At 42.4% G+C, this 1,101,464-nt stretch overlaps 2 protein-coding genes across 27 annotated transcripts in view; both read left to right on the top strand.

Annotated features, from left to right (window-relative positions):
• ESRRG (estrogen related receptor gamma) lies at positions 242,586 to 903,390 on the top strand. 26 transcript variants are annotated; one of them, XM_021064115.1, is made up of 9 exons: positions 244,400 to 244,624; positions 410,602 to 410,735; positions 449,474 to 449,565; positions 714,170 to 714,585; positions 742,518 to 742,634; positions 832,887 to 832,997; positions 836,670 to 836,831; positions 883,716 to 883,985; positions 899,474 to 903,390. In XM_021064115.1, exons 4-9 carry the CDS (start codon positions 714,183 to 714,185, stop codon positions 899,716 to 899,718), a joined length of 1,308 nt encoding a protein of 435 aa, XP_020919774.1. In that variant the 5' UTR covers positions 244,400 to 244,624; positions 410,602 to 410,735; positions 449,474 to 449,565; positions 714,170 to 714,182; the 3' UTR covers positions 899,719 to 903,390. The 26 variants fall into 26 exon arrangements, with proteins under 26 accessions (XP_020919770.1, XP_020919771.1, XP_020919769.1 ...); XM_021064116.1 differs by lacking the exon at positions 244,400 to 244,624 and adding an exon at positions 336,438 to 338,430; XM_021064111.1 differs by lacking the exons at positions 410,602 to 410,735; positions 449,474 to 449,565 and adding an exon at positions 242,586 to 242,680 and having other exon boundaries at positions 244,540 to 244,624.
• The window catches only part of USH2A (usherin), an 837,143-nt gene continuing 686,950 nt past the window's right edge, over positions 951,272 to 1,101,464 (top strand). Inside the window, 12 exon segments of the mRNA XM_021064292.1 lie at positions 951,272 to 951,363; positions 951,468 to 951,630; positions 979,518 to 979,921; positions 979,924 to 980,106; positions 980,109 to 980,193; positions 983,684 to 983,849; positions 1,047,473 to 1,047,605; positions 1,082,381 to 1,082,444; positions 1,084,640 to 1,084,934; positions 1,085,870 to 1,086,054; positions 1,086,831 to 1,087,052; positions 1,088,142 to 1,088,235. Of these exon segments, the coding sequence (XP_020919951.1) occupies positions 979,711 to 979,921; positions 979,924 to 980,106; positions 980,109 to 980,193; positions 983,684 to 983,849; positions 1,047,473 to 1,047,605; positions 1,082,381 to 1,082,444; positions 1,084,640 to 1,084,934; positions 1,085,870 to 1,086,054; positions 1,086,831 to 1,087,052; positions 1,088,142 to 1,088,235 (1,638 nt within the window). The 5' untranslated portion in view covers positions 951,272 to 951,363; positions 951,468 to 951,630; positions 979,518 to 979,710.

Raw genomic sequence — 1,101,464 nt, 5'->3', positions numbered from 1 at the left:
TGATTCTACAAACGATGCCCGCGGTGTCTTGAGGCTCTCCGCAGTAGGCAGGGTCGTCGGCGTTCCCTAAGGCTTGGTTCTTGACCCTCCCCCAACTCGATACACCTGTCCTTTTATGGGACCACTCCGGACTCCCCGCACATCGTCGTCGTCTGCTTCACCTACTTTAATATCAGGGGACAGCCCTCCAGAATGAGGAAACCATCTCGAACACACGAGAAGCCGGCACGTTCTGACTGCCACCCCATTGTGTGTCTCCACCGCCGCCCTTAACAACTCAGCTAGAAACAAGCAGCAGATTTTCTTCCCCCACTCACTGAGTAATTGTCTGCACCACGGTGACAGATGTGCAATATAGCAGCTTCTTCAGGAAAAAATTAACAGTTTGTCCAGCATGTCAGCGCGCTCTTTTTAGTGCTTGGGAGGTCTTGGCCCCATTATGGATGATTTAGAAATTGAGGCAAGCAAAAACCAGCTGCCTGCGCTGAAAGCCTTCGTTAGCCGGCCTCATCTGCATTCCAGGACTCACTCACAGCTAGAAATTGGTGGTCCCCTCTGGCCACACGATGAGTATGGGCTGACAATGCCTTGATTTGCTGAGAGAGAGAATAAATGGGTTTTTCAGAAGATGAGGAAATATCACCATTACCGGCCAATTTACAGCATTTTATCTGTTCTTCAAACATGTCACTTTTGTTATTGTTGGATGGTAATTACATAGTGAAACGGAAAGAAAACAAATTCAGGTTACGTATTCAGATGGATTGCAAAATCATATAATCCTGATAAATGCCCATTTATGATATACACGGATGAAAGGTTCATTTTAATTTTGAATGGCTAGCTCAGCCATAAATAGGACATAGGATTAGATTCCGGAGAATCTGATTACATCAAAGCAAATTGTCTTTTTTCCTCTGCACTTCTTTCAGATCCAGGAAATTCAGGGTTGATAACTGGAGGCCTATACACAAACAGGATTGTCCTGAGACAATACAAAACAGGAATCCAGAAAATGGCATTCTGAAAAGGATGAGAACTTTCCGTGGGGCTGGAGAGTTATCTTGTTCTAGCGACGGGTCAGTCCTAAAGGTCTCCCAAGAAGCACATGGGCCTGAGCTGAAACACTTCCAGCTGGGGGGGACACCCCTTCGTTTTGAACTTGACATTTCTGGTCACTTCCGCAGTCTCGCCAACCGGGTGGCTATCAGAAATCCAATGCTTTTTCTTGTGTTCTTCTTTCTAAGGTTATTTCTGCCCCCGTCGCCAGACCCAATTATTGCAAAAGAATGTTGCCTATAGCCGTTTAGCTGAGCACACAGATCAAAAAGAGCGTGAAGAAGAAAGAACAAGGGGCAGCCCCCCAGACAGCTACTTAAAGTATCAGGTGTGTTAGCGTGGATAAGCAATGAGGTCCTGCTGTACAGCACAGGGGACTTTGTCCAGTCACTTGTGACGACCATGACGGAAGGTAATAAGAGACAAAGAATGTATGTATATGTATGTATGACTGAGTCGCTTTGCTGACAGCAGAAATTGACAGAACATAGTAAATCAACTATACTTTAATAAAAAAAATTTAATGAAAACAAAAAAATAAAGGGTCAGGTATATAAAGTAATGGGTCTTTGCTCAGTAGGAACCCAGCAGAAGGAGCCTTATGGTCCACCTGTCAGGTGAGCATATAATCCTGAAATCTTAAATAAAGGAGTACTTAATACCTATGGCACCTAAGTTTGCTGGGGCAGAGAAAGAGAGAAGAGGCACATCGGCACTTAACTGCCTTGGCCTGGGGGTGGCAGATGTCCCTCTGTCCAGCATCCACTGGCCAGACCTTCCCCGACCGGCTTTCAGGGAAGCTGCCAGCGGTAGCGGAAAACGTGGATATTGGGGGCACTGTTTCCGCCGTAGTTATTTATCTACACCATCGTTATACCATCTCCACGGAGCCTCACTACGACACAGGCTATCAGATACCAAAGCCGCATCTGCCATCTTTCACTGAGTCTGAGATGCTGTCACGTTCACGATGCACCGTGATGGTGTGTATCATTAAGAAAGGAGAAAAACACTGGCAAACTACGGTCCTCTACCCTGAGCAAGAGGCCTCCCTCCCAATTCCAGAAATAATAAAAGGTGAAAAAATGATCAACTATGTTCCTAAGTATCAAATGAATGGTGCAGAGCAAACATCTAAGGGAAGCGGGCAAAGGCTGCACTGACAGGTGGGGTTGGAACTGCTCCTTGAAGAATGATAGGGTTTGCCTAGAAACAAGGAGGGTTCATTTTTACCAAGAGCTGCTTCTGTCCTGTTGACATCATAGTGACATAAATGGCACAGGCATGGGAACTATTCCAAGCTAGAGTCAATGCCCGGCCCTAATGCCTTCTCTTAAGTTTTGAGGCCAATCACACAAATTTCACTTTTTTTTCCTGAAGTTAGAAATAATAATGGTTGAGTGACGAGGGTTAAATATCATGCACATTAAATACCCTAGCAGCGTCTGGAACATAGTAGGTGCTCTAAGTTAGGTATCATTTCTTTCCCAGTTTCTTTTCTTTTCTTTTTGGTTTCTTTTTTTTTTCTGTCTTTTCGAGGCCACAGCCATAGCGTATGGAAGGTTCCAGGTTAGGGGTTGCATCAGAGCTGTAGCTGCTCTGGCTACACCACAGCAACTCAGGATCCGAGCCTCATCTGCGACCTACACCACAGCTCGCGGCCACGCAGGATCCTTCACCCAGTGAGTGAGGCCAGGAATTGAACCTGAATCCTCATGGATACTAGTCAGGTTTGTTACGACTGAGCCAAGATGGGAACTCCTCTTTTCCAGTTTCTAATGAAGTGGTAAATTGTTCTTGTTTGTTTGTGCTTCTGGTTGAGGGAAGCATGTCAAAAGTGTTAAGACATTTTCACTTTGCTAACAGTTCCCAATAAAGGCAAGTGATGTTAAAACACTCTTCCTAATTTCATAGCCATCAATGGGCATACCCTTAACCATAAACTTCGGCTACGACTCCAAATAATAAGTTCTACAAAACTCCATTCTACTAGAACCTATGAACAATAAAAATACAGAATCCAACCACCTGCACTCAGTCATTTCTTACTAGTTGACTGAAGATCATCCAGGAATCCTTGGCCATGCCCACCAAGGCCTTTGGGACCTACCACGGCTCTAGCACACGCTCCTGACCTCACAGAACTGGGAGAGACAGAACCAGTGAGCCCGTCGTCAGCCGGGGAATAACGCTAAGGCTATGACAGATTCCTTAGACAGGCTGCTTTCTTGAGATGCTTAAATTGAAATTCTTTCACAGAATCTTTTAGAGACTATATTCCAGAAGAGTGCCAAACTTAGGCGTGCATGAGAATCACCGAAGGGGAGCTCCCATCCTGGCACAGTGGAAAACTAATCCGACTAGGATCCATGAGGATGCAGGTTTGATCCCTGGCCTCGCTCCATGGGTTAGGGATCCGGAGTTGCTGTGAGCTGTAGCATAGGGTGCAGATGCAGCTCAGATCCTGTGTTGCTGTGGCTGGGGTGTAGGCTGGTAGCTGTAGCTCCAATTCAAGCCCTGGTCTGGAACTTCCATATGGTGTGGGTGCGGCCCTTAAAAAAGAAAGGAAGAAAAAAAAGGATCACCAAGGAAGGACTTAAAAAATTGAGAGATGCTCAAACTCTACTCTCAAAAAGGTTCCTGAGGATGCGTGTGCCATGGAGAAAGTCTGACCTAGAAGAACCGGATTAGAACATCCCCCAACTTGGCCCATATGCCAGCCCAGCCTTCTAGGGCGGACCCTGTTGGGTCATCTCCCCCAAGTCTTGTCTTCTGGGAACAGTTCTCAACACCATCACGCTTCCTCCCTCTCCCTAAGCAGTTCCCAGGAATTTGAAGTTAGAACAAAGAGATTTCATTCTGATGTAGGTGTAACTGGTCTCTTGAATGAGGAAAGCCATTGGCCGGGGCGGCAGAGGACGTCCGTATGTACACGAGGTAAAGGATGGAGCAGAGGAACGGAGAATGAAGATGGGGGGACACAGCCTGGGTTTCCTGCAGCCCTGCCTGAAGCCTGCCAGATGTTCAGAAAAGATCAGAGGACCGTCGCTGGGGAGGAGGAAGAAGCAACACGTTTCTGTAAGAAGAGTGTGACATTCTTCCCAAAGAACTAACCTTTTATGTCTGGGGGCAGAATACTCACCACCTGAGTCTAAACATCTTATTAGCAAACATGTAAATCAGAGGGGGAAGCATGCACCTTACACAGTGATTTTTCCTGTTGTCAAAGAGCATGGGGTCCCTTTAGGTAGCATTTTCTCAAGTGCTTATCTGCAGATCATTAAATACTTAACAGAGGGAAGAAGGAAAAGCCGAAGTACTTAAGCCAGTATTTATTAAATATCCATCACAGTTTCAGATAAAGCAAATCGAAAATCATAATGACAGTTAATTGTCCAGTGTTGAGATTTTTATATTAGGAGCAAGGAGCTCAAAGAACAGCCTATCCAGGTTCATACAAGACGCCTGCGTGCTCTATTGTGGTTATAATCTTTTTCTGTGTGTTTATCCCCAGTCCCATAAGACACTCCTTTATCTTATATTAATGTTCCCTTTTGGTACAAGTTATCTGAAGCTTTCTGATATTTCCACATAATACTAATTTTCTGCTGTTGGTGAAAATAGCATACTTGCCTATTATCCAACACAGTGAAAAGTACTGCCATAACTTGACCAACTGAACTTTCTCTGATGGTTCAATTATCCAAGAATTTATAGTTTTAAAGGAACTGTTACACATTTATTTATTTATAATGCTCTAATAAATAAATAAATGCTCCTTCTGGCAATGGACTCCTTTAAATGACTTGGGCTCATTTTTCTTTTTTGCCCGTTTTTCTTTTTATACCGAGCCCAACTCTATCCGGTACCAACCCAGTAATTCCTATCGATAGAGGAGGCCCATTACTTCAAGGGACTCTCGTAAGCCTGGAGAAGAATCCTGAAGATCACTTTCCTTTTCAGATATATTAATGAGTACATAACATGGGATATTTTCCCCTGAGCTGTTTTATAATTTTTCTGTGTCACAGAGTAAAGAATGGCAAATCTCTAAGTTATGATAGGCCAGTTCCTTCAGTGCTTTTTTGTTTTTGTTTGTTCATTTTTGTCTCTTTAGGGCCTCACCTGAAGCATATGGAAGTTCCTGGGCTAGAGGTCACATCAGAGCTGTAGCTGCCAGCCTACACCACAGCCACAGCCATGCGGGATCTAAACCACATCTGACCTATTGTCACAGCTTGCAGCAACGCCGGATCCTTCACCCACTGAGTGAAGCCAGGGATCGAACCCACATCCTCCCAAATATGCTGAGTTCCTAACCCGCTGAGCCCCAACATGCATTCCAGTCTTTCTACCCCATATTAAAGCTACTTGCCTAACACACTCCCAGGCTACTGAGTTGTGCTGTTGCTTGTTTGGGGCAGCAGGGGGGTGGGGTTGGGGGGGGGGAATGTTACTGTCACTGCTAAGATGGTTTGCCTGGAATCAGCAGCTGCCAATCCATTGTTCCAGGTCACTACCTGCCTCTCACCTATCAGACAGGACTTCTGGAGCCCCCTCTATAGGAAGGAAACAACTACAAAAACAGGAAAGAGACACTGAACAGACAACAACAGTTTAGTCTTGATGGTTACCCTGCCTTTTAGGTCTGGGGCACAGACGCAGCACATACAGCCAAAGGACACACAACAGGGCGTCAGAAGACTTGCATTCAAATGTGGCCCATCCCTTACCAGTCCAGGACACTCACCTGACTATTCTGGGTTTTGTAACCAGATTTATAAAAAAAAGAGGTTGTTCAGGGAAAGGATTTGATATTTCTCAGTGCCTACTCTGTGCTGGGTTTTTTCTTCCATAGCTTTCCTGTGAACGTCACAAAAAGGAATTAATACCTCCTATTGGTCCTTCTCAGTTACAAAGAGTGAGATGACACTTAACTTCAATAATGAAGACTAATGGGGAAAAAAATTTCTCCTAAACCAGCAGAAAGTCAAACTTATTTAATACTCAAGGATATGCTGTGTTACTCTTTACAGAAAAATTATCAATGATTTAAATTAACATTGCATAAAATTTTATTTAAATGAATTCATATTCGAACTGGTGCAAACAGCATTTTATAGTATCAGGTTTAAAAAATTTTTCATTTTCTGTAAGTACTTTAGTTCCCCTGTAACTTCTTTCTCCTCTTAATTTACTTGATAAAACTGTTATTACAATGCACAGGTGTTCTAGTCCAGCCCAAGTCTGGGCTGGTGGTTACCAATTCAAATTTGTGGGGTCCATATAACTAATATTTGACAACATCTCCTGGTATATGTCTTGTGACATTTCAGGCTTCTAATGACAGATACAGGATAACACAAACTTGGCCGTATGACTTTGGGCAGAGACGAAGCGTGACTTCCCAGAACAATGAAGAAGAAAGTGATTTTTTTTCTTTTAAAGAATTGGGGATCAGTGTAGTGACCTTAACACCACATACAGTTTGAAGAACTGGAACCAATTCAGAAAAAATCAAGACAAGTGATGAAAGGCTAAAGGGACTGTCTTTAAGAAAAATATGGACGATGAATAATGTACAGTTGGCTAAATAACGACCCCAGAGAGGGTCCAATAATCTCAAGAGTATTTTAAAGACGCAAAAGAAACAATTATTTCAAGAATTACCCTTTAGTTCTAGAAAGGGAAAAGTATGGCTTGGATGGACTAGAATTTTTTTAAAAAAGGAAAATGGCACTTGAGTAAAAGGAAAGAGAAAAGTGTCTGTTTTACTAGAAAAGATTAAACAAATCAAAGGAGAAACTCTTAGGAAAACTCATGAATTAATTGAAGCCCTTTGTGAATTTGTCGATAGCTACAATTCAGCCCAGCTTGGGGTGCTGGGCATTAATATTCGAGCACACTTGAGAATCCAACCTCTCTCCACTTCCGAACCATGTTGGTGGGATGTTGGGCCAGGGTGTGGTTTTGTGCACCTTCACAGTGGGCACGGGCCCTGGGTGCATCCTTTGGGTGATGAGTAGCTGAGGCTTGGGCTGGGACCCTTCCTGGGTCTCTTTTTTAATCTGACTTTTGCAGCTGTGAAAATAACCCAAGCACCTCACAGGTCATTAGGCTAGGTAAACTGCTCATTACGGAGCAGAATGAGACCAATGACAGCCATATCCCGCCAATGCAGAAAGTGCTTGCTTCGGACCACCGAATTAAATGCCCCTTGCAAAGTATTTACTTACCACTGAGCTGGCAACTATGAGGATTCATAAGCATTTCATTGTGTACTCACTGGCCACAAGGGATGTGGACTCTTTTTGGAGAAATCCAACTTATATTCGGATGTGATATTTAAACAGTTCATAATAAAATTGGCACAGGCACCAGCCAATGAGAGTGGATATGCATCTGATTTGAACGGCTGCCAGCTATCAATACTGATATAGTGGCATGATGCATGCTGGGAAATGTGAGCCCTACTTATATCTTTTGTTTTCAGTTGGAGGAAAAAAAAAAAAAAAAAACCCATGATGTCTAAAATGTTACATTGGGGTGTGGAGAAAAGGGAACCCTCCTACACTGTTGACGGGAATGTAAATTGATACAGCCACTGTGGAGGTTCCTTCAAAACCTAAAAACAGAACTACCAGATTGCTGGATGTGATCCAGCAATCTCAGTCCTGGGTATAGATCTGCAAAAGACAAAAACTCTAGTTTGAAAAGATACATGCACTGTCATGTTCACTGCAGCACTATTCACAATAGCCAAGACATGGAAGCAACCGAAAGGTCCATCAACAGAGGACTGATAACGAAGACGTGGTACATATACACGATGGAATATAATCCACCCTTAAGAAAAGAACGCGATCATGCCATTTGCAACAACATCAATGGCCCTAGAGATGATCACACGAAGTGAAATAAGCAGACAAAGACAAGTGTAATGTGACATCGCTCATTTGCGGAACCTAAAAAAACTGATTCAAACGAACGTATTTACAAAACAGAACAGACTCCCAGGCATAGAAGCAAACGAGGGGAAGAGGGAAGAGGGAGAAATTTAGAGTTCGGAATTAACAGATACACACTACCATACACAAAACAGACAACCAACAAAGACTTATGAGTTTCCTATATAGCACAGGAAACTCATTAGCTTGTAATAGCTTATAATAGAAGAGAATATGAAAAAGAACATGTATATAATATACACAATCACATATATAATTATGATATATCATATACATCATAATGTATCACCTATATGATTATGATATAAATATGATCATGATATATACATGATAGGTATACATACATAAAATCACTTTGTGGTGTACACCTGAATCACTGTAAACCAACCACACTTCAATTTAAAGAAAAAAAGAAAAACGTTACATTGAATACAATCACTTCTGATAGACTATGAATGCTGTATATGCTGCCTCTCCTTGTCCATGGCAGACATCATCAACCCATAACTGCGCTCTTTCATGACGAAACCAGACGCAGAGTCCCGGGCAGTGAACAGCCATCAGAATTAACCCTTGTGATGAAATCCATTTGCAGTTTCGTATGGACACCAAAAAGCATCGGTCACAGAAGGGCGACGATATCACAGATCCCTCCAGTGATACTTTGATTCAGTTCAGGAATCTCTCTTGCTTATCTCTTAATCAGGGGACTCTTCCATCTCTCAAATGTGTGCACAGTGGCTTTTCCCATTCCCTTCCTTTGCTTACGGCCTTCCTTTTGTCTGGCTGGAAAGATTCCCCGGTAATCTATGTCCATTTAGAATCAGACCAAATCTCATCTCTTGCCCCCAATCTTACCCTTTTAACATTTGTATGCACCTTTTCCAAATGCCAATTAACAGAATCAAAATAATATTTTTGATTGTCTTTAGGAAGGGATCACTTTTTAATCATTCTCCCATCATTCACTCTTTATCTCTCTTAGATCCATATTTTTATTTCAAGCTACTCAGCACAAAATTACATAGCCCCCGTTAGTTACCCCATATTCAATGATAACTGATGCATCATCGAAATTTGACTGACTAAATAAATGAATGAAGGAATGGAAAAGAGAAAGTCGACAGGCCCAAAGACTATATGCCAAAATTAAGAATGTTTAAAGTTGCCTCAAATTTTTGAGAATGCCAAAATCAGAATGGTTGTTTGCCAGTTCTATTTAAAGGAAAATACTCTTTCAAATAAATGCCCTAGACATGAGCCGGCTGATTTTCTTAACTAAGAGGAAACGTTCACAGAAATCTGTAAACAGCGTATCTGCCAGAGGTGACAAGAAATCATCAAGCCCCTTCCCTCTGGTAAGTGTAACCTCTTAGTGGGGCCAGCTGGCATTTTACAAAAATTTACCTGGTGTCAGCCTGCTGGGAACTGTGTTACTCCCACTTAGAAATAAAGGTGTCCTGAGATCATTCTGCAGGACGGGAAATCCAGACCTTAACACCGAAATCGGAGGTGAACCATTAGCTCTGGCTGCTGCTTGGACCTGCGCTTAACTACATCTTCGGGGTTGTCGGTGGCATCTGGCGGGAGAAGAGGTTACCAGGCAGCCAACTCGCTCTCAGCTTGAGCTGCCGCCTCCCGCCCGGCATCTCCGCCTCTGGGGCCCTGCGTGAAATGAATGGTCCTTAAGTCCACAAAGTGGTTTTTGAAATCTGAATAAGAGCTCAGCTATCATCTATAAAATTGGGAATCCACGAGTGGGAATTATGAAGAGATCCTGTTTTCCACTTTGTTTTATTGGCAAGCCTCCTTAGTGAAACCGACTCTTTCCATAATAAGCGGCCGCCGGGGACAATTGTTTTGGAAGATGGTTTCCCGGCTTGATTGCAGGGTCTGCCGGCTTCAGACCGTAGGAATGCAAAGCTTAAGCTTCTTCACTTAGTGCCTGCTGGTGTACAAATACAGGATTTGGCAATTTTGCCTAAAGCGTTGGTCTCTCCCGCTACCTACACCCACTCTGGGAGGCACGGAGGATGCAACTTTCCCCAGGCTCAGAGGCAAGAGGCAGCCCATAAAGCTGAAATCAGAGCCACGGGGTCGGTGTGCCTCATGCATAATCAACGCACAAAATACCATCTGATGGACCCCTTGCTACAGTGGAACAGTGGACTCCCCGCCACCGAAATAAAAATAAATAAAGATCAGCTAAATCCTCATAAATGCGGGAAAGAAGCAGCTGGTAGCCAAAAGACCGCGTTAATAATAGGAATAAAAAAATAAATAAAACCAAAGCTGAGTACAAAAAGGCTTCTATGTGTTTGAAAAACAAACAAACAAAAAAGAATTGCTGAGGAGGGTCAGAGCCACTGCTGGCTCACGCATCCCGGCAGCAGAGGAGGAGGGTAGGAGCTATGAGGAAATTTCAGAAGCAGAAACCATTATGTAGAACAGAATCAACTTGTTGTACAGCAGAAATTACCACAGCACTGTAAATCAACTACACTGCAATAAAACTTAAAAAAAGAAAAAAAAAATCCCTATGTGGGAGCTCCCTGGTGGCCTAGTGGTTGAGGATTTGGTGGTGTCACAGCTGTGGCTCATTTCTGATCGCTGGCCCTGGAACTTCCGCATTGTGCCTTGGTTTCCGGGCGGTGGGGTGGGGTCGGTGATGACAAAAAAAAAAAACCCTGTGTTATCATACTCTGCCAGGATAGGATGGGTATAAAATTATTTTCACTTCCTCTGGCAGTAGAAGAATCTGGTTAGAACAAAAATGTTGATGGAACTGTGTTCTTGGTTATGGGGCATCCATGCGGACCCTGTTTGGCTGCTGAGCCCTCAATTTTGTTAATAAAAAATGCTTTGCTTTGCTCTTAACTGCATTCCCAGGTCTTTCATAATGCAGCTATAACTGTCTATTTAGTGAGGCTAGGGTCAATTTTTTATGCATTTTTTTCTAATGGCCTCACTCATGGCATATGGAAGTTCCCAGGCTAGGGGTGGGATCAGAGCTGCAGCTGCCAGCCTACGCCACAGGGGTGGCAGCACCAGATCCAAGCCTCATCTGCTGCCTAAACCACAGCCTGCGGCAATGCCAAATCCCTAACCCACCGAGCCAGGCCGGGGATGGAACCTGCATCCTCATGGATACCAGTCAGATTCTCAACCAGCTGAGCCACGATGGGAAATCTTATGCAATTTCGATTAACTATGACAGCATTTGAGTACATGAGTGAGGTCAACAATGACTGATAAAATTTAGTGTGTTTATAAAACTGTGTGGGCAGCATCTGGGGCTACGCATCCATGTAAAACCTGCCAGTGTTGGGAAATTTAAGAGAAGTCAGGTAACTTCATTTTCTTCCTGCCTTCACATGATCTTCGACCTTGTAAAGAGAGAGAAGAGGAAGATTTTGAGATGCAGCGTGTTGTACTAGGTCATAGGTCAGAGTTCTGACCTCAGCACCCGGGGTTGGGGGCCTTGGGAAGCCTGACTCTTTGGATGCTTCGATTTTCTTCTTTCTGGCCCCACTTTCCCAGTGGATTATAGGGAAGGGCAAATGAAATAACATCACATAAGAACATAAAGTTATATAACGGTACAGAAGAATCTAATTCCAAGAATCCCAAATTTTATATAAAGCTATACATGTTCAAATATGGAAAAATAGAATGTGTGCATGTATGTGTAACTGGGTCACCATTCTGTACAGTAGGGAAAAAAATTGTATTGGGGAAATAACAATTAAAACAACAACAACAACAACAACAAAAAACCCCAAACCCAACAAACATGTTGTTTACCAAGGTGATGAAAGCAGGCTGCTTTTTCTGCTGAACCTTAAAGACAGTCAAGCCTTCCATATACAGAGATGCAAGAAGATAGTGGAGGAAGCACACTGTAACCAGAGATGGGAAAATGTGTGTATGGCTTGTTCAAACTCTAGAAAGTGGTGGCGTTCTTGCTGTGGCTCAGTGGGTTAAGAACCTGACACAGTCTCCATGAAGATGCAGGTTCGATCCCTGCCCTCGCTCAGCGGCTTAAGAATCCGGCGTTGCCGTAAGCTGTGGCAAAGCTCCAGATGTGGCTCAGATCTGGCATTGCTGTGGCTGCAGTGTGGGCCTGCAGCTGCAGCTCCAATGTGACCCGTAGCCTGGGAACTTCCATACGCCACGGGTACGACCATAAAAAGAAAAAAGCAAAAACAAACCCCCAACCCCCAAAATCTAGAAAGTCGGCACACCGACAGAGCCTGGGATACAGAATATTGAGAAAATTGTTGTTTTGGGTGTCTACATTTTAAATGGCAAAATTTCCCATCCTTTCATTTCAAATGTTAGTCACAGCAACACCGACAACTTGTGTACCACGTGTCACATCTAAATGGGTAAATATTTACAGCTCCATCTGTATTTTTGGCTTTTTTACACAATAGGTCCCACTCTAGATGGAGTTCGCATCAACCATAAAAAATTCAGAATAGTTTCCCCATTTCCTTCGCTGTTCTTTGCTATAATGGCTTATTTTTTATGTTAATGTTTCTATTGTTTTAATATTCTGGCTTTTCTCATTCATCTTCTAAGAGATTATTGTTAACGCCAACTCATTTGATTTATCCTTGAGAGAAAGCACTTGTTGGAGAAGGCAGCCCTGGATATTAAATGATGATTGCCTGCAATGAATTCCTTCGCAACATCTGCAGAGACAATCTCGCCTTTTCTTCTTCCACTTAACTCGAAATGAGAGCTCTTAAATATATATAAATAGGCTGCATATGGGTTTCCAGAATACCTTCTTAAAATCTAGCATGTTGAAGATACATAGTTTCTAGGGCTTATTTTTCTGGTTAAGGTATGGACACGGGTACCAAGATAACATGGACGTTGCAGACGGCCTTTCCCTGAAATGCTGCTTAATACCTAACAATTGAAATGTTTCTCTTCCTTTTCATATGATTTCGTTTTCTATTTATGAAGAGCTTTATAGTTTACTGCTCTTAATTTCAGAGGATATTTATTTCTTCTTGACCACTGAGTTGTGAAAATACAAGCAGGAGAGAGCAACATTGCAACTTTAAAATAAGCTGTTTGTTAAGCCCTGCTCCAAATGGAAATGCTTACATTAGAAATAAAATAAATAAATAAGGAGTTGGGGATTAACATACACACACTACTATCTATAAAACAGATTTCCAACAGGGACCTACTGTATAGCACAATATTTTGAAAAAAACTATAAGGGAAAAGAATCTAAAAATTTTATATATATATGTATATATATGTATATATATATACATATATATATAAACTGAATCACTTTGCTGTACATCTGAAAATAATACAGCATTGTAAATCAACTATACTTCAATTTAAAAAAATTAAATAAAAGTAAATAGGATGTAATAATTCCAACTGTATTTTTAATGGGCATATGGCAGGGTTAATTCTGACCAGTCGGCTGGGACCTCTTAACACCGAGGTGATGGCAACTAGACCCATCCTAAATTAAAATGACATCTCATAAGGAAATGTGGCATAAACCAAAAATAATTATTTTATTTTGTCCTCAGAAATGACCTTATTATGGACAGCAAACAATTCCAAATGTTACTTTCATTTTTTTTTTTTTTGCCACCTTGTGATAGTATCTGTTATTTTAGTGGATGCCAACAAAACATTGATTCATCCATCCAATAAACATTTCTTGAGACTAGATTCCTATTAAAAAATCTATTTACTAAGAGTTGTGAGGGGAAATAATTGAGGTAATGGAAGGGAGAGAAAATCCAAGAAAGAAGAGAAAGAAAATTTATCTGAGCTGAAAAACAATAAATAAACAATATAAATCTTCACATAGAAATAATTCACTGAGTGTCAGGCAGGACAAATACAGAAAAAATTCTTTTTGAAGGGCTGAAGGAGGTGTATTCGTGGAACATATTATCTACAAAGGAACATAAATCAAACGGACATCAGACTTTTCATAACAGCTAATGAATGCTAGGAAACACTGGGGCAGTATTTTCAAAGTTATTAGAGAAAAAGTTTTGAACCGAGAGTTCTTCTAGCCAGTAAAACCATCAGTGAAAAGTAAAAGCAAAATAAAGCCTTTTTAAAATGTAAGTACAGTTGGTTTATGATGTTATGTTAGTTTCAGGTATACAACAAAGGGCTTAATTTCCAAAACGTACAAATAGCTTCTGTAACTCAGTAACAAAAAAACAAACTACCCAAAAAATGCCAATCAAAAAATGGGCACAAGACCTAAAATAGCCATTTCTCCAAAGAAGACATACAGGTGGCTGATAGGCATGTGAAAAGACGCTTCATGTTGCTAATTATGGAAGAAATGCACATCGAAACTACACATGAGGTATGACCTCACACCGGTCAGAATGGCTGTCCTTAAAAAATCTATAAATAATAAAGGCTAGAGAGGGTGTGGAAGAGGGAACCCTGCCTCACTGTAGGTGGGAGCGTGAGTTGGTACAGCCTCTGCGCGGAACAGTATGGAAGTTCCTTAAACAAGTAGAAAGAGAGCTGCCATGTGAACCAGCAATTCCACTTCTGGGTATGTATCCAGAGAAAACTCTATGTTTTGAGTGTGTGTCTTTTCAGGGCTGCACCCAAGGCATGCGGAGATTCCCAGGCTAGGGCTTGAATCAGAGCCGTAGCCACCGCCTACACCACGACCACAGCAACACCAGATCTGAGCCGCATCTGCTACCTAGATCCCAGCTCACGGCTATGCTGGATCCTTAACCCACTGGGGGAGGCCAGGGATCAAACCTGCGTTCTCATGGATACCAGTCAGATTTGTTTCTGCTGAGCCACCGTGGGAACGCCCAGAGAAAACTAAAGAAGAAACATGCCCCTATGGGAGGTTTTGGTGTGACGGAAGACACTGCTATAAACAAAGACCAGTTCCACCTCCTGTGTCATCACATTCTTGAGCTTAAAGAGCTTCCCTAAAAATCCTCCTGGACTAGATCATCTGGAGGGTCTGTTAGAGGGTTCCCGTCGGAGTGCAACGGATGAAGGATCTGGCTTGCAGCAGCTGTGGCTCAGATTCAGTCCCTGGCCCGGGAACTTCCATAAGGCAAGGTGTGGCCCAAAAAATATAAAGCAAAGTGGTCTATTATTCTACAAGTGCCTAGTAGTGGGAAAATTGATATATGATACCTCATATAAATCATAAGTCCAGAGAAAATGCATGGTGCTATGGTTACACACGTTAAAGTCCGTGTTGCCTTGTCTGATTATGTATCTCCAACAGCAATGAAAGGAGTGAAGCTACACTGTGGGTCCATTTTATTCACCGAGGTTTCACATCCAAGGGCAAAGAAACTCACTTCCATAAATCGGAGAACATTTTCTAGGTGGTGAGTGTCTCCTAGACTCCTTATAATCATTATCCCTTAGGGATCCTGAGATACTCATGACGGCTCAGGAAACATAGAAATGTGTTTGTGACATGTAAGATAACATTAATTCCTGTCTAAAGAATGACAAATGGGAAACGGACCTTAAGAAGTTAGGGGACATGTTCTAACATATAAAAACATAGAAGTGCCCAATTCTGTATCAGGCTATAAATCTGTAGAACTCATAACCCATAAAGAATTATACCAGAGGAGTTCCCTGGTGGCAAAGCGGTTAAAGATCCAGCATTGTCACTGCTGGGGCTTGGATCACTGTTGTGGCATCGGTTTGATCCTTGGCCCAGGAACTTCTGCTTGCCACAGGCACAGCCAGAAAAAAAAAAACCATACTAAAAGAAAATATGAAGGAATGCAAACACTAGTCAATGGCAATGCCAAAAACAGTTACTCCAAGAAACTGGAATATAGTTTCAAGAATTCTGCTGGGTAGGAACATCATTCGATATGTTTTATAGAGAAGATGCAGAGGTTGGGTTCATCTTGGAGGCCAATGATAAGAGCTTTCTCTATGTATATCATTCTCCTTATATAAATTACATGATATATTTTTATTTTACTGCATACAATCTACTCATTCATAATTTCAAAAAAGACAGTCATCACTCAATCCCTTGAAGCCCCCATTGGCAAAGAGCCTGCAAACTGAATAGGCTCTGTTTCTGTGTCAGTTTTTGCTTTTGTTTTTCTTTTTACAGTGGCACGTGTGGCCTATGGAGGTTCCCGGGCTAGAGGTCGAATCAGAGCCGTGGCTGCCAGCCTATACCACAGCCACAGCACAGCGCATCTAAGCCGCATCTGAGACCTGCACAGCAGCTTGTGGCAACCCGGGATCCCTAACCCGCCGAGTGAGGCCAGGGACGGGACCTGCAGCCTCACAGAGACAACTTCTGGTCCTGAACCTGCTGGGGCACTAAGCGAACTCCTGTCCTAGGGGCCCATGTGCCAAGGGAGAGACAAAAGGAGAATGAGGGTCTTCTTCCAAAATCAGTTTCCCTAGTGGGTAACAAGCTGCTCAAGCCGTCTCTCTCACCTACGCGTCTCAGAATGTTTGTCCACATAGCTGAGCTACCTATGGAATAAAGCATACACTCGACAGCCCTGTGTACCTGCAGAGCCTTGGGAGAGGAAATACCCCAGGAGGTCCTCGCTGACTATTAATACTTCGGGATAAAGCCGTTTGCCAGAGAAGCAGCTCCTACAAGGCAGAAGGATGACCCTAGAGGACGAAAGCACAACACAGACGAGCACAGTGGGATAAGATAAGAGGCATGATAAACGTCTAATGTTAGAACACTGTCCAAAAAGCAAGAGAGATGAATGGACTGAGAATCTGAAAGAAAGGATTTTTTTTTTGCAGGGAGAGATTTAAGGGAAGGAAATAAAAGAGAACGGGCAAAACCGCCTTCAAAATATTTTCCACTGGGGGTCCTAACAGGCCACAGAATAAGTACAGGGCACAACCAAGGGTGACCTAACTGTAAGTCCCAACTTGGCCATTTTCCGCTCTGAGGCCTTTAGGGAGCACCCCCGCCTCTGCCAGCCGAATTCAGACCTGCCCTCACGACCACCATGTAGTGTGAGCAATGAATCAACAGTGTTGGGGGTTCCCGTCGGGGCTCAGCAGCTATGAATCCAACGAGCATCCGTGAGGACGAAGGTTGGATCCCTGGCCTCGCTCCGTGGGTGCAGGATCCGGCGTTGCCATGAGCTGTGGTGTAGGTCCCAGACGTAGCTCAGATCCAGCGTTGCTGTGGCTGTGGCGTAGGCCAGCAGCTGTCACTCGGATTGGACCCCTAGCCTGGGAACCTCCATAGGCGCGAGTGCAGCCCTAAAAAAATGGGGGTGGTGTGGGGGAGGAAGCCAATGTTTAGAAGACAGTAGCCTCTTAGATTAAACAGAGTGCTAAGATCTAGATGCCCCCCCCCCCATGGCTGTGAAAATGCAAATCAAAACACAGAGGAACTGTTATTCATCCATCCAATTAATGAAAATGGAAAGAACTAGCAATGCCCAGTGCTGGCAGCTAGGTGGGGAGACAGGCTCTCTCACACCGTGTAGGTGAATGGCTGTGACACTTTGGGAAGGCAGTATGGCACTATCTTCTAAGACCTAAAACGGGCATAAATGACACTAGATTTGTGACCTAAAACACAGTTTAAAAAAGAAATATAAGGAAATCCATGACTTTTTAAAAATTATATTTAATTTGATGGTTTAAAGGAACAAAACCTGGAGGACTGAAATGGGATTAGAAAAAAAAAAAGTCCGAACATAACTATCAAAAATGATCTGGAGTCCTCATGAAAACATTTGCATATTACATAATAAATAACAAAAAAGGCCATGTTCAGGCTCCTCACGGGGGATGGTTCCTGCGACACTGTTTACCAGCAATACCTTTGCACCTCGCACAGGGACGGGGCAGGAAATCAAGACGAGCGGCAATTCCACCCTCCAAGTGTGCCTCTCTATGGTTCAGAGCTTTTCCTTGTACTAGTATGTTCCTTTGTAGAAAAGGCACCAGACTGTCATGGAGAAAAATTTCAGAAGTACAGAAAAACAGAGAGAAGAACACAGAAATGCACTGCATCTTACTTTCTACATCCATTTTTGTCTGTATTTTAAGTATCCTTCTGGGCACCCATCCATCGTTTCCCTCTCTCTCTCTCTCTCTCTCTCTAATTAAGAGTTCATAATTTTCAAACCATCACAATTTCACATACAGCTTTGTAAGCTCCTTTTTTTCGCTTGAGAATGTCGGAAACATCTTCTTCAGGGCCACAGAGCATTCCTTTGCATGAAGGTACAATAATTTATTCGGCTAGTCATCTATGACTAGATAGTTGGGCTTTGGGTGGGAAAAAAAAATGACAGCATTTCGACTTGAATTTTATGAATGCGTTCTAACATAGCTTTTAGTACTACTTTTTTGGTAAACATACACGAATACATTTTCGTAGTCAGTTAAAGATTGTGTTTGGGGAGGGTACCTCCAACTGCAAGGATCTTGGCATTTCCTGAGTCTTTCACCTGACAAAACAAATGGATACAATGGCAGGTGGGGCCTGGGCCTCCAGGGATGCTAGAGGGCAAACCCCCTGGAACCTCACCAAGACCTACACCGCCATACTGTGGCCTGGACAAGGATGGTAGAAGACCCCACAGCCAGCTCTTCATTTTGCTGTGAACTTGAGTGAAATGATAATTACTGATCCAACAGACTAGACTAGCCTTCCCTCAGTCCTTGGGGACTGTTGTGCAAATGTGTGTTTAGGGATTTTAAATCCTGTTGATGAATGGCTTGACAGTTCTAACACCGCTGAAGGAGCCACTGAAGACCATGGCGGAAGTCCTGTTGGGTTCTCACTGCTTAGATCCGAAGTATTGGAGACTGCCTGTACCCCAGTCTGCAGCCCCGCATCAGAGCAGTAAGCGATGCTCTGGCTTCTCTACAATACATCTCCCTATTCCGAGCAAAGTGGCAATTTCCTCTGAAATTCATTGCTTCTCCCGCTTTTCTCCTTTCCACATAATGTAGCTCATCCTCTCTCTTAAAAAGTACAAAACCAAAATGGATGTTTCCTTAGTAACTTTCTAACTTTTCTGATCCATTTCTATAGATGTTAGAACTACAGCGCACATTTTCGTGTACTTACTAAGGTCCTTAAGCTGACTCCTGGTTAATACATTTCTACAATTTTTTCACTCTTAAATATGTCATTACTGAGGGTCAACCGTACCCACAGGGTTCGACTAGTCAATGAGAACTCATCTTCACCACCAACTTGGGGGCCTTGAGGAGCCCTATGGTGCATTTGCACTGACACGTTATGAACGACCGCCCCTCCCCGCCCCCCGGAGCATCCCACCAGCGGGAACCAGGGCAACCTTTCACTCCAGTCTCAGCGCCCGGTTTTTCTCCTTTCATACCCGAGGTCCGCTGAGACACTTATGGAGGCTCACTTACAATGTTTGGCCAGCACAGATCTCACTTTGAGTTACCTTCCTTGTTTTCCACCCCTAATCTGGAGGACGGAACTTCCCAGGCCCGGAGGCGCACGCACGGGTTTAAGCTGCATCTTTTCAATGCGTTCTGGCACTGCCGCCCGGAGCCAACACTTGCTTTTTAACTGGCAACCTGCCTCCCAACGCAGAGGGGGGAAGCAGATTGCCTCTTTGCTGAAGACTCAGACAAGGTACTGATATAACAACAGTGGACAAGCAGCTGGGAGCGGGGCTGTCAGCCTGTCACACACTGACAAATCTGCTGTTCATATGCAGGCGGGATGTGTGTGTTGGGTGGCCATCAGTCCCATCCATCTCGCGGGCGGCGCGAGGTGGCCTCTCCCCCGCGTGCCCGCGGACCGCACGCTGTCATTACCGCCTTCCGAGGATGCTCAGCTAAACAACTCATTTGCTTTTTTTTTTTTTTTTCTGATGAGGCCTGGCAAAGGAGACAAGTAAGATAGCCCGCTCAATTTTTGTTGCCCTTTCTGCCTCTGACACACCAAGACAGGCTGTATTGCCATTTCATGTCACACACAGAAACTCAGGAGTCTAAATGGCTCCAAACTGCTTCTCTTGAAAAGCCACAAGGCAGAAGGGAGGGCAAATTTGAGAGAGATTAAGATTAAAGCGTGGCTGTTTAAGAGGGGCAAAAAAAAATCATCTGAACACAATGTGGGGTGAATTTTGTTTTTGTTTTTGTTTGGGGGGGATTGGAGGGGAGGAGTCTTTTATCTTTCAGGCAGAGCTGACTTTCAGAAGGATCTCTAACGAATTTCCCTTAGAGCCACTGAATTTGTAACACTCAGCCTCTCACTCTCTCTCTGCAGATTCATTTCAGGCTGAATGTGGGGCCCACCTGAGACTAAACTTACAATTCCCAGGCCAGACCATATCTAAATTTATATGGGCCCTTGTAAATCAATGAAATATATTTTCTTTTTAAAATGCAGGCATTTGGAGGAATTTAAAGGTGATTGAGGCTGTATGCCAGTGTTTCTAATATGATGATGCCATTTACCGTTTGTTGGTCCTTACCTGGGAAATTTAAAAACAAAATTCTGGTTATGAATTATTGATTTGCCTCAGTTAAACATTGTGTGTATATATATAGGCTGTTGTCTTTTTCCTTTTCTAACCACAGCTCACTTTATTGCTCTGGATAAAAGAGACTAAACCCATCAGAATGAAGACTGCTGCTGTGTAGTGTTTAGTTTACTGTTTTGTCTCTCTAACTGTCAAATTTGATTATCAGTGTTTTTATTTGTTTTTGCTGTTCCCATGGTCAGCCTCAGAACTCTTTCTTCTGAGGAAGTATTTTTGCAGAATTTCAGGTAATCTGTTCCATAAGATCCACAAAATGGAAAATGACTCGTCAAGACAAGGCAAATAATGAGGAAATGCCATATGACATTTTAGCATGAAAACAGTTCATATTCCTAACATTATCCACAATACATTGCTGCAGTTTGTACCTTAATTAAAAAAAAAAAAAAACTTTTTACTTTATTTTCAGTAAAAAAATTTAGTTAAGACTATAGCAATCGTATTTAGTATTTACTGGTTCCTGTTATTTATAAGATTTTTTTTGCTTCATTGATATTTGTTAGGAGAAAGAAATCAATTAATTATGTAATTGGCAGAGTCATGTATAGAGGAAAACAGCTAACAGTTTAAGTGAAAAAGCCTTCAAAAAATAGTTTTCACTTTCTCTTCACCATCTACATTGCTTATTATACTGATGTAATTATTCTTGCAGAAACAGATGAATTAAATAGTGATATTTACCACTGATTTTTCCTAAAATTATTTAAATGACTTTCAAAGATGGTCAAAGAAACACTACCATGGTAGTAGAACGTTTATTTAATGGTAGAAAAATTAAATCAATTATATATACGTATGATAAAACCAAAAATATATTAATAGTCTGTCATTTAAGAAATGAAGCTTCTGGGTCTGTTTCTAGAGTGGCAAAATGTGAATGCACCTTTAACTGGGGAAATACCTTTGATTCCTAGATACATTATTATCATCTCTGTTTACCCTGGTTTAAGGTATAACATGGCTTAAAGCAAGCATTTGACTCTATTACAATACGTTTCTCACATTTTTATGGGTCCGAATCAGGAGAAAAGTGAAAATAGCCAATGGGTAAATCAGTGGTGCAGAGAAAATATGAAGGATTGATTCATACTTTGGAAATAAATTTGTCCTAATAGAAAATAAGCCATACATATTCAAGAGGGCCAAATCCTCCTGCCAACTTTCATAAAATCCACATTAACTCCTCTACATACTCTCGCACTTTAAGATTGTGCCTATTTTTGAATACAATAATGACGTAAATTCCCCCTCCTTATAAAATTGCTGGGTACTCTTGATTCTGCCCCGAGACTCTAGTGATTTTTGATTGACACAAAGATTACCTAATAAACCTTCACTACAAACTAATTAATCACTTTGAATACAACACTCAATTGGCAGAGGCATAAAAAAGCAAATGAGATGGGTGTTGAAGACCATTTTCGAATGACCTTAGTTAAAAGCCAAGTACAGGCTTAATTCTTCTTTCCCAGTGACTTCTTCCTGCCACAAGAACAGGTTCGAGAGTATTATTATTATTATTATTATTTTTGTCTTTTCCAGGGCTGCACCCACAGATATGGAGGTTCCCAGGCTAGGGGTTGAATTGGAGCTGCAGCTGCCAGCCTACACCACAGCTCACAGCAACGCTGGATCCTTAACCCACTGAGCGAGGTCAGGGATCAAACCCACAACCTCATGGTTCCTAGTCAGATTCGTTAACCGCTGCGCCACGACGGGAACTCCTCAAGCGTATTCTTGTCCGTCCTTTCCCCCAGGCCTGCCTGCCACTTCCTAACAAACATTTAGCCTCTGGGAAAGATGTGCTCCCAAGAATCAACAAGTATTTGCCCAGTTCTGCAAAGAAGACAGGGGTGTTGCCCGCTGCAGTATGAAATGCCAGTGTCTGGTGTGGCACCCCAGCCTCCCCAGCGCTCTGTCCATTTTACTAGACCAGCGCGATGACTTTTTCAGGTTCCTCGCAGGAACATCTTTCATTCATTTCCATAGCCTCCACACCAGGCATAATATTTGGGCGCTCGTTCATAAGTCAATGAACGCCTTCTAGAACAAAAGCTGGGGTTTTCAGTCCTCTGAATTTCAAGTCGAAAGGGGTACTATCAGTTTTGGCGAGAAAGACAGTGTTCTTCATATACTCAAGATCCTGTGTCCATTGTTGAAAAAAAGAATAGGAAAAAGAAAGAATTAAACAAGAAAAAAACAAAAAAAACAAGAAATACATTGGTTGGTCCTGACCATTAAGTCTTCACTGTTAAACACGTGGTCCAGCCAAGTGACTGAAGTTTGAGTTCATCACACACACACACACACACACACACACACACACACACACACACACACACGTGTCCCGTGTCAATTTCATTTGTGTCCAATTTAGGGACATGGGGTTTTCTTGGGCTTTTCCTCTTCCTGTACCTGCATCTCCACAAATGCATTGCTTCACTTTGGTTTCTCCAATCTCTGGAATTAACAGCTCTGTATGAAGATTCTTCTGTATGAAGCAGAGGTTTCTTACATCCACTGAAGGCACATATTTTGCCAAAACCCTTTTTCCTTTGCTGTTTGTCTCAAAAGGACCGGTCACAGTCCTCCAGAAAATTCCCTCATTTGCCACTCTCCTCCACTTCCAGCTCATCCCAATACTCGAAGAAGAATGCCTCTATCTTCTGTGCTCTGTGTGTACTATGAACAAAATACCAAAGGCGGTGGTAGAAGGCCCTACAGGAGCAAATAAAAACCATTTTATAGGTTCTCTCTGTTCCCCTTTGCAACAAGTAGCATCTCAAGGTTTATCTGATATTCATCTTCTAGCCTCAGGCCCAAAAATAAAGATGGACCAAAAATAAGGCCAAGATGCTAAAGAAACCCAGTGCTAGGAATTTATTACTTTGAGGGGCTCTACCCAGGGATGGCCCCTCTCTACCTCCCAGGGTTGCCTGGGGTAGCTTTTGTCTGCCGTCCTTGGTCACCGCTGGCTGCCTGTGCTGGGTGAGTGGGTCCCAGGATCTGTCTGCTGAACTCCGAACACAGATACCCTCCTTGGACAGGAGCTGTGGCTTCCTAGGATACTAATGAGCCCCCAGCCAGTGACTGGGTCTCTCGCTCCCCCCCCCCCACCTCTGCCTCTTACCTTCCTTCCTGCCCCCGCCCCCAGCCCAGCCCAGCCAGCAGCGCCACTCCCGGCTTCCATCCAAGCTGCTCAGAGACGGAGAGGGAGAGAATTATTTATCGTGCGTCGGTTTAAAATGAAAGGCTTTTACATTTTAATGAGCACTAAATAGGTGCGAGGAAATATTGTTCATTAGCTGTAATATGCGGAATTGCTTGAGTGAACTTCCTTTGGAGGCTGCTTTAAACGGTTCACTCAAGTAAAGCAGTTTGTATGGTAATTAAGGGAGCATTTTTCTGTCAACATCTGTGCTGCTATTTATAACAGGGGAGGTAGCTCCCAGCTCCACCGGAAAACAGGAAGGGGCAGGTGCTGAAAGATGCGGGTGGGGTGGGGTCGATTCTTTGATGGTGGCACAACCGTTTCTTCTTGGCACTTTTACAACCACGACAAGCATCTTTTTCTTGCTTTCCTTCCACTCGACCTCCAATAATTCTATTAAAAAAAAAAAAAAAGAAAAGAAAATCCTTTCCCACTCTTCCCGGCCAGGAAGAATGATCTCCCTGGCATCTCTTCATTAATCACATCTCTCCCTTGGCGGCGGGGGCAGGAAGATTCAAGCTGCTTTGGAGAAGCAAGTGGGCTCTTCGGCTTTGTCGGAGGGTTTCTTTCTGTCTGCCAGCCATTTCTCTCTTGATGGCCTTTCCACTCACACACGGTGGCTTCAAGACACCAGGATCCAAACCTTGGAATTCAGGGCTGGCAGTGATGGCTGGGAACTAAATTGGATATTTTAAATTCCTGCTCTTGTGGAGAACCGGTCTTCTCTCCATAACCCAGGAGGTCCGCAGCTGTGCCAGCAGCAAGGCTGACGGGATGCTTCCCTGAACCATCTACCTGGATGACTGTTTGAGTTTTCACCAACTGAAGGATGGCTGGGCCCTGCATACCCTCAGACCACGGAGAGCCAGGACAGGGTGCTGATCTGGAAAGTTCCAAGGACAGGTGATGAGGGTAAAAGCGGTTCATTAGCAAGACAGCTTGACTCTGCTGGAGCCAAGACCAGGAAAAAACAAGAGCAGACAATCTCCAGAGGCCAACAGCCTGTAGGACTGGTGGTGGTGAGAGCTGGTAATCCAGTCTCCAGGGCTGGGACTGGGCAACGTTCCAACACTTGGAGGGACTACAGAGAGGCCAGTGGGAACCACAACCCTGGGTGAAGTGGGAATTAGTGAACATAGACATGAAAGCAGGAATTTTTGTTTGGGAAATAAGACAAGGACTCAGTGCCTGGGTCCAGTGAAGTCCAACGTCTGAGCAAAACCTGCATTCATTTCAAATGGATATGTTACCCTTGCAAAACTGGTGGGTCTTTTAAATCTTCTTTAAGAGAAAATCTCCAAAATTCTTGAAGGGAGCCATTATCTTCCCCTGCTGTGATGGTCACAGCCATACAGGGACACGGATGCAAGCAGATCTTAACTATTGAAAGAAAACTGAAGATCGTTTACGCACTAGATTGGGATTCTTCAATGCAAAGAAACTGTTCGCTTCATTTCTCTGTGTTCTTGCTTTCTGAGTAGGTACTCAAAATAAGTATCTCGTGAACGAAAGAATACAAGATTGAGGACTCCGTCAGTAATGGGAATGACATAATAATGGAATCAGTGAATTGAAGTGAGACTGATCACTTGCCTTCTCCTGGAGAATTTTTATTTAATCGGTGCATTAGTAAAGAATCAACAATCTTAAAATTGAATATTCTTGTCCATCCCATTCAAAACCTTGCTTTGGAAAATACCCTGAGAAACTCACATCAAGTGCCCACCGAAAGGGATTATATGATGCACACAGAAACTCTACTTACTTCTAATAAATTTTATCATAACTGTGAATTTCGCAAGCTCTGTCTCTTTATTAAATATCATCTTCACTACAGAACTTAGAATTGCTTTTTTTTGTTTGGGGCCACACCTGTGGCATATGGAAGTTCCTGGGCTAGGCGTTGAATTGGAGCTGCCGCTGAAACCTATGCCACAGTCATGGCAACACCAGATCCAAGATGCATCTGTGCCCTACACCACGGCTCATCATAACGCTGGATCCTTAACCCACCGAGTAAGGCCAGGGATCAAACCTGCATCCTCATGGATACTAGACAGATTTGTTACTGCTGAGCCACAAGGGGAACTCCTAATTAAATTATTTTTAATTTCATATTACAAATTTGGAGAAAAGTACATGGAAAAACTAGGATAGCAGTCCAGGAAGAGAGGACAAGATCCAGAATGAAGATAAGAATGGCGTTGATGAAGAGAAACCATGGGAATTTTTGCAGAGCGGGCAGCTGTGGGACTTGATGATGGATTAAATGTGGAAGGGAAGTAAAGAGAGAAAGTGCAGCATGAATTTTAAGATTGATTTATTCAAAAAGTTACTGATTATCCATTGTTCCTGTTTGAACTGTGTTACTGTTATTACTATATCATTATTGTCATTAGTTAGGAATATAATGAAACATCAGACTTTGCACCTGCCCTCAGATTTCAGCTTGGGTAGTTAAGGGCGGTACCTCTCCTCATAACAGGGAATTCTGACACAGGAGCAGATTAGGGTATATTTTTTTCTTTTTTATGATTGAGGTATATTTCACATACTATTAAATCCATTCTTTCCAAATAGGCAATTCAGTGCCTCTTGGCATTCACAAAGTGGTACAACCATCACCACTAATGGCAGAGTATTTTTATCACCGCCCTTTACCCATTAGCAGTCACCCCTCTCTCCTGTGTCTTGCGAACCCAATATCTTAAACTGAAATTGTTTTTAGGAACCTTAACGAGCGATATCTGCGGAATATCCAAGGGGAGCCCTCTAGGAGGTGTTTGGATCCAGAGAGCAGTTGCGAAGTCTGTCTTGAGAATCATCAGCCAACAGGGGTTGGTGGAAACCCCGGGAGCAGAGGAGCGTTCACAGCAGGTAGATAGAAGATGGCCATGGATGGAAACTGAACAATGTGAACACTGCAGATGTGAGCAGACCGATGGCAGTGTGGTTTTCACCGTCCTCTTCCCATCAGCATGAAACTCACCTGGCCATTAACACTCACAGGGAGCTTGCCATCTGCAGAAAGCTAGATGTCTGTGACTGTTTTTCCAGACTGACAGTGAACCATCCAAAAGGTAATCACTGTTTTTTTTGGGGGGTGCACCTGCAGCGTGTAGAAGTTCCCAGTTTAGGGGTCGAATTGGAGCTGCAGCTGCCACAGCCAATGCGGGATCCGAGCAGCACCTGGGGGTCTCCACCGCATCTTGTGGTAACATCAGAATCTTTAACCCACCGAGTGAAGCCAGGGATCAAAACCGCATCATCATGGATACTAGCCAGGTTCTTAACCCTCGGAGCCACAACAGGAACTCCCAAGAGTAGTCACTGTGCTCTTCAGGGAATTGTTTTCTGCAAATTATTTTCTATACTCACTTAAGGAAATTCTGGAACTATCAAACCTTTGCATTTCTCCTACAAATGAGATTCTAAGTTCCTTAAGGAGAAGGACCACCTCCCATATTTCTTTCTGTTCTCAACCAGACATAGTGCTTCTAGAGAGAGACAGTGAACCGTCAATGTGTACTGATAAGAAAAAAATGGTTCTGTGGGTACTTATGGCTAAAAAGACATTTAATCTTCGCAGTCACTCATCTAATCATTTATTCATTCAACGAGCATTTACTGAGGGCCTACTATGTACTGCTACAATATATGGGTGCAAGTTAAAATGTAAAAAATGTCTTATATATTTTATTTTAAATTTATATTTTATATTCATCTTTCCATTGTTTATTATAAAGCAGAGATAGCTATTGACTTAATTATAAGAATCAGTTTTTAAAAACAAGTATTTCTCTTTTTTTTTTTCCCACTGTGCCTGCAGCATGTGAAAATTTCTGGGCCAAGGGTTGAACCAGCTCCACAGCAGCAACCCAAGCCACAGCAGTGGTGAAGCTGGATCCTTAACCTGCTGCACCACAAGGGAACTCCAAGTATGTCAATTTTTAATGAAACCAGTCAGATGTCATCTTTTAAGATTATTTCTCTTCACTATTGGCTTTATTGGTCGCTTTTTTTTTTTTTTTTTGGTATGCTTTCAGCCCACTTAGGTGAGAGAAAATCAAATATTTTGAAATAATCTCTTCAAAATGGAAAGAGGGAACTTTCACAGGCTTTGTGGTCAACTTGGTTATTTAGTATTTATTAGGGAGGCATTATATGATGGATGGTAACATTACTTTAGGCTTGAGCCAATTTTTGTTACTATTTATGACAAAATAGATTTCCACAATGGAATTTGACATACGCAATCAACAAATGGCGATGTTTTGCAAACTTTGGCTTTTAACCTAATTTACGTGTCCTTGCACACATCATCACACTGAAATTCAGCGTTAGGACCCAACAGGGTCTATTCCGGGGCTCCGTTAACATTTGCCTTGGAATTAAAACGTGATGCATACAACTTGTGGCTTATATTAATGGCCCCCTAAAATTTACCCCAGAGTGACTTTTAATACACACAGAGAATGGTTCTTTAAATTCCCACTTAATTGTAGTCCTTCTTCTCCCAAATATTTTCTAAAAAAATGCATTTCTCAGCCTAAAACACACTTAAAACCTTCACAGCTGGAGTATAACAGACAATTAGAACAAATCAATGAGGTTGCTCTCCTCTGTTATTTGCAAAACCTTGAGAGGAATATGTAACTGGAGAAATGAAAACCATCCGTGGCTAGACACCGAGGAAGAAGCTTTGAGCCCTGAGTGAGACAAGGTGACCTGCAAACGAATACACTGTTAAAGCTTTGGCAACGTCCTTCTCTGTGACATGCTGAGTAGAACTGAGGTAGGAGCTGAAAAGAGCTAAGTCACTTTGTATAACAAGAGGCAAATAGAGCCATTAAAAAAATTAGAGAGCGGGTCTGAGAAAGGATGACGAAAATGAGAAGGTAGGAGAGAGGGCTGAGCACTGCGCGGCGAGCACTCAGAGACCATTCACAGTAGGATGTGCGGTCAAGTGCCTTTGCTGGGAGTCCCTCCGCATCTTCACACTGTCGCAGAGTTTGATACGCAGGGAATGCCTGGTGGGACCACGGTGTTGAATTGAGGGTCATGTCTTTTTTTAATTTATTTTTATTTTGTATTACTCAATGAATTTATTACGTTTGTACTTGTACAATGATCATCACAATCCACTTTTATGGGATTTCCGGAGGGTAATGTCTCTAGTTCCTTTCATCTTATACTGCAGTGGATGGGGTCTGGGAGAGGGCCATTCATTTGGGACAGCGACTACACACACATCATTTTATCTTGGAGCCAGCGGTGATCCGGGAATGAAAGAGAACTCAGCTCCCACAGAGGTTAACCTGGTAACCTTCACGGAACTGCTGACCTAGGTCTCGAGCCACAAAAGATTTTCGCCAAGGTCAATTGTTTACTCTCTCTGAGCCTCGATTTCCTCCTCAGTATGATGGCAAGAATCATACCATACCTAAGGTATGGTTTGAGAAGTCGTTTTCAAAATTCATTCCCCTTTTCATTTGATCCCCCCACATAGAAGGCTGGACAGCCTTCCCTACGTGAATTCACCACTTGTAGGTGTTTTATTCAGAATTCCAGTAGTTGATTTAGTATTAGACTGGACTATGGAGAATTATCAGGTCTCTGGACCCTTGGATAGTCGCCTGCAGTGTAGGTATTCCTACCATCACCATGCTTCTGTGATTTAGCACTTGCACGCATGGTGCCCTGGAAGTGTTCTTTCATTCGTAAGTACCTCTGGGTCGTGGTTGGAATTCAGGCTCCATCATTTACCACTTACTAGCTGTGTGAGATTAGTCATCCACTCTGTGCTTTAGTTTCTCATAAGGTTGATACAAGGATTAAATAAATAACCACATCTATAAAGCACTTTGGGTCTGCAAAATAGTAAATGTTCTGTTGGTCTTAGCTTTTGGTGGGGAGGGATCCTTTTAAAAAATTAATAGACTTGATTACTTTCAGAGCAGGTTTAGGTTTAGAGCAAAAGTGAATTGAAAATAGAGAGCTCCTCTCCCCTCTCCCCAACTCCCTACCCCACCTACCACAGCCTTCCCACCATCAACATCCATGTCATTGTGGCACATCTGTAGCAATGGACAAACCAATAGCAACACAGTATCAACCAAAGGGCAGTACCGTTTACAGTAGGGTCGACTCTTGGCGTGGTACATTCTCTGGGTTTTGACAAATGTGGAAGGTGACATATCCACCACTATAGTTTCATACAGAATAGTTTCCCTGCCTAAAGACCTTCTATTCTCCACCATTCATTCTTCCCTTCGCCCAAACCTCTGGCACCCACTGATCTTTTCACTGTCTCCATAGTTTTGCCAACATATAGTTTTTCCTGCTAATAATAACACATCATTATTGCACCCTACTAGGAAGAAGGCATTTGGTGTAAATGATTATATTTAATCCTAATCGGAAGTTTACAATGGAGGGATTATTACTCTCATTCGACGGATGACAAAGAAAGGTTCCAAATTTATATCTTCCATTTATTTTTAATGTATTAAAGTTGTTGAATTAAAAATAGTTTGGATTTTAAAATATATAATATTTTAGGTATTTCAGTAGCTACCCCAGAATATTTTACATATCCTACTTTCAATTTTAAAAATCTATACATTAAAAGAGTATTTGCTGTCACTATTATATTGAACCATAGTGTTTTTATAAATCAGTAAATGTGGATAACATATAGGTATTAGTTCAAGAATTTTTTTTTTTTGGTTTTGGTTTTTCTTTTTATAGCCACACCTGCAGCATATGGAAGTTCCTGGGCTAGGGGTTGAATCGGAGCTGCAGTTGCTGGCCTGTGCCACCTATGCTGCAGCACAGCCTAGCTTCAGCTTACAACAGCCACAGCTTAAGGCAATGCTGGATCTTTAACCCACTGAGAAAGGCCAGGGATGGAAACTTCATCCTCACAGACACTATGTTGGTTTCTTAACCCACTGAGCCACAGAGGGAACTCCTAGTTCAAGATTTTAAAGTATGCTTACCTAAAATATTCATGTTAACGTATAAAGTGACAATTATTCACAGTTTATCAAGTACATTCTAAGATATTGTATTGATAGAAAAAAATGAATAAAGCTCCTATTATATTTGTAACTTAGTCTGAAATATTTTGATCAAAAGTGTTCACGGTATATTCACGTACTGAAGCATGTGATTGCAAACCTCTATCAAATTTTTGGGTGAATTCACTTCTTTAGGTATTTAAATTATTTTATCAGTTCTAATTTCTGATGTATTATTAGGAGCACATATTTTATTTCCTACTTTGCTCACTAGCCTTATCATTACTACCTGTTTGAAGCCATCACAAACTATCTGTGGATTACAAGTAGAAATACTGTGCCGTGGTCCCAGCACAACCCAGGCCTTGACATCCATACTGTACCAAGAGTAAATAAACTCACTTCTGGGGTGAGTTACATAGAAACTTCAAAAAAGTTACCCATGAACCTAGTGAGTAAGTAAAATTATCTCAATACACTTATTCTACCAACACTCTTCTATAAGCAGTCACAGCAAACTGCTTTTGGAGAGAATGAGCAAGCCTCGGATGCTGGGCTCTAAGAATTTTCTAGATGTTTGGACTTTTAGCATATGGAAAACAGGGTCAAGCATTTCTCATTCCTAACTCTCAGACTCACAATGCACCAAAAAATCAAACATTGAGAAAAAAAATTTTTATGGTATTCTTGTGCACAGCAAAGCATTAGATATTATGAAAGAGGTCTAGGAAAAGCGGATGATTACTGCTTTTGAAGAACCTGCCATATATTTATCTGCATCATATGTTCTTCATTGACTAATTTCTCTGCAAGCCTTTGGTCACCACCATACTCTGGTTGGTTGTGGCTCCTACTGTAACCTCACCTCTAAGTGACATTTTCATTCCAGTGTCTGCGTAGCTTAACTGTAGAAGAGGGAAGGGAAGGGTGTTACAAAGAAAACAAACAACAGAATCCTATTGGCCTGGTTTAAGCTGGACATTTGTTACCCTCAGGGTCACGTGTCTACCTCTAGTCCAATCAGCTGAAGCCACCGAAAGGCATAAATCAGGCTGCCTAAGACCACCCAGAAGGGGTATAGGCTGAGAAGGAATTTCAAAGGCAGCTGAATGCAATTATAATCCTTTCTACTCTGTCTCTTTAGGTCACTTAGTAGAACCCCTTTATGCATTATGGATGACAGATCTTAAAGAAGACGAAAGAGGAACAGAGGGAGTTCCTGTAGTGGCTCAGTGGGTTACAAACCCAGCTAGGATCCATGAGGATGCGGGTTCCATCCCTGGCCTCGCTCAGTGGGTTAAGGATCCAGGGTTGCTGTGAGCTGTGGTGTAGGTGGCAGATGGCAGCTCAGATCTGGTGTTGCTGTGGCTGTGGTGCAGGCTGGCAATTGCAGCTCCAGCTCAACCCCTAGCCTGGGAAATTCCATATGCCACAGATATGGTCCTAAGGGGCCAAAAAGAAAAAAAAAAGAAAAGAGAGAGAGAGCAAGAGAAACAGAAGTGTCATTCTCTCACATGCACTTACTAGGACAATGGTTTTAAACAACCTTCTGTCTCCTTTTTCTAACTATTTTCCATTGATTTCACCTTGCCTTAATAATATCATTCCATATGCTTCTAGTTTTATGGTAATGATGAGGAAAAGGAAGGAGAAAAAGGAGATACAAATTCAGATTATTATTACAGCTGAATGTTGGAAAACCAGCTGGTAAGTTATAATTTACTGCTGTTCATTAATCAGGCACCGCTTAGATCTCAAATATGAGATTTCCTACATGCATATTCTTGTATAAAGTTAGGAGATGAGCATAATAAAGGTAAACATTCAATGATAATATAACGTTTTGCATTGTCTGCTAAATTACTTTGTGAATATGTTTTAAAACCTAAGAAATTTTTGGGGGGCTTCTTTCTGTGCAGTGTTTTTATTACAAATATTCTGGGTATAACATGAAGGCAGCTAAATACCATAAGGGAAGTGATTTTTTAAATTTTATTTTTATTTTATTTTTTTCAGGGCTGCAGGAGTGGCATATGCAAGTTCCCAGGCTAGGGGTCAAATCAGAGCTGTAGCAACCAGCCTGCACCACAGCCACAGCAACTCGGGATCCGAGCCATGTCTGTGACCTACACCACAGCTCATGCCAATGCCGGATCCTTAACCCAACAGGCGGGGCCAGGGATCAAACACGCATCCTCATGGATACTAGTGGGGTTCAGTTTCCGCTGAGCCACAACAGGAACTCCAAAGGAAGTCATAATTTGATCTCATCCGCCTGGGAGAGTGGATGCAGGGGAAAGAGGTTTGGACTTGGGGAGCCGAAGGTAAGAAATAGAGTGATAGAATAAAAGCTGGCTCACCAAGGTTTTAGGCTCAGAGAGGGCAGCCAATGATCAGAGACAGAGCACAGCTGGGCAAGTAGCGACGCTGAGGGTCAGTACGCGGGGGCAGGAGCTCGGCTTGAAGGGGGGACACTGTCTCAGATGCAGGCAGACACACAGCCGAGACCCAGAAATCTAGTCCAAGTAAGACTGAATATCGTGGGATCGGGGGACCCAAGCGGAGAGTCTGGCCAGCAAGCAAAGGGTACTAGAAGGTTTCTGAATGAGGGCTGTAACTAGAGCAGTTGCAGGATGGCGATTTCTGCAGGGGGAATAAGAAACCCTGGCACTCTGAGGATTCATGGGATGGGAGCGGAGGGGGGAGAAAGAAATCCAACACCTTTTTATTAGAAAAGACTTAATCTTGCTTATATCTTGGCATAGATTCTGCAGAAAGAGCTAAGAATATGATCTGCCCTCTGATCCCAACAGACTGTTACATGTGACAGAAATATAGAAATATTCAAGGCAACTATATGTAGTAATAAATTTTATAGAATTTTATACAATGTATATCTTTGCAATAAATGTTACAGCACCAGCTTTGGCAACTGTCTTGTTTACTTGAGGAGAAGTTCTGTAAAAGCTTGTTGAAGTTACAGGGTGAATGTTCTTGAGCACAGACTTCTATCCTCTTTCAGAAGTATGACCAGCTTGTGTTAACATATTGCTCTCTGCACTGCTAGTAAGACAAATTTCCTGCCCTAGAAAAGAGTAGAACTTGGAGTTCCCTGGCGGCTCAGTGGGTTAAGGATCTGGCATTGTTACTGCTGTGGTGAAGACTGGATCCCTGGCCCCCGGAACTTATGCATGCTGCAAGCTCGGCCAAAAAAATAAAATAAAAGAGTAGAACTTAATAAATTCATCTGACATTGTGTAATATTAAATTATTAATATATATTTTTACTTAATGGTGAAGTTCAATATAAAATTTAGTGTTTTAATTTGGGAAAGAATATTCTCTGGGGAAGAGAAATCTTCAATATTTACCGAGCCATTCACTATGGCTTTTACTTGATCGGATAAATGCCCACAGTTTAAAAATGCTTAAACAGTATGCTCTAGTGTACTCAATAGAAATGATTATATTAATATCAATTATATTGATATAAATATATTGATAAACTCATTTTGAGCTAACAGCAATGTGATGTTTATATACTTGGGATTATAACAAAGTTTTTCGAGGCAGAGTTGTTGTTTTTAATGTTAACCACCTTATGATTATAGAATGAATGCATCCTCATTAGCAAGAGCCATAAGCAACCTGTTTATTTTGCTTATGTGTGGGACCATTTAGATTTAAACATTCAAAGTATCTTCACGGGGTGATAAAATGTCTTCATTTTACAGAAGCTTGATTCATTTCCCTCCTCAAACTGCTAAATGCTTATAATCCTATCTTGCACTGGAATGTCATTTCATAAAAAAAAAAAAAAAAAAAAAAAAAAAAAGCCCTAGAAAAAGTGAGTTTGGGTTATGGAACTTAAAAAAAAAAATGTATTCTGGTGTTTACTGAACAATATATGTTTAAAGTATGCTCTTTTTCAAACGGCGCGCTCCAAGCCAAAGAGATTGTGACACAAAACAGATAAGAAAGAAATGAAACCGAAAGGAAGCAGCTCTTCCTGCCTGTTACAAAGCTCTTTTCAAACACGGTTGCATGGAGCATTGTACTGTTAGCATTAACTACTCTGCTAAATGTAATTTCAGAGCAGCTTGGCTAGGCTGGGACCAATAATGTTTCAGCAGATGTTAACAGTGAGGGAATTTAAAGATTACAGAGCTTCATGGGCGTAATAAAGCTGCGGTGGGAACAGAAGTATTACCATCGCTGTTATGTTCCGAGTGCATCGCATTTACTGACAAGTAACACATGAGCGACAGTGGGGATCAAGGGACTGGAACTTTCTACGTAATGGTCAGCAGCATATCAATTCCATCAGTTAAACAAAGTTTTATGTCGTCTTCATTTCTTTGCGGACTGATCTCCCTCAGAGGGCCTTTGGTTCTCGTTAATTCCATCATCAAAGCTTTGTTCAACCACACTGTCCTCCTTCCGAATGTACTTGGTCAGGGTTGGCTTCCACGCGTGCGTCTCCACTATTTTTCAATCTTGGACTGATGTCCAAGAGAACTTCGGGTAACCTCAAGGTTGTTTATCATGGGCTCCGTCAGCTTACCTCTCCTTATACAAATCCCACCCTGTCCATTTAGTTCTCCCCTCCACGGTCTAAGAGGACCAGTGCTGTTCTCTCTGAAGATGTCCATGGGAGGAGACTGGTTAAGGGCATTATCTTTCCTCATGCAGAACCTGGGGTGAGGGCGGGATAAGAGAGCGGAAGGTTTGCCGTTCACCTGGGGACACACAGAGAGGGACCACAATGGCTCGCATCGTCTTTGGTGTGACCTCCAGCTTCTTGAATGGAGTCAGATAATCGGCCCGTAGGCGGTAAAAAGTTCTTGATGTGCTGAATGCATAGGATCCCAGTAATGCCACTGGCTCTCAGGACGAAGCCAAAGTTAAGATTATAAGATCGTGAGAAGCAAGAATGAAATTCCACTTTTACGACACAATCAAGTCAGCAATGCGTTTTTACAAATGAGACTGTACAAACATTAGAAGATGTAAGAGTTGAACTAACAGTGTTTGGTGACTTCCAAGACACAAAAAATTAGCCATGGATGGGAATTCCCATTTTGGTGCAATGGAAATGAATCTGACTAGTATCCATGAGGAAGCGGGTTCGATCCCTGGTCTTGCTCGATGGGTTGGGAATAGTGCGTTGCCGTGAGCTCTGGTGTAGGTTGCAGACTTGGCTTGGATCTGGCGTTGCTGTGGCTGTGATGTAGGCCACGGCTGTAGCTCTGATTTGACCCCTAGCCTGGGAACTTTCATTTGCTGCAGGTATAGCCCCAACAAGGAAAAAAAAAAAAATCTAGCCATGAATGAATCCATTTTTTTCTAGTTATCCAAACAAAGCAATAGCTGCATATATCTTGGCCCTCAGCTCACCTCCTGACCAAATACTGGAGTAGAGTTTTTAGGTAATATTTTCTCTATAAACATTGCCTTTTAAAATCCTGAGGCCAGCCATTCCCGCTCGAACCCTTGCCGTGTGCTTTCCCCCCTTTCTCTCCTTCGCTCATTTGACTCGTGTGTCCGTCTTTTCTGATCCTAGTCAGCCAGATCGACAGCACGGATTGTTTAATTTCCTGCTCCTTCACCCACCGGCACTTAGAGAGTGCTTTGCAATAGTAAGCAAAGAAATCATAGAAAAAGAAGACTTTGCCAAAGTTCTTAGCCTTAGCTAATTAGAAAGTATGTACCTTTCAGTATTCTTGAGTGATGTGTCACAGTGTAAACCCATATTTCTAAATTTTTAGATACACTAGTCTGTTGATGTTTCTATTGACCATAAATATTTCTTTATATATGTATATACATATTTTTGGCCACACCCACAGGAAATGGCAGTTCCTGGGCCAGGGATCGAATCCGAGCCACAGCTGTGACCGATGCCACACCTGCAGAGACAACATCAGATCCTTAACCCACTGCGCCACAGGGGGAACTACTTTCTTAATATTTAAGTCCATGTGTGAGTTGAAGAACTGGAAGGGACATTAATTGGTCACCTGACCATTTAGTTTATCTCATGTTTGGTTTTTTTTTTGGGGGGGGTCAGGAGGTTAAGAATTTTTTCCTAGAGATTCCAGAAAAGTTTTCTCAATAACCCTCCCTGACAACCATCATTTTACTAGCTTCTCATTGGATATGGCCAAAGGGAAGTTGCATTTTCTTAGATCTGGAAATGTAGAGAATAGTGACATATTGTGGTTTATGGTAGGTGCTATCTCCTTTTGATTTGAAAAGTTAGACAAATGGCTTTCTATTTTTTATTTTTTAATTTAATCTAATTAATTTTTAATTTTTTAATTTTTATTTTTTAGGGCCACATCTGCGGCATAAGGAAGTTCCCACGCGAGGGGTCGAATTGGAGGTGCAGCTGCCAGCCTGCACCACAGCCACAGCAACACCAGGTCCGAACCGCATCCGTTACCTACTCCACAATTTGCAGCAAAGCCCACCGAGCAAGGCCAGGGATGGAACCTGAATCCTCATGGATACTAGATGGGTTCTTAACCTGCTGAACCTCAATGGGAACTCCAACAAATGGCTTTTCTAAGTCCACATGAGTGATGACTTTTGCAGACGGAAGGGTCTGAGAGTTTGCCTTTGTGTAAGCTAAGAAGTTAGTTTGCTCCTGGACATTAGCAGAAGACATGGGTCAGAGGCCAAGGGTTGTACTGCCTACGGCGAAAGCAATGACCAGGGTATTAGCATCTGCCCCAGTTCCCCAGGCCCCAATTCGCACACGGCAATAAGAAGAGGGCCCGGTGTCGCTGCAGGCCCAGTGGCTTGTGTCATGGGAGAAGAATCCCGAGCTGCCTGGTGCTCGGGGGAGATGCCATCTCTCTCTTCCAAGGCTGTTCTCTGTGTAGACAGGTGAAAAGATAGTCTGGCTCGAAAGCACGACCCATGGAGCAACGTCCCACAGTGATCACCTAGGCAGCAGCGTCAATGAAACCTCGCTTTCAGATGCACGTGGGCTGTACAAGGTACAACGGCAGCTGAGCTCTCTGGGGCTGAATCATCTGGCATGGACCCTAGGACAGATCTGCTCTCAAACACATTCTTAGTCCATCGTGGGATGGAGAAAGGGTAGAAGTTATGTGCTATTGAAATATAAGTGGGGAAAGCGGTTTTAATTTTCTTGCTGGTGCTATTATCTTTTAAGTCCTAATAATCTCTCTCGTGCACAGGCCTTGAGCCTATAAATCTGTACCAGTTCAATTAGCAATGCAGTAGAACGTCTCCTCAACAGTGCAAGGAGCTGATAAAAGCAAACAATACAACTCTAGCATGATGCTTATTAAGAAGAGGAGACACCCACACAGCCGATGACAGACTGAAAGCCTTTTTATTTTGGTGGTGCTCTTTCACTGTCTATCATAAACTTAGCGGAGCAAGCTTTCTCTATCCTGCTCTCCTTTTATTGGATATAAATCACCCCGACAGGAAGTTTTATGCTTAAATCCGTTTACCATCCTTGTTGGTAGTCTTTAAATTAATATTTATAAGCTGAAAGAGGCCTAAAAGGATGCAGCAGTAAAAGAGCTAAATGCTTCAGTTGGGCTTGAACTGATTTCCACTCTGCGACCACTGACATTTGGTAATTAATTACTCCTGACCCAGGCAGCCACTGTCCATGCTACCCCTAGACCTACAAATCACTGGCTTTCGTGAAATTGTGGTGGACAAAAAAGGACTTCAGAAAGGGTTTCACCTCTGTGCTACATGTGATTCTTGAAAAGCTTTAGTAGGCAAGGTAGATACAGGAGAAAAGAAAAAGAAAATTACAGATGAGATAAGTAGGGGCTGAAAAATCATGGCTTAGTAAGAATTGTTCAAATTGAAATTGTGTAATGATGGATATTTTTTAAATCCCCTAAGAGTGCCTAGCTTTTCCTAAAGTTAGCTCCCGATCAAATTTCAGACCAAATTAATTCCTGACTTTGGAGGTACAACACTAGCCTCACACCACGGAGCAGAGGGCATTGATTCCAGGACTCCGTGCTTCGTGGCTGCCTTGTGCTCTAGCAACACCTGTTATCCTAGCTCATTGTGTCCATCCTGATCTCTTCAGAGGTCCACACTAGTCTTCCTGGGCTTAGCCATGTGCTGCAGGCAGGCTGGCCCCAGCCTCACAGGGTGACACGAATGGTTTGAGTCCATCACACTGCAGGCATGGGAATGTGACACAATCCTGGCCAATGGGACATGAGGGAAAGTTGAGTAGGAGCTTCTGGGAAATGCATCTTCACTTTCAAGATACAATGAAGAACGGCCCCTTTGTTTACTGTTGTCGCATCTGGAACTAATGTGGCCAACCCATCATTCTGAAGGGAGCCAACGGGAGGTCAGATCCAACACAGAGGAGAGGACACATCAAATGGGTCCAGGCAGAGCTGAAGCCCTGACTCACCACTCCTGCATACTGCTTCACCTATGGACTTCTAGTCCCTAAGGTAATAAAGTCTTGTATCGTTTAAGCCAATTAAAGTCAACATTTTCTGGTACTTGCATCCAAAGTCATCCATTTTCTTTCTATTAAGATATATGGTATTACATAGGACATGGAGATTTTTAGGAAGTTTAAAAACAAGGCATTATCGACATTACTAATTATTAGAGGAATGCAAATCAAAACTACATTGAGGTACTGCCTCATACTGGTCAGAACGGTCATCCTTAAAAAGCCTACCAATAACAAATGCTGGAGAGGGTGTGGAGAAAAGGGAACCCTCCCACACTGTTGGTGGGAATGTAAATTGCTACAGCCATTATGGAAAACAGTATGGAAATTCCTCAGAAAACTAAAAATAGAGTTTTCATATGACCCAGCAATCCCACTCCTGGGGCATTTATTCAGAGAAAAACATGAATGGATAAAGATGTATTATCATATATATATATATATATATATATATATATATGTTACTGTTCCATTATATACATAATACTACATATATACTACTCAGCCATATACATAATATTACATATATACTACTCAGCCACAAAAAAGAATGAAATGAAATAGTGCCATTTGCAGCAACATGAGTGGACCTAGAGATTATCATACTACATGAAGTAAGTCAGACAAAGACAAATACCATATGCTATCACATATATGTAGAATCTAAAATATGATACAAATGAACTTCTATGAAACAGAAACAGACTCACAGCCCTAAAGAACAGATTTGTGGTTGCCAAGGGGAAGGGACGATAAGCGCCGGTGGAGTGGGAGTTTGGGATTAGCAGAAACACACGATTATGTATAGAATGGATCAACAACAAGGTACTATTGTACAGCACAGGGAACTATACTCAATGCCCTGTAACAAGTCATAATGGAAGCAAAAAAGCCAAAGCATTAAGCCAAGGTAAGCATCTACATATTCGGTTCTTTGTAATGTTCCCAATTTTTCAGTTTTAGGTATTTATGTCCTAATATGGAAAGAGTAAACTTAACTCTCCTACTCCATTTGCCTTATAACCCTCCCCCCTCTTCTCTCCCATCAACATACCAACGGTCTTCCTATTTTTCCAAAATAGTTATATTCCTGTTTTTGGCTAAAGCATTATCACATAACATGTTGTAGTTGTATTTCTCTTTTTCCATAATCTTTTTTTTTTTTTCCTGGAGTTAATTACCTAGGATTTATCATGAGTTTAGGCTTTCATGCACCAGTCATTAATTCATCCCCAAACTCAACAGATCCCTACAAATTCTTTTAATCTGGTCAACCACACAAGAAAACCTAATTTCATGTTTGGTGTTTCCCTTTGCCACACGCCTCCTGCAGTCCTTTCCCTGGCTGCTCTGGACCATGCGATTAGCTTTCCAGGCTACTGCTTAGAGAGTGATTCAGACTGCCCTTCACCACTGCCTTGGAAATCTCTTGTGTCTCCCTTCAGGGTTGGATGCATTGTATTCTAGATTCCATGACTTTCGCTTTCTTGGTTTATTCTCTTGTTTTCCTAGAGCATATACGTTAATAGTTTCAACATGACATATGGGCCATAAGGGTTTTTATTTTGTTTTGTTTTGTTTTTGTTTTCTTTAGGTCCTTCATGTCTAACATGTCTCTTTACCCTCACACTTTATTGATAGTTTAGCTAGGAACAAAACTCCAGGTTAGAAATCATCACCTCTTGAAATTTTGAAGACATTTCTCCTCTGTTTTCTTGCTGTTGAAATGATTTGTGGGATCCTGACTCCAAACCCTGTGCAGTTCTTCATCTGTTTTTTGTTTCAGTTTTCTTTCTGGAAGGTTTAAGGTTTTGTGACCCCTAGAGTACTGAAATGTGCTATCATGTCTTGTGTGGATCTTCAAAAGAAAAATGCATTGAATCAGCAGGTCCATCAGAGCTCAGCTGTTAAATTCAATGCTCTTTCCTTGGCCTCAACTGATTGTACCTACCAGGTGCCTCTGATGTGATTGGTCACTATCCTTTCCTCACTCGTCCGTCAGGATGCTCTTTTCACTGGTCACTTATTTGCAATCTCCTTTACTATTTTCTATTTCCTAGACCTGTTAAAATGGGTGTGTTCTAGAATGCAGTCCTTGGACCTCCTCTCTTTTCTATCTTCACAACTCTCTTGGTGACTGTCTCCATGTCACCCATTGGGGTATGCCACCTGTGAAGCCCAGACGATATCCTCAACAGTTTCCTTTCCATCTCCACGTGCATGGCTGAGAGACACCTTCAATACCACGTACGCTCCTGTCTTAGGGCCTTTGCTGGGAGATTTGCTCAACTTTATCTCATATCAGTTCTATTGGATTTTTACATTTCTGATATTTACAGGAGTTCTTTTTTCCTTTGATAGCATCTTGCTTGTGTGTTTAAAATATCTTCTTGAGTCTTTCTGAGGATATTAATTATAGAGTGTTGAAAATGTTTTCATCTGTTTCATAATTTTCATATGTTCCCTGCATTGCCTCTCTTCTTTCCATTTTCCATGTTATTAGTCTCTGCCTTTCCTGTAGACCTTTCTCATAGGTCTGGTGATCCCTTAGCTGTCTGTTTATACTTCAGAGTGAACTTCTCAGAAGCTCACTGGAAACCTCATGGGGCTTATTGACTGGGGGGGGGGGTGTCTTACCAGAGGGTGGCCCAGGAGGGACTAGACTCTTTCACTGGGGAGCCTTAATTACAAAACTTCTTTCTTATGTCTTTTTTCTTGGATTGCTCATATTCTTCAATCCTCTGCCTGGTAGGCCCAAATCTGTATTTTGGTCATCAAACAAAAGGGAGCTGGAGTCTCAGTGCCCAGTATATTTTCAAAGAATGGCCCATTTTTAGTAAGGACTTCCACCTTTGCCTTGTGGATTGGTGTTCCAGGATGCAGAGTCTCTCTGGGTGGGGATTTCAGAGAATGGCCCTCATGTCTTTTTTTGGGTTTGGGGGAAGGGATCTGGGGATCAAATTGCTCTTTAAAATTTTTTTTCAACAAATCCTCTTTTTATTACCCCTATCCAGCACTCCTGAGGCTTTGAGTTACTTGCTGCCTCTAAGACCTAAGGCATACTTTTCAGGTGAAACCAGGCACTGTCTTAGCTATCCTCCTGACAGGATCAGGCTTTAGTGTTCTTGGGTCTGCCAAATCAAAGGCCACTTCTCCATCCGTGTTCCAGTTTCCAAAATGTTGGTTCCATTCTCTCCTGAATTTTTCTCTCTCATTTCTTTGTGCAGATTTATGCCTTTTTTTTCTTTCTTCACTGTCACTTTGGTATAGTTTCAGAAAGAAGCTGAAATAAACAGGTGTGTTTAGATAATAGATCTTCTTTTATTACATATTTGACTTGGAAAACATAGGAACTAAATCTGCTAAGTAATATGCATCATCCTTCTGGGTAATGTTGTTTTTTGTCAAATGCAAACTGTGATGTGAAATAATGAGATTGGCTCTCTGATGTGGTTCATAATCCACCTCCAAAGGCAATTTTAAAAAATCAGTGTCAAAATGGTTTGAGCAATAGCTGCCTCTTAGGATACGTGTCTAACCTTCAAGGGGACTATTTGTAGGGGGCAACACTCCTTTAGGTATTTTCATTATGGTTTGGTCTAAAAGTTTTTTGTTTTTTGTTTTTTTTTTTTTACTTTGCTCAGATAATGCTTCAAAATTATGTTTTAGCTGTTTCTCTTGGGTGTGTTTTGTCCATGAAATCATTAATTCCACCAGGGCGTTCTCTGACTCTCCAAAAGTAGCTGTCAAAACCACTTGAAAAATCAGTAAGAATGCACTTTTCTGAGGCTTGGCTCAGGCCAATTGCACCTAAATGTCTGTAGAGTTTGGGCCTAAAATTAGAGTTTTAACAAGCATTCCAGGTGATGTGTGTGTGAGTGTGTGTGTGTATACGGCCGCATCTATGGCATATGGAGGTTCCCAGGCTAGGGGCTGAATCAGAGCTACAGCTGCCGGGCTACTCCACAGCCACAGCAATGAGGGATCTAAGCCTTGTCTGTGACCTACACCACAGCTCACGGCAACGCCAGATCCCCAACTCACTGAGCAAGGCCAGGGATCGAACCTGTGTCCCCATGAATGCTTGTCAGATTCGTTTCTGCTGAGCCACGACGGGAACTCCATCCCCAGGAGATTTTTTTTTTCTTTTTTTCCCACTGTACAGCAAGGGGGTCAGGTTATCCTTACATGTATACATTGCAGTTACAGTTTTTTCCCCACCCTTTCTTCTGTTGCGACATGAGTATCTAGACATAGTTCTCGATGCTATTCAGCAGGATCTCCTTGTAAATCTATTCTAGGTTGTGTCTGATAAGCCCAAGCTCCTGATCCCTCCCACTCCCTCCCCCTCCCATCAGGCAACCACAAGTCTCTTCTCCAAGTCCATGATTTTCTTTTCTGAGGAGATGTTCATTTGTGCTGGATATTAGATTCCAGTTATAAGTGATATCATATGGTATTTGTCTTTGTCTTTCTGGCTCATTTCACTCAGTATGAGATTCTCTAGTTCCATCCATGTTGCTACAAATGGCATGATGTCATCCTTTTTTATGGCTGAGTAGTATTCCATTGTGTATATATACCACCTCTTCCGAATCCAGTCATCTGTCGATGGACATTGGGGTTGTTTCCATGTCCTGGCTATTGTGAATAGTGCTGCAATGAACATGCGGGTGCACGTGTCTCTTTTAAGTAGAGCTTTGTCTGGATAGATGCCCAAGAGTGGGATTGCAGGGTCATATGGAAGTTCTATGTATAGATTTCTAAGGTATCTCCAAACTGTTCTCCATAGTGGCTGTACCAGTTTACATTCCCACCAGCAGTGCAGGAGGGTTCCCTTTTTTCCACAGCCCCTCCAGCACTTGTTATTTGTGGATTTATTAATGATGGCCATTCTGACTGGTGTGAGGTGGTATCTCATGGTAGTTTTGATTTGCATTTCTCTTATGATTAGCGATGTTGAGCATTTTTTCATGTGTTTGTTGGCCATCTGTATATCTTCTTTGGAGAAATGTCTATTCAGGTCTTTTGCCCATTTTTCCATTGATTGATTGGTTTTTTTGCTGTTGGGTTGTATAAGTTGCTTATATATTCTAGAAATTAAGCCCTTGTCAGTTGCATCATTTGGAACTATTTTCTCCCATTCTGTAAGTTGTCTTTTTGTTTTCTTTTGGGTTTCCTTTGCTGTGCAAAAGCTTTTCAGTTTGATGAGGTCCCATGGGTTTATTTTTGCTCTAATTTCTATTGCTTTGGGAGACTGCCCTGAGAAAATATTCATGATGTTGATGTCAGAGAGTGTTTTGCCTGTTTTCTTCTAGGAGTTTGATGGTGTCCCCCCAGGAGATTTTTAATGTACAGTAGAGTCTGAGAACCATTGCTTCACCTTATTCTCGTCAAGCCAGGACCAAGGATATCAATGGAGGCTCTTATACCATATGTGTAAATATTTAAAAAGCAATCAATCACAAAGTTATAAATCGACCTAAAAGCTTGTTAAAAATAATACACCCCATTCTTTTACTTTCACAGCTATCCTTTCATAACAACTTGGAAAGACGTGTTCAAATGTAGTGTTCTCAGGCTTCTTGGAGGTACAGCCAGCACATGGAAAGATGGGGAAAGCTGGCCCCAGCTCCCAGCCGCCAGCCTGTGGCCTGTCTGCCTTTTCCTCGCTTCCCAGCTCAGACTGTCCCTGTGAGTGACCTCAGGACTGCAGGCAGGGATGCCTATGTCTAAGCTCTCTGCACAGCTTCTTCACAAACAGCCTCCCCAGGGCCCAGGGGTGAGCACTTCAGTGGTGCAGTTCACCCTTGGGAAGTTGGACCCTAGGAAGACGCTCGTACAGGTCCTGAAAGTTGACTCAAGACCATGTGGCTGGACAATTCTGGGGTCTTCAGTACCTAGAACATGGTCTAGAGGGAAGGGCATGGATGCCTCACCAGGGGTGGAGTGTGGCCAGAGCAGGAAGGAGCCTTCCACCCAAATCCTAGGGTGGTACTGCTCCCCCATTCCTGGTGCACTCCGTGACAGCACAAAGCATTTAAGTAGATGCAGTAAAAATGAGGTGCAATCTGATTTATCTTGGTTCTGATTTATCTTGGCAGATGTCAAAGCATGGATGTGTGATCCTTAGTGAGGCAAGTATTGTTTTCATCTTTTTTTTTCTCTTTACAGCTGCACCTGTGGCATATGGATGTTCTCTGACCAGGGGTCAAATTAGAACTGCAGCTGTGGTCTATGCCACAGCCACAGTAACACCAGATCTGAGCCACATCTGTGACGTACACTACAGCTTAAGTCAACGCAGTGAGGACAGGGATCAAACCCGAATCCTCACAGAGACCAACATCGGAATTTCTGAGTCAAAACAGGAAATCCTGTTTTCATTTTTATAGAGAGAGAAGCACAAAAAGACAAGGGGCTGGTTCCAGCTCACCCAGATGAGCACCCAGCAACCCCCTTGGCTCTTTAGACCTGCACTTAGCATGCCCGGGCAGCCAGACAGCTCAGGATGTTCTGAAAAACAGTTCAGACTCAGAGCCCTGGGAAAGGTCCTGCATTACTGGAACCTGCATGGACAAATTCTAACAGCAGATGCACTGACAAATACTGATGAATGTGGACTGGTTTCTGAATACCCAGCCTCTCGACTTGGAGAAGAGTTTGGAGGCTTTTTTAGACTCCATTCAGATCATTTACATTTCAGAGTGAGAAGAGACAAACGTTTGCAGGGTGGTGGCCTGCAGGCCACTTGGTCCATAGCTGTACACCTGTCCCTGGGGGCCTGTCTCCTGCAGACTCTTCTGGGTGGTGAGCCAACCCAGGGAAGAGAAAGCCCTTTTGTTATTCTCTGACTCAACTCCTGGATCCCCATCGTTGCTGTGAGCTCACTTCACACCTAAGTTTGCTTTTCAACTGCAACTCCCCCCCACACACACTTCCCTAGGTATTAGTCTAGGCAAAGCTGGGGAGAAGGGACCCCAAAGCAATAACAATAAAAACCCTGTGCAGGAGTTGCTGATGTGGCACAGTGGGTTAAGGATCCAGTGTTGCCGCAGCTGCGGTGTAGGTTAGAGTTGTGGCTCAGATTCCACCTCTGGCCCAGGAACTTCCCTATGGCATGGATGCAGCCAACCAAACCAAACCAGACCAGACCAAACCAAACCAGACCAAAAACCCTATACAGAGAAACATGGAGAAAGGACAGCGTGAGCACAGGGTCACTGCCCGAAGGAACTGCCCTGTATTCTAAGGCTGGACCCTCCCTCGACACCAGGCATTTCATATCTGGACTCTGATGGAAGCAACCTGGGTGCATGATTTGGGGCTCTGGCATCCCAGGGACCAGGATTCAAATCCCTCACTAGCTGATGCCTTTGGGAAAAATATCTAAACTCCCAAATCTTCTATTTCCTCTTCTGTAAAATGCCAAATACAAACACCCTCACAGCAGGGTCCTTGCGTACACAAGAAGAAAATGAGTTCCATAAGACGAGGGGATTTTGCCTGTTTACCGCTTATCCCCTCAAAGCTTAGGACAGTGACTGGGACATAGCAGGTGCCCAATAAATATTTATTCAATACATGAATACAGAAAAGTAACTAGCAGTCTTTGGCATAACTAGCAGTTTCATGGCATAAATTATAAAAAAGTACTCTTTACCAGAATTTTATTTAAACCTTTATGATACCACTATTGTGTGTGTTTATATAACCTATTTTAAGAATTCAATCATTCCTTTTTTCCTGCAAATAATGACATCAAGGCTCAATATAGTTGCACGTCCAATTGCGTTTTCATACAGCACAATCGCCATGTGCACTCCGAGTTTTAGGTCTGTGGCAGATGTCACCTAGAGATTTTGAGCAATTTCATCAGTATTGCCTGTGACTTGTGTGTCGTAGCAAATGAAAGACGGTGAATTAGATCACCGTTTGCTTCCTGGTGTGATAGAGCATGCGATTTAGTCTCTGACGACTGGATCCCACGGGATCTATCACTTGGGGGCCGTGCCATGTTAGGAAGTCACTTAACCTCTCTGAGGCTCATTTTTTAGGCATGTAAAATAAGAATATTAGCGCTCCTCTTAGGTAGTTCTCGGAATCATAGGAAGAAAGGACAAAATCTGTGATGCGTAAGCTGGTTTCTTCTTGTCTCTTCTACTGGCCAGGACTGGTGTGAAGGGTGGAGGAAGCTGGGATGTGTGGAGGGGACCCTTTTGACACCAAAGCCTGGTGCCCGGGTGTTGACAGGTGGCACAGACCTTTTAAGCAGTCATCAAAAAGAGAGGCAAAGTCTGAGGCTATGCAGGGGGCAGAAAAGCAATTTGCCAATGGAAAGCTACAGAGACGACAACAAATGCAGCCTTTGCTGTGTGGGGTGACTCAGACTCCGCTGTTGTGTTCACCCCGTCCTCATGCCAATGACCTCACTGTCACCTCTGGACAGCCCCCTGGCCACCTCTCCAAGGTGGCTCCCTGTGGGGCCACTGCACGGCTTAACATTTTTTTAGCATCTACTGCTGCAGATGCTGTATTCGTTTGCTGGGGCTGTGCTAACAATGTACCACAGACAAGGTGGCCTAAATAGCAGACATTGAAGGTCTCACAATTCTGGACCCTAGAAGTCAAGGTCAAGTCAGTTTCTTTGAGGCCTCTCTCCTCCTCTTAGAGATGGCTCTTTTCTGCCTCCTGTCCTGACATGGTTTCCCCTTTGCACGCGTCTAAACGGCGTATATTGGATTAGTGGCCACCCAAATGACCTCGGTTAGAATTAACTACCTCTTTAAAGACCCTGCCTATAAATACAGTCACCTTCTGACATGTCAGGGCTAAGAACTTCAACCATGAACTTGGTGGGGTTCTTGGGTGGCTGTGGGATGAGAATGCTGAACCCTAACCACTTGATAGAGGTCCCCAGTACTTACTTGTCCCTTTGGAGAAGCAATTTGGCAAAGAGACTGAAAGTAGATGGGGTGGAGTGAGCACAGGCTGGTTGTGGCGGCAGGACGGTGCACGGGACAGAGACAGAAAGAGCCAGGGAGGAACAGAGCCGCACACGCTTTGGAGGTCCTTTCAATCACTTGGATGGGGCGGTCCTTCCTGCCTCCTCTGGCCAATCACCCTGAGGCCACATCTGGCCTGACTCTGGGCCCTCCCCTGTGTGCTTGGGCATCTTTCAGCCCGGATGGATTCACGTCTCCGGGAAATTGACAGGATGTGCAGTGGTCTGGCCTCCCCTCCCTTCTCCGACTGCTGAGGAACCTTTCTGTGCCTTGTAGGTCAGGAGGTCTCCTTGACCTCAAGAATGAGACACGGGTACCTCTGTCTTTGATCCTCCTTGCTCCTGCCACAATCTTTATCTTATGGCAGACTAGGGCCCACTTGCTCAGCCTGGGACCTATCTATCCCCTGCTTCTGTGGGAGACGCAAAGCAGCCTGTTATATTGTGATTGACAAGAAGAAATACAGGTTTGGTTTTTGTCCCTGTTTCTGGCACAGAGCTCCGAAAACTAGGCATTTCCTAAAAGATGAGAGCAATTATATCTTTTGTAATGTTAATGAGGTGACTTATAGGATAGGGCTGGTCCCTAGAGGAACCAACCATGTGGTTAGACGGTTGGAACTTTCAGCCCCCCACCCCTCCAGGGATGGAAAGGTGCTAGAGATTGAGCTCCATCCCCAACCAACCACTGCGGATTTAATCATTCCTGCCTGTGCAATGAAGGCCCCTAAAGCCCCCAGAGAATGGGGTTGGGAGAGCTTCTGGGTTGGCTGTTGTGGTCCTAACACAGGTTGGAAAAGTAATTTCCAGACTCACAGCAAGGTGAAGAGAAGAAGAGTTTATTGAGACAAGAGAGGCCGCTAGTGCAGTGGGGCAACTGCCTGATGACCAGGGAGAGCGGGCCCCCAGTGGAAGCTGGCTGCTGCTTTTTAGAGCCAGAGGGGGAGGGAAAGGGTGGTGGGGGCTTGCTGGGGGTCTGACACTTTCCTCATCCCTGATGAGAGCCTGCTTGGGTGGGCCACCTCTTTATCAAGGGAAAGAGAGCCTGCTAGAGACAGGGATGGAGTAGGATAGTCACACAGGTAGTGAAGTCCCAGTAGGGGACCATAGACAGAGAGGGCCATGCAGGGCGCTTTGGGAGACCACTGTCAGTTAACAATAGCTCCAGAAAGCCATCAGAACATCCACGGGACAAAGCAGACTTGCCTAACCATAAAACCATAAATAAAAGCACATTCGGAACGAGGAGGATCAATCAGTTACCCAAAGCCGCAATAGTTTCTAAAGGCTGAATTTAAATTCAGAGCGCATGGACTCCACTGCTGCATGCTGATAACCAACTCAGTGTCCCCCTGCATTCAAGGCACTGACGGTGTAGACCGAAGAGCAGTAAATATAAATAATTTTTTATCTAAGACTTCTTAGACTTCCTCTTTGCTTTTTCAAGCACCTGCTGTGATTTCTGTACCTGAGTGAAGCCGGATTAGAATCCTGTGACCGACTAGATTTTTCCCGCAAATCTCTGCCATTCTTACAGATAAGGTTACTCTGTCTTAACCTCCCCCTCTGGCCCCCACCCTTTACCCCCAATTCCCCATTATCTTAGCAAAGACAACTCGGAACGCTTTTACAGTAAGTGCTCTTAAGGAATGTATTCTATTACTCTCTCGTATGAACCCATTTCTCTCCCTGTTCTTCCTTTATTTTAACGGACACGGAATCTGCATGGCTCACGATGTCCTCTCTTCTGGTGCAAGTTTGATCATTTTCTTTTCTTAGCATTTATATGCTGTCCTGAGCAGGGCCCCAAATGCACAAAGACAAGGCCAGGCTTGTAACACCCATTAGCATTAACACGAAACATCAGACAAATAAGAGAGGCAGTAAATGAATGTCAGCGAGCTATAAAATACAGGATGGTCAAACAGTCCTTTCAGCCACCTTTTATAGACAGAAGCTGGCCACCAGAAGACGTATAGGCCTAATAAATCAATGGGAAGGAACTTCAAGTGGATAAATCAATACTTAAGCAGTCAGAGAATCCTACAGGTGGGTGACAATGACCCCTTGGGGCCTTTAAACCTCCGCCAGAAGGTTTAGCCAAGATAGTCTATAATGATAGATTAACTGAAATGATAAATATCTTTACAGAGAAAGCTTGTGTTGTTTGCATTTTCTCCAGCACGATGGCCGCATAAACTGACTTTTTAAAATACAAAAGATCCACTTCCTAAGAGAGCACAGGTGCGGCTCCATCCACCTGGGGTGGCTCTCCCGTGAATTAGCTCATTTGCAGAAGGACTTTCAGATTGACTCACTACCTAATTAGGGCTGGTTACCATTTGGATTTTGCAGATGGGCAACCATTGCCCTGGCTGCTGCTGAGCGTGTGCACGGATCCCTTCTTTCTGGAATATACTGCGGCTATGTCTGTAAAAATACTCATGGCATTTCGCTGGTTATTTTATCACGAGGAAGCAAACGTGAGGAAGCAATGTGAAGTTGATGAAGATGTTCACTTCATTGTTATTTATAATTTAACAAATAGAAAGATCTTCCTAAATATCCATTAGGAAGAGAGCACTTAATGACACATTTATAAAAATATTAATATGCATGTAATAAAGAGACATTGTCAAGGAAATTTAATAATTTGAGGAAATGCTTACAATTTAAAGAAAGATCAAAATAGGCCACAAGATTATGTTTATATACACAATATGATCATAATTGTTTTTAAATTACTTTTAGGGAGCCCCCTGGTGGCCTAGCAGTTAAGGACTAGGCACGCAGTCACAGCTGTGGCTATGGTTTGATCATTGACCTGGAAATTTTTGCATGCCACAGGTGTGGAAAAAAAAAAGAAAGAAAAATTTAAAAGTTCTTAGGAAATACATTAATTAAAATCTCATCCTTGAGTTGTCTTTTTTCATGTTTTTCTACATTTTTCCAAGTTTTCTATAAGAATCTGAATTATTCTTATTTTATTTTTTTTAGGGCTGCACCCGAAGCATATGCAAGTTCCCAGGCTAGGGTCTAATCAGAGCTGCAGCTGCTGGCCTATACCAGAGCCACAGCAACACCAGATCCTTAACCCACTGAGTGGGGCCAGGGAGGGAACCCACATCCTCATGGATGCTAGGTGGGTTCGCAACCACTAAGCCAGAAGGGAAATTCCCTGAATTATTTTTATAATCTGGAAACATCCTTATTTGAGTTAAGTTCTTTTCTGTTGATCTTTTAATTCCACTTCAGAGAATCTGTCTTAAAGATATATTCCAAATGTTTAAAAAGCCATTAAATCAAAAAACACAATTGCTTATGTAAAAAAATTAAAACTTCCCACTAAATGTCTGACAGTAGGTTAAGAAAACTATCATGTAGTTACATGATAAGATACTAGAAAGCCATTAAAACTGCGATTAAAAACAAATACATTTAACATTTATAATTGTATACTAATAAATGAACTTTATTTTAAAATATTTCCTTGTGTATTAGTCCACTGTTTGACATTTTCTTTCCTACATAAATCACACTCGCAATGTACTCTCCAAGGCGTACTTTGCATTAAAATACTGTAAAAACCTATAACTGCCTGGCTAGCTCAGGTGGGAGAGCATGAGACTCTTAAAAACTCAGACACCTGTGATGCACTCTGAGTGCAGAAAAATTCTAGATTTTTGCAGTTCCACCCACTCTTTTTGTTACCTTTCCTCCTTCTTAATCTCCATTTTTAGTGACTTGCCTTCATTAAGTTTTCTAAAGAATTCACTGTTTTTTTCGTCTTTTTAGGGCCAAACCCATGGCACATAGGGGTTCCCAGGCTAGGGGTCGAATTGGAGCTGTAGCTGCTGGCCTACGGCACAGCCACATCAACGCAGGATCCAAGCCACGTCTGCGACCCACACCACAGCTCATGACAATGCCGGATCTCAACCCACCGAGCAAGGCCAGGGATCGAACCCGCATGCTCATGGATGCTAGTCGGGTTCGTTAAGTGCTGAGCCACAACGGGAACTCCAGAATTCACCTTTTTAGAGAAAGAGCTCTTTTTCTCGCTCACAATAATTGTTCTATAGTTACAACATCAAGTACAACTTGCACAACACAGGTTTGGGAAGAGGCACAGCTAACTCTTGGTCAGCATCCAAGTCACTTGGGAGGGTCTGAAAACTCAGGTACGTTAGTAATTGTAATGTAGACATGTAAGGATAACCTGACCCCCTGCTGTACAGTGGGAAAATAAAAAAATAAAAATAAAAAAAAAATGAAAACTCAGGTACATTAGAGAGTGGCCCATGCCTTAAGGAGATCAGGTGTAGCGGGCAGCAGTCCACGTGTTTACAGGGAGGTGGGGAGCGTGAATTATTAAACGCCGTGCTCACTGAATGTTAAGCCCCAGTGGTCCATGCCGGGAATGTGAAGATGGCTAAGACTCACGCACTGTTTAGCTGACACCTGAGGTCAGGCTGAAGCCGCTTAATCTGCTCACTCCTATGAGTGACCACACACACTTGAGCCTCCTCTGGGACTATTTTAAATTTAAGAATGAAATTAGAAGGACATGAAGAGAGGCTCAACATCATTAGTCATGAGGGAAATGCAAATTAAAACCTAAGGAGATACCACTACCCACCTGTTAAGGTAATTGCAATTTTTTTTTCTTTTCAGCCACACCCATGGCACATGGAGGTTCCGGGCCAGGGGTCACACCCGAGCTGGAGCTGCAAGCTACCCCACAGCTGCAGTGACGCCAGATCCTTAACCCAGCGCACCAGGTGGGGAATCGAACCAGCGCCTCCACAGAGACAAGCTGGATCATTAAACCACTACAGCACGCAGGACATTGTGTTACTATTGGAATTCTGATCCATGGCTGGTGGGAATGCAAAATGGTCCAGCTGCTTTGGAAAACAGTTGGCAGTTTTATATACAAGTAAACCCATGCTTACAATATGGCTCAGCAAGTTCCCTCCTAGGTATTTTACCAAGAGCAATAGGAACACACACCTATTCGAAAATGTGTGTTTACATGTTGGTCGTGGTTTTATTCATAGCAGGCAAAAATCCACACCGTCATTCATCATCTGGAGGTGGATAAACAAACTGTGGTATATCTAGACAACGAAACACTACTCTGATAGAAAAAGGGGGGAATTACTGATACGTGAATTTCAAATGAATTATAGTAAGTGAAGGAAGCCAGACTCAAACGTCATGGGCTGTAAGGGCTCGTACATTTATGTGACCTTCTGGAAGAGGTGAACCAAAGAACAGTGATCTGGTTACCTGGGTTTCAACAGGAGATGGAAGAGGAGAGAGAGAGAGCACGATGGAGGAGGGGAGAGAGATCTGAATTGCTGTCCCATTAACGACAGCAATGTTGGTACTTGAGCTTCATCTATCAATAAAATGATGCTTAAGACTAAACTCTACATTCCTTTTAGAGGCCTGAATGAGCCTCAGGGGAAAATGGGAAGCAGCCTCGTTTTATCACCAGGGAGGCTGAGTTCCCTTCGTAGCCAAGAAGCTACCTACATAGAGTTTTCATCTTTTGAAAGAAGAAATTAATAGGCCTAGCTTTTTGGAGCCTGAATAACAAAGAAGGTTTTGAACTTCTGGGCTCTTCGGAGGGTTAGGTCTGATAGGCTAAATATCGACGAAATAAGGCCAAATGTTACCGAGTTACTAACAAGCTGATTTAAGACTCCATGATGACGAGAGAGATTTAATTTTGCCCGGGTGAACTGTAGACATATGTTTTAATACTAGACAAGTATTTTAAAATACGAGCATTTTAATTTTTTTAATTCAAAAAGTGTAATTCTAAGTAATCCTGAATGTATTCTCCTTATCAAAATATTTAAGACAGACAATCTTAACCTCACACACCAACTGAGTCTGGTTTGCAGAGGGTGCCACTGTTAGCAGGTGATTGCATATCATTTAGACTACCTATGTGTTTTAAATATAGGTGTGTATTTGTGATGCATTATTTAATATTCATGCAAATGTTCACATCTTTTTATATACATTTATACAAACACACATATGTAAGTCTTTGTTTTCTTCTCTTAACAATGACTATATGGAAACCACTGCCCTTTCTTCCAAAATATTCTACTTACAAAAATGTCTTGGTTTTTCTTTTGCATTTTCTTTCTTTCAGATGAATCATAGAGTTAACCTATGAAGTGTCACTTTTATACACCCTGTTGATATAGTCACTGGGGCTGCCTTGGTTTAAGGAATAATCTGGAGAATACTGTCAGTATTTAATAGCGAATTACTCCATGCATTTATCATTTTTAAGAGTGTGGGTACCCAGTCAGTTGAGGAAAAGAAATGATCAGGCTTATATTTGTATTCTTTCATTTTGTACTCCATCTTTCAGGAAACTTCAGCTTAGTACTACACGCTTCTCACCTGTATTATCCACTGAATAGACTCAATTACAATGCAACTTTAGTCTCAGAAATAAGTCTAGGAAAACCTGCATTTTTAACGAAGGGAAGAGGCCCCAGGTCAGGTTCAAAACTGAGCTACTTTTCCTTGTTGCTCCACTAGTTAATAAAATATCTGGATTATCAGTTTACTGGATAATAGGAAATATACTCCTAGACATATATTTTCCCAGCCTTGTATGGGAAAAAACAGATTCATCTAGAACGTCACTGTTTTAGGACTTGGTGATTCAACTTTAGCTGAACTGATCATTCACTTTTGCCCTACTTAAAAAGAAAGGTTTACTTAGCAAATTAATAGTGTAAATAGGCAGTGAGCATGTTTAAGCCACTTTGAACACTATTTTTAAGGGCTTTAGCAAATTAATTTTATGCAAATGATGTTGCTAATGCTATTGCCGCTAATCTGTTCATTAGAGCCAGAGGGAGCAAACTTTATTTTGGCAATTAGTTGAAGTTACTATATGTATTAAAGAAAAAAGCACTATGCTGCATTTCTTTTTTTTTTTTTCTTTTTTGTCTTTTCGGTCTTTTTAGGGCTGCATCCACGGCCTGTGGAAGTTCCCTGGCGAGGGGTAGAATCGGAGCTGCAGCTATCAGCCACACCAACTCTGAGCCACGTCTTCAACCTATGCTACAGTTCACGGCAATGCCAGATCCTTAACCCACTGAGCAAGGTCAGGGATCCAACCCGCATCCTCATGGATACTAGTTAGGTTCACTACTGCTGAGCCACAGTGGGAACTCCCTAAACTGCATTTCTTTTAAAGTGTGCTATAAATTTAGACTTTTCACAAATTCAGACTTTCCTCCCTTTACTTTGTATGACGTGATGAGCTCAGACTATTGTCTTTGGTGGCTGGGGGGAGATGGGGCTGCCAGGAACTGCTAACATAATGGATTAGAGGAGCTTTAGGAAAAATGTATTTGGTCAGCTTCTACCTGCAACCGAAAGATTCACCTGGCAGCAAGAGCACCTCAGATCATCAGCAGCCAGGAGACTGAACGGGTCTGTCGTTCAAAGACAGAGGAGAATTGCCATGACTTAATAGGACAGTGATGTGCCCTGATCCATGATCAAACGTCAGGCTGCTGTGTTGCAGTCAACTTTGCCTGCTTGGGAAACGCCCTGTTGTCTGATAGTATTGGGAGGAGAGACAGAGCAGGTGGCAGCCATCCGACGTGACCTTTCAGGTCATCTATGGGACACAGAGCACATTTAAAGGGATCAAGCTGACATTTGTGGCTGTGATCATTCATACTCTCGTCATCCGTCCATGGACCTCAGACACTGGTCACATCAACGTCTAGAAGCCCAGGGACAAATGTGACATCTGACCGATAGGCAGGAGCTCAAGGGAATTTTGCCATTTATTATTATAATTATTGTGGAGTCAATTTTCCTTTCCCACTTATGGGGGCGTAGGGTGGTGAGCTGTCAAAAGGAAAGCTATGGCTGCCTAATGTCACAGCAAGCTATAGGCGGTATTTTGATAAAGAAAAAGGTTGCCTTTCAGTGCACATATCTGTTTCCTTTTCTACTATTTCCTCCATAACATAATTTTTCCAATGATTAAATTTATGTTTTTTTGGTGGGGAGGTCACATTGTACCAGATGCTTTAGATATTTCTTTTTATTCCCAGGTGTATTTGTTATCTCTTGCTGTGTAACAAATTATCCTCAGTTTAGTGGCTTTCAACATTTATTATTAAGCGGTGTCTATTGTCAGAGGCAGCTCACTGGATACCTCTGCTCAGGATTTCTCAAAAGATTGCAATCGAGACATCAGCCCAGAAATTTTCATAAAGGGACAGCTTGGGGCAGATCTGCTCCCAAGCTCACTCACATGGTAGCTGGCAGCCTCAGCTCCCTCCTGGCTGTTGGCTGGAGACATGGGTTCCTCACCACGTGGGCCTCTCCACAGGGTGGCTCATAACATGACAGCTGGCTTCCTTTAGAACAGTGAGCTAGCAAGAAAATACAAGTTAAAGCTTGAGATGGACACCACAGTTTTTGTAACCTAACCTCAGAAGAGGCCTCCAGGAAATTTGTTAGAAGCGAATCCAGCCCACACTCAAGGGGAGAAATGGCACAACATTGCATCCCGTGATGCAAGGATCATTCAGCACCATCTTCAAGGCTACCTACAGCCGCGGGGCAAATGGTTAGGTGGGTATCATGTTGAGCAGGTGCTTGAGAAATAAGGCCACGAGACGCACAGCTGCTCATGAGAGAACTCATAGCTCATATTCTGGAACAGAGATTTGAATCAAATCATTCTGCTGCTCTCCATGCCTTTAATCACTTCATAAGTGACTAGAGGCATATTACCCACAGTCAGGTGTGCCAGAAAACAATTCCTGCTTATCTCAGGAAAAGGTAAAATAAACACATTCTGGCTGCTAAGACTTACCCCCAGGACCAAAGCACTAAAGTTTTAAAATCAAACCTTCAGAGTCTGACATAACTGGCTCTGTTCCACTACCAGCTTTATCACTAACTAGCTCTGTCATTTTTATTCATGATTCTTTTTTTTTTTCTTCTGTTTTCAGGGTCACACCTGAGGCACATGGAAGTTCCCAGACTGGGGGTCAAATTGGAGCCATAGCAACGAAGGATCTGAGCCACGTCTATGACCTGCACCACAGCTCACGGCAATGCCAGATCCTTAACCCACTGAGAGAGGCCAGGGATTGAACCCATAGTCGTCATGGATACTAGTTGGGTTGGTAATCCCAGTTGACCCATGATGGGAACTCCCTTATTCATGATTCTTAATATCTCTGACCTTCATTTTTTCTAACTTATCAAAATAAAATAAAATCACCCATCTCAGAAAACTCTTTAAGATCAAAGGAGATAATATCTGTAAAGATACCTAACGTATACCTATTATATCTAGCATATATTTATATGCCTAATGCGTAACTGGTGCTGAAGAACCAGTATTTTCCTTGCTCCCACATACTGCACTTGTGATCTTTCAGCAGATAGAAACATCAGTGTTTTCTTTAAGCAAAGGAGTTTTCTTTTTTTTTTTTTTTGGCTTTTTGGCTTTTTGGCATTTCTTGGGCCTCTCTCGCAGCATATGGAGGTTCCCAGGCTAGGGGTCGAATCGGAGCTGTAGCTGCCAGCCTACATCAGAGCCACAGCAATGAGGGATCCGAGCCACGTCTGCAACCTACACCACAGCTCACGGCAACGCTGATCCTTAACCCACTGAGCAAGGCCAGGGATCAAACCCGCAACCTCATGGTTCCTAGTCGGATTCGTTTCCGCTGCTCCACGACGGGAACTCTGCAAAGGAGTTTGCTTGAGCTCCCAAAATCACTTAGGTGGCTACCATTGCCTGTGGTTACAATCAAATCTTTAAAGATACTCCATTCTCTTGGTGAGAATTGCAGCCTTCTCTACCCCAAAACTTCACTCCCCTCAGAGACAGAGGCGAAGGCACCAGGCTTTCACCCAGGTTGGTGAAAGGTGTTTTGGATGAGAAATTCATCTTAGTTTTGTATTGCTTTTGTCTCCCTCTCCTCCCCTCCCAGTAGGTCTCTGAATTGAAACCGTGGATTGAACACTACTGCAGTTAAGACAGAAACACACGTTCCTCCTCACCCTGTACCGTTCTCATGTCTACCTGCTCCAGGCCACCGGGATCCTGAGTCCATTTCTTCCGATCCTTACCAAACCCATCAAATCCTGGTCTGTGATACAACTTTGCTGTCCCCCATGTCCTAAATCATTCCAAAGGCCCGACGCACAAAACAGCCAACGGGGTGGAAGTGAACGGAGGTAGACAGCAATTTCTGTCTCCTTTCTGTATATACCTCTGGGAACACAGACATGCCTTGGAGATATTTTGTTACAGAAGAATTTCAACCAAACATGTGATAAAATGTATTTCATTCTGCAGCTTATCTAAAAATGAGAATGTTGTTGGTACTGGATGGTTTCACACACCTAAGTGTGAAGAGATTAGCTGCCATGTATCCTCGGGCAGTTTACGGTCATGATTTTTTTTTTCTTCTTAAGCTGGTTTTTCAAGAGAAGCGGTGGTCGGCTCCATCGCCCCCATGGATTTATGGATAGCAGACACCCTGTGCATTTTTTAATGGGACTTGAGTACTAATTCGTTTCTTCAAACTGTCAGGAATGTCACACTAGTTAGATTAGATTAACCGACATTTATAAAGCACCTACTATGTGAAAAGCACTGCGCTAAATATTTTCATCTGTATTATTTAATACCCATATCCACCCTATGAATTATTACTGTTATCATCATTTTTTAAATACAGGGACTCAGCTTAAGGAGATCAATTGATTTTTCCCATGTTTACATGGATGGTAATTTACAGAGCCGAGATTAGAATTTATATCTTCCGACTCCATGTAAAAACCTCTTTCTGTTCTATGTCAAGCTAGGATAGGAAAGTGTGGCCACATTTTTAAATAAGTTTGCCACTAATAACACAGGATGTATATATTCCCGAAGACATCAATTCTTTGTTCGTATTCCAAGGAAGTACTTTCAAGGGTCTTATTGTTTTGCAGAGGAGCAACAGGAACTTCTATTTTAAATTTCAAATGCTCTCCCAATTTCCTTACCCAAATTGCCTGCCATTAGAACCACAAGATTAGCATTCAGGGATGAGATGTTCTCTAGGATTGGAACCAGTCATGGCTGGGAAAAGAAAACATATCCAACTCCTGACTAAGATAATAGGGACAGGAATTGGGTGCATAACTGAGGGCTGCAGTGAATCCTGTTTTTTTGTTTTAATTTTAGCTACCACTTTCCAGCTTTTTCTAAAAATTAATTATTTTTCTCACTTCCACTCAGAAGTAAAGTTAAATATCATATGTTAGAATTAAGTTCCGTTATGGTGAAGAGTAATCCTCAAATGGTGAGTTACATGGTTAATTTCTGTCTCATATAAAACCAGTCTGGGGAGTTCCCATTGTGGTGCACTGGAAATGAACCCGACTAGTATCCATGAGGACTTGGGTTCGATCCCTGGCCTCATTCAGTGGGTCAAGGATCCTGTGTTGCCGTGGCTGTGGCTGGCAGCTGTAGCTCCAATTCGACCCACCCCAGCCTCGGAGCATCCATATGCTGCAGGTGTGGCCCCAGAAAGCAAAAAAAAACAAAAACAAAATCAAAAACCCAGTCTGGAGATGGCCAGCCCAGGAGAGAGATGTTGGCTCCCAGGCACCAGGACCCAGGCTTTCTTTAGAAGCCACATCGTAGTCTCCCTGGCATGTGGCCTTTGTGCTCCTGTCTCAGACGGCTGTGGGCAACACGATCACAGACACGTTTCAAGCAGCAGGATGGAAGACAGGAGGAATAGAACTTTTCTCTCCTTTCAAAGACAGTTCCCAGTCCTACTGAGCAGCACAGGGGAGTATGTGCAGTCTTTCGGGACAGACCATGATGGAAGGTAATATAAGAAAGGGAGTATGATTGACAGGGTCACTGCTGTACAGCAGAAATTGGCACGACATTGCAAATCAACAACACTTATTTTCCCTTTTTTTAAGGGTCACGCCTGTGGCACATGGACATTCCCAGGCTAGTGGTTGAATCAGAGCTGCATCGGCAACACACACCACAGCCATAGAAACCCTGATCCAAGCTGCATCTGTGAGCTACACCACAGCTTGCAGCATCACTGGATCATTAATGCACTGAGCGAGGCCAGGGATCGAACTCGAATCCACATGGATACTAGTCAGGTCTTAACCTGCTGAGCCACAACAGGAACTCCAAAATCAACTCTACTTTAATTTAAAAAAAGATTAACAGTGGAAGAGACTTCCCAGAAGTCTCATGGGACACTGACCCCAATATCAAGCATTAATGCCACGGGAAGCTGGGAAATGTAGTCTTAAGTGAACGTGTCAATAGGTCTACTGGAAATAAAGGTTCCATTAATTTAAGAGAGAAATTGAAGCTGTGTCATGGTGGCAATGAGGAAAATCTATCTCATCTTCAGCTACTTTTAATTTCTTGGGGTGCACAAAAGTAATGGTGTTTGATGAAGGGACCAAAACGCTGGCAATTAGAAAGAGAAGCCTCAAAGCCAAAGGGTATGACTTCCTGGATAACTGCAAGCAGAATGAGAACTCGTTGAATTTAATAACGTGCACTATTGGAAAGTGTGGGAGATTTTGCACAGAATAAGAACAGTGGAATAGCCAGACCTATGCTTCTGTAGGTTCTGACACGGCCTAAGAGAGCTACGTAAAAGAGAGGGATCATTTCTCTGATGAAAACCACAGATGCCTGTCCCCAGACATCTCAGCTTTCAGTGTGAGTCTGTGTGGCCTGTGCATACATTCATTTTTGGAAGCTAGGTTTGAATCTACTCAATCTTCGATCTCTCTCTCGGTGTAATGAAAATCTATTACCAGCTATGTAAATTAGTATGTGCTTGAGTTGTCCAGAATTGATCTCCGTCCAGCTTCAAGAACCTCTCTTCTGACTTGGAGAATAGACTTGTGGTTGCCAAGGCGGAAGGGCAGGAGGGGGAGGGCCTGGTAGCTTGGGGTAAATAGATACAGAATGTTGCCTTTGGGATGGATTAGCAATGGGATCCTGCTGTGTAGCCCTGGGAACTCTGTCTAATCAATTATGATGGAGCATGACAATGTAAGAAAAAAGAATGTATACATGTATGTGTGACTGGGCCACCATGCTGGACAGCAGAACAAATATAAATAAAAATAAATGATTAAAAAAAAAAGAAAAAAAAAAAGAACCTCTCTTCTGAGCTACCTAGTATTCTAGGCTGTGGTGAATAAGATTTGGCTCATTCTAGTTAGTTTGGGAGGAAAAGTCACATACTGCCTCTGCCTACCCTGATATTTCACTTGGTCCCCATGGGTCCTGCTATTCCCTTTCCAAAAGGAAAATAGAATAAATCTCCATTAGTTTTGTTTTGTTTTTTTTTTTTTTTAAAAAGCCCTCATCGTCATCTTCATCAATGTTTTTCTCCCACGCAACCACAATTTGTCCTCACTGACGGCGCCCTGACTACCGCAGAAACTAGCAGGAAAAGGATGAGATTGAATCTAAACATCCAAGACTCCCCGACTGACTGACTTTTTTTCTCATCTTGGCTCAGCGATAACTATGTGACGTTTTATCTCCCTGGGCTTCAGCTGACTCGATTGTAAAACGAATGCGCTTGGGCTTGATGGTTCCTACAACCCCTTCCAACCCGAGAAAAGTCAGAGATCCCGTGCCTCTAAGGCACCGGATCTGATAAAAATGTTTTCAGGAAGTCCCATTCTTCTAACCCACAGTCGTGAACTGACGTGTCTATTCCTAAGGCTCCCCTGCGAACCGCAAAGGGAAACCCAGTTGTCCAGCCACCTTGTGGCCCGAAAGGTTCTCCATTCTCTACACTCCTCAAGACTGAAAAGAAATGACCCCATGGTGGGACTTACACACATTCGATTCTCCATTAGCTCAGCCAGGGAAGTATAACGGCATGGCTAAACGCAGAATACAATTAATTAAGAAGCACTCATATCTCGTTCTGGCAATGTTTTGTAGAGTACTGATTTCCGCATAACTATAATAGTCTTTTGTCAAAAAAAAATGACAAACACCTGTATATTCTGATGCATCCAGAAAGAATTCCAGCTGGAAGAAAGTAGCCACGAAAGGGTGGTAGTTAATCCTTACGCAGATAGTTGAGAAATGGAATTTTATCTACCATAGTCTATCAAGCAGGACTCTGACCCATTGACAACGCTGTACATGGCACCACATAATTGAGAACTTATTCTGTTCAAACAAAACCTTGTGCCAGAGCAACTTGTACATGCAGTGAGGTCTATTTGTCTTTGGGAAGTTTGCAACTAGTCAAGGTGGACTCTTGGTACATTTAAAACGTTCACAAATAAGGATAATAATGGTTCCTCTGCTGTATCAATAAATCACCACAGTTCCTATGTGGAGAGACTGACAGCAGCTGTCAGATCAGGGTTTCTTTGAAATGCCTTATAAATACCATCTAAAGAGCCAGATTGTTCTTTAACAGCCTTGTTATCCTAATGAAATCACTCTGCTTCCTCATCTTTGCTCCAGACACCGCCAAGGTTGGGCAAAGGAAGCCCCATCTCCCCAAATGACTCTAAACACCAAGTTCGGGTGACAGATTCATGATTGGATCTGCCTCCCCATTAATTTATTTGCAGGAGACACCTGTGCCAGTAACCTCGTTAGGGCTTGGAGCTTGTCCCTAGAAAGGCATGCCTTTCCTCGCACTGAACCCGCTACCCATAATTCTTAATTACTCTCTATTGCCTGGTGGGGAAAAGGCACATGGCATGGAAAATTTTATAGGGTCTAATCATTAACCGGCTCTGTTCTTGAGCAGAGGTTGCGTGTTGGAGAAAACGGTCTGTCTCAATCCCCCAGCTGCTTTCAAACTCATTGGCCAGAGGAATTTTCCACGTGCATTTTCTGCCTGAGAACCATCTCCTCCAAGACAACAGCACACATTTTCAGAGCACTTCACTCGGCCTCATGTCACGTGCTGCTTTAAGCCTTTGCCTAGAATTCACTGGATTCCTCGGCAACTCCCAGAAGGAAATGCTTATTATCATTCTAATTCTACAGATAGAAAACTGTGTCCCAGGCAAGTGTCACTTGCCCCGGTGGTAAAGCCAGGATTCAAAGCCAAGGTGTCTGGCTCTTCCAATCATGTCCTTCTCCCTCTAGAAAAGAGACTTCGTGAAAGGACACACAGCTTGTGAATGTAGCCTTCTTACTTGTGAATATTTATCTGAACTGTGCTGGGGATAAAGGGAGATCTGAGATATCCCTCAAGCATCAAAAAACCAAACGGATGGGCAGAAAATACTCCAACTTAAATTCTAGCAGCTGAAAGTCTATTTTAGGCATTAACTTTTACCCTCCAGTCCTGTGATTCCCGACCTGGGCTGCTCAGTGGAATCACTCGAGAAGCTTTAAGGAATTCCAATGCATCGTCCTCGTGCAGCCCCCATGCTTCTATCACCAATCTATCACCTATCTCTAGTTCTATTTATCTGTCTCTATCACCTCCTTCTAGCTCTGTCTCTATCATCTATCCCTACCCTGTGTACCTCTATTATCTATCTCCATTTATCTGCCTCTAGCTATCTCTCATCTCTCTGGCTACACATCTATCACCTACCACGGCACAACGTCAGACAATGAAAATGCACACAACTGAAAACAAGAACAAGAATAGGGGTTGAAGGACAGAGGGGTTATTTTGAAGAGGGTGTCACTTTCCAAGGAGGTGATTTTGAGCAGAACCTTGCTTGAAGTGAGGGAGCAAGCCTTGCTGATGTCTGGAAGAATTAATGTTTCAGGCAGAAGAGACTTCAAGTGCGAAGACAGCACGGCACAAGCTTACTCTCAGGGCTCAGGGAGGCTGGAGGGCACTGAGGTGAGGTGGAGACTGGCCGGGGGTGAGGTCCAAGGAGTGGCCTGATGGGAGGAGCCGGGGATTTTTTTTTTATTCGTTTTTATTAAAGTGTAGTTGATTTACAGTGTTCCTTCAATTTCTGCTGCATAGTAAAGTGAGCCAGCCATACACATGCCTTCTTTTTTTTTTTTTTTTTTCATCTTCTATCATATTCTAACCCAAGTGACCAGACACAGTCTCCTGCGCTGTACCGAGGGGCCCATCACCCGCCGGTTCTAAGTGTAACGCGCTGCATTTACCAACCTCAAGCTCCGCACCCGTCCCCCCCTCTCTCTGCTCCCCCGGCGAGTCCGCCTTCCTAGGATCATTTGTGTCATGTTTTAGACTCCACATATAAGTGATGTCACCTGGTGTTTGTCTGTCTCTCTATGACTTCCTTCGCTTAGTGGGAGAATCTCTAGTTGCATCCATGTTGCTGTAAATGAGGAGGAGCCTGGATGGAAGCCCTTGGGCTTTATCAAGCCAGAGAGTAGCATGACCTAGAAAGACCCCCTTGGTCGTGTGTGGGCAAAAGGGATGGGGAGGAGAAACCTCAGATGATAGGATGGGGAGGAGGTGTGTGTGGTCCACGAGGAAGAGGCTGTTGACCTAGGCAAGGGGGAGGGGGTTGTTGAGGAAAGAGAAAGGGTTTGGCACCTGGACATGGAGTGAGAGGGAAAATGAGAGGTTCAGGTTGGCTCCTAGGGTTTATGCTTGAAAAATGGGTTAATATTTTTACAAAGGCTTAAAAAAAAAAAAAAAAAAAAAAAAACCCAAGAAGACTGGAGAGTAGGGTGATTATGGAGTAGGAGCAGGAATCAAGAGTCCTGTTCAAGGCACGGTAAGTTTGGTTTTCCTTTTCAACACCCAAATGGGACTGTCAAGTGGCGAGTTTAATAAGCGAGTCTGGAGCTCATGAAAGAAGTCAAGCATGGAGTTAGAAATCTGGAATCCATCAGCATACAAATAGGGGATTTCCGAATGCTTTACAAGCCTCCTAAATCACATTTTTAAAAATACAGCCACTGCCAAACTATTTTGTTAATGTATATTTCTAGGTGTTTTCATCAGACTGCAATGTGACCAAAACCACTCTGGATCATTGGTAGGCACCTGCAATCTGCTAGTTCCATCGCAGCTTTGAGGTGAATATTTTTATTTCCCTTCAGGTTTCACCCCATTTTTTTCCATGTCGACTTCAAATTCTTTTCCTTATCACCTCTTATCTTTGCCAGACCGTTCCCACGCCTTGCAAGTGGAATGATTTCAGAAGGAGATTTTCTTTCACAAAGACACTAAACTCCTTCAGGGTGAGTTGAGCTATGAACGCCTGGGGGTCGAGGTGGTTCAGTGGAGCAATAACTGCCTTCTCACCTCTGGGCTCCACGTTCTGAGATAGCCTTTGATTAAAGTGGCTCTCAATCACCCTGATTCTCATTGCCCTTGTTATAAAGTGCGCACCACTCTAATTTGTGTCCAGATACTTGAAGAAGTTTTTTATCATTCGTGTAACTGCCTGCCCATGAAACCCTCCTTAGATTTGCTCCCTGACATTATCCACATCTGAGTGTCTGTGTGTGAGTGGTCTGACCAGAGCTAGGAATTGGGCAGCCACTGGTTTCAGGTAAGGCCTGCGGAAGGAAAGTTCCTGCCTCTCGAAATGTTGGCGGACTATCTCTGCTTCGCTATTTCCTCCAACTCTTCCTTCTTCTCTTCTCTCTCCCTTTTTTTTTTTTTTTTTTTTTTTGCATGTCTTTTTATTTTTATTTTGGCATGAGGTATATGAAGGTACTCTTGCCTTACTGCTGCAAAGGAAGCACAAAGAAATAGAAACTGAGAGTATCTCCCACTCCAGTGCATCTCCACACCGTTTTCAAATTTGACGTATCCTTCAGCCAGCAAGTTACAGGGGCACAGTGGTTGATAACCGATTGCTGAGGCTCCCTCGTGCACCCGTGCTGCCTCACACCCAACTTCCCTCCCTCTCTGCCACGTGATTTTCTTTTCTTCCACTTTGGCAGGATGGAAGGTTCCCATATAGGGAGCCAACATCACAGAGTGTCAAAATCAGCTGACACACAATACAAAGGGGAACATAACATGCGAGTGGTTTTCCATGGTAGAACATAAAACAAGGTAATACAGACAAGCGGTGCCATTTTGCAGCAGTGTCTCACCCCAGTACCCCTGGCTCACAGCTGCCCTCACCCTCCACCCCCCAAGGACATGCCCTAGCCAACCTTCAGCTTTAATTTCTCTGTTTGCTTGTTTTGTTGACTTTCCAAGATTCCTAGCATGGAGTCCCTTCGGAAAAGGACCATCTAGGGCTTAACAACTGTTTTAACCTCAAGATTCCTTGTTTCTAGCAGGAAGAAATGACAACAATTTTTAGGGTACTTTTCACACGGGAAAGATGTCCTCACCATCCACTATACCCACTGTGTTTATTTCCACTTCTGTGATTTTGTAACTGTTCTTGCTCCTTTTCCAAAACTCCAAATGCTCCCCATCTTTTAAGATTCAACTCAAACGACACCTTCTGCAGGGAATTTTCCTGAACCAGCTCCAGAATTTGCTAATCTCTCCTGCCTCGGAGCGCCTACAATTTTTATATCTAATCCCACCGTTGGTAGCTTAACCGACTCCTCTCTTGAAATGTTGCCTAATAGTGTTATAGCCTCTGACAACACTGGCTATGTTACATTTATTGATATCTTCCAGTGTTTTGACCTGGAAGGCACACAGCATATTTCCTCAGAAAATGCATGCTTGTTGATTTCATGTAAGATTAAGTGCATCAATGTGGTTATGTTGAAAAAGCATCTGGCATTGGATTGTTTTTTCTTTATACTTTCTACATGAAGAGAACAAAAATCCAGCTTTCTGAATTATACACAGCCTCAGAGAGCTGTGTGTTTGTGCGTGCATGTGTGTGTGTTTACATACGCTGTGCTTACGCCCAGACTCCCTTGCCTTCTAGAAAGTTCCATGTCCAATTCTGACTCATCTCCATTCTCACCACAGGCCTCCCTCTCACCCCCGGCTGCAGAGGATGATGAAGTCCAGCTTGTCAGGATTTGTTACTTGCTAGCAAAATATTCACACCTATGACAGAGCTGTCAGATTTTTGTCTCCAAACCAAATGAGCACACAAGCTGATTTTCCGCCCTCCAGACCGGAGGGCAGTGCTTTAAATCGACTCTCAGAAAGAGTTCGAGTAAATGACCATGTCACAACAAAAGCCAAAGGAGAGCAACTCTTCATCGACAATTCATCCAACTCCTTACAAAGGTATCGGCACATTAAAACAATTATATGTCCTTCCCTAGAGGGTGCAATGGAAATGATAAAGGAGGACTGGAGATTAGACCATGAGAATGCTTCATGCCTTAGCAAAGGGCAGGGTTGTAGGCTTTTTGTTTTTTGTTTTTTTCCAGAGTCTGTAGAGTCTGTATTTTTACAAAGAATGAAGAAGCTAGATTAGTAAACATGCTAAAGAAGTGCCTCAGAGACTTACAGAGACCAGTTAGTAAAAGAACAAGAAGACGTTATGTGTAGTTAGTATTTACAAAGGCAAGGTATACTATAAATAAGACAATACGAGTTGAAAATAATAAATAGTACAGGATGCCCCCAAGTTAGTGGTAAAGAGGGAAGGTGAATTTCCAAGTAAACACAGGCTCAGATCAGCACTTCTAACTTTTAAAACATCATATGAAATATCACTTGTAATGATTTTGATTACTAATAGCTACAAAGTAAACAGTAGCAGGGAAATCTCATCTTATTTAAGAAAGATTTTATGTGGGTAATTCTGGGAGTCGAGCAGATTCTCAATAGATCCACCCTCCCCAGCCCTCTTCAAACAAAAAGCCATCACTCTTAAACTGGTCACTCTTGGTATTCGTGGAGCAGCAGGGCCTGGAGGGTGGATAGAGCTAGCGTGAGACTTTTTTCTGGGTCATATTTGGCCTGTAGAACATGGACAAGAGAGAAAGGCAATTCTGGCTGCATGGGTGTTCTTACAAGAAACACTGATGTGTTCTGAAAAAGTAGATTGAATTCTATCAAGCCCCAAAGCTGGAAGAGCACAGACTTTGAAATGGAAGAAATGGCAACCATTACTCAATAAGGAATCAGCCACTGGCTTTCTGGTGTATCATTGACTCACAGGGCAGCGGCTGCAGTTGCTCCAACCTACATGGAATTGCTGATGCTTAAACTACCCCAGAAGCAAGAGCTAAGGCTCAAAATGAATTCAACCGTGACAAGGCAAAGGGAAATATAACTCATTTGGGAGGATCAGTAACCAGAAAGGAAAAATAAGCAGAATACCCACCACATGAACTTGAATTTTCTGGGAAGACAGAGGACGATTAGACTAGCTACAAAAGTAAGATAGATGAGTCAAAACCTATAAAAAGACTTAATCATGGCATAAAATTTCTTTCTGGGAAAAATGCTTATCAAATTTTTTAAAAGTCAGTAGATCCAAGAGTTTAATATATAAATAAGAGGAGTTTCAAGAGGGAGGGGAAAAAGAATAGACAAAGGAGAAGTAAAAATTAAGCATACCATAGAAGGAAAAAAGACTCCGGTCTGCATATTGATAGTGTTTGTAAAGTTCTAGGTAGGCTTGATGAGAAAAGCACATATTTAGTGTATGGTACAATTCCTGAACCTCAAGAGAAACTTCTAAATATTCTAAACTGAATTAAGACAATTACTTACAAAGAAGAAGAAATAAAGGAAGAAGAAGGAGGAGGAGGAGGAGGAGAAGGAAGAGGGGGAAGAGGAGGAGGAGGAGGGGAGGAGGAGGAGGGAAAAAAGATGGGAAAAATGTTGCAGCACTGCAAAGCAGAAGATTTGGAATCATAGTTACGGACTAATGGATGTAAAGACTGAGACCCAAGAAGATTATTCCCAGCCAAGATAATATTACCTAATAGTATAAAAGAAATAAATTTATAGAGTATGCAAGGGCTCAAGAGAATTTTTCTTCCATGCACTCTGTCTAAGGAAAGTACTTACAAAAAGGCTCCAGTCAAATAGCAAATGCATCAGGAGTTCCCTGGTGACTCAGTGAGTTTAGGATACAATGTTGTCACTGACGTGGCTCAGGTCACTGCTGTGGCACGGGTTTGATCCTTGGCCTGGCTACTTCTGCATGCTTCAGGCACAGCTGAAAAAAAACAAAAGCAAAAACAAAACAAAAAACCTCCCCCCCAAACCCAACAAGTAGCAAATGAATTAGATCAGAGAGTTTAAGACAGAAGATAAAGGAAAGAGCAAGCAAGCAAGGAACAATAAATACTGCAATATATGCAGTTAAATCCAAATGATTACTAGTAGAGTAATTAGCTCTTTGTGATATAAATGCTAAATAATGATTTCTAAAATAGAAATGACATTGTGTAAAGGAAAACCCAGTAATTATTGAAAACAAAAAGGATTAAACTATTAAAACAAAACAGGAGTTGGTGGGAAAGGGAGACATGGGTAATAAAAGCATCCGTACTTTTGTTTTCATGGGAGGTTCTATGTGTGCTGAGGACTGGGGAAGTAAAAACCTTCTCAAAGTCTCATCTTATTGGGATGGGCAAGGACCATGAAATAAGCAACAGAGGGCATGATAATAGGCATCTTGCTTCCACAAAAAAGTACAGAATATACATTTGATTATGTCTGTGAGGCATGGAATGCAGAATTATAAATCTGTAAAATAATAGAAATTCTAAATTTAAAATGGTGGAAAGAGGAATGGATAGCAATCTGATCAAACCAGAAAAAAAGATGAAGGGAAAAAAGAAACAAAAAGGTAAATAAATATCAAATAGAAATATGATAGTAAGAATAAGATCAAGACTATCCATTGTTACACTAAAGATAAATGAGCCAAATTCTCCTAGTAAAAGAACATCATGTCATGTTTGGGTTAAGAAGAAAAACTCAGGCCAATCATTTATAAGAGATGCCTTTAGAAAAAGTGATTTAAAATTCTCAAAAGCAATAGGGTAGACAATGAAATATATGGTACATATAAAAGAAGAGGAGGAGGAAAAAGCAAGAAGGGGGAGGGGGTGGCAAGGGAGAAAGCAGAAGTGATATCAGTGTCATACAAGGAGAAAAGTAAAACTTAAAGAACTAAGCAGAATAAAGATGGGCAGTATGTAATAACAGAAGGCAACTTGCAAAGAAGATTAAGAGTAATAAGCCTGCTGGTATCAAACAATGAAGCAGCTATATATAGAGAGATCAAAATATATAAAGAAACAAAAGCTAAAAAATACTCATTGAAGGTAATTTAAGTATGCATTTTTTAGCAAGATAACTACAGTAGACCCAAAATAACTGAGTCAACAAAAAATAACTAAGGCTATACATCAAGGAATTGGAAATTACAATCAATCAACTTAATATACTATAGAGAACATATATTGCTTTTATATTTCCATGAAATATTAGCAAAAATTGGTCATGTATTTGAGCAAAAAGTGACCTTAAAGTCTTTATCTTCTAATTATAACCTAACATAATTATAAATAAATAATAAAAAAAGATGACCCCCAAACCCTCTCAACTATTTGGAACTTAAAAAAATACTCTCCTGGTTGGAAGAAGAGTATTTTATTTTGGTTTATTATTATTTGGCTACACCTGTAGCCTGTGGAAGCTCCCAGACCAAGGATCCAACCCACACCACGGTCGAGACCCGAGCCATAGCAGTGACAACTCTGGATCTTTAGCCCATTAGGCCACCAGGGAACTCCAAGAAAACTATATTTTTGACGAACTCAAAATGTATTCTAAATTTTAATTAATAATTTATTTAAAAAATCATAGAAGGAAAAATAGACTTCCACTAAAAGTTAACTAACCTCTGAAAAAGAAGAGTGTGAAAGGGGAGAACTAGCTTTATAGAATATGAAGATTTGCTAAAAAACAAAAGCCTATAGAAGTTCATCATAGTACAACACAGTAATGGACCAATAGTCCAATGGGCGGAATAGAATTCTTAGGTCCCAACCTGGGTTGGTAACTACAAGATGAAACACAAAGCCGCAAGACAAAAATAGCTGAAGAAACTGTTAAATTGTAACCACATAACTTGTATCTTCCCTATTTCTTAACCCATCAGGAACCTGTCCTAAAAATAGAATGTGCTAAAAATAGAAACTACTCCTTTCCCTATATAACTCGGTGCTCCCTAAGCTGCAGGGAGCCAGAGTTCTCTCTGCTCAGTGCTCCCCACCACTCTGTTGGTTAATAAACCTGCTCCAGATCTCAAATTGTTCCAGTCCCTGCCTCCTTCCTTCCCGAAGTTTCTAACACAACCTATATGGGCTTAATTTTTTAATGAAAGCATAACACAAACCCATGATGAAAGAAGAGACAAGATACAGATGGTGTTGACTCACTCTACGGTAAAAAATTTTAAAAAATGGCAAAAAATGGCTGTCTATGAACAAGAAAGCAAGCCACTATTAGACACGGAATCTGCCAACACCTCGATTTTGGACATCCCAGCTTATAGGAACTCCGAAAGTAAATTTCTGTTATTTGTAAGCTGCTCAGTTTATGGTATTTCATTACAGCCATTGTATTAGACTAAGACAGATAGGAAGACATAAAATAATAAAATAACAACTTAAAAACTAATATAAATGTGTGTAATTGAGGCTCTAATTAGAATCCCAACAGAAACTTATTTTTTAAAAAATTGTATTAGCGTATAGTTGACTTACAATGTAGTGCTAGTTTCAGCAAAGTGAATAAATTATACATACATGTATATCTACTGATTTGCAGATTCTTTTCTCATATAGGTATTACAGAGTAATGAGTAGAATTCATTGTTTTTTACAGAAGGTCCCTGTTACTCATCTATTTTACATATTACAGTGTATATGTTTATCCCAACCTAATTTATCACGTCCCCTCCCAAGTGCCCCCTTTGGTGACCATAAATTTGATTTCAAAATCTTTGAGTCTATTTATGTTTTGTAAATATGTACATTGGTGCAGCCACTATGGAAAACGTTATGGAGTTCCCTTAAAAAACTCAATATGGAACTAACATATGATCTAGCAATCCCACTCCTGGGCATATGCAGAGAAAACTATAATTTGAAGAGATGCATGCACCCCAGTGTTCACTGAAGCACTATTTACAATAGCCAAGACATGGAAGCAACCTAAGGGTCTATCAACAGAGGACTGGATAAAGAAGATGCAGTACATATAAAAAATGAAATATTATTCAGACATAAAAAGCATGAAATAATGCCATTTGAAGCAACATGGATCGACCTAGAAATTATCATCCTTAGTGAAATAAGTCAGACAGAGAAAGACAAATATCATATGAGATCACTAATATGTGGAATCTAATAAAAAAATGATACAAAAAGGAATGTCCTTTGCGGTGTGGCAGATTAAGGATCCATTGTTGCTGCAACTGCAGCACAGTTTTGATCTCAGGCTTGGGACTTCCACATGCTGTGGGTGTGGCAAAAAAAAAAAAAAAAGATACAAAAGATCTTTGGAGTTCCCTTTGTGGCTCAGCAGGTTAAGAACCCGATTAGTATCCATGAGAATGTGGGTTTCCATCCCTGACCACACTCAGCGGGTTGAGGTCTAGGCACTGCTGAAAGCTACAGCATAGGATGCAAATACAGCCCAGATCTGGTGTTGCTGTGGCTGTGGTACAGGCCAGCAGCTGCAGCTCTGATTCAGGGCCTAGCCTGGGAACTTCCATATGCTAGAATAGCCAAGATAAATATGAGAATAATGGCAACAAGTAACTTGCCTTAGCAGAGGTTAAATTATGTTACAATTTTTTTTGTAATCAAAATAATATGAATTGGCAGAGGACTAGACAGATGGACCAATGGACAAAATTCAAAGTTCAGAAGTAGATCCTAGGACATAACAATATTCACCAATCAATTTTGATTCTTCCTAATTTTTTTTTAAAACAAATATTTTTCAAGCAAATGTAGGGAACTAAATTACCTGGTGTACATGGGCAGAAAGAAAACTGAGAAGCTAGAAATATTTGATTACAGAAGTATTTATTAAACTTCTGGCAAAAATCAATCACGAAGGAAGTAGTGCTGATATTATCTAAAATTTTCTTGAGTATTTTATATATACCAGACACTGGTCAAATGTTTTTGCATATATTTGGTTATTTACCGCCTTTTAGATATTACGCCGATTTTACTTAAGAAGATCAGGCAGAGAAAAGTAATTCGTCAAGATTGTATAGGTGAGATTCATATCTAAGCCATCGACTTTAGTTTCTACCCATTTAATCACAGAGCTTTAAGACTTAATTCCATTATGAAACAAATGAAAATTGTGAAGTCTCTTCAACATTTTTGAAAGATAAACACATCTGTAGTCAACAGAGATCACGTACAGATTGAGAGAAAAAAAATTCAAACAATACCAAAGAAGAATGGGCAAAAGATATGAACAGAAAATTTATAGACATTCAAATCCATTTGAACTGCCAGTTAACATTTGGTAATGTAGTCACATTCACTTTGTGGAAATGGAAAGTAACAAGGAAATATCACTTTCTGGCTGGAAAAAATTAAGGTATAACCACACCTACTGCTGGCAGGGACGTGAACGGTTGTCCTACCACACATACTGTGTTAGCTGCGACTACACAAGCCGCTGCAGAGATAAACCCTGAGATTTCAGAGGCTTAATACAACAGCGATTTAATTGTCACTCATGTAATGTCCAAAAGGGGGCAGAGGGCTGTTCTGACGGGCAGATGAATCTCTTTACAGGCACTGATTCGGGAAGCCCTTTTCCTTTCGTTATTTTTTCCTCTATTATTCTCAACACAGACGTCCGAGAAATGCACTCTTCCTGCGTCAAACCCAAAGGAGAAAGAGCAAGGGTGATGGATCAGAGGCAACATTTCAGGGCTAGACCGGAAAGTGTCTCGTGTCACTTCTCACATTTCATTGCCTGAAAATCGGTCACATGGTCGCCTCTAACTGCAGGGGATGCTGGCCCGTGCGGTCTAACGGGGTGCCCAGGAAAAGGAAAAGGCACGATGAACGAGTCCGTCTCTGGCCCCGACACGTTCCAAGGCATCTCGGTTTCAGTGAAGAAGGCTGCTGTGCTCTCAGGACTGCTGCGTGGTTTCTCTCTGAGACCCTAGTTTCACTTCCTCGGCACCTATAGTGGACCCTCGAACCCCACGGATTTGAACTGAGAGGGTCCACTTATATGCCAGTGTGTTTTTCTGTGATAGATACGACAGCGGTTCACGATCCGCTGTTGGTTGCCTCTGAGGATTTGGAACCTCAGATCTGGAGGAAGGGAGGGGAGGGAAGCAGCAAAGCGGAGTGTCAGCTATTCCTGGATTTCCTACTTCGTGGAGGGTGGGCTCCCCTACCTGGTGGTGTTCAAGGACCAAGAACACGCCCAGAAGTGGGACTGCCTGCCGGTTCATATCATAATACTGGTGGTTATCACAGGATTGTGAAATGTCAGGTCCTTTTGACTTCCTTCTCTTTACCTCGCTTGATTGGTTGGCTTCTAAACTCTTTTTCACAATGAACAGATGTTGTTTATATCATCGGAAAAACGTGAAACCGGTTTTGTTGTAGAGAAGAGAAACTTAATGACAGTGAAATGAAACATCCTTGCTCCCATCCTTTGTTTGTTTTTTTGTTTTTTTGTTTGTTGTTGTTGTTGTTCTTGCTGAGAAAATTGTAAGATACTTAACACAGTTTAGCTCAAACTGCCAATCAACAACTGTTTTCCTGCCTTGGATGATTTAATTTTCAGTACCCTAAACTTATCTCTAGATTCTTGTTCTGCAGTATATGCTAGGATCTGGGAGCGAAGGGGCTGTTACCATTTATTGAATATTTACTGTAGGTCTCCTCTTTCAACTCTTTCTCTGGTAAGAATAGTTGTCTCCGTCTTTAGGATGAGAGAAGGAACACACAGCTAAACAGCTAGTTAGTAACAGTCAGTACTCACGCCCAGTCCTGACTCATTTCAGAGCTTGTGCCATTCGCCATGATGCTCTATCACCAAGTTTACAAAAATAAATAGATACAAATCCTTGACCTTATTTGCCTGCAGTTTGCCTATTAATCTGCCGAGGAAGCTCACAAGTAGACATCAGCTCAGTTAATCCTCATAGCATCCCCGTGAGGAAGAAATGCCTATTTTTAGAGATAAGGCAATTAAAGCCCAGAGAGAACTTAAGCTCTTCCTAACACACCGCGGGCTGCGGACGAGTGACAGCCCTTCTGCAGGACATTGCTCCAAATCACAACCGCACCATTTTGTTCTTCCTGGAAGCTTTGCGATCTCCGGTTTCTCACGGATTCATGCCTTGAAACAGCCTCTTCAGGGGTCTGCAAACTCCAGAGAAGTTCTAGGCTCACCCTGGAAATGCATAATTAGGCTGCAAAAGGGTTGATGAATTCCTTGCATATTATCAACGCCACACTAGATTTCATAAACCATCTTTTCCCTTAGAGCTTGGGGGCTTTTCTTGTCATTGGAATCAACAGAAACATGATTTTGCCTCTTGTGCAGACAGGAAGACGTTTAAAGCTATTGAGTCTACCGATAACCATAATGCCCTTTGCTATTCAAGTAATTCCAATTTCTCCATCCAGCCTCAAGCAGTTCAAATAGAACTGACCAAATGGGAGACTTTTATGTTGCCAGTTGACACACCTCAGGTCACAAATGTCCTACTCATCTGCACAGAGTGTCCTTGATTTGTTTTCTCTCAAGGAAAACAAATGTACTGGATACTCGGGGAAAGGACTTCAAGTGATGGAAGCTGGTTGGAACGTTCTATTTCTAAAGACCTCCATCCAGCTCTGGGTTATGTGTGTACAGACTACTTTGGGTCCATAGGGGGTGTCTCCAGCCTCCCCCACCCCCATTTCTGGCCCAGACCGCTCTCCCAGGCTCTGAGGACTGGTTCATCACCTGGAGTGAGAGCTGACAGCAATGAGCACAGGCAGGGAGCAGCCAGACCCCCGCATGCATTGTCATGCATGACTGGCCAGCAGCCATCAAGGGCAATTAAACACGGAGAGCTTGGGATCTTTTTGGACAGGTTCAAGTTCCCTGGCACTGCTGTGATTAGATGTTTTGCACTGTTTCCCTGTAGTCAGGATGTGACATGTTCCCTTCCTCTTGCTCTTTTCTCATCGCCTTTGTGCTGTCCTGGTGCTGCCTGATCACCCAGCACAGACATTGCGATGGCTTCATTTCAGTGAGAGTTTGGTTGAAGCGGATGCAAGAGTAACTAGATCAGAAGTGGTTCTAATTCAAGAGAAATCAGTTTTTATGGACATATTATATAATTTAACAGATGTACGACTTTTAGCTTAGGAGGTATAACCAGCCAGGGGAGAATTCCTGCCGTTATTTCCTTTTCTTTGTGGTAATTTGCATCCTGAATTGGATTCTGCAATTTGCCTTCTATAGAAGGCTGCTGTGTTGAAGGGAAGTGAAAGAAATAATAAGATGTGCTTTTTTTAGTGTCTTTGGTCACTTCTTGCTCATCAAGTTTGGGATGGTCAGGTGGCTCTGGTTCTTAAAGTGGCTGGTATGTAAGTTATTGGAATGGTATCCATAAAAATTGGCCATGCAGAGAGAAGAGACTGGCTCATGTTAACGAGGTTAGAGATCTAGTTTGGAGTATCAGGGAAAGGAACTGATGAAAGAAAGGAACACTGTCTTTTTTTTTTTTTTTTTTTTTTTTTGTCTTTTTGCCATTTCTTGGGCCACTCCCGTGGCATATGGAGGTTCCCAGGCTAGGGGTCCAATCGGAGCCGTAGCCACCAGCCTACGCCAGAGCCACAGCAACGCGGGATCCGAGCCGCGTCTGCAACCTACACCACAGATCAGGGCAACGCCGGATCGTTAACCCACTGAGCAAGGGTAGGGACCAAACCCGCAACCTCATGGTTCCTAGTCAGATTCGTTAACCACTGCGCCACGACGGGAACTCCCACTGTCTTTTTAAAGATACACACAAATGGAGGAAGGAAACTGTCACTCATCTCCTGCTTAAGATCTGCCCACAACTACGGTGAACTTCCCTCCGCTTGATCATTCCTATTGTCGCTCCATTCATTGAGCAGCTCACAATATTTGGAGAATTCCCTCTACATGCAAAGTGGGACGTGTACAGAGTAGGAATACAATGAGGAATAATTCACTGTGACACTCTCAGCCTTCCCACGTGTCAGGATTCCTTCCAGCACTGGGATACAATGAAAACTAAAGTCAGGAGCCCGCAGTCAAGGAGGGGACACTAACAGGTCTACACACGAGGGCAGACATGAGGACCTGAGAGGCGGGCTCCAGCAAGTGAGATGCTCGAGTCAGGACATTGTAAGGGCCTCCGGCTAAGGAGCAGATAGAAAACAAACACCTATGAGATGCAGCAAAGGGAAGTGACTTTATAAGCCTGTCACTGAGGGAGAAGGGAGGTACTAAAGTGGAACTAACAGGTAAGAGATGATCAGTTAAATGAAATTAAAAGCATGGTGTCCATTTTTCCTACTTGAAGACATGTAAAATGCCCATAACAGAGACAAGTGTGCTGTGCATTGTTCTCTTCTTGGGGACATCAAATGTATGTATAAAGGCTTGTTCGTTACTTCAAGGCTGACCTCTCCTAAGTTTTTAAATACTGAGCTCTCCTTTGAGGGTTTTTTTTTTTTTTTAATTTTAGGAATTTAATTCAGAAGCTTGGGAAGGTCCTATTGTACTCTAGCTGGCTCTGAGAAAAAAAAAAAAAAGGCATCTCGTTCATGGCTTAATATATTCCCTTCCGCCTCCTTGAAACTTGAGTTGAAAAGTAAACGCTGTAGACAAATAGGAGGCTTTTCTAAGTGTGTTCCACGGATAACAGACTTAAGCTGTTTGAAAGTGAAATCACTTACATGTTGATACATGACAGAGACTCTGCTTTCTTGCTGAGGAACAGTCCCTGCAGGTATCCTAGGATGTGGGGCTCATGATGTGCATCCTTAATATGTGGAAGGAGACAGGAACTGTATTGTAGCCAATCCAAAGGAAGAAGGTGGTAGACCAGAAAGCCCATCATCGCTAATCCCGGCTTGACTTTCAGTTCTCTGCCTTGCTAGCTGTGTGGTTCAGGGCTAGTGTCTTAGTTTCTCCAGGCTCTAGTTTCTTATTCTGTAGAAGGTAAGTATCCCCATTAATAGAGTTATTGTGGCATCAGAGATGTGGATGTGAAAAGTGCCTAACATTAGAGACGACCAATAAATCCTATGGATAGTAATGGTGATTATTGTTGTGTGGGTTCTAGTGACTGTAGCCTTGGAATAGCCTAGGTTTTTTGTGCATAGCTGATAGCTTCTGTTTAGAAAATGAGGTAAACAAACACAATGGGAAACTGACTTTATTAATTTTATAAGTCCCATTTAAGCGCAGGCTTATAGTTTTGGAGTCCAGCTTTTAGGAACTGTCTGCACATCCTTAACTTCCTAATCCCTTTCTAAACATTTTTAGTGGCTATTCCCTTGAAAAATACCTCAGGAGGATTTCTCTCTAATGCATGGGATCTAAAGAATTAAGCATGCCAGGGCATCAATACTAGAAAAGCCTCTTGGCATTGATTTTTTCCTCTTTGTGAAATGGGGATTAATAGTTCATTTACTAAAGAAGTGCACCTGTGATGTGGCAAATAAAAGATGACTAGAAAGCAATGTGGGAAGCAGAGTGAGTGTATTGGTGAGTTTTTGCTTTGTAACAAAACATCCCAGAAGTTAGTGATTTAAAACAACAGGTCATTTGAGAGCTCACGATTCTGTGGGTTGGCAGTTTGAGTTGGGTTCATTTGGGCAATTCTATGAATGCAAACTCATAGGTCTGCATTCAAATGGCTGATAGACTGAGAGATGGGTGGTCCAGGATGGTCCCACGCACATGTCTAGCAGTTCAAAGGCAGCCAGGCAAGGTCCCTACGTTTTCCTTTATGTAGCCTTTCCTGAAGGCTAGCATGTACTTTTTCATGTGGTGGTCTCAGGATTCCAACTGCAGCAAGCAAAGGCAATCCCTCAAGTCACAAGCAGGTTTTTTTGGCCATACCCACAGCAGGTGGACGTTCCCGGGCCAGGGATTGAACCCACACCACAACAGTAACTAGAATCATGGCAGTAACCATAGTGGACCCTTAACTCCCTGAACCACCAGGGAACTCCTCCCAAGCATTTTTCTGAGCCTCTATTTGAAACTTTTGTCAATATGCCCTTGGCCAAAGCAAGTCACATGGCTAAGCCCAGATTCGAGAAATAAAATCGCGTGGAGAAATGGACTCTGTCTCTTTATTTGTATTCTAAAAATTGATTTGCCCTTTAATACAGTTTCACTCAGTTAATGTGTTTAGACCCTGTCTGCTTAAAGGTTACAGAATAACATAGGAATGGACCACTCCTTCCTCCAGCACAAGTTTATTGTGTGATGGATCCTGTGCCAGAAACTGGGACATGTCAGTGAACAAGACAGACAAGATCCAAGTTGTAGCTGGTAGATAGGGTGGGGTGGGAGAGAGAGAGAACACAGGAGGAGGCAAGTCAGTCAAATGATACCTTCCAATCACGTCATACGTCCTGAGAGCGACTAATAGGGTGATGAGGTGGAGTAAGTGTGCGGGTTTGGCTGGATGGCTGAGCGCATATCACAGGCTCCTTTTAATCATGATGACGATCCCCTCTGAGATACAACATTAAGTTGAAGACTTAAAGATAAGAAAGAGCCTGGCAGGTAAAGAACAGATATGAAAGAATGTTGCAGGCAGAGAGAAAAGAAAGTATTAAAGTCTTAAGATATAAACAAGTAGTGAAAACAGGGAATTGTGATGGGGAAAAATCAGAGCACTACTATGAAATTTTGTAAAATCAAAGAAAAGAGCCTCAAGCATAGATGGGGATTCTCCACGAATTTTTTATTTTTATTTTTTTTGCTTTTTAGGGTTGCACCCATGGCATATGGAAGTTCCTAGGCTAGGGGTCCAATTGGAACTACCGCAGCTCATGTCGATGCTGGATTCTTAACCCACTGAGCGAGGCCAGGGATTGAACCTGAAACCTCATGGATACTAGTCGGATTTGTTTCCACTGAGCCACAACGGGGAACTCCCTCCATGAATTCTTAAGAGCCTAATAGTCCCATGAACAAAGATTGAAAAGAAATCCAAAAGGCATTCAAGGCAGTTGAGAGACACTATGAAAGTAAATTCTACCTTAATTACATGCAATGCCAATTACCAAAAAAAGTGTTGGAAGTTTAGTCTATACCAACCAGTACAACTGAGTTGATAAAGAACACTTTTTTTTTTTTTTTTTCACCCATGGCATGTGGACATTCCCAGGCCAGGGACTGAACCTGTGCCACAGCAATGACCCAAGCCACTGCAGTGACAACGCCAGATCCTTAATCTGTTGCACCACAAGAGAAGTCCATGAACACTTTGACGAACTCAAATATAAGATAGGCCTGCAAAAAGATGGGTCTGTGAAGACTGCACCCAACCACAGGTCAAGCTTGTGAAACTGGAGAGAACAACCAAAGCAAAATCTAACTGTATCTGGACAGAAGGACAAAGATGAAAGAAGCATATTTCGGGATATTTGATGTAATCTTTAGCAGGTAGTAGGTTATAGAAAGCCAGTCAAATTATTCAACTCTATCTTTTTCATCAAGGAGAATGATACCCAGATACTAAACAGGTAGAAGAAGAGTGTTGAAAAAGACACTGAACTCCAGGGTAGGGAACAAGGATGGAGACGTTGGTGTAGACGAAGCAGCCGTAGGAAAAGAACCCGCTGAAGTGTTGAGATAGACCTGGGAAGGTGTGACGTCACAGTGGACGGCTATTCGTTATATGCTTAAAAGCCTGCATTATTGTGGTTTGGGTTGTGCCTAAAAACCGAGGGCAAATAAATACATCCTGTTTAACAATATTTAATGGCACTATGGAATCATTTCTCTTGTGATAAATGTTTACATTCTCATGGAACCTTTCTTAAAAAAACTATTTCTTTGTTTCTATCACCATTTATCACAAAGCTCCATCATTTTCTTTTAAGACAGACGAGGGGAATTGCTTTGAGCCAGTAATCCATCAGCCTCATCCGTCGTCACCATCACCACCACCACCACCACCGTTTTCAACAATACCTTGACAGATGATATCGGCTGGGGCACATTGTCTCTGAAGTGGTCTCTCTTTTTTGTCTTTTTAGGGCCGCACCCACAGCACATGGAGGTTCCCAGGCTAGGGGTCGATTCAGAGCTGCAGCTGCCAGCCTACACCAAAGCCACAGCAACGCTAGATCCGAGCTGCATCTGCGACCTCCACCACAGCTAACCCACTGAGCAAGGCCAGGGATCCAACCCACAACCTCCTGGTTCCTAGTTGGATTCGTTAACCCCTGAGCCATGCCAGGAACTCCCTCTTAAGTGGGCTTTACATCCACTCTAAGAGGCAGCCAGAGCAAGGAGGATTTTACCTCCTTTTGCAAATGAGAAAGAGGAGGCTCAATAAATTTGAACTGTATGTCCTGATATCAGAGGTAGTGAATTGTTCCTATATACTAAAAATCTAATGTTTGCATGCCAGGTCCAGTGATCTTTGCAATTAATCATCTTATGTTCATTAATTTAAATGCACTTCACTCCTTGCCCCCCAAAACGTGGGGTAAATAATCCTTAAGTTTTATTTATGAATATACTATTTGTGTGCAGAGGATTTGTCTAGGTTAAGTGTGAAATGTCCACAGGCTCATGTCTCTAATTTTTCTCAATTTCATGCTCTCAACAGATACGCTGCTCCTCTGATATTTCTCAGGTCTGGTTTTACCTCACAGAGGAAAGGCTCCGTGGGGTCCAACACCCTGAGTGATTAGGGTCCTGTGACCATGTGCTTTGTGATGCTGGAGGGTTGGGAAGCTTGCTTCATCCAGTGCCTATGAGCACCTGCCCACAAGGCTGACACGATCAGGTGTTTCCAGAGATAAACATCTTAATAGAATGGGTATGTAGGATCTCTGATATCACTCCACAGGAACCAATTCCTGGGTAGCCTTCTGTGTTTGGCTCATCTCACCAAATTCCTCTCTAAAATACAATGCTCTTCTCATTTGACCAGGTATTCTGTAGGGAGAAAACTTACAGTTGAGAAAGGGAAGTGGAGGAGAGCCTGGCATTTCCTGTTGATTTGATGGTTATGTCTTAAACAGACAACTCGCAGGCACTTGAAATGAGTTATTTATTTTCTCCCTGATGCCCTTGTTTCAGAACGAAAGCAAGTGTACGATTAATTCATTTGTAACACTGGTTGGATTCCGATTGATTTCCATCTCAATTTACTTTTATGCTTTGTGATGGTGTGGGGGCGTGTGTCTGTAGGATCTCAAAAGAGAAGTTACAATAGAAAGGTTGGATTGTATTAAGACACATGCCTATGGAGTTTTTTGGTTTTGTTTTCAGATTTTGCTTGTCTTTTGGTAAGTCTACCACAGTCTGTAATACATCATTAATTTGGTGATACCTATTCTTTTGAAAAGTGACCTCTTCCTCTCTTTTATTAAAGAACTTCAGAGTATTCCATTAACTGCTAGATTGGTTCCACAATGTCTTTGTAATGGCTTTTTGCCTCCTGGGAGATTTCTCTCTATCTTATATCCTTAATTAATAAGTTCTTTACCAATTGCCACTCAATAAGAGAGTATTCTTCTAAGTTTAGCAAATGTGTTGGTTCTTGTTAACTCATTCTAGGTCTCTATCCTGGAAAGTCTCTGTTGATAGCACTGATGGAATTTCTGTGCATATAGCTGTAAGTGTTATGGCCTTAAGAGAACAGGATGATGCAATGTTTTTCATATTTTAAAGTTTTACTGAAGTAGCGTTGATTTACAATGTTGTGATAATTTCTGCTGAACAACAAAGGGATTCAGTTACACATGCACCACTAAACCAGCTTTACAACAAATACTAAAGGAACTTCTCTAGGTGGAAAAGAAAAGGCCACAACCAGAAACAAGAAAATTACAAATGAGAAGGCTCACCGATAAATATACAGTTAAGGTGGGAAATCAGCCACCCACAAATATGATACCAAAGCCAGCAGTCATGAGAAAAGCAGGGGACAAATGAAGGATGACACAATTGATCCCCCAGCCTTCAAATGAGCTTAAGTGGGTACCCACTTGTGGATGGAAAAGGTAAAGGAGAAAGTAATAGCAATAGCTGCAGAGGAACAAAGATTTAGATTCTTAAGAGTTCTCAAAGAAAGAAAAAACCAAAAGGTGGAATTCCCATAGTGGCTCAGTGGGTTGAGAACCCGACTGGTATCCATGAGGATGCAGGTCTGATCCCTGGCCTCGCTCAGTGGGTAAGGATCTGGCGTTGCCTTGAGCTGTGATGTAGGTCACAGATGCAGCTCAGATCCAAGTTGCTGTGGCTGTGGTGTAGGCCAGCAGCTGCAGCTTCAATTTGACCCCTAGCCTGGGAACTTCCATATGCTGCAGGTGCAGTCTTAAAAAGCAATAAAACAAAACCCCCAAAGGTGATGTCACTTATCTCCCGTCTTAGTGCATCTGACCAGAACTCCCCAGGAACCAGCAAGACGTAATCCAAGGGATGTCTCCTCATCATCGAGTCATCTACTCATTCCTTCATCCTTCATATTTTTGATCAGTGATTCTATGCCAGGCTTGGATAGGTAAAGGGGAATCAGACACAACTCTTACTCATAAGAAAAAGGTCTATGTCAGGGGTCTCCCTAGAAGACCGAATGGAGAAGAGAAAAATGGAGGGAAGAAATTACCAGTTGAATATCTTCAGATGGAGCAGGGAAGAATACTCCACCCTGTGCCCCAAAGATTTATATGCTACACTTTAATGAAATATTAGCCTGAAAATTTCAAAGGACAAAGGGAATCAAAGTAAGAAGCTGAAATGCCACAGCAACTGGAGGTGAAGGAGGGATGGGGTGAGGAAGAGAGACCTTTCTAATTCACTAAGAGTTTGATAAGATTAGAGAATTCTAAAATACTAGACATTCATGGGACTGAAGGAGTCATTCAGGTCTCTCACTCTGTGGATGAGGAAGCAGCTAGAGAGAGGTCAAGGGCACTGTCTAAGGTGGATTAGCCCATTGGCGGTGACATGATTCTCATTTACCCCTTTCTATTCAATCCATTGATGTCCTACTGAGTATTTCTGAACTCTTGTATGCAATTCATCTCTTTCCTCACATTCTCCTGCCTACTTCAGTCCCTCATTGTCTGCCATCCAGGTCATACAAATAGCCCCTTCTTGACTTTCTTCTCCCAGTGTTATTTCACTCTATCCTTTACACAGCCCCCACGCAGAACTGTTTTTCTGTATTAAGAGCTCCCAATCCAAAAATCTCAAATAGATCCCATGCCCTAGTGAATAAAGGCTAATTTGGTATAGCCTTCAAAACATCCTAGGTCTGTCTCCAACCTGTCTTTCTAGACTCCTACATTTTCCTATGAATCCTGTGCTCCAGTGGCCCCAATCGTGCCTTTGACGGACCAACTCTAAGCATTTGCTCACACTTTTCCCTCCACTCCATTCAACTAATATCTGCCAAAAACCATCCTAGGTGTTGGGGATACAAAGTTGACCAAGACAGCCAAGGTCTTGGGGATGATGTTTTAATGCAGAGCCTTTGGTCAGTGTCTCGTATAAATATTTTCATCTCCTTCATGTGCTGTGATCCAAAAAAGACTTGGAAACTCTGTTCCAGTAAGTGGTTTCGAGTGCCTTTCACTTCCTTCATTGTCTATCAAAATCATATCCATTCTTCAGTCAAAGGTTGAACTCAGTCATTGACTTTGACCAAAGATCAAATACAAACTTCTCCCTGAAGCTGTCTTCAATTCCCCTCATTGGTAATTTCCCTTCTGCATATTTGTGTTTAAGTCTTCTATACATTCATCCTATTAGCAAATAGTTATTGGCCTCCCCCTATAATTACCAGGCATGGATCTAGGTATTAGGATTAGAGCAGTGAAGAAGGACATAGGTCTTCATTAGATCAGGAGCACACTAAGAGTAGGGCCACTGCTGAGTCATTTAAGAGGTTTTCCTTTTTTCTTTTTTTTAAGTATTTCATTATCCTCTAGATTAATTCTATAATATCTTTGCTTATTACAATGTTTTATAAGAATACTAATACTTTAAATAATAATGCTAGTAACGACAACGGCTTTCTGTGCACTCCCATTTAACCTCCTAACAATCTTACGAAGTGGTTCTTCTTACCATCTTCGTTTTTCCAATAAGGAAACCAAAGCAGGAACTTGTTAGCTAACTTCCCCAAGATGACTTAGATGGAAGAGAAGGTGTCACAGTTATTCAATAAATGCTTCATGAGTTGAAGTGTCACAGAATAGATCACAGCTTGAGAACCAGGTGATATATAAAATATAATTATTGAGAAATTGCTGGCATGTTTTGGTGATTGTTTTTGATCCAGATACTCTCAAAATGTATACAACTCCTTCATCTCCAAGTAAAATCTAGATCATAACTCTGCGGAACGGAACCAAAGGCCATTCACCAACCAAACATGAGAAACAGAGGATGGATTAGCAACACCCAAGCAGTAGGGGCTCCATTTGAGGATAAATCTGAATCCCTTGCCAAAAGAGTGATAACAGTGGCTGTCTAACTCCAGAGGCTTACAGAGGCTTTATCCCAAGAAGTCAATGAATAACATCAGTAGTTTCATCACACACCTGCCTGAGGGAGGGAATTCATCAGAGTATCTCCTGAGGTCTCTCATTCTCCCGGGTTTCTGCTCTGCTCAGCACGACTGCAACCTTTACTTCACCCGACAATTTTTCTGAAGATAATACACAGGGCCAGTGGGTCCACCCATCTCTGCCCTCTCTTTGAAAGGCAAACTCGCTGCAGAAAAAATGCCATGTCAAGAGCAAAACACCACAAAAACTTAAAAAAAAAATCACAAGAAGACATACGAAAGGACTGAATTTGCCAGGGGGATTTGGGTCAGGGAGAATGTAATTACCTGAGCTGGAACTTGGCCAGCACACAAGGATTAATGCAGAAACAGGAACAACTTCCATTCTGTGAGAAGTTCCAAGCAAGCCTTTGGGACCAGACGTGGTCAGGGCCCACATTTTATGTTTCATTTGATTTCTACCATCCTTGGGAACACAGGAGCCCTTTGCTGAAACATTAGTTCTAAAATGACTTGAAGAACAGCTCGCTTACTAAAGCATCAGCATTATCAATTACCCTGGACGGTCTAGGAAGCAAAAGGGATTTAAGTGTTGGCAGGATTATGAAACGCGGTCCACCGTGTCAGAGGGAGAGGGGTAGGGAGGCAGTGCTATTTCAGAAGCACAGACAGGTTGTACTTAGAAACTCCCTAGTGGCTCTCAAATCTTTCCCTTCTCTTCCCTTCCCAGATCCACCAAGAGCTCAAGCTTTCTGCCTGGTATTTTTTGCAATGCAGGCACTAAACTCTAGGGGGAGCCCAAGCTTCCCTGGTGGGTTGTATGCTCTAGATTTGGAGGAGAAACTCTTGATGTTGCTTCAAAATGCACAGTTAATGAGCATTCTGGCAAGAACCAAAAAAACTGACAGCTGACCCTGCGTTAGGAATCCCTCTGTCAGGAGTTGTCTATTGGATAGTTCCATCTATCGTGTGCTGTGGCCAAGCAGCCTGGGACTTCTCCATGAAAGACAAAAACAGTTGAAGGATTGAAAACAAAGGGCAGGTTACTAGGGGCTGAGGGCAGGAGGGGTTCCTGTTTCATGGGCTCAGAGTTTCAGGCTGGGGTGATGATGACAAGGTTCCTGAGATGGACAGTGGTCCTGGTTGCATAGCAATGTACGTTTACTTAATGCCACCAATTGTACACTTAGAAATGGTTAACAAGGTAGGTTTTAGGTTATGTGTATTTTGCCACAATTAAAAATATTTTATCATGGATTTGGTGGGATTCAAAGATTTAAATTTCTGGTGAATGGTAACGTTGGCATCTTTATTTTTTTTTAATTTATATTTTAATTAAAGCATAGTTGATTTACAATGTTGTGCCAATTTCTGCTGTACAGCAAAAGTGACCTAGTCATCTATCAATAGACACACTTTCTTTTTCTAATATTATCTTCCATCTTGGTCTATCCCAAGGGATTGGATATAGTTCTCTGTGCTATACAGTAGGACCTCACTGGGGTTGGCATCCATAAATAAAGCAGTCTTTAAAACAGACAAACAAATGGCATAAGGCATATAGGTCCTTTCAAGTAAATCCCTGTCCAAACTCTTCCTCTTCATGGGATATGTGCTTCATGGGGTTGGAGACCAAGATGGGAATTCACCCTCTCATCTTGCGCGGAGGAAATGGACCAGTGCAGTGGCTCTAAATCTCAGTTCACTGTCCTACAGTCCTGAAATCTTCATTTGCACCCCGATGCTGTTCTCCATGTCTGTGCTTTGCTCAGGCTGCTCCTCAGGCTCTCACCTCCTAGTGCTTTGTGCGACTAAGTTTATCCCTTTGCACCTCAACTCAGGAGTCACCCTCTCCTGGGTGGATGGATTTGATCCCTCTTCTAGGTGCTTACCTGCTCTAATTGTCTTTCTCACCAAATTAGACAGTAAACCCCTAGGGTGTAAGGACTGCCTTTACAGCCTCAGTACCTAAGGCAGTATTTGGCACACAGTAGGTGCGCCACAAATTTGCTGAATTCAATCTCACATCAAAAGAACCCTGGAAACACACCCCATTCCCTTATCCCCGCAAAGACACCAGAATGACCGAGCGTAGATGACCCATCCCGCGCAGGGAGAACTCAGAACCCCATCAGCGAGGTCCCTGGAGAGGGACGCAGGTGAGTGAGCAAGGGCGTGGAGCAGAACCAAACACCGGAAGCCGCCCGAGGACTCTGAACCGGAAGCGTGCGTGGCTGAACCATCGTCCTCTCCTGCAGGACCGATTTCCCACGAACGTTTCATTCACTCCTACCTCCACTTGGTGTCACCCTCACTGCCCCGCAGAACTCGGGAAAGGCCTCTGGTCGCAGAGCTCTTTCATTAGTAACCTTTGCCAAAGCTCCTCCCAACCAGGTTTGCGGGGAGGTGGGGCTCCCGGATAACAGAGAACTGCCTGGAAAGCCTTGTCCTGCCTGGACTCTCTCTGCCTCCTCCAAGAACAAGATCCCCCCGCCCCGTTTCATTTCCACGTTCCTGGTCCTGGGGGGCCACCCAGACAGAGACCGAGACCCAGCACTTGGGGTGCTTGGCCCTGCGCCGGGCATGGCGGAGCAAACGCCCCGGCTTGTCTGAGCCAGCATGTGCGCTCAGGATCGAATTGGGGAGCTTTTCTTTGGGTTTTCTCTAGGCACTTCTTTTTCGGCTGCAAATTCTCCAGTTCAGGAATGGACCATGTTAGCTTTTCCCCAATAAAGACGGTTGCTGTAGGCTAATGTGTAATTCCTCAGAATGCAAAAATAAAGAAATTTAGCCTGGTCTGTTACAAAGCGTATAATGAGTTGGATGACCTGGGTTTTCTTCCTGGCCCTGGTACTCACTTGCTAGGTGACCTTGAACCCATCACTTAAGCCCGCTGTAGGGCTGTAGGTTTTTGTTGTTGTTGTTTGTTTGTTTTGCTAGGGGTCGAATCAGAGCTGCAGCTGCTGGCTTATCCCACAGCCACACCACCACCATATCTGAGCTGCAAATGCAACCTTTGATGCACCTTGTGGCAACACAGAATCCTTAACCCACTGAGCGAGACCAGAGATCCAACCCGCATCCTTACAGACACTGTGTCAGGTTCTTAAGCTGATGAGCCACAACAGGAACTCCAGGCTGTGCTTTTTAAATGTGGTTTTTTTAAAAAATTTTATTTATTTATTTATTTATTTAGGACCACAGGTATGGCAGATGGAAGTTCTCTGGCTAGGGGTTGAGTCAGAGCTAGAGCTGCCAGCCTATGCCACAGCCACAGCAACTCCAGATCCAAGCCACATCTGTGTCCTATACTGCAGCTCACGGCAACGCTGGATCCTTCACCCACTGAGTGGGGTGGGGGTGGGGACCGAACCCAAATCCTCGAGGATGCCAGTCAGGGTTGTTTACCCTGAGCCACAATGTGTTTTACCCGGAGCCTCAAACATTTTTTGTTTTTTTTAAGCCAGTCGATGTGGATCGTTTTAGGGTTATGATAAGAAAGATGTGACAATCTTTCTAGAGACCTTTTGAGGAATATGCACAATATAAAGCCTGGCTGCCATTAGTCTGAACCCGATCAGTAACTCTGAACTTTGGGAATTCATCACCCACCACACATGCGTGGGAGCTGAAATCACCCATGAAATTTCCTGTCTCCTCTCTTCCACCCTGAGGTAGACTCGTCAAAGGGCCACGTGACCCAGGATGAAGCAGGGAGCTTTTTGTTTGTTTGTTTGCTTTTTGAGTCTCTCTTAAACATTGACTTTACTGAAGTAAAGTTGATTTACAGTGTTGTATTAACCTCAGCAAAGTGATTTCACCACGCATATACACACAACCACTCCCATATGGGTTATCAGAGAGCAATGAATGGATTTCCCCGTGCTATATAGCAGGTCCCCACTGATCACGCATTTCACATACAGAAGTGTGACTTTGCCAATCCCAAACTCTCAATCCATCCTTCCGCTTTCAACCCTTCCCCTTTGGTAACCATACATTTGTTAATCAAAGTCTGTGAGTCTATTTCTGATTTGTAAATAAGTTCATTTGTATCATTTTTTAAAATTCCACATATATGTGATAACATGTGGTATTTGTCATTTTTGGTCTGACTTACCTCACTTAGTATGATAATCTCTAGATCCATCCATGTTGCTGCAAATGGCATTATTTCATTTTTTATGGCTGAGTAATATTCCATTGTATATATGCAATTAGCTTCTTTAAGCCTGGATGGAAACAACTGCTTACAGAGAAAACCAGCTTTCTGTGGCCAGTCATTGCCAAGTCCACAGGCCAGGATGTTCTACTCTGGGAGAGCCATCCGCTCGCTGCTCAGAGCCTTGAGGCTCTCATTGCTAGCTGCTCACAGCCAGTTTGGTTCACAGTTTCTTTCTTTCTTTCTTTCTTTCTTTCTTTCTTTCTTTCTTTCTTTCTTTCTTTCTTTCTTTCTTCCTTCCTTCCTTCCTTCCTTCCTTCCTTCCTTCCTTCCTTCCTTCCTTTCTCTTTCTCTCTTTCTTGCGTCCTTCCTTCCTTTCTTTCTTTCTTCCTTGGGGCCACACCAGTGGCATATAGAAGTTCCCAGGCTAGGGATTGAATCAGAGCTGCAGTTGCTGGCCTACACCACAGCCACAGCAACATGAGGTCTGAGCCGCATCTGTGACCTACACCACAGCTCACGGCAGTGCCAGATCCTTAACCACTGAGCGAGGCCAAGGATTGAACCCGAATCCTCATGGATACTAGTTGGGTTCATAACCCCTGAGCCACAACTGGAACACCTCGCTCCCATTTCAGAGATGAGGAAGCCGAGGCTTGGAGACAGGAAGCTCAGCCGTGAGTCCAGATATGAACACATGTGACCAAAGCCACTCACCTGGGTCACAGGGCAAAAAGCACTTGGGGCCAGGACTCAAATCCAGGTCAGCATGACTCAAAAGCTCATGGCCTTCCCCAAAACCCTCTGAACGTCTTATATATATGATGTGGGATAATTCCATCACACTAAAGGCATGGGTTCTGGTTTCTTAAATCCCTAAGCGCTGCTGATTTCACTGACCAATTTAAGAAGCAGTGACAGGGAAAGCCACGTGGTGCAAAGCTCTGTGTGAGCCTCAGTGGAGAATTTAATGATGGACAGGTGTGACTGTGACTTTGCCTTCAACACAACTAACAAATAACTATAGGTAGAAAAGTAAATAAAAGTTGGTACAAAGTGAGGTGTGGGCAAGGGGTGGAAGCTCTGAGTAAGAACGTGGCAGCCTCTAGCTTCCACATTGGACTTTTCTGCGCAAGCTTTGGGCCTCTTTTAACTCTTGTCTGAGTGGCACAGTTCAAGACAGATTTTTACCAAGGTCTGGGGCAGACGGACTGGGTGGACTGCTTTTAAATCCACAAACTCCTCCACGTCTAGCCCATCAATCCGGAATGTTGTTTCTTCCCAAGATAGCTCAGACACAGCTCTCTTGGCAACGACATTGCATATCTAAGTTTAAATCACAGCTTCAACTCTGCCGTTATCTTCTTGCTAGGCTGGCTTCTCACCTTTTCCCCTCTCTGTCTTTTAAAAATGTCAGCCTCTCATCTCGGCTGTTAACGGACAGTCTTAGGAAACTCTTCTCCCACTATGTACACTTCCTCCGGGGTTTCTGACTTTAGGGTGCCCTGGCTAAGGCTGGCTGGTGAGAAGTGAGCCTGGATCAGACTGAGGAGCAAAGTTCTTTCAGTGCATTTTAAACACACCTGCTGTGTCTGTAGGGACTGAATCACTAATTTGATGTCACTCTCAGAAATCAGTATGTGATTGACTTTTTTGTGTCTGACTGTGTTTTTACTCTAACACTGGTTTCAGTTAGAAAAAAAAGCAAAAACTTTATTTTAGTGAAATGAATGAAGGTCATGATATAACTATCAGGGGGCCTCTTTATATGTATATATCTGCATTCATATATTTACATATCAGTATATATATTTATATTAATATCTATAAATATCCAGATGTATAGATATATATAGCACATTTTTTGCCCAATAGTTGTGGTCCATGAGTGTGGAACAGTGTGAAATACAGGAAGCAAACTTATAGGGATAAGAAATGTGCAAGAGAAGTTTCAACGTTCTGTGGGGACCAGGGTAATATCAAGACACGATGGTAATGAGTAGTTCTGGGACTGCTGGTGAGGGCCAGTTTAAAAAAACAAAAAACAAACAAACAAACAAACAAAGTGATGGAAGCAAGAGGATGAAAGAGAAACAGACCCACCTGACAGAAGGAAAAGGGAGTGATGCTTGGGAGCAGGAGGACGCTAGAGACAAATTCCTGTTTCACCACGTCTCTTAGGTCAAGAAATGTTAAAGTCATAACAACAGCAACCACATCTCCACCACCGCCACCATCATCACCACCATCACACCACCATCACCACTATCATCTCCATCATCACCACCATCATCACCATCATCACCATCATCACTACCACTGCCATCATCACCACCATCATTATCATCACTACTACCAGGATCATCATCACTATCATCACCATCATCACCACTATCATCTCCATCATCACCACCATCATCACCACTATCATCTCCATCATCTCCATCATCACCATCATCACCATCATAACCATCATCACCACCATCATTATCATCACCACCACTACCATCATCATCACCATCATAACCATCATCACTACCATTGCCATCATCACCACCATCATTATCATCACTACTACCAGGATCATCATCACCATCATCACCATCATCACCACTATTATCTCCATCATCACTACCATCATCACCACCATCACCATCATCACTCCCACCAGGATCATCACCATCATTATCATCACTACTATTACCAACATCATCACTAACACCACCATCATCACCATTATCATCATCACTACCACCAGGATCATCATCACCATCATCACTACCACCGCCATCATAACCATCATCACCATCATCACTACCACTGCCATCATAACCACCATCATTATCATCACTACCACCAGGATCATCATCACCACCAACACCATCATCACTAACATCACCATCATCACCACCATCATCATCACAATAATAAAAGTAATAATTAGGAGTTCCCGTCGTGGCGCAGTGGTTAACGAATCCGACTAGGAACCATGAGGTTGCGGGTTCGGTCCCTGCCCTTGCTCAGTGGGTTAACGATCCAGCGTTGCCGTGAGCTGTGGTGTAGGTTGCAGACGCGGCTCGGATCCCGCGTTGCTGTGGCTCTGGCGTAGGCCGGTGGCTACAGCTCCGATTCAACCCCTAGCCTGGGAACCTCCATATGCCGCGGGAGCGGCCCAAGAAATAGCAACAACAACAACAAAAAAAGACAAAAAGACAAAAAAAAAAAAAAAAGTAATAATTAAAGTAGCTGTTGTCAAGTGAATGCTGTTTATCCTGTGGTAAGAACTGCACCAGACACCATCCAAACACCTTTTTGATTCCTTATAACCACCCTGCAATGTATGAATAAACTTTATTCCCATATGGAAATGGAGACCCAGAGCCAAACTTCAAATCCAACTCTCTTTGAACTCAGTGTTCTCATATATTATTTCCCAAGGTGGAGAAGATACCATAGGGACCAGGGGAGGGAGCCAGCAGAACCCACTGTGCCCCACTTCCAGACCCTACTCATGAGCAGTACACAGAGTGTGAAGCAAGGGACCTTTGGGCTGGAAGGGGCTTTAAGAGTCTTCTCATCCTCTAGTTTCATTCTTGGAGACTCAGAAATACGAAGGACTCAGGTTTCCGGACTGCTGGTCCCAAGCTTTCTCTACTTCTCCAGAATTATTTTCATCCATAACAGTTGATTGAGAATTTATTAATCCAGGTTCTGCACTAAAGTCATACAGTTTTTTTAATTGAATCCTCATAATGTTTATTATTATCCATATTTTATCAATGAAGAAACTGAGGCTTTGAGAAAATCCCCTCTTTGATGTTAAAAATTAATCAAAATGAAAACCTTAATAAGTTCTCTATAAAATCTTCAGAATCTTCTTGCCTGCTCCTACCAAGCTCGATCCTTGTTTATAATCCTCTTTGGCATGAAGGCCTCCACTGTTTTATATCACGTGGGTCCTGCTGTCATTTGTAAATGTATTGCCTTTGTTTTATTTAACTTTACATAAGAGCTAACTCACCACTGGATGTATGCTTCTTTAGCCTGCGCATGGTGCATAAAGTTAGATATGCAGGAAGTGTTCAATAAATACTTTAATTCAGCATTTATTATGAACCTACTATATATGAGGTGCCAGGTTTTGTACCTTAGGTAAGATGTTTCACTTACTACTCATAATGCTATTATGGGATAGGTAGCATATGCTGCATTTTATAAATGAGGAAATCAAGGTTCAGAATGGGGAAGTATCCACCCAGAGCTTGTTTGATGCCAGTCAAGTCTGCGAAAAGAGAGGTCTGGTACAGGTGTCCCCTAGTGAACCCAAAAGTACTGAAAAAGAAATCTGCTTCACTCAAGTTAGACAAGGGTCTTCTGTCATTTTAGTGTTTAGGTCAATTAGAAATTGGCTAAGAAAATAAACATTCTTTTTTAAAATGTAAAACAGTGGCCAAGATACAATAAAACAGTGATAAAAAAGCCAGACCACATCCAGAGTAGACATGCCAACATATGCTTAAATACAGTGTCACACCCTGGTCTCCTTAGCAGGGACCTTCATGAAGGCTCTTCTATTCTCAATTGTGTGATTACTGCTGCTTTTGCACTGGTCAGCCAAAATGAAAGTACCACTTCATTTATTATATCTAAAATGAGATCAGTGGGTATTTTATGCATATTTCAGGCAACAGCTTAGGTTAAAGAACAGGAACTAGGTATCTTTGGTATCAGTGAACCAAGGTTGCAGATCTGTCCACACTGGGGTACTTTTTCTCAACTCCTGTTTCTGCCTCTACTGAGGACATCTAACTTTAAAAAGTTTCCTTCCTTTCTTTCTCTCTTTCTCTCTCTCTTTCTTTTAAATGAGCGTGTTGGTTCCAGAGGGAGTCCTGAAGGCCTAATTTGGTTGCCACCACCATAAAAGTTTCTTACCAATTACTGCAGCTTTGTAGATGAAGGATGGAACAGATGCAAAGGAGCTACTTGTAGCCACACCTCAGCCATTTGGATTTCAGCTGAGCATCAGACAGTACTGAGAAACTACTAGGTTTGGACAATGGGCCAGGCCCTAGATGGATGAAGACAACTAGGCAAGGTTCTAGACTTCACATGGCTATGGTCTAGTCTGGGAGGGCTGTTATGCATTGGTGAAATGTATGAATTACAGATGAAAGTCAGGATTTTCTTTAAAAAATAGGCTGCTGATTAGCATGGATTAATTTGAGATGTACGCTCTTGGGCCCCACCTACTGAATCAGAAACTTAGCAGAACCAAAAAAATATGCATTTTAACCAGCTCTCTAGATTATTCCGGTGCAGCTAAAGTTTGAGAACTGCTGTCTTACAGCATATGATACAGAGGATGCAGAATATGTGCAGGTGTTCGCAGGTGGCATGGCCTAAAGACACTTGTGCAAGGAGATCTGCCAAAGGGGTAGCACTGAAGAGTCTTCAAGCAAGGGAGTAGAATGGTCCTATTTGCATTTTTGAAAGAACAAGGAGTTTTCTTAGGTCAGTATCCCAAGGCAATAGAAATAAAAGCAAAAATAAACAAATAGGAACTAACCAAATTTATAAGCTTTTTTACAGCAAAGGACATCATAAACAAAATAGAAAGACAACCTACAGACTGGGAGAAAATATTTGCAAATGATGTGACTGATAAAGGCTTAATTTCCAAAATATACAAGCAGTTTATGCAACTCAATAACAAAAAAATAAACAGTCCAACCAAAAAATAGGCAGGAGACCTAAATGGACATTTCTTCAAAGAAAATATACAGATGGCCAATAGGCACATAAAAAGATGGTAAATATCACCAATTATCAGAGAAGCACAAATCAAAACCACAGTGAAATATCACCTCACACCTGTCAGACTAGCCATCATCACAAAAATCTACAAACAATAAATGCTGGAAGAAAGTGTGGAGAAAAGAGAACCCTCATACACTATTGGTGGATATGTAAGTTGGGGTGGCCACTATGGAAAACAGTATGGAGATTCCTCAACAAACTAAAAGTAGAGTTGCCATAAGATCCAGCGATCCCACTACTGGGCATATATCCAGAGAAAACTCTAATTTGAAAAGAACTGCATCCAATGTTCACAGTAGGACTATTTAAAATAGCCAAGATATTGAAGCAACCTAAATGTTCATTGACAGAGGAATTCATAAGACATGATGTATATACAATGGAATACTACTCAGCCACGAAAAAGAATAAAGCCATTTATAGCAACATGGATGGACCTAGAGATTATCATCCTATGTGAAATAAGTCAGAAAGAGAAAGACAAATACCGAATGGTATCATTTATATGTGGAATATAAAATATGATACAAATGAACTTAGTTATAAAACAAACACTCACAGACATAGAAAACAAACTTAAGGTCACCAAAGGGGAAAGGGGGCGGGGAGAGGGATAAATGAGGAGTTTGGGATTAGCATATACACACTACCATATATAAAATAGACAAACAACAAGGTCCTACTATACAGCGCAGGGAACTATAATCAGTAATAGTGAAAAAGAGTATGAAAGAGGACACATATTATCTATAATATAATACAATATGATATAACATACATTATCTATATAATATTTATAGATAACTGAATCACTTTGCAGTATGCCAGAAACCAACACAACATCATAAACCAACTATTTTTTCAGTTAAAAAAAAAAAAAAGAGCAAGGAGAAAAACACACTGAAATTTTCCTACTTTAATGATAAGTAACTTATGGATGTTCCCTATATGGCCAGCCCTGTAGAAGCTCAGAAGGAACCCAAGCAAAGCTGAAAGGCAATGTTTGGGACTCCTTTTGGTGGTAGGGTAATCGCCCAGGAGTAATTTAAAAATTTAGCCAGTTAGTGATTTCGATGATTAGTTGTTATTTCACAAATGTCATAAGCTTCTCAGAGTAAGGTTAAGTCAAGTGGTAGCCTAATCCCTTCCAGTGTGTTTGTAAGATATTTCTCTTCAAACATCACCCCTTAAGCCCTTTATATACATTAACTCATTTATTTCTCACAATAATCTTATGAAGTGCTTTTATTATTTCCATTTAAAGATGGGGAAACTGAGGCACAGAGCGATCAAGCAACTTATTTATTTACTAGTTCCAAGTGTGTACCCTTAAACAACATCTCCCAATTTTCCCCACCCCTCCCTAGTAACCACCATTCTACTCTCTTTTTACAAGTCCGGTTTCTTCAAAATTACACATATAAGTGATATCATATAATATTTGTCTTTCACTTAGTGGTTTTTTTAAATATATATATATATATATATATATATATATATATATATATATATAGCTGCGCCTGTGGCATGGGAAATTCCTGGGCTAGGGGTCAAATGAGAACTACAACTGCAGGCTTACACCACAGCCACAGCAATGTGGGACCCAAGCTGCATCTGCAAGCTATGTCGCAGCTCATGGCAACACTGGATCCTTAATCCATGATCGAGGCCAGAGATCAAAAACGCTTGGACCTGACGTTGCCGTGGCTGTGGCTGTGGCGCAGGCTGGCAGCTACAGCTCTGACCGGACTCCTATCTTGGGAACTTCCATATGCCACTGGTGCAGTCCTAAAAAGACCAAAAAAAAAAAAAGATGGGAGGTTCAATGGGACCAATGGAAGAAATACTTGACAGTTTGATCACATTCTGCCAAAGATGACGTGCTGTCTCCTCAGGGAATTTTTTTAAAAAGGAAATCAGGTTTTCATTTTGATTTATTTGATATTAGAGATTGAACCAAATGACTCCTGAGGTTGTTCCCAGATTCACATTTTATAATATTAAAGAAGTGTCCTTTTTAAAGAATTCTAGAAGTTAAAAAAAAAAAGAGGAAATTTTCCTTCCGTGAAGGCACAGCCCTCGATGTGAGGTTGGGGAGGCCGTTGTATTTCTTTGGCTCTTCTACCCCCACCTCCAGGATGGCCAGGTGATTATTACTATTCTTTTTTTTTTTTTTTTTTTTTGTCTTTTTGCTATTTCTTGGGCCGCTTCTGCGGCATATGGAGGTTCCCAGGCTAGGGGTTGAATTGGAGCTGTAGCCACCAGCCTACACCAGAGCCACAGCAACGTGGGATCCGAGCCGCGTCTGCAACCTACACCACAGCTCACGGCAACGCTGGATCGTTAACCCACTGAGCAAGGGCAGGGACCGAACCCGCAACCTCATGGTTCCTAGTCGGATTCGTTAACCACTGCGCCACGACGGGAACTCCACTATTCTTTTTTAACAATTAACCAGGACCTGCTGCAGAGCACCGAGAACTCTACCCAACATTCTGTGATCACCTATGTGGGAACAGGATCTGGAAGAGAATGGGCGTGTGTCCATGTAGAACTCAATCGCTTTGTCATGCAGCAGAAATGACCCCAACCTTGCGAATCCACTCTACTTCAATAAAACTTACGGAAAAAAAAAAAAAAAAAAAAGGCAGACATGAGGCTGAACACTCAAAAGGACGCAAGCCTAGGGATGTCCTGCCTCCCCCTGTTTTTAGGTTAGCCGTCTCCACCCCTTTTTTCTGGAGGAGAAAATGCATTTGACCACCGGCCCAAGTGGCCCCATCCGGCAGGCTCGGTAGAGTCGGGGCAGGAGAGGGCGAGCCTAAAAGTAGGGCTTCTTCTCAGAAATAAGTGCGGGATGAGCCAGTGGTAGCCACAGACACGGTCCCTCCCTCATAGTTGGTCTGCAGATATTCTCAGGGACTTGGAGGGCCTCAGACTTGGAGGAGGTGCCACGGGCTAACGCTGGGTCCGGGCCCTCGCTCTCGGAGCGATGGGTTGACAGGTGCATCCGCTGTCAGGACCACGGTTTCCGCCATGCCTAGGGACCAAAGTCAGCGCAAGAACTGAGAGAACAGAACTCCGAAGCGAATGGACTCACGCTCAGAACGTGGCCGACTTTTCTTTGCATCTTAGTGCACAAGAAGCGGGTCCAGCGCCTTTCTATGAAGAACAGTATCTATTTTCTACATTTTATACACTCCGAGTGCTGTCTTTTCCCTGTGGGAAAACATTTCTCTTTATTTACTTCTTCCCTCCACATAAAACATACACTGAACTGCAAGAAGGACCACTCCCCAGGTCCCGCTTTTTTGTTTTTTCTTTTTTTTTTTCCCTGTCTTTCCCCTTTTTCTGGTGCTACTTTATCACAGGATCCAGGAGGATTTCCACAATCTTATTAATATTTAACATTTATTGTTAGTCTCCTGAGCCACCACAGAGACATATATTATCTCTTTGCAAGATTTAATGTCATCCTTAGTGATTCATATTCTCGACGGTATGCTTTCTGCTTAGAAAAAAAAATCTTCATCTCCCAGTTACACTGTTCTGTGCCTGGATGAAGTTCCAGTGTTTGGGCCAAAGGAAGAGGTAGTAGACGGTGAGGTTATTTATACTTTGTCCACCAGGGATGCAAAGTTGTTTAATGGTAACTTGTGGAATTATTCAGCTCACATTCTATATTTATAATTCTTTTGAAGGGCCTTAAAATACAGACTTAAGTTAAATTAAAAACTTAGGGAGGCCAGCCTAAGCCTTATTTAACTTTGGACTATCTTACCAGCAAAGTTTGCTCAGAAGCTAATACCTACTATAAACTCAATATCATGGGATTGATTTGTCAATCAATGGGAATAAATTATTTTAAAAAATATTTTAGCAGAAGAATGTGCCATAAGGATAAAATTAGAAAAAAAAAATAGTGACAACACACCCCTGGGCAGTTTGGGGGAATTGATTTATATTGGCATTTTTCTACCTTCTGAATTTGGTTCTTAGTAAGTACAGTATGAGAGGGTTAATGCACAGTGGCTCCGAATTATGAGCCCTGCCCGTGAACTGAAAGGGACATGTAAGCAAGAGAGTTGAAAAATCAGGTTGTCCTCTGTTTTTAAATGTCAAAATTTATGGCAAGGTTAATTTGGTTACAACACAGTGAATATAAATGATGAAATTCAATACATGTTTTTCTCTAACATGAAAAAAAATACCGCATACCAACAATTAATGTGCTAACTGAAAATGAGTCTTATCTATTCTATTGGCAAACCTCACTTGGAAACAGTGCGTTGGCTGACTCTGACTGATGGGAACGCCAAAGATCTAAGCCTGATTCATTTTTTTAAAAATATTCTCCAGTGCTGATACCTATATTCCAAATTAGTCCTTCACCTAACTAGTGTTTTTGGCTCCAGTCCCATATTAAGAAGTTGAATTTGCTCTACAGAACATGCAGTTCAAAGCACCTAGGTTTAGAGGGCAGGCAGGCTTTGTTCTAATATTGACCCCATCTTTTACCTGTTGTGTGACCTGTAGAATAAGCCTTTAATCTTTTAAAAATATTCATTAGCATAATACCAAGAATAGCAACTGTACTTATTGAGCTATAACTATGCTTTAGTAATTTTCATTGGGGCGTCAGCCAGTCATTCCTGATGGATAGAAAAGTTCTCACATAAAATGAGTCAGATGACCTTGGCCACAACTCCTAGCTCTGCACAAAGCCACATGCTGTCACAGTGTTATCGCAGTCCCTCCCAGCTCCTGGAGACCAGATGCAAAGCTTGGCATGTTTAATAAAGGATCAGGAGTCCCCCCTGTGGTGCAGTGGGTTAAGCATCCAACTGTAGCGACTTGGGTTGCTGCAGAAGCGTGGGTTCAATCCCCCGCCTAGTGCAGTGGGTTAAAGGATCCAGCGTTGCTGCAGCTCAGATTCAATTCCTGGCCTCGGAATTTCCACATGCCATGGGTGTGGGTATAAGGAAAGAAAAAAAAAGTACCAGTGTGTCCCTTGTCAGCTCCAAGGTAAGTGTTTGTTGCTTTGAGTAGGGATGCCATTATCACTGTTTTTTAAGAAAACTACAATGAGGTATCACCTCACACCAGTGAGTGGCTATCCTCAAAATCTACAAATAATAAATTCTAGAGAGGGTGTGGAGAGAAGGGAACCCCACTACACTGTTGGTGGGAATGGAAAGTGGTGCAGCCACAATGGAAATCAGTATGGTGGTTCCTTAAAAAACTAAAAATAGAACTACCATATAATCCAGCAATCCCACTCCTGGGCATCTATCCAGAGAAAACCGTAATTTGAAAAGATACACGCGCTCCAGTGTTTATTACAGCACTATACACAATAGCCAAGACATGGAAACAATCTAAATGTCCATCAACAGAGGATTGGATAAGGAAGATGTGGTACATATATACAATGGAATATTACTCAGCCATAAAAAAGACTTAAACAATGCCATTTGCAGCAACATGGATGGACCTAGAGATTATCACATTAAGAGATGTAAATCAGACAAAGACAAATGCCATATGATATCACTTACATGTGGAATCTAAAAAAGTGATACAAGTGAACTTATTTACAAAACAGAAATAGATGCACAGACATAGACATCAAACATATGGTTACCAAAGGGGGAAAGAGGTAATAAATTAGGAGTTGGGGATTAACATACACACAGTGCTACATATAAAATAGGGAAGCAACAAGCAACTACTGTATAGCACAGGGAACTAGATTTAATATCTTGTAATAACTTCTAATGGAAAAGAATTTGAAAAAAGAATAGATATATAACTGTACACTTGAAACTAACACAGCATTGTAAGTTAACTATACTTCAATTCAAAAAAAGAAGCATCTTTTCTTTCTGCAGATGAGTCTAAACAGGAAGGGCATTTCCCCCCAAATATTCAGTCTGTGATTTAGAACTATTTCTATAAGGTTTCCTTTCCATTTAGTTAGTGCTCTGCTGTAGTCTGCTTGATTTCGCTGTGGCATTTTCTCTTCTTTTTGATGAAGATCTTTACGATAACCTTTCCCAACCCCAAGAAATAGCTGGACAATCTCCGGAACTTGAAAGGTAAGGAAGGGGGGTGTGAGAGAACAATCGACTTTTCTGGATTTTCTCTTTGTTTTCATAACTGATATTTATGAAGTGCTTTACTACGAATGTTATTCACATTATACAGATGAAGAACCGAAGCCCCCAGAGCTTGAATCTGCTGTCTAGCTCAACACATCTTGGAAGAGACAGAGCCAAGATTCTCCCAGGATACATTGCTTCTTGAGCTGGAGTTTGTAAACTTTGGCCCATCTTGCCACCTTCTAGAATTAAAAAAAAAAAAGCCCACTCTAGCCCGTTTTGTTTTATTTTTTCATTTGAGATTCTCTCTCTCTCTCTCTCTTCAAGGCACCCCATCGGAAAAAGGAAGTATTTGCCTGCCACCCTTCCCACTTTCCTCTGAGAAGCATCTGCCAGAAGCCGCCCAATATGTGTTACTCATGTATCACCAGAGAACTCTGCCTTCCAAATACCTCCTTCGTGGTATCATCAGTGTTCTTTGTTTGGGGAACAGGATTGTGTAAACAACGCATTTCTTGCTTTTCAAAGTTAAGAGCCAATTGTTGTATGCATACAAGAAACAGACAGATACAGATTCTAGTTGGGTTTGTTTTTACTGTTTTAAGAGTGCTTCAAAAGTGGGGATACCAGTCATTTATCAGATATGCATTTTACAAACACTTTCTCCCATTCTGGGACTTGCATTCTCATTTTTTGGCTGTGGTGTGCAGCCTCTTATGTGGGATCTCAGTTCCCAGACCAGGGGTTGAACCCAATCAGTAAAAGCACTGAATCATAACCACCAGACCACCAGGGAACTCCCTTCTTTCTTTCTTTCTTCCTTCCTTCCTTCCTTCCTTCCTTCCTCTCTCTCTCTTTCTTTCTGCAGAGCAGAAGTTTTTAATTTTCCTTTTTTTTTCCCCTAGGGCCACACCCTCAGCATATGGAAGTTCCCAGGCTTGGGGTCAAAGGGGAGCTGCAGCTGCCAGTCTACACCACAGATGTAGCAATGCCAGATCCAAGCTACATCTGCCACCTACAATGCCGCATGCGGCAATGCTGGGTCCTTAACTCACTGAGCAAGGCCAGGGATCGAACCCTCATCCTCATGGATCCTAGGTAAGTTCTTAACCACTGAGCCACAATGGGAATTCTTAATTTTAATGAATTGCAATTTGTTGATTTTTTTTTCCCCACGGGTCATGCTCTTAATGCTTCACCAAAAAAGTCATTACCAAGCCCAAGTTCGCTTAGATTTTCTCCTGCATTATCTTTCAGTTGTATTTCATTTATTTATTTTTAAAAACCATTTTATTTTTTTTTTTTTTCATTTTTGACCGCCCCAGGGCTTAAGGAGCTCAGGGGCCAGGGATCAGATCCTTGTGGCAGTGGTGACCTATGCCACAGCTGAGGCAATGCAGGATCCTTTAACTCACTGTGTCAGGCCGGGGATTGAACCTGCATCCTGGTGCTGCAGAGACGCCACCAATCCCGTTGAGCCACAACAGGAACTCCTCCCAGGAGTTTTATAGTTTTGTATTTTACAGTTATGTCTATGATCCATTTTGAGTTAATTTTTGTGAAAAGTGCAAGATCTGGGTGTAGACTTTTTTTTTTTTTTTTTTTTTTTTGGCATGTGGAGGATCAATTCAGTTTTTCCAGCACCATTTGTTGGAGACACTGTCTTTGCTGTATTGTGCTGCCTTTGCTCCTTTGTCAAAGATCAGTTGACTGTATTTAAGCAGGTCTATTTCTGGGCTCTCCGTTCCATTCCATTGATCTATTTGTCTATTCCTTCTCCAATACCACACTGTCTTGATGACTGTAATTTTACAGAACGTCTTGAAGTCAGGTAGTGTTGGTTCTCTGACTTTGTTCTTCAATATTGCGGTTGGCTCTTCTGGGCCCTTCGCCTCTCGACAGAAACTTTAAAATCAGTGTGTCAATATCCACAAGATAAGTTGCTGAGATTTTGATTGGGATTGCTGTGAATCTATAGAGCAACCTGGAAAGAACTGACATCTTGACAGTACTGAGTCTTCTTACCCACGTACATGGAATAGCTCTCTCTTTAGAGCTTCTTGGATTTCTTTTTTATCAGAATTTTATACTTTTTTTAATAGACCTTGTACATATTTCACGAGATTCACACCTCAGACATCTTTTTGGTTTTGGTATTGATACAACTGGTGTTGTGCTCTTGTTTTTGCTTTTTGCTTTCCTTTTGTGGCTGCACCCATGGCATATGGAAGTGCCCTGGCCAGGGATCGAATCCCAGCCATATCTGTGACCTATGCCACAGCTGTGGCAATGCCGGGATCCTTAACCTACTGCGCCATTGTGGGAACTTGGGTGTGGTGGTTTTTTGTTTTTTGTTTTGTTTTTTTTAAGGGCCGTACCCACAGCATATGGAAGTTCCCAGGCTAGGGGTCAAATTGAGCTGCAGCTGCTGGCCTACAGCACAGCCACAGCAACTCAGGATCTGAGCCATGTCTGTGACCTACACCACAGCTCATGTCACTGCAGGATCCCTGACCCACTGAGCAAGGCCAGGGAATGGAGGCCTGGGATTGAATACTAGTCGGATTCATTTCTGCTGCACCACAATGGGAACTCTGGGTGTGGTGTATTTAATTTCAAATTCCAACTATTTAGTGCTGGCATAGAAGGAGCAGTTACTTCTGTACATGAGAAACAGGCCTTAGCGATCAGAGCTATTCCTGAGTCAAGCTGCATTTGAGGGTAGGGACCCAAAGGTGACTTTAACGCTCTCGAGTGGATTAGACCATCTTGTCTCTCCATTTTTGACACAGCTGAACAACCACAAGTGGCTGCCAGTCTGCCCCAGGGAGGTCACTGCAGAGAGCAGCTGACAAGGAGTCCTTAAGGCAGGACTTGGCACAGAGGAGGGGCGGGGAGCTTGGGAGGGTGGAGCCAGGCTTACTATCAGATAGGTCACTCCTCTGGGGCAGGAGCCGGGCCAGGAAATGAACAGAAATTCCCTCCAAAATCCCACACGAGCCCCTCCCTTTTGGAAAGATTTACAAAAACCTAAGATAGAAAGCAAAACCTAAAAATCCCCTCAAAAAGTCATTTGCTATGTTTGTGTGTATGCTTGTGTGTGTCTGCGTGTTTCTCTGTGGATCTGTGTGTGTGTGTCTCTCTCTGTGTGTTTCTGTGTTAGTGTGTCTCTCTATATCTCTGTGTGTATGTATCTCTGTGTGTGTGTCTCTCTGTATCTGTGTGTGTGTCTCGTGTGTGTCTCTGTATCTGTGTGTGTGTCTCTGTGTTTCTGTGTTAGTGTGTCTCTCTGTATCTCTGTGTGTGTGTCTTGTGTGTGTGTGTGTGTGTGTGTATTTGTACACCCCTTACTTTATGTGCATTAAACTTCTACAAAATGAGTCCTATGTCTGGGCTTCTTACATACATGGTACCTTCCCAGAAATTCTGCTTCTTTTTTTTCAGTAATGCACTACTTAATAAATTATTAATCACACCATATGGATCAAAAAATTGCAAATAAAAGCAAAAAACTACTTGTTATGTAACCTCTCAGAGTTACTACTTCCTCCCATTTCGATATATACGAATAAACATACATTTATTTATTTACTTACTTATTTTTCTTTTTACAGTTGCACCTGCAGCATATGGAAGTTCCCTGGCTAGGGGTAGAATAGGAGCTGCAGTGTACACTACAGCCAGATCCTTAACCTGCTAAGTGAGGCCAGGGATTGAACCGGCATCCTCAGGGACACTATGTTGGGTTCTTAATCTGCTGAGCCACAATGGGAACTCCATAGACATATGTTTTAAAAGAGGATTGTACTATGTATATATTTTTACAACCTGCTTTTTAACCTCATGTATCTTGAAAATTCCTACATCATTAAATCCCTGCTACGAGATGACATTTGATGTCTGGGTAGCTTTCCATTAAGTGGGTCTGTGTATGCACTGCCATTTGTTGTTAACTCGACTGCTAGACTATGAGGTTGTTTATAGGTTTTCTCTATCTTAAACAATCCTATATGAACATTTATGTTCATAAATCTTGCACCATCGTCTAATTATTTCCTAACGTTACAACCCTAAAAACAACCTTCCCACATTTCTTGATATGTCCATTTGTTTAATCTTTCAAAACATTTTGTTCAACTGTGCTCTAACCTGCAACTCTTCATGAACTGATTCTGCCAGTTTCCCAGCTGTTTTCTGGTAGTAAATTTGCCACTGCTGGGAACTTTTTACAGCCACATGGGTTATGTTTAGATCCTGGACAAAAGGACTTTATTGAAATCGTTATGGAACAATAATTGAATTACTGTAGATTCTAAAATCAGGACGTAGCTGAGACAGAGAGCCTGCCTGCCGAATACTCAGGGTTATACTTTCCTCCAACTTTCTAAACTTCTCCGAGGAATTGAGACTGCTTCTTTGGATAAAATGCTGTATGGAGAGAAACTCCTTAAGCTCTAAAATACCTTTTTACCTAGATCCTGATAGACAGCAAAATCTGCGGTGTGACAAATGGCATCTGACATCCAGGAAGGAACATATCCTGAAAAATAAATCCATATCGCTCATCCATCTCTAATTTCAGGGGACAGGCTCTCGTGCAAGATCCATATCTGCCTCTGCCTTCCACAAACACCACATTTTCGTTTTCTGGCCCTGTAATCAACTTGGCTGAAACACAGCGACCAGCCAATCTGAGTTAAACTTTGCTCCTGCAAAGAGCCAAGATACACCGCTTGCCGAAAATTGATTTCTAAGGGGAAAAATATAAGTAAGCCATCATTTAAAAATCACGGACTTTTGCTGATTTTTAAAAATGGGTTTAAAGAATCTCTATTTCTGCATTCTGTATATGATCCAATATTTATAACAGACATTAAGCCTTTCTTAGGAGTAATTCAAAGCATAGTACTATGCAAAATTAAATACATATTCATTCCGCTTATAGAAATGGTTGGGTTCCTACTATGTGCCAGGTTGAATTTGGTACTGGAGATAGTACCAATAATATTAAATACCGATAATAAATTTGTATTTGATATTGTACTGGAGATACTTTAAATAATATTCAATCAAGAGTGTGTAGCAATATTAAGAAATAATATTTTGACTCCAAACTTAAGAATCTCCCCATCCAGATGAAAAAAACACTCAACCTCGTGAGTCATGTTGCGGGACCCATCAGTGGTCAGGGAGCGCGGATCGAAACCACAGTGAGGCTGTACTTCCTACTCACTAAACGACTACAGGAAATAAAAAAAGAGATGGACCGTAACAAGCGTCACCAGGATGTAGAGAAGTTAGAATTGTCCTGAGCTGCTGGTGGGATTGTAAAACGGTGCAACCACTTTGGACGACAGCTTGGCAGCTCCTCAAAATGCTAAATGTGGACTTATCATATGATCCTGGGATTCCACTCTTAGTTCTTAGAGAACTGAAAACATATGTCTACACTAATTTTTTTTTCTTTTCCTTTTTTAGGGCCACACTCGAGGCATGTGGACCTTCCCAGGCTGGGGGTTGAATTTGAGCTACAGCTGCCGGCCTACACCACAGCCACAGCAACGCAGGATCTAAGCCGCGTCTGTGACCCACACCACAGTTCACAGCAATCAATGCTGGATCCTTAACCCACTGAGTGAGGCCAGGCATCGAACCCGAAACCTCATCATTCCTAATCAGGTTCATTAACCACTGAGCCACCACAGGAACTCCTACACTAAATTCGTAGATGATTGTTCATGGCAGCATTATTCAAAGTAGCCAAAAAGTGGAAACAACCCAAGTTACCATTCACTGTTTGGAGAATAAACAAGGTAGTCTATCTGTACATGGGCTATTATTTGGCTGGAAAGGAACCACATACGATAAACATGGGAGACCCTTAAAAACGTTATGCTATGTGAAAGAAGCCAGGAATAAAAGTCCACCTATTGTGATTCCATAAAATGGACAGAATAGCCAACTCCGCAGAGACAGAAAGCGACGTAGTGATTGCCAGGACCTGTGGGGGGAGCGGGGTGGGGGGCAGTGAATGATAAGGGCATAGGGCTTGTCTGGGGGGAGGTGGTGAAAATGGACTGGAATCAGAGAGTGGTGGTCAATGCAGAACCCTGTAAGTAGATGAGATACCACTGAATTGTAATCTTAAAAAGAATGAAATTTATGATAGGTGAATTATATCTCAATAAAGATGTTTTAAAAAAAAAAAGGAATTCCTAGGATAATGGAATTCACTCCATCACTAGTGTAGGTGAAAAATAAGGTGGGGAAAGGCTCCACGAAGGTGCTAATATCTGCCATAAATATTCAAGGATGAGTAGGAATGCAGTTGATAGACAGTAGACCAGGACATCTGGGTGAAGGGATTACGCAAGCACCGAGGATGTACTAAATAAAAGTGTTGTGAATGAATTTATCATTTTGGAGAATTATTTGATTGGAAAATGAGAGCTCCCTCTCCAGCTGCCAAGATAATTGAGGACGTGACAAAGCATATGACCAGACTGGGTTGGGACCATTGTTTGTGGCAGGTTCCAGGATGGCAAAGTTATGCTCATACCAGTCTCCGCCGACATAAAACACCCACCAACTTCCATCTCTCTGACTGGATGGGTCTTTGATGGACTCCTAGAAGAGATCACTGCTGTCCTTTTATCCTGGACGGCGTGTGCAGATATCGACGAAAAGTCTCATGAAATAGTAAGCGAATGCTTATCATCTCACTTCATGTAAATAGGCAGAATTAAGTTGAATATTTTCTTTTTTTAACTTTTCAACCAACTCCCTTTGAATAGAGGACTGCACACGCATGTCTATAAATTTCCTACATTTTCTAAATTATGAGTAATGGTATAGAATCCGCCACTAATCTCTTCTATTCCGAGATCTCAAGAACATTTAGATAAGTGAAATGTTCAAAATATATGAAAATGAAATTCAGAAAACCCAATTTGAATACCACTAAGGTTTCAGCTAGGGAAACATTTAGAGAAACCAGCAAAGGTCGCAGGTAGAATTTAAATGGAGTTGGGAACTACGTAATTTAACTTTCGCCAAACGTAATTAACCTGCATAGTATTCTATACGATAGATTATTTTTGAAAGGGAGACTTGGGGCTGGGATGATAACAAGGACCAACCTGGGTAAGAAACATTGTACCTCGCAGAAGCTGTCAGCGATTTGCAGACATGAAGAGAAGAGAATAGATGCCTGAAAGGTGGGTTCGAAGGTAATAGGATTTTGCCCTACTATGGAAACCGACGCTACAGATCGGAAGGCTCTTATGTGATAGCGCCTTTTGAGTGACAACTGTCGATATAGGACTTGGACAGTGGTGAGGTCAGCATGGATTTTTTTTTTTTTCCCTAGGTCTCTCTGCTGCCACTGCCTGTCATGAGACATTGCCTGTCATTTTCAAATGACTTAGGTACATTCGGAGATTTTTCCTCCATCAGTTTGGAGGAAAAACATTGAGGTAGTAATCACTATTTTAACATGTCTTCGTCTCAAGGCATGTCAGGTTAGGAAATGCGCTCTGAATGCTGTTTAAAACTTCTTGCCTTAAAAATAGGTTAAGAACTTGCAAGTAATTGTTTTTCAAAGGTTTGGATAATTCAGCCCGATAGTGTATTTTATGTTGCTTTTAATGAACAGAAAAGTACTTTTGTTTAAAAGACTTTCCTTTACCCTATTGCATGTTTTTCATCTGAGGTAGGGAAAAATCAATTATTTTAAGAATTAAGTCCGTTCTGGCAGTTCATTTAAGTGGATCCTACTAAGTTGAGGGACCATCAGTATTTCTTCCTTAGTTATCAACTCCAAGAAAAGTGCTATCATGCACAGAAGTGGAATATAATTTGCTGTTGAGGAAATAGCATTGATTTTCCTGTCGGTTAAAGATTGCTAGTTGGCATGCATGCATAATATGTTAACTTCTACCTGACGAAATTTAAGAATTATTCTAGAACTGGAAAAGGAGGTTGCTAGTCCTGGATCCTATATAACCAGCTTATGCCTGATATAATAAGTCCTCAGGTGAGAATAATTGAGAGAAAATGAACAGAGAAGGGGTGTCGAGGTTGGAATAATTATGACCAAAATATAATAGCTTAAATTTATGTGTACATAGTGTTTTAAAATGTTTAAAACACTTTTACATACATGACAATTTAATTACTATCACATGAATTTTCAGCAGTCAGGCCACTGGATGGCTAAAAGGAAAGACTGCTTTCATACTGTAAATTAAATTATATAACACCTCTTAAGGCTTGTCTGCGTTTGATCAAAACACAGGGTATACCTAGACCTGCCTCATTTCATGCAGTACAAACATTGGATTAGGTGTCCACAGAAAGGTCAAAATATATAAACTATCAAAATATAAAAGCTAGCAAAACATACACTTTTCGAGGGTGAAGAGCTTACATTTTTTGGGGGGTGGCTTTTGCTCTATTTAATTTTTGTCTTCACCGTTTTATAAGAGGGCTATTAATGACAGGTAGTATTTACCAACCGGGTACTTTGGGCCCCCCATACTCTGTGCCAAACCAGCTCTTTCCCTCCTGATCTTCCCCCTCCACTCGGGGTGGTTTGGGAACCAGCCCCTGGGGACCCTGGTGGAGAATCCACACTGGCAGAGGTTGGGGGCAGGGGGTTGCTGCACCAGTGCCAAGAGGTTATCTTTTTATTTGCTGATTTTTCTTTACCCATCCAGATATTAAAGAGACATGACAAAGTGACGCTATTTTGTGTGCTCATCCTTCCTGCCTCCTAAAGGCATTAAATCATGAGGAGGTATTTGTTGGAGACGTAGCAGGTTCCCCAAGAGCTCCCCTCTCTTCCAGCTGGATACAGAAGCAATTGAGAGATGGACAGGGAGCCAGGGAGCTGGGGCGGAAGGCAGCTCGGCTGTGCAGCAAAAATGGGCTTCCTGACATCCTCACCCAGCGAGGGGAAACCAAAGGGCTCAGGTCTCTTTGACAGAGACAGACTGCTGAGATAAAAGACACAGTTATTGAGCAACAGGAGGTGTTTGGTACATTTCCTGCAGCTCAATATAAAAAAAGCCAAACAACCCAATCAAAAAATGGGCAGATCTAAGCAGACATTTCTCCAAAGAAGACATACAGATGGCCAAAAAATGCATGAAAAGATGCTCAACATCGCTCATTATTAGAGAAATGCAAAGCAAAACTATAATGAGGTACCACCTCACACTAGTCAGAATGGCTATTAGCAAAACGTCTACCAACAGTGAGTGCTGGAGAGGGTGTGGAGAACAGGGAACCCTCCTATACCGTTGGTAAGAATGTAAATTGGTGCAACTTCTATGGAAAACAATATGGAAGTTCCTCAAAAAACTAAAAATAGGACTGCCATATGATCCAGCAATCCCACTCCTGGGCATCTATCCACGGAAAACCACCATTCAAAAAGATCCATGCACAATAGGCAAGATATGGAAGCAACCTAAATGGATAAAGAAGATATGGACGGAGGAATGAATAAAGAAAATATGGTACATATATACAATGGAATATTACTCAGCCATAAAAAGAATGAAATAATGCCATTGCAGCAACATGGGTGGACCTAGAAATTATTTCACTAAGTAAAGTTAGTCAGACAGTGAAAGACAAACATCATATGATATCACTTATGTATGGAATCTTTAAAAGAGGGTACAAATGAACTTAGTTGCAGAACAGAATCAGACTCACGGACTTTGAAAAGCTTAACAATTACCAAAGGGTGCGGGTGGGGAGGCGGGATGGACTGGGGGTTAGGGACTGGCATATGCACACTGAGATCTATGGAATGACTGGCCTTTGGGGATCCGCGGTGTGGCACAGAGAACTCTACCCAATCACCTGTGATCATCTGTGTGGGAGAAGAATTTGAAAGAGGATGGATGTGTGTATATGTATGACTGGGTCACTTTGTCGTACAGCAGAAATTATCACAACCTTGTAAATCCACAATGCTTCAACTTAGAGACAAAAAACAAAACAAAACAAAAAACCAAAACACAAAACACCGCCACAGGGAGCAGAGATGGAAGAGATGAGGCAGTAGCATGAGTTCGGCTATCAAGACCAGTTTCTCCTCCCAAACTCAGCAGTCTGACACTTTTGAAGATGTGAGCGAAGGGGCAGAGAGAGGCCCAGGGAACTCAAATGGGTGTCTCGTGATGTTAAAGTGCCTCCACTTGGAAAGCCTGAGGCGTGCAGCTGGGAGGGTCCCCTAACGACCTTAATAACAGAAAACAAAACATCACTCTTAACATAGTTGTCATGCTCCGGGACATGTCTTCAAGACTAATTTCCTGAGCGTGACCTTGATGAGTATCTGTAAAATATGTGATCAAGCGTAACTATAAAAAATTAAAAAAGAGAGATCTCTTTAAGGATTCATCATCTTAGATACCAAAACTCTTTGACAGAAACACTTTTCTGGTTATTTCGTGCCCTGTGAATTATCTCAAGCCACGGGGAGGTTTAAAATAGTTTGAAAATGTGTATTCCAATATTCGGAGGAGAGCTGAAATCTGTAATACTGGCAATACATATATAATTTAAAAGTGGTAACCTTTAAAATATATATGGCAGGGCAGATAATAGAGTATTAATAGTCAAAATAATATGACATGTATTTATTGAGGATAGGCTGTGTTCCAGGTATTGTATCAAGCATTATGTATGCATGGTCTCATTAAAATTTCACAATTGCCCTGTGAGGTAAGCACTATTATCATTTAAAGAAATGTGTACCTGGCTTTAATATTCCATACAGCAACATCTGAATTAGACTTTATCTGTACTGCATCTTCCCTTTAATTAATGGGAGAAGCAAACATAAGCCCTTTCCTCTATAACAATGAGCAAAATCAACACCAGTTTCCACCTATGGAACCTTAAACTTATTCTGGTCAGGAATATGAAAGCTGTCATATGCCGACCAAGATGTAGGCAGTAAATTACACAAATAATTAGCTCAGGGAAGCAACAGGGGATTTGGGGAATTGTAAGAGAATATCAGAAAGTTCTAGATTCAAGTCTCAAAAGCATCTTTTTCTAGTTGTGTGCATTTAATTTCTTGAAGGTTTCGTTTTATCACCTCAAAATGTTAATAATAAATGCTAGTCACTTCACAGGGTTATTCTGAGAGTCAAAGAAGATATTAAACGAAAGAAGTGGAGTTCCCATTGTGGCTCAGTAGGTTAAGAACCTATGCTGTCTCTCTGAGGGTACAGGTTTGATCCCTGGCCTCACCTAGTAGGTTATGGATCTGGCATTGCTACAAGTTGCAGGTAGGTCGCCCAGGTGGCTTGGATCCAGTGTTGCTGCTGTGTCTGTGGTGTCGGCAGCAGCTGCAGCTCCAATTCGACCCCTCGCCTGGGAACTTTCATGTGCTGCGGGTGCAGCTGCAAAATGAAGAAAAAAAAAAAGAAAGGAAAGATAAAGAAAGTAGTTGCAAATCTAGATGCTTTGGGGGGCCCCTGTATTTGTCTGGGTTGCCCTTCTTCCTCCAGCTCACTTTCTGTGTTGTCTTGCTGCAGAGTCCTTCTTGAAGCTAGAAAGGATGTTGAGTGAAGCCCTTCCCCACGTCGTGGTAGTTGCCATTCTACCATCTCTTGGTCACCTTCTGTCACTCATGGGTTTCTGTCTGTAGCTTAATTACAAAACACTTATTTTTCTTACAGTAAACATCCATACAAGCAAAAACACTGACAAATAACTATTTGGTTTTGGGATGAGGTTTAGAAAAAACATTTTCTCTTGCAAAAGTCAAAAGCCTTTCGAAGGACATCTTTTATCCAAATGAGATGAATTCCCTTAGAGACATTTTAAAGCTAAAATAAACCTGTTAAATAAAGGTCATGACATTAAGATCCTTAAAGACACAAGGCTATGGATTTCATTTTAATAGAGTCTTCCTGAGGTACGCTTTTGATCGAGTGTTCTTGGAGCCAGTTCCTATCCCTTTAGGAAGTGTTTGAATTTTATTTGGAAATGAAACACAGAAACACACACTGATAATTGAAGCCTTCCATTTGAAGACAAGCCTTGAAACAAATAAAAAATAAAAGAAATAAAGACCAGACATAAATTGGAGCTAACTCCTATCAGGCCACCGAGACAGGTTTTGCCATATGCCTATCCTCTATCTTCTTAGGACTGTCAAGTGCTGGGGTTGAGGGAACACCGAAGACATTAGGTAGCTCAGGGATTCCCTTCGACCACTGACATATCAGAACCTCTTGGGAGATTTAAGAACACACATATAACTTGGCCCTAGGAAAGAGGAACCAGTGGAAGAAGCAGATACCAATTTCTAGACCCGAAAAGCTGGAAGAGCACGGGGGGATTGATTGTGTTGCATCAACTACAAATCTTGTGCAGACATTTTCAGCCTGTCTACCCCTGCTGGTGGGCTTGAAGTTTTTTTCCGCTCAAGTTGATTGCACTGGTTTTGCCTGCTCTTTCTAGGGTGGTCCATTTCCTACTCTTCCACTTTAAGCTCCCCTCATTCACTTCAGTGCAGCAAGATGCATCTCAGTGCCCAAAGGTGCGTGGAGATAGGCGGCTTTCCATACGACTGCACTTCACCCTCATGTCAAGCTTCCATTTGACCAGGGCAGGGAAACCCGATCTTAGGCCACTCAGAAATACTTCGGGGGCCTTTTAAAATGCCAAGGCATCCAGAGTGGGGATGAGCAAAGAATCCTAACGGGACATTGCCAACCCTGTTAGCATTCTTTATTCCTGTGGTCTCTGGGCACCCCCGCCTCTGCCTACCACGGGCCACTTCTCCAGTTTTGGCTAAGGTCACCAATGCTCTCCATACTACAGAATTCAAGAGACACTTTTTTCATTCTCATCGTGCTAAGACACCCATCCGCTTTTGACCTAGTCGACCATTTCTCCTTAAACCACTTTTCCCCCTTGGCTTCCACACAGCTTTCCTCGAGTTTTTCTGGTCAGTTTTTAAAAGCCTGTCTCTATATCCTTCAGGAGTCCTGTTTTGCAGGTCTTCTCTCTCTCTCTAGATGATGTCTTTTAGTTCCACTGCTTCAATTACAATCTAATTCTTTTTCTTTTTTCTTTTATGGCTGCACCCAGGACCTGTGGAAGTTCCCAAGCCAGGGATCAAACCCATGCCACAGCAGCAACCCTACCTGAGCTGCTGCAGGGACCATGCCAGATATTTAATCCTGTGTGTCTCGAGGAAACTCTAATCTAACTTTGATGACTTGGACTGTATATCCTCAGGCTAGAGAGAGTGTCTCAACTGTATACCTGTGTATTTCATGACCAACATCGCATCTTTACTTAGACGTCTCAAAGGTACTTCTGAAAACAAATCCAAAAGCAAATTTAGGGTCATGGTCTCCCCAAAACATGATCCTCTTCTAGTTTTGCCAAGCAAATATATTTTTGGCATCTGTCCATTTCATTCCTTCTATATATCAAGTCCTGTGACCTCTTTCTGCTACCTGTATCTTAAATGCATCCACATCTGCCAGTCTCCACTGCCGTGACCTGACTGCATCACCACTGGTTCCTTCCTGGACCACTGCAATGGTCTTCTCCTGCCCGGTGACCTATACCCATTCTTGCCTTCATCCAATTTTTCCTCTGCAGAGTAACCAGTGCTCTCTTAAACGTGACTCCAGTCACACTCCAGTCTTGCAAAAATTCTTCCCAAGATTTGTGACTGTACTTAGCATAAGGTCTCTAATATTTAACATAACCTACAAGGACCTGTATGATGTTACCGTGACCGCATCTCTCATAATACCTGTGTTTGTCACTGATCCACCAATCATTATGATCCAGACACATTTTTTTTCCTTTTTAGGGCTGCACCGGCAGCACATGGAAGTTTCCAGGCTAGGGGTTGAATTGGAGCTGCAGCTGTTGGCCCACAGATCTGTGCTGCATCTGCGACCCATGCTGCATCTCCCAGCAACACTGGAGCCTAACCCACGGAGCGAGGCCAGGGGGCGAACCTGAATCCTCATGGGTGCTAGTCGGGTTTGTAACCCACTGAGCCACAATGGGAACTCCCAGACAAATTTTTCCAATCAAGCTCCTACATAGCTCAGGCTGAGGCTCTCCTTGGAGGTTTTAGCTTTCTTCCATGGTAGTGGTCTCTCCATCACGTCCCTGTTCACCTGGGCAATCCCACCTACTGGACAACCCTACCCATTATTTGCCTTATCAGGGGCAATGTCTTCCCCAAACTCTCACACTCACCTCTTATTTGACATCTTCACGGCTCTATAAGTTCTGCATTTGTCTAATGTCTCATATCTATTACTCTATACCTGGTACCTAGCCTAGTCCCTGACAAATGGTAGGCACTCAGTAAATAATCATCAGATACACAAATATGCAGGTGGTATTAGTTTCTTGTGGATGCCCTAATAAGTTACCAGAAACATGGTGGCTTCAAACAGTAGAAAGTTATTCTCTCATGGTTCTGGAGGCTGAAAGTGGGAAATCAGGGTGTCAGCAGGAACACGCTCCCCCTGGAGGCTCTAGGGAAGGATCCTTCCTTGCCTCGTCTAACTTGAGGTAACCCCGGGTATCCTTGGCTTGCAGGTGCACTGCTCAAATCTCTGCCTCTGTCTTTCCCCTGTGTCTCTCTGCATCCTCTCTTCTTCTTATAAGGCGTCAGTTACTGGCTTTAGGACCCACTCTAAATCCAGATGATTTCAGCTAGAGAGCCTTGATTAATTACAACTGAAAAGACCCTATGTCCAAATAAGGTCACATCCTGAGGTTCCGAATGGAAGGGAATGTGGTGGGGAGGTGATGGTGGAGGTGGCGGTGGTGGTGATGGCAGAGGTGGTGATGGTGGTGGTGGTGGTGGTGGTGGTGGTGATGGTGGAGGTGGCGGTGGTGGTGATGGCAGAGGTGGTGATGGTGGTGATGGTGGAGGTGGTGATGGCGGTGATGGCGGTGGTGATCGTGGTGGAGGTGGTGGTGGTGGAGGTGGTGGTGGTGGAGGTGGTGATGGTGGTGGTGGTGGTGATGGTGGAGGTGGCGGTGGTGGTGATGGTGGTGGTGTAGGTGATGGTGGAGGTGGCGGTGGTGGTGATGGCAGAGGTGGTGACGGTGGTGGTGGTGGTGGTGTAGGTGATGGTGGAGGTGGCAGTGGTGGTGATGGCAGAGGTGGTGATGGTGGTGATGGTGGTGGAGGTGGTGGTGGAGGTGGTGGTGATGGTGGTGGAGGTGGTGATGGTGGTGGTGGTGGTGGTGGAGGTGGTGGTGATGGTGGTGGAGGTGGTGATCGTGGTGATGGTGGAGGTGGTGGCAATGGTGATGGTGGTGGAGGTGGTGATGGTGGTGGAGGTGGTGGCAATGGTGATGGTGGTGGTGGTGATGATGGTGGTGGTGATGGTGGAGGTGATGGTGGAGGTGGTGGAGGAGGTGGCAATGGCGATGGTGGAGGTGGTGATGGTGGTGGTGGTGGTGATGGTGGTGGTGGTGGTGATGGTGGAGGTGATGGCGGAGGTGGTGGAGGAGGTGGCAATGGCGATGGTGGTGGTGGTGGCAATGGTGATGGTGGAGGTGGTGATGATGGTGGAGGTGGTGGTGGTGGTGGTGGTGGTGGCGATGGTGATGGTGGAGGTGGTGATGGTGGAGGTGGTGATGGTGGAGGTGGTGATGGTGGTGGTGGTGGTGATGGTGGTGGTGGTGGTGATGGTGGAGGTGATGGCGGAGGTGGTGGAGGAGGTGGCAATGGCGATGGTGGTGGTGGTGGCAATGGTGATGGTGGAGGTGGTGATGATGGTGGAGGTGGTGGTGGTGGTGGTGGTGGTGATGGTGGAGGTGGTGGTATCACTGTTCTACCCCCTGCACAGCTCACCCCAAATACATCTTTCTCTTCTCTTCCTCCTGCCCCCTCATCAGCTGGAGTTCATTAGAAAAGCTGGCACCATCGTTAACATTTACAGCAGAATCTTTCTCAGCTGCTCAATTAGAGCTTAATTCCTGAAATCAAAATAACACCTTAGGGGGGAAAAGTCCCCTGTGATTATTCTTATTGGTGAAACAGGGAATATCTTTAGAAAATGGATGTACTCTGGAGAAAGGAGAGAATTATCTTAGCTTTCTAAGAGGCTGAGCATAACAATACCACGTGGTACCCTTATTTTATGTGCCTCGTTTCCAAATAAGACGTGAACTTAAACATAATATTGATCAAGTCACATGGATGAATGTGAAAAAAGTGTACATATTTTGAAATCCACAGCCATGGAGTCAGCTGTGAGTAATGAAGGGGAGAAAAACTCTTATGTGATTCCAAAAAACAAGCATTAGCACAACAAACTTTTCAATTTGCAAATGACAAGGATCTTCTCATTCATAAATATACCTAGTCAGGAGAACTCATAGCATCAAGTGCATTAAGGTACCCAACTCTCTGTGCCCAGCCTATCCTCTGAGAAACACAAGGGGATGATTTTCATGTTTCTAGCATGTGGTTATATTATCCAGCACATTCCATGTCCTGTACACCCCTGGCCCTAGCCTTGCCAGACTTCCATCACTGATGACTGCATGCAACCATCACAAGAGATAACGCCCAAGACGGGCAAGCCAACGTTAACCCTCTTCCACTCTTTTTTTCCGTCAGTAGAAGTGAATATGAACCACTTTTAAAGTGATTTTAGGATATGTCTTTTTAAAATATGAAATGGTTTATGCCTTCCAAATTGAGGAGATTTAGAAACATTTACTGCATAAGGGCCAGGCTTGGTGTTAGGTGGGAGATGGGCAGAGGTTAATAAGGACTGGCTTCTGACCTCAAGGAGCTCAAGTTTCATAGGGCAGATGGACCTATAAATACATAATTATAACACAGAGGGAAATGTTAAATAATAGAACTCTGCTTTGGGTTCAGAAAGAGTGCGCAAACAAAGACAGCCACTCAAAGCAAAAACAACAAAAAAGGAACATGCTGAATCTCTTTGTGGGCAAGGCAGGGAAAGCGTCCCGGGAGAGTTATCAGAACAGTTTTAAAGGCTGGATGGGGATTGTTTTCCAGGCAGGCAGACTTGGGAGGAGTGGAGGGAGGGAAGCAGCAGCAACATTGGGAAAGACATTCCGTGCGCAGAAGCAGGAACCAGGATAACAGACATTTGTCCAGGGAACTATGGCTAATCTGATGACACTGGGACATAAAGTGGCCAAAGGGTTGTCTTCAGAGGTAGACAAGGTTGGATATGAAGGTATTGTGCAGCACGTGAAGGACCTTGGACTTGGACCAGTGAGGATTTATTGAAGACATTTAAGGGGTGTGTGTGCGTGGTGGTTGAAGGACATACGGTCATATTTAACTCGTTAATCTCATTCCTGTTCTATTGAAAGAACTCTAAAAGGAAAGAAAACACTTTTTGGTCACAATAAGGTAATGGTAGTCCAATAACAAAAAGAGAGTTGATTATATTCTTGCAAATCAGCTAATCGTCATGTTCCTCATTGCTTATTTGAAGAATTTCCTATGACAACCTGGATTCCTAGGGCTGCCAAGAGGGTTGATGACAAGCAACATCCATGGATGGGAAATTTGGAGATGAAAAATTTTAGTTAGGTGATAATTGTAAATATTTACACTTCTTTTCCCAAACAGAAACTAGCTTGACTTGGAATATAGATTTCCCTGACTGTGTGGTTTCTAGTCTGCAGCAGAGCCTGGTACCTGCAAGTGTACCAAGAAGTGTGTATATACATACAGGTCTCAGTTAAAGACCTTGTCTAATGCATCTGGACAGCGGCCCTAAGAAACCCTCTTGCTTTTGTGCCACACACATACACACACCACAGAATAAATATAAAAATACTTATATATAAAGATACTTATATATTTCTAATAAAGGTAAGAAAGGAATTCTCTGGTGATGCAGCAGGTTAAGGATCTGGCATTGTCACTGCAGCAGCTCAAGCTCCTGCTGTGGTGTAGGTTTGATCCTTGGTCCAGGAACTCCCACATGCCATGGGCACTGCCGAAGGAAAAAACAAAGTCTGAAACCAAAAACTATTAATGTGGGGGAAAAGGTCCTTTTTGGAAGGATAGACACCTATATTCATAAAAACTGCCGTATATAGTTTGTTATAATATTGCCACTCATGATAGTTGTTTGTTTTTTTTTTTTCCTTTTATGGCCACACCTGTGGCACATAGCAGTTCCCAGGACAGGGGTCAAACTGGAGCTGCACCTGAAGCCTACACCACAGCCCTGGCAAAGGGGGATCTGAGCAGCATCTGCGATCTATACTGCAGCTTGCAGCAATGCTGGATCCTTAACCCACTGAACAAGGCCAGAGATCCAACCCACATCCTCATAGAGACAATGTTGGGTCCTTAGCCTACTGAGCTACAACGGGAACTCTGATAGTTTAAATTTTATATACTGTATGTTTTACCTTAAAAGTCATCAAAAACTATGAGCCAAAAAACCAGTCAGGAAAAGGTAATTAGCATGAACTTCCTTAATTCTAGGGTACCATGGAATCTTCTCAATGGGGAGACTGCTCTTTAATTTTATGTCCCCTGAGGATGCCTAAAATGATTGAAAATGTACAAATATATGATTTATGCTCCTGTATATGAGATCTTTGGGGAGCTGTGGCTTTCTAGAAAACTTTCATGTTTATTTGACATTCTTACTTTTACTATTACAAATAGCTTATATTTATTGAGCAATTATTATGTGCGAGCTTGTATACATGCAAGATCTTATTCAAGCCTCATAACCACACTAAAAAGCAGGATCTTACACATGAGATGCTTCAGGCTTGAAGAGGTTGAGTAACTTTCCCAGGATTCCACAACTAGTAAATGGTGAAGCAAGTGATTGAATCAAAGTCTGCCTTGGTCTAAAATCCTGCTCATAATCACTAGACGTATTTCCTCCCATTTTGTACAGGACTTTCCATCAGCTTTTCTGCATGTCTGAGAAATGAGTGGAAACATCTTAATGAAAGGAATGATGTACATAAATTCTGTTGGTAATTTATTATCTTGGAAGCTTTTTTTTTTTTTTTTTGCTTTTTTTAAGGCTGCACTTGTGGCATATGGAAATTTCCAGGCTAGGGGTTGAATTGGAACTGCAGCTGCTGGCCTACAGCACAGCCACAGCCACACCAGATCCAAGCCACATCTGCAACCTACACCACAGTGCATGGCAACACCAGATCCTTAACCCACTGAATGAGGCCGGGGGTCAAACCCCGGATGCTAGTCAGGTTTGGGGTTTTTAATTACCTTTTTTTTTTGGTGTGGAAGTTACTGAAATTGTAGGGAACTATTTAAAAAATAAAGTAAAGGGTCTCCATTAGCATGCATTACTGTGGTAACTGACTGTTGCTCTGTTGAAACACACATTCTTCTCTGGCCTAACAGAGCCCGAGTCAGAGCAACGGTTCCCCTTTACCTCTCAGCAATGTCCCTCCACCCTGGGTTGGAGGAGGCGTGTGATGGAGAGGGCTTTAAACAACGCTGGTCCAGAGTGAGACGGCTGATGGAAAACTTCAATTCTCTGAACAGATTGTTTCTTATGATACCCAAGACAGGGCCCAGGATCTACTCAGAGCTCTGCTTTAAGACCTGAAACTGAGTCTGGCTGGTGGACCTATTTATGACGCTTTTGATAAAAATGTATCTTGCAGCACATCTGGTTTGATTTAGCAAAGTCCACAGAAAGAATGTATTTGCCTTAGAAGCCTGATTCCCTAGGGGTTTGGGTATTCTAAATTATCCATGAATATTACCTAGACATGAATAATACAAGGTTCTTGCCTTGATTAGCCGCCTAAATCACCAGTCATGAGCATTTATTTTTGCTGTGTCATGTTATTTTTTCTGATGAGTCACATTACATTACATACGCTTTGGCAGGGAAGAGGCATGCCGTTTTCCTGAAACGAGTGACTGCCGGACACTGAAGCATCGCATAAGATACAGGACTACTCAGAAAAGTTGCCTGATCGATAGGCCTGTGATATCAAACACCGGCAATGAAAATCCAGGATGTTTGCAGTGGAAGCGAGCCCACAGCCCGCATCCAGTACAGTTTTCACTCAGCAGCAGTTTCTTCAAAGGCTGAAAAGAAGTACCAGGATTTCTGCTTTCAACACCCTCTCCCAGCATCTCGCTCAGCCATATATAGAAGAGATATATTTGATTGACGATGTCTCATGAGTACAGCAAATGATTCAGTGATGTATATATATCTATTCTTTTTCAGATTCTTTTCCATTATAGGTTATCACAAGATATTGAATATAGTTCCCTGTGCAACACAGCAGGTGCTTGTTGTTGGCCTGTTTTCTATATGGTAGTGCGTACCTGTTAATCCCCAATTCCCGATTTACTTCTCCTGCCCTTCCCCTTTGGTCACCAGAAGTTTGTTGCCTATGTCTGCATCTCACTGTATTTTAAATCAGTAAATCAATTCCCATTTCCCAATTGTCGAATAACATTGTTTGATTAAAAAGCACCTAGCTTAGAGTCAGAAGACCTGGGCTTCCAAATCCAGACAGGCCATTTACGAGTTCAGATTTCAGCCGCATTAGCTATGTTCTCCCAGCTTCTGTAGCCTTATGTGTCGAACTTTGCCGAGTTGCCACATGTTTTGAAAGAGATCACAGACGTAAGGTGCCTAATACATGAATAAGTGGGAGCTACTTTTATACTGGTTTCCTGTTACCCTGCCTTGCATAGATCCATGAGCAGCTGTCTCTCCAAGCGTTATATTTACTCAAATCAATCAACATTTTATTTCTTTTTTGAGACTGTCAATCATGAAACTATGAAAAAGTGACACAAGACACAAACCATGAGTCCGAGCTCCTAATCATGTAGGTCATTTGATCATTCAAAATTCCATTTTCCCTATAATATGTGGGAATCCAAGATCTTCTGAAGGTTCCTTCCAGCTCTGACTTGTTCTCATTGTGTGATGTGAACTTTCAAGAGAGTGAAAACCACATCAAGGAACAGTTGGGTCCTGGTTACTCCTTAAAAACACACAGAAACGGGTGAAGGTCCAGTTTGTGAAACAAGCCCTTTTGATGAAAGATTCCTGTAGTCAGAGACACTTATCAGATGGTACACAGGCCAGGCCCACAGCAAAGGTATAAATGAGTGGGCAGAGGGAAAGAAAAATCGTTCCAGATCTGACGCTGGCTCCTTGTCAGTACGGAGGATCTTATGGGCATGTTGAAAAGCAGGACGAGGTCTTGGGTAGACAATGTGAACTTGCCCCTTATGATGGCTAAGTGGTCCTTTAAACAAAAGGCTGCCTCTACACGACAGGAAATGCTAAAAGCAAAGACTGGCCATAGTCTTAGGCTCTATCCTTTCATCCTTGTAATCAACCATGACATTATTTGAGACATATCAGCAGTCTTTCATATTGAGCATAGTTTGCAATGGGCATGCTCCCCAAACTGTTTAGTTTTTACAATAAATTATTTCACACAGAAAGTCAACAGAGGCCCACTGGAGGAAGAAGGTATTTTTAAAAGGAATCGTGTTTTCTGAAACATTAGATCTGCACAGGACTGGGACCCACGAGGGAAAAATGCTACACTATTTAAAAGTCATGTGGGCGGTAGGACTCTGAAACCTATTTCAGTTTTAGCATTCTGGAGACAGGATGACTCGCTAATGGGTACTTTCAGTCTTGGTAATAATGCACTTGGCAGCACCCTGGAAACCTCCTTTTTTATCTGTAAAATAAGGGATAGGAAGAGCATCTACATTATAGGATTGCTGTAAGAATTAAATAAGATACAGCTTTGCACATAATAAGCACTCAATAAGTGGATGCTATTATTAGTCGTAATGATAATGTACTACCCAGGAGTACTTGGGAAATTTTCTAGAAATCAAAGTTCCCAGAAGATCTCATATCCAGGGGTCTAAATAAGATATTTGTAATGCCTCAACCGCATTAGAGGGTTTTTTTAAGGGGGGGCGGGTGGGGTAGATATTACACTAAGCATATAGAACAGAACAGCATACCTCTTGAGAGGGTTGTGTGTATAATCTAGAATCAAGCATATTCATAGTAAATGTAAATTCTCAAAAAAATCTTTTTTTTTTGAGAACCCAGATTTTGAAAGGAGAGGAGTAAGGACAGTGTGTGATACTGGGAGTTGTTGGAGAAATAAATACCAGTAACAGGTGGACATCTCTTAGGATCCCTGCGTAAATTATAATGCAAGGAAGAGCAGTCCTGGTTCTTGACTGGCCATTTTAAGGTTAGGGAACAAGGAGTACCCATCGTGGGTCAGTGGAAATGAATCTGACTGGTATCCATGAGGATGCAGGTTCGATCCCTGGCCTTGATCGGTGGGTTAAGGATCCAGTGTTGCTGTGAGCTGTGGTGTAGGTGGCAGACAAAGTTGGATCCCACGTGGCTGTGGCTGTGGTGTAGGCCAGTGGCTACAGCTCCAATTTGACCCCTGGTCTGGGACCCTCCATATGCCACAGGTGCATCCCTAAAGACAAAAAAAAAAAAAAAAAAAAAAAAAAAGAGAGAGAGATTAGGGAACAAAGATGAATCAAACTTTGCAGTTCCCATTATGGCTCAGGGGTAATGAACCTGATTAGTATCCATGAGGACTTGGGTTCAATCCCTAGCCTGGCTCAGTAGGTTAAAGATCTGGCTTTGCCATGAGCTGTGGTGTAGGTCACAGATGTGGCTTGGATCTGACGTTACCGTGGCTGTGGGGTAGGCTGGAAGCTATAGCTCTGATTTGACCTCTAGCCTGGGAACCTCCATATGCTGCTGGTGTGGCCCTAAAAAGACAAAAAGACAAAAAAAAAAAAAAGTCAAAGTTTAAGGAAGAAATTGCCTAAAGAATGGGAGAAACTTTGCTGGCTTCTATGATTCAACCAAGGAAACTGCTCTAATAAAGAAATAGGTATCTTTATGTTAAAGCAATATCAGTGATTATGGCAGGGCTCTACACAATGGAAGCAATTTTATTTCTCCTACATAAGCTTTCTGAACAGTTAATTTACCACATTGAATTTGCTTCTGGAAATTCGGGTTAAGCTAGTAATCCTTTTGGAAATTTTTGAGATGCAATATAAAAAAAGTTGATTTACATCTGTCTTAAGAGTTAGAAAAACACACTTGTAGGATGTGGGCTTCTTCAACAACTACTTAACAAAATTTCGTGTCATTGGATAGCAATAGAGAGAAAACCATTATTCACAGTTTGAATCAGCGATCAAACAACAGAAGCACACTAACAAAATCTCGTTTGTACATACACGGTAACGACTGAGAAATAACTCCGTTTGAATCAACTCAAAATGGATTTGAATACAAGAGGATTTTGAAGTGACTTTTTTAAAACACAAATTGCATGCTTCCTTTAGGTGCTGATTTTGTTACTTGCAAAATTCTGTTTTTTTCTCCCTTTTCATCAAGATTGAATTAGGCATCTACAAGAGGTTAGTACAGGCACCCCAAAACACTTCATTGCTTTGATTCTGCTCTGTTTCCAGAATATCATCCTGATTGGCTCCATTCTGATGCCTCTGAACATAAGAAAACTTCTCCTGGATTCAGAGAAGCAAAGATACCCTCACCACTGCTCCTGCAGAGAGAAGCAAAGTTCCCCCACTTCCCTTCCAGAATCACCCAAACAACAGGTTTCACTCAGTGCCACATGGAGAGATACACTCTTTTCATCTTTTAAAACCAGCAGACAAAGGGATGTGTGTTATTAAATTCCACATGTGGCTGGGCATTTTTTTTTTTTTTTTTTTTTTTTTTTTAGAGCTGCACCTGTGGCATATGGAAGTTCCCAGGCTAGGGGTCAAATTGAAGCTGCAGCTGCCGGCCTACACCACAACCACAGCAACGTGGGATCTGAGCTCCCAATGAGCGAGACCAGGGATTGAACCTGCATCCTCATGGGTACTAGCCGGGTTCTTAAGCCACTGAGCCACAGTGGGAGCTCATGGGGCATTCTCATTTATAAATCCCGAATCCATCATACATATTATATCTTCATGGACAAGGTGAGAGTTACTAGAGGAGCTTCTTCACAAACACTCAGTCATTGGGATTTTTAGGGATTGTTTTTCATTGTTTTGAAATGACTCAGTGGTTTTCCCAGGGAGTCAACTACCCTAGACCAGAGCTTGTTCTTTTCTTGATAAGATCCTGTAGCAGGAAAAAAAAACCCTAAAATACTACCTGATGTCTTGTTCAATTTCCGGTAGCTCTTAGAGTTCCCTAGTTGGCCTCTACGTAGCTTTCCACTCATAAAATTCCTATCATTCATAGCTTCAAAGAGAAGGCAGAGCCAGGCTTTCACTAAGAAACTCAGGTCTGAGTTTCAAAATGAGCTTTTCAGAGCCCGTGACAGAGATAACGGTTTGAAAACTCAAGGGCTTTTGGATTGGAAGAGCCAAGCTTATGAGAGACACCTGTTTGGGGGGGGGCGTCTACAACCATAGTTTGTTTGGGTTTATCTCAAAACTAAGGCTAGGAATCTTTGGCCTATGGGTTCTATGCTTTGTCTGTCCTTATTGGTGAAGCCTAGCTCAGTGAATAGGCTGAGACAAGTAGGACCGGGAGGCAGAGGGATGCTCTGTCGTTTCCTCTGGCCTGAAGCAATGGACCATGAACATGGGTGATGTAGGCCTTTAAAAGACGATGAGGCAGAGGTCAGATAAAGCGTCCTTCACGCCACCATAAGGGATTTAGATTTAATTCCAAAGGGTGATAGGGATCCACTGAAAGACTTAGTGTTAAAAGGAACTAAGCAGATCTTCTTTTACCAAGATTTCTCTGGCAACGGTGAGGATAATTTCTTAAGGGAGGTGGGTGTTATTTGAGCTATGGCCTTAGGAAGTACAAGAATCCAGAGGAGGCATAAAGCGGGCCTAAATTAAGGCACTCGAAATAGATTATGTACGCATAAAATTTGTGGGCCCCCATGACTGAGGACGTCAGAGAAAAAAGGACAAAGGATGACTCCAGTGTTTCCATCTCAAGTCATGGTTGTCCCCGTTCATGGGGTGATGAAACTGGGGGCAGAGAGAGACGCTGGCGGGGTGGCATTTGGTTGAAGATAGATGCGTTTTGGACATCTTCTTAGTTTGAGCAGGCATTTGAAAGGAGCTGAAGATTTAGATTTGGGAATCTAAATTTGGTGCCAGCTGATGCCAACTCCCTGGGTGGGATTTTTGTCTCTAGACCCTCTCCTGCTCTGGGTCAACATTCTGTCTCTGTTCCTTCATGTTTTCATCCAGTATAGACGGGCATCCATTTGGTTAAGTGCCTGGAATTTCCTCAAGACAGAGAAGCCAGGTGGACATGTCGGTTCTTTTCCAAAACAATTTTGTTATCATTTCTATGATTATTGTTAAGTCAAGGCAGGAAAAATGGATCTGAGCATTTTTCAAGCACCCAAGTTATCTTTACCTGTCCAACTTTCCTTTTCTTTGTGTTAGTGTTCCAACCTGCATTCTCTTGATTGCGTTTCTAGGACTTGGACTTAAAATCTAGTGCAATTCACTTTACAGATGAGGAAATTCGGACCTATCTTCAGTTCTCCTCCAGAAGGTCATCCTTCGGCTTGGGCTTCTTATTTTCTCTTTTAGGCACATACAGAAAATTGTGTACCTTCTTCATTCCTGTCTTCTTCCCCTCCCTCAGATCTTCTTCAAGCATCCTACAGAACAAGCTCTCTACCGGTGACAAGTGAGAGGATGACACCATGTGTCAATTCCATTTGACATCTTTACACTGAAAAGATGCGTCCTCTTAGGGTTACAGTAAGTAAATCCCTTACTTGCTCTCCTTTCAAAAATTACAAAAGAGCGTTTTTAACCTACCGTTGGTTATGGCATAGCTCCCTTTATGAATTCTTGCACATCGAAAGAGTCTGACGGGTGTTTTTATATCTACGACACAGTGTTGAAGTTGGGTCTCGATGATGTATAGTGGTACTGATATATTTTTTATGCTTCATGTACTAAATTTTTAAAAAGTTACACCTGCAGATTTTTATCTGTGTTCCATCAGCATAAACGCTCCAGGATCAGCACTTTTCAGTTCTCCCATGAAAAGTGATGAGGTCTTTGCAAGGGCTGGGGTCATATGATCTGTCTCAGTGCTGTCTTAAACGGTGCCAGAAGCTAGGGCATAAAGTGAATGCTATTTTGGCCACACTTTATTGAATTCCCTCTCCAGATGCTCCACATATTTCACAGCAGAATTAGCAACAGCCATCACTGTGGAAGATCCTAAGTGTCCCAGCTCTTCGCTCAATCCCCAGACCAGTTCACAGCTTACTCGTAGCTGAAGATGATGACAAACTCATTCCGTCCACCTGACAGTGCAGAAAAGCCATGTGCTGGAGGGCAGGGGGAGTCCAAGGGGGATGAGCTGGAGGTTCGGGGGAGCATCATGGGAATGCAGAAATTTGGCTTTGGAGCCGGAGACTTTTCCTTGCTCGACATTCTGTATGGTTTATGGGGCCTAAGAGGGCAGCCAATAACCCTCCGCCATACTTCCTATTCTGAGCCCCAAGCTGGACTTGTCATTTTCATTCCAAACTCACATAATCCTTCCCCAAGCCTTTGCCTCTGGATCCATGTTAGCAGGTAATTTGCATAACCCAACATTTCTTGAAAACTCTCTCTGGGGTGAGCTTACCTGGAACTCTCTGTGGTGTCATCCGAAATAAAGTGACCAGGATTTTAGTTTTAGCTTAAAACTGCAATCTAGCTCAGCAGTTCCGTCAAAGTGATGTTAATACACAGTAATATTCATAAGAGCCTGTGCCTTGTGGGAAGGTATATTTAGAAGGTTTTTTTTTTTCCGTGCAGCTATTTCAGGCGTATGGATCAGTCTCCTTAGCATGGGATCCCCTCAAAGAGAGTACGTGAGTGTCAGCAAATATGCATCAAAGTCACACGAAATGTTCATTTTTATGCTGCAAGATGGGAATGAGGCGCACGCCTGAACGTCAGGACACTCTGGTGGTCCTTCTCATGGGTTACCCACGTGGCCAACATGACCTGGCAATGGCTTGCAGATGTGCTTCTCCAGTATTTGTTTTCCTGATCCAGCTCTATGAAAACTCCCCCTGGAGACAATTTTCCATCTCCAGGTCCATCAAAAATTTTATGCCTCCCGGACCTGACTTGTCTAACACCTGCTCTTTGAAGAGTCAGAAGTGCTAGGGGATTCATTTCTGCGAATGACCTATGAATTTTATGGCATGTATTTTTAAATTTATTACTATTATTATTACTTTTTTTTTTTTTTTTTTTAGGGCGGCACCAGCGGCATTTGGAAGTTCCCAGGCTAGGGGTTGAAATAGAGCTGCAGCTGCTGGCCTGCGATGCACAGCCACAGTAATACCAGATCCCAGCCACGTCTATGACCTACACCACAGCTTGAGACAACGCAGGATTCTTAACCCACCGAGTGAGGCTAGGGATCAAACTCACATGCGGACAGACACTATTTTGGGTTCTTAACTGGCTGAACCATAGCAGCAGCTCCTATGATATGCAATTTTTTAAAAATTCTATGTCTCTTTTAATTATTAGTGTCTTGGTGTTTAGAGGAATTAAACTGTAATTTTTGGCCAAAAAATATCAGCTTATCTCATTATTGTAAGCAGTGTCTACTAATCTCTCCTAGTTATTTAAGCTGATTGTTGATGAATTTCACCCAGTTATTTAAGTTTAATGATGATAAATAAAACTTGGACTATAACCCTGATGAAATTTGTCACATGGAAAAAAGTTTTGAGGAGTTTAAACGACACATTCAGATTACTGCATGCTTGAGCCAATGGATTAAACTATTTAAGGTGCTACTAGAAATGAGTTGATGGAAAAACAGTCCTTGTACAGGCTTCAAGTTGGTTTTCAAGTTGGTTTGGGTCACACTGCTTTCCATCTTATTTTGGTTTATTTATTTAAAAGTTCAACTCACAGGATTTTTTTTTTTTAATTATAAGGGAAACATGTTCGGTATCCTAAAAGTTCTATGAGAAAATCATAGATTCTTTGGCCTAAAACTTATCTAGAGAAACTGCCATAGTATGTCTTCAGTAGAAACATTCTTATCTCAGTCTATATACTTTTATTTTAAGCCTCAAGAAAGGACAGTTTCACAGCTGCAACTAATACCCATCCCATACTTCCTGTTCTGTATGCAGAATGGTATATATTTTCTACGTTAAAGCTTCTGCCTCCCATACAGTACAAATGTATACACACACACACACACACACACACACGTACTACTCCCCCCCCAGTTGTAGCCCTTTTCCTGCCTTTTCATCCTTTACAAAAACCTTTGTACATGACACTGACTTTACAGCAGTTGAAAATACATCCTAGGTTTCTTAGCCAGCCTCCTCCTGAGGATGTTACGAGGGAATGGTGGGGGTGGAGTGAGGCCCTGTTATCATGCAAGCAATTGCTAACCGTGGACCTCTGACTTTGTAATTTGTTCTTTATGGACTCGCCTGCAGCCAATAAGCAAAATCAATAGTCTTTGCTGAAAAGTAAGCAAGTGCCAGGGTGTTATGTGACAGGTGAAGATACATGTGCTTACCAGGGGTCAGGGGGCCACATCAAATTTCTCTCCGACTTTTTTTTCCAAAAGCTCAATCCATTTAGGGAGCATTCGTCATTGGAAAATGTTGCAGCGGGGACTAAGAAAGGCTGCTGCTCTTCTTTTCTCATTTAACGATGTTTGTTTTCAACAGCCTGTTCAATAATGTCACTGAGAAGAAATTATGTGAGAAGAATAAAGTGCTGGGAGTCTATTTATTTATTCATTCATTCATTTCTGTAGAATAACACTAGCTGTTGCTTTCTCATGTATATTAATACAGCTGGGGTTGTCCAAACATTTGCTTGTTCTATTCCTTTCCAAGAAATAGGTAAGTCTCTCTCTATTGCCATGGATTGTTTACCTGGAGTTTAAGTCAGAGGGAAGGTTATATGAGCTTCCCTTACATCAGCCAACATTATGGTAAGATGTAAATCTACTCGATAAGTTGGCCTCTGATAAGATGCCAAGAACCTCCTCTGGTTTTTCCTCAGAACCATCAGGCGTCAGGCAATTTTGGAGAAGGATATAAAATCAAAGACTAATGAGGGAAAGTGGATTCAAAAACGATCTATAAGAAAATGGGCTTTTAATCTTGGATATTTTATCACTGTGTTTCTCCTTTTGGCTTCTCCTATGGCAATTTGTAGGAATGATCAGCTCAGAAAACAGGGTTTCACTTTGAAGCAGAATTTCTTAAATTGAAACATGGAAATTTTTGCAGAACCTGCAAACAACCATGAACTGATAGATCTAAGCAGTAACTGGGGGCGAGGGGGGGGGTTGTCAAAGGAAGAGAGAGCCACGCAAAGACCCTGTGTCTGCCCATTTGCATGGACTGAGAATATGGTTCCAAGAGCATGCAGTCTGCTATTCTGCCTTGGCAATTCTTCTAGAGGAAAAATTAAATTTAGGACATGTTTCTGTTGATTATAGTTTGTCTTTAGTGGTTTCTGTGGTTCATTGTAGTTAATTTGCTTTTGTTCTTGTTTAATCATCATAATCTGTGTGTATTTTTTGCAGGTGTCTTTCTGAGGGCAAAAATTTATGCCTTTTTAAGAACCCACATCAAAATTAAATGATAACCAGAAAGCTGTTTTAGTGGTACCATGAGAATCCTTTGAAAAATAACAAAGCTATGGCATCACAATGATCAAATTACCAGTGACATTTTTCACAGAACTACAACTAAAATTAATCCTAAAACTTAAATGGAACCAGAAGAGAGCCAGAATTGCCAAAGCAATCCTGAAGAAAAATAAATAAATAAAGCAGGAGGCATAGCCCTCCCAGATTTCAGATAATACTACAAAGTTACAGTAATCAAAACAACATGGTACTGGCACAAAGACAGACATATGGATCAATGGAACAGAACAGAGAGCCCAGAAATAAAACACATACCTATGGTCAATTAATCTTTGATGGAGAAGGCGAGAATATACAGTGGGAGAAAGACAGTCTTTTCAGCAAGTGGGGTCAGGAATGTTGGACCGCTGCATGCCAATCAATGAAGCTAGGACACACCCTCACACCATACATAAAAATAAACTCAAAACGGCTTGAAGACTTAAATATAAGACATACAACTCCTGGAAGAGAACATAGGCAAAAATGTTTTCTGACATAAATTATGCCAATGTTTTCTTAGGTCAGTCTCAAAGCAATAGAAATAAAAACAAATACAAACAAATGGGACCTCATTGAACTTATAAAATTTGCATAGCAAAGGTAACCATAAACAAAATAAAAAGATAACTTACAGATCTTGAGAAAACATTTGCCAATGTAGGGGTTGTTATACTAAGTGAAATCAGAAAGAGAAAGACAAATACCATATGATACCACTTATATGTGGAATCTGAAATATGACACAAATGAACTTATCTACAAAACAGAAACAGACTCACAGACATAAGGAACAGACTTGTGGTTGCCTAGGGTTGGGAGTGGTGGGAGTGAATGGAGTGGGAGTTTGGGATTAGCAAAGGCAAACTATTATATATAGAATGGATAAATAAAAGGTCCTACCTTAGAGCACAGGGACCTATACTCAATATCCTCTACTAAACCATAATAGGGAGTTCCCGTCATGGCTCAGTGGTTAATGAACCCAACTAGTATCCACGAGGATGCAGGTTCAGTTCCTGGCCTTGCTAAGAGGGTCAAGGATCCGGCATTGCCGTGAGCTGTGGTGTAGGTCGCAGATGCAGCTCATACCCTGCGTTGTGTGTGGCTGTGGTGTAGGCCAGCAGCTACAGCTCCAATTTGACCCCTAGCCTGGGAACCTCCATATGCCATGGGTGTGGACCTAAAATAAAATAAAATAAGATAAACCATAATAGAAAAGAATTTAGGAGTTCCCATTGTGGCTCAGTGGTTAACAAACCCGACTAGCATCCATGAGGACTTGGGTTCGATCCCTGTCCTCGCTCAGTGGGTTAAGGTTCCAGCATTGCCGTGAGCTGTGGTGTGGATCACAGACACGGCTCGTATTTGGCGTTGCTGTGGCTGTGGTGCAGGCCAGCAGCTGTGGCTCTGATTCGACCCCTAGCCTGGGAACCTCCATGTGCCGAGGGTAGGGCCCTAAAAGACAAAAAAACAAAAACAAATAAATAGAAAAGAATTTAAATGCAAAAGAATTTTAAAAAATCTATGGCATCAGAATTGATACTCAGTAAGTTTACAAGTCGTCTTGTTACATAAATTCATTCTCACAAAAATTCATACTGGCCAAGAGGACATACAAAACCCAGCTAATATCCTGCTTATTTCATGCTATATGTAACATCACGGAATTCCGGTATGCCGAAATGATTTGCATAGTACCTTAGAGTTCACTGGGCCTCATGCGTTTCTCCCTAAACACAGTGTAAACTCCTAGAGGGAAAGGACTATATCGTCTGCATTTCTTTGTAGCCCTGGTGCTTCAGCTATGTGTTCAGATAAGCAAAATCTGAGCCTGAATTTGAGACTGACATATGAATTTGACACACAAATATGTCTGTTATCTGTATGTAAAAATATATATATATGAGATACATGAAGCTATGTCAAAGTAAGACAATTTGTTTCTGAATTCGATAAAGCTCTATATACAAGCTTCATTTCCATTAGCACATTATCATACTTATTTTGTCTTTTTTTTTTCTTTTCTGTCTTTTCTAGGACCACACCCGTGGCATGTGGAGAGTCCCAGGCTAGGGGTCTCATCGGAGATGTAGATGCCGGCCTACACCACAGTCACAGCAATGCGGGATCCGAGCCGCGTCTGCGACCTACATACACCACAGCTCACGGCAATGCCGGATCCTTAACCTCTGAGCAAGGCCAGGGATCGAACCCGAGACCTCATGATTCCTAGCTGGATTCATTAACCACTGAGCCACGACGGGAACTCCTATCATACTTATTTTGTATTGAAGTTAGTAACAAGGATAATAGGGAATGGAAGAGAAGTCTTTCCTCTAAGGGGATTCAACACCCGTTCCAGGTGTCTCCACTACACCACCATGGAACAATGACAGACAGATATTCCTCTAACTTAGAGACACCTAGACCTTAGAGATACCGTAGTGTATAAACTATACCCTATGCAATGCGGCAGCTGCATGCAGCTGGCTGCTAAGCGTTGGAAACGTGGTTGGCCAACATCTGAAACCTACACAACTTTATATGTCAACTCTATACCAATACAATTTTAAAAAAATAAAAACATTTAAAAAAACCCACACTACTATATATAAAATAGACAGGTAACAAGGACCTACTGTATAGCACGGGGAAGTCTACTCAGTACTGTCTCATAACCTATCTAGGAAAAGAACCTGAAAAGGAATGGATGTAGGTATAACTGAATCACTTTGCCATACACCTTAAACTAACACAACTTCGTAAGTCAATTATTCCCTAATGAAATTAAAAAATAAATAAATGTGGTCAGTGAAAACGGATTCTTAAAAAAAAAAAAATCATATGCTGCACTAAATATATTATTAACATGAATTTCTCCTGTTCAACTTTTTGAACTATGGCTCCTAGAAAATCCAAAGTTTCATTTATGGCCGGCATTAGATTTCTGTTGGACAGAGCGGATAAGGAAAGACCAGCCAGCTTAACACAGATGGTCAAAGCCAAACGGCTACAGCAGATCAGCTTGACCTCTTAGATGAATATCCTTTCCTGTTCGTGTCGGCTGTAATTGCACGGTCACAATTATGCACATTTTTCCTTTCCAAAAAGACATCAAAATGAATAACTGCACGTGGTTACATATTTCATTTTCATTAGGCTTCTTACGAAATGAGTTTATAAACCGAACCGTGCGCTTTGCTCGAGCCAGTGTTCTGAGCTCTGAGGTTCAAAAAGGTACATCCACACTAGCAGCTTGCAACCCTGCTCCCTGACAGATGCCACCACCTGCAGTTTTTCTCAGACTGACAGTATTCTCTCAGCCCCTCCTCCTCCTCCTCTGGTCTTCGTCCCCACATCCCCCTCAGGGGGCTCTAAATCAGGGTTTCCGGTCAGTCCATTCTCACCACTCGGAAAGCAGGTTGTGGCTTCTGACCTGTGCCATCGGATTTGATGGCATGGGGAAACCGACAGCTTTTTCCTTCTTAGAGACAGCAAATAATGCCCCCATCTACAACTGTTGGAACCTTAGATCTGATCACGTGTGATGAGCCATGCAGAGAAGCTTTATGAAATCCAGCTTTCAAGGCCCCATCCCATACACCGTGCTCCCTAATATTTGAGGGGGTACAGCTGGGTAACCCACTCTAGTTTTTCTACTTGGTACAAATAAGTATTAGGCACCGGGCAGACCATAAGAAATGGGTAGCACTGCCGTTATTTCAAAGTATTTATAACTTGCCTGTCACAGCGCAGCAGGACTTTCCAGCATTTTCCGGAAGATCACATGTCATTCTCTTTCCAGAGCTCCCACTGTGGCTCAGCAGGTTAAGGACCTACTGTTGTCTCCATGAGGATGCAGGTTCAATCCCTGGCCTCTCTCAGTGGATTAAGGATGGGGCATTGTGGCAAGTTGCAGCAGACATCGCAGATGCGGCTTAGATCTCGCCTGGCTGTGGCTGTGAGGTAGGCCTCAGCTGCAGCTCTGATCTGACCCCTAGTCTGGGAACTTCCATATGCCGCAGATGCAGCCCTAAAAAAGCACGATACCCTTTCTGTCCACACAGACAATCCCAAGGGGAGCACTGCTCATTGTGAAAAGATAGACTGTGCAGTGACCACTCTGAAGGGCAACGTTAGAAGTGGCATCTGCAGACCCAGGCCTGTGGCAGGGCTGTAATTCGAAACACTACATGGGAGGTAATGAGTTCTCATTTTTGAGCTAATTAAGGCTTTAATGGTTCTAAGGACCAACGTTTCTCCTTAATTCCAGCAATTTCAGTCCCGTTTATGATGTTGACCCAAGGTACAAAAAAGGGCGAAAAAGCCCGAGAGTCCTAAGGATCCTGTGTTATATCCAGGTCACTGTGAGCCCTGGGCCAGGAGAACATTGCTCTCCTATTGCTTAAGTGATCGCCTAACCCTGACCTCGCTGCTTGACGTTGGACCCATCCACCTGCGGAGGCCCTACAGGGGCCATTTGGATTTAGATGAGAGCGGGCATTCAGAGAAATGGGGCTGGCATCTGAAGCACTCTAGGAAGGCAGGCAGCCATCCTACGTAACCTACGGCGAGGACTACAAGGCCCCGGTGTGGCCTCCGTGACGAGTGAGAGGAGGCAGCTTTCCCTCCTTCTCCCGAGAAGTCTTCTCTTTGTGCCGTCACAGGGAACAGGTAACGCTGAAATTTTCCACCGGAGGTTCACTTGGGTTCCGATAGTTTCTCCTCTGGCCCCCAAATGCACTCTGTAGATACGGCATGTATTACATGATCCTAAGTCACCTGTACCTTGAAGCGAAGTACTTACTAATTCAACCGACCATTATTTATTGAATCACAGATGGAGTCGGACTCTGTGCTAGGCAGTGGGACGGTCATATGAAGCAAAAGCAGACACAGCTCCTCGTCTCAGAGTTTGTAGCCCTGTTGTAGCAACAGACATTAATAGAAAAGAAACGTGGCCGTGGATGCGTAGCATAAACTGAGGACATTGAAAGAGAAGAACATCGTCTTATGCCCTAGTCTCTAGGAATTAATAACAAAAGGACTTGAAACTAAATGGAGAGGTCAAGGGCAGAAAGCTTCTTTGAGGCAGTGACCCCTGAACTCCATCTGAAATGAGAATAAAGATGTAGGGTTTGAAGACAGCAGTTGGTGTTTGAGCCTTAGAATCGATTTCAGCTTTCATTTTCTTTTTTCTTTTTCAGAGCCGTACCTACGGCCTACGGAAGCTCTTGAGAATAGGAGCCGCAGCTGCAGGCCTACACTGCAGCCATAGCAACACAGGATCCGAGCCACATCTGCAGCCTATACCACAGCTCACAGCAACGCCAGATCCTTAACCCATGGAGTGAGGCCAGGGATCAAACTTGCATCCTTATGGATACTGGTCGGGTTCTTAACGACTGAGCCACAACAGGAATTCCGATTGCAGCCTTTTTAAAGACAGATTTTGTTTGATAGGATTTCTTACTGAAAAACTACAGAGGATGGTATATCTGTTGGAAAACGAAAACATCTTCAAAGGATTATTTCTGGTGTGTTTGTGAAATGACACTTAGCACATTTACAAACTTAATAATTTAATTGTACGTAGTGGAGAGAATTTATTTAAAAGAATAGAGAGTAGATGAATGCTCAGATGATGGAAATCTATAGATACTATATCTGTTTATTTTAGAAAAGGTAAACACTTTATTCTCTGAACCAGAATTTTTCTGGAGCACATAAACGTGCTATGTGCAAGGCTGTGGGGGTGAGGGAGGGTGTGGGGGGGTGTTCCATTTCTAGGACAGAGGCTGCGAAAATAAGACATGACTAGTCATCAAGAGGAAAGATGAAAGAGAGGCTAGAACCTGAGAAGACAGAGGAAATGAGGGTTTCGTCAGCCCGTCCTTAATGGTGGTGGGAGAAGTCAAAAGTGACAGGTGAGGGGAAAATATGAGACCCCAACTCACTAAGAGTTGGACAGTTCAGGACTTCCTAAACGGTGGAGACAGAGATCGTTAGGTCATTGGTACCGTGCACATGCTCTCAATAGGGCACAGCATGCAAAGAACTTTTTCTTCCTGAGTGAACTGAAATGTACTGAAAGTATGTTTCATCTGACACGCCAAGTCCTATAGCTCAAAAGCACATACTTAAGAATTGAGTTTAGGATACAGAAACCACATCCGGACCTAGCAGGAAAGAGCACAGAAACAGATTAGCAAAGCCTGCTACAGACCAGGGCATTTGCTATCCCTACTCTAAAGAGTCTCATTCACCTGCTTTTTACACGCTTTTCTCTTTCTTTGGGCCACCTCGAGCTATTGCAAGAGATAAGAAACAAGAAACCATTTTTTTTTTTTAAATAAAGATCTTTAAAAGTTGTTATTGTTCAAGAACCAGTGTTAACTCACGAGCATTATTTTTCTTTTAATTGTTTTATTGATTTTATTTTTTGCTTTTTTGGGGGGGCCACACCTGCAGTATATATGGTAGTTTCCAGGCTAGGGGTCCAGTCAGAACTGCAGCGGCTGGCCTAAGCCAGAGCAACTCGGGATCTGAGCCACATCTGTGACCTACACCATGGCTCATGGCAACCCTGGACCCTTAACCCATTGAGCGAGATCAGGAATCAAACCCGCATCCTCATGGATCCTAGTCGGATATGTTTCCACTGTGCCACAATGGGAACTCCCTTTTTTAATGATTTTAGAGGAGAAATGAAATCAACAAACAACACAGGCAATTTCCATAACATAAATTGAAAGTTCTAAAGAAATCTGCATTTCCAGTGGTGGGAAGTGTCGGGTCTTTTTTGGACCCAAGCTCCTTCATGTGCCACCGGGGCAAGAAGAATAACGTTCGTCAGAGCTGAATCTCTGAACCAGTGAATAAAAGATATCAGTGTTACTTAGCTGAGGCGTGAATAAATATTCATAACAACGGCACATGCATAGCTAATTGAATGACTTTTGTTAATATTAAACTAGATATTCATGGACACGTGCCTTTTTCTATAATGAAAATACTGCCTTGGGCTACTTTTGTTTTTCTTGTCTAGAACAATTTATGTGCTTTCAGTGAAATGAATATAAACTCCTATTCTCATGACAAAATAATTCACCATTAATTTGAGGAAAGAATTTCTTTATTCCCTTGGTGGTATACTTCATTGAAAAAGCAAACCCTAAAACTAATCTTGAAATTTTTATTCGTGCATTATGTTTAATTTCAACCACACATTCCATGTCTATAAAGAGAGATTTTTCTAGGATTATTAGGACCAGAGGTATTGTTATCAAGTCCATAAGAGATTTGCTTTTGATTAAATTAAAGAGTAATGAAAACAAAGGGAAACAAAACAAGATTCCTACATGGCTGCTTGTGGGGTGAACCTAATATTTTCCCTCCTTCCTCAGTCTTGCTTCCCCCTCTTTTTTCTTTCTCCCCTTTGTTTCCCTATGTGCATGGGGATGGATATTTTTTATTCATTGGCTGCTTAGCATTTACTCTCTCTTTATAACACAAAACCCTGACTTTCTTCTGGAAAGTGAGCTCCTCCTCATTGGGCTAGTGGTTTTCCGCCCCCCACTGAGAAGTCTGGGGACCTGTACCCACCCTGTTCCTGGCACTGGCACCACTGTATTTCTTCTCAGCTCCCACCCTCCCTCAACTCAATTTTAGCTAAGATATTCTTGTTATAGGTGTTCTAGAACTTTCGTGTGTTTCTGTAAATATGTTCAAATGCATACAACTTAATTTGTCAAATTTATCTTTCGACACCCACCTTTCTCCTTCCCCCACTCTAAAAAGTGAGAATATACCGTTGTACACACAGCCTTCCTCCTTCTAATCCCTGCCCAGCTCACTGTTATTATTATTATTATTTGCATTATATTGTTTTTATCGGAGTGATTTCAGAGAAGAGAAGAGAGAAAAGATACCTTTACTCTCTTATTTTATAACTGGAAGTCACTGTTCATCTTTGTCTACTCCATGGTACCAGGTAGTTTACTGTGTGTGCAGTAGCTACTACGCAGAACTAAAACGTTGGCCTTCTCTTGTCCATGTTTTAACTGGCCTAGAAGATTTATTTATTTATTTATTTGATTTTAATTTTTTCTATTATAGTTGGTTTGGTATTCTGTCAATTTTCTACTGGACAGCAAAGTGACCCAGTCACACACACATACATATGTACATGCTTTTTCTCACATTTCCCTCCATCATGCTCCATCACAAGTGACTAGATACAGTGCCCTGTCCTATACAGCAGGGTCTCATTGCTTATCCACTCCAAATGCAATAGTTTGCATCTATTAACCCCACATTCCCAATCCATCTCTCTCTCTTCCCCTTCCTCTTGGCAACCACAAGTCTGTTCTCCAAGTCCATGAGTTTCTTTTCTGTGGAAAGGTTCATTTGTACTGTATGTTAGATTCCAGATGTATTAGATTCCATATTAGATTCATATGGTATTGTCTTTCTCTTTCTGATTGACTTCACTTAGAATGAGAGTCTCTAGTTCCATCCATGTTGCTGCAAATGGCATTATTTTGTTCTTTTTAATGGCTGAATAGTATTCCATTGTGTATATATGCATATCTTCTTAATCCGTTCATCTGTTGATGGACATTGAGGCTGCTTCCATGCCTTGGCTATTGTGAATAGTGCTGCAATTTATATGTAGGTGCATGTGTCTTTTTCAAGGAAAGTTTTATTCAGATATATGCCCAAGAGTGAGATTGCTAGGTCATATGGTAGTTAACATATTCAGTTTTCTGAGGTACCTCCATACTGTTTTCCACAATGGTTGTACCAATTTACATTCCCACCAACAGCGTAGGAGGTCTCCCTTTCTGGAAGAATAATTTAATCCATTGAACAGAGACACTGAGTTATAGGCAACAGTTAGAAGCATTCCCCTACAAGGCAGAGCATTTACCCTGGAGCTTATCCCATGGCTAAGGGCAGACCAGTGCTCTTACTTTCTGCAGGAAGACAGATCCCAGATGTAACCCCAACAGGGTGGGTCCACACAGTCCCAGTTCCTCCCCCGAATTCCTCAGCGGCAAAGTGGTGGGAGAAATAGGCAGTGTGTGAGAGCTTTTTCACTGGAGAATCTCTCTCCATGTGGAAGGAAACATCAGGAGAAGCAAGTGTGACACAAACACATCACCCCTTCTTCCCCCATCTCTGTTACTCATCCACTGCCCATAGTTCTTGTACTGCTTTCTAGGTAAGCAAGGCAGTAACGAAGAATCAATCAGGATAAAGAATTCTAAAAGGAAGGCAAGGATCTGAGGACGCGTTGCCCCACCATGACTCATCTTTTGGTCTTTGAGAGTGTAAGACACCCCCGGGTTGCCACACCACGCCCGAATCCCTGGAACCGTGGATGATGTTACCGCAAAAGGGTCCTTGTAGGTGGGATTAGAATGACAGACCTAAAAACAGGAGATTATCCTGGATTGTCTGGGGGGCTCCATCTAATCACCTGAGCTTTTAAAAGAGGAAGGCAGAACAGTCAGTGAGAGATGCGGCAGAAGGAGAGGACACAGAAGAAAAGCAAGAGAGTGCTAAAGGTTCGGGGCCTTATTGCTGACTCTGAGAGCAGGGAGCAACCTGCAAAAGTCGCAGAGAGGCAACTGGAAGCTAAGGGCGCCCATTAAGAAAGAGCCGCCAAGGAGATAAGGCCTCAGTCTTAAAACAGCATGGAGCTGAACTGTGCCAACAACTAGAAGGAGCCTGAAAGTGGGTTCTTAGGGCCTCCAGAAAGGAACACAGCCCTGCCCACACCTTCATCTCTGCTCCGTGATACCCTAAGCAGAGTATCAGCCTGCTGTCCCTGGATTTTTGACCTACTGCCTGTGAAATAATAATTTCATGTTGTTTTAAGTCACTCAAAGATGCAATAAAGTGTTATAGCAACAACAGAAAACTGACAGGGATAATTCAGGCAAACACAATCCTTTTTGGAATCTGGTTGTCTACGATGGCTGCTCTCAGATCTGTGTAGTCCTGCCTGTGATACACAGACTCGCGATGGACAGTACCTATGTAAAGCAATATGAAGCAGCATGCAAGCGGGGAGGGAGTTGAAGATTGGGCCCTTTAAATCACCTCTGTATCCTTATGAAACAACGTAAATAAAAGCAGTGGATAATTTCCTCCATTCATTTGATAAATGCAAACATCTTAATCAGTGGCAGGCTTGCTTTCCCTCATTTGCATGCAAAATGTAAACTCACAATCTAACCTTTGACAACTGTCCCCTCCACCGCCAGAGCAGCTGAGTCAGGAAGGTAAGCTCTGTTAGTCAAAGGAAGGTCATGTCTAGGAGGGAACCACATCGTCTGTCGTCACTTGATAACGTGCATTTCTCCAACAGCACCGCTAACAGTAAAACTGTACCGTTCTGCCTGTAGGGTAAGTTAACTCGGTCTCAGAGAATAAACTAAACCAGTAAATACCTTGTTCAGATGGCTAAATAACAGGGACAAACTGAAAGCAAACCAAAAGGGGAAAAACCGGAGTTCCCGTCGTGGTGCAGTGGTTAACGAATCCGACTAGGAACCATGAGGTTGCGGGTTCGGTCCCTGCCCTTGCCCAGTGGGTTAACAATCTGGCGTTGCCGTGAGCTGTGGCGTAGGTTGCAGTCGTGGCTCGGGTCCCGAGTTGCTGTGGCTCTGGTGTAGGCCAGTGGCTACAGCTCCGATTCGACCCCTAGCCTGGGAACCTCCATATGCTGCAGGAGCGGCCCAAGAAATGGCAAAAAGACAAAAAAAAACAAAAACAAAAACAAAAGGGGAAAAACCTTGCCTACCAACCTAATCCCTCGTGCTAGTATTATTATTAATTATGTCATGGCATATAATATTATCCAAATACTTTGCTTTGGATAGACGTACCTCATTTTCGTCTCGACAACATTCCTGCATGGAGATTACGGATGAGCACAGAAGCACAGAGAGGTTAAGTGCGTTGACTAAGCACACACAGCAAGTTCCTAGCCAAACTAGGGCTAGTACACAGGTTTCCTTAATCCAATCTACTGTTCTTTTCACTTTGACATTTTCTTCCCCACATAAGTAAAAATGCTCAGTGTCCTTTAAAGTTCCAATCAGATGGATGGCTCTAAAATCCATTCATTGTCTTTCATTATTAGCCAGTGTTTTACCTGATCACCGAATAATGATTCCTCTTTTTTTTCATATATAACAAATACAATTTTGAGACAAACATTTTTGTTAATTAATGAAATTTTTTCCTAAACGTATAATTGTTATTACCGCTTCCTAGAACAATGGTGTTTTGCCAATTAATATATGGGGAATTAGGCCTTGTTACTAGTTTCATTCCTGCATATCACATAGCACTCAATAACTCAATAACTCTTGGAGTTCCCGTTTGGTGCAGTGGAAATGAATCTGACTAGTATCTATGAGGATGCAAGTTCGATTCCTAGCCTTGCTCAGTGGGTCTGGGATTCGGCATTGCCATGAGCTATGGTATAGATCACAGACGTGGCTGAATCCTGCATGGCCGTGGATGTCAATCTGACCCCTAGCCTGGGAGCTTCCATATACCATGGGTATGGCCCTAAAAAGAAAAAAGGAAAAAAAAATTCAATAACTCTTAGTTTGTCTCTCTATTGCTGATGAGATGCTGTCCTTGTCCTGGGCTTCCATGCAGAAAAGAATGGATCCCTTTAATGAGAAGATAAAAGTGTAAAGAAGAATTCCATATACATGAAACAGAAGAGGTTTAGTGGTTTCTGTGCTGTGCAAAAATCTGTTCTCATAGGATACCTCTGAGAGGATAAAAAGGAGGGATTTCCCCTGTATACCTGCTTGAACATTTGAATTTTCTACTATATGCCAACTCATTACCCTTCTGTACGTAAATTACAACTGAATCTTAAAAAGAAAAAAATAAAGAAAAATAAAAGTAGTTATACAACCAAACAAACAGAAAGCAAGCAAATGAACAAGAAGAGGAACACGGCCACAGCAGAGAGCGTCCAGATTCCCAGGCTCCCTTTCTATCTTTCCTGTGCCCGCCCCCATCATGCCTGCTTTCCCCGGGCTTGTCCTTCTACGGATCTGCATCAGCCACTCTGCCCTGATGAGCCTTTGGGCTACTGGAACCATTTTTTTCACACTGTAGAGAGAATTGGGAGTATCTAGGGGTTTACATTCTAGCTGGGTAGATCATGTCCAAAGAGTGATGGATCCAGAAGTACCCAAGCCAAGCTCCCTGGCATCAGGCTGGAACAGAGATGTCACTTAGATTCCAGAGTTTCCCTCAAAGATCCATCTCCTCAGGGACTGCTGCCTGAGATCACACCAGTGCTGGGTTTCTTACCTCTTCCTCGCCTTTCCTCACTCTTTTACTAGTCTTCTTGGGAGCACTTTTGAAATTATTTGCAAAAGAATCCTCACGTCAAGCATTGCTTCTGCATCCTCCCCGCCCCCACAACAGACTTGCTAGCATCAGTGGTCCTAGGAAGCCAACTCTAGGGACCAGATCCTGGAATTAGCTTTTCGACAGCCATCTGAGACCGAAGGCCCCGTTATTGGTGCTGGGGGAGCAGCAACTATTTCTGGCATTAGCACATAGTTCTCAAGACATCCACCTGTGCTCAGGTGGGCTGGTGTACAGGTGGAAATGATGCTCTGACTCATACAACATTGTGTGGATTTAAAAGACACAGGGAAGGGCTTTTTGCCGCTTCTTGGGCTGCTCCCGCGGCATAGGGAGGTCCCCGGGCTAGGGGTCCAATCAGAGCTGTAGCCACTGGCCTACGCCACAGCCACAGCAACGTGGGATCTGAGCCAAGTCTGTGACCTACACCACAGCTCATGGCAACACCGGATCCTTAACCCACTGAGCAAGGCCAGGGATTGAACCCACAACCTCATGGTTCCTAGTCAGATTCGTTAACCACTGCGCCATGATGGGAACTCAGGGAAGGTCTTAATTACAAGAACTGTGAGTTGGTTAGCAATTTCTGGGTGCTATTAATGAATGCATCAATAGAAGAAAATACAAGCTTTGCTCAGTCAATGACCAACTTAAGGCACAGCAGGAAAGCCAGCTGGACTTTAGAGTGTTGATAGGGCACCCCACATCCTTCGGGCAGGGCAAAGACTGTGCTGAAGACCAGGCACGGGACTTGATTGTAAAGTAGCAAAACTTCCGAGAAGACTGAGCTTAACAACCACAGCCAACCCCTGCGCCAAAACTGGGGCTCTAATAAGGAAAGAGAGGGGGCCCTGAGACTCAAGATAATCTGAGGTAATCTGAGAGGATGTGCAATAGACCAATGACTCCCTAGAGTCTACTGACCCCTCTGGGTCTGCAAAACTGCCAGAGTCTCTCTATTTCTTTTTTGTATTTTTAGGGTCGCACCCTCGGCATATGGAGTTTCCCAGGCTAGGCATCGAATCAGAGCTGTGGCTGCCGGCCTACACCACAGCCACAGCCACGCCAGATCTGAGCTGCACCTGCGACCTACACCACAGCTCACGGCAATGCTGGATCCTTAACCCCTGAGCAAGGTAGGAACCCGCATCCTCATGGATGCTAGTCAGATTCGTTCCCACTGAGCCACGACGGGAACTCCCAGAGTCTCTTTTTCTAGAGGAAAGCAGCACCCTTCACACTGGAGACTCCTCAGAATCCTCAGCTGAGGCAGATGCACAGAAAGGCACTACTTGCTCTCCTCATGATCTGCTCCCACCTTTATTCCTCATCTTTAGATGGAAAACTAGAGTCCGACCTCAGCACAACCTCACCTGGGACATTTTGACCTTCTTAAAGGAGGAAGAAATTATTTGCCAAGAGATCTGTAGGGCCTGGGTAATATGTACCCCCAGGTCCTGGGAAAGCAGGCCTGGAATTAAATACTGAGGATGCCAAACCAGGATGGATGAGAAGGGAGAGTTTATCAATGGTGGGCCACCATTCTGTGACTCAGTACTTAACCCTCTGGCAAGGGCCCCTGGACCTGGTCCTAATATGCCACTGGAATAGCTCCTGGAAGCTTGGAGCAACTAATGACCTGGCAGAGTGTTGAGAAGAGGATCAAAAGATTTAGAGGTATAGGCATGACTCCATTCTTCATAAAAGCCTAGAAAAAGTCCTTCACTAGCAGAATAAAGTGAGTGGCTGTAGGGCATAGCATCACTGTAAGACTCACAAGTAATCAGGAGGAATCTAGAATGGGTGGCAGAAGAGGGCACTGGTTAAACGTCACCCCTTCAGGACCAACTGCGCAGGAGCGACTTGTTCAACTAACTCACATTTATAGCATTTCCAGAAAACTTTAGCAAACACTGCCTTCAAGAAATTTTAATGGAATGGAGTGAGCTTGACATGAAATGTGAAAGGGTTTGAGCAAGGGCAAGGGATGGACTGTCGCAGAAAATATTGGTGTTTTGTCCAGGTCCTCTCAGATTTCGTGGGATGTTTTCCAGGGGCCACCTATACTGTCCCTACCACTGACCCCTCTGTGGTTTGAAGTCTGAACCTTGAGACTCTTCTTTGGAGGGCTGCCCTTGGGCTACCCAGCATCACATTACTGTACAATGGGAATCAAAACGTGAAGACTTGGGGTTTACCTCTTCCTTGGGTTGGTCCTTGACACATGACCATGGGACAGCAGAATGTGAAAATCAAGGTCCCCTCCCTATGCCTGGGACAAATCTGAGGTTTATTGCTTCTCTAGAGTTCTCCTGGCAGACCAGGCTGAAGCCTCAGTTCTGTAGCATTTTTCCCAAGAGCAGAACTCGACTGGCTTCGTTTCCTTCTCTGTCCTGTTTCTTGCTTCCTTACTGGTCTCCCCAGGGAGCATTCCTGAATCAATTACTTACATAGGATCTTCATATCAGGGATTGCTTCTGGAGAGCCCAATCTAGGACTTTAGTCTCTTAGATTGTTGATGGATATAAATATCAGTAAGGCTTTGGGGGCAGTAGTCTTGACAATATTGCCAAAGACAGTCAACAGACTTTAAAGATGTGTATAGCTTTTGCACTGTCCACTTCATATAAATATTTATGGATAGTTAGGTTTAATGCAGTGTGGTTTATAACAGCAAGGAAAGAGAATGCAAACAATCTAAATAGACACCCATAGGAGATTGCAGCCATGATATATTCACATCATGGAATATTAGTGATTGAAAGTCAAATTCTTTGAGAAACAAGAAATAGATGAAACAAAAATTCTTCCCATTTGTTCAGGCTACTCTTTACCACTCAACTTGCCCACCTAGCATCTTCTATTGTGTGGAAACTAGTTCATTCATAAACCTTACAGTGTATTAGGAGGCACTTGTAAAACATCTGGTAGTTAAGTGGGAACAAGACTGCATGTGGAATGCCAAAATCTTGATTCATACACAGTTATTCTATTTACTATCTATATGAAGCCTTCAGCAAATCATTTTACCTTCATGGCTCTGAGAAACGTTTGATTCTTCATTATGTGGGTAATAAACAATTGGAGTTAATCAGCAAAATGGTGTGCTGGCTTAACTGCAGCAGGAGTCAGTAACCAAGCCCTGTAGAAAATATTAGCCCCAACTAAGTGGTAACATTATCTACTGGTTTAATCAGAGGATCTAGGGAGAGGCAGGGCAACAAGGTTATAAACATTAAATGTTTGACTCAGGAATATCAACGTCCATTTGAAGGAGTGGGTGTAGGAGAGATGAACTTAACACACGTTCTTTCCTCCTTGATAGAAATAGAACCTCTGATACGGACAAAAGGAAAAACAAAGACTACATTTCCCAGCTTCCTCTGCAGCGAAGGGCAGCCATGTGATTGAGTGCTTCCAATAGGATGCAAGCAAAGATAATAGCTAACTTCTAGGTGATGCCTTAAAGGGAAGGGATGTTCTTTTTTCCTTTTCTCATCTTGTAGTTGGAATGTGGACATAGAGGTAAAAGCTCTCTTGAACTCTGCAAAGGAAGGTAATGCCCTAGAAATATTTTTATTTGTAAGTATTCAAAAAATATTGGCTGTTATGATACACAGATTCTGGCACATAGCAGGTACCCAATAAATATTTTGAGTTTATTTTTGGAGTAGTCTTCTTGGGCTGACATGACAGAATATAACAAGCTGGTGGCTTAACCAACAGAAATTTGTTTTCTCACAGTTCCAGGAGCCAGAAATCTCAGCCAGTTTGATTCCTGGTGAGAGTTCTCTTCCCACTTATTGACAGCCACCTTCTCCCTGTGTCCTCACATGTCCTTTCTTCTGTGCACAGAGAGAGAAAGAGAGGCAAGGGTGTCTCCTTTTTCTATAAGTACCCCAGTTTTATTGCATTAGGAATCCACCCATTTAACCTCATTTAATCTTAATTACCTCCTTACAAGCCCTAACTCCAAATACACTCACATGAGCCATCAGGATTTCAACATGCAAATTGTGATGTCACACAATTCAGTCGATAACGACTTGGCTCATGTATTAGTCAGTGTCTCCATATATAGTTACCAAGGAAGAGCCAAACCAGTAAACAGGGAGATTCTTGGTAATAGAGTCCATGACCTTCCTTAACGTTGATTTATATTTGTTGAGTCATTTCTGTTGGATATTTCTAAAAATCATATCTCGGTTATATAAACATTACATATTTTATGTCGAATCTCTGTCTGAATGCTTGGCATCAGTGCCTTGTGAAGGACTTAATTTTAAATAGATTTAATAGATAATTTGACTACCTAGTGGCAAAGTTAGAACACTACCATTTTTGTCTCTGTGCAGGAATGTTCAAGTTGGCTCAAAGTCATGGTTGAAAGCTTTTGTCTTGTTCTGAGTGTGTGGCTTTGGCTAGACTCTCGTCTCTGCAAAAGCAAAGACGATATTTTCTGCTTCATCACTGACACAGGGGCTCAGCAACATTCATGAATAAGTGAATCCTGATTTTTCCTCTTGGTCCGACTCTAAGCCCTTACATGGATCATGTTCTGTCTTAGATTTTTTTTTTTTTTTTGGGATACTTATCTTCCTTGTCTCAATGTGTAGCATGCTGGTATCCATTCTGAAAACCGTTTATAAGGCTGAGTGGATATGACACACCCTCTAATGGAAATGTCTTAGAACATTTTAACTGGTAAGACTTCTTGTCTTCAATTTGAGACTTGTTTAAAAAGCATATATATATTAGAGAATTAATTGTATATCTTGGCTGTAAGAATATTAAGCCATAAGTCTCTCTGAGCTGTTAAATACACACACAAAAATAAAATAGCCAACATGTTGATGTTATTTACAAGGATTTTCTTACCCAGGGAGATTACTGTCTTCTTATGGAGCATTTGTTAAGTCTTCATAATATTCCTGTGACTGTTATAGACCATTTTGAAGAGAAAAGCCCTGAAATATCTATAGTTTAGGAAAGAGGGACTCAGAAGTAGAGATACAAGCACACACAAGGATGAGAAGTCAAGAGATCTTGGCACCAAAGAGTAAAAGGGGGCAGGATGGAGGAGTAGGAGAAAGGACACAAGAGGGAGTGACGGGCCGTGGTGGACAGAAGATGGTGACAAGGGTGGCCTCACTAAAAGAGAGAGAAATGTTTCCATAGTTTCCTCAACAATTAATACGTGAAGAATTAGAAACCCATGAGGGCTACACTCATCATGTGACCCCATGAACTCCAGTTCCAGCATTCTGCACAGTCAAGTCTCTTCCTTAAAGTCTTACACACACACACACACACACACACACACACACACACACACACACACATACTCTCACTCTCACTCTCACACTCCTGGACCCCATAGGTCCTTCTGGTTGCATCTCCCATCACTCTCCCTCCTTGGCAGTTACCTGTATCCTCTGTCTGGTACCACAAAGCACCTACTTCCCTTCAACTTCAGCTCCGTTGTCACAGGGGAATCTTTGACTTCAAATCAGTCAAATCACCCTATGATGCCCCTTGTGTAGCTCCTCTTTTTCAAGCTTAAGCACAATTGTAATGTCATATATTTGTGTATGACAGTTTGATTTATACCTGTAACTCTACTAGAACTGTGAGCTTCACTAAGGAAGGACTAGTATCTGTTTATTATTATTATTATTACTATTTTATTATTAATTTTCCCATATCCTGAATGTGTATATCAACGCCCTAATCCCCAGTGTGATGGTATTTGGAAGAGATGAGTTTGGGGGATCATTAGATTTAGATGCATGCACTGGGGTGGAGCTTGCACGGCGGGGTTAGTGCCTTGGAGAAGACCTGAGCCCTCGGTCCTCCTTGTGAAGATGCAGCAAGAAGGCGGCTGTGGACAAGCCAGAAAGAGAACACTCAGCAAGAACCACATCTGTCCACATCTTGGTCTTGGACTTCTCAGCCTCCAGAACTGTGAGAAATGATGTCTGCTGTTTAAGCCACTCAGTCTATGGTGCTTTATTATAAGAGACCAAGTTGACTAAAGTAATAAAAATAATAATAAATTATAATTATCATTAAGTACAATTATTAACAATTGCATAATAATTATCCATAAGATTAGATAATATATAGCATGCTTACACTACAGTAATTGTTATTCATAATTATAATTACTATTAATTATTATTATTATTTTCCAGCCCCTAGTACTTGATTGGAAAAAAACGACAGTAAGGTCAAGGACCTGAAAATGTGAGATAGGCCCAGTCCGTGAACGTCTCCTGTGTGTCACACGGAAGCTATTATTCCAAGTAATCAGGCTTTTCATTGCCTTGACATCCTCCGGCCCTTTTGGAGTTGGGCCTCCAGCACGAAGCCAGCTTTCTCTTCTTATCCACCTACGGCTTTTGGATTTGCCACGTGCCCGAGTGGCTGTGAGCATTGCCTTAGAGCAGCTGTTGGTCAGGACGACCAGATGAATTGTGGTCACCGCGAATGGACTGGAGTCTTCCCGGCCTTTCTCCACACAAACCACTCTGGATGACAGCGTTCCTTCCGTTTCTGGACATGAGGTCATTGTCCCTCGACTCATGGTTGAACCTGGGGTTATTCGTATCGTGAACCTTTTCTCCAGAGCTTGCTTTGCTGAACTGACTGTGTATTTCTGGGTGTCTGATGAGCAAGCTGCCAACCAGGCCAGACGGTCCACTGGGGCATTTGAGAAAAATGTTAACTGGGGCTGAGCTTTTTGCCAAGTCCATTAAACGTACCCTGACATTTCGTGGCGACATTCATATCCCAGTGCCTCTGCTTCAGTGAGTATGAGGATTTCTTCCTTCCTTGCGGGGTAGAATTCACTGAACCAAAGTACACGCTCACCGCCTGCACCAGGCCAGGGGACAGAATCCCCTGCAAACATCGCTAGAAACGGGGTGGTCCGTCGCATGGGACCTGAGACCTTCTTGGAGTTCAGATGTTTGAACTATTTGCCACAGCCTCTTAGGATGCTATCCATCCTTCCCTTCAGACAAATGCAGGGGCATTTGGGAGTTTGCCATTGGGTGCCTTGCAGGTCTGGCCTCCACTGGGGCTCAGTGCGTATATAACCTCTGGTGAGAACAATTTCAATGCACCATTAATCCCTTGATGGTCACGAGTAGCTATACCCTCTGGGGTTTCAGTGGCAGAGCCACTGGCATCCACTTTCTCGTGATTTAGCAATGAAGCCAACAAGCTCTGGCTCTGCATCTTGCTTCTTCTATGCAGTTTTATTCCTGATTCCATGTGTTAATTTTTTTTTTCCATGAGAACTTTCTTCGGTTTCGCCTCCTTGGGCACAAGTATTTTTGATCATGCAAGATTGTTCCCTATAGTGAATGTATCTTGAGGGGATCTTAAGATACAAAGATACAAGTTACGTGTCTCAGAGCAAGGCAAGGAATACATAGATACCATCTCCGTTTCTCTCAATACTTAAGGGATAAACTTGGATAATAGATTCAGTTTTGAGAGGATGCTTGAATCTTTTGGTCAAGTATTCCGGGCACTTAAATTTCACCCCAAATAAAAAGCTACCTAATAAATTGGCACAACTCAGTTTCAGGCTTTTCTCAAAAGACTCTCATTCCCCAGTGGGCTCAACAAACTGGAGATGTTCATTAAATTAGGATTGCTATTTGGCACTGACAGACGAATGTGTTTCCTGGAGCAATGTTGTTTGTACATTCAGAGTGCTATGTTGCTTTGTTTTAAAAGACATCAGACTGTTCCTTGGTGTATTACCAAGAGAGCAGCATTAATGCCCAAGGCCTCGAGGAGCGACACTTCAGTAAATACAGCTGTAGGGTTACATCATTCAGGGATAAGATCTACACATCAAGCTGCCGTAAATCTATGTTTTCACAAGTTTTTATACTTTAACCAAGGAGTAAAAACATTCTCTGCGATTTGCTGGTTCATTCCTTCGTTCATTCGGCTACTTTTTTTTTTTTTCCAACACCTAATACATAACCATTCTTCTGAATGTCTGTGCTTTTTCCTCTAGGTCTGAGCACAAGTTCCTTGAACTCTTTCACAGGAATAACCTGATCAACCTCTCTTTCATGAGCAACCTCAGTTCACCATGATTTGACTTCCTGGTCTTACTTGGCTCTTTATTTCTCTCCGGGAAATTGTTGAATACCTTTCAAATATCCTCCTAAACCAGAAAGAGAATTTTTCATTTTTGCCTTTCAGAATGTGTCACCTCTGAATAATTCCCAGAGTGGCCTTATAAATATTCATTGGAGCCACATTTGTGTTTTTGCTTTTTGTTAAGAAAAGAAAACTAACATAAAAATCTCTTAATGTGTGAATTGATATCGTTCTAAAGCTCTGCACAGAGTTGACCAGTATGTCCGATGTTTACGGGCTAAGAAAAACTAGTTTTAGAAATAAAGGGCCTTTCTAGCTGCTTCTGTTCTAATTTCACTGAGACCCAGCATGTTCCTTCAGAAGCTTCTGATGAGGATTGGTCCTGTACGGCGTGGAAAGGCTCCTGGCTTTACAAAAATCAGTGAATCAGCTCAAAGGAAAAAAGAATTGTAGAAGGAATGCCTTCTATGAATGAAATCCTGCTTAAACGCTCAGGAGCAGGTAGCCAAAAGTCTGGGGGTCGGATTGTTAGGGGTTTTTAACTATTAGCTTTAAAAACCAAGATAAATAAATTTAGAGGGCATGAGGTGTTTGGATTTAAAAATGCAAAGCTCAAGCAAGGACCATTCATACCAGCATTGAGATAAGGCAGCACCAGTAAGAGCTGAAGACCAGGATAAAAGAGTACAATTGATGAAGGCAATTTAAATGGGTTTTTGTCAAATAGTCACAGTGGAAAAATACTCGAATAAATCAAGGCTGGCTTCATGTTTATCAGTGGCTGACACCAAATGAGGACATTGTGCTGGACATCAGTCAGTCCCTGACAAACAGAATCCATCTTGTTTCCCCCTCCTGAAGTGGTGTCCAGACGCAGTTCAGCACTTGAATGGAAAGTTCCTTATTTCACTTACACCAATCAACAGGTCTTCACCTTACCGCGACAAAGCTCAAAACGCAACACAGGGCCGCTTACGTAGTCAACTCCTACCTCCTAGACAACTTCTTAGCATGCATGTGTGTCATATTGACAATTTGGGCAGATGGCCATTGGGGGGTTTTGATGGCTTGCATGTATGGATGTTAACACATTCAGTATGGGTAGGTCATAGGAGACACCAAAACAATCATCTTGCTGACTTCAACCCTACATCTAACTAAGGCTCATGGGTGCATGAAAACCTACTTGACTTCAACCCTACATCTAACTAAGGCTCATGGGTGCATGAAAACCTACTTGACTTCAACCCTACATCTAACTAAGGCTCATGGGTGCATGAAAACCTACTTGACTTCAACCCCTACATCTAACTAAGGCTCATGGGTGCATGAAAACCTACTTGACTTCAACCCCTACATCTAACTAAGGCTCATGGGTGCCATGAAAACCTACTTCTTCCAAAAATCTCTGGCTGCCAGTACGCCGTGTTCTGTCCTCTGAACTCTCATAACACTTGTCAAATGGAATCCTCATCATTGACTTGACATGTATCACAGGTTAAATAAACATCAGTGTGTTTGTTCAGGTGTTGTGTGAGCACCTGCCTTATACCTCCATGAAACTACAAGCTGCTCAAAAGTTGACATCGAGTCTTCCAGTTCCTGGTCTCCTGACTTCGCATAGAGACAGGCACACACAAGGTCATAGATGAATTATTATTAATTAAAAATATTTGATTATAAATAAGTTAACTCAGTTTATGAAAATTGATTATTCATTCACTCTACAAATATCCATAAAGGATATGTTATGTGCGTGGCACTATTAAAAATGCTGGAGTTTCAAAACTGATATACCTCTGCTCCCATGACATTTGGATTCTAGTCAGGAAGACAAAAATGAAGCCAGTAAAATAAAATAATGCCAGATTGAGAAAAGCTCTATGAAAAGAACCAAAGCTGGGTAAGTGAATTGAGCTCTTTGAGAGAGGGTAAAATCTCAGATGACCTCTGAGGAGATGTCGGAGCTGCAACCTAACATAACTGGAAAAGCCAAATAAACGTCCGGGCATATAGAATCTACCAGGCACTTGAGGCAGAATGAGGTTGGCTCATTTAAGGGGCAGTAAGAAGACCCCAGTAGCTAGAACAGAAACAGGTAAAAGGAAATGGTGGGCTAATGCACATGACATTAAATATACATATGTTTTTGCATGTTGGGAGAAAAAAACTCAGAAAACTTAATTTCCCAAGAAGCTTCTCACGCCTTCATTATTCATTAAATATACTTGTTGCCCTCATCAATACCTCCGATGTGTGTGGGTTCTCATCTCCCATCCCTCTGCCTCCTCCTCTAGACAACTCTGCAGGCATTCTTAAATCCAGACCGACCCCCTCAACTAGGAAAATCCAGAAGCCCGGAATGTCTTTCGCAGTGGAGCATCTCTTGCGCATCCAAACCTGAATGACTCCCATCCATCATCTTCTTCACTCCTGCTCCCAAGCTGGCCGATGAATGCTAGAGGTTTGCACAGTGTGTCCTGGGGTTCCACAATATCCTATTGACCAAGATCTGAAATCCCTTCACTCAACTCCATTAACTCCTGTCCTAGTCTAGGGTTCCTAGTAAACAGAGCCTGAAGCAGAGATGAAATGCGTGATGGTTTCCTTGGGAAGATACACAATGGCAAAGACCATCAAGTCCAAGGACCATGAAGCCGAGAAAGGTGAGGAACCCTTCAAGGGGATGCATTGCAGTTATGGGCACTGATCCTGAAGGGCCACAGAGACACAGCTGTGGGAAGGCCCATTAGGCTCAGTGGTGTGCAGAGTAAATATTGAACAACCAGCTCTCCATGAAGGAGAAGCCTTTATTTCTAGCGTTTGTCAGTTTCCCTGGTGTAAACACTCCTACCGGGGCTGACTTCAAGTTACCAATGTGACATCGCTGAATGCGGGAAGAGATGCATACAAATGGCTCTTGCACCATGGTGACCAGGCTGCACAGGAGGTGGTCCCATGGGCTTGATGTCATCCACGGGGTGGACTTCGGGAGACTGTATGTAATATAACAATGACCGAGGTCCCTATGGATTATAGTCCAAAAGTGGGAGAAGTTCACAGAGATCAAGACCAAGACAACAAAGACACACTCCTTTCTTTGCCACGTAAACGCAGAATGTTTTTAATCCCATTAGAGTTTTGAGAAGAAAGAATTTGTCAAATCAATACCTCTGTCCCAAGTGCAAGAGGCTGTGTTCATATTTTGTGTGATCCCACATCTTTTGTGTGACCCAGATAATCATGGCCACTGAGACTGTCAACTAGCAAAGTTTACAGAAGTTCCCTGTCATCTGCTAAGATTCATGAGGTTTTGCTGAGACCAAAAAGTAGACTAAGTGGATAGATGAGAGCTCGCCATGACTGTGTACTTCTGTTTTCTTGTTTCTTTCTTTCTTTTTTTTTTTTTTTGTCTTTTTAGGGCCACACCCACGACATATGGAGGTTCCCAGACTAGGGGTCTAATTGGAGCTGTAGTTGCTGGGCTACCCCACAGCCACAGCAATGCCAGATCTGAGCTGCATCTTCGACCTACACCACAGCTCATGGCAACGCAAGAGCCTTAACCCACTGAGCAAGGCCAGGGATCGAACCCACATCCTCATGGATGCTCGTTGGGTTCGTTAATTGCTGAGCCATGATGGGAACTCCAGTATGTTTCTGGTTTTTAATGACATTGCTAATCTCTGTCCTTGCTTCAGGAATATGATCTGCTTCTGACTCGTTATCTTGACTTGGGTGGGGATTTGGGAGAGGTGCTTTCAAGGGACTTGGTCATTTCTTGGTCCTTTTCCTTTATTAATGACCCGATTCCCAGATTAGGGAACAAATGGCTGGGGGAACCCACGACATTGCTTTGCTAGGGCTGCCAGAGCAAAATACCACAGACTGAGTGGCTTAAACAACAGAAATACATTTTCTTACAACTATGTACAAGACCGAGGGGCCAGCACCTTGTCCTGCAAACGGCCACCTGCTTGCTCTGTCCGCACGTGGCTTTTCCTCTGTGTGTGCACATGTCTGTGTTCGAATCTCCTTGACTCACCAGGACACCAGACGTGTTGAATGAGGGCCCATTCTAGTGACCTCATGTAACTGAATTACTTTTTTTAAAAAAAAAAGTTCCTGGGCCAGAGGTCAGGTCGGAGCTGCAGCTGAGGCCTACGCCACAGCCACAGCAACACCAGACCCAAGCAGCATCTGCAACCTACGCCACAGCTTGCAGCAACACTGGATCTTTAACCTGCTGAGCGAGGCCAGGGATTGAACCCACATCCTCAGAGACACTATGCCAGCTTCTTCACCCACTGAGCCACAATGGGAACTCCTTAATTACCTCTTAAAAGACCACATGTCTGAAATAGTGAGTGTCAAAGCTTTAATATATGAATTTGGCGGGGGAAGATCCAGTTCAGCCCAAGCAGTGTCTTAGGCTGTATTCTAAAATCCTATTATGGAACAGTGTTAGAAAATTCAATTTAAAAGAAAATTTTGAGCTAGCTCATTTATTTTAGGGTAAGGCTGCTGTTTCATTCACAATAAGCCCATTTGTAAATAGCCTAAAAATAAGTTCTTAATTGGGCTTATGGTGTGTGTTTTTAAAACCACCAGATGGTGGATGCTGCCTAATTCTTACTCATGCGCTCTGGCATTCTCTGGGCGCAGATTTGTTAAAATGCAGCGAGCCTGGGTCAGTGTGTGCACACGGTTTTCCTAACATCTGGGTGCTGGAAAATTATTGCCGAGGGACCCAGCACATGATGGTCCCCAGGTGTTTCTGAAGAAGTGATGCCTGTGAAGTTCCCAAGAGAGCCCAGTCGCTTTGCTGGTGTTCATACATGGAACGCAAAGAGGAGACTTGAGTCCATTACCTGAGAAATGGTAGCTTGAATGAGCCTTTCTTTTCCTTACTTAAGTACTTGAGGAAAATTTGAAAGGCAGGGACTCGATATGAGAGGTCTGGAAAGTCGGCCCTCTTCTCCACTTTGCTTAGGGAACTCCTGCACTCTTACATCAATGGCCCCCAACAAGGGGGATTCTCTCCCCGCCCCCATCCTCCTGCGGGGGTCAGGGGGGGGCATTTGGCAGGGTTTGGAGACATTTTTGATTGTCACACCTTGAGAGGTCTACGGGAATGGAGCAGAGAGAGGCAAGGAGTGGTGATAACCAACCTACATACAAAGCACAGGACAGCTTCCCACGACAAAAATATTCCAGTTCAAAACATCAGTGTTGTCGAGGTTGAAAACCAAACACACTCCACAAACCTAGCTGCACCCATGCTATGTTACACCCAAAGAGTGGCGTGGAAACCCGGGGGCAATGAATAGTGTTCGTTTTCTCCTTGATCATAGTCATTGAAATTATAAAACAAAAGTGCTCAATAAAAAGGAGAAGGCAGTCTTAGAATCCTATCATCTCACTAATTTGGATTAGGACAGGGTCCCAGAATGTGTGCAGGAAACCCATTCAAAAATTGCAATTATAATTTTCACAGATGAACCACACATTTGAAATCTGGTCATGGCACTGTAGAGGGGAGCTACCTATTTGGTTGAACTTTGGTTCGATTTCAGCCTTTCTGCCTTCCACTTAGTTTCACAGTATGTATCTGAATTCTAGATCTTAAAAATCCTGGTCTTGCAAAGCAACTATCTTTTTTTTTTTTTTTTTGGGTGTTTTTTAAATTAAGGTATAGTTGACTTACAATATTGTGCCAATTTCTGCTGCACAGAAAAGTGACCCAGCCATACAAAACAACTATCTTTTTAAAAAAATGACACATTATGCAGGACAGTTAAGGTGACTGTATCCTTTAAACCAAGTAGAAAGTCCAGACATTTTCTTGAGGTGTTAATTTTTCCTTAATGAAATGGAGAAGTGATCATGTGACCTGTGTTGACATTCCCACCATGAGAAACTCAGCTGTATATTTATAAGAAACATAGTAGCCAGTCCTTAGATGAATCTTGCAGCTTACAAAATGGAAGAAATCTTGTATCAAGAAATGTGATTTTTGATTCCTGCTTCACATTCTCATCTCACATGGGGAGGAAAAGCATCCCCTGGTACAAAGAAGACCGCAATCTTGATTCTTTTCTCCAGTTTTTTTTACAAATTTTCTCCGAATTTGTCAAATTATAAGGAACATCAGAAGTGCTTAGTTAAAACACACTTGCAGGTAGATGTGCTTATTGTAAAACAAGCTCTCCAGGTGATTTTTTGTTTTTTGGGGGTTTTTTTGTTTGTTTGTTTTTAGGCACACTCACGGCACATGGAGGTTCTCAGTCTCCACGCAGAATCAGAGCTGTAGCCACTGACCTATGCCACAGCCGCAGCCACTTCAGAACTGAGCCGAGCCGTGTCTGTGACCTACACCACAGCTCATGGCAATGCTGGATCCTTAACCCACTGAGTGAGACAAGGGATCGAACCTGCGTCCTCATGCATGCTAGTCAGATTCCTTTCCACTGAGTCATGACGGGAACTCCCATCTCCAGGTGATTCTTATGATGTAGTGATCTTGGGAAATAACACCCTAGGGTGTGGGTTCACAAATTCCCTGTGGCCAAGGGGCTGAAACTGTTCTATTACCTGTTCTTATAAATAAAGTTTTATTGGGACACGGTCATGTCCATTCATTTACTTACTGTTCATCGCTGCTTTCACACTATACCAATAAATTTGAGTAGTTGCTCATGTCCTGTGAAGCCCAAGCCATTTACTCTCTGGCCCTTTACAGAAACTGTTTGCTGACACTTGCTCTCCACAGGGGTGAAGCGAGAAGTGATGGGATTGGGGAAAATAGACCACCCTCTACCTGAAACTGCATTTGCTCTGAAACAGAGTCGGGTTGATGTAGCTTCTCTGGGAGTCAAGCAACTTCAAGGGACTATTTTACCACTTCAATTAATCAAGACTTATTGAGTTCAGGGAGTTCCCGTTGTGGCACAAAGAAATCCGAATAGGAACTATGAGGTTGCGGGTTTGATCCCCGGCCTTGCTCAGTGGGTTAAGGATCCAGCATTGCCGTGAGCTGTGGTGTAGGTTGCAGACGCGGCTCAGATCCTGTGCTGCTGTGGCTGTGGTGTAGGCTGGCGGCTACAGCTCTGATTTGACCCCTAGCTTGGGAACCTCCATATGCCATGGATGCGGCCCTAAAAAAAAAAACAAGAGACAAAAAGACTTATTGAGTTCAGAAATATATTCTGAAATATTTAAAAATAGGAAGACCTCTGCCTTTTGGAAAGTTGGCCAAATATAACATATATAAGCCAATTAAAGCACAGTGTATGCGGCTGACTAGAAAATTACCAGAACTGGAAACAAGGCGAGTTGAGATAAGAAAGTCACTGATGTTAAATTTGAGATTATCCTGGGCACGGAAGGAGTGAGTAGTAAAAATACGTTCGATGGCTTGACTTCTTGACTGATGTATTGATTGACACATGTCAGAAGAGTTTGCATCTTGATGAACAGCAGGAAGTACAACTGGGTACTAAATTAGTTCCCTATCGCTGCATAATCAATTATACGCAAACATAACCCCCAGCTGAGCCCCCAGGAGGCTTGAAATAACCAATGTTTACTATCCACGCATTTTCAGAAGGTAATGAATCCTGGAAGAGTTTAGCCTTGTGGTTCTGGCTCAGGGTCTCTCATGAGGTAGAGATCAAGATATACCTTAAGTTTCAGTTGCATGAAAGCTTGACAGGAGCTAGAGCCCACTTCCAAGATGCTAAGTCACCTGGCTCCTGGTGGAAGCCTCCATCTCTTGCTTGCTTCGTTCCTTGGCACATGGACCTCCTCACCGGGCTTCTGAAGTAGTCTCATCAAACAGCCACTTTCCCCCACAAGTGGTCCAAAGGAGAGAGATCAAGGAGGAAGCTGTAATGCCTTTAGTGACCTAAAGCAGGTATATGCTGTCATTTCTGCCATATTCTATCTGTTAGAAGTGAGTCGCTAAGGCCAACTCATATGCAAGAGCTTTCGACATTTACAGGGAGAAGTATCCAAGAATTTAGGAACGTACTGCAAAACCACCACAGATACGACCACCAGATGTGAGTCAAAAGCAAGAACCTGGGATGAGAATAAAGAATCAGGCTCTGAAAGTTTTGGTTGGTTTCCACTTGGAAACTCCAAAGCCATCAGTCATCATTAATCACCTAAATTATCACATTTGTGGATTGTTCAGCTGGCCTTGTCATAAGCCAGCAGAAGGATGTTTTCCCTTGGTTTGCACAAGATAAAGAAGGGTCAGTCCTACAATTTCCACTCCCGGCATATGTCCCCTTTCTCTGTTAGCGGAGAAGAAGGGGCGAGATGTAACATTTCTTCACTTTCATGGTACCAGTGTACATATTGTTAAACCGTGCAGACATACTAGAAACTTAATGATAAAATGCTATCAAGACAAAAGTAAGTCTTTGGAGTTATTTACCATAAGCATGAAATCTTATTTTTCACAGGCATTTAAGATAAGACTTTATTGGTAAGTAAAGTTATTACTTTAGTTTCATTTATGGTATTGGATTGGTATTTATATGGTTGTATCTTTATCCTTACATCTTAAAAAATTTCATCATCCGAACCAAAGACAAATATAACATGATATCACTTTAATGAGTAATCTAGAAAAAGATCCAAATGAACTTATATACAAAACAGAAATAGACCCAAAGACATAGAAAACAAACTTATGGTTACCAAAGGAGAAAGGCGGGAGGGATAAATGAGGGTTTGGGATTAACAGATACACACTATTATACATAAAATAGGTAATCACCAATGACCTACAGTATAGCACAGGGAAATACACTCAATATTTTGTTATAACCTCTAAGGGAAAAGAATCCCTTAGATTCTTTCTGAGGATGTGGGTTCCATCCCTGGCCTCACTCAGTGGGTTGAGGATCTGGCATTGCCGTGAGCTGTGGTGTAGGTTACAGACTTGGCTCAGATCCTGGGTTCCTCTGGATGTGGTGTAGGCCTGCAACTGCATCTCCCATTTGACCCCTAGCCTGGGAGATTCCATATGCCACAGGTATGGCCCTAAAAAGAAAAAAAAAAAAAAAAAAAAAAAAATCTTTAAAGATGTGACCATCCACTAATACGTGTGTTTAATGTTATAAGCCACTAACAATGAATTATGGGCACGGCTCAACTTTTAACTCATTCTTTTTGTCTTTTTATGGCTGTACCCATAGTATACAGAGGTTCCCAGACTAGGGGTCAAATCAGAGCTGTAGCTGCCAGTCTATACCACAGCCACAGCAACACAGATCTCAGCCACATCTGTGCCCTACATCACAGCTCACAGTACAAAGGATCCTTAACCCAGTGAGCAAGGCCAGATACCGAACCTGTGTCCTCATGTATACTAGTCAGATTCGTTTCTGCTGAGCCACAGTGGGAGTGCCTATTTTTAAAGATATTTTTAAAGATAACACATTTTTAAAGATAGTTCTAATAGTACCATTCACTAATTAATTTCTTCAACTATTTCTGAACTCTGTTTTACTTGCCCCATCTGTATTTTGGTCCTGTGACACTCTTTCACCACTATTTTATTTTTAATTTATTTTTTATTAAGGTATAATTGATTTCTAGCATTGAGTCAATTTCTGCTGTACAGCATAGTGACCCAGTCATTCATATATACATATTTATATGAATATATATATATACATATATATATACACATTCTTTTTCTCATATTATCTTCTATTATGGTCTATCCCAAGAGACTGGATATAGCTCCCTGTGCCACTCTTTTGGTGAAATATTTCCTCAAATCTTTCGAGAAAGCACCTCTGGCAAACCCTTCAAGTCTTTCCAGGATTGATGCTATCCTTCATTCAAGACGTCCTTGAGTCACTCAGTACCTCCTATCCCGCTGGCTGCAGAGACAGGAGTGAACGTGGAGCCATAATCAGGACACTGAGAGACTGGACCTGGGCTCTTTTTTGATTATTTTGTAACAAAAAGCTTAACTGCTTTCACTTGGGAGCCATTACTTAGCTCCCATTACTTGGGAGCACCTGCTCTGAAGAATAAGGATGAAGTTAACACGCAGAAGGAGGAGCAGAGGGAAACCAAGGGGCAAATTGTAGTCTTCACCAGATGAGACTCTGGATCAAGATAAGTTTTCTTCTACTTGAAATAATAATAATAATAATAAACCAGTGAAATACTTGTTTGATTTAACTAAGCTCTTTTTTGGTGGGTATCCTTATATTTGCTTTCAAAATTCTTCATGTGTAAACAGCACAATTAATATGACGAGGCACTCCTCAGGCCATTTCTCAACACTGGTTCAAGTTCATTTTACTACAGTTGAGTTGTCTCATTTTTATGTGGACTTGGAACAGGAGAGTATGATTTTTTTTTTTTAAAGCATTCTCTCCCCGTGAGGCATTCTGTCTGAGGCTTGTGTTTGTCATGCTTATAGTGCATTCAAAAACACTCACTAAATTCAATCTTTGAATTAAGCTGTAACCAAGCTTGTATATTCATTAGAGAAGAAAAATTCTCCTCCAAGAAGTTCAAATTGTTTATTGATTTTCATTTCTGTGTTCAAAGGAAGCCTGAGTAAGTCTGTCTCAGCACAGTTCCCCTGAGACTAAACAGCCAACAACCCACTTAAACCCAACTGAGCGGCTACCAACCAAAATGGGAGGATTCTTCTAAAACTATATTAATAAATAGTAAGAGGATGAGATTTCCAGTTCCATTCAGTTGATTCTTAACGAGTAATAACAAATTTGCCATAGCTGGAGGTAAAAGACCATTTAAGGGAATGCTTAAAAAAAAATTAAAACCAAGTAAAAGAAATAGAAAGTGCATTTGGGTAGCTTCCTTTTGCCTAGGGTGAGGGGTAAAGAGAGATATTGCTTAAAAAAAATCACTTCTTCCTTAACTTTGATAATTTTCCTGACTGTGTGGTTCATGTTGTATGTGTCTACATGAATACTGCCTCAGGCAGCTCCGAAAAAGAGATTTACCTGTTTATGAAAAAGCATAACTAGAACAATTTCATGTATCTTAGAGCAAAATCTAAAAATTATCATTTAAATTTTTTTAGAAATATAGTTGATTTAGTGTGTTAATTTCTGCTCTTGTACAGCAAAGTCTTTTGTTTATATATATATATATACACACACACATACACAAATTTTAATATATTCTTTTGTTATGTATATCAGAGAACATTGAATATAGTTCCCTGTGCTATACAGTAGGACCTCGTTGTTCATTCATTCTATATAAGAGTTTGCATCTGCTAAACCCAAACTCCCACCCCTTCTGGCTTCCACCACTCCTCCCCACTGGCAACCCCAAATCTGTTCTCCATGTCTGTGAGTCCATTTGTGTTTTGTAGGTAGGTCATCTGTGTCATAATTTAGGTCCCACATGTAAGTGATATATGGTATTTGTCCTTCTCTTTCTGATTTGCTTCACTTAGTATGATAATCTCTAGTTCCATCCACGTTGCTGGAAATGGCATTTCATTTTTTAAACGGCTGACACACACATACATATATCACATGGGGTGCATATATTTTTTGAATTACAGTTTTGTCCAGATATATACACAGCAATGGGATGGCTGGCTCATACGGAAACTCTGTTTTTAGTTTTTTGAGGAAACCTCATACATAGAGGCTGTACCAATTTACATTCCCACCAACACTATAGGAAATGTCCTTTCCCCACACCCTCTCCAGCATTTGTTATTTGTAGACTTCTTAAAGATGGCCACTCTGATCAATGTGAGGTGGTACCTCGTTGTAGTTTTGATTTACGTTTCTCCAATAATTAGCAGCATTGAACATCTTTTCACGTGCCGATTGGCCATCTGTATATCTTGTTTGGAGAAATGTCTATTTAGGACTTCTACCCAATTTTTGATTGGGTTTTGTTGTTGTCATTGTTATTGCATTGTATGAGCTCTTTGTATATTTTGGAAATTAAGCCTTTGTTGGTTGCATCACTTTCAAATATTTTCTCCTATTCTGCAGGTTGTCATTTTGTTTTGTTGTGGTGTCCTTTGTTGTGCAAAAGTTTGTAAGTTTGGTTAGGTCCCATTTGTTTATTTTTGCTTTTGTTTCAATTGCCTTGGGAGACTGATCTAAGAAAACACTGGTATAATTTTTGTCAGAGAACTTTTTGTCTATATTCTCTTCCAGGAGTTTTATGGTGTCGTGTCTTAAGTATTTAAGCCATTTTGAGTTTATTTTTGCGTGTGGTATGAGGATGTGTTCTGTATTGACTGATTTACATGCAGCTGTGAAATCTTAACATCACCACTTGCTGGAGAAACGGTCTTTTCCGTACTGCATATTCTTTTCTCCTTTGTTGAAGATCAATTTGACTGTAGGCATGTGAATTCATTTCAGGGCTCTCAATTCTGCTCCATTAATCCAGATGTCTGTTTTTGTACCAGAACCATACTGTCTTGATTACTGTAGCTTTGTAGTATTGTCTGAAGTCTGGGAAGGTTATGCCACCTGCTTTATTCTCTTTTGCCTCAAGATTGCTTTGGTAATTCTGGGTCTTTTATGGTTCCATATAAATTTTAGGATTATTTGTTCTAGTTCTGTAAAAAAAAAATGTCATGGTAATTTGATAGGAATTACATTAAATCTGTAGGTTATTTTGGGTAGTATGACTGTTTTAACAATATTAATTCTTCCAATCCAAGAGCATGGGGTAGCTTCTATTTCTTTGAATCATCTTCAACTTCCTTCAATAATGTTCTGTAGTTCACTGTGTACATAAGTTTTACACTTCCTTGGTCAGGTTTATTCCCAATTTTTCTGGTGTGATTTTTAAAAGCTATTTTTTAAAATATTCTCTTTCTGATATTGTATCAACAGTGTAAAGAAATGCATCCAATTTCTCTATATTAATCTTGTGTCCTGCTACCTTGCTGAATTTGTAAGATCTAGCAGATTTTGTGGGGTCTTTAGGTTTTTCTATACATAGTATCATGTCATCTGAATATAATGACAATTTTATATCTTTCCTTCCAATTTTGATAAATTTTATTTCTTTTTCTTGTCTGATTGTTCTGGCTATGACTTCCAATGCTATGTTGAATAAAACTGATGAGAGTGGGTATCCTTGTCTTGTTCCAGATTTTAGTGGGAAGGCTTTTAGCTTCTCACCATTGAGTATTATATTGGCTGCGGGTTTGTCATAAACAGCTTTTATTATGTTGAGATACATTCCCTCTGTACCTACTTCAGTAAGAGTTTTTATCATGAGTGGATGTTGAATTTTGTCAATTGCTCTTTCTGCATCTATTGATATGGTTATGTGTTTTTTGTCTTTTCTTCTGTTGATGTGTATCACATTGATTGATTTGCATTGTTGAACCATCCTTGAGAACTTAGGATGAATCCCACTTAGTTGTGGTATATGATCTTCTTCATGTGTTGCTGCATTTGGTTTGCTAATATTTTGTTGAAAAATTTTCATCTATATTCATCAAACATATTGACCTATAATTTTCTTTTTTGGTGGTATCTTTATCTGGTTTTGGTATCAATGTGATCATAGCTTCAGAGAAAGTCTTTGAGAGTGTTCCCTCCTCTTCAATCTTTTGGAAGAGTTTGAGAAGGATTGATATAAGCTCTTCGGTATAAGTTCTTTGCATTTTGGCAGAGTTTGCCTATGAAGCCATCTTTTCTGCACTTTTGTTTGTAGGAAGTTTTTTTTATTATTATTATTACAGATCCTATTTCACTTCCAGTGACTGAACTGTTCAAATTTTCTATTTCTTCTTGATTCAGTTTTGTTGACTGTATATGTCTAGAAATTTGTCCATTTCTTCTAGGTGGCCTATGGTTGTGCATAACATTCTCTTATGGTTTTTTATATTTCTGTGGTATTGGCTGTTATTTTTACTTTTTTATTTCTAATTTAGTTTATGTGGATCTTCTCTCTTTTCTTCTTGGTGAGCCTGTCCAAAGGTTTGTCAATTTTGTTTACATTTCAAAGAACCAGCTCTTGGTTTTGATTTTTTCTATTTTTAATCTTTATTTTATTCATTTCCTCTCTGATCTTTATTATTTCCTTCCTTCTGCTGACTTTGGATCTTATTTGTTCCTCCTCTTCTACTTATTTTATGTGGTAGGTTAGTTTGCTAATTTGAGATTTTTCTTGTTTTCTGAGGAAGGCCTGTATTGCTATAAACTTTCCTCTAAGAACTGCTTTTGCTGCGTCCCATAGATTTTGTATATTTGTGTTTTCATTGTCATTTGTCTCAAAGTATTTTTTCATTTCCTCTTTGATTTCATCATTGACCCATTGGTTTTTCCATGTAAGTTTTTTTTTTCTCATTTCTTTTTCTGTGGTTGATTTCTAGTTTCATGCCATTGTGGTCAGAAAAGATGCTTGAAATAATTCCTATATTCTTAAATTCATAAGACCAATTTTGTGGTCAATCCTAGAAAATGTTCTACATATATTCGAAAAGAATATGTATTCTTGGATTTTTTGGATGTAATGTCCTGAAAATATCAATTAAGTCTGTTATATTGTATCACTAGGATCTCTGTTGCCCTATTAATTTTCTGGGTATAGGATCTGTCCATTGGTTTGAGTAGAGTGGTAGTCTTCTACTATTATGATATTCCTGTCAATTTCTCTATTTTATGTCTGTTAGTATTTGTTTTATGCATTTGAGTGCTCCTATATGTTTTCCCATGTATGTTGATGGGAGTAATATCCTCTTCTTGTATTGATTCTTTTTATCATTACATAGTGTTCTTCTTGTTGGCCTTTTTTTAGTCTATTTCGTCTGACATGAATATTATGACCATCTCCCCCACTTTCTTGTCATTTCTGTTTGCATGAAATATCTTTTGCCATCTCCTCACTTTCAATCTGTGTGTCCTTTGCCCTAAAGTAGGTCTCTTGTAGGCAGCATCTAGTAGGATTTTTTCAATCCAATTTGCCACTCTTGGAACATTTAGTCCATCAACATTTAAGGTAATGACAGATAAATATTTATAGCCATTTAAACCTTGTTTTCTAGTTGCTTTGTGTTTCTTCTTTGTTTATTTTTCACATTTTCTTTTATGGTTTGATGATTCCCTTTTATTTTATACTTCTGTACTCTTCTTTTTGGTTTTGTGAATGGATTATGTTTTTGACTTTTGTTTACCCTATTTTTCAAGAATGTTAAACCCTTCCTCTACCTACTTGCTTTATACTGATAGTCATATAGACTCAAATATATTCCTAAAAAAAAGAATCTATATTTTCCTACTGTCCTCCCTGACATTTTATGATTTTGATGTCCTCTTTTACATTTTCATGTTTATTCTTTTGCTGTTCATTGAAAGTGGTTATCATCACTTTCGTAATTTTTTAAAATTTTTTTCTTTTTTAATCTGTATACTTGCTTATTTAAGTGATTTACTTTCCAATCGTTTTCTCTTTTCTATAGCTTCTTGCTTCTTTTCTATATAAAGAAGACTTTGCAGTATTTCTTTTAGGATGGGTCTAGTATTGCTTTTAGTGCCACCCTCACTGCCATTGTTGGGGTCCCTGAGAGTGGGTGTAAGTACTTACCACCCCCACTCCCACTACAGACTCTGGGGACAGGTGCAAACAGCCACCACTGCCATGCCAGGACACTGTGGGCCCTCAGGGGCCTGATTTATAAGCACAAGCAGCTGTCACCACCACTGCCACTGCTGTCATGAGCTCTGTGGAGCTGCCTGTACTTACTCCCAGATCCCATGGAGATGGTGCCCTGTTGACTGAGATTGCTGTTAGGTCAAAGAGGCTGTTATGGTGGCCCTACCCTTACCTCTGTGTGCCCTCCAACAATGGCGACTTATCTCTATCCAGGCCTGGACTCTCTCCGTGTATACCCTCAGCCCAGGAGCACCACAGTCCACGCCCCTCAGGCTATTCTCTCCTGGGGTCTGACCTCTGAAGCCTGATGTTCAGCACCCAGTCCCCATCTGGACCAGGGGACACTTGTCTGTCTGGGGAGTGCAGGGTGGCTGTACAGACTGTCTGTGCAGGCCTCTCTCCAGCCTGCAAACTGGCTGCTATGCTAACCTCTGAGGCAGAAGCTCCCCCTCCTTCCTGGCGGGTCTCCCTGCAGGTGAAGGGCTCCCCAGGGTGCAGGAGCCTTCCCTCTTTCACAGCTCCCTCCCAGGGGTGCTGCTTCCCTCTGGATTTTCTACTCTCTTTTCCCTCCCTTTTTCTTTTGTCCTATCCAGTTTCATAGAGATTCTTCCTGTCCTTTCGGAGGTCTGAGGTCTTCTGCCAGTGTTCAGTAGGTATTCTGTGAGAGCTGTCCCACAAGTAGATGTATTTTTGGATGTGTGTTTGTGGGGGGAGGTGAGCTTCCTGTCCTTCTATGCTGTCATCTTGATCACAACCACCAAAAATCTAAACATTACCTTTAAAAAGTGAATGTGAGCATCGCTGAATTTTTATGGCCCCTTAATAAATGTTTACTACCAAAAAGAAGTCACCTGATACACAGAGGCTGCAAAATCTCTTTTTGCCTCCATTTCCTTTTAGATAAAAAAATTAAAGATGTTTCATTTTACTAAGTACAAAGATAAGCCTATGAAAATACATTTTCTCTCTTTGATTCAAAATTGTAAATAGTATTTGAAAAAAATCTACATTTCAATTTTTTATTGGTCCTGAAGGGCTCAACAAGATAACGGACCAAAATCAGTTTTAAAATCACCCAAACTTTATACTAGAAAATCATGTGAACTGAATTTTTACCTCTGTTGTATAAAATAGGAGAACTAGTCCCTTGCCTGTTCTACTTCTCTAAAATGAAAATTCAGTTTTGAGCCCAGTTCTGCCCATGCTGTCTGTAAGCCTGGAGAAAATTATCTCATCTCAGTGTGTAACTATTTCCTCATCTGCAAAACAGGGAGAAAAGCATCAGTTTGGCTTCAAAAGGATGTTTTAAGGATGAAATCCGATAATGTTGGCAGTAAGATTTTGCAAAAATACAGGCACGTGGAATTATAAAGTTAACCAGCAGGAGAGAGGCCAGTGTTATATAGCAGTCACACAAGGCAAATCTATGTCAGAAGAGAAATTACTCAGCACTGATAGATGCATTATCTAATGATGACTCTTTCCTGAAATGCTAAAAGTAAACAGTGCCTTCCATAAGAACAATAACATAACAGGGAAACCCTATAAAGAAATAGCTGCGTCCCTGCCAGTCACAACCGCAAGCCAGAGTGCCAGGACAGCTCCCTGAGAGATCAAAGTCAAGGTGGTTCTCAGAGGCTTCCTTCACTAAGGGAACAGACTCTTTCGGGGAAGACTGAGAAGAGAGAATACGTAATTAGAGGCTAGCAAAGTATTCAAATTCAAATTAAGAATCAGTGGTTACCTATATGAGGAGAAATGGTCAATGTTTAGAAACTTCCAGTGGATTGAACTTTGGCTCCAGGTGTTCAGTTCTGAAGAACTGGTTTTGGACATAGAGGTCAGTCCTACACTGAGCAAAACATTTCCATCGGCTGAAGGTATTATGACAACCTGTATCGAATTTAAGGGGGAAAAATCAGGCTGCATCTAAATAAGAAACTGCAAATGCATGGGCCAGGTTCGTAGCAACGTTTGAGGGGCAGGAGCCTTCTCTGCATTGTGACATGAGGGTGAGAACCCCAGGAAAGGTGCAGGGGACGAAAGAGTGCTTCCATTTATTGGACTGTTCATTAAGTTGCTTAATTATAATTCTCAGACACTTTTCACCAGTAACTTTGTATTAAAAGGAATACTATATTATTGAGAAAACGTTGTGTGAATGAGAAATCTAAATTTACAAAAAAGGCAGTGAAGTCTAGTGTAACAGATTAGAGGCAAGATCTTTTCATTCTGGTCCTGGCTTACACGCTGGTGGACTCGGCGAGCTTAAAGAATTCATTTATGCTTCTGATGGCTGTGCTGCTGAGCCAACATCCAGTAAGACTGAGAGTATGAAATCCTTAACCTGGGTGTCTGATAGAGCTTTGGGCATGTACCCTTCTCTGGTGAGTAGGAGGTACCCAGCGGAGTTCCAACGGCTGGGATGCATTGGGCTCCTGTGCTCTGCACAAAAACTCTCACACACAGTCCTTGGCTTTTAAGGCCTGAGGCATCTAGTTAAGCCAATCAACTCATAAGCCTTCTAAGTACAATCAAATGATTTCCAGGTAGTTGCTTCTTTTACTAGTTTGGAGTCCAGCACAAGGTGTTCCTCTGTATTTCCGCTCCTGACACCATTCTTAGTCATTACAACAGGTGTGCAAGTGGGCAGGCCAATGGATGAGTTCTTATTACAACAGGTGTGCAAGTGGGCAGGCCAATGGATGAGTCCTTGGGCTTCCTCAGCTTCAATGATCCTCACTTCCAGTTCCTGGTCCTTCTCTTCTTCTAGAGCAACTCCATGGCAGTCTTCTTAAACCCCAAGATCTCACTTTTAGGCGACTATGTCATTTTCCTTGCAGCTCCCTCACTGCTCCTTTTCTTCTACCCCAGAGAGAGAGAGACCAATCCTTTGACTTCCTAGTTGTTTTCCAATCTAGCAGAGTCCTCCTGGCTTCAGCCCCTTTGCTACCCAGCTTAGACTGCACAATTGGTCATCTGGTCTTTTTTCTTATTGGTGCTCACCACCAAGTATCTGTGTGGTGTCACTACTCCTCCTCCAGCCTCATCACCAGGCACTGCCTACCTCATTCTCTGTGCAGGAAGAGTGTCAACTTCAATTAGCTTACAGTTCTCTGCAGACATCACACGAGGTTGGTTTGTGTCTTTGAGTCTTGCCACTCTGTCTGAAGACTTGACTCAGGCATCCTCTTACCTAGGTTTCATCCCATGACACTGCCCCCCAGGCCTTCCCTGGATTGAGCTAAGGACCTTCACCCTTGCACACACTGGTCTCATGGCTACCACAGCACTGACCATGTGCTAGTGACAAGATCTGCTAACATTTCTGTCCTTCCCAGAAAACTGCAAGTACTCTTGGAAGGGAGACCCTACTTTTTAATCCTTGATTCTCTAACACCTGCCAGAGCGGCTGGGGTATTATAGCTGCTAAATAAATATGTTTTGCAATTGAAATAAACTAAACCCCTGCCTTTCTTCCATACATATTCTTCAAATTCCTCAATCCAAAGCCACTAAGCAAGCAGCTTTCTTTATTCTTATACCACAGAGAATCAAATAAACATTATCTCTCCAGAAGGCAAACTCCATGAGAATCTGGCTGAATCCCTGGTACCTACAATATCCAAGCATATATTAAATATTTAAATATCCAAGCATATTTAAATATTTATGGATTTTCAGTACTGCATCTAAATTTATGATCTTCCAATATTAGGTGAGCTCAAAACATATCAAAAAATTTTTGGAATTGAACAGGTTTTTCTCTTATTTCCATCAGAGATTCTCCAAAGCTCTCTCCGTCTCCTCAAGCTTTCTAACACGTCTCCAACTAATACCCTTCTCTCCCCTTTCTTGGATAAAATGGAATTATGGAATAGGTACTTCTCCAACCTCCCTCATTGTGATATGTTAGTAAAATATGTAGGTCTATTGACAAAATTCATCTTGTATTATTGCCTGTACTTGTCTATCTTACTAAATCATCTTGTAATAAACAACAAACTATATTTCATCTTGTTATCAATTAAGAACTTACATCGTCCACACCAGGGGATATCTGGTCAAGTAACTAACTATAGAAAATCTTGGGTGATCTCACATTGTGAAGATTAGTATCTGCTATCAAATGAGTCGCTCTTAACTTAGAAAAGGGCTGGAGCATTCTAATCATTCAAGACTCTTCTCACTAAAGAGAGGAAACATCTCCATGAGGGGTTAGGGTTCTAGAATCACTGACCCGTGATTCAAGACGGTTGCAGATCTCATGAATAGTCATCCATCCAAAACATTACTGGCATGCCCATTTCTTCACAAAATAGTATCTGAATAAAAATGAAAAACTAGGGAATTTCCATCATGGATTAGTGGGTTAAGGATGCGACTAGTCTCCATGAGGATGCAGATTTGATCTCTGGCCTCACTCAGTGGTTTAAGGATCCCGCATTGCCTCAAGCTGCAGCCTAGGTCACAGATGTGGCCCAATCCAGTGTTGCCACGGCTGTGGTGTAGGTCTCAGCTGCGGCTCTAATTTGACCCCAGCCCAGAAACCTCCATATGCCGTAGGAGCAGCCATAAGAAGAAAAGAAAAGAAAAGAAAAGAAAAGAAAAGAAAAGAAAAGAAAAGAAAAGAAAAGAAACAACTAAATAGGCGTTTGATCTTTTATCTATATTTAATCTATATAAATCACAACCCATTTTGTATTTTTAGATGTTTGGTTTTATTGTATTCTTTTCTATATATATACTATGTCTTTATCTTAAGAACCATTCTTACTATAGCTCTCTGAAAAAGACTATAAATAAATGCAAGTAAGTCACTTTTTCAAACTTCTTAAACTATCAGTCAAGTTTCCCTTATATTAGAATTTTTTTTTTTTTTTTGGTCTTTTTGCCTTTTCTAGAGCCACTCACTCGGCATGTGGAGAGTCCCGGGTTAGGGGTCTAATTGGAGCTGTAGCCACCGGCCTATGCCACAGCCACAGCAATGCCAGATCTAAGCCACATCTGTGAACTATACCACAGCTCATGGCAATGCCGGATCCTCAACCCACTGAGCAAGGCCAGGGATCGAACCCACCACCTCATGGTTCCTAGTGAGATTCATTAACCACTGCGCCATGACGGAACTCCCCTTATATTAGAATTTTGCTGCATCAAATACTATTTAAAATAGGGGAGAATAAGAATTAAATGTCTCTGACCTGAGAGGGAGATTTCACTGTAATATGATTTGTTTCAATATACTTTAACCTGTGTATGAGCTATAATCAAAAGCGAACGGCTCACTTGCAAATTAAGAGACATGACCTATCAAAGTACAGAAGCTTTATTTATTGCTTAAAAACACTGAAGATCTATTTATGACTTAAAATGATGAAGTTAATTTTTGAAAAGTATTGAGTACAGAAATAATGGGTTCAGAACCAATTAAATTAATATCATCGATTTGAAACTAAAAAAAGCTTTTTTATTATTGTCATTATTTTTGAACTCGCTATGTCAACTCAGTAAGTGTTTGTTAATTAAGTTAATTGTTTTGACTGAAGAAAAATAGACTTTCACATTAATGTCATCATTTATTTCGGTCCTTGCATCAGATTTTTTTCTATACTTGGAAAGTTTTCTGCTGGTTTGCAAACTACTTGTCCAATTTTCAAACAAGCTGATTTCATTACAAGAACCATTATATCTACTCAAGGTCTAGAAGACTCTCAGAACAAATGGAAAAATCAAATGTGATTTATGCTGACAAATATGCACTTCCTAGACCAGAATATTTTTACTACCCAAAATGAATATGGAATAGAATTTTTAAAAGAAAGAATATGAACTAGAATGTATTTCTGGAAGGAAAAATAAGGTGCATAAAAAAACAGGAGCAGAAGCAACAAAGGGGGAAGGACTAGAAAACACGTTTGCCTGCAGGTAACACACCCTACTGTAATTTTTCATAAGAGAAAAGCACCTTTTTACTCATAAGAGTGTATCATTAAAATCCCCATATTTTACATTATAACCCTTTTAAGGGTATTGTCTACTTCCTGGAAAATCATCTCAGAAAACCAGGTAATTGAGAATCTGAATTTCAATACTTATTCATGTTAAGTTTCTGGAAAATAAGTCTTTGAATATATTCATAAAGTGATCGTGGCTAGCCTGGTTTTACAGTGCCACCATATTGATCCAAATCATTGGAAATGTGGCAGATTTGGTTAATGTCATTTATTTATAATAGCATGGATGGGTCTTGGTTTTCCTGCCTTGAGACCAAAGTACTAAGTTAAGGCATAGTCACGTATCACTTAGAGTGCTGCCAAACTACTCTCAGGCAACGGCCATCTACGTAGCCAAAGAAAAGGAAAACAGTTTTTGGAGGAGAGATGCTGATCTGTGTGCCACGTGGACAAAGTGTGGGCCACTGTACCATGACCTGAACACACAAAGTCAGTTCCTGAAGGACTCTGTGATCTAAGATTCATGAGACATAATTAGAGAGACAGACACAAGCAGATAATTATTTAAAAAATAGGAGGATGCGATGGTAGAAACGGGCCTTGATAACCCATATTCCATTGGGCCTTCTGTTCCGTGTAGGAAGCGTTTATCGCTTTGATTGTGATTTTTGAAAAGTGATTTTTGAAAGTCGTCTGTAAGACAGATGTTGTTCTAATGCTGATGTTCTTTCTTGGGTGTGCTCTGGAGTCTAGGGTTGGACCACTGCCTTTTTTTTTTTTGCTTTTTAGAGCCGAATCTCCTGCACATTGGAAGTTCCCAGCCTAGAGGTCAAATCAGAGCTATAGCTGCCAGCCTACACCACAGCCACAGCAATGTGGGATCTGAGCCACATCTGCAGCCTACCCCACAGCTCACAGCAACACCGGATCTTTAACCCATTGAGCGGGGCCAGAGATCAAACCCACATCCTCATGGATACTGGCCGGGTTTGTTACCACTGAGCCACGACGGGAACTCCTGGACCACTGCCTTTTGAATGGTGTCTGATTTACCAAGGGTGAGCCTCTGGGTGTTTGCATGCCGACAAGCTGCAGCAGCCATCCCCAACTCTCGCCCTGGGGCCTTGGGCCACTAAACGGAGTTTCTGTATCACTTTGGGGATTGTGTTCCAGCTTCTTTTTCTCTTTTATTTTTTTTATTAAAGTATCATTGATTTACAGTGTTGTGCCAATTTCTGCTGTAGAGCAGAGGGACCCAGTCATACCTGTACACACATTCTTTCTCTCACACTATCTTCCATCATATTCTATCCAGGAGATTGGATATAGTTCCCTGTGCGGTACAGTAGGCTCTCACTGCTTATCCATGCTAAATGGAATAGTCTGCATCTGTCAACCCCAAGCTCCCCCTCCTTCCCCTTCCCTCTCCTTCCCCTGTGGCAACCACAAGTCTGTGCTCGACGTCTCTGAGTCTGTTTCTGTTGTGTAGACAGGTTCATTCGTCCTGCATTTTGGATCTGCATGAAGGATATCATGTGGTTAATGATTCTTGGCACAGCAGTCTGGAGACATGTTCCCCGGTCCTGTGGGTGCTTCATTCTTCTCTACGAGAAATCAGACCTTACTGCTTCTTTGAAACCTATTTCGCTCATGCTATATTTGTCCAGGATCACTGAATTCACAAGGATAAATATAATATAAATAAATATATAAATTATGTTATTATTATATATAAGTAAATATATATATGGATAAATAAATATATATAAATACATATCCTAGTCAATTCAGTGATATATGTATGTGTGTATATATGTATATATGTGTATATAGACACACGCACACACATTTAATAATATATATATATATATATATATATAGAGAGAGAGAGAGAGAGAGAGAAATTCCAGGTCTCTTTCAGAACAAATTCAACATGGGTGCTTCATTCTTCTCTACGAGAAATCAGACCTTACTGCTTCTTTGAAACCTATTTCGCTCATGCTATATTTGTCCAGGATCACTGACTTCACAAGGATAAATATAATATAAATATATTATATATACATAAATAAATTTATAAATTATATTATTATTATATATAAGTAAACATATATGGATAAATAAATATATATATAAATACATATCCTAGTCAATTCAGTGATATATGTATGTGTGTGTGTGTATATATGTATATATGTGTATATAGATACACGCAAACACATTTAATAAAATATATATATATATATATATATATAGAGAGAGAGAGAGAGAGAGAAATTCCAGGTCTCTTTCAGAACAAATTCAATATGATTAACCATATTGCAAATCTGCAATCTAAATCAGACATTAAAAGTATAAAAAAAAAAAAAAAACCTCTGATTCTTGAACTGTTATTTTTAACTATGTTAAGAACCTATGTCCTTTTACATTTTTAATTGCTTTTATATAACGTCCAGGAGCGTCCTCCATTCTCCAAGCCAATGATACAAAGCTTAAAAAAGAAGCAATGGCTGTGAGGCTCAGTCCTGAAGGAGACCTCGGACCCCTCACTCAGAGTCAGCTCACATTGGTATATTTCCATTAGGGAGAACTAGCTCCGCTGCATGAAGATTCTAATCTGAAAAGCTGTTTTTATAGTATGTCATTGGCAAGTCGGCTTGCCGAAGAGCATTCTAAGCAGTAATGTTGAAAGCCTTCCATAAACGAGATGTCACCGATGTTCTTTTTTTTTTTTTTTTTTCCCCTGTCCCGGGTGGCAGTAAAAAAGAACAAATAAAAAGAGAAAAGTATAATTGGCCTGGTAATTGAGCCATGAAAATGTACGATAAAGAATGGGAACTGAAAGGAAAACCAGAGAAAGGGTGGCATTCCAAATAATTCAACGAGCATTTCAAATAAGTCACCGGTTTGTCCTGCCTGGCATACCTGAAAATAGCTGTGTTTGTTTGTTCGTTTTTTAAAATTTTGTCACTGCTTAACATTATGGCAAGAAACAGGATCCACCTCAGGATTTCCTCACTTCACTAGTGGAATGTGAAGACATATCTTGAAAAGGCTGTCGTTTGATTCCGAGCTTCATTAATTTGACCTTTTGTCCTCATATCAGGAGCATAAAGAAAAACTTTTTTATTAGAGCTGGCTGAGACAGGATAACCCGACAATTCTTCTACCTCCTTTGCCTCCAATTCTTCGGTTTCAAAGGAAAGTTATGAACAATTTACATTGTGGGATCATTCTGCCAGTGATGATATATTCACATATAAAGAGAGAATTTCTCTGCTATACACTGCAAGCCCCCCTTCCCTCACCACACCCCAAAAACTGAGTCATTATAACACAGTCCCTGTTGAGAACACTGGGCAGAAATATGGACCAAATAGCTAGTGAAAGGACACAATCTGGTTTAATTTCAAAACCTAAAGTGTCTTGGGGAAGGTTGATTTCTGGGCACAGTATGCCACTATGGCTGGTACAATTTCTTAATCCAGCAGCTCTCCCACTGTGGATATGCTTAACATTAAATAAAAAGCTATGAGCATGAGGACACAATTGAGAGCTCTAACACCGGAAACAGGTACACAGGTGGAGAGGTTAATCGTGGCTGAAGGTACCATTCGCGTGAATGACCTGGTTTTGCTCCCTTTACTTCCTCTCTCCCCACCCCCGCAGTGCCCCCATATGCAAATTGAGATGCTAATGCTAAATAGCTAGGGAATTGTAACAAACTGGATGGGAATGACCTGGCACAGCGAGACACCACTTTTCAGTAACCATACCATATTGGCATGGACTATAGATTCTCCAGTTGTTCTCTCGACCATCCTGCAGGTACTTGGAAGTTAGGATTAGCTCTTCGCGAGAAGTTTTAGTTGGAACGCACTCACTGGTGGTGACGATGGTTATTCACGACAAACCAGTCCACACCACCAGTGAAGACATGTATTGAGTACTACTAGGTTCTAAACACTAGTACCTGGGATAAGGGCACTGAGTCAGACAAAGCCTCTGCCCTGAAGAAGCTTGTATGCCAAGGGAGAGATAGACCCTTCCAAAAATCATATGAATAACCAATAGCTTTATGTGTCCATTTATTGAAGAAGATAAAATAGGGTATTAATAGAGATAGGATTATGTGGGAGTAGAGAAGTTTGCTTAGGTTTTCTGGGGGAGACCTCGCTAAGAAACTAGAGCTGACATTTCAGTTCGATGCTATTGAAAAGAAGGTAGCCATAAGGGGAATCTGCGGAAAAATGTTCAAAGGAGGAGATCAATTGAGGGCGAAGACTCTGTGATTGGAACAGAACTGAAAAGTTCAAGATGCAGAAGTGAGGGCTGTGTGGCTGGAGCAGGCTTAACAAGAGGAACGATGGGGGTGGCAGGAGATGAAATTGAAGAGGAAGGTGGGGTCAGGGCTCATTTGGTTTCTTGGTCATGATGGGAGGTTGGGTTTTATTCCAAGCAGGGTGATAGATACTTTTAGAAGGGATTTTAGCAAGAATAGTAGTGATAAGAAAGTCTGTATTTCCCTTCAATAGGTGTTCAGTCTATGGCATTACTGCAATCTAAAAACCAGCAATCCCGCTCCTGGGCATCTATCCAGAGAAAATCATAATTGGAAAAGATACATACACCCCAATGTTCATTGCATTTATAATAGCCAAGACATGGAAGCAACCTAAATATCAACAGAGGATTGGATAAAGCAGATGTAGGAGTTCCTGTTGTGGCTCAGTGGTTAACGAATCTGACTAGGAACCATGAGGTTGTGGGTTCGGTCCCTGGCTTCGTTCAGTGGGTTAAGGACCCAGCATTGCCGTGAGCTGTGGTGTAGGTCGCAGACACAGCTAGGATCTGGCATTGCTATGGCTGTGGTGTAGGCCAGCGGCTACAGCTCCAATTTGACCCCTAGCCTGGGAACCTCCATATGCTGCAGGTGCAGACCTAGAAAAGACAAAAAAAAAAAAAAAAAAAAAAAAAAAAAAAGATGTGGTACATATATACAATGGAATATTATTCAGCCATAAGAAAAGAATGAAATAATGTCATTAGCAGCAACATGGATGGATAGAGATTTATCATAATGAAAGAAATATGCCAGGCAGAGAAAGACAAATACCATATGATGTCACTCATATGTGGAATCTAATAAAAATGATAGAGAATAATTTGTAAAACAGAAACAAACTCATCAATTTCAAAACCAATCTTACGGTTACATAGGGGAAAACATGGGGGAAAGAGAGGAATTAGAAGGATAGGAATAACATATACACACTACTGCATAAGCAGGTAACTAAAAAGAACCTACTGCAAAGCACAGGGAAAGCTACTCAATCACTCATCATAACCTATATGGGAAAAAAGAATGAATATATCTATAGGTATAACTGATTCACTTTACCGTACACCTGAAATTAATACATCATAAGTCAACTACATTCCAATAAAATTTAAAAAAATAGTAATAACCCATTGCCAAGCAACTAGCTTCTGATAATAGATGGCTTTTCTCCAAGTTCAAGGTGGCTTTTGAATTCTTAGTCTAAGGGTGAGCTATTGGCACAGAATTATATGAAAAACTCCGCATGGATGGAATTACACCAGCCTGAATGACCAGGGAGAATAGGACATTTTTTGGTGACAAGATTGCAGTTAAAATCATACCAATTTTTTTTTAGGGCCACACTCACAGCGCATGAAGGTTCCGAGCCTAAGGGTCAAATCAGAGGTGTAGCCGTTGGCCTCATCCACAGCCACAGCAATGCCAGATCTGAGCCACATCTGTGACCTACACCACAGCTCACGGCAACACTGGATCCTTAACCCAGTGAGCGAGGCCAGGGATTGAGCCTGCATCCTCATGGATACTAGTCAGATTCATTTCCACTGATCCACTCCATAGTTAAAAACATAACTCCATACTGGAAATCATTCATTTCCACTGAGGGGAACCCAGCAGTTAAAATCATATCAATTTTTGATCATTTTATTGGTAAAGTTTAAATATAAAAAGTAGGTAACATATATTAATCCTAAGTATGCAATTCACTGAGTTTTTATTTCATTGTATACCATGTAATTACCATCCGAATCAAGATAAAATGGAGTTCCCATTGTGGCTCAGTGAGTTAAGAACCCAGCATAGTGTCCGTGAGGATGCAGGTCCAATCCCTGGCCTTGCCCAGTGGGTTAAGGATATGGCATTGCCGTAAGGTGTGGTGTAGGCTGCAGATGTGACTCGGAGTCAGGGTTACCATAGCTGTGGCATCATCCTGCACTGCAGTTCTGATTCGACCTCTAGCCTGTGAAATTCCATATGTTGAAGGTGTGGCCTTAAAAAGAAATAAAAATCAAGATAATTCCATTGGTCCCTGAATATTTGATAAAATATACCACTATCAAATACTCAGGGACTGATGATAGAGAATCATCAGTCAGGCCAACTTCAGACATGGTCTATAAATACAATGGAATATTATTCAGCCTTAAAGAGGAAGGAGATTTTGAAACATGCTATGATGTGGATAAACGTTGAGAATGTCATGCTAAGTGAAATAAGCCAGTAACAAAAAGATAAACACTGTATAATGCCACGTATAGGAGGTACCTAGAGTAGTGAGATTATAGACAGAAAGTAGGATGATATTGCCAGAAGCTGAAAAAGTGGGGAAGGGACAGCTATCTAAAGAGTATAAAGTTTCAGTTTTGTGAGACAAATAGAGTCTTGGTGACAGGTTACACAAAAATGTAAACGTACTTAACACCATTGAACTGCACACCTAAGGATAATTAAGATGATAAATTTATACAATATCTGTTTTACCACAATTTATATAGAGAGGATTTAGCTAAAGCAGTGACTAGAAGAAAATGTATAGCTTTAAATGCTTCTCACATAAAAGAAGTATGTAATTAATAAACTAAGCTTCCACATTACAATGATAGAAAAAAACTAAAGCCAAAGGAAATAAAGAAAGTAAATAACAGCCATGATGCTGGAAAAAGATGAAATACTAAACAACCATCAAAACAATGTAAAAAATGGCCATTAAAAAGATAATTAAATTGATAAACACGTAGCAAGACTGATCGAGAATAAAAGAGAAAAAAAACAAATCCCAATATCAGAAACAAAAGAGATTTTATATATACACTTATTTATGTCTTACAGTTATTAAAATCATGACAACAATATTATAAATAATGCAATGCCAATAAATTCTACACTTTGAATAAAATGGGAAAACTCCTTGAAAAACCACAACTGGAGTTCCCGTCGTGGCACAGTGGTTAACAAATCCGACTAGAAACCATGAGGTTGCGGGTTCGATCGCTGCCCTCGCTCAGTGGGTTAATGATCCAGCGTTGCCCGTGAGCTGTGGTGTAGGTCGCGGATGTGGCTCGGATCCTGCGTTGCTGTGGCTCTGGCGTAGGCTGGCGGCTACAGCTCCGATTGGACCCCTAGCCTGGGAACCTCCATATGCCGCAAGAGCGGCCCAAGAAATGGCAAAAAAGACAAAAAAAAAAAAAAAAAGAAAAAAGAAAAACCATGACTTACCAAACTCTGAATCGACTAATATCGATGAAAGAAGTTGAATGTGGAATAAGGACTCTGCCCACAAATGAAACTCTAAGCCCAGATTGTTTCACTTGCGAATTCTCTCTAACATTTAAGAAGGAAATAATGCATATAGAAATGTTTTGGGAAAACAGAGAAGGGGACACTCCCTAAGACATTTTACCAGGTCAGTATAACTCTGCACCCAATCTGACAAAGAAATTATACGCAAAGAAAATTACAGGTCAATATTTCTCATGAACATACACAAAAAAGTCTTTAGCAATTTACTAGCAAATTGAACCCAGCATTACATGAAAAAATTATCAAAAAATAACCACCTGGGATTTATTCCAGAAATACAGAATTGGTTTAACATTTGGAAATCAACCAGTGTAATTCAGCCCATCAATAAGAAGAAAAGGGACAATATGTACTCTATCTGACCATCTCGACAGAGGCAGAAATAAAACATTTGACAAAATTAAACACACTTTCACGATTTAAAACAATCCAAAAAACCCAAGCAAATCTAAAAATAGAAGGGCATTTTCTCAGTCTGGTAAAGGGCATCTGTGAAAAACCTTTTGTTAACTGTGTAGAATAGTGAAATATCAAAGCAGAAACAACGAAAGAATCTCTTATAGACGCTGCTCAGATCCGTAGGCCGACAGCTGCAGCTCTAATTCAACCCCTAGCCTGAGAACTTCCATATACTGTGTGTACCACCCTAAAAAGACTGAATAAATAAACAAATAAAACTAAAACAGTTAAACACTCTTTATTTGCAAACAATATAATCAGATATATAGAAAGTTCTAAGAATCTGCCCCCTGAAAACAATCTTATTAATTAATAATGAATTCAGCAAAGCTGTAGTATATAAAGTCAACATACAAAAAGCAGTGGCATTTCTATACACCAACAGCAAAGCACCGGAAAATGAAATTTTACATTTCCGTCAGGAGTAGCATTAGAAAGTGTATGTGGAAGTAATTTTTGATAGGATACCTGTAGTACCTTTCCAGGTGAAGCTACAACACATAACTGAGAGGAATTCAGAAAGCCTTTAATAAATGGAGGAAAATATATGCATAACTTGGAAGAATCAATATCATTAAAATATCAATTCTTGGCAAATTAATCTTAGGGATTCCATGTCCATACCATGAAAAACCAATCAAAATCCCAACGGATATTTTTTTTAGTAGAAATTGACAAGTTAATTCTAAAAGTTTAAAAGACACAGAAGAAGAAAAGATAAATGAAAACATACGCCCGCAAAAGGACTTCTACAAGGAGAGATGCAGGAGCCTTCTCTACAACAGGCAAATACCATCAACAAACAGAATGTCCAATGATAGGAGAATGAACAAATAAATTGTATTACATTCATAGAATGCAACTCAACTTCGTCATAAGAAAGCATGAACTACTGATAGACACCGCAACATAAATCTCTAAAACGATGTGTTGAGCAAAAAAGGGCAGACGTGAGCGTGTGTACTGTTTGATGGCATTTCTGTGAAGCTCAAGAACAGGCAAAGGTCATCTGTACGTACTGGCAACTGCGAGTGGTTGCTGATGGGGAGGAACAAATTGGAAGGGAGCACAAGAGGATTTTCTGGACTGCGGGAAACGTTCTCTCTCTTGATTTGGCGATGGGTTATACGGATGCATAATTTGTCACAGGGCATCGAATTGTCCTGTAGACTTAAGGTCTGTGCATGTCACCTATCAAACATTTAATAATTTTTTTATTAAAAAGTGAAAAGATAAACAAAATGTACTCGTAAATCTTCTGCCCAAATAACTCTCATGTCAGCCGTGGAAAACAAAGAGTACCCTAGGCAGGACACACACCCAGGCTCAGCCTGTTGTGAAATATAATCAACTAGAGAGGCTCTCTTTAGGGCTTAGAATCTGATCTCATGCCTTCGAATGCAACGGGGTAATTATACATTAAAGGTGAGAAGATTAAAAATAGAACCTCCCAAATTTCCCTGGAAATAGACCTGCCCCTGAGGCAGCAGCCACAGCTGGACCCCAGGATTGATCATTGTTCCCGCCGCTGTCCCTCAGCCTTGTTTTGAAGACAGAAGTGGGTCACTTGGTCTCCATGGCTTTCACAGAGGCTGCCAACAGGAGGGTTAGTCAGGTCACTGGCTTTCTGAGAAACATCCCCCAAGAAACACACTCAGACTGTCTGCTTCCTAGCTGAGCCCGATGGAATGGGATTGTAAACGTGAGTGTTGGCGGGGGAAGCATGCCCCAAATTCTCCTGGTAAATCCCAACCATGAGGATGTATTTTTGTTCTCTAGTCCAGCTCCCCAACAGACTAATTGGGAATCGTGTGAAGTGTTGACATGGAATACAGGACAGGGATGATTACTCGCTGCTTTATGCCTCTGGCTACCAGTAAACACGTGCTCTAGAGAGAAATAGATTCCAGACTTGCCAGAATGAAAGCAGGGATTGGCTGGAAGGGTTATAAACTCTAGCTCTCTCCATTCCTTCTATAAGGGCACAGTAGAAAACAAATCCTTATATTATCCAGCTGTCAAGCTTGATCCCACTGAATCTTAAATGACAGCCATTTGCACCAACAGGATCCAAATACATCCTGAATTTTACTTTAGTTATGAACCATGAAGCTATGACAACAGACACATCAGGTCATCTTGATGATATTGTCAAGAGATAACTCTTCTTGATGACTGTCAGAAAACTTGATTACTTTTCCATCAGCTAGCTACACAATCATAAACATTTTAAGAAAGGAGCTAAATATCCAAGCATTCGTTTATCCGAATTCCACAATTTCGACTGCTCTTTGATAGCTGTTTGGCCAGAGGATGATCAGTTAAAACACTAGATCCCAGATGCATTTTAGTAACAGCCATGGGTGTGGTCAATGAAATCAGTTGCAAATGCCAGTACAGAGAATAGCTCCCCCCCTTTTATTGCATCATGAGTTCTGTTTATCATCTATTTTGTTAGTTAGCCCATGTCTCACTCCTAAGCAAACTCCCCGAACCTACTGCCTGGCTTTTTATATAAGACAGTCCAGTGAAAGGAGTTCCCCGTCAAAACCGCACATACAACCATCCCACGAGACCCTCCATCATTTCTTCAAGATCCTATAAAAGGGACAAAGGGGAAGACAAACATTTATGGAGAGGGAGATTTTTCCCATAATGGCCTCAATAAATATGTTTGTTGTAGAGAAATAAATGTGGAGAGAAGACACGCAAGCCTGATGTTGAAGAAAGGATTGTTCATGCTTAATACATTGGAGAAATTTCCAAGAGCTGTTCAACCATGTTAAAAAATATTACCCCTGTAATGCTGCCAAGGACAGGGAGACCTATGGTGACCAGTGAATAAGTGCTGGCCGTTCAAGTTAAAGTGCCTGGGGGCAGAAATAATTTACGTACCCAATTTTTCCAGCATGTCAACAACTGAAATTTCAAGGAGGAATACATGTATCATGGGCATAAGGGCTACTTGTGTACACACACACACACACACACACACACACACACGTATACACATACACTGGGGAGTCCCTGAAATTTGCCTTTTTTTTTTTTCCCCAGAAAGACAAAAATAGAGCAGAGGAAAATGTGTGGGCCACGTCCACTGATAAGGGCACTATCATTTCTTCCATATCCCAGGATTATCTGTGGGCTATGAAAACAGTGCTAAAAACAATCCAAGGATGCAGAATAATTGCAGGTATGGTGTCAAAGGCAGTGGCATGCTTTAGTGACAAACAATGCAAAGAAAAGCCACCTGTCTCGAACCTACTTCAAACTTTCTCCTCCAAAGCAAATTACTGCAATTATTAAATCAGGAGGATGCCATGGTTCTTTCTTCCAAGGGAGACTGTTCACCAGTAATAAGACAGTTAAAAATTCTGATTTCACAATGGAATTGGGTTGGTACAAAATCCCTCTCTGCCTGTGGCAAAATTTATGGCAACTCTGAAAGCTCTCTGCCAATCACAATTAGAATCACGAAACTGAACTAGTATTGCAGGTCATATAACCAACTCTTCAAGGAGAGCATGACAAGATGGATAGGAATTTAATGGATTTATGGTATTAGAAAATGAAGAAAAATACCTGTCTGGACTAATCATAAACTTTTCTTTAGCAGCAATTAACCTCATGTTGAAATACTATGTGGCGGCTATGTAACTGATAGCACTTAAGGAAAGCGATGAATGTGTAATTGTCTGGAGCTCTTTAGGAAAAAAGAGCTCTTGGAAATGAACGTTTTCACCAAATAATATAACATTGTGCTTATATTCAGAATGTGCTTCAAAGCACATTTTAGGGATTTAGCTTACGAGGAAAGACAAGCCAGCACTGGCCCCAGCACCAAGTACAACGACCGAAACGTATCTGTTGCTCCAAAAATTCTTGCTAAATAATTAAGTGAATGTATAGACCTGAAGAAGGGTATCCGGTTTGTCCAGTTAACACAGGACACATGTGAAAGGCACAGAGCAACAGAATGAAACCTAAAATTAAAGGACGAGGCTCTAAGTCCCTTCGGAGCAGCAACTGGACCTTTGGCGTCAACATTACAATTCTTTTCTCTCTTCCTCTCCCGTTTACATCCGACACTTAACACAGCGGCTGGGACACAACGGGCACGCGAATATTTGTTAAAAATATACTCAAGAGATAAAATTATTCCCAGACACTGTCTCAGGTAAAAACGGTGTCTGGTCCCTGACCCTACACTCCAAACCATGTCATCTATCATCCCTTAATGTCCTCCAGCACGTATTTTATCCTAGAACAATCAGGAATAGTCTTCTCCCAGGGTGGGAGGGAAATAAATCAGTACAACTTGAACAAAAGGATCCTTTAGCTATTAGATTGCACTTGACTTGATGTCCATGATATTCCTACAACCTCTGTCCCTGATTTTTTACCTGATTTGGGCTGCTTGAGTGGCCTACTACGGCAGGTGTCTGAAGTGGTACCACCTCTTGCTCACCTGGGTCCAAGCCTTGGGCCCACAATCTTCTTTGACCTTGGTAGGCACATGTCCTTTGACCCAGAGAGACACACGACCTGACTTCATCAGTCTCTTATTCTCTCTCTCTTGCTTTCTCTGAATCCTCTTTTGATCACCAATTATCTTTAGAATCCCACACCATAGTATAACGTTGCTGGTCTTGTACAACACAGTGAATTGGAGAATGGGGCGCCATTAACATGCACTATTGATGCATGCTTTGGTTTCAAAATACATTACTTGATGATCTTAATTTGGATTCACAGAAATATTTATTAGGAGGCTTGTAATTTTTTAATTAAAAAGCTGTAAATTAAGTATGAGTAAAACCCATGGAATGCATGATGGAAGACAGCAAGCTATGGAATGATGATTTAATCCTTGCCAAATAAGTTGAATTTTTGCAACTCAAACTGTGTTTGAATTGACCACCAAATAGCCCGAAATGCTATTTTCATGGGTGTGTGTGAACGTTCTGTGGCAATTTAGAAAGTATTCTGTGATTCATCATAGAAATCATCATATAATTTATTGTGCAAATTGAGACACTTTTGACGGTGAAAGAATGCATAATGAATCATTTTACTAGGACAGCAGGCATAAATGGATGTTTTTTGTGTGTGAGAAAACTGAGACGTATGGTCACTTCTAAAGACATGACCAGGACACCTTTTAATAAAGCTGACAGACACCTGGAGGTAACCTGCCTGGAAACTTGCATCTGAGAAATTCTGGTCAGCAGGTGCCCACAGTGAGCCAGATTGTGAGTCATCATTCTGGAAGAAAACTGGGTTTTTGGTTTGGACTTCAGCAGTGTTTCATAACCTGTTTCCTAGAGACCTGCCAAGTTCTGGGCTGAACACATGGACTCTCAGAAATCATCCATCTTGAATTGTTTGGGGCAAAAATGGATTTCGGAATTCTGGGGAAAATAGTATGAGTTTTATGAAGCAGAAACGAGGAACAGAAATATATACATACAAGAGTGGTAGGGCAAAGGGGCAAATGGATATGAGAACTCTTGGGAAACAGGACAAAAAAATGTGACAGGTAGTTCATGGCTTTCTGGAGGTAAATATGACATCGTGACTAAATTGGAAAATTAAGCTCTAAAAGAAGTCTTCGGTTATTGTTTTGATGTTTAAGTTTCAGGGAATTTTCAAAACCAGTGGTCGAAGTAGAATCTAATTCTCCTTAAGGTATCTCTCTCTCTCTCTACCTGTCTATCTACCTACCTACTTGTTTGTTTATTTATTTTCAGCTGCACCCATGGCATATGGAAGTTCCTGGGCCAGGAATCAAATCCAAACCTGAGCTGCAACCTATGCCCTAGTGGCAGCAACGCTGGATCCTTATGTTGCTCCGGTGGGGGAGGGGGTGTTATTGAACTGGTGCCTTAAGGTCTTTAAAGGCATTTGCATCTGCTCTGATGCACTTAAATTACCCCAGGGACATCCCTTTACCTGTGTCTTCTTGTCCTGGAGTCGGATAGTTTCCTGTTCTCCTGGCATGAAGTTCCGAGGTGGGCAGAATTCTAAGATGGTTCCAAGAGTTCTGTTCTCTGGTCTTCCCACCCTTGCTTCCCTTGAGTGTAGCTGGGACCTGTGAATATGATAGGATTGTCATTCCTTTACTGCATAATAATATATGACAAAGATATTGGGATTGTCCCTCTCATGACTACTTCACTGCAAACTGACTTTGGGTAAAACTTGGTGAGGACCAAACAGGCTTGTTAGAACCTTCTGAATGGAACAAAGCCTCCCGGCCACAGGCAGTGGCTGGAAAACCACCAGCTATGATGCCACAACTGCACAAAGCCCTTTGTGCAAAGCGGCAAGGGATTTAACTGCCCATGCTCACAACTTCTGCCCAACTCACCGATCAGACAGCTTTCTCTCCTCCTGGGGAAGGAGTGGGGGCAAGGCGGAAAGGTGATTCTAAGGAAGTGGTATCCATGTGGAATTATGAAGACAGAGAAGAGTAAGTTTTTTCTTCATCTGAGTCCTAGGAATATGTCATCGATCAGCTTTCCGTTACTTAATGTTGAATCTAAATGGCACAGATCAATTGAAAGACTTCTGTCCCATCGGCTGAAAGAGTAATGTGGGATTATATACAAACTCTAATAATAAAGGCAAAAGGCCTGATTTAAAAAGGGACAAACGATTTGGGCAGACACTTCACCAAAGAAGACACATAGCTGGAGTTCCTGTTGTGGCTCAGTGGAGTAAGAACCTGACTAGTATCCACGAGGATGTGGGTCTGATCCCCGGGTTAAGGATCTGCCTTGCCACAAGCTGTGCAATAAATGCCACTCAGATCTTGTGTTGCTGTGGCTGTGGTGGAGGCCAACAGCTGCAACTCTGAATCGACCCCTAGCCTGGGAACGTCCATATGCTGCAGGCGTAGCCCTAAAAAGATTAAAAAAAAAAAAAAGATGTATAGCCAATAAGCCACTAAAATATGTTCACATCATTAGTCATGAAGACTAATTTCCCTAGGACTAATTAAGGAAATGAAAATTAAAACCACAATGAATAACCAATACACACCCACTAGAATGGCTAAGATTAAGATGTCTAGTAATACCAAGTGTTGGCAAAGATATGGAGCAAGTATAATTCTCATATGTTACCTGTGGGGATGCAAAATAGTATAGCTACTATGAAAAGCAGTTTGACAGTAGCTTATAAAATTAAATATATACTTCGCTCCCAATTCAACAATTCCACTCCTAACTTCTTATGTGAGAGGACTGAAAACATAGGTCTTGTGCAAAGAGTTGTAAACGACTATTCATAGCAACTTTATTCATATTAGTCAAAGTTTGAAAACAATCCAGCTGACGAACAATTGGTGAATCCATGAAAAAGGAGTAGAGCCATGTAGTACAATGCTTATCAGGAATAAGCAGGAACAGACTACAAAGACATGCAGCCCTGTGTTTGAATCTCAAAGGTATTGTACTAACCGAAAGAGGCCACGATTAAAGATCACATATTTTCATTTTCAGAAAATTCTCACATAGGTAAACTTGTAGTTGTAGAAGGCAGGTCAGAAATAGCTGGAAGGCAGATGTGGAGGGAAATGTTGACTTGAGAGGGAGAAGGAGGGAACATTTGGGGGTGCTGGGGATGTTCCATACCTCGATTAGAGTGGCTATTGCATGATTATATGCACTTGTCAAATCGCAGGAGACCAACACTTACGATGAGTGAATTTCACTTTACATAAAGGTTGCAATTTCAGTGCTAAGCTTAACCTCTCAGAGCAGGGGAGAGTGGTAACCAGGGCTGCTGCTGGTGGTTAGGTGAGGGGTGTTGTGAAACTGTGTTGCTGAACGCAGAATGCACCTTTGAGAGCCCCAGGGCTCCCAGCTGTCCACCAGCTTGTATCACCTTCCTGCCTTGCCCCGCCCAGAGGCACAGAGCACCCTAAATCTGAATTGGTAAGAGAATGACCTTCTAAAGCCTTTTTTTTTAAACTCTAGACAAGTCTTTATTTATTTATTTATTTTTTAGGGCCACCCCTGTGGCATATGGAGGTTCCCAGGCTAGGGGTCAAATCAGAGCTGTAGCTGCTGGCTTACACCACAGCTCACGGCAATGCCAGATCCTTAACCCACTGAGCAAGGCCAGAGATCAAACCTGTGTCCTCATGGATGCTCGTCAGAGTCGTTTTCACTGAGCCACAACGGGAGCTCTGCCTTCTAAAGCTTTAATTGGGAAAGCTTATCCACACCAGGGTAAGAAACCTTAGCTAGGTATGAGGCTTTAGCACACTCAGTAGAATGGGGATTGACTGGATACGCACACACACAGGGGACACCCCTTGTCTGTCTACTTGGTGCCGGGTCATCTGGGCCCCATGACCCCCCAATGCTGGAATCACCCAGACGACTTAATGTCAACTCCGTGGGGTTGGGGTGGATATTACCCTTCCCCTGCCCCAAGTTGCATCGTGGGCTCATAATCCAGGGCCAGCAGGAGTGTTTCACCCGCTGCCCCGCTCCAGCCACAGTATTTGCTTCATGGACGGTCATGTGACCCCAGCAGAACGATAGGAGACACGTTCCTCAACGCAAAACTCCAGCCCTCGGTCCTTTCTTTGTGCCTCATGGGAGGCCGCCTGGGAAAGCAGCCAAAAGCTAAAAGCAAAACTGAGAGGTGAAAACAAGCAGAGCCCTGACAGCGCTTTTTGGCCCTTGAATCCCGCCACGCACGGACCGTCCCGATCCCGGAGCCAGTAAATGTCTCTCGTGTTTACGTCGTGGGAGCTGAATGTCTATCACAGGCGCTGAAAGAGGGGCCGCTGTGACAAAACAAAGCCTAGACGACCTTACAGGATAGAACAAAAACTGAAATGCAGAAAACGTTGCTGGAACTTATAGGCAGTGTTAGAGGCAGGAAATACCGAATATTTAACTGGCGTCAAGACCCTCCCTCATCCTTAAATGACCCCTCACGCACGTGGTAACACTGAATGGGTAGCTCAAGCTTTCCAGGAGCCGTTTTGGCATCCACTGCACAGTCTACACGCTCCCGGGAGGCTGGCGGAATTAGAGCTTTAAGACTGTTCCGTGACTCCTCTTCTATGACTTTCAAGTCCATGTTCTCAGCCATTGATAAGCAAGGAGATCTTCTTTCATAAGGTGGAAAAAGCTCAGGTCTGAGCAGGATGAGAACAGGCCTGGCGCAAATGAACCTACTTACAAAACAGGAACAGACGCACAGGCATAGAGAACAGACCTGTGGTTGCCAAAGGGGAGGGCGTGGGATGGACTGGGAATTTGGGGTTGGTAGAGGCAAACTATTATACTTTTTTTTTTTTCGTCTTTTTGTCTTTTAGGGCTGCACCATGGCATACAGAGGTTCCCAGGCTAGGGGTCCAATCAGAACTGCAGCCGCCAGCATACACCACAGCAATGTGGGATCCAAACCACATCTGCGACCCACACCCAGAGCTCACAGCAACACCGGACCCTTAACTAACTGAGTGAGGCCAGGGATTGATGCTAGTCAGATGCTAGTCGGATTTGCTAACCACTGAGCCACAATGGGAACTCCTACAGTTTTTTCAGCCTGGATAAGCAATGAGGTCCTACCGTACAGCATAGGAAACACTATCTAATCTCTTGGGATAGGACACGATGGAAGATAGTATGAGAGAAAGAATGTGTGTGTGTGTGTGTGTGTGTTTGTGTGTGTGTGACTGGGTCACTTTGCTGTACAGTAGAAAATTGACAGAACACTGTAAAACAAATATAATGGAAAAAAATCAAAATCTTTAAAAAAAGAATATATATATTAGCACAACACTGTAAATCAACTATACTTCAATAAAAAAAAGAATGGAAGTGGCATAGAAAAATATAATAAATTTTTAAAAATAAGCATTTAAAAGTAAAATAATTTTTTTTTTTTTAAAAAAAAAAGGACATAGCAGTAGCAACACCAAGACCTCCTTGTGGGATTTCACAGCCATTAGAAGAGGAAAGGAATGAAGCAGCAAAGGACAGCTGGGGAGGCCAGTTTGGTGACAGATTTGGGCACAGACTTGTGTGGGAGCTTTTCTTTAGGGGACCCCAAGAAATAACTGAGGCATATCTGATGGAGAGTGCAGAGGAGAGAAATTTGTAGCCATCCGGTCAGTGTGGCTCAAGCTTCTCCTCTACCGTCATTAAAAATAACTGAAAGATGATAAGATGCTCAGCTTCATTCATAATAAAAATGAGAAGTCAAATTATGCTGAGATATTATTCCTAACTTATTCATTATCACATTTAAAAATCACTCGAAAAGTCAGTGGCTTAAAATAACCACCATTTCGTGCCTCTCATGATTCTGTGGGTGGCCTGGGCTCAGCAGGGTGCTTCACTGAAGGAAGGCCTGACTGGGCTGGAAGGGCTGATTGACTTCCACGGCTGGTTCTGCCTGTCTGGTAGCTCCTCTGGGCTATTTGCCAGAGTACCTCGGTTCTCCTCCACGTGGCTTGCACCTCTTACTGCCTGGGTTTGACAAGAGTGAGCATTTCAAGCTTGAGGAAACAAAAGCTGCAGATCTCTTAAAACCCAGCTTTAGGAATTACACAGTATCACTTCCACAACATTGGGTGGGCAAAAGCAATTCACGGGGCGAGCCCAAAGTCAGAGGCAGGGAATATAGACTTCGCTTTTCAATGGAAAGGATTCGCAGCCACCTTTAACTCAACATAATTGGTGAAGAAGAATATTTGACAGTAGCTATACCAGCATAAATGCACATATTCTTAGACTCAGCAATTTATTCACTATTGTGTCTTTTGTAAGAGTAAAAGATTGAGAAAAAGCTAAATGACCACCAGTAAGGGACCCATTAAACAAATGATGGTATATCCATGAAAAGAAGTGATAAGCATCTATTAAAAACACTGAGAGCACACTTTGCAATGTTAGATGAGAATATATCTAAGGCGATTATGTGTAAAACAACGTATAAAATACTCTGTGACATATGATCCCTCTAACATGAACTAAGTGATAAACCACAAGAACACATTGTTAAATTTCTTACAACTCCTGGGATCAGAGCATTCGGAGGATTCAAAGAAACGGATTCAGGCCTATCATCTTTCATCAGCAATCTCTGAGGTCAAGTGGTTTTCGGAGTCAGATTTAGAATTGGGTTTTAGAAATGCGTTATTAGGCTTCTACCCCTAGGGTGGCCTGAAGCAGCACCCCTTCGTCCAACATATTGATACTTGGGTGGTAAAATATTTGAAAATTCATGTTGAGTGAGATGGTACAAGACGATAAACAGGGATTTTTCAGAAAGGAGGATAAGGAATTGTAGACGTGCCTGAATGCCTACACCCCTCTGCTTACATAATACACACACCAGGGTACATATGTTTATTTAATCATTTGCTTCGATATGGAACAACTTCTCTTGAGGAACATATGAGAAAAGGGATAACACCAGTTGCTTCCTGGAAAAGAACTATGTGACTAGATAGCAGGTGGTGGAAGGTAAATACTATTTTCTTTTCTTTCTTCTTCTTCTTCTTCTTCTTCTTTTTTAATAGTTATTTCCCCAATGCAATTTTTTTTCTACTGTTCAGCATGGTAACCCAGTGACACATACATGTACACATTCTTTTTTCTCCCATGATCATGCTCCATCGTTAAGTGACTAGACATAGTTCCCAGTGCTACACAGCAGGATCTCATTGCTAACCCATTCCAAAGGCAATAGTCTGCATCTATTGGCCCCAAGCTCCCCAGCTGAGTTCCATACTGTTAGACTGGATTCTCAGTCAAAGAATAACTGAATAAAATTTTATTTTTCCAAGTCCAAATGCTATGACACAGCAAGTCTACTTCTCAACACCTATTCCCAGAGAAATACAGATCCATAGACACAAGAAGACATGTAAGCGTGTCACTGGAGCATAACAGTGGAAATAAACTAAATATTTAGCAAGAGTAGAAGGGTTAATAGCAGTTAAAAACTGCAAACTTTCAAAACAAAATTAAGACATATATACTGACATGGAAAGATTTTGAAGATATACTGTTGAATATTAAAAGCGCAACCCTTGGAATTCCCGCTGGGCCACAGTGGGTTAAGGATTCTACTGTAGCGGCTCAGCTCAGGTCACTTGTGGAGGGGTGGGTTTGGTCCCCAGCCTGACACAGTGGGTTAAAGGATCCAGTGTTGCTGCAGTTGTGGCTCAGATTCAATCCCTGGCCTGGGAATTTCCATAAGCAGCTAGTGTGGCCATAAAAAAAAAAGGAATATATGCATATATTTTTTTTTCAACTCAACACTCAAAAAAAAGAATTATGAATTCAATATAAAAAAGCATAATTAAGTAGCTATCCATATACATATATTCATGCTCATAAACAGCACAGAAAAGGATCTGGAAGGTGTAGGGAGCTTCAGTCTCCGTGCGGTTGCTTTTTTTTTTGTCTTTTGTCTTTTTAGGGCCGCGCCTGTGGCATATGGAGGTTCCCAGGCTAGGGGTTGAATCAGAGCTACAGCTGCTGGCCTACAGCACAGCCACAGCAACGCCAGATCTGAGATGTGTCTGCGACCTACATACACCACAGCTCACAGCAACACCAGATCCTCAACCCACTGAGCAAGGCCAGGGATTGAACCCACATCCTCATGGATGCCAGTCAGATTCTTTAACCACTGAGCTGCGATGGGAACTCCTCTGTGTGGTTGCTTTTATACAATGAAAATTATTTTTAATTACTTGTAAATTTATATTTGAATGAAATTAAATTGAACAAAAAAGAAACATCAACTTTTGCCTCAAGCAGTGGATTAAGCACTTGCAAACAGTGGCTACTGTGTTTGTCTGCTAAGGTCTCTTTCTTCATCTTCTCCTAACAGACCTCACCCCCCCTTGACTGAAACACAAGAGCTAAGAGACAAGAAGAGCTAAAGCGAACAGTGCTGATGAGGGGCCGGTAGTAATAATAACAGGAAGATTAGAGAACTTGACTGAATAAAAACAAAATAACACCATCGCTTCCACCTCCAAGACAGCAGATAATTTGCTTAATTGTGTTGTAAAATAATTCTTTTATACAATGCAGTGCATGCGATTCAAAGCGGTGAAACCTGGGCTCATTAGCTGTCCTTCGCATATTCTTGAAAAAGCCCATTTTCCAATAAAAGTGAGATTGATAACGTGCTATAAACTGTCATATAGAATCCTTCCTGAGTTGAAATGGGTGTGGGAAAAAAAATGTATCTTATTCTACATTCACAGGAGCAGTAGAACTGAGGTTTCCATTCTTTCATCAATTCATTCAAAAACAGGTCAGAACCTTCCACGGGGGATTCTCAGATCCTACAGAGCCTGGTGGAAGACAGCCATGCCAACAAGGACAGCAAGAAAGAGTCCAGGAACCCGGCCGACAGGCTGCTCCGAAGGGCTTGGGTGAAGCATGAAGGGTGATTGAAGTTACGGCTAGTGATACGGTAACATCGGTGGCTTCAGGTCCTTGCTAAGTGCCAGGCACTGGGCGGTAAGCTTTACGTACATTTAGTCTTTGGTTCTTCCAGCATTTCTGTGACATGGATATCATTTTTTATCCTTTTTTTTTTTTTTTCCAGTGAAGATTCTGGCTAAAGACTTAAGAAATTCCTCGGGGCCATAGAGCCAGTCAGTTGTGAAGCTTGAGCTCCAGCCTGTATCTGTCTGGTCCCTGTGCTCTTACTTTTTCAAGAGCCAAGAAATATCACAGACCTCAAGCATGAGCTGCTCTCTGATGGGTAGGCTGACATGATGTCAGGTGGGGGAGGCATAAGGGAAAGCAGTATTTTGAAGACCTACTGTTGGTCTAACTAGGCTGGAACTCAAAGCTGGTGAGGCCAGGGGGTGCACAGGCAGAGGCTGGACCAGAAATGGTTGGATGGCAAGAAAGGAATTAGGACTCTATCAGACACACTAGAGGGAGACGTTGAAATGTGAGCACAAGTAGGTTCATCATTCTTCAGCACAGAAGGCCGGTATTCCAAAGGTATTCCAGAGGTAAACGGCTCAGCTTGACGTATGTGTGAAGAGTCTGATCAAGACAGAAAGTGGCTTGAACCAGTAACAGGAGAGAGCGTGTCAGCGTGAGAACTGGCTGGCCCCTCATATTCATTTGTTGCCTTCCTTCTGAGAGAAAAGTTCATAGACTTGTGCTCAATACCACTTACCTATCAAGGCACCAAGCATACCTCGTTTGCTTTGTTTGGCTGTGCCCACAGCATGTGGAAGTTCTCCCGGCCAGGGATTGAACCTGCGCCACAGTGGCAACCCCAGCCGATGCAGTGACCACCCCAGGTCCTTAACCTGTTGTGCTACAAGAGAACTCCCCAGGTATACTCTTGCATGAACATTCAGCACTGCGGCTACAACCACATGCTGGTGTTTCCTACTTGATTTTAATTCCTGGGACACGGACCGCTGTCCCTGAGCAATGCCTTATGAACCTAGGCCTGGGAGAATGTCGATTTGAGTTTTTAAGGTTGCACAGCTAAGAAGACAAGCTTATAGTGCAAGGCGAACAGATTTGTCAGTGAGGTGCTGAATGCAATACGGCCTTTCCTAGTGCTCCTTGTGTCTGCTAAGACGCAAGGTCTTTGCGGGTCCTCTTTCCCAGTGTCCCAGGGTGGAACTCTCACCAGGTCTCCAAGTCGGAAAAAGAGAAAACGCAAGCAGGCAAATTTTGCTGTCTGATTGCAGGCCTGGTGAAAGGGCTGGTGCATGTGGGGAGTGAATATATTTATTACAGTGAGACTTGCGATGATTTGTTTTTTTCCAGTTACCCCATCGCCATGGAACATCAAGAGGCCGTTACACCCTCAAGAATCCACCTGTGAATGGAATGCATCTCAGGTAAATGAGTGCTCTTGAGGGCTACTTTGAGCTACCTTTTCAGGTTGGAGAGTGTTGATATTGTAAATGGGCTATTTTTAAAGTGTATTGTAGCCAAAACTTGTCCTTGACTATTCAGGTGAATAGTTAGGAACTTAAACTCATTTTAAATAGAGGGACAAAGATTCCTCTAGGGAAAACTATCCACTCTGTATGTTATCAGAGAAGAGAATTTAAAAATTCTGACGGCTAGAAACAATCAAGACTCATTGAAAGGAATTGCTCTCCATCCTTCTGTCACAGAGCAGGTAGGCTGTGCCAGGAATAATTGGGTGGACCTGGGGCTGGGAGAGCTGGCTTCCTCCTCTGCTCCTATATCCTGCTGCTGTATCACCCGGTATCCGAGGCTTCTGTTTCTCCAGCTACAAAGTGGAGTTAAAAGTGACTTTCTTAGAGTTCCCACTGTAGCTCAGCAGGTTAAGAACCGGACTAGTATCCACGAGGATGTGGGTTCGATCCCTGGCCTCCCTCAGTGGATTAAGGATCCAGCCTTGCTACAAGGGTCCTGGCATTGCTGTGGCTGTGGTGTAGGCCTGCGGCTGTGTCTCCAATTCAGCCCCTGGCCTGGGAACTTCGATATGTCACACGTATCTCCCTAAAGAGAAAAAAAAAAAATTATGGTAAAGTTTTTGGCGGAAGGCCTAGCACATGGAGGCACTTAGTAAGAGATAATCCATGTCTCTTGGCCCAGTTGTCTTTCTATGATATTTCACTGCCTTTCTGCACGAGAAGCTCTTGCAATGGCTTTCCTTTTGCACTTCAGACCCTTGGGTGGATACAGCGACAGAGATCATAGCTTTGAAAGTACTCAAGAGGAACAGTATTTTATAAATCCAACATTGCTGACTGCTGAACGTATGCCATTAAAAATGTTAACTCGCCAGGACCAGAAACACCCCAAGGAGGGTGCAGAGTTTTCCTGTTACATTTAATTAAAAGATCATTTTTATGACAACATCATATTACGGGTGATAAAAGGATCGTAAATTGCTTCATGAGGTCACCAAGAAAGTTCCAATGCCCCATTAGTTTTCATTGTCCAGTCCCTGGATAGCAACCCTCACTTTTATCACAAAGTACATAAAACATACGACCTTTCTGGTTGCAATACACAAATGTTCCCCAAAATCATATCGAGCTTGTTTCACATCTTAAACGTATGACTGCCGAGGGCAGATGTAACTAATATTTTATACGCTATAAAATGATGAAGTTCTGGAAAGTTACAGATGTAGGGTCTCGATCTCTGAAACTGAACGTGCCGTTCTATAAAGATCCCAACGCCGACCTGATTTTTGATCCTAGGATTGCAACCTCAAATATATCGTGGAAAACTGAATATAGAGCACAAATACTGGGGTGCTAACTGTTTCGATGGAGCATGTAAATTTGTTTTTCTTTTTTGTTTTGAATGGATGGGAAAATTATTTTGATGTTGTTACTCCTGGACATACATAAAAATAGATGTTATTCTGCAAAGATGCATTTTATCATCGGCACCAAGAAAGTTTTTCTACAGTGTCCAAAGAAAACCCCTCAACTATTAACCACGATGTTACGAAGTTTCCATCAATTTACTCAGATGTGACCGAAGCGTCTGTGTCTTTGTTACTTTGATTTGCGCATGCCTGATTATTAGCCACCGAAAAATCATAGTGCAAAGGAATTTCCAGAAGTCAGGATCTCCAAAGTGGCTTTACAAAGCCCTAACTTCTAAAGCCTTTAGAAAATGGTTTTATTAAGACCTTCACTGAAAACCTTGATTTTTTTTTTTTATCACCTGCCTTTCTCTTCTTTCCAAAGGAAGTGACCAGCCCAAACTGTCTGTATGCAACAAAAAGATAAAAATTTCAATTAGGCTCAGTGCTGTCATAAGCAGACCACATGAGAAAGTTCGAGAGAATCCACATTACATATTGATGTCTCTCAGTGCCGAGACCACAGCCATGTTTCATTCCAGGCCCCTTTTGTAGGTTTGGCAGCCACTGCACCCAATAAAGGGCTAATCATATTAATTTATGCCCCTATCAATTATACATTCAGAGTCCCCAGATAGCTTGTCAGGTTTTATTCACTATTTTCCGAAAAATACGCCTATTACAGTTACTGTGCAAATAGTGGGACTGTCAGAAATGGAGATTTAAAGAAGATCACTTAAAAGAGGTGGGCTTCCTCAATTTATAAATGTTGTATTACATGCCATCCATGTGCTAGTTTTAAAATCAGGTGCGATGCAGGGATGGAAGTCACCTGAAGGACTTTGAGGATGGGGCATGGGGACTATCTCCATCCCTTTGTCGGGCTTTAACTGCCCTTTAAACTGATTTTTGGCCTCTCTCTGGAAAACAATCATGTATTTGAAGCAATCATGTATTTGTGTCTCTCCCACAGGAAGTGTCCATTAAGACAGACCTGGAAGGCTCCATCTCCACACCCTCACTGCGTGGTTGTCAGTGTGGGCAAGGTGGTTCTCGGAGAGCCTGTCTTTGGAGATGGAACCTAAAGCCCGTGGCCAGCTAGGCAGCTGCAGCTGCCTCGACATGGTGGGTGACAAGCGATAAGAGAGTATCAAGATTCCAGGGACACCGCGGACAACTCTGCATTAAGGCGTAACTCAAATCCTGTGATGCTGGGGTTTGGGCAGTGACTTGGCTGGAGCTGGGGTGGAGGCGGAGCACGGGGGAAGAAAATCCTGTCTAGTACGATGACCTCCTGCTTTTCCTTGTCTTCTTTTTTGGTCTCCACTCCCCCAGGCAGGGGCCACCGATGTCTGTGCTGATGTGATTCTGCTACTTGACAACTAGGGCTTGATGATATAATTCTGCGTTGGCTCAAAGCTGAGCCTTTGCAAGAAGAGGTGCCCCAAAAGGGTCTTGCTGTGGGTGACCTGAGGGGTCAGGGAGGTTGGATCTGCTTAGAACCTGCTGGGCAATGGAAAGTCCTTGCCTCACTGAATGAAAACAAAGGTTATAGAAAGATGCAGGCTGATCCATGGAGCTTAGGTGTCACTGGGAGAGGGGTAAACCAACAAATGAGGATACAATTATACATTTTGCTAATTGCCGAGTTCCCATTGTGGCTGAGCTGGTTAAGAACCCAACACAGTCTCTGTGAGGATGCAGGTTCGATCTCTAGCCTCACTCAGTGGTTAAGGATCCAGCGTTGCTGCAAGCTGTGGCGTAGGTCACAGACGCGGCACAGGTCCTGTGCTGCCGGGGCTGTGATGTAGGCCTCAGCTGCAGCTTCCATCAGACCCCTAGCCTGGGAATTTCCGTATGCCATAAAAAAGATGCAGCCGTAAAAAGGAAAAACTGGTTTGCAAAGTGCTACAAAGAGGAATGTAGGCCTTTTCTCTGCAAGGTGACCCTGGCCGGCGGCTGATTTTGGTATTCTAGAATCCCAGGAAGATTATTCTCCTGCCACCTCACCCCCCGCCCATTTGATCTGCATTCATTTCTATTTGCAGGCTGACTTTGGGGGGCCAGATTGAAGCTATCCAGTGCGGTGCTGAAGAAGTTCTCTGCTTATTGCCAAGAGAATGGAATTTCCCTGAGGTGTGTGAGACGAAGTTGATGAATGCTGCAGCAGAGCAGGGGCGACAAGAGTTGTTTCACTGAAGAAAAGTGAATAGCGCTGGAGCAGACGAATGAATCTGATGCAAGGACTCATCAGAGAGCACACAAGAAACAAGCTACCGACATCCCCTGAAAAGCAGAACCACCGAAACGGGCAGGCCCAGAAAAGATGGACTCAGCAAAGGGAGAAAGAAAATAGAGAAAAGAAGGAAAAAGACCTGCCTTGGTTAGCTCAGGCTGCCAACACAACACTGTGGACCAGGCGCTTCATCCACAGAAATGTCTTTCTCGGGGCCCTGGAGGGTGGAAGTCTGAGATCAGGGTGCCAGCCCGGGGTGGGGCGGGGACAGGGCTCTGGTCAGAACTGTCCTCCTGGTTGGCAGGCAGAAGCCTTTTCACCGAGTCCTCACGTGAGGAAGAGAAGCAGCTCTGGGGTCTCTTCCTCTTTGTACAAAAGGGCGGCAATCCCACTGGGGGGGCCCCACCCTCATAGAAACCTAATTGCCTTTCAAAGCACCCCCCCAGTCTAGTACCCCTCCCTGGAGGGGCTTCCACATATGCAGCTGGGGCAGTGGGAGAGGAGCCACAAGCCTTCACTCTGTAGCAGGAGGCAATTTTATTCCGACATAAAATGTACTCAGGAATGGCTTTTTGGCAAACATGGCAGAAAAGACAGGAAGTAAGCATTAAGGATTTCCCTATTTATTTTAGGATTTTGATTATTTGTTATTAATCAGAACGGAGAAGTTCAGGATGAGCAGCTGGCAGGATACTAACCCAGCGGTCTCAATACCCTTTGTTACATCTTATATCACGGAGAAGGAAATCCTTGAAAAAGAAATTTGACATCGTGACTGCCTTAAAAAGACAATAAATTTTACCCGAGCACCTAAAAGATAAACTAGCCTCTCTTTTTTTTTTTTTTTTTTTTAGGTTTTCTATTGCTCTATCAGTTTTTAGCACTACAGATTTAACTTTTATAACTCTTAGCTGGACTAGGGTCATTTAATTGTAGTCACCGCTCAGTTTTCCATGGGAAGAGAACATTCTTCACTTGGCATTTGAAATGTTTATTCGACAGTTGTTGTATCAATATCCACTATATACAAAAGGCTGTTCTTAGAGGGAACAAAATAAAGTCTCTGCTCTCACAGAGCTCACAGTCTTTGGGAGGAAGGCCTGCATGTGTGAGCACAAAAAGGAACTAGAAAAAGATCAGATGGTACAGAGTTCCCTTTGTGGTTCAGTGGGTTATGAACCTGACGAGTATCCATGAGGACGCAGGTTCGATCCCTGGCCTCGCTCAGGGGTACAGGATCTGGCATTGCTGTGGGCTGTGGTGCAGGCTGCAGACATGGCTCAGACCCCGTGTAGCTGAAAGCCTGTCTGAGAACCCGTTTGGGGTGAGATGTCGATTGCCTCAATGGAAAAGAGGAGCCTGCCATGCCAAGATCAGGAGGGAGAATATTTCAGACAGAGGGAACAGCAGATTCTCTGAACTTATTATATTATAAAAGAGGAGCATTTTGGTGCAAGAGTTGGTGTGAAAAAAGAGAGCAGATGGCAGAGATGTTGGTCATGGGGAGGCTCTGCATGTTTGGGGCAGAAGATATATGGAAAGCTTTCCACTCAATTTTGCTCTGAACCTAAAACTGCCCTTAAAAATGATGTCTATTAAAAAAGAGAGCAAGCAAGAGCAGACTGAGATAATATTGCAGAGGGAGACAGAGTCAGATCATGCACAACTTTGAAAGCCGGAGTAAGGATTCAGAATGGTCTTAGGTGTTATTATAACTCTTCCCATCACATTTTTGCCCATCCCTCTTGGCAATGTGCCTTTGCAGTTGTTCTCATCAGAGGTGGAGCCTATTTCTCTGCCCCTAGAATCTGGGCAGGTCCTGTGACTTGCTCTGGCCAATGGGACATTAGCCAACATGACCTTGGCAAAGCTAGAAAGCTGCTGATGCACTGGGACTTGCTCTCTCTTGCTGCTCTTTGGAACTCTGAGTCTACGTGGGAGAAGTCTGAGCCAGCCTGCTGGAGGGCAGAGACCACGTGGAGAGGAGGGAAGCCATCCCAGCTAAATCTACCTCCCAACCAACTAGCCAACCACAGGAACGTGCTTAGCCCTGTCCTCACTGAGCATGCCAGACGAGAACGATCGCTCAGCAGACCCACAGAATCAAGAATAAAAAAAATACGTGTTGCTTTAGCACCATTCACAATAGCCAAGATATGGAAACAATCTAAATTTCCATGGACAAATAAATGGATTAGGAAGGTTATGGTAGATATATACAATGGAATACGCCTCAGCCATAAAAAAGATAAGCCATTTGCAGCAACATGGATAAAATCAGAGATTCTCATGCTAAGCGAAATAAGCCAGAAAGACAAATATCATATGATATCACTTATATGTGGAATCTAAAACGTGGCACAAATGAAACTACTATAAAATAGAAACAGACTCACAGACATGGAGAACAGACTTGGTCGCCAAGGGGGAGGGGGGTGGGAGTGGGATGGACTGGGAGTTTGGGGTTAGTAGATGCAAACTATTCCATTCAGAATGGATAAGCAATGAGGCCCTATTGTATAGCACAGGGAACTATATCCAGTCTTTTGTGCTAGAACATGATGGAAGATAATATGATTTCTGTCTAGCAGACATTGACACAACTTTGTAAATCAACTGTAATTTTAAAAAATTAAAAATAGTATGTATTGCTTTAGTGCAAAACAACTAAATTTGGGTTTGGTTTACAATACAACAAAAGCTAACAAATTTAGTGCAATAAGAACGCTCTGGAGGGTATTTAACAGAGAAGTGACCTGGTTGTGTGTGTGTGTGTGTGTGTGTGTGTGTGTGTGTGTGTGTTTCAAAATCCCTCCAGAAGTAGTGCAAAACTTGGAGAGTGAAAGGGCAGATCTGTTAGAAGGTTAATGACGTCCACGTGAGAGACAGACAGGTGGACTTGGACAAGTCTGAAAATAATAATAACAATTGCTGTGATCTCCTTCAGTTTTGTGGTTTTAGGGATCACATATTTGCTGATGATACCAAACTTATATGGACAGCTGGGGCCTCATCCTTGATTCCTCTGCCCGCCATCCTAGTGTGCCTTCGGGACATCTCCGTTTTGGTGTCTCATTGGCATTCCCGATTGAGCAGAACCAGATTCCACCTGCCAGAAAGGCACTGAACCTGCTCTTGCCATAGCCTTCCTGCTCCCGGTAATGGACCACCCTCGACTTCTAGGTGCTCAGGCCAAACATCTTTTGGTCGTCCTTGACAGCTTCTTCTCACAGTCCACATCTAAGCCGTCAGCAAATCCTGTTGCCTGGACCATCACAACATACATCATGGATCCAAGCCACCATCTGCCATATGGATTACTGCTATAGCCTCCCAACAGGTCTGTCTGATGGCTTCCATTGCCACTGCTGACTATTAGTTTTTGATCAAAGTGTAACCAATTACTACAAATACAGTAGTTTAACACAACACAAAATTAGCTTGTTATGTATTATTAAGATGAGAAACAGTTACTGGTCAAGAGTGTAGGTATGAGTTAGCTGGGTCTTCCGTTCAGGATTTCATTACGCTGAAAGCCAGCTGCCAGCAGTCTCTTCCGAGGATCTTTCAAGCGCACAGGTTGGCAGCACACACTTCCTTGCGGTTGTACGACTGAAGTCCTCATTCCATGTTGGCTGTTGGCCAGGGATGCCTCTCAGCTCCTAGATGCTGCGCATATACCAGGGAGCCCCAAAGATACTTTCCAACATGCTCTTTGCTTTCTTCTAAGCCAGCAGGGGTGCTGCTGCGGCTTCTTGTTTTTTTAAGGACCTACCTGGTCAGAGCAGCCTGGGCAGCATTGTCTCCCTTGGAATCAGCTCAAAGTCAGTCCATTCGTAACAAATCCGAGGAGTAATACGCCACCGTACGGACAGATTTCACTCACTCTCAAAGGGTGGGAATTACACAGGATGTGCGCAAAAGGAGCATACATCTGGTTTTTGGGACCCGTCTAGGATCCTGTCTATCACACCAGCTTTAACTCTGCTTTCCACATAGCAGATCAAGAAATTCTGCTTAAAAACATGTCCCGTAGAACATGATGGAAGTAATTTAAGAAAATTATCTGGGTCATTTTGCTGTACAGCAGAAATTGGCACAATATTGTACGTCAACTATAATTGTTTTTGTCTCTTCAAGTTGTATACTTTATTATTTTTTCTTTTAAATTTTATTTATTTTTTAATTATTGCCCCAATACATTTTTTTTTCCTACTGTTCAGCATGGTAACCCAGTGACACATACATGTACACATTCTATTTTCTCCCATGATCATGCTCCATCATAAGTGACTAGACATAGTTCCCAGTGCTATACAGCAGGACCTCATTGCTAATCCATTCCAAAGGCAATAGTCTGCATCTATTAACCCCAAGCTCCCCAACCACCCCACTCCCTCCCCCTCGGCAACCACAAGTCTATTCTCCAAGTCCATGATTTTCTTTTGTGTGGAAAGCTTCATTTGTGCCATATATTAGATTCCAGATGTAAGTGATATCATATGGTATTTGTCTTTCTCTTTCTGACTTACTTCACTCAGTATGAGATTCTCGAGTTCCATCAACTATAATTTTAAAAAATTAAAAAAAGAAACAAACAAACAAAAATGTCAGATAATGTCTTTCGTCTGCTGAAAACACTCCCATGGCATCCCACTGCAGTGGAAGAAAAAATATCCAGTGTTTTCAGGGTCTAAAGGCCCTCTGTGATTGGCTCGCCACTGCTTATCTGATCTGATCTCCTCTTTCGCCTTGCTTGAGTCTTTCCAGACGTCGTGGCTCCTTCCGCGCCCTTCAACATGCAGAGCATGTTCCCATCTCAGGGTCTCTATGCTTGTCATCGTCCTCTACCTGAAGAAGACTCCCTCCAGACATTTGCACGCTTCTCTCATTCACAAATTAACAGGCTCTACCCATTTAATTAGAAAGGCATTCAGTAAGTATTCTGTGTATTTCTGAGTTGTTTCCTATCTCCCTGCCTATTTCATTTTTCTTTTTTCCACTGTGCTTGCCTCCTCCAAGAAGCAGATGCCAAGGTGGATTCAGATGGGCAAGAGACTAATTGGAGGAACTTCCTTGGAAGGATACAGGGGAGAGGGAGGAGGAAGAGGTGGGCAGAGCCTTCAGCTGGCAATGCGGGTCCAGCCCCTGTGAAAGGAGCAGGAGGGGTGGGGAGAGGTGAGGTGTGACTTCACAGTGGTAACATGAGGGCGCTTCTTTGGGGTCACAGAAGAGTCCTGTGCTCAGAATGTGATGATGGTTTTGCAGAAAACTAGAGGCGGGATAACATTCTAAGAACTGTAAACAAACAAAGAAAGTGCTTGTAAAAACTGGTGAGTCCTGAATAGGCCTAGGTCCGTGGTTGAGCTATTGGTCTTGCAGCAAAGTCTGTTTCTGGGTTTGGATAAATGCACCCTATTATGTCGGATATTACCAGTGGGGGGAGCAGGGTAAAGGATACTCAGGACTTTCTGTACCATTTCGGTAACTTTGTATGCCTCTTAAACTCTTCAAATACAAAGCATGGACCAATATAAAGAGATCCTTTCTGTATTGGTCCTTGCATTTAGGTTTTTAAAAATGTTTTTCTATGAAATATTTTAATATGTCCTACAGCCCCCAAAAGAAAACTAATAACTCTAACTAAAGCTTTTTTTGCTCCTAGATTGAAACATTTGAATAAAAGCAACAGACCACAGAGAAGAAATGATTTATAATAGTGGGGGCCATTTCATTCATTCAATTATTCGACTGAACTTGAGCACCCGTGATGTGCTGGGCAAAATGCTCAGAGAGGACGAGGCACAGGTAAATGAAGAGTGCCACTCCTGGCCTCAGGCAGATCCCATTCTAGTGTGGGACAGGCAACAAAACTAACAACTACGATGGGAGAGTTTGCAGGTGATTTGAAGTTCTTATTGTGATTATCATCTTAAGGAGACATGGAAAGGGAAGCAGGTACCGGTTTAAAACACTATAAATACTTTTTTTTTTTAAGGCGGAGACATTCACCCTGTTTTAGTCTTCAAGGTCTGAGGACAAGATTATTTGGGTTTACCAGACCTCAGCTCCTAATACTATTAAATCCTTTCCTAAGCAAGCCCAAGGACTTGGGTCAATAGTAATTAGGCTGTGCCTCTACCGCTCAGACCTCAAAGGCAAAGACGCCAGTGGAAAGGCTGCCCAGTGCGGACACACACTTAGTGAAATGGGAACAGGCGAGAGGGAGCCTGCTTCTGATGAGAGGAGGAGACGGGAGCATTATAAAAGGCCTGAGCCGTGATCCCAAGGAGGTGCTGCTGGGGTGGGTTGGTTCGTCTTACCAACCCCTCAAATCAACCCCTTCAATTTTCCCCTGATAGAAGCCTTCGTAGGGGCCCAGCAGAGACAGGCTGTGATCCCAAAGGGATAACCCTACACAGCAAATGACCTGCTTGGGGACCAGGGGCTGGAGATTAGGGGTAACTGGAGAGTAGTGTCCCTTCCCTTTTTTGCCCACTACACCCAGCGACTTCTCCTCTTTTCCTTTTCAAAAATGGACAGAATTTGATGAGGAATAGGTTACACACATCGTCGCAAAGGATCTTCCACCAGTTGTTGATAAACTTAAAATAATCAGTTAATAATAGAGACACTGGGCAGACACAGCTTCACCAGGACGCAGAGTGAACACCACGGATGCCAGGGCAGACGGACGGCGCTCCGCGAGGCACTGACAAGGCCACAGCATCCCTTCGGCGGTATTCCTGTCCCAAATGAAGAAGCCGAATCCACCCACAGGGAAGCATCAGCTCAGGCCATATTACAGGGCATTCTAGAAATCCGTGCCCCATCCTCTCCACCAATGTCAAGGTCAAGACTCAGAACGGCGGAGGAAATGTTCCAGGTTGAAGGAGACTGAAGATACATGACAACGAATTGCCATGCATGACCTTGTGCTGGATGCTGGACTAGGGGAGGGGAGAGGGGACAGCTATTAAGAATATCACTGGCACAACTGACAAAATTTGAAAATGGACGGTGGACCAGATAATAGTATTGTATTGATGCTAGATTTTGATTGTCTTCTAAGTATATAAGAGAATGCTCTTGTTCTTAGGAATACACATGGAAGTATTTAGGGGCAAAGAGGATAATGGTTCCAATTTTCAAATAATAAAGGGATGATTTTACACATATGTCTACACACACACACACACATATATACACAGAGAGAGAGAATGATAATGCCAAATAATAATTGGTGAATCTGGACGAAAAGGGAATGTGAAACTTCCTTTTATTATCGAATTATCCTGGCAGCCTTTCTCTAAGTTGAAAACTAAGTCAAAATCACAAATTTAGGAAAGAGATGCTGAGCAGTTGAGTGCTCAATTTGCCCCGCCCTGTTGTGTGCATTCAGCTGAGTAAGGGTAGCTCGCTTGGGGTCCATTCCAAGAACAAGACAGGGGCAAGAATTGAAGGTGAGCACAGAGCCTGAAAAAGCACAGAGGGGGCTGTTAACCCAGGCTATGGGTAATCAATGGCTCCCCAGCCTTGGTGACCCCTGAACGAAGTCTCAAAGGATGAAGAGGAGTTAGCCACGCCAGGGAGGACCTGCTGGGTGGCTGCAGCGTTGGTAAAGGCAGAGCGAGAGTACATCTCACTTTGTCCCAAAGATCTCGTCTCTGTGAATTTGATCTCCAGGCACAGTAGCCCTCCTTTGTCCTTTGTCTTCCAGAGGCTTGACCCATGGAAGGAAGACCCGATGGACACTGCAAAGGCAGGTGGTGAGAGAGGCGGGGTGTTGGTTCTCATTGTGGCTTTGACAGAGCAGGTGTGAAGCTGCACTCCAGTCACCAGACCCCTTCACGGCTCCAGCACTCTCTCGGCTTCAGCATCTCTGTTTATGCCTCTTCTCCTTTCAGTCCTGGAGTAGTAAGAGCTTCCTGCTACTTCTGGCTGCCTCTCCAGCTTTGCTGGCTCTTCTCCTTGCCCAAGGCTCTGAATATAAGTCCTCATGCAATCCTATTTGTCATTCAACTCTCTTAAGCCTGCCATGTGTGTCTTGCTAGGACCTTTCTTCCATCATAAGCTGTGGCGGCAGCAGAGGGTATGCGGATGAAGGCTGGGTGACGAGACTTTACCCCAGAACAGGCCAGCTGTGCCCGCTCCCCCACGATGGTCACAACCCAGACATGAGAGGAAAGGTGCTGTTAGAAGAGAGACCCCCACCGGCAGAGGGACCTCAACAGTGCGACCTTGGGAGGTGACTTCATCTGCCTGAGCTGTTTCCTCATTTAGGAGAAGAGGTGAACCTTACAGGGTTAATGTGAGGAACAGATGAGGACAGAGCAAGTTCATGCCGTAGCCTGGCTCCAGAACCATCTCCTTCGGACGCCGTCTCCGACTGTATCAGGCCCTAACGCCCTCTTCCTTCCTGCAACCTTGGTTATCCTTGTAAGCCAGGGTGTGTACCTTCTCATCTGAATTATTTCATATATATATATAGTGTCTGCTGGGATCCCCGAATCGATTTTCAACCGATTCCCATATGTGGCCATGTTCTATGTGTCCTTGCTTTTCCCAGACTTGGGCACATGAGGGTTAAAAGTTCTTGTTCGGTGATAAACGGCAAGAAATGCTTTTGAGTATCACAGAATTTGAGGGACCATTCCCCATCCTCTTTCCTGTTTCATTGTCTCTAACCCGGCTACAACATCATTCTAAAACCAGAACGAATGAAGTTTTCCTTCCTTCCTTCCTTCTTTCCAAGCATATTTTTGGTGTCTATTGTATGGAAACAGACATAGACATTTTGGATCTGTTTCATGAACTACGAGCATTAAGGGAGAGGAATTTGGAATGGATAGACCGTTCCAAAATTAAGCTATGTTTGTGCTCCCAAAAAAGATTCGGCGAAATGATGAAGGGACGATGCTACTTCCGTAGTGGGCGTAACAGGGTCCCCTCTGTGGCTGTGTGAATTTGCTGTTTCGCTCATTAAAGTTGCTTTAGGAACTGTGTTTTGTTTCTCTCTCTCTCTCTCTCTCTCTCTCTCTCTCTCTCCATCCTCTGCAGTCCCAGATCTTACCATTTAACTTTTTTTTTTTCTTGAGATAAATGAGACCCTTAAAATAAGTAAAACAAGGACTACATTAGGCACTTGATAATTTTCTCACATTGTCTCAATGCTCAGGGCACTTTTGAGGTCACTAAATATGGTGATTATCACTTTCGGTCAAATTACAATGCCAAGAAACAGGGAGGTTAACTGAGTTGCTCACGCCCTACACACAAAGTTATTGTTGAAACTGGCAAATGGAACTCCTTCCAAGATTTGGCCTGATTTTCGTGATTTCTCATTGCCTGTCCAAATGCCTTCTCCAGGAAATAAAAAAATAAGAAGAGATCCTAGAGCAGAGAAAACCCGAGTTGCTTATTTCTAGATGTGAAGGACATCTACCTTTTTCTCATGCTGCCTCCTCCAGGAAGCAGCCCAAGACTGCCCTGGCCTGGACATGGTCGCAAATGGTGCTGGTCACCAGTGTGAGGCTGGGGTCAGTCCAGTGTGGCTTTTATGGCCTTTGCTTTCGTGTGCCTGTTCCTGGGGAGTCTTGGGAGGTGGGGGTGTCCTGCTGGTCTTACAGCCCTGGCTCCAGGAATGAGGTGAGAAAGAGGCTGCTGAGCTTCCTGCAGCATTGTCTGTGCTGAGAATGGGCCAGCCGTTCGGCACCACCCCAACATGTTCCAGCTGCCTTGGTGCATTTATCCCCCTGCCCCATGATCACAGCCGCCTCTGGTTATGCACTGGAGGAAGAGAGCAGAGCAGATACCCAGACATCTGCCTTCCTGGGGTCAGCCCGGGGCGAGTGGCAGGGCGCAAGGCCGTCCAGGGAGACCAGTCACCCCTCAGCACCAGCAGGGCCCAAGAGGGGTCAAAATGGCAATTTTTTTTTTCTTTTTAGGGCCACACTCATGGCATATGGAGGTTCCCATGCTAGGGGCTAAATTGGAGCTGCAGCTGCTGGCCTATGCCACAGCCACAGCAACACGGGATGCAAGCCTTGACTGTGACCTACACCACAGCTCATGACAACACTGGATCCTTATCCCATGAGCAAGGCCAGGGACAGAACTCACATCCTCATGGATACTTGTCAGGTTCTTAACTGGCCAAGCTACAACGGGAACTCCCACAGCAATGTTTTAAGAGAAGTAAGGATTCTAGATTCATATGGTTCTCTGATTTACAGCATCACTTAAATTACTATGCAAAGCAAATGTTCTACCAGAAATCAGCTTATGGCGCTTTTGATAAGCAGAGAGGCGTCTGATGAATGAGCATGATATTCATCTGAAGCTGGGGGACCCCCAAAGCAAACCCAGGGGACCCCCAAAGCAGACCCGGAGGTAAGGTCTTGGATGCAGGCAGTTTATTTGCAAAGTGATACCAGCAATCGTGTGTGGACAAGAGAAGGGAGAAATGCCAATAGCAGGAATATGAAAGAGGAAGTTGCTTCCACGGACAGCTGGGGCCCCATGCCACTGCAACCCGCTAAGGACCCTTCAGGAACAGACTTTGGCGTCGGGAGAAGGGCAATGCCAGGCTGTTTATGCCTGGACTCCCCTGCACTCGGCTGAGAGCTGGCCCAGGCATGAGCCTCCCACGCACATGTCCAAGGGGGCAAGCTCCGGGGAGCCAGGGAAAGGCTCAGGCAGAGAAGAGAGATGCAGGCCCCCCCTGGGGGCGAGGTGGGGTAGGGGGGGAAGGCTGACTGTGTCCTGGGCAGTGTCTCCTGCACCGGCAGGGAAAACCCAGGCAGGCCAAGGCCTTGAGTCGAGGTGTCTGCAGCCTGTTCTACACCCCCTTGGCTAGAAAGGCATCTTCTTCCTTCCTCACAGTTCTGTGACATTCAGCAACAGGCTGAAGCATCAAGGGTCCCGGCAGGAAAAAAGGGAGCTCGGGATCACAGGATGCTCCCAGGGCTGGTCCTTTCCTAGGAATGGTTTGAGCTGGTAGCTGGGAGCGTCTTTCTTCTCATTCTAGCCTCTGGTGCAGGCTAGAATGAGAAGAAAGACAGGAAGAGAAGGAGAGGTGGGCTAATGAAGCCTTAGTTTTAAATGCTTTTAAGACTCATTTCCATAACAATGAAACAGTTAAACTTGTTTGTTGCCCAGCCTGACCTGAGAAGCTGGAAGTTGTATTGCAGTGTGGGAACTTGCTTTGCAGAACAGAAAAACAATGGGCTTGCTCCCCAAAGATGGAGTTCCCATCGTGGCGCAGTGGTGAACGAATCCGACAAGGAACCATGAGGTTGTGAGTTTAATCCCTGGCCTTGCTCGGTGGGTTAAGGATCCAGCCTTGCCCTGACCTGTGGTGTAGGTTGCAGACGTGGCTTGGAGCCCGCGTTGCCGTGGCTGTGGTGTAGGCCAGTGGCTACAGCTCCGATTCGACTCCTAGCCTGGGAACCTCCATATGCTGCAGGAGCAGCTCAAGAAAATGCAAAAAAAAGCCAAAAAAAAAAAAAAAAAAAAAGATGATCAGTTTCAAATTTATTTACAAAACTGAAAGAGACTCACAGTCATAGAAAACAAACTCTCTGTTACCAAAGGAGCAAGTGGAGGGATAAAGTACGTGTGGGGGGTTGACTGGTACCCCCTACTGTATATAAAATAGCACCTACTGTGTAGCACAGGGGAACTATATTCAATATCCCATCACACCCTCTAATGGAAAAGAATCCAAAAAAGCACAGGTATATACGTACAACTGTACACTTGAAACTACAACATGGCAAGTTAACTATACTTCAGTTTAAAAAGTCAGGAGGAATATTCAAGTGCAGTGTTTTGTGCCACCCACTACACTGCTACTGAATCAGAATCAATAAAGGGTCATGTGACTGGGAAAGGAAACTAGATGATGGGTTTCCTAGGTGGACCCCAAAGGCTGTGAGAGGTCCTCAGTTCAGTTCCATAAGCATTTCTGGGTCCCCAACATTACCCCACTTCTCTGCTTCCCGTTGTGGCAGTGGGATAGTGCTTTTGAAGAGTCAACTGGGGAACTTCTTAAAGGGGCATCTGGGGAATCAGGAATCTGCCTTTTAACAAGAGGTCCACCCTAGCTTGGCGGCTTGGTTTAGACAGGATGTGGAGAAACTGGGAAGCCCACACCCCAACTTCCTATTGCATCTGCCTCTAGTCCTCGGTGAGGGGGCCACCTGATGCCGTAGATCATTTTGCTGTCACTGAAGCCCGATTCCCTGTGAACTTGGAAAATTCATCTGAATGAGTATTGGTTACAGAGGGGAAGACGTGCACACATTTACTCTAAAATTTTCAAAATAAGGACAGCTCTTGAAGCACCCTGAGCTTTGGAGGCAAACTCTCTAGGTGTGTGTGTGTGTGTGTGTGTGTGTGTGTGTCTGTCTGTCTGTCTGTCTGTCTGTGAGGGCTGGTGGTTTCGGGCTTGGCAATGGCCTCCTCACCACTGTGTTCTCATGCAGCCTCTTCCCTTTGTGCTCACGGAGAGGGAGCTGTTTCGTGTCTCTTTTCTAAAAACAACACTCGTCTTAACTAGATGCAGGCCTCACCCTTATGACCTCGTTAAAATTTAAATTAATTACCTCCCTAAAGAGCCTATCTCCAAACACAGTCATAGTGGGCACTAGGGCTTCAATATATGAGTTTACTGGGGGCGCACCTGTCCATAACAGTTACTATTAGAAGTTTAGTGTATAAACATCAAAACTTTTTCATATAAATAGGAAAATAATTTCTCTAACAAAACCTGGCTTCGGGAAGTTCCCATTGTGGTGCAGCGGAAATGAATCCAACTAGTAACCATGAGGTTTCGGGTTCGAGCCCTGACCTTGCTCAGTGGGTTAAGGATCTGGCGTTGCCATGAGGTGCAGTGTAGGTCAGGACGTGGCTTGGATCCTGCGTTGCTGTGGCTGTGGTTTAGGTTGGCAGCTATAGCTCTGATTCAACCCCTAGCCTGGGAACCTCCATATGCCACAGGTATGGCCCTAAAAAGCAAAAAACAAACAAAACAAAAAAACCCACTTCATTAGATACAATTTGCTCTTATTTTTCTCTTATACGACAATCCAGCCAATACCCTATAATGCTCTGGTTAGTGTTTTATCTATAGATATCAATATATAATGTGTACACCCAGCTATCTGATTAAACACACGCATCTTCTCGAATCATGTAGATGTATCGAGACCCATTCATATATGCTGCATACATCTATCCAAAGCTATCGATATCTACAGTACCTCTCTTTATGTACAGATGTGCGATCTGTCTTTCTCTATCATATACGATATGTATGTCTATCTCTAGATCAATAGATTAATGATGATAGTTATGCAGAATGTACTCTACACTAAAACTTCAAGTCACTGCTCCATCATCCATCAAATTAAATACAAAAGTGTCAGTGTATATTTTAAGGCTTCCCACCCTTAAACTATCAAATAGTAGGCATTGGCTGGGACTTACTCTACCCTGACCAGACTCGCTGGCTCATTATTTGCATTCATTTGTCTTTAACGGTGACAGGCTTCCTCCTTTTAGGAATGAATAAAACATGCCTCTTCCTCAACCGTCCGCTAAGTCTTGTCCTCACTTTTCCCCTGAAGTCTAATCAAAAGGTATTTCATGTGAGGGAAGGAAAGAAGGGAGAAAAGGAGGAAGATGGAAACTTCCCTACTGCGCCTCCTGCTTCCCCCCCGACCCCACCCTCCGGAAATGCTTCCCCCTTCAGTTCAATACCTGTGAGCACCTTCAGTTTAGACTACTTGGATTTCTCCCGTCTGTGCACTTTTTTTTTTTTTTTTTTTTTTTGTCTTTTTGCTATTTCTTTGGGCCGCTTCCACGGCATATGGAGGTTCCCAGGCTAGGGGTCAAATCGGAGCTGTAGCCACTGGCCTACACCAGAGCCACAGCAACGTGGGATCCAAGCCGCGTCTGCAACCTACACCACAGCTCACGGCAACGCCGGATCGTTAACCCACTGAGCAGGGGCAGGGACTGAACCCGCAACCTCATGGTTCCTAGTCGGATTTGTTAACCACTGCGCCACGACGGGAACTCCGTTTGTGCATTCTTAACTATTTGCTTGCACGTCCATCCTCAAAACAGAGGGACTAGGACTGAAGCTACAAGACACCAAACAACTCACAGATTGACCAGAACAACATTCAACTCTTTACTTGACTGCATCGCCTGTCTCCTTGACAGAATGACTTCCGCTTCTGCCACTGCCTTTGGATTTTCCTACAAGACAGCACATCGCCTCGGTCTGTATTAGGTGCCCTCGATGAATGCTGACGCAGGCTGTCTACACCACAGAAAAGTAACTAGTTGAAAAGTGAAATGTGAGGGCTATAAAATTGTCAACAGAAGGCCAAACAGCTGAATTTACTTTAAAAAAAAAATTAACAAATCATGCTTTGCTCTGAATGTGTAGGCTTGATAGAATTACTGGTATGACAGGACCACATGATTATGGGGGCGGGGAGTAGAGCAAGGTGCCGGGGGCCAGCTAGCAAGAGGGGACAAGAGATGTGGAAACCATTGGAAGCAGTGTTTCATTCAGGTCCGCTCTGGGAAACACCTGTCAAGTAAAATGCTCCATAAGCAAGTTTGGGAAACACGGACTACAAGGTCTCCCTCTAGGATACGTAAAGAAAAAGCTAAATATTAAAAAGTTTTAAAATAGAAGTATAGTTGATTTACAACATTTCAGGTGTCCAGCAAAGTGATTCTGTTACACATACACATATCACTATTCTTCCTCAGATTCTTTTCCATTACAGGTTATTCCAAGGTATCGAATACCGTTCCTTGTGCAACACAGCAGGTCCTTGTTGTTTATGTTCTTTATGTAGAGTAGTGTGCATGTGTTAATCCCAGAGCTGTGCTTAGCGTAACCCAGCCTAGCAAAGGCACTGCAGAGCCCCAGAGTAAAGCAACCTATTTAATTTTATTTACAGCAGTATTTCCGACACATAGGTAAGCATTAAAATATGTCTTCTCACAACGTTCCTTTGGGAAGGGCTGGCGTACAGAATTTTGGTCTGGTCGTGAACTGATCTAACTTTTCAAGGAGAGGAAAATATCCGGGCACTTTCCTTTTCAGGGTTAATTAATATACAGGAAACCACAAAGCTCTTCGAAAATTCCAAGGGAAAGCAATCGTGACAAAGAGTGCATCCTCTCCCTTAAATAAAGGCAATACATGACACACCACCACATATCTAGTAGTGCTTTTTCTTTTCCTGACTGCCATTGAACTGATTTTTCAGCTCTTTCAAACCCTGTGGCACCCCAGCTGACCCACCGGGATCACTGTAGGCTATATCATATGAATTGAGTGGCATACAGTAGTGGAGAAGCTGCATCATATGTATTCACACGCCAAGATTCTGCACTGAGGAGAAACGCGTGCTGCGGTAGATCTAAGTCATAACCCTTTGGATGAGCTAATTTTGTGTCTTTTGGGTTTGGGGGTTGTGCTTACTGCCAGTGTATGTTTGAAATGATATTTTCCAGTGAAAATGGTGTGTGTGTGTGTGTGCGCGTGTGTGTAAATCTCTGATATTAACATGATATTAACATACCTAACATAAGAAAACCTAATGCATCAGTCTAGTGGTTCTTTCCAAACCTGTCTTTTATCTGGGCTTTGATGTACCGGAAGATGCTGGGATGCGTGTTTGTCCTGTCCTTTGCTTCCTTCTGGATAGTATGTTTTCTTGGCTTAACTGTCATCCTGAGCCTTGTTTTGGAGGGCAGAAGAATGCTTAGGTCATGCTTAGTTTTTATAGCCTCATTTAGTGCAAATGGATCCTCTGGGCCCAGTCTATGCCCACTGCCTAAATTTAAAGTTCCTCTTCTTGCAGGTGGTTTAATTTATATTTGTTGATGGCACAATGCATGCAAATAACCATACGGGTGACCTTTAGGAGGCTGGAAGAGCCAGACCAGTTGTCTGAGTGAGTTGTGTTCAGAAAGGGATTTTGATACATGTTCTAGCATTTTTGACAAATGCCTTTTTCTTGAGGAAAGAAAGTGTTTAATCATCCAGCAGGTATTTTAGAAATGCAGAGAGCTAATCAGGGTCAGGTGTTTCAAGCCCACGCACCTCGATGAGTGCTATGGTAAAAGGACCCTGGGCGGGATGGCAGAACAACTAGAATGAGTTATCTGCTGAGTAAATTTTATTCCATTCCTTTCTTCCTTGGCAGGCTGACATCTAAACCCGAAATGAGAATACAATTAAGACTGCGTCGTGACCTAAGAGAAAGTGATGTATGAAAGAACGAGGTTGTTTTGTCATGATCTGAGAGCGCTTATTCGAGAGATTCTGTCCAAGAATCTGTCCGAAGGATGCTTTGGCTGCAGGTAGATGAAATATCGGCTCTTTTTATCCCAGATCAGCTCTCTGTATGTTTCCAAAATACCTCTTGGGTGCTCAAACCGTTTCCTTCCTTAGGAAAAGGGTATTTGTGGAAACACTGACCACGAAAGAGACCCCTCATCTGAAGCAATGACGCAGAAGCTACTCAGTCCTAAAAGTTTTGCCCCCTTGGATCAATAGAGCGAATCCCATCAATCTATGTGCTGGAAACTAATAATACTTATTTCAAATATGAACAGTTTTTTTTGTTTGTTTTGTCTTTTTGCCATTTCTTGGGTCGCTCCTGCAGCATATGGGGGTTCCCAGGCCAGGGGTTGAATTGGAGCTGTAGCCACCGGCCTACGCCAGAGCCACAGCAACGCGGGATCCGAGCCGCATCTGCAACCTACACCACAGCTCACGGCAACGCCGGATCCTTAACCCACTGAACAAGGGCAGGGATCGAACCCGCAATCTCATAGTTCCTGGTCGGATTCGTTAACCCCTGAGCCACGACGGGAACTCCTCAAATACGAACAGTTTTGAAGTAAGAAGAAAATGACTCCTCTGAGAGGGGGGAAAAGGAAAAAGTGAAAATGACTGAAACTGTCATTCACGTTTTGTTTTTGTTTTTTCCAAAACCTGTGAGATTCATAGCCTATTTATCTGTCCTCTCCCCATAACAGAAATCACTCCTCCAACCCGCTGCTCAGTCCCAGTTCACCATCTGAAGGGGAGTCTTGACTATTAGCAAGAGCTTCAGCACACACCTTGGAATCCCCTTTCGCCCCTGGAGTGATTCTGGCATCCCAGTCCTGAGGACAGACATTCCCGCTTATCCCTCTCAACCTAGGTTCCTGCCTTGGTCTTTAAGGGATTTTACCTTAGTCTTAAGGAATGTGTGCTTTTGGCTTTTTGACAGGTTGGCACCTAGAATCTGATCTCTGAATCCACCCCGGTTGCCCAGCGGCTAGACTGCCGCATAGACTTTCTCTGTACTTCCGAAGGCTGCCTGCTTTGCAGTGCTGATCCTCTACTGATGATGGTTCCCCCATACTCTGCATTGCTTGCAAAATAATTCAGTTAATTTAATCATCCCAACCACTTTAGCGGGTCTCCTCTGGTGCCTCATTGGTTGGAAACCAAAAGAGAAGAAAAAGTAAAATCTCATATGATAAAATCTATAAGAAACAGCTTTAAAACCTATGAGATCAGAGCATATACCTTACAATGGACCCAAAAATGAACATTGAGACTTTGTTGGAGGTACAGAAAATCCTTATCTATACAATAAAGAAAGAAAAAGGAATAAGACACACATAATGGAAAGAAAGTAATAACATTATTTGCAGACAACATGATTGTCTATGTAGAAAATCCCAAGAATCTATTTTAAAAATCTAGATCTTATAAGCAAAGTTGGAGGATATAAAATTAACATGGAAAATCAATCTTATTTCTGTATACCAGCAATGAACCATTGGAAACTGAAATTGGCAACGATAACAACTTTTAAAATAGCTCCCAAAATGCTCAGGTATAAGTCTAATAACATACCTAGGATCCCTATGATACAAACTACAAAAAGCTGATAAAAGAAAGTCAAAGAAAACCTAAATAAGTGCAAAGACGTATCATGTTCCTAGGAAAGATATTAGTTAAATAGTTCCCTCAGGATGGATCTATAGGTTAAACATTATTCCTATCAAAACACCAGCAAGATCTTTGTGGATAGAGACAACTTCTTTCTAAAATTACTGGGAAAGGAAAGGATGTTAGACAAGCAAAAATACTTTTGAAAAAAATAAGAACTAGGTTGAAAGAATCACACTTTCTGATTTTTTTAGACTTATAGTTACAGTAATCGAGACAGTGGAGGTACGGACACAGAGGTAGATACATAGATTAATCAAAAAGACAGAACCCATGGAGTTCCCGTCGTGCTGCAGTGGTTAACGAATCCAACTAGGAACCATGAGGTTGCAGGTTTGACCCCTGGCCTTGCTCAGTGGGTTAACGATCCGGCGTTGCCGTGAGCTGTGGTGTAGGTCGCAGACGCGGCTCGGATCCCGCGTTGCTGTGGCTCTGGCGTAGGCCAGTGGCTACAGCTCTGATTCGACCCCTAGCCTGGGAACCTCCATATGCCGGAGGAGCGGGCTTAGAAAAGGCAAAAAGACAAAAAAAAAAAAAAAAAAAAAAAAAAAGAATACGGACCCCAGAGAAATAGGGCCCATTGCTTTTGACAAAGATGCAAAGCCAATGAAACAATGAAAACAGGTCTTTCAATACAGGGCATTAGAACAATTGGATGTACACAGGCAGAAAAACGAGCCTCATCCTAACGCTCACAGCAAACAGAAATCCACTCAAAGTGATCACAGACCTAAACATAGCGTTTTTTATTTTTATTTTTATTTATTTTTTGTCTTTTTGCCATTTCTTGGGCTGCTCCCGAGGCATATGGAGGTTCCCAGGCTAGGGGTCGAATCGGAGCTGTAGCTGCCGGCCTACACCACAGCCACAGCAACGCGGGATCTGAGCCACGTCTGCGACCTACACCACAGCTCATGGCAACGCCGGATCCTTAACCCACTGAGCAAGGGCAGGGACCGAACCCGCAACCTCATGGTTCCTAGTTGGATTCGTTAGCTCTGCGCCACGATGGGAACTCCTTTTTTTTACTTTTTAAAGTTGAGCTATAGTAGATGCACAATATTGTATAAGCTATAGGTGTACAACATAGCGCTTCACAATTTTTAAAGGTTATACTCCTTCTATAGTTATTATGAAATATTGGCTATATAGCCTGCATTGTACAATATATCCTTGTAGCTCATTTATTTTATACAGAATAGTTTGTACCTCTAAAATTACAAACATAAACCTTCTAGAAGAAAATCTTAGTGACTTCGGTTGAGGGAAAGTTCTTATTCGTGATATCAAAACACATCAAGAAAGAAAAAAATGATGAATTGAACTTCATCAAAATAAAAAAATATATTCTGCCAGAAACACTATTAAGACAGTTGAAAGACAAGTTACACATAGGAAGAAAATGTTTGCAAATCATCTCTCTAACAAAGGGTTTGTTTCCTGAATACACATTTTTAAAGAATACTCAAAACTGAATAAGAGAAACACAAACAACCCAGTTAAAAAATGGGCCAGAGATCTGAACAGACCTTTCATCACAGAGGCTGTACGAAGGCAAATAAACACGTGAAAAGATGGCCAACATTATCAACCATTAGGGCAATGCAAATCCACAATGAGATACCACTGCACATCTCTTAGAACAGATAAAATAAAAAGTATCAATAACACCATTTGCTGGTGAGGATGCCCAACTACCGGAATCCTCACACATGGATGGTGAAAGGATATGGCCACTCTGGAGGACAGTTTGGCAGATTCTTATAAAGTTACACGTACACTATGTATTTACACCAGTAATCCCATGCTATATATTCACTCTAGAGAAATGAAAACATGTGCACACAAAACCTGCCCATGAACGTTTATAGAAACTCTATGCATAAATACAAAGAGTGGGCAATAAACCAAATGGGCTTCAACAAGTGAATGAATAAAAGAATTGTATAGACAACCATGCAATGGAACACTCTACAGCAATAAAACGGAGCAAATTATTGATACACACAAAAACTCAGATGAATCTCAGAGACACTGTGCTGAATGAAAGAAGCCACCTCAAAAAGAAAATCATAATACTGTATGATTTTGGAGACATCCTTGAAAAAAATGAAGCTATAATGACAGAGACCAGCTCAGTGACTATTTGACATGACAGATAGGAGTGGAGGGAGGGTGTGGTTATAAAGAAATAGCACCTGGGAGTTTAGCGGGGATGGTGGAACTGTTCCCTAACAAAAAAAGATAAACTCATTTCCCCTAAAACAAACAAACAAATAAATAAAATGTGAAAAGAAGTAATCAATTTAGACTTGTGTAAAGTGGTAGCTTACTAATGTATTGTTTTTGGAATATCTAAGAAATTTTTGGTGCATCATAGACATATGCATCTGCTAGATGTGTAAACGTTATCCAATTCCTTGGCAAAATTTTGTTGGTTAATTCAGATACAAGTGAATTACTCTAAATAAACTAAAATAAATACATTAATAAACTATTTAAGTACTTGAAGGCATTGAATTAAGTCAGTTAAAGGGAATAAACCTTCTTGAACAAAGCTTGTAACTAGTAACTAATCAGAATCTGCAGATTTAAAAACAACATAATATGTGTAAGCTGATCTTACCAGCTCAAGAAAAAAAATTGAAGTTTTGTTTTTTTTTTTTTTTTTGTCTTTTTAGGGCCCCACCCACACTATATGGAGGTTCTCAGGCCAGGGGTCCACTCGGAGCTGCAGCCACTGGCCTACACCACAGCCACAGCAACAGCAATTCAGGATCCGAGCCGAGTCTATGACCTACACCACAGCTTAGGGCAACACTGGGGTCCTTAACCCACTGAACGAGGCCAGGGATCAAACATACAACCTCATGGCTCCCAGTTGGATTCGTTAACCACTGGGCCACAATGGGAACTCCAAAAAAATGAAGTTTTGAATTTCTAATTCTGATAGATAGAATATCGATTTTAACACCCAAAATAAATTTTCTGGGGAGAAGAAAACTTAATTGATTAAGGACATTGTTGAAAGGCCATAGAATCTAGAACTGAAAAAACAAACTAGCAAAAGTAAAAAAGGGCCACTGAGGACAAACATCAGTGACTTGGTTTGAAAAAAGAGAAACTGAAAAATGGTCTTAAGATTCTCTCTCTACATTAAGATGTGTGCCTCCAAAATTCTATCGATTATGTAAACTAAAATATAGAAACAGTCGATTTCTAAATTAAGCCAAGGTGAAGGAGAACACCTGGGGTGGAGGGAGGAGAGGGACGTTACAGAAAAGAGAGAGAGCTGGAGAGAGACTCAGAGAGCTTCACTCCCAGAAAGACAGTCACCGAGTGGTACCCGACGGGAAAACGTTCATTAAGGTCCAGTCACAGCCTGTCGGTTTGCAGGATGTTGTTCAAGTAGAGTTGACCCTTGAACATGGGTTTGAGCTGCACGCGTCCATTAATATGTGGATTTTTTTTTTCCTATAAAGACATAGGTTCCTACACAATCCCCGGTTGGGTGAATCTGTGGATGTAGATCTGTGGATGTAGAATTGCAGATACAAGGACAAGCTATGGGCCTTGAGCATCCAGGGATTTTGGTACCCATGGTTGGTCCTGGAATCTATTCCTGTAGAGAGCAGATAGAGAGGGATGACTCGCCTTTTTTTTTTTTTTTTTTTTTTCCGCTAGCAGAGTAATAATTTTTGTGGTTCTTTCTCCACAATCAGAGAAAGATAAAGTCCAAACTAGGTAATGTATAGTGAATTAGGAAGCTCACCTGACTAGGAACTGGAAAATGTGAACTCCAGGCTTGGCTACTCCTAAGAAAGTATACACGTCATCTCTGATCTGCAGCTGTGTTTGTTTTTTGTTTGTTAATTTGTTTTTTTTACACTTTTATTAAAAATTACAAAACCGTGTTAATTTCAGGCACATAGCAAAGTAAAGCACTTACACATATACATAGATCCATTCCTTTTTAGATTCTTTCCCCATATAGGTTATTACTTAATCCTGAGCAAATTTCCTGTGCTATGCGGTAGGTCCTTGTTACCTGTCTAATTTACATACTGTAGTGTGTATATATCAAAAGCCAATTCTCCAAAGAAGACAGACAGATGGCCAAAAAGCACATGCAAAGATGCTCAACACCACTCATTCTTAGAAAAATGCAAATCAAAACTACAATGAGGTATCACCTCACACCAGTCAAAATGGCCATCATCAAAAAGTCTACAGCTGTATTTGAAGGGGAATAATAACTGCTCCTTTGCCTGTGTCCCAGGATTTTTATGAAGATCACAGAGATAATAAAGGTGAATTTTGAAAAGTGTAAATCACTATATACCTAAGGTATTATGATCATATTTAACAGATGCAAATGAAGAGCTCCAAAGGATATTTAATTCTATTGGAATACATCGCATTGCGAAAAGACCAGCCTTGACTTTATGCGAGTCTTCCGGGATGTGGGCTTTTGATTATCGCCTTCCCATCTAGCTCAAAAGCAATCACTTTGATTCTTTTTGCTTAAAATCAGTTTCTCCTCCCATCTCCTCACACTCTGTCACCCTGTCCCCAAAAGCAGTTAAAACTCCAAAATCAAAGATAATTTTCATATTAAAGAAGATAATCTCACCTCCCCCAAATCCCTCCCTACTAAAAATGTAACGGTAGTTAGGGGGTTATGTCCAGAGAGTGCAAAAGTATCTGCATTAAACGTACATATACTGATATATATATATCAGTACATGTACATATATATTAACATAGCTGATAATAGTTGGGCCTGATTTTTAAACATGTCATTTATTTATTTATTTATATTGTGAAACAATGATAAACTCAAGAGAAGATGCAGGAGTTCCCGCTGTGGCCCGCAACAGGACACATGGCCCCTTGGGAGTGCTGGGACGCAGGCTGGAGCCCCCTGGCTAGGGAACTCCATATGCCACAGAGCTGCCAAAAAAGAAAAAAAAAAAAAGAAGAAGAAAAAGAAGATGCAAAATAATACACCCATCACCTAACCTCCCCTTAACAGTAATATGTGATATAACCATAATGACCATAGCATAGTAACACCTGATATAACCATAGCACATTCTTTTTTTTTTTTTTTTTGCTTTGCTTTTTAGGGCTTCACTTGCAGCATATGGAAGTTCCCAGGGTAGGGATTGAAGGTCGAATCGGAGCTACAGCTTCCAGCCTACACCACAGTTCATGGCAACACGGGATCTCCAACCCACTGAGCGAGGCCCGAGATCGAACACACATCTTCATGGATACTGGTAGGATTCATTTCTGCCTTTTTTTTTTTTTTTTTTTCCTCATAGCACATTCTTAAAACTAAGAAATGGTCATTGGAATAACTAACCAGAAGGAAAGTTAAAATCACAAGCTTGGGGAATGTTAGGGTATTACAGGGAACTTTAAAAAAAAGAATGATTAAACACTTTGGTGGTTTTCAAAGAGCCCTGAGAAAGGAAGGAGCGGCTTTGTTAGAGAGAGAAGACAATTCACAGGCTAAGTGTGAAAAGAAGGCAGGGTTCAGAAAGATACGTTTCTTTTGGCTCCTCAGTGGCTTAAGATGATAGAAGAACCATCGTGCTGTTCACACTGGACGGGTTTTCTTTCTCTCATTTTTTCCCCAGTTTTAAGGTTTTATTGAAGTACAGCTGAGTTACAACGTTGTGATGGTTTCTGCTGCATGACAAAGTGACTCAGTTATACACACACACATATTGGTTGTTTTTCAGAGTCTTTTTCCATACAAGTTATCACAGCATATTGAGTGAGGAAAAAAGAAGAATGGTGAACATGCATGCTGTACATTTAGGAGTTTGAATTGAGCTCAGTCATCCTGAGATTTTTTTTACCCATCTCTCCTCTCATTTTCACAAGGTTGACTTCTCCCAGTGGTACCTAGCCAACCCACTGAAATGTCTGGGCAACCCACGCCAGGAGCTAACGCTGTGGGCAGAGGGGGTGGAACTGCAGCAAGGAGGAAGGCTCGTCCTACGAAGCGCTTAGCCTGGGGAGGCGAAAATCCAGCTCCTTTTGGCAGGTGATGAAGCAAAGCCCATTTTCCCGATGGTAACATTTTCCGGCCAACAGCCAGCAGCACACATATGCCTTTTATCATTGCAGTGAGAACTCTCGAAGCAGCCTAGATCAAATTTTATTGCAAGAGATCACTCACGACCAAAATATACAAAAACCAAAGGCATTTTCAGTATTCTAGCACAATGGAGTAATCTGAATTTTATTTCCATTATTCTCTTTGGTCTAGCCAGACTCTTTATTCAATTGCTAAGTAACTTCAAATTTCCTCTGCTCTCTTTAGAATCATCCCCCACAAGAGTCGTACAAAAGAACGAGAAAAGCCCAACCTGTGTCTTTGAGGCACTTCATGTGATCTTTACATTTTGACCTTGTTTATATTTTCAGAAGCCATGTGTAGGATTGTGGAGCGAGTCAATAATATAATCCAACCATCAATAAGATACAGGCTTCTTGTTTATTAATACATGATTAAAAATGTATATGATAAAAGATATTGACTGTAGCGGAGCGAGTGGATGACAAGAACAATTATGGTCCAGACTCCTAATCGCCACGTGAGCTTCGTACCCCAGCAAAAGTCAATAGTCTGTTTAAAAGTCACAACACGTCCTTTTCTTTGTCTTTTTAAATGGAAAGTCCAGCGATGGCACTTGTTATCTTTTGTTTTATATCTGGGTTTACTTTTATAACTTTAATTTACTGAAGAAACACTTATTACACAACCACCCTGGTTCTGGCCCCACAGTTGGCTCGGATGATGCAGAAAAAATTTCTGCCCACAAGGGATGGGATAGTAAGCAAATCTCATCTTATAAATGAAAATAAAGTGTGTGAGACTAAGTGTATCAATGCTTTACTGTCCTTGTCTGCAGGTGGGTCAACAGTAAGCATGGATTTTGAGTTGTCTTAGCAAGTTTTGTGATGGCTGGTATTCTCCTCTGCTTTCTCCACTGATAAGCACATTTTCCAGAGACTGCGGAGAGTGGGGGGTTCACTCTGTTATTGGGGAACCTGATGAGAAAGACTAACATATGGGTGCTACAGCTGAACCTTTGGCTCCATTAATCACTCAAGCTGCCCAGACAATTAAAGTTTCCTTGGGAATATGGTTCTGGTTTTAGAAATAAAGGTAGATGCATGGACGTGTAATTTCGCCTCCTGGGAGGCTGAAATAGTTAGGTGGCTACAGCTGCAAAGGATGGTTACTGAATTTCAGATATAAGGAGGCATCTGTATTTCCTTAAGATGGAAGGAGGGAGAAGCAATTTTTTTTTTTTTTTCTAATTCCAATCTGGAAACCATTCTTCCCAGCAGATTAAAAAAAATTGCCCCACAGAATGTAGCAAACAGGCAGCAGAGACAGAGAGAAGACAGAATTTCAATGTGTCACAAGCTAAAACCACTTCCTTGTAATAAATAAGTAGCAGTCACTTTGCAGAGCCCTTAAGGAAAGCAATTCTCTTAAATGCTGGCTTTGAACAGGTCTCAAAAGTAGCTCTACTTGAGCAATATGGTTGATAAAGATCTTAAGTGAAGTGTGAATTTTGGAGAACTAGAGCTAAGACTAGAGAGCTTGGGTGTTCTTTGTAATTATTATTAAAAGCCCTTACAGGAGTTCTTTTGCAGTGCAGCAGGTTAAAGGATCCAGCGGTTGTCACTGCAGCGGCTCAGCTCCAGTGTTATCACTGCTGTGGCAAGGGTTCGAGCTCTGGCCAGGGAACTTCCACATGCTGTGAGCGTGGCCCCCCCAAAAAAACCATTTTTAAAGCCCTTATCGAAGGAAGTGGTATCAGTTTATTCTGACCTGACAACTGGACACACAGGGCAGGGGGGAAAGGATGAGGAAGAAAAATATAAGGGCATTTCCTAAAGCTGACCACAGAGAAGAGTTTCAAAGTTTAACAACTAGGAAAAAAGTATGAGGGTGGAATTTAATATCCCCACTTTGTCATTCATAACTGCATATATTATCTTTTTGCTGATAAACAAATCATCCCCATCCATGGTGTATATCCTTAATCCAGTAATTCTCAAATAATACTTTTGTAGCCATTATCAAATTCCTGCTTAGTTTGAATAGAAGTACACAGAGAGATAAAGGCATCACTAGACAAGGTCAGCCTGCTACCTACCAAGAAACGTGCCAGGGTGTTACAAAAAGCCCGTGGAGAACTCACCAGATCCAGAATATGATGCTTAAATTCAGAAACTTCATTTTGACACAAGGTCAAGATTGTGTTTACTTCTGAGAGTTAGACTCACGTTATCACAGCTAACGAAAGACTGATGTATAAAACCAGGATGGTGCTTAAGAGGGTGGGCTTAGAGTCTGAATCCTGGCTCTGCCATCTCCTTAGGTGTAGGAACTGTATAAGCTCTCCCTCCCCCTCACTTGCAGAGTAGAGATAATAACTTGCTTTAAAGGGTTTTTTTAACATTATTTGGGAAAATGTATGTAAACTGCCTGTCACACAATAAGCACTTGATAAATAGTGGCCATAGAAATATGAATTTACAAAGAATGATGACACGACTGTTCTAGGATCTGGGTCTTGGAGGTAGATATCCAATTTTGGAACCATTAGCCCTCTCTTACCCAACTGTCCACTTTTATCCAGAAGGTGTTTCCTCAAAAAAGATAAAACATAATTGATTAGGCTTGGACATACATATGAAGTTAAAAATAACACTGCAGTCTTGTATTGCTGAAATTATACTTATGCCACTCACTTGGAGTGACAGGGAGTGACATTACAGGCATCTCCTTGGTAGATACTCAAAATCACATTGCCACATTTTAGTCTCTCAGCAGTCAACTTTATTTGCTTTATTTCCAAATTGCTTAGAAGAATTTCACTCTCAGCCCTAAGCTCTGCCAATTGTCCCAAGCTAAAGACTTTTCTAGTTATGCCTGCAGATAGATACCTGGCTCTGATGGCCAGACATGAAAGCAACACTAATTGTTGCGGTAAATAGTATAGACAGAGAAGCTAGTGAGACGGCTAGCACATATAAAGGCTTTCCCTTACTTGGTGTGTTTCATATACATTTTTTAGAAAACAAGAGCTTTATTTTCCTGTGCACACACATACACAAAGATCTGCTCAGGAGTAATTTCAGTTTCCTCACCAGTAGCACAGGGCTTGTTGGAGCCTACATATCTCATAGGTTGTATGGAACTGACTGGGAGGGTGTGTATCAAGCATGAGCACTGTGTCTGGCACAGAGTGAGTACTCAGTAAATGTCAGGGATGATGGCAGTGGTGGAGACCACGATGATGGAGAAAAATTAAACATATTACCCTCATTCCCAGTTAAGACCATTTATGTTTCTCAGTTGTGCAGTATATCACTGCCCCACTTAACATAATACTAAAATACTCCAAGATACGTTTGTTGTCTGTTTTGGAAGCATGTCTGAGGGCTGATTTTCTTGTGCTTATCCATGCTATTCACAAGGCTATTTTATCATTTACTCCTACTAATAGAAATAAAAATGTTTCTGGGAAGAATTTTGCAAAGCGCCAAGACCTAGAGCTTAAGACCTGGGATATGCTACTAATATTAACATTACTGAAAATCGTTGATTTTTTAATTATTTCATAAACTTTATAGGACAGCTCTAGGTTCATAATGAAACTGGAAAGTGGAAAGGATGGAGTTTCTATATACCGCCTGCCTCTGCAGGGGCACAGCCTCCCTACTATCAACATCCCAGCCCAGAGTGGTGCTTTGGTTACAACTGATGAACCTGAGCATCATTATCACCAAAGTCCATCATTTATACTGGGCTTCATTCTCGGTATTGTACAGTCTATGGGTTTTAACAAGTGTAAAATGACATATACCCATGATGATACTATCATATACCATATTTCCCCTCACTAAAAGGCATCTCTATGCTACCTATACATCCCACCCTCCCTCTAATTCTTGGCAACCACTGATCCTCCTACTGTCTCCACGGTTTTAGTTTTTCCAGAATGTCATAGCATTGGAATCATACAGTATAGAGCCTCTTCAGATTGGCTTCTTCCACTTTGTAATATGCATTTAAGATTCCTCCATACGTTTTTATAGCTGGATAGCTCATTTTGTTTTAGCCTTGAATATGCCTGGATGTGCCATGTCTGATATGCCACAGTTTATTTCCCTATTTATCTACTGAAGGATCTCCCGGTTGCTTCCAAATTTTAAGGATTATGAATAAAGCTACTATAAACATCCATGTGTAGGTATTTGTGTGGGCATATGTTTTCAGTTCATTTGAGTAAGTACCAAGGAGTGTAACTGCTGGATTGTATGTGAGAATATGCTTGGTTTTGCAAGAGATTCCCAGACTATATCCGAAAGTACCATTTTTTAAAAAAATTATTTGCCTACCAGCAGTGACTGAGTGTTCTTATTGCTCCATATTATCACAAGCATGTGTTGTCAGTGTTTTGAATTTTTGGCCATCCTAGTAAATGTGTAGTGTTACTTGTTTTAATTACTTGTTAACAATTACTTGTTTGAATTTCAATTCCTTAATGATATACAATATTGAACATTTTTTCATGAGTTTACTTATCACCTGTATTTCTTTGGTGAGGTTCTGATCATGCCTTTTACCCATTTTTTAATTGGGTTGTTAGTTTTCTTATTATTAAGATTTAAGCGTTCTTTGTTTAATTTGGTAACAGTCCTTTATCAGATGTGTGGTTTGTCTTGTTCTCCTCATGTTGTCTTTTACAGGGTAGAAGTGTTAAATTTAAATGAATTCTAGCTTATAGCTTACTTCTTTCATAAATCATGCCTTTGGTGTTGTACATAAGAAGTTATCATCATCACCAAGGTCATTTGGGTTTTCTCCTATGTTACCTTATAGAAGTTCTTATTTTTGCATCTTACATGTTGAACTATGATCCAGTTTGAGTTGGGTTTTGTGACGAGTGTAAGGTCTGTGCTTAGATTCATTTCTTGTATGTGGATGTCTAATCGTTTCAGTACCATTGGTTGGAAAGACAATCTTTGCCCCATTGTATTGCTTTTACTCTTTTGTCAAATATCAGTTGACTATATTTATGTGGGTTTATTTCTGAGCTATTTTGTTCTGTTAATCTATTTGTCTGTTCTTTCATCAAAACCATGCTGGCTTGATTACTTTAGCTATAGTAAGTCTTGAAGTCAGGTAGTGTCAATCCATCAACTTTATTCCTCTCCTTTAATATTGAGTTGACTATTTTACATCATAGCACTCTTCATATAAACTTTAGAATTAGTTTGTGGATATCCAGAAGATAACTTACTGGGATTAAGGTTGGGATTGCATCAAATCTATAGATCGAATTGGGAAAATCTGACATCATCATGGTTCTAAGTCTTTCTATGCATGAACACAGAATCTCTCCATTGTTTTTCTTTTATTTCTATTTATCAGAGTTTTTCAGTTTTCCTCATTTAGATCTTGCACATATTTTGTTAGATTTATACCTAAGTATTTATCTTTTGTAGGGTGCTAATGTACATGTTACTTTTAATTTAAAATTCCTTTCATTCATTGCTGGTATGCAGGAAAGAAATTGACTTTGGTATATTGACTTGATCCTACAATCTTGTCATAACTGCTTAATAGTTCCAGGAGGTTTTTGGTGGATTCCTTCAGGATTTTCTACACAAATGATCAAGACATCTATGAACAAAGAGAGTTGTATTTCCTCCTTTTCAATCAGTGCATTTTATTGCCTTTTCTTGTCTTATCGCATTAGCTAGCTTTCCAATATTATGTTGAAAAGCAGTGGTAAGAGGAAACATCCTTGCCTTGTTCCTGATTTTAGAAGGAAAGTTTTTAGTTTCTCACTATAAGTATGATGTTAGCTCTAGAATTTTTGTAGATGTTCTTCATCAAGTTGAGGAAGTTCTCCTATTTTCCTAGTTTGCTGAGAATTTTATGATTTGAATGAATGTTGGATTTTGTCAAATGCTTTTTCTGCATCAATTGATATAATCATGTTCCTTCTTTATTGTTGATATTTATTTGCTCATATGTTTGATTACATTAATTGATTTTTTTTGAATGTTCAACAAAACTTACCTATTGAGAATAAATCCTCCTTGATCATGGTATATAAATCTTTTTATACACTGTTGGATTAGCTTTGCTAATTTTTTGGAATAATTTTGTATTTGTGTTAATGAGTGATATTAGTCTCTTTTTTGGGTAATGTCCTTATTTAGTTTTGATATTAGGGTAATACTGGCCTCACAGAATTAGTTAGGAAGTATTTCCTCTGCTTCTTTTGGAAGAGATTGTAGATAATTGATATAATTTCTTCCTCAAATGATTAATGGAATAAACCAGTGAATTCAACTGAATCTGATGCTTTCTATTTTGGAAAGTTATTAATTATCAATTCAATTTATTTGATAGATACAAGCTTATTCAAATTGTTTATTCTTCTTGTGGAGTTTCGGTAGATAGTTTACTTTATAAATTTTTCCATTTCATCTAGTTATCAAATTTGTGGGCATAGAGGTATATAATAATAAATACAATAATAATATTCATTTATTATCCTTTAAATGTGTCCATGGGATATGTACTATTGTGCTCTCATTTCTGATATTAGTAATTTGTGTTTTCTCTCTCTCTTTTTCTTTTTGGTTAGCTTGGCTCAAGGTTTATCAATTTTTTTGGTCTGAAAGAACAACTTTCAATTTTGTCGATTTTCTCTACTGATATCCTGCTTCCAATGTCACTGATTTCTGCTCTGATTTCTATCATTTTTCTTCTCCTTGCTTTGAATTTGTTTTTCTTTTACTAGTTCCCTAAGGTGGAAGCTTAGATTATTAATTTTATTTTTATTAATTTTTTTAAGGCCACACCTGCGACATATGGAAGTTCTCAGGCTAGGAGTCAAACTGGAGCTGCGGCTGCCAGCCTATGCCATGGCCACAGCAATACCAGATATGAGTCATATCTGCAGCCTATCCATAGCTAACAGCAATGCTGGATCCTTCACCCACTGAGTGAGGTCAGGGGTCACATCTACATGGAGATTATGTCACATTCTTGACCTGCTGAGCCACAACGGAAACTCCCTAGATTATCATCTATACATTCAATGATGTAAGTTTCCCTCTCAGCAATGCTTTTGCTGAATCTCACAGATTTTGATATGCTGAATTTCACATTTATTTGAAAATCTTTTAGTTTCTCTTGAGATTTCTTCGACTCATGCGTTACCTACAAGTATGTTGTTTAATCTCCAAGTATTTTGAGGTTTTCCAGCAATCTTTCTGTTATTAATTTCTAGGTTAATTCCACTGTGGTCTGAGAACAGACATTGTATGGTTTCTACTTCTTTAAATTTGCTAAGGTATGTTTTATGGCACAGAATGTGGCTTATCTTAGTACATGTTCCATGTGAGCTTGAGAAGAATATGTGATCTGCTGTTGCTGGATGAAGTGCTCTATTGATGTCAATTATACCCAGGTGATTGATGGTACTGTTCAGTTCAACTATGTCCTTACTGATTTTCTGCCTGCTGGATCTGTCCATTTCTGATGGAAGGGTGTTAAAGTCTCCAACCATAATAGTGGATTTATCTCTTTCTACGCCAGTTGTATCAGGTTTTAACCTCACATATTCCGATGCTTAGTTGTTACGTGCATACACATTAAGGATTGTTATGTTTTCTTAGAGTACTGACCCCTTTATCATTATGTAATGCCTTCTGTTATCCCTTCATAACTTTCCTTGTTCTAAAGTCAACTTTGTCTGAAAGTAACATTGCTACTCCCCCCCCTTTTTTTTTATTAGTGTGAGCACGTGGTATTTTTCTCTATCCCTTTACTTTTCATCTCTTTGTGTCTTATATTCAAAGCAGGTTACTTGTAAACAACATGTAGTTGGATCTTCCTCTAACAATCTTTGTCTTTTCATTGTAATGTTTAGGCCATTGATGTTTAAAGTAATTATTGATATAGTTGGGTTAATATCTACTTTTTTTTTTTACTGTTTTCTATATGTTGTTCTTGTCTTTGGTCCTATTTTTATCTTCCACAATTTTTCTGCTTTCTATGTTTTTTTAAAAAAAATTTTACTTTTTTAAATTGAAGTTTAGTTGACTTACAATAAATATTAACTTCAGGTGTACAGCATAGTGATTCAATATTTTTATGGGCTATACTCCATTTAAAGTTATTGCTAAACAATGGCTATATTTCCCTGTGCTGTACAATACATCCTTGCTGCTTATCTATTTTATGCATAGTAGTTTGTATCTCTTAATCCCATACCTCTGTCTTTTCCTCTTCATTTCTCTTTCTCCCTACTGATAGCCACTAGATTATTCTCTGTATGGGCAAGTTTGTTTTGGTTTTGTTATGCACATTCCTTTGTCTGACTTTTTAGGCTCCATGTGTAAATGATGACATAGAGTATTTATCTTTCTCTGACATTTCACTAAGCATAATACTTTCTAGGACCATCCGCATTGTTGCAAATGCTTTTTGTGGTTTCAGTTGAATATTTGATATAACTCCATTTTCTCTCCTTTCTTACCATATCAATTATACTTATCGTTTTACTTTTTTTAGCGGTTGCTTTAGGGTTTGCAATATGCATTTACAACTAACCCAAGGCTACTTCCAAGTAACACTATATCACTTTATGGTTGGTGTAAGTTATATAACATTATAATTTATATATATAACATTACATAATTATATAACATTATAATAATAAAATAATCCCAATTCCTCTCTCATGTCCCTTGTACCATTGCTGTCATTCATTCTCAACTATGCAAAAACAATAATTATTGAAATTATTGTTGCTTTTATTTTGAACAAAATATCTGAGGCAGATATTATCAGATATCTGCTAGATCACATAAGAATATGAAAAACTAATATTTTATCTTTATTCTTCCTTCTGCAAAGCTCTTTCCTTTATATAGATCCAAGTTTCTGACCTATATTGTTTTTCTTTTCTTTGAAGAATTTCTTTTAACATTTCTTGCAACCAGATGTATCAGCAATATATTCATTTAATTTTTGTTTGTCTAAGAAAGTCTTTATATCTCCTTCACTTTGAAGGATAATTTTTACAGGGTACAGAGTTCTAGGTTGGTAGTTCTTCTCTCAACATCTTAAATATTTCACCCCACTCTCTTTGAGGAGAAATCAGGTGTAATTCTTATCTTTGCTCCTCTACAGGTAAGATTTTCCCCCCTGGCTCTTTCAAAATTAAACTTTAATTAAACTTTAATTTTCTAAATTTTGACTATGATACATCTAGGTGTAGCTTTTTGTTGTTGTTTGTTTTGAACATTTTTTTGTTTTTTGTTGTTGTTTGTTGTTGTTGTTTTGAACATTTACCCTGCTTGGTGTTCTCGGAGTTTCCTGGGTCTGTGATTTGGGGTTGAACATCAAGCTGGAGATATTCTCAGTCATTATTTCCTCAAAGATTTCCTCTGTCCCTTTCTTTCTTTCATCTTCTGATATTTCCATTATGCATGTTACCTGTTTTAGAGTTGTCCCACAGTCCTTGCATATTCTAGTCTTTTTTTTTTTCATTCTAGCTTTCCAGTTATTGAAGTTTCCAATGTCATATTCTCAAACTTAGAGATTATTTCCTCAGCTGTGCCAGTCTACTACTGAGTCCATCTCAACGCATTTTTCATTTTTATTAGTGTTTTTGATCTGTTATGATGCTTTTTTTTGTCTTTCTTAGAATTTCCATCTCTCTGCTCATATTTTCAATATGCACCTGCATGTTGTCTTCTTTTTCCATTAAATCCCTTAGCATGTTAATCATACATTTAAAAACATTCCAGGTCTGATATTTCCAACCTTCCTGCCATACCTGATTGATTCTAATGCTTGTTCAGTCTCTTCAAACTGTGTTTTTTTGCTTTTTAGTATGCTTGGTAATTTTTTGCTGAAAAGTGGACATGATGAATTGGGTAAGAGAAAGGCCTTAAGTAATGTGATGGTAATGTGTAGAGGCAGGGGAGGAAAACCATCCCATAGCTATGATTAGGTCTCAATCTTTTCTCTTCTTTTTGGGCCAACCTGTGCATATGGAGTTCCCAGGCCAGACCAGGAATCAGATGTGAGCTGCAGTTGTGACCTAAGCTGCAGCTGAGGCAACGCTAGACCCTTAACCTGCTTGTGCCAGGTAGGGATTGAACCTGTGTCCCAGTGCTCCCAAGACACGGTCAATCCCGTTGCACCACAGAGGGAACTCCAAGTCTCAGTCTTCCAACAAGCCTGAGTCCCTGGGTGGTGAATTTCAGTAATGCATCTCCATTTCTTTCCCTCCTTATGTAGGTCCAGCTGGCTAGAAGGGGCTGGAGCTGGTAATTTCTCTTTCCTCAGGTAATTAGTCTCTGACATATCCCAATACATTAGGCTCTGGCAAATTAGTTTCTCCTGCAGGCAGGACTTGTTAAGAAAAACAAAATGCTATTTCCCTCCCTCCTTCTGGAAGTGTGAAAGCATTTTTCTTTGACCTTCACTGCAAGGTCCTGGAGATAAAACTCACAAAAGCATGAGGTCCTGTCTATGATTGGCTTTCCCTAGAGTCTTTAACTCTCAGATTTGTCCACAATGAGTCTCCAGCAATTTGTCAACTGCAGTTCAGTTTTCCCACCCCAGTACCCAGGCTTTAGCTCTTGGGTTTCAACTCTCTTAAGCTGTGATTGTCTATATATGTCTGTCTGTCTCTCCAATTTTGGGAACAGCAGTTTGCCCTGTGACCTCACTTTTCTGATGGATCTAAGAAGAACTGATTTTTCTGGTTGTTCAGACTTTTACTTCTTAGGATAGAGTGGTGACTTTTGAGCTCCATCTATGCTGGATTGCACTCACTGGCTTTTGAATATCCATTTTCCCTAACCCATACTTCTTGAAAGTGAGTATAAATAAATGGCCAGAGAATTAAGCACTGACTTAACAAAACTTCCATCTGCTTTTTGACTTGGATCTGCTGAATCAAGGGTGACCCATTTTAATGACTTGTTTTATCTTCGTTCGCCATTATATTTCAAAGAGCCTATGATACAGTGAGCTGTGCCAAAAAAAGCCTTCGAGGATAAAATGGAATTATTCTGTAAATAAACTGAGAGATGAATGGATAAGCAAATCAGTAATTCCTTCAGATCCCCCATGTCCTAAAGTCTGGCACCGTTCATACACCCAGAAATGTTTACTATCAAAATCCCATCTGAAAGCAAACAAAGAAACAAGTTCTTTTTTTATCTTAAAGATAAAGAGAATACATATTAAGCAGTAGCATCTGATTTGTAAAAGTTTTAAATGTTATACCAATACCTAGGCAGGTACATCCATTTTCTTCATCAAGTCTAAGCTGTCCTGGTAGCCTCAATGAGGTGTGTTTGCTCCTTGTCTCTGTCCTCTGATAAATCTTGCCAGAGAGCTTTCAGTTGAATTGCAGACACCTATACCATCTCTCCTATACTTAATGCTACAAGTAAGATGTGTGCTTCTGTTTCTCATTTTTTAAAGTTTTACAGAAATACAGTTGATTTACAATGTTGTAACAACTTCTGCTGTACAACAAAGTGATTCAGTTATATATATACACAAGATGAGTGCCTTTAAAAGTAAATCTTTTGTCTTTGTTTTGTGCAAATTCATCCACCTTCTTCTTTGTTCCTCTTGTCGCTTCAGGCACAGAAACATCCAGGAATGGTCAGGATGGGGGGGATATAATATGCAGCTATTAAGTATGGACCCAATTAATCACAAGATCAATTCTGGGCCATGTTCTAAACTAAACAATTAAGCTAACCAGCCCTAACAATTGGCCGTTCTAATTATCCCTGAAATAATTAATTGAATAAAATAATGCAGCTGGTTAATTTTTCATTATACAATATGAAGCCAACATTTTTACTTTTATCCATATTAGATTGAATTACTACTTTTAAGTTAAGAAATTAAAAAAAAAAAACTCTCAACTTTTGTGCAATAGAGGACAGGAGAAATTTGTTCTGTGATACCTAAAACATCTAGGATTCCACTGAATGGCACAGATCTTAGCTACCTTTTGGTTAGGTCAAATCAATGCACTGGTAGTATTTGCAAACATCTGGAAACAAGACATAAAAGTAGATTATTAGTTAGGCTCATGCATATTTATGTGTCATTGTGCATGCACATTTGTACCATATGCATGTTAGGTCTAAGTATTTTAGAAAAAAAGAGTGAGTGACACTATTTTATAGTCATTTCATGTTTTTCCCTTAAATATCGCCTCTGGAGACCAAAGATCTAGAGGAAAAGTCATAATATGTCTAGTAGGATGTCTTCATTGGTCATCACAATTCTTGATAAGAATGATCTTTTTGTTTGCTTGTCTATGTGTATGTAAGATTTTTGTTTCACTTTGTAATACACTTACAATACACCTGTGCTGTGAAGGTCTAAGCATGATTATCCTCAAAACCATCAAACACTGAATGTGAACAGAAACAAGAGGTGGTTTTTTTAAATTAATTAATTTTTGGCCACATCTGTAGCACATGGAAGTTCCCAGCCCAAATGGGAGCTGCAGCTACAACCTACACCTCAGCTGCAACAACACCAGATCTTCAACCCACTGTGTCAGGCCTGGGATCAAAACCCTGCCTTAGCGGTGACCTGAGCTGCTGCAGCGAAAATGCTGGCTCCTTAACCTGCTGCACCACAATAGGAACTCCAAGAGAGGAGATTTTTTCAAAATGTGCTTATGTTAATCTCTTGGTTTGGGGTCCATATGTTTCCTCGTCACCGTGACTTGCTGAGCACCACTTAGATGTAGTTTTCTTGATGGAAAAAAGAAATAGCTTGAGTGACTGAACAGAATCAGATCCAGTTTCCTTCTGACTTCAGTTGGACCTCGTGGTTCCTGTTGTTGACAGACCATTGGAATTCAGGTAGAATCACACATGCAATAGAATTGGGGTAGGATTAGTGGCAGAAGCTCACTGTGGATATTACAAAGTGGCCTTTGCATAGTTCATACAATGTTTGGGCAAGCAAACATCTTCTAGAACGGCACTTGCAGTCTTGGACACCACTGCTATATGCCCGTGTGGTAAGGTCTGAGCTCTCTTCATTCAAAAGTATTACCTCTAGTATGTATCATGAAGTGAAAACTAAAGACATGAAGACAGTTTGTCTAATGAAAAGGTTCTCTTTTAAGTCACTGTGATCTGAAGAATACAGATGACAATACTTTTTCTCTACACATAGAGTTGAATCTCTATGGCTCCTTTCTCTGAGTAATTCATTAAGTTGTATACACTGATAATCCATTATTGTATATTTTTTTTTATTATAGTTGTTTTATAATGTTGTGACAATTTCTGCTGTTCCACATAGTGACCCAGTCACACGTATATATGCATTCTTCTTCTCATACTAGCTTCCATCAGGTTCTAGCCCAAGAGATTGGATATAGTTCCCTGTGCTGTACAGTAGGACCTCATTGTTCATCCATTCATTATTACGATAAAAAAAAAAAAAAAAACATAACCAGGGAAGTTAGCTACTTCAAATTCCCACATTCTGAAAAGAAAGTTTGTTGTTGGCCATTTAGGTGCTGAGGGCCTGAAGGACACAGGAAGATTCATGGTCTTTAAAGTCTAGATGGTTCTTCTATAAACCACTTACCTACTTCCTTTAAGAAAGACAGAGGTGGGGGGGAGATAAATGCTCACAGGAACTATGATATCACACCGTGCAGCTGCTAATGCATATGGATGTGTCATGCAAATGTCCCCAACAGAAACACATTCTTTAGTTTAAACCTGCAACCATATTCAGCAGTAAAAGAGTTTCCAAATCAAACTGCTGACTCCTTTTTTTTCCCTTATCAAAACACCCCAGCATACATCTTACCAGGCAGAGTAAATCAAAAGAACCAGCTGGAGTTACCAACTCTTGTTTTTCCCTGGATATCAGGTGTGTGCTGCAATTTTGCAGATCAATTTGTGAGCTGAAATAAGTAGCTGTGGTCCACTAAACTCAAAATAAAGCCATTTGGGCAAAGCCTGGGCTAACTTTCCAAAGGCCTTATCTTTGCAAAAAGATATTGTAATTTACCAACTGATTGTTTGTTTTCTGAATAAAGATGTGTGTTGATTATACCTTGATCTGAAGGTAAAAAGATCTGGAGGAGCTCGGAGCAATACTGAGGAATAGAGAACACTGTTCTTTATCTTCTCCCTTCTTTTAATTTTAAATTTTGCACACTGTCTGCTAAGTTGATAGGAGAAGTAGATTCAAGGGAAGGACAAAAAAAAAAAAAAAAAAAAAAGGAGAGCAAGAAAAAAAGAGGTGGAAGGAATTTGGGGAGCAATCTTGTCACATTAAATTTTCCAAAGCATCGATGTAGTTAGAGCCTATAGCTGTGAATTTATTGCGACATATACTTCTTCTCGTGCTGCGACTGCGTATTTATGGAAAAGTTCTGTACTGGGGAATGAAAAATGTCAAACAAGAAACTTCAACTGTTACCTGGAGGGAACGTTAAAGGGTAACTTGGGAGTGATTCGATCCAACTTTTTTATGGCTGGGAGCAGGAAGACCACTTTGACTTTTTTTTTTTTAAATAGGAATGTAGGCTGAAGCTAAGCACTTAACAAGAGCGAGGCGGCTGAGATTAGATGCGGAAAGAGAAAATGAGTGCGTATCTGGGGATTAACCCGCATTTGTGCTCTATGGGGAGGCAGGCTAGGCACTCACTCTGAAGACACCACACCGGTGAAACGCCATCAATTCTGAATGAAATTACCTAGGGTGAAATTGCCTATCTGCAGGTGGCATCGTCTGCGCTGCGCTCTGGGTTTCTTGCCCCCCCGCAGCCTGGGTGTGAAGGCCTGGCTGGAAGATCGCCCCGTGCAACTGCCTCGTCTCTAGTGACAGGGTCTGGACTCCTAAAAATAGCCACTGGTTTCCTTGGCCCTCGCCTTCTGCGCTCCAAGAAGCGGGGCGACCCATTTCTCTTTCTGAGACCCGGGGCCCTGGCGTTTGCGGCTTAGCCCGGGAGAGCCGGAGGCCAGGGCGAGGAGGCTGGGAGGAGGAAGGCCAGAACCCGCAAAGGCAGCGGTGGCTGGTTCTCGCCCCTGGGCTTCTCCGCCACCGCTTCGATTCACCGACAACTCAGTCCGTTCAAAAGGCCCAGGCTCGAGTCCTCGGCTCAGGCCCAGGGCAGGCTGCGAAGCCATGGCCTCGGGGGTCGTCCCTCCCACTGCCCCAACTCCCCCGCCCAGGGTCAAGTCCCATTAAGGGATGCCAGAAGCCAGCTCCAGGAGCCGGTCATTTACTCTTTGTCTTTGTTTTCCCCTACCTCTAAAGGCGAGAAAAACATTCACAGAAAGAGGGCGAACGGCGGCGATTATGCACCCCCTCCCGCCCCTCGACGCAGGCAAGTCCTCGCACGCATCTGGCGGTCCGCGCGGCTCATATACATATTTCCAGGGGGAGGCTGGGCGGCTGCTTCATCGCCGGGTCAATGTGTTAATTAAAAGTTGGTCCGAGTTGGTCAGCACGCAGTCCCAGATGTGCTTAACAGCATGCAATTAACACGTAAGGCAAATCTTTTTGAAGATACCAGAATTGAAAACCCCCCAAAGAAACTCCACCCTGCCCCCGCCCTGAATGGCAAATAGCAATGGCAAATAAGGGAAAAGTCATTAAAAGACGTAATTAAATGTGGGCCGCCGTTCTTGAAGGGGGGTCGGGCAGGAAAAAAAAAATTCCCTAAATCTATATATTTCAAAAATAAATAGCAAATTGATTTTTTCCCCCCCTGCAGGACGTGCAGGCACGAGATCTGTTTCCCTGCGTTCCCACCCCATGTATATTAAACAGCGGGTGAGCGGCGGCCGCGCGGCGCGGTGACCTAGAGAGCGCCGGGAGTCCCCGGCCTCCACGCGGGTCCCCGCGCCGCCGCCGCCGCCGCCGGCGATCGCAGAGGGGCCTCTCGCAGCCAGATTGGATAATTACCGCGCGGTCGCTTGCCTGGCGTCCTTTATATTTTCAAAAGTGCTGGGGGGAGGGGGGAGAAAGAGAGGTGATAGAGTCATTCTAGATAAAATACATCCATGTGAAAAGTAAAAGTGTTGGTGGAGACACGTAATATCATCATCGCCCCCAGCGGAGAAGCCAGTCCGGATTCCAATCGCCGGAGGTTGATTCCGCCGGCTCGCTTCTGCCCGCAGTTTTTAGCCCAACGCACCGGGTTCTCAAGCCTCCTCGAATCAGTTTGCTTCTATTTATCTTTTAATTCGGGTTGCCTCATTTACTGTTTCTTTCCCACCTCTCAGAGCCAAACAAAGACCCCGATGTGTTAACCCCCCATTCTCCTCTCGACGCACAGATTCAGGGGCGTACGCGCGTGCGCGCGTGTACACACACACACACACACACACACACACACACACACTCTACAACTTCCTCACACTTCTCCCGCTTGCGGAAGCCAGAGGAGGATTTGGTGCCCAACTGGCCACCTTGACGCCACAAGTAAAGTTCTTGGTCATCATCTTAGACTTTTGTCTTAGGACGGTAGGTATCAGAGATGACATGGGACTCCATCACTCACATCGCCCCAAAGCAGACGGGGGCAGCCATTCCAAACAATTAATTGTATGTGTTGTATCCAAAGGGCGTGCCTTACTGATGCCACCTAATGAAGCAAATAATGGATTTGCAGTATCTTCGCTATTCATCTGGTCCTTCTAGAAACCTGGGTGTTAAGGAGAAATGGATAGTGATGGATAGAGAGAAAGAGAAAGGGGGAGGGGAAGAGGGAGGAGAAGGGTCAGGTACAGATCCTGGAAACTGATCAGATTTGTTGAGTGTCAGCTTGAAGACGGCCTCTGAGCCATGATTTAAACACCTGCAGTATCACTGTTAACTAGGGTCCCGCGACTGCCCCCCACCCCCACTTTGTCTTCCTGCCGCTCCTTTTTCTCCCTTTTGTAGGATACAGAAGGTGAATAATGAAACCATTTTGCTAATAGTTTATGAGCCATGAGATTGGAAATGTATATGGATAGACCGAGCACCAGACTAAAATCATTTGAAAGAAGCGTAAGGCTTGGCAGAGAAAGAAACCTGCCGTGTCCTCTCTCCCCAGCCCGGAGCGGAATGGGACGGATGAGGTGGCCTCATGCCTCTCCGCTCCATCCGAGGGCAGCGGCTTGGTCCGTCTTCCCGCCAGCCTCCTACCCTCCTCGGCTCCCCGAGAGGCTGGAGCGAGAGGGAGATGAATTGGGGCGATGGCGAGATAGCGCGAGCGGGAGATAATCGCTATCACCAGGATTTTTCTTCCACTGATGGGATCTAAAAAGATCTATCACACTGGGCAGCTTCACCCGAGCTGAAAACAATAGACGTGAACTTCGTGCTGAAGACAGCCACGGGGATACCTGCTGTCTGTACGTCTGTCGTTTCTGTCCCTATAGGGCCTGTTCCCCTAGTTCCGACTCACAAAACCTCGAGAAACGCCGCCGCAAGCACCTATTTGACTTCCACAATCAGCCCGCAAGTAGGTTCTCACCCGCTTTCTTAGCGCAGTTACTACAGTTTCAAAGCCTGGGCTCCAGGGGCGGGAAGAAGGGGAATTTGAGGGAGTGGCAGGTGGGATGAAAGGTGAGGCGCTGGCCTGGCCCATCTCATCCCCGTCCACAAATGGGCCCCAAAGCCTGGGAAAATCCTCGAAGGAGGCTCGCAACAGCGGCCCAAGCCAATGGCCCGCGAGAGACCGCCCCACGTCTGGCCCGGCGTCGGGGAGAGCGGGGGCGCGAGGGTGAGGGCGGGGGCGGGCTCGCTGCAGGCGCTGGTTCCCAGGCCCTGGCTCCCCAGCCGGGTCAGCGACTGGAGCGGGCCGGTCGGGACAGGTAGGTAGCCAGGGGAGCACAAGCCAGGCGCGGGCGGCCTTGGGATCCCGGGCTCCGTTCAATTCCGTCTGGGAGTACCCTTCTTTGGGCTTTGGGCCAGGGTAGAGGGGACACCCCCGCGGGCTCAGGGCCCTTGGGGAAGCGCAGTAAGCGCAGGTGTGTACCCAGCGCCCGGGGCGCGCACGGGCTTTTCGGGTGGCTTGAAAAGCCGCGCGCACCCGCCTACGTGGAGTCGGGGAAAGTGGGCGCACAGGGTAGGAAAGGGGCGACTAACTCCCCCCCCCCCTTAGCACCTTCCTATGTCCTGCCAGACTCGGCTGGATTCTGGGAAAGACAGAATAACTTTTCCGTTTTCGGGGGGTGGTAACCGACGGGAACAGGTATTAGAAGAAGCGACAACCCAGTATCAACTGCCTGGGCGACCCTCTTTGATTCCCCCCCCTCGGGGGGGTAGTGGTAGAGGCGAGGCCTAAGTCATTTCTGTGTATGGGGGGCGGCAGGCGGCGCGGGGCGGGGGTAGGCGGTGGCAAGAAAGAGCACCACGGTTCTCTGCCTCCCCCCTCACTTTCCCCCAGCTCGAGGCCGCCGTTTGGCCCCTTGCGCGGGCTTAGCCCCCTGCTCTGCAGGTCTTGCGTTGAGAAGGAGCTTCCAAAGAGAATTAGTGCAGCCTCCTTTGGCCTGCAGACTGGAGTCACCTGTGGGGGCCTCAGTTTCTCCAACCCCCACACCCAGCCCTATTGGACTACCCTATTGACTCTGGCTGGCGCGAGACATTCAGAATAAACTTAGTGAAGCAACCTCGTGATGTGGGGCGTTTGGAGTGGAGAGCTAGTGTCTGTCGTCCTTGGGGTGGGGGTTATTTTTGAGGAAGGTCTGGCATGAAAATGCAAAGCCTACTAAGCCCACCACTGTTCGCAGTTCGGCCCTGGCTCAAGCGGACGAAGAGGGGGCGGCGAGGGGCGGTCAAGACTCACAGTCACAAGAATCTCTTCAGGTCGGCAGGTGTGCGGGGACCCGGCGAAAAGGCGGCTGGCCCCGGGGAGCTAGCGAGGACGAACCGAGGGCGCCACCCGGCAGGGCCCGCTTCCCCCCAGGCAAGGGAGGACGTGACCCCGGGGTACGCCTCCGCAACCTCGGCGGGTCAGGGCCGAGGGTTCAAGTAAAGTTGCTGAGCGGGGGTTGCCAGCCCTGGAGCGTTGCAGCTGACCCCGAGAAAGGAAACCTACACTCTAGGAACGCCGTTGGGCCTCCTGCCCTCGCCCTGTCGCACTCCCCACCCCCCCAAACCCAGGGTTACCTTGATTCCCATCCTGGCGTCTCAAGAAAACTCCCGAGCCTGGCAGTTTCCGGCTTTCCCTCCGTAGCTCCCGAAATCCCAGGGGAAACTTGGCGCGGCCTCCCCCTCCCCCTCCCCGTTTCTACGGGCAACCCCCGGGATTCTCGCTCTCTGGGGCCTTTACCCTTCCCAGCTGGCGCCTGTAGAGCAAAGGTAGGAGGGTAGGAAGAGGCGGAGTGCCTCCCTCCTTGCAAAAATAATAAAACTACTGGAAATTCTAATAAAAGTAAACGCAGCCCCCCCCCCGTCTGTCCCCCTCCCTGATCCTGCCTGGATAGGGGTGGCCGGGGGCGGGGAGAGGGACGGAGGGTCAGCACCGGGAAGGGGATTCGGCGCAAAGGTACGCCAGCTCCTCTCATTTGTTAGTTGATTCCGTCTAAAAGTTCTCTATTTATAGGCTACCCGCGGCTGCCCGAACCCCAGCGCCCGCTTCCTTCGCGAAGTGAGAGAGGTCCCCGCGGCGCCGAGCGGCCCGTCGCGGTCGTGTCCCGTGATCTGTTTTGTTTCTGTCCTCCCACCGCAGGCAGCCGGGGAGCGGACCGCGCGCGGGGCAGCCCCGAAACCACCCACTCGCAGTAGTTGAGAGAGCGGCTCTGCAGTCCGACCATGTGAGTCCGCGCTTGACCCCGCTCGGCACGCGCGGGCGGGCGGGCGGACCCGGGGGCGGCGCGGGCGCGGGGCCCCTGCGACCTCCAGCTCCTTTCTTCTCCCTCCTCCCGCTTTAATTTCCCCCTTCCCACTCTCTATTTCCGTGCTTCTCTGACGCTCCCCTGCTCAACTTCTAGCTGAGTTTGGGCACCAAAAATGAGAGGCGACTGGCCTGTACGCGGGAGGCGGGGGTGGGCCGAGCACGTGTGTTTCATAAAGAAGAAAACGGAGGGTCTGGGGGAGGGGGAGACGCGCGCGGAGCGGGCCTGGAGCGCGGCCCTGGGGACGGGGGGAGGGGAAGAGGCGCGTTCGGAGCCAGACGTCCCCTGCTTTTGCACCGGCTGACCGCACGATGGGAATGCCGTGCTCGCGAAGCCTCACTATTTGTAACCATCTCTCTGCGATGGGGGGACAGATGTCTTATAGTCTCCAAACCGCCTCGGGTGGAAAGGAGGGAAGAACGTGAGCAGTGGCCGAGGGTGGTCGGGAAATAGGATCAGGGTCAGGGCCCTAAATTCCAGGTAGATCTGGGCGCTGCGGCGCCTTTCTCCCCCGCGGCGGCGGCGGCAGGCAGGACTCACTTGCGGAGACAGCAAGGGCGCAAGCGGATCGTGGCTCTCCATAGGCCTTGACCTTGTCTTCTTTATCTACCTGCCAGGGCCTTAGACGATGCTTCCGAGTTTTAGGACTCGGACGTCAAGGGGGCGGGGAGCAGGGCAGGCTCGGGGTGTTCCCCAAGCCCCAGGCGAGAGGAGCGCCAGGCGCGCGGGTGCGGCGCGGGGAAGGGCTGCGCGCCCCGGGCGCGGGCGCCGCCAGGCCGCTTTTCTCGCAGGCGTGCGGCGGCGGCCATGAGGCTCGCCCCGGCTCTTCCCGCCGCCCTTTCACCCTAGAGCCTAATTGCGACGTTTGGGGGGCAGAGAAGGTTGTGATTGAAAATAACTTGGAGCTCGGGTCCGTTTGGCTGGAGATGTGAGCCCAGCGCAGTGGTGGAGAGGAGTTAGGAACCAGCGAGGGAAAAACTGCTGCCGTGCCTGGTCACGCGCTGGGCCTTGTGCCCTTTGGGATTCTTACCCGCCACCAGTTTCTCCTTTTACATTGGGTGCCACAGACAACCCCCCCCCGCCCCCACCTCCTCTCCAGTGCGCTTAATCTCTGGATATTCTGGTGGGGAGCCAAAACCCAGCACGGGACTATGGCAGGGCCACAGAAGGGACCTGACTCCCAAAATGTGTGCACCCAGGGTTCCCAGCGTAGAAACAGGAAGATGGGGGGGGGGTCGGTTTGCAATCCGGTCCAGTCCCTGCTTCTCTCCTGGGCTCACACTGCAAGGACAGTCTGGTTCAGACAGGACTGGAGCCACCCACACCTGGCCCAGAGCTGCCTGGATTCTCACCCCGGCCCGCCCAAAACAGCTTTCATAAACTCGGCTGCCAAGTTAAAATCAGAGGCAAGTTTCTGCTACTCTCCCTGGGCTTCGTGCGGAGCTTGGGGTAGATGTCACATTTATGACAGCTTTATAGCCGGAAACTAGCAGCAGAGATCCATAAATGTCAGAAAATCTGGCCGTGGGGGAGCAGTGTCTTGGTATACCCCCCAACGCGCACTCCCCGAAAGTAAATGCCCCTCAGTTCTCCTGTCCTAAGAGGAATCAAAGGCAGGAAGAAAATATCCATGGAGATAAAGTCAGGACGGGGGGCTTTAAGAGGAAATGAGAGAAAGAAAAGATGGGCTACAGGGGACGGTGTGGTCCCAACTAGCTGCTTTTCCTCCTTGTCTTCTTGGAAAAGAGTGGGAAAGAGTTAGCCCGCGAGCATCCACCCCGACCCCAGGTTCTCTGACCTTGGCCTCTGGTGTATGCGCAAGTCTGCCAGCACTTGGACTAATTTGCAGCTTCTCAGTTTCCCCAGCTCCCAGCCCTTCCCCACGTGCACATTCCCGGGCCCCAGTGCTTAGGGAACATGCTTTGCTCAGGAGCTGGTCACAGGCAGAGAAGGCCCAGCTCACCCTCCTGGCACCCCCTGAGTGTCTCCTTTGCCAGAGACTCTGGAACGGGCACGTGTGCGGGCGCGCCAGGCCGTGGCATTGGGGTGGGAAAGAGGTGCTTGCCTAAATCCTTCTGCTTTGAGGAATTTTGAGAACCAGTAGGCTTTTCCCAGGTCTCTGAAGGGATCTTAGAATTTGGGAGCTTCCAGGGCTCAGTGAAGTAAAATAAACTTGCCCTGAGCTCCGGCTTAATTCTCTTTGCTGTGAGGCTTCTGCATCCTCGTCGTTCTCCTTTTTTGGCTGCAGATTCTTTTCAGTCGCTGCCCTTCCCTGCTCTGCCTCTCCTGGGTGGCCTCCAGACTCCTAGGGCTTTACCCCCAGGCGGGGGCTCTAGATAGAAAATGCCCCACGTTTTCTTCCCCAGGTTGAGTAAAAATGACCTTCTACCATCCAGACAAAATACGAGAATAAACCCTGTGTGTATGGAGGAGGGGAGGGCAGAGAATCCGGAGGCCTGTTTGTTTCCAGATGAACTAGTTTCTGGGCAGAACCTCCACTCTTTCCAAATAGCTCATGCTTTCAGGGAACCCTGGAAAGAGGCAGGAAAAGAGATTTTTCCTCTTACCCATGCTTCAGGTCTGTAACCCATAAGCCCTGAGACGTGATGGGAGGGAAGCCGTGGGGATAGTGTTTGCAGAGAAGGCCTCTTTTGCCCACCTAGGAGCAGGCCTTGCCCTTCTGAGATGATCTTAAATTGTGATGATAAACAGTGGTCACCGTTTTATGAATACTCAGAGCATAAACACCTGACTGTCCCCAAGTCATGTTTTTTCGTAGTGCCTGCTCTGGGTCCAGGGGTGGCAGGATCATCTGTAGCAGCTCCGACCAAGATGAGCCCCAGACCTTTGCAGTGTGGTGTGCCAGTCCCTGCCTTCTTCAGCCTCACCTTCAAGTCCCTTGGTCCCCACCCTGTCCTCACAACATGGCTGGGCCACCTGGGGCTAAAACAGAGGTTGGAACCAACTCCAGTGGCCCTTCTCTCCCTTTCCGCAGCAGCTAGACCCTTCACTCTCCTGGGTGCATGTAGATGGATGAGGGGGCAGGTGGTGCTTCTCCTAAAAGCTGGAACAATTCCTTTCCCTGTGCCCATGACCAGTCTTTCTTAGGCCAGTAACGCCTGGATGCAGCCATTCCTGACCTGGGTTCTGAATTCCTAACTTCTGTCTTCTCCTTTATGGAGACTTCTCTTACGAAGAAGTGAAAACTTAGAGGAGCTGAGTTCGGTCTCCTGGGATATCAGCGCATCATACATTTGCACCTCTCTAGGCAAAGAGCTGAGGCTGAATGTCCAGGGGAGGGAGAGAGTTAGGGAGAACCCCCCAAAAATCTAAGTCAGTCTGTTTGGAAAGGAAGTTCCATTAACCCCATGCTTTCTTCTTGGGTTTCACTTCACTTTGCTGCCCTTAAATGAAGACATACAATTCTTCACTTATGTGACTATTTGGGCCACACGCTTAGATGTATATTCTGGCCAAGTGTTTTCAGAATTTGGTCCTTGAAGGCATGCATATGCTACCTGTAAAGTCTTCTGGGTACTCTTCCACCTCACTTAATTTTGACGTAAAATCTAAGCATTTCTTTTCATCAAGTTCTTGTTCACCTTCAACAGCTGGTTTCAGTTTCTCTCTGTCTCGAATTTCCTTGCAATAACAATCCGTGAACCAGATAGGTTTGGCTTCCATGAGATGGGATTATTCCCCCACAGTTCTCCAGGCTGTTCCAGCTAAAACCGCCTTTGGTTTCACCTGAGGGAGACACTTATTTGAGGTGAAACTGAGGGGCTTTCTTTAAACCCCATGTATCCAAATCCTTGCTCTTTTCTCTCCCTTCTGTCTCTTTGGAACGTCATGTTATTTAAACAGACATGTCACAAAAGGCAAATAGGACTTTTTTGGTAAAAACTTTGAGACTTTCAAAATCATAGTTCAGGTAGTTCACATAATTTCAGGAAATTGTGTCTTGGAAATTCATTGACAGCTGCATTTATTTGCAGGACTTTCCTTGTAACGTTGTCTTGCTTCTTTGCAATTGTGTCTTCTGATCAAATGTATTCTGCCAGCAACGGCTTAACAAGGATATCTTCAAATGAGTTTTTTTCTCCCCCAACTTTAAAATTCTTTCCACATTTCCCCTTCTCTTACCTAGCTGACGTGAACGTTTGCAGCTCAGAAAAATTAAATTTGGAGCATATACTAAATTATACTGGCTCATTTGTATGTATAATCTATTTTATTGTTAACATTTTAATAATTAAAAAGACATTTCCTTGGGGGAGAAATATATATCTTCCCCGGGGGGGGGGGAGCTTACTGAATAATTAGTTTTTCTCCAACTTTTAAATGTTTTTTCTATCAGATGTATCATTGTTTCCTAATCATTTATCTCATGTGAATTAAGGAAAGATTCAAATTACTGATTTATGAGACACCACATCACTTTTCTTGCCAGAGTCATCGATATTCTATTATTTGACATGAAATATTTTAATGGAATTTAGAAAAAGACAGTCCCCACACACCTTCATTAACTGGTGCTGGCCACATTGGCTAAATTATTGACAAGAGACATTTGGAAGTGGAGAAGGAAAAGTTGACGCTTCTGCTGGTAAACTGATGACCCAAGACTGCCTTTCAAGAGCAAAAGGGATATGACAAATGGCACAGGGAAGTCAAGGAACTAGGCCAGCTCTTCGGCCCCTGGTCCCCTGGCTGCAGTGTTCCCCTCCCTAACGTTTGAGTGATGTATTTTGTGAAATAACTTGGAAGGGAAGGAGTTTTCTTACTTTTCTTACTAGGGATTCAAGGCTTTTTTTTTTTTTTTTTTTTTTTTTTTAAATGAGGTAGCATTTCAGAGACCCATAAAACTCAACACTGAAATTGTTTTTAGAGCACACAATGTAAAGGTATTTTACTGCATGCTCAGTGCTGTGCAGCTCCCGCCACTGTTTAAGTCCAGAACACTTTCATTACCTGAAAAGGAAGCCCTGTACCCACTAAGGCAGTGCCCCCCGCCTCCCTTCCTTCTCACCCTTGACAGCCACCAATCTGCACTCTGTCTCTATGGCTCTGTCTGTTCTGGACATTTTATAACTGAAATCAGTTAACATTTGGCCTTTTGTGTCTAGCTTCTTTCACTAAACATAATCTATCAAGGTTCATCCATGCCGTAGCAGGGGTCAATACTTCATTTCTCTTTATGGCTGAATAATACTTTATGCAGCTTTCATGGTGGCTCAGCAGGTTCAGAACCCGACACAGTGTCCATGAGGATGTGGGTTCGATCCCTGTCCTTGCTCAGTGGGTGAAGGATCCAGTGTTGCCTTAAGCTGCAGTGTAGGTCTCAGACGTCGCTCGGATCCCACCCGACTGTGGCTGTGGTGGAGGCCAGCAGCTGCAGCTCTGATTCGACTCTTAGCCTGGGAACGTCCATATGCTGCAGGTGTGGCAGTAAAAAGAAAAAAATTGATTTTGGGGGGGCTATACCACATTCTATTGGTGCACATTTGGGTTGTTTCCACCTTTTGGCTGTTATGAATAATGATGCTGGGAAGATTAACGACAAGATTTATCGGAACATATGTTTTCAGATCTTTATTGGGTCATATGGCTGCTCTGTGTTTAACTTTTTGAGGAATCACGATAGCGCTCTCTATAGTGGCTGCCCGGTTCTACAACCTCGCCAAAAAATGCCTAAGCGTTCCAACTTCTTGTTTTTGCCAACGTTTATTTTATTTTCCATTTAAAAAAGTATAGTGGGTCTAAGTGGTATCTCAGTGTGGTTTTGATTTGCATTTCCCTAAGACTTAGGATGTTATATATCTTCATGTACTGATCGGCCAGTCGAGTGTCGTCTTTGGAGAAATGTCAATTCGTCGTCTTTGCCCCCTTTTAAATTGAGTCATTTGCCTTTTTGTTGTTGAATTGTAAGAGTTTCTATATATTCTGAGTATTAGATCCTTATCAGATACATGATTTGCCTTTATATTTATTTGCAATTTATATTTTCTCCCACTCTTTGTTGTTGTTGTTGTTTTTTTCCCTTCTTGGTATTGCCCTGCAATTCATAAAAGTTTTTAGTTTTGATTAAGTCCAATTCGGCAGAATATATTTTTGACAACAGGTGCCCTCCTCATTCATGAGAAGACTCAGATTAAACATAAGACAAAACAAAACTTTTAAAGGCTAAACCTTAAAGAGAAAACTCTTCTGTAATGTGAGAGAGTGACTCTATCAAATGCAGATTATCAGAGAGTGTGTCAAGTTATTGCTGGTGTACACGAAACGGAAACAGCTATAGCTACATTGACCTTTCCCTGCAAGAAGTCCTGACTTATTCAGGACGTGCTGAATGAGATCTTTTATCTCAAGATGACAGTAGTTGTTTCTTTAAAAATTATCGTTATCAAATTCATCTACCAAGAAATTTCAAATAGTCTCCTCTGTTTAAATAGCATTAAGGATCTGCCTTAAACCAACAACAACCAGGAAGATGAAAGAAAACATTGACAGGGTGTTTCTAACCTAGCAGTTTCTAACTGCAGCCACACACAGGCTGTGCAGTCAGAGGCCATGTTCAGAAAGTTCCTGGAGAAAGGTCTTGGAGTCAGTGAGAAGAGAATCTAAATTATTTCAAAGCCAACATTACTGAAAACTAGTATTAATAAAAGAGGACAAACCTAAGTGGACATTCTTGAGTGTACAGGCTTTGTCTTTTGTTTCACATTGGCAGTTTTTAGGTGATTCACGTATGGGCTAAAAGCCATGGAACCGGGGTTTGAACCAGCTCTTCATTTTATTTAATTATGTGGTGACTGCGGAAGAAGACTTACGGTGAACACTCATGTACACATCCCTGCTTCTGTGCATCACAAGCCTTGGACCAGATTCTGACATCTGCCATTTTTTGGAATATCCTATTGGGAAAACCACTAAGTTGCTGAGTGTCCACACGTGGAGTTCTTGCGTGACCCGCACACGTGGCTGTCATCCTGCACAGCCCCGAAGGGTCCTGGGGGAGCTCAGTTTCCTCCTCTGCAGGTGACACCTTCATCCCCCAGTTATGGTAGGAAGGTGGAATGATACGTGTGAAAATGGAAAGGCATTTTGAAGGTTTAGCATGTGTTTCTGTTGTTTATGTAGCGTCTACAATACACCAGGTATTGTCCCGAGGCTTAAAAAGTGCTAAAAAATTAAGTCCTCAAACAACCCTCTGGGGAGGTACTGTTATTTCTCCCATTTCATAAGTGAGGAAAGTGAAGCACGGGGATATTCTCTAACTTGCCCAAGATCATTGAGCGTTTAAGGGGTAGAGTTAGATTTTGAAGCCAGATAGTCTGGCTCCAGAGTCTGTATTCTTACGACTACATCGTCTTACTTATATTTAAAATCTTGAGATTTCGGTTGGAAATTGGAGCCTGTGTATTCATTGATTCCATCAATATTTATTGAGTATCTATTATTTGCCAGACTTCTCTTGAAACACTGGAAGGTCCAGGGATGCTGGGGCTGCGGTACTGCTGTCTCATGGCAACATTCGGCAGGAGTCCAGCCGTTGCTGCCATTTTTGATGGGGTCACCTGACTTGGCTTGATTCATTCACCTGTTTGCCTGTCCACATTCTGTAATCAATCACATTTGTTACTGTTAACAGGAGAGCTAGGCAAGGAAAATAGATCACAACCAAAGTAGTAAGCCGGAAGGTGAAAATAAACATAGAAAATAAACATTATGGCTTGAATTGAGTTTTGCAGACTTTTCTTGCTGCTGTCCTTAAGCACAGATCTATGAACCAGAGAAATTTTGGTGGGTACCAACTGAGTGCTTGACCTGTCGAACAAACACTTTAAAGATTTGGAAGGTGAAAATCAGAAGGGATTAATAGATGCAAACTATTGCATTTGGAGGGATAAGCATGAGATCCTGCTGCATAGCACAGGAAACTATATCCAGTCATTTATGATGGAACATGATGGAGGATAATGTGAGAAAAAGAATGTATACGTGTGTGTGTGTGTGAGAGAGAGAGAGAGAGAGACTGGGTCACTTTGCTGTCCAGTAGAAAGTGACAGAACATTGTAAACTAGCTCTAACGGAAAAAATAAAAAAATTATTAAAAAATTAAAAAAAGGAAAATCAGAAGAGCAACAAAAACCAACACCCACACATAATAATATAAGCTAAAGTATAAGGAAAGTAATAAAACCCCCACTAATTGGAAAGCTTTTAGCCAGAGGTCTTTCAGTCATGGTGGACTTTGTTTCCTTATTTTATGTCCAAAAGGTAAATAACAAGCAATACCAGAGCTATTGCAAAAAGCGGACTTCAGAATATGCCACAAAGTTGGGAAACAGTTGACCCTGTCTCATTTATTTTATTTTATTTTATTTTTTTATTACTCAAATGAATTGATCACATCTGTAGTTGTATAATGATCATAACAATCTGATTTCACAGGATTTCCATCCCACAGCCCAAGCTCATCCCCCCACTCCCCAAACTGTCTCCTCCAGAGACCATAAGTTTTTCAATGTCTGTGAGTCAGCATCTGCTCTACAAAGAAGTTTGGTCTGTCCTTTTTTCAGATTCCGCATGTCAGTGAAAGCATTTGATGTTGGTGCCTCCTTGTATGGCTGACTTCACTTAGCATGATAGTTTCTAGGTCCATCCATGTTGCTAAAAATGCCGGTACTTCATTCCTTTTAATGGCCGAGTAATATCCCATTGTGTATATGTACCACATCTTCTTGATCCACTCCTCTGTCGATGGACATTTAGGTTGTTTCCACATCTTGGCTATTGTAAATAGTGCTGCAATGAACATCAGAGTGCATGTGTCTTTGCGAGTCATGGTTTTCTCTGGACACATGCCCAGGAGTGGGATTGCTGGATCAAATTGTAGTTCTATATTTAGTTTTCTGAGGCATCTCCCTCCTGTTTTCCACAGTGGTTGCACCCATTTACAATCCCACCAACAGTGTACTAGGGTTCCTTTTTCTCCACACCCTCTCCAGCACTTATTGTTTGTAGCCTTTTTGATGATGGCCATTCTGGATTCATGCACTGTGACTGAGCAGTGTCCATGGCAATTGCCCTGAATGCTACAGGCTCCAGAAGAACCTTCTGGTTGGCGAGAGAATTAAAGATGCAGCATACTGGTGGTCATTACCCTTATTCCGTGGCATCCTAATTTTTGTGTGGTTATTTAAGAGTAACGCGGATACTGGCTAAGCAAGAACCGTCCTCTGGAAAAGCGTAGGTGCCAACCAGAAAGTTTGCACCCTTTGCCACCTGAAGCGTGAAGAGCCCACTTTTCAGAGGTATGGTGCCAAGCAGAGGAATTATGTTCACATTCGATGCATTGTGCTGGGAGTCACGTAGCTGGGCCTTCACCATGATTTGGCCAGTACCGCGTCCATAAGCAGGAATCAGATGTTCCGCGGAATTTTGCCAGGCAGCTGGAGATGGAGCCACATAGCATTGCTGCATCTGTTTTATCTGTTTTTAAATACTCAGCAGAAATTATCTCTGTGTTGAACATTAGCAGGGATGAGTTAATACTGCAGACTCACGGTGAACTTGGTGATTCCCAGCACAGTGTGCGCCGAGTACTGCTGGCTTTCTCCTTCCCAGATGCCATCAGCGGGGAGGGAGGTACTAGGTAGTCAGCTGAGGAGTCATGCTGTGAATCCCACGGAGAGGAAAGTGAGGCCCGGTGATTGCAGCCCATGACCACACACGTAGCCAGGTGTAGATTTGGGCCTCAAATACAGCCTTCTGGCACCAATTCAAGGTCTTCTTGTCCACAACATCTCTCTCTCTCTTTTTTTTTTTTTTTGTCTTTTTGCCTTTTCTTGGGCCGCTCCGGTGGCATATGGAGGTTCCCAGGCTAGGGGTCTAATCGGAGCTGTGGCCGCCAGCCTACGCCAGAGCCACAGCAACACAGGATCCGAGCCGCGTCTGCAACCTACACCACAGCTCACAGCAACGCCGGATCGTTAACCCACTGAGCAGGGGCAGGGATCGAACCCACAACCTCATGGTTCCCAGTCGGATTCATTAACCACTGCGCCACGATGGGACTCCTGACCAGCATTTTTGACAGTGTGCATTGCCTGAACCCCTATAGCCAGAGGTGACCGGGGACATTTACATGGAGTGTAGAGTCCTAGGCCCTGCTCTAGGAATACTGAATCCCTGGGGCTCAGCATTTTAAATAATCCCCCCAAAATGTTTATACCCAGTAAATGTTAGTCTTCCCTGGTCTAGATACTAAAAATGCTGAAATACTTCGTTAGGTCAGTTTGGCGCTAAGGTAGCTGGGGGCGAAGACAGCAGAAATCTTCTAACCACCACCAATAAATGGCAGTATACGTGTAGAAGTTACCTCACAAATTGGGATTTAAATAAGACTTGCAAAGGGATCTTCCCATTTGGGGAAATTGTTCTTATTTGAAATTCCATAGAAGTGTGATGCTTTTATCACACTGTTTTGTACAGCATGTTCTGTCGGACTCGACTCCCACCATTTATTAATTCAGCAAATACTTATTAAAATGTCAAGTACCGTGTGAAGCACTTGAGGACCAGCAGTGAAAGGAAGAGTGTGGACCTTGACCCCACGGAAGCCAGTGGTCGAGGAAAGATGCTCATAGGTGTTTTGCTCCATGGCTTTCTTGGCGGACGCCTTGGTGGAATAACGCGTGCAGCAGGTGCCTTTGGACACACGTCCATTTCAGACCCCCTACCGCCCCGATCCGTGCTGTGCGTTCCTGAGAGAGGAGTGCTGTCTGTGACGTTTTTCCACACTTGTTGCAGCATCCTCCGTGTGAAGAATGCCTCTTAAGTCTACTGCTCTGCAGAATACCTTTTTGGACGACATTCTCTTCACACAGCCCAGTGGAAAATCTGTGCCCCCAGGAAGCCCAAATCTGCGGCACTGGTGTAGCCAGGGGGTGCCTTACAGACGCGGAATCCCACCGTGTCCCCGCCCGCAGGGTCCTGATGTTCTCATAGCCCGCGAGCACTGGGAGGGACAACGGGCGGGCTTTGGTCAAAGAGCCAGTGCACAGGGATGTAGCTAGGCTTTGGGCCGCCCTCAGAGGTGGGTGTGAATTTGAACGTGGAGTGGATCCCTGGGCGGGTCTCTGGTCTCTCAGCTGGGGCACGGGGAAGGCAGCAGAACTGTGTCAGCCTCTTCCAGGCATTCTGGGGCCATCTCGGAGCACGGGTGTGGGAAGAACAGCATTCGTAGGGACCATATGCCAGTCTCCCGACACAGAGGCTGGGTACAACTCAAGGGACACCCAGCCTTTGGCTAGGTGCGTGGAATTAGATTATTTGCTGAAAGTGTCTCCTTTCCATGCCTTGCCTACTTTTTTCAGGGTAGTTGTTGGGAAAAGGAAAATAAAGGCCTTTTCAGTGGACGACCTAAGTCCAAGGACTCCCAGGTGTTTCGTTTTTCTTTTTCCTCTTCCTCCCTCCCCCCCCCTTCTCCCCTCTCCCCTCCTCCTCTTCTTCTCAGGCAGTGGCTCTGTCTACAAAGAGCAAAGTGACTTGGCATCTGCCCACGGTGGTGAGTTCACCTGATGGATGGATTTAAATGGTGTGGTTGTTGCCATTTATCACATTACCCAGAGAATTGCCACATCACCGCCTCGACTCCTGCATGGGGAGCGTCCTTCGAGAAGCCTCTTCAGAACTGTTTGTTTTTCTTAGTTATCATAATATTTAAAGATGTGTTGCTTTATTGTTCGTTAAGTACATGCTTTCTTCACGAGCAAGTCTGACCACACATGCCTCCTCACGGATATACGAAGTGAAATAAAGAAAGGGAGCCGTTTCTCAGGAATGCAGGTAGGCATCACCTGTGCGTGTAAGTGCTTGAGACAAACTGCTTCTGCCCCAAACCCCCCCTTTCTAGAGCTGCCTGAATAAATAGTCACCTTTTGATTCTTGGTGAGCGCTCTCCAGATCTCTAAGTGATGGCCTTTTGAATTAAAGTCTAAATTCCATTTATTCTTTTAATCCCTTGGAACAAGAGGCGATGCATGCAGCTGCCGTCTTCAGGGAGGTTACAGCCTAGGCTGGGAGGGGGTCAGGAAGGGTAAGCACATTTATCATGGTTTTGAAAATTTATTTTTATTGTTTGTTATTGAGGTGTAGTTGATGGACACTGTTGTCTTAATTTCTGCGATACACCAAAGTGATTCAGTTCTGCATGTGCAGATGCTTGAAAAAATATTCTTTTCCATTATGGTTCATCTTAGGACGTTGAATCTGGCTCTCTGTGCTGTCCAGGAGGACCTTGCTGTTTATCCCCTCCGTGTATAACAGCTTTTACATCTGCTCACACCAGCCCCCCACCCCATCCCTCCCCTAACCATCTTCCCCTTGGCAGCCACAAGTCTGTTCTCTATGTCTGTGCATCTGTTTCTGTTTTGTAGATAAGTTCATTTGTGTGATATTTTAGATTCCACATGTAAGTGACATCGTAGGATCTTAGTCTTTCTTTTTCTGGTGTGCTTCACTTAGTATGATAATGTCTCGTGGCATCCATGTTGCTGCAAATGGCATTATATCATTCTTTTTCATGGCTGAGTAGTGGTCCATTGTGTATCTGTACCACATCTTCTGTATTCATCTGTTGATGGACATTTAGGCGGTTTCCATGTCTTGCATATTGTGAATGCTGCTGCTGTGATCATAGGGGTGTGTTTATCTTATTGAATTACAGTTTTGTCTGGATATATGCCCAGGAGTGGGATTACTGGGCCATATGGTAACTCTATCATTAGTTTTATGAGGAGCTGCCATACTGTTTTCCATGGTGGCTGTACCAACGTATATTCCCACCAACAGTGAAGGAGAAGAAAAAGGAACTCTCCTTCACACCTGCTCCAGCATTTGTTATTTGTGGACTTATTAATGATGACCATTTTGACTGGTGCGAGGTGGTACCTTATTATAGTTTTGATTTGTACTTCTCTAATATAATAATTAACAATGTTGAGGATTTTTTCATGTACCTATTGGCCATTTTTTTGGTTGTTGTTTCTTCCTTGGAGAAATATATATTTAGGTCTTCTGCCTTTTTTTTTTTTTTTTTTTGTCTTTTTGCTATTTCTTGGGCCGCTCCTGTGGCATGTGGAGGTTCCCAGGCCAAGGGTCCAACTGGAACTGTAGCCACCGGCCTACGCCAGAGCTACAGAAACTCAGGATCTGAGCTGCGTCTGCAATCTACACCACAGCTCACGGCAATGCCAGATCCTTAACCCACTGAGCAAGGCCACGGATCGAACCTGCAACCTCATGGTTCCTAGTTGGATTCGTTAACCACTGAGCCACGACGGGAACTCCCTTCTGCCCATTTTTTAGATTGGGTTTTTTGGTGGTGGTGGTGGGTTGTATGAGCTGTTTCTCTGTTTTGGAGATTAAGCCCTTGTTGGTCGCATCATTTGCAAATATTTTCTCCCATTCTATAGGTCATCTTTTCATTCTGTTTATAGTTTCCTTTGCTGCACAAAAGCTTCTAAGTTTGATTAGGTCCCCTTTGTTTATTCTTGCTTTTATTTATATTGCCTTGGGAGACTAACCTAAGACAACATTGGTACAATTTATGTCAGAGAATATATTGTCTATGAGCTCTTCTAGGAGTTTTATGGTGTCACGTCTTATGCTTAAGTCCTTAAGCCATTTTGAGTTTATTTTTATGTGCGGTGTGAGGGTGTAAGGACATGCAGGTATCGTTAAAACACTGCACGGCTATCTGGTGAAAGGGCTACATGAACAGTCTTAAACACAGTGATGGTTGTCCAAAGGTGTTTAATCTGGCCATGAAGAATTAGGAAAAGCTGACTCCAGGAGATTGCTTTGAGATCGGTCTTTAAAAACAGGTAGAGGTTGGAGTTCCTGCCATGGCGCAGTGGGTTAAGGATCTGGCATTGCCACAGGTGTGATGGAGTAGGTCGCAGCTGTGGCTTGCATTCCGTCCCTGGCCCAGGAACTTCCATGTGCCATGGGTGTGGCCAAAAAAATAAAAATAAAAAATAAGTGGAGGTGAAATTGGCAGCAAAGAGAAGACATGAGTGTAGGGTTTTGTACCTAAAGATGAGAATATAAATAAAGACATAGGAATGGGAAAATAGAAGGCTTATTTGGAAGACAGGAGAGGTGTATTTAGGATGGAGAAGGAGGAGGAGCTCACAGAGACGATGGTAGGACTTAGCGTTATCTAAAGTCGCTTAGACATGATATACTCTCAGGCATATATTATCCATCCATTTGCACCTTTCATCCTTGCACCAAGCAGGGGAGATCATGTTTGAGGTTGCTGTTCCCCATGAGTCATGTACCATTTCCATCATATAGCATTTCTACTGAGAAATGATTGCCAGGTGAGTTCCATATTTCCTAGACCCCTTTGCATTTGTTGGGGCCGAAGGATTGTTCTCGATACTGAAATGTGCGTGTAACTCCCAGGCTTACGTGAAGAAGGACGTGCGTGCCCTTTCCACCATGGGCCATAGAAGGGAAAAGGCTGGACACAAAGGACTTCAAGATCCTACAGGCGAAAGAGCCGCTGGGTGGAGGAGTGATGGTCTTGCTCAACCATCAGTTGGACTTCATGTTAGTGGGACATTTCTTTGAGCAAATAAATAAGCGACTGAGTTACAGAGATGCAGTTTTATGGCAGCTGGAGTTGCCTTAATTAACACAGGTATTATTACCCGGCTTATATAACGCAGGCTCATAGATTTAACTTACGCAGAATCCCTTAAAATATAACAAGAGGGGTCGGTATACAAACCTATGTCTGTCTTCAGAGTGCTTTCTGATTCTATTGCCATGGTTTTAACTACTGGGTATCTGCTAGTAGGGCTCAGTTCTCCATTGTTGGTCCAGACTGCCTACTGGATTTCCCTTCTTGAAAGTCTATATTATTCAGGCCATAAAGTCAACTCTTAAATGCGACTGCAGTGTACCATGGATTAAAAAAGTATTCCGCTCCTCCCTTCCCCCCGCCCCGAATAAGTGGTCTTAGTGGAATGCTTACCTGGCCTATCTGCTTCATTGATCCTTTCACTCCTTCTGTAGTGTTTTCCTGTCATCATTTAAGGGATTGTCTCACGTGCCCAGTTAAACCTAACCCAGCTGCTAGGTATCTAAGAAGAAATGCAACACAAGCATTTCGTTTCTTTCGTTTTCCCCTTTAAAAAAAAGTTGTTGGAGGATCTCTGACTTGAAATGTTGTGATAATTTCAGGTGTACAGCAAAGTGAATCAGTTGTGTGTGTTATCTATATATACCCACATTCATCCATTCCTTTTCAGATTCTTTTCCCATTGACACAATATTAAGTAGATTTCTCTGTGCTGCACAGTCTGCTCTACAGTGCTTGTTCCTTCCCTATTTTATATATAGTAGTGCGTAGATATTAATCCCAACCTACTAATTTACCCTCCCCCAACGTTTCCCCTCTGGGAACTGTAAGTTAACATAAGCATTTTGTAAAGCAAATGCAGAGGCTGCACACTCTGGCTCCTCTTCTTTTATCAAGAATGTGGTCCCTCATATGAACATAGAGAGGCTGGACCCGTGTGGCCACTGGCAGGTGGTTGTGTATTCACCTGAAACAGTACTGAGGACAGAGGAGGGGGAGGGGGAGAGGGAGGAGGGGGAGGAGGGGTTTGGAGGACACATGATCCTGGCCCAAGACTCCCGATGTTAAGTCCCTCTAGGTTTGGAAACACATTCTCCCATCCACACACACTTTGTGTTTTGGATTCCCACGCGTGCGTAACGACGCCCCTCGTCTCGCGCATGCCCAGAGACCAGGGTGAGGCACGTTGACTTTTTCTTTGACCTTCCTCTCCATGGCCAATCACTTTCATCTCTTGGACGTCTTTTGAAACGGCCCCCTCCGCTTCCTCCCCTGCGGCCGCCTTGGCCTGTGGCTCCTGCCTCGCTCACGTCGGCTTGTCCCGTGGCCTTCGGACTGGTCACCCTGCCTTCCGCATCCCCCTGGCAAGGACATCCTTCACACTACCTCGAGAGCGATTTTTCTAAAATGCAAATCTGATGATCATTTTACGCCCTTTTTTACAACCCTTCAGTGATTTCCCATGGCAAAAGTCCAAATTGCTTTGCAGAGCACAAAAGGCCCTCTGTGGTTTAGTCTCGGAATCTCTCCAGCCTCGTTTCTGACGCTCAGCTCTTCCCCTCCCCCAGGCAGCTCACACCCACCGCTTCGCTTAGGCCGAGCGATGCCCGGCTGTTTCTTTTCTTTGTCTCTCTGCTCCTGTGTTCCTTCTGCCTAATGATTGATTATACAGTTTTCAAGACCCAACACAGCTGACGCCTCTTCTGTAACATTATCCCACCACTTTCCCACTCTTTATTCTGTTTCATTTATTCCATGAATTCGATTAAATATCTGTCCCTTTTAGGCTCATTGTGTTAACCAATAGTTTTGAGAAGCAGAAATAGATAGGGTCCCTGCCCTTGTGGCGCTTACAGTCTAAGGGCAGAGGTTGACATCAATCAGATATTCCCACAAACAAAAGTAAAATGACAACTGTGACAGGTGCCACGAAGAGAGAAAGAGAGCACCTCGATTAGCCTGTGGTAGGAGAATCTGACCTAGTAAGGGAGCCTCGGAGAGACGTACACCAAGGAAGTCTTCCTGAGCTGAAATGTGAAGACCCATTAACCAGGTGAGAACAATGACTCACTGGCAGGTGTGTCACGGCGTCTACCAAAACTCAGGGTCGGGAAGAAATTTGGGATTGCAGGAGAGGAAAATGTTTCCTTGATACTCTTGGGGTCCCTGGATGGGTCTGAAAATTAAACACAGATTCACCGGAGAAAGGCACACACACTGATTTAACCTACGTTTTGTGTGACACGAGAACGTTCATGAGGACATGCAGACCCGAAGAGAGAGTCAGACCTGAATGGGTTTGTGCTGGGTTTGCTGAAGAGTGGAAGAAAGTCGTGGGAAGAAGTGAGGGCGCAGAGAAGATATGGGAGCCAGGCTAGTCACTGGCGAGCCGTGATTGGTTGGATTCCTCTTGGTATCCTTCTCTCTCTCGGAGACAGGGATGGTCCTTTCCTCTGGGTAGAGAGAGGGCACCTGTCGCCTGAGGAAGACCTGCTCCAGGGGAGAAGGGCAAGGGAGGGCAGGGGGCCTTCTTGCTTCTACCATTTCCTCAAACGCCTTCAGGGCTGAAAATAGTCAATGTGCCGAGGCACCGTATTTGGGGGTAGCATGTCCTGAACCCTGTATCAGGATCTATGAAGGGACCGAGGAAAGACTAGGCTCAGTGGGAGCATTGGTTTCGGGAATGAGATACAGGGTGAGGCAGGAGAAGGAAGCAGGGGCAAGACTCGGAAGAACTTCATCAGCCTGTTAGGTTTCTCTTTATCCCAGGAGGAGTGGAAATAGAGACGAGATAGAGAAGATATAATCTCTCTCTTTTTTTTTTAAGAAATTCACATTGGCCACTGTATGAAGAGGGGGTTTGCTGGTGAGCTGAGTGGAAGATGCTTGATTTTTATTTTATTTTATTTTCCCACTGTACAGCAAGGGGATCAAGTTATCCTTACATGTATACATTATATTTTTTCCCCCACCCTTTGTTCTGTTGCAACATGAGTATCTAGACAAAGTTCTCAGTGCTACTCAGCAGGATCTCCTTGTAAATCTATTCTGAGTTGTGTCTGATAAGCCCAAGCTCCCGATCCCTCCCACTCCGTCCCCCTCCCCCTCCCATCAGGCAGCCACAAGTCTTTTCTCCAAGTCCATGATTTTCTTTTCTGAGAAAATGTTCATTTGTGCTGGATATTAGATTCCAGTTATAAGTGATATCATATGGTATTTGTCTTTGTCTTTCTGGTTCATTTCACTCAGTGTGATTCTCTAGTTCCATCTAGTTGCTGCAAATGGCATTATGTCATTCTTTTTTATGGCTGAGTAGTATTCCATTGTGTATATATACCACATCTTCCTAATCCAGTTATCTGTCGGTGGACATTTGGGTTGTTTCCATGTCCTGGCTATTGTGAATAGTGCTGCAATGAACATGCGGGTGCATGTGTCTCTTTTAAGTAGAGTTTTGTCCGGATATATGCCCAAGAGTGGAATTGTGGGGTAATATGGAAGTTCTATGTATAGATTTCTAAGGTATCTCCAAACTGTTCTCCGTAGTGCCTGTACCAGTTTACATTCCCACCAACAGTGCAGGAGGGTTCCCTTTTCTCCACAACCCCTCCAACATTTGTTATTTGTGGACTTATTAATGATGGCCATTCTGACTGGTGTGAGGTGGTATCTCATGGTTGTTTTGATTTGCATTTCTCTTATGATCAGCGATGTTGAGATTTTTTAGTTCAGGCTAGAGATACTGACAGATTGAACTTGGGTTGTGATAATGGCGATGAAATAACTCATATTTAAGACTCGATATGGTAGGAGTGCCCATCGTGGCACAGAGGAAACAAATCCGACTAGGAACCATGAGGTTGCAGGTTCAATCCCTGGCCTTGCTCAGTGGGTTAAGGATCCAGCGTTGCTGTGAGCTGTGGTGTAGGTCGCAGACATGGCCCGGGTCCCCATGTGGCTGTGGCTGTGGTGTAGGCTGGCAGCTGTAGCTTCGATTCGACCCCTAGCCTGGGAACCTCCATATGCTACAGGTGCAGCCTTAAAGACCAAAAAAAAAAAAAAAAAAGATATTGAAGATGGCCCCTATATTACTGGGTGGCGGATAAAGCCAGTCATGAAGCTAAGGCACACTAGTGGAGACCTGGTTTGGGATAGAGTTTGATGGTGAGCCGTCTGGGGGATTTCTAGAAGGACTTTCACCCAATGTGACCCATACTTCTGATCCGTCACATCTACCGTAGTATAATTACGTTTGTGTCTGTTTTTATTAGACTGTGAGCTTCTCAAGGGGATGGAACAGCATTTATGCTTTCCTTCCTCTTCGTATTCATCTTACTGTAGCTCCAGTACCTACTCCTGTAATTGGCACATCATATTTTCCCAGTAAATGTTTGTGAATAAATGATCTAACTGACCTCAGAGCCCAACAGTTCCTCTCACACCAGTTGTAGGGGCAAGAAGACACCAGAAGAGTGAGCTGGGGCTCAGTCGTGGTGTTTACATCCCTGGCTGAGAAGTTCCGTTATGACACAAAATGTAATTAATCCTTAAACCGACAGTTACTTTCCATCAAGCTTTGTTTCAACTAATGCTTCTGTTATGTTTAAAACCATATGATGTTTACTCAAGGGCCATTCTCTCCCAGGTAAATCAAAGCCAGTCAAGCTACAAGAAAAACATGGAGTTCACACTTAAACATGTACTGTGCCTTTATGTCACAGGACTAAATGACATTACAAGGACTCTACCGTCAAATGCAAAAGAAATGTAACCAAGCCTATTTAGTTTTTTACTTTCTATCTTTTCATTTGATTTTGGAGGTTAGCATTCTGTCTTTAGGGCAGATCCAGAGAAGGATTCAGACATGTACATGGGCCATTACTGGCTCTTTTCACAGCAAGGATCTGAAGCATTTTCACTGATTCTTGGAGTCAGAGTGACACAACATTTTGAATCTGCTCAATTTAGTTCTAACTACACGGTTTCTCGCTATGGCAAAACAAAACGAAGTCTCTAAGTGCCCCGTGAAACCATTAGGATGTGGCTCCCTTCAAATTGGCTTGTGCAAAACCTGGTTTGAATTCAGTTTGTGCCCAATAGTGAATGATGCTTTTAGTTTCATTAACACAGACTGCAGTGGTGCTTTTTTTTTTTTTTTTTCTCTTCTCTTGTAGTCCTGAAATTGGAGAAATTATCTTGCACTGTTTTATGGGAAATCTCTGTTCTTAAGGCCCCACACCTATCTTATCCCCACATGACATAATGCAGATTCTTGAGGCCAAAGTGTGTGTTTTTTTCCCCTTTGCATGCTTTTTTTGTGCGATTCCTTGTCTTGCTTTGGAAGATTGCTTCATCCTTATCTAATACGAGCAGAAGGGATAGCGGTTGGTTTGAATGAACTAACTTAGAGTTTCTTTTCCTTTTTCTTTTTTTTTTTTTTGTCTTTTTTTTTTTTTTTTTTGTCTTTTAGGGCCACACCTGCAGCATATGGAAGTTCCCAGGCTAGGGGTCGAATCAGAGCTACTGCTGCTGGCCACAGCCGCAGCCACAGCCACAGCAATGCAGGACCCGAGCCACATCTGCAACCTACACCGCAACTCACCGCAACAAGTGGCACTTAACCCACTGAGCAAGGCCAGGGATCGAATCCGAGTCCTCATAGATACTAGTTGGGCTGGTTACCGCTGAGCCACAACGGGCACTCCTGGACTTAGAGTTTCTTCGTGCAGATCTTGATGATGAGAATCAGAATTGAGTATCATGCGACTGATGGCCCAGTCATATTGATTTGAATGACGGTGTGGCAAAAGCATGACTAATTATAGCTCCAGTCTCTGAGGCCAGTGCGGAGTGTAGAGCTGGCAGTTACCCGGTCACTTCAGACCGCGAAGATGGCCAAGCTGAATGCAGGCCTTAGAACTGTCGGTGTTTGCATTAAGAAGTTTAACAGAGGGATTCAGAGCCCAGGATCCAGAAGAAGACACTGCCTGGCTTCATTCCTTCCCTTGGCCATTCACCAGTGGTGGAACTGTGGTCCAATCACAACTCTCTGTTTCTCATGTCCACACATTTAAGATGAGGTTGGGAATATATTCACTGTATGGGTTGAGGGGAGAAGTCAAACCATTAATATTGGTAAAATGCTTTGCACGGGGTCTGGCACATAGTACGTTCTGAATAAATTCTTGCTGACTCTTATGACACTAGGACTATGCTGAAGATGGAGGCTTTCTAGAGACAGGTTTGTGGAAGCAGGGTCACTGCAACTTTTGGTAAAATGAAAAGGATTTTGAACTTTTGGGTGAAATATTAACTGCACCCCATCTACTGGACCTTTGCAGTGGAATTATTTTAGAGACTCATTTCTCTAAATACTTTCTAAAAGTGTTATGAGTGTCAAAAAAATACTCCAGACACGTTGAAGTAGCAGGTATCAATTCATAAAGGTTGAAGGCCTCAAGGTGACTTAGCTTGGTGACAACAAAGCCAAAGTATATTTACCAGGCTGGACCTAGAAATGGGTTTATTAACAGTTTTAATAATATCAACTCTTCATTTTTTTTTAAATTTATTTTTATTTTTTTGGTCTTTTTGCCTTTTCTAGGGCCGTTCCCATGGCATATGGAGGTTCCCAGGCTAGGGGTTGAATCAGAGCTGTAGCTACCGGCCTACGCCAGAGCCACAGCAACGCGGGATCTGAGCTGCGTCTGCGACCTACACCACAGCTCATGGCCACGCCAGATCCTTAACCCACTGAGCAAGGCCAGGGATCGAACCCACAACCTCATGGTTCCTAGTCGGATTCGTTAACCACTGAGCCACGACGGGAACTCCCATATCAACTCTTTAAAGAGTGTTTAACATGTCACGGTGATGTTATTTCATTTCATTTCATTTTCTAGGGATGAATTTTATTAAATGCTCACAAAATTCTCTCTCTTACATATAACTAAACTGAGACTCAGAGCAATGATGTAGCTTTTCAAGGCTCCAAAACTAGTTTGTCCCAGAATCAGGATTGGAATCCAATTATGACAAACTGCAGGGCCATATTTTTAATCTTTGTGATGAATTTCTTTCTCTGTGCTATTATTTATATTAACAGTTATCATCCACCTGGTGCTTAAAGCCTGTTAAATGCTCTATGAATTAAGCATTCTTTAAGTCCCAATTGTACAGATAAGAAAATTGATGCTTAATGAAATTGATTGATTTCCCTGCATATCCCATGTGTAAGACTCCAAATTTTCTATTTATCCACAACCATCTAATACTAGAGTTTCTTGCCAATTCTATACTTAGCGCCAACCCAGGGGGCTGATATAGGTAGGGAGAGAGAAAGTCAGCAGAAATATGCATGGGAAAGAGATTCAAAGAGGAGGTCAACCAGAAAAGATATGGGAAGCAAATCAGGAAAATAACTATTTTTCATTGTCTTTGCAAGTTAGAAAAATATTTAACTTGCTTGTCACATTCTCAGTAACATGATGACTGACTCCTTTTATTTTCTGTGTTTCATTAACGATGTCAACATTAAAACAGAAAATATCTTTGTTAGACTTTAATAAGAACATTCTGACAGTTTGGGTGCTAAAATACTAAGAGGTTATGGAGAATTGCTTTCCCTATAAGTTTGTAAAATATGATATTCATTCTCCCTATTACCGTGTCATATTTCAAGTAAGCATCATTAGGGTCAAAACATTTAGCTTTTTGATTAAATATTGTCAGTAAGTTTAATAGATCCTATAGAAGCCATCTCACTTCTTTAAACACATCAGGCAAAATCATGGATTGTTATTAGTTTGGTTTGAATTAGTAGCAAATCATTATGCTCTATTTGGGAACTTGCCAATGAGATGACAGCCAGAGTTAGGACCTGCCAGCGATCACCGTTATCCGTGGTGATGGCTTTATACATTCCTCTCAAGATAATTAAGATATTTATATCCATAAAATGGAAAAGTGCCTATCTTAATCTATTTTATCTATTGCACCTACATAGAATCCAGACACTTTAACAGGCTGAGGAGGAGATCAGGATCTTGGAAGAAACACACATTAATAAATCTTCTGCCCAGTCTTCCCTCCCTCTGTACCCACCTATACCAAAAATTACCATTGAAAAATAGTCCATGCATTGGAAGTCGGCCTGCTCTAAATTCATTCACTCATTCATTCATTCATCAAACTTATATTGAGATGCTATGAAATACCAGAGACTTCTGATTGAAACAGATAAAACAGATAAAGGTCCCTGGGCTCATGGGGCCTAAATTCTAGTGGAGAGAGAGTGAATAATATGAAACATGAGTAGGTAAACATATAGGATGTAAGATAATGGTAATTGCTGGGAAGAGAAGCAGAAGGAAGGGAAAGGGGTAGGAAATGTTTGGGAGGGTGAAATTTAGATCAGATGGACAAGGAAGGCATTCATGGGAAAGTAACTTCTGAGTACAGGCCCGAAGGAGATGAAGAAGCCGACCTCACACAAGTCTGAGAAAAGAGCAGGTGGAGGGAACAGCAAATACAGAGGCCTTGTGGGAGGATGTTTGAGCAGGTAGGAAGGTGGACTGGAGACAATGAACACGACGACAAGTGAAGCAGATGCCCCGGAGAGGTTATGGGGCTCGTAGATGCCATGGGGCACTTTAGGTGAGAGTTTTTAGAATCTGACTTCCTCTGTGGCCACAAACAAGTGGGTGGGGGTGAACAGGGAAGAGATATTCTGGAACAGGCACACAAGGGACTCCTTTCATTTCAGCTAATATTTATTGAGTACCAGTCCCATAGCATGCACTGTGCTGTATAATGGAGACCCAAGGAAGAAAGCTGTTTCCCTCAAGTTATTAGTCTGGTAGAGGAGAGAGGAAAGTAAAGACGAATCTGCTGCCCTCTAAAAACTTTCTTCTCCCAAGTGGAGAGGTTTACATAGATCTGAATCAGTGCCCAGCGCTATTTCCCCTAAAAGCGAAGGAAAGGCTCACAGTGACACCCAGAGGGACCCCTCTCATTCAGCAGCACAGAGGGACTGCCCATTTCATCACACATCTCCCCAGAGAAGAGGCAGGTAACCTCAAAACCTTTTAGATCTCCATGCACAAGTGACAGTGTACCCCATTCTGTGGAATAACAGTGCCCTCGAAATGTTGTAGACAAATTGAATTTGGGTGCAGTGAGTTATATGCAGAATGAATTCTAAGACATGAGTAATGCCAGTAAGTCTATTACATATCATCGTGCAAAATGAAGAAGCACCTTATTTTTTGAGGAGGGCTAACGTTTTTCACCCTGGGGAAGTAAGAGTATAGCTGTAATTAGACACCTTCGTCTGGGAGTGAAAAGGGAGAGAAAGGGGCATGGCAAACCCCTGAAAAGAATGACATAATCCTAGGATATGACAAAAACTGGTTAGAACCAACTAAGTCCAATACGGCGGATGATCTGACTTCCAGTGGGCCTTAAGCTTCAGCATCAGCTCACCGAACACAGTAGCTGAATGACATGCCCACAGTCAACCTGACAGTTGTTCTGAGGCCAACCATAAAAGGCCAAAAAGTGGGCGGTGGCCCAACCCCAGTAAAACCCCACCCCTGCCCAGAAATTGTTGGGCTAATCCTCCCACTCAGCCAATGAATTTGCCCAGCATGTACAGATTCATCACCCTATATTTCAGGGTCCCTTGCCCTCTCATCTCTTGCCTTCTGAGACAGCCCGCACCTGTCTGTGGAGTGTGTTTCTTCTCCCAGAGCTGCTCTCTCACCTTTTGAGATGGCCCACACTTTGTCTATCTCCTAATAAATCGACTTCCTTCCTATCACTTTGCCTCTGGCTGAATTCCACCTGCGCTGAGACATAAAGAACCCAAGCTTCAGTCAATCCTGGGACCGGGTGTGTGATACTCATTAAAAAACAGTGTGTTCATGGAGTTCCCGTCGTGGCGCAGTGGTTAACGAATCCGACTAGGAACCATGAGGTTGTGGGTTCGGTCCCTGCCCTTGCTCAGTGGGTTAACGATCCGGCGTTGCCGTGAGCTGTGGTGTAGGTTGCAGACGCGGCTCGGATCCCGCGTTGCTGTGGCTCTGGTGTAGGCCGGTGGCTATAGCTCCGATTGGACCCCTAGCCTGGGGACCTCCATATGCCGCGGGAGCGGCCCAAGAAATAGCAACAACATCAACAACAACAACAGACAAAAAGACAAAAGACAAAAAAAAAAAAAAACAAAAAACAGTGTGTTCAAGTCCCAATCTGGGTTTTGGCCGGATTTGAGTCCTGGCTCGTGGGTTTGAGTCCCAGTCTGAGCCTTGACTGGGTTAGAGGCTCAGCACCTGGGTTCCAGTTTCAGTCAGAGGTTTATGGTTTCAGGAGAACTATATATATATATATATTTTTTTAGCCTTGCCCAAATTTCTCTGTAGCAAAAGTGTAAAATCTTTCTGGATGACAGGGCCCTATTGCATCTGGGGCAGGAGGATATTAGCTATTTTTTTTCTTGATTCTTCTTGGTTATTTTCTTCTACCTAGCAATGATTTACACTTTCATCTGTCAGACTAGTAGGAAACTTTAAATTTTAGTAATTTTTACTTTTTGCAGTGTAGTGTGAGGAAAGATTCCCTTACCCGCGTGGTGGGGCTTATCTTTAACTAATGTTAGGGGTTTCATTGCCTCCTAGTCCAAATTATTATTGTCATTGTTATTATTTTTTTGAAGTGTATATATTATGAGGGTTCAAAAAAAACTTAAAAAAATGTATTGAAGTGTAGTTGATTTACAGTGTTACGATAAATTCTTCTATACAACAAAGCGATTCAGTTATACATAGGTCAATTCTTTTTCATATTCTTTTCCCCTATAGATTATTATGGAATACTAGGTGGAGCTCCCTGTGCTATACAGTAGGTTCCTGTTGGGTCAGTCATTCCATATACCACATATGCAAATTCCAAACCCCCAATTCATCCCTCCCTCTCCCCTGACCCCTTTGGTAGCCATAAGTTTGTTTTCAAAGCCTATGAATCTTCAAGGAAGGAGTAGCAAAGGATTTCCAGCCGTCTGTAATCAACAGCAGTTTGCCCTCTGTTTACCCTTCCCAAATGAAGAATACTCTCATTACCTCCCAAATCTCTTTCCATGTAAGCATTGGTGTCAAGATTCTGTCGTGTAAATCATGTCCACAGGTGGATGCGGCTCCCCAAAAGTCAGTTCCTTGAAAATGGTTTCTTTTAATCTGAAAGCCTCTGAACTCAAAAGGTGTGTTTCTGCTCTGCCTGCAACCCCCAGTCAATATACTGTGTTAAGCAGGGAGAGGGTTACTGCTGTAAACACTCTCATTCAAAAAGGGGGAGTGGGAATGAGAGCCACGTAGGAGTCACTGATCCATGGCAATTCTGAAACTGAGCTGGTCACCTGGTGCCATTTTCTTGATAAAGGTCCAGTTGCACTGCCTCAGAATGATTCTCCTTCGTTCTTACCTCTTCCCTTTTTATGTCTTGGTTCCATTGTTGAATCAGCATTCTTAAAAAAAAACCAAAATCCCATGCTTGCATGTGAGTAGCTTTCTCAGGCTGTTCCCTGTGCATAGGAGGTTGGGAGTTTAAAGACCTCTCTTCACTTTGTATTGTCTCTGTCCATTTTATTCTCATCTGGCAGCCCTTCTACCAATACTGTTCTCTTGAAACATGTTTGTTTCTAATGACTTATTGACATTTACTCTGTCAGTCAAAAGTCTTGCCTCTGTATCTCTCCATCATACATCCTGCTCTATCTTGAGTCCTGGGGGAGGCCGCTACAGAATTGCACGTAAGCCACTTCAAAGTTGTGTTGCTTAACAGAGAGGGTCTGTGATGCTTGCTTTTAGAACCTTAGATAGTCCTTTGTATCTCTGGGAGTTTCTGTGGAGCGTCATCCCAAATCTTTCTGAGGTCTTAACAAAGACTCGGAACTGATCTTGTCTTGGAACAATTAAGCATTTCGTCCTTTGAGACTCATTTTTGAGAGCGTCTAGAGATGAAAAACATTTTCTTTTGAAGCCCAGCAAATCCTGGATCTAAATTCTGCTAAAACATGGAACAGTGTCTCCCTTAATCCATCTCTCTTGTCTTGAGTTTTATTATAAGCCTCCAGAAGAAGCCAGATGGTACTTTTAACATTCTGCCCAGAAACCTTAGTCATAGCCCCAAGATTACTGGGTTCTTTCTTTTCTACTTTCCGTATTACTGTAGAATATGGAATATTACTGTTGCCGAAACTTGGCCTTTGTCCACAGGTGCTGAACAGAAACTCAGAGACAGCGTTTTGGGCAAAGGAGAAAAAAAATAGCTTTGTTGCTTTGCCAGGCAAAGGAGGCAACAGCAGGCTAATGCCTTTAAGACGCTGGAGAGAATAGTTCTAGAGTGGAAAATAGGGCCACAGAGAAGAATCAGGGTGGATAGCAAGTTTGTGTTTTTCTTCCGTGTTGGTCTTTGGTGGCCCAGGACTGGTTCTGGTGGTCCTTCTTTCTGGAATGAAGAATGCTTCAGCAGGTAGCTACGAACATCTTTCCTTAGTTGGGGGTTTTAGTTCTGCAGAAGAGCTCAAAGATATTTCTTGAAGAAGAACCAGACCCCTGGACCTAGGCTGCATTATTGTTTCTTGACTCCTCCTCCCTGGTCTCTGCATCCCCTCCCTTCCCTGATCAGCAACTGTTTGAACCTGCCTCTTGGGACTCAGGGAAGGTCAGGGAGGCTGAATGAGGCCCATTTCCTAAGAACAAGAGATGCGGGACACAGAAAGGCTTTTGTGCCCAGGAGCCCTCGGGGCCCTGCCCAGTTTCATAGGCAATCATTTGCTTACTCACTGCCCATCTTTAGTTCAGGTGGCCTTTTTTTCCTGTATTTTCCTCTCTGTCTTCAAGTTCTCATCTCCTGGAGTCTCTTCTAGTTTTCACAAACCATCTCCTCAAGGCCCTAAAAGCTAGTGCCTGTCATTTCATCTCAAAACCAATGTCAGACGTTTTTTAGGCAGAATCCCTTCTTTGGAAACAAATTCTATTGCAGTGATATAAGGCTATGGGAAAACTCACCTTAGGACTTAGTGGCTTAAAACAACCTTTTTTTTTTTTTTTTTTTTTTGGTCTTTTTGCCTTTTCTAGGGCTGCTCCCAAGGCATATGGAGGTTCCCAGGCTAGGGGTCTAATCAGAGCTGTAGCCACTGGCCTACACCACAGCCACAGCAACTTGGGATCCGAGCCACGTCTGCGACCTACACCACAGCTCACAGCAACGCCGGATCCTTAACCCACTGAGCAAGGGCAGGGACCGAACCCGCAACCTCATGGTTCCTAGTCGGATTCGTTAACCACTGTGCCATGACGGGAACTCCATCCATTTTGGTTTTTTGCTCATCATTTTGTGAAACTAGAATTTGGGAAGAGCTTGAATGGATCCTTGGTACTTGGGGTCTCTTCTGCCATTGCCATCAGGTGTTGGCTGAGGCTGTGGTTACCAGGTAGTCCAAATGGGCCACTCCCATGGCTGGCAGTTGGTGCTGGCCATTGTCTAGAGGTTCAGGTGGGGCAGTCAACCTGAGTGTCTGCATATGGCTTCTCCTTGTGGCACAGGATTCCTACAGCATGGTGGGTAGATTCTCAGAGGGAATGTTCAGAGAGAAAATGTTTCAAGACTTATTATGACTCAGCTTCAGAAGTTCCAGAATGTCATCTTTGTTGAATTTTATACCTCCTCTGCCCATAATGGGTAGAGCTATTATCTCCTCAGTGAGAAGAAGAAATGCTTTGTGGCAGTCTTCAGTTTTCCATGCTGATTATCAGAACCCTCCTAAACAACTTGACTTTGGGGGAGATATTGGTGACGTGTATGTGTGCTTATAAAAGCCAGAAGCTAAAAATTTGGGGGGTTATTCGGGGGAATCCATGGTCTGGGACGGGGGGGACCTAAGGACTTCCAATTCAGAGGACTCTTCTTGCTAGAAGCTTTTTGCCCTGAAAATGTTCTGAGGTTTATGAAATCTCGCAAACCTTGAGAAGATGCCTTTCCTCTTTCTTCTCTGATTCAGTCATATTGTTCCTGTAGTTTCGAATGCCGTGCACTTAATCCGTATGTAAATTTTGAATGGTGTGAATGCCTGTCTGAATGATCCATTCGTTAAGTTCAGCGGGACAGTCCACCCTGTTTTATAGTCTCCAGCAGGACTCAGTGACCTTTCAGCAGTAGTGTATCAAAATCTTGACCTTTTGTTTTGGAGAGCTGGATGCTCTGAAGGCTACCAGTGGCCGTACCCCACGTGGGAGGAGATGTGGCAGGCTCCTGAGCTCAGGCCATCCATGGAGGCTTAATGGTTCTTAATTTTATCGCAGTGCTGTACCAACTTCTGCTATAGAGCAAAGTGGCCCAGTTATACACACATTCCTTTCTATATTCTTTTCCATTATGGTTTAACTCAGAAAATAATGGCTAGATGCCGTGAAGTAGGTGGCCATGCCTTAACCACAGGCATGTTGTCAGGCCCGAGAGCCTCTTCCATATCCTGGTCAGCGGGGAGAGCTAATCTTCTCTCCTTTCATACAACACCATCTTCTTTTTTATTTTCTTTGGATTTTAAGAAATTATAGTTGATTTACAATGTTGTGCCAATTTCTACTATTTTTTTCCCCCCATCTTGCATCTTAACTAGGAACCTGGCCCTTGGGTGCTTTCTTGTATGGCTGCACACTTGAAGCAAACAAACAAAAATCTGGACTCTTCTGGAAGACCTTGGCCCTTCCCCTCTAATGGCATTCATGAAGAGGTGGGAGCAGACATAGGGCTGACCAAAGGGAAGAAGCTAAAGCCAGGAGCCCCTTGGGGAAAACGCAAGATCAGATGCATGCCTTGGTTTGGAAACCGAGAATGCACAGCAAAAACCAAAGTCTGTGATCTGTGCTCAACTATAAGCTAGGTTCAGAGGATGAGGTCAAGAAAAAGGCGAACAGGCAGAGGTTTGCTATGGTTACAGACAAGTTGAAGTTCTGCGCATCAGGAGCATACAGTGAAAGCGGTCGTGTCCTGGAAGCCCTCACAGACGAGTCTGGGGTTTGAAGGGATTCCCTTAATGCGGAATTGGTAAAGCGGTTTCCACTTACTCTGATGACCAGGACTGGGGGGGGGGGGCAGAGAGAGACAGAGAAAGAAAGAAAGGAAGCAAGGAAGGAAGGGAGAGAGAGACAGGGGAAGGAAGCACAGAGAGAGATGCAGGAAGGAAGGGAGGGAGGGAGGAAGAGAGCCACGCATGATGAGAAGGTCCTTTAAGTCACGTGTATGGGGGCAGGCCTTCTGGCTTCCTCTGGCCGATCACCTTGCTTATCTGACCTTGAGCCCCCACCTGGCCTGACTCAGGGCCCTCTGCTGTGTGTGCGTGCATCTTTTAGCCAAGATGGATTCTACCACCAGGGTGTCTGGGAAGTTGACAAGAATTACCGTGATCTGGTTCCCCTCCCGACTCTGACCCCGAGGAGCCTTTCTGTACATGTGTCGTTCAGGAGGTTCCTTGACCTCAAGCATCAGAAATATGTGGTCTCTTTATCTGTTATCCGAGCAGGACCCAGCTCCTCCGTGCTCCTTCCATAATCATCTTGCAGTTATCTGTGCACAGGGAACAGGGGACAGTTGCTGGGCCTGGGACCCATCTACCTCCTGCTTCGGTTTTGTCCCATGTCCATGTGGAGCAGCTTCGCATCCTGTCTAAATGGAAGGACACTGTCATGCCCATTCCATGCCAGGAGGTTCTCTTGCAATAGTCTCTTCACCAGTTAATGCACATTCATTCCTGAGCACCTTGGTGGGAAAATCAAGCTGAGGCTTTGCTCTTGTGTATTTGCCGTTGTCCAAAATCTGTCTGATGGATAAAGTCCTTGTCCTTGAGACTACTCATTGCATTTTGGGGTCTGGGCTACCAGATTTTACAAGTGAACATATGTGTCCATGGAATCTAGTATAAATACAGGATTGTAATAGTTTTTTGAAACAGCCATGTGATTTAATTCAACAGAGTTCTGACAGACACCATCAGGAAGCTCTAAGGAACTATGGAAGTCCAAATGGTGGAGAAATTATTCATATAGGAGGAGATGGGTCACAACTACAAGGACGTAACATTTAGGAAGAGACTTGAAAGATGTCTGGGACTTTGACAAATGGGAATTGTGGTGGAGCTTGAGAGAGAGTCCAGGGTTTGGACATGGTGGCAGCTCTATCTGGTTTTACTTAAGTAGGTTAAGAGTTTTTATGGTAAAGAACTAGGAGAAAATCCAGAGATGATTTTTAAACATTGTGGAGAGACTTGAATGCCAGTTTAGGGCATTTGTTGTTAATTTGGTAAGTTATGGGGAAGTAGTGAATTTTTTAAAGCACAGAGGTAATATTCTCAGAGTTGGGAACGACTTACTTTAAATTGAGTTCCTCTCAAATGGGCCACTCTGTTTATGAAGATTTTTATCTATATAAGCACATAAATATGTACATATAAATTTCCACAGCCAAAGGAAAAGGTTGTATTTTATGGCATAAAATTATATTTTTTTGGCTCCGACCCAGCAGTCATAAAATCTAACTATTTCCAAGCATAAGAAAGATGGAAAACACTCTTTATAACGTCTTAAATAATTGTATGGAGGCTGGTCCCACGGTCCTTGTGCATAAGTAGCTCACATTGAATTTTAGGGGTTTTTTTAAATACATTTCAGCATTAAGTTTGGACATAGAAACAGACCATATATCTAATAGGTAACTTCTCTGTGAACTTTGAGTTCCACTATCTACAATGAAATGCTCATGTATGCATTTAAATGCAACCATTTAGGAGAACTCAAAGCTTTTCCTGTGTCTGTGGCCTAATAAAACAAACTTTACAAACTAAGCCAAGGGGGAAAAGTGCAATATCTATGTATAAGTTTCAGCTTCCAAGTAAAAGTGAACAGAAATCACAGTCCCTCCATCAAGGAAGTATCGGCATTTGATTGTCATGAAAAAATTATGGTTGTAGTTTAAATGCTGGGTAATGTCATCACTAATAGTTTCTTTTTTTTTTCCTTTTTAGGGCTGCACCTGCAGCATATGGAAGTTCCCAGGACAGGGGTTGAATCAAAGCGGCAGCTGAGGCTATGCCACAGCCCTGGCAATGCCAGATCCTTAACCCACTGAGCAAGGCCAAGGATCAAACCTGCATCCTTAAAGAGGCAAGGTGGGGCCTTTAACCCAGTAAGCCACGATGGAAATGCCCACTAATAAATTAATTCAACCTAAAGTGTTAATACAGGGCAGAAAAGTGGGAGTCGTGCAGAATCTGAATATTATCAAGTGTTCTTAGAAAGAGGAGACTTGTAGTACTTTTATTTACTTATCTTTAATTTTTCTAATGTAACAACAGAATTTGTTTTCTTCCAAGTTCAAAATAGCCGAGATTATGAACATGAACCAGAGGATATTGAAACTGCTCATCTTCAAGTCCTGCAGTAACAGCTCTGCTCAGCTCGCAAAACAGTGCTATGTGGGAAATGATCAGTCTAATCAGTACAGTCAGATCTTTTAAAACTGTCCTCCTTGTTTTAGTTTTTAAAATTTCTCAGTTCCAGGTAGGTGGTCCACTGAGGTAGAGGGAGAGGAAAGACATTTTTAAATATGGTAGGTGCACAGAGTGTGGTAAGAGCGTAAACTTAGGAAACATGTATTATTTACCAAGGGGAATTTTTCCAGTGTTTTCCACCCCAAAGTGGTAGGGGAGAGTTTGGCAGAATTCAACATCAGACAGAGGAGCTTGTCAAGGTTAAGGCACTAAGGCTGGAGACTGGGGTAGGGGGGTAGGGGTGGCGAAATTCAAAGACAAGTGTCTCAGGTCAGCGCATGCTAGGCTGACCGAGCAGCTTGGAACAGGGGAGTTGATGTTGCCAAGACGACTGTGGAAGGACATTTTGCTTCCAAAACCCCCTTTCCTGATAACTGAGGCTCTTTATCCTGGACCATTCAGCGCTTTTCTTCTGTTATTACTGGTACCTAAACCCAAACCATCAATCGCTTTTTCAACCCTGTCATCTCAACCGACACCTAATACTTTCAGGAGCTAGACATGGAATCACTTAAAGAACAACCCCCAAAGCCACTGTCACTGGGTGGTGTGCGTGTGTGTGTGTTGTGGGGGGGTAGTGGAGGGGCTTCCTGGGCTGTGATGAAGCAGAGAGGGTCTATCTGGAGGAAGAAGCCTTCAGACTGCCATTCAGCTAGAGAAGCTCCCCTATGAGCTCTTACAGATGGAGATTCCAAGTACTATTACTTTCGAAAGTAATGGTTCTCTTGCTTGAATACTGTATGAAATCTATTGCCCAGAGACTGTTGCACTTAAAAATTGACCCAATTTCAGGTTTGTTTGTTTGTTTGTTTTTGTTGTTTTTTTATTTTTTTTTATTGGTCTTTGCAAGGAAACATTTTTTTTTATTCCTTAGCAATTTAAGTGTATCATCTTGTCAAATTGGAGATGTGGCATTAATGTTTAATCTCCACATAGACAAATGAATTCCTCATAATCTAATTCACTCACTGATTTAGTCCTTAAAAATGATAATTGCATGGACTCAGTTTATCTTATTTATCTCGAATGTGAAAGAAGGTGAAGGTGAGTATTTTTATTCATTTCTGCCTCATGAAACCTCAAACCTTTACCCCTAGGAGACTTCACGGTCACACAGTCCAACCTCACATGCTTAGAAATCACAGGGCAGACAAGCCAAGATTTCAGACGAGAGGCAGGTTACTTGGATGGGGCAGGTGCTGGGCTGGCCCACCCCGTGCGGCTTAGGGAAGGAAGTGTGAGCCAGAGACTGGCGCATAGAATCTGTTGCCATGGAGACAGATGGGCGCTTGGTGCAGGGGAGAAGCTCAGAGAGTGGTGGGTGGTTGGCTAGGGGGTATTCCAGACAGCCAGGGAGTCCAAGGAGGACCAGTCACAGCAGCCTGGGCTGTAGAGAAGACCCAGAAACACGGCCAGCATTCAGAACCCAGGCTCAGGTACCCTGACCTTGCTGATAAGGGAGCAGATGGACAGCTCAACTCCCATCCTGGCCCCACCACTTACCAACTCATGGCCCTAAGTTATTTAATATCTCAAACTTCAACTTCTGTAAGTTATGAAAAGGAGATAAGGCCTACCTTGTAGTATTAAACATAATAAAGCACTCAGCACATTGCTGAACCACGTGAAGAGTTCAAAAAATGATGGCTTTAAAAAAACTGGTTATTGGGGTTATGCCTCGAGCAAAGTGGGGATTTGATTATAGAAACAAGGAGTTCACGTTCTGGAATTAGGATGCCCCGTGAGCACAAGGCTGGGAGGATAATGACTCCGACCTGATCTCTCGCCCTCTTGGACTGCCCCCGACTAGAGGTCAGGATGCATTCCTGCTTAGAATGGATCTGAATGTGCATGCGGCTCTCCTGGGGTCTCTTTGGGAATGAGAGGGTCACAAAGACTAGGAACTGGATGAGATAGCATTTTAATCGCCCAACTGAATTCACACGGAACCATACCTAACCCATGATCCTTCAAAGGCCCTTTCCTGGAGACGGCCCCAGCAAGTGAGCTTTCCCCAAGAGTTGTTCTTCCCCAAGCAGCCTCGTGTGTAAGGAGGAGGTTTAGGATGAATCTCAAATCATAGAGTCTATGAAATACTGTTTTATTGCAAAATTCAAAATATCACATGGGAAGTGAAAGATCGCTGCTTTCGATCACGTGATGACATCACTTCGTCCTCGTGCTGAAGCCCAGGCCCCCCAACACTTGCTGCGCCAGCCTCTCTCTTCCCTCTTTCTCCACTTGAAGACACTCCCTTCTCTGGCTCCAAGACCCACATGGGGACAATCAGCCGACTCTCATCTAGTCCATTGGATCATTTCCAAAGTGCTGCTGTCCTTTGACCTCATTTATCTCTGCCCCTCACCTGCGGAGGCAGGATTCCCCTCCCTGGAGGAAAAGGGGCTCAGACAATTGAATTGCCCGAGGCCACTCAGCGGGTAAATGCGAGAGCCACATCTGGATGCCAGGTGTTTTGAGCACAAGCTCTCCGACTTGACTCTGTGGATTGCAAGGGATGGTGGCTTCCTGTGTGTTCTCCTCCCATTGCATTGTATTTTAAACAGTGGCTCCAAGGCTTTCACCAGTTCCCTAGGTCCCAGCCCTCTGCCCTCTGCTCTCAGAATGTGCTGTGCACACCAGCGCTGTTCACAAGGGCTCCGGGGGATGAAAAGGCAGTCCTGACTTTGATTCCCTTTCCCTCTTGAGTCAAAGATAAGTATGTGATAGATGTCAGAATTTGTGAAGCTTCAAAAAGGAATGGGCACTGAGAGACGAGCAGTGTCCCCAAAGGTTTGGGGTGTAGAACCCTGTTTTAGGAGCAATCCTGTGTATCGTTGTGTGATAGCATCCCCAGGTCAGCGCACACAGAGGGACTTTTTTTTTTTTTTTTTTTCTTCAAAATACATCATGTCAGGTTCTCCCCTGCACACAACCCTCTGATGGCTCTGTTTGCTCTCACCCCCTGTCTTTTTCCAGTGCCCCAACCTATCCCACCTCTGGCTCTGCTTCAGCCACGTGCGCCCACTTGCTGTTTCTAGCACAGCGCAAATATGAGGGCACCTTAAGCCTCTACACTTGGGGTTTCTTCCTAGAATGCAGAAGAGGTGGCACTTCCTTCTTTGGGTGTGAGGAAGCCGCTTGAAGATTATGAGGCAAGGGATGGCATTAGGCACCCAGGTAATCCATTCTTTGGCATAAATACAATCATGTCGTTCCCTTTAAAGTCCTTCAGCTGCTGCCCATTGTAGCAGGACATCCAGACTCCACAGACCGGCTGAGGACCTCTGCTCCTCCCCAGTCTGCTTCCCTTCTGAGATTCCAGCGATGCCAGCTCTAAGAGGAAGGAAGATCCTTTAGCCTGTACTTCCCATCAGAACCACCCCCCGCAAACCCAGATAAACATATACAACAGGAAACTCATCAAAACTGCCTGCTCATGCATAAACCAAGTTTTAACACATCTCCAGCCCAACCAAGCCTTCCAGATGGGGTCCTTAAACCCTTCAACATGGAGTGACAGGAGCCATGCTGAATAGCCCAGGATCATTTGGGGCTTCCTACTGTCGACTAAAAAAATACACAGCTTGAAAGTTGAGAGCTAAGTTTTATTGGGGGCAAAATTAGGACTTAAGCCCTGGGAGACTATCTCAGGTAGCCCCGAGAAATCTCTCAGCACAGGTGAGAGAGGAGCTTGCCTATCTAGGGGTTTTTGCAACAAAGGGCAGGCAGCAGGAACAAAAGAGGCCTGGGCTCACTGAACTCCCTCCTTTGATCTGCAGTCTACTCTCAGGGCCAGTATCCTGAGCTTTCACAGCCTGCAGGACTCACTGGCTCTCACCCTTGGAGGCGACTGCATTCACAGATGACATTCTTTATCCTTAACTACAGACCAGGCTGAAGTGCCAGCCAAAGAGGAATGGGGGACCATCGGGATAGGATAAAGGTGAGGGGGAGGTGCCTGCAGCACACACACATTTTACAAAAGTTTGTCGCCCATCTCCCAAAGGTCACTACTGGTCGCAAGGGGCAGACACCACCGTGAAGGGTTTTAGTGTTCTTCCAGATATGGGGGGATGCAAGAACTGGGCTCATAAAATCTTCTCCTAAAAATACCTGACTCTCTGAAGGCCTGTTCTTGTAGCTTTCCCAGAGCGCAGAGTCCCTCGCTCCTGGTCTCCACCCTGAACTCTGCCCAGGGGATGCTGCGGGTGGGCAGCTGCGGCGGCTCAGGTTTTACTCCATGTAGAGATTGATAGCAAGCGCCCAACCTCAGTTCACACTGCTCCCAGCCTGTTTTCCCTTCGGCCAAAAAAGCCCTCTCTCCTTTTTTATTTTAATGTCCCCCAGCTTTATTGAGCTATGATTGACATTAACGGTGTATACATTTTAAAGTGTACAATGTAATGATGGGATGACTATGTTGTGAAATAATTTCCACAAAACAGTTAGTTAGTCTTATCCATCAGCTCACATAGGTACCATTTTTTTTTTATTTTGGTGGTGAGAACATTCAAGATCAACTGTCTTAGCAACTGTAAAATGTACAGTACTGTATGGTTAACTGTCGTTAATGCTACGTATCGTATCCCCAGAACTTATTTATTTCATAACTGCAGGTTCATACCCTTTGATGACCTTCACCCATTTTTTCCCAGTTTGGTCTCTGTTTCTATGAGTTCCGGGATTTTATATTCCACGTATAAGTGGAATTTCTGTCTCTGACTTATTTCACTTAACGCTCTCCAGTTTCATCCTTGTTGTTGCAAATGTCAGCATTTCCTTCTTATTACTTATTAATAAGAATTATACATATTATACATATATATTTTATATATCACAGTTTCTTTATCCATTCATCCATTGATGGACATTTAAATTATTTCCATGTCTTGGCTATTGTAAATAATACTTCAGTGAACATGTGGAGACAGATATTTCTTTGCGATGGTAATTTCACTTCCTTCAGATATATACCCAATTTTTTAAAGATTGCTGGATCTTAAAGTAGTTCTAAGTCTGGGTGGGTTTTTTGTTTGTTCGTTTGTTTTTTTAAGGAACTTCCATACTGTTTTCCACATGGCTGCAACAATTCACATTGCTACCAACATTGTAAACTGTTCCTTTCTCTCCACTTTTGTTACTTTTTATCTTTTTGGGTAGAGCCTTTCTAACAGGTGGAGGTGATACTCAGTGTGGTTTGATTTGCATCTTCCTCATGATTGGTGATATTGATTACCTTCTCGTGTACCTGTTGACCTTTTGAATGTCTTCTTCGAAAAAAAAGTCTAGTCAGGTTCTTTGCCCATTTTCAAATTGGATTATTTGGTTTTTTTTCCATATGTTTTTATATATGATGCCATTTCCTCTTGCTGCAGATATTTTTTTTTCTCTGCAGAAGCTTTTTAGTTTGATGTGGTTCTACTTGCTTATTATTGCTTTTGTTGCTTGTATTTTGAGTGTCATGTCCTTAAAAATCATTGCCAAGACCAATGTCAAGTAGTTTTTTCTCCATGTTTTCTTCTAGGAGTTTTAACGGTTTCAGATCTTACATTTAAATCTTTCATTCATTTTAACTAAATTTTTGTGAGTGATGTAAGATTGGGGTCCAGTTTCTTTCTTTTACATGTGAATATCCAGTTTTACCAGCACTGTTTATTGCAGGGACTGTCTTTTCTCCATTGAGTGTGTTTGGCTCCCTTGGCAAATATTAGTTGATTGTTTATGTATGGGTTTATATCTGAGTTCTTGGTTCTGTTTTATTGGTCTGTGTGTCTGTTTTTGTACTAGTACCACACTGTTTGATTAACTTTGTAATATAGCTTGAAATTAGGAAGTATAATGCCTCTAGCTTTTTCGTCTTAGGATTGCTTTGCCGGTTAGGGATCTTTTGTGATTCCATATGAATCTTAGGATTTTTTTTTTCTATTTCTATAAAAAGTGCTGTTGGAATCTTGATAGGAATTGCATTGAATCTACAGATTACTTTGAACAGTATAGAAATTTTGCACAATTCTTCTACTTCATGAACATGGGATATCTTTCTGTTTATCTATGTCTTCTTCAGTTTCATTAATCAAGGCCCTCTTTTTCTTTTTCTCTACCTTAGCTTCCTGGCTGATTCTACTAATCCTTTAAGCTCATGCTTGGCCTTCTTTGACTCATCCCATGCCATGCTGCATTAGGGGCCATTTTCTGTGCACCTGTTTAGGGCCCCTATTGCACGTTGTTGAAATTCTATTTATGCACCAGCCTCCCCCAAAGACAAAGAGCTTCTTGTAGACAGCTCCAGGTCATATTTTTTGGGGGTAATTAAATGATGAATTAGAGAATTATTGCTTGGAATAGAGTTGGTGTTTAATAAGTGATTTTTTTAAAGAGTAAATGACAAGAACGAAGCTTTGGAAAGACTATTCTGAAACCTCAGTGTAAAGTAATTGGCAACATTTCAACTGGGCGGTGATGAGAAATGTTGGAAAGTCATTTCATCAGGCTGGGGCATACCAAGTGGAACAATTGAACTTGGGAAGTGTACCTCATACATGGTGGGCCCCCGTTTTTTCACCAAAAAAGAGGTGTTTTAACAGCATCTCTGTCATAGGACTGGCATGAAGGTATACCATGCCCGGAAATCAACCCATATGATTATTTTTAAAAGCATTACCATTAATCATGTGTGGTGGTGAAAGGCATAGCTCTGGGCCATGCTGCCAGGATTGACTCTTAGTTTCCAGGTTGAATCCCAGAAAGTTTCCTAACCTCTTTGTACCTCAGTTTTTACATCTCTACAATGGCAATAATAATAGCACTTAATTCATGAAGTTGTTTACTCGAATTGATGCATGTATAGTGTTTATAGCTGGTATGTAGCAAGGTATTAATAAACATTAAAAAATAACACACACGAGAGCAGAAAGCAAAACTGTTGAGGTAGAATCAACATGAATTTATAACCAAGTGGCTCTGTATTTGTTGGCGTGGTAGATAGAGTAAGCTCAGAGAAAGAATCTGAGAAAATTTGGTTTGGGGATTGAATGGCCCTACAGATGATTGATGACTAGAACCCAAGATCAAGAACAGAAAAGTTAGAATAAATTTGAGAAGTTGGGCCAATATTTGATTCAAATTTGTATCTGGTGAATTGAAATGGTTGGAATTTCAGATGTAGAATTTATATATTTATTTGTCCTTTTTTTTTTTTTTTTTTTTTTGTCTTTTTAGGGCCTCACCTGCAGCACATGGAGACTCCAAGGCTATGGGTCAAATCAGAACTGTAGCCACTGGCGTGTGCCACAGCCACAGCAACACCAGAACTGAGCCATGTCTGGAACCTACATCATAGCTCACGGCAATGCTGGATTCTTAACCCACTGAGCGAGGCCAGGGATCAAACCTTCGTCCTCATGGATACCAGTCAGATTCATTTCCACTGAGCCACAACAGGAACTCCCAGATGTAGAATTTATGATTTCAGAATCATTAGCATAGAAGTATTAAGTGTAATAATACTTGATATTTATTGAAAACCACGAACTCTGTGCTAAACATTTTATACACCTTATCTGAGTGCTCTCAACATCCTAGGAGAAAGGTACTACGATTAGCTGCCTCTCAAAGACGGGGAGGTCAGACCGAGAACAGATAAGTAGCCCCAGGTCACCTGATTAAGTGGTCAGCAAGGGTCTGGCTCCAGACAGCTTTATTCTGGAGTCTACAGTCTTTCTTTCATTTTGGAATATCTCCAAGGCAAAGGCTGAAGCCATGAGGTTGGCCAAGAGAGCATGATAAGAGAGAGGATGTGTCCGATAGGGTTGTCTTTGACCTAACCATCTGCCTTCTTTTACCCCACTTCTCATTGCAAACACTTTGCAGTAAGGACTCAACAGGTGTTGGGTGACTGCATGAGTTAATTGGATATTAGAGGTTCAGCCTTTATGGCAGACAATAGAGGAAGCTTCACTGGCTCAGCCTGTCTTTACCAGCTAGAGACTCGAACCCACAGTTCACAAGGAAAACTGGATGCATCAGAGTCACCTGGAGTCGTTACTTAAAAACAGACTCCCAGTCCCCAGCCCCGATCCACTGCAAAGCGAACTGGTGTCTGTCTGGCATGCTGTGTCCTTGGTAAATGCCTGGGAGATTCTGATGGGCCGTTAAGTCAGTATGTTACCCACTGCCTTGACCCACCAAGATGGCCTGGGATTGGATGTGATTTTTTGTTACATAAAGGGCAGCCATAAAGGAATGGTTTGGGGTTTTTTTGGTGTGTGTGTAAATCCTAAACCAGTTGTGAAGGTAATTTTGAAAGAGGAATTCCCAAAATGTTCAGAGCAATCACAGGATGGCTGAGGTAATTACATAGCCTCCCCAAATGATGATTTTGGAGGGAAGTGCTCATTTGGATTTGTAGTTTCTGGTGTGTTTAATAAATATCACTTCCATTGCGAAAAGATCATCGCTGTGTAAATGGGTTTTTTTTTCGGGATGGAAAGGAAAGCACAGAGGAGACAGCGTCCATCGGACATTGTTCCCTTGCTGTCCACTCCAGCACTCCTATCTGAATCTGAAGTGGAACCGGTCAATTGGGTCATTTTCGGAACCCCACGGACCAGCATCATTTCTGCTTCTCTTTGCATTGTTCGCAGCACTTTGACCTTTAGCAGAGGACAGCTCCGCAGCGATGCCAAGCACTGTTCTTATACAGTAGAGCCTTTGTGAAAGAGTGGGCGAGGACCCAGCTCACACCTATGCCACAGGCTGCCTTCCATGAGATTCCATAGGGCATCTCTCAGAATATGGTTTGACGGACGGAGAATCCGAAGCCAGGCAATGATTAGCAGTGTGAAATATCAGGGGTCTGCTGAATGTTTGTATCTCAGCTTGGTCTGGTTTGGTAGATGGAAAAGAGTTTCCTGGCCTGATAACGTCAGTTCTCTGTGCAGGTGTTTCGTGGCTCTCCACATTTGTATTAGATTGCACAGATACTGCTGAAAACAGCCACCATACATACTTCATCTCACAATAATTATGCAGAAAATTAAGAAGAATCATTTCTGGTTTAATCATCTTTTGGCTTAACCATGTCCCCCCCCTCAGCTTATGGGTCTAATTGCTCTAACTCTCATTTTATCTTTCTATAAGGTAGGGATCATATCCACTTCATTAGGTGGTGGTAAGCCATAACTAGAATGAGAAAGAATTTCCTTAAAGGGACCATACCTGGGGAGACGGTCCCTTCCTTTGAATTCTTGCAGGCATATTTCTCTGTGGCCCTTCATTCATTCCTTTCACACACATTTAGGGAACACCTACTCTGGGCTAGTTACACTTCTAGATGCTGGAAAGCTCACTGCAAAGAAGAGCCAGAAAAGGCCAGGCGCTCGTACAGCGTCCAGACATAGAGGGCGAGTCCAGTCAACAAAATCAATAAACCGATGACACAGTATGTTAGATGGTGTTACGGGCCATGAGAAAAACAAAGCAGAAAGTCACGTGGGGAGGACTGCGTTGAGGAGCAGGTGTTGATTCTGTTTTACAGAAGGTGCTGGCAGGGGGGTGTCCTTTCTGAGAGGGCGACACTTGAACAAAATCTCAAGGGGAGTGAGGAAAGCAACTTTTATTGACTAGCATTCCATGGGACCATTCGTCCTAAGAAATCCTGAGCATAAGAAGGGAGGGAGTGGGACGGACTGGGAGTTTGGGGTTGGTAGATGCAAACTGTCACATTTGGAGGGGATGAGCATTGAGGTCCTGCGGTGCAGCACAGGGAACCCTATCCAATCCCTTGTGATGGAACGTGATGGAAGATAATTATGAGAAAAAGAACATATTATATATATGTATCACTGGGTCACTTTGCTGTACAGCAGAAATTGGCAGAACCTTGTAAATCAACTAGAATAACAAAATATTAAAAAAGGGTTTCACTGCTTGGAAATAAATTTTAGAGATTTTTCAATGCTTGTTAGCATATTAAAAAATTTGAAAAGGCCTGCTGGAGAGAAACCAGCCTAACTCAAACATATTTACAAATAATTTCCTCCCTCCTTCCCTCCGCCTTCTTCCCTGACATGCCAGAGCAGCACGGAAGCTCTGAACCAACGTTCAGAGGAGCATCCAGCCCTGCTGACTGATAACCAGTAGGGATTCTAGGGCAGAACAGTCCAGGGAAAACCCTTCCATCCTGGAACCCAGACTTAAGTGTGAGACCCGAGTCTGCCACTCTGTCCCCGAGCAAATTGAACTTTCCTCTTTTTTGGTTTCACTGTGTCTGAACTGGACATCACAACGCCAGCGAGGCGGGCTTGTTGCGAAGATTCAAGGGGTGAAGTCCTTTCTAAACTGTCAAGTCCTGCAAATACAGATGCCTTTTGTGCTCTTTTATTTGCTTTTTTGGAGCTTGGAATGAGTCCGCCCAGGGCTAGTCCCCTGTCCAGGGTTCATTGATAGAATGTTGGAGAAGGAATGAGCCTTCTGGCTTCATGAGGGAGTGAGGGGGGCTGCCCTCCTGGACCTGAATTCGAACCTTGGGCTTGACAAGCTTCAGGCTCCAATCGGCTAAAATCGCCGGCTCTCAGGCCCATTTCTCTCCATGTGCCAGCGGGTCCCGAACGTGGGTGCCTACTGGCATCCCTCAGGGGGTTTAGGCAACGTACTGTTGCCTGGCTCGAATCCCCACATGGTCAGCCTGAATCGCTGCGGGGTGTGGCTTGCGCGTCAAGGACAGCTTTTAAAAGCTTCCCAAGTGATTCCAGGACATGGCAAAGTTTGGAGCCACTGATTTAACCTAATCCCTGTGATCCGCTTTTTTTTTGCAGCCTGGCCAAGAGACAAGCTTCCAAGTTGTTCATTGTTACAAACCAATGAATTAGATTCTTTTTTCTTTTCTTCTGGGAGGGTAAACAGACAAGAGGAAGGGGGGGGGAGGGAAATTGACTTTGCTCAGCTGCCGGCTTGCAGGTGGCACTGTGCCTTCTTGTGCATTTCAGCTCCCCAGTGACTCTGACACTGAAATGGTATGAGTCCATTTTAAGGATATGCCGTAACTGATCACAGAGACCTTAAGATATTGCCTAAGGAATTGGAGGCAGGACACCAACCCTGTCTTGCTTGGTCCTTTCCACAACACTGTGACAGCCATTCAGCTTTTCTTTGGGCTCCCTGCACCCTCTCCCTCCCTCGTTTTTGTCTCCTGAGCTTTCTGGTAAAACCTGGTAGGCAGCAGTGCCACATTGGTGTCAAATGAAGTCCGGTTACAGTTTTTGGAGGGAGACGAAGTTGTGCATGTTAAGCTTCAATACGTTTGGGAAATGACATACTTTATTCCCTTATAATATAATAACTGTCCACATAAGGTAGCTTAATAAGCAGTAAATGTAGGCGTTTTCTGAGCAAGGCCCCTTCTGAGCAAAGTACCTGGACCACCGTAGAGCTGAGGGCCTGTCGGTAAGGCTGGCTCTGCTTTTTCCATTTCCCAGATTGGCCAAAGGCTTCGTGGAATAGAAGTAGATGCAGGCCAAGTTTCTCTCTCTCTCTTTTTTTCTGGTCTTTTTAGGGCCACACCTGCAGCATATGGAAGTTCCCAGGCTAGGGGTTGAATCGGAGCTGTAGCCGCTAGCCTCAGCCACAGCCACGCCAGATCTGAGCTGTGTCTGTGACCTACACCACAGCTCATGGCAACACCAGATTCTTAACCCACTGAGCTGAGGCCAGGGATCAAACCTGCGTCCTCATGGGTACTAGTCAGATCCATTTCTGTTGAGCTACAACAGGAACTCCCTAAGGTTCTCCTATGAGAACAGTTTATTCCTTGAACATTTATGGAGCACCTGCTGTGTGCTCAGACCTAGGAATAAAAAGATAACAGAAATGGCTATGACACTAAAGGCAGTTACAGCTGAGCAGCAAAGACAGACATGTTAACAATAATTAAAGTATGACACACATAGTCACAGAGGTGTGTTGCTGGGGGTAGTAGGGAGGAAGGCCTGTGGCCCATGCTGGGGTGTCCCTGGAAAGGGGCAGGGGTCCGTCGTGCAGGAGTTGATCAAGGTGACTTTGAAGTGTGTGGTTGGGTTCCCTCATGCCCCTCTTTGGCAGTTACCTAAATATCAATGTTTGAAGGACCCTCCCCCCAAGAATGGGAGGGGCGCTATTAAAGAGGAAATCCAGGTTGTAAGAAGTTGAGTGACTTGCCCAGGGTTGCCAGAGCCACGAGAAGTAGAAATTAGACTCCCACTCGTGTGTTCTGACTCCAAGGTTAGTGTTCTTTCCGTGACACGAGTTTCCTCTGCCGGCGCAGCAACTGGCAGGGACGCAGAGCTGAGAGCTGAGTTGGTGACTTGCAGCATCAGGTGACATCTTGATTATTTTTTCCAGTGGAACCTGGTTGCCAAGGAAAACCTTCTCTCTGCTGAACCGAGGCAGTGACTACCTCGAATGAAAATAGAGCCCTGAAATGAAAGAACCCCGGAAAACCCCAGGTGTAAAAGAAAAGCGGAGATGTGTAACTCTCTCCAGAAATTGATGGTACAAATCCAGGTGTCCATACATATTTAAAATCGCCGTCACTCCTTGGCCTTGGGTGGTATATAATTTCCTTGTTTACAAATTAGACTTAATTCAAATAAATGCGGTTTTATTTCAGACACTTGCAAGTCCTTCACATTCATAATTTCCCCCCCCCATCTTTAACACCTGCTGAAGCCATTGCCAATTCCTGAATAATTCCTGAATAAATTTCTCCAGCCAGAGCGTTCTTCTAAATCTTTCCCAAGGCTGATAGAAATCTGGCTTCCACGGGCCTGTTAGCCTAGCATATTCCAAACCAAATTCATAATTTTCTTAGCCTGGTCTTGATTTGGATCACTCTAACACCCTATCATTAATTCAGGTGGCCAAGCCAGACTCTAAGGCCCGCTGATTCCAGCTCCCTGGCAGATACTCCCCCCCCCCCCGCTCCTGACCTCACAGCTACAGTTCTGCCACAGCCCTCATTCTCTGGCATCTGACAGCTGCCACGGATCTTAACTGTACTCCCCGAAACAATGAGTATCTTCCCACCCTAATCCATCTTTCTTAGCACAAGGAGCATCGTCCAGCCAGCTGAAACCAAACCAGGAAGTTCTTCTTCTTTTAATTCAGTATTCAACTCTTTCTAAAAGGCTGGTCCATTTTCCCTTGTCAGTTACATAAAATACCTTGACAATAAATTTCTCTGATGATTGAAGCTTTTATTGTGTCTCAGGGCCATCATTCTGAATACTGGTGATTATGAGACATTCTTCGTGTAGTCGTTGGCATGACGTTTGGCTTAAATGAATGTGTTGTTCTCTCTGAATCCAGTTTTAAAATAATCTCTTCTTACATCAGTGGTCCTTAACCTTTCTGGAGTCATGAACCCTTCTGAGAATGTGATGAAACTTATGGGTCTTGTCTTGAGAACAGTGCATAGGTTACTGTGTGCACACCCACCCCCACCCACCCACCCACACACACACACGCACACCTATTTTGCCTACACCTTCAAGACTTTCTTAATTCATTCGTAGATGAACTAGCCTGAAATCTGGGTTGAGGACCCCTGTCTTATAGGAAGTTGTTTCCTTTCATGTCAGAGGCATGGTGTACATTTTTATTTTAAGGAAATATCCTGATGAACTTGTAGTTGCCTTGATTTGCTGTAATGCTTTCCCACAGTTCAGACCCTGTCTTGCCGGTGTGGACTGGGATAGGGCCCTGGGGCCGTTCATGGGCACAGCCATCCTGATAACACCCTTAACTAGCTCTAGGACTTTGTCATGTCCTTAACTAGCAAGATGCAGTAGAAATCAACTTGGATCCTCTGTCGGGGGACCTGAATTCTTGTCTCCATGGGCTCTCCTAAGTCTGTCAAACATTTTAGAAACTCAGCACTAGTGTAAAGTGAGGCACGTCTGCCATGACGATGTTTTGCTGGAATGTAAAGTGCTCTCGCTCCTGCTTTCACTTTATCTTAACAAAGACGGGATGAGAAGGTCGATGAGTTCTCAGTCTTCAGTGCATTGGGATAAATAAGGGAAGGAGCACAGAGACCGGCTTGCTCTGAGACAGTTACATTGGGGAGTGAGTAAGCGGGCCCTTTCTGGCTCTGGTCCCCAAGCGCCTTCACGCTCTGCCTGTGTGTGCTCTTCACTGGACTTCCTGATTTAATTCAAGCTCCATGTAGGTCTAAGGCATCAAGGCGGAAATGGTTGGATCCATTTACGTCAAATGAAGTCTGCAGAACAGCCTGAGTGGGGTAGGAAGAGAACAACCATAGGCACGCCTGATGGATGGCTAATAACGTTTTGGCTGATGGGGTCGGCCACCGGTACACTCCATCATTAGTCATTTTACCTCATATCAAAGGGGCCATCTTGGGGAAGTTCCCATTGTGGCTCAGTGGTAACGAGCCCACTAGTATCCATGAGGACGCAGGTTCGATCCCTGGCCTTGCTCTGTGGGTCAAGGATCCCGCATTGCTGTGTGCTGTAGTTCACAGACGTGGCTTGGTTCCTGCATTGCAGTGGCTGTGGTGTAGGCCAGCAGTTGTAGCTCTGATTCGACCCCTAGCCTGGGAACTTTCATATGCTGTGGTTTGTGGTCCTAAAAAAGCAAAAAGGTGGGGGGCATTTTGGAAAAAGTAAGTTTGAACCTATTTTTGTGTATAGATTTTTTTCTGATCTATGTTTAACTATACTCAGGAATTAGAAATACAATCTTTGGTTAACTTTACCTGAACTTCCCAGAATATTTTGTGGATCCTCCAAAAAACAAAAACAACAACACCTGCTGGCTCATCCTGGCTCTTCCTCTCCTTCTCTCTTCCTCCTTCTTTCTCAGATTTGTAGCAGCTTAGAGCTGAAGCAACCTTGGAAATGGGTTAAATCTCTCTTTGTGCAAGAAGGAAACTGAGACCCAGGCGGATTAAATCATTTGCCAAAAGTTACCCACAGCTGATCAGTAGCTGAGCCAAGAGACCATCACAGGGGTTCCAACTCTTTCCCCCCATTTATTTTCCTTTTTAAGCAGAAAAATGAATATCTTGACCCTTATAAAACTAAAAACACAGCAGAGAAAGGCTCATAACACCCCCCTAAAAAGGTCATAGTTTTTTTATGATTGTATTAGAAATACGACAGTTAGTTATATACATGCCCCCCCCAAAACTCTCATTAAGTTCTACCTCCTCAGCATATGTGTCTCCAATTAAATAGTTTCCCCTTGGATCTCGCGTGGTTTTTCGAGGGTCTGTCTGAAATATGGAGACACAACCTTGACATTTCTCCAGCTCCAAGGATAAAAGTTTTGCTACGTAAAACTTCCAATTTTCTGTCAAATTGAATATAGGTGTCCTGGCTCCTCAAAAGACAGTTTTGTGTCCGTGAGGGCCTCAGAAGCGATTTAATGAGAGCCAGTGTTGTACTTGGCCCTTTGCTAGGCGAGCCACAGGAGACCGGGGTGGGGGGGGGGAATGCATAATCCCGGCAGAACGGAAGTGGGAGGTGAAGAAGAGATTTCAAAACAACCCTAGAAAGAATCAGAGAACAGTGATGTCATGTGTAGCAGTGAACATTGTGGAACGGAGGGAGGCAATGATCAATACACCCAAGAATAGTAAATAAAGGTCTTGTGGGCGAAAAAGGATTTGAACTTGGACTTGACCAATGGCCTTGAATGCCTGAGCAATGACACTGCAGAAGGAGTTAATAGTGGGTGTGAGATGAGCAGTGGGCGACCAGGCTGATTGAACCATGGGTGCAACACTCGACTAGTTGGACTGTAGGTTGAGTAGGTAACCCTAACCCTAACCCTAGTAGGTGCTTGATAATGAGGATTCACAGCACTTGAATTTGAATCTCATCTGTGTAACTTTGAGCAAATCACCTTTTTTTCTTTTTTTTTTTTGGGACTTTTAGGGCTGCCCCCATGGCATATGGAGGTTCCCAGGCTTGGGGTTGAATTGGAGATGTAGCTGCCGCCCACACCACAGCCACAGCAACGTGGGATCCGAGCCGCGTCTGTGACCTACACCACGGCTCACAGCCATGCTGGATCCTTCACCCACTGAGCGAGGCCAGGGATGGAACCTCATGGATACTTGTCAGATTCTGCTGAGCCACACTGGGAACTCCTCAGCAAATTACTTTAACTTCTCTGTGCCACCATCTCCTTGGCTAACATGGGACTACCAATGTACCCTTCTCATACTGTTGTTGGGAATATATTTAATTAGATTTACAAGTTCAGAATAGTGCCTTCTCTGTGTTCCATCCACCTTAGTCAGCGTTTTTCCGCCCACTGGTTTGGTCGGGAAGTTAAACTGAACGTGCTCCAACAATATTAACTATTCTATTTAGAGTGAAGCCAGAAAATAAAGACTTGAAAGTAGTCTGAGGAATTTGAGCTTGAATAAACAACAGAACGCCGTTCCCAGGCAGCACTGGATTTGGAGAATCTGGGCTTAGAAGGGATCTCATCAAACCTCCAGAGAACTGGGGAACCTCGCCTCTGCACTTTCCTAGTTGCTCAGATATCTCAGCCTTGGGGAAGGAACCCACTTGGTGGCCTGCACTGGCATGTGGATTGGTGGCCGACAGCATGGAAGGCATGGGTCTGTAAAAAAAAAAAAAGTAATAATAATGGATTTCAAGGGATTAAAGTGAGTCAAATTTTTATGGTTCTTTCTCTTCCCAGTGGGTCTTTAAGGGTCTCGTTCTGAGGTTAATAAGTAAAAAAAAGCTGGAGACCCAGGTTGGTCGGTTGAATATCAACAAGCTCCTCTTGGACAGTTACCCCAAATTCACCTGTCACTCGGGGAGAGAAGGTCTCCTCGGGTTCTGAGGGGACCGTTGCCGTCTTTAGAATCATCTTTGACCCCTGGCAACCTCGAAGCACCAGAAAAGACTGCCCTGATTCCTCTTTCAGGCATTCCAAGGAGACTGATAAGCAGAGCTGGGAGCTCTGAGCAGTTGTTAAGAGTGGCCCTGTCCAGTTCAATGTTCAACTTCCGGAGTCGGCCCTGGGACCCCTCCTTAGGTTTGCTTTAGGGAGGCCCTTCTCTGATTTGGATTGTCTGCTGTCTGCATAATGACAGGGTGGGCTCTCTGGCATCTGCTAGGGATCCTCGGCGTGGGACTCCAAAGGGAAAAGGCCTAACAGGTCACTTGCCATTTTCACTAAACTTAGCCACCCACGCAAACAGGTAAACGCTGTTCAAGGCTACAGCAGCTGCAGACTCTCTTGGATGAGCTCAAAAGTTTTTCTCCCAGTTGCCTTTGTTTTTCAGGTTTGCCACTCTCTTCCCGGCTTTATGTTTTGCAACCTCGGCTGGCTTCTGCTGTCATCTTTTAGGGTTCGAATGAATCCGTGGGAACAGGGACGTTAGCTCTGCGTGACAGCAACCAAGGTCAACAAGAAGCTTGGGGAAAAAAAAAAATTCCTGAACCTGTTCTCCTACTCCAGACGAGTGCTAAGGGAGGGCAAAGGATTTGCCAAACCTCGGGCTACGTATTTATTTTTCAGGAATGCACACATGGTCTTTAATATACACACTCTCATGATGGCTAGGAGCTGCAGAAAACGTACCATAGAATGGACAAATAACACAACTACATATCACAAAAACGACATGCTCTCTGCTTTACCTGTCATGTGGCCACATGATCAAAAATATGTTCTCATGTTTGCAGAAATAAATATTCAGGATTATGCGCTAGACGGATTCCAGAGAACGCAGTTACAGAAATGACAAATACAGTGAATGGCCACCAATAATATCTTTGTATTAAAAAAAAAAAAGTTTTCTTGCTGTTGCAGAAGAATGCAAACAAAAGCTAGGCATTCTTTCTGCCCTTTTAAACTCTCCTTGTGGTCCAGATGCCTGGAGGGCACCCCCCCTCAAATTTCCGGATGTGCCAGAGAGCCCCTTAAATAGGGGCTTGGCCTTTCCTGCCTTGCTCTCTTTTTCCTCCCTGCCCCCTCCCCATTTTTAAAGGGCTTTAAAGAACATCTCTGGGAGACAAAAATAGCTCCAGTTGTGAGAGGCCTACACACTGGGAATGCAACCGAGAGATGCAAGTCAGCAAGTGCCAGCCGAGAACAGGAGTGTCTGGCCCCGGGTGGATGCTCCTCGCTGTCTGGGCGCCGCTTCTCTGCCTGGGCCCGGTGGGTAGCAGGGAAAATGCGTTTTCAGGGCTGGGCGGTGGGCCGGGTAGGGTTGGGGTCCGGTAGTGGCAGGAATGGAGACCCCAGCATTCGGGCCGAGGGGCTCTCTCCCTTCCCCTCCCCCACGTTTATACAAACGTCTTTTGCCCAGCCGGGGATTGGCGACGGTCAAAAGGGAGCAGTTGGCACTGAATGTCACCCTGAAGGTAAAATGAAAGACAAAAGATGAACGCATGCTTGCTTTCCGTTCGCAGCGGCTGCGGCGGCGGCGGCGGCGGCGGCAGTAGCAGCAACAGCAGCAGGATTTAAAGGGGAAAAAAAAACCCCCCCCACACACACACAAAACCCATACGCACAGACACACATAAATACACACCCAGAGGCGTCAATTATGCAAACGCAATAATGCAATCAAATCATGACAGTGCCGGGCATTTTTTTTGGAGGGGGGAAATATAGATATTTATTTTGCCAAGAGGAGAGACAGAAACGCATGCAAACAGAAACGTGCACATACCACGTAACCACCCGAGGAGAACCTGGCAGCCTCTCTCTTCTTCTGCCAAGTTATCATTGAGAAAACAGGCAGGCATCATGACGTCCTGGGTCACAGGGAGTGCGGACCGACGCTACCAAGAGCAAAGGGAGGCGCCCGGGCGCTCCGGCTAGCGGTGGGCGCCCCTCGGCCCCTGGCCGCCCGGCTCGGTGAGTGCACAGCCGTGCGGGACGCGGACCCGGGGGCCAGGCCGGCCCCGCGGCGCGGGGGCCCAGCGGGGGGCCGTGCCCTTGGCCCCGGCGCGCCGGCCGGCACCCCCTCGCCCGCCGAGGTCGCGGGAGCCCAGTGAAAGGAGGCGTGTGTAAGATGTGCAGTGTTCCTGCATGGGGGGTTTGTAGACTTTCCCAGCCAAAGCGACCGGCTTGGGCTTCTTTAAAATCCCCGACGACTCACCTGCTTAACCTGCTGCAGTTCTGACCCTGCCAAGGTAACTGGTCCAAATCCTTATCATCAACATCTGGAGACAGACATTTGCATCTGGGGCATCCTTGATTTGCAGTCCTGGTGGAAATCTCGATTGCTCCCCCCTTCCCCCCTTCACTTGTTTAGAGTCTCTTGGAGGAAAAAAAAAAAAAAAAAGCAACCCCTCCCTCCATCACACAAGCCTGAGTACTTGTCCCCCTCTTGCCGACTCGCCTTACCATGACTGCAAAACTGGCAGCGCGTTTGCTGGAGACACTGATCAATTCTCATTTCCATGAGATTTGTTCTTGAAACACCTCTCCCATCCCCCTTCCAGGAGACAGACTTGAGTGCTCGGGAAAGTGGCAAAGAGTGAAGGCAGAGTTAGGGCGCCGGGACTGGGATGGGTGGGGGGGAGTCCTCCGGTCTGAGGGGGGCTGGGGAAGGGGTCGTCGGGGAGGGGGCGGTGTCAGGAGTGGGGGGCCTGCCGTCACGGGCTGGAATGTCCTTCGGGTGCTCGCTGCCGCTGCTGTGGTCCTGGGTGACTCCCTCCTGTCCTCTATGCCTCATTCCCTCTGTCCCTCAACCGGCTCGTTCACCTTCCCCTGGGAGACTCTGAAGTTGCTCAGAGGTCACCCGACCATCGTTTTAAGTCTTTCAAACCACCTCCCCCCCACCCCCCTTCTAGTCTGTCGGATGCCTCTGGCAGGACAGACCCCCGCCCCGCCCCCGCCTCCCATGTTTGGGGACAGGAGATTCCCAGAAAGACACAGAGGGCAAAGCTCTCCTCCTCCTCTTCAATTCCCTTCGGGCAACCCTTTCCTAGGGCACCGCTTCCCCCTTTCAGGATCTTAATGAACAATTCTGGAAGAGTCCGGAAGGGCCTGGAGGAACCCCGCATGCCTCAGTGTTTTGGAATGATTATGTCTCTGTTTATGTGTTTATGCTGCTACCGGGACGATGCTGTGGAATTGCCACATAGGTCTGCTCGGGAGGCCTGTGGGCTGGCTGTGTGTTTGTGTTGTAGGACCACAACCGGTGGCCCCCATAAGACCCGAACAGACACAGACAGCAAATGATTTTGCTAGGCTAAACCAGAGGGCAATGTTGGAAATAAACCCTTTTCTCTCTCTCTTAAAAAAAAAAAAAAAAAAAGAGAGAAAGAGAGAGAGAAAAGACAGAAAAAAAAAAAAAAAAGAAAGGAATTCTCAGCATGTGTGTTAAGAGGAGCTGTTAGGTCCACATATGCCTTCCTACTCTTTTCAAAACACGCCTGCTTAATACTTGCAGTGAAGAGCAGGAGACCCGGGGTTGTTTTGAAGTGCAGAGCAGTTGAAAGACTTGGTCTAGTTTTGAAGAGAGACTCTCTTTTGTTTCTCACGCCGCCCCAAAGACCAAATAGGGGAGTGTGTCTGGAAAATGCCCAAGCTGAGAAGTAGCGGGAGAGAGGAAAGAGGAAGAGAGGTCCCTGGGGGCAGGCAGGGGAGTGGGGAGTGGTGTCAGGAGTCCTTTTTTTTTTTTTCCTGTCCAGTAGATGTGATGTGATGGAAATGAATCAACCAACCTGAGAAACAGTCCTGTCCTGGTAGGAAAGAGAGGGAGATTTGCGCAGTTGTCCAATCGGAGCTGAAGACCAGCTGACGGAAAGAAGGGGCTTGAAATTAGAGATGGAGATGGAGTCACGTGGGTAGGACTTATTTTCCTTCGAAACTGAAAAGAATCAAGTGTATCTGGAAGCAGGGCCTAGAGGGTCTTTCCCACCCCGATGCGTCTGCTAAGCCTGGCTTGGTCATTTTTACCAAAACTACTCTCAGAACTCGTTCAACTCCTGTTAGAGAGAATTAGAAGTCTGTGTGTTGAGCATAGGATTGTGTAACACATGACTGTCCATTGACGGACTGATGAACGTGGATAAACATCTCTTCTTTGACAAGTCAAAAGCGCATGGAAAGCTTGGTGCGTGGTGGACACGGAAACTCACTGGTTTTCTTTAAGGGGGGTTATAGAGGGAGCGGAGAGACCCTCTGATGAGTGACGCTTTTGCGAAATAGAACCCATCGGCCCATTAGGTTTCCATGTGTGCGCCGCTCAATTTATTCTGTGCAATTTTTCCAGAAATTAAAAGGTTACCCAGAGAGTACCATGTTCCCATCTCTGACCGAGCACCACTTATTACTGCAACAGCATTTCAGTATGAAGTGATCTGGCAGATATTTCATCTTTCATTTTGAGTTCTGAATTGGAATCAGCACGAGAATGGCACGGCAGCAAGATGAGGTAGAACAAACGTCCCAGGCAGGCAGCTCCAGGGCTGGGAGGGAACGTGTGGCTGAGGGGCCTTTCTCTTGCTGTTCTGGGCACCTTGTGGACAGGGACATTTCGGTTGCAGCTAGAATTTTAGCAAGAGCCTGCCAGAGGTAACAGGCTTCTGTTTGTAGTTGATCCTAAGTGTCTCTTCTTTCTTCTTAATGGCCACGTGGAGTACCTTAGCTCAACATTCAAGGCAAAACGTTCCTGCTGCCCCACTGACAATTTCGAACAAACAAATCCCTGGGTTCACATGTCACAGGGACGAAGGTTACTTAACGAGATTCTCCTTTGTTTAGACCTATCGATACCAGTAGCTTCAGTCCTGTGCTATTTTTTTAATGTCGTGCCTGCATGCTTGCGCGTGTTAAAATGCCAACCAAATCGCATCCCAGGAAGTTCAAGTATACGCCTTACAGGTTAACTTAGGAAATTGGTTTCAAATAGACACGGACAGTCTCATTATGCCAGTGAGGGGCATCTATGATATAAAGGGGAAATTCTGTATTTATTTCCAAATTGTTGGAAAACTGTGGGAACGCAAAGATTATGAGGAAAATGCCAAAAGCCACATTAATGAAGAAAAACAATGTTGAGATACTTTTGAATAATAGATGGGATATGCAATGGTCAACCACAAGATAAAATTTTTACACAGTATCTTTATGGCTTTAAATTGGCTGCATTGTAAACTAAGCTTAGTACTCTATTAAGTCATTATACTTTTCAATTATTTAACGTTTCTGGCCAACCTATCTTCTGTGGTCTTTCTCTATACCCATCAGAAATATGCACTGTAGTAATTGCTTGTTGCTAGTGTGGGGACTTTGCAATGGAGAAAGGTTTAATTTTAACTTCTCCGGACAAATACGACAAAGAACGCACGGAGGGAAAAGAAAAGTTATGGTAACAGACTACGCCCTATGCAATGGAGAGACCTACAGCGTCCAAATATACCGAATACAGAATACAGTTTGAGCTATTCTCACTTAGAAGCCTTGACAATGTCTGCCTTCTAGGTACTATGCATTTGGAAATACTCTATCTCCATTTAAATGCAGATCTTCTGTTTTCTCCAGGGAGCAGTTGGTGAATCTTTCAGTTGAACGGCTGGTATGAGAAAACCAACTGAAATTTTCTCCATGAACAATAGACTGTCGTTTTGAAGCAGTGATTACCAAGTTTCATAATACAGTGATTTTTGTATTCGCCTAAAATATCTTTATAAAGTCAAAATAAGGTACCTCTTGAGCCTCTTGCACCAACAGAGACATTTTCTCATGTCATTTTGTTGTCAGTTTTTTAAAGCGGTGAAATAACTCTGCTTTGCAGTGGAGTTTTTAGGTGAGTGGTTGCCATTCTGGTAGAGTAAGCAGACCTTAGGCCTCAGAGTAGGGAATTAGAGGCTGGTTGCACGTGCTCCTTACCCTCCTGGGTGGATGGGGCGAGGTGCTGTAGGGAAGTCTAAGGATCTTTTTCTGGAACCATCTTCTTTGGATTATTTTGAACCTGATTTACCGTAGTACTTTGTATTGGAGTCCCTGGTAGTGGTGGCCAGGAAGGAAAGCCAGAGCCTGTGAGGTATGATTTTAAGACATGATTTTGCAGAAAGTAATTCCATCTTTTGAAATAGCATATAGAACACACAGCTTCACGGTTTTGGATCTTTAGATTCAGGTACCTGGAATCATCTTTGCAAATCCATAAAAGTTCCTGAAGTCCAGACTGTGAAGATGCTAAGACTCCATGTGTCTTTATGGCAGAGCTAGGGAAGTTTTTTTTGTTTGTTTGTTTGTTTGTTTTTCCTTTTCTTTTGTTTTTGTTTGTTTGTTTGGCTTCATTCATGACATATCGAATTTCCCAGGCCAGGGGACTGAATCTGCGCCATAGCAGTGACCTGAGCCACAGTAGTGACAATGCCAGATCCTTAACCAGCGAAGCCATCAGGGGACTCCAAAGTTTTCTCTTTTTTTTTGGAAATTCGATACCGCTTATTTACTCAGCCCTGAATGATTTCCAGTTGTGAAGGCCCCACCCCTTGGCTAACTTCTTCCATCATAATGGGTGTAACGCCCTCCTCCCATTCTCCCCTGATGTGTGCGCCATATACATGCTCCTTATGCTGTGTTTATGCGGATATGCTGGATATTGCCTGCGGTTGTGAAGAAGAATCGTCAGTAGTTTTAAATCAGGCGTCTGTTTATATTTCTATTGTGAAGGATTCTTTGTTCATGCCATGACCAGGCTTACCACAAAAGAGAGTTAAATGTGCTTAGAATTCCTGTGATAAAACGTAAGACCCTGGAGGATGAAAGCTACTTTATTGACTTAGGGACACTTATGGCTGTTTCGGATGGCACATCTGCTAAAATAAATAACCTGGATAGGACTCCATAAAGGATGCTAATTAATGAATGCGCTTCTTTTGCTTGCCTTATACAAAGGATTTTTTTTTTTAGTTTGAACTTGGCGAATATGCACGTCTGACATAAGGATCTCTTACTGTCTTGAAGACTAAATTCAAGATGATAACTTTCTTTCTATGAAGCATCGTGGAACTCGTGTACTTCTATTTTAATACTTATGGGGTAGGATAAACAGTGTTTCTACGTATCTGTGTTCCCAGAGTGGCCCACTTAAATTCGATCTCACTCTAAGATATATTAGATTAATAAGGCTGATTTTATGACCAGTATAATTTATAGTCACAAATACTTGTTTTAATTAGCACAATTATAGATGGTGGGGCAAATTTCCATATATGTTAACTACTAAGAACAATAATAACTAACAGTCGTATGGTGTGTTACAGTTTATAAACATCCATTATCCAGTTGTTCTATGGAAGACTATCTATTGCATTTTCCTGCTCCAGAAGACAGTTTTACAATGTCAGCATGCTAGGAATAGAGATTCTTTTCCCAGAGTTTTCTTCCTCTCTCTCTTCCTCTTTCCTTCCTCTGTCTTCCTTCTTTTTTTCCCTTCCTTAATGGGGAAAATCTATTGATGTGGTTTTTTTTTTTGTTTGTTTTTTGTTTTTTTCTTTCTTTTGGTGGAGCGCGTATAATTGCTTATCAGACATTTCTGTTAAGAAAGGAGCCGTAACAAGCAATGCAACATGATATTTGGAATCTGTCTTCTGCCTACCCGTGTTCTTGACGAAAACATAAGGTTGCAGAAATCATTTCATGCCCTGTATGTTTTCAAACATAAATCAGGAAAATTGTTAGCGAGTTATAGCTCTTCTTAGAGACTGTGGCTATAGAGCTCCAGTAAACACAGGCTATATATTTTTCCAAGTTATTATGTGTGGCCTGAAATCCAAAGTTAGCTATTTAGATGAACAGTTTAATTCCATTATTAGAAATTCATTTTCTATGGAGGATGAACATTTATTTTCCAAAGGTTGCAGATATGGGACATAACACCTGATGACCCTCTGGATCCGTCACCTTCAAAGTTAGAAATTCGTGCTTTTTCGTTAATGTGTATGTGAGTGAACATCCATCTTCAGCTAAGGAACCGTCAGAATGCTCCTGAGCAGAGGTTATAGCGTGATCTGGTTGTCCTCTTCATCCCAGAACCAGGGCCCTTTGTTTCTTTATTTCTAAAATGAAGGGATATGACTTGATGGCCTCCAGTGATTCTGAGTTAAGCAACTGATTATTAATGAGTAAGCCAATTAATTTGACTCCTGTTTATTTCTATTCAATAAACTAATTGTTTACACAAATATGGCCTTCTGCCATGACCAGAGCAGTAAATGAGGCCAGGTTCAGGGGTTTGAAATAAAAGTCTCATGACATTTAGACACTCACATTTACACTGTAATTTTTCATTTGTAGATTAATTATTAGATATATCTTTTTTTTTCAGAGGAAATAATCTCAAATGCAGATTACTTTTCTAGGCTAGACCATAAACGATTATGTTACTTACTGGAGTGAATTATTGTATATCAGTGATGAAAAAAATGTGAAAACCATTCTGTGATAATAAAAGTGATAAACATAACATAAAGGCAATAAAACTGAGTGATAGTTTATCATTTATCTAGATTCTAGAGGATTGATGTTTAAGAGAATGCACATGCAACTGGATGTTAAAAAGATAGATGGAAACTATTGCAAAGTATCTGAAGGGAATTTTTAGAAACTTCCAGGATTTTTAGAGCCTGATTGCAAACTCTGTGGTTTTCCTTTCCCTGGGATGAGTGCAACATTAGCAGTCCTTCTAAGTTTACCACCTGTGATAAGATTTGGGTTTTGACAAACAGTTGTTGAAAAGTGGGAGGGTGCAAAAAGATGGAGAGAAAAAACAGAAGCTCTGAAGTAACTGGCTAAGATGTGAGAGAAGAAAAGATGGAAACCATTGAAGGTCGAAGAGAGGCCTATGGGTGTGGGTGTGAGAGAGACAGGCAGCTTGGTTGGCATTTAACTGATCTGTAGGATGAGAAACCAAAAGGGAAAAGAAAGAAACTAATGCGCATGCTTCCTGAAGAGGAAGCGCCCTGTGTGAGTTCTGTGGAATAGCACTGCCATTGCAGTTAGGGCATCTATTTTGAAATTTTTGCTGGGTCACTTACTGCCTTTTTGATCTTGTGAAATTATTCTTTGTCTTATGGGTAAACAGGTGCATAGGAAGAGCCTTGGCTTCCAGGATGATCGGGAGGCTTGAGATGAGCTTCAGGGGAGGCTTGAAAACCATACTCAGTGTTAGGTGGTGAGGAACTGTCACTGGACCCAGCAATGCTCCCTGCTGACCAGGTCTGACCAAGGCTTCGGCCAATTTGTTGAGCTCTAAGAGTGGTCTTCGGTAGGCGTGTTTCTTGTCCACTGTGGTCCAAGAACTGTGGTCGGTACTTGACTCACATTTTATTTAGGGATGAAGCAGGAAATCGTATGCAGGCGGCCAGTTGAATGGAGCAAACCTAGTAATTCTGATGTGTGCGATGGCCAGTGCCCCAGGAGCTTATTTACTTGCCCTTAAAGATGCCCACGGCTTGCCTAAACACAGCCGTGAATGACTGGAAGCAAAAGCCATGTATCAAATAATTGTTTTCTTTGTCTCGAACATCACCTGTCATGTGCACTTTTGCCATGACATTGATATTAATCTAAACTTCCTGGACTGTTGTGAAGGCTGAAGGAGTCATTGTTTGGCAGTAAATACTAATTGATAATGATATAAATCCCATTTTAGAAAATGACTTCCAGGATAGAAGAGAACTAATTAACGTAATACAGCGGTTGAACTCCAAGTTCTAGAGTCTATCCAGATCTCTTCCAAGACCAGTTTTGTGTACGCTTCACTGATAGACGTCTAGCCAGTTCTTCCACCAGCAATGGACTGCATTTCGAAGCTGAAAATGAAGCGGTAGATCAGGAATGCTTTGAGAAATCTGGGCTGTTTGTACAGGCAATGCATTTTTAAGAGGCAGATCCCCAAATCTACTTGGATTCTACCTGAGGTTGGCCATGTGCTCTGCTCTAATTCCCAAGATAACGATCAACGGAATTCTCTACTCTGAGATCTGTTAAACCGAGAAGCAGAAGTGAATCTAGAAATCAAGAGATGTCTTGGGATCAAGTTTGAGTTTAAGAGTAAATATTCAGCGGCTCTTAACCAAAATTCATTAGGCCGGAATGCACAGAATCTACACTAAGCAAATGAAGAAAACCATCTTTGGGTGGTTTAATTATGAGTCAGTCTTAAAAACTTGGCATGTATATAGTCATTTGAAAGTAACTGAGGACATAGCGTGAACCCTGGGAGTCATGGTTGGTGGAGGAGCTGTGTCTCCCCCGTGAGACTGGTCCTAGGAAGTAGTAAAATGGACCCAGCTTGAGTTTCTTTTCAATGTAGGGGAATGTATTAAGCACATAATATGTTGAGTATCGGTCTAGGTCTGTCAGAGCATACAAAGTAATTTTAAGACCTGGTTCCTTTCTATTAAGGGATTTACAGTATCTTTAGGGAAATATGACAGTACTCCTGAAACTATGAAGGCAGCAGTACAATAGAGAGTGCTGCAGGAAAGCAACGCTCTGTGGGCAAATTCACATGTAGAGCAGCAGCATCCGAGTTTGTGCTGAGGTCCGGGCTCCCATGCGCCAGCTGGGTGACCCATTCCTCTTTTAGTCGTGGTTTTCCCATTTGCCAATTGGGCATAGTCTTATCTTTCTCATAGGATTGTTATGAGCATCAGATGAGACCAAGAATTTGAATGTGGTTTTGCGTATGATGTTAGACACGACCCGAATTACTGGATGCAGCACTGGTAGCTAGCAGGGCGCCTGAAAGTAGAGCCCGTGTCTCTGCTGACCTCATACCTGAGCCTAACATTGGGCCTGTTTCCAAGAGGAGGCTCAGTACACACTGGTAAATGCATGCATTCCAGACACTGTGGTAAGCCCTTGACCTCTCTTATTTTTTAAATCTTCCCAATAACTTCGTAAGGTAGATATACTGTCTCTCTTTCCTAGATGAGGAAGCAGCAGTTCAGAGATTTTTTCGAGCAGCTCCACCCTCATGGAGGTAGAAAGTAGGAGAGTCCGGATCGGAAGCTGTCATCCCGTTCCAGGATAGAGAGTTAATCATTACATCTGAACAATAGTGTGGGCAAAGCGAAAAGCAGAAGTCTTGGGTAGTTTACCTGTTGCCCACGCAGCTTGTGGGCGGGCTTTCAGATCAGTAGGAGACAAGTCCCCATGCTGCCTGACACATGGACCGTGGCCTTTTGTTAAACTGTCCATTCGGAGTTCTGCCCTTTGAAGGAAGATGCCCAGCGGTGAGAAAAGACCATATAATATGCCATAACCGAGACTTGTCATTGGGACAGAAGAGGGGAAGGGCAGGGAGGCACCGACAGATGCCGAAGTGGGTCACCTGTGGCTTGAATTCACTTTACTCCAGCCACCAGCATCTCCCAACCCATGCCAGCTCCTACACTCTCTTTCCCTCTCAGAACCGCCAAGGTCTAGCATTTCCATTCCCCTCCGTAGCGAGGAGGTTAAGAAGCTGATTTGATGACCAAACAGCATATTCCTGTTCTGCATGGCTTGCCTGCTCCCAATATGCCCCCAACCCTTCTTATATTAGGAGGTTCTGCTGGAACAAAGTGTACAGTTGCACCCAGTTTATAATGAACACTTCATAAGATGGTGCCCAGCCAAAGAGTGATTATAAAACCCCGGCCTCTGCCTTTGGAAAGGAGGATAGAGAATTAGGTACCACGGTCCCCAAACCTATATTATTTTTTCTTCGGATTATTTGGGAGGAGTGTCGGGGGGCGGGTGCTTAAATACCCCCTGCAGGATTAGTGATGCAGGACAGGTTTGTCTAAGAAACAGAGGGAAGTGCGTTTTAAACATCGGGGATTCAGTTTTAAAGATCTGTGAAAATGCAGTCCATGGCAGGTCAGGACAGCAGAGGCTGGTGACACTATTTAAGATACAGCCAGGGAATAACTTCCACTGTTGTCAGAGCCCAGCGGGTCACCGTGTTTGGTTTCCCAGGAACTGCGCTAACGTGCTGGAGATGAAACCCCGGGGGTGGGGTGGGGGGGTGGGGGACACTTTCCATGCTCCTCCGTGACCTGCGGTGAGTCTGCTGGGTTGAATTGTGTGAAGTTGTCAAAGGTTGCTCTGCTCTCCGGCGCTTGGCACCAGCTCCGCTGAAATGTGATGCCATTGGTTTTCAGTAAAGGTTCCTTTCTGCAGGGCTGCAAACACAGATCAGCTGCTACTGTGTATACACAACCAGGGAGCAGATCAACCAGCACATTTAAAGCAGCCTTTTTAACCCCGAGACTTTCCAAGATCTCCTCTTCACGCAGGAAGTTTCCTTCTCTGTTGTCAGATTTAGCACCGTGCTCTAGTCATCAGATCCGAGCTAGGCTCCCTGCTGCACAGTAGAGAGGCTTCCTTAAGACATTTGTCCTTGAAACTGCACCAAACTCTTGGAAGAAACCAGAACGTGTAAGTATGTACGATTTAGGCAGCAATAGGACAGGGCAGAGCTGCAATCAACCATTATACAATATCCGATTAGCAGTGCAGGAGGGATTTTTCCGACGTTTTGTTACATTCATTTTCAATTCGTTCTGAGGAAACAAATCAATTCTAGCTTCTGATACAGTGACTTTGCAGTAGATGGGGTTGTAATATGTTAGCTTTAACTATTTGCTGTTCTCATTTAGCATTTAGATGTCACTTGCGGGACGGCGATTGTGGGCATTAAACTATACAACTTCTAAATTTTGATTAGGCATGATAATTGTTTGGGCATGTCCATCTGGAGAAACAAGTTTGCTTTGGGGAATGTTTTTAAGGAATTAACCACCTAAATTCGTGGACAGCAGAATGAATGTGGACTGTTCTTGCTCTCAATAAAACGTATTAGTTTGCAGTTTTAATTTACTCCTAAAGAGCGTTCCACTGAGGTTTTGTCTTAATTGAATCCGACCCAGGGATGTCTGTGTGATGTTTTACTGGCTTGTATGTATCCGTTTAAGTTACTTTGCTGGATTGCAGTCTGGTTAAACCTACGTGTGGGCACTCTTTAGAGCCTGAGAACAACCGGGTAAAAGAAATGCTCTCAGAATTTGGGAGGGGTGGTGGTTTTGTTTGAAAGGGTGGTCGTCTTACCCTTGAAAGCTTTGTAGCTGCATGACCTGAATGGCTGTCAGATGGGAGAAAACTGAAAACTCTGGGGCTCGAAGTCAAATCTCAGCTGGTCCACTTTCGGAACTCTGACCAACAAAACCCATGCCCCCCTTGCTATCAATTTTTAATATGTACCAATACTTATGTTTATGAGATTAATTTCTCTCAGATTAGGCTGATTGATAGCTGGATTGTGGTTTCTTAAGAGCTTGCTCCCTGAAACCCACAGTGGAGCTGCATTCCATTTAACTAGTGAATGTAAAAACGGGTAACCATGGATTCAGCCACCACTGACTGCCAGTGCGATGACTTGTTGTAAACAATACAAATGAGCCAGGAGAGCAGAGGCAACCAGACATGAAATGATTTTAATAGAAATTACGGTAAAAGGTCATGTGATGTGGTCTCAGCTTCTGTTCAGTTTTAAAGGGAAAGTCTGTCTTTTCTCCCCCCCACCCCCCCCACCTATTCCCAACCCATCCGAGTAGATATCCACCCAAACTTGGCAGGTCCCCTGCGCTGCTGCCATGAAGACGGGTGGCCAGTGCAGTTCTGGGCCAGGTGTGGTGACTTGTGGATTTTCACGGTAAGTCCCTTTATTTCAGAAGCAGAAAGGACATCTGCGTCTTCCTGGGCTTCTTTCCTGGAAGGTCATGCTAGTTGTGTTCTAGAAGCCCTCAGGCTTTGACGTAAGAGGAATAGGTCCTTTCTTGCCTTAGCTTTGACACGATACAACTGTCTTTTCTCTGCCTTCCTAAGACTCTGGATTGTTTCGTAACCTGGCTCTTTCTGAAAACGGTGACTTGCTTTAGCAGCGACCCCTGCCATATGGCAACGAGCCCGTGCAGATCCCCGCACAAGGGCCGTGCCCGACCTCCAGGTTTGTGTGCACGCAGCCCTTTGCTCACTTCTATAAGGACGAGTTTTTACAGCACCAGGATTTGCATTTCCCTGGAAGAAACGGCTTCCGGAGGGGAGCGTGATTGCGGCGTTCCTAAGTTTGCCTTTGGCCGAGAAGCATTAATACGTGGTACCTGTGTCAAGGGCTAACCCCATGGCTTGTTTGGTGTATTGATCCCAGCTATGTTTAGTAAAAGGAAATGAAAGGAGAAACTCTAGTCCTTAGGGTTGGGGAGGGGGGTGGGGGGGGGAGAGGTGCTTAGAAGCCAGATGTGGAGGGCGGTCCTAGTCGGTAACTCAGTGAGCAGGAGTAAAGGGGCTCAGAGCCACTGTCTCAGAGAACTGCAGGCACCTTGAGCAAAGGTCTGTCTCTACGTGTCTCGTGTCTCAAGGTGAAACAGACCCGGATGGGTCTCTGGAGCCACACCTCTGTCTACGCACAGATGGTAGAAATCATCCTATGTCTGGGAGCAAAAGCTAACGGCATGTTTATAGTTTACCTCCTTTTAGGGCACAGATACTTCTGAACAGACGCATCATTGTACAGAGAGCGGTGTCATGCTGAAAAATAGAATTTCAGGTATTTATTTTTTCATGAGTGCCTTTACTGTGAAAAGCCCCAGCAGCACATGAAAAAAGTGTAATATAGGGGGAAGTTCTCTGGTGGCTCATCAGGTTAAGGATCCGGCACTGTCCCTGCAATGGCTCAGGTTCGATCCCTGGTCCAGGAACCTCCATACCCCATGGGCGTGGCCAAAATAAACAAACATGGGATTGTGATTTAGAAGCTCAATGAGATAATCAGAGTATCAGCCTTCTCTCTACACACTCAGGAACTTTATCTAGAGGATGCTGTTTAGACCTGTAAGTGTTACAGAGTGCTTTTTTTTTTTTTTATGAGCTTTTTAAGATTGGAGTGCCTCATAGCATTCTTAGACTGAAGGATTCTTCTGAAGGTCATGGTTGGCTGTGGCCTTGTGGTTTGTTTGCTGTTGTCATACTAGCTTTGCTTATCAAAGGGAAATGAAAGAAGAAACTCTAGTCATTATGTGGGGGGTGGGGGTTGAAGCTGACAGCAAACACCAAGTCCAAGTGAGGTTTGGGGTAAATTAGAATCACATGCGTTGTCTTTACTTTTCCTGGCGTTATTCTCCACATGGAAGACCAGGAATAGGGTGATAAGAAGCACAGTCTGTGGCGTCGGACATGAGCTGGGATCTTTGCTCTGGATCTCACTGGGCTTAAGATTTTGAGCCAAGTGATGTCACCTTCTGTGCTGCCACCTGGTCATCTGGAGATGGAGGAGGGTGACGGAGCCCAACAGGTGGGTGAAAGGGTGACCCAAGTGAATGCACAGAAGGTGTTTCCCACCAAGTCTGTCATGTAGTAAGTGCTTCCCAAACTGTTCTGAGTTTCATTATTATTCTTGATGGAGGAGACATTTGGTGAAGTAGAATCCTGCCCTAAGTGCTGGGTGTGAGAGAGACAGTGTCACCCTCCTTGGCTGGTCCTCTTCTAGTGACAGCCTGCAGTAACTGGTTGTCCTTTGGGAGATGGTGATTCAGTTTGTAGCCAAGTGTCAGGTTTTATGTAACATTTGCTAAAAGCCAAAAGTAGTCTCTTTTTATGCTCTATTGTTTTCATTTTTATGCAAATTATTTAGAAAAGAGGAATTAGGGGGTGTGTTTTTGGTATTTATGATTTCCGGTACCACAGGTATTGAGGCAACATATGCTCAGTTTATCTATGATCCAGTGGCTAGAGTTGAAGGCAGGGAAGCAGCTAGAGGTATAAGGCATTCATAATTACATCAATCCGAAAGCTCAACATGAGTGGTTCCTAGTTGTTCTCAAAGGTAATCATTAATACTAAAGAGCAATCATAATTAACAGGCTGGTAAACGTGGAGGTTATATGCTGCCAAGGAGAGTTTCTGGAGAGGCTTATCGACAAGTTTTCTGTGTTCTTTGACCTTCCTGAAATCTAAGGGTCTGATTCCTTCCTTCCTCTCTCCCCCCTTCCCTCTTCCTGCTTCCTTTCTTCTGCTTTCCTTCCCTCCCTCACTTCCTTCCTTCCATCCTTTCATCCTTCCTCTCTTTCTTCCTTTAATCTCATATGTAGATATACTTATACAGTATAAAAATATATGTATAGTATATAGATTATATATATAAGAGAGTATATATACTCTCTCAACTACATAGCATTTTTCTTTCTCTTTGTGAATCAGAAGGGCAGGAGAGGAGACCCACAGTCTTTTTATGTTAGTCCGGGTTTTATAAATGGAAACTTGAAGAAGAGTCAGAAAAATCTGTTTTTCTTTCTCCTGCTATTGAACTGGAGAGGCACATCTGGAGTGACCTGCAGACTCCGGGGAAGCCACGTTCAGTAACTATTTGTTGATTCATTGATTAAACGGCTTGGAGGGAAGGGGCATCGAGTACGGAGATTCCCTCAGTAGGGAGAGCTTTGAAACCCCAGGCTGCAATGTGCAGTAGGTTGGCTTCTCTGTGACCTTCCAACAACTAATCTCCTTTAAGAGCTGAATCAAAGCAGTTAAGGGATTTTTGTCAGATGGATTTTGTCTACAGTTGGGTTTTTGGCTGTTGCATGTAGAAGGCAATACATTCTTCCTGAGGATAGGAATTTTTTTTCCAGAAAGGAATGAAGAAAAGGTGCCAACAGCGATCTCTAGAGAGGGCCTCCTGTTTATGCATGGTACTGTTCAGGCCGGGACAGCTGCAAGGTGGACGATTTTCTCACACTCCTCAGCCAGCCTACCCTTTCACCACCCTTGTCTGATGCTGGTGTCAGAAGTGCACTCATGCAGCAGGCTCCTCTCCATGGCCTTCTCTTCCAAAGGCACAGAGAAAGCCTGAAATTATTATTACTTTTTGCCCGTGCCTGTGGCATGTGGAAGTTCCCTGGCCAGGGATCGAACCTGCATCACAGCAGTGACAACGTCAGGTTCTTAACCTGCTGAGCCACCAGGGAACTCCAGAAAGCCTGTAACTCGACTCGGTATCATATGAGTGACAACGAGTGTCTGTTACCCATTTTGGGAAGATCGCAGAGGGTAGAATTAGAGTGAGAAACTGTTCACTTCAGTGGATGAATGGCTTGTCCGAGTCACACACCTTGTGAGTTGGACAACCAGGGCTAGAGCTTGGAATTTGTGGTTCCCAAGATGGCATTCTTTTGAGGGCTCTTGCCTTCTAGTAATTAGACTACAAAAGAAATTTTATATCACATTGCAAAAAACAATCCAGCTTAGACAATGCTAAGACTATCTTAAAGAGATTGCTCAAAAGAGTCATATAGGTCTAGTTCTAATCCTAAAGCTGTAATTTAGAAGCTCAGTGAGATGTGGGGGAGATACCAAGCCATCCTGAGCTGTGGTTTTCCTCATTGTAAAATTGAGATTAAAAGAATGAATCAATGATGATTACTAAGCAATAACTAGAATGCTTATATTTTAGGTTTGTTGTGAGGATTAAATAAGATTACACATGGAAAGTCCCTAATCTTACGCTTGACACCAGATATCAGTAAATATTATTGTCATTCCTCTTTTCGGGGGGGGGTGCAGTGACGTAGGGTAGGATTATGACAAAAGGCTTTGAAGATTGCGTCTGGAATAGTGTGTAACTCAATGGTTTTCAACATTTTCTTCTACTGTAGCACATATAGAAAGATGCACGTCAAGAATTACCCCATGGCTGGCATGACATGATGCATACCTCGTAATGCAGCGGTGGTGATGGTAGTGGTGGCGGAGTCATGACAAAGATGCTGATGCTGATGTGTGAGATGCATATAGCAGAGATGAGTGCAGGGCTATGAGCAAGTCCCAAAGCTTTGGTTTGGATGGCACTGCTTTCTTTCCTACATTAGAGAGGAAATCAGGGTGTTAGTGAGCAAGAATTATGCCGTTATAAGCGCACCTACACTCATTTATGTTAAAAGACAATCAGCAGAACTCTGGAGCTCTGTTACTGGTAACAAAGTACTGGCAACATAGCAGTTGGTCTGGAAGATGCTGTCTTTCTTAGAGGAACCTGATTTTGAAAGGTCTTTACATCCCAGCCGTGGAACTAGACTATATGGGTTTGAATTCTGGATCAACCACTCACGAGCTGTGATGAGCTAGGAGAAGTAATGGAACCACTCTTTAAAAAAAAATGTATCTTTATTATTATTATTATTAGTAGTAGTAGTAGTAGTAGTAATTATTTCCACAATACAGTTTTTTTTTTTTTCTGCTGTACAGCATGGTGACCCAGTGACACACACATGTACACATTCTATTTTCGCACATTCTCATGCTCCACCGTAAGTGACCAGACATAGTTCCCAGTGCTACACAGCAGGATCTCATTGCTAATCCATTCCAAAGGCAGTAGTTTGTATCTATTAACCCCAAGCTCCCCAACCACCCCACTCCCTCCCCCTCCCCCTTGGCAACCACAGGTCTATCCTGCAAGTCCATGATTTTCTTTTCTGTGGAAAGGTTCACTTGTGCCTTATATTAGATACCAGATATAAATGATATCACATGGAACCACTCTTAATCTCTAACCCTTCATCTTTAATTGGCGTAATAGTGGTACCCAACTTACACTATTGTTGTGAGGGTTAAATGTGTTAACACATGGCGAGTACTAAGGAAAATGTCCGGCACACAGTAATTGTTAGCAATTGTTAGAAGTTTTTATCTCCAAGCTATTTGACAGGGCAGTGTCCTGTCTTGAGATTTCCTCCCAAATTTGTCATGTTATCCAGATGCTATTATTGTAAAACAGTGTTTTAGTTTTCGCATGATAAAAGCTGCTCCTAATTGTGTCCTTCCCATGGCAAAAAGCATTATGCCATGCATTGTATGGGATCTCTTCATTGATTTAATCCTCTCACCCCTCTTAGGAAATAGTGTTACCTCCATTTTATAAATGAGAACATCGAGCCTGCAATAGAACTGGCCCGGCTTGTGAGTGACAGAGTCAAGCCTGCAATTTATAATGCTCTCTACTTAGCTCCCCTCAACTGCCTCGTTAAGTCAGGGAGAGTTTGCAGAGGTGGTGGGGAAGGTGTAATTTCTGGAATGATAGAGACCCAAGAATCATGACATGGGTTTCTTCTAGGACATTCAGAAGACTCCAGCTAGAAACAGGGAAGGTGATTACAGTAAAAAGAAATGTAATTTATTCACCCAATCATCAGAAAATCTAGCAATATACTTTGATTTGATCTTATGGACAGAAAGTGATAAGAGACAGAGGTGAGAAAAGATAACGAATAATGAGAAGGAGGTGGAAGACAAAGAACAAGATAGAGAAAGAGGAAGAATCGTATAAGGAGATACCTGTCACTTAACACTCAAGCCATCCTGGACATAGATGGTCTAGAATCATCACCATCTTCAGTTTAGACATTATTTTGTCCAAGGTGACAAAATCAGAAATAATGCATTTGGGATTTAGACTATGGCATGTTACCTTTACATCTACTGCACTCTTTTGTTACCTTATGCTGCCTTTCTAGACATGAAGATTCATGTATAGACACATAAAGAGACAGAAGTACAGGTCCACTGACATGAAGACACATAATGTTAGAAGCATCTTTTAGCTTTCACTGGTATCCGTGTGGTGAATTTCTAAAATCCTCTTGTGCTTTTGCAGCTATAGGCGTACATTAGCTTAACCTATGTGCAGAAGACTGGGTGTTTAAAATATTATGAAGTATGGAGTGCATTTAATTTAAAATTAGTTTTGACTTTTATGGAATTGATTTTCGAAAATAATCTCATGAGCTAAGTCAGTCACCTTCTCTTCCCAGTTCTGCAGAGGACGGAGGTGAGTTAGGCAGAGGTTCAGTCATTTCCCAAAGGTAATAGTAGTTGACGGCAGGTCTGAAAGTCATTCCTGGTTTTCGGCCTCCAGAAAAAGGCTCCTTTCTTTCCTGTGGTGAGCTCTTCCAATCGGTGTGGTTATCGCTGCATCAACCTGTTGGGTGGACGTGTCACACCTGTGTACCAATGAGGACTTTTCTTGGAAACGGAAAGAGAGGATCTCCCTTTGATGCAGATTTTGCTCTTGCTTTCAAGTCTGGAATACCGGCATGTGAGCTTTAAGGAATGACGTAAGGGCCATCGTTTATGGTGTTCTTTTGTTCCCTAGAATGCAGGCTGGGCACAGGCGAGAATCCTATGTCTTCCTGTGCTTTAGCCTCTGGGGTCCAGCAGATGCTATGGTGTCTTCCTCAGACAGTGGCTTGCTGCTCCCAAGGTCTGCCCACCAGGCTCTCTGCAAAGCAGACAGAGTTCCCTCCCAAGAGGTACTTCCTGCTCTGCGTGTTTGTTTTGAAGACGTAGGGTTCGCTAAGTACAGGGGACCAGAAAAAGAGCGAGGTACCAACCCGTTGTGTCAGAAGTGAAATGCAGCCCCAGGCAGCGCAGAAAAGAGGGAAGGGGAGATCTTCAGAGTTTCCAAGGTCAGTGCCAGTGTCATACCATCTTCTGAATCAGTTTAAGCAAATTCCCTAAAGTTAGGCCACTGGGCAAAAGACCCCAAGGTCTTTCTTGGGGGGAAAAACCGTAACTGCCCAGTTACCCCTTTTCTGTATTTAAATGATGGAGATGGTGAGCAGGGACTCAGAGGGGTGAAAGGGATGCCTTTTCTCCTTTTCCTTGAGAAGGTCATGGAGCCACCTGACCAACTGGGAGAAGGGCTGCTTGAGAATTTGTTGATAAGTAATCGTTTTCTTACCGTGTCCACTGAAATCGATGCAGAATGACTCCCTTCCACTGTTTCTCCAGATTTAAGTGTTTCTTCTAATAATGCATGATATTTGTATAGTGAAAAGTTTATGAAGTCACAAATTATTTCCTTTTTATAGCTGAATTAACTTAGCAAGGTGAATGAAGTGGCTTGTTCAGAGTAACACTGCTTGTTAACAAGTGTGCAGGAGAGTCTAGATGGAGTCTCCTGATAGCTAGATCTGAATTGATACTGCTTCTAAGAGATCCTGGTTGTGGAAGAAGGTTTGTATAGGGTAGGACTGAAGACCAAATGGCAAGAACTCTAGGAAGGGGATAAAAATAGCCCTGAGAATATTAGAAGAAACAACTTGTCATGTCTTTGTGTGTGCGTGTGTGTGTGCCATGTCTGTGGCTACAGGATGGTGCAAAGATTCTAACTTTGCCCTCAACCAAAAATGGAGGTCAGAGGTCAGGGATAGGAGGTGCCCCTGGGGGACCCACACAGAGGGCAGGTGAATTCCATCCCCCGCCCCAGTCCCTTTCCTCACTTAGGTCAGGCGGTGGAGTGGAAGGACATTCTCTAGTTCTCAGAAGATGGAGCTGCAGCAGCTCGAAGCAAAAGAGAAATGACCATGTACCTACAAACTTTGTTCCTGGTTATCTGTTGTCCCACGCACTTTGCCATGTAATAGAAGCATGATCCCTGTCAGTAATATCATCTTAGACACGAAGGGATAACTAAAAATGGTCCAGAGAGTGGCTGGACGGTGCAACATTCCTTCATCAAAGCAATTAATATCCTTGGGATAAAACTGCATTGGTCTGATACCTTAAAGTAGGGTTTTTTGTTTTTTGGTTTTTTTTTTCCCCATTTGGAATGAAACTTTCTAAGTTATGTGAATAGTAGAAGGTGGATAAAGCTGTGTTGGTCGGATACTTAGTTAAAAGAGGGGTTTCTTTTTTTTCCCTCTGGAACGAAACCTCCTAAGTCGTGTGACCAGGAGAAGGTGGAAAGAATTTGTGCTGTGTTCTCATCCAAGCTTTGTTTTGCTAATGTCAGGTAGATACAATCCTCACTCGTTTCTGGGTAAGAGGGTGACGTCCTTGGTTTGGCTTAATTCTAAGACTATGACAGAGAAATTATGTATTTGATAATGGCTCTGAAATCTACAAGTTGATCTGGCATCAGTCCGCATGGACCATAGATTCCTGCTGGGAAGTTCATTCAAGCTATTGCTGAGGCTTCCAAAGTACAGTATGTGACTGGCAGAGTGAACACACTGGTGCCCTATACGTGTCAGCTTTTTGTCCTCAAACCATCTTTAACCAGTTGCAGCGGCCAGCTAATGTTTCAACATTATTTTTAGAATGTCAAACTCTGATCATCACATGGACAACAGATATTTTCAGCTGAAGGATGCATGCTTAATGTGAAAATGTTGTGTGCATGCTAGAGCTTTACTCTGTATTTCTCTCCGTTGGATTATTTAATAATCAATTTGAGTAAAGTTTCACTTTAATACTCCTAGAAATTAGAGGAAAATATTGCTTACATTCATTTGCTGTGTTACACAGACACAGTACACAGCCAAGGTAAAAGATAAAAGATCAATTCCTATGGATCTCAGAGTTTCAAGCTTTTAAAGCTGTGTTATAGAAACTTTGTAATTATTGTGGGTAATCTTGCAGAAAATTAAATGTTGAGTTTGCATATGTGAAGAAGTTTGGACTGTTTGGCTCACCATAGCTTGTTAGTGCTCAGCATTTCACCATCCCCATCAGGCTTTGGGTTTCAGTTCACTGCTAGTAAAATGCTATTTGTAGCATGAGTGAAATCCCCAGCAGGGCCCGCAGCATTTTATGTTTGAGACGTATTTTAGAGAACTTGTGCCTGTTTCAAAATGGCGCTAGACCAATGGTTCTCAGCTTGGGGCACTTTTGCCCCCTAAGGGATTATGTTTGAAGACATTTTTGATGCTTACAACTGGGAAGAGGATGCTATTGGGATCTCGTGAGTAGACACTGCTGATGCTGCTAAACATACAATGTACACAGCAGCCCCTCCACAATAAGGAATTATCCAACCCACAATGTCAACCCTGTTGCGATGGAGAAGCTTTGCGCTTCCAAGATTTAAAAGGTAAGGGAGAAAGTAGGTAGCTTAAATATCTTCAGATTTAAAAAAAAAAAACGTGGATGATTTCCTGGTTAGAATTTTCCCCATGGGATGTGGAATAAAGGTGAAAAAGACAAACAAGTCATATATTTAACGAGTCATATATTTGCTGTAAAAAATAATGGGAGTAGAATATGCATGTGGTGGCCATTGAGCTACATAGGGCAGCCACCATCCCAACAATATCAATTGCAATGACTTATGTAGAGTTTACTGTGTATCAGGTACTTATGTAGAGCTTACTGCACACCAGGAACTGCCAGTTCTGGCTATCCAAGGATTCAGTTAATCCTTAATGCAGCTCCACTGAGGATGTACCACGCCTGTGCCCTTCAGTACTCAGACACTTCCGGGCTCAAGTCGGTCGGAACAAGGTGAGCTTCTGGCAGGAAGTGTAAGGAACAGAGCAATGGCTGCAGGGACAACAATACATTTGGAAAGAAGGCTTTATTGTTCTCAATGCCCCCAGTTGCTCAAGCTTTCATTCTACGGTGCTGTTGTTGCCAAAGTGCTTCTCTGGGAAACTAGGATTGCCATCATAAAGCAGGTTTATATTAGCTTCTAGTGGGAGGAAAAGGAAAAGGTTTTATAACACACTGCTTGCCAGTTCTTCACCTGGTTCCACGCCTGTCTTTTCCTCTCCAATAGCCATCCTCAACCAAACGGGTCTTCAGGTTGTATGTAAATGCTGAAGAAAGGAGTGTCCCCTGCAGCTCAGCCTTGTAACTTAGGAGGTGGGTGCTCACACGAGTGGCCGTCACTTCCTCTCTGGCTGCTGTCTGTCTCATCTCCAGAGTTTGCAGTGGGAATATGAGCTCCCTCTTTAAAATGCCATCACCGGGATGGATTTGATCCTCTCAAATCTCATGTTTCAAAGAAAAATAGGTAAAATTTCTCTAGGTGAGCCTCATGGGAGGTTCTCTAAGAACACACTGAACAATGGAATTTTCCCTTGGAAATGCCACATGGAAAGTCATATTCGCAGAGGGGATTTGTGGGGGAATTGGGAAGTTAGCTAGATTTGCTGCTTTCATACCTTCTAGGGGGTTCTGAGGCCAGGGAATTAAGTTTGTCGTAGCTGGAATCTTACTTTGCCAAAGTGTGGCCTATTGTATTAAACCTCAGTTGCCATGAAAAAACCGGAAAGGAAGCTATAGCACAAATAACTAAAGATATGTCAGTGTTCTGAGCATCAGTATTTGTGGGGCACTAAATACTGTTTATCTTTCTAGTAGCAGTTGGACACCTCTGCATTTTTCTTACTATACAATGCCTTCCTGTTGGTACTGGAGTTGGGGAAGAGAGGCACTCTAGTGCTTGAGGTCTTCAGTGTCATGCTTTCTTCTTTCTTCCTGACAACCCCAAGTAGCACACGGTAAGAGTATATTCAAGTTGGAGAAGACTGGCATGCTTGGGGTAGAGAGTTGGAAAGAAAGAAGGCCAATCCCCCTGTTGCTGATCCCCTTCTGTTTCAAAGAACAGTCACCATTCATTTGTTCAGAGCAGGCTTCTCTGTGCCTCCAGGCTGATTCTTCCACGCAACTCATAGTCTGTTTGTTCAAGTTCCCCTAACACGTATAAGGAATGCCCGCGATTTGGAGAACTTCTCCTCTTCCTCTGCCCATGGGAGCCGCTGCCCTTTCCCAAGCTCCTGGCCACTCTTCTGTGGAGGAAAGGCCTGGGTCCGTCTGACATGCAGGCCCGGATCAGGAGAGTCTGTAGCTCCTTAGAGACGTCTGCCTGCGCTGGTCTGTGGTTCATTGCTGGGACCATCTGGGTTCTGCACCTGACTTTGCCGTTGACTTATTAGCTTGTGACCTTGAGGCAAATTACCATTGCTGGAGTTCCCTTCATGGCTCAGCGGTTGATGTACCTGACTAGGATCCATGAGGATGCGGGTTCGATCCCTGGCCTCGCTATGAGCTGTGGTGTAGGTCGCAGATGAGACTCAGATCCCACATGGCTGCAGATATGGTGCAGGCTGGCAGCTGTAGCTCCGATTAGACCCCTAGCCTGGGAACCTCCATATGCCAGGGGTGTGGCCCTAAAATAGCAAAAAAAAAAAAAAAAAAAAAAAAAAATTAAAAATTACCATTGCTAAGTTTCCATGACTGTAAAATGGATCTCATATGTGTGTGTGTGTGTGTGTGTATTTACATATGGATGTATATTGAAGATTACATGATGTAAAATATACAAAGCACAAAATGTAATAGAGGTTTGGGGGATGATGCTATTAATTACTAGGGTACATACTACTGTACATACTACTGTAGGAACTATTGGAGTCTTGAGAAATTGGACTCACTCAGTACTTAGCTTTCGAAAACAGTCTGAGGACTACAGACTTTTGACTCACCCCCGTACTCCTTTAAATGCAGATCCCAAGCCTCTAGCCTGGTGTTTGAAATAGGACTCTCTAGAGGGTGGGCTCCGGCGACTTGTATTTTTAGAAACACCTCCTGTGATCCCAGCAGCCTTCCGAGTTTGAGCAGCGCTGGGTTCGTCCACATCCTTTGCCCGCTCTGTGTCCCCCTTCCCCTCCGGCCGTAGAGAGACATCTAGAAACTTTAACTCTTCCAGGTGAAGGCTCTTCTCCCTGGGCGGAGTCTGCCTTGGCGCGAATGAACTCACTTCCCCCGTGTGGAAGCTGGTCCTTTTTATGATGGGGCCCCACGTGGTTGAGTCACGTAAATGGTGTGAGAATGAGGATGGAGCAGAGCCTGTGAGATCATTAACAGGTGTGAGGAGGTTGGAGGCTGAGCCCTCCGGTGAGGGGCCCGCACCGGCCGTGGGCATGCTTCAAAGCGCGGAGCTGGTGTGCTGCCCTGACTTAGTGCTCTGTGCTGTGGGTAGAGCTTTGACCACCACCTCTCTACCCAGACACAGTTCCTTCACAGTTGGGGAGAGCAGGAGATGGCTGTTCCGTTGCCAGCTTCCTAAAATGCTTTTGAGAGTCAGCTGGGTTTTGCTTAGTCCTCTTCTGCTCTTGGATTAAATATAAAAATAACTATGTAAAGCATATCCACCCTCTTTTCCCTGTCTGCTGAAACGGCAATCTGCTTTTTCTAGAACCCATTAGAGAAGGAGGAGGAGAGGAAGGGGAAAGACATGTAAAACCCCCCATCCCCACCTCAGAGCTGCTTCTAGACAGGATTCTGCTGATAGATCTCAGCTGAGGGAGAGCAGAGCTGGTTGCCCGGGGACCTGCCTGGTTAAGGGTTAATTAAGCAGCCGTGAGCCTGTGCTTTCTCGCCCCATCCTTCCTCCCCCATCCTTCCTCCCTTCCCTTTGTAGCCATGTTAGTTTTAATCGACATCCCCACCAGAAGTCCGGAAGGGAAAGAAATACAGCCTAAACCTGGTGATGTTTTCATTTCTAAGCCATAAAAGTGTTTGATGTTAAGAAACATTTGAAACTATGGACCAGAGGGAGGTATTTGTCGCTACCTGGTTTTTGCTGCTCCAAACCAGCCTCGTCCCTGTGACCACAAAAACAGTAGCACCGGTTTGCAGCAGCTTTCCAAAGAGAAGGACTTCAATCTCCAACCTTCTCCTTTGATTGTAGTTCCGGAGAACAGATTTTCTCTGCCAGGTGTTGCTTTAATTTTCTACCTCCTTACGAGGAGTGATTTTTTTGCGTGTGTGTTTGTGTCCTTGAACGGGGGGCATGATTGTGGAGCTGCCTGGATCTGTTGACTTTCCTGCCACGGGTGTGATCTAAAGAAAGAAGATGCCTCATCCCCCTCGCTGTCCGGAAATGGAATGCCGTGCCCTGTGCTTGAGCACCAAGATGTGGTCTGCTGGTGAAAAGCTAGGCAGAGACCTCGGCAGAGACCAGGGGAGAAATTGATCAGCTTTGCCCTCCGCTCCCCGCCCCCCCTTGTAAGAGTCTCTCAGACTGGATGCCCCAGCTTTCCAAACATGGTCATTTTCAAGATAAAAAAATGCTGGGGGGAGAGTACCAGAGCATCTTGCAAAACCAGCCGCAGCGGCATCCTGCGTGACGGTCCAAATATTAATACAAATAGAATTAATTCGCACGCCAGGGGTGTCTCAGGAATCCATTTTATGTTGGCACTGCACTTGGGCTTGAGGTTTTTTTTCTTGCCACCCCGTGACTGCCCGAGTTGAAAAATGTTTGCTAAAGAAGGCAGCACGGCGCTGCGCCCCCATCTACAAATTCGCTCAAACGAATTCATTGACTCACCCTGGATTTTAACTAGTAGCAAGCAGAGGTTAAAAAGTAAATGGCTCTTTCATGTTCTGGGTGAGCGGGGAGACTGTTACCAAGGTCCCACCTGGCATTTCACGCTTATTTTATTTGGGGGAAAGAGCCAAGATGATGCAGTTATCATTAGCAGGTTCTCTAAGGACATGCTTCCTTAGTTCATTAAGGATTAGGGTTTAAAATACATCTGATGTGTAGATTCATAGAAGCGCATGCCAATTCCTTGTATCTTGTGTTAGATTTAGTTTGGGGCTCAAGCCAGACTTTGCTGTGGCTTTTGAGTTCTCCCAGCCTTGTCTTTCTTTTCCTGCAGTGAATTTAATAAAGAAACTATCTTACAGTAATAATTCCAACGAGCCCTGGACATTCCTTTGGGGGAAGAGGACTGACCTTTTCCTGTTTTTAATAAAACCTCTGTGAATTTGGGCTTGGCTTTTCTGCCGTCCTATGTCACCGTCTTTTTATTCCATAGTTAAGGGTGGGGTGAGCCCACTTCTTCCCTCTGAATCACAAGTGTGTGTGCAGTCCTGGACTCTTAGAATATGCATATGCCTATTACACTTGGTTCTTTCTCACACGCATTTGGCTACTTCTATTTTTATATTATCTCCTTTTTTTCCTTGTTGATAGATTTTGGCTTTTAGTTGTGACTCAGTTACCCCACCTATTTCTGAAAGACCTGGGAAGGAGTGCTTTTGTGATATGGGGTTGAATTATGCTCTGTTGATTGGTAACTGTGACACTGGCAGTTTTAAAAACTTCTTTTTTTGTCTTTGTCCTGAACAAGGAGCATTTTACACCTTATTAACTCCTAAAAAAAAAAATCCTACTGGGTGGATAATTTGGAATGGAAGAATTTAAGACCTTTTTTGGGGGGAAAAACCATATCCACAAAAATATCTCTTATGATTATTCTTTTTTTTTTTCTTTTTTCTTTTTTGCCTTTTCTAGGGCCGGTCCTGTGGCATATGGAGGTTCCCAGGCTAGGGGTCCAATCGGAGCTGTAGCTGCCGGCCTACGCCAGAGCCACAGCAACACCAGATCCGAGCTGTGTCTGCGACCTACACCACAGCTCACGGCAACGCTGGATCCTTAACCCACTGAGCAAGGCCAGGGATGGAGCCCGCAACCTCATGGTTCCTAGTCGGACTCGTTAACCACTGAGCCAGGTCGGGAACTCCTTGATTATTCCTTATCGTCACTAAAAAACATTTGGCATATGAAATAGAATAGCCTCTCCATGAATGTTTGATATATTTGAATATATAGCTAGTCAGTAGATAAGCTATTGAATCATGAGTATGAAATGATCATTTCTAAGGAATATATTCTCCACGGTCTCAAAACGATACCTGTACATTTGGGTTTTGTAGTCACTTATGATGGAGCATGATAATGTGTGAAAATAGAACTTTTTCAATTTTTGAAATTAAAACTTAATGTGTATTTGTCTTACATGTCTTCAGGCATACCCAGAGACATCTATTCCCTTGTGTCTGTCTAGTGTTCAGTGTCTTTTAGATTTTCCAACTCAGAGCTAAGTCCTAGCACATTCCTAAGTCCTAGCGTATTCCTTGAGAGGTGGCATAATTTAGATGCTTAAAAAGGAGAAAAAAAAATCTCTGGATAAAGGTAACGTATATGACACAGCAAGGAGGTTTCTGTTAAATCTCAGTAAACAGGGTTCTACTCACAATTACGTTACTGGCCCAGCCCTCGTCAGCCACGTAGGACCACGATTGTACGGCCAGGGTTTATTTTGCTTCGTCTTTCTTTCGCTCCCTCAGCTGAATTGTACAAGTAGGAGAATCCAGTAAATGATGGAGACGTTAAGAAGTTCAGAGGGAGGGAAATCACTGGACTCGTAAAAACCTGTGAGTGGCCGACAGTCCCTTCGCATTAAATAATCTGTTGATCTTCACAGCGGGACCTCAGTCATCCGTTCCTCGCACTCTTCTCCACTTCAGCCACCTGCTCTGCGTAGCCGTCTCGTGGCGAGAAACTCCGTCTTCTTTTAAAGAAAACCGTTTTTATTATAAAGCCCCAAGAGAGAAAACAACATGATTCAAATGCATGTCCTGATGCTCTTATGATTATGTATTGCAGATATAGTGTGTAAGATATGTGTGTACAGATATCTGTGTACATGTGCACTGTATAGAGTGTGTGTACACACGTGTGTATACATATGCATACCGGCTGGGATAAGAAGTGATAGAATGTACCTCACCCAATCACAGACCTTTCTACCCCTACAAGTAACCACTATCCATTAATAACAGTCACTTCATTGTATTTTTAGAAACACGTTTGTCACCCAGTGGGCATCCGCAAACACTATGTTTAGCCTTGTCCATTAAAAAAAAATCGATATACCTTTACGTCTTTTTTAATCTGTAAAGTTCCTCCTTGATCTCTTTCATTTCCTTACCATTTATCAATTGAAGAACTTGGGCTGTGTGACCTATAGAATTTTCCTGCGCCTTAGTTGTCTCGACTGCACACATGCACAGTGCCTTCAACGAGTTCCTCGGCCCCTGTCTGTCCTGCAGATTGGCATCCAGAGACTGGGTGACACTCAGCTTTGATCCCTTTGGCTAGGCTCTAGGTGGTGGTTGGCAAGGCCGCAGTTGTTATTGAAGCTCAGATTGTCCCACTTTAGCCAGTGGGGAACCTCTTCGAGTTGTGTTTTGGGTCCTTTTGCCGTGGCTTCAAAAGCCTTTGATAACGTTCCTGCTCTCTGGTCATTCCAGATATTCCAGGCTCGTCTTGTATATTTCCTGCGCTAGGTCTGGAATCAGCCCTTTGTCCAAGAAGCCCTAGTTTCTTTCAGTCTGAGTGTTTGGGAAGCTCATTGCTGCTGGGTTGGTCATTGTTTCCTAACCCTTTGTGAAGGACAGGATTGGGGATCTACTTCATCCATCTGTCTGTCCATCTATCTGTCTGTCTATCTATCTCTCACTCATAAAAATTAAAGGTTATTTCGTAGTTTATTTTACTACATACTTTATGAACTTATGAGTTCATATGGATGCTCTAATTCAAATTTGGGATTATGGAGTATTACTGAATCCCTTCTGTGTTACATTCATATATCCTTCCTTTTCCCAGAATGTTGATTCTTAAGGACACAGTGGAATAATAACATTAGAACATCACAGAATTACTCATTTGTTTTATCTCTTTTTTATGATTTTTAAGAGTTAAAATCTTGTTAATGTACAATGTTGTGTTACTTTGAAGAGTTTACAGCGTTGTGTTATTTTCATGTGCCCAACAAAATGACTCAGTTATACACATGTATTCTCTCTCAGATTCTTTTCCATTGTAAGCTACTCTAAGATGTTGATGTTATTACAAGATACAGAGTTCCCCGTGCTATATAGTAAGTCCTTATTGTTTATGTCTTTTATATGTAGTAGTGTGTACCTGTTAATCCCAAGCTCTTCATTTATCCCTCCCTCTTCAGTATCCATAAGTTTGCTTTCTATGCCTGTGCGTCTGTTTCTGTTTTGTAAATAAGTTCATTAGTTATTTCTATTATGAAGTGCACAATAGTCTCAGGAGAATAATACTAATACTAGTGCCTCTGTAGTTATTGAAAATATTAAAACTTTTTCTGGGGGGCATATGATTGCCCACTCCCCCCAAATCCTTCCTCATTTTTAAATAATTATGCCGTACCTACTATGTCAGGGCATATAGCCATTATATAGTCTACTCTCTGCTTCTTAGCCTCTTTCCGGGCTTCTATAACTAACTACATATTTTAAGATTCACCACTAGTCCCTATGTTGATGGCCTTTCTAATTGTTTTGATTGCCTGGAACTTATTTTCTAGTATGTTCTTCAGAAAGGAGTCATGGGAACAATGGTTTTTTGTTTTTTGTTTTTTTTTTTTTTTTTTTTCAGTTTTGCCTGTATCTGTAACAGTTTGTTTGAACACTTTATACTTGCAAGTCAGTTTTGCTGAATATAAAATTATTTTCTTTTATTTAGTATATCAAATAGACAACTCTCCTTTCTTCTGGCCTAAAGCATTGCTTTAGAAAAATCTGATGATAAATTTTAATTTTCTTTACACTATAAATCATGTACTCTTTTTTTTTTTTTTTTTTTTTTTGGTCTTTTTGCCTTTTCTAGGGCCGCTCCTGTGGCATATGGAGGTTCCCAGGCTAGGGGTCCAATCGGAGCTGTAGCTGCCGGCCTACACCAGAGCCACAGCAACACCAGATCCGAGCCGCATCTGCAACCTACACTACAGCTCACGGCAACGCTGGATCCTTAACCCACTGAGCAAAGCCAGGGATCGAACCCGCAACCTCATGGTTTCTAGTCAGATTCGTTAACCCCTGAGCCAGGACGGGAACTCCAATCATGTACTCTTTTTGCCTAAACACCCAAAGTGTTTTATTAGAATATGTCTTGGGGTTGTTTTTCTTGGGTGGGGTGGTGATCAGTATTGTCAGGTACAATATATCATTTTTAATGTCATTTCGAGGTTTTTTTTTAATGTCCTTTGCTTTTTATTTGTGACTTGCTTACCTGTTCTCCAACAATACATTTCTTATTTTATTTTATTTCTTTTAAAATTATTATTTAATATTATTTTATTTTAATATTTATTATTATATTTCAAAATTTTTTCCTGAATTATAGTTATTAACATTTGTTATGTTTCCTTGCCTCAGTGTCTTCTTCAGAATCTCTTGTTTATCTATATGTTCAATTTTCTTTGCCTATCTTTAATATTTGTGTCTTTCTCTTCAAATACTTTTATCTTTTTTTTTCTTTGTTAGCTTCCCCCTTTTACCTTTTATATTTATTAAGGGGTTATCCATTATATATTTCTCCTAGTTTAATTGGCATTGATGAAATAATTTTTTTATTTTTCAGTTCCTTTCTGAGTCCTGTCATCATATTTATGAGTTCTTCTAACCTGATCGTGGTGTTCTTTTGTATTTTATATCATTTCTTAATATCCTTATGCTTATTTTGAAATGACAGATTACAGTTCTGGTCTAGTCTCTGAGAATGTCTTTCCAGCATGCTTTTATTGTCTTCAGGAATTTTTGTCTGCTCCTTATTCTTTTTTATAATTGTAATAACTTCGTATGGGATTTGACCACGATACTTTTCCTTTGTTCATTTTTATGTGACATTAATTTTCCTGTCCTTTTAGAATGAGGTAGAGTTCAAAAAGTCTCCCTACCTTTACAGAGCCTTTGGTTGTGTGTGTGTGTGTGTAGTGTTCATGTTTAAACAGTATGGTAGATTGCTTTCTGGGATTCCCTGCTGCTCTTCCTGCCCCCACTTTGATTTAGACCTGTTCTTTCTTGCAGAGCTCTTGTTCCATACTGCTCAAGTTTGATGCCACTTGTAGCCATGTCTCATCAATGGGTCTTACTCTGGAAGGCAGCTCATGGGGACTACAGTGCTGTATTCTTTTCAGTCCTACTTACCGTGGGCCCTTGCACTTGGGTGTTAAAAAGGACAAACCCCCTGCCAGTTATAGCTGTTGTTCCAAATTGGCCCACTGAGCTTGCTAGTGCATACTTGTAGCTATTGTAGGATTTGCCTGTTCTCAGACCCATTATTTCCTTTTTCCTCTCATCTAGACGCCGATTCCATGTAGGATTTGTGACTGTTGGTAGTTTATGCCTTTAACATGTTTGGGATTCATGAGGAAATTCCATCTCCTAGTTTTGTTTTAGATGTTGCCCATGAGTTTAGGTTTTGTTGCTTAGTTGTTCTATTTTTATAGTATTCAGAGGATTGAATTGGCTTCCAGCATCTTCTGGGATTCTCTCTCCTGCATAGTTTAAATAGTGCCCCATATGATTAGCAGCATGTATTTGAGAAACAACAACTCAGTAAAGGGGGCTAGAATTCCCAAAGGGCTTTCTTCTAGGCAAGCTAACTAGCCCCACAGGGTGTAACCCATGCATGCAATTTCAGAGATTCCATGTATGCTAGGAAACTTAGATACTCAGCCCAGAAATGGGAGGAAAAAAGTCCTGCATAGTTTTATTTTTGTTTTGGTATTAATTCAGCTTTTCTCCCTTTCATTAAACCTAGACATCTTTCAAAAACAACCATGGTGACTTATAACCATAGTTACGAAAGATAAAATATAATAATATCTGATTGAGGGCATTAGTTAAAGTAGACTAACTGCTGAAACAAGCACTCTAACCATCGTGGCGTCTTAACAAGTTAGACCGTGGCCTAAATGATTTAGGCCTCATTTAGACCACAGTCTAACTTGCGTTGGAGGCTGGGGTGAGTTGAGTGCTCTGTTCCACATAGTAATTCAGGGACCCAGGACGATCCTCAAGGGCTTCAGAGTCTGAAGCACTGGAAGACTGAGAATATAGAATGTCTCAAGGGAGGATTTTAGGGACCAAGGATGTCACACATCATTTCTGGGCCCAGTTTATTCATGGAGAACTATATGACAGCAAGGGAAGCTGGGAAAGAGAGTGTAACTGTGTGCCCAGGAAGAAAAAGGAATGAGGTTTTATAAGCTTAGGGTCTGCCATGGTGAGGAAATGGAGAAAGAGAAGAATAAGGAAAAATGTATCAGAATAGGGAGGCCCCTTCAGTAAGGAATAATAGTAACCTGGATATAGGGAAGAATTTGTTGGCTTTGGAAACCTGAAACACATGTGGTATGCTTGGAGCGTCAGATGAAGTCAGACAAGGAGGCTGTTCTAGCCTCCTCTGAAGGGCTTGCCTATTGCCCAAGTATTCTAAACCTCCTCCTGCATGAGAAATAGGGACCCTGCTATTGGCTCTTGGTAAGCAAGAAAGCACCATAATCCAATCTGTGTTTTTGAAAGAGAATTCTGGCCCCCAACCACTACCAGAAAGGCCTCTGAAATTGAAGAAGAAACCAATTTTCCGAACCTTTCCTGATCGCGCGCCTAGTTCTCAATACCCAGGAAAAACTGACTTCACCTCTGCCTGTGCCCATCTAAATCATGCTTACTTGGTAGGCTTCCATTAACGTACGACAGTCACAACCAGAGGCTGCAGTGAGTTCTATAAATTCAGACTGGAAATGTAATTTCAGATCTCACTGGGCCTGTGTTGTTTCAGTGATATGATAATCAATGACTGTAGCTCCCTTTGAAGCTCATAGAGTGACCTCTTTTGACATTGATTTCTCATCTGTTTTTTTTTCTCTGACCTTTTTTCACCTCCTATGTCTCTTTATTTGCGAAGGCATAGTATTTTATTGCCAGGCACCCTTATAATAACCACAGTAGCCATACATTTCGCTTTGTTCAGATCATTACTACCTAAATAGACGCTCTTGTGGCAAGATCTAGTCCTAGGAACCCATGTTGCAAAGCTCTTCGAAGGAGATGGTTTTTCTTCCTTTAGAAGGTACCAGAGTGAGCTGTTGAGTAGTCTTCTTTGCTCAGGCTGGAGTCTAGGAAGATTGCTACGTGATCTTATGATCTTACTTTTGGAGTAGGGACCCGAATTGAGAAAACCAGAGAAAATGGTCTCAAGTATATGATATCAGACTTCACCTGGTATTTCTAATGCATTACTTAGCATGTCTTGCTAGAAGCGCGTTGGAGGTTGAAGGCAAAGATACATAAAATGTGTGCCTTCCTCAGAGAAGGGCGTGGGTTCTCCGGTATTTCTGCTCCCCCCAGCGTGACCTTTAGAAGAGAATGTGATCGATAACCTACTGGATCATCTCTTGTCTGGCTGTCAAGAAGGTCCAGGAAGGAGACACAGAGGGAGGTTGATGCAAGCCCCTGCAATGGCTAAGTGCACGCTGAGTAGAGAAATACTCATGCTTTTTCAATCATTTCCAGAAGGTTCCTAAGTACCTGATGTGTGATGAGCTTTTTCACTTGGGGCATCTGCTGTCTCTGCCGAGCTCAACATTCCAGAGAGGTTATTTTTTTTTCCCCCCGAGTTCAAAACTGAACATGTCAGCAGCGAGCAGCCACCCAGCTTTATGACGAATGCCACGGCTGACAACTTCACAGCTGCCAAGGAATTGGCTGAGCCTTTCTTGTAAAGCAGCACCATACAGGAGAGACGTGCCATTGGTTCTCACCCTGGAATTCCCAGATGTCCTCACCCTGGGAAAACATGCCAGCCTCTCCTTACAGGGTTGTCCAGTGTCTGGTGGTAATGACCATGGCTGGTAGCTCTTGAAAGGGTACAAGGGGACTCTTCTTCTGTACTATCAGAGTAAAAAACAAACAAACAAACAATACAACACAAAACGACCACCCTGTTTTTGGAACGAGGCCATTAACTTATTGATCATGCTGCTCGGATTGTTTGAAACCAAAGAGATCATTGAGGGAGCACATATAAATGTTTTGTTTTACTATTTATTCGTGAAGAATTCTAATAATTCTATAGACATCTAATGACTAGAATAAGAATCACATAATTTTTCTATACTATTTTGAGGTTTGCAGGGGCAGCTCTTTTAAGATGTGTCATTTTGATGTGATGAAGGAGAAATGAAGGCAGGACGATGACAGAAAAGTGCCTCCTGAGCCCCATGATCATTTTCAGGAGGCCCATTTATTTTCATCAGAAATCCGATAATATGCCAGAGCCCTCTTAGTGATTACGGATGATTAGTCCTTGGACTCTGGCTGGAAGATAGAAGATTCCTTAACCAAGTGCCCTGGGTCGTCTCCGAGAAACCATGTGAGGAATGTCCTGCTGTGGTTACCTAGCCCATCAACCAGATTGCGGTCCCTCATTATCCCCCGTCCCAATGAGAAGGGAGAGAGACACCGTTCTCTTCTAAAAGTGCTTATTTGGTCCCTGCCCCACAGTTGCCCTTTAGTCGAGAAATGTCTAGGAAAGTCCAGCCAGGTCAAGGGGAGCGTCTGGTGGATCGGAAGTGCTCCTGCATCCATTGTTAGAAAGGTTCTCCCGCACCTGGTCCTGAACGTCGAGCTCTCGCTGGCTTCATTTTAGAAAGATGGAGAGGGAGACGTGCGAGCGTTCGAACATGAATGTGACGTCTGGGTATTCCTCAGGTTGTAACCAGGAATTCATCTGGAATCATGTACAGAGGGAGACGATGTTGATGCTGATGTGTTCAGTCACTATGAAATCTGCCCCAGCATCCGCTTCAGGGTTGCCCCGCGTGCCTTTGCATTTGCACAGGTCATTTTCTGTTCTGCATCTTCAAGTCGATCTGCGTTGCATCACCCCCAGTTCCTTCTTTGGCACTTCCTCCGAAGTTGCCTGATCACTTTCCTCAGAGTTACAAAATTCAATCTTAGAATGCAAGGTGTGTTTCCATTTCACACCCTTAGCATGTCTTCCTGGGCCCCTTGAAATGCTTCTCATGGGAAATGACTCCCAAACGGTTTCGTGGTTATCATCATAGAACTTTCAAGTACTTTGATACATGGGAGATAAGACTCAGGGTGGGTTCCCCTGCTTTCACGTAATCCCACTTGGCTGTTTAAAAGCACAGTCAGTAGGTGACCCAGCATTCTTCTTTCTTGGGGCAGCTCCAGTCCCATAAGACTCTTCTTTTCTCTCTCTCTCTTTCTTTCACCTCTTAATACGCAATGGCAGTGACTGTTCTAAAAACACAAGGATGGCCCCTGCCAGTGGGCATGCATTGACTCATAATCATTGCCCTTTTAATTTGAGGCTCTAGCAGATGGAAAGTTATTTGGATGTTGCAGTCACAGCAAAAATAATGTTGGCGTCCTCTCAGCTTTTGCCTGGAGAAGCCCAAGAGCCTGTTTCTTATAATTAGAAGGTGCGTGTGAATTTGAGACGTAGCAGCGTCAGCCATTGTAAGCATGAACTGATTCACCTTTTAGAAGTGACAGGTGAAGAATAAGCCCAAGGTTGCCTGGAGCTTTCTTTAGGATAATACCCAAAGGGAAACCCTTGAAGGTTCAAGCCCAGAATTATCAACATAGCCTAGTCTTTCCTGTCCCTCCCCCACCCCCCATTATTCATTCTGTTCCCTCCTGTCTCAGAACCACCTGAGGACATGAAACTGCTGACTTCAGCATCTTGGCCAGTGCGGAGCTCTTAGATCCTAGATGTGAAATGAGGAGGAAAAAAAGTCTTTCACAAAACCTTTCTTCCAGAATTTCATTTCTCCCTTTGTCAAGCCTGTGTGCCCGCCTTTAAAGAATTTCTCTCTTCTACCACGCTGTCTATTCTGTGCACTGATTCTTTCCCACACCTGATGGCCAAAGCAGTGTTCCTTGGCCTGAGCAGTCATTTTAAATGGCACTTATTTTTATCATTTGGAGCCCTAGAAAGGTCTTCTAAAAGCAGACCCAGACACTCAAGTCCTAGTGACACAGGGCGAGAGCTATGACTTTCCCTAGAGTTTTGATTATTAGTTGAGTAATTTATTTTGGTGGGAGTCCCATCAGCTGGGACCACTTATTAACAAGTGAATTGGGGACAAACCGTCACTAATGGAACAGAAGAGAAGATGTGACTGATGGACCCATATCTATGTTTGGGCCCTGGAGATCCTGCTCTTCCAACCTCAGGTCATTCTGACACTGTTGGTTTTTGGAAACTGGCATTTCTTTCTTTGATCTGCAGTCACCTGCCTCTCTATGGAGTTTCCTTTGGACCGAAGGAGATGGTTTTTTCTGCCAAGCAGCTTCCAGATGAGGAATATCTGAAATATCGTAGGTGGGATATCTGGCCACCCCTGCCTCCCCGTTCTTCAAAGTTGAGTTGGCCTCAGATTACCTATGACCTTAGATGATAAAGTTTCCCAGGCTATGTGGTCTCTCCCATGTAATAGAAAATAATGTCTTTTGCTGGGAAGGGGGAAGGGCTATATTTTATCACGATCTTTCTCATGTGTAGCCTAATTTTTGTTGAATTGCATCTAGTTTTACTACTTCAGCAACTTTCCTGGGCCAGAGAATTCACTGGTGAAGCTGTGTTGCCAGTAGTATTGTCTCGCGCCCTGGCTGAGACATCTTGGCAAGTCACTGCAGATGGGCTCCAGGGGTCCAGGTCAGAGGCACTCATTGGTATGATTGCTTCTCATAAGGGTCTTTGGCATCCCAGTTGTTAAATTCCCCTGAAAGGGCTTCATGCTCCTCTGACTCACAGTGAAGTTTGCTCCATGTGGAAAAGGCCGTAAACCTTCTGATGGGACACTTTCCCATATTTCTCCTGTTCTTGGTCAGTTTGCTTCCTTTACTTGTTCAGAATGATGCCACCTCTTTACAGGAACCTACAGTCTTTTCAAACGGGAAGAAGAGAAGGCCTTTTCCTTTCCACATAGTTGTCCCCAGTGGGAGCAGAGAAGGCCAGGCTTTCCTTTTCTGCCCCATTCTGGCTCCTTTTCGTTGCTTGTGGTCTCCTCCTTCTGGCTCCCAGAACAGCTGCTGTTGACTTCTCACCAGTGGCACTGGCTGGTCTCCCTGGATTGGGACCAGCTCTAGTGCAGCCTGTGGCAGGAGAAAAAGGTGCTCCGAGCATCCAACACAGGGAAGACTCATTTTGTTATTTTTGGCCATGCCTGCAGTGTGGAAGTTCCTGGGCCAGGAATCAAACCCTTGCCACAGCAGTGACAATGCTGGATCCCTAACCTGCTGAGCCATCAGTGAGCTCCCGGGGGGAAGACTCCTTACTTCACCTCTGATCTTCTTGATTGGGCTGATGGTTGCACCTGTCGTTTTCTTTTTCTCTCCTTGGCTGTCTTGCGGCCTTATCGCCTCCTCTGCGGAAACTCAACATTTCTTCCCATGATAAGACTGGTATTTCTCTCCTCCTCCAAGAAGCCTTACTTTCTTTTTTGGTCTTCCTAGAAACATGATTCTTGGTTCTGTGATTCCCTGGAATCACCATGAATCAGCACTTACCAAATGATTTCTTGCTGGTATGCATTCTTTGAGATGAAGAAACATGTTCCCAGGTAGATAAGTTTAGGAAAATGTGCAAACTCTATTCCTGCTTCTCAGAGTTTACAAGAGCCTAGTAAAGGCTCTGAGAATTCCTGCAGTCGGGAAATGAAGTTTTGTTTTGTTTTGTTTTGTTTTGTTTTGTTTTTTTGATGTGTCATCTAGAATTTCACAGGGATAAAAATTCTGGTTAGAACGAACCTGCCCGAGGAAGCAAAAGTTAAATTCTGACTTAAATGAGGGGCAGAATTTGGAGTGAGGGAGGGATGTTGGCAGTAACATTCTGGGCTGAGGGAATGCAAGCTCAGGAAACTCTGAAGGCCCTTGTGCCTGGACAATAGTGGAGAAGGATTGAGAGAGGAGCTTGGTGAAGCAGAGCGCACAGGAGGGCCTGGTTGGGAAGGACGTATGGGTCACATTAGGGATTTTGATCACTATGGAATGGACAAAGGAAAACCTTCGGGTATAATTGGAGATGGCTTGTCGAAAATCCACTCTGGCTGTAAGTTGGGAGTGCACAGGAGGAGAGCCAGAGTGTGTGAAAATTTACTCACACTCCAAGTTCCTCCTCCAGTGGGGAGCAGGAAATACATTATGTCTTAATCTCTTGCAGTTTTAAATCATTTTCTTTCCCATGAAATAGTCCCTTTCAGGTAACTGCTCAGAGTTACCCACCCAGCCTCCTTCTCCCCAAGATGGTGCAGGTGGAACGGAGCCTGGTACCCAACTTGGGGGTCTCTGGGTGCTCACCACTGCCCCCTGCAGGAGTGGCACATCATGGTCCTCCTGGTCACTGCTGCCCTGCCTCCATCTGCGGCTCAGCTCGGTGCCTGGTGAACTCACTCTCTTCAGTTTCCGCTTGGTTGGGGCCAGAGGAGCCTTTCTCTGCCTCATTTGCATCCTAGCTCTCCGGGCGTTGCTGCATCCTGACTGTGGGAAGTCTGGCTCTGGGTCCCACCTGGATTCTAGTATGATACACCCACCCCCAGCCCTGGTCCCTGGGAGGTTCCCCAGCCAACACCATCCTTGAGTGCCCTTATCCCTGCCCAGAGCACACAGGACCTTCTGCCTCCTTCTGTACTACACTGAAGACAGGGGAGCCACTGGGGAGCTGGACTCAGGCTGTCTCTCCACCTGGTCCATGCCCATCCTCCGCCTTTATCTTGCTGAGTTGCTCCAGGTTGGAGGTTGGGGAGCAGCTGCTAAGATGTTTCCAGGCCGGAAGTGGAGAAAAACTCTTTACTTGTCGACCCGCTCCTGCACTGCCACCCAGCGAAGCGGTCAAGACACATTTCTGGGTCTGCTCCTGCTACCTCTGCCCGTCTTCTTCCTCGTCTGCACCCTGGGCTGGAAAGGTGGCCTCACTCATTTCTCTAGCCCCATTTTGTATCCTCTCTCTCTCAGCCTGTCGTCAAACACTAAAGCCCAGGGTAAAAGCCGAAGATCTTACTATGGAATTGAGAATCCCCTTTCTTGTGCTCTGTAAGATTCCGTTTAGAGGCTTCTGTCTAGCGACCGCAGTCAGACACATGAGCTTGGAGACTCAAACTGTGTGCTTCTTGGTTGTTGTCATCTCCTTCCCCCCTCCCCAGTTGGAAAAATAAACATAGTTGTGGTTCAGCTGTAAAAATGGATAGGGGCAGAGGATTGCAATTCATTACATTGCTTGAATATTTAAAAAATATCCTCCCTGGTAAAAGTAGGAGCACGATCTGCTAAGAGAGATATTTGTTAACTTGGCCTTGGGTGATGACAGTGGGAACGGAGAGGAGTGAATGGGTTAGAAAAACACAGCAGGGTTGGTGGTATTTACTGCTGGGTGAAATAAGGTGAATTGCTCAGAGAGGAGGATCTCAGGTTTCTGGTTTGCATGGATGGATGGTGATGCCATTTACTGAGACACAGAACCGAATCGTTTAGGGGGACTGGTCCACTTTTGGATGTGGTCAATTCGAAGTGCCCGTGAGACCTTCGAGTAGAGATATCTAGTAATCAGTAGGATATGGAGATTTATAGCTCAAAAAGGGAGATGTCTCTAGGAAATCATGTCATATTCATAAGGTTGGTTGGTGGGTATGAAATTGGAAGGGTGATAACTAGATATTTATCAAATGATAAATAGTTGGATGCAGCCAACTCACTGTGGGCAGAGGTTTACCAATGAGACCAAGAGAGAAATGCGTTCATATACCCTTGCCATTGTACATCCCATCCTTCCTCACTCTCCTTTTCTGAAGGACACAGCTTTCACTTGTACGTTAATATATTCAGTCAGTTTACAGCAGATCTTACCAACTAGGGAAGAATTTCGTCTCTTTCCAATGAGGTTGCCTATCTCTGTTTGGATCCCATTCTGTGTTGCTCTTAAGATTTTACTCTCAAAAGTCATTTTATTTCGATATTACTATATTCCCCCAGTACCTGGAAAAATGTTGATAACTGATGAAGCTAGAAATACGGAGCTAAATAGATGTTTGGACTTCATCCTAAGGTAGGTGATGGAGAGCCATCGAGGGTTTTAAGCCAAGGAGTGAGTAACATAATTTGGGCGTTCTTCACTAGGCTCCCTTTATGGAATGTTAGCAAGTTGACGCGTCCATTCAATTCAGCACTTATTTATGGATCATCTCTTTTATATAAGATGCTGCGCTGGGTACTATGTGGGTATAAAATTAAAAGGTTAAAAAGAAAATGTTTCATCTATTATGCTGGTGTCCATTTTGGACATAGGTAGAAAAAGCTATAGCACTAATTTTAAGTCTGATTTGTAAAGGAAAGCACTGCTTGAGATATTAGTGGTTCCTGACATAAATCCTTTTAGTAAAGACATGTCTTTAACCCTTTTAGATGACAATAAGCTCCAAGGACAGCATCTTTTCCTCTTTTTTTTTTCTTTTTATGGCCACACCTGTGACACAGGGAAGTTCCCGAGCTCGGGGTTGAATCTGAGGTGCAGCTGCAGGCTCCGCCACAGCCCTAGCAACTCTGAGTTTGAGCTGTATCTGTGACTATGCCACCGCTGGCAGCAATGTCAGATCCTTAACCCACTGAGAGAAGCCAAGGTTTGAACCCACAGCCTCATGGGCACTAGGTCAGGTTCCTGACCTGCTGAGCCCTAAAGGGACATTACTCTTTCAGCTCTGGAAAGACCAGCCTACTTGAGCTTATAGTGTTCATCTGGTCATTTAGCAGGAATATACTCGCTATATATTTTGATTTTTTAAATTTTTTATGATTTTTATTTTTTTCAGTTATAGTTGATTGACAGTGTTCTGTCAATTTCTACTCTCCAGCAAGGTGACCCAGGCATATATACATATGTGTTCTTTTTCTCCCATTCTCCTCCATCATGTTCCATCGCAGTTCCCTGTGCTGTACAGCAGGATCTCATTGCTTATCTAAGTACAAAAAAAAAAAAAAATTGGAAGCAGCCAACAGGTCAAAGACTTTTGTGTGAAAATTACATACTTCAAAAGGAACCCAGTGGGCTTGGAGAGTGTGCCTCTGAGGGAGAGTGGCAGAGGGATTTTTTTTTAGGGTTGGATTTTAACATCCCTGACCAGTTGGGTGAAAATTGTTTTGAAGATGTATTACATTCCCTGATCAAATGGAAAAAAAATGACACCTGCCATGGTATCTAGGAGACACCCGACTAACATGGCCAAGAGCCACACACTCTTTCCCACATGGCCTTGTTGTGCAAACCTTCCAATAGCCCATCCCTGGCAGCTGGGACAACCTCGTGCCTCCTCATGGAGACCGGCCACTCAGAAGATTAGGGAAAGCTCCAGACTGGTCACTGTTTTCCCTTGGAAGTTCCCAAGTGTGGTTAATGGGTAATCTTTTCTTTCTAATATTTAATCTAGCAGTTCCTTCCTTTCTGCTTCTTTTAATACCTGAGTCAACCTTGAAGACACTTGCACTTTAAATATATGAGTCAGGCGGTTTTGGTGCAACAGTGTCATGTTAAAAATTGCTATCAGGTGCACTTCAGGGTTGTGTCAATAATTTCCTAGCTCTTGGATGTCCTATAATCTGTTTTATTTTTTTTTATTTTCCCAATACATTATTTTTTTTCTACTGTACAGCATGGTGACCCAGTTACACAAACATGTATACATTTTTTTTTCACACATTATCATGCTCCATCACAAGTGATTAGACATAGTTCCCAGTGCTACACTGCAGGATCTCATTGCTAATCCGTTTTATGTGTTGTTTTTTGTTCCAGTCCTGCAAGGGTTAATTTTCTTTCCCCTGTTAGTGTTTGATGGGACTCCTCCTATATTAATGTGGGTTTTGAAATGAAAAATCCCTACATGCGCCAAGAGTGCCTTGGATAGTTTTGCATTTGCAAATAAAGCCCTAACAAATGCTCATTTAAAAAAATATATTTTCCCAGCTGAGCACATTAAGGCTATATGCTGCATCTTTGTATTCACTTCAATAAACCAGGTGTGCTTCTGGAGATTAGCTATTTTTTATAAAGAATGATTTTGAGACAAATGACAATGGGCTCATTTCTCTTTATGCCGAGGATCACATTAAAAGAAAACCGCCGTGATTAGTTTTAATATCTCAGATAGCTTAATGAGTACTCACTAAAAATGTGCATGCGTGCGTGTGTGTGTGTGTGTGTGTGTGTGAACGTACAAGCACAGAAGGTAGATATATGTGTACACATGGGTCTGAATAATTTTCTAACATCTTGAGTAATACCTGTCAGGGATTTTAATAACCCGGTGCCGGTGAATTATTCTGGTGGCTGTTTTTGCTGAGGCTTTCGTCGGGAAGTCCATTTTCCTCTGGAGCTGGGTTTTCTTTTTTTTTTTTTTTTAAGTACCCATCAGAAAATATGAAAATGGACAAGGATTTTATGTGTCAGTTATCATCAAGGATGGCTTCTATCTTCATAACTTATCTGGAGTTCTTTTACACCGTACATCTCACCTGTAACCAGAGCTGGAGGTTGGCGTAGGGATGCGAGGTGTGTGGGTTAGATATGGGGCTGACCTTAGGCACCAGTAAGAGATGGGTTAGAGGTTGCTGGGAAGGGGTGACGTTCCTTTACATAGAATGCACTTGGAAAGAGGTTGCATCCTGACCCTTCTTGTCTAGTTCTGTAGTTAATGAATAGAGGGCATGCGTGCAGATGTTGGAAAAGGCCCGTGGGGAGAAAGCTGGGAAAGCAAGAGGATCCAGGGGCCTGGTAGAGCCGACGGTCAAGGGTTCACAGAAGCCAGTCTGAGCAGGGAGTCCCCTGTAGCCACAAGGGGCAGGGTGGGGGGTGGCCAGCAGGCAGAATCATTTCAGAGGCATCTCCTGGACATCCCAGAGGAGGAAGAGCTGCCTTGGGCTTCTGCATTTCAAGATCTGCTCCCGGTGGTAAATGTAAGAGGTGATTATTGCTGTATTAGAGAATCAACGAAGTCTCGATTATTTAAAAACAGATTCTTCCCAGTGCTGTAGTCAGGGGACCCATAGTTGTGTTAGTATCTTTGTTTTTTTTTTTTTTCTTGACATGGGTTCTTTTAATGCAAGTGGTATCTTTTCTAGAAATTGGAGAGGGAAGGATAAAATTAAAATTTGGCAAGTTTTTTTTTTTTCTTTTTTCGGAACCCTGGGTGATGGTTTATACAGGTGGAAGGATGAGTTGGAAGCTGTTGCAGATATGCGGTGGGTGAATGGCCAGGAAAGACCGTGACCCATATTTTCTGTGACCCCAGATAATTCATCTTCTGCTCTCCCTTTTGAGGTGTTAGTTTTGTTTTGTTCCTATGTGAGCACAATCTCTGTAAAGTGCATTAGTGCCTTGTCTTTAGAAACATGACTTAATTTTTGGTCTATATGTGTCTTTAAGAGCCAGGATGTGGGTACCAATAACTGTTGTTCTTTTGCCTCTAATCCCGAGAAGCTGGCTCAATGTGAGAGTAAGAAAAATAAGAACCAGAAGAGCTAAATTTAAAACTCCGGGTTAAGATAATGGCTCTTTAATGGGAGGTGTGCTTTTGTCACGGGATTTTTTTCTTTCTTTTTTTTTGGCTATTGTAAAACTGAGAAGGGTCAACAGAGATGTGTTTCATTTCAGGAAGTGTGACTGAGAATTTTTGGTTAACAGGGGCTGAAGTGGTGCATTATTCATTTATTATCGATGGGTTTTAAAAATGACACAAACTTTTCAGGTCGAGTCTGGTGATTTTATAGTGGCTGTGTAAATGGGCGAGAGAGAGGCTTCCTCTCTGTAACCGAATCCCAGCTTCCTTCTTTCCATTTCTGGAAAGCATCTTTGTGGTCCAATTTAGCTGAGATCGGTGAGAGCACTCTGTTTGCTGTGTCTAGGGTTGGAATGTGGCAGGACTACCCTGCAGCAGTAGCAAGTTTGTCTTCTTCGCTGAGTTTGCTAGTGGGAGGTGGGACTTAATTATGTATACACAGGTTATTACAGAGTATTGGGGGCGGGGAAGCGGGGGAGGCCAAGAAATGCTCAATGTTTGCCATTGACTTTGAACTGGAGCTGGGAGCAGAAGGAGAATTTGAGGGTATATTTTTGAGGCTGCAAGGGGAGCTAGCAGGCCAACGAGGAATGGGGTGATTGATATCTGCTTGCAGAGAAGGCGTTATCATTTCACCACGATGGATGAAAATGGTGCCTCTCTTTCCTAGGACCCAGGAGGCATCTGCGTGGGTACAGTGGAAAGGCTGACACATGGCAGTTCTCCGGCTGTCACCAGAGCTTATCACACTTTGCCAAATCTAAGCTTACTGGCTGCTCTTGTTTAAATAGACCCTTTGGGAGAGCTTTTTTAAAAAAAAAAAAAAACAAAAAACTGAGCAGACTGGGTTTCTCATTTTAGCTGTGACAGCTTATACTTAGAAACATCTCCAAACTTGCTTGTTTACAAACACCTGTACCAGCACTGTATGTTTGCTGTTTTTTTTTTTTTTTTTGAGTGGGCCTGTGGCGTCACCGAAAATGGGGGTGCCCCTGTTTGTGTATTCACTTACTGCTGCTGGATGCCTGCGGTGTGCCTGGGGGGGTGTGCGTGCATGTGTGTTTGCTTGAGTGTGACTTTTTCTTCACTTCCCCCCTGGGTGAGTGCCTCAAGCCCACACAACAGATGGCCTGCATTGAACAGTGGAGCCTGGCTTTCTTGGGAATCAAAGAAATCGGTGGTCAGTTGTTATTTGGGACAAGGTTAAATGTTATTTTTTTATTTTATTTTTTTGTCTTTTTGCCATTTCTAGGGCTGCTCCCGCAGCATATGGAGGTTCCCAGGCTAGGGGTCGAATTGGAGCTGTAGTCACCGGCCTACACCAGAGCCACAGCAACACGGGATCTGAGCCACATCTGCCACCTACACCACAGCTCACGGCAACGCTGGATCCTTAACCCACTGAGCAAGACCAGGGAACGAACCCACAACCTCATGGTTCCTAGTCAGATTCGTTAACCACTGAGCCATGACAGGAACTCTGAAGTTAAATTTTAAATAACACCCTAGAGAGAGCGGTTAGCGCCTCAGTTGAGCAACTCAGGATCTGCATTGGAGCAAATGCTTTCTCTATGTCCCTGATTTGCTATATTTAGGTGTCATCCAGCAGAGGGTATAGCCGAGTGATTCAAGAGAAACAAATAGAGGGAGCTCTCCATAATGTAAATAATTCGCCCTGTTAGCAAAGCAGGAATACTCATCTATGGTTAGAATGAGCCCCCTAGGGAAGCAATGGTTTCTGTCAAATGGAAATAAAATGCTATCAGAGGCCGTCCAAAGATGGCAGCAGCACGGTTCAGGGATAACGTTGAACTTAATACTCATGGAGTCCAGATCCTAAAATGTCAGCTGAGAGCCTGCTGGGTTCATGACTTTGATTATAACTGTGAGATTCTCTAGGACAAGAATAGCTTTTCCTTTCTAAGAAGGTCAACAAGATATTGTATACCAAAGCAAGATTTCGAAAAAAAAGTAAAATTACAACACACACACACGGACTAATATCTAATTCTAATCGAAGTGGAGATTCTGTAGGAAACAAAGCAGGTGTAGCCTTAGCTGTGACACTTGAGTCTGCCAGCTGGTAGGGTGACAGTCAGATGCCTGTTTAGTCTCCAATAGCCAAGACCACTGAATGGGTCCTGGAGAAAGCAAACGAGAAACTATAACCTCAACTGTCTACCTAAGACTGGTTGTGGAAACTGAGTTTCCCAAAGAGGCAGAAGATGGAAGTTGATGTCTCAAATCTAATCTAGACACAGCTGATTTCTTTCCTGTCCTATATGGGCTCACTTAGGTTCAATGATTGTTTTAATGAGCCCATTCCTTGTAAAACTCGTATTATATGTGGATGGATGTGTCCGTACATGCGCGAGTTTGTATATAGATTTTTTTTTTCAACTCTTAAAAGGCACTACCTTTATACCAACTTGCAGTGAATGTTTAGAGAATTTAATGCATTTGCTGTCTTGTGTCAGAAGAATGATGGGGGGATTAAATGAGGAAAAAGAACTTTTGGCGCAGCTTGCAGGCTGTTATTTTCACCAACTGTGGTGTCAGCTATGATCTTTTTTCAGTGTTTCTGACTATGAGGCCTCTTAGCTAGAGATCCCTGGGTCTCTGTGATTTCGCTTTTTTAAATAGAAAAAAGATGAGAATATTTTTCATGTTTTTAACTAAGCACACACTCTGTACAGAGTTTGAAGCCAAGATTGAGAGGGCGGACAGGGACTAAATAGGCAGCTAGCCTAGCTGTTGAGAATGGCCAGTGTAGAGTCGAGGAGCTGAATACACTATGGGGCAGTGGGATGTGTTGCCAGAAGCTACAAATAAAGCTCAGAGGGCTCTGTGTTGACATAGTGGATCTGGTATGTGTTTCCTTCAAACCTAGCACATTTCTGAACCTCCATTTGGGTTGGGTGGGTGGGGGACAATGGCAAGTCTTGAGTACCCCTGTGTACCTAGCTCAGGTATGGGGAGTAGGGCTGGGGGTCAAATTAAGTTGGTTGGTTTCTCGGTCCAAATGTTTGCTGAGAGGGTGCTGCCTGGAACAAATCCCCTCCCCTCCCTAATTCACAGTTTCCTCCTCAGCAAAACAAACCATCTTGCAGGAGTGGTTTGAAGGTTAAAGGTTTCCTGGCTTTGTGAAGACACTTCACAGAAGAGAGAAACATGTAATCACTGAGAGGCTAATCCTGAAATATTCCAAACCTGAAACTCTCATCTGCCAAAAAAAAAAAAAAAAAGTGTTTGATGGCTACCTCACTGCCATAAAAGTTTAACTGAAACAACAGCTTGACGTGTTAAATCCCGAAGGAACCAGATGAATAATTGGAAAAGAATGAAGAAATTCCAGTTCAAGGGCAGGTGCAGGTGGAAAGAAAGTAAAACGGGGTCTTTCCGTCTGTGGGATGGACGAGTGTCCAGAGGGCACAGGCCTCCTCAGTGTCCTTGGTCCTGGGACCGTAGACAGGTAGCAAGGCTGTGACTTCAGAACGCGCTCTGCCAAGTGGCTTAAGAGACAGAATTTGACCTCACGGGCCTCGGGACATTTTCTTCCATGACCCGTACAAATATCTACTCAGTTGTCCCAAACCCCATTCTGAGACCACGAGCCTGATATTTTACAAGAATAGACTGTCACACCTCTTAGGATACAGAGGCCAGGAATATGAGGGCAATTACATCTGCTGTGGGAGCTCTCGCCATTGTCAAATTAAGCTAGTAGTTCTTGCCATTGTCGCTTTGCTCTCTCTCCTCTCGCTTTCTCTGGGGGGGTGTGTGTGTGTGGTTTACTATTGATCTTTATTTCCCCATGTTCCTATGGAGCCCAGCCTGCAGATTAACACAGGGTTGATGGGTTCCTATTGACTACCTGGTGACTGGTTACAGGACACTACTATTTAGAAGGTATTGAGGTAGAGTTGAAAAAAAAAGGCACTCCCCTTGACAGATGAATGGATAAAGAAGATGCATTATGTATATATATATATTTAATTCATTAATATCAATTATCCATATTATTATATGGATATATATATACATACACACAATAGAATATTATTCAGCCATTAAAAAGAATGACCAAGGAAAAAAAAGAATGTTAATGCTGTTTGCAGCAACACGGATGGACCTAGAGATTACCATACTAAGTGAAGTGAGCCAGACAAAGACAAATATCATATGATTTCACTTATATGTGGAATCTAAAAAAATGAGACAAATGAACTTATTTCCAAAACCGAAACATACTGAAAGACTACAAAACAAACTGATGGTTATGAAAGGGGAAGTGGGGGATAAATGAGCAGCTTGGGATGAACAGATACACACTGCTACACATAAAAGAGATAAACAACAAGGACCTACTGTATAGCACAGGGAATACAGTCAACACCTTGTAATAACCTCTAATGGGAAAAACTTTCAGGTTTTTTTCAGAAAAATATATACTTTGCTATATACTAGATACTAACACAACATTGTAAATCAACTACACTTTAATTAAAAGTAAAGACGTTATTGAAATTGCAGGAGCTTACATTAACGTTGGAGGAACAGAACGTACGAAGGTTCGCACAATTTAAAATACTTCAGAAGTTTGTGAAAACAAATACAAAGTTATAGCACGAAGCTTGTGTTAGGTGCTTTGAAAGGGAACGTGATGGATTTAGTTAAATCAGAAAAAAAAATACACAACTTCTGGAGTGGTGAAAATAGTCTCCTTAGAAAGTGGTGGAAGAGTTCCCGTTGTGGGTCAGCGGGTTGAGAACCCGACTCGTATCCATGAGGATGCCGGTTCGATCCCTGGCCTCGCTCAGTGGGTTAAGGACCTGGCATTGCCACAAGCTGCACCATAGGTCCCAAAGGTGGCTTGGATGTGGCGTTGCCGTGGCTGTGGTGTAGCCTGGCAGCTGCAGCTCTGATTCGGCATCTAGCCTGGGAATGTCCATGTACCTAAGGTGTGGCCCTTAAAAAAAAAAAAAGGTGGAAAAGGGAATATTGACCCTATCTAAGCATTAAGTATTAGACAGAAATCTCAGGACATCACAGGGAAAAAGAAAAGCAAAATATTTGTCCTTGGGGAGTAGAGTTAGACTCCTTGGAGGCATTTGTCCATACTTTACCCAGTTTCTAGAGAACAGGCTCAGCCTTTGGCCCACAGGCAAGGTCCCCGGATGGAATTCCTTTGGCCTTGGAGGAGAGGTGCGTCTCTTACGGTCGGTGTTCTCCAGCTGGGAGGCAAAGAAAGGATGCTGCTGGGCTCCCGACTCCGGCCTGGTGGACAAGAGCCCCAAAGGAACAAGCTGGGGACCAGCTGAACAAAGCAGTGCTGCGACCTTGCCTGATGGCTATGTTATCAGGCCTGATTCTCTTACTGCTGGGGACAGCCTTTGCGCAGACATGACGGGGACTCCTTGGGGACCCCCACGTCTTCCTTAAACTCTGGGAAATGCTGTGCTATTCCTTTGGAAGAGCTCTGCCTCCAGTTTATACTCTTTTTATGGAATCATCAGAGTTCTTCAGTCAAGTTTTTAACTTTTGTATTGAACCCAAGCATCCTGTTAAATATTTCAGGTCCTAGCGATTATTTTTTTCTATATATATCTTACTTCTGTGGCCAGAGATGTTTGGAAGCGGTTGGCCTTGTGGAGGAACTGTTGTGATTTACTGAGAAACAGTCCTGGAGTTCCCGTCGTGGCTCAGCAGTTAATGAACCTGACTAGTATCCATGAGGATATGGGTTCCATCCCTGGCCTCACTCAGTGGGCTAAAGATCTGGTGTTGCCCCGAGCTGTGGTGTAGGTGGCAGATGCAGCTCGGATCCCACGTTGCTGTGGCTGTGGTGCAGGCCAGCAGCTGCAGCTCTGATTCGACCCCTAGCCTGGGAACTTCCATATGCTGTAGGCATGGCCCTAAAAAGAAAAAAAAAAAAAAGTGTAGATAGGCAGAAGGCGTTTTCCATTTTTTTCCCATATGACGTAGAAGTCCCAGGTCTGGCCCCTCGTGGACTGTGTGATGTTCCACTCTGAACTACTTGCCAGCAGCTCCTGCAGGTAGTTAAAAGTGCCATTAGGTACACAGAGGACCTGTCTTTGTTCCAGGAGCTGCAGTCTGGTTCTTCCTCTGTCCTCTCTGAGCGCCTGAGCATGACTCAGAGTTGGGGGCAGGGGGCATCGTGGCCTCTCGTCTTGCTCCTGTGCCCTGGCTAATCTAATGACAAAGGGTTTGTGGAAGCACGGTGGCTTTTGTCCCAGTGGAAGCAGCGATTATCCCTGTGGTTCAGATGTCACTACCCCAGACAACAGAACCATGTGTTTCATTGTTCAGTGGCCAGCGTGACGCTTCCTAGAGAGCCCTGGGTCCCCCGGTGGTTCAGAGACTGAGCTGAAGTTGGGAGGAAAGTCCCTCAGGCCTCTCTGAACTGCAGAGTTTCCAGAGTGGCAGGGTTGGAGCAGACCAAGGGCAACAAAGACCTTTCAACAAGACACGTGTCAGAACAATAACAGAAAAAAAAAAATGTCTAAGGTCTGTCTTTGATATGAAAGGATTTCAGAATTGTAAAGGGAGCATCTCAGTCCGGTGGCAGAGACAGGCAAGTCTTCCATCTTCAGAGCCATCTCAGCTCTAATCGGGCTGCACTCACGGGGCTGGGAGGATGCTGTGGGCATCTAGGTGAGAAACGGCCTCTGGGACGTGAGGGTTTGGCATGGGTGAGGCAAGGAGGAGGGTACCAGGTGGAATGGGGAGAACGGCCGGCACCCAGGAGGAGCTTGTGTCTCTTTCTCATTGTTCTGGGCAAGGACCACTTCCTCTCCCTCAGCAGACTCCTCTCTGGGCAGAGCTCTTTCCGGGGATTTGCCACAGTGCTCAGCCATTGCTAATGAGGTTTTAGGGGTGCTTTTCTAATATAAAGAAAGGATTCCAGGTGCACCCCTTTTCCTTTCTCCCTCCCTTCCATAAGCCTTAGTCATGGGTTGCTGCAGGCACGTGGCCACTGGGGACCACTGATGCCTCAGGCTATCAGTGGAGATAGCTATTTAAGAGGTTTTACTCTTACATCTGAGCAGCCAAATTGTGCATGTAACAATGGGGACCAATTATTGCACAGTAGAGCATCCCCGATGAAACACAGGCAGTGTGTTTTTAAAATGCAATGGATGACACACTTCTAAACAAGGAGAACGGTTCCACGCCCTCAGGGAGAATGGGAATCCACCCACACGTTTCAGTTGTTTGTGACAGTGTATCTACGATCGCTTGTCCAAGGTTTTCCAAAGCAATCACCCCCAGATAATGATGCAGGTCATTGATAAAATGCTGCCATTTTGGCTCATGTATATGGAATATATGACTTTTCTGGATTCGATGTATCATTTGTAAACCCTCCTCTTTGGAAGTCAGATCTTGCTGGGTTCTACTTTATTTCCAGTATGAGCAATTTCACTGTTGAATAGTTTAAATACTTTGAAAACCATCCCACTGACCGTTGACGTCTGGTTATCCAGAATTGGACCTGAATCCTGAATTGAGAATTCGCCTTTCCCTCCATGTCTTCTGTTTTATCCTCCAACAGAAGCCACTGGGAAGAGGATAGGATCTACTCTGGATATTTTACAGAAAAAAAGTGAGGCCCAGAGAGGTCGAGGGCTTTGCTCTAAGATGATGAAAAGAAAGAACTGAATGGTCAAGGGAGAACTTGGCAAAAATTTAATTTTTAATAATTAAAAGGCCGCCCAAGTAGAGGAGGCAAAAAAATCAACATGAAGCTTTGTTTAAAAAAAAAAAAGTACTTCTTGGAGTTCCCGTCATGGCGCAGCAGAAATGAATCCTACTAAGAACCATGAGGTTGGGGGTTCAATCCCTGGCCTTGTTCAGTGGGTTAAGGATCCAGCATTGCCAGGAGCTGTGGTGTAGGTCACAGACATGGCTTGGATCTGGCGTGGCTGTGGCTCTGGTGTAGGCCAACAGCTGTAGCTCCGATTAGACCCCTAGCCTGGGAACCTCCACGTGCCTCGGGTGCAGCACCCCCCCCAAAAAAAAGACAAAATAAAAAGGTACTTCTATTGGGAAAACATGATTAGCATTGCATTCTTTATAGAACATAGTAGTTTGTTTTTTCATTGGTCAAGTTTAAAGTGACCAATGAATCCGGTTTGGTTGGGATGATCCTGTACTTTATCGTGTGGAAAGTCTCGAATTCCCTGAAATCCCTTAGTTCTGGGCCAAGGGGGATGGTTGATCACACCGAATTTGCCCCGCCCTCCCCCCCAAAAGCTATCCTCTTGGGTTAAATTTGTCAGATTACCCCCAAGGCCAAGTTTCTTCATGTTGAGCTCTTTTCTGTTAAGTGGGAAAGTGCAATCTGTGAGGTAGCAGTGTCTGTAAGATTTACTGCTACTCTAGGGTGGGGGGTAGGGAATCAGCAGTGAATCTGGGATAGTCCTTCCTTCTCCTTCTGGAATTCTCTTTATATCTGCTCCACCGCATTTAGGACAATGATGAGGATATGGAGATTGATGAAGGAATTCCAAGCATGGTTTTTCTGGCACTGCGTGCAAGACTGGAGAATTACCATGGCACCAAACCCTGCCGGCAGAGTTCTGTGGGAGGGTGGGCAGGCTTTCTCTGTAAAGACAGTAAATATTTTAACCTTTGCAGGTCACACATAGTCTCTATAACATGATCTCTCTCTCTCTCTTTTTTTAAACAACTCTTTGAAAATGCAAAAACTCTTTTTAGCTTTCAGGATGTATAAAAATAGGCTGTGGACCAGATTTGGACTCCACGCCAACTCTTCTGTAGAGCATTGCTGTCCAACAGAAATATAATGTGAGTCACATTTTGAATTTAAAATTTTCGGGTAGCCACATGGAAAACAGGAAAAAGAAACACAAAATTTAATTTTAATAATGCTTTTTACTTACCCAAATATATCCTCAATACTACCTCTTTTAGCATGTAGCCAGTATGAAAGTAGATATTCATGCCAAAAGAGATATTTCGCATTTTTCGATACTAAGTCTTTGAAATTTGGAAGAGCCACATTTCAAGTATTTGGTAGCTGCATGTGGCCAGTGGCTGCCATGTTGGACAGCACAGCTCAGGAATAATTTTGATGAGCGTTCAGCCAGTCTCCTCTAGTCCATTAACCTGTTAATGAGCAAAGAAGAAAAAAACCTGAGAACTGGAAGATTGCTTAGAAATCATCTGCATCCATCTTGTAAACGAGGAAGCCAAGGACTAGAAGAAGCGCTAAGCCGATTGCCCAAGTTCATAGCTGCAGATCTGATACTAAAAGTCAGATCCTTGCATGGGCCAGTGGCCTTCCCACCGCACTATTTTGAAGCGTGGCATTCACTGCCTTTGCCCGGAGTCATCATGCAAATAGTTGATTTCCTGGTCATGCTGATGTGTTTCTCCTGTGCATATGGGTCAGTGTTAGGTCTTACGTTTGATCTGTGGCAACGTGTGAAAGGTCGGCTGGGGAAAGGGGGCGCTGTCTGCGGCCACTGAGAAGGATGAGGAGAAGGCAAGCAAGAAATGTGCTTGGGTCCGCTGGAAAATGGACTCGTGGATAAGAATATAGGGATGCGTGAGCCTGTGTCACGTGCGCCTGGGTGTGCGCATGCGTCTTTTGAGTCACTGCTGGTGGCTCCTCTTAGTGTCTCTTTAACCCGGGCAGCATCCCAGACGGAGGGATGGATCTGGGGCTTAGAGTCCGCTGTGGCGGCGAGGATACTGAGCCTCAGTTGTTCTCTTCTCTTTGCCTGGGAAAATACCTATTCCTTGTGCTAAAGGGAGGCCTAAGCTGAGTAAATATTAGTTGCGTAATCAGAGTAAATGGAAGAAAGAGACGTTTCATTGCTTTAAAAGTCGCCGAAACCCATGCTTTTCCTTGGGAATTTTCTCTCATTTTGGTCATCGTGCGCTTTTCTTTTTTGGAGCTGACTCCTTTTCCCCTCACTTAAGGGAGTTGCAGACCAGCTCAAGAATTTTATGAATAGGAGAGCCCTGTCGTGCTTTTAGCTTGGGAAAATGTCCCTTAGATAGATTGTTTCTGAGTCAAGCGTATAAATATTCTGGCTCAAGATCATCCCCCTTTTTCTTAATGAATTGGTCTGGCGGGAGTTAAAGCCAAGTGTGGTCAGGCAGAGTCCTCCCGAGAGAGAACGGCCTGAACGCAAAGCCCAGTCGCTTTTCAACCTTATGGAACGTGTTTCACAATAGAGGAGAAAACTAGCTTTGTGACAACTGGCCGGACCTGTTGTGTAAGTCCATCAGTTTGAAAGCGGTTTGGTGTCCTTTCCTACCTGAACCTCCCAACTTAGTGAGTTTGGAAGACACAAACAGCTGCTTCGTGTCCTGGTAAGTCGTTCAAGTTCATCATCCTTCACAGTCAGTTTCCAAGCTAGTGAGTACCAAAAAAAAAAAAAAAAAAAAAAAAAAAAGGAGGAATTTTTCATAGGCTACTTTGAAAGAGGGCTGCTAATCAATTTTTCTTATTATTTTATGCCCTCTGCTTTTTACACTCCCCCCACCGGCTGGTTAATCATGCAAAAGCTGAACACTTCATTAGCCAGTACATGTTCGCCCATGGGCGTTTCTGTAGTAAATTACTTCTTTCAATTTATACAGGTAAGTCATGGCCAAAAGTCTTATAAGGTGCCAAAGGTAAGGGTTAGAATTAATTTCTGCTTTTATTTTTTCTTTGGAGTTTTTTAGAGAATTCGTTTTAAATGCTGAGCCCTAGTGACGCACAATTATTTTTGAATTAAAGAGGAAATGGAAGGCAGGTCTTTTTCTGGAGGGTCCAGTGTTATGATACAGAGATGGCTAAATGTGGTTTTTGAGGCGACCCTAGATTTTCAGGAAGTTTTGCCCGATACTTAGTAAGTTTTCAAGGCAAGGCCTGGAAACTTATTGTGAATGTGAAGAGGTTTTTGTTGTTGTTGTTTTTTTAAACTGCTGCACCTGTGGCATATGGAGGTTCCCGGGCTAGGGGTCTAATTGGAGCGGCAGCTGCCTGTCTACACCACAGCCACAGCAACTCGGGATCCAAGCTGCATCTACGACTTACACCACAGCTCATGGTAACACCAGATCCTTAACCCACTGACCGAGGCCAGGGATTGAACCCGTGTCCTCATGGATGCTAGTTGGGTTCTTAACCCACTGAGCCATGACAGGAGCTCTACGAAGAGGCTCTTTTAATTCAAGAAGGCAGAATAAAGCCTAGGCGGGACCATCGGTTTCTCCACGTGACCGTTGGTGCCGTATTCCTGTCTTGTTGGGTGTGTACACTAACCATTAAGTGTATATATATGTATTTATTTTGTATATATAAATATATCAAATATTTATATATTATAATATTATTAAGATTATTATATATATATATTTGCCATTCTGTGCTAACTTCTAGGAGTTGGAAAATATTCTTCACTGGTTTCATTCTGTCAGATACCCTACTTGTGGATTTGTGAGGCAGTAGGGGTGGGTAACTCCTGAAATTTGCTGTTCGTAAAGATGCTAAATTCAACCCAGAAGTTTCTCTCGCTCTTCTCTCGGGAGGAATTATTTTCACCAGAGGTTTTATGGTTTTGCAAATGTAGTTCAACAGGCAAAGCTCAGGCCTCTGCTGAACTTGGCATCCGATCTTGCTCAGTCTGTCCCCAGAAGGGATGTGGGCGTGTGTCTGCAGACCACGGTTCTTGCCTGTGTAAGAGAGTTTCTGCCTCCACTGTGGGGCCTCTTAGTTTTTTTGTTTTCTGTAGAGCAGATGAGCCTTTTGGCAACACGTCCTCTGGTTCTCTCCATGGGTGTTTCAGAACCTTCTAGATCTCTCTGTGGAAGGGGATGGTGATAAGGCTGAATTCATCCCTTCCAAAAACCTGAAATAAGATGCTGTTCTATAAGGTCTGTATCCCTCTGTAGATGCTCAGAGAAGGCGCATTGCACTGATGGCCATGACAGGGGTGAGGAAGTTGGGTGTGGTTTTTTTGTTTGTTTGTTTGTTTTGTCTTTTTAGGGCTGCACCCAGGGCATATGGAGGTTCCCAGGCTAGGGGTCAAATCGGAGCTGCAACTGCCGGCCTACACCCCAGCCACAGCAACGCCAGATCCGAGCCATATCTGTGACCTACACCATAGCTCAGTGCAACGCCAGATCCTTAACCCACGGAGCGAGGCCAGGGATCGAACCCACAATCCTAATCGGATTTGTCTCCACTGCGCCATGATGGGACCTCTGGGTGAGGAGGTTGTCATAGAAATTTTAGTTATAGGCTCCAGAGGGAAATGCAAGGCCAGCTCTGCTCATCCTTTGAATATTTGTGATTCTTGTCATAATTTCTAGAAAATGCGAATAAACATCAATCGATTGTTGCTTGTTTTCTTTCCCAACTCTGATAGCAAAACAGGAGTTTAGAAAAAATTGATAGGCAGGAAAATTAGGGAGAGGCTAAACTGACAGAACAATTATGCGCGAATGACTCCGTCACAGAGATGTCTTTCATTCATTTAACTCTTAAAGGACAAGTGTTGTGCCCTGTTGTTCTCCGTCTGCTTTACTCCGTCATATTTCCACGCCTGGGGTTTTCCAAAATGCCATCCTAACCTTTCAGCTCAAGCTTTGCCTCACTTGTTCCACATGCCTTTCCGTCTGTGCGTAGCTTCCTCTTGCCTGGTGGGCTGTTGATGGCTGGGAGTGCAACTTTTTCTTTTCACGTCGGGCTTTAAATCCAGTGTAATGGTGTGGTTTGTGGCTCTCTGCTTGCCGTTTCAGTTGCTGTTTAAATGCTCAAATCTATCGTGTGTCTCCATTTCTAGACAACATAATTTCGCTGCTAACTGGCAGGAACAATTAAGGGTACAACCGCCTTTTGGAAAGATAAAGGTTCCAGGCCCTAAGACCTAACCTGAGGTCTAATTACGCTGCACCCCCTCTGTAAGGGTGACCTGTAAAGGCTCAAGAATGCAAGCAGTGGAGTTCCCTTGTGGCTCATCAGGTGAAGGATCCAGTGTTGTCATTGCTTTGACTCTGGTTGCTGCTGTGGTGTGGGTTTGATTCCTGGCCTGGGAACTTCCACATGCCATGGGCACAACCAATGAATAAATACATAAATACATAAATACATAGGCCCAGTTAAAAAAAAAAAAAAAGAAGAATGCACATAACAGGGAACTAGAGCGTAAGGAGTGAGGGCTCCCCGGGGGTTCTGGTGGGCTGATAAGGTAATGCCTGTGGTTGGGCAGCAGATGAGTGACCGCTTCTTCTGTTTATCGTACGGGTTCACGTTTTATTCATTCCTTTCTGTATACCGGGGTAGTGACAGAATTGTTCTCTGTGATTTTTCTGGAATTATTTTGGTCGGTAAGAAGTTGTTCTTGGAGACCTTATGTTTTGGGAACAAAATGGACAGGTGGCCTTTGGGTTGAGTGAGTTGTATTTTTTTTTTTTTTTTTTTTTTTTGTCTTTTAGGGCCACACCTGCGACATATGGAAGTTCCCAGGATAGGGGTCGAATCAGAGCTGTCACAGAAACGGGGGATCTGAGCTGTGTCTGTGACCTACACCACAGCTCAGGGCAATGCTGTACCCTTAACCCGCTGAGCGAGGCCAGGGATGGAACCCACGTCCTCATGGAGACTAGCTGGGTTGGTTAACCATTGAGCCATGATGGGAATACTGGGTTGGGTGATTTCAAAGAAAAAACATTTACATGGACCATTCAAAATTCTCAGCTTTCAAGATGCATCTTTTCAAATAATCCTGGGGTTCTTGCTCCATAGAAGACCTAGAGAAGGAAGGGGTGCTGCCTGGTCAGAGGCATTCCGGCAGTTGGGTAAAACCATTAATACCCTGGACTGGGCTCTTTCTGTTGGGTCTCAGCCAGGGTTGGCAGAGAGGGCACCCCTTTGGAAGGAACACAATTTTCAAGCCATGGGCCCCTGCTTGGAATGGTTTTTGTGGAGTAAGCCATCCGTAAGGCACCATGGGCTGTTGGTGTGTAACAGGACATTGCAGGCTGCAAAGTTAATGCAGTTAATATTCAACTGAACTTTGGGGCAGATACTGATCCCTTAGGCGGATTTGCTAGAAAAGGCTACACATTAATTGCCCTCCAAATCAGACCACCCCCTGCCCCCACGTGGATAGCCACGCATGTTACCACGTGTAAAACATTACATGATTTCAGCCCAGCTCAGGGCAGAGGTGCCGTTTATTAACTTTTTTTTTTTTTTTGTTGCTCCCACAGCATATGGAGGTTCCCAGGCTAGGGGTCCAATCGGAGCTGTAGCCACCGGCCTACACCAGAGCCACAGCAACGCGGGATCCGAGCCGTGTCTGCAACCTACACCACAGCTCACAGCAATGCCGGATCCTTAACCCACTGAGCAAGGGCAGGGACCGAACCTGCAACCTCATGGTTCCTAGTCGGATTCATTAGCCACTGAGCCACGACAGGAACGCCCCTGTTTATTAACCCTTTTGCTGAAGCCCTGGGCTTCCCTGAACCCGGAACTCTTGGGGAAGAAGGGAATCGTCTTGAGGAAATGTACATTTTCCATCTGCTGACTAACCACGAGCGGTGTCTTGAAGACTCTTGCCATTTGCAGCGTCTTGCAGTAAGTGCGACTGATTTGGTTCTGATTCTTTGCTGGGGTTACTTGAAATGAGGCATTTCTGGCATCTCTTTCTTTGCCTTAAAGGGAAAGGCATCGTGTCGCATCCTTGGGTTGCAGGGCGTCTAGTGGCTGCGCTCTCACGGGTCAAAGGTCGGGGATCTTCTCATGCCTAAACCTCAGGTAGGGATTTTTTTTTTTTTTTTTTTTTTTTTTTTTTTTTTTTTTTTTTTTTTTTTTTTTTTGTCTTTTGTTGTTGTTGCTGCTGTTGTTGCTATTTCTTGGGCCGCTCCCGCGGCATATGGAGGTTCCCAGACTAGGGGTCTAATCGGAGCTGTAGCCACCGGCCTACGCCAGAGCCACAGCAACGCGGGATCCGAGCCGCGTCTGCAACCTACACCACAGCTCACGGCAACGCCGGATCGTTAACCCACTGAGCAAGGGCAGGGACCGAACCCGCAACCTTATGGTTCCTAGTCGGATTCGTTAACCACTGCGCCACGATGGGAACTCCAGGTAGGGATTTAATCACGAGATGCTGCAAGTCCCATGGGGCTCCGAAGGCCAGAGGCGAGGTCAGGAAACTCAAGGTTACCACGCGTGGCTGAACTCAGGGAGCTAGTGGGGCAGAAGTTGTTCTCTGCTGGGGGTTGCAGGCTTAGCTCTTCACCATTTTGTAAGAATTTCCCTTTTTCAGCTATGTCTTCTCTCCTCTGAAGCCCGGTCTTATTCCAGATCAAATGGTGGTAAAAGGGGGAAGAGGAAATCAGAATGAAAATGAGCTACTGTGACTGTAGTGATGCAATGGTATTAAAACCTTATAACCTCCTGTTGGTGGTTTTCCAGGCTGGGCATCTCCTGGGATGTTGATGTGGTCCTCGGTCTTGGATTGATTAGCATCCTAGGCGTTCCTCCAGTATTTTTCAGGACACTCGATTTCTGTTGTGCTCTTCTTCTTCTCCCACATCAAATGTCTAGATGCTGGGGTTCTATGTAAAGTAACTACGGACTGCATCTGGATCTTTCTGCATGAAGGTCTGGGCAAGGATGAGAGCTTGCGCTTGTAGGGATCACTGAACACCCTTAGTGGGTGGTGGGAAAACATTGGCATTTGAAAATGGCTAAAGTGGAATTTTCAATTCTCTGGGGACATTCTTGGCTTTCTCTGTGGTTCTTGACCACACACACTTGAGTTAATTTTCGTGTGCATATACTGTTTCCACAATACTTACTGATTGACCCCGGAAGTTAGAATCAAAGCCCTCGACAGATGTTATTTAGGATTTTAAAAAAGATTTATTTTTGGCCACGTTTGTTCCAAATAGCCAGCACCCTATTGAGCTTGTATTTTGAATAACTAAAACTGGCAAAAGCCGTTCTGTAGGAGTACGTGCTAGATAATTCTTGCCTTGTTTTCACAAAATAGGGATGCATTCTCCCTGTTTCCAAGGTTTCTGAAGACTTCTTTGAACCTGACGACTCCCCAGACTCTAGGACCCACCAGGCATGGCTCTTTGCTCTTAGCATCGAGCCTGGTCCCCTGGGCCTTCTGGCCTCTGGGTCCCTGGCAGGATGACGAGGAAGGTAGGAGCCCTTTGAGAAGGACAGGCTCCATAGTCAGGGTACCTGGCTCCTGATCTGATGCTATTTCTTCCTAGAGAAGTGACCTTGGGCGTGTTTCTAAAAGGCTTCATGCCTCAGTTTCTAAAAGGCTTCATGCCTCTTTCTCACATAAAGTGGGAAAGAGGTTATTGCAGAATTTTTTTTTTCTGTTTTATGGCCACATCCACAGAATATGGAAGTTCTTAGGCCAGGGATTAAACCCAAGCTGAAGTAGCAGCTACACCAGCTCCTTTAAACCACTGCACTGGGCTGGGAATCGAACTTGAGACCTGAGCTGCTGCAGTTAGATTCTTAACCCACTATGCCACAGTGGGAACTCTGGGAAGAGGTTATTAAATGCCTCATATAATGGTTGCAAGAAATACATGAAACAGTGCACAGGAAGTCTTGGCACAGTGGCTGGCCCCTCAGAAGTACATATATCATTTAGTAGTCGAGGCAGTATGTGTAACGACTAAAAGCAAAGTCTCTGAGCCTGTGTGCCAGTTCTAAAATATATCTCTGTAGCTAATTGACTGAGTACTCTCGGGCCAGTTACCCCATCTCTCTGTGCCTCAGTTTGCCCATCTAGAATAAAATGGGATCATGATAGTACCTAGCTCCTAGGAGTGTTGTAAAGAATGAAAGAGGTACTGGATAGTCAAGCACGCCGCATAGTTCTTAGCATCGTACATGCTGCGCACACGTCTTTGGTTTTTAAAATCATTCTCGCAGCTGCTGGGAAGGAAGACCTAAGTCCCAGGGAGAAGGAGAGGATGCTAAGTATTGAAATGTGTCAGTAGGAGCGGAGAGGAGTAACAGAAATGATGGGTCAGAAAAGAGAAGATAGAGATTGAGACTCAAGCACATCTATTAACTCAACCCCCCCCCACCATCCTTCATGGGGGCTGGGGTCAGCCGATGTGAGCCATTATCCGTGGAGGAGATAAACCACAGGATCCGACTGTATAGCACAGAGAACTATATTCGGTGTCCTATCATAAACCATCGCAGAAAAGAATATAAAAAAAGAACGTATGTATATGTATAACTGAATCACTTTGCTATAGAGCAGAAATGAACACAGCATTGTAAATCCACTGTTCTTCAATTTGAAATTTTTGAAAAAAAGAATCAAGAACAAACTTGCCTCTGACGGTGAGTGATACTGAATGCTGCTCACGTCTCCATCTCTTTTTTCGTGGCAGGTGGAGGGGGTATCATCATGGGCGGGTGTGGAATGGGGGATCGCCAGGGTCCTTCTTGGCCCTGATTTCCGGTGGTGTCGTGAAGCAGCCGTGACAAAGACAAGACACCTGTCTTAGCCTGAAGTACGTGTAGCTCTAACATGTCCTTGCAAACTATACACAGGTACGTCCCCACCATTAGTCACCAAATTATTTTGTTTTCCGAATGCATCTCTCAGGTCCCTGATAACGTTTGAGCATCCCGACTGTATCTCTTAACTACCACCTCCGTTGAAAGATGGACCATCTACCAGTCATTCCCCAGGCATGTTCTTCTTCTCAGGTTGATCTAGAACTAGTTGGTCCTGGTGGGCAGCCAGGAGAGCTGCTGTACGACAGAGTTGGTCCTTACTCTCTTCACCAGGAGGTTAACTATTCCTCTTGCCCACCCCAGCCTTTACTTTGGGCACTAGGGATGGGAGGTCAGAGGACAGGGGGGTAAATCGTATCATAATCAACTGCCCACAAAGGCAATCCCCACTCTTGGAATTGTGCTCAGAGAACATCACAAAAGAGGGAGTTCCCAGGGTTGTTTAAATATGGGTCAAAACGGCTTTAACATTGTAACTAATATGACATTACTATTACTGAAAATTAGCTCCTGTGGGGATTTTGCTTTTCTTCCAAGTAGGTCCAAGACGTGGTAAGAACACCCTCCCTGTTGGGGGTGATTTCAGTGTCTCTAAGCTCTGTCCCTGCTTTGAGGAATTGCTTTAGGATGGAGCATCCTGGTTCTGCCAGAAGTGGGAGTGACTTGGGACTGCAGGAAACCCCAGAGCTTTTCTGGGGGCCTTCGTATGGGTTCTTGGGCTTCTGTTTCCACTCACGTGCCCTCCAAATTGGCCTGACTGGTCCACCTGAAATGATGCTACAGTGGCAGCTGGTTCCATTCCTTAAATACACTGAGAGGTAAACTGAAAGAAAATCTTAGGAGATCTTTGAAAGGCACTCTGGTTTTTGTTCTTCAAGCCTAGTGTCCATTTTGATAGAATGATGTGTGAAATTAAAACATTGCATTTTGTGGAGTTCTTGTTGTGGCTTAGCAGTTAAGATCCCGACTAGTAACCATGAGGATGCGGGGTCGGTTGATCCCAGGCCTCGCTCAGTAGGTTAAAGGACCTAATAGTGTCATGAGCTGGTGGTGTAGGTCTCAGACATGGCTTAGATCTGGTATTGCTGTGGCTGTGCTGTAGACCTCAGACGCAGCTCCAGTTCAACCCTGAGCGTGGGAACTTTCATACGCCACAGGTGCAGCACCCCCCCAAAACAAAACAAAACAAAATAAAAACAAACAGACAAACAAAAAGCCTAGTGCATTTGCTGCTTTTCTCGATTGACAGTGGCTCTTGGCCAAAGCCAAAAGAAGTAAGGGTTGGAGAGAAGACGACCGATTTGGCAGTTTTCTGTGTCCCCACCCTAGGTTAGTGTCCCCACATGTACCCATCCTAACACACAAGCAGAATATTTATTTGGAAGGTGCAGCAGACTTATAAGCTGCATCGCACTGGACGGTCGGCAAGGCTGCCTCCTTTCTCTCCTGACACAGATCTGTTCAGTGCCTACAAAGGGCAGGTGTTGCTCCAGATCCTGGGGGCTCCACACTGAACAAGCAGAGTTTACGGGGCTTGCTAAGGCCCTATGAGGGGCGTACGTTGCTTCTGAAAGCCGCTTGACTCAGTTGTAATACCCTTGAGTCACCAGACATACCTGCCAAGGTGCCACCCAGCATGGGGTTCAGTGCCCCCAGGAAGCCAGCCTGGGGACCTGCTGTTGCTGCAGCCTGCCAGCCTTGAGGACCTCTGAGAAGAACTCCTTTGCCATGAAGTACAATCAGCGTTAAAAGAAATGACCATCCGTCAATCCGGAAAGTCTTTGTTCTGGTTTCCTCGCCTCACTGTGTGCCTGTGAGAGGCTGGCTATTTGCATATGGGACTCTTGTCATCACAGTTTCAGGAAGTGATTTGTTAATAATCAGCTTCTCCGAATGGCCCTAAATCTGTAATTGAAGTGGGTCTGGATAAAGTCACTCTTCCACCGGCCTATTTTGGGGAGTATTTTTTTTTTTTTTTTTGGCAGGGTCTGAGCCAGAATGAAAACTAGCCATCAGAACAAAATTTAGGACAGCTGGGCTGCTCTGCAGCAAAGACTTTTGGCTCCACAGTTCAAATAATCACAATAGCAGCTCAATTTAGCCTTTGGCTGAACGGTTTTGGCAGGGCACAATGAAAAATAATTATTTCATGGCCTGCTTATTTTTCCCTTCACCAATGAACTCTCAGACCTCTTCGGGCTTATGTAAATATTCTGCTGAGGTTGAGACTGAGCTGGTCATCATAGCCCTATTTAGGAAATGGCGAAGTGCATCCTTGTGGGCTGGAAAGCCAAACACCGCAACTTTTTGAAATATCTCTGTACAGTTGGGGACGAGCAAAGAGATGGGAAGAAAGTTGATGGCTGGAACGTAAAGCCTGGTCCCCACTGCAGGGAGGAAGAAAGATTGAGTCCCGGGCCCTCCCTTAGAAGGCAGGCCCCGGGGATGTTTGCATCTAGTGAGGATGGAAGGAGTTTCAGAGAATGCTGGACTACGCTGTATGGAGTATAAGGACCACAAGGGACAATAGTCTCGTCTTGTGGCTGTAGCTCTTTAGGCTGCATGTAACGGCTCTCAAAACTTTTTGCAACGTGCTTGCCTGATTTGCTCTCCTGGCATTCAGTGTGCAGTTAGTTACTCCGTCCCCGATTTGTAAGTCCTTGCCGTGGCCCTGGGTGCTGTGACAGAGTCGTGGAGAGGTGGATGGGATAAATTAAGCGCGGTGGCAACCCTGCTGGCCACCCCAGACCCCAAAGCCCTTCAAGGTTTTTTGCTCAGATCCCATTAGTCTCCCGGATTTTATATCCGCCTTTTCAGGTCTGCTGCATCTCAGTTCAGGGCATCCGAGCCACCTGACGACCAGTTCCTAGTCGGTGCGATTCCATGGCCTTGCAGCTCGGTTGGTCAAAGTGGAGTGTTAATGAGACCGGTCATGGGTTTGATCCCTACAGGAGCCAGTTAACTCCATTCTGTCCCATTAATCCCGGCCAGTGGCCTTAGGTCATGGGTGGAATGGGGTTATGGAGTGTGAATGGCTCACCACAAACTGTCTCCACCACTGGGTAACCAGCTCATCCCACGGCCGTGGATCAGGAGTGTTCTCTCTGAATGGCAGCAGATGGGGCATTAGAAACAGAGTATCTGGAATGATTGGCCAGCGGGGACCTGCTGTCTAGTACAGAAAACTCTACCCAATATTCTGTGATCATCTATATGGGCAAAGAATCTGAAAGAGAATGGATGTGTGTATATGTAGAACAGAATCCATCACTTTGCTGTACAGCAGAAATGATCACAGCCTGGTGAATCAACTAGACTTCAATGAAACAGAAACAAACAAAGAAACAAAGAAACAACTATGAGCTTAATGCTGCTTCTCCTCCTCTGTATGTTGGGGGCTGGGTCAGGGGCAGGACTAGGGCTGAGTATCTCTACTCTTAGGAAAGGGTAGGTTTTCCTCATTTTGAAAACCTTGTGTCAATCACACTCACACCAGGACCCTTCATGATCCGGGTTTAGCGAGTGGCATTTCTTCTGAAAGTATCTTTAAAAAAAAAAAAATCGGTAGTCATGTCATGCATCAGGATGAATTTCTCAATGTAAATGAGATTCTCCCAGTAATTTATTTACATTTGTTTTCAGCACAACAAATGAGACATCACGTCGCTTCATAATTTTCCATGACCGAGTCACCCGCCTGCAGTGTGTAATTCACTGGGATTTAAGATGCTTATCGGTAGATTTTTCAACAGGACCTTCTAAGGCTTGAACAAGAGGAGATCCTCTGTGCCACTGTGCCGTTTCCCCTTCTGCCCCTCTTGTCCTTGCCCCCCTGCTCAGGTGTTCTGGGCCCAGCGAAATCTGTTGTCTTGCCAGCCTCTTGGAAGGTATGCTGGGGAGGGGAGACGGATAGATCCTTCACCCACTTCGGATAGGGCTGTTGTCATCGACCAGACTCTGATGCGAAAGAAGAGGGAGCTCTGACTCCCTTTGGATCTTAGAATGTGTGAACTGGCGTAAATTACGGTTCAAGACCTGGTTTCCTCACCGTGAAATGTTACAGTGGAGGCGCTCGACGGTATCGCAGTAGCATCCTAGGCTGAGGTGGGAGACACACCGTGTTTGATGGGTCAGTGAATACGTTTGGAATCTTGACAGAAGTTTTGAACATTTGTGGTGTACTTTTTGCAACTTCATATTTATTTTTTTATTACATTTTTCTTTGTCTTTTTTTTGTTTTGTTTTCTTTTTGGTTTTTGTTGAAGTGTAATTGATTTACAATATTGTGTTAGTTTCAGGCGTACCCCAAATTGATTCAGTTATACACCCTTATATGTACATATTTACGTTCTGTTTTTGGGATTCTGTTTCATTAGAGGTCATTACAAGATACTGACTATACTTCCCTGTGCTGTAAAGTAAATCCTGGTTGTTTATTTCTTGTATTTGTGGTAGGGTGCATCTGTTAAGCCCAGACTCCTAAATGATCCCTCCGCACCCCACACACTTCCCTTTGGTGACCATAAGTTCCTCTTCTGTGTCTGCGAGTATGTTTCTGTTTTGTAAATAAGTTCATTTGTGCAGGTTATTTTTTGGCTTCCACATGTAAGTGATATCCTATGATATTTGCCTCTGACTTACTTCACTTCGTGTGATAATCACTAGGTCCAGCAATTTCAGCTTAATTTTGTGACTGCGGCACTAGGAGACTAGAGAGGAAGAGATCCTGTCCGCTTCAACTGAGAGGCTATTTTCTGCTGGGATTTTCTTTCTCCCACGGTTCTTTATCAGTTTGAGCAAAACAATATGAGGGTATCCCAGGACCTTTGAGCTGTAGGGAAAAGTAGGAAAGATGTCAAGGCATTATTCTCTGACCTTCGAGTGGCCAAAGGTGCATGAGGACTGGGGTTAGATGCCTGAGTTCTGGCCACCTTATCTGGGTACCTAATTATAAACTGTTTATACAGTAGGGCCTTAGCCTGCTCCAGGCAACCACAGAAATCAGTAAATTAGAAAAGCTTTATAATGAGAGCTAAGAAGTAGAAAGAGATTTTTGAAAGTATGTTCTCTCAATGAAAGTTTCTGGTTTTGTTTAGGAAATGGGGAGCAGGAGCTTTCCAGGGGATGGCCGCTGAGACAAGCACTGAGAGTGAAAAAGATTCAGCACCCCTCCAGTGCTTGTCCTGGCCCTCTGAATATACAACAAAACCTCATTTCTAGAACGATGGCTAAAAGAGAAGGACAAATGTGACAGGCTCAAAGTTTACTTTTCTTTTCTTTTCCTTTCTTTTCCTTTTCCTTTCCTTTCCTTTTCTTTTCTTTTCTTTTCTTTTCTTTTCTTTTCTCTCTTTTTGGTTGCCCCACGGCATATAGAGTTCCTGGACCAGGGATCAGATACAAGCTGTAGGTGCGACCTAAGCCTCAACTGCAGAGCTGGATCCTTAACCCACCGTGCTGGGCTGGGGATCGAACCTGTATCCCAGTGATTCCAAGACGCTACCAATCATGTTGCACCTCAGGGGGAACTCATGCAATATTTCTTCATACATAAAGCATCTCCTTTAATTATTTGTCCCCAAATTACTGGAAACCTACTAGTCAGCAATTTCACTGAAGAGTATTTGAGTATGTCAGACAAGGGCTTTGGTCCTGGCAGGCTTTTCTTTCGATAGAGACCCTCGCACACTCTGATCATGGTTTTGCTGGGAACATTTTTCTTCTTACCGCAGATACAGTTGTAAGACATTTTTTTTTTTTTTTCTGGCATCGGCATGTAAGCAGATGTTATCAGCACAGACAGAAACTCCTTTGGAAGTGGTGGGAAGGTCATGAATTTGTGGAAATTTCTAGAGACCTACGTTCTCTTGCTGAATTTTTCTCTGCTAGAAAGCGTTCCAACTTTAAAGTGAGATCTCATTGGCCAAATTCTAATATTTGTCTAGCACTGGTGGTATCTGTTTAAATGCTATGTATTTCTCATTTAATAGAGCAAGGTCCAAAGTAGAGAAGTTTTTTCAACCCGAGCACTAAACCCTTTAGAATTCTTTCATGGAGACCACAGATAGAGAACAAATCTAAAATTTATCTTAGAGATGAAAGACATTGGAATTTTTCTTCAGCTTTAAAGTTAGTGGGTGGTGGCTTTTTACGTACCTTTAACATCTAGAGTTTGGGGGAAAAGTTATACGGACGCTTTTATTCACGCGGAAGATACTTACTGAGCACCTGCTTTGTAAAGTGCTGAGGCTGGTTGCGGTACAGAGGATGCTTATTTGAAGAATCAGGGAAGAGAGAGCCACAATTAGAGCATGCCATTGTGCCCTCACATGGTCCAGATGCGGCAGGAGTTCGGAGGAGCTGTGACGATGTCAGGGGGGACCTCACAAATGAAGTTTTGCTTGGGAGGATGTACAAAGGACAAGTCCAACCACCTGGTAGACCCACCTGAGGAGAGACCGTCATAGCAGAAGGGATAGTGTGAGCAAAAGGCAGAGGGAAAGACTGACTTCCTATTCAGAGAACTGCCAATCATTTGGCTGGGTCGGAATGTGGATTTTGTGCATTGGGAGGGAGTTGACTGCAGCAGGAAGGTGAGGCTGGAAAAAGAGGCTGAAACCAGATCACCGATGGCTTTGTAACCGATGTTAAAAACTTTGATCTCCGTGGAATGAAATTTTGAAAAGGCACTGAAAGATTTTTGCAGGAGGATGATGTGTCTAAGTTTTCCTTTAAAAAAGATCACTTACTCCTGGATGGAGGATGGATTAGATGGAGACACAAAGACCAGTGCAGGGGGCTGTCAGGATCTAATACTCTACACATCATATTTTCCAGTGTTTATTATCTTCCTATATTATTTGGGAGAACCTGATCTCACAACGTGCAGACTTTGGAGAGCTTTAATAGCAGAGCAGTCTGAGGATGAGAGTAGGGCTATCAGCTCAGGAAGGGAGTTGACATGAGACTAATTTAGTCAAGATGCAGAAAGGCTGGGGGTGGGGAGTTATTTAATAACAATACCGTGTGGTAAAGTTTGGCTCCTGGGTATCAGTTTATTAGTTCATATCCAAAATCTGTTATCCACAATTCTGAAATCCCAAAAAGGTTGCTGTTGACTTTTATGTTTTAATTTATATGTATGCATTTGATCTCTGAAATTTTGGCAGCAAAATCTGACCTTCAGTGACGTCAGGCTAATTAAATTCTTTTGTTTATTCCACTGTGTAAAGATTTGTATCTTTAGCTGTAGAAATAGTGGTGCGTCTGACTGTGGCCCTGCCAAGGGGACATGTGACAGGTAGTGTTGCTGTTCTCTACTGCTGCCACTGTTAACGCTTACTGTCAACTCACATTTATATGGCATCACACATGTTTTAGAACATTTATTATTTTTCAACTTCAATTGGTTTTTTTTTAGAAAAACCTTATAGGGAGTTCCCGCCATGGTGCAGTGGGATTAGAATCCTGCTGCAGCAGCTCGGGGTCGCTGTGGAAGCATAGGTTCAATCTCCAGCTCGGCACAGTGGGTGGAAAGATCCAGCATTTTTGCAACTGCCTTGAAGTTCACAGTTGTGGGTCAGATTCAGTCCCTGGCCCAGGAACTTCCATATGCTATAGGTGCGGTCATAAAATAAAACAAACAAACATTTGTTATTTGTGGACTTATTAATGATGGCCATTCTGACTGGTGTGAGGTGGTATCTTGTGGTAGTTTTGAATTGCATTTCTTTACTAATCAGTGATGTAGAGCATTTTTTCACGTGCTTGTTGGCCGTCTGTATATCTTCCTTGGAGAAATGTCTGTTCAGGTCTTTTGCTCATTTTTCAACTGGGTTGTTGGCTTTTTTGCTGTTGAGTTGTACGAGTTTGTATATTTTAGAGATTAAGCCCTTGTCAGTTACATCATTTGAAAAAATTTTCTCCCATTCCGTAAGTTGTCTTTTTGTTTTCTTTTTAGTTGCCTTTGCTGTGCAAAAGCTTGTCATTTTGATTAGGTCCCATTGGTTTATTTTTGCTTTTATTTCTGTTGCTTTGGGAGACTGACCTGAGAAAATATTCATAAGGTTGATGTCAGAGAATGTTTTACCTATGTTCTCTTCCAGGAGTTTGATGGTGTCTTGTCTTATTTTAAGTCTTTAAACCATGTTGAGTTTATTTTTGTGTATGGCATGAGGGTGTGTTCTAGTTTCCTTGATGTGCATGCACCTGTCCAGGTTTCCCAGCAATACTTGCTGAAAAGACTGTCTTTTTCCCATTTTATGTTCTTGCCTCCTTTGTCAAAGATTAATTGACCATAGGTGTCTGGGTTTATTTCTGGGTTCTCTATTCTGTTCCATTGGTCTGTATGTCTGTTTTGGTACCACTACCACACTGTCTTGATGACTGTGGCTTTGTAATATTGCCTGAAGTCTGGGACAGTTATGCCTCCTGCTTGGTTTTTGTTCCTCAGGATGCTGGAGGGGGTGTGGAGAAAAGGGAGCCCTCCTGCACTGTTGGTGGGAATGTAAGCTGGTACAACCACTGCGGAGAACAGTGTGGAGGTAACTTAGAAAACTATACATAGAACTACTATGTGACCCAGCAATCCCACTCTTGGGCATATATCCGGACGAAACTTTCCTTGAAAAAGACACATGCACCTGCATGTTCATTGCAGCACTATTCACAATACCCAAGACATGGAAACAACCCAAGTGTCCATTGACAGACGATTGGGTTAGGAAGATGTGGTATATGTACACAATGGACTACTACTCGTCGGTAAAAAGAACAAAATAATGCCATTTGCAGCAACATGGATGGAACTAGAGACTCTCATACTAAATGAAGTATTTCAGAAAGAGAAAGACAAATACCATAGGATATCACTCATATCTAGAATCTAATGTAGGGCACAAATGAACCTTTCCGCAGATAAGAAAATCATGGGCTTGGAGAATAGACAAGGGGGAGGGGGAGGGAGTGGGATGGATGGAGTGCTCGGGGTTAATAGATGTAGACTATTGCCTTTGGAATGAATTAGCAATGAGATCCTGCTGTGTAGCACTGGGAACTATGTCTGGTCACTTATGATGGAGCGTGATAATGTGTGAAAATAGAATGTATACATGTATGTGTACCTGGGTCACCGTGCTGTACCGTAGAAAATTGACAGAACACTGTAAACCAGCTAAAATGAAAAAAAAGTAATTATACAGTAAATAAGAAAAATAATACATCGAACAAACAAATAAAAACTCTTATGGGATAAATACTGTCATTACCTTATTTTAAACAAGAACCGAGGCACAAAACATTAGGTGACTTGCCTCAAGTAATGGATTTGGGAAAACCCAAATTAAACTCTCATTTCTCCTTTTTTCCTAGATCTCTAAATGAAATAAGCAAGAATGTCCTGACAGTGATCATTGCAAGTAGTGGAGTAGGTTCCCCTCCCACCTTTTCTGAGTTCTTTTCTCCAGGGATCTTGTAAATAGAAAACCAAGCTCGATTCAGTTGTGTCTGATGTGACTCAGATGTGATCCTGTCTGACAGCAGCATGAATAATAACACTTTCATTTATTCTCCATGTGAACGAGGCTGAGGAGAGTTGTTTTGATTATTTCATGCCCTTCTCCATTTGTGTGTTTGGTAATTTCCACTCTAATGAATTGTGTTTCCACTCTTCTTGGGGAGAAACTGGTAAAAAAGGCCAGCACCATGGCCATAGGTAACACACTACTCCACGAGAGAGAACAAGGGCAGAGCTGGTTGTTGGCTGGAATAACTGATGTCTACAGTTCTAAAATAAGAAGCTTTTTCCTTGACTATCATTGCAGAACATTCTGTCCCACCTTCTGATCTACAGCGTGCTTATTGCTGATGTCACCATCCTAATGTTACCAGAGAATAAAGCCCTCCATCACTTATTGATTTGCAGTCTGTTAAAAAGTGACAACAGGCTTTTTTGGTTATGTGTCTCAGTAAGAGAGTTCACTTAGTAGATTTTCAGTTTTCCTGCATTGTATAAGGATAAACTGCATAGACCTATGCCTAGATATCTAGGCATCAGGCATATGAGTTGAGAATTACGACTTGCGAGTGAATTCTATAAATACGCGGATTTTACTCAGGTTGTGAATTTCTTTTCTTTTTGTATCAACTATACTTTTATTTTTATTTTAATTTTTTAAAAACTCAATGAATTTTATTATATTTATAATGGTATAAACATCATCACAACTCAATTTTACATTTCCATCCCAAACCCCAGCCCATTCTTCCGCCACCAACCTGTCTCCTTTGGTAACCATAAGTTTTTCCAAGTTTGTGAGTCAATTTCTCTTCTGCAAAGAAGTTCAGTGTATCCTTTTAAATTTTAATTTAATTTAACTTTGGTCTTTTTGTCTTTTAGGGCCACACCCACAGCATATGGAGATTCCCAGGCTAGGGGTCTAATTGGTGCTGTAGCCACCGGCCTACACCACAGCCCAGCAATGCAGGATCCAAACGTGTCTGTGACCTACACCACAGCTCACAGCAAGGCCAGGGATTGAACCTGCATCCTCATGGATGCTAGTTGGGTTCGCTAATCACTGAGTCATGATGGGAACTTCTGTATCCTTTTTTTAGATTTCACATGTCAGTGATAGCATGTGACATTTTTGTTTCACTATCTAACTTCACTTAGCATGATAATTTCTGCATCCATCCATGTTGCTGCAAATGCCATTATTTCATTCCTTTTTATGGCTGAGTAATATTCCCATTCCATTGTGTATATGGACCACATCTTCTTTATCCACTCCTCTGTTGATGGACATTTAGCTTGTTTCCATGTCTTGGCTATTGTGTATAGTTCTGTAATGAACATTGGGATACGGGTATCTTTTCGAGTCATAGATGCCCAGGAGTGGGATTGATGGATCAAATGGTAATGCTATTTTTAGGTTTTTTGAGGAATCTCCATACTGGTTTCTATTGGTTATGAATTTCTTAACGTCTGAATGACATTGGCCAAACTGGTTTCATTTATAGCAAAATGTAACAGAATGCCTCGCTTTGTAGATGTGAACAGAAGATTCAAAGCGAGAGCATAAAGAGTAATATCTTTTGAGGATTCTCTTTCTTCAGGGAACAAATGCTGAAATGGGATTTCCAGCCTAAATATTTACCCCAAGTAACCAGGATGACAGTAACAATGAGGCCGATAATGGAAAGGAGAAGAGGAGGGAGAAGAAGTGGGAACGGGATTAAAAGTTGCTAAGAGCTTAGACTCGAAGAATAGTTTATAGTTTTACTAATGCTTTCAGAATCGGAAGGTAGGGACAGCATTATTTTAAAAATGAGATTTAATCTCAACTAAATTGTTACTTACAAGCTGGGCAGACAAAGACATATCACATGATATCCCTTATATGTGGTATCTAAAAATAGATACTTATTTACAAAACAGAAACTGACCTGCAGACATAGAAAACAAATTTATGGTTACCAAAGGGGGAGAGATGGGGGAATTATGAGGTTGAGGTTAACGTATATATACTACTATATATAAAATAGATAACCAACAAGGACCTTCTGTATAGCACAGGGAACTACACTCAATATTTTGTAATAACCTATAATGGAAAATAATCTAAAAAAGAATATATGTACACACACATGCACATATATGTATATACACACACACACACACATACATGAGTCACTGTGCTGTACACCAGAAACTATTACAACACTGTACACCAATTATATTTCAATTGAAAATTTTAAAACATTTTTGCTTGCATAATGTCATTTATCCAATGACTTGAGAAGCCAAGTTCCATCTCATCTGACTCAAAAGTTCACTAATTGGCCCATTACTTAATCTAAAAAAATAAATAAATAAAAGCTACCTATATTTATAAAAAAATATATGGGAGTTCCCATCATGGCACAGCGGAAGCAAATCTGACTAGGAAACATGAGGTTGCGGGTTCGGTTCCTGGCCTCGCTCAGTGGGTTAAGGATCCGGCGTTGCTGTGAGCTGTGGTTTAGGTCACAGACGCGGCTCGGATCTGGCATTGCTGTGGCTGTGGTGTAGGCCGGTGGCTACAGCTCCGATTAGACCCCTAGCCTGGGAATCTCCATATGCCGTGAGTGCGGCCCTGAAAAGACAAAAGACAAAAAAATAAATTAAAAATAAATAAAAAATAAAAGACATATGAATGTTATGCTTATGATGAGTAAGTTGATAGCATCTCAGTCTGGATTATGATAGTACGAATCTCTGCCCTGTTTAACTCTTCATTAGACTGAATTTTATTCTCACACCGTCAGTCTTTCCCTTTCCTAACCTCTTCATTTTCCCACCGTCTTTATCTGTGTTTGAAGATTTGTAATTCACTGGACTTACGGGGCTTTTTTGCAGTAAGATCAGCGAGAGAGATTTCCCTTCCACTCTCTTCCCCAGATCAGCTGATTCAAGCCCTAGAAAGAGGTAGGATCCACGACTCAATCTCAGTATATTTCTTCCTCTTCACACCCTAAGTCTGGCCCCAGAATTCTGAGGTCCTAAAAGGACAAACCATGCTTTGTCACACATAAGCAAGATCGGCTATCTTGTATGATGTGTGTAGTTTTCAGTTAGTGGGGACCAATGATAAGATTATACAGTTTTAGTTTATTAAGCAAATTGTTGTAGATATTCCAAGATGGCCTAAACACATCGTGATAATGTGTAGAGGAAAAAAAAAATCCTTTGATTAAACCCCCTCCAGTGGAATGATTAAAGAAATTGTGTGAGTTCGAACTGTATTTTAAGAAAATAAATCTGTGTGCGTGTGTATTTTCCTTCCTTCAAACTATGGGTTTAATTCATATTTAGGTACCATAAATCTGAAGCCTTACCAAGAAGAAAAATTTGCTTTCCCCGCACAGCTCTGGATGATGGCCCTTAACAAATGCAAAATTTATTTATTTTATTTAAAAATAATTTTTTTTTTTTTTATCTTTTTGGGGGCACACCTGCAACATATGGAAATTCTCGGCTAGGGGTTGAATCGGAGCTACAGCTGACAGCCTACACCACAGCCACGGCAACGCTGGATCCGAGCCATGTCTGCAACCTACACCACAGCTCATAGCAGCACTGGATCCTTAATCCACTGAGCAAGGCCGGGGATCAAACCCACATCCTCATGGATACTGGTCAACTTTGTTACCACTGAGCCATGATGGGAACGCCAACAAATGTAAAATTTGACATTCATATAAAAGGAAACTAAATAAGACCAGTAAAGAGAGGGGGGAAATTGACTGCAGCCGGAAGAATACAAAGTCATGGGAACACTCATCGCCTGCACTGCTTTCAGAAATCCAGGCCCTGAGCTAGGAGTCCTGGGCTGTGCTGGCATGTGGAGTACCTGCTCTCAAGAAAAGGATGATTAGATTCAAGTTCCTGGGAAACTGAGTTTAGAGGAGGGTCACTCTTCATTTATTTATCGTGTATATTATTCCTGGGGTTTTTGCATTTTTTTTTTTAGTGATGCTTGGAAAGTACTCAGAATTTAATGGCTTTGGGGGCTATGATGCATGTTTAAAGAGTGAGGGTCCTGAAAAATACATTCGAGTCTCATTAGTACTTGATGTGGAAGACCTGCAACTTACTCAATCATATACTCTCCTGTCTAAGAGGCTTGTAAAGATGGGGAGTTGAAAAAAATGCATGGAAAGAAGAATAATTGAACCCAACTGAAATCTAAGGTAACTACGGGCTCCTCTTTTAACATCATGTGTACATTTTTTCGTCTCTGGAATTTCTTCTTTCAAAGCCTAGGAGGAATACCTTGGCCAGTAAAGAGAGCTCCAGTGTTGAGCTGGCAGGCTGTCCAGCTCGATGATTGCTCGAACTAGTTGGAAATTTCTTTGGAAAGACTGTCTAGTACTTTTGAGTACTTCAGTGTCCTTACCCGCACAATTTCGTAGGGGGCCAGAATTATAGGGAGAATGTGAAAAACAAGTGACCAATGAGAGAACTGAGTATTGGAAAGCACTTCTCTAGATGCAGAACGGAGCAGTACAGAATGAAAACCACTGCAGGTGTTGATAGGTGTGTTAGGAAAGAGTCACTGAACAATTTCCTATTAATTCTGGGGCACTTATACTATTTTTAAAATATCCCACAAACCTTTGCCTGACAAAGGAAGAGTATAAAATAAAGCCCCAGTCTCTGCAGTGACAGCTATTGCCATAGCAACCTGCCCGTCAATCAACACCCACTTCATCGAGCTTCAGAAAACACCCCCAGAAATAAATGTCAAAAGTCTTATGCAGGTTCCAAATTTAAATCAAACTTTAAAATAAATTAAAATAAGAACCCAAACACCCACAGCAGTCACAAAAGCAAATTTTATTTTGGAAAGAGAGAAAAGGGGTAAAAACACAAAGGCCAAAGGCATCTTCCGAGCAGATGTAAGAAGGGAAACCAGGGAGGCTTGGTGTCCTTGGATCTTTCTGAGCATTGTTTGATCGAACGTGATTCTCTAGAGGAGCAATGATTGTAAAGCGTCCATATCTGTGTCTTCTGGCTTTGATGGTTGGCTTTGATTTTAGTGAGCCTCCTCTCCTGCTCACTCGCTCCATCCCTTTGCGGTGCTCATGGTCCAGCTCCTCCTTTTGAGTGTAGGAGGGGAGGCAGGAGGCTCACTGCCAGGCTGAGGGGTGTACTTGGTCATTCTTTTAGGGGAAATGACGTTAAAACTAACACGGATGCACCTCCCGGTAGTGCAAATCACCTCTCGTGCCATTTTAGGTTCTGATGTGGCTGAAGCATCCTCCAAGAATTTGGCATGAAGCCACTCCCACTTCTTTTATCTGGAGATAGACTATATATAAAGCTAACACCACACTTGAGGGGTAAGTCATGTGACTTGACTCCTCTCTTTTATGAGGTTTAGGTTACCTAACTGTGGAGCATTTTAGGGAACTCTGGTTTATTAGAGACTACCGAATGGTTGTTTTTCAAAAAATTGGAGACGTTCACTTGTTAAAATGTCTACAGACATGGAAGCAAGTCACAAAGTGTTATAAAATTCCATGTTATCACATTATTCTTTGCCAGCTTTAGTATAATTGTCATTATCCTATCAGTGCTTATATGTCTAATTTTTTTGTTGTTAATGAAATGCATTCTTCAGACACTCTTTAGGTATCCCAAAGCTATATATTTGCAGATATTGAAAAATCCTGGCCTTCCGGGGACAAATCCCCAAGAATACAATAGCCGTTCCAAGTGTCCGATTCTACGGTCTTCGAAGAACACAGAAGGGAGCTGTGAGCCCTGTCCTCTGTTCAGTGTCTGGAGGGGGCTGCAGAGCTTCCTGGCAGGATGAAGTTACTAAGGGCAAATGTGGGAGATCCCAGAGGGAAGTAGCTTGAGGAAACTGTGGGAGGAACAAGAAGAATGCACCCATTGCCTCCAAATTCCTTTAGCCTAAACTTAGCCTGTGAGTGTGCCTTTTCTCCATTTCCAAGGTCAATGTCAGCTTCTTACTATACATAACTTACATCAAGGGTTTTCTGGTGCTAATAGATTAGGAACTGCTTCAGATGGTATCAGTTGGGTGTCCACCAGCGATGGCTTCCAAGATAATAAATTGGCCCAGGAGTTTCTTTTTTTTCTCAGAGTTCACACATTGGGGGTTTGGGACCTCTATAATCCCATCTTATCATCACTTTATTATTTACATCAGCAAATATTGATTGCATGCCTCTTGTGGGCATCGACACCTGCAAGTTTTGTAAAATTCTCACATTCTAAAGGAAGACAAAGTCTTAGGTGATATAGAAATAGATGGGCTCCTCAGAAGATTGGCCCTGACCCTTTGATGGCCATCTGCCAAACTTGCAGAGTTCATTCTAGCCAGGGGCAGATTTCCTGGGAAACTGATGAAACTTAAGCACCAGCTCATCTCACGTGCTCTGACCCCCTCCAAAGCTTTGTTCCTCGTTTTCCGTTTACCTTTCTGTAAGCTCTTTATTAAAGAGAGTCCCTCTCCAAATGCATGAGTTGAGGACACCTCAAAACCTGGATATGCTGCTGTTTCTAATGATGGTGGTGCTTCTCAGGACCAATAAATCCTGCACGATGTGCAGGAAGCCTGAACAAGAGGAAATTAAAGTAAGACCAAACGCAGAAATCAGGGCTAAAGATGGAATAGTGCAAATGAGACAAGTGCTCAAAACTAAGGATCAGGGCTGAGTCGGGCAAGACAGTAAGTGTGTGTGGGTGGGAACCAGCCCTGGGTGTGAAGCTGGGCAGTCAGGGGCAGCAGAGAAGAATTCCCTGGCCAATTGAGATTAAGAGCTAGGTGTGAGGTACCCAGCAGCGGTGCTTTGGATGAGCATGCTGGGGAATCGTGTGTGTTTGTAAGAAAATCTATATCTTTTCCAGGACAAAAGCTAATCCCAGATCAAGGAGAGGCAGGGTAAACTCTCAACCAAAGTGAAAGGTGAGGGTTTTAGACCCCTTGGCAGAGTGTCTGGCAAAGTGTGTTACCTGTCGGCACTGGATCAGTTAGTGAATGTAGAGTGGAAGCTGGGTGGTACCCAAGACTTTAGCCACTCACAGCCTCTGTTGCCTCCAGAGCCAGCGAGAAGATTCAGCTGATTTCTCTGTTTTCCAGGGCACCGTTCTTACTCTCAGAAGGCCAGCCTTGCTTCCTGGCATTGGCATTGCCACCTGTTAACCTGTTTACTGAGTGCCAGAAAGTTCTCCTTTGAGTTGGGACTTCCTTTTCCATTCCAAATAAAACCTACTAGCAAGAGAAACAGGTTTTTTTGGAGGCCAGCATTTTCCATCACTTTCACTTGGCTTCTTTTAGTGCTAGTCAGGCGATGTGTCATTTTCTCTGTAGCGTATGTGTGCAGCTGCGGAGTGAGTTATTTATAATAATAAGCCTTTGCACGTATGTAGATATTTGCATAGTAAGCGGATCCCATGGACTTGGTGGTGTCTGGTGGGTAGCCTTGGAATCATCAGTCTATCTAATTATTTCATGTGGCTTGTTGGAATTTGCGGGCCATTGCCCATAAATATTTTAACCTATTGGTGCTGAAACCTGTCTGCCCGAGATCAAAGGCATTTTCAGATCTACTCTGTCTCGAGGAAGGGGGAAGGCGGTGAGGGCTGCTGTCCGAGAGAAGAGAATCCGATTTCCCTGGCTTGGCATTCTCGTCTCCACCAAACACCTAGCTGCATTTTATTTGCCCTGATTTTTCATTCAAGGTCTCCGTTTCCCTGGTCTTTGGCTATTCTCTCCTGGCCTCTTCGGTCATTCAGTGACTTCTGTTCACTGGCCAAAATTTGGTGTGAAGTTAGAGCTCTCTTTGTCATTCTGTGCCTTCGCATGAACAGATAGCCTTTGACGACGGTCATTTCTTCGCGAAGATCACTGCTGCATGTTGCCTGATGGGCGGCGTGTATGGGGGAGAATTCCTGTGAACAGACTTTGCATCGAAGGCTAAACACACCCTCCGTCCCCTGGTACTCAGAGCTGGCCGCCTCGTTTCTGGTGATGTTACACATCAGCCAGGCTTCCGCATAGGACACTGTGCTCACCCTGAGTTATTTTGGCGGCAGGGTGGCCGCTTTTCTCTTGCTCTCTTTCTGTTTTCCAGCTGCATCTGTGAGTGTTTTTGTCCTTTGCTAAGATGTGCTTTTCAAAAATGTGATTAACCGTCATTTTCAGAAACAGATATTGGCTCTCCTTTGCCCACGAGACACAGCGTGTAAGAACAGGCAGACATCAAGACAATGCAAACGGGAATGTTTGTTCATCAGAAACTGTGTTAATGGCTGCATCTGCCCTTCTCCTCTTGGGCTGCCCGGGATCAGCTGCGCTCTTCTGATTGGCTGATGTGCCCCCGCCCCCGCCGTGAAAACGCTTGGTTTTGTGCCCCATAAATAAAAGAGCCCCATGGCTGCTCTGAGGTTGATGCTTTGAGTGTAAGTGAGAGCAATTTAAAAACTGAAATCTGTCCTTAATGCGATGCGATCATGAGACGCAGGGACGTGGAAGACTGGCATTCGGCGCCTTCCTCAAACCACCTTCCCATCTCAAGTATTCATGCCAAGCGCCATTACCAGTAGACGGTGAACTGGCATATACCAGCAGAGCATTGTAAAGCCGTGGGAAGTTTACGTGTGTTTTATAGCCTGTCATTTTTATTTGTGTCTTTTTCAAGTCAGATGAAGTAGTGTGCTTGTTTGAGTTGCTTGGGGCTGTATCTTTGGCTATTTGGCAGCTGAGCGCCTTGAAAGCCCCAAAGCCAGTGAGTAGAATGCCAAAGGGGTTACATCTGTTCTAGGCCAGTTTCAGGGAACATGACTTAACCATCCTATGGAATGAATTTTAAAGAGAAATCTTCCTTAAAGGGAGAAGCCAGCTAATCCATCGCATCCTCCTGTGAGGCCTGCCCTGTGCTCGGAGCTCTGAGAGAAGAAAGAGGAAATAAAACCTAGTCTTAAACAGATAGAATTTAGGATTTCCCATCATGGTGCCCTGGGAACGAATCCAACTAGGCACCATGAGGTTGCAGGTTTGATCCTTGGCCTCACTCAGTGGGTTAAGCATCCTGTGTTGCCGTGAGCTGTGGTGTAGGTCGCAGACTCAGCCTGGATCCGGTGTTGCTGTGGCTGTGGTGTAGGCCGGCAGCTGCAGTTCCAAATCAGCCCCTACCCTGGGAACCTCCATATGCTACGGGTGTGGCCCTAAAAAGCAAAAACAAACAAACAAACAAACAAACACGACACTAGAGCAGGAAGCATTTTAGTAACAAGGATGCAGGGTGAAATTAGAGGGAGAAAAGATTTCTCTTACTGGGGTGAATGAGGATGTTTAACTGGTTTTAAATTCCAGCTTGGACACATGCAAGATAATCCTCCCAGATGTGTCCACATCGGGTGTCAGAGAAACTTGGCCACAAACACCTCTGGTCAAAGTTTTTTAGAAAGGTGTTTATGGAGTTTCTGTATCCTGCAAACATATTCCTGCTGTCTGGTGGGAGGCTGATCCTTTAGCCAGCAATTCGTTGGGAAAAACTGGTCTGTGTCTGGAAGTCTCTTGACCACAGAAGGTAGTAAGGATTTGTTTCGACTCAGCTGCAACGCAACACTTAGGAGGTAGGGACTAAGTGATAAATCAAGGGCCATTGTCCCTGGTTAATGAAATGACTCTGGTAAAATTTCTGGAGGTAGAAGTTGCCCTGCTACTTCACATGGCAACTTGTCATAGGTGCCCATGTCCCTTGGGGTTGAAGTTCTCCTCTCTTCCTTCCGACACCTGTAGCAAGTGGAAGTTCCCAGGCCAGGGATCGAACCTCCACCACAGCAGTGACCTGAACCACAACAGTGACAATGCCAGATCCTTAACCCACTTAGCCACCAGAGAACTCTCCAGGGTTGAATTCTTTATCAGTACTTATTTTCTCTACCCACCTAATCTCCACTCCAAGAGCTCAGGCAATCACTAGTAACACCAGCCTAGAGCATGCAGACATTCCCAGGAAATCTAGCGGCTTTCCCGCTGCCTGAAGGCAGCCTTCTTTCCCCATCAGCTCCCATCCACTATCCCACTGTGTGCATATTCTAGAGCAGTCACCAGAGGCAAGGGTTTGGATTCGGCTGCTCCTATCTTTCCACTGAGGACCGAGCCTGACTGTGGAGAAATAGTACAGTGTGTGGAAAAAGCTCTGTGTTGGAATCAGAAGTCTGTGTGTAAGACCTACTTAGCTCTGCTGTTTCGCCTTGTAACGCTGAACAACTGCTTTGCAACTTGCTGAATTGTAAGGTACTCATCTGGGAAATGGAGAGCATAAGATTTCCCTTGTCCGTATCACCTTCTGGCTGTGAGGCTCAAAGGAGGTAAAGAGTACGAGTGATTCACAGTGGTCACCACTTTAATGTGTGTTTGCGGTTCTGGTGTTGAACTAGCTGTTGTGTGTGGGTGTCTGAGTATCCGGTTCCTTTAGGATAGGTTTGAGCACAGTGGGTTAAAGGTGAGACTCTGATGGTATTAGATGGGAAGTGTCATACTCCCTTTGGTAGATCACTTGCTTTTTTATTTTTTATTCAAGTATAGTTGATTTTTAATATTATACCAATATCTGCTGTGTAGCAAAGTGACGCAGTCACGATTAGGAACCATGAGGTTGCGGGTTCGATCCCTGGCCTCGCTCGGTGGGTTAAGGATTTGGCATTGCCGTGAGCTGTGGTGTGGGTCACAGATGTGGCTCGGATCTGGTGTTGCTGTGGCTCTGGCATAGGTTGGCAGCTGTAGCTCCAATGGATTGGACCCCTAGTCTGGGAACCTCCATGTGCCGTGGGTGTGGCTCTGAAAAGACAAAAAAAAAAAAAAAAAAAAGAAGGGAGGGAGAGAAAGAAAGAAGCGAAAAAGGAAAGAAGGACGTGAGGGGAGGGAGGACGGCAGGCCGGCCAAGTAAAATTTCTTTGATAGGTTTACAAAGTTTGGTAACATAAAAAAAAAAAAAAAAAAAAAAAACACTCAAGAACAGAACAGGAAGGGTGAGAGTTTTGTGGATACTGACTTGATAAAGATATTTACAAGACTGAAGTTTTTCACTCTCTAATCCTCCAAAGTCCTAAATGGTTTTTGACAATAATCCTTATAAGTGCTGATATTTTTCAGGCATGAGCTAAAGATAAGGATACTATCCTTGAATTATCCAATAGCATGAATACAATGTTCTAAAGTTTGTTATGAAAATGTCTTTGGCTTAGTGTTTCTTTCCTATTCTGCCTTCAGCCTTTGGAAGGAGAGACTAAAGTTATGGAGTCAATAATTACATTGTGTCATGGGAAACTACCTTAACATTTTTAGGCTAAAACTCTATGACCGTATGGTGACGGCTCTCTCTCTGTCTCTGTCTCTCTGTCTCTCTCTCAGCTCTCCCCTGCCCCCTACCCCCAAACTGAGAAGTCACATTCAGGTCTTCATGTTTTGGAATGGGGGGACATTGTGCTACACTAGAAGAGTAAGAGCATATATGTATAAGGGATGGTTAAATATCCTTTTGCTCTTTTCATGAGTATCCTGTGAATTTAATCTCTGTCACCTCTGAACTCATTACAGTCCTTTAAAGATCTAAAGAAAACTCCTGATGGATTATTCAAAGCGTTAAATCACATAGCATTACAGAAGTTATTAGAAGCCTTAAACTGGGTGATAAAATTTGTCAAGTATAGTTGGGGAAGTGGGCCTTTATACTGACCACAATAAGTAAAATAGCACACAGTTTAAGAAAGTACTATCAATATTTGTTTACTAAATAGTTAAAATCAACCATTGTTATTTATTAAGCCAGTTCCAAAGTAACTATAGTGTAATATTTGTCCACATATCCTTGAGTCTTATTGAAATTATATGTATATTGTAGTCTTAAAATGAATAAACTAAATTATCAGTGATATTATTAATAGACTATATTTAAGTTGACTACATCATTTAGTTTAGTGCATCACCAATCATATTAAATATAAATTTACAGAGTCTTTACTGAATTGTTGTATTATTCAATTATATTTTACTTTTTAACCTACTTTAAAATGATTTACACACTTACGCTTAGCACAGTAAATTATGTTGAGTATGGAGCATGTGTTTGTTTTTCTGCACTGCATCATCATAGTGTATTTCATAGACAACGACAAAAAAAAAGGGAATAATCCAAAGAGTTTTAACAACTTGACTTCAAAACCATTCTAATTTAAATTAGACTCAGCTATGTGGAAATTAAACAAGTGTCTTTGGGTTTTAAGAGTGAACCAATTCTGTCCTTCATGATTAGTTGTTGAAAACAAGTTATAACGTACTTGGAATTAAAATAACTACCGATATCATCATGATTTACGTGGTGATCTTCACTGGCTCTGAAGCTGATGACTTAGGAGGAAGCAGGAGAGTACCTTTTCTCTAAACTTGGGTGGGCTACTTGGCTTAGAAAGGCATAGGTAAAAAGAAGAAAGAACGTCGATATAGAAAAGTTATGGGTTTGACCTTTTCTTGAAAGTGTTTTTTTGTTGTTGTTGCTTTTTGTTCTGTAATGGTCAGAAGAGCTATTTAAAAACCAACTCTCCTGTTACCAAATGATACATTAAATGAGAATTTTGGATGTTGTAGATGTCAGGTTATCTTTTGTGTTGACTGCAGCAAACAGTACAACTTTCTCCACCATTGACGTTGACACTGAGAAGGAGAACATTACAGGGCACGTCTTCTACATGTTGGCCCATCTCTTTGGTCCTGCCCAAGTCCTCCGAGTTTCCTGTTATGTTTGAGGGCTTAGGTGTCAATGCCAAACAGATTCTGTGATAGAGATTCTTGTGGATTTGACTGATTGAGCTGGTTGTTGTCGTGTGCAGACCCACAGGGATCTTAACGGGGCAAGGGCACCAGGCTTGGGTGTAAAACTTCATTACGAGGCCCCTTATGCTGCTTTTCAACCGTGTGTTCTTGAATAATCTTAGAACTTTTCTGGTTTTGGTCTTCTTTAAGAGAAGGCAGTTGGGTTGGAATAGTCCTCAGTTTAGGATCCTTCGAGGAAGTTATGGAGGAATGCCTTGTTTTCAGGATTTCAAGGAGTCCAATGAAAATAGGACATAAAATCACAATGTGCACAAACTAACCAAACTATCACTTTGTTTTTGCCTTTGGGGGTAATAAACCCTTCCCTCCTACCTCCTGACTTTTTTGGAAACATGTTCTTTCTTTCTTTCTTTTTTTGCAACATTGAGTCATCTTATCTGAATTCTGACCAGCAATAACATAGCTTTTTATTAATAAAAATAGTTGCTATTAACTAAATGCAGTTGGATCATCAAACATAAAACAGTGGGACGCACGGGGAAAACTCGAAAAAGTGTCTGGTGGTTCTTGGTAGTAAGAGTCCCATTCAGTATTTTTAGTTCTGAGAAGTCAAAGTGATGCCCTGTTTGTGATGACAGCTAGATAACCAACTACTCTTCTCAAAACACAGACACTGCATCTACATTGTCAGACAGCGTCATTCGTGAGAATAAATGCGTGTTTTTTGGTTGGTGTAGTTATACAGGTGGATTTTGTCAACCAGCACAATCTGTTCTCTGTCAGAGCACTAGATTCTACGCCTCTGTTACTGTATTTGGGGAAATCTTGAATTGGGTACCATTTACCTCATTGTAAATTTGGTTGGTAATCCATTTATTTATATATATTTTTATTTTTATGTCTTTATTATTACTATTTTTTTTTTAGCTGCACGTGCAGCATGTGGAAGCTCCTGGGCCAGGGATTGAACCGGAGCCATAGCAATAACCTGAGCCACAGTGGTGACAATGCCAGATCCTTAACCTGCTGAGCCATCAGGGAGGGAACTCTCATTCTGCTTTATTTTTATTTTTATTTTATTTATTTTTTTGTCTTTTTTAGGGCTGCACCCATGGCATATGGAGGTTCCCAGGCTAGGGGTCACATTGGAGCTACAGCTGCCAGCCTACGCCACAGCCACAGCAAGGCGGGATCCGAGCCACATCTGCAGCCTACACCACCGCTCACGACAATGCTGGATCCTTAACCCACTGAGCGAGGCCAGGGATTGAACCACATCCCTCATGGGTCCTAATCGGGTTCATTACTGCTGAGCCACAGTGGGAACTCCTCTGCTTTATTTTTAAATCCTCTCTGAAATGTGTTCAAAGAGACAGGATAAATAAACTGGGTAAAACATACCTCACTGTCTGTCAATTCTACTTTGTAGAAATCACTAAAAAGAGAGCACTAGGTGTTAAGCTCTTTTCTGATCTGATTCTGTAAAGTATTTATTTAGATATCCCCCCTCTCCGAAATTTAAATGACATGGCAGGGGCTAATAACAAATGAATTATTGATTATAAATGCTCTGAGTTTTGATTAGCTTAATATTAGACATAAAACAAGACTGCTGTTACTGTTAATAGGAGCCATGAGACAAGCAAATAAAACTTGTGCACACATGTTAATTTATTATATTTAGAGTCTTGACTTTTCAGAACAATCCTGACCCAGATTCATTTTAGGAAAAGAGAAACCGCTGTTTGTTGAATAAAATTATTTGCACATCTTATCTTATGTATTCTTCTCAACCAGGTAAGCTGAGCATTCTTTTCTCGGTTCTGCAGGTCGAGGCCCTGAGGTTTGATTAGCTGAAGAAATGGACTCAAGCTGGTCAGTGGCAGAGCCACTATTCATACTCATTTTTTTTCTGGCTCCAAAGTCCGTGTTTCCTCCAGCATTCAGTGTCACTCCAAGTCAGGACTTTTCAGTTTTGGTATTTCAGTCAAGTGCAAGTTTCCTGTATAAGTTTTTGTAACTTCCCAATACGGTTTTATCTGGTTGTGATCTTAATACTGGTTTGTGGGTTGAGTTCAGAAACTTTAAAGCATGTTCGGTGGAAATGAATGCTGTAAACAGTAGCTCACCGTTGCTCCCTAGACTGTTCGGATGTTAGAAAACATCGCAGTTATATACTCCTGAGTGTTGAGTAGCCCCCAAACCTAGTAGCTTCAAACGATGCAGACATGTTTGTTCTCCTGCCTTCTGTGGACTGGAAATTTAGGACGAGCTTGGTTGAAAAATTCTAGATGCAGGATACTTATGATGTTGTTTGCCACCAGGAGGTTGGCAGTGGGAGGTTGGCCAGAGCTTCTGCCGAAGGACGCCTTGAGAAGGGTGGGGGGACCCACTTTCAAGGTGGCCGCTTATCTAGCTGGCAAGTTAGTGCCACTCCGTGTGGGTCTCTCCCCATGGCATGGTGGCTGGCAGGCATCTCTCCATCCATTTTTTTTTTTTTTTTTGGATAGTTTTCTTTGCTCTTCAGAAGCTTTTTGAAGTAGTCCCTCTGGCTTATTTTTGCTTTTATTGCCTTTGTTTTTGGAGTCATATCTAAAAAAATCATCACCAAGACTGAGTGTGTTTCTGCCTGTGTTTCTGTCCAGGAGGTTTATGGTTTTCCATCTTATATTCATGTCTTTAATACATCTTGGTAAAACTTTCTATATGGGATAAAATGATGCTTAGTCATTCACTTTTGATGAGCAGGTGACTTCTCTGAGATACAAGGGATTCTAGAGCATAAGTCTGCTTGTCCACTTGGTTCAGAATGCTCTTGTGACTGTCCGTTTCCTTCATTCAAAGGTGTGGTATTTAGCATGTCCAAGAAAACAGGACTGAGCCGACCCCATCTTCTCTCTCATCGTGCCTCTGCTCTAGCCATCCTTGCCTGCTTGCTCTTCTCGGAGTTATCCAGGCTTTTCCTCCTACAGGGCCTTGGTACCATTGGAAACACTCTTTTATTTATCCCTGGATGAACTCCTTTCGTAATTCAAGTCTTTCCTCAAATGGTACTTTTTCAGTGAGGTCTGCAGTGACCACCCTATTCTAAATTGCTGTCCTCTGCCTAGAACAATGAACCCAAGACAGAGTAGGTGCTCAGATTTTTTTAATTGAATGAAGGCATTATTAGTGACGGCTTATGGGGTGCTGATGTTGCCTTTTCTGCCCAAGGCAGTTAGGAATCTTTCACTTGGTTCATTTTCAGACAGTGAGGCTTGGTCTTTTACAGAGAATCTCTAAAAGCAGTAATCAAGTGAGAATGTGCTTTACATCTGTGGGAGATTTCCTGTCATTCAGAAATCAGCACTGTTGCTATCCCCATATCTTTAGAGTTCCAATACAAAAAAAGAACAGAAGAAAAGAAAAGCACTTTGACGAAGGCGTATGATGGGGACAGTTTGATATGATCCAAGGGAGAAAATTAATTGAGCCATTTCTGTCGACATTGGGGAAATTGTTTCAGTTCAGAAGCAGCTTGGGGGTATTAAAGTATAGGGTGCCGGCATGCACTTTATGATGCTCTTAGCTTATGACCTGACTTTGCTTTTATTTCTCTGTTAAATCAAGATATATCTCATCGAGGCTGCCGTACTGCATGACACAGCGTGGTTCGCTTTGGTGCCTGTGAACAGAACTGTCTCTGATTGAATGAAAAGATGGATCTTGGATGTGCGCTTGGTCTGAATGGTATCTGGGCTGGAGTTTCGACCCGTGTGGATCCCCTGGAAGGGGAACAGAGTGCACAGACCCTCGCCATGTGGGCTGAGTGCTTGGCTGGGCTTCTGCCTTCCCGAACCCTGAAACTGTGTCTTGCCTTCTCCTCTCTGGGTTTCTAGTGAAATGTCCTTACATGGTCCTTCACTTTGAGTTAGTGCAGCAGGAGACAACTGAGCCTTTAACTTTTTATGAAACATCTAGAGGAATCAAAACGTTGTGAATGGTCACTGTCATGGGTGGGATTGTATTTCCCCCAAAGATTTTTCTTTTTTAACTCAGTGAATTTTATAACATTCCCCCAAAGACGTTGAAGTTCTAACTCCTGCTCCTTAAGAATGTGACCTTGATTGGAAATAAAGTCTTTGAGAAGATTAAGTTCAAATGAGGTTTTTAGGCTGGGTCTTAATCTCATATGACAGGTGTCCTTATAAAAGGGGGAAATTTGGGCACAGAGACGCACAGAAGAGTTTATACTGCCATAAGCCAAGGAACACTAAAGACTGCCTGCAGGCTGGAAACTCTATAGCGGAATAGGAACAGATTTCCCCCAAAGCCTTCCAAAGTTAACCAACCCTGATGGTATCCTCGATCTCAGACGTCTGGCCTCCAGAACGTGAGACAATACATTCTGTTGTTCAAGCCGCTCAGGCTGTGGTGTGTTGTCACAGCAGGCCTAGCCAACTAATACAATTACTGCTCACTTATGTATCATAAAGCAAGCATTAAGAAGCAGTGCAGTGACACCACAACAATCCACTTAGCACATTTTACAGGTGAAATAACTCGGGGACAAGCAAAGATAATTGGGATAGAGGATGCTCGTAGACTGAGGTAATTATGTAACCCACGTTTCCATGGAATGCTATTCGTTAATTACAGTAGCTCGATGTTGACTTGCCTGCTCTGCGATGACTAGTTATTATTAGAGTATTAGAAACATGAAGATATGACCCTGTTTAGAAGCAAGCATGGAAATGATCTTGTCTCATTGCTTCATGTTGCAAGAGAGGTGAGTGCTTGCCCTGCTTGATAGGACCAGAGAAGCTAGAAAAGAACCTTGATCCAAGATTTCAAACCACTCTTCTTTTTTTAAACCAAATTTCCTCTCTTACAAAGAATGAATCATCACAGAACAGTTACTCAACCAAGGTTTGCTGAATAAATGAACCTAGATTTTTTTGAGCCAGGCTTTAGTTTTGGTCAACCACCAGATATTTTTTTCATGACTTTAAGTTGCCAAGAATTTTACTTCTTAGAATAGGAAGGCAATTGGGCCTGGGCTGGTCGTGAATCCCAGTGTGGCCACGCTTTGCTGTGTGACGTTGGCCAAGTTTAACCTTCCAAGCCCAGTCACGACAGCTTCAGATGCCATGAACATCTTGCTAGAGATGAGGTAAGAACGCCTTGCGAGGTTATTATAAGTGTGAAGTAGTTTAAAGCACCAAGCACAGGTCCTTCCACGTGGTTGTTTTGATTTAAACATCTTTAAAGATAGTGGACATAATATCTTCATGTACCTCAACTACATCTGATCCAGCTTTCTTTTAGTAATGGTGAGGTGTGAGCGAGTTCCCGTTGTTGTGCAACAGAAATGAATCCGACTAGCATCCATGAGGATGTGGGTTCGATCCCTGGCCTCGCTCAGTGGGCTAAGGATCCGGGGTTGCCATGAGCTGTGGTTTAGGTCGCAGACACGGCTTGGATCCCGCGTTGCTATGGCTGTGGTGTAGGCAGCTACAGTTCCGATTGGACCCCTAGCCTGGGAACTTCTATGTGCCTTGGGTGTGGCCCTAAAAAACAAATAAATAAAGATTAATTCATTCATTAATTAAAAATAATAATGGTGTGGTATGAACCCCATTCCGGCTCTGGTCTGCCCCCTCATCTCTTTATCCAAGACTGGGCATTCTCACGCAGGGCTTACTACGGCCGTGTGGTCCAGAGAGGCAAACCTGAATAGTTCCCACAAGAGTCCAGTTCACGGCTTTCTCTTTTCTGACTCGATGTTGTGCCCGACGGCATCAGAGAGTCGCATATAAGCACAGATCATAGACCAGGCCCGTGTGATTCTCCGTGTAGCCCTCGGGGACGTGGCACACTGGCTCCAGCCCCTGGTTCCTGGGCTGTACAAACCATGGATGTAGGAGTGTCTGTTATCTTTTCTGAAATATGCTTCAAGGGCTGGCTCTCACCCAAGTTCTCTTAGCGGTCATTTATCATTTTCTCATCTGTTTTTCATAAATTATATACATTTGTTGAAAGGCATTCTAAATCTGGAGTTCCCTTTGTGGCTCAGTGGTAATGAACCAGACTAGTATCCATGAGGATGCAGGTTCGATCCCTGGCCTCACTCAGTAGATTACGGATCTGATGTTGCCAGTGAGCTGCGGTGTGGGTTGCAGATGCTGCAGGGATCCCTGAGCTCGATTCAACCCCTAGCTGGGACCTTGGAAACTTCCGGCCCTAAAAAGCAAAAAAAAAAAAAACGGTATTCTAAATCCTTTGGTGATTTTCTTCCTTGTGAGAGCTACACATTCATTTCATGGAGCAGGAAGGGATATTTCCACTTATCTGCTATAAATAGAGTGATTAGGGATATACTCATATACGCACACTGCTGAGACGAAAATCACTGCAAACTGATTCTTAATTGTGATAATAGAAATAATACAGTGTGAGGAAAATGCGAAATTAGGGATAATGGAACAATAGAAATTATTGGAAGTGGCTTTATAGTTGCAAAAGTGAAGTAATGTCTAGATAAAGTATGCCATTTTCAAACCTAATTTTAGACTGATAGCGCCCCGTGAAATGAGGTTCGTATAGTTAAATAATAAGAATATAATTGTCCCACGCTGGTAAGCAAACAACACGGGCAAGGGTGTAGAAAAAGCAGGTTGTTAACATTTGAAAGTTCATTTTTAGTTTCTTTTTTCCCCCCCTTTGTCCTCACTTTTTGCTGCAGCTTTAAGAAGTAGAGTCCCAGACAGTGTCAGTTGTCTCTTCTTCAGATACACCATCTATTTTACGTTTTCGGTATTTAGATTTTCTTGCATTTTGTTACAAGGAACAATTGCTTGAAAACAGGGTCTTTTGTTTCCCAAGAGGTTAGCTGCTTCCACTTGAAATCACAATCCTTTGTGATATTAAAATTAGCTTTTTAGCAGGAACTCTGATGTTACCAAAATGGTGACACCGGCAGCCGGTAAGTAGCAAGGGGATCAATCCTTAGGAAACAAAGATTCTGTTTTCATGCAAATACCTTCAGTGATTAAAAGAGGGAAAAACACATTGAGCACGGGTGGAAGAGCTCTTGGTTTTACATTTCTAGAGAAATTGCTGAATGCTATTTAGCCATGCAACCCGGTGACCTTTGCTGCTTTCTCAAGGTTAATGGGGTCCAGGAAAATGGTAATGTAATAATTTGAGTTTCTTGGCTGTCCCAGCGACTTAAATTGTATGTCCCTCAAGTTTGCTGGCATTTTGTGTGGTAGTGGAGGAGGGTGGTGTTGATTACAAAATGTGTTTGGAATCCCCCGTCCTTATTTAATTTCATTTCATTTCGTTTAATTTAATGTTTTTAGGGCTGTACCTGTGGCATATGGAGGTTCCCAGGTTCCTAGGGATCAAATTGGAGCTGTAGGTGCTGGCCTACACCACAGACACAGCACCTTGGGATCTGAGCCGCGTCTGCGACCTGCACCACAGCTCATGGCAATGCCAGATCCATAACCACCGAGTGAGGCCAGGGATCGAACCTGCATCCTCATGGATGCTGGTCAGATTCGTTTCAGCTGAGCCAAGACAGGAACTCCCCTCTGTCCTTATTTTACACTCCTTGCTGGGAGAATCATCCATCCCGAATGGGGAAAGGTGACTTCAGGGGAGAAATTCTCCCTTTTATTCCCATCAAAGCGGAAGCTATGATTGGGGGCCCAAATGTAAAACAGTAAAAGAGGAGTCATTATCGGAAACTTCCGATGTAATATCACAACTCAAAGTCTCAGACAGGCCTAGCCCAGTATGTCTACAGTTGGGCGTTTAGTAGGACCATGAACAGCAAAGAGCAGCAAAGAAAAACTGTTCACGCTTGTGAAGAGGATGCAGGAAGGGAGAAGGGACTTGGGTCTGTGTTTCTTCCCGAGGGGCTGCCCGGGAAGTGGCCATCTACCTGGGAGCCTCTCCTGCAGGTGGCAGGCTCCCCAGGGCCCCTTCCAGGAGCTCTCGAGAGGCCATGTGTTGGTGGTGTTCTCAAAAGGGGCTCGTTACCCCCCCAGAATCAATTTAGAATGACTTTAATGGGATTGGGAGTCACTGGGCAGTCCAGCCCTAGGACAAAGAGCATCTAAAGTTCCCTTTATTTATTATGCCTTTCTCTCTTTAATGATGTCTGTCTTTAATATTCTGCTGTTAGCGCCTCTCATGTTTTTTCTTCTCCACATTTTTGGCATTTTTATGATCCGCAGTTCCATTCTAAATGGGCACATGTCTTAATGTCATCTAATTCTATTGAGAAAAACGCCCCCATTTCCTGTGGCTTTTGGCCAAACCACACTATTACTTTTGACTCTGATAGATATATATATTTTTTCACAGATGATGTAGGCCGTGCAGTATAATGCAGATGATTCTGTCCAGTTCAAAAGACAGATTTAGTGCCTTCCTCTGCCATCTCCTTGAGGACACAGGTGATGTGTCAACAGTCAGGTCCTTCTCACCTAATGCAGGGGCTGGCCGCTGGTTGTTGGCTGAATCAACGAGTACATGATTGATGGAATGGATGATATCGGCCTTCTAATCACCTTCTAGTCTTCATATTAGTACAAAGTAGAGTTTTGCTCTCAGTGGACTGGACTGGGGAAGCTCCCAGCAGTTTGGGCGTCCGTGAGTCCATAACATGATACACTGGAAATCAGAGTCTACAGATTTGAATCTTTTGTTGGATCTTCCTTGACCGTTTCTCATTTCTCATTCACGCCTTTATTTATTCCACTGTCAAATGAGTCCCCTCGTAGGTGCAAATGACCATATTACATTTCCCTGCTTCTTGCCTGTTCTTTTCTATTCCTCTTGGTTTATCTGCCCATCTCCCTTGATTGCCACTCTGCTTTGGTCCTTAGCTGTGTTACCTGTCTCCCTCCCCTGCTTTTTGTCTCCTCCTTGCTCTCTCCATGCTTCCTGCGTTCCTTCTTTGAACTCCTTTCATACTTATCATTTCTACTTCCAACTCTCTGTAGCTGTGTGTTTCTTTTACTCTCCTTTTAGAAAGATCCCCCACGGCCCCCTTATATCCCTGCTCTTCTGCATCTTCCCCTCCTCTGTCAAGTCCAAAGAGCCAGAGACGGGGTCAGGTAAGGAGTCTTTCTGGATAGGTCACCTTCATTTCAAAACCTTGCTCAGATTTGTTTGTAACAAACAGTGATTCAATCGATTCCATTACCTTCAGGTAAGATCATGCCTACACCTCTTCAAGCACAGGATACATTGTCCTTTAAAAAAATAAATAATAGAAGCCCTCCTGCAAAGGCTTCCATATGCTTTTCCTTAATAACCTACCTTCTGAACCCTGGCTTTGAGTAGAGAGCTCAGACTTCTCTCCCATTTCTCTTGTTCTCTGTTTTATATGCAGGGAGACCCATACCAAGGGGGGGGGGGGAATGGAATGTGATCAGGTTACAAGGGTGATTTATAATATAGAACAAAAATAAATAGGGGAAAGACACTTGTGAAAGAGAGAAAATGCTTAAGCCAATCTTAAAATTCTGACCTCGTTTATTGATTCATTAAAATAAACTCCAGGTACCATATTAGTGACTAATTAGGGTCCAACAGTGAACAAGGCTCAGCCCCTCCTGATATCCCACTAGTGCGTCAAGTGATATGACAGGGCTGTACGAAGGGCACCCAGCCCGGAATTGGAACTCAGTTACGCTGAGTCAAGAAGGACGATTTCACAGTAATCAGGAAACATGGTAGCAGGCAGCAGTGTAGACCTGGAGGCGCTGCAAGAAGGACCTGGCTCGGGTCTCTGGTTCCTGTGATGAGACGCAGAAGAGGGGGCCACGGCGATGACATCATCAAGGTTGCGTTGATGATGCTGGGAGGACAGACCTCATCCTGAAGCAGTGGGGGCCACTGACGGGGTGGAAGCAAGGCAGTGATGCTCTGGTGTGCTGACAGAGGAGGGCTGGTGTCAAAATCTCAGACCAGGATGCAGTGGAGAGGTCACGACATCCAGGGGTGCGATGGTGGTCCCCTTCCTGAAGAAGGAGATGGTGACAGTGGAAACGGGTGATGAATTCAGGGGCAACGAAGAGCAGAGATGGACAAGCCGTGCTGACACATCAGATGCAAGAGATGGAGGAGGAGCAGGGGCTGAAGAATGGCATCCAGTCTCCTGGGTCCTGAGGAAAGGTATTATTTCTGGGGAGTCATCTCGGTTGACTTTGATCTTTAAGTGCAGGCTCCTGTTCCTAAAAGCCTCCAGATTGACATCCCTGAAGACTAATGCCATCTTCTGTTTCATCACAGTCAACAGCCCGGCTGCTCTCATCTCTTTGCAGAAATCCTGCACAGCAAGAGCAGGACCACAGAGGGGCGTAGGCACCTTCTTCAGTCGTGGAACAGTTTGGATTGCATTGAGTGTTGTCAGATAAAGGGTTCCTAACTGTACGTTATGGATGAGTTCGGTCAAAATGGTTGTACCGGGATACAGGTGTTGTGTGTGTGTGTTGATGCGTGTATGTGTTTGCACATGTATGTACATCCACAGTGTGTGTGTGTTGCATCTCTTCTGGTTCCTCCATCACCAGCAGGATCTCATTTAATGCCTCTGAGAGGATGGATCTCATTTAATGCCTCTGAGAGGATGACGTTCCCTATGATGTGAAGGATGAGAACTTGGAACCAGAAAAGAGCCACTGACCCATTTCCACAAAAGAAAGCCAAACAGTTGTCAGTTATAATGATTTTTTTTTTCACTGCCGAAGGTCTGGACTTCATTTGAACTGGTGACTTCGAAGTAAGTGACTCCATAGCCCATTACCAGTCCCCTGAGATGTGTAATCCACTTTAAAGATACATTTTAAATAGCCTACTATGGGAAATGCAGTTAGCAAGCACAGAGATATGCTTACATTTCAGAACTCTCAGAAATGCACTTACAGATTTAAGGAAAAAAAAAATCTTTGCAAGAAGTAAAATGCGCATGAAAGAGATGATTCATTTTATTAGAGCAATTAAAACATTGGCTCCTGTTTGCATCCATCACCCTCATGAAATAAAAATATATTGGAGAAAAGGCTATATTTACCTGGAGATAAAATTTAAAATATAAGGAAGATAAAAGTCCATTTTTTTTCTAGAAGAAGTAACTGAAAATCCGCTGCAGGTTATAATTCAGGCAGAACCTCATCATTATGGACCAGGAGCCTGAGTGAGATCATTGTGGAACAGGAGCCAGAGTGAGCGCAATCTCTACCCAATATTTTTTTGAGGCACAAATGTAGCCAGGAGTGAGTCATTCAACAGGGTACCTCAGAGGTGGAGGGTCTCAGATATAAATGGACGAGACTGCGGTGCAGGGAAATCCATCACCTTAACCTTGGACGTGCCGTCATCATCTCCCGGTGAGTTCACAGAAATCACCTCCTCTGATTCCGGTGCGTGTCTCAGGCCAGGTCCACGCTGCAGTGATGCTCCAGGTGACTCAGAGAGGGCTCGTAAATCTGACCATCTCTGCTCCCCAGCTCCAAGTGCTATAACCTTTGCTTCTTGGGTGGCGCCTATGTTCTGGAAAAATAACATGGGAAATGGTCTCTTTGGGTCGACTTTGCTCGTTGCCTCCCTCTGAGAATGTGCCAGGGAGGAGAGAACTGGCGACTTTGGTCCTATCAAGGGAAGGTAGGAGAAGCAGGGGGAGGGGGAGGGGGAGGAGGGATGGCCTCTTCTCTCGCCTTGTTTGTTTATTCAACACGTGTCCTTACGGGGTGCCAGGAAGGGTGCGGGACTCGGGGAGATATAGTTGCAATCTCTTGGAGCTAAACATACGAATTTGCAGAGTTGTTTTAAAGGGCGAATGAAATCATTGGTACATTCATTCATTCATTCATCCGTCAACTGTTTATTGCGTTTTTACTAAATTGCTAAAGAACCAAGAGTGAATGGTATAAAGTCCTTGCACTCATGGGACTTACATTCTAGTGGGAGGAGCTTGAGCTAAGAAACAGTTGACTAAATAAATATATAAAATATCAGCAGGTGGGGGATAAAGCAAGGTAAGGAGTGAGAAGGACCAAAGAGCAATGATATTTTAACAGTTTTTCTCATTTATTTTTTAAAGAAGAGTTGATTTACAATGTTGTATTAGTTTCTGGTGTATAGAAAAGTGATTCAGATATATATATATGTATGTATTTTGTAATCATTTCCATTATTCTTTATTATAAGACATTATAGATATTATTACCCGAGAATATAGTTCTCTGTGCTATGCAGTAGGACCTTGTTTCTCTATTTTATGTCAAGTCATTTGTATCTCTTAGTCTCAAACTCCTAATTTTTCCCTCCCCCACCCCCTTTCCCGTTTAGTAACCATAAGTTTGTCTTCTATATCGGTCTATTTCTGTTTTGTAAATGAGTTCATTTGTATCATATTTTAGATTCCACATATAAGTGACTTCGTATGCTATTTGTCTTTCTCTGATTTCCCTTAGCGCAATAATCTCTAGGTCCATCCATGTTGCTGCAAATGGCATTATTTCATTCTTTTTATGGCTGAGTAGTATTCCACTGTATATGTATGCACCATTTTATTGATGCATCTGTCGGTGAACAAGTTGCTTCCATGTCTTGGCTTTGTAAATGGGGCTACTGTGACGTAGGGGTGCATGTATCTTTTTGCACGATAGTTTTGTCTGGGTGTCTGGATGTAGTATCATGTGATAGCTCTATATTTGGTTTTTAAAGGAACCTCCATACTGTTTCCATAGTTGCTCCACCAGGTTACATGCAACTGGTGCTATTTTAGATGTGGTGATTGGGCTCTGACGTGGGAGGTGCCGTGATGCAGTGACCTGTTGATTAAAGCGAAAAGCATAGGGAAGCATCCAGCACAGGCTTGGCATGTGGTTAGTGCTTAATCAATGGTCAGTGTCCTTCTAATTCCTATCATCATTAACCTTGATAATATGGTACCTGCATGCCCTTTTGAAATTTGGGGAGTCTGTAAAGTATTATAGGAAGCTTGGTTTAAGCACACTTGGAATGGAATTTTACAGCTATCTATATATAATTTTTTAAAATTTTCATTTACAATTTAACTTTGGAGGTATTGAACAACCTTTAAAGGAAAAATCAACAAAAGCTGTGTGGTTAAATATCTTGCAATTTTTTTTTTCCCTCTAGTACAATTAAACCTTTCTTGTCCACCTCCTTTGAATCAGGCTCTGTGCTGGGGACAGAGGAAACAAATGTGTGAAACTGAGTCTTTGCCCTCAGGAAGCTTAGACTCTTATTTTTTCCCCTAATAATTGGGGCCTCATGTGTTATTTGACTCAGAGCTGCAGGAACGCTTTATCTGCTGACAAGGCTCTGTGGAGTTTAGAAAAACCAAGTTGCATTTGAGTGTTAACTTTGATGTTTGTTTAGTTCTATAAAATATGTAAGAGGCTTTTCCATTAGTGAGTAAGACTTTCAAAAAGCTTTCAGAATCTCATGTCACAAGCAGTCGTTAAGTATTGCTAAAGGGGAGTCCCAGAGACTGACAGCTTGGAAGTGTAAGCACAGTATGTGGCTGAGGATGTGCGGTCGGAGCGAAGCCCCCGTTCCCATCTTAATTGAGGTCAGGTGGGTCCAGCTGATTCATTTGGTCTGAAAAGTCCAGATTGCTTGGGAATCTACAGTCCACTTGGCAACACTCTCTTATCCTTTGGCCTTTCTAAGCAGCATATCACCTTCTGTCTGGGGAAAGTTACGGATGAGAATCTCAGCCTGGGTTTATTGCAGTGATGGAATGAAGTGGGATTTGGGAAAAATGATTTACACCAGAGAGACCCATACGGGGTGCCGTAAGTGGCACAGATGAAACACACCTCGAAATTGCTTTCCGCAGTGTTTTTGTTATTTGTGAGGCAGCGAGCTTGCTTTGGGAGCAGACGTGGCACCTCCTCAGACCTACACGGACTCTGTTACTGAACCAAATGTCGGTCCCCTTTCCTGTGCAGTGAAGCCCATGCACTGACACCGGGCTGCAGGGGAGGAAAATGCAGTGTTTATTGCAGGCTCCAAACAAGGAGTCCAGGCAGCTAGGGCTCAAAGTCCCTGAACTCTCCAGTGGCTTTCAGGGAAAGGTTTTTAAAGACAGGGCGAGGGAGGGGTGTGTGGGGTGTGTGGTCAGCTTGTGGCCATTCTTCTGCTAGGTTGCTGGTGAGGTACTGGGAGTGAACATCATTCACCTTCTGGTTCCAGTTGCTCTGGGGTCTAAGTGCCTGTGGGCAGCATATGGTTAACTTCTTCCACCTGGTGGAGGTTTCAGTATCTGCAAAACAGCTCAAAGGACAGGCTCAGAATATGATCTATAGCCTTTGAGGAGGAACTAAAGGACTTTGTTTAAGGGCTAAACTAGTATTATTTTGTCTTGCCTGATTGTTCTTCTGTGCTTTTGGGTTTTCTCACTTCTCTGATTCAGTTTGTTTTTTGAAACACAGGGAAAGCTTAAGAGGCTAAGGTTTTACTGCAAACAAGACTCAGGTGGAAGATGTGGGGGTTCTATCCTGGGAGGGCCCCTTAGGGTCCTGCTCAGTTAAAACTCTGAACCCTGGCTTTTCACCTGCTACCTCCTTCTTCTGCTTTTTGCTCTTCATGCCCTTCCCTCCCCTCCTCTTCCCTTCCCTTCCCTGCCCTTCCCTCCCCTTCTCTTCCCTTCCCTGCCCTTCCCTTCCCTTCCCCCTCGTACCCTGCCCTTCTCTACCTACCTTCCCTACTCTCCCCTCCCCTCCCCTCCCCTTCCCTAGCCGTCCTTCCCTACCCTGGCCTGTCCTATCCTGTTTTATCCTATCCTATCCTGTTCCCTATTCCATTTTCCTTGGCTGCCTCCCCCAGAAGGTGTGTAAGCCTTGTGAAGGCAGGGACTTGGCCTTGTTCACATCCGTATACCCAGTGCTTGGTGCAGAGAAGACGCTTATGGAATATTTGCTCCATTCATGAGTCGCCACTGTGGCGGCTGAGAGCAGCAGCAGTAACAACAAAACCCTGGGGGTCCAGGAGAGCTTGGCTGAGGACAGTCAAAACTCTGTAAAGTCAGAGCAAGGCTTCTAATATTCATCTGGATGGCAGAGGACCTGATGCTCTGACTAAGACCATGTGAAGCAGTGATATATGAAATCAACTCTCTTTTTTCCAACCTTTATGATAAAAAATGCTCCTATGGGCCGAAAAGTAAAAGTACTATAGGGATGAGGCAAATACGTTGTTTGCATTGATGGTTTTAAAATACTTTTATTTATTTATTTTTTTTTTATTTTTGCCATTTGGATAAGGGCTGTTATGCTTCAGCTTTAACACAAGACTCATTGATTGAGATTCTGGGTGGGCGTGCAGGTTGATTAACATCCACTGCTCTAGAAACATCATCTTTTTGGGGGGGTTTGGGTTTTTTTTTTTTTTTTGCACCACACATTTATTAGCAATAATGTGTTTAGTTCTTTAATTGGGCACAAGGGCAGGGCTCTTTAAAAGTTTTGTTGGGATATAGTTTACTCACAATGTTGTATTAGTTTCAGGTGTACAGCAAAATGAGTCAGATATATATATATTTTTTTCTTTTTCCATATAGGTTATTATAGATATTGAGTAGATTTCTCTGGGACACACAGCAGATCCTTGCCAGCTATCTGTTCTATCTGTGCCCATCCCATATTCCCCCAGTTTATCCCCTCCCCACCCCACCCCTTGGCTTCCCCTTTGGGACTTATAAGCTTGATTTTAAAATCTGTGAGTTTGTTTCTGTTTTATACATTCTTCTGTACCTTTTTAATCAGCTAAATGGTATCATTTGATACTGTCTTTGACTTACTTCACTTATTATCATGATCTCTGGGTCCATCCGTGTTGCTGCACATGGCATTATTTCATCTTTTCATGGCTGAATAATAGTCCATTGTGTATATACCACATCTTCTGTATCCATTCCTCTGTGAATGGACATTAGGTCCATGTCTCGGCTGTTGTGAATAGTGCTGCCATGAACATTGGGCTGCATGCATCTTTTAGAATTGTGGTTTTTCTCCTGTATGCCCGGTAGTATGATTGCTGGATCATGTGGTCGTTCTATGTTTAGTTTTTGAAGGCATCTCCAGGCTGTACCTCATAGTGGTGGTGCTAATTTGCATTCCCACAAACAGTGTAGGAGGGTTCCGTTTTCTCCACGCCCTCTCCAGCGTTTACTGTCTGTAGCCTTTTTGATGATGGCCGTTCTCACTTGGGTGAGGTGGTACCTCATTGAAGATTTCTCTAATAATTAGTGATGCTGACCATCTATCTCTTCACGTGCTTTTTGGGTATCTGTCCATCTTCTTTGGAGAAAGAAGTTTAGATCTTCTGACCATTTTTTGATTGGGTTGTTTGTTTTTGTGATATAAAGCTTCATGAGATATCTGCATATTTTGGAGATTAAGCCCTTGTCAGTCACTTGGTTTGCAAAGACTTCCTCTCATAGAAACATCATCTTTTTCTTTGATGCCTTCCTTGAGATAACATGCTTTGATGACACTGTTTGCAAATCTGAATGGCTTGATCTAAGAGTCGCCTACGCTGGTATTCCTTTGTGAATTCATATAATGTTAAGAGAACCCTTGGATATAAGAGATTTTCTTAATGTTGCTGTAGGTTATTTACATAGCTCGTTAATCGTCTGCATGTCAACTGAGAGTCATTGTAAAAGGCTCAGGATATTCCCTCTCTTCCGAACCTCACGTCTGTACACACCGTTCGTCTAGGTTAAAGCCAAACCACCCCTCTCAGGAAGTGAAGTTCAGGAAACCACTCAAACATCTCAGCAATTACTGATACCAAAGAACTTTCTGTCACCCACTCCTTCCACTGAGGAATGTTTTGTAAGCGCTGCTGTTGAAGCACAGGTGGAAACCCGTGAACGTGAAGACATCCTGCCCAGAGCAGGAAGCTGCCAGAACACCCTCTGTCTCTGCCTGTGCAGGAGAGCGGCAGCCGTGGCCGAGTTGTTGGGCTTACATGAATAATGACTGGGCGGGAAGTCGATGCTGGACTTAAACACAGACTCCTCTCTACATGTTGTCGAAGCACTGAGTTGAGCTTTCTGACTGGTGGTGTCTTAGAAACCAAAATTTCTCCTACTGCTTAAAGGGTTTAACTGGAGAGAGGGATGCAGTACGTAAATCTTTAAACCTCTCTTTTGGATTACAAAGATATTCATGTCTGATGTTTAGTTTTGTCTTCCTGACAACAATGACCCACTCCTCCATTTTCAGACAAATAATTAAACACAAACAACAGGCACTTGGGCCGACAAGAAAGACTCCGTCTGCAACCTCTGCCGTTCGGGTCTTAGGGCAGAAATGTGATCGCTCTGCTCCAATGAAGATCTCTGAATGAGGGACTGTGGTTTACTCTTAGCCTTCCCTCTAGTGGAATAGAAAAGTCCAAGTACTCCAAACGCACATAGAAGGCTTGTTCTTGTTTTTTTTTTTGTTTGTTTGTTTTTTGTCTTTTCTAGGGCTGCACTTGCGGCATATGGAGGTTGCCAGACTAGGGGTTTAATCAGAGCTGTAGCCACTGGCCTCCACCACAGCCACAGCAACACAGGATCCAAGCCACATCTTTGACCTACACCACAGCTCATGGCCATGCCAGATCCTTAACCCACTGAGGAAGGCCAGGGATTGAACCCGCAACCTCATGGCTCCTAGTCAGGTTCACTGACCTCTGAGCCACGACAGGAACTCTCTTGTTCTTGTTTTTTATGCATCTTCTCATCCATGTTTTTCAGAACAAGTAGCCATAATAGACATTTTCCTGGAACATGTGGTAAATTACTAAGGATAAAACAGGAGGGCTGCCCAGGAGGGTTGGACCCTGCTCTCTGAAAGGCACAGGGCAGCCACAAAGATTCCAAGAGTAGCGGTTGCAGAGACCACAGTGTGAGCCAGGAAAAGTACAAGTGTGAGGTTTCTAAACCCAAAGACTTGCCCAGCGTGACCTCAACAGTCAAGTCATCAAATCAGAACCCACTGGATCGAGGGACAAGGTTTTCAAACAAAAAAACTAAGAGTGAGGCCAGAGCAATTTCTGGACAGATGGGGGGCTGTAGAATGGGCAGGAGGTGGGAGGTGGGGGCTTATGATCTAGTGCCTGTGTCCGCAGGCACCACCATGCCCTGAGCCTTGAAAATTACAGTGACAGAAGCAAAGGACAAGTGTGAGAGATCACGGGCGGGAGTCCTGGCGGGATTTACAAAGAAATAGTCTTTTAGGAGTTCCCTGGTGACTCAGCAGGTTAAGAATCTGGTGTTGTCACTGCTGTGGCATGGACTCTGTTCCTGGTCCAGGAACTTCCATATGCCATGGGTGTGCTTCCCCCCTCCCCGGAAAAAAAAAAACAAAAACAAGAAGGGGAAACTTCAAAGTAATAAAATTGGTTTTAATAAAATAATCTTTCACAGATAAGTCAGAAAAGTTTTCACAGTTTTCATGGAATGCCTAAATCTTGATAATAAGTCATTGCTCCACCTCGTAAGTTTCTCATTCCTGCAGTGTCCAGTGATGGATGCATATAGGTGGAGTTAATTATTGTAGGTAATTAATAATAGTAACTATGCAACTCTGGGTGTGTCTTTACTTTCTTCCAACTGTGTTTGCTCAGTTGAGGCTTATATAACGCAAAGCCTTAGTTTGAATTCCAACTGAAACAAACCCCAAGGCAAAGATTTAAAGGCAAGGAATTGATCTGGGAAGCTATTTCAGTAGAAAAAGAAGGTAAGACAGAGAAGGGAAGGCAGCCGATAAAGATTTTCGTTATCGAGGAAATTATAACTGGAGCTCAGTTCTGCTGGGAGCCTCTGGGATCCCTCCCCCAGGTGGGAGAAATGAAGTATTTCTACACCTGTTCTCCCATCACTCATTGGTTAGGGCTGTGGTAGGATGTAGATTCCTTGGCATATCACCAGGGCCATGCAGGTAGGCAAGCAACAACCACCATGGCGGCCAGAATATGCTTCCTAGCAAAAGGGGGGCAAGTGACAGCAGTGAAGCCAGCCTGGACTGAACCAGTAAGAGAAAGGCTCTGGGCCAGGTGGCCCCTGCTGTGCCCTTGGTCTAGCCGTCTAACGGTCCTGGTCTGAGCTCACTTGGCAAAAATGTGGTAGGCAGGAATGAGACCTCTCTTGGCCTGGACTTGTCTTAGACGAAACCGTCAAGATTCCTTCACAGGCTTTTCTCTGCTGAAATTAGATTTTCCGCTTGAAGAGGAAGTCGGATTGTAATGGAATTGTGTATTTTATGAAAGCACACGCACACCCAGGAGTTCCAAACTTTTAGCCCTGGAAAGATATTTCCAAGCAGAAAGGGGGAAGCTGGACCAGACAGCAGCCATGACTCTTCTTCCCGTGAAGAGTCCCCTTGGGAGTTCCCGTCGTGGCGCAGTGGTTAACGAATCCGACTAGGAACCATGAGGTTGCGGGTTCGGTCCCTGCCCTTGCTCAGTGGGTTAACGATCCGGCGTTGCCGTGAGCTGTGGTGTAGGTTGCAGAAGCGGCTCGGATCCCGCGTTGCTGTGGCTCTGGCGTAGGCCGGTGGCTACAGCTCTGATTCAACCCCTAGCCTGGGAACCTCCATATGCCGCAGGAGCGGCCCAAGAAATAGCAACAATAACAACAACAACAACAAAAGACAAAAGACAAAAAAAAAAAAAAAAAAAAGCGTCCCCTTGGTGCTGCTGGCATCCTGCTTCTCCATAGGTCAGAGGCTTTTCTTTACATTTTTGGCTCAAGCATGTGTGCCTCGTCCCACTCCTTAGCACAGCTCTTGTCGGGAAAGGACATGAGATTAAAAATGCAAACCTAGTTACAAAAGTGAATATTTGTTCAGAGTGAGAAAGGAGATCATAACAAATTTCAAATTTAACAAAGCTTATAAATATCTAAACATTAAAAAATTCAGAAAGGTAATCAAATTTTAATTAGCTCTCTGATCCTCCTCTATAAAACATTTTTTCCCTTCCATTTTTTTTTTTTTTGGCTACATGCTCTTTGATTGCTTCTTCCTGTGACAACAAGGTTTTGTAATATCATTTTCTGTAGAGAGACTAGAAAGATAATGTAGTCGTTCCTTTAGCATGTTGATTGAAATTTGTTTTTTTCTTATTGATGGCTTATAAAAGTTTTTTTTCAGTTACCCTACTCATTACTGGTGATGTTGTGCAAATTTTTAGGATTAACCATTTTGGAAAAACTCTATCCAACTTCTTTCCTATATAAGCTGTGAGATTTAGAAGAATTTTCTAGACTATCTGGCTTTATACATTTCAAACCTTGTATTTCACAGTTCCCGTTGTGGCTCCGTGGGCTAAGAACCCAAATAGTGTCCGTGAAGATGTGGGTTCTATCCCTGGCCTTGCTCAATGGTTTTTAAGGGTCCGGTTTTGCCACAGCTGCAGAGTAGGTCACAGATGCAGCTCAGATCCTGCGTGACTGTGGCTGTGGTGTAGGCCTCGGCTGAAGTTCTGGGAACTTCCATATGCTCCAGGTGCAGCCGTAAAAAGAAGAAAAAAAAAAAAAAAAAAAAAAAAAGGCTTATTTTTCTTCTTTGAGCACTTACGTTCAATGCTGGGCTCCCGAAACATATGTTTGCATCTCCGCACGACCTGCAGCTTCCATCCTCAAACATGGTACCCTTGCTGGATGGAGTGGGAGGAGCACTCCTGAAAGTGGTTCCTTCCCAGGGAAGATGAGCGATGCTCGACCTGTACGTAGAAATATAAACTCTTAAACCCAAGCTGCAGGTGCCACCAACTCAGCTGTCCCTAGCCAAATGCTGGGAGTGCCTGAGGCTACATGGAGGCCACGCCACCAAGACGAAGTGTGGAGGGCAAGTTGGAGATAGGTTGTGGTTAGAACATCTTGCGGCACCAAAACAGAGAACCGTGTGTCCGCAGAGCCATGGGAGGGCCTCCGCAATGAGACTGAAAGCTTCGCTTCTCTGAGCTTCAGGGCTGGTCCGCCTTTGCCCACAGCATGGCATTCAGAAGCCACCCCGGTCTTTCCTTATTTGCCATCCTGTCTGGGAAATCCCTGTTCTAGCTCCGAGCTCCATCTGTATGGGCCTCGTCTAGCCTTTTGCCTCCCGATGTCTAACTTTTCTCCATGTGACAACCCTTCTTCTCAATCAGACTCTCTTGGATCAAGGCACCATAAAGGTTTTGAAGCATTTCCCTTCTTACCGCTGTGTCACCGCTAGTTGTCCTGAGTGCCTCTCATGTAAGGTGAGATTATTGTCATTGATACCAAGAAGGCCATCAGACAAATGGCCTTCAAGCAAGATGTGACCCCCACAATATAGAAAGAGGTGGGTTTGGGGGTTCCTTTGTGGCTCGGTGGGTTAAATATCCAGCATTGTCACTGGTGCAATTCTGTCCCTGACCTGCACGCTACAAATGTGGCCAAGGGAGGAAAAAGAAAAAGGTGGGTTTTATTCCATTCAGTTTTATGGAAAATCAGCTGATTAACTTTGTCACTTACATGAAAAATATAGACATGGGTAGGGTATTTTTTTCAAGGTGGGGAGATGTAAAGCCATTGACAGGAATTTAGTCTTCAGGGAACAGCTCTGCTTTTGAGAAGCTTGGAAAAAATTGCACCCCCTCTTCCTTCTCCAGCCTGGGTCCGAGGGTGAAATTTCCAGCATTTTATTTTGAGTGTTGTTTCCCAGCCTTTTCCAGAGTGTGGAGATTCCTCGGGGAGGTGCGTTTGTCAGCTAAAGAATCGCGTCACCAGGGAGTCCCTCCTGTGGGGCATGGGAAAAACCAGAAGGTGATTTATAAAGCTGTGCCAAGGAACTTCTTGCCCTACCCAGTGGCCTCTGATACTAATAAATCCACTTTTTTTTTTTTTTTGTCTTTTTAGGACTGTACCCGTGGCATGTGGAGGTTCCCAGGCTAGGGGTCAAATCAGAGCTGCAGCTGATGGCCTACACCACAGCCACAGCAACGCAGGATCCGAGGCACATCTGCCACCTACACCATAGCTCATGGCAACTTTGGATCCTCAACCCACTGGAGGAGGCCAGGGATGGAACCTGCGTCCTCATGGATGATAGTCAGATTCATTTCTGCTGGGCCACAGTGGGAATTCCAAATCCACTTTCAAGGTCAGAGTTTTTCAACAGATCCCTCCATGTGATAGTGTGCAGATTTGGTTTTATGAGAGTGGCCTTGGCATCCAGACCTGCCCGAAAAGGGTCCGGCACTGACAGATGCCACCATGCTTCTGAAATCCCAGGCTCCCCTTTGCCTGTGAGGAAGCCATTGTGGTAATACAGAATCAGAGTTACATACACTGCTGATCTGTCTGAAGTTTTTCTTGAGTTTATTATTTAATAAAGAACATTCAGAAATAGGCAAGTAAAAAATGTCATTTATGTCACAGATGAAAAAGCCACGTATATGTATTAATGGAATTCATTCGCTGGTTTATGGACCCAGACTTCTCTAGGGACTGCACGAGTCTCGGTGCGTATAGACCCCTCTGCCTTTGCCAGGAATGCAAGGTAGTCCCCAGATAGTGTGTGTGAATAGCCCAGCATAGTGCACAATTCTCTAGGGGCCCAAATAAAAGGCTGTCTTCGGGAGTGCAGAGCTTAAAACATTTTGAAGGGAGAGGCGCTGGGCGATGCCCAGCCCTGTTAGTCAGTCGGTTGTGCTTTTGCTGGACAGATGATTGCAGGACACCTGGGCCACCTGCTCTGCACAAAGCATCTTTGGAAACATTTCGTCCCTTCAGCGCTTTCCCCATTATGGGAATGGTTAGAATGATCAGGTGTCATCCCCGAACAGATGTTTGTTTCTGCCCAAACATTGTCACCAGCATCCAACTCGAGGATGTTAGAGAAGCACATACTTGCAACTGAAACATGTCCTCTGCTGGTTAAGACTTTGCCAAAGGAAACTTTTATGTGTAGGGAGCTATTGTGCACAACCCCTTTGCCGGCTGGTGAGGGTAAGCCGGCCACCCCCTACACATAGTGTGGATGCAGCTTGGTCTTAAAGGGATAGCAAGGACTTATTGCGAGCCCTCAGTTCTGCAAAAGAAAAAAAAAATATGCAGAAGAGTCTATTGCTATTAGAGGCTTGGAGAAACCTGGACAGAGCCCTTGTTTCTTTTGTTTCAGGAAACAAAGCGTGAGATTTGCTTGAATCCTACAAGCTCTAAATGCAGTCATGCTCTCTGGTTATTTATAGCACAGGAGCCTCCGCCCCCCTCCCTTCCTATTATGCCTCGGCCCCTCCCCCAGCGCCATGTCCCTTTATTTAGATCTGAAGCCTCCTTCTCAGAGGCTGTGTGGCCACAGCAAGGATGTACCTCTGAGAAGTGAGGCAACCCATGGAGGTCTTTTCTTTCGCCTCATGGAGGCTCCCCATTTGGGGTGTGTTCCTAAGGCTTTGCTCTATGTAAGAAACCCAATTAACAGGCAGGATGTCTTTGATATTTTATAGAAGGAAGTATTTTTGTCATCATCTGGTATTCCTTGCAGAAAGCACTGCTGTTGTCTATAACCAATGTTCTGGAGTAGATTCTTAAAAAAAAAAAAAAATGTGTATGTATATCCACAACAACAAAATCTTTCACCCAGAAAGTTCTGTGCTACCTGCAAAAGGAAATATTTGAAGACGTATCAGGAAATGACCAAAAAGAAAAAAGTCATCAATGCCACTGTCTGATACTCATTGTAAGAATAGCTCTACATCTGAAGCATACTTCATGCATTATTTCATTTTATCACCAGGTTACATGGTAGCTGTGTAGTAGCACGCCCATTTTACAGATAAGGAAGCTGAGGTTTAGAGAATGAAACAACTTGTTCCCAGTCTATGAGCTCATCAGGTTTTAAACTCAGATGGTCTGCCTCCTGCCCAGTGCTTTTTAACCCTTATCCAAATGCCCTTGGGTACAGTTCTCTGATGGTTCATGTTATCTTAAGTGTGTGAAGATAAAATTGATGATGGTTATGACCTAGGTGTCTGCAGGTCACTACAAAGGCCAGTGCATATGGTGTCACTTTTTTAGGGACGAGTCCTTATCGCCCCTTAAACTCTAGGTCTTGATTCAGAAACGCCAGCAGCATCTTCTTTGTCCATCGCCTGTTGTGGAGTTTTCTCTTACATTCTCTTGCTGCTGAAAGTCAATCATGGGTCTGGAAAGAATAAGTTTGGAAGCCTCCATTTGATTTTAAGGAAGGGATTCTTCTGCTTTGGACTCTTTTATTCCACTAGGATAATTTCCTTTCTTTCCCTTTTCTCCCGAAAGTGCTTTATAAAACCGCAGCTCTGCAGACATGGCCTTTATCACCCGCCGTTCCATAAGTAGCATTGGCATAGGCCGACACTCTCAGGGGGTGGGGGGGTGCACTCAGGTTTGGGGGGGAGCATTGTTTATGGGAGGTAAAATGTCAAACAGGGAGATAAGTTCAGGGTCTGCCTTTAGACCATTGCCCATCTAGGACAAGCAACTTTAGCCTTGTCCCTTTTCAGAAAGAAAAAAACAAAAAACAAAAAACTTTCTCCTTAGAAAATACCCAGCTGACACCTGCATGTTTTCTATCCCGGGAAAGGCGAAGCTCTGGGGTTCGTATTAGAGAATTTAGCATCGCACCATCTTCTTCAGGTGGTACTGGGTGCAGCTCAGCATTTGCAGACTTGGTGTCCAAGTTGCATGTTGAAATAAAAGAAACACCCATTTTTTAAAAGTGGGGGCGAAATCCTGGCATTTTAGGGAAAGGTTTTTTCTGACAGAGGGAGGAGAAAAATATGGAGAATAATGAATTCATCAAGCTGAAAATGCACGAGGCAGCGAAGCGCTCAGGCTTCAATACATGGCAAATGGAAAGAGAGCTCCCATTACTGCTGAGATGCACAGACACAGCCCCGCTAATCGCTTGGTCATGCTTGGGAGACACTAAGTCATCACAGGCCATGACATGGTGAGAACAGGGTGCCAGGGGTTTGTTGTAAGAAAAAATTGTTGATTTAACATCCATAACCAGCAGCACCGCCTTCCCGACCCTCACCCTCCGGTGACAAGTCTTGGTTGGAAAAGTGCTTGTGTGTCTCTGCGTTTAACTCTTTGGATTCAACGCAGAAATCGTGTGGGAGGTAAAAAGGGTCGAGGAAGTGACTCTTTGGACGAGGAGATTAATTTCTATTTCTTGCCACAGTTTGTTGTCTCTTACAGATAGAGTGTGTGGTCTTCAGGGCCTAATAATAATAGTTGGCATTTATTGACGAGTGGGTTCCTGCCAGGTGCCTGTTTATTTATCGGTTTTTCCTCATTAAGTCCTCACGACAGCCCTGTGAAATAAGGTAGCAGAATTGTCTCTGTTTTATGGAAGATAAGTATCCTGTTCAAGGTCACGTAGCTAATGAACAGTGGAACTAAACTTGAACCCGAGATCTGACTCCAAAGCTTGTGCTGTTGACCACTGTGCCTTATAGTCAGTTATGTTCTTTGAGAAATCTAATGAAACCAGAGGACAAATGAGTTGCGGAGACAAAGTGTACTTTTTCATTCTTTCAACATACACTTTATTGAATACTGTGCTTACAATAGCGTGGAAGGACAGCCACGTACATGTAAGTTCAAAGTAGTACCGTTGCTGATGGGAAGGAAAGATGCATGGGGGCCAGGGTTTGCATGGAACCAAAGTCACCACATCTTCAGGGATTGCTCTGGTGGGTTCTGCCATACAACCAGCGACTAGCTTGTCACCTGGCTGTCTTAGTAGGTACTCAGTGAATAGTACCGTCAGGAAAGGAATTGAAAGCACGACACTGAGCACAGGTTTCCTATGGACGAGGTGGGAAAAGGCATTTCAGGATGAGAGAAGAGCAGCTGTAAAGACAGGAGACCGCTGGGAATGTTTTGGAAACGACACTGGGTCTGCATTGCTGGCGTGCAGGATGGGAGATGGCTGAGTGAGGGCGGCAGAGGGAGCCAAGCCTGCTCAGCGCACAGGCGGGATTGTGATTGACACCGTGTACCTGCAGCAGGCTGGGGGTGTACCTGCAGGAGTGAGGGGACCATGGACGTCATGTGCCTCTGAGGAGGAGGGTCCCTGAGGTTAGGGGAGCAGCTCTTTGGATGATGGCCTGAGCACTGGGGGCGGGGGCGGGGGGGAAGCGGTCAAGACGGGGGTCTCTTGCTGTGGTCTGGATAAGATTATGTGGGTGTGCCTGCAGAGCTGGCGAGGTGGGATATACTTAAGCATCCTTCAGAGAGACTGGCCATTCATTAGATGTGAGGAAAGAAGAGCTGGGTGGAGCTGAGGATGGATTTCTGGTTTGAAAAAAAAAAAAAACAGTAAGCCATTAATTTTTTTTATTTTTAAAAAGTTTAAAACATATTAAAGTATCATGGATTTATGATGTTCTGTCAATTTCTGCTGTACAGCAAAGTGACCCAGGCATATATATATATTGTGTATATATATATATATATGTATATACTTTCTCTCATATTACCTTCCATCATGTTTTTAAAATTCTTTTATTAAAGTATAATGTAAGCCATTAATTTTTTTAATTAAAATATTATTAAAGTATAATGAACTTATGATGTTCTGTCAATTTCTGCTGTACAGCAAAGTGACCCAGGCATATATATATATGTGTGTGTATAGGTATATATGTGTGTGTGTGTGTGTGTGTGTGTGCATGTGTGTGTGTGTGTGTGTGTATCTACTTCCTCTCATATTACCTTCCATCATGTTTTTAAAATTTTTTTGTTAAAGTATAGTTGATTTACAATGTTGTGCCAATTTCCAGTTCCAGCAAAGGGACCCAGTCATGCATACATATATACATATATATACATACATTCCACATATACATTCCAATAACTAATGATAAAATAAACCAATCATGACAATAAAAAAAGAGTAGGAGCCCAGTGAAACGTGCACGTGTGTTAACTCACTATTAAGCCTTTTTTTCAAATCGGACAGCTGACCATGCTACCGTTGGTAGCAGTTTTCCTCTGAAATATAATTTCAACTTTAATTCCCTATGAAACAGGTATTCTAGTCCTTCTTAGGGTGTCGGGCGTAGTGCTAAGTCCTTTATGCCCGTTACCCATTTAATTTTCCCATCACTCCTTTGAGGACAGTCAGTCCTCGGGGGACTTGTTGTCCCCATTCTACAGATGCGAAAACAGAGGCACGGAGTTTCATTTGCCAAGCGGCTGATAAACAAATGGCTAATTCTGGATTTTGAATCCAGATGTTCTGATTCCACCCGAATGATCCAAAGACGCAAGAAGCTAAGCATCTGGCTGAGACCAGGCTTTCCATCTCTTGAGCATCCCAAGGGACACGGATGCCTGGCACATGTCAGGACAGGGTGGGAGTAAGCAGGACTGTGTCGGGATGTCGACAAACCCCAAAGCAGACTCCGCCACGTTCAGAGGAAGGGCTGCCTGTCCCACACGGCCAGTCCTGAATCACACATTTACGACCTTCAGGGAAAGGCCAGGTGCTCCCTGGGGCTGGAGGCGATGGCGCAGAGAGAGGGGTGTGCTGGAGGGGCTTCCCAGTGTCTGAGTCAAGCCAGTCTGAGCCGCATCCGAGAGCATCCGGCCAGCTCCCGGGAGAGAGGGAGGAGGGAGGGCAAGGGACAGAAAGGGGGGACGTGACCTCTCTTCTCTCAGGTGGGCTGACGCTTCAGACCCAACCCGTGAAGGAAGAGAGGCCCGCAGCCCTTGTGCCTGTGGCCTTGCGCCTCCTGTGTGTTTCACCTGTTTAATAAGCATGTCGTGTGATCTGCTCCAGAAAAAGAGGGAGGAGAGAAGAGGACAGTCCAGGAAAAAGATCTTGAATTCCTTCTTCCAGAAGCCACAATGGCCCACAGTTCTCACTTTGTCACTGAATACCCAGAAACAAATCGCTCTTCAGTACAGGGTGCCCGTGCATTAGGGAAACAGGACGGTGTACGTGTGCTGGCCTGGCTCCTTCTGCCCCGTCCCTGAGGGCTTGGTGACCAGAAGCCCCGCACAGAGCCTTGGGGAGCCGAGCCGTGGGGTTGGCCACGGGGTTGGCTCTGTGGATGGGGATTGAGGATGGGTATTGATGTGTGGTTGCAGAGTTGAGACCGTCATGGCCAGGAGCTCGTTCTTGATTCTGGTAAAAGGAAAGTAGCACATTTGAATAGATGCCATTTTGTTCCCTATATGAGAAGAGTTGGAAGATGAAGGGTTTTTTTCTTTTTCTTTTCTTTTCTTTTCTTTCTTTCTTTCTTTCTTTTTTTTTTTTTATGGCTGCATCTGCGGAGAATGGAAGTTCTGGGCTAGGGGTCAAATTGGAGCTGCACTGGGGGCCTACGCCATAACTGTGGCAACACCGGATCCCAGCTAAGCTGCATCTGTCACCCACACCTTGGCTGTCGAATTTGAATCCTCTCAGAGACCACATTGAGTCCTTAACCCCATAAGCCACAATGGGAACTCCTCAAGATGCAGGGTTTTTTTTTTTTTTTGTTTTTTTTTTTGGTCTTTTCTAGGGCCACTTCCATGGCATATGGAGGTTCCCAGGCTAGGGGGCTAATCGGAGCTGTAGCTGCCAGCCTATGCCACAGCCACAGCAACACAGGATCCAAGCCTGTCTGCGACCCACACTACAGCTCAGGGCAATGCCAGATCCCCAACCCTTTGAGTGAGGCCAGGGGTCAAACCCACAACCTCATGGCTCCTAGTCGGATTCGTTAACCACTGAGCCATGATGGGAACTCCAAGATGCAGCTTTTAATACCTAGTTTGACTCTACCCTGTGTACCTTAATTCTGGGAGCTTGCAAATTTTCTCTGTGAAGGCCAGATAGTAAATATTTTCTTTTTCTATTCATCTCTCCAATTGTAATGCAAAAGTGGCCTTAGGTAGTATGTGAATAAATGAGCTTGGCTTTGTCCCAATAGAACTTTACTTTAAAAAGCAGATGGGGTGGGAGGCTGGAAGTCAGAGGAGGCAGATTCAGGCTGAGTTCATGGTCATTTGCCATCCCTTGTTTCAGGCAAATGGCTTAACTTCCCTGATGTCTCAGTCCTTTCCCCTCCAGTGGATTAATTATTCTCACCCAGCTACTCAGAAGGTTCAGATACCTGGCACAACAAGCAGTTCATAAAGGAAGGAAGGTTGGGCAATTCATGTCCTGGCGCAGTGGAAATGAGTCTGACTAGGAACCATGGGGTTGTGGGTTCGATCCCTGGCCTCGCTCAGTGGGTTAGGGATCCGGTGTTGCAGTGAGCTGTGGTGTAGGCTGCAGATATGGCTCGGATGTGAGGTTGCTGTGGCTGTGGCATAGGCCGGCAGCTGTAGCTCCGATTCAACCCCTAGCCTGGGAACCTTCATATGCGGTGGATGTGGCCCTAAAAACTGAAAAGCAAAAAAAAAAAAAAAAGGAAGGTTGGGATGTGAAGGCCCCAGCCAGCTGTGGGACTTTGGCCTTGTACTTATTCTCAGTTGCTAAGGACTTTTTCAGCTCTCCCATTCCATGGAGAAGAGTTTGAGAAAGTGCTCTCCAAATGTTAAGTAAAATTAAAACTGGAAGTGTAGCTTAAAAATTTCTTTCTGAAATGAGTCCACCTCATTTCTTAGGTTACAGACAAAAGTACAAGTTCTTACTGGAAAATTAGTTCGTATACTCTCCAATTTGTAAGGATTTTTCCTCCTAATATCATTAAGTTGCATTAGAGCTTGATGTATGCAAGCTTGACAGAAAAGGTCCATTGCCCTAGCTGGAGACAGAGGCTAGTGTTGTGGCTCAGTGTTTTCAGACCTAATGTTGTCTCTGGGAGGATTCAGGTTTGATCCCTGGCTTCACTCAGTGGGTTAAGGATCCAGTGTTGCCGTGAGTGGTGGTGTAGGTCATCGATGTGTCTCAGACCCGGTGTTGCCATGGATGTGGTGTAGGTTACAGCTGCAGCTCCAATTCAGTTTCTGGCCCAGGATCTTTATATGCAGTTCTTATATATATTAAAAAAAAAAAAAGAAAAAGAAAAGGAAAGTGTTTCCTAAAACTTTTTAAGCCAATAACGCAGCAAGTATACAATTTTTGCTTCAGTGATAATCCCAGCATTTCTCCAAATAGTGCAAGAAACAGACAAGAGAAAAAAAAGATGAAATTCCACTGCCTTTAACCCTTTCATGAATAGAAAATGTACAGAGTACTGCGTACAGTATAAGAAAATGATTCCATCTTCTCTCTAGATGCTCCATCCTTTGGAGCCCACTGTGATTAACCTAATAGAGGGGGGAGCTTCAGGGTCACTTATTTCCCCTCTGGTGCTCTTGATTTAAGGCAGGGTACAGAACGGAATGTGCCCAAATGCACCCTCTCCTTCCCTATGAAAGTTGTAAGAGTAATAAGGAGGAAAGACAAATTCACTTGAGTCCAATCCATCCTTTAAGCACAAGACAAAACACAAACCTCATTATTGAAGAGTAATAAAAATGAGACTAAGTGGCAGTTAGGTTCCTACAAATAAAAATTGCTACCACTGCTGCCATTGCCTGTCTTTGTGAAATGAGGAGATGAATCCTACCTTTGTTCAGTGAACCCATAATGAAGAGGTGTTTAACACTGAAGGCTATGGCTTGAAAAAGATATTGCCATGTAAATGTGAGACCAATGGAGACACTGGGTTGTGAAGGCTACACCTGCCAAAGGTAAGCTTAATGAAATAGCCAATGGCACTGTCATGGTTTAGAGATTCACCCAATAGTGTAAGCATTTACAGACTCATGGAGTAGCATTCTAGTTTAATGCTTTTCAAGTTCTTTTTATTTTAAGCTGGCAGTGCTGGGGTGGATGGGGGAAGGGAGTGATATGTACGTTATTCTCACACACACACACACACACACACACTTTTAAAGGAGGATTTTCTCCCTGGACATCCTGAGTGATACTTATGTAGCTTAAAGTGAGTAGAGTATTAATTTATAGTTATTAAAGTGATTTGTATTTTGTATATTTATATATCTTCAATACCTAACAATTTCTTCATACTTTGTGTGTTGCACTAGCAATTTTGTTGGATACACTTTTTCAAGTAACCCAGATTGAGTGTTTCTATTAGTTGGTGTTAGATAAATGGCAAGACATGCTCTGAAGTGGACTTCAACCCTAGAAGAACTGTAGAGCCAATGAACTTCCAGAAGATGAGCAGCCCTTTGTGAGGTGTTTGTTGTAGGGTGTGATGATTTGATGTTGCGCTTTGGGGGTAACAGGTTAAGGTGATCTGTCCCAGGAATCTGTTCCTTGAAATGGGCTACATAAAGACTCCTACTGGCACATAGTAGGTGCTCAACTGGCACATAGTAGGTGCTCAACAAATGTGGTGTTTTCATATTGGTCTAAGAGATATCCTGCTTATTCCATCAGTTGCCTGTTTTTGAGTCTCTTTGATTAAGGGTGGCTCTTGGCAGTCAAAGAGATTAGATCCCAAACCTCTGTCTCTGGAACTCCCTTCGATGCTTGAAAGTAGAGCAGCCCGATATAGAAAGGTTCAGAACTGAAGTGAATAGTTTCAGAATTCTCTGTGCACCTTTTTAATGAGCTCTGTGTATTTCCAAAGTGTTTGACAATCATTTATCTCTCTGACTAAACAGAGACCAGAGCCAGGATAAAGGAAGGGCCCTGCAAGATCCTGCATTGAATTGGCAGGACAACCACATCACATAGAAGAATTTATGGCTTCCATCGCCTGAGCTCAACCCTCGCTCCTGGCTTTCTGTTCCTTCAGGTTTGCTTCCTTTTGGATATTGGCTTTACCAAAAATCAAACAAAAGTTGCCTTTTTTGGTCTCCCCCTTTTCATATCTGTCCTCAATCTGACCAGATTGTTGTCTTTAAAAGGTGGTAAAAGACAGGACGTGGAAAGAAGAATGTAGTAGCACCACGGTTGTTCCTTGGTTGAGAACCAATCTGGTCTCGAGTCCCCACTTGATGTTTGTTTTTATTAAAAACGTCTGCAAGGGCAACTGTTCTGAGTATATTATCCAAGAGGATCTTGTTAATTAGTTTTGCTGCAGCATCGGTGGGAGTAACAAAAATATACATCTGCTGACTAAGAATGACACACATTTGTTAACGAAAACACCGTTTTCACTAAAACACAATTCTTGACAGTTTAGCACGTGCCAAATAATGTTTAAATCCTATCTTCAGTTCCTATAATTTTGGGAAAAATTATAAATTACTTTAAAAATTTTTTAAAGTATGTTTGGAGCCTGTGAGAAAATTCTGGGGGAAAAAAAAAAAGAAGGGTTCCCCAGAAACTGCCCTCCCTGTGCTCAGAGGGGGAGAAAAAAAGAGAAAGGATGGTGCCGGGTGGGGGTGGAAAGAGTCCTGTATACTTCAGCCAGGGGAAGTAATTGAAAATGCTAATTCTCTGCCCACAGACGAAAACTTTGAAGGACAGGTCCTTGTCATCGGACTCCTCGAGAAACAGCAGAGCAGAAATAAAAATAGATCATTGACCAAAAATATCCCTTTCCAACTGAGAAGTTTTAAAGTGCTGCTGCCCATTTTTCTGTTTAAAAAATTATAAACCAGCCTTTTTATTCTTTACTTTGAGAACTGTGGGGGCTAATGTATGGGTGGTTTAAGAATAGAAATATTAAGAATCTCAGTTTACAAAATGTTGAAATAGGTCTATGGCTATTTTTTTCCCTCTAGAAGATGAATTATCTGCAAGGGTCAAATTTAGGTTATTGTCAAATCAGGAATTCCAGAGGCTCCCGTCAATTAGCAATTTTGGGAAAGATGCACATAGATAAGAGTTACCTCCTTTTCTTCTTTAGAGAAACAGCAATGTTAATGATGACAATTGCAGTAATAATTTCTGGAGGTCCTGTTGTGGCTCAATGGAAACGAACCTGACTAGTACCCATGAGGACGCAAGTTTGATCCCTGACCTCACGCAGTCGGTTAAGGGTCTGGCATTGCTGTGGCTGTGGGGTAGGCCAGCAGCTACAGCTCCGATTTGACCCCTGGCCTGGGTGTGGCTCTTAAAAAAAAAAAAAAAGCAATAATAATTTCTTTCCACTTTAAGCTCAAGGGTTACATTGGGGTTTGTAGCTTGTTTGCAGTGTTAGAACCAGTGGGGCGGGGATAGTCATGGAAATAGTTTGGGGAAGTGCCCTTATCATATAGAGCATCACAAACTGGGCACGTGTTTACTGGCTCTTTTGTGTGCTTACTGGTTCATGAGAATCAAGAATGGCGATTGGAAATGGTTACCCAAGAGGGAAGAAGGTAGGTAAGGGATATATTAGGGGGTTCGGATTAGCAGATACAAACTACTGTATATAAAACAGGTAAACAACAAAGCCCTCTGTATAGCATGGGGAACGGTATTCAATATCCCATAGTACGCCATAATGGAAAGGAATATAAAAAAGAAAAAATAGGGAGGTCTCATAGTAGCTTAGTGGTAACAAATCCCACTAGTATCCATGAGGGTGTAGGTTCGATCCCTGGTCTCGCTCAGTGAGTTAAGGATCTGGCATTGCTGTGGCTGTGGTATAGGCTGGCAGCTGTAGTTCTGATTCGCCCCCTAGCCTGGAAACTTCCGTATGCCTTGGGTGCAGTCCTAAAAAGCAAAAACAAACCAAAAAAAAGAAAAAAGAAAAGAAAAAAAAGAAAAAATATATATACATATATATAACTGAATCACTTTTCTGTACACCAGACACTAACACAATATTGTAAATCAACTATTCTTCATTTAAAAAAAAAAAAAAAGGTCTTGTAACCATGCAGAGCTAGATTTGGAATTCATTTCTTCTTTTTTTTCTTTCTTTTCTTTTATTCTTTAACAGTCATTTATTGATCCAGTACTCTTCTGGGTACAGAAAGGTGAACAAAAGAGACAGAACCTCTGCCAGCATAGAGCTTACATTCCAGTGAGAAAGTAAAGAAAAAGGGAAGGATGGTGACGGGTGCGTCATATGGGAAAGCAGTAGTGTGAGGGGAAGAGCACTGGGGTTTGATTTAAATTGGGTGGGCAAGGAAGGCCCATTCAGGCGACATTTCCAGAGAAACCTGGAGCCACCGAGGGAGTGGCTTTGTGGGTCTGGAGTCACCCCTCCTCAGCCACCCACAAAGCCACTCCCTTGGTGGCTCCAGGTTTCTCTGCAAATGTCCCCTCAGTGGAGTTTTCCTTGACCCCCCCTATGTAGATCAGATTCCAGCTTGAACCGGGATGGGACGGGAGTGGAGTATCCTCAGGAGGAACCCGTGCAAGGTGGCGTCAAGGAAGAAATGGGGACAGGGCTTCGTGGTCCTCAGGTCACTGTCATGGTGACGACTTGTACTCTGCTTGAGACGAAACCGGTTCTAGGATTTTGAGGAGGGAGATGTGACATGGTCTGACATTTATAAAGGACCATTCCACCGTTCTTTAGAGAACCAGCCAAGGAGAAACAAGGGCAGAGACAGAGACACTCACTAGGAGGCCGCCGTCATAATCCAGGGAGCAGTAACCATGTCGGATCCTCGAGGTACCCATGGCGGTGGTGGGACGTGGTTGGAGTCTCTGGATGTACTTCCAAGGTCCTGCCAGCAGGATATGCTAATGATTTGGATGTGAGATGAGATGAAAAAGACAACCTTTGCATTGCAGACCCTCATTGCACAACCTTAAAAACCTTAGACAGTTTCTCACTCTGGTATCAACTAGAAGAACAAAAAGGTGTATGTTCCTTGAACCCTGTTTAAAAAATTAAAATGCCTTTATTCATATTATTTGAGTTGAACTTAGGCAGTGGGTCTTCATCCATCTGGCAGACAAACAGAGGCCCTGTGATGTTAAATGCTCTGACCAAGTTTATATAGCCAGTCAGTGGCAGGAGACATCCTTCAACTCATCTGCAGAATCGCTATCATAAAAATCATCTTCCTTATTAAGTGCTGGGACCAGAGCTTATGAGGTTCCAGCATTTCAGGGATCCAAAGGTCCTTTGAAGAGCTAAGTCAGTGCTCAGCATCTCAAATACTGTTGTTAGAAGTTGTTACAGTGTGTGAATCTGTATTATCTTTTGTACGTGAAGAGAGAGGAGCCGACCTACAGGGGAGGACACTTGCCCATGAACTTTGTGTTCCTTTTTTCTGGCAACAAGCAATTAATTTGCCCAGTTTGGGCCACTTCACTCTTATCCACTGACTCTTGTGTAACCCAGGGGCCATTGTTTGTCATATGGAGATGCCTTCTGAGTGCCTGGAATGGAGCAAGACTAATTAGCTTAACCAACGTTAAAAAATAAGACTTCCCCACTGATAGGATGCTAACCAGCAAACTAACCTGTCACAGTCACAGTCTTTTATGGATGTGGATGACTGGCATTGTTTCAGCATATCCAGTGCCTTGGCATTTGCGAAAGCCACCTGGCCACCTTTATTGGTCTGATGGATGGATTTGAGGCTGAAGGGCAAGTTGGATTATCTATTAATGGAAAATAATACAAATAGAAAAAAAAAAAAAGCCCTACCGATTTAGTTTATCTGAGTTAATAATATCTAAATACCTTAACCTCAGATCATTAGTCTTGAATATCTCAATCAATATGGATTCTCTCAAAAATCAATTTGCTGCTACAAATGTGATTGTTTAATAATTCACAAGTTAATGGGCCTTTAGGCTAGAAAAGGTGAGTGTAGCTGAAGGAAAAGAGGTAATTGCCATCTCAGATAAGATTTCAATTAAAAGAAGAGAAAGTCTACAAAATAGAGTGTACAAGTTTTCGTTGAGATGTGGCGATGTTTTATATACACGTGTTTGGAGCCAGCTGAGTGGCCTCCTGGGGAGACATCCATTTAGTTCAGTTGCACTGTTCACTTTCAGATCAGAGCTGTTTAACAGTTTTCCTGAAGATCATAAATATTTTATTCAAATAAACCATAGCAAATTTCTGTTTTACTTACTAGATTAAAAACAATAATTTTCCATAGCTAATGACTGGTGCCAAATATAGAGACATTCTTCTCTGCAGTATTCAAGAGTCAGGACAGATGGGTCTTCTAAGGCATTTTGGGGACTGTTTCGAGCCTCTTCTGTTTTGTATCAGAGACAGTGACCTTGTTTTGTGCCTTTGGAGTGGCCCTTGCCCATTGCTGTCGCTTTGGATGGCTCGAATTCCCAGGATTTGTCATTCTTCCTAACATGTCGCTTTCAGGATAAATCTGTTCTCTGAAAAGATGTTTTGAAGCCTGGCTTCCCGAGCGCTCTCCCCTCTGCCGCAGGTTTGCGGTGTGGACAGACCGATGATGAATGATTCTGATTCTCTTTACTTTTCATTCTCCACCAAGAATCATCTGTCCCAAGAATCTCTTCAAACTGTTATGAGAGACCATTTTGGGGGGTTTGTTTGTTTTTGTTTTTTTCCTCAAACAGCATTTTTTGGTTGTTTTTTGTTTTGTTTTGTTTTTTTGCAGCCACTGATGACAGTGTTCTTCTATGTTATTTTAGAAGGAATAGATGAATATCGGAGTGGGGGTTGCCAGGGTCACTGCTGTCCGCCCAGGAGAATGTCCTGTCACCTGAATGACTTAGTTGTGCCCCCACCCTGGGCCACACCCAGCATGTAAGGCTGGGTGACCTTTCTGTCTATTTGCATAATCTTCCTTCCTTGGATTTATTCTCCATGCCTGGGTCAAAAAAAGGGGCTCATTAATAAACATTTATTGAGCACCAACAGGGTATTATGTTCCAAATATATTCCCTTCCCTATAGGCTTGGAATCCACAATTTTGGCTCCCAGCAGTCACCTCTGCCCTGATTTTGAGAAGAGTTAAGTTATCTAAGCAATTGAAAGGACATTCAAATATCTGCGAACTTCAAAGAGAGATAGTCCTTCATCTAATATGTCCTTTTAGATGGTCAAAATTTCTAAATGTTGTACTTGTCTAGGAAAGTCCCATGAACTGTGAGTTTCTGGGATGCAGATTAAACCCTGATAAGGTTAAAATTGTTAACACTCATAGCTAATAATTAGGTTATCAAGTGAAAAGCATCTGTGCTGTTGGGTGTGGGCACTGTGGCGAGCGGGGAAAAAAAAAGAACCTCGTAAAAATGAAAGGACGTTGTCAAGGTCATTGGCATATGATTTTTAAAGTCATCCGAGCTGGGTGCCGTTGTGCTCAAAATTCGATCAGTAGGCAAAGTTGAAGATGACACTGTTGTTAGGATGTGTGAGGCTTTTTACTGAAGCATGATAAATAATTGAAAATGCCTTTAGCAAATTCCTGTTTTAATGGGAAAATACTTTGTCATGCCGTTTTTCAATTAGTATTCACTAATTCAAATTGGTTTATCATTTAGGCAACTGCACATTCGATTTTTAGGGATGCATTTTCTCATCTGCGTTTTTATTTGTGGATTTTCCAGTTGATAGTAAAACTTTCAGTGGGCTGCAATCATGTTTCTGCTTGTGGCTCCCAGCATTTTTCTGATGAATGCAACACCTGAAGGATTAAATTAAAAATCACCATCAGTGGTGATTTTTGAACCTGATCCCTTGAACCCGGTTTTGGTGAAGGACTATGGATTGTAGCTGTTCGAATTAGAATCTGGGATGGGGAAAGGGACACATTTTAATGTGAAATAAAGAAGGTGGCGATTCTTTTTTTTTAAAGTATAGATGATTTACAGTGTTGTGCCAATGTCTGCTCTATAGCAAAGCGACCAGGTTACACGTGTACATACCTTCCCTTTCTTATAAATTCTTCCATCGTGGTCTATTCCAAGAGACTGGAAATAGTGCCCTGTGCTGTACAGTAGGACCTCATTGCTTATGCATTCCAAATATAAGAGTTTGCATCGGCTAACCCCAAACTCCCCGTCCATCCCCTTCCCTCCTCTCTCCCCCTTGGCAACTGCAAGTCTGCTCTCCGTGTCTGTGAGGCTGTTTCCGTCTTGTATCCAGGTTCATCTGTGCCATATTTTAGATGCCACACATGCATGAGATCACATGGTGTTTGTCCTTCTCTTTCTGATTTACTTCACTTAGTGTGAGAATCTCTAGTTGCATCCCTGTTGATGCAAATGGCTTTCTTTTGTTCTTTTTTATGACTGAGTAGAATTCCATCATATGGATGCACCACATCATCTGAATCCATCCATCCGTCAGTGGACATTTAGGCTGTTTCCATGTCTTGGCTATTGTGAATAGTGCTGCAATGAACATACGGGTGCATGCATCTTTTTGAATTGTAGTTTTGTCTGGATATAGGCCCAGGAGTAGGATTGCTGGATCATATGGCAGTTCTATATTTAGTTTTCTGAGGAACCTTCATACTGTTTTCTACAGTGGTTGCACCAGTTTACATACCCGCCAACAGTGTAGGAGGGTTTCCGTTTCTCCACACCCTCTCCCACACTCGTTATTTGTAACCTTATTCATGATGGCCATTCTGACTGGTGTGAGATTTTTTTGCATGCCCTTGCTCCTTTTCTTCAGATTTAAAGGACTCCACACATATTAATTTTAAAAGGCATTCTCCATTTCAGATTTAACATTCTTGTTTGCATTTCTTTAGAAGAGTCGATAGTCCAAAATGTGCTTCCTAAAACATCGGGTGGTGGTTATTTAAGTATTTCTTAAGCAGTGAAGGTTCACCCAGCATTGCCTTAGTTCAGGGGCTGTAGGCAGTAGAAACATAAAAAAGATGCTTTAACTTTTTTTTTTTTTATCAATATGATAAAAATAAAGGCTAACCAAAAATGAAGAGCCCTGGTCTTCATAAGGGCATTCAGGATTCTTTCATTCGTTATTTAATTAGTATTCCAGAGGTGATTTGCTGCTCTCAGAAAGATGTTTTTATGTTTGCATTTGTTTCTTTCCACCTTCCCGTTAGAATATAAGTTCTATAAGAGTGAGGAACTTTATGAATGTACTTTATCCCTTTAGAATAACAACTGGCACGTGGTAAAAACGTTCAGTATCTTTGCTAAATGAATGCATGACCGATTGAGTGAACGATAAAGCCTCTTCTTCAGAAAAGAGTTCCCTAACAGAGACAGGTCTTCTGAGATCCAGAGGTTCAGTAGGAGCTCGCCTAAGAAGAGGCCTTGAAGAGTAAATGTAGAAGGAGCAAATTCCTTACAGAAGAAGTGGACAGCGCTAAGTGTTTCGTTAGCACTCCCCAAAGGTGAAATACTTAAATATAAATGGAACAAACTTCTGACAAGGTCTCTATGAGGAAAACTACCAAACTCTGATCAAAAGAAATCAAAGATCTCCCAAAAAAGAGCCACATCTTATGCTCATTCCTGGGGACTTCAGAGAATGCTGGAATGAAGACACTAGAGCTAAGCTCTTGAGCGTGGTGAGAGAGGAAGAGCAAGGAAGGAGACGTCATCTGTATCTTGGGACAGCTGGTGGCTGCCTGCTCCCCAGCTGAGCCTGCGCCCCGCTTAGCCTGCCCCCGGGAAAGGCATCCATCTCCCCAGGTACAAGCGGCAGCTCCTCTCTGATCTGGTTCTCCCAGTTTCTGATTTCCATTCGCAAGATGATTACTGCGAAGCAGAGGTGGAGCCCAAGGGCTTGGGAGTAGTGAAGCGTGCCAAGGAAAGAGAATCCTCTCCTTGTCCACAGTATCAGAACCAGAATCTACGGGCAGCTCGGCAGCTACCTGGTGCATTGTTTGAAGCACAGTGAATGAAAGCAGCTACCCCTGTTGAGACTCTGTGTTCTGCAACCTAACCATTCCCTCTGTGAGATTTCCGTGAAATCCATGGGTCACTGGCGAAAGAGGACATGCAAGCCCGTCTCTAACATTTTCTGGGCCAGGACAAGAGTCCAAATAGAGGCCCGGGCACCACCATTGTTTGAAAGCTGCAAATCAAGCTAATAAATCGTTAAATAAAACATGTTCTGGGAGCTCCTGTTGTGGCTCAGTGGTAACGAAATCAACTAGTATCCATGAAGACGTGGGTTTGATCCCTGGCCTCACTTGGTGGGTTAAGGATCTCTAGTTGCTATGAACTGTGGTGTAGGCCAGTGGCTACAGCTCTGATTTGACTGCTAGCCTGGGAAGTTCTACATGCTGCAGTGTGGCCCTAAAAAGACTAAAACAAACAAACAAACAAAAACATGTTCTATTGTTTTGTCTTGAGAACCATTCCTTCCTAATCCTTTTTTTTTTTGCCTTTTCTAGGGCCACACTTGCGGCATATGGAGGTTCCCAGGCTAGGGGTCCAATTGGAGCCATAGCCGCCGGCCTATGCCAGAGCCACAGCAATGCAGGATCTGAGCCGCATCTGCAACCTACACCACCGCTCACGGCAACGCTGGATTCTCAACCCTCTGAGCAAGGCCAGGGATCGAACCTCAACCTCATGGTTTCTAGTCGGATTCGTTAACCACTGAGCCACGACGGGAACTCCCCTAATCCTTTTTACTTCCATTGTGGTCCATGGGCCAGCAGCATTGATATCATCTCAGAGCTTTTTAGCAATGCAGACTTTCAGGCTCTGCCTCAGGTTTACTGAATCAGAAGCAACTCACAACAAAACCTCCAGGTCCTTTGTTACCACATTGAACTTTGAGAAACACTGTTCAGAAGGACCTGAAAGCCCAAGGTCTAATAGAGAACCCTCAGACTTCTTGGAATGCTGCCCAGAATACGGCCACATGACAACAGCTGTGTCTCAGCCCCCCACCTCTCTCCTCACCCTTCGTCTTCCCATTCCCAGCTTCTCCCACCATCATGCCTTCAGATGCATGGAAAACCGCTTGATACAATCATATCCTTTTAACATCGTGGCTCTTTGGCCTCCCTTTGGGCCCAGACATGTACCACTGGCACAACAAGACCATAAGTGTAGGGACTTTCAAGATGGGTCTAGAGGTGGGGCATGGTTTTAGGTGGGCGCATACCTGTGATGCTATAGACTTCTCATAGCGTGAAGAAGGGTGAAGCCAGAGAAGGGGCTGCAAAAATTCAGGACCAAGTAGGTGCCCCTCTTCTTCTGGGCTAAGGAGAGTGGTGGCTAAATATCTCTCTCTCTCTGGGTATAAGATGACTGTGGTGATGCATTCAGGCTAGAGTGTCTTGATCCAAATCAGGTGATGAATAGATAGAAATCAGCACCAGAAAACTCATCTACACATTGGAAAAAAAACAAACAAACATGGGACTGTTGAAAGGCATCCAGGACCACGGAACACCTGCGGGGCTGATGGTTCTAATCCACGTCTGAGTTTCCTGCCGTTGGGGATGGTTTAGAGGAAAGATGATTCCTGAGAGACTTAGGAGGTTGACCCTGACACAATACATCTGAAGAGTAGGAGGGGAAAATTTTATTGTCACTTCTCGGTTGTGTAATGTGTGATGCGTCCGTAATAAATTTGACGTGCATTTTCATCGTTAGTCAAAAACTACCTACCTAAAAGGTATTTTGTACGCTCTTTTGAAATCTGGACTCTCCATCAAATGGAATTTCTTTTTTTAAAAAATGGAATGCAACGTGATTAGTGCAAATGTCTGCGAAATTTATTGTCCTATTAAAATCCTATTGGGTCTTTGTTTATGAAATGTATTTTTCTGTATTTGAGGTTTAGGAAGGCTTGATAATGAGGCTTTGAAGATTCATGGCCTCTTTTCTATGGCTTAATTTAGGCTCTATATCAAATATGTAAAATAACATTGTATCTTCCCACCACCTCTGTGGATCATACATTTTGTGATTATTTCCCTGCCAGCGTTCTTTCCTTCTCGTCTCCTTTTATAAATACAGAAGTACTCGTCGGTGGAGGGTTTTTAACATGGAGTGTCAGTTATCTAGAGCAGGAAGGGGGAGCGAGTGTGGATGACAGTTTCTCCAGGGTTGGGTAGACACATACTGACTCCCATTCAGCGTCAGCTGCCACCCTCTCCCTTCTGCATCCTTTCTTTCCATAGGTATGGCCCATCTTTTACGGATGGCACCTAAACTCCCCACGGCGCATCATTCAGTTTCTGCAGGAGGCAGATGACTTGCTCAACAATGTTGCCCAAGGGGTACAAAAAATTGAGATGGTCACATGATCCACTTTGGGGGAGTCAAGACTTCTGGTGACTTAAGGAACTATCCAGTGATTTTTTTTTTTTTTTTTGGTCTTTTCTGCCTTTTCTAGGGCCACTCCCGCGGCATGTGGAGATTCCCAGGCTAGGGGTCCAATCGGAGCTGTAGCTGCCGGCCTACACCACAGCCACAGCAACATAGGACCTGAGCCGCATCTGCGACCTACACCACAGCTCACGGCAACACCAGATCCTTAACCCTCTGAGCAAGGCGAGGGACCGAACCCGCAACCTCATGGTTCCTAGTCAGATTCGTTAACCACTGCGCCACGACGGGAACTCCCATCCAGTGATTTTTGATCCTCCCTTTGTTTCATCACAAAGCAGTTAAGGCCATTCCTTATCTCTCACACAAGCAATTCTTAGCTCCTGTGATCTATGTTTCTCTTTACCGCCATTGCACCTGTGGCTTCACCTTGCTCTAAAAATAAAGACCAGTGTCCTAAGCATGGCCCGTCTCAGTCTGGTCTGGCCCTACCCCTTCTTTCACTTCATCTCATCCCCTGCTCCCCACCCTGTGCATCTGTCTGGCTGCCTTCTTTTAGATCCTAGGACTCATCAGGCTCCCTCCTGTCACAGGACCTTTGCACCTGCTCTTCTCTCTGCTGAGAAATCCCCAAGTCTTGTACTTGCCTTGTTAACCCTAGTGGTGTACTCAGGTCTCTCCTTATGTGACCCATGCTTGGCTTCTCTGGGTTGGTCAAATCCCTTTATTGTATACTTTCAAGACACTTATTTTTCAGTAGTGTGACATTGAATAATATCTGCCTCTCCTACTGCCCTGAAACTCCTTGAGGGCACAGACTATCTGCTTCACTCTTTCCGATGCCTTCTTAGCACTTCCTGATGTCCCCGTGAGAAGGAGCTGAGGCGGGTGACTCTCTTCTTCTGGGTGGTTGCCCTAGGACAGCTCTGCATTTTAATATACGGCAAAATTGCATCAAATTCCTCTTATAGGTTGGGGGCCGTTTTAAAAATGCTCCATTTGGGGTTAGCAGAGGGGGACAGACAGGTCTCCATTCAAGCTTTACAAGGGGAGGCCAGCAGGTGTTTTACAGTTATGTGGTCTGATGCTGTTGGATTCCTTGGGGACCCAGGAAACAGGGTAGAAGGCTGTCTTTAGAAGACAGACTGAATAAGGGTACTTCGTAACTTTGAGCCCAATTTCCATCCTGGGTGGCACCAAGAAGTGTCACATAGTCTATCCCTTTATCTCCAGACAGGTGTGTTTTCTCTCAAGCAGTGGTCGTGATTCTGTTCCTTAGAACCAGTGTCCCAGTCAGGATGCCTTTCCTGCTGCCCGATGTGCATTCCTTTTGCTGTAATTTAATAAGCCCATTACCTTTGTTCTTCCCTCGGGGAGAATCTGTTTTGATAATTATTCTTTAAATAGATGAATTGCATTTATACAGCACCTTACAGTTTACAAAGTGTTTTCAGTACGTCGTCATCTCTTCGAACCTCCCAGCAGCTCAGGGGCTTGCACGTTATTTCCTCTTCTTTTCACTAAACAGCCCAGAGCGAGGGTGGACCTTACTCAAGACCGCATGGCTGGTACGTGACACAGACGGACAGATGGGTCTCAAACTCAGGTGCTGGTGTTTCTAAACCCCAAGTTGTTTTTACAGTATCGGGAGCCCTCACCCTCTGTATGTGAGAAGGGGGTTTCTCCCTAGTTTTTCCTTTGAATTGTCGTCATCCTATCTTATTAAGGGGTATGTTTTCTCAGTCGCTGTCTTCCACACCTGTGTTCCTTTTCACTCCTCTTTCCTGAGCTCTCAGGGTTCCGTGTGTTGTATTGGTTATGTAACTCTGAAACACAGTGTCTTAAAAAAACTTTCAAATGATAAGATTTTAATGATTCCTTAAATAATGCCTTGCTATTCATACAATCTGGTGTTGTGCTGGCTTTGCTTTTTTTAAATTGGAGTATAGCTGATTTACAATGTTGTGTTAATTTCAGGTATACAGCAAAGGGATTCGGTTTTACATATCTATATATTACTTTTCAAATTCTTTTACCTTACAAGTTATTATAAGCTTTTGAACATAGTTGCCCTTGCTGTCGAATAGGACCGTATTGTTGACCTATTTTGTCTTTTTTTTTTTTTTTTTTTTTTTTTTTTTGCTATTTCTTGGGCCGCTCCCGCAGCATATGGAGGTTCCCAGGCTAGGGGTCCAATCGGAGCTGTAGCCACCAGCCTACGCCAGAGCCACAGCAACACGGGATCTGAGCCTCGACTGCAACCTACACCACAGCTCACGGCAACGCCGGATCGTTAACCCACTGAGCAAGGGCAGGGACCGAACCTGCAACCTCATGGTTCCTAGTCGGATTCGTTAACCACTGCGCCACGACGGGAACTCCAGTTGACCTATTTTGTATATAGCAGTGTGTATACATTAATCTCAAACTTTTAATTTCTCCCTCCCCCTGTTCCCCTTTGGTAACCATCATTTATTTTCAAGGTGAGTCTGTTTCTGTTTTGTGTATAGATTCATTTGTATCATTTTTTTAGGTTCCACATTTAAGTGATATCATATGATATTTGTCCCTCCCTTCCTTCCTTGCTCTTTTCCTTCGTTCCATTCTTTCTTCCTTTCTGTCTGCACCTGCAGCATATGGAAGTTCCCGCCCTGGGGTCAAATTGGACCTGCACCTGCTGACCTATGCCACAGCCACACTGGATCCAAGCCGCATCTGTGACCTACACCACAACTTGCAGCAATGCCAGCTCCTTCAAGCACTGAGCAAGGCCAGGGATCAGCCTGCATCCTCCCAGAGACAACGTTGGGTCCTTAGCCCCCCTGAGATGGAGACTCCTGTCTTTCTCTTTCTGACTTCACTTAGTACGATAATCTTGAGTTCCATCTATGTTGCTGCATGGCTTCACGGATGTATTAGCCTGATAATAACTGTTTGTATTTAGCAAAAAAATAAAAATAAGAAATAAAAAAGGAGGAGTTCCCGTCGTGGCGCAGTGGTTAACGAATCCGACTAGGAACCATGAGGTTGCGGGTTCGGTCCCTGCCCTTGCTCAGTGGGTTAACGATCCGGCATTGCCGTGAGCTGTGGTGTAGGTTGCAGACTCGGCTCGGATCCGGAGTTGCTGTGGCTCTGGCGTAGGCCGGTGGCTACAGCTCCGATTCGACCCCTAGCCTGGGAACCTCCATATGCCGCGGGAGCGGCCCAAGAAATAGCAACAACAACAACAACAACAATAACAACAACAACAACAAAAGAAAAAAAAAAAAAGAAAAAAAAGAAATAAAAAAGGAAAGAAGGTTTCTAGTTGTGGGAACTCCAGATCTAAAGGATGAGATGCGAGGTCTCAGACTTTGCAGATGAAAGGTCTAGTCTGAGGTTTTCATTCACAGCCTTCTCGCGACCATTCTTTCCGTCAGAAACACTTTTTAAATGTTCACAGATGGGGATTTGAGACCCTTAGCTCTACCCAGCCCTGTCTTCTTAGAATGAAAACAGAAGGGAATTCAGGAAGCGTCAAAGGCTCTCCCCAACATCCCTCGTCGGGGAGGAATAGCCACGTCACCTACATTCAGCTGGACCTGGGCAACACCAGGGCCCCACGCTGCGTGCTGCCCACTGGCAGTAAGAAAGCTGTTCCCCCAGATTCCTCCAGCTGCTTCCTTCCTCTAGCTCTTGTCATTCCTTTGTGTTTCTTCCATAGCTTTGTACTGGAACAAAGCTTAAAAGTTGGATTTCCTGGGCGTTCCCCTCGTGGCTCCATGGTCACAAACCCAACTAGGATCCAGTGAGGATGCGGGCTTGATCCCTGGCCTCATTCCTTAGGTTAAGGATCCGGCATTGCTGTGAGTTGTGGTGTAGGTCACAGCTTCGATTCGACCCCTAGCCTGGGAACCTTCATGTGCCATGGGTGCAGCCCTAAAAAGGAAAAAAAAATTGGATTATAGTTGGAAAGAAAGAAGAAAGCACTGACAAATTGTCTTTAGTTGAATTCCATGAATTAGATCACGTTTGACTGTTGTTTTAGAATCATTAAAAAATGTATATTAGGTAAAATAATTACAATAATGATCTTTTAACAAGAACTGGGTACTTCCTTTAAAATGAATAATCTGTAGTAAAGATTATGTCACGATTTATTTTGCGTGTGTATATATGTGTGTGTTTTTCTCTTTTAGCCAAATGGTTTTCAATAGCAATTACTGACGTGTCAATGACCTTCTGGTTCAATTGAATTAAAAAACTTAAATGAAGTTTTACTAGTATCAGTCTTTGCTGTCATACAGGTAATTGCGAACATGATATATGCTACAACAATGCCACCTAAAGTTGGTAGCCTTTGTTTAAAGCAAGGTAAAATTTTACATATACTGCGACAGAAAACAGCCTACAACAAAAGTCTGTTGGCCAGCAGGGTTTGTGCAGTACTGAATTTTCAAAGCACTAGGAAGAAAGAGACAAACTCTAAGGTACTTAAGTAGTGACTGTTTAAGGGAAGATTGAACTATAATTGAAAAAGAAATCCTTAATAAGAAATAGGTAAATGTGCTCTCAGTATCTTCTGAGAGTTCTGGCTTCCCCATTTCTTTTTCTTTACGGTATCCTTTGATGAAAAGATCTTCCTATGTTTAGTTACATATAATTTATCAATCTTTTCTTTATGGTTGACACTTTTTGTGTTGTCAGATTTTTTTTTTCTAACTGAAGGTCATGAAGATATTTCTCTTACGCTATCTTCTTAAAGTTTTAGAGGTTTACTTTTCAGTTTTTAACCCATCTGAAGTCTGCTGTTGTGTTTGGACAGGATAAGGTAGAACTCCTTTTAAGGATAATCAGTGGCAGTTCCCATTGTGGCTCAGCAGTAACAAGCCCGACTAGTATCCATGAGAACATGGGTTCAATCCCCAGCCCTGCTCAGTGGGCGGAGGATCCAGCATTGCTGTGAGCTGTGGTGTCGGTTGCAGATGCAGCGCAGATCCCGTGTTGCTGTGGCTGAGGTGAAGGCCAGCAGCATCTCTGATTCAAGCCCTAGCCTGGGAATTTCCATATATCGTGAGCGCAACCCTAAAAAGACAACAACAACAAAAAAGATAATCAATGATCTCAGCACCATTTACTGTGGTTCATCTCCCCCCGTGCCACCTCCCTAGAGCTTCAGTTTCCTCTTGTTAGATACCAAGTTACCAACTAGTGGGGTCCTGTTTCTAAGCTATTTGGTTCTATTCATCCATCTGTCTATCCTTGTATAAATATATTATCTCACAGTAGCCTTATAATATGTTTTGATGACTAGAGAAGAAGTCAGCAGAAGGCTGGCCAAGTAAATGTGGTATATTCATCACCTAGAATGTGATAGAATCAGTGAACTACAGCTTTGCACATCAACAGAGATGAATCACAGAAGCATAGTATGTAATGAGAAAACAAAAACAACTAGAAAGGACTAATTACTGCATGATACCATCTTGAAATATCACATAGAAATAAATCTAAACAATGTATTATTTAGGGACAGAGTCTTTGTGGTAAAATTTCCAGGAAAGACAGAAGGAATGAGATGCATCCGATTTAAGACAGACCTAGAGGTTATCATACTAAGTGAAGTTAGTCACAGTGAAAGCCAAGCCTTATATGATATCACGTATATGTGGAATCTAAAAAAGAACACAAATGAACTTATTTGCAAAACAGAAACATACTCACCGACTTTGAAAAACGTATGGTTACCAAAGGGGACAGGTGCAGTGGGGGGGGGTAGGTGAGGGTGGGCTGGGGATTTGGGATTGGCATATGCGCACTGAGGTATACGGAATGATCGGCCAGCGGCCAGTGGGGACCTGCTGTATAGCGCAGGGAACTCTACCCCATGATAGATCGATTTGATAATCTCTTGGGAAGAGAATCTGAAATGCGTGAACTGAATCACTTTGTTACACAGCACAAGTTATCACAACCTTTTAAATCAGCTATGCTTCAATAAAATTTTTTAAAAGGAAAAAAAAAAAGATAGTATGTACTGCTGGTGAGGGATGGAGCTGAGTATGAGTAGATATCTTTAGCATTTTTGGCAATGCTTGTTCCTTAAGCTGGATAGTGGGTTCATGAAGGCTCATTGTATTACTTGTTTCAGCATTTACATATATGATACACATTTTATATTAACTATTACAAAAATAAAATGTAACAACTATAAAGGTACATGAGCTTTGATAATTTTATAAAAGCATAAGGCTATTAAAAATTTTAAATGTCCCAGGAACTGAAATAGTTACTTTTTCTCTTCTCTGTGTTCCAGACTTTTCTCTTTCACGTTGTTTCTAATTCACATTAAATTTATACCCCCTCACAAGTGGGGTGTGTGTGTGTGTGTGTGTGTGTCTGTGTGTCTGTGTGTCTGTGTGTCTGTGTGTCTAAAGTATTCAAGCAAACTGATACAATATATTGCAGTTTAAATCCTGGCTCTGGAAGTTCCCCTTGTGGCTCTGTGGAAACGAATTCTACTCGTATCCATGAGGATGCAGGTTTGATCCCTGGCCTCGCTCAGTGGCTGGGGGACATGGTGTTGCTATTGCTGTGAGCTGTGGTGTACGTCGCAGATGTGGCTGGGATCCCATGTTGCTGTGGCTGTGGTGTAGGCTGAAGCTGTAGCTCCGATTAGACCCCTAGCCTGGGAACCTCCATATGCCATGGGTGCAGCCCTGAAAAGCAACATAAATAAATCAATAAATAAATCCCAGCTCTGGGCTTGACTGGCTGTATGCTTTTAGCACGTTGTTTAAACACTCTAAGTCTCCACTTCCTAATCTGTAAAGTGGGAACTTTCTCTCTTTGGGTTTTTCTTAGGATGGACCTCCCCTGGCGTATGAGCAGCAGCAGCAAACATTGTATTTTATTACTTCTCTACTTCATAGAATCTCTCTATCTCTATATGTTTTTTCACTTTTGTTGGAAAGTGTGTTTGGTTCCTGTGTTATTCAGCCTCATTAAAAAAAATGTCATGGATGTTAGCTTTGTGTTTAGAATCACAGTTTTCTTTTAAATATGTAATTACAGTTGTTTAAGGAAATATAGTTGAAGACTAAAAATTTGTGTGTTTAAATTTGCAAAGAGTCCAAATATAAAGTCTTCTCAATACTTTTAGACGTTGAAAACTTGTTTTAGAATTTGGGGATGTGGTCGTGAACAACATGTTTGTGGAATGAATATGCACATACAGCAGGGGACAGAGATTCTCTGTTCTCATGGAGCTTACATTTTTGTAGAGGGAGATAAATAATAAACTACAGGGAGGGAGGGAGGAAGGAAAGGGAAGGGAACAGAAGGGAGAAAGAAAGAAGGGGGAGCAAGGAGGGTAAGGAGGAAGGAAAGGAAGGAGGGGAAGAAAGGGCAAAACAGACAAAAGGACAAAAGAGACAGAAAAAGGAAGGAAGGAAAGGCAGCGAAGTGAGTCAAAAATAAATGTGAAAACAATCACATCCTTAGATATCTACAATGGAATACTTCTCAGCCCTGAAAAAGGAATGAAATAATGCCATTTGCAGCAACATGGATGCTTGAGACTATCATACTAGTGAAGTCAGGCAGACAAAGACAAGTACCATATGATATCGCTTATATTTGGAATCTAAAATATGATGCAAATGAACTTATAAAACAGAAACAAACTCACAGACATAGAAAACAAACCTATCATGGTTCCTGAAGGCCAAAGAGGGGGTAGGAATAAATTAGGCATTTGGGATTAGCAGATACACACTACTACACATAAAACAGATAAACAACAAGGACCTATAGCAGGGAACTATAATCAATATCTTGTAATAAACTGTAATGGAAAACAATATGAAAAGTATACACACACACACACACACACACACACACACACACATACTTGCACAGTATCTAATGCTGTGCAAAAGGAAACCAGGTTCCAAAAAAGTGTGTAACATGCATGTGTTTGGTTCATGAGAACTTCTGAAAGACGCAAAACTACGCTTTGGTGACAGAAATCAGAAATTTAGTTCAGGAGAAAATTGACTAGGAAAGGACCATAAGACAAATTTTCTAGCATGATAGAAATTTCTATAATTGATTGATATGATTTTAAGCATTTGTCAAAACTAATCCATTCGTACCCTTAAAATATGTGCATTTTATTGTAGTAATACCTAGTAGCAATACTTTAACTTTAAAAAATAGCATCACTCTGACGTCACGGTAAAGGACAGATGGAAGCAGGCAAGTTGGGGATGTCACTGCGAGGTCCACGAGAGCTGGTGGCGGTGTGGATCCGGGCGGTAGGGATGAGGGCGTGGGAGCTTGTCCGACTCTGGATGTATTTTGAAGGAAGAACAAATGGATTGGGTGGATGGTGTTCGAGAAAGAATTAAGGCTGTCTCTCAAGTTTTGGGTCCAAGCAACCCGAGGATAGAAAATACTGGGGAGGTGTCGACTTAGTCAGAGGGTGAGGGTCATTAGCCCTGGCTTTGGCAGTGTTGGTTTTGAGAAATGTGAGAGACAGCCGGAGCTGTCTGGGACTAGGGAGAGGGATGGATGAGTAAGACGTGCAGAGGAAGCGGCTCAGCTAAGGGGATGCTGTTGTGATTTGTCAGCTTCCGTGTGGCACGAACACCCGCGAGGCCAGCTGGGACGAGGCTAGCTGGGAGTGAGTGTAGATGCTTCAAGACCAGGATTTAGCGTCATGAACAGCTAGGGGATGGGGAAATGAGGACGAGTCCACAGAGGAGGCTCGGAGGAAGGAACCAGTGAGCAAGAGAGTAAAAAGAAAGCGGTCTCCCCAAAGGTCAGCAAAGAAGCATAAGAAACGGAGTCTTTTGCGTGTCTAGGTTCTTTGGAAAGACTTCTATCCAGGGCTCTATATTTTTGGCATCACAGTGACGAGGTTCTTTTCATAATCTGTCTTCATACTCTGGAACTCTTTATCAGCTTAAAGTTTTATCATAATTTTTTATGATAATATATCTTTAAGAAGACCAAAAAAACAAAAACAAAACAAAACAAAAAAAGGAGTTCCCATCATGGTGCAGTGGTTAATGAATCTGACTAGGAACCATGAGGTCGAAGGTTCGATCCCTGGCCTTGCTCAGTGGATTGAGGATCCGGCATTGCCGTGAATTGTGGTGTAGATCACAGACGCGGTTCGGATCCCAAGTTGCTGTGGCTCTGGCATAGGCTGGCAGCTACAGCTCTGATTCGAGCCCTAGCCTGGAAATCTCCATATGCCACAGGTACAGCCCTAGAAAAGGCAAAAAGACATATATATATATATCTTTAAATAAAATATGTTTATATTATAAATAAAATATAAATTTATTATAATTCTGGAGTTCCCATCGTGGCTCAGAGAAAGGAATCCGACTAGGAACCATGAGGTTGCGGGTTCGATCCCTGGTCTCGCTCAGTGGGTTAAGGGTCCAGCGTTGCCGTGAGCTGTGGTGTAGGTCGCACACGTGGATCGGATCCCGAGTTGCTGTGGCTGTGGTGTAGGCCAGCAGCTACAGCTCTGATTAGACCCCTAGCCTGGGAACCTCCAGATGCCGAGGGTGCGGTCCTAGAAAAGGCGAAAAGACAAAAAAAAAATTATTGTAATTTTAAGATATTTGCAGAATACTGCAGTTTCATCTTTTTTTTTTTTTTGTCTTTTCCATCTTAGTTAAATTTTTATTTTGTGTATCCCTGGCTTGAACGTTCTTGACAGATAAGTGATTGGCACATGAGCAACACAGGACTTCTTCACCCTCCACCTCTGTTAGCTTGCAAAATTTTCTGATTTCTTCTCAAAGCCTTGGCCGTTTCTGTTGTCTGGAACTGCATTATCAAGCATGTGACAGGTGAGCTCTTCTGTACACCGTGCTTTCTTTCCAGTGCAACACCACGGGACAATCGTTCTGGAAGGTTTTTTTAGGAGATTGAGATTTAAGTTAAAACCAACTCTGTCTGCTATTGCCAGTGCAACTAGTTGCAATGAGGTGACAATCGAAGGAACAGCTAACCTCGCACGTACTCAGGTAGCATCACTTCTGAGATGTCCTAACTTACTCCTCTGCCTGCCAGCTGGCAGGTGCCTTCATCAAGGAAACACAGCACATATCTTTACATGAATCAGACTCATTGACATAGGATATCCTTGATATTATGAGACGTACACTGTAGATACCTATTTAGAACCCAATTAGGTAATCAGAACATTATTCAGCTGGTGGAACGCTCAAGCCATGACCACTGGCTCATTTTATGTGAGATCGCCTTAGTTACACATGCCTCGATCCAGTAATGAGGAACTCCTGAGTGCGTAATATTGAAAATTGCATAATACATTCTGCCCCCGTGTACTTAGAACGGGCCAAGATTCATCATCATAAAATAAGCAGCCAAAAGTAGAAATTTCACCTGTATTTTCAGAGCATGGACAGAAGCAAACTGAGCTTCATTTTCATGGCCCCAGTGCAGCAGACAAGGATTTTTGTTGGGTGTCTTCACAGAACTTTCGCGAATGTGGCCATTGCTATGCATGATTACTTCTTCAATGGAGAGGCATTGCATGGAGGTTTTTTGTTGTTTTTTTTTTAAGTATTATTATACTGAGTAATCGCTTATGGCATTTTTCATCCATGCTGTCTTGCAACTGAAAAAATTAACAATGGGCTTGCGTTAAAAAGTCCATTATCTCATAGTTTTAGAAAAATGTCAAGAGATAAGATATTATGTTGTGGTCTTATAAGCTAAGGAATCAAGACTGACCATTAATTGATGTTTAGAGATGATTTCTCTTCCCTTGAACAATTAAAAACTGTTTGGATTGCTTTTAGGATTGACCCGAGTCTGTAGAGAATCCAAAGTGATAGTAGTAAAATCTGGTGTCTTGGCCCTTTTTTATTTTTTGGAGGCTTTTTCATGTTTTCCTTCTAACTAGTCGTAAGACTTTTTTTTCCCATTGCCTCTTCAATTGATATGTCATTAGTGATGGACCATAGTATTGCTTTTAGTATTTACAACTCTATCTGCCAAAATGGCATGTCTTTATTCATTTCTCTGGATATTTTTAAATGAGGCATGAAGGAATATTTGAGCTACATTTCACATTATTTCAAAATAACTCTGACCATCTTCCTACTTTGCAAGTGGAGCCTTTGCCGGGACAGCGCCTGGGTTTATGATGACATCACGTCCTTTCGTTATGTCACTGAGCCTGAAGTGGGGAGGTCAGAAGGACACGAGGAGCAATTATGGGCCCGGAAGACCAGGCTGCGGTTCAGAGGGAGCGAGCAGGGCTGAGAGTGAGGATGGAGGAGTCAGAGCAGAGGGAAGAGAGAAGAAGCAAGAGACGAAAGCAAACCCTGGTACATGTGGTCAGGGGCGTGAGCAGAAATTTTACCCTCAGCATTTTCATACTGTGCTTTGGGAAATGAAAAAAAAAAATTAATGAAGGGGAAAAAAAAGCCAGCAAGCCTTTAAAACTTTATTTCATCATTAAGAAAAGCTTTGGAAAACAGAGGGGTTACAGAAATGAGAGCAGGTGCGGTCGTGCAGAGGTAACTGTTCAGCATATGTAAGTGCGGCTGGAAAATCATTGTCTTGCAGAGAATACTCGAAATTGGTCCCTAATGGCCTTGGTTTTTGTCATATGGTCTTGATTATAAGGCTAAAATTGCATTGCCATGCCTTTCGTGTGAACGAGATGGATGGATAATTATTACGTGCGCTGAATACCTTTCTGCCAGGAGGAGCCAGGAGCCTGGTCACTGCAGCCACCACGTCGCCCGGCTGTCAGAAAAGCTCTAAGCGGCCAATTCATCACCATATTTAGGTGGAGGAGAAATGGAAATTTGCCTCTCTGGTTGGGTGTGCACACTCCCACCTCCAAATACATATGCAGAGTGTGGACAAACCAGAGGAGCCCGCGGTGTGATTGCGAGGCCGTGTTTCGAGAAGCTGTCGCCTCTGTTTCTGAACAGGGGGTTCAGAAGCAAAACGGTGAGCTCTCAGAAACTGATGATCCTTGGGGTCCGCGTGCTAGGATCTGGCGCCAAAGCCTCACCAGGAACGCTGGCGCGGTTTGAAATGTTGCAGGGAGTTTAAAGCTCTTGACATGAGGAGCTGTCAAGTGAACCAGAAATGTTTATGAAAGACCAGTAATTTCTGATGCACTAAAAGAAAGAAAAATCTTTCCTTCATGAAGATGTACTGTTTAAGCTAAAATTGCTACTTTGCATGTTCTCACGATTCTTTCAGAAGGTGGAAGTAATGATGGAACTGAAATTCCAGCTGTTCCTGCTGCTGAGCATAACTTTCATGGCTGTTTCGTAGTGGCCACACCACCCCCTCTGGCGAGGACTTCAGCGGAGTGCGCCACAGGGGGCGAGGACAAGTCCCGCATTTTGTGCTCTCTGAGGGGGTGAGAGTCAGGGCTGCGCTGAGATCCCGACCGTGACCACACAGCTCCCACATCACAGGGTTATTTATGACCGATCCTGGCCTCGGGAGACGGTGGCTTCCCCTTTCCTTGCAGCCCTTTGCAAAATATGGGCAATTAGCTATGAGGGCTGCTGGCTCTCCCATATCGAGCCTTGACCTTGGGGGCCAGCGGTGAGGGGAGAAACAAATCACCACTGGCTGAAGAGCTCCTAGAGAGTCCCTTGTGAGAGCAGACACAGTGCTGGCAGGACAAGGTTCTGAGTCCAGAATCGGTGTTCAGAAGTTCTCTGACTGTGGTCTACAGGGTGCCCCCTCCAGCCCCAGGAGCAGGTGTCGAGAGGATTATACAGGTTGCTCTCACAGATAACCAGCCAGTCACCTCAGCTGTCCTGCTCGTGATAGTTTGGTTGTTTCTATGCAGGATGTTTATTGTAAGGTAAGGAACAGCCAAAATGTTTAGAATGGAAGTTTCTTTGTAAATGAAAGGAAAAGAGGGGAAATAATAGCACATAACAATATATATGTGCACACATATATATGTATATATGTATGTGCATATATGCATGTATATATGTGTGTATATGCATGTATATGTGTGTGTGTATGTGTATGCATCTATGAGTAAGTGTATATCTGTATACATTGCATGTATGTATATATGTGTTGTGTGTATATATATGTTATATATGTATATATGTGTGCTTGATATATGTCTATGTGAGTTTGTATATATGTTATGTATGTAGATGTGTGTGTATATATATGTTTATATGTGAATGAATATGTATATGTGTGTATATATGTATATGTATGTGTGTATTTAAAGAATTATTAATGGAAAGGATCAGGAAACCTGGAATAATTATTTTAGCATATTGAATATGTTTCAATTTTCAAGCATGTGTACAGTGATGCATGGCTTCACTATAACCCTTATTATGCTGTATCATATGGTAATTAAATCTGGGATTCTAGGGCAATAATACATGAGAGTCACACTATTTTGGTGCTGTTTTTAACTTCCATTTCTATTGAAAAATGCTAAATTAGTAGCATTTTGTGATTCCAGATTTAGCTCTTTTAATAAGAAACAGAACCTAAAAACAGCCCAACCGAGCAGTTGAAATCTTATCACAAGCCGGTAAGATCAATAAGCTAAAAAAAGTATGAAAAGTTTTTGAGTGACAGCTTAAAAATGGAAAATTTAAATATATATCACTGCCTTCTGCTCCATTGTGTAAGGCATAAAGCCCTTTTTGGCAGTACATTTTTAAGCAGTCAAGAAAGTGATTTATTAGTGTCACTGGATTTGTGTTTATGTTCCGTGCTGTAAACCATGCTTATAGCAGTATATCTGTATTAGGGCATTAATACTAGGAGTGCTACGTAAGCTTAACGTTACTGATATTGTTCAAAGCATAGTTTATTGGGCTATAAATAGTAACATCAGTACGGACACTTGCTGCATCATCTAAGTGCCTGGATAACTGTACCTGCTGCTAAATGACCATGTTGCTGTTGACAGTATATAAAACATAAATAGTGACCACGAGTGATATTTCACGGTGACTGCCGGTGTTTCTCCTGTCCTTTGGCCTGCAGAGGAGGAGCTCTATGTGTGCTGAAACCTAGCTAGATTTTCCCAGGCTTATTAGAGGGATATGATAAGGGAAAATCACCTCTTGATTTTAAACATTCTTATTTCACGTGACCACCAATTTTATGTCACAAATAATAATTAATCATTGTCCACAGTAATGGAAGAATAGTTAGCAATCAAGAGTTGAGTTTTGGTTTGAACTTCTGCATCCAACTATGTCATTACCTTGATACAAAACTAGTTGCTATGTATTCATTTATTTAACAGGTTTTAATTGAAGATGGACTGCTGTCTTTGTTTTGTTGTAGTTTGTGTCTTCTTTTTTATTAGTTTTTTTTAAAAGTATAGTTGATTTACAATGTTGTGCCAATTTCTGCTGAACAGCAAAGTGACCTAGTCATACACATATATACATTATTTTTCTCTCATCATCCTTCATCATAGTCTATCCCAAGAGGTTGGACGCAGTTCCCTGTGCTGTACAGCAGGACTGACCCCATTGCTCATCCATGCTAAATATAATAGTTTGCATCTATTAACCCCAAACTCCCAGTTCATCTCACCCCTTCCTTCCTCTCCCTTGGCAACCTGTTCTGTATGTCTGTGAGTCTCTTTCTGTTCTATAGATAGATTCGTTGCCATATTTTAGATTCCACATATAAGTGATATCATATGGTATTTGTCTTTCTCTGTCTGACTGACTTCACTTGGTATAATAATCTCTGGTTGCATCCATGTTGATGAAAATGGCATTATTTCGTTCTTTTTTATGGCTAAGTAGTATTCCATTGTGTATCTCTACCATATCTTCTTAATTCATTCATTTGTCGATGGACATTTAGATTGTTTCCATGTCTTGGCTGTTGTGAATAGTGCCGCTATAAACATACAGGTGCAGATGTCTTTTTGAATTATAGTTTTGTCTGGATATATGCCCAGGAGTAGGACTGCTGCATCATATGGTAGTTCTATATTCAGTTTTCTGAGGAACGTCCATACTATTCTCCATAGTGGTTGTCTCAGTTTACATTCCCACTAACAGTGTAGGAAAGTTCCCTTTTTTCCACACCCTCTCCAGCATTTGTTATTTGTAGATTATTGATGATGGCAATTCTGACTGGTGTGAGGTGGTACCAGTCAGGTGATTTGAATTTCTCTAATAATTAGTTGAGATTATAATCTCAATAATTTTGAGCATTTTTTCATGTGCCTACTGGCTATCTACACGTCTTCTTTGGAGAAAAGTCTATTTAGGTCTTCTCCCATTTTTGGATTGAGTTGTTTGTATATTTTAGAGATTAAGCCCTTGTCGGCGGCATCATTTGCAACTAGTTTCTCCCATTCCATAGGTTGTCTTTTCATTCTTTTTATGCTTTCCATTGCTGTGCAAAAGCTTGTAAGTTTGATTAGGTTCCACATGTTTATTTTTGTTCTAATTTCTATTGACTTGGGAGACTGACCTAAGAGAACATTTGTACGGTTTGTGGGAGGTTGACTGCTGTCTTTGGGCTGCTATCATAAAAAAAAAAGCATAAACTGGGTGGCTTATCAATAGCAGGTATTTATTTCTCACAGTTTTGGGAGGCTGGGGAGTCCAAAATTGCAAGATCGTGACTCCAGAAGATTTGATGTCTTTTTGCTTTGTCTTTTTGCTGTAACCACACATGGAGGAAGAAGCAAGGGAGCTCTCAGGCCTCTCTTCTAAGGACACCAGTCCCATCATGGGGGGGGGGGTCCATCATTCTCATAATCTAATCACCGCCCAAAGGACACACACCATCGCATTGGACACTAGGATTCAAAATGTAAGTTTCAGGGGGACATAAACATTGTCTCCATAGCAACTATATATGGTGGTCCCACCACCATATGGTGGGTCCCAGTTGCCCTAGAAAATACATGTGTTAAGCTTGATTTCTTTTGTTAAAAATCAGGACAGTATTTCAAGTTGGTTTGAATTTGACTGTAGGCACTCTCCTTTATTAAAAACTGTAAACAAATGAAAATACTCTTTCGTGAAAGTTGTTTTCAGGAGGCAAAATGGCCACCTAAATCATGAGTGTGCTAGTTTATCAAGGTGTTTTTTCTTCATAAAGACTAATGAGAAGTCCCCACGGTAGCGCAGTGGATGAAGGAGCCGGCGTTGCCTCAGCTGTGACATAGGTTGCACCTGAGACTTGAAGTCGATGCCTGGCCCGAGAACTTCCATATGCCGTGGTTGCAGCTGAAAAAAGGGAGGGGGGTAATGACATATATTAAATGAGGCTTTGAGTCATTAGGATTGGAAGAGAATAGTCAGAGCCAGTAATTTATTCCTTCATTCATTTAACATCCTTTTATGGAGCCCAGCTATGTGCCAAAAGCTGTGTGTGGCCCTTTGGAGAATAAATGATCAGTGGTACTCATTCTTTATCCTAAAGACACAGTCACATGATACTGCATTTTGAGGCAATAAGCCAAAGAAGTTATGGGAAAGTTTTGGTTTTTTTTCTCCCCAGACTAATAAAAGAGAGGAATCAAATGCATGGGGTGATAATAATAAAATCTATTTTTGTTAGTCTGTCATTTCTTGCTAGTTCATTGCAGACTATGGTAGAAACAGGTTCATGGAAATGCTAAACCAGTCTTGTACTTCTCTTGCCCATTTCACCTCAAATATCTTCTTTCTTGGAACTGACTAGATAAGGTCAAGGAGGTTACGAGTTGGGTAACCCATAAAGGATGGCCCGCTGATGCAGGATGTTGCTAATAGGTGTGCAGACTAAGTGGCACATGATTAATCGTATTAAAAGTGAAGATAGGCAAGCTTTGATCACCTTCTTCCCATTGAAAGAAGGTTAAGTCCCAGAGTCAACAGCTAGAAGAAGAGGATTTTTCTCATCCAGACAACAGGAAATATGTGCTCATTTTTTTCAAGGCCATTAACGTCGGTGCCTTGATGAAGCTTCTCCTTCTCTCTTAAGGAAGCTTGACCATGATTTGACTTGTTCCAGGGTAAATAAACCGGTGACATTTGCGTGTTGGCGGGAAGCCACCATGTGGTTCATGTCCAGCAAACAGAGAAGGAGGAGGCCCCCTGGAAGTTTTCCTTCTGTCCTCACATCCACATCAGGAAGGAAGGCACAGAAGGAGGACGTGGCTGGTCCGAGACCTCCATCCCAGAAGCCAGCAGAAATAAGAAACATCCTAAATTCTCACCTTCGGGATCGTTGAAGACATTGGGCAGGCAGGGGACTCTGTTCTTTCCTGGCTGGTCCACGGCCAGCCTCCAGCAGTGCTTTCTCCCCTGCCCTCCCCTCCCCCCACCCCAAGTCTGTCGAGTTCCCTAAAGAACGCAGAGCCTGGGAAGCACATGCGATGGTGTCTTAGGCCCTAACCATATCCTTGTAAGAGTGCACAGGTCCGTGGTGGAGTGAAGCCTAACAGCCCAGGGCTCTGTGATGTCCACTGATTCCTCGTTGTTAATTCCTCATCACCTCTTTCGTGGGTTGAAATATCCGGCTTTGGTCTAAAAAGCAGCTAAAAACCTTATACAAAGAGCTTATAAACAAACACCCACTTGAACCATCTGGTCTTGTAACACATACAAGTGATTAAGCTTTGGCGCTCTGATTGTTAAATTTTTTAAAACACAACAATTCCAAACACCCCCAGAAAGGCTCCTTATATGAGAATATAGGGAAGGAAACCTGTGATGCTCTATACAGTAAATAATATGGGGAGATGAAAATATTTTTTTTTGTTGTTTTCCTACTTTTTCCTCTCCTTCCCTCCTTTCCTTTCCTCATCATGAGTGTTACAGAAAGAGAAAACCTTAGGGTACAAATGCATGGACTAAAAATACATTTTGAGTTCCGCTATACTGATTCTACATGCTTAACAACTTAGAATTATTCCTTATCTTTACCTTAATTATGATTTTTGCCCTTGATAGAGACAGAAACACGCATGCTTGAGTGTATGTGTGTGCGTATGCACACAAGGGGGTGTCTTAGTTCCTTCCAGAATATATTAAGCACTCTGGGCTATTTGCAAATAATGAATTCATACTTTTTTGTTCATAATGAGTGAAGAAAGTCAGGTCAGGGGGAAATTAAATATGTTAAGAGCTCTCATTTTAATTGTAGAATATCGATACTGTCTTTATAGTTAATTTCCTTGACAAAGCGGAGGGCATATGGATGGAATTCTTCAGATATTTCTAACGTGGAAATGATTCTAAATTGGAACCTTTCATTTAAGTGACATCACTAAAGGGAAAAAGAATAAGCTGCACACGACACCACAAGCACATGGACATAACACAGGTTTCTAGCTGATGGCTGTTGAACGACACGTCGAACCCCAAACTCTTTTTCTTTTTGTATTTTCGATTTTTTCCTTTTTCCTTGTAAATTTTATTGCAATACAGTTGACTTACAGTGTTGTGTTGGTTTCAGGTGTACAGCAAAGTGAATCAGTTATACATATGCCCATATCCATTCCTTTTCAGATTCTTTTCCCATATAGGTTACTGCAGAGGCTTGAGGAGGTGTCCCTGTGCTGAACAGGTGGTCCCAGTCCTTCATCCGTTCCATATGTAGTAGTGTGTTATGTCAGTCCTAGCCTCCCAATTTATTCCTCCCCTTCATGTTTCCCTTCTGGTAACCCTATATTTGATCTGGTACTCTTTGCGTCTCTTCCTGTTTTATGAATAAGGCCTTTTGTATCATTTTTCATTAGATTCTACCTATTAGTAATCTCATGTGATATGTATTTTTCTCCCAAAACTCTTAAGCGAAATAAAAACTCTAAGTGATAAGTCAATATTATATTAGGGCTCCTGTTTCTGTCTTCTCCATCTTGACTGATCCTCAGCCCTAGATTTCTCACTTTGGGGGGGGTGGGGGGTGGAGAAGAAAGACCTTTGTTGAAAGGAGAGATGAAAGAGTGTTAAGTTTCAGCCATGGTGCCTGGTGAATCATGCAAACCCTCAAATATTAAATGATTCAAACCCAATCAAAGTTAATTGCTCTCTCACGTTGACGTTCCCAGTGGATCTCCCCAGTGGGGGGGGGGGAGTTTCTCTCCAGTGGTGATTGGAAGGTTGAGTTCCCTCTATCCTGTTGCTCTCTGACTTTGATATCTGACATACAGAGTGACTATAGCACCCACAGAAGCCCCCAGAAAGGGAAATCTGTATGTGGGAGGGCTTTACGGGCCATGTATGGAGAGGCTTCTCTTACTTCCAGTCTCTTTCCGTGGAGGAAACCTCAATCCCATGACCAGACCTATTGTCAAGGGCAGTTGGAGAATGTGGTATGATCTAGCTGCATGCCCAGGAACAAGAGGAGGTGAGTTTGATGAACTGCTGGCTAGCTTCCCCTGGAAGAGGGAAGAGAAGGAAAAGATGGGTGTTGATGCAAGACCCTCTCTAGTATCTTTTGCTTGCAAAGAAGAAAATAAATAAGCCTTGTTCGATGATGTGCTGGTGAACTGTCTCTCTGTGGAAGGGAGGTGTTAGAAAAAAACAACAACAGGTTAATAGATGCAGAGTATTGCCTTTGGAATGGATTAACAACGAGATCCTGCTGTGTAGCACTGCGAACTATGTCTAGTCACTTATGAAGGAGCATGATCATGGGAGAAAAAAGAATGTGTACATGTATGTGTGACTGGGTCACCTTGCTGTACAGTAGAAAATTGACAGAACTCTGTAAACCAGCTATATAATGAAAAACAAAATCATTATATTAAAAAAAAAAAAAACACCTGGGGAATTCCCCGTATGGGTCAGTGGGTTACCAACCCAACTAGTGTTTATGAGGATGCAGGTTTGATCCCTGGCCCTGCTCAGTGGGTTACGGATCTGGCATTACCATCAGCTATGGTAGGTTGCAGATGCAGCTTGGATGCTGTGTTGTTGTGGCTGTGGCTGTGGCTGACGGCTGCAGTTCGGATTCAACCCCTAGCCTGGGAACTTCCATATGCCACAGGGGTGGCCCTAAAAAGCAATAGCAATAATAAATTACAAAGCACCTGATTTGGAACATTTGCCGATGTCTCTGGTGTAAATACTCTCACTGTGGCTGATTTCAAGCTACTGACGTGAAATCACTCAATGTGGACTTGAGAAGAAATCCCCTCTAGTGAGCTGGAGCAAGCCATTCTAACAGTGCATTTTACTAATGAATTCTGAGAAAACCCATCCGAGGCAGCCCATTTGTGGGAAGGACGTGAGTGTGCATTTTCCCTTTTGTATTTGACCCAAGGAAAGGTTCACTTCGGAAGGAATTTATCATCTACAAATCATCAGTGTGACATTGTGATATATCCCTATCAAGAACGACGGGAGGTGTACCACCTCTGCATCAGAGAAAACTAGCACCCAGGGCACAGAGTCCAGGCTGACCCTCTTATTCAATCCTGGGTCACTCTCAGGTAAAATTGAAAGCTTCTAGAACAACTTTCCCCAGGAGCATACCAAGAAGTCAGATGCCACTTCTGGAATTTCATGTGACTGTTCCCGTAATTGTTTTCCAAAAAGAGGACATGGAATGGATAGTGGTGATGATGGAAGAGAGGTGCCAAGGATGATTTTTTGGGTTTTGTCTATAAAAGGAGTTGGATGGTGGTATCATTCCCAGTGAGAGAAGCAAAGAACTGGTATGAGCTGGTTTGTGTTTTAAGAAAATAACTCTGACAAATGGATGCTCAGATCTCAATTGATTGATTAATTCTGACTATTACTGATAGACCAATGGCTATATATCCTGAAATTTCCACTCTTGCTTGTCTACTCCTGCTGTTCAAAGAATCAGGCCATGGAGGGTCAGTTTGGTTCCATCTTGCCATGTGGCTTGATCCAGGCAGGTGTGGTGCCCTTGAATCTGAGTCTGTTAGTCCAGATGGAGGATCGAGAGATGTAAGGTACCAGACTTCCAGCCAGTGGTTTTTGCTGTGTGTGTGTCTTGTTTTCAAGTGTTAAAGTGTTCCAGATGTTAAAGATACAGCACCTCTTGAGCTGATGGTGTGGTTTGAATATACTGGAAAGGCACAGGAGTCCCTATGTGATGCTTATTGCTTGTTTCGTTGGAAAGGCTTACAAAAAGACATTGTTAGGGGTCCAGTCTCCATGCTTTTCGTGTGGAACACAAGCTCCAGCAGATCCAAATCTAAAAATGAATTCATTATGTGATTTATTGGTTCTCGTCCGTTACTGGTTTATTTTAGGTCACTCGCTGTTTTTGGAAAGTACTCAAACTGGTAATGACAGGCTTTGGTATTGAAGTTTCTCAGAAAGTTAATCCACTCACTTAGTAAATAATGAGACATTCTAGGAGCAGCTTTCCTCCTCCCAGTATTCTTTAATGATGGTGAGACGTGAGTGAGTGCCTCTGAAACTAACTTTCCCCACGCCAATCTACTCTCTTGAATTTTTTCTTCACTGCGGTCTGCCAAAAAAAGAGAACTAGGGCTTGGCGCACCAGTTTTGATCAGACCAGCCCTCGGAATCATAATGTTCTAAGTACAAAGCTCACTAATTGAATTTCATTAGCTGGACTGAAATATAGCAGCCAAGGCAGAGAACACTGTCGGCTGTTTTTTATGAGGTCCGGCGTCTAAAGTCATTTTTTTAAAGATGTGAGTGATGCAATTTCTTGTATCTTTCATTTAAAATGCTACTTGGTAAACAGTGTTTCAGATTAGTGTATTTGTAATTTAAATGAAGACCATACATCAAGCTGAATCTGAAAAGAAAGGAGAAGTTTAGGAAATGATTCATTCCCCTTTTTGTGTGATGTACGGGAGAAAATAATAAATAGGTAAGGAGACGGGGAAGAAGGGCTTGCGGATTTTAGTAGACAAAATTGAACTATTTCTAAAAAGACTCTGTTCCCATAGCTAAATCTTTGTTTTCTTCCAGCAGACTCATACATTCTGCCTAATTCATTTTTTATTTTCTCTCAGGGTCTGCTTGCAGATTTGCCTCAACAAAGGAAGCATCATGTTACATCTTTTAAATAATTGATGGCTCTCAGTCCAAGCCAGCTTGAAGGAAATTCTGAAAATAGGTCCTGATTGAGCAAATGCCCCTTCTCCCCCCCCCACCCCTGTTTCCCTCCTCAGCCCGCCCCACTCATCTTTTCCGTCCTCCTTTGCTTGTTATCTGTCCTCTGTCTTGATCCGTAGAGAATGATGCTATCATTTGGGTTTAGGTTTTACCTACCACTTGGTCTCGTTTATTTTATATCATGTTGTCGTATTAAGGACGGGGGGAGTTGTTCATTTATAAGGGGGCTGATGTAATGAAGGGTTCTTAATTAATCATCAGAAGTGTTATGTCATGATCACTGCCAGAGACAGTTTGCTGGGAATGTCCGGAACGGGGCTTGGAGCTTGTGCATCTCAATTCAGAGTGTGTTTCTCCAAGGGTCCGCTTACCCCGGAAGCCGGGTCAGCCGTGTCCTCGCCCAATTCCAGCTCTTCCTTTGGGTTCAAGTACGGTGAGTGGGTCTGTGTTTCCCCCCAGAGCGATAAGAGCATCTCCATCTCACCTCATTACTGGAGGCCTTAGCGATTTTCTAGGACTCAAAAAAGCCTTTATTGCTTTCGGCAGCTGTGGTTGGTGGAGCCAAAGCTTGGTCCAGTGACCTGGCTTCCTGTCCCGACTTTCCCGTCAGTCCTTTCCTTTCCCAAGGCCTCAGTGTCCTCACGGGTGAAATGAGGGCTTTGGTGGGGACCATCACCATGGTCTCTGCCAGCAATGGCTTTCTGCATCCTCCAGGGAGGGCTGCTAAACCACGGGGAGGTTGCCCTTGCCTCGAATTTGAGCGTGTTACGGTTCAAGTTTGAGTGAATGGACCACCTGCTCCTTCACAGTTAAACTCCCTCTTTCCTTCCATTATTTTTCTTTCCTCTTAGACTGGCACATTTCTTCTCTTCTGCTACTAACCCTGGTTCCTTTCCCCTTCTGACTTTCCAGGTATCCAGGGTTAAAGTAGAAGAGAAATGAGGGAAATGTGCTAGAATGAAGGATCTTGGCCAGTTATTTTTAAAATATCCTGTCCTTGTTACAGAAAAGCTCTCCCTTTTAGAAACCGCATCAGAAGGTAGCCAATAGTATTGAACTTGGGAAGGCTAACTATAGAGTGACAACTGTCAGGAAATCTAAATCTGGGATTCTCTGTCGGAGTTCATTTTAACTGGGGGAAAGCCTTACGTTATATCCATGACTGAAAAAGCTGTATCTACATTGATGAATTATTATCCATTCTGAAAACTCTGTTCGTCTCAGACCTATTCTTCCTTTCATGGGTCATTTTAAAATATCAGGTTGAGCATATTGTTTCCTGCTTCTCTTTTGTTACAGCAACTTGGGGAAAGATGGGGGTGCTGAAAGCCGTCGTGGCCCCAGATTTTCCCAGTAACCAGTAGCTCCTTTGTCTAAGCCATGCCTGTCCAGGATCGTCTTTCCTGATTGGCTTTATTGAAATCTTGGGGAAAAAAAATCTTCAAATAATCAAACTTACTTAGAACCTCGGCAACAACACATGGCTGGAATCTCGAAAGCTGAGGAATTGCTTCTGTTCATCTCCTCCAATCTAACTGTGTGCTGGAGTTATAAACGGAACGATCAGAGGAACTATGTTTGTTTCCCCTTCTGAAAACCTTCTGCTATCCATTTACATTTTGACAATAGATGATGCAGAGGCTTGTATCTGTGTGTAAGCAGTTATAGGTAACTGCTCCTAGTAAGACGTACTCCTAAGGTGTTGGAATTCAAAATGTGCTTTTCCCCAAGTATATCCATGTTTTGTTTGGTTGGTTGGTTTTGGTTTTTGTTTTTTAAAGCCACACTTGCCGCAGATGGAGGCTTCCAGGCCAGAGTCAAATTGGAGCCATAGCGGCCGGCCTGTGGCACAGCCACAGCATCAGGGAATCTGAGCCGAGTCTGTGACCTACACCGCAGCTCATGGCAATGCTGAGTCCTTAATCCACTGAGTGAGGCCAGGGATCAAACCCATGTCCTCATGGATACTGGTTGGACTGGTAACCACTGAGCCACAGTAGGAACTTGCTCCATGTTGTTAAGAGTTGGGTTCCCTGTAGCGCTGCTATGCTGATTCATGTGCATTATGTGCTACAAAGACTTCTCTTTTTCTTGGAATATCTACTCTTAGTATCACGTGGGACCTGAAGAGCAGATCTAAGGTAGAGGGATGATTCCCCATCTTCTAAGGAGTTGACTGCCCCAACCCAGAAGCTGCTGCTGGTGTGGACGAGGATGGTACATGTTCTGTGGCTTTGGGGCCAGTGACTTTGTGAGTGAAGGCACACTGGTATTTTTTTTTTTTTCTTTTTAGGGCCAAACCCTCGGCATATGGAAGTTCCCAGACGAGGGGTCGAATCCGAGCTGTAGCTGCCAGCCTGCACCACAGCTCATGGCAACACCGGATCCTTAACCCGCTGAGTGAGACCAGGGATCGAACTAGTGTCCTCATGAGGATCCTAGTCGGGTTTGTTAACTGCTGAGCCGTGAAGGGAACTCCGACACTGGTGTTTTGGCTCTCTAGATTGCTTTGGAAATACTCTGGGACAGGGAAAAACCTCTAGATGCTTCCTCCCCCGGCCCCACTCTGTGAGCCATTCACATATGAACCTGCATGAAAGATGCTTACTGCAGTGGTACAATGCAAAATATATGCGAATGTATCTGGTAGTTTTTAATCCTGGTATTAATTAATTTTCTGTCCGTTCATATGTCTGATCACAAAAATGAATTGGGTAGAGGTAATTCCTAATTTACAAACAGTCGTGTCCCAGGGTACATTTTAAAACTGGTTGTAATTCAGACTACTTGCAGACAAGAAAAAAAAAAATGATGTGTTCCCATCATGGCTCAGTGGAAATGAATCTGACTAACATCCGTGAAGATGCAGGTTTGATCCCTGGCCTTGCCCAGTAGGTTAAGGATCTGGTGTTGCCATGAGCTGTGGTGTAGGTCGCAGACTCGGCTCGGATCCCACATGGCTGTGGCTCCAGCTCCTATGCGACCCCTAGCCTGGGACCTTCCATATGCTGTGGATGTGGCCCTAAAAAAAAAAAAAAAAAAAAGACAAAAAAGAAAGAAAGAAAGTGAGTTATGTCGTAATTAGTTTCCAGATTACCCACAAAGATCTTCTTAATCATACTGTACCTCAACTTCTGAGGGTCTACAGCAGCCTTGTTTTCTATTCTTTAGTAAATTGTCTGCAATATTGAATAAGACATCTTCCCCCTGAGTTGGTTGTCCTTGTTTAAAACAAAGTCAGTCCGGGATAGATGTATTGCATTTCGTAGCAAGAGCACCCCTGGGGTAATAGGAAGCAATTCCGGTGCCCAGTCGTCTTCCCTTACTCCCCGTTCCTTCATGGGACAGAGCAGGAGATGCAGCAGGAGACGCATGTGGCCAAAATATGTGCACATTGGGATGGAGGAAGAGCAGCCAAAGAGGCAGGTTCTAATGCCTGCTTCACCCCTTCCCTCCTCCTGAGAACTCCCACGTAGCAGGATCCCAGTCACCCATGTGACAGCTAGCTCATGTACCTTTGGGCTCAGGAGACCCCAAGTTCTTCTGTAAGGAATTACAGAAGCACCAGGCCACCATTCTCTCACTCCTTGCAAGAGCTCCCGAAGGTCTTGTCCATGACTGAGAGGGACTTGACAGTGGCTCGGCGAGGAATTCTTCCTCTCAAGACTCTGAGGGCAGAACCCACCACCCCCTGACCTGGGCTCCCCCTGCCTGTGTAGGGGGCACCGTCAGAGGATCCCGAGTTGAATGCCTTGGCTCAGGGAGAAGCACTGTACGTGGGATCCAAAGGGAAGCCTGTTCCCACAACAATGTCAGTGTTGGTGTGGATTTTCCTTGGTTTCAGAGATGGGCTTTTACAAGTTTTATTTCTATCTGTCTATCTGTCTGTCTGTCAGTCTGTCTAGATCTGTTGTTTGTTTGTTGTTATGGTCGTTGATTGCCACCCCAAGATGTATGGCGTTCCTGGGCTAGGGGCCAGGGATCAGATCCGAGTCGCACTTGTGACAACACCAATCCTTAACACACTGTGCGGGGCCAGGGATCAAGCCTGCGTCCCCGTGCTCCAGAGACGCAGCTGATCCCACGGTGCCCCAGCGAGGACGCCACGTCATGGATTTTAAATGTTACCTTGAAATCATAGCCATGTCGGTGGTGATGCTGGGCATCATTCTATGCATGGGAACTGACCTCATGAAATCAGCACCCAAAGTGTTTTTGTTCCTTCAAAGCCTTCTTTTGTACTTCTGGAGTCCTCAGCGTTCCTTAAAATTAAATAAATAAATAAATAAATAAATAAGTAACAACCTAAATTAGTTCCCCTCGGGTGTGTTACCCTGTAGTGTCGCTTGGGTCGGTTTGCTCCTAATGCTTCTTTATACTTACACAAACTACAGCTTTGGAACAGGCCTGTGTTCACAGTCCTAGAAAATAAACAGAGCTGGAGTCTCTCATTCGAGTCGTCCTGACTTCTTTCTCACTCGTGAGTTTACTGAACACGCCCACTGATTTTTGTTTGCAGAGCGTCTTCCTTTTTGTTTTGTTGTTGTTGTTTGGGGGGGCTCTTCTTTTAGTGAATTTACAATGTTGTGTTAGTTTCAAGTGTACAGCAAGGTGGTTCAATTACACATATGTCTGTATCGATATATTCAGATTCTTTGCCATTACGGGTTATCATAGGATACTGAGTAACGTTCCCCGGGCTCGACAGTGGGTCCTTGGTGTTTACCTATTTTATATATAGTGTGCGTATATATTAATCCCAGATTCCTACGTTATACCTCCCTGACCCCCCCCCCTTACCCTTTGGTGAATGTCAGTTTGTTTTCTATGTCTGTAAGTCTATTTCTCTTTTGCAAATAAGTTCCCTCGTGTCATTTGTTTAGATTCCACAGATAAGTGATATCCTGTGATCTTTGTCTTTCTCCGTTAGCGTCTTCCTTCCTGGATGCTAGACCCCGTCAAGGTCTAAGCTACCCTGGGAGCCTCCTTGGTCTCCGGGCTTCGTTGGCCTGCAGCGCTCCCTCTCTGCGAGAATGTCTTTTAAAACAATCCCCTTGTTTTCTAGGACTCAAATAGGGCTCTCTTCAGCAGTAAAACAAATGATCAAAGTTTGATTCCAATTGCTTTTTGTCGTCTTGGGGTATTAAGGCCAAGTTGGAATTGAAACCTCAATCCCGTGTCATTGTCAAGCATTTTACTTTTAACTTCATTCTTTAAAGAAAAGGGGAAAAAAAAAAAACAACTGTGGGTTTGAAAGGTGCCTTCAATGAATTCGATGTTCAGCCCCTTTGAGAATCTTCTAATCACAGCACGGGCATCTCCTTGAAGTGGTCCCTCCCCGAAGTCTATAGTCCCCACGTTCATGCCTCAAGGGGTGTGATGGAAGATGGCCTGGTGCCATTGGAGTCACGAGTCCCCCCATGTTCTGCTGAACAAGCGGCATGAGAGTGTGCACCAAACAAGATGTTAGGGGCTTCTCAGTTGTCCATGGGCCACAACCTTAGTTTCTTCCCCCTTCTTCTTTCCCTGAGCTGCAAGTCCTGCACTGTTACTGTGGTACTCTGGGCTCTTCTGGCTTACTACTGTGTTACTCCGAGCAGTTTTCTTTTATCCAGGGGTAAAGACGGGAGAGGTATTAATTCAAATCATATGGACTCGCCATTCTTCGAGGTCAGGCTTACTAGAATATTGGCCTTTTCTTGAGGTTCCATCTAATAGTTGCCTCTGATAAACAGCATTTTGAAAAAAAAAATAACCTATTTAGTGAAAACCCACTATGGGCTTATTTAAAACCAAAGCTTTGAGTTTTTTGAATCCTGCAACTTTTACTTCTCTACCTGCTTCCTTTTTATCTTTTTTTTTTTTTTTTTGAGGATCAGAGAAATAAGAAACAAACCCTCCTATTTGAAGAAATTCGTATATTTTAAGATCAACGCAAAATTAGTCGAAAGTCCCTTGGTCTCTGTAGAATTTTTTTTCTTTTTCTGAAAGTTTATAAATGGATGTTAAAATGGAAAATGCTTTGAAACCTTAACCGGAGCTTTCGCTATAAATAAGAGAGGGGCGGAAGACAAATAAATATGATAACGCTGAGAAGGAAGAAAACTTGAAGAAATGAGAACTGTCCCTTAGTGTGTGTGGTAATAGAGCTCTGAGTATATATATATAGGAAAATCAAAGACTTAGAGAAGGCAATGTGCACTAAGTCATAGCTGTTGACGTGTGCTTAGCTCTCTTGCCTGGGAGATTTTTTTAAAATGCAGCAGCCAAGGAAATTGACCTCACTTTTTTTTTTTTTTCTTTTTTTGGGTTGGATCCTTGCTCACGTCACATAAATGAATAGAGCTGACAATTTACTGGTTCATCAATGAAACAATATTACATTATGAAGATGTAAGGAAAAAATCCTACGCTAACATTGTTGCAGTTTGAAAGGTAAGCCCTTCCCTACAAGATTAGGAGATGCTGATGTTGGGTTAAAGCCAAAAGAACAAAATGCCACGTGGTACAGGCTAAAGGGTTAAGTGACCCCTTGACATCTTTGACTGTCCCCACGGTCCTGGCAAGGATTTCATTAGCATGCGAGAGGCTCTGTGTTTCCCTCGTTCTGTCTTTTAAAGTGCAGAAACCTCGTTTTTCAAGATTTTAAAGCGTTTTATTCTGAGGGATATTCTGACACATGGGACTTGGTGGAGTGTTTGTTGCAATGGTCACGTGGTTCCTTTGGAAAGGTTTTGCTCTTATATCTGTTGATTCCCTACATTGACCGTTAAGCCATGGTTGTCAGGACCAGACTGTTTCTCAAATTTGGTCTTTTGGCGATGCACGAGAAGTAAAATGTTGTTGTTGTTTCTCGTCCTATACTTGAAATAGGAAGCCTTCTCTCTTAAGTTCACCTTCTGTGATCTTACTAAAAGTTCTTGGCACACAGTCAGTTACCAATTGGATGCCTAGTTCTTCCCCAATAGACCTAGAAGTTAAGTCTCCTTCACTCTGTTTTTGAAGGAAGACCATGTAACACTTACGTCTCTAGCTACCATCAATTATTGAACTGGGCTTCTAACCCTGGGTCCCCCCCATCCCCTTGAGTCCATGAACCCCATGGATATGACTGTGATATGACAATCATTATATGGAGGGGGGTCCTTCAACTGGAGAGAGTCTGTGCTTCCATCAGACTCTCAAACGGGTTCACAACTCAGGAAAAGTGGCAAACCCCTGCCCTCCACAGCTAGCCCTTCCAAGGCAGGATCGTTGAGTCATCAGGTACCTGTTACCCCCAGTGCCTGATGCCTGGGGCAGTGCAGGGGAGTAGGAAATCGTGCTTTCTCACTGGCATGGTGCTTCTCCATCCTACATGGCACTGATCCCCCGGGGATCAGTCAGATTTTGTGAGCAGCACTCAGCAGGTTCCTGCTTCGATGTGGAAAATGACCCTGAAGAGGTGAATTATCTCTTGCATGGCACTCAGGCTGCTTCCTTCGCAAGCTGAGAATAATTTCAGGGTGGGCGAAGGAGTCGATTGAAGTGAGTTTGCGTTTCTCTCTGCTCCTTCAGCTCCAACCATCAGGAAGTGGCCCCAGATCATTCAGTTCCATGATTCTGGGGTGTCATCTGTTGTCTTGTGTAATACATCAGCTTAGTTTTAATTATTGGTGATACTTCAGTCTGTGCTGCTCAAAACTGCAGGTGGGCCCTGCTTTAAGAAAATGGAAAACCACTTCCACGTCGTACTTCCTGTGTCTTTGCAGAAAGGGGCAAGCATTTGCACTCTAAAAATAGCGTGGCTTTATGAAATAATTTATCACAAGATTCCTTTAAATAACTAACTCTCTTAGAGCATTTAAAATATGATTTGATTTGAAAAAATCGATTGTCCACTCACTCAACTTTTCAAGAATGCACCTGCCCTGTAATGGGAGGCGGGAGAAGGGAAAAAAAAGCAGGCGACAAGGAATGAGGGTCTTAAATGAGCTGAAGAGGAATTAATTTTAATTTAGAGAAGAATTTGCTTTTCTAGAGTTTCCCAGGGAAAAAAAACCTTCACCTTTCTCACCTCCAAAGTATATAAGGAAAGAAAGAAAGAAAGAAACAAACAAACAAAAAAAACCAGGTCAATTTGAGTTGGGGAAAGATAAATCTATTTCTTCAGTGGGTTGCATTCTGCATTATGCATGTGTGTACAAGTGAGGTTTGCTTTGATCCTGACTATTAAGTTTATTTTTAAACTCAGACTGGGCAGGAATGCAGCGATGCTCTTTCCTCTCTATGGTACCTCCTGGTCTCAGTTCCCCAGCCTGGCGGGATGCAGCTGAGCAGCAGGAAGTAGCTGAAAAGTGAGCAGGCTTGATAGGTGCTGAGGGTTTCTTTCTTTTTCTTTCTTTCTTTTTTTTTCCCCCTTCTTCTCCTCCATTTTTGAAATTCAAATTGAATGCAATTTTCAGCTCATTTGAGCCAGAATATACTGTGGCTGAGCTTCAGTGGCTCTTAAATTCAAACTCACAGGAGAAAACAGATATCATCTGTCACAGAGGTGGGGGGAGAGAGGACACTCCTGCATTTTATTCATGGGCGACACAGCTCCGGTAACTAATTCAACCCCCTCTGACTAATCGACCAATCATTCACCGGCAAACTTATCAACTAATCAATGAAACCTTGAAGACACTCATCTGATGAAGTCTGGGAGCGGTTTCCCCCCTCCCTGGAAAGAAAATAATTGTTCAAGTCTATTTTTGTATCGTTGGTATTTTAATACCTGTTTTTGCAAACCGAGACAGAATATCATGCCCATCTTTTTCTCTGCCCTTCCTGTCTATTTTTATTGTTTCCATCTTTAATGTCTTTGTCAATGCAACTTATTTATGACTGAGAATTAGCAGAAAGCTGACTGCTGGCAAAAAGAAGCCAACATTTTGAGTTTTTTCTTTACTAAACAGATCGCCTGAAAAAAAAAAATAGTCTTCTTTCTTGGGGCAACTGTAAGTCCCAATTAAAAGAGAAAGACCCACTCATTTACAGAGTGGCTGTTTCAGGATGGCTGGTGAATGCCTCTCAGGAAGCTTCAGCCACTGGGTATGTGCCCAGAGAAACCAAATGGATTTGGACGTGTAAGAATCTGACATCCCTTCTTTGATCTCCAAAGGGTGTGATGCGGCCGTTCTGGTTCTGCAGTGGAGGTTACCAAGGGTGCTCATCTTTGGCTGTTTTAGGGTAAACCAAAATTTCCGTGGGAACATGCAAGCCATTAACTTTCTCTGGCTTTCCTGTTGTTGAGTTTTGTGGGAGACTGATGCTATTTCAAAGTAAGTAGGAGCGAAACCATTTGATATCTAAAGACTGTCATTTCTAATGAAGTTGGTTCACAGTCATCACACTTGGAGTTTAAAAATGTTTTGCAGTAAGTGTTGATCAGACCACATGTAATTGTACTCAGACCTGTGCAGGAGCATGCGTGTATGTGTGTTTCCGTGACCCAGAGATCTCTACAAATGTGACAGGAATTTCCAATCGTTTTCACATTATTAAAGGCGTCAACCACTTTACCCCGTTCGTTGCAATGTGCTTGTGCTTTAGGTTTCTGATAAACAACATTTATGGAAAAAAAAAAAAAAACCAACAAAGAAAACAACATTTATGTCACCTCCCTTATAAGAAAGAATAGCCTGACTTTTAAACCTGCTTTCTCACTGGCACACCTCAACATAGCTACCAGGACTGCATTGTGGTTTCTTTCTATAAAAAAAAAAATGAAAACCTACCTGGACAGGAATCCACATTTTTAGCTAACTGGGAAATTAGTTGATAGAATTTGCTTTTCTTCTAAAATATCTGATCTCTTCAATTTCTAAGTAATTACTGAGCGCTTACCATATGCCAGATGTGGGTTGGGCTAAGATTTGCAAATATAAAATCATGGTTCTCTAACCTCAGTATCATAGACATTGGAAACGAAATTTCATCATCCCTTGACTGGGAGGAGAGTCTTGAAAAGGTACCCAGATTTTCAAATATTCTCAAATATACAGTCTGCCTCCTTTTGCTCAGTTGATAATCACTGGTATGAAACAAAAATGATCCAATTCTTTTTTTTTTTTTCTTTTTAGGGCCACACCTGAGGCATATGGAGATTCCCAGGCTAGGGGTCAAATCGGAGCTGCAGCTGCTGGCCTATGCCACAGCCACAGCCGTGCAGGATCCGAGCTGCATCTGCAACCCACACCTACAGCTCACGGCAATGCCGGATCCTTAACCCACTGAGCCAGGCAAGGGATCCAACCTGCGTCTCATGAATGCTAGTCAGATTCGTTTCCGCTGGACCACCAGCGGGAACTCCCCAAAATGATCCAATTCTGATTCTCCCATGAGGTGGGAAAAAGCGTGATACACAGTGAAAAAGAAAGTAAAATATGCAGGCTGGCCTGTGAAATGTATAGTATTCCTTACAAATGCTTGGGCCATTGGCCAAGGAAAGGGGCGGTAGGGTGCTGTCGTCACGCACTGCGGGATGCCACGCACTGCGGGACGCGTAGGGGTTAGTGGAGGAAGCAAGGAGGGCCAGTTCGGGAGGGAGGCAGAGCTGGAGTCAATGAGAGGATGCTTGAGGGAGGGGGCACCGCTGTGTGCTGACACCTGCTGATCCCAAGAGAGCTGAGTGTTCACTTTCTAGGAATTCTGAGAGCCAGCTTTCCATGAAGTAGTATGAAAAAGTGAATTACATAAACTTAGAGTAAATCCGTTATCTTAAAAATAAAAGCAATAGATACTTAGAACTGACTGCTCTCTAATTATTTTCTCCCTTATATTGCCATTCTCTGTGCTCTTGAGGTCTGCCTATATTGTAGCTGGATGGTGAAAATACTATCGAATGATACACCTTTCTTCCCAACTCTGTGTTTCATGATGTCGTGTTGGGGGCTTGGAGTCAGCCATAATGGGAATATTTATACCAAGGAAATTGGCGAATGATACAAATTGGGTTTTTTTTTAATTTTTCATTTGAGAGCCAGCTCTTAAAATTTCCCAAACACTGGAGGTGGGGGTGAGGCTGAAAACTGTAAAGCATGAATGGAAAAAATGTGAGAAGGTCGGGTTAAGGAAGGAGAAGGGTTTCATCCCCATGGAGAGCAGGGCATTGCGTTTGGCAGATGATTTGCCATTGATTTAGAAATCATTGGGAGACATTGACTGTCTTTAGTGTTTTTATTATTGAAGCATGTGTTCACTTGAGAAAATGTGGACCGTCCCACTGTGGAGTTTGCTTTGCTCTACTGCCCTGTGATGGAGAAAGTGATGGCTGAAATAATAGCCCTACCACCCAGGGCATCTTCCAGAAACTGGACCAAGAGGGGTATCATCTAGGAGGGAGACGGGGCCTCTTTCGGGTGTAGTCCGTTAGGACTTGAGCTGTAGGCAGTCTTAGTCATGAGGCTCCCACGGCACATAAGCCTGAAAAAATAAAAAAGAGACAGACAACCCTTGCGTGCAGTCGTGAGCAAAGGCGGGTCATCGTGGGGCTTAAGCCTAGAAAGAGCTTTAAAGAAAACCAAACTTCAGGCAGAAAAACACGGAAAAGAGTCAGTGAGGCGTTCCCGTCGTGGCTCAGTGGTAACGAGCCCGACTAGTATTCACGAGGATGTGGGTTCGACCCCAATCCCTGGTCTCACCCAGTGGGTTAAGGGTCTGACATTGCGATGGCTGTGGCATAGGTGGGCACCTGCAGCTCCGGTTCGACCCCTATGCCCGAGTGTGGCCCTAAAGAGCGGGGCGGGGGTGGGGGGGGAGGAAAGGGAGGGGGGAATGTGAAGGAGAGTTTGAGGAGAAAGTAGCCAATTAACACCACCAAGGCTTCAGTGAAATTTTGCAATTTTTTATCCAAACTGAATCACATGGTGAGTGAAACGGTGGGGAGCTATGAACCACGAGGCTGGACACAGACCTAACCAGCGAAGGGTGATGTGTGGTCAGGCTAGGCTCGCAGAGGGACCAGGCTGGCAGAGTTGTACGCGGTCAAGATGGTCAGCAAAGGACGCTCTTTAACCAGCATTCGTGGAGCATCCACCGTGAGGAGCGCCGAGTGCCAAGGAGAGAGACATGTGGCACCGTTGAAAAATATTTTGTGGAGGGAAAAAAAGCAGAAGCCGAAGCATCCTTTGCCATGTACACCCAGGAGTCACTCTTCACAGTTTATTAATAACTTTTTCTACAAATTCCAATGTTTATAGAGATACCGATCTTAGTTTCATGTTCAACTAGAAAATGCAACCATACCACGTATAGGTCTGCAGTTTACATGTTAACATGTGCGCTCTTTTCACGAGTACATACTCGTTATCCCCTTAGATAGACCTGTCATCACATATTATATGGCCATTCTTACTGATGCACTTTTAACCCTTTTACTTTCAGTTTGGTTCCAATAATGCTATGTCAGTTTTTTTTTTTCTTTTTTTTCTTTTTGTGGCTGCACCTCGGGCATATGGAAATTCCCAGACCAGGGACCAAATACAAGTCTCAGCTTCGAGCAGCAGCTGTGACCTATGCTGCAGCTGCAGCAATGCTGGATCCTTTAACCCATTGCACCGGGCTGGGGATGGAACCTGCGTCTCTGTAGCAACTGGAGCCGATGCAGTCAGGTTCTGAACCTACTGAACCACAGTGGGAACTCTACTATGTCCATTTTTTGAGTCCTGTGTTCTTATGCCTGTAGGAGAGATATCTAAGATAGGATTGCTCTATCTTCATTTTTGATTTGATAAAAAACTCTCAGTGGATCATTAGAAAGTGGCATAAAATATACACATACAATTTACATAATTGTAAACCACTATAAACATTGTATAAATTAATACATCTACCAAGATTGTATTACTCTCCATTTCCTGGTTAGCCCTGGTGTCTATCCAACTTTCAGATTTTTTGCCAATTTACTGTTGGGAAGTGGTGTCTTAAGAGTTATTTCAATTTGCATTTTAAAAATTATAAATGAAGCTAAGCATCTTTTTTGATTTTTGCTGGTCATGTGCATCATTTTAGTGAACTTGCCTTGTTATGTCTCTTGACAGTCATTTCTCCTGAAATCACCATCATTTTCCTTATTTGTTGCAACATCTTGCACACCAAAAATACTAACCCCTTATTTGTGTTGCAAAAAATCTTCCCCTGTCTTCGTTTCCCTTTTTTATTTTGCTTTTTAATTATCTTTCATCTAGGAGAAGTAGTCCAATGTGTTTATTTTGATTTGTTGTGGCTTTGTGTTTTCTCCTCTTGCTAAGATGAGCTCCTTGTCCTCCAAAAGAAAGAAAAGCAATATTGCCTTTACTCTAAATCTTACATATTTTTGACATAGTTCTTTTTTTTTTTTTTTGGCTTTTTAGGGCTGCCCTTGCAGCATATGGAGGTTGCCAGGCTAGGAGTCGAATAGGAGCTACAGCTGCCGGCCACAGCCACAGCAATGCCAGATCCAAGCTGCATCTGTGACCCACACCACAGCTCATGGCAACACCAGATCCCCGACCCACTGAGCGAGGCCGGGGATCAAACCCACATCCTCATGGATACTAGTCTGATTCTTTTCTGCTGTACCACAGTGGGAACTCCCGTGATCTGATTCTTGAATCCTGAGATGCATAGAGTAGCTGGGAGGATGGCTGCAGGGATCGAACCCACATTTTCACGGAGACTATGTCAGTTCCTTAACCCACAGAGCCAAAACAGGAACTCCCTTCTAATCTTCATAAAAGGATCAGGCCTTTATCATGGTGAAGTTCCATCCTCCCTAAAAAGAAAAAAGGCAGAAGACCCAGCTCATCTATAGAGCTAGATCCATGGACCACAGAAGCAAGGACAGGCGTGGGGTGAGGGTGCCCATGGAATAAACATCCAGAAGGTAAAGTCATTTCCCGAAGATGAGGGTTGGGAACATGAGGAGAGAGGAATTCTAAAGAAACCTCAGAACAGGGTGAGTCTGGGAATGCCCAGGAGATGAACAAATGGGTTACCTCGTGTTCTTGGTGAGGTGCCAGGTTGACGTTAAACGGAACAACCAGATAAGAAGCCACGGCCACGTCTTCCTCCACCTTTGGTGACTAAAGAGCAATGTGGAGGCAGGGACGACCTGAGAACATCTAAAGCAGAAAGACAGGGTTTAAAGATGCAGGAGAAAAAAGAGGATGCTTGCTAAGCGGGAGAAGTGAGTCAGAGAAAGCTCCTGCAGAGGGGATGTGAGTCAGAAAGGAAGATGACATAATGAACTTGGCAGCGGGTCTGTGGCGTGTCGACCCTGGACGTGGGGAGGAAGGCTAGCCCGTGAGACCACGTGGTGCCTGCCAACCCGAGTGAGGCTGGAGTGGTGCGTGTGGCTGGGGAGGCGTGAGGCTACGGGGCTTTCTCAGGGGATGGGACACAGTTTCTCTGGCGACATTGGGAGGAGGACGGCTTGAGAGGCCGGGTTTGGAAAGAGATCACAGACGGAACAGCTTCACAGTCGAGTGGCGGCCTAAGTCAAGGGCAGTGGCGGGGGTGGAATTTGGTGCAGTATTCTTATTTGGTCTCTCTTTTTTTTTTTTGCTCTTTAGGGCCGCACCCGTAGCACATGGAAGTTCCCAGGCCATGGGGCGAATTGGAGCCACAGCCACAGCCACAACAACGTGGGGTCCAGGCCATGTCTGTGACCTACACCGCAGATCATGGCAAAGCTGAGTCCTTAACCCACTGCACGAGGCCAGGGATCGAACCCGTATCCTCATGGATACCGTCGGTTCCTTACCACCGAGCCACAATGCGAACTCCTCATTTGGTCTTTGGGCAAGAAAGATCTAAGATGCTCCATGTCATCTCCAAGGCCATGCCGTGGTCTGCTCTCCGCCTGCCTTTAGGCCTCATCTCCTGCCCCTCTGCTCTTTCTCTCCGACTCCAGCCAAGCCAGCTGCCTTTTCATCCCCTAAGTCCTACCTGCTTTCTCATTCTCACCCGTGCTTCTCTCTGTTCTTTCCCGAACTCCTGTTCAGATCCTGGGTCTCTGCTCAAAACCATCCTTCAAGCATCCACCCTCCCCCTCCACACACCAGCTAAGGCATCCCTGACCCGCTTCCAAGTACTTCTCTCCTGTTTCCTAACATCTATGGGGCAAACTGTGGGTTCCACTCAGTCTCATCTGCTAGCACTGTACTTGTTGCCCAGTGAATATCTTGTTGCCCAGTGAAGACAGAAGGACGCATACATTTAAATGACTTGTTTTCATCCCCAGTTGTTGACCGAGGCTGCCGTGCGTCTTCTGAAGTGACGTACAATCAGGCTTGATTCACGTGTACAACTGGAACTTTCCTGTGCAGTTATGGGAGACTGAGGTTATTTTTTTCCCTAGTATTTTAACCATTTCTAAGTGTACTTTCCTGGGCATTAAGGACATTTATGCTGTTGTGCCATCATAGCTACCCCACATCCCTAGAACTTTCCATCATCTCCAAATGAAACTCTGATTCCATTAAAAATTATTTCCTACCCCTGCCTCCCCCGACCCCTACCAGCACCTTGCACCTGCCATTCTACTTTCTGACTCCATGAATTTGATTTTTCCAAATACCTCGTGTAAATGGGATCATTTAATATTGTCTGACTTACTTTGTTCAGCGTGTTTTCAAAATTCACCTACGTTGTAGCATGTATCAGAATCCTACTCCTTTTAAGATAATGTAAGAAAGAGAATGTGTGTTTGTTATGACCGGGTCACTTTGCTGTGTAGCAGAAATTGGCACGATGTTGTAAATCTACTATATTTTAATTTGAAAGATTAGCCAAAAATAAAAAGAATCCTGCTCCTTTTTCAATTGAATGATACTCCATTATATGTCTGTCTGCACCACATTTTATGTTTCCATTCATTCTTGATGGGCATCTGGATTGTTTTCACAGGAGACCCAGGTTTTAAGTCTTGAGATGCGTCTGCCATCCATCCTGTAATCTAGTAGCCCAGGGGGTGGTCAGTGATGGAGGAGAGTGGATTCAAGCCAGGGAGGAAGGATGGATTAAAGAATTATCATGGCCATGTCAACAAAAATGTCAGGCACCATGGACTTTTAGACAAGAGGGAGAGGAAATGTTTCAGGTAGACCCAAGCCGCCTTGCTCTGAAGAGGGTGATAAAGATGGGTTCCATATTTTTATTCAGATTAGAGTAATATTGAGAAGCAGGTTTGAAAAAGACTCATTTTTCTCTTTCCCTTATTATCAAGGTGGAGGAATGGGATAAAGGAGAAGGGGCGGAAAAGAAGGAGGCTTCCTCTGAAAGGAGAAACTGGGGAAAAGGGGTGAGAGACAGGTGGGGGATGAGGGGGAATTTGGCCCCAGTCCGACAGCATCCCGTGGAGCACAGGGGAAAATGCTGCAGGGAAGGAAGAGCAGATGGAGTCTTAATCCAAAACCGTCCTACAGTCTTCATGTAGGAAGAAGCCTCCGCTCTGGGAGACCAGCGAATGTATTGTATCCTATCGACAGTCTGAAGACAGGGACTCCACAGCCACCACGAGGCACCCATCCCTGAAAGTTTCTTCTCTTCCGCTAGATTTCTTTGGAAATCTTTTCTTCTTCTTGACGTCTCAGTAGCTGGAAAAGAATGATTCATCCTCCTTCCATCGAAATCCCTCACATGCCTGAATTCCTTCTCGGTTCAAGATCAGAACTGGATAAACGCTTTTCCCTTAACAACGTCTTAGTTACAGTTTTCTAAACCTTTAATGCCCTTTGAATTGTCTGCTCTAAGTTCTCTTGGGTGAAGGTACAGTCCGCCCTCTGTCTCCACGGATTTGGCATCTGCACATTCAACCCACCGCAGATCAAAAATATTTGAAAAACTTCCAGAAAGTTCCGAAATGTAATATGTGAGCTTGCTGCATTTAGAGTGTAGTTATAGGAGTTCCTGTCGGGGCGCAGCGGAAACGAAACTGACTAGGAACCATGAAGTTGTGGGTTTAATCCCTGGCCTCCCTCAGTGGGTTAAAGGTCTGGCATTGCCATGAGCTGTGGTGTTGGTCACAGACATGGCTCATATCCTGCATTGCTGTGGCCGTGATGGAGGCTGGCAGCTGTAGCTCTGATTCGACCCCTGGGAACTTCCCTATGCCGCAGGTGCGGCCCTAAAAAGCAAAAAGCAAAAAAAAAAAAAATATGTGTGTGTATATATATATATATATATAGTGTAGTTACACAACATTTACTTTTATTCGGTATTATAAGTAACCTAGAGTTGCTGTAAAAAAAACACAGGGGAGGATGTGTGTAGGTTTTATGCAAACACTGTGCCATTTTATATACATTACTTAAAATATTATATTTTATATAACATATAATCTATAGAATATCTTAATATATTATACATATTATAAAAATACATTAAAATATTTATGTGTAATATAAAGACATTAAAATATTTATATATGTGAGATATTAACATACATGGAAGTATTTAATATAAATACCTTAAATATTTATACTATATTATATAAATACATTAAAATGTTTATATACTATCTGACATAGATATTATATATAATACATATAAAATATATTAAAATATAAACATATATATGTATATAAGTATATATACAATTATATATACCATACATAAAATATAGAAATGTTTATATAGACTATACATAAAATATATTACAATATTTATATGTTAGATATACTATATCATGTATATTAAAATATTTTTATGTATTATATATATAATATAAGGAACTTGGCATCCTCAGGGGTCCTGGAGCCAGTCCCCTGTGGGTGACTGAGGGACAACTGCCCACCAGTAGGAACAGCCATATTTTCTTTTTTTTTTTTTTTATTTATGGTTTTTGTTTTTTCCATTACAGCTGGTTTACAGTCTTCTGTCCATTTTCTACTGTACAGCAAGGTGACCCAGTTACATGTACATGTATACATTCAGATTTTCTTGAATATACATTGAATATATTCATTTTCTTGAATGTACAGCCAGATTTTCTTGAACTATGTTTGAAGCAAGTGTTCGCCTCAATTATCCGGCAGCTCCCCTGGACGGTGCCGGCAGCCAGGGCAGCAGTGGCCTGGCTGAGAGTGTGCCGAGCAAGAGCGCCCCATTCCTGAAAGCAGCCTGGTGAGAGGGACCTGTTCACGCACCCTGCCCGGGCAGGTGCAGCTCACCTTCTCAGCCTAGAGGCAGGGCAGGGAACTCTCCGAGACTTGGCTGGCCCTGAGACTGTGTTACCTTTCTGGAAGTGTTATTTTTTCTTTCAACTTCAGAAGTCCAGCTCGTTGGCCCGTTTCAAGTCGCCTCTGATCTGGAAGTGCTGCTCCTCAGCCCCTTGAATCCATCCTTGGGGAGCTTCTGGCTGGTCACTTTGCAGAGCCCCCTCGGGCCAGGAAAGCCTCTCTGCCTTTGTTTCTGCTTCACCCTTGCCCTCCGTGGAGGTGAGGGGCCCTGGCTGGGCCGCCTCCCTTGTAGTCTGTTATTACTTGCAGGTGATTAGCAGGTAGCTTCCAAGCGCAAAAGGAACATTGCCCCAGGCTCATCTCCCATCGGCTCTTGCCATTTTGCTACAAAAGAGAAAAATCGAGCTTTTGAAGAGTCTCTATACACTATTCATGTCCTTAGAAAGGGAGGAATGTCTATAAAATTTCAGGAACAGTATTAGATTTCACTCTGTTATCAGAGGGCAGGACTGTTGGGTTCCGGCTCAGCTTGCTTTCGGAATTAAAAAGAAGCAGTTGCCATAGCTAAGCGTCTGGTCTTTTAGTAAAAGCTTATTTGAGAGTTTCTCTCTGGACACTAATCCCCCAACAAGTTGTACGCCAGTGAGACAGTGTCCATGAAATAGAGTCACGGGGCCTGGGTTGAGTTATTCCTGGGGGGTTGGGGGGGTGCCTAGTGACAGCTCACTGTACCCCACGACTCACTTGACCAGATGAAAGCTCCCGTTTCTACCTCAGTCCTCCAGGCTTTTTTGTCACCTACACTGCTACTTTCAGATCCCCCGGGGGAAATATTATACGCTTCTTTCAACATCTTGAGCTACTATCCCCAGCATTAAATGGAACATTATACTCCCCCCCCCACCCCAGCTCTCGCAAACTATTGCTGCAAGCTCTGTGTCCCATGCAGAACCAACCCCCCCCCCAATAAATACGTCACCAGTTCATGTTCCTGTGTGTTAAATTGCTAGTTTCTCTCCTATTCTATTTAGTGGAAAAATTAAATGAAAAGCCCCACAACCTCCCTTTCTGTTCCTCTGCCAAATTAGCATTACCAGACCATTCGATACTGGGATTCAAGATGCGCCAGAGCCACAAGTACATACGTGGAGTAATTTGTTTGTTTGTTTTGTTTTGTTTTTCCCCAGGAGTATTCTCCATATTCCTGGGAGGGAAGCTGGGTATGTGGCAGCATAGGCTACTGGCCTCGGGATTAATTCTGGGCTGGGTTCTGCATATGGGGTGTGCCCCTCAGAGCATCTGGCCAAGTTCACCAGTACAGGTGTTTCCCAGATGAGCCCAGACCTGCTGACACACGAGTTTCCAGGGCAGAAGGCTGGCACTCTGTTTTCACAAGGGCCTCAGGAGCCTTTTTGGGTCTGGCAAGGCTGGGAAACACTGGTCCATTCATTCCTGCTTCTGGCTGGCACAGGGGTGCCGGATCTCGGGCTCGTCTGCGGGGGTGGTTGGGGAGGGTTGTTTGTGTGGCCTTTTGCTTTTGCTTGGCTCGGACTGTTCTGTCCTGAGGTGCTGGTGAACGCGGAACAGCAAGCTCATGTTGAAGGAACCAGGAAAAGCCAGAGCCTGTTTAAAAAAATAATAATAATAATCCCAACCCCAAACAAAAACGGAAGGGCGTGTGCTCTTTTATTTGAGAGTAACCTTAGGAGGTATAAAGTTGAAGTCCTCCTCGGGCATCTGCTGCAGTCTTGCTTGTCTCCACATGTTTTATATGACAACACTGAGAGTTTCGCCATCCTGTTTAAGTCACAGAACCAAGTGGATTCTTTGTTCCCCGGCATGAGAACGGCATGTGGCTCCTATTCCCTGATAAAGTGGCTTAGAAAAGTGACCTGTTGCGGTGACCTGGAAATCTTCTCTAGCGTAATCCTCTAGGTAGTGGGAAACGATAGGGAAGTGAGGCAGCTTTGGGGGGTGCTGCACAGAGCTGCCGGACGCACGTATGCATAAGGAAGACTCTGTTGAATGAGGCAGGCTGGGGACCGAGGAACAATGGGAAACGGTTTCCTGGGGACATAATCGAGTTTTACATTTTCTCGCTTCACCCGGTGTCGCTCTGTTGTCTGTCCAATCACATGTCTGCCCTGCCATCTATAAACCCAGGCGGGGGCTGCAAACAGCATCCACGGCCACCCCCAAAGCCAGGGCCTGAGCCTTTCATGTATTTGCAACACTCTTTGGATTGCCATGGCAACAATAGTTTTAATTACGGAGCGCCCAAATGATGACTTGTGTATCAGATGTGGCTTCCTGTTCCCCGTGGACCGAACTCTGATTGGAGAGAAGCTTTGTATGTAGAGTGTTTTCCTTCTAGGCTGGATTTTATTATCTGCTCTAATAGACAGCTCTTTGGCTCATGGACCAAGCCAGAGGAAAGTGAAGTACTGGCTGAAGGGGCTGCTGGGCAGAGGCCCTCCTGGAGGTGGACTGGACCTTTTTATCCCAGGGACAGCCCTCATCCCCTATGAAGTGAAGAACCAAACAAGCCATGGCTCTCAAGGTCTGCTCTTGGCTTCCCCTTCGGGCCAGTGGAACTCCACATATTAGGGCAGAGACGTGCATGAAGTATCATCTGGTAATCATCCTTGACAACACTCAGGATTATGCTGGGGGGCAAACAAGCCATTCTGTCACAGTCGCGCTCATGGACGTGCACAAACCCCAGCAGCTTTCCGATCAGAGCTGTGGAGGGGAGAGTTGCAGGAGAGAGCAGACCGTCCTGTGTGCGTGTGCGTGTGCGTGTGTGTGTCCTGCCTTTTATTTCTGGATCTGCTTGCTCGTTCCTTGCATCTCTGTCTGGGATTGGAAAGGTAGCATATGCCATGGCTCCCTATATCCGGGCCTCCTCGTTTCGAAAGCTCTTGCAAAGCTAAATAATCTTCCCCTTAGGTAAACATAAATCATTGTCTCCCTTCTTTGCTCCTTGAGTAGACCTTTTGATACATTCATTAATTTTGGCTGCTGCCTGGTGGCACGGTGATGGCTGAGTCACGGCCGTGAGCTTCTTTCTTGGAACGTCCCCATTCCTGACACGAAGCCCTCAACTCCAACTCCGCGTTAAAGAGACTTTCTTCTGTGCCATGGACAGCCAGATGGTAGCAAGAAAAAAAAAAAAATACACCTGGGAAAGGGCAGGAGGGAGGGGAGAAGAGGGAGGGTGTACCTCGAGGGGTGTTGGAATGATACTGTCCTTAAATGGGATGCAGTCGTTGCTAACCTCTGGCAACCTCTGGAATAAACCCTTGATGCTCTCTGCTGTCCACTCGCTGCCTCCACCAACAGCGTATTTAATCGCAATCCCGGCTTTGGGAGGCCAGAATGCCCACGCAGAACTGTGGGGAAATAGGCACCATGCTTCTGATTCCTAATCCCTTCCCACATTATTTGGGGGAAGGCAAAAAAAAGGGGGTCTCAATTTTGCTAAGTCTTGCTTAACTAATGATACAGTCTCTCTGTGTTTGTTTTGCTTCTATATTCAGGAAGCTTTGCGGCTATGATTTTGATTTTGGAGTTTAGGCATGTTAATTAAGCCTTTGTAGGAAAGCAGAAGGGTTCTGTTTCTTGTTTGTTAGTTTAATAAGATTTCGTGTTAAGAATGGCACTGAGAATCTGTCAGAATGAGCGTGACTGCATATGGGTAGCTTAGCGCTCTGAGACCCTTGAAATGTCTGTTTTTAGGACATCAGCAGGGGGCTAATGAAAAGGCTTTGTTGATTTTAACGAATTGCAAGCCACTGTAGCCAAAATAAATATAATCTGCTTTTTGGATTAGTTGTCACAGATGATTTTACCTACTAACAGTGATTAAAGAACCCGAGTGGACCAGAAGCATAGCTGCTCTCCAGTGACTCTTGCTAAAATAGCAATAAACAGAAGTAAATAAAGACTTAGGGCATTCGTTATCTTTAATAAACAGTGACACCAGATATGCTGCGTGCAAGCGTGAAGGGGTGGGAGTGGGGCTCAGGCGAAATCGGGTATCAGATACCTGCCTGGCCCCCGATGGTTAAGAATGCCGGTGCTGACTGCCACTGTTCTCGGCGGGAGCTGTGCCTCATCAGGGAGTGGCCGGAAACCCAGAGCCCTCTCCTGGCCTCCCAGCCCCCCCTCCCCCAGGGCAACCCCATCCATCCCCATTCCGCTCTCATCTTCCCGTGGACTCGGGGACCGGAGTTGAAATCCTGCAACTGTAGGATTAGAGTAGGAAAATGGAGGCAGTGTTAATTACTTGTGTAATTATTAACCTTCTTGCTGCAGTAATTCTACCCAGTTAATGAACAGGAGACAGCGTCTCTTCTTCCCCGTAGCTAACTACCCTGATGAAAAAGACGGCTCGCTCGACTGGCACACCTGATCCTCAGATTTCCCCAGGAACCTCTCCCTGCTGGTCCCGCCTACTGCTTCATTTTAACCCCAAGGAAAACTGTTGTGGCCGAAACCCTCTTAGGTGGGAGGGGGGAGTGCGGGAGGGGCAGCCGAAGATGCCTTTCCTGGGCAGAAAACAACTAAGTCGTGAGAAGCCACAGGTTTTTTTGTTTTTTTTTTTCCAATTTTTATTCTTTTATTTATTTATTTTTTCATTTTAGGGCCAAACATGCCAGCATGTGGAGGTTCCCAGGTTAGGGGTCGAATCGGAGCTGCAGCTGCTGGTCTACACCACAGCCACAGCAACACGGGATCCGAGCCGCATCTGTAACTTAACACCACAGTTCACGGCAACACTGGATCCTTAACCCACTGGGCAGAGCCGGGGATTGAACTCACTTCCTTATGGACGCCAGTTGGGTTCGTTACCACGGAGCCACAATGGGAACTCCCCTCTTTTTATTCTTGTGGAATGCTTTACATCATGTGGTGGAGACTATTCCAGATGGCAAAGCAAGTGATAAAGAAAGCCTTCCTTCCCTTCTCTCTGGGGGTGGGGTGGGGGAGGGTTTAGATATTATTGTGTTTGTTTTATAGACTCAGACACTGGTGCCCCAGGCCCTCAGGTGAGTCACAGAGAAGCCCAACAGTAGGGCCGTGGCCTTCCATACCCCGGGGTACCCCAGCTGTAGCTGCCCTGCAGACTGGCCAAGAGCAGCACAAACCCACTTACAATTCCAAAGATTATAGTCGCACCCCTGGTGGGACACCCTCAAGAACCAAGAGCTGTCATTTAGTAAGTTCTCGCCATGGGCCAGGCCCTGTGCAAAGGGCTTTACAGATAACATGCGCATTATTCTATCTGGCATCTGGAATCGAAGTCATGCTTCAGGGGACCATTCTTGCATCACTAAATTCAGGTTCCAAACAAGACGGCCGAACTGGGCAAACCACTCAAAGCCTCATGATCTGGGAGTGTCCGATCTGGGATCCGAATCTCTTCCTCGGCCTCCCGAATGTGTACCTTTAGACGCAAAGTTGTGTTCGACATATCGGGGGAGGGAACCTTGTTCCCTGCTGGCCTGGAGGAGACGCCTATAACTGCGACCTTTCTCTGCGGCTCCTCCTTCGAGCCTCTTCCTCTGCACTTCGGGGCAGATCTTTTTCGGGGGTAGAGTTTCAGTGACCTGGTGGGCGGGTATGGAGAGCCTGGAGCTGGGGAAGGCCACAGGGTATTAAGGGACATCGTGCTGCATAGACGTAGTCGCTTGAGGGCTGTCCCTAGGATTCATTTGTCCTACGTCGGGAATTTCTTTTCCAAACCCGATAAACCACCACCAAGTAAGATAGATCTTACTGGATATTAAGTAAAGATGTTTTCTTTCTTGGTGAATTTGAAGGATAAATAGGCATGATTATCTAAGCTATTTCTTAGGATGAACATGAAGGGCCGTGGCCAGACATACACCTGTATGTATAGACAGGTGTACACACACACACACACACACACACACACACACATACACACACAACCAGGGTTCTCTGTTTCCTAGCTCTTCTGTGAAACTTTGGTTTTAGTTACGTTGATCAGATCTATTTGTAAGACGCAAATAATCACGCTCTTTTGAGTGAGGAGTCAGGCTTTGCTAAGGGCAAGGCCAAATTCTGGACATGGCTTTTAAAGGAAGCCTTTACATCTAAAATCTTTAGCAGTTCCGTGAACTAAGTAAACGGTCGTTTTCTAGCGCGAGCAGTGTTGCTGCTTTTCCTTCTCTCCATAACCTTGGATTTCCACCTTGTGCTTTTTTTTAACGGGGGAGGAATGCTCTGCCGTGTGAGAGAAGGATGAACAGCTTTGTCCTGCTTCCTGCCGAAGGTTTCCCCAAGTGTATTTCCGCAGTGATCACACACTCTGGTTCTACCTTTGTGTAGCATGTGTGTGGCAGCTGCCACCATTTCCGTGCATAAGATAACAAGATGTCCATGGTACACATCCCGCCTTAGACTTCTTATTAGAATAACATTTAATACAAGGGCTCCGTTCATTTTCCATGGAAGTCTTACTAGGTGTCTGGCATTTTGAAATAAGAGAAAGTAATTATCTTGCTATACATCTGTACACGGACAGGTGGGATGGACCCAAGGAGAAACTCGATTCTGCTTAAAATTCAAATGAACACCCGGGTCAGCTCTGGGGTGGTATAGAAACATAATATTCCTGCCCATGCAGGGGTGTGCAGTGGGAATTGCTCTAGTCTGATTTCTAGAGAAAGGGGGCCAAGCCTTAGGAGAGCCTGTTCATTTGCATTCCTGGCGTTTTTAAGAGAAGAAGAAAAAGAAGGCCTTCCACTTTAATACGTTCTGGAGGAAGCAAACTTTGTTTATTAGAAAACATTGTTAACCTAGCAACAGATTGACACTGGTTGGTGTTTCAAATTTCGAAGCTCCGGCTGAGAGGTTTTGGCTGTGTGATGGGTCTCCTCGCCCAAGTCTCAGAGGTAGGATGTTTCTCGGTTCAAGCTCAGTTTCTCGGACTGACGTTTTGACAAACTGAAAGTAAAAGTGTCAGGCGGATGGTGTTTCCTTACAGAGAGACAGAAGACTCTCCTTGGCTTAGCAGGTGACTTTGGATCAGCAGACCCTTGGCTCTGGGAGAAAGAGCACGAACCCGAACATGGAAAGACACGGGCCTCACGTTTGTATCTTCCAAGTTATGCCAGGCTGATTTCACAACGTTTCCTTAGCGGTTTGATATAAATGTTTTACGCTGAGACAGAAACATTAGAGAAGAACGTGAATTTATACCCGTTTATATTTGAAACTATGTCACAGCTCATGCGAGATATTTCATTATTATCATTAATATTGCTTAGGGTTTATAAAAGGTTGTATTTTTCATTTGCTATTCGTTGTACGTCTGCGATGGGAGAAAGTGCAGTGTTCATTCTCTTCATGTTACAGATGAAAAAATTAAACCAGAGTTTGATTGATGGAAGGTCACAGACCTTACTGTAGTTTTCAGATATCCTTTTTTTCTCTTTTTAGATTTTCTTACCTAAATTATGCAACTTTTAAAACGATATAATATTGAATTTTATAGATTTTTTTAGTCAGTATTCTGCTTTCTGGTATATATTTATTTTACCAGAAATAATCCAACTTTCAACTGGCGTATCATAGAAATTCAAGTTTTGGAGAGGTCCTTTCGAGTGTTCTAATTTTTTTAAATCTTTTTTTTTTTTTTTTTTTTTGGTCTTTTTGCCATTTCTTGGGCCACTCCCATGGCATGTGGAGGTTCCCAGGCTAGGGGTCGCATCAGAGCTGTAGCCGCCAGCCTCTGCCAGAGCCACAGCACGCGGGATCCGAGCCGCGTCTGCAACCTGCAGGAACACCGGATCCTTAACCCACTGAGCAAGGCCAGGGAGCGAACCCGCAGCCTCATGGTTCCTAGTTGGATTCGTTAACCACTGCGCCGCGACAGGAATGCCTAATTTTTTAAAATCTTCTAGGGAAAAATTTCAACGATAGTAGAGACAGGAAGGTTTGAGGAAGAAGAGGGTTTGAAGAAGGTGGCATGTCAGGAATAAGATGGGCACCTCGTGTTTCTGCTCCGAGAGGGAGCACGGTCTAGAACTGTGGACAAGAACACTTGCACTTTGTTTTACCCTCACGAAAGAGGTGACAATGGCAGTCTCATTATTTATTCACTGAGATGCAAAGTTGAGCTAGAATGAGATGGTAGAGACGGAAAGGTTTTCCTTCACAGGGATAATGGGTCACAGATGAGTTTTCCACACTCGCGTGCCGCACAGAGGCCACCACGGTCGCGTTAGTGCGTTTACGACGCGTCCATTTCAAATGAAGTACGTGAAAGAAGCTTCAAAAGTCTGTATGTGACAATATTCACTTTCCCAAGAGTCAACAAAAGGAACTCTCCCAGAAGCTGATGTTTGGAACACAATTACAGATGCCTTTGTCGATTTTAAATTTGGCAAAACATGTTCTACCGTCATTTAAAAATAACAACTTTAAAGGGCTCATAAATGAAGACATAAAAGGCATTTTGACATTTAATACAAAAACAGCGTTTTGATGAACGGGGTAAAAATGAATCAGAGACATATGGATTCCATAGTTCTTATAGCGTGTCTGAGTTTTAACATCGAGGCAGTGAAAAAATCTGGCAAAATATTTTTGGAGAATTTGCTATATATACTATATTTAAAAAGAGGTGAAGATGAACTCCAGACTGCTGTGATTGCTCATGACATTGAATTTGATAACTTTTCGTTGCATATAAGGAACTCTTGAGAAATAGCTCAATCTGTCCGCGTGTTGTGGGAGGGTGTCGTTGGAGACGGTATGTGCCGCTTCATTTGGTGGCAGAATCGATCAGCATGCACGTATGAGGGGGTCCTTGGCGAATACCAGGCTCTGTCCTAGTCACTGGGGTGTCTTCTCAGTGGCTACTGTGAACGATGGACGTGGCTCTCACGGGAGGGGTATGCAGCCATAGAAGGGCTCCACAGTTTCTGGGTTTTCCAGGTTCTTTGGGATGCAGGAAAGACACTCTTTCCAGAGTATCTCCTGTGTGTCCGTCTCTGTGCTGACCCCTTTACCTTCATTGGCATGTTTAATTGTGGCATCGCCATGATATGGGGTGTTACAACTCCCCTTTAAGGGATGGGGGAACATGTCACACCAGAACACATCAAAACGAAGAGATTAAGGGAGTTGTTAAGGGGCGGGGGCAGGTGGCTCCCATAGTCGGCTCCCCGAGTGTCTTCTAGTGACTCACGCCTTCTGTATCCACCCCATGTATAGTTCCCATCCCCTGTATCTGAACTGGCTAGATTGTTCCAGTTCCAGAAGCAGGCCTGGCAGCTTCCCCTTTTGTGGGCTCCAAAGGCTTGAGTCATTGGTAAAAAATATCCAGCTACTGTGCTGCGCCCGTGAGGAGAACAAGAGGCCCCAAGACTGTTGGGGGAAAGAGACAAGAGAGGCAGCAACTGAGATGCAGCGAGCCCATCACCCCAGCCAAGGCCAGCCCCCAGCCAGCAAGCCAGCTGAATGCATCCATTTGCGTGACCACCCGTCGGATCAGCAGAAGAACGGTCCCGCTGAGCCCGGCCAGATGGTAGAACTGTGAGAAAACAGTGGTGGTTGTTTTCAGTGGTTCAGTGAATCTCGAGTGCATCATTAGTTACATAGCAGAAGAAGATCAAAGCAGTGGCTGAGGAGGATCTGAACCCAGCTCAGCCTGTCTTGAATGTACATTTTTTTTCCCCTCACTTCTCATGGGTTGGTGGGGAAAGGAGAGAGGAAGGAAACTGGGAATATTTGAGCAGCTGAGTGTCTGCCTCTGGCGTTCATGTGTTGTCCAAAAGGAAAAAGAGGACCCACCTCTAGGGCCGTTTTGCCGCGTGTACCCTTTAGGGCCTGGATGAGAAAGAACAGGAGCACAGGGTCCCAAATTCTTATTCCTGCTCCTCTTCCTGGGCACACGCCCTGTAAATGTTTGTATTGACTTTATTTAGAATTATCAAACTAATAACGGATGCTAATGAGCTCCCCCTCTCGCCTGGGAGTTTGTAAAGTGAACACGAGGACAGTTGCTTTAGCAAGTACACAAGTGCAACACACACATATACACACGGGAGATGTTATGAATGGTGACATAAAACAAACAGTGATCAAAAGATATGAAACGGGGGCAGCCTGCAGCGGGTCAGGGACAGTTGAGGGTCCCTGGCTGCCGACACAGGGGAGCAGTTGAAAGGCTCATTCTCTGGCAGGTCCACGTTTGAAGTGATGTCATCTTTTTTTATTCTCTCCACTCAGTTGCTTCTCTGAAGCTCCGTCTTTCCATTCTGATGAGGAGCAAAAATGTCCCATCAAAGGTTCATGCTTGAATTGAGGTGGAAGGGGGGGGCTGTGTGTGCTCATGCTCGCGCGCATGCGCGTACACACACACACACACACACACACACACACACACACACACAGCCAGAGAGAGACAGAGACAGAGTCACAAATGACTAAAGGTTCCTCCAGGTGTGATACAAAGGAAAAGCGCCGTCAACTGCCCCTGGTGAATACTCACAAGTTCGCCTGGAGTGTGCATGTGACCTGGCACAGTGCATGCCAGCGAGGGTGCTTGGCTGCTTCCTTTGGAAGCCTGTGATGATCAGCAGTGAAAATGGGCCTTGTGGTCCCAAGAGCACTTCTGGTCTACACAGCAAGTTCCTGATTTGCCAAAATAGCCATCGCTGGGTCTTTTCTCAACATCACCATGACATACCAGTGTTTTTCCCATCCTCCCTCAGAGCTGATCGTGCCCAGGCACCTCGTGGATTTAACACAGTTACAGTAGCACGGATTCTGTTTGTAATCAGGTTCCCATTTCCAGGTTTCTGCTTTGTTTTGGTTTTTGGCTTGAGCTTTGGTGAAGCTCTAGGGGCTGTTTGGGGCTGCATGGTACGTTTGCTTCTGTTCTAATGCAGTCTATGTATTGAAAAGGCACCTTCTCCCTTTTTCTTCTCCACCCCATCCACTCCGTGAGGACAGAAGAATGAGGCTGGTCTTCTCCAAGATGTTCCCAGTTATAGGGTCCTGTGGGGCCTCTTCATGCCAACCAAGGGAGAGTGCAAAGGGAGTGCAAAGTTTAAGAAAAGGGGCAGGGAGAGTTGATGTGATTGCGAAGAACTTGCAATCCAGTTTTCTTGGCCGAGACCTACTAGAGTAAGCTTTCCTGGAGTTCCTGTCGTGGCTCAGAGGAAAAGAATCTGACTAGCATCCATGAGGACGCAGGTTGGATCCTTGGCCTCACTTAGTGGGTTAAGGATCCAGCGTTGCCATGAACTGTGGTGTAGTTCACAGATGTGGCTCAGATCCCGCGTTGCTGTAGCTGTGGTGTAGGCCGACATCTCCAGCTGGGATTCCACCCCTAGCCTGGAAACCTCCATGTGCCATGGGTGTGGCCCTAAAAATAACAAAACAACAAAACAAAACTTTCCTGGTACTTTCCATGTTGTCATTTTCTGTTTGAAGGTGGAGCATCGTAGTTTGCTCTTGTTACTATACCAACATAATACTTTGTGTCTTTCTTTGTTTCCTCTTCCTCATCCCTCAGGATATAACTGCGGTCCTTTCAAAGTCATAAAAGGACAAAAGCCATACAAATCCTGCTTTAATGTAAGCCTCTTTGAGGTTTATAATTACCACTGTACACTTTTTTTTATATATTTGAATGTGCTTATCACCTGCACTTTATTATTTGATATTTGTAGCCACCCTTTGGGGTAGACAGATGGATGAGCTTATTCCCATCTTAGAAATTGTTCCTCAGGTTCAACACACTCGAGGAATTCTCAAGGGCCACAGAGTCAGTAAGCTCGAAAAGAGTAGAGGCAGTGCTTAAACGCAGGTCTCCGAACTCCAGAGGCGCAATCCACAGATCCTATGGAGCCATAATGGCACTTAAAAAAAACCCCAAAATATTGAATATAATATTCTCTATGCTTTCCTTTGTTTGAGTAGAAACATGTAAATATGAAGGATGCATGTATATTGAAATACCATAGCAGTATGTTTTATGAGCACACCTTGTGATTTTTAATAATTATTATAGAAGACATACACAATGGAATATTACGCAGCCATAGAAAGAATGAAATAATGCCTTTTGCAGCAACATGGATGGACCAAGAGATTTCCATACTAAGTGAAGTTAGTCAGTGAAAGACAAACATCATATGGTATCACTTGTATGTGGAATCTAAAACAATGATATAAATGAACATATATACAAAATAGAAATAGACCGACAGGCACAGAAAACAAACTTATGGTTACCAAAGGGGAAGTGTGGGGGGGATAAATTTGGAGTTTGGGATTAACAGATACATAGTACTATAGATAAAGATAGATAACCAACAAGGACCTACTGTGTAGCACAGGGAACTATACTCAATAATTCGTAATAACCTATAAGGGAAAAGAATCTGAAAAAGAATACATACATACCTATTTACATGTAATATATAGTATAATATATATAACTGAATTACTTGGTTGTTTACCTGAAACTAACATGACATTGTACATCAACTATACTTCAGTTAAAAAAATTTTTATGGTGTCAGCAGCAGGATAGCATTGAACATGCAGTAGGTGCTCACTTAATGGCATGTTCGTGTATATTACTTACCAGGATGAATACAGTTATATGTGGGAGCGACAGATGTAAAAGAGGTTGACTTGAATGAAGATAGATGTGTATCCTCCAGATATTTAAAAGATAAGTGCAGAAAAACCTAGACCTTGTGCAGGTCTAGGCAAGCATCCTATTTCTGTCTCGCATAAATGACTGTAAGACGTTGGGTCTGTGAATATACTTTTCCTAAGTTTATGTTTTTCCCAACTATAAAATGATTACAAAACTTACTAGATAAGCTGACTTACGTTGGCTGGTGAATGCCGAATAAATGTAAACGAAGGGCATTGTACAGAAAAAGCATGCGGTACGTCGTTATGACTAACGAGTAAAAGCAGTCGAGGTAGAGATCAATGTCGAAAGATGGAGTTGGGCACGACTGGGGACGTGTGTCTTAACGGGGACTTGCCTGCAGCCTCACAGTTTTCTTAGGAAGTGTCTTTGTCATTTATTGTTTATTTTTTCAGGGCTTAGTTCTTATAAACCTATGCATTTGTGCGTTTTTAATAAAGCGACAGGAGTTCCCTTCGTGGCACAGTGGTTAACGAATCCGACTAGGAACCATGAGGTTGCGGGTTCGGTCCCTGCGCTTGCTCAGTGGGTTAATGATCCGGCATTGCCGTGAGCTGGGGTGTAGGTCACAGACACGGCTCGGATCTGGCGTTGCTGTGGCTCCGATTCGACCCCTAGCCTGGGAACCTCCATATGCCGCGGGAGTGGCCCAAGAAATAGCAAAAAAAAAAAAAAAAAAAAAAAAGACAATAAAATAAAATAAAAATAAAGCGACAGTTCTGCTAAGGGCTGCCTCCCTTCACACATTTGGTTTGGTCCAGGTGGAATGGAGTTTCCATACAGTCGGTCGTGTACAATCCTCATTACAAAGAAAGCATTGTCCGCCCCATTTCCTGCCATCAGGAGGAGAATAGCGTTCTGTCAAACTTATTCAGTGGCGTCCTATTTATTAGAAATGCCAAATTTTCATCCTCTGTCCAGCCCTGTGACTTGTGCCGAATGAATGTGAATTGCTTTTGTAAGGTCAAGGCCTCGGTGACAATGCAGTGAAAGTTTCAAGGAAGCTGGTGATGATGGATTTGTCTTTAGTTCATTGGAGTGCTTGTAATAAAACTAATGAATGGAAAGGACTGAACAGTTTCAATTAGCCGCATATAGTAAAATCCTAAAAATAATTAGTGGCTGAGATGGTGTGTAGTTATTTTAAAATACTGTTTCTAGTTTGTAAAGATCTTGGTTTAGTTTGCTTTGGAATTGAGCCATTTGAGAGAGAGAGAAAAACCTACAATGTGCTCTGTGTGTATGTGTGTGTGTGTGTGTGTGTGTGTGTGTATGTGTGTGTGTGTGTGTTTCAGACAAGCTTTTTATTCCTGTGCAATTGTGTAATAATAGATAGTAACGAACGGTTTTTAGTGCTTTATAATTTCACAAAATTTTCTCTAATTCTTATTAATTCGTTCCTCCCAACAATACTTTGAGTTCAGTCTTATTATTCTATTTATTTTAAGGAGGAAGTCGGGATTATCCGTTTAGGTTTACAGAGCTGAAAAGAATCAGGGAGAATCAGCCAGCTCTTGTGACTCAAAATTCAGTGATATTTGCCTTGTGGCACATGCACGTTTCTGGTTTGTTTTTGTTTTTTGTCTTGTTTGGTTTTGGTTTTGCTGTGGATAGGCTTCCTTTTTGAAGCAAACCTGCAGCACATAAGTGCTTTTAGTTTAATTGCGTGGATCTCTCCCTCAGACCTCTGTTCAACAAATAATGGTGCTGCTAACATTTCCTGATGTCTGATGTATTGAGTGCTTCGTAGAGGCATCATGCTTGGCTCTAGGAAGTCAAAATGTGGTTGGGTAGGGTCCATATCCGAAAGGAATGAGAAGTCTAATTTATTCGTGGGCCATTTTGTCAGTCTCCTTTTGCCCTCTAGGTACCAGCCATGGTCGGATACCTTAGAGCAGCAGGTGACTGTATCCTTGCACTCTTAGACCCAGGAAAGTTGCAGAGCTACTGGCCCAAACGGGAGTTTCCTGAGTCTGGATCCCATGTGTTCTTGATCGAGACTTCATTGCTCTCACAACTTTAGAAATTGTGATATTTTTCACCTCCGACGTCTCACTGGGTCTCCAGTGGAGTATTGATTATTACCCTCATTTTAGAGATGAGGCGCCTAAGGCTGTGCGAGATCAGAGGACGGGGTCTCATGTTCCTTTTCTATCATGTGACCCAGGTGACAGTTTCTGGGAATTTCTATCCATCGGGTCCAAATGCAGAGGTCAAGGAGCATGTGCCCGTGCTTCGCAAGTGTCTTAGTCGATCTGGGCTGCTGTAACAGACGACCATAGACGGGGGGGGCTTCAGAAAGACATCTTGATTCCTCGCATTGCCTTCCTGAAAAAAATTTAATGGAGTAGATTACAAGTGTTTATTTATGGGGGCGGGGGAGTCTGGGATCAGCGCACCGTTGGATTTGGCATCTGGTGAAGGCACCCTTCTGGATTCACAGATGGCCGTCCTGTCTCTGCGTCCTCTTATGGAGGAAGGGGTGAGAGCTGTCTCCGGGTTCTCTTTCATCCTGTTCATGAGCGCTGCTTCCACGCGACCACCTCACCTCCCAAAGGCTCCTCCTCTGAATCCCATTATATTGGGGGGGGGGGGTGCGGTTAAGATATCAACTTAGGAATTTAGAGGGGACACAGATATTCATTACATAACAGCAGAGAGTTAGCCTGAAATACCCAGTGGCTACCAAAACATTCCTTTTTGTTTTAAAGTCCTTGCTTTGTCTTTACTGTGCATGTGAAATTTGCATTTTGCTCCATCAGAGATGCTTTAATATTAAAAACCGGTTCCCCAGACCAAAATCAGAATAAAATCTATGCTCCGGGGATCTTTTTCTGGGGCTAATTCTGGGACACACTGTCTTGCACCGGGGTGGGGAGGGGGTACCCAGTCCTTCCAGCTTTAACTCTTCCAAGTTAGACTTAGTGATCTTATGTTTAGCCTAAAGTTTTACCGTTTGCTCCTCTTTCATAAGCTTGCTCTCTCTCTTTTTTTTGTCTACCTAATTTGTTACCTACTATTTTATTACAAAAAAATTTGAGGGGGTTCTCATGAGGAGGCACAATACAATCTAAAAACCTCTGAAAGTCAGGGGGAAGGAAAAACCACGCTGTTGTAACAAGGTTTTACGTGTATGTATGTCACTGTTCTATATAGCAGGAAATGACACAATACTGTAAATCAATTTTCATAGTATTTTTTAATTTTTTTTTTTAGGACCACACCTGCAGCATATGGAGGTTCCCAGGCTAGGGGTCCAATCGGAGCTGTAGCCGCTAGCCTAAAGCAATGGGGGATCCGAGCCATGTCTGTAACCTACACCACAGCTCACGGCAATGCCGGATCCTGAATCCACTGAGCGAGGCCAGGAATAGAACCTGCGTGCCATGGATGCTAGTCAGATTTGTTTCCGCAGAGCCCCCACGGGAACTCCTAATAATTTTTTTTTTAAAGATGAAATGGCAGCATGCTGGGAGAAGAAACCCATGGTGTGCCCCTGCAGATGTGCTAGAAACAGACCAGTGATTTGGCTCTCAGCATCCTCCCCACCTAGACTTCCTCGGCCTGAGGCTCTGCTTTGTCTGTTCAGCCCACACTGAGGTGGGGCCGGGGTTATCCTAGCCCTGAAGCTTGAGGGAAATTTCTCCTTTGGGGTCCCCTAAGGTGGACACACGTCCACCCTGATGGTTGGCAGCATCCTGATGGACACTCCATTGGCGGAGCGCCCACAGTGCATCGTTGGGCCGCCTGGTTACAGCATCCCCAGAAAAGCTGGGGGAGACGAGCCCCAGACACAGTGAGACGGCGGCACGCCTCAGCCCAGGCTCTCTGCCTGCAAGTCCGCTGTGATTTCTGACAACGATGGATTACACCCTTGTTGCTTTTCCCTCCAAATTGCATTCTGGATGGAGTTAAGGGAAAACACGTAATAATATTTTCAATGTAGTGTTTTTCTCATTAGGAGAGAAAATGAATAAGTTGGAATTTTAATGGGGAGCCTTTTTAATAGCAATCCTTGTGATTTATTATTCTCCTGGGGATTTTATTCACCATCTTTAAGTCTTAATAAAAATATATATAAAACATCGAGGAGTTGGCTTCTCCCCTTGGAACAAGTTTTCACACAAGAGAAGAGGGGTCACTTGACACAGGAGACTCTGAGAGGGGCTCTTGCGTCTTTGAGCCTTTTTTCATTAGACAGACGTGGAAGAGAACCAGCCAGAACAAGGACTGTGTCCATTGGCATTGTTCTGATCAAGCCCTTCTTTGAAATTTTTGATTTAGGGAGGTCTCAGATGATGCAATCTTTAAAATCAGGCGTTTCCAGAGTTTATAAACGTCCGGTTTATTCTGGTTTGTGTGCCCGGTAGGGAGTCCCACGTGATTCGCAGTCTGTGAGATGTCACGGGGCACAGGAGTCTTCTCCTGGTGGGAGCGGGGGGCACTGTTCCTTGGCGATGTGGACTGGCCAACGGCAGTGATGAAAAATGATGCTGGACTGCTCACACCACACTCGCTCATTTTGAAACAGGCTCACAAATTGCTGCGAAGCCCTCACTGTGTCTTTACGGCCCTTGCCTGGTTCCAGACGTTTGATCACCAATGCAGCATTTCCCTAATGCTGTGCAGGTTGATAAAACAGTTGCCGAGCCGGAATCCCTAAAGAAATTATTAATTATCTGGTTAATGTGCATCGGGCTGTGGGAGTGTGAGATTAATCACCGGCAGTGGGATGAGTTGCTGAAGTGGATTTTGGTTTTTCGTCTCCTGTCACTCGGTAATGGCTTTTCCTTCCTTCACCATCAGGCGAACAGGTGCAGAGATGCTGTATTTTCATTTTCCCAGAGTCAGTAACAGCCGGTGGCCAGGCGATGCATTTTCCTCGGTCCTGCTGTATGAGCACTTTACAACATGGAGTATTACCTTCTTAGAACATTCTAGCTCTCCCAACGTGACGGGTCCTACCTCAACTTTTTCAATGTCCCCAAGAGTGTACTTGAACCCGCACCCCTCCCCCGGCATACATACTCTCACATACACAGCCATGCACGTGCACATGGAGACATTTATGAATGCACACAAAAACATTGGGAGATGTTTCTGGATGCAGTGAATGAACAATGCTCAACAGTTTATCTCCTTTCTTTCTTGAGGAAATCATTCCTTATCGCTACGCTTAAAAAAAAAAAAAAAAAAAAAAAGGAAATGCTATATGTAGCCACTTCTTTGAGAGGGAAAGAGACGTTCCATCCGGTGGTGGGTACTAGAAGAAGGTATGGGAAAATTCTCTGGATCTTTCCTTTCCTTTCTCTCTTTGGGGATGGGTCCCCTTTCCTAGGAAGCTATCTTCTTTCAGGTGCATCACTCCCGGGTGACATCCAGCTCTTCATTTTGACAAGCATCTTTTCACCATTTGAATCTTCCGTTGCCAGGATGTTCCTGTGTCTTGGGATTTGTGACGCTATCGAGGAAGGTTGGCAGGGCTCTCGGGGTGTAGATGGCAGAGGGCATCCTCAGAGCTCGTTACAGGAGAGCTCTGCTGTTCCATTCAGTTCACGCTTCCCAGGCCTTTGTGCAGTGATGGAGGCCCACGTGGACCATGGATGCTGCAGGTTTCCACGGGTTGTGTGAGCCCATGTCTCATTCAGCCTCTCTCTCCCTTTTACCTTAGACTGGAGGCTGGCTTCTCAAGGGAATATTCTGCTGGTTCCCAATGATGCTAAGGATATAGAAGTATTAGCAGCGCTATTGAGTTTAGTTTCCCATGTTTATCGAGAGTTTGACAATTTTTCTCTTTCAGGTTGAATAAATAAAACAGAACGGGGCAAGTCATATATCTCTATACACTAGGAAAGTGGAGGTAGTCTGATGAAACTACTGAAAAGTCTGAAGTGTCACATTTGTGAAGGGATGATGTTTTATGACCCTCTGGTATGTAGTCTACTCCTCAGTTGTTGCTAAGTAGACGTCTTTCAGAATCTTTAACAACAAGCGTATTCGATATTTTGTAGTGATCTTTCCTTTAATAAATACGTATTTTGGAAGCCTCAGATGCTGGGGCTACAGTGAGGATGAGACAGAGTCCATGCTTTCACTGGCCTTCAAGTCTAGGGGAGTGTTCATTGTTAAAGAAGTGTACACCTCTACAAAGAGAAATGTGTAAATTCAGACCGTGACCAGCTCTTCAGTGTTAGGAAGAAAAGAAAAAGAAAGTACGGTGAAGAATGACTAGACAGTCGGAGATGGTGTGAACTTTAGGCTGTAACCTCTGATCCGCGAGCACAGTAATGAGGAGCCCGTTCTGTAGAGATTCCAGGGCCGACAGAACAGCAAGAGCAAGGCCCTCGGATGGGCCTGAGCTGGGCCCATTCAAGGAACAGAAAAAAGACAAAAGCAGCCAGAGCCCAGTGAGTGAAAAAGTGTCTGGCCTTGACGTTGCAGGTGAGCTGAGACTGAGACATTCAACCCTGTGGCCCTGATGAAAAGCCCAAAGGTCGTCCTGTGTGGGATGGACTGCTGCTTTAGGATCTGTGTGCATACAGTGTGTTGAAAACACTCAAGTTCATGTATGCAGTATCCCTTGCATCGTTAAGTTGCTTGGCTAATCTCTCTTTATGCAGAGCATGGAGGGGAAAAATCAGCATATATTGGATTTTCACGAGAATTCTGAGACGATTCCAGTTGGAATGAAATCAAATGCCATTCTGTGCCGGACAGCATTGCAATGGATGTCACGGGCAGTTATCCGCACTGGCTCTTAATCTCATTTGGGGTGAGGAATTTTCCTTGAGCAGTTCAGAAGGGAGCAGCCTTCTCTTGTGTGTATTCTCTTGCTATCTGCACTGAGTGCTGAGATCCCAGAAACCACTCCGAGCCCCAGCATGTCTGCTTTGTCATAAACTTCCAAGCGGTGGCTGGGGCTTGCTTTCACAGAAAATGCAGATGACGCATTTGTGTTTGTCGCGTCTAAGCCGGCCTGAGTTATGCCGCTGCCGGGGGTGGTTGGCGTCAAATCAGCTTCTGAGATGCTTGTAGCATCTCTGGTGTTTGGGTCACTCTTTCTCTGTGGGTTCCTGAGCTTACACTGATAAGTAAAGCCACGTTTGCTTTGTGAAGCTCAGCAGTTCTCAGCAGTAAAGAGATAAGACAGAGGGAAAAAAATAAGTATCTTTGGGAGAAAAGAAGCTATTTCTGTTTGTAACAGGCCCTAAGTACACTTTTTTGAAGACTTTGTTGAAATTTCCCAATCTCACACTGCATTTACTCGGATGTCTGGAATGTCCCATAAACTTTGACGTTGGACGCAGGGTTTGACTGACCTCTTGTCGCTGGTAGCACCATTTCTTCTGTCAGAAGCACCATATTTTCAGAACGTAAGCTGCAGAATGTTAGCCAGGAGTGGGGACATTGGTTTTAGAGAATTAGGAAATAAATGTAACTCATGCTCAGTCGGGGAGTGGCTGCATTTGCTGTCGAGACCCCTGGGTCTAGGAGACCCTCTTTTGAGTTTTCAGGAGTCACTGCCTCCCAAGTCCCGCCAGCTTTGTGCTGGAAATTTATTGAAATCATCTTTGATACTCACAGCAACCCAGCGAGTAGGCACAAATACTCTCCTGGTCTTGCAGATGAGAAAACTGAGCCATCAAGAGGTTGGGCACTTGCCCAGGCAGAGAGGGGCAGGCAGGCTCTGCCCTGGCCCCACTGCCTGCTTTGCTTGTGCTCCGAGCTGGGAGCCTTCCTCCTTGAAGCCAGTATTCAAGGATCCAGACAAGATCTTAATTGGGTCCCATGAAGTTACCTCTTGTTAAGAAAATGATTCGTACCTGGGCCGAGCACCGGAGAGCGGAGGATCGAAGCTCTAGATGGTGTGTAAGTGGCATTTAATTTATCCAGGACATCAGCCATCCTCATCCCCAAAGCACTTCTTCCTTGGTCGGATGGATTTGTCTCCTCCGCATCTCTGGATATTTCTCCAAATGAGGCTCAGTCTCTCCCCGGAGTATATAGGCCAGCGGGGACCAGCTGTGCAGGGCTCTGCCACCTGCTGTTGCCTCGGTGAGTCATTCTCACACCCTCCAGTCCCTACAGCTGGGGAAGCGGAGCCTAAGCCTGTTCTTCCAAACCTGTTATCTTGTTATTTCCAGTCCTTCCTCCACAGCTCCCCGCACGTGCACCTGCACTTACATATGCAGTTGGTCACTGACACACACATGCACACACACAGCCCCACACACGTGCTGTTGGTCAATGACACATGCAGAACCACACATACACACATGTGCAGTTGGTCACTGACACACAACCACACATACACACAACCAGACACATGTTTATTTGGTCACTGACACATACATGCAATTGGTCACTGACACACACATAATGACACATATACAACTACACACACACACACGTCACTGAAACACATACATGCACAACCACACATAAACACGTGTACAGTTAGTCACTGACACATGCACACACACACTCACACCTGCACACATCTCTTAATCTAAGTGCCTTTAAGCTTAAAAAAGAGATTTGGGAAGTTCCCGTCGTGGTGCAGTGGTTAACGAATCCGACTAGGAACCATGAGCTTGCAGGTTCGGTCTCTGCCCTTGCTCAGTGGGTTAACGATCCGGCGTGGCCGTGAGCTGTGGTATAGGTCGCAGACGCGGCTCGGATCCTGCGTTGCTGTGCCTCTGGCATAGGCTGGTGGCTACAGCTCCGATTCAACCCCTAGCCTGGGAACCTCCATATGCTGCAGGAGCGGCCCAAAGAAATAGCAAAAAAAAAAAAAAAAAAAAAAAAAGAGATTTGACCCGGGCCCTAGTTAAGTCATGGTCTTTCCAAAAAGCGCTCCGTGAAGAATTAGATGCTGCACAGTGTCCTCTGAAGACATTTCCTGTGGCAGAGATTTGTCACAGGACAGCATGCTGTCAAGTGATGGCCAGGCATGCTCGGTGACACGAGCCTTGGACATACACACTAGGGGAATAAGAGTGACACAATTCTAGGTGCGTTTGGCCAAGCTCGGAGAAACACGTATACACATACACACAAAGAGGCAAACTCACACATAGTTATACCTGGGGGTGGGGGGTGTCCTTAAAATTGGGCTGTGAAAGAGACCCGGGCACTGTGCTCTTCACATAAAGGCTGTGCATAAATGCTCGAGGAGACAGTGACAGCCTTGGACCCTGTGGGCAAGTGGGAACGTGCAAACAGAAAGAATTTCGGTTGGCGGGGGTGGCTGTGGACTTTGGGCCGGGTATGATGCTCATAGAGATCAGTCACCAAAACGGCTGGCAGGTCCTGGGCCACCCGTGCTCTCGCGTAATATTTCAGCATGGCCTGGGAGCAGCAGGCCCTCTGTCTTGAGTGCTGTTTGCGCCGGTAGACTCCTTTTCAACATGGAGCCGCAAAACCATTCCACCAGCTCTCACACTTTCTTAGCTGCTGGAGTCCTGGCAGGGATGGGAACCTTCACCGACTCACCTCTGAGCTCTGAGAAGGAGTTAGAAATCAGTCTGGGGAGTTCCTGTTGTGACTCAGTGGAAGCAAACTAGACTAGTATCCATGAGGATGCAGGTTTGATCCCTGGACCCACTCAGTGGGTTAAGGATCCAGTGTTGCGCAGAGCCGTGGTGGTGGCTGCTGGAGCTCAGCATCAACTCCTAGCCTGGGAACTTCCATATGCTGCACCTGTAGCACGAAAAAGAAAAAAATAAAATAAAATAAATCAGTCCAGGGTTGTGTGTGTAGACGGGTACACTGGAGGAGGTACGGGAGACTCGGGTTTATCCCCCACCTCTTTTCATGAGGCAGGAATGATGATCCTTATTGTCAAAGTCCAAACACCCTGGACCACAAAAGAGGATGACGTTGAGGATGAAGGGAAGGCTCAGGAGTGAGAAGTTTGGGAAACAGCAGTTGGGAGACAAGCTCTCTGAAGAGCATGCCGAGGGATGTCAGGGATAGAAAGACACAGGGGTAGGCGCCCCATCCCCGATTGGGTTGCAAGAATTCCCCGACACGAGGCTGCAGAGGATGCACTGACTGTTAGAAAGAGGAAGGACGGCTTGAATTATATACTGAGAAGGAGCTCCTGGAACCAGGCACAGTAGCCTCTGTGGCAGGAAGTGGAGGGAAGGGGCTTACTGGTTCCACGTGGGTGACTCTAGCTTTGCTCAGGGGAGCCCTGCCTAAATTCCTAAGAGCCTTGGGAGCTCCTGACCCTCCGATTCCATTCTTCCCCCTCTGTGCAGCCAGGTAGCTGCCTTTCCTGGCGCTCCCCGCCCACCCCCACGTGCTCTTTCAATTCCAACCAGGTTTTCCTAACACAGTTACAAAAAAAGCACAGGATTAAGAAGCAAACCACAGCGGCCGTGAACCTGGGATGGCTTCTTCCCGTCTCTCCTTAGTCTCCTCTGGTGTGACAACCAGGAGCAAGGGAGTGAGAAATTGGGGCTCCCTGCATGAATATTCTGGAAGCTTATTTCACTTGCCAATGTGACACCTTGAGTGCACTTCGCACTTCTGCTGTTTCTCTCCATAGTCATTATCTGAGATTCACGAGAACTGGATACGGTTACATGTCCTGGAGTTTTCTCCAGTGTACACTTTGCAATTTAAAGATACAGATATAGTAAATGTATTATGATTACCTGTGAGCCCTTAGTGTAACTAAAGGGGATCAAGCTGCCGTGGTTTAAAATTTTATTGTATAATCTACCCTTGGTCCACTCCTTAAAGCGCCGAGGTCCTTATGATTTGGGACCAAGGGATAAAACATGAGTCCAAGTCTTTATATAATGGTTGGAAATGACATGATGTGTATATGAGGATGCAGTGTATACACCAGGTCAAAATTCCTTCCCCTCAAACCACATTGAAGGGTTTCAGACCACACAGTGCAACACACACATACAGGCACACACCCCACGCACGCACCCCACAACCCAGATCCAATTTTGCTCAGTTCTCTAACTGCTGCTGGGAGCACTGCGTCCATCATTGCTTTGCCCCGGGAGCTTTCCAATGCCACACTCTGACCACCCCCTTCAGTGGCTGATACCTTCGGGCAGCCTTCTGGAGAAACAGTAGGCATGTTATTTGTATTCACCCTGAATAGTTAGAATATTTTGTTTGTCTTTGGCAAAGCCCCGAGAATTCCAGACTGGTGACTCATCAGCCTGGACTGAGGCTTCGTTAGAGGTAACTCTGTTCTCCTTCTTTGGCTCTTCTCTTAGCCCCTGGCCATCGAGGTCTGTGTTAAGGGCAGCACATGCTTATTTAGGGGTGCCCTGTGCCTTGTTATTGAAATCTTTTATGAAGAGGTTATCAAAGCTCTTGATTCTGAAGGGTAAAAAAAAACCCCTAACTTGGATTTCTTTAGCAGTTTTATGATGCCTTAGAGAGAGGACCAAGTTGTTCAGTTTATAAAAGCAAAGAGGCAAAGGGAAGACACCCATCTGATGCCCTGGAAAGGGTGATTCTGATGTACCAGTTTGAGGCATAAGGAAGGACTCAGTTGGTAAAGCAGTGGGTTATGGCTCTACATTCAAAAGGTTGGCAGGTCCTCCAGCCACCGTCTGGCCTAGTGAGCTCACCGACACCTGCCAGACTCATCCTCTGGATGGAGAGCCCGCTACGTTCGCCGCCTACGTTTTGTTGGGGCTTTAGCCACACTTTCCCTGCCTTCCTCCATAAGCCTATTGATATCAGCATCTCATGAGTATCCCCATTGGCTTCTGTATGTGCTGTGTGGTCGGTGATACCCAGCAAAGTACCCCGGATGAGACATAGGCAGAGTCCCTAGGTATCCCACACACTGAAGTTGGAGGTGAAGGCCAAAGACAGTACGTTCCAGCGGACATTCCAGAATGATCATCTAGCTCTTATAGAATTGGGAAGCATAAAGTAAGTCTCTTTTCCTCACCTGAAGTGGCCCTGAGTGGACAGCTCATCACCTTTGAGCCTGTTCTAGAGCCTTTATTTTTCAAGGAGAAAGTCAGTGGCCGAAGGAGTAGAATGAATTGCTTGGACTCATTCTTTTCAAGTCTCTGCTCAACAATATGGAAGGACATGAACACTGTCTCAAAATTTAGTGTTCATGAGAATATTTATTCAAGGACTAAATTCCAAATGTCACAGCAAATCCCATTAATGGAAGTGGCTAAATACTCATATGGAGAAAAAATCCGATGTTTAGTTCCTGTGTCTTTGGTTCTTAGCCCTGAAACATTCTTGTCATTATCTATTGACCTTTCTTCACTCTTTGTCTCCTACATGTCGCCAGTGTTTTTAAGCAAATTAATAACGTGTGTACAGGTGGCCAATCTGCTGTGCCCTCCCACATGCCCCGAAACCCTTGGAGGTCCTTTCTAGCCCTACATGACCCAGCATCCTGCCAAAGAGAAGTGTGGGCTCTTCCGCTCCTGAGCCACTTGAGCTTGAGTTAACGAGAGTGTGTCAAGTTGGAGAAGCTAAGGTTGGGTGGCTTTTCTTCATTGCCAGCCTGAGAAGGTATTTTTTCTACCTTGAACCGCAGTAGAGGAAGATGTATGCAGATGCTCCACAGACACAATTTCCCATCAAAACGGGAGCCCATGTGCTTTCAAGCTAAATAGGCTTTGGTAGATTGGCCCAGACGTCTAAGCTCCATTTATGACTTGGTTTCTATGGAAGAAAAATCATTTTAAATTCTAAATAATCATGAAATCCAAAGACATTTTCAGAGTACACACATCGTGACTCCTTCTTGGTCAAGTAGGGTGACAAGGCACTGACTTCCTCTAGTAGCCTCAGCGTAATTAGTAAGAGGAGAGGAACCGAGCCCCGTCACCTACTGCTAGATCTTAGGGATTCCTTAAGTAACTGCAAATGAACGGCAACTCTCATAAACTGAGTCAGGAAATGAGTGCCCCAAACCGAGTCATGGAAATTTTAAGTTCTGGTGTTTGGTTTAGACTAGTTTATTTCTCCAGGTGTTTTTTTTTTTTTTTTTTTTTTTTTTTTTCTGCATTTCTCATGTTCCAGGCTCCATACTAAAGTGCATGGCTTTGTTATCTCATTTCACCCTTATAATGTGCGAAGAGGGAGTTTTATATTTAACTGCACAGAAATCTGCTTTTGCCTAGAACGTATATCCATAGTACAAATGGGGATGCCTCCTGTATCCTAGGAAATGAGCTAGGACCTGCCTGAGATTGCACCCTTTTGCTAAGTGACGGGATGGACCCAGCTCTCTCCCCGCCTGCCTCGCTGCCCATGCGGGTACAGCACATGGTACTGAGATAGTGGCTGCTCTGTACGAGAGAGGGGCAACCTCGCTTTTTTAAATGACTGGGTTCTCCAGAAATTGTTCCCCTCCTAAAAGGACAGGATTGCTTATTTCCCTAAAATTGAACTGATGCAAAATTCAGCCCCAGGAAGATAGAACCATACCATCCTGTATTTTGGACAAACAAAGTCACTTCACATTTTGGAGCCATTTCTTGATTTGTCTTCTCATCCCTTGCTCCTCTTTGGTCCCTTGCTAATCGTATTTCTGGAGCCCTGGTTCTAAGTCATACCTATGTGCTTTGTGGGGAGAGCCTATATGAATGGGTGGAAGGTTTGTTTGAAATGGCAGCGCCAGGTAAAAAAATATGCGTGCTCTTAATATCATAGAGCCGTTTCCTCAGCGTAGTCTAAAAACTCCCTGGCAGTGCTAGTTAAAAATGCAGATTCCAGTTTAGCCGTAAAAAGGAATGAAATAATGCCGTTTGCAGCAAAATGGATGGATCTAGGGATTGTCATCCTAAGTGAAGTAAGTCAAACACAAATATCATGATATCACATGTTTCTAGAACCCCCCCAAAATGATACAAGTGAACTTATTTGCAAAACAAAAATAGACCCACAGACATGGCAGACAAACTTATGGTCACCAAAGGGTGCAGGAGGCAGGGAGGTATAAATTAGGAATTTGGGATTAACAGATACACACACTATCTATATAAAATAGATAAAAAACAGGACCTGCTCTATAGTACAGGGAACTCTATTCAATAGCTTATAATAGCCTATAATGGAAAAGAGGCTGAGAAAGAATATCTGTTTTATATATATGACACATGTATATAAAGCACGGAATCACTTTGATGTGCACTCGAAACTGACTAACGTTGTCAATCAGCTATGCTCCAAAGTGAAAAAATGCAGATTCCTGAGCTCCTTTCTTGCGCTGTTTAGTCCACATTTCTCAGGAAGACCCAGAACTCTGCATCTGAAACACCGCACAAAAGGATCCTGAGAGACGCTGTCGTCTGAGAATCACGGATGTCACAAAAGATGATCTAAGGCAAAAACGATCCAACGCCACGCACGTGCTCCCCTGCCCAGAGTTCATTTAGTGGTTTCACTCCGAAGGACTTCCTTTGTATGGCGAGTCCAGAGGGTCCTTCTCACTTGTACATTTCCTTTCCTTCTCATTCATTTCTTCCCAGAGTTCCTTTTTCAAACTTCTGTGCTCTTCACAAGGACTGATCAATGAACTTACACATGAAAGACAAACTTAAACTCGTCTCATCTCTTTTCATCCCCTCCACAGCAAATGCCCTTTCATCTTCGCAGACATTCCAAAATGTGGCAAGAAAGATGGCTCTTGCAACAGATGCAATTCTTTCGAGGTCTCTAGGTAACATTTTAACCTATGTAATGTTCACTGCACAGCATCTTAAGTAATATTCCAGGAAATACGCTGCTGCTTGTTAAAAAGGATAGGACCCCAGAGATGTGTCTTTAAATATGCCTGTAAACTGAGAGGTGCCAAGAGAAAGATAATATGGCTGATTATAGTTATTTACCTTACATTTTCATTCGCTTTTAACTGGGTGTAATTTAGGGGCATGAAATCTCTTATTGGAAGTGTATTTGCATTAAACAGCTCTAAGCAACCATGAAAGTGCAGAAACTGAAAAATTGACAGACTGGGTTCCTAGAATCCCAAAGTAGCATTTTTGTAATAGGCATACAAACAAATCGAATAAACATGTTTTGCTTCAGCGATTTAAAGAATATGGTCTTTGGAGTAATTTGTCTTTTTTTAACTATCATTTCTAACCTTTTCATTGCCTATCTCTAGTTTGCAGCTCCCCCTAACAGTCTGCGGTAATTTCCCAACCAGCTGTTGGTGTGCCAGTGCTCCGGGCTTCGTTTCCATTTCCTTCAGCTATCAAATCATCCTATAAAGGGGATTACCTGAGCACTGTTGTTTCCCAGGGTTGCTTTAGGGGTAAGTTTGTTGCTCTGTTTGGGGGTTTTGTTGTCTCCAGATGCTGCACTGTATGGAAGGGATGCTTACCAAAAATTGCAATGGCCCTGAGTGGCCAGGTTCAGGCCAAGGGTCAGAAGATGCTTCCGGTAAACAGAGCATCTCTTTCTCCTCAACTAACAGCAACGCATCTAAGCATGCATCTGTTGAAATGAGAGCTCCAATTTTTCCGTTTTTGTAAAGGGTTGCAGCCACTTTCATTGGAAGAGAACGTATGTTCGTTTCACTGGTCTTGGCATGACAAAAAAAAAAAAAAAAAAGAATCACTTATATACTCTTTACCTGTTGGAGACGAGGAGGGATAAAGTGTTTGCCCTTGAACTTGGGAGAATGGGTAACAGGGGAAGCTTCATCTTTGCCTTAGCGTTTTGAATCTCTAGTTAAAGGGACAGCAAGGAGGCCTATTGCTTGTGTTCTTTAGAGTTATGTTCTGATTGCCACTTGGACATCTTTTGCTAACACGAGTTCTTTTGTATCCTGGGAGGGGGTACTACCACTTATCAAATTATTAAATAGAAGGAAAGGGAGGGACATGAAAGAGGAGTTCCTTCGGTTGCTTTCATTTCCCCTTTTCCTAGCCCTCCCCCACCCCCATCAAATGATATTTTAATTCAAGTCTGTCTGGCTATAGTTATAGAGTGTTTATTTTCAGTAACATCGCCATCATTAGCCTGGAAACTCCAGGCTTGTTTTCAGCGTTGTGAATAAGATTTTCTCATTTGAAAAGTCCCCTTTCACTTACTTGGAACTTGCTAAGGTAGAAGGATATTTTGTATCCTTCAGAGGAAAATTGTGTCTTCCAGGTTGACTCGGGGAAGAAATTCTCAAAGAGAGACTTACTTGGTTTAAACGGACTCCCCTGTTTTCTCATCATCCTGATAAAATGACAAAGATATTTCCCCTTAATTGCCCTTTTGGTGTTTGATTCCCATCTATATCACTATATATATTTATATCATATATTTTGTGCCTTCTATCAAAAACCCCTGACATCAGTAGTTCTTAATTAATAGGCTTCCTGGTCTTGCTTTTCGGCGTCAGTCATATTTTTTTAAAGTGAAAAACAAGCAAAAATATCTTCCAAGTAATTTACCTCACATTTGCAAGGAGGAGTCCTTGTCAATAGCATGCTTTTCCTATAACCCACTTGCCGAACAATTGCAGCAGTTTTGCATCTCAGGGAAAAGTGTTTTTCTTTTACAAATGAAAACAGGTATGAACACCTATGTAAAGAAGGTAAAAAGACTACGTGTACATGTGGTCTGGCGCAGGTGTTTACACCCACTTAGTTTTTCTGGTTTGCCCTATGAATTGAAAGGGAGACGTGTGGGGGTTATACAATACACACCTAAATCAGAGCCGTGCCCTGGCTTTGAAAAAATATACTTTAGCAAGCTTTTTTATTTATCATTATTATTATTAATTACTAGAGAGTTCTCTCTCTCCCTCTTTTTTAAGCGGACTAAAAATAAACAGCTGTATACTACTTCATTAAGCCGCTGCTTGGAGTGATTTTCCCATTGATTAGTCTCAGGGCTAACGCTGGTTCATTCCTCATTTCATTGCTAATTAACATCAGTGCTGCTTCTGCCCACTTGACCGTGTTCTCTGGTGAACATGTGCTGGTTTGGCAAGTAATAGCCGCTCCCTCCCCCCCTTCCCCCTCCTGCCCCAGTCTCCAGCTCCCTCATCTTTTCTTCCTCCTAACAATAAGATTTTGAGCGAGGAGGGAAGGAGGGCAGCCGTTAAGTTATAGCCTGCGACTTCCTCTGTAAAGACAGCCAACTTAATAAAGAGATTATATGCAAGCAAGAGAAATAAACACAGCTACTCTACTCAAGCATTTGATTGAGGGATCGTGTAAATAAAGGCAGTTCACTCAGGCTGCTCCATCAGTTGGCTGGCTTGGTTCATTTTGCATTTGTCTCCTTGATTCAGGCTTTTTCAGAATATTTACAGGACGAATTACCTGACTCGGGGAGTTAAGACCAAAGACCTTTAAAAGAGAACCTGAGCATGGGCTTTAGGGCATATGTATTTTAAGACTGGGTACCTTCTGGTTCCTGAATCTGAAATGAAATTCACGGCCAGGTCGTAGTTTCCTGATCTGACCCGTAGTTAGAGCTTTTGCAAGATGATCCACCAGTCGAGCAGAACATAGGTTCTAATCAAATCAGAGCAGAATACTCAATTTGGCAACTCGCGATTAGGGATGGGCGAAATCCACAGTACAAACGTAATGAAAATCACTTGCTTCTGTTCCAGGTCAGGAGGTCACTATTTCCATAAACTCCAGCCAACATGCATTTTGGAAAAGCCTTTCCAGAATCGTTGAATAATGTGTTGTTTTGACTCAAGTCCAAATCACAGCATCCCGTTTAATTAAATCGAACATTACATTGTGTTTAGAAAATAATTTCAAATTAGCTTTGATTCTTGCAGCTTGATGCCTTCTCTGCCCTAAGTAATCACCAAGCAGGCTTCCTTCAGGTCCACCTTGGAGGGGCAGTGACTTGCCAGCCTTTACCTGTTCTCCGCTGTCCAGCACTCAGCTTTCCTTGCTGTCATTGTTTTTCCAAAAGACCTATTATCATATATTTCCTGCCTATTTGTTTACATTTTATCGCCGTCTTTATATGATTGTAAGCTCCTTGAGGGAAGGAACTACAGCCTGTTCACATTTACAGTTAAATAAGGACATTTTGGTGGCTTTCCACCCCTTGCCAAAGCCTGTGCATTGGACAAATGATGCATTCAGCCGAATAAATGGAGCTGAGCATTTCTTTAATCCTAACATCATCCCTTCACGATTTATCTTTTAAGCTCTTTGTATGCTCATCTTTAAAGTTCATATGAATTCCTGTGGGCCTCATGGGACCCCGACACCCTATTAGCCACTGTGGAATTTCAGTCTGATGTGTTAGAGAATCGGGATGTTGGGAAATTATTGCCGAGCGTCAGGGGATGATTCCGATTATAAGCTTCCTGAATTCAGGAACCGTGGCCATCGTAGTTCCCTGATCTGTGATGTGGGCTGGCGGATGGTTTACTCAATAAAGGTTATTGGAGGAAGGACAGTGGATGGAAGGGGGCCGTCTGGGCTGGAAGATGTGCAGGAACATGTGCTTGGAAGCCAGATGTATATGTGTTTTTACGAGAAGGAGCAGATAGTTTGTTGAGTGTGGAACATATCAAAAGAAGTCATAGAAAATAAGCTGGGAAGGTTAACTGGGGACCAGACTGAATTTGGACTTTATTCTCATAGGTAGCCCTGAGTGTGGTTAATGACTACCATGGCCTTTTCTTTCTCTCTCTCTTTTTTTTGTCTTTTTGTCTTTTCTAGGGCTGCACCCTCGGCTTATGGAGGTTCCCAGGCCAGGAATCTAATTGGAGCTGTAGCCGCCGGCTTATGCCAGAGCCACAGCAATGCCAGATCCGAGCTGCATCTGTGGCCTACACCACAGCTCACAGCAACGCTGGATCCTTAACCCATGGAGCGAGGCCAGGGATCGAACCTGCAACCTCATGGTTCCTAGTGGGATTCGTTAACCACTGAGCCATGATGGGAACTCCTCTTTCTCTCTTTCTTTCTCTCTTTCTTTCTTAAAAAAATTACCTTATAGTAAGCTTACCCATTATATAATAAGAACATAAAGCACTGGCTTTTATTCTGGATCTATATAGTATACAACTATACTTCAGTAAAACTTTAAAAAATGAGAAATGAAACAAAAACAACAGCAAAAAAAGAAAGCCACCTTAAAACAAAGTAAGCCGGGCCATTATCTAACAAGAACATAAGGAGTCGCCTTTTATTCTGGTTCTAGAGATGCTGAGCAGGGCAAGAGGTCGAGAAGACAATTTAATAATTTAGATGTGCTGGCCGTAATTGCTGTAATAGCTGAGCCCTGTGAGAGTGAGGACAGTGCTGTGTTCGTGGCTGCAGATCAGCTGGCCCCTGCCTCAGCCTTTTGCTAAGTTCGATTTCTCCTTCTTGTCTTTGCCTTGATACCGCTGGTGTAGATTGATTCGAAGAAACTCCAGCAGACTCAGTGCGCATGATATGAGGCCCTTCAAAGCTCCAGTCTCCACTTTTGCTTCCTTCAAGAGACTAGAAAGAACTTAAATAGTAGCTTATAACTTTAAATGCCACAGATAGACTCCATGTTATAATTCCTTCTGTTAAATAGGAGTTGGTTTTCTTTCCCTTGTTGGAGGTAATGTGTAAACCCAACTGGCTAGAAGGAGATACTCTTCAAATCCAGGGCTCCAGGGCCCCAAACAAGCCAGCAAATATACCCCTTTCCCCTTCAACACTGCAACATAAGCGGATCCAGTTAGAGCATCGCCTGGGTGGATACACCTGAGGAAGTATTGTCTCCTGAAGTCTTGTGAGGCTAAAATCTCTCTATCTATCTATCTATTAGATAACTTTTAAAATTAAATTATAGTTGATTTACAATGTCGTGCCAATTTCTGCTGTACAGCAGTGACCCGTCTCTCTCTCTGTCTCTCTCTCTCTCTCTCACACACACACACACACACACACACGCATTCCCTTTCTTATATTCTTATCTTCCATCATGGTCTGTATCCCAAGAGACTGGGTATAGTTCTCTGTGCTACGGGAGGATCTCCAAAATTTAAATGTATGTTCTCATTATCTGAATGCCAAAAGAGGCACACGACACATTCTTCATTAAAGAATGGTTCATTTTGTGAAGTATTTATTTATTTATTTATTTATTTATTTTTTAGGGCCTCACCTGAGGCATATGGAGGTTTCAGGCTAGGGGTCTAATCAGAGCTACAGCTGCCGGCCTACACCAGAGCCACAGCAACTCAGGGTCCAAGCCACTTCTGTGACCTACACCGTAGCTCACGGCAACGCCGGATCCTTAACCCACCGAACGAGGCCAGGGATTGAACCCGCTCCTTCATCGTTCCTAGTCGGATTTGTTTCCGCTGCGCCACGACGGGAACGCCCCTATTTTGTAAATTATATGATCACTTCCAGTTGAAATATCTGCTCACAAAGCATCCACTGACGTAAAAGGAGGCGCGGCCTGGAAGGATGGATTATCTCGAGTCTCCTGTTTCTTCTTGATACCTCCATGCCCTCTGGCTCTTCAGAGAAAGGAAGGTCTGATGAATAAAATGTAAGAGACGAAGGTGGAAACTTTGTGGAGACTTCTCCTCACTGACCCGTGTTCCCCCCTCTGCCTGGGGTGTGTGACTCTCCAGAATAGAACCTGCAAGTGTCTGTCGCCAGGGCTCTGGCGGTGACTCAAGATAGGCAGGATCATAAGGGCGCCACGTGCTTGTGTGTGTGTGTGTGTGTGTGTGTGTGTGTGTGTGTGTGTGTGTGCTCGTACCTGAGCACACATTTATGTGGGAAGGGAAGGCTGTTCTTATTGAGGTTTTGAAGAAAAATACGTTTCATTATTTGAGCATCAAGAAAAGATTCAGCCACAGGATGGATTGAAATAAGCCTCCCCGTTTTACTAAAAATCCATTACTTGTGGAGCTATTAAGTGATGAAAAGGACTAAGAGAATAGAAAGCTAATAAAGATGATAAGGGGGGAGCATTTTGTGAAATTTGCATGTGCATTTATAACATTCGAATCTGTCGGCAAGACAGCGTCGCTCGGCAGAAGGAGAGAAACCCCGAACCGCACATATAGGCATAAAAAATGCAACAGCAGAGTTTCCGGCCAGGAAACCTTTTTGTTCCATATGGGCATCCATATGTTTTAGCTTGAAATCCATATTTTTGGCCTTGATACCCATATGTTCGCTTTTTGCCCAAATAAGATTGTATAATCATTCTTTATTATTTCTTCTTTCCTAGAAGTTATTGCCCTACGATTTGGGAAGGGGTAGGGAAACAAATGGACTGTTTTATATACCAGGAATACAGATATGAAAGAGAAGCCTGCTGTAGGAGGCACAACGTGGGTGCGGGTGTGAATATGTATTCATTTATCATATATGTTCATGCCATATTCATGTCTGCTTCATCAAGGCAGGACTCCCATAGATTGAATTTTGATATCACAGGCTGTCTCTCTCAGGCTGATGCCCCCACGTGTCTAACTGAACAACAGAGACACTTTCAGGGTAGGGGCAGAAAGGGATGGATTTGTCCAGTACACTCTTCTGTCCATTGGGATTGCCCGGTAAATATTCACTGTAGAGCTATGATTTTATTATTTCTAGCCCCCCCCCCACAGAGTGATAGGAGCACATAACTCCTTATATCATAAATGTCCAATTATATGTCCTCATATCATAAATGTCCAATTATATGTAAGACTTTCCTTCTAGATCTTGAGAGTCAAGCTGGGATTGTATTTTGACTCAGTTTTGCCTCTCTGACTCATAGCTTACAGTTGAATTTCAATAAAGGATTGGAGACCCATTGATCTAAAAAAGTTTATTCACAAGGGAAAAATGAATTAGGCTTTTGCAAAAAAAAAAAAAAAAAAAACCTAAATCAATAAGTCCTCAAGCTAGTAAACTCACTTTATCACAAGACTCTCACATGGAGATGAAATTAATTTTCTTTAGTCTACGTACTGGGCTACATTCATATTGGAATCCACCTGATATTTTTCAACTCTAGTCTAAAGTAAAGGAGACAAGAGCTTCCCGTCTTTTCCTCCACTTTCTGTATACATAAGATAACTATTGGACTTAAATAACCTCACAGAAATTCACCTAGAATTAACTCTTGATTTATTGAGAATGGGTTGACCAAGAAAGCAAAGCCAATGCATATCTGAGATGCCTTACCCAATGAGAAATAATGTTTGGAAGAGAACAAACCAAAAAAACCCCTGAAAACAAAACTATGAAGACCTGCTGCTCAAAGGAGAGCCTCAAGAGTCCCTTCCTTCTTTCCTGACACCACCTCCTTTGCCATCTGGAGACTTAGGGGAACACCCAGGATGGGGGACAATGGATTTACAAGGAGGCTGGAGTGGAGAAGTTCCTCTTAGCAATAATTTGATTCCCTTCTCTTCCCCTGGGGGAGTTCTCGCCGTCAGCCACCTTCTGTCCCCCTTGTCCAGGTGGCCCAGCAAGGTCAGAAGTGGGCGTTTGTGGTCTGTTGGCTGCAGGACCTTTGACTGACAGACTGCTGAATTGCTCTCTACAGAAAGGGCTGCTGTGTGCCTAGCATGTGCAAAAAAACCCTGTACGTTGACCATTTGCAAGGCATTTGGGCTTGAAATGTACACTTCAGCACTCTTCTCAGAGATGTCCAGTCAGAGCAGGTGGCGGGGCCACCTCTGTGTGGAAAGTCAGCATTTGGCCCCCCTCCCACGGAACTAGAAAGGTGTCAGCAGTCTTTCACTTATTATATTGCTAGGAAAACATGCTGAGATAACGCTCTGAGTGCTCCGTGTATGACGTCGGCGGGTAAGCAGAGAAAGTAAAACCCCTCTCCATTCCAAGGCTTGAAACTCCGAAATTCTGCCTTGCCTTCGCTCATTCTCTGAGGATTGGGATGCAAAGCTTATTTTAAGATTCCTTGGGGCCTCGCTTCCTTCCCTGACTCTTCTATTCTTGCTGCATCCGCTCACCGCAATAGGACCTGTATCCCCGCTCATGGCATCCAGTTTCCGGTCCATTCACGGTGGCTCAGGGATCAGATCTCTTATCCACTTAGAAGCCCAGTGAGCTCTGCCCCTGAGAATGTAAATGCTTCCTCAGTCACATCTATTGATCCCGAGGCTCTATTTCTGGATTCCCGTTCATGCACTCATTTCGCATTTGGGACACTGGCTCTGCCTTTGAGGGACCACAGTGAAGCTGAGTGCTAGGAACCAGATAAAAGATGCTTTTCTGATGCTGTAGAAGAGGTTTTTATATAGCTATTGATGAGCGTCCAGAGAAATCTTATACTCCTGTAAATACATCGGAGAAAGGTGAAATATAGTCAATTTCTCTTGCTGGGTAGGCTGAAGGAAAAGAGCCCTTAAAAATTTAATGATATGGGAGTTCCTGCTGTGGTTCAGTGGTAAGGAACCCAAGTAGTATCCGTGAGGATGCGGGTTCAATTTCTGGCCCCGCTCAGCAGGTTCAGGATCCAGCATTGCCCACGCACTGTGGTGTAGGTGGCAGGTGTGGCTCGGATCCCACGTTGCTGTGACTGTGGTGTATAGGCCGGCACCTGCAGCTCTGATTTGACCCCTAGCCTGGGAGCTTCTATATATCACAGGTGTGGCCCTAAAAAGACCAAAAAAAAAAAAAAAAAAAAAGGAAAAGAAAATTAATGATGTAGACATTTCCTTGACTCTTGTTATTGGAGTGCTAAGTGTGAAATAAGTGAAGAAAGAAAATTAAGCAAGGGAGAAATAGTCCAAGAAATGTAGTGAATTATTCCTCAGTTGAAATTCCTCCTTGGAGAGACCGTCAGAGCATATTCCTTAGGAGAGCCAGTGGCTGCTCATTTGGAGATGAATTCATTTTCTGACATTGTAGGAAATAGGAAATAAGGAAAAGGAAGCCCAGAATTGGGTTTTAAAAAAACCCTTCAGCTATAATAATGAATTGTTGCCATGAGAAAAACACCTACATTAGAGGAGCGTGACTGTCTGTCTTAGTAAGAGCCATACTGGAAAGCCCTTCTTGAAATAGAAGTAAAAGAAGGGAAAAACTGCATTGTTGCCGAGCTAATTTGGTGAATGGACCTCAGTAAATTGTGATCGCACAGTTAATAAACCCTAGAGCTTTTTTTGGAAGACGAAATTAGTTGTTCAGTGGTTAAAAAAAAAAAAAATTACAAATTGTGTTGTCCTCTTTAACCAATCAGGCAGAGAGGCCGCCGTCATAATGAATACTCAGAGCAAAGAGAACTTCACGGCATCTAAGATTTAACTCCATTTTTCAACAGGAGACTGAAAACCAATATTTCTAAGTGGGGAAACTACTCCTTTTCATGGCATTGAAAGAGTGTTTCCTATTCTGTTCATGCAAAGAGTCTGTGGAGAAATATGAATGAGTTTAGGTCTATCTTTTCATACAGTTCAACGAGGATGAGTATCTTCAGTGCATTAGAGGGAAAAACAGCCATTAGAGGGGGTTGGGGGTGTTTCTGTGTGTGCCAGAGAATTGGAAAAGCATTTCTGAGTAGATCCATTATGTTAATATATAGAAAAATGCAGGGTTCCAAAAAACAGAGCCACCTATTTTTAAGACATTTTTAAAACATTGTCACTTTTGTAAAACATTTCCAAGTACAAGCCAGGATGTACATTTAGCATCTTTTTATAAACGTGACAACCTGTTCAGGACCAAGAGTAAATCTTACGCCCCCCCCTTTTTTTGACCTAAGTCTGGCATGTATTCGAATAGGAACTCTCTGAATTAAAAGTGATCGTGCGCTTATAGTTCAAGTTTAAAATCAGTTCCTTGAAACGTAGACGGTATTTTTCCATAAGAGGAGTATGGTATATGGCAGTTGAACTATTTCAGGACAGCCCACTGACCTGATAGGTAGCTGAGGTATTGTCCATAGGAAACGGTGAGTTCAGTTAGAGCAGCCCTGTCGGAAGAAGCTGGCCTTTGGAATCAGCCAGAACCAGGTTCAAATCTTTCTTCCAACTCTGTGCCTGTGGACTGGCTATGCTGTCCCTCGGATCCTCCATTTTCTAATGTGAAAAAAATGCAAAAAAGGGTACCTGCTCAAAGGGTTGCGGAAAAATACCCAGGGAATGAAAGTGGTTATGGCATCTGTTGATCCTGGTCCTCTAGTTTCTAAGAACATGGAAAAAAAACAGAACAATGTTTTATAATGATTTGTGGTATTAAACTAGTGGCTTGTGGTATTAAATTAGTGTTGGATAACAGTTTTTAGGTATTAAATGGATTCTTATGAGGTTTGCAAGGGAGTGGAGAAGCTTTTAAAGCCCTCTTTGTGGAGTTCCCACTGTGGCTCAGCTGTAACAAACCCAGCTAGTATCCATGAGGACGTGGATTCGATCCCTGGCCTCACGCAGTGGGGTGAGGGTCTGGTATTTCCATGAGCTGTGGTGGTATAGGTCTCAGACCCTGCTTGGATCCCACGTTGCTGTGGCTGCGGCATAGAACAGCAGATGCAATTCTGATTGAACCCCCAGCCTGGGAACCTCCATATATCACAGGTGTGGCCCTAAAAAGAAAAAAAAACAAGACCTATTTGTAGCATATTCATGGATTATGTTGGTGTTGTCAATTCTTTATTACTTTTTTTCATGTCCAAATATGGCCTCACTTTTGTTTCTTACATGTTTTTCTCTCAGATATGCTTCCTCTATGAATATGTTTTACACTGCATTCAGAATATCAGCTTGTAGGGAGATCCTGTCGTGGCTCAGTGGTTAACGAATCCAACTAGGAACGATGAGGTTGTGGGTTCGATCCCTGGCCTTGCTCAGTGGGTTAAGGATCCGGCGTTGCTGTGAGCTGAGGTGTAGGTTGCAACGTGGCCCAGATCCCATGTTGCCGTGGCTCTGGCGTAGGCCTGCGGCTACAGCTCCGATTCAACCCCTAGCCTGGGAACCTCCATATGCCGCAGGAGCAGCCCTGGAAAAGGCAAAAAAGACAAAAAATAAAAAATACATATATATATATATATATATATAGCTTGTAATCATCAGTTTATGTGCATGTTTTCCGCTCTGACTATGAAAGTATTCTTACATCAACCAGCCAAGCAGATTAGGAGACCCGAGTTGACTTAGCTCTGACCAGTCAGGTATTTGGAGGGACAAGCCCCTGTTCCAGCTCCAGGTGACCAGTAAGCCTGGGACGGTGCTTTGTCTCACATGAAATGTAACACAGAGCGGCTAAAACTTGGGTTGACTGGAATAGGGGTGGGAAAAAGGATCCTAGCTGTGTTTGGCTGGTTGTTCATTCCTAAGGGACAGGCACCTTCGGAGATCATCCGTATTGGGTTTAGTCCGGCCACTCAGAACCGAGAATGAGTGCGAAGAAATGGAATCCATCTTCAGAAACCAGTTGCATTAATTAAAAGATCCAATAGGAGGTCCTGTTGTGGCTCAGCCAGTTAAGAACATGACTAGTGGAGTTCCCGTCGTGGCGCAGTGGTTAACGAATCCGACTAGGAACCATGAGGTTGCGGGTTCCATCCCTGCCCCTGCTCAGTGGGTTAACGATCCGGCGTTGCTGTGAGCTGTGGTGTAGGTTGCAGACGCGGCTCGGATCCCGCGTTGCTGTGGCTCTGGCGTAGGCAGGTGGCTACAGCTCTGATTAGACCCCTAGCCTGGGAACCTCCATATGCCGCAGGAGCGGCCCAAGAAATAGCAACAATAACAACAACAACAACAAAAAAGACAAAAGACAAAAAAAAAAAAAAAAAAAAAAAAAAAAAAAGAACATGACTAGTGTTCATGAGCACGCAGGTTCAATCCCTGGCCTTCCTCAGTGGGTTAAGGATCCAGTGTTGCCGTGAGCTGTGGTGTAGGTCACAGATGTGGCTCGGATCTGGTGTTGCTGTGGCTGTGGTGTGGGCAGCTGCAGCTCCGATTTGATCCCTAGCCTGGGAACCTCCCTATGCTGCAGGTGCAGCCCTAAAAAGACAAAGAAAACAAGACAGAACAGAAGCTGGAGTAGAGGAAGAGGTGTTAGGGAAGGCGATGGAGGTACTTGTCGACCGGAGCTTCTAGGAAGGGATTTACAGAGAGATGGGGCCTGAAAGCATGAGGAGCAACGGGCTGAGGGGGAAGAGGGAGACTTGGGAATAAATACAGTGATTGCCACCAGAGGAGGAGGAGGAGAACCTTGTGCAGAGCGACTTCTCTGAAGAGAAGGCAGCAGGTGCCTTTGGGAAGCAGGGAGAAGCAGCCTGAAGGCGGTGATGGAGCAGGAGACTTTTCCAAGCAACATTGAACTCAGAAGCTTGGCACCCTTACTTATAAAAGAGGCAAAATGGAGCCCCTGGGGTCAGTGGTGTCACACATTCCGCCTCCCCCCGGAAGCCCCCCACTCCCACCCACCCTCTCCCCAACACTTTCAGAGGCAGATTGGCAACTCTGCCTCGTGCTGCTGTTCACAGGCATATTTGTAGGTCTGGTAGTTGATGTATATCCTGTACATGTATTCAGATAATGTGTGTATTGTGTATTTTATTTAGATGATTAAATAAACATATATTCAGTGAGCACAGAAATTATTCATTAATTAATTAATTTATTTATTTATTTATTGTCTTTTTAGGGTCGCACCAGCAGCATATGGAGGTTCCTAGGCGAGGGATCGAATCGGAGCTGCAGCTGCTGGCCTACACCACAGCCACAGTAACACCAGATCCGAGCTGCATCTGTGACCTACACCACAGCTCATGACAACACTGGATCCTTAACCCACTGAGGGAGGCCAGGGATCGAACCTGCATGCTCATGGATGCTAGTCAGATTTGTTTTCCACTGAGCCACAACAGGAATGCCTCATTTTTATATTTAAATGGGTCAGACGCTCTCCCTCTGTCATGTGTCCTGCTGCCCTCCTGAAATCTGCTCTGAACACAAGTCACCCAGGCACTTTTCTCCCTCTGCTTGAAATGTGTGGACTTCCAAGGTTAGAGACTCAGTTTCCCTTTCTTTGAGGGACCTAAGAGCTGTCGGGGGGGGGCCTAGGTGAACCCCAAATCATTTGACTCCATCTGATTCCCTGAACCTCAAAAGCAGAAATAACCCCCAAAAGAACAAGGCATGAGAAACAATGGAATATAGGTACCCTCTCTATTAACTCCTGTACCGCGGGGCTGTCACCAAAGGTTTCGTCAACTTGTTAGGAAATCCTAAACCAGCATAAAGCAACTGTGCACCTCCGTGCTGTGGAGTCAGAGTCCCTAATATAAAAAGGAGTAAAGTGCCTTCAAATATGTTCTGAGACATAATGTCTCCATTTTGCTCTCTGAATCCTTAATGGAAGATTCCAGAGAGATGAGGGCTCCAAGTGCCAAAGAACCCTCAGGAGTTCCCGTCGTGGCACAGCCGAAATGAATCCAACTAGGAACCATGAGGGTGCAGGTTCGATCCCTGGCCTTGCTCAATGGGTTAAGGATCTGGCGTTACCATGAGCTGTGGTGTAGGTGAAAGACGCAGCTTGGATCTGGCATTGCTGTGGCTGTGGTGTAGGCTGGCAGCTACAGCTCCAATTAGACCCTTAGCCTGGGAACCTCCACATGCTGTGGGTATGGCCCTAAAAAAAAAAAAAAAAAAAAAAAAAAAAAAAAAGGGAACCCTCAAAGCAAAAATTTTAACAGTTTTGCATGCTCTTAAGAAGCCTCCTTTTTTTTTTTTGGTATGGTTGTTTTCAACCTGGATTCCAAAGGAAGGCTGAGAAAGTATCAGGCACCCACTTTACACACAGACCAGGGTAAAGAAATTGCCTTTAAAATGGAAATAACATTTCTAGTATATCTGCCACACTACCTCGAACATAGTAGACTGTCAGAAAATGTTTCACAAATGAGATGTATTTTTTCTGGAATCCTGCCTATATCACAAAGTGAATTTGATTTTGTTCACTTTTGAACATTCCCTTTGCCAGTGTATCTGTAACCCAGCAGGCTGGATTCTTACTGTCTATTTCATGAGGCAAGGGATGTATATTTCAGTTCCAAACCAAACTGACCAGCCTAGTTTCCCAAAGCAGAGCATGAAGTGAGTGACTTCTTGATGAGAATCTGGAAGATTTCTCACAAGCCAACAGGGGCGCCAAGCATAGGTAAAACTTTAGGGCAGCATGGTCAACAAGGTAAGAAGTTTGGTAAAAAGCTGGTTTATAAAGACACAGCAACTTTTAAACGTGCACTTTGAATCCGAAGGACTGCAGTGGGGATTTCAAAGATGACTATTTAATTTTTTTTTAAATTACATAAATTAAGTGAACAGCCCATTAGCAGAACGCCATCAGGATCACATGGCCAATTGAGATCAAGTTATAGTGTCCTGCCTGCTGGATTTGAATAAGAATTAAGGAATTACTATTCTGAAGTGGTGCGGGACATTGATCCTCATTTGCAGCGAAGTTCTTCCTGGTAACTGCTGGCAACTCTCTGCTCTGACAGGCTTGCCCCTGAATCCTTGTGATGCTGCCTTTGGCGGGGCGGGGGGGAGGGGGTATCCCTGGTAGAGGAGCAGAGGGTTAATTGTTCTACTTGCCTTTGATGAAGCCTTGTCTTGCAGGGGCCTCAAGGCAGAGCTGGAGGTCATGCCTAATTCAAAAGAACCCACCTAGGAGGGCCATTGAGCGTCCCCTTTCTCTCCACTTGGATGGAGTAAGTTTAAGCTTCACGGCCACATGGAAGCAATAGAATCTCTCTCTCTCTCTCTCTCTCTCAATCTCTCTCTCTCGTCACTGCTGACTTCCTGTAACCTGCATTTTGGAACTTCATATTTTAAACAAGTGTCACAACAGTCGCCCTGAGCAGTGTGTCTCAGAAACAAACTGTGCTGCCAAAGCCTGGACGAGCTCCGGGGTCTGCCGTGGTCTGAGCGCGTTGTTGCTCCTCTATGCAGAGTTTAGGCCGAGGCCGAGGTGGGTCTTCATCAATGCTTAGTTAAGATGGATGCTTGTAGATGGCATTATTTTTATCTAGACACTGATGTCGAAAGTGTGACTCTAAAACATTTAAAAAGGTAAAACATATTTTGGGCGCTTCAACAGCTGACAGAGTATGAAAAAGATTAAATTTCTTATTGTGTCCTCTCTGAAATGGAAGCTAAAAGCAAATATATTCTCAATTTTACCCCTGTCATTTTTCATGCTTCTTTTTAAAGCTCTATTATTTTGCTTTGGGCTTTATTTTTTGTCTATTTAAAGGCCCTTTTTCTACCCCTCCCTATTTCTCTTCCATTAGTAAGTTAATTATTTACAGGTACAGCTGGCATCCTAACGTCTATGGGAGCCGTCCCTGACTGCTCCAGTCCTTACGCTTTGCACTGAGCCGTTTACTTCTAGTAACTTGGATCCTGTGCTTTCCATTTTGTTGGTCTTATTGGGACGAAAAATATGTATTTTGTTTGCTTATCTCAGCATCTATCATGTTGTTGAGGCTGAGTATTTTCTAGGTACTAGGAGTTGCCTGGCATACTTTTTTTTTTTTTTTAGTTGAAATATAGTTAATTTAGAATGTTTTGTTAATTTCAGGTGTACAGCAAAGTGATTCAGTTTTATTTATATATGTTCTTTTTCAGATTCTTTTTCAATATAGTTTATTATAAGATATTGAGTACAGTTCCCTGTGCTACACAGTAGGTCCTTGTTGTTGACCTGTTTTATATACAGTAGGGTGTGTATGATAATCCAGAACTCCTAAATTATCTCCCCATCGCCTGCTATCCCTTTGGTAACCATAAGTTGGGTTTCTATGCCTATGAATCTATTTCTATTTGGTAAGTAAGTTGATTTGTATAATTTTTTTAGATTCCATGTATACGTGATATCCTATGATATTTGTCTTTGTCTGACTTACTTAGTATGATCATCTCTAGGTCCATCCATGTTGCTGCCAATGGCATCGTTTCATTCTTTTTCAGGGCTGAGTTGCATTCCATTGTGTCTATGTACCTCATCTTCCTGATCCATTCTTAATTCATTTATTCAACAAGGGTTCACTGCTGTAAGGAGGAAGGGCGCTGTGTGTGCCTTGCCCTTCGAATCCTCAGTCCTTTCTCTCAAGGAGTCTATGCTAGTTCATGAGCAATCTGGGAAGCCGAGAGAGGGTTGTTGCTCTCATAGCCCTAACACCTGCAACACCTGTATTCTGGTTCAAAGCCTACAGATCATCTCAGAAGGTGAAGAGATCTAGGAATCTATAGTCCTGACCATGCAGCTGCCACCCAGGCAACCTTGCAAGAGTCCATGAATCTCAGTTACTTCATCTGTAAAATGGCCATTATCATCATCATGTCTTCCTACCCTTACAATGGTTCTGAGGCCCGAATAAGCGTATAATAGAGACAGCACTTATCTTAACCCCGAAAACATCATCCAGAATTTTATTTAAAGGTCAAGTCCAAACCCTTTCTTTAGGATTTTTTTTTTCAATCCATCCCAGCCAACTCACTGCATTCAGAAGACTCATCAGCACAGTGTTGAAATTCTGAACTTTGAAAACATGACAACAGATGCTAATGTATGGGGCTGTATAAGGCACTTACCAGATGGCTCACAGCACATCTTTCCTATTAGATTTATGCAAGAAATCTTCATTCCCCTTGAAATGCTTGCTCGAATGTGTCCATAACTTTTTAATCCTCCTTTCAGATGTTTGTGTGGTTCACATCTGGCTTCCTTAACAGTAGATTATAATTACGGTCAGGTATTCTTTTCCTTGAGCTATGTAATAAAATTAATCCCTAACTTTTTTTTTTTTTTGAGAGGGGAAAATGGCAGCACAAGGTTTGTGATAATGATGGGAAACCTAGATAAATAAGGGCTTTCGGGGGGGGGTCTTGATTTTTTTTTTTAATAGGGCTTTTGATGTGGTTACTGCTCCTCTCCCTACCCTCAAGCCCCTAGCTCCACTTGCATCCCCCCTTAACTTCTGTTCAGTATTAGAGGAGGACCTGAAAGAGTTGTGTGGCAATTCATGGGCAGGAGAAAGGTACTTTACATCTATTAATATCTTGGAAAAGTGACTTTCCCGTTGCTAATGATACTTATTAATTACAGCTAATTTTTTCAGACAAGGACGCCATATTTGACAAGCTGCCAGGCTTTGCAATTGTTTTGAGACTAACCAGTATCTGCTTACTATATAGTCTTTATATATCTGGAGAGTATCCTTCTTTAGTGAGAAAATTATTTTGGCAAAAAATTAGGAGTTTATTTCGGAACTGGTTCACTCCAAATGATTTTTACCAAGATTTTCTTGTGTAACTTTTTTTCATGCTCATGATAAGAAGTGTTTAATAGACATACAAGTAGAATCATTTGAATTGTGTTAGTTTAAGCTATGCTTTTTTTTTTCTTTAATGTTGTATTTTGAGGAATTTCCTTGTGGCTCACTCCAGAACGACCTCAGCTTCAATGAACATTTTTTTCAATCTATAGGTTCAATTGTTTTAAGGTGGATAGAGAGCATAGTAAAAGGCAATAATTATCCTCGTGTGTGTTCAGTAATCATGGATCAGCAATATTTTCTGTCTTTGCAAAATAGCCCTTATATTGAATACTTTTACTTCAAATGAGAATGTATTTGTGAATTTGATATTCTTTGCGTGATCATTCATTTGGTGGTGGATCCATAGCTCATATTCCATAAGAACCTACTTTCCCACCCTGTTTAGTTTTTTTTTACGGTCATATCATCAGTCGGTTAACTATTTCCTCAACTAAATAAAAAGGCGAGAGTAAATGATGTTAACGTTACAAATGTAGCATTGAGTTAGAAGGGATGTGTCTGATTACAGCCAAGGTAAAAAACATTCATCAGTACATTGGAAACCTGTGAACTTTCTACTTCTAATTTCTAAGGTGGTTTTGGAATTGCATTTGGATTAAGCTAATGGAAATTTGCTTAGTAGAAATCTTTACGTAGGCTTTGAAATGGTCACTTCAAGTCTCTACCCCTTTCTAAGGTTTAGGTTCCTCCTCTGTGAGATAAATGTTATATAAAATTATCTTTATGATTTCTTCTGGCTATAAGGTATAAGCCTTGTAAATATTAATGAGGATACCTAAAGTATTTAAGGTGCTTGAGAATAGCTTTTTAAAAGTAGTTTAATATTATTTGCCATAACATGTAAATAAATATACACCTTGTTAGTACAGAAAAATTTCACATTCATACCTGTATAGGTCACAATTTCAGAATTCGGAAATCCTAGTTAATGCTGTTTTACCTGGTTTCATTGGTGCCTTCCAGACATTAGACTAGTGATGTTGTTTGGAAAGGGTGCTGGGAGATGGAGATGAATTTAGGGAGGAGAAGGTGGCTGCAAAATGCTCCTACTTTGGAAGGAGAATTGCACTGGAATTGAGCTAATTAAGGAGGGTAACCATTTCTTTGTTCAGAAAATTCCACTGCAGTGTTTCTATTAACTCTCGTGATATCATCACCAAAGGAGTAAGGGGGGGGAGAAAAGCAAAAGAAGAGAAACAAAGCGCAAAATAGACCTCCTGTCTTCACTCTGCTGTGTCTGCATTAATGCAGCATCATAGCAGCTGCTGTCTTTTTTAAACAGCCCCCTTTCTTTTTTCCTGGTGGCCTTTTTTTCCCCCGTAGAGTCAGCCCACCAGATTTTCACTTTATAAAACTGGGGCAGCCTAGCAGGGGATGAGAATTTCCATGAACCATCTTCTGGGCATCATTGTATCAATAATGAGAGACTGTCAGGGCAGTTGCAAGGAGAGGTGAACGGCGGTGAACAGGACGTCACCCCTGTTTGGTTTGTTTCTGCTTTTGGAGAGTAAGTTCAGTGCCCCATAACCATCTACCAAAAAAGTTGAGCTTGAGTGCAACCCCCTGTAAACTCTTGAACTCCAAGTTATTTAGAGACCAAGACAGATGGCAAAGCAGATTTGCTAGAGAATTATATAAATGGACTATATTCCAGTGGCTATATGTTCACCTATTTGCCTTTAGAGCTAAGCTGTTTACGCCTAAGCCAGAAGCCTTGGTTCCAGTCTAGTTTCTCTCATCTTCCATTTGGTCTTTGTCCTCTCTGCTCACCTAGCACTTTTTTACATTCCTGTATCAATGTAATTTAATAATTTCTTTATGTACAAAAATAATACCATGGCCTGTTTTGTCCCAGGCATGATGCTACATAATAGGAAATACAAGGATAAATAAGATAAGCAAACCCAAAATGTACATGGAGGAATAAAGATATCCTAGCACACTCTATACTTTTTATAAAATTATAGTTATAAATATCCATACTTTGTAAAATTACGTACAAGCCATACTTTTATAAAATACATAATTTTGTAGAATTAGTCATACTTTTGTAAAATAAAAATGTGTTCATTCAACTTATTTTGAATATTTCAAACAGATGAGAGACCCATAGTAAAGAATAAAAGCACAGAGAACTTAAATTGTGAAAATGTCATGCTTATTAAAGGTGGCATCAAAAATTAATGGGGAGGGAGTTCCCATCGTGGCTCAGTGGAAACCAATCTGACTGGCATCCATGAGAACACAAGATTCTCGATCCCTGGCCTTGCTCAGTGGGTTAAGGATCCGGTGTTGCTGTGAGCTCTGGTGTAGGCTGCAAATGCAACTCGGATCTCATGTTGCTGTGGCTGTGGCTCAGGCTGGCAGCTACAGCTCTAGTTCAACCCCTAGCCTGGGAACCTCCATATGCCCTGGGTGTGGCCCTAAAAAGAAAAAAAAAATTAATGGGGAAAGAACAGATTGCATTTTATGTGGCTTTTTGAAAATGCTTCCTAAATGGAGAAATATAAAACTGGATCCCTTCCTAATTCTTTTACAAAGATAATCTCTAGAGGTATTACAGAGATAAATGTGGAAGGCAAAACTATAAAAATAGTAGAAGAAAACATAAGAGAATATCTTTGTGACCTAGTGATAAAGGCATATTTTTTAAAGCCTCTAAAGGACAAATTACAAAAATAACATTGATTAGCTTATTTATAAAAAATTTAAAAGTTTATGCTCAACAGCAAAAATAAAGAACTAAAATGAATACTCAGTTAATAGAACACAATAATTACTTATGATGTCTCCTATGATAAGGGATTACTATCTAGGCTATAAAGAAGTCCTGAACATTTAGACAAAAAAGATTCAATCCCAGTTGAAAAGAGAGGCAAAGGTTGCAGTCAGACGGTTTAGAGAGGAGAACACTCAGAGCGTTAGCAAGCACCGTTCGAAGCCTTCCAACTCATTAGCAATAAGAGAAATGTAGATTCTAACGACGTGAGTTAGGCCAAAAGTAGACATTGGAATTGCATGAGGCCAAGTGTTGGCAAAAAACCGAGATTTGAGACTTCTCATGTATGATTGGTAAAATCACTGACTGATGAGCCAGGCTAGGAAGCCTGCGTGCAGCACAACTGTGGGCGGCAGATTTGTCCCTGGTCGGCCGCCCAGAGAACCCCCACGTTGTCCCTAATGACACATGCCCAAGGATGTCTACTGCAGCCTGGTGGTGGAAGGAGCTGGAGTGCCTGTCATTGGAAGACTGGCTAGATGAAACACTTGCAGTTCTGGGCATCGGGAAGAAACAGCGGTCTCCGTGTGCTGCCCGCAATGCGGATGGATCTGTAAAGTACAGCGGTGAATGACAAAAGTGAGGAAATAATGAATTATATAGCATAATACCCTTTGCATATGTTAAAAACATATGCACACAAAATAACATTGCCTGCGTTGCAAGGACACTTAATAGGAGTGGAAATACTTGCCAAAGGGGCAGGAGAAATAGAAAGATGTAAAACTTGAGATGGGTCTTTTACAGACTAGCAATTACGATGGTAGGGGTGGTGAGTGGGAAATGATTCCTATCCTTAAGCAGCTCACAGGACAGTGTTGGAGACAGGCATATAGATAACTGTAATGAAATGAGGTAGATAAAAGTATAGGGAGCTGTTCAGAGTATTAACATGTATGACTTTTCTACCAGGCTATGTTTTCCATTGAGGCAAATACTGTTTTGTGTTGTTATTTTTGCTCTCTTGTACTCGTTTCTCTCTATATAAATATATAAACGCAGAGAGATCTTTGCATCACTGGGAAAGGTTTGAAAAGTATGTTCCTTCACCATTGATACTAAGGATTTGGTTTTATTCAGTTTACTTCAATTAAAATGTATAGACGCTTTAGCCCAGGTAGGTATTTTTTTCATGCTGAGTATGTGACTTCACTGCAGGTAGCTCAGTGGACCGCACTGTTGTGACGTGGTGGTGGTTGCTTCTGCTTCAGATCAGTTATTTCCTGCCTTAACAATCGGTTCCATGGCTGACACAAACAATCCTGGCCATGACCAGCCATCTCAATTTCCCAGTAGTTGGTTATCAAAAACATATGATGCAAGTATGCAGGTGCCCCAACACTAACTGATCACTCCTTTGGAAAATAAAGGATGATAGAAAATATATATGGTTTTAGAAAATAAATGAAGGAGTTCCCTTGTGGTGCAGTGGGTTAAGGATCCAGTGTTGTCACTGCAGTCGCTCAGCTCACTGCTGTGGCACAAGCTTGAACTCTGGCTCAGGAACCTCCACATGCCATGAGCATGGCAAAAACCAAACCAAAACAAACAAAAGACCCACAACAAAAAAACAAAAAATAAGAAAAGTGTATTTCCTTTGTTAGTTGTGTCTACCTTGTGGGAAATATGTATTTCTCTATATAATGATTAACCTGTCTTTAATATAAATGGGAAATTTATAACAGTATAAATATTTATTCCCATTCTAAGTGGGGACTTCTGACATCATAATGAGTTTGTGGAGGATTCTTGTTTTAACAGGTAGAACCTTTCAAAATATTCCCTAGGCAGCCCTTTCATTTCCTATAGAACTTGGGTCAATAATGAGAGATACCATAACTTTATATATTCGATTACTTATTGTATAAAAATTTTCAAAAATAGTAGTAATACCTACATTAAAAAAAATCAGGAACTCTTCATACTCTTTAATTACTCTATGGAGCTCTTGGAATTAAAAAAAAAAAGCTTATTGGAAAGTTACTTTAATCTCTGTGAAGGATAATCCAAGAATATGTTGCTCCAGAGAATGCATACCTTTATTTTATTTTCATATTTTTTTCCCTTTTTATGGCTGCACCTGCAGCACATGGAAGTTTCCCAGGTAGGGGTTGAATTGGAGCTGCAGCTGAGGCCTACACCATAGCCATGGCAGCACTGCATTTGAGCCACATCTGCAACCTATGCTGCAGTGGCTAGATCTAGCAATGCTGGACACTTAACCCACTGAGCAAGGCCAGGGGTGGAACCTGCATCTCCATGGAGACGATGTTGGATTTTTAACCTGCTGAGCCATAGTGGGAACAGCTTATTTTCATATTTTAAAGCTTCCCTTATTTCTTCTGTTCTTTTAGTTTTATTAGTTTAGAAGGGTATCTTCCAGTGATTACATTAGTCATGAGACTGAAGGCCAAGTTTATATCTAGGGAGCACTTTAATTTTACTTTCTCATTTTTGCCTGATATTCGCTTACATGATGGCATTTCTCTCTAACAGTGGCTGTTTCTCTACCCAAAAATGCCTTCCTTCTGCAATTAGAGTGCTCATATCTGCTGGTGTAGAAGTATATTGTTAAAACCATCAGGGAAACTGGTAATATCCGCTACCACTAAACATATGCATAGCCTCTGTCCCAGGAATTCCACTTAGAAAAACAGACCCAACAAAAAAATGAATACATATATGCACCAAAAGACATGCACAAAATATCTCCTTAACATGACTTATAACAACAAAATACTCGAAAGAACCCAAATGTCCATCAACCTAAGAATAAAGAAATGAGTACACGAGTTCCCATCATGGCTCAGCAGAAACGAATCTGACTAGGAACCATGAGGTTGCAGGTTTGATCCCTGGCCTCGCTGAGTGGGTTAAGGATCCAGTGTTGTCATGAGCTGTGGGGTACGTCGTAGACACGGCTCAGATCTGGTGCTGCTGTGGCTCTGGCATGGGCCGGTGACTACAGCTCCAATTAGACCCCTAGCCTGGGAATCTCCATATGCCGCAGGTGTGGCCCTAAAAAGAAAAAAAAAAAAAAAAGAAATGAGTACAAATAAATATAGTATTAATATAGAATTCACATAAAGGAATACTATGTAGCAATGAAAATACCACTAGTACTATATGCAACATAGATAGACCTCATAAGTATGATATTAGGGAGAAGATGCTAAACCTAAAACTTACATTTTCTTTCATTCTATTTATATAAGGTTCAAAACAGATAAAAGTCAGGATAATGGTTGCCTTTGGGGAAGAAGATAGAGATAATTATCTGGAGAGGGGCCTTTGGCGTGAGATGAGGTTTTATCTGTAGATAGGTGGTAGTTACAGGTTTTCACTTTGGGATAATTAATCAACTTGTATCTGCATATTTTTCTGTATATATGTAATACTTTGAGAAGACTTATTAAAATATAAAATTTAAAAGCTAAGCTGTTTATTGCTTGGGGCTCTATACTTAAGTGATAAGACTGTGAAAAGATACAGGAATGATTGCATCTAAGGTCCAGTTACCAATTACCTCTTTGTGGGAGGAAACAGAGTTAGGGGAAGGGCACACAGTAGATTCTCAGGCACTAGTCACTGTTTTCCAGCTTTTATCGTAGATGGGGGTACACTGGTATTTATCATCTTATTTTTTAAACTTTACATATATGTTTTATATCCTTGTGTTTGATACAGTCATTTCACAATTAAAAAAAAAACTGAGCAGAGTTTTGGCTCAGATAAAGTGGAGTAAGTACAGCCCACCTTGTACTTGAATCCACCTTGAATTCAGCTGTGGAATTTGGACAGAATTCATGGAACCACTATCCCCCTGTTATATTCTGAAAAGCAAATAGTAACAGGGGGATTGGTAGGTAGATCAGATTTGAAATTACCTCTAAAGTGGTGGTGAATTTATCATCATTCCCCTTCCATTTCTCCGGTTCTTGATCTTATTGAAGTTGAAACCCAGAAGTGGGCACCAGAGCTCAGCCCGAGAGAGATTCAGGAGAAGTCCTCTAGTTCAGCTTGAGGAGGTAAAGGTAGAGGGAAGGGTTTTTCTTTGCTCCATTCCCTTGCATCCAGGTCCCAAGCAATTCCAGGGCAACATCAACAATGAAGTCAGCAGAGGCCAAACATCTGAGAGGGGAACCTACTCACATCAGGGGAGATGGGGTCCCAAGACATTTTTGCTTAGCTCTCTGTTCTTGTGCTCCTTGGCAGCTGAGTAAGACGACTAAAGCCCCAAATTTGCAAATGGAGAGCTGAAAATGGGAGCCCAAGGAAAGAGAAAATGCCAAGAATGATGCAGTAAGTTAAGGGCTTGGGAAAATGACCCCATAAAGATATTTATGTACTCCTGAGCTCATCCCTGAGCTTCTGTACATGAATCTGATTCTAATTTATTGTATCAAAACTTTTAGAATTAGGAGTTCCCATTGTGGCTCAGCGGTAACAAACCCAACTGGTATCCATGAGGATGCAGGTTCCATCTCTGGCCCTGCCCAATGGGTTAAGGATCCAGTGTTGCCGAGAGCTGTGGTATAGGTCGAAGATGCACCTTGGACCCTGTGTTGCATTGGCTGTGGTGTAGGCCAGCAGCTGTAGCTTTGATTCAACCCCTATTCTGGGAACTTCCATATGCCATGGTTGCAGCCCTAAAAAGACCAAAAAAAAAAAAAAAAGAGGCTTTTAGAATTAAACACATAAACCACTTCCTATGTCCATGCTGGCCACAGGGTGGCACACACAAAGGAAAAATCTGAATAACACTGTAAGGCTTTGAAAACTGACCTGACACTGGAAACCTAGCCCACAACAGAGAAGTAGGTGAATATCACTATCCTGATTGCCTGCTAAAATAAAAATAATACATTGTCCCTAGGATTTAAACAAGATACCTGGCTTCATAACATAACATCATAACTGTACAGGATATCCAAAATTACTCGGCATATAAAGAATCAGGAAAATCTCAACCTCCATTGAATCAAAAGATGCCAATGATAGAAATATGCAGATAAAGACTTTTATAGAAGCTGTTACTTAAAAATATTTAAACAGTCACAAACACTCTTGAAACAAATGCTAAAATAGAAAATCTCAACAAAGAAATAGGAAATATAAAGAAGAAGTCAATGGAATTTTATAGCTAAAAAATACAAAAATCATAATGAAAATCTTACTGGGTCAGCTCAATAGCAGAATGGAAATGAAAGACTAAGAGTTAGTAAATTTAAAAATAGGTCAATAGAATTTATCTAACCTGATTAACAGAGAGGAAAGAAAGATTGGGGTGGGGAATAAAGAGAGCCTCACAGACCTGTAGGACAAAAAATAAGTCTAACATTTGTGTCACTGAACTTTTAGAAGGAGAAGAGAAAGACTTCAGTACAAATAATTTTTTTGAAAAAATAGTGGTCCCAAACTTCCCTCATTGAGGGAAAGAAAATAGCCTATAGATTCAACAAGTTTTGTGAAAACCAAACAGGATAAACTTAAATAAATCCATGTTCATACACATCATCATCAAAATGCTGTAAAAATACATGCACAAATTAACCTTGGGAGTGGTTAGAGATAAACCATGCATTTCCGATTGGGGAACAGTGACTCCTATAGATTTCTCATCAAAACCACAGAGGGCCAAAGGAAGTGACGCAACAGTTCAGAATTACTGAAAAGTACCTCTAAGCCAGAATTGTATATCCAGCAAAAATATGCTTAGAAATGAAGGTAAAATAAAGACATCTTCAGATGTAGGAGAACTAAAAATTTGTTGCCAAGAAACCAATTTTAAGAGACATTCTATGGGAAGTTCTTCAGTAAGGAGGAAATTAACACCAGAAGGAAACGTGGAACATTAAGGATGAAAGGGCAAAAGAAATAATAAAGATTTGGGTACATGTCATAGACTGTTCTTCTGCTCTTGAGTTCTTTAAAATGTTTTTGACAGTTGAAAGCAAAATTTTAACACTAAATGTGGAGTTTTCAATGTGTATATAAGCAGCTATGACATAACGGAGAAGGATAAAGGGAACTAACTGTATGATGGTAAGGTTTCTGTATTCCATTTGAAAGGATAAATTTGATTCTAAGCGGACTGTGAAAAGTGGAGGGATATGTATTATACTCAGAACAGCCACTACAAAACTATACAAGAAGAGTTCCCGTCATGGCGCAGTGGTTAACGAATCCGACTAGGAACCATGAGGTTGCGGGTTCGGTCCCTGCCCTTGCTCAGTGGGTTAAGGATCCGGCGTTGCCGTGAGCTGTGGTGTAGGTTGCAGACGCGGCTCGGATCCCGCGTTGCTGTGGCTCTGGTGTAGGCCGGTGGCTACAGCTCCGATGAGACCCCTAGCCTGGGAACCTCCATATGCCGCAGGAGCGGCCCAAGAAATAGCAACAACAACAACAAAAGACAACAACAACAAAAAAGACAAAAGCCAAAAAAAAAATAAAAATAAAAAAAAAATAAATCCAAATGTATCAATAAATCCATTAGCTACAATGTATTCAGGTGTAATGAGATATCATCAGAAATGCCTTTTTAATGTAGCGATATGTGTAGTTTAAAAGTGAAAGGTAGAAAAGATGTTCTATGCAAACACTAATCAAAAGAAGCTGGAGCAAGTATCTTAATGAAATCAAAGGAACTCTAGAGCCAATCCCCCCCACCCCGAATGTAATATTAGGAATAAAGAAGTAAATAATGATAGAGTTCCCTTTGCGGTGCAGTGGAAAGGAATCCAACTAGTTACCATGAGGTTGTGGGTTAGTCCCTGGCCTTGCTCAGTTGGATTAAAGATCTGGCATTGCCCTGAGCTTTGGTGCAGCTTGCAGATGCAGCTCGGATCCTGCGTTGCTGTGCCCATGGTGTAGGCTGGCAGTTATAGCTCTGATTTCGACCCCTAGTCTGGGAACTTCCATATGCCACTAAAAAGCATATGTGGCCCTAAAAAGCAAAAAAAAAAAAAAAAAAAAAAAAAAAAAGGGATAATTTAGGTAACCTGAACATTCCTATACCTGTTAAATAAATCAAATTCCTCTTAAAATTCTTCTGAAAAATCTCTAGCCCAACACAATTAAAAAGGAAATAAGGATTCTATAAAATCTTCTTTGAAAAATAATAGACTACTTCCCAACTAATTTAATGAGATCAGAAAACTAACACTGATACCCAAACTAGACAAATATAGTAAAATGAACAAAAAAATCTGCAAACCAATAGACCTCATGATCATAAATTCAATAAATATTATCCAATCAAATCTATATCAAAATATTAAAAGAGTAACACAATTACAAAGTGAGGCTTATTCTGAAAATCCAAGACTGGTTCCATATTAGAAAATCAGTCATTGTAATCTACCATATTGAGTCTAAAGAAGAAAAAACATGAGTTCCCTTCAACTGATACAGACAAAGAAAATTGCCAAAATTTAATATCAACGCATGATAAAAATTATGTGCAAAGTAGGAATAGAATGAAAGTTGGTCTGATAAATGCCATCTATAAATGCCTACAGCTAATATAGTTAATGATGAAAGATGAAATGCTTTTTCTCTAAGACTGAGGACAAATCAAGGATGTCCAGCATGATTCCCATTTGATACTGAAACGGAAGTCCTAGCCAGAGAAGTGTTGTGAAATTAACAAACAAAAAAAGCGTATAGATTGGAAAGAAAGAAATGAAACTGTCTCTTTATACAGGTGATATGATTGTCTATATAGAAAATCTCTCCAAAATTAAAAAAAAAATCTCCTAGAGATAAGTGAATTCAGAAAGTTTGCAAGATATAAGATCAATATATAAAAATCATTACATTTTTATATACTAGCAAGGTACAATTGGAACCCGAACATTAAATTTAAAAATTTTTTGTAGAGTTCAAAAATAGGTATGAATCTAACAAAGTTTTTATCGATTCTGTATGCTGAAACTGCAAATACGATGTAAGAAATCAAAGAAGTCCTAAATAAGTTGAAAGATATACCAAGTTCATGAATCAGAAGACTCAAAAGAGTAAAGATATTGACTCTCCCCAATTCAATCAATAGATTTAATGAGGTTTCAATAAAATTCCCGACAGGATTTTTTTCTTTGTAGATCTAGATAAGCTGATTCTCAAGATTTTTATGGAAAGGCAGAAGAATTCGCATAGCTAAGATCATTTTTAAAAAGAAGAAAAAAACTCATAGGAATCACACTTCCTAATTTTAATACTTACTATATAACTACTTTAATAAAGACAGAGTAGGATTGGCAAAGGGATAGATAATTATCAATGGACCACAACAGAGCATATAGAAATAAGCCCTCGAAAATGTGGCTGATGAATTTTGACAGTGGTTCAAAAGCAACTTGATCTTTTTAGCAAATGATGTTAAAGCAACTCGGTGGACATCAATATGCAAAAGAAAAAAAAATCTTGATCTAACCTTCTTATATAAAAAATAACTGTAAAATTGACCAAATACCAAGTAAAATATAAAACTATAATCTTTTAAAAGAAAATCTTCATGATCTGGGGTTAGGCAAAAAGTTCTCAGGCATGACACCAAAAATATATAATCCAAAAGGAAGAGGTGATAAATTAGTTTTCTTCTACACTGAAAACTTTGGTCTCCCGACATTAAGAACCTTAAGAACATGAACAGACAAGTTCCATACTGGGGGAAAATTGCAAAGCCCGTACCTGACAAAGCTCTTGTTTCAAGTGTAAGTAAAGAACTCTCAAAACTGAGCAAGAAAACAACCTAATTTTTAAAGTAGGCAAAAATCTCTCATCATAAGATAAAATGCCAAATGGATGTAAGCACAGCAAACGATGTCCATCATCATTAGTCATCAGAGAAATGCATGTTAAAATGTTAGAATGGTTCATTTAAAAAAGTCTGACAATTCTACATACTGGCAGGCATGTGGAACCACTGGAACTTGCCTTCGTTACTAGTAGAAATGCAAAATGATGTAGCCACTCCTGAAGACAGTTCCGCCCTGTTTTATAAAGTTAAACATACACCTGTCATAGGAAACGCCACTTCTGGGTCTATAACTTAAGGGAAATGTGAAGTTAGGTTCTTACGAACACCGGTATGTGATTCTTTATGGCAGATTTATTCATAATTGTTCAAAACTGGAAACAATCCTAGCATCCTTCAGAGGCAAAAGGATGACCAAACTGGTATATCCCTACAATGGGACACTCCACGGCATCACAAAGGAAGAAACCATTGATACATACAATTTGGATGAATCTCAATGGTGAATGAAAGAAGCCTGGTTCGAAAAGGTCCATGCTAGGAGTTCCCTGGTGGCTCAGCTGGTTAAGTATTCGGTGTTGTCACTGCAGTGGCTCTCGGGTCACTGCTGTGGCACAAGTTCCCTGACCTGGGAACTTTCACATATGTGGGTGCAGACAATAAATTAATAAATAAAATAAAACAAACATACTAAAAAAAATAAAAGGTACATACGATATAGTGCCATTGACAGTTGGCTTTTGAGTAACATTGCTTTGAACTGCATGGGTCCACTTATAAATGGATTTTTCCACTAAATACATACTGCATTACAATACCATACACAGTTGTTTGATCTGCAGGTGTAAAACCACAGATGTGGAAGGTTGACTGTAAAGTTATAGGTGGATTTTCAAGGGTGCAGGAGGTCGGTGTCTCTAACCCTTGTGTGTTCAAGGGTCAACTGCAGATGACATTCACAAAAAGACAAAATTGCCGTGTTGGAGACTGATCAGTGCTTGAACAGAGTTAGGGGTTGGGGGCAATTTGACTATAACGGAGAAAAAACTCCAGAGGGAATTTTTGGAACAGTGGAATTGCTTTGTGCTCTGATTCCTGTGGTCATTAAATAAATCCGTTCATGTGTTAATTCAAAACAAATATTGATTTTACTGTAGGATAATTTTGAAAATAAAATTTAAAAATTTTTATACCGAAAAAAAAATTTGTTTTGCCATCATGGCAATTACAGTATCAAGGGAAAAGGGGGGAGACAGACATAAAAATTCGAATGAACCAGAGTTGGGATTGGATTTACAAGCATACTAATAAAGGTATGCAGAGGAATTTTTAACAATAAACTTAAAAATGATTTTGCGTTCTCCTGTGGCACAGTGGGTTAAGGATCTGGCACTGTCACCGCAGTGCCCAGGGTTGCTGTTGTGGCACAGGTTCAATCCCTGGCCCATGAACTTCCACTGCTGCGGGTGCAGCTAAAAACAAAACAAAACAAAACAAAGACTTGCTTATTAATTTTTTGTTGTGAAATGGTTGCTTATAAATTAGCAGTGGCCCATAAAGCTATTTTATGTAGTTAAACATCCTCTATGCAAATTTGTTTAATTTACTTGGAGAATTTTTTTCTTCATGGATATATGAAGGCAAAATTCTGCCCAAGCTATAAAAACTGTTGTAAATTTAAAATAATGATATTTGAATTGATGTCCCTATTTTGGCAGAGAATTTGGCTGTGTATAAAAATGAAAGGTTAGAAAAATATTACTAAAGCAAAAAGAGCGTTATTTTGAAAAATGATTTGAATTAAATTATTTGGCTCCCTCTCAATCAGTTCATGCATGCAGATACAGCCTTTATGAGCTGTTGGGCAGGTGCTTTTGTTCTGTGCCTTTGTTTCCCCATATGCATAACATGAGGAGAGTTATTCTGGGGGCTGATATTCTTCCTAAGACTCTATCAGAATACATATGGTGTTCATATTACAGCACGAGGCTTAAAGACCATTGAGGTGAAGCATCAATATTTACAAAGTTTCATCATCTTATTTCTCATGACCAACTATATCTTCTCCTTACTTCACAGTCTGAAGACAGATGAAGAAAATGACAGAAACTTGTAATTAGGGAAGTTAAAAATATGTGAAGTTAGAAAAATGTCTTATGTAGCAGAAGATAAAAAGAGGGATTGCTTTATACTCTTAAGTTTGAAAACCCACATCAAAGGATGAAGTGAAGTACAGACGTCCCCATTTAAAGCTGTGAAAACCATGTGGAAAAAATAAATAGGAACATAACTCAAACCCCTTTAGAAGATACAGATATCATGAAATAATACATATACATATTCTTATACATCTGTATATATTTACTGCCTTGGAGAGCTAGTATATGCGATTTGAATATGGTCATCTTAGGAAAGCTTAAAGCAGAGCTTCTGTAGAAACTAATACGCATGCTCATTGCTTTCCCCTAAAAAGGGCATATTTCAATATTGATAAGAACATATAGATTGAAATAGAAGAACATTCTTTGAAATATGACATCAGAGTATTAGAGTTGCACGACGTGAAGGAAATATGCATGCATGTTATATTTTGTATATGAACACGTAGTCTGGGGCCCCTTAATAGTCTGGCCAATAAAATGTGTGTTTACACGTATGTATACCTAGCGTGAATGGAGGCCCATTTAGTAAATGTGTTCATTACTTGAGAGCATCTTTTACATTATTACTGTTCATAAAAGTAGGGGAGACTCCTGTTCAAGAGCATGCTGACAAGACTGGCATTGACTGCGCAAGAGCTAATGGTAACAGAGTTTCTGTGTTAACGTTAATGTCTGGGCAGCTCGATTCAAGCCACGTCTATGATTTGCCCTTTCTCAAGATAAGCTGAAAGCGCTGCAAAATGTCATGTCTTCTTTGGATGATAGTTCCTTAAACATTTTTTGTTGGCATTGCTCTAAGGTGTAAGACGCTGGAACTTCTACATCTATATGTTATATTAAGTATAGAAGTAAAGGCTGCAAACATTATCTTACGTAGAGACTCGACATATAGAAAATGCACAGATGACTTTAGGTCTTGTTCTGTCTGCTTCCCTTGCTGTTGTGATGGCAGGAAGTGCCCAGTGTCACTGGAGAAAGGCAGCACTTTTCTTTCCTTTTAAACATTATTAGTCAAGTAGTAAGAGTAAAATCTTAAAAATTATGTGTTCTATTGGAATACACACACACACACACACACACACACATATATATAATATATATATTTATTTTCTTTTTTGCTTTTTTAATGGCCGTACCCATGGCATATGGAGGTTCCCAGACTAGGGGTCCAGTCGGAGCTCAGCCGCCAGCCTACGCCACAGCCACAGCAACGAAGGATCTGAGCCGAGTCTGTGCGACCTACACCACAGCTCACGGCAATGCCGGATCCTTAACCCACTCAACAAGGCCAGGGATTGAACCTGCAACCTCATGGTTCCTAGTTGGATTCATTTCTGCTGCGCCTCGATGAGAACTCTGGATTATATATTTAATTTGCATTGGAATTTTGTGTTGTTGCAACAGCTCAAGCAATTGCACTGTATTTGCTTTTTAAGATTACTCTGTTTTTGTGCTTTTTTTTTTCTTTTTAATTGTAACATAAAGTTCTCAAAGACAAAAATGAACAAAGGCCAGCAGTCCCATTGAGCTGTGAAACAGGTAGGACGCTTCATTCCTTTCCACTACAATATACTTGAAAATGTGTTTCTGAAACCCTTAAGGTAAGACTTAAAAAAAAAAGCGAATTGGACAGTTGTCAAGGATGGTTGGTTTTTAAGGCTTAACTACCTGAGCAGTGTTCATTTAAAATAACATATGAGTCTCAATCAAAATGATCTAAGCTGAGCAAACGGCCACTTTGTCCTTCCCTTTTCAAGGAAGTTCTGAGGTGCTGCAAACTGGGAGAGGGAAATTTCTTTGGTTAGTGCTTTTATTCCTTTTTGGTAATAGGTATTTTTTTCTGCATAGCATAAAACAGTCAAGACGATTGGAAGCCTTCTTAGAAGAATCTTTCCTAGTCAGAGCCCAACTGTTTTTTTTCTTCATTCATCAACATATATTTATCCACTGCAGTTCCCTGGTGGCCTAGCAAGTTAAGGATCTGGCATTGTCATTGCTGTGCTGTGGCTCAGGTCCCTGCTCTGGTGCAAGTTTGATCCCTGGCCTAGGAACTCCTGCATGCTGTGGGCACAGCCAAAAATTTGTTCGTTTGTTTATTTGTTTAAAAGTCCGCTAGGAAGAGTGAGGGGTAAAAGTATTCTTTTCTTCGGGGAATCAGATTTTGGGAGGGGGGGTGCAGAGAAATAAAGACCAGTTCCTATTGTCCAGAAGGCTAGGATCCACCATGCTCTTTGGGGGGTGGCCTTTGTCTGGAGGCCCGGAGTCCACTCCAGGTGGGCTTCTTGGTTGAGTGGGGGTTATTGAGTGCCATCCTTCATTCCCAGTGGTGCTCTCCCTTCCCAGGGAACCGGGGCTATTCTTCCCAGGCTGGGCCTCAGGGCAGCATCTCCTTAGGTGGACACACGCTCCCTGATGTTCCTGCTGGAGTCAGCGCAGGTGTCTTCCCCAACTCTCAGCCCCTGAAAGTGAGAAACAGCCACTGCTGTCCCCAGAGACGTGCCAAGGTGTCCTTTAGTTTACCTTTAAAAAAAAATTTTTTTTCAGTTTCGTTAATTGGCAAGTTTGTGAGAGTTTCTGCTGTACAGCAGAGTAGCCCAGTCATGCGCATACACACATTGTTCTCTCGCAGATTCTTTGCCCTCATAGGCTATTGCAGAATACTGGGTAGAGTTCTCCGCGCTGGACAGCAGGTTTCTTTTTGTACTAGGAACTTCCTTCCCTCTGATGGAAATAAAAACCATTTCGGGAGTTCCCGTTATGGCTCAGTGGGTTAAGGACCAGAGGTTGTCTCCCTGAGGATGCAGGTTCAATCCCTGGCTTCGTTCAGTGGGTTAAGGCTCTGGCATTTCAGGGAGCTGTGGTGTAGGTCGCAGATGTGACTCGGATCTGGCTTTGCAGTGGCTGTGGTGTAGGCCTCTCCTGCAGCTTGGAGTTGACGCTTGGCCTGGGAACATCCATATGCCATAGGTGCGGCTGTAAAAAGAAAAAAATTTTTTCAAGAAAGTGTTCTTTTTTTTTTTTTTCCTGGATCATTTATTATTATTTTTCTTAAATCCTTGGTCTGGGCTGTGGTAGCCAAAGTCTAGAATCATGAGAAGGACAGTTGAGATTCTTGAACATACCTGTCATTCATGAGCGGACTTTTTTCAGCAGCTCTCATGCATGTTTTCAGTGTTTTCCAGAACAGCACTGACCCCCTCACAGGGGGTCCTGCTAACAGGACTGGGTTGTGGTTGCTTGTGACTGGCGTGTTGATTTAGGGATCAGCGGCCTCCTAGAAATTGTGATCAAAAGCTATAAAGGCAGATCATAACTGTGTCCAATGCACGAGCAGGAACTGGGAAACGGGATTTGTCCTGCGATCCAATCGGGTTAAAGATTGGTGCCACTTGAAATCACCACCCTTTATCGTCAGCATCTCCCAATTTGCATGAGCCTGTGTGCATGTCATGCTGCCTGTTTATGTCATCCACATCCTTCCTCTCCCACTTTATTTATTTGTTCATTGTTCACTTATTTTGCTTTAGGGGGTCACACACGCAGCATATGGAAGTTCCCAGGCGAGGGGTCGAATCGGAGCTGCAGCCACCAGCCTATACCACAGCCACAGCAACGCCAGATCTGAGCTGCATCTGCGACCTATGCCACAGCTCACGGCAACGCAGGATCCACAACCCACCAAGGGAGGCCAGGGACGGAACCCACATCCTCATGGATAGTAGTCGGATTTTTTTTCCATTGCGCCACAATGAGAACTCCTCTCTCCCACTTTTTGATTATAAATTTTAGTTACCCCTGTTTTTCTCTTTCCCTGACATGCCCTTTAATTCAGAATCAGGGAAGCTGGCACGTCCCAAATGTTACTTCAGTCAATTAAAGAAAAATGAGCGACTCGTGGTTGCCAAGAGGGAGGGGGAGGGAGTGGGATGGACCGGAATTCTGGACCAGGATGCCAACTATTGCATTTGGGGTGGATAAGCAATAAGATCCTGCTGTACAGCACAGGGGACTATATCCAGTCACATGTATATATACGACTGGGTCACTTTGCTGTACAGTAAAATTGATAGAACACTGTAAATCAACTATAATGGAAAAAAATTTTTAAATTCTTTTAAAAAACATCTAAAAAAGGAAAAAAAAAAGAGAGAAAGGACTGATTTCTTGAATACGTAGAAAGAAATGGGCTACTTATGGTAAAATGATCTAGAAGATCCCGCAGGGTAAACCTCAGGGGGTGTTAAGGGGAGCTAAGGGGAGTCATGCCGTTAGTCTTGTGCCAGTCGGGGGTGGGTAGGGGGGGTGCCTGAGCAGAAGGCTGGGTGTGGGTGCCTGCGGGAGTGAGTTCATCAGAGAGCTGATGTCTAAGCTCAGACCTAAGGGGCAGATTCGAATTAGCCAGATGATAGTAAACGAGCGTGGGGGGGTGGAAGGTGTGACACCCCAGGGGAAGAGAGCTCGGCAAACCCATGGTTGAGAAGGAGATTAAGTGCCTAAGGGACTTGAGCATCTGTGGAGTTTGGTGTCTGCAGGGGCTCCTGGAACCAATCCCTCGCGGATACTGAGGAACAACTGTATTTTCGTCATTTTTGACCCACCAGAGTAACTGTTTCTCAAAAGGAAATAAGAGAAGAATAGCCGACGTGTAGCAGAAAGTGGGAATAAGGGATTTAGCTAGCTGGACTACACCCTCATCTGATTCTTAACTTACTCACAGTTTGAGATTTAATTGTTTTCCGAAAGGATGGTGCTTGTCTCTTAGCCAAAGCAATTTGTGGGAGACCTTCCTCAAACGCCTAGAATTTTCCATAATAAAATAAAATTTTAGGGGAAAAAATTCTTTGAATAAAATAAAGTTTTATTTCCATGGTATTTCATTATGGACTTAAGGGGAAAACAAAGCTTTTTTAAAATGCTGTAATTTTTTTCAAGTTTTCCCTTTATTCCACGGTATCCTATTCTCTCACACCTATTTTTGTTCTTAAAGGCTGACTCTCGCGCCACAACCACCAGCATTAACTGAGAACTAGTGTAAAATACAAATTATTAAGTTCCATCCCAGACCTACTGAGGCAGCAGCTCTGGATCTTGGACCCAGCAATCCCACGTTCTCACCTTCCCTCCTGTTGATTCTGATACATGCGAAAGTTTGAGAGCCACGGATGTGTACTATTTGTCTTTTCTGTGGGAAGTAGTATCTCGTCATTCGTTAAGTTCGTTTTGTGTATGTGTTTTATTTTAATAACTGAATTTTAAAGTCCTTGTGAACAGTGAGCCTGTCTGTTTTTTTAACAGCTCTGTTGAAATGTAGCTGACCTCTGAGGAACTGCATTTTGAAAGTGTACGATTTGATCAATTTAGACATCCATATAAATCCGTGAAACCAATGCTATTATCAAGACAATAGCAAAAAGACAAAAAAAAAACCAAAAACCAAAAAACAATGAACAGCTATATCACCCTATATGTTATCTTGGGTCTCTTTGCATCCTTCCTTCTGACCCCTTCTCTCCTCATTCTGGGACACCACTATCTGAGATAAGTTCACATTTTTCAGACTTTTAACTAAATGGAACTATAGAATATGTACTCTTGTTTTGGTCTAGCTTCTTTCACTCGGCATCATTATTTTAAGATTTACCCATGTGGTTGTTAGCAATAGTTAGTTCCATTTTAGTGGAACTGACGTTTTAGTGGAGTACTCTGTAATTATTTGGATATACCACATTCTGTTTATCTAGTAATCTGTTGATGGGCTCTTTGTGTTTCCAGTTTGGGATGTTGGCAGATACGCTATCATGAGCAAGTGAGCACAAGTCTCCTTATGAACATAGGCTTCCGGTTCTCTTTGGTATGAGTCTAGGAATGGATCATATGTCCGGTGTATGTTCAGCTTCGTAAGACACAGTCAAACTGTTTTCCAAAGTAGTTGTACCATTTTACATTCTCAGTGAGAGCACATGAGAGTTTTATTTGTTCTAAATCCTTACCATATCCAGGCTTTTTAATCGTATTCATTCTTGTAGTGTGTATTAATATATTGTTGTGGTTTTAATTTGCATTTCTCTAACAATAAATGATGTTGAGCATATTTTCATGTGCTCCTTTGTCATTCGTATATTTTCCTTGTTGAAAGGTCTATTCAAATCTCTGCCCACTTTTATATTAGTTTTTAGTTTGTTTGTTTCCTTATTATTGAGTTTTGGCCGTTCTTTATATATTGTGGATTGAAGCCCTTTACGAAATTTTATGACTTGTATTCTGCCAAAGTTGGCTTGTCTTTTCATTTGTCTGTTTATTTTGCTTTTTAGGGCCGCATTCTCAGCATATGGAGGTTCCCAGGCTAGGCGTCCAATCGGAGCTGCAGCTGCTGGCCTACACCACGGCCACAGCAACACAGGATGTGAGCCTCGTCTGCAACCTACACCACAGCTCATGGCAACACCAGATCCTTAGCCCACTGAGAGAGGCCAGGGATTGAACCTGCAACCTCATGGTTTCTAGTCGGATTCATTTCCTCTGAGCCACAACAGGAACTTCAAAATCTGGCTTGTCTTTTCATTTTCTTAACAATGTCTTTCAAAGAGTGCACATTTTTAATTTTTATGATGTCTAATATATCAATTTCGTCTTTTTTGGATTGTGGTTTTGGTTTTGTAACTAAAAGAAAATATTTTGACTAAGCAAGTCACGGAAGTTTTCTCCTATGTGTGTTTCTTGTGGGTAACATATAGTTGAATCTTGCTTTTTTTTAGGTCAGATCTGGCAATCTTAACCTTTCATTTGTGATATTTAGACTGCTTACCTTTAATGTGATTATTGATATGGTTAGATTTAAATCTAGCATCTTTCTCTTTCCTCTTTATTACGTCTTTTTTTTTTGTTTTCTTTTCTACTTTTTTTGCCCTTGTATGGATTAATTGAATATTTTTATGATTCTGTTTTATTACCTCTGTTAGCTTACCAGCTGTAACTGTTGTTGTCGTGATTGCTTTAGGGTTTATGGTATACATCTTTTATTTATCACAGGCTATGCTCCAGTGATATTATACATTTTACTTATAGTTTGAGATTTGCAGTGTGGTATTTTCATGTTTCTCCTCTTGACCTTTGTGCTATTGTCACATATTTTATTTTATTTTTATTTTTTGTTTTTTGGTTTTTTTTTTTTTTTTTTTTTTTTTTTTTTGTCTTTTTGCCTTTTTCTAGGGCCACTTCCACGGCATATGGAGATTCCCAGGCTAGGGGTCTAATCGGAGCCGTAGCCACTGGCCTACGCCAGAGCCACCGCCACGAGGGATCCGAGCCACGTCTGCAACCTACACCACAGCTCACGGCAACGCTGGATCCTTAACCCACTGAGCAAGGACAGGGATCAAACCCGCAACCTCATGGTTCCTGGTCAGATTCGTTAACCACTGCGCCACGACATATTTTATTTTTATAAATATTATAAACCCCACACTACATTGTTATTATTTTTTGGTTTAACCAGTAAATGATCCTTTAAAGAGATGAAGATAATATGAAAAAATTTACCCACGTAGTTACCATTTCTGGTGTTCTTCATTCTCTTTGTATAAGTCCAGATTTCCGTCTGGTATCATTTTCTTTCTGTTTGAAGAACTAAGGAAGTCTTACAACTTTTTTATAGTGCCAGTCTGCTAAAGATGAGTTATTTTAGCCTCTGTATGTCTCTAAAGTATTTTTTGGCTTTGTTTTTGAAAGATATTTTTATTTCCGTGCTTTAAATATATCGATCCACTGTTTTCTTACTTGTAGTGTTTCCAATGAGAAAATTGCTCTTATAATTACCTTCTGGTCTCCGTACTAGTGGGTTTTGTCTCTGGCTGCTTTTAAGATTTTTCCTTATCAGTGCTTTTGAGCAACTTGATTATGACATGATTTGGTGTATATTTCTGTGTTTCTTTTGAGAATTGTGGAAATTCATTGATCTTTCTAGCCTTGGCTTTTGAACATGTAAACTGTAGTTATTATAACTGTTTTAATATCTTTGCTGGTTCTAACATCTGGTTCAGTTTTGAGTTTATTTCCATTAATTGATTTTTTTCTTCTCATTTGGGGTTTTATGTTCCTGCTTTTTTTTAAAATGCCTGGTATGTTCTGATTGGATGCTAGACAGTGAGAATTAACCTTGTTATGTGCTATATGTTTTGTATTCCTGAACTTTGTTCTGAGATGCAGTTCAGTAACTTGGCAAAAGTTTGATTCTTTGGGACCTTATTTTTAAGATGTGTTTACTTGAACAGTGTGTTTACTTGAACAATGCTCCGTCTAAAGCTAATTATTCCTGGCAATTAAGTCAGGGTCTTTCCATCTAGCTTAGAATGCCCCATGAATCATGAGGTTTTTCCAGCATGGCTGATGGAAGCAGATACTTACTATCCCTGGCCTTGTGTGAGCACTAGGCGCTGTTGTCACTGAAGATTTTAAATGATGTGGTACTTTATTTACAAACATGTACTGATTGATATTCAGCTGAATATCTGAAGGGGACCATTTGCAAATCTGCAGAGTTCTCTCTACAGCACTGTCTTCTCCAGTACGCCATCCTACAAACTCAAGCTGTCTTGACCTCCCTGGACTCTCAACCTTGTCTTCTTAACTGAAGGAGTCCACTGGACTTCACCTTTTTGCATATGGCCTGGGCCCTTTCTCAGGGCAGTAGGCTGAGATGAAGACAGGTCTTCTCTCAAGTGTTTCTCATCTCCCAGACATCACTGTCTTCTCCTACCTCATCCCAGGGTCTTGCACATGGTTTGTTCTGAGTGGTAGAGTAAATATGGTCCCTGATCTTCTGCCTTGACTAAGTGTAGAAGTTACTGAACCTTATTTTATATCCTTATTTTATTCTCGTTTTACATAGCAGAGCTTATTGCACAGTACGGGAGGATAAGGGTAATAACATTTGTTCACATTTATTAAGTACTTACTCTTAACCAGCTATTTTTCAGAACATTGTATGAGTTTATTTGATCCTTACAACCACCCCCAGAGATAAATGTTATCTGTATTTTACAGTTGCAAAAACTAAGAGCTGAATGGCTGGCCGAAGGTTCTGGAGCCCATCAGTGTCAGAGCCGATAGTGCAGGTTCGGTCTCTTCCCCTTGCTTCACAGACCTGCTGTCCCTCAGAAGCAGCTCCCCTTGGAAGGTGCCTTTAGGACTGGGTCACAGCTTGTGTTGCAGATTCAGATCTCGGCTCTGCCTCTGAAGCAAATCGTGAACTTTTTCTGGGGCGCAGTTTCCGGAGGTGTCCGTAGGAAATGAAGTTCCTTACCATGGAGAGTTCTGGCGAAAATGAAATAAAATGCCAGACGGAAAGAACCTAGCAGCGTGCCTGCCCCTTCACTGAAAACTTGTGCATTAAATAGAAGATGTGCTCGTGGGTCAGCATTTGAGAACCACTCACACTTCTAATTGGAGAGTAAAGCTTTTAGGGCACCTCTGGAGGACATACGGCAACTCCGTTTAATGATTTATTTTTCATTATGATGTGCAGTGGCTTAGTTTTCGGAGAGATTTCATCACAAATGTCTTCTCGTTTCATCTGTACAGTCATGCTTGAAGGAAAAGCTATTTTTCCTGCTTATTTTACAAAGGGAGAAACTGAGAGGAGGTCAGAAGGTTTGGTCAAGCCCCAAGATTAGCAGGTGGCCTCGCCAAGGCTGTCACTCCACATTTGACTAGCATCCTTTTCTCTTTATGCTCTGGATAAAGTGTCAATCAGTATTTTAAAGAAATTCAGTCAACTCTTAAGTGGTTATATTTATGTTCTGTCTGTATAATTAAAACCCACATCAGGGTGTTTTTCCAGTAAATGGGCATGCATTTTGGTAAAAGAGTCCTTATATTGCTAAGTATGAAGGGAGGTGATTTTCAACTTTGTTGAAACATAGTGTCTGGACTAGAGTTTTCCAAATACCCTTGTGACTCTAGCATGAGCCCCAGAGATGATGAGATACACAGAGTTGCAGAATTAGATTTTTCTTTCTCTGTCTAGACTTTTCTATTATTGCATGCATTTTTGAAGAACCTTTAATGTTTATTTTTAAATGCGATACTATGTGGGTGATATTGGCGCATTTCCTTCTATGTGTCCGGAATTTAAACCTGCAGGCAGTAAGAGTGCTGTAGTGAAATTGGCTCTAGACAGTTAATAAATTCTAAGCGGAGATGCATAAATCAGCAAAGGGTATTTTTTAACTTTTTTTTTTTTTCCCAAAGGGTGGTTCAGGGAGAACAGGAAAGAAATGTCTTCAGAGAATTGTTTGCTATCACTTCAGAAAATAGAGGAAAGCATTGAGCAATGCCCAGTGCTGGCTAGCAGATTGTCATTTTTAGGTTTGATGTTCCAGGGTTTAATTGTCTTTCATGTGAACAATAGCAGACACTCTCTGGTGTGCTATGCTAGCATGATAAAAGGGGGTTGTTCTTGCATAGCAATGCCTTTTTTTATTATTAGCGTAAAAAATTAGCAAGCTGGAAGTCGTTAGAAGGAGTTCCACTGGCATTAATTGTAATGCAGCCTGAATTTGTTTGCAGACCAGTGCAGCAAGACAATAGCAGGGAGGGAAAAAAAAAAAAGAGCAATATTAATAGCCTTCTACTTATTGTATCATTTTAGTGGGCCTTAATAAGGTGTCTGCTGTCAACCGGAATTTATTGAAGAAAAAAAAGACATAGTAATTGATGTATTGTAGTAAGTATGGATGAGGGCTCAACTTGATTAATGTATGAGTTGGCTTTTTAAGGCATTTTAAAAAGGCTTCTTAACCTCGTCTTAAGAGACTGGCAGAAGCCCACTGTAAACTACCTCTTTGCAGTTGGAAAACAGCCTGACATCTGCTGATGTCTCTTGTGGGTGTTTCTCTTTTTTTTCCTCTTCCTGATCAGAGAAAACTGAAGCAATATACTCCTCGTCAATAATTGCAGTGCTTAAAAATCTTATAAAGGGATTTTGACTCTTCTCTCCAGAGGTAACTTTCCAAAGGTTAAGTTACCTTTCCTTGTGTGTGCTTCACGTTGCCACTTTTGGTTAAGGACTGCATTTGGTTTTTAAATAAGTTGCTATTTTGTGGGCTGCTCGCACCCAGAGTCTTGGTGTCAGAAACTGGCTTTTTGAAATTTATTTTACTGAAGTACAATTGATTTCCAGTGTTGTGTTAATTTCTGTAATAAAGTGACTTTGTTATACATATATGCACACTCATTTTCATATTTTCCGCTATGGCTTCTCACGGGGTATTGGATGTGATTCCCTGCGCTGTGCAGGAGGACGACAGAAATTGTGTCGTCAGAGCTGGACTTGGTTCAAGAGCAGTTTCAGGTCAAGATCAAGATCCATGTCTTCACTCTCAAATGGACTGTGTTGTTCCCAAAATGTGTGTGTGTGAGAGAGAGAGAGAGAGAAAGTAACGGGGAGAAAGAGACTGTGCAGGAGGTAAAGAGTGGAAAAGGGAGAGAGATTAAGAACAAGATAGAGACAGACAGACTAATGAAGCAGCTGTTCATATCTATACGGGAAAATAAAGAACAAACTTCCCAGAAAATTTTGCTTTACATCAGTTTGAGATCCGTTTATCCATGTATCCTTTGGGTCAATCTACTGTATATCAAATCAGCTCAGTATTTTCTTTTCACACAAAGTGTTTCGTAAGAAACAAAGCAACTCAGTTATAATCCCAGGGGAGATAGGAGAAAGAAAAAAAAAAAGAAAATTGAAATCCTTGGCTTTCTTTGGTGTCCTGAAGTGTTAACACCAAGCCCTGGGTCATAGGGCACCTCTTTTTTAAAAATTTCATTGGGCTAGAGTTGATTTACAGTGTTGTATTAGCTTTAGGTTTACAGTAAAGGGAATCAATTATACGTCTACATATATCTATTATTTTTTCCCGTAGAGGGTATTAGAGAACATTGAATAGGCTTCCATGTGCTTTTCAGCAGGTCCTTGTTAATTATCTGTCCTCTATACGGTAGTGTGCACGTGCCAACTCCATCCTCCCAATTTATCCCTCACCCCTCGTTTTCCCCTTTTGTAGCCCTAAGTTTCACCTCAAAATCTTTGAGTCTGTTTCTGTCCAACGAAAAAGTACCATGTGAACCGGCAATCCCACTCCTGGACACATATCCAGCGAAAAGCATAGTTTGAAAAGATACATGCACTCCAGTTTTCATAGCAGCATTGTTTACAATAACCAAGACATGGAAGCCAACCTCAGTGTCCATAGACAGAGGAATGGATAAAGAAAATGTGGTACATATAGGCAACGGAATATTACTCAGCCACCAAAAAGAACAAAATAATGTCATTTGCAGCAGCATGGATGGACATAAGGTTATCTTACTAAGTGAAGTAAGCCAGGCAGAGAAAGATAAATATCATATGGTTCCCCTACATGTGGAATCTAATTAAAATGATGCAAAAGGGCACCTTTTTTGATAACAATAAAAAGAAGATATTTGAGAATTCCAGGCTGGCTTCAGCTCTCAGGCTATCATTGTGGGGTTGAGCGAAACACCTCATCATTATTCAGCACCACTGGCTTCACTTGAATCCAGAGAAAGTTCATAAACACAAGAGAAGGAAGTGATGGTGGAAAGCCAGGCAGGGAAGGCACACACCCTACACATGGGGAGAGGGTAGGGAGAGGGGGCACCTCTCGCTTCTCTGGATTTGCAAGGTGACAGCTATTTTGAGGCATGCTCTACAGGTGCCTCGGCGGATTCATCTTTGCCTCTGGGCTTATCTGGTTGGTTCACAGTGTTGGCTCATTGGTGAGCAGGTAAGCAGGTGGCAGGGGCTGATTGGGCAGACTGAGGACCGTTGTGTCCAGGAGTGGCCCTCTGCCCTCCATGGGTCACGTGTCCAGACTTGTTGCTGGGCTTTGGATTATGGTCTCTATTCTGAGTGTAAAAAGCATTTTATTTTCCACTTCAGCTGCCCACGGGGGCCTAACATCCCTGGTGACTTCATACCTTTTTTTTTTTAATTGTTCAGAGTTTGACTTTTCTTACATGTCAAATGGAGAATAATGATACCCATGGAGATTTTAAAAATTAGAGATAATTCACCAAACAGACCTTCACGTCAACTGTAACAACATCCACAGCAACTTTTAGGCTGAAGATAGAGCTACTGTTTGTTGCTTCTTAGGTGCTGTTGCCAGGAACCCTGCTTAGTCCCTAAGCCCTATTATTGTTCAAGCCAACTTTAACAGGACTGTTGGCTATATTTCAGAATATTGACTCCAAGCATATCAGTTGCCCATAGGTCCTAAGAGATTTTGGGGAAAAAAATAAAAGTTACTTTTTTCTCTTCGGGATGAAAATGTGTGTAGCATAAATTTTCCCCCAGTGGGGCCTGACCTGGACTATAAGAGCACGTTTGACCGCCTCTCCAGCCAGGACCTTAATGACGGTCCATGGGTGCTGTCCGAGGAGGAGGTATTTGCAGTGCATTGGGCGGTGTGACTTGACAGCACGGGTGTCCACTGACTGAGAGAATCAGACAGCCATAAGCAGCAACCCCCAGCCGTGTCGACCTTGCCATTTCCACCACGTGTACCCCTTTCTCTTTGTCCTTCCCTGAGACATGGACGTAGGAAGGGTGAGTACTCTTCCACCAGGCATCCGTTGAAGGGCATCCCAACATAGTCTACTGAGTACCTACATATGCTTGGATTTGTGTATATATCTGGGTACCTAGAGGGTATGTGTTAGATGCTGTCAGATGTACAAAGATGGAGAAGACACCTCTAAGATATGCAGGGTGATTGCAAGACAAACAGAAGACTTTTGTGGTCTGAGTCAAAACCCTAGCTTCTTCGCAAAGTAATGGATGAAGTTGTGTCTGGGTTTATCTTCTCTAGCAGAATTATCATAGTGTTTCAGATTTACTAGAAAGCACTCCTGTCCTAGAAGGCATAAACGGACTTTTATAAACAGAGTTTATAGATAAGCAATTGAACCCATGGGGTCAGTTCATCAGGAAATTATCATTAAGTGGTTGAAAAATAGGAAGGAGGAAATAAAAACACAAAAATTAGAGCTATAGATCAAAGCAACGCACTCTTGGACATTTAAGGGAACAAATGCTACAAAACAGCACCTGGGAGGACCAGCCCAGCTCTGCTGGTCTTGGAAAGGGAGGTACAATATGAAGGGTGAATATAGGGGTGAGGAAGTAAGGCAGAGACGAGTGTGTGGGGGATATCTAGGGTTCTGGGACTGTGTGAATAAAGACAATGAGGTGTGAGAAAGAGAAAGATGGAGAAGCTCTATACACACGAACGGAGGTGTGTATAGAAACTGAGTGAGCTTGCTAAATAGAACCCTAAACTGAGGACAGAATGGGAAAGATCTCAAACACCATGCCTGATTTTCAATTGATTATTATTATTTTTATTTTTTAAGGCTGCACCTGTAGCATATGGAAGTTCCCAGGCTAGGGGTCGAATTGGAGCTCAACTGCTGGCCTACACCACAGCCATGGCAACGCCAGATCCAAACCACATCTGCAACCTACACCGCAGCTCATGGCAGTGCTGGATCCTTGACCCACTGAACGAGGTTAGGGGTCAAACCACGTCCTCATGGATACTAGTCGGGTTCATTGCCACTGAGCCATAATGGGAACTCCTGGACTTGAGTATTTATTATGTTGGAATGTGTATCATTGACCATTTTTGAGGTTGAGTGTGACATGATCCACGCTGGCTGGAAGGGCGCTGGCATTATGTGAAGGGGGTGTTGATAAAGACATAGGCTCTCCTGTAAAGTTAGGCCTGGAGTTGGAGGACTTCTCCCTTCTCTTTGATACCAGTCAGCCAACTAGTCTGTAGACACTGCCCAACAAAGGAAGTTGGGCTATTTTTACCATTAACTTGATTCATTTCTTTAGCATTATATATACCTGTCAGGGTTAAACATTTTTTGTTGTATGGTTGTGTCCTTGGCCTTAGCCAATGGAGAGTGCTACTAAGTTTGGAAACTGATTGCAAAGGGCGGAGATTCTAATGGGTTTAGATATTCAAGGCTAAAGGCATTTCTAGAAAATCCCATTTTAGAAAATATATGGAATGGGTGGGTAGTGCCTAAGTGCATCCCATCTCCTAGGGCCTAAAATTGCAAGTAGGGCCACTGTTAGAAGGACTTAACTGTGTTTCCATAAAGTGGAAGAAATAAATGTTGATCTAGAAAAAACTCTGGTTGGAGTGTAGAAGACATGGGTGAATAAGTCCCGACTTTGGAGCTCAACTTCCAGACCTTGGATTCAGTTCTCAGCCATTTAGGACCTCAATTTCTTTGTTCTTTTCTTTTCTTCTTTCTTTTTTTTTCTTCCCCCCTCCCCCCACTTTTTAGGGCCGCACCCATGCCATATGAAAGTTTCCAGGCTTGAGGTTGAATCCGAGCTATACCTTCACCATAGCTCACAGCAATGCTGGATCTTTAACTCATTGAGCAAGGTCAGAGATCGAACCCACATCCTCGTGGATCCTAGTCGGGTTCATTAACCACTGAGCCACAAAGGGAACTCCCCTAGGGCCTCAATTTCTAAATTGGAAAAAAAAGGTAGATCATTCCACAAAATTTTTTTCAGCAATTCTATGATTTTTTTTTTTCAAAAATCCCACAAACCTTAAATTCATTGTAATTACAATATAGAAGTGCCCACTTGTGTTCAATTTTGATGGATATTAAATAAGGTACCAAAGAAATACTTTCTTGACTTCCAGGAGTTTACAATCTCATTGGAGAAATAAACCACAGGATATGTTAAGTTGCCAAAATATGTGTAATAAGCAATAAAAATGCTTAGGAGGTGAATGAGCTATTTTCACAATCCTTTCAGAACTCTCTGATCTTGTGTGTCTTTAATTGCTGAACTGTGTATCATAGTTTCTTCTCCAAGGAATTTCTTCTACAGTGTCCAGCTTACCATTGCTTTCCTCATTATCTTGATTAGCTAATACTGCCGCTTTATTAACATTCTTATAAGAGAGTGCCAAGAAGCCAGCTTATATCTGTAGTATCTAGGAAGAAGCCAGCATTTACCAACAAGCTCTCTAAGGCTAGTGACTAATGAATTTCAAAGGTGAAGGACTCAGACTAAACAATATTTAAAAGGAACGTTGCTTAAATCTCAAGTAGGCCAAGTATAAAGCACCCTTTCGAGACACTTTTTTTTCCTCTTTGCTTTGAACCTTTATTGATTTATCTGGTAAACGTCTCAGCCACAATATGTTCTTCTGGCTCTTGTTTGCTTCTCTTTCTTACTGACCATTCTGCAGTCTACTTGTCAAGGTTTTGGGTGAGCCATGTAGGGATTCTTAATGCTTCTTTGTTATGTAAATTTAAAAGTCATTGTGGCCCAATGTTTTACCCTCTCTAAATGCCAGTTTCCTAATATTTGTTTGTCTTGTTTGTTCCTATAATATTCAGGAAAAAAACAAAAGAGCCCTTAGTAAGGGGTTTTAAGAGATACTTCTGCAAACTGACAGATAACAGTAGTTCTCTGCTAAACTGCTGTATTTCAAAACTGATTTTGATGCCAAATCAGAAGAGCATTAAATGTATTTTGTTGGCTTCAGGGGTCATCCTGACTTAGAGCAGGCAGCTTTGTCATGAGTGGGCTCTCTGGAAAGTGCATTTATTCATTCTTTACAAAGAAATTATCTTTCTAATTAGGATAGGTCTTGAACCTTTCTTGCTTATCCGGCCAGGGATTCCAAGCAGAGTCTGGAAAAATATGATACATCACAATATTTGATCAAGTATGAAATGCATTCACTAAAAGCAAAATACCACATTGGTGGAGAGAATTTTACACCTATTGTATTGGTCAAGGAAACCACGCATATAAACACATGCACGTTCCCCGCTCCACTTTTCTTTTAATGTTTATAGAAAAATTTCTTGAGTGCACTTTTCAAGACAAGAGAAAACATCCATCAGTATTTTGGGTTTTAGTCTCGACAAAATACAGTGCTCTCTAAGCACTTCAGTATTAAGGGGTATTTCCGTAGATCTTTTTGACCGTTGATCTTTTCGTTCTTGGTAAACTCTTCCTCAGTAGAGTCAGTGAGAAATAGAAAACCTATATCAACACCACCAATCTTTTTCATCCCCGTTTTGAAAAGCAGGAGGCTATTTATTATGCATTATAAGAAGGGTTTGATTTCTAGGGAAACCGACAAATAATATACTTATTTCATACCAAACCCTGCTAGCTTTAATTTTGCATATATTGAAATGTCATAAAAGTGCACTTTTGATTATTGATAGAAAGGAGATGGGAACCCAGTAAATTGTGTAATTATCAGACCCAAGGTACATATACATCTGTCTGCACACCAAATCTTCTCGTTAGCCTCTTTCCAGACGTGGTGCGATTTCTAGATGAGGTCTTTGTTTTGAATCTACCTGGTTGTGAACTGAGTAGCAACTAAATCTCTTTTAAGGATGTAAATGTTAATTCCCTTAATCCTTAAGTAATATGGTCTTAACATTAAGAATTCTTAAAGTAACTAATAAGTTAACGTTTTCTCCTCAAAAAGACAAAAGGTAATAAGGTAGCATTTATTGCAATGTGTATTTGGGTTGGCAACAGGTAGAAAGCGAAAATCCAACTGCCAATTAACGAACTCTTTCACAGTTCATTTCAGTTGGAAAAAATAAATTTAAAAAAGAGAGTTTTAAAGAAAATATTCATTTGGAAGAAGTTGGTTATTTGGCCATCTGCATTTTTAACTGTGTATGACTTTCTATTTGAAATCTCACTAAATCTCCTTAGCTCGTGACAGACATAATGAAATGTTCTGCAAAACTGATGCATACATCTTACCTTGTAGAAAGATGCAAACAGAGTGTGTTACACTCTCAGAGTCTCCATTTATTTAGAATGACAGTCTTGAAGGTATAGTCAGAAATATCCATAATACTCATCAATTCCAAGAAGAATGGAATTAGTGTCCCAGCGCTGTTGAAGAGGTTACTGGTTTTATCTCAGGACATGATCCAGGAAAACTGGGAGGGCTCAATATTGCAGTAGTTCGTATAAGCTATATTGAAGGACTCCAGACCACCTGCTGATGGGGAAGACACTGAACGCTTACCTGAAGCAGTTGACCTTTCTTAATATTTGAAGAACGCGGGCCTTTTGATTTTTGTTTTCATATATTTTTCCCAAATAATCAGTCTCAAAGCTAGGTTTAAAAGCACATTGTTCCCGCTATGGCCAAATCTGAAATGAAGCAAGAAGGCATCCTTTTGATCTCTTAGGAGCAAACACTGTTTGCAGATAATACACAACAAGAGCGTTCCTCTTTGTGGGCCATGCAGTTTGATTACGGACCAGGGGAATTTGGGTTTGGCAAAAGAGATAAATAAATAAATAAATAAATGTGAGTCTCCTATACGCTTTGGAACACATACCTTTAAATACGGCAAGATAACGATTTGTATAGCGTTGTTATATAAGGCATTTCTTGTCTTCTGTTGGTTTCATGTGACGAATTCCAGTTGATAAGCCCCAGACTCTGGAGTCACTTGTCTGGAGAGTTATTAAGATTAAGATAAGTGCTAAGAACGAAAGATACAGTGCTTTGTACTAGCTTTATGCGATTGGGCCACCTAGGATTCTGAGTGTAAACAATGAGTTACTTCACCCTCTTTCAAACCCAAGGTGAACACTGGAAGTATCTATTGGGGAGATGTGATGGAAGCAGAGTTGAAGATTATTTTTAATAAAAAAATAGTTTTCAAATTACCCCAAACCTGAAAATGTGTATAAAGGTAGCAATATGTTTATAGAAAAGAGATTTACTGCCTAATTTGCCTTGTTACACTGGTATTCAGAAAGAAAGAAATAACTAATGGGTTCTAGTTAGTCATATCAGAAAGGTATTTCATCCTTATAAAAATATGCCAGAGGATAAAAAAAAATATAAGACGGTGAAGTGCATTTAGGGGAATTTAAGATGAAAGATATATTTGTCAAAAATATATTCCTAATGCATGGTCAAAGCTAATATTGCCTATTAAATGCTTCTCACTAGTTTCTCAGAGTGAAAAAAAGTGTATGCACTGTTCCTTAAGGCTGATGGAAGGTTCCAGAGGCACACCAAACAGAGACCAGTATTTTCTGAAGTTCAGTCAATGACTCACACTAAATATAGTAAATATGAGCTGTGCTGTAAATTGGTGAGCAGCATTTCCAGCACAGCCAAGTTTAAGTGTCGCTGAGATCGCTGGAGGAGTGATAGAAAGGGGTAATTTAGCAGGCACACCATAGCAACCTGCTGCGCGGCGGAGAGCGCTGGGTAGCTATTAATTTTTGTTAATGAATTTAAAACTAGATGTATGGAAATGGTTCTATGAAATGTATACACTGCTAAACAGTTAACTAGTCCTTAGGGCTTAAGTTTAATTATCTGTGTGTAAATCACTTTGAGCAGGGCAATCTAATGAGTCAAAGAAAAAAAAAAAAGGCAGAAACTCCTATCTGGTTCTGTAATGACTACTGAGCACAACAAGTCAGCTCCTCCAACCCACAGGTAGAGAAGCAGTTCACGTAGGGTGGAAGGCAGGGTCCTTGGTCGCCCTTTCCAGGGCTGCGAGGTTCCCTGCCTTGGCTGTTCCAGAACCGTGTCTAGCAGAGGGATGCCAGGTGGACGCTAGGTCCCTCTCATCTGGAGGTTCTCAGCTGGGGTGATTTTGCCCCCCTGGGGATATTTGGCAATGTCTGGGGCCATTTTTTTTTTTTTTGTCACAACTGGGCAGCCGCCACTGGTTTCTTTGGGGTAGCGGTCAGGGACACTGCCAAGCATCCTGCAATGCACAGGGCAGCCCCTACAACACAAAAGTATCCAGCCCCAAATCTCAGTGGTGCTGAGGTTGAGAAATGCTGTCCTACTTCAGCTTCTGAACAGCATTTATATATGAGATATAGATATATGTTTTTTTTTTTTAATGTAAGAGTTCCCACTGTGGGGCAGTGGATTAATGATCCATCTTGGCTCTATGGTGTTGCCGGTTCAATCCCTGGCCTAGAGCATTGGGTTAAGGATCCAGCATTACTGCTGCTGTGGTGTAGGTCACGTATGTGGCTCAGATTTAATCCCTGGCCCAAGAACTTCCATGGGGCACAGGTGCAATTGAGAAAGAAAAAATGAGATGAAATAAAATAAAAAAGAAAATAGAAGAGCTACAGAAGGAGGCAAGAATGAGTTTGTCACCCTCCCACTCCCTGAACATATTGTTGTGTGTCAGAGCTTTACTGGGCAAAGTGTGACTCCTGCTGACCAGATGCCCAGTGTCTGTATGTGGACCCCGGAGCTCAACACTTTTGATAAATGACCAAGAACAAAGAGCAGGTGCCATCAGGGCTTCATATCACTTTGTCACCTAGCAGAACTGGACAGGCCCAACTTAGAACAACCATATCCTAAAGGATGATGGTAACTGCTCAGCTGACAAAGAAGCCTGCACTGAAATGACTCAGAGACTCATTCCAGCCCCATCATCCCTGACTGGTTGTGGGGAGAGGATGCATTGGTACCATTAGGAAGAAAACACGACAAAATGCAAAAAAACCCAAAAAGCCAAAAACCAAAACTGCTCTTAGTTCCCTGAAGAAACTTACCTGAGGAATTAAAATGCCTCCCTTTCCTTTCCACTCTGGTTAAATCATGGTGCCTTTTGAGGCATTTATTGAGATTCCCATCTTTGCTGAGAATGAAGAGAAGTAGCGAATAGGCTTTCCGCCCCCAAGAGTTTATGAAGTAAAACCAAAATTGAAACATAATGCCGCGTTAGAGTAGATTCGTGGTGAAAATACTAAGCAGTACTTGAAACTTTAGATGGAAGACATTCATACCCTCACACGTTTTCAGATTTTAATAACATTGTACCCTGGGAACAGGAATTGCACGCAAAAGGCCTTGGTGGGAGTTCCCGTTGTGGCACAGTGGAAATGAATCCAACTAGTACCCATGAGGATGCGGGTTTGATCCCTGGCCTCGCTCAGTGGGTTGGGATCGGGCATTGCAACAAGTTGTGGTGTAGGTCGCAGATGCGGCTCAGATCCTGCATTGCTGTGGCTGTGGTGTAGGCCGGCAGCTGTAGCTCGGATTCAACCCCTAGCCTGTGAACTTCCATATGCCATGGGTGTGGCCCTAAGAAGATTAAAAAAAAAAGCCTTGGTGTACTGTACCAGCATTGGCAACTCAGCCTTGTGGCCTCAGCAGTCACAATATGGAATTAACAGCCCTCTTGTGTTACTCATTAAACAAACAAACCAGAAAGCAAACAAAAAACAGTGGTCACTCCTGTTGTTGATGGTTCAGAATTACTTGCCTGGAACAGAGCAACTGTGTCTTTTCCTAGTTTGATGACTACACCGTTGCAGGCCCCCCAGAAACGTGCTTTCTGCAACTGAGTCTATTATAAGAGGTCTATCTTTGAAGGGGACTGTGTAAAGAGATGGCCACATGAAACTGAAGGCCTGAGCTCGGCCTTATGTGGGCCCCAGTTTCTCTCCTTTTCGAGGATTGTTTATAGGGTCAGCACTCCTCTACATTACTGAATAAACAATTTTTTCTTTTGGGAAAAATCAAGCAAAGAACCATATTTGAGATCATCAGTGGGGTGTAAAAAAAAATCCATGACAAATGTTCAAACCTTGTTGGACTCAGTTATTCCTGGGAGACCCTGAGAAGACATCAGAGATCTAGATCAGGGGTTGGGTTGGAAAACTGCTGTCTTGGGCCCAAACCCTGTCCAGTGCTTATTTTTGTAAATGAAATTTTATTGGAATTCGGTTACAGCCATTTATGTCCATACTACCTGGAGCTGTGGTGGAACTGAGTAGTGACCCTATGGCTTGAGGAACCGAAAATATTGACGGTCTGGCCCTTTAGAGAAAACGTTTGCCAACCCCTGGAGACAATGAGACGTATTTGTGGGTCCCTTGTTTATAAGTAGAAATATAACTTATTATAGAGCCTTGTTAACTAAATGGCAGTAATTCCTCTATAAAACATTCTGTTATGACCAAATGTTTCTCAAGAATATGAAGGCATGGAAATAGTTTCATGACACAGTGAGTGGGAAAAAGTGGATGTGTAAACTGTATCCAGAATAAGATAGTCACTATGTAAAGATGTCCAAAGAGAATACACTAAAGTCAAGCAAACCACCAGATAGTTATTTAGGGATGGTAGGTTATGGGTATGTTTAATTTTTTTTATACGTGATTTAAATTTTCTACTATGCTTTTAAGAAATGTCTTTTACTGTCAGGACCAAAAGAAAAGCTAATGATTATGGTTTCAAAAAAGAGAAAGAAGGAAAGAGAAAAGAAAGCGAAGAGGCACTGGGAATCCTTCTTGGGACAATGGAAGCTCGGTTTCCATTCCCTTCCTCTGTGGCGGGTGGAGGCGGGGGTCCTGCAGAGGCACCCCAAGTGGAAGGCACATCACTTTGCCAGATGAATAGGATGGTGTTCACTGCTGGCAGCTGCTACGGCTTTTTCTATCCAGAGGTTTATCAGATTAGCTTCAGTCTAAGGGAGAGATTTGGGAGACTGTGATGCCTGAACTTGGATATTTTGGAAGAAGCACAAGGATGAGTCAGAAAGTTCCAGAAGTGGAGTGTTTTAGGGGAAGGGGAAAACTGAGTTAGGAAGTGAGAGGGGCCACGGGATACTTTGGGGTAGAATAAGGGGAAGCAGGGAAAGGGCAGAGAACAGGAGCTGGAAACAGCTCCGAGAGGCGTCACTTCGTTCCCAGTTTGGCGCGGAATCAGCTCTGCTTTAAGTCAGTCTTTTTGTGTCAGTCTTTCTCTGTCTCCCTACCAAAGCAGATGATAACTGCCGTGACCAGCTTGGTCCTTCTATAGGAGGTGGAATCTATTACACTGTATGAGTCTTATCCTTACAGTAGATTCTTTACGGTCTCCCTGATAACATTAGGTGAAGAAAACTTGCGTCATCTGTGACCCTATTCTGATAAAGGCTCTTGCATGTTTGACAGTCTTTGGTTGCATTAGATTCGTTCATATTTAGTAAATATTTATGGACCTCCTCTACATCCCCAGTGTTATTCTTTGGCACTAAAGACATCAAGGTGAACAACACAGAAGAACATTGCTCAGCCCTCACAGAATTTAGGTAATAGGGTCGGGAAATAGGCAATAAGCATATTCGTACCTACATCTACACATCCGTGTAATTTTTTTTTTTTTTTTGTCATTTTGGGCCCAGTGGCTTATGGAGTTTCCCAGACTAGGGGTCGAATTGGAACTGTAGCTGATGGCCTACACCACAGCAACACCAGATCCGAGCCGCATCTGCGACCTACACCACAGCTCACGGCAACACTGGATCTTTAACCCACTGAGCAAGGCCAGGGATCGAACCTGCATCCTCATGGATGCTAGTCAAACGAGTTTCTGCTGAGCCACGACAGGAACTCCTTTGTAATATTTCAGATATTGATAAGTGATAGGAAGATGATAAAACAAGAGGATAAGCTAGTGACTCTGAGAAGAGCTTGGAAAGTGCTGCTTTAGTTAAGAGTCATCGGGGGCAGGGAGGCTCCGTGGAGAAAACCTTTGCTTTGAGATGTGGGAATAAGACGGCAGAATGGGCCGTGCAAAAATTCAGTTCCATTCAACCAAATATTTGAATTGCACCAGGTACTGTTCAGGTCATTTGGGCCATAACAGTGAATGAAGCAAAGCCCCTGTTTGGGTGGAGTTGTCACGTGTGTGTGTGTATGCATACACACCAGGTGCATCTATTGTTATTTGTGCACACACGCGCATGAGCTCTGTGAAGATAGAGAAAGCAGGGGGAGCATGGGGGGTTGATGTGAGCAGGATGGGGTGCCTGTTATTGCATAACCAGTTGAGAACAGCCTAGAAGTTTGTATTTGAGGAGATGCAGGAAGACAATCGGGATGAGATTTCAGAGAAAAGTGACTGAGCCACGGGCCTTCGTGGAGGAGGAGCCTCAGGTGTGTATGGACCACAAGGCGGAGGCCAGTGAGGCCAGATCTCTGTGCACAGGTTGGAGACAGTAGCAGATGACTTCAGATAGAGATGGTAGCAGGGTAGCCTGGGGCCAGGCTTTTCGGCTGAAGAGCGGAGTTTTGATTTTATTCCCTTATTCTAAGCAAGCGTGGGGTGGTTTGAAGGCAGGGAGGGATGCCCTGTGGTTTCCCCCGAGTTGAGGGACTTAATAAAGATGAGAAAGAAGGTCCTCATACTTGTGTTAGAGTTTAAAATATCCGGACGCGTCATGGCGCAGTGGTTAACGAATCCAACTAGGAACCATGAGGTTGTGGGTTCGATCCCTGGCCTCGCTCAGTGGGTTAAGGATCCTGTGTTGCTGTGACCTGTGGTGTAGGTCGCAGATGTGGCTCAGATCCCGCGTTGCTGTGGCTGTGGTGTAGGCCGGCGGTTACAGCTCCAATTCGACCCCTAGCCTGGGAACCTCCATGTGCCTCGGGAGCAGCCCTAGAAAAGGCAAAAAGACAAAATAAATAAATAAATAAACAAATGCTAAAATAAACTATCCGGGCAATGCCCAGCCCTTCAGTTGTTCCCTCATCAGAACTTTTACTTCAACTGGCCCGAGAAAGGAAGAAAGGCGTGGAGGGCGGCCAGTGTCTGATTCCAGTTCCCCAGGCTTGTGATGAATGTCACCTTCTCTCCTCTGGGTCCTCAAAGCGTTTCATCTGGCTGGAGGAAGGAGAAGCCGAAGGATTCCTCCTCTCCCTTTCCCCCTCCCCTCACTCCATCCATTTTATTAAGAAAAGCATTGTATTTTCATCCGTCGAGCGCTGGGTATTAAGATAACCAGCCAAAGGAGAAAGCACCCAAACAGAGCACGAGGTAAAACTGGGAACAATACTTGGATTCCTGAGGGCTGTAATTAAAGCTCTCCGGATTAAAAAAAAAAGGGAGTTATTTCAATTCGGATTTATGTTCCCAGGGAACGAAAAGGGGAGAAGGAACGGGAGAGTGACATAGCGCAGAAAGGACTCTTAATTCCAATGTATTCAGCTCACCCATCAGAAGAAATGGCATTAATTCAGGTACCCAATTACAGTAATGTGGCTCAGAGCACCTCAATAGGTGTTTCAATCTCAAGCCAGGACTAACATTTGTAATCCTTTAAATGCACTTAAGAAATTGATGTTACAGCCCCACAATCTGTTAGGGGCCTTGCTGGCTAGATGGTTGCAAAGAACCCTACCATAAATTGGATCATCAGAATGTGATCCGTGTCCTGGTCCCGGGATTATGGAAGACTGACTCTGCTCCGACGTGTTGAACCAGAAGCTCCTCTGCGAGAGATTTTGACCCTTAATGTAGATAAGTGGTATTTTTCATCAATCTTAGCTTGCATTAAAAAAGGGGAAATGTCAATTCAATGCGGGGCATTTAACTTAATTCAACATCTTTTAATTTAATACCTTGGAAAAGTTGGTCTCGCCGACCTGCCTCACAGACTTCTGCTGATGGAATATTTTGTAAAGCCTTGTTTGAAAAGGTTATCTTCCGTTCGTTAAGAAAATCACAATGTCGAAACTTCCTGCTTTTTGCATTACTGTTGGAAAAAAAATTCATAAAACTCAGGCAAAACAGAACAAGACAAAACTCAGTGTCTTAATAGCTCCCTTTGTTAGGACAGGGTTGAAACGATGCATGGAAATACATTTTATAAAAGAAGTAGAGCCATCCCCAGCTCTTTCCTTTCCATCTTTGATTAAGCTGCGGAGCAGTTCGCTAGGTGGTCTGACCACCTGCTCATCATGAAATTAAGACAAGGTAATTCCATCCCTTTCAAAGCGGGAAGAGAGAAGAATGGACCTATGCTAGTGTTTGTCCATGGTGACTCATTTTTTGATGGTATGTATTTCATATTCCACATGCATAAAGTCTGGATTCCAGTTTAGTAGGTTGTTATGAAACACCACCAACCCTGCATTTGTGTCTAATAGCTCACGTCTGCCACGTGAGGCAGTAAAGCAGTCTTCAGCCATCTTTTACTTCTTTAAAGTTTTGTGGGGTAAATACACTGTCCAATCTATAGCACTTTTGCTTTTTGGATTAGCAGCAGTGCTTTCCTGCCAATGGGTAGATAAAGATGGACATATTCCCCTGAAAACCCTTTACAACTGGTAACATGGCCAGATTTAGTCTCTGCCTGGGTTATATTTTTATTTTATTATTATTTTTATTATTATTTTGCTTTTTAAGGCCGCACTCTTTTTAGGGCGGCATATGGAGGTTCCCTGGCTAGGGGTCTAATCAGAGTTACAGCTGCCGGCCTACACCACAGCCACAGCCACACCAGATCTGAGCTGTGTCTGTGGCCTCCACCACAGCTCATGGCAATGCCCGATCCTTAACCCACGGAGCGAGGCCAGGGATCGAACCCACAACCTCCTGGTTCCTAGTCGGATTCGTTTCCCATGCGCCACAAAAGGAACTCCTTTATTATTATTTTTATAAATTAAAGTTTTATTAAGTTTAGTTGATTTACCAGGCTGTGATCATTTCTGGTGTACAACAAAGCGATTCAGTTCTGCATGGACCCACACCCATTCTCTTTCAGACTCTTTTCCCACATAGATGACCCCAGAATACTGGGTAGCGCTCTCTGGGCACCCACTGGCCAGTCATTCCATAGACCTCAGTGTGCATATGCCAGTTCTGGTTATCTTGTCAGCAGAGCACATACTGCTTCCTTGGAGTCCTGGTGACAGTTGGGTTGGTGTCGCATCTCCAGGCAGAATGTCCATCTGCCTCTTGCTCTAAGGACACTATGGGTTGGAGAGAGAAGGGAGTTTGTGAGAGGAGCAACTTTGCTGGCTTCTGATGCTCTGAAGACATGTAGAATCTCAGCCATCACTGCCCTGGTGTCCCTTTGTGACAGCTTTCCATTCAGACTTCCACGCACTCCTCTTTGCTAGTGGGGTCCCCTGGCACTGAGGACCATGGGAGTGCTCCCATGAGGACCCCGCAGACCTGCGCCAGACTCCCCTTGTAAGCGATGTCTTAACTGAACTGCAAACCCGGGTTCCCTTAAGCTACAGGATGAAGGTAACAATTCCACGCTGAGACAGAATAGGGAAGTTAAGAACTTGCATAGAACCTGGCCTCGTGAATAAGCTGCTGGCATAGATTTCCCAAGTGAAGCTATTCAACATCAAGAATAATCTTTGTGGGAGTTTCCTGGCGGCCTAGCGGTTAAGGATCTGGCATTGTCACTGCTGTGGCTTGGGTTTGATCGCTCGCCCAGGAGCTCCCCCTGCTGCAGGCACGACCAAAAATAATAATAATAATAATAAAATGTAAAAGAATGATCTTTGTTTTTTGAATGCTTCGTCTTAATTATTCTTGCCGGTATGAATAGTGGAGAAAGATATCTTCTGGTTTGACTTTGTTCAATCTGGCAAGGAGCTTCTAGTCAAATTAATTTTATTTGCTTTAATGGCCAGACATCTATTTTACATTGAGGGTTACTTAAGTTTGAAAAAATAAAAACTTGATGTGAAAACTGGACCTCCTTATGAAAAATACGTTCCTTTTGTAAAAAGCCATCTGTGCCATCCTAAGCCCATATTTTTTCTTCTTGTTTTTCTTTTGTAAATGTAAAGATTAACTTAGTTACGTGTGCACTATTTGCTGAACCAGGATGAACTGGCACGTTCATTTCCCAAAGGTTTTCTGTTAGAAGCAGATACTTGCCTTTTTGGTTAGGTTTTTATTCCAAAGCACCAGCCCCTGTGGCCCTTCAGGGTGGAGGGGGTGTTAAGAGGTGCGAGCGTGATAAGGTGAACCTGCCATAAGCTACCTGTCTTACTGTCTTAGGTTTCCACCTGGCCTGCCACTGTCCTGGGGAGGCATGATTCTTAACCGCTCGCCAAAGTGGGCAGCAAAATGCTCCCAGACCTGTTCCTTCGTGTTAAACGTCCATCCTAAATGAAGCTGGCAGCTGCCTTTGCCCAGTGTTCATGTACTGCTGCAGTTTCCTTCCTGATTGAATTCCACTAGAATCCCCCAGGACGAGGAGAGTGTGCAAACCAGTGCCGACTGGCCTGCTAGCCCCTGAGTTAAAGAGTGAGATGTTTGCCCTGGAGAGGGGACTGTGTCTTCATTCTGAGACTCCTCGGAAGGGGAGAGGCTGCCAGAGGCCATGCTGCAGTCCACCCTGAGCATCCAAGTGTTTCTCCCTCTCTCGCGATTTCGCGAGCTCCCTCTCCCCGCCTCCCTCCCCTTTCCCCCCTCTCCTCTCCATCCCCCATCTCCATCCTTCCCCCTCCCCGTCCCCCATCTCCATCCTTCCCCCTCCCCATCTCCCATCTCCATCCTTCCCCTCCCCATCCCCCATCTCCATCCTTCCCCCTCCCCATCCCCCATCTCCACCCTTCCCCCTCCCCATCCCCCATCTCCATCCTTCCCCTGCTCCTCTCCATCTCCCAGCTCCACCCTTTCCTCCTTCTCCATCTCCATCTTTATCTGCATCTCTTGACTCTGTCTCCATCTCCGCCTATAACCCCTCCCCATTTTTTCTCCTCCTATTTCTCCCTCTCCAGAAATTAAAAAAAAAAAAAAACACCACCGCATTCTATTTAATTTAAATATCCGCAATACCCTTTAACAGAGAAGCCACCTGTTCAACTTGGGGTCAGTCGTTGATAACTATAGCTGCTTATTACCAGTCATTTCAACCTTAAGGAAGTGCTGTTTACAGTAAGCCTAGTTGATTAGAGCCTAGTTGATTTGGGGCCAAAGGCATGTATTCAACCCTTGTCTAGGCCAGTCATTCTTTTTCTTAATAATGTCACTGTATTTGTCTAAATTTCATCAAATGTCTTAACAAGGTATGCCTCTGGTCACTGCGTTATCCGAAAAGATAGTGTCAGGGTTTCAAAGTCATTATCAAAACCAGGGAGAAAAATGGCGAAGTGTACGTGTGCTAATTGTCACTTGGTGGCATGATCTTCATATACTAAAGACAACACTTCTGTAGACTGAAAAGCAGACCAGTTGTTGAGGTCATACCGCTGCTTCTTTCATTCACTGCCAGAGTCAGAACCAATCTTCCCCTGATGACATTGAGAAATTACGATATGAGTAATCAGGAAATGATCTCATTCTTTCTTCTCCATACTTGGTTTCAGGAGCTCGGGTCAGAGGCAGGTCTAAGGCAGGAGAAAGGCATTTCATCTGGTGGGTATAGAAAGAACATAAAAACTAGGTGCGAGAGTGGCTTTGGTCTCTACTCCATGTCATCTCAGGTGTAGTTAAATAAGTGAAGAGAGAATTTGGGGGGAAACAGACTGAAGAAAAGCTCATCTCCCAAGCCTGGGTTGTAGTAGGGCTTTTAGTCATATGCCGCCTTAAATCTTCACTCTCTCTCTCATATATATATATACAAAATGTAAAGCTTTTGAAAGCTCACTGACCTCATTGCCTACTTTATAAGTCTCAACCTATAACCGTTAGACAAAATTAATCCTAGCAATTTTTGCGAATCGTACAAAGGACAGCTCCCGGCCCATCCCACCCATCATCTTTCTGCCGGTGGTACCCGGCGTGCAGGAAGCAGTGATAGAGGTTCATGGCTCAGGACCCCATCAGCTGGACTTTTAATCCTTGTTGCCTTTCAGGGTGGTTCCTCTTCTTCTCTGCCCATGATATCGAATTCTTTTGACCACCCGATGACTCAAGGGAAATGTGTCTTTGGCACAAACTGAGATCATTGGCTTTTACCCCAGGATTTGCTGGTCCTCATCACAGATGCCCGACTTCTCCAGGGATGGTGATTTTGACACAGATTCAAGCAGGAAAGGAGAGCTTTGGAATTCTAAAAATCAGAGATGTTTATGGCAAGGGTTACCTTTCTCAAAGTTAAGTGTATCTTTGCCTGAGAGTGACAAATGCTTTATCATAGAGTAATGTATTTGGTATTTCTTCTTATTTTGAGGTGGTCTCATGCTGAATCTGCCCGGCACTAATGCTTGGAAGCATTCGCCTTTTCTTCTCTGAGCAAGTGTGTGTGTGTGTGTGTGTGTGTGTGTGTGTGTGTGTGTACTTGTGTACCTAGCAGCCAGCAGCCCATGTTATCTGGGCTTATTATTCTTAGTTATTTCTTAGCTCTTTCTTTTCTTTCCCCCTCTTTTTGTCTCTGCCACTCACACCACTGGCTCTCATTGGGGATAATAGCCCCTCTTTTTGCCATCGTCTTGTCATGTTTGATTCGACTGCAGAAGGATTTCAGATGAGCCAAAATGCTTGCATGCTGAGCTAACTCTGCTGCCAGGATGTGTTACGGAAGCAGCGCACCCCTTGACGCTGATATTGATGATTGCTCGGGCGGGGGGGTGGAGATGTGGCCGGTGGAGGTTGTGAAACTCATCTGTGCCAAGCCCCTTTCATACAGCAGAGAGGGAAGAGCAGGAGGGCTTTCCTGCTGCCCAGCTGGTCATCCCATTGTGCAGGTGCCAGGCTCCCGCTGGGAGATTATGGTCTTGCTGTCCTGCGATTGTAGAAATAAAAACAGTGAAAACGGGAAAATAAAATAATAAGAGATGTGCAGTTAAATTCAATGACTTACTGCTGATGGGTTTTAACTCACTGGGGAGAGAGGAACCTCATTTTCTTATTTCATTGCCTTCTCCCCTGTCCTCAAGTTTACTTCTTGCAGAGACTAACAGAACTGATTCTTGCCACGTGAAGCTGGCAGACATACTCAAAATAAAAGAAACTAGAGCACTAGTAAGATTTTTGTTTCTAAATGATTGACTGTTCATATGTCTGAGTTGGGGATTCACATTATCTAAAACCTACCAGTTACCTGCATTATTTTTCTTAGGTTTGAAAATCGGTCTGGTGATAAAAATATATTTCTCATTCTCCTATCCAGATTTTTATTAAAATGGAACCATTGGCTGCTTCCTGCACTCTGTATAAACAGGAGATGGAACTCCCAAAATATTACACTTGCTTGGGAGGCAAATACATAATTGAGCATGCACATTATTTTCGAATGTTGCCATTTGAGACAATGGACTCTATAAAGCTAAATGTGCATGATCCTAGGGCAGTGGGATTAAAGAGTAGACAGTCCAGTAAATCAAGCAATTATTTTGTTTGCCAGACATCAAAGAATTCCTTTAGTGATGTATTCTCATTAAATGTTATAATATAAACATTACCACCTTATTTTCTTTCCGTTCTTTTTAGGACTGCACCTGCAGCATATGGAGGTTCCTAGGCTAGGGGTTGAATCAGGGCTGCAGCTACCAGCCTATGCCACAGCCACAGCAATGCCAGATCTGACCTACACCACAGCTCATGGCAATGCTTGATCCCTGACACACTGAGCGAGGCCAGGGAATGAACCCTCATACTCATGGACACTATGTCGGGTCCTTAACATGCTGAGCCACAAAGGGAACTCCAAGGTAGCTTGCAATTCTTTTAAGGACTAGGAGATACCCCTACACTTCATCTTGCCGCTCTTTTCTGTCGTCAAGTTAAATAGAGTTGAGGTATCTTCCCTCCTCTCCCATCTCTGGTGAGCTGCATCTTTCTGCCTAAGCTGATCCTAGTCCTTCCTTTGCTCTCACAGATTCACCCCACCAGTTAGTCCCTCCACATACTGGATTCCTCTAACTCCAAGGACTCTTTTTCTGCTGTAGAAAAAAAATAATAATAAACAGACAAAAGTTTCCCCCCCCACCTTGGTAACTGCTCAGATAACTGCCTGGCTTTTCTCATTTCCTTCACCATCAACTCTCTCATAAAAATGTTCCATGGACCAGATCTCCATGGAGTCGTCACAGCCTGCTCCTTGACCCCTTGTAATCTGGTGCCTCCTCACTACTGCCCTTCCATTGCTGCCCCCGTGGTCACCAGTGACCTTCCAATCATGGAGTTCATTGATCTTTTCTCAGTCCTCATACACTTTTTTTTAAAGCATCGTTTACAAGATTATATTAGTTTCACGTGTATAGCACAGTGATTCAGTTATACATATATGTGTATAAAACTAGATATTTGTCATTATAGTTTATTTCAAGATAGTCCATATAGCTCTCTGTGCTCTTCGGTAAATCCTTGCCGTTTGTCTATTTTATGTACAGTATTGTGCATCTTAATCCCATACTCCCAATTTATCCCTCCCTTCCTTTCTCTTTGGTAACTGCAAGTTCCTTTTCTATATCTGCGAGCCTGTTTCTGTTTTGAAAATCAATTTGTTTGCACTATTTTTTAGATTCTTTATATAAGTGACATTGCCTAATATTTATGTTTCTCTCTCTCTGACTTACTTTCACTTAGTATGATAATCTCTAGGTCCATCCATGTTGCTGCTCATGGCATTATTTCCTTTTTTATGGCTGAGTAATATTCCACTGTAGATACAAGAGAAAAATAAAAAGTCAATTATAAGGGAATCCCCATAAATCTGTCAGCTGATTTCTCTGTAAAAACATTGCAGGTAAGAAGGGAGTGGAAAGATATATTCAAAGTCCTGAATGGGGGAAAACCTCCAGTTTAGGATACTCTACCATCAAGATTATCCAGATTATCATTTAGGATAGAAAGAGAGATTTCTTAGACAAGCAAAAAGTAAAAGAATGCAGCAGTACTAAACCTACTTAGAAGAAATATTGAAAGGTCTTCTCTAAATAGAAAAGAAGCAAGAATCTATAGGAAAGGGAACATTATAGTAAGAAAGATTAGTATTTATTTATGTATTTAATTTTTTATTGAAGTATATTTGATTATAAATTGTGCCAGTTTCTACTGTATAGCAAAATGACTCAGTCATACATATGTACATTCATTTTCTTACATTATTTTCCATCACAGTCTTTCCCAGTCTATTGGATATGGTTCTCTGTGCTGTACAGTAGGACCTCATTCCTTTTCCATTCTAAATGGAATGGTTTGCATCTACTCACCCCAAACTCCTCATCCATCCCACTCCCTCCCCCTACCCCTTGGCAACCACAAATCTGTTCTCTATGTCCGTGAGTCTGTTTCTGTTATGTAGATAGGTTCATTTAGGCTATATTTTAGATTCCACATATCATTAAGTATTTAAAAGGTTGATGATCATTTAAGTAAGCCAGTACATAAATTTTAAAAATCAAAAAATTCTATGAGAGCAGTTATAACTACAATGAATAGCAAAAGCATAAACATAAAGATGTGAAATAGGACATCAGAATCCCAAATGGAGTGGAGGGAGCAAGACCAGGTAGATCTTTTAGAACGTGTTTGAAAAGAAATGTAAAAAAAAAAAAGAGTTCCCGTCGTGGCGCAGTGGTTAACGAATCCGACTAGGAACCATGAGGTTGCGGGTTCGGCTCCTGCCCTTGCTCAGTGGGTTAACGATCTGGCGTTGCCGTGAGCTGTGGTGTAGGTTGCAGATGCGGCTCGGATCCCGCGTTGCTGTGGCTCTGGCGTAGGCCGGTGGCTACAGCTCTGATTCAACCCCTAGCCTGGGAACCTCCATATGCCGCGGGAGCGGCCCAAGAAATAGCAACAACAACAACAACAAAAAGACAAAAGACAAAAAAAAAAAAAAAAAAGAAATGTAATGTAGAACGTGTTTGAGTTCGTAAGTCTCTTAAGTTCTCATATTCTAGAACACTCTGCTGTATCTAATGGCCCTTTCCTTACTGATGTGTTCCTGCTTCTCAGCTTCTGTGACCTTGTATGCACCTAAATTTCTCCATGTTACCTTGCTAACATTTTGTATCCATCGCCACCCAGCCGCTCACATCTGTCATCATCATCGGTCCATGAGTAGGGCTTCAAAGCTGATGTCCATGAACATAGTACATTCCAGTCTCAACCTCTGTTCTGATTTCCAACAACACTTCAAAATGCTGGTCAAGGCCACTTGGATGTGCTGCCTGAAGCTCACCATCCCCTTTTCTCAAAACATTTTCCTTCTCCTTTCCAAGTTATCACCTTCTGACTCTCTGATTTTCTTCAAGGCCAACTCTACTCCAACATCCACATTAACTTAAAAAAATCCCAAGTCATCTTTGACTCTTGTGATTTCTCATTCACTTGTACAGCTTTCAAAATGCTTTAACTGCACAGTATTTCATGCTCATTGCAGTGCTGTTAGTTGGGCAGTGCTGTCCCCGTGTTCATTATATGCTTGAAGAGCTGGAAACTCTTGGTCTCATCTTGGCTTTCGCATGCAATGTCCTATACCTTTCACTGCACAGAGAACAGCCCCATATGTGACAGTTGGGAACTGCTCTAAGCCCGCCTCAATGTATGTGCTAGTCCTACTGTAATGTTAACACTTGCTTGCTCTATATAGCTATGAATGGGTAGTACCTGTTGGCAGGTTTTCCCCAGCAGAGTCTCTGAAGAATGCTTTTTAGACAAACAGTGATATACAGTAGCCTGGTGAGAGCTATACCGAGGGAATTTGGTAACCAAATTGAACTAACCAACTTGATTTGGACAGTTGATCTTTCTCTCCCCTAAATTTAGCCTTAAGTGGCATCTATCTCTACTGTCTGTTCCTATAAAAAATGAATAAATAAATAACAAATAAGGGTTTTAATTGGCCAATTTAGTGTGTGTCAGATTTTTCCCAGAAACAGTGCATCCAGATTTGAAAAATGACTAAACTACTTAGAAGCAGTCAAGTGTCAACATACCATAAAACCTGCAGATTTCCAAACAGCTTATAATTATTAAAATGAATAGCCTAGGAATCTGTAGCTAAGGCTGGTAATGATCCCTACAGTCTTGGACTAGATATCAAATGCTATATGGCTCTTATCATTGAATTCTTATGACTCAGCGGATTTCCTCACTTGATGTGTTCTTTCTAAATTACACTTTTTTTTTTTGCTTTTTTTTATGGCCACACCCGCAGCATATAGAAGTTCCCAGGCTAGGGGACGAGTCAGAGCTACAGCTGCTGGCCTACACCACAGCTCACGGCAACACCAGATCCTTAACCCAGTGCACAAGGCCAGGGATCAAACCCACAACCTCATGGTTCCTAGTCGGATTCACTTCCACTGCGCCATGACAGGAACTCCTCAATTACACCTTTTTAAATAATATGTAATCAAATAATATTTTCATAAAATTTGAAGTGTAACACTTTTTAAAAATAAAGGGTGCAACTTTCCCTGCAAAAGCTCAATCCACAGTTCCCTTTTTTGAGCGCTCGCTCTGTGCACAGCATCACATGCGGTAAATGCAGAGGTCTGGGCCAGTGGGTTCTGGGGCTTCAAAGCAAAGAGGCGAAGAATCACGCCTTGCGACCGCATTGTCGCGGTGTGACGGCAGTGATCACGCTTCCGTCTTTCAGTGCTGCCCTGACTCTCGTAAGTCATGGCGGATGATCGACAGGGAAAAAGTGACATTAAATTAGAAAGCAGAGATGGTGGTGAAGGACGTGGAGAAGAGTACAGCGAGGTGCGGTGGCCCTGTCTTCGCCACGCGTTCGTACGTTGGGGTACGCTACACGATGAGACGGTCTCCCTCCTGGTTAGAAGGACTATTTCCCCAAATTGGCTCGTGGACGTACACTGCCAGGGTTGTCCGATGCTCTTCAGGCCGTGGCTCTTTATGAAAAGGGTCCGACACATGACCCTGAAGCCCAACGACCTTTCAGTCGGAAACGTGTCTCTCTGCCCTGGATCAGGAGAATAATGCTCATGTTTTCCGCCTACGGCTGGCACCTGGCCAAGACTCAGAGTCCAAAGGAACTTTCCACTCAGCTTAGGAGCTTCGGTGTTGAGCAAGAAGGACGTCTCCCAAATGCAGGTCATGATCGTCCTTTTTCCACACTGCTTTTATTTTTGTTTTGGTTTGTTTTTGTTTTTTCTTAAAAAAAAAAAAAAGGCTGCCGTTCTTGAGTAGAGCTGGTGGTGGCTTTACAGCTTTACAAATAAGGGGAGAGGGAGTTAAAGGAGAAATGATCAAAATGATATTAAATGCACCGTGATATCCAGTGGGCGATTTCCCACTGCTGGCTTGTAGAGACAGGTGCCTTGTCTTGTTTTGCATTAGTTTATCACCACTCATACCGTGCAAGAAAGCCTGAAGAGCATCGTGGACTCCCCCAAGTCTCCATGGAGCAAAACTAAGCATAAAGAATTAGGAGTTCCCATTCCGACTCAGTGGTTAACAAATCTGACTAGGAACCACAAGGTTGCAGGTTCGATCCCTGGCCTTGCTCAGTGGGTTAAGGATCCAGCGTTGCCGTGAGCTATGGTGTAGGTTGCAGACGCGGCTCGGATCCTGCGTTGCTGTGGCTCTGGTGTAGGCCGGTGTCTACAGCTCCAATTCGACCTAGCCTAGGAACCTCCATATGCCACAGAAGCAGCCTTAGGAATTATTTGCAGACACTGGCAGCTCTCAGCTGCTTACCAAGGCGAAGGATAGAAGCAACTTGGGAAAAAAGAACAATGGATCATAGCCTTCTAAGTTAAAAAAAAAAAAATGTACATACGTATTTTACAGGTAAATGCCCAGTGAATAGCAAATGTCTTTCTCATCCTTCTTGGGCTTATTTCAACCTCTTAGCAGGCCCTACATTTAAAGACCCAAGAAAGCCTTCACAATTATAATGAATCCTGGTTTTCCTGAATTAATTGCCTAGAAAATTTTCTGTGTATGACCCAGAATTAACTATATCTAAATACATATTATGGGTATACTGGGATAGAATGTTCTAAATTTATCTGATAGTTTGCCTTAGGTAATTTCAAATGTGTTTACTATTTCTATTAATATTTAGTGATAAAATGTAAGGCACGTTTCTCTCTCTCTGTCTCTCTATCTCTGTCTGTCTCTGTTGAATGAGAGGCAGAAAAACCTGTTTTCCCCAGAGCTCTGTCTCCTCAGGCTTCATTTGGTAAAAGCGAGTTTAGATTAGGTAATTTTAGTTCTTTGTGTGGAGCTATTTTTAAATGTAATTTTTGCTAATAATGCAATTAGTTGTGTCTTTGCATAATTTGCAATACAGTGTTGAAGTTTAAGACACTTCATTTTATTTTAATTAACAACTGATCAGTAATAATAACCAAGCAGCTGCTAACATTACCAGCCTTAACTCTTGGAAAGAAAAAACAACCCCCCAAAAAGGGCAGCAGACACATAACTCCTCCTCCTTCTCCCCCTCCCCCCTTTGAAATATTTAATAAGAATGCCATGTGTAAAATTACCCTGTTGGAGGGAACAGGAGCTGAATCCCAGTATAGGTGGCAGGGGAAAAATCACTCAAAACTCCGTAACGAGTTCTCTCCTCTAGCCTCTGCCCCCCATTCCTTTCCCCCCTCACCAACTCTTTTCTAATTGTTGGTCTCTGGTCTCAGAGTTTAGTTGGAGGGGGGCAGCGTGCACGGGGCTGTCGTGACATTTCCGTTAACTGTTCCTAACAATTCTTCTGCACATTCCATTAGCACATTATTTATAGCTTCATAAAAGCCCCCCCCCCACTTTCTAACAGTATCCTTCTATCTCTGGTGATGATGCTATCTGAGGATTGAACGGTTATTTTTAAAAAATCCATTCCCTAAGTTGACTGCTCATTGGCTCATCCTCTCCAGCATTTCTCCTGTCACCCTTGAAAAAACTCTGCCAGAAAATCCTCTGCAGTGATGCAGCTCCTGAGGAGCCGTTTAAAAGGAACCGGAGAGAGGCTTGGAGCCCGGATCCTGTGTCTTACAACCCGCAGCTCTGAGGCTGCCGAGAGCCCTGACCTCCCGGATGCTTGTATACACAAGACTTTCTAGAAGTCATTACCTCCTAAGCCCTCCGAAGCGTACACCCGACGAGGCTCTGCGCACGAGAGGGCTGTGCTTTCCCTCTAACACCTTTCTTTTCGAACCCACTTGCTAGTCAGGCGTTGTGCACAGTAACTGCAGAGAGGACCCCGTGTCTGGGGCATAAATTACTCTTCTGAGCCACTGTCTGGATGCTCACCGTGGTTATGGATTACTCCGTTCTCGACTTGACAGGAACATAATTAGAACTGTTGATGAAATCTACCAAATTGTCCCTCCGTGGCCTCGGTGGTCAGGAAATTGGGCTGAGTCGTATTTGTCACCGATGGGGAGGCTCTAAACACTTCATATTAACGATGTTATTCATGTGCCAGGAAGCGCTAACCCTTGAAGGGAGCCGGGCCCTCGTGGCACCTGGCGAGGAATACACGGGAGGGCTGCGTTCAGAGTCGCCACGGGGGAACATGCTAATAAGACTCCCCAGCGTGTGTGTGTGTTTGCTGTCGGCACACAGAGGCCTTCGTTTCCCATCCCACCGTGTGTGCCTTCAGGAGTCTGCTGCTGTTTTAGCCACTGCTTAACCCTGTAAATCGCCTGAAGGGCGAGAGGCTGCAAGGCTGCGAGGTGCAGTGATGAAGAAGGAGGCTTTGCGGAGCCAGGCAGGCCTGTCGTCAAACCCTGACTTCCTCGCATGTTAATGACGAGCTGCTTCCTCTGTTGCGCTTTTTTGGCCGCCCTGAGGCCTATGACGTTCCCAGGCCGGGATCAGATCCGAGCCACAGCTGCGGCAATGCCTGGTCCTTTAACCCACTTTGCTGGGCCTGGAATGGAACCTGGGTCCTGGTTCTGCAGAGACACTGCTGATCCCTTTCTGCCATGGCGGGGACTCTGGTTACGGGCTTCTTAACCAGGTTACTTGACCTCGTCATGCCTCATTTTCCTCATCAGTGAAATGGGAATATGTAGTGGTAAAGAATGAAATGGAAGCATCTCTGAAAGGACTGAGCACAGTGTCTGGCTAGTGGTCAGGGAATGGTCCTGTTACGATGATGCCGATGCTGAGAGCGGTGACAGTGATAATTGACCAGCAGCCTAACCCCTCTGTCATCAGAGACTTCTCATGTTTGCATATGTGCTCCTGCCTGGCGGGTGCCCTGGGGCTCTCTGAGTAACAGTTTGGTGTTGGAGAAAGAATAAACTCTGCAGATGAACCATACACCAAGAGTCTGTTGATTGTGCGTTGAACTCCACAGCCATTCTGTCAATTCGAAGCATGTTTCCTGAAAGAGCCTCAAGTTCGAAGATGCGAGAGTGAAACAAGTGTCCATTAAGTATATATGTCCATCCCTGTGTCTCATTGTTTTTCTTATCCTTTTTTTTTTTTTTTTTGGCTTTTTTTAGGGCTGCACCCTTGACATATGGAAGTTCCCAGGCTAGGGGTCAAATCAGATCTGCAGCTGCCAGCCTATACCACAGCCATAGCAACACAGGGTCCGAGCTGTGACTGTGGCCAACACCACAGCAACGCTGGACCCCTGACCCACTGAGTGAGGCCAGGGATCGAACCCGCATCCCCATGAATACTAGTCAGATTCATTTCTGCTAAGCCACAACAGGAACTCCTGTCTTTCTTATCTTTAATAGGACCTGAGCCCCTTCTCTGGTGTGCATATTCCATCAGATGACCCTAACGCTGCATTTATATCTCTGACCGTGGGGCACTGAGATACGGAAATTGACAAATGTTAACTGAGCTGTGTGCGGTGATCAACTGTTCTAAAGATGACATAAACTAAGAGGATGGGCTAATAAAAGAGACAGGATAAAAGATGTGCCACTGATGAGAGGACACCATTCTTTACCTATAAGATCCAGCATCACTGAATGCACAGCATTGAAGTTATTGATCACTAAGATATAGCCTTTGGCTTCAGCTGTTAATTGGACGTGAACACAGTTTTGAAATAACAATTTTATGACCAGTCGTCCTTTTTGGGTTCATGCCTTAAGCCTCGGTTTTCTATTTATACAAAATACAAATTCTGGGGTTCCCTGGTGGTGTAGAGGGTAAGGATTCAGGGTTGTCACTGCTGTGGCACAGGTTTGATCCCTGGCCTGGGAACTTCCACATGCTTCAGGTGCAACCAAAAAAGAAACTACAGTTTCTCATAGATGTGGAGACAACAAACAAGCTCTAAAAAATGAAGGACAAGGGCTTCGGGGGCAGGGGGGAGCGTCCCAAAAATAATTTTGATAATTTTGTGGTGGTGAAGTTATGTATCCTAATAATGCGATTTTTATCATTCCTTGTTTTAAGCATTTATGAAACGTTTTCTATTGCTTTGCAGCTTGAACGACAACCTTCAGATGTAGGTGTTGGCAGGTGTGGAAACACAGGCTAGGCAGTGTGGTCTCTGTGTGCCTCTGCATACCTTCCTTCTGTGAAAACACCAAAAAAGCAAGCAAAACACGATGGCTTTCAATCTGTAAATATGCAGAATATGTATAAAAGGGCCTCCTGTCATGGGTCACAGGAATCCATTTCCTTCTGAGCTAAGAGGGCTAGGAAGGTCCCAGGTTTTAGTCCAGCTCTCCCTCTGGGAAACAGCCCCCCAATTCAAGCTCTGGTTCTTTCTTGGACACAGGAGATGGTCCGTCATCGCTAACAATGTCATTCTTGAAACAGAATAGTGAACCACAAAACGGGGGAAAACGAGCTAATGATGTAGACAGAATTAGAAAGGTTTTAATTTTTCTCCATCGTGTCACCAGTTTCCAACCTCTGAGATTCTGCTCATCTTTCAAGGCCCAAGGCAAATACCACCTCATACCTGACGTCCTTCTTGCTTCTGGTTTTCTCTGGAATTAACTTTCCCCTACACCAATCTCCCTTAGCACTGAACTTGAACTGTCGTTTTTTATACGCAGCTATTCGGTCTTACTTGATGGGTGCCCAGATGATATTTACCTTTTCTGTTCTCCACACCTCCCACCTGACACTGGACATAGCTGGATACACTTTCATTCATTTATTCACTTGACTGATTGGCAAAATAGGATCATACACAGAAAGTCAATTTAAGAAAGTCGGAGTTCCCATCGTGGCGCAGAGGTTAACGAATCTGACTAGGAACCATGAGGTTGTGGGTTCGGTCCCTGCCCTTGCTCAGCGGGTTAACGATCCGGCGTTGCCGTGAGCTGTGGTGTAGGTTGCAGATGCAGCTGGGATCCCGCGTTGCTGTGGCTCTGGTGTAGGCTGGCGGCCACAGCTCCGATTAGACCCCTAGCCTGGGAACCTCCATATGCCACGGGAGCGGCCCAAGAAATAGCAAAAAGACCAAAAAAAAAAAAAAAAAAAAGGAAGTCTGTGTCGGGAGTTCCCATCGTGGCTCAGTGGTTAACGAATCCGACTAGGAACCATGAGGTTGCAAGTTCGATCTCTGGCCTTGCTCAGTGGGTTAAGGATCCGGCGTTGCCGTGAGCTGTGGTGTAGGTCGCAGATGCGGCTCGGATCCTGCGTTGCTGTGGCTCTGGTGAAGGCCGGTGGCTACAGCTCCACTTTGACCCCTAGTCTGGGAACCTCCATATGCTGCAAAAAAAAGAAAGGCTAAGTGTCAAGTGACTTACATGAAATAAATTATATTTTTATCAAGAGGGAAGAAAAATTATGGCAGACTAGAGAATTTTAAGAAGCTCCTCCACTGAAGGAGATAGGTATTATTATTCCTGTTTTGCAGGTGAGGACACGAAGAGGGTCAGTTACTCCAGCCTATGCAGGTGGTAGAGACAGAGCTAGGGATTTATCCCAGCTTTTCCCATGTACGGGCGGATAGAAGGGAAACCAGAGAGCATCGAAGAAATATGGACCGTCCCTGACTTACGGTGCCTTGACTTAGGGTTTCCTGGCTTTACCGTGGCTTCAGAAAGATACACATTGATAGAAACTGTACTTCAATTTTGGATTTTGCTCTTTTCCTGGGCTAGCATGTGCAGGCGGTGCCCTCTGATGAGGTTGGGCAGTGCAGCTCCCAACAGCCACACGATCACACTGGTGAACAAGTGATAACCATGAGGGACCCAGACAACCAGTTTTTTGCTTTCAGTACAGGTTTCTTTTTGTCTTTTTAGAGCCTCACCTGCGCCATATGGAAGTTCCCAGGCTCGGGGTTGAATCGGAGCTGCAGCTGCCGGCCTACACCACAGCCACAGCCACAGGAACACTGGATCTGAGCCACATCTGTGACCTCCCCCACAGCTTGCAGCAGTGCTGGATCCTTAACCCCTGAGCAAAGCCAGGGACGGAATCCATATCCTCACAGGCACTGTGTCAGGTTCTTAGCTCACATTGCAAGCTCTTCTAGAAACAAAGTATGGAAAAGCTTAAAGGAACGATTTCAAGTTCCTTTCTGGGGATCGGAAGCAACGACAGTGTCATTCTACTCGACGCTGGGATGACCTTAGAATTTAGGTAAGACTGGCCTAAAATTAAGGGCCAGCCCTTTGGATTCAGAAACATCAGGCTCCGACTTTCAGTTTGCTTATCTGTACAATGGGAATGATAATATCAAACCCCAAGGCTTATTAATACAGGATGAAATCAGGGAATATGTATAAAACAATTTTCACATGATACCCAGTAATATCTAATAATATAATAGCAGTACTGTCACTGCCCTCTGTTTATCACCTCTCTTGACCTCTGAACCCGGTGGTAAATGGTAAACGAGCCCCGGTCACCAGCTAGTGCTGAACACTCAAGGTCCGTAGGTGCCAGCTCGCGATGGTCCATGCTGTACTTTTGCTTCTGATACTGCATGTCAGCGCACTGTCTGTTTACACATCCAGAGAGATGCATGGGATTAGAGTGGTACCTTAGCCAGTGTGTCGACTCTCGGACTGCACACCGTCGCTCTGTCTCTAAGCATGAGCGTGCGTTTTCCTTCAGCATTTCCTTGGCTCATGGTGACCTGAGCGCTTTGTCATTAGACCTTAGCTCCAATTCAGAGTAACTCCACCTGCCCTCCCTTTCAATCCCAGTGCAGGAGAATATTTAGGGAAACGCTGCTGCTCCTCTAGTTTTATTGGCAAGGGCACTAGGAGAGACGTGAATGGGAGTTCATACTCTCACTTAAATGCTGCAAAATCAGCCTTGGACCCTTCCCCTCAAATGCTGGGTTGGCTTCATTGGTTGGGAAGATTTCACCACCACAGAGCCAACGGATGCAGCTTAACTCTAGGGACTCAGGAAGGGATGGGCGAGCTATCTGCCTATGACCGTGCATCCTTTTGTGCTGGGTGGACCATATCGTATTGTTACATTTCCAGAGTGTCCTTGTTCAGGTGCTGATGCCAAGGGGTCTGGTTATGCTCCATCCTTCTCCTTCTAAAATGCTTAGTAGAGTGTTGAGCCTTGAGGTAATTAGACAGCTATTTGGTGGCAGAGACTAGATTTGAATCCGAGGTTGCTCAGCGCTGCCCATCATGGACAGGTTGAGCATCCATAGGAGCCAGGCCATGTATCACAGTCATGTATTATTGGACCCTGACAATGACCTGACGTGGGTGGTACTGTCCACATTGTACTGTTTGGTTCTTATAAGGAAAACACCTAAGCAGCACCGAGATACAGAACCCGGAGTGAAGGCGCTCGGTCCCGCTCACCGTCCTGAGGCTCAGGCCAAGGATTTCTCCCTTCTACCCTCACCTGGAGGGGCAGGAAGAAGGCCCAAGAAGGACTTGTCTCTGGGCCCAGCGCTTTCAGAGCTGACAGGGAGAGGTAACCATGCCCACATTTTCTGGCCACCGTTACTGTCAAGACTGTCACTGTCTGGGGTCAGACCCTGATGACGAAGAGAAGCATACGTTATTAGGGACAGGCCTCTGTGACACTGACAGACTTTAAAGGCTGCTGGCCTCCTGATCAGGTGTAATCTCTATCGTCATGCCGAACCACGTGCAGACAGATACTGAATACATATGTTTAAAACATTATTCTTCATCTAGTAAGGTGGGCCGGGTAGACCGCAATCTTAATATGGTTCATGGTGTGTCACTTCCCCGTCTTTATTTCATGCGCAAAAATGAAGCCCATCCCAGTGAGATGCTCGTTTGGAAAAATGTGTGTGTGTCTTCAGCATCCTCTCTCTGGACCACGTGTTTGAAGGGATGACTCACAATTAATCATCATAAGCAATAGGCTGACCACTTCATAAACTCTAGGAAAGACTGTTTTCTTTTCTAAACATTTAAATTACTCAGCCATTTTATGCATTAAAACCCCATTATAACTTTGTATGTTGGAGAATTTCAAAAGCTGTTCCCTGCAGGATCTGGGCCTAAGATTTTATCATTCAGTAGTTCACACCTTCTCTAATCCAGGCTTTGTGGGGGAAAAAAAAGTAAGAAGAAGAAGAAGCTTAAAACATAGAGAGGCACTTGACAAGACATTGAGCCTTGCTCCCTAATCTAACATCTCTTAAAGAATGCGGGGAAAAGAATGTCGTTTTCTAGCTTTTCTAGACTCTTCTCTCTTGTTAGATATGCATGTGGTTTTATCAAAAGAGGGATAAATGAGAAAAACATCTTGCAGTTGAAAATCTGTCCCCATGCCCTGTAGGGCTCCAGCCCAGTGCTTGTTGTCTAAGGTGTGTACAAAACAGACTTGTCTTTCATTGTAACAGAGGGCAGTGGGTCAGTGGCAAAGTCATGAACATTGCTTTAAGGGTGTTGAACTATGTAAAACCATAGGCCATAGACCAATATCTAGGAGGAGTTTTGGATTTCCCCCCCAAATTTCTTAGTCTAATGTCTTGAATCCTGTAAAGAAAGTTTACGTTCCCATCTGAAACCTGGTGGCTTGAAATGAGATAAACAAGTGCGTTGCATTAGAAAACATAACACTTGGGAAGAAGTAGAATCCAGCTTCTTGGTCAGCCTAGAAAGGAAAGTGGAAATAAGGTTAAGTGATTTGAATTTCTTAAAAACAAGGTGTTTTTGGAGTTCCCTTTGTAGCTCAGTGGTAATGAACGTGAATAGTATCCATGAGGATGTGGGTTTGATCCTTGGCCTCACTCAGTGGGTTAAGGATCTGACATTGCCATGAGCTATGGTGTACGTCGCAGATGTGGCTCAGATCCCAAGTTGCTGTGGCTGTGGCATAGGCTGGCAGCTGCAGCTCTGATTCTTTCTCTAGCCTGGGTGTGGCCATAAAAAAAGTAAATAAATAAATAAAATGCCATGGCAATGTTAACATTTCCCCAAATCACCAGAAATATGCAATTTCTTTCTGGCTGTAAAAGAAACAACACAATGAATCCATTGCCAGTATTTGGGAATATTTTACATAACTTTATATGCACTGCTACCATGGCACGCTTTCCAATGTGAATCAATCAAATGATTTTGTCATTGTAAATTCCTTAAAGAGTAGAATAATGGGCTATTAGAGGTGAAAGGGGTCTTTGCGTCCAGAGTTACTCCCACTTTTCACAGGTCAGGGACACGGTTCCCGGGGAGGGTGTGTGACGTTATGCGCCATCCTTCAGATGAGAGGGATGCTCAGACGGAAATCCAGGCACCCCGATTGAATCTAATGTCCTCTTCCAGGATTTCTCAGAAATAGCTTTCGGCTTAGGGAGTGAAGGGTGGGAGGGAATCTAGAAACTAGAAGGCTAACATAGAATCTAAAGACCTTTTTCTGCTCTCATTGGATAGACTTATCTTCAATCCCAATGGCAGTTAAAGCAAGCAAGTGAAACTGCAAGGTGGCAGCATTGTTTTTGAACCGAGTTTCAAATCAGGATGCTATCTTCTATGTGGAGCCGAAGTTGAGATAAGCGTCTGGGTTGTGTGCCTTCTTTGTCAATCTGGAGGATTGTATAAAGGTTCCCAATGATATTGAGATTTGCTGAGTAAAGTCCTACTTGTCAATAGCTCCTCTTGTTGGATATTTAAAGTTCAAGAGCTTTGTTTGCTTTCGTTAAGTGCTCTGAAGTGTTTCAACAGCCATTGGCCCGTTTATATAAACAAATGAAGGAACATACTGATAATCCATGATACCCGGAAGCAGCCAGAGCCTAAGGAGTGGCAGAAATCCTCGATGACTCGAAGATAAGCCTTCCACACACCTGCTTATTAATTCATGCTGCCGGACAGCAGCAGGTGTTTGCCATTGGGTTTGAATGGCTTCAGAAGGAACGGCTGGGGGGGAATACTACTGCTTTAAGAACATGCTTTTTTAAAATTCATTATTTGTGAACCCTTTGCTCAGTATAATTGCCATCTTGAAACCATTATTTGTTTCCAAGATAAACCCTTTCTTTTGCTGTTGGTCATTCCTTTTATGTTCGAGATGATTTTAGTTGGGTTTGTTCAAAAGTTGGTTTCCTCCAAGTGTTACTGTATATAATTGTTCATCCATCCAGACTTTCAGAAACCATCAATCATTACTTCTTAAGGAAACTCCATTGTCAAACAGGACTTTTTTTTCAAGTTAACATCCATTACCACCACACGTAGTTACATTATTTTTCTCCCTTGTGATAACTTGTAAGATTCCCTCTCTTAGCAACTGTTACATACACAAGACGATATTATTAACTGTAGTCACCAAGCTGTATGTGACATCCTCATGACTTACTTATTTTGTAGCTGAAAGTTTATACTTTTTTTTTTTCTGTCTTTTTGCCTTTTCTAGGGCCGCTCCCTCGGCATATGGAGGTTCCCAGACTAGGGGTCGAATCGGAGCTGCAGACCCCGGTCTATGCCAGAGCCACAGCAACGTCGGATCCGAGCCGAGTCTGCGACCCACACCAGAGCTCATGGCAACGCGGGATCCTTAACCCACTGAGCGAGGCCAGGGATCGAACCCGTAACCTCATGGTTCCTAGTTGGATTCGTTAACCACTGCGCCACGACGGGAACTCCAAGTTTGTATCTTTTGATCCCCTTCACCCTCCACCTCTGGCAACCACCGGTCTGTAAAACAATGATTTTTTAACGTTACTTGAGCACGGGACATACCTATGCCTGGGTTGAAATTCACTGCCAACTGATGTCTTGGTCAAATAACTCTTAAATCATCTGTCTCCACCTTAAGAGAAAGAGTAAGAGGGTCCCATCCTGAGATCCTGTGATTTCTGCCAGGGTTTCTAAAACATGGGTGTGTTTGTCCCAGAGTTCTAACTCCCTTCCTACTCAGCCTGGTGGTGGAGATAGTAATTCCACCTGGAGATCAGCAGCCTGAGCTTTGAATCCTTATAGACCCAGTGTTAAAGCCCAGCTTTTGTCCTTGAGTAGTCATGTGACACTACACCCTCAGAATAAAATAAAGGTAATACCATCTGCTGCAAAATATCATTGCGAGACTCAGATGAGACAATGGATACGGTGGAATGATATGGATTTTCACTATTTGACCATTATTAACCCCACGAAACACCCACGATTTCCAGTGGTTCAGTTGAATGGGTAAAGCATGTTGAGTGTTTTCCAGCAAAATGAAATTCCAGCTAAGTAGCTACTTCAACAAAAGCCAGTTGAATCTGGAAGGGAAAGGGAATCTGGAAGTTAGCATGAACCTCTCCCGGGAGGAGGAAGCAGACGAGGTAGATGACAGCAGTGGTTGCCAGTAGTTCTTCTTTCCACCAATAACAGTTGGCCCCACCCTGTCTTGCTTTGTAGCTCAAACTTTTATATGAATTCGCACACGTATAACTGAAACCTCTAAAACAAAGTCAGTCTCACTAAAAACATTATAATGCAGTTCATTCATGCTTTAGAAAATTCCACCACCCCCCAAATGCTGATCAAATATTAGCAGCCCATGAAGGCAGGGAAAGCAAGGTTCATGAAGCCATGGGCAGGGGGGGGGGGTCCTTCTATGGGAAGACAAGCTTTTGTGAATGGTGTTGGCAGTTGCTATAGAATTTAAAGCTAGCAGTCTTAGCACTCTCTCTGCCCTGTCCTGTGTGACACCATGACCTGTTGTCGCCAGTTATAAATATCAGGTAATGTATTAACCCTAGCAAGTCTGGGTGGCTCATAGCAAAGCAGTGCATGTCTTGTCTGTAAGAGGCTTTGCCACATGCTGGATGTACTCAGTGAAGAATCTCAGAGGAGCTGAACCACCTGCTGCGGGTTGACATATCTTGGTTCACACAAGAACTTGAGAACACTTCCGAATTCTTGAACGATTGCCTAGAGTCAGAAGGCTTAGTGGCCTGGGAACTTGAGCTGAAAAAAGGTGATATCATGTCATAGTTGGGGTCATCCTGTCGTAGAGCTGAGAGCAGTTTGTTCTGACGTAAGACCGGGGGTGTAAGAAGACATTAGCCTTGGTTTTTTCTATAATTTACATCAGCTTTAATAAGTCGTTTTCCCCTTTTCCTCTTGCCACATTCATCACTCCATATTTTGAGTATTTTTTTCCCCATTGAGTGTCTTAATGTCTTTAAAGAGGAATGAAGGAATAAGCTTAAAGTCTTCAAGAAGGAATTGGATTAAAATTGGATGGATTTGCAGCTTATCTCCACCCTGAAATGCATTGCGAGGGTTAGAGAGAAATGGAGACACATCACAGCCAGGCAAATGCAAAGCAGAGTCAGGAAGAGATTTTAAGAGCAGTAGTCTGGAATGTGGGAACTTCCTTAAGACTGTCCTTTCCATTTAAAATCTTAGCAGGCTTTTTTTTTTGTTTGTTTGCTTTTGGGGGCTGCACCTATGGCATATGTAAGTTCCCAGGCCAGAGGTCGAATCAGAACTGTAGCTGCTGGCCTACACCACAGCTCACAGCAATGGCAGATACTGAGCGAGGCCGGGGATCGAACCCACATCCTCATGGATACTCGTCAAGATTGTTTCCACTGAACCGCAAGAGGAACTCCCCGTCTTTGCTTTTATATGTATTAAGTGGGTGTAGTAACATCTCTTCCCCTAAAGAAACTTATTTTTCTCTCTTAAGTAGAGGGAAGAGCTCTTTCCTTCTCTCTGCCATACGCCACCTTCATCTCCCGTATGGTTCTCTATTGCTTGGTGTGAGTAGGCATTTTTATTTCCAACATTGTCTTGTTGGTGTCTGCTCTCCTCTTCCTGTAAGTGTTTTCCTCCAGCTGCAGACTCTCTTTTCTGTCTGAGTCATTGTTCGAGGTGGTGGGACATGCAAATCCTCTCTAGTTCATCTTCAGAGAGGCATCCTGTCCCTGTGTGTAGTGCCATTCATCGTAACTAACCCCATTCACAACTGGTAGAATTGTCTAATCGGAGTAGTGAGCTGACAAACAGGGCATATAACAGGAAAAAAAAAAAAAAACCACTTAATAAAACTAGTTTTAGTTCATTCAATAAACAACAACAGATTACTAAATACCCACCAGGTGCAAGGAGCTATGATCGGTCCTGCAAGAGAGAAAATAATGGGAAAGAAGACCCAGCCTGTGCCCTGGAGGGACGTCATCCTACCAAGGTCATGCTCGTAGGGCAAAGGGCCAGACCACGAGAGAGAAGGTGACTTGAGCTGTAAGACATTTGCTAGCAACAGTGGCACAAAGGAGGGACCGAGTCTGTCACATGGATGGAAGAAAGCCTCTTAAAGAAGGGAATGTGTGTGAGACTTGAAGGACTAGGTAACATCTTGGAGTTCCCGCTAGGGCACTGCGGGTGAAGAACCTGACTGCAGTGGCTCATGTCTCTGTGGAGGTGCGGGTTCAATTCCTGGCCCAGGAACTTCCCTATACCATGGGTGTGGCCAAAAAAAGAATAGCATTTTTAAGTAGTTCCTGTTTGTTGGTTTTCCTCCTGGTTACAAGGCAATAAGTGTCCCTTAAAGAAAGAAAAATGAGAATATACAAAGAAACCAAAAAAAAGGTGATTTACAGTCACCATACTTGCTGGAAGACTTCTGTTAACATGGGGCAGTTAGAACACGGGCTGAGAACGTGAGGATGCAGCTGCCAGGTTGAACCTGACGGTGGAACTGACTGCTGGGCATCTGATACCCCCTGTGTCCTTCCCTTTTCCCAAAGTTCCAAGCGGTCTCCCAGAAGAGCTCATCCCAAACTAGGTGATGGGGGCTTCTTCCTCCGTAGTTCTCTATTCCTTGTTACAATATTTCTTCGTGCCCAGCAAACAGAGAATCTCATCTGTCTGCAAGGGAAGGTGAATCTAGCAGAGGTCAAAAGCCTACATGTTGCTTTTCTTGTCAATATTTAAATGCAATATAATATCACTTATTAATTGGTAATTAAGTGACAAAAACATCACTTCATTTCTCCTCTGAATGATACCAACTTTCCTTCTTCCCAAAAATCTGTTACAGGAGGTTTTGGAGGGATGGATAAAATTGTATTTCTTTTAACACTTTTGTTGTTTAAAAATGCTATTGTTTCATTGGAGCTGTGAGCAAACCTGCTAACCTTGTCTCTGCTGGTGCAGCCGTGCAGAAATGATAACTGTATATACAGTTTTTTTTTTTATAAAAAGAGAGAGGAGCAGGAAGGAAAGAGACAACTTATTTAAATCCTGAATACAGTCAGACCTCATATGCATTGTTAAAAAAAAAAAAGCCCTAAAGAATTGCATATGGATTAGAGGGATGAATATTCTATTATTTCAGTCTGTTCTGCTGATCTTCTTATTGTGACTTTGTGCTTCAGAAATCTGCTAGGAATTTGGCTTTGCCGTAGTCGGCAGTAATTTTAAATGTGTATCAAGCACTTGATAGTGTATGATTTGCGTGCTGTTGCATTCCTATTCCCTAAATTTTCCACCAATTTATTACTTTTTTCATACTGTTTTAATATTTCAGGATGATGAATATATACAGCATCATTAAAGGTAAATAAAAAATGCATGAAATTAAAAAATGGAATATTAGATGTTTCCTTGCGGTAATCCCTCGGCCCAATAGGAATGAAATGTCTCTGTTCTATCAAGTAATCCCTAAACATGATTAGGAACCTGGGAGTGTCCACACAGCCCACATAATATTTGTATCATCTAAGCCTATTTATGTAAGGTTTGAGGAAAAGTTGTTATTAAGAGACCTATAAACCCATTTTACAATTCCGAAAGATACGCTCGCCTCTTTAATCTCTTCTGCCTTTATTATTTTTGCTGGAGTTGATGACAATGTGCTCTTAATTCATTTTTCAGAATACAATTACTGTACATCTTTTTCCTACTGAGATGATACCTTGGCTAGTCTTTTGAATTACATTTTAAAGACCAAGGATTGAGTTCAGTCGTTTATTTGCCTCTTGTGGCTGTTTGTTCAGTGTTTTTTAGGAAGGAGAAGAGTTCATTTCCCAGGTGCTTTGACATCTTCCAGAGGTTATTTCATGTGTGTCCAGGGCAGCCTTTCCCAAAGTGTTTCCTCGTTTGAGCAGCTCTCTTCTGTCTTGACTCACTAAGCTCCTGTTTTTCTATATGATTTTTTCCTTAGTAACACAACAATTTGCCCTCTGTGATGCTTAACCACAAACATTGCTTAAACTTTGCTTTTTGAACTAAAAAAGCAGTGTTTTGTACAAAGAGTATCTGAATATAAAAAGATCATAAACCATTTTCTCTAAAGCATGAATAAGATAGGACGACCTGATATATGGGCCACGTGCTTGAAGCGACTTGTTTAGAAAGGTTTTCCTTCTTTATTGGCAGAGCTTCGGTGTTTGCCATCTTTGAAAGATCTCTTTACGGGGAGAAGATTTTCAAATATCTTAGAAGTCATGTGTACGATTCCGGTTTTCTGTTCTCTCCGATTAGGTTTTAGTGGATACCAAGCTTCTCTTAAGCCAATGTAGTTCTTTTAAATGTGCAAATGTTGACCTAGCGGTTGTATGTAAACACTCTTGAATCTCAGGAAAGTTCGGTGTATACCATTTGCAATGACGTTCCAGACACATTAAAGAACTAGGCCGTTTTCCAAAGTTTGGTTCTTTTACTGTAGCATTCCCTTATTTGTTGCTTATTTATTTGGGGCTTACGTACAGAAGGCATCATTTTACTATTCACAGTTTAACTAGACTCGTGAAATGTGAAGGTCGCTAGCTCTTATTGAGTTCACAACTACGAAATATGTGAAATGACCTTAGTTTTTAATGAATACCCCAATATGGTGTATTTTGAAGCCGTGTTGTATACAGCACCCCAAAGACTTCATGTGGTGAGACCTTTTAATTTTTTTTTCCTTTTTTTCTTTTCTTTCTTTTTTTCCTTTTTTTCTTTTTATGGCCGTACCTGCAGCATATGGAAGTTTCCGGGCTAGGGGTCAAATCAGAGTTGCAGCTGCCGGCTTATGCCACGGCCACAACAACAATGCCAGATCTGAGCCGCATCTATGACCTACGCCACAGCTTGTGGCAACACCAGATTCTTAACTCCCTGAGCGAGACCAGGGATCGAACTGGCATCCTCACAAGACAGGATTGGGCCCTTAACCCCCTGAGCCAAATCGGGAACTTCTCGTGAGATCTTGTAAACCTTTGCTCTTGTTTCCTTGTTTCGGCAAGCTAGCTCTGATAAGGAGGATGAACCCTAGTACTGGAGAAGGCCTTTCCTTAGCGTCTGGGGAAGTCACGTTCAAGTCGGCTTTCCCTGCAGAGGCCAGACTCCGATGGAGGAGCCCCAGCGTTGCCCCTTTACCCTCTGCACGTTGTGCCACTGGGGAGGCACGTTGTCAGCAACTGTGGCAGTTTTCCTCTGGAGGCCGGTTTCTGGTTGTGTTTGGTCCTCATTTTGCAAGGAAAATAGTGACACCAAATAACATCTGGCCCATCGTCCGCTGGCTGAACTTCACCCCTAGGGAAGGCGTGTAAGAGGTGGGGGCGGGGAGGAGTTTTAAATAGTCCATGCGCTTCTGCTGGAAAAAGGAGCAGCGAGCATGTGCTCCTGTAATCGCGTGACAGCGCCTCCCCATTGTGTCCAGCTCATCGGAAATCTGAGCCTCCCTCCACCAGCTGCACTTGACCATGCCCAGAGGTCTCTCTCAAGTTCAGCTGGCAGATGAAGCTCTGCTGTGTGGCAACTGCTGTGTGTGGGGGCTGCCCGGGGCAGCACAGCCGGGGAGGCCCGAGCCGGGTGGTCCTCCCTCCAAGGCAGGTGGCAGGAGCGAGCGGCCCAGAGCATGAGGATTTGGGAGACTATTCCCAGAGCCCTGAGAGGAGAGGGAAAAATCTGGGCCCCTGGCCTGAAAAGACTCTGGACGGGGTATATAGTACATCTCTCCCTCAAAGCCAGGGAAGCTGAGAAGAGTGTTGCTCGAGAGCCGGCCTCTGCACTTGGCTCCCAGCTATGGGACCTTGGGCCATTTCCTTACCGTCTCTGTGCCTCAGTTACCTTGTTCGTAAAGTTAGGATAATAATATTATCTGCTTCGAAGGATTAAAGAAAATCATCCTTTGAAAACAGTTAGCTCCGTGCCCAGCACATAGTCAGCACTCTACAGTATCAGCCCTGTGAAGCTCGTCTTTGCGGTAAGTGCCCCACTTTCCATTGATAAATAGAGAAACTGAGGCTATAAATCATGAGCTCACCGAAGACCACTTGGCCAAGAATAGAATTCACGTTTCCTGCCTCTCCTGCTATTATGCTAACCACTAATCTATGCTTCTTCCCTGTATCAAGTCCTTACCATTCCTATTCTTGATTAAAGTAAGGGGAGGATTTAAGAAAATAATGCTAAGAAATAACCTCCTGGGGATTAATTGAATCGGCTGTATCTCATCCTTGAAGCTGATCATATCTGAAAGCAAAAACACTGGGTTTTCCATCGGTATCCCCCCACAGCGAAAATGATCCAATATTTAAAACAGAAATTTTGCATTGCTGGTAAAGTTGGCCAGTTTTAAAAAAAGAATCATTCTTCGTGACTCGGTGGAGTCTTGTAAGCTTCTGAAACTATCCATTGACGTTTAAAGTGGCACCGAGCCTTGGGCAGAATAAGGTGGAAAAATGTTTACAGTTGATAGTTGTGAATGTCGTGCTGGAGTATTTGGCCTTAAGCAATACAGAAACTCCTGGGATAAGTGAAAAACCCGTTTTCAAAGAGAAACAGACTGAAGAAAGTAGCGGAACCGTTACACCGTCAGGTTAAAAATCGTTTATCAGGCTGGATTTGAAAATGCATAGACAATGAGGCATCTTGGTGCGTCTTCTCTTAATAATGAGGGGTTTCTACATTCGCAAATGAGTTTGCAAGTTAATGTTTGGAGTTGGCTAAACAACTGGTTATTAAATTTTTGAGAAGGAAAAGAAAAAGAATGCACCAGTTCTTTGAGTGACTTGACACACCATTCCACAAAACAGGGGAACAAAACGCTTTGTGTCTATAGGCGTAGTAGAATTTCGCTCCCTTGAGCTTGTGCATGTCATTCTAGAGACGGGATATTCCCTTCCACCCCCCAAAAGAAATACTCAGTAAGTGCAGGTCTGCTAATTTGGTTTGATTACTAGATATGGCCCCGTGGTCGGGGGTAGGGGGGGTTTCTCTTCACCAAATGACAACACTGCTGAGGTAGAGAGGAGAGGTTTTTTATATGTTTGTTTTATTTTGCTCTGTTTTTTTGGTTTGTTTGTTTGTTTCTTTTTTTCCTTTTCATCAGCAAGGAGCGAAGCCTTTTGGGCACATTAGCACTGCTTTCAGCAAGTAATGCAAAAATGGGAAATAATTGGGTTGACGAGCTCCTGGGATATTCGTGGTGCTTCGGGCAGGAAAGCAGGCGTTGGAAAATAAATGACAAATTAGTCTGCTTAATCTTTTTTATTGTGAATCAGATGCCGTGGCAGAGGTTCATAAGACATTAATAAACACCAGTTAATGCAGCTCAGGCGTTATTCCTCAAATTCACAGGGGTGGTAAGAATTCTTTCCCAAGGGAGCGAGCATGTTTACCGAACGATTTTTCCTCCTGTGCGCGCAGGACGTCCTGGTGCAAACCCAGGTGAATAACAGTCACATATATTTACGTAGGGTGCTTAAGCATCTATGAGCATGTGTTCACGCATATCCACCTGTGTGAGCTTCCCAGTGACGTCCCCAAGAGGGGCAAGTTTTCCTATTTCCCAAGTTTACAGTACAGATAAGACACCCGAAAAGTTAAATGATCCAGCAGATGCTGCTCGATGCTGATCAAGCAAAGTTTCGGACCTTGATTTTCTGGCTTCCAAACTGTATTCAATATCTTGGTATAGCCTATAGTGGAAAGCATCTGAAAAAGAATATACACACACACACACACACACACACACACACACACACACCTACACACACACCTGAATCACTCTGCTATGTACCTGAAACTGCTGTGCACCTGAAGCTAACACAACATTGTAAACCACCTATACATCAATAAAAAGTTGTTTTGAAAATGTAAAAGAAGCTTTTATTTTTGCTGCCCCATCACTCCATCTACACAGAATCAGAATCAATCGTATGACTCCATATAATATGAATTCTTTTTTTTTTTTTTTTTTTGTCTTTTTGCCATTTCTTGGGCCACTCCCTCGGCATATGGAGGTTCCCAGGCTAGGGGTCTAATCAGAGCTGCAGCCACTGGCCCATGCCAGAGCCACAGCAACGCGGGATCCGAGCCGTGTCTGCAACCTACACCACAGCTCATGACAACAGCGGATCGTCAACCCACTGAGCAAGGCAGGGACCGAACCCGCAACCTCATGGTTCCTAGTCGGATTCGTTAACCACTGCGCCACGACGGGAACTCCTATAATATGAATTCTGATGTCCTCTGCGTTGAACTGTTTCCCCCATCTTTTTAACTAAATTCCATAACATTGCAAGTATAACTAAATTACAAAACATTCCTATGTTCCTGATGTTACTGAGGCTGCTTCACCTGTCCCGTTACCACTGACAACACAGAGGCATCTCGTGACATCTCTCATGTGGAAACTCTGAGACAGGATCACAGCTGAGCTGGGGCGTGTCCTGAAGTATCACTAACCAGGCTTGTCGAGATTGCTTCTCTAGGTGCTCCGACTTGTGGCTGATCATATCATGTGTTTAACAAACAGCAGCATCTGAGTCCTGGGATTTCCAAGTTCACGTCTCCAGAACATGAGTCAGCCGCCCCGGCTCACGGGATCTGTTAGTGACTGGGCATCTTTACAATAAACCTATCCAGCTTGGCTTGGCTTCTCCCGTAGCTCATTCTTCACAATACTTAGACTTAACTGTTCAGCTGGACGGCGTTCTTTCGTCCTAGTTAACATGACGTTTTGTATTGATGCTAATGCCTGTTGTGAGAGGGATATTTTTGTCTGCCGAGCCCTCCTTTCCTCATTTATATCAGCCCTGTCCTCAGTGCTAGAAGGCACCAAAAACAGGCATAAATTTGTGGTTACGAGTCAATTGGCCAGAGGGGGTTTGGCTAACCATGCCCCCTCTTTATATTTGTTCACCGGGAGCGCCTACCCTGCGGTCAGTTAGGGCATGATGAGAACAGGAAGGAGAAGATGATACCCAGCCAAGGTCATAGAGAGGAAGGGAGATAGGTTTAAAAAAAAAAAGTGTACAAGGGATACAAACTTTAGAATTTTTTTTTTTTTCACAGCCGTACCTGCAGCTATGTAAGTTTCTGGGTTAGGGGTCGAATCAGAGCTGCAGCTGCAACCTACACCACAGCTATGGCAATGTCGGATCCTTAACCCGCTGAGCAAGGCCAGGGATTGAACCTGCATCCTCACAGATACTATGTTGGGTTCTTAATCCACTGTGCCACAACAGGAACTCCCAACTTTAAAATTTAGACTTCCATTTGAACCAGAATTATCAAAATGTATTTCTAAGGAAGGAAGGCTGGTTGCTGATGAGAAGAACAGAAATCATAGCGCTCAGTGAAGAATGCCCACAGCAAGCCTCTCCCTTCCTGTCTTGTAGCATCTTTGAATGCTCTGTTTATGTGGTCAGAAGTGGTTGCTGCCACTTTTGCTTCATTTGTTTTCTACTCAACTGTGTGTGGCAAACTGCTACCATATGAACTACTGTGTGAGAATATAGCTGCATGGAAATTGGAGGCCATTGCCCATCCCCCCCCCACAATGCGTTAAATAGAAGCATTATCAGAAGTTTTTGGGTGGCTCAGCAGGTTAAGGATCTGGTGTTGTCACTGCAGTGGCTCAGGTCACTGCTGTGGTGCAGGTTCAGTCCCTGGCCCAGGAACCTCCACAGGCTGTAGGCACAGCGCCCCCACCCCCAAAAAAAGAAAAGAAACCTTATCCATTCTGTAATTATGCCACATGATGCCAACATAAAAAACTTTTTTTTTGGAATTTGGTTTTTACCAGCCCTTAAATGTATCCATTTCAGGATTGTCTCTTAGAGCAAAGCAAAGATTTTCCTGTTGTTTCTGTAAATGAACTTTAAAGAAATGTATTAAAAACAGACAAGGTCAAACATCCTGGCTGGAACTTCCCTATGTAATGACTCTCTTTAACATATTTTTGAGTCTTCAGCTTGACTGTTTCTTTCGGTCCCTCCAGAGCGTGGGCCTGGAGTAATTATGCCCCTACCCTTTCTAAGGACAGTCTGCTACTGTCTTCACTAAATAACCTGTGATCTTATAATGGAGAAACAGTGTTGCCTGTGTTTTCAGGACCTTCCTCCCCCAATTTTACGTGGCCAGCCGCATGTCAGAGTCAGCCCCTTGGACTCTGTTTCTGTCCCACATTCCTCAGTACTGCGACAAAAACTGTTTACGTTTTGCTTGAATAGCTTAAACACCGTTTTAGAAGACTTTAGATTGCTTTTGAACATATTTGAATGCATCTTTAGCCATCACTGGACTTAAAATGGAAACCCCTTTTTCAGCTTATCTGTATTAAACACCTGTAAAAATCAATGGTACTGTATTTTTTCCTTATAATGCTCTGTTCCTTTAACTAATGCCAGAAATAATGCACAATGTATTCTAGCATGTTCTTTTCCCTTCGCCTGATGTTCCCCGGTAGTAAGTGGTACAGTGTATAAGAACTCACTTCTGCTGACTTTATGGTAAAATTGCCAGGTTGATGTTGAAATTCAACCAATTGGAGCCTAATCCTCAAGAAGAAATTTGCTGTCTCTCCTACTGATTATCATCCGTCTTCTTCATAATGAATATGCAGAAAGTTTATTTTATTTTTTGCAAGTGCACATACTTACATAAATGTCCAAAGGGAGAGGCTAGAGTTAACCAGTGATGGTTTTTTTTGAGCATTGTTATTTTTCCCTAAAATCAGAAGTCATTACATTTATATTGAAAATATTGAGTGGTTTGTATGAGCTTCATGCCAAACTAAGATTAGTGTGCTGTAGCCCATTACAAATGTGGAAGATTGACCATTTTTTATGAGTTAGAATAAAAAATATGATAATAATGTCTTCTCATCATCATAAAGAGAGATGATAACGACTAAATGAAATATTTATATTATCTCATTTTATTTGATAGGTTCCATCTTCTCCCATACCAAACACTTCCTAAAAGCAACCACAGCATTCTGTGTAAAAAAGAGATCTCTGTGGAATTCAAGTTTTTCATATATGGGCTAATACATCCAGTAACCCAATATATGACTCATTTTGACTCTTTAGTTTCTCAATTTATTTTGCTTCTCAAAACAGAGCCCAGTGACCTAGTATTTTTGATCAGGGCTGTGCCTAAAGGCTGGTTGCATTTCAGTTTCTACATGCATCTCCTATTTGTCTGCTCCCAAGCATTGATTGCTTGTTGGAAAGTGGGCTAATTCTTAAATATATATGTGTGTGTGTGTATGTATGTATGTATATGTGTATATGTATGTATGTATTATACATGTGTGCATATTTACATGTGTATGTATACATAGATGGGGCATATACATACATATGTGTGCATATATTGTCTAGGTGTACACACACATAGTTAGCTGTATGCGTATGTATATATGATATATGCTCTCTACTAGTGAGCCCGTATTCTGTATGCCATTCTGTCTCTTCATCTTCATTTTTGAGGCTTTCCCTGGCCTGAGTCTCTAAGGCTGTGTCTCATCTCCCAAGCTCTATCTTGCCTTCTTCCCAGCTGGACCCTTCCTAAACTTAACACTTTCCTTGAGGCTCAATCTGCAGGAACCATGACATACCTGTGCCGCCGTAAAGTCACGGAAGGGTGGTTTCCTAACACGCATGCTCTGAACATGGTTGTATGCAGGTTGTAACCAAGAACAAAGGGGAAGAGAAGTGGCATAGGAAAAAACCTCAGGTCTTCCTGTCATTTGCACAAGGGCACCAGTGACACCTCTTGAAGCGTCCTGGGTGAGTCTGGGGAAGGGGCAGGAGCCCTGATGGTGGGCACGTGGGCGGGTCGGTGACTGGGTCCTTCTGCTCTGTTTTCACGCCCACCACGCTCAGAAAAGATGCTAGGAGTTCATGGGAGCGCCGTTCGGGTGTGTAGCTGTGTCCCAGGGTTTTCCTGTGAACGGAGCTGGCCCTGTCTGGCCCCTTCCTCTCTCCTCCTCATTCCTTGTGCTTATGGTATTGAAGTTAGAGAGAAGAAAAAAAGACTTGAGGCCTGCCCAGTGTGTGCTAACAGAAAGAGGTGTTTAGCTCTGGAAGAGGTGGTGGAGGCAAGCCCCCTGCCTGCCCGATATCTCAGCAGCCAACCTGATGGAGCTGCTCCCTCCCACCCCTGAGGAACCACGCCAGACCAGCTCCCTGAGCTCTGGGCGACCTTCCCTGGGAAAGGGGAGGGGACTTTGATGCTGCACTCCTCGGTGGAGCTGCTGACAGAGACACCGGTTTAGGTTTAGCACTTGTTTTCTGCAGGCGGCATTAAGGTTTGTCGCAAGCCCGAGGAACACATTTCAGGGGAATTTTACCTTAATTTAAGGAGAAGAGAAAAAAATGCACTCTCTCCTAAACACATTGATTTGCTTTATACAGCTTAATGTATAATATTAAAAACGCAACAACATATAGATAGTGCTTTATGTTTAATGATGATGACCGGAGGTGTTTTTTTTTCCTTTTGCTATAATAAAATAGTCCTTATTCAATTCATATATTGCATTAAAATTGTAAAACAATGACAGAAACACTAAAAAGCCTTGCGTAGAGAGATGGAGTAGAATTTTAGAGTCAATGTTCATTCTGGGCCTTGGCGTAATGAATGATTCTTTCCAAGTCTTCTTGACTTATCATTAACATTTAGAAAAAGATATACTTGGAAAAATAGTACCCACCCTGCAGGGTCCTTGTGAGAATTTAATAAGGACCAGTATGTACCTTACATACAAGTGAACACATGTAAACCAGCCCAGCACCTGGCAACTACCAGCCACGGAGTTTCTTCTCTTCCTCCTCTTCTTCCTCCTCAACTTCTTTCCTTCCCATCTGAGGGGGAAAAAATAGCAAAAAGATCCTTTGGCAGAATCCTGTGAGATGAAACTCGCTGCTAGGCAAAATGATGTCACCGAGGACTGGTTAGGTCAGGACCAGAGCTGGGAGTCAACAGTACAAGTCCACTGTTGCACCTGGTTGTTACCAAACCTGACATTTCGTCTCCAGATTGTTCACTTTAGGCTCACTGATGATGTGTCGTCTCATCCACATTTCTAGGGCAGGAGGGACTGGTTTTCAGATATCCTTTCCATGGACTTTGTGTCATTCCTCAAGTGCCCACAGCCCAGTGGCTGTGACACCGCTGCTATCTCTGAGCTGTGCGATAGCTTTAGAGCCGTTCTAGCAGCCAAACATCAGGCGTTCTGCGTTTGCTCATCCGTGAGCATCTGAGAACTTTTGGGATATTGGTCAATTCCCCCAAAGAGAACGCCTCCTTGAAAGGCATCTCATTTCAGTGGTCAGGGCCAGCGTGGGACGAACTCCCCTTGGAGGGAGCTGGGGAGAGGGCATTTCCGTAAGATGTCCTTCCACTCCAGGGTTCTGTAACCTTTCGATTCCAAAGAAGGAATGTGCCAAACCCTGCAGAAACTCCAGGTCCAGCTATGAAATTAATGAATTCCCTTCCGTGACCATTCTGGGGTTCCGCTGCCCTCGTGCTTTGAAGGCACTTGGTGATGGTGATCGCTTGTCCTTGCTTAATTTCTCAGGTGGCCGTCCTCATTTTGCTTCCCTCTCCCCAGCTGCCCCTTTTGAAAACTAGAATCGCAATTCAAGGATAGGAGTACCTGTTGTGGCGCAGCAGAAGCAAATCCAACTAGCGTCCATGAGAATGTGGGTTTGATCCCTGGCCTTGCTTGGTGGGTTAAGGATCCGGTGTTGCCGTGAGCTGTGGTGTAGGTTGCAGATGCAGCTTGAATCCTGTGTTGCTGTGGCTATAGCGTAGGCTGGCAGCTATAGCTCCGATTTAGCCCCTAGCCTGAAACTTTCACTTGCCGTGGGTGCAGCCCTAAAAAGCAAAAAAAAAAAAAAAAAAAAAATTCAAGGCTAAACGTTTAAATTAGCAAATTGGCAGGAAGAAGAGAAGCTGCTGCGGAGAGGTTAAGAGCTTATCAGAAACTGACTGCCTCCCTGACCTGGCACAGCCAGCCTGCCTCCCCCCTTCCTGTCAACTGCCTGCATCCCAAGGTTCCTTATTCTGTATCACAAAAACGAGAAACCCCAACCCCAAAAGGAAAAGCACGGCACCCCATCCACTTAATATTTTCTATACCACATTTAAAGGTGCTTTTTTTTTTTTTTTTTTTTTTGGCTACACCCACCGCATATAGAGGTTCCCAGGCCGAAGACTGAATTCGAGCTGCAGTTGTGACCTACACCATAGCTGTGGCAAGGTAGGATCCTTAACCCACTGCCACAGTGGGAACTCCTTTTAGAAGTGTTTTTACTGATGTCAGAAACAGGAAAAAAAAAAAAAAAACTATGCCAAAAAATAGAAACAAATTGGGACAGAAAATCTGATTGGCGGAGCACATTTAATGTGTCTAACAGCAAAGTGCTGTATTTTTATGGCCCCTGAGAACCATTCTAATAGGACTTTAAGACTTGAACGATCTCGTGGTGGGTGGGGGGTAGTTTTCAAACTTACAAAATGGCAACGCATTTCTTAGAGAAAAATCGTGGGTTCTCCAAGAGAGGCCCCTGCCTTTGCAGGTAAAACCGTGCCATTAGGCTATGGAAGGATAGTATTCGAATGCGGGGAAAATTCCAACCCGTCCTCCAAACTGAAGGCTGGTTTGCTAACATGCGTGTCAAACCATGACTCCAGGCTGCCCTGAACTTGATTGTGCATTCTCAGTTCTTGATTAAAGCTACCTCCAGAATGCATTCCAGCTCAGGAAACACAGAAGCAGTTCCTTGATCAAGAATGTGAGATAGGGAGTTCCCGTCATGGCACAGAGAAAACGAATCTAACTAGGATCCATGAGGTTTCAGGTTCAATCCCTGGCCTCGCTCAGTGGGTTAAGGATCCAGTGTGGCCGTGAGCTGTGGTGTAGGTTGCAGATGCGGCTTGGATCTGTGGTGGCTGTGCTATAGGCTGGCAGCTGTAGCCCTGATTCAACTCCTAGCCTGGGAACTTCCATATGTCGCAGGTATGGCCCTAAAGAGCAACAACAACAAAAAAAAAGTGCAATGGCCAGGGTCTCCCAGAGGAGAGGAAGCTGCAGATGAGTTTCGGAGCCCTGGACGCACAGATGGGCACCCTCTAGAAGTGCACGGGGCCTTGTCTGCATCCTCTCTCTACCACAGTGAGGTAAAGGCAATAGCATCCTTTGAGAATGGGCTTATTCTCTCCAAATTTCAACACTGAAATAGAAAGACGACAGCTGAATGTAATTCCCAGGACAGCCGAGGGCTGTCCTGCCCTCACAAGATGCATAAAAGCGTGCGAAACTCTTCCGAAGAAGGCTGTCTATTAGGGGATTTGTTTCCGGGAGCTTAGGATTTCTTACATTTGAGTTTTAGCCGATATTTAATTTAACTCGGCGAGGAATATAATACACTGGGGCAAGACGCGAGCGAAGTGAATGGTATGGCAGTCTGCACAGGACGGCTGACCTTGCAGCTGAGTATTAATTTGAAGTAGCGGAATTAAAATTTCCTATTCTTTTGCATTGTCATGCCTCACGTTGATAAGCACAAAGAAATGTAAATAAAAAAGACCTATTTCAAAACCTTCCGGTACAACCTTTTTGTTTTATGACAAAAGACAGTTAATTAACATAGGAGCAGTAAGCAGCCTTCCCAAACTCATGCTAATTATGTATTCTGTTGACCGTGACTCCAGTCATAAGGTAATTGGCTCGCAGCAACATGACATTTCAAATCATCTCTTGAAATTACATCAAAAAGCCAGCCTGTTTTGTTTTGATAGGGGAACAATCAATTTGATAAGTGGTAACACAGCTCATTGTTTCACATTAATTAGACTAATTGCTGCATGTTAGCCTCTGAAATAGACAGAACTTGGAGAAGACAAAGGCGGCGGCCTTTAGCATGCAGTGCGTGTGGCGGTTCCACTCTTGTGCACAGGCTGTAGGCAGAAAACAGAGCTGTTAGGAGCCTGCCTTGCGGGAGGCTGGGTGTGAACGGTAGTTGGATGTGTTATGCTGAATACACCGGCTTTCGATTGCAGCATCCAGGTTCCCAGGCCCACAGAGAAACCAAGCACGGTCTCTCAGTTCACCCGGTTTGGGTTTGATGGCGTGGCAACCTTCCCACCATCAGGACCCAAACACGTCCCTGCCAAGAGAGGCCCGACCTCACAGCCCCTTGTCGTTTGCCGGGCACTCAGGCCTTAAAAATCGGACTCAAACAAACAAACCAAAAAGACTGCAGCCCAAACAGAATCAAATAACAGGGAAAAAAAAAAAAAGGATTTTCCCCCCAATTACAAACCAGTGTTTTAATCCGCTGCGATTCAGCAAACTGTCATTGTAGAAACCGAACACTTAAGCCTGCACATGCCTTTTCCATTTGACAGACTGTACCTTGGTTTCTTCCCGAGACCACCAATTTAGCCACACGGGACCGTGTGATCTTTAGGACAACAGCCCATGTCAATCTCAATTGGCATCGAAGCGAATTGGACTTGTGACCGGCTGGACTTCTGATGCTCACACAGGTTGATGAGCTCGTGTTACGGGGCGTCTGATGCAATGGAACAGAAATCCTTCCCAGGGAAAAGGCAGCCAGCCCTTAAAAAACCCAGATGCACCACCTCTGTCACTCTGACGCTGTCTAGCCGTCCACACACAACTTCCGAACATTGCTAGCCAACTGAACAAACATGCAAATCGGCCGCCGTGTTGCTGGTGCACCTATTCGCATCTATACTGTTTTGACATGTGAAGTGGGAAATGTCTAAATATGTGATGCGGCAGTTGCGTTTCATCACATTGAAAGCGGTGAGATGGTAAATCATTTTGTTGGCTTTGGGCTGCATTTGACCTAAGGGACAAAGTCTCAAACAGCCAGAGACTCTGCTAACTGCTCCATGCAAAGAGTAGTTTGCCCCTGCCCACGCTGTGGAACGGACTTTCTGTTTCTCACTAGTTTCTCCAACTTTCCCACGAGTGGTGTTGTCTTTGAACAGGAAGGACAGCAGTGTGTAAACAGAACAGGTGTTTCTTTTCCTAAGCTCCACAGCTGCATTACCCGTCCCCAAATTGTAAGTATGAGGTTCCTCCGCTTGTAAATGCTTCTGGGCTGTCGCTGAAATGACAGAGGGAGAGATGACGGTGACATGCAGACCTGGCTTGGAAAATGAATCTGAAACATTTAAAGGAGAAGGATTTCCTTCTGTGTACGAGGGCACCCGGGCTGGGGGAGGTGGGGTGGGGTGGGGGGGGCGTTTGGCCGTTTGTACCAAATCAGAGCCTTTGAATTCTTCTTCTAGCACTCCCTCAAAGGAATGATCCTTTTTCGGGAACTTCAAAGCCCAAATTTGTGCAGCAGGTTTAATTTGGTCATTTAAAAAAAAAAAAAATGTGGTGTAGCAGAGGCAAGCAATTAAATGATTGCTCCTACAAGTTAATAAATCTTCAACAGCCTTTTCAAAAGGTCCAAGGATTTGTGATTTAAGTGTGCTAATGTGCTGTTTTCCCTGTAAAATCCCGGGGTTTATTCAGAAGGTAAATGATGGGGAGAAAAAAAAAAAGGCACCGAGATTGAAGCCCCTTAACATTCAGCTTAAGTGCTGGTTCCACCCGCCTGAGCACACGTTTCGCAGCAGCTTTGTTAAGATTCCAGCCGGCACCCTCGCTGTCACCACTGGTTCTTGTACAGTCAAGCCCTGCTCTGTGCAGAGCAAATCTTTGCTCAGTTAGGGGAGCGTCAGTCACCAGTGAGCTTGGCTGGCAGCCCAGGGTTGTTAGGCCTTTCCCTGCTCCACCCGCATGAGAAATTGATGGGACATAGCTACCCAAACAACAGAGTGGAGAAATGGGATAAAAAATAAATAAATAAATGAAATTGTCACCCAGGCTGACAGAATAATTTTGAAAATGCAATGTACACATCCAGTCTACAAGCAGAACAGGGAAACTCGGGCTTTGCTTGGTGCCAGGCAGTGTCTCCTCTGGTTGGTAGCCGTTTCTTCTTTCTGCTTCTCAAAGATGTGGATTTGGAATAGGGGGCAGGAGGAAGAGCAGTCCCGGCCAATGATTAACCTGGGTAGAACCTTCTGGCCACTTAGACCTGCTAGATGCTCCTAGGCCAATTATCTACTTAAGAAAAACATCCCCCCAGCAACGCTGTGGAGTGAAGTCACAGGCTTTGGTGGAGGGAGACAACTCTGACAGTGGGTAATTTCTGCTGAGGAGAAAAATAAGGATCAGAGAAAATCAGGGACGGAGCCGAAAAAAAGATATAAAGTAGGCATGGTTTTTAAATAGGAATGCCTGGCAGAGCCATTAATCACACAGAGCTCTGAGCTACAGGCTTTCTATAGTGCCACTAAGACCAAAGGACAAGACTCCTCAGAGAGCCCTGAATATACCATCAAACGCTCCCCTCTTGCCCCAAAGCATAAGAGGAATGACCTGCTCAGAGGCCAAAAAAAAAAAAAAAAAATTAAAAATCTAAGGAGTTTGAGTAAATATTTAGATTCTTTGGTTTTCTACCATTGAATCAATGCTCTGGTGGCCCTGGCAGTTCTTACTCTCATCTAAGTGGAAAAAGGGAATTTCATTGACGGCAATAGATTATTTAGCAGCTTTGACGGGTTGTGGAGGGGAGGGGCCGGCACACTGATGAACCCGAACCCTCCAGCAAGCCTTTGTTTCAAAAAGCTATTAATTGGAGGTTTGTGGGGAGAAATCAGAGACCACTGTAGGTTCTGAAGCTTTCATAACTTCTTTTAAAAACCCCTCAGTACTCTTGTAGCATGCACGTGCTCTTTGAATGCATAATTTCTCCTGGAAGTTATAGGATTCCTGCTCCGGGCTGTGCCTGTGTTGAAAAAGGGTTCTGAGAATGTTGGCGTTTTGCTCCCTCCGCGCGTCTCCAGCGCGCGTTCCTGCTGGTGGTAAATGGGGACTTCGTGAACTGGTGTAACTGGAGTGGTGAAGGATGGAGCTTCCTAATTCCATCTTTGACGCACTGCTCTGAGCACCCACCCTCTGGCTGACTTCACAGGATCTGGGCTTTCAGACGAATTCCTAGCAAAGAAATACAGTCACGTATTTACCGGTCATCATTGCGCGTTCTCTGTGATGTGGGTTGGCTTCGAGGCATGGTGGGAATATCCTCAAGATATGTAAGATGCCTTTTCTCTTTGGTAGAGTACCTCTCCTAACTTGGATTCAGGCTCTCTGTGTCGGAGTACTAATCGAGTTGCTGAGAAAATGAAGTGACTCTAAAGCTCCCAGCCAGTTGCTTCGCCTGTATGAAGGGCTTCACAGCTGCCGTTTTTGGACACGTGGGTTGTGGCCTAAGGAATCACGGTGAACATTTGAAATTCCCTGTAATAGCATCAGGGCCAGATTCCTGGCTAGGTCCTCACACAGGGTCCAGGGCTCAGAAGGACCCTGCGCTTGGTTTCATGTTCTGCCGTCGCCGTCTTGAGGTTTTTCGTAGCTTTTGAACAAGGGGCTCCATGGTTTCTTTTTGCATTGGGCTCCGCAGATGTTGCACTGGTTCTGAATACGGTTATTTGAGTTTGCCCACGGTGTCCATTTCTTTGCCGCTGTAACTTTTATTGGATATTTTACACTAGCGTTTCATATTCTCAGGGACCAAGTAACCACTCAATGAATTCTCCCTTTTTTGGCTTCTTGCTGCCACGTTCTTCCCATTAATGCCGGCGGGGGGGGGGGGGGGGGGCGCTACTCTCTCCTTGCCCCACCCCCAGTCCCATTCCCCAGACAGGAGGTGCCCTGCTGCTCCTTTGGGGCCCCAGGGCCCTTGCTGCTCTTCCTGCATGAGCCTTCCTTAGCCTCCCCCACTTTCCCAAACAGAAAGAAGGCTTCCTCCAGGGTGTTCACCCATCCTGGCAGCACCTTATGAAACATACACCTGCTGTAACCACTTCTCCCACCGCGGTTCTAGACAGCAAGGTCTTTCGAGAGGGGAGGGGGCTTTCTCTTTCTCACCATTCCCATACAAAGTCAGCATTCAGGTGTTTTGTTTTGTTTTGTTTTTAATGGCAGCTCTTGAGGCATATGGAGGGTCCCAGGCTAGGGGTCTAATCGGAGCTGCAGCTGCTGGCCTACAGCACAGCCACAGCAATGCGGAATCTGAGCTGCATCTGTGACCTACACCGCAGCCTATGGCAATGCTGGATTCTTAACCCACTCAGCGAGGCCAGTGGTCGAACCCACATCCTCATGGATACTAGTCAACAGGTTCATTACTGCTGAGTTACAACTCCAGCATTCAGTTTGTTGACTGAATAAATGAGCAACCAAACCAGTCACCAGAGCTACCAGATGCCCCACGGACTCATTTTTATCTCACTTCTAAAATTTTTTTTCTCTGCTTTCCATTTGCAAAGTTCTTTGGAGCAACAGAATACTTCAAATGTATGTGATAGGAACCCAATGAAAAAGCAATTAGATAAAAATGAGCTCCTGATGACTGAAAATTGGTAAGAAATTAAATGGATATCACAGTCAGTAAAATGGAACCGAAAATTGGTAAGAAATTAAATGGATATCACAGTCAGTAAAATGGAACACTGTTGAAATATCTACTCTATTTGATAATATGTTTAGACTTTTAGTCTTTTTTTTTTTTTTTGCCACGCCCACAGCATGTGGAAGTTCCTGGACCAGGGACTGAACACGAGCCACAGCAGTGACTACACCAGATCCTTAACCCACTGCACCACTAGGGAACTCGAAGACTGTTAAAGTCTTATTTGAAGGCCTTAAGCATATGTATACATTCAGAGGTTTAGAAGCCTTTAACACAGGAGCCCACAAGACAAGGGGGAACCCACAGAAGGATGGGTTTGATGGTGGGCAGAGATGTGAGTTAGGACATGCTGGTGCAATTGAATGCTAAAGGTGCCAAGCATCTGCAGTTTTCTGAGGCAAAAGTCCCTGCCTTTCATCAGACCCTCAAAGGAGCCTCTGGCCCAAAGTAATTAAAGACCCTTGCTTTGGTATTTTAATTTGAGAAAATGATGTTTCTTTTTATTAAGATAGAATGCTGTGTATGATGACCTACCATTATTAAAGGAATGCTTTCCAGACTTTTAACAACCCCCCCCCCCCCCCGGCATATACCCCAGTTTATCCACGCTTAAGTTTGAAAACATGTCTCTAGAAGGGTTTCCAGTTGAGATTTTTGTGCTTGCTTTTCAAAAGGATCTGCCTGGTTTCCCTCCCTTTCTCTCCAGCCTGTACTCTGGGCTTGTGCAGATTCCTCCGTGTGCAGAGGGCACCGGGAAAGGGCAGCTGAGAAGCCGTGTCAGCCAATGGCTACTCGTGCTGCACTGCTTTAGTCGGTCCAGGCTATTTTTAGAATTCATGGCATTGATGTGCTCGGGGCCTTGGTGACAAGATGTTAATCGTTTCCTGACTGGGCAGACAGCTGTGTAGAGAGGTGTTAAGTTTTCAGTAAAATCATCTGTTTTACTCCCTCACATGTACCTGCCATGTTAGCTCATTTACCACTGAATTTTTGGTCTGTTTTTCTTGCCTTTAGGCAACTTTTATTTCCTTTCTTTGTTCTCGTGTAATGTTATCGGAAAAGTACTGAGAGTCCTCCTCCCTCCACTCGGTAAGTTGGATGGCTTTTACTTACACATAAATGTGGATTTTGAGGGCTCCCCTTCCTCAAGAATATTATGGGGCTATAGAACTATAACCCCAAATTACTCAGAGAACCCGAATTACTAACAGACGAAACCTACAGTTATCATTACAGATCAATTCACTCAGTTTCGTAGAAGAGTCTAGCCTGTTTCTGTTTTGTTTTTTCTCTAGTTTGTCTTTGAATGGAGGGTATAAGCTTTGCCAGGGGTTCACAGGTGCAAAGTGTGTCCTCTTGGTTGAGATTTTGCGAACTTTTGAATGTAGAAACCTCCCTGGGATAACATAGCTCAATGTTCTCAGCTGTTTTTTGTTTTGTTTGTTTTTGTTTTGTTTTGTTTTTTGTCTTTTTGCCATTTCTTGGGCCGCTCCCGCGGCATATGGAGGTTCCCAGGCTAGGGGTCAAATCAGAGCCGTAGCCACCAGCCTTCACCAGAGTCACAGCAACACGGGATCCGAGCCGCGTCTGCAACCTGCACCACAGCTCACGGCAACGCCGGATCCTTAACCCACTGAGCAAGGGCAGGGACTGAACCCGCAACCTCATGGTTCCTAGTCGGATTCGTTAACCACTGCGCCACGACGGGAACTCCTGTTTTTTTTTTTTTTTTTTTTTTTGGTCACTCCATATCCCTCATGTCCTCTGCTCTGAATTCTCTCCAGTCCAAATTGAGAAATCATTTGTAATTTCCAGAATCGTGTATCCAGTCTTCCTGTGTATGCATCAGTAAATCATAAACGCCTGTGAGACGAGGGTCTGACGTGTTTGTACGGCCCATAGATCCCAGCACCGTGCCAGATCTGTCATTCGTGCTTTTCAATCCCTGCTGATTCAGTAATGATGACAACCCCGCTTCCATCCTGAGCAATCAGATCTGCCCTTCCCATTGTGGTTCTGCAGGCATTGGTAACGTCTCTGGATATTTCACGTTTGTTGGGGGAAATTCGCTCATGAAATAATTTCTACACGTGGCAGAAAGAGCACGATAGAGTGATCGCGTAATGGGTGGAAAAGACCCAGTCTACAGAATGAGAAATTAGTTTCATATTTATCAGAATTCCTTCGGAGAATACCTTTTGCCCATTATCAGGTTTTCAAAAAGGGTCTAAGGATATTGCAGAGCCATCGGATGAAGAAGGTAACATTTATTGCGTGAGGTCTTGAGCTGATGGTGTGAGCTCATCAGCAAACATAGAAGCTGATGATCTGCTTGGACTATAGCAAAGAGTAATTAAGAAGCTGGAGAAGATCTCGGAGATTATAGAGCCAAGCCTCCTTATTTTGTGGGTGAGGGGATTGGTTCCCATTTAGTTACCAAGTCAAGATCATAGAAGTAGTATCATTAACAGCAATTAATATAAGTGAGGCTCTTCTTGACATGCTTTGAGTATGTTAACTTGTGACTTCACAGAAACTCTGTGAGGTGGATATATGTCCTGCCTTCTCCGTTTCCACTGTCCCTCCCTTCAGCCAAGCTTCCATCACCAACTCTTTGGATTCAGCAAAGACCTCCTAACTGATCATCCCACATCTGTTCTTTCTGCCCAGGCAGATTTAACAATCTAGTGAAAACTCCAGTCTGTCCAGGACACATCCTGCTCTCATGTTGCTTGTAGGATTTCCAGGAGGCAGCCCTTTCTGGCTTCCTGGGGCCTCCTTTATTCACTCCTGGTTACCCCTCCACCCCCCACCTGTCAGAGCCTTCCATCTGCATCCCTCTATCTAGAAGGCACTCTCCTTTCTCCTTTTCCCAGACTTACTTCAACCGTCCTCTTGGATCTTAAGTCAGAAGTCACGGCCTCAGGGAAGCCTTCTCTGACTCCCTAGCTGATGGGATGCCAGATGCCACTGTTACCAGCCTTAGGGCCCTCAGGGACCATATCCCTTTGACTCACCCCTGTGTCCCAAAGCTAATGCAGTGCCCAGTGCAGAGCAGACAACACGGATTTGTTGAAGGAGGAAAAGAAAGATGGAAAAAAGATCTGAGGTGTCAGAAATAATTCAGTCTCTTATGTCAATCAAAAGAGTCAGGTTTGGAGTTAACAGTATCTGATTTAGATTCCTACCTGACTGCTTTTTTTTTTTTCCCTTTTGGCCATGCCTTCCATGGCATGTGGAAGTTCCCAGGCCAGGGATCAAACCGCACCACAGCAGTGACAACACGAGATTCTTAACCTGCTACATCACCAGGGGAGCTTCTGCAGCTTCCTTAGTGGGGAAATGCATGGAATGGGGAGAAAGAGCAAAAGGCTAGTCAAAAATGATGCTGAGATGAATTCCAAATGATCTGTCTAGGTACTCTGCCCTGAAAGAGAAGGGGTATAGCTGGCCACTTCTTTTTTTTTTTTTTTAATTAAAGTATAGGTGATTTACAACGTTGTGTCAATTTCTGCTGTACAGCACAGTGACCCAGTCATACCTATATGTACATTCTCTTTCTTTTTTTATGATTGTCATTACTTTTATAGTTGTACAAGGATCATCACATCCAAATTTTATAGCATCTCCATCCCAAACCTTCAGGGCATCCCCTCACCTCCCAACCTGTCTCCTTTGGAAAAACCATAAGTTTTTCAAAGTCTGTGAGTCAGTGTCTGCTCCACAGAGAAGTTTACTGTGTCCTTTTTTTTAGAGTCCACATGTAAGTGATAGCATATGATGTTGGTGTCTCCCTGTCTGACTGACTTCACTTAGCATGACAATGTCTGGGTCCATCCGTGTTGCTGCAAATGCTGTCATTTCTTTCCTTTAAGTTGCTGAGTCATATTCCATTGTGTATATGTACATCTTCCTGATCCACTCCTCTCCTCTGTTGATGGACATTTAGGTCATTTCCATGTCTTGGCTATTGTATATAGTGCTGCAGTGAACATTGGAGTGCATGTATCCTTTCGAGTCATGGTTTTCTCTGGCTAGACATCCAGGCCCACGTACATACAGTCAATTGATCTATGACAAAGGAGGCAAGAATATACAATGGAGAAAAGACAGTCCCTTCAATCAATGGTGCTGGGAAAACTGGACAGCCACATGAAATTAGAACACTTCCTAACACCATACACAAATATAAACTCTCAATGGATTAAAGACCTAAATATAAGACCAGACACTATAAAACTCTTAGCAGAAACATAGGCAAAACACTCTCCAGCATAAACCAGAGCAGTATCTTCTCAGTTCCACCTCCTAGAGTAATGACAATAAAAACACAAATAAACAAATGGGACTTAATTAAACCTAAAAGTTTCTGCACAGCAAAGGAAACCCTAAACAAAACAAAAAGACGACCCACAGAATGGGAGAAAATATTTGCAAATGAAGTGACTGACAAGGGATTAATCTCCAAAATTTATAAACCCTTTCTGCATCTCAATACAAAAAGAAAAAAAATCAAAAAATGGGCAGAATATATCAACAGACAGTTCTCTAAAGAAGACATATGGATGGCCAAAAAAACGCATGAAAAGATGTTCAACATCACTCATTATTAGAGAAATGCAAATCAAAACCACTATGAAGAGTTCCCGTTGTGGCGCAGTGGTTAACGAATCCGACTAGGAACCATGAGGTTTCGGGTTTGATCCCTGCCCTTGCTCAGTGGGTTAACAATCCAGCGTTGCCGCGAGCTGTGGTGTAGGTTGCAGACGCAGCTCGGATCCCGCGTTGCTGTGGCTCTGGCGTAGGCCGGTGACTACAGCTCCAATTCGACCCCTAGCCTGGGAACCTCCATATGCCACGGGAGCGGCCCAAGAAATAGCAAAAAGACAAAAAAAAAAAAAAAAATCATTATGAGATACCACCTTACACAAGCCAGAAAGGCCGTCATCAAAAAGTCTGCAAAAAATAAATGCTGGAGAGGGTGTGGAGAAAAGGGAATCCTATGACACTGTTGGTGGGAGGGTAAACTGGTGAAACCACTGTGGAAAACAGTATGGAGATTCCTCAGAAAACTAAAAATAGAACTACCATTTGATCCAGCAATCCTACATTCTCTTTCTTCTATCATCTTCCATTATAGTCTCTCCCAAGAGACTGGACATGGTCCCCTGTGCTGTGCAGTAGGATACCAGTCACTTCTTAAGTATGGGCTGTGCATGATGATTGCCTTCTCAAAAGAACAGTATGGAAAGAGGGGTGGGAAGGAGTAACTTCCCACAGTGGGGAAACCAGACAAAGAAGACCTCTGCCAGGTAGGGAAGGTTGGCCCCGACACTGATAGATCACGTTGGTAGTGTGTACTTTTGACAGGATGGGCTGAAAACAGCACTTTACCTCTGTGGTCCTCCAAACCCGTAGCCCGAGTCGAAACATGAGAAAAATAACAAGCAAATCTCAATCAGGGAATTCTATGAAGGGCTTGACCAGAACGCCTCAAAACTGTCAAGATCATGGAAAATAAGAGAAGTCTGAGAGATGTTACAGTCTGTCGGAGCCTCAGGAGCCACAACAACTAAATGTATTTATCTATGTATTTATTTTGAATGTTAGGGCTGCACCCAAGACATATGGAAATTCCCAGGCTAGGGGTCAAATCAAAGCTGTAGCTGCGGGCTTACACCACAGCCACAGCCATGCAGGATCTGAGCTGCATCCATGACCTACACCATAGCACATGGCAATGCCAGAGCCTTAACCCACTGAGCGAGGCCAGGAATCAAACCTATGTTCTCATGGTTACTCGGTGGGCTCATTATCGCTGAGCCACGGGTATTCCATAACAACTAAATGTGATGTGACATCCTGATGAGGTCCTGGAGCAGAAGAAGGACAATAGATAATTAAGAACATCTGGATAGATATGGAATTTAGTGAATCATGATGTATCAGTACTGGTTCGTTTGTGGTGGCAAAGGTAACATTACAATTTGGAGACCGGGTGGGAGGTCTCTGGGTGGGAACTGTCTAGTGCTATCCTCACAACTCTTCTGCAGATTTAAAAGTATCCTAAAATTAAAAGATTCTATCAAAACACCCAAAGCTGGTCAGGTTTTGAGGTTGGATGTCTGGGAAGTCAGTGGTGACAAAAGACAGCAGGAGAATCCACCACGAAGTCACTGGCTCTGGGCATTAGGAAGTGTGGAGGGGGCTGGTGGTGGCATCAGACCTCAAGCTTAAGGAGATGCCGGGGGCTGAGGAAGAGGAGGTACCCCCAGAAAGTCACAGGGAAAAAAAGGAGTTGGAGTTGAGCTAGAAGAAACCATAGACACCAGTGAAGGATTATTTTTTCAAGATTTGGAAAAATGTGTATTGGTCCATGACATGGGAGGAGAAACTGCTACAATGCTTCTTCCATTTGTATTTAAATGTGAGGCCCTAAAAAGGTGATGGTTAGGTGTTCCCTTGCGACACAGCAGGTTAAGGACCCAGTGTTACCACTGCTGTGGCTTAGGTCATTGCTTTGGATGGTTCAATCCCTGGCCTGGGAACTTCCACATGCCTCAGGTGTAGCCAAGAAAAAATAACACAAAACAAACAAACAAACAAAAAAGCAGGTAATGGTTAGATGATGGCTAGAGATTACGGATGGGTTGGCTTTATTCCAACATGATTTGGTAGGCCAGTTTTGTTGTTTCCTTGAGAAAATCCCCAGATACTGGTATCTCTAGGTCCTTTCTCTAGAACCTCTATTTCTCCCAAACAGAGACCTCCAGTGTCCTGCCTTGGGGATGTACAATTGCCTGAGGGCATCGTGGGAGCCCAGTGGGGCTGGGGCATGTGGGCATGCAAGCTCTCTACACTTTGGCAAGGGGCTCTGAAGCACCCCTCTGCCGTCTCTCACCCATTGCGCCCAGTGTTCCCATCCTTCGAACTTCTCTAGCTCGGTTTCCCCAAAGACAAAGCGAGGAGGAAGACAGGGTGCTCACCTTTTAGAGAGTGTGTACAAGATGCGGGGGGAGAGTGGCAGACCTTCAGCCATCCCCCCCTGCGTTTAGTCCCTGCCTCTCTCCTGCCCTATGTCAATATCAGCTACCCAGGGATCGTGATTCCTGAGCTTTTAGAGTGGAGAGTCCCACGTCTTGTTGGTACCCCACTCTGCCTGTGTTTACTGGTCACTGCCTGCCTCTCTCCTGAACATTTACTACTCTGAGCTCTGCCTTCCAACTTCACAGACCATGGTTCATGGTCAAGTATGCCTCCTTTTTTTATCAAAGATGCTGAATGTGTTTCTGCTTCTGCTTTACTGCTGTTTTCTAAGATGAAGGGGGGAAAAGTCTTTACCTTCGTAAAATCATAATTCCAGGATCCAACATTTCAAATCACCTTTGTTTTCATACACAGGTGGTTAGATTTTGAAAATAGGCGTTAAAATGTAATATATTATACAGTCTGATTGTTTCTTTCTTTATTTTAGTGGAAAAACAGTTGTAATTAAGGAATAGAGCCGTTGTTTGATTTTTTCCGAGGCTGTTGGTTTAAAGTTTAGTCCTCAGAACATATTACTTTCTGCCTTTGGGGCAATCCTCACATTTTTGAGAGTAAGCAGTCTTTTGTCAAGTGATGCAAGAATCCAAGCTTGTTTTCTGGAATGGAAATTAACTGAACCCGAGGCCCTTCCTTGTTCCACCCTTTTTGGTTCTTTTCTCTTTTAATATTTCAGTGATGTTTTTAAAAAATGACAAAAAAATGATTCTGGATCTTGGTTTCTTGAGCTGTGTGCACTTGTCAGCTTGTTGAAGGTGAAGGAAAGGAAGACAGCTTTTCCTGCATCTTTTCTTTCCCAGAAGAAGAAAGCTAGAGATCACCCAGGTCCGTGGTCCCCCAAGATAGAGTGCGTGCAATCCAGGGAAATGGTTTCCCAGTGAAACGCTGTTTTGTTTTGTTTTGTTTCTTCCATTCACACAACTTGAACTCTCCTTTGGTAAAACTTCCAATGTCCTGAATGAAACCTTGTCTTTTTGGCACTCAGGAAGCTCTCTTCACTATGTTCTGCAGTAATAATCCCAGGAACTCCCAGAGGAGATCCTGTCTAGGGAGGGGCTTAGTCAGTGGAAACAGACAAGAAGTGGGTTCTCGTTCGGAAAGAGCAGGTCCAACAGGCATATCTCTCAAGAGGTGTCCAAATGGATGCATCTTCGCTTCTCCTTGACATGGTGATGGGTTGTCACACCCCTTTCTAGGACTTCCCTTGGGGCTCACAACATACCCCTTTTGTAACCTATATTTTCCCAACAGAAAGTTGGGGGTTGGTGGAGCTGGAGGGATGGTGTATCACCGAGTATCTGTCAAAGCCTGTTCTCGCTGCTACAGAACGTAGTTCCCACCTACGGAAGAAGCCAGGAGGGTGGTTGAGCCCTGATTCTCCCCAAGCTGTCAAGTTGTCAGGGAATCCTAACCTTTAGGAACGGTTTCCCCACACCGTCCTGAGTATGACGCTACTGTCCCCAAGAACCAAGACCTCCAGGAGCTTATTTCTCTCACACTTACGTCAGCCTTAGGTCTTTCCCATCATGCTGTCATGTCTCAGCTGGCAAGGCCAAGCTTTAGTTTGTAATCATGAAGAAGGCAGGAGGCCAAGGCTTCCTAAATTGCTCACTGAGCCTTATTGTAAATTTATATTGAACTCTTAATGGTGGGAGCATTAAAAAAATTGGAGCTTTTGAAAGATGATCTCATTTCAGAATTTTTTTTCTCTCCTATATTCTCTGGGTTAGACCACATTATTTAAAAAAAAAAATCCTTAGTTAAGCCAAAAGTCTGGAAGTGTAATTGTCATTGAATTTGCTTTAATGATAAAAACAGGAAGGAGACGATCTTTCATTCAGAAAATGGTTATTGGATCTGCTCTGTCTGTGGGCACTGCTGAACCTAAAGATGAATAAGCTATGGCTCCTCTCCTCCAGACCCTTCAAGAGCAAAGAAAAACAAAACCCCTACAGTGCCTGTTGGTATGGATTATGCTGCAGTACAGATGACCTGAAAATGGAATGGCTTAAGACAGCCCATAGCGCTTGTCTCACGCAGTTTCTAGAGTCAGGAGCCTGGAGCAGCTCAGTTGGCCCGTTCAGGCTCTGGGTCTCCCATGAGGTTGCACTCACCGTGGTGGCCAGGACTGAGGGCCTCTGAAGGCATGACAGGGGGAGAGGGTCTCCTTCCAGGTTCAAGCCCACGGCTGCCAGCTGGAGGGTCTCAGTTCCTTAGGACGTGGGCCACTCCAGATGGCTGCTCCTGGCATGGCAACTGGCTATCCCAAAGCTCATGATCGGAAAGAGAAGGAGGCTGAAAGAGAAGCCACAGTGTTTATTTGTGTGTTTTTTTTTTAATAATCTAATCTCAGAAGTGACATACATCATTTCTGCTGGGTGCTATTGGTCACACAGACTGATCCTGGTGCAATATGGGAGGGGCCTATATAAAAATATGAATGAAGGAGGGGGCTTTGAGGGAAGCAACCTGGAGGCTACCACCACAGTCTTCCTTCCACATCTTCACCTGCTCATGCTCCAAGATTACCATCAAAAATATTCAGGAATCCCTATTGTGGCTCAGCAGTAATGAACCCAACTAGTATCCACGAGGATGTGGATTCAATCCCTAGCCTCACTCAGTGGGTTAAGGATCTGGCACTGCTGTGAGCTGTGGTGTAGGTCTCAGACGTGGGTCGCATCCCCTGTTGCTGTGGCTGTGGCTGTGGCTGTGGCTGTGGCATAGGCTGGCAGCTACAGCTCCAATTCCACCCCTAGCTTGGAAACTTTTATGCCACATGTGTGGCCCTAAAAACAAGACAAAAAAAAAAATATTCCAGATGTTTCTAGAGATTCTCATACTAAGTGAAGTAAGGAAGAGAAAGACAAATCCCATATGCTATCACGTATATGTGAACTCTGAAATATGGCACGGATGAACCTATCTACAAAACAGAAGCAGACCCACAGACACGGAGAACAGGCTTATGACTGCCGGGGGAGGGGGGGAAGTGGGATGGATGGGAGGTTGGGGTTAGTAGATGCAAACCATGACATTTAGCATGGCTAAGCAAGGAGGTCCTGCTGTGCATCCCAGGGAACTCTATCCAATCACTGGAGCTAGAACATGCGAAAAAGAATGTATAACAGGTCACTTTGACGTACAGCAGAAATTGGCAGAACATTGTAAACCAACTATAAAAACATTTTTGAAAAATCCAGAGGTTAGCCACCACCATGGGAAGAAGGTGGGCAGTATTTAGAGATGGGATAGTAAACACAGAAGGTAAGTATGGACCGGCCAAAAGGGACAACAGCCTGGGGTGTTTGTCTAGAAAGTGTGTTGGACAGATCCTCTGAATTCTAACTACTGATGTGATTCTGATTCTGGCAAGAAAGATCTAAGATTGTTGGCCCTATTCCTTTCAGCAGCAGACTAGAAGCAATTCTTTTCCATGAAGGGATCATGGTGCCTTAGGAAAACTGAAATGGGAACAGCACGAGGAGCTGCCTTTGAATAGTCCCTCCTATGGCTCCCATGATACAGCATCAACCACAGCCGGGCAGGTGTTTATTTTGCTGCTCTTGTTGTTGTTTTGTTTTTCCAGGGGAGGGTTTGTGCACCATTAATATTTAACAAACCAAGGCAGGGTTTGTTGTAAGGTCATCGAAGGAAAAATTTTGTCAGCGTACTTACAAAATTATTTCCGATTTGACTGAAGCATCAAATGCTGCTGCACCGTTCTCTTCTTAAGGACGGAATTACTTTACCCAAAGATGCCTTTACATGGCAGGTATTCAACCTGAGTGCTCCACGCCTTTTTCCTATGGCCCCACCCCATTTGTACTTCGCTTATGTATAAAAAGATGCCTGGGCAGATCTGAGGTTGATCTCCCCACTTCTGAGTATTTGTTTCTGAAGCACTGATAGAAGGCTGTCAATATCCAAAGCAGCTTTTCCCTCCTGGCCTTCCCCTGCTTTAACCTGGCAAACGCCTTGGGAATATATGGAGAGTAATAGCTGCAGAGAGAAGAAGAATAAATTACATTGGTATCACTTTCTAGTACTGTACTTCCGCTCAGAGCAACTTCCAATCCATGCTTAATTTAGGACTAGATCTGGGGAAATGGCCAGATACAGGACATGATATGAAATGAGGTATTCAGCAAATCATGCGTGGGTGTCACCAAAGTAGTGAATAATAGTGACGGCGTGCCTCTTGTCCTTGTGTATGTGCTTGGATAGGTCCTTCGTGTCCGAATGTTATTCAGATATTCCATTTCAAATTTGAAACGTCGATGCAAGTGCTACTGGTAAATGTATAGCAATTATAGGTAATGCCGGGGAACCTTGACCTTCCCTCTTTGATCTTTAAAACAGTTTTTTTTCATGCATTTCTTATGCTGGGAACAAAAAGAAGATCTAGTTGATAGCAGTGGAACTAATTGTGATTTTGTGTGTGTGTGTGAAAAAAAATAAGAGCTGGGTTCTAGTCATGGTTTTTAGAGAGGCATGTAATAGAGTTCCAGGGCCTGAATGTTCTCCTCTGTGCAGCTGTGGAGAAGATCTAGTTGATTTATCAGGGTTTTCCTAGCCCTGATTTCTGCTGGCTGACTTTCTTTTGATATATGTAACTTTTATGTGCCAGTAGTACGATAAAAATGATGGGCTTATGAGAGAAGTCTACATTGTCAATACCAAAAAAAGTTGCTGTCTCATAAAGCCAATCTCTAGATTGCTCTTGTAACTACGTCTCAGAATGTTTTTGTGAGGGTCTGTGGCTCCCGTGTATTGATCACAAAGGGCGTATGTCTGAGAAATGAAAGTGATGATTTTGCAAGTCATCTCTCCAGAGAGCAAATCTTTTTCCCCCATAGGTTGTTTTCTGTGGTCTAAGTGAAGCGCTTACACTGCTTACTCTTGAAAAATGCTTTTGGCTGCAAGGAACAGACAGGCCAGTCCATGTGGGTTGAAACATAATCCTTCAGTTATCCCCTATCACCGGCAGGTGAGTGGTCAGCGCTTCCAGGTTTGCTCAGTGGCTCCATAACAATGAGATTCTGGGTTGGCATCACTCTGAGTCTCTTGGCCTTTCCATTCAGATCAATTTGGCCTTCCCAGATCTGAGCAAGGCATCTCTATAGAATTGTGTCCCAAGTCGATGACCGTCCTTAACCAGGCGTGGGTAAAGAGGATACAATTATTCCCACTTAGCAAGATCAACCAGAATTCATTATTCTAGTGTTCAAGTCTTTCTTACCCCTGCAATCCAGCTGTCACACTGATCTTCCAGCCTTGTTTCCTGTTACCCTTCTATTAGATTTCTTAACTATAACCAAACTGTCTACAATATTCTGAAAGACGCGGTAGTTATTTTACATTTGTACTGTGTTTCTTCCGTCCTTGTACATCCTCTTTTCATGCTAAGATTCTATCCAAACCTTACCAAGTTCTTCTCTGATCATGCCAGCTGGAAGGAGTTGCTCTTTCCTCCGGATGCCTAGATTTGTTTATATGTCGTGTTTGTGTAACAGCATTGTCCAGAGTGACTTCTGTCCAGATTCCATTCGATAAAAGGAGGCAAACATGACCATGTCCATTCTACAGACCGGGAGCAGGCTTCTGAGGGCCTGAGTGACTTTGCCGAGGCATCCTTGTACCCAGTGTTGATGCAGAGGGTAAATGAGCCTCGTAAGAAACACTCTCCAAAATCGTATGGAGGGAAGAGGATGAGGGTTTGTTTCCCTTGCATGTGAAAGACTAAATTGACTGTTCTAGGTTGATAGGCCGCCCCTCCCAGGTGCTTCGGAAACCCAGGGTGCCAGCAGTTCTGCCATCTCTGATACGTGCTGTCTGAGGCTGCATGACCAGGCCATCCCGGCCAAGGAGGAGGGGAGGGAGCCAGGTCCAGATATTTCCTCCTGAGTAAGTAAGGTGCACGTTGCCCTTTTGTTCATCCTTCAATGGCAAGAGCTTGGTCACGTGGCCTGTCTGCTGCTGGCCTGCGGGAGGCTCTCTGTCCTTGGGTCCCGGAAAGAGCAGATTGGGGTGGAAGGGAGCCTTGAGTGTCCCGGAGCAGGGCTACACCTCTGTGTCTCCGGCCCATGTTACTTAGTGCTGCCCTTTCCTCCCTGTGATAAAGCCAGAAAGGGGGGAGTCTGGTGGTAGACGGCATCCTTGCACTGTGTGAACCCCTATGTGAATAGCAGATATTAAGCAAAGTGGAGGGAACCTACTTAGCACTCTTGGGCTACACACGTGCCACTGTCAAACCTCTCTGCACAACATCATAAATCAGCAAGACTTTAATAAAAAAAGTCTTAAAAAACCAAAAAAGGGAGTTCCCTTCGTAGCGCAGAGGTTAACGAACCTGACTAGGAGCCATGAGGTTGCACGTTCGATCCCTGGCCTTGTTCAGTGCGTTAAGGATCTGGTGTTGCCATGAGCTGTGGTGTAGGTCGCAGATGCAGCTCAGATTCGACCCCTGGCCTGGGAATGTCCATATGCCCTGAGTGCCGCCCTAAAAAAGCAAAACAAACACACACACACACAAACAAAAAACAAAAGCAAAGAGAGAATGTAAACCCAAACCACCAAAGGCAACGTTACAGTTAATAGCAGTAACAACCCATTTAAAAACAAACAAGAGAAAACAATGTTGAGTTAGTTTCAGGTGTATGGTGAAATTATTCAGTTACACACACACACACGTTTTCAGATTCTTTTCTCTTATAGGTTATTTTAAATATTGAGTATAGTTCTGTGCTATGCAGTAGGTCCTTGTTGGTACTTCATTATTTTAAAATTTTTTTATGAAAGTATAGTTGATTTACAATGTTGGGTCAATTTCTGCTGTACAGCAAGGTGACCCAGTCATATATATGTGTGTGTGTATATATATATATATATATGTGCATTCTTTTTCTCATGTAACTCGACCTTGTAAATCAGCTATACTTCAATACAATTTTTTTTAATTTTGAAAGAAAGTGAAAAACTAAAAAATAAAAACAAAAAGGCTCTCTGGGAGTTCCCTGGTGGCTCAGCAGGTTAAGGATCAGGATTTGTCGTTGCTGTGGCATGGGTTCCATCCCTGGCCCAGAACTTCCACATGCCTCGGGCACAGCCAAACAAACAAACAAAGAGTCTCTGAAGAGCAGTTTTCTTTTACAGGCAGGAAGGAGCAGCACAGCAGGCCCTGCCCACGTCCCTCGTGGTTGACCTTTACGGAGCAGCAGATCACACTCGCTCTGTTCTGTTCCATTGATCACACGGTTCCTAAACTCCCCCACTGCCCCCCGCTGGCATCTAGGCCTGTGGTGTGCTCTCCCTGCTTCAAGCATGCAGCAAAACATGCAAAATGTTATGATTTGTTGCCATGCTGACAGCGTCAACTTAACTACGGCTGACAAACAGGTTTTAAATAGAACATGTCAGTTCATTACAGTATTTTCCATCTGGGTGTGCGTCTTTTTTTGTTTGTTTGTTTTTTCCTTTCCCACATTTCACCCCGAACATTTCAAGAATGTCGCCCCTGAGGTTCAGTTGGAACGTGTGGTCCCTCGCCTTAGCGACTGGCTAAGAGCGATATTCTGGAAAAGAGCAAAAACGGTAAACCATGCTGGTGAAAAAGGAGACCCTTCTCTTGCGGGCGCAGGCCATTCTTATAACCAAGTTGAGCTGTCTGGTTTGACCCGCCTGGTATAAGTCTCCGCTTTCTCTTCTTGCTCTCTTGGGCTCTGTCCGGAGGTTGCCACTGAAACCAGCTCTTCCCTCCCACTGGGGGCAAAATTCCAGTGCCGTGCAGAGGTCCTGCTGCGTGAGGTGCAGGCCTGCGCAGACTGCATCCCGATGCCGTGTTGCCTGAAATTCTGGCCCTCCGAACGGCTCCTCTTGCCAGCTCTTGACAGTTTGCTGAGGGTGCCAGCTGCCTCCAGTCTCAAATGCTACCTTCCCAGCGCTCCGCTGGTCAGACAGCCCCCCTCCCCGCCTCCTGCTACCTACCGAGCAGGGACACGAACATCGCCCATCAGTAACTTGGAATGGCAAAGCCACAGGAAGGGCCGTAATTGTATTTTAAAATGATGTCTTGGGTCTGTGTGGCGTTATGATGAAAATACACAGTGACAATGACGGTCTTAAAAGTCTCTTCCCGGGAGGGTTCCATTTTGCTCGCTTTTGTGTCCCTACAGATTTTTAAATTCTAAAGAAATTTGATTTAAAAAAAAATGTCATGTTAATACTTGACTTTTCCTTCTGAGGGTATTCCTTGCTGTTTTGCGCCGTTTAGGCTCTGGGCTGTAAATGTTTGGACAGCAGCTCAGAACATGGTCTCTGAGGGAACGTTTTGCAAGTGTTATCTCCTTGTTCACAGGAGTCCAAGGTGGACCTAGCAGAGGGGTGTTTAGTGATGGAAACTGAAATAGCAATGAAAAGAGGGATGGCCAAATTATGTAAAATCAGAGTGCATGAATAATTCAGGACTCGCTTGAGTGCGATTCTTATTTTTATTGTTAAATAATACTAGCATTTCCATGAACTAATAACACACAGACTAACCAACTGGTACACTTTTTTGGAGGGGGTTTGGGGCCATAGGGAGGAGGAAGGAAGAAAGAAAACCGGGGCCAAATAGGCATCCTTTGGCGATGGAGTGTGCCCAGTGAGACATCGATGAAATCGTCTGTTTTATAATCCCTTATCTTCACTGAAGATGAGGAAATGAAGCCAAGAGAACCCCAGTAGCACATCTTTGTTTGGGTATCACTGTGATGTTTTATGAACGCCCTTCTCTGTTGCACCTCAGAATCTGAATCTCGTGCTTTATAAACTTTCTGTATTTTTCCCATAAATTCTAGGATGTGCATGTGTGTGTGTGTGTTTCTGTGTTGAGAGGAATAAGGGATATAAGGGTTTCTTTTATTATGACTCATGAGATGGAGCTTAGATTTAGGGCTATTGTGGAATAGAACGAAGGCCTCTGCAAGGAACTTATTTTTAATCTCTAGCAAAAGCTATTCTTAGCTAAAAAGGGAAAATCCTCAGCTGCAATTACCTCTAACATCGTGGAGGTTTTTAACAGGCTAGGAGAGGCGTGGTGAATGAGCAAATTATTGAGAAAACACTCAACACTGGAGAGAGAAAAATAAGATGTGAATTATGAAAAAGAAGCTCTCAGAGGAGTGTGATGGGGTGACGGGAACTTTTAGCAAAAAAAGTATAATAAGTGGACAAACCTTTATACAAAAGAATAAATACGTGGCCAAGATCTTTTAGTAACCTTGCTTAATCTAATGAAAGTGCAGTTGGCTCAGAAAGAACTGCATTCACTAAGAGATCAAGAAACAAAAGCAAAAAGCAGGGTGTGAAATACATAGATGGTCCCCAGATTAGGATGGCATCATCCAGTGTTGCAGAAGAAGAAGGATAAGATGCTTTTGAAATTTAAAATCGAACTTCTTTTTTTTTTTTTTTTTTCGAATTCTCATTCCTCGAGAGAGGCCGCAAAAGATCTTCTACAGCAGTAGTGGGAAGTGTTTTTACTGAATATAGACCAGAAAACATCAAGAGCATCAGGACAAAGCTCGGGCAGGAGTCCCAAAGGAACACGGTCGTGGGATGGTCCCTCTGAAGGCACTTCTGTCACCTGATATCACGACCGTGTGGTCCAGACACTGGAAGGGGACGCAGGAGGATTTGAATCCCCTTAGGGATCTGTGACCAATTGAAGAGAGAGTAGATTTACTGAGGCTGAGAAACTATGAATACATAAGCCACTCTCTAGTCTTGTATCGACAGAGGAGCTCTGTTTATAGGTGAGCTAAAGCTAAAGGTAGCGTCAGGAAGTGCAATTTCCTAGAAGGTAAAATCATCTCGATTATTTTTCGCATTAGTGAAAAGTGAATGATGAAAAATTGGACCTTTAAAAGAGAACTTCGGAAGGAGCTAGATGTTCTGAGCCAGACCGTGCTGGGGGGTAAGTGCGTTGATATTATGAATGATGCACCCAGTATAGCAGCATGGCTTTTCCTCACTTCCCCGGCCGTGCTGCGTGAGGGTGTTTCTGTCCTGTGTCCTCAAAGATCAGGATTGGGATGCATTTCTAGTTTCTTTTGTTTGCTTGTGTGATTTAGCATAAAGGATATTTTTAGACCTCTGCTTTTTGTCTTTCGCAAGTTTGATAGCAGCAGGTAAAATGGAACCTTTATTTGGTTCTTGACCGTCAGGCTTTGCTTTATCTTAGGTCTCATGATCTGAGTGGCCACCCTCCCTGGCAAAGAAACGGCTCTTGTGGTTGCTCCTGTGAAAGAGCTACTTCTCGTCCTTCCCTGGCTTTGAGTTAATACCAACATCGCTCAAAAAACCAACAACCAAAAAAGCCAACCAAAAAAAAAAAAAAAAAAGAAATAAACCAAAAAAAGTCGTGCTTCTTGTTAGCTGCACAGTATCTAATAATACCACACACACACACACACACACACACACACACACGGTAGTGAATTAGCCCTATAGCCCTATTTCCTCAGACCCCATCTGAGGAAAAGTACAGGACCTCTCTTAGTGAATGTATTGTCTGGGGGAACAGAGATTGGAACTATCCATGATGTAATTGAGACAACTGATTGTTACCAGCAAACCCAGATAGTAAGTTCTAAATTCTCAACCAGAAGAAGCTCTATCAGAATCACCTAAACAGTGTTTTCAACCTACACAAGGCTGTCGCCCAACGCGCTCCAATCCCCACTTCCCCCAAAGGTTCCAAGATGCCCTGTAACTATTCTTAAGAGAAATGTAAGATTGGAGGTTTTTCATTCCTGTATTTCACTTTCTGATGTCAGGACATGAGATTATTTCTAAGGCACAGAGGCCATCTGAATAGGTATTTTTTTAAGGAGAAGGAGAAACAAAGGAGAAAATCTTTCCCCCAAATTTCTCATTGGTCCAAAAAATGGAGTACCTGTCAAAACTGACAAGGGCTATTTGTTATTTTCAACCACATATTCCCTGTCGCCTTCTCTCGCATGCTTATTTTATTTATTTGTGAGGTAGAAAATGATTACCGTAAAGCTGTTTTTGTCTGGGATCCCATCCTTTGATCAAAAGAATCCAGTGGAAATTGCAGATTCACACTGGGCTTTCATTAACGTGAGCATTAGCCTTGTTCTGAACTATTGACAAAATGCTATAGCATTCTTGAGAGCAGAACGTGTATTCTTTTAAATAAAGAACTAGTTCATTAGAAGCTCTTTCTAATGAAAATGACCTAATCTGCTGCTAAATGCTAACTTAAAAAAAAAAGAAAAAAAGCTGAACGGTAGTTTGCAAAAATGCATATTGATTCCCATCAATCAATAGGGTAGAACATGATTGCGGCTTGGATTTCTCTAGAGTTTCTAAAATGTCCTCTCTCTTCCCAGTGCAAGAGCAGAAAATATTTGCCTGCATTTTGATACCTGACATGGAAATTAGATATTAATATATACAGGGAAAGACAGAGTCAGAGAGAAAATACTCAACACCCCAAGAAGGTAGGAATTGTGCCATTACTCACAAATGGCAACACCATGGGTGACTTAGTCATCCTATAACAAGTGCAAATCTGTCTCTCTGATCGAAAAGAGAAGGGATTTAAAAGGCATCTACCAGCCTTATTATATTTAAGTGCTCTTGCGTTTTGCTGCAAAACCCGGGCCTTTGTAATCGGGCCGTGACTATTCACTCACACGAGGCTTGCCCAGAACAGATAGAAAGGGGACCTCAGTTGGTTTCTTTAAGCTGGAAGAAATGGCACATCATCATTATTTTGGAAGTGGAGGCCTCGATGTTCAAAGCGTATTGGGGTTGATTTTCTAAAAAAAAAAATTCCTCTTTGTCAGCCGAGGTGACAGCCGGGCCAGGTGACTCCCAAGTGAGACTTATTGACCTCCGGACCTTACAATCAGAGGCTTGTCACCTTGTAAATTGTCAGCATTTGCACACAGCACGTCTGAATACCACCGTGCAGGACATAAATATGAAGCTGACCAGTTTGGCTCTTGCTGTGCACATTCAGGATTCCCAGGAATCATCTGGAAATGAGCCAGAGAGTGAGGCTTGCATTCCCTAGGGTTTGTCTTACCTGGTGACATGCCTGGCCTTCTGAGACAACCCCACAAGGAGACAGAAGGGAAGAGGGGATGTTTGCACAGGCAAAGGTGGTCTCTCCTTTGGGCACCAGGGGGGTACAGATATGTTGGCTGGTGTCTTTTAACTTGCATTAAGTGGTTCACTAAAATATAAGCTCCTTGGAATGGTGACCATATGTTTAGCATTTGGAATAAAGAAGCCATTAAATAAATGTTGACGGATTTATTGATGGACCTCTGCATATGCTCATGTGGTTAAATCCACCCTTGGATATGGGAGAAATAAGAAAACAAAAGAAATAAGAAAAATGTGAAGGTTATATAAAGAAACTTGCAAATATAATATTTATCTACTGCTTTCATCACTGCTCTTAAAAAACACAACAGCAACAATTAAATGCATTTACCTTGATGTCTCCATGGTCTTACTCTTCAACAAAGATTGAAGCAAGAGGTTTTTTAATTTGTTTTTTCGTTTGTTGGTTTGTTTTTGCTATTCGGGGCCATATCCCTTGTCCTAAACATAGTTTCTGTCACATAGTAGATGCTCAATAAATATTTGCCAAATGAAAGGATGAATTTATTATGCAAATCCTGGAGAAGCCAACATAGTAATATACTGTCCTTTTCCAGAGACATATTACCCACAAAGCAGGTGTATTTCTTACTTGCTCTTGATAAGACAAGATTTATCCTTTTGCTTATTATTTTGCATTGGGTTAAAAAATAAGTGCATAGTTAGAAGTTTAAGATGCTTCACTGAATTATATCTTAAAATTTACTAGTGGAATTTAGTGCTGAAGTAGAAAGATACAAAAATAATTAAAATTTAGGAGTTCCCGTCACGGCTCAGCAGAAACAAATGAATCTGACTAGCATCCACGAGGATGCAGGTTTGATCCTTGGCCTCACTGCTGGGTTAAGGATCCAGCGTTGCTGTCAGTTGTGGTGTAGGTTGTGGATGCGGCTTAGATCCCACATTGCTGTGGCTGTGGTGTAGGCTACACCTCGGATTCGACCCCTAGCCTGGGAACTTCCATCTGCCACAGGTGTGGCCCTAAATGACAAAGGAAAAAAAAAAAAAAGGAAGCTACGAGACCTACGGATGGTGTTGCTCACCCTATGAGTCACAGGAGTCTCGGTGCTTAGTTCTGTGTGATGCTCATAGGAAGCTTCTTTGTGATGCATGGCTGCTAACCTCTTGTGTTGGAGCCACAATCCAGAAAGAACATAGGACCATGAGTCTGGGGATTGCATCCCCGTGGGCATTGCTTTGTCACTCACTAGCTGAAGGACCTTCTGCACATCCTTCCTCCTCTCTGGACCTCTGTTTTGTCTTCTGTAAACTGCACTCCCATGATGGGGTTCGTTATATTATAGAGGTGATATAGACAAGAAGAAAGCAGTCTGGAGCAAGGGCTTCCAGACCTGTCTCTGCTCTAGTTTCATCTTTGCTAAAATGAAGATAAAATAGTAATGGACCTATAGCTTTTGGGTGACAATTAAAGAGAGAATGTCAGCCTAGAGCCTGATTCAATACGCAGCGAGCAAATTCCAGCACTTATTAGCTCTTATTCTATATCTAAATACGTAGGATTTCATGAGAAATGGCCCCCACCTCTCAATGACTCAACGTGAAAAATGTCCAGGCATTCGCAGAGTCCATCCTGATAACTTCTGTCAAGTCGGGAGAAGAATTGCTAGGTTTTCCATTTCAAATCTTACACATGGGGCGTTTTCAATTTTGAAAATGTCAGGGCTTTGACAGTACTCCTTTAAAAGTAGCTTTGTTGTTTTTAAATTATGTTTGTTAAGCTGGAAATCCATAATGGGAATTATAGGCCCTGTTGGTATTTATATAAAAATTAAAACTGTCCAGCTGTATTCAGGTTTAATCACTGGCTGTAGCACATGAGCCACGATTTCTTCGCACGTGCCCTCTGGTTGCACTTGTGGTTTTCTTGCTATAGATCTGAGCTATGGAAACATCGTAGGCCTTTTTAAAAAGAAAATGAAGACTCACATTTTTAGAAAATTCTTCAGTGAGTTTATGTAGAAGATGACAAAGCAGAAGAAAGGAACGCTGCTGGGTGCACGGTGCACAGAGTGTGTTGGGTGCTGGCGACTTTAAAGTGGTCTCCCATTGGATCCTTTGCATCAGCCAGTGGTGTGTTCCTGTGTCCTGGTACCGGTGAAGATACAGAGTCCCTGGAGGGATAAGCCAGTTGGCCAAGGTCATTCCCCACATACTGAATCCTAACCTTTAATTATTATGTTCCTCTAACGTCTGCCCAGGTGACTCTTACCTCCCCCTTCCTGACCTCAAAGACCCTTCTCATTACCTTAACCTTTGTGACTAGGTTATTAGAAACAAGTATTAATGGAGTTCCCATCATGGTTCAGTGGAAAATGAATCTGACTAGTATCCATGAGGATGTGGGTTTGATCCCTGGCGTTGCTCAGTGGGTGAAAGATCCGGCGTTGCCATGAGCTGTGGTGTAGGCTGCAGATGTGGCTCAGATCCCACATTGCTGTGGCTGTGGTGTAGGCTGGCAGCTGTGGCTCCGATGTGACCCCTAACCTGGGAACTTCCATGTGATGTGGGTGTGGCCCTGAAAAGAGAAAGAAAGAAAGAAAGAAAGAAAGGAAGGAAGGAAGGAAGGAAGGAAGGAAGGAAGGAAGGAAGGAAGGAAGGAAAGAAGGAAAGAAAGGAGTGTTAAGATCATTTTAAATCTGCCATGGTTCCAAAAGGAAGCCTGCAATGGTACTTTTTAAAGATGGCGGCAGTCTTTTGAAGATGAACTGGATGAATGTTTTGGCCTTCAAGTTTGTGCATCTATAAAGTCTAAGTCTCCTCAGAATAACAGAGATAGAAATAACCTCTGAATAGCTACTACACAAGGTTCAACTTTGTAATCTGGCATCATTTGGTGTTGTCCTGTCATAGTTCAGTGAGATGACCTTGAGAAGAAAAGGCCCGTGAACGCACAGATTAATATTGCTGGTTCACTCTGAACTTCTGAGGACCTACTGCCCTGGATAGGTTTCTTTTCAAGACTTAGTTTCTCTGGTTTTTTTTTTTTTTTTAATTTTTTAAATTTGGAGTTCCCGTCGTGGTGCAGTAGTTAACGAGTCCGACTAGGAACCATGAGGTTGCGGGTTCGGTCCCTGCCCTTGCTCAGTGGGTTAACGATCCGGCGTTGCCGTGAGCTGTGGTGTAGGTTGCAGACGCGGCTCGGATCCCGCGTTGCTATGGCTCTAGTGTAGGCTGGTGGCTACAGCTCTGATTCAACCCCTAGCCTGGGAACCTCCATATGCCGTGGGAGTGGCCCAAGAAATAGCAAAAAAAAGACAAAAAAAAATTTTTTTTAATTTATTTTAATTTTTAAGGTTCTCTGAGCCTCTGTTCTCAATAGTTCCATCTCTCAGAACAATGAAGTTTGTTAGCCTTCTCCTCCTTATGAGTTTAATCCAATCTAGACATCCCTTGTACCAAAGGAAGATTTTTTTTTTTTTTGCTTTTTAGGGCTGAACCTGCAACATATGGAGGTTCCCAGGCTAGCGGTCGAATCAGAACTGTAGCTGCCAGCCTACGCCAGAGCCACAGCAATGCAGGATCTGAGTTGCATCTATGACCTACACCACAGCTCAGGGCAATGCCGGATCCTTCACCCACGGAGCGAGGCCAGGGTTCGAACCTACGTCCTCATGGGATCTAGTCGTGTTTGGGAACTGAGCCACGATGGGAACTCCGGAAGATTTATGATTTTTAATCCAATTAAATTTTGTAATAGGTCCTATACATTTCAGCCCAAGGTACGCTCCTGCTGCATGTCTGCAGCCTACTGGGGCCCGGGAAATACTTCTTGGTCAAGCACTGTGTCAGGGTGACTAGGAGCCCAGCCTCTGAGGTCAACTAGAAAGGAAACAGGAGAGGGGTCTTCCACTGCCAGGTGGCCCAGGATCTAGAGACCAAGTATCGAGGCTCTGACCCACAGGTCTGAAGGGATGCTGAGGTTGGGCCGAATCCCTTTCCAGGACGCGAAATGCACACCCACAGCTGCCAGAAGTGATGCTCACTGTGGAGTCCAGGCCAAGAATTAGGTTCTGCCGAAAAAGCTACCTCTGGAGTTCCAGCAGTGCTGCAATGGGATCAGCAGTCTCTCTGGAATGCTGGGGTACAGGGTTGCTCCCTGACCCGGCACCATCGGTTAAGGATCCAGTGTGGCCACAGCTGTGGTGTACTGAAGCTTGGATCTGATCCCTGGCCCAGGAGCTCCATATGCTGTGGGGCTGCCAGAAAAGAAAAAAGAAAAAGCTGCCTCGCCCGGGGCTCCAAGACTTGTGTATGCAGAGGTCCAAAGGCCTGGCTCCCTCGGCTCAGACAGAGACGACCCTGAAGGGCCATGTGAACCCTGAGCTCCTGGTGGGATCCACAGCATCCTTCTTCCCTTCCTCCCTCTTCCCACTCTGCTTCCCCCACCACCCACCTCCTAACAGGACCCCCTGCTAGCCCTCTGGCACACAGATCCCACAATCTGACTCTCATGGAGCCAACCCATAACCACCGGCAGCAAGCTGCTCTGTTGGTCAGTTGTTATATCCTCAGATCTGAGACCAGGCACCCTGAATGGCTCCTAGATTCTTCCTTATCAAGATGGGTCCCAACGTGTTGCTCTTCTGCGGAGTCATTTGCAGGGACAGGTACCAGGTGGGTGAAGGCAGTTATGACTCGAATTTAAGGCCGTGGGCAACTCTGGGCTTGACTGTTGAAAGTAGCCCTGGCTGGGTTGAGAAGAGTGTGTGTGTGTGTGTGAGAGAGAGAGACAGAGAGACAGAGAGACAGAGACAGAGAAAGAGGGAGGGAGGGAAGGAGTCAGGGAGAGAAGGCAAGGAGAGAGAAGACATTGTTTGTAATAGGTCTACTGTATTGTGTTAGGTGTTGAGACTTTAGAAATGAACAAGACAAGATCCCCGTTTTGAAAGGCTAAGAAACTGGGCGTTTCTGTCGTGGCTCAGTGGTTAACGAATCTGACTAGTATCCATGAGGACCCAGGTTTGATCCCTGGCCCCGATCAGTGGGTTAAGGACCTGACGTTGCTATGAGCTGTAGTGTAGGTCACAGACGCGGCTTGGATCCCAAGTTGCTGTGGCTGTGGTGTAGGCTGGCAGCGGTAGCTCCAATTTGACCCCAAGCCTGGGAACTCTCCATATGCCGAGCAAGCGGCCCTAAAAAGACAAAAAAAAAAGCTAAGAAACTGTCACCATGCTTATCCAAGAACAACCTCATTACTGGGCAGTGGGATCCGAATTCAGACTTTGACTTGACTCTGGTACTGTGGTCCTTTCCACAACACCGTGCCCATCCTTCTCCGCTGCATTCAGGACCACATTAAAGAGAAAAGCCTCGGCGAGAAGCTGGGTCGAGTGAAAACTAAAATCCCACTCTGGACGCCTGATGGGAGGTCCTAGAGATTTGCGGACCAACCTGGTCGCCTCCTGTTGAGAAGGTCCTGGCGTTGGGCCGGCTGAGAGCTGCTGGCCGGGGCGCCGCTGGGGCGAGCTGCCGGGCTGCGTTCTCCCTTGCCCTCGGCCGGCCGTCGCTCACGGGCTTCAATTCTGGATGCTCCTGGCTGGAGGACTCTATCTGTGATGCTTTATATTCTGTTACCCTGTAATATACAGCGTGTTTTATTTATGTTCGTCATCTTTTATACAGAACTGTCACAAAAGCACGTCACTGCTGATTACAGCCTCTATAGTCAAGCCTCACCGGTGAATTATGCCCCTTCCCATAGATCACTCTGCTGGTACCTTGCTGGGAAGAGAGAGGATACGTCCAAGACACTGATGGACGTGCTTCTATAGGTTAAGACATGACTGGGGGCGGAGACAAGCCACAAATGCCCGGCGATGCCCTCTTTTATCTTCATACTTTTTTTATCTCTTTTTGGTCTCCCGAGAACATGCGGGATCCAACGGGTGTGAACAAAAATGACCCTGACCACCTCGAGTAATTCTCCTCGTCTTGAAGTCGTCTTTGTCCGAATCGGTAGATCCACCCTCGCTGTCCTCGATGGGTGTTTGCGTGGAGATCTTTTTCCATTTTTTTATGTCCCACTTGTCTGTGTATTTATGTTTGAAGTGCATCTCTTATCAACCGCGTACAATTGAGTCTTGATTAAAAAAAAAAAATCCAGCATAATCATCTTTGCCTTTAATTGAAATGTTTGATCTGTTTACAGTTCACGTAATCCCGGATGTGGGTGAGTTTAAGTCTACAACTTGCTGGGGGTTTTCTCTCTTTTCCATGTGTTTGTGCCCTCCTCTCCTAACTTCATCTTGGTTAATTGAAAGCATTTCAGCATTCCAGTCTGTTGCCTCTATTGGCTTTTTTTCCCCTCTGCCTCTGGGTAGTTTTGAATAGTTGTTCCGGGCTTACGATATACATTTTGGACTAACTTTGAATTTACATCACCTGATGGAAGAACATTATGTAGGTTCTCGTTGGCCTCCCAGCTGTGCGTCTAGTCCTGCCTCTTGTGCTTCTGCGGCGGCCGTGGCAGTCATCACTCTCTTCCTTAAAGTCAGCAGGTTTTGGAGAATTTGCCCCCTTTCTTGTTACAGCTTTTTGGAAGTCATAGACTGTTCCTTAGAATCTCTCATGACAAATATATTTCAAGCAGTTCTATATTATATATCTGTGTGTGTGTAGATGGTTTCAGTGTTACGTATGCTAATGAATTAGATGTTGGGCTAGAACTTGACCGTTAGCCTTATTTATGCTCTCATAAACCCTATGACGAATTGTGCCAGGGATTCTCAGTGATGAGTTAGGCGCAGTCCCAACCCTCAAAGAGTCTGAAGTCCAGTGAGGAAGGCAGGCCGAGAGCAGGACAAGTACAATAGCGAGGGCTCAGAGCTCGGGCGAGGGTGGGCCCAGGGTCCTTGGGGTGCGCTGACGTGCATCCAGGTCAGCCTTTGGAGGCTAGAAGAGTCCTAAAGGAGAGACACTGGGTAAGGCAGGGAGATGTGGGCAGGGGCGGAGGGGGGAAGGCCGCCCTGTTGCACAAAGGAGAGAGAATTCGTGGAGACGTGTAACCCAGGGACTGTGGGTATTAGGGTTTGTTGTAATTATTGGTAAGGCTGGTGGGGAAGGGAGAGGTGATAACAGTGAGAGAGGAGTCTCATTGTAGGCTTAGGCCACATCAAAAACATTTCAAACAGGAGCAGTTCCCGTCGTGGCGCAATGGTTAACGAATCCGACTAGGAACCATGAGGTTGCGGGTTCGATCCCTGGCCTTGCTCAGTGGGTTAAGGATCCGGCGTTGCCATGACCTGTGGTGTAGGTCGCAGACGCAGCTTGGATCCCGTGTTGCTGTGGCTCTGGCGAAGGCCGGTGGCTACAGCTCCGATTGGACCCCTAGCCTGGGAACCTCCATATGCTGAGGGAGCGACCCTAGAAATGGCAAAAAGACAAAAAAAAACCTTTTTTTTTCAAACATATTTAGCAGTTTAACCTCCATCCTAAGCGTAGCAAGGAGCTCTTATAGGGGTTTATATAAAAGAGTGGCAGAAGGGCTTCCTGTTGTAAAATGACCACCCTGGCTTCATTGGAAAGAATGAAAGCGAGATTGAGCTTTTTTTTTTTTTCTTTTCTTTTCTTTTTAGGTCCGCACCTGAGGGGTATGGAAGTTCCCGGCCTGCCAGCCTACACCATGGCCACAGCAATGCCAGATCCGAGCCATGTATGCGACCTGCACCACAGCTTGCAGCAACTCTGGATCCTTAACCTACTGAACCAGGCCAGGGATCAAACCCGCACCCTCATGGATGCCAGTTGGGTTTTTAACCCTCGGAGCCACAGCAGGAACTCCAAGGTTGGGCCTTTTCAATGATGTTGGTGAGAGGTGAGAATGACCTCATTTCTGACAGTGACAATGAGAAAAGAGTGATTAGTTGGTGGGTAATATACATACATATATATATATACACACACACACATATATATATACATATATATATATATATATTTTTTTTTTTTTTTTTTTAAGGAGAGATGACTTTTTTTTACACAGGAAAGGCTCCATGGGGTCAGGCTGGACCAATCAGAGGAGCAGGGTGTGGTTCACCAGCACGAGGACCCCAGGTACAGGGACAGGTGTGGGGAGGATGTGATAAGATTTGCAGTCGAGGTGCTTGTAGGACAGCGTCGTGTAATCCACCAGGCCACTGGTGATGAGGTTCCAGAGCAAAGAGCCAGAGACCATGACCTTGACCATTAAGTACAAAGGGATGGGGTGGATGGAGTCACACAGGAAGGGCGGGAAAATGGAGAAGCAGCTGATCTGGGGACCCAGAAAGCATGCCTGTTACGCAGTAAATAGATGAACCCCAGAGGCAGAGGGCAAACTGAAAATAGGGCAATATTTCTGCCTTCACGTCTTTACCTCGGTACCAACACTTTTACCAACAGCTAAAAACCAAAGGTGAGAACTCCGTGACTGTCCCCAGACCTTAGTGGTTTGCACGGTTCCTTTGCAGAACGTGTTCACGGGTACTCGCAGGGTTCACACGCTTTCAGCCAGAGTGGGGATTTAAGACCACATCCTAGCCCTTTTCTTTTCTTTTTTTTTGATTTTTTTTTTTTTTTTTTTGTCTTTTTGCCATTTCTTGGGCCGCTCCTGCAGCATATGGATGTTCCCAGGCTAGGGGTTGAATCGGAGCTGTAGCCACCGGCCTACACTAGAGTCATAGCAACGCAGGATCCGAGCCACGTCTGTAACCTACACCACAGCTCACAGCCACGCCGGATCCTTAACCCACTGAGCAAGGCCAAGGATGGAACCCCCAACCTCATGGTTCCTAGTTGGATTTGTTAACCACTGAGCCATGACAGAAACTCCTTTTGTGTGTGTGTGTGTGTGTGTGTGTGTGTGTGTGTGTGTGTGTAGCCCTTTTCATAAACCATTTTTTTGGCATTTTTTCACAGTCCTTTGGGGGCTTCATGTAGGAACAGTGGCTTTGAAACACGCAGGGCCTTTAGGAGAGCGAGGGAATGGTACCCCTCGAAGATGGATTTGGAGGGTTTAGCACCAAAGACTTTCATTCCCGAAGTGAGAAAGTGACGTGATGACGGTGCAGCATGACGGAGGCACAGCGGGGACTTCAGTTTAGGGTGCGGTGTTGCTGTTGTAATTGCTAACGTCCGGCCACCCTGTGTCGTGGAATGTGGTGTGACCTGCCACACGTGCTGCAGCAGAACCGTGGCCCCTGCAGCAGATGTGTGACGTGAGGTAAATGCCCATCTCGCCTGGAACCGAAATGTTCCCTCCTGCTTCCCTGCACGGTCAGCTTCCAAAGTCCAAAGGAATGGAAGCCAGCCGGGGACAGGGACCCGATGCCAGGGCTGCTGTCTTTGGGAGAGACGTCTGACCACGTTCTATAAAGAAACACGGGGTCTGGAGCTCCCTGGCAGCTCAGCGGGTGAAGAAGGATCCTGCCTTGTTACTGCTGTGGCTCAGGTCACCACTGTGGCGTGGATTCAATCCCTGGTCCCAGCATATCTGCATGCCATGGGCGTGGCAAAAAAAGAAGGGGGTCCAAGTACCCTGGTCCTTATGTCAGAAAGCCCGAAATTGAGTTCAGACTCGGCCCTCCCACCCCTAAGTGTTGCGGTCTTTGTGGCTTGCACGCATCTTTAAATTGCAGCCCAATAGTCCCTTTGTAGAACGGCTGTGAAGACTCAGTGAAAGGATATATCATTGATATCATTCTTCAGGATTGGCCACGGTGTCCTTGCTTTTATGATTATCGTCATCTAGGACTCACCTGGAAGGTATAAACCCCCTCAGTACTTCGGCAGAGTGGGAGCAGAATAGGATCTGTGGGAGGAAGCGCTCAGGATCTTGTGCCGCCTGGTTTACAGAAGGCTTTTCATGAGCCCAGTCCCAGCCTTTTCCCCTCATTGTGCATTTTATCTGTTTCAGCCTCGAACGAGCTACACGGAAGCTGCGTACTCAAAAAGATCCGAGGCTAACTATTTCCCCTTAGACGGAGCTATCCTTTTTCTTCAGGAAAGAACTTAGAGAGTGCCTGTTGGAGATGTGTGCATTTTTTAAAAAATCATTTGGGTAGTTAGTAAAGCCTAATATCTTCTTTTCTCTTTTTCTTTTTAAAATTCTAATTAGGTCTATCAAAGAGCACTTGCACAAACGTATTTCCATAGTTAACCACAGTGAACAATTGGATCCAGAGTGAGGAGATCCCTAAGGTGTTTGGTGCTCTTCAGTGGGGCCAGGAAAGAAGGAACCAATCCCCTAAATCAGATACTGTATCTACATCGAGCAGTCTCGGGAGTAAATACAACTATTTGTTGCTTAAATTGTATCATTGTACTTCTGATGGAAGCTTTAAACCAAAAGCAAGCTATACCTCTGTGGACCATCCATGAATTTATCGGTGAATCTTATCTGCCTGGTAAACCACCCACCTTTCTAATTCTGATCTCTCAAAGACAAAACAGAAGAAAAAGCTTACACTCTTTTACTGTAAATATCACAGAAAAGTATATATAGTTTAAGTCCAAATTTTCTTTACTTAAAATCATGGTGTCCTCGGGAGTTCCCATCACGGCGCAGCAGAAACGAATCTGACTAGGAACCATGAGGTTGCGTGTTCGATTCCTGGCCTCGCCCAGTGGGTTAAGGATGCGGCGTTGCCGTGAGCTGTGGTGTAGGTCGCAGAGGTGCCTTGGATCTGGCGTTGCTGTGACTGTGGTGTAGGCTGCAGCTGTATCTCCGATTCAACCCCTAGCCTGGGAATCTCCATATGCCGCGGGTGTGGCCCTTAAAAAAAAAAAAAAGACAAATCAAATCAAATCAAATCACAGCGTCCTTCATAGATGTTTTTCATACTGCTGCCTGCTTACTTGACTTCTGCGTTCATCCAGATGGTCAGATCGAGGGCAGGTTAGGACCTTTAGAATCTCTGCTGGGCATAAACAAGGATGCCCACCTCTTCGTCTCCTACCAAAAGGTAATTAACAATACCAAATAAAAACAATACCAAACTTCAAGATAGTTCTAGAAACCAATGAAGTTCTGGTTTCATTCAGCAAAGAGAATTTCATTATTTTTTTCCTTTTTTGGAAACATCAGATATCAGCTTTTTAAAATATCTATATACATATATATAGATATATCTATCTATCTCAGAGTTCTTGCTTTGGCGCTGCCTAAGCACACTGCTTAGCCTCTCTTTGGTGAATCTGACACTGGGTCAGATCTACTAAGCTATTTGGGAATCTAATTGCAAAGCCAGAAGATGTTGCTAAGCGGAAAAAGGACTCCGTATGTCCTTCTGTTTTATGAAACTAAACTTCCCTGAGGTCACTGGTAAACAGCACATGACTTTCAAGCTAAAGATTTTCCCTTTGGATGTTGAGGAATGAAAAGAATGTTTTGACAGTTGAAAAAGTTATGTTAGAGAAAGTCGAAGTACTTCAGTGTTCTTATCTTAGCGTCACAATTATTCTTTCTTACCTTGTGTTCAGGCTATTGATAAAGTTAGAACTGTGTAAGTCTGCAAGTTTTTGAAGAACTGGAATGCGCCCTTTGCAGGTTCTGCCTGAGTGGCTGAATTCCTCTGGGATGGTTTTTTTTTTTTTTTTTTTTTTTTTTCTTGTCTTTTTAGGGCCTCACCCACATCATATGGAGATTCCCAGGCAAGGGGTCGCATTGAAGCTGTAGCCACCAGCCTGCGCCACAGGCACAGCAACGCGGGATCCAAGCTGCATCTGCGACCTACACCGCAGCTTACAGCAACGCCAGATCCTTAACCCCCTGGCAAGGTCAGGGATCGAACCTGCGTCCTCATGGGTGTTAGTCAGATTTGTCAGCTGCTGAGCCGTGACGGGAACTCCTCCTCTGGGATGTGAGAGGGAGCAACGTGAGCTTGAGGAGGGCAGAGGTCCTTGGGGACCTCAACTTTGTGAGCCCCCCGTTTTGGAACCACAGTTTGCCTTCGCAGTCACCCAGTGCAGATTTTGCTGACTAGCTATATGTGGGCAGCACATAGGCTTTCTTTGGTTCTTTGTCTGCTGGTCTGCACAGTGTTATTAGACTAGCATGGGGTCTGTTTTCTCCCCTTCACTGCAGATGCCACCATTCTGTATGCTTATACCTGCCTGGTACCCACTTATGGGAATTAGAGTTTATGCAACTACCATCTTTGTGGAACTGCCATCAGCTTATGCTGATGCCATCTCTTTGAAAAAAATTTGTTTTTATTAAGGAATAGTTGATTTTACAATGTTATGTTCATTTCAGGTATACAGCAAAGTAATTCAGTTATATTCATATGTACTGAATATATATAAAACTGATTTTCTTTTTTCCAAATTCTTTCCTGTTTTAGGTTATTGCAAGATAGGAAGTGTAGTTCCCTGAGCTGTACAGTAGGTCCTTGTCATTTATCTCTTTTATTTTATTTTTTTTAGATTAGTGGTGCTTAACTTTATTTTTTGTTTTTTTAATACTTAATGAGCTGTATTATATTTATAGATGTACAACAATCATCACAACCAAATTTTACAGCATTTCTATCCCAAACCCTCCTCAGTGCATCCCCCTTATGGTCATTTGGAGACCATAAGTTTTGCAAAGTCTGTGAGTCAGTATCTCTTCTGTAGAGAAGTTCATTCTGTCCTTTTTTTAGATTCCACATGTCAGTGATAGCATTTGATGTTGGTGTCTCATTGTCTGGCTGACTTCACTTAGCATGATAGTTTCTAGGTCCATCCATTCATCTGTCTCTTTTGTATGTAGTAGTGTGTACCTGTTAATCCCCAACTTGTCATCTCCTTTTTAGAGAGGGATGGTCTCAGAGGCTAAGAGAGGTTGTGTTCACGTACGGTCATATAGCGCAAACACCAGAACTCAGGCACCTGACAGCTAGAGCCGTGTGATTTTTCACCATCCAATATGGGTTCTGCACCTTAACTCTACGTCATTAGCTATGTCTTTCAAAAAAGAAAAAGAAAATACATAGTCTTAAAAAAATGCTATTAAAAAACTTAAACTGCATTTCTTTTTTTTTTTTTTTCCCATCTTTTTAGGGCCACACCCACAGCATATAGAGGTTCCCAGGCTAAGGGTTGAATCAGAGCTACAGCTGCCAGCCTACACCACAGCCACAGCAAGGCCAGATCCGAGCCACATCTGTGACCTACACCACAGCGCATGGCAACGCCAGAATTTAACCCACTGAGCGAGGCCAGAGATCGAACCCGAAACCTCATGGTTACTAGTTGGATTTGTTTCCACTGTGCTGCCGTGGGAATCCACCACCTGCCTTTCTAATGGTATCACAGGGGGAAAAAACACCCAAAAAACAAAAAAAACACCGTGCAGTAAATCAACTCAACAGGGCTGTCCCACATGATTTTCTCAAACGATTTCTCCATATTAATGACTTATTTTTCTAGTAGTACATAAGGAAGCTTTTAAATACAGAAAAAGACATATTTTTTCCTTTGGCAGGAATATTTTAGACGCATACTTGGACGTAGTTATCAGCATCTCCCAGTTATGAAATTTTGACAAATTCCGACTTTAGATGTATATTTCACACACCATTAGAATACATTAGAATGTATTATAAATTCCCCAAGGGCAGGGCCTCTCTTCCTTGTTCTACATATTTTACTTATTAGATAACTGTCTGCACATGTTATGGCAAAGATAATAAGGCATTAAATTAGAAATATGCCTAATTTAAATTTTCCCATTGAATTTTTTCATAGGGCTATAAGCGTATGTGTATTTATGTTACGGAACCATGGTGCATCTTTATTAGAGGAGTAAAATTCACATAAAAGTCAAGTATCATGTTCTTCTGTTATTTATCTGGACATGTAGAAATTCCCATTAGTTGAAATCTGTTGTTTGGTTGGTTTGACAATGCACTATAGTTTTGAAGTTGTGTCAAACAGAGTGGGGTGATGAACCAGCGTGAAAGGAGTCACCCCCTTTCAAAGTGGCGTCTCCTCCGAAATGAGCTATGCTTGGTTCTTTTCTCCTCTGGGATTCGGGTCAAACACGGCTTCCATGTTGGTTTGAGCACTTTCTTCAGTTGTCCCACTGAATTTTAAGCTCTCTGCGGTCAGGAGGCAATATTTTCACCACATTTTGGTCTCTATCGCGTTAAGCATCTCTGTCATGTTCCTCATGTCAATGACATATCCGAGGCTCTTTTTTAAAACTATTTCATGATAAAAATGTGGTTTAAGGGAGTTCCTATCAGGGCTCAGCAGTTAGCGAACCCGACTAGCATCCATGAGGACAGGGGTTCGATCTCCGGCCTCGCTCAGTGGGTTAAGGATCTGGCGTTGCTGTGAGCTGTAGTGTGGGTTGCAGGCTCGGCTCATATCCTGTGTTGCTGTGGCTACAGCTCCGATTGGATCCCTAGCCCAGGATCCTCCATATGCCGCAAGTGTGGCCCTAAAAAGACAAACAGACCAATAAATAATAATAATAATAATAATAATAATAATAATAAAACGTGGTTTAAAATAAGTACCTTCTTGGAGTTCCCATTGTGACACAGTGGAAACAAATCCAACTAGTATCCATGAGGATGTGCTTTTGATCCCTGGCCTCGCTAGTGGGTAGGGGATTGGGATTGCTGTGGGCTGTGGCGTAGGCCCGCAGCTATAGCTCTGATTCAACTCTGATCTCTCTTATAGGTAGAATCTAAAACAGTAATGAAATATATAACCAAGCATATAGACAGAAAACAGAGTATTAGTTGCCAGAGTCAGGGGTGGGGGTGGGAGAGATGGGTGACCTGACATTTTTTTTTTTTTAGTTTAAATAAATTTGAATATTAAAAATAAAGAAAATACTTAGAGCAGCTTTATTCACTCTATACAAAACCTGGTAGGAGCCAAGATGTCCTTTGGCAGGTGACCAGATAAGCAAAATGTGACAGGGCAGTAATGACTCTTGTAGACAGGGGGAGAAAAAGAGTTCGTGAACTGTTTGGCCCCCTCTAGGCTGCTGTACTTCATTTCCTAGGGCATTTATTGGTAAGACTGTATTTCCTGAAAATCTCAGGGTCTTCAGATCTGCATGCAGGCTGGCCGAGCAGACTCTGTTATCTCACAATATAGTGTTTATGACAAACGGCTCTATTAGTAGCTAATCATTCATTAAGCACTGGCTATATGGCCGAATACTGTAATGGGTACTTTGGTATATTACCTTTAATTCTCTCAAAAAGGCTGCCAGGTAGGAACCCTTATTTTGCTTATGAGGAAACTAAGGCTCAGAGAGAAGGACCTGCAAAAAAATAAATAAATAAATAAATAATAAAAATAAAGAGAAATAAATAAAAGAAAAATCAGAATTAATAAACAACAGTAGACATTTGCGTTCTTACTGTGCACTAGGCTTTATGCGGGGCAGTTTACATCCCGTCCGTGTCACTGTCAGAGCAATCTGGAGAAACTGACACACTAAGCACAGGGCTTTGTGCATTGCAGACATCAACATATATCAGACAGATGAGGCTCAGAGAAGATAACCAGGTCTGCCTCAGACAGACTGTTCAGTAGAGCTGGGAGTGGACCCACCTCCCCCCCCTTGGGGAAAAAAAAATAAAGTTGTCTTTACTTTCATGCTAGATTTTCAGGCGTAAAACACAGTAGTTACAGCACTGGCTTTAAGGCAGATGCAGTGGGATTTAAATCCTGGTCTCTGTTCTTTGTGGAGTGTGATCTGAGACAGGATGGGAACTTTTCTGAAACTGAGCTTCCTTGGGTATTGACATTATTTATGAAGTATTTACCTCCCAGGATAATTCTGGACAGTCAGTACATAAAAAGAGTTCTTAATTTCTCCAAAACAAATGTCTTTAAGGGATGATAATATTAGGACATTGTAGAATATTATTAGGATATTAAAACTTGTTGGTTTAACTGAAGTCATTTTGACCCTTTCTTTATGGTGGATGGGTATTTCATAGATGATAAGAGGGAGCATATTTCAAGGATATAGTTTGGACTTTGGAACAAGACTTTCCTGAACATGAGTGTAGATTCTGAAATTGTTAGGTCACAGAATAATTCTCAGCTGGGGTTTCCTCGACTGGAAAGTGGGCTTATAAAGCCTTTCATGTAGAATTTTGGTGGAGAATAGAGACAATGTATGTTTATTTTATTTTTTAAATATGTTATTGGAGTATAATTAACTTACAATGTTGTTTAATTTCAGGTGTACAGCAAAGAAAATCTACTGTATATCCATTTTTTCCCTTATAGGTTATTCCAAAGTACTGAGTAGATTTCCCTGTGCTATGCAATAGCACACTTGCTAGTTATCTATTCGGTACATGGTAGTGTGTACATGTCAATCCCATCTCCCCAATTTATCCCTCCCTCCTACAGATTCCCCTTTGGAAACCGTATAAGTTTGATTTCAAATCTGCGTGTTTGTTTCTATTTTATAAATAAGTTCTTTTGTGTCATTTTTATTAGGTTCCACATATAAGTGATATCATATGATATTTGTCTTTCTCTGTTGATTTACTTCACTTAGTGCGATAATCTCTAGGTCCGTCCATGTTGCCGCAGAGGGCATTGTTTTGTTCTTTTGTAGGGCTAAGTAGTATTCCATTGTATACATGTACCACATCTTCTTTATCCATGCCTCTGTCAATAAACATTTAGGCTGCTTCCATGTCTAGGCCATTGTAATCAGTGCTGCAGTGACTATTAGGGTGCATGTACCTTTTCAATGTATGGTTTTCTCTGGATATATGCCCAGAAGTGGGCTTGCTGGGTTGTATGGTATTTCTATATTTAGTTTTTTTTGAGGAACCTCCATATAGTTCTCCATAGTGGTTGCACCCATCATTCCCATCAACTGTGCAGGAATCCCTTTTCTCCCCACCTTCTCCAGCATTTATTGTTTGGAGACTTTTTGATGATAATATATGTTAAATGCCAACACCTTCAATAATAAAGCCAGCCAAAATTTGGATAGTTGCAAAAGCTTTGATGACCTTTGACCTTGACTTTCAAAATTTTATTTTAACCAGTAATCTCAGGCATCACTCCCTAATAGCCATAATCCACTCGTGGAAGTAAAATGTTTGTGAAGAAAGTCAAGGGATAATTTAATCAGTTCTTCTTCTTTAAAAGACTTCACTGTGCTTGCCGTCTTGTCCCCAGATCCTGTCCCAGGATCAACTTTAATTTTGAAGGTCAGAATAAATATATCATAATGAAAAAACTCATCTGAAGGAAAAAAACGTGCTAAAGGTTCTCGTGCCATTTAGACATTCCCACAGCTGTGGGCATGTGACTGCTCTGTAGTTACTGTGCTATCTGCTTGGCGTGGGGTAGGTTATCTAGGTAAACTGTACCTGCAGCAATCAAAGCCTTAATGATTGCTTATATTTTTCCACCATGAGATAGATTGAAAATTACAGACATCATGGAGCTAGAACTGACAAAACCCCAGTATCTTGTTATTCAAATAGCTTTAAACTCAACTGTTACCATAACCCATGATAAACATGGCAGGTGATTAGATTATGGTTCACCTATCTGGATGGCATTTTAGGGAGTCGGCTCAAAAATTACCCCCTTCTTTCCTTATGCCCTTATTTTTCAGAAATTATGTCTTTGAAATCTTGACCCTTCCCCACTCCTTTTCTTTCTTTTTGTTCAGAAGCCAATGTGACTTTAAAAATATAAGGAACAAGGAAAATCTTGTTAACGGGGACAGTTTGCTGAGTCAGCATGCTGAGTTGAGTCAAACACAACAATCTGAGTCCGTTTCGCCACTGCTTGTGACCCCGGAGAAGCGTCTTTCCCTCTGCTGTGGCCGCAGTTATCTGTTAGACCAAGGAGTTGGGTTCTATGATCAGAAGATCCCTTCTGGTTCTGAAGTTCAGTGATTATAAGTGATTGTGTTCCATCAAGTTTTATTTGTAGCAGAAGAGAAATTGGTTTAGATCTGAAAAGAGATTGTGTAACAACCACAGTCAAACATATAACATCTATGTTCCCTGAATGGTGGAGAGAGAACGCAGGATCCAGGATCAATGGCCAGAGGTATAATGGTCTGAGTCATGGCCTGAGCCAAGAGGGCAGAATTATTGAGCGCAGGAGAGGCAAAGCAGAGGCTTAAAAGGAAACTCTGACTCTCTTATTCTTTTTAATGGCTGTACCCATGGTATATGGAAGCTAGCAGGCCAGGGGTTGAATCTAAGCAGCAGCTGCAACCAGTGCTGCAACTGTGGCAATGCTGGATCCTTTAATCTATTGCTCCGGGGCCAGGGATCAAACCTGTGCTTCCACAGCAACCCAAGCCATTGCAGTCGGAGTCTTAACCCACTGCACCACGGCAGGAACTCCCTGACTTTCTTTTTCCATAAATACGGTAGTGTCTCTGGTATAAATTCTGACATACACTGTAAACTTCTTGATGTGTATCCATGTGCTCTTCGCCTTTCCATCAAAGATGGCACTGCTTTCCCCACGGAGATTTTCCAAGTGACAGCATGCGGTGGCCCTGAATTCCAAGGAATGGGCTGCTGTGCCAGGACAGTTCCTCTGGTGTTGGGGACGTTCCAGTAAACAAATGAACAGTTTTCTGATTTCCGTTTTTGCCTCGGAAATGTAGATAAATGTAGACCGGGGGTTGCGCGCACGAGAAGAGTAGGCAAACCAATAAAAACCAAGTGGCGAAGAAGAAGAAGAAGCAGCAGCCAGGCTTGCTTCGCGTCTGCTCTGAGCCCTCCTCTGCACACACATCTTTGCAAAATCCTGCCTCTGAGTGGTCCCAACGGGAGCAGCTGTAAACTCATACATCCTGGGGGAGGCCTTGTCTTCCTCCTTGTGGTGGGCTGAGAAGCGATGGAGCAAAAGAAAGAGAGAGAATGATACGGATCGGGTTCTTTTGTCACGGTTTTCCATGTGAGGGCACCTCGGTGAGGACAAGCGTGCTGAGTGAAGAGATCAAAATCCGACAGGTTCGCTTTACCAGATGCGTGACAAGGATTGCTTCTCTTTTCCCTTCCATTCTCTCTTTCACCTCCACTGCCTCGAGATAGCTTGCTTTGGGTTTTGATTGCTCCTGTTATAAAAAGTTTTATCAGGAGCAAGAAATGAAAGGTGCAAGGGAACCAGGGCTCCGTCATACTCCATTTCTAAGTAACAATAAGGCTGTCTTCCACCTCGGCAGGTGGGGTTCAGCGGAAGCCTGGGGAGTAGCTCAGGACCCAGGTTGTAGGAACAGCCTGAGCAAACGCGTCTTGAGGTCGTGGGGCTCCCCTCTGCTAGGGTGGGGAAAAAGCAACGTCAAGGGACGATGTGCAAGCATTTGTCCTCCGTCTCCAGACCCTGTGCAACTGGAGTGTCTGGTGTGATGCGTCTGGGGGAACCGCCACACCCCCCCACTTGGTGTTTTCTGAACCCGCCCGGCACTTTCATCTCTCTTGTTCATTTGCTCTTCCCTCAGCCTGCAGCCCACCTTCCCTCAGGGGGCTCCTTCCAAGACAGTAAAGCAGGAGCTCTGTGCAGTCCTGAGGGCAGCTGGCCGAGCTTAACCTCTGCTTTCTGTTAACTCGCTGTCACCTTAGGCCCCTCCGGTAACCTTTCTGTGTCCCAGCTTCCTGCTCGGTGAGGCTAACAGGGCCTGACTTAGGAGGCAGCAGGGAGGATTTAACAGCTGAATACATGTCAAGTCCTTAGAAAAGTAATGCAGAGTTGAGCAGCAGCAACCCAGTTCATAGGGCTACGTAGGGCTCTGATGATCATGCTTCCTGCCTGTTCCAGTCTTTTTAAAGCCACGCGCAGTCTCCTTTGCGGCGCCCCCAGCCCCACCACGAGTGCGACGCTTCTTCTCCACTTCAGGTCACCCTCCACCTCTCCCGTTGGCTTCTGCTCTGAGCGGTCACCTCTGCTGACCGTATCAACAGGGCTCCAGGGCTCTCTGGCTTCCCTTCCCAGCCGTGGCAGGGACGCAGCAGGAGATGGAGGAGACATTGAAAAATGAGAAGGAAGTATTTCTTCTCTGAAGGACCCATCCCTGCCAGCCTTGTCCTGCCTGCGTTCCTGCCACCATGGTCACTGCTTCACTGCTTCCTTTTTTTTTTTTTTTTTTTTTTTGTCTTTTTGCTCTTTCTAGGGCCACTCCCGCAGTATATGGAGGTTCCCAGGCTAGGGGTCCAATCGGAGCTATAGCCGCCCGCCTACGCCAGAGCCACAGCAACACGGGATCCAAGCGCATCTGTGACCTACACCACAGCTCACTGCAACTCCAGATCCCTAACCCACTGAGCAAGGTCAGGGATCGAACCCGCAACCTCGTGGTTCCTAGTCGGATTCATTAACCACTGCGCCACGACGGGAATTCCCCAGTCACTGCTTCTTTTAAAGGAAGCGTCCTCCACACAGTTCACCCTCTTCCCGAGTCTACATCCATCTTCGGGGGGCTCACAGCCCGGCCTCCTCACCCTGGGTTTCTGCCTTATCTCTTGTGGTTCCCCAGTTACTGCCCTAATTTCCCTTACATTCCGTCCCTCTGCCAGTGAAGCCTCCTGGAATTATTCCAGGCTCAGGGTACCGTCTGTGTCCTTCCGGTCACTTACTGATAGGTTTCCTCTTTCTAGCTCTTAGAGAGTCTCAAGCTTTAATGAGCATAACAATCAATGAATGAGAGTTCCTGTTGTGGCTCAGCGGGGTAAGAAACGGACAGTGTCTGTGAGGATGCGGGTTCGATCCCTGGGCTTGCTTAGTGGGTTAGGGGTCCAGCATTGCCTCAAGCTGCTGCATAAGTTGGGGACTGTGGCTGGGATCCAGTGTTGCTGTGACGGTTGTGTAGGTTCCGGCTGCAGCCCCGATTCAACCCCTGGCCCGGGAATTTCCATATGCCACAGGTGGTCCCCCCCTCCAGCAAAAAAGAATGAGTTTGTTTTGAAAACACAAATTTACAGATTCCTGGATCCAAACTTTTGGGACTGCTCTGCAGGTCTGACAGTGGGACCCAGAAATTTATAAGATCATAATCATTTAGCAAGAGCCTCGGGGGGATTTTGATACCATGATAGTGCCATGGCTCAGCAGATATTACTTTTAAACATCCTAGCATTTCCATCCATCTGTTTTGAAGTTTAATTTTTTACAGTTCTGTTCTTCTCTACAAGATGTAACATATTAAATATCTACTAGATGCTAGTTCTTACATTTATTATAGTTAATCACAAACAGTGCTCGTATTTTATACTCGACCAAACTAAGGCTATCTTGAGTCATATGCTCAGAACTGGTAATATTTTGAGATCAATCCACGGCTATGTCCATGGCGATCCAAAGCCTTGCTCTTCCTGTGGGCGTGCCACTACCCATGCGTGGCGAAAATGTCACCAACTTAAATTCGTTGGAGTGAATTTAAGCAGGAGCTCAGATCCAAAAGTAGAACTGAACTCAGCCTTATCTGTAGGAAAAAGGAGCATTGAATAACAGCCCATCCTAGATCTAGTATCATGGTGAGAATTAATAAAACAATTGGTCTCTGGAGTTCCTGTCGTGGCTCAGTGGTTAACGAATCCAACTAGGAACCATGAGGTTGCGGGTTCGATCCCTGGCCTTGCTCAGTGGGTTGGGTTAAGGATCCAGCGTTGCCGTGAGCTGTGGTGTAGATTGCAGACGCGGCTCGGATCCCGAGTTGCTGTGGCTCTGACGTAGGCTGGTGGCTACAGCTCCGATTCAACCCCTAGCCTGGGAACCTCCATATGCCGAGGGAGCGGCCCTAGAAAAGGCAAAAAGACAAAAAAAGAAAAAAAAAAATTGGTCTCCGACTCTTGGCAGAGTGCTGGTATTCTTACTGTTATTGTTAACAGCCACTGCAAAGGTTCCTTATCCTTGACCTTGGGAGTTAGGCAGCTGGAGAACTCGATATACACCCTTGGGCCATAAGCCCCAAAGCTGATTCTCTGAAACCTGGGCAGTGTGTTGAAGAGCTGGACAGCTCCAAGTGGTAAACCTCGGGCCACGCACCAGCTTGCAGGCTCGTTCAAAGAAAGGGTTTGTAAACGAGCGCGGTTGCTTGTCTTCCTTCGTTTGACGAGTACTAAAGTCTTTCTGGTGGTGGCCACACTGAAGCCTGCCCCAGAGAGCCGGGCTTTTCAGGGCGGGCAAATACACGTAAAAGATTCATTTTGCTTCTTGTTCGAAGCATTTTATTGGTCCTCTTCTTGTTTGTAAGCACTGCTTTCGTTGGCGCGTAGGCAAGGACAGGGAAAATACAGGGAACCCAAGTCCCCTTGGTTATTTGCAGCCACCTTGCTTGAAAGCTGTGTAGACACCGGCAGTGAATCTGAAATCGTGGAATATTCATTCACTCAGTGAATATTTACTCAAGTCAGGAATTAAGACTATGTGTAAGATTTTAATTTTTTTTCTGGTTTCCATTAAGGATGTTTGCCATTTTAGAATCGTGTTGGGGGAGTTGCTGTCGTGGCTCAGCAGTAATGAACCCAAGTAGTATCCATGAGGACATGGGTTCAATCCCTGGGCTTACTCAGTGGGTTAAGGATCTGGCGTTGCTGTGAGCTGTGGTATATAGGTCGCAGACCTAGCTCAGAGCCCATGTTGCTGTGGCTGTGGTGTAGGCCGTTAGCTGTAGCTCCAATTCAGCCTCTAGTCTGGGAGCTTCCAGATGCTGTGGGTGTGGCTGTAAAAAAAAGAAAAGAAAAAAAAGTTGGATTCTGAAGATCAATGGAGCCTTTGCGTGAACTGAATAAATGAGCAATCATTTTACTCAGAGCTGATGCTGAAAGATCCAGGGTTTGCAAAGGGAAATGCCAGGAATTGATAGAAGAGAAAGTGTGTGATGTGGCCGAACTTGCTTTCTAAATCTTATTTCTTCCCTCTGTTGAACCTATGATCTCCCTAGTAGGAGGTTTCGGTGGGCTTAGGAAGGGAGAACAGTGGGTTGGAGCTGCTAGATTGAACTGTGTAACCAAAAGAGACGGAACACATGACATACTTGTAGCCCTTCTTTCCTTTTTTTTTTTTTTTTTTTGGCTACACCCACAGCATGCAGAAGTTCCAGGGCCAGGGACTGAACTCATGCCACAACAACAACCTTAGTCACCTTGGTGACAATGCCAGAGCCTTAACCCACTGAGCCACCAGGGAACTCCTCCTTATAGCCCTTCAGAGAAAATCTATGTGCCCTTCCTGGCTTTGCCCTTTTCTCTCTTACTCTGCTCATATGTTCGTAGAATTAGCATATTTTCGTCATCTTTGACCACCTCGTAATGCCTGCTAATGTGCGTGTCCTATCTGCTGAGGTCCCGTGATGACTTGTCAAGTGAGTCAGCCCATCTTTATAAAATATGTTTCCAGGAGAGATAAATTAAGAGTTTGGGATTAACATATAGACCCTACTATCTATAAAATAGATAACAAGGGCCTACTCTATAGTTCAGGGAACCCATATCAGTATTCTGTAATAACCTGTGTGAGAAATGAATCTGAAAAGGAAGGAATAGACGTATAACCGAATCACTTTGCTGTATACCTGAAACTAACACGACCTTGTAAATCAACTACACTCCAATATAAAATAAAGATTACATTAAAAGCAAAGAAAAAATAGCAGTTTCCTTGGTCAAAATTGCAGAACACAAGGCGTATACGCGTTCTCTGTCTTGTGATCCCCGGCTCCCTCTGCGGCAGTCTGACCTTACCCTCTTGGGGAAGTTTGAAACCCCAGTCAGAATATCCTTTATGAGCTCTTAATTCTGATTTTCAAACAACAAAATCCCGTAATAGCAGTTAACTGCCATTCTTTAGATGATATGTATGTTCATTTTTTTTTTTTTTTTTTTGTCTTTTTGTTGTTGTTGTTCTTGTTGCTATTTCTTGGGCCGCTCCCGTGGCATATGGAGGTTCCCAGGCCAGGGGTCCAATCGGAGCTGTAGCCACCGGCCTACGCCAGAGCCACAGCAACACGGGATCCGAGCCGCGTCTGCAACCTACACCACAGCTCACGGCAACGCCGGATCGTTAACCCACTGAACAAAAGCAGGGACTGAACCCGCAACCCCATGGTTCCTAGTCGGATTCGTTAACCACTGCGCCACGACGGGAACTCCCTGTATGTTCATTTTTAAATGATGTGAGATGTTGTTGATTGGTTAGGAGAAGAAAATAATTTACCTAAGATAGACATCCTTCCATCCATCCTTCCATCCAACCATCCACACAGACAGAATTTTTTGGACACCGCCTCTGAACCAGTCCTCACCCTTCATGTAGAGGAGTTAGTGGTGAACAAGGCAGACCAGCTCCCTCTCTTGTGGTACCCACAGTCCGGTGGGGGCTGTGTCCAGGCTGTAAGTGCTATGACGTGGGAGAACCCTGGATGCTATGAGAACTGTGTGTCTGTCCCCTCTGAGGAGCCGCAAGTAACCCCCAAAGGCCCAAGGAGAGGAACGTGAATGAGGCATGACCTTCATATTCTCTTTAACAAATGGTTATAGCAAGAGAAAATTGTCCTGTTAGTATAGTAGGTGAATTGGGCAGCAAATACTGGTATCCCAGGGGGCCTAGCCTAGCACTTGAAACAGAAAAGATACTCAGTAAACGATTTCTGGCTAATTGGCTGAGAAAATGGCTGTTTAGTACCATGGGTGAACTTCATTCTTTGATTTCTGTTTGTTTTGTTTTATTGTATTTTTTGTCTTTTTTAGGGCTACATCTGCAGCAGGGGGAAGTTCCGAGGCTAGGGGTGGAGTCAGAGCTATAGCTGCCAGCCTACACACAGCCACAGCAACTCAGGATCCAAGCCACATCTGTGGCATGCCCCACAGCTCATGCCAATGCCGGATCCTTAACCCACTGAGCAGGACCAGGGATCGAACCCGTGTCCTCGTGGATACTAGTCAGGTTTGTTGCCACTGAGCCACAATGGGAACTCCTGATTTCTTTTTTTAAAAATGGATTGTATTATATTTATAGTTGTACATACTTTGATTTCTGCCTCTCAGTATCTTTTGGTTTTAATATGGGACTGGAGAAGAAAATTTAAACAACAAAAGGGTTTTAAACATACAAGAAGTCAGCAAAAAGCAGTGTTTAAACCCCCGAGTGGGTGGATGGCCAAGTGGTGAGTGGGGAAGATGCTGGGGGCGGGGGGGCGGTGGTACACAGAGTTGTAATAGGGGACCTTTAAGTTTCCACCTGTGGAGGTTAAGTCAACTTGGCCCTGAGCCCCTCTGTTAAGTAAGTTCTGGTGAGGAGATGGGGTGGTGATTTCTTATAACTTGAAAGTGACCTTCACTCTCTGGGCCTGACGCAGCAGCAGGCAGCCTTCTACTTCTGGAAACTCTAGCCAAGAACCATGGTAATAGTCCCACCAAAAAGCTCAGGTACGGAATTCCCACTGTGGCTCAGTGGATTAAGGACCCGTTGTCTCTGTGAGGCTCAGCTTCCATCCCTGGCCTCACTCAGTGACTTAAGGATCTGGTGTTGCCATGAGCTACCGTATAGGCTGCAGATGCGGCCCAGATCCAGGGTTGCTGTGGCTGTGGTGGAGGCCAGCAGCTGCAGCTCCGATTTGACTCCTAGCCTGGAAACTTCCATGGGCTGCAGGTGCGGCCCTAAAAAGAGGGGAAAAACTCAGGCACAGTGTTGGACAGAGGTACCAGAATATATACATTAAAACTCTCCCAGGAACTTCAGAATATAGGATCATAATGGACGGGGATTTTCAAATTGATGTGATGACTGTTTTAAACAATATTTTATGATAGGTGATTTACAGTGTTCTGTCAATTTCTGCTGTACAGCAGTGACCCAGTTACACACATATGCATTCTTTTTCTTGTATTATCTTCCATCCTGTTCCATCACAAGTGACTGGATAGAGTTCCCTGTGCTCTACAGCAGGATCTCATTGCCTATCCACTGCAAATGCAATAGTTTGCATCTACGAACCCAAACTCCCAGTCCATCCCCCTCCTCCCCCTCCCCTTTTCAATAGGGCCTTATAATGGGAACATTGACTTTATTTTTATTTTATTTTATTTCTTTTTTGGCTTTTTGCCATTTCTTGGGCCGCTTCCGCGGCATATGGAGGTTCCCAAGCTAGGGGTCTAATCAGAGCTGTAGCCACTGGCCTATGCCAGAGCCACAGCAACTCCAGATCTGAGCCACATCTGTGACCCACACCACAGCTCAGGGCAACGCCAGATCGTTAACCCACTGAGCAAGGCCAGGGATTGAACCCGAAACTTCATGGTTCCTAGTTAGATTCGTTAACCACTGAGCCGCGACGGGAACTCCTATATTGGGAACATTGGCTTTAAAGCCAGTTAGCTCTTGTTTTAAGTAATGGTTCTGTCTGGTGCCAGCAGTGTGAGTTTTGGCAAATGCCTTCACCTCTCAAAACCTTGGTTATTTTATTTGAAAATGGGGGTAATACCACCTTAAGTGCTATTTGTCTGAGTTAATGAAGAAACATTAACACCCAGCGAGTCTGGGGACCATGGCTGTGACAAAGTATTTACTAAGCAATAATATAATTATTCGAAAACAGGAATACTACTACTTTCTTAAGGGTTATTTGCCTGAGTCAATGAAATAAATTAATATCCGGTGAGTCTTGGAACCATGCCTGTGACAAAAAATATACTAAATAATAATATTGTTACTAAGATAAAAATAATGAATTAGCCTAAAGTATGGAGACAAGCAGACCCTTCCACAAGTATATAACCACTTGACGTCTCTCAGTTTCCAAGTACCCATCATTCCCAGTCTGTACATGTGTGTTTGTTCTCAGTTTAGCCTTTTATCAGGATTCCCAAACTCCTGATTAGGCGGCCTCTTAGGCGCCAACCTGAAAAAGAATTTGACTTTGTCAGTATTGGGACAATATTTGCAGAATAGTACAGTCAATAAATAAATATACTGTAGACTTTGAGTCGCTTAAAAAAAAAAATGCCCCGGGGGGTAAAAAAAAAAAAAAAGAAAATTCTGGACGCACAATGTTAACTGGTTTAGTATTTGGACAAAGAAATCCCTGAACTGAGCAGCGAGATAAGCGCCTTGCCTTGCAGTAGATTAAGAGGGCTGCATGGGTGAGAACAAACCCCTTTCTAGGCGCTCCCTGAGTGCCCCACATTTAGATTTAAGATTAACCGCAGCCGGGTGGTGGAGCAGGCTGTTTGTTTTATGAAACAATCACTAATGACATTAAACAGACGGAACCCCTTCCAACACGATTGTTCATTGGCGATAAACGGAGAGACGCTCACGAGAGATTGAAAAAGAAAACTCCTAAGTGCTTCATTTCAGGCTCTTAGGATATTCTCTTGGAGGTGACAACGAATGGAAGTGAGCACAGATCGAATTCAAAGCACAGGGAGGTGGCGGGGGCTGGAGAGGCCGCCAGCATCGCTGCGAATTGGCGGGCTTTTAGGTTTATAGGAAGGAACTGAGAAATCATCATTTCCTGACAAGTTTTCCAAGGAGGATTGGCCTGCTTGCTTGCTTTTCTTCAACGCTGTTCTTTTGTTCACTTCTTCTTACCCCTCCCGCTCCTGGCCGCCGAAAACTGGCACTGGGCATTAGCTGGATTAAAAGGGGTGCTGTCTATTGGTTCAATTAGATGGGACACCTTTACTTTTTGATATATCTGAAGCCTGATTTCATTTGGGTCCAGCCATTTAAAATTAAGAGAGCAGAGCCGTGTACAGATACCTGGCTCTTTGAAGTCTTAATTGCAAATTCAGATAAGGATTAGACAGGACTGTATCTCTTTGCCACCAAAGGTATTTGCTCACACCTGAGACAGAGAGGTTGTATTTGCCCGTGCAGGCTTGCACCTTGGGATTTTTATTGACCTTTCAATATTTTGGTGGAAAACATCACAATTTTGCACCAGCATTAAGAGGATAGATGTGGGAGCCGATCTCGAACAAGCCTTACTTGCATTTTCATTATTTCCGTCGGGCTAAAAAATTGAAAGAGTGTTTATTTAAAAAAAAAAAAAAAAATTTGTCAAAGGCCACGTTGCAGCATTAAGCTTTTGTTTTATATACAAAGAAATATATTAATGAAAAGTGTTTTAAGTGCTTATTATAGAGACGGTTTGTTTTGAAACACAGGCTTTTTCACAGCAGTTTTACACTTCACTGTGTACCATGAAAGACATTCTAAGTAGAGGTTGTCAGTCTCCCATCAGAAGTAAAGTACTGCTGGGGAATGGAGCCATTTAGGGTGTCACTCAAGCAGGACTAATCTAGAGTAGATATCTTATAAATAACCAGTAACGAAAAAACAAATCATTCCTCTCCCCACCCGAGCAGAGAGAATTACTGCTTAGGAGAAGGAAATCTTTATAATAAAGATTTACAGTTTGAATTAGTGAATTGTTTTGGAGCCCAGCACAGCACAAAGGTGCAATGACAACCTTTAGATAGGAGCTCAGAAGCTCTGGAAATGTGGTTATGGGGAGGGGGAGGGCTCTTGGGTATCTCCGTCGCCCCCCTTTGCTCTGGGGGGAGTGTGGGTAGATGCCCTAGAAACACACCCATCAGTAGATGGGGGTTTATGATAGTATTTTTCAATCTCTGCCCCGATACCTGCTTTTCCTCTTCCTCCCCAAAGTATTTTCAAAATGAAAAATAATGACCCCCCCTTTTTTTTTGCATAGAAAAATGGACATATTTAAAGTGGTGGTAGAATACAAAGAATATTCTTTTTTTTTTTTAATTTTTTCATTCAAGTATAGTTGATTGACAGTGTTGTGCCATTTCTGCTGTACAGCAACGTGACCCAGTCATACCTGTAGATATATTCCTTTTTCTCATCTTCCATCATGTTCTGTCACAAGTGATTGGACAATGAGTAGGCTTTTTTAATGTTGTATTTCAGTCGTCATTATTTTGCTCATGAACTTCGTGAAATAAATATCGGCTTCTGTAGATATGTGCAGGTTCCCTCCCCTTGGAAAGCTTATGCCCACTTCCCTTCGCTGGCCTTGCCCTCTTTAGAAGTATCCAAAAAGAACTCTCTCTTAGCTCCCAGGGAGTGAGGGGGAAAGGCTCTATCAGGAAGACCCCTTCTGAGAGCTCTATGGGTTAGAGAGGAAGAACCTGATTTTCTTGATTCTGCTCCGTTCGGATTCCTCTTGTGGAAGATCCCATTGTGTCCAGGCAGAGGGGCTGTGCAGAGAAAGGAGAAGGATTGGTTCGCTGGCTAAAGGAATCTCAAACTCGCCACTCCAAATGATTCTCTTGCTCCAGGGGCAAGAAAGGGCTACTCCCTGGGATCTCTGAACCTGTCTGCTGGAACATGCCATTCTGATGCCCTAGAATACAGAGGAAAGGAGAAAAAGACCTGATCGTACATCCTTTTTTTCTTCGTTTGATTCTTTCGGAATAGAATAGGGTTGGGGGAGAATGGGTTTTATTGCAAGCCAGAGATTTCCATTTTATTGCATCCATTCCCCCACATGCCTACAAGGTAGATAGAGCAGATGCTATCTCCTTTCTTTTCAGGAGAGAAAATTAAAACACACAGGCTTCCTTAAGCTTTGGCTGCACAAAGCTACCTTATCTGGGGTACCCGAGCATCACACTCAGGGATCTGAACTTTGGGTTTGGGGGCAAGTTAGCCGGTTTAGTTCCCTGTAACCTGCAGTGGGGCCCCGGTCAGGAAGCATCTCTGGGTTCCTGCTTATAGGAGCCCAGCGTTCAAGGGAAAGTACTCCTTGTTTTACTACAACCCCTGGAGTTAGCAAGGGGTCGCCCTGGCACATTAGAAGTTCAAAAGCTTTTTGGAGTTCCCGTCGTGGCTCAGTGGTTAACAAATTCAACTAGGAACCATGAGGTTGTGGGTTTGATCCCTGCCCTTGCTCAGTGGGTTAGGGATCCGGCATTGCCGTGAGCTGTGGTGTAGGTTGCAGATGAGGCTCGGATCCTGCGTTGCTGTGGCTCTGGCGTAGGCCAGTGGCTACTGCTCCGATTCGACCCCTAGCCTGGGACCCTCCATGCGCCAAAAAAAAAAAAAAAAAAAAAAAAAGAAGTTCAAAAGCTTTTTGTTTATTTGGAGTATAGTTGATTTTCAATGTTGTGCGAATTTCTGCTGTACAGTTACACATGCACACATATATATGTTGTGTGTGTATATATATGTACACACACACATTCTTTTTCATATTCTTTCTACTGTGCTTTATCATAGCTTATTGAATGTGGTTCCCTGTGCTGTACAGTAGGATCTTGTTGTTTATCCATAATTTCTATATACAATACTTTGCCTCTGCTAATCCCAAGCTCCCAACCCATTCCTTCCACCCCCCTCCCCTGGGCAACCACAGGTCTGCTCTCTTTGTCTGGGAGCCTGTTTCTGTCTTGTAGATCGTTTGTTGGTGTTGTATTTTCGATTCCACACTGAAGTGATACCATGTGGTCGTTGTCTTTCTTTTCCTCACCGACTTAGTAGGATAACCTCGAATGCCACTGGAGTCCAAAAGCTGTGTAATATTACATTTTGCAACATAAATCCTTAGCCTAAAATCATGTACCGCTGCTTGCTGTCTCGGGCCATGGGTCATTTTACACGAAAGAGAAAGGAGTCAGTTCTACAGACCCCTATGGAGGTGGCTCTAGAGAGCCACGGAGGATCCACTGACGTGGAGGTGGGATGTAGGGGGATTGACTGGAGGCTGAGCTAAAGGTCTTTCTTCCCTGATAAATGGGGACCACGTGAGGCAAAGTAAATACGTAAATGTTACCGAAAATGAATTTGGTTTTCATCAACAACAGTATGATAGGCTGTCCTATATAATAAAGATATATATATATATAGAGAGAGAGAGAGAATAGTATATAAAGGTTACATATCCTATATATATCCAGTAATTCAAGATAAGAAATCCTGTATAAAAGATGCATGATGCAGTCACTTAGACAATTCCTTTAGTCATTTATTTCATCAAATGCTTCCTTTTCCTACCATAATATGCAGCACCTGAGTTTTGAGGGCTCTAAGATCCAGGGTTCTGGTCTAGAAAGAAGACAAGCCATGACCTGAAATTTCCAAATGAATTCCTTTTATAAAAGACAAGGCATATAATTTGCCATCGCTCTGAGTGAGATTTTTAACATAAACCATAGTTGAGGGAGTTCCTGTTGTGGCTCAGCAGTAATGAACCCAACTAGTATCCACGAGGACACAGGGTCAATCCCTGGGCTTGCTCAGTGGGTTAAGGATCTGGCGTTGCCGTGAGCTGTAGGTTGAAGATATGGCTCAGATCCCACGTTGCTGTGGTTGAGGCGTAGGCCGGCAGCTGCAGCTCCAATTGGACCCTAGCCTGGGAACCTCCATATGCCGTGGGTGCAGCCCGAGAAAAGATTAAAAAAGACAAAAAAAAAAAAAAAAAGTAAAGCCAGATTTTATTTTAAAATATCCTGCATCATTAAAAAAAAAAAGTTGTAGAAAAGATAAAGACCTGAATTGCTTTGGAAAACCATAAAAATATCCTTAACGCAGCCCCTTCCCTTTCTGTTCTTTGTATGAAATACCAGAAATACATAAGCCAAAACAGATACACCACCCCTCTTCCGTAGTCGCTCATAATATGCCTCTTTTAAGGAGGCCTTGTTACATGTTAGCGGATTTGATGGCACTGTCATCACCTTGAAATATTTGTTGAATGAATGGATGGATGCATTCCCCATCTGTGTAGTCAGGTCTCAATTATCCATTATAATGGAGTTGAAATAGGAAAGGCACACTTGAGTGTGAAATCCACAAATCATGGAGAAAGTTCATGTCAGCCATTTCTTTCAAAGTTTCCCTCCAAATCTTTACCCAACTTGATTAAAATGTGGCAAAAATGGCTACACGTTATGTCCTCTCTCTTCTCCCTGGCTCTACTGCCTTGGATACTAAAGGCTAAAATTCTACCTTAGGGATTAAAACAAGTATCCAGATATAGCCCAGAGGCTTCGAGGTTACCTCGGAATAATCACAGCAAGAAGTTAGGCCTAATTCCTTGTCCCTATGCAGAGTTTAGAGAGCTTTTTTTTTTTTTTTTTTTTTTTTTTGTCTTTTTTGTTGTTGTTGTTGTTGTTGTTGTGTTGCTATTTCTTGGGCCGCTCCTTCGGCATATGGAGGTTCCCAGGCTAGGGGTCGAATTGGAGCTGCAGCCGCCGGCCTACACCAGAGCCACAGCCACAGCAATGTGGGATCCGAGCCGCGTCTGCAACCTACACCACAGCTCACGGCAACGCCGGATCGTTAACCCACTGAGCAAGGGCAGGGACCGAACCCGCAACCTCATGGTTCCTAGTTGGATTCGTTAACCGCTGCGCCACGACGGGAACTCCTAGAGGAGCATTTTTTTGAAAGAGTTGTTGGTGAACTTAAACCAAGGGAGCCGGAGGAAAGATGTCCTCAAAAGAATCTTGAACAATAAAAGTTGACTGTCACCTTTGCAAGGGGATAAGAGAAGGGAAAACACAATTTAAACGTTCCAGGGAGTACTTCCAGATACTGGACTCTGGGGTACAGTGTGAGCTATTTCTGTGAGTCTCTCCAAAAAGTCACTCCCAAGATAGGACTGTGCGTGTGCATGTGGACGCGTGCCCTGCAGGGGAGGCTTGGGATTCCCTAGAGCAGTGACTCTGCCGTGTCAAGGTCACATTCATTCCTGGTCTTATGTCTCAGAATATCTGGGAGGAAGAATTTTTTTTTTTCCTTCCCTTCTCTCTTCAAGTGTCTAGCTGCTTCCCATTAAGTCACTTTTGAAAGCTCTTATGGTTTGGAAGAAAAAAGTGGCAGTAAAATCAGCATGGTTTCTGACTAAAGGCCTGCAAGCCACAATGGTAGGATAACCAAATGCCAGGCAGAGTTGATAATACCGAGTGGAGTCATGGCTGAGCTGCACAGGCCCAGGAAGCCCGGCTTTATGTTGCATGCGAGACCACTGGTGACTGATTTTATTCCTGCTCAGAAGAAAATGTGGAATACCCTGCCCACACCTAGCCTTCCTCCTTCCCGCTCTCCATTCCACCCCCATCCCCTGTGATATTTGAGACCGGGGTTTCTTTCATACTGATATGAAGTCATGGTGCATAATCTTTAATACCTCCAAATAGCCTTTGGTTTGCAGCTGAGAAAGTATGTATGCTTTAAATTTCTTTAGAGGATACCTATAGACTTTTTTAAAAGGATGTGAGAATATATAGACACTTGCATGTATTTGCCCAACTATTATATATGTAGAAAGCCTCAATGTGTATCTGATTAAGGTTTTTTTTTAATGAAACTTGACTTAAGATAAAAGGAAACCGGTAAGCAGTGGTCGTGTTGCTTGGTTGAACTCCTTTAGTCATATTTTCTCTTTTTTTTTTTTTTTTTTTGAAGGAGGACATTGGTCATAGTTAATATGGACTCTTAAAATAGCCTTTGATGGGTTTCTTGGCCATATCCCATAAATACCTGTCTCCTTTGATCATGAGAAAAGTCTGATATTACAGACCAGGCAAACATCTCAGCGTATTAATTGAAAGCCTGCAATTGAATTGATACAGCTTTGCAAAGGAGTCAGTGTATCTATAAGCAGTAGCGTGCAGTTTTAAACGCTTACTGCAAGAAACACGTTTATGCATGGGAACTTCTAATGATACCCTGGGGTGTGTGCGTGTGCGCGCATGCTCGCGTGTGTGCTCGCACGTGCATCCCTTTGCCTTCACTTATTTACACGTGCTGATTGGTCGTCTGGTGGGTTATGACACCAAAGACAATCTTCCATGAATAGACGTAAGACGTCATCCTGGTATAAACTTAGATTGAGTTCCTAATCTTGCCTTTCCTTTCAATCTTTAGATAAGCATACAGTTGAGTGAGAAGATAACAAAAGATTCCCAACAGAACAGTTTTCTTCTGAGCACCAAAACAATTTTACATATATACACTTTCGTGTGTGTGTACAACTATTATAGAGTATGTCTTAATTCTCCCGGCAACCCAGTGAAGTAGTTACTGTTACAAACCCATTTTCTGGGGTGGGGGGACCTGAAGCACTTCGACCTTAAATACGTTGCCCAGGGCCAGACAGCTAACAAGAAGCATAGGTGGGACCCAGACTCCGACTTCAGAATTCACACTTTTGACCACGATGCTGTGATGCTTCTAAAATACAGTATATCAAGGAAGACCTGCGAAAGACGGACTTAGTTGTTCCCCTCTTAGTGGATCCATGCTGGGCTAAACAGTTCTTGGATTTGGCTCGTTTTAGCTTGAATGCGCCGTGGTTCTTTCCAAAGGGAAAAGGACCTCTGGCAGCGTATTCTGAACTGCTTGCCAGAGGTAAAGAGAGGTGTGTTTCTCCTGTTTGCTTCAGGAAAGAAACATACATAAAAGTAAAGAATTAGTTCCTGTCTGGCATTTTATCAACTTCACTAAAAACTTTGTATTTTTTCCCTGGAGGCAAGTGGGATGAATTGGTGCAAAGTGCCGACCTGTTCAAGAAGAAATCTATTCTCCCCTGTCACATGCACCTGTAACTTCCATTGATAGAGCCTTTCAGAAAATGGAAATGAAGTGGATGTGAATTCCGTAAACAGAGAGAAGCTGGGGACAAAAGAGGACTGTTTGCTCTCGTGCTGTTGCAACAAAGAGCAAATCCTGCTTTCCCTCTCCTGGATTTTTTTTTTTTTTTTTTTTTTTTTTTTTTGTCTTTCTAGGGCCACACCCAGGCATATGGATGTTCCCAGGCTAGGGGTCAAATCAGAGCGGTAGCTGCCTACAACACAGCCACAGCAATGCAGGATCCAAGCCGTGTCTGAGACCTACACCACAGCTCACGGCAATGCCAGATCCTTAACCCACTATGCCAGGCCAGGGATCGAACCTGCATCCTTATGGATACTAGTCAGATTCATTTCTGCTGAGCCACGGCAGGAACTCCATTTCTTTGATTTTTAAAGGCTGCTTACAAAGAAAAGATGTTACTCCTATTTCTCAGTTTCCCCTTCTGTTCAGTGGGAATCAGAGCCCTTCCAAGTGCCTGAATACTCTAGGGTGCAAAGCCCAAGTGGGTTTGGAATGAAGATACCTCTCTTTTGCTGTGGCGGAAGGCTCCTTGAAGCCCCCAAGTCACAGAGCCAAGACATGACCAGACGGCAGAGCCCGTGCTACACCGTGACTCTCACTCTGGTCGTTTGTAATTTAGGAAGTAGCCTTCTAGTCAAAGGCGCTGTGGGCTACCAGGGAGCAGCGGGACTCAGCTTCCTCCAAAAAGAAAAAAAAAAAAATTGTCAGTCCAATCATCTTCTTCATAGGATAAGTAGTTGAAAACACAAGGTTAGCAAAGACACTTCTGATTTTTATTTCCTAAAGCTTGAGGAAAGACGATGTGGGCTTGGCGACGGCTATCCAGGGAGAGCTCTCCCCTTGGCTCTAAGGATGCTGCCCAGGGGTGGGAAAGGGAGAAAGAATAATGGTTGAAGGAACAGGAGAGAAACAATGAAAGGGGAGTTCCCGTCGTGGCGCAGTGGTTAACGAATCCGACTAGGAACCATGAGGTTGCGGGTTCGGTCCCTGCCCTTGCTCAGTGGGTTGAGGATCTGGCATTGCCATGAGCTGTGGTGTAGGTTTGCAGACGCGGCTCGGATCCCTCGTTGCTGTGGCTCTGGTGTGGGCCAGGGGCTACAGCTCCAGTTCGATCCCTAGCCTGGGAACCTCCATATGCCTCGGGAGCGGCCCAAAGAAAATGCAAAAAGACAAAAAAAAAAAAAAAAAAAAAGAAAGAAAGAAAGAAACAATGAAAGGGTTTTGCGCAGCCGGGCTGGGGCAACACACCGCTGCCAAATCTGAGCTGCCTTTTCCACTGCAAGTGAGAAACTTCAGAAAGACATTGGAGGAGTTCCTTTGTCGTGCACTGGGAAGGATCGGGCTTGTCCGTACCGCGGTTTGGGTGGGTGTCATGGTGCGGGTTTGCTCCCTGGCAGGGGAACTTCCCCATGCAGCGCACGTGGGGGTACGGCCCAAAGGAAAAAGACACTGGGGAAATGCTTCTCATTTCCATAGTCAAAACTTTGAACAAAATCAGACGTGGAATGAATATGGGGATACTTCTGCAGCCTCTGCTCACAATTGCTAAGAAGTTGCCCCTTCATCTCTCTGATTGGAGCTCATGTTCCTATGGGCCACGATTCCAGCTTTTTTTTTCCTAATACAGCAATGGCCTGGCTAATCCAGCTCTAGCTGAAGTCATAGTTTCCAAAGAACTTTGCTTGATTGAGAGACGTACACTGTCCCATTTTCTCTTAAGCGTGTAAGGAGACTAAGAATAACCCATCCACTAGTCGGCGTTGGGTATTCAATCTGGCATGCCAAAATTCCCAACTCCAGGGTGAGAAATAAATCTGTTTCTTTGAATAGCAATGAGAAAGATGGGTAAGCATTTTAAAAGGGTAGATGATGAGAGCTGGTAGTGATGCTAAATGGAGTTTTATGTTCTTATGAACCATTCAGTGGAAAATGATAGAGTGTTTTCTGATTAGGTGATTTCAGCTTTTATGGTGAGAAAATGGTTAAACACAGAGCATACTCAGAAGGTGTTTTGGAGGAATGCTTTTCTTCTTTCCTGGAAGCACATCAGGGAAATGGATGATACATCTCATTTGATTCAAGTGAAACAGTTTAAATTGTTATGGCTTCGAGTTAAAAAAAAAAAGTAAATAGCTCTCTTTGGTAAAGAACGTATCTCTAGTATGTTCTTCTTCTTCTGCAGGTGGTGGCCTCGTGCCTATCAGTTTCACAGTTTGTGACATCTGGTAGCCGCTCTGTCACTGGACAGGAGCTGTTGGGATATATACCAAAAGGGTCACAGCCTATGGAGGTTTCATTTGTTTAAGCCGAGATGCCAGCAGTAGCGTCTTCTCGGAATGGATTGCATGTAAATGGGACTCGGGGAGGGGGGGAGCCATAGGGAAGAAGAAATGCTTTGCGAACTGCTATTCAACCCAGAAAAGCCAAGAGATATATTAAAAGATCACAAGCTATTACCGAATAACAGCTTTTTAAAGCAGTGCTTTGAAAACGAGACGGAGAGTAGAGACTAATAGACAAAGAATAAAGGCAGCTTTCTTAGGAGAGCGGGAGCCTCTCTCCTAAGAATGTGGCTCGAATGTGGTTCCAGAGGAGAGGCTGGGGAGCTGGAGGGCAAGCCCCAAGCAGAGGAGAGATGTCGGTCTCGCCGAGGGCTCCACCTGCCAGATCAGAAGCATCAGCGCCCTCTATCGTCGCCAAGAGAACTGCAGAACCGCTTGAAAGCAGGCCAGGCTCTTTCGCTTTATAAATAAGCAAACTTTTCTGCACACCGTGATTGATGATAATCCGTAGAGTTAGGAAAGAGGGAAGGAAGGAAGGGAAGGAGGAGGGGGGGAAGTGATTGATTTGTGATCACCTTTGTATTATTAACACTCTCTACCATCAGACGTTTAAAACACAAAATGGGTTATGTTGTTTCTATCCTAGCTGTTTGAGTTTATTAACATAGAAAATATTCCTCAGAAGAAATGTCCCACTTCAACCTAGTAATGATGGAGACAGGTTAAGAGGAGAAAAAAAAAAAGTTCCTCTGTTAACTTCATTATATTTCTTGTTGGTTTCAAACCTCTATTGACACATCGGCATTTAACTAACTTTGATAGAAAAACGCTGATGTTACCTAGCGTTCTCCGTTGCCCAATTTCTCTTTCTCGGTAATGATTTTTATCTAGCGTCAATAGGGAAAACACAGGCATTGGAAACTTTTTTTGGAACTGATCTAACATTAAAATGAACATCGCCCAGCTATGTGTTCCACGAAATTAAAGATTATGGCAAGAATGACAACTTCATTCAGGCGGATCATTTGGAATTACATTAAACAGCTGCTGTGAAACAGCTGACGGCAACGGAGAGGATTGTCATCCCGCAGCACAGGCTCCGGCGGGGCTGTGCCTGCACCGGGTTCTGAAAAACACATCCCGCTCCCTTAGACCCACACGCAGCCTCCTCTAGTCCCCATCCTGCTTGTTGCCAAACACTGGGCTTTCTGATCACTTTGTATTCAAGCCAGAGATCCAGGAAGTCCAAATCCAGCCAGACAAGTGCAGAACAGCTTAGCAGAAGCAGCTTTAACAGGTGCCATGGGTATGGTCTTTGGGAACCTGAGACATGACAAACAGTGGGGGACATTGGGCGGCCGCGTCTCTCCACCCCAGGTGCCCAGGATGGCATGTCGCTGAGTAGCAGTTTGCCACCAAGGCCAGCTCATCGATCCTTAATTGATGACATAACAATGCCAAAAATATTTAAATACCTTAGCAGCACAAGCCCCCTGCAAACAAACTTCAGCCAGATGTCTCTTGCCTGTTCCCCTGTTCTGTATGTTGGAAACAGAACAGACTGGAATAAGGAGAGAGGACCTGGTTAGAATTCAAAGGGTGAGGTGACAGATCTGATTTAAGCAGGTGCCTTCCTAGTTGGAAAAGAGGCAGTTGGGGTTTCCTTGTGGGCAGTGGGTTAAAGGTCTGACTTTGTCATTGCAGAAGCTCAGGTTGCTGCAGTGGCATGGGTTCAATCCCTGGGAACTAAAAAAGAAAAAAAAAAAAAAAAACTGAAGATTGCTACACAGAAGCATAGGCATAATTGGATGGGTCATGGTCCTGCCTTGTCCTTGTCTGCAAGGAGGAGGCATGGTACACACTGGCTGAGGGTGCTTGGAAGTTACACCCCCTGATATTTCTAGTTTTCGAGGCACACTGCATTCGCTCCTTGGTTTGCTCTCCTGCCAAGATGGGGATCACCCGTCCCCCCAGTAATTACACTTGATTAATGTGAGTTTGGAAAAGTTGGCTGACCCTACAGGATCCTTCCAAACCCTATCCCTTTATAAATCCAGGGACAACTTATATCTCCCATTAGGAAGAGAAAATTGTGAATTGGCCAGAAGTTCATGAACTTACCTGTGTACCCTGAGCAAGCACCAGAGAAAAACGTAGGGGATCCTGTGTGTTGAGATAGAGTGCCTTGCAGAAGAAAGGTGAAAAATCTGCATTAAGTTGGAAAACAGCCTGTGTAAATAGTTCTATTAATATTCTGAGTTGGGTCTTGGTTTTGTACCGATAGCAGAAAAAAGAAAAAAGAAAAAAAAACAGAGCCAGAGAAGAAAAGCCACATTTTAAATTCTTCCAAATTACTAGGAAAAGTGTGTATTTCTGCAGCTGGGAAAACATTTGATTATTTTGTGTGTTTTCCTTATTCTGCTAATTCTGGATGAAAAGAAGAAGAAGAAGATCCCAGTCAATTAGAATAGTTTGGCATCTTGGTATCACAGAATGGCCATTTCTTTCCTGTCTGGGTAATGTGGAGTCAAAATGTGATTTCTGAGCAGGCCTGGACCAAGGATGTACATTTACAGGGGCCTCGAGGGTCCATTCTTTATGATAAATTCCAGCTTTACCCTCAGCCTCAAAAAAAAAGAAAAAGAAACACCCTTCTTCTTTTCTCAACCGTATTTGTAAACCAGCAATTATATTCCATCATAGACCTATTGGAATGCACGCATTTGAGTTTCTCTTATTTTAAGAGTAATGATTCTACCTCAGTACTATTTATTATTTGAAGTGCATTTTAGCAACATCATAGAGTTCATCTTTATCTAATACCTTTTCTACTTCAGTTGCTGGAAACTAAAGCAAAACAGGGTTGACGTTGTTTAAGCCACTTTATACGCAACCTAAGGACAAACTCTCATTTATTGGACTCTTCTCCTTAATTGAGTTTTTTAGGCTTCCTTGAATTATACCAAATGTATTTTGAAAGACTAATCATATTTGGGGGCTTGAATAGACTCTTGTCTCAATTGATCCATTGCTCTCACTGTGAAGTCAGTAAGCAGAAGCTTAAAAGGGTGCATCATCTGCCCAGAGTCACCCAGTGGGTGGTTGCAGGAGAACCAGAGTTGAAGAAAACCTGCCCGTAGATAGTTTGGTATTGTTTCTAAATTGTTTGCCATACTTGCAATATCTAGTTTGGACGGGAGTGCAAAGGTGGCACCTGAAGATCTGGTTCTGCCGCATTCCGGGGTCAGGGCTAGCTGGAAAAATCAGAGAAACTGTGTGGGTGGGGGGAGGGGGAGAGAGGGGGAGGGAAGAGGGATTTGTCCTTTCATTGCATCTGGGGGATGATATAAAGCCCCCTGCAGAGGAAGGACGCTGTGTGGATGACCCTGTGAGAACCCAGCACAGGGACAAAGAGGTAACCCTAACACTGGCCTTATTTTTATCCCCTGGTGTTGCCACAGGGCGAGGTGGAAGCGGGAAGAGGATGCTGAGATGAACAGGGGACCCTGGTGGGTTCGGGGTCACTGCCGAGCAGTTTGTCTCTGCCTCTTACTTAGGGGTGGATCTATTCCAAGACAATGTAAAGAACCCCTCAGAAAGTGTGTTTCTGAATCTAGAAACCTGGAGAAAAAAAAAAAAAACCAACACCGTGGATCCCACCAATAGGTGAAAGGACTAAATGCGCTGATGTGTGAATAAGGATTTTGGAAGCTTTCCAGGGATACGGTTGTGCTGGGAAGGGATGAAGTGATGCGTTAGGGCTGTAGAAGGTATTAAGCTCGCTTCCTGGGTTCTTAGATGAAGTTTCGTTTGCTAAGTTATACTGATAATTATTGCTAATGATCAAAGGCCTCTTGACTATTGAGAAGGAAAAATGTTAGGTTTAATGAGGCTGTTTTAAGGAGAAGATTCAGAACTTCATATAAACAGGTAGGACATGAAGCAGCAGAAGGGTGTGTATATGTGTGGTGGTTCATTTTTTTCCAAGTGGACAATATTTGGAGTTAGAGACCAATTTTTGTGTACTTACTAGCATTTGACACCTCTGGGTATTTTTATTCCTTCATCAGAAATTAATCACAGGCCTTTTTAGCCAGGCCAGGTGTCAGCCACAGAATGTAAATAAATAGTATAACATTCCAAGTGACACCTTTAAACTTAAGAAATCTGTCTGTGTTTCCCAATGTGATACAATTCTTGGCCTACTATCAGGCAGCAAAGAATGCTATGAAAATTAAGAACTTTAAGAATTAAAAGAATTATTTGAAAAGTTGGCTTTGGAGTTCCCGCTGTGGTGCAGCGGGTTAAGAACCCAACTACAGCAGCTCATATTGCTGTGGAGGCATGGGTTCTACCCCAGGCCCTCGGCGTAATGGGTTAAAGGATCCAGTGTAGGTTGCAGCTGCTGTTGGGTTTCAATCCCTTACATATGCTGTGGGTTTGGCCATTAAAAAAAGAAAGAGGAGTTCCCATTGTGGCGCTGGGGAAACGAATCCAACTAGGAACCATGAGGTTGCGGGTTCAAACCCTGGTCTTGCTCAGTGGGTTAAGGATCCAGCATTGCCGTGAGCTGTGGTGTAGGTCGCAGATGCAGCTGGGATCCCGCGTTGCTGTGGCTGTGGTGTAGGCTGGCAGCAACAGCTCCTATTCAACCCCTAGCCTGGGAACCTCCATATGCCACAGGAAGCGGCCCTAGAAAAGGCAAAAAGACAAAAAGACCAAAAAAAGAAAGAAAGAAAAGACAGAAAAGTTGACTTTGATATTCTGCAATTTGCAGTTCCATGGATACTGAACTCTGAGTGGAAAAAATACTATATACAGGGATTGACATTATGTCAAAGCCTTTTGCCTGTAAGGATCAATGTTTTATCAGTTTGCTATTATTTTTCTTCTATTCAGCCGAGCCTGGGCCTACCTTCCAATCTGCTCCCATCCAGAAACAGCATGTGTTGAGGCAGAAAGTGTGTGGTCTCTGGGGACAGGTACCCTGGTTCTGTCCTTTCTGGGCTGGGTTTTCTTGGCTAAGCGAATGTCTGACCTTCCTTTCCGTCTTTTCATTTCTTCATAAAATGGAATCATCATTGTATCTACTTATATATGTAAGAGAGGTAGATATAGACTGATGTTAGATAATCACACAAGAAAAGGAGGCTGTTGTTATTTTGATCTCGTTGAGCTTTTTTGAGATTAACCAAAATCAGGTAGCACCGTGCTGAAGACATAGTAGGTGCCGGGATAAATGGTTTCCATTTTTCTTTGCCATAAACTCCACATTAAAAACTGTGTCAAACCCTCTATGAAATAGTAATACCACCGTGTGTTTGTGTACTTCTGTGTAATTTACAGAGTGAGTGTAATACACAGGGAACTGTCCTACGGGAAGACTGAGTGACAAATCGCCACAGCACCAAAAATGGTAGCCACCTTCTGTGGCCCGTGTCCTTTATAGACAGAGGAATGAAGTGCAAGGAGGTTGAGTCCCAAGGACAAACCCTTAGAAAGGCACGGAGCTGCCTCGGAGACTTAGCAGCCTGCTCACCGATGGGCTGCCCAGCCTAGAACGCGAGTTGAAGGGAAACCCGTGAGGAGCCAAAGTTGGGGAGGCTCAGCCTTCACCTCCGGGGCTTGGAGCTCCCCGTGCCCAGGATAGTGTCTGGGACAGAGCAGGGATTTCTTACGTAAGTGAAAGAAGGGAAAACAAAATTCGAAAGCAGGTGGGACGATTCCGGGACGAGTGTCTTGAACAGACACACCTCTAAGTGACATCTGGTTATAAGAGGAAAATTCAGACCCTGTGCTGAATGCAGAAAATGCAGAGTTCCCTGATGGCTCAGCCGATGACTTCTGGAGGAACTTGAGAGTTTCTTTTTGACCCTCACTAAGGAGGCTGCAAGCTCTGGTAAATAGAGCAGAAACGTAGACATTTGTGAATATGGAACCCCAATGAAAACTTGTTTTGAAAACTACAGGAAAAAAAAAAAAAAAGAGGCTTGTCTGATCCCACCTGGAGGGTGAAACAAATGGGTCCCAGAGAAAATCTAGTCCAATGACACCATGAAGGCTGATGGCACTCCGGTGGCAGTAGGCCAGCAGCATTGCTACAAGAACAGATGGAAGATGGGATGCATTTGTAGCCAACAAGAGGCTCCTCATAGGTACCACAGCACGCCTTGCCAGGAATAACGACGGCGACGTGGGGGAATAACCTCTATAAGTCCTACGTGTGTGTCTTGCTCAAACTCAGCTTTTTAAATCGTTGCGTGTGTTTCGAAAGGCCTCCACTAGAATCCGTGGACTGCTGGCCTTAGGGGACCTTTGGTCTCGGGAGTGTGTGGAGAGGGGGGTGTGTGCTGCGCCTCCCCACGTGTTAGGACGAGACTCGGCTGAAAGATGTGACTTAGACATCCAAAGAGGTACTCCATGAATCTTGTACAGTTGATGTTTACTCTCTAAGAAAAGCATGTGGGCTTGCATTGCTCCCGTGTGTAAATATTTTGTTTAGCACCTAGTGCGGCGCTAACAACAATGTGATAAGTGCTTGCCAAATATAGTCTAAATACATACATTGATTTGATGCCCTGAAGTTTGGCATTCTTTATTGTTTTGCCATTTGTTCAGCCGCAGCGTCAGAGGTGCTTACAGACAAGGCATCTCCTCCTCCCTCACGGTTCCTGGGCCACCCAAGGTTGAGCTCTGTAGCTTTCTCTGAAGGCACTTGACCCTTTCGAGCCTTCCTATCAGTACCTTCGGTAAAAAGAGGGATGTAGCACATAAATGAACAGAAACCCCACTCCCTGTGGCACCATATTCAGAGCCCCCTGGAAAGTAAAGGCAGGGCTGGTACCTGATGGTAGCACATAGAATGGTAACTAGCACAGGTTCAGGGTTCCCAGGAGCAGAGGCAAAATGGGTTCTGCTACTTCGCTCACACAGAAGTTGCCAGAAGTTACGATGCTTCAGTTTCCTAACCAGTAAAAATTGGCCCATTCTGAAGCCCATTGTGCGGTTCAGATGAGCTGAATTATGACGCTTGTTGAGCATGGTGCTAGCACATCATAAACGTGTGATCCTTAGCAGCGTTGGCCAGGATGCCAGCCCTTGATGGTGACGGTAATGACGGTGGGGACAGCGACGGTGACAGGATGACGTGAGGACCTAATGGCCCTCAGCTCGCTAGGCTTCACCTGAAGATCTGTTCCTAGCTCATGGTTCTGGGTCTAAGACTTTCTTCAAATATCCTCTTAGTTTTTGGAACACTTAAACCGGCTCTCTCAATTAAATTACCTTGAAAACCAATAACTTTTTGTTTTAATAGAAGGAATTTGCTGAATTCTCTGCCAGGCTTTGCGCAGCGGCAGTGTCGTAGCCAATGAGGTTATCGGAGACGCGATTATTGCTCATTGAATTCTGTGCCATCGTCAGAAAAATGGTTTGCCTGCTACTGAGCTGTTTATTCCAGGGTTCTCTGCATGAAATCAGGAGCCACTTCGAGGATGGTGTTTTGTGTTATTTCGGCCCCCTTGGCACTCTCTCCTACCGCTAATAGCAAATGAAGAGACTGTGCTGTGTTGTAATTTTTAGTTCTTTCCTGGACAGCTTTTCTCCTACTTGGCACATCTGGCAAAGGGGAAAACTTTCATCGTCTGCAGCTGGGTGCAAAGTCAAAACTCGTGGGGCTTTAAAGCACACCTTTTGTCCAAAGACCTAGTAGCCTTCTTCCATGGTCTCTAAGGAGTCTCGTGGTCAGGTTGTGACTTTGACAAAAAGAGGAATTCACTCCATTCTGCAAACACCCTGGAGGCCCCAGACCTTGCTGGAGTTAAGAATTCACTCTTTAATAGCCGAAACCCAGTAGAAAGCTCTACGCTTCTCTTTCAGTGCTACATTTTGCCTTTATCAAGAAAGGTAGAACCTCCCTTTTTTTGAGGTACGATCTCCCAAAACTGTGATTTTGAGGGGTTTTTTGTTGTTGTCCAGGAAAGTCCAACACCAGAGGGCGATGTGAACACAACATTCTAACTAGTTTTTAAATACAGTTTATTTTTGGTGTGTAAACAAAATAAGTATATTTTTGTGTTCCTACTCATTCATTTTTCTCCTCCAGAATTTTTTTCTAGCCACCGACATTTTAATCACTCTGTCCATTTCCCCACGTTTGCATTTTTCAAAGACCCGAAAGATAAGAAATCATCCATCCATTTAACTGGTATTTATTGAGTACCTATTATATGCAAGATACCATATTCAAGGTTTGGAGGGGAGGTCTCATCGTGACTCTGGTTAACGAATCCAACGAGGAACCATGGGGTTTCGGGTTCGATCCCCGGCCTTGCTCAGTGGGTTGAGGATCTGGCGTTGCCGTGAGCTGTGGTGTAGGTCGCAGATGCGGCTCGGATCCCGTGTTGCTGTGGCTCTGGCGTAGGCCGGTGACTACAGCTCCGATTGGACCCCTAGCCTGGGAACCTCCATGTGCTACGGAAGCGGCCCAAGAAATGGCAAAAAGACAAAAATAAATACATAAATAAATGAAGGTTTGGAGGACGTTTGTACAGGAATGGATAAAGACTCGGTACAGAAGGATCTGTTGGTCAGCTTCTGCAAACCAGGCCCTCTGAAAGGTACTACCGGGACTATTAGGAGGAACCAGGCAGCTCCTGTTCTCAAGAAACTTCCCGTCTATTGCAGGACTGTGGTTCTATGCTTTTCTTCGGTTGGTAAAGACAGTGTCACTTACCCGGAATCCTTCCTCCTCCAACCATCTCTTAAGACGTTGCTCGGAAAACCTGCTTTCTTTTCTCCACCCTTCCAGGTAGAATTGGCCCTGTCCTTTCCCAAGGCTCTAACCTCCTTCGTTAAGACTCACCGCATTGCAAAAGGAGGTGGGAAGAGCTGGAGCCAGACTCCTGGAAATAGGAAGGCATTCAGTATGTTTAGGTTAAGCCGGGATTAGTATCTCTAGGTTCTTGGGCCAGGATTGGGAGAAGGATGCGAGGAAAGCGGATTTAGGTCAGACTGTGAACAGACTTGAATTTCAGGTTACAAAAAAAAAAATCCTGATTTTCTTCTGTGGCAATGGATAACCGGTGTTTGAGAATAGCACAGGAGCTGGATTAAAAAGAAGCAGCAGGAGTTCCTGTCGAGGCTCAGCAGTAACGAACCTGACTAGGATCCGTGAGGACGTGGGTTCCATCCCTGGCCTCGCTCCGTGGGCTAAGGATCTGGTGTTGCCGTGAGCTGTGGTGTAGGTCACAGAGGCAGCTTGGATCTGGCGTTCCTGTGGCTGTGGTGTAGCCTGGCAACTGTAGCTCTGATTCGAACGCCTAGCCTGGGAACCTCCATGTGCCACGGGTGTGGCCCTAAAAAGACAAAGAGGGAGGCAGCAAAATAGAGGGAGAAAAAGCATGGTCACCACCGGTTAGGGGGCTCAGGCAATAAGCTTTGAGGACACGGAGATGATTTAAGGTTAGAACCAAGAGGTCTTAGAACTTACAGATTTATTCCAAGCACTTCTATGCAAAAGCGTGGTATTTTTGGATGACCAAAAGGGCTGTAAAAATTATGCTTTCTCATAACAGTCACAGCTCAAGCTCAAAGGGCACACGCCCTGCTATGCCTGCATTTATTCATTTCTTCCCTAAGCAGCTGATGAACCTCTATTCTCTGCCAGACTCTGAGCTGTGTTCCAAGCATTTGGGAGATAATTGGGACCAAGACCGGGTTCCTGCCTTCAAGGAGCTCACCGTTTGATGGGAGAAGTATAGTTGTGTACAAACAGATGTGAAAACGTACAAGAATGGCCCGAGCGGAGATGCCTCCGGGGAGAAGGTGACCCTTCTGAGGTTCCAGATGAAAAGGGGCGTGTGGCTGTGTTGGGACAGGGTGCTGAGGACCTGCGTGTGTGGTGACATAGGACTGTGACCAGGGATGAGGAAATAATCGCATGGCCCTGACTCCGAAGAGCTCTCAGCTCTCTGGTCCTGGCCTCTCCGGGTGGACAACGCGCTGTTTGTGCATCCCTGTGATTCTCTTAGGTTGTACGGTCTTCACAGGGAGGGACAGGATAGTGAAAGAAGACACAGGCTGGAAACCGTGATAACTCAGTGCCAGTTATATGGGAGAATCAGTTTTTTATACGATTCAAATATTTTTCAACTGAAAATTAACACTTGAAATTGTGCCCAGGGAAACAGTTACATTGGGATGGTGGAAAAACAAAGAATGGGAGTTCCCCTCGTGGCTCAGTGGTAACGAACCCAACTAGTACCCATGAGGACGCGGGTTCCATCCCTGGCCTTGCCCAGTGGGTTAAGGACCCAGCATTGCCGTGAGCTGTGCTGTAGGTCACACCGGTGTGGCTCAGATCTGGTGTCACTGTGCCCGTGGGGTAGGCCGGCAGCTGCAGGTCCGATTTGACTCCTAGCCCGGGAATTTCCATAGGCTGCTGGTGCAGCCCTGAAAAGACAAAAAGGAAGGGAGGAAAGAAAGAAAGAGAAAAACGGAAGAATGTCAATCTGTGTTAAAATCCCATATTGAGGGAGTTCCCGTCGTGGCTCAGTGGTTAACAAATCCGACTAGGAACCATGAGGTTGCGGGTTCGATCCCTGGCCTTGCTCCGTGAGTTAAGGATCCAGCATTGCCATGAGCTGTGCTGTAGGTTACAGATGTGGCTCGGATCCCGCGTTGCTGTGGCTGTGGCGTAGGCCGGTGGCTACAGCTCCAATTGGACCCTTATGCTGCAGAAGCGGCCCAAAAAAATGACAAGAAGACAAAAAAATAAAATAAAATAAAATTCCATATTGATAATTGTGACATGGTAATTTCAAAACCACAGCAATACATGTCAGGATGAACAGGTGCTCTTCTGCCTGCAAATAAGCTCTGGGATGGAGAAAAGAGTTGCAAATAAGATTTGAGCCTCTAAGTTCTCGATTATTATTTTATTTTTTTAGTTACTCCGTTGGGTATATAGAAAGGTGCATGGAAAACGTTTTTCTACAAGCATTTAAGGCAGGGTTACTATTTTTTTCCTTTTTTTTTAATGTTACGCGCATTCCTTGGCAGGGCTTAGAAATCTCTCTCCTCCAAAACTGAATAAAAAAGGCCTCTCCTTGTGCTTTTTTTGTCAGGCTGATAAAGCCCTAGAGAAATGAAAACGTAATATAAGGAAGTATATGAAAACTAGTATGGTTCGTTCTTACCCCCAAGCTCCCTTGTAAGAACATTCTCTGATTTTGCTGTGTGTGTACATCTCTTGTGGAGGGGGTTTAATTAGCTACGAGTTACGACAACGACGTTTGAAAGGAAAATATATCTGTGCTGCAGATGCCTTGATTTTCATTCGGGCCGAACAGCTATGTTCTTAACTCCCTTATTGGGAAGTTACATGAACCGTGCGGGCGAAATTGGGAACATCTCCACACTGTTTGAAAAATAGATTTTTTGGTAAACCGATTTAGCCTTTTCACTGTTTGCATTTCATTATTATAGGAGACTTCCTGTCAGTAAATCGGTACTCATTCAAAATAGAGAATTTCGAGATAGGACTGTAGCCAGATTAAAAAATATATATCTATTGCCCAGGTCAGGCCTACTAAGCATAGAAAAATATATCCACGTGGGGATCCTAGCGTGTTCTCCACCGGGAAGGGACTGACATTCCTGAGTCAGGACTCAGACTCAGGGCTTAAGATGTGGTTGGAGCTGTACTGACAGATAATCTGCTGGGCCAGGAGTGAAGGAGGAAGGTGTCTGGCTGGATAGACTGTAGAAAAGAGGCAGGTTTGTTATTTACATCTTAGCTTGTCATTTTTTTTTTTTAATTTTTTCTTTTTATGGCCACACATGCAGCATATGGAAGTTCCCAGGCTAAGGGCTGAATCAGAGTTGCACCTGCCAACCTGGACCACAGGCATGGCAACACCAGATCCTTAAACCGGTGAGTGAGGTCAGGGCGCAAATCCACATCCTCTCGGATACTAGTCAGGTTCTTAACCTGCTGAGCCACAGGGGAACTCCCTGGCATTTGCATCTTCAGCTTCATTCTCCCAAGGGGCCAGAGGCAGGAACTTCAAGTTTAGCTGTGTCTGTTCTGAAACCCTTGCTTGTCAGAGTTTGGGATGCCATGGCCCATGTGGGGACCAGCATTGAAAAGAGGTTGCTTTTTCATTTTTCTTGTACATCCTTTTTAGTTTGGACCAGTGGGTCTCAACTGGAGCATGCGTTAAAATCACCTGGAATAAAGGCATGGACTTCTGGGCCTTGCCCTCAGGGTTTCTCCAGGTGGGGCTGAGCATTTATACGAGCAGTTTCCAGGTAGTACTGGTGTCTCGCTTTGAGAGCCACTGGTGTAGACTCTGTGGGCCAGACCCTAGAGAATCAAGCTTTAGCATCTCAAAGCCTCTACCGGAGAACTCCACTGGGCGAGGGGCCTGCAGCACCTGCTGCTTCACCTCAAGTACAAAGTCCTAACAATCACCAAAGACAGCTGATCTATAGAAACCTTCTTTGCTAAGGAAAAAATTATTTTAAAAAATAGTTTGAGGAGGTCCCGTCATGGTGCATTGGAAACGAATCTGACTAGGAACCATGAGGTTGCGGGTTCAATCTCTGGCCTCGCTCAGTGGCTTAAGGATCCGGCATTGCCGTGAGCTGTGGTGGAGGTTGCAGGCTCGGCTCGGATCTGGTGTTGCTGGGGCTGTGGTGAAGGCCTGCAGCTGTACCTCCGTTTCGACCCTTAGCCTGGGAACCTCCATGTGCTGCGGGTGTGGCCCTAAAGAGACAAAAGACAAAAGAATAATAATAATAATTTGATAATTGAAAATTGGAGTTCCCGCTGTGGTGCAGAAGGTTAAGGATCCAGGATTGCTTCGGCTGTGGCTTAGGTCACAGCTGCAGCTTGGATTTGATCCCAGGCCTGGAAACTCCCATCTTTCTCAAGTGCAGCCAGAAAAGAAAAAGAGAGAGAGAGGGGAAGAAAATGATTGTAAAATTAAAGCTATAATTGTATGATATTTTACTCTCGCCTTTTTAGGAATTCCCTTCTGTTTCCCACAGGCAGCTTTTTAGTTCTGTTTAATGGGTCTTTGGAAATCATCTCTTGTGCACCTGTCCTAAGAAGCTGGGATGAGGTATAAAGATGCACAAGACACACGCATTTAGTCATGGGAGAATCAGGCAAAGAGAAGGAGATGCTAAAAGGATGCTGGGCTCTGTGCCCCGAGTAGCCTCCTCTGACCTTCCAGGGCAAACTGAGGACTAAGGATAAGCAGGATGTTGCTAAGCAGAAGGACCAGGCAAAAGCAGAGAGAAGTGAGATTGGGGCGGGGGGAGGGGTGGATGTTCAGGAATCTGCCAGGAGATGGAAAGTTCTAGAACCGTTTCCTCTAAGGGAGCTATTTTTTAACCTCTCTCAAGTCTGCTATCCAATAACTCTGTTTACGACTTTTCCTCTACTCATTCTCTTCCCTCCCCCACACTAAATTCCTTTTCAAAAATATGTTGTTGTTTCTAATTTTTAAATTTTTTTTTTTTTGCTTTTTAGGGCTGCACCTGCTGCATGTGGAACTTCCCAGGCTGGGCGTTGAATCAGAGCTGTAGCTGCCGGCCTACACCAGAGCCACAGCAATGCAGGATCCAAGCCATGTCTGCGACCTCCACCACAGCTCAAGGCAACGCCGGATTCTTAACCCACCAAGTGAGGCCAGGGATTGAAACTGTGTCCTCATGGATGCTCATCAGATTCATCTCAGCTGAGCCAAGACAGGAACTCCTTTTCTTGTCTTTTTAGGCAAACCCTTGGCAGGCATATGGAGGTTCCCAGGCTAGGGGTCTAATAGGAGCTGTAACTACTGGCCTAGGCCACAGCAACCGAGATCTGAGCTGTGTCTGCGACCTATACCACAGCTCATGGCAATGCCGGATCCTTAACCCACTGCATGAGGCCAGGGATCGAACCTGCGTCCTCATGGATACTAGTCAGATTTGTTTCCACTGAGCCATGACGGGAACTCCAATATTTTTAAATGTTTAAAAAATTGTTCTCAAGTATAATTGATTTACAATGTTGTATTAATTTCTGCTGTACAGCAAACTAATTCAGTTACACCTATACTCATATCCATTCCCAAATAGGTTATCACAGAATATTGAGTCAATTTCCCTGGCTATATGGCAGGTCCCCGTGGATCGGATGATCAAAAGCCTCCGTGCTAAATTCCATTTGACCATTATTTTCTGTGAGAAAAATTATCCACCTTTGCTGTACATCCATTCAAATGATGCATAAAACTTGAAGGAAGAAAATGAAGTGAATCTTATTGTCTATAATACCCTGTTAACCATTTCACATCTGCTTTTTACTCTCAAGCAGAGCGTTAAGATAGACTTCTAGGGGGAGTTCCCATCATAGCTCAGTGGTTAACGAATCCGACTAGTGAACCATGAGGTTGAGGGTTCGATCCCTGCCCTTGCTCAGTGGGTTAAGGATCCGGCGTTGCTCTGAGCTGTGGTGTAGATTGCAGACGCAGCTCGGATCCCACGTTGCTGTGGCTCTGGTGTAGGCCGGTAGCTGCGGCTCCGATTGGACCCCTAGCCTGGGAACCTCCACATGCCGCAGGAAGCAGCCCTAGAAAAGGCAAAAAAAAAGACAAAAAAAAAAAAAATAGACTTTTAGGAGTTCCCCTTGTGGCTCAGTGGTAACGAACCTAACTAGTATCCATGAGGATGCAGGTTCGATCCCTGGCCGCACTCAGTGGGTTAAGGATCCGGCATTGCCGTGAGCTGTGGTTGTAGGTCACAGATGTGGCTCAGATCTGGCCTCACTGTGGCTGTGGTGTAGGCCAGCAGCTGCAGCTCTGATTCGATCCCTAGCCTGGGAACCGCCGTATGCCTCTGGTGTGGCCCTAAAAAGATCAAAAACAACAACAAAAAAGATAGACATTTAAATTATCGTCAGCACCTCAGTGTCAACGCTTGTGGTTCACTGTTTTCTCCTAGATGTTTGGCAGGATTTCGCTTATTTTAGTTAAATTCCATAAATGGATGATCTGTGAAACTTTGGCTCCTTGGCATTATGTCGCAGCAAAGCCGAAGGCCACAAATCCTTTCCAGCTTAGTGTCAGCCACTTCCCCACTGCTCTCTCTTCCTCTGTCTTGGCTGCAGTTTGGAAGCACCCGTGGCCCTGTTCCCCAAAATACCACTGTGCAGACCTCAGCCTCAGGGATTCTGACTCAGTGGGTTTGGGTGAGACCCAAGCTTCTGTAGTTTGACAAAGTCCCTGGCCGATTCCAGGGTGGAGCCAAATGACCTCATTCTACTATTACCCCTGGGCTCTGGGATCCTAGCATGGCCTTAACAACCAAAAAAATGTGACGCCTCTTCGGCAGGACTTGTTGAAGGTCTAGAAGTCCCTTGCATGTAGTGACTTGACATGGAACAAGGGCCCCTGAGATTTCTGCAGGTCAGAAATGTTCATGGGCTGCATGTGGGAGTCACCTCTTCTTACATTTGCATAGTTCACGGTGGCCTTGCATGTACATGATCTCATTTGTTTTCACAACAACCTTATGAAGTAAGCAGGCAGGTGTTTTTTTTCTCCTCTTCCCATCTTGGTAATTGTTCTTACGGGTGATAACAAACTAAGACAAAACCATTCAGGCACTGGCCCACGAGCTGAAGAGCCAGGATTGAATCTAAGCCATCCAGTACCCAAGTCCATGCTTTTTCTTACACTCCTTGTATATGCTGGTGGAATAATGATTCCAGGTCCCGTGCTAAGCAATTTACTAGGGGTTCTCAAGTCTCAACTTTGGCAGCATATTGAAGTCACCAGGAGATTTAAAAACTCCTGATGCCAAAGATTATAAATTAATTGCCTGGGGATCAGGATGTTTCAAGCCACTGATATACAGAGACCATGTCCTTTGATCCTCTTAAAAATAGTAGGAGGTCAGAGTCATCACCATTTTAAAAATGAGGACCCTGAGACAGAGAAGAGTTTAATCCCCCAGCCCACGGGTCCACCAGCAGAAGAACAGCGGAAGCCAGACCCGAAGCAAGGCATGAACCACTCTCTACGCCATATTGTTCTCTCACTGTTTTAAGGTTTTTATGAAGCATAAGCAGGTGGGTAAAAGAAAACGTTGACACACACTCAAAAAAGAACTTGAATTTAGAGTTTTCTAAAAGTTCAGGCGCCAAGAGGTCATGTCTGAGAATGAGCCTTGATCGTCAGCCGAAGTGTGCTTATTTGTTCATTTTGGCTTTGGTTGTTGTGCGGCGTTATCCATTAGACGCTGGGCGCTGAGTAGTGATCCTCCAGCCCAGCGGCTCTCAGGCTCAGTTATCAGAGTCACCTTGAGGGTTTGTTAAAATGGATCGGGAGCTGCTGTTGTGGCTCAGCAGTAACGAACCCAACTAGCATCCAGGAGGATGTGAGTTTGACCCCTGGCCTCCATCAGTGGCTTAAGGATCTGGTGTTTCTGTGAGCTGGGGGGTAGGCCGGCAGCTGTAGCTCCCATGTGACACCTAGCCTGAGCTCCTCCATATGCCTCCGGTGGGGCTCTAAAAAGCAAAATACAATAAAACATTGCAGATCCAGTGCCCCTTCCCCTCAGATCTTGAATTCACTAGGTCCAGGGCGGGACCTGATAATTTGCATTTGTAGCCACTTTGCGGTTGCTGCTAGTCCGGGATCCCACACGTGGAGAACCACTGCACTGGAACGATCCCATGGAAGCCCAGTGAGATGAAGCGCCAAGTCCAAAGTCACAGGTGATGGGGAGGACGGCTTGCTCATCACGCCTCAGAGCTGTTCTTTTACCTCTTACCCTGACGTTCAGCTTGACTTTAACTTGAGGGAAGGAATATTGCTGTTGAAATTCTAACATCTTAGAAGCATCCGATTTGGGATGAACTATGCTGTCTAGAAAGGTTCCTCATTGATACACCAGGAATGGCCCCTTGGGGATTTTTCTTCCTGTTTTCTTTCTCAAGAAGAGAGGAGTCCAGTGACCCAAAGAATCCAGCTCCCAATTATTCACTTCACAGAGACCACTCAGGGTCACCTAAGGATGCAGATGTGTTGATCAATATGATTGTACAGATTCAAAGCTGGGAAACAGTTTTCTAGAGATTCTCTCATGGGTGGCAAGCGGGGCGGAAGGAGGCAGGATTTTGCCATCACTGTGCAATCCTGTCTTAGGAAAGAAATGACTGTTGAAAAATACAGTCAGGCATTTCTTCTTAGCCCCTGGGTGGGGTGAGAGGCATGGAATTCAGCAGTAACAATACTCCTTCTGTCATAAGTCAAAATATAGTTTCACTTAGCGAGTAGTTCATTGTAAAAGAATAAATATATCAGCCCCATTAAAAGTGTGACAGGATTTCTTCAGAGCAGCATTGAAACTCATTTACAAAAAAGATCCATCAGTATGACTGTGACAATTTTTGCCCAAATCAGCAATCTCTTGAGCAAATATCTATTGAGAGCCTAACATGCCCAGATTAAGGTACCAGGCAGAGCACAGATGACCAAAGGCCATCAAGAAGTTTACTGAGGCGCTCCCCGCGTCCCCTCGTGGCTCAGTGGTAGCGAACCCGACTAATATCCATGAGGACGCAGGTTTGATTCCTGGCTTTGCTCAGTGGGTTAAGGATCCTGTGTTGCTGTGGCTGTGGTGTCGGGCCAGCAGCTACAGCTCTGATTCGACCCCTAGCCTGGGAACCTCCATATGCCAAGGGGATAGCCCTAAAAAGACAAAAAAAAAAAAAAAAAGAAAAAAGAAAAAAGAAAGACGAAGAAGAAGAAGTTTACTGAATGGAGAGCATGTAGATAGTACAGCCTTGATACAAGCTGCTTGGACCAGTTGGTGCAAAGAATTATGGGACACAGAGGTGAGAGTCATTGATGCCACCTGGGGACCCCTGTCTGGAGAAGGCATCTCAGACATCCTCAAAGGTCTGTGGACTGCGTCGTGAAACACTGTCACCTGACTGAGTGAGAGCAGAGTATAAGGAAAGGAAGACTGACTTTGCCATCCTACAAGATTCATGTACAAATATGTAGCTTTCTCCCCCACTAAGAGCACAGGAATTCAGTCTGGTAAAAAAATAAAAAACAACGTTTACATTTACATCTGCACATCTCAAAATATTGACGGGGATTGAATAATTGAATAAGACTAAACTGCTCAATCAATGAACGTGAGGCCAGTGGTGGGCTGAGCTGGAAAAGCTCTAACCACAGAAAGAGCCCTGAAAGCTAATATTGTCTCATTTAATCATCTTTGCTAATAGAGCAAACAAAATGTGGCCCTGTTTCCTTCCAAGATCTTCTGAGCCGTCATATACGCAGGCCCAAGAGCGCCCAGCAGTATGCAACGCAGTCCCCTTCTACAGCATTCTGGAAAGACGTGAGAGACGAAACAGAAGAATTCAGAAGAGAACACGGATGCTATTCCATTGTATGGGTTGATCATAGCTCTTTTTCACTAATGAGGAAATCTTGGAACTATGTCAGGCAAATACAGTGATTTTTAAATTTCATCTAAATTTTTAGAAATTGTTTTTGCTTTTTTTTTTTTTTTTTTAAATGAAGAATGGTTCTGCTGCTTCTTGGGTCTCTGGTCCTTGGCTTATCTATTCTAGAATGAGATCGTGTTTGTATTGCCATGAAACTTGGGAAGAGAGAGTAATGAGTGGGAGCGATCCCAAACTTTCTGAGTGAGATCAGTGATGGAAAAGGGGAGGTGGGACCCCAGGCTTCCTTTTTGTGCTTCGCGTTCTCACTAGTTCTGGGTGCCTCCATCCTAGGAAACTTACACAAGGCCCGGGATCACTCAGGCACCCAAAAAGTGAGTGTTTCGTCAGCCAAAAAAGAACAATAGGGTATATAATTGGGAGGAGCAGCCCTTTCTCCACTTTTCTAAAACAAAACTTTTTTTTTTTTTTTTTTTTTTTTTTGCTTTTTAGCATATGGCGGTTCCCAGGCCAGGGGTCTAATCAGAGCTACAGCTGCTGGCCTACATCACAGCCACAGCAACGCAGTATCTGAGCTGCTCTGTGACCTACACCACAACTCATGACAATGCCAGATCCTTAACCCACTGAGTGAGGCCAGGGATCCAGCCTGCATCCTCATGGATCCTAGTCGGATTCGTTAACCACTGCACCACGACGGGAACTCCTAAAACAAAACCTATTGATGAGCAAAAACGCATCCTGGTAAATGCTCCTCTGTACTTCCTGGTATCTTTTTTTTTAAAGAGGATGCAACAAGATTTATGGGAAGACCAGCTTGAGATTAGGAGCACAAGCAATGAAGGAATTAAAAAACCAAGAATTTCGGGCCCTTTCAACCTAACAATCAAATGTCTTTGGACAATCAAAGAAATTTTTCAGACCTCAGTTTTGTCATCCATAAAATGGGGATAATAATAGAGTTTCTCCCTGCCTCACGGAGTTGCTGCAAGGAACAAAAGCTTCCTGTGTGACACCGCTTTTGTTAATGTTAAATTAAAGCCAAAATATTCAAGATTCTGCTTGTTATCATTTGAAATGTTTCTACACAGCTAAACTTTTCTGCCTGGTTGTATTTTAAAACTATAAAGACCAGAAAAAAAAATCTGCTTCCTTTGTCAAATTTTACTTCTTTGTTCGGCCTTCCAGTTTAACAAAGGGTGAGTTAATCTGTTTCTTTTCTCACTCATGCACACTGTCTTTGATTTATTTAGTTCTTTTAAGTTCGAGTGGTTAACAGAACTCTAGGGAAAAAAAAGGGGGGGTCTTTAATTATGTTACTTGCTTTTCTGTAAACACCAAGTTTGATTGGAGAAAGCTCGTGATTCAATAGCTGTGTGCTTAGGGGCAAACCACAGATGAGGTAAGCACCCCTGGGGTTCTGGTAGGAATTTTCCTCATGTCCCTCCCCCCATCACCATAACCTACCAGGAGAGGGGAACAGAATCTTTTGTCTCATCTCTTTTGTACCCAGAGTGTGGTTTTCTAGAAGTTTGTTTCCGGTTCTCCCTATGATGATGGGAAGCTGTGTGTTCCCGTCTATGTCTGTCTTCCTCTCGGAAGGAAACCACCAATCCCAACACACAGGACTTGGTTAAAGAACCACAGGCACTGGAATTCCCGCTGTGATGCAGTGGGTTAAGCATCCTGTGTTGCTGCAGCTGTAGCGTAGGTTGCAGCTGCAGCTTGGATTTGATTGCTAGCCCAGGGAACTTCCATAGGCTGTGGGTGCCAAGAAAAAATAAAATAAACTCAGGCAGGAAAGAGGGGTAGAAAGGGGCCTAAAGGCAAGACATTTGTCTTTTTCTGCTGATTAATTAATTCCTTTTATCTCTCCCATAAGAGAGAAATCCACGACCTTACCCAAAAGCATTTGAGTATTCCATGCTGCTCCTGCAAAAGACCGAGGAAAAATACAAGATGTTTGGCCATTCACAGGATCCTGTTAACTTTAACTAAGGAAACCCTAGAATCCTTATTAGCACAATTTTTATATTGCATACAAGGGCCAGTTTTGAATGCTTTTATTTTTATTTTTTAAAGTATTTGTTTTCCTGGAGTTCCCGTCGTGCGCAGTGGTTAACAAATCCGACCAGGAACCATGAGGTTGCAGGTTTGGTCCCTGCCCTTGCTCAGTGGGTTAAGGATCCAGCATTGCCGTGAGCTGCAGTGTAGGTTGCAGACGCGGCTTGGATCCCGTGTTGCTGTGGCTCTGGTGTAGGCTGGCGGCTACAGCTCTGATTAGACCCCTAGCCTGGGAACCTCCATATGCCATGGGAGCGCTCAAGACAAGGCAAAAAGACACACACAAAAAAACAAAAAACAAAAAAAAAGCATTTGTTTTCCGGAGTACCTGGGATGTGGTGATTTTTTAAAGCATTGCTATCAAGTTAAAGGAGAAAATGTTTTCATGTTACCCTAGTAAGGTCATAGCTTTAAGTGTGAAGATGGCAGCTTTGTTTGCTTGCTTGCTTTTGTTTTCATGATAAATATTGTTTTTCATTATCTGATCTTTGGGCAATGTGAATCTTTGGAAAACAGAACAATAGAAAAGCAGGAAAACAGGGACCCATCCGTGTTGTCCATTAATAAATCTCCAGCGAGCAAGTGGTGAGGAGATGCTGGGCTCTCCTGGCAGAGCAGGTCATAACCTCTCATCCCTTCTTCCCTTTGGCCTTCTTCTGCCTCCCTCCTCTCCCTTTACGTGTTTAAATCACTCTATCATGTTTAATCTCCCTGTTACTTTGCTAATCCCACGGAATTCAGACACACACGAGGCACAGAAAAGCATTCTTCTGTAGGCATCTTTGCCCACCAATTTTTGGTACCTGAGCGGTAGCCTTTGTCATTCATTCATTCATTCATCCACCTATCTGAAACATTTTCATTGTGTTCCTATAATGCTAACAGAGCATTGACCGAGTTCCGTCACCAACCCCTGACACGACACCGTCGGCTCTGGGACTGTTCCACTGATGACAGTTAGGTGGGTGCTTAGGTTGGGAAAAGGAGTGGCCACTGAATGAAAGCGGAATCCCTATAAGAACTGGCAGTCCGATGTTCTTAAAAACCACCTGGGGAGAAGCACGAGAATTTCTCTTTCCGGATTCACCCCCACTTCCTTTTTAATGTGTGACTCTTTTCATCTTTCTAAGCTCTTGGAGGAAATAGAGGACAGCTTTGTACCCGTGCACTTGGGCACATGGTCAACGATGGTGAGATTAATGTTAGTAGCTCGTTGTGAAGTACGCCCCGGAACGGGGAGAAATGTAATCTCTCCTAATAGGATCTTTTCCACTGTCTGGGTCCATACCCACTCTGAGCCCTATTTTCCTCACCTGTAAGGTAAGCGGGTTGGACTCGTCATCCCTTTCCCGGCTGTAATTCCCTGTGGCCCAGACTGGCTGTTCAGCCATAGATTAGTGGCCATTCAGTGTAACACGAGCAAAGGCTTGGGAAGAAATTGAGTTCTGGGGGTATCTGATCAAAGGCGCTCCTGGGTGAATGAGCCTGTGTGTGGGATAGTAATAACATCAGCAGCGTTACTGACAGACCTGCTGGGGCAAAGAAATGTGGACGAAGTGTCCGAAAGGAAGAGAAAAGGGTTAGGAGCCACGTCTGTCTCCCCTTCTTTCTGGTAAACAGCGTGCAATTGAACCATCCGGCGAGTCAGCAGAATCCTTTAACTTTTTCCCAAGTCTGTCTTGCTCATACTCAGGCACAAAATGATTGATGCTTTAAGGGGGCGACTTTTATTTTTCTCATTACGTCGGAACAGCTTCTACGCGGCCGTAGTATGGCAGGCGAAGTATAACATCTTATGGCAAAAGTTAGCGGTAGTTTCACTGGAGGAATATTTGCACTTCATTTTTTTTTCCTCCTGTATTAAATATCTTGAACTAGTCAACGAGGAAGGCCCACTGAATTGTCAATGTCATTCTCTTAGAGCGCTTTTCTCACTTCGTGAGATTTTAACGTAACATGGTTAACGTGCATGCAGGGCCGAGTAGGATGACAGGACAATATAGTATCTAAACCGAGGCATTTGTGAGCGTGTCAGGAGTGACTACTGTAAATTTTTAAGCCAGGAAAACTGCCACAAGCCGGAATGTCCTTGGCCCACTCTGTCCTATGGTCCCACCAACTAGGACCAGATCCTCTGTAAATTGTTATTATAACCCCCGTAACAATTTTACAGGGTTGCTACTGTTGTTTTTCTCATTTCATAGCGGAGGAAACTCAGACTTGGGTGGGTGATGTTGATTCTAAGTCCAAGGCTTCAAACCTCATGATTGGAATCTGAACCCAGGACCCCAGAAGAGGCTGCTGCCGCCTAGCTCTAGGCTTTTGGCAGTCACCTGACTCCTTCCAGGTGCAACAGACACCCTCCCCCTAATTGATTTGCCCCAGTTGAGGAAGCAGATTTTTATCAAATGTATTCATTTATGAAAAGAAGCATATCAGAGTTCTAAGATTAAAAAAAAAAAATCGTAGTCACCTCTTTCAGCCCATTTATGTGGACACCCAATGGTACGTATCTCCCTTTTTTTTATTGCTGGTTCTTTGAAAATGTGGACAAGAAGCTTCATGGAATCGATAAAAGATAACTTTCAAATAGTGTTGATATTCAGGAAAAAATACTTATTGTGTCTTTTTTTTTTTTTGGCCATGCCTACAGCATGCAGAAGTTCCCAGGCCAGGGATCAAATCTGAGCCACTGCAGTAACTCGAGCCACAGCAGGAACACAAACACAAACCACAGCAGGGACAAGGCCCAGTCCTTAACCATTAGGCCACCGGGAAACTCCCCTGTTTTTTGATGTGTCATGGATACATACATTTTTTAGATTCAAATATGTTATATGTTGAATGGCGTGGTTAAAATGGATAATTTGTTCATTTTATTGCCATCAAAGCAAGTGTGGCTTGCTCTGAAATCTGTTGTATTTGTTCCACCCCTGCTCTTGCTCTGTCTCCACTCGTGCCCCCGCCTTCCTCTCAGGGTTAAGCTACCCTTTATTTTGGATGACACTATCACACACATGATTGAGTCAACAATTTATGGCTTTTAAAAATAGGGATTTTGTCCTCTCTTAGGTTTATTGTTTATCATAATCATCTTTCAAGTGAAAAGGCTAATTTACTCTTTCTATAGGAATATTTTAAGCTTGATTATCATAATATTACAGCTGCCTGAAAAGGTCTAAAACGGGACATTGACCTTGAATGTTTTCTGCATTTAGCTCATGGTGCTTAATATTCAGGAAAGAATATAACCGCAACTCATTTATTAATGTATAATCTCCAGTGTTAACTATGGCTCTGTAAATACATGCCATGCAGATTATAGAAAGCTTGTAGGATGCTAGAAAATGCATTTGATGTTTTACCCGCTTATGTCGGAAATGCAACATAACTAAAGTCAGTTTTCCCATTGGAGCTACTGTAGTTTATAATTTAATTTTTACTGACATTTACTATGTATATTATTAGCTTGACAAAATGAAAGTGAAGGAATCCCAATTAATTAAACAGAACCCAAAATGCCTCTATTAGATTCTCCATCTCCCTTTGATTCTGTTTTTTTTTTTCTCCCCACTTTCATAAACACACTAGGAAAAGAGTTTGGTGTGTAAGGTAATTGCTCCCCAGAGAATGGGCTTTTTTTTTTTTTTTTTTTACATGGACTCGGTAATTTGGGAATGGGATAGATTTATAGGACAAGAGGTTTGTCAAAAGGAGAGGTTTTTATTAGTGCTTCTGTGGAAGCGATCATTTTCAGTAGAAATGATTGCTTCTTGCCAATGGAGACAATAATTTAAATATCAAAGCCTGTGCCCTAGAAATGAAAGGCAACAGAAAATGAGGTTTGATGAATTGATAGAGGTTTGGTGGTGATACAAAGTAGTCAGACTGACTTCCAACGAAGTCCTCGTGATCTCAGCGGGCAGGGCTGAGCCTAAGCAGGTTTCTAGCGTAAAAGAAATTCCAGAGCACAGATGAGGAAACTAGGGACCGATAAGCCATCTGCTCAAAGGCACGCAGCTCAGAAAGGGGCAAAGAGGGGATCCCAGGGTCTCGGCTTCTGTTTGTCCTTCGGGGTTCTTTTTCCAGGGATGTTCCTGGTGGGTTTTCTTACGGAGTGAAAGATAGTGGGTTGTTTTGTTTTTTTATAGTGTGTTATGTTATATCCCACACCATGTATCACAGGCAGCGGGGAAGATGGTTCCAAAAGTTAAACAGCTTCTTTGAAAAGGTTTCATGATCTTGAGGGAGAATCTGCAAAAGGAGATTACAAGGCAATTTGAAAATCTAAATTTGCAATGGCTTGTTTAGTTTGAAATATTTCACAAATGGCAAACGGGCGCTATAAAATCAAAATTTGCTGCAGAAATTGTGTGGCAACTGTAACCTTTTTTCATATAGATGAGTCCTGTTAATTTTCAGAAAAGGAAGGTGGGAAGAAAGATAGCTATTAGCATGCAGGACTAAGCATTTCTCATCCCTTGTAGCAGCATAAGAATTCATTGTGAGAATGTTTCAGGAAATGGCTCCAACTCAAGTACCATAAAATATGCGGGATAGACAACAGAAATCTACGTTTTGTTTGCACTTGAGTTTTGTTTGTTGCCATTTCATTCTTTCAAATGGAAATGAAGTATATTTCTGCTTGGTGTCTGTGCTTTCCTTGAGGCCTGAGAATGCAGTTGTTTGGATAGTAAACTGCATTGTTTAAAAAGAAAAGACTGAAATTATGCTTGGACCCAGGGTCAGATGCCTAATAGACTGATATTAACAAATGCATTAATATTCTTTGTGAGACGATCGTAGGGGTCCTTTTGTTTGGTTCCATTTATCCTGCTTTGGGTTGACTCCTTGTGGTAAGATTGTGAAGTGTCCAGACTGGTGAGCAATATGTGTTTATTCTAGGCTCCTTATCTGTTTGTTTCTTCTTCTTCTTTTTTTTTTTCCCTCCAAATCTTTTGTAGTTGAGATTCTTAACGACAGGGCTCAGTATTGCTCATGGTATGTTTATTTCCTGTAACTACCCACTCTTTCCTCCTTCAAGGTGAAAAATCCTTGTGGCTGGGGAAGATTCTTGAGATGACTAAGCCCTGTGTTTATAAAATATTCTGAAAGCTGTCTTGCAAGTTTAGTGCAGTAGATATGATTTGAAATTTTAAATTGGTTAAACTGGATTCAAGACAGTAGGTGTAATCTTAGGTCCTTGACTTGTAGAGGTGACATATTGATCCCGAGGGAAAATACAGCTCCACAAACCTAGTGCACTTCTGGTCATTCAGAAAGCAGCTAGCCCAGTGGACACTGCATCTTGCATAGATGAAAGATGCTTAGTGAAAGTCAGTGGGGAGCACGCCGTGTCTGTTTGTACATGAATCTCTGTGAGCCCAGAAAACAATATTCATATTGTACGTGAATATGAGTCTCAAATCTATTTAAAAATACATAGCGACAAAATCAAAGGGTTCCTAATGGGTCAAGTAAGTACCTTAAGAGAATGAAGACAATGCTGGGAAATAAAAGATAACTCCTGAAACGCGGGGGCTTCACATCATCGGTAAATAACCGACTACAAATCTTGTCTTTAAAAAGCTATTTCAAAGGAGTAGTAAAGAGGTTCCTGTCACAGCATGAAAATGCAAAGAAACTGAAAAAGTACAGTATTCTGCACAGGTGCAAGACCGGAATGTGCTGAGTACATGAAGATGCACTGAGTATATGAAATAATTTTTATTTTAAAAACAAGTCCCCGGACAAAAGAAGAAGGAATTTTTTTTGGATACATCTTTTAAAAAATGTGTATAACTGGATATATTAATTACTCTGAGAAATTTTAGTTTATTCACAAATCCAGATAGTCATCTTTGAACCGAACATATTTTTCTGTCTTTTTAATGCAGTATTAGTTTCCATATTTCCTCCATCATATTTTAGAAAAATCATGTTTCTTTTTCAAATGCCTTTTTATTTATTTTTTAAATTATAAAATGATTACATGTCTCATTTTCGATTGAATAGACACATCTTTTTTTTTTTTTTTTTTTTCCGGGAGTCTGCAGAATGGTGGGATTTTCTACATCTCAAAGCTCTTTTAATTCACTGCTCACAACCAAATTTACATCTTAATTGCAGAGTTCACATTTAACAATATAGACAGCATAATGCTACTGGTAATTAAGCTTTTTCTACCTGCTTTTACGCAGTATTCCTAGGCACAGTTTCTGCTATGTGAGTTCTCAACTAGAAACTTGTCTGCATTTAGACCGCAAATAAAAGGCATCAGGCCCCTATCTTAGATATGGCTAAAGACATGGCAGGGAAATTGCTTTCTTCTGTGGGGGGGAACCAAATCATGTCTGTCATTTTTATATTCTGAATGTTAATGCAGCTGTTCTATTTTAGGGTTTTGGTTTCTAAAGACCTAGAACATTTGAGAGCGTGGCGAGAAAGAGTTGAGTTCTGATCTAGTGAATGTAATACACACTGGACATCTGAACTAATTTATTTTGATCTCAAAGATTATACTATTTATATCATGTAGGACTTAAGACGCAAAAGGCTGGTAAGCAGTAGAGCTGAATTACATCAAAATTGTGGGTCGTAAGGTAGCAGTTATCTCTTTGCCATAAATAGCTGGTAGCTATTCCCCTGTACATTTGCTAGAATAAAAAATCCTGTATTTAAAAACAGGACTTAGGAAAACTCTTTGTTATATAAAAACTAAAAACATGCTTATACACTATTGGAGAAAAAAACACCCATCTCTTATATTCTCTTTTCCTTAAAAAGCACTTCTGTTTGAAACTAGTCCTTATAATGACTAGACCATGTGACAATTCACAAAATAGTTCTAAGTTGATTTTTTTTTTTTAAGCATTCAGGGTGTGTTATGGGTGATAGACAAATATGTAAACTGCATTTTATTTGAAAGCTGATGTTTTGGGTAAAAATCACATATATTTGTATACGTCTGCCAGTTTGGAAGCTTGTTTTGAAATAAGTGTATGATTAAGGACACTTTTAGCATACTGGCTAGGAATGCTCTCCCTACCAAAAAAAAAATAAAAAATAAAAAATTTAACAAGCACTCTTTATTTGTCAAAATATATGGAGATGGGTTCCATGTACTATTTACCCTACAGCCCTCGGTCTCCGAACCCCAGAAACTGGAGGAGCCAAAATCTGTTCTGCAGTTGTTTACCTTTGTTTTGAAAATCTATGCATTGTATATTTGTAGGGAGAGAGAGAGTAGCAGGTAAAGAAATGTTTACACATAGAATTTGCGTAGGCATCTCTCAGATTGCACAGATGGGCTCTTTCCTCTTCTGTAGTTGTGTAAAACTGCATTCCACCTCCAAGCTGACGTTCCCAGTTCACATGCCCGCACAATTTAGAAACGTGTCTTAAAAAAAAAAAAAAAAAAAAAAAAAAAGCCCAGTAGAGATCCGGAAAACAGACAACAACACGATTACGGATAAATGAGAAAGTACAGCACTAGAGAAGCAGGAGCCCCCAGTGGAAGCAAGGACAGACAACGGCAGGACAAACTTCATTCTCTACCTTCCGCAGAATCCTTTCCCCATTTAACTGAGAGCCTGCGCGAGTTCTTCGGGTTCAAGGCACCGGAGACGTTAGGTTAGGAACCCCAGACAGATCCCTCCAGTGCTTAGAGAGTTAAGTTAGTTAGGATTCTTTTCTAGCTTCCCAGGGAAAAAAAGCAAGAAAAAGAAAGAAAGGGGGGAAAAGGAAAAAAAGAAAAAGAAAGCGCGAGCGAGCCGAGCACAGGGTCTGCCGGGAGCGTGGCGATCTCTCGTCCTGGCTCTGGTTTTCTCTGGCGCTCGGTTCGCGGCCCCCCTGGCTTCTCTGCACCCATCGTACCTGCCTGGCTCCGCGGCTCCTCGCAGCCTCCCGTCGCCTCCCTCCTGATTGGGCAGAGGCCCCCCAATCGGCTGCGCGCCTGGGCCGGTGGGACCGCATATGTTAAGCTCTACTTCATATTAATAAGCTCCAATCGGGGCTTTAAGTCCTTGATTAGGAGAGTGTGAGAGCTTTGGTCCCAACTGGCTGTGCCTATAGGCTTGTCACTAGGAGAACATTTGTGTTAATTGCACTGTGTTCTGTCAAGGAAACTTTGATTTATAGCTGGGGTGCACAAATAATGGTTGCCGGTCGCACATGGATTCGGTAGAACTTTGCCTTCCTGAATCTTTTTCCCTGCACTACGAGGAAGAGTAGGTACCTTTTTCTTTCCTTTTTAAACTCGTCGTTGGGGGTGCCTGCGGGGGAGGGGGGGCGGTGGACGGGATGGATCTCTGCGCACTGATTCAGGTAATGCCCTGGGTATTTCGTGTGCACGGGTGCTTGTTTGTGTCTGTCTTGTGCCTTTTGTGTTGAGGGTGATCTTCTAATTCAGTAAGTCGAGAATTGTTCTACGACTACAATGTTACCTTTGAGGCAGAGCTCAGTGACTGTCAGTAAAACAGCTGTGTGACAGTCACTTCTTATTCAGGTGCTAAGAATAGGCACTTGGCACAAATGCTTAGTGAACTGTTAAAATGCATCTTTTACTAGGACCCATTTTCCCAAGGAAAGATGTTTTAAAATACAATATTCAAAATGATTTATACTATTGAGTGCCTCTTATGTATTTGCAGTTTGACAGATATTTTCAGCTCCCTGTCATTTCTTACAGTGCAGAGTTAGAGGCAAAATTGCATTTACTAATTCTCCTTCGGAGAACAATTTAAAAACTGGCCCGATGCAATTCGGGGCTAGAATAATGTTATTTGCATGGTTAGCATTAAGTCAGCACTTAACTGACAAATCAGTCCATTAAGTAACATGAGATTTTCACACATTATAAATATTTAAGGGGAGGGAAAAAAAAAAAAAACTAAAGAAGAAACAGTAGTGACTTTTAAAATTTCCCCTTGAGTAGACAATGCTGAGATTGTGGATTTGTTTCATGTATCATGTCCAGAAAATGCAGAAAAGTACTTTTACCCTTAGATGCAGTTTAATTTGTATTTATGAATATCTGCATGTCCATGGAAATATACATATTTGGGTGGCTCAAGGGAGGGGACAAGCGAGGAGGGGGAAAGGACTAAATTAGGCATTCTTGTGTAAATGAGTAGGTCATAAACTTAATTTCAACCCAGTGTTCCGATAAAATGTTAGTTTATCATGGGAGCTGTCACTGGTTCCTCTTTCTGTTGAGTCAGTTATATTGCTTTGCTTTTCACATTACACTAATACCAACTGTTATAATTCTGAAAAGAGTGCCCTTGGCAAACATTTCTCTCTGTAGATGGTGAAGAAAATATAAAACTCTGGAGAGGAGGAGGTCATGCATTATAAGTAGACGTCCACTAGCTGTCCTTAGTGACTGCATATTGCCTTGCTTGGTAATTAAGCGAGAGATGAAAAGTGACTTGCAGTCTCGGTGGCTCCTCGTGTGTGCGAGTGTGTGGTGTGTGTGTGTGTGTATGCATGCTTGCACACACATACACACTCACACAAGGGCTAGTGGCCGAGGGATGGACATAGGAGGAACTGAAATGTTGAAAGGCTGTGCTTGCGTCAGTTTTAAACTGTGTGAAAAGAAAAATGAAAAATAAACAAAGGTAGGACTGCCCCCTCAAGTGTAGTTTGGAGGTGAGCCCGCCTGAGGCTGTAGAACTGGAGAATTTTAATGTCTCCATGTCAGGAAAAAAGGTATTAGCCAAGCTCGCCCAGAGTCCGAACTTTCCCTCAGAAAAAAATAAACAAAACAAACTTTAAAAATCCACCCCCCTCCCCGAGGCTTCTTTTTAAAGTAGTTTCCTTGAATTTAACTTCTTATGGCTAATTTGAATAATGAGTTTAGATAAGCCTCTTAAAGCAGATGCATTTAAATGAAATTGGGGCACATGTCCTTTTGGCTGTGGCGCAAGATTCAAACTAGCTTTCTTTTTTGGCTCAATTAAAAGTCATCTTTAAGAAAATACAGATTTATTGTCTGGATGCAGTTCTGATGGTTGTGTGGTTCACCGGACAGACAGAAAGATCTAATGCTTAGCAACGCATCTGCCTCTCTGTCTCAATTAATAAACCACAGAATTTATACATGCTATTAATATTCATAGTAATTGTGCTGGGTTAAACCCCATCACGTGTGTGTATACATGGAAATGAAACCAGAGTTATGCAGTTTCAGAGGGAAATACTGGACAATTTCTGCTTCGGAGGCTGTTAAAAAGATCCGTACGATTGATTGACCAACATTAGGAGAGCCTAAAACTGTTAACCTTTAACTATGTATTTTTTTTTGTTTTGTTTTAGGAAATGTGCCAGCGCATTAAAGAGCATAATACGTGAAAGCTTGTTTCACATTTAATAGCAGTAATAATTGATAGCATAAATAGATGAAAATAATATATCTGCTCATTTTGACATATGTGTCAGTCTAATCATTCTAAATGAGTGTGTTCATCACTTGATTCCCTTTGAACCTCTGATTAAAATGTAACATTGACTACAGGATTATAGAGCGGACTTAATTTTACTGACTGTTTTAACAGTTGTCACAGCTGTTGGAAGAAGGAAAGGCAATGGAAATACTCCAACACAGGCAAGGCAAGGAGGGAACAGTTAGTACATTTCAGCCTCATCCCTGAAATCCAGACATTGAAAATTAAACAGATTTGTGTCTGAAGGTTCCTGTTGGAAGCTCTGCAAGTTTTATGTTGTAAGGTCTACTCTTTCTCTTTCAGGGCTCTGATTTTATTTTATTTTATTTCATATTTTTCTCTCTCTCTCTGCCTCACCTCTCCTTGTTAAAAGCTAAAGTCACTTGAAATACAACTATCCAAAAGTAATACTATAATGTCAAAATGTATGGGATAAAAATAGGCAGTTAGGACATCAAGAAAAAGCCTAAATCAGAGTGGATCCAATTATTTTAAAAAGATAGGAGCTTGCCTAAGTCACTTTAGATGCGATTTATTTGAGAACTATGAACAGACACTTGAAGTTTATTTTTCTAAGAAGGAATACTTAAACTCCAGACTTGGAGCTCCTATTACTTGTCTTCCTGTTTCTTCTCTATAAATCTGTTGAAAACACCTGCAGCCTTAAAGGTAGGGGTTTTCAGATGATTTCTTTGTAAATTGCTGGAAGTGACAACCAGCTGCACTTGGGGGGGGGGTGGCGGGGGGGTTAAGCTGGAGAGTGTCGCAGCCTTGCCCATCACATCACTAAAGTGAACAGATTAATTCTATTTCTGTAAAAATTAAAGAACCACTGTCTATAAACCAAACTATCTGTAGTCAGAATAGCCAGGCAGGATGTGTTATGTAACATATAACGTATGATTTTCTCTCTTGGCATAAAGCAGCAAAAGTGTTCTGAGTTAATGGAATCAGTGTTGACTGGGAGTGGTGGATAAATGCTGGGCACCCCATGCTTCAGGAGCCCTTTGTGTCAGTGTATTTATGTATTACCTTACACACATTGGGTGGTAAGTTTAGAAATCCGCCTTTTACAGAAAGGGCTGGAAAACAGCTTCGCATTTCCTGGGCAGAGGCAAGGGTGATGGTGTTGGCTGGTTCCTATAAGTGATGGTTTCTCGTCTTAATGTGTTTATGGCACTGCTGCTTTATTTATTGAGCCTAGTGTGTTGCAGCGGTAATTAACCCATGTTATTAGCAAAGCCCTTGTGGATATCCATTAATTCTCTTGCATGGATGATCATTTTTCCAGTGTTTCTCCCCAATAAGGTATCATTGTTCTTTTTTTCTTTTTTCTTTTTTTTTTTTTTTGCAATTCTAAATTGACGGCCTTTGATATATTTCTTTGATTTAATCTGACCTGTGATATATATTGACTATCTTAGAAAGGATGGGATTGTAATTCAGCTTTAAAAATGCTCATGGAAACCAGGGAAAAGATTTTTGTTGTGGTGGTGAGTCATTTCATAGTGAAAAAGAAAAAAAAAAAAAAAAAAAACTACAGGTTTAAAAAGAAAATAATGCAGGAAATTAGCTTTAACTCCCCATTTCCCAGATCTTGGCATTTATGGTATGTTTGCGTCCTGGAAGTCTTTTAATCCGATGTGTACTGAGTTAATACTACTTTAGGCATTTTTTTGGTAAAACAGGGAGCCAGAAGAAAAATGCTTGTGCTTCCTGTGCTGAAAAAAGATAAGGACCATCTCATTAGCCAGGCCGTACTTTGGCGGTTAATTTTAGGGACGTGGTGCTATTCGTCAAAGAGGGCAGGTAACTTCTCTATCAGTCTGTCTGACAGCACTTTCACAAGGCCGCCCTCCCGAAAGAACTACAGACAAAGAAGAGGCCGTTCTTTTAGAAGGTAGGCGTCACTCCCCATCTTAGGTCCGTGTCACTTAGGACAAATTCCTCAACATCTGTTTTAGCCTAGTGACCGAACAAAACAGTCCTTTGTTTTACTTCCAAAGTGCTCTTTGGCACTGAAGGTTTTGCTTGTATTATTTCATCAAATAATTTAACATCTGGGCCGAGGGTGACCACTTGTCATCCAAGGGGCAATTGACAGCAGTGATTTCTTTTACACCAATTAATAGCAAGCGAACTTTTGAGAATCACCCATCCGGCGTTTAGCAATCCGAGGAGAGCCCTAAGGTATCTCGGCAGAACTTTGAAGGCATCGCAGCAGACAAGCTTTGCTCTGAATTTTGCTTCCTGGCACATCCATGGAAGAGAGAAATAATACAGTGCTGATCCACTGTAAGTGCCTATGCGCTCCGGCCCCAGCCAGCTCTCTGGAGAAAATCTGTGATGACACTGGGCCAGTTTGTTCAGGTTTTCTCTCTTTTACATCCACTGGCCTTGTATTAAATTGTCATTGTCCTAAAGCACATGAGATAGAAATGAATGGCTGTTTTCTGTATTCTCTGACAGTGAAATATTTAGGGTCTCTTTCTCCAATCATACGTACGTGTGTATTTGATCGTCCAGGGGTGACACCAGGCAGCTCTGCCACTTGACGCTCTTTCTTACTGCGTTTGTGTGTTTCGCTGTTGATTATTATTTTCATGGCCATGTGTAGATGGTTGTCCATTACAAATAAAGAGAGACACATGTGGTACTTTAAAATCCAAAGCAGCCAGTGGAATACACTACACATACGGGTGTGTATCTGTGTGCATGTACAGTAGGCGTGTGAAATGCATACACAGCCGAGATGAGCTGTATGTGTAGAATGGAAGTAGACTGCTAAGAGGGTTCATGTGCATTTATCTCATAAAGTGGATCTCAAGAATTTTTCTAATCAGCTAGTCGCCAGGTAAATTTGCCAGCCACAATTTTAACTTGCAACTGGTATTTCAGGTGTTTACCCAGTCTGATTTTAAACTCAATTGGCTTCACTCCTAGATAAGAGACAGGTAACAGGTAACCTGATACAGTCATGTGTTTTTGATTTTATAAATATGTCATTATTACCATTTTAAAATTCAATATCTGGTAATCAGAAATAATTGGTACAATAGGAAACAAGCCACTAATATTAAATGCATAATTGAATGGTTTGGGCCCATATCCAAGAAACAGTTTTGAATTAGCTCTTGGCTACATTGTTTTCTTACACAATTAGGCCTGACAAATATATCTTAATGTAAACATGATAGCTTTTAAATAAATGTGAAAGCTAAATTTCACTTATCTGTACTACATAAATATGTCATGTTTGGCTAAAGGAAATATAGAGAATTAATAATATTATGTTTATATAAAGCACATCGTGGATTTCTGAATTTGGAATTTTATTCTGAGAGGTAATCTGCAGGTCTGGAATTTCGCTCAGCAAATCTGAATGAATGTTGAGAGCCAACACTTATCCAGATGCTCTTTGTATTCAAATTCTCGTTTTAACTTATATTCTGTTCAAATTCCTAGATTCATTTCCTACCTTTATTTGTTTGCATAATACTTTAAAAAATTTAATGTTGCTTGTTAAAAAAAAAAAATCCTCCTGTTTCTTTATGCCAATCCATCTACTCAGAGTCAACTCCGTTATTATCCGAGGGTGTTAAGTGACAGCCTTCTGCCTTGGAAGGATTTACCTGCCATCTTATTCTTGTTTTAAGTTCCTTTTAGACTTCTATTTTCAATCTGGGAAACCTAGCTAATAAACAATAATTTCCATTGAGAGTTACCGCAGAAACATCTTTCCTCTCTACTTATTCTTTACAAATGTGCCAGATGTTTCTTCTGTGATTTGGATGCTATTTCTCAGTATTTGCCAAATATATTTTCTAATCAATTATACAAAACCATCCAACTGAGAAGATTTAGATTGTGTGGGTGTCGTGTACATATACCTATATGCCTCTCCCCCTTTTCATTTTTAAAAGATTTTTAAATGTTCGGAGGAAACTTGCTTTTTATGTTTTGATTTTTCAGATGTTACACCGTTTTAATTTCTGGCAATGCATATATATTGGGAAAATAACTCGCTGAGGCAAAGCAGTAATAGAAAAAGTACAGTTTTAAATAAATTGGCTTCTTGCTGGTCAATTAAAGTCCATTTCAATATACTGGCATAGATCTATATGTGCATTTGAATAGAGATATATTACCTGCAACACTAACCATTAGAAATACAGCCTATGGCTATATGGAATTCTTTCCCACACTGTAATAAATGAAAACACTGACTTTTGGCATTTAAAATCTAGTACATAGTTATTTAAAGTGTTAAACTCATGGAAAGCCTACCTAAGATCAGTTTACGTTGTTAAAAAAAAAAAAAAACTTAAAAGTAAATTTATATTTTAATTATCCAAGGCAGTCTCTTGTCATATACATGCCTCTGTGTCCTGTCATATTGCTTTGAGGGAAACAAAATTGCATATATACTTTTCATCATTTTGATTGGAAGTGCACATTATATATAATATGCTGTGGCAGCACTTACCTAGCCAAAGAAAACAAATTAATATTAGGCATACTGAGGACTGTCAGGCATATCACAGATGTGTCAATTTAACTTTGCTTCCTCACACGCCTCCGCAAATAGTTGCTTAAGATGGTACTAAATAAAAGAGGCTACCAATAAATTCTCATATGGTATCAGAGATTGATGGCTAGTAGAAGTAGCCTGAAAACCATCTTGGTTGCTTACTTCTTTTTAAAACTGTGGGAAAACAGAAAGCATAGATAATAATGAGTTTTGTTAAAAAAAATAAATAAAGTACAACTGAAGCTCGTTCACATCTTTGTACTACCTTGGAAAGAATAATGGGTTTTTTTTTTTAAGTCTGAAGAGGTGAGCCTCAGTTGCTCTTATGTATGATGTACATAAAGCCTTGAGGAAGTGCAGGGCCAGAAGGAGCCTCTGCTTCAGGCCATTTGGAACAAGGGATGTTTCTTTTTTGGTCATCTTGCAGACATTTTCCAAGAAAGAAAAAAATAAAATAAAACTTGTGCTTTCCTTTTTGTATGGGCTATTCAATACGAGAAAAAAAAAAAAGGAATTTAAAAAAGTAAAATCAAGAGCTTAGGCACAGACTTTAGGCAGAAGCACATTAAATGCTTCTTCTTCTTCTTCTTTTTTTTTTTTCCTTTCTCCTCCATGATCAGAATGGTGGTATCTTTGCATGATGCTACCTTTTTCATCTGCTCTGGGAAGACTTTTAGTCACTTGGACTGGCCTTTGAGAATTTAAACAAAAGACTCATTAAATAAACACATTTAACGTTCTCTTTAATACAATAGGCGTTAAAATGTTTGAAAAGGTGTACTCTTCAAGGCCGCTCATATAGTGTTACATTTTATAGTTCTACCAATTTATTTTGCTTTGCAAGGAATACCTGAAATTATGTTCAGAGTGAGCAAAAAGAGTGAGTCATATGAAAAATGATGGAGACTAGGTACTTAAGAGAAGAATTCACGTGTGAGGTTGTTCCATCAATGGCCCTTTGCCCTCCATGATTCCAAGTTATTGTAGCACTTTCACGTGTCCAAAAATGTAAGCTGGCCATGTTCAAGCGTATTCATTTTTCCGTAGATGAAAAAAATACTCTAACGATGCTTTCTTTACAGCTGTTAATCTATTAAAAACAGATGAGCTCTTTTGAGGAAGACTGATACTCACTACCAAGTGTCCATGGCCAAAGAAAGGAAAGACATACAAGAGAAGGTGGCGGTACACCGTTGGTTCTGGGTCCTAGGAGATGACAGAAGCCTCCCTTTCCTCCATAGGCTTCAGTGAGACCTGCCTCATCAGTCATGAGATCATAGTGTCACAGATGCAAAGGCAACCATCAGCTGAATTGTACTGAGCTACACCCTTGGCTAATTCATCTTCTGGCTCGGCCCAGCTCACGAAAGGCTCGTCCTGCTCGTGGCGTCTAGACAGAATCAGGGGTTGGGCTCAGCTGGGAGCATGTGGCTGCCTTTTTCTCTTCTCTCCTAGCCATTCAGCGAAGGGAGGTGAGGAGCAAACGGATGGTTTATGCCCAGAAGCCCAAAGACTCTTCCCCAGGGTCAGGAATTTGTCCTCCTCTTGTTCCAGTAAATTGCCTATTTCTCGTGTAGTGCTAGAAATATCATTGTTGTCTTCATGCTCCAAAGAACTACCCAAAAAGGATTAGGTATGTCTCTCAATTCGTATGAACCATGAACTAGGTTAAGCATTTTTTTTTTTTTTTTTTTTAACCAGCGAGAAACAGAGAGCAGATGATCGACTTAGGTTAGTCTGGAAGATCTCTTTTTTCGCACCTTCGTGTGGGACTGTTCATTAGCTCAGTCTGAAGAATGAGGAAAAATGATGACGTTAAACACTCAAATTGTATTTTTGTATTTTTTCTTTATTTCCTTATAGTGACCAAAACTTTAATGTCTAGAGCATTTATGAGGGTTTTAATGATTGGAAACTCTCTCCTGAGAATGTGGTCACCATGTGTGACAGCCTTGCTTTCTCTCTTGTCTTCGGTTGATGGGGTAAGTTTGGTGAAATTGTCTGTCGTCTTACTTTGCTTACCTTATACAGCCTCTCTGCCCCACACGACATACCCTGAAACGTGGGCAAAAGGCCTGCTCAGTTCTTAAAAACTTTCCTGCAGCCCCTCAATCCCAGCAATATTTTCTTTTAAAATTGCTGTTTTTCTCTGCATCTGTTTTGCTGAAGGATCTTTGACTTTGGGAAAAGGTAAGTGCCCGATACGCTTCCCTGTTGGCATCCACGCATTCATTTTACCCCCCCCCACCCGCCCCCCACCCGGAATTCCAGAGAGATTGCCTTCAACTTTGCCCATTTGTTTTTCTTTCGTCTCTGTTTGTCGTACATTCTAGTTGAGTGCTTTTATAGTGTTTTCTTGATTGTTGTCAGTTTGGAGTCCTCGCGTCTGACATTTTTGTTGAGTTAATGTCACAGCGGAGAAACCTATGGCAAACTGGAAGCTGGCGACGGTGCGTGGAAGATACAACTTCTGTTTGATTGTGTGTAAATACAGTTAGTTGGGGGTTTATCAGATAGCTTGGCAGAAGGAGAGAGGAGCAGTACAAACTGTTTTCGGTAACTGTGCTGTTCATACACCTGATAAGATGGAGAGAGCTTTTCGAAATGCTGATAGGCTTTGAATAAGAAAAGAATAATCACTTCTACTGTGGCACCAGCTTATCGGGAATGAAGTAAAATGCCAACACTTCTACATTAGCGAAAGTAAATGTTTTAGACACTCTGTGCCTTTTTTCATTCAAGTTCAGTAGTAGGGGTGCTTTTGAGTGTGCCCTAATGAATAGAAGGATTTATTACCTTGACTAAATTACAGGTGAATATGTTGATAAAGGAACCCTCAGCGTCCATAGCAGCTTCTTTGATAAGCAGGTGTATCTCTGTGTTCGTTCTCTGGAGAAATTAAGGATTCCTTTTTCCATTGCAATTCCATTAAACATCATTTCTGATGTTCGAAGATGCAGTTATGTCCTGTGCCAATCGAGACTCCTTGTTTACCAGCAGATGGGTGACAGGCATTTGAAACTTCGCTTATCAGACTTGGACAATGCGGATGGGCTCTGCTAAGTACGTTGGGGCATCTGGAAGTTTCTGTTGCTCGTGCTGAACCAGCGATCTCCCGCACACGAAATCTTCTTTGCTTTTTCTCAGGAATGGAAGGAGATTCATTAGAAAGTTAGGGTGCGTTAATGAGACGATAAATGCATTTGGCCAAGTAGTGGGTTCATTGTAAAGCCCCTCCCCTTCAGAAAAGAGATACTGGTTTCGCTCTTCAATATAAACCATTAACTACCCCAGCTCTGCCCTTTTCTCTTCTTTGTAATTTGACGCCTACAAATAATTCGGCGTATTCAGATTTGATAAATGATAGTGCAAGAGCAGATGGATTGATTTTGGATTACTATTGATTACTCTCAATGAGATCACTGTGACACACTCGAATCAATAGTATTCGATTAAGCCAGCCACCAGCGTTCCATACATTCAGCCACAGTGGGGAATTCAGGACTAGAATGTTCACAAGCTGATAAATTGACAAAGCATTCAGCTTTAAATAGCCCTTTGTTCAGCATTCGTTCCCTAAAATATATTTCATTGGAAAGTTCGTTTTTGCAACTCTGGGCCTTTCTGTACGAGAAAGGTCATCAGTTGAAGGTTTATTAAATTTTAACTAAAAACAACTGGTCCCCATTTACGTGTAAAAGAATGCAAGTCGCTCCTACAGGCAACCTTCATGCTTTGGAGCGATTGCTCAAAGGTTTCATTCTTTTATGAAGATGTCAATTGTAAACATAAAAATGCATCACTGGATATGTAATGGTTTAAGATTCGAACTGAAATAAAAATTCCTGCCGGAGGAAAGAAAGCACTGTCATCAGACGAAGGGGGGGGGGGTCTTAATTTTCTTCGGAAGTGGCCAGGCTTGGGGGCGGCCCTAGGAGGCAGCGCCAGGTATAACACCGTGGTCAAGCCCACAGCTGCCGCTTCTCTTTGCCACCTTCTTGGAGGGTGTGCATCACAGAGCCAGTCAGCACTACGCAGAAAACCCTAAGCGTCCCTTGAGCCCAAAGCCGCTAGTACTGTCCATACGCTGAAATCCTTCTCTCTGGAGCCGGCTTGCAAAGTCACTGGGGGGATAAAACATCATCCATGATGTTTGTAGGCAAAGGACCCCAACGATCAGATTTTCCATCTCATTCCATCCTTGTGTCCTGTTGGCCCTCGGGAGGAAGCACGTGCTCTTTCTTAATGTGGGGTTTCCAATTGCTTCTCAAAAAAGATGAGCCTTAGAGGAAACACTCCATGGAAGGTGTGAATGGACTCCGATGTGAAACTGGATAGTGGGTGAAAGTTTGGTCGCCGGGCCCTGTGTACCCCAATGCTTAATAGAGTCAAATCTTGAAATACACTTCAGGCAATGCTCTCATTTTGAAGGGAATTTAAAAACAAGCAAACAAACCCCAAACACATCTAGAGGCGGCCTCCGAGGGAAAGCGAGTAGGAAAGTCGAGTTTGGAGTTAGGAGATGCCCCGACAGAACTTCAGCCTTTTTGGCATGTTAGATGGGATTCTAATTAGGTTGAACCACATGCAATTGCCATTTTTCTAGGTCAAGACATGGTCAAATATCAGAAATTTTGTGTGATTGGACATAATTGAATTCATTCCTATACTGTTCACATGCCATAAACGAATTGAAGGTAACAATTTTTTTTTAATATGTTCTGTGATGAGATGGGCTGTTTCAGATTATGAAAGGCACAAGAATTCTGTCTATAATTATGGCGAATATGTTATAGTATCATTTTTGACACCTATTTTTTTCTTTAACACCGTGACAGAGTTCTCAAAAACACAGTATTAAACACACTTAGAAAGTAGGGATTTGGAGCTCCCTGGTGGCTCCCTGGGTTAAGGATCTGGCATTGTCCCTGCTGTGGCACAGTCCTGATGAGATGCTAAGTTAAGATGCGCTTGTGCTGACGTTTCCAGTGGTGACATTTTGATCCCAGGCCCAGGAACTTCCACATGCTGTGGGTGTGGCAAAAAAAAAAAAAAAAAAGTGCATTTATCTGGCTTCCCACATGTTGTAGCCATGCTGCTCTCCAGCCTCCCTATAAATGTTTTACCTGCCAAGGAAGAATAGGGCACAAAGGTGTTAGGCTTCAGTGCTGACCCACCCAAAGAACACACTGCTTGGGGTATAAATGGTTGGAAAACAAATTGGGAAAAAGATGCTGGCACCTCAAATACGTCATCCCTGCGTTCATTGATCAAGAGGACCTTAGCACGCTAGTTAGCACTTTGTATGCCTCCCCTTGGAGAAGTATTAAAACTGTGCTCCATTAAATCTGTGCACCCTTGTGGGTTAGGCAGGGGGGCCCGTGGTGCTTTATTGGCTGTTACAGGCAGGAAGGGTGCTTTGGGATACTTAATAAAAGGACCCCCCCCCAGAGTCTTCATTGGACCCCCATATGTGTGGCTCCTATTGGAGCTCCCCTGCGCTGGCTGGTGTGAGCTTTCTCTGTCCACCTGCAGGCAGGATCTGCTCCCGGATCGGAAGGAAATTGGCTCTGTCTTTGGGTAGGAAGGAGGGGCGCCAGGGCCACCGCCAGAAATGTCAGCACAAAGTGCATCTTAACTTAGGGTCACGTCAGGACTGGGTAAGTTTTTCTCGCTCTGGGTAAGCACATGACAGCTTACATCTTGTTTCAGGGAGAGGGAGGGTGGGCGTCGTTTACTGGAACTTGATTGAGAAAATGCCTCCGACCCGTCCCGGTGTCAGTCTTGGAGTTTTCCCTGAGCAGTGCATTTCCCCCCTGTCTGTGGCACTGAATTTGATTTATCGCCGGTACTAAGATCAAAAAAGAAGTCATTCCTTTTGATGTTTGCTATTAGGCACATGCAGTGAGGGGTGGGGGGGTGCAGGGAGAGAGCTGTCTTAGCATACGAGTCACTGTCCTGGTCCCACGGTGGTGGCCACGGATGGCAGAATATATATTTTCTCTCTCTGTTCATTTTGGATGTAAATTCTATGAATAGAGAGGTGAGCTATAGGGTATCTTCAATTAATAATGAGATTTGTGTCAGATATGAATTCTTTTGGTCAGAATAAAAGAGTGGTTAGCATGTGCACCTGATTAGAGCAACGTGGTTTTTTTTTTTTTGTTTGTTTTATTGTATGGGCATTAATTTTACCAAAAGCTATAAAAAGCCAAGGAATATAAATAAGCCAGTGGGCTCTTCAGGCTTTCAAAAGAGAGCCATCGGTTGCATTTATTGTTGGGTGGCAACCGTGGGCCGTCGGAGCCTTATTTGCAAATGAGAGGAGAGATTTGTGGGGTCTCCTTCTCCTGTATTCAGGATCCTGCTCGGGCTTTGTTTCCAGCTCTGTCCAGTAGCTTTTGTCCAGCTTCTCAGTTTACTGGGATCTCTCTGAGCAGCATGAGCCCCAGCCCATCAGCAGGCTGCTAGTCAGCAGCAGGTGTGAACAACATAAAACAGGATTAACGCAGATCCAAAGTGTGTACTAAAAACAGAACCCCTGCCTGGCTCTGAAAAGGCCGGCGGGATTGAAAGAGGGAAGCCACTCCGGTCCTGTCCACTCCTTGTTTGCTAAACAGTGTTGAAGGGGCTATGCAAATAGTTCTGTTTAGTTGCCCAGAAGCCTTCCTAGGGGTCATGTACTTTCTCTCTTTTTGTGAAGTATCAACTCAAAACTTCCATCAAAGATTCTTCTCAGACTCTCAGAGGGGAAAACAAAGCAGAACAAAAGTGGTTTGGATAAATCTGGAACCATTACAGGTGAATATTGCCAACATACCGTCTTTACTTTAGATTTAAAGTGATGGTCATTCAGGGTCCTCTGTCCACCTCTTGAAAATATTAGTGTTGGGTGAAGTCCAATATTTGTGTGTGTGTGTGTGTGTGTGTGTTTAGTTATGTGTTTCAATTTATATTTTCACCTGCATCATGAATCATAAGGAAATTCATTAGAGATTATAGCCACACATCCCTGTGTTTTTTTGTTTGTTTTTTTTTTTGTTTTTAAAGTCAGTGCTACCTACATAGGAACAAGAAAGCTGGCAAAAAATATCAGTTAATAGAGGGGACTGCATGAGTTTAACAAAAGGGCATTGCATTGAATTTATGGTGTTTCAATCACGTCATTGATATTTTGTTTAGGAATATGATTCATTTTGCTGCATATTTTTGCTCCAGATAGACATTGTTTAGGAAAGAGGAAGGTGGCATTTAAATATATGTTTCTCTTTAAATTATACTCTTTGTAGTATATGCTGTCTCTAAGGTTAAATTTAGATATCTATGTTTTCTCTATTAGGTTTATGCTAACCTGCATTTTGAAACTTTAAGACTTAGTCACATCCAGAAAGGCATGTGAAATAAGGAAATTATTCAATCAGAGAAATTGTATTACACACACACACACACACACACTCACATACGCACATATAGACACACACATGAACCTAATTCTTCTTTAAACATACCCAGAGCAAATGTAGAATTTGTGTAATAGTGTGGCACTAATTTCTGAGACTCCAAAAGTATGTTTAAATATAGACATTTATATAAGATGGATCTATTTGAGAATGCCATATAGACTTTTACTAAAAGAATAAATTTGCAATGTCCAAAATCAAAATTTCAGTTTTTCACTTTCAGCATTGCTTTAATTGTCTTTTTTTACCTGGGTTTAAGTTGCAAATACCCACTCATTCCCTCACCCTTAATTAGACTTATTTTTCTTAAATTATTTTTAAATGACAGGGGGTTTTTTGCTGGGGAGATTTTGCTTCTAATTTTATTTTAGAAATAATTTTGCCTAATTTTGCTTAATTGTACCAGTCTGAACACACTCTGAATACAAGACACAGCCAAATCATTACTAAATAAATTATTTCTAAAACATATTTTAATTTTACAGTTGCTATCTTTAAATGTTAATTTATTATCGTTTCTCACTAAGAAATATCCATCCCCTTCTGTTTAGTCTTATTAAGTACCTTTGGTTATGTGCATTAATTAGGTTGTGGGCAAATAGCTTAATGATAGTTAATGAAATCAAGTTTAGATGATACAAGTTTAAAATTGATTTTTGATGTGTATTTTTTATAACCAACCCTCTGTCAACAGATTGCTTATCGTAACTTCTCATGTTGCACTGACAACGATTACATGTATTCCTTTGCAATTTTTTAAATCATTAAAGTGATCAGTTTAGTGCATTAAACTGTATTTTCTTGATCCAAAATATTTGCCTGTGTATAGGCATTGTCCTGGGCACTAAGATCCTGAAATAAATGATAAAAATATGAAATGATCTTGAGTACATTCAAAAAACACTTGAAAGGGGGAGTTTTTTTACCTCAGTCTTCAATTTATACTTGAGTCAATCTTCAGAAAATGATTTCAGGAATTTATACAGTAAGAGTTTTATATAAAACCTGAGTTAAGTTGAAGCTTCCATCCTGATTTTCTGGTTTGGGGCCTTTTAAATCTGATAGGAAGTTAACCCCCATGAGCACAGTTAGAAATTGTACATTTAGATTTAAATATTGCAAAGGTGTGACACTTGGAGCTTTCAAATCTGGCCCAGCCTATGCTCCTTCATCTAAAAAGCTGGTGTGAACCTGCTTCCTCGTGAAGTCTTTGAAGATTTGATCACCAAATTGCTATTACATCTTAAAATCCTCTCAATGACTTGTGTATGGTTTGTTTCTTAGATTGAAATGAATGGGGTGGGGGAGGAGGCTTTAAAAGATCAGGTAGGAAAAATATTTCCCAGATCGTAGAAAAAAGCAAAGGCATTTATTGTGTGGGTTGACTGCAAGGGAAAAGTCTGAATTAGTGAATTCATTCTCCCCAAAGTAAATGACTATTGAAAGGTAATTTTTATAAGGAAACCTCGCCCTTAATCTTGAGATAATCTTACAGCTACTGTCTTTGTCCAGCATTCCTGCAGCACTGCCCAGTGCTGTTCCCAAAAGCCTGGGATTTCAATTTGCCTGAGGTCTCAAAGACAACGGAATTCAAAGCAGTTTTCTGTCTTTGCAGCATCTCTTCAGTGGATGCATTTTATTAAAGTGTTTTATTTATTTATTTTGGGGAAGATACAGCTTGGTTGGCTTCAGGTCATTAAAATTATTCTCTTCCACATTTTTAGATGTTTATAATTAGATGATTAGGGAAGTTAGGTAATTAAGATTTATACTGGCATCAGTTAAGTTTATAGAAAGATTAAAATCATGGTATCATGGTACCATTGCCAATCTGAATATGCCAGAAAGATCTCTGGAGAATTTTTGTCAAGTGTTTCTGCTCAATTAAAATTTATACTACATGTTACTGAGTGCTTGTCTCATGATGGCTTGGCATGATGATGTTGCAAATTTCCAAGTTCAAGTGACACACAATGCAATTTTTCGTGTGACAGTAACTATAGAATTTCAAACTTGGGAAGGGAAATGCTGTACTTTTTGGAAATGACACTGGAAATATGAGACAAAGAACTGTCTCAACTTGGGCGCAGCTAATATTTTCTGCAACACTGCAAAGCCAGAAAAATACAGCTTTTATCTCCTCCACTCAGTGGATACACAGGGCAGCTTACCTTTATATAAATGCCTTGCAGGCATGAGCTGAGTCGTCTCACCTATGTTTTCTCTTCCTTGTGTTTTTTTGCAAAGTATCTATGAGACAACATTTTTTCTCTCGTCATCTTCCTGACTTTTCCGATATCCATCCCCGTGCATCCTCTTCTCTTGACTTTTTATTAAGCCAACGTAGAACTGTTAAATGCATTCATCCTTTTTCGAGCATGGTGCCAAAATGCACTGTGAAGGCTTCACCATAGCCTTAAAAACCCACTCACAAAGCAGTAGCATAAACCATCCGGGTTGCTGGAGGTGGGGGTTGGGGGTGGGGTGGGGGTGGGCAGGAAGGAAGAGGGCAGCTGGTAATTGATGATTCCTCTAGGATTGCATGCGAAGGATTTGCCAGTGCCCCACTTCCACGGCACCCCAGACTACACGGCCGCTCAGTGCTAGGATGATGATAATGTACCTGGAAGGGAAGGCAGCCCATGCCGGAGCAAGCAGCGTCAGCCAGGGCGCCTTGCCATCTGCCCACCTGCTGCATTCCTGAGTCCATCTGGTGACTGCAATGCTCATTGTAGGCCTCTTCCGAGGAACATTCGGGCTGAAAAGCAGGCAGTGTGAATTATTTAGGTAGCTAGTATAAATAAATAGAGGGAAAGGAGAAGAGGAGCTGAGGAAGAATTCATAAGAACCCCGTGCTCCCTGAGGCTCAGGTGCCTTGGAATGCTTCACGGGGCCAGGGAAAGCCTTTGATTTGCATATAGATTTAGATGTATAGATCATTGCGCAGATTACAAGCCAATGAGTTTTATCTAGATTTAGAGAGCGCTCAGCCTGTTTTGCACTTAAAATATGGCCCGCTTCAGGTAGGGAACCTTGGGGGACTTTCAGGATAAGTGAAACTGATGAAATGTAATATTTTTCGGCATTGATTTAGCAGAAGTAAAATAACTCGGTGTCTTTTTGGAAACAGATGATTTTCGTGCATAGTCAGTCACAGGTTTGACTTTGGAGTGGATTGTGGTTTATATATATCGTTTCTTTTTTTTTTTTTTTCTGCTAGATACAAAATTAGAAAAAAAATTCTAGGTTTATTTTAATTGTATAGGTGGCCAGTTAAAACTATTTTGGTTAGCTGCTGTGTCCAAAACCTTATTACTGAATTCAGCCTATGCTGTGTACTAAATATGAAAAGAAAGGCTTTAGTCGTGACATCTGTATATGATTTTGTGTGTTTTGGATTTAGATAAAACCACATGGACAGGCATGTTCTAGGAATTACCTGATGAATGCAAAGACAAAATACTTAAAAGAAATTGTAAACTGGGATCAAATAAGTCATCTTTACTGAAATAAGGAGAGTTTAAGCAGAGTGGTTTTAAAAGACCACTAGAGTTCCTGTTGTGGCTCAGTGGTACGGAACCCGACTAGTGTCCATGAGGATGTGGGTTCGATCCCTGGCCTCGCTCAGTGGGTTAAGGATATGGGGTTGCTGTGAGCTGTGGTATAGATCGCAGGTGTATCTCAAATCCCTAGGCCGAGGTATGGCCTTAACAAGCAAAAAAAAAAAAAAAAAAAAAAAAGAGGCTTCCGGGCATCATTTTTTATCTAACAAGAAAGATTTACAAGGCTGTAATTATCATGTTCTCGTGGAAAATCTAGTCTACATGAAAATGATTCTAAGTGCTAAATAAGGTTGAGAACTACAATGGAATTGATAGTATCTAGACTTGAAACAAACCGTTCCTCCTTTCTTGAGAATCGCTCAGAGATAATGTAATTTGGAGTGGGGAGGGGCTCCATTTAAATTAATTTATGACTTTTTGGGCAGTCCTTCCATTTCTACTTTGTAAATTGTTGCAGATACATAGATAATGTCATATACTACATCTAGCCTATTTATGTTTTAATAGGCAAGCTTATGCTAGAGCCATAAAGAAGATAATGTGTTTCTTCCTAGTGCTCCTGGTTCTATATGTACCGAAAGGCCCGTGGTGCTGATGTGCTGTGATAGGCTAGATTCTTTGGGGTTCCTTTACTCCATCCCATTTGACTCGATTCAGTTGCACAGTAAATTCAATGGAGCTGCTTTTCTGAGCCAGTAAAGCTCTAGTCTTCCCTTAAATAAGCCATGTCTATCTAGAGCAAAAAGTATGCAGGAAAAGTGACTCATATTGCTAATTCAAAATATAACCAGCAACCCACTTCGTGTTTGTTCAAATATAATACTTCTTTTATTTCAAGGAAATTTATTTATAACCGGTCTCTTTTCAAAAAGTATTTGAGATGACTCCTTTTTGTCTGCATTGGAAGTCATTTTCCAGTGCCAAATGAAACGAGCTGCTTGTCGTAAGCCCAGTAACCCCAGACAGTGTAAAAGCATCCGTACAGTTCGGGAATGTTGGGCCACACCTGGCTCATCCTCTTACCTCGCCTTCCTCTTCTCCCCAGAGCTCTTCCTCCCACATCCCAGGCTCCTCTGTCCCCAAGCCCACTTTGAACAATGCAATGGCCACCCCCCGATTTGCAACATAGTGTTATAAAAACAAAGCCCTCCAAATAGGATATTTTCCCCAAATTAGCAACTCTTCTTAGATCGTCTTTTCCTGGAAAACAGCCTGTTCCTCCTGGAGTCGCTTGGAGACTGTTGGCTGCTGATTGAATGCCTGCTCTCTGGACAGACAAAGAGGACAAAGTTGAGAGGGTCGAGAATTAGCTTGTATGCCCTGATGGACTGTGAGGGCAGACCTTGGCTCAGTGTTCAGTTGGCACCTTGAGGGAACACTTACAGCTGGTTTCGGCCCCAGAAATGTACAAAGTAACGGAATGGTTTAGAAAAATTTTATATCTGTACAAGAACAGAAGCTTTTTCCATATTGCCTTAATTGCTTTTATTCACCCCAACTTGCTCTGTTCATTTTTCAAATTTTGCTCTTATTTCAGACGTACAGGTGCGAGGCTTCCCGAGCATTCTTTTATCTCCTTTTGTTTTTTGAGGCTAGAGTGTACTTCAACGACGTAATCTAGACAGAGCCAAGTTTTCTGTTATCGTTGAATGGTTTCCATGCATGTGATTTCATCAGATCATGCGCTTGTGGCAACTTTGCCTGGAACATGTAATAACTTACTTTATCTTACGATCACGATAAAAGTATATTTGTTTTGACAGGAGGAGCTTAGAGTGTATTTATTTCCGTAAAATAGCAATGGAAACTTAGTAAATGAACTTGTACTTGCTATAAACACCTCTTGTCAGCATTTTTACATGTTTATTCTTTCATCGTCTCCCATAACACCAGAAAGTCCAAAATCTGGATGTTAATTTTATTTTTATTTGATCGACACTTTCATTGACGGTGCTATTTAAAGGCATGAGCATCAACTTTTAAAGAAAGCTATGTGTCCAAATATTTATCAGGCAGTTTAAAAGAGAAATTTCGTAATCTGTCAAGGAAATATCTAGAAGGAAATTAATTAGCATTCCTACTTTGTCTTTAAGAATGCTGACTTGACAATGATGGAGTCAATTGGTAAGTCTGAGAGTTTAATTAGAGCCAAAAAATAAATGAAATAAATGTTAATAAAAGCCTTTGTGTAACACATTATATATTTCGAAAGTAAATCTTTTACGGGTTATTCTTGAAATTCGCCATGGACAGTTTAGTCGCATCAGCTGTATTTATGGAAAGCTAGCCGCTTTAAATACTGCCCTCTAATAGCCGTTATCGTATTATTAATTACATGGGATAAGTAGCAAATAGTAGCATCCAAGTTGCTTCTTAATAGCCTCCCATAAAGGACTCTATTATCCTATTCATAGGAAAGAAGCAGGATGCAATAAAAAATCACCAGTATTTTTATGGGCTCATAAGGAGGGAGGTAAGGTGACCATTCGGGGTTCCCCCAAACAGGGCTAGTCAATGGAGTGGTGTTTACTCAAGCACTGAAGACAGTTGGCCTGGCCTGGCCATCTTTTGTTTTGGGGCATCCCAACTGGAGCAGACATGAATGTCAGAGTTTTTTTCAATTTTCTGAAAATGTAGATTAAAACTTGGGTGTATTGAGGGTGAGAGAGGGTCTTCTGATGAGTGCAAACAGAAGGAGCAGCATCTGTGCACACAGGGGGATGAAGCCGTCAAGAGAATCTATCAAGGCTCTTCTGCTGCTGTTTCCTCTCAAGATCTGGCAGATTGTCCTACGATTCATTTCAGGATCAGAGTTTGAGGGTCATGTTGGGAGCAGGTTTTTTTGTTTTGTTTTGCTTTGTTTTGTTTTAATAGTGCATTTCATTTGGGGATATAAGACACTAGGGTACAAACTGCGGTTTGGAAGCTGGAGAAATTTACGCTCTTAAAGTGTGTTAAGTTTACTGATCGAATACAATAACATGCCCCCCCAAAAAATGCTTGATAAAGGGGGCTGATATTCCCTGTGCCCCCTCCTGCTTCGCTTTAAATAATAGCTTGTTAGAAGCACTAGGAGGAAAGTACAAAACTGAGATTTCACTTCTCAAAGCCAAATTAGCTTCTTACCTCAACCGACAAATTCTGAAGTCGAAATGAGTCATAATAAGGATTAGTCAGGGAAGCTTGAATTTCAGCTATTTCTCCGGCATGTGTGGCTCCTTATCAGTCTCTTACTACTTATAATTGCTGGATTCACTTTCTGAAATTAGCAGAGGGGAAAGCCAAGTAAAGACAGAATCCTAGCCCCTTGTACTTTTCTCCTCCTGCCTAGAAGGGCAGGGTAAGAATAGGGCTATAAAGATACAGTATTTGGTGATTGTTATTAGAGAAAAGGCAGAAACCAAACTCCAAAGCAGAGAGGAGAGAGTCTAGCAGATTGCTGTGAGGTTCAAGCTGTTGGAAGAGGCTCTTTTGTCTTCCAATTTGCCCATCTTTTAAAAAACAGAGGTTCCCTTCTCTTTTAAATGCTGCCATGTGGCGTCTGAAGTTAGAAGTCCCTAAAAGTCTAGTGCCAAGAAGTCTGAGTGCCCAGCTCATTGTTTTAAGAGTGTGAGTGAAAGACTGTGTATGTGTGTGTGTGTGTCTGTCTAATCTTTTTTCAGGCCAGGGTCCTGAAGGAAGACTTAAATCAACTGGTCGAACGAATGATTTTGCTCTCCTGTGGTGATATTTTATTTATATGATAAAATGCTTGGAAAGTGATTAATTTGTCAGGGGAACATCTTGTTACTATAAATTTGCTGAATCCGTAAGAAAATTGCCATAACATAGATGGGGAAGATGAAGATTAAAAAAAAAAAAAGAATAGCCCAAGGGTCTTCCCACATTTCCATCCGTTTCTATTTGCTTGGATTTCTCCCCTTAAAAACAAGAGCTTTGAAAGACCCCTCGCTTGGAGTTAAGGGAGGCAGCTGAGCTGGTGTGGTTTAAAAAAAAAAGGGAGGAGATAATGGAAGAAGAGAGATGGGGTGGTGAATGCTGCTTCCTGTTCCCTCTCCCTGGACCAGCAATGACTGATACATCCATTAAATTGCAGCCCAGGCTGATGGACTGCGTGGATTTATATAAATTAAAAAATACAGGTCATATACCTTTTCTGATAGACTGTAAATGAGAAAGAGGAATTCCTTGAAACCTCAAAGGAGGAAATCCATAGGCGAGGCTTTGGAGTCAATAAAGTGCCAGGGCATCAAGTCTTCTTGCTGTGTTTGTACAATAAGTTTTAGTTAATAGACAAATATTATACCGGCCTCTCCTCGCCTCTTTCCAGCAAGAGGTAATTTGTAAATGAATCCACACGGGGCTGATGAGTCTCTAGCTTTGGTTGCAGGTTGAACCTGTGCTTTCCAGGGCAGGAAGAAGGCAGAAATGATCCCTTGCTCCGTTTTCTTGGTGTAACAAGTGAAAACGGCATTAGTTAGGGGACAATGACTTTTATTCACACGCATTCTCTCAGCGCCATGTCCATTTGTCCATTGGAATGAGCCACTTATCATGCTTCTGGGTTTTTCCTCTTTCAACATCAAGAGTTATGAAAGGAAAATTTCATTTTTTCCTGGCCCTCCATGACAGGCAGACTGAAGATTGTGGTCATTTGGATTAAAAACACATCCATCACCACCAGCCGGCAGGCTATTATGACGTCTCCTTTGAATATATGAATTCCATACACTGCACGTTGGAAGTCGAAGAATGCCAACTTTTTAGATAAATAATTATCCCATCGGTGATGTACGGCTTACTGTTGCCATATTTTCTCGCGTGTACAGCATTCTTGCCCTTATCACCCATAACATCAATCTTTTGCTTTCATATCTAAGAAAACTACGAGGGTAACAACCCCTGTACTCAGTATAGTCAACCAATCACACGCCATCATTTGACTATCATTGTTTTTTGGGGTTTTTTTTTTGAGGCATATATTTGAGTAGACCGTCTAGTTTCAATCTGACAGCATATTTGATGCAGCCACGCAGGTACATAAGCAGACGACCTTATTTATGTGCTGGCTGTGACCTCCGCAGGCAGCCTTCAGCTTTGTGAGGTTCTGCGGATAGAAAGATGGATGGATGAATAAAGTTTGCGACATCCGTCAGCCTGCTCATCTGTCCGCCAAATTTTGGAGACCAGGGAGAAATAGGTACATGTCAGAGGAAGGCTAGGAAGGAGTGACCATTTCTTAAGAGATGCATTTTTTTTTGTAAGCCTCATTCCCTGAGTCGCAGAATCTTTTAGTTCCTTAGGAAATGGGAGAGAAATACCACTCCGTTTCTCCTCTGGAGGTTTCCGAAGTGATGACACCTAACGCCTCACTCTTTTTCCCACTTCTCTGATTTCCCCACCATCCGAGTTTATGTCTCACTGGGGACCCCGGTTGCCTTACCTGTCAAATTCATCTCTATACACCAGTGTCCACTTGCTGTGAGTTTTATGGTTTTCCAGGAAACAAGCGGGCCTTGATGTGTGTGGAGTTCACAGGAGGACAGAAACGCTCCAGGAGGAGACTTGACGCCCTATTGATCCAACTAGTTAGCTCCTGGGTCAGGTCTTTTAGGAGATGGACCGCATGAATTTTTCCCGTTTTCCCTCCATATTCCTTCCTGGACTTTGGATAAGAACAAGACATGTCCCTTCGCTGTCTGTTTGCCTCCTGGAAAATGGCCAGGTGAATGGTCCCAGGAGAGGCAGTCCTTGGCGACAGGACTTGGGTCTGAGAGTAGGAGTGTTGCTTGCTGGGCTGAGAAGCACAGTGACTCACACTGGGTGTTGCTGAAGTAACTCTAGAGCACCAACCCCATGTTCTTGTAGGAAGACTCTGCCTCTCGTCATTGGGGGTCACTTTTCTTCCAGAAGCGGTTGTAATGGCTTCTTCTGCACCCTCTTGCCTTGTTCTCGCAGTGGAGCGGCCAATGCAGTTCAGAGTCAGAGACTGTCTCTAACTGGACGTTCCCCCAAACCTGTGTTAAACTAGCTGTTGTCTGCGTGGAAGCTGATTGGGCTCTTGCAGAACTTGCACGCAGCTTTCATCCTTAACATGGATATTTTGACCTCTGAAACTCATCACATTTTCCTTTGGAGAAAGACTGCTTTATCCTTCAGAGCCCACATCACTCTCTGTAGATAATAGGTACTCATTAAATCTTGGTGAGCTGATTCCTTTAAAGCTTTGCACTGAACAATTAGCACAACCGCTCAATCTCGGGTACTGAGAAGGTAAGGAGATTATTTTGTGATAGTGTGAGCTAATGGTGGGAAAACATCAGTACAAGTCAGAATGCATTATCAAAGTGTTTACACAAACAGAACTCACAATAAATCCCAAAATGTGAATCCTTTTTTCTTTGTGAGAACCCCGGGGAAGTATGGATTTTAATTCAAAAGGAGGTGTAGATTCGACTATTCCAGAGATTCAGATATTTTGTCCCACAGACTTATAGTAACACTTAGGATTTGCATAACACTTTAAGCTTTTTAAAGTGTTTCATATCTGTTTTCTCTTTTGGGTCTCAGCATTCCTGTTCATTAGATAGTGTGGGCATTAATTAGTACCTGCATTTTAATTATTAGATAACTGAGGCACAGTGAATTCATTAATGTATTTTAATTATGCATATTAATACATTTAATGACAGAATCTAATTGGCTGGGAAGTTCTACCTAATACCCAGCTCTAGTTTTCCATGCTGTGAAGTAAGTTAGTTTCTCCTTATTAGAAGGCTCTAAACTTCTATCGATCAAGTAATAATCATACTTTAGCCTTCTCCTTTCTATGGTGTAAAAATTTTAGTATTTTCTAAGTTGCTCAGTAATTTTGACTTTTCAAAATTGTTATTCTTTGTTCTTAGACATTTAAGGGACTAAGCAATTATTTTTTAATTTATTTTGGCCCTATTCTGTTATTGTGTGTTCAAATAGTCATCACAGATACATCATAACACTTAACTGAGTATACAAGTTTGTTTCAGAAAATTAAAGCATTGAAAAATAAAGTCTTTAGAAGATAGTTATAGGTGTGGCTACAATTGACCTATTTAGTTGGCTGTTATAAATATTGTTATTAAATATTTGTGGTTCAGCATTTTGTAGCTCTGAGGACAGAATTTAGACCTAGAAAATTCCAGTTCAAGTTCTGGCTCTGTTACAGTTCTGACCCTTCATCTGTAAATAGGAAAAAAAAAAACAAAACTGGTCTCACACAACTGTCTAAGTAACTTCTTTTCCCACCATTTAAAGACAGAAAGAAAGAAGAAAAGCATTCTTGGGACATGTGAAATCATGTTGATATTTTTTAAGAGCAGGCAGAATGGAGACCGTCTATGCTATGTCTTCTTCCTGACCTTGGTCTCTAGTGTCAGAGTTTGGGTGTTTCAAGTAATGTCAGACAGTGTAATTCAGGCACAGAAAGTTAGGTTATGAGATTTATAACAACATTGATGAAGAAAAACGACGCCTTTAGTTGACACAATGCCTAGCACTTCATTCATTTCTTCTCTCAACAGACATCTATTAAATGACAAACTTATGAAATAGCTACTATGAGTTTAGTGTAGTTCAAAGTGCCAAGGCTACAAATTCAAATAAGGGAGATCTCTTGTGGTGCAGCAGTTAAGGAGCTGGCATTGTCTGCAGCAGCTTGGGTCACTGCTGTGGCGCAGGTTTGATCCGTGACCCAGGAACTTCCACGTGCCGTGGCACGACCCCCCCAAAAAAAGCCCGAATCAAATTATGTCTTTTCTCCTTAGAAATCTTTAGTAGCTTCCCATCACCTACAAAATAACGTCTAATCTGCAAATCATAGTATTCAAACCTTCCACAGTAAGGCCTCAACCTACTTTCTGAACCCATAGCAAACCAGATCCCCTACAATATTCTGTAGTGCTACCCTTTCCTTTGTCTCTGAGCCTTCTCGGCGCTCACCCACTTTGGGTCATCCTTCTTCCTCCTAAAACGGCCTTTCTCCTTCATTGGCATCCTTCCGAACTCAATGCCACCTTTGCAAATAACTTGTATTTACTCTTCCTGCACTAGGAGATATAGTTCCCACTTAACGGATTGAGCAACTGAGGCTCATGGATACCATGCCAGAGCCCTAGGTGAAAATGACAGTGTTGGTGAACTCAAAGCCAAGGCCATCTAATTAGAAATCTTAGCATCATTTACTAGTTCACCCTGTAGCTTGTTTTATTTAAACCAAATCTCTTGGCAGTTTTACTGTGACCAAAGGAGATATAAAAATAGCTTTTCTATGTTTAATGTTTTATCTCACACATTCTCGAGATTGTGTGAACAACATTTTATTTAGATTTAAAGTCCACTGCTTTTTGTGGATGTGAATTCATGGTTTGTTCATTCATTGAAAAACTGGACACAGGGTTAAACTTAAGAATAGAAAACAAGGAGTTCCCATTGTGGCTCAGTGGTTAACGAATCCGACTAGGAACCATGAGGTTGCGGGTTCGATCCCTGGCCTCGCTCAGTGGGTTAAGGATCTGGTGTTGCCATGAGCTGTGGTGTAGGTCGCAGATGCAGCTCAGATCTGGTGTTGCTGTGGCTCTGGCGTAGGCCAGCGGCTACAGCTCTGATTAGACCCCTACCCTGGGAACCTCCATATGCCACAGGTGCAGTCTTAAAAAGACAAAAAAAAAAAAAAAAAAAAAAAAAAAAGGAATAGAAAACAATGCAGGAGTTCCCTAGTGGCCTAGCAGTTAAGGATCTGGGGTTGTCACTGCTGTAGCTCAGGTCACTGCTGTTGCTTGGATTCAGTCCCTGACCTGGGAACTTCCATGTGCCATGGGTACAGCCAACAAAAGAAGAAAAGAAAAGAATGCAAAATGCAAAGTTCTCTTCAAGTGGAGGTATGGAGACATAAGTATACACAAGAAAGTGTGTTAATGCATCTTAGAAATGAGCTCATGGAATTATGGGAATATCTAGGGAAACATTTGTCGGGAAGACTTGTGGGGATGTGATACCTCAGTTGAGGTTTTCCTAATGAAGAGGGGTTAGCCTGTTGTTGGGGCAAAGGGAATGGGAGATGCCTTCCAAAGAGGAGGGAAAGCTGACTGCTAAGAAGTACAAGTCAGTGAGCACGAGGTGCCAGGCAGGGAAGCATGAGATTTGGGGCTGAAGAGGATGGAGGGTCAGCCAAGGCGAGATCTGAACCTGGGCAAAGGGGCTTGGGTTGTCAGCTTGTAGAGTGTGTGGGGCCTTTGCTATGGATGGATCATAACTTTGTCTAGCTTTGTCTTCAGGAGCATACACAGTTTTATCATTCTGTGGAATCCTCTTTTCCGAAAAACATGAATTGGCTGTATAATCAAGACATCTCTCCTTAGCTAAGTCCTAAATGCTATAACCTTCATGTGCATGAAAGTTAAAGCAGGGAAGACATGTGCTCTGTGATTTATTTCCTTTCCTGCTAAGGAGCATCACCCCGGTCTTCCTACCTGAGAAGCAGTTGGTAAACTGGTGATGAAATAATTTTTAAATTGACTTAAGGTACTATGCAAGTTTTCCTTCCTGGAAGCTCCTGAGAATTACACATTTCTTTTCAAATGTGTGATTTCACCTACTGAGGTTTTATATGTTGCACTTTTCATGTGACCCTTTTTTATTTTGTTTATGCTTGTATCCTAAACCGTATTTTTAAAAATCAGATACCTCTCCTCTTTTTCTTGTTTCCCTGTTTTAAATCCTACATTTTCCCTTATTCTATCTCCAGTGATACCTACTTCCTTATTGCAAACACAATAACAAAGCAACCAAAAAAATTGTAAAGCCCACCGAGAATTACTAACCCATGACCACGTCGCTGTTCATACAGTGCCTATTTGCTAAAGCCATTTGATCTTTTGGAGGACGACAATGGGGAATGAAGTCAGGCTAGCTTTCTTTACTTCCCCCATATCCACATGGATGGATGGAATGATTTTGTATCTACCATAACAAGTATTTCATAAAATTTTTGGAGCAGAATACAGAGGGGTGTTTATCATTCATATCAGTAGAAAATTATTCACTGTGGGCCCAATTTTGATTTCATCTTTTGCTCCATTAATAGGTTAGAGAAAGATCTGGCCTCAGAGATGGAAACCTGGAATTCTACCTCTAATTTTGCATGTCCTTGAATATTGAATAAGTCATCTAGCTCACACTCCCCTAATCCACTTGACCTTGTGTGTACATAAGAAGGAAAGCTAGGTGTTGAGAAGAATTTTCTAGATCTGGCTATTTAAGACTTGGTACCAGGTAGAGGAATCAATAGAAACTTCTAGTGCTATAAATTTATTATGTTTAAATTATTGTTCAAAATTTTCTCTTTAGATCAATTTTATTGATAAAATTTACACACAATAAAACACTTTTTTTATTTGCTATACAGCAGAAATTGGCACAGCATTGTAAATCAACTACACTTTAATAATAATAATTTTAAAAACCATGTTTTCCAGGCATGGTTAAATGAGTTTTGACAAATGTGATCTATATAACACACACAAAAACAGGGTGTAGCCATAAGTACAAACAGAGAAAGAAGTATTAGAGAGAAAGGGAAAAGTTTTCTTATGACTCCCTCTAGCCATTCCTCTCCCCTTGCTGCAGACAACCACTGGTAATATTTTTCCTTCTAGGTTAGTTTTGCCTGTTTTAGGGCTTCACATAAACAGAACCTTAGCGTACTCTTTTGTATTTACCTAGTTTCTGCTCATCAGGATATGTCTAATACGGCATGCATCATTGCATTTATTATTTACAGAACGTTTCTTCTTTATTGTTGACCAGGGTAAAAAAAATAAAGGTATAAATATATAAAAATATATAAATAAAATATATATTATATTATAACAATTATAACACCTTGTGTATTCACCAGTGATAAATATTTGATTCCTTTTCAGCTTAGGATCATTGCGAATAAGCTGAAATACACATTTGTATACAGTTCTTTCTGTGGACATATGTTTTCATTCTTAGGAAATATCTAAGAGCGAATTGTTGTGATATGATAAGTGTCTCTTTAACTTCATAAAGAAACTTCCAAACTGTTCTTCCCAAAAGGTTGTATCATTTTATACCCCGTCAGCAAGATATGTGAGTTCCAGTTGCTTCAGTCCTCAAAAAATATTTAGTGTTGTCAGTCCTGTGAATGTTAGCCATTCTTAGGAGTGTGAAGAAAACAATTTCTCTTTAATTTGCAATTGTAATAGAAACTCTAAAAATTATATGATACAAATTATATATTTTATATATATATAACTTAGGGATGTCAGAGTTAGCATATTCATTAACAGTTATTGAAAATATTAAGTGTTTTTTTATATTTTACTATTTTTAGAATCTTTAATCACTTATTTGGTGGTAGGACATGCATTCATGTTTTTATAGGAAATGTATATATATGTTCAGGTGTCTATAAGCATATTTATTCTTAAGTTTTCTTGTTTATTTCAATGTCTCGAACGATTTATCTTCTTTCGTAATCTACCACATCTCTTAAAAATCAGCACAAAAATTGTTGCTATTTGAAAATACCTGTACCTAATTCATCAGAAGATTCTGTGGGTAACATGAGAGGTTCTTTCCTGAAAATACGCATCTTAATATAACAGACTTAGGATTTTTAAATTGGGTGTGAACTCTGGGAAGTTCAGTGATAGATTTTACATGCCGTAAGTCTTTTCTATAGAAAATATATTTATGCGTGGTGATCAAGTCTATTATGAAAACAAATATTTGGATCATAGATTATTTGCTGACACTAAGGAACTGATGTCACGTCACCCAGCCAGTATTCTCTATGACTGCCTTAGAGAACAAAAGGCTAATTCTTCTAATGTTCAAAAAAGTAGGTAGTGAGCCAGTTGACTAAACATGTAATCAAAACTTCTCACCCCAGGACTTTCTCGTTTTGTAATGTATGCCTGTGGATCTTTATGTACAGTTGCCTTTAGTGAGAACAAATTTTCTCAAGAGTTAGAAAGCAATAAAATACATTTAACACTAAATCTTTACTGAGCATAGCTTAATCTTTCGCTGATGCAGAAAGCACTTTATAATTTTATAGCTCCACAGCCTCATTATTGTGAATGCCAGTTATTATATTGGCTAAGAGCACAAGTGCTGTGGAGTCAAATGTATGTGCTAAGAGAATCTTGGATTGGGAAAAGTGAATGTGTGTTTACCCACAAACATCTCTTTCTTTCAAATTATATGTGGTTTTTTTTCCACTCCCATTTTATCCTGCCCTCCCTCCCAGGTTGTGCCCCCACTCCCAACTAGCCTTCTCTCCTTTTTCTGAATATATACATCACTCTCAGTTTCCTTAACAAAAATACAATTTCAGGCTTTCTCTATGTGAAAACCATGACAAAGTGATTTTATAGCCAGTTCTGAAAGTGACTAAACTTGACAACAATTGTATTTTATGACAACCTCTGCTTTCATGTCCCCGGCCGACTTTTATATCAGCATTTTTTTTTTTTTTTTCACTCCCAACTATGAACACTTTCAGATCTCTGCATTGGCTGAAAACAAATCCCTTTACCAGGAATACAGTTTAATTTTTGCTTAAGTCTCCAGAGCTATAACACCTTAACTCTATAATATTCAATTTCTCACTCACCAAGAACCAAAGGCTGTTTTGGTTTTTTGGTTTTGTTTTGTTTTGTTTTGTTTTTGGTGGTTTGTGTTCCTAGGGGTTGGGGAAGAATTAGTATTATGGAACTAAACCAGATTAAGGGGGAATGTGAATTAGATTTGGTAACAGATGGTGCTGTGGAAATTAAAGGTTCTTTGCGAATGGAAACGACAGCAGCCTGCTTCTGTTCTCTCGGTCTCTCCGTTCGTGCACTTGATAGACGGGTATAAATCACAACAATCCTGTCTTGACAGCCAATTTCGAGAATTTGATCTGGTTAAAGACATGGCTTTCCTGCTCCACTCCCCGAACCCTGCTTCTATTTTATTTTTACACAGCACCTTGTCAGTTAGGAAAGCAGCCTCACCTGCCTCCCCTTAATGAAATTTTTCTTAATTACAGTTTTAGCTCTTTAGTGTTAATTACTTTTCCATTCAGCCTGAATTTTTGTGATATCTCCAAGGGATTTTTCCTTCTTCTTTTTTTTTTTTTCTCACCCTTTTTACTCATGCATATGCTTTTGTTGTTTCTAAAGATGCTTTTCACTGTCAGAAGTTGCTGTTGGAGCACTCTTTGAGAATCCTTATGACCAAAATCATGATTTTGAAAGAGAAAGGCTTTCAGGGGATGTAGTCAAGTTACCAAATCAGAACAATGTTTAAAGGTATTGGAAGCAGTCACCAAAATAGCAGTTGTTTCAGCAACACTGCACAAAAAGGTGAGTGACAGTACTTTTTTTTTTTTTTTGCTGATAAGGGCTGCAAAAATGTCTGCTCCATTAGCCAAGGGCAACCCCACCCAGTAAAACCATGTGACAACAGTGGGGCCAAACCAGTTTGCATCTGTGTTGACCTTGTGATGATCTAGGAAATTTGAATTCAAGTGTAGAGGATCTAAATGAGAGACTAGAATGTTGAACCCACTGGGCAGACTCTACAGCCAGGCCCTCAGGCCTGACCAGCTCAGGAGACAAGAGCGGAAAGTCGCCTCTTAAAAACCCACGTGGCATGTGGCTTACAACATATCCAGGACAAGAAAATAAAAAGTGGGGGGGGGGGGTTTAAAAAAAAAATCACTCCAGAAATGAAGAGAAGATTCTTTGAGCGAACAACTAACAGTTGGTAGAAATGAAGCTTCCTACTGGCAGTCAAATCAAATGTAGTAACAACTCCACGGCTCCCTGCTGCTTGCTGACAGCGTGGTGTCACACACTGGGACAAACATTCACTTAAACACTGATTGCCGCGAATTGCCCTTTCCGCCAGCGCCTCCCACCAAAAAACGGAAGGAGCAAAAAGAACTATTTCTGGGGGAAAAGCAAGAGCAGCTCCCTAGATCCCCGGAATTGCCCCTGCCCTGTTTGTCCTTTTGCAGCCAGCCCACTGTCAAGGGACCTTCAGCTGAGCGTGGTTTTTCAAGAGCAGCCAAGGGCCCGGAAGTTGGGGGGGTGGGCCGCCACGCGACCGGAAGTTGGGGGGTGGGCCGCCACGCGACCGGAAGTTGGGGGGGTGGCCGCCAAGCGACCGGAAGTTGGGGAGGTGGGCCGCCAAGGGACCGGAAGTTGGGGAAGCGTGCTTTAATGCAGTGGCTCTTGCTCTCAGCTCTCGTCTGAGGCACAGGCCAGTGTGGGCTTTATTTGAGTAAAATAGAGTTTAAAAAACAAAACAAAACTGGCAGCAGTTATTTTAGAAACATGTGCAGCGTTTGAGAAGCGAGGAAGAGGACCAGAGGGTCTGTCGTGACCTGTCGTGGGTCACAGCATCGGATCCCACCTGAGCTGGAACCACTGGGCCCCTCCCTCCAGCGCTAAGACAGGGGTTTCCCGCCAAAGGAGAAGAGAAGACAGACAAGGTGTGGGAACCGTGGTATCGCGCTTTTTTTCAGTTTTTCAGAATTGCGAATAAGATTAAGACGTTGTTCTTTGCGTGTTCATCTTTGGACTTTGGAATGACAAACCACGAGCAGGTCCTGCCGATCTGAACTCGCGGCCCCTCGGTGGCTCCCACTGGCTTCGCTGGGTGGTGTCTTACTGCTGACTAATCCCTTTTATAAAACCCATTCTGCTGCGGAACAAATCCTTAGTCATTTCCGTGCCTTGAATTAAATATATGTTAAATATATGTTATTATTTCTTGCTTGCAAATACTGGCCTGGGTGTTTTAGCTTCACCTTTTCTCGGGCAGCTAGTTCAATGAATGTTTTTTTTTTGAAGGCGACAGGGGAAGGTGTTTTAGGATTGCTAATTAGCTGATTCCGCTCCTCCACCCCACCCTAATTCAGCTGAACAACACCTGATACCCCCAGAAGAGAATGGTAGCCTCTGCTATGGTAGACCGTCCAGACCAGCTGCCTTTGCATCCAGATGTTAACTACTGCAGACGAAGCTGTTAAAAGTCTAGAGTTTAACTGCCGTCCAACCGGGAAAGATGCAGTTTGTCATCTGAGGCGGTCCTTGTGAATCTCCCTCCAACACAGGGGGTCTCAAGTTTGCTCCGTGCAACCTTTCCTTCCACACTGATTCCTCCTCAGGGCAGCTAGGTTTTCTGGCCACTGTCACTCACCCAGCATCCCAGAAGGTTGCGGAGTTCCCACTCTAAGGGAACCAGCCTGTCTTTATGGAGGCACCAGGTTTGTTGGTCGTTGTGGTTGCTTTCGCAAAACATTTTCTTAATGAGTAAAGAGTGGCATCAGTATAGTGAGCTCCACATTTCCTTCCATGGGCTTCTGATAGCGTTCTTCTTTCCTGCTCCAGCGTAGCAAGGAGAACAGGAAGAGAGGACTCAGGCCTGAGCTTTCATTGACCCGGATTTGATTTGTGAACTCCGTCACCGGAGTGTGTGTGTAAAGCATCTATATTCGATTGTAATTTGGAAAGATCAGCGCATAGACTTTGGATGAGTTGCACGTCTGTTTATTTTCCTCTAGCGATGCCGTGAGAAGGTCTTCATTTAGCTGTTAGTGCCCCCCTGTTGTGTTGGCTTTTTCTCTTCCCTGTGCTCCTTGACGGCTTGAAAACAGAACTATCTGAACGCAAGCAAACTTTATTGACCCATATTTCTGTGTGAAAGTCCAGAGATTTGTAGAAGGAGGAGACGATTTCTTTCCTCTTGAAAGCTTACTGCAGAGGAGGTCTGCTCATGGGGTAGTAAATCTCTAAGACCGAATAAATGTTACATTCAGCATATATCGGAGGTTTCATTTTGATGATTTATCTTAGGTAGTTTCTTACCCCATACAAATCTTCCTTTCTGGCAGTGGTCCCCACCGAGCCCAGGGCTGTTTCACTCTCCCCCTCCCCAGGGCATAGTGATCTGGTCAACATTTGGGCTTTGCCTGCATCAAGAGGTCAGGTGCATGATTCTAAAGCCCTTTTGGTCCCAGAAGAGTCACTTGTGTAAAGAAAGAAATCTTCTTAGGATTGGAAGAAAATGCTGGTTTTGCATCTGTTGTGCATCTAAGTTTCTGACTGGGCATTTCTTCTCCAGGCATCCAGGGGTGTCCTGGAGTTGGGCAGTAGTGAGAATATAGTTAATTAAACTGCATTAGGGCAGATATACACACTTGTTAAAACACTTAATTTGCCTCAATAATATTGATTACATGGCAGAAGTTTGTTTAAACTAAATGGTATTTTTCCCCCTACTGTTACAGTGCTTGAATGCAATCTGTATAACAGCTAATAGCCATCATCAGTTAAATATCATGTTAGTTATAAAGTAATGTCATAAGAATTGATTTGGACTTGGCAGTGGAGGAGCGCGCTCTCCCTTCACAGCCGACATAGATGATTAGCCTGAGTTTTCAGCAGAATCCTGGTTCCTATAAACTGTGTATATTTTATAGACTTATAGCTGCTCTATATTACATGAGTGCCCATTCTATTAAAGAAAAGCTGGGACAGTTAATTATGCAAAACATCATGTATGCAATTACCCAGCATTATTATGCATGTAACAGTTTTATTGATTTGCCAGTAGCTCACTTACTGTATTTGGCGCTATAAACCAGGGATGCGCACCCCCAGATTGAAATAGGTCCAAGAAAACAAGCTAAGGATAAATTGCGCTACCGAGCCCCCCTGCATCAGATCGAATCCTTAAATACAGAAAGTGTCAACAACCATAATGAGCAACACCTTGTGGTGTCACAGGACCGTTTCTCTTCCCATTAATAAAGTTTATCAACCAGGAAGCATCAGAAATCACCTGGCAATACTCTGAAGCAATTGCAGTCTCGTACATCTTAAAGAGTCTGGATAACTTAATGGAGTGATCGGCGGGTCTTTTGGCTAGAATGGCACCGTGAGATGGGCATGGGGTGGCCTTGCAGGCCCTTTGTAACACACACGTGCTTAGAACATCCCCAGTCTTAATAGTGCATTTAGTCTTTGTTGAAAATTAATATAACCCATTTCCTTCCTTTGCTTTAGGTTTCCCAGCAACAGTGGAGGCATAAGGTCTATAGGTCTGTCCGTGGTGTCGGATCAGATGGTCGTCCATCCTGGTTTGCCTGGGACTGAGGGGGAGCAGGACGTAGGATTTTGGTGATCATATCAAGAGAATCAACCAACCACATTTCAGAGCAAAATGAATTAAAAAAAGGTCATTGAACCCTGGAGCCCTAAAAGCAGATGGGTTTCAGACAGGTCCCTCCTGGTCATGGTTTTGTCACAGGTATGAAGTTATATTCCTGGAGTGCTTACTGGTGGGAAATGAGTGACACGCCTCCCGCTAAATTTCTTTGCTTGGTGTAGCACTCAGCCTTTTCTAGAATTGGGAAGCTTTCAGCTGAGAGAGAGGTTGTTTTATTTATTTTATTATTTTAAGGAGCTTGCCCCTTGTCCCCACACAACGGAGCATCCCTTGGCAGCACCAGCTTTGTGGGGAGCTGTCTGCTCACCCTTGCTCTTGGTGGAATAAGTTAAAAGAGTCTCTTAGACTAAGTGCACAAGGTATTGGTTCCAAGAATCAAGAAGCGAGCGGCATTGCTAAATCCTTGTGATCCATGTGCAGACGTCTGTTCCGCTGGATGGACCTCAACATTTCTTAAAGAAAAACCTAAACTTATCTGCAAGTGTGTGTGCACATGTGCACATGTGCTTTAGTCTTTCTGAGCACCTGGGTCGGGATTTACACTGCCTTCTTTCCAGGTAATGCTCTCCCTCCCTTAGGTTAACCAGGCAGACCTGAAGATATTTCTTATTAAAAGAAAAAATCCTTTCTCTTCCTTCCCCAACTAAGCCAGTGTACCTTAATGCAATGATGATATGTTAGAGCCAGCAGTTGTCAAAGCAGCGTATTACTGTGATGCCATAATGACACCCTGTCTCTGTAAAGTAGTCATGTTTTCTCAAATCACACGTTGCACCGTTGATTTCTGACATGACACTTGGTGCGGTTGCTTTCTCGGCGCATCACCATCCTCTGACAATAGCAGCTGGTGCCCATTTTGTTACTAAGTGATTCACATTTTGCCACTTTACAAGAGCGCAATTAGTTGAAGCAGGAAGAAGAAAAAAAAAAAAAAAAAAGCTCATTGTAAAGTGGCATGCGTGCTTGAAGTTGTAACTCAGACTGCCAGAGGGATGCTGGGGTCAGGGGCTTTGAAGCCTGGGCCTCGGGGAGCTGCAGCCTTCATCTTGGAGGTTTTCTTCCAAAAGCAGTCGTACAACAAAACCGGAAACCTATAGGCGAGTAAAAGCGTCTTCTCATTCTTTGAAAGAAAAATACTTACATATTCAGTCTGGTGATTTCAGAAGGTATGAAACCAGCCAGTCCTTATCGATTCGTTCCCATGTTGAAGAGGTCAGTGATTGGTGATGAGACGACAACTTTCCTTTCCAACCCTGAAATTGTATGATTTAGTAGGAGAACTGCGGACTCTCTCCCTCTCCCCTTTCCTTTCTCCTCTTTCTCTCTTTGTATTTGCAAACGTGCAAGTTTGCTGGCTTCACTCTTGTTATATAAAAATTGGGGATATAAATTGGTAAGGTGTTTGGAATGTGTAAGGACGATGGATACCTCTTCGGGCCCTTAAGGAGGACAAGGAAGAAGATAAAACAGTGAGCTGTTTGTTGAGTTGTCTTTTCTTTAGCCTGTTAAGGTGTCTCCCACTGAAATAGGTATGATACAAGTTTCAAAAAACTCTTGCCTTGGTGTAGCAATCAGGCCATGAAAGAGCCGTGCCTGGGCTCCATTTTTTAGGAGGGAGATAAAGTAGCGAATGAATTCAAGTTTGGTATAAAATTCAAAGGGTGAAACAGAACTGCTTGTTAAGAACCTATATTTTGGTGAAAGGGTTAGTAATATATAGTCATATATAAGCCCATGGGATCGAGGTTAAGATCCTTCTGGGGAACGTAGATGATCCTGGACCTCTCTGCATTGCCCCAAAATTCAGAGCCATCCTTTCACCTGGATCTAGATAGCATCTCTGAAAACGGTTGAGCTTGATGGTTATAATATAAATTGAATATTAACTTACAGATTATCTTATTTCCCTACAGCAGCAGCTTTAATTCATTCTTATTTTTTTTCTATCTCGCTTTCTCCCGACACATGCACACATAGACACAGTTAATTAACTTTGAAAAATTACATTTTCAAATAATCCAGCAAGCAAGAAACGTTATGTATCTCATCATTGGTATCTAACACCAAAGATAAGTTTTACTTTAGCCGACCCTTAGGCAAGGCTGAACAAGTTTCTATGTTGAAGCATAACCATCAGAATATAAATATACTATAAATAATACACATACTATATATGATACATGCAATATAGAGAGTATATACTATGTATGTAATATAGTGTACATAGAACATATCACTATATATACTGGTGTACATGTAATATATTGTATATATATATATATACTATATATGAAATATGTAGACTATATAGAGTATATGCTATATAGTATACATATAATATAGAGAGAGTATATATATGTACTATAAAATATACATAAAGTGTGTGTAGAATATATATGGACTATAGAAAAGGCTGTACTCAAACTGTGTTGAAAATGCTTTCTAAAGCGCTAAAATATCCCTGGTTTTAGAATGCTGTCACATGCCTCAAATTTAGTTTCTTCTGCAGAAACTAACATGTTATTCTCGACATGGTTATTTCTCCCTCTAGTTTATTCTCAGAGTGTTCACCCAGAGGAGGGTTTTGGAGAGTTGCTTGTCTTTCTCTCTTGTGCCTCTCATCATTGCTCTTAAAATAATACAATAAAAGCCACTCTCCGAAGGCTTTAAAATAAATATTTCCCACCTTTTTTCCAACACATGTTATTTCTGTTCATCATTCTTCACTAAATTTAGATTTTTATTAATCCAACGTGACCGAAGATTTCTGCCTTAACGCACAGTGTGGAATTGGGCTTATTCTCTTTGGCTCCAGATAAAGCCATCATCTTGAAAACGGCTCTTTCTGACAAAAAGGTGTTCTTTTGAAATAAAGTCTTATTCACTACATTCCTCTTAGAGTTAATGTGAATTTTAGTGCCTCTAATTTTAGATTGAAGCGAAGTCTAGAATAAAACCCACCAGCTGACAATTGAATTTATAGATAGTTGTGAATATTTCAGGCTTGAATAATAGAGCTGTAGAATTTCAGAGACAGAGAGGCAGAGAATTAAGACCTGCTGTAGTTTTAGGGTATAATGCAATGGTGTCTAGGAAGTGTTCTGTGTAATGAGCTAAGTAGTAATTAGGAGACAACTGCGTTCTTTCAGATTCTGTTTAGGCGTCACTCCACACCCTGGGGAGAGAGACTCAAAGGGGCAGCCCTGTAGCCAGTGGGGTGGCCCCTGCAGCCACTTTTCCACTCCTGGGTGAGCATGAATGTCATAGAGTCCCTGTGTGTGTCATCCCTACTCCTCCTGGTGTGACTATTACCAAAAAAAACAAAAAAAATCGGTGAACACCTTAAAAAACCCCTCTACTGGCTTCAAGACTTTTCTGCACTGGACTTTGGATTCAGTCCTGAGTTCAGATCTCCCACTTCCAAGCTGTATGACTTTCAGGAAATTGTCTGATGTCTCCAACTCTGTTTCCCAAAGAGTAGTAAATACCTCCCTCACAAGATTATCTTGGCAGTTAAATGAGGTAATACTTGTCAAGGGCTCAGGTCATTGCCTGGCATAGGTACTAAGTACTTGATAAATGGCAATTCTATTAGTATTTCCGCTGCGCCAAAGATATTCATTAAGGAGCATTCGAGTCCGGGAATAAACAGCACAAACCCAGCAGCTCAGGTTCATGCATGGTTACAGCGGCCAGACTCGTGTAGGGGAGAGAGGGCCACCGTCCAGAGGCGTGCCTGACCAGTTGAACTTCTTGAACTTTCTTGCTTCCATCCAGAATACTGCCACATTGGGGCCTGCGATTTTGGAGGAACAGCTGGCTGGAGGCACCAGTTTTTCAGAGACCTTTATAACATGCATCTGACACGTAAATATTTTGGTGACATTGCAAAATAACCCTTTCCTAAGTAGGAGGATGATTCCTGGGCTTGTTTCTCAGTCAAGAGTCCTGCAGATTTTTGGAGTTTCCTTGTGGCATGATGGGTTAAGGATCCAGCATCACTGCAGTGGCTCAGGTCACTGCTGTGGCTCGGGTTCAACCCCTGCCCAGGACCTTCCCTATGCCATGGGTGTGGCAAAACAAAACAAAACAAAACAAAACAAAACAAAACTGTTCTGTAGGTTTCAGAAAACCATGAGAGAAAGCCTGAGGGAAGGCAAATTGGGCTAAAATGGACCGTGGACCGTGTAAGCAAAGTGAGAGAGAGAAAGGCCTCCTGGGTTTTGCAATCCAGCAGCTCAAAGCAACTCTCCCTGGGAAAGAAAAAACTAATTCAGAAGTGATGCTTCATGGGCAGATGGCTAAAGAGTTAATTGTCATGGCTGTGAGAAATTCAGTGCCAGAGAGGGGCGAGGGGAGCAAGCGTGTTTTAGTACCCTAATAACTTCTAACTGTAGTCTCAGATCATAATGTATGTGCGAGCAGTCCAGTAATTATAAGGTAATAAGGGAAGTGGTGGGGTAAGTGCTCTAAATTAAAAGGAATTCGCAGGGCTGCCGTAAGTCAGGGCCGACCCGCTTTCTTTCAAACGTTGACTTGAGGAAAAGTGCTTCGCCCGGAGTGCAAGCCGGGAGACAAGGAGAGCGATCTATTAATTACAACGCTCATTAACAGTGACGGGGACAAGGCAGCAGATGCAAGAGGGAGCGGACGCCTGGTTCAAGCGGGCCAAGGCGATGCTTTTTCTTTCGCTAAGTTCTTGAGGAAAGGACAACAGCGTGGGTGGGCGAAAGCAAGCAGATATTTTTGTGGATGTTGCCTTCCTGGGTGCTCTCTGCAGCCCTGAGATTGCTTTTGCTCGAGAAAGCACGCAGAACTTCCAGCTTGAAATGTGTTGGGTAGGAAGGAGGCAAATTCTTGCTCTCGGTGCTCTGCTCGGCTCTTGCAACCACCTTTTTGGAACCGCCCAGTGAATACTCCCTGATGGAAATTTCGTATTTTTCTTCGTTTTAAAGTCACAGAACAGTGTGGGGTGGGGGGAGAGGAGCTGGGAGGAGCACCTGAAATTTGCGCAATGATAAAATAGCATTAGATTTATAGGGAAAGAGATAATTGCATCTCTTTGGTGCTTCTGGGGTTACTCCCCCAAATTCTTGTGAATGACCATGACCCTGTGGGGTTCCCATAAATCAGCTTTCCACTGGGAAGCAATTATCTAAGTTCCTTTCTCCAACTGTCACCTCTTCTCTCTATAGTGGGCTCTCAGAAGTCTTAGAGACTTGGCTAAAAGGGGTTTTGCACTAGGGCTAACCGGAAGGAAAATAGGACCAATTATATCTTTTCATCTAATTACCTCTTGAGAAATGGAGTCACTTATGAGTCCGACAGAGAAAGAGAGGTGGCAGTCTTTTTCTTCTAGATAAGAGAGAGAGTTTGTCAGCTTAAATGCTTTGTATTTCCTTTTAAGAGGTATGATGTTCAAAGACCAAAGGCAGGGAAGAAAAAGACATCATCACAAATCTCACTTGTTTCAGGACAAAATTTGATATATCCTTCCTTTGCTGAATATAAAATACCCAAATTATGGATGCACAGGTGTCTCGAAGGTTAAGATGGCTTGCACTGATTCACTTCTTCCACTTGGGCAAAACACACCTGCACACACGCACACACACACACACACACACACACACAAACACATGTTTGTATTCATTAATTGATGCTAGAGATCATTTCACTGTTTTGTGGGCTCTAGGAAATAATCCTTAAATATTGGCTAGAATTTTATCCTCAATGTCTTTCTATATCGCTAAATGTCTAGGCAACAGAGCAATTGAAAATAAAGAAGCAAAACGAGTGAGGATATATTCCCTGTGTGTCTTAGATCAATAAACGACTCCAGTTATGCTTACGGGAGCGTGCTGACAAGCAGTAATTACAGAGCCGAGGCCTCATCCGTTTGGTCTTGAAAAGTTTGATTCTACTCCTAATAAAAATGATTGCAACTTCAAAAAATGGAAGAGAAGAGTGAAAATACACATCATCTGAGCAATGATATGGACTTTGCAAATCCCTCCTCTTCTGGGGATAAATTTAGATATTTAAATGGATAAATCTAGAGAGTTGATTTAGATATTGAGAGTGGTTCTCCAAGAGAAAGGCAAAATAAAAGGGACTCAACCCTTTAGGGCTTTTGTGTGTGGCCCTGTCACGCCTCATGCTGATTACTGTCTTGTAGAAGGAGAGATATTGACTCAAGAATGAATGATCTCAGTCCCTAGCCCTTGGGTAGCATCTCTAGAGCCAGGTCGTTAACATCTGGGTTCTTCACTTTCTTTTCTGCTTCAGCCTTGCCTTTCACTGCATGGTTCCACGTTCTCTTGGTCTCCACCTCTTTTGGTCTCCGCGTCTGACCCTCTTCTTCTCTCTCTCTCTCTGTTTGTATCTCCCGTCAACCTCAGGCTTCTCTGCAGAATGTCCAACAAAGACCGACACATTGACTCCAGCTGTTCGTCCTTCATCAAGACGGAACCCTCCAGCCCGGCCTCCCTGACGGACAGCGTGAACCACCACAGCCCAGGCGGCTCTTCAGACGCCAGTGGGAGCTACAGTTCAACCATGAATGGCCATCAGAACGGACTTGACTCGCCACCTCTCTACCCTTCTGCTCCTATCCTCGGAGGCAGTGGGCCTGTCAGGAAACTGTATGATGACTGCTCCAGCACCATCGTGGAAGACCCCCAGACCAAGTGCGAATACATGCTCAACTCGATGCCCAAGAGACTGTGTTTAGTGTGTGGCGACATCGCGTCTGGGTACCACTATGGGGTAGCATCCTGTGAAGCCTGCAAGGCGTTCTTCAAGAGGACGATTCAAGGTGAGTTACCGACCCCCTCCTCCAGCATCACGGGATGGTTGGTTGGTGGATTGGTTTTCTTCCTTCTTATCCTTGTTAGTCAAGTCTTGCATTCCCGATTCTATCTTGAGTGCAAAAGAGATATAGATTAAAATTGATAGTGGAGGATTTGTAGGATAAACTCCACTCCACCCTATAAGCCCCCTATCAATTCCACTTTTACTTTCAAGCTCTAATGATAGAATGATGTAAGCTTTGGGCGGAGTTTAAAAGAGCACAGCTGCTCTTAATGCAATAGGAGTCTGAATAGCATTTGAACCTATAAACATAGGATGACTATTGCTTTTACCTTTTCCGTTCTTCTTATAGCTAAAATAATAAATATTTTAGATCTATGGCTTTCAAACTGGGGTATGCATCAAAACCACCTAGAAGTCCTGTAAAAATCCAGATCACCGGACCACACTCCCAAAGCTTCTGACTCATTAGATCTGTCTTGAGTAGGGTCTGAAAACATATTTCTTTTGTATTTTCTTTCTTTTTTTTTTTTTTTTTTTTTTTTTTTTTTGCTTTTTAGGGTCACACCCACGGCATAAGGAAGTTCCCAGGCTAGGGGTCGAATCAGAGCTGCAGCTGCTGGCCTACACCACAGCTCACGGCAACACCAGATCCTTAACCCACTGAACAAGGCCAGGGATCGAATCTGTATCCTCATGGATCCTAGTCGGGTTTGTTAACCGCTGAGCCGCGAAGGGAACTCCTGAAAACTTTTATTTCTGACAAATTCCTAGATGCTGCTGCTGCTGATCCAGAGACTACACTTTGAGAATCATCTACACTTTGACAAATTTAATTTTCTGCAAGCTTCCTTCTTTCCCTGTGGTTGGATAGATTTTCCCCACCTTTTTAATGAGTTTGAATTTTAAAATGCTTCCAAATTATACCAAGTTATAAAATAGGACTCCAGGAGTTCCCTGGTGGTGCAGTGGGTTAAGGACCTGGTGTTGTCACTGCTGTGGCTTGGGTTACTGCTATGGCATGGGTTTGATCTCTAGCCCAGGAATTTCTGCATGCTGCGAGCATGGCCAAAAGAAAAAAAAAAAATACACCTCTAGCATATATAAGACATACCCAAACCTTTATAGATATTATTTTCCACCAAAAAATGGGGGACCCCTTGAACTAGGAATCCACAAATACAAAACAAGCTAGTTTTCCAAGCTGTCAGTGTAGGCCCTTCTTCTTCATTTATTTAGATCCTTTGTGATATGCATTTGAAGAGAATAGAGGAAAGAAAGGATCATTGTTTCTTGAGGCCCCTCAGCACACTGGTGATTCCCTTTGCTCCGTGGTTGACAAGATGTATCTTCTTAACAACCAGTTATGGGGACAAGCGTGTCTTCCCACTTATCAGTGGTTCTCAACCTTGGAGCTCCCTGGAGTCACGTGGAGACTTAAACAAAAATACTGAAGCCAGGGCTCATTTCCCCAAGTGCAGAATTAACTGGCCTTGGGTGGAGCCAGGGCAAGCAGGGATTTTTGAGAGCTTCCTAGCTGATGCTCCCTGTAAGGCCCAGGTTAAGAACCACTGCACTGCACTTTGATCTGTGACAGAGCTTCTCAGGGTGCGGGGCGCTGGACCAGCAATATCAGCCTGCCCTGGAAACGTGTGAGAAATGCAGATCCCCAGGCCGCCTCCCAGAGGACCTCAATCAGGATCCCTGGGGAGGGCCCCCGTGCTTTGGCTGCGGCCTGCGGGTGACTCTGATGCATCCCGGTTGGAGAACCACAGCTCTAGGACCGTGTTGCTGCCGGTTAACCACCGACACCCCTCCACTGTCATCTCGTGGTCCCTTGTTGGGCGTAACTGACATGAGTTTAATAACTTCGCGACGTGCTACTGGTTTTTAAAGTGCCAAGGAGATGATGTGTGTGCTAAACCCTAATCCTTCTAAATATTTTTTACCAAAGATGACTCTAAAGCCCATTATGGCACAGAGAGTTTTATTCTACCCTTTTAAGAATGGGCGGAGGGCAGGTCCCCTCACCCAGTTACTCTGAAGGTGGCCATGACTGTGCTTAGCAGGAATAGGTCGCTCCATCTTCCACTTGCTTTTTGTGGTCTGTTGCATAAGAGCATCCTTGGTGTATGGCTGATGAATACACACTTAAAGAGTTAAAGTGCGTGGTTTTTCAAGATCTCGTAACTCTTACATAATAGAGTGGATATTTAAACATTTTCACAGCCTTTCACAGTTTTCACTGAAGAATACAAGCCAAGTTAGAATGGAATATTTTTGAGTTAGCTAAATATTTTAGTCACTGTATCTTCCTATTTAATGGATCATCATGGCCATATTTTATTAGCATTTTCTTACAAAAATCCTTCATCCACTGCATCTTCATTTTCTTTATTCTCATCTGTTAACGGAAGGCGTTAATACCTACCTCAAGGAATGCTTATGGATAAAAAGAAATACCAAATGACATGTAAAGTAAGTGAAAACCATGTTGGGTCATACGTGAAGCTTCTTTTCACTTTGGGGCCTTTGAAAATACCTCTTCGACCTGTTTACTAGATTGCAAACCTTGGAAATGAAAACACACCTCATATCTTTGGGTTCTTATCAGCCAGTGTCCAACAGTATTAGAATACAGTGCTACAGGAGTTCCCGTTGTGGCTCAGTGGTTGATGTATCCGACTGGGAACCATGAGGTTGCAGGTTCAATCCCTGGCCTCACTCAGGGGATTAGGGATCTGGCGTTGCTGTGAGCTGTGGTGTAGGTCACAGATGCAGCTGGGATCCCGCGTTGCTGTGGCTCTGGCATAGGTTGGCGGCTACAGCTCCGATTCGACCCCTAGCCTGGGAACCTCCATAGGCCATGGGTGTGGCCCTAAAAAGACAAAAAAAAAAAAGAGAAAAGAAAAGAAAGAAAGAAAAATACAGTGCTACAGAGTGTGTGAAATTTAAACTTAGTAATTTGATTGTGTTAAATTTGCACAGCTCAGGGGTCCAACAACACAAAGATAAGGGAGTGTTTGGGGATAAATTCGCAAATACCGTGTACACTGATAGAAGCCAGAGGTTCTCAGTATGACAGTCACTTCCATGTACTCAACAAATATTGACTAAGAACCTACTGTGTGCCTGGCAGCAGGGCGGCTGGAGTTTCAGCTTAGCATTTTATGAAAGCTCGGTTCCCAGAGGTTTGTGGATTGCGGTGAAGTCCTATAAAAGCCTCCTGCCTTGAGGGAACACCAGATTTGGGGGAGGTGGGGGAGATTAAATTCCTTGGCCTTTGGTGTGTTTTCTAAAGATAGAATAACTATGTGAAAACATTTCTTGACAATTGTTTGTTTGTTGAATCCTATCCTATAGCTATGCAGTGGTTACTTACTGAGCAATCACTGGACTAGAACAATCGGAATTCTCTGCCCGATTCTTCCTTAGGATGCTGAAATGCCACCAAAAGCTTAACAGAGCGAATCACAGGGTGATTCTTGGCATTGATGTAGAGTGCTCAGTTTTACTCCATATTGGAGAGAGCAACTTTCAAGGATGTTGAGCAGGAGACAGAGATGTCACTGTCCAGATTAGCACTCTGGGCTTGCCCGCCTGGCTGTGTGTGTAGCTGGCAGCTGGGCAGCACTCAGGACGGCTACCCTGCTAGCTTCATCAGCAGGCATCACCCCGTGGTGCTTACTTAGCCCCAAAAAGGCAGTGAGGCAAATAAAGGGATTAAATTGTGAAAGTATAATGTAATAATTAGGGTGGCGATGGTGAGGGAGATTGGAACAGCCCCTTCCTTTCTGTGGCCACACAGTGATGGCGATTCAACTCCGAAGATGCTGACAGTGGCCCGAGTCTACTGTATCATCATAGATGCTTATTGGATGCTGAAGAGACCAAGGAATTCATTCTCACGCCTTGAGGGGGCCTTGCAGCCCAGCTGTCCTTCTCCCTTCCCTCCCGGAGAGCTCTCTGGAGAATGAGAAAGGATAAGACTTGTTTCAGTCTTTCTACGTCTCACCACCCCTTACGGTCGAGATATTATAAAGTGTGGCTTCCAGGTTTGGTCTCATCGACTTGAAGAAGGGGAGCTCGAAGCCATAGCCGCAGGGAATATTGCTTCTTTAGAATTTTCGTTTCTTGCAATATTTTCAAGACTGGTTATCCAATAGGTAATACATTTTTAACATTGGACAAATACTTCTTAAATTTAGAGCCAAAAGAACATATATCCAGAGCACATCTTAAAAGTAATGAGAATTGTTCTTTTCAAGCTGAATGTGGTATTCTGGTTGGAAAGGCAATTAATCATAGATTTCAGTGAAAGTCAACCAGAAAGTCATATTTTATTTATTGACTGTTTCCACGTTATCATTGGAAAACTATTGAATGAGGTCAGAGCTTAGGTAAAAGTCAAAGTTTTGGAAGGTGTTTGTTTGTTTCTTTTTCCTTTTTCTTTTTCTTTATTTTATTTTATTTATTTATTTATTTATTTATTTGGCTGACCAACAGCTTTTCAGAGGATTTTGACAGTTCTGTCATCCCAAAGGGTTACATTGGCCGCAATGATTTCATTGTCATTTTCTAGGCTGCTTAATTTGTGTGTGTGAAATAGTTATTCTGATTTTTTTTTTTCTAATTCTGGTTTTGGCCTCAATTCAGAAACGAGTGGAAATATTTGTGGTTTTATTTTTGTACCTTCTCATTAAGAATTTCCCCTGGACTCTTGTTAAGGAGGTAAGAGGAGGAAAATATCCTTATACCCTCCCCCTCAGAGTCAATATGTATTTCATTATTTAATTCACAAAACACCCCTGAAGCTTTTATTTCTATGTAAGAATATGGATGGAGTTCCTGTCATGGCGCAGTGGTTAATGAATCCGAGTGGGAACCATGAGGTTGCGGGTTCGATCCCTGGCCTTGCTCAGTGGGTTAATGATCCCACGTTGCCGAGAGCTGTGGTGTAGGTTGCAGATGCGGTTCAGATCCTGCGTTGCTGTGCTCTGGCGTAGACCAGCACAACAGGTCCGATTGGATACCTAGCCCGGGAACCTCCATATGCTGCAGGTGTGGCCCTAGAAAAGACAGAAAGACAAAAAAGAAAAAGAATAGGGAAAATAAATTAAGTATATGTGTATGTTTATATATATAATATATATATATACAGAGAGAGTCAACATAACCATTTTAACTGCTTATGCTTCTGCTAAAGATAAGGCATTCCCCCTCCCCCTTTTGAAAAGAGGAAATTATATATATATTTGTTTATGTATATTTATTTGTTTGTTTGTCCTTTTGCCTTTTCTAGGGCTGCTGCCTCGGCATGTGGAGATTCCCAGGCTAGGGGTCTAATCAAGCTGTAGCCACTGGCCTACACCAGAGCCACAGCAACGAGGGATCTGAGCCGCGTCTGCAACCGACACCACAGCTCATGGCAACCCCAGATCCTTAACCCACTGAGCAAGGCCAGGGATTGAACCGGCAACCTCATGGTTCCTAGTCGGATTCGTTAATCACTGGGCCACGACGGGAACTCCAGTTTTATATTTTAAGAGTAGTGTTTTTTTTTTTAAGATATTCATTCTAGCCTGGGTTTGGGATTCATAGAAAACCAGGTCCACGTCTCAGCCACTTCCCTGCTGAGAGGCCATCCTTCTCTGTGCCTCCCGTTCCCGGGGGGCAAGGCTGAAGTGAGAGAATGTCAGTGTCGTAGTGAGGGCTCCACAAATTATTAACTTGGGTTGATATTGGCACTGGGTTGGGAGACTCAAGCACTGGGTGCTTCAAATACTCTAGGACAATGAGGTGTCCCTTGGTGCTGCATCAGAAGGACCTGTAACCTCGCAGCTCACAACTGCCCTTTTGTTCTGACGGTAAACCCTCTCTCTCTAGCCATTCTTCACACTTGCGCCCTTTTAGAGTAGCAGGCGTTAGGTGGGCTGAATGGACATTGGACTGGTTTTAGATAGTTTCATGGGGATGGATAATTTTTTTTTTGCAGTGAATATGAGTAGGAAACTGGGTAAATCAAAAAGGGAGCCTGAATCTTGTAAGTTGAGTAAAATATCCCAGTTAAGCTTCGAATGTGGGATTTAGGGAAAAAAAGCAAAAGGTCCCTGCAGAGCGAAAGGTAGGGGTCACCACCCACGGTGAGGATCAAGTCCACTGCACCTGTTCGTGGGACCAGGGACAGGAGTACAGTGGACACCCGTAGACTGCGAGCGTCAGTATCTGAGCATGTCTAAGTCAAGACATCATCTGCGAAGTCGTCTATGTTCTGCTCTCCTGTTTGGTGAATATACCTTCGTAACAGCCTGGGAGGCCAGCTTAGCATTGTTAGTTCTTAGACTCTTGGATGTTTTGTGTCAGAAGGAGGCAGCAAAGGGAGTTCCCGTTGTGGCTCTCAACTAGTATCCATGAGGATGTGAATTCAATCCCTGGGTTAAGCACCCAGTATCGCCGTGAGCTATGGAATAGGTTGCAGACCTGGCTAGGATCCCACATTGCTGTGGCTGTGGCATAGGCCAGCAGCTGCAATTTGACCCCTGGCCTGGGAACTTCCATATGCCACAGATGTGGCCCTAAAAAGGAAAAAAAAAAAATTAAAAATAAATAAAAAGGCGGTGGAAGGGAGCTAGTCCTTAGCCTACAGCTCAGCCCATTTCTCTTCTCTCCTTCCTCCCTCCCACCATGTCTGGTATATAGTGTGGATGCCCCCGACCCACGTGTCCAAGGCCCATCCATTCCTTCTGAACAGCTGCCCCTTGACCAGGCACAAGCCTCCTCATGGTGTGAGCACCAGCGGTGCAGGCTGGTCCAGGCCACTTTCTAAAGGCTGTACCCAGGGGAGAGGCAGGTCCTCAAATGGAGCTTGAGGGGGGTTATCTAGGAATTGGGGACTATGCAGTATAAGGGGGTCGGCTCCATTGGGGCTCATCTCCTAGTCTATAGAATGGCTTGCACCACAGATGCCTTCTTAAAACCCAAGGCCTTCAGAGTGGGCCTCCTAGTTCTGAGTCTAAAGGTGATGCTGATAAGAGCCCAAATCCCACCTTAAACATTGTTCTGAAAGAGGCGGGATTTGCCCGCAAGGTGTGTGCTGAAGGTATATGGCACAATCTTTGGATGTGACACTACTTTCTCTTCTACCCTGAATTGTGACTCCTTCCTGCAGCAGGTGATAGAGTCCTAGAGGGTCTTTCCTGAATGTCACATGCGCTACTTTAGTTTTAGAATATTTGCGGCACTGGAGAAAAGAACTTGACAAATTTGAGTGTCTATACATCATAGGAACCTTACGAAGGGAAATAGTAAGATATGATCTATTTAACTTAAATAGCATTCAGGGAAAGAACTAACCCAGTTTATAAATGGCAGCTTTAAAAGTCACATGTTCTCGGAGTTCCCATCATGGCTCAGCAGAAACGAATCTGATTAGCATCCATGAGGACGCAGGTTTGATCCCTGGCCTCGCTCCGTGGGTTAAGGATCTGGTGTTGCTGTGAGCTGTGGTGTAGGACGGCGGCTGCAGCTCGGACTCAGCCCTTAGCTTGGAATCTACACATGCTACAGGTGCGGCCCTAAAAAGACCAAGTAAATAAATAAAAATAAAAGTCATATGTTCTCAAAAAAAAAAAAAAGTCATATGTTCTCAAATTAAAATCCAAAATAATTTGGAAGGGTCTCAGTTGACTGGTTGGATCTCAGTGATTATCATTTGGATGCAGGATTAAATATTGAGGTCATGGTTTCAAAAGGAACATTGTCTAAGACTCATTTGCTTTAACTCAGAGCTTGCTTTTGTTATGTTTCATTGACTTTTCCGCTTTTCCTTGCATTTGATGACAATTTTGTCTGATTTTTGGCAATGCATTAATGCTGCCAAGTAGTCATTGAGAAGTATTGTTCTCCTGCCATTTTAATTGTTAGCTTTGAGTTTAATAGTAAAATTGAGTCTCGCCGATTTATAAGCAGAGACCACGTCCATGTGAATGAATTTTTAGGAAACAGAACAGTTTACAGTTGCATAACTCTCAGTATGACTTCGTGGACCCACTTCTGGGATAAATGAGTCGTGACTCCCTTTTCATGGTTTGTTCTGACTTTGAGGAGCTGACTGAAGTTGTCTTCACTCCTGAGATTGTTGAAGAGCTAATGGTCAACAAACCTTTTTTTTTTTTTTTAGAAAAGGACCAGATAGTAAAACCGATAGTAAATATCTTAGGATCTGCAGGTCACATGCCTTTTGTGGTACATACTCTATTTTGTTGTGGTTTATTTTTGTAAGCTAAGAGTACAAAAACCTGTCCGATCTTGGGGCCATACCAAAACATAGGCTAGATTTTCCTGCTGGCCATAGTTTGTGTAACTGCTAGACCAAAACATCTTCAGTTATCTTCCTTATAGGCAACATGACTACCAAGATTTTTCTTTGGAGGACTTTCTAGACAACATTATATGCATATCATTTATTTCAATTGAAAGCAGGAGTTCCCATCATGGCTCAGCAGAAACGAATCTGCCTAGTATCCATGAGGGCATGGGTTCAATCGCTGGCCTCACTCCATGGGTTAAGGATCCAGCTTTGCCATGATTTGTGTGTAGGTCACAGATGCAGCTCGGATCTGGCGTTGATGTGGCTGTGGTGTAGGCTGGCGGCTGCAACTCCGATTCGACCCCTCGCCTGGGAACTTCCATATGCCATGGGTGTGAGCCTAAAAAAAAAAATAAAAAAATAAATACAAATCTCATTTACTTTCCTGTTTGTTAGCTAAGTAGATTTTTGCATCTGTGATGAACTTCTTAGGTAGTGGGGTGTGGCTGCCACTTTGCCTGCAGACACTGGAATTGCCCCCAGGCCACGGTCGTATTATCTGTTGACTATTTTGACAAAGGGGCTGGAGGCTGTTTTTTGATGACAAGATAAACTCCAAGCAAAGATACCAGTACCTCTCCTAACAGTCTAATAACATTTATTCTTTCCTCCTGGTTCTCCCTGCCTCCAGACCCAGCCCTGATAAAGAAGGCAACTTCCCTCAGAGAATAACAGGTACATGACCTTGTTAGAACGGCCCCCACCTGCAGACGTAGGAAGTGCTTGAGCAGAAACAGTAGGAGTGATAGGCTGTACTTTCTGTTTTTCAAAATGCGTGTTTTTTTATTACCTGTGGTAAAGCCCTGTGTGGACATATGAGGGGACCCTTCTCCCCAGAAACCCAGAATTGGTTCTGGCTGATCTAGTCAGGGTGCATTAAAATATTCACCCTGAAGGTAGAAGAAAACCAAAAAGGAGCCGTGAGATTTCTGCTGTCTGAAGTTCCTGTTCTCACAAATGTGGGTCACTTTTTGGGGAATTAGCTGCAGGGGTATATGTCTCTATGATATGAATCCTGAGGATTTGTTGCATGTTAAAATTCAGGTTTTGGAATTTTGAGCAGATTTTGAGGAATGACAGGGTGGGGTTTGGTGGCTTGAGTCGGTTTTTGTTTTTTGTTTTTTTTTGTTGTTGTTGTTTTTTCTGTTTTTGTCTTTTCAGGGCCACACCTGAGGCATATGGAAGTTCCCAGGCTAGGGGTCTAATCAGAGTTAAACAGCTGCCGGCCTACACCAGAGCCGCAAACACAGGATTCAGGCCACGTCTGTGACCTACACCACAGCTCACGACAACGCCGTCGTTCTTAACCCACTGAGCGAGGCCAGGAATGGAACCCGTGTCCTCATGGATGCTAGTTGGGTTCGTTGCCACTGAGCCACAACAGAAACTCCCCCTTTTTTTTTTTCCTTTACTGGTAAAGCCCAAGGCAAAGATTCATTTTTCTGATACATTACTTGATAAGCTTAGTCGATATCTTTGAAGTGATCAAGTACACACCCGGCATTAATTCACTTTCCTCTGAAGTTGCTTGAAGTTGTTGGGATCCAACCAGGTCAAGGTCGGGTCATTGGAGTCCTCTTACACCATTTCTGAAGTTTTACATGCAAGCAAGTGAGAGAATGGTTGCTGGCCAAGCATTCTGGTTTATACCAAAAGTAAATCTAAGTTTATATTTTAAAGAAATGATGTCCCAACATTTATTTTTCAATTTATTTTCTTTTTCACTGTGCTAACAATGTAAAATGCACATAACCTAAAAATGTAGAATTAAAAGTTTTCCATCTTGGCATTCCTATATTGGCTCAGCAGGTTAAGAACCCGAAGTTGTCTCTATGAGGATGCAGGTTCAATCCCTGGCCTCGATCAGTGGCTTAAGGATCCGGCATCACCTTGTGGCTGTGGCTGTGGCGTAGGCCTACAGCTGTGGCTCCAATTCGACACCTAGCCTAAGAACTTCCATATGCTGCAGGTGCAGCTGTAAAAAGAGCAAAAAATGTTGACCTTAGCTGTTCTCAAGTGTCCAGGGCATTGGTAGTAGCTCTCTGTGGACACTTGCACAGCAGGATCTTCGACGCTCTCTCATCTCGCAAAGATGAAACCCTGTATCCATTAAACAACAGGTCCTCATTGCCCTCCCCCCCAGCTGCTGGCAGTCACTGTTCTGCTTTCCAGTCCTCTGACTTTCACTACTTTAGATACTCCCTATAAGTAGAATCTTACGGTGTTTGGCTTTCTGTTCTTGGCCTGTTTCACTAAGCATCCTGTCCTCAGTTTGTCTGTCTTGTAGTGTTGACAGGATTGCCTTCTCTCTCTCTCTCTTTTTTTTTTTGACTGCATCCACAGCATGTGGAAGTCCCTGGGCCAGGGATTGAACACACGCCACAGCAGTGACCCGCGCACTGCAGTGACAATGCCAGATCCTTAACCCACTGAGCCACAAGGGAACTCCCGGGATATTTCTTTCTTTTTTAAAGTTGAATAATGTCCTGTTGCATGTATATACCACATTTTCTTTTTCCATTCATTCATCAATAGACATTACGATATTTCTACCTTGGTTATTGTAAATAACTCTGCAGTAAGCACGGGTGTACAAATATCTCTTTGAGGTCCTGCTTTCAGCTTTTCTGGCAGATACCCAGGCGTGGGATTGCTGGATCATAGAGTAGTTCTATTTTTATTTTCAGAGGAACCTCCACGCTGGTTTCCACAGTGGCTGCACCATTTTAATTCCCACCAGCAGTGGGATCCCCAACATTTTTTTTTAACAACTTTTTTTTTTAATAGGAGCCATCCTACTGACTGTGAGGTGAATGTCGAAACATTTTTGAGGAGTTCGAGATGCTCCCCCAGTGTGAATTATTTTACCTACCAATGCTTATTCATAAATAATTACACATGTGGGCAGTGTAAAAAGTTGGTTTCATCCTATTGCATTGAATACAGTGCCTTTATACCGGTGATAGAGGAAGAAGTCGTGAATGCGTCCTAATAATAATAATGAATGTGTTAGTTTTAAAAATGTGCCACACCTCGTTCCAGGTACTTTTACATTAATTATCTTACTTAATCCTTCTATCGTTCCATGAATGTAGGTACTACCATTATAATGCCATTCGATTATTTATACATGTGGAACGTCTATAAAAGTCATGGAAAGACAGAGAAGCAATTGGCCAAACATGCTGGGCCTCAGTCTGAACCCAGAGCCTCTGCTCTCAACCCCTTCCTCACCCTGCCTTGTAGATTTCGAAAGCTTTTAAACCATGGAATAGTTTTATTTTTTTATTTTTAACATATATTTTATTGACATATAGTCGATTTACTAATTTGTGCTTTGTAAAAATTATAGATGATTTACAGTGTTTACACCCATTTCTGCGCTACAGCATAGTGACCCAGGCATATACACACACACACACACACACACACACACATTCTTTTTTCTCATACTATCTTCCTTCATATTAAAACATGGAATACTTTTAGACTGAATTTTTCTTGAGAGATTTTAGTTCATGGGCACAATCTTCCATTAAGTTGTTAAAATATAATAAAAATAGGAAATTAAGAATATTTTCAGTTATGATTAGATGATGTTAAAGTTTATTAAAAAGGAAGCAGTCATAAGTAAGTCTTTAAAGTATCTAATTTTTTCGAAGTTCCCATTGTAGCTCAGTGGTAACAAACCAACCAGTATCCACAAGGATGTGGGTTCGATCCCTGGCCCCACTCAGTGGGTTAAGGATTTGGCCTTGCCGTGAGCTGTGGTGTAGGTTGCAGGTGCGCTGTGTTGTAGGCCGGCAGCTGCGGTTCCGATTCAACCCCTAGCCTGGGAACCTCCATATGCTGTGGGTGCAGCCCTAAGAAAAGCAAACACACACAAAACAAACAAGTCTAATTTTTTTCTTACAATTCGTTTTCCAAAATCCCCTAAATATGAAATTTCAGAGTTTTAACTCTTTAGTACCACCATGTTTTCTTCTTTTTTCCTTTGTCCTTTTAGGGCCGCACCCACGGCGTAGGGAGGTTCCCAGGCTAGGGGTCTAATCGGAAGTGTAGCCACTGGCCAACACCACAGCCACAGCAATGCAGGATCCTTAACCCACTGAGCGATGCCAGGGATCGAACCCACAACCTCATGGTTCCTAGTCGGATTTGTTAACCACTGCGCCATGACAGGAACTTGTAGTACCACCATGTTAATTTTCTGTCTCAGGTCCCTGGATTTTATCAGCTGACATTCATTTTGCCACTAGATTTTTAGTTGTTGGTCTCAAGATTGAGCCTAAAAATGTACACTCACCACTGAGTGTACTCCCAGACTCTTTCGTTCTTGATTTCAGGAGGAGAGAGGAGAATCATTGTCCACATGCTCAACTTTGTGACCACAACAGAAGCAGCTCAGAATCAATTTCTTTTTCTTATAATGAATCCAAGTCAGAAAGAGTTAAACAAAAAACATGATTCTAGGTATATATCTGTATGTTTATAGAAAAAAGTTGTATTGTTTGGAATCAACTCTTGTTTTATTTTGGTTTGAAAAAGTTTAAAGAAACAATCATATTTTATGCTTTGTTTTGTTTTTTTTTAAGAAGGGCATCCAGAGTCATACTAGAAGTAATTTAGTACATGAAAAAATTTAGTACATGAGTTAATGTTAACTTAGAGCTTGAAATCTGAATGCTTTGGAGTGAATCTGAAGGCGTACCCCAGATCTACATTCTGATACCCGTTCTCTTTCTGCGCGTTCTGTTACCATAATTTCCATTTGAGGAGGATCACAGGCAAACCCAGGAATCTTCAAAGGAATGAATCCAGCCCACGATTTTGTCCTTTTTTGTACCTTTTCCCCCTCTCTGATTTCCAAAGATCTTCACTGCTTCCTGGGTTCTGGAACCCCTCACTGTCCCCAGAGTCTTTAGACATGGATAGCAATTTGAAATTTTGTAAATATTTAAAGCAAAAACCCTCCAACTCATCCTGCCACCTGTTCATCTCAAATGTTATCAATTTACTGAGATTTCTTCTTTAATATTTGAACCTAACTTGTATGAAGCTACCTCAACAGGGTTGTGAGCCAAAAAAAAAAAAAAAAAAAAGAAATAATAGATAATAGATTGTAAACTTATTTCTTTGCATGACAGCCTTCTGTCCGCAGGCTTTAGGCCAGAAATCAGTAAACCAAAGCCCTGGGGGTCAAATCAAATCCACTTTGCTAAGGAACACAGCCACACCTATTCTTGTGTGTGTGGCGGTTTTCTGCTTCTGCAGGAGGGCAGAGAAGTGCCACCAGACACCGAGGGGCCTGCAGAGCTGAACTATTTACTATCTTTGACCCTGAGAAAAAGCTTGTGGACCCCTGCTGTTTTATGGATTTGGGGGGGAATTCAGTGATTCCTGGACGAAGCATCCTTCCCCTGCACCCCCTGGGCCTTCTTCCACCAGGAAGCCCCCCACTCACTCCAGCCAAGTTTTCCTCTGTGCTCTTGCCGCAGTCCTTGTCAGAGAAGGCAGTTTGGGTGCCCGGGTTTTCTTTCTCGGAGGATAATCTTCCGGTGCCGCACAGCCCGAGCCCTCATGGTTCTCCTCTGGGCTTCTCCGTTTCACTCTTTTTCTTTCTTCCCTTCCTTTCTTCCTTTTTGCTTTTTAGGGCCGCACCCACAGCATATGGAAATTCCCAGGTTAGGGGTCGATTCAGAGCTACAGCTGCCAGCCACAGCCACAGCAATGCCAGCTTGGAGCAGCTTCTGCCACCGACACCGCAGGTCACGGCAACACTGGATCCTTAACCCACTGATCCTTAGCCAGGCATTGAACCTGCATCTTCACGGATACTAGTTGGGTTCGTAACCTACCGAGCCATGATGGGAACTCCTGTTTTACCCATAAATCCAACTGGCAGCCTTGTCTGTGTCTCCTGACCCTTGGCCTGATTAGTAATGATTCCTTTTGAATGTTGGCTTGTGCTTCTCCTAATGTGCCTATTGATTTACCAGGCCTGCTATGCTCCTAGCCTCCTGGCTTCCCAGTGACAGGCCTGGAGGAACTCTCTGCTTATCATCTCCTCACTGCTGTGCTGAGGACCAGCACCTGGAGCTCTCTCAAATCCCTCTTAAGTTCTTCTCCTGCATCCCCGTCCCTCCCCTGAGCAGTTGCACTGTCGTAGTGATGGTTGATGGTTGGGGATGAAGGTTCGCCTTGCTGGGTACCCTAAACACAATCTCATTTGATTTGCACAGCAACCCCGAGTGCTAAATCTCACGCCCGATTAATTTACAAAGGACGTAACTTCGGAGTGAAAAGTGCTTCCAGCTCAGACAGAAAATGAGACACTGGGACTTGACCCCATTTCCTCTAGCATCTCAGCTTGTAATCGCGGTTATACCGCCTCCTACAGGTGAAGTACAGATGGTGACCATCCTGTGTGTCCAGCAGGATTTCCCCAAATCCATACCAGCCTTGGAGGACACAGACTGATACTTGGTGAATACGAGACCCCGATCTGCAGGGAAGAACTTGATACCAGTGCCAGTGTCTCTTTGCTGACAAACTTCCAGGCACACCCACAGCCTTCAAGAACGAAGCGCTCAGGGACGGTATTAGGAAAGGTTGTGCTTGCTTTGACTTGTTTATGGCAGAAGGAAAACGTCCAGATTGGTATGAAGTCAAATTCCTATTTAAGCGTCATTTGTTTTTGTCACATAAGGTACCATCCAGATGCCTCCACACTTGTCATATGGACTTAGGGTGCTGTTAGGGAACTGCCACTGCAGAATGTATGTACACAATGAAACACTTTCTACCCAAATACAGTGGGTGCATTAGAGTTAATTAGCATCTCTTGCTTCCGCCAAGAATATTTTGTTAAGAACTTTTTTTTTTTTTAGTTGTATGTTTTAAAAGAGACATAGCTGACTCATATTTAATCTATTTAAAATTTGTAGGTAGAGAAAGAACACGTGAAAGCTGGTGTTGGATAAGGAGCACAGCAGATTTGGGGAGTAACGTTTAGCTCAGATATAACACCTTTCAGTGGTCAGTTTTGAGCTGTTTTATGAAGACTCTGTGACACCATTCTGATCGTGTAGGAGCTAAACCAAGATGAAGTGACTGCATACACTACGTAGGGGGTATGTTCTCCTGCAAAAGAACAGTTGCCTTTTCCAAGAAGATACCACGTCAAAGCTAAAAACATAGAATTTCTACGTACCTTTGATGAGAGATTGTATAGTCTCTGTCATTTTCGTCCATAAGTGTTTTTGATTGTACACTGTTATTCCCTCTTAATGCATTTCAGAGCCTATCCTGCCGATTATGGATTATAATTTTTTTTCCTATCATGAGCAATAGCATTATTTGGGGATCTTTAAAATGAATGTTGACAACATGACACCTGTTGCTTTGGTGACATGGTTTGTTTGGTTTCTGTGGCATTAAACTGGCCACCAACCACAGCGGCACAAAGACAAGTTGAGGGATTTCTTTTTGAGGTGTTGAGAGATTCCATTCTCTCAAAGCAACCCTATCCTCTCCCACAGCTGCCCTTGCACCACAAGTCTGACAGCAGCAAAGGACAATGCCAAGATCCACCCTACCCTGCCGCTCCCAGGCATCAAAATTTCCTTTCCAACCATCCACAATAGCAACAGCAACAGCTACACAAAGCACCCTCTTAGAAGATAAGAATTTCATTCTTCATCTCTGTTCTAAACAACAGTCAGTTGCAACACTCAATTAATTTCTTTTGAAGATTAGAGTCAGGCAGCATTGCATCATAGTTAAGAGAGAGGGCGCTGGCTCCAGAGTGCCTGTGTTTAAATTCTGGCTCTGGAGCTTGTAAGCTACGTGATTCTGAGTGTGTTTCCTCCTCTCTCTCTCTGTGCCTTTGTTCTCTCATCTGCAAAATGGGGGTCCATAGACATAAGGTACATAGAGGAGTGCCCGGCACCCTTCGTGTTTATTAGAGGTATTGGAATGTGAGTTTTAACAGGTGCATCCAAAGAGCATTGGACTGGATGGCAGGAATGTGAGTTTCAGTCTGTTTTCTGCAATTAACTTGCCCATATCCTCGTCAAGAAGGTTGAGCGATCATAGATAAGTCAGTACACATTCACCTATCTGTGGTCCACATAAAACCAGGTGTCTGAACCTCTGGAATTTAGGATCTGTTTGAAGTCTAATAGCCTAGAAATCTGTCTTGTTTATTGCCAATATGGTATTGGCGGATTGTTATCAGTTTTATTCTGTCTAATGGACTGTACTTTGTTATTTATTTATTTATTTATTTACTTATTGCTTTTTAGGGCTGCACCCACAGCATATGGAGGTTCCCAGGCTAGGGGTTGAATCAGAGCTGTAGCTGCTGGCCTACACCGCAGCCACAGCAACACAGGATCTGAGCCCTGTCTGCGACCTACACCACAACTCATGACAATGCCAGATCCTTAACCCACTGAGCAAGGCCAGGGATCGAACCTGCATCCTCATGGATGCTAGTCAGAGTCATTAACTGCTGAGCCACGACGGGAACTCCCTGTTCTTTTTTCAAAGAATAATTTGGCGTGAAGCATTAAAGTGAGGGACTGAGAAATAGGATCAGTAAAAAATCAAGTTGACAGGTAATAAAACATTCTGTTGGGCAGAGGGGACTCCAGGGGTAAGTCCCTGCCCTCAGGAATGGACAGTTGTATGGTTGGGACAGGAGGCTGGCGATTCACTAGATACATGTAATAAAGTACTTTGAGTGCTAAGAGAAAGATTTGCTTGAAGAGAAGTGTGAGATAAACTAGTTGCATTCAGAGGGGCTCCTAACTCATCTTGTGGGCCCTGGGAGAGCTTCACGGAAGGAGTGATAAATGCAGCATATCTAGAACCAGCAGGAAAGACATGCTGCTTTCTAGAAACTGGGCGTAATTCATCATGGGAATCAGAAAAGGGGGTAGGCCTGGGAGACAGGTAGGGATTGACCTGGGGCTGTGGCCGGAGAAAGGCTAGGCTGCGATTTTGAGGAGCTTTGAAGATGCTTTGCCCTCGGTTATAATCAGGTTACACCCACTGATGGGCAGTTTGGGAGCTCAGGGTAGTGACAGGAAGTGCTCTCCAGGAGAGGTGGTTGATGTCTCAGAAATTCACTTTGTAGACATTTTGGTGCTTTAAAAAATGACTTGAGTTATTATACTTCTTCCTGTCCTCCTGATGTCTGTAAAATATAGCTCTCTGCACAAGAGTTGACAGCAAGGCGAAGTCCTCCCGCAGCTTTCTGGGTGAATGGTATATTCATTTCCATACCCTTGTATAAATCTGCAGAAGGTTCATACACACACACACACACACACACACACACACACACACGTATTATCCCCAAACTCCAGACTTAGGTGTCCGAGTCAAACTACTTAGTAATTGTTGGAATATTACAGTATGCCTTCCCTTTCTTCTCAGGAGGGAAAATAAAACCGTATATGATCTTAATACCTCTATTTCATGCAATGCTTACAGTGTTGTAAAGCAGATATGATTATTCTTCCTCAGGTTTGTTTTTGCTTTTTGTTTGCTTATTGGTTTTGCCCTGCCCATGGCATGTGGAAGCCCCCAGGCCAAGGATAGAAGAACCCACACCACAGCCATGACTTGAGCCACAGCAGGGACAACGCCAGATCTTTAACTGGCTGTGCCTCTGGTTATTCTTCTCTTGTCCTTGAGCAAACTGAGTAACGAAGGTGAAGTAACTGCTTTGAGGTCACGCGGCTAATAAACGGCAGGGCTGGCATTTGAACCCAGATCCGCCTTTCCCTTTCTGCCACTTCGCTCCTCGCTTATGCACCCTCGGATGCTTTCCAGCCCCCGTGTGAGGCGTACAAGACTCTTCTTCTCCTTCTCTGTGAGCAGAACAGGCTCCGAACCCAGTGTTCAGCTAATAGTTGTGCCCTTAAGGCGATAAAGGAATGGTGGTGTCTCTAAGTTTGGGGGAAACTGAGGCAGGGTATGTCTTGTTTCAATTGGAAAAGAATGAAGGCTAAGTAATTCTTCCCTGTCTTATAGCCCTGTTTTCCTACTAAGCCATTTTTCATCGAATCTGGGGGAAATGCCATCTTGTGCTTAGACACCAGGAGACTGTCCCTGCCGGGACCCGCTGTGGCCCAGCAGCCCTCCCACCGTGAATCACAGGAGGCTGAAAGCAGAATCTGGCTTAGCTCCAGTCACGAGGGCTTATAAACCTGCCTCCTTGTGGGCTTTTTCCCCGATTGCCTTCCCTTAAAGGCAAAGCATCATCTGTTTGCCTCTGGGAGCCGAGCTGAGCTTTCCTGTGGAAAGGCCACCGTGCTCTCAAGGCCCTTGTGGATTACGTTTGTGTTCCTCAGAGTGTAATCTTCCAGAACCTTAAGGTACCAACCATCCAAACACCTTTTCTATACCTGCCTGGCTCCCTCTCATTCCTCAAGGGGTGGAAAGGGCAGCAGAAAGGCAAAGAACAGGAGCCTCTGGCACAGCCCTGAGTATGCCCTCGTGTTGCTACGAGCCAGATGTGACTGTTAACCTGCCGTGACCCTCCTCCCCCACCTCCACCTCCCACACCTCCACTTGGCCAGTGGACGGGCCCCTTGGGAACCTGGTGCTGCCCTTCCTTGTGGTCACTGGCGGGGTAGGGGGCGTGGCATCCTCTCGAGGGCTTGGGAGAGAGTCTTGAAGTATCTTCAATGACAGCAACTCTGACCTTTGAGAGTCGATTTAAAATTTAGGAATGGATGACAATCGTTTGGCGTCCTGTTCGTGTGATAAAGAGGCCGGTCAGATGTTTTGGGTGAATATGAATAAAATGTAATTGGATCCCTCCCTTCTGTGGATTTTATGGATTTGAAGTGACTCAAGTGGCAATTTTATCAAAAAGTACTCAGAGTAGCCCTCTGGGAGCAGGTTTAGTGTCCCTGAGTAAGTTATTTTGAAGTCCACCGTGGGCGTGTTCTTTGAAAATGAAATAGTTGATGTAATTAGGACTTTTTTTTGGCCACAGATCTGTAATGAATGATCCCACAGTATAGAATCCCAACAATCGATAATATGTGAAATAAGTAGCTAGAAACAAAGGAACTTTAAACACAAGAAAGAAAAGAGAAGGAAAGAAAAGGAAGTTGTGGGAGTTCCCGTCGTGGCTCAGTGGTTAGCAAATCCAGCTAGGGGCCATGAGGTTGCTGGTTCGATCCCTGCCCTTGTTTAGTGGGTTAAGGATCTGGTGTTGCCGTGAGCTGTGGTGTAGGTTGCAGACATGGCTCGGATCCCGAGTTGCTGTGGCTGTGGTATAGGCCAGTGGCTGCAGCTCTGATTCGAACCCCCTAGCCTGGGAACCTCCATATGCCGAGGGAGTGGCCCAAGAAATGGCAAAAAGACCAAAAAAAAAAAAAAAAAAAAAAGAAAAGGAAGTTGTATTGCCAGATGGAAAAACCTTTACTGCTGTACAGTAAAGAGAGGGTTTGCTTTCTTTCTTTTTTCTGCTCTAGGGCATTTAAAACAAAAATACTACCGATTATGGCCTGCGTGTTTTTAATGCTCTGTAATTGTGAATGGCGGCAAATCCCATTATTTTTAAATCACTTAATGTTGGAAAACAATTGGATGAACCCTACTTGGAGTGCCCTGTGGGTCATCTCAAGCCATTTGGTTCCGTTAATAAAATTAAAACAATTGGGGGAAATATACAGATGCTTTCAAATTGGCTTTACAATGATGATGTCTGTACGTGTGAAAGCGAGGACGGCTCTGGGGAGCTCTGTAAAGCCAAGTGCTTCATTACCGCATGCGGGAGATGGGAGTCGGAAGTAAAGATTTGACATATATTTTTATTTTGAGGTGCCATGCTAATTTACATCATTCAGCCCTTTCACTGCCAAACTGTAAAAGTCCATTAAGTGACTGAAAGGCATATACAAATTATCCACTGGCACTCCAGGCTCGAGTTTTACATACACCCTGTTATTCTGTCCGCCAGCTAGCCGCAAGATTCTATTAAGCTGTAAGTGAGAAGATTATGTTGCCTGCAAACTAATTGTACAAAAGACCCTGAAATAAGTAACCAGCGCCCAGGACCTTCTGAAACACCGCCAGGAGATATTATAAATTGCTCGATCCTTCTTGTCAGCCTGGTTGAAAACCCCAGCGCTTCCATGTGGATCCGGTTCCCTCTGAAGCAGAGACGGCTTCCGCAGCTATTGACAAACCTGGAAAAATTCCAGTCACGTCCTCCGTAGCTGCCCCCTCATCCCCTTTACAAACGTGGCCCAGAACATAGCACGCTCTGCTCCAGGAAAACTCCAGGTCCAAAATGAGAATCCTAGACTGAGAACCATAATTTCTGCGTCTTCCTGTGTGACGGTCCAGTGCTAACATTCCAGGTGCCCGAAGTCACTACTGGACGTATTTTTGTCTTGTTTCCACTCTTCACGAATCGAAGGAAAAACAAGTGTCCCATTGAGATCGCAGTGTCTATTGGGAGTCCTGTCTTTGAGCCGTTACCAAAATAGATGTAAGCGTGTTGCCCAGGTGCTTGGGGCAGCACATTTTTAGGATAAAATGCTCTCTTCATTGAACAGAAAAAGCACCAGGGAAGGTCTTTCAAGGGCAGAATCTCTGTAGACTCTGACATGGATCAAAGGCGGTTGGGTGGATGCTCCCAGCCAACAACAGTGAACTAAGAAGCGCAGTGGGAGGGCTTGGAAATTAGAGAAGTTTTCCTCCAGCAAAGGAGTTCTTTAGCGTGATGTTGATTTGTTTTTTTCAAGATAGAAACCAGTGTTACTTAGTGAAATCAAGGTTATCATCCATAAATGTCAAGACAAATTTATTGAAACACAACATTTGGCTGAAGGATGCCAGGTTCGTCATAAACCATTTCTGGGTGCTGAGCTGCAAAAATCTACCCTTTATGGAAACACTCAGGACCACTGTGTTTTCTTTCCACTCACAGTGAAATTTTCACAGGAATGTCTTATTTCCTCTGGCTCTGGGAAGGTTCCTGTACCCCAGAGTAGTCATTTATTCATTTTTCACAGCACTGTTCAATCATGTGGTCCCCTCTGAAGGATTCACTGGCTTTCCTAAGCATAACCTCTGCATCTCAGAGTCCCCATCGTGGCGCAGTGGAAACGAACCCAACTAGGAACCACGAGGTTGCAGGTTTGATCCCTGGCCTCACTCAGTGGGTTAAGGATCCAGCTGCCAGGAGCTGTGGTGTAGGCCGGCGGCTGTAGCTCCCATTAGACCCCTACCCTGGGAACCTCCATATGCCTCAGGTGCGGCCCTAAAAAGCAAAAAATAATAAGATAAAATAAAATAACTAAAAAACCCCCTCTGCGTCTGTGGGGATGCAGATGTGAACACGGGCCTCTCAGGCTGGCAGAATCCAGAACCACTGCACCACACACTCAGTTGTACTGTTATTTATTGACCTGCTTTGTTGTCTCTGTAAGACTGTGGAGTCATCAAGAGCAGGAACTGGGAGTTCCCATCGTGGCGCAGTGGTTAACAAATCCGACTAGGAACCATGAGGTTTCGGGTTCGGTCCCTGCCCTTGCTCAGTGGGTTAAGGATCCGGCGTTGCCGTGAGCTGTGGTGTAGGTTGCAGACGCGGCTCGGATCCCACGTTGCTGTGCCTCTGGCGTAGGCCGGTGGCTACAGCTCCGATTCAACCCCTAGCCTGGGAACCTCCATAAGCCGCGGGAGCGGCCCAAGAAACAGCAAGAAGACAAAAAAAAAAAAAAAAAAAAAGAGCAGGAACTAACCGCTTTTTGCCCCAGCCCAGCACCTGATCCAAAATGGTAGACTCATCAAAAAGCATTGAGGTTTTAGCCATGAGTGAGACAGAACTGTGCCCTCACCAACTCATTCTAAGGCACTCTTAAAAATGCCCCTGCCTTTACATTTCTCCTTGTCACAGAGGAACTATGGAATGTACTGGTTAGAAAGGAAACTGGGATCCTTCTTTCTGTGTGATCTAAAACTCTCATGTGGCAGTTTGGCAATCGCACTTCTGTTTTTTAGAGGGAATTTATTTGTTTATTTATTTAGTCTTTTTGCCTTTTCTAGGGCCACTCCCTTGGCATATGGAGATTCCCAGGCTAGGGGTCTAATTGGAGCCGAAGCCACCAGCCTACGCCAGAGCCACAGACACGCCAGATCCGAGCCACGTCTGCAACCTACACCACAGCTCATGGCAACGCCAGATCCTCAACCCACTGAGCAAGGCCAGGGATTGAACCCGCAACCTCATGGTTCCTAGTCGGATTAGTTAACCACTGTGCCACGACGGGAACTCCTAGAGAGAATTTAAAAATCTTTTGGTGGTCACTCAGAGAAGGGTCATCCATAGATTTAGTCACTGTTATTGAATCACTCCTGTGTTTTCTCCAATGTGGCTCCAATTCTTAGGACACCCATCTTGTAAATAATAGTAAGTATTATAAACATTAGGTAACTCTTTTAGTGCCATCTATCTGTATTTTCATATTTTTTATTACTTTTGTTTTTATTTATATCAAGATTCACTTTTACTTCCTATAAAATCTCTGCAAGGTTTTTTTTGTTTGTTTCTTTTCATTCAACTCCCCAGAGGCCTTGGTACTTTTCTGATTTTCTTCTTGATGACCTCACTTTGTTTTGCCATGGATTTCCAGTTTCGTCAAAGCTATTTTTTAAGGTTTTGAAACATTAACTGGATTTTCTTTTATTTTCAATTTGTGGAATCGCTCTCCTAGTGTTCTTATATTGCTTCCTAATGGGGAGTTCCTGTTGTGGTGCAGTGGAAAAGAATCCGCCTAGGAATCTTGAGGTTGTGGGTTCGATCCCTGGCTCAGTGGGTTAAGAATCCAGCATTGCCGTGAGCTGTGGTGTAGGTTGCAGATGTGGGTCGGATCTGGCATTGTTGTGGCTGTGGCATAGGCTGGCAGCTGTAGCTTTGATTAGAGCCCTAGCCTGGGAATTTCTATATGCTACTGGTGGGGGCCTAAAAAGAAAAAAAAAAAAACAAAAAAAACCCATATATATTGCTTCCTAATGGGACATCCTGGTCAGTTGACCTTAGGTGCAGGACTACATGACAGTACTATGACTGATGGTCATAAAAATGACCTTTAGATACTAGGAAAATTATTAAGTAATTTAGAATGTATTATTTTCCTTATATACTACTTTCCGGTGGAAGCTTTCTGTTCCATATCATCAGTAATCCTTGGCGCTAGGCTCTCCATCTAATGGGTACATGCACGTGAGGAGGTATGAAAAAATTGGCTACGTCTGGATAGGATGAAGGTACCCAAAGCGATATGAGAACCAAGAAATCGTTTTCTGCTAGGATGGTCTGAGAAGTTTTCATGAAAGATTTGAATTTAAGTTGACCCTTCAGCCTTGGAAGTCATTTTAAGAAGAAAAGAGGGGCCAAGATAGATCATTCTCAGAGGGAAAGCCTGAAGGACACAGCAAAAGCGGAATCAATCAAACTGATGCATCTGAAAGTTCATGTAAGGTAATCGTTGTCATGTTGCAGGAAAAGTAGATGAGCCTGAGATTGGAGCAGGAATTCTGTTGGCTGGTTCCGTGGTTTATATTGAATTCCAGAGGCCATAGGAATCTATCGATTTTTTTTTTTTTAAGTTAGGCTAGCAATGTGATCAAAGCAATCCTGGGAAGAGGAACCTGATCGTGGTGTGCTGCATGGATTGGGGGGGACAGAGCAGAGGCAAAACGCCCAGTTAGGAGCTAACCCCTGGAGTCCAGGTGTGAGCCCACACAGGTCTGATTCAGGGGCCTGTCAGCAGGGTGTTGTTGAGAAGAGGACAGAGTTTTCAAAGAGGAAGAGGAACTAGTTGGAAAGGAAAGATGGTTCTTGTGTGTGTGTATATGATGCTGGGTCATCCCAGTAGAGGTGTCCATTGCTGGGTTAAAAGATGAAGGCTGGCAGTGAGGAACCTATGCTTTGATACTGGAAAGTCAACAAATTTTGACTTCCGATCGACGTTTCAGGAACAAAAAAGGAAGAAACGCTGGTTGGAAAACATTATTATCTTTTTCTTTCTAATTCTTTGTTGTTCAGCTTTTCCTAGGAAAGCAGAGGCTTGAGCTTCTTTTTCAGTAAGTGTAAGGGGAGCCACGTAGACTGGAAGGATCTGGTAGTCAAATCCTAATTAACCCCTAGGAAATTACTAGCAACACTCTCTTGATGCAAAATAAATTTTCAGTGAAAATTGCAGTGAAAAATGGTTCCTCTAAAGTTCAGATTCTAAATCCTTTTATTCTCAGCCATGACCCAGCCAGTCTGGTTCCTGTGCCCTATCCTTGGCTTCCTGTGAGGGTAGCATCAGTAATATGTCTGAGAAAGGTGACAGTTTGTGCTCCTGTGGATGCAGTTAATATCACTCGTAATAGTTAACCTATTATGTTAAAAAGTAGTTGCTTTTAGTATTATAAATGCCCTGAATTAGAATGCTAATTTAGTCAGTTTTGATAGGCTTATCTCAAGTTGTAATGCACAGGCTTTTTTTTGAAGTCATGCGCACTTAACCAATTTCCCGTAGTTATAAGTGGTTAGGTATTACTTCCTGTAGAATTAGCAGTTGCTGAGTAGTTGAGTCTTTCTCCAGTCCTGCAATCCACTAATGTGATATTTAATGAGGAGACATCAGTCTGGAGAAAGGTAGTCAATATAAATCAGTGTTTACAAAGTGTGATTAACTCTGAAATATTTCATCAATGCTGTGGTCCCAGGCAGACTCTATGCTAATTACTAGAATCTGTGCATGTTTCAGGGGACTCGGAAGGACCCTGAGTATTGCAAACATGGAGCAGCAAAATTGCAATTATGCTCGGACCGTCTCTGATGACAATTTATGCATTTGGTGTGATGACCTCCCCCTTCCCAAGAGGGCAATAAACAGAATGCATTTTCATTAAGATACTAATGCACTTAATCACAAGGGGAAAGGGTTAGGAAGTAACGAAAGACCTTCAAGCACTATGTGACAGAGCTGATAGGGGAGAGAGGCTTTATTTTAAAGGCAGCTTCTTTACAAAGCTGTAGGCAGCCCCAGAGCACATCCCACACGCTGTCAGTGGCACTAATTGAAAAATTTCAAGTGAAAGTTTGGATCTTCTTTTGGCGACATCCTGATCATTTCAAATGTGTCATACTAATGTAAATGATGTAGAGTATCATATTAAAAATGTAATTTCACAGCAGTTTATTTTTATTTATAATACTTCCATGCAGATTGAGTGTCTGGAATTCATTATGCAAGAAATGTAATAAACAGATGACGATGGTGATGGTGATGATGGTGACGATGGTGATGGTGGTGATGGTAATGACGGTGATGATGATAACGATGGTGATGATGGATGGTGATGATGATAACATAGTGATGATAATGATGAGTGATGATGACGATGGTGAAGATGATAACAATGGTGGGTGATGGTGGTGATGATGACGGTGATGATGATGGTGATGATGATAACATAGTGATGATAATGATGACGACGGTGAAGGTGATAACAGTGGTGATGATGATGACGGTGATGATAACAGTGGTGATGATAGTGATGATGATGATAACATAGTGATGATGATGATGGATGGTGAGGTGATGATGATGAGATGGTGGTGATGACGGTGATGATGGTGATGATGATACATAGTGAGATGATGACGACGGTGGTGATGACGGTGATGATGATAACGATGAGGATGATGGTGATGATGATGATAACATAGTGATGATAATGATGATGATGGTGATGATGACGATGGTGAAGGTGATAACAATGGTGATGATGGTGATGGTGGTGATGATGACGGTGGTGATGATGATGATGATGATAACATAGTGATGATAATGATGACGACGGTGGTGATGACGGTGATGATGATAACGATGGTGATGGTGGTGATGATGACGGTGGTGATGATGATAGTGATGATGATAACATAGTGATGATAATGATGACGACGGTGGTGATGACGATGGTGAAGGTGATAACAATGGTGATGATGGTGGTGATGATGACGGTGATGATGATGGTGATGATGATGATAACATAGTGATGATAATGATGACGACGGTGGTGATGACGGTGATGATGATAACGATGAGGATGACAGTGGTGATGATGGTGATGATGATAATAACATAGTGATGATGATGATGATGGTGATGATGATGATGATGATGATGATAGTGAAGATGACGATGGTGATGACGATGGTGAAGATGATAATTGGTGATGATGATGGTGATGATGATGATAACATAGTGATGATAATGATGATGGTGATGATGACGACGGTGAAGGTGATAACGGTGGCGATGATGATGATGGTGATGATGATAGTGATGAGGATAACATAGTGATGATAATGATGACGATGGTGATGATGACGATGGTGAAGGTGATAACAGTGGTGATGATGATGATGGTGATGATAATGAGGATGATAACGATGAGGATGACAGTGGTGATGATGGTGACGATAACATAGTGATGATAATGATGACGATGGTGATGATGACGACGGTGAAGGTGATAACGGTGGCGATGATGATGATGGTGATGATGATAGTGATGAGGATAACATAGTGATGATAATGATGACGATGGTGATGATGATGACGGTGAAGGTGATAACAGTGGTAATGATGATGACAGTGGCAGTGGTGATGATGATCCAAGCATAAAAACATTTCCAAGCATAAAATTGTGTTGCGAGGCTTTGGTAAGAGATGAGCAAGAACTATGTAACTTCGGTCCCTGCCCTCAAGGAGCTAACTGCATGGTCCCAAATTAGCTTGCTCATCATTTTTCACAGTGAGGCTTATGCTCTTCAATATCAGAAAGACAAATAGCCTGATGGATCAGGGGATTAGTAACCCACAGAAATCCAGGATAGATGAGACAGTCATACAGTTTTGATGTTTGTGTTTTTATGGAAATAACCTGCTTGAAAATTTCTTTTAGATCCTAAGATTCTGAAGACTGCTATTCTGCATGAGTGGACTAAGCTTAATGTCTGAAAAGCTAATTTTTTTTTTTTTTTTGGTCTTTTGTCTATTTAGGGCCACACCCATGGCATATGGAGGTTCCCAGGCTAGGGGTCAAATCGGAGCTGTAGCTGCCGCCTACACCACAGCCACAGCAACTCAGGATCTGAGCTGTGTTTGTGACCTACGCCACAGCTTAGGGCAACGCCGGATCCTTAACCCACTGAGCAAGGCAGGGATTGAACCTGCATCCTCATGGATACTAGTCGGGTTTGTTAACCACTGAGCCACCACAGGAACTCCCTGAAAGGCTAATTTTAAGCTGAATTTTTTGAAGGGCTTCACCATGTCTTCCTGTTGTTCGGTGCATCTTCAGTGGTCTTAGGAGAGCCTCCAGCTTCATGATATTTGTGACATCCTCATGAATCCTACGGAGTTTTTTTGGGGGGTGGGTAGGAGTAGCAGAGTTGGTGATGCCTTGGGGTTGGTGGTGTTGCCTGGTCTTGCAAATCTAAAAGCTTCTTTTCTTCAAACTCTGTGTTTTAGGTAACATAGAGTACAGCTGCCCTGCCACGAATGAATGTGAAATCACAAAGCGCAGACGTAAATCCTGCCAGGCTTGCCGCTTCATGAAGTGTTTAAAAGTGGGCATGCTGAAAGAAGGTAAGGCGGCATGCTGGTGGTCCTGGGCTTTAGGCTGGGGATGGGGAAGGGCTTGTCCAGGGAATTGCAAAAAAGGTCAGAGAAACCAAGAAACGATGGGGGTCCCAGGAGGTACCCTGAATCTGGTGGCAGAATACTCCTCCTTTACGCCTCAACTCCCTGCCCCCTCGTGGCTCACTGTTGACATCGTCAGGAAGGGACAAGGTAGGAGATAGCTGATGTGCTGCTAAACCCACCAGGTGTGCTTGGCAGCTCTGGTTCCTTTCAGCTTTACAGCTTGCGGAGGGCAAAAGGTGAAGGGCAGCCAAGAGACTACTGTCATTGTCTTCTTGCTTTCTTCTCACTACTAGGTTTACAGAGACATCCCTCCCCATCTTGATTGAGGTAAAATTGACAAAAGAATTGTGTCTCTTTAAGGTATATGACCTGTGCTTACTTTGAGAACATACACATACATACGTATTGTGAAATAATCGCCACCATCAAGCCTATTAATATATCCATCCCTTCGTATGGTTACCGTTTTCTCTTTCTTTTTCAAAAAATTCATCTTAGGTGTAAAGTACTCTATTCTTTTCTCATCTTATCCTCGGGACTTCGTTTCTATTATAAAGAGTTCGTAACAATGATATTAAAATTGTTGCTTTCAGTTGGGGATAAGTAACAGCAACACACGCAAGATAACAAGAATGAGCATGTGTTCTGTGCCAAACCAATTGCCTACATTCACACAGCAGGCAACTGGTAGCATCAGGAGCCGAACTCGAATGGTCAGATTCTAGAATTCACTCACTGCCCCACTCATATCAAAGGTCCTGAAATAAGTGTGTGTTTCAGTCGGTTTAATGCAATTCACAATTTAAGAATTGTTCTCTGGGAGCCCTAGATTTAGTTTTTGGTTTATTGTCAGTGTATTTCTGGTACCTGCGTGCTTTTGTAGATGTGCCTATTACATACTGCATCCAGATTTGATTGTCTCCTTCTCTTCAGAAGATTTGCCTGAGTTTAAACCAACTATTATCATTTTACAGCGTACACAGTGGATATGTAGTAATTAACTATTTAAGTGTATTGTTTCTGTTAAGTCAGATAGTGTCTTGTTCCTGGGGTTGGCCTCATGAGACTGTGTAACTCGTTGTTACTGGAGACCTCCTGTTTTTAAATGTTCAAATCCAAGTAGATCCAAGTTTATATTCTCCATGAATGAACCAGAGCTTCAGTTAGGTATGGCATTGCCAGATCTCGTAATTTTTCCTGGACTGTTCCTAGTTCAGGATTTTTACTATGAGAAATGTCTTAGAAAAATGAAAGAATCAAGTTATATTTGGATATGTGGAATTTAAGCTATATTTCTCTTGGTCACCAAAAGCTAACTCCTCCTTTGACGAGGAACAAAGACACTCTCAAAGTCTTCTCAGCTTCGACTTCGAACAAACCGTAAGCAAACAAGTGTATAGCTTTAGAATTAAAGCCTTATGGAAAGATGACCAAGATATTTTGCCAGGTAAAAAAATAAACTAGGAAGCAAATTGCCTGAGCAACATGGACGGACCCAGAGATGATCATTCTAAGTGGAGCAAGTCCGACAGAGAGAGAGAAATACCATATGATATCTCTTCTATGTGGAATCTTAAAAAAAAAAAATAGATACAAATGAACTTAATTGCAAAACAGAAATAGACTCAGAGACTTAGAAAACAATCTTCTGGTTTCCAAAGGGGAAAGTGTGGGGGTGGGAGGAAGGGTAAATAAGGAGTTTGAGATAAACAGGTACACACTTCTATACATAAAATAGATAAACAACAAGGACCTACTGTACAGCACAAGGAACTGTGTTCAATACATTGTAATAACACAGAAGGGAAGAGAATCTGAAAGAGTATATAAATGCTTAACTGAATTACTTTGCTGTACATCTGAAACTATATCAACTATATATCAACTATATCAACTATATATCCATAATAAAAAAAGAAGACGAATTGCCTGTAGGATGACTGAATTTGTATATAAATATATTGTAGATACAATATGGTTATGTTTATATGAAATAAAACTCACAAATTTGTGTTGAAATAATCTATATTAACACCCATGTGGAGTGAAGGTATATACCTGGAGAAGCGGAAGGAAGGGAAGGGATTGGTATCAGTGTCACACTGGGGAGTGAAAAGCAGGAGGCGGAATGCTTTTCCTTTGCGCTCTATATGGCCTTTGGCACTGTTAGGATTTTTCCGCAGTTCACCTCCTTCACATTTACAATTCATTTCCTAAATATTTATTAAGTTCCTCTCATGTGCCAGGCACTCTTCTAGGCTCCAGCGATGCACAGGCAAAAAGACAGGTATGGAGGCTTTTGCTAGGGAAAGCGGATGTGAAAAATGCCATAAGAACAACAGTTTTGACAAAGGAAAACGTATAAATAAAAATCCAACAATAACAACCTAACTGATATGACATAGTCTTTCCTTTTAGGGCGGATGGTAGTGACGCCTGCGTTTGTTGTCGTTGTGGAAAATGTTATCTTAGTAGCTGCCTTAAACCCTCCAGCAGAGTAGCAAACAAAATATATTTCAGAGTGTAACAGGTGATGGACAGTCATTTTTTGGTCTTAATTATTTTTATATTGCCACTTAGTTAAGCTGTAAAGACTCACACTAAACTTAGGCTCATTCAAGGACTTCCCTTGTGGCTCAGTAGGTTAGGAAACTGGTATTGTCACTGCTATGTGTGGGTTTGATCCCTGGCCCAGGAACTTTTGCATGCCATTGTCACCCCCCCCCAAAAAAAAGAATATGAATGGTAGCATATACAAATTTTTTGAAAAACACAAAACCGGAATTTTGGAGTTGAGGAATCATTTTCAAAAAGCAAATCAGTTTTTAAAAAATACTATGAAAATCATCTATCAATTAATCCAACTTTGATTTGGTGTGTCCTAGATTTGGATTTCACGTTCCAAAACGAACATAAACCCTTTTAAGGAGTTGGATTTTACTGCTCTAACTTACCTATTTGCCCTTCCGGGTTGAAGGAGGAAGTGGAAAACAAATTTTCCCCTAAATAATTTTCCCCATTGTGTTTTCAAGCAGGAGCCGTCTTGAAGGGTGGTTAGAGTGACTGAAGAGAGGTGTGAATTGTGTTTAATTAAACATTGTTGGTGAAAGTAAATGGGACGGGTGCTTATCTATAATTCACACCTCTTCAGTTGCTGTTATCAAGCCTTTAGAGGGGCTGTTTTCAAGGGAATTGCTGCTGTTGCTGATATACTCAAAAAATAATTTATTTTCCTTCACTTCCTGGTACCCCCGTTGGTGGAAAACTATCTCTGAGCCCCCTCCCCCAGATGGAGGAGAAGGAATGGTTGTGAGCAAATATGGAATACTCTTTTTTTCTTTTGCACTTAAAAAAATACAGTGAAATATTGCATTATACCCTGCATATAAATACAGAATTATGTTGGGCCATCTCCTTGGCTCAAGCTTACCTTCTCAGCCTGGGCAGAATGATACTGTCTTAAATGTATCTTTATGGATGGAGAGGGATTGCAGTCCCACGCAGTATGTCAGAGATCATGATGTAGTAAATCTATTCAAATATAAACCTGTTCAATTCAATTACCAGTCCCTAATAAAATTTGCCGCTACAACCCCCATGTTGACCACAGCAGCCCATACAGGCTGATGGCACAGCGGGTCTGGAAATTGACAGACAAAATCTATTTAAACAAAAAACAACATTAGTTCTAGAATCTGAAATGAAATCAGATTTCAACAGCTTTGATGGGAACCTTCTTCCTTTAACAGGTATTTTTCTTCCACTAACCCAGTGGATCTCAGATAAAATGCCGCCTGCGGGAAAGGAAGAAGTTTTCATTAAAAAAAAGGGGGGTTTCGAGAAAAGTGAGACTTCCCCTCTTTTTAAAATAAGCCTTAATTTTATCGACGGGCATTTCTGTCAGGGGTCTAACAGGGAATCGGGGGTTTACTGGGTAAACAGCCGCCTCACCACGTAAACAGTTAAATTCCTCTGAGACTTGGTTTCTCATTAGCATCAGTATCATATCCAGATGAACTAGGTTTGGTTTTAATATTAAAATGTTTGAATCAAAAAATGGTTATCAGTTGAAGGAAAGACAGAGGTGTGTGGGGAAACGACGCAATGCAAGCACATAACAAAACTGTGAGACGTGCAATAAAAAAAAAAAAAATGCTAGTTTGTTCACATCCAAGTGGTTGCTCCGTTCCACACCCGGAAAATCCCCTCCTCTTTTTCTCATTTCTACTTTCCGCTAAGCCTCACGAATGATGGGCCAGCATTATTTTTTCAGCATCATACCATACTGTTTGTCAGAGAAAACCCATCTATTACAAGATATCTGGTCTCAGCATTCGCTTTTCATTTTTTCCAGGTATTGTTTATTTGAGGGAAAAAAACAAGAACTAATCAAGGGGCACCTATAAATCTGGTCAAGATTTATTTTTATTTTGATCCCTCTCCTTAGTTATTTAAAGGCTATTGCAGGACATATTGGTTCAGTTTTCTCTCTGTCAGTGGCCAACAGAGACGTTTTATGAAAGCAATAATTATTTTATTTAGGTATAGAATTCACTGATCAAAAGATTGAAGAAGGGCTTCTGGCTCTTTATGGGCATGATGGGTTTCACCTTGACCACACAAGTATTTTTCTTTGACTCTTGCACTTGAGAGTAAGATCTACATTTGTGTCCGCTTGTATATTTCCCGGCCAGGGCAGCCCACCTGCCATCGTAGAGACGAACACAGACCGCATCTCAGTCTGGGCAAGTTACTTCATGCCAAGAAAGTGCCCTTTTGACTCTGCCTTTAACAAAACGGCTGTTGAACCTTTCTCATCGTCATTTGCATCATCTGAAAAAATGGTAGTGGCAATAATAGTATTTGCAGATAAAACATCGTGACTATCCAGTAAGATACTGCAAGTTAAATGCTCGGTGTACCATGTGGTCCAGAGCGAGCGCCAGATCAGCGCGAGCTCTTGTTGTTGAGATGGTCAGGGGGAAGCTTTAACGGCAGGGGAGGTAGATTCAAGACCTGGCTCTGCCTGCTCCTGGACCTGGGGCAAGTTATATGACCCCCAGGACTCACTTCCTTTAGACTCCTTGTTTATGAATCAAACACTCAGTCTGTCGTCCACCAGAGGAAATGGACAAAGCACACACATTTCAAAATGTGCAGGAAGAAATAAAAGAATTCTACTAACCTCATAGGTACATTAAATTTTACTGAGGTAATTTTGATATCAGAGCATCGTGGAAAAAAAATCAGAGGAGAGAAATACGTTTTCGCACGCTTCCCTAAGTATTAACTGAGCTTCTCCCTTGTATCTGGCAAAACATTGTGCTTTAGCTTTTAATTCTTATTTTTTCCACCACTTTGCAGTGCGATTTGGGAAGTCCGTTCAACTCTGCCTCTGTTTCCATGTGTGCTGGGGAGCAGTTAGATTAAACTTTCTTTCTCATCCCTTCTACTTTAAAGTTCAATACGTTTATTTTAAAATAATACGTTGGAGTTCCCATTGTGGCGCGGTGGAGACAAATCCGACTGGTATCCCCGAGGATGCGGGCTCTCTGCTTGGCCTCGCTCAGTGTGTCAAGGATCCAGTGTTGCTGTGAGCTGTGGTGTAGGCCACAGATCTGGAGTTGGATCTGGAGTTGCTGTGGCTGCAGTGTAGGCTGACAGCTGCAGCTACAGTTAGACCTCTAGCCTGGGAGCCTCCACATGCCACAGGTGCAGCCCAAAAAGCAAAACATAAAAAATAAAAATAAATAAAATGATAGGTCTGTGGAGATATCGCACTGATATATAACACAGTGATCCTTGAAACTATGCTGTTGATGATCCAGAGCAAGCACCAGATGAGGGCTGTACCCGTAAGTGTGAAAATATGCTAAGAACTATGATTCCACAGATGCGGCTGGCCATGGTGCTAGCTTCTAACTTTTGTCTTAACTGATTAATGAATTCTTTGGATGGTTTCCCTTTTTCTGGAAATCAGGAGGTATGTTAATGTTGTCAAAGTTAATAGAAGTGAGAATTGAAGGAATAGTAATTAATAGATACTTAAATACTTGGGACCTGAAGTCTTGATTATGTATTTTTGTGGTGTTTGTAAAGCTCATACGGCATATTTCTTCACGGCCCCCACCATCTCTTATCAGTGTACTAAAGTACAGCCAGCAGAGGAGTTCCCAGTGTGGCTCAGAGGTAATGAGCCGACTAGAATCCATGAGGGCGTGGGTTCGATCCCTGGCCTCGCTCACTGTGTTAAGGTTCTGGCATTGCTGTGGCTGGGGTATAGGCTGGCAGCTACAGCTCCAATTCGACCCCGAGTCTGGGAACTTCCATATGCCGTGGTTGCATCCCTAAAAAAACAAACAAACACACAAAAAAGTCCAATCAGTAGAGTTTTATTTCTGTGGGCATCTGAAATCTCATCACAGATTGCTCTGCTGCTACCAGTGGGCGATATTTGAAGTTTTGTTGTTATATTTTTAAAATAAAAGCATCGCCGTAAGTGAGAAAGGAAAAGAGTGAGTTTATACAATTTTATGTGCCTTCTAAATACTTCCTCTGGGGCAAAAATGAGATAGTAAAACAAATGAACAAATAGCATAGTTCTGTGGGTTTTTGATAACCATAGCTGCCTTTCCTATTTGGTTTGACCTCTTCAAGTTTCTATTACAGAGGTGCTCAATAGTTTCCCTCACTTTTTTATTTAAAAAGTCTTAAAAAATACCAGCTCGAAGATTCCAGGTAGGCAATTTACAGGATGCAGTAGAATTGTGAGTTTTCCTGTTCAGGGTAAAGGCAAAGTGGAGGTTGGAAATCAGCATTTGGAATAAGTTATGCAGTGTGGAAAGGGCCCAGGGTAGTTCAGTGTCCCTGTCACCTTTAAACCGCACCCAGTGAAGAAAAGTGGGACCCAGAGTTCCCGCTGTGGCTCAGTGGAAACGAATCTGTCTGGCATCCATGTGGTTGCTGGTTCCATCCCTGGCCTCACTCCGTGGATTAAGTAAGGATCAGGTGTTGCTGAAAGCCGTGGTGTAGGTCGCAGATGTGGCTCGAATATGGCATTGCTATGGCTGTGGTGTAGGCCAATGGCTATAGTTCTGATTGGACCCCTAGCCTGGGAACCTCCAGATGTCAAGGGTGCGGCTGTAAAAAGACAAAACCAAACCAAACAAAGAAGGACCCTGGCTGAGATGAGGAGCCCGAGGTTCAGAGGGTGTGGTGACTCACCCAGCTTCCCACTGCGGATCAGTGGGACTGAGGTAGAAGGTCAGGCGTGCCGTATCCCCAGGCCCGTTCTGTATCTGCGTCGAGCTGTGTTGCAGCCTGGGCTCAACAAGGGGTCTTTCCTGCTCCAGCTGTTGTCAGTTGCCCAGCCTCAGCCAGGCAGGCCAGTAGCACCCGGAATATTCATTGAAGGGTGGAGGAAAGGGGCAGCTGTGCTGGCAGTCCTGGGAAGCTGCAGACCTTACGGGCTTAACAAGGGGCTTGTGCCTAAGATACATGTATAGCGATATTCATAAGGAAGGGGTTTTTTCTTAGGATCCTGATCTGAGAAATCCAGGCTCTTCACCTGGAACTTAATGAGGCCACTGAGGATACAGGTGATGGTGGGGAATCTGTGAGGAAAGGCCTCTGTATGATACCTGAGCAGGTAGAGTATGGGCTTGTCCTGAGCTGGAGAAGCTGTCACGTATCGGTGGCCGAGGAGGTCAGGATGGCAGGGTTTGCTCTACTGCACAGAACCATGCATTCAGGTCCATTCATTTTGGTCAGGCTGAATCAGCGAGTGTCCTAGAGGGTTCCCGAGCAAAGAACTTAACCTGAAAAAAACATGAGGATCTGAAATGATATTTCATTTTCAGTTTTTTTGGTTCTCCAATATTTTAAAAGGGTCAAGCCATCAATGCCCTGCTTACATGGCTTTTTTTTTTTTTTTTTTTTTTTGCCAAATCATTTTAAATCCATCAAAAATCACCAGTCTTGGAGTTCCCAGGTTGGGGATCCGGCGTTGTCACTGCTGTGGCTCTGGTTACTGCTGTGGCATGGATCCAGTCCCTGGCCCAGGAACTTGCGCATTGCCAGCCTCTGTAGAATGGAAGACGCTTATCTTCGGTGGTTTCATTAATTAATGACTCACCTCATGTTTAGTAAATCTTTGAGTGGAAAAAAGAAAAGGTAGGAGGGGAGAGGAGTCTTTGTCCAGAGACCCCATTTATTCTGAGCTGGCTCGTCACGTTCCCCAGGGTATACTTCCTGTTTCTACTGTTTCAGTTGGGAGAAGGCATCATGTGGGACGAGAGGAGACAGAGCGCAGATTATATGTTTATTCATTTAGCTGCCATGACATCTCTCCAATCAGTTAGTTGTCTTGAGCCCCCAGGATATAAAGAAGAATGATCCCAGAACTGTTTCACTGCAGCCGCAGCTTGTGTCTTGATTTATATATGGCAGTGGGAACCCCGAGTGTCCTCTGGGTTTACCCTCTCGGCAGGAGACAACAGAGAGCAACTTCTTGTCTAATTACCCTTCCGTTTCATATCTTCCATTTGACTGAAATGTTCCTTTAAGAGGTGTTGCATTTCTCCAGGTAGGTTCGCTTTAAAAAAATACAAAGCTACGCAGCCCATTTATTAACAAGCGGATTTGTTTTCGCTTCCTTAAAGACCCTGCTTAGTGCAATTTATCCTAGCAAAATATCTTTTATAAAAACCTGTGAAGAAGACATTGCCAAGGTGAATTTTTTTTTTCCTCAAGTCTAATATCATTATGCTGCCAAGTGGAAAACAGAAATTATTGGTAGGGAAATTTGGGTTCCTACTGCCTTCAAAAAGCAGAACAAAGAGAAGGAGAAAGCTTTAATGGTATTCAAGGAAAATATTTCTGTGCTGGATGACAGTTAATAGAACTGCATTGACCTCACTGGTATTTCCTGCACTCTCTGTTGTAATATTATCCTAAGAAGCTCCCTCATTAATGCAGAGTATTAAACAAAATAAGCAATTGCAAAGAGCACCTTCTTCGTGAGCTTTGTCTTGATATTACGCCATTGGGAATATACTTAAGGTGCCACAAAAACTTACTTCATGCACAGATGCTGCCTTATCAGATGGTGATTTTCTTGGTCATGCCTTGTTGACATGAAACCTGAATGGTCTTAAAATGAACAGCAAAGATTTTTGAGGGTAAGCGTGGTCTCACTCGTTCGTGAGCGAGCTCAATGTGCATTAGGCTGTGCACTCTGTGCTTCAGTCGGATTTTTATTTTTTTGTTAATCCTTCCAGTGACCTCCAGAGGTGGGTGTTTCCCCCTTTCAGAAAGGAAATAGAAGCTTGAAAGATTATGGTCCTTAGCAAAGTTCTCACAATGCAGGACAGAGTCTGGATTTTGGGGCAGACCTTCTGGCTGGACTGCCTGTGTTCTGTATACGTTTAATACAGTAGAAATATTCGGGTATATGTTTAGCATGGGATTCTTCAGAGGCTCTGAGTATTGTGAGATTCTGAGCTCTTAAAAGAGTAAACATGTTTTGAACCCAGGGCTCACCTGAGTCCTCTGAGTTCTTCATTTACTGTCCAGAAATAGAATGAACTGCATCATGAGACATGATGGAGAGAACAATTTGAAGTGTAAGATATTCTAGAATATCTTGCAGGTTGGCTTCCCACAGGAAGTTCTCGAGATCTCAGCATAAACTTTGGAATAACTTGCCACTTATACACTGTGTGAATAAACATCACCAACCCTCAAGCTGTTCATTTCCTGGGAGCCCTATTGCAGGCGGCCCGTGTTTTTGTCCAGCTGTGTGTCCATCTTGTTGGAATCCAAGCTGGAGCCTCAAGGAACATCTTGTTTTGTGACACAGCTTTGCTCTCTGGCTCCCTTCTTTGGAAAGAACCAAATCCCTTAGAAGTTTTTCTTCTGTCGAAAGGAGTGTACTGGATGCACTGACCTGGAGTACGGTCCGCCTCTGTCGTTTGGGGATGTGGCCATGGCAGACCCCTGGGATAGTACAATCTTTTCTGCCTTATAAATGGGGAACAATGAACTACTGATGTTTAAAGATGTGTCCATGATTCTGTGTATCATCCGTGTGAGTCTTAGGCAGTCCCATATTCCCTGTGGACCTCCAGCTCTATGAACTATTTTATATTTGTATTTTTTTTTTTTCAAAAATAACAATGACATTAGAATTGAAGTGGACAGATCCCTTCATGTGAACTCACGAAGTGCAGCACCGAGAATTGTTTGGACTGCGTAACTCTCCCCTCGCTCGCCGCCTGAGTGTGAGAGGACGGAGGATGGACCTCCCAAGGAGCAGTTCTTTCAGCTCCTTCCTCGGGCTTTAATTGGAATACTGTTAGAAGCTAATCATTTATTGGATTGTCCCCATTTGTCACTTCCATTTGCGAATCTGAAGCAGGAAGCCAGCATTTGTCTAGTACGCTACCAATTTTGCTTCCTTTTGGATTATTAAAAATCCCCAATGGATTTTTGCCCCAAGGGGGAAGAAACCTGCTTCAGCATTTGCTCCTGCGCTGAAAGCCCAGCGACAGCACGGGAAGTGGTGAGGGAGGGGGAGGGGGCGGTCCCAGCCACACAGGACAGGGCTCTCTAGGACGTGGAATTTTCTCCGCCCAGCCTCCAGACAACAGACTTTTGTTCCTTTGCACCAATGCCCACACGTATCAACACGGCATTGGTGTTTATGACGCTGCGCTTACATCTGATGTAAAGGCATTCCGATATGCATTTGGGTAAGGCCACTTCAGGAAGAACTGCCTGGTCTTGTTTCCCTTGGATGCCATCCCTGACTGGTCAGCTACCTTTCTCGGTCCGGCTGTGCAGCGTTCGATTCCATCTGCGCGATGCGAGGCATCCGCCGTGATTTTCTTCCCTCCTCAAATGAAAGGCAGCACAGGCTCGTTCCTGAGAGATGGTTCTGTAGTTGTGTGTCTCTTCTCGCTTAGTAGGTTGTCGAGCCACCAAGCAGCCTCCCTAAGGCAAGCTGTCTGCAAAGGAACAAGCCAGCTGGCTTGGCCAAGGTTGATCAGTGATGAGCGGCAGGCTGGGTTCCAGGTTCACAAAAGCCACTCAGCGGAGAGTAGGTCAGCGGCTTCCCCAAAGCCAATTAGCTGGCAGAAGTCTGAGGTGCCTGGTGCTCGCCAAATTCCCTGAGCCTGATGGTACTGGTGGGGAGTCCATCCTTGGGCTTCCTGGCAAACCAGACTTAAGTGAATGGCAGATTGCGCTGTTTGAGAGCCAGTGTAGTTTTGTGGCTACGAGAACAAATCTCAGGCCCGGCCACTCCCACCCCAGCGTCCCCGGACCCGGCCGGCTGACCGCACAGCCCAGGAGCCGTGCAACTGCTCCTCAGATGCCACCGAGCTCCGCCGATGATCCACCTCATCCATTAGTTTTTACCTGACTTGAGCGTCGTGCCTTTTCATGTTGATGTGACTCTGGATCACGGCATTAAAAGAGAATCAGGTGGAATTGGTTTGGGACGCAGAAAGCTTTGGAGAGACCTTGACAAGGGTGTCGGGGGATTTCTACTCCTTTAGAAGCCCTTTTTCTAGAAGGTGGTTGGGATAAAATGGGACCGATGGCAGAACCCAAAGGGAAGGTTTCTTAGCAACGGCCCTTGGGGTAACCTCTTTCTCCAGTGCTGATGTGTATCTAAAATCAGAACCCTTCCCTAGTTTTCTCAGCGGTGACATTCTCAACCAGGAAGGCTTTTCTAGGTAGGCTGTGTAATCCTAGTTTTAAAATGCTGGGACTTTTTTTTTTTTTTTTTTTTTTTTTTTGCCACGCCATGGCATGTCCAAGTTCCTGGGCCAGGCTCTAAGTGCACCACAGCAGTGACAATGCTAAATCTTTAACCCATAAGCCACTAGGGAACTCCAAGATGGCTGGGCATTTTATCAGAGTTTTTAGGTGTTTTGGGGATATGAGGAATTGAAGGAGTAGAATACATAAGAATGAGATAATTGTATTCATGTGTGTTTCTGCTTAGATCTGTCCTAATTTCCACTTCTGTGTCTCAGCTCCAGTCAGCATCTTACCCCCTTGGCAAGAAAAGCCCACTTATCTCACCTGCCTCTTGATTCTCAGCTACCAGTGGTGATTTTGGTTGGTTGTTTTTGTTTTTTAATGGCCCCCAGAGCCCTTACTTAGTAGCTTCTCTCTGGACTGTTTAATTAATTTCCCTCAACAAAACTCCATCACACATAACTTTTGGGGGCACACAAATTCCTCTTCCTCTTCTGCCCCCCACTTTTGAATATTTTTTTCCAAAATTTCCTCTTTATTTTTCCTTTATTTTATTTTATTTTTAGCTTTTTTTATTACTCAAATAAATTTATCACATCTGTAGTTGTATAATGATCATAACAATCTAATTTCACAGGATTTCCATCCCACAGCCCAGGCCCCCCACCCCCCAAACTGTGTCCTCCAGAGACCATAAATTTTTCAATGTCTGTGAGTCAGCATCTGTCCTGCAAAGAAGTTCAGTCTGTCCTTTTTTCAGATTCCCCATGTCAGTGAAAGCATTTGATGTTGGTGTCTTGTGTATGGCTGACTTCACTTACCATGATAGTTTCTAGGTCCATCCATGTTGCTAAAAATGATGGTATTTCATTCTTTTAATGGCTGAGTAATATTCCATTGTGTATATGTACCACATCTTCTGATCCACTCTCTGTCGATGGACATTTAGGTTGTTTCCACATCTTGGCTATTGTAAATAGTGCTGCAATGAACATCAGAGTGCATGTGTCTTTGCGAGTCATGGTTTTCTCTGGATAGATGCCCAGGAGTGGGATTGCTGGATCGAATGGGAGTTCTATGTTTAGTTTTCTGAGGCATCTCCCTCCTGTTTTCCACAGTGGTTGCACCAATTTACAATCCCACCAACAGTGTACTAGGGTTCCTTTTTCTCCACACCCTCTCCAGCACTTACTGTTTGTAGACTTTTGGATGATGGCCATTCTGGCTGGTGTAAGGTGGTACCTCATCGTGGTTTTGATTTGCGTTTCTCTAATAATGTGTGATGTTGAACATCTTTTCATGTGTTTCTCGGCCATCTGTATGTCTTCTTTGGAGAACTGTCTGTTTAGATCTTCTGCCCATTTTTTGATGGGGTTTGTTTTTTTTGGTATGGAGCTGCAGAAGGTATTTATAAATTTTGGAGATGAATCCCTTGTCAGTCACTTCATTTGCAAATATTTTCTCCCATTCTGTGGGTTGTCTTTTTGTTTTGTTTAGGGTTTCCTTTGCTGTGCAGAAACTTTTAAGCAAAATTTCTTCTAAAAGCAAAGTTTCTACACAACCATGCCGAGTTGCCATTTGGCGACTCCCAAGCTTATGACGTCCGTGATTATCCCCTTCCTACGCCACCTGCCCTGGAGTCGCTTCTCTCTTCTCTTAGACGTTTAGCTCCAGGTCTATTAAGTCTCTTCAGTATCAACATTATCATAATCATTAGTATATTTGAAGCCAATTAAATGGTAATTTCTCTGACCTAAGCCAGTCTTAGGTTGTTACCAAATCGTCTATAATTTGGATATATTTGGGAGAAATGTGGATTCTTGCTTTATGGTCTTGTCTGTGTAAGTATTTCAGTGTGCTGTCCAGGAAATAGACCCTGTTCCTTGGAACATCTGACATGGGTTGGGTTTTTCCTCCAGGGGCTGCTTTCTGGCTACTTATGGATCCAAATGATGTATATCACCAAGCCCATCTCCAAACAGTTCTTCATCCATTTTTTTAATCCACCCACTCAATGAATACATATATATATTTATATTTATTTTATTTTATTTTTTGGTCTTTTTTGTCTTTTTAGGGCCACACCCATGGCATATGGAGGTTTCCAGGCTAGGGGTCCATTCGAGCTGTTGCTGCCTGCCTACACCTCAGCCACAGCAACGCCAGATCCGAGCCGCGACTGCGACCTACACCACAGCTCACGGCAATGCGGATCCCTAACCCACTGACCAAGGCCAGGGATTGAACCCGAAACCTCCTGGTTCCTAGTTGGATTTGTTTCCACTTGCCACGACGGGAACTCTGTCAATGAATATTTTTGAGCCATGGTTCCACACCACTCACTTTATCAACATCAGTGATAAAAAAGTGAACATAACAAATTTCTACCCTCGGGGCATTCGTGATCCATCATAAGCCTGATTACTTATAATTATATAGATTCCCTCTTTCTAAATTGTGCTGGCATTTGTATTCTGTTTCATTCAACTTTGCATTTGCACTTCATGTTCTCCATGTAGGGAGGTAGAGTATAAAAAAGATAAAAAGCTTGGTGTCTCAGATCAGATGGAATCTTTGACTATTGATTGAGTCATTAAAATGTGTCTGTTGCAAAAAAAAATTGAATTTTTAATCTTATTTAATTTTAATTAAATTAAATAGCCTCATGTGGCTAGTAACTGACAAACTGGACAGTGCAGCAATAGACTCTGAGTTCAATCCAAACCTTGCTACTTACTAGCTGTGGTATCTCAAACAAGTTACCTTACCCTTTTTAAGCCTATAAAATAGGGTTGTAATTCTAACTGCCTCAGAAGGTTGTTTTGAGGTTTAAATGAGATAATAAAGTTAATATTCTTTGGCACAGTGCCTAGTAAACAAATAAGCAATCATACAATATCAAATATCCTGTTAGTGATAGTTTTTTGTATTCTATTACTCACTTAGTATTTACCATAGAGCAAAGCATAAACAGCCTCAGAACAGGGACTGTATTTGTTACGTTTTAGTCATTCATGACACGAAACATAATAATGATGACATAGTAGTGGCTCAATAAAATATAACTGATTCTTTTTTTAGCCTACTTTATTAGCCTTTCAGTTACATTATTAAAATGAGTGCAGGAGTAATTTTGTCATAAGTAATGATTTTAGACACAATTTCTAGGCTATCGTCATATATAAATCATTTCTACATTTTCCTTTATATGAGTGTGACCATGACAGAATTGTGTTTCAGAAGTCATGTTGTGTTGAATTTATATTGAATTCCCTGATGATACAGCAATTGATATATTCTGAATCAAAAAAAAAGAATGAAAAGAAGATGAGAAATGCCATTGTTTTTCATCTGTCTTCCCCATAGATGTTTGATATGTTAATGAGCATAAATGAGAAAACTAAGACTTCTTTTTTTAAATTGAAGTATAGCTGACTTACAATGTTGAGTTAGTTTCAGGTCTATAGCAAAGTGATTCAATTTCATGGAAGTTTACATATCCTTTTTCAGATCCTTTTCCATTATAGATTATTACAAGATACTGAATGTAGTTCCCTGTACTATCCAGTAGGTCTTTGTTATTTACCCACTTTATGTATAGTAGTGATATCTGTTTATCCCAAACTCTTTAATTTATCCCTGTCTCCCTCTCCCTTTCCCCTTTGGTAACCATAAGTTTGTGTTCTATGTAAGACTCATTTTAAATAACTCATATAAATTACTTGCCCAAGATCATACAACTAATAAATGGCAAAGGCAGAATTCGATCCTGATTTCTCAGACTCTGACTGACATACGCTGTTCTGATATTCATAATGAAGTCTTGTGGTTTCCCCCTAATGAGTCAATGTTACCAGAGAGTCAAGAGATGAAATATTATTTCTAGCACATGGAAGCCACCCCTTTCTGCTCTTCCTTTTGTGAGCAAGGAGACCTTTATTTGAGGGAATGGTTTTGGTGCCAGAATGGTCTGAATTCCAGAGTCATTCCTTGTAGACACCCTAAAACAGGAGGACTATGTAATCACAGGACTGGTTTCTGATTCTGTAAATGTTGCTCTCTGTAGGACCCCAGTAGTACTTCTGAGAGTGTCTGTGTAGGATATTACTACACTTTCCTAGAAATGGTTTGCATCGGAGTTCTGGTCGTGGTGCAGTGGAAATTAATCCGACTAGGAACCATGACGTTGAGGGTTTGATCCCTGGCCTCACTTGGTAGGTTAAGCATCTAGCGTTGTCATGAGCTGTGGTGTAGGTTGCAGACGTGGCTCAGATCCGGCGTTGGTGTGGCTGTGGTGTAGGCCAGCAGCTGTAGCTCCGATTCAATTCCTAGCCTGGGAACCTCCATGTGCTGCGGATGCAGCCCTAAAAAGACAAAAAAATGAAATGGTTTGAATCAAGTTGGAGCTGCTCAGATTTCTGAACAGCACCCCTTCCGTGTAGGATCTCACAGGCGATTGTTTAGCAGAAGAGACTGCCAGTGCTTAGCATCTGTCCCGAGAGGCCGTCCAGGCATTGTCTGAGGATTTCATTTTCTGTTGGTAGCATTACGTCCATGCTTTGCAGTCATCAGGTCTGAATTTGTGGTCTATGAACAAATGCATTTCTCAACAATTGCATGTATGTCTGTAGGTCTCCCCGGAAGTCCTTGATTAGGGTCTGTAGGGGATAGTGTAGACAAATAAAGCCCCACTAACGGTGACAAAGTGGAAGGAACAGCGATGCAATGCAAACACCATATGCCCAGGAAATATCAGAGAATCTGCTGGTTATCTCACAAATCTTTACCTATCTGGTTATGTGCTCCAGCAGAGGACACCTACCAAAAGTTTCGTTAAGGCAGAAAAGAGCAAACTCCCCCCGGTTTTTACAAATAATTCTACTTCTCTTTTAATGCCACTCGGGAAGTGGCCTCTTTGAAGGTTCCGCAGCTCATAAAGCTGGGACTTCTTCCCTTCCCCACCTTCCTTACTTAACTTGCCGTCACAGAAGCTAACTAGCAGCCGTAGTTAATGCATCGATTTTAGCTGGAGACCCAGAAGGAGCAAGTGCTGGAGTCAGCGGAACTCTTAAACAGTCCTCGGAGACCAGAGTCATTTGCACATTGGAAAACAGCTAATGGGCCAGGGAAGCAGAGGTTAGTTGCAGGGTCTTTGCTGTGTCTCCTTTCCGTCACAGTGGGAGAGATCACTGCTAAAGAAAAAAAGAAAGAAAGAAAAAAAAAGTCTTCTAACCAAGGAATCTGTACCTTATTCTTGTTCTTTATTTTCACTTTCCTTTTTCTTCAGGGCTGGATATTTTAAAGAAATTCAGAGCTGAGGGGAGTAGAGGGAAAAATGATGAAAAATGATGAATCCTTAGTTTCTTTTGACATGGCAAAATTCCCATAGGTAGTGTGATGCCTTACAAAGGCATGGCCTTCGTACATGGGCAAAGTAAAGAGAACAGAGGTGGGCCTGAAGACGGGTCGTTCGACAAAGCCTACGGAGATCATGGAATTTGCTAATAGACAACCCTGAGTGGCTGTTAGGTAGCTAGTCACTCCCAAGGCTCTTCGTCTCTCCAGCCTCAGTTTGTTGTTCCATAAACTAGTGATCGTGAAAATGACGCCTACCCTCCAGAGCGGGCTGTAAGGATTAAATAACGTGTTCAGATACTTAGCACAACATCTGACAGTTATCAGTCCTTGGTAAATGTTAGCTGTTATTATTATCGCCGTCACCACTCTTATTCTGTTGTCCAGGTGTTCAGGATGCTGCCTCGCTAAACCAAAAACAGATCTGTTCTGCTTGGTCTCAAATGTCATCTCTCTGGAATTTTTTTTTTTTCCCCTCCAAAATGACCAAGTGCTGTGCTCACAGCAGGTTTGGGTCGTCTTTACACTGCTGCTCTCTGTGACTTACTGGGGTCGGAGGTCCCCAGTAATGCTCTGTGTGACTCCAGCCCAAGACCCTTTCCTGTGGGCATGAGATCTGAAGGTGACAAGCAGGGTCAGCAGAACCTGCCAGAATCTCGGAGACCCGTCCGTGGGTGGTGGGGGGGACGTGACACAAGTCTGTCACAGACTGGAAACAAATGCCCTTGCCGCCACGGCATCACTTCTCATCCAGATCAGGGCTAGCTTTTTCCAAAGTGCAATTTATGGCAGCTGTAGTTCCTTTTGGATATGCTCATGTGTTCATTCACTTCCAGCTTTTCAGGATAAATAATATATGAGTCGTGAGTGAAGAAGGCTTTTGCCTCCACCTGGAACTTTTAAGAACCATGCCATCCCTTAAAAACTGTGCTGTTTTAGGGTTCTTGTTTCTGTGGTTTCAGGTGTCTGAACACCTTGGGTTTAAGGTTGTGGGATGCTGGGAACCGGCAGGTTCTTTACGTGTCTCCCCCAAATTCTACCTCACAGCCATTATTCCAGCAGGACGAGCAGAGTCCAAGTTGCTTCTGCGTAGGAATGTTGATTCTAATCTTGATTCCCCCCGCTTCCTCTCTGTTATTGACCTTAGAACATCAAATCAGCAGCAGCATCTCAGAGCTCGTACGGCACCTGTAAGCTTCAGTAGGTGTGCCCTCGGTGCATATCTCCTGGCAGTGGTTTCAGACCCAGAGAATGGTTGGAAGGTTTGGCATGGCGAGAAAGAGAAAGCAAAGAGGAAAGGAGAGAGGAGAGAGAAAGGAAGAGAAACAAAAACAGAAAAACCGACTCCCTAGTACAAATGACCTGAGTTCTCTGCTTTAACTTGCTTTCTTTAATGCAGTTGCCTTTCTGTCTCCCTGTATACCCTGGTAAACCAGCAGAAGAATGCTGATGAGACCAGACTCTCTCCCTCTACACCACCCCCGCCCCCATTTCCTTTTGGGGTAAGAGGAAACCCAAAAAGTTTGTCCTTTTACTTAGTGCCATCCTTGAATAAGAAACTAGTCCCCTGCCCCTGGCGAGGGGCCGGCGGGGGGAACCTGGTTACTAGGTGGATACACTGCCTGACCAGCTATTCCTGTGTCTGCTTGCCTCTAATTAAAGTACTTGCTATGAGCGATTTTTAAGCACCGGAGCTTAATGAAGTTAGAAAAAGGATTTAGATGCAGTTTGTGAAGACTTCAAATTGTTTGCGTTTTTTCTCTCGGGAGAACTGTTAAAGTCTGGAGGCATTTTGAATTACTTACAATGTATTCCATTTTGTTCTTTTAAAAATGTCTCTTTTAGCCTGTGCATAGCTGGGAAAAAAAAAAAAAAAGCCCGCTGCCCATCTCCCCCTACCCCCCAGGAGAACACTGTAACTCTTGCCTTTGCAAAGTGGCTTCTTGGGAATTTAGCAGTCTTTGAATACTGTTGGCTAATTAAAGGGACGGCTGTGTCTTTAATTCTCATCGGCAGTTCTACCTTTGACCCTGTGGTATCCAGGAGTTTAAAGGAAAGTTGTATTCAGCCAGGATAACCTGAAGCTGGTGCATCTGGATGTTTATTCCTTTCCTGCTGCCTGAAGCGCTGTGCCTCGGAGATACTGGGCCAAACAGGCAAACAGTGATTTATAGGGGTCCGTGCAGGTCTATGGAGGGAATTTCTCCATCCGCTGGTGGGTTACTGCTGACCAGTCAAATGCCAGCTAATACCTTCTGCTAGAGATCGGAGTAGCGGCCATTGGGCGTCGATAGCTGTAATTAGGTTTATCTACCCTCTTAACCAATGCCATCGTCTCTACCAGACGGTTAGTGTGGGGGCTATTGAGAGCAATTATGAAGAAAACTCTTCTCAAGATGATCTCAAAGCAGTTCGGCCCTTCCGGGATCCTTTCTCTTATCCGCCCCTTAGTCATTTCCCTCTCAGATACTCAGATGCCTTCGTGGAAGAGAATGTCATGAAGGCATGTCCTGTATCTGGAAAATAATTAATATAATTGACAGGAATGTCGGATTTCTGCTGAGGTGTGTTTCTCCTAATCCCGCTGTGCAATCTTTAATATTGATCTAATTGTTAGGAAATCTCGTCACTCTCCGCTGACCCTCCCCGGGCTAAATATGTTCAGGACCGGAGAGCCTTTACCCCTGTCCTGGAATGAACATTTGACGACACACAGGCTTCCTTTCTCTCGGGGCACGTGTCCCTCACGTCTGTACACGGAAGGGGGACACGCCTGTGTGCGGTGCTCACCTGCAGTGACAGTTTATTCACTGGGTACCTTGCATATAATATGGCAAATGGCACGTCGGAGTGTTGGAATCTAGGCAATGGGGGTTCAGCACTTAAAGTGTCCAGGTTGCACCTGAACTGGCTGGAGCCTGCCAGCCCCCGCAAGCCCACTGAGAGCATCTGTCTCGCCACCGCCTCGCTCATGCTGTCTCCTCGGCAGGCCCTCCGATTCTTCTGACTCTGAGCATAAATCATCCACCTGTCAGGAGCGCTTGCTGCCGGGATTATGCAATGTGCCTGCCTGCCTTTGGAGGTGGAGTGAGCCGGAGATTGCCGCAAAGGGTCTGCCTTCATTTTCCTGCCCTCGCAGCCTTTCTTTCGCTTTAATGAGGGGATTAGGGTGATGACAATGACTTTCCCAGACAATGAGCGTCTTCGAGATTCTGGAATGTGCTTTGTAGGTTGGGGGTAGCCGAGTGGGAGCTTTCCTTTTTTTTCCCCTTCAATCCCAAATAAATCAGTGGCTTAAACATCTAGGCAAAGGAGCAGGGTGTCGTGCAAGGCCACCTGTCTACAGCTCTATTTATTGGCTTTATGATACTTCCCTCCAGCTGACGAACTTCAGGTCAAATTTATGGCTGAGCCTCTCTGAGTTACTTTCACCTTCTTTCCAGAGTTGCCTTTACAGCTGCTGCGGAGACCCCACCCCCACCCCGCCCCCATTTCCCTGGTTGCCCTTTCTCTTACCCTGGGCTTGAAGACCTAGAAACTCCTCAGTGATTTCGGTTTCACTATCTGTTGACTCGTAAAGGTGAATCTTTTTTTTTTTTTTTTTTTAAACAAAACCCCTTCTTTGTATTTTTAAGTTTGATTGTTCCGGTATGTTCAGAATAACCTCTTTTGCAAAGGTTAAGCTTCCATCCCTACCAACACACACACCAAAACGTATTTACTTTTAATTCAGAAATTTCTCTTCTGTCAGCTTTATATATATGATACATACAAAAACATGAAATTATCGGCTTCCTTAATTAATAGGCCCTTCTGGAATCGTCAGATCGCAGCCAAATTGAGACCTAACTTAGACTGTATTCATTTGAAATGGAGAGAATGGGCATTCCAGTGAGTCCCCTGCTTTTGAATAGCAAGCGAAAGGATTTCACACATGCTGTCCTCACATGTCCATACATCAGTTGCCATGAGATCAGAGGATGAAAGGAAACCTTGCTTTAAAAATGGGACAGTGAGAATTCAGTGATAATCAGAGAAGTGGTACATGTGGTTATATACGTGTAGTGATAGCTTTTTAAAATGTTTGGATAGAGTTCGGTAGAGGAGAATGCATGCGTCAGACTCTGGTAGCATACTGGACAGAGTCTGTATTTTCTAAAATATCAGGTTCTTTTACTGTCACAGAGCCTGAGATAAAGGAGGCATTGGATTTCCGTTCCTACCTGGGTTTTCTTTCTTTGAAGCCTTAGGACCTCCTGCATGCGTTTATTTGCTAAAGGTGGCATTCCGGGCACCTGGGGAGTGAGAGAATGACAGTTCTCTGCTGGCTTCTTGTCCCCTGGCTTCTCATATCCCGGTCCTCTTTCTGCCTCTTCCTCTCTCAAAGCCAGGAGGCTGTCTGGATTTTCTGAGTACACATGTGTGAATGTTATTAAAATCTGAAACATTTCTAACATTCAGGAGGAACAGCCTGACATTCTTTCTACTTCATGTGTATATATGTGCATGTGCACGTATGTGCATTTTGTGTGTGTATATCGTAAATGTATATGTGTGTTATATATGCATACCTGGTACATACATATGGTATATGTATTTTGTACACATGTAATGTACATACATATGTGTATATATGCTTAATATACATACCTGGTGGATGGGTAGGAGTGTGCATTTTTACGTACACATAAACATGCCTACATACACACACATGCATATACATAATCCCTTCCGAGAAAATACCTAACTTAGAGTTTGGTCTTCTTTTTCAGTCTTTCAGTTTTTAAACAAGTCCTGTTGAAGCAGAGCTGACCTACAATGCCGTGATCATTTCCGCTGTGCAAGGAAGCGATTCAGTTGCAGGTCCACCTAAATCCATTCTGTTTCAGATTCTTTTCCCAGACGGATGATCACAGCACACTGGGGAGAGTGCCCTGTGCTCCACAGCCGGTCCCTGTTGGCTGATGATGCCGCAGACCTCAGCGGGCACGGGAAAATCCCAAAGGGTTTTTTCTCTCAATGCTGAACACGCTGAGCTTTGGTCTATGTTGGGGGTGGGGCTGAAAGAGCGGAAAGTCAGACCCCGCTCCAGAGGACCTGGGCTTTTTGTAAGAGCGTTCTTCATACCCGAGGAAAGATTGCTTTTGTCCCTCAACACGAGTACTTTTTCACAGCCTTAGCCAAGTTCTTCAGTGTGTTCAGATGTGATGAACGCTCCGTTTCCCAGCATTCAGCCAGCCAACACCATGGACCAGCCCTCACACACTGAAGTAGGAACCTTCTCTCTACTCTGGGGAAGTGACTCTAGGGAGACAGACGTGGGACAGAGCAATTTCCCGTGGGTGTTGTTGGGGGAGCAGTTGGCCTCAATGAATGAAACCAGCAGAACTTGAAAGTGTATTAGGTGACTAGGAAGAAGTTAGCCTCCCACTCTTCTTGCCAGTTTTTAATGTTTCAGAGAAAGCATCTGTTTTATTTTGGTCTGGTTTGGTTTTTCTCTTCCTTCTCTCCCTTTCCTCTCTGTGGTTACCCTGATGGATTCAGCTTCCCAGAACAGAAGTTGTGTTTCATCATCATTTTTTTTCCCCGTCACTGACAAATCTAAATTTATTTATTTTTTTAAGAAAACAGGAACATTTGAAGAGATAAATGCAACACAACACAACCCTGACAAAATCTGGTGAAAAATCTCACTCTTTTATCTGCGGAGAAATTAGGTTTATCATCAGGAAAGCATTCTCTTTTCATTTTCTGAAAGGTGCTTTTTGACAGACCCTTTGCAGTGGACGTCACACTCACAAAACTTGCTGTCACAGGGCTATTTGAATATGGTGACAGGCTCATTATCATGTTGAAGACTCCTGACAACACTGCAGAGGGGAAATGGACAGGGCTGCCAATCAGCTGTTGAAAAGACTGTGGTTGAAATGGGGTTTTTTGTTCTGAGAACAGTAGTACAAATTGACTGCATTAATTCTTTTTATTATAGCCGTGCACACTGTAGTTAAGGGCTCGGGAGGGTTTCCATTATCCACCCCTGTTTTCAGCAGGTTGATTAGCTGGCCGTAAAAATTTGTTCCCAGCTGAAATTTGGCAGAGGTCGAAGCCTTTTCCTATACGATTTAATTGTGTATGTGTGTGTGTGTGTGTTCGTTTTACTAACGGTTAAAAAAAAATTGCCAAAATGAAGTTTGATGAGCAGGTACACAGGACTTCCGAAGTCTCACTGTAATTGGTGATCATTCTGTGCGCGAAGAGGAATTCGGACTGGGAGTCTGTGACTGTGGCTTGGAGAGTCTGTGGCTCTCTGATCACAGAAAATGAAAGACCCTGAGGGTTCACACACCAGCCTTCCCAGAGTGGCTGTCCTGAGGCAGATCCTTTTCGAGACACTCCTCTTGTTTGTTAGCTGCTCTGACTTCATGGTGAAAAAAAAAAAAGTAATATGTGCTGAAAAGTCAAGTTCCTTCCCCAGTATTTCCTGTGATTTCCCCATTTACCACTTCACCAGGATTTTGCTTAGAATGGTGGTTGTCGGTTTTCATTTTTGTGGATAGATATGGCTTTTTTTTTTTTTTTTTCAGCAAGAGAGGCATTAACTAACCAGAATATCTAAGATAGCATTATTCACATAGTGTCTGAACCCAACAATAAACAACCAAAGGAACTGTAACCTGACATTATTTTTTTTTTTTTTTTCACTTTGAGCTCTGTGCATGTCTGGAAGGTACTTTATCGAAGTCTCTATTCCAAAGGCAAAAAAGAGAGAGAGAAAGACATCACATTCTTACGTTCACATAAAGCAAGGGTATTTCTTGTCCTAAGTTTTGCACACGTGTTTCTAATGATCCCTGTTCTGTTCGGTGCCTGTATTACTTCCTGGTGGTAAGACACTTCAGGAACCCACAAGAGAAACATTAATTCTCTGCTGCCATTTGGTGTATTGCTGCATTTACACACTTGATTAGACTCTGCTCTGGTGAAAAAAAGTTAGCATTCTTCTATCAGAGCCAAATTCTCCCCAGGGAGTGACTTAGATCTTGGAGGTAATAAGTCCAATAGGGGAATTTTACTTACCTTCCAGAATTATTCCATTCTGACTTAACTCACTAACTGTGTCTTAAATTTGCTTCTCACAGTAGCTGTTTTATGTCCCTGTATGCCCAATGAGCAAAATTATTTGGCATCCAAATATGTTTGGGGAAAAAAAAAATCTTTCTTCCTGTTTTGATGTTTAATAAAACCGAACCCTGAAACGTCCATTCTCAGCTCTTTGGTTTCTGTGCTGCTGTTTCCCTGGTGTCTTAGTTCCATTCCTTCGTTGATTCCTTGACCCACGGACCAGTGGTGCATTAACCACCCACTGTTTCAAGAAATCATCGAGGTAATGGGGAACAGGAGTTTAAGGAATTTACTGTCCAGCTGGTGGTGGAAAGGGGGGATGGTGACCGCAAGGGGACTTGGGAGGACATGGGTGGAGCATCTGATCCAGTCTCAGATTTTTGAAGACAGTGACGTAGAGTGCTACCAGAAGAATGCATTCTTCATGGAAGGCGGGGGACAGGAGAGCATCCCTCCAAGTAGAGAAGCTGCTGCAAAAGCTCAGATGCCTTGAGAGAGTTTTGCTCTTCTGAGGAAGTGAAAGTTGCTAAATGTGGCTAAAATGCCATGGCTGGTACAGGGACAGGGTAGTTGTGTTGAAGATGGAGTCAAGGTCATTGTGTTGAAGGATCTTGAGATCTAGTTAATGATTTTAGACTCTTAGATGTACTTTTCAGGAAGAGCATGGTGGCGAGAGCTTGGGGAATGCAGGAATGAGCCAGTGGTGTTGCCCAGACTTGCTGTCATTTTAAGGGCGAATTTTATCCATTTTCTTCCCAGTTTATTTCTGTGATCTTTCTCTCCCCAGTCAAATACAAAAAAGGACTTCTTATCTGTATAATGGTAATGACGAGGCCCTTTCTCATCCACAGGCTTCTCAAGTCCAGAAGTAAGACCATGTGGGAGCCTATTCCAAGTTGGCTTATAGCTTGGGCCCTTAAGATTTGATCCTGTCAGGCTCAATGGGTTATTTGTCTTCACAGACAGAGTGTTCAGCATGAGAGTAGAAAGGACCCCGAGTAGCATTGGTGGCTCTAGACTTTAAGACTCTTTCCAACTCCGAAGTCCATTATTCTAATCATAACGATATCATCTGCCGATTAATTGGTAAATCTGAAGAAAGCCTACCTTCAGGCTCTCGGTTTATAGTGTAGTTCATATCCTGTGAATTTGTGAAGTAATTATCCTCATGCAGGAATGTATGTTTTCCAAAAAATCACACTCATGCCTTTGTGATGAAATTTTCACACGATTCCAAGCACAGCTTCTGTTCTGTAAATATAAAAGACAAAGCATAGGCCGGCTTCCATCTCCCTAATATTTTAAACTTTGTCATCCAATATAAGAAGAAAAACTTTGGAGTTCCTGTCGTGGCACAGTGGTTAACAATCCGACTAGGAACCATGAGGTTGCGGTTCGATCCTTGCCCTTCTCAGTGGGTTAAGGATCCGGCGTTGCCGTGAGCTGTGGTGTTGGTTGCAGACTCGGCTTGGATCCTGCGTTGCTGGGGCGCTGGCGTAGGCCGGCGCTACAGCTCCGATTGAACCCCTAGCCTGGGAATCTCCATATCCCGCGGGAGCGGCCCTAGAAAAGGCAAAAAAAAAAAAAAAAAAAAAATCTTGATCCCTAGAGCATATTTCACAATTATTTAAATAATGATTTCTATTTAACGAGACTGTACTAACAGAGCTTCCATAATAGAGAAAATAATCATTTGCCTGTCTTTTATTTCTTGACAGACTAGCCCTTAGTGAGTGTCATGCTTATGTCACATGCCAAGTACCTTATTGAAAACACTATCACGGTGTCTGTGGTATCCCCCTCGTCTCCTATGAAACCAGCCCCATCCAGGAAGGATGTGAGGGCTTTCATGGTATGACATGATTTGAGCTTAACATTTGTTTTCTTCCATTTTAAAAGGATTAACTATTCCTTGTAGAGAGATGCAGAATGGGGGCGGGGGGAGAAAATTTCAGCACCCAGAGGCAACTACTGTTTATACTGTGTGCTTGAGTGAGCATGTGGTTGCTTATAGGGCCGTGAACCTAATTCACTCTAAAATTTGGTAAGTGATGCACATCAGGATTTGTAGCTTATAAAAATCCTGTTTCCCCTTTTCTGGAGGGTCTAGACATATTCTCATCTATTGATGAGGTGCTTCTATTTCTATGATTTCTCAGAGACGAAAGAAACTGCATTATCCTGGTAATTTGGATGTTCTAGCAATTTGACTTTTATAGGTGTGGGTCAATGCTCTCTTATTACTTTATTTTGTGATATATTTAGTTTCACCCAGCTCTAGTTAGAGGATCAGTTTGTTTGATGGAGGAGACAGGCAAACACAAACATGAAAGCAGCAGCAACATAGTTTACCATTACTTGGTCATCTGTTCCTCTTATTTTACCAGCCAGGGCTCTTGGTTGCAATTAACAGAAATCAACTTCAGGGAACTTAAGCTGAAAAGGAGTGTAAGTAGGCAGGGAAATTGGTAGCTCGACATCCAATGGGAATGTGATAGAAGCAGGCTCAGGAAATGGGCAGGGGCCACAGGAAATGCTGTGGCTGGATCGCAGCTCAGTTCATGCCCAGGAACACCTTCTAAAGGGCCCGGCTGTGGCCATCACAGAGGCTGGTCCCACTGGGCCCTGATACTGGTACAGTGAGCTCTGGAGTGGGTTTTCAGTACTCCCCTCTTTGAATCACATTCCCTGTTGGGAGATTAGATGGGGGTTCTGATTGGCTGAGCATGTTCCTATCCCTTGATGCTGGGGTTCAGGTCAGCAGGCTCTGGAGTTTTAGCTGTCCTGTGGTAGGAGGTGGGATTCTCCTCTTCTCCCAGATTCGCACATGGTCACAGTGGATGCTCGAAATGTAGGAGGCTGGCCCCAGTCATCCATAAATAAGTGCCTACTTGCTATAGCCATCAGTCCTAAACAGATGAAAAGCAAGACAGTTACAGCCAACTAAAGATATTTGGTACTTGGACCTCTTTATAAGCTTTGGCTAGTTTGGGAGTATGTGTTTCTTATTTATAATTTCGTTTCTTCTTTTTGAATGTTTTAATTTTTTTTTCTTCTTTTACTTCTTTTTCTTTTTTAAAATTTAAATTTGTGAAAGAATGGCCTGCAATAGGGATAGTAGATTAGTAAGGTTTGAGGCCAGACCCAAGGTGTTCTTGGGTCTGAATTTTGGCTGTACCACTTAGCAGCTTTGAGCTGTGGTTACCAGGGAGGAGAGGGCAGGGAGAAGGGGCACAATGTGGGTAGGGGAAATAAGAGGTACACATTATTATGTATAAAAGAAGCTACAAGGATATGTTGCACAACATGGGGAATATAGCCAATATTTTATTTATATTTATTTTTCCATTTTTTAAATTTTATTGAAGTATAGTTGATTTACACTGTTGTAATTTGTGCTGTACAACAAAGTGATTCAGTTATACATAGACATACGCCTATTCTTTTCAGATTCTTTTCCCACATAGGTTATCATAGAATATTGGGTAGAGTTCCCTGTGCTACACAGCAGGTCCCCTGTTGATCATCTGTCCCATATACAATAGTGTGCATATGCCAATATTTTATAATAACTATAAATGCAGTATAACCTTTAATGTTGTGAATCATTATATCGTATACTTGTAACTTTTATAATATTGTATAGCAACCATACATGAATAAAAAGGAATATACTCAAAATATTTTTTAAAAGCTTAATAAAAAAATAGGTTGTCCCCGAAGAGTTTCCATATCATGCAGATGGTAGGTAAACAGTGAAAAGTTTAACCTGGGGATTGATGTGATTAGAACCCCATTTTTTGAAAGATAGTCAGACTCTAAGGTGGCCAAGGGCGAGGCCAGTTGCAAGGGTACTAGTTAGGAGTCTGCTGCAATAATCCTGGGAGAAACAATGACGGCACGCAAGTAGAGGTCAGCTCTGTACCGGGAGAGGGGAACAGAGCCCGGGGAGAAGTTGGCGCAGTGGGGAGAGCTTCAGCTCTGTACCGGAGAGGGGAACAGAGCCCGGGGAGAAGTTGGCGCAGTGGGGAGAGCGTGGTCAGAGGGTCGCTGGGCCGGGCCCTACCGAGCCATCTCTTCCTGGCTCAACGGCGCTGCAGTTCAGGGCCCTGGGGACCCCAGGATGAGGACCAGGACATGGAGGTAAAGGGAGAGGGGGATGCATGTGGCTTCTGACACGCTGAGCTGAGGCGGGACACATGAGCAGAGACACCAGGAGGCAGAATGGCTGCTCCGAGGGCTCCGGGCTGAAGATGGGATCATGGGAGCCATCAGGTGGACAGGATGCGAGAAGCCGTGGGGACATTTGTTTAAACCCGAAGAAGCATGAGTTCAGAACAGAATCCTGGGCTTGCTGACACTACACCAAGGACCAGAGGGAAGGAATCTCCATGAAATTAAGAGGATCAGGGAGGTGGGAGGAAAATCCCAGAGAAGGCAGCATCACAGACATCTCCAAGGAAATGAACGTTCAAAATGAGAAGCTGTAGACTGTTCAGTGAAAAGTGCTGTGGGGGCCTGGCAATAAAGAGGTCCAAGCTGATTTGGGCAAGAACAGTTTTATTGGGTCGGTGTGGGCCAGGACTAGGCGGGGTCCCTCTGAGGATCGCACAGGTGGGATGAAATGGAAGCAGAAGTAGTGGGTGTGGACAAATGATCCCCAGTCTTGACAGTGGCGGGGGCGGGGGGGGGGAGGAGGGAGAATAGTGCTTGTAAGAAATGTAATAATAACTAAAAATGATTGAGTTATTAACCGCGCCATGCACTCTTCTAAGTATTCTGTGTGTGTTGTGTGTGTGTGTGTGTGTGCGCGTGCACGCTCATTGGATTGTTGCAACAACCTTATGAAGCAGGTATTATTCTCATCTGTATTTGACACATGAGGCTACTGAGATACAGAAATTAAAAGGCTCCCTGCAGTCAAGAACCTTCTAAGTGCTGGAGCTGGAATTTGAACCAGAGGAGTGAACTCCAGAGTCTGGGTCTTCATCGCTCTTGTTTATTGCCTCTGATAGTTCCCTCTCTAGCAACCTAGAATTGGGTCTCTGTTTAGGAAAACATGATATTCTCAGGTGAAAAAAAAAATCAGAAGCAAGATGACATTGTAAGGATCAACTTCATATAAGAATAAATAATGTAGTTTTTTTTTATCCCAATAGAACCACGTTAAAGAGTTTGCCTAAGTGTAATTAGGACAAAGGTGAACAAGGGTTGGTACAGGCATGTTTCTTATGCTATAAAGGTTGATAGGTAGGGTGGACTCCGTTTAGAAAGATGTTTAAAAGACAGCTGAGGGAGTTTTGAGTAATGTAACCAAAAATTGGGAGCCATTATGGTTCCTAAAAAAGGACCAAAGTTCTTACTTTTATAAATTCTAATCCTATAGAAGTAGTCAAATTAGGTAAAGGGAGAAAGAGACAGATGATAATTGTGTGAAGCTTGGCGACAGTTTCAGTGGTCCAGGTATGAAGCGATCAGGTCTGGTTGAAGCTTGTGTGTTCAGAGAGGTAATACTCTCCAAGTTTATGAAGAAAGGACTGAGGGATTTGGTGAGCGTGCCCTCTGCTAGGTACTGAACATGGATCCGGCGTGGGTTTATTTAGTTCAGGTGTGCTGGGTTTCAGGCAGTATTGGGGTATCAAAATCAAAATAGCTCATAGCACCTAAGAGCCAGGTAGGAATTTCAGAGACTGAGATACTAGTGTGAGGGCAGCAGCCAGAATGAGGAGTGGCAGTGGGCCTTGTATGGATTCAAGGGGAGCCTTGAAAAAGAATGTCATTTTTTTTTTCTTGTGTCTCTGTGTGAATTTCCATGTGGTACTGAAGGCAGGTATGCTGAATATTCATTTCGGAGTATATTATCTGGTCCAGATAGGGCGTAAAGTGATGTCTTGATCACCTGTCATCAAATATCTCATGGCACTTTTTTAGCGTTAACACTCAGACCTCAGGGTCATGGCCACGGTCTACTGTAGGTCATTGTTTCTTACCTCTGGGAAATTTTGACAGGTTTCTTAGAGCTCTGGAATTATTTCTGTTCTAAACTGTCTCCTATTATTAGACACTGTTAAGTATCTGAATGCTTTTTCATCTTTGCAATGATAAGTGAACACAGGAACAGAAACTCACCGTATTGCTGGAAATGAGCCAAGGCGAGTTTCTATGCCTGGTTCTAAGAACTTAGTCTTCCTCAGATTTTAATGCTCCACACCCTACGCCTATGACTTAGGGGAGAAAGGGACCACGGCTGGCATTTGGTGGTCGCTCCTGGGGGTTTTGTGCCGACTTTGGGCTTTTTTCCAGGTCTCAGCGGCCATGATACTGGCCTAGCGTATACGAGGGAAAAGGAGATTGTTTCAGATCTTTTTCAAACCGTACTGGCTGGGCATACGGCCTTGGTGGTCGGGCTGGAGTTATGCATGGTGGTCAGCTGGAGGAGCACCCTCGAGTCACGTGGATGGGCATCCCGAGCACGATGTGTACGTGCTCTCTGCGGAGGCCTGCCTCTGTCATGCACGTGTTTGTGTTTCTGCACATCTTGCTTCACCTGTGCCACAAGCTGTTCATGCCCGTCCCGGCCGGGAGGGAACACCAGCAAAGCCTCAGCACATTTGTCGTGGTTACTTTAGCAGTGCGGTGCTGTGTGTTAGTGTGACATGGGTGCACTCTCAGAGCTCTGCAGTTCTCATCAGGATACCCGTGGAAGGATTTGGAAGCATCTGACTAGTTTCCAGATGTCTCCTTTCCTTCCCTGTACCTTCCAACGCCGATGGAGTGACTAGTTCTTCAAGGTCCCTCGTCACGCAGCCGCAGAGCTCTGGGCCCGCACCTCTCCGCCTGTGTCAGAAGAGCAGGGCAGGGAGTATTTTACATTAGTACTTCCTGGGCTCCGTCCGAGGGTGTATTGTTGAGCTGGATGATAATGACGTCCCCATTGTGGGTAATGCACCTCTGCATGGAGCTGCAAACAGAATCTGTCATCTTCCCTGTGCTTAGGAGGGAGAGTTGAATGATTTCGATTAATGGCCAAGTTTAGTCCTAAGTTGCATTGAAATGTGGCTATAGATGTTAACGTTTTGAACTCGTCGAAAAAATAATATTGTTTCATTGCTATAATGATATTGTTTCATTGCTATCTTCCATAGGAAGGATTTTGATCAGTTCACATGATTATATAACCCTTCTTTCTTGATTTCCATGTCTTTAAAAGTGCCATTCTCATTGAGAAATGTGGAAATGTGGCAAGTCCTTTCAGATACACTACTAATTTCTTTGAGACTTCAAAAGGCTGAAATCAATGTAGAATATTTCAAATAAAGAAACCTGTAATCAGAGGGATTCCTACACATCTAAATTTCTCTCTTGAGGAAAAGTCCTTGTAAGTTGAGCTTACAAGAAGCCAAACACCAATAGAAAGCATGACCTATTAAGGAAGGAATTTGTGCACTACCTAATGGGGAAAATACATAATATATGTAATGTATTAAGTATATATACATATTTATATATTTCATACATAAATAATATATAATTTATTATATTTATATATGTTTTATAAAAGATATGTAATCTTTCTTGTTCGTTGTGTTCCATTGATGCTATTTAATCAAAGGGAGACTCATACATTTCTCTTACTGTCATAGTGCACAAATTTTCCATTATATGTAGATCACTTCAGTAAGTACAGGGAATTTCAGGGGTAGGGTCTGTGCCCCCAAAGGGCTCTTGATGTACTTGAAAAGGATCAAATAGCGCCTACAAGGAAATTAGCAATTCTAAAGAGCGCAGAAGAGGTCCCATATAAACAAGGCAGGCACTCATTGTCAGAGTTCAGTTCCTAACTCATTAGTGATGACCAGGGTGTTATAAGAAGTATTTGGAGCAGTTACCTCATGGCTCAACAGGTTAAGGATCCAGCATTGTTACTGCAGTGGCTCAGGTCACTGCTATGGTGTGGGTTCAATTCCTAGCCCAGGAATTTCCACATGCTGTGAGCACGGCAAAAAAAAAAAAAAAAAAAAGTCTTTAGAAGTGGATTTTCTACGGTTCTTCAAGAAACATTGGAGTTCCTGCTGTGGCACAGTGGGTTAGGAATCCAGCTGCAGCAGCTCAGGTCGCATCGGAGGCACAGATTCGATCCCCTGCCTGGTGCAAAGAGTTAAAGGATCTGGAATTGCTGCAGCTGCTGAGTAAGCCCTAGCCTGTGGCTCGGATTCAGTCTCTGGCCCGGGAACTTCCATATACCTCTGGTGGGGCCATAAAGCAAAATAAACAAACAACAGCAACAACAAAAATAAAGAAACGTTAGTTCTCAGAACTGCAGAGGTCAAGGAGAAGGACCTTCCTCAGAAGAGTAATGGTGGCCAGTTAGACACAGTGTAACTTAAGTCACAGGTTTGACTTAAGTGGTTTTCAGAGCACAGTGAGTATCATTCTGACTCAAAGTCAAGTTTCGTCTAAGGCAGAATTAGGAGATGAGGTTGGAGTATGGAGGGTGTTGCTAAAATTCCAGGGCAAATATGTGCCTTGTATCCTGTGGACAGTAGACATCCAGGTAAGGCTTCTGTGCCTTAAAGGAAGTGATAGGTACACATGTTTAAAATGGAAGCATGGGATTTCCGTCGTGGCGCAGTGGAAGTGAATCTGACTAGGATCCATGAGGACGCAGGTTTGATCCCTGGCTTCGCTCAGTGGGTTAAGGAAGCAGCATTGCCACAAGCTGTAGTGTAGGTCGCAGACATGCCTCAGATTTGGCCTTGCTGGGGCTGTGGTGTAGGCTACCTGCCACAGCTCCAATTCAGCCCCTAGGCTGGGAACGTCCATATGCCATGGGGGTGGCCCTAAAAAGCACAAAAAAAAAAAAAAAAAAAAAAAAAAAAAAAAAAAAAGGAAGAAGAAAAAAAAAGAAAAAAGGTGGAAGCATGGAGGGAGGGAAGACATGGGGTCTGGTGAGCACATCATTGTGGATATTTCAAGTGTCAAACAGTGGTCGTCCCACGAGAGAGTGATGACAATAGGACTGAAAAGAGGTGGACTTGAGAAACATTTCAAAGGCAGAATTCACCCAACTCAGTGCCTGACTGGATTTGGGAGTATTATTGGAAGGTGCAAGAATTGGGTCATCAGAAAAATCAGTGAGTGGGGCCATCTATTGCCATAGAGTAATCCTTGCATGCCATCAATCTGCAGATTTTTTTTAGGGCTGCACCTGTGGCATATGAAGTTTCCAGCCTAGGGATCAAATCTGAGCTGCAGCAGCTGCCTACACCACAGCCACAGCAATACCAGATCCAAGCCACCTCTGCGAACTACACCACAGCTCACAGCAAGGCCAGTTTCTCAATGCACTGAGCGAGGCCAGGGATTGAACCTGTGTCCTCATGGATACTAGTCAGATTTGTTTCCGCTGAGACACGATGGGAACTCCAATCTGTAGTTCTGAACAGCAGAGCCAAGAGGATTTGGGAGAGTAGGGTTTTGTTTTTGATGCTTGATGACCTGCTCCCAAATGGCTTGATCAATTATGGGAAATTCTGCTTCCTCAATATGACAGCGAGGAGACGGCCCTGTTGAGAACTCGAGGACCATTGATGGGAACTAACAGAGAGCATCCTTTTTTCTAAGGGGTGTGGCTTTTATTGTCATGTAACCTGAGCATGTGGGTTAAGTTCCTGCTACATCTCCTTTTCCCTCACCTGGCAGCAAAACACAGGGCTGCAACCAATGGCTGTCTTTCCATTGGATGTGTGGAATCATGACCACGTGTGACCCTCGGTATTGCACGTCTTTGTCGAATCTTTTAAGCACACATCCCTCGGATGTTTCTTTTAATACTGTATGAGGTAGGCAGGCATAATTTTTCAATAAAACATGAAGAAAAGAAAATTCTTGAAATTGGATGATAAATTGGATTTTTGCCCATCTGGATAGGGTAGGTCAAGGTTAGTGCTTTGAGTGCTTTGGCCTAGAATAAGTAAGCAGAATTTTATACATAAATATCACTTATATGCCACTTACATTAAGTTTATGCTGTGGATACACATCCAGGGATGCTTCCTGAGTCTTATCCATATTCATTGGCTGATGTAAAAGCAAAATAGGATGGGAGCCTTCAGTGGGAAACACCCTGTATCTTGACGTCCTGTGTCCAGACTGGATGTCGATATTGATATTATCTCAAGGAAGAGCAGGTTTCAGATTGGTGAGCCAAACATGTTTAAAGATCAGTCTCCTTTTCTACATCGTTCAAAATACCGCTCTGCCTTGAACTGTTTTCTGAGAATAGAGGGTATTGATGTAGAGGCTCCAGGTGGTAACTGTGGTCACAGATCAAGGACTGTGGATGAAAGGAGACTACCATCCTATAAAAAAGTACATTCTTGTAAATATTTATATGTTTTTTGTCCTTAAGGGCAATAAAACATTTTCCTAGGTCACATATAAGTGATTAAACTCCTTACTCATTTTGTGGTGTAGGCTCAGATCTGGCATTGCTGGGGCTGTAGCATAGGCCAGCAGCTGCAGCTCCGATTCAATCCCTACCCAGGGAACCTCCGTGTGCCATGGGTGTGACCCTAAAAAGACAAAAAAAAAAAAATTAGTGAAGGAAGGATCAGATTATATAATTCAAATTATTACTCCACTCCTCCAAAGTTCATCCTTATCAGTGAGAGTAGGCCTCTTTCATTCTTCTTCTTTTTTTTTTTTTTTTTTGCCTTTTCTAGGGCCGCTTCTGCAGCATATGGAGGTTCCCAGGCTAGGGGTCTAATCAGAGCTGTAGCTGCCAGCCTATGCCAGAGCCACAGCAATGCGGGATCCGAGCCGCGTCTGCGACCTACACCACAGCTCACGGCCACGCCATATCCTTAACCCACGGAGCAAGGCCAGGGATGGAACCCAAAACCTCATGGTTCCTAGTCAGATTCGTTAACCACTGCACCACGACAGGAACTCCTCTTTCATTCTTCTTGATTGGCCATTAGTTTAGCAGTGTGTCCAAACTTGGGAACAGTTGAATGGATGCGTGTAAAGACTGAACACGACTCTGGGAATAGCAAGACCTTCAAACCAGCACACCGGTTTGGTGATGGGCTGATCTAAACTGTATCGGATAACGATAGTTTGCAATTAGAGCTTGATGTCTATCAAGTCATTTCATCCTCAGAACAACACTGTACATGGGGTGCTTTTTTAACCCGTCTTGTAGATGAGAAAATCCGGGAGCAGAGATGTTAAATAACTTGTTCAGAATCACAGAGCAGGTTACAGAGCTGGGATTGCAACCCAAAATTTGACTTCTGAGCCAGGCTTTTAAAAACTACACTATACCATTTGTTACTATAGAGTGAAGGGTCCCTAAATATATATATATATGTATATATATATATATAATAAATTTATACATATTATATATATTATAAATATAAATATATATTATATATGTTTACATACGAGAGCTTTTTAATATCCAAAGGGCTCATCCTTTAATTTTTAAAACATGGGGAAGGACCATGAGATAGAGAACGCTCTGTGTCTTGGATCTTTATGAGTCAGTGTTGTCTGTTCAGGGTTTCTCTAAATCTACATTAAATGAGCTTTTTGGTTCAAAACCATTTTAAGGCATTTTACTGACTAGGTATTTCTAGCCACATCCATCAGGTATACAGTGCAGATTGTTTAGTTACCAAGTCATTCTGGGTATTTTTTAACTTCAACTGAACGAACCACTCCATGTCATGGGAAACGTAATCAAATTTTGATATTCGCCTCAAAAAAGAGGATTGGGAAGGTAAACATGCTTCAGGAGAAGGGCCCAAACACATTACTAATTATCATGTGTGGCCTTTAACTTCTGTCGCCAGCATGTGCCTTTCAGCATCCACAACGTCCTACCTAGTGTTAGCTAGCGTTTTGCAGAAAAATAGGTAATGTCCTAACTCCAAATCTCACATAGCTACTGTACCCATTGTTGCTGAAACTTCCTTATTTGGATGCCAGTGAAAGTGAGAGACCTATTAATTCCTATTTCTTTGAAGAAGGGAAGTGGGAGCAATGGCAGTCCTGGGCTTTTTGATGAATCGCTATCACCATAATGTGCCAATGGCCCCAGATATTTCTGATGATTTTTCTTTGTTTCTTGAGACAATACGTCAGAGAGCATCACCTGGCGTTTTGTGTTTCCTATTTTCTATGCATTTCTGGTTACATGGATCTGTAATTGCTGTGGTTATCTCCCTCTCTCAACCGTGTGAGTATTGAGTTTACACACACACACACACAATCAGAACTGTGTGAAGTTAGGAAGTCTTTCCCTTCTCTGATTTCATGGCGTTAGATACTTTGTAAAGGCACTAAGCCAGGAAACAAAGAAAACAGCTAAGGACTCCTGTGTGGGTTGGCTTATTTCATCCTCTTTGGATTTTGTGGTGCTGCATGTCTTGACCACCTGTGTGCCTGAAATTCTGATAGAGCCTAATGGGTTCTACTGAATGGATTTGCCAGTAAATCACTCGTTCCAAAGAAGCCAAAGTGACCGGTGTCAATGGCACGGTCGCTCTCAGAAGACTTGGTTATTGACCCCCGGCCACCCGTCTTCCCTGAGTACCTACATATATCTCTCTTTGAGAATTTCTCTTGGCCTACTGTTGACTCAAGTGCACTGAATTTACAGCGATCACTGTTAACCTTACACATAGAAGGTAAAGAAAACAAACCCCACCAGTTTTTTTCGTGGTCTGCTCTGCACTGGGTTTATGTGCAAATTGTGAAGGTCCACAGTTTCTAAAATGATTTTCTCTGATGTTCTAAAATGCTGTGGAAAATCAACTTGATATTTTATGTATCAAAACATTGAAGGACTGGAACGTGCATAAACATTCTAAACTGTTTTAACTGAAAGTGAGCTACCTATGTGTGTATTTATATATAGTTATATACATAGTTATAGCCGTATTTCTCACATATGTGTAAAATCAGGTCGTGTATGGCATACACGTACAAGGGAGTAGCTGAGCAAATTGAGACTTGATGCTAAGTGAGGCTAAGGTTGCAGACTCAACCTTAGTTTTTTTTTTTTTTTTTTTTTTTTTTTTTTTTGTCTTTTTGCTATTTCTTTGGGCCGCTTCTGCGGCATATGGAGGTTCCCAGGCTAGGGGTCTAATCAGAGCTGTAGTCGCCGGCCTACGCCAGAGCCACAGCAATGCAGGATCCGAGCCGCGTCTGCAACCTACACCACAGCTCACGGCAACGCCGGATCCTTAACCCACTGAGCAAGGGCAGGGACCGAACCCGCAACCTCATGGTTCCTAGTCGGATTTGTTAACCACTGCGCCACGACGGGAACTCCTGTTTAGTTAATTCTTAATCCATAGAATTACCCTTGGTCATATCTTGAATAATATTGCCGCTGGTCCAAAAAGGCAGAGTGAATGAGTCAGTGCAACCCACCCCACTCTTAGGAAAAGAGGCAAATTTGTCAGAGCAGATCCATAATGTATCTGTTCTTTTGGGGGCAAGTTTCATTTTACTCTCAAATCCAGTGTGATTTTGATATTACTGTGTAAGTCTTGTTAAAATATGTAAATAGGGCACTTGCTAAACTGACTTTATTTAGTGTTCTTTTAAGTGATCATAAAATTTTAATGACTATTATTACTGATACTCTAATAAGTACTTCAATGAATTTTTTGATGGTTAAATATAATTTGTGTGTTACTCCAGAATTGCAATGTGGGGATTTTAATATTGAAACATTACTGTAAAATATTCATACCATCAGCCTTCCATGTTGCTATACCATAGAATAAATGCATGTTGATTTGAACTTAAATCTTTCTGACATTCAGTGGTGTGGGTATCACAAAATCTTATAATGCATCCGTCATTCTGCTGAGGGAAAGGGACTTGCATTTTCAGAGTACTTATAAATTGATGTTAAAAACCATTTTATTCTAACCAAGAAGGCTCTTGTTTACAGTCCAATTTTGGACATAAATGTGAGTTACTTAAATAGAGAGATAACCTTCATCTTTCAGCAGCAGCGAGTGCTGGGTGAGGTCAAGGCCAAGAGTTTAGTGTTTTTGTTATCAAAGTGTTATTGTCTAACTTGAGGACCACAGTATATGGTCATTGCCTCGCGTGCAAACAACTTGGATTCTTTTGAACTCTGCTCGGTGGTAGTACCTTTCCCCACACTGTAAGCCTCTCACACCCCGAAAGTTGCTTTTTTCTTTGGGTTTTTTGGTTGTTTTTTTTTTTTTTGTTTTGTTTTTTTTTTTTTTTTTTTGTCTAGTTGCTGTTGTTGTTTTTAAGGCAGACCAGCACTTAGCAGGAAAAGTTGCATCTCCTGTGCCTGTGACCAGCTGGAGGCCAAACAAAGCAGCTCACGAGACAGCGTTCCTGCTGCTATTTATGTAGCCCTCAGACACAGGGCCGGGTTTTTAACAAAATGATTGCTTGGGCTTTAGGTCTCACGTCATGAAGCATTTTGTTGATGCTTTATAAATAGTGTCACCTATTTATAACCTTCAGCCGCTATTCTTTTCGTGGCATTCTCAAGTGGCCTTTGGTTTGGTTAACATCAGCCACTCGTATGCACTTGTGTTGCTGGAAAAGTTAAAGAGGAAGAAGTGAGCGCTCACCGCCCATCGGTGCAACGTCTGGGGAGTTGTTAGAGGTGGGAAGTTCAGGTACAATTGGGATCCTAGAGCAAACACTGAAAACGTGGCAAAGAAAGGATCGGATGAATTTTATCTTAGGAAGGTATCACTTGACAGATGCAGCACAGATCTTTACTGGAAAAGATCTACATACGCTGAGAGTCTTAGATTCCACTAAAAGAAGAAAAAGAAAGAAAAACGACTGAGGTGCCAGGCGATTCCGGTGGGAGGGAGCTGTCTGTGCGCGTATCACCGGGAATCGGTGCAGTTTTCCTCTCATCTTGGCCGACGGGGGAGGATTTTAAAGTTCACCCTGCTTCTGCTGCCTTCCTCTTTCCTCCCGTTGTGCTTTACCTCCGGGCAAAGGTGAAAACCTGCTTTCCATCCCCTGCGTCTAATAGAGAATCTTCATCAAAAGCAAGAAAGCCAGAGAAGAGAGAGGAAAAGTGAGGCAGAGAGATCAGCGCCTTGCTCTGTGGCAGTTGATGAAAGCAGCAAAGGCCTTGGCAGACCCAGGAGCCAGAGGGAACTCACACAAGTGGAAGTAGCCTGTGAACAACTGCAGGCCAGTCGGCAACCCCGGAGACTGGTTTGTTGGTCACAATAGGTTCAGATCCACATGCACCTCTAACCTGTATACGTTTATAAACAATGTGAAGAAATAGCAAGACGGGATAAGGGGAAAAAAACAAGCTTTCTAAAATATTCCAAGTGGCTTTTTTTTTTTTTTTTTTTTTTTTCTTGAAAAGGATTACTGTGAAGAGAACATTTGCCAAAGCTACATGTTCTGGGTTTTATACCAATTTTCCAGCTGCTTCAGTGTAGAATATACCCTTTTTTAGATCGAAGTCTAGTGGATTTACATTACATTATGAAGTTTTAGCTCTGCACCATAGTGATTCAGTATTTTTGCAGATTCTACTCCATTAAAAGTTTTTTAGGAGACCATAGCTATAATTCCCTGGGCTGTGCAGTAGACACTTGTTGCTTAATTATTGTACATTTGGTACTTTGTTGATCTTAATCCCACACCCTAATTTGCCCCTCCTCCTTCCCTCTCCCCCTTGTAACCATGAGTTTGTTTTCTTTATCTATAAGCCTATTTCTGTTTTTCGTAAGCGTTCATTGGCGGTTTTCCTTCTTTTTCTTTTTGTCTTTCGAGGGCCGCACCCTTGGCATACAGACATTCTCGGGCTAGGGCTCAAATCGCAGCTGCACCTGCTGGCCTACGCCACAGCCACAGCCATGCCAGATCCCCCCTTGCCTGCAACCTACACTGCAGCTCATGGCAATGCCAGATCCTTCACCCAGTGATCAAGGCCAGGGATGGAACCCTCATCTTCGTGGATACTAGTAGGATTCTTAGCCCGCTGAGCCACAACAGGAACTCCCATTTGTGTTGTTTTTTAGATTCCACAAATGATGATATCATACAGTGTTTGTGTTTCTCTGTCTGACTTATTTCACTAAGCATGAGGTTTACTCCCAACCTCCTGGTGGGTTTTCAGTGATAACAAGAGCATTCACTTAACAGGTTAGGATAGGTCTGTGGTGGTTACATTCGAGAAAGCTGCAGGTAGGCAGTATTGGAGCCAAACCTCAGCCGACTGTCTGTCTTCTGTGCCATCCACTGTAGCACCTCTCTAGGAACTCCTGACATAATAGAGCTGTGACCATAGATCCCGGATCCCTCTTCTGGGGGCAAAATGCCTTTTTTCCTGGCTATTGAAAGCAAATGCGTGCTCCTCTGATGTGTTCAGTCTGGGCGGAGACCTTGTCTTTAACAGGCAGGGTGGGTAGGTCTTGCGGCTCAAATTCTCCCCTTCCTCATGTGGGTAACAGTAGCGTGAGGACAGGCATTAAAGCCTAGAGAAGATCTAAAGGTCCATCGTAATTACGGTAGATGAGTGTCAGTCACCATGCCACATGCCAAGAACGGAGGGGCCTTTCCTGTCTCAGCCGGTTACTCTGAAATGCCGTAAACTGGAGTCTGCTTTTTCAGCCAGCTGGGTTTCTGAAGGAAAGTCATTAACAGGGATTGTGATCGGGTGGCAGGTGGAGTTCCTGATGTGGCTCAGTGGGTTAAGGACCTGACATAGAGTCCATGAGGATGCAGGTTCAATCCCTGGCCTCACTCAGGGGCAAGCATCCCGCATTGCTGCAAGCTCACAAGCCGCAGTGTAAGGTGGCGGGTGCAGCTGGGATCCGGTGTTGCCCTGGCTGTGGTGTAGGCCGGCAGCTGCAGCTCCCATTCAACACCTAGCCTGGGAACCTCCATATGCCACAGGTGCAGCCCCCCAAAAGGAAGTAAATAAATAAATAAATACAATGTGGGGACACAAAGCACAGAGGTAAAGAAGTAACCTGGGATGAGCGAATACCTTGAGCCCACCGTGGTAGACCACAGATGGAGCTACACAGCGGAAAAAACACTTCACGCCCGAGACTTTGAAGGGGTAACCCTAAAACAAAAGTACGCAAAGGGCCTAGATATATTTTTATTCTCCAAACAAAGTTATTTCAGAGTGATTTCCCTGAAAGTTGGCGTTACCCTGCCTAAAGGTGGTCCACAGAAGTCTTTGGGGAAAGCTCTTTAGCCACTTTGAAGTAGAAAGTCAATGGCTTTTCTGAAATGTGACAGGCTCATAAACCCCAAACAGGTCTGCATGGAGTGGAGGCGTGAGAGAATCAATTCTCCTTGTCATTCCAGTAGTGAAACCTACTAGGAACTATCCCCAATCAGTCCCTTGAACATTTTCTGTTCTTCCTTTAAGACTAAGGCACGTCTAGTAATCCAGCAGATGATGCAATTAAAGCCCACAGAGAGGTCTGCTCATTTATCTGGTCTGTGGCTTGGTTCTCTCAAGCAATCCTCAATTATTTCCCATCGTCAGTGATTTTTTTTTTTTTGAAACCTGGCAATGATGTCAGCTTCGGTAAGTTAAGATGCTCTGCTCCCTATGCTGCTTATGCTTTGGTGCCTTATTAAATGCACCAGCTAAACAGAAAATGTAGTATAAATATGTTTCATGAGTCATTTAAGGATTCAGCCAAGAGACATTGCAATTGACTTTTGAGTCCATTTTTAGAACAAACTCTTTCAAGACTCCCCTCAACAGAAACACTTCCCCCCTGCGCTAGAGCTGACAAGGCTGTATGCATTACTTTATTTTGATACTGACATTTAAACAATAAAATAAAGCCATTTAAAACAAATAGTAGTGCTTTAAGTGTCTGGGCTGTCAAGATATCAAATTATATAACTTGGAAAAAATCAGAATTCATTGTTAATGGTATGCACTTAACACAAAGGGTCGCTGGAGTATTCACCAGATATATATTCAGCCACCGTGTTGGAGCTAACAGGCTGTATTCCTTTAGATAGAACTGACTATATTCACTTAAATGGACTTGACTCCAGTACAATCACTGTATTCAAATGTCAAAAAAAAAAAAAAGAGAGAGAGAGAGAGAGGGAGAGAGAGAAAAAGAGGATGTCACAGAGGGTCACAAATTATGTTGGATTTTGACAGATTGTAGCCTTGCTTTACACGAGCAGTAACATCTCATTTGTCACCGTTTGATCTGTAAGTGCGGGAATGGGAGCGGAAGGCCCTCCATCTCCACCACAATTTAATCGCTCTGAGGCCGCCAGTGCTGGTGGGAACCACCTGCCCTGCACCGCACTGCTGATCTGTTTTAATTTAAGCGTCCGTCCGCTGGATGAAAGCATAAATCGTCTCTCTTTGATCTGCAAATGGTGTGGTTTTGTAAAGCAGGGTGTGGAATCAGGGAGAAAGGACTTGGAATTTGGTGTGGCCTGGACACTGTGACCCTATGGAGACACCAACCGTGATGTTTTTACTCTCCAGGAGTTGCAAACCAAGAAAAGACGCTCTTGGGAAAACTTGCGACAGAGCAGGGGAAATAGCTCAAGGAAACCTATGTGGGTGAAGAGGTTAACAATGAAATAAAAGCTTCGGAGCATAATAATATATTGTTCTCAGAAGACTCAAAGCAGGTCTCCCATCCCTGTGTCATCCTTTTTAAAAATTGAACTGTAGTTCATTAACACTGTTTTGTTAGTTGCAGGTGTACATGAAGTGATTCGGTTCTACACATATACAGAGGCATAGAGATTTGGCTTTTTACGTTCTTTTCCATGATAGGCTATTACAGGATATTGTGTATAGTTCCCTGTGCTGTACAGTAGGGCCTTATTGTTTATTCATCATGCCTGTCATCTTTTAAACCACATTTTGGTGTTGTTAGTGTTGGAACTTTGGCTGCAAGAGGAACAACCGAGGAGATGTTAAAGAAATTTTATGTGTTGCCACCGAGAAGGGTCAGCGTTATTTTACGTCATTGTTTTTGTTAAGCCATAGGTGGTTAGCAGTATTGTGTTAGTGTCAGGTGTGAATGGTCAGCATTATTAGTGCACCCTGAAGTTTTCCAGGGAGGATGTGAACAGTAAGAGGATTTTGTTGAAATTGGGATGTATCGAAAGGCACGCACTTTTAAATCAAATAAGTGATGTGATGACTGAACACAATAAACCTTACATCCAAATAGTTCCTATGAGCCTTGAAGTGGTCCCCAAGGCAAACATTTTAAGGTGCTTTCCACATCGTTTCATAGTCTTTTTCCCAGAATCACAAATAATATATTTTTTTATAAATAAAAAGAGAAACCCTTTGTAGCACTTCTGCCAAAAATAAATTGGGTAATGAAGAATTGTCAAAAACACATTCACTGTTTTGGTGTGTTTAAAACAATGACTTCTTACTGCAGAGATTAAAGCAGTAACACAGGGTTTCCTAACCACGACTAGAAATACTTCCACGGTTAAGATGTTGCCATTATGATAGGATTTTTACGACTCCTGTAAACAGAAACATGTTTACAGGGGGCCTGCTACAAATTTTAATACAAAGTTTTCCGACATATTTTAAAATTAATAACCAAAATATTTCCAAAGAAGAATCCATGTCAGGAAAAATCCCCAAGAGTAACCCAGAAATTTCCAAGAGACTTCCCCTAGTCCACAGGGAATCACTCCACAAACCAAAGAAAAATTCCCCCTGAAATTCCTTTAGGATCGCATGGAAAGCAGAAGCAATTTACAGTTCAATTCGAAAAGCTAAAAATTTCTTCACTGGTAATGGTTCTAATAAAATTACCAGCAGAGGAGAAGGCCCCTGAAGGCCAGTTGAGTCATCCCGCTCATTCTGGCCCATGGATTTAGCTGGCTTTCGCCTCCCATAATTCCCATTAATGGCTTTTCTAAACAGTGTTTGCATAGGAAACATAAAGGTGTCTCCACCACTTGCATTTATTAAGTTACTCCACTGCGCCGCTGCAGGCTCCGAGGTAAACATCGCTGAGCTTTTAGGGGAAATAAGTTCCACGAAGCAGTTTTGGAAGACCCTGCATTTTTATAATGGGATTCCGAGGAGTGGAAAGTAAATTACGGCTGTGACACTAACGGGAGTGTGCGGGACATGGGAGGCTAGATTATGGGGATTCTTCCTGCCTTGGAGGGCTGAGCTCTGCTGATGTGTTTGGACCACAGGGAAGAGGGGAGGGAAGGGGGAAGGGGTAGAAGAAAGAGGAGTGGAGAAAGGGATGCAAAGTGTGTTGTGTTATGTCTGTATTTTGGGAAATGATGTGGGCCCCCTACAGGTGCGCTTCACTGTAACCCAAGATATCTGCTCCTCTGCTTCCATTTCACAGCCTGTACAATGGAAAGGATTCTTCTCCTGTTTTCCCTGTACGCAAATCCTTCCTTCTTTCTTTTTTCCCTTCCTTCCTTCCTTTCTTTTTTTTTTTTAGGGCCGCACCTGTGGCATATGGAGGTTCCCAGGCTGGGGGTCAAATCGGAGCTGCAGCTGCTGACCTGCACCACAGACACAGCTATGCCAGATCTGAGCCATGTCTGTGACCTACACCACAGCTCACAGCAATGCTGGATCCTTAACCCACTGCGGGAGGCCAGGGAGCGAACCTGCATCCTCATGAATACTTGTCAGGTTGGTTAGCATTGAGCCATGATGGGAACTGTTTTTGTTCCCATCATGGCACTGCAGCTATGGAAGTTCCCAGGCTAGGGGTCGAATTAGAGCTGCAGCTGGCCTACACCAAAGCCACAGCAGTGTGGGATCTGAGCCGTGTCTGTGACCTACACCACAGCTCATGGCAATGCCAGATCCTTAACCCACTGAGCGAGGCCCGGGATCGAACCTGCATCTTCATGGATGCTAGTCAGATTCATTTCCACTGAGCCACGACGGGACCTCCAGGCAAGAGTCACTCTTAAGAGCGTCCCATACATAGACGACTATCATCAGACACGTCCTGGTGTCCATTCATCTTTCCCTAACACCCTCCATCTCTTCGGTTCCTAAGCCTGGTGGACTCTACCTACAGAAGATCTTTTCGCTGCATCTCTTTCTATTCACCTCCACCCCCTCTTGCCACTACGCTAGTGTAGATGGTTTTCTGTTATCACCCAGGCTGTGAAATAATCTCCTTTGGTCTGTAAGTCTTCAGTGCTTCTGTTCCCAACATCTTTCTCACGGCACAGGTTAGAGTCGAAACTTCCTACCAGTGGTCTCAGCAGCCATTCACACTTAGACCCTAATGGACCTTGCTAGCCTTCTTCGGGCAGTGCGTGTTTTCACCACCTTGCCCTTCTCATGATCTCCAGCACAGAGCAGGCTTTCCGTGCCTCCGTATCGCTACTTGTTCATTCACTCCACCTGGAATGCCCTTCTCACTCACATCTTCCCCTGGGCAAGTCCAGGACATTTGAAAGAAGTCACCTCTATTTTGTGAAGGCTTGTGAATCTTCCTCCACAATTAATTGTGTTTTGTTTTTTTTTTATTGCTCTGCATTCCCACAGTTTTTAATTTTATTTTTTTTGCATACCTCTAGCATAACACAAAATGTATTACAGTGAGTTATTAAAAGGAGTCCGCCAGTGGATTCTAGGACCTGGAGGGCAGACAATAGGTTTTATTTTTGTCTGACTGACCCCCCTCCTGTCCCTAAATTCAGCATAGTGTTTGTGACCTGAGTCCATTTTCCATCAGTATTGATGCTAAATCCATTGGCAGCAGATATTCCAGGAACTTTCTTTGGAGGCAAACTTGAACTCTGTGTGTGTTTGTGTGTGTGTGTGTGTGTGCGTGCGCGCGGCACAGGCGCACAAGTGTTATATTTGTTAGTAGGTTTAATATTTAGATATACTCATAAGATTCTATATCTAGTGACTCGCTGATAGGATCCTTATACCAATTGAATTGCTCCTTCAGGCTACTCTAAGCGAATCTGGCTATTGATTTCTGTGAAAAGCAACGCCAGGATCAGAGAGACTAAGAGAAGGAACAACCTACCATTCATAGCGAGGACCTACTGTGTGCCATACTCTGGACTCAATGCCTTTCATAATCTTGGTTGCATCTCTCAGTGGCAGTACAGAAGCGAGAGCCTAGTTCTGCTACTTCTGATTGAATGAATCTGGGCAGTTACTTCGCCACCATGTGCTCTGTTGCCTGTGGTTCTTTCCCTCATAGGAGGGTTGTAAAGAAAAAGCGAGTGGATACATGGGATGCTCTCAAGACACTAATTTACATCTGATAAGTACGCAATATTGTCAACAAAACAAGATTATACACACACACACACATATATATATACCCCAAATTTACATGCATCTATATATGTAGCACTTATTTCAGTAGCACTTATTATCTTCATATCCTTCCAAGTAGAGTATTTGAATATCCTGCCCACAGTCACATAGTTGGTAAGTGGCAGAGCTGGGGCAAGGCGGGGGCTGGGGGAGTCACATTCAGTGCTTTAGGCGCTTGCACTTTTCCTCCGCTGCTACCCCCCACCCTCAACAACATTCATGTTTAAAGCTCTGCTGTAATCATTAGTCAAGAGCTTCAGAAGAAGAAAAATTAAGGTGGTCTTATGCTAAAGCCAAGTCAAATGGAGAAAGAAAAATATGCTCTAAATATTCTTTAAGTGCTTCAAGCCCCGTAAGCTGCATTCGCTTATTACACCGATGGGGAAGTTGATGAATGATGAAGTTTGTTGACGGGAATGCTGCAAGCCTGTATCTTCCTAAACGGAACGTTACATCCTGCCAACCATCAGAATTCCGATTTGGGCAACGGCAGCATCTTTAGGATCCTTTTGGAACCTGAAGCAAAAGGAAATACAGACATTGAATGTGGTACCATTGTCTCGACTTTACTCTAAGGCACTTTATGTTTTTAAGGATTACAAGTCTATTTTAATAACTTCTATTTCTGTTGCTAAATGTATGACCTTTAAATCGAAGGCACGTGTGCTTTTGTACACTCCTCTGAACCACACACTGTAGAGAGAAATAAATGAGGGCTAGGCCCTTCTGTGACAGTGAACTTCACTTTCGTGGAGACTGATCGCTCTTGAGAGGTGATAAATGTCGGTGGAAAAGTACAGTAGGCCATCGTATATTAAATATGGAAAAGTACTTTTAAATAATACCGAAACGTGCAAAATAGAAGCTGACAGCCACCACCGAATGGAATGGTGGGCTCAGATTTTGTTTGGCAGAATTAACAACTGATGAAGATTTTGACAGGAAATGCCAGCATGGACAACACACACGTGGGCTCCCGTCCCAACAACAAGGCTATTTTTATATCTGGAACTCCTGTTGTCCCTCCCCCCTCATGGTAGATGATTTTAAGAAAAAAGTAGGCTTATTATTATTATTATTTTATGTTTTTAGGGCTGCACCCGCAGCATATGGAGGTTCCCAGGGTAGGGGTCGAATCGGAGCTGTGGCCGCTGGCCTGCAACACAGGATGCAAGCTGCGTCTGCGACCTACACCACAGCTCACAGCAACGCTGGATCCTTAACCCACTGAGCGAGGCCAGGGATGGAACCTGCATCCTCATGGATCCTAGTCAGTTTTGTTTCCACTGAGCCACAACGGGAACTCCTGGACTTGTTACTTCTAAAGTGAATTTTAGTGACGATGGTTTGATGAATCCCAAAGTATTGTTTTACTGAATCTGATTGAAAGACTTAGGGATCCTACCTACTTGGCATGTTTTTCATAAAGCAGAGCCTGACAAAACATGAAACCTCAGTTGTTGCTTTTGTTATTTCTGGATAGAAGTAAGAACGTGGACATATTAGAGTCTGCACCCACCGGGAGGTCAAGACTGTAGAGCAAGAGCTGTGACACACCAAGGGTAGATAAAGGTGTGACTCCATCAAAGGCCTCCCAGAGACAAGGATAGAAAAGTGTTGGCTTCTTTGAGCAAAGCTGTATCTTCTCCTCCTTTGAAGTTTATGTGCCAGGCATTGTGCCAGCCTTTAAGTGTTTAATAACAAACAAAAGCCAGGATGGTCCAGGTTCTGAAAAAAGTTTATAACCTCATGTTTAATCATCTCGGAAGTGAATGTAACCATGAAGATTCTGGAAGTGGATGGTTATTACCAAGGCCATGTCATCGATTGGCAGGCACAGCTGGTTTGAACATCCGACACAGACCCATTGGTGATAGATTCGTCACAAAGAGGTAGCTTGTATGGGAGATTCTAGAATGCAAGGAGAAGGGGAAAGAAATCTCAAAACCAATGACTAGGAAAGATGTTCAAGTCCTGGATTCTCCTCTGAGCAACAGGGAGGACATCTGTGTCATTTCTCTGTGTGTCTTATAGAAGATCCAACCCTCTTCTTTTTTTTTTTTTCTAGACCATTCTGGATATACTGATTTCAGGGGTGTTCTATGGCCTAGTGGAATCGGTAAAGGTGCTCTTGTAACAAGATGCCATCTGATTGCTTCATTCGATTTTAATAGTATGCCGGTGATTTATGCTCTTTGAAATGAGCTCCCATCCCCATAGAACCGTCAGACTTGGGAGCCATGAACTGCCTCTGGTTGGGAGACAGGTTGAGCTAAAGGTGTTAGCTCATCAGTTGCAGAGCCAAAAATAGAACACTGGCTCTGAGGCCAGTGTTGAGGCACTGGACTCTGCTGCCCATTCCACGCACAGCGGCCCAGTCATGTTGTCTCATCCCATCGTTTCTGTGGATTGGACACCAGGAGCTCCAGGGAGCATTAGGGTGATTAGGTGAATCTGTGATTTCCTAAGAAGGTCTTAGGATGTCTAAAAATATCTTCCTTTTCTCTCTTGACACTTAGAGGAAGTCTCCTTCGTGATCCCCTCAGCAAGAGGACTGAAATGAATTTATACCCCAAATGCCGATATTAAATATTTGCCCTTAAAAGCAAGGAGACCAGGACAGCTATGCGTATATGAAATGTGCATTGTTGCAGACGAACATTTTCAGAATCTGCCGTCATGACAAAAGCAATAAAGGAGGATAATATTTAAGTTGATGAAAGATGCAAACATGGCTTTATTGGGTTTCTAAATTCAAATTAAAAGAATAAATATTTCATCAGTGATGCTAATTAAAGATTGGTCAAAGATTTGTCTGTGTCTCATATAGCAAATACCAATCAGAACTGATTAAGAGAAGTAACATTTATTGGACTGCTCAGTTATAGGGAGGAATGATTACTCTGAAGTCCGTTTCACTGGGTGATGGGTATTTGATTATAACTTGATTTTCAGACGACATTAGTCCTTTTGTGCCATCTTGCTCTTTCCACAGAATAAGATTTGGATCTGGGTTCGGGGTGGGGGGATCGTGCTTTGGGATGATTAATTCTGTAAACTTTGTTTGTAGTAGTTTTGGGTGGTTGTGTGTGCTCCTAGTGTTTTTATTTGGGGCATTCTTTCTTTTTTAAAAAAGTCAGTTTAAAAATTGATTCAACGGACTGTGATCTTCAGGCACTTCGCGGTTGATCATCACAGCCACGTGTTTCTTTTCTGTTTGGTTCGTGTGTTTATGTGCGTCGTTAGATACAAGATTCGGAGAAGATAGTTTGTGTGCTCAGTAAAAATGGCAATTGAGGAAATAGAGAATGGAGAAGAAGATGTCAAATTAAGGCCATGCTCCCTGGCGTGGGTCCCCCATACACCAGAATGGGGCTGTTTTGGGGCAGGATCCAGGGGCTGGTCTCTCACAAGTCGGGGTGTGACTGTGTCCCCTTAGGGTTTGTGCTGTGTTTTCTTTCTTTCCAGTACCATTTTTTAAGATTGTGAAGCATGTCAATTGCCATTGCCATGAAATTGTCCACTCTGTCCACCTTGCCGGACCATCATGTTTCCTTTTGGTTTTGTAAGTAAGAGGGATGCAAAAATGCTTTTGTTTGTCCACATATAAAGGTAAACAAGTGAATCGGAGGGTGCTGTCCTGTAGCCTCATGTCAGCCTTGGTGGCCAGCTGTTTTCAGCATCTGACTCTATCCGCTTTCTCAAGGCCAGGGTCACGGGAGGGTCGGGATGCGGTCATCCTTGAGATGGCACTGTCGTTCGCTCTCTCAGGAGTCAGAATGTGGTCGGAATAGGCTAGAGACTTCCTGGAAACTCTAGAGGTGACATGCTCTCATGAATGTAGAAATCCTTAACAATTTCGGAAGGACAACAAGACCACTGTGGGTTTAGTGGCTACTGTGTAGCAAGAGGGTTCACGCTGAACAGCCTCTTTCAAAGAAGAGCTTCAGCTCCATCTGCGGATCTCTCCAACGGTCAAATACCTCAATTACCTTCGTCTGCTAACCAGGTGGAAAGTACTAGAGCATTGTCCCCCCTCAAGCTGTGCTGCGAGCATCTGTAGACACAGGTCTACTTGCGGCCGTTTTTTGTGAGCAGATATACGGACCAATGAAGAGTTAAAATCATCCTCAAAATGACCCGCTCCCACTCCACTTCTTTCTGTATGTATGTTACACACCAGGTACATTAAAATTCACATTTAAATTTCAAATGAGTTAAATACACCATTGCTTTCAAATAAGTGACTGATTTTTGTTCCTCTCATGTTATATTAATATTAATATTATGGAATCCTGTAGCCTGGCATTCCTTGCTGACTATCTGATAATTGGGTCGTGGCGAGGAGGGTTGAGGTCATCTTGTTTAGCTTATCTCTGCCAGAAAAAGAGGGGCCAATAATAAGGGAAAGCGGCCATAAAATGGTAACAAAAAAATTGAAAAGAAGATTTAATCTCTGGCCAATTTGAAACATATCCCAGGGAATCCATAGAGAAAAAGATAAAGTGTGACTATGAGTAAGTTAACTAAACACATTACACTGTAAGAGCAAATGGAGTTAGTCCATTGTACATGTTTAATTTCCTATTAGTCTCTGGCGTTTACTACCACGCCTGAGCTGGGGCATCTGTAAATTCAGTTAAATACAGTGCATTGTCTAAACATATCACAGCTCCAATCAGTCACCCCAGCTGCTGATAAGAAGCCTCTTGTATTATTGAATCTACAATGGGGAGACTCTGCAGGCACCAAGATAACAGCTAGGTATTTCACTTTTAAGTATGGAAAGAAAGAAAGAAAAAAAAAGAAAGAAAGAACCCAGCTGCCTGCCTTTGCTTTTACAGCTCTGACATTTATTACCACGCTCAGACTTGCTTTCTACCAGTGATGTGATTTTTGGTTTGGGCTGTATTATGTCTTTCTTTGGTTTTAACTTCAACTCTGTGACTCAAAGAGAAAGAAAGAGAGCAGGGCAGAAAAGTGTGGCCGACAAACAAACAAACAAACAAAATCAGCTTTCCTCTGATTTTGAGATAAGCCATGGCTTCTTCAGAAGGTGTTTTGGTGTTTTGTTTTGCTTTTTTAACTTAAGCCCTCAAAATTGATTTTTGCTTTTCTTCCAGGCTGGGTGGGCCCAGAAGGATGACACTCAGTCTTTCCCTTTTCTTTTTCATAGTTTCTTTGATATTTTTCTTCGAGGTCCTCTAATGACTGATGTCAGAAAGCAAATCACTTTGAGTCTAATGAACGACAGGGCAGGTCTATGCAATGCCCTTCCCAAGTTCCAGGCACAGTTCTTCATTCCTCTTTTTATGATTACTTTATTTAGCCTTGTATAATTATATTACACCAATCTTTCTGCTATTGGTGACGGTGGAGATATATAGAATTATTTTTAGATATAATGCTATTTTTTTATTTAAAAAATTTCTTTTCAAGGGTGCTATTAAATGATTCCTCTCATGCCCCAGAAGTGTTCATATACCATTTTCTAAAATCTTATTCAGACACGGGCTGTTATGCGGTGTGATGATGATAATAATACCTGCTTCACACCTTGGTTTTTAATAGAATAACTGATCATCTTTTGCAAACTGCTCCCGGTCTACCACGCACATATTTGCGCAAGTACAAACCGCATTGCCTTCATTTGATTTTATGAGTTTGTATTTCCTCTTTCCCAAGCAGATGTTTTGCTACAGCTGCTATTTGTTTAGTAAATTGGCTCACAGGCAATCGTTCTGTTTTCCTGTAATGTTAAGGATCTGACCAAAGACATGAATGCAAAAGAAAACAGAAGCAAGAAGAAGGGAATGGCAAGAACAAGTAACTTCTTTATCAAGTTCCAGTTCGAGCTCTTGTTTGTCCGTTACATTTTCTTCTGGCCTCGTTCCGTGCATGCCTCTCTTGACAGTCACAGCCTCAGCATACACACATATTCATCTGCCCTCACATACAGGCCTCCCCCCACCCCATCCACCTGTCCACCTGGTAACGATCCAAAGCAGCCCTAAGGCCATGGGGCTAGGGTTTCAGTATATTCCAAAGATGTATTCAGTTCATCCTGCACAAAGATGCTGCTGTGTATGTGGTGACAAATGATGCTCTGATTGGTCTTTTGAAAATGAAAAGGTCAAGAACAAATGTTTAGATGAAGGGGCAACAGCTAAAGATTTTAGGTGATCCAGGCCACGGAAGAGAACATAAACGTGGGAGTTAGCCGTGAACACTAGGTATTAGCAACAGATTATTGGTTCATGAAAGTGACCCAGTCCCTTGCTATTGCCATAGGATGCACTTGTATGGAAAGGTTACTGTTTCTTAGAGATGAGGTTGATGATCCAGTTACGAAAGCCCTCTAAGCCTAGTGCCCTTTATCAAGCTATTGTCTCCCAGCTCTAAACCTACCCTTTCTGTGTGACATCTGGGGGCTGGGAATCAAGGCAGGAGGAGAGAGAAGAAATTTGATCTTTATGTTTGCTTCCTGTTGACTGATCCCTGACAGTGCCATCCCAGCAAAGACCCTTTGCCCTGGCACTGGCAGTTGGCTCTGTTTCTAGCTCTTTCTGGCACTGGAGCTCAAGCCCCATAATGCGGCTCAGAGGTCTGCGTCTCAGCCCAACTGAGACCTCTTCGCTGGGCTTCCCGATTCTGACAGCCCTGACTCTTCCTTTTGCTTCCACGGTTTCCAGAAGCATCCTGCAGTCGTGATCCTGCTCCCTTTTCCCTCTTGCAGTTCAACAGCCTTTGAGCCACTTTCTCGTATTAAATTCTCCCCGTTGAAATGCCTCGTATGGTTTCTGTCTTCCCATCTGGAGCTGACAAAAGTAGACCCACAATCTCCTAATTTTACATGCACTCTTTCTCTTAATGTCACATCCTCATTTCACCACCAAGGACTAGGATATGTGTCCAGAATGTTATGGCATAAATTATTTTATGTTGTCGTTATAGGAGAGCTTAGAGTTTTAAAGACAGTTTGACAGTGACTGAGGTCAGTGAATCACTGAGCTTTGCATTTTATTTCTCAACTTAAACTGATTGGCAGTGAACGATCTTTGGTGGGGTATTCAGTCTCCTTAGCATTCAATAGTGTCTTTTTATGGTGAGGATTAAATAGAAATCTATCTTCATCCAGATAGCAGTCAAAGCAGATAGGTAAATAAAGTTATAGCAAATATTTGCAAACCACTTCAGTGAAAATTAGGGTCGATTCATGGATTGTGTCAGTCTTTTGCAGAATGGATGAACAGGATAGACTTGGAAAAAAGTTTGTGTGGAATGTGAGTTTTGGGGTTACATTTTAGAGAAAGCAGAGTTTAGTGTTAAAGATGAACAGAGGAAATATTCACAAAAACGAAATGACATTTAAGAACTACATAGATTAATAATTTCCTTTGAAAATGTCATTCAGTATGTATAATGAGTAAAATGGGATTTTAAGTAATAGCACATGTAAGAGCAAGAAATGAATGCGCTTATTCTGATTAATATAAATAGCAGCTAAACTCAGTAATTCAAATAAAAAGATGGTGCTTTGAAATCTTTATTATCAGATTTTGCTATTTATAGCAATCAAATTAAAGCCGATCTCCCCTGTTTTCCTTCCTGCTGTATCGATGTGGTTTAACGCCAACCTGTGATACAGCTGAAAAATTATTTTGTCTTCATTTTCTTCAGGTAGGCAATGAAAACAATGTCAGATTATTGATTGGTTATTCATTTAAAGACATGTAAATTTACAGTGGGTTTACTTTTTTTTTTAAATTTTTCCTGAACCTTGAGCTCAAGGAAAAATCACGTCAGTGTTCCCTTAAACCCTGAAGATGGGTGCTCAGCTAGGAGGTTCCTTGGGTCCTAATTTTGAAAACGTGGTTTATCCAGGTTGTCAGAGACGTTCTAATGCCATTTTAGAATAACCCCCACGGACCAGCTCTCCAGTTGCACGAAATCAATAATCCACTAGGGAACATTTAACCTGGAATAGATAATCCAAGGAGGCCTGGCATTAAAATGGCCAAAGTGTTCCAGGTCAGAGTAGGGATTACACCAACACAATGGTTCGTGGAAAAATGTTATTAGCACCTGTTATTGTTGGCCCTGGGTCTGATTTTCTTATCCCAGCCTCGTTGTTTGAAAAGTGCAACGACTCTATTTGGTGTTGAGGAATATTTGGTTTCACAAGCAAAATTTTATTCTTTGTATTATGTTTCACAACCAAAGCTGGCGTGTCCCTAAATAGTCACAAAGTCTGGGCGGGCTCAGGACAAGCTAGGTAGGGTCTATGAGCATTTAGACTCCTCCCGCAAATGTAATTGAAGAGCAATCACAAGCACAGCATGGCGAGGCCCTCCTCATCCTCTCCACTAATCATCAGATGCCAAAGGCTCATCCAGGCCAGCACTTTCTGTGCGAATGTGGATAATAGCCTTAACTGTGTGTTAAACAATGACTATATTTGAGAGCACCAGGAATTGAAGCCGAGCACAGAAAGGCCAGGATTTATTCAGACATGTTCCTACCTTTTTTAAATGTTTATTTACTAGCTGTGTGACCTTAGATAAATCATTCAACCATTTTGAGCCTGCATTTATTTAAGTGAAAGCATTTTAATAATCAGGGCCCATTTCAGTTGTAAGGGCTTTGAATAGATTTCAGTTTTTAAAGTTGTGTGGGGTACTTCAGAGTTTTCTAAAATTTTATGGAGTATGCTCTAGAAAGCCTGGCAGGTTAATAGTAGTTAAAGGAGCCATATAACATGTTACTCTTTTTTTTTTTTTTTTTTTGTATCACGATGCAAGTCACTTCTTCCTGTGTCTTTATTTTCCGCTTGTAAATTGTAGGCAGTAATACCTGCCTCACGTTGTGGTGATTAATGAAATAATCTTTCAACCTGTGGGCACAGGGGTGTGGGCACAACAGCTTTTTCAAGGGCCTCGGGAAAAAAGCCACTACAGAGAGAGCAGCTGAGAAGCACCAACTTGCAGTAAACGTGTAAATCCCAAACCCACCACATCCTGCCCTAAATAAAGGTCCATCCTTGCTCACACACTTTGAAGTCCTGTTTCTCTGTCAGAACCCAAACCACTCAGGAGAGTTACTGCTGTTTGGTAAATGTTTTCAATCGCAGCCCCCTTTGTTTTCCCATAACACTGGCAATGTGTTCCTTAGAGTTTTCTGGGAGCTCTCACCATCCTGTTCTGCCTGTGACTGTGACCTTGGCTCCTGATGCGGTGGCTCCGAGGCAGCCGGACAGACGCACGTGTGCGGAGGGGAGCCCCAGGGCGGCGCCGGGGTGCGCGGGCTGTCGGCCAGGACTCGGTCCCAGGGCGTCCCCTCCACGCAGCAGAGCCCCTGGCCGGGCGCCCATCTGGGGCGGGCGGGCGGGCGGCCTGCGGGTGGGTGGCCCGGGGCCGAGCTGGCAGTTGCAGCCAAGCATCCCCGGAGCATGCCCCGCCCGCAGCTGCAGGCGCTGCCTCCTCCCGCCTCCCCGCCTCCCGCCTCCCGCCTCACTGGCTGGCTTGGGAGGCCTCCGCGCAGCCCTTAACGACCTCCCTGAGCCAAATCCCAGGGGGGAATTGAGGAGGAATGCAGAAGCAGCTTTTTCTCCCTCATCATTTGAGATACTATTTTATCTTTAACAATCCGCACTCAGAAGGGAAAGCTTGGAGTGAATAGATCTGTCAAGGAAACAGGATGCAGCCTGTGTACCCCCAGCATATGCCTCTGCTATGTTGTCTGAGACCTGCCTGAAGGCTGGTCATTGTGCATTGGCTACTCTTGATGTACGTATATTTAAAGCATTGAATTGAATAAGGAAATCTAGCCCAAAGCTGCATGATCCCTTATTCTAAAGTTCTTTCATAGGACTTGGGATAAATGTAGTAGTCCCCTAGACCTCAAAAGTGGACTCTGGCATAGAGGATTCTGTCTTTTTTTTTTCAAATTGACATGATTTTTTAAGTTTTAGGTTCATAGCCGAATTGAGTGGAAGGCACAGGGTTCCCATATGCTTTCTCCCCCTGCTCTGCACACCCTGCCCCACCATCAACACCCCATAGGGGAGTGATGCCTTTGCTACAGTAGAACCTACATTGCAGGGTCATGATCTGCCGAAGTTCATGGTTGCCATTGGGCTTCACTCTTAGTGTTCTGTGAGTGCACCTGCCATTCTAGCATCACACAGAATGGTTTCACTGCCCTAAAAATCCTCTGATCTTCACCCATTCACTCCTCCCTAGTCCCTGACCCAAGGTGGAATTTTTTTTTTTTTTTTTTTTTTTAATAACAGGCAAGAAGTTTCGCCCTAATTAGTCACTTGTTTTCCTTATGGGCTGCTTCTCCCTCATAGGGAAGACAGGGTAGCAGGAAGCGTGCTTTCACAGGTTAGATTTTGTTAACAGGGGCTATTAGTGTGTGTGTGACTTCTTAATCCCCCTTCTGCTAAGGGGCAGCTCCAGCCTGACCAGTTTTAATTAGCAGGGAAACGCTCATATTATTTTGGTACACTGATTACGGGCAGATCCTAACTAGAAGTCAGTTTGGATTCCCAAGAGAGTTCAGTGTTAAGAAATGCAAAGGGTACCTTTTTCTTTTCTTTCTTTTCTCTTTTCTTTTCTTTTTTTTCCCTTTAATTCTCCTCCACCATGAACTCCAGATAAGCAGCAGGCCCGAGCCAGATTTCATTACTATCACGCACTCTTCATGGTCATCTTTTAATATTTGAAAGGATCATTTGTTAACTGGAAATGGTCAATTTTTTTTTCTTTGGCTTTTGAAATATAATTTTCAATTTTTAATTTGATTCATTTAGATGAAATCATTAATCAGGGTTGAAACTGAGTTAATTTTCTGGAAAATAAATGAGGTTGTTAGAGGGAACATTATTAAGTGGGCTCTTTGTAAGAAAGGGATAATAGCTGAAAATATGGAATACTTGGAGAACTGTAGCATGTGGGTAAAAATCGAAAGCATTTTTTTTCCCCTTGTTAAGTGGAATAATTCATTTTAAAAATTAGTTAGATCGGAGGGTTTTCAGCATTACGCATTATAAACATCTCATTAATTATATTAAAATTTGTAAACAGCAAAGTTTTAAGACATTATAAGGAAAGCACGCCATGTAAAATTCTCTTTCTTGCTGTGAGATGTTAAGACATGTAATTTCTAATGTGCTTTTACCCTCTTTCTTTAAAAATGACTTAACCCATACTAGCTTTAATATGCTTTATCTCATATTTCTTTTTTTGGATTTCAAGAATCTTTGATTGTAGTTTCATTATAGAATATGTCAGAAAGAATTCACTGTTAACCAGTGTAATATGTATAGTATGTTTAGTTCCCCAGTGCTTCCTTCCTGACCTGATTTATAGTTGCCTTTGGGTAGTTTTCCTTTCTTAACCCCATGTCATTATACGTATCACCTTGTCCTAAATTCCCAAATCTCCATAGTACCCAAGGATTTAGCTTATTACATGTCATTTTACATATTGACTCTTTGTTGCTTTTTAATTATTGTCCTATTACTTCCTCTCTGCATCTTTTGCCTCTTTTAACTGTATCCTAAAAATACCAGTCAGAATTAGGCGTTTCTGTACATGCCGTAAGTTCTCACAGTAGGTGTTCTGTGAGTCCTTTGGGACTGATCCACTCAGTGCAAGTGACAGGGACTTTAAGAGTCTAGGATCTTTAAGAGACGGGCTTTCTCAAGTCGTCTACCTTGGAAGCAGATCCGGGCCCCAGACCATATCAGGCCTCTTTTTTTCCATTGGAACCTGGATCAGATTTTGGCCATTGAAGAAGAGAGCCTATTTCACTGGCTTACTGCGGGGCATGGCAGGACTTGAAGTGACTGGGCGGGTGCGTAAAGCATCCTACCCGAGAAAATGAAGAAAGTCGAGGTCTGGCCCCACATCTAGCCACCTCAGCTCACCCTTTAAGGGAGATGCTGGTCCCTGGAGAATCCACTGCTCGTGGTTGCTTCTGATGGTTGCCTCAGGTCTTCACGTTTCACACTGCGCCTTTTCAGCATGAGCACTTCTTTCAGAGCCTTCAGTTGAATGTCCTGTGTAGAGAAGTTCCCATTCACGCAACTCGAGGGGATTTTATTGGCCCTTCCGTGAATGCTCTGTTACCTCTTTGTGGATGCAGGGAGCAAGCACAGCCAGCGCAGCTCCCAAGTTCTGGGGACACCTGCTGAAGGCTTGCGTTTGGTTTGCAGGATGAATTATACCATCAATTCAACCTGTCTGTATGTTTTTCTGTAGTTGTTTCTCGCCACGATTCTGTATTGCTAGTCCCATAAAGCAACATAAATGAAGGATTACATAGAAATGTTGGCTCATGGATGTCAACACGTTTCTCTAAGGTATCCTTTCAACCCTTGATCCTCATGAGGTCATACCTGTGAAATATTTGAGGCAGTTCCTGGGCCCCAATAAGTATCCCTTAATGTTAGCTCTCGTTATTTTTTTTTTTTTTTTTTCGTTTTATGGCCATACCTGTAGCATATGGAAGTTCCCTGGCGAGGGGTCTGATTGGAGCTGCGGCTGAGGTCTACAGCACAGCCGCAGCAACCCAGCATCCAAACTGCCTCTGCGAACTACACCACAGCTTGTGACAACACCGGATCCTTAACCCACTGAGCAAGGCCAAGGATTGAACCCACATCCTCACAGAGACAACATCAGGTCCTTAACCTGCTGAGCCCCAACAGGAACGCCTAGCCCTCAGTATTGTCATTGTCGTTGCTCATTGAAAAGTAAGAGGGAGGGAGGCGAAAAGCATTTACAATTGGTGTCTATGTGTGCGGACTCTTTGCGTGTGTGTGTGGAATGTGTGTGTGTGTGCACGTGCGTGCCCACCACCCTCCACACCGTAGCTTGAATGCAGTTCTTTCTAAAACACAAATCTGATCAGATCGTCCCATTTCTCGTGTCCTCGTTTTCCCTCACCGCTTATTCCGCCGCTTAAATTCATCTGCGGCTCTTCACGTGGCGCGAGCAAATGCCTCCACTCCTTGGAGAGGCCTTTTAGGAGCTGCAGGACCGGGTTCCTGTCTGCATTTCATATGTCTGCAGCTTGTCACTCCTCAGAAGTCTTTGTTCCCAAATCAGCCTCGTCTGGTCGGACTTTCAGCAAGAATGGAAATGCCCTGTACCCAGTAGGGTAGCCACTCGCCACAGCGGACTATGGAATATTTGAAGTATCTCAAGTAGAACTAAGAAACGGAAGCTTCGATTTTCCTTTGTTTATGTTGAAATGTAAATAGCCACATGTTGGGTAGCACAGTTTCAGATCCTGGGCGGGTTTTTGTTGTTGTTGTTGTTGTTGTTGTCTTTTTAGGGCCACACCCACAGCATATGGAGGTTCCCAGGCTAGGGTCCAATTGGAGCTGTAGCTGTCGGCCGCAGCCACAGCCACGTGGGATCCCAGCCTCGGCTGAGACCTACACCACAGCTCACAGCAATGCCAGATCCTTAACCCACTGAGCGAGGCCAGGGATCAAACCCGCGTCCTCATGGACGCTGGTCAGATTCGTCCACTGAGGCGTGACAGGAACTCCCCAGATCCTGTTTTTCCTTGCCTCTCTGCCTCAGTTATCTTCTGTGACGAAAATGGCCTTCCGTCTTCCTCACCCGCCTGTGCACCTCGACACCTCAACTCAGTGACACCCAAGGACTTTCCTGGACCTACGTTTTCTTCCTTATGTTCCTTCTAAGGTCTGGCCCATGATTTTACTGGAAAACAAACTTTACTTAGCTGTACTTATCTATCTGTTTTCTGCCCTGGAAGAAAGTTGACCCCTGTGCCTACTGTGGAGCCTGGCACATAATACTGAGCATTTTTTACATGCTTGAATAAATGGAATTGGGTGAGTGTAGTGAGGCGGACAGATAAAACTGATCCCTTTTACATAAGCTAAGAAATTACATAAGCTAAATGTGTTCCTTGTATTATTATTATTATTATTAGGTAGGGTAAGTTGAAACATTTGAGAACAGTTATTACTGTTGTCCTCAGATGGGGCAAATTTAAACACTTTAGAAATACAATAGAGAAGATCCTCTAGCTGGTCAGCAGCTCTCACCTTTATGCAAACATGGTCGAGATCCAAGAGACGGAAAAAGCAATGTATATTCTTAGTTAGTTAACCTGCACCCCTCTGGTATTTGCAATACCCCTAACCCTAGGAATTACATAGCCTTAGTACTCAGGATGCTGTGGCCAGATCAGATTTGGCCCACGTCGTAGTGTACACAGATGCAAACATATGCCACTGATTGCAAAAAAATTAAATTTAGTTACTGTTTGGACGAGGAAGCCTAAGCCGCGATTCACTTATTTCAGAATTGACTGCATTGTGACGGTTCAGCCATCTGTCCCACATGTGACATGTTCAGCCTACATAGACTTTGTGGTGGCATTGATATGGGCCAGCCGTGTCGGCCAAAGCGAATGCAAATGTTTAGTGTTCACAAACAGAAATTGGTTTAGAGGTAGCTGCTCTTTTTCCCACTCCCTCCTTCGGTCCCTCCCGGCCCGCCCCAGAGTCTCAGGCTTTGGAAAATACAAGCGAGGCCAGCGGAGGAGGAGGCGTGTGATGGCTCAGCTCTAACTTCCTTCTTGCAAGGGAAGCTCGCCGGGTCAGGGTCAATCCCTCTCAAACCTCCTCCTCTGACTTTGAAGACAGAGCACCACCCTCTCCATCTCCGAAGCCGGCAGTGGCCCTTGTTGTTTTCACGCACTGAAAATAAAGTGTTCACATGAGCTCATTTACTGAGAGTGGAGTTGGCAGTCTTATCAGGAGCGGAGAAAGGCGCCCTGAAGATGAAAAGCCCTCGCAGTGACAGAAGTCTTTATTACTTTGGGCAGTAATGGAATGCGGTGTACACAGGGTAAAGTGACGGCTACCTGGAGCATTTAGGGAAAACTAGAGCAGTAAATGTGGTTTATGTTGTTCCTCATCTGACTTTCTCAGGGAGCCAGTTGACCCCAGGGATGGGGCTTGTACAGGTTTGAAGCAATGTAAGAACTGCGTTCTTCTCCAGAGAAAACGGAGTGGCGGGTAATCCCTGATTGCTCTGTGAATTGGCTTGGGGGCCGCAAGCGTCAAAATAATGCATATGAAACGTGGCAATAAGCCCTTGTCTTTCTCCCCACACTGCGAAAACAGCTAACTTGCTACGGAATTTTTGGTTTTAACTGTTCCACCGTGTGTCTGCCAGAATTATGCGGAAAAGAAACGCTATCGATGCTTTGTGTAATTGTTTTCATAATCTGGCGTTGCAGAAAATAAAATTGTCACTGGATCCCAAGGGCTTGGAGGCAGTTGAAGCAGAAATTCAGCATTCTAAGAAAATCCGAAGTTGGGCAAAACCCAGCCAGGAGTGCCCTTAGCTTTTTCACTGAGTCGTACCCGACTAGACAGCTAATTAGGCTCTCTCAAAATTTATTTGTCTCCAGAAATAGAAGAAAGGTGCTAAAAGCATAATAGGAATGAAATCTGCGCTGCACCCTCTTCCCAAGCAATTGACGTTTTATGCATTTGACATTTGACATTGGGTACGAGGGCTTTATTTCTTAAATTATTTGAAATTCAGCCCTCTGAAACAATTTAAACAAGTTCTTACTGTACCGGCTTCTCCATGAATTTCCAGGCTATATTTTATCAGGTGGAAAAGTAAATAAGTTCGATTATGACAGATGCTTTTGGACTCCAGCATTTGTGCCGAATCAGGGTTTCCTCTTTCTGGATGTGTCGTGATCCTGTCACTTTTGAGCTAACCTGAGTTCCTAAAGTAATGAGAGCTGAGTGCCACGAGGATGAGCGAATTTTAGACATCAAATAAGCCTTCTTGAGTAATAATATCCATCGGGGGGGGGGGGCAAAAAACATGTTTTCTCTCACTAAACTTGCTACATACTGTTTGGTGGTAATCACGTTATTTTTCTCTTTTCAACCATGCCTTTTCAAACATTTGCCTAGAAAACAATAGCCCTCTCATTTTTCTTAGAAGGAGGGGAGGTAGATTTCTCACTCTCACACAAGTACTTGCAGGATTTTTCCTAGAGGAGTTTATTGAAACATCACCTCTAGCCATAGTCTACTCTCGGCAGCACGGATTAAGTGGTTGCCTATTGTGATGTGACAGATGCTACAAATGCCCCAGGTCTCAAAATACCTTCTCTACCAAGACACTACTGAGTCCTGAAATTCTACCAATAAAGACTAATTCTTTTTGCCTTGCAATTTTTTCTTCCTTTACATGTTACGTTCAGCCTTCCTAGGAAGGAACTAGATAAAGGTCACAGAGAATTAATATTACTGATTGTCTTTTTGTGCCAGGTACAATGCTAGGCCTTTTAGAAATGCTGTTTTGCTAATTCCTCTAACTCTACAGAAGAGGAAAAAATGAGACTCAAAGGTGGTGGCAAATTGTGCAAAGATCACACAGCGAGCAAGCGTTAGAGCCGTGATTCCAGCTACGACAAGTCAGTTTTTTCCACTTCACTTTTAGGTGAACGGAATGATCACATTTCATTAGTCGGTTTCGGGATGCTGAGTGCTCAGGTCAGCTGCTGGGATGGGGGTAGAGGACCAGTCTTGGAGGGGGAGTGTGGAAGACAGTTTCTGGAGGTCTTCCTTCTTGATTGGATGGCTGGTTGCATAACAGGACCTATGGTATCACTGAGCAAATATATTTTTGTGGACATTTTGCTATCCTCAGACTATTCCTACTTGGAGCTCCTGCTGTTACCGGGATCTTTGGCCTCTCTGCAGCGCCAGGATGCAGGTTCGATCCCTGGCCCTGGCACAGTGGGTTAAAGGGTCTGACATTGCTTTAGCTACAGCATAGGTTGCAGCTTCAGCTTGGATCTGATCCCTGGCCTGGGAACTCCATATGCTGCGGGGTGGCCAGAAAAGAAACAGCAACCAAAAAACCTCCTACTTGAAAGAGTATTCAAAAGGTATAGTAATATTATTGTCCCTAAAAGGCATTAATTGGAGGATAAAAATTTGAAAAACTAAAACAATGTCTAAAGGATAGTGAAGTGTATTTGTTTTTGGGTTTTTTTTTTTTTTTTTTTTTTTGCATTTTAGAGCCACACCCGTGGCACGTGGAGGTTCCCAGGCTAGGGGTCCAATTGGAGTACAGCTGTCAGTCTACACCACAGCCACAGCAACACCAGATCTGAGCCGGTCTGCAACCTACACCACAGCTCATGGCAACGCCAAATCCTTAACCCACTGAGCGAGGCCAGGAATCGAACCCGCATCCTCATGGATCCTGGTCAGTTTTGTTAACCGCTGAGCCACAGTCGGGAGCTCCGGGAAGTGTATTTGTAATGCAGACGTGAATACTGACAATGGCTGATATGTCTCTGAAACTCTTCATCTCCTTCTGCCATTGCGTGTCTGGGAGATAATACTAGTTTTATCCCCATTTTACAAATGAACAAGCTAAGGCCCCAAAGAGATGAGGCTCACACATCGGGGAAGTGATGGAGCCAGGGTTTGACCCAGTTTCATAAATTTAAAGTCACGATGCCACCACCAGGAAGTGCTTCCTTCCACCAGTTTTAAGAAGTTTCCAGAGTTCCCGTCGTGGCGCAGTGGTTAACGAATCCGACTAGGAACCATGAGCTTGCGGGTTCGGTCCCTGCCCTTGCTCAGTGGGTTAAGGATCTGGCGTTGCCGTGAGCTGTGGTGTAGGTTGCAGACGCGGCTCGGATCCCACGTTGCTGTGGCTCTGGCGTAGGCTGGTGGCTACAGCTCCGATTAGACCCCTAGCCTGGGAAACTCCATATGCCGCGGGAGCAGCCCAAGAAATAGAAAAAAAAAAAAAAAAAAAAAGAAGTTTCCCTTGTGTGTCAGGATTTGATCTGTTGTCAACTACTGCTAAGTTTCTTTCAGTGTGAGTAGAAGAAACCCTAGAATTATTCACTGGGAATTCATTTCCGAGTTACATATAGTTACTTTTGATTTCAAATCTGTGAACTCTATTGAATGACTTTAAACAAGATAATTCTCAGACCTTATAGAAAGGTACAAAGTGGTTGGCATGTAATTATTTGGCTTTTTAGGGGGATAATTAGAATGCAGATAGGTATTTACAATTGGCCATTGTCAGCCTCCGTCTTAGTCACCGCTTGGCCTGGTTGTCATAGGTGTTCCAGATTAAAAGACAAGGTTGTGGCGTTGGGAGGGCCTGTGTCCGTGTTGGAATTGTCTTCTAATGTCTTTGAAACAATGGGTCCATATTTCCATTTAATTAAACAGTAAACTTGTGCCTCAAATATATGAAATTCACCACCAACACTAATTGATTTTGTTCATTTTCTTTTTCTTCTTCTTTCCACCTCTTTAAAAAAAAAAAATCACAGTTGACAATAAAGGACTGTCCATTTTAGTTAAAAAGCCAAGCAACAATGGAAAAGGAGATAGATGACTGCAGCCTCCCATACGTTAATTGCGACGGCATGGTGACTCTGATTCATTCAGATTGAGCAGCCTGAAAAATACCAGCTTATTTCCGTGGCAGTTCTTTGTCTAATTGATTTCTTCTCCTTCAATATAATGCTGGGATGCAGGCCGTCCCTTGTGTGTGAGGAAGGCAGCCACATGTACCGACTTTAAAGGGCTCACCTGTAATCCACACTGGGGTCCGTTGAGTCTGCCCCCATTTTCTCTTTTGTAAAATGGGAAACAGTGGGTACCCAGCTCTTAGAGTGGGTATGAGAATCAGGTGAGCTAAGGTCGGGGCAGTGCTTCTTAAGCCAGAAAGCAGCACACAAATTCCCGTGGCCTTCATGACTCTCCCTGGGTTTGATCATTTGCTGGGATGGCTCACAGAGCTCAGGAAGGAACTTTGCTTGCTGTCATTGGTTTATTATAAAGGAGACACCAGGTACAGCGAGTGGGAGGTGGGAAACAGCTTATGGCGGTAGGGGTGGGGGGTGGGGTGCGATAGGGGAGGTTCCAGACCTTTCACACCCTCCCTGGATGCCCTGTCTCCCCAGCGCCTTGATGTATTCACCAACTTGGAAGCTCTGCAAACTCTGCCCCATTGTTTGAAGTATTTCATGGAGGTTTCCATTACATAAGGGCAATCGATTAAATTATTGGCCATTGGCAGCTAATCCAGTCTGGAGCCTCCCTCCGCTCCTGGGAGGTTATGTGTAAGGGAATGAGGTTGGAAGTTCCAAGCTTTTTTTTTTTTTTTTTTTCCATGAGGAAATCCCCGGCCCCTTTCCACAGCAGCAACCCGAGCTGCAGCAGTGACAATGCCAAAGCCCCAACCTGCTGTGCCACAAGGGAATTCCAGAAGTTTCAAGCTTCTAATCAAGATTTGGTCTCTCTGACCAACAGCCCCCAACCTGAAGCTGTCTAGGGCTTCACCAAGAGTTGCCTTATTAGAACCAAAGAGTCTCCTGTCACTCTTATTTATCACTCAGACAATTCCAAGGATTTTAGGAGCTGTGTGTCAGGAATGGGGACAAAGACTCAATATCTCTCCGTGATCCTACAGTTGTTTGAGTGTCTGTATAAAAGAAACAGCGCCTTACCACATGGCAGTGATCATGTGTCAGTAGAGCTTAAGCTTTAGAAAGTCGTGTCAGCAGAAAGCAGCAGAAGCTTTGGGAGACAATCGAAGGAACATGTACCGTCACCCCATCCCTAATCTCTCCCTAAGAATCTGGTTGGGACACTGTCTTGTGGCCTGTATGCTCTTGGGTAAAATGCACTTGGGTTTTTATTTCTCCTGTTACTCTTCCATATGCCCTAATGACATATCCAACAACAGTGTATCTATTTAAAGGCTTGAACTCACAGAAGAAACTTCAGTCTTGGATTTTCACCATTAGAACCAATTCTTCTTCCCTCTGCTTTCATCCCCCTCCCCCTCAAAAAAAATCTATAACAGAATCTTTAGCCCAGAAAACATATCAGTGATTTTGTGAGAGAAACACAGTTTCATGCGGTGTCAGATTGCAGGAGTCCTTCTTGCTTTATTCCATCAGAGAGGAAAGAAGCCCGTTTGAACTCCTTTTTGTACATTATCCAAATTCTTTTCCCCTTTCACATACACGGCATCCAGACCAGTGGGGACGGTACGGTTCCTTAAGTTCATAACCATCAGTGTACTTAAAAGTAGAGTGATATTTCAAGTGAGAACTTTTTTTGGAATTTAACAAAAAAAATAACAAAAATAATAAAATTAATCCAGGCACATACCATGGACCTTAGAACTGTTGCCAGCATGGAGATATATGGTTTTTTTAGAAGATGCAAGGCTATTAAAATTCCTATAGTTTAACTGTGTTAGTATTTATTCCTTTGACTCTGATCTACTCTCTTCTTTTTACAGTGTGTGAAAGAAAATGCAAAATGTTACAACCCAAACACTAGAGATTACCTTTAAACACACACACATACACACACACACACAGCAGTATAATAGGATATAATAGTTTCCTTTTTGATGAAACTATTTATGATGCATTATGACATAATCATTTATTAGTCATACTATTATATAATTATAATGCTATTATATATAATACCTTTAGAAGGATTGGGCTTAGACAAGAACCTGTGATTCTGAATATACTTTCATCAGGGTTGATTAAAATTATTTTGAAGAATATGCATTCACACTGTTCTTTTTTTAATATATATATAATCTTTTTTTTTTTTTTTTTTTTTTTGTCTTTTCTAGGGCTGCACCCGCAGCATATGGAGGTTCCAGGCTAGGGTCCACCGGCCTACGCCAAAGCCACAGCAACTTGGGATCTGAGCCATGTCTGCGACCTTCACCACAGCTCAGGGCAACGCCTGATCCCTGACCCACTGATGGAGGCCAGGGATCAAACCTGCAACCTCATGGTTCCTAGTCAGGTTCGTTAACCACTGAGCCACGATGGGAACTCCGACACTGTTCTTAAGATATTTAGTTTTATCATAACTTCTAGTAATATTGCCATGTGTTCCTTAAGTTAATATTTGTAATTCTTTAATTTTACTATCTCCATTCTTTTTGCTAAACTTGTATGAGTCCCGCTTCTTCATGATTTGTTCTCCCTTGGTTTACATGGCACAGTGGTCACCCATTTCCCCCTCCTACTTTTGAAATCATCCATTCTTAGTTTCCATCTCTGGTTTCACTTATTTCTTCTCTGTTCTCTGTATAAGTAGTTTGCAAGATTGGTCATTCTATATTCTGAAAAGCAAATCCACACTTACAGTTTCACGTGTCTGTATTGTGGCTCAAGTTTACAACACCAGTTGTGTTGTTCTTACTTGAACTTGAGTTTGGGCTGAGATAGCTTCTGTTTCCCCAAATCACCTCACACTTGACTAACATAACACCATGCTTCTTAACTTTGTTTAAAAACCGATTCCCGCTTCCCATTTCCCCGTTTTGGCTGGAAGCCCTGATTTCCTTTCCTTCGGGATCTGCATTTTGGCTCTTCTGGCGACTCCACCATCCCTCCCCCTCCTACATACTCAGTTGTGAGCCTTGGTAATGATAATACATTTCATGCCCTGTAGATTCCTGCCTTTCTCCTTGTTCCCCTGGGCCTCCCCAAGCCCTTAGAGAAGGAGCCAGTAGATACTCAGAGTGCTTGTTTGGGGGGTGAAGGGAGGGGGACGTCAATATGTAAATCACCTGCTTTTCTTTCTTTTTCTAGTTCTTATTTTTCAAAAAAAAGTTTCTTAGAGTTTTGGAAAACGGATATGTGTGTGTGTGTGTGTACACAGACGCTGTAGTATAAAGAGCACTTGGAGTGAGAAAGAAAGGTCCAAGATCTTGATTGCAATGGTGCTTACGAATTGGAAGTCCAATTCCAAGTCTACGAATTGGAACTATGAATCCTGTGCTTAGAGCACTGAGGTGGGAGCTAAATGAGATGGTCTTTGTGAAAGTGCTTTGTGGACATTGCGGATTCACTTGGGTGTTTTTACTTACTGTATTCCAGAGTCTTTGAGGTAGAGTTGATTCATAGAGTTAAAATGTCTGGAATATAAGGTATTCAGTTTATAGTTATTTATGTTTATTTTAAATAAGGCAGTGCCTGGTTAAACCATAGTAATATATCTGTTAATAGAAATGACCAGATTGCCTGTTTTTTGTTTTTGTTGTTTGATCTAGTACTTCCTACTCTCAGGTCTTCATCTATGCAAAGGTTATAGAAAAAACAATAGCCCAAGAAGAGGCGAGAGATAACAGCAGTGTTGTTTGCAAGTTTGCCAAACTCAGAGTAGTGATTTCACATTCTAAAATCCCTAATGATTAATAGACACCCATCAAATTAAACCATTAGGTTGAAACTAAAGGTGAAATCACAGGTATAATCCACGTATGTTTTGATACTTGTGCAAATGAATTGATGATTGAGCATTAGCCAGGGGTGCAGAGGAACCCGTGGAAAGGTAGCACATACACAAAGACCGACAGGAGTTTGCACAGCTGTCTACAATACATTTTGTATTCATTTCATATTTATACTGTTGCCGCTAAAACAGGATTTTACTCTATTCAGAGCCCGTGCAGTTTTGAAAGATGTTCAATGTAAAATTAGGATTAATGGCTCAATGTAACCTTTCTAGATAGAGTCCTGCTTAGGAAATGGACACACCTCAGCAATAACATACTGCTTGCATGAACACTAATTATCATGTATTATGTTCCTAGCAAGCCTGCAGGCTGTCCCTGCTTTAAAAGGGTTTATTACTAAGGGGACACTGCGCCTTTTTCTTGCTCCACAATGGTTTCCTTGCAGATTCCTTTTCTTTTGTCTCTTTCCAAATAGTTGTATTCAAAAATAGGAATTCTTTTTTAAAACTCTGAACATATATGCTTTAGTAAGAGCAGGAAGGGAGGGAAGCCTTCTCTAGTGACAGTTATTGCCCTTATTTTTTTATTTATTCATTTTTGGGTTAATTTAGTCTGGCTAAAATTACATACATATTCATGTTTCTTAATAAGAACAAAGCTTTACTCTTGGTTATTTTCCATAAATTTATCCTCATAAGCAATTTGATCGACATGTACCTTAACTATTAGAATGAAAGTCCGCAGTGAATCCACGGAACTTGGCTTCAGATCTATAATTCATTAACTCCTTCCCCAAAGGCCCAAATGCTTCTTTATCAGCTTACAATAAAATTGCTCCTGTTTTTTCTTTAAAAAAAATTCAGAGTGGGAACATTGCAGTGGAGGTGGAGATTGTCTAACTATTACTAAATGCACTAGAGTTTCTGAATGTAATTGCATCTTGATTCCAATCATTGATCTGAAACAAAATTATGGATTGTGGCATTTGTTAGAATCTTTCAAAAAGTGGTTTTCTTTTTCCAAATTCCATGGAATGTATGTCTAATTTTACATATATATTTTACTCGCATTGCTAGTTTACTATATAAATGAAATTTATAATAACTAAAACACATTGAAGTATAAATAATATGCTACTGTTTATTGTAGCATATTATTTATACTTAAGTATGTTCAATTATCATGTAGGTATTAGTGAGATAGCAGGTATGGAGGTTGTAAGGAGGATAAAATGTCTTAAGTGTAACGGTAATGCCAATAAAAGAAGGTTTTAGAAAGCCAAAAGTTACTTAGACAAGAGCTTTTTTCCCTGGATAAGCAGAAGAGTTCTATTTTTTTTTTTTCCACTTAATAGTTGTATCATTATTAGGCATTCTGTTTTAAAAATAATTAACACATCTCTTTAATGGCCAAAGTTGATGTCTCTTTTAACTCTGCCATTGTTTGCTCAAAAAGAAAATATTGATCATTGGTGTTCAAAATCATAGCTATTTCATCTGTGGCAAACATACCTTTAGAAGTTCTTGTTTTCAAATATTTTAAAAGCAGTTTTTATTCCAGAATCTTCAAAGAATTTGCTAAAATGTTTTTGTTAAAGAAGCTTAAATTCCACATTTCGTATAATGTTACTTAATGGAATTTCTTGGAAAAAGTAAAATTTTTTTTTACATATAAAAGAGCTTTATTTGTGTGTGTGTTTTCATTGGCTTCGGTCATTGAGGTTGATAAATTTTATATAATTGGTCCTATATTTCTCTTTATGTTGTGTTAGCTAGTAGCAGCATGTTATGGTGATACTTTTAAAATTATGCACAACTGTTCACAAACATCTACTTTGACGTTATTTGAAAGGATTAACATCCCACTTTGGAAAGGTGTTTTGGTTTTGTTTTTCTCAAAGATCAGATTTCCTCCTCCATTTTTTCAGTGAATATTTTAGAATACATTTACTCTTTTTTCTCTGTGCTTAACTCCTTGATTTCAAGAAAATTTACAGTTTTGTATTCCAAATTCAGATCTGTCCACCTTATTCTCTTAAATAGGCAACATATGATTCAGATTTAGAGATAGCAAAATGTTTGGTGTAACCCTGTGCCAAAGACTTCACATGAAAATTCAGAACACATTAGCAGTTTACTAAATGTGGTGATATAGATTTACAGAGTCAATGCCATATTTTTAATTTTCCCAGCTTCAAGTGCATCTCAATCTTAAAAACGAAAATCTGGGAGTTCCCGTCGTGGCTCAGCAGTTAGCGAACCCGACTAGCATCCATGAGGATGTGGGTTCCATCCCTGGCCTCTCTCAGTGGGTTAAGGATCCGGCGTTGGCATGAGTTGTGGTGTAGGTTGCAAATGTGGCTCCGATCCTGCATTGCTGTGGCTGTGGTGTAGGCGGGCATCTACAGCTCCAATTGGACCCTTAGCCTGGGAACCTCTATCTGCCGAGGTGCGGTCCTAAAAAGACAAAAAAGAAAAAAGAAAAAAAGAAAAAGAAAATCCATAGTAAGCGCCAGAGAAACATAGAAACTATCATGCAGTGTTTTCTATAGATGATTTCCTTTTATCTTCCTACCAGGCCCCTTCCCTATCTTATTTAACTTTTTAAATTCATCTCAGTTTGGGTCTGAATACATGTTGATGGATGAATGCACTCTGACTTTATTAGAACCAATAATTAAAATAATTTCCATTATTTCTGTTTTCATTGTGGTTAGCAGTGAACATTGGCTGACTATGTTTGGCACCACCACGAGATCTTTCAGTTACTTAACATACAAACGGTCTCAAGGCCACTCCATCGCATGGAATCATCAGCAATAAAAACACATCATGTTATGGAGGGCTCTGCAGGGAATTACTGAGCTGGGCTCTATTTTTTCCCCCTTTAATACGAAACCATACTTTTCATACTTTCCTTGATTTCATAAGTAGCAAGTAAAAGACTTATGGAGTAAAATGTAGCAGTGATGTAAACATTTTTTCAAAATGTTTAACAAATGCAAATTTGTAAACATGGATGGAAATTTACTTGAAACCTGTGAAATCATTTGAATAGTGGCTGTGCAAGAAATGCTCAGTAGAGCTACTGATGGGTGTGTGTTTTTCCCATTTCTAACATGTTTTTAACAACGAAATAACATTGATTTATAAAAGTGTAATTCATTTTAGAAGGATCTGATCAGTCCTCAATATATATGTATACACACGCACGTATAAATACATGACATGTATGTATATGTGTATATATGAATATATATATAAAATTACATTGGATGACCAGGTGAGAGATGTAAGGAAGAATGAGAAGAGTGACTTTTCTATATTCCCTGCCCCACAAAAAGTCACATAAACTCTTGGCTTTCTTGATGATCTCCCTTAGGACATGGTTAAAGATCTGAGGAAACTAAGATAGATGAGTATCCAAAACCTTTTTTTGAAACCTAAGTGTTGTCCTTTTTTCCATTCTCAGCATTGTGGTGGAGATGTTATGAGGCCATTAAAGTATGTTCCTGGGCTGCTTCTATGGCCCCCCTGGCTGCACTTTGCTGACCTGTGATGTCATGACTTGGGTTCAGTTTTGCGGGCTTCCATCCCTTGGCCACTGGAGACGCTGAGAGCTGAGAGGGCAGCCAGGAGGCCCCTGTAGATGGGGGGGTTGGGGAGGGGTTGTCTCATATTGCTCATCAGCATTTTTCTTGACTGACTAGGAAACTACGATGGCAACTTCTAAGGGATTCCTCTAGTTCTCTTCACGGCACCCAAGATGAGAAGCTTGTAAAAGTGACTTCCTGAAATACACAGAGTTAGAAGAATCCCTTACCTCTCTGTCAGAGGCCCACGCTGCCTGACTGGTTTGGAATCGATGGGAATGATGCAATAAGCATGTAGATCAGCAGGGGGACACATCTGGCTTTCCTCTGTTACAAGCAAGGTTACGTTTTTACAGTCCTGGCTTCAGTGATACGTGGGTCCAGGACTTACCGCTGCCTGTCCTGTCCAGTGTGTCACGGCCTGTTTAAAGACTCAGACCATGTAGTATGTTATTTGACACGTGGGAAGTTCTTCATAATGCAGTCGCATATTCTTAAACAGTTAATGGAAGTCATTTTACCGCCTTCACAGGTTTTATTTTTGAAAAGCTCAAGGATCTTTTCAAATTAAGTTTCTTTCTCTTTCTTTTCTCTCGCAGTATCTTTGATAGTAACACTGTTTTGATCCTCTCCCATCCAGACCCACCTCCTCCAGCTTTCAGGAGCATCTTCTGGTCCTTTGCGGTCCATGGTCCACTTACCCAAAGACAGCACTGTTTAAACGGATTCCTCCTAGGATGCTGCCAAAAAGCACTCAGCATCACCTTAGGCTTTTGCCGCTTCAAAGACCCTCTCTTCCATATAACGCAAGAAATTGGGGGAGAAAGGGCCTGGGCCAAAAGAAGAGTGATTCTTTGTCAGTTACTTCTCAGTAGTGGTTAATCTGGTATAATCTTGGTGACAGTTGCAACACACCAGTTGTGTCACCAGGATGGCCTTACAGGTTCCAACAGATTTCACTAGACAGAAAGATGTTCCTTCTGAAAGATATTTGGTAAACATAACGGATGAATTTAAAGAAAGCCTTTGCTGTCATTTACTATAAACAGCAGTGGAGACTTGTGCTTATTTAGCAAGATTCTGTACAAGGGCTTATGTGGATCAGACCACGTCAGCATTCCGAACTGACAGATACTATGTGTGGGCCTAGACGATTAATTTCTTACCCTTGCTTGAAATGATTTCTAAAGAGAAGCCTTATATGTTATACATTATTACACCTACAATCCCACTAAATATCATTTTAATTTTATTTTGTATTAAAGTATGATTGATTTACAATGTATTAGTTTCAGATGTAGAGCAGTGACTCAGTTTATGTATATATGTATGTGTGTGTATATTACATATATATGTATATACAGTATATATATACAGTATATATATACTTTTTCAGATTATTTTCCCTTGTAGGTTATTACAAAATATTGAGCCTAGTTTCCTGTGCTATAAAGTAGGTCTTTGTTGGTTATCTATTTTATATATAGTGCTATATTGTATATGTGTGTGTGTGTGTGTGTGTATAAATCCCAAACTCCTAATTTAACCCTCCTCTGCTCTCCCTTTGGTGATCATAAGCTCCACAAGCCTGTTTCGTGTGTCAGTGGATAATAGCATTTTAGAATTAGAATTTCAACATATAGCCTATAGACCAACTTAAGCAGTTAGGCAATTGTTATGCTCATATATAATAAAGGCCTAAATAAAATTAAAGACTAATATCTGAATAGCTACCAACTTACCAAATGGTCAGTTTAACCAGCCGGTGTCGGACTTGGCTTCTACTAGGGACTCCTACCAGTTGGCCCTTGTGTAAAGGAGCATAGACGAAGGCTCTCAGCGGACAGCCTGAGGCCCCCGGTTAGGTACAGGAATGTGTGGGCACCCACACATCAGGTGCTTTCATGTAAAGACCCAGATGGCTGACTTCTTCTGGAGCTGGGAACTCTGATAGCCTGGCCTCTGGTTCAAGTGTGCGCACCCCTCCCACGGGCGGCAGGATCACGTGGGCACCGGGAGGGTCTGTGTGCGAGCAGGCAGGCACCCTCTGGCTCATCACAGCACTCCTCCTCCTCTGCGTAGACACACAGTCCGTTCACGTATTCACATTATATTCGTAGTTCCTGCAGTTGTTTGACTTTGCCACTCCCAAAATAACTATCGATATAAACTCACATACCTGGGGTTTTCTTTGGATGAACAATTTTGCAAATAACTAATTCTCCTAAAATCATTTGGCCAGCCACATCCTTATCAAGGAGTAAAGAAACTGAACACTGCATGATTGGTTTAGAATTTATGTGTATTTATCTACTTCTCAGTCTTTCTATTTATGTATGTATGTGCATATATACATTATGTATATGCTACAATTTCTGATTGAAAGGTAACTTTAGATGTTGAATGGAAACATGACCCACTGTGGCATATTTATGGCCACTGATCCTATTTAACCAAATGCCTTTTTATTTTTAAACTCCAGATGGAATTCCGTTAAGGAACAGATAGGCACCTAGGTCCTCATTGGTTGTTTTCAAAATATCCATTTTAGGCCGTGTTCTCCTTTCCTTAGCATAATTAGTCTCTGTGTCATAAAATGCCCACAAATCTGAAGCTATTTATCGTTTGCTATCCTTCAGTCTCCGCAGAGATGTGCAACAGGCATTGATCTTTTCCTAATGCAGTAATCAGCTAGAAGCATTTTTCAAACACGGCACTTTATTTGCTGTATTATTGTCAAGAACAAAAGGAAATGCATTTGGCCAAGGTCAGTGTGAGGGGAACGCTCAGGCCTGTGCCAGAAAGCCTTCTGCTCTTCTGGTTCATTAATGCTGTCCATTTGGCTCTGGTTTTCCTGATTTAAGATATGAAGTATGTTGATGCTTCGAACTGCCAAGGCGTTGTTGTGCTCTGAATCTGCGGGTCAGTTCCATCTTTTTAAGTACATCATTTCATTCAGAGAATCTTAGAACTGGAAGAGAGCTTAACACGTGGTCACTCTCATTCATCTGCTTCCAGGCAGGAGAGCAATAAAAATGTCTCAGAAAGAGAATGGTTTTCTTCATTTGTCACATTTCCCAAGGATAGGGACCTCGGTCTTTCTTGCTCAATATTGAGTATCTAAATATAATTATCATGAGTAAATTTTTCCTCATCTCTCTCTGAGGTTTTCCCAGCAAATCAAATGTCATTTCCTCTCATATTGCCAGGATAAATATTAAAAAAAAATCAGGGGTTCCTGTTGTGGCTCAGTGGTTAATGAATCTGACTAGAGCCATGGGGTTGCAGGTTCGATCCCTGGCCTCGCTCAGTGGGTTAAGGATCTGGTGTTGCCGTGAGCTGTGCTGTAGGTCGCAGACGCGGCTCAGATGTGGTGTTGCTGTGGCTGTGGTGTAGGCCAGTGGCTACAGCTCCAATTGGACCACTAGCCCGGGAACCTCCATATGCCGCTGGTGCGACCCTAGAAAAGGCAAAAAACAAAACAAAACAAAAAACAAACAAAAAATCAAATGCGGATGTCCTGCCTTTCAGCAACTCCCTTTTTCCAGTGCTTCATATTTTGTTGTCCTCCAGTGTTCTATAGCTTTCTAAAGTGACGATACTGATACGTTAAGAAAGACATCCTAGATAAGAATGGCTGGGACAAAATTAAGAAGAGGTTCATATCTTTCTATGTATACATTCCAGATTTCGGAATATCAAAAGAAAAACAAACAAGCAAGTGAAAAAAAAAAAAACGGACTAGTACATGGCTATAAAGCACATTGTAAATGTATTTATTAATATGTTTACTCAGCATTTTTGAGTGTCTACTATGTGACAGGCATGTGACATACTGCCTGGGCAATGACAAAACAACACGCAATTAATATATACATTAAAGAGTTCTCCTGCGCCCCGGCAGGTTAGGATCCGGCGTTGCCATCACAGCAGTTTGGGTCGCCACTGTGGTGCACGTTTGATCCTTGGCCTGGGAACTTCCATATTCCATCTGTGTGGCCAGAAAAAAAGTATACATTAAAATCATTTGGCTATATTTTGATCCTTTGAAGCTGTTTCAGTTAGGGTGTCATTTCTCAACATACCATTGCACTGTTTTGGTGGAATTAAGAATATGCATGATAAATAAAATATTTTGAAGTTTGAGTTGAACCCAGATTATGTTTCAAAAATATAAGAGAGCCTGTTGAGAGGACAGAGTGAGAAAATGTGGTTTGGTATACTGCACGGGGATTTTCATCTGAAATCCTGTCCTCTTCTATATGAGGCAGTGACACTTAGAGGCTTACTGCCTGCATCTAGCCTTGAGCTGCCTTGTGGCTGGAAACATGGGTTTTTTGTTTTTGTTTTGTTTTGTTTTGTTTTTTTATTAAAGTATAGTTGATTTACAGTGTTATGCCAATTTCTGCTGTATAGCAAAGTAACCCAGTCCTTCATATATATATATATATTTTTTTTTTTTCCTTTCCTATATTATCTTCCATCATGGTCTATCCCAAGACACTGAATATAGTTCCCTGTGCTATACAGTAGGACCTCATTGCTTATCTATTCTAAATGTCATAGTTTGCATCCACTAACCCCAAACTCCCCGTCGCATCCCACTCCCTCCCCCTTCCCCTTGGCAACAAGTCTGTTTTCTGTGTCTGTAGTCTGTTTCTGTTTTGTAGATAGTTTCATTTTGCCATATTTTAGATTCCACATATAAGTGACCATATGGTGTTTGTCTTTCTCTTTCTGACTTACTTCACTTAATATGACAATCTCTAGTGCGTCCCTGTTGCTGCAAACGGCATTGTTTCATTCTTTTTTATGGCTGAGTAGTGCTCCATTTATATATATAATGCGCCACGGCATTATACAATTTCATATATATACCTACATACACCCCACCCCCCCACATCTTTATCCGTTCATCTGTTGATGGACCTTTAGGTTCTTTCCATGACTCAGCTGTTGTGAATAGTGCTGCTATGAACATAGGGGTGCGTGGATCTTTTTCAATTACAGTTTTATCTGCATGTTTTGTTTCCTTGGCACCTTTAGGGTTTAAAGATCCCTCCTGCCTTGTGGACCATTTTGAATATCCTGGCAGTAACCCCCCAAGTAACCCCTCCTCTGACGGCCAAACCCGGTGAACTCTTTCAGGAGATGCATGACTGGTGCCCATAAAGGCTTTCCTCAGCCAAGACTCACTGTACTTGACATCTGAAATGTCATTTCTGTATGTTTTCACACACGCTCCACACCTTCTAATTTAAGGATAAAAGTACAGCCTATGGACTAGACACTACCACAGCACTTTAAAGGTACAATTTTCTTATTGGCCTCAGACTCTGCACTTTCTTCATTGTTATTTTTCCTCGACAGAAAATCTTGATACGTTTCTGTTTACTTCCAGTAACTCTCCCTCCAAGTCTTTAACATTATATATCAATTGAGCATGAATCTAGAGTAGCTCCTATCAACACCTAGGTCCTCAGCATCATAGTATAAAAACGTCATTGACTCTTTGGCTTAAAAACTAGACTTTTTTTTTTTTAAAGTCTTTTCCTATGCATATTATCTACAGCAATTCAAACTGAATTTTTTAGGCATCTTGCTGAAACCAGGGAGAAAGAAGATTCTGAAAATATTCAAGAGATCAAGGATGATAAATGGACATTAATTGTACCAGAAATATGACTCATTTAGTGTGTCCATTATTGATCGTCTTTTCATATTGGTCTTTATTTAATTGTGGTGCATATGTCATTTGTGTACAAGTGCTTTTTTATCATCACTGCCACTCATGATTATTCTACCCCAGTTTTTCTCACGAGGTCTTAAATTCCTCAACAGTCTAATTTGTCAGCTTTACAGGAGGGGAAGTGGGTTTTACTTGTCTGGAAAACATGTTCCCAGTAGCCCTGCGCTCTTGTGGATGGCCCAGGGCGTGAGGCAGCTGGGGGCGAGTTCTGAGTTGGCCATGCCGTCCTCTCCACGTCTGCCTGTCTGCAAGGCTCAGACCACGCTCTCCTACTTTCTCTTGCCTTTCTTTTCTTTTTCTCCATTAGCTTTCCTCACAAATATTTAACAGCGCAGTTGGCAGATGAATGGGGGTTAGTGAGGGTGTATAAAGTTGGGTGAGAAGGCAATGGAAACCATTGCATTTTCTTTATTTCATGTTGGACCTTGAATTAATCCATCGCAGAATCTCTCTAATTTTCTCTCTCTCTTTGTCTTTTTTTTTTTTTTTTTTTAAACTTCCTTCCTTTCTCTTGTTTTAGTCCATTTGGGTTGCTGTACCAGAATACCATAGGCTGAGTGGCTTATAAACAAGAGAAATTTGTTTCTCGGAGTTCTGTAGACTGAGAAGTCCAAGATCCTGGCACAATCAGATCCAGGGTTTGGTGAGGGCTTCCCGCTCATAGATAGCCTTCTTTTCCTCTCCGCACAGGTGTAAAGGGCCACAGAGCTCTCTGGGAACTTTCTTGTAAGGGCACTGATTCCGTCATAAGGGCCGCACCTTCATGACCTAATCACCTCCCAAAGGCCCCACCTCCACAGACTGTCACTTTGGGGTTCAGTTTCAACGTATGAATTTGGGGGAGACACAAGTATTCAGCCCCCAGCACTTTTTGCTGACTCCCCTCCCCTGGGCTCCTCTGCACTGACTCTAACACAGGGACGAGGGCCTCATTCCAGCCACTTGAATACCAGCTTAATTTCATATTTAATTCATTCTTACAGGGTACTGAGTTTTGCATAAATATTCTTTGTGCTTCTGCTTACACAGAGAGTCCCCACGGGGTGCTGTGCATTGTTATTACGATTATTAGTGTATTAAACTCTCCGCTGCCAGTGTCACAAGAAGTAAGAAATAAGTGTCACAGTGTCACAAGAAGTAAGAAATAAGCATCACAGTGTCACAAGAAAATTTCTCACCGGCATGAGATTTGAGCATGTGTACATTAATATTATATTAACATTTGATCTCTTTTCCACTGATATTTTTCTCCTACATATTTTATGTTTGGGTATAATTTTTTTTTTTACTGTTACCCAGACGTATGTCTATTTTATTTTATTTCTAAATCATTTTACATTCTTTTTTAAAATATTCTTTTCCATGATGGTTTCTCACAAGATATTGAATATAGTTCACTGTTCTATACAGTAGGACCTTGTTGTGTCTCCTTCCCGTATGTAATAGCTTTACATCTGCTACCCCCAACCTCCCACTCCATCACTCCCCAACCCCACTTCCCCCTGGGCAACCCTAAGTCTGTTCACTATGGATGTATGTTCCTTGTGCTAGACTTACTTGATTTCCGGTCTCATCTTTGCCAAATCATAATCAGCAGAAAAATATTATTAAACACCATGTCTCACTTTGTTATCTTAGAATTGGCTCTCGGAATTTCTGCTTGAGTTTGGTGATGCCGGGGCTTGAAGTCTCCTCCTAAAGTCACTTTAAGCTTCTCTTGTGAGTTTCATAAACTCTACCTTGGCTGCCCATATGATCTAGAATCCCAAAGGCTGAAACCAAACGACCTCCAGGCTCACCACCATCTTTCTCTGTCATCTGTTTTCTTTTATTCCCCCCCCCCAAAAGCTATATTCTCTTTGAAACCCACGTCTGGTGTTTCGGTCATTAAACCCCACTGTACTCCTCTCCAGTAAATGAAACACAGCGACTATGGCTCTCAACCCAGCAACTTGTAAACCAGCTTGGTTGATTTCATATTTAATTCATTTTTACAGGGCATTGAATTTTGCATAAATAATATTTGTGCTTCTGTTTACAGAGCATCCCCATGGGGTGCTGTGTACCGTTATTACTGTTATTATTGTGTTAAACTTATTGCTGCCAGTGTCACATTTAATTGTGAATTAGTAGAATCACTTTTCCTGATGTTGATGTGCAACCACATTTCATGTCTTTGCCTGCTAATTCATGACTGTATTCACATGAGAAGCCAGTGCTGAAAAGGATGAAGGCAAGAGTCACCGGCATTAAAGAGCAACAAGGCAAAATAGAGTTTAGATAGGTTTAAGTCACAGCAGTAGCTCTGTCAATAGTTTATGAGATTTTTAACAGACAGAAACAGAAAGGGAAGATTTTCTTTCTTTCTTTCTCTCTCTCTCTCTCTTTTTTTAAGGCAGTCTCTATGTTTAGCAAATGCAGGCCAAGCATGTTCTCTCTCTCTCTCTCTCTCTCTCTCTGACATCAAGCAAAGTAAGAAATAGTGCCTTTTGAATAGGAGATTTCCTTTAATTACATTGGGGAAGTGATAATGGTGGGTATTGCATGTTTAATGTAATGTTCTGGATGTCCCTTTTTCTTTTCTTTTCTTTTTTTTTTCCCCTTCACAGCTACCTCATCTTGAGCAGAAATAAAAGGTTCAAGGCTTGTCAGCATCAGTTTATAGATAGCTGTTTAAAAATAATGAGATATTGGGTATTGTAAGGCTCACGGCCGTCTTGCCAGACTCATTTATTTCTATTCACCTTTTGTCAGAATTGCAGACAGAAGACATTCAATTAAAACTTGTCACCTGTTGCAGATGACCTAATTTGTACTTGTATGTGTCATAGATTAGGGCTCCATGCTTCAGATGAAGCAGCTTGACCCCTGGTGGAACAAAATATTTTCCCTGCAAAATATTTTGTCAACTCGGGCTCTTTCAAATTTCTATCATTTCGATTTCAGCTCCCATCAAGATTATACATTTAGCACCCATGCCTCTGAAACAGCCAAGAGCAGTGAATCACACCATGAAAAAAAATAGAAGAAGAAGAAGAAGGAGCGACTTCTTCATGGTTCTGTCCTATGCAAAGAAATTTACAAATGTATTTTGGATGCAGCTTGAATCTGAAATGCAGGGAAGCCTTTGTAATTTCCTATGCAAGCCTCACATGTTTAATAGTCCAGATAGCTATCAGGAGACCAAAACGAAAGACTTCCCCTTGCTAATTGTTAATTCATCTGTAGAGCAAGGAAGCTTTAATGTGAGTCATGGCTTTTATCTCTTTTAGTGACTGAGGACTCAGTTAAAAAAAAAAAAAAAAGCCGGCCTAATGGATATGCATTTTCTCTCTGTGTGTGATTTTGCCTTTTATTTCAGTGGATCTTGTAGTGTTTCCACATGCAACCAAGCAATTTCCAAAGTTCATGAATTGTTGTCATGATATTCCAGCAAAAATAAATGTACATTGGTCAGGGGTGGTGAAAAGCCACCCCCTGAGTCTCCTTCTAAGTAGTAAAACGCAACCAGAATGTTGATTTGCCTCCATGACCTGGGCAGAGCAGCCTTGACTTGTTTCAGCGACCTTTTAAGGAGGAGCAAGGAGCCAGGAGATGAAGATCTCTGGGTCCCTGCCTCGATAGGAAGCAGAGTGACGGAATCTTTTTATCATTTTTGGTTTATCCACAGTCTCGAGCCTTGTGGAGTCACGGATGCACAATGCCCCGCCCTTCGGTGGAGTCAGAGTGCTCATTTATCCCCTGCTGGCCCATCACCGAGCCGCTCTCTTGACACGCACCCCTCAGGATGCACGTACCGTCTACCGCAATAATTGGGTTTTATCTGCCTGGGCTCCTGCTTTTAGAGTATATACCAAATGCTCCTTTCCAAAAATAGATTTTGATGACAGAGAAGCTGTATAAACATAGTGCTTAAGATTGTGGTTTCTGCCTGCGTGGTCCCCAGCTGCCACTCCTGGCTGACCCCTTCCCAGTTCCAGTTTTCTCCTTCGTAAAGTGGGATCCTAATAGCACCTGCCTCCTGGGATTGCTCTAAGGAGTAAATGCGTTAATGTGGTTAAGGTATGTAAAACAGTTAGCCCTTGGCCTTGACGGAAGAAGCTCTCCCTAACCAATGGCTGTTTTGGTTGATTCCAAGGCAGTTCACACGGTGACGGAGACCGTGAAGACAGAGCTTGGTTGGGAGAGGCAGCTGTGAGGACTCCAGGGTCTGCTGAGATGGAAGAGAGGGACTCAGACGTGGCACTGTGTGTAACAGTAGTCACTATCCAATGTGAGAAGGAGCATGGGGAGTTGAGGAGATAACTAGGGGCTGGCATCACTTACTGTCTCTCATGATCCCCAAGAATTTAACATGAGTAGCTTCTCCCTGCAGGAGCCGCATCATTGTACAAATACAGTTCACTCATGACTTTACAGAGGAGCCTATAAACATGGACAGCTACCCTGGCTGTCTGGACCCGGTCCCAAAGGAGAATCCCCTTTGGTGACAAGAAGGCTGCCGTTGAAACTCCCGCCCCGTGTCTTGATACTGCTGACCTGCCTTTGCTTCCTTTCCTGCAGCCCCTCCAAGGGATTTTCTCTGCCTTCCGTTCTAATGGGTCCCTCACCGAAATCTCAGAATTCAAGGGTGCTTCAAGGGGCTTCTCCTCCTGGGTGGAGGGAGCCAGACAGATCCCCCTTGGCCCAGCCTCTTCACCTTGATGCTTCAGAGTGTTGGCTTGCTCAATAAGTCCCATTTGACAACTTTAAAGAGTACAGCTGTTGATTTAGTAGTCATTCAATTCACTCATTTTTGAGAAAAGAAATCACTGTGTTGTTTGAAGTTTATTATTCCTTTCATGTGCCTATCCACATCTTTTTTTTGAGATTTATTTTTTATGGTAGTTGATTTACAACGTTCTTTCTATTTCTGCTGTACAGCAAAGTGACCCAGTTATACATAATACACACACACACACACATGCACGCATGCACGCACGCATTCTTTTTCTCATGTTACCTTGTACATGTTCTATCACAAGTGATCAGATATAGTTCCCTGTGCTGTACAGGGACCCATTGCTAATCCTTTCTCCTTCTCAGGTGGGCCCGGGGTCTCTGTAAGTAATGTTTTTGGCAAAGCTTAGCTTGGGAACAACATTTTCAAAGCTTTGTCTTTACTGTCAGCAAAGGAGGCCAGGGTAGCCTTGTGTATTCTCTGAAGGGAAAGGGAGATCTTTCCTCATCCTATGAAACGCCTCTGACTTTGTGCTATTAAAAATATGAAAAAATACTTTGGACTTTGGACTGTATAATATTGCAAACATTTGCATTTGGGCAGAAAATGTGGACTTAAAATGAGCTGACCTAAGAAGGCCTCGTGCTGAACTGTTTCACTTCTTTTGGCGTTTATTTGCCTCACAGCGTATTTTTTTTGCTTTCTTGCCCTGTTCTTGCTTTCTCAATTTTGTACATTCTGACAGTGTATAAGATTTGTAATTCCCTCGTGGCAATCCAGGCACATGCAGTATTTGAAAGAAGAAGCCATGAGAGACATTCTCTCTGAGAGGTAATGCCAACCATTAAAATCGTTTATTTAAAAAAAAAAAAAAAAAAAAAAAAGTAACGGCAGCCTCTACATGAATAGAAAATCCAGCTGCCTTCATTAACTTCCGCTCCTGTCAAACCCCGAACATGGTGAGTGTCTTTATTTCCTGGGAGGAATCTTATTTTTAAACTTTTTCAAAACTAGTTGACAGGGCGAAGTCCAAACAGAAATTGTTTGTATTTAAGATTGTAAAGATGTAGCGAGGCAGCAGGCTTTGTCACCGTCAGTGGAAATGTCTGGATTAGGTTGATGTTTGTTTATGGCAAATCTGGATTTTCCAGGTCCTGTTTGTAAATGTTGTTGTTTTTCTTTGTTTGTCTATGCTGAAATAGTTAGTTTGAGACTTTAAAATGAATTGCCCTAGGTTAAATTGGATAGGGGTCCTATCTCAACTTTGTATTGTGTTTAGCGCTCGGCTCCAGGGAAGCATGCTTCTTTTGGATAGAATTTGGGTTAGTTTCCATATCTATTCTAAAATAATCTCTAGGAGTTCCGATCATGGCTCAGTGGCTAATGAATCTGACTAGAATCCATGAGGACACAGGTTCGATACCTGGCCTCGCTCCGTGGGTTAAGGATCCGGCGTTGGCGTGATCTACGATGTAGGCTGGCGGCTGTAGCTCCGATTGGATGCCGAGCCTGGGAGCCTCCATATGCCGTGGGTGCAGCCCTAAAAATTAAAAAATAAGTAAATAAATAAATAATCTCTTAATGGTCTTACTAGTGACAGAGATGAGCAGTAAATCGAATGGGACACCAAATAGTTCTGTAACCACTTAGACATCAAATAGTCTCATTATTTGTCTTTTATCCTTTCCCCGTTATCTTTACCATCCATCTCACCTCAAATCTGTGTACCTACAGAACTGAGGCAGGGTAGACTGTTCATCTCCACAGGGAGAGATTTTCAGGAAGTGGTCATGATGCAAAATACATTTCAGGAAAATAATAGAGCAATATTTCAACAAAACCATGATACAATAACAATTTCCTTGGCATTTTAAACTTTATAAAATAATTTAATAATGCATTTGTATAATGTCCAAGTATATTTGTGTGCTATATTGATATAATATTGGATCATTACAGCAAAACATCAGGAAGAATATTGTCTTCTTTTTTTTTTTGGCTTTTTTTTTGGCCACGCCTTATGGCACGAGAAAGTTCCCAGGTCGGGGATCCAACCTGAGCCGCAGCAGTGACCTGAGTCCCTAACCACTAAGCCACCAGGGAACTCCAGAGAGGACATTGCCTTCACAGCCATCTTATATTGAGAAAACCAAGTAGGTTAAGGAACTCAACAGAATTTACAGAGCTTGTTAAGGAAAGAGCCAGAGAGAAAACCCAGCCATTCTGATGTGCAATCTATGTATTTTTTACATGTTCTTCATATAATATTTAGGAATCGAGTGTTATGTTTTTATAGCTGGGAACACTAAAAGGGGACTCTTCAATATTTTCACGAAAATCGTGATTTCAGACAGTAGATGAAGCTTATAAAATTATTCTTATTTGGTGTGTTATTATCTTTCCTTGTTTCTCTGAATGCTCTTCATGTTTTTCTGTTTGTTTATTTTGTTTTGTTTTGTTTTTGTCTTTTTTTGCCATTTTCTTGGGCCGCTCCCGTGGCATATGGAAGTTCCCAGGCTAGGGGCTGAATTGGAGCTGTAGCCGCCGGCCTACACCACAGCCACAGCAACGTGGGATCCTAGCCATGCCTGTGACCTACACTACAGTTCACGGCAACACCAGATCCTTAACCCACTGAGCAAGGCCAGGGATTGAACCCGCAACCTCATGGTTCCTACTCGGATTCGTTAACCACTGAGCCACGATGGGAACTCCTGCTCTTCATGTTTTTAATGCTACCTATTTTTTATCTCAAAGCATCACTTGGAAGTATTCCTACTATTGAGAAATTGTGGCTTAAATCTGTACCTAGGCTCGTGCAGTGGAGGTAGAATCTTTATTCATTGTGTTTGATTTACAGAATTTTCAGTTAAACTTCGTAGCATTGCATTTTGGCTAAATTCTTCTGTTCTTTGCAGTCTTCTTTTTATCTCTATGAAATTAGCACCTTTACAGGAAGATGTGTAATATCCCACTTGTACAGTTTGTTTTCCATCCACTTAAAATTATGAGAGGTACTTGTCATTCTGATGTTGGATTTCTCCTCATCCTGGTGGTTTAACTGTACTGATATCTTTAATTTTTGAAACATATTTTTCTGGAAAAACTTTAAAAATAGAAACATACTGAAAATAGACTTCTTGATATCTGTTTAGTATCAGAACCTTTAAAATAACTTTACTAAAATGTAAGTTTGTGTATTATTATAACTCAGATGAATAAACCTGTTTATTTTCAAAGATGTGCAAATAAAAAGGCTAGGTCTTCATGTTAGAAGACATATTTGGGACCGATTTAAATTTTAGACCTATATCACTTGTATATAGTTGTGTTATATGATTGTCCCGGGGGGGGGGGGGATGGGAAACTAATTTTGCTGAGTGTGTTTTGTTTTGGTTTTCTTTTTCTTGCTTTTTATTTTTTTATTTTTATTTTTTTTAGGTCTACCCCGAGGCATATGGAGGTTCTCAGGCTAGGGGTCCAGTTGGAGCTGTAGCTGCCAGCCTACACCACAGCCACAGCAACGCAGGATCCGAGCCACATCTGCAACCTACACCACAGCTCACGGCAATGCTGGATCCTTAACCCACTGAGCAAGGCCAGGGATCAAACCCGCAACCTCACCGTTACTAGTCGGATTCGTTTCTGCCGTGCCACAACGGGGCCACAACAGGAATTCCTAATTGTGTTTTTCCTTCAACAGAATTGAATAAATTGGAGAATCATTTTTGTATGATGTGGAAGTAGTTGCAAATTATTACTAGCATTTGGGTTCCAACATTTCACTGCGTATGAAGTTAGCTAAACTAAACCATCATCATCATTTCACAAGATGCATAAAAAGATTTTTCCATATTTTACAAAGAGGTTAAAGCAGTAGAAATATATTTTTATGTGGTTTGATGTACTTAAAATTGTTGATATTTGCATACTTTTGACTCCCTAAAATGGGAATAAAAATTTCACGTATGGGAAGGAGTTTCCTGGTGCCCTAGTGGTTAAGGATCTAGCATTGTCACTGCTGTGGCTCAGGTCGCTGCTGTGGCACAGGTTTGATCCTTGACTCAGGAATTTCTGGATGAAATAGGCGTGGCCAAAAATTCACATATATAAGTTATTATGATCTTTAAATATATATATATATTGAATATATATATATATATATTTTTTTTTAAATCTTTTTGGCTTTTTAGGGCACAACTGCGGCATATGGAGGTTCCCAGGCTAGGGGTTGAATCAGAGCTGCAGCTGCCGGCCTACACCACAGCCACAGCAATATCAGAGCTGAGCCTCATCTGCAACCTATACCATAGCTCACAGCAACGCTCAATCCTTAACCCACTGAGCGAGGCCAAGGACCGCCTGCATCCTCATGGATGCTGGTCACATTCGTTTTCGCTGAGCCACAAGGGGAACTCCCCGTTAAAATATATTGATTCTAGAAAATTTTACCATAAATTGTTACCTAACCTTGGCAGGGACACTTTTCTGTATGCTGTCTGTTGACTTTTACTATGTAATTTTATTTATTATTAATTAATAATTATTAATATCTAATTTTTTCCCTCAGCAGTCATCTGCTAGAATGTCATAAGCATAAAATTACAAATCAAAAAAAAAGCTTTGTCCAACTGATCTCATTTTAGGGAATGAAGAAAGCATTAAATCATGGCCTATATAAAAATTCTTGCGTATTTAGAAACTAGATAGATATATGGGTGGGATGGATGGACGAATGGGACAGATGAGATATGTGTATGGATAGATAGTATTTCATCTGTGCACACACTGGAAAGGAGGTTGGGGGAGAGGGCAGGAAGCAAGAAAAAGAGGGAAGAGGACAGAGAAAAATGAAATGAGTGAGAACCCTCCTTTAGATCTGGGGGCAGCAGGTGGAGAATAATATGAATATTTCTATAAGCCATTGTTCAAAGTTGAAAGAAAGGAAATGTGCAGTAATAAAATTATTTGACAACGCTTAATGGAACCACTTCTACAAATAAAAAGATAACATATAATACATAATAAAAATTCTATCGATCAAGGGTATGCATGTGTTCTTCACGATGTTTAATAACTAGTTTCCAGTGTTATATTTTTCCCACAAACTTGGGCCAGTGGCTAAGCTAATTGGTGGATTTAGTGTGATATGACTGTGTCAGAATTCTTTCCAGCCAGGACCTTGAATCCAAGATCGAATCCAATCTTTCAGCCAGCATCTTTTTCCATAGGCCTTCAGGATGAACCAAAAAAAGAGTTTTAAAAAAACTCGTAGAATGAAACAGACTTGAATAGATCTTAGATGACCAGATAAAATGTGACCACATTGTATAAACTGAAAAATGCCTTGGAGAAAGAAAAAATGAAAAAAAGATGAGACATCATTAAAGGGGGCCGTGTTAAACTTTAGTGAATACAGACAATAAAAATAGAACATCAGAAATGAGAGGAGCAAAGGGATAGAACGCCATTATAAACGCAAAAGTGCTCTGAAAGCAGCAGTAAGGAAACAGTTTCTTTGCCACTCACAAGCACTGCTGTTTTCGTGGAATATTGAGATACCGTATCTAATTTCTTTGTTTTTTTAATATTTGTTTGTCTAAGCATACTTAATTGCTCTTGCAGTTGTCTCCTGATTTCATTTAAATTCTGCTCCGATGTTTTGGGATGACATTTCAAGCTTTATCTAGAACCAAGTATATATTTGCTGAGTCCCTGAAAGGAAACCCCCTCTGAAAGTAGTAGTATTAAGATAGTAAGAAAAGTTATGTTTTTCTTTATTCCTTGGATCCATAATTATCTTTAACATTTCGGCATGTATAGTCACCTGCACAATTCATAAAGAAATATACCAGCCTTTCGCAAACTGTGTCCTATAACTCAGTTACCCTACAACTCACACATGCCACATGATATTAATAAATGCTCCAAAAACAGGGTCCGGGATTAATTCAGTTTGCAAAACTTTGCATGGGCTGTATTCCCCTCTGAGAGTTTTACAGAAGTTATTTGCATATTCAAGGCCCCGAGAGGCCCTTGAGTAAACTAATAATACTGATGGTACTGCTAAAATGAATCTACCTCCTAAACAGTTAGAGAAATACCAAAAGATGGACCAGGACTGTCTTGGCTGAATTTATTAATGGATCCTGTTAATATCCATGGATGTCGTTAAGCTATAACCCAAGACCGCAAAAAGAAGCGCTCACCTCTCTCTTACTCCAAAGTCATCTTCTCTTTATTTGATAGAGGTTTACATTGTTCCGCCCCAAACTTCACCAATGCAGACTGGAAACCAGGTTATTAACAAGCTCTTCCCCTCCATGCTCCCGTGTCAATGAAACATTTCTTTATTTTCAATATTTCCCTTTGCCCCTTTCTTTAGTCTTGTAGATGCATTGCCAGCAAAGCCTCCCTGAATCATGACCCAACCCATCGCTCTTTGGGAAAAAGTTTTACTAAATGCCAGCTTACTTTTGCCCGCTGTCTAGCGCCATGCTTCTTCTCTGCCCTCCTAACATATCCCCCCTTCACCATCCCAGCCTTCTGAATTCTTTCAGGAACCTCCCCTTTCTCTTCTGTGTTCGGTCCAAACCGCTCTCAGTTTTCCTCATCTGAAAGAAAATAGAAATGTGTGCCAAAGTGTGACTAACACTCTCCTGACACATGCTGACATTGCAATATGGAACGATCCTTGCTCGTCGTCTTGTGTCTCATCTTGTGCGCTGGGGTTCTGGCTCTTTACTGCGCCTAGGGGTTTTCCAGCTCCACAGGTCCACACTGAGTCCTCTGGGAGACTGGGTGGTTTGGACAGCTCTTGGTCTACGGTCCTACTCAAGCCTATGCGTGGAGCTTTCAGGGGTGACAGTTACCAATGTCTTTAATTTGAGAAACTACATTACAACCAAATCCCAGTTTCTTTGCATTAATGCTCCAGGAAATGTGCCTTGTCTTTGTCAGTGACTCTGACGGTTTGCATGAATGTCTTTCAGGTTGGTCATCTCTGCCAGATGTGGTTGCCAAGCTCTGGCAGTCTTGGCTTAGCCATCACTTTTTTTACATTCCTCTCATAGCCCTGGACCACTCTGCATTCTACTCTCTGTCTACCTAGCACACCTGGGGGATACTGTCCGTGCATTTGATTGGTCTCAAAAATAGCGACCTCAACAGTAAGCGAGTGCCTGTCTTTGCCCGCAGGAGTGCGCCTCGACAGAGTACGCGGAGGTCGGCAGAAGTACAAGCGCAGAATAGATGCGGAGAACAGCCCGTACCTGAACCCTCAGCTGGTGCAGCCAGCCAAAAAGCCATGTAAGTACAGCAGACCTGTCTGGCTTTGCAGCACGCGACATCCTCCCCGCTGGCTCTGGGTCCACCAGTTTGGGCACGCCTGTTCCTACGGACCCCAACGAGACTTCTCTTGGTGGAGGGGGCAGCTCTCTTCCCAAAGATTGTCTTTGAAGAGCAGCAGCAACTCAGCTAATTATCTTTTCTTCCTCTGTGGGTCTTCCCACGCCCCTACCTTTTTTTTTCAACCCAGTCACTTTGCGGGAGTGTAAGCGTACGAAGGCATAGCTCATATGGTACGAATTTTACATTTCTTGGTTATTTATTTTCAGAGGTACATAAAATAGATCATCCTGTGATCATTAGTTCATTGGAGCTGATAGTTTCAGATTTCACAAGAAAGTGATTTTGGTAGTTTTCACTAACTAAATGAGTTTGACTGCTCAGTGTCCCCTTGAAAAGACATTAGGAGCCTCATTAATTTGGAGCCTATGAAAGGTTACACACTAGCTAGCAGTAGATTAAAACAAGAATGGGCCCTACTAATAACGAGCATAGGTTGGTGGTTTCGTCTCAGATGGCCTGATGGGCATTAGGAATTGTTTAGAAAAAGCCCATGATTTGATAATGCTGGGCTGCGGTTTGAAAGGATGGTAAGTACCCAGCTCAGTGTGTGCGAGCCCCATTCTCTTTGGCGCTAGCTGAAAAGAGAGGCGGAAACTGTGTTCCATTTTCTGAAAGATCAGTCCCTGGCTGTAGTGCAACGGAGCTGACATTTTAGGATGTTTATACGTAGAGTTTACACTAGGCACTGAAAAGAGCTATGGTGGAAACAAAAAGCTGTCTTTTTGTTTCCACCAAAGCACATTGAGCGGACGTGGTCTCAGAAGATCCAAGCAGCATTCACCAGAGGAAGTTGCAGCTCTAGCAGTTACTAGAAGAGACACAGGTAGTTTTTGATCTGCTTTCAGGGAGAGAGGAGTAAGTATCCTCGTCTCAATTCAGATTGTCCAGGAGGGGTCGCTGCTGTGCATCATACATGTGAGCATATGGGGATCCGTTAAATAAATAAAACAGACCCTGAACTGTAAATGAAAGGACATTTTAGCTATGTCAAAGGAAAAACAACCAGTTTTACATAAAATTAAAGCTTAAGTGAACATATGGCATAGTTTCCTTTTGCCTTTCCAAAAAACATTATGTTGATTATACCTTCAATTGTCCAATCTGGCATCTTCTCCTCCGCTTGCAGAATCCGTTTGGCGTTCTGCAAATACAATCTAGGACTGCAGTAAGCAGATTTTGCACATTATAATAAAAAACTTTCTGATAATGCAATAAAATGCAATAAACACTAATGCTTAATTTCATTAGAGGTTTCATTTTCCTGGATTCTCTAATACACAGACTGCCCATTTCTCCTTCAATTTATACAAACATAGACTGAAACCATTGATGATGGCCTCTACCAAGAGAAAAATGAGCACCAGCCTATTTGGAAGAGTCCACATGCTGGAGAAACATCTATGGTTTTCAGCATGAACCTGAGAAATTGGGAAGTGGCTTGTCAAGTACCTTTAAGAAGATTACAGCAATTTCAGTGAGCTCCATTTGTCTGAGATAAAGAGGACTCCTAATAAATCATTACTCATTATCTCAAGGCCTCTGTGTTAATTTTCCTTAGTCCATCCAATTAGTGTGTTTTGGTAACAAACATTTATAAAACTTAATTTTCAGATCCTGTCAGATAAGTGTCAAGAGACCGTGCGTGGGCTTTGCTGAAGAAGTGGCTGGGGGAGATTTCTGGACCCTGACTGATTGTTTGTGTACCACGAAAGCCCAAGAATGAAAATTGGGTTCTATCGATTCTAATTAGGGAAACATTAAATAAGATTTACCTAGAAACAGGGCTGCCGGCTATTCTATTTTCTGAATGATAGGAATTTCTAAGCTTCCACCAAATTTCTGTGACCTCGCCAGTCAAGTATCCATCGACTTGGGTAAAACAGGTAGCATTTTCCCTCCACTGAAAGAGCTCCAATCAAGATCTCCTTCCTTTGCATTTTTGTGCCCTTTATTAGTGCATTTTCTTCTAATCTTGAGAAGCTAGTGGTTGCTGACAGGTTTTGTTGCATTGTCAGAGCAATGAAAGTTGAAACTTTTCCAAGCGTAACTAAAAATACAGGGTGTTGTTTCTATAGCCTGTACGAGAAACAAATGTCATTCTCTGCAGATCCTGCAAATTAAAAAAAAAAAAAAGAAGAATCTCTATTTGATTTGATTTTTTTCTAGAAAATAGATGTGGTAATATTCCCCCCCCCCGAATGTGTATTTTTAATTAGACAATAATTGAATGCTAATGCCAGCAAATGCATTTCTTATTAGAAATGACTAGGAGTCAAGTGGCAGTCATAGTAGTAAAAATTTTAACTATATCAGAAAAATTGCAAATGGTAGCTCGATAAGTCTCCTTGTTATGAAATTCAAGGAAACCAAAAGAGATCTCTGTGTTTCAATTCTAAGGTACGTGAAGTCTTTTCACGTTGAGTTTGAAAAGTTAAAAATGTACGTGGAAAGGCAAACGATCTAGTAAACACAGAGGAACCCCGACGTGGCTCAGAAAGGCCCCATCAAATACCCTAGTTGTCTAGAGTAATAGTACATGGAACATTGACCTATCTGGGCTTCTTCTTACCTATTTGTATCTCCTCACTTTGAAGAAAGTATCACATCCAAAGCTATGCAGAGGAATTGACAATAGGACCAACCACAAAAAAAAAAAAATACCATTCTGTTAGCAAGGCTCTATAACCCCTTCCATAAAATATCACATGCCCCTGAGCAATAAAACACATTTGATGTGATGCTCTCCATTTGTCTCTAGTGTTTACTTTATGAAGGATTTTCCAAACATATATCACAAATTTCAGACAGATAAATCTGAACCAGAGAATGAACTAAAGACAACAGATGAAAATAGAGGATTAAAGAATTAGACACCCTGAAGAGAAAATACTGTCACATTTAAGTAGGAGGATTTTTCTGGAAACTGACATTGGCTCTATTTGGAGGATTGGCCGGGTGTGTGGGGAGGGGAAGAAAAGAAAGAAATTCCTATTTAATGCATCCCACAGAGATAGAGTCATGCAGTCAGTAATTCACCCAGGCAGAAGGGCTCTGACCTTTCCTCTTCCGCAGAGGAATTAAGACAATTAATGACTTTCGTGCCCCTTATGACTGCGGGCATTGGAAGTTCTTTGCCTCCCACGTTATGGTCTATATTTCAGTGGTTTATGTGGATTTTTATTTTAAAGCTCTTGTATACTCTTTAATCTGCTTCCCCAAATCCCACTTAAGAATCAAAGCGCAAACCCAGAAAGTGTCTAACTTCTCTTATCTGTTTGCTATAAGAAATTTCATTATAAAGCAGGACAGATGCTTTTTTTTCTAGCAAAGACAGGTCGAGCAAAAAAGAAGCAAAGAACTCTCATGACTGCAGCGGCTTATTTCTTGGTATGGGTTTTCCTGAACACTGTTTAATGTACATATATTGAAGCATAAATGGTGTATTTGGTGTTTTTTAGAGGCGATTTGAGGGTTTGGTTTTGTTTTTTTCAAAACGCAACCTCCTTTAGAATGTGTGAAAGAGGAATGATGCTGCTAGTGATCTTGTAGTGCTCTGGTCTGATCCTGCAGATAACAAGATTGTCTCACATTTGTTGGTGGCTGAACCGGAGAAGATCTATGCCATGCCTGACCCTACCGTTCCCGACAGTGACATCAAAGCCCTCACTACGCTGTGCGACTTGGCTGATCGCGAGCTGGTGGTCATCATTGGATGGGCAAAGCATATTCCAGGTACGGTTTCTGAGACGAAAAAGAAGAGAAAAAGAAAAAGAAAGGTTGCAAATCAATTCCCAAGGTTGTATATGTAAATTGGGGCAAATTGACAATTTTCTCACCAGGATTTCTTCCTAAACTTTTGGGTTTGTCTTTGTGGTACCTAATTTAGCACTTTCCTGATCCTGGTAGAATCATAAGCCTTTTACAGCTGTACCATCCTGAGTTCCTTGTTAATCTTTTTTTTTTTTTTTCCCTGCATGTGAAGGTGCTTTTTCCAACATAAGACAAAGAGAATATACCTTGTTAAAGTATTTCTTTCTCTTTTTTTAAAACTCTGAGTTTTCGCCTAAGGAAATAATTCTACTTTTTCTTTTCACTTTAAAAAATGTTTTTGTCGACAGTAGTCTAGATACCTTTTCTCCTTTTAAAAAATCACTCGTTTCATTGCTCATGGTGGCTATTTATACTGAATCGCTTTTCATATTTACATATTGCTTTGGCTTACAATTAGATATTTACCATGAATTTATACATAAATTTTGGTAAATAAATGTTAAATTGCCATCATAATTTTCCCATATGGTGACTTAAAGGCAGTATTTGAAAATGTCCAGTTATTTTTCTCTCCAGACTCATCCTTAGATCCTTGGACATAGACCCTATCACACGTTTTGAGAGCGTTAGTTGTCTGCTTGAATGATTATTCATTTGTTGGTTGAACTTTGATCTTCACAGAGTTTTCAAGCAGATTTTTGGATGATGAGCACTGTGTCTTGGTACAGTGAACTTATTTCTGTCTCCTTAAACTAGTTTGTCTTTATGCTTTGAATGCTACAGTAATTTCTTTAATCAAATTGATGGAAGTCCCTTTCCCAGCCCACACTGAAACCAATTTATTGGTCATGATACGCCAGCTATGTTGCTAACAGTCGTAACGAACTGTCAGGCGATATCGCAGGGAAGCTAATTTGAAGTCATTAGGTGTGCAGCGTTCAGGCGACAATTTGTTACAGTGCTTGGGAACACAGCTGACATTTCTGAATGGCTTTGTTCGCCGCAGTTCTAGATGAGGCCAAGCAAATTGTAAACTAATTTAAACATCACTCTGTATTATACCAGCTACTTTGTCTTACACTGTTTGCTAATAAAGCACCCCAAATTAAGTCAAAACTAGTTAAATAGGTGAGCTTGAGTGTGTTCTTTAGACAGTACCTCTGTAAGGGCTGCGACGCCCGAAAGAAAGATGAGAATTTGATCATGTGGACAGTTGCTTTGCTTGGATCGTAATCACATCTGTACGTTGGGTTTTTTTTTTTTTTTAATTTTCATGTATTTATTATTTAAAAAAATTTTATGGCCACACCTGAGACACATGGAAGTTCCCAGGCCAGGACTGAATATGAGCCGCAGCTGTGACCTACACTGCGCTGCCACAATGCTAGATCCTTTAACCCACTGCACAGGGCTGGGGATTGAACCCACGTCTCTGCAGCAACCCAAGCCACTGCGGTTGGATACTTAATCCACTGTGTCATGGTGGCAACTCCTGTAAGGTTTTTAGAAAAGGTAAAAAGAAAAAAAAAATAGGATATGCTGGAAGATGGTTATACCCTCGGGGGTTGTGGCAGTGGGAACAAGTTGAATTTGCTTTAACAAGATAATGGAAATTTATGTGGAGGGACGTGTTTTAAAGGGTTTTAGAAGGAGATAAAACTGACATCTGTTGAAGGGTCCACACATTCTTTTTTCAGATAATCAGTATGTATTATATCATTTCTACTTATAATCCCTGATGATAAGTATCATTTGTAGATTTTAAATGTCATTATTCTAACCCAGGGTTTCTCAGTCTTGACGCAGTTGGTGTTTGGAACCAGATAACCGTTTGTGGCAGGGATTGTCCTGTTCCTTGCAGCATCCTTGGTTTCTGGTCACCAGATAACCATTTGTGGCAGGGATGTCCTGTTCCTAGCAGCATCCTTGGTTTCTGGTCACCAGCACCCTTGAATTCTGACCATCAACAATGATTTCAGACGTTGCCAAAAGGCCTCTTAGCCAGGGGTGCAAAGTCACACCCAGGTGAAAGCCACTGTCCTAACCCAGGAATTAGATATTATCATCCTTAATTCAAAGATAGGGAGATCTGGGCAGAGAGAGGTAAAAACACCTCCGCAAGTTCACAAATGTATCCAGAGGCTTCCAAGCCCATACTCAGCATTGCCTCCTGGATGAGAACCAGGAGGTTTTAGTTCCCCAGGGGACGGCACCGGAAAGAAGTGTTTCAAAATAATCACACTAGGGTTATTGTTATTCATAACCGCAGCATGAAAGGCTGCGTCCCTCTGACGTCCAGCCACCCATCCCCTCGGAGCCCTCTGCCCAGGTTCTCCCTGCACTAAGAACTGTGTGCTGGAGTTCCCGTCGTGGCTCAGTGGTTAACGAATCCGACTAGGAGCCGTGAGGTTGCGGGTTCGGTCCCTGCCCTGGCTCAGTGGGTTAACGATCCGGCGTTGCCGTGAGCTGTGGTGTAGGTTGCAGACGCGGCTCGGATCCTCCGTTGCTGAGGCCCTGGCTACAGCTCCGATTCAACCCCTGGCCTGAGGACCTCCATATGCCGAGGGAGCGGCCCAAGAAATAGCAACAACAACAACAACAACAAAAGACAAAAAGACCAAAAAAAAAGAACTGTGTGCAGCCCCTGTTTTGATATTGCACAGATAGTCCACGAGTGACGACCCGGAGAAGTCAAGAGCTCCTTCTGATGCTCTCTGGTCGGGAAAAGTCAGTGATACATGAGTGGGTCCAGTTGTGTCTCTCAGTCGAAATGTCAGCTTACAGAGGAACTTGTCACAGTCAAGGGGCTCTGGTGACTTCTGTGAAGACAGTCCCTTTAAATAACTATGAGTAACAGCACTCGCAGGGGTGGAAGCAATTGCTCGACGGTGATGTGTTCAGTCCTAAGCTGAGGCTTAGAAGTGGTGGCCCTGACGCTGTTCTCCCTCCGCAGCAAATGCCAGAGGAGGTCACTGTGGCGCGGTGATTCATTCACAGCTCTGGTCTTCCCGATACCCGGAGGGGTTTTAAATGATTGCAAGGAGCATCTTGGCTTTTCAGAAAGGGATTAGCAAGCCCCTAATTAATTGAAAGTCTTGTAAATTTTTTAACAGTAAGGGTGCCAAGCAGTGTTTTGAGGTCGAAGGAAAGGGTGTTATGATCCGGGCGTGCTGGTCTGTAGATACCTGCGTTCAGGGAGGGCGGGCGTGGCAGGGCCAGGAGTGTGGGATGGAGGGTAAAGCCAGGGAGCCTGTGAAGACGAAAAGTCCCACTTCTACCTCGATAAAAGTAAAAGAGTGGTTTTGACCCCAGACCTAGTCCTAATAACCGGGGTCAGAGCAAGGATGAAAACAAAATCAGACCTGAAATTTCACCTGTCTTGGTCTTAACTTCAAAACAGGTGTGTTTGTTTTTAGTTTATGTTAAAACTAAAGTGAAATCTTTTTTAAAAACAGACTACAATCCAAGCCTTGGCTCCCTTTATGCTGCTCTCCTTTTGTGGAATCACACCACAATTTTTAAGAAATTAAGTTGAGCATCTAAGATAAGATGCACAGCCTTTCTGCGCTGCTGGGAAGGCACTTTGGTGTACTTGGCTTTTGCTCCATCAAAAAGTGACAAATTCAACAAAAGAAAATGTTGAAGAAAAATACCTAGAGCGTGGGGCTTTCTTTTCTTTTCTTTTTTTTATCAGTAAATAGAATTAGTTGACTTACTTTAATAAATCACATAAATGGAAAAGTGTGTTGTTATGAAACATGACCATACTTTATCTCTAGAAGAAAAAGATCACGAGGGCTTTAGAAAATGCTTGACTTTAGTTGGAGGAGCATAAGGGCACAAGAACAGATGTCGCTGCCCTAATAGCCCTTTTTAAGAATGACAGGCCCCACCATTAGCATCCTTTTATATCCTTGGAAATTGCTCATGCCTCGCTTTTCTGGTTCCTATCTGCCTGACTCTTTTTTATTTCTCTTTCAATTTCGTCCGCGCTCGGATAAGCGCATGCTAACACAATATGATTGAGCTGTAAAATGGAACGCTGTCGCCTCTAATCTCTTTTATGTAGATATGGAAGTCCTGTGCACTCCACTTCATTCCCGCTCCATTGTTGGCCTTTTTTAGAATGGGCTGCCAAGGAGTGGCGGCGCCGTCAAATATTAGAGCTCGGTTTCACCGGGTGTGATAAGACGATTATCAGCCCAGCAGTCAGATCTATGATTGTTCTCTGTGGCTGATTAAAATACTATTGTGTACTGTAACTTTGTTAGCAAAATGCAGAATGTGCTTTGTCAGATGGTGCTTCAAAAAAGCATCCCCCATATCAGCTGACCTATATAAGTGGCTTAAATATGGTTATGGGTCTCGCCAGCCGGATTACTTGAAAAGAATCAAAAGGCATTTGAACAATGAAGGGAATGAATGAATTTTACAAGATTTTTTTTTTTTTCTTTTTCAAGGATGGCAAAGGGTCAGGTGGGCTTGTTTATTTTTTAACCTGACAAATTAAACAGTGACCTGCTAAAGAAAGAGCGCTCTGCTCAAGTTTGGGGCCTCATGGTCACATTTTAAAACCAATGTCAATAATGACCAAACAGGGAAAAAATACCCTACTATTTTTCTTCATACCAAATGAAGGCAGGAAATATTGAAAGGAAAACCACACTAGGAAGATACGTGATGAAAGTGTCTTTACATGTAAGAAACAGAAGTTTAAAGTACAGGAACCGGTATTCTCCATTTACTCTGAAACCTTTCTTTATAAAAACATTCACTTAAGGAAATGTATCAAAAATTGCTCATTGGGTTGGGCTTTTTGAGTTTTTTTTAATAGAAGTATTTAGAATTTTCTATAAATGACAGAAAATCTCTAAAGAACGTGGATAACCTATTTAGGATATAAATTGTGTGAGCGAATACTCAAGAATGTTTTGAATATTTATGGCTAATCATATGTTTAAAGATATCCTTATTGTTCAAATGAAGTTTATGTACAGACCAATTTTTAGGATTATATTATTCCCCGGACTACGTTGTAGAGGTTTTGGTTTTTAAATGCCCATTACTTATCTTCAACATGATTATGATATGTGAAAAGACACAAATAATTGTGGTGGAAATAATTACTGGAGATTATGTTTCCATGTGTAAACCATGCATGTTTTCATCTGTGTATGTGATTATGGCATCATGTGCAGGAAACGGCGTAGTTGACTAAGAGAGAGTTGTGTTATGAATTTAAAAATGGCTGATATGCTGGGGTTTTTAAAAAAATGTTTTAGGAGTTCCCATTGTGGCTCAGCAGAAAGGAACCTAACTAGTATGCAAGAGGACGCAGGTTCAATCCCTGGCCTCCCTCAGTGGGTTAAGGATCCAGTGTGGACATGAGCTGTGGTGTAGGTCGCAGACGAAGCTTGGATCCCATGTTGCTGTGGTGTAAGCTGGCAGCTGGAGCTCTGATTCAGCCCTTAGCCTGGGAACGTCCATATGCTGCCGGTGCGGCCCTCAAAAGCCAAAAAATAAATAAATCAATAAAACTATGTTGTGAAAAAAATAACCTGAAATACCCCCTGCAGACACGTTCATTTTCCGCAGCTACCCTTGCTAGAAAGGAGAAAGACCAACAAAGACGTTTTGAGGTTTCTCAGACAGAGAGACTCGGTTCAAGAGACACCCCAAGAGCTGCTAAAGGCGCCCACAGAGATCTCTCCCCACCACTCTGTGCTGTTGTTTGCAGCCTCCTGCACAGTTCTGTCACCTGTGAACTGTCACCATGCTGAGTCACCTGTGCTTGGTCGCTGGTGCCCCCATGTATTTTCCATCCATTCGTAGCCATGCCATTGCGTAGCTCTGGTCAAGGAGGAATCAGAGTTTCAGAGTAATCACAAATACAGTGTAAGCATTTGAGTGTGTGCTGTGGATCTAACATTATGTTAGAACCTGTGGGGAGTATTAAAGATACAGGTGACCTGAACGTCACCTCGGATCTGCGTCTGTGTCCCCACAGGTACCTATGCATGCTCCCGGATGGGTGATGATCATTCTTTCGGTGGGGTTAACCTTGAAACACACAAAAAACTAACATCTATCTAGTTTATTATCATTTGGGAAGCACTTTCACCAGCTTCTCTCTGTGCACCACAGCGAGTCTCTTGCTTTAGTCTTACTACCCCCGCTTTATAGATGAGCAAACTCTAGAGTCAGAAAGTTCGTTTCATACCGTTAGTAATGTTTCTCGAACCTACCGAATAGTTCACGTCTGTGCCTTTTCAACCAGTTGCTTCACTAGCTGTTTCTCCCAGCTCCCATCCACTCCCCCCCCCCACAAGCATCTTTTGTCATTTGTTCCAGGTCACCTACCTGCCTTGCATAACAGGTTTAGGCAAAGGTCACATATTTGCCCTATCTTTACATTTGTCTATACACTTATAAAATGAAAGGAGAATGGAAAGGAGAATTGAATCAAAGAGGAAATGTGTGACACATCTTTAAAATCCATGCAAAGCAAGGTGTTTGACTGACCGTGCGCCCCGGAGACCCCTGACCACACAGTTTAATGAAACAAGGTGATCTCTGGGTCGCTTCTCAGCCGAATCCTTGGGAAGGTTTTTAAATGACTGGCTGCTGAAATCGAAGGCTCTCCCCCCCCGGCTCTGTTCAGATTCACTGGGTTGAAGATTTCTATGTGTGTTATGTCCTAAGATATGGAATCATTTTCAGGCAAGTCATTGTAATTGCTAAACTCTTGGACTGATGAGGCGGGAGAGGCCGAGTCTGTCCTTTCGTTTACTGTAGATCAGAAGCGTGCACTAGCCTGACACCTACCTGAGGAGCATCAAAATGTGGACACGCCAGACACCTGGCCCAGCTGGAATTCTGTTTGTTGACGGAGCTGTTACTTCTGACTTTTAGGTTCTTCTCAAGGCTCCTTGATGAGTTCAAGAGAGAAAGACTTGAGTCTTGTGAGAAATGTTTTTACGTGGAAGCTGGTATAATTAGCATAACCCACAAATACTTAAATGCTTCCGCAAAACCTTTTTCCACCTCTAAAAGGAGGACTGGAGGGAGAAGTCAGCACAGGACGCAGGCTGTTTTGTTTCTCCCTTTGCTCCGCTTTGACCCGCTCTCCATCCCTAATCCCACTCCCTCCCGTGGGGTGGTCACACATTTTCCCCTGCGTCCCCCTTGCTCTGCCTCAGCCAATCTCCAAATGAATGCATGTCTATCGTGGCCTTGGCTTTGGCACTCTGGATATATTGATTAATAGTTGCCCTAAGCTCCTTTTAGCAAATCAAATTTTCACTTTTAGCAAGGATTTCGCCTCTGATTTATTCAGCAAAGTGAAATGCACTAAATTGACTTTGACATTCAGGGAAAATGGCTGAAAAACAAAGAGCAGAGGAAAGAGATATAAATTGTGTGGCAGCTGGAGACTTCAAGCATCAGAGAAACAGTTTTCTATAGAATACAGAGTAATTTGAAAGCACTTTTTTAAACACACAGAGAAGCAGTTTCTTCAAAAAAAAATTTAACTGCTGAGTTCTCTTTTTGAAAGAGGGTGTGAGTATTACTCAGCTGAACTCGTAATTTCTGGTCCAGTGCCTTATATTCTGTAGATAAAAATAGCCGCATAATCCAAGAGTGCCTGTACCTAAATGAGTTTATGACATCTAGGATGTAACCTAATTCTGTTGGAAAAAGAAAGTCAAGTCACACACAAAATAGAATGGTTAATTTGAAAGTGTGAATGCTGTATAATAGTGTGTGTGTGTGTGTGTGTGTGTGTGAGAGAGAGAGAGAGAGAGAGAGATAATGGAGCATTTTCATCACCATAAAGAGAAAATGAAATAATTTTGGATCACAAGCCTCAGTATACACAAGCTATGTAACTTTGCCCTTCTCCGGGCCTTTTTCCGCAGTGTGTCCGCCTTGGCTGTGTCCTTTTATGTGGTTATGTCAAGCTACTTCCTTGTTAGATGAACGTTTGCTGAATAAGTGACCCATCAGGTTCAAGACACAGTATGGTTTTGATGTGTCCAAAGAAATGGCGCTGACCCAGATGAAGCAAAGAGGAAAGGGAGTTGAGTGGAACTCGCTTGGGGCACTTGGGAGGAATTAAAGGTGCGAGGACTCCCAGGGGGATTTTTTGGTATTGAGCTCCAGCAGACCGTGGCATCATCTCTGCTGAGGAGTCATCAGAGACCTGGAAGGAAGAAGGAAAGAGGAACTCGACAGCCGGAACTGGCTGTTCACGTACCATTTTCCTCTTCAGCGTAAATGTTCCTTATTAACCAATGTCGGGGTCCCCGTGGTCAAGGCACGGCCCTCCCTTTACCTATATTTTAAAATCATTATGATTCTCTTTCCTTCCATTTTCAGCAAATCTATGTCCAACGTGACCCAAGCCTTCCATATTGATGGCGTTTAACCCATCAGATAGTATCTTAACATTAAACTAAACAGGTGCCTAGGCATATGGTTTCCTACAACAAAGCTGCTTCCTCCCCAATTCAGGCCACTTTTCAACCATCATAAATGACTCTTTGATTAGAAGAACCCAATGAGAAGAAGGAATTTAACCTGCCCAAATCACTGTAATTAACCACACTTTTGTTTCTGGTCTATGATAAACAGACATAATACCTCCACTTGTTTATTATAAAGGCTTTGGAATTTCTAAGAAGAAAAATTTTCTCTCCCCCCACCCCCCACAAAAACAAAATAACCTCTGATTTTCTCTGAAGCAACTAAAAGTAAATTCCACTTTTTATTTGTGTTTGCCAGGTTATATGTGTATTTTTCCTGCATCAAGAACCATGCATGATGCACAAAGCACCCAGACTTTAAGGCAAGGGGATGGTCAGCTTCCACTGTGTCCTTGGATCCCTTTTATGGACAGTTCAGTGTTACTCTTATGTGAGTTCAGAGTGCTAATGCATTGTAATTTAATGAGAAAAAACATAATGGATAAATACCACCTCTTAATAATTCTAAGCGCTGCAGTCAATTCAGCTTCGTTCCTCTCAAAATTTCCTTGTCTCCAGTAACCACAGAACTCTGCTTCCAATAAGGAAATTACCTTGCCATTGCTGGACTGGGCAATGAGGTCCTAACTCCAAATTGTTACTGTTAGGAAATCAAGAAGGAGAAAAGACGCATTTCTTCCCCCGGGATTCCATTAAGCAAGCCGATGACTGGCCATCCAGGCCCGAAGCCAGGGGGCCTGTGTGCATTGCAAGAGCCCAGTTACCCACCGTAAACCCCAAAGGTGTCTCTGAAGAGCAGCTCCCTCCCCTCAGTCTGAAGGGGGCTTCACACCTGCTTAACCTACATTAGGAGAGGATTAATTACCTGAAGGGCTGGGCCCCTCAGCCAGTCAGCATCTTTGTGGCAGGGCACATGGTGGCCTGGGTGAGTAGGGAGAGGGAGCAGCTGGGGGTTCATGGAAAGACTGACTCCTCCTGACGTGGTCAGCACTTTAGGAAAGGAAAAAAAGCCCAGCTGTACCTTACTCTTGTGATTTTCTGTGTCATGGCCGAGTCCGGTGGAGAGGTGCCTTCAATGCGGATTTGTAAACGGAAGAGAAGACTCTCCCAAAGGTTGTGTCACCTGTGCATGTGGCCCAGGTTAACCTTTTGGGGAAAAGCATGGAATCGCTCTCCTTAAAGATGTCAGATGTACTTCTGTGATCGGCTGTGATTCGGAAGCAAAAGCTCTATGACTGATTTTCCCAAAGTTTAAAAAATATGCTTGCTTATTCAGAAACATACCTAGAGCCTTTTTTTTTAATGTAATTTTTATTTTATTTTTTTTTTGTCTTTTTAGGGCTGCACCCATGACATATGGAAATTCCCAGGCTAGGGATTGAATTGGAGCTGCAGCTGCCAGCCACAGCCATAGCCACGGCCACAGCAGCAACACTGGATCCAAGCTGCATCCGCAACCTCTGCTGCCGCTTGCAGCAATGTCAGATCCTTAAACCCCGTGAGCGAGGCCAGGGATCAAACCTATATCCTCATGGATACCACTTGGGTTCTTCACCCACCGAGCCACACCCTTTCTTAAAATAAATGGAAGGATATCAAAGAGAGACCTCTTAAAAAAAAAAAAAAGAAAAAATTAGTTTCGTTAGATGAGGGGAACGATCCAGCAGTGGTGTAGGAGACGAACCGCGTTCTGTTAGAGGGAAGTGATCGGTTATATTAGCGCCAGATAGCAAAGACTTAGAGATGGTTTGCCAGCACATTTGAAGAGGAGGTATTGTAGTGCAACAGGCGGGGTTCCCGTCTTTGGGGTTAGAGACTTGGCTTCAAATCTGACGCTGCTCTTTGCCAGGAACTCCGTTTGTTTATGTATAACATGGGGTGATGATAGGAAAGCTATCAGCTCGATCGGGTGCTGGGAGAGATCCTGAGTGAATGTATGTCAAGTGCCCAATCCAGTCTTTTAATTGCTAAGTGTTCAATAAATGTTAAATGCCCTTGCCTGCATATTCACCGTGTACGTCCAGGAAACCCGAATGACTTACCCAACTCTTAATCCACCCAGGATAATAGTTGAGGCTAAAACTCAGTCTTTTAACTCCCAGTTGAGCACTGCTGATATTTGTAATGGTCACAAAAGGGTATGCATTCTTATCCATGGTATTAAATATTAGCGAGTTATCCTCTTAACTTTATTCGGTATTATTCCTCATTATATTACATGATATATAAGCATGCTCTGTTTATATGAACAGCATATTTCTCAAAGATAAACCAATAGAGAAAATGCTATGTAAAAGTTCTCTTAGGAGTTCCTGTCGTGGCTCAGCGGCAACGAATCTGACTAGCATCCATGAGGACGTAGGTTCCATCCCAGGCCTCGTACAGTGGGTTAAGGATCCCGCTGTTGCCATGAGCTGTGGTGTAGGTCCCAGATGTGGCTTGGATCCCACGTTGCTGTGGCTGTGGTGTAGGCCAGCAGCTGTAGCTCCAATTCGACCCCTAGAACCTCCATGCGCCACCAGTGTGGCCCTAAAACACAACCACCCGAAAAATTAGCTTGTGGATAATCCATGAACTTTAATGAACCTGGTCCGTTATTGAACCCATTATGCTCAGTGAGGATTTGAGGTTTTACCATGTCTGTGTGTGCCATGAACATTTAACTCCAACTCCCAAGGCAATTTTACAGAGTTAGAACAGAGTTATTTATTGTTTAATTTGAATCTGACCATACTCTGTTCCTGTGTTTTACTGAATTTCCCATGGGTCGAGCACGAGCGATGTGGTTATATCTTCGAAACATCAACGATGAGAATTTTCAAGATATCTGAATATGGCGATAAGCTCTATAAATTCGGTTTGACCTTTTTTTGCGCACTTTGGAGTGGTCAGTTCCCCAACAAAAGTACCATGTGTAATATATTTTTGTAGCAAGCTCATATCTCTTCATTCAGGTACAGAAGAAAAAATATGTATGGAAAGCCTACTCTATAACAGGCCTTATATGACAGTTCTGTTTGGGAAGAGACTATCTCTGCCTTGACCCTGAGACAGGTTCATTGATTCTCAAAACATTTTTGAATCTTTATCTCAAGAACGTTGCTTTGCACCTCACTCAGGATCATGGTTTGGTTTTTTCTGTCCTATACGCCCTCACGAGTCTTGAAGAAGTGTTTTGAGAATGACTGAAGTCAGGTGTCAGCTATACCTCCTGGTCCAGTACTTCAGCCTCTCCCACTCTGCCGCTCCCCAACCGCGTTCTGCATGTCTGGGAAATTCTGGGGACTAAACCGAGGGCCAGCCTCAGCGTTTCTGTGCTGTTTTCAAACCATGAACCTGTGGTTGTTCTTAGCCCATGTTCATTTTATTTTTGTTTATTTATTTTGTTAATGTTTCTCTTTTTTGGCCTCGCCCACGGCATGCAGAAGCTCCCCGGCCAGGGATGGAACCCATGCCACAGCAGTGACCACATCCGATCCTTAACCCGCTGAGCCACCAGGGAGCTCCCCACTTGGATTCTCAAGGTTATACTATCTCAGAAACTGAGCCTCTTTATAAATAGAGGAGGGTGGCGGTACTTTTGCTTTCAGGAAAGGTCCTCGGTTTACGTTGCAGAGATAGAAGGGTATGGGAACATAGGGCTGACGACAGCGATAGCTTTTGTCAGGACTGTTAAAGTCCTGGTGCATCTCCCGCCCTCAACTTTTGTTCTCGCCTCCAGCAGCACGGTTCGGAGGTGTGGGCTCCTTGCGGCATCCATACTTGGCTTGTTATCCTCTTATCAAGCTCTTAGCGTCCCTTTGTTTATTTGAGGCGACAGGAAGACGGTGTAAAGGCTGCTTAGTCAGGGATATCAGGCTTGTTGGCAGGGGAGTGATTGCCAGTTGAAAAACAAGGCATTATTGCTCATTTTTTCCCTCTTATTAGTTTGATTACATTTGCAAATCAAATCAATCCATCAGACATGATCAGGCCTCGTCCGCATTTTAAGGAATAGTAATCTCCGTCTAATAAGATGCAAATGTGTCACATCGGTAAGTAACCGATAAATCATCGTCTTGTCTTTGGCAATCATTAAATATCAGAACCAACAGTCAATTTTTAGTATTTTCAATTTGCGATATGCCGCTGGAATATAAAGATAGATGGACGTAATTACACAAACCAAACACTATTTCAGTTCATTCCAGACAGCAAATTTAGTGGAAGGTATAACTGGCTTGTCATCACACTACATTATTCCTAGCGGTTCATGCAAAGTTCACAGACGAGCTTCAAATGGACATTGCTTTTTTTCAACTTCTAACAACGTCCTCACAATGGCAAGCAAACTTTGATGTAAGGACTTGAACTGACTTCCGCACGGCTGTTGCAGTCAGATGCCAGCATGACAGGCAACATATGCTCTCTCCCGTCAGACACTGCTGGCAGTGCCAGCTCCAATCTTCGAGATTTTCGATTAAAAAGAAAATGAACTCACGAATGTAAAAAGAAAACACAAACAACCAAGAACTCTTCAGATGATTTATATCATCCTCAGCTATTTGGACAGAAAAGTTTCCCTCAGGGGGAAAAACGTGAACAAAACTTTTTCCTTTTTCCCAAGTGTCACAGTTTTAGGGCCTCTCTGCTTCGGCGATATGTTCTTTTCACCGAAGTCATTCTCCACAAAGATGTGTATGGATGCCGTGCTCTGACATGGCTGGGGATGAAAGAATATGTGGATTTTGGCACAAAAGAGAAATGTTGATAAATGTGTGTATACACACACACACACAATGTTATAATTCAAAGGATAAGAAATGAAATTGGCTGGAGTATCTGATCTGAATATCTTTTCCCTAATTATATTTTCTTAGCAACTCAATATCTTCTGGTGAACTGTGACAATTGCTCATTCATTCATTCTTTCATTCATTTACAGAAATTGTCTTCTCACAAATGGAAGACATACCCCCCATCACTCCTGGCTCTGTTTCTCTCAATGCAATCGATAGTGGTACTTTTTCATTCTTTTCCAGTATTTATCTCTTGTCTAATTCTCTTTTTCTGAATTCTCATATTGAAAGCTCTTTTAAATCCTTGATCCGATAATATTAAATTTTGCAACAGTCTCTCTCCAATTTTTATTTTGCATTAACCTCATCCAGTTTCTGATATCTCTTTGGTTCTTTTTCTTTCTTCTCTGCAAAATAGTTTGCCTTCTCAGTGTCAGTTGCTAAATAGGATGTGAAGAACATATCTCTAGAACCTTGGAGCACCTGCTACTTATCTTGGTGGCATTTCCCATTATCATTGACTGATTCCAGTTGACCTTGACAGATTGATCCATCTTTATAGTTAAAACTTAGAGCTGAAGATTTGGCAGTGGCAAGCCTTTGACCTACTAGATTTCCCTGTTTTCAGTGAGAAAAGCAAACTCTTTGGAATATTATTTAGTAAGACCTCTTATTTCAACTTGACAAAATTAAAATTTTGGCTGCATATCTTAATTATTTTAAATATGTTGGGTCCATTTATGCTAATCCCTCTGCTAGGCGGTGGGATACGAAAATGAACAGGGCAGAGACGGTCACACAGTCGTAAAGCTCAGAATCTGTTGAGGGAAACCAACAAGCAAAGAGGCAATTACAACGTGGTGTTCCAGGTGCCTTGATAGGGAAGCAGAGCCTATTAGGAGTCCGCCATGGTGGGAACCATAACTTTGGGAATCAGGGAAGGCTTCTTGAAGCTCGAAGGCTTCTTATGGAGAAATCCAGAGAAGATGAAGGTATGGGGAGACATCAGGAAGCTTTAGGTAAGCATTAGCTTCCTTCTGGTAATAAAGCCAGTTGTGTAGGTTAAACCAGCCCATTTCAATACCTCTGCCCCATTTGCGAGTAGTTCTGGAGAACGTCATTCACTGACAAATGAAGAACATTCTTTCCAACTCTAAGAAATTATAATATAGAAGTTGGTTTACACCCTGGTTGTAGGCAGACCAGGAGGTTTCAAATTTAGACAATGAAAACATGCAGTAGCTTGAGGTCGTGGGCAAGGCAACTTTTTCGGATCAGCATAATCAGTTTCCTAAATATCTCATGTTTGTGCCTGCTGGAGGCACTCTACATGGCCATACGTCTGGGCAGGCAAAAGGGACCACCACTTGATGAAAACCATTTTATGCTGCTTCTGCAACCCTTCCTTTCAAAGTTAGTAGGTTTCCAGCATCCTTTTCTTTTCTGCAAAACTGTTGTGAATTTTTAAATACAGCTCTGGTCTTTCCAGGTGATGGTTTTGTCAGCCAGCCCATGTAGCTCAAGGAACCCCATATATAACAGCAATTGCCAGGAACCCCTATGAGTTGCAGCTGAGGAAAGCCGTACAGCTCATGCCTTTGAAGCTTTGTACCAGAACCTTATGCTCTCTCTAACCGATTTACATACCACCATGGTATGTTTAATTTGCTTTTTCATCAAATCAATAATGGGTCTAATTGAAAAAATTGGCAGTGCTACGTGCAACCTAAGTACTGATCTCAATGTTTGCCGGCTAACGGAACGTTACACGGCTCTGTGTCAGACACCTGTGTTATTGGTGTGCTCCCGCTACTAATGTGTACAAAAACAAACATTAATACAGGTGGAGCATCTGCACCAATTGATCACTATGCTATGAGAATTAATCACCTGGCTTTCAGCTTGAAGAATAAAATTTACATCTTTAATGTATGAACTATATTAACACACACGCTTGCACCATCGACTTCGGGTGATGTCAGCAGGCGAGCACGTGCAGCCCCATTCGGGTGTGTTCCCCTGGACTTTTGGACCCGGGTGTGCAAATTCGGGGCCTGATTTTAAGCACTTGATAGGTTTTTAGACTTTTTGGTGACTAGTGGTTGGAAAACATCGGGCAAGTAGGATTCAGTGTAAGGGACTAACACTCAGAAGTCTGGAAATCCGCCTTCAGCCACACTGTGATGACACAGGTTGAGTTCTGTTTTCTCATCCCAGTCTGGGGTGGATTTTGGCGACATCGTTATCGTCAAGGAGCTCCTTTCATTGAGCACTTACTAGGTGCCAGGCCCCCTGCTATTTGCTTTGCATGCATTATCTCAATTATTCTTGAAAGCAACCCTATAACTAAGGATTTCCTTTGATACCATTTTTTTAAATTGAAGTATAATTGATTTGTAATATCGTGTTAGTTTCAGGTATACAGCAACGTGTTTCAGTATTTGTGCAGATGATATTCCATTAAAGGTTATGACAAGATGTTGCGTTTAATTCCCTGTGCTTTGTTGCTTATCTGCCTTATGTGTAGTAGTTGTGTCTGTTAATCCCATACCCTCAATTTGTCCTTCTCCTCCTCCCCTTTGGTGACCACAAGTTTATTTTCTATGTCTCTGAGTGTGTTTCTGCTTTGTATATACATTCATTTGTATTATTTTTTAGATTACCCATATAAGTGGTATCATGTAATATTTGTCTTTGACTTATTTCACTATGCATGATATTCTCTAGTTCTATGTTGTTGCAAGTATCAGTATTTCATTCTTTTTTACGACTGAGTAAAAATGATGTGATATATATGTCACTTCTACTTTATCCAGTCATCTGTGGATGGTCACTTGATTTGCTTCCATGTCTTGGCTATTGTAAATAGAGCTGCCGTGAACAGTGGGGTGCATTGTCTTTTTAATTAGTGTTTTTATTTTTTTCTAGATGTATTCCCAGGAGTGGAATTGCTGGATTGTATGGTAGCTCTATTTTTTGAACTTGTTGTAATATATTTAAGTTTGAGATATCTTTTAAATATCTATTTCTACTTTTAAAGGAACCTCCATACTGTTCTCCATGGTGGCTGCACAATTTACATTCCCACCCAGCAGTGTAGGAGGGTTCCATTTTCTCCACATCCTCCACAGCATTTGTTATTTGTAGACTTTTTGATATTGGCCATCCAACAGGTATGAGGTGATACCTCACGGTTTTGATTTGCATTTCTCTAATATTTAGCAGTGTTGAATTTCTTTTTATATGCCTCTTAGCCATCTGTATATCATCCTTAGAAAAATGTCTATTCAAGTCTTCTGCTTATTTTTTGATTGGGCTGTTATTTTAATTTTTTTCCAGTTTTAAAAAAAGCCTTTATTATTGACATTGATTACTGTAGATTGAATATCAATGCTCTAATGGTGGTATATTGTTACTATTAGTAATAGTATAGTATATTAATACTATAATACTGTAGCATTCTAGATGACTAAGATAGGTTGACTATCTATTATATGACTGGTGCTATACTAAGCTTTGTCTCTTTGCTTCCATGTACTCTTGCGTGTGTGTTCTCTTTCTTTTAAAGTACGGCTGATTTGCACGGTTGTGTCCGTTTCCTCTGTACAGCAAAGTGGACCAGTCATACATGGATGTACATTCCATCCCTTGTGTTATCTTCCATCATGATCTCGCCCAGGAGACTGGAGATAGTTCCCTGTGCTGTACAGTAGAGCCTCCATGCTTACCCATTCTACCTGTCATGGTTTGCATGCCTACAGCCATATCACCCTGAATGCACCCAATCGCCTCCGTTTTTTAAAATATTGAGTTGTATGAGCTATTCGAATAGGTTGAGTATTAACCCCTTGTTGGTCAGACATCATTTTGTCATGGAGAAAAACTGATGCTTAGAGAAGTCCAACCCCTTGCCTGAGATCCTGAACCTAGTGACCCAGAGGAGATGAGATTGAAAGTTTTGATAATCATGATTCTCAACAACCATTAACTCACTTAGGAAGGAGAGGAAGTTTTTCATCGTCTCCAGCCAGTGGTCCCCAGCAGGGGCAGTTTGCCTCCCAGGGAACATTTGGCAGTGGCTGGAGACGTTTCGGTTGTCACAGTCAGGGAGGCAGCAGGGAAGGAGGAGGACCTATAGCAGAGAGAGGCCGAGGATGCTGCTGTATATTCCACAGCTCACAGGACAGCCCCTTCCCCACCCCTTGCTCCTCCACAAAGCATTTTTCTCCTGAAATGTCCGTAGTGTTGAGGTTGAGAAAGCTGTCGTAAACCATCATGCTCAAGAGGGTGTGGAGGTTAGTATTCAGTTCTGCGAATCTTATAAATGGATACGGAAATAAATATGGTAGCTTCATTACCAAAGAGAAAGTCTCACTTTGCAAGAAGCCACCTTCATCCACAAGATCAATAAATATTTATTGGGCAGCCAAGGTGCGTTTGTGCCAGCATTGTGTGGCCAAGCCATAATTTTATCTTCGTTGTTTAAAAATGAAGCGGAGAGGTGAGTGAACTCCCGAAAGTGACCATGACACATTTGAATTAAGAGTCTTCTTGAAAATTTCATCAGAGGTATTTATTGTGTGACTAATTACTTATGCACATATAATGGTAAGAAAGGAGCCATTCTAGCACATCCAGTAAGCCATATGCATTTTAACAAATATGTAAATATATATTTACTCATCCAACAGAAACATTTTCTTGGTTACTTGGGTGTACAATAATGTTTATGCATTTTTATAAAAATTTATAAGCTTTAAGTGATAATTCCAAACACCCAGGTAAATGCTATATGTACTTAAATATCCTTGTGGCTTAGCAGGTTAAGGACCTGACTGTCTCCCTGACATGTGGGTTCAATCCCTGGCCTTGCTCAATGGATTAAGGATCCAGCATTCCCACAAACTACAGCATAGGTCACAGGTGCCACTCGGATCCATTGTGGCTGTGGCTGTGACATAGCCAGCAGCTGCAGTTTCGATTCATCCCCTAGCTTGGCAACTTCCATATTCTGCAAGCACAGTCGTAAAAACAGAGAGAGATAGAAATTTGAATTTTTGACAAAGATGGCTTTTACATGAACTTATACAAATAACATCAGAATAACTCTAAAGGTGCTCGTATTAATCTGGACATCTTTAAAATTGGTGAATTGGGATGTTATATCATAAGCTTGTCAATGAGTTGCATAAAGTTTATATAAACATGTCATATGTAAATGTATTGCTCTGTGGCATAACTAATTTGGCAAGTATTTTTAAACGTGCAGGAGCCTATATAATTCAACTCTTACTGGCATTTTTTTAATTTCCTAAACTGTTTTTCTAATCATTTAAGAGCAAAAACAATGAGCTATAATAACCATATTTTGTTTTTATTTTTTATATGTATCACTTTGCAAGAAAATATTAATTTAAAAAAATCTTGGGAGTTCCAGTCGTGGCACAGTGGTTAACAAATCTGACTAGGAACCATGAGGTTGCCGGTTCGATCCCTGGCCTTGCTCAGTGGGTTGCGGATCTGGCATTGCTGTGAGCTGTGGTGTAGGTCGCAGACGTGGCTCGGAATCCCGAGTTGCTGTGGCTCTGCCGTAGGCTGGCAGCTACAGCTCCGATTAGACTCCTAGCCTGGGAACCTACATATGCCACGGGAGCAGCCCTAGTAAAGGCAAAAAGACAACAACAACAACAACAACAAATTTTTGAGTTCCCGTCGTGGCGCAGTGGTTAACGAATCCGACTAGGAACCATGAGGTTGCGGGTTTGGTCCCTGCCCTTGCTCAGTGGGCTCAGGATCCAGCGTTGCCGTGAGCTGTGGTGTAGGTTGTAGACGCGGCTCGGATCCCGCGTTGCTGTGGCTCTGGCGTAGGCCAGTGGCTACAGCTCCGATTCGACCTCTAGCCTGGGAACCTCCATATGGCACGGGAGCGGCCCAAGAAATGGCAAAAAGACAAAAAAAAAAATCTTACTATAGTTTATTTGCAATGTTCTATCAATTTCTGCTGTACAGGAAAGTGACCCAAATAACCTTATTTTTATACAAAATTTCCACTTAAGTGAATTTTATGTCACCTTATTTAGACTCAGTTTCTCTCCATCTAAGGATAATATATCAAGTTTTGAACAGCCCAACATCATACAGCGTAACTGAAAACAAACAGAAAAAAAATGTTCTGGAAATTTCCAAAAGTGTAATTGTGAAGTCCCTCAGACCTTCACTCATAGGCTAGTAAACCCTTTCTATGAACCATTCTAGCTAGCTTAACTCTTCTTCTGATACATAGCAAATCTCAGGAGAGATTGATACCAAAGGGAATCCTATGCACACAAAAGCAAGTAGGAGTCTGCATGCAAAAAAATATGTAATACAGATCAGGTACTAAGCAGCCAGCACTGGAGACTGGGTAGTGTGGGTTCGAGCAGCCCTGCATCCCTCAGCTACCTCGGAGGGCAACCCAGGGCAGCTTGGATCTCCTGATGGGTCTTGGCGTGCTGATGCTGGCCATCGGGAAAATGAAATATGCACTTCATAGACTTACTTTAAGAAGACCGAGAAATATGTAGTCTTTTTAAAGGAATCTACCCCCAAATGACTAAAATCTTTTCAAAATCAGTTAGACGCTTTATGTGATGAAATCCACCTGAGTGCCGTTACAAGTCTGAATTCTTGTGACTCTTCATGAAACAATGATAATGACAGTGATTATCATATGCATACGGATGCTCGGAAGGCAAAGCGATCCCAAATAAATGCGATGCTCCCTTGGATTTGAGACCGACAGCATCACTGTGAGGTTGTTATATTCACCCTCTTATTTTGTCCAGATAAGGAAACCGAGACCCAAAGATTAAGTGATTGATTTTCTATGAATTCACACGGTTGACTCTGTATGAGCATCTGTCTCCAGGTAGTGCCACTCAGGTAATTGCTATTCAGTTTTACAAGATATATGAATTCAAGTTATCAAATTTTCTGCTCTTTGGATATTCGAAACAATTTTCTAAGATTTTTTTTCATTTTTAACATGTATTGATCATAACACAAAAATGATGACCTTGCTGGAGTTCCCACTGCAGCACGGTGGGTCAAGAATCTGATGGCAGTGGCTCAGGTCTCTGCAGAGGTGCGGGACCAATCCTAGCCCAGTGCAGTGGGTTAAAGAATGAGAGTCTATCATTGCCACAGCTGTGACTTGGATTCAACCCCTGGCCCAGGAACTTTCATATGCTGTGGGTGTGGCCATAAAATTTTTTTTTAAAATTTTTGAAAGAGATGAGCTTCCATAATTTCTTCTATTTTTTTAAATGAGTCAATCTCTTAAAATATATATAACTTTACTTATCCCTATGATAAGTACAGATGGAATCCTGCAAAATTTATAATGATGTTAAAACACTGTTCAATTGATGTAGAGCTCTATATTTTTCTTCAAGACTGAAAAAATACACCCTATATGTAGTAGTTCTGTTGGTGAACCAATGGAAATAAATGAATAATGTTAATACGTGTTGAAATGAAATGTATTTCCAATTCAAGTTTTTGTGGTACATCTCCAGAAGGCAACAATTAGACATTACTATTGAGATAATAAAACAAAATTGGGAGCTTGCAGTCATATAAACATGATATATATCTATGCTGCCAAGATGGTCTTCCAGCCTTGGGGCTCAAGAAAGTTAGTTCTTTCCTCTTTTAGAGCTATCGCGGATTCCTAGAAGCATGGAAAAAACTTCCTGAATGTCGGTGCTAAAGAAAGAAGTATATTTTGATCCTGAAACTTCTTTTTCAATGCTGATAGAGAACTTCAGAAAGTTCCAACAGATCAAGGAATGTGTAATAAGATCCTTGAAGGCAGATTTGGAAACAACGCTACAACCTGAAAAATTGTGTATTTCTGTAGATGGGATGATGACTATCACAGTGCCATTGGAGAGTTCAGAACACGCCATCCGTTGCCAATGATTTGAAGATGGTCCCTTGTGCATTTTTGCACATGGCAACTGTGGAGTCAATTTCAGTTTTATTTGTCTAGTGGACTTAACTTATAGGATTTTTCAGTGGGGGTGCTCTTGTCATTTCGAGTGAGGAATTATTTAGTTTTCAGTATCTTCGGCATCCTGTGGTTCTCCCACAAAAAGTCTCAGTTCAAAAAATACCATATTTCCAAATGCAGTTGGTCGGGGTGGGGCAGGGGGACAGAGTGGCTATTATCTTTGGCTGAGAATAATTTGAATGGAAATAAACATGAAATTCAGATAAGGACAAATTCAAAAGGGCTTTTCCCTGCATACACATGCAGGAGTATATGAACCATACAAAAGTGTGACCCAGAGCTACATCCAAAATAAATAGATGAGGAGTTCCCATTGTAGCCTGGCAGAAATGAATCTGACTAGCATCCATGAGGACACAGGTTCCATCCCTGCCTCGCTCAGTGGGTTAAGGATCTGGCGTTGCCATGAGCTGTGGTGTAGGTCGCAGACACAGCTCAGATCTGGCCTTGCTATGACTATGGTGTAGGCCATTGACTACATTTCTGATTTGACTCCTAGCTTGGGAACCTCTGTATGCCACAAATTCGGCCCTAAAAAGACAAAATAAATAAATGAATGAATAAATAAGTAAATAGAAAAAAATTCAATCCTATTTGTTATTGAGGGTTTTTTTTGTTTGTTTTTTTTGGTTTTTTTTTGGTGGGGTTAGTGGTGGTATAGAATATACTGTTCTAAAATACCATCTCAGTCATCAAAATTTATTTGGGAAAACAGTAATAAAAATTGAAAATAACAAGATTTCAGGGACAATTCAAGATACATGTGGATTAAATAAATACAGTGTATCCTAACTCAGGATGGGAAATCAATAGCACTCTTTTCTTTCCCTTTCTTTCTTTCTTTCTTTCTTTCCAGTGATTCACAATTTTTATTTAATTTTATTTAGTTGTTTTTAAGTAAATGTATTTTTTATTAGGTAGAGTTGATTTATGGTGTTGGGTCAGTTTCTGCCATACAGCATAGTGACCCCGTCACACATATATATACATTCTTTTTCTCATATTATCTTCCATCGCAGTCTATCCCAAGAGACTGGGTATAGCCTCGTGGTTCCCAAGGGGAAGGGGAGAAGAAGTAGGATGGACGGGGCGTTGCGGGTTGGTAGATGCAAATGACTGCGTTTAGAATGGATAGGCCACGAGGGCCTACGTAGAGCACAGGGAGCAATAGCTTTCTTACTATTGAAGTGTAAGCTTCCAGATGGTGGTCTCTCTCTTCACTCTCCCGTGACGCTGGCTGCGGGCAGAGAATCCTCAGCATCCATGCGCTGCAGGGTCCATCCTTGCTTGGATGTGGCTCTTTGCTGCATAACTGAGTGTTGATGTCTCCTTTATATGCTCATGTAGAGCAATCGCTCATTTTTAAGAACTACTTCTTAAGGAATCAAAAAAAAAAAAAAAAGTGCATCCTTTTATTCCTGAAGGAGAGCAGAAAACTTAAAGCTTGCTGAAGTGATTAAATACGAATTCCCACCTCTGGGAGGGAAATAGAAAATAGTTCTGGACAGAAGGGGAAAAGTAAGCATCAGCAGGATGTGAGCCTTAGAAGGGATTTTCTTTGTAAGTAGCATAGACGGGATAGGAATTGGTCAGCCAGGATTCGTAGTAAGATCAGAAACCTCTTTGACCCCCGTCCTCCACCTCCTGAAAACACGTAGAGTAAAATCACAGAATAGTGTCCCCAGTTCTTGAAAACTCACCAAAGAGCACGTTTTAGGTCAGTTTAGTACCAGGGAATTGGCCTGGGCTAGGCTTCCAAAGCTATGGACAGAATTAGAAACTCAAATCTTTGATAGTTCATGTTCCCAGGAACTTGTTCTGTAATCACCCTGGAGGTTCACGAGAAGGTTGGGGTGAGGTTTTTTAGGGTAAAAGTAAATGGGTTAATTGAGAGAAAAACTAAAGGTTTGGCTGAGATTAATTCTGGCAAGATTTTTGGTCTAAAAAGGATTAGAGATGTAGAAGAAAATCAAAGTTCAAAAGCATGTTCAGAATTCATATCCTGACTTTAAGAGGCCAGAAGATTTATGCCTGCTTTCATCGTATGCTTATGGCCAGGATCCATCAGTGTAGCTGATGGCAGAAATAACCGACAGACCCAGAAATATCAGAGCAAGCCTCCTTTCCTTCAAAATCATCATTTCCTAAACTTATTATTAAACAGAGGTTCACACTCCATAATGGGTAACAACAGACGGGAGATAATAATGCCATTGGCTAAGAGATAACATTTAGCTTTCAATCCTTCTGTGATCCTATTGAATTTGCCTGTTAAGTTCTCGGGTGTAATTAAAGCAGATAGGGGCATTCATACATTTTGTTGCAAATTGATATGATCTCCTTTGTCTGTGATCTAAGTGAGATTGCCCTGTAGTTTTTAATTTAGCAGGTTAAGAAGCACAATTAAAATATCATGAAAAAGATCATAATCAGAAATCATCTTTTGGGTTGTCTCTACCACGTGGATAAAGGGATCGGTGTATTTAATAATTACCTCCTTTGCTGTACGTGGGTTTTACTTGTGGGCTGAAGTATGAATAAATACCTTGTGCTATTCCAGTGGGAAAGGCTTTCCACCTAATTAATAAAACTTGGAAGAATACCTAGGACATTGAACCATATCTTTCTTATTAGTGCTGCCTGCCTCAAAAAAAAAGGTCCCTGTCTCCTCACTACAGCAGTAAATGTCATTTTCCTGGGTTATAAAGAAACCTCTTGAAAAACTGCCGGTTTTCAATAGGAATGAAAAAGCAAGTTTTTTGATATTTCTTTTTTTTTAAAGAAATAATTCAATCATTAAATTTTGAGTAGTGAAAAATCCTGATCAAGCGCAACAGGAATTATTCTGCCTAAAGAACATATCTTATTAGAAGCACTAGAATAAAGTAAGGTTTGTATTGGGATATAATTGGCTTTGAATTAGTCTTTATTTCCAGCTGTTGTCTCTCCTCTAGTTCACTCGCTCAGGTACTTTCCAGGCCTTGATCCTAGAGAAACTGAAACCGTTTAGCATAAAGGTATGACATGGATACCTTTGCTGTCCATTTTTAAAGGCTAAGGTCCTTGTGAATATTTCTTTAAATTGAAGTATAGTGGATTTACAGTATTGTTTTAGTTTCAGGTGTACAGCAAAGTGATTCAGTTATATGTGTATTTTTTCAGATGGCTTTGATTATAGGTTATTAGAAGAGTTAAATATAGTTCTCTGTGCTATGCAGTAACTCCCACATTGCTTATCTAGTTTATGTGTAGTGGTTTGTATCTGTTAATCTCAAACTCCTAATTTATCTCTCCCCCTCTCCCTTTCCCTTTGGTAACCATAGTTTATTTTTATGTCTGTGAGTCTGTTTCTGTTTCGTATATAGATTCATTTGTACCATATTTTAGATTCCACATATAAGCGCATCATATAATATTTACCTTTCTTTGTCTGACTGACTTCACTAAGTATAACCTTCCCTAGGTCCATTCATGTTCCTGCAAATAGCAACTTTATTTATATTAAAATTGAATTCAGAAATGACAAATTTGAAAGTACATCATTATTTCAAACATGATATTGGCTGAAATAGACAATTGCTCTTGTGAGTTTATCCATTTAATGAATATTTGAGCACCTACTTTGTGGTGTAAAAGGCCGCTCCAAAAATTAAACCCTGATCTTTATGCATGGCCATGGCAGACTTCAGTTGGAGACTTAAATTATGAGTGTGTTATACCTTGTTGTTCTAATTAAAAATATGTGATAAGTGAAAAATGTGTGTAACAAACCTATAAAGTTTTTCTCTGCATAGAATATGGGGGTTTATACCCCTGTCATTCTATACAAATTGGTGAGTCCGTTGGCTTCCCTAAGATTCTGCAGAACATGAAAAGAGCAGTATCTGGGAGTTCTGTTGTAGCTCGGCAGATTAAGAACCTAGGATCTGAGAGGATGGGTGTTCAATCCCTGGCCTCGCTCAGTGGGTTAAGGATCCACGTTGCTGCCAGTTGTGGTGTAGGTCACAGATGTGTGGCTTGGATCTGGTGTTAGTGTGGCTGTGGTGTAGACCAACAGCTGCAGCTCCAATTCAACCCTTAGCCTGGGAACTTCCATATGTCATGGGTGTGGCTGTTTAATTTTTTTTTAAAAAAAGCAGTGTCTGAATTCTATGGGAAGTGGAGAAGGCTTACAAGGCTACCTCTATCTCAAGGATGTGATACAGTAGAGATATTGAAGCAGATATATCCTACATGTGATGTGACTAGACAGTCCTAGGATGACTAGGAAAGGGGAAACAGAGTCTATTTCAAATTCTTTGTTAACTGACATGACATGTCTAATACAATGATGGAATTTCTTTTTCCTGAGTTGCTGTCAGCCTCCTCATCTTTTTTTTTTTTTTTTTTTTTTTATCTTTTTCTCTTTTAGGGTCACGCTCACAGCATATGGAAGTTTCCAGGCTAGGGGTCAAATTGGAGCTACAGCTGCTGGCCTACACCACAGGCACAGCAATGCAGGATCCAAACTGCACCTTCAACCTACGCCACAGCTTACAGCAACGCCAGGTCCTTAACCCACTGAACGAGCCCTGGGATGGAACCCGCATCCTCACAGAAATTAGTCAGGTTCCCGTTAACCACTGAGCCACAACGGAAACTCCAGCTTCCTCATCTTTGTGAGCATTTTCCATAGGATAATCTTAAGAGCTATTTCCTGGGCTTTGTATTCTTATGCACTTCAGTTAATAATACCTGGTAACATAGTCCTACTGTGGCATGTAGCTTTTCAGAGTTACCTTGAAATAATGTTGCTGCTAATGGGGTTCCTGGCATGCTGAAGAAGTAAACTCAAGAATGGGGAGAAGTAGCGTAGTGTTAAGCTGGGGAATAGGATGATGGTTGGGGTCCTTTTAAGAGATTGTAGCATGTTCTTTGTGGGCTAAGAGATGCAGTTGCTGCTCTTTCGCTCTCAAACTCTTCCAGCTTCTAAATCTCATCCTCTGTTCCCCTTGAGGAATCACTCAGCTCCCCGAGTCACTGCTAGCTGGGCAGCATCAGAGGAAAGCCTTCACTGTGTTCCAATTTCCAGCCTTTGTTGGGGGTGTGAGTAGTGTGGGACCAGTGACAGGGTGGGGCGCAGGTGTTGGGGAGCTCTTCACTCTTCTCAGAGATGCTCTTACCCTCACCCACGCTGTGATCCCGCTCCCTTCCCACAGGTCATCTGTTAGGTTAGTGCTCCAACATGGATTAAGATCATGTAGGTCCTTGAGACCATGCGAGCGCTGAGTAGACACACATGCTAATATTTCAGTTCAACACGGATGAACCGAGATAGAAATCATCACACTAAGTGAAATGAGCCAGACAGAGAAAGACAAATTTCATCTGAAATCGCCTGTATGCGGAATCTAAAAAAAGGATACGAATGAACCTATTACAAAACAGAAGCAAACATAGACTCTAGTCATAGAAAACACACTTTATGGTTACCAAAGGGGAAAGTGGGGGTGGATGAATTAGGAGTTTGGGATTAACAGATACACACTACTATATATACAGCAGATAATCAAGAAGGACCTACCGGATAGCATGGGGAACTCTACTCAATACTTTGTAATAACCTAGAAGGGAAAAAACTGAAAAAGAATGTAAACTGAACCACTTTGCTGTATGCTTGAAACTAACACATCAGTGTAAATCAACAATACATATATACATATATATATATATATATTTTTTTTTTAAACTGTCATGGACCAAGCACTGGGGATGCAATGATAATTAGTAGTTTGATATTGTAGAAAAGGTAGTGACCTCAGTACTGTGGACACAATGGGATGATCGGGAAGAAAACAGTAGACAAGGAGGCATCACTCTCCCTTAGGGAGATACTGGAAGAAAGATATCTCAGAGAGGCATGAATGGTTGAAGGGAAGAGATACTCTACACCAAGCAAGGTAAAGAGATAGCACAAGCACAGAAGTCCAAAGCAGGATGGCTCGCTTAGGAAAGAAGAAACGTCTTGCTTAAGAAAGAATAAATGGTGGGACAGTAGAAAGAGAACCATGCTATGTGGTGGTTCAGTTACAGGTTCTCAACTCAGATGGCAAGGGTACAAGTCGTTAACACGAGAACATTTAACCATGTGACCTTGAGTGGGTTGGTACCTCAGTGGCTTTGCATGTAAAGTGGGAAAGAGAATAGCAGATGCTCCATGAGGTGAGAATTAAATGCTTGGACCTGCCCCATTCCTTTCCTGCACCCAGTCATCTTTTTAAAATGCAAGCCAGGTTCTCTCTCCTTTTTGCTCAAAGCCTCCAGTGGCTTCTCATCTCACTCAAAGTGAAAGCTGCAAAAGTTTGCAAAAAGTTGCAAAGCCTTTGTGACGTGCCCATTCCCATGACCCTGCCAACCTTGTCATCTCCTGCTGATCTTCCCCAGCCACTTTGGCCTCTTTGCAATTCTCTGAACCACAGAAAGAAGCCTCCTCCTCCAGCATGTGTGTCCTTGGCACTCCCTCTACCTGGGATGTTCTTCTACAGAGAGAGGCAGGTCTGGTCAGAGTTCTGCTCAGAGGTCCTACACCAGGGCAGTTTTGCTCGACGGCCCTGCTTCTCATGACAGCAACTCCTTCCCTTTGCCCTTTCTCTGGTTCCTATTTTTCCCTTAGTTTTGTGGATATTTTCTCTGTGGCACTACTGTTTTACTGGCTGTTGTCTTTTTATTTGCTAATTTTCTCCCCACTGCCCTCCTGAATATAAACCTGCAAAGGGCAAGTTCTTTGTCTTATGTTGTATCCCTAATGCTGGGCCCATGACGGGCCCTTGATAAATGGGAGTATTTAGCATAATGCCTGCCATGTAGAAAGCCCTGAATGCATTTTACCAAGTTTTGTCATTACCACGATTCTTTTTTAAAATGTTTTAATTGAAGTGTGGTTGATTCACAATATCATGTTAATTTCAGGTGTACAGCACAGCGATTCAGTTATACATAGCTATCTAGATGTATAGATATATATCTATAGCTATCATAGATATCTATATCTAGATTCTTTTCATATTCTTTTCTCTTATAGGTTACTGGAAAATATTAAGTATGGTGCAATATAATACAGTTTTATATATCTGTGTACTATAGTAAGTGCTTATTGGTTACCTGTTTTATATATAGTAATGTGTCTGTGTTAATCCCAACCTCATCACCATCATTTTTAACAAGAAATAAAAACAGTAAATTGAGCCCTGACTATGAAAGATTCTGTGAACCCCACAGAGAGAAACCGTAAAACAGAGAAGAGAGGATCCCTGCTTAGTAGAGATGTAGAAGGGGTGAGATTGGAGTCAGGGAAACCTTGAGTTAGGCTCAAGTGGGAGATGTTGAGAATCTCCATGAGGGATTAGGCAGTAGGACCAGGAAGAAGAGGTGGAACAAAGGGATATTTCATGGGAACAGTTGGATGTGGGAGAAGAGTCAAAGATGGCGCCAGAATGTTGATGCTGTCTTGTTGAGTGTTTGATGTTGCTCTAGGGAATCTGCTGGGCTGAGTTAGAGGGAGGCAGGGAAGGAGTTCAGCTGTGGATATTTCGAGGGGAGTTGCCTGCGGTACATTTCCACAGGGATAATTGCAGGGAGGTGGAGATATAAAAGCCTAGCGCTTTGGGAGAAGCGGTTTTACAGGTTGGTTCCCCCCACAGAAATGGAGATCGGGCATGGGAAAAGAAAAGGAATGGAGCAGAATGATGGAAGCTATCACTCAGAAAGGATCAGCACAAAAGAAGGCAGGGAGACTGGGAGAAAGATGTGTTACGAGTGCCGAAGGGTTTGGGAAGTGTTTCAGGGTGGAGGAGAGGGGGCAGGATGGGCTAAATATCTCAGGGAGATCAAATTAGATCTGAAGGAGGCTAGGCCTTTGGACTCGGCAATCAGGTGGTTGTGGGTGAGCACAGTTTGGTAGAGGAGCTGATCCATGACCCAGAGCCTTGTGGACTGCACAGGAACAGTGGCAGAAAAGCACGGTTACACTGTTGGTCAGGAATGTCCATGGTGAGTGGGTGCAGGGAGTGGAGCAGCAGATACAGACAGACAGACAGAGGGCTGGTGATGAGGAGGAGCCAGTGTGGAGGGAAAATTTGGTGAGAATAGAGGGATGAAGGCACTGCACTTCAGGAGGGGGGAGCCATTAACAGACACGAGGCAGGGGGGCTGTGCAGGAAACCCGTGGCACAACCTCTCCAGCCTGGCGAGAGCAGAGGCCTCCCTTGGGAAGAAGGGGGAGTCCCTTTCCTTTAGCGACAAGCGGGAAGGTGTTAGGAATTTGTCCTGGCACAGATGAGACGGGGAAGTTGGTCAAGGGCCTCTCTACCCGCTGCCTCCATTTCTCCGGAAAATGGACGGTGAGGGCACCCTGGCAAAATGAAGAACAGCCAAGCCTCAAAAGGGATTCAGACACAGAGACCACCCTTCTATGTACAGAAGGTATGTTTGGAATCTACCCTTTTTTCTGCCCCAAACAAAGAGCATCACAGATAATGGATCGTCCAATCTGGAGTGTCCAGCGGACTAGAACATCTGCTCAGTCCGCCTCTTTGGGGATGAGGAAAGTGAGCAATTCAGTGACTAGTTCAAGGTTACACAGCTAGTTAGGAGATGAGGTTGTACTGAAACCAGTTTTTCTCACTTGTAATCCATGCCTTAGTGAGCTGTTTCAAGCTGTGCTTTCCAGAGACTTAATGCCACTTAAGCCCATATTCCATCCTTTCTTATATGCACTGGCCCCCTTACGCACCCTACGTAACCCTACCCTCCACCCCCGCCAGTCTTCAGTCTCCAAATCACCCCATGTACATGCTGCTACTTTTTTTTTTCTTGCCCAGCGTGGTCCACCGTTTCCGCTTGCAGCTTGAATCGGATTGACCCTGAGATGGGCCTTTTTTTTTTTTCCTTTCTCCTGGATAAGCTGTGTTACAGACTGGCTGTCTGGCCATATTCATGAAAGGAGCCAGCATGAGGCCGATGCCGTTGTAAGGACTGAGGGCATTAGCTCAGTGAAGTTGCTGCCCGTATCCCAGAGGCAGCATTGAACTAGATGCTTGCTGGAGTGGAGTACTTATGGTTGTCAGATGCAGCCCCTGGATGACCCTTTTCCATTTAACTCGATGTTTAAAAGGAGCTCCATCCATGCTTAATTCACAGCAAGAGATATGTTGGAAATATATTAAGCAAACCATACAAGTGTATCCATTCTCAGGCTATGTGGATTGTTGCATGCCAAAATGAAAAATCCTTACGTGCTATTCACAAGTTTTAGGTATATGTGAGTATCATTTTATTTTCCCTGCCTGCCTTTCAGCATGGGTTTGTGTTGTTCTTGAATTTTTTTTTTAATGTTCATATCTATAAGAAAGAGACTCATGAGATATGCTTCTTAGGGATTGCTGTATTAGCACTGTGTGCAGGCCAAAAAAAAAAAAAAAAAAAGTCTAGATATCTGGCTTTTTTTTTTTTTTCACCCCTGAAATAGATGTTGGGATAGCTGAGTCGTTTCTGCCCTTTAAATGATGCACTGAGTACAACGCTCATGGACACACTCACACCCCTTCCTTCTCTCATTTGATTTCGAGATACGGAGAATAAATGAGACGTTCACTTGGGCTTCGCTGTCTTTTATGAAATCCACCCCATTCTGGAGTGAATGAGGTCGAGAGGCAGGAGGCCGCCTTCCTGGGAGCCACTGCCTTTCCCCAGCGTCTCATCCTCTCTCTGTCGGCCCCAGGCGCTGTGCCTGCATTTGTGTGTGTGTAGATTTATAGTTTATCTTTATCTATGGCTTCATCTGTAGGTAGCTATTATAGCTGCCTCGCCTGGATATTGTTTGGGCCTGATAGATCTGTCTGTAGTTCATCAAAGGGGAGCCAAGTGCCTAAAAGCCATCGGGTCCAGCTGAGGATGAAATACGAGCCATCAGCCTTGGTAATGGCTGTAAAATTTCATAATTACACGGCCTTTATTACATTGCATAATGATCCTGAAGCAGTATGGAACAATTAATTAAGATTTTCAACCGTGGCTCTTTCAGAAATTAAAAGGTACTGGGCGCTGAGAAATGGGAATCTTGTCCTAAAAGCATTAGGGATGCTTAAGAAATACTTTCCTGGGCTGTCTCCCTTTTTTTTTTTTTTTTTTTTTAAGTAAGAGGAACCTCTCCTGGTTAGAGACTCAGCGATAGTCTACCGTGCCTACTATCAAGTTTTTATTCCGACTTCAAAACTGGCGTTTTAAAAGGAACGGGAGTAAACGCGTGCTCAGGGTCTCCCTAACTCCCCAACTTCCCTTTTCTCGTCTTTGAAAAATTCTATTCCGCTTCCTGCTCTAGCCATTCATCACATTTATGGTGGTTCATCTCTACACATTAAATAAATGCAGGCTTTGAGATAGGGGGTCAGTTAACTGCCTGCTATAGTGACCACGGAGTTTCTTTTCTACAGTCTCTCATATCTTGAGGCATTAAAATTCTTTCAAGCTCTCTATAGTTTTGACAGTCATATCCCCAAAGGAAGACTTCACTGTTTTCATTTATTATCCTGTGGATGCAGCATGTCACATCTAATATATACCTTTTATTTTTTTTTCCTCATAATCTCATCTTCCCCCCCCATAAAGCGTAATTAAATTTGGTGAGGGGCTGCAAGAGCCACGAGGAATTCACTATTTTTAAATAATAAGAGACGCTCAAGAAAGAAAGAAAAAAAAAAAAGTATGTCCTCTACCTACCCAGGGCTGTGCATTTACACATACAAATTGTGACTCGTTCACCCTTGATTTTCCGTGTCAAGGCAGTCATGATCGAGATGGTTGCATCCAATAAAATCCTAATGAAAAGACAGAGAAAACAAGCCCAGCATTTTTATTCTGCTGGTTCCAAGCCATATCCCGAGCTTCTCCTCCACGTATTCGATAGGAAGTGGACATGCTTCCAAGAAACGTTATCAATGGTATCGTCAATTGAAATGACAGAAAATTAAAAAAAGAACCCCTAACGTCATGGTGATTTACACAGAACTCCTGGATATTTGTTCATGTCAAGGATTATTGTTTTTAAATTGACAATCATCATAGAACGTTTTACCGATCTAAATATTTCATGGGAGACTAAAACTCCCCGTGGGCATCCCCAATAATAAACTTTCAGCAGAAAATTTGGAAAGGATTATGTGCTTCAAGGAGGAGCCGCTGCTCAGAGTCAATTCTCTTGTGGAGGCATTTAGTCCCTTAATAGGAATTTTCTGATCTGCTGTCATTCTTGTTCACACACCGAGTGTCACTGCCTCTAAAACACTTGTCATTCTTTAATGGAAACAAAATAGTCATTGCAGCCAGAGCCGCAATGTCATTCCCGTGCCTCATGCTGCGTCGGCAATAGTGAAAATGACAGAGCGGCTCTCAGTAGGGGTAATTAAAATGTAAATATTGATATTTTATTATTTGAAATTACTTTCCAGTGCGGCATTTAATATCTCTCCATCTGTGCAGCTCTGTTTAGCGGTCACTTTAGTGCAGCTCTGGGATACCAGGCAGCGGCTTGATCCCCGTTATGTCAAAATGCTTGTTGCTGCTTAATTTTGATATCTAATTAAGTGGAAAAGTACAGTCCACACTGTAATCCATGGCATCTTAACCAGCTGCTTGGGTATATTTAGAATTAATCTCCACTATGGAATCATCCTAATGTATGCAATTAAGAGTCTGCCGATGGCTAATTAGGTGTATTAGAATCAGGCAGCCTTTTTTTTTTTTTCCTTCTTCCCCCCCTTTCATTTTGGACTTGCAGCCATTGAAGAGCCCCTGCCTGCAGAGGTAGCCTTACTGCTACTCAAATGGAGTTAGGAAGCAGTGCAACTTCCAATTCGGTTCATCCGTGGAGGGTAACTCTTGTTGTTTTCCTTTGCTTATTTCCTTGCATCCGCCTTGCGTAGGAATTTCTAGGATTTCCTGAATGTGTTTGTGGGCATCTCAGTGACATGAAAGGGACTGGTCACAGCAGAGAGGAGAGATGAGATGCAAAGATAAATATCCTTCCCCACCCATCAAAGCAGGGCAATGGGATGGGTGCTCTTGTGCCTTTAGGGAGGAAAGGAATTACCGGGTGAGAGCCTTTTTCTGCAGCTGCATCTCCCTCCTCCATTCTACTTTTGAACGGAAGAGTGCCTCCAAAGACTTATTATCAGAGGCACAGGTTTGGTGTGTGTGTTATGCATCCGTGGTAAATAGGGCAGGCAGGCTTTCCGGACTGCTAACGATTCTGTATTCAGGTGGTTGAGGAATTCCAAGGGCTGCGCTGTTTCACGTTTGCAGTTTTTGTTTCCTTTTAACTTGGCCAGTTATCCAAATCAGGGGCCGAGTAGAGAGGGAGAAGGGGGAGGCAGAGAGGAATCGAAGGGGTTGCCTCTCTTGTCAATGAGAAGATAGCTGGTCGCCTCCCCAGTGGATCGTGTGCCAAGCCGTAATGACTTAGCTCTGCGCGCGCCAGCAAACACCAGCCGTGAACTTGGGAGTAAATATTCGTAAACAGATCTTCATTAGCCTCAGAGAAAAATAGTGTGGGAACCTGACTGGAAACCGAACTCTCAGGGCTAAAAATTCAGAGATGCTCTTTTTCCCTGCTGTCCAGAGCACAAATTATGCCCAGGTCTTTAAGCAGAGATAGTGAGGGTTTCTAATATTATTTGAATGTGGAGTTTCAGGGTCAGTGTGCAATAATTTCATATCTGTGACATGCATCTCATGGATAACATATTTCTTCTGCGTTCTTTCATGAATACATATGACACTTTGTTTTTAATGGCCTGTGCTATAAATCCTTTAACTTGCATTTATGCAGAAGACCTCCTGATTTTTTTTTTTTTCCTACCTGTTCTCTTTCTAGGGCATATGTTGGAGACACTGAGTTATAGTGTCTTTCTACCTAGGGAAAATCAAGAACAGCACACATGAAGAATTTTCTTCTATTTTTTCCCGCTTTACTTGTAGGTGGTAAAAGTGAAAGGGGGGGGAGATAGTACTGTTAATTCCATAAACAGCAGGTATCTAATAATTAGTGCTCTTGTAGGAATTTGTGTTGCTGTGTCAAGGGACCAGTTAGGTAAATCTGAAAAGATTTGAAGGCATGTTATATACAATTAATATAGGAATTGTAAGTGACTTCCTCTTAGTGATCCCAGAGAGAATCAACTCCTGGTTATTTAAGTGAATGCACACCCGATAATCACCGCTCTCTCTGCGTTTGTAATCAGTTGCTGAAATACACTTTGCAGATTTTTTTGGTGAGCTCCTGAAATTACCCAGTTTTTCACAGTGCCAGCATCAATTGGTGCCTTAATGTGTTGTGTAGGTGTGGCCTTCACAAATGGGAAAATGGTTACAAAAAGCCTCCTTTGACTAAATACCCTGAGCCTTAAAGCCAAAAACTCTGCCTTCATTCATGTGAGCAGGTGCCTTGGGAGAAACTGAATACTTAACCTTCCTTGCATAGGCAGCATTTAATCCCAGATCAGTTTAGGATGGGTTGATCATGTCTCCTTCCCTTCTAATTTCATCTTTTATGTTAACTCGGTTATATGTATATAGCACAATCTTCATGTAGTTATATATGTGTGTATATATTTATGAGTTATTTAGCATATATAAAAATACTTATTTATCTACTACAACAGCTTATTCCTATTTTGTCCAACATATGGAATGGGCATTTAGATTCTTCAATAGCAGAATATTATGTTGGACCACATGTAACAAAACAAAGCAGCCATGACTAACTTGCTATTTATAGATTTCCTTTAATGGTTGAATGTTTCCAAGGGAAGCAGTTCATCTTTTACCAAAGTTATTAAATTTCATGTGGGCTAAAGAAAAACTCACAAAAAATATTTTAAATTTAAAATATATGTAGGAGTCAGAAACGCAGGTTGCAAATCAAATATTAGAAGTTATAAAGGAAAGTCAAATATGCCAATAATTTATTGTTGTCTAAAAAAAAAAAAAAAAAAAGGTTGACCCAGAATTGTAGTTGGGATTCTCTCTCCAACAATTCTAAAGAGGATTCGAGGCCCATCTACCTTCTTGCTAAAGTCTGATAAATGATATGCTTTATTAATAACTTATTGGTTAGTTTATTAAAACTTTGGATGGTAAAAAAACATACTTGACCTGAAAATTCATGTTAGTAAAATTTATCTTCTTGTGTTTCTGCATAGATGTCTGTTTTAAATGAAAAATCATAGTCTCCAAAAGACATAATTTGTTTGCCCATAAATCCAAACTCTCAGCTAAGTGTGTACAAAAAAAATGGAAGAACAAAGTTCCCACAAAAATAATGTAACCTTACTGCCTGGCATATGCAAATTACTTTTGGCCCCCTGCTTGATTTCCTCAAGGTCTGAACTGACTTCTTCTCAGCTCCAGTGGATGCTCCTTCCCTTGCTCAGAGTATTTGCACAGAGCTGTGGAGCTTTGCTTGTTCCTGCAAGAGGCAGAAGTGGAAGCTTTTCAAAATTATGACATAAGAATGGATATACAGACCGTTTTGATAAACCTGAATCACGTCTAAATGGCATTTAAATTGCATTAACACCTACTTGGACAGACGCGGTGAAAGGTCATCACTGACAAGTACCGTCTCCCCTGTTTGCAAATGTCCAATTTGCTGCTTTAACGTGGGAAGGCGCCTCACGCCCTTGCTGTTGCCCGATGACTGTCATGCTGCAAATACCTCTGATGACGGAGCATTTGCTTTGGGAGGTGCCATCGTTCTGAAACGGCCTGAGAGGGAGAGGCCATGTGTGAATGCATTTTTGTTTCGTTGCCTGGTCTTTGCTGTTGTTGATTCAGGGAGAGGAAGCCCACAACGATGAAAAAAAAGGAAAAGCCAGCCACAGGCTTTCTCCACCCAATTGCCATTTTTGTAAAGTGTAGAAAGTGCCTTTATCAGTTCCTTGGACTTTACCAAAAGGAAGTTTGGAATCTCTTCAGAATTTACGTAAAAACAGCAGACACACACATTTTTATTCCTGACAGTACGAAAAAAGCCATGAGCTTTTTCCTTCCATTCCTGGCCTTAGTTAGACTTTCAGAGGATTAAAATGCTAGCTCCCGATAATAAATTTTCACATTGTCAAAATAATTACACAACTAGGGTAAAGTAAAGAAATTAATTACGGATACTTGTAAATAATAAAAAAGTCATTGTGACATTTTCACGGAATCTGTTGTGAATGGTTATTTATAAACGGAGGAGAAGGCAGTGAGGCCATATGATTAAAATGTCAACTTTAATTACAAATTAAAAAGGAACTGGCTGAGGTTGAGAATTTTAGGCAGGACCATATCAGAGTTTAAGTGGCTCCAAAAAAAAAAAAAAATCTGTGTACTATACAGGCACTTCTGAGCAAAGAGCTCAAGGTAGAGTTGGTGCCTTAATGAACACTTGTTGAGTTATGCGAAAACATTTTGGCAATGGGGAGGGAGCTGGTATCTGGACTGCTCTGTTCATTCCTAGCCTTCCATTCTTTTTTTTTTTTTTTTTTTTTTTTTCCCCTTTTTCAGTGGCACCTGCAGCATATGGAAGTTCCCAGGTTAGGAGTCAAATCAGAGCTGGAGCTGAGCCCTATGTCACAACCACAGCAACATGGCACCTGAGCTGCATCTGTAACCAATGCCATACTGGGTCCTTAACCCACTGAATGAGGCCAGGGATTGAACCCACATCATCATGGAGGCGATGTCAGGTCCTTAACTGGCTGAGCCACCACAGGAACTCCCTGGCCTCCCATTCTTGTTGAAAACCAGTCCATGAGTTATTAAAGGAATTTTCTTTCTTTTCTTTTTTTTTTTTTTTTTTTTTTTGTCTTTTTGCCATTTCTTGGGCCGCTCCCGAAGCATATGGAGGTTCCCAGGCTAGGGGTCGAATTGGAGCCATAACTGCTAGCCTACGCTTCAGCCACAGCAACTCGGGATCTGAGCCGCATCTGCAACCTACACCACAGCTCATGGCAACGCCGGATCCTTAACCCACTGAGCAAGGCCAGGGATCGAACCCGCAACCTCATGGTTCCTAGTTGGATTCATTAACCACTGTGCCACGAGGGGAACTCCAAAGGAATTTTCTACCCATTCATTCATTGGGAAAGTATTTACTCAACCCGTGCTATGTGGCAGGCACTGTTGGTGGTGCTGGGTATACAGCAAGGAAGAGGCGGTCTCTAGTGTTGGGAGCTCAGGGGACGTGGAAACCCACTGAGGAGGATACAGATACATCCGTTAGGCAGCTCCTGTCACACCTGCTCCTTTACCTGCCTGCGTCTTCACCTCAAGCGCCACTTTCCTATTTTATTACTTACAGCTGTGCATACCCTGGAGCAGGAGGCTACACAGGAACGCTGACGAGGGCAATAGGAATGGAAAGGAATGTTTGCCCTTGACGTCAAAACTGGAAAAGAGAAAAGTGGGTGGCCGGGTCCCCAGAAGGCTAGCAGTGAGGCAGCTGGTCGATGGTGAGGCTGTAAAGCTGGGAAGTAGTTGGAGGTGTGGGGTTGATGTCGGGGCTGGGAAAACAGGCCCACTTTTCAAGGTCACCTCCAGGGGATTTTCCAGGGGAGGATTTTTTTTTCAGGAAATATGGAAGGAAAGGGAGAGAAGGACCAACAGTGAAAGAAATTTCACATTGTGCTGGCAAGTTTCAGTTTTGTCCTTCAGGAGGCATGGAAGCCAAGTAAGCATTCCGAACAGTAGATCGCATGGTTAGCTGTCACATTTAGAACAAGGCTTGTTGAATAGCCACAGGTAGGATGAAGAGGGAGACACCAAACTTAAGGATTTTGTCTTTTTTTTTTTTTTTTTTTGTCTTTTAGGACCACACCCATGGCATATGGGGTTCCTAGGCTAAGGGTTGAATTGGAGCTGTAGCCACCAGCCTACACCTCAGCCACAGCAACTCCGGATCCTTAACCCACTGAGCGAGGCCAGGGATCGAACCCGTGTCCTCATGGATGCTAGTCGGGTTCGTTAACCACTGAGCCACAACAGGAACTCCAGACTTAAGGATTTCAGCATCCCTCTATCCCCAAAGAAAAGATGGAGGGGAAACCATGGAGGGAAAAAGAAGCAAAAATGATGGACGCAGTTGGGAGGATGGATCTTGCACCCCCTGCATTTACATCCACTTTGATCATTCTTTTCGATGCTACTTCTCCTCGTTGTGCCCTAAGCTACTCTTACGGAACTGTAAATTCTTGGAGGGCAGGGATTGTACCATCTGTGTAGTCTCACGATTCTGAGCACAAGTGCTTCACTTGTCATAGACGCACTAAGTATCAGTGGATTTGAATTCTGTTCCCGTGGAACCCTTGGCAACCTGATAATGTAGGGCTGGACTGAAACTTTGGGAGCACTTTCCCCATCTTCCCATTTCACAGATGAGGAGGCAGCCGTCAGAGGCATTGAGCCACATGGCTCATTGGAAGCAGAGGTGGCACTGCGTGCTGGGTCCACTTGCTCCCCATCCAGTGATATTTGTCTCAGGTGTACATGCTAAGCCACACAGCCTTGTGCTTCCTGTTTGTTATTCCGAGTCAGTGGCACTGGAGCCAGAAGATCTTCCGCAAATGTCTGGTCCCCACCTCACACGTGACTGAGGCGAAGTCAGCTGTGGTTCTGTCTTAGGTTGCTGGGGCTGCTGTAATGGAGTACCACAGGCCGGATGGCTTAAACAACTGTCTCCGCCTTCTGGAGGCTGGAAGTCTGAGCTCAAGGGGTCACGAGGGCCCTCTGCTCCCTGCCTCTCTCCTAGCTTTGGAGAGCCTCCAGCATCCCTTGACTTGTAGATGGCGTTCTCCCTGTGCAGCATCACATTGTTCTCCCTCTGGGTCTGCCTCAGAATCTCAGTCTCTCCCTGTGGATGCTGGTACCGTCAAGTTAGATTAGAACCCACCCTACTGAACGCATCTTAACTCGACCATCTGCAAAGACTTTATTTCCAAATAATGTCCCCTCCACAGCCCAGGAAGATAGGATTCCAGCGGCTTTTGGAGGCTTCGGTTCAGCCTGGCTCAGGGGCCAAGTTAACGCCATTGACCGTAGTGATGGGTGCATCCAGCACCCAGATCCCCAGACCTCAAGGTCACTGCTCCGACCTAGCCTCTTCCCTCAATGACAGTCGACCCTTAGCTCTTGGACATTAACTGTTGCCCACATACTTTTTAAAAGTCCCTTGGCCTTGCAGAGTCCCAGAGTTGAGTCAATATGTGTTTATTTTGGAGGTTTGACTTTTAAATCAAGTATTAGACCAAAAATGATACAGACTCCTTGGGGGTGTCCTGAAGAGGACAGTGTGCCCTCAAATCTGGCACCTGCGCTGGATGGATTTTCCTTGGCCTGTCACACATGGTGACCCCGTGACCCCTTGAGCTCAGACATTTCTCAACTAGCCCTGCCCGTAACAGGTGAGCACAAGCCAGATTCAAGTGCTATTTCTTTTTCTTCCAAAGCAGAAATGCAGCTTCAAAACGATGCTTTTCCCTCCTCAGTATCTATCTAATCCCCAAATGAATCTGAAAACACCCTTTTATAAGATTTTTTTTTTTCTTAGAGCCCCGTATTACATGGTATGGCCTTCCTTTTTTCTTCATGGCCAAACAAATTGTAGGCACATCAAAAAGGAGAGCTTTCCAGGCAGAACTTTCTTGTTTTCAACTCGTACAAAATAAAGGTTGTAGGAAAGGAAAGCCATTAGATGTCCCTCCTTTAAAGCAGTTTCTCCAGACTTGCCGCCATGCCCCCCTCCCCCCAACAATTTGTCTTTCTTCTTGGCTGAGATGAAGGGACAGAGGTGAGGTGGAGGCCAGGGCCACAGTAGTTTGGAAAAGACTAAGGGAACTCTTTCAGCTCCTCTGTAGGCCTTCAGAGGTGCTAGGTAGTCGGGCTTTGCAGAAAGGATGCTCCCTGCTCTTATTCTGCATTCATCTGCCCTCTCTCTGGTCCTTTTTTCAAAGGAGGTTGGCAGTTGTTTAAAACCGCCCACCTACAGAAACAAACAAACAAAAAACCTCCTATCCGCCTTTGGGGCTTTTTCCTGAGCTGCCTCCTGGGAAGGTGTTTCCTTAGCTGCTGCTACCTTTGAATTTTCTAAGCAAGCTGGATTGGGGAGCTAGAAACAGTTATAAAGAAAGCATCACCCCAGGGCCATGGGGGCGTGTTTTCAATTTCGGTGCCCTTGAGTGGACTGGCTGCAAACTTATTCGGCCGTTTGCACAATCAACACGAGCGGTCAGTGGCCAGTCAAAGCCGTACGCCCAGTGAGCCGTGCCCATTCTGCCTTGGCCTGGCAGATACCCCCCGTCCAGCGCGCTCTTCCTCCTTTAGCTTGTCGTGGCTTTCCAGATGGTTTGCTCCGTGGTGAAGACAGTGCTCAGTTCTGCCACGTGGATGTAAAGTCATTTTTGAGTTGGAGTTCTGTCTTTCAGACAGACTCTCTGGGAACCCTACTTGGAATATCAAAACAGAACTAAAGAAAGAGATTTCCTGGCGTTCCCCCCGCACCGCAGTGGATTAAGAATTTAACTGCAGTGGCTTGGGTTGCTGCGGAGGTGCGGGTTCGATCGTGGCCTCCGCACAGTGGGTTAAGGATCTGGTGTTGGTGCAGCTGTGGTGTAGGTCACAGCTAGGGCCCGGATTCAGCCCCTGGCCCAGGAACTTCCATATGCTGCAGGTGTGGCCAGAAAGTTTAAAGGAAGGGAGGGAGGGAGGAAGGAAAGAAAAAAGAGAAATAGATTTCTTATGCAATCCACAAATACTGAGGTAGATGATCAAATTAGCAAGAAAGGGAGCTACCCCATTTTTACCATTATTCTTTCATGCCACCCACCAACCAATTGTGATTGAATCGAAATGACTGAAGTCTGGATTTGGGTTAGGCTAAGAGAATAAACGTAGCATTATAGGTATTGTATCTAACGCTTAGGTACTGATATAGTAGAGAGTTAGTAATTACCATCTTTTCTAAAGAAAATGTTTAAATAAAATGCTGCTGGTAGCACCAGGTGGCTGTTCCAGCTTCACTCAGGTACTTGACCATCTGTTGGTGCTTTTGCCTTTAGCCCCTACTGAGTTCCAGTCCACGAAGCCTATGTCTATGGGAAAAAAAAAAAGAGATAAAAAGGGTCTTAATTTATAAACATGTACATTATAGAATATATAAATCATATATTATGTGTAATTTATGTAGCATAATAAACATTTATAGTATATATATAATTTATATAGTATAAATATAGCATACTATAATTTATGTATCTATATAACATAAATTACTATATATATAGGTACTAAAAGCCCCAGACTTGTATGTTTTGTGAATCCTGGAAGAGATATGTCTGCTCTTATGTGCAAAGAACAATTGACTTAAAAGTAGAGAGTAAGTTTATCACTAACAAGGCTTATGCGTCTGTGCATTTAATGCTAACTTAGACCAAATCTTCATGCCATTGATATTTGCTCCCTAAGTTCCTATAAACACTGAGTTTATTGAGAGAGAAAGAATCTCACTGATGCGGTCACGTTGCTTAGCTTCTCTCAGTGCGCTTTTTTTGTGAGCTCAGTGAGTCATTATGACATGAGTACAGTTTTAGCATGATCTGCTCTGCGTGGAAAAGCATCCGTTTTTGGTGGGACAGAGACCCTACGGTTCAGACACAGTGAACAGGCACGTCGATGCCATGATTAAGTGGCATTCCTGGACACCCTGAAGATTTAAAATACTTGCTTCAGGGAAGCAGCCAAGAAGAAGATGCCTGGCAGGGGTTAAACCCAAATGTCTTCACTGCAGCCTATTTCTGTCAACACTCTGTTCAGGAAATAAACATTTACGCTTTCTGAAATGAAAGTGTATTTTTGAAGTCTAGCCGTCAGATCTTTTTTGCCCTTCACACTTTCGAATGCTTAGCCTTTTTTGTAAGTTGACTGCAAAGTGCATCAGTTTGCCAGGCTGAAAATAAATAAATAAATAAATAAAAGTGCGTGACACGTGCCCATAGCACACTGTCAGCCTCCGAAGTTTCCCGTCAAAGAAGGCAAGAGGGTTGGCACAAGCATGCTTTCTTCAAGCCTGTTACTTCAGGGGTACCTGCCTCTCAAGAAGCTCTTCAGTCCTTCCAATGATGTTATACCCAACTGTCATCTGGTTTATTTGGAGCTCACTGTAGTGCAGATAAACTTGCTATTTAACTGGGGGTCAGAGTAGAGGGTGATTCTGCCAGCAGAATGCCTGAGATACATGAAATGGCCCTGACTCGAGGACGGAGAAGAAGAGAGATCAGGGCTGTCAAGATATGCATGGAGCAGGGCTGTAGCTGGGGAAGAAAAAAATGTGCCACGGTGGCAGTGTGTTTGAAAAAGCTGTAACACGCCTGAACATTTAAAACTATAACCTGTCACACACCAAAGATTAAGATCCCAGGATGCGCAAAACATGCAGTTCGGACGACACCACCGCAAAGCATGTTTCATTTCATTGGGAAAGAGCTTTCTCTGCAAAGAGAGCTAAATGTTACAGATGAGGAGGCCCTCCCTCGGAGCCCGAGAGCTGAAAACACCCCAGATGCCCAGTAAAAGCAGGAACACGTCATTACCCTTCGGACGCAAGCGTGCGTGTGCCAATAGGGCGATGGTGTTTTTAGAAAATTCCTCGGACTCAGGTGTGTTCAAATATGCGTTTTCATTTAGCTCTCTGCCCCTTAGGTTTTTATCCTGTGCTCAGGACTGCTGGTAAAAACATCATTTTATCCCTGGGTCCTTATGTATGTACAATAGAGCCAGCACTCCCAAAGAGCAGGGAGGAAATTGTTGAGGAATTCAGGTGTCACCTCTATTGTGTAGTCAGACTCCTTAATGACCAGGTGAGCAGAGCCCTCTCTTACCGAGGCTGCTGAACTGCTCTCCAGGCATTCGGAAGGCAGAGCTCTTTGTGGCAGCTTCCTGACTGGAGAGGTTTGGGAGGAAAGGGTTAAAGTGTTGCGAGTCAGCTAGACCTAGAAGAGATAGAAGTCCAGACGTTTATTTATATTGTGTAAGGCATGGGTTGTCCTTTTCCCTATGGTTTTGCAAAAATTACACCTCCTCTAATCAGCTTGAAATAGATTTGAGGCTATCAAGCAGACCCTTTGTGCTAAATCCATCTTTGCGTGCTCCCTGATCTCACCCCCCCCCCAAAAAAAAGGAGAACCTTTTCTTTTCCCCTTTCCTTCCCTTTATTTCATTAAGAAGTGAAAGGGAGAAGTTCTTTTTACAGGAACGAATACACATCCAGCCCCCTCCACCCTTCCCCCGCCTCGCCCCCACCACACAGAGCCAACCACATAGAAGAATCAAGTTGCAGGATCAACTTTTAAAAAACGCACTTTTATTTTATTTTATTTTTTGCATAATTAAACCTCAGAGAAATGCGTGCAACATTATGGCTGAAAAATTGTTAATTTGTAAATCACAGGGACAAAGGGGCCCCGGTGCAACTTTAAAGTTTCCGTGCACGTAAATGTCGATAGCCTGCCTTCTCCATCATCAGCACTAAATTCACACTGATGCCTCTTTTCTTCTCCGTATTGATCCTTCCATGAGAACGCAGATTTGTATCTGTTAATTAATGCGTCCTGAAACAGCGTTTGTATTAATCAGGCAGATAAGAAAAATTGGATGCCTGCATCCTCCTGACAACCGTAAAAGTGCTGGCCCTGATAAAATCGTGGATGGACCTCAATAAAAAAGTTCCTCCTTCCACTCAATAAACTAATCATCCTGCTTTTAATTATTCGGCAGAAAGATGTGTGGAGATTGGAGAATGTGTAAATCTATTTACTAACAGCAATGTCTGGGAGGGAGAATAGTGCTGTCACAGGAAGGTGCTGCAGGCTACGCGCTCTGTCCATCTGCTGCTGCAGAAAAACTGCTGCTTGGGAACATGAAAAGGACCAAGAAAACTAAGGCAAATTGAAAAATACCCATCCCTTTTTGCTCCCAACTTTCCTGAAGATAATGTATTTTTGGTCGGTTTCGTTGACAACAGGAATTCCTACTCAGTCTCTTTTCTTGACTTAGATATTTGAACATGCCTGACAGCTTTTACTTGGCCTGGTGCATAGAAAAAAAAGAGCAATATTGTTTGTTTCTTTGTTGTAAAAATTCCCCAAATCAAAAAAAAATGCAGCCAGATGAGATCAGTATTAGATCTGATCTGCTCACATTAGATCATTATTTTTCTCTTTTGAATCTCTTTGGATCTTATGTTCTTCTTTCGAACTTTTGAATATAAGTTGTTACATCTTTAATTCTCACAGGATATTATTAATGTAACCCCACATTGAGATGACACGAAAAAAAAAAAAATGGAAAAAAAGAGGGAAAAAGACTTAGCCAGTCGCAAAGAAAATTGGTTCAGTAATATGTAAGCGGCTTGATAAACAATGAAAATGCTCTTTACATGTGCTTTGAGATCCCTTAAGAAGAGCTCAACTAATCCTTCTTGATGATTTTATTAAACACTTGTAATTAATGGTGCCAAATCTCCAGCAGGCCGGGAAATCGGTTCCTTTCCTTTATCACGCTATAGTTGCTCATATCACATGGGATATGAACAATTTCTGATGAAAAAAAATGATGACAGGCACAGTGACCATAAGTGGGAGCCTAAGGAGGTTGGGGCACCCGTGGGTATTTATGATTTTGGGTAGTAGGGTCAGAAAGGGAGTACAAATAGATCTCATCAGTTGCATTATTAATATTTTCTTCTGTAGAATTACTGGTGGCAGGACCTTAAATCATGGTTCTATTGTCCTCAAAAAACATAGAGATGGTCGGTCACCCTTGGAATTCTGGGCATAACATTGGAAATGAAAGTGGAGTTTTAAGAAACATTTCTTTTTTTAGGAAAAAGTATGTGGCTGTCATCAGGAATCTCCATGAAGACTTGCTCTTAGACTATGAATCTAATCCCTCTGAGATATAAATATATATCTTTATTCCTAAACGGGTTTATTGCACTATTTCGTCTTCCCTATTGAACACATTTTCTTTTTAATTTGTTTTGCATGTGTTTTTCTTAAGTTCAGAAGGGACTTGAAGCATGTATGTAAAAATGCAGAACAGCTTTTTGTAAAGAACTGAAACAGTCATTCAGATAGTTCAGATAAGAATGATGGTTAATATAGCTACACTTATTGAATGCATATTATAAATTAGTGTTTTGGTACATTTTATTTTATATTTTCCCCCAAACACAAATTAAGATACAAGTAAATTGTTTCACTCAAGAAGATGGGGTTCTCTTGTGGCACAACGGGTGAAGGATCTGGCATTGTCATTGCAGCAGCTCTGGTCGCTGCTGTGGCACAGGTTCAATACCTGGGCCAGAAATTTTGACGTGCCTTGAATGCAGCCAAAAGGAAAAAAAAAAAAAAAAAGAAAGAAAAGATGAAATAGTCAGTAGCTCAGTGGGGCTGATGTTTAGATTCAGGATCTGGTTCTGCTTATATTCTACCCACCGCACTTTTAAAATAACTGGATCTTATTATCAAGAATACATCGTGGTGGAGTTCCCACTGTGGCTCAGTGATAAAGAACCCGACTAGTATCCATGAGGGCTGGTATCTGGCCTTTCTCAGTGGGTTAAGGATCCGGTGATTCTGTTAGTTGCTGGGCTGTGGTGTAGGCTGGTAGCTGAAGTTCCAATTGGAGCCCTAGCCTGGGAACCTCCACATGCCGTGGGTGTGGCCCTAAAAAGCAAAAAAAAAAAAAAAAAAAAAAAAAAGGGAAAGAAAGAAAAAGAATAATTTGTGTCTTTTTTAATCTGTGAGGAAGCCAGGCTGCAAAGTAGTTCACCCTCTTTCATAACAGTCACCACCATTTAAAATAGGAATTCTTGGTAAATATCAGTGAGGGGAAATACCCACTTAAGAAGTCTCTCTGGGGTGTCAACATACTCAAAGCCACTGTGCTTGTGACTGTTGTACAGAGATGGTTCCAAATTGCCCTCTTCTGGGTGGCCTAAATTGTTTATTTTCCTTTATTTGGGGTTTTTTCTTTTGTGGGTTTATTTATTTATATATTTACTTTGATATTGTTTATCCATAGTAGGTTTTAGAGATGAGGGGGTTGAAAGTTTGGCTTCCTGCAAGACATTCATAAAGACTTCCACTAGAAGTCAATCATATGTAAAGATTATATGGCTTTTTTTTTCTCAAGTGACAAGAAACAAAACTACTTCGCTGGTCACTCCCCCTCAGCCTATCTATAGAATTTGGAGAAACCGCCCCCAAAGTTGAAGCTGGTTTGTGACTTTTACTCTGCCATTCGCAACATGATCAGGGGAAATTTTTAAGAGCGGCTCCTCAAAGCTCAGCCTAATTTTGACCGTCCGTCGGTGCAGAAGCCGACGATGGTATGAAACTCATGGTGCATTGCGAATGACGGCTTGAAAGTAACCTGATCTGCCCGTCTTCCCACACAGGCTTCTCCACGCTCTCCCTGGCGGATCAGATGAGTCTTCTGCAGAGTGCTTGGATGGAAATTTTGATCCTGGGTGTCGTGTACCGATCTCTTTCGTTTGAGGATGAACTTGTCTATGCAGACGATTATATAATGGATGAAGACCAGTCCAAGTTAGCGGGCCTTCTAGACCTAAACAATGCCATCCTGCAGCTGGTGAAGAAATACAAGAGCATGAAGCTGGAGAAGGAAGAATTCGTCACCCTCAAAGCCATAGCTCTTGCTAATTCAGGTTGGCACCTGACATGCCCTGGCTCCACTGTCTCCCCTGTCACTTTTACCCCTTCCCTTCACGTCTTCTGCAGGGATTTGCTAGATCTAGTTGTAAATTCTGTGAGTCAGCAGCATTCTAATCATTACAGCTTTCTAGTAAAAGTGAGGAAAAAAAAGAAAAAAAATCAACTTCCAGGGGATTGTTTTTACCTGTTTATTAAAAGCTGTGGGGAAAAAAAAAAAAAAAAAAAAAAAGGAGTTCCCGTCGTGGCGCAGTGGTTAACTAGGAACCATGAGGTTGCGGGTTCGGTCCCTGCCCTTGCTCAGTGGGTTGACGATCCGGCGTTGCCGTGAGCTCTGGTGTAGGTTGTAGACGTGACTCAGACCCTGTGGTGCTGTGGCTCTGGCGTAGGCTGGTGGCTACAGCTCCGATTCAACCCCTAGTCTGGGAACCTCCATATGCCGCGGGAGCGGCCCAAAGAAATAGCAAAAAGACAAAAAAAAAAAAAAAGCTGTGATGCTTTTACCCCCTGATTCATCTACGAACTTGAACCACGGCAAAGCGAACTTGTCTGGAATTGATGGCACTCTCGGATAAAATTAGCTCTGTTGTCTTTGTATGTGCAAGTGAAAATAAGGATAAGTTCCAAAGACAAACTCTTTCCTTCCCACCCAAATGGAAATTTTGTCATTGGAATAATATAGGTAGCGTTGCTTTTCGTTTTGGTAATCAGAGAATACTCTGTTTTCTTCCATTCTGGGAATTCTCTAGAAGTCCACGTCTGCTGAAGGAGTAGTTCCCTCAAAGGTATTACCCAGACAGTAGGGGTTAAGAATTATGAGAATAAATGGTCTTGGCATTAGAACTGCAATGAGCTAAAATAGGGAGCAGCCTCTGATAAGTAAAAATCATTGGTGCTTTGTTGTTCTCCCTTTGTGCCTCTGCAGATGCTTTATCGTGGTCTTAAGTCTCTTTTAGCATTTGCATGAAGTCCAGGATAGATCCCTCCGTAATGACGTGCCGATCTTTAGATACCTGGATGTCAATAACACGCTCTGATGCTATGTACCATTGACAGTCACACCGTGCCCCTCCATCTGCTTTTGTTTTGACCCTATCTTTGAACTTTATCTTGGTTGCCGGCCAGTAGTTTTCCCTTTAATTACAAGAAGGAAACTGTCAATAAAATCTGTTAAATGGGATGCAATGAGTGGCTTGAATGGGCGGGCGGCTATTTGTTCAAATTCTGCAGCATTCAAGGTATTGACAGTTTGTTTTCTGGGGCCATATGTGACGATCAATCTCAGGCTGGGCTCAGCCGCGCTGAAAAATGAAAAACCAGATTGCTTTTGCTTACTTGTGGATGACGACTTTGTGATTTGGCGCGGTCCTAGTGAGATGAGACCTTCTGCCCAAATTGCCCCCATGAGATCGGGGATGCGTGACTGTTTTTAGAAATAATTTTTAATTGATTTTGTAATTAACAGTTCATCTACAATATTGATGCATGAATCCTTGGACTGATAGGAGGGAAATTGTTTTCAGCAATGAAGTTGTACTTTCCTATTTGTCTTCCTAATGGAGTTTAGCGTTTCACACTTTTAATTGCGAATATAGCCCTCTTCTTCATCACAGCCTTCAGTCTCCCACCCCCTTCCCTGTGAAACTGGAAAATATGACTCGTTATGACACATGGCAGCACTGTCATAAACCCGGAAGGACCCTTTGCCCTGCTCCCTGGAAGGCAAAAGTGGGAGATGGGGTAGAGACTTTCGGAGGATGTGTTACTTTGCCTGGACTTCACGTTAGAGTATCTCCCATAATTAGATGAGGGAAGGGATTGTGCAGCGATGGTTTGGGAAGAATTTTTATTTGGCAATCCTACAGTGATTCCAATTTATAACAGTTACTTGGTTAATTATTTTTCAAATGCAGCCAGTGTGGTCTGGATCTTTTGTGTCTCAAATGGCTTTTTTGAATTATCAGCTAATCACGAATGCTGAGCAATGTGAAAACTTTATCATCAGAATTGCGAAGATTTTGTAATTTTAGATGTTAAATGTATACTGTATGGCTACGGATTATAATTTAGAATACCTGAAATAATTAATAGCAGCATTTCTGTCTCTGTTGTTTAGAAGTATAATCATTAATATTTTTGATATATAGATATTCGAATCCCATGTTCTCTGCTGTTAGGGGGAGGAAGTGACCTACTTTCAAGCAGTGACTGGTGGTTAGAAAGTCTTTAAAGAACCAGTCGGTTTATTTTTCTTGTTTTAAGCCAGAAGTAGTCAAGAAACGCTTTTTTCCTTGTATCGTCATATTCTCTAGCATTTCTTTTTTCCCAAAAATGTCTCCACATTCTGACATCTTTCGGCTTCTCAATCACAAGAAAAATTAATGGACTCAGAGTCCATAGTAAGGGAGAAATGCATAAACAGTTCTTTAAGGACTGTTTTAATGTTTAAATTGTGCCACCTCTCCTGTGTTGTATAAATGCGGCCTTTCCCTCACCCATCTAACTCACAAGCCCCACCATTCCAGCTTGGAATAAACCACTCAGAAAGTCTTTTTTTTTAACTGCCAACATGAGACTATTTTATTCCATTTTTTTAACCATTATTGGGAGGACAGCAATAAAATTGTAGATTCAATTTTACGCAGAGCCAGCGTTTTTTAAACTGCTCAGAAATCCATCAATGTGAAAATAGTTTAATATTTTTCATAAACACCACAAAAAAAGCTTGTAGAGTTTCTTTTAGTATTGAGAAATTTCAGATTAACGTCAGTAACTTTTGTTGGGGGGGGGAATCTATTGTTGTGTAATTTATATCAGCATCTCCTATTCCCCAAATGGCTGTAGGTGTTAACAACCATTGTCTCATTAATCTAAATTTCAGCTTATTTTAAACATCTGTCTTTATTCAATAATTATAAATGTTGTACTTATACTTGGGAAGCAGGGAATTGGCTTCCTGATAATGGCCGTCATATGTTTTGTAGCTGTGTTTCTGTCACATGTGAATTCAGGAATATTTTATAACGCCAGAAAGCCACTGACAATACATTTCCCATCTTCGAGTATATAGCCCCAAACCCCAAGGTATCATGAGCTAATATGGTAGTTCTCACATTCAAATATTTGCAAACCCTAAATAATTGTTCTCCTTATTTTGGAAGGTCAAACACTAATAGGCTCACTCAAACTACCTAGTCTGTCTTTTGGAGCACCAGCAACCTCTGGAGCAGAATTGCATCCTTGATACATTTCTGTGGGACTGACTTCAAGAAGGAAAATCTAGGAGTTCCCGTCGTGGCACAGTGGTTAACGAATCTGACTAGGAACCGTGAGGTTTTGGGTTCGATCCCTGCCCTTGCTCAGTGGGTTAAGGATCCGGCATTGCCGTGAGCTGTGGTGTAGGTCGCAGACGCGGCTCAGATCCTGCGTTGCTGTGGCTCTGGTGTAGGCCGGTGGCTACAGCCTGGGAACCTCCATATGGCACGGGAGGGGCCCAAGAAATGGCCAAAATACCAAAAAAAAAAAAAAGTTTTAGCATTGTAATTGTCAGGCCCCAGTTTTCTCCCATGCGTGCCAAGAGGTTTAGTAGACCCATCTCCAGAATTCTTTCCATTATGGGGATTCTCTGATTCTAGAATTCACATCGTGTCTTTTCTGGGAAAGCATAGTGAAATATTACCACAAACATTTTGGGTAAGATTGTATCATATGTCCTGTTCTCTCCATTAGTTCTGCTGGTTCTTATGTCTAAATTTGTTTGAAACTCTTATCACTGGCCCCAAGGTAATACACGGTGCTTTTTTTTTTTTTTTTTTTTTTAAGAGAGAGAAAGATTAAAAAGTTTAAGGTTAAGATTTACTTTTTTTTTTGTCTTTTTTAGGGCCACACCCACGGCATATGGAGGTTCCCAGGTTAGGGGTCTAATCGGAGCTACAGTGCTGGCCTACAGCACAGCCATAGCAACACCAGATCTGAGCCATGTCTGAGACCTACACCACAGCAATGCCAGATCCTTAACCCACAGAGCGAGGCCAGGGATTGAACCCGCAACCTCATGGTTCCTAGTCGGATTCGTTTCGGCTTCACCACGACAGGAACTCCAAGATTTACTTTTAATCTGATTGATCATTCTCTTTGGCTTGAGTTGGGAGTCCTTCAAGCTCCATATAGCTGTGCCCTCACATCCCAGCTCCACCCCCGCCAGCCTAGAGCCCTGTGAACTCAACCCATTCAAGAATAAATAGAGGAGTTCCCTTGTGGTGCAGTGGTTAAGGATCTGGCACTGTTACCGCAGCGGCTTGGGTTGCTGCTATGGTGCAGCTTTGATCCTTGGCTCAGGAACTTCCACATACTGTGGGCATGGCCCAAAAAAAAAAAGAGTAAAATCTTAAGTGGAGGTTTTTGTCCTTTTTACTTCTATGCTGTACTTCTGGAGTAATAGCATCGATTGATATAAAGTCACAAGTAATACTTTGGTCACCAACTTAAAATCATCGTTATGCTCACCTCATGACAGTATACTTGTTCTGAAGGACAAGGGGTGTCCGTGGATCATGTGGTGTCATTTCAAGGGATGAAAAAGTTTCCGATTGCCGCTGGAGACTGGAACAGGGCCAGATGGAATCAGCGTATTTGGACCCTCATACAAGTTTGAACTCGCGTTTCTCAGTCTCGTTCCAGTATCAACGTCTCTTAGCATAGGCTTTTTATTTTTATTTATCTGTTTAGCCACACCCACAGCATGCCCCAGTTCCCGGGCCAGGGATCGAATTTGCGCCACTGCAGAACCCAGAGCCACTGCAGTGACAATGCTCTATCCTTAAGCCAACTTCACCCTCTAGCAATTCCAGGGTGGGCTTTTTAGATGTGTTTTTCCTAATGTCTCCAGCATAATATTAATTAATATCACAAAATACTATATATCTGTTCATGAACTGCGTATACATGCATTTTACCTAAAAAGAGAGACTTCTTTCTCACTCTCCAGTTCCAAATTTCATCTCCTTTGAGAAAGCATGGTTTAGCTCATAACCATTTTCTTCTCTGCAACATGGCCCAGTGAGTTAAATAACATCTAATCTCTCCTAACTGGCCTGAAATTTTTCTGTCAGCTACTTTTACGAGAGGGTGGTGAGTTTGGTCTTATATTTAGTGTATGGTATGATGATATATTTTGTGTGTGGTGTGTGTGTGTATTTGTGCTGAATTTGTAATATAGAAATATCAGAGGTCCCATTATGGCTCAGCATGGACATAGTGTCCATGAAGATGCAGGTTCGATCCCTGGCCTCTCTCAGTGGGTTAAGGATCTGGCATTGCCAGGAGTTGCAGTGTAGGTTGCAGAGGTGTCTCGGATCTGGCATTGCAGTGGCTGTGGTGTAGGCCGGCGGCTGCAGCTCCTGATTAGACCTCTAGCCTGGGAACTTCTATATGCTTGGGTGCAGCCCTAAAACACACACACACACACACACACACACACACACACACACACGGAAATATTAACATCGCCACAGATCTAAACAACTAGGATAAAAATAACCTCTTTAGCTCTTTAGTATCTACTGGGTCCTCAAACAATGGTACTGAAATTTTGACCAATTTTGCTGAATTGATAACTCAAGAGATAGTTGTAGTAAGAGATTGTCCTTTTCTAGAATCTTTTCACAGACATGTCTATTCTATTTTTCAGCCTCTGCTTGGGAATCTCATTTGATTCCACAGCGTGCCTGTTTGGGGGGACGTGTCCCGAATCGTTTTGCAGGTAGCAGAACGGAGCTGATAAACACGCCCGGCTCCTCAGGGGCGGGGCTTGGAGCCCCTGTCCCTCACTGTCAATAAGTTACTTCTGCTTCACAAGCGAATATCCCATGTCTTTAAAAGGGCCATGTGTAAGCCTTTAGCCAGTGCGCTTTCACGTCTGCCACCCTAAGTTAGTCCTCTGAGTTTCCTTTAGAATTCTGTCCCTAGTTCCTTTATCTTGCTGTCTTCTTGGACTTATATCAAACCACCCGGGAAAGTGATAAAAAGTATTGGAGGCAAAGTGTTTACCAGATTATAGCATTTTGTAAGAAATCCACAGGGATAGGTCTTTCATGGCAGGTAGACATTTATTCTAAACTTTTACCCAGAGCAAACCCTAATTAATACTATCAGGTAAATAATAAATCAGAAGTATGCCTTTCCATCTTCTAGTCCATGTCTCTTTCGTTTTTACTCAAATCTGTCTTCACTCTTGGGAGTATTTTATTTTAGATGATCTATTTGGGAAGTGGTTTTTTTTTTTTATTGCAACCTTGAAATTTCATGAATATTATGATAGTTCAGAAATGGTATGTAAAAAAATAAAGCTGGTGCTTGAATGTGTCTTATGCTCAGCGATCACAGTGCCTGACTACAATATGGGAAATATTTGCAGCAAGCATCCCTGTGCTTCCATAATAATCATGAGCCCATGAAATCCTCTGCAGTTGCTTTACTTCTAGGAGTAGTAACAAAACACCGTTTTCAGGTGTAGGCCCTTCGATAAGGAGCCGTCCGTCTGTTACGAAAGGTCGTTGGCACGGCTGGCACGGCGCGCATCCTTCAGGAAGTTGTGGGAGGTTGAACTAGTTACCGCTCATGCTGGTATCCGCATTCACTTCTCAGTGTAACTGACCCTATCACTTCTAGTGAAAAGAGTTAGAAAGCTTCTCAATAAGCATACGATACTGGAGGCAGAGGGAAAGCCTTGAGTCCTTGTGGAGTAACAGGAAAGATCTAGCACGGAAATTTGATGACGGGAGGTAAACAGAGCCAGTGATGCGGGACTTGAGAGGGAGGCCTGGAGGGAAGAAGCCACGGGCCACGAGGGTTTTCCGTGGTTCCACATTTTATATAAATACAGCAGGAGAGTGACTTGTGTGGCTGGTGTGAATGTAAGAGAGAGCAGACTTGATAGCCCGAGCAAGAAATGGGGAACACAGACCTCCAGAAAAACAAAAAAAATGTGTGTCTCAGTGAAAAGCTGGTGGCATCAGAAGTCCTGCCCTTCTCAGTGTATAATCAGTTATTATTTCTGTTTCCAGTATTCAAGTTATAAGTTCCTCTTTCAGGTTCATCCTCTTTTCAGGTTCATCACCTCTCATCTGTAGCAAAAGCCAGGGCGTGCGACCTGCAGAGTTCCCCGCGGTCTGGACTTTGCAGACGACCGACTCTCCGTGTAGCTCATGGTGCTTCTCTGCCCCTTTGCATCTTGTGCGGGTTGGCAACCGGCTCCAAAGGGCTCACTCAGATTCCCGTTCTAGACCCATGGGTGGGGCGTTGTTCTCTGGGGGTCACATGACGTCTGGTCGCCACACTTTTTGGGATGACAGGCAGCCGTTGGTGTTCCTGCCCTGAATGCATGCTGGTGTGTGATTTTAACCTTTCTTTCTTCATTCTGTAGTTGGGATACTGAGGCAAAGAAGGTGGGAGCATAAGGAGTTAGGATACTGATGCTCTCTCATCTCTCATTTGGTTCCCAGGGACCCAGACTGAAGGGGAAAAAGCAGTACAAATGCTTGATTATTTCTATCTATTCATCAGTTTTCAAGCTAAGGAATCAGCACCCTGTCTTTTTTTCAATGTCCCTATAAAGACATGTATTTAAATATATTCAAGGGATTTCAATCAATTGCAATTATAAGTCCTTTTTCAAGTTTAAATTGTCCTGTCTGGATCAGAAGGAGCCTCTTCAGCTAGCATCTGGAGTCTTCTTAAATGATTTAGTATTTGTAGAAACTCTCCCTCCTATTTATTATGATGAGGTGTTCCATACTCACCTGAAGTAATTTCTTTTTGTCTTTTAGGGCCGTACCTGTGGCATACGGAAGTTCCCAGGCTAGCAGGTCGAATTGGAGCTGCATCTGAGACCTACATCACATCCACAGCAATACCCTGAATGAGGCCAGGGGTTAAATGTGCATCCGCACATCAGGTTTTTTTTTTTGTTTGTTGTTTGTTTGTCTTTTGTCTTTTTAGGGCCACACCCGAGGCACATGGAGGTTTCCAGGTTAGGGGCCAAGTTGGAGCTGTAGCTGCTGGCCTACACCACAGCCACAGCCACGCTAGATCTGAGCCTGTCTGCAACCTACACCACAGCTCACGGCAATGCCAGATCTTTAACCCACTGAGCAAGGCCAGAGATCAAACCCGCAACCTCATGGTTCCTCGTCAGATTTATTTCTGCTGCTCCAAGACGGGAACTCCTCACATCAGGTTCTTAACCTGCCGGGCCACAATGAGAACTCCTATCTTAAATAGTACTTGGCTGGGGCATGGAATCCAATGACAGCCTGGGTGCTGGTGGTACCCCTTACTGCCTTCCTGGGTTGGCCATCCTTCCTAGACTCCTTTAGTGAATAGACGGGGACACACATACACACAGTAATCCTGATCCTGTGTGTGTGTGTTTATTTGGGGATCGCTTGTCACTTTGTTTTTTGGTAGGTGTGGTCACTGTGTCTTTAGTTTTGCCATCTAGTTGTTCTGTTCTCTTATCTCTCAGATTTGGAGAGATTAAAAGTTTCACTGCCACCACTGCCATCTGCCTAGAATACATGATACCTGTTTTTAATCAAAACTTTACGATTGTCACCTTTTTGCGAACGTGAAGTCTAGCTCTCTACGTTAATCAAGAGCCATTTCACCCTGGCGGTCAATCCGTGTGCCCTGGGGTCTCAGCTGATTGTAACTGAGAGGTTTACTTCACTAGACTACTTCTAATTGTATATGAAAATCTGAAGACACAAACTCCCTTTCAGGAGATAGACTTTTGCTCACTTCTCTCTTTTTCATCATATTGCCTTTCATTCCTTTGGTGATTAACGAGAGTCGCATGGGTGCTGCCCCACTAGCCCTCTGCATGTGGGCAGCTTACAAACACTGGAAGAAAGCAACACCTGTGTCTCACAGAAAAGGTTACTCTGTGAGCTGGTTTACGTTATGTACCAAACGTGCCTCTGAATGTGCTGGGTCTCTTTCTAATATTCAATTCCATCCTGTCAACAAGATTTGACACCACTGAGAAAATAGTGCCGAGAATCAGCTACGAGTGCTAAAGACCATTCCCAAACAGAAGTTGGGGTTTCTGGAGGAGCTCTGCCCAATGTCACAGTCATAGGGATATTTTTACCATAGAGAAGGGCAGTGTTTTATTCCAGGTAAGATGTAAAAATAAGATCTTCTTTTGCAATGGCTCTAAGTTTCCCTGAATTTTGCAACTATTAGTATATGGATAGTTAGCTGTCTTCCCAAGTAAATAATCTGAGATAGACATGGCCCTTTAGGATTCCACTTCATGGAAGAAAATACTGGAATTTAATGAAAGATTCTTTTTATTATTAGCTGTTGAAATTTAATATATGGGTGAGAGTGTACATATCATTTGAACTCTGGTTATTTTTTAAAATCTTGATTATTTTAGAATAGCATTGGTTTGCCTTATTGTCTGGTTTAGCAGTTCTCAGCCCTGGCATGGCCATAGAATCACCTCGATTTTAAAAAATACTGCTGTCCTGCATCCAGCTCCAGTTTTCTGATTTAATACGTCTGGCTTGGTCCCAGGCATCCTAGTTTTTGTTTTGTTTTGTTTTGTTTTGAACAATTCTCTTGTGAATTTTGTGTTCTGAATTGCCCTGTCTAGTTATTTCATAAACCTATGATTTCCATTATTCACTTTAGCTGGTTCCCAGCTAAAATACTGAGGTAATTTTCTTTAAAACATAAAGTTAAAAAACCAGCAGCACCAACAACCAAAGTTAAATAATTACACAAAGTAATGCCAGTTCTATTGAGCTTGGCATAAATGTATAAATTTAGCCCAAAGAACAAAACAGAGATTAAAGCCACGGAGCCAGAACTTGAACTAGGATCCCTAATGGAGATTAATATTTTCTTCAGCAGTCTGCCAGCTGAATCATGGTCTAATTAAATAGTTCAGATTTAGTGAGTTTGCATTTAAAGTATTAGCAGATCCGAGAATGGGTAAAGCTAAAATGAGTTAGAATCTTTTCTGTAAATGGGAAGTTAAATTATCATAGTAATTTGATTAAATCATTTTTAAATCTCTCCAGCTAAATCACAGCCTTTAAAGAATAGTTTGAAGTCTTAATTGCTGTTTGTGAGCATAGCTCTCTGCTATTTGTTCTCGCCTCATTTCCTGTGACATCCTATAATATATCTCCTGCCGGGCAAGAGTAGTGGGGAAGGGGAGGCTTGGGCCTGGGGGCTGAGGTGACTGTACAGCTGACTTCAAGCATTTAAAGATCTGCCATGTCGAGGGAGGAAATGCATCCGGTATTGTTCCAGTGATTAGAACCAGGCGCAAAGGATGGATGTTGGAGGCGGACTTGGGAAAATATGAAGACATTGCTGAGAGTTTGTTCTGTCCCTTATAAGCTAGAATGCTCGACGTACAACTGGCAATGTCTTCAATAGAAATGCTATAGAGGGATTTTCTTTTTCTCTTCTTTCCTTTTCCTTTTTCTTTTTTCTTTTCTTTTCTTTTTTTTTTTTTTTTCAAGGGCCTCACTTGCAGCATACGGAGGTTCCCAGGCTAGAGGTCAGATCAGAGCTGTAGCTGCCGGCCTACACCACAGACACAGCCACGCGGGATCCGAGCCACATCTGTGATCCACACCGCAGGTCATGGCAATGCCGGATCCCCAACCTCCTGATCGAGACCAGGTATCGAACTGCATCCTCGTGGATGCTACTTGGATTTGCTTCCATTGCGCCACAATGGGAATTCTGCTATGACAATCTTCAATTAACAACCCTTTCCTCAACACCTACAACATAGCCAACAGCTCTGTACTAGATGACTGACTGTAGATGATTTTCTATTTATTTATTCTTTTTTTAAGTGCCCAGCATCTTACACAATGTCCACCAAATGTACGTATGTTGACCAAAAATTTTTTTTCAGTAATTAACATAAGTATAAAAAGTAGTTTGGTTAAATAAATCAATTGAACACACATCCTCTGGATACTAGTTGGGTTCGTTTCCACTGAGCCACAACGGGAACTCCTAGAGGAGATTCTTGATGAATGTGGAAAGTTGAGTGAGACGAAGTCAGAGGACAATTTCAAGCCCCCCAAAACGGGGGTGGGGGGTGAATACCATGTCCAGTGTTATAAATTCTGGCAGCACACACTTTGATTCAATGAAACCTGAGTTTAAGCCTATGCTGATAACTAACCAGCAGTACCACCTGCTGTGCAGGCTGTTGGGAGATGAATTCACTGTGTCCATAAAGTGTTTACCAGAGGCCTCACCCAAAACAGGTACTTAATAAATGGTACATTTATTATATACGTTCTGCTTTTTTATGTGCATTTTTATTAAAGTATAGTTGATTTTCAATGTTTCATCAAGTTCTATTGTACAGCAAAGTGACCCAATCGCACACAGTTCCCTGTGCTGTACAGTAGGATCCCATTGCCCGTCCATTCCAGATATAACAGTTTCACCCTAAAACCCCCAAAATGCCCATCGATTCCAATCCCTCCCCTCCCTACCCAGGAAACCCCACGTCTGCTCTTCCTGGCCGTGACCTGTTTCTGTTTTTTGTTTTCTTGTTTGTTGTTATTTTTAGATAGGATCATCTGTTCCATAGTGTAGGTTCCACAAGTAAGTGATATCTGATGGAATTTGTCTTTTTCTTTCTGGCTGACTTCACTTAGTACGAGAGTCTCTAGATCCATCCATGTTGCTGCACAAATGGCCTTAGTTTGTCTCTTTTATGGCTGAGTAATATTCCGTTATGTATATGTACCACATCTTCTTAATCCATTCCTCTGTTGATGGACATTTAGCCTCTTTCCATGTCTTGGCTATTGAGTGCTGCTATGAACTAGGATGTATCCTTTTCAGGGAAGTTTTGTCTGGATGTATGCCCAGTGTGGAATACTGGATCATATGGTGGTTCTGTATTTAGTTTTCTGAGGAACCTCCATACTGTTTTCCATAGCGGTTGTACCAATTTACATTCCCACCAACAGTGGAGGAGGGTACCTTTTTCTCCACACCCTCTCCAGCATTTGTTATTTGTTGACTTGTTAATGATGGCCATTCTGACAGGTGTGAGATGATACATCATTGTAGTTTTGATTGCAAATTATTATAAATATTACTTATTTCTCTAAAATTAGTGATATTGAGCATTTTGTCATATGCCTGTTGGCCATCCGTATGTCTTCTTTGGAGAAATGTCTGTTTAGGTCATCTGCCCATTTTTCAATGGGTCTTGCTTTTGTTGTTGGGTTGCATGAGCCGTTTGTATATTTTGGAGATCAGGCCCTTGTCTGTTGCACGCTGGCAGATTTTCGCCAACTCTGTGCATTGTCTTTTTGGTTTTTCTAATGGTTTCCTTTGCTGTGCTATATTCTGCTTTGCATGTGTGTGTGTCTTTTTGTCTTTTTAGGGCCTCACCTGTGGCATATGGAGGTTCCAGGCTAGGGGTCTAATTAGAGCTGTAGCCACTGGCCTACACCGCCACAGCCACAACAATGCCGGATCTGAGCCGCATCTGTGACCTACACCACAGCTCATGGAAACGCCGGATCCTTGACCCACTGAGCGAGACCAGGGGTCGAACCCGCAACCTCATGGTTCCTAATCGGATTTGTTTCTGCTGTGCCACCATAGGAACTCCTATGTTCTGCTTTTTTAAAATCAGTATATGTATTCTGCTTTTTAAAAAATCAGTATATTTATTCTACTTTCTTAGGAAATCGGTCTGGTTGGAAACCAGTGATTTTTTTCTCATTTTGTCTCCAGAAGGTACAGTTCCCTTTTTCCTCATCCATTTCTCCCCTGGGTTCACTTAGAGTACTCACGTTAGTCCCAGGGGAAGTTGGGTAAGTCCACCTCCCCTCTGCTCTCTAGGTACAGGTCAGTCTGTAGATATGCACCATTGGTGTGTGCTGTATCCACCATGTAGAAAGAAAAAACATCCAGTTTTTTGTGACTTACATGGCCAACCCCTGGACAACACTGGAAACTACATGTGCTTGTTTCGAAGAGAAGCCACACAGGAAGTGGATGGGATTGCAGTGCTGGAAGGAACAGACTGGAGGGGAGCCTAAGTAGAAACATTCCACTGGGAAAGGCCAGGGTGTGTTTGGGGAATGTTTTGAGTTCCACTCCAGGGCACCACTGTCAACACTTCTGACCCGGAAAAATTCCTTCTTTTGGCTCCACCAGGCAGAAATCGAGTCTAAAGCAGTAAGCACTTGTTAGCAACTAGTTCTGGATTATTTGAAACCCTTTTAAAGAAATATGTTGCTAACCACCTCATGTAAATGGTGGTTAATTCACCAATGATGTGATGAAATGATTTTAAAATGATGAAAAAAGGAGTTCCCATTGTGGCTCAGTGGTAACAAACCCGACTACTATCCATGAGGATGCGGGTTTGGTCCCTGACCTCACTCAGTGGGTTAAGGATCCAGTGTTGCCAAGAGCTGTGGTGTAGGTTACAGAGGCAGCTCGATCTGACATTGCTGTGACTGTGGTGTAGGCTGTCGGCTGTAGCTCCTGTTCGACCCCTAGCCTGGGAACCTCCATGTGCCACAGGTGTGGCCCTAAAAAGATAAAAAAAGAAAAAGAAAAAAAAAAAAAAAGAAAAGAAAATGAAAGTGAATAAAATACAAAGAGTTTTTTGAAACATTTACTGGTTATAGCCGTCAATGTTTTAATTACTTGGCCATATTTTTTTATCATATGTTTAGCTATTTGATTTTAAATTACATTTCTCTCTTTTTTGTCATGTGGTCTGATATTTGAATTATATGAAAGATTAAGCTAACTACGTATATTTTAGAGCTCTGCATTCTCAGAGAACTAGAATTATTAAACATGAAGAATCCCCCAAAGACTCCATTATGTGTAATTAACAGATAAACTGTCATCAGAATCAATAAAACGTGCTAAATGATTCAAACTTGTATATAATTAAGTGTCTGTTTTAGAGCTAGAGCTGTAACTTTTATTTTTCCCCCACATCTCACATTTCTTGCAAGAATAATTGCGGCAACCCTGTTAACCCTTTCCTTGCTTGATTGAATTCAATTTTTAAATTTGTCACTTATGGGCAGAGTTCACTTTCACAAATCTGAAAAGTATGTCAGGATTCATTAATCTAAAGACTTCTTTTGTGGAGTTCCCACTGTGGCACAGTGGAAACAAATCTGACTAGGAACCATGAGGTTATGGGTTTGACCCCTAAGCTTGCTCAGTGGGTTAAGGATCCGGTGCTGCCATGAGCTGTGGTGTAGGTCGAAGACACGGCTCGGATCCTGAGTTGCTGTGGTGTAGACCAGCAGCTGTCTGACCCCTAGCCTGGGAACCTCTATATGCCACAGGTGTGGCCCTAAAAAGCAAAAAAAAAAAAAAGAAAGACTTCATTTGTTCTTTCTGTGGAGATGCAGACTATGTAAGGATGCTTTAATGAACTGATGAGTGCCCTAAAACTCCTAAAAGGATGAGCAGTTTATCATGATTTCTGTATAGTCTACAACCGGACATGGTGTTGGATTCAGTGTGTTTACATGGAGTTTTTTTTTTTTTTTTTTCTCCCTGAGATATAGTTGATTTCCAGTGTTAATTTCTGTTGGTAGCCAAGCGATTCAATCATACAGATACGCATTCTTTCTTAGTATTCTTTTCCACTGGGGTTTATCGTCGGATATTGAATGTAGTTCTCTGTGCCGTAAGTTAGACCTTGTTCTTTATCCACATCGAGTTTTAAAAGTTTTGGTTCCTGGAGTTCCCACTGTGACACAGTGGGTTAAGAATACATCGGCAGTGGCTTGGGCTGCTGTGGAGGCATGGGTGTGATTCCTGGCCCAGCACAGTGTCATAAAGGATCCCCACTGCCGCCACTGAGGCATAGGTTATAGCTGCAGCTCAGATTCAATCCCTGGCCTGAGAACTTCCATATGCCACAGGTGTGGCCACAAAAAAAAAAAAAAAAAAAAAGAAAAAAAAATTGCTTATCAACCTTTTTTCCCCACTTTTGGGAAATATGTGCTTTTTGAGTACAAGCTCTGAATTTTAGGCAACTTCATCTCCATTGCACTTAGAAGAATTTTTTAATAGATGATCATTTCTAATTGTTGAATAATTGAATAAATACATGAATGAGATCATGAATAAAACAGCCAAGATTTTAATCTGTTATAAAAATGTCTTCTCTTGCTCGGTGTCAGGAGGAAAAAAACCCCACATGCTTTAAATAATGGGTCTTTGGTGGTGGTTCCCTTTTTCAAAGTCAGTATTGGAAATGATCTACTGCGGTGAAATTTAGAGAAATAAAACGGAGATTTTGGAAATGTGAGGGTTCTGAGCAAATCCCAGCACAGAGAAGTTCACAAGAAGATGGTACATTTCAGGCCTCTAATCGACCTGGGTTTTCGTCCTTATTAATATGACGGTTTCTCTCTTTTGCCTTGCTGCGCAGACTCCATGCACATAGAAGATGTCGAAGCCGTGCAGAAGCTTCAGGATGTCCTGCACGAGGCCCTGCAGGATTATGAGGCCGGCCAGCACATGGAAGACCCTCGCAGGGCCGGCAAGATGCTGATGACGCTGCCGCTGCTGAGGCAGACCTCCACCAAGGCCGTGCAGCATTTCTACAACATCAAACTGGAAGGCAAAGTCCCCATGCACAAACTTTTTTTGGAAATGCTGGAGGCCAAGGTCTGACTAAACGCTTCTTGGGCCATCCTATCCTGCTCGCGGAAAAAGGGAAAAGAAACCCGAGAGCGATGTCGAAGAAACTTAGAGTTTAGTTAACAACATCCAAAATCAACAAAGACTGCACTGACAGCTTAGCAGCAAGACTACGAAGCAGCTTTCAGATTCCTCTGGGTCTCCCTGTTGAGTTTCTTTCCACCTTAATCTCATCTTTTCTCCCTTTTTTCCCCCTCTTTGTTTTTTCTCCCTCTCTCGTTCCTTCTCTCCTTTCTTTCTTGCTTCCTTCCTTGCTGGTTCCCTCTCTCTCCTTCCTTCCTTCCTTCCTTCTCCTATTTTCCTGCCTCTTTTCTCATCCTCCCCCTTTCTTTGGAACTTTAATAGCTTTCATTTTAAGAAAAATGTCCTTCTCTTCCTTTCTTTTTCTCTCCCTTCCTCCCGCCTCCCCTCCCTCCTTTCTTCCTTCTTCCTCGCTTCCTTCCTTCTTTCCCTCTGCTGCTGAACTTTTAAAAGAGGTCTCTGATTGGAGAGATGGAAGCCAGCCCTGCCAAAGGATGGAGATCCATACTATGGATACCAGTGAACTTCTTGTGAACCATGACGTCCCCAGTGACTAAGGAATCAAAGAGAGAGAACCAACGTACCTAAAAGTAGAGTGCAACATACGCAAATTGACAGAGTGCAGTATTAGATTCCACACGGAGCAGCCGCTAATTAGACGACTTAAGCAACGTTGCATCGGCTGCTTCTTATCATTGCTTTTCCATCTAGATCAGTTACAGCCATTTGATTCCTTAATTGTTTTTTCAAGTCTTCCAGGTATTTGTTAGTTTAGCTACTATGTAACTTTTTCAGGGAATAGTTTAAGCTTTATTCATTCATGCAATACTAAAGAGAAATAAGAATACTGCAATTTTGTGCTGGCTTTGAACAATTATGAACACTAATGAAGGACACATGAATCCTGAAGGAAGATTTTTAAAAAAAAGTTTCGTTTCTTCTTACAAATGGAGATTTTTTTGTACCAGCTTTACCACTTTTCAGCCATTTATTAATATGGGGATTTAACTTACTCAAGCAATAGTTGAAGGGAAGGTGCATATTATCACGGATGCAATTTATGTTGTGTGCCAGTCTGGTCCCAAACATCAATCTCTTAACATGAGCTCCAGTTTACCTAAATGTTCACTGACACAAAGGATTAGATTACACCTACAGTGACTCCGCGCGGTCACGTGTGCAAGGACTGCACGTGGAGTACAGATCCGTAGAATTATCAGGAATGCACCTCTGCCTGGGAGGTCCAGTCGCCATATGATTTCTAGCTGCCACCTCAGTTAGGAATGAGCTTCTGCCTGTTTGCAAAGTTACAGACCTTGTCCCAGAAGGAGCTGTGAGCCAGTTTTCATTTAAGAGGCAATAAGGCAAATGCCAGAATTTGAAAAAAAAAAAAAAAAATCAGATCAAATCATCAGAGACAGCAGACGCCTGACCAAATTCTCAGACATATGAGTTGATTCATTTAGGAATGTTTGTTTTGATTAATCTGCCATTTTTAACCAAGAGCTAAGCCAATCTCTGTGTTTTTCAACCAATATTGTCACAGCAAGAAAGTCAGTCAGGTTCCAGACTGTTAAGAGGTGTAATCTAATGAAGAAATCAATTAGATGCCCCCGAAATCTACAGTCGCTGAATAACCAATAAACAGTAACCTCCATCAAATGCTATACCAATGGACCAGTGTTAGTAGCTGCTCCCTGTACTATGTGAACAGTCTTATTCTATGTACACAGATGTAATTAAAATTGTAATCCTAACAAACAAAAGAAACGTAGTTCAGCTTTTCAATGTTTCATGTTTGCTGTGCTTTTCTGAATTTTATGTTGCATTCGAAGACTGTTGTCTTGTTCTTCTTGTGGTGTTTGGATTCTTGTGGTGTGTGCTTTTAGACACAGGGTAGAATTAGAGACAATATTGGATGTACAATTCCTCAGGAGACTACCGTAGTATATTCTATTCCTTACCATTAATAAGGTTCTTCCTAATAATAATTAAGAGATTGACGCTCCAAACACGTATTCATGACGAACAGATACACATCAAAATCATAATAATATTTTCAAAACAAGGAATAATTTCTCTAATGGTTTATTATAGAATACCAATGTATAGCTTAGAAATAAAACTTTGAATATTTCAAGAATATAGATAAGTCTAATTTTTAAACGCTGTATATATGGCTTTCACTCAGTCATCTCTCAGATGTTGTTATTAACTCGCTCTGTGTTGTTGCAAAACTTTTTGGTGCGGACACGTTTCCAAAACTATTGCTACTTTGTGTGCTTTAAACGAAATACCTTGGGTTGAGGTTTTATCAACCTAGTGCTAGGAATACTGTGTATCTATCATTAGCTGTATGGGACTGTAGCGTAGATTGTGGTTTCTCAGTAGAGAAGTGACTGTAGTGTGATTCTAGATAGATCATCATTAGCAATTCATTCAGATGGTCAATAACTTGAAATTTATAGCTGTGATAGGAGTTCAGAAATTGGCACATCCCTTTAAAAATGACAACAGAAAATACAACTCCTGGGAAAAAAAAAAAAAGGTGCTGATTCTCTAAGATTATTTATATACGTAAGTGTTTAAAAAGATTATTTTCCAGAAAGTTTGTGCAGGGTTTAAGTTGCTACTATTCAACCACACACTATATATAAATAAAATATATACACTATATACATTGATTTCACTGAATCACATTGAAGTACTTGGGCTTCAGAAGTAAGAGCCAATCAACTGAAAACATGAGATGGAGAGATGCAGAAAAAAAAAAAAAAAAAAGTACTGTTTTTAGGTTTCAGTTTAGTTGACTCTTGGCATTACAAAAGAACAAGTATCTTACAAAGAGAAAACACACCAAAAATGTAGGTCTAAAAGAATTGCACGGGCCTTAGGGCGAATGCTCATCTTAAACCTCGCTCGAGGGAAGTTTTTTCAAATTTCAAGCAAGACCATTTACTTAATGTGAAGTTTTGGAAAGTTATAAAGGTGTATGTTTTAGCCGTATGATTTTAATTTTTATTTTGCTTCTTTTAGGTTTGTTCTTATTTAAAGCAATATGATTGTGTGACTACCTGTAGTTACACTCGTGTTTCAATCAGATCAGATTGTTGTATTTATTCCACTATTTTGCATTTAAATGATAACATAAAAGATATAAAAAATTTAAAACTGCTATTTTTCTTATAGAAGAGAAAATGAGTGTTGGTGATTGTATTTTAATTATTTAAGCGTCTCTGTTTACCTGCCTAGGAAAACATTTTATGGCAGTCTTATGTGCAAAGATCGTAAAAGGACAAAAAATTTAAACTGCTTATAATAATCCAGGAGTTGCATTATAGCCAGTAGTAAAAAAAATAATAATAATAATAAAACCTTGTCTATAGCTGTAGATGGGCTTCACATCTGTAAAGCAATCAATTGTATATTTTTGTGACGTGTACCATACTGTGTGCTCCAGCAAATGTCCATTTGTGTAAATGTATTTATTTTATATTGTATATATTGTTAAATGCAAAAAGGAGATATGATTCTGTAACTCCAATCAGTTCAGATGTGTAACTCAAATTATTATGCCTTTCAGGATGACAGTAGAGCAATATTAAAACATGCTTCCACTTTTGATTGCTCTTTGGTATGGTGTTTCTTTTTTCTCTCCACCCACCCGCTGAAGAACCAAATCAATAGACCCTGCCCTTTGTGCTTCCATTCAAAGAGTGTCTCTGAGTACCTGTTCCCTAAAAATAAAGTAGGAGTTTAAATAAGAGCTATATAAAGGCTTGTCAGAATGAATTCTAGGGTGCCAAGAGACATTTTGCATATTTAAGAGTATGCAAAGTGGCTCAGGCACATTAGAATTCATTCTGACAAGCCTTTATATAGCTCTTATTTAATCTTAAAGCATCTCCACATCATTCTGCATTACTCAAAATCATCTCCTCTATGTCAATGTCATAACAGAAAACTTTCCCCCTATTTTAAGATCATATTAAAACCTACTAGATATACCTATTATTTCCCTCCACCCACAATTAAATCAGGTGCTGGCACCGCCAAGCTCGTCAGGGCGCTGCGGGGTTTGTGGAGCAGCGCTGCTGCTACTGCTGCTGCTGCTGCTGCTGCTGCTGCGCGGAGTGGCCGCCGGATCGAGCGTGGAGGCAGAGCAGAGCTTGCACGTCGTCGTCGGTGAGCCTGCGGAGGGGGAGCTGTCTTGGAACCGGGAGGGTGAAACAGCGCCGCTGACAGCAGATGGCCTCGTCTTAGCTTTTTTTTTTTTTTTTTTTTTTTTTGCTGGGAGAGGTGAGGCCCCTTGCTGCTCAGGGTCAGCTGTGCTTCCTCGGGGCCCCTCCTGGAGCCATCACCGAGGTGCTAATATGTGCGGCCTCTCTACCTATCCGGAGAGTGTCCTGTCATTGTGTTTGCCCACCGTCTTTCTCACCTTTCTCAGGTGGCTGGTGCTCCAGAGAAGCCAGCTGATGACACAAAAGCCACCCTACGGCCCGGATGTAGGGGTGTGAGGTTCCCTAAATCACTAAGATGCCCTAGCTAGCCTCCAAACTGACTTGTCTTTTCCTATTTGAATGGGAAGATCCCAGCATAGGCTCAGGTATGTTTTACTTTGGATATTTTCAAAATACTTGGGTGAAACTGGGACGGTGCAAGAGACAAACCTAAGAAGAAAAACCATGCTGTCATCTTCCAATAGGTCCTCATTTAAAAGCATATGTGTTACACACACACGCACACCACACACAAGCTACTGAGAACTTCAGTATCAGAATTCTCTTGCTGGTTTTCCTAATTTAGAATTATTACAGAGCTACTTTCTGGTGCTGACGTATTGTCCCAGATAACTCTGCTGATACATATCATGGATGCTTCATGAGTAAAAGAAAGTAAATTAGGATCTTGGCATGTTATCATGTTGTGTTTCTCAATATATAAACAACAGGTAGCTTGGACAAATTGTTATGCATTTGTGTTAAGAGGTTACTTTTGTTTTTGCCTGTTGTGTACAAGAGACTTTTTTGAAAGTAGTGGTTCCCAAGTTTGGCAGCATATTCTCATCACATGAAGTGTTAAAAACTCCTGATGCTCATATGAAGATTGGGGTTTAATTGGCCTGGGCTTTGGACTAATTAAAAGAAATCTCCAGGTGATTTTATGTGAAGACAAGATGAGGAAACCACTGCTTTAAGATTTATACTTTTCTCAATAAGCCAAGACTGTCCTTTAAAAAAAAGCACCTTTCATACATGGCTCTGCATTACTGGGAGGGCTTTATGCTGTTTTTTTAAATGAAGATAAGAGGAGTTAACCTTTTTATTTTTTAACTCTCAAAGCCAGTGAGTGCCTTTGGATTTTTCAGTCCGCCTCCCCCATCTCTCGCCATCTTTTCGCAGGCCTCATGGAGAACACATTTTCTTTGATGAGTCCCAAGCCCTGTCTTCCAGTTATGCCCCATATTAAAACAAAGATCCCTACTCAAACACTCGTGCAGAATATCTCCCAGTCCTTTTTTTTCTTGTTGTTAATCTTCCCCTTTCATCTGCTTTATAAGTAATTCAGATGTCATTCAAAATACCTGTTTTTTTTTCCCCCTACTGAAAAACAAAAGAACAATACAATTAGAGCAACATCGATTTCTTGGAATGACTCCTGTTACCTATATTCTGCAAGTTGCTGATTTAGGTAAGAGGTAGAAATCAAATCGAACTGAAATAGGATCTTTCATTCTTGGGTCTCTGCAAAAACTTTAGGTACATTTGGCTTACTGTGAAATTTAATTTGGGATCCAGCTGGCAAAGGAAAAGGAGACATGCTGAAGGGTTTTGTTGCATCCACCATGAGGTACATATTGAAGGGAGCATTCCAGAGTCCAGTGGATCTAGTGTGTTTCAGTCAGTGCTTCTGGCCCTTTCAGATCTCTGAGTCTCGCTTCTGGTGCCCCTCAGTAGCGTGGAAAGAACAAAATGAAACAAGTACCCGGAGATTGATTGTACACTGCATCTTATTATGAAACCAAATAGAAAAAGAAAGGGATTTCAAAATATAATCCCCCTTTCCCAGGAGTATTTGTCTTGTTCTCCATGAAGTTAAAGGTCTGAAATAATGTGCCCATCAGGGGCTCAATGTTGCATGTCCATGCCAGTTGGTCCAAGGGCTTGTTATGATGGTAATGACCTACTGAAACGTGAGCTTGGATTGCAACAATACAATTGCTACCAGCTCACCCGCTGGGAGAAATATTTTATTATTGTCAAATGTCCTCCATAGAGATTTGTTTTGCCTGTTCCTGTTTAAATTAAATTCAAAGCAGAACTGTATTACTATTTCTCTGGAGTATATTTGAGATAAACAACTAGTCTCAAAATTTAGGATTCCTGGCTAGTTCAAATTTGTTTATTAGCAGAAAAATTACAATAGGTGACACCATAGCTGCAGGAATATTATGATTGCAGCCACACAAGAGATTTACATACTGAGTCCATGGGCTAAAAGCGAGAGAACTCCCTTTTTCATTACAGATGCCAGCCAGATTAATAATTAACTATTCCATCAGTTGTACGACCTTAAAAAAAAAAAGATGTCCCAATATACAAATGCATTGCTTTAACATGCCACAGAATTTTGGCCATGAGAAAATTTGCTCCAAGTAAGAAGTGGTTTTAAACTTAAGATCATAAATCGAATTGTTGTGTAAGTGTGTGTGTGTAAAAATATTTTTAAACGCAATATAGGTGACATGGCACTGAAGCCCCAAGTGTGAGTGAAAACGCCCTTTGAGCATAATATACTTTTTTCAATATTATTTTTTTAAAAGAATTGTAAAGAATATCCTAGAATATATGGAATTATTTGGATCATTTTGCCCAAGGCCCTATAATGCAGCCTTGCCAAAGGATTTTGAAGCAGTGAAGCTTTTAATCAATACAAATTTTGTTACGGACAGTCAAATTAGAACTGGATCTTAGTCTACAAAAAAAAAAAGCCTGTCCTGCTTTGTCAAAATCAGAGTAGCCTGTGTATTTCATAATAGACAACTTTGAAGAGCCGTTTTGAGAAACACAAACTGTTGGGAGGGGAGGGTTGCTAAAAGGGCCTAACAGGAAAACATTTCAAACTAGTAGGAAAGCATTAAATCACACTATTCACACTCCAATTCAATCTGCCATGCTCAGGCGAATTTCACACTTTTGTTGGGAAGTGCAGAACAGGCTGCTATTAAAACAACAACAACAACAACAAAAACCCCCACAGAAAATGAAAGTCACAAGAGCAATTTCCAACATGAGACTTAGAACTATGCAAGTGCTGACTTTTTCTCCTCTTTAAATTATGTGATTTCATATGATTACAAATAAAATATACTAAACATGAATGTCTTTAAAAAATCCTGCAGATGCTTTTACATTACTCTTTGAGATTTTACTCCAATAGCTTTTATTTTGTCTTAGTTTTCCTTTAGTGAACAAAATGACTGATAAGCCCTAGAGTATCAACTTAATGCTTCTAAATCAGAATAGGTATACAGCCTGTATTTTTCAAATGTATGTACAGGAAAAAAAAAAAAAATCCCTTCCTCCACAAAAAGCAGTATGTCTTTGAGAGTAGAGTCTGGGCTGAGTAATAGATAAAATGATGTTTAGATATGTTTATCTCAAATATTTTTACACAGGGACTTCTATGGCAAGTGACTTCCTTGCTGTTTGTGATAAGGTTGTTTTCAATTCTTTACTACAATCAATAATACAATGAATATCTTTGGATAACTTTCCTCTGGGCCAGTATAATTTGAATTAGATGGATTTGAACTCCCAGCAGCAGTTCATTTTGTTTCATTTTTTTCCATCAGCATTCAATTTTATTGTGCTCTTAAATTTTGCTAACTTGATTATTTTAAAATGGCCTTAATATCCTTTGCCTTAGACTTCTTCGAACATATTTTCTTATTCTTATACAGGCTCAGGCTCTCCTTTCTGTGAATTGCCTATTCATAACCTTTGCTTTTTTCTGTTGGGTTTCCTATCATTTTCTTGTTCATTCGCAGGAGTTCTTTGTATATTCTAGGTATTGATCCTTGTCAGTTTCAGTTTTTGTAAATGTCTTCTCCTATCTGTCATGCATCTAGTAACTTTGACCTTTGTCTTTTCTCACTAGAAATTATTAATTGTGATAGAGTGATTCATCAATTTGATCCTCATGCTTTCAACGTTAAGGTATAACTTTCCAGTTTTTTGCGTTGCTTTTGTAATCTAAATTTACATCTAAGTCTTTTTAAAGGCAGTTTGGATAGTTTAAATGTGACATAGATTCAATTTTATTTCTCAACTTCTTTTTTCTCTATCAGTGTGTGACCTTAAATCTGTTATATCAAACTACCATGTATAAATAAATCTATTTCTTGATTTTTTCTTATGCTCTTTCAAATATCTATGTGTTACTGCCACAATATTACATTATTTTTTACTATTGTTTTATAGCTTGTCTTATCATCCCCTCACCCCATTCAATTTGCCTTATTTTTCAAATTCTTAGTTTTTAGGAGTTTTTTCTTTTTCATAAATTTCAATTTTAAAATGACCCTTCTATAAATTTTATTCAAATTTTTAATGTACAAATTAATTTGGAGAAATTAACATTTTTTACAAATAAAATTCAATGAACACATTATATCTATCTGTTCATTTATATGCTCTTTCACTGCTTTAATAGAGCTATTTTAAAATTCCCACCATAAAGTCTCAGGTTTTCTTTGAATCAAGCCCTAGTATAGATTTATAGTTATTGCAAACTACAACTTATCTATTGAATCAGTGATTTATTTGGTTAAGTTTTATTTTTCAAATAAATGAATACTGTTTCATTTCACATATTGACCTTATACTTGGGAATTTGCTGAATTTCATGATTAGCTCTAATCGTTTTTGTAGTCTTAGATTTTCTATGTAAATGATCTATACTCCCCTGAAATTCAGATTGCAAAGTGATCAATTTACTTCTGAGTCCATCCACATTCTGACTAAAAACCATCTTTCCCAAGTGCATAATTTGTTAGATGCCTTTTCTTTCTTCCAAGTTACTGAAAGCAGAACTTTTTGTGAATGGGTTACCATTATGCAACATGCATTGCCATTTTTCCAGTCTTCAATGACATTCTTCCAGCTTTGTATAAAAGTTTCCCACTGCCTTTGTCCCAAAGCCACTTCCACATATTTCAAGTTTTCATTATGGCAGAAACTCCATTTTTAGGTACCAGTTATTCTATCAGTCAGTTTTGGGTGCGTAATACCCACAAATTCTCAATGGGGAATAAAACGGGTACTTACTTCTCGGAGATGGTTGGAGTATTTAGAGAGGGCTTGACTGAGTGGCCCTACTTCAACCACTAGATCGGCTGGCTCACTTCTCTGCCCCTTATGTCTCCCTCTGGGGACCAGAATGGAAGGGCAGCAGCTACTCAGAAATCCTCTTATCATGATGATACCAGAGGGCACAAAAAAACAAGTCTCAAAGAACAAGCTCATTACGAACTCTTATTTGTGTCCTGTCACCTCCCGTTGCCTAAACCAAGCCATGTAGCCACATTCAAGGTCAAAGAACAGGCATACACATTGCACCTTTGTAAGAAAAACTTCAAATTTGTATGACAAAGGGTGTAGATACAAAGAATAAAGAAATAAAGATAGTGATAGAATAGATCATAAATGCTTAGATAGTTTCTACTCAATTTGTAATTTTTGACTGACTATATCCAAAGCCACGGATTTCCCTCTAATACTGTTCCACAAAATTTGATATGTAATGATTTTTTAGGCGTTCAGTTCTAAGTATTCCTATGAGTTTCTTTGTAACCAAGGGCTTTTTACCATCATTCTGCGTGTGTGTATATGATGCAGGTATATGTTCTTAAATATTTGTTTTAAATACTTGCTATTATTGATTTCTAATGATCTTTTGTATGCGGTTGAGTCAATAGAATTTAAAAAAGCTTTTCTTTTCTGCCTAACCAGGATCTGCTTTTTGGAGACAATTCCACTTGTGCTCACAAAGAATGTGAAAACTCTGATTAGGAGGGTGAACTTTTCATTTTAGCATATTATTATACTATTTAAAAAGTTCATTTCATTGCTGCTTATTTTTGTCTGAATGTGTTAGACTCTCCACTTACAATTACATATTGATTTTTTTGGTAGGTTTGTCGTTAATGCTTTACATATTTTGACTTCAGATAATCAATTACATATATGTTCATTATGCTGTTAATTAAGCATTCTTTTAACAGTAAATACTGACCTTTTAAAAAGCACTTTTTAAGTGTAGAAATTCACATAAAACCTAGGTATTCCTTAACAAATTATCATAAAGCTAACATCCATGAAAGCAAATAAGTCAAGAAAGAACACTGTGAGTTCCACAAACATCAGTTATGCTCATTCCCCAAAACAAAGGTAATCTTCCTTGTACTCATGTATCTCTAAACAACATAACAGAAGTTTGTCTGCTTTTGACATTTATAGAAATTCAACTGTATGATACCTAATATTGTGTGATTTGCTTCTCTCAATCAATGTTACTTTTAGGAAATTCATCCAGGCTATAATTAATAGTAGTTTATCTTCAGTGCTGTATAGTTCTGTTTCTTTTTCCAAATGATGGACATTTGGGTTACACACAGTTTTTGCTTGTTTATAGTTTATAGTTAGTTTTTTTCTATAAACTAACTTGTTTGCCACACCAGCTGACTTACAAGTACAGGCATTTGTTACTATATACTAAAATGTAGCATTGCTATATAAATGCAACTTTAATAGATACTTGTGAACTATTTCCCAAAGTGGTTGTGTCAATATCTTTTCCTACTCACAGTGTGGGAGAAAGCTCTAAAAGTCTGGATATAAGTGCATACTTTTAAATTTTACTCATTCTGATGACTATTGAGTTGTATTTTATAATGTTTTTCATTGCCCCAATGAATAATAACATTGATCATTTTTTCAGACTTTTATGGTTATTTTTGAGGTTTCTGTTCAAACAATTGCCCCATTCACCTTTCTGGAGATCTGTACCTATTGATTTGTAGATTTTTTCCAAATATTCTAGGTATGAACCACCTGTCAGTTTTATGTGCAGCACATAACTTTTCTAACTCTGTGGCTTGCATTCTCTTTCTCTTAATGGTATGATTTGATAAAAAAGTTCTTAATTTGGGGGGTTCCATGCCCACAGCATGGGGAAGATCCTGGGCCTGTGATTGAACCTGCGTTACTGCAGTGACCCAAGCTACAGCAGTGACAAAGTCAGATCCTAAACCACTAGGCCACCAGCAAACATTCTATGTCTTTGTTTTAATATGATCCAAGTTATCTGCCATACTCTGTAGCTTATGCTTTTAGTGCCCTATTTTAAAAAGTTTCCTTTCTTTGAGGTTATGAATATACTTTCAAACATTATCTTCTAAAGATTTTATTGTTTTACCTTTTTCTTTTAGGTTTTCAAATTGCCTGTATTTATTTTTGTGTACAACATCAAGTAGAAGTTTTTTTTCTCTGTGAACATCCAATTGTTTAAACACTCAGTTGAAAACACTGACCTTTCTCTACAGCTCCAGTGTCACCTTTGATATACACCTGTCTGTTCTGGGTTCCTTCTTCTATTCATTTTTTTGTCAATCTTTCTGCTAATCCTACACTTTTTTTTTTTTTTTTTTTTTTTTTTTGTCTTTTTAGGGCCACACCCTCGGCATATGGAAGTTCCCAGGCTAGGGATCGAATCAGAGCTGTAGCCCCTGGCCTACACAACAGCCATAGTAACGCAGGATGCAAGCCTTGTCTGCGACCTACACCACAGCTCACAGCAATGCTGGATCCTTAACCCACTGAGCAAGTCCAGGTATCAAACCTACATCCTCATGGATACTAATCAGGTTTGTTAACCGCTGAGCCATGATGGGAACTCCATCCTACACAATCTTTCCTAAAATGCTTATTGTAAGGCTAAACAGCTGAGAGCAACTGCTCTTCATGTTGTCTTTTCCCTAAGTATCTTTGTTTTTAACATTTCTATATGAAGTATAGAATCATCTTGTTAATTTATACACACATGCACACATACACCCTATTAATATTTTAATCGGATGGCACTGATTCTCCAGATCAGCCTGTAGAAAATGCTTGCACCTGTGTTACATGGTGACTGTAGTGCTACACATTCATTAATGTGTTATAACCCTCAATTCTATTTTTCTTGAACTTTTTTTATGTTCTTACAAAATAGCATTCTTAAAAAAATGTTGAGTTCTTATCGCATAAACATTAGAAATATTTTACTTCTGTTGTAAAGGATATATTTTTAGTTAGTTTTTTAAAAGAAATCTGTGCATTTTACATACTCAAACATATTTTTCACATATAACTACTGCTTTATTTCTCTCCTCTTAACCCTTGTTAAGGATTCTTGCTTTTGTCTTACTATAGTGGCAAAGACCTTCATTCCATGTTAATAAAACTTGTAAGATGGGACACTTAACTTACTCCCTATCTCAAGTAAATGGTTTTGGCTTTCACAATTTTAATATAGGTTCCTTATAGATATTCTTTAATGGATGTAGAGTGTTTCCTTCTTTTACACTGAATGCCAAGAATTTTTATACTGTATGGACTTTGAATTTTATCAAATTTCATCTATTGAGATTTTTTACCTTGGTGCTGGTAATATGGCAACTTATATTGATTGCTATTTTAGTGTTAAAATAAGGTGCATTCCTGAAATAAATCTAACTTGACCATGATATATTAATATCTTTATATTATGCTGAATTTGGTTTGCTTATGTTTTGTTTAAGAATTTTTCCATCTCTGTTGGTAAACACAAAAATCCTATAATTTTTTCCATAATATAGCTTTTAGATTATGATATAAAAGTTACCATAAAACAAGGTGGAAGAAATGTGCCTTCTTTATCTTAATGCTCTGGAACAATTTGTAATAGAACTGATCTATTTATTGTGTTAATTTCATTTATTATGATATTTCGTTGGTAAATGCATCGTAAAATTTGCCACAGAAACCGTGTGGGGCTGGTATTTTCTCTAGGTAAAGTTATTTACTTAGGACTATGCTTTGTAACAATTATAGCATCACTCAAAATTTTAAATCTCTTCCTTTATCTTCTTTGTTAACTTGTATTTTTGCGGCAGTTTTTGCATTTAATTTCTGTTTTCAAATATATTGGTATGACTTTATTTATAGTTTTCTCTTATTAGTTTTTTTAGTGACTTTGAAGTCTTTACTGGAGCCATTGTGTTAATTTCCTGTGGCTGCGGTAACAAATTACCACAAACCTACTGGCTTAACAGACATTTATCCTGAGGCCACGAGTCTGAAATAAGTTACACTGGCCCAAAATCAAGATGTCAGCAGGCCTGAGTTCCCTCTGGAGGCTCTAGAGGGTCATCCATTCCTTGCCTCTTCCAATTACTCGGGGCTGCTAGCATTCCTTGCCTCGTGGCTGTCATTTCCTCATCTTCAAATCTCTCCTGCTTCATCACCACGTGGCCTTCTGCACTGTTTGTGTGTTATCTCCCTCTCACTTATAAAGATATTTGTGATGGCATTTAGGACCCACTGGACAATCTAGTATAATCTTCCCATTTCAGAATCCTTAACCTAATCACGCCTGTAAAAGTCTATTTTCCAAATAGAACATTTGCAAGTACCTGGGATTGGGACCTGTTATTTAGGGAGGGCGTTATTTAGCATTTCCTTTTATATTGAGTATTTATATACCCTTCTATCGTTTCCTTCTTTCAATGAAGTATAGGTGACTTACACTGTGTGTTACTTTCAGGTATATAGCAAAGCGATTTGGTTATATGTATGTATGTGTGTGTGTATTTCAGATTATTTTCCATTGCAGGTTATTATAAGGTATTGAGCATACTTCCCTATGCGACTCACAAAATCGTTGTTTATCTGTTTCTGTATAGCAATTGGTATCTGTTAATCCCATACTCCTGATTTATCCCTTCTTCATCTCTTTCCCCTTTGGTAACATAAGTTTGTTTTCTATATCTGGAGTTTGCTTTTTTTTTATAAATAGATTCACTTGAAATATTTTTAAAATTCCATGTATAAGTGGTATGATATTTGTCTTCTCTATTTGACTTAATTTAGTATGATAATCTCCAAGACAGTTACTGTTGCTACAAATAGCAATTGTCATTTTTTGTGGCTGAGTAATATTCCACTGTATCTTATCTTTTTAAGCTTCTCATCTATTGATGGACAGTTGGGTTGCTTCCACTTTTGGCAATCGTAAATAATGCTGCAATGAATATTGGGGTGCATGTATATTTTTAAATTGGCATTTTTCTTGGATATATGCCCAGGATTGAATTGCTAGATCATATGGCAACTCTATTTTCAGTTTTTTGAGGAAACTCCATGTTGTTTTCCATAGTGATTGCACCAGTTTACATTTTTGCCGGCAGTGTTGGACATTTCCCTTTTCTCCATACCATTGCCAGCATTTGCTATTCGCAGACTTTTTGATGATGACTATTTTGACCTAGCATCCATTTTTTTTTTTTTTTTTTTTTTTTTTTTTTTTTTTTTTTTTTGTTTTTTGCTATTTTTGGCCTCCCGCATATGATTCCAGCTATTGATCGACTGGCACCACTACGCCAGCCCACACATCCCGCGTCTGCACCTACCCAGCTCACCCCGATCTTACCATGAGCGCAACAACCTCATGGTTCTATGATTCTTACCACTGCGACACTCCTCATTTCTTAATCTTTCCAAGGTTTATGAATTTTAAAATTTTTTTCCAAGAACAAACTTGGAATTTTTTTGTTCCTTTTCTGTGATATGATTGCTGATATCCTAATTCCTGTTTTTGCTCTCCCCTTTATTATTCGATCCTTAGATTCATTTACTTTGTTTTTAACTTCTTGATAGAGATGCTTATCATTAGTTTTCATCTTTATTTTAATATATATTATGAAATTTCTTTATGACAGCTTTGGCTCATCCACATATTTTAACAGTGTTTTGTTAAATTCAAAATGATTTGAATATTCCAAAGCTACTTCCTTTTTTAGATCACAGTTTATTTATAAGCATATTTCTTGATTTTTTTGTTTATTGATTTCTATCCTAATTGCACAATGATCACACAACTTACTCTATATAAATTCATTCCTTTGAAAAATGTGACACCTATTTTGTGGCTCATTATATGGTCAGTTTTTGTCAATGTTTATATTTGCTTGAAAAAAATGCATATTCTTCTGTTGCTAGGTCCAGTGTTGTATGTATTTCCATTACATCAACTTACTGATCAAATCTTCTGTAATTTTTATAAAATGATCAAATCCTATTGTCATTGCCTGCTTGTCCTATCAGATACTAAGAAAAGTATATGTATCACACTATAATTATGCAGTTGTCTATTTCTCATTGTAACTATGTCAGTATATGCTTTGTAATCTTTGTGGCTCCATATGTTTAGGCCTGATACATGATTTTAGCAAATGATACCTTTATCATAAAGAACTTTCCTTCTTGAGCTGTGGAATCTTTTTTCCCCTTGTCATTTGTTTTCTCATAATATAGCTCCACTACTGTTATTTGTTTGTTTGTTTGTTTTTTCATAATATGTGTGTGCCCACCACCTGACCCCCATTTTTTTTTTTTTTTTTTTTTTTTTTGGCCCTGCTCTTTTCTTGCTCCATAATCAGAAATTGGCTGGGAGGAGGAGTGAGGGACAGAAGATGCAGGGAAAAGAAAATCCAATGAGAAAGCCTCGAGTTCCTTCGGGCAGTGGTGTGACTAGGGGGGGGGGGTGGGGGGGGGGGGGGGGGGGGGGGGGGGGGGGGGGGAGGGCTACGTCGATCGACAGGAATATGCCGGAGGGAAGAAAGCAACAACAACAAAAGAAAAAAAAAAAAAAAAAAAAAAAAAGAAAGCCCTTCCTCACTTGTCCAGCCTCTCTGCTCCTGTGTTTTTTCTGTTCCTTATCATGCTCAGAGGGCGGTTTTCCTTTCACATGGTACCCAAAGTATTCTCACATTTTTTTTTTAAATACTTCTGAATTTTGTGACATCTCCGGTTCTGAGTATAGGGGAACACATAAGCAGAACACGCTAGTTAATAATCTTGATGCTTTTAAAGGAAAAAAAAAAAAAGAGGTCATGAAGATCTTCAGATTTTACTTTATTTTTATAACAATGGTGCTTAAATAATTAGAAATGCAAAAGTAGGGATAATCCTTACACATGTGTATCAAAAAAACCTTCAACATAAACAGAAAACAAATGACTAAAACAAAGTATATAACCATGATGCCATTTTCTTGAAAATAGATGAGGCACTAGAATGTCGACATGGTATCAGTCACTAAAACACGGGTCCTGGGGCACTTGGTATGAGGTGCTATTGTGAAGGCAGGTGCTGAGAAGGCTGTGGGTGAATATTCAACACTGGGACAATAAATAACTGATAAAAATACCATAACAGGTAGAGAAATATTCTGGGGGAGGGGATAAAAAATGCTTTCCCTGAATTTCCCACTGTGGTCCAGTAGATTAAGTATTTGACTGTGGACTTAGTTGCTAGAATTTTGTGGGAAAAATTTTGCATCTATATTCATCAAAAATATTGACTTATAATTTTCTTTTTGGTGGTGTCATTTTCTGGTTTTGGATTAGGGTGATGGTGGCTTCATAGAATGTCTTTGAGAGTGTTCCCTCCTTGTCAATCTTTTGGAAGTTTGAAGACTGTTATAAGTTCTTCTTTGTATGTTTGGTAGAATTCCCCCGTGAAGCCATCTGATGCTGGACTTTTGTTTGTAGAGAGGTGTATTATCATCATCATTATCATCATCATTATTATTATTATTTTGCTTTTTAGGGCCTCACCTGCAGCATATGGAGGTTTCCCAGACTAGGGGTTGAATTGGAACTATAGCTGCCGCCTATGCCAGAGCCACAGCAACTCAGGATCTGAGCTGCATCTATGACCTACACCACAGCTCACAGCAACGCTGGGTCCTTAACCCACTGAGCGAGGCCAGGGATCGAACCTGCGTCCTCATGGGTCCTAATCAGGTTTGTTAACCACTGAGCCATGATGGGAATCCTATTATTATTAATACAGATTCTATTTCATTTCTCATCATCAGTCTGTTCAAAATATCTATTTCTTCTTGATTCAGTTTTACGGGCTGTATGTCTCAGGAAAGTTGTCTGTTTCTTCTAGGTTGTCAAATTCGTTGGCTATTCATACTATTCTCTTATGTTTTTTGTATTTCTGCAGTATCAGTTGAGATTTCTCCCTTTTCATTTCTTATTTTATTTAGGTTCTTTCTGTTTTCTTCTTGATAAGCCTGGCCAGAGGCTCATCAATTTTTCTTCTCTTTCGAAGAACCAGCTCTTGGTTACATTGATTTTTTTCCTACTGTTTTTTTTTTTAAATTTCTATTGTATTTATTTCCTCTCTGATCTTTATTTTCCTTCCTTCTGTTGACTTTAGGTTTTGTTTGTTCTTTTTTCTAATTCTTTTAGTGGTAGGTTAGCTTGTTTATTTGCGATTTTTCTTCTTTTTTGAGGAAGGCCTGTATCATTATGAACTTCCCTCTAAGAAATGCTTCTGAGGCATCTCACAGATTTTGTATGATTGTATTTGCATTGTTGTATGTCTGCAGGTATTTTTTAATTTCCTTTTTGGTTTTCTCATTGATCCATTTGTTTTTAGTAGCATATTGTTTACTCTCCATGTAGTTATTTTTTTCTCATTCCTTTGTGGTGGTTGTTTTCTAGTTTCATGCATTGTGGTCAGAGAAGATGCTTGAAATAATTTCCACAGTCTTAAATTTGTTCAGGTTAGTTTTGTGCCCCAGTATGTGGGTCCAGTCCCTGGAAGGAATGGTTCATAGCTGGCCACTTGGAATGTATACTCCTGGTCTTTTTTTAAATATAATATCCTGAAATATCAATTGAGTCTAAATGTTCTATTGTGTGATTTAGAATCTCTCTGGCCTTATTCATTTTCTGTCGAGAAGATCTGCCCATTGACATGAGTGAGATGTAAAGTCTCCAGTATTATTGTAGTCACATCAATTTCTCCCTTTACGTCTATTAGTAGTTTTTCTGAATGTATTTGGGTGCTCCTGTGTTAAGTGCATATATGTTCATGAGTGTAAAATCCTCTTCTTCGATTTTTTTTTTTTTTTTTTTTGTCTTTTGTCCTTTTAGGGCAGCATCTGCAGCATATGGAGGTTCCAGGCTAGGGGTTGAATCAGAGCTGTTGCTGCTGGCCTATGCCAGAGCCACAGCAATGCAGATCCAAGCCACATCTGCGACCTACACCACAGCTCATGGCAATGCTGGATCCTTAACCCACTGAGCAAGGCCAGGGATCAAACCTGCAACCTCATGATTCCTAGTCAGATTTGTTTCCGCTGTACCACAACAGGAACTCCTAAAATCCTCTTCTTGTATTGATCCTTTTATCATTTCATACTATCCTTCTTTATCTTTCTTTATGGACTTCGTTTTATTTTCTTTTTCTTTCTTTGTTTCTATTTATTTATTTATTTATTTTTTAGTGCTGCACCCATAGCATATGGAAGTTCCTAGGCTAGGGGTCGAATCGAGCTACAGCTGCTGGCCTATGCCACAGCCACGGCAGCAGCAACATGGAATCTGAGCCACATCTGCAACGTACACCAAAGGTCACAGAAATGCCAGATTCCTGACCCACTTAGTGAGGCCAGGGATTGAACCTGCATCCTCATGGATACTAGTCAGATTCATTTCCTCTGTGTCACAATGGGAACTCCTATGGACTTTGTTTTAAAGTCTATTTTGTCAGATATGTGTATTGCAACACCTGTTTTCTTTTCATTTCCATTTGCATGAAGTATTTTTTAAAATACCTTCACTTTAAATCTATGCGTATCCAGCATATTGTAGGCTGATCTCCCCACAAGTCAGAGGGCCTCCTAGTGGGCAGAATTTCTTCCTTTTTCATAGCTCCCCTCCCAGGCGGTATCAGCTATGTAGGCTGATCTCCCACAATCAGAGGCTCCTGTGGCAATTTCCTTTTCATAGCTCCCTCCTTGTTCCTTCCTGATTCGTCTTTTCTCTATTTTACTTTTTTCCTTTTGTACCGCCCAGTAATATGTAGATTTTCTTGCCTTTTGGGAAGTCCGAGGTCTTCTGCCAGAATTCAGAGGATGTTCTGTGAGAATTGTTCTACATGTAGATGTTTTTTCCTGTATTTATGAGAAAAGGTGAGCTTCATGTCCTATTCCAACATCTTAATTTGATCTCTGTCTCTAACTTATAAATAGTAATTTGTATTTATTAATCCCAAACTCCGAATTTATCCATTCCCCAACCTTTCCACTGTGGTAACCATAAATTTGTTATAGAAGTCTGTGAGTATGTTTTTGTTTTGTATATAAGTTCATTGGTATCTTTATTTTTCATATATAATTGATATCATATGATATTTGTTTTTCTCTGTCTGACATACTTCACTTGGCATGATAAGCTCTAGATCCATCCATGTTGCTGCAAATGTCATTATTCTGGTTTTTTTTATGGCTGAGTAATATTCCACTGTGTATATATACCACATCTTCTTTATCTATTCCTATGTCAATGGACATTTAGGTTCCCCCCCACCCCGTCTTGGCTATTATGAATAGTGCTGCTATGAATATTTGAGTGCACGTATTTTTTTGAATTTGTTTCATCTTTTCTGTATATAGGCCCAGGAGTTGAACTGCTGTATCATATGGTAACTCTATGTTTAGCATTTTAAAGAATGAGTCTTTCTAAGTGAAATTTCCAATGAATCCTTGGCATGTGGCTCTATGCATACCCACACTAGCTAACAGTAGAACCATGAAAAGAAGCAATATTGTAGCCCAGTCAATCCAGAATGGAGATACTTTTCTTTATACTATTCTTTTATAATATATAAAAAGATGTCAAGCTGACTAGAACTGGAAGTCACTGTGTAAATTGGCCCAATTCATATATGTTCCAGGTGAAAGCTGGCTGAGAGTATGTGAGTGTTGCCCAACATTCTGCATTAGTGACTCGCTTTTTCTCCTTCATTCCATATGCCCCCTATTGGAGTCATGCCCACATCATTCCATTTTCAGGTGATGCCCCTCACAGTAATCAACTCCCTTCTCCTCTCCTCCTTTGCCATCCATCTTGGATCTCAAATCAATCATCATAAACTGCTGATTACAACCGTCTCTCACAACAGGGACGGTTGGCATTAAGGAGTCTCTCTCTGACCCATCTTTCAAGCAAGGCTTATCTCCCAATGTTCCAGAAGTCAAGTCTGCCACTGTCTCTTCTGTGTCATGAATGCACCTGCTGCTTTCTTCTTTCCACCTCTGCTCATGCTGGTCCTCTCTTAAATCTCCAGGAAGATGGCCCAGCTAATCTTCACCCTTCCCTTCCTAGACTTCTTCATCTGACCCCATCATCTAGTTTTTCTTTTCTGTTACATATTTCAAAGTAGAAAGTCATAACTCAACTCCAGAGCTCCTTTCTTGGGTTTTTCTGTGGATCATTTCTGACTGAGCACAGTGCTATTGGACACAGAGGCTGAGACCACATGGATGACCAAGCCCCTGACTCAGGGCCTAGGTCCTTCTGTCTCTCTCCTCTAATCCACTAGTTCACTCAACAAACACCTTTCCAACACATATCTTTGCTCCCTCAACTTCTTTAGATCTTCCTTCAGATTCTCAGTGAAAATTTCCAATCACTTTATTTAAAGCTGGAAAGCCCCTGCCCAGCATTGCTCCCCCCTTTCCTGCTTAATTTTCCTCCAGAATTCTCAAGACCATCAAACAGTTCTCTAAAGAGAGCCTTGCTAATTTCTTTCATGCTTACTGCTGGCTCCCATTGTAGAAGGAAGGCTCCATGAAGCATGGGTTTTATCCACTTTGCTTATCACTATATGACATGTGCTTAGAACAATGTGTGTTACACAGAGTGAAGACCTATAGACTCAGTCTGTCATGAGCTGGGTGAGTGTGAAAAATATATATATTCCCTGCATTCCTATACATGGAGGTAAGAGGGAGAATAGGCTTTGAGCAAATGATGACCACTGTGGTGAGTCCTTGCAGAGAGGAAGTCCTGGCTGCTGAGGTGTATGGGATGAGAGCTTGAGTCTGTGCTCTCTGCATTGAAGAAGAGGCCCCCGAATGAGAAATAGTTGAGCTGAGAATAGCTGGTGGCTTCCCTGAGGAGCGACTGAAGGCGGGGGCAGGAAATCCATTGGTTCAGCAGGTCTTAAACAGAGCTGTGCAGCAAATGTACCAATGCCTGCGAATGATAGCAAGGAGAGGCCAATTGCTGAGCCCTCACTCCTGCCATAAGCCATATTAGATAGCCCTCATGCCGACTGGGTGCCACCAAGGTTCACCTTTCTGATTGGTTTCTTCAATCCCCAGCAGACTTGGTATCTTCCCACCGTGATTGTCCATCATAAAACTCCCACGTCCTTTACAATGCATTTTAAAGGACAGGCGTAGACACAAAGTAATACAGAGAAGGTCTTTTTGCCATTTCTCGGGCCACTCCTGTGGCACATAGAGGTTCCCAGGCTAGGGGTTGAATCAGAGCTGTAGCCACCGGCCTATGCCAGAGACACAGCAACTTGGGATCCGAGCCGCGTCTACAACCTACACCACAGTTCACGGCAATGCTGGATCCCCAACTCACTGTGCAAGGCCAGGGATCGAACCCACAACTTCATGGTTCCTAGTTGGATTCGTTAACCACTGGGCCACGACGGGAACTCCCAGAAAAGGTCTTTTAAAGCAGTCCTTATTAGGAGCATATTGCTGAAACTCTAGTTCTCTTCCCTACCTCGCCCCCAAAATTTCCATTTTTAAGGTTTTGAAAACTATATTTTGTTCTTCCTCATGCAAAATCTATATGGTGTTTTTGTCCCTGGCTTGTCTCAGTTCTGGGTACAGTCTGGGCCCCCTAGTCTTTCCCTTGCGCGATGGATATGGGAGATTTGTTCTCATTCTTCTGTCCACCACTTGCTTCCTTCAATTTTGCGTCCACATTCATTTAACCAGGTTAAGAAGTAGAAGTGTTTTTCTGGAAAGTAATTCTGGCGTCGTCTAATCTTCTCTACACACTTGGCAAAGCCACCTGACCGAATTGGAGAGGGTATAAATTACTACCTCTGACTAGTTTTAATAAAGTCACACAGAAAGAAGTGTTTAAAATTTAGCATCCTTGTTTTCAAGGATGTGTAACTGATGCAGGAAACGTTTTGTACCAAATCCATACTCCTTTGGCTTCATCACAAAGAGGTAGACTAAAAGTTTAACGACAAGGAAAGGGGACTGGAAACTCAATCAGAATGTCGATGGAATCTTCTTTATACGGAATTATGTACTTGGATATCTGTATCCATGGGCCGTGGAGACACTTCTGCTAAGAAAATTTGACAGTTGAAAACAACAGGACAGTCCGATATGTTCATTTAAAACCAGTCAGTGGTTAGACGGGAGGAAGAACCAGAACTCCAGGTCTCCTGCCTTTGCCTTTACTTCCCAGGTCAGAGGCGGCCCGTGGCATGCCTCGATCTAGCTCCAGGAACCAGTCAGCCACAGGCAAACAAGAGAACCTTGTTCCTGACTCTTCCAAGGAGAACTGGGAAGTGACCTTTTCAGGGAGCTAGAATCCCCTGTCCTGGGACTTAGATCCAGGAAGGAGGAGCAAACACACACACATGTCTGGAGCTATGAGAGATCAAAGGAGAACCTGACCATTACAGGGGATGCTCTAAGAAGGTTCTGCCAGGGGCTGCGCCAAAAACCAGGGGTCAGGGAGAATCCTCTCGTCCATAATTAGATGCCAATAGGACAATGCATATAGTTAGGTGTCTTCAATGGTAAAAAAAAGCTTAGAGAACCTGGAAGTGGCTTAGGAAATCTCATTAAAAGGGTAGCATGACAATAAGGAACAGTTGGAAGAACTCTGTGTCAGGGGTCGAGGGCTGGAGAGGATGAGAGGTAGCTTCAAAATCAGAGTTTTGCCCGGAGGGGCAGTGGCAGAGAGGCCCAGAATGGCTGGAATCTTGTTAAAGATGATTACCTGTGAATCTGCACAAGTCCCGTCACCTTTTGGAACACTTTGTTCCGTCACCTAGAAAACAAGGGAGTTGTGTTCAATTATACATGAAGGTTCTCATGCTAGAAAATCATGATTCCAGCTGTCTGAAAGTTGTGTTTATAAGACAGGTGCTGAGAAACCGTTCACTATCTTCAAAGCAAACAAGCAGGCAAAGGAGTGGACTTAAAGGAAAGGAAAAAAAGCATGCAGTTAAAAGTGTCTTCACTCCCTTAAATTAATTAAATATTAGATCCTCTTACATATTATAAAATTTCGTGGACAACTCCTTGCTGGGGATGGTTTTGGCATAATAGCTGCCATTTGTTTGGGACTCCCAGTGGTTCAAGTGCTATATTTAACACTTTTGTCATATCTTACATATTGTATTTCATTGACTACTCAGAACCTGTGAGTAGGTAGATGCTATTATTGTCCCCACGTAGACAATGAGGAAAGTGAGCCGCACAGAGCTGAAATAACTTTCCTCAGGTCACACATGGACCGGGATTAGACCTTAGTCTGTTCTACTGCAAAACACTTGCTCTTAATCTTGACAGCATCCTTCTCGGACCAAGGATGGGCCGATCAATCTGTGAGATCCCTTCTTTAATTTTGTGATCATGGGAGAGCTGATAAAATTTTAAGCACAATCTTTTTTTTTTTTCCCCCTCAGATGTTACCTATGAAAGAACAGATATCTAGTGTTTACAGAAATAAAAGTTCTATTACATTTCTTCATGTCAGAGTATTCAGAGGGTTTATGTGCTTCTCCGGGAAGAAAAGGAAATACAGCTGTTTTGCAGGTAATAACAGTTTATTTTATGTCCTATTTTCTTTAACAGTGATTGCTCTTACTTGGAAACTCTCCTGGCATTTTTGTTGGCAATAAAAACGTAAAAAGAATGCTCTTTGCAGAACGTTTCACAAGCCTGGCCCCCAGTTCATACTCTGAGGCAGGAGGCATAGGCAATCTGATCCCGGAGCTGTTTATCAATACATCCACAGCAGCCCGGGAACCAGGGCCCTCTTCCGCCTGGCCCTGGGTCAGTTCTCCCACCACTGCAACTCCCAATGTCACTGTGAGAAAAACCGAGATGTGCCGATTCGAGAAAAGGCCGAGGGAAATGTTTTCCTCTAAAATGAAAGAGAAATGGAAACCTGACTATTGCAAAGTAAAAATCTGTGATTCAATGTTAATTGCACTTAATGCTCTCTGATTAAATACCCTTGTCCAGGCTCAGGTCTCGTCCAGAGCAGAGCTGTTTAAGAGCCCATTTGATGCTTTGGAAAATTCCTGAACATCCTCTTATCCCACCGTAACCTCCTGGTCCCCTGATCTTTGTCACATTCTCTTCTGAGAGGCCTCCAGGGGACAAATTTTGTTCTCTGAACCTTCTCTGTTCTCCATAGTGTGCATATGACAATCCCAAACCCGATTCCATCCATCCCCCACCACCTGTCCCCTTTGGTAACCATGAGTTTATTTTCAAAGTCTGTGAGTCTGTTAAGCAGGTCCATTTTTCTTCAGCTAAATCAACTCTGGAATGTCCTGTCCTTCTTGTTCATTCTTTCACTGTGTATAAGCATCTAATAGAACACTGCAACTACCACTATTCTGTTACTACTGCTACTATTCTATTACTACTAATACCACTATTCTATTACTACTGTCACTACAACCACTCACTAGCAGTACTATACTCTTACTACTAATAATGTTACTCTTCTATTACCACCAATACTGCTATTTCATTACTGCTATTACTGCTACTAACACTGCTATTCTATTACTACTATTGTTACTACTAATACTGCTAGTATTGCTGCTGTCACCCTGTCCTACCCTCTTACAAGTATATATTGCTTTATTGTATTCTTTCAACTCTATGAAGAATCAAATCGTAGCCCCCATAGTGTTTCTTTCTCTTAGCATCTCCTTGAAAGTTTGAAGAAGCAGTAACAGTATTTCCTGAACCTTTCAAATTTGTAGTGCTTGACTGAAAGGCATAGTGGAAACTCGGGATCATTTTGTAATTTTTATGATTTTACCCCAAGGCTAGAGTCTTTGGGGAAACTCTTTTTTTTTTTTTTTTTTCCTGTCTTTTTAGCGCTGCACCTGCATCATATGGAAGTTCCCAGGCTAGGGGTCAAATAAGAGCTGTAGCTTCCAGCCTACACCACAGCCACCGCAACGCCAGATCTGAGCCATGTCTGCAACCTACACCAGAGCTCACAGCAATGCCAGATCCTTAAGCCACTAAGTGAGGCCAGGGATCGAACCCATGTTCTCATGGATATATATGGTTCATTACCGCTGAGCCACGACGGGAAGTCCCAAGGAAGATATTTATGAGCCTGAGCGGTTGACATTTGCTCATCTTCATGGCCGTGGCTGTTCAGGAAGAAGAGGATTAAGAAAATCTCATGATCTACTGCAATTTATTGATATTGAGGTCAGCATGTTCCTGGGGAGAAAGCTGAACGAAGTAGTTCGCAGTTTACAATGACACTCTCGATTAACTTGATGATTTAAAGGATGATGGCTGCTCATGGTTCTGAGAATAAGACCTCCCGAGTGACCCCCGAGGCACACATATTTCAGCATCTTAAAGATCAATTGGCAGGGCATCTCCCCAAGAGCAGCATCCTGGACCATGGTCAGTACCCCTGCACCAGGGAGAGGTGGGTGATGTAGCAACTGTTCACTGATCAGAACAGGTGCTGCAGAAAATGCTCCCAGGACAGAGTGTAGGCATCCCAGACCATCTCCAAGTGGGGAGCTGCCATTGGCACCTGCGAGCAATCTGAGGTCAAGCTTTAGAATCAGAAGCTCTCCTGAGAGCGGTCCACTAGCATTTAAGCATTAGAGGCTCTAACAGACTGCTGGAAACACACTGCCCTTTCTATTCACGTTCCCACAAATGGGGGAAAAAAAAAAAAAAAAGCAGGATTGTAAGAGACTCTAAAGCCATGATAGGATGTTCGTTGGCAAAGCTTGAAATCCCGTGTCTCGGGTAGGAATTTCAGAGTGAGCTTGATTCCCACACTATGTGGATTTTTCTACTCTTAGAATATGGAAAACGTTAACAGTTTTTACACCTGGCAGAGGAGGCTTTTCTTCCTTGCTCAGAGAGTTTGTTCTAAAGAACTTTTGGCATTTTCTCACATGGAAGGCTCACTTGTAAGATTAACCCTTAAGAAGTTAAATAACCAGTACGTAAGAATGGTCTCTATAAAGTATTAGCAGTGCTACTAGAAGTCAGGGGTTTTTTTGTTTCTGTTTTTTGTTTTTGGATTTTTTTTTTTTTTTTTGCTTTTGAACTGAAATTACTCTGCAAATGGAGCTCTTATTACATTATCTTAATATTCTTAGCAAATAAAATGTTATCTCATGTCGGCAAAATGACTTTTTCTGACACTTTCAGCCTCTGAGTTACTAAGTCTTACCAGCTTTGCTTGGATAATAATTGACATATTTATAAAAATAGATAAGTTAAATGACTGTGAAAAGACCTTAAGAAAAAGCCTTTCAAATATGACTGCACTCTTAAGTAGATATATAATTTTTTTTGCGATTAATATCATCTAATATTTAAAACCACTTCACATAATCCCAGGACATAGTTGGGTTTAATTATTGTATAAGTAAACTGCTGAGCATAAAATTGATAACACTGACATATTTAAAGAAAAATCAGATACTACTTATTAGTTTTAGTGAAAAGATTGATGGCCCTAGTAGCTTCAACACAACATTGAAGGCCCAGATAGTAAAGGTTTAAAATTGATGGAGTTCCTGTCGTGGCGCAGTGGTTAACGAATCCGACTAGGAACCATGAGGTTGCAGGTTCGATCCCTGCCCTTGCTCAGTGGGTTGACGATCCGGCGTTGCCGTGAGCTGTGGTGTAGGTTGCAGACGCGGCTCGGATCCTGCATTGCTGTGGCTCTGGTGTAGGCCAGTGGCTACAGCTCCGATTTGACCCCTAGCCTGGGAACCTCCATATGCCACGGAAGCGGCCCAAAGAAATAGCAAAAAGACAAAAAAAAAAAAAAAACAAAAAAAATAAAATTGAATATACTCAATAAACTAAAGTGTACGTATATAGTTTGATCAGTGAGTGGGTTTGCCAGGTACAACAGTGGAGCTGAAACATGAAGATAAAAAGGCATCATCTTTTTTTTCAAAAAGGTTTGATACAGTATAGAATTTATATATCACATACATTTATGCTACATATAGACATAGCATATGCATATGTACAATTTACATATATGTAAAACAGCATGTGATATTTATCTATGGGTCACCCAGAAACATCAGGGAATGGCACAGGAATAGACAAGTATCATCTAGAAAGAACTATGATATGTACGTAGGGCATTGACTTATATCATGATTTGACACTCTGTCCTCGAATCCCTACTGAGGTTGAGAAAGTAAGAGCAATTTGTCTAAGCCATGCAGCATGGAAGCAGAAGGAACAAGTATTGAATAAAGCATATGTGGCTCCAAGGAGTTCCTGCTGCAGCACAGTGGGTTAAGGATCTAACTGCAGTGGCTCAGGTCTCTGGGGATCTGCAGGTTTGGTCGCTGGCCTTGTGCAGTGGGTTAAAGGATCCGGTGTTGCTACACCTGTGGTGTAGGTGGCAGCTGTGGCGCGGATTCAGTCTCTGGTCAGGGAACTTCCATATGCCATGTGTGCAGCCAAAAAAGGAAAACAAACAAAAAAACTAAAAGAAAAAAAAAAACCATGTGCAACTCTAAAGCTATGATCCCAAATTCCACCTCATCCCCTTTCTCCTCCTATCTCCACTGCATCAAATACCACACATTTTTTATTCATTTGTTTTGCCTCGATAATGCATTTCAAATATCCTTTCTTGGTCTACCATGCTTGCTTTTGCCGAGTGAGTGGGGAAAATGAAGACGAGAGGGGGCCCAGAAGATGAGTATCTCATCGCCCAGGGCCGCCTGGCTGCTAAACCATGGATAATTCACGAAGTAAGTCTATAGTTGTTAGCTCGTCAACATATAAAACGTAGGAGCTGGAAAAGACCTTTGAGGCCTCCTCTGTCATTTTGCAAAGGAAGGAGCTGAAATTCACAGGGGCAAAGCTAGTTAAAATCCATTAGCCAATCACACATCCAATGGGGCACAGAGGATTTTATTTGAGTATTAGTCAAGCAATGATTTGCAAGAAAAGACCTATTTTGTCACTGGGATCCTCAGCACTATTTTTTTAAACTATGTTTGCTAAGATAAATATATGTCTTCAGAACAGATGGACTACTGGTGTGTCCTTCTTGCCTGGGATTATGAGTTTCTTAAGGGTTGGATGGAATCAACCTATAAGGAAAAAAACTAGGAAAGACTAATCTTTGTAGATTAATTTGGTTCTCCCACCACAGTTTATGAGGCAGCAATCTTGCCATGCTTATTGATTATCAGACAAGACTACTAATCCCCTTAAGGTCATTAAGTGTACTTAATTAAAGAGCAGTTAGCAAGCTTCTCTTTACTAAAGTAATGTGGCTGTTAAAAGTGATTTGTACTTTACCAATATGGTAGCCATTAATCTGAAGGTCAATTTGTCATTTATATTTTCCCAAACAAATATATTTGGTAGGTCAAGAGAGCGCTGATATTTATCACACGTTCTCTTGATGCACTGCATCTGTAATTGTCAATTAAGAGAGAAAGCATCTAATGGCACGCCTGTGTAAGAGAAGAGTCATTCCTATCTTTCTGAGAGTTACACCCAATTATTGTTTGCTTAACAATCTGATCTATTCCTTCATTGGCCCAGGGTAGCATAGGGATAGTGCTGATCTGAAGAAATGACATCTTTCCTTGGTAACTTGCGATGTTCCAAAAAGAATTTGAGCAAGAATAAAGGAAACAGATGAATTCACATGATGGAATAGTTCCAGAGACAGACTAAAAGAAACAAACCAGTGTTCACAAAATTTAGAGCAGGAACGCATACGTTGCTGCATTTATGGTATATCATTTCATGGTGTAGTTGTAGGAATATACAGATGAAAGGATTTATGGACTGGCCTCTTTAGTGTTCTCTGTTTCATCCTGTACCCTTCATTTCAGGACCATTCCTGCAAAATAGTAAATGCTCAGTAGCACTGTGCCTGCTAAGACACACCCATGTGGATGATTAGGCACTAAGTGGTTCCTAAGAAAAAGGAAGGGTCATCACACAGAACAGTGCTGTTTCAGAGTTCCCGCTGTGGTGCAGTGGGTTAGGAATCCAATGCAGTGGCTCTGGTGGCTATAGAGGTGCGGGATCCATCACTGGCCTAGTGCAGTAGGTTAAAGGATCTACTGTTGCCGCAGCTGTGGTGTAGGTTGATGCTGTGGCTCAGATTCGATCCCTGGCCCAGGAACTTCCATATGATGTGAGTGTGACCATAAAATTTTTTTTAGAAAGAAGTGGTGCAAACCTTGGACTGGGCACCAGATTACATTTCAGGCTACTGGGCTGCCTTTCTCCTCCTTCTAGGGTGTATTCTGTTTTGCAACTGGAAAAGGGATTCCTTAGGCAGCTCTGTCATTTGGGAACACATAGGAAAGCCGTCGGCTCCCTGGAGAAACAAAACATAGCAAACCAACAAGGTTTTATTAACGGAAGTTATTTTTGGTCTGTTTCTCCAAATTGCATTTCAAGGAGTTCCCGTCGTGGTGCAGTGGTTAACATATCCGACTAGGAACCATGAGGTTTCGGGTTCGATCCCTGGCCCCGCTCAGTGGGTTAAGGATCCAGCGTTGCCTTGAGCTGTGGTGTAGGTCACAGACATGGCTTGGATCCCGCGTTGTTGTGGCTCTGGTGTAGGCAGGTGGCTCCAGCTCGGATTCGACCCTAGCCTGGGAACCTCCACATGCCGTGGGAGCGGCCCTAGAAAAGGCAAAAAGACCAAAAAAAAAAAAAAATGCTCTTCAAAAGGATAGACGATGATCAACGGGGAGAGAAAAGACTGCTGTGTGCTGGAGAGGGGGGAGCAGAGGACAATCTTTCTAAGGGTCATGTCCCTGAATGGCAGCGAGGGAGATTCTTGACCCTTTCAGACGCCACATCCCTCTACACACACGGCAGCCCTTTCCCAATGGTACAGACCGTCAGAGCCAGAGGAGATGCGCAAAACCTAACAACGCAGTGGCTGGTACCCCTGGTTTAGCCTCCGACCAGCCAGCATCGGTCATCTCCCTTCTGGTGCCACGGCCTCAATTATTACGGCTTATGATTCTAATTTTGCTCTTGGGATGGAGACAAATGTTTGGGGGTCATTACTTGGCTCTGGGGGGCTCTCTCTGACATATTCCTCTCCTGTATTTCCAGCCACAGTCATTCTAAACCCAATATTTCAGATGCGCTCTTGTGGTGCCAGAGGAAAAGTTGGGTAAACTGTGGCCCGAGTTGGGCGGTCCCCGAATGATCATTGTTAGGAGGTGAAACCTCGGGGTTGGAGCCAGTTCCTAAATCTCAGCCTTTAGGGCTGCTGTGTGAGGAGTGTAGCGGCTAACAAGGCTGATGGAGCCGATTGGTCCTTCTCCCAGACACATGGTTATTCTCTTCCCATGCAGTCGCTTGTGAGGTAGTGTTATTGCTTTCAGGTTCCAAGGTTGGGAATCGAGGCCCAGCAAGACCCCACACCTCGTTAGATGACTGGGATGAAGTCAAGTCCTTCTCCATATTCTACTAACATTAAGAAGATTCAGCAGAAACGAATCTGACCAGCATCCATAAGGACACAGGTTCGAATCATCCCAGCCCTGGTCCTGCTCAGTGGATTAAGGATCTGGCGTTGCCGTGAGTGGTGGGGTAGGTCGCAGACACGGCTCAGATCCTGCTTGGCTGTGGCTGTGGTGTAGGCCGGCAGCCGCAGCTCTGAAGAGACCCCCTAGCCTGGGAACCTCCATATGCTGCAGGTGCGGCCCTTAAAAAAAAAAAAGAAGAGATATGGTCAGGTGTGTTCAGGTTTTATGACTGTAGACTTTTGCATATGGCATGACTGGCCCACAGGGTCCTGCTGAACAGCACAGGGAACTCTACTCAATATTCTATGGACAAGAATCTGAAAAAGGATAGATATGTGTGTGTGTATAATTGAATCGCTTTGTACAAAGAAATTAACACAATATGGTAAATCAACTATGCTTCCATAAAAACTTTAAAAAACAAAAAGAACAAAACAGAAACAAGGAGAAGGGGAGATGAATGAGCACTTAGGAGGGAGGCCGGAATCCTCCCAGCAAGCCCATTAACACTCAAATATCGAAGACTAAAGATGACTGTTGAAGAGTGGTCATGACTCTTACTGTCAGGTGAGTGGTGGGAAAGTCCTGGTAGCTTCAGGTACAGAGTGTTTTGTGGGTCTCCTTAAGCTCTGTCCAGTCTAGAGGATAGGCTGACTCTCAACATAAAACTATTCGACCAGTTAACCAACCAAACTAACAAGTCCAGGGAAAAGCATTTGAGGGAGTTCCCATCATGGCTCAGCGAAAATGAATCTATCATCCATGAGGATGCAGGTTCAGTCCTTGGCCTCCCTCAGTGAGTTAAGGCTCCTGCGTTGCCGTGAGCTGTGGTGTATGTTGCAGATGCAGCTCGGGTCCTATGTTGCTGTGGCTGTGGCGTAGGCCAGTGGCTATAGCTCCTTTTCAACCCCTAGCCTGGGAACCTCCATGTGCCCTGGGTGTGGCCCTGAAAAGATAACCCCACCCACACCCACACACACACACAAAGAACAAAAAAAAGAAAGAAAGAAAGAAAAACATTTGGCCGTGTTTGTTGTATTAGGATGGTATAATTATGCATTAAATCGTACTGTATTATTCAAAAATTTTATTAGGCTGAGGATTAATGCATTGGGAGTAGCAGAAATGAAGACGTAACTGAATTAACAAAATTCTTACCTTCGAATCTGTGATTTGTTTTCCCAGCTGTTATTCCATGCTTTTCTTTACACGTGTTCTTGTTTGCCAATGTCATAGCCACATCCAGGACATCTCTTTAATATTTTCCTTCAGTGACAATTAAATGTGATTTAAAAATACTTTCATTTGGATATTTTCAAGCTGCTTACCAGTTAGCAGTATTTTTAATGTCCTATTTATCTAATACGGGGCTTGTGCTGTTTTCATAATCAGATAAGGGTCATTAAACCATTTTTGAGATTAAATAGCACAAAACATTTTTTTTTTCTGATAATGTGCCCCATTCATATTGGAGCTTATGCTTGCTATGGCTTAATGTTTCAGTTTTTAAATATCATTTATGTTAATATGGAAAGGCTCTATTATCTAATTCTGAGGATAATTTCCATTACCTTCCAACGTAATCTCTGCAAATATTGGCCTCCAGATTTCTTGGAACTCACAGATTTTCAACCTTGGATGTATCTCAGAACGTCATCCAAAAGACAGTTGCATATCCTTCCTTCCTTAGTTTTTCAGAAAGATTTTTTTCTTAGAGCAGTTTTAGGTTGAAAACTGAAAGGGAGGTACAAAGACTTCTTGTATGCACTCTGCCCTACATATGCGTAGCCGTCACTTACCAGAATGCCAGGATGGTACTTTTTTTTTTTTTTTTTATCCAAGGACAAGCCTACATTGATGCATCTTGGTCAACCAAAGTCCGTAAGTTTGCCTTAAGGTTCACTCTTGGTGTTGTACCTGTTATGGGTATAAACAAATGTATGATGCATCATCATTCTAAAAGTGTATAAAATATTTCCACTGCCCCCAAATCCTCTGTGCTCTGCTTATTCATGTCCCCCCCTTCCAACCTCTGGCAACCGCTGTCTTTTGATTGTCTCCATAGTTTTTCCTTTTCTAGAATGTCATTTAGTTGGAATCGAACAGCATGTAGTACTTTCAGATTGGTTTTTTTTTTTCATTTAGTAAAACGTATTTATTATTGCTCCGTGTCTTTTCATGGCTTGATCACTCATTCGAGCACTAAGTAATATTCCATTTCTGGATGTACCACAGTTCATGTATCCATATTCACCTACTGAAGAACATCTTAGGATGTTTTCAAGTTTGGCACTTATAAATAAGGCTGCAATAAATATCTACATGTAGGGTTTTGTGTGGATAGAAGTTTTCACCTACTCTGCGTGAATACCAAGAAGTGGGATTGCTGAATCACATGGTAAGAAGACGTCTCCTTTTGTAAGAACCCACCCAACCGTGTTCCCGGGGGCTGTGCCATTTTGCATCCCCACCCACCGTGTGTGGGGTTCTTCTTGTTCCACATCCTCACTGGCGTTTGGTGGTGTTGATGTTTTGGATTTTGGCCATTCTAATAAACATGTTGTGGCATCTTGTTGTTTTAATTTGCATCTCCCTGATAACATGTGATGGCGGGCACCTTTTCATTTGCTCCTCTGCCGTCTCTGTCTGTCTTCTTGGGCGAGGTGTCTGTTAAGGTCTTATTAAAGGCTGAAACATAAGGTCATTGTAAATTTGATCCAGTACCATCATGACTGAAGAGAAGATCTTTCCATGCTGAGACGTTACTTTATTTGGCCTTTCCATCCTCGGAAGTGGGGTTGCTCTCTGCACTGCACACCTACCACACAGGTGTGTGCCTGGGAAAAATCTCAGTCTCCTAAACCAGCCTCTTCCTTCAGGGACCCAGGAGCCCCATCACTTCTTCCTGTGCATCCTGCCCTTTCTCACTCTCGTGCCCAGGTCATCAGAGAGTAGACTCCATGGTTAGATGTCTCTGGATAAAGCAGTATCATCAGTTCCCCTTTAATTTCTGTGTTCCTAAAAGGAGAATGATTCTTGGGTTGTGTAGCCAAGAAAGCAAATGTTTTGGCAACAGCGTTGGCTTTGAATTCAGGAGGCTGTAGTTCAAATCCCCATTTATTAGGGAGGTTGCTTAATCACTTCAAACTTCAGTATTCTTTGTTAAAAATGGGTATCAAGGTCTCCTCCTTCTCAGGGCTCCTAGGAAGGACTGAAATAGATAAATGTACTTAGATATGGTTGTTAAACTGTAAAATGTCACGTTAGGTTTGGATGTCACCACATTCACCACCGATGATAACCTATGTAATTGTAAACACCTCAAGAGCCTCCAAGATCTGCCAGACTCTGTTCCCGGGTCTCGCTGTGATAAACTCCTTTCACTCACAGCCCTGAGAGGTAGGTACGATGGAGATGTCCATTTTACAGATGGGTAAACTCTGAAGTTAAGCAACGTGCTGCCAGATCTCATCGCCAGTAAATGAATGAGCTGGGGTTTGACTCTGGATCATAAGTTCATGACCATTATACTACACGGCTTGTTTAACGACCCGAAGGCCAGGGAAGATAATGATACTAATTATGACATCAGAATAATGTTCAAATCTTCATTATGGATCAGTAAGTTTGATGCTTTTCCGATCATCTGGTTCTCCGTAATCACTGACCCAGTTGCTGAGTAAATGTTTTTGGTAGAGCGAGGGGATGACTCAGTGTGCCCAAGTTTAAAATACGTGTCCTGATACCGTGGTCAACATCTCATTTCTCCTCTTGGTGACCGTGTTGTTGGGAAGAGCTAAATTTAAACAGTAATGTAATCTTTTCATTTGCCATAAAATATTAATAGTGATCTTAAACTATGTTTTCAAGGAAATTATCGGTCACATCTGTGTCTCCACTGTATTCTGCCACCTGCTTTATTTTCGCTGTCTTCAACTTAGATCAAATGCATTCAACTTGTATTTATTTCTTCTCAGGTATTCATGACACTTTAAAGATTGTTTAGTTACACTTCTGCTTGTCATCCCCAGCAGGTAGCCTGCCAAACAGAGTTACAACATATGCTAATAGACGTGAATGCTTCCTGGTGCTGTGGAGTTTTGTCCCTAATACCTCAAAGATCTTTGCTGAGTTTCCATGCCCCCTGATGGGGGAATGCCTTGTAGTCAGCTCTGCCTTTTCGCAGTCATTCTGTGTTTTAACTCAGTTAATTCAAAGATTCCCTTTCCTCATTTTCGCGCCAGGAGTAGCATCCAATTCCTCGGGCTCCCACAGCATCACAGTGTGATGGAGCAGATCCGCCGTGGTGGCATCAGGGGAGGTGAGAGGAGTTCCGCGTGGTCTGTGGTCTTCAGTCGCGTGCTTGGTCGCGTCCTTGTTCTGGACTCAAGGCTCCCTTCGTTTACACTGAGCAAATCTCATCACTTACACGATTCTTTGGGGGCCATGGCAAAAGGGGAGATTATCTTGGGTTTCTGGGGATTTGTGGGGGTGGAGGGTGGGATGGACACTGTCACGTGTCTCCTGCACCTGCCCGTGTTTAACACCCTGACTTATCCGCTGCTAATTCCAACCTGGTTCGCCTGACTGCGCTCCACCAAACGACGTCGGGTCTTCCAACCCTTGTTAGTCAAGCTTCTCTGGGGAATTGTTTTTTCTCCCTTCAACTCTGCTCCTCTGCCCTCCTTTGAGGACTGTTTTTTTTTCCCAGCTTGAGGTGAGAGTAGGGTGGAGGTTTGGAGGTGGGAGAGGTACATTATAAAATGGGTTCTGTTTAATGGAACATCCTTACACATCTTTCCTTGTAGAAAAGGGATTTGGAGAAGTTCCCGTTGTGGCGCAGTGGTTAACGAATCCGACTAGGACCATGAGGTTGCGGGTTTGATCCCTGGCCTCTCTCGGTGGGTTAAGAATCCCGTGTTGCCATGAGCTGTGGTGTAGGTCGCAGACGTGGCCGGGATCCTGCTGTTGCTGTGGCTGTAGCGTAGGCTGGAAACTACAGCTCCGATTACACCCCTAGCCTGGGAACCTCCTTATGCCACAGGTGTGGCCCTAGAAAAGACAAAAAAAAGAAAAAGGATTTGTACCCAGACTAAGCACTTTGAATAAAAATTGAGATGACGATGGTTTTGCCCGAGGACCCTAGGGTCCCTGCTTGCAGCGCTCTTAGCATGAGAGGGGACTGAGGTTAGACAGAGGGTGGGCCTGGGACCATGTATCCTGTGAGCATCATCTCACCACAGATACTCACTGTCCTCCCCAAATCTAAGGGAAGTTGACAGCAGGCATGGGTCCATTTCTCTTCTTCTTTCCCTTCCCTCTTAAAGATGAGTGTGGACCAGCTGGAAAAGGGATGGTTGTGCTTCTGCTTCTCCACCCCACAGAGGTCCCTCTCCAGCTGTGTCCTTTGAAGGTGCGTTGCAGGGCCTTGGTCTCAATCGCTCTCACATTCTCTCTCCTCTACGTAGCTCTGGACTCTAGTCTTCCCTCCATTTACATTTTTGTTCAATTATTTACATGTATTTTATTAACAATTTAATACTTAATTCCAAAATGTACTGAACTTTTTTTTTTTTTGGCCTTTCATGGCCACACCTGTGGCATAGGGAGGTTTCCAGGCTAGGGGTCAAATCAGAGCTGCAGCTGCCGGCCTACACCACAGCCACAGCAATGCCAGATCCAAGCCACATCTGCAAGCCACACTACAGCTCATGGCAACACCGGATCCTTAACCCACTGAGCAAGGCTGGGGATCGAACCCGCATCCTCATGGATGCTAGTCGGCTTCATAACCTGCTGAGTCACAAGGGGAACTCCTGAAATAACATTTAAAAAATAACATATAGGAGTTCCTGTCGTGGCGCAGTGGTTAACGAATCCGACTAGGAACCATGAGGTTGTGGGTTCGATCCCTGCCCTTGCTCAGTGGGTTAAAGATCCGGCGTTGCCGTGAGCTGTGGTGTAGGTTGCAGACGCGGCTCAGATCCCAAGTTGCTGTGTCTCTGGCGTAGGCTGGCAGCTACAGCTCCGATTAGACCCCTAGCCTGGAACCTCCATATGCCGCGGGAATGGCCCAAGAAATGGTAAAAAAAAAAAAAAAAAAATAAAAAATAACATATAAATGAAGGTCAAAATATCTAAACCATGTATATATTGTTCAACTTATTTTTCATACATTAATTCATGTGCCCATGGTAATTCTTTGTGCCATCCTTGTTCCAGATGACGGACATATAGCAATGAACAAAGCGGACAAGTTTTTGGAGTTTGCAGCCTCTCTTGCAAGATGATTATTAGGTACTAACAGTAAAAAAAAAAAAAAAATGGTGCCTGCCATGAAGGGGAATAAAAGAAGTTGACTATGTTATGGCCGTAGTTTTTCAAAATTTCTGTGTATTATAAAAATGGAAGAAAAGAGAGTCATCTTGTGTCCCTGGAACTGAAGTTCAATTGTGCCGTGACCAGTCTCTGTAACTCAGAAGTAGGTGGCGCTGGGGTAGGAATGTTAAAACATGGTCATTTTTACTTATGAAGTATTACCACTGAATAAATACAATTTGATGCTTCTATGGATTGAAACACTAAGAGAAGGCATAGCAAGAAATGACAGCTTCTTTTGTTAAGAAATACATAACATTTATAGAAATAAATACATTTTATTATTTTACTTCAACATTAAACATGCAGATAGACAGCATGATACTGATGAGTTTGACAAACACGGTTCTGGAATGACACTCAGCACATTTATCCACAAAAATAGTCCTGACTCCATCGGAATCTGTTGTTAAAAATAAGCCAGCATGGAAATATGACTCATAATCAACTAAAAGGTTTTTGTTAGGAAAACTGCACCAGTGCAGCAAACAGAAGCCTTTAGGAATCAAATAGGTATATGGTATGCTATGGTGGAACTTGCACTAATATTATTTTTAAAATACGAGAAATTGGGTTGGCTTTGTACGAGGCAACTGGAAAAAAGATCCATACCTTGGGATCCTGGTGTCGAGCTGCATTTGTGTTTATAAAACTTGTTTCTTTTCACCTCCACTACTTTATGGTCAAACAAAGATTTCCTTTCAGCAGAATTGTGCCTATAATTGTGTAACCCTATCTCCATGAACAGTGCCTCCCCTACGTCTAGCTAAATGAATATACAATTTGCATGTTGCTGATTAAAACGAAAGTCTGTAAATGTATATGAATGTCTGGTCACCTTTAAAAAGGAAATCTCAAAAGCTGACAAAATACCTTCCCCCTTTCTATACAATCCAACCGCTTGCGTTCTTGTACATCCGCTGAGCCTCATGCCACATCTTTGTAACAAAGAATGAACCCGTGCGTGAAAAGCAGCCAGGAAGACTTTGGCTTCATGGAGCTGCATGAAACAAATGCCCCATGAGAACCTCTTCCAGCTCTTCCACTCCTCTGTTTCAGAATCCCTGGCTGATGTAGCAATAGGTGCTCATGGGATTTCCACTGGCCGGGAGCAGAAGCCCAGTTTTAGATCATAATAGACCCGCTACTGGTGAGGAACACAGAATGTTATCAGTCCGCTTTTACATTGGTGCCTTGGAAAGGGATTGAGGGTAGGGGGGTGGGAAGCAGAGGAGAAACTGGTAGGAGAAGATGCTGCACCTTGTCAGTTTCCTGAGTTACACTGGGGGACCACAGGGACATTCATTCTAAACTACGTGAATAGGAGCCATTGGTAAAAATGAACATTCTTTCAAGAAGTGGCATGTTGAGAATAGGAGAGCTACTGCAGCTGTGGTCAAAAGAGATCCTAAGCGTATTTACATCCTAAAGGGTAAGTAGAGAGTGTTCCCCAAACTCTTAACTTCTGGGAGTTTATTAGGTGGAAGCTCACTGTTTTCCTAGACCACCTCAAAGTCAAACATGGGAGGAAAGCACTGCCTTCTGGCCTGGAGACCAAGGAGTGCATTCACCTGCATCAGGTTTTTCGTCTAGGTCAGTTATGCACCTTCTGATTGAGTCTGCAGATAAGAATAGCTGGGAAAGCCGAAAGGCAAATTTTTCCTCCCTTATCCAGAACATATAGGAGTGGTGTCTGAGATAAGTTGTTTTGCCTCCACCATTAGAATTAGACAATTTATTCACCCAAGCTACTTTACTTTTTATATTTCTGTTAATTACTGGGTTATGTGAATGATGTTGGGTGGGCATTGTGTCAGATGCTGGGCACTTAAAAAAAAGAATGAGTGAATAGAAAATCATCTATAGCCAATCACATAGGACACAGCTGTTGGCTGTGATGTAGATGTTGATGAAAGGTTTGCTCATCGAAGAAGGTCTGTCACAGCAGAGTTCCCGATGTGGTGCAGTGGAAATGAATCTGACTAGTATCCATGAGGATGTAGGTTGGATCCTTGGCCTCACTCAGTGGGTCGGGGATCTGGCATTGCCATGAGCTGTGGTGGAGGTCACAGATGTGGCTTGGATACCTCATTGCTGTGTCTGTGGTGTAGGCTGGCAGCTGTAGCTCTGATTCGACCCCTAGCCTGGGAACCTCCGTGTGCCGTGGATGCAGCCCTAAAAATAAAAAAAAAAATTTTAAGAAAAAGGGAGAATGTCTGTCATAGGAATAAATCCCTATTTGTAGCTCTAAAGGGGTGGTTCACCCTGTCCAGGAGAGCCCGGGAATATTTCTCAGCAGTGGTGACACTTGACTTTGGACTTTAATTAGTATTAGGAAGTGACAATTTAGAGGGAAAAAGAAGAATGTCATTTAAAAATAGCCAGACTTCTTTTTGTGGCCCAGTGGGTTATGAACCCAACTAGTATCCGCGAGGATGTGGGTTCCATCCCTGGCCTCGCTCAGTGGGTTAAGGATCCAGCATTGCCATGAGCTGTGGTGTAGGTTGCCGACCAGGCTCAAATCCAGCGTTGCGGTGGCTGTGACTGGCAGCTGCAGCTCTGATTCGACCCCTAGCCCAGGAACGTCCATATGCTGCAGGTGTGGCAGTAAAAAGCAAACAAAACAAAAACAAAAGCAAAACAAAACAAAAAAAAGGGAGAGCCAAGGTTGTGTGAAAGAAATGAAGGGCAGAATACAGGGCTTGCTTGGGAAGCTGAGAAATTGGGTACAAACACAAGGGTGCAGGTAGAATAGGGAGAGAGGACAGAGATGAGCCTGGAAGATGGAAGTCGACTGACTATGTGTTGGTAAATGAATGAGAGAGGAATGGCTAGATGGGTGGGATGACTGTCACGACGGGGGTGCTGGTCTTCTCTTAGAGACAAGAGAGGTCATGAAAACATACAGATGATGCTGACATCAGATATACGGCTCAGATGGACGAATTTGTGGGCTGGATGATAGCGGGACTAATCAGGGTTCAGGAGGTCTCTGAAGTAGCAATGCACTTGTCTGCTGAGGCGTTCTAAGGGGATTTTTGTCTAAAGTAAAACAGTCCTGCGAGAAAAAACAAAGCATGAAGCAAAATCAATAGATAGTGCCGACTTGTTGGTTATTGGGAGTGGAGAGGTGAGGGTGACTGGCTGAGCAATTGACTCAGACCTGTGGCCCCTGAGGAAGTTGAGTACGTTCTAGGTAGAAACGTCCAGGAAGTTGTTAAGAGATGTGGATCTGAAAGTCACATGTAAAAAGTGGGTGTTCAGGAGTTCCTGACGTGGCGCAGTGGTTAACGAATCTGACTAGGAACCATGAGGTTGTGGGTTCAATCCCTGGCCTTGCTCAGTGGGTTAAGGATCTGGCGTTGCCGTGAGCTGTGGTGTCGGTTGCAGACTCGACTCAGATCTGGTGTTGCTGTGTCTCTGGCGTAGGTTGGTGGCTACAGCTCCGATTGGACCTCTGGATTGGGAACCTCCATATGCCGCAGGCGCGGCCCTAGAAAAGGCAAAAATACACACACAAAAAAAGTGGGTGTTCAGAAAACAGAAACAGACTCAGATGTTTCTAAACCACACTTAGGTTTGCCAAAGGGGAAGTGTTGGAGGAAGGGATTAATTAGGAGGTTGGGATTAAGATACACACAGTACTGTATAGAAAACAGGTGACAAGGACCTACTGTACAGCACAGGGAACTCTGCTCAGTGCCCTTTTAAGGGAAGAGAATCTAGGTTACAACATAAAAAAGATGTATACAACACACACACACACACACACACGTATATATATATATCTGATTCACTTTTCTATACACCTGAAATTAACACCACATTGTAAGTTAAATATACTCAATAAAAAATATTTTTTAAAGGTGGGTGTTTAGGACATAGCAGTGGGAGTCATCGGGTTGTAGGTGACATTTGAGAAGGAAAAAAAAAAAACCCATGACGAGGAAGTTTTGGGAACCATTAATTGCACAGAAAGATCCAAAGAGGAACTAAACAATACTGCGAGACTCAAATCAACCAATTAAGAGAGGACCAAGAAGCAGCACACTGTCTATTTCTGACTTGTTCACTGGGACACGAGTGACGTCATGTATCGGAGTTGCTGGATGCAATTTATTTTCAGTCGGTTTGGAATTTTCTCATATAATACCCAAACTCTCTCAGTAGCTGATTTGATGGGATTGTGCCATTTAACTTGGCTGAATGGATATTTACGGCACAGTGGTGCTTTGTGATGTTTTTTCAGAAAGCTGCCTCGTTATTCTCTTAGGCTAACATTATCTTTCTCTTTACGTATTGGTCCCAGGTAGATACTTGGTCTCACATTCTAACTTTCAAAGTCAGACTGTTGCTGAAACTTGGCTTCTCTCCACTGGTACCAACAGCAACGTGGAGACAGAGTTTGGGGTGAAGGACAAAAAGGTGGCTTTTCTTGATCTGCTAGGCAAAGGAAGCCACAGCGGGCTACAGCCTTAAAGACTGTGCCCAACTTGGGAGAGAACAGGAGATGGTCTTAGAGTTTGGTGTGGAAAATACATCTGCAGATAAGGACGATCCATAGCTGCAAGCTTGCATTCTTCAAAGCTGGTGTTTAGCGGCCCCAGGACGGGTTCTGGGCCTCCTCCTTTCTGGAAGGAAGAATGCTTCATCAAGTCGTTAACATCTTCCATTTGTTGGGAGTTTTAGTTCCGCAGAAGCTTCAAAGACATTGTTATGTGTATCCCTTGAGGGGCAACAGGACCCTGCCCCTAGGCTGCACTATTGTTTCCTGACTCCTCCACCCTGGTCTCAGCATCCCCTCCCTTCCCTGATCAGCGACTGTTTGAACCCGCCCAGGGAAGGTCATGGAAGCTAAAGCTTATTCCCTAAAAGCAAGAAAGAGGGGACAGAGAGGCTTTTGTGCCCAGGAGCCCCACAGGACGCTGCTCGGTTTCAATCCTAATGGCCCACTTCTTTTTTGTTACCATCAGAGACAAACCTAGAACAGCAAAAAACTTAGGTTACAACATATGCTATCTTCCAAAAAGGAGAGGAAGGGAGAGGAGAGTCGGCAGTGACGCTGGGTCCTCTGTACAAATCCTGAGAGATGGGAAAATTTCCGGTGTCCTTTTCTTTCTCTGAAGCCTGTTTTCTCTATTGGGATTTGTCTGCTACTTAGAGACCGGGTGAGGCATTCCCATCGTGGTGCAGTGGATAACGAATCTGCCTAGGAACCATGAGGTTGCAGGTTCGATCCCTGGCCTTGCTCAGCGGGTTAAGGATCCAGCATTGCCATGGGCTGTGCTGTAGGTCACAGATGAGGCTCGGATCCCGCCTTGCTGTGGCTGTGGTGTAGGCTGGTGGCTATAGCTCCGATTCAACCCCTAGCCTGGGAACCTCCCAAGAAAGGGCAAAAAAAAGACCAAAAAAAAAAAAAAAAAAAAAAAAAAAAGGCGAGAGAGACCAGGTGAGTCAAACTTCACCCCAAGCGGGCATTTGTCCAGACCCCCAACTTTGATTCAGTTCAGCACAAATGGTCCGTCTATACTGAGAAGAAGTGGCCCTTCTCCGGTCGCTTGTGACAGAGCTTTGAGGGAAAATTACAGCACTTAGGAGCAGAGCATCGAGTATCAGTCAGCTTTTCAGTCTCTGCCGCCCACTGTGTCTTTCAGGACCCGGAAAGCAACTCTGCCCCCTTCTAGAAAAATCAGGGAGAGTGGAGCGCAAAAGGGAAATCAATTAACTTTACCAATAAGAACACATACTAATAAGGTGAACGAAACCACGGGAACAAATTAAGAAATGCATTGGACTTTTTTTTCTCCTCACCACACAAATTGGTTTTTATAAATTAGGACATTAATGTATATATAAATCTGGTTGCTGCTTACACCAGTAATTTATTATCCCTTCCAGAAACAAATGATAGCTATTTAGATTCTATTAAAAGCCTTAGTTGAATTTTGAGCTTGTTGATGAAAGGGGGACTAAACGGCCACGTTGCACCAGCGTAACTGCACCCTGATTTTTTTAATTCACTATTTACTTTTTGAGACGGATTAAAAAGATGATTTTGCTGTTATCTTTGGAACGTACATTACTCTTAGAGTTAAGATGCTGAAACGTGGAGGGGAAAGTCGTTGCAGGTCGGGGTACAGAGTAACAGTTTTGGTGTTGCTTGCCGTGGGGGGTGGGGAGGTCTGGTTTACTTCCCCTGCATTAATTTGATGGGAAGACTATACGCTTCCACAGTTTTTAGGTAAAGTTCATGAGATGTTTCTTGTCTTTTTCTACAATGTGAACAGGTGCATTATTGGTCAAGACAAAATAATACATAACACAGTGTCAAAGATACTCCTGAGTTTTCTTCGTGGAGTATCTTCTGTGTTTTAGGAGCTGTGATTGGAATGATGAGAACAACAGTGAGTGAGGTTAGGTCTTTCCAGGAGTTTGGAATTCCTCTTCAGGGTCCCCTCTGGAGACAATACAAAGCAGCCATATCATTAGATAACTACAATTATTTATACTAGACAGATTTTTTTTTTTCTTTTTTGGTTGCCCCATGGCATATGGAGTTCCCAGGCTAGGGATGGAATCCGAGCCAAAGTTAAATCTATGCCACACCTGCAGCAACACCAGATCCTTAGCCCACTGCACCAGGCTGGGGATCAAACTTGCAACCCTGCTGCTGCAGAGATACAGTCGATCCCATTGAGGCACAGTGGGAACTCCTAGACAGAATTTTAAAATGTATTTATTAACTCACTTATATGCTTATACTCATTTATTCCACAAGACATTTGATATAATACACACACACACATTCACACACTTATGCAAGAGTAAATGAACATAACTGAGACAGTTGAAGAGAGAAAATTATGGGCAGTAAAATAATACCAATGACCAAAAAAACCCCAGGGATAACATTGCACCCAGAAATGTATACCATTGGGTACATCCCGTTGTGGTTACTAGAGATAATCAGAAATATTGTTTCATAAGCCTCCCAGAGGTCAAAGAGGGAAACAGAGTCATTTACAAGATTAAATACCTCAATGATGCCATCTGTAGTCACCATTTACTGGGTACTAACAGTTTTCACTTGATTCTCCCCAAAATTGTTAAAAAAATGGAAAAGCAGAAAGGTTCCATAACTTTCTCAAGGATCCTCATAGAGGAAAGAGCAGAACTGAGATGGAGTCAAGGTTGTGGACCGCAGAGTCTGCCCCCATGTAAAGTGCCATCCTGTCCTCTGGGGCAATGAATGCCTGTTTTCTCCCAAGACGCACGGGAGCAACTGCTTTCAGTCACTATAAGTGACCTGGAAGAGCTTTTTCCAAAATGCCATGGAAACAGGAGGATACACTCCTGCCTGAACATGTGAGGTGACACAGTGGATTCATAGAAACATTGGCATGTATGTACCTTAATAATTCGTCTGATTTTGGAAAAGAGTTTTTACCGTCACCTGGGTTCCTTCCTTGCTTTTCTTCTGGACATGTAACCACATCACTGTACATTTTATCTTTTATTTCCCTCCATCTTATAGACGATATAAGGTTGGTTCTTGAGATTGTCTCACAAATCTCATGTTTTTAAAATTATCTCTAATGCTCACAAAATATTTACAAACCTGCCAACATTTGGTTGCAACATGTCATATCTCTTTAAGCAATGGGCCAAGGATAAAGGTGCTATTTCAGAGCTGTGTTTGAAGGCTCGTAATCAGTAAAATGGTATTTTTTCTGTGAGTTGCATAAATGCTTTGCAGTGTTCCTGATATATCTTAATTGCTTTTATGAATGTACTTAATGAGTTCCATTTAACATGTGATGTTATTTACCTTATGGGACTAAATGACTCACTCCATCCAGACACTGTGCAGACCCAAGGGTACATTGCTTTTTGCCTGCGGTGCAGGGTGAACCAGAAACTCTACATCCAACTGTGAGTCGCTCTGCTCTGCCCGCGTGAGCTGTGTGCTGTGCCCACAGGAGATCTGGGCTGGGGACTCTCTGTCCAGGAGCCTCTGGTCTGGAATCGAGGCTTAATTGAATAACAGCAGGGGCTTCAGCTAGAAGAGATGAGATGGCCAGTCAAGATGGCTACAAGGTCAAGAAACAGCCTCAGAGGAATCAATGTTTATGTCACTGAGTTGGTGGGAAGATCAATTTCCAACAGTTAGTGAGTTGCTGAGAAGAGTTTTGCTTTCTTGTGGAATGAGAAAGCGAAGGCAAGAAGAATCCCTGCTATGATGCTAGAACCCTAATAATCAGTGCAGCTCAGAGCCAGTGTTTCACTTTCCCTTTAAACCTCTTTCTATGACTTTATACTCTCTTCATAATCCTTGGGAATAAAAATAATAATAGCCGATTCTAATGAGCGCCTACTAATCTACGTGGGAAGAGAATCCGAATGAGAATGGATGTGTGGACATATAACACTTTGTTGTACAGCAGAAACGATCACAGCCTGGTAAGTCAACTACAGTTCAATAAAACTTTAAAAAATGAAAAAAAAAAAAAAACCCACAAAAACAGCTACTATGTGTCAAGCCCAGTACTAACACTCTAACACACCTGATCTCATTTTGTCTTCCCAGCAACTCTGTGCAATAGGTATTGCTATTATTATTTTTCCAGTTTTAACGTGAGAAAACAAAGGCTCCGTGACTTCGCACGTATTGACTACAAGAGGGAGAATTTGACCCCAGCACTTAGCTACTAAGTTATCGTGTCATTTATGTATTTGTTTACTTATTTAAATTTTATTGGAGAGTAGTTGACTTACAATGTTGTGTTAGTTTCAGGTGTGCAGTACAGTGAATCAGTTATACATACACACATAGCCATTCATTTTCAGATTCTTTCCCCGCATAGGTTATGACGAAGTGTTGATAGACTTCCCTCTGCTATATAGTAGGTCCTCGTCACTTAGCTATTTTATATATTCTAGTGTGCATATGTTTTATACATAGTAGTATGGAGATTTAGGTTATTCCCATTTAGGTCATTATTGAGTAGATTGAGTCCAGTTTACTGTCATAGTTTACATATAGTAAAATTCACTCTTTTTAAATTAAGCTACTGTTGTGGCACAGTGGAAACGAATCCAACTAGTAAGCATGAGGTTGAGGGTTCAATCCTTGGCCTCACTCAGCGGGTTAAGGATCTGGTGTTGCCCTGAGCTGTGGTGTTGCTGTGGCTGTGGCGTAGGCCAATGGCTGCAGCTCTGATTTGACCCCTAGCCTGGGAACCTCCATGGGCCATGGTTGTGGCCCTAAAAAAGCAAATATGTATTTGTGTGTGTGTGTGTGTGTCTATATATGTTGAGTTTTGAGTTTTAACAAGTGTTCACAATCATGTACGCTTTACTTCCATCAGCATGTGATCAGAATATTTCTATCCCTTCAGTAGGTGCCCTCATGCCCTTATAATCAACCCCCTTCCCTCACGCCCAGTCAGCAGTAATGAGGCTAAGTTCTGTCTACAGTTTTGCCTTGTCTGAAATTCACTGTAATGTCATAATCTAGTTTTAGCCTTTTGTTTCTGGATTCTTTCACTTAGCATAATGTTTTTTAGATTTATCCATGTTGCCTGTTTTAGCAGTGTGTACCTTTCCATGGCTAATTCTATTCCATTGTATGGAGGTGGCCCCGTTTATTTATGTATTCACCAGTTGATGGACCCTTGGGTTGTTTCCAGTTCCGGATTACTATGAATAAAGCTGCTATTGGAGTTCCCATCGTGGCTCAGTAGTTAACGAATACAACTAGGAACCATGAGGTTGCGGGTTTGATCCCTGGCCTTGCTCAGTGGGTTAAGGATCTGGCGTTGCCACGAGCTGTGGTGTAGGTTGCAGACGCGGCTCGGATCTGGCGTTGCTGTGGCTGTGGTGTAGGCCGGTGGCTACAGCTCTGATTAGACCCCTAGCCTGGGAACCTCCATATGCCGTGGGAGCAGCCCAAGAAAATGGCAAAACGGGAGTTCCCGTCGTGGCGCAGTGGTTAACGAATCCGACTAGGAACCATGAGGTTGCGGGTTCGGTCCCTGCCCTTGCTCAGTGGGTTAAGGATCCGGCGTTGCCGTGAGCTGTGGTGTAGGTTGCAGACACGGCTCGGATCCCACGTTGCTGTGGCTCTGGCGTAGGCCGGTGGCTACAGCTCCGATTCGACCCCTAGCCTGAGAACCTCCATATGCCGAGGGAGCGGCCCTAGAAAAAGCAAAAAAGACAAAAAAAAAAAAAAGAAAAGAAAATGGCAAAACGACCAAAAAAAAAAAAAAAAAAAAAAAAAAGCTGCTATTAACATTTGTGGGAGTTCCCGTGGTGGCTTGTCAGGTTAAGGACCCAATGTTGTCTCTGTGAGGATGTGAGTTCGATCCCTGGCCTCACTTGTTGGGTTAAGGATCTGGTGTTGCTGCGAGCTGAGGCATAGGCAGCAGACACAGCTTGGATCTGGCATTGCTGTATCTGTGGCATAGACCTGCAGGGGCAGCTTCAATTTGCCCCCTAGACCAGGAAATTCCATATGCTGCAGGTGCAGCCTCAGAAAGAAAAAAAATGTGTACAGCTCTTTTTATGGACCTACGTTTCATTTCTTTTTAATACCTAGAAGTAAGGTTGCTGAGTTGCGTGGAGTGTATTTAATGTTACTCGAAGCTGCCAAGTGTTTTCAAAAGTGGCTGCACCCTTTTGTATAGGGGTTCCCATTGTTCGACATCGTCAGCACTTAGCGTTGTCTCTTTTAAATTTTAACCATTTTCATAGATGTGTAGGGATGTCGTACACATCTATGAAAATGTGATTTTATGTCGTATTTTCCTAGTGACTAATGATGTAGCTTCTTTTCATATCCTTATTAACAATCTGTAATTTTTTTTATTGAAATGTTTGTTTAGCTCTCTTGTCTATTTAAAAAATTGGATTGGACTCCCAGTTTCTGGTTCCATATGTCAGGAGCTTGAAAGTTGTCACTTTATCCTAACAACTAGTAAAAAACTGAACAGACTGAAAAATTAACCACTCTTATTGGGTCCATAAGAGAAGGGATGAGATGGCAAACCACTGCCCCCAAGATTGGAGAGGCGATGAGGCTAATACAGGTCATCACCGATTACCAGAGAAGACACTTCAAGCAGAAGCCACAGCAGGAACCAGGGTACCTACTGAAGGTATAGAAATATTCTGATCAACATCTTTTGCACTAAGGTCAGCTGCAAGTTAAGAATGTTCCCTCTCACTGCTCCTTTTCCACATCATAATGGAAATACTTGCTAATGTTACAAGGCAAGAAAATAAAGCAAAAGGTGAATATATCAGGAAGGAAGACATAAAACTGTCTTTTCAGACAACATGATTGCCTATGTGAAAATATGAATGACTCAATGAAAAAACTCCTGAAATTAGTACGAGAGTATAATAAGGTTGCAGATGTAAGGATAATATACAAGTCAATTACTGTCCTATATACCAACAAAGAACAAGTGGATTTTTTTTTTAACAAATGGATTTGGAAATTAAAAACATGATACCATTTACATGAACACCTTTAGAAAAAAAATCCTTGTGTATATATCTAACCGAAAATATGTGTAAGATCTAACATGGGGAAAACTATAAAACTCTGATGAAAAAAAATCAAAGAAGAACTAAATAAAGGGAGAGATCGTCCATGTTTATGGATAAAAAGCTTCAGTATTGTCAAGATATCAATTCTTCCTGACTTGATCTATAGATTAAAGGCAACCCCAATAAAAATCCCAGCAAGTTATTTTCTGGGTATTGACAAATGAATTCTAAAGTTTATATGAAGAGGCAAAACTCCAGATTTAGCCAATACAATATTAAAAGAGAACATTGTATGCTTTAAATTTGCATATATTATAGGTCAATAACATCTGAATAAACAGGGGGAAAGGAAGAGAAGAGCAAAGTTGGAAGACTGGTGCTACCCACCTTCCAGACTTACTAGAAAGCTATAGTAATGAAGATAGTGCAGTACTGGTGAGACTACAGACCAATCAATGGAACAGAAAAGGGAGTCAAGAATTAGGTCCCCATAAATACTGTCAAATGATCTTTGGCAAAGGAGGAAAAGCGATACAATAGAACAAAGGTGGTTTCTTCAACAAATAGTGCTGGAACAACCACATAGCCACCTGCCAACAAAATCGGTCTAGACACTGACATTATACCCTTCACAAAAATGGACTCAAAATGAATCATAGACCAAAATGTAAAATACAGAATTATTAAACTCCTTGAAGACAACATAGAAGAAAATGTAGATTATCTGGAGTAAGGTGGTGGCTATTAAAGCACAACATCAAAACCATGAAATAAATCATTGATCAGCTGAACTTCAGTAAAATTAAAAAGGGTCTTCTCTGCCAAAGACAATGTCAAGAGACTGAGAAGACAAGCCCCAGACTGGGAGAAAATATTCGCACATCTCATAAAAGACTGTTATACAAAATACGCAAAGAACTCCCAAAATTTATGGCTAAGAGACTGAACAACCTGATCAAAATTTTTTATTATAGTTGATTTATGTTTCTTCAATTTCTGTTGTATAGCAAAGTTAGCCAATCCCACCCAGTTCCCTGTGCCCATCTGTTCCAAATGTGCCAGTTTACATCCCCAAGCCCCAACCTCCCCGTCCATCCCCCTCCCCCCCTCCCCTCCGGCAACCACAAGTCTGCTCTCATTGGCTATGATCCATTTCTGTTTTGTAGGTAGGAATATCTGTGCCATATTTTAGATTCCACAAATAAGTGATATCATATAGTATGTCTTATTCTTTCTGGCTTACCTCTCTTAATATGAGAACCTCTATTTCCATCCATGTTCTGCAAATGGCATTAGGTTTGTCTTTTTTATGGCTCAGTAGTATTCCATTATATATATGTACCACATCTTCTTAATGCAGTCATCTGTTGATGGACATTTAGGTTGTTTCCTTGTCTTGGCTATTGTGGATAGCACTTCAATGAATATAGGGATGCTTGTATTTTTTGAATGAATGTTTTGTCTGGATATATGCTCAGGAGTGGGATTCCTGGACCATATGGTAGTTCTGCATTTAGTTTTCTGACGTACCTCCCTACTGTTTTCCATAGTGGTTGTACCAATTTACATTCCCACCAACAGTGAAGGCGGGTGCTCTTTTCTTCACACCCTCTCCAGCATTTGTTATTTGTTGACTTGTTAACAATGGCCCTTCTGACCAGTGTGAGGTGGTACCTCACTGTAGTTTTGATTTGCATTTTTCTAATCATTAGTGATGGTGAGCATTTTATCATGTGCCTATGGGCCATCTGTATATTCATCAAGGATCTTGAGATGAAGTCATTCTCCATATACGTTGGGCTATCAATCCAGTGACCAGTATTCTTAAAAGGAGAGGACACAGAAACGTCAAGAAGGCCATGTGAAGACCAAGGCAGAGGCTGTAGGTAGGCATGATGCAAATCCAAAACACCAGAATCTGGAAAAGGCAAAAAAAAATTCTCCCCAGAACTTTCTTAGGGAACATGGCCCTGCTGACACCTTCAGTTTCAGACTCCTGACTTCCAAAACCATCAGAGAATAATTTTTTACTGTTTTGCATTTGTTTATTATAAGAGCTCCAGGAACTAAACACAGACACTCTTCTAGGAAAAGTGACTACTAAAAGAAATAATGTGTATTGTCCATAAAAAAGTTCAGAGCGATGATACGAGATAAACCGAGAGCTGTTTCCTGAAAAAGCATCTGCAACATTTTTTAGAGAATCAGTAATATTTGAAATTATTTTTGAAAGGATGGTTCAGCATTTCCTGATCAGATGGAGGGTGGGAAGAAGTTGCAGAGAAGCAAGATAAGCAGAGCAGATGTGGAGCCTGAGAGGACGTGGTGAGGATGAAAACGGTGTGACCCGCGCCAGAGCCAGAACGAAGAAGGGCTGGGGCGCGTGTGGTCAGGCCCCTCAGGAGGGCTGGTCTCATGCTCTCTGCGCAGCCCCTGCTCCCCCAGGCCCCGCTCCACTTGCGCTCTCAGGACTCTCCAATCTCTTAATGACAGGGCTTAATCAGTAACTGCCTCTGTGCTCTACCCCCGCCTTCCCCCAGCTGCTGGTTTCCCTGGCAACTGATGCACCAACCGGAAGTCAGCTCCCCCTATAAATAGTAGCCTTTCCCCCCCCCGCCCCCTCCATTCGGGAAGATGTCTGCGCCCTGCCTTTCGGTGTTGCCCCAGGACCCAAACACCGCTAGGCTCTGCTGCTGAGCAGTGACAAGGCTCACAGGCCTGGCAGGTGATAAAGGAGGAGGAGAGGGGCTGGGAGGCGGAAGGGATGCGCAGCGACTTGTGTGTGGGGCTGCGCTGAAGCGTCTTTGCTGTGTTTTGCTCGCCCTTTAGAGGAAACCAGGGTATTCCTGATGGAGAAGAGCGTAACCAGGCGTCAGTAGAGTGGGGTGATGAAGGGCACAGGTACCTGGACCTGCAGCCTGGCTCTGCTGCTTCTGAGGGATGGACACCTCGGCGAGTGACCTCTCGTTCGCCCTTCACCTGTAAAATGCAGGTAAGACACGCAAAGCGCGGACGTGAGAAGTAACGCCACCCCACCGGCCTAATGCGTAGAACACTGTCTCGCAGTACCAGGGCTTCCCTGAATGTTCCGTCATTCGTTTCTAGTGTGTATTTTATCAATAAAACGTTCATTTGGCAACCACGTAGCCAAAGAAGAGAAAAGAGTCAGAAAGGAGCATCCGTTTCAGGAAAAGTCGGGATAATGGAGTGAGGCGGAAGAAGAGGTTTTTAGAGCGATTCCTTCCGTAGAATCAAGGGGTTGTGTTCATCCATGTGATGGGAAGAATTAGGAAGAGAAAGATGCTGGCTCCAAGATTTCTGCTTGGACGCAGTAGATCCAGATGTCACTGGCAGAAATCAACAATATAGGAGGAGCAATGGGATTTGAGAAGGACGGTGGGGAGTGGGGAATACGTCTTATTGTAGACGTGGTAAGTTTCAGGTGACCCTGACATGCAGCAGGGAATTGGAGGCAATTTAGAAAGCCTGCTAAGAGGGAACAGGTGAAAATTCTTAAAATGCGTTGTAGTCACACTTGGTGAGAATCATCTGGGCTCTTGTTAAAAACGCAAATTTACAGATCCCATCCAAATTCGACTGAGTCGGAATACCTGGCAAGCAGTCCTCGAGGAATTGCCTTTTTAAGAACTCACTCTAGGCGATGCTTATGCATATAAAAATCACTGGCTTCTGGACAACCTGTGAATGGCCAATCCAAGCCTTTCATTAGAATCACCTCTGGAACTTTAAAAAATTGTTTGTACCTGGGCTCCACCTCCAAGAGATTCTGATTTAATTGGTCTGGGGTGGGCAACAGCTTCAGTGCCCAGGTGGAGTTCCCTTGAGGTAGGAGGTAGATGGGCCCCTGGGCTGAGAACAGGTGGGTCTTGTTTCCCTTTGAACTTCAAGGGAAAAGTTAGTTGAAGGAGCTGAGCTCTGCTGAAGTAGAGAGAAGATTGTTAGGGGGCAGAGGCTAGAGCAGTGGCATTGCAAGAGGAGTTTGGTGACTGACAGAGTGGTGGGGAGCGCAGACTCGGGCTCCCCCACCGCAGGGGGATGCTGGTTTTTTATAGACAGAGGTCATTTTATTGAGCCATGTAGTCTGTGGCCTTGGGGCTGTCTCTATCTTTGGGAACGCATCCTTTTTTTTTTTTTTTTTTGTTTCTTTTTAGGGCCTCCCTCACGGCACATGGAGGTCCCCAGGCTAGGGGTCTAATTGGAGTTGTTGCTGCCAGCCTACTCCGGAGCTACAGCAAGGCCAGTTCCAAACTGCGTCTGCAACCTACAGCACAGCTCACGGCAATGCCGGATCCTTAACCCGTGGAGCAAGGCCAGGGATCAAACCTGCAACCTCATGGTTCCTGGTTGGATTTGTTTGCGCTGTGCCTCGACGGGAACTCCAGAACTCATCCATTAGGATGGGTCTGTTTGATAAGACGTATGTGTCTTTTTAGGTCTTGTTTGATTTTTCCACCTAAGCAAGTGACCCCACTCCAGTGGTCAAGGAGGGCTCCCAATTACACATGCGCAGTAAGACTGCTAGGCGTCAGAAAGGGAGGGGGCGCCAGGCCACAGTAAGTCCTGATCCCACCCGGCATCCTTTGCTCTGGAATCCACCTTTGTCAAAAGAGGCGCCCGCATGTCGAGGAGGGTCCTGTGTCCAGTCGGGTGTGCGAATTACAAGGAGATGGTTGGCTAAAGGTCAACACGGGCCGGAAGAACGGTCCTGCAGAAGGGACGCGAATCCCTTCCCCAGCGCGCTGCTCTTTGAGGGGCTCGCTCTCGCCCGCACCGCTCTTCAGGGTGCCTGTTCCTGCTTTGCTTCTGCCGCCAATAAACCCCTTCTCCGCGAGCTCTCCCACGTGTGGTACTGTGACTCTCACAATACACTTGACACCTGTTTTCGGGCTTGGCCTCCTTGAAACATGCTTGCTTTCAACAGGAGTAAGAATCAGGGTAATTCTACCTTTAGCCTCTAGCCAGTCCAGTGGCTAGGACCCCTGGTTTTCATCCAGGCTGCCCAGATTCAAGTCGTGAGCAGAAAATGAAAATCTTGCTCCAAGCCACCACTCACTGCTGTCTCTCCAAGATCACCCTTGTGGCTCAGTGGGTTAGGGGCCTGACAGTTTTTCTGTGATGATGCAGGTTCATTCCCTGACCTGGCTCAGTGGGTTAAGGATCCAGCTTTGGTGAAATAAACCCTCACACCTAATTGACCATAGGTGTGAGAGTTTATTTCTGGGCTTTCTATCTTATTCCACTGATGCATAGTTCTCTTTTTTGGGCCAGTACCATGAGACATAGGTTGTAGATGCAGCTCAGATCTTGTGTTGTTGTGGCTGTGGTGTAGGCTGGAGCTCTGATTCAACCTCTAGCCTGGGAACCTGCATATACCATCAGTGTGGCTGTAGAAAGGACCCCAGGTAATTTTAATTTACAGGTAGGCACTCGAAGGGGAAAAATGCTTGAGAAGTTGGGAGAAAAAGCCCAATGATGTAAAAAGGATTCATGTGAAGACAGCTGAAGGTATGAGGAAGTCAGGTGAAGAGAATTGTTTCAAATGTAGGAAGAGGCAACATTACTAACTCGGGTAGATGTTGAACATGGAGAAACGGGACTGACAGTAAGAGGCAGTCTTGACCTCTTCTAGATCAGTGATTTAGGGAGAGTGTCTTTAGTGAAAGAGGATAGGAGTGAGAGAGAAGGTTGGGGATATGCAAACAATACAGAGGATGCCTTATCATTTCCTCTAAGACTATCTGGCCTTACATTTAGGTCTTTAATCCATTTTGAGTTCATTTTGTACATGGTGTCAGAGAATGTTCTAATTTCATGCTTTTTATTTATTTTTATTTTTTGTCTTTTTGCCTTTTTTAGGGCCGTTCCTGTGGCATACGGAGGTTCCCAGGCTAGGGGTCTAACCAGAGCTGTAGCCACTGGCCTATACCAGAGCCACAGCAACGTGGGATCAGAGCTGTGTCTGCAGCCTACACCACAGCTCACAGAAACATCTGATTCTTTTTTTTTTTTTTTTTTTTTGTCTTTTGTCTTTTGTTGTTGTTGTTGTTGCTATTTCTTGGCGCTCCCGGCATATGGAGTTCCAGGCTAGGGTTGAATCGGAGCTGTAGCCACCGGCCTACGCCAGAGCCACAGCAACGCAGGATCCGAGCTGCGTCTGCGACCTACACCACAGCTCACGCAACGCCAGATCGTTAACCCACTGAGCAAGGCAGGACCGAACCGCAACCTCATGGTTCCTAGTCGGATTCGTAACCACTGCGCCACGACGGGAACTCTGAAACATCTGATTCTTAACCCACCGAGCAAGGCCAGGGATTGAACCTGCAATCTCATGGTTCCTAGTTGGATTTGTTAACCACTGAGCCACATGGGAACTCCTCTAATTTCATTCTTTTACATGTAACTGCCTAGTTTTTTTTCCATCACCACTTGTTAGACTGTCTTTTCTCCATTGTATATTCTTGCCTCTTTTGTCATTGATTAATTGATTATAGTGTGAGGGTTTATTTCTGGGCTTTCTATTTTGTTCCACTGATCTATATTTGTTTTTGTGCCAGTACCATGCTGTTTTGATGATGGTAATTTTGTAGTAAAGTCTGAAGGTGGGGGGCCTGATTGTTCCAGCTCTGTGTTTAAGATTGCTTTGGTTATTTGGGGTCTTTTGTGTTTCCAAACAAATTAAAAAAAAATTCGTTCTAGTTGTGTGAAAAATGCTGTTTGTAGTTTGACAGGATTGCACTAAATCTGTAGATGACCTTGGTAGTCATTTTGACAGTATTGATGCTTCCAATCCAAGAGCATGGTGTATCTTTCCGATTGTTGGTGTCATATCAATTTCCTTCATCAGTGTCTTAGACTTTTCAGAGTACAGGTCAAAGACCTTCTTTAGTCCTAACTTTGACAAGTTGGAAAGCTATGTTAAAGCATCTTTTTGGATGTAGGATTCAAAATGAATGACTAAGCTCATGCTATAGTGCCTCCACCACCCCCAAGCATGCTACTAAGGGGACTGAAAAGCAATTCCATAACCACAGTAAACAAAACGGAGAAAACTCAGCCAAGAGTGAGGAGGAAAATAGAGATGGTAAGTAAATGGTTCCAGATGGAAGGAGTAAATCCTAGTTGAAAGCTAAAGGGATCCTTAATGCCACCAAAGGTAGAAGTAGCACCTGGGAGCAGGATGGGGCAGAGGGGCAGTCCATGGGCTGGGGACTTCTGGCTGCACTATTAGGTTGACTCTCACAGGGTCCCTCCGTCCCCCACACCTTCCTTGAGGCCAGGGAGAGGCCCCAGAGATAGAGGTGAGATTTGACAGCTTGAGACAGACAGACTGGAAGTCAGTGCATTCACTCAGAGGATGGTTAGTTTGGGAAGAACAGGGGACACTGCAGTCATAAAACTAGAAACTAAGATATTTCTTTTTTTTAAATCTAAATATGCAGGAATACAAAGTGTAGCCTTAAGTTCCAAATCTTTTCAGTCAGGTTACCAAATACAAACCGCTGAATGACAGTTTCATGGACGATTTTTGTCCAATGGACAGTTTCTACTATAAAAAACTGCATATTCAGGACTCATCAAAACAGTGGAGGAAAACTCACCATTTGCAAGAGTAAAAAAGTTTCTAGCAGAGTTTGTGCTATAACGTAACTTCGGAATAAAGATCCATAGAGCAAAACGAGGAACCCTTGAACAGATGAACCAAAGTCAGAGAACTTAAACTTTACGGTTGAAATACAAAGCGTAAAATCTGGCTAGATCAGCCCAATGGACATAGCTAGAAGATGAGCACAATAGAGGAGGAGAAATAAGTATAAAATATGCAGGATATGTATTAGATTCAACAGTTTGTCTAAGGTGGAGATGATGGAAAGAGAACATCAGTAATACAAACAGAAGATCATTTCTAAGGCAGAATAAGCATTTTCAGATTGAAAAGGTGAACTGCCAAGCAGCAAAAATTCTAAAATAATGCAAATATAATAAAGTCATTTTCTACTATGCAAGAATCAGAAATTGATAATTTATAGATATTCCATGAAAGAAAAAATTGCCTCAGAGAGAAGAAAATAAATGTAGCAGGTAGAAATGGAATGTGAGAAGAAACAGGGAGGTAGGGTGGTAAAATAGTAGATATGTTCAGGTCAATGTTGACTCTTAATTTTATTTTACTGCTTTCTGGGGCCACATCTGCAGCATATGCAAGTTCCCGGGCTCGAGGTTGAATCGGAGCTACAGCTGCTGGCCTACACCACAGCCACAGCAACACAAGATCCAAGCCTCAGCTGTGACCTACACCACAGCCAGATCCCCAACCCCAACCCGCATTCTCATGGATGCTAGTTTGGTTCATTTCTACAGCACCACAAGGGGAACTCCCACTATTAATTTAAAAAAAATTTGGAACTAAAATTCCAAATGATGTCTACGTGACAGGTGAGGAGAGAAGAAATGGAAGAAAAACTATGCTGACATGGGTGACGCTCTTAAGTAAAAGGTAGAAATTCGGATGACACATTTTAAGAAAAATAATATGGAGGAAGATTGATAATCATAAGAAAATGATCATAAGAAAACAAACATGTAATTTTCACTAGGGAGAATAAGAAAATGGACTAGGAAACTTGTTCTAAAGGCATAAAGGCAGAAATGGAGGAAAATAAGACAGTGTGAATAATCCCTAAGTATTAGAAATAAGAAAGGTCCATGGATTAAGCTTGCCTACTGAAACCCCGATGCTGTCTGATCAACTTGTTCCTTTTATTCATCTTTTATTGAATTATACCCTCTGTGCAAAGCAGACCAATCATAAGTATGCTTTGGACAGGTTGAGCATACTCTGTAATCAGCATCAAAAATCTAGAAACAGAACATTCTTAGACCTTTAAAAGCATCCTCTTTCCCCCACCACCTTCCCCTCCCACCACCTTAGCACTGCCTCCGTTTAGGCGTCACCTGCTCCAAGGAAAAACACTCTATTGACTTCGCTTGTGATAGATTAGTCCTGCCTGTTTTTGAATTTTATGGAAATGTAATCTATATCATATCCTCTTTTATGGATGGCTCTGTTCCTCAGTGTCATGTGTGTGAGATTCAAACATGTCATTACATATAATTTAGACGGTTCATTCTCAATGCTGTGTACAGTTTTATAGTATGAATATTGAGCAATTTATTATTGATCCGTTCCATTGATAGCCATTTGTATAGTTGGTTTTAGCTGTTAAAGCACTGCTTTGAAAATTCGAATTCTTGTAAATACAGGCCTTTTGGTAAACACGTGCACATGTCTGTTGAGTTAAAACCTTGGATTAGAATTGCAGTATAGAATATTTCTGACTATACTATATATTTGTGCATTTGTGGTTACGTCTTTAAGTTTTATCCATTTGGGTAGAGATGCTTTGTTACTGCTGATTTTAAATTCTCTGATTATGAAGGAGTTGAGCATGAATGTTTATTCATACATTTGACTTCTTAGAAAAACTTGTTCAAGTATTTTTAACCAATTTTTCTGTATTGTGTCTTTCTCATTAATGTGTAGGTGTTTTCTGGATAATTGTTGTTTATCAGATACAGAAAATGTTTTATCCCAGCCTGTGACTTGTCTTTTACCGTCTTAGTGATATATGAAAATTGGAAATTTCTTTTTATGAAAAGAAACAGAAGAAAAGCAGTTTTTTTTCTTTCATATTAGAGCAAGTTGAGCCAGAATCATTGATTTAAAAAACAAAAATAACCTTTCCTACCATTTTGAAGTGCAATATTTTCATAAATGAAATGTCTATGTATTTATGACCATGTTTCTAGGGTCTCTATTCTGTTTCCTTTGGTGTGTTTGTCTATTTTCACCCCCAACACACTCTACTGCAGCTGTGTTATATCGTCGTGTCCAGTAGTGTTTCTGTGCTTTGCCTTCTCTACCTTTTTGTTTCTTCGACTCTTCTCTTTCATGTTGTCTCGACTGTTGTTTATCCTGTGTCATATAAATTTTATAATTATGTTGATTTATAATTAACCTTGCTGGGATTGTCACAGGGAGTACATTGGATTTGTGCTCAGTTTGTGGGAAAATGACATCTTCATAAAAGTGAGTCTTTAAATTCATGAACATGGTCTAGCTCTCAATTTGATGTATTTATCAAAATAAAATTTCATGCCTTTCTCTTTCACTAAAATTGTTTGTTGAAGCTACTTAATGATTTTTAAAATTTAAAATTTTAATTTCATGCTGTTATATAAAAATGTAATTGATTTCTGTCTTGATATTTTAACCAGCAATTATGCTAAACTTATTATTAACAGTTGATGATAAATCTTTTGGATTTTCCAGATTCATTAGCGTCTATAAGCACTGACGGTGTATTGCTTCCTTTCCTACATTTATACCATTTATTTCTTTCATTTGCCTTTTTGTGCTGGCCTAGATTTTGAGTTTAATGAAATACAGAGATGATGACAATGAAACTTACATACTATTAGTAGAATCTGCTACAGTGCTTTTTGGGGGTGGGCATTGGTATTCTTAATGGATCAAGAAATTCCCTTTTATTTCTAGCTAAGACTTTTGCTTTTTTAAATCAAAAATGGACATTAAGGAGTTCCCGTCAGTGGCTCAGTGGTTAACGAGTCTGACTGGGAACCATGAGGTTTCGGGTTCGATCCCTGGCCTTGCCCAGTGGGTTGGGGATCCGTCGTTGCCGTGAGCTGTGGTGTAGGTGGCAGATGCGGCTCGGATCCTGCGTTGCTGTGGCTGTGGTGTAGGCCGGCGGCTGCAGCTCTGATTAGACGCCTAGCCTGGAACCTCCATGTGCTATGGGAGCAGCCCAAGAAATGGTAAAAAGACCAAAAAAAAAAAAAAAGAAAAAAGAATGGACATTAAAATTTTATCAAATGGTTTATCTATGTCTCTTGATCACCTGAAATTTCTTTTATTAAGTTAATTGCACTTTGGAAATAAATTCAACTTGGCTCTGATGTTTTGTATTTCATTTATACTTGAGATTATGCATGCTAGTATTTTTCCAGATTGCTGCACACTGGGAGAGAGATTGGCGTGCAAAGTTTCTTTGCAATATATATATATATATATATATAAAGATTTTTAGCCTCATAAAAATATAATTTGGAAAATGTTCTCTCTTTCTTTAGTCTATGGAAAAATTTATGTAATAATGATGGTAATCTTAGGTAGATGGAGGAATTTCCTGGCAAATTCATCTATGTATGGAGAGTTATTTATGGGAATATTTTCAACTATAGAGTCACTTTCTTTATACAGAAGCATGAACTTTTTGATACAAATTTCTTTTTCCAATAATTATCTGCTTAATTTCCCAAACTTATTGGCATAAAGATACTCATAATGTCACTTTGTTTCCCTTTTGGTATCTTCAAGGCTTTGCAGGGTATCAATTTGATATTGGTAAATTCTGATTCTTTCATTTTTCTCACAGTCCATCAACTACCAATTTTATTGGTCTTTTCAAAGAAAAGACTTTTGCTTGTCTTGGTTTTTCTCTTTTGTATAATATGCTTTGTATTGATTTGTACTCATTGGTTTATTTCCTTTTTCCTTTGGGGGAAGAGGTTCAATTTATTTTCTTCCAATTGCCTGAGATTACTGTAAGTGATTGACTTTTTTTTTTTTTTTTTCTTTTTGCCTTTTCTAGGGCCGCTCCCATGGCATATGGAGGTTCCCAGGCTAGGGGTCGAATCAGAGCTGTAGCCGCTGGCCTACGCCAGAGCCACAGCAACGTGCAATCCGAGCTGTGTCTGCGACCTACACCACAGCTCATGGCAACACCAGATACTTAACCCACTGAGCGAGGCCAGGGATCGAACCTGCAACCTCATGGTTCCTAGTCAGATTCGTTAATCACTGAGCCACCACGGGAACTCCAAGTAATTGACTTTTAATCTCTTCTTAGCATATATTCATTTAGGCTCTTCATGTCCTTTTAAGGAGAGTTCAGTGTCTTATTGTAATTATTAATCTCAAATATTTTCTAAAATTTATTTTTAAAATTTTATTGTAGCATGGTCAACTTAAAATGTGTTAGTTTTAGCTGTACAGCAAAGTGAATCTGTTACACATGTACGTATATCCATTCCTTTTCAGATTCTTTCCCAATATAGGTTATTAGAGAGTATTGAGCAGATTTCCCTGTGCTGTAGAGTAGGTCCTTGCTACTTACCTATTTTATATACAGTGGTGTGTATAGGTTAATCCCAGCCTACCAATCTATCCCTCCCCTCATTGCTTCCCCTTAGGGTAAACTTAAGTTTGGTTTTGAAATCTTTGTGTCTCTTTGTGTTTTGTGAATAAGTTCTTTTGTATCATTTTTTATCAGATTCCATATATTAGCAATCTTATATGATGTTGGTCTTTCTGTGTCTGACCTCACTTAGTATAGTAATTTGTAGATCCATCTGTGTTACTGCTAATGGCATTATTTCATTTTCTGGCTAACATTCCATTACATATATGTACCACATCTTGTTTATCCATTTCTCTGGTGAGGGACATTTATTTAGGTTGCTTCCTTGTTGTTGTTGTTGTTGTTGTTGTGTGTGTGCCTTTTTTTTGCCTTTTCTAGGGCCGCTCCCATGGCATATGGAGGTTCCCAGGCTAGGGGTTGGTCGAATCAGAGCTGTAGCCACCAGCCTATGCCAGAGCCACAGCAACGTGCAATCCGAGCCGCGTCTGCAACCTACACCAGAGCTCATGGCAACGCTGGATCCTTAACCCACTGAGCAAGGCCAGGGATCGAACCTGCAACTCATGGTTCCTAGTTGGATTCATTAACCACTGCGCCACGATGGGAACTCCTGTGTATGCATGTTTTTAAGATTTTATGTTTTTTTATAGTTGATTTACAATGTTCTGTCAATTTCGGCTGTAGAGCAAAGTGACTCAGGCATATATACATACATATATATATGCATACACATAGATTCTTTTTCTCACCTTATCCTCCCTCATGTTCCATCACAAGTGACTGGATAGAGTTCTCTGTGCTCTACAGCAGGATCTCATTGCTTATTTTCTCCATATGCAGTGGTTTGCATATGCTACGCCAAACTCCCAGTCCATTCTACTTCCTCCCCCTCCCCCTTGACAACCACAAATCTGTACTCCATGTCCATGAATTTCTTTTCTGTAGATAGGTTCCTTTGTGCCATATATTGGATTCCAGATATAAGTGATATATGGTATTTGTCTTCTGACTGACTTCACTTAGTATGAGAGTCTCTAGTTCCAACCATGTTGCTGCAAGTGGCATTAGTTTGTCTTTTTTTGGATGAATAATATCACATTGTATAAATGTACCACATTTTCTTAATCCATTCATCCGTCAATGGACATTTGCGTTGTTTCCTTGCCTTGGCTATTATGATAGCACTGCAGTGAACATAGGGGTGCATGTATCTTTTTCAATGAATGTTTGTCCAGATATATGCCCAGGAGTGGGATTGCTGGATCATACGGTGGTCCTATACTTAGATTTCTGAGGTACCTCCATACTGTTTTCCATGGTGGTTGTACCAATTTACATTCCCACCAACAGTGAAGGAGGGTTCCCTTTTCTCCATATCCTCTCCAACATTTGTTACTTGTCGACTTGTTAATGTTGGCTCTTCCGACTGATACGAGGTGATACCTCATTGTAGTTTTGATTTGCATTTCTCTAATAAGTGTTGACCATTTTTTTTTTATGTGCATATTGGCCATATATTTATCTTTAGAGAAATATTTATTCAGGTCTCCTGCCCATTTTCCAATTGGGTTTTTTTTTTTTTTTTTGCTGTTGAAATGTAGAAGTTGTATATTTTAGAGATTAAGCCCTTGTTGGTTGCACTGCTTGAAACTGTTTTCTTCCATTATGTAGGTTTTTTTTTTTTTTTTTTTTTTTAAATGGTTTCCTTTGCCATGCAAAAGCTTGTAAGTTTGATTAGGAACCATTTGTTTATTTTTGCTTTTATTTCTGTTGCCTTGGGAGACCTAAGAAAACACACAGTTGATGTCAGAATGTTTTGCCTGTGTTCTCTTTAGGAGTTTTATGGTGTCTTGTTTTTTTCCATGTTTTGGCTATTGGGAATAATACTGCAATGAACACTGGGGTGCATGTATCTTTTCAAATTATGGTTTTCTCTGAATAGATGCCCTGGAGTGAGATTGCTGGATTATGTGGTAAACTCTATTTTTAGTTTTTTTTTAAAAGGAATCTCCATGCTTCTCCAGTTTACATTCCAACCAACAGTGTAAGACCTTTCCCATTTCTCCAAACTCTCTGAAGCATTTATTTTTTTGTAGATTTTTGGATGATGGCTATTCTGACCAGTGTGAGGCGATACCTCATTGTAGTTATGATTTACATTGCACAACTAAAAAGTGATGTTGAACATCTTTTCATAGGTTTTTTTGGCCAGCTCTCTTGTCGTCTTTGGAGAAATGTCTCTTTACATCTTCTATTTTTTTAATTTGGTGATTTGGTTTTTTAATCTAAAGCTGTATGGGATATTTGTGTATTTTGTTGATGAATCCTTTGTCAATTGCTTTGTTTGCAAAGATTTTCTCCCATACTGTGAATGGTCTTGTCTTTTTTTTTATGATTTCATTGGCTGGGAAAAAGCTTTTAAGCTTACTACACTCCCCTTGGTTTATTTTTGGTTTTATTTTAATTACTCCAGGAGGTTGAACCCAAAGGATATTACTTGATTTATATCAAAACAGTGTTCTGCCTATGTTTTCCTCTAGAGTTTTATAGTACCTGCTCTTACATTTAGGTCTTCAATGGATTTTGAGTTTATGTGTATGGTGTAAGAGAACCTAAACTTAACCTACCTCAAAATAATAAAGGCCTTACATGACACATCCACAGTTAACATCATTGTCAATGCTGAAAAGCTGAAATAATTTTGTGTAAGATCAGGAACAAGACAAGGATGTCCACTCTCAGCCCTTTTATTCACATAGGTTTGAAGTCCTAGCTATGGCAATCAGAAGAAAAATAAAAAGAATCCAAATTGGAAAAGAAGTAAAACTGTTGAATATCACGTCATCTGTAAACAACAGTTTCTGGTAGCATCTTTAGGATTTTCTATCAATGAATTTTGTAAAGTGGAAAGATACAAAATTATACATAGAAATCTCCAGCATTCCTATACACTAACAATTAAAGATGGAAAGAGAAATTGAGAGCATTCCACTTACCATCAAAAAGAATATAATATCTAGGAATAAACCACCTAAGGAGGCAGAAGGCTTGTACTCTGAAAACTCTTAAGACGTGGTTGAAAGAAATTAAAGATGATACAAAGAAACTGAGGAGGATACAAAGAGAAAGATAGACAATGTTCTTACATTGGGAGAATCAGAATTGCCAAGATGACTATACAATTAAGGCAAACTACAGATTCAATGCAATCCCTATCAAATTACCAATGTTTTTCACAGAACTAGAACAAAATAAATTTAAATTGGTATGGAAACTCAAAATACTTTATAATATCCATGCTGTGATTTATCTCGAATAATCTCAAAACATATTACTTCATTTCTAAATACAATTTCATTGTAGTTGTTAGTGCTCCGATTTGCTTGATTCTCTTAAAACTGAGAATTTCTTCATAGCCAAACATGAAAAATGTTGGTAAATATTGTATGTGTATTTGAAATTATCAATTCTATCATTGACCACAGTACTCTGTATGTTGATTGGGTCAAGTTTATTAAGTTTATTAATTTTGCTAAAAACAACTTTTTTCTGCTAAGTTTATTGTATAATTGCTATTTTTTCCATTATAGCTGATTTACATAAAAACAACTTTTTTTTTTGCCTTTTTAGGGCCACACGCACGGCATATGGAGGTTCCCAGGCCACGGGTCCAATCAGAGCCATTGCCACCAGCCTAGGCCAGAGCCACAGCAATGCCAGATCCGAGCTGTGTCTGTGACCTACACCACAGCTCATGGCAACGCTGGATCCCCAACCCTTGAGTGAGGCCAGGGACTGAACCCGAAACCCCATGGTTCCTAGTTGGATTCGCTTCTGCTGTGCCATGTCGTGAACTCAAAACAACTTTTTAATTGCTGTTGGTCTCTTTATTAATTACTAGGAGAGGTAGAGTGAAATCCTTTGCAATTAATTGTGCATTTGCCTATTTCCTTTTAATATTGTTAAGTAAACATATTTGGAAATTGAACTACAAACATACACATTTATTATTTATATTCCTGTTAATTGACACTTTTAGTATCATATATGTGCCTCTTTATTCCCAAAAATGCTTCTTAAAGTCTACATTTTCTGACAATTTTATTATAACTACCCAAAATTCATTTGGTTAGTGTTTGCTGGTATATATTCATCCATCTTTTTATTTTATTTTATTCATTTTACTTGCTTTTTAGGGCCACATCCATGGCATATGGAAGTTCCCAGGCTAGGGGTCAAATGGGAGCTGCAGTCGACAGCCCATGCACAGCGCCTTATGTTTTTATCTTACTAAAATATCCTAAAAGCAGCATATCAGCTGATAATAAGCTGATACTCAGTGGTTTTATAACTGATAATCAATGGTTTTATAACGATACAATCTGTAAACAGTTTTTGTGTACTTACAGATACTTCTTGCCACTTGTTTTGTCTTTTCCTATTTTTGGTTCCTTTTTTTCCTTATTCTTTTGGGATTGTTTTAAAATTTTTCCATACTCATTTGTTGTATTTTTTTCTACTCATTTTGTAGTCACACAACAAATGACAATATGAACCCTTGATTTTGAATATAAACTAGTACATTATCAGTTAGACAATGATAAACTCTTTAACTTCATTCTATCCAAATTTGGTTTTCCTTTTTTCATTAAATTTATTCAATTAAGTGTCACAAAGTATGATTTCCATTGTTTTGTACGCTAGGTATGTATTTCCATTTACATGTACTTTGAATTAATATTCCTTTATATTTCATGCACTCTCTACAAACCACCTGGGCTCATTTTGCTTCTAACTAAATGATTTCTTTTAGTTTACTTTAAGTGAAGATTTACTGGCAAATATTTGTTTCTGTTCATTAGAAAATATGTTGATTTCCTCTTTGATCTGAAGGTTGTTTTTGATGGTTATAGAATTCTGTTATTTATATTCCTTCGAAGATGACATTGAGATGTCTTGCAACTTCTGTTTCTGTGGAGAAGTCAACTTTCAGTTTTATTCTTTTTAAAAGATACTTTAAGAGAAATATTTAAAGGTAATTTCAGTGAATGGGCTTTAGGTGGGAGTGTCCAAACCCACTGAAGGCATGAAGGACCAGGTACAGAGCAGCTGCTGCTCCCGTATCATCTCTCTACTCTGAGGCAAACTCCAGTGCTTTATTTTTCAAGATTTTGTCGTGACAAGAACAAGCTGAACTTAAACATGATAAAAAATTTGTAATACAATGTTGATTTTTTTAATGTCATTTTGAACTTCTTAGCCTGTTTCAAATTTTTAATTTTTTCCTCTGACTCTTTTCAGTTGCTCTTTTTCCTCCTGCCTGTCAGTCTTCCATGTCCCACTTTCCATTAGGTGGCAATTTTAAGAGCTCTCAAGACTACCATGTTTCATTATAGTGATGGATATTGTATGTTCCTTCTGAAGCTGAAACTGGAATGTAGAGTTTGGCTGTTGAGCATAAAGGTTGACATCCTTTCCATGAGCTCATTTAACACATCATTAATTACTAGGTATGTAATCAGGTAAGAGGCAAACATCTTGCAAGATACAAGATGAAAGATGCTTAGTGGCTTCCTCTCTGAGAGTTGCTGAGGAGATAGTAAGTCCCACAATCAATCTTTAAGTGATTCTTTCATGTAGTCCACTTTCTTCCCCAGTAAATGTCTGATTGGGCCATTGCTCATACTACTCATTTCTCTTGAACTCTACCCCGTTTTTGATGGATCATTTGCAGATTGTATCCTAGTCCTATATCAATTCTGGTGGCCATTCCTGCAGCTGCCTAACAAAGAGCTCCTTTTTTGTGGTCCTAGGGTCTTGTCAAGTTAGGTTGCTTTTTTTTATAGTCTCCCTGGAAGCTGCAATTCAAATAGAGAGTATTTATCCAAGTAGAAAGAATTTTACAACCCCTAGAGTGGTACTTGTGGTTAAAATTATAGTCAATTCATTTGCCCCTGCATAAAGTGACTCCCTGACTGCCAATAACTTCAATCTTATCATGTACTCATTCAAAACTGTGCTTTACTCATCGTTTTTTCCGTACCTTCATGGCTTTTTCTTTGATCATTCTTGAACATGCTCTATTAACACAGTTCTAGAATGTCAGAATTGGAGGCATCTGAATATACTACAGCCCAAAGGGGCTACTTCTGTGTGTCTCAACTAAGGAATGTCTACTCTCTTCTAAAATAGAATCCTCTTTTTTTTTTTTTTAAGGCAAAAGGCCAGTTGTTTGTCTCTTACTAAAATATGGTTGATTTATAATTTGTGTAAATTTCTGCTCTACAAACAAAGTGATTCAGATGTACCTATGTCTACATATTCTTTTTCATATTTTCCATTGTGGCTTATACGAGGTTATTGAATATACTTCCCTGTGTTATCCAGTAGGACTTTGTTGTTTATCCATCCTATATATAAGAGTTTGCATTTGTTTAACCCCAGATCTCAATAATCCATCCCTCTCCCACCTCTCTTCCTCCTTGGCAACCACATGTCCATTCTCTGTACTTGTGAGTCTGTTTTCTGTTCTGTAGATAGGTTCATTTGTGTCTTATTTAAGATTTCACGGGAGTTCCCGTCATGGCGCAGTGGTTAACGAATCCGACTAGGAACCATGAGGTTGCGGGTTCGGTCCCTGCGCTTGCTCGGTGGGTTGACAATCCGGCGTTGCTGTGAGCTGTGGTGTAGGTTGCAGACACGGCTCGGATCCCGTGTTGCTGTGGCTCTGGCATAGGCCGGTGGCTACAGCTCCGATTGGACCCCTAGCCTGGGAACCTCCATATGCTGAGGGAGCGGCCCAAAGAAATAGCAAAAAAAAAAAAAAAAAAGATTTCACATATGAGTGATATCACAGGTATTCCTCTCTCTTTCTTGTTTGATGGAGGATGATTATCTGTAGATCCCTCCAGGTTGCTGCAAATGGAATTATTTGTCTTTTTTTTTTTTTTAAATGGCTGAGTAGTGTTTCATTGTGTATCAATATCATATCTTTATCCATTCATATATCAGTGACATTTAGGTTGTTTCCACGTCTTGGCTTTTGTGAATAGTGCTGCTATGAAATAGGGGTGCCTGTATCTTTTTGAATTATGGTGTTTTCTGGATATATGCCCAGGAATGGTATTGCTGGATTATATGGCAACTCTATTTAGTTTTGTGGACCCTCATCCTGTTTTCCATAGTGACTGTAGCAATTTATGCTCCCACTAACAGTGTAAGAGAGTTCCCTTTTCTCCCTCACTTGACAGCTTCTATTTGTAGACTTTGCAAATAAGGGTAATTCTGACTTGTGTGTTGGTACTTCATTGCAGTTTTTATTTGAACTTCTCTGATAATTAGTGATGATGTGTATCTGTTCATGTGCCTATTGGCCATCTGTATATCTTCTTAGAAGAAATGTCTCCTTAGGTCTTCTGCCCCTTTTTGATTGGGTTGTTTGTTTTTGGTATTAAATAGTATGAACTGTTGATATATTTTGGAGGTCCCATCAGTTCCATCACTTACAAATATTTTCTCCCAGCCCATAGGTCATCTTTCTTGTTTTTATGGTTGCCATTGCTGTGCAAAAGCTTATAAGTCTGGTTAGGTCCCATTTGTTGGATTTTATTTCTATTGACATAAGAGACTGACCTAAGAAAACACTGGTATGATTTACTTCAGAGAACATACTGCCTATGTTCTCGTTTAGGAGTTTTATGATGTCATATTGTATATGTAAGTCTTTAAGCCATTTCGAGCTGATTTTTGTTGATGGTGTGGAGGTGTGTTCAAACTTGATTAACAAGAAGCTGTGCAAATTATCCAACACCACTTGCTGAAGAGACTGGTAAATTCTTGTCTCCTTGGTCCAAGATTAATTGACCATAGGTGTGTGGCTTTGTTTCTGGGCTCTTTATTCTCTTCCATAGATCCGTATGTCTGTTTTTGTGCCAGGAACACAGTTTTGAGTACCATAGTTTTGTAGTATTATCTGAAGTCTGGGAGGGTTATGCCTCCTTCAAGCAAAAGGGCAATTCTTAATTTCAAAAGTTTTCTTGGACTTGGAACTCATGCATTAGTTAGTGTAGCCCAGTGGTAGACTAGAAGTGCTCTGGATCACCTATATTGCTTGAAGGGGTACATTTAGAATATATGAAAATGTATAATACTAGAATGTTCTGAGGTTGGTGCTTTATTTTTATTTTATTTTATTTTTTGTCATTTTAGGACCACACTCGCAGCATATGGAGGTTCCGAGGCTAGGGATCTAATCAGAGATATAGCTGCTGGCCTACGCCAGAGCCACAGCAATGCCAGATCCAAGCTGCATCTGCGACCCACACTGCAGCTCACGGCAACGCCAGATCCTTAGCCCACTGAGCGAGGCCAGGGATCGAACCCGAAACCTCATGGTTTCTAGTCGGACTTGTTTCCACTGCTCCATGACAGGAACTCCGTAATCATTTTTCCAACTCTTGCTCGTCTCTTAGCTTTTGGCTTCTGAACTTAAAAATTATATCAGTACACCACGTAAGTAATTCTATGGGGAGGTAGAGACCTTTTAGAAAAGTTTACTGAGAAGGCAGATTCCTTTATTACTTCCTCTAAATTTAACAAAAAATGCTCTCAAATGCATGATGTGGCTTTTTCCCCCCAAGCATGATGATTTTTTCCCCATTGTCGTGACTTTTATGTCCTGCATTTCACTCTAGGCATAGCACACATTTTTTCACTGTTGGGGCATGTTTTAGGTATTGGCCAGCTGGATTGACCACCATCCTTTGTTTAGTTCACTGGCCCCTGAATCCTGCCATGTCTTCGTTTCCTCCCTCAATACAATGGCACTGGGTCAAAACCACTTTTAAACCACACACCAAATGAGTTGCAGGCAATCCAGGGCTCTCACACTACCAAGAGGGGCTGCCCTGTTCTGAGGAGCCTGGCTCTTTGCAGAGAATTGAGCCTTAATTATTGCTGATGGCCCATTTGGCTGGAGCTCAGTTCTGTGCCCTGTTTGCCTGCTGTCCTTGCCCACATTGTGTCGTTTTCATTTTCAGACCCACACCCCCCGATTTGTCCTGCTCACCAGCCATTAACTTACCTGCCGCTACCTGTCCGGTACTGCTCTGCAGCTGTTATTTCCCTGCCAGGCTCAGGTCTAGAAAGCCTCTCTTGAAGTCACCTGCCAGGCTCAGTCTGGGCCCTTGCCCAGGCTGCAGAGGAAGAAGGGACAGGAGTTAGATGGCCTGCCACATGCTATCACTGGTATCACGTTCCCTCCGTGTCCCAGTGCAACCTGAAATAGCCGGGCGAAACTTTTATGCCTCAAACAAATGCCGTTCCCGGGCCATCTGAGAGTTTGCATAATTTAAGAAATAGAAGAACATGTGTTCAACAGTTTTGATCAAGGCAATAGAATGGGAAGTGCGGGGACCTAGATACCGAATAAAAAAACCACGGCTCCCAAAGTTATTTATAATACCTTTGTTAATGCTTGAACATTCTCAGAAAAATCTGGAAATCCGATACAATCTACTTCAGAGCGCTGAATCGTTTTCCTCTATATATTTCTGTAGGAAATACGTGTCCTGTAAATGTAGGACAGTCTTAGACTAAACTAGTTGTCCTCACTTAGGTTGTTTCTGTCCCTTGAAAGGCTCAGTGTGTTCTCTTAGCTATAAAAACTCACCTCACAGGCACAGTTGACCCCTCCAGCCTTCCCTGAAACCTCTGAGTTCGGCCTTCATGTAGAATGAGGAGTCCTCAGCCCCATTGGGCTAAATCTAGGCTTTGCCACTTAGCCGTCATAGGACTTATGCCCCTATTCTTATGTCTTTTGTGTGCTGAGGGAGCAATACTGTCTGTCCAGTTTCTCATTTGGTCTAACAACTCAACAAGCTGTAAAATGTTAGGTGAACTAATGATAGAAAAACATATGGGGGAGTTCCCGTCGTGGCACAGTGGTTAACAATTCCGACTAGGAACCATGAGGTTGCGGGTCCGGTCCCTGCCCTTGCTCAGTGGGTTAACGATCCGGCGTTGCCGTGAGCTGTGGTGTAGGTTGCAGACGCGGCTCGGATCCAGCGCTGCTATGGCTCTGGCGTAGGCCGGTGCTACAGCTCCGATTCAATCCCTAGCCTGGAACCTCCATATGCCGCGGAGCGGCCAAGAAATAGCAACAACAACAAAAAAAAGACAAAAGACAAAAAAAAAAAAAAGAAAAAAGAAAAACATATGGGGGTTGCCGTTGTGGCTCAGTGGGTTAAGAACCTGACATCGTGTCCATGAAGATGTGGGATCAATCCCTGGCCTTGCTCAGTGTGTTAAGGATCCAGTGTGGCCACAGGCTTTGGCATAGGTTGCAGATGTGGCACCGACCTGGTGTGGTTGTGGCTGTGGTGTAGGCCAGCAGCTGCAGCTCCAATTCGACTCCTAGCCTGGGAACTTCCATATGCTACTGGTGTGGCTGTAATTAAAAGAAAAGAAAAATGCACTGTAATATTTCCTAAGAATGTACTCCTTGCCTCTCTTGTCTTTTGATACATAAGTATAGAAAAACTCCCTAGGTATAAACTGGAAAAAAAAAAAATAGAGCTAGCAGTAAAAACCTAGTCTAGTTCCTCCACATTTAATCCTCCAACAAACCTAGAGGTAGGGAATATTCCCATTTTGCAGCTGGAGCTGAAGCCCAGAGAGGTTAAGTGACCTGCCTAAGAACACACAGCACATAGGCGGTGGAGCAAAGGTTCTAACCCTGCTGTCTCCGGAGCGTGCCTTCTTAGCACTAAGTTGGTGCTCCTTGTCCCAGCGCCGTGGATGATGCTGAGGCTGTGGTCCCTTCTCTTAACCTTACCTTTTATTTTTTTGTCTTTTTCTGGGGCTGCACCTGAGGCATGTGGCGGTTCCCAGGCTAGGGGGCTAATCACAGCTGTAGCCACTGGCCCACACCACAGCCATGCTGCATCCTTAACCCGCTGAGCAAGGCCAGGGATCGAACCTGCAACCTCATGGTTCCTAGTCGGATGCATGAAACCACTGAGCCACGACGGGAACGCCTACCTTTTATGCTTTAAATCTTTCCAGCTGGTTGTCCCTCGCTGCCTTCTCTGCCGCTTTGGGGGAAAGAGCTGAGCGCCGTCCGTGGGGCCTGGTGCTTGCTGGTCTCTTCAGTCACTGTTTCTTCATGCGGCAACTCTGCTGTGGCCTCCTGAGTCCTCCGTCTCTGGCTGCTCCGTAGTCTAGAGCTGTCGTGTGGCTTAGTCTTTGTTTCCTTCTGGGCAAAGAGAGGCTCGGATGTTTGCATTGTTCTCTGGGAGGCAGATGCTCCGTTATGAGGATTCTAGGCTTGGCTCTGGGGATGCAACAGTGCCAAGACATCAGCTTCCATCAAGCCCCTGGGTGCAGCTCCAACCCCCTCCAAAGCAGCAGTGTCCATACATAGGTGATTCATGTTGTCCTAGAACTAAGATGTAGCCCCTGCCTGAGACTGAACTGAACTAAAGTGGGCCGCATAAAGGTGCCCTCCTAGTTGCCCTCGGGGTGGGGTGCGTGGCGGCAGTCCACTGCTTCACAGATGATGCCCCTGTTGATGTTTCTGCTTGTCGGCTCTGCTTTGACATGTTGCTGCCTTCCGTACTTCCTCACCCTTCTGTTCCAGCACATCCTGACCTGCCCTCTTCTTCCTACAGACCCTTGTTTGGGAGCTTCCTCTTCTTGAACCAGTTTTGCTTGCTAGAATAAATGATCTCTTTTTCTAAGACCCACCTGAGCAGAGGCGGGCCAGTTTTTGGCTTTATGACTATTTGTCAGCCATTTGGGTCCAATGTTATTAAAGGGATCCTGGCCTCTTCTGGGCCAGAGAGCTATTCAGTATGATCTAAAAGTTAAAGATGCAGTAACTCCCTTCCAGGCACTGCAGGTAGATGCTTCCGCTCTGCAGGGTCAGCCGTGCTAAATGACTGAGGGAGATGTGTGCTTACGACTCTAGACTAGGTCATGAGTGGTCCACGCAGTGAGTGCACCAGCCTTGTTTTCAAGCACATTTGATGGGATTGTCAGCAGTTTTCCCACTGCAGGCATAGTTGTGTAAGGAAATGTAGCTGGTCCCATGTATTGAAGAGGCGGGAGTCTCTCCTATCCTAATAAAATCTGAAAATCCCAGTGCCTTAAAACCACATGGGTTTATTTTTCCCTCAGGCTGTGTGTTCTGCGGGTTACCTGTTCGTTGCAGGTAAGGTGTGTGTTCTAGGTGGTGCAGTGATTCAGAGACCTTGGTGATGTCCTTTCCATCTCAGATTGAAGAGCATCTCAGGGGAGAAGGCCACCCCTGCATGGACCTGTAGGTCACACGTGTCACACGCATATAATACTGAAGATTTTTTTTCTTGGCTACTTTGTTCGTAAGACTTCAAAAACCTGACGTTTTTCCTGTTCAAGACAAAAGTGATTTAATTTACTCTCTGTTAAGAATTTTAAAGGATCGTGTTGCTTCGGAACATGGCAAAAGAAAATGGGTGAGAATTTTAAAAATAGGAAGCGTTTTGCTGAACGTTTCCAGAATGTTGAATCTGTTTGGTATAGAATATACATACTTCACGAGTTCCTGCTGTGGCTCAGCAGGTTGAGGACTTCAAATTGTCCCTGTGAGGATGCAGGTTCGATCCCTGGCCTTGCTCAGTGAATTAAGGATCTGGTGTTGGCCACCAGCTGTGGCGTGGGTCATAGATGCAGCTCAGATCTGGTGTTGCCCTGACTGTGCTGCAGGCTGGCAGCTGCAGCTCCAATTTGACCCCTGGCCCAGGAACTTGCATCTGCTGCGGGTGTGGCTATGTAATATAGAAAAAGAAAAAAAAAATATGTATACTTCATGCTTGTAGAAAAGTCACCGTTCTCATGGAGGCATGATGAATGGGAGACAGTGAGCTGGGGCTGAAGCCTTCAATTTTGTCTTCCCCTGTTGTTTAAAAACATGTTTTTTTTAAAGTGGTTCACCTATTCTTGTGTAATTTTAAGAGAAAGAAAATGTAGGGGGTGGAGGAGAGAAGAAACTCTTTTTCCACAGCTCATGACATGTGTTTTAAATGTGTATCAGGCCACATCCGTCTGAATGGGTCCTGTCAGCAGCTACATCCGATTCCAGACCGGCTGTTGGATACTCTCGGCTGTTCGCGCTTCCGTATGTGCTTTAGGAGGCGTCTGTCGAACTTGTGACTAAATCTGTCAATTTTTATAGCAGTTGCATTGGATTAATAGGTTACTGTTAATCTGAATATTTCTTCCTGTGACAGTCATTTTTTTAATAATGATTTTTATTTTTTCCATTAGAGCTGGTTTACAGTATTTGTCAGTTTTCTGCTGTACAGCAAGGTGACCCAGTCACACATACATGTATACATTCTTTTTCTCCCATTATCGTGCTCCATCCCAAGTGAGCAGACATAGTTCCCAGTGCTACACAGGAGCACCCGGTGACAGTCATCTAAGAACATAATGTACTTATTTTAGGTCTCGTAACTGTTGTTCAATAAAACTTGATTTTTTTCTCTGCAGTAATGCATTTTTTAGATTTGTTCCTAAGTATCTTACACTGCTAAGAGTATCTTTCAGTGATATTTTTCTAATTTTTAAGAATTTCTTTTCTAAAGTGGCATAGAGAAATGCAATTGATTTTTGTTGATTCTTTTGTTTTGTTTTCTGTGCTTTTTTGGGTTTTTTGGCTACTCCCAGAGCATGTATACATTCCTGGGACCAGGGCCTAGGACAAAAGAACCCCAAATGGATGAACAGTATTAATGATTTGTGCGTCTTCTCGCCAAAACCCAGGCCAAGTATGTGCCCTTAGGTTTTGTTATCTAGAGGTAGGACGTTTGACTGTTTTCAGTACTTCTGCTTTGATGCATGTTTTCCTTATGTTCATGCACTTGGGCTAGCGACAAGTTGACTAAAAGTGGTGATAGCAAGTGTTGTGGTTCTACTGTTTTCACAAAAGGGCTAATTATTGCGATTAGTATTATTGTTATTTATGGAGTTGGTTGTTTTGTACACACACTGTTGTTATAGATGTTTTCTTCTGCTTTTCGCTTATTTTGGTCCTAAAAGAAATTCATTCCTAAAGATATTGGTCATAAAGAAATATGTGAATTTTTAAAACTGTTTTTATGGTGAATTATATTGATACATTTTAAAATTAAAAACAATTTTGCAAATCTGGTATAAACTTTGTCAGGAGAGTTAAGCTTTTTCTGTTTGTGAATTCTCTTTGCTTATGTTTTAGTTAAAAAAAAATTTCATTATATATATGAGTGTGATTGGTCTTTCATTTTCTTTCTCGTATTCTCCCATTTTTATATTGTCTGTCTCCCAAACATTCTTTCAGTTATGACTGATTCATAAAATAAGCTGGGAAATATTCTTTTATTCCCTTTGCAATAATGTTTGTAAAAATTGGAATTACAGCTTTTGCAAATGTGTGGTATAACTTGATTTGCACAACTCTCTGGGCCCACTGTTTTCCTTGCGGGAAAAAAGTTTAACTTTAGACTATAATAGATAGTACTATGAATGTTGAAAACATTTTAAAAATTATCTTTCAATATTGAGGTATAATTTGCACCAAATATACACATCTTAAGTGTAAAGCTTGATGAAGTTTTAAAAAGGCATTCATCTGGGAGTCCCTGTTGTAGCTGAGCAGTAAGGAAGCCAACTAGCATCCTTGAGGATATGGGTTTGGTCCCTGGCCTTGCTCACTGGGTTAAGGATCTGGTGTGGCTCTGAGCTGTGGTGTAGATCACAGATGCAGCCCGGATCCCATGTGGCTGTAGCATAGGACAGCAACCGTAGCTTTGATTCGACCTCTAGCCTGGAAACTTTGATATGCCACACTATGGAAATGCAGCCCTAAAAAGCCAAAAATAGTTAAATAAATAAATAAAAATGCATTCATCTGGGTAAGCCCTACCCACATTGAGATAATTTCTTGCTGTCTTCCTTGGACCCTTTCCCCTTTCTTCCTCTGTTTTTTTTTTTTTTAATTTTTTTTTGGCTTTTTAGGGCTGCACCCAAGGCATATGGAAGTTCCCAGGCTAGGGGTCAATTGGAGCTGCAGCTGCTGGCTTACACCACAGCCACATCAATGCCAGATCCAAGCTACAGCATGACCTACATCACAGCTCACAGCAACGCCGGATGCCCAACCCACTGAGTGAGGCCGGGGATCCAACTGCATCCTTCCGGATACTCGGATACTTGTACGATTTGCTTTCTCTCTGCCACGACGGGAACTCCTCTTGCTCCCCTTTAAAGAGAGAGTGCACTATTCTGCCTTCTCTCACCACAGATGAGCTTTCGCCTCCGCATGTCGTATCAATGGTATTAAACAGTATGTTCTTGGTGAGCCTGTCATCTTTAACTCATGATCGTATCTGTGAGATTTAATCCATGTTGTTGCTTGTAGCAGTAGTTCATTTTTCTTTCATTGTTTCATTCTTCCAGTATATGAATATACTACAGTTTATCTATTCTGCAGTTGATAGATGCTTGGTTTCTTTCCAGCTCTTTTTTTCTTAAGTCAGTCTAACTTGGAAATGTTTTAAGGGACTTGTCTAATTTGCCTAAGAACTCAAGTTTAATTCTCATTTTCCACAGTCTTATATTCATAATCACATTGCAAGTGCAGTTTATGCCTCTGTTTTCACATCAGATACTACTTATTACACATCCACTGTCTTTCTAGACCAGTTAAGCCAGAGGTTTGTCAAGTTTACCAGTAAATCCATGGGGGCTAAAACTCAAGGTTATCCCTTGATTTTGTCCATCAACAGGACATAGGCCTCAAGGGCTTGAAAAACTAATCTTTTGACAGTAAGCTCTTTCACAATAATGAGTGTGCACTTAGAGTTGTCAGCAATACCATTTTTTGACTGTTTCAAAAGAAGGCAATTCTGATTCACTGATGTCTTTGCAACTGAAGAAATTGCTAGCAACTCTTGGGTAGATTTCAAAACTGGTCGCAAGTTCTCTGGGTTCTGTTGTGTGCAGCCCTTTATAATATGACTCCTCTTTGAAGCGTGAAAGTCCGTTTCGTAGCCTTGATCCGGGCTTGGTCACATGACTGGGTTTGGTCAGTGAAACAAGCCGAAGCCTGGATCTTCCTTCTACATTAGGGTCTCCCATCTTAAGTTGCTGAGAATTTTTCTGCTACAGTCAGAGCGAGCTTGGGGTAGATAGACTCCCATGATTATCCAGCCAAGTTCTAGAAGCTAGTGTGAGGCCGCATGAGACCATCCAGCCTCAGCCAAGCTGGTCCAGAGCAGAACTACCCAGGGGACGCACAAAACTATTAGGAAAATAGTAGTACATGTGGCGCCTTCAGTTTAACTGAACTTTCTTCCTGCACATTTATTTTATTTTTCCCTGTGCTTCTCAGGCACTCCTAATAGTAGTAGGACTGTTGTGCCCAATTCATTTACCAGATGTGTCTTTGGGACTGATAGTACTCCATGCACAAGTAGAGGCGTATGTCCATCCATTGTCTGCCCTTGCAAACGACAGTCCGAGTTTCTGAATGTGGCACAGAGTCGCTGATCTTAGATGGTCTATTTTGAGTCATGGCTTCTACCACAAAGTGGGAGTTGGCATGTGGTGGAAGATATCTTACCACCCAAACGATGCACGGAAACGCCACAGGTAAAAATTCAAGGCAATCCTTGGATTCAGAGACCTGAAGAGAAGCCAGCTCTTGAATAACCCCTTTGAAGACAAATATTGGTGACCTCTTTTGTAAAGGTATGAATAATATATCTGTCCATTTCACTGTGTCCTATATCTCTTCCCAAACACATTTTTCCAAATTTTCAGAAGTCCTTGCATATTACCTGGTTTTATATTAATTTGCTTTTTAATGAAAACTTGCCCTTGCAAGTGTGGAATAATTAAGTAGAGAGAGTAGGAAAATTTGACGAAAGGAGAAGATTTCCTGTGGAAGCACCTAGTTCTGGTTGATAAAATTGATACTTAAAAGGGGTAGGGCCAGGTCTGTCTTAGAAATGAAAGGAATCTGAGAGCAGACAGTTTAAATGTCTCTAGCTGCTTTACTAACTAGAAACACCGTACACACATTTGTTTCATTTCTAAATGTTTCTCTAAATGAGATAACTTAGACAAAAATAAAAACCCCACTTGGCTAGTTGTTTCCCAAGTGAGTTTTCCATTTTTAAAGACAGTAATGGAGGAATAGAAGTATCAGTTGTTTTTTGAATATTTCTCCTTTAGTACGAGAAATCCCAGATGGTCGAAGAGAGAAAGAGTTCGGGATGTAATAAAACTAAATAGAATTGATATCAAGCCTGCATTCAGCAATAGTCACATTCCTATCCAATCAAGCAGCTAAAAAGTCAGCAACAGCTCCTGTAGTTAAGTTAAAAATCTCTCATCTTTCAAATGCAAAATTTAGAGATAACGTGAGATGCTCCTCTGAATCGAGACAAGCATGTATATTTAAGAGAAGGTGTTCTGGGGTGAAGGAACTTTCGTCAGTGAAACCAACTTTTAGGGTAGCAGTATGTCTGTAACCTAGAAAAGAGAAAGCACAGGAAATGACTTGTGTTCCTGTCTCTGCGTGGCAGGTCATTTGGCTAACACGATTAAATGGATTGAGGTGCGTGAAAGCTGGGGGAAGGGGAGGGGCCAAAAAGGGATTAGAAGAAAAGGTGCCCTGCTACTTTAAAATTATGCATGCCTGGCCCCATCCTGGTCCCTCCCACCGCTGGAGGCACCTGCCGAGGGCTTGGGGAGCTCCGTTCCAGCCAGCAAGCCAGCAGACTGCGCTCTGCTTTTCAGGTAACCAGGTGTGTGCTGTGCAGAATCCCTGACTTGGGCTCCCAAGTCTTCCTTGCAGCCTTCGTGCTGCTGAGGCCTATTTGCTGAGAGTATCTGGGGGTTAAGGCACCGTTGCCAGGCAACCAGGGACAGTGGTCCTGTGAAGAGCCATTTGTCACACTGAGGGGACTGGTTGAAATACAATAAAGAAATGGTAACTCAGCTTATTTACCAATACAATTACTTACCCAGTATTAGGGTCCATATGTAACCTACAAATATGTAGTCAAATGAGGAAACACACAAGCGTTGGCTAAATACTAAGGCGTGGGACGGACAGATGGTGTTGGGTTTCTAATCAGCTTTACCTCGAGCTTAAAGTTGCCTCACATGCTGGGATGGGGCGGGTGTGTGTGTGTGTGTGTGTGTGTGTGTGTGACCCAAAGTGCTTGGCCAGCTTTATTCTGGACCTGTGCAAGTTAGCACTGTGTTTGAGCAACCGGTGCACAGGTAGAGGAAATCTATACAGTCCTTTACCTTGTTCAATAGAGTGGAGGGTGCTCATTCTCTTGGGGGGGTGGGTAGCAATCTGAAGTGACCATGGGGGAGAAATGCAGTAACATAAACACATGGAGATGAGTGAAACGCCAGTCCCCTGGGGTGCTTGATGTGCCCAATAGCAGGCAGGTGGTTTCTGACTGTATGAGTATTTGACTCCAGACCATGTCTTTCTAAATGTTTTTTTTGAGCGGTTGTTTAGAAAAGAACCAAAGTTGGAAAGACGCCCCCCCCCCCCCCCGCTGCCACTTTGTCTTGACGGGCTGTTTTTGATTTGCAGAGCCCAGCTGCTACTCCGGTCGTGACCTCTGCCGAGAAGGCCTTCAGTGTCGCCCCAGTGTGAAGTTGCCCGAAAAAAAGGAGCCTTTCAACGTTGCTTAAAGCACCCTGCTCTCAGGTGTTGCTGGCCAGTCTGATGGCCTTATTATTTATTTAGGGCTGCTTTCCTGGGAGGAGAATGCTTTTGTGTAAACATGCATCGCTTGGCTCTTTCCCTGGGCCTCGGCTTCTTGTTTCATGTCCCTGAAACGTGGCTCTTTGCCTATTTCGCTTCTGTGTCGTGGGCTGACGCCCAGGGCCTTTTCCCCAGGCTGGAGAACGTGGGAGCTTTCAAGAAGGTCTCGGTCGTGCCAACCCACGCGACGTGTGGACTCCTGGGCCGGAGCACTTTTTGTCAGAGCCCGGCTGCGCCGAGAGCCTCCGGGCCTGTCCCCAGCAGTTCTGCATTCAGGATTGCCCGTACCGATCATCACCCGCCACCTACACGGCCCTTTTCTCAGCGGGCCTCCGCAGCTGCATCATCATGGACAAGCGAGACTTGAGTCCCAAAGCCCCCAGCCGCTCTGCAAGCCTCATTTTTGGAAATCACAAAGCTGCTTTGCTTCTCCCCCGGCTCCAAGGCTGGCCGCATCATTTACTCTGGCTGTGTGGCTGAAAGCTGAGCAAGAGGGTGTCATGTAAGTTGTGGGGAGGGGGGTAAGCTTTCTGGGGGCTCCTGAGAAATCAGTCGGTGGTGGCAGCTCAAGTCCCCCACCAAACATGAAGGTGCATTGGAATTCATGCCATTGAAGACCCAACTGCTGTTTTTTTTTTTTTTTTTTTTTTTTCCAAAATTCAAGGTATTTTTCTCCTCGCCAGGGATGAAGTGAACCTTCACAAAAGTAGGTTAAGATAATTTCATCGCAGGCAGACATGTTTACACCTGGCTCAGTTTGGTGTTCAGTAGCTTAGCTAAACCTTTTGGCCTTTGTTTTGAGAGGCTGAACCAGGCTCAGGGTAAGTTTGAAGGCATGGGGACTAGTAAGCAAAGTAGGGGCTGTTTTCAATGCCTTGGTCTAGGTTTGTGTAAACAGCCAACCCTTGCTAGAGTGTACAGTTTTCACTAGACAGACAGCTCTCCCAGGGGTTAGGACTGTGTTTTATGTATCCTTTTTTGGACCAGGAAAGCATGTTTGTTTGAGTGTGGAAGATGCGTTCACTCAAATGAGTGATACTCTCGTCTCTGATGAGAGGTAGCTTTTGACCTCTGTGTTTTGGCTGTTGGGAAGGATTCGGAGGAGCAGAAAGGGTTCCCGAAGCATTTATACCATTGATCCTACTAGAAATGCCTTCCGTGAGTTAGGAGTGGGGCTTCCTTAACATTTTCTGTTATTTTATGTAATGCCTCTTTTTCATCCTGTAATAGTTGCCTTAACTGATAGTGAAAGTTCCCCCTGAGTCTCTACAGCCAGCCTGGAACTGGGCGTAAGTGGGACAGTTCGAGGCATTTTTTTGGTTTGGCTTTTGTCTTCCTGTAGGCCTTCTGGCTCAGCCCCTATGACGTTGTCTTTCTGTAAGGATATTGGCCAAATACCTGAAAACTTGTGAAACAAACCAGAAAACTCTTACAATCTCATAAGCAAATATGATTTAAATATCTCTGGTGTTTAGTTTTCATTTGCCAAGTGAGAAGTTGGCATATTTTCCTTAGGTTTTATTTGGAGGGAAAATCATCACAAACCCTTACCCTGTTTCTGTCTGCCCCCTAAAAGAAAACCCTGTTCCCTTATTGTTTGAAATGTCAGTAAATCCAACCCCCTTAGTTTATGCAATGCCTAAAGAGTCTTAAAAATTGGCTCTTGACGAATGTAGTCAGGATGAATAATTTTTTTTTCCAAGCTTTTTCCAAGGGATATAGCTGTACAAAATTCATCTTGTATTGGTATCATTTTGTATAAATAAGGCCGAGGACTATTTAGAGAGGCAGTAGCACGTGGTTTATGGTTTTAAGAGTTCCGTGCATCAAGGTCGTTTCCATTCTCAAAATTAAAATACCTGTGGGAATTGGGGGAATTTCGGGGTGTTTGCACTAGATAAGTAAAACAAACAAAACATGGATTATCCAATTATTGTTTATCCAGGAGCAAAATAAATCCAGTTCCTAAATATTTTGCTACCTGCCTTCTTCTCACATTCATTATCTACAAAACCTAGTATGTTTACAAGCAAACAAAATAGCAGGGAAGATAATCAATAGCATATGAAGAAATGCATTTTCAGTAGGCTTGGGGAAATAAGCCTGCTTTTGGCAAATACATTCTTGAGTAATGGTCACATTCTAACTTGTAGATTTAAACTCAAGAATAGTGGTTGGAGGCAGGCTCTTGGTAGATTGTTTTAAGACCTGGGGGCAGGGAATGAAGAGCGTCCCTTTCATTCCCTTGACTTAGAAATTGCCACTCACCAAAGGGTTAAGAAAAATCACAGGAGAGTTTCCACAAAACCGTACTCCCTCTTTATATAAAATCTGTGGGTCGACTAAACCTATTCGCCTAAGTGAAAATATACTTGTTCTCAAAATGTTATCACCAAGTATGTGTATGAAGTGGAATAAGATAGTGATAGTAAAACAGGGGCTATTCAGTGTTCTCCCAATATTATTCCCTCGCAACTCTCAGAAAAAACTAACGCGAGTGAGAAGGAATAATTGGTGGAACAAGTGCCCTTGAAGGGAAAGTTTTAAACACCTTTAGCTGTAATGCTCGGTTGGCCTGATCTTGGATTCAAGGAGATGACTACTTGCCATTTTTTTGAGAGTCTGCCCTGTGCTAGGCTGTGCTTCTCGTTTTAGAAAACACATGGTCTTCCGGGAAGACAGAGCGGCGTTATTACTAAGTCAGCACAGCGTAAGTGAGCCCAGAGAAAGGCCCCTAAGCGTCTTGAGCAGGGCTTTCACATGGAGGTAGATGAATTGAGTGGGAGACCACAGCTGGGTGAAGAAAGGAATCCAGATTCCTCTGGGACTTGACAAAATTCTGCTCCCCCAGTGCACTGCCTTCTTGAGTTCTTGTCTGTGAGATGCAGGCTGATGAGCGTCTTTAATAGCTAGTTGTTTGGGGGCGATGTTGATGGCTCATGTCCATGATATTTCTTTAAATAGCAGATTTTGGGGTATAATCCACTCAGGGCTGCGGGCAAACACTGATAATATTCTCTATCCTGACAAAAAGTTGAGCTGCTGTGTTGAAAGGTAACAGCAGGGAAAGGGGCTTGAATTCATGTTTCCGCCCATTGGGTGCAGACTGGCCAGGAGCACCCAATGATGTAATTAGCATAAAAATAACTTAGAGTCAACATAAGTTAATATAGAAAATAAAAAACCGTAAAAATCCATGTCTAAAGAGGTGGGGAAGGAAGGAGTGCTACTGTGATAAAGAGAGAAGTGATTTAAAAAAAAAAAATTGGGTAACTGGCCTGGCACAGGACCTAGAAATTGTCTGAGAATGCTTCTCTTAGAATATGTATGCCTGTGTCTTGAGAGGGGTGGATGATCTTTCCTGCAAGGTCATGAACCTCATCTCAGTGCCTCAGTTGGGTGGTGTGGTCATGGCAGGCTCGGCAGTCCCCTTAGAGACACTGGCTTTGGCTTCTGGCCAGTTGATGGTGCACTAAGTAAATAAAGGCTGTAGTTGTGCATTTTCCGTTTCATCCTGAGACTTAAATAGAGCAATTCTGACTTTAGCGCTAGCAGTTTAGAGCCTTCGATGGACACTAAACTGTCTTTACATTCAAAAAATAGAAAGAAAGGAAAGATTTGCACTGGTGGCTCAATACCCAAGCGGGATGTGGTATATGGTGCCGCTTCCTATAAAAGAAATAGCAGAGGAACTAATGAGCCAATAGGCTAAATGTTGGTTTTGCAGGATGATTCAACCACTTGAGCGTCCATCGTGAATGTCTAATGAGGTTCTGGGGGAGTAGATAGTACATAAGAAATCTATTTTTTGTTGAGCCGAAGGGGCTTTGGAATCAAAGGACAGCTGGCCCTGAGTATGATGACTTTCAGGGACTTACTCATTGTGACCCTTTGAGTGGAGTTGGGGTCAGTTACATAACCATGACTGCATGATGCCTTAGCCTGCCTTTGGTTGGAGGCTGATCTTGTCTCTTTTCTGGTTGCCTCCTAAGGTGTGTCATAGAAAAGACGATGGACGGGCAGATTGTGTTCAAACTTACAATATCTGAGAAAGAGACCATGTTTTATTATCGCACAGTAAATGGTTTGCAGCCTCCAATAAAAGTAATGACACTGGGGAGAATTCTTGTGAAGAAATGGATTCATCTTAGTGTGCAGGTGAGTAAAATAAAAAACATTTCACATTTGGTTAAACACAAGAATCCAACTTCCTTTCTTCCTTTCCAATGGCATCTTCCCTCAAGATCGGAAGCATTACCTTTTGATGTCAAGTATGTGCCAATGACAACTAAAGGAAAATAATATTTAAATGACCTCATGATGTAGCTCTTGATAATGTCAGCAGTTCTCCCTTAAAATTGCGGTGAAAGTGCCCACAGAAACTTAGGGAAATTCTGTTTCGAGTAATATCCTCAGGAAATTTTTGTTCTATTTGGTGAGTATATTTTATTTGGTTCAAAGATGTGTAAGGGCTCTTTGGCTGTCCAGTGCTAATGTGACTAGTCGTGGCCGTGTTAGGAGCCCCGCCTGGTTTTTACAGCTGTCCTTTGTAGATAGCCTCTGATGATAAGAATAAAGTGTGGCTGTTGTGTTAAAAGGCTGACCTTAGAACTAATGAACTTTACACATCAGACGCGCCAAAGGTGTTACATTATGACTTCAGTTGTCAAGCACAGTTCGTATTAGCCTTCGAAGCTGCTAAAGGCTGCGATAACTGTGAGATGTGTGGTATTTTATGGTTCCCGGGGCTAGAGACAGCTTGTTCTTTTGTTTCTTCAGGGCTCTGGAATGGTCCAAGGCAGGCAAACCTCACCCTTGCTTTCTTCTTTTCTTTTTCAGTCAGAGGTACTCTGTACTGCAGTTTTCAGTCTGTGCTCTCACAGGTTCATCCACACGGGGTCCATGCGAACCCCATTTGCACCAGTTATCGTCATTCACTGTTTATGAAAATAATTGTTGGTTTCTCAACTCTTCCCCTCGCAGTGAAGCAGGGAGTGAGTAGACTTCCTTAGAGGATCTTGAGAATCCGTATTTGGATTTTTATTTTATTTTACTTATTTTTTTTAGGGCTGCCCCTTGGCATATGGAGGTTCCCAGGCTGGGGGTCAAATTGGAGCTGTAGCTGCTGGTCTATGCCACAGCAATGTCAGATCCAAACCAGGTCTGTGACCTACACCATAGCTCATGGCAGCACCAGATCCTTAACCCACTCAGTGAGGCCAGGGACTGAACCTGCTTCCTCAGGGATGCTAGTCAGATTGGTTTCTGCTGAGCCATGATGGGAACTCCCCATATTTGGACTTTAAAGTCTTTTCAGCTGGGCTCTCTTCTTGAGGCTTCAAATACACTTACTTCATACTTATCTTTCTTTGGTCAGATGAGAACCGGATATTCTGCCATGTATGTGCACAAAAGGCATGAAAAGCCTTAGGAAGAACATGAAAAATGTAAATGCAGGAGTTCTCATTGTGGCTCAGCGGTGATGAACCGACTAGTATCCATGAAGACGCGGGTTCGATCCCTTGCCTTTCTCGGTGGTTAAGGATCCAGTGTTGCCATAAGCTGCAGCGTAGGTCAGAGACACTGCTTGGATTCCACATTGCTGTGGCTGTAGTGTAGGCCAGTAGCTCCAGCTCTGATACGACCCCTAGCCTGGGAATTCCATATGCCTGTGGGTATGGCCCTAAAAAGACAAAAAATATATATACACATACATGTATATAAATGCAGAGAGGGTATTCCCTTTGTGGCTCAGCTGTTGGTGAACCCGACTAGGAGCCATGGGGATGTGGGTTTGATCCCTGGTCTCGCTCAGTGGGTTAAGGATCCGGTATTGCCATGAGCTGTGGTGCGGGTTGCAAATGAGGCTCGGATTCTGTGCTGCTGTGACCGTGGTGTAGGCCAGCGGCTGTAGCTCTGATTTCGACCCCTAGGCTCTAGGAACTTCCATATGCTGCAAGTGCAGCCCTAAAAAAGCAAAATAAAAAATAAATAAAATGCAGAGAGGTGACAAGGATGGGTTTCCATAGGAAGGTGTTGACAAAGTGATACTTACTCAGGATACTGTGCTTATTATCTATTCTGCTTTAAGTGACGATCCGAGTTCAGCCAATTCAGTTGGCGGGAGCAGGGTTTCCATGCCACCAGGGTTGAAAGGACCTACGCAAAGGCAGTCACGTCTGATGGCTGTGCCTACGATGGGTTCAGTCTGTCAGTGCTTACCTCTCCTTGGTTGAGTGGTTGGCAGATAGGGGACTCATGTCTTCTCTCACTGGATGTCTGTTCCACCCACTGACCAGTGCCACAGAATTGGGTGGTCATGTTCAAAATGGGGAACTAGAACCCACCGAAGACAATCTGCAGAAGGTGTCCAGTAGATAGATTTGTTGCATATTTTTGTATCTGTGATGATGCAAAACCTTTTTTACTTGCCTTTATTTTGCCTTCTCTGTGAAACCGTGCCGTGGGCTGGCAGGCAGTAGTACATTAAAAGCTTTACAGGGAAAGTTGAAAATCCACATGTGAAGAGGTAACGACGACGGAATTCCTCTCCTGGGAGTCCAGTGCTCTTCGCTTGCCTATTGAAATCAGCATTCTCCTTTCAATACACGCCAAAGAGGAGTCTCTTCTAGTTGAGGCAAAATTTCTTTATAAATCTTTAAATCTTCCCCTTCTTTCAAGAAAAGGTTAAAGTACTTAGGATTTAATGAGACTGCTTTATTTCATAACTGTTGGACTATCAAGAGAAAACGTGTCCTTTCCAATTTGTGCTCTTCCTTTATTTATTTTTACACATTAGCCCCCCCCCCATTCTACCTTTTACGTTGAAACTACAGAAATAAACAGTCACCTTGCATTAGAAGAACCATGCAGATGGGTCGTTGATTCATCTGGCATTTATTGACAGATGCGGGGTACTTGACATCATGGGAATCTGGATTCATTCTAATAAAAATTAAAGAGCAATTACTCTAAATTGGAGGTCTGCATGGGGTTGCTTGAAGTGGATGCCAGTCTGAAGACATTTGAGATATTCCACTTATGATCATTCATGTTATAGATGTTTAATAAGGCATGTGCTCTTCCTTAGAAGTTACAGGAAGCATTGGGAAGAAGGGATGAGTAGAGACATATGATTCAGGAGGTGCGACTCTGTGGTCTTAACAAATGCACCTGACTCACGTGACTGAAAATTAGAGGATTGGACTAGATGAACAAAAGGAGGCTTCTTGAAATGTTGCATAAAAATGTCAGTGACTTTTGAGGTATGAAGAGCTGTGAAATTATATGGGGTGGCCTAGGTATAGGTGGTAAGTGTAGGGTCAGCTCCTCAACCCACAGTGGGGCTTGTCCTTGGTTCTGTTTCCCCAAGGGATCTGCTTTTACATGTTTTCTTAGGGCCTGTGGACAAGATCCGAACAAATGCAGCTTGTTACTCTTTCCATGTATAAGTGCAAAGAGCCTTTGACTATAAAATCTAACTCCCTCCCTGTTGTGTTATTATATGGTGCATCCAAATTCTGTTTGACTTTGAGATTAGGGATTTCCTTCCTGCTGGGCATAGGAAAGAACACAGAATTGGTAATCTGGCTTAGTCAAGTTTAAAAGTGGAAGTCTCTAGTTAAGGTGTATGTGGGAGTTCCCGTTGTGGCGCAGTGGTCAACGAATCTGACTAGGAACCATGAGGTTGGGGGTTCGATCCCTGGTCTTGCTCAGTGGGTTAAGGATCTGGTATTGCCATGAGCTGTGGTGTAGGATGCAGACGCTGCTCGGATTGCATGTTGCTGTGGCTGTGGTGTAGGCCAGTGGCTGCAGCTCCGATTGGACCCCTAGCCTGGGAACCTCCATATGCCGGGAGTGGCCCAGAAAAGGTACAAAGACAAAGAAAAAGTGTAAAAAATAGTGTATGTGTAAGTTTTCTCAACTTTCAATATCGCCACAAATGAATTGTACATGGCAGGTGCACATGTGTATGAAAATAAAACCTACATCTTAACTCATGGAATTGGCTCAGAAACCAGAATTTAACTTACAAAGACATAGTGGCATAAAATTAATTAACCAATCTGACCTTACCTATTAACTCAGACCATTCACTCATGTCAGCTTACCATCAGAAAAATCAAAATTCTCATTTCTCAAATCCAGAAAAAGAAAAGATTTTAAATAATGAAATCCCTGGGGCAAAAACCAACAAACAAAAAACAAAAAACAAAAAAAACAACAACAACAAAAAAAAACAGAAAGAGCCAGACATACTGCATATTGGAGGTATAGTTTCCTAAACAAAAAATGCCTGATGTTATAGTAATGGATCAACAGCTTTTTTCAAGAACTAGCATTTTGAAGCTTCAACCTGTTGGAAAATGATGAGTTTTTAAATTAATATTCATTCAGGACTTGAATCTGACATGATTGCCAATTTAAATTTCACTTTGGGGTTTAATATATTGGCTATTTCAAATTATATCAAGCTGAAATTCGTTATTTTTTTTTTGTACTAAAACTGGAAAAAAATTCAGACTTTATTATCAAATGGGGAACACTGATAAAATTCGAAGATTTTTTAAAGTTTAGTTTTCATATAAATCGGCACATGTTATAGTTGTTGTAAGAGATCTCTTCGGACTTTTTTGGGCCATGCCCACGGCTTGTGAAAGTTTCTGGCCAGGGATGGAATCCTCCCTGCAGCAGTGACCCTGCCCACTGCAGTGACAATGCTGGATCCTTCACCTGCTGTGCCACAACGGAACTCTTGGGTTTTCTTTTTTTTTTTTTTTTTTTTTAAATTTTGAAATACGTGAAATTTTGAAATTCACCAGTTTGTTAGGACTTGGTGGGTAAAACAACTTAGAAGTACATTGACATTTAGTCGAGATCATTTAAAGATAAAACCTCAGTTGCCTACGAAGGTACTGTTTTCTCTTAAATAGTTCTGCACATTGTACGGGACAAATACCATCCAATGATCATTAACATAGTAACCCTTTAGTAGTGATGTTGAAATGCAGCCAATTGCTTACTATAATTAGAAGCTGATGAAATACCCCAAGTACGGAAAAGCAGGAAATGGTTTAGCGGCAGGGTTTTTTACATCAGCTGGACGGTTTTGAAGGCTCCTTGATACACCGGCATTTCAAGAGCCACAGATGGCCCCAGCTTTCACAGTAATGTGAAAAAGAGCAGTTTGAATCGGATGCAGTGAAGGGAAAAAAAAATGCATGGGTAAATAAAGTTTTAGGAATCAATAGATGAAGAGTAGGCGTTTCATAATCATAGTTTGTTCATGAACTATGTTCTTTTGATTTATGTATTCCACCTGAAAAAAGGAAAACTATTGATACTGCTGGAGAACAAGAAAATGCAATTTAACCAACATTGGTTAGAATAGATGAACCACCTCTGTCAATTAATCTCTGGAGTGTATGCCCATGTGCACACTTAGTAAAGGTATTTCCATATGTCTTTTGATTGAAGGAACATAAGAGGTCCACGCAGCCTCACGGAAGCTGCCTGACTCACTGCAGTTAAGCTCTGTGTCCTGGAACTCTCCCGGGGGCACCATCTCTATCCCTATCCCCACCCAGAAAGAATCTCAAACCTTATTGATCCACAATGCTTAAAACTAGACCTATTTATATGTATGTGAAAGCCTTCTGTTTGTATCTCATCAGCTGAATATCAGCCAAGTTGGTGAAATAGATATTCAAAACTAAGTAAAGATCAATAGAACCTAACAAAGCTTTTCCGAAGAATTAAAGATGATATCTGCTGTTACTGAGCACAGATTAGGTGTACTGGATTTAAAAAAATGCACCTTGGGAAGGTTAAATTATCTGCCTAAATCTACAGTCTCAAGTTTCTTGGACCTTTAACTTAATACATTGCTATGAACCTATGTCACTGTAAAGGTAGAAGGAGTAATTAATTTTCTGAAGAGAGATGAACTTTCTGAAGTTTTCTGAATCCCCCCTACAAAAACTAAACTGAAAAAATATATCTGTAAAGTGAGTATAAATTTTCCTACGTCTTTGTAACATTTGCGATGTAAATATTTGTAGTGTTTCACGTATTCATACACAATTTGTACAAGTAAAATCCATATATTTTGCAACTGTATCAGTGATGCAGGTGGCTAACATGAACCACAGAATGTAATTTTATATAAGTTCTACTTGATATCTTATGGTATATCACAGTCAGGAAAGGATGAGGATGATGGTTTGATCCCTGGCCTTTCACGGTGGGTTGAGGATCAGGCGTTGCCATGAGCTGTGGTGTAGGTCACAGACGGGGCTCGGAACCTGTGTTGCTGTGGCTGTGGTGGAGACCGGTAGCTGCAGCTCTGATTCACCCCATAGCCTGGGAACTTCATGTGCCATGGATACAGCCCTAAAATAGCAAAAAACAAACAAAAAAAAAAAAACCAAAAAACTACAGTGGATTAAAGCAAGAATATTCTGTATGATACACAGAACCAAGCCTTGTAATGATAGGGTAGAAATAAGGGGGGAAGGTTTTCCCACTTAATTACGTGCAAAGGTAAAAACCATCCAGGTAAAAATTACTCTCTGTATGTTTTTGCATGAGACTATACATATGATCAAAAAGTTTGACATTTTACTTAAAAGTGTGCAACCTCAGTACAGTATTGAGTTCCAAAAGGGGAAGGTTTTGGACCATTTTGACTTTACAAAAAGTGTGCAACCCAAAAAAGACAACTGTGCAACCTCAGGAAAGTTATGTCACTCTTTGAAATGTTCTATACTTATTATAATTGGGAGCAAAGATGAATCCAGGCTATTTAGCTTCTACCATAATTGTGACATGTGAAGAAAATAATGTCCAATAAGGTACTTTATAGTTTGCTATGATGGAGCTTACAGTCTCCTAGAAAAAGACAAATCATCGCACCAATGAAAGCAAAATTTCAAATGTGATATATTCCATGTGATGATCTGAAGGACAATTTGATCAAATCTCTGAAGTCCAGGAAGGCTTACTTTGAAGAACGTGTATTAGACATATGTATTAGTTTTCTAAGCCTGCTCTTAAAAAAAAATCACAAAACTGAGTAAGCTAAAACAACAAAAAACAGTTTGGGAGGATGGAAGTCGGAAACGAAGGCATCTGTGAGGCCAGGCACCTTGTGAGACCAATGGAGGAATATCCTTACTTGGTGCTTCTGGCTTCTGTCATTTGCTAGAAATTCTGTTACTTGATTTTTAAATGTATTTTAATTTTGGTCACTTTGAGGGCTGCACCCATGGCATATGGAAGTTCCCAGGCTAGGGGTTGAATCAGAGCTGCAGCTGCCAGCCTGCACCACAGCCACACCAGATCTGAGACCTAGGATGCAGCTGGCAGCAACACAGGATCTCTAACCAACTGAGCGGGGCCAGGGTTGGACCCATCTCCTCATGGATACTAGTCAGTTTCGTCACCGCTGAGCCACAACAGGAATTCCCAGAAATTCTGTTTTTAGATGCATCTCTCTAATCTCTGCCTTCACTGTCACGTGGCCATCTTCTCCCCCTTGTGTCACCGTCTTCTCTTCTTACAAGGACTTCAGTCCTACTGGATTCGGATGGATCCAGTTGACTTGATCTTCACTTGATTATGTCTGTGAAGATGCTATTCCCAAGTAAAGTTGCATTCACAGGCACTGCCCTTAGGACTTCAGCCTTTTGGGGGGACCATGATTTAACTGATAGCCGTGTGTATTCAAAAGAACGTATGGGATTCAGTTAGGCAAGGAGACTGGAGAAGAACAGTGCATACATGCGTGGGAAATGGCAGAAATGCTCTTTTGCCGAAAGAACTGTCGCACATGAGATACTGAAAGGCCAGTGTGGGGGAGTGCAGCGAAGTGGAGCAGCGTGCCACATGAAGCTGTTGGAAGTTCAATGTGGGCCACGTTAACGTGTTTGCAAGGGGACTCTCTGGAAATGCTTTATATGGGGAACGGAGACGACGGAAGCAGGGAGAGCGAATGGCCTGAGCAGATGATCTTGTCCTAAAGACCCCTTGGGCTGCAGTGAAGAACAGTGTGCAGAGGACAAGAACGAAGAGTCGTTCTTAAGGTGGTCGGAGCCCAAGTGGGGCACCAGCACACCTTGAACTGTGCCGGCATTGGTTGATAGGCAGAGAAGCGGTCAGCTTTGAGAACTGTTGAGGAATTAAAATGCAAAGGACATGTTGATGGAAGAAGAGTGGAGGTTAAGGGAAAGAGAGGTGATAAATCCTAGATTTCTGATGGGATGATTGTATGGATAGCGGTTTCATTTGTCCAAAGAGAAACTCGAGAAGAGGGTCAGGTATTTGATATTTGGTACTTGCAAGTGAGCCTGCTACTTGGGGGTGATAATTGTCAATTCTAGAAATCGTTATGACCGTTGAGAAACTTTCAGCAATATTCTGACACTCACACTCCATTGTGTCTTCATTTTTCTTGGGCCGGGGGCAGGTATTCTTGTTTCCTTCTATCCTTTGGTGGATTACAAAGTGTATGACAAAATAAAATCATCAGAATTTAAAATAGAAAATGACCCACTCCAATCAGCTATGTCAGGAAAGATGCATAAAAAAAGTAGGATCTGAGTTAACTCTTGAAGGGAAAAAATAGCTTTTAATAGGTGGAGAAGAGGGAGGAAGAAATACAGGAGGAATGGTGAACAATGACTGGGAGATGAAAATAGCAAAAGATGTTAGAAGGGGTTGGGGGTGGTCTGAGTTTCTCAGAAATATATCATTGTTAAATGAAAAAGGCTGGAAACCATAGCTTAGAGGGATGCACAGAGCTATGAAGTTGGTTGCTTTTGTTTCCCCTCTGACAGACAACCTAGGTTTTTTTTTTTTTTTAACCTGTTCCGAATCCAATTTATTTCATAACTATTATCTGCCATTAGTATGTGCACAGTATATACACCAAAATACAGGTTTGTCTAGATAATGTGTGTAAAAAGAGCACACCTCTCGTGGCAGTGTTAACCTTTTACCAAGTCTGATTGTGATCAGTCTAATATTTTGTAGCAAAATTTTAAGTTCATTAAGACCTTCATTCTGGAAAAACCCCTAATCAAAATCTCAAGTGACACATGGATAAATTAAGACTTAAACATAGAAGTGGATATTTAAACAATTGAGCAATTTTTCCTGTTGGAAAGTAGTTGATTCTCAGTCAAGGGCTATAAAATGTACAGTATATACAGAAGGAAAATATATACAAATATTAGAGTGCACGTTTAATCCATACACTACTAAAATTGAAAATTGCAATAAAAAGAAAACTATTTTCCAGTGTCTACATATTTGCTTCAACAATCACTGGTCTTGAAAATGCCACTACGGTAATTCTGTCAAATTTGTAATAGTTAAAGTTTGATGGTAGTGCTTTTTAAAACCTATATTATCTAATGGAATTGTCATTTATATTATATCACTTTCATCTAAAAGCCAAATATAATAAGACAGATAATTTTTGCTTCTTTGGAGGGTAGGCATTTTTGTGCCCACGGGGCTAACTGATGCCTTCAGTTATACATGAACGATTCCCACTAAAGTCAGAAAGAACCATGTGTGTATAACCTAGGGCAGAATTTGGCCTATGGTATGTATCACTTGGTAATGGAATAGAGAATGTGACTTTATTTAAACACGGCCTTGAAGAGTTTTATTTTCCCTTAGCTTCCCTTGGTATGTCTCTCTCTAAGCAACATTCAAAAATATTCCAAGCAGCTGTATTGTTCTGGATGTGTAATAACAGTGTATGTTCAAGATGAGAGTTTAGATATCTATAAACCCAAGAAACAACAGTTAAACAAATTTATAAAAGCATTACCAGGAATGGAAAGACTTTCATAGATTGGCTAACCCTCCAATTATCCAACTATAGCAAAGAAAATACAGTGCTATTTATAAATTATATATAATTATGCATGTATAGATGCGTGTGTGTGTATATATATATATAAAGTAGTATATATATAAAGTATTGAATCAGGAAAAGCAGTTTCATTCTACTTTCTAAAGATTACATGAAATAATCTCTGGAAAACTTGAGTTGTATATTGTAGAAGTAGAGAAAACAGATGATTTTAATGTTCATGATTCTCAATCTAGGGAGAAAGAAAGGGGGGAAGGACAGAAGGCATTTCCCTGGGGGTTGGGGCGAGGAGAGACAGAACCCAGGTGCCAGAAGAGGAGACAGCCCATGCCAATTTCACAGTAATGAGGTTGACCAGAAAGTTTAGATTATGGGTGTATAAAATATAATTTTAAATTATCTTCTGGGATGGAAATCCCTTGTGTTATTCTAGTTGTTTGGCCAGAATCAATTAAAGGTAGCTATTTTGTGAGATTTGGCACTTGAGGGAATTTATAGAAGAGGTGAGTTCAATGTCTGGGTTGAAGAGAGGTAGACAAAAACAAAGTGAGCTACAAATAAGATGAATTCTGTGGGATACACATTGGGACATATGGTGACCATTATGATTTAATCCCCTAAAATACCAGGAGCAGATTCAGGCAGAGCGTCTCAAAGTGTGTGAGAGAGGCTTTTATAAATACTAAAGAAGAGTGAAACCCCAGAATTGCGAAAACTGTCGGACACTGGATTGGAGAGGTCCAATATAGACAGTGCTTCTTTGTTTACTTGTAATTTTGTTTACTTTTAATTAACTTTATTTTGGGGTGGGGAATTGAGTTCCCAAGCATTTGTGAGGAATGGTTCTGAGAGATCCCATGTAACCCTGACCCAGTGGTAGCATCCTGCAAAACTATAGTATGATACCACAACCAGGCTACTAACACCAATAAAATCTACTGATTTTATTTAGATTTTCTATTTTTTTTCTTGTACTTGTGTGTGTGCAGTTGTACATAATTCATCACATGCATAGATTTGTGGCTCCACTATAGTCGAGATTCAGAACAGGTCTATTACCATATGGCTACTGCAAGTTGCTCTATTATAAACACATCAACCTCATTCCCTAATTTACCATAGCACCAGATCCCTAACTTCTGGCAACCACTAATCGGTTCTTCATTTTTAAAAGCTTGCTTTTCCACATGTTACATACATGAAATCATGGAGTTTGTAAGCTTTCGAAATTGCCTTTTTTCTTTTTTTATTAATTTTTTTCTTGTTTTATTATTTATTTTTTTTCTGCTGTACAGCATGGGGACCAAGTTCCTCTTACATGTGTACATTTTTTCCCCCAACCCTTTATTCTGTTGCAGTATAAGTATCTAGACACAGTTCTCAATGCTACTTGGCAGGATCTCCTTGTAAATCCATTCCAAGTTGTATCCAATAGCCCCCAATCTCCCGATCCCTCCCACTTCCTCCCTCTCCCCCCACCCCCGGCAGCCACAAGTCTATTCTCCAAGTCCACGATTTTCTTTTCTGTGGAAAGGTTTCTTTGTGCTGTATATTAGATTCCAGTTATAAGAGATATCATATGGTATTTGTCTTTATCTTTCTGACTCATTTCACTCAGTATGAGAGTCTCTAGTTCCATCCATGTTGCTGCAAATGGCATTATGTCATCCTTTTTTATGGCTGAGTAGTATTCTATTGTGTATATATACCACCTCTTCCGAATCCAATCATCTGTCGATGGACATTTGAGTTGTTTCCATGTCCTGGCTATTGTGAATAGTGCTGCAATGAACATGCGGGTGCATGTGTCTCTTTTAAGTAGAGTTTTGTCCGGATATATGCTCAAGAGTGGGATTGCGGGGTCATATGGAAGTTCTATGTATAGATTTCTAAGGTATCTCCAGACTGTTCTCCATAGTGGCTGTACCAGTTTACATTCCCACCAACAGTGCAAGAGGGTTCCCTTTTCTCCACACCCCCTCCAGCACTTGTTATTTGTGGACTTATTAATGATGGCCATTCTGACTGGTGTGAGGTGGTATCTCATGGTAGTTTTGATTTGCATTTCTCTTATAATCAGCGATGTTGAACATTTTTTCATGTGCTTGATGGCCATCTGTATATCTTCCTTGGAGAACAGTCTGTTCAGGTCTGCTGCCCATTTTTCTATTGGGCATTGGTTTTTTTTTTTTGCTGTTGAGTTGTATAAGTTGCTTATATATTCTAGAGATTAAGCCCTTGTCCATTGCATCATTTAAACAATTTTCTCCCTTTCTGTAAGTTGTCTTTTTGTTTTCTTTTGGGTTTCCTTTGCTGTGCAAAAGCTTTTCAGGTTGATGAGGTCCCATGGGTTTATTTTTGCTCTCATTTCTATTGCTTTGGGAGACTGACCTGAGAAAATATTCATGAGGTTGATGTCAGAGAGTGTTTTGCCTATGTTCTCGTCTAGGAGTTTGATGGTGTCCTGTCTATATTTAAGTCTTTCAGCCATTTTGAGTTTATTTTTGTGCATGGTGTGAGGGTGTGTTCTAGTTTCATTGCTTTGCATGCAGCTGTCCAGGTTCCCAGCAATGCTTGCTGAATAGACTTTCTTTTTCCCATTTTATGTTCTTGCATCCCTTGTCAAAGATTAATGGACCATAGGTGGCAGGGTTTATTTCCGGGTTCTCTATTCTGTTCCATTGATCTGTCTGTTGTTTTGATACCAGTACCACACTGTTTTGATGACTGTGGCTTTGTAATATTGCTTGAAGTCTGGGAGAGTTAATGCCCCCTGCTTGTTTTTTGTTTCTCAGGATTGCTTTGGCAATTCTGGGTCTTTTGTGGTTCCATATAAATGTTTGGATTGTTCTAGTTCTGTGAAAATGTCATGGGTAATTTGATAGGGATTGCATTGAATCTGTAGATTGCTTTGGGTAGTATGGCCATTTTTACAATATTGATTTTCCCAATCCAGGAACATGGAATATCTTTCCATTTCTTTACATCTTCTTTGATTTCTTTGACTAAAGTTTTATAGTTCTCGGCATATAAGTCCTTTACCTCCTTGGTCAGGTGTATTCCGAGGTATTTGATTTTGTGAGGTGCAATTTTAAAAGGTATTGTATTTTTGTATTCCTTTTCTAACATTTATTGTTGGTATAAAGAAATGTGACGGATTTCTGCATGTTAATCTTATATCCTATTACTTTGCTGAATTTATTAATCAGTTCAAGTAGTTCTTGGGTTGAGTCCTTAGGGTTTTCTATGTATAGTATCATGTTGTCTGCATACAGTGACAGTTTTATCTCTTCTCTTCCTATTGGATGCCTTTTATTTCTTTTGTTTGTCTAATTGCTGTGGCTAGGACTTCTAAAAATATGTTGAATACCTGTGGTGAGAGTGGGCATTGCTGTTTTGTTCCAGATTTGAGTGAGAAGGCCTTCAGTTTTCTCCATTGAGTACTATATTTGCTGTGGGTTTATCATAAATGGCTTTGATTATGTTCAGGAATGTTCTCTCTATACCCACTTTGGCAAGAGTTTTTATCATGAATGGATGTTGGACTTTGTCAAATGCTTTTTCTGCATCTATTGAGATGATCATATGGTTTTTGACTTTTGTTAATGTGGTGTATGATGTTGATTGATTTGCATATGTTGAACCATCCTTGTTGAACATGGGATGAACCCTACCTGGTCATGGTGTTATGATCTTTTTGATGTTGGATTAGGTTGGCTAAGATTTTGTTGAGAATTTTTGCATCTATATTCATCAAAGATATTGGCTGATAGTTTTCTTTTTTGGTGGTATCTCTGTCTGGTTTTGGAATGAGGGTGATGGTGGCATCATAGAATGTCTTTGGGAGTATTCCTTCTTCAACCTTTTGAAAGAGTTTAAGGAGGATGGGCACCAGATCCTCTTTATATATGTTTGGTAGAATTCGCCTGTGAAGCCATCTGGTCCTGGACTTTTATTTGTAGGGAGTGTTTTTATGACCAATTTCATTTCTAGTGATCGGTCTGTTCAGTTGATTTGTTTCTTCTTGATTCAGTTTTTGGCAGGCTGTAAGTCTCTAGAAAATTGTCCATTTCTTCCAGATTGTCAAATTTGTTGGCATATGGTTGTTCATAGTATTCTCTTATGGTATTTTGTATTTCTGCAGTATCTATTGTGATTTCTCCTTTTTCATTTCTAATTTTGTTTATTTGGGTTCTTTCTCTCCTCTTCTTAGTGAGTCTAGCCAGGGGTGTGTCAATTTTGTTTACCTTTCAAAGAACCAGCTCTTGGTTTTATTAATTTTCTCTAATGTTTTTTGAATCTCTAACTTATTGATTTCCTCTTTGATCTTTATAATTTCCTTCCTTCTGCTGACTTTAGGTCTTTTTTGTTCTTCTTTTTCTAATTCGTTTAGGTGGAGGGTTAAGTTGTCAATTTGGGGTCTTCTTTTTTGAGGAAGGCCTGTATTGCTATGAATTTTACTCTGAGCACTGCTTTCGCAGCATCCCATAGATTTTGAGAGGTCGTGTCTTCATTATTGGTTGTCTCAAGGTATTTTTTAATTTCCTTCTTGATTTCCTCATTGACCCATTGGTTTTTTAGTAGCATGTTTTTCAGTCTCCATGTAGTAGGTTTTTTCTCATTTCTTTTCCTGTGGTTGATTTCTAGTTTCATACCATTGTGGTCAGAGAAGATACTTCAAATAATTTGTATACTTTTAAATTTGTTGAGGTTAGCTTTGTGTCCCAATATGTGGTCGATTCTTGAGAATGTTCCATGAGCATTTGAGAAGAATGTGTATTCTGATTTTTTTGGATGTAGTGTCCTGAAGATGTCAATTAAGTCTAACTTTCTACTCTTTCCTTTAGGATCTCTGTTGCTTTATTGGTTTTCTGTCTAGAGGATCTGTCCATTGGTGTGATGGAGTATTAAAGTCTCCCACTATGATTGTATTCCCATCAATTTCTCCTTTTATGTCTGTTAATATTTGCTGTATGTATCTTGGTGCTTCTGTTTTGGGGCATATATGCTGATGATAGTAATCCTCTTCTTGGGTGGATCCCTTAATTATTAAAGAGTGTCTTTCTTTGTCTTTATGTCTTTTGTTTTAAAGTCTATTTTGTCTGATATGAGTATTGCAACTCCTGCTTTCCTGTCAAGTCTATTGGCATGAAATTTTTTTTTTTTTGTCTTTTTTGCTATTTCTTTGGGCCACTCCTGCGGCATATGGAGGTTCCCAGGTTAGGGGTTGAATCGGAGCTGTAGCCACTGGCCTGCGCCAGAGCCAAGCAACACGGGATCCGAGCCGCGTCTGCAACCTACACCACAGCTCACAGAAACGCTGGACCGTTAACCCACTGAACAAGGGCAGGGACCGAACACGCAACCTCATGGTTCTTAGTCAGATTCGTTAACCACTGCGCCATGACGGGAACTCTGGCATGAAATATTTTTTCCCACCCCTTCACTTTCAATCTGTATGTGTTCTTTGTCCTAAGGTGAGTTTCTTGTAGGCAGCAGATTGAAGGTTTTTGCTTTTTTATCCACTCAGCCACTCTGTGTCTTTTGATTGGAGCATTCAGTCCATTGACATTTAAGGTGATAATTGATAGATGATTATTTATTGCCATTTTAAACCTCGTGTTCCAGTTGATTCTATGGTTCTCCATTCTTCCTTTCTTTTTTTGGTTGGATGGTCTCCGATTATTTTCTGCTTGAGTGTTTTTTTTTTTTTTTTCCATTTTTTGTGAATGCAGTGTTTGGTTTTGGTTTGTGGGTGCCCTGTTTTTTAAGTATCCTAACCCCTTCCTATAATCCTGTGTTTTAGCCTGATGGTCCTGTAGGTTCAAACCCTTCATTACTATACTAAAATTAAGAAGAGAAACAAAAATTTATCAAAGAGTCTATTAATTTCCTTACTTTCCTTGCCCATATTTTATGATTTTGATGACCCTTTTTTTCTTTTTAATTTTATTTTGTTTTAAACATGTTCATGATTAAATCTGTATGCTTGGTTATTTGAGTGACTGCTCTCTGATTGTGGTTTCCTCAGTCATCCTTTCTTTTTGGTTTAGAGAAGCCCTTTCAATGTTTCTTTTAGCCTGGGTTTTGTATTGCTGTATTCTTTTAGCTTTTGTTTGCTGGAAAAAAATATTTCCCCTTATATTTTAAATGATATTCTTGCTGGATAGAGTATTCTAGGTTGCATATTTTTTCCTTTTAGCACTTTAAATATCTCTTGCCATTCCCTCCTGGCCTGTAGAGTTTCTGTAGAGAAATCAGCTGATAACCTCATGGTGGTTCCCTTATAGGTAACATTCTGCTTTTCTCTTTCTGCCTTTAGGATCCTCTGTTTATCATTAACTTTTGCCATTTTTATTAGAATGTGTCTTGGTGTGGGTCTATTTGGGTTCAACTTGTTTGGGGCCCTCTGTGCTTCCTGTATCTTGAACTCAGTATCCTTTAGATTTGGGAAGTTTCCAGCAATAATTTCTTCAAATATGTTTTCCATCCCCTTACCTTTTTCTACTCTTTCCGGAATTCCTATTATGTGTAGATTGGCCCACTTTGTATTACCCCATAGGTCTCTCATATTGCTTTCATGTTTTTTCATTTGGTTTTCTGTCTGCTGTCCTAATTGGGTGATTTCCATTATTCTGTCTTCCACATCACTAACTCATTCTTCTGCATTATTCATTCTGGTTTTTACTGCCCTTCAGTTTATATCTCTGCAAATGAATTTTCTAATTTTTCTTGGCTCCTCATATTTTCTAGTTCCTTTCTGAGGATGTCTGCATTACTGTTCATATCTTCTCTTAATTCTTGCAGTATTTTCACTATTTCCCTTTTGAACTTCAAGTCTCTCAGACTGCGGAGGTCTGTTTCATTGCTGACTGCTTTAGGTGAGTTCTCCTGTTGGTTTACTGGGGGTGGTTTCTCAGCTTATTCATCTCGCTTCTTTTTCTTGGTGGAGTTGTACTCCCTGTGGCCAGCAGTGTTTGCCTTGGCACTGCTATGGAATGTTTCCCGAGGGCTGGCATTGTTGGTCAGTCTTCTTTGAGGCAGCATGGCTTTTTATGAGGGTGAGCAGGGCCAACAGGGTCTCTCTGAAGCAAAGGAGGACTTCCTCAGGGCAGACAGGACTGGGAGGTCTGCACCGAGATGGAAGCAGATTTCACTCGGCCGGGCAGAGCTTGCTCTGGTGTTTCTGGGCTGCGGGGGCTCTTGCAGGGGGCTGGCAGTGCTGGGCAGCTGTTCTACAGAAGTGCAGTACCCCCCAAGGGCGGGAGCAGCTAGCTGGGCCACTGAGAACCCAAGGGGCTCTTCCCCAGGGCAGCTGAATTGGGAGGACCGCCTCGGGATGGAGGCAGATGTTGCACGGCCGGGCCAAACTTGTTCTAGCTTTTCTGGGCTACAGTCCTTTTCCAGGGGGCTGGTGGTGCTGGGTGCTGCTCCACGGGGGTGTAGCACCTCCGGGGGCAGGCAGGCCAGGTCAGGGAAAGCCCCTGCTCTGGTTGGCTTCCCGCAAATGGTGAGGCCAGCCCTCCAGGATGGCAGGCAGTCTCAGGTCCCGTGTGCGAGGATGGGGTGGAGGGATGGGGGATGCCCTGGGAAGCACAGCTTTCTGATAGCTGGCAGGCAAGTGAGTTTGCTGTGGTGTGGGGAGTATTCTATGGCAGCCCACCCCTTCTCCTCTCCCCTCCCCAACACTGGTGCCTTGTCTCTCCTGCAGATCCAGCTCTTCTGCCAGGTTCCCTCTGATGTGGCTTTCTGCTCCCCAGCCCTTAATGTATTGCTCCCTCCACCTGCGGTGCTCCGCTTTCTAGACTCCCAGGCAGTCTCTGCCCTGCCAATCCGACAGACCGCTTCCTAGACCCCCTAGGGTGGTCTCTTCCCTGTGAACCCGACTGACAGGTTTCTAGTTCCCCAAGCAGTCTCCGCACTGCCCACCCCAGCCCGTTCCCCTCCCGGGAACTAACCTCCAGAGCCAAGGTCTCTGTGCCCAGCCCCCACCCTAGCGTCTCCGTTTTGGGTGACTGTGCCAGTAGTTGGGATGATGTGTTCAGTTCTCACTCTGCTCTTCAGATCTCAGACTTACTGCTGCACTCTTCTCTAAATCTGTAGATCCCTCTGATTTGGTTGATCTTTCCATCGATTAGGTGACTTTCCAGGGTGTGGGATCCCCTTCTCCTCCACAGTCCCCTTTCGGAAGCGCCTGTCCAGCCCCAATTCCCCTCCTCTCACTCTCCTCTTTCCTCTTGTTTTACCCAGTTACGTCTTACTGTTACTGGAGTTTAGGTTCTTCTGCCAGTGATTATTGCTGTTCTGTGTGAGTCGTTTCACCTGTAGATGTGTTTTTTCTGGTGGTTGTGTTTGTGGGAGAGGGTGAGTGTGTCCTCCTGCTCTTCCGCTGTCTTGTCTCTCCGAAATTGCCTCTTTTCATTCAGTGCAATTACATGGAGGTTCATCTAGATCATTGAGGATACTAACAGTTGATTCTTTTCACTGCTGTGTAGTATTCCACAGTGTGTATATACCACTCACTCTTCAAAGGACATCTAGGTTGTTTCCAGTTTTTGGCTGTTAAAAACAAATTTAAATATAAGATTTACATGGATTATATTAACATGCCATATTATTTCTCTTAAATAAATGATTGAGTGCAATTGTGTGGTATGGCAGTTGCCTGTCTAGTCTTTTTAGAAACTGGCAAATTGTTTTCCAGAGTGACTATACCATTTTAGATTCCTATTAGCAATGTATGAAGGATTGTTTCTCCATTTCCTTATTAGAATTCAGTATTGTCACTATTTGTTCATTTTAGCCATTGCAATAGGTGTATTTCACTCTGGTTTTAATTTGCATTTTTCTAATACCTGAGGATGAGCATCTTTTCATGTGCTTATCTGCTGTCTGTATATCCAATATAGTGACATGTCTCCTGGTGTCTTTTATACATTTTCTAATTGGATTGCTTGTTCTTAGATTGTTTCTCTTTCCCTATCCCTCTCTCCTTCCCTCCATCCTTTCTTAGCCTGCTAACAAGGTTTTTCACAGAACAAATATTTTCATTTTGATCAAGTCCAATTTATCAGTCTTTCCTTTTATGAATCATGCTTTTTGTGTCAAGTCTATGAATTCTTTGCCTAGCCCCAAATCCTATATTTTTCCTAAGTTTTATGGTCTTAGATTTTAAATATAAGCCTGTATTCCATTTTGAGTTGATAGCAAGACATGTGGTTTATGTCAAGTTTTCAAGTTTCTTTTTTTATTTTTCTTGCCAGTGGGTGTCCAAATGGTCCAGCAGTATTAGTTGCAAAGGATATCCTTCCTCCATTGAATTGCTTTAGTATATTTGGAAAATATCAGTTAATCATATTTGCATGGGTCTGTTTATGCGTTTTCTATTCTGTTCCCATTAATCTAAGTGTGTATCCTCCTACCAATATCACAGTCCTGATTACTGTGAACCATAATATCTGGCACAGTGACTCCTACTTATTTTTCATTTTTTAAACATATTTCAGGGCGTGTGCCTTTCCATATAAAATTTAGAATAAATTTACCCATGTGTATCAAATGTCTTGTTGGAATTTTGGTAGGAATTTCTTTTATTTTTAATTTTTGTCTTTTTAGGGCTGCACCTGTGGCATATGGAAGTTCCCTGCGTAGGGGTTGAATCCAAGCTGTAGCTGCTGGCCTACACCACAGCTGAGCCAGATCTGAGCCATGTCTGCGACCTACACCACAGCTCATCGCAACTCCAGTCCTTAACCCACTGAGCAAGGCAAGGGATCGAACCTGCGTCCTCATGGATACCAGTCAGATCTGTTTCTGCTGAGCCACAATGGGAACTCTAGGAATTTCTTTACATATATAGATCAATTTGGGGAGAACTTATTTCTTTTACTATGCTGAATATTCCAATACACAAATATTTATCTCTTTGATTTCTTTTATTTGCATTTTGTAATTTTAGTGTACAGATCCTATGTATGTTTTGCTTAGCTTATTCACAAGAGTTTAATATTCTTTGGAATGATTGAAATTGGTTAGGTGTTTGACATTTTGGTTTCCACCTGGTTTTTTTTGCTAGTGTGTAGAAACTTTTTTTAAAAAAAACCTTGTTGAACTTACTAGTTGTGAAAGTTCTTCAATAATTTGTCACAATTTCCTACATAGACAATCATGCTGCCTGCAGTTAAAGAACAGTTCTTTCTTTCCAATCTATGTGATTTTTATTTTTTTATTTCTTTGTTGCAATAGCTAGAATTTATAGCACGATGTTGAATAAGAGTAGTAATAGGAAGCTGTTTTGCTTTGTTCCTGATCTTAGGGAGAAAGCATTAAATTTTTCACCACTAAGTATGATATTAGCTGTAGATGCTCTCTGCCACTTTGAGGAAGTTTCCCTCTGTTGCTGAGGTACCAAGAGTTTTCATCATGAGTGTCGGATTTCGTTAAAGTCCTTTTCTGCATCAATTGATATGATCATATGATTTTTCTTCTTTAGCCTATTAATATGGTTGATTGTATTGATTATACAAATGTTGAATCAACTTTACATACCTGGAATAAATTCCACTTGGTCATGATCAATCCCTTCATACATTGCTTGCTTTGATTTGCCAATATTTTTCGAAGGATTTCTCCATTTATGAGATTCATAATTTATATATTGACCCCTAATTTTCCTTTCTCATACTCTCTTTTGGAATTAGGATAATGCTGTCCTTATGAGTTGGAAATTTTTCCCTTCTATTAGGTTTTATGAAATAGATTATATAAAATTAGTGTTAATTTTTCCTTAAATGATGTTTCCAGTTTTAGTGAAGCAGTCTGGCCTTGAAGATCTAATATTTGGAGCATTTTGATTAAATAGAATTTCTTTAATTCAGACTATTTTATCTTGGTTGATTTTAGGTGGTTTGTAGTTTTCAGGGAATTCATTTCTTGTAAGTTGTTGAATTTGTGACTAATATTATCATATTATCTTTTACTACCTCTAATCATTTTATTGGTCATAGGATCTAAAGTGATAATACCTGTTTTATTTCTGATATTTGTGTTTTCTCTCTTATATTTGTTAGTCTTGCTTGTTTATCAATTTCATTGATATTTTTGTAAAACCAAAGTTGTCTTAATTTTTCTCTATTGTTTACCTATCTTCAACTTCATTGATTTTTTTTTACTCAAATGCAAATCAAGCAGACAGAAAGAAATAGAAAATTTATTTTGCCTTTTTGTTTCTTGAGAGAAGAACTTACATTAATATTTCCAGACCATTTCTCTTTAAATGTAAGTAGTAGGTTTAGTCCTGTAGTTTAACATGTAGTTAATGTTTAATTTAGTGTGATAAAAATTCCTCTTTGTACTGTTTTAGATGCATCATTGATATTTCAGCATGTTGTCTTTCTCATTTTTATTCATTTCTTTGTGTTTTTGTTTGTGTTGAGATTTCCTCTTAGATTCCTGCATTAATTACAGGTATGTTGTTTAGTTTGCAAGCTTTTGAAGACTTTATAAAATTGTGTTGCTGGTAATAATATCCAGTTTGAATCCATTGTGGTCAGAGAAAACTGTGATTTCAGTTCTTTAGAATCTGTTTTTTTTTTTTTTTTTTTGATGGCCCATAATGTCATCATTTGTGTTGACTGTTTCTTGAGTGCCTGAAATTAATGTGTATTCTCCTGTTGTGTAGCATCTGTATATAGATACAATATAGGAGTTCCCGTCGTGGCGCAGTGGTTAACGAATCTGACTAGGAACCATGAGGTTGCGGGTTCGGTCCCTGTCCTTGCTCAGTGGGTTAACGATCCGGCGTTGCCGTGAGCTGTGGTGTAGGTTGCAGACGCGGCTCGGATCCCGCATTGCTGTGGCTCTGGTGTAGGCCAGTGGCTATAGCTCCGATTCGACCCCTAGCCTGGGAACCTCCATATGCCGTGGGAGCGGCCAAAGAAATAGCAAAAAGAAAAAAAAATATATATATATATATATATATATAAATATTCTGTAAGTAATCATATATATTCTGCATGTATACCAGTTATCTATCTAACTTTAACCCACTCGGCTAATCTCTGCCATCTATTTGTTGTATTTAGACCATGTACATCAAAGTTTCTTCTTGATGTGATAGGCTTTTGTCTGCAGTTTTGTCATTTGTTTTCGTTTCTGCCAGTTTTGGTTTTCTGTTTCATTTTTCTTATTTTGTCGTGGGGTACTTGAACATCTTCTAGGATTCCATCTTAATAGAAATTTTGGTGTCTCTTTTTGTGTGGTGTTTTTAGTGGCTTTGGGTATCATGGTGGCTGTAATTAACTTGTCACCATCTACTGGCATGGATGTCACGTCACTTCAACTGAAATGTAGAGGCTTTACTTCCATTTAGGTGCCTTTCCTTGCCTTGCTTTTAAGGATAATTGTCTTGAGTGTTTCCCTCCATATATTGAGCACCACCACATCAAACGGTGTTAGAATTTTTGCGTCAACCATCAAATATTATTTAATAATATTTAGTAAACTCATGATGAGGATAGTGCGCCCCTATTGTTACTCATTCTGATGTCCTTATTTTCTTTCTGAAGTTAACGTTTTGTTTCTGTTCAAAGAACTTTCTTCAGTCATTGTTTAAGAGAAGGCTTGATGAAAACAGAATAGTCGTTTTCATTCAATTGAGGAGTCTTGATTTTCCATTCATTCCTCAAGGATATATTTGCAGGATGTAAAATTCGTGATTGAGAGTTCATTTCTTTCATTACTTGAAAAATGTTGTGCCACTTGTCCTGGCGTCCAATGTGCATATGAGAAAACTGTTGTAATTTGAGTCTATCTCCCCTTATAAGTTTCAGATCATTTCCTATGGCCGCTTCCAAGATTTATGTTCGTGTTTTGTTTTCAGAAGTTTAACATTGTATGCCTTGGCATGCATTTCTTTGGTATTATTCTCTTATTCAGAGTTGTCTCACCCTCTTGAATCTATATGTTTATGTCTTTTGTCATTTTTGCAATGTTTTCAGATGTTATTTATTTGAATATATTTTCAATGCCACTCTCTCTTCCCTAAGATTCTCATTATGCAGATATTAGCTCTTGTGTTACTGTCTCCAAGAGCCTCAAGTCTCTCTCCATTTTACTTCTTTTAATGTTTTTTCCCCTCTTTTGTTGAGTTGGTAAATACTATTGCTCTGTCTTCAAGTTCACAGGTTCTATGCTGTCATCTTTACTCTTGAGTCCATATAGCAAGGTTTTTTTTTTTTCCTTCTATTTCAGTGTTTTTTCTAATTCTTTAATTTCCATTTAATCTTTTATTGTAACTTCTATTTATTTGCTGAGATTTTCTCTTTTCTCTTTATTCACTTCAAAAGAGCTCACAGTTTCTTGAGGAAGCATTTTTATGCTTTTAAATCCCTGTCAGATAATTTCAACATGTAACTCATCTCAGTGTTGGTTCAAGTTGTGTTTTTTCTGGTTCTTGGTATGACAGGTGATTTTTTTTTATTTTACCCTGGATATTTTGATACTCTGTTACTGGACTCTGGATCCCATTTACTCTTCTTTTTATTACTAGGCTGTCCACATGTTGATTGTGACACAATGGCCAGGTGAATGGTCCACTCATCCCTGTCAACACCACCTCACTGTTGCACTCTCCCTTGTTGCAGGTGGTATGTTGGAAGCACAGCTTCCCCTTCAATATCTTGTCAGTGAAAGTGGGCTACATACTGGCACCACCTCATTACCTATGAGAGATGATGTGTCTTAACTGGGCCCCACAGCCACCAGGGCAGGGGAAGCCCTTAGATGCTGTGGGGTGAGTGGAAGCTGAGCTTCCTGCTGGTCCCCACTGATATCAGGGAAGGGGCAGTGGAATGTCAAGTACTCCTCTGTCACCTTACTCTGCCTCCTGGATGCCAAATGTGAGTGTGAAACCCAAAACACCTCTGACTCAAACCCAGCCAGAACCAAATTGGGACTTGAACCCACATGTTGGGACTCAAACCCAGCCAGAACCAGATTGGGACTTGACCACTTTTTTTTTTTTTTTAATTAGAATCACTCACCTGGTGTCTGGACTTGAGGTTCAGGTTCTTTCTGTCTCAGCACAGAAGGAATTCACTGAGAGACAAAGTGATAGGCAAGAAATAGTTTTATTAAGATAGGATGCTTATGAGAGATACAAGTGGGCAGCAAGGAGGCTCTGCCCTGAGGATCAGGTGGGCTACATTTTTATCATCCAAGGGAAGTGGGGAGGGGGAAAAGACTGCCTTCTCCAGCATCTTTGAGTAGATGTCAGGATTACATTATTAGCTCTTCCTTCATATCTGGTAAGAGTATTTGACCCTAATGAGGTCAAACTAGGACTGTCATGGCGCTTATCAAATCAGCAAAAGGGTAGTTTCATGTGCTATAATAAACTGAATCCTCTCAGGTTTCCATATCATGAAGGTTTCCTACTTTATTTTTAAATTTTAATTTATTTTTCATTATTCAATGAATTTATTACATTTATAGTTGTACAATGGTCATCACAATCCAATTTTATAGGATTTCCATCCCACATCCCCAATACATCCCCCCCCCAATACTGTCTCCTTTGGAGATCATAAGTTTTTCAAAGTCTGTGACTCAATATCTGTCCTGCAAGAAGTTCGTTCTGTCCTTTTTTCAAATTCTACATGTCAGTGAAAGCATTTGATGTTGGTGTCCCATTGTATGGCTGACTTCACTTAGCATGATAATTTCTAGGTCCATCCATGTTGCTAAAAATGCCGGTATTTTGTTCCTTTTAATGGCTGAATAATATTCCATTGTGTATATGTACAACATCTTCCTGATCCATTCCTCTGTCGATGGACATTTAGGTTGTTTCCATGTCTTGTCTATTGAAAATAGTGCTGCAATGAACATTAGAGTACATGTGTCTTTGCGAGTCATAGTTTTCTCTGGATAGATGCCCAGGACTGGGATTGCTACATCAAATAGTAGTTCTATTTTTAGTTTTCTGAGGAAATCTCCCCACTGTTTTCTACAGTGGTTGCACCAATTTAAAATCCCACCAACAGTGTACTAGGGTTCCTTTTTCTCCACACCCTCTCCAGCACTTATTTTTTGTAGAGTTTTTGATGGTGGCCATTCTGGCTAGTGCAAGGTGGTAACTCATAGTGGTTTTGATGTGCATTTCTCTAATAATGAGATGGTTCTTTGGCCATCTGTATGTCTTCTTTGGAGAATTGTCTGTTTATATCTTCTGTCCATTTTTTGATGGGGTTGTTTGTTTTTTTGGTATGGAGAGCTACAGAAGGTGTTTATAAATTTTGGAGATTAATCCCTTGTCATTTGATTCACTTGCAGAGGTTTTCTCCCATTCTGTGGGTTGTCTTTTTGTTTTGTTTAGGATTTCCTTTGTGGTGCAGAAACTTAAGTTTAATTATGTCCCATTTGTTTATTTTTGTTTTTACTGTCATTACTTTAAGAGGTGGATCTGAGAAGATGTTGCTGTCATTTATGTCAGAGAGTGTTTGGCCTATGTTTTCCTCTAAGAGTTTTGTAGTGTCTGGTCTTATATCTAGGTCTTTAATCCATTTGGAGTTTATTTTTGTGTATGGTGTTAGGGAGTGTTCTAATTTCATTCTTTTCCATGTGGCTGTCCAGTTTTCCCAGCACCACTTTTTGAACAAGCTGTCTTTTCTCCATTGTATATCCTTGCCTCCTTTGTCATAGATGAGTTGGCTGTATGTGTGTGGGTTTAATTCTGGGGTTTCTATCCTGTTCCACTGACCTATATTTCTGTCTTTGTGCCAGTACATATGGTTTTGATGATTGTTGCTTTGTAGTATAGTCTGAAGTCTGGGAGTCTGATTCCTCCAGCTCCATTTTTCTTTTTCAGATGTCTTTGGCTATTTTGGGTCTTTTGTGCTTCCAAACAAACTTTAAAATATTTTGTTCGAGTTCTTTGAAAAATGTCCTTGGTAATTTGATAGGGATTGCATTGAATCTGTATGTTGCCTTAGGTAGTATAGTCATTTTGATAATATTAACTCTTCCAATCCAAGAGCATGGTATGTCTTTCCTTCTATTTGTGTCATTTTTTATTTCTTTCTTCAGTGTCCTATAGTTTTCAGAGTATAGGTCTTTTGTCTCTTTAGGTAGGTTTTACTCCTGGGTATTTTATTCTTTTGAATGTGATGGTAAATGGGATTGCTTCCCTAATTTCTCTTTCTAATCTTTCATTGTTAGTATATAGAAATGCTGTCGATTTGTGTTTATTAATTTTGTATCCTGCAACTTCATCAAATTCATGGAAGAGCTCTAACAGTTTTCTGGTAGAGTCATTAGGATTCTCTCGGTATAGTATCATGTCATCTTCAAATAGCGATAGTTTTACTACTTCCTTTCTAACTTGGATTCCTTTTATCTCTTTTACTTCTCTGATTGCTATGGCTAGGACTTCTAAAACTATATTGAATAGTAGTGGCGAAAGCGGGCATCCTTGTCTGTTCCTGAACTCAGTGGGAATTCTTTTATCTTTTTACCATTGAGAATGATGTTCGCTGTGGGTTTGTCATATATGGCCTTATTATGTTGAGGTAGGTTCCCTCTATGCCCACTTTCCAAAGGGACTTTATCAGAAATGGGTGTTGGATTTTGTCAAAGGCTTTTTCTGCATCTATTGAGAGGATCATATGGTTTTTATCCTTCAGTTTGTTAATGTGGTGTATCACACTGATGGATTTGCAGATATTGAAGAGCGCTTGTATCTCTGGGATAACTCCCACTTGATCAGGATGTACAATCCTTTTAATGTATTGTTGGATGCGGTTTGCTAGTATTTTGTTGAAGATTTTTGTATCTATGTTCATTAGTGAAATCGGCCTGTAGTTTTCTTTTTTTTGTGGTATCTTTGTCTGATTTTGGTATCATGGTGATGGTGGCCTCATAAAATGAGTTTGGGAGTATCCCTTCCTCTGCAATTTTTTGAAATAGTTTCAGAAGGAGAGGTGTTAGCTCATCTCTAAATGTTTGATAGAATTTGCCTGTGAAGCCACTTGGTCCTGGACTTTTGTTTTTTGGGAAGCTTTTTAATCACAGTTTCAATTTCAGTTCTTATGATTGGTCATTCATCTTTTCTATTTCATCCTGGTAGTCTTGGAGATTGTACTGTTCTAAGAATTTGTCCCATTTCTTTTAGGTTTTCCATTTTATTGGTGTATAGTTGCATATAGTAGTCTCTTATTATCCTTTGTATTTCTGTGATGTCTGTTGTTACTTCTCCTTTTTCATTTCTAATTTTATTGATTTGAGCCCTCTCTTTTTCTTGATAAGTCTGGCTAAGGGTTTATCAATTTTCTTGATCGTTTCAAAGAACCGTCTTTTTGTTTCATTGATCTTTTCTATGGTTTTGTTTCTATTTCATTGATTTCTGCTCTGATCTTTATGATTTCTTTCCTTCTACTAACTTTAGGTCTTGTCTGTCCTTCTACTAACTTTAGGTCTTTAGATGTAAAGTTAGCTTGTTTATTTGGGCTTTTTCTTGTTTCCTGTGGTGGGCTTGTATTATTATAAACTTTCCTCTTAGAACATCTTTTGCTGCATCCCATAGGTTTTGGAGTGTCGTATCTTTGTTGTCATTTGCTTCTAGGTATTTTTAATTTTCCTCTTTGATTTGTTCAGTGACCCATTGGTTGTTTAGTAGCATGTTGTTTAGTCTCCACGTGTTTGTGTTTTTTGGAGTTTTTTCCTTGTTGTTGATTTCCAGTTGTATAGCATTGTGGTCAGAAAAGATGTTTTATAATACGGATGTTGGTGCGTTTAACATTGTCCCAGAGTTCCCTGAGACTCTCTTCATTTTTTTTCAATCTTTTCTCTCTTTTATGTTCCTCATTCATAATTTCCACTAATCTGTCCTCCACCTCGCTTATTCGTCCTTCTGCCTCCTGTATTCTGCTGTTAGCTGCTTCTACTGGATTTTTTTTATTTCAGTTATGGTATTTTGCATCTGTCATTGTTTACGTTTTATTTCTTGTATCTCTTTGCTCAGTGTTTCCTGTAGGTTATCTGTCTTTGCCTCCAGTTTATTCCCAATGTCTTGCATCATCTTCAGCATCAGTAGTCTAAAGTCTTTTTCCTGGAGTCTGAGAATCTCCTCATCACTTAGCTGATTTTCTGGGGTTTTTCTTTCTCCCTCATCTGAGTTATAGTTCTGTCTTTTCATTTTTATAGGTTTTTGGTGTGGTGACCTTTTTGCAGATAATAGAGTTGTAGCCTTTCTTACTTCTGGTGTCTGTCCCCCTTGTGGCTGAAGTAAGTATGGGGGCTTGCTGTAGGCTTCTGATGGGAGGGACTGATGCCTGCCCACTGGTATGTGGTGCTGATTCCTATCCCTCTGGTGTGTGGGGCTTTGTCTCTGGATGGGATTAGAGGCAGCTGTGCACCTGAGGAGTCTTTAGGTAGCCTGTTTGCTGAGGGGTGGGGCTATGATCCCACCTGGATTGTTGTTTGCTCTGGGGCTTCTCAAGGCTGATGGTGGGGCCAAATTTTCCCAAAATGGCCACCTCCAGAGAAAGGCATGCTGCTGAATATTCCCGAGAGCTTTGCTTCCAATGTCCTTGCCTCAGAACAAGCCACATTCACCCTGTTTTCCCAGGAAGTCCTCCAAAAACTGCGGTCAGGTTTGACCCAAATTCCTATGGAGACTTTGCTTTACCTTGGGACCCAGTGCACGTGAAAGTCTGTGTGCACCGTTTAAGAATGAGGTCTCCATTTCCCCCAGTCCTGTGGAACTCCTGTGCACAAGCCCCACTGGCTTTCAATGCCGGATGCTCCAGGGGCTCTTTCTCCCAGTGTCAGATCTCCACATGTGAGAGTTTGATATGGGGCTGAGAACTCTCACTCCTGTAGGTGAGTCTCTGTGAACCAGTTACTTTCCATTCTGTGGGGCTTCCCACCCGGGAGGTGTTGGGTTGCTTATACCACGTAATCACCCGTCTCACCTCTTGATGTGGCCTTGTCTTTGTCTTCTGGAGTAGGATATCTTTTTGAAGGTTTCTGGTCCATTTGGTTGAAGATTGCTCAGCCTTTAGTTGTGAATTTTATTGTTTTTAGAAGAGAAGTTGAGCTCCAATCCTGCTATTCTGCCATTTTAATCCCATCCTGAAGGTTTCCTACTTTAGAATGTCATCTTTCTCTTAAATGCCTTTCATTGGTCCCTAAGGATCATTATCTTGCTGAACTTGAATGCAGGCTGCATTTTTTTCTTTCATTTAATGATCTGAGGCATATATCTTGTGCTTTTATTTATGGTTTTATGCTTAAGCAAGCTTGCTTTTTTCAGATGAATTTCTTGAGCAATTATTAACTTATAGTGGTCTCCACAAATTTTCTAGGTTTCCCGATCTATGGTCCCCTACTGGGACTTCTGCAACTACCTGTGTAACTCTCCTACTCCATCCCTATCAATTGGAGGCTCAGCTTCCCATGGGGTCCACGTCACACAGGTGTGAGGAGCACAGTGGATACTGACCAACCCTACCTTCCACCACATCCTTCAGTCTCACCAGTGGTAATTGGGATGGGGGCTTGGCTCCCTACCAGGCCTTGCTCACACGGCGGTGTTCCTGGTGAAGTGTTCTTGTCTGGTTGCAGAAAGAACTCAGAAATGAGACAAGGAGATCAAGAAAGTATAATGAGGATTTATTTAAGTGTGAATATGCCCTCAGAGGAAGAGTGGGCAGACAGCTCAGCAACTGCCCTGCATTTCTTTGGCAAGCCAATTCTGAAGGGCATACAAATGAATGGGTAGGATTTCATTGGGAAAGAGGGCTTGGGGATCCTGTTTCCTGTTTTCATTCCAGCTCCACCTTCCCAAGGGGAGGGGGAGTTTGTCCTTATTTAGCTTTGATGAGTAGTGTCATGGTGTTGGTGCCTGATGGGTTCTTCTTATCTGCAAGGCTAATTTTATTGTAATGAGGGCATGATGAGTGAAAGGTTATGTTTGGACACTGGGTATTTGTGTCCACCTTTTCTTTGTCTTTTTCCACCTTTCTTTGTCTGCCTCCAGGACACTTGTCCCCTCAAAAGTGAGGTTTCCTGTCAGTCTGGGGGTTCCTGCTTTTCTTCATCTGTCCATGGATCCCTGCTGTTAACAAGATGTGTGGTTTCCTGCCATCTCACCGCTGCCCCCCTTTCTCTGCTCCTACCTAGCTCTCTGTCCCCTATAACAGTGGGAGCAGGGTGGGAACCAGAGTCCAGACTACCCCTGATACACAGCATTTCATTGTGCTTAAAACACATTGGCTAAAATGGTGGCAACTAAGGAAGGATCCTTTCTAAAATGAATCAGATGCAGGAAAAACAAGTGAGAGAATTCAGTCTCATTGCTGTGAAGTGGGTTTGGAGGGATTGCTCTCATCTGGGCTCCCCTGACACCAAGGGTTGATGGAAATAAAGTGCTGACCAGCCTGGACTCAACCTTCCTTTCCACGTCTTAATGATGCTGAGTGAGGATGAAGGATGTGCTCCTGGTGGGGTAGAGGAAGTGGAATGCCTGCCTTGCCCCATGTCCTTTAGTCTCCCAGTCGTCAGATTGGTGGGTAGAGATGGAGTCTCAGTCCTTGCTGGACAGAGGTGACACTACCCTCTGAAGAACCAGAGTACAGCCTACTTCAGCCAGGTGGGGATGGCTGGTCAGCTGCCCACACAGGGTACCACCTCCTTCCCTTGAGCATAGGATGGAAAACAAGTTCCTTACTCTTTGCACCAGTATTTCCCCTGGTGTTCAGTTGGAGAGTTGCCTGCTTTTGCCAAGTAGGAAATGGAAGGTCAGCTCCTTGTGGGGTTTTCAGCACACCCTAAAGGGGAATTGGCACACTGCCTGCCTTTGCCAGGTGAAACAGAGGATTAACTCTCTGAGTGGCCCTGTCAGTTGTACCACATAGGGGGTTCAGAGTTTGCAGCTTGCTTCTGCTGGGTGGTAGCTGCCTGATGGGCTCTGGCAGAACTGGGAGAATGTGTGTGCGTGTGTAAGCGTGTGCACGCGCATGCATGCATGTGTGTGTTTTTATTGATGTTTGCCTAAAGTAGGGCAGATATCCTCTAAGAGGCCTTTTGTTTTAGGTCACCGTTTTCCTGGTCCTTTATCTAGAAGTACAACTTATTTTACCTGTGCCTGTTGGCAGGTCTAGGAGAGATGCTTCTGGAACACTCTGTCTAGGATATATAGGCATTACTAAGAAAATCCAGGCATTTACTGCCATGGTGTTCCTCAAATCCTGAGGTTCCCTAGGTTTTTTGCTTGCTTCTCACCTTGAAGAGCCGTCCTATAAGTGTCCAGTTAAAAATCGTAGGGATTTTTAGCTGTGGAAGGAAGACCTGGGAGAAATGGGACTGCTCCACCTTTGTCAGAACCAGAAGTTGCCATGTTTTATTTTTGCATTTTTTAAAAGTTTTATTGAAGTACAGTTAATTTACAAGGTTGTGATCCTGTCATATACACATATCCATTCTCTTTGATTTTTTTCCCCCCACATAGATGATTACAGAATCCTGGGTAGAGTTCTCTGTGTTTTTCAGCAGGTCCCTTTTTGCCAACAGAATCTTGACCATTTTTAATGCTTGTTATTACAAACTCTTCATTGTGCTTAAAACACATTGGCTGAAATGGTGGGAACTAAGGAAGAATCCTTTGTAAAATGAATTAGATGTAGGAAAATGAAGAGGGAGAAGATATGTAGGTCAAATATTGCCAAGTCCATTTTGATAAAGCTAGATGTAATCTTATCAATAAAAATTTGGCATAAAATTGCAGCGGTAGTCAGGTGTACCGGAAAAGTATATAATGCTTTATGGGAAACTTCTACTTGAGCACTTGCAGAGTCCTTTAACATTTTTCACCAACTCTTCTGTCAAAATTGAAGTTAAAAGACAGATAGAAATTGTTTCTGAACCAAATATCACATTTGATAAATATTTAAAAAACAACAACTCCGTAGGCCAACAAGGTGTGTCTTTTATTGCCCGTGATTATTGCAACTACTGCTGCTGGCAGAGAGCCATGCTTTTCATGTGGGCAAGTACAAGATTAATTCTCAATTAGATATAAAGACTTGATAGAAGGGCAACATTTAACTTGGCATCAGCGTGTCAACATTTCAGCCAAATTACGTGACCATGAACACTTCAAGGGAAAGAGAAATTGCTAATGTCTTATACTAAACACAGAGTGGAGCTTGGGGAGATAAATGCAATTTGTACTTTTTTACACTTTGTTTCAATTAATTTTGGCAGGTATGTCTTTTTGAGGGCAACTTTAGATGTTGAAATGCTACTTGTCAACCCTCAAGACTTATCTCTTTTTATGTTACTTTTACTATCACTTGATTTCTGTTTGATTTGTGAATGGTGGACATAGAGTAGTTATGATACAAAAGCTATTGTCTCTGTAGATCTCACAACTCGGAGTTGCTCGTATCAATATATGTAGTTCGATGTTCACTTGTACTGTGTGTAACCGGTTCATGTAGTGATTAAAATAATAAGCAATGCTTGATCATGGTTAAAATAAATACCAAGGATAAGTTCTTCTATTAATTAGTGAGAGCTTATCCAAATTTGCATCTCTAATTATTAGCTGTTGTTAATTTTTGTTGCAACCTATTAGACATACTGTCTTAAATCATTAACGCCAGTGTAACGGAGTGCTAATGATAGGCGACTTGCTTTTTAAATGTACAGCAGAAGCTCCCATAGAAAACTTAGGCAAATAAATGTATGTTTTACACTATTTCAAACAGAATCACAGAAAATTCATGTGGAGATGTAGATTTAGCACAAACAAAAATGTATTAGGTTTGCTTATTGAGCCAGATCTTAAAACCTGAACTGTGTCCCGTGCAGGAAGTGAAGATTTCTTTTCATTCTGACTCCTTCTTGACGGCTTTCTGTTGCACACTTTTTTTTTTGTCTTTTTGCCATTTCTTGGGCTGCTCCCACGGCATATGGAGGTTCCCAGGCTAGAGGTCGAATTGGAGCTGTAGCTGCCAGCCTACACCACAGCCAGAGCAACGCGAGATCCGAGCCGCATCTGCGACCAACACCACAGCTCACCGCAATGCTGGATCCTTTAACCCACCGAGCAAGGGCAGGGACCGAACCCGCAACCTCATGGTTCCTAGTCGGATAACCACTGCGCCACGACAGGAACTCCTGTTGCACACTTTTGATGTGTTTCTTAAACTAGTGCAATCTTAAGCCTTTGTATAACAGGTAATAGAGAAGGTACTGTTACTGCTTCTTGTTATTGAAAAATCTACTGTATATGTCGACAGCGATGGTTTAGTTGGAAACAGAGTAAGTGAAATGCCTAGAATTATCCCAAGTTTTGATTTTTTTTTTTTTTTTTTTTTTTTTTTTTGGTGCTCACACTAGCCTGTGTCACATTCTTGAATAGATTCATGACTTTGAGGCAGGATTTCTCAATCTCTGCACTTTAAAAGAAATTGAGGTATAGTTTAAGTGTAATATTACATAATTACAGGTGTACAGTATAGTGTTTCACAATTTTTAGAGATTATACCCCATTTATATTTTTTTATAAAATAATGGCTAAATTCCACATGTTGTGCAATATATCCTTGTTGGTATTTTATACCTTGTAACTATTTCATACCTAATAGTTGGTATGTTTTAATTCCCTACCCATCTTGCCACCTCCCTCCTGCCTTTACCGGTGACCACGGGTTTGTTCTCTTCATCTGTGAGATCACTCTTGGCACTTGTGACATTGTAGACAGGATAATGCACTGTTGTAGGGCCTGCCCTGTGTGTTGTAGGGTGTTGAGCATCAATCCTGGCCTCTACTGACTAGATATTAGTAGGAAACCTCCCCCCCCATCTCCCTCCAACCCAGGGACAATCAAAAGTGTCTTCAGACATGCCTAAGTGTCCCCTCAGAAGCAAAACCACCCTTCTTTGAGGAAGATTGGAGTTTCATCCTTAGCTATTTCCTTATAATTTTCAAGGATTTTTTAAAAATGTTTTTGAGTGGCATGAGGTGTGTTGGCAAATCTCTATGGAAAATGCTTGGACTTAAGGTTAACTGTATTTAATCAAGAGAAGTTTATCAAAGTATAAAATAAAAATGGGGACAGAAAGGAAATTCTAAAATTGGCCTATGCTGTTTCTGAAGATAGCTGATAAGAGCTCTGAATTGGAGACATACTTTATTTTGACTTAAAAACCGATCCAAGTTAAGTTGATTGTTAAAAGTTTCTATTTAGAGGAAATGCATAGACTTGTTAGCATCAGAAATGTTGTGCTCAAGAGAGGAGGAATCTCATTTATATGAAAATAATAGGATTGTAGGAAATGGTTGGTTGGAAAAGGAAAACAATCTTGAAGTCTCAAGTATCTCGAGGGCGACATACCGTTGAGCATGAGATCAGACAGTTAGAATTTAGGTCTGGATCAGTTATCAGACCCTCAGGTTGATGGTGGAGACCATGTGGCCAGCTGACAATTGAGAGGCATTTTCAGGTAGTGTTCGATACCTCTTTGACCAGACTGGGGTTATCCGTTCCGGAAAAGGTTTTTGGAAAGGCTCATTATCACATATTTCTATGCTGCTTTTGTTTTTTAGATTTTTTATTCATTTAAAATGTATTTACAGACAGCAATATCCTCCCCTTTTGGTATACAGTTCTATAGTTTCGGCAAATGCATACCATTGTGTAACCACCATCTGATCAACACAGAGAAGGATCTGTTACTTCCAAATACTTCCTTGCTCTTCTTTTATAGTCATTGCCCTCTTCCCACTGCCACACCCTATCCATCTCTGACCTGTTTTCTGAATAAATATCTAGGCGTTGGATGGCTGCCTCGCTCATGTGATAGGTGTATGCTTAAATTTTTCAGAAATTGCCCAACTTTTCTCCAAGGTGGCTGTCTCATTTTGCATTCCCACCAGCAAAATAGGAGATGATAGTTGTTTTGTGCCCTTGCCAGCACTTGGTATGCTCAATCTGTCTACCTCCCTGCCTGCCTTCCTGCCTACCTACACCTACCCACCTGTACCTAGTTAGCCATTCTTCTGATGGCTGGAGATGTCAAGTCCTATTTTGTGTAGTTTGACTGCAAGCCCCTAAAACTCAAACTGTTTTACTTATGAACCTTATTTCTTAGTATCTTATTGTGGCTTTTTTTCTTTGTTTTGCTTTTTAGGACCTCACCTTCGTCATATGGAGGTTCCCAGGAGAGGGGTCAAATCAGAGCTACTGCTACCAGCCTTCACCACAGCCACAGCAACGCAAGATCCAAGCAGCATCTGTGACCTACACCACAGCTCACAGCAATGCTGGATCCTTAACCCACTGAGTGAGGCCAGGGATCGAACCTGCAACCCCATGGATCCCATTAATATTTATGATTGATGTATTTCATATTAGAAAATAAAAGCATCAAAAGCCATCCAGTTTTTTAATCTCATAAATAAAAACCCACATGGGAAATACCTAGTGATCTCAAATAGCTGGAACACTCAAGCCTGGAGATGTCAAGTTCTATTTTGTGTGGTTTGACTGCAAGCTCCTAAAATTCAAACTGTTTTACTTATGAACCTTATTTTTGTTTTATATACATTCCTTTTAGTATTTTTGAAACTTTTCATTAATTTTTCAATTTAAATATTTGCTGAAAAGTAGTAAAATTTAGAAATGATGTGAAGGTGAGCATCAGGAAACTGACTTTTAACCATACCCAGAAGACTTCTGTTCAGTAGTCTTTGGTGACACAAAAGCAGCTGACTCAGGAGTTCCTCTTGTGGTACAGTGGCAGTGAACCCGACTGTTACCCATGAGGATGCGGTTTCAATTCCTGGTCTTGCTCAGTGGATTAAGGATCCGGTGTTGATGTGAGCTGTGACGTAGGTCACAAACGCAGCTCAGATTTCACGTGGCTGTGGCTGTGGTCAGCTGGCAGCTGCAGCTCTGATTCAACCCTAGCCTGGGAATTTCCATATGCCCTAAAAAGATGACGAAAAAAAACCAAAACAACACCTCACAACCCCCTCCCCCCAAAAAACCCAGCTGACTCAAGGCCACAGTGTGTTTGAGGAAAGAGCATGTGTCAAAGGCAGGAATGGAAAATCTATCTTCTTTTTCACATGCGAAAACTTGAAGAGGCTCTATGGCCATCTTCTAGTAAACAAGTCAGATCCTCTTGCTGGGAACACCGCTTTTACAGATGTGAAACACCATATACATGTCAGGCACACAACACTTTGTAAGGGGTCTTGAGTGAAGATGGTGAATCCATGGTCTCTATCCTTTAGAAGCTGTACAGAGGAGAAAAACAATGTTGGGAGGCTAGGTAGAGATTGTTAGAAAATAATTTTTGGATAAAAACGAGATTAAAAAATCACTAAAATTTTAGAATGTTTACAAAATGAATAAGAAAAGAAGACAAACCCAACCAATCCCATTTAATAATTTTATGATATTAATGTAATTACCTCCAGTCTCAGGTATATATCTTAGATAGTTCTCACCATAGTGCATCTTTAGTGCATATGTAATTTTGTATACCCTGCCTCCTTTGTCTTTTTTAAAGTTAACATTGCATCACAATTTATCTCTATGTAGCTTCATACTTCAAGGTGGGTCTTGAGGAAGTAATAGAGATTCACTGAAAGAGGGGCAGAGGCTGTTGCTAAAGAAGGGACTGGTGTTGAGAGTTCAGAAAATAACTACACTCTGGATTGGTCTTTTTTTTTTCCTATAATGTGGAAAGTCACAGACTTGTCCTTATGTCCCATAAAGATTTATTCTTAGCAGTGTCATTTCTCTTAGAAAATAAGCTCTTAGAGGGACAGGAAGGTGTTTCCTTACTACTTAAAAAAATTAAAATAGCAATTTGCCCATCTGTGTCAATTGGTGTCTTATGGAGCCAAGGGCTTTACGTGTCATTTTATGAACTGTCCTATGAAGAAGGTACAGATCAGACTACTGAGGCCCAGAGTGATGGAGGACCTTTAACAGAGGTGAGCGGAGCTTCTTGGTTGAAAACATGCATGGACAGAAAAGAAATGGAAATTTTGTTCAATATAAGATTAAGACCTGGCCCAAAAGCATATGGGGGCCGGCAGAATCTGCTTGAGAGGTCCCAGTGCCCAAGGGGAGACAAGTCTAAGCAAGTCGGTTAACCTCACTCAGCCTAGCTCTCTTGTTGGTATAATGCAGTGCTTATGCAAACTCAGTACATGTCAAAAAAAATATCTGCAAGGCATTGTCTAAAATTGACCCTCTGGATTTCTTCATGCATGCCTGGTTATTATTTATTAAGATGTATTGGGGACAAGTCTCAAATGTAAAAGGCAGATCTGCAGAGTGAAGAAGTGGGGTTAAGCACAATGCAACAAACTCTCATTCTAATCCAGGAGGACTTAACCTGCCAATCAAATCTATATTCATTATTTTCTAAAGATTAATAATGGTTTATTAACTGAGCAAGCTGGCAGATGTTAAAGCATTGAGATAAGATCTTGGGGCATCTATGACCAGCTGATGACTGACTGACCAATTTCAAAAGATGCTGTGAGGGATCATAAAGTTTAGTTCCATGTGTATTTTGATGATAGTTGCATCTATATTTAAAGCTTTCTGTCACTGGAAGCACTCTTGGTGTTGTCAGACTGTCTATTGGACTGGATGAGCTGCAACTTCTCGCAATTGAATGTCAATAAGACCAAAGCAATTTTGGTTGATTCATAGCACCAGCTTAAGCATATTCACTTGCACAGATTACATTTGACAGATAGTTACCTTCAGCTGAACTCTGTGGTTAGAAGCTTGGGCATCCTCTTGACAGTGAGCTTAGAGTTGATGCCTGATGTTTATTTCATAGCCTGTTTTTACCTTCCCTAATACTGCATTGTAAATCTGTATTTAAATATATTCACAGCTGATGTTCTGGTCTGTCTGTCCACTTGTTATCTCTGGACAGAAGGCTATAATGATTCAATGTAATTATTTAAAAGAATAACTTACACATCCAGTTTTAATTTTATTAAATCAGATGAGTAATGATTCAATTTAAAGAGTCTCCTCGATGAACAGTTGCAACACAGAGCACGAAAATGTCCAAGTGTTTGGGGGAATTCTTATATCTCTGATAAACTTAAAATCTTCAAAATTTTGTGTTACATCAAAAATGTATGTACACATTTATTTACCATGTCGTTATTCCCTTATTTTCTGTTAGTTATTTAGGTCCATGAGTTCTTTGAACAGCTGAGGTATAAAATTTCTCCATTTCAAAAACATTTAACCCTTTTAAAATGAATATAATTTAAATAACCATATTCTAAAAGTTACCATTGAACTATACAATACATTATAAAATGAAAAACTGCCATTTCCGAATATTTAGATGGGAAAATGAGATTTGGGGAGTTAAGATTTCCTCAGGAAGAGGTGCAGTTATGATGGGAATTCATTCTTGATTTTAGTATTAGATGCTCAACTTTTTAGCCATGTTCATTTCATTAAGATGCTGGTTGGAAAATTTAAGGGATCTTAATAGATCTAGTAATCTGAGCGTGAGCCTTCTGTTCTATACAAATAACACTGCAAAGCTCTGGAATCCTTTTATTTGACTAGGTGAATGGCACTTGTTTCCATCCGCCTCAACCTAGTTTGGAAGTAGTAATTTTAAAGCAAACATGTTTGACTCATGCATTTCCGTCCTCTCTAGATACTGTGATTTGAAGACATCAAACAGTTCCAATTATTATGTATACATTTCACATAGGAGAAAAACTCGTGCTGAAATAAGTAAAATATTTTTCAAAATTATTTTCTCCACATTGCCAGTATACTTCCTCCTCTTACTCTTTTTTAAAACTTGACAGTCAATTTTTAAATTTTTCTTTTACTGACAGCTAGTAAATGTACTGACAGTTGAGAAGCAGGATGTAAATGTAAGGCACTATTATTTTGTCCACCTGATACCTGAGCATTAGTGGAGACGTTTGGCTATATTTTAAAATAAAAATGAAATCATTCCCAGTGGTTCTGAGGGAAGATGTATCGAAACCTTGTTCTCTGTAAATAAAAATGTGTTTGAGGCAAGATTTTAATGTATTTAGAAATACCACATTTCCCTCATTAGGATGTGACTAGTATTTGTGTTGAAGAAAATAGGCCAATTATTTAATGTACATTTACCTTTCTGTTCCACTAGCTGTAAATCTTTACGGTTTATAAATCTCTTTTGGAAATTAATGCGGAGTATATAAATGGAGAGATGAAAGCAGATTAAAAAGTTAATGTCAGGTTAAGGATTTTCTCCTGCTGAAAAATACAGGTCAAGATTTAAACTTATTTCATTATAGTTAGAAAAATCCTATTTGGTAAATTTGCCCCTCGAAGAAATGCTCTATAGGTGGGTACTTGGTAGAAGTCAGTTGGGTCAAACTTGACCTACACTCGATTATAGGAAGAGAAATTCCTTCTTTAAGACGTAATCTGTCAGTTTCTGTTGTGGCTCAGCAGGTGTCTGTGAGGATGAGGATTTGAGCCCTGGTCTTGTTCAGTGGGTTAAGGATTCGCCATTGCTGCAAGCCATGCCATAGGCCATAGATGGGGCTTGGATCCAAAATTGCTGTGGCTGTGGCATAGGCTGGCAGCTGCAGCTCTGATTCAGCCCATAGCCTGGGAACTTCCACATGCCGCAGGTGCCATCATAAAAAGAAGAAAAGGTGATCTGTCGTTTCTCTACATGGTGAAATGTTAGGGCAGCTGCCCAGCAGCCCTGCGCCGCAGCGTGTCAGCTCTGGCGACAGCCCTGTGGCTGTGGCGTACCAGCTCCAGCAGCTCTGTGGCTGCAGTGGATCAGCTCTTTTACCCGGCGAGAAACCAAGCGAGCACTCGGGGAGGTGGAGAACGCGGGTTTATGACGCCGGCGGGCTCAGAGGAGATGGAGCCCGGAAGTCTGAGCCCGAAGAAGGGTTTCACGAGGCTTTTATGGGCTACGTCTTCCAGGTCCAAGCTTGGCTGGTTGGACCCGAGTGACGTCAGGCAAGGGAGTAGATGCGGAAACAAATTGACAGAAGCAGATGGGGGGGGAGGGTGGTGGGGCCGTTGGCTGGACTTTGCTCAGTCCTCATGGCTGGGTCTCTCCTTTCTACATTTTTATTAGGACATTTTCTCCTACAAAATAAGAGCTGAGTTTCCAAACACAAGGAGAGACATAAATAGTAGTGTTCATTTGTGTATAATTTATATGGTATTCCTCCCTTTTTTTGGTTCCAATATTATTCTCAGGTCTGTGAGAACTGGTAGAGTAGGAAGGTTGGAATTTATAGATTTTTAAATTAAAGCATGCAATGATAAATCAAGTTCCTCCGGAAACCTTTTCCTCTCTTCTCTTACAGAAGACGCTCAAGAAATGCGCCCTTAATTCCTTTTAATTACTCTATCCTGCTCTGTCACTGCTCTGTATAGCCTTATACCACAATTATCTGTAGCTTTGTGAAAATTTGTCATATAAGATTAAAATGGCTTTGCCTTTAAATACAGGAGTTTCCATATCCCTTTGATTGTTTGAAGAATACCTGGGGGGAGACAAGGAAAGACGACATGCATAATAAGTTACAGAAGGCAGGAACTTCCTCGCAGAAAAGCAGCAGGAGTTTCCTTGGCAGGAGCCTCAGCCAGTGGCTCAGCAGCTTAGAAGTGGCCGTTGGACTGTGGAGGCCTATGCAGATAAGCCATGGCTCTGGCTGGTCCTCCCATGTCATTCTCTGTTCCCCCTCTGTTAACATGGCATTTGCATTTTGGTCTGACTGAGAGCAAGACCCTGTGCAAATGCCTCATGACATGTGTAAAAATCTGCTTTTCTGTGAAAAGTGATACGTTTTCCTGTTCACCATGCCCACTGTAGAAATTGCTCTTCTGAGTCTTAAACCACCTGCAATTCCTTTTTAAGTTGTGCATTTTCCATTGCAGACTCGCAATTTCCATTGTAAGTCAAAAGATGAAAATACAAAGAGAGGAAAAGCCTCCCCCTCCCCCCAACACCTAAACTGCGAAACTACAAAACAGCAAAGTTGGTTGGTTACTGACAGGGATAAGGAAAAGGCAGCATAACTAAAACAAAGTGAGTGGATTGCCAGTGAAAGATGAAATCCTTAAGGATCCCTTTAAAGTGAACTCAGGAAAAGAGAACCTTAAAACTACCCCATTTATGGAAAAAGCATATTTCTTTGCCACCATACTTGTTAGCACTGTGTCTTCTCAAGTTGAAGCCCCCTTCTGGACACCCTTGCCTTATGTGAAATCTAGATTTTTTTTTTCTTTCTTTTTGGAGGAAAATAAGAGTTATAATTAGACCACTGAGTTAAATTTATAGAAATGTGTTGATTTTTCCTTTAAAGAGCCATGTGACTGGATCTCGGCGGAATGTCATCAGTCCTGAGCAAAGAATGCTCCCCCTTTCCAAAGATGCTGTTCAGGGGGAAGCTAGTTACTGTGTGACAGACGCCTGATTCTCAGGAGGTTCGGACCAAAGAGAAGGTTAGAGGGTTGGGAGAGCCGGATGCTCTTCAAGGAGATACTTGAGTCGAATTCCCACACCAGAACCGTGCCTCACACTGAACGCAGACAGCGCGGGAGTGGGGGGAGGGCGGGGCACGATGGCCTTGCAGGTGAAATGTTAAAATAAGGTCCTTTATTTCTGTCTCTGGTGGCACAGGGCATTCAAGACCCTGTGACACATTTTGGAAGCGTCGCTTTAAAATAGATTTTTTTGCACTTGAAGATCTGTAAAGGGTATTATCGAGGACTTAATAGATGCTGTTTGCCTACTGAAGTTGCCACATAGCCAATAGCTGCCTCATGAACTTGTAAAGCCCTTGGGCCCACCTGCAGGCTAGGCACCGTATTAAAACAATTTTTATATCCAGATTGTTGTTGTCTAGTAATTGTGAAAAGGGCAGCATCTGAAGAAAAGGTCCGAATGCCCCCGTCTGGGGTCTTGGATAGTTTGACTTGCCTTGGAATAATGCACGCAGAAAACTTGGGTCTCTGTTGAGGGCTTTTTTCATCAGCTCAGCTACACCAAACTCAATTGTGAAAATGGGAACTAAATTGTTAAAAATGGATTGCATTCTTTGGTTGGACTGACAGAAGGGGATTGTTGATGACACTTACCACTCTCTAGTTAGGAAAACTAAGTTTATGTATTCTAAGTGATGTCTTTAACCATTTTCCTCGTGACCCATTTCTCGATCAAGTTGATACTGTTTCTCTTATTCCAACCTTTTTTTAAACTTTAGTCTTTTTCATGTTATATCCTGGGACTACATTCATAGAAGTATAAAGTTTGCATGTTCTGGATCCTTTGTAACGTGCATTGTTTTCTCCTGTGTACAAGTAATTGAATTATTTTTTAAACGTAATTCCTCCTGGGGTAGCCTGGTGGCACAGTGGGTAAGGATCCTGCATTGTCACTGCTGTGGCTTGGGTCAGAGCTGTGGCACAGGTTCTATCCCTGGCCCTAGAACTTCTGCTTGCCACAGGTGTGGCCTAAAAAGAAATCACCAAAAAACAAACCCCAAGAACCACGTAATTCCTCCTGCCTTTCTTCAAAACTGCTTTACCACCTGTCAGGATTTTCAAGTTGTTCTATAACAAAGTTCTTAGAGTCGGAGAAGCTAAATGGTGGGGTTGATGTTTAAGCTCTGCGTGGAAAACTGAAGCAGGAACAAAGGCGTTAGTCTTTTTGGTGACTGCTCTTCTATTGACTGTTCCTGTATTGGTGGTGACTGCTGTACAATTTAATTTACTTTTCAAATGGAACACTATGTGTAAGACATGGTGTAGTGGTTCCAGAAGTGACAAAATCAGCTAAATAGCATCTTGGTAAAAGGAACTTAGTGGGAGAGATAAGACATAAACACGTGTGGCTGTAACATTGGTAGAGTAATAAATATAAGTGATTATAGTTGTTAGAGTTGTGGTTTTTTCTGAAGCTTCCTGGATCATAACAGATTTCACCTGGACCTTGAGGTTGGAGAGGTTTTTAAGAGGCTGAGATGAGGTGAGAATTCTGGGGGCTGGGACGTCACCAAGGTTGGAGTTTTGGAGGAGTGGTCAAGTTTGCCTTGAGTAAGTTTCATGTGAGAACATCAAAATGAAGGCCTGAGGGACATTGAGTATCAGATGACGGCACCTGAAAGAACTTGGAAATCCCATGCCATGATCAAAAACAAACAAAATGCAGTTTTGAGCAAAGAAGGGATGGGATTAAAACCGATCTTTATTTTTAAAAACTAGAGGTGACGTGACTCTGTGCCAGCATAGGGGTCACCTTCACCCCAGAATTCCAGCGGAATGTGGAACACTTAATCCCGCAGGCTCCACCAGCCCTGTCATATTTTGTTACCATCCGTTTCTCTCTGTTCTGTGTCTTCTCCCATGTTCTCAGGCCATTATTTCTGTCCTTCCTTTATTTTTGTCTTCCACATGTGGGTACCGTTTTAATTCTGCAGTAGGTTGTACACCGGCTACTTTATCTCAAAATCAGCAGTTCTTCAAAGCCCTGCCTGGCCTCACAAGTGGTAATTCCCTCCCTGATACCTCCCTCCTGGAGGCACGCCTTTCCGTCCCTTTCCAGCAGAGGGCGCTCATTCGCCGGCTCCTCACCCCCCTTAGAGCCGGGAACAGGTGGAGGTGTCAGGATTGACATTCTTGGCTCTTCAACCTTGTGTTGGAAAGAGACGCTCCTTTTAAAGCTCAAGTCAACCAGGCATGTAACTTTCTTCAATACCTGCCTCATTTCTTACAACAGCTCGAGTCTCGGACAGCCTCCCCATCCGCGCAGGATAACCTCATTCCCCACCGTTAGTTTTTCTCCCCATCAGCACCATCTTTTGGTCATTGACCACGTGGCCTCACTCTCTCTCCTCTCTGCTGCCCCACTCGCCCAGTCACGCTGAAAGCCCTCTTTCTCATGACGTCGTGCTCTGAATGCTGGCTTTTGACCACGGGCCAGAGTTGAGGCCCTGGACCCTCATGTTTGTCTTTGAACCTGTTGGGTTCACTTCTAACCTAGGCCACAAGGACCATGGTTTCACTAGTCTCCTCACCATTTCTTTTATTTGCTTTCTCCTTGTCCTTCTCTGCCTCCAGACACCCTTTCTTAAATCATTCACCTGACTGCCTTGCTCCTGCCTAAGCATAGACTGCTAGGCAATACTGAAGAAAAGCAGGCAGCTAGGCGCTGATTTCATGATTTCCAACTGGAGCTTAATGTGACCTCAGGATCGATGCCAGGGGTACAGTTTTTGATTCTGGTGGTGTGCGTAATTTTATTTTTGGTATATATTGACAAATTTCCCTCAGAAAATGTTTGCCTAATGCAGACTTCTACCAAAAGCGAGTCAGCGTTCCTGTGCTTCAAATTCATGGCAGTACAGGGAATCATTGATTTCATATTCCTCGATCTGATGGGTGAAATGATATTAGTGCATTTTTGTTTCATTTTGCGTTTCTTAACCCCGACTTGTGCACGTGTTACCTTATGCAGGCTTATTGACCAGCTACATGCATTTTTTTTTCCTTCTGAGTAATAGCTATACAATGCTTTATTGCTTTATTTTTAATTTATTAAAGTGGAGTTGATTTACAGTGTTGGACCGATTTCTGCTGTACAGCTTAAGGATCCAGTCATACATATATATATATATATACACACCTTCTTTTTCTCATACTATCTTACCCATGTAAGTAGGACAGAATTGATTACCTATTCTAATTTTTTTCTTTTTCTGTTTTCCTTTTGTCTTTTGAGGGCCGCACATGAGGCATATGGAGATTCCCAGGGTAGGGGTCCAGTCGGAGCTACAGCTGCCAGCCTACACCACAGCCACCGCCACGCCAGATCCGAGCCGCGTATGTGACCTACACCACAGCTCTTGGCAACTCCGGATCTTTAACCCACTGAGCGAGGCCAGGGATGGAACCTGCATTCTCATGGTTCCTAGTCAGATTTGTTTCCACTGAGCCATGACAGGAACTCCAGCTTATCCATTCTAAATGAAATAGTTTGCATCTACCAACCCCAAACTCCCAGTCCATCCCACTCCTCTCTCCCCTCCCCCATGGCAACCACCAGTCTGTTCTCTGTGTCAGTGAGTTTGTTTCTGTTTTATAGATATTCATTTGTGCCATGTTTTAGATTCCACCTATAATTGATAACATATGGTATTTGTCTTTTTCTTTCTGATTTCACTTGTTATGAGAATTCTTGCTTTATTTTTTAAATTGGGGGTTAGCATTTTTATTGACAGCTAAGAAATCCTAAAGTATTAGTAATTGTTTCCCTCTGGTAATTTGGATGGAATTAAATTTGGTTTTATTTATACAAGCGATTGCTTTAAAAATCCACGTGTAAATGTAATTTAAGCCTGTATTTCTCAAGTCATAAATTTCTGGCATGAAACTAAAATTACATATTAACTCTGGAAAGTAAGGGAATTATCTTCATACCTTTGCTTCTGCAATTCTTTTTGTCTCTTCCCACATCTAGTTTTTGTTAGACTAGATAAGGATTCTCATCCCAATACCTTAGATTAAAATCATTACATGGAAATGTTATATTTATTTCATGCATTACCTTAACATTTCACAACTGTTACTTAAAAATGGTATGTTTAGGAGTTCCTGTTGGTGGCTCAGTGGTTAACCAACCTGACTAGTATCCATGAGGATGCGGGTTTGATCCCTGGCCTTGTTCAGCGGGTTAAGGATCTGGCGTTGCTGTGAGCTGTGGTGTAGGTCACAGACCTACAATCTGGCCTTGGTGTGGCTGTGGTGTAGGCCAGCAGCTACAGCTCTGATTTGACCCCTAGCCTGGGAACCTCCATATAATGTGAGGACAGCCCTAAAAAAAAAAAAAAAATTAATTAAAAAAATTTTTTTAAAAGTGGTATGTTTAAATGGATTCAGTACTTTCGAGCTTCCTTTTATAACTTACCTGATTTCTTGTTGTCTTTTTAGGGCCGCACCCATAGCATATGGAAGTTCTCTGGCTAGGGGTCGAATCAGAGCTGTAGCTGCCCGCCTACACTACAGCCACAGCAATGCCAGATCTGAGACATGCCTGAGACCTACACCACATCAGGGTCCTTAGCCCACTGAGCGAGGCCAGGGATTGAACCTGCATCCTCATGGGTAATGGGTTTTTAACCCACGGAGCTACAGTGGGAATCCCCCTGATAATCTTAATTTGAACTGAGCCTTCTTTGGGTCAGAGGATGTGTTTTCCGAAAGGCAACGTGACTGGCAATGGACCTTCTGAATCTTTGGGTAGCTTGGGGTATCTGTCGAATGCCTGTCTTCATGAACATGAGTGGATGAGGGTAAACGTTTACTCTTTCTCATTTTTGAGCTTTCAATACATGCATCATGTTTCTGAAGAGAAATCTGAGACAAGCTTGAGAATTAGTTTTCCCTGTGTGTGTTCTCGATGAGTATGTGGGGAGTGGGGCACTTTTAAAGACAGGTTTCTTTCTTTATCCTTCAAGTTACGTCAGTTAGCATATACCATGGTGGTAATTTTTATTTGTTTTTCTGGGAATGTATAGCAAGCTTTTCTTAGCTGAATGTTCAGATCCTCTTTTTAATCACTGACGACTGGTTTCTGATGCGTCTTCAGGTTTATATCATAATTGTTTGTTTTTGCCCCCAGGCTTCCATCCTATAAGGTTAGTTTGTTCTTTTATGTGTGTATCCAAGTTAAATAAGAAGTCGTATATACTCTAATGTCCATTCTTTCATCAGTTATTCTAATCACCCTGAACCTCTTTTTCAGGATCTCCTCTTCTTCCTATCGAGGCCCTTTATTTTAGTGTTTTCATGGCCACTTGCTTAACATTGTGAATTTTTCATCTCACACCTGCCCCCCTCCCTGGGAATGGGAAGCCTCATTCACAAGCATAATTCTCTCTAGAGCTATTTTTATACCCATGATTACGAAATCTTTAGTTCTTAAATTTATACTGTCGCAATGCCATCAGTGATCTTTCAAAATTCAAGTATTCTTCTAAGGCTTAAGATGCCTTAGCTTGGAACAGAGATGCTAAGTAACTTACTCTGACGGTTGCACAGTCTTGTGTCCTACACATGCTCCCCGAGTACCTTTCATTCCAAGGATGCTGAGCTGCCTGCCTCATCAACCTTGCCACATTTGTGTAACCACACACGTTCTTGACTCTGCCAAGACTCCTCTCCCACCACTTGTCCAACCCAACCCTACTTCTCCTTTCACTCATCTGGCATCAGATTCTTCAGGAAACTTTTTCTCATCTCAAAACCTAATGATCTGTGCTAAGTCCTTTCTTGAAATCATCACAATTAACTCAGTGTCTGTATTTACATCCCCAACCAGACCATGGAACCTCAGGTCAAAAATTGTACCATATTTATTAACGCCCCCTTCAGGGCTTGGCATCATGTCTGAGTGTGGTCAATTCTCAATTTTTTTTTTTTAATAACTGAATGAGTGGAGGGAGTGAATGAATGGTGGCATCATCTAGTGTTGGAATAAAGAGATGTAGAAAATAGGACAGTCAGTTTTGAAGTTCCTATAATAATACAATTGAGACTTATTAATGGACTGAGTATGTAGCAGGGGAAAATTAAGGCAAAAGCAGGTTTATCAGCAAATAAATAGGAAACTGAGAGAATTTCATCTGTGATGGGGAAATGTAGAGGAGCAATAAAGATGACCCTGACATTTGGAACAAAGTTCTTTACAACATGGTTTGCAAGTAGGAGTCAGAAAGAAGAGCCTCTACTGGGTCGTGTGTTGCAGTTCATTTTCTATTCCCCACCCCTGGCCCCTAGCATTTTCAGTTACTTCTGTCTTTGAAAGAGCCTCCATAATGAGAACGTTTCTTTCTAAACTACAGATGTGATGACATACCCTCTCTTTTAAATCAACTCTATGCTCACCCTTGCTAATGCTCTATTTATTTATTTTAAAAATTTTATTGGAATAGAGGTGACTTACAATGTTGTGTTCCGTTTCAGGTGTACAGCAAAGTGAATCAATTATACATATGCATGCATCCATTTTTTTTCAGATTCTTTTCCCATAAAGGTTATTACAGACGACCAAGTAGATGTCCCTGGGCTCCACAGTAGGTCCTCATTACTTATATATTTTATATACAGAAGTGTGTATATGCTAATCTCCAAACTCCTAATTTATCCTTCCCCCCACCTTTCCCCTTTAGTCACCATGAGTTTGTTTTCTACGTCTGCGAGTCTGTTTCGTAATAAATTCATTTGTGTCATTTCTTTAGACCCCCCATGGGTGACATCACCTTTCTCTGACTGACGTCACTTAGTACAATGATCTCTAGGTCCACCTCTGGGCTACAGTCCATCCTCTGTATGGCTGAGCAGTGTTCCATCATCCATGCTTTAGAGAACGAGTTCTCCTCTTCTCTTAGGAACTCTCGCAAGACTCTACACTTGGTCAGGCTGTCCATGGGTAGCCTCATCGTCCTTCCAAGTAACCCGAGCGTTAACTGCAGTGTTGACTTCATAGTCTATATTCACATTCTTCCTGCTCGCCCTCACTCACCGTTTCCTCTGCCTTGTACCTTTCTTCCTTCCCCTCTTAACCCCTAGTTCTTCTGTACACACTCTATTTTTTGTTTGCTTTTTTAGGGCTGCACCCACAGCATATGGAAATTCCCAGGCTAGGGGCCCACTGGGGCTATAGCTGCTGGTTTCCACCACAGCCACAGCAATGTGGGATCCGAGTTGCATCTGTGACGTATACCACAGCACAGGGCAACATGGGATCGTTAACCCACTGAGAGAGGCCGGGGATTGAACCTGCGTCCTCGTGGATACTGGTCGGGTTTATTACCCCTGAGCCACAACTGGAACTCCTCCACACACATTTTAATGATCGGCACATTCCAAATTCCTGTGTTAAAAGCACTCTAAATCCCTTCCCCCTTTTCTCCTCTGTGCTCCTAGAGCATTTTTTTTTCATATTGGTTGTACAATACTTTGTAGAGGCAGATTTTACTAGATATTTATAGGTAGATTTTGCACGAGGTAGACGGTGAACTTATTGAAGGGAAATACTTCATTTATGAGTGCCAAGAATGTGGCTAAATGCCTGTTGCATAGTGGATGTTTAATATAAATAAATATATAAACAAATGGAATGGAGTGAGCGTGGTAAAGAATGAAAGTAATGAGAAAAACGTGATAGCCTGAAAAGCTCAAGATATTTTTTAAATGATGACGGAACTTAAAACTTGGCTAAAGTCTATATAAATCCTCTCTTCATATGAGAAAAATTCTCTTCCTCATGATTGGTGATCATTCTGTAGTGTCTTCCAGTGATGGTGGTTAAAAAACAATCAACTAAAACTAGTGAGTCTGTTTGATTCCCTCATATTTTGTGTTGCACTGAATTCTTTTTTTTTTTTTTTTTTTTTGGCTTTTTGGCTTTTTGGCTTTTTGCCATTTCTTGGGCCGTGCCCGCGGCATATGTAGGTTCCCAGGCTAGGGATCAAATTGGAGCTGTAGCCACAGCAACATGGGATCCAAGCCGCGTCTGTGACCTACACCACAGCTCACGGCAACACTGGATTCTTAACCTACCGAGCAAGGCCAGGGATCGAACCCGCAACCTCATGGTTCCCAGTCAGATTCGTTAACCACTGAGCCATGACGGGAACTCCACACCGAATTCTATAGTATTCTTTTCTCTTCACAGATGTACTCACACCTTAGCCTTTTCCGAACTCCATTACAGCCCAGAGGATAAATGGAATTTCTTTTAAAATAATGTGTATTTTCTTCACTTTTCATATCAAGGAAAATATACAGACATTGGCTTTCTCTCGTATTCCCTCCAACTTCTTTTCTTTTGAATTGGGCATTTTTGGTACTTTTGATTTTTCATGATTCTGGCTCTGTATTCTGTCTGGGGTCCTTAGTAAATATGAGATAGTAATAGTACAATTCGTGAACATTTTTCAGCCACTTGGAAAGAGATGTTCTTTCAAAGGTGTGTTCTGAATGACCTTCCCTGTAAATAGAGTGAATTTCATACCCCATTCCTGGCCAGTTTCTCGTCTCTTGTGTTTTCTTCTAGGTTGCATCTCAGTGACTTTTGCAGTGCTCATCAATTGCGTGTCATCTGCAGAATTCATTAGCAGACTAACTCCTCTTGCAGATCATTAATGAAAACCTGAAATAAAACTAGAATTCCTTATGAGTTCCCCTCTTCATTCTGTAAGTGTGGAGCTTTAAAGGACAGGGCTTGAATTCGAGTTCATATGAAATGTTCTTTCAGATCAGATTGAGCTTTCACGCCTATGTGACTCCTCATTGTCATTGTATTTCCGTTCTGTTCATTTTGGGTTTTGCTTCTCTGCAGCATCCTGTGCAAAGCTTGTCCATTAGAGTAGGCATTCCTTCTAAACTCTGGTTAGAGCACAAGTGGTGGAGGCGCCTGGGGAGGAAAATGTAATTTGTTTGATTGGATACTCAAGCTTTTCAATTGTTTTATTTTCCTCGGAGAAATAGAACCTTTCTAGCTTTCAGGTCAATTGGTGTAATGGTTGGATTCGGATGGAATGACATTTTCTCTCCCTTGTAAGTCTCTAGCTCCTCAGAGAAATCCTCGAGAAATCTGTTGACAACTTGCTGTCATCTAGCTGGTCTAATGGTATAAATGACTTAGACACTGATTCCGAGTAGCGTGAAAGCCTCGTGGTAAGGTGAAATTTTGAGAAGCCTTCAAGTGCATTATGGATAAGGTACTTAGGTAGTATTCACATGTGTTTTTATAGTGCATTTTTTCAGGCCTTGGCTCTTTCTATTGTTTTGTTTGTTTTTTGCTAGGAAATGGAATTGATCATTTTCACCTTGTCAGGCACAGCCACAGCTCCTCACAGATGCCACTGTTGGCAGGTAGAGAAAAGAACGCAAGGATTAGGATGGGTGTTGCAGGAACCTAGGAGAGTAGAAAGCAGAAGAGAGCAGGTGGGCAGAAGGAATTGCAGCCCAAAATATACGCGGCAGAGGAGAGAACGGGGCTGTGGGTGTTGTCAGCATGGAGCTGACAGACCCTGTGGGCAGGAGACATGTGGGTGTGACTGCCAGGGATGGGACTTGGCAAAGAGCGCTTGGAGTGAGTGACAGTCTGGGTCAGCTTCTCCCACTCTTCCCTACCAAGAGGCATCAGGCCATGGAGACAGCTGACCTCATTTTGGAGCAGAGAGTGTGGGCTCGAGGCCAGAAGAAGGCAGGCTGATGCACCCAGGGTGAAATGGGACCCTTGCGCCAAAGAAATGAGTTGTACGCGTACCTGCTCTTGCCCCATGGATATCAGATCCAATCTAGAGTGAATAGACACATGTCCATAGACAGATCCGACCTCCCCCTGAGGAGTTTCAGAGATGGAAACAGAAAGATGGGTGGGAAAAAGTCAGAGTAGAAAAAAGCTATGTTAAAGTTGTGAAAGGAAATGACTGGATCAGAAAGATTTTGTGCCAGTGCTGGAACTAACGCAGTGAGCCCATGAGAGCTGATGTGTGTGTGTGGTGTGCAGGCATGTGTATGTGCATGCATGGACAAAGGATGGATGGGGAAAGGGAAAAAGCTAAATAAATCAGAAATACATTAAGAGAAAAGTTGTATCCAAAAATTGAAACATGATAATGTGATTATTTAGGCTGGCTTGGGTGTTAAAGGGCTCTCTGAGGTGACAGCATATAAACGAGATCTGAGTGACAGTAAAGACTCAGCTGACCCTACATTCCTTCATCCTGACCATCTGTACCAGAGAAAAAGTCTCAGAAGTCCTAAAATACTAACCTAAATGGAGTATTTACACATTATAATTCAAAGGCGAATTTATAGAAGGTAGAGGTAAATTGCTACCTGGTTATACTTTATCAGATGGGAAGTTATACTAATTTACAAATGTCCATTGTTACAAATATCAGGAGATAACAAAACACTTGTGAAATATCCGGAATAATGCGTCTTACATGGGAGACCATGGATGTCACCCGGATTTCTGTATTAGCTGTTAGAACCCTAGCAGTTCTTCCCTTTTGTAATTGTTTTACCCTTTAATATCCACCGTCATTCTCGGTTTGCTCTTTCTAAAACTGTACTGAAAGCAGTTTTTTAAACTCATTGTTTTTCTCTTTAATAAGTAGTCAATGCACAAATATTTCCCCCATCCATTATTTTTATCCTGGGCCTCACATTTCTGGGGCCCGTCAACCTTTGCAGAAGGTTAATCCAGGATTTATAAAAAGGGATGAATTAGTCTGAATACCCCAACAAATTTAGAGATTTTTTTTTTTGACAGCTGCTGCTTACCTGGGGGAAAATGGTTTGGGAAGAAATATGTAAGAACTGGAGTGTATAAATATGAATTTTATGAAAAGAAAAAATATTTTCAAGAGCACAGCTTGAATCTGGTAATCCAATCCCTCGTACGAAATTCTTCAGATGATAGTCAAACATTTATTTTGCTCAAATTGATGACACAAACCTTGTGGACGTTTTTGATTGTGAAGGGGGCAAAAGCAGGAAACTCGGCCTAATTAATGTTCATCATTTGACCCACCAAGAGCTACTTTTGGTTGTAGGCCTGATAGAATCCTTACCTTAAACGAATGCCTATTTGCTGCTGTCATTTTTCTGTCTAAACCAAATTAAATGTGTGTGCTTCTCCATTACTGATTAAAGAAAAAACTGCTTAGACAATTACTATCTGGGCCAGAGAGCATCACCTTTAAACAGGGGTCACCCCAAAGACCTTATTCTCAATTCTGGAGTGTCTTTAAAGATAAAGCAATTCCCATCAGATCTCATGATACAGTTCTCTAAAGGAGGTTAAAGAGATTCACATTTTTCCTTTGGCCTAAAATGGCGCTCCTTCATGTAGTTTATGAGACACATTTTCAATAAATTTTGCTCAGTATTCCTGGAGCTGGGAGGAAAAACAACCAACCAACCAAGAGGACATAGAATGGCTGGAAGAGAGGTACTTGTAGGAAGCCTTGCATTTCTTTTAAGAATGTAAGATTCATAAGTAATCCATTATTTAGTGGAGCAGTCACCTGCGCTGAAGATTTTCGTAGGCCTGTATCACTGCTTTTTTGTATGGCAGGACCCCATTTCAGCTTACGAATTAGCGCTCAAGATCTTTCGTTTACCGTTTGAGGACGAGCCCAGAATGTAGTTTGGGGGCTGTATGCAGATGGGATTTCCTCTGCATCTCTCGGCCTGTGGAGGGCTTGATTGCTGACGCTTCTGACTTCGGGTCAGGAGAGAGGTCACGTCCTTGTCTTGCTCCCTCAGAGTATAAAGAGGAATCCAGTGTTGGTTAGTTTCAGTCGACATTGGACACAGTTAGAGGCAAATTTATTATTTAAAGAGGTTTGGAAAACTGGAAAAGTTTTGGGGGGAACGTGAGACAGATGACTTTATTATTTATTTATTTATTTATTTTTTGGTCTTTTTGCCATTTATTGGGCCGCTCCCGTGGCCTATGGAGATTTTCAGGTTAGGGGTCGAATCGGAGCTGTAGCCACCAGCCTACGCCAGAGCCACAGCAACGTGGGATCTGAGCCGCGTCTGCAACCTACACCACAGCTCACGGCAACGCCGGATCCTCAACCCACTGAGCAAGGCCAGGGACCGAACCCGCAACCTTATGGTTCCTAGTCAGATTCGTTAACCACTGAGCCACAATGGGAACTCCAAGACAGATGACTTTAAATTTGACACATTGAAAGAAAAATACAGGAACGAGGTTTAGTCGCTATTAATGGAAGTCTTAGGATAACGTTTAAGCATCTCTCCGTCTGATTATTTCTTGGAGTTTCTTTTTATTTTTCCTCATGAATTGCAGTTTTTTCTTCATTTTAAAAAAGTTGTATTGAAGTCTGGTTGATGGACCAGGTTGTGACCATGTCTCCTGTACAACACAGCGATTCAGGTGTACACACACACACACACACACCCATTCTCTTTCAGATCCTTTTCTCACATGGGTTACCATGGAGTATGGGGTAGAGCTCCCTGTGCTACACAGCAGGTCCCCACGGCCCAGTCATGGCATATACTAGCGTGTACACACCACATGCCAGTCCCAAACAGCCCATCTCTCCCTCCCTGCTACCTGTCCCCTTAGGTAACCATAAATTTGTTTTCCATATCTGTGAGTCTGTTTCTGTTCTGAAAATAGGTTCATTTGTATCCATTTTTTAGACTTCACCTATAGGTGATACCACATGTTTGTCTTGACTCCTACAACTCACTCCCTGTCTTCTACCATTTCCATCCTTTGCGAATTCCTATTACTCTTTCAAGTGGTTAACCCTTCAGTTCTTCGTCTAGATGAGGCTTCATTGGTTCCTCTGAGATTTAATGATTTCCTTATGGTGGCTGGTTTCTGGTCTGGGGAATGAGAGAACAGTGAACAAAACAGCAAAAGGAAACAAAGCCAAACCTCTTCTTAGGGAGTTTCGATTTCAGGCAGAAAAAGGAAATGAAATAAAGCAGAAAAAAATAAATACGCATTATGTTTGGTGTGCGAAAAGAGAATAGTCTGATAGGGAGAGGGGTTACCCAATCGGGGGCTATAATTTTAAACACAGTATCAGGAGAGGATTTGCTAAAAAGACAGTGAAGGGGGTATCTGAAGGAGATGAGAGAATAAGCCGGCAGGTGTTATGTCAAGGAGAGGGAACGTCAAGGAGAGGGAAGAGAAAGTGCAAAGCCTTTGAGGAAAATAAGTGCCTGGAATGTTTGGGAAGGGAAGTATGGGTACATTAGAGAGCACAAGGGTGTATTAATAAAATATAAGCCAGAGGTAACAAGGGGACAGACTGGGTAAGGATTTGTACTTAGTGGAAGAACCCACTGGATTACATGCAGTAAATGAATGAAGTTAGAATACACCCTCAAAACAAACAAACAAACAACGCTATAAGACCATAGATAGAGGGAGGCTCTTCTCCTCCCTCCCAGCTGTCCCGGGAGCTATCTGCTTACCTGTAATAAAGACTTTGCTTGCTTGCAAAAAACAAGACAAAACAAAACACAACCCCACAACATACACAAAATAAACTCAAAATAGCTTAAAAGGACTTAAAGACATGGCACCACAAAACTCCAAAATATTCCTAGCAAAGAATATAGGCAAAACATTCTGACTCAAATTGTACCAATGATTTCTTGAGGTAAGTCCCCCAAGGCAACAGAAAAAAGAAATAAAAGCAAAAGCAATCATCAGTAATGGAACAAATAGAAATTATGTAACATCCAAGATATATTAAGATGATCTCTGAATCACCTGAATCCAGTCAGGAGAAAACATGAGACAAGTCCAGATTGAGAGGCAAGCTACAAAATAACTAGACTGTGGTCTTCAATAGTCTTAAAATCAGTGTCAAGGAAAGATTGAAGAACTGTTCCAGATCAAAGGAGACGTAAGAGGCATGACAACTAACTGCAACCTGTGATGTTGGACTGGATTCGTAATCTACAAAGGGCATTTTGGGGACACTGCAAAAGTCAAAGTGTGTCAGTGTACAAGACCATGGGAAGTATTGATGTTAATTTCCTGATTTTGATGATTGTATTCTGTTCATGTAAGGGAATGACTTTTTTTTTTTGGTAGCAAATGCACTACTGTATTGTGGGATAATGGGTTAATCAGTTAGCAACTTAATCTCAGATGTTTCAGAAAAAAATTCTTGTACTGTTTCTGCAACTAACTTTTCTATAATTTTGAGACAGTTTTTTTTTTTTTTTTTAAAGTAATGAAACCCAGCAACTACTCATTGAGATGTCCTATAGAGAATAAGAAAGGAGAAACTGGGCAAAACATGTCTAGATAACTCAGGAATACCACGACAGTGGTAAGGAGAAAAATGGGGATTTATTTGGGAGAGAAGATTTCTGAGATTATTTCTCTCTTTCTCATCTTTGTTCCTAAGCACTTTATTCATATTTATTTTATTGCATTTGCCACCTGGCATTGAAAGCGTTTTCATATGCCAGTTTCCATTATAGAATGTAAGTTCCTTGAGGAAAACGTCTGGGTTTTATATATCCCTCATGTGCAGCGTAACACTTAACACATCATTACATGCTCATTAAATATTCAAACAACAAATATTTTCAAAACTGTGGTTTTCAATGAAGGGGATGATGAACAGTTTTCTTCCTAAGCTTAGAAGACAGAATAAGTTGACTTTTTAAGGAGAAGAAATTGCAGGACTAACAAATAAACACCTTTCAGATTTGAGGATATAAAATGCTGAAAAGGTTGCAGAGGTATTTTACAGCTTATTCGAATCATCTTTTGGAAGTCATCTGTCCTGTATGGCTAAAATAGAAAAAAGAACTAACGATACAATGAGATAATTGAATGTAGAATTGTGATCATCTGTGTACCAAAAGCATTTTTTTTTTAATCTTTTTAAAAATTGAGGTATAGTTAATTTACAATGTGTAGTTTCAGGTATACAGCGAAATGATTCATATATTTTTTTTTAGTTTTTTTTATTATAGGTTATTATAAGACAGTGAATATAGTTCCCTGTGCTATACAGTAGTTCCTTGTTGTTTGCCTATTTTATGCATAGTAGTGTGGTAAGTAACCTACACATATTACCAAAAGCATTTTTTTTTTTTTTTTTGTCTTTTTAGGGCTGTACTGGCAGCATATGGAGGTTGCCAGGCTGGGGGTCAAATCAGAGCTGTAGCCGCAGGCCTACACCACAGCCACAGCCACACCAGATCTGAGTTGTGTCTGTGACCTACACCACAGCTCACGGCAACACCGGATCCTTAACTTACTGAGCCAGGCCAGGAATTGAACCTGCGTCCTCATGGGTGCTAGTCAAATTCGTTTCTGCTGAGCCACGACAGGAACTCCCCAGAAGCATTCTTAAAGGTAGAATTGTGCGTGAAATATTCTTAGACAGTATCTACAGAAAAAGGCTGTCTCTATCTGCATTCCCTAGGAAATCAACAATAAATCAAACCAGTGGCGGGATTTTTTTTCCACCACATATACATGTAAATTAGTAGCCTTTTTGAAGTGCGGAGAGAGAAGTTTAATAGTTGAGGAAGGTGGTCATGAGCATTGTACATCCACTGAAGGTAGAACAAAGAAAACTACTTACATTCCCATGTTAAATTTCTAGCGATTAAGTTTGGAGGCTTCTTTGTAGGAGGTTGCCGGGGATTAATTGTTATCAAGAGGGGATTAATAGATCCAAAATATGATACCGAGGGTGAAAATGCAGAACCACTTAGGTGTGGATCACAGCAAGGTCCTGGCTTGTCTGAGTTCCTCAGAGGAAAACCAAAAGTCTTCAATAGCACGAGTGGGGGAGGGGGGATGGGGGAGGAGGGGGGCGGGGGATGGGAGATGGGATCGGGGAAGGGAGTGTTGGAATTAAATATATGACCTCATGGGAAATGAAAAAGAGAAACAAAAGAAAAGCTTGGGGGACTGTATCTGTGTCTGAAGTCATTTTCCTGTAGCCTCTTCTGTGCAAAGAGAAGGAAGACAGCAGGTGTTATCAACACATCTCCCTAGTAGTGGGAACACAGGTACATTCTAAGTGTTTGTGGACAACCCATGGGATTAATTTCTACCAAAGCAACCTTCCCTGAATAATGACCTCAGCTCTGTTTTAAAAATATTTTTTGTATAAATATCACTGAATAGAGAATATTTGCTAGCTGGCAGTATTTATTCATAATTGTGTAATTCTATAAAAACTCATGTTAGTAAATGTCACTTCAGCAAGGTGAAGAATCCCTGTGGAACACATTTTAGCTGTTAGAAAATGGTGCCATTTCCTCCTCAGAATTGCAGCGGGTGGCAGAGATAGTGTAGGTGGTTTTATTTTTGGAGTATCAGTTAATCAATCAGTATTTATGGAGCCTCTGCCTAGCACGTAGGGCATGCTCATCAAATTTGCAAATGACACAAATCTTGGAGGATGTTAAATACGTTGGCTGACAGACATAGCGTCCAAAAGGATTCTGACAGCCCAGAGCAATGGGCTGAATCTAACAAGATGAAATATAACATGGATAAATATACATTCTGGTCCTTGGGTCCGCAAACCTACCTGCATATGTACAGGAGGGGTAGATAGGCTTTAACAGTGATGTAAGTTAAAAGAAAACAAAACTTAGTATCTTAGTGACTAGTCAGCTTAATTTATCAGTTTTAGCCGAACATCCAGCATGCATTTTTTGGACTATGTTAAAGTGATAATCTTATTTCAGTTTGGAAAGAGACCGCATTTAGAGACTGTAGTATTTTTGGAGCCACATTTTAAGAAGAGCCTCAACACCATGTCATATTTAGAACACCACAGAAACGAAACACGTTTATCTTAAGACTTAGGAGAAAATAATATTTTTCTCTCTCTCTGTGAGAGTTCTCATGTGGAAAAGGGATTGGATGTGTTTAGTGTGGTCTCAATGATTAGAACTGGGACCTATGAATTGAAGTTCGAGAGCTCTCTTGCAGTTCAAACGTTGGTAATAGTAAAAGCTATTAGTAGGTGAAAGGGTTCCCAAAGGCTGCTGAAGCAGAATAGGGGGGCCGGTAAACTCATGTTGGGGATAACAACATGGCAGAGGAGCAAATCTAAGACCTCAGCACACTGTCAGGCAAGTGGCAAGTGACTGTACAGTGTGATGGCGTGGTTAGCCTTCTTGTGTCCGGTTGACCGAAATCTTGGACCGTCACTGTATTGAGTTAAAGTGGACACCCTCAAAATGGGTATTGTCACCCAGCTGGTGGTTACTACTAAATGCTCATTAAAATCAGTTAAGACAGGCTTTGGAACCAGTCAATCTTCCTTCCATGTGACCTTGAATAATGTAATCTTTTTGTTTTCAATTCTCTGATTCATTTCTTTTTTTTTTTTTTTTTTTTTTTTTTTTTTTTTTTTTTTTTTTTTGTCTTTTTGCTATTTCTTTTGGGCCGCTCTCGAGGCACATGGAGGTTCCCAGGCTAGGGGTCCAATCAGAGCTGTAGCCACTGGCCTACGCTAGAGCTACAGCAACGCAGGATCCGAGCCGCATCTGCGACCTACACCACAGCTCACGGCAACGCTAGATCCTGAGCCCACTGAGCAAGGGCAGGGACCGAACCCGCAACCTCATGGTTCCTAGTCGGATTCGTTAACCACTGCGCCACGACGGGAACTCCTGATTCATTTCTTTACCTTTAAAATGGGAGAGAATAACAAACCTGCCTTGGGTTAAGGATACAAAAAAATGAATATATGTACAAAGTTTAGAACAGCCCTCCTCATGTTAGTTTCAATAAATGTGAGGACATATCTAGTGCTGAAGTAGTTGACAAAGGATCATTAAGGGATATGGGACTTGAGCTATGTTTTGAAAACCACAAAAGAATTAGGTAAATGAAAAGCAGTTACAAGCTTATTCCCATATGGAAATACCTATAATAAAAGATGGAGATGAAAGTAAGCATCATGTGATCATCAGATAATAAAGAGACCTCACCAATTAGGTAAGGTTGGCTGTTGGTCACTAGTTAGAACTAACATTGGATGGATGAGTTCCCTTGTGGCACAGTGGGTTAAGGATCTGGCATCATCATTTTAGCAGCTTGGGTTGCTGCTGTGATGTGTGTTGGATCCCTGGCCCAGGGAACTTCCACATGCTGCAGGTGCACCGCCCCCCCCAAAAAAAGGATGGAATGAGTGAGAAAAAAACCTCAGAAGACCTGTAGGATGGTGAGCAAAGCATTGATTCCACATGTTTTCAGGTATGGGATGAAACATACATGTGATACTTTAAAATAACCTTATGAAGTTTTCAGAATAAATTGCCTGCCTTATGCTTAAAAATTATAGATGGAATGGTTGAATCTTTTATGCAAATCCTTCTTTAACCTAGAAATAGAAATTCTGTTTCAAGGGCAATTTCTATTTCAGAAAGTCCCAAACTCTTTTTCCTCCAAAAATGTTTCTCGTTCAGATTCATCTCACAGCGGTTTTCTTTTTTGTTTGCGATTCTTAGCATTCCAAATAATGTTCTTTATATTTGTATCATCCACCATCGTCTTTGAAAAGTGAATTTGAATTCAAGGTATGTTGCCAAATTACTTTGTGTTAAATCTATGAAAAAAGAAAAAGTTATTCAAAATGCTTAAGATGATTTTGGTTTAAAATGATACCCATCAAATTAATGAAACTGATATTCTTGGGAAGCTTATAAGTTGGTTCTAGGAAGACAAGTCCCACAGAGAAGGACCAAAAATAGGTTCTACAACACACATGCGTGGATTGAGCCGTAGCTTCTCAAAGCAATTCTGTGAGAAGGATAACACTTCATTAACAGCGTTAAAGATTCAGCACTTAAGTAAAAAGCAACCATCATCATTGACAGTGGTTCAAACACTAAATAGTCATTCCATTGCTTCCTATGTACAAGCTCCTTGAGGAAAAGGATCATAATTTTATTTTCTTCATGTAACTCAGGACCACCGTAGATGCCGGGTTAATGCTTTATTGAATTAAATTTAAATTAGGAGGATATAGGCAACAAGGAAACTATGCAACTCCTTCTCCAGTGAGGCAGTCAGCATAGACACTCTGCCTATTTATTTCCCAGTCTGAATCAGCCGTTCTTTGCTTTCCTGTGGGTGGTGGCGGTGGTGGTGGCCAGAAGAGTAGAAGAGCTACAGAGATTTGACTTTAGGATAGTGATTGTTGACAGTTACAAGGTCAATTTGGTGGTTTTTCTTTCCTCTTAGTAGCTTCCCAGCTGTTGTGTGACTTTCTGGAATTTTGAGCGATTTTTTTTGTTTTGGTTTGGTGTTTTTTTTTTTTTTTTAGACGGCTGCACTTGTGGCCTATGGACATCCTGAGCGAGGGGCTGAATCAGAGCTGCAGCTGAAGCCTATGTCACAGCCACAGCCACGCCAACTTGCAGCAAACCTTTCTCCTCATGGACACTATGGTGGATTCTTAACCCACTGAGCCACGAAGGGCACTTCTGGAATTTTGAATGAACGCTCCTCTCTAATCACAGGTGAGAATGGGTGAGGAATTCCTTTTTTAATTTTATGCCTTCTGTGCTCAAAGGAATGAGTCCCGCCTATCACAGCAACACCAATTAGACCAAAAAAAAAAAAAAAAAAAAAAAAGATGGCTAAAATGATATTTGAAACAGTAAACGCTGAGAGAATGAAGCTTGCTCCTCTATATCTTCTTTCCAAAGTGTTGTTGGATTTTCTATGAGCAAGTTGAAGACTTTTCTCCAGCTGGTCCTGGTGTTGCTAGTTCTTTCCTTCATGCCACACCAATAAACGTACAAACTCCTCTCATCCTCGGAGGGGTGGAGAAAGAGATAGGTGGGAAGTTCATTTTAGCGGAAGGCTTTCTTTTCACAAATCAGCAATTCCATCGTATGTAATCCTATTCCCCCAAATAACTGGCATGGGAGTCATCAGGATGAGATATTGCAAAGAGCCACCACCATGGTCGCAGCTTCCCTGCGATGGGGCCCCAGACCTGAATTGCAAAGTAGTGTAGAGACTCTTGGAATATAAAACATGACACCGAACACCCAGGGAGATTTCATCTTATTTATACGAAAGTTGGCTGGGAGAGGAGGGACGGCAGGCTGGAGTGGCTTAGGATCATCATTCATCATGTTTTAAGTATCAACAAAGTGAAAACATTCTTTTGGAATTCACTGCAAGTGACACTGAATCCTTCTACTAAGCAAATACGTGATGAGTTGATTAAAAAAAAAAAAAGGAAATAGAAAAACAGAGAAGGTCCTGAACTCTTGGCTATAGCTATAATACAGTGAGTACAGAAAATCAAAAACATGCTTTCTATCTGCCTCAAAATAAAGGTGCACTTAAACTTGTAAAAGACAACATTTTTATTTGAATGATATGACAGAGCTGTCACCACAGTGTTACCTGCTATAAAGAAAGCCGAAGAATTATTACCTTTATTAGACCAGTGACACTGAGCTTTAGCCATACATTTCTAACTTCTGTCCCTCTACAGAGACAATTTTCTTTTCTTAAATAAACTGTCATGCTAGTGTTAATATATTGTTGGCTCTCTCATGCTCTGAGAATACTGCTGATATAAAACATGTATATGTTAGATTGGTAATAGTATCTTTAGTGTGGCTGACGAGAACAAATGTGTTTCCCTCATGGCTGTGCTAATGTGATAAAGGAAAATTGGCTGTTCATCAGCTTTTGGCTGGGTAAAGACAGTAGAGATGGAACCACATTCTTTTTTATGCATTAATACCATCGAGAACTTTTCACTAGTTATATTTCATGTGCCTGCATGTTGCGCGAAGATGTTGTAAAACATGAGATAATGCTACAAATAACAAAGTAGAAAAGCCTGTATCTTTTATAATGATAACAGTCAAACACCAAATGACAGTAACAGGCTGTAAAAAAATGGGATGCAAAAAAAAAAAAAAAAAAAAAAAAGGCAGCAGAGAGGCGTATATCGAGGTCCAGGAGGAGCTAGTGTGTGATTTGAGAGTTGATGTTAAAGCTTTGTTTTATAATTAAGTAATATGTAACACAGGGTCAGTGGATTTAGGAAAGAACATGGTTTTAAGTGAAAGCAGGTTACATAGCACGGGGAAAAGCCATACTGTGTAAGTTTTTGAAGAACCAATACTGCCAAGTAATTATGATGATAACTTCCAGGTTTTGTGTGTGTGTGTGTCTTTTTTTTTTTTTTTTTTTTTTTCTTTCAGGGAGAGTTTCAAAGGAGTTCTGAAGACCATCACTCACATGATATTAAAATCTTGGAGGATGGTTGTTTGTTTTCATTCATTTTTGCAAGGCTACTTAACAGAATTTCATTTCGAATGCTATTATTTGATATGTTTAAAGTACTAACAACCAAACTTTCAACTCCAAGACATTCAATTTCTCAGTGAAATAATCTGCACGGAAGTTTGCTTGAATTGACTACTCAGGGATCACCACATACAAAAATTTCATAACTTTTTATGGTATTGTCTGGGGGTGGTCCCACCACTGTTCGGGGGACAAATCTGGCTGGCCACCTATTTTGATAAAAGTTCTGCTGGAACACATTCATGTCCATTCACCTACATACGTATCTCGTTGCTTTCAGCAGAATCGAGCAGTCGTGACCTGGACCGTTTGGATTATGCCATCAAATCATTTCGTGTACAAGTAAAAAATTTATGCTCTGGCTGTTGGCAGAAGTTTATTGGGCCCTGATGTAGAGAGTTGTTAGGTCACCTAATTAGCCTAGAATACAATTGCAAATTTTTATGTTACTCTATATTGGAGAAGTACAAATGGAAATTACCAACTGGTTGCCAGCATCTAAGAAAGTAAATGTTTACAAGGAGTCTTTGGATTAAGCCATCTGAAATGAATTCTATCCCTACATAACACATTTTGGGGTATATCTGGTTTTGAATATTTCTCCCTGAGTATTCATTTCTGTTTATTTCTGAATATGACTGACAGATTTAACTAGTAGCTAAGAAACAATCTATCTCCAAAAAACTTAGAAGGCATGGCAGTCACAGCTATTAAATACATGGGACAAACAATTACGCACACCTGTGACTACCCTGGTAGCCATGACCCCAGCGCGGAACTATAACATGCAGGTTTATATCCAGATATGTAAACACAAGAGATAGCACTGACCATGAAAATAAATTTTTAGTCTTTCCAACTGAAGGCAGTGGAGAAGTAGGAAATGAACTTGAGAGAGACTCTGCAATTTTACAACAATAATGGCAATCCTTTCTTCCAGGTACACCAGACAAAAGTCAGTTTCTTCATCAACGGTTTGGAAGAGGATAATACAGCTTTTGATACAAGAACTCTAAGTGGTTCCATGGTAGATTTTGCCTCTGGCACTGTGCAAATAGGACAGAGTTTAAATGGTAAGATTCTGACTTCAGAAAATCTTCTTGTAGCCAATTACCTTGTTCCTTGAAAAATGTGGCAAAAATACTATTTTAAAACACTCAGGTGTATTGGTTTCCAAGGGCTGTTGTGACAAATGCGTACCAAATGGGTGGCAGCTTAGTAAAGCAGACTTCACCCCTTTGTAGTTCTGGGGGGCAGATGTGTGAAGGCAAGGATTCACAGGGCTGGCTTCTTGTAGAAGTTCTGGAGGAGAGTCCATTAGGTGCCTCGCTCTTTGGGGTCGCTTCTCACGGTCCTTAGTGTTCCTTGACTGGTAGCTGTATAGCTTCAATCTTTGCCTCCATCGTCATCTGGCCTTCTCCCCATCTCGCCTTTTTTTAAGGACACTCAGGACACTCAGATTTAGGACCCACCCTAAGCCTGCCCTGTCTTGTCTCGAGGTCCTTAATTACATCTACAAGGACCCTTTTTTCAAATAAGATCACAGTCACAGCTTGCAGGTAGACTTATTTTTCGGAGGCCATTATTCAACCCACAATTCCAGGGAATCTTTATAATTAGAACATCTCTGTTATCAGATTTTAAAGGAGGACAGTATGCAATAAACTCTATCTTCTCTCTTTCTGGTTTGGATTTTATTGTAGGGTTAGTGTTAAAGCAGGGCTTAGATAGGAACAGAAGTACTGTTCAGTATGTAATCAACTGGACTGATGGTCTTCATATTTTCCCACCCTAAAAATGGGCTGCATCTTCAGGAAGTGATATGCACATCATATCCTGAAAAGGACAGAGGTTGAATTTAGAATTGCCTTGAAATAACTAACACCATGGTCTATAAAATTGCCCACACTTGAAATGGAAATACAAATTATTCTACACTCTTAAATAATAAATGCTCATTACAAGAAACCCAAACAACATAGAACTCTATAAAATAGAAAGCATTTTCCGTTTTTTGACCTTGAGAGAGAAACTTTTTATACCCTTCCACAATTTTTGTACATATAGCTAGAGATGTGGTTATAAATATAATAATTTTCCAAAAATGAAATTATAGTACATATGCTTTCTCTGAGCCCTCTAAAAATAAATACTTCCCTCCAAATGTTATGAGAAACGTGTCTTGTTAATGTGTCTTCTCGTTTAAAATGGCTGTATTGTACCCAGTTGTATAGCTGTAACAGAAACTTTTAAAATAAGGTCCTATTATGGAACACTCAGGTTATTTCTGATACTTCAGCAATAGGAGTTATTTGGTAGAAAACAGTATATATGTTTATTTATATGTTATATTTGTATGTCTATATATCTCCAGCATGCATAGACACACACATAAACATATACATACATGTGCCTTTGAGCAATTGTCTATGCTTTTCCTTAAGACCTGATGCTTTGGGTCTGTTTGCCTGAGTTCAAACCCCATCTCCCCATTTACTAGCCATGTGACCCGAAACAATGTTTTAACGCCTCTAACCTGTAGTTACCTCCAGTTTAAAATCCTGATGACGATGATGTTACAGTTCCATCGTGAGGATCAAATGAGGCGATGTCATAAAAACAACTACTGTTTTTCCAGCATCTGCTACATAGTAGTTGCTCTCTCTTTGCTGAATGAATGAATAAGTTTGCTTGCATATGCTAAACCATATTGTGAAGTAATATTATTAATGTTACCATACTTATTTCCCTAACATAAATACATAGAAGTTAAATAGCTAGGTTTAATTATGTGGTCATTTTATATTTTAGTACATATTAGAATGATTACCCTAAAGCATACTAACAGATTACCTCCAGAAATGTTGTGAAAATTTACAACTTTATTTAGAAATAGAGGTGAGTGCTTGCTTCCTTAAACACTTAACTGGATACGTTACAAATTATCTAAGATTTTTTCACTTTTTGCCATTCCTGACATTGAAAAATGTAGTTGGATCCTGCCTTTGAATTATTCGGCCATTAGCGAGTTTGGGTAATTTTGCAGATACATCTTTTTTAAGAAAAATTTTTTATTAAAGTGTAGTTGATTGACAATATTGTGCCCATTTCTGCTGTACAGTGTACAGACCCAGTCATATATGTATGTATACGCACACACTTTTTTTCTCATATTACCTTCCATTATGTTCTATCTCAAGAGATTGGACACAGTTCCCCGTGCTGTGTGGTAGGACCTCATTGCTTATCCATTCTGAATGTCATAGTTTGCGTCTACTAACCCCAAACTCCCAGTCCTTCCCACTTCTTCCCCTCCCCCTTGGCAACCACAAGTCTGTTCTCTCTGTCTGCAAGTCTGTTTTGTAGAGAGGTTCATTTGTGCCATATGTTAGATTCCACGCATAAGTGATGTCATCCCACATACATGTTGCTGATTGGCATTTCTTTTGTGAATTCCTTATTCATGTTGTGTGTCCCTATTTATATGCTGGTATTTCTTACTTATTTGTGAAAGCTTATTAATGTTAAGAACATTATGCTGCACATTTTCTCAAGTTTTTAGAAAGTCTGACAGCTTTGCATTATAGAAATGTAAAAATACTTTACATTTTTAATAAAGGCAAAACATGCAATGGAACATAATGCATAAATATTAAAGGTACAACTTTATGAATTTTTAGTCTGTATTTATACCGGTATAACTCATCCAGAAAAGTTTTCAAACAATTCTAATATTTTAAAGAATCCTAGTGAATAGCAGCTCTAAAGGTACACACAGCATAGTGTTGGCATCGACTTCTATCAGCATAGATGAGTCTTGCTTGTTCTTGAACTTTCCTGTAAATTAAATCATGTACTCTTTTGCGTAGGATTCCTTTTCTAAGCACTGTACTGTATCCGTATCATGTGGTGTTACTTCTTTAAGCTTTAGGAAATACCTTTTTCAAAGTGAGTATTCTAACAGTCTTTGAAAATTGCACTTGTTTCACGTTCTCCCCAGTGCTTAGTGTCGTGTCATGTTAACATTTGCCATTCTCGTGTGTGTGTGTGTGGTGCATTTTCTGATGATCAGTGATGTTGAGAATATTTTCATGTGCTTGTTGGTCAATTTTTTAATTGAATAGTGTGTCTTTATTACTTACAGGAGCTCTTCAATATTTTGAATATGGGTTTTTTGACAGGTGAACTTCCAACATCACCTTCTGGGTTATGACTTATATTTTCCTTTTCTTAACGGTATCCTTCAATCAATAAAAGTTCTAAGTTTTAGTGAAGTCCAATTTACTGTTTTTTATTTTAAACCCAATATTGTTTATGTCCTATTTTTGATGTCTTTGAAAACACTGTCATGAGGATACTCTCCTACACTTTATTTTTGAACTGTTACTATTTTACCTCTCAAATTTAGGTCTCCAGTCTATCTGAGACTGATTTCGGGGTGCGGTGTCAAGTAGTGGTCAAGATCCATGTCTACCCACCTGAATATCTAATTGACCAAGAACCATTTTCATCATTTCTCTATGACTTTGCAGCAGTGACACTTTCGTCACAAATTTTATATCCATTATGCGAAGACAGGTTTGTTCCTGAGCTCACTCTGGTTCCAATATCTTAGCCCCCACTTGAGTTACAACATTTAGGTTTCATCATTATAGCTTTCTAAAAGTCTTGATATCTAGGAGTAGTTAATTTTCTAACTTCTTTTTTTCTTTCAAGATTATCTTGGCTATTATATGAATTTTAGAGGCAGTTTTTTTTATTTTTATGGGCGCCTTTGTGTTTATTTTATTTTTATTTTTTTCCACTGTACAGCATGGGGCCAAGTTACACATACATGTATACATACTTTTTCCTCCCACTGTTGTGTTGCGATGTAAGTATCTAGACATAGTTCTCAATGCTACACAGCAGGATCTCATTGTAAATCCATCCCAAGAGCAATAGTTTGCATCCATTAACCCTAAGGTCCCGATCCCTCCCACTCCCTCCCTCTCCCCCCAGGCAGTCAAAAGTCTATTCTCCAAGGCTATGGTTTTCCTTTCTGTGGATATGTTCCTTTGTGCTGTATATTAGATTCCAGTTATAAGTGATATCATATGGTGTTTGTCTTTCTCTTTCTGACTTATTTCACTCGGGATGAGGGAAATAAGTCAGAAATAAGTCCCATCCATGTTGCTACAAATGGCATTATTTTGTTCTTTTTTATGGCCGAGTAGTATTCCATTGTGTATATATACCGCATCTTTCATAGAAATTTTGCTGAAATTTAAACTCTCAACTCAATTTTGGGAGAATAGATAATCCGTAGAACATCAAGTCTTCCAACCAATGCATGTACTATGTTCCTTAATTTCTCCCAGCAGTGTCTTAGTTTTCTGTATAGAGGTTTCATTCATATTTTAAGACATAGCCCCATATATTTCTTGGCCCTTTTATTCATGAAATTACATTTAACGTAGTTTTTGGAGTTTGCTCTCTAATTGTTTTTACTACCATCCATTTTATATTGACCTTAAGTCCAATGACCTTGTTAAATTTTAATTCTGATAGTTATACCATCCTATCATGTATACAGAGTAAGCACTCAAATGTTTTCAAATGTTTGCAGTAAATGCATAAGTAGGCATGGCTTTGGAGTTGTCACATAGATCTTTATAGGTATTGGTATTCATTTTGAAATAATGCAAAATTTTAATTTTTCCCCAATGACCTTAGTTATTTAAAGAAAAAGATATGTTTTTAATATATTATTGAGAATACATTCTAAAGCACAGTGATTGAATTTCCAAGCTCTGGTATCAAAGCAATTTAGGCTGAATTCTGTCTATTTGTGTACCTTTGATCAAAATACGTCTCCTTTTTAAGTCTCAGATTTCTAATTTATTTTATTTTGCTAAGTGATTCATATGGATATTATAAGAATTATATGAGATAGTGTATGTGTAGAATATATTACGTGTCATGTAGTAAGTGTGAATAAGTGGCAGCTATTCTTAGCCTCTTTAAATATCTATTATTGTGAGGCAGAGATAATAACAATTTCCAGAGAATTGTTGAAAGAGGCAAAGAAAAAATGTCTATAAATGACTCTATTGTTTTAATTTGTGTATGCTCTTAGATCAAGCTAAACTTATATGAAGTAATATTTTAAGGAACCTATATATTTAGAAACTTGGTTTGAGTAATTAGTATATTGAAGAATTTTATAAAGTACTTTGCATGCAGAAATTCTTAATAACACATTAAATCTTGTGAGCCTCATTTCAATATTTAATTCCCATTAGTACTTCTAAAAGTGTTTTATTGCACCAAATGTTGCTCAAAGTATTCGACGGTGCCATAAATTTGTCCACTCTACCCTGTGGGGTTGAAATAACCCGCTTCTGTTCTATTTCAGTATATCCTAAATGTTGAATTAATGCTTCCAAAGGACAGTATAGACTGACTAAGATATTTGTTTTTAAACTGAAAAAAAAAAAAAAAACATTTTAAAATGTGAAAAATTTAAAAACTGTGAAAATTTTAGTTTCTGGTTAGAAAACACCTCCTTGGAAAAGGGCTTATGTCCAGTGTTACTTAGGTTTTATTGCACTTTCTCACCTTAAGTTCTGAGCATTGGAGAACTACAGGAGGAAAGGGTATTTAAAAAATAATTTTTATCTTTTTTTCCATCAATTTATAGGTACAGTGGTACCTACTGTATCTTTTCTCTAATTAGAGATGGCAGATAGACTGGCTCATTACTTCTGCCTAATGAGCCGGGCTCCATGCCACCTCTCTAATCAGAAAAGAGATAGGTACAGAATGTTCCCATGGACTTATTATAAATCATTTTCTTTCTCTCGCTTGCTCCTTTTTTTAATCAAAAAATTAAGTCGCTGTCCCCCATACTTTTGTCCACATCCAAGATGGTTTCATTCAGGAGAGGTAATTGTGCAAGAGATGCCTGCGAGCTGAATTAAAGGCGCTCTTGTGCAGTGCTGGGCCGGCTATGTCTGCTCTGGAGCAGACACCACCTCCAACGCAGGCATGGAACTCACAGGCCTGTAGGAAAGCAAGATGGCTTTTCTTTCTCGCTCTGGTGAGGATTCACTCGTCTCCTTGTTTTTGCACCCAGGAAGCAACAACTTTTCACATGGTTGTTGGCTGCTACAGAAACTTTTCTTTGAATCTCATTTCTAACCAGCATAACTTGCTAGAAAAATATGTTGCCAACGACATTTGCTGTTGCTATAGGCCTTGTCTTTGCTTCCCCAGGAAATTAACCAATGGACCAAACACACTTTTTCCCGAGCCCTGTATCCATAGTAGTGGGATATGCGTACATGTAATATGTACATATTAAAGGGGTAATTTGATTTTCTTGGGCTGATTTTTAAATATGCAAACATACCTTAGACCATCCGTATCAACTGCTGTGTGTCAGCTCCTTTTTAGAGCATTTCTCACCGTTGTATGTTCACATCAGTGCCCTCATTTGGGCATAAACCTAGAGGAGTTGTCGTAACAGACGTGTAATTGTAAGCAGTCTCTAATGGCACTGTGGTAATAAACGACAGTAGCCCTCCAAATTTTGAACTTAAAAATACCAATTCACATGAATCAAAACTTTTCAGAGGGAGTTCCCATCGTGGCACAGTGGAAACGGATCCGACTAGGAACCATGAGGCGGCGGGTTCGATCCCTGGCCTTGCCCAATGGGTTCAGGATCCGGTGTTGCCGTGAGCTGTGGTGTAGGTTGCAGACGCTGCTCGGATCCCATGTTGCTGTGGCTGTAGTGTAGGCGGGCAGCAACAGCTCTGATTCCACCCCTAGCCTGGGAACCTCTATATGCCGCTGGTGCAGCCCTCAAAGGACAAAAGACAAAAAAAAAACAAACAAAAAATACAAAAACCTTTCCAGAGCTATTTCCAAACTCCTTTATCAACAGAGTTTTGCTTTCCCTTTTAAATATGGGAGTTTTTATATTATGCATTTAAAAGTGTTTAGCACTTTCTTAAGAAGACACTTGGGGGAGTTCCCATCGTGGCTCAGCAGTAACAAACGCAACTAGTAACCATGAGGACACAGGTTCCATCCTTGGCCTCGCTCAGTGGGTTACGGATCCGCCATTGCTGTGGTATGGGTTGCAGATACGGCTGGGATCCTGCATTGCTGGGGCTGTGGTATAGGCTGGCAGCTGAACTTCCATATGCTGAGGGTGTGGCCCTAAAGAGACAAAAAAAAAAAAAAAGACACTTGGTCAATAAGGAATCAGTGACCATTAAGGAATCGGTGTGTGTCTATGAAAGCAAATACATAGGGAAGAAAAGGATAATCATCTAAAGCTGATGCCAGATGCCCTTCCTTTGCTTGTTATCCACTGTGTGTTACTCTTTGATTCACCTGTTTGTTCTTTCTGGAGTTGGAATACTATTTTTTATTTCTATTAGTGTCCCAAAGTTTAACATTTCTAACCTCAGTGGGGTAGAGAAAGTCAGCTTTCCTTTTGTGTTAGCTGAGATAATGCTAGATTTTTTCTGAATTTTTTTTTCGATTTATATAAAAAGAGTTAGAAAAGTATAGACATTGATGAACTAAGATAGGCAAATGTGGGAGTTCCCATGATAGCTCAGTGGTTAACAAATCTGACTAGTGACCATGAGGTTGGTGGGTTCGATCCCTGGCCTCGCTCAGTGGGTCAAGGATCCAGTTTTGCCGTGAGCTGTGATGTAGATTTAGACGCGGCTCGGACCTGGCATTGATGTGGCTGTGGTGTAGGCTGGCAGCTGTCCCTCCAATTCGACCCCTTGCCTGGAAACTTCCAATATGCCATATGGTCCTAAAAAGCAAAAAATAAAAAAGATTTAGAAAATTAAAAAAGAAAAAGACAGGTAAATGCAGTGGAATAAAGATACAGAGATATAGGAAGAAAGTACACAAAGGTAAAAAGAAATGAAAGATAACATCAATGTTTCAGAGACGTGCGGAAAAGATACCTAGCAATGCTATCAGGACAAGTGGCCAACTATCTAACAAAAATAAAAAGACAAGTTACAATCACATTAAATAAAAACTGCAGATGAATTAAAATTTTAATGGGAAGTATGTATTCATGAGATAGTAGAGGAAAATAAAGGCACATGTTTCCATAATCCTGGCATATTGAAGGTTTTTATTAGCATGATACCATGGCCAGAAACACTAAAGGAAAATATTGAAACATCTGACTAATAAACTGAGAATTTAAAATTCAAACAATACTTATCATTTTGTACCTCGTTTGGCAAGGAATGAAAAGAGAGCTAATGGTAGTGTTGGAAAGAGTTTGGGGTAACCTGGCAAGCTACGGAAAGTAACAATGTGAAAACGGTGTCATCCAATCATTCTCTTTTCAGGGCGCATATCTCAGGAATGTAATTACACAAGGCCTTACATATGTACACAAAAATGTTCACTGTAAAATTACTTAAGGTAGCAAATGATTGGAAGCAGTAAAAGGGCATTGATTAAATAGGTGATATGTATGCTTACAATGGGAAAGGGTATACCATTAAGAGAAATGAAGTATCTATTTTGTGGAAACTTGGCAGCAGGTTCCTGAAAAAAGTATGGGTGTGAAGTATAATATCCTCCAACATGAACTGAGGAAGCACAGATCTGCACTGGAATTTTAACTCTTTGTTTGCAGAAATTAGTATTGCTGTAGTCATTGGTGTCTGAGAAGCGAGGTATGAAATTGAGAGTCAGACAGTTTCGGGGTTGAATCCTGGCTCTGCTTCTTAAAAGCAAGAGACTTTGGCAAAGAATCTAACTCCTCCATCCAATTTCCTGATTTCTTTCCTCATTTGTAACATGTGTTTATATATATAGTTTTCAAAGCCGTTGTACAACTTATGACTATATACTTGGTTTGTGTTTGGCACTCAATGAAATTTTGCTATTGTAAGTATTAATGATGTAATGTTCATGCAGATATTAAGTTTATTGACATTGTGAAATTTAAATATTTTAAAATAATGGTCATGGCCTATATTTAATTTTGGGGCTCAAAATCAAAATTTTCCTAGGGTGAGGAGGAAAAAAAAAAGACATGTTGAATTTAGAGTAGTGATGTACCAGGTGTTGAAAACTGCTGAATCTTGTATAGATAAACCCCATGAGATAATTTCTTTCTTCAAAATTGGTCCTTTCTGGTACTTTTCATTGTTTTGCACACATCCTGAGTTCTGCCTGGTGTTCTTTCTCCTCAGCCTGAGGAACTTCATTTTCCATTGCTTACAGTTCCGTTGGTGGGAAACAAATTCTCTTAGCTCCTGCGAAAATGCCTTCAATTTGTCTTGGCTTTTGAAGGATATTTTCCCTGGACGTAGAAGTCTGCCTTGCTAATTCTGACTTTCTTCAGTACTTGGAAGATTGTTGTTGCCTTGTTCTCTTGCCTTCATTGTCTCTGGGGAGAAATCAACCATCGTATCAACGTTCCCGAGTACGTACGCTATGTACCATTTTTCTCTTGTTGCTTAAAAGTTTCTCTTTGAAGTCCATAGTGTGACTGTGGTGTGTGTGAGTGTAGTTTTCATAAAATTTATCCTGCTTGAGGTTTGCACAGATTCTTGGATATGGAAATTGATGTTTTCATTACTTTTGGAAGTTGTGATAATTATCTCTTCAAACTTCCCTCCCTCCCTTCCTCCCTTCCTTCCTTCTTTTTCTTCCTTCCTTCCTAGAATGAAAAAAGGTATCTTCTCTTCCTCTAGGATTTCAATTGTATTTAGAGCACTAGGTGTTAATCGCACAGATTTGGGGCACATTATGTTTGTTAATTGGAATTTTTTCCCTACTCTATTTTTAGTTTTTCTCTTTGGATATATCTACTGATTTATCTTGGAATTTACCAGTTATTTTCTTTGTTGTATCTTTGCTGCTTTAAGCTTATCTAGAACATTCCTTTTTTTCATATCATATTTTTTCATTTCCAGCGTTGCCATTTGGATACTTTTTTGTAGCTTCTCTTTACAAATTTCCTCTCCTCCCACATATTGTCACAATTTCCACTAGATCTTTTAGTATTTTTGCCATAGATATTTTCAAATACTTGTTTGATATTTCCCTATCATGTCCGGTGACTATTTCCTTTTTTTAAAATAATGGGCCATATTTTCTTACTGTTTCATGTGTCTTTAGACGTTTGTAGTGCATGCCAGACATTTTCTGTAAGGGAAGAGACACAAGTACATAATACTTAGCTCCAGAGAAAAGAACACTGCCGGTTCTGTCAGGCCTTTAGAGTGTGTGTGTTGGGGGTCGGGGGAAAAGAACATCATTAAACATTTCAAGTTGACGAGGATGTGAGCTTTATTTAATTTTTGAACATAATTTAGATCACCATTGGTTTCAGATTTTTGAGGATAGAACTGGAATGGATGCTGACTCTCCGTGGATGGCTCTCTTTGGGACTCTTACCTGTCGTCCCAGCCTACATGTGCCTGCTCTCTTCTTACTCTATAACTGATTCTGCTACCTCTCACTTCTCTGTTAGGGACAAGAGCAGCTGTGTGTGGCACCTCCCCTATGAAAGACTTGTTCCTTATTGTATTTAGTTTCTGCATATTTCTCTGTCCTTTACTTTCTCATGGGTTAAAGATAATTGTATGGCTTAGTTGGCTTATTTTGGTTCTATGATAGCAAAGTGATGGTCTCTTGCAACTTTCTTCACCTGACTCAGAAGTAGAATTTTGACTATTATTACACCACTTACTATGTACCCCTTTTATTTGACCACTTCTATATTTTAACTCGGCAGCTCAACTATGGCTGGTCTGGCATTTTGTTAACAGGTAACACTGTGCCTGTTACCTGATCCTGAGGATTATTTTGGTCGAATTCAGGAACTGACTTTATAGTTAAGTCTTCTAACGTTTCTTGGAGATTTTTGGCTTTTGTGGACCCTAAATTCACCTGATTTATTTACCTTGATATCAGTTTTCTTTGGTTTGCCTGAAATCTGTTCACTACCAGAATTTAAAACCGAAAGTCGTTGAGGATTCTAAACTTTTTGTTGTTATAGTCCAGTCTCAACTCACTAGCGGTCATGTGACTTGACCAAGCAACATTTTTACTTTTTATTTCATTGTCTCCTAGCAGTTCTCTTTGTCAAGAAGTAGTCTTGTAATCACTCTGTATAGCATATAAATTTCTTCCATTTCCTTTCTCTGTCTGATATGTGCTTGTATTTATCAGCTTGTACCCTCCGGTACCCTAAATACAGTAGTCATTTAATCCCTCTGGGATCTTCAATCAATTGATTTGATCAACTTTTCACTGTCCCCCACTCCCCTACTCCTTTGATAGGTGCTATTCCCTTCTTGCTCAGCTTAGGCTTCATGGTAAAATATCTTAATGGCTTTACTGCTCACACCTTGGCACTCCTGCTTTCTTTCCTCACCTGCTAGTATTACCTTGGCAATACCACAGTACTGGTGGAAGGTACCCAACCAGGCTGCCTTATCTCCCTTAAACGTACGATCATAAAATTCATAGATGCCCTGGATACTGCCCTGCAATCATCTACCTTTCCCTCAATCGTTCACTTTCTCTGTCCTCTGACAACTGTGTATACATTTTGTATTCTTCTCCCTTATCCTCTTAGTTGATAGACCTCCTACTTCAATATGAAAAAGTAAAACAAATCGTTAAATTTCTATAGATTCACACTGCTGTATTTACCCACATCTGTTGTACAGTTTAGATCTTATCAAAGATCTTTCCCAGTCTTCCCACTTGCCCCTAAATTGTAAAAATTTCTCATACAGATAGAACAATACATTGTTATTCTCCCATTTAAAATGTTCTCTTGACCTATTTCCTCAATCGTTGTTTCATTACTTTTCTTTTTAAGGAAAACTCCCCCCAAGTATCATCGTCAACACTCGCTTTTAATCCCTCTTTTCCAGTTCTACTGACTATGCTCAGACTTTACCTCATCATGACATTTAAAGTTGTCAGATCTCTGTTGACCTTATATCATAAATATAATCATTAATTTCAGGTCTTTATCTTATGTGACCCATCAACATCCTTAGAGCTGAGATCACACTCCTTCTTTGGTGGACTTTGTTTACTTGGCATCTTAGAGTACATCATCTCCTGGCTTGCCTCTCAAAATTTCTTTTTCTTTTCTTTTTTTGGCCGCCTCATGGTATGTGGAGCCCTTGGGTCAGGGATTGAATCCAGGCCAGGGCTGTGACTTATGCCATAGTTGTGGCAACGCTGGATCCTTAACCCACTGCACCAGGCTGGGGATCGAGCCTGTGTCCCTGCCACTAGAGGGACACTGTTGATCTCATTGCACCAACAGTATCACCATCTCTGAACTTCTAATTAAAATTTATCATTTTGATTTCTTGGTCCTTTATCTACCTGGCTTCTTCGTGTTAGTATCCCAGACCTTACACCTCAGCTCTGTTCCCAAGTCTATATTCACTCACTACTCCCAGAAACATTACCTCCAGTCTTAGAGCCTTAGTTAAATCTAAATGACTTGACTTCCAAATTGGAATCTACCCTTCCCGCTCTCCAGGCTGCATACATCACAGTATCCAAAATCTCTATTTGGATACCTACTTGATAATCTAGAAATTAAACTTATTTTTTCCTGAATTGAAATCCTGTTTTTTTGTTTTTTTTTAAACCTCTCTCTTTGACCCACACAATTTCCCCATAATTTTCTCCATCTCATCTCAGGTGAGGGGGACTTTGTTCATTCATTAATACAGAGCAAAAAATTTGAAGCCGTCCTTGCCAATTCTCTTTCTCTCACATTTGACATCTTATGTGTCAGAAAAAAATCTTGTTGATTGTGCCTTTAAAATATATCCAGATTTTATGTCCTTCCTACTGCCTCCACTAGAATCCTTCCAGTCTGAGTCATGATTTCTGTTCTTACTGGATTGCTGCGTAGTCTTAACTGCTTGCACTCTGGCCCTCCGCTTTATTCTCAACACAGCAGCCAGAGGTCTTCTGTTAAAGATGAGTCAGATCATATTACTTCTCTGTTCAAAATGCTCTGTTATTTCCCTTCCTCGTCAGAGTGAAAGTCACCGTTTTATAATGGCCCATTAGACCTGCATGAGCTGACGGCAGTTCCTTCTCTGCTTCTACCCCTGATTATTGCTTCCTTTGCTCTTTTGTCTCCACCAAACTGGCCTCTTGCTGTTTCTTGATTCTCCGATGCAGCTCTTTGAGCCTCTGAACCATTGGTTATTCCTTCATTCAGTTGGAACTCTTCACCTTCTGATATCTACAGGACAGACTCCGTTATCTGTTTCAAGTCTGGTCACATGTCACCTTCTTAATGAAAGTTTCTCTGCTGCTGTTTAAAATTGCCAACACCAACTCCCCACTTGTGGTCCTCATTATGCTGCCTTATTTTTCTATAGCACTTACCATTTTTAACATGTGACTTTTTTTTTGGCTGCACCCATGGCATGTGGAAGTTCCCAGGCCAGGGAAAGAATCCGAGCCACAGCTTCAACCTGTGCCACAGCTGCAACAACACCAGATCCTTAACCCACTGTGCCAGGCCGGGGATTGAACCTGTGACTCAGCAGCGACTTGATCCATGGCAGAGAAGATGCCTGGATCCCAAACCTACTGCACTACTACTGCGGGACCTCCCATAGGTTACTTGTTTATATCTGTTTTCCCCTCTAGAATATAAATTCTCTGAAGGCAGAGATCTTTCCGTTGCGCTGTTCACTGATATAACCCAAGAGCCTAGAAAATTGCCTGTTACACAGTAGCTATTCAATAAATAATCTGCTAAGTATGCGAATGGCGGAGGACAATGGGTGCAAGATTTTACAGCTGAAATCAGCTTGTCAGCCTCACGTGTTATGGAAGCGAGTGTTACGGAGGTGAGCTGATGAATTAGGTTTGTGAGTGGAAAATGTTCTAAGGAAGTCATTGAGCAGACACTGTGGGTAAAGGAGAAGGACTGAAAGATGTTTCCCAGATGTACCATCATGGGGGGAATAGGGAAGTTGGGATTGAGGGAACGCGTGTGTGCTTGTGAGGTGGGGGGATGCAGCAGAGGAGGAGATGGTTAGTGAGAAAGAGGGGAAGAGAGAAGGGAGAGGGGAGAGAGTAAGCTTAGGGGAATAAGCTTTACGTCATTAATTTGAGGTAGTGAGGAAATAGCCAAGTAGAAATGGCAAAGGGTTATTTTGGACAGGAGCGTGGATTCCAGAATTGATTTAAGGTCTAATGATAGAGTGATAAGGATATTCCTCAGCGAGGGCAGTTTTGAAGCAGAAGCAGATGAGATTCTTGAAGGAGAGAATCGTGGAAAAAAAGGATTGAGCTATAGATGGAAAGTTGGGCAATAGGGATACGGAAGAGAGGCAATGAGGAGGTAGAGATGTGACCCAGCAGGAGCTGGATTTAGGGGACAGGATGGAAAATGTTAAGAAGTTCAGTAACATCAGGCAGCAGGATGTTCAGGAGGGTGAGAAGTTAGAAGACTGAACATCACATTGAAAATGGCCATGAGGGGTGCACTTTCAGTCTTGTGATGCTGGTAGAAAAGGGACTGTAGATAATTTAAAACGAGAGTAAATGATGAGGGACCGGAGGCCTTGAGTGCAGATATTGGAGGAGACTGGGTCTGAAGAGAAGGAAAGGCAATTGACAAAGTCAGCATAATACAAGCGTCTTTTCTCTGGTGGTTGATCATTTCTTTTGAATATTTTGTGGTCATCTGTTCACTCTTCAGAATAGCACCTTACCTGTCACTGATCCTAAGTACTGATTCTGGAGGTGAATTTTAAAACCTCCCTCAATCCACAAAAATTTATAGTAGTGCATTTATTGTATAATTATAATAATGCATGTATTAATTGCTGCATAAGACACTGTTGAATGCATGTGATTTTGTTATTATTGTATGCAATGATAATTTTATTTGGATCTTTATTTTCCTTCTTATAATTCCTTGACATTTGGAGTATATTCTTACCTTTTTGCTGTTGATACCTAAAAGCAACATTAACAATAACAATAAGAAAACACATTCTGAATTTTATGGCATAAAGCCCTTGCCATGGTGAGCATTAAAAATAAATGAGCAAGCTTCTTTGACTCTCCATTTGAAGGTTCTAGATTTTTGTGATTTCTTTTGTGATTTATTTCAGAGTAAACTGTTTTGTGTCACTGAAGTAAATGGAAATCAAATAATTAACCTGACCCCATCATGCATAACTTTAATTTCACCTTGAACTTTCAATAGAAATGAGGAAAGGCTATTATCTAAGTCTTCATGGAATGGACACACATTTGCTTTTTGTTCTACACATTGGAAGTTTGCTTCTTGCATATGTGAATCCATTAATGGTATTATCAAAAAAGCTCCTTTTGAGACTGTTGTTTTCAAAAATAAAGATTCTCAATTTGATGTTGTACTAGATATTTTTTCTAAAACTTTACCCAGTTGGAGTTCCTGTTGTGGCTCAGTAGTAACAAACCTGACTAGTACCCATGAGGACCTGGGTTCAATCCCTGGCCATGCTCATTGGGTTCAGGATCCAGTTTTAGCATGAGCTGTGGTGTAGATCACAGATGTGGCTCCAGTCTGGCATTGCTATGGTTGTAGTGTAGACCAGCAGCTACAGCTCTGATTTGACCCCTAGCCTGAGAATTTCCATATGCCATGGGAATAGCCCTAAGGAGCCAAAAAAAACCAAAAAACAACAACAAAAAACCCCAATAATTATCTTTCATTTTTTTTAGCCTATGAATGGTTATGTCTATTTAGAGGCAACTGTGCCAATCCTTATACTTTGAGTTCCAATTTTATTTTTTTTGGTTCACAAGGACAGATCTAGTTGCCATTTCCATTTATTTGACTTTAACATTTTTAGTAACATCTAACTTTCAAAAATAATTTAGAAAATTTCATTACATCTGTGATTTTCCGGGTAATGGACATTTATGGCCTTGAAATTTCAAAATGTACTTAAACAATTTTAAAGATTTTTGAAGATCTCCCTCTCCTATCCTCTCCTATTCTGTATTTATGTTTATCATTCTCATGTCTTTTTTGTACCTTTTTTAATAAGGTTGAACCATATAAAATTTCCATTTTTCTAGATTAAAAATTGTCAAATAGATATAAAAAGTTAACTATTAACTATTTCAATTGGTTCAACCTAATATGTAAGTATACTTTAATATACATGTTAATATTTTCATGTTTTTAAAACAATAAGCAAATTAGTGTATTTTATTTTTTCATTTCTTTTTGCATTTTTACATTTTTTATTTTTTCCATTATAGTTGGTTTACCGTGTTCTGTCAATTTTCTACTGTAGAGAAAAATGACCCAGTCACACATACATATATACATTCTTTTCCTCACCTTATCTTCCATCATGCTCCATCGTAAGTGACTAGATATAGTTCCCAGTGCTATATAGCAGGATCTCACTGCTTAGCCATTCCAGAGACAATAGTTTGTGTCTGCTAACATCAGATTCCCAGTCCATCCCATTCCCACCCCCCACTGGCAACGGCAAGTCTCTTCTCCAAGTCTGAGTTTCTTTTCTGTGGAAATGTTTCTTACTGTATTTTCAACTTCTCTAATTCATTCATTTTAGCTGCTCTATTAATAATCTCATCTTATGAATGAAAGCATACATTATTTATTCTCATGTTGAGAATTGTTTTCTCTTTTTATAATTTATGAAATTTCATCATTAACATATTGTGTGTTTCTCCTTGTACACATTTGTTTTACCTCTTCCTTTCCAATCTGGAAACCTTTTCTTTTTCTTGCTGAATTGCCCTGGCTAGTATTTCTAGAACAATGTTGAACAGAATGGCAAATGTAGACATAGGTGTCTTGTTCCTGATCATAGGGGGGAAATATTTGTTCCTTTACCTTCAAGTATGATATTAGCTGTGAATTTTTATGAATGCCATTTCTCTGGTGAGGAATTTCCCTTTTTTCAGTGTTATTGAGTGTTTTCATAAAGAGTGTTGGAATTTCAGAAATAGATTTTTCTACATCTATGAAGATGACTGGTTTTTGTCCTTTTGTCTATTGTATGTTATTTGATTTTCACATAATTGAACTTGCCTTGTATCTTTAGGATAAATCCCAGTTGCTTAAGGTGTGTAATCACTTATTTATGAGGTTCAATTTGGTTTACTAGTATTTTATTGAAATTTTTCCATATATATTTACAAGACATTGATTTGTAACTTTCTTGTTATGTTTTTATTGGTTTTGATCTCAAGGTTAAGATAGCTTCACAGAAATACTTGGGAAATATTTCTTCCTTTTCTATATTTTGGAAGAACTTGAGAAGCATTGGTTTTTTTCCTCCTTTAAATGTGAAGGCATCTGACCCTGGATTTTCAATGTGGAAAGCTTTTTTTTTTTTTAAACCAAATTCAAGAGTGTTAATCTCCTCTTCTCTTTTTTTATTCACTTTTTACCTGTTTTTATTGTTTCTCCTTCCAGTTTTATTGAGATATAACTGACATACACTACTATATAAGTTAAGGCATACAGCATAATAATTTGGTTTATATATATGATAAAGTAATTATCACATAATTTTAATGAACATCCATCATTACATATAAGTGCAAGAGTAATGAAATAGAAAAAAAAACTTTTTTCTTCTGATGAGCTGATTTACTCTCAACTTTCACAGACCAGACAATAGTGTTCATTACATTTGTCACATTGTACATTATATCACTAGTACTGATGTATCTTATAGCTGGAAATTTATATTTTTTGACTGTCTGCATACTGTCCCCCATCTTCACCCCCATCTCCACCTCTAATTACCACAAATCTGATGTCATTTTCTTTGTTTTCGAAGTTTAATAAACCTACAACAACTTATTAGCTCTTCTTAATGCAACAGAATGATTTGAAGTTTCTCTATTTCAAACTTACCACTGCAGGAAAGGTAGTTATCATATGTCACCATACAAAGATACTACTTTGTTATTACTTATGCTTTCCACACTGTACATTCCACATCCATGTTTTCTTTATTTTGCAACTGGAATTTTCTCTTAATCTCCTTTACCTATTTCTTTCATCCCTCTCTCCCCTGCCACTTTCTAGCAAACACCTATTTGCTATATGTGTCTATAACTCTGTTTATGTTTTCATTATGTTTGTTCATTTTTTTTTTTTTTTGGTTTCACATTTAAGTGAAATCATAGTTTTTGCCTTTCTCTTTTTGGCTTATTTCACTAAGCATAATATCCTCTAGGTCCATCCATGTTTTTTCATATGGCAAGATTTTCTTTTTTATGGCTCAATAATATTCCTGTGTGTGTACACTACAACTTCTTCATCCATTCATCTGTTAATGCACACATTGGTTGTGTCCATATCTTGGCTGTTGTAAATGCTACAGTGAATATAAGGGTGCATGTATCTTTTCTAATTAGTGTTTATGATTCTTTATGTAAATGCTGAGGAGTGGTATTGCTGGATCATATGGTAGTTCTATTTTTAATTTTTTGAAGAATCCCCATTCTGTTTTCCTTTTTTATTTTTATCTATTTATTTTTTTACACAATAAAATACATACATTTACACACAATTACATTCACACAGATTATTATAACATGGATCTTAAGAAACAGATTAAGTGAATCCTACTGGAGAAGTGGAATGGAAAATATGCTGAGACAAATAGGAAATTTATTCTATACTTTATCCTAATTTTATGGCTTTCATCTTTACTACTTAGTTTTATCTATTACATTTCAATTTTTCTTTAAAAATTAGCATTTATTAAATTGTTATATTATGCAACTAAAATTTATAAAGAAGAAAGCCTTATATACCATTAAATATTTTATATAGCATAGTAAAAAGAATAACTTAACTGGTAAACATAACAAAAATAATACACCCTCTGAAAATAAGTAAAATGTAAAATGCATAAGTTGGTTAAAAAACAGTGTAACTATATAAATATATCCTCACAATTTGTTCTATCTCATTGATTCTTCAATAAAGGCATTACACCATTCTAGGTGATGTGATAAACAAGACATTATAGACTTTACATTGTACCATGGACAGAAATGGTTATTAATAATACAATTGTAGAACTGTATTATTTGTACAGTGGCATTATTTAATTATAATTATCGTAAGTTCTTTGATGGAGAGGAAATCAGAATCAGATCTAAGAAGACTTCAGCATTCCAAGAATGATGTCAAATGACCCCCTTCATTGTGGATTATGCACTTATTTACTATGAGATATATTTCTTCTCCAGAGATTCCTTGTTTGTGTATCAATTGTTGCTTTTTGGTTTGCAGTTATTCTGAAGTTTTGATGTAAGAGTCTGTATGTATATGAGATTGTTTTAAGTTGTTGTTCTCTTAATTGCAAGTTCATCTCCAGTGTCCCGCATTTGTACCCACCTCTTCTCATGATTTCTGATTTTGATGGTATAATTGTGCATGGATGATTTCATATCTTTACTGTATATATACCTTTACTGGTGAGCCTTGTCATTTGTGGAATTTTTGTTTCTTGTTGCTGATCTTTTCTTTTCTGCCTAGAGAAGTTCCTTTAGTATTTATTGTAAGGCTGGTTTAGTGTTGCTGAATTCTCTCAGCTTTTGCTTATCTGAGAAGGTTTTTATTTCTCCTTCAAATCTGAATGAGAGCCTTGCTGGGTAGAGTATTCTTGGTTGGAGGTTTTTTCTTTTCATCATGTTAAGTATATCAAGCCATTCCCTTCTGGACTGCAGAGTTTCTGCTGAAAAATCTGCCGATAACCTTATTGGGGTTCCCTTGTATGTTACTTGTTTCTTTTCCCTAGCTGCTTTCAAGATTTTCTCTTTGTCTTTCATTTTGGTCAGTTTGATTATTATGTGTTTCGGTGTGTTCCTCCTTGGGTTTATTTTATATGGTACTCATTGTGCTTCCTGGAATTTGAGTGAGTGGTTCCTTTCCCATGTTAGGGAAGTTTTCGGCTATTATCTCTTGGAATATTTTTTCTGTCCCCTTCTCTCTCTCTTCTCCTTCTGGAACCCCTATAATACAGATGTTGGTGCGTTTAACATTGTCCCAGAGTTCCCTGAGACTCTCTTCATTTTTTTTCAATCTTTTCTCTCTTTTCTGTTCTGCATCCATAATTTCTTCTAATCTGTCCTCCACCTTGCTTATTCATTCTTCTGCCTCCTGTATTCTGCTGTTAGCTGCTTCTACTGGATTTTTTTATTTCAGTTATGGTATTTTGCATCTGTCATTGTTTACGTTTTATTTCTTGTATCTCTTTGCTCAGTGTTTCCTGTAGGTTATCCATCTTTGCCTCCAGTTTATTCCCAATGTCTTGCATCATCTTCAGCATCTGACAGTCTAAAGTCTTTTTCCTGGAGGCTGAGAATCTCCTCATCACTTAGCTGATTTTCTGGGGTTTTTCCTTTCTCCCTCATCTGAGTTATAGTTCTCTGTCTTTTCATTTTTATAGGTTTTTGGTGTGGTGACCTTTTTCCAGATAATAGAGCTGTAGCCTCTCTTACTTCTGGTGTCTGCCCCCCTTGTGGCTGAAGTCTATATGGGGGCTTGCTGTAGGCTTCCTGATGGGAGGGGCTGATGCTGCCCCCTGGTAGGTGGAGCCGATTCTAATCCCTCTGGTGGGTGGGGCTTAGTCTCTGGAAGGGATTAGGGGCTGCTGTGTGCCTGAGGCTCTTTAGGTAGCCTGTTTACTGAGGGGTGGGGCTGTGATCCCACCTGGGTTGTAGTTTGCCCTGGGGCTTCTCAGCACTGACTGACGGGTGGGGCCAGATTTTCCCAAAATGGCCACCTCCAGAGAAAGGCAACTGCTGAATATTCCCGAGAGCTTTGCCTTCAATGTCCTTCCCTCACAACAAGCCACATTCACCCCTGTTTTCCTATGATGTCCTCTAAGAACTGCAGTCAGGTCCACCTAGGTTCCTGTGGAGACCTCGCTTTGCCCTGGGACCTAGTGTACGTGAAAGTCTGTGTGTACCTTTTAAGAATGGGGTCTCCATTTTCCCTAGTCCTGTGGAGCTCCTGCGCACAAGCCCTGCTGGCCTTCAATGCCAGATGCTCCAGGGGCTCTTTCTCCCAGTGCCAGATCCCAGCATGTGAGGGTTTGATGTGGGGCTCAGAACTCTCACTCCTGTAGGTGAGTCTCTGTGAACCAGTTAGTTTTCAGTCTGTGGAGCTTCCCACCTGGGAGTTATGGGGTTGTTTATATCATGAAATCACCCCTCCTACCTGTGGATGTGGCCTCCTCTTTTTCTTCTGGAGTAGGGTATGGGTTTCTGGTCCATTTGGGTGGAGATTGCTCAGTCTTTAGCTGTGAATTTTGTTGTTTTTAGGAGAGAAGTTGAGCTCCAGTCCTTCTATTCCACCATCTTAATCCCGTCTCCCCCATTCTGTTTTCCATAGTGGCTGTACCAATCTACATTCCCACCAACAGTTCACAAGGGTTCTCCTTTTCTCTGCATTCTTGCCAACACATGTTATGTGTTATTTTTGTATTAATACTATTCTGACAGGTATGAGGTAGTATCTCATTGTGCTTTTGACTTACATTTCCCTGATAATTAGTGACATTGAGTATCATTCCATCTGGTTGTTGGACATCTGTATCTTCCTTGCAAAAATAACTAGAGCTTCTACCCATTTTTTAATCAAGTTTTGTTCTTTTGCTGTTGAGTTGTATAAGTTCTTTGTATATATTTGGTATTAGCCTCTTATCAGATCATTTGCAAATATATTCTCCCATTCACTAGGTGGCCTTTTTGTTTTGCTGATGGTTTTCTTCTCTGTACAAGAGCCTTTTAGTCTGATAGTGTCCTGTTTTATTTTTGCTTTTGTTTCCCTTGCCCAAGGAGACATAACCAAAAATAAATTGTGAAGAATGATGTCAAAGATAAACCACCTATGTTTTCTTCTGGAAGTTTTATGGTTCCAGGTCTTACATTTAAGTCTTTAAAACATTTTGAATTTGTATTCATAATGTGTTAATAGTCCAGTTTGGTTCTTTTGCATGTAGCTGTCCCAATGCCTTTTCCCTATTGAATATTCTTGCTTCATTTTTCATAGTAATTTTCCATGTAAGCCCATATTCTCTGGGCTCTCTATTCCGTTCTGTTGACCTATGTATGTTTTTGTGCCAGTATCATACTGCTTTTATTACTATTGCTTTGTAGTATAGTTTGATATCAAGGAACATGATACCTCCAGGTATTTCTCAAGAATGTTTTGGCTATTTGGGATCTTTTGATTTTTCATACAAATTTTAGAATTATTAGTTCCAGTTATATGAAAAATGCCATTATTGTTCTGATAGGGGTTACACTGAACCTGTAGATTGTTGGGGTTGTATGGGTCATGTTAACATTATTGGTATGTAGAAATGCAACAAGTTTCTGTGTATTAATTTTTTAACCTGAAACTTTACTGAATTCTTTGAGCTCTGGTAGCTTTTTAAATTTTATTTATTTTTTTTGTCTTTTTTTAAGGGCCACACTCACGGCATATGGAGGTTTCCAGGCTAGGGGTCCAATCGGAGCTGTAGTGACCAGGCTATGCCAGAGTCACAGCAACACAGGATCTGAGCCGCATCTGCAACCTACACCACAGCTCACAGCAATGCCAGATCCTTAACCCACTGAGCAAGGCCAGGGATTGAACCCACAACCTCATGGTTCCTAGTCGGATTCATTTCTGCACCAAGATGGGAACTTCATCTGGTAGTTTTTTGATTATGATGTCTATTTCTTCTTGAGTCAGTTTCAGTAGTTTGTGTCCTTCTAGGAATCAGTCCATTTGATCTAGTTTATCTAATTTTGGCCTACATGTACTGTTCATGGGATTCCCTCATAATCTTTTCATGTCTGTAAGTTCAATTGTAGTGTACCCTCTTTCATTCCTGATATTAGGATTTTGAGTCTTCTCATCATCCATCTAGCTAAAATTTGTCAAATTTGTTAATCATTTCATAAAACCCTTTTTTTAAATTTTGTTGATTTTCCCTATTTTATAGTCTATTTCATTTATGTCTTCTCTAATTTGTATAATTTTCTGCCTTCAGTTTGCTTTGGATTGAGTTTATCTTTTTTCTAGTTCCTTAAGGTAAAAGATTAGATTATTGATTGATAATATTGTACTTTAATTTAGGTGTTTATAGCTATGCATTTCTCTTTAAGTGCTGTTTTATCTGAAATTCATAAAGTGTGATATTATATGTTCATTTTTATTTGTCTCAAGGATTTTCTGGTTTTCTTGTGGTTTTCTTTGACTTACTAGTTTCTGGAGTGTGTTTGGTTATAGTTTATGTGGTATGTGTACTTTTTAATTTTTTAACTTTCAAACTCTTTATTTGATTTTGCCTCTTTTAGAAAGCATATAGTTGAATCATATTTGTGGTTTGTTTTTGCATTTTTTGACTTTTTTTTGGGATTTTTAAACCTTTTAAATTTAATACAAGTACTGATAAGAATAGTTATCATTGTAATGTTACTCTGTTTGTTTTCTATGTCTTGTATCTTATGTTCCTCTATTCCTCCATTACTCTTTTCTTTTGTGTTAAACGTTTTTGAGCATACCAATTGAATCCCTTTGTCATTTCTTTTTATTATATTTATTATTTTATTAGTCATTTCCCAGATTATCAAAATTATATAAATTTATAATTAATTTGGATTAATACCAACTTAATTTCAATAGTATACAAAAACTTTGTGCCTATAGGGCTTCCTTTTTTTCCTTCTCATTATTATCATGTTGTTAGATGCTCATCAACAAAAATCTCTAATTATTATTTTATGCATTTTTCTTTTTAATCAGGAAAAACTATAAAATATTTATTATAATCTTTTATATTTGTGTAGTTACCTTTAAAGGTGCTCTTTATATGGAGTATAATTATTATCTATTGTCTTTTCATTTCACTTTAACATGCCCTTTTCCTCTTGTAAATTAGGTTTACAAGTCATAAATTCTGATTTGGAATATCTGAATTTCTCCTGCATTTTTGAAGATAGTTTTACTGGAAAAAGAATTTTTGGTTGACAATCTTTTCTTTCTTCCTTTTTCTTTCAGTGCTTTAAATATGTCATTTCACTGGCTTCTGGTCTCCATGGTTTCTGATGAGAAATGTGTTGTTGACTTTATTGAAAATAAGTAATTTTTCTCTTGCTATTTTCATGACTTTCTCTTGTGTTTCAGCAGTTTTATTTAGATATCTCTAGGTACAGATGTCTTTGAATTTATTCTTCTTGAAGTTCATTGAGTTTCTTGGATGTGTAGACTGTAGGTTTTAATCAAATTTGATAAGGTTTAGTGATTATTTCTTTAAACATTCTTCCTGATCCTTTATTTCTTTTGCTGGGATATGCTAAATAGTTATGCTTACGTTTTTACTCTTGATGGTGTTTTACAGGTCCCTGAGGCTATGTTTTTTTTTTTTTTCTATTTCTCACACTAAATAATAGCATTTACCTTGTCTTTAAGTTTGCTGATTCTTCTTCTGCCCATTTGCATCTGTTTACTAATTTTCTCTTTTCGCCAAGGTGTAATTCAAATTTTCTCTATTTGCCACGGCATAATCCTCATGCTTTGTTTTAGTTCTTGAGATATGGCTTCCTTTAGTTTCTTTGAACATATTTAATAGTTGGTTTAACGTCTTTGTCTAGTAAGTTTAATATATGGGCTTTTAATTTATCTGGCTTCTATAACTGCTTTCCCCTGTGTATCAGCCATACTTTCTTGTTTCTTTGCATGTGTCATTATTTTTTGTTTAAAAATGGGACACTTTGAATATCGTAATGAAGCAAATGGAAAAATCAGAGTCTTTGCCTCCCTAAGATTTGTCATTGCTGCTGTTTCTTGTTATTGTTGCTATTTGCTTATTTAGTGACTTTCCTAAACAAATATTTATTTTTGTCATGCATGGTCATTGAAATCTCTATACAGTTAACTTATTCAGTTAGCTTAATGCTAATAGTGGAACATAAAAATTGTATAAATATGTCTTTTCAGTCTTTATCAAGAGCTCTATTTGTGTGTTGCAGCGTACCTTTAACATTCAGTCAGGTAGGTTGCCACTTTTCTTTAGTCACTATTTCCTGCTTGTGCAGAACCACAAGGTCCAAAAGAGATGAGCGTTTAAGTTCTTCCCAGGTGTCTCTTGGGATGCACATGTTGCTGGGTATAGACACATCCCTTTCATGGGCACGGCCTTACAGATTCCCAGGAATATGTTGGAGCTATGCAAATAGCTCCATGGGCATGTCAGTTGTCAGCTTTCCTTTAAATTTTGTTTGTTTTTTTCTCTAGCTATTATTGTTGCCTTCAGCAACTGCAGTGTTAAGCAGTTGCCACTGGTTATTTTCAACAAATATTTTAGAGAAAAGACTGTTTCCACTGGGCATGCTCTGAGTCAGTTCAAGTCAAACTCCTGGTTTTTGTTTTTTGTTTTTCTTTTTAGAGTAATTCTAGACATTAAATAAGTAAGATTTTCTGAGATCAGGCTTTGAAAGAGCTTAAATCCCATTCTGATTCCTCCAGTGAATTCTAGGCTGTTGTTTTTCAATCTGATTGTAGAATGTCCAATTTCAATGTTAACCACTAAGTAATAGAGAGGGAAATGAGAATAGGGAAAGTTAAAAATGCCACAAACATGCTGTTCTTACTGTTACTCAGCCATTTTAAAAAATAAATGATTTCTGGATTGTTCCAAATCTTTGGTTAATTTCCATCATTTTAGAAAAGTTGATTTGACAGTCTCTGCTACTTTTATTATTGTTTTTATGGCAGAATTTTATATTTTTCTTACTCTTCCATTTCTGATGACATCCTATAAATTAATTCATCATTGTCTTGTAGTTTTATAAGAGACATTGCCATGCTTTGTTAGATTAATAACAAGTATTTCATATTTTGGAGCTGGTATAAATGCTATTTAAAAATTTTCATTTCTAGTATTTCATCACTATTATATAGAAAGTTAATTGATTTTTATACATTGAACTTGTGTCATATAAGATTGCTAAATTCATGAATTACTTCTTACTTTATAGATTCACTGATATTTCCTAAGAAACAATTATATTTTCCATGGATAAAAGCAATTTTTATTCCTTCCTTTCCAATTAGTGTGGCTTTTAAAAAATTTAGCCTTGTTACAAAGTTGTTTTATCTTTATTTACGTATTATTTATGCAGAATTTTCCTATTTAACTCAGTTTGAGGTGCCACCAGTGATAATGTGGACATATTACTTCTTTCCAGTAATTACCTCTCTCTTTTCTAAACAGATAACTATGAGGTCTTTCTCATATCTATTTCTTTCATCAATTTATATAATTTATACCTGTCTTTACTATATGAAACTTTTTCAAGGGAGAAAAAAGAATATCTTTATGAAATGTTTATTCCAATGACCATCCATTGCTGAAAAGCTGGTAACTAGCAAAGGAACAAGTAAAATTCACTCTTATGACTGTGCCCTTGAAATATTTTATGATATCCTTCTTCCAAACCAAATCATAATTCTCCTGTTTGTAGTGAATGTTTCACATTAACTATAGATCTTTAGAGAACTTTTTTAATTTAAAAAATTCCTTCAAATAAGAATTCTGTTGTAGAAGATGCAATTGTTCTATGTTCAGTTTCCAAAATTTAAAACTATAATGGTTTTGAAAGGTCATAAAACCTGCCCCTTTATTTTATAGATAATAAAATAGATTTCATAATCCCTCTGCAGCAAAGCTTCCCTTTAAGTATTACTAAAATACAGGAATTGAATTCAAATACTGATGTGTGTGTGTGTGTGTGTGTGTGTGTGTATCGGTGTTGAGAGGTACACCTCTGCTTCTACACCCTGGTCTGACTGCCATTGTCTTTCACGTGAATGACTGTAATAGCCTAATTGGCCTCACTGCTTCTACTCTTGTTCTCCTGTACTCTGTATTTATCACTTTTAAATAAAACTTGAGCACATGTATTTCTCTACTCTAAACCCTCCAGTGACTTCCTTTTTCACTCAGAATAAAAACCAAAGTCTTCATAGTAGGCTACAAGGCTTTTCACAATTGGAACCCCATTCCCCTTCCCCAGCCAGTTACTTGACTAACCTAATCTTCCAGTAGCCTCTTCACTTATTCTGCTCCAGGAGTTTGGCTTCTTGCCGTTCCTCTAGTAGTCCATGAACACTGTCTTAGGGGCCTGTGCACTCATTGACTCCTCTCTGGAAGCCCCCAGATATATGCATGATTCATTCCCTTTGCACTGTCAATACCGTGTTCTCAATGAGACCTCTAACATACCATCCTACTAACATACCATCCAAATTACAATACAGCCATACTCTCCAAACTGCTCTAATTCCCCCCATATTCATAGCATTTATCATGTTTTGATATGCTATAGAAGTTACTTGTTTATTATGTTCATCTGGCTGTGCAATGCAAGGTCCATAATAGCAAGTTTTTTCTTTTTGTTTAACGTCTGTCTTGTTAACTGAGGCATCACTGAAACCCATGCAAGTTCCTAGCACATACAAGACTCCCAATAAATAGGTGTTGAATGAATGCATGTGTAAAAGGATGAAACCACCTTGACAATTTAAAGCCATAATTTGGGCTTTTTGGCAAACACACAGCGTTCATCATGTCTGCTTTCAGTATATAAGTTTTTCAAAAATCGCAAGTTTTTATTCCTTATTTGTTATGATCTGTATTTTCTGGGTGATTTGAAATAAAACATTCTCCAGAGGTTCTATATCTAACATTTTAGACCTTTTTTTAATACTGAAAAAACAAATTGGGTAATGTAGAATATATTATAATAATTTCTTTTTTTCCTCTTTGATAAGTGCTCATGTTAACAAACAGAGGAAATGATGACTAAATTTAGTTTCCTGGGCCTCCATAACAAAGCACCACAAATCAGATGGCTTATAGCAAGAGAAATTTATTGTCTTATAGTTCTGGAGGCTCTTAAGTCCAAAATTGAGATGTTAGCAGGGCCATGTTCTCTTTGAAACCTGTAGGAGAAATTCCTCCTTGCCTCTCATTAACTTCTTGGGGTGGCCGCCGATCTTTGGTAGCCCTTGGCTTGTAGCTGCATTGTTCAAGTCCCTGTCTTTGTTATCACATGGCTTTCTCACTGTGTGAATGTGTTTTTACATGGCACTTTACTCTTATAAGGACATTCGTCTTATTAAATTAGGGCCCACTCTACTGATAACACCTTGATTTTATCAGCAAATATATATTTGCAAATAAGGAACCTATTTCCAAATAAGGTTATGATCATAGGTACTGGGGGAAAAGACTTCAACCTGCATTTTGGGAAGGATACAATTCAACCCGTAACAATATTGTTGACATTTGGGGACTTGTTTCTTGATGGCAAAGCATGCTTTGCATATGGTGGAGCTCTTCCTGTTGCTTCATCAGTCAAAAATAGCATCAGTGGTTCTTAGCTTTCCTGTGTCCCCAGCCAGTACTGAAGCGAATGCTATAATTGTTTCAGATACCCTGCTTCCTCACTTCGGCTGCTCTCCTCCTTGACTTCTTTGGATGGCTAATACCTTGAATCTTCTCTTGTTTCCTGTCGATCACCTCTCGTCTTGTTGCCCTTTTCTGTCCTCTGAAGTACTGGGGTTCATTGCTTCTACTCCTCTGTTACTGGAATCTCACCTTCCTGTTCTCCTTGTTTGACATCCTGTGCCTAAAAGTCCTCAATCCTGGACACTTCTGATTATTTGATCTCTCTTGAGCTGTCAGCATGTTTGGAAAATCACTTAGCGTGCAGACATGTGCTGGTGCAAGTTACCATCTCTCATTATACATGGTCCTCAAAGTACTTCTTAAGGATCCCTGGACTTTTCCCTGGTCAACCTCATCACTCATTTTATATAGCACTTTATAGATTTTTATTACAAGTGGAAATACCTATATTCCTCCTTGCTTCCCTCCTTCCTTTTCCCTACATGCTTAAATATTTTTTGAACAACTTACCATATGCCAGGAACTTGGCTCTGAGCTAAAAGTAAAACAGCAAATAAGACAAATTACTATTTTGTGTGTCTTGCCAGGGAAGTGTACTTAATAGACATTTTGCATTTAATAAGCAAGCAATAGAAGCAATAGGAATTTGTAGAACAGTATAAAAAATGTGCAGTGCTACAGGAACATATAGCGTCCTGTTGGGCCATAGAAAATTTCCCAAAGGAAATATTTCAAAGCTAAGAAATGAAGGGCTTGGGTAGAGCTGGAACATCTGAAGCAGGGGCAAAATCAGGTGGAAAATCGTAGGGCTGATGGCTCTTGGTTCTCGTGAGGCATTGCACGTTGTCTGTAGGCCTGCATCTTGGGGTTTGAAGGATGCAGCGTATGAGTGGAGTAGGTGAAGGTGAAGAAGCAAACAGGAGACAGATAGAGCTTCCTTCATTCCGAGCACACATTATTGCTTACTCAGAAAGAAAACTCCTACCACGAGGAGGGATTTTTCTCATTTGTCTTCGCTACTCTCCACACAGAGACACACAACCACACAATGGCTGAATTCATTCTTCTTCCTGTCTTTCCTCCTATGTCCGAGCAAGGTATACCCTTCGTTATACCATTCCCTACCTTGCTCAGTTTCAGATCTTAGATCCAGTTCACTTACCAAGTCACCTGGATGGTTAACTTGTCAGATGACCTGGGTGCCATGTTTTCTTACTTCTTTTAAGTAATTAGACACTTTAAAGCAATTTGTGTTGAAAATCTGAGAGGTTTTCACAGAGTGTTTGTTTTTTGCTTTATAACACAACTTTAATGATTAGGTGGCACTTGCCCCAAATAACTGTTTCTAGACGGAAGGTAGAAGAATTCTTCCTACAGGAAAGTGGGAGCAGGAGGCTGTCTGCACAAAGTGTCTTTTTTCTGTGGGACCTGGGTTGTGAGGTATGTGGAAAACAGAAGTGGAGAGAGGTCTGTGGCTGTACTTCTCAGAATATATCAATTGGAAATGTTTAGATTCATGAAGAAATATATGTGAAATATTTATTCTTATTTTCTTGACTCTGTCCTTTCATACAATTATAAAAAAGAAATAGGAGTTCCCATCATGGCTCAGTGGTTAATGGACCGGTCTAGTATCCACAAGGTTGCAGGTTCGCTCCCTGGCCTTGCTCAGTGGGTTAAGGATCCGGTGTTGCCGTGAGCTGTGGTGTAGTTTGCAGAAGCAGCTCGGATCCTGCGTGGCTGTAGCTGTGGCTGTGGTGTAGGCTGGCAGCTACACTCTGATTCAACCCCTACCCTGGGAACCTCCGTATGCTGTGAGTGTGGCCCTAAAAAAACAAAAAGATATATGTATGTAAGATATGCTCACATGCTCACACGCAGACAGCTACTCTTTTTATGCCCCTGAGTCTCATCCTTCTTTACTCATTGGTCTCTTCTTGGTTCAGAAATCAGCATTTCAGGCTACTTGGGTCGCTAAGTCTACTCTGCATTTCTTATTCAGCTGTCTTAGCCTCACTCTGCCCTAGGCTCCTCAAGTCACCACTAAGAAGCTTCACCAAAGAGAGATCAAATATTCTCTAAAACTCTATTATTAAAACAAAATAAAAAATAGAATTGTTAAAACATATTTGAAGAATCATTCAGTGATTGGACATTGCTCTAAATTTAATTCAAAAATAGGAATTCCATCATGGCTCAGTGGTTAACGAATCTGACTAAGAACCATGAGGTTGCGGGTTCGATCCCTGGCCTTGCTCTGTGGGCTAAGGATCTGGCATTGCTGTGAGCTGTGGTGTAGGTTGCAGACATGGCTTGGATCCTGAGTTGCTGTGGCTCTGGTGTAGGCTTGGCAGCTACAGTTCCAATTAGACCCCTAGCCTGGGAACCTCTATATGCTGTGGGTGCAGCCCTAGAAAAGGCAAAAAAAAAAAAAAAAAAAAAAAGACAAAAATTACTGAATTGGTAGTAGACTCTAGATCACATTATTTTTGTGTCCCTATGATTCAAATTTGTTTGAATTTTGTTGTTTTCACTGGTTTTCTCATAATTAAAAATAAAACCTTAGTTTTCTTTTATTTGTTCCTATTTGCCCTGTACTTTATCTTATACATAAATATTTTCTAAGTGAATTAGTGAAGTAATCTGTGGTTTAAAGTTGGTCTATACCTACATCTTGAAAAGTTACCTAATGCAAAGCAAATTGGATTTTGAATCTTCCTTGTCTTAGAAAAATTTCATGAGGTGATGGAATTTTGAGACTGAGGCAGATGCATTGACATGTGAATAATTCAGAACTCACTAGTAGGTTTTCTTCTTTTCTTTTCTTTCCTTTTTTTTTTTTGTCTTTGTGCCTTTTCTAGGGCCACTCCCGCAGCATATATGGAGGTTCCCAGGCTAGGGGTCTAATCAGAGTTGTAGGCACTGGCCTGCGCCAGAGCCACAGCAATGCGGGATCCGAGCATGTCTGCAGTCTACACCACAGCTCACGGCAATGCCAGATCCTCAACCCACTGAGCAAGGCCAGGGATCAAACCCACAACCTCATGGTTCCTAGTCGGATTTGTTAACCACTGAGCCACGACGGGAACTCCTCACTGGTAGGTTTTCAGTTTATTCTCATGTATTGGAGATTTTCTAGATAAAGCCTTAATCTTAGTTTGTAGAGGACCCAAGCTAATGCTCTTAAACTTGGGGATAGAACAGGTGGGATGGAAAAATGGGGAGTCTTCATTTTGATAATGCAAATGTTCTGAACGTTGGGGTTAGAAGCAGACTGTAGTCACATTTAGGGCTGAGGAAATGATAGTCATGGATTTATAAATCAGAGTATTTTTATTTTGGGAGGGTATTCTGGAGAGGTATACCAGTTGGGTCAGGAAATAGGTTGGCCAAAATATTAAGTCTGACTTAAGTCCTGTAAAGCCTGTAGAGATAACTATGATGATTGTTGTTACTCACATGGGATAATAAAAATGCACATTGGTCTGTAAGAATTTGAGGGGACTGTGATATAAAAGTTTTCTAACCTAGAGACCAATTACTAGTAAGGAGATCGAAACAGTAATAAAAAAAAAAAATCTCCTGATGAACAAAAAACCAGGGCCAGATGATTTCCCTTGCAAATTCTATTAAAAAAAAATTGAAAGAAGATTTAGTACCTGTTCTCAAACTCTTCCTTGATGAACATAGATGCAAAAATTCTCAAGAACATATTAACACACGGAATCAAATAATACTTTAAGAGAGTCATAGACCATGATTAAGTGGGATTTATTCCAAGGATGTAAGAAGGGTTCAATATCCACAAATTAACTGAGATGATACATCACATCAGCAGAATGAAGGATAAAAATCATATGATCATCTCAGTAGATACAGAAGAAGCATTTGACAAAATTCAACCTTATTTATGATAAAAACTAAGCAAAGAAGGTATAGAGGAACATAAGTCAGCATAATTAAGGCCATGATTGGCAGCCTCACAACCATCAACGGTGAAAATCTGAAAGCTTTTCCTGTAAGATCAGTAACAGGACAAGAATGCCCCCTCCCATTTTTATTCAACATCGTGTTAGAATATCTGTCCACAAAAAAATGGAATAAAAGGAATCCAAATCAGAAAGAAATGAAAACTGTCACTATTTGCAGATGAAATGATTCTATATGTAGAAAACCCTAAAAATTCCTTTTGAAAGCTATAAGAACTAATAAAGAAGTTTCAGGGTACAAAATCAATATATAATAATACATTGAATTTTGATATATAAATAATGAACTATGAGATAAATTAAGAAAACAATCTGTTACAATTGTGTCAAAGAATAAAATACTTAGAATGAATTTAACTAAAGAGGTGAAAGCTGTACACCGAAAACTATAGGACACTGATGAAGGAAGTTGAAGACACATATAAAAGATATTTCTTCTTCATGGGTTGGAAGAAGTATATTCTTAAAATGTCCAACAGCCCAAAGCAGTCTATGGATTCAATGACATTACTTTCAAAATTCTAAGGTCATTTTTCACAGAAGTAGAACAAATAAATTTGTAGGAAACAATAAAGATCCTTGACTGCCAAACAATCTTGAAAAAGAAGAGGAAAGATGGAAGTACCATTCTTCCTGATTTCAAACTATGCTACGAAGCTAAAATAGTCAAACCTGTAAGTTATTGGCACAAATGTGCATGCACGCACACACACACATCAATGGGACAGAATTCAAGCCCAGAAATAAAAATAAACGCACACATATATGGACAATTAATTTACAACAAAGAAAGAACATGCTATAGGGAAAGGGTATTTGATAGTCATCTAGTTTCATTATTCTACATGTTACTATCTTATACCATACATAAAAATTAACTCAAAATGGATTAAAGACTGAAAGTAAGACCTGAAACCATTACATTCCTGGAAGAAAACAAGGGCAGTAACCTCACTGACATTACTCTTAGCAGTGTTTTTGCGTCTCTCAGTCCAAAATCACAGGAAACAATGCAAAGATAAATAAATGGAGTTGCATCAAATTCAAGTTTTTGCACTGCAAAGTGAAATATCAAATAAAAAGGCAACCTATTAAATGGGAGAAGTTCTTTGCAAGTGATACATCTGATAAGAGGTTAACATCTGAAATATATAAAGAACCCATAAAACTCAACAACAAAATAATAACCTTATTAAAAAGAAGAGGAAGTTCCTTTGTGGCAGAGCAGATTAAGGATCTGGCATTGTCAGAATGGCTTGGGTCACTGCTGTGGCTCAGGTTAGATCCCTGACCCAGGAACTTCTACATAACTTGGCCAAGGGCAAAAAATAGGTAGAGGATCTCAATAGACATTTTTCCATAGATGAAAAGATGGCCAACAGGCCCATGATGTGATGTCAACACCACTAATTACTAGGGAAATGCAAATTAAAACCATAGTGGGATATCACTATACACATGTTAGAATGCCTATTATCAAAAAGGTAAATAACCATTGGAGAGGAGGTAGAAAAAAAGGGAACCCTTTTCTGGATTGGTGGGATTATAAATTGATGCAGCCATTAGTGAAAATAGTATGGAGATTCTTAAAAAATTAAGAACTACCGTATAACCCAGCTATTCTACTTTTAGGTGTTATTTGAAGAAAATAAAAACACTAATATTAAAGGACATATGCACCCCATCTTCAGCATTATTTACAATAACTAATATGGAAATAACCTGTGTAGCTGTGTCCATCAGCGGGTGAATGGATGAAGACGTGTGTGTGTGTGTAAGAGATTCTTTTTATTAGTCTGTATATTTGAGAGACAGACTAATATGTGGATATATATGGCAGACTAATACATGCATGTATGTGTGTGTAAATACACACATTTGTATGTTTGTGTATAATGGAGTACTACTCAGCCATAAAAAGGATGGAATCCTGCCATTTGTAACAACATAGATGAACCTTGAAGGTACTATGCTAAGTGAAGTAAGTCAGATGATGAAAGACAAATACTACATGATTTCACTCATGTGGAATATAAAAAGCCAAAACAGATGAACAAGATAACAAAAAATACATTGATACAGAGAACACTTTAGTGGTTACCTGAAGGAAAGTGGGTTGGGAGTGGGTGCAATTGATGAACTGTATCAACTTGTATGGTGATGTAGGGTAACTCAACTTGTGATGGTGATCACTTTGGGGTGCATACAGATGTTGAATTATAATGTACACCTGCAAATAATAAAGCTTCATCGCTTTAAAGGAATTTCTCTTGAACATTTGTCAGCCATTGCTTGGTAAACTGAGACCTCTCACATTATATACATGTATGTATTACGCAGGTTTAGAACAGTTTGTTGGAAGAATGCAAGATTTTCGATTATACCAAGTGGCACTTACAAACAGGTAAGTAGATTGCAGAACTTTTTCCCTGAAGTGTAAGGATAAATGCTGAATTCATTAAAGTAAGAGGACCATGAAGATTATAGAATTTTTCATCTTCACAGTATTTGGCAAATAGCACCTAACTAATGTTTCCTGGGTTTGCCAAAGCTTAGTCTGCGGTTGTTATGCACTAGTGCTACTCTATTACATAACTCCTCAGTATATGAAATTGTTCACATTCTTAAAAACAATTTCTGAGACCTAAATTTTTGGATGAATTGTATTAGAGAATTTGAGATACACTTGTTTAAATGTAATATTTGAAGTAACCGCTGATACTTAAAAATGGCTGTATGTGCCTTTGAAAACTGTTTGGCTGAATTTTTAAGTACAAGACAATGTAGAATGATTTAAATGATTAATTATTTGATGTATGGGAAAATCTCAAGAGACTAGGCTATTAGACTTGGAGACAAGAAGAATGAGTAATTTGAAGGATCATTATATTTTTCTATTCCAGCGAACAAATAAGTATGTAGACTCTGATTATCTTTAATGAAGTATTTTTTTTTTTATGTTGAGAATAGTTGGGAAATCTTCCTTAGATTTTCTTCGAGACACGTAAATTTCCTTCTGTTCAGCAAGTTCAAGTGAATTTCTGCCTGAGATGTCCTCCAAAATTTGTTTCCTGAGTTATAATGTGATGACACGATAATAAATTGTTGTCTGGTCTTGATCGTATTCACTTCAAAAAGAAGAATATTTGTTCGTATTTCTTTCATGGAAATGTGGTTTAGTATGGTGAATTTCCCCATGACAAGACCAGCTCTTGTAAGTTTGTGAAGCATTGCTCTTGCGGTGATGCTGTGGTCAGTGTATGACCATGAACAATACAAATATTCTTTATGTTAGTCTATACGATCAAGAGATGCCTGAGTATCGGGTGCTGTAACACATGTGCACATTATTGGGAGGTTTAGTGACCCTGGGTTCACTATATCTTAAATCACCTTTGTCTAAAATTCTGAAGAGTAGTGTTGCACTAATTTAGGTCAAATTGAATTTTTCCTGAGATAAAGACTTCACTGGATTGTCACTTCTGGTCCATTCGACATGTAATATCCGTTGGAAAATACCAGTGAGATTTAAACAAGAAGGTCCACCTTGAGGTGATTCAGTGAATAAAAAACCTACCTGCCTCTGCCATAGCCCACCGTGGGGTATGAAAGATGTTTGGTCTCTACTTAGATGTGGATTGCTGGTGCTGGCCTACCCGAAATGTCGGGAAAGGTGTTATGTGGAAGAATGCCTATAAATAGAATGGCTGATTCTATTCCAGAATACATTGTCCTTAATGGAAACATTAAATATATCTGCCTGAAACTGGCATTCTCCTTTGTCTGTTGGCAGCAGCCGTAAGACCTGAAGCCGTTGAAGCATTTTAGGGTGCCAGATTCTGAACTGATGAGTCACAGGAAACCATTGACAAATGGTCTTGGATTCAGTCCCTTCACCTAAAATGGAAGCAGAGAAAATCAGACTTAGTTTCTGAACTTCCTTCCCCTGGATGAATGGGAGACCTTATCTGTAACTCTTATTATCAATATATTACTGTTCACTCTCAGTGGTAAGTCAGCTTAACAACCTAGGTGAATGCTGCCTTTCTACCACAAATGGGCACAATAAAATATTTTAATATTTTATAATCAGTCAAGGTCTTGTGCTTGCTTCTTGATGTTCAAAATACTGTTTTGGATATCCACTTTCTGAGAATGAATGTTTTTTTTTTTTTGTCCAGGAATGACTTTGGTTTTATGTTCTGTTCTGAGAATTCTTTTTTTTTTTTATCTTTTCTAGGGCTGCTCCCGTCTCATATGGAGGTTCCCAGGCTAGGGGTCGAATCAGAGCTGTAGCCACCAGGCTACGCCAGAGCCACAGCAACGCAGGATCTGAGCTGCATCTTCGACCTACACCACAGCTCACAGCAATGCCGGATCCTTAACCCACTGAGCAAGACCAGGGATCGAACCCGCAACCTCATGGTTCCTAGTCGGATTCATTAACCACTGAGCCATGACGGGAACTCCTGCTCTGAGAATTCTTAAAAGTTAGGTGGCTACAGATCAAAACATCAGAATATTCATTGGTAACAGTTCTTAGAAGTTCTATCACTGTTGGGATGTTCGTCCTTAGAGTCTGCCTCTTGCCTCCCACAGGGAGATTCTGGAAGTTTTCTCTGGAGATCTGCTCAGACTGCACATCCAGTCCCACTGCCGCTGCCCTGGCAGCCACCCTCGGGTCCATCCCTTGGAACAGCGGTACTGCATCCCCAACGGTGCAGAAGACACAACCAGTGAGAGGGTGTTACGGCTGAGTCCTGAAGCCCATCCGCTTTCTTTCGTCAATGACAACAATATTGGCACTTCGTGGGTTTCACGTGTGTTTGCAGACAATAGCCAGCTTGATCAAGGAGTGACTATTTCAATAGATTTGGAAAATGGACAGTATCAGGTAATTTGCAACAGTAGGATGTGCATTAGTTTCCTGTGGTTGCTTCAACTAATTGCCACAAATGGAACAGCTTTAAACAACAGAAATGGATTCTCTCACAGTCCTGAAGATCAGAAGTATTATGAAATCAAGGTGCTGATGGGGCCATACTCGCTCTAAGGGGCCTAGGCGAGAAATCTTCCTTGCCTTTTCCAGTCCCGGCGGCCCCTGACATTACTTGGTTTATGGCAGCACCACTCCAATCTCTGCTTCCATTTTTCCATGGCTTTCTTCCTTGTTTCTGTGTATGTATTGGTTCTTTCTTTTTCTTGTTTGAGGACCTCCCTATATCCAGGGGTATCCCACCTTGAAACCCTTGACTTAGTTACACGTGCCAAGATCCTATTTTTATATTAGGTCACATTAACAAGGACCAGGGGTTAGTACCCAAACCCATCTGCTTGGCAACACAATTCACCTGACTGTAAAATGAGACCCGAATTAGGCAACTGAGTATTACTTCACTGAAGTGGTATATTATAATGTATGAAATACAAATATTTCAGAGATGTGCAGGACCTAATATTTAGACCTTTGTATCAAATTATATCAAATAATACATTATTTCAGTATTAAGTAGCACAAATTATTAAAAAAAAACGAAGTCCTTATTCTAAACAACCACTTAAGAAAAGCATGGCAATTATGCCATAGAAGCGACATACTTTTTTCATGCCTTTATATCATACTTAAACTTTAATATATAAAATCCTAGAGGAAGAGGGACATCTATGCAATTTTAAAATGTGTTGCCTTTAGTACAGAGCTGTGCTGTTTCTGCATGTCTAATAAATATTTGGTAATTATGCAGAAGGAAGCTATTTGAATCTAACGATTTTGTGATATAATGGGTCAAACTGAGAACTTCAATGACAGTAATTAACATCCATTTTCAGGTATTTTATATTATCATTCAGTTCTCTAGTCCACAACCAACAGCAATCCGGATTCAAAGGAAGAAGGAAGACAGCCTAGATTGGGAAGATTGGCAGTATTTTGCTAGAAATTGCAGCACTTTTGGAATGAAAAACAATGGAGATTTGGAAAAATCTGATTCTGTCAACTGTCTTCAGCTTCCCAAGTATGAATATTTTTAAATGATTATCTTTGAAGGCATTTAGGAGTTAATTTTAAAAGCCTGATGGACTAGCGGTAACCTCCATGTGAGGTAACTGAGCTGGTAGAGACCTCACTCTACCACCAATTTTCTTTCTTTTTAAATTAATTTGTTAATTGATGATTTTGCCATCAACTTCCTTGAGGCAGGTTTTTCTAAGACTCTTGCCTAAACTGAGTTTTAAACACCATTTCGAATTCTCATAAAAGGCTTTAGAGCATCTCTTGCTTGCAGTCTCATTTGTGCTTTAAAATTGGTTTTCAGATTGTTTAGCACGTTATCTATATTAATCCATTTTTATTAAGTCCTCAAGGAAATGTTTCACTCTGTTTTCTGTAGCACTCCTATATTGTTTGTATATGAAATATATGGAATATATTTGTTTTCTCAGAATTAAGAATTTATGCTATTGCTAATACTGTGTAAAATGATTTCTTTTTTGTCAAAAATATGAAAAGCAGGAGTTCCTGTTGTGGCTCAGCAGGTTAGGAACCCGACTAGTATCCATGAGGATGCTGGTTTGATCCCTGGCCTTGCTCAGTGGATTAAGGATCTGGCCTTGCCATGACCTGTGGTATAGTTTGCATATGTGGCTCAGATCTGGTGTGGCTGTGGCGTAGGCTGGCAGCTACAGATCCAGTTTGACCCCTAGTCTGGGAACTTCCATATGCTCTAGGTGTGGCCATAAAAAGTGAAAAAAAGAAAAAAAATCTTTTCATGATTTCAAATTTCATCAACAGAGTTGCTCCATATTCTCGTGGTAATGTCACCTTCAGCATCCTAACACCTGGACCAAATCATCGTCCTGGGTACAATGATTTCTATAGTACGCCGTCTCTTCAAGAGTTTGTAAAAGCCACACAAGTACGACTTCATTTCCATGGACAATACCATACCACTGAGACTTCTGTCAACCCCAGACACAGATACTATGCAGTCAACGAAATCACCATCACTGGGAGGTAGTGCTCATGACCACCGTTTTGAGTGTGCTTTTCATCATAAACATTGTTGGCAATATTGTTTTATTTAAAAGTTCATTAACCAATGTTTGAGAGCAAGGTCAGATTTGAAACTTCGCATGTTGAAATGGTTTTCCTCTAAGATATTGGGGGGAGATGTGTGAGTATTTGCTGTGCATAGTATCACATGGTGATGCAATCTGTTTTCAAAATCCGCAGGGTTTCGAAGTTAGGATGCCCTGAATCCAACTTGGAAATAATTGACCAAATATTTTGGTTGGTTGGTTCTGGAATGTAATTTCCCAGTATTCTCGAAGTCAGCAGAAGCTAGATGGGAGTTACAACTATAGTACTACCTAGTTTGGAAGTACTGGGCTTGGTCTTCCTGAGTTCACAATTTTGTGAAGAATATTTATTTTCTTTTAAAGGAAAACCCTCATATGCCCTAAGTGGTTTATAAATATCTGACTACAATTGAGAACATGGCTCACAATATTTAAAGAAACAGAGAGCTGGAAAGCTCCAAGGCAACCTACTCTTTTATAGACTATAGTTAGAATTGGTTTGTGCTATAGGAGAATGATACATACCGTGTATATAAGTTGCATCTTTAAAAATAGATCCGAGTATCAACATATAACTGTTATTTGTTAAGTAATTGCACAATGAAAAAAAATACTATTAAATCGTCACTGTGTAATTTTGGGGAAAAAGTGAAATTTGTTAACATTTATTCTGCAGTTTATGCTAAACTTCATAGTCTTAACTAGGTTTTCAGTAGTTTCAGTAAATGGCTTTTCTTGGCAAGTTTGCCACATGGTTGATAACGGCATTAACAACCCAGGGTGGGCTTGAAAATTACCTTCACAGTCATTGCAGTTTGGATGTTGGTGGCAATCCTTCCAAAACTTCTGCATTAATGAAAAACTTTCATAGATATCCACATGATTAAAGAAAAACTGGTGGTTGTGCGAATTAATAAACCTGTCTCCCTTGTGGGGTTCCTATAGGGGATTTACACATAGGTCTTTACACGTATTCACAGTGAACTAATGTGTCTAAGGAGCTGTCCGATGCGTGTGTTGACAGATGCCAGTGCTATGGTCATGCCGATAACTGTGACACAACAAGCCAGCCCTATCAGTGCCTCTGCTCTCAGGAAAGCTTCACTCAAGGACTCCATGTAAGTTCTCTGTTTATACATGAAAATCTTCAAAACTTGGGGGGGGGAGGGATGTTGAACATAAAGTTTTGAAACTCGATTTGGTCGAATCGATTTATTGGTTTGGTCTAATCAGCTTATTCTGGGTATGGATAAAAATAAATTGACATGCGCTTAAAATGTTAATTATTTCAGAAAACTTTTTCTGAGAGAAACAAAAGCCATCAATAAATGTTAAAATTCCATTTAAAAAATGCTCTATGAGAGAAATAAACTAAACCTAGAGGTTTTATTTTTCCCTTTTATTTTTTTCTTTGTTTCATTAGCATTATCACATTTTACAAAACAATTTTTAAAGCAATGAGTAGAAGGCACTAAAAAACAAAAAATCTGATTACTACTTCTAAAGGGTAAATTTGTGCAGAGATTTATACAGACATCTTGCTTTGCATCAGTCAAGTTTAATTCATTGGTAGCAGGAATTTTAAGAAATTGAAAATCAGGAGTGGAATGACTCAGAAGTTATATTACTTTTGTTTGCTTATGATCATCAGGGTAAGTTTCATAGCTGAAGTGGAAATTTAGCTACATCTTTAGGAACAGAAGGTAAATGGCAAACTCCATTTCTGACGTCTGAGATTCTTAATCTAGTTTTGTTTTGACTATGTCAGGATAAATAGATCAATGGCAAGAATATTACCTAAAACGTAGCCTTCCTTGGGAGTGCCCATTGGGGTGCAGCAGAAATGAATCCGAGTAGTAACCATGAAGTTGCAGGTTCAATCTTCAGTCTTGCTCAGTGGGTTAAGGATCTGGTGTTGCCCTGAGCTGTGGTGTAGGTTGCACACTCAGTGGGCTTGGATCTTGCGTTGCCGTGGCTGTGCCATAGGCTGGCAGCTGTAGCTCTGATTCAACCCCTAGCCTGGGAACTTCATATGCTGTGGGTATTGCCCTAAAAAGCATAAAATAAATAAAATGCAGCCTTCCTCTGGCACACTGTAGTGCTGGCTTTCAATTTCAGCTCAGAGTCTTTGATTTGGGCACACCCACTTTTTCCTTCTGTGTGCTGACGCCAAAACTTTCACCTTCTCATTCAGGTGTCTCTTTGAACTTATTCTCCAGGTCATTGCTTTTTACCACTGACCTTTTTATTTATACATTTAGTCTTCACCACTAGTTGATAATCACTTTGAAAGAAAGAATCGTCTACATTTTTTGAATTTCTAACACCGGAGTCTTTGAATTTGATTTGATTAGTGTATCATGAGAAGGAAATCTTTTTCAAAAGCATTGATTTTTATGTTTGATTGTATGGCTTATCACAGTGTTGCAGAAAGGAAATTAATTGCATTAACTTGATTGATTCACTCTTTATTCAGCCCTAATGGTGTGTTTAAATTTGGGGCACTTTGATTTGTTCTTGATTTTAAAGTTAGAGTGACATTTATTCTACTTTTCTTGGTGTCTTCTTTGGATCCTTTAGGATAGATGCTTCTTTCCTCACAGTCGGTGATTTCTTTCATTAACCTCACCCTTCCTCCCCAAACCCACTAAGAACCCCCTAAAAAATGCTTTGGGATGACCTGTGTAGGGCACTTTGATCTGAATATGTCTAGTGAATGCAAATCGATGACTGGTTACTCCTTGCATTTGGTAGCTTGTTTTCTGATGGTCTCTTGCTTTTGATTAGTTGCCCCACCCCCATTCTTCTTCCTCTGATGTCCCATCTCGTTTTTTCCCTTCTCTCTCTCTTAAACTGCTCACAGTTAAGTGCTTGATATTATGATTCTTGGGTGATTTCATGCTTCCCCTTAAAAATAGAGACATTAAGTGAATCAAGGCTCATGATTGGCTTTCAGAAGCCAAGTTGGGATTTTCAGACTTGCTCTCAGGTGGTGACTGTTGGATTATGAACTATTGAAATAACTAACTATAATTTAGGTTGAAAATGTGCTTTGATGCTTCTTCCTTAGACATTAAATGCCTTTTGAAAACAAAAGTTTAAAAGTTGACTTTTTTGTTATGTTCCTCCTTGACAGATTTGGGTAATTCATGAATTTACCCATAAATGAAAAGCAACAAATACCATTCACTTAGCAAAGTTTGGCAAATGCAGCTGAAGGGAAAAAGTCAATAGACTGTTGAATGATTTCTCAGTCCTATGATATTTTCAACAATGTGTTAAAAATGAAGAATGGTTTTATAAAGCATTCATAAAACGTGACCTTTTTGTTTGCATTCAGAGTATTTTAATACATGTGGGACTTATGTATCTAAAAATTTTGTCTGACAATAATTTGAAAAGATTCTTATCCAAATGCTTTTCAGGTTGTTCCACTTATATAATAAGTTTTAATATAAGTCATTCATATCCTATTGGAACCAGTGTTCATTTTAAAGGTCTGGACATACTCCAAAAAGAATGTCTTCAATTTCACAGCATTATGCTACCCATTAATAATATTACTCAATAAACAGGGCTTTTGTGAATTATATTACAGCCATTTGGCAAACAGATGAAAACGTAAGCCTTGAGAATATGCCAGTTCTTGGCAATTGTCAGTCCTGTGAGGAAGTGTTTTTAGCGGGAGTGAAAATGAATGAAGGTGGGAGAAAGGAGTAGAATGGTGAATTCAGAAGCAAGTTCACGGCCATTCTGGAGAGTGTCCTGTATGACATTCTTTACGTTACACACTCATGGTTCTCATGTGGGAGCAGTGCTTGAACAGCTTTTTATTTAATTTCCAGCAAAGAGTTTTCACTTGCCTCCCCTCTTCCTGCCTTCCTTCTTCTCTCTCTCATTCTCTCTTCCCTCCCTCCCTCCCCTTCCTCCCATTCGCCCTCCATCTCTGCTCCTAAGTCTTAATTAGAAAGCTCCCATGGCAACAATTGGCTAACTCAGGGTAGCAGTTACCCTCTTGAGAGAATAATCACTCTTGACTAGCCACTTTATTTACTACAATCTTTAGCCTTATATCTGGGTGACCTCATTTATGTTAACTACCTGGGCTTCAGATGCTTTAAAGCTTGTGAACCCTAAAAAGCAAAACTTACTAATAAATTGAGACTTAGACACTAGTAGCTAGAATACATGATTGATTAATCTGGATATACCAGATCAACAGTATACTTCATAGCTCCTATTTCTTTTATCCACTCATAAAACTAAAAAACTAACATATAACCAAAAACAACCCAAGGAAATCTCTTATCAAAGACACCACTGATTCTAAGATGAAATTAAAACCACACTTTTCCTTAAACATTGCATTGCATTTTGTGAAACCTAAAACATCCACCTTGTGGAGGCTCACTGACTCTTCTCTGTGCCGTTGGACTAGGGACTCTTGACATATTTTGGTATATTGTATTGGCTATTTTAAGGCTTTAACTTTATTATACATGCCCTAAATAATAGCATATTTCATTAATAGAGAATAATTTTTGAATAATTATCACATTTCTTCCCCCCAAATGACTGAAGCAGTGAATAATTAATTTACTGGCTCTATTTTAGGATAATTCTATGGCAAAACAAACCCCAACAGACTGGCTACTATTCAGTAACTTTTGAGGAGAGTTGAATGTTTTAAAGTAGATTTCAGGATTACATGGTATTGAACTTGCATGGATCCTATAATTGTTGATACTGTTTTTAAATGATTAATTTTATTTGAATAATTAGAATTACTGTCTTTAACTTCTCGATTTTGAGATAATTATAAATTCATATACTAGTATAAGAAATAGGAGTTCCCGCCGTGGCGCAGTGGTTAACAAATCCGACTAGAAACCATGAGGTTGAGGGTTTGATCCCTGGCCTTGCTCAGTGGGTTAAGGATCCGGCGTTGCCGTGAGCTGCAGTGTAGGTCACAGACATGGCTCAGATCCCACGTTGCTGCGGCTCTTGTGGAGGCCAGTGGCTGAGGCTCCGATTAGACCCCTAGCCTGGGAACCTCCATATGCCATGGAAGCTGCCCTAGAAAAGGCAAAAAGACAAAAAAAGAAAAAAAAGAAAGAAATAATACAGACAATAAAAAACAAACTTACGGTTACTGAAGGGGACAGGTGGGTGCAGGGATGAACCGGGGGTTTGGGATCCGCATATGCACACTGTGATATACGGAAGGATTGAGCAACAGGGAACTGCTGTATAACACAGGGAACGCTACCTAACATTCTGTGATCATCCATACGGGAAAAGAATCTGAAGAAGAATGGATGAGTGCACATGTATAACCGAATCACTTTGTTGCACAGCAGAAATGATTACAACATTGGGGATCAACTAGACTCTTAAGAAAATTAAAAAAAAAAAAAAAAGAAAAAGAAATACAAAGCTATGTCTTGTTCCCTTTACCAAATCTGGTTCATGGGAACATCTTCTAAAATTACTGTTTATTTTCTTTTGACATCAACTTTCTTGAAGTAGGATTTGTGTACAGTGAAATATACTCATTTAAAAATGTGTCGTTTCGAGTTGTGGCAAATGTATACCCTTGTGTGATCACCACCTTGATCAAGATGCAAAAAAATTTCCTCTCCCCGAACACTCTTCTGTGTTTTTTTTTTGTGGTCAGTTCTTCCCCCTAACCTTTGACCCTAGCAATCCACCAATCTGTTCTCTGACCCTAGTGAGGAATTTTGCTGGTTCTACAATTTCGTATCATGGACTTAATATGTACCATTTCGGTACATAGGCTTCTAAACCTCCTCCCGATACACATGTAGTTCTTCATACTTTTTAGGTCATTTCCTAAGTACTTGTATTATTAGCTTGACTGTAATAAAGCACCTCTGGTTCACCTGCTCAGGAGGTCCATCACAACGAACAAAAAACATGTGTCAAGTCCATAAGTGCAGAACACAACTTGGAAATTGGAGGCTTGTGTATGTACATTACGTCAGCTAACATGATGGCGTAGCTTCAGTATGGCTATTACTTCCTTTCTCCTCGTATCTGCTACTTTCTTTACCTGTTCTAAGTTCACCTTTTGATGGAACCCAGCTTTAAGAAAAGTGCTACCAGTTGAAACTTGATTATGATTTTTCATTTTCTTTTAACTGCTACCTTCGTCTTTTAAGGGCTCTAGGCCAAGAATGATGCAATGGTCAGTATCTCCGCCAAGTACTGGCACTTTGTTGGCTACTTAACTATTCTTCCATCATTTTGTGACATCATTATCTGCAAGGGTGGCCAAGCATCCACAGAGCAATTTATCAGTAACCATGAATACTTCGCTTACTCTTTGGCTCTGATTTGTGACCCTTTTATAAAATTAATCATGGATTTCATGAATTAACTAAAATCAAATTATCAGTATTCTTGAGAACATTTTGTATAATAAGCTTTCTCCCATTCAATAATTTGATGGTACTCATATCACACTCTGCAGAGCTCTTTATGTAAATGTACGTTTCCTGTTCTTTAGAGAGTGTATTCCTTTAGAGCATGAAAGTCCAGAAGTATGAGTCACCATGACTAAACTATGTCACACCTTTGTTACACATTGCGTTTATGACTACTTATCTTTCTCTTTGCTCCCAGATTCTTTGTACTCTAAATGTATTTCATTTTATATTATAATTTTATAATAATGAATTAATTTATTTTCATAAAAGTAGCATTCGGACACTTCACATTATAGATTCTGTATTAGAGGTACTTAGTCAAGGTCAAGAATTTCATTTCCTATCAGAACACATGGATGATATTACTAATCTTTGAAAAACACTTACACTACTTATTTCTTTGAGATAGGTATGTACATAAATGCCTTTAAAATGTATGTTAAAAACATGAAAAATGAGCTAAGAGGATAAGAGCAAGGGGATAGATTGAGACCGCTTATAGAAGAAATAAGTAGAGATGATGAAAATATAAAAATAAATATGATATTTAAAGGGATAAGGGTAAAGAATTGTGCAAAGTTAAGGAATGACATGATTCTTCTAAATCTTTTTTTATGGGTTATGACCTTTATCTTTTATTTTTATTTTTTTTCTTTTTAGGGTTGTACCTGCAGCATATGGAAGTTCCTAGCCTGGGGGTTCAATCAGAGCTACAGCTGCCAGCCTATACCACAGCCACAGCAATGCGGGTTTTGAGCTGTGTCTGTGACCTACACTGCAGCTCACAGCAAAGGCTGTTCCTTAACCCACTGAGTGAGGCCAGGGATCAAACCTGCATCTCCATGGATCCTAGTCAGGTTTGTTACTGCTGAGTCATGATGGAAACTCCTGAAAGAATTTTTAAAAGTTGTATTTCGTAAAAAAATAATGATTCCTGGAAAAAAAGCCCTGATACTACAAGAAGGAATTATGAGCAAGTAAATCAGCAAATATATATAAGCTGTATTAAATAGTAATCATATTGTTTAATAATACTATATTTAATAATAAATTAAGCTATTAATAATAGCATTTTATATGAGGGTGCATGAAGTATCAAGATACTGATAAAATGGAAATTAAAAATATAATTAAGGGAAATAGCAAATATCCCACTGCTTTCTGACATATGAAACCACAGAAATGAGAAAAGTTAAATATTTCAAGTATTGAGAGACAAAACTCACCAACATAAAATTCTATAGCCTGCAAAATTATCCTTCAAAAGTGAAGGAGAAATGAACATTTTCTCAAACAAAATTGAGGAAATGTGTTTTCAGTAGATTTCTTTGCAAGAAATGTTAAAAGTTCTTCAGAGAGTAGGAAAATGATATAGATCAGAGGCTTGGATCTCCATAAAGAAAAGAAGTGCCTTAGAAAAGAAGTAAATGAAGATAAAATAAAAACATGTATTTTTATTACTTTAATGGTTTAAAAGATAACAATTTGTTCAAAATAATACTGGTGTAATAACAGCTTGTGTACTGTGAATTGAATGGCCATGATGATAAAGGGTCAGAAGGGAGGATCCAGGAGGGCCCTGAAATTATAAGATATTTATGCTACCCATGAAGTGTAACTTAGTTGTAAGTTACTGTAAATTTGCTGTAAACGCATATTACAGACTCGAATCTACTTTTTAAAAAGCGAAACACAAAGGATAATTGATATGCCAAGGAGAGAAAATGGAATCACATCAAGTGCTCCATTAAAACAACAAAAGGCAGAAGAAGAGTGGAAGACAAAAATGGAATCAAAGACGGAGGGCAATGGACAGAAAACCGTAACAGATAGAATAGATATTACTCCAAATATGTTACTTTAAACACCGGTGGTCTGAACACCAACTAAAAGATAGTTTATTAGAGCGGATTGAAAACGTGGCCCAACCGTATGTCGTCTGTAAGAAAACCCATGGTAGATACAAAGACACACACAGAGTAAAAGTAAAGGAATAGAGACAGACGGTAGCATTAATCAAACCAACACTAGCGTGAACACGGAAATATTAATTTCGGGCAGAACAGAGTTAAGACAAGGAACATTATCAGTGATAGAATTGAACATCACGTCATGGTAGAGGGATTGATTCTACAGGGATCCTTAATGTGTATGTTCCTGACAACAGCAGAGGAATGTTTGTGGCAGAAACTGAGAACCGGAGGGAGAACCAGGTGCCATCCCTGTCATCGCTGGAGGCGTCAGCACCCTCTTGCAGAAGTGGATAGATCCAATAGGCAGAAAATCAGTAAGGACTGTTGAATCCACAATACGTTCAGTGAAATGAACTGAATGCGATCGAATACCTGTCGACTACCTTAACCAACAATAGCGGAATATTCTTCGCAAACTCACATGGATCATTCACTAGATTAACCACATTCCGGGCCCCAAAACACACCTTGACGAACTGAAAAGAAACTATACCATGTCTGCGCTCGGACTCCTTGGTTCCTGATACGGGAGGATATTTCATAAGTAAGAGTGCGTATTTTGGTAGGTCTCAGGCTCAAATATAGCGTGGTATGACACCGATACCAAGATTGAGCTATGTACCTAAAACACAAGCACACACCAAGTTTGAAAATATATGTAAGAAAGCTGGCTTAACCTACATTCATGTTAAGGAAAATAGACTTTCAAAAGTTTTATTAGGGATAAAAAGGTTCATAACATAATGAGAAAACAAATAATAATTTTAAACAAATGCATCTTATAGCACAGATTCAAAATTATAGAGCAAAATTTGACAGAACTGGAAGGAGAAATTGATAAATCCACTATCAATGTAGATGGACTTTAATATCATTTTTAACTGATCAAACATGCAGACCAAAAATAAACTTAGTAATTGAGGATCGAGATAATATGAAGCCTGGACTAATAGACTCCTATATCCAGCGATGAAAAAATACACATTCTTGTGAAAAATTACATGGGAAAGTTATGAACAAAGATGGTCTCAACATATGATACAGAATTTGTAATCAGAACACATTGTAGGTATTAAGTAAATACTTCTCAGTGCATAGCTGCATTGAATCATTTCACTATTAGGTAAATTACTCAAGAAAAAAATAAAATTGGGGAAAATCACCCTCAACTAAATTTATGAATCTTTGGTGAACCCAGTAAATTTTATTGAGCTCATCTACTGAGCAACAAGTTTACACCTCTGGGCAAAAGACAATTATTCCTATTACTGAAGAGTTTTTTGCATTCACCTCAGTGTTGGTGGTAGGGATGGAAGAGTCAACAGAAATAAGTTAAATATTAAAGCATGCTCAGGTTTTATCTGAGGGCATAGATCTTTATTTTGAATTCTTATCAGTAGAAGTTACTAGGCCAGAAAACAAAATCAAACAAGGACAGTATGATAAAGAAAATGTATAGATTATTCTTACTTATAACCAAAAGCATAAAAATTTTAAAATAACCAAATCTGGCTATTTATAAAAACAATAATATAGAGTAGGCCAAATTTGGTTTCTCCCAGAATGCAAGTGAAATTTAATATTAATAAGTCCATTAATTTACCACATTAACTTACGAAGGGAAGAGAAACAGGCTCACACATAGATGCACAAAAAAAGAAAGTTGATAACACTTGGCGCCCATCTAGATAAATATTTTCCGCACACAAAGGATAAAGACTCCTTAACATGATAAAGAACATCGGCATCTTCCTAGAAACGACAGTGTGAGTAATGATGATTCGCTTTAAAGTCGGGAGTAAGACAGTAAGAGTATGTATTAGTTAAGGTTTTATTGAAGAATCTAGCCAGCTCAGTATGATAAGAAAAATAAACACTTAAAGAATTGGAAAGATGGCATTCCCATGCTGGCTCAGCAGGTTACCAACCCAGCTAGTAGCCACGAGGATGCAGTTTAATCCCTGGCCTTGCTCACTGAGTTAAGGATCTGGCATTGCCGTGAGTTGTGGTATAGGTCACAGACACAGCTTGGATCCCATGTTGCTGTGGCTCTAGTGTAAGCCAGCAGTTGTAGCTCCAATTCGACCCCTACCAGGGGAATTTCAATATGCCTCAGGTGCAGCCCTAAACAAAAAGAAAAAAAAAAAGAATTGGAAAGAAATAATTGAATTGCCAATATCTGAAAACAAGATGATTTGGTCTTAAAGCAAGAAAATCTACAAATTACTAAATATTAGTAAGATGTCAATAGGATGACAAGATATGGGTTCATGGAAATCAGTTGCCTTTTCTATAACATAATAACAAATAGGAAACAATTTTAAAAGAAATGCTAATCATAATAATAGCCAAAGGGAAATCTACCAGGTGACCTGTATGATGAGAACATTGTTGAAAAATATTTAAAAGACCTAAATTACTGGCAAGCTGTGACATGCCCATGTAGAGGAAGCTATTTCGTATCACAAAGATGTCAGTGCTCTCGAATCATAAATTCAGCTCCAAGCAAAATATTACAATGTTTTATTCTACAATTGGACAAACTGATTCTAACAAAGATAATTATAGGAGCAAAAATGACAAATTTGGAGAAGATAATAAGTGGCAGGCTCTTGTCCCTCCCCAAATCAAGTCGTCTTACGAAGATGAATAGCATGTTCCTTTTGGAGTATATATTGTGCCTTTATGACTTCTGGACACATGAAGCACAAACTAATGAAATTGGTAAATGTGGCCATGTTAAAATCTAAAACTTTTAATCATCAAAAACTACAATTTTGGAGTTCCCGTCGTGGCGCAGTGGTTAACGAATCCAACTAGGAACCATGAGGTTGCAGGTTCGATCCCTGGCCTCGCTCAGTGGGTTGAGGACCCGGCGTTGCCGTGAGCTGTGGTGAAGGTTGCAGACACGGCTCGGATCCTGTGTTGCTGTGGCTCTGGCATAGGCTGGTGGCTACAGCTCCGATTGGATCCCTAGCCTGGGAACCTCATTATGCCGCAGGAGCGGCCCTAGAAAAGACAAAAAGACAAAAAAAAACAAACTACCATTTTAAGAAAACAAGGAAAAAGTATAGACTAGTAGATATTAGCAACTTAACACATATAACAAAGGGAACTTTCAAATCATATAAACCAGTGGAAGAACATATCAAAATAAATGAATAGATAATTCAGAGAAGAGGCCAGAAGTGGAAACTTAACCAATCAATATACATCAAAAAACATCTGCAGCTTTATTGGTTATCAGTAATTAACTAAAGTTATAACATTTTATACCTGTGAGATTTGGCAAAGATTAAAAAAATCTATTATTTCAAGTGCTGATAAAGACGAGAAATAGGTACCAAGGACTCTTACGCCACTGATGGCAAGGTGCCACCACTGTTGAAAAATAATTTGCAAATATTTAAATGAAATAAAATAATGCTTATGAGTGACTATAGCTACTTCATCAACATGATTAGACTTCTCAAAGAATGGAATGCAAATAAGCTTGCTGTAGAGTAATACATATGGTATATGCCATGTATATGAAATTTAATACCATACAGGACATTATTTTGTTACAAGTAATACAAAAATATAAAGTGTAAATTGTGGGAAATGTGGAGCTCCTGCTATGGTACAGTGGGTTAATGATCCGGCATTGTCTCTGTGGAGGTGCAGGTTTAATCTCTGGCCTGGCGCAGTGGGTAAAAGATCTGCCATTGCCACAGCTGTGACGTAGGTTGCAGCTGCAGCTTGAATTCGATCCCTGGCCTGGGAACTTCGATATGCTGTGGGTACAGCCAAAAAAGGAAAGAAAAATAAAAAAGTTGTGAATGAATATTACTAAATTCAGAAGTTCAGATGCTGTTGGTTGGGGGGAATGCGTATAGAAATTTCTTTTGGTCAGGTGGGAAATAGAAGCATAGTTTGCTGCTTTATTGTTTATTAATTTTTCATATCTTAAATATTCCAACATAATTTCCCCAAAATATAATGCTAAATCTACCATGAATGTATTATCTTTGTTAAGTACTCATACTTTTGCCAAAAACTGTGGCGGTAACTCTCTTCAGCCTGGAGCAACCCTTGTAAAATTTGTGACTACTGTGTACCTTTGTTGTTCTAATGTGAAGACTTATCATTTGCTGTCTTCCTTGAACAAATATTTATGAAATGCCTTCCATATGTAGGGCATTATGCTAGAGTACAACAAAAACATCCTGATGACAGATGCAACTATTTGAAATATTGAAGGACTTTTTTTAAATGAAATTCAAAAAAGATTCTGTGGCAGACACTAATTACTATAATAAATGAGGATAACTTAATACAAACATGATTTAGGCTAATAATTTGTAACTAAAAAATAGTCTAGGAGTTCCCATTGTGGTGTAGTGGTTAACGAATCTGACTAGGAACCATGAGGTTGCAGGTTCGATCCCTGGCCTTGTTCAGTGGGTTAAGGATCAGGCGTTGCCGTGAGCTGTGGTGTAGGTCACAGACGCAGCTGAGATCCCCATTGCTGTGGCTCTGGCATGGGCCAGCGGCTACAGCTCTGATTAGACCCCTAGCCTGGGAACTTCCATATGCCGCTGGTATGGCCTTAGAAAAGACAAAAAGACAAAAACAATTAAAAATAAAAAATAGTCTAAATATTGACATTTTAAACCTTAAAAGGAAAAATAAATGCAGTTATACTAATAATTTTTAATTTATTAATCTAGTGCTCAAGTCTAACACTAAACAAAATTTGCAGTATACAATGGCTTTATATCTAAATAGTAACGCAAATACATTTTACGGCTACTCATTAAGTTTAGAGGAACCCCAAAAACTAAAGGACGGAGATAATGGATTATGCTTCTTAATATATGAGTCCTTATCTGTATTACACACATTATTTGGAACAGTTGCATGTAAAGAGCATTTAACATCCATTTCTTTTCCATTACGTTCCTTTGTAAAATATGCAGTTTGTTCTGTACAAATGTGCTCTCTATTCCAGGCCATATTTTCTGGCACATCAACAGGGTTAAATTATTATAGTTGACGTACAATAGAATGCCTTGGCTTGGCCACTGCCCACAAACTTGAATACATCTTAAAGTCCTCCTTCTGGACTCTTGGGAGAACCTGGTTTATCTCACTGTGTGTCTTTTCTATTTAGTGCCCTGAACGAGACACAAAGTGAAAAAGAGGAAGAGGGAGCAAAAAGGGCAGGCTGGTCCAGGGGAAAATCGAGTATCAAACAACATTGGTATTCAAAATTAATGGTTAAGCCTCCAGAGCTCATCACCCACATGTTTTAGGTTTCATTCAGCAACTAGCTGTAGTTACAGACTCTATTCAGAAGTCACGCTTATGCTTTAAAGTACATAGACCATCAGTTCCATTTATACAGGGACGATACGTAGAGCTGAATCAGTTCTGAGTAATTCTGCCTACAGCCTACTTTTGCAAGTGTAGTAATTAAAATTTGTTTTCATGTAATTAAACTTCATGTAATTAAAATTTGTTTTATTGGATGATTTTCTAATCATCCGTTTCATTTTGCCTGTAAAGGCACAGACAAGACATCGCATGAATTAGAAAGTTTCTAAAAGTAGCCACCGCATGTGAATACTTGAATTGCTGTGTATATTAAGTATTCACAATCAGTGTATTACCACCAATGTCTGACCAGTATTGTCAAATAGTACTAGTAGTATTTAATTTATGCTATTAATTTCAGCACCTAGAGAGCAGGTAAGTACAGTTTTTCTGGGGGCATATTAATGACATGAGAATTTCTAACAAGGGAAAAGATAATTACTGAGAAAGGAGTATATCATTGGCGGATACATACATGAACAGTTCTCTCTTCTCAATAGTGAAGCATGGTAATTGTTTCGTATTTGCTAATTTAGATTACATAGTGATCCACAGGTAAAATCCTGC

This window comes from Sus scrofa, chromosome 10 (genome assembly GCF_000003025.6).
Source record: "Sus scrofa isolate TJ Tabasco breed Duroc chromosome 10, Sscrofa11.1, whole genome shotgun sequence".
Lineage (NCBI taxonomy): Eukaryota > Metazoa > Chordata > Mammalia > Artiodactyla > Suidae > Sus > Sus scrofa.
The sequence above is the reverse complement of the archived record's forward strand: the minus strand, read 5'-3'. Positions and strand labels throughout refer to the sequence as shown.

Coding starts and splice junctions, on each gene's coding strand:
- ESRRG (XM_021064107.1), top strand. CDS start 584,074: ATGTCTAAATATGTGATGCGGCAGTTGCGTTTCATCACATTGAAAGCG. Junction 742,635..832,886: donor AGTGGGCATGCTGAAAGAAG/GTAAGGCGGCAT, acceptor CTTTGCCCGCAG/GAGTGCGCCTCGACAGAGTA. Junction 883,986..899,473: donor CATAGCTCTTGCTAATTCAG/GTTGGCACCTGA, acceptor CTTGCTGCGCAG/ACTCCATGCACATAGAAGAT.